The 1,052,798-nt window shown below is 39.5% G+C and overlaps 11 protein-coding genes across 41 annotated transcripts; 7 read left to right on the top strand and 4 right to left on the bottom strand.

Annotated features, from left to right (window-relative positions):
* The first annotated feature begins 7,502 nt into the window (after window positions 1-7,502).
* Window positions 7,503-36,909, top strand: TERT (telomerase reverse transcriptase). Its single transcript, XM_051609649.1, has 17 exons — window positions 7,503-7,730; window positions 8,888-9,416; window positions 9,468-10,790; window positions 13,417-13,612; window positions 17,888-18,077; window positions 20,722-20,904; window positions 22,443-22,604; window positions 22,977-23,072; window positions 23,958-24,043; window positions 26,853-26,966; window positions 27,661-27,732; window positions 29,565-29,750; window positions 31,235-31,361; window positions 31,687-31,748; window positions 33,226-33,350; window positions 33,697-33,834; window positions 36,731-36,909. The coding sequence occupies exons 1-17, from the start codon at window positions 7,503-7,505 to the stop codon at window positions 36,832-36,834; spliced, it is 3,921 nt and encodes a 1,306-aa protein (XP_051465609.1). The 3' UTR covers window positions 36,835-36,909.
* Window positions 36,910-43,357: 6,448 nt separating this feature from the next.
* Window positions 43,358-70,205, bottom strand: LOC127380537 (sodium-dependent neutral amino acid transporter B(0)AT3-like). Its single transcript, XM_051609651.1, has 12 exons — window positions 70,049-70,205; window positions 60,793-60,933; window positions 59,601-59,738; window positions 56,988-57,169; window positions 56,376-56,486; window positions 51,186-51,298; window positions 50,795-50,923; window positions 50,007-50,163; window positions 48,378-48,582; window positions 46,633-46,792; window positions 44,656-44,818; window positions 43,358-43,570 (listed from the first exon to the last, which is right to left on the bottom strand). Exons 1-12 carry the CDS (start codon window positions 70,203-70,205, stop codon window positions 43,358-43,360), a joined length of 1,869 nt encoding a protein of 622 aa, XP_051465611.1.
* Window positions 70,206-73,392: 3,187 nt separating this feature from the next.
* On the bottom strand, window positions 73,393-88,220 carry SLC6A19 (solute carrier family 6 member 19). Its single transcript, XM_051609652.1, has 11 exons — window positions 88,086-88,220; window positions 86,345-86,482; window positions 84,892-85,073; window positions 83,931-84,041; window positions 83,123-83,235; window positions 80,712-80,840; window positions 79,008-79,164; window positions 78,060-78,264; window positions 77,282-77,441; window positions 74,874-75,036; window positions 73,393-73,628 (listed from the first exon to the last, which is right to left on the bottom strand). The coding sequence occupies exons 1-11, from the start codon at window positions 88,216-88,218 to the stop codon at window positions 73,419-73,421; spliced, it is 1,701 nt and encodes a 566-aa protein (XP_051465612.1). The 5' UTR covers window positions 88,219-88,220; the 3' UTR covers window positions 73,393-73,418.
* Window positions 88,221-107,381: 19,161 nt separating this feature from the next.
* CCDC127 (coiled-coil domain containing 127) lies at window positions 107,382-112,303 on the bottom strand. 3 transcript variants are annotated; one of them, XM_051609659.1, is made up of 3 exons: window positions 112,169-112,303; window positions 111,566-111,694; window positions 107,382-110,874 (listed from the first exon to the last, which is right to left on the bottom strand). In XM_051609659.1, the coding sequence occupies exons 2-3, from the start codon at window positions 111,684-111,686 to the stop codon at window positions 110,201-110,203; spliced, it is 795 nt and encodes a 264-aa protein (XP_051465619.1). In that variant the 5' UTR covers window positions 111,687-111,694; window positions 112,169-112,303; the 3' UTR covers window positions 107,382-110,200. The 3 variants fall into 3 exon arrangements, with proteins under 3 accessions (XP_051465619.1, XP_051465620.1, XP_051465618.1); XM_051609660.1 differs by lacking the exon at window positions 112,169-112,303 and adding an exon at window positions 111,961-112,136; XM_051609658.1 differs by lacking the exon at window positions 112,169-112,303 and adding an exon at window positions 111,849-111,954.
* Window positions 112,304-112,432: 129 nt separating this feature from the next.
* Window positions 112,433-128,374, top strand: SDHA (succinate dehydrogenase complex flavoprotein subunit A). The gene is made up of 15 exons (XM_051609650.1): window positions 112,433-112,546; window positions 115,921-116,007; window positions 116,304-116,465; window positions 116,850-116,993; window positions 117,143-117,307; window positions 119,257-119,405; window positions 120,651-120,775; window positions 121,974-122,142; window positions 122,716-122,911; window positions 123,709-123,880; window positions 125,205-125,323; window positions 125,693-125,804; window positions 126,831-126,961; window positions 127,481-127,594; window positions 128,041-128,374. Exons 1-15 carry the CDS (start codon window positions 112,481-112,483, stop codon window positions 128,125-128,127), a joined length of 1,998 nt encoding a protein of 665 aa, XP_051465610.1. The 5' UTR covers window positions 112,433-112,480; the 3' UTR covers window positions 128,128-128,374.
* A 1,182-nt stretch (window positions 128,375-129,556) lies between these two features.
* Window positions 129,557-145,375, top strand: FH (fumarate hydratase). Its single transcript, XM_051609657.1, has 10 exons — window positions 129,557-129,712; window positions 134,676-134,810; window positions 135,641-135,751; window positions 138,274-138,450; window positions 139,364-139,546; window positions 140,477-140,642; window positions 142,447-142,650; window positions 143,786-143,913; window positions 144,610-144,763; window positions 145,180-145,375. Exons 1-10 carry the CDS (start codon window positions 129,596-129,598, stop codon window positions 145,320-145,322), a joined length of 1,518 nt encoding a protein of 505 aa, XP_051465617.1. The 5' UTR covers window positions 129,557-129,595; the 3' UTR covers window positions 145,323-145,375.
* Window positions 145,376-145,499: 124 nt separating this feature from the next.
* Window positions 145,500-155,069, top strand: CHMP5 (charged multivesicular body protein 5). 2 transcript variants are annotated; one of them, XM_051609661.1, is made up of 8 exons: window positions 145,500-145,634; window positions 150,519-150,623; window positions 151,402-151,448; window positions 152,285-152,378; window positions 152,459-152,530; window positions 153,611-153,719; window positions 153,886-153,998; window positions 154,467-155,069. In XM_051609661.1, exons 1-8 carry the CDS (start codon window positions 145,566-145,568, stop codon window positions 154,515-154,517), a joined length of 660 nt encoding a protein of 219 aa, XP_051465621.1. In that variant the 5' UTR covers window positions 145,500-145,565; the 3' UTR covers window positions 154,518-155,069. The 2 variants fall into 2 exon arrangements, with proteins under 2 accessions (XP_051465621.1, XP_051465623.1); XM_051609663.1 differs by lacking the exon at window positions 145,500-145,634 and adding an exon at window positions 146,190-150,362.
* Window positions 155,070-156,378: 1,309 nt separating this feature from the next.
* Window positions 156,379-175,252, top strand: BAG1 (BAG cochaperone 1). 4 transcript variants are annotated; one of them, XR_007888519.1, is made up of 9 exons: window positions 156,379-156,443; window positions 159,642-159,770; window positions 159,916-159,998; window positions 160,907-161,020; window positions 161,512-161,619; window positions 161,779-161,916; window positions 166,154-166,220; window positions 169,514-169,576; window positions 171,880-171,901. XR_007888519.1 is itself a non-coding variant. In XM_051609664.1 (7 exons), the coding sequence occupies exons 1-7, from the start codon at window positions 156,401-156,403 to the stop codon at window positions 171,967-171,969; spliced, it is 630 nt and encodes a 209-aa protein (XP_051465624.1). In that variant the 5' UTR covers window positions 156,379-156,400; the 3' UTR covers window positions 171,970-175,252. The 4 variants fall into 4 exon arrangements, 2 of the variants coding, with proteins under 2 accessions (XP_051465624.1, XP_051465625.1); XR_007888520.1 differs by lacking the exon at window positions 161,779-161,916 and having other exon boundaries at window positions 166,142-166,220; XM_051609664.1 differs by lacking the exons at window positions 161,779-161,916; window positions 166,154-166,220 and having other exon boundaries at window positions 171,880-175,252.
* A 572-nt stretch (window positions 175,253-175,824) lies between these two features.
* ZNF830 (zinc finger protein 830) lies at window positions 175,825-187,249 on the top strand. The gene is made up of 10 exons (XM_051612870.1): window positions 175,825-175,994; window positions 176,141-176,240; window positions 177,156-177,276; window positions 177,862-177,895; window positions 179,086-179,300; window positions 179,637-179,727; window positions 180,407-180,470; window positions 183,174-183,254; window positions 184,599-184,675; window positions 186,565-187,249. Exons 1-10 carry the CDS (start codon window positions 175,873-175,875, stop codon window positions 186,746-186,748), a joined length of 1,089 nt encoding a protein of 362 aa, XP_051468830.1. The 5' UTR covers window positions 175,825-175,872; the 3' UTR covers window positions 186,749-187,249.
* LOC127381903 (poly(rC)-binding protein 3-like) lies at window positions 182,017-686,849 on the bottom strand. 22 transcript variants are annotated; one of them, XM_051612854.1, is made up of 17 exons: window positions 686,496-686,849; window positions 582,249-582,388; window positions 557,978-558,152; window positions 498,858-498,914; window positions 373,388-373,488; window positions 247,673-247,822; window positions 234,030-234,053; window positions 233,901-233,933; window positions 230,661-230,777; window positions 224,072-224,203; window positions 220,273-220,401; window positions 218,098-218,241; window positions 213,256-213,297; window positions 212,676-212,751; window positions 210,800-210,852; window positions 202,828-202,997; window positions 193,528-196,969 (listed from the first exon to the last, which is right to left on the bottom strand). In XM_051612854.1, the coding sequence occupies exons 6-17, from the start codon at window positions 247,748-247,750 to the stop codon at window positions 196,621-196,623; spliced, it is 1,347 nt and encodes a 448-aa protein (XP_051468814.1). In that variant the 5' UTR covers window positions 247,751-247,822; window positions 373,388-373,488; window positions 498,858-498,914; window positions 557,978-558,152; window positions 582,249-582,388; window positions 686,496-686,849; the 3' UTR covers window positions 193,528-196,620. The 22 variants fall into 22 exon arrangements, with proteins under 22 accessions (XP_051468828.1, XP_051468829.1, XP_051468826.1 ...); XM_051612850.1 differs by lacking the exon at window positions 557,978-558,152 and adding an exon at window positions 421,832-421,887; XM_051612852.1 differs by lacking the exon at window positions 557,978-558,152 and adding an exon at window positions 294,715-294,797.
* Window positions 686,850-817,775: 130,926 nt separating this feature from the next.
* Window positions 817,776-1,037,189, top strand: MOCOS (molybdenum cofactor sulfurase). 4 transcript variants are annotated; one of them, XM_051610814.1, is made up of 15 exons: window positions 817,776-818,033; window positions 837,338-837,427; window positions 840,318-840,384; window positions 896,035-896,676; window positions 935,448-935,524; window positions 981,490-981,689; window positions 997,840-997,956; window positions 1,000,832-1,001,278; window positions 1,008,511-1,008,673; window positions 1,014,700-1,014,781; window positions 1,018,962-1,019,086; window positions 1,019,670-1,019,775; window positions 1,023,989-1,024,115; window positions 1,026,454-1,026,558; window positions 1,033,566-1,037,189. In XM_051610814.1, exons 1-15 carry the CDS (start codon window positions 817,904-817,906, stop codon window positions 1,033,710-1,033,712), a joined length of 2,625 nt encoding a protein of 874 aa, XP_051466774.1. In that variant the 5' UTR covers window positions 817,776-817,903; the 3' UTR covers window positions 1,033,713-1,037,189. The 4 variants fall into 4 exon arrangements, 3 of the variants coding, with proteins under 3 accessions (XP_051466774.1, XP_051466776.1, XP_051466775.1); XM_051610816.1 differs by lacking the exons at window positions 817,776-818,033; window positions 837,338-837,427 and adding an exon at window positions 883,657-883,707 and having other exon boundaries at window positions 840,337-840,384; XR_007888640.1 differs by lacking the exons at window positions 1,026,454-1,026,558; window positions 1,033,566-1,037,189 and having other exon boundaries at window positions 1,019,648-1,019,775; window positions 1,023,989-1,024,088.
* The last annotated feature ends 15,609 nt before the right edge of the window (window positions 1,037,190-1,052,798 follow it).

Genomic DNA, 1,052,798 nt, shown 5'->3' with positions numbered 1-1,052,798 from the left:
AACACAAGGCCTGGCACAGCTCCAGCCCAGTGCCCCGGAGCACTCAGGGCCTGGCTGGTGGCCAGCTGGCAGCAGGTAGCCAGCACGCCCGCTTCCTGCAGCCTTCCGGCAGCACCGCTTGCAAGCTTCAGCTCCAAGGGTTGTCCTAGATACCTAGTATGGACTGACTTCCACAGGATCTACTAGAGCATAGCCTCTACTTTTCCAACTAGACTTTGCAATTTACATTTCCTATACTTAAATTATCAGCTCTTGCTACACCTGCTGTCTGGTCTCCATCTTCGGCAGGCATTTCATTTGCCTAGTGCTGACCACCAGAACAGAAAGGAATAAGCAGTGTTTCACTTGGCAAAACCAACAAACCCTCCATCAACTTGCTTGAGAAAGTGCTGGTTAGCCTCACCCTCCCTGCCATTTCAGAGCCTGTTAAAAAAGATTTACAGGAGGGGAAAAAAAACAACCAACAACCAAACCCACAAAACAAATAAAAACTTGAACCAGGATTTCATATTGTTTCAAGCCAACTGATTTCTTCAGCTTGGGGATCTCAGAAGATTAGTGTCAGAGGACCATGTGATCTGAAAAAATCCCAGTCACAGACTTTGACTTCCCTGATCTCTGGAACACATTAAGTACTGCTCCGCAGCCTTGTACAGGCTACCTCTGATCCTCTTTAGTTATGCCAAATGTGCACAAATCAGCAGTATATTATGGATCTGCTTGCTTGTATCAGAAACAGAACAGCAGTTTGAAAAGCAGACTTGAAGACACAAGGCTCTGCAAGCATCCATATTCTTCACTACTGCTTTCTTCAACCTGTCACTTCACAGAACTAGAATTTCAAGAAGTAGCTGTTGCTCACAAAAAGGGAACAGAAACATATTCATCCCTTCTGGGGAAAGGAGACAGGAAAAGAAGAAAGTGTTCTTTGGTTATGCTGTGTTTTTAAATTGTTTGTTACAAATACCTCTAGCTGGAGTGCCAAACAAATCTCTTATTCTTTCTGGTTTTCTGTCCCAGGACTTCAGAAAGGATTAGGGTCTTCTCTGGCGAATCAGCTTCTGACTTCTGAATTTCTAAAGGAAGCGTGGTCTTTGACTGAAAGTCTTCCAGTGAAAAAGGTTAATTTAATTCATATACAAAAAAGGTATTTCATTCTGCTGAAGATTTGAAGGAACTGTTCTTACATGCAGGTATACTCAGGATCATATCTTTTGCCTCTTTCAGATTACTCTTCCCCAGCATCTTTTTCTCAGTTTATATGTAGTTCCATAGTTCTTTCTTGGGACTGTATGGCATCACAGCACTGAGGCAGAGCTCCAAAGGGCTCAGCAGAGAAGTAAAAGGCTACAGAATCACAGAATTGTTCTGGTTGGAAATGACCTTTAAGATCATCGAGTCAAACCATAACCTAACTCTACCAACCATTAACCTCACTCTTACGAGTTCAGTGCTTAAACCATATTCCTAATCACCATATTATAGTCCTTTATCTAATGAAGTTGCCAACTACCAAGGCTTTTTTAGGGTCTGGCTGAAGAATGGGCCACCTTCAAAGTGAGATAGTAACACCTTGGTTCACCAAAGCCAAGAGTAAATGCTGAGAAAACTGCTTGTTTATAGGAGCAGAAATTATCTCTTCAGCATGCAGAGCTTTTCTACCACTGGACCCTTCTGGGGCACTACTAAGGTTTAATGCAGGTGGACTCTCATCCCACTGGCACAGGGGCAGGACTTGCTTTGCACTGGGCTGTCAAGCAGCCTACACTTCTGCCTTCTGGCACAATGAGACAGAAACAGGAGCTAAGTAGACTTGGAGCACTTGTATAGCATTTACTCTACACATATAAATGTAACCCTGAGAAGTAAATATTTTTGCTAGTGCTCCTGGTAGGTGGCAGATACCTAACTCCTGCAGGAAAATCCTGCTTTTCTTCTTTCCTCAAATGCCCTGTGGGTTTGTGAGCTTCGATTTAAGTCTAAAGGGTTAGGATATTAAAACTGAGTTACACTTACTGTTTCTTACCTAGCAGGCCCCCCTGACGGTACAAGCACAGGACTGAGAGCAGAGTTCCCACCACCAAAGAGCAGATACATAAACTGCAAATGGTCGATTAATGGTCACTAGGGAATGTCATCCAAGGGGCCGGGGAGAACAAAGTTCCATAGCTGAAACTGAAAGAAAGGACACATTTGAAAAACCTCTCATATATTGTGAAAATGCTGAGGATTACAAGGCATAAAAGATGGTCAAAGAGCCCCCTACAAGAACAGGAAAGAAGGTATAACAGGGAAAGAATACTCCAGTATTAACCCCAGATAAGAACACTGTCTCTGATTAATACTGCCACTCCTCTGCCAGCAGGTTCCCCAGCCTTTCACTACAGGAAAAGCACTGCTTTTTGATTCACCTTTTGCTACTGCAGCCTCTGCAATCACATAGTAAAAAAATAATAACCCAGTGAGGTGTAAAGTACTGTGCAAATCGTAATTTTAGGGAACCAACTGTGCACACATTTTCTGCTCTACCTTTCCCATGTGGTTTTAGATGCAAACTGGTGGATGAGGCAGGTATCTTCAGCTCTAAAGTATGAGTCAAAGTCTGAGAGCAACTGGACAGACCACACGTGGGCTATGAAGAGACATGCCCCAGAAGGAATTATTTGGTGTAGAGGCCTCAAAGATTAGGACTCTACGTACACAGGCATGTCAACATAGTGTGAGCTTGCACAGAGCAGTAATACAATAGGAACTGAACGCTCAAGGTTGTGGTTTAACCCCATCTGGCAACCAAGCACCACACAGCTCCTCACTCCCCACCCCCCACACAGTGGCATGGGGGAAGAATCAAAAGGATAAAAAATGAGAAAGAAACTCGCAGGTTCAGATTAAAAGTCTAGAAAACAGTAATTTTTTAAATAAAATTGTAAGGAAAAGAGATGAAAAAAAAAACCAAACTAATAACAATGAGCGAGGAAAATAGAACCCCAGACAGGCAAGTGATGCAAACAAGAATAACTGCTGAGCACCAACTGACTGATGCCCAGCTACTCCCTGAGCAGCAGCTCCCCTGCCAACCTCCCCCCGACTTTTATTGCTGAGAACATCATGCCATATGGAGCAGAATATCCCTTCAGTTATTTGGTGTCAGCTGTCTCGGCTGTGTCCCCACCCAGCTTCTTGTGTGCCCCCAGCCTCCTCACTGGTGGGGTGAGGTGAGGAGCAGAACAGGCCTTGCCTCTGTGTAAGCACTGCTCAGCAATAACAAAAACATCCCTCTATTGTCAGCTTTGTTTCCAAACCTGTTATATAGCTACTGTGAAGAAATTCTACTCTATCCCAGCTAAAACCAGCACACACGTAAATTAATTTCCCCTCAAACTCTCTAATACGGAAAGGCAGTGTGAAAAAGTGAGGAAGAGTGCACCTGAGGAAGATCAGAGTATGAGGCATGGCTGGCTGTGAGCCAAGAGTCCAAGAAAAGGATCAAAGAGTTTGTGGAGGAAATACTGGGACTGAGGAACGGAAAGCAGGGTTGAACATTGAGTAAATAGAGTTGAAAAGTTCAAAGTTTGAGCGGCACAGGGTGTGCCTGAGGCAGTGAAGACTATGATGCTGAGGAGGTAAATGTAGGAGGAGAAAGAAGGGCTAAACAGGCAAGTAGGGAGAAGCTGAATCACATAGAAAGGCCAGGGCTGGTGCGAGAAGGGAGAGACACCATTCGGGGACCATCACACACACAGTGTGAGAGACACATAGTGGCCTGGAAAAAGCAGTGAAAAGGTGGAGAAAGGGATTGCTGCAATTCTCAGGGGGAGTCCCTATCCAGAGGATTGGGATGGACACACATGGGAAGAGCCAGACCTGTGTCAATCTGGTAACAGTAATAATAATTGTGCTAGAAAGGGCTTTGTTCCCCCACACCACATCTCACTGCAAGGTGAGCTCTGTAAATCAGGAAGCCAGCCAGAGAAACAAATGGCACGTCCAGTTACCAAGTAAAGACAACCAAGCCTGAAGATGCAGCCCAGCAGAGAAGAGAGCCAACCACCATCATGGAAGGCTTTATTCCACAGCAGATGAAAGCTGTGACAGGTGTGGGTAACTAAAAAGGGACTACGCTGAGTAGCTGGTTAAGCTGGAGGGATGTCCTCATGCCACCATGACTGTATAGGTCTAGCTCAAGGAGCAACCTCAGTGTGAGACTGGTGCCAAGATCAGCCACATTGGCTCAAGATCCCCTAGTCGGTGATGACTCAAGACTGATGGATGTGATAGATCATTAAGGGATATTACTTTGATGAACCATGATTCTGCGGCAGTCCGGGGTCAGGTTGTCATTTTCAAGATTAATTAAACCCTTTCTCTTCCTCCTCCCCCTCTTCTTCTTCCTCTTTCTTCCTGAACCTGTTCCTCACAGGAAATGGTGAACCTTGTGTTTGCCACATGCCTAGCTGCATTAGACATCACCACTGGATTTTACTTTGATGGTGCCATCATCTTTGGAGCAATGAGGGGAGAAAGAAATGCAAAACAGACTCATCAGAGATGAGACCAAGGGCATCAACCTTACTCTTCCCCAGGTGCAGCTGCTGATGAATCCAGCCCCATCTCCAAATGCCCTGCCCTTCTTTCTGTCTGCAGCAGCAATACTTCAGTTACAGCATTGCTGAGGTCCTGTGAAGCCTTCTGCTGTTAGCACCCTCCCTCCTTCGGGAGTACAATCTTGTATTAAGGGGTAAAGGAGTCTGGCAAGCAGGATGTGCTGAACTAGGAGTGATGTAGGAAGGCCTCAACTTGAAGGCCCTAACAATCCAAGGAGTTGACTCTTCAGCCATACTGATGTCAGGAGATGAGCTGCTTTACTCCCTGGAAGAGATTAATTATTTTAGAAGAAAAGTAGGCCAGTCCTTAATGAGCAGTGGGATGCTAACCTCACTCCAGTTTATAAAGACTTCATGCCAGGAAGGGAAGGGACACATTGTCCTGTCTCAGCAGGCCCACAAATCCTGCATCTCTGTCCCTGCCATTAGTGAGAATTACTTGTTGTATGGCACCACCACTACCAGGGACAGGACTGTCCATGGCCACAGAGCAACTAATGTCTCCCTTCACCTAGTGACACAACTAAAAAAAAATCCTTCTCCATGCTGGGAGCTGTTGGATGATTCCTCACAAAGATGAGGTATCCTCTGATCTTTGGGAATGAGAGAACTCAGTTATGTTCCTGCAGGAAACTCACAGCAATCCAACTAGGAAGCCTAGCCAGATGACAGTCACCTCACCAACATCCATGTTAGAGTACTGACTCCATCTTTCCTGAACCTTTACTTACAGATCCTGGGTTTGTTGAATTTATGCCATGTGGCGTTGTTAATCTTTAACACCTACAGCCCCCTGGGCCAGGAGTGCAGCCTTATGACCAGACATGTCTTGGTAGTCAGAGACCCAGAATCTTTTGCTGTGACTGCTTGTGAGTGGTCAGCAGTACAGTGCAGCTGGAGAAGAGCTGTACTTGGAAGGGAACTTGGTGATCCATGCTTTTGCAGCAGGTTGTAAGTGACCTGTAAGACTTCCAGGCCCCACGACACATAGCCAACTGCATCAGGAGATGGATCACTGCATGCAGTATTTGCCCTTCCCCACCAAGTTATCCCTTTTCCAGTTCCAGCCTATGATGTCTTTAAGCACTGAATGGGTAGCTTAGGTTCTGGCAGGTGGATTTAGGTTATGGGTGGACTTGATGATGATCTTTAAGGTCCTTTCCAACCAGGATGATTCTATGACGTCAATGCTCATACTGGACTGTCATACACATTTGGTCATCCCTCACTGAACCTTTTCTAATTCTAGTACATTCTTTTTGAGTTGCACAGACTGGAACTGCGCTCGAGGTGCAGGCAACCCATGAATCTATGTAATGGCGTAATTGCATCCTCTTTACTCCTTCCCAATCATTGCTAACATGAGATTAGCGTTTTGTTGTGTTTTTTTTTAACTGCTGCTGAGCACGATGACTGTTTGTTTCATGTAACCTCAAGGTCTCACTCCTGATTGGTACTAATAAGCTCAGAACTCCTATTTTTATATATGAAGCTAGCAATGTGTTTCACCTCTGTACCATGATTGATTTAACAGCATTAAATTTCATCTGTCTTGTAATTGCTCAAACACCCAGATTTCCAAAGTTCTTTGCAATGTTCTCACCTGCCTGTATCCTTGCTGTTTTGAGTAACTTCATCCCACAGGTGCATCTTGCCACTCACTGCTTATTTGCAGTACTCCTGGGTCATTTAGGAAAGTGACATAGTATAGAGTAATGTGGAACTCGGGTGGGGATCTTCCTCAGTTGAAAGAACTGACTGGTTATCCTTACTTCTATGTAGTATCTCTTCACAGTAATATATATGTGCTAGCATGTATGTTTCATGGTTTTGGAAATTCAAGTAGAATACATCAACCAGATCACCATCATTTTAATGTCTTTCCAACCCTTCACAGAACTGAAAGAGTTTTCTATGGCAGGATTCCCTTTTACGGGAGCAATACTGAATAAGCAACTTGTATTTCTCCCAGCATCTGCTAATCTTATCTGCTTTTATTTCTACTCATTTATCTGGAATACACATCAGGCTTAAGAGACCTACAGTTCCTGAGCACTCCACTGCAATCCCTTTTACATTCTGGCATAAAGTTTGCTACCGTGAAGTCTTCAGACACCAAGAAAAGCTTTGAAGCTTTGAGTTGGAGGTTACACGCGACCATAAGCAATTCGGCTTCTTCATGACTCTGAGGAGATTCCCAGGACCGGCGCACTGAGTTATTTTTCGGGTTTATTCTGTTCATTCCCACCATAACCTTACACAGCTTCTCTTACTTCAGACAGATTCCCTACAAGGGGTTCCTTGGACAGGAATCTTTCTGGATTCCTCCTGAGGAAATCTAACTTAACGAGCTATCAAGGCTCCCTTAAGAACTTCATCAACACCTTCACAACTTAATTCAGCACCTTTCTGGACTCTAGCTCAACACGCCATCCCAAACATCCCGAAAACACACAGTAGGAATTACCCACCCAGAAGATGCTCGGAAGCCGTCTGACCAGGAACGCCGAAGGGCCCGGGCAGCCGGGGCTCCTTCCTGCCCTGCCCCCCGGCAGCCGCCCCAGCCCAGCCCCGGGCCCCACCGCCTCACCCTGCTCCCGCCGGGATGGAGCGGGAGCTGGACAGCGGCCTCCGCCCCGCCCCGCCCCGCCGCACCGGGGCCCGATGGCGCCGGGGCACGGCAGCTGGGCGATGATTTAGCGAGGGCGGCTTCTTTTTTTTTTTTTTTTTTAATTTTCCAATCACTTTTTTTTTTACCCCCCCACCCCTCCCGCTCCCCCCGCCCCAGCAGCAGCAGCAGCAGCAGCAGCAGCAGCAGCAGCAGCAGCCGCTCCGCGCTGCCCGGCGCTGCGGGCGAGGGGCTGCCCCGGCGGGCGGCGTGTTCCCGCGCCGCACAACATGGCGGGCGGGGAGCCCTTGGCCGCGCTGCTGCCCGCCCTGCGCGGCTGCTACGCCGAGGCCGCCCCGCTGGAGACCTTCATCCGGCGGCTGCAGGAGAGCGGCGCCGGGGAGGCTGAGGTGCTGCGGGGCGACGACGCTCCCTCCTACCGAGCCTTCGTGGGGCAGTGCCTGGTGTGCGTCCCCCACGGCGCCCGCCCCATCCCCCGGCCCCTCACCTTCCAGCAGGTAGGAGGCAGGGAGGGATGGCCCCGCCGCTCCCACCTGCGCCGGGCCAGGGGTTGGCCGCGGCAGCGCAGCCCTCCCCGAGGGGCGAGCCCCGCTGAGGGCACGGGAGAGACCCCCCCCGCCCCAGCCCCGGGGGCTGGCGGCAGCGCCGGGGCCGGTGCCTGCCCTCGGGGGGCCGCGGAGAGGGCGGCGGGTTGGCGGGCCCTTCCCCGGCCTCCACGCGTGCGGCGGGGCCGCGGCCCTTCGCCCCTGGTGGCCCCACCGGCCGGGCCTCCCGCCGGCCCCCTCAGCTTCCCCGGCTGGGGCTGGCGGGGAGCGGCGGGGAAGGAATCGCCGCCCCGCGCCTCTTCTGGGAGGTGGGTGAGCGAGGCCGTGGTTGCCAGCGGGTGGGTGGGAGGTGAAGCGAAAGGTCTGGGCGCCTGGGGCTCCCCGGCGTGCTCTGTGAGGTGGGAGCGAGCAACCCGAGTGGGGCCGGGGAGTAACTGGAAGTGAGAAATGCCGCCTTCCCCCTCGGAGAGGGTAGAGAGGAGGGGGAGAACTGCTCGGAGGTCGGTGTGTAAGTAGGAGAAACTGTTCAGAGAGGGAAGGCGGCTTTTATCTCACGGCTCCTGCGTGCATGAGCAAAACCGTGCTACGGTAGGAAACTAAACGTTGCAAGCTTGTTGAGTGGGTTTTAGAAATGTCAGCAGAGTCGTTCGGCTGAACTTACCTTTACATAAAAGGAAATGGAGGCCTCAAGAAAGTCAGCGTTAGCTCCCTGGATGTTAAAGCCTGCGTGAGCACGTATCTACCAACACCTACCGTGTCTATGGGCCAAGTGACCCGAAGGCCTTGGAGTCCTGGTTGCTGAGAGAGCTGAGGGGAGTAGTGTGGGGTGTTTCCTGGGCATGGAAACCGGGATCAAAACGGCAGACGTTAAAAAGACTTCCTTAAAGTCGTAGGCCCGCATCGCTGTGCGTAACCGTCTTGTGGAACGCATGGAAATCTTTCTTTTTGGGTATGGCACTTGGGAATCATTGCTGTGAAAGAAAGGGTTTGAGCTAAAGCTGATGTCTGGGGTGGTGTATCTTGCATGGCTGCTTATTTAAAGCGTGTGTTGTAGTTTATGGAAGAGTCAGTGATAAAAGCTAATATTCTTTTTTCTTCTGTTTTTTCAGTTATCTAGTCAGAACGAAGTCGTCACGAGAGTTGTTCAGAGACTGTGTGAAAAAAGGAAGAAGAATGTCCTCACATATGGATACTCCTTACTGGACGAAAACAGTTCTGATTTCCAGATCATGCCGTATTCACATATATACAGCTACCTACCCAATACTGCAACAGAAACTATTCGTATCAGTGGCCTCTGGGAAACTCTGCTGAGCAGGATAGGGGATGATGTGATGATGTATTTATTGGAACACTGTGCAGTCTTCATGCTGGTTCCCCCTAGTAATTGTTACCAAGTTTGTGGGCAACCAGTTTATGAACTTATTTCATATAATGTAGACTCATCCCCAGGGTTTGTTAAGCAAAGGTTTTCAAAGCATAGATGTAGTAGTTTGCTTGCCTATATGCAAAGAAGGCTGATGTTTCATAGACGGTATCTTTCAAAGTCTCATTGGTGGAAACACAGACAAAGACCTGAAGCTAATGTCTCCAGAAAGAGAAATAAAAAAAATAACAAGATACAAAGCTTGGTGTCCAGTGACCAGTGTTCTGCAAAAGCTGTTTCTAAAGCAAGCAAACAGATCAGAGTGGTTACTGAACATCACGAAAAACAGAGTAGCTCCAGTTTATGTTTGTCAGCTATGGCACCATCTTTGAAAAGGAAGCCTGATAGGGAACAACCTGAAATTCCGGCTAAGAGAGCGAAAGTAGCAGAGAAGGAGAGAGTGGAAAAGGCTTGTAATCTAACTCCTGAGGTAAACCAAAGTAGTTCCAAGAGATACAGAACTGGGTATGTAGCATCACATTCTGTAAGCCTCATTAAAAAAAAGCACATTTCTCAAATGAGTAACTGTGATATGTCTGGTCCTTTACTTCATAAAACTCATGACGGGAAGAAGTTTGTGGCAGGTGAGAGCTCTTTTCTGCAACGAGTTCAGAGTAAGAAACCTTCGAAGTCCAGCACTGAAATGCAAGCAGAGTCCCATAGGAAAGGAGTAGAGATGCGTATATGTAAATCTCAGTTGGATTCTGTACAAATCAAACCCACGGAGGGTATTTCTTCAAAAGGCAGAACGCGGGAAGGTCCCTTAGCTCACTTGGCAAAGAAGTTACCAAATGCTCTCCTGCGCTCTGCAGTTTACGTTAACAGGAAGCTGCTTCTCTATTCTCGCGGGAGTTTCAAAGAATGTTTTCCTAAATCATTTGTATTGAATCGCTTGCAGGGCTGTCAGGCAGGTGGACGACGGCTTATAGAAACTATATTCTTAAGCCAAAATCCGTTGGAGCAAAAGCACAACAAAAGCCTGCCACATCACAAATGGAGAAAGAAGAGGTTGCCCAAACGCTACTGGCAAATGAGACACACATTTCAGAAACTGTTAAAGAACCATGGAAAGTGCCCTTACTTAGTTATCTTGAAAAAAAATTGCCCTGTCCGGATATCTGAAACCAGTGCGAGAAAAACTGAGCTGCCTTCTCAGGCAGCCTTGCCTGGGGAAGCAGAGGTTCACAAGCAAGCAGAACAGTTTGGGAAACAGCGTACTAAGTGTGTGACAAGCAGCAGATGTGAATCTGGTCACACTGACCTGCCAGCCAACTCAGGCATGCCTTTTGCAAGATGTGTGCTCGAGAAGTCGCAGAGTAAGGAGCAAAACCCGGGAGAGGCGTGTGATTCAGCCCTCAGGGAGCTCCTCAAGCAGCACAGCAGCCACTGGCAGGTGTACATCTTTGTGAGGGAGTGCCTGGAGCGGGTCATCCCCGCTGAGCTCTGGGGTTCAAACCATAACAAGTGCCGCTTCTTAAAAAATGTGAAAGGGTTCATTTCCATGGGGAAGTTTGGTAAACTTTCATTGCGGGAGTTGATGTGGAAGATGAGAGTGAATGACTGCGTGTGGCTTCGTCTAGTGAAAGGTACTTCTATTTAAAGAGTTAAGTGGTGGGGGTGTCAGATGAGTGGTGTTCATGTTTATGGTGGGAAGGTGAGGGTATTGAATCTGGGTTTGGGGTTGTTTGGTTTATTGTTAATAACCATAGCTGAGAGCAAATCTGGTAGTGTTTGTAACTGATGGTGGAAGAACAGTTCAGCCTGTCTTCCTTCTAAAACTTAAGTTGTTGTTTTCCTTCTTACTTTTTTTTGTGTTTCATAGGATGACATTTTCATAAACACAAGTTCAGAACTGGAGTCTTTCAACAAAACTTTCCTTTCCATTCCCACCCTCCAAATTGCAGTAACTCTGAAAATGAAGTATGTCCTAAGCAGCTAAGGAACAAATGCAGTCTGCCTGTTGGTTGCTGTAAGCCTTCAGAAAGAACTGAAGGCAAATTAAAAGACTTTTGTAGTGGCATGTGTTCCTTGGCTGTGGGATAAACCTTCATCCTATACAGCATGTACCCCTCTCACACTTGAGTGTGGGGCCCATGCAATGCAGGGGTTGCCCACCATCTGTCACCTTTCTAGAGCCCTTGTCTAGGAGTGGGACACCCTTACTGAGCAGTACTTCAGGCTGGGTAGTTGGTGGTGCAGAGGTTGTCAGGCCATGTGGTCGCTGGCTGAAAGCTGACGTGAGGGCATCAGCTGATTGCTCCAGATTCTGTCCAAATCCTTTCCGTTTAGTCCTCTTTTCAGGTGATGACACGTAGATCTTGCTTCCTTTTTGAAGTGTGTCTTCAGACACTATCCTAGGACTTAAACCTAGGCTGAAGCTCTGGGTCTTTGGCTGATCACTGTAGGGTGTAAAGCATGTTGGCGTTTTCCTGTGCTTCATTCTGCATCTGTACAAAGTGGATTGCACTTCTTTAATTAGTGTGTTTGCAGTATTTATTCTTGCCTGGGGAGGTACTAGGATCCTACAGTAGTGTGAACTGAAAAGGATATTACTTTTTAAAAGGTTTGATAAGGCTCTGAAATTACTACAGGTTCTTTGTGTTGTAGGAGGGAAATAGAAAGTCTGATGTCTGAGAACTGATGTCTAAAATAAGAGTAGGTTACACTTCCATAATAAACTGTTAATTCCAGCAAATATATTGATTCTTTATTCAGAAACGGTGTCTCAAAACCATGGTTTCCAGAATGCTGAGGAGTTAAATATTTAAAACATGTTCATTGAAAAATACGTGTTTGGTCCACAGTAACTGGAACATCTTGTCTTGGAAAAGAAGTAATACCCTTTTATGCTCTGGCCTTGTTCCAGTGAAAGCAACACATAGGTTTGATTTTAATTTTCATTCAACAAGTTTAAACACACATTTAATTGCTTTGTTGCACTGTAAGTGGGTTGGTTTTTCTTCTCCTAAAGTAGTAGTAATGTTTCTTGTCAGTTCCCTGAACTGTAGTCATAATTTACATCTGTGGTCAGGAACGCAGAAAACAAATAATCTAGTTCCAGCACAGTGATTTAACAACATCCTGATTTACTTCGTGCTTTAGAACTGCATATTGCAACTCTTCAGTTAGAGAATTTTCCAACAATCACTGGATTTTTTCACTGATGTTACCTGTCTTCTGTGGAAATGAGCAGTTTTATCTCTTTATGGTAGTCGTTTCTTAGGTGCTGTAAATGCATGAAAATACCTCTTTAGCGCACCTAAAATTCCAGAGAAGTGCAAATTTATTTCCATTTATAAGTTTCTGTTTTAAGCCTCGGCTCTGTTGTGTTGAAATTAAGCTGTTTTTAACACTTTTGTGCCGTAATAATGATTTGAGCTATGCAGCTAAGTTAATATTTCTGTATAATTTCTTGAAATTATCCTGTTGTATTTCGCTAAATTCTACTCTTAAATTTAATGAGGAAAAAATAGTGGAAGTTGGCAAAAAATCAGTATTGTAGTACAGTTTTACTTTCTACTCAGCTGCATTTAGACATCGTTAAAAATCTATGTGGCCTTAAATTTGACAGTAGTAAGGAATGTTCCATGTTTGTAATTTTTGTGCCATCTAAGTATTTTAAGTGTTGATGGACTTAGGGTGTTGGTTTGTTGTGTTTTGTTTTTTTTGACTGCAGCATTAAGTTTTATATAGGATGCCTAAAGTAAAGCTTAACCCTGAAATTATTTTTCATGTAACTGAGAAATCTGAGTATCATTCTCATCCCCAGCTCAGCCCAGTTTATTTTTACAGTATACTGTTTTCTTTCTTTAAAAAAAAAAATTAAAAAGTTTTATAGTAGGCTATTTCCAGTTTACCTTTCCCTTCACAGTTATCTTGCCATTGTGCATTAAAGATTTTGCACAGTCAATGTTGGAGGAATAAATCAGGTCTTTGGGCTACTAATGGCATGTATTCATATCCTGCATGTCAGTTTGTCACTGCAAATTATTTTGTATGCTTGTACCTTAAGCTTGGGTCAGTTAAGTTATTTAATGCCGGTGAAAATTTGGAGCAGCATCTGCGCAATTGTTTGTATTATCTTTTTTTCTTTCCACTAACCTCAAGCTGAAAAAAGTGTTGTGTGTGGATTTTTTTGTTTCTATGTTCTGTGTCTTTACTAAAACGAATAGTTGATATTTACTATAACTACCTTTGAATTGTTTGTTGAAGGTGATCACTTTGTTCCTGCCTTTGAACACTGTTTCCGTGAAGAACTTTTGGCTAAATTCCTGTACTGGCTGATGGATACCTATGTTGTTACGTTGCTCAGATCATTTTTTTATGTCACCGAGACCATGTTCCAGAAAAACACGCTTTTCTACTACCGAAAGTTTGTCTGGGGCAAGTTACAGAACATTGGAATTAGGTAACGTTAGAAAACTAACCAAACATAAATGGAATGTGTGGAAATTTCGTGTTTTGTAAAGTTATAATTCTGCCTTCCTGCATTGCCCCTTTATCCTCCTTTTATTTGCTTAATTTCTCAAAAGAAACCTGTGATTGTAGCATGCACAGCTTGTAAGTTCAGGAGTATTTTGTATGAGAAAACTGACTCAAATTTAGAATTCTTTGGCAGAAGAGAAACTTTTGCAATAATAAAATCCATTGTGAAGAGGATTTTATTTTAATAAGTCAGTTTTGTATACCTTTTAACAACGAATAAAGCATACTGACAGAATCCTAAAGTAACCTTTGGGAAGGTTAATGTAAAAAATGCTCAATTTGCTTCAACTGCTTAAATTTTAAAAAACCCCCAATGGAACAGAACAAACCTGCTTAAATGCTGTAATACTGTATTCATAATTGTTTGGGTTGTTTGTTTTTTTTTAAGATTGGGAGATTTAAAAGCTGCAGCTTGTTTTTTAGTGTGGCTGTAGAATTCATATTGCTTTTTTGGTCTTAAAAATGAGTGTATGTATGTAAGTTAGGACATTTTTTAAGATCAAATTTTAAGCGATTAAGTGACAAAATAGGAATTATCTAAAGGCAATTTTAGTGAACAGTGTTGTGCACACATCTCCGTATTTCACGTCTCTTGGTTTTCATTATAAATTGTTGGTGTGTGAAAGAGCTTTGGAACTGTGCAAAGTGAGTATACTTGATGCCTTGTGTTTCAGTGGCCTTTTTATATGGTGAACCTTTGGCTTTCACAGTGGTCTGTTGGTCTACAATGTCATATGTGTGATTTTTTTTTTTTCTCCTCCTGCCCTGCCGCTCCCTGATTTCAACATTGGTATCTCCTGTGCAGCTCCTCTGCATGTGTCTTTGCACTTAATGAGGCTTCTATCTTGTTTGCAGTTGTAGCAGAGAATATGCAATTTAAACAGTAGTAGTAGAATGTTATTTTCAGTTCCACATACTCTGTTTGTCTTGTCTTCAAACTAACAGCCTTAGTGTTGTAATTAGCGTTTTATGTAGCTTTTATGTACTTCAAAGGCATAAATTAGCATTGAATACTAGCTTTTACATATTAGATATAATGCTGGCTTTAGTAGGGTATGTGATTAAAAAAACACACAGAGATACCTTTTGTTTTAGCCTTTTTATCCCTATTCGCAGGTTCCCAGAAAATCCCAGTGTATAAGGACAGGGTGCTCTGAACTCAAGATCCTAATTTGGGCTGACCACGTTTCTTCTGATTTCCTCCCCACATATTTCCCCCCTGTGCAGGAAAGCCCTTTCTCGCCTTTGGCTCAGGATGTCCCTGAACTGCAGCTTACTGGAAGCTGGGGAAGCATCCCAAGGAAGTACTGCTGTGTGCTTGCCAGAGGTGTGCTCTAGGGACAGGGTGTCTGCTGTTGGCTGCACAATAAATAGCTATATGGACTTTGAGTCTGTCCCCAGTAGCTGCACTTCACTCTCACTCACAAGGCTAGGACTTTGAGCCTTTTGCTTTTATGAGTGTGCTATGCAATGTGAGGTCTCCTACTAATCCACCTTACTGTATTCATACAGCTGGCAAGCTGCCCACTTCACGTGGGAGGAGAAACTGGAGTTTGGAGATACAGCTGTTTAGAGCTTCCTGTGCTTCCTTGGCCATCACAAGCCTCTCCAGGCACCATCCCGTCTTACTTAGATGTTGTTTTCAGTCCCTGTTGGTGAATCGGTATCAAAGGCTGTTGAGTTGCTTTAATCTTCCTGGAGGAAGAGTATCTGGTAGCCTCAGTTGTTGCCCTAATGGCTTTCCTGTCGCTGTCCTGGTTCTTCCTCTTCTTCCTCTGGAGCTGCTTGTGGCAATTGCTCTGAACTGGCTTGCAGGAAGGCATTCACAGCCTGGTGCCTTTCCAGTTCTTTTGCATCCTCCTTTGGGATGAAGAGGATGGATGAGACAGACTGGACTGAGTGGATCTAGACCTTACTCATGAACTTGCCTTGCACTGCATCATCATTAGAGAGTAAATCCCCATCCTGAAGGGCTGTCTGCATTAATAAGATTTTCCTGTGCAGAATTGCACACAAAGGTACAGACCAGGGTTTAGGGAAGGGACCTCCCTAAACCTATATTTGTCTTGCAGTATGGGTGGAGGTTAAGAGTGTTCTGAACTTCTTGCACACAGACATCTTTCCATTCATTTTTTAAGCCTCATACCCCAAATTCAAAATAGTACTTAATCTCTATTAAAAAAATCCTCCAGTATTTAATGATGCAGTTGATTCAAGTTAGGTGACCCACAGAATGCAAAGTTATGTTTTAAAAATGATGTACCCAATGTCATGATGACAGCATCTGTTTTGTAAGGACCACACCCTCCCTGGCCCTTGGCACACAGTAGCTGCTGTGGATTAAAAATTCTGCAGAAATTCTGAATCTTCCCCCTTTGCATTGTGGCTGGATGTCAAAAGACAGCAGAACCATCCAACTTCTTCCGGGTTCCAGTGCATCGCAGTGCCGTGAGCGTACAAATGATAGTAGGGTGGTTCAGTGGCTGCTAGGTTACTGCATCTTCAAAATCATTAGTGCTGCTATAAATGCCATGAAATAAGCAATGAATGTCACTGCAGGCAAAGCAGAGGCAGTAATGATGAAGATCTGCCAGTAACTGTCCTTTGTTTTCACTTTCAGATTAAGTATCATTTTTTATATAGTGATTTGTTTGTGGTTTGGTTTTTTTTTTTCTCGGTCTTAAATGTGAGTAGCAAAGCAATGGAAATTCTGTCTTTCAGTTGTTTCTGTTGATCTGGAGTTCTTTTTTTTACTTTAGTGATCTACTTAAAAACGAAATTTTGTAAGTTCAGGTAAGAATTTAAGTCATAACAAATAATAGCAATCTCTAGCTATGGAAAAAGTGATCTTATGTCCCTTCTGCTTTAGTTTGGGCTACATCTGTACCAGGAATTTAATTCAAAGTTTGAAGATAAATCCTCAAAATACTTGCTTAGTAATAGCTCAGCTTGCTGGCCCTGGATGCTCCCTACCTTCTAGGTGTCATGTAGTGTAACACTCAGATGCTGACAGTCCCAAGCAGCTGGATTATTAGCCTATATAGGAGTTGTGTTGGCATATAGAAGTATTTGTTTGCCTCTCTTACCTATATGCTTGGCTTCTCAGGTGTCTCTTAGAGCACACTTAACAGGTTTCCACAAACCATCCACTGCCTTTTCTGACAGTGTGGCCTCTTTTTGTTAAGCCAGCCTTTAGGTTGATGTGGGTTGAGAAAAGCTGCATGCAAATTTAGATTTGCATTCCCCCTTCTAAAGAGATTTGAATTGTCTTGCTTCACTTCCCAGGAGAGCATCCTAACCACTAGGCTCTGGGGCTTTTTGGAATAGCATATTTTGTCCTTCTGAAGCAATGCAGGAGGTAGACTTATCCAGGTCTTTTACATTGCAAGGAGACCATTTTAACAATACAATCTTCAGGAAAAGAAAGGGCTTTTGCACCACCTTCTTTTCGTGCCTCGTTGCATGGGATAGTATTGATTTGGATAAGCTACAAATGACCTGTAAATCCTGAAGGAGATGTCTGAGGGCAAAATACGTTTCCTGGTAAAATGAATTTAGAGAGCTTAGAATCTGTGACTTGGCAGCCTTCCATTCTCTTTATTTTCTGCTGTTCACTTTAGCTGATGCCTGCTTAGCTGATAGGTTCTTTACAATTGTTACTGGATACCGAGATGCCTTCATATTGTATATGTATCCTAATATCTCATTTCTCTCCTAACTTTTAATAAGTCTCTTAAATGTTGGAAGTAGGATAGCCTGTTACAGTGTGTAAGTCCTTCCCTGAATCTTTCTTAACATAGTTTTAAAAACATTTATTCTACTTTGTTAATGTCTTTCAAGCTTCTGAAGCCATGAGAAATATCCAGCTTCTGGTTGTCTTGCATAAAAATATTTCCTCATGTTCAAATGTACTTGACTAATCTGTGCTTAAATTTTCATTTGTGTAAATTAAGATTATTTTTTAAATTATCTTAATTTGCATCGGGCAGAAATGTATACTCTTACTATTGTATTACATTGTCAGTAAGATAAAGAGAAATGGTTCTGGAATTCAGATTTTCATGTCACTTTCTGCAGAGGTCAGTATTTGTAATTGTCTTACTAGTCATATATTTGGCTTCAGTTATCATATAGAGAATAAATGTTTTAACTTGCTACCTTTCCTGTTGCTTACACTAAATGTGTATTTGTATTTTAGAAACCATTTTGCCAAAGTACATCTACGTGCTTTATCTTCAGAAGAGATTCAAGCTATCCATCAGAAAAAATACATTCCTATGGCATCAAAGCTCCGGTTCATTCCTAAGATGAATGGGTTAAGACCCATAGTAAAAGTGAGCGGTGTTGTTGAAGCACGAGCATTCAGCAAGGAAAGCAGAGAAAAGAAGGTTTTTATTTTCTTTATTGTTTTTTGTGGGTTTCACGTAAGTAGCTAATAAAGTGAGCGAAGTTTTTTGTTTCTATGAAACTAGTTTTAGCATCATAAACTGGAACATTAAAATCAGAATTACTGAATGTGTCTGCCTGTTGCAACTTAGTTTCTCCCTTCCTAGTGCATAGTTGCCATTAGCCTCCAAATTCAGAATCACGTCCTTCTATTAGCAAGCCTGTCTTAAGGAAATTACTCTAACAGAATGCCATGGCCAGATAATCATGTTTTCTTTCTCCTCTCTTTCCATCCCATTCCTGGAGGCTTGCTAACTGTGTCTGGTTGTGGTAGGCATTGGCCACCTATGGCAGTAGCAGGAGGGAAATCTCAAAAGATATTCAATATTCTGAACTACCACATTGTATTAGTTTGGGACACAAGAGGGTGAGGGATGGATAAGCCCGGCCTGTTGGGATTTACCTGAATGCTGATTGTGCATGTTGGGGTCAGCTGGCTGGCTGTGGTGCCAGCTCAACCCAGGGGGCTGAACAGGGGTGAATTGGGTGTGTTATAGAAGAAGATCAAAGAAGGGTGAGGAAGCTGGATAAAGCATATTAGGGAGATAGGAAGGAAGCTGGGAATTACTGCAGCGTGGGAACGGAGACAGAACACGCGATTCACAGAATAATCTAGTTAACAGGCCAGTTAACCACAGGACATAGTGGGAACCCAGTTTCACTATCTTGCATGACTGCAGTAGTTGTTTTTCCTTCAGGCTGAGTCCCATTCAGTGCACAAGACTAAATATTCTCCAAATGGGTGAGAGGTCAGTGGCTTCTTAGTATTTACTGTTCAGTATGTGATCCCAGACCAGATTTATAGGGCATCAGCTAAAAGCTGTTCTGAAGTGTCACTTCTTCATAGTCTTTCTTTGACAATAACAGAGAGTAATTGTCAGTGAATTGAGAGTATGCACACAGGTAGTCTGGAAATAACTGCAGTGCTTTCTAAGGTGCTATTGCTCCTGTAGCACATCTGGCATAAAGGATGACGTGAAGATACTGCAGAAGATGAAGGTTCAGGTCAGCTGTGGTAGCTGGTCAAGTGGTTTGAGCTAACCTGGCTGCACTGGAGCTGAGAGGGATTATCTATATCTGCTGTAAAGTGCAAGCTGTAGACTCCTGTTGGATAGTGCTGACAAACAACTGAGGACACTAAGGTCTTCAGTGGTTGGACAGACCTCATTTGTCTTAACTAATCACAAAGCATAGCTAATGATTTTCATAAATCCATGAAAGAGGAGGTAGTGGTAGTGTTAACTCTCTTCTCAGATAGTAGGCTGAGACAGAGAAAAGTGTCTAGTGCAGAATGATCATCTTATTAATGAATTCAGGGCTTCCAACCTTAAAGAAATGATGTGGTCTTTTTTTTGTTGTTTTGTTTTTTTTTCAAAAGCTGGCATGGCTACTCAGTTTGTTTCTGTCATGGTAACAGAAGCTGTGGGTTTCTTTGAAAAAGCAACCGTCCTGGGATAGCCTCATTAAGAAGGAAAGGAGGAACTTTTCCACTGATTATTACTTTGATCTTGCTGCTTCTATTTGCCTTTTAGCTACATCTCTCGCCTTTTGACTGTTTTTATTAAGATACTTGGCATATAACAGAAAAGGTACCACTGCAGTAATTCAGGAAAGCATCTTAATTTTCAGAGATCTTTATTTATAAACTGGTCAGAAACATTTTGCAAGATCCCTGGATGAATGCACGATTACTTACCCAATGTAAAACAGTGAAGTTGGATCGAGTTGTTTTAAAGGCAGTGGCAGTAATACACTAAACATTTTTGGTGTGCTTTAGTTTTGCCAGCTCTTCACTGAAACCTGTTCTTTATTTTTTCAGTGCCAAAATAAATGTTTTCAGATGAATTGGAATGCTTCCATAATTAGTAGTTTCAGTTTATCACAATACTACTGTTGAGAGTAAGAAACCTTTTATGTTCCGTGTATGCATTTCGGAGGGTTTCTCTGAAGTTCTGAACTGTTTCCCAAGTATGCTACGTGTGCAATTTGTTTATTTCCTTTCTGCCCATTCAACATTCTTCTATTGCCGGATCTGTCAATATTTTTTTTTCCTTAAGGTGTTTACAGAGCTAATCAGCCTGCAGAAGTTCACAGCCACTCCGGTATATTTTACTATTGCCATTGCTGAGAGTGAAGTATCTCCAGAGGCTGAACTGATGGTGCAGCTGGAGCAAGCCTAAAGTCTCAGGACACATACTCTTTTTGCTAGTTTTGTTGCAGTGATAAGCACTGGCAGTGAGAATAATGATATTTAAGAAGTTACCTTCCAGTTGGTTTTGGTTTTATTTGCTGGAGTCCATCTATTTATCTCCTCAATTATTACACCTTTATTTCCAAGAATCAAGTACAGAAAAAAACCAAAAATGTCCGTAGGATTTAAATGTACCAAAAATAAATCTGTGAGTCTGTTTTGTAAAGTCCAACTGGTCACTGCAGCTATGTGTTCCAGCTTTCTGAAAGCTGCAGGTGAACAAAACAACACAGTAAACAAAATTAATCTCACATTTAATTTTATGTGGAATTTGTATTGCACAATTGAGTATGTTTCAGCATACTTTAAGGTGATTCTCTTTGTTCTCTTTTTAGATGCGTCATTACAACACTAGACTAAAAAATCTATTCAGTGTGTTAAATTATGAACGAACTATAAACACCAGTTTTATTGGTTCTTCAGTGTTTGGGAAGGATGATATCTACAAGGCATGGAAGAAGTTTGTTACAAAGGTCCTTGAATCAGGCACTGAAATTCCTCATTTCTACTATGTAAAGGTACGTTTTTTTATTTACATATTCAAACTAACTTTTCAAAGGTGGCTAGTGCAGGTACTTTTACAGCTGTAAGAGCTGTGATCTGAGTGCATAGTTACTGCTTTTTCAAAATAAACTTTTCTGCATACCTAACACAGACTCGGATTGATTTTTTTGGGAGCAGGGGTTTGGGTGGATTTTTGAGGGGGTCTGTCCGTGCGGTAGCTCTTCCTTTACTTGGATAGTCTTCTGTCCATCTTTCTGTAATGTAGATCATCTTATTTCTGCACATGCACTGGATTTTTGCACTTACATTTATTAGGTATAAAAATGGGACAAAAAATAAAAAATCAGGTATGCTTTTAGGGTCATTGTCCAAAGGAAAACTAGGAAAAACTTGCTATGCATATTTGGATCAATTCAGCATCTTTTTAAAAATAGGTCTCTTTTGTCTCAGTATCACAAGAATCTGTCAAAAACGAAAACTTGAACTGTAGCGTCTCTCCAACAAATTTCTTCTCCCACTTGAAAAAAATGAGTGCTTGTCATATCCCACTACTTGAATGAGCTTCTTCTAAACACTTCTGCTTTTTAGGGTTGTCCAGCATATATCTTGTGTTTGAGCTCAATTAGTAGCTTTGAGTTGTCCAGTTGGACACAAGAGGTAAATTTTTCACCATGAAGCCAGTCAAACATTGGAATAGTCTCCCAAGGGAAGTGGTAGATTCCCCCACATTGGACAGCTTTAATTTTCAGCTTGACAGGGTGCTGAGCCACCTCATATAAACTACAGTATTGCCTAGAAAGGTTGGACCAAATTATACTTGAGGTCCCTTCCAACCTGGCATCCCATGATTCTGTGATTATGTTGTTCTAATTGGGGCAATTTATACGGATTTATGTAAATTATCATTATTTATATATTATAGTGAGACTTCTCTACTGTGCTGTTGTATGTCAATTGTCACCCTATCCTGAAATTACTTTCAGTGGTTGTGTTGTTATCTTTCAAGCCAAAGAATAATGCAATTGACATTGTTCTCCTAAGACTGTTGTTTCTTCAGGTTTTGGATTTTGACTATGACAAGTAAAAACAGTTAAAATTGCAATGTAAGGTTTAGAAAAAAAACCCAAAACCTTTTGCATTTGCCCCTTTCCAGAAGCCTAAAACGCCACTTCCATGGTCTTATGGAGAGGAAGGTTACTTAAAATAATAAACATATAAAAATATCAGCAACAAACTTTAGTTAAATGATTGAAGGTTCGGAATTAGATTTAAGCTTGCATTTGGTATCTTCTTCTGTTAGTAACAAGACTTATGCTAAAACCAAGGGTTTGGTTATCCCTTGTAAGGGAAGACTCGTTGATGAACGAGGAGAGGTTTTGCAGATAAGCAGTGAGCTTTTGTGTTGTTACAGATTTGGACTGCAGTAGTTTCATTCCTGTGAAGTTGATCCTTCAGCCTTGTTTACATACTGCCGCAAAACTTTTTTCTTAGTGCCGCAATGTTTGCAGTGATTCCGATGAATACATGATGGAAGATATTTCTTCTATTTCAGGCAGATGTGTCCAGGGCTTATGATACCATTCCTCACAATAAGCTTGTGGAAGTGATTTCACGAATCTTAAACCCTGAGAAAAGAACTGTCTACTGCATACGGCGCTATGCTGTGATTATGATTACCAGAAGTGGAAAAGCCAGAAGGTTCTATAGGAGACACGTATGACTTGCTGATTTCTTCTATTTGCTGATGTAGATATACTTTGGTCTAAGGAATATTTTGTTAACAGCATTTTTTACTCACGATTTGAATTAGGCAGTTACTTTCTGAACTCTTTTTTAATAGTACTGGGTGTTTTCCAGTGGCAGCAAAGCTTCTTTTTGCACTGTTTAATCAACATTAGCAAGACTAAAGATAAATGTGTTGTGGAAATAGAGAAATGTGAGGGAGATAACTTCATTTTAACAAAGGTAGAATTGTTGGATTAGAGTAATGCAATGATGCTGGCCCTTTGACCTTCACTGAATAAAAGAGTCTGGTACTGAATATTCTGTTTCTTTTGTCATTTATTTCTTTACACTTAATACACAGGTTTCTACTTTCAAAGATTTTAAGCCAGACATGAAGCAGTTTGTGTCCCACCTTCACGAGACTGAGTCATTGCAAAATGCAATAATAGTTGAACAGGTAAATACTGGGAGGCTTCTTTTCAACTGAAAAAGAAAACTACAGAAGAATTGGAGAAAGATTGGGATTTTTAACTGAATGTACATATGTGGTGACATCACCTCTCTTCTAGTTAGCCAGAACCTTCCAGAGAAAGATTTTTGTCATCTCCTTTTTCATGTTTATAAAAAATTCCCAGTGTTCAGTGGAAGGAGTACAGCGGGCAATAAATCTGACAAAATGTCCTTCTAGACTTTCCCCAGGTTTTTTAATTGTTGTCTCTAATTTAATTTCCTTTCCTACTGCTCTTGTTTGTTGCAACAGTTCTCAAGTGAGAAATTGTCTAATAAAGAAGGGTTTCAACACTTGCTATCTCCAAAATGTACAGAAGTAAGAATGAGCAAAATGTATTTTAAGCAAAGTAGCTAAGGAAATAGATGTCACATCTTGAATGGCAAACTGCACAGAATGGAAAGAAGACTTTGGAAAAAAAACCCAAGCAAAAACAAAACCCAAAAAACTTGTTTTAATTATTACCTGCCTAGGTTGATAGGAATGTACTCTTCTTTAGCAGAGCTAAAATGCAGCAAAAATCAAGATCAGCTCTTACATTTTTGGTTTAAAATGATTTCTCATTCTCAGTGAATAAAACTACTGTTAAATTAAACATATTTTAAATTTGCTCTAACAGATGCTGTGTTACAAGAAGCAAGCATCCTTAGGTTGTCTTAATTCATGTACTTCAGAGAACCTATATTAAGTCCAAATTTTCTCAAGACTTCTGTGCAAGGATCACGACAGGGAAAGACATAGAAGTAGATGATATAATCAGTTTCTTAATACTACATTTTGAGTTCCAGTACATTTCTAAAGTACAAATCGTGTTTTATTTTGTCCCGTTTCTAGAGCTTAACTTTTAATGAGACAAGTTCCAGCCTGTTTACTTTTTTTCTTCAAATGATACATCACAACATCCTGGAGATTGGGAGCAGGTAAAAAAAGAAATTAGTCTTTCTTTGTATGGTGTGTTTGGGTTTTGCTGGTTGGTTGTGGTTTGTTTTGGTTAAGCAGAATACTTTTAATTGGGTCGGGATTTTTGATAGCTGCCTTTTAAAGATTTTTTATTTCATGTAATTTGAAATCTGTTTATGAATTTAAGCTTCATAAAAGCATTAAGAGTTTAGAATCAAGTCTGGATTTAAGTAAAATTCATCTTTCTTACCTGGATGATGTTAACTATACACAGAATGCACTATTCTAAAATGTGTAACCTTCTTCATGTAAAACTGCAAATGTAGTTCAAAAGAGAAGTACTTAAAATGTTGGAATTCGTAGTGGTGGAAAAAAACAAGGTAAGATCCAAGCAATCATGCAAAAGCCTTGTTAGTAATTTCCCTGTAGTCAAAATTAAACTTCTTCTGCGTGGTCTTGCTATTTGTCAAGATGCAATAAAAATAAAAGGCAGTAACAATAGGAATTAAAATTAATTGGCAACTCTTAAAACTAGGAATCAGATGTTACAGAGGGTAGGAAGGCAGATTTCTTTTTGTGTCGCCAGAAATGCTGATCTGGTATTTACATCTTGCCTCTAGGTAGCAAATGTGTGTACCATGTCTAGCAACTACTTACATGATCTTTAATTGCCAATTCAGAGTGAGGTATATTAGGATTAATAGCTTCTTGCTCTTGGAAAACACCTTTGTATTATAATACTTTATCTCACAGGATTGAGGGAGGGAGAGGAAAGCTTTCAAGGAGGCAAAGAGAAGAAAGAGTGTTTATAGGTTTTCCTGGCATTGATGCTTACAGTCCCTTTGGCAGGATCATGAGAATGCTGACGTGGCGTGCCGTTAATAAGGACTGACATCTTAATAAAAGTTCAATGGTTTTAAAGAAAGCACACCCTGACAAAGCCACCTTCACACTTATTTAAATTCAGTCACAGCTAGGTGTAAAAAATATTGTTTGTCCTGAGATCAGTTTGCCCTTTTTAAGTAGCATGTTCTCATTTGTTAAAACAACAAACAAACAACCCCCCAAAAAAAACCAAACAACAAACACACAAAAAAACCCAGCAACAACAAAAAAAACAACAACAAACCCAAACCTGCAAGAAATTTTAGTAAATGAATAAACTCTTTAACTAATGTTTCTCAAAAAGCCATCCTAGTTAGTCAGCATTCACTTGATGTTTTGAGAAAAATGCTGGTTGCTGAGCTGGGGATTTGGAAGAAATCTTTTAATAACATTTGATATATTTATTAAAGTCTGCAAAAATATAAACTTACTGCAAGAAAAATTTGGAGATTACTCAAAACATAGGTAAGATCACTGCTGGAATCTAGTATGTGACTCTGGTGTCCACTTGCATGATTTCATTCTCTGCAGTTTCACTAAGCAGTTCATGTAGTAACAGTAAAATGGACATTATAATATAATATCTCACTACTTCAAAGGAGTGTTCTGAAAATAATTCCCTTGGGTTTTGTGAGGCATACTCGTTCTGTTGCTGCCAGCATAGAAAAATCCACAAGGTAAGGGGGAACTCTGTCTTCAGTAGCATATCTAGATGTGATACAATACTATTACTATGTGTAGTTTTACTGGCTTTACAGAAGTAACAACAAAGGGGAAGTATTAATAAACAAGTAATAACAAAGGGGAAGTATTAATGAACCTCCCCCAGTTTATGTCTGTGTTAATTATTTGAAGCCATGAGAAACAAATATTCATCTGCAATATGACAACTGGCAACTTAAGTGAACTTTTCAAGGGGCAGGGGTGGGGGGATGAGTATAATTACAGATAATAAGGGTTAGCTTTACACAGGATATAGTGATTTTTTTCCTAATTAGAAGTAAGATAGCTTCATGCCTGAGCAGTTAAATGAGGAAATAAATGTGATTTACTGCATAGCTGGGGATGTATAAAACCAAATCACATCCTCTACTGGGCTAAGCCATTAGAAATTTCCCTAAAATTAAAGTAATATTTATTGGTGGAAAAGCAAAACAAAACCCCAAGAATATATTTTCCTTGGCCAGATCATCCTGTGCAAATGTAAAGGAGGAATAAACAGCTCAATTTAAATAAATAATTTAAATTATTTAGTAGCTAAGCATCTTTATTCTGACTTGTGTTGCTGTGAAAGAGGTTTGTTTTTTTTTCCAGACAACTTAGCAAGATTTGATGTGAACATTTATTTTTTTAATTTAATGTAGATATCTGCTGTTTCTGAGAAAAGTTGGAATTGTTCCATCTCAAAATCCACCTGAATTTGATTCCTGGTGTAGATACATAGTATGAACTTAAACCCGTGGATTTTTAGTGGGCACCTGCTAGGAGGTATTTGAATAATAATTTAAAATAAATTAATTATAATTTGAAAGATTCATCCAGTGTGCTTTGCTTCTTGCACAAGAACAGTTGTTTGGAAACTTTATTAGATCTAACATGAAGAATTACATGAAGAATTCCTCCTGCAGCTGAAGAAGGAATTCTGGTTTGAGATCATTTATAAAATTCTTCATTTAATGACAGTTGTCAACTGAGTTTCTTAATAGGAAGGAATATGGGTATTAGTGTGGTTTTTTTTTCACTGTTTATCCTAAAATTTCTGGAACATTATGCAGCTTCCTAGAGGAAAGAATAAACAAATCTAAGTAAGACTAACTAGCAAGCTTATAGCATGTTTCTTGTTAAAACATGTGTTATACTTGAAAAGATAAGTAAACATTTAATGACTATTGGAATCTTCTTGTTGCACATTTTTATTTTTTTTCCTCTTATATGTTTTACTAGGTACTACTTACAGTGCTGTGGAATTCCACAGGGCTCCATTTTGTCAACCTTACTTTGCAGTTTATGCTATGGAGACATGGAAAACAAATTACTCCGTGGAATACAGCAGGATGGGTAGGGATGCTTTGTTCTGTGCTCTGTTATAGTAATGCATAAAATATGTATTTATATATAATATGGTATAGTATGTGTGTGCCATTTTCTCTGAAGTTTAGTTTTGAATTTCAAGGATTTCCAACTCTGTTAGAAAGGCATGGGGCACACAGAGGTCACTTCTGTGTCACTATAGTTGTTTTTTGGGGGAGTTTCTCTGTTTGTCCTAAGATTGGGAAGAAAAGTATTGAAAAGAAGCTGTCCCAGATCTGTGGGTGGCAGATATATTCTTACAAAGAGCACAGCATTTAGAGATGCTTTTCTTGTACATGTAAGAGTTTATGGTTCTTCCACACTCATTCCCACAAAATTAGTCATTTTTTTCCTCAAACAAGATGAGGTGTTTGTATAGATTCTCTGTCACTCCAGGCTTCTGTGTGAGGGTTTTGCAATCCAACATCTGTAAATCTTCACATTTTGTCAAGGTTGTAGCTTCATGGCAGATTTTTTGTATGTGTTTGTCCCCTCTCATGTTTGCTATTTTTAGGGAAGAAGCAGAACTGAGAATTTCTTCATGAGACTTGATTTGGTGATCATATTGGCCACTACTTTCTTGAGAATTAAAACGGCCACGTTGTTGCTCTGAAGAGTGTAACAAAAGTTTGAAAGGATTACATATAAAAAAATCTAATATCAGTTTTCTTCTTGATTACAGAGTCCTAATACGTCTCATTGATGACTTTTTGCTGGTTACACCACATTTAGTTCAGGCAAGAACTTTTCTAAGGTACGTTACTAAAGACACAATCTTCAAAGTAGTAAGAATTAACATATTTTAGGTCATTCTTGTTCATCTTTACACATGGTTGTACGTGCCTGGGAAGAACCCTGATAGCTACATTCTTTCTGGCCAACTAACAAATCTGTTCCAGCTCAAATGGTGGGGGATTCCTGCTGAGATTTACAGTAGGAACCTCGCTGCTGACCTTGATGGAGCTTCTAGCAGCAATTAGTAGTGCAGACTAACCAAAGCATCTGACAGTTGTCTCTTAAGACCATTTTCCCTCAGTTTTCTAAGATGTCTCAGTTACTTTCGTAAAATGATTTTACTGGGAGGAGTGCAGCTACCTTCTGTTCCTGGGGAAAGAATGCAACTTTTTTCTGATCCAGTATTGCTAAGAATTTCCTGCTCGTTAATATTCTTGGTTATTTGAAGACACTGATAGCATGGCAGCACATAGCTCACACAGAAGTTTTCAAACAGTAGTTCTTTAGAGTGCTTCAAAGCTACTTTAAAAAAAAAAAAAGGACCCCAAAACAGGTTCCTGGTTACCATGGATATGAATACACAGTCAGTATCCAAGAAGAGTTCTGCTGATGCGAAAAACAGTTTTAAGGATTCAGAGGAGAGGACCTGAAGAAAAACATAGCATCTGCAATGCAGTGAGTTGCATCATGCTTTTCAGTGTCAGCAAGATGCAGCTCTGTTGTGAACCTGAAAGGTGATGGGGAAATCAGTTAGGTACGGTTTGAGTTATAAATTGTGGGTAGTGTACTTTGAAGACTTAATCCATCCGCATTTCCTTATCAGAACAGAAAGAAATATCTAGGGATTTGCAGATTTAAAGTTCTGGAAATTATAAGTCAAACTAAGTAACTGGGGATGTCTCAAGTTATTAATCTCTGTAACATCTTTTCAGCATAATGTCACTTGCAGTAGCATTGCAGATACTGTCCTAGTTATCGGCGTCTTTACTCTGTATCAATTTCTGCACCAGCTTTGTTGATTTTCTACAGACAAGTAACCTCTTCTGTGCAAGTTTTCCAGAACTTCTTGGGAATCCTATGAACTCCGCCACAAATAGAGTAGTAACAGTTTTTTCTAATGTACTATTAGAGCTAAGGGACTCAAATTTATTTTGAGCAGACAGCATTATCACTATTAATCCCCAACTTTTTGTTGTGAATTAATAGTGATAATGCTGTCTTCTCAGAATAAATCCTCTATTAATCCCCTATCTCTTCCTCTCACTCTTTAAAAGGATGAAGCCTGCACATTAATACATCACCAAGTAAGACAAACTGCTGCTTGTCCATGAGGTGACACTGTTGATCCAGTGTGTAGTAGGTAATCAGCAGGCATTCTGGCAATGAAAACATCCTTAGGGAGAAGTTTGTGGAGAAAGTTCAAAACTTTTCATCTTATAAATGAGGTTCATGTTATGTGGATTCTCCTTCTTTTCCTTAACTTTCAAAACCAGTAACTCTTCATCTCTCTTTTTCCAGTGATTTTGATCTAAGTGGTTTTTGTGAATGTGGTTTATGCAGCTTGTATGAAACATTTAATGGCTTAAGTTCTTAAGTTGCATTGATTTTTAAAAGTATTTCTCCATTCTCCTCATATCTTTAAGCTTATTTATTTTATGTATTTATTTACCCCTAATATCTTCAGTTTTGTTTGTTTCTAGCCATGTTCCTTAACCTAAAGAGTTGACCTGGGTTCCTTTTTTTCTTTGGTTTCTCTCCTTTTATCCAAGATCATTTGTGTCTTGCAGCATAGTAGAGTTTTTTGTTTGCTTTTGTGGGGAGAATTGGGCTGACTGTTTATCTATGTTTTAGGACTCTGGCAACAGGTATTCCTGAGTATGGCTTTTTAATAAATTCCCATAAGACAGTTGTAAATTTTCCAGTTGATGATATCCCAGGATGTGCCAAATTTAAACAGCTGCCAGATTGTCGTTTGATCCCGTGGTGTGGTTTATTATTAGATGTGAAGACACTTGAGGTTTACTGCGATTACTCCAGGTAAATAGAGTTGTGTACTCCAGTGTCAGCTTTACAGTATGTGGTATACAGTGTGAGAAGCACAAGGGTGTCTTGTGAACAGTGTAGTTGAATTAACTGCAAAACAGATTTTACAGTTCTGTTTCTTATACTGTAATTTAAACATTTTATTCTGTTGTGGAGCCTGTTGTTTTCTTCATTCCATCCCGATGGAATATATGTACCATTGACACCATCAAATGTGGCACAGGTGACTAGTGACCAGAAGTCATATACCATATGGTAACTACATGGTTCTGAGAAAGTTTATTCAGTCACATCAGTTCAGTTTCTTTCACCATCATGCACTGTATTGTACCTGATATCACCACATTTATTCTAAAATGTTTGGGTTTTTTGTAGATGCCTAGAAGAAGCAGTAAGTACTATATGAACAACAGTTTGGGATTAATCTTGTGTGAACTATAGTGACTAGTAAGCCTTTCAACATCAGAGATGTTCCCTCTGGTACATTTCAGGTGGTAGTGTAGGGAGAAGTAACCTCTCTTTAAACAAGCAACCTTGGCTATGTACACAAAGCAGTCTGAAGTGGCGTAGAACTCAAGACAGGACAATATATCCTGCTGAAAAGCTCTCTAGACCCTTTCCATGGATTTCTAGAAATGGTGTTAGACATTTGCTAAATATTAACAAGGAAGAACTGTTTTTTAAACTGAAGGATAATATTGTGGTGATACCAAGCATACTTAGTATAAACAGCCCAAGCATACACTTCAGTGGGAAATTAAGAGGTGGTTTTCCATCACAAGAGTGCTGATGCTCTTCAGTAGTCTTACAGAGTTTAAGAGGAAATTATATTACATGATTTTCTGCAACAACCAAGGAGTAAAATAAAGAACCAAAGAGATGTACTCACTAACTGTGTTTCTAAAAGAAACAGTTTATATTGATGAGGACATTGGTGCTACTGGTCTGAGAGACACTAATCAGAATCCTGAGGGTGTTTTTTAGAAGGGCTGCCTTGCTTTTGATAAGGTTGACTTAAGTAACTAGAATTCCAGGGTGAACTGAGGTGGCTTCCAGCCTGAGTTCCTGTGTTGCATGGATCACCGAGTATAACAGAGTTATCACTGGAGTAATTAGTGATATGGCTAGATGATGTGTTTCAGAAATACATCCAGTTTGTGTTGAAGATTATTGGTTGGTTGGTTATTGTTTTTTGTTTGGTTTGGTTTTTTTAACTGGGTGAATTATTCAGCCCTGACATATTGAAATAATTTTGTAGCTAATAACCTTAATACTGCAATGTCCAGTCTGTTTCTAAATTGAATTTAGTTATAGTCATCTTGTAGCTACTGGCTCCTTGATTAGCAAGCAGTCTCTGTAACTTGTGAAGTTAAATGAGATTTTTTAATATAATTTTTATATAATTTGTTTACAGAATTTAGTTTAGTCTGTTAGCTGATGGAGTTTAACTACTTTTTTTTCATATTTTTTGTTTCTAGTTATACCTGTACTTCTATCAGATCGAGTCTTTCTTTCAATTCAAGTAGAACAGCTGGGAAGAACATGAGATACAAACTGATTACCGTCCTCAAACTGAAGTGCCATTGTTTATTTCTTGATTTACAGGTGGGAATATGGAAATGGATGGGTGGAAATACTGTGGTTAGTGATAAAAAGCATTAAAACACCTTCTAACATACGAGTTGATTTTGACGGGTAATACACATAACTTGGAAATGTTGACATCAGCTAAAATGAGGGGTCTTGGCTCCTGCTGGAACTGAGCCTTCACAGTATTGTAACTTAGGTGAAACTTTTCACATTAAATGGTCTTTGTTTCTTTTTTTTTTTTTTTACTGTAGATCTCTAAATCACCTTATGGTGTTAAACTTGAACAAATCATACCATGACACTAAAATATTCCTATACTTCTATTTCTGTTCTGTTCTAGATCAACAGCCTTAGAACAGTTTTAATTAACATCTACAAGATATTTTTACTGCAGGCTTACAGGTAGGTCACTGTCTTCTGCAGTAACTGAGTATTTCATTACTCTTTCTGGACACATGGAGGAGCTACGGATTAGGAAAAAGTGTGGCGTAAACGTGTGCAGTGGCAAATGTCAGTAGTAAAGTCTCCTCATTCTTGTTTCAGCACTGTTCTGACATAATATTATGAGATTCAGGAAACAGGATTATATTAATGTATGTGTTTGTTGCATTTTACTGAATGGATTTTCATTTTCTCTGGGTGTTGACAGCTGACCTCAAGAAAAGCAGTTTATTTTGCTGCAGGAGGATGATAAGAAACATTATAACTCATTAACTAGTTTATATTTAGAACTTTGTATCTATTAAAATCATATAGAACTTTGACCTGTATAACTTTGCTTTAAATGAGGTTTCATTTTACTGCATTAATTGAAGTTTCTTAGCTGCTGATAATAACTTAATTGCTCCTTAGCTGGTAATACCTGGTTGGTTTTTGTGAGCTTTTGAAAGGACATTTTAGTTTTGTTCTTGAATTCAGCTTTGTCCACATTTACCCCTTATTGTCCCTGTGTCCAAGAAGTGTGATTGGACTTGTCTAGTACAGCACTGTTGTGTCAGGCTCTTAAACTTTGTGGTTTGAGTAAGGCGTGTTTTTTCTCTGATGTTGGACATGATTACTTAGTTACTTCAGTTTGCTTTTGTGGTAACCCTCTAACAAAGGGTCTTTATGTTAAGAGTACCTTTAAAATGCTTATACCATTTGAGGTTAGTTCAGTCAGAGCTTTATCATGCAGTGTGGTAATAATGTTTATCCTTTAAATATTTTTAAATGTCACTATTTCTTGAAGTGATCATGCTTGTGCTGGAATAATTTAATACAGAAGTACATATATTGTTGAGTAATTAAAAATTAGCATTGTAATTTTTTACTATATGCAGCATAAGCAGAATTAGAATGCCAGAGTCTGAAGAAAAAAAAAAGCCAAACCAGAAGTTTTAAAATATGTCCAGAAGTCAAGTAATTTTCCAATACGAGTAATTTCCGAAGAACTTGCTTTCAAATAGACAAAAGAGTAGGGATCCTGATATGTGGAACAGTATGCCATTAGGAGGTCTGTTTTCCTGAACAAGAGAATTATTTGGGGTTTTTTTAATGTTTTTCCTTCCTTTCCATACTCTCATGTAAGTGTTCTCTGGCTGCATGATCCATGATATGGAATTGGTTAGGATGTGTAGTTTAACTTTCCCTGCACATAAAACAGTCATTGTCCTCAGAGGAGTGGCAAGGCAGATGGCTTTAGGATCTTCTTTCAGCACAAAATTAACAAAACATACATCCTGTGTCTGACACTCCAGAAAAGCACATATATAGGGGAGATGTCATATGCTAACAAGTGTTTGGGTGCTTTTAAATGTTGTGTAGTGCCTAGGGCATGTAGTCATAGTTTCACGTGAAATTGCAAATGCCTTGTCATTAAATAGACTGTTTTTATGAACAGGTTCCACGCCTGTGTTCTCCAACTTCCATTCAACCAGCAAGTCAGAAACAATCCTTATTTCTTCCTAAGGATCATCTCTGAGACTGCGACGTGCTGCTACGCTATCCTGAGAGCAAAAAATGCAGGTATAGTACCTTCCTGGCAATGAGGTGGAGTGCTTGGGTTTTTGTGGGGCTCTTTTTTGAGAAATAAAACATTTTGAATGTGCAGTCAGATCATGTAACTTTGAGATAAAGATTAAGAGAATAAATCACAGGACATAGAAGTTGCAGTGCATTTTTTTTCTTAAAATCATGTTTCTGTAGATACTGAAAGATTTCAGGGTTTTAGTTTTTAGTTCTCTGCTGATGTGGGAGGCTTCATTGACTACATAGGTTTATAGTAAAAAATCTTGAGTAATTTTATAGGAAGAGAAGAAAGATCTTACACTTTGTAGTGTTCAGTGATATTATTTTCCTATTTTGTCTCCAGGGGTTACTTTAGGTAACAAAGGTGCATCTGGCATGTTCCCTTCTGAGGCAGCAGAATGGCTCTGCTACCATGCCTTTATTGTCAAACTGACAAATCACAAAGTTGTTTACAAATGCCTGCTTACACCCCTAAAAATCTGTAAGTATTCAATTATTTTTATAGTTTGAAATACGGCGAATTGAAATAAAACTCAGAATCTCATGGATTTTTGACTTATAATAAAATGTTGTTCTAAAATGTACATTCATGAGCTTTCTGATTTTAATGAAGTTTACGAAGAATAAGTAGGCAAATTAAAATGGCATGTTTTTCAGCACTTATTCTTATGGGACAGTTGTTGATACTTGGAACTCAGTAAGTTCTTACAGTTCAAAAAGAGTAGTAAGATTGGGTTAATCATATAAGCATTCTCAACAGGCTTAACTAAATGAAATATTAATGCTCGGTTTTCTGTTTTTAAAAAGGTAGAGTAACTGACAACTAAATAAATTCCTCCTGCAATGTAAACACTTAGAAAAAAAGTGTCACCAGGTTCACTTTGGAACAGAAACACTTGCTGCTCCTCATGTGCTATATTGTAATGGAGTGGAGTGGTAACGGCAAATCTCTGACTCTAATACTCAGGGAAAGGAGCTGTCTGTGTACCTGGCTTTTGGGGAGCTCTCTCTTTGACTGGTTGTGTGGTCTGTCCCCAGGCCAGCCACAGAAATAATAGAATTTTCAGATCTCAGATATTAAAAGTGAGCAGCAGCATTTTTTTTCTGAAGTGGTCAGCACTGTTGTTGAATTTAGCTGCAGTGAAGGCCAGACTCTCAACATTGATTCTGTAATTTGCACTCTGAATGAGTCATTACTTGGGCAGTTTTATTATACAATACTGAGAAATTCTTCACTTGGATTCCAGAATAACCCCTGTTTGACTTGAAATGTGTCACAAGCTTCCCTTGATACCTGTGCTGGGACCCAGAACCTCAAAAATACAGTTCCAATGCTTTTGGAAGTAAGCATTTCCTTCCCAGGTGAAAAGCTTGCAGCAACGCCCGAGTGCAAACCATCTGATTTTTGGTGATAAAGTGTGAATGTATCAGAGGAGACACTTAAACATTTACAGGGAACAAATTGATGGTTGGGACTGCACCAGGCATGTTCCTGACAGCTATGAACTTTCTGTATGGAGCAGAACTCCAGCAGCCTCTCCCAGAGAAGCTCCTTCTGTGAGTTACTCACTGATGCCAAAACCAGAGGCACCATGTCTGATCACTGCTGCTGCCAGTTCTGTTCAGGCCTTTTGGAAGCACTAGGGAGAGCAAGCCTGCCTCTGAGAAGGGAAGAGACAGGTGCTTGCTTCACTTGGAGAGGACAGAAACTGAACAACTGAGCAGAGAATGTCGTAGGCACACCCAGTAGGACAATAGCTTCTCTGGGAGCTCCCTGATCCTTCTCTGTGCATGTTTTGCTGTTGAATCTGATGGTGACACACAGGGTGGAGGGGCAGCCCCAGGTGGCTTTAGTGGTCAGCAGAATCTCGTCTTCCAGGAGTGTGCATCTGCCATAAAAATAGTCTCTGCTGTCCAAAAAATCACACCACCATGAATACCAGAGAAAACAGGCTAGAAAATAGAGGTGGAACTTTTCAAGTTTCTCAGGTTCTCAGTTGTGTTTCTGTAAGGTTAGCTCAGTGTCTCTGTATGGCACAGTAATCTGTAGCACAGAGATATAACCAAGGCTGGTAATAGCACTGTTGCTGACTTCACAACTACACTTTTTGTTGTCATTCTGGAGTTGGTATTGGCTGTATAAAAACTATTACCCCTGTAAGACCATGTTGTTGACAGGAGTGGATATAAACTTAATCTTTTTTCTTGTATCCCTGCGCATGTCTTTCCATTATTCTTCAGAGTAGTCAGTGTCAAGCTCTTAGGTTATGGGAAGGAGGTTCTTCCCACTATTCCAAAACTTGTTAAATATCAACATCTGGGGCTTGTCAGTACGAGTTGTCGTCATTCTTCAGAGTTGGGTATTTAGAACATAGTTACTGTTTAACATCCCTGCTATTATTACCAGTGGGAAAAGGAGCAAGAGTCTTTCCTTATCATGATAAGATATAAATACATCATCTGTCTCCTTTGCAAATAGAGAACAAATGTTTACTGAGCACTTCTGCCTTTCTGCACCATTGACAATTTTGCCAACTCCGTTTAGGTAACGGACTTAATCTGTTGCTAGGATTTTTCGTGTTCTTCCTAATCTTTAAAAAGCCCTTATTATTGTCTATAATGCTGTTGATGATAGACTCGATGGCCTTCTGTGTTTCAAAACTGTTATGTCTTCATAATAAAACTTTGATTCCTGATTTAAGAGCCTCGTTTAGTCTCTAGAATTTTCCACCTTAAGGGTGGTCTTTCGGTAAAACTCTCTTCTCTTACAAAGCAGCACAGCAGGGAGAATTTAGCAAAAGGTGCATTTTCCATGTGAATTTATTTTTTTAAATCTTTCTAATATGTCAGTTTCAAGCACAGGCTGTTCTGATGTCATATCTGAAAAGAGGGGAAAAAGAAATAGTTTGGGAATACCTTCCTGCTGTAGATAAACATTAGCAACCAGATGAGGACCTGTCCCTTGTCCTTAATGTTGTTTAGAACAGGGTCTTTCTAAGTAACTATGGTTTGAGAGAAGGCCTTCTTTGGTGGATATAGTTATTGAATAAATGGTTTTATGCTTTAAAAAAAAAAAAAAAAATTCTAAAATCCAAACAACTAAGTTTTTGGATTTTAGACACAGTAGGAGGAAATTGCTCCTTGATATTCTTCGTTTGTTAATATTTTAGCATAAGATTTTTAACCTTTTTATTTGTTTGCCTGATTTAAGGGTTCAAGAATGGTAGCGTATTTTATTATAGCTTTTTTAATCTCTATTTTCTAGCTGTTCCAAATTTTAATTTGATTCAGCTAGTATTGATTTAATTATCTTATTAGCATTTTCAGAATTGTTAGTTGCTTGCAGTAGTAATGAGTTGTTTCTGTTATTTTGGTAGGTAAGATGCAGCTGTTCAGGAAGATCCCAAAGGATACTATGACACTACTGAAGACAGTGACAGAACCGTCTCTTTGTCAAGATTTCAAAGCTATCCTGGACTAACTAATTGAAGTTTATCTCCTGATTTTCCATGTTTGGAAGTAAATGCTATGTCTTCAGATTACTTTTCTCTGTAGTTTATTTTGGTAGGGGGGACCGAAAGCTGCATCAGTCAGAAGTTCTCCATATTTTTTTGTCAGATATGACACAGGGACTTGAAAAGAGAGACAGTTTTGTTAATATTGTCTTGTTTGAGTTTGCATGTAAATTCACACACTATTTGAAGCAATTGCCTTCGTTTTGTTCCGTAATTCCCATCTTCTTGATGAAGGCATCATTAAACTATGTTCTTTATGAACAGATGTACTTTCGTGTTTTAGTGAGTTGCTTCTGAAGAACTGTTTTTTTCTTCTCTGTGTTGCAGACTATTTTGTAATAAACTGCCTGGATAATTGCAAGAGCACATACTTGTCTCCAGTACCTTTATTTTACAGAAATTATTAACATCTTGCCCAGCTGGTTTATGTCCTAAAGGACAGCAACACCTGCACAGGGCAGGTGCATTTTGTGGCATTACCTAGCAAGATGTACAGGTTTATGCTTTGGAAAACACAACTAACATATGCCGAAATATCAGTGTCATAGCTGGTTATGTTTAGTGTATATTTTATATAGTTTGAATTCTTGATGGTGTTTTTTATACAGTGATACACAGAACAATGATAGTTCATTTATATCTACAAAACAAAGCTTCTTTATTAGATAATGGTAGATTATGTTTCTGTTTGCATTTCCTTTTCTTTATTTAGGTTTATCTTTGGCTCCATAATGTTACTGAAGAGCTGTCTAGCTCTGCTGTTGGTGTTCTGTGCACAGATGAATTTGCCCTGTGTCTGCTCTGATAAAACTGCCAATATGTTTTTTTTTCTGTTCCAGGTTTGCATGTTGAATTTGCATTGCTCTGATGTAGGATTTTATTAGGATTTCTTCTGACTCTTTTATAAGCTAAATAGCAGCTGCTGGGAGGTTTTCTCAAAGCAGATGGAGAATATCTTACTGGAGTGAAACACAGTGAAGGCAATGTTTTCATTACCTTCATTTCATTCAAACAGTCAATGTTTTCAAAGGACTGACGGACCACCACCACACAGGGATTGATAGCACAGCTCTTTGAGGACATTTTGCAGTATTGCGGTCTGGCCATTAACATAATAACTTGGTTCTGACTGTCAAAATGTTCAGTCAGTCATACAGTTGTGTGTTTTTTTCTTTCTATGAAATGGCACTATTAAAATAAATTAAAAAAAAAGAAGAAAAAGAAAAAGCTGTAGAGCGATTGCTGTGCTAGAGTAAAGAGCAGATGAAGAATAGCCCAGTAGCTCCTCAGCCAGCAGCTCAAACATTTAAAATCTTCCATCCCCCGTAGTGTTCTGCAGAGATACTGGTGTGAGGGAACACTATCATGGATAACATTCCATGAGAAGAGGCGTGGTGGCAGGAAGGTTTATTTGATTAGATCATGTACCAAGAAGAGGTAGGGAGATGCTCCAGTGAGGAGTGAGATCCTTGGCAGGGATGAGACTTCAGTGCTTGGAGAGCTTCCTACACTTTGGCTGGAGCTGTTGTTGTCTGTGGCTGTTCATCCTTTACCTGGACTTTCTTCAGCTGTTTATTCATTCCTTCCTGCTTCATTTCCCCTCTCCCAGTGTAGTAGAATCATTAAAGTTGGAAAAGACCTTCAAGATCATCAAGTCCACCCATCAGCCCTACACTCCCATGACCACTAAACCATCTCCCAAAGCAGCACATCTCCCTGGTTTTCAAACACCTCCAGGGACAGTGCCTCTACCACCTCCCTGGGCAGCTTGATCCAGTGCCTCACAACTCCTTCTGTGAAGAAGTTTTTCCTAATATCCAATCTGAACCTCCCATGGCACAACATTCCTCTTGTCATAGAATCATTAGGGTTGGAAGGCACCTTAAAGATCATCAAGTTCCAACCCCCCTACCACTAGATCAGGTTGCACAAAACCTCATCCAACCTGGCCTTAAAAACCTCCAGGGATGGGGCATCAACAACCTCCCTGGGCAACCCATTCCAGTTCCTCATCACCCTTATAGTGAAGAATTTCTTCCTAATATCGAACCTAAATCTCACCTCTCAGTTTAAAACCATTCCCCCTTGTCCTATCACTATCTTCTCTGATGAAAAGCCCCTCCCCATCTTTCCTGTAGGCCCCTTTCAAGTACTGGAAGGCTGCTATAAGGTCTCCCTGGAGCCTTCTTTTCTCCAGGCTGAACAGCCCCAACTCCTTCAGCCTGTCTTCATAGCAGAGGTGCTCCAGCCCTTTGATCATCTTGGTGACCCTTCTCTGGACCCTCTCCAACAGGTCTATATCTTTCTTGTGCTGAGAGCACCAGAACTGTACACAGTATTCCAGGTGGGGTCTCACCAGAGCAGAGCAGAGGGGCAGAATCCCCTCCCTGGCCCTGCTGGCCACACTTCTTTTCATGCAGCCCAGGATGGGGTTGCTCTCTGGGCTCCAGCACACACTGGTGGCTCATGTCGAGCTTCTCATCTACTACCACCCCCAAGTCCTTCTCCTCAGGACTACTCTCCAGCCGTTCTTCCCCCAGCCTGTGTTTGTGCCTGGGGTTGTGCTGACCCAGGTGCAGGACCTTGCACTTGGCCTTGTTGAACTTCATGAGGTTGGCACTAGCCCACCTCTCCAGCCTATGAAGGTCCCTCTGGTTGGCATCCCCTCCCTCCTGGGGGTCAACCACACCACACAGCTTGGTATCATCAGCAAACTTACTGAACATACACTCAATCCCACTGTCCATGTCTCCAACAAAGATGTTAAACAACACTGCTCCCAATACTGACCCCTGAGAGACACCACTTGTCACCTGCCTCCATTTGGACATTGAGCCATTGACCACAACTCTCTGGATGTAGCCATCCAAACCATAGCAATGGCATAGGTTTTATGCTCTAAAATGAGATGTTTATACTCCTGGGAAGAAAGAAATATTCCATAAAGCTATGTCTGTACAGAACTATTCTAAAACAAGTAGTATGATATATTATGGTGGTAAAATATTTTCTAGTCAATTGGTAGCAAGGTAATACTTCAAAAAGCAACTGCTGACAGGAAATGTTTGGGTGGATTGAATAACTTGAATCTGGAAATACTACTAGAATTAGCTTAGGAGCATTCTGAACCTCTAGTGTGGATTTTCAGCAATCGTGGGGAAACTGGGATAACTGCAAAAGATTGGAGGCTTGTGGGGGGAAGGTTAAGATCATCTTGGTACTTAGGAAAAGGTAAATAGAGAGACTGAGAGCTAAGCCACTCACTAACTACACTATGCAACCTTGCTGCAAGCATTGCAAACCACTGTGCAAGTCATCTTGCTGGAGGCTTTATGTGGGGAGGAAGACTGATAGGGCTGAAAATTGCTTTTTAGTGTCTCCTTGCAGGGCTGGAAGGGAGGAATTTGACAGAAGCCATCAAATGTATCCTTCTCTGCAAGACCTCCTTTTGGGAAGGGATTATGGACTGTGAATCTCCGTTTGAGGTAGCTATCAAATTTTGCAATGTAGGAAACTGCCTGTGTTCCAGAAGGAATATGCTTTTCTCTCTGCAACTTTTCTCTATTATTTTCTGATAGTTGGCATGCTTCCTTATTTATAGTACTGTTGCAGTGCTTCTTCTGAGCCTTTTTCCTTTAATAGGTACTTGAGCTCCTTGTCTTAGGGCCGTGGATTCTACTTAAGGCTGAACAACACCATGCCTGTGTGTGTATTCTTTACAGATTTACCCCCAAAGAATCCAGACTGTCCTTGCAGCCTAGGACAATTCTAGAAAAGTCTTGTCTGTCAGTACAGTACGAGTTCAGAGCAGAGTAGAATAGCAAAGATGATCTGATGGGATATGCAGATAAAAGATTGGGAGAAGAGTAGGAAGTACTTGGTATGCAAGCCTGTGATACAGATTCAGTTTAGTGTTTGCATGCATATGCTTATTCAAGTAACAAAGTCAGTCATGCTATTCAAGAGAAAAAAAGTATCTATAAGATGTTGTACGTCACATAAATAGGAAGGGGAAGATCGTAGCACTGGTTTTACTGGAAGAAGACTCCAGTTTTGACACAGGAATTTTAGTAGAGGTCACATGAGAAGTGCACTGAGAACAAAAAAGCAATGTTCCTGCAAGAGTTGCTCAACACATTTTCTACATGCCTTCTTTGGATAAACAGTGACTTGAGCTAGGGCATTTCCCTGCTTTGAATTGTAGTTACTGGAGCTGAACATTGTCTGCTCCCTGAGCCCTGTCCCAGACTGAACTGTGTGTCTGGTGACCCACAAATTCTCCCTTCTGGTGAATGGAAGGGGCAGCTCACAAGCGAAGAGTTCTGTGAGTGCCACAACAACTAACTGAGATGGATGTGTAGACTTGAAAGTTTTGTATATAAAGTTTATTCTTTTCTCAGCTTGTGTAGTAGTTGGATGTGCTTTTCTTTAAGAACAGGTCTCTGAGCAAGTACTTAAGCCTCCTGCATATACTCTGCATATATGTTAATTAACATCTAGCTATCTTTAGTCAGAGGCCTGACTATAGAGTGCACACTTTGGTTAATTAAAAATTCTTATTTATGTATTTACAGCTTTTATATGAATATGTGCTCAAAATTGCTATTATACTGTTTTGTTTTTTTTTATTATTCATTCTTTATGGAAGCTCCTTTTACTCATAATCTTTCAAGATTTATTTGCAAGAGACAGAGCAGCAATTCAGATCTTCCATGTCATTGTCAAGAGCCTTTTACAGTGCACAGCTGTGGAACATCAAGAAGTTTGCCTGGATTTTGTTGTCTTGTGAGATTTCTGCTAACGGAAGCTGTGTTTCCCTGCTGGGAACCTGCCCCTCTATTGACTTGAAGGGCTGGGGCTGTTGGCAGGGGACCATGGGGGATTGTTGGACATTGTCACGTAGACCATTGGCCAAGTCTGTGGCTCTTGGAAATAAAAAAACCTGGAGCCCAGGCATGTAACTGTTTTCAGGTGACCCTACTCATCCCAAAGAGTGGAAGGACCTCTGGCCTGGCAACTGCCGTGCACACAGACAGTTAACCCAAGCATTCCCATCCAGCAGGCAGAGACATGGTCTGCTTTTGATCCTCTGGTGGATCCGATGAGACAGACTGGATGCTACTGTTTCCAGAACCATCACTGCACCAAGAGAGTCTTACTCTCCAGGCTAGTTGCAGGACAGGTGGTTGCAGCAGCAGCTCTGTGAGTGGGATATTAAATCGTAACAAGAAAAATCTAAAAAAAAAAATCCCAAACTCTTTTCCTGCTCTATCCTTAAGCAGTAAGGTGCTTCCTCCCTCCCAGTTCCCCTTGTGCCCTTTTCAAGCAGTCAGCCTTTGCTCTGCAGACTTGGAGCTGGTCTCCTTCATCTGGCCAGGTCCCTGTTACCCATTATGAAGCCTTTACTAGTGCGTAGCCTGTCACAAGGCTAAATACTGAAATTGCCTCAATTTTCATTAATTGTCCTCTCCTTTCATCATCTCTTGTAATTACTCAGCCTAAAGACTTTGTCATACCTTATCTTCACATACTTCCCCTATATTTTTTCTGAGGGGGCTGGTGGCTCAAGTATCTCTGCAAAAGGAATCCTCATCTCCCATCAGTGCAGAGTGGCCAGGATCTGCAGGCAAGTACAGGAAAACCTATTTTTAAGTAAAGATTAACTTTATTTACATGTCATGTAAGGTTGCAGGTCACTGGGAGGATTCCATACATCTGCACTTTTATCACAGCGTGCAGTTATTGTGTTTAGTATGAGAAATAAAGGGGGGGAAAACTGGGACATCTGTTTTCACAGTATTTTCCAGTACAAGAAATTCTGGAATCTGCTAAAGTAAGAGATTTGTGCAACATTAATTACTCAGATTTACTGAATGTACATTCCTTTAAGTGCTGATGCTTTATTTTTGTTCTTTGCAATACCTGAGAATATGAAATAATCACAAAATAGTTGCTATTTAAATGTGTGTAAGGATTTACAAGATGTAGTGTAGTGCACAAGTCCTTACTCTTCAAGAGCTTCCATTCTAGGTGTCTCAGGGGAGGGTTGGTGAATGAAACTGTAGGTGCTTGTGTTCCAATTTTGTATCCTTAGGATGTATCCTAAGGATGTATCCTTAGGAACATACTGTTATTTTAAAAGAGAAATTAAGGAAGACAGAGGGCACTTGCTATATCTAGCAGGCTCTCCAGGTTTAAAGTCTGTCTGGAGAGAGACATGAAGTAGGTAGTGCATGAAAAGGGTTAAAGCAGTGGGGCTGATATAGGTCGATATGTAGGATTCAGGACAGGATGTAGGAGGAACAAGATTAACTGCAGTGAAATTAGTTGAAAATAAAGGAAACATAACAGCACTGTTTATAGATTGCTGCTGACTGGCTTTAAGCATATGAACTGCGTAAACCAGGTTGGATGGGTGACACCATCGTACAGCTAAACATGTTTAACAAAGGCTGTCTTATTTGTGCTTCCAGACAAATGCAACGATACTTATTCTTTTGGATGAGAAGAATTGCTGCTAGCCCCCTGACATGAGAACACTCCTGGTGGTACAAGGCTTGGGTCCTTGCTTCTGCACTTTTGTTTGATCAGATGGAAGAGTGCTACCAGAGGTACGAACACACAAGGGAGGACAGCTAACAGCACACAGATGGCCAGGACCCAAGGTGGATAAACTTTCTCCTCTTTCATAGGGAAGCCTTCCTATGGAGATAAAAAGGCAAGCAAAAGAAATAATTAGGAGGGACACTTACATTTTGCTATGACTTCTTTTTGCACTTTCTTATGCTGTTAGAGTAAGGGTAGCAAAAGTTTTGTGCTTGCTCTACAATAGCGCTCAGTGGCCATGCCCTCTGTGTGTCCTTCTCATGGGTCTAAGGATGGCTGTAAATGTTTTACAGTTTCAAAGATTTACAGGTGGAAGTGTGACACATTCCTAGGAATGCAGGTGTTGGCCAAAGTATTATCAAGCTTACACCCTCTCTTCGTAAAGCTCTGATGATTCCTGTTTGTACTCAAAGCTTGTCTGGTTTCAGCAATTACTGAATGTGCTCTTCCCCGAATAGGAAAGATTTACGTGAGACAGTTTGAGGAAATCCTGATAATGCAGCTTCTGCAAGTCTGTGGCTGGGATTTTTCTTTTGGGTCAATAGATACTTGATAGCCTTTGGAGGAGACAATGTTGCTCCTGCAGTTTAAGACCAGAACTGATCTTCAGACCCCTACTCAGGGTGGAGAGATCCAAGAAACTGCAACTGACTTGAGACAGTGACATCCAGATCAAATATCCTCAGCCTTGATGCATCTTTGGTGCTGAATTAACCAGCACAGTTCTTGGACCAATGCCTTCCTCTCTGTTCACCTGTCAAAAGTATATTTTTATATATTCATCAGAGCCCCTGTGATATTGGTAGCTCTCACTGAGAAATGTTCTCATTCCTGGCAGCCCTTAGGCAGCTCTAAAGCTCTGCTCATGCATTTGTTCCACCTCTGAACCCCCTGTAGGTTTGGAGTGTCTGTGAGACATTTCACTTCAACAGGTCTCTCCATTAGACACATCCAGTAGAAACAGGGAGCATGGATTATGTGGGACTCCTCAAGAAGAAGCTCTTTTAACAGAACCACATTTTAGTGTGTGTAACCTCTGTGTGTACTGGAGCCTTCTCATTCTGAGCATTGCATCACTTCAGGCTGCATTACGTAGGTAAGCAGTAGATGGCAATGATTTTAAAGGATCTGGTAAGGAAGAAAAATATTATTAGGAGTTTTGAAAATATTTGCTAACATACATATTTAGGGTTCCAGGCTGCATAGGCTGATGGCTTCTGTATCTGGAGAGTAACAAAGGCCACGAAGACAACTAGCAGGAGCAGAGGGCTAACAAACCTCCATGTGATCTGCCAGTAGAGATTGAGTTTTCGTCCAGTCATCCATTTCACATCTTCACTGAACCTTTTAAGAGGAGACATGTTTATGATGATGTCACATCAAAATCATACCGGTTTCACTTTTTCATATTTTTTAATAAGTTTTTTACACATGGTACAGCTCCCTAAATCTTTTCTATTCCATACCTTCCTGTAATATCTTACTACAGACTTCAGTAAATAATAATAACAATGAAGCAGGCCTTTATTGATCCCTACCAGAGATAAATGATTGGTTTACATTGTCAGTTTACATTGTCTGAGCACATAGTCTAGGGTTTGTAAGCACAAATAAGTGATGAAAATATTACAGCAGTTCTGTAGAATTATTCAAACATTTTTTAAAAGGCAAAATTGCCAAGGGAACAAACATAGATTGCTAGGAAGAAATCTGAATTAACCAGCACAAAATTAATCAAATCAGGTCAGGAAAAAAATTATTGCAGCCTGAGCCAGCTTCCCCTGCAGTCACTGATAGAAATCATTTGGGCATGGAGCTGATCTTTTACATGTACCTATCAGAGTTTTGTACATTGAATGAATAACAGGTATATGGTTCTGGGTTCATTAGTTACATGGTGATGTGTATCTGTCAAGTTGGAAAGAGTTTTGTGATCTGGAATAGGAATTGTGATTTTTGTGTGTGTTTGTTCTGACACCAGCTTTGTCTTCAATTTCATTACTCAAATTGAAGATATTAGAAGTTCTTTTAAGAACTAGGAAAAAGTGATTTGACTATGCTCATATCGCATTGAGAAAAGGATATATATGCTAACACAATAGAAAAAACACAGGTACTGTGGAATCCAGAATCTGTTGAAGTGTGTGAAACCAGATTTTATTGCTACTTCTGCATCATGGATTATTGACTCCAGGTATGTGGGCAGCAAGAGGGATATGTGAAATTGTTTAAGATAGTATAACCTGGGAGTTATCACTATTTAACATATGTAATGCTCCGAGGATCTTAACAGTGGATCTAAAAACTTTAATGCAGGTATTTTAGCTGTAATTGAGGAAAACTTTTTTCTTCAGTTTCCTGCTTTCAAAATCATAGCCTCTGTTAAAGACGTAAGTTGGGATGATACTGAAGCACCTTGAAACATCACTGGCTAAATGTGAGTTCGTTACCTGTACTGTATAAAAACTGTTCCATAAAAAATCTGGACCTTGCTGATCCCAGTGCCAAAGTAAGAATTAGAAAGATGACGTCCCAACATGTAACTGAGTAAATTATGAGGGGGAGAAGATTCTTTTTTTTTTTTTTTTTTTTTTGAGAATTGAGGAAGTTTCTGGGCTGGGAGGGCCCTGAGTAGAGAAGGCAGGTTTATTCTAAATCAAAATGAGAGAAGGTTTCTGGCATTTACAATTACAAAGGATGTAGGAAAGCTTATAAGCTAAGGAGTGAATTTAATTAGTGTCTGTGACTGCAGAGATTCTCAGCATGCAGGTTGAGCCTTTTAAAATGGGGGAGTTACTGCATGTTGCTTACTATGAAGTCTGAGGGGAAAAAATTGTGATAAACAAAAAATTCAAGACAAAAAATTCAGAAGGATATTTGAAAGACAGTGTAACTCCTCTTGGCCAAAGAATTACAATGCTTGTTGACTTTCTGGATTTAAATTTAGAATGTCCCCTTCCCTAAGTGCTACACAGAGATTGTCCTTCCTGTGTTATTGATACTGGAGACTTGAAGCAAAAGATGATAACTACATTCACAGAACTTGTAACAGCTACAGAAATAAGTTAATATTGTGTAGCTGTATTTAACATACCTGGGTCGAGAGAAAAATACATTTGTCTCTAATGAGAAAAAAAATCTGCCTGTTTCTAACATACCTTTTAATTTTATAGACATACACAACCCCGATCACTTCAAAGAAAGCGATGACAAGAAGAGGCAACGAGGTTGCATAGCGGTCAAAAATGTCAATCCAGTAACTCCCCGAACCCAGTGTAAAACACAGAGCAATGAGGAAGAGAATTAGACATATTATACCTGTAGGAAAAAAGGTATCTTTGTTACAGAAGTACTGAACTTGGTAAGTATATTTTTGTTCTAAATATTTATTTATTTATTTTTCTGTAGTCTTAGTGATTTTTATTATCTCTCCCTCTATGAAGCTACAACAAGCTGTTTTTTCCTTTGGATAGCTAATATCACTTCCCAAACTCAGTTCTCCCTTGTGTGTTGGCCAAGAGGCACCACTCTGTTGCAGGAGGAATGCACTTGTGTGACTCAGAGCATCCTTCAGTTTTTGATACTTCCAGCAGATAGGCTGGACTGTGCTATTGCCCTGAGTTAATTCTTCACTAATGTGGGGAATTCTGAGTGCCCACATTTCCATGCAGTCATAGGCTCAAGGCACAGGCAGCTGGCACCTGAGAAGTGTAAAGGCTCCCTGGATTTCTGTCCCCACTTCCTCAAAGAGCCCAGAGCTACAAATGTCTATGTCCGTTGCATCCCAGCACATATAGTTTAAGTTTTGCCACACTTCTGTACAGGCAGTTCCTCTTTAGGCAAGACAGGGATTTGAGGTAATAGAGAGAAAAAAATGGGAAGGAGGGGAAAGTGTTGCTGGATGCAGATATGGGCTGCAAATCAATTGCTATGTCCTTGCACTGTGTTACTAATTGCTTCTGACTCAGGTGGCCTTTGATTCAATGCTGTGTAAAGTTGGCTGTGGACTTTTTTTTTCCCCTGAGAAAAAAAGCTCACACCCGGAAAATCAATTTCAAAATTATATGTTTATGTCATCAAGTTGTAAATAAATTTGTTTCTACACAAAAACCTGTAAACCAAGAAGGATATAATTTATATTACACTGAAAGATTCTAAAAAAGACATGACAGTAATATTCCCCATAAGGATTTAAAAGGGCACATTGTAGAAGTGTCAATCCATTACTTCAAACTGCCAGAAATTTTTCTAGACCAATTCTTTTATACCAATTTCACATTAGGATCTCTCAGAGACCACACTGAGTCTGGTTCTTGAGGAACAGGTTGGGTTCAGTAACTCTGTCTGGTTGAAAAGATTCTAGTTGTGATGCAAGAACTGGATTGCCCTCACTCACTCACTCCTTGGTCTCCAAGTGGTAATTTTAAAACTCTGGATTGTTCAGAGGAAATGTGAAATGATCCATAGCAGCATAAATGTGAATGAAATGGGGGTGAATGACCTATCTTACAGTTGTGACACTGTAGTTGTTTCATGTGCAGGTGATTATGGCAGACCAGCTGGTGTCACTGATTGCCTTAAAGTGACTTGTTTAGGTGCCAAAGCCTTAAGTGAAGACAAGGCTCTTCCTCCTGAAGTCTGCAACAGCTCAGAGTGAACTTGACCCCAGGCACAGGAATTTAACAAGCTTTCTCAGACTGCAACAGCTCTTGCAAGCTAAGAAAATCTGCCAAGGGCAACACAATACTGTCATCTGACAGCTTCTGCCATAACTGCTACCTCATCCATGTGCTTATTTTCTGCAAACACAATCTGCTGCCCTTACTAACACTACAATATAGCTAAGTTAATACTACAAATAAAGAAACCACCCTCTTTGAACAAAGCCAAGCAAACATCTTACCAGACAATAGCTCTTTGGGCATTGATTGAGATATAATTCGAAACTCTAGAAGAGGAGTGAAGACTCCCTCGATGTTCCCAAACATAGAAGAAAGGCCCAAGCAGAACAACATTATGAAAAACAGGATGGCCCAGGCCTGGGAGCCTGGCATTAGCATAATGGCTTGAGTGAAAATGATGAAAGCCAAGCCAGTTCCTGATACACTCTGCAGAATTCACAAACAGATAAAAATATGCATTATAATGGCCTAAATGTAGTTTCTCATGCATATAGAATCATAGTATGCTTCTGTCCTTCCCTGTAGTCAAGGATGCTGGTCAGTTTGTGGGGCTCTGTGACAGACAGCAGTTGTGAAAATGAGTAGTGGGAAGTGTTCATGGGGATTTACATTTTAAATGGTCTGTCAGAGATGCGTATACAATCATGGAGCAGGATTTTAGCTTGCACAGAGAGACGGTTCCACGGTAAAGCAGATCTGAGAATTGTGATTGAAATAGCAATTGTTTTGTTACTACCATATTAAATATGTTTTTTTAAAAAAAAAAAAAAAAAATCCATGCTGTAATAGCTGGAAAGAAAATATGTGAATAAGGATATGATTGCCAATCTAGCAGCAAGAGAGTTGGCAAATAGTTGATCACAAAACAAACCAGAATTACTAGCAGAGGAAAGGCTAATAGGGAAAATCCCACTTTCAGGCAAGTTTCTTCAAATTCTTCAAATCTCCCCAGGACAAGGATGTTTAAATCTAAACCTTGAAAAATGGTAATGTTGCTCTAATTTGGAAGTAATATATGTCAAATCAGAAATGGGTGCCATCAGAGGAAGCCAGACAATACAGAAACTGACTCATAGTCCTTGGATTTCTCCACCATTTGGGTAAAATAGCCCATTTCACCATTAGTGTGTGTTAAGGTTATCATGCATTATTAGCACACTCTGTCTCCTTTCGTCCTAAGATTTTTTAATTATTTTTTTCTCAAGCTTCTTTCTTTCTTATTCTCTTCTCCAGCCATGACCTTGTTCTTTTCTCATTAGGTAGAAGGACTTGTAAAAAGGGAGTATGAATGGGTGAGCAGTAAATGAGAGTTACAGGACTGGGTGGGATGATTGGAGCAAGTGGAGTGAGGTGGAAGAAGTAAAGAGAGAAGAATCATCTATGTTTAGTGATATGGGAAATATTTTAGAAGGGTTGGAAAAGAAGGAAAGGGTGAAGATCATGATGTATTTTGGCAGGGGGAAGGAGGGTTGAGGGGAAAACAAAAATGAATATACTGGTGAGATCCTGAGAGGAGGAAAAATAAAAAGGAGAGGACAAGGTGATAGAAAGATGGGGAAAGGAAGATAGCAGACAGTGTTAAGATACCTTTCTATTGGTTATATGTGATTGAAGGCAAACAGTGAACAGTTTAATAGATTTTTTTTATATATTTTCCTAAATATGGATTTAGGAAACACCCATTCAGCATCCTTTTTCTATAATCTTGAATATGTAAGCATATTGTATGTATATGTTCAGTATGTATATTGAATATATATAAAATATTCATTGTAAGTACAAGTGCAAGAAGATACCAGTCCTTCTACATTTTTTTTAATAAATTACTGTTTTGAAAGCAATTATGGTACCTGATCAAGAAATTCTTGGAGGTCACAGCTTTTCAGTTTGAGTCCAGCAATTTTTTCTGGATACGATGAATTTAGGAAACTAATCCAGGCTGTATAGTTCTGTCGCACGATGCTGTCTTCTGGAAGATCAAATTCATTGATGATGCTGATAATGTTCCTGCCAGAGAAGCCAACATATCATTGGTTTAAATGTTTGCAGATGATGTGGCTGGAAATGCTAAGCCATGTACTCAGCTGTTAATAGAAAGCTGTGTTTGCTTTCTGAGTTTTTATTTACAATATAAAGGAAAAAAATGAATACTTATGTGTAAAATAGGAGAAAATCTTCAGACTATTTACTGTCTTCTCATTCACATACAAACTCTGAGGACTTTATGCACATGCAGTCTCTAAAACATTTCTGGTTTTGTTTTATCAGCCGTCCAGACCATTTCCACCACTTGTGTTTAATAACTTTGTGAATCTGGTGGAACAGGAAAGGATGTTGATTTTTTTAATACTTCTCATGTTAGCCTGAGATTGAGATGTGGTCCTCAATGCATGACTTGTAATGGATTGTTTCACGCTTTGTCTTGCTTCTTACAAACACCGCCCCTGATCATTCTTGCCTCAGTGACATAATACTTTCTGGTTTTATATTAGACTTCTCTGTACAGATGCTTTTCCTTTTTAGTGAAAATAAATGATCTAAATGTGTGTTTTTCAGGAAACACATTATCTATTTAGGCATTGAAACCATATATATATGTATATATTCCAGACTAACACTGGAAAGGCAAGTTTCTCACCTGTCCAAGCAGTCCCAGTAGCCTGTGGTTGCTTTAAACCCCAAAACAGAAAAGACTGGGATAGAAGCGTAGAGGGATGTCATGCTGTTCACAATTGCTACTGTCACAGCATCCTTTTCACAATCATTTCTAGAAATAACAAAAGTGACATGACTAAAAAAATGCAATATTTTATCTGTGATTCTCTCTGTTACATCTGAAAACATTTAATTCTTTGGATTTTTTTCCCCCTTCCTGTTAGAAAATCTATTTGGCCTTTTAGAAAGGCAGTAGATGTTAAAATTCTTTAGAAAAATTAAGATTCTTTACAAATATCCTTAGAGTTTTGAACATTTTAGAAAATTTCACAGCAAGAATTTAGCCAACTTATAAAGTTTGTAGGTCAACTTACTTTGGTGGATTGTAGCTTGACAATGCAATAAGCCCTCCAAAAGCCAAAGAGAGAGAGAAGAAAATCTGGGTAGCTGCATCGAGCCATACACGGGGATTTTTCAAAGTGTTCAGCTGGAACAGTTGGAATAAATGCATGTATTAGTCTTAAATTAAAAATTCCTTTCCTCTCCCAGTTCTCATAGCTCATCTCTTATTTCAGTTCTGAAATTCTGAGTTGTGTTGTCATTTAAATACAGTGAAAATGGAAATTAGTACAAAAGTGTCAGTAAAGCAGGTGTTTCTGAAGACACAGTTTAGTCTATTTAAATGCATGTAGTAATTACTGAGTCTGTTTCATTGTACACCTCCTTCTGTGTGATGATAAAAATGTGTTTCTAAACGACAGGCATTAGGCACACAATAGGGACAGGACATTCCATTTTTCCTTGACTTACTTCTTTTTGTTAACCCACATACTGAGTAATTTACAGTTTAAAAATATTCTCTTCCTAAAACTGTATGAACAAATACTAAACCTTCATTATTTTGAGACATAAAGCTTTCTAAATTCACTTATAAAAAAAAGCGCAGACAACACGAGGATATTAATTTTTTAAAAAGGACCTTAGATTAAAATTACTGTAAAAACAGCAGCAAAAGATAAAAGGACAACGTAGGAGAAATAAGGAAAAATGATAAATTGACAGAGTGAAATTTGATTTTTGGTGTAAGGGTGACATAATAGTGGAATCTAAATTTAAAAGTTAATGATTGCTGGATAACTGAGAATAATAGAGCATTTTAAATAGCTGTCTGTACTAAGAAGGAATCTTACCATTGTAATCAGTCTAAAAGACAAAGATAAACCAGAAGTAATTCACAAAATGTAAATGTACTCAACAAACATTAGTTTCCTGCAGAAACTAAGAAGTGATGCATTATTTTCATACCCTATCAAGTGAATTACTTTCCAATCCGTTATCAAGTATGGGGAATAGCAACCAGTATTTACTGAATGTTTTAAAAAAACCCAGCTGGCTCAAAAAGTAATAACAGGACTGTAGAAGATTTCACTTTGTTTTAAATCAGTCAGAGTCAAATATACATCCAAGTCATGCAGGGTTGAATTGTGTGTTTTCTGTGTTGTGCCTGTGCTGTTGATCCTACTGCACGACTAGGAACATTTTGTAGGAGTGATCCTACAAGGAGCATTTTTAAGAATAAGAGGTAAGTGTGCCAAAAGACCATTGATAGCACTTTGGGCTTCTCTGAAGCTGGCTTGAGCTTGAATAATGGATTCATCTCAGTGCAGATGGATGCAGTGAATGCAGTTACTGGAGGTGCTTTGACCACAGCAGAACTGGTGTAACGTTCTGTACAACACAGCATAGTAAGAAGATGTGTGTAACCCTTACTGGCTGAAAGGCAGACCTTTCTAGAGGTTCATTTTGGAGGGTTTGGTTATGATCTTTCAATGCCAGAGTGCTCACTGGTAGGACCTTCTGGAGGTGCAGAGCTGGATTCCTATTGCAGTGCAGCTGTGTCACCTTCACAGTTTGATTAAGTGCAGCCAAGTCAATTGTCAGTGCTGACAAATGTGACTGTCACAAGTCAGACTTTCTAATGGGAGACTTTGGCAAATGAGTCTGAAGATAATTTTGTTTAGTACTAGGTGCAATGAATTTATTGTTTCTAAAATATACCGATCAATCCCGAAACTTGAAGAAATGGGACAGCTAAGCATGCCATGGCAATGTCATTATATGGTCTTAAGCAAATAATTATGTATCTAACTTGTTATATTTTCAGTAGTATGGCATACAGCTTTCAAAAGTATGTCTTCAGAAGGAAAAATATGCTGAAGCTAGAAACGTGCAGCTAAAGATACGTAGGTGCAATGTTAATCAAGGAACACGGGAGTAATGTGGGAAGGAAGTATAATTGCTCCCCCCTGGGTGGTGACATGTTTGGATACTTGAACACATGAAACACAGACATAAACTTTCTTAGAACATAATTTAAAAATACCTGTGTTGTGTAATTTTGGTGTAAAAACAGCTATTGCTTTTCTCATAAGCCATAGTGCACTTAAAGACAGCATTTACTTAGGGTAATGCTTTCATTCTCCTTAACATCAAAAACCATATGGACAGACCAGATATCTCAAAAGGAGTTTTAAGTATCCATTCACAGTACTATATCAGATGTAAAATGACATTGCAAAGTAGAGAAAAAATTACAAATTGCCCCTGTGGCCGAGGATCTTGTGCCTGTGCTTTCTTTTTCGTTACTATTCTCACTCCTTGTTAAATAGCTGCAGAGCTCTAGCTGTGGGCATCAGTTGGCCAACCAAGCTCCTGGAATTGTTCATTTCCAGAGGACTGCCAAATATTTACAGTCTCTGAAGCTTTCTCAGGTGTGAAAGAGCCTGGAGAAGGAGGCATTTCTGCTCCTGAGCTGATGCAGATGTCCACAGAAGCAAAACTGTTGTACAGACCATTGCTGATGCTTGATGATCCCTTTTCCACTGCCTCTGTTTGTTCAGTTTTTTTCCAAGAACCTTCACAAAAGTCTCTGTTCCAGCTCCTTTGTAACTTCATCTTTGTACAACTTCTGCATTCCCCTCAAGTGCTTGTGAACATAACTTCCGTATCTTTTTTGTTTTCTTGGCAGCTTCACTTTCCAGGTAGCCAAGGATTTACAGAGGATGAGTGAATCATCAAGATTTCTCTGTGGCTGAAAGTCAATGAAAGGAAGTATTTGTTGTTTGTTCTAGAATGTAAGGAATGAAAATGTGTCAGATGGGAAAAAGCCAACTATGTATTTCTGCATGAAAACAAAACCACAGCCTGCCAAATGCAAAATCCATGTGCATGCAGTTATTAATTGTGGTATTTATTGATGAGAGCTAAAATACAAACTTGGAATGTGAATAAACTTAAAGGTCATTTGGGAAAATAAATAAATAAATTCTGTTGGGTAATTATGGTTTTAAAACTGGGTAAGATGTGACTTTTAGCACTAGGTATTACTTTCTTTCACAGATATTCAAAACAGTCAATGAGGTGTAACAGTTACATGAGAGTGCATGTGGTAGATATTTCAGAGGAGCTACAATTTCTGCTGCACTGTGGAGGTGGAAAACAGTTGGAAAAAATTGCTTCCAATGAGTGGAGCATGTCAAGAAGGTTGATTTTATCTATTTCTTTGTTTTATTTTTTTAAAAGCAAGCTGAAACAGGCAATAGGTGAGCTAACTTTTACTATATTTTTCTAAAACTTTTAAAACTTCCTGCAAAAGAACAGGAAAAGAAGAAGAAAACAACACATACTTAAGAAATGTGCTATAAAGTTTTGTAAGCTAATGTGGTCTGGGTGGGCCAGGTAATTCTTTGCCAAAAACACCCACATACCAACAACCCCCAAAAAAATTCACTTTGGGACACCCTCTGTGTAGAAGTGTAAGAAGAAAAATACATGTATTTACTGACAGCCATGGTGGGAATAGTTCTGTGTTAAACAGGCTAACAGAAAGGGCAATACTGGTACTGCAGTTGTAAGCCAGGGAGAAGAAGAGAGAAAGGAAATGGTGCAGTTTTATGCTTACTGTGTGTTTGAAGTCCTTGAAGTGCGAAAATCCTCCATAGCGGTTGGCATGTTAGTTTAACAAAGCCATGTCTCCTACATTACAATTTCTATGCAATAGCAACACCTGTAGCAAATATCACTTACTAGGCTGTTGCATCATCTTTTCCATGTTTGTAGATAAGAACATAGTTTCATCACCAAAACAATCTTCAGATGACTCTTTAAGGATGTCCTCAGACTCTTCCTCAAACCAGCTAATCATTAACTGCAGGTTTGTTGCAGAGGGGTTTTCATTCTTACTTCTGGCACCAGTCTATAAAACCATCCAGCTCTTCCTTTATAGTGTTCCTTCCCCCTTGGCACTGCGATACCTCCAGGCTTTGTGAATACACACATCTAGTTCTTTGTTAAGTTGTTATGATCTTAAGTCCTGAGGATGCCTGAGCTCTTCCAGAGAAACCCAGCAGCCAGGCTGAGACCAAGCAACAGCAGACCAAGCCCATTCTGGGTGTGTTGTCTAATCTGCCTTCTTCATTGCCCCAAGCATTTATATGCCTTTCTGGGCTCTACAAAAATGCAAGTGCACATCCTGATCTCCTGTAAAAACCAGGATTGTCCTTTTTGAGCTCTGGATAGTGTTCAGATGGGTGCTTGTTCCACTGGGCTGGCAGGGATAAAACATGTCTCATCTGAGCTTTCTCTTGCTGTTGTCCCTTTTCAGGCTGGCATGTAACATATCTTCGGACTTCCTGGCTTGTGTTTTCCTTAATGGCTGTGTTCCTGTTGTTGGAAGGGAAAGGAGTGTACCCAGTGGGATGCACTGCTGTGGCTGCAGAGGCAGAGGATGCTCTGAGACCATCTGTCAGTGGGTACTGCTTTTCCTCCTCTAAACTCACCACTTTATGGAGCTTTTTAGCAGGAAGGCAGAGTTGTGAGAAGCCTATGGTTGACAGCAGCCACTTTGTGAGACAATTCGACTTGGCAGTTTGGAAGGCCACTAAGGACAATGTAAAAAAGGTCCTTCTGAAAGGGCCAGCATATGAAGGGATCTGGAGCTCGTTCCCTTAAGCTGAGTAAAAATAGGAGAGGTGTTTTTCTAGCAGTTCCATCTTTTAGGGACAGCTACAGGGGAGAAAAAACTTCAGCTATAGAGAAAAGGGTAGGAGAAAATTACTTTCAACCTTGAAAAAAAAAAAGTCACTTTGCATTGTAATTCCTCAGTAGTTTTTCCTGTGAATTCTTAAAAGTTTAAAATTGTGTATATTCTGTAGCATTGGCAGGGAAATCCCATCTTTACCATGTGTACAAGAGAGAGGATTCTGTTTGTGAAGTGCATCAGTTTCACTTGCACATTCAAGACTGAGGCCCTCATAACATACTCAATTTTGCAATCTTTTTTGGTGCTTATTACTGAACTGTTAAATGCTTTGCTGCTTTTTTTCTTGCTAAAGTATATGAAAATACTAAATCGCTTCATCTCAGAAAAAAATGCCTTAGTTGAGCTCTTGGGTAGAAAGCTAGCTCAGGAGTTGCTGGAAAATGAATATACAGTATGAGATCCAGGGGGCAGAGGGGAAGGAAAGGCAAAAAAAAGTAGTTCTGACTATAGCTGCAATACTTACATTAGGGGTGAAGAGGTAAGCCAGACCTTCAGTGGCTCCGGGCAGAGTGAGTCCGTGAATAAGGAATATAGTTAGGACCAGGTAAGGAAATATTGCTGTTACATAAATTGCCTGAAGTAAGAAGATGTACAGTCACGGACAGTAACATTGATAAATCCTATTTATTTATTGCAACATACAATCCTAATTAATATTAAATCAGACAGCTACAGATGAGTATTGCCATATTTTAAGGAAACAACATGCTTTTGCAGAACATATTTGTAACAAATTTGTTCTTTAGACTGTGTGAGGGGAGCATTGGCAAGAGAAAAGGAGAGAAAAGGTATCATTTCAAGCCACCTGTACTCCTGTTATTGCCTCATTAGACAAGAAGGACAGTGAAATGGTGCTAGTCTGTTAAACAGGGAAGGCTTTCCTTGGTGATGAAACTCAGTATTTGGAGAGTGGGAAGGGACATCTCTACACCAGGACACTGGCACACTCCTGGGTCATCTGCTGATCCACAGAGAGATGCCCTGGCACAGAGATGTCCCAGCACAGAGATATCCTAGACCCCTGGAGAGCAAGATCCAAAGTGTGGGATAACGCACTTCTCTGTCCTTTTCATACCTTTCCTGTGGTTTCAATTCCTCGAATGGTGCAGAGATAGACAATTACCCAGCAAGCTGCTAAACACAAAATGAGCCACCACTGCAACGTGCCACTCTCAGTGACATCAGGTGTTATGTTCAAAGTTTTCCTGTACCAAAAATAATTTACTGCGGTACTTTCAGAACACTCGTCATTGAGTCCTGGAAAAAAAATATGGCAAATGTAAGAATAAATTTGAAAATCGGCAATATTTTCCCCACTCACCACCTTGTTAGGAAACGAGTTTATACTAAGAGAGAATGGCAGGACAGTCTCTTGTGAGCTGCCAAGTCAAATACAGAGATGGACTGAACTGGCCTTTCTGCACTGTCCATAATGTGCAGCAAGACAGGCTCCATCACAGCAGGCTGAGGCTGCAAGACTTGCACGAGACCTTCACCAGAACATCACCAGCATTTCTACAGGCGATAACTTTCTGAACAGAAATGGTGTCATACTTAGTGCAAGGTAAAATCTAAACTGTAATTGTGGTGGAAACTATGGAATTTCTTTGCTGTGTGCCTACAAGTTGGTGGAGCCATAAGAAGGTTTGGGCACCTGAGGATACACCTAAGCCCAGGATCCCCTGGCTATGTGATGGCCCTATAGTGGAGCAAGACCCAGGCATCAGCCTCTTTGACTCAAGTTTCCAGGATTTCTGTGAGCAGGAACCTCAGGCATCAGTGCCTGGGGAAACAGGCCCTCCCTAGCCAGGCTGTGCCTGGAAAAAGGGGAACCAGGAATGCGACGTATGTCATGACCTGTGATCTCTGCCTACGTGTCACCTAAGTGCCTGAAGAGGACGTTGAGAGAGAATCTTCAGGAGACCCACTGACCTGCTTGTTTTGAGCTGGAAACCCGAGTTCCTGGGTGCTGCAGCTCCTGCCTTTGCTCCTAGCCAGAGTCAGGTGTGTCCTGAGAGCACGAGGCAGCCTAGTGCATTTCCAGGAGCTGGGGTCGCACAGCACACAGCCAACATAGGCAGCACTGATAATGACCACTGTAACCAGAAGGTCCAGCACTCACCAAGACTGAGGAAACTCTCCTTTCCCTGCCTGGCATCTCTTCCTCTGCCTAGAAGAGCATGCTAGTTTTCTTGCAGTGTCTCCTGCTAAAGCTGTTTTGCTTGCAGCCCCACTCAAGTTTAGCATAACTTTTTTCCCTGTCCTTCCCCCATTTCAATTCCCATTAGCTTTGGCTTTTGGCTCCTGCTCAGATTGCCCAGTGCACTGAGCAGAGCAGCTCATGCAGGGCTGTTTGCTGCTCTCCTGCCATGGAGGGCTGATTGCCCAGGCTGGAGAAAGGGTGGCTCTTCCTGCTTGCGCAGAAGGGTAAGTCAGTTGTCCTGTCTTGACTCTATGAAGGGAAAGAGCATGTCTGCTGGAGAATGACAAAATGCTGCATTTACTGGTAGTAAGCTTGAGGTGGTTGAACGAGGTAAGTGGCTAGAGGAAGCCTCCCTTATTCTCCTGTTTAAACTCTAGAGTTGGCCATGATAATATATTTTGGGAAGATAATCCTGAGGGTACAAGAAACAAGTCCTCCCTTCATTTCAAATTTTTTCATGTTAACATGAAATGCCAGCCTGTTCAATAGCGCTTTCAAACCAGCACATTTCTCCCTTTTCTTGTGACGTCTGTCTCACTTCTGAAGCAGCCACCTTATACAACAGAACTCTGGAAACAAATAAATCAACAATGTGGCCATTAGGCCACTAAGCAGAGCTTGTGGAAGGAATTTCCAAGTTCCTTGCCTCGTGGCTGGAGTAGGAAGGCATGCTGGGGTGCTCCAGCCAGGTCTTGGTGGCCAGTGGGATTTGGTTCACTTTTTGCCCTGATAAATTCCTTTTCTTTTAGCAAGTCTCTTGTTATGCAGAAGATGTTAGTTCAAGTATTTTCAAAACATTGTTTTTTCATTTCCCATTTTGAAATCACACAAAAGGGGTCACGGACTTCCTGGCTTTTATTGTTCCTGCAGGGATGATGAATTTAAATAGGCTGTCATCACTCTCAGAGTTTTTTGACAGAAAACAAAACAAGTTTTGTGCACAACTTCGGGCCAGATAAAATGTGGCTTCTCTTTTCAAGGGTTTCTTTGTTAGCTACTCTAGGAAGCTGTCTTGTTGGATGTGTAAAAGAAATCTCAGCAATCTTCAGGCAGAAACTGAAGATCTCCAGTAGGGTTGTGTTTCCTGTTTTGGCAGCTCAGCTGACCTTTCTCAGCACATCACAGCAAATGAGCTGACAGGTTTATCTAAGAGCCTGTTATGAGTCATAACCAATGCATTGTCACCTAATGAAAACTCAAAAGTCTCATTTAAAGCAGCTGCTGAAAGATGTGGTCATAAATGCAGGGCTTAATTATGCTAACATTGTCATGTGCCTTGATTTGTAGCTTATGATAACACACGTGTGTCTTAATAACGGACTATTTCTCCAGAGTCAGAAAGCAGAGGATGCTCTTTCAGACTGGTATTTGTATCAGCACAAGCATAAAAAATAAACAAAACTTCCCTTTTTCCCTTGCTAGCCCCCAGACTCTGATGTTTGTGACCCTCCTTGTGCTAGCGGTGATCCCCAAAGTGGTAGTTACCTGTTCTATTTTCATTTAGAGGACAAACACTCCAAGGAAGTGGTTCTTGGAAGGAGTTTATGAAATACCACATTACCCAGGTTAAGACAGTGTTGTAGTATAAGCTCACCAGAACTGACACCATCCATGAACCAACCCCTGCAGAAAGCAGAAGATGTCAGGTTAGAAAAGCTTGAGCAAAAGTGATCAGTCACAGCACTTGCTCTTAGAAGTTCATGTTTCCCAATTTTTTCTAGATTGTCTGCCACCCCACAGAGGTTTTCACATGAAAGTTGGACGTTTGTGTTCTCAACAGCCAGACACTGGTGCAGAGTTCCCCAGCCCACCAGCCCTGCTCCAGGGAGGCTGACACTTTTCCCTACTTGCAGAGAAGATTAAGGCTGAAATCTTTGCTCTAGTGTGTAATACATTGTTTTCTACAACATGGGATAGTTTGAATAGCAGAGACCAAAAGAGATAGAAGCTTCCCTGCATGAGGGCACTCTGTTGTCCCAAATCATGCACATATGCCCTAAACTGGTGAATGCTTTGCTTCTACTAAAAGGAAGGAAAAATAACATCACAGTTTCTGCATGCTTCCAGTTTTGCAAAGGGAGGATGGACATGGCTAATGGCAGGAGATGGGTTTAGCTGGAGGCACCACCCTGTTGCTTGTTTCTTCCTGGTTGCCCTCTGGCCCTTTGTTTACTTCTCTTACCCATCCCTTCTACCTCCATGCACGCCCATAGGCATGGCTGTTGCTGTCAGTCCCATTTTCAGGCACCTGCCTAAAGTAAGACATGATCCAGCAGTGCTGGCTGGACTATCCAAGGGCTTCTCCTTGCCCCACCAGGCAGGAGGGGGCTATCTCAAAACCAGCAGAGGCTTCTAGACGTGCTTAACGTTCCTCAAGAATCTCTTGATGGTTCAGCCCTCTAACAGTGGCTGCCCCCATTCACTTTTTGCAGCATAGCAATGTGCACAGGACATGAGATGTTTTTTCAGTGTATGTTAAATAAAATTAAAGAAAAAAAAATGATGGGTCAGCACTGTGTGCCAATCTGATGCACAGCACTATGTGGACTATCCCTCATGCCCAGCCATGTTCATGCCCAGCGATGTCCTAACAAGTATCAGGCACAGGTCTGAAGGAAGTAAGCACTGGGTGGGAGCTCAGCTGCTGTTCCTGGAGCTGAGACCCCATGAGACGTACCAACTCCTCCCAGGTAAGGAGAAATGCTGTTCCAGGCACCGATGCTGCCTTTCCTGAGGCGTTGTCCTAGGGCCAGCTCAAGATGCAACAGTGGGATTCCTTCGAAGAGAAGAGCAATGAAGTATGGGATCAGGAATGCACCTGAAAACACAATTAAGTGCAATTGAGCCACATGGTTATCTGCATCTCACTGAAATTACTGTTGTGTAATTTGTCTGCTTTATGACTCTAACGAAGTCCTTGTGGGATATGTAGAGAGAGGGAGCATTGCCAGGGATACCTGCCAGGTAACATCTGTTACTGGTGATTTTGTTGGTGAAGACATTAGGAAGAAGGACTGGGATGCGCAGTGCTGCAGGACACTTCCCCTCAGGCACTGTCACAGTCCATTATAAACAGCCTCACTATTTCCTCCATTTCCCTTTCTTTTAAGCATGTTTTTTCCCCCTACTCATAAAGCACAAGGAATTGCCTCTCACTTATATAATCTCTTTCCTCTTCAGTGTATGACCTCCTTTCCCTCCCTAAAGCTCTTGGGTGCTTGCTTCTTCATCCTTCTCTGGCAAAGGAAGATTTTATGCTGGAGACCCCAGAAAAACCAGGTTGTTTTCTCGCATGAAGTTCTGCTCAACGCACACAGCCTCTGGCTAATGAAAAACTGAAGCAAGACTGAAGTTGTTCTGCGAGACAGAGCAATGAAACAGTATTTTCCTCCTGATTTGTATCTTCTACATCTTCTCTGCTTCTCTCACAGCAGCTCCCTTGGGCCAGAGGCAGCAGGTGCTACTGGGTGCCTCTGGGCAGGTATTGATCCTGCTGGCAGCCTGGCTGGTTCCTGCAAAATTGTTTGCAAGGCTTCATCTCCCCCACCTTCTATCAGAAAGAAAAAAAGATTTGGGTCACCTGCTTTGCACAGATACTGATTTTCATGAGACCAGGGGAAGTTTCATCAGTATGTTTAAAGCACCTGCCCAACTGTCCAGTTAAATTATAATGGTCTAATAGATTGAAGTTTATTGCTGTGACCAACAGCCCCTGTGACCACGATGTCTCTTTTCTTTGGGGAAACAAAGACTGAAGTCCTGCCTCAGCTCTCTCCCAGTCTTCCTACCAACACATATTGACTCTGTGCTTCTCTTTGTCAGTAAACCTGTGCCTTCTTACACCATTTCACCCTTGCATCCAAATCAGATATCTGAGTCTGCCTCGCTCTGCTCTTCCTGCTCTGGAGACCTCCTTCCCATCCTCCAATCTGGCAGGTAGAGCAGCCTCACCATCACCATCTGAGAGTGTGGAGCAGAGCAGCTCAGCTTGCTGCTCCGTCTTCAGCCCCTTTGAGGGAGGCCTGGGAATGCACAGGGTTTTGTGGTATCCTCCTGGCTTGGCTCCTGTGTTTTGCAATCACTATGAAAACAGGCTGGGCAGATAAATCTAATCACCTGGGCTAGGTACTGCAATAATTTTGCTACCTATTGCAAGGTGCTGCAATAACTACATACAGCACCCAGAGAAGGTGTGTTGTTTAATGGTTTAGCCCTTTATCAAGAAATACGTAGAAATAAAAGTCAGCAAAGCTCTTCTCAATGAAGTTCTTACATTGCCAAAGGTGTAAATAAATGTCTCTTCTTATTATCTGATTTCTTAAGATGTTTTTAAATGCTAAGAATCAGATTTGAAAAAGAAGTCTTGCGGTTAATTCCCAGTATGTTAAATCCTCAATCTGGTTCCTCAGTGCCCCTGCTCAGTAGTTCCATTGCATGGAGGAAGCTCTAAAGTGACTCCATCCAAGTGGCTTCAATCTCCCCCAAAGGGAGAGACTTACAGAGAGAGTTATGGACCATGGCAGTTTACTTACTCTTTAAGTGTTTTACCACTTGATGAAATCTCACCTGGAGCTACCTACCGAAGCTGCCATGTCAATACTAAGGAACTTGCAGGTCCCTTCTGCAAGAGCTCAGTAGCCTCTCACCACGCTCAATTCTTCACTGTTCTTCAAACCTGCTGCAATATCCACCTCCACAGCGCACCTGAGCGTGCCCACTGACAGCCCTCCTGACAGCCTGATGCCTTGGGCTGCCTCCTGAGAAGGGCAAAACATTCATGTGAGTGACCAGAGCACGGCCGTGGGGATAATGTTCCTGGTTGGCCGGGCTGCCTGACCACACACCAGCTCTGGGCAGCAGCTGTTCCTCTGCCATCCCTGAGATGCTGAGACCTCACTAGCAAAGCACTCTGTAAAGGAACAACCTATCTCCCGTATCATATCTCCCTGGAAATAACTGTGTAATAATTAGTGCAAACTGCCCTCTGTTATCTCTCTCCCCTTTTCTGTTTGCTAGCTGAACCATTGACAGCAGAGCATGTTTAGATATTCTGCTGATAAAAGCCTGTTTACTTTCTGCTGCTTTGGACGTATCTCCAGTCATATTTACAGCATGGCAAGACATAACATCACACTTGGAAACAAAATACTGGTTTTCTAGGAGAACAATATAAAAAGTATGCTTTCTGCAAGTATGGTAATAAGACAGAAGACTGGGCTAAGAAGAAATAGTTAATGGAGCTAATCTTTCCCCAACCTAATTCAAATATATGGCTTGTATTGAAAAAAAAAAATGTTTTCAATTATTAATTCCTTTGCTTTACAATATATTTAGGCAAAAAGGAAATAGTAATGCAAAGCATAGGCAGTCTGTTCAAGCACTTGAAGCTTACTCTTTTCCACAGTAAAATCTCCCACCCGTAGAAAGAAGAAGGATACTGGAAAGGTATCCAATATCTGTGTAGGAACCTTCTAGCACTATCTAGTCCAGGGTTCTTTTTAATAAATAGGGGAGGATGTGCCAGGAGACAATTTAAATAGTTAAAAATAAAAAGCAAGCCATGAGTAATCTGACCATGGAAAAGGCAAGAAGAAAATCCAAGGAGCAGAGTGGAGCAGTGAGCTGGCACCTAAACCAGAGGGCATATCACAAAACAGAGCATTCAAACACAATCACAGCAAACCCCATCAGAACCCGTATGATGTGTAGTGCAAGTACAGCAGAAACTCAGTAGGTCTGGTTTCTATGAGGTGTGACCAAAGGAAACCTTTGCAGAAACACTCATAAAATGCCAGTAAACAAATTGTTCTATAAATGGATATTCTAGGTATATTTATATCTAGATATTCTACATATCTAGATATCTATTCTAGATATATATGCTCCACAGTCTAAGGAAAATAAATGACATATAAAGGAAGCAGGCTCAGGGGGGAAACTCTGAAAACAGAAGTTTGTCTTCAGTAACTTTTTTCCTCTCAAAAAAATGAATAAGGAAAAGGCCTATAAAAATCAGAAGTATCACCGGGGCACCAATCAGTTGAATGCCTGAGGCATGCCCTAGGAAAATTTTAGTCTACACCTTTCCATCTGACAAAAAGACACACAAAATATTGAAAGCATCCATCCTGCAAGTAGACACATGTACCAGTAAAATAAATTCAAGGGGAAAAAAATAAGTTCAAAAACTACCAGAAGTAAAAATTGTTTGGAAGGAGATCCAGCACTAGGATACTGCAAAGAGAAGGAAAAATCCTTGTGCACGTGAGAAGGCACAGAAAGCCCACAAGAGCTTTTTCAAATGAAGCTACCAACAACTACAAATACAGCACATATTGGTAAGTTTGTTTCATCTACAACAGGGTCCCAAGTAAGAAGGAGCACCAGCATGTAGCATGATCGGTATCATTGCTATCTCAGAAGCATCATAAGATAGCTCTATAGTCATGGCAGTGGAAAACAAAATACCTGGTGCACCCTAGATATACTGAGGGTTTTAAAAACCTGGCCTCTCATCTGTAATGTACAGGCAAATAAGGTTGGAAAAGCAACCACTCGACCATGTTCAGCCCCTGACTGCAAAATTACGTTTGAAGGGCACAATCTTTGTTGTTTCCTACACATGACCATCTGGAAGAAAAGTGCATTAACTACTAGGCAGCCTGTTGAGAGCTGCTGATGCAACAGAGGGCTGAACAATCAGGAGGCTAATGAATGAGCACAGTCTAAAGCTGAAGAATGGCAACTGGCAAAGCAGGTGAAAGAGCCAAATTGTTTGTCACATCTTTAAAAGAGAGACCAATAGACCTGACCAGGGGAAATGTAGTATCAGCCAGATGACCTAATCAAGGTGTATCAAGGCCAGCAGAAACTGATGAGCTATAGTGAGAAACTGAGAAGAAAACCCAATAGCTTTGCTTGATGTCAGGGTACCCATGAAGGCTTCCTAAATGGTGGAGAAAAAATTAAAAGGGCTGATCTCCAAGCTCACTATTGCATCTTACCAGTGCTTGCAGATCAGCTAGCAGAAGTAATGCAGATTAACTTGAAATGATGATCTAAAGACACAACAGCATTTGGAAGTCCAGAACATGAATAATAGATTTCCTTCCAGCCAGAGATTTAGGAAGGGAAAAAATAATTATAACAGTCGCTGAAATGACCTGGAAAGTAGAAAAATAATAATTCCAAAGGAAACGTATCTGTAGAGTCTGAAAAATTCAGAAAGCACATCTCAGGATGATAGAATGCAACAAGCATTCAGAGATCCACTTTACCCGCTCTGCTGGTACATAGGAGAAATGGTGACAATCTTCCAGAAGACTGATAACTTAATGGCAAGATAGCTGTGGTAAATTATGTTTTACCCACAATAATTTACAATAGTTGATAACTACTTGTTCAGAGACAAAGGAAAAGCTATTAGCTATTGAAAGTGGAGTATCAGACCTATCCCCCCTTCTCCATGGGAGTTCAGCTAAGCAGTGTAGTGGTCAGCTCAACAACAAATCAGATCAAACCATCAGGTAGGAAAAAAAGCAGCAAGTTAATCACATTAACTCCTCTCTCTGGACAACAAGACTTAATTATCTTTGTTATGCCGTCTGCACATGCCTTAATCTGCGTAAAACGTCATATTTGTGCAGCATATTTATGATGGTACTGATTTTGACTTACAGGCCACATTGCATGTCTTACAGACTCTGAAACTTGGCAGGGTTGAGTTTCCCATGTAAATGACAACAACAACAGAGCTGAAGCCATGTCCAGAAAACCAAGTGGGCAATAGCAGCTGTTTCAGTTGGAGATGGGTAACACCCATAGATGAGCTCATAAAATAACCTTGGTGATCTTCCCTAGGAAACACTCATGACTGAAGGATGTATCTGAGCAGCACCCACGTGCAAGCATGCACCAACTTGAGCTGTAAAGGGCAACCAAATACAACAAGTTATGAAAGGATCAGCCCCAAATGCCATAGCTTTTCACCAAGACCTTGAGAGGGACAATCCAGAAAATGAAGTTTGTTACTTGTTGTAACATAATTCATTTTTCTATTAGAGAATGAACTGTTCTGCACCTCCCAGCACACTTTTTCTTCCTTCTTTTTTTTTTTCCTTTCTTTTTTTTTTTTCCTTTCTTTTTTTTTTTTTTCCACAGTATCTTCCAGACATACCTGTTTGTTCCTCTCAGATTCTATTTTCCTTCTGAGGCCACAGTGAGCCAGGCAACTGTATTATCCAGCAAGTTGTGGTTCAAATTCTAGCAAAAGGTCAGGTGAGCCACAGGTTATGAAAGTCTGTAAATCATTGCCCCAGAAGTAAACAGTTCTCCCTTTTTAGCAGGACTTTAGTGTCTATGTGTATTTGTTTTCCTAGAAAGAAACTGTATTTTATATTCAAGATGTTTTTCAGCCATCTTGTAGGCTCATGCCTACAAGACTCATGCACAATTATACGTTTTATTGCTGTAAGTTCCAGCTAGAACTGGGTTGGCTTTTTTTTAAGTATACTCAGATCACTGTATGTGTACATATATAGCTATATGACTTGTTTGAGTCTCAGTTTTAAGTGACAAACTGTATACTGGGCCATTTAGAGACTTCTTTTCAAACCCAGTTACCTGGGAACCTTTACGTTTGTCTCCACTTACCGTGGCAAACAACCTTCATATCCATTAGTCATGAAAAGTAAATAACTAACTTAAGTCAGGCAATAAATCCAAATAATCAGTAACAACAGTGGGAGATAAATGTCAGCAAAACTGATATTATATTAGATCTGAGTTACTGAGTAACACTAATGTGCTATGAATAAGGTCCAGAGGTCTGATGAGAACAGCTGACATGAGACAAATATATAAGCACTTATTTTTATCTCCTGATTATTTTTTTTAAAGATCTAGAAATGAAGAAAAGTGCATTGTTTAACTCTTAAGCAGTTGGATATCACCTGTGATATAACAGCTGTGAAACTGTGGCCTGTACCCCAGAAGACTTTAATCCTTAGGGCAAGTCTATACCATTCCTATGCCTGCTTTTGCTGCACCTGTGGCTCTGGCTGCTTACATGGAGCTGCTGCACCTCTCAGGGCTCCTAGTTAGCCACAATGCTGCTGGTCTATGCTGTGTTCACATCTGCAAATGTACACAGGCAGGATTTATGCTCCTGTGCCCCTGAAAAATCTACTGGGCTTTTGGCATCGGAGTTACATGCTTTCAAAAATGCAACCCCAAATTGCATCACTGCCTTAAATTAGCAGAAGAAAAGTGCAACTACATTATACACTGATGAAAAACAAACTGTGGTGTTTTCTTGGTGGTGTTTATGACTCACCCAGACTCTTCCAATGCCAGCTTTCTGGGATAAATTACTCACAAATCCCACAGCATTTTGCTACAGAGTTCATCCTTTGCTGAGCTCTCTCAGCGTTTTTTTAAAATCCAGTGACCAAATGTTGGCTGCACATCCATATACTGATACTGATTCACCACTGTCTTGTGCCACTGGTTGTAGTGATGCTGTTATACTGTTACTGAGTCTGCTGGCTATTTTATACTGATTTTTCACTGGCAAAATTACTATTCAAGGAGCAAAAGAACAACTCAACCTTTGTCCTAGCAGCATTTTCCTGTTTTTATTATCTCTAAACACGCTCTAAACCCTGTCTTTTTTGCCTGTTGCAGCTCCTGTGAGATATGTCAGTGTTCAGAAGCTGGATGCACAAGCAAATAAACTTTCAGAGCACTGTGCAGTCCATAAGGCAAGTCACTGTGAGGCTTCTTACACTTGGACTTGTGCTTCTCCTTGGGTGGTAAAGGTCTGTAGGGCAGGGATGCATGGGACCCTGTAAGGGAAGAATGGAGGGGAGAGATCAAACCTCAGAAGGTAGTGAGTGTTGCTGCTCTTCTGAAGTGGGACTGGGATCTGAAGAGGCTGAACAACAGCTGGCCACAGCTAGTCCCCTGCCTCCAGCACTGAGAAGCAACCCTTGGTGCTTCATGGGAAGCTGTGAGAACCTTTTTATAGTCAGTGGAGCAGTATTTAATCTTAATCTGTAATAGGGATTTTCACAAAACCCTGAGACACAAAGTTCATGTAGCAGCATGCAGTTGGTGGCCTCAGGAGCAACTCTGTAATGTGAGGTGCAGAGGAGCTGTGTCTTGCTATTGTCCTGTCTGTTTCAAACCCTCCAATCAGCATTTTGTATGAATTGTTCATCACATTACAAAAACATTACATTATGTTAGTTGTATTATGCTCTCTGTTAATACTAAATGCTTGTTCCTTTGCTCCAACATAAAAGAGCGGCCTGAGATGCTGTATGGTGTTTGCCTGATCTAAGGCAAGTACTCCAGAAGAGCATCTTCCTTGCAGGCCCCACACCATCTCTCCTGTGGAGATGTCTCTCTAGAGGTGTTTATCATGTCTCATTAGCACACATATCATTAACTGAAGTGACAGGCTTTTTCCAGCCATTCCCATGAGCTAAGGAAGAAAATCATGCTTATGCCTATGGCTTTCTAACCACCCAGTTATGGCACTCCTCTGAAAAGGTGCACTGGGTTTTAAACCTTGTAAATAAATAATGGAAAGTGTTAAGTCTCCTGGGAGGGATCTAGCTTACTGCTTCTTCTCTTCTCTTATTTGAAGTTGTGTAATTGTAGCTTCCAACTGTCACATGTTCAACATTAAAGAGTTCCTTGCCACCAAAATAATTTCCATTTCCTTGTTTATAGACTCTGGTAAATGTACTCTTTCTTTTTCATTCATGAGCCAAAGAGATCGAAGTCAGAAGTTACTCCTTATCCCATACTTTTTCCAAACCTTGAATAACTGTTGAGGCTTCTTTTGCATTTTGCCTTTCAGAAGAAGTCGGAAGTTCGAAAGTAATCTTAGTATCAGTGGCAATATCTCCTTCTATTTCCTAGTGCTCTGCTGATGTATGCCAGGATCCTTTTTTTCATTTGGTACAACCTGCTATCTCTCATTCATTCAGCTACTCACCAAAGTCCCTAAGTGACTGCTTCTTTCTAAAACACTTTCTGACATAAAAGGCAGCATCCATTCTTGGTTCCTTGTTGATTCAAATATACATAGTTTATCAAGTAACACAGATACCTTGGCAGAGTGAGCTTGGGTTTAGTATTTTTTTCTGTCATTTGACACTTTCTCCAGGTTTGAATTTTCTGATTCTCCAGTTAACTGAAAGATAATGAAGAATACTGGGCTGAAACAATTTGCTATCCCACTCTGCTTTAGCCAGCTTACCCTGGCAGATCTCAAAACCTATATTCAATGGTGGGTTATCAAGTACTCTTTTCTGATCCATTTCAATTTACTAAATTGGCTGCTTCTAACTCAATTATTTGTGAGAATGGTGCCTAGCGACAGGCTTGGGCAGCTGTGTCTCACCTGGCAAGCTCCTGTTAGTGTTCTGTCAGCTGAGAGTTTTAAACAGCTTCACAGACATTCAAAAGTACTATTTAGTTTTGCACAGGGGCAGTTCCAGATTAAGAGGTAGCTCCAAAAAGCGGAGAAGGGAGGGGAATAACTTGATCGCCTTCCTAAAGGAAGGTGCAGCAACCCTTTGTCTGGGGGTCCTGGTTCACTCAGGCCTCTCCGGGACTCCTTACTTTTTCTGAAGGTAACATGCTGCAAGTTTGGTTTCCTCCTCCCATTGGGACTATAGCAGCAATATAAGAACTTTAACACTGGTTTCATTGAGAGTTAGCATCAGTCTGAAAATGGAATGAAATTTTAAAATGAAAGTTCTACAGAAAAAGAGAATCTACCTGGTGCAAAACATTCATGAGTGTTAGATAGTTAAAATAAAAAGAGATGCACATATAAAACTTCCATGCCCATCATCAGTTAGTAGAGTTACATTAGACTTGGAGCTCAATATCTTGGCAAAGTGACATTCCAATCTTACCGCCTCCATGTATCTGACACAAATACGGAAACCGCCACACGTTCCCCAGACCAACAGCAAATCCGATACAGCTTAAAATGTACTGGAACTTATTGTCCCACTTGGGTCTGCCATCTTCTTTAGGGGTTTCAGGTGGCACTGATAAATCTTTTGACATTTTAATGAAGTATCCTTCGTTCCTTAGCACCTCTCCCTACAAAATGGGGAGATGCTTCGATTCCTGCCTCTCCTACGGGTTTTATGCAGGGTGACTCGAGGATCCTGGAAGGAGAGGTGGAGCTTTCTTTTTAAGTGATGCAAAGGAACTTGCCATTGCCAAAGCTGCAGTTTAAAGACAAAACCAGGAATTATTATTATATAGACAGTTACCACTCTTTTTTTTGTGGTTCCTTCTATAGTTAGAGAACTTGGGAGTATGTTGTTAATAGGTAACTCAGGACCAAACAGGGTTTTATTTTCTGTTCTCCTTCTGATCTCAGATACTTTCAGAGAAGTGTGACGCTGAATATGATTAAAGACAAAACTACAGCAGATGCCTTACAACTGTAAAACACTTGGGAAAACTCTGTGAATATGGTATGTGTTCCAGTTTCCTCTCTTAGTTTGTTTAATAGTGTGAAATGATTGAAAACATATTTTGCAAGTGCAAAAAAAAATAAAAATTAAAAAAGCAAGAAAGGCTGTGTATGTTCAGACTTCAGAATCTGGTCCCTTTTCACCATAGCTCCTAATGGTTAATCACTTCCCACCTGTCAATGAATTCCAAGTGACTATTTTTATTGTTCATTAAATAGTTACTAGTGAATGCAAGAGCTGAGTGCCTTCCTTCAAGTGAAAGTGTGTGAGAACTTTCAGTTGTCTGTTCAGTTGTCTTTCAGTTATACCAGGGTATTGCTGCTTTGCACTCCAAATCAGTTCAGCTCATACTAAAGAGATCAGCGAGACAACTTCAGTAAATCCACACTTTATGCCTGGTTTCTTCTTTATAAAATGGAAAGACTATCTAACTGAAGGTGGTTTTTTTGGTTGTTGTTTTTTTGTTTGTTTGCTTTTTGTTTTTTTTTACTCAGTTGTCCTGTTTCTTAGCAGGAAAATTAGACAAAAATTTGTTTCACCCTTGCAGAATTGTATCTTTAAATAGTTTAAATAATTACTCACATTCAAAGAATAAAAAAATAAGAAAAAGAAAAGTAAAAAAGCTGAAATGCAAATAAATATAATCATTAAAATATACATGCAATGCCTGGTGTTTTACTTTCTTTTTAAAGTAGATACAGTACTCTAAACTTATACTCTAGAGTAGATATACCCTAAATAACATTATTTCTTGTAAGAGAGTATTTTAATTATAAGGGTGTAAATTGGCTCAATTCTTGAATTAAAAGTTGTGTATAGAAAGAGCTGCAAAGTGATACAAATGTGTTGCCTACGTAGAGGGACAGCTGAATGGAAAGGACTAGCTATCCAGAAGGTACACTTACACTTTCTGCCTCTGACATTCAGCCATATCTTTATCAATGATCTGAATGAGGGGATCAAATGCACCCTCAGCAAGTTTGTGGGTGACACCAGTTTGTGTGGGAGTGTTGATCTGCTTGAGTTCAGGAAGGGTCTACAGAGGGACCTGGACAGACTGTATTGATCAGCCAAGGCCAGTTATATGTGGTTCAACAGGCTCAAGTGTCAGGTGCTGCACTTGGGTCACAACAGCTCCATGCAAGGCTACAGGCTTGGGTAAGAGTGGCTGGAAAGCTGCTCAGAGGAAAAGGATCTGGGATGTTGGTCAACATCTGGCTGAATATGAGCCAGCAGTGTGCCCAGGTGGCCAAGAAGGCCAACAGCATCCAATATCATCCAACCAAGAACATCATAAATAGCATGGCCAGCAGGACTAGGGAAGTGATTGTCCCCCTGTAGTCAGCACTGGTGAGGCCTTACCTGAAGTACTGTGCTCAGTTCTGGACTCCTCACTACAAGAAAGACATCAAGGTGCTGGAGAAAGCCCAAAGAAGGGCAACAAAGCTGGTGAAGGGTCTGGAACACAAGCCTTATGAGGATCATCTGAATGAAATGGGGTTGTTTAGCCTGGAGCAAGGAAGGCTGAGGGGAGACCTTGTTGCTCTCTGCAGCTACCCAAAAAGAGGTTGTAGTGAGGTGGGGGCTGGTCTCTTCTCCAAATTTACAGGTGATAGAACAAGAGAAAATGACCACAAATTGTACCACAAGAGGAGGCTTAGATTGGATATTAGTAAAAATTTCTTCACTGAAAGTGTTGTCAGGCACTGGAACAGGGTGCCCGGGGAAGTGGTGAAGTCACCGTCCCTGGAGGTTGTTAGAAGATGTGTAGATGTGGTGCTTAGGACATAGCTTAGTGGTGGAATTGGCAGTGTGCTGGGTTAATGGTTGGACTTGATGACCCTAAAGGTCTTTTCCAACCAAAATAACTCTATGATTCTATAACGGTGCCTCTTTCTCTCTCCAGTTTTTAAGGAATGGGGCTCCTGGACTGAGCTCCTCTGGGTCACATGAAGTTAGAAGCTCAAAATTGTTGTTAGGTAGGTGTGTGTGTGTTTAGGTGAACTAGAAGTACCCACCTTGAGGCTAACAGATGAGGGCAAGAAGCTTTGCATCACTTGGGTCCCTTGGATCCCTCACCAGCATAGACCTCCAGGGCAAGTGGTGCACCCCTTGCTCACAGGTGCCCAAGAAGGCAGAACTTGCTGTTTGCAGAACTGCTGCTGCCCCACTGCAAGTTTACCTCTTCTGTCACCAGCAAAAGCAGCATTATCTGCTGGGAACTTGGATGTAATAGGCAATTAAAAAATATCCAGAATTATAAATTAACCAAGTCATCATTCTCATACTTACAAATGTTTTTATTAAATATTTTAAACTTCTGCATGAGACAAATAATATTGGTGGCTTTGTGCAACACAGTGGCAGGTAAAGTAAGAACTATTTATTGTGCAAGAGAATTCAGTATAAAATTACCCTTCTCATTGACCACTCAACCAGGGTGGGTGGAAGGGTCACTTGTGGCACATCAAGTTCAGTGCAGCCCCAAACAGAGAGCTGCAAGCCAGTTTCAAACAAGCTGGCTTCAAAACCAAAAGAGGACAAATGATTTGGCCAAGTGCCTCAATCACTTGCAAATGTGGCTGTTTTGCTTCCAGAATCCAAGCCATTAACTCTTCACAACACATTTCAATATTAAGTAAACAAATGTTTACTTGGAAGCAACACACAGTTACCCTTTTATGAAAAGAAAGTGAACTCTGGATTCTTAAAAAAACAAACAACAACAGCAAAAAAAAAAAAAATAAATCACTTTTCTCACTGGCAAAGCATTCTTCCAGATTTTTAAATTATTTTATGCTGAATAATTTAAGTTTCCATTAACAGAAGTCTCAGATGTCGAGATTATAAGGCCTGTATGATCATTTTTTTTCTGACAGCAATTTCTGATGGCTTTGTAGATAGCGAAGACAGGGATGGCCAAACTAGGCACTCCAGCGAGGATGACAACAACAGCATACACCCAGCTAGGGTATTTTCCCTTCTGTGTTCTGGGGAAGTCCTCCTGAAAGAGCAAACCATCAAGTTGGAGAAAGTCATGTGGAGCAAATACCTGGAAACACTCACATGTTCAATAATTCAACAGATCAAAAATGTAATCAGAGCAGTAGCTAGCCACAGTAGCACAATAATTTGCCAATTCTACAGCAGTTTCCAGCTCAAGGGATTCCAGTCTCAGCTGTTTTGGAGTTATTTTTACTTACGAGTGAGGGAGAGAGGATGGTGTGGAAGAAGCAAGAGCCAGGAAGGGAGACTGGAGGGACTGCTCCTAGCACACTTCCCAGGCAAAAAGGAGTGTGGTGCTTGGGCAGGGGGAGCTCACAGGCCACCAGAGTTTGGTGGATAAATGGCCTTTGGATGGGAAGGCTGAAATCAAAGAATGTGGGAGGGCTGAAACATTATTAAGGAAGAGAAGTTGCCAAGGAGGAGAGCAGAAAAAAAGCCCTATTTCCCCTTCTTCCTTTCTTTCCTCCTGTATCTGCCTCACACAAATTAAAATTAATCTTTACAACTCAAATGTGTGACATGACTGTTTCTGTTCTAAGTACATCAGCTGCTATAAGGCCAGAGAAGAAAAGATCAAAGCTGCACAGGCAGGGAAGAGAAGGGGTGATGGAGAAAATGATGGGACCCATATTTTTTACTACTATGGCCTTCTCTGTAGCACATACAGCTTTATATTCTGCAAGGGAAGGTAGAGAAAAGTAGGTACCTTATTGCTACAATGTAAATTATACCAATACATTTGGAAGAGGAAAGAAGAAATAAGAATATTAATATTTAATTATTTAATTAATATTAATTTCTTCTGTCAGTGATGAGTCACCAGCACTACTGCAGTGCTGTGATTTTAAATACACACAGAAACAAGGGCAATATCAAAACGGCTTCACGGATTTGGTCCTTTGTCGATATGAGATGGTTGTGACATCTCCAGTTCTTCTATAATCTCTACTGGGGAACTGACATCTGTTTCAGTCTTACCCAACAATCAGACTAAAGTTTTGGTTTTCTACATTTTGCAAAAGCTACTCGGATGTCACTATATACCAGTTGCAGGCATCACAGCTGAATTTAGGACTTTTTTTTTGAAGCATTACTTTTTATTATTACTATACGTCTCATGGTAAGTTTTTTACCACAAAAATGTTTCATATAGGACATGAATATAACAGACCGTGACTCTAACATTGAAGAAGAATTTATAAAATAATTGCAAAAAAAAAAAAAGTTGGTTTAATATACTTACATAGCTAGGGTCCCAGATGCTGTACAGCAGTTCTTTGTTGACTGTCACCACAAAATAGAAGAAGAAGATAACTAACATAATGAGAGGACTGATAAATCTCCAGGTAATTTGCCAGAAAATATTTGGCTTGTGTCCAATCATGAACTCAATATCCCTGTTAAACCTAGAAACAAAAACAGGAAGTTCAGGACAGCAAAAACCAGTCAGGATCAAAGGATGTCTGCTCATAAACAGGAAAGTGCAAACTACACGTAGCTGTGCTTTCCAGGACTTTGCTAATGTCAATGTGAAATTAGGAACAAAAACAACATCAGGAGTCAGACCTAAGCAGTTCAAATTAAGGCAAATGTTGCTGTAACCATGTTAGAAGTTTTAACTCATTGTTCTGAAAAGTAAGTCAAGAAAAATAGTCTTGGAAATGTACTTTCTTCAAGAAGTCTGTGAAACATATGTGAAATAGTTTGGGCACAAAAGAGTCAATGTAGATTGACTTTCCCTGTAACATACTGCAGTACTGTTTTAGGATTTTTTGGTAAGCATCTCGGAGCTGCATAAATTAAAAGGAATGACACAGTACTAAAAAAGAGCAAAAGCCAATTGGAGTAATTAAAAAAAAATAGATTCTATGCATTATGTTTACTTAATTTGCATTTCTACCATTTTTCTCAGGTTGATTACTGAAACAGTATTTTAGTTTGTTTATTATTCAAGACACCTAAAATGTTATTCAGGTTATTGATTGAGCACACAGAGGAAAATGGGACAAAAAAGTCTCCACAAAATAAACAGTCCCTGCATTCAGAGTGATGCTATCTGCAGGAGTCCTGAACCAATTTATGACCTCTTCATGCGATGCAGCACCATGTGCACACACTCCTCAGAAAACAAAAAATACTATGGAAGTCTGGGGCTTTCATTGTTGGTCCTCTCATCTGGCTTTTCTCTCTGCCGTATAGGGCTAAGTCTGAGAGGAATATTCAGTCGGGTCTACACCTATGAACAGCACAAAGAGTGTTGAACTGAGTCTCAGTTACTACACAAATGTACTTTATCTTTTCATCCCTAACTTCTAAGATCTAGGTATAATTTTTTAAAATTATATGGAGCCCCATGTCCTGACTGCAGAGCATGTCCAGGGGTAGTTCATGTGAAAGTGTCAAGAATAACACACAGGTTCTCCTTCAAGTAGGAGAGACATCTTTTTACAAATGATCCTTTCTTAGAAAAAAGTCATGGAATCTCGTTTGGAACAGCAAATACCACCTTTAGGTAGCCCTGATAAGCTCTGTACTCAAAGAGGGCTATGACACTATGTATCGGCCAAAGAACACGAACATCTAGTGTGAAGCTCTTTTATTCTAAACCCATCTCCACCCCTATATGGCCTCAGCCCATGTGTATGTCCTGGCAATAGGTTTCAGTTTGCAAAGTGCTCTGAGTTCTTAAAGGAAAGGAAAAGTGATCGACACAGACTTTTCTGACCTTTTGCCAGGGTACTGCCTTTGCTTGTCTAATTCACCTAAGTTGATTCACACCTTCTTGGGTAATATAAAACTCTAAGCATGGGAGGATGAGCTACAAGGACATTCACCCCATCGACCAGGAACAGCACAGCTGGAGGGTCTGGCACAGGTTCAAGAAAACCTGTGGGGAACTGAAGTTCCCTTGCTTTTCCCATATTTATTATGTATCAATTATAAACAGAAAGATGATGAAGTTTGATTTATTACATCTCTAGGAAGCTGATAGGATAATTACTCACTGCTAAAACTGATAAACGTATCTCAGTTGCCTTGGATTTGCATCCTGTTGTAAAACAGTATCTGCAGCCTGCATGGAGAGCCCTGCTTTGGACAATTTCATTCAACATTCATTTAAAACAGTCCTGGGATATACTCTGTTTTAAACTTTCAGCTCAGCGTCAATGTTCTTGTACTTTGCCTCTGCTAATTAAATGTTTGATGACATTATCCTGAAGAGGATTTGTTGCAAATGCCACCATATTGAAAGTGCTGCTATAGTGGCATTTTGTAACCGTTGCAAATACATACTTTCTGATGCCTACTTTAAAATAAATTATTTGCATTAACACAATTATACACTAGGGCACTTGCTAATGCTTAATATTGTTCTGGGATATCTTAGGGTATTATCTGTTTATTATGTATTAATAGAAAAGTGGAAAGCTTTCATGTACAAGAAAGAATCCCCACCACACTCTAGACAAAGCATCATTTCTTTTTGTTGAGAACTGTTTTAGAATCAATAAGCAAACCTAAAGTAATTTTGAATAATTTCAGTGGTTTCTATAACAGAAGTTTTATGCACTGTATTGTAGCAAGACTGCAGCCATATAACTAATCAATTTATGGACTAGTTTCTAATAGTGTTTAACTTGCATTTCTTACCTGTCTATTCCATAAATGTAGACGACTGAAAACATCTCACAAAATGCAATTATTAGCAAGGGAATAGAGCCAGCAAAACTATCAAATAGTGCCAGCCAATAATTACCAGACCTCAGCACAAAAATAAAAGCAAGCAAGTAACAGACCACACAAATCAGACCTGTGAAAAAACAAACAAACAAACAAAAATCAACAACAAAAAAGCAAAACAGGAAATTTAGGCAAGGAAAACAAAAGAACAAAAATAAGACATTTTCCCAGTAGATAAAAAATGTTATAAGTAACTTTTAATTAAGTTGCAGCCTAAAGGTAACCACTTCATGTTTCAACCATACTCAGGGAAGGGCTGCTTATGTGCAGGTAACGTGGCAAAACTCTTCTGACATGGCACAGGTGGGAGATGCCACAAACAAAATGGGGGAAGGCTGAGGAGAGAAAACAGGTCCTCTTACTCCTAATCAGTGTGACAATTTTGTACTGAGATAGAAATCCTGCTCGGGTGAAGGACTCAGGTCCTCCAACTTCCCATCGAGTGAGATAATAACCACCCTGAGCAGGCTGATGGACAAGCCCCACGGTGAGCAGCTCTCTGCAGGCTCAGAAGGAACCTCACTGGAGCTGCCCCATTTGGGGATGTGAGAAAACCTTCAATAGATTACCTAAGAGTCTTAGGATTGGGCCAGATCAAAAAGCAAGTGGGTGGTGGGTTGATTTTTTCAGCATATAAACTATTCCCTGTGGTGGCGGGAGGTCACTTGTCTCTAAAAAAAACACTTACCAGTAACAAGTTCCTTAGGCACTCTGGGAGGTATAATTTGAAGATCTTGTAAAGGCACAAGCACACCTTCCATATTTCCAAACATAGATGACAAACCCAAGCAGAAGAGCATGATGAAGAAGAGGATGGACCACAAAGGTGACACAGGCATTTTGGTGATAGCTTCAGTGAAAACAATAAAGGCTAGGCCAGTTCCTTCGACTCCCTGTGGAAGATTTCAGAAGCTCCAAAATTAGACTCATTAACGTCACTCAGCACTTAAATTTACATTGGTATTCCCTAGGCTTGGTGTATGCTACACCATACCACAATAATTATGCTATATTTCCACAAAGACATCCTAATACAGCCATATATTCACTGTGATTACAGTACAAACTTAGTTAATGGGATTGTATGAATACCTGTTTCCATCTGTAATTCACTACCTGTGTAACCCCCCCAAAAGTGCACACATTTAAGTATTCTTGTAACTTTTTTCCCCTTGGTGTCAAGGCCCACTCTTTCCATGGTGTGACACACTCATACTGAACAGGACGGGGCTTACTCCAATTGCTTCCTCACTCTGGGAGTCTCTTCCATAGTCGTCTTCTCCCACTATGGCTACAACCAGCTAGTTCCTGAGAAATAACTGCTGCTATTTTAGCAGCTACCTGAGGCCAGTGCAGAACATCTGTGTGTTTAGCTACCAGTCTGGCAGACTGCCAGTACTTTTCAGAGGGATTAGTTTCTCTCTTAAAAAGCAAAATGGGGTAAAACCAAAAGTAACTTCAGCCCCAGGGCGTTTCAAGCCAATTGCACTCAATCAGGGAAAATATATTAAAAAAAAACCAAACACACACAAAAAAAACAAACAACCTCATAACAAAAAACATTAGACAATTTAAAAAATGCTGTGCATTCCTACCATATTTAAAGTATCAGTATGAGTCAAAGTGTTAAACTTACATCATTCAGGAAATCTTCCAGTTTACAGGTTTCAAACTTCAGGCTTGCAAAAGTCACAGGATCAGTCATGTTACATAGCTGCTGTATTTGTTCAAAGTTATCTTGGGTTACATTACCTTCTGGCAAATCAAATGCATTCATCAGAGTAAGGATATTTCTGAAAAAGTGAAATACAAAGAATTTGAAATTATTTATTTGTGAGCATCCTCAGGATTCATTTTAATCATCAAGCAGGTTATTAAGAACATGATGTCTTCTATAAAGATATAAACAAAGTGACGTTTCTGTTGCTCAAGATCCGATTTTGAAATTGGGAAGTCCAGCAGTGCATGTCCAGTTTTGTGCAAGTCCAATTTTTCTTTCTTTCTTCTTCCAAGATGAATCCAACACTGTCTTCCATGGCTTAGAGGACAGCTAAATGGCTCAGGCATGCTAAGGACTTGTGCAGAAGTTAGGTGCCCATCTTTGCGTAGCAGACTGGGCACCAGTTCCCAGATTGGGCAGCCTCAGAGAATGTGGAAGGAGTCTGCAGTTGTGTATCACACACTTTTACATCTGAATATGGAAGAATTTGGCTGGAATATGCAGGATCTGGCAGCCCTAGTTAGAAGGGAGTCTGAACTTCTCTGGTAAAATCAGATATCTGTGATGAGACCTAAGCATTGAAACTCTCCAGGAGCCAATCTAAATGCAGAGCTGACACATGGACCAGGGTATATTACATTTATGCCACATGTCGCCTCAGCAGGCACCAATTATTGTGGATTCTGATTTATTATTTTTTTTCTTTTTTCAGAAGTTTCTAGACAACTTTCCAGTGGTTGGTAGAGCTTCATCTAATGAATTTAAATGGGAAGAATCTAATTAATTAAATGGAATGTTTTCCCAATGTGGTGTGCAGAGTCACTAGCATATCTGATGTGCCCACAGTGTGGTCCAGCTGTGGCCAGGACTCAGCAGGACTGTCAGAACTGCTTGGTCATGGGCAGCTCTGTTAAAATGGGCAGTGCTTTCAGTGCCTCATTGCAAGTGGTCTCCAAAGGCAGAACTACATAGTCTGGGAAAGAACATCAGGAGACCTTTGAGGATTTCATATCAGCCTTATTAGACATAGCAGCAACAGCAGCCTAATATCCTTTTCTTTTTAAAATATGTGATGTAAAATCCAATTTTTCACAGAGCTAATTTATTGAAACTTTTATTGAAACTATCTGGTTAAATAAATACGTTTCTTCAGAACGTGGCATTTCATACTCTTTGCAAATTATTAACTTTTCACATATACCTCTAAAACTACAGGTATTCTAGAATGTTTTAGTGTATCACAAACTGAAGCTACTTTTATGTAAATAGAAATTGTTACATAAACTGCAGTTGTATTTGAAATAACTGTTTAAAAAAAACCATGAAGATATGGAATATCCTCTTCCTCACTTCTTACTTTTTGGAAACATCAAGGAATAATATAAAATGTGGTTGCTTATACAATGTCTATCTAGGAAGTAGAGTGGCTTAGATAGTTATCTCTCCCTACAGACTTGATACCACATGATTTAGATTTTTTGAAGAAGTGAGTGGTCTGATACCGTGTGGGTCAGGAGGTGCAATTGTTCAGAAATTACAAAACCATTATTGTCAGGCTAATGGAGCTACCTCAGCCCAAAATACTTACATATTCTGTTGGATTTTTTTTCAATAACTTACTTGTCAAAGCAATCATCATATCTTTCTGTGGCTCTGAATCCAATGATGGAGTATATGACGGTTGCTGCATAAATGGATGTGAAACCATTGATCACAGAGATGATCAGGGCATCTTTCTCACAGTTATTGCTGCAATTTAAAGAGAAAAATAATAATAGATTTCAAACTCATGCCCAAAATAAATACCAAAAACTGCCTAGCAAGACTAACAAAAAAGTAGTCTACAGATGCATCAGTACAGCAGTATGGTATCTAAGAATATATAAATGCAGCTGTTAAAGATAGACTGAGTATATTAAAACTTGTTGCCTTAAACAATTTGAAAGATGTTCTTCCCCCCCCACCCCAGCCACCTCCTCACATTATCCTATTCATAGGAACAGTTGCCTGTTTTTTTTCCATGTCTAGTTCATGGAAAATAAAACGTGAGGAACAAAAACGCATGCTTCTTCCTTTTCATGCCAGGCATGCATGTGTGCAGACACACATCGCTGTAGGCTGTATAATAGCTACTGGGTCTTCTGCTGCAAGGTGGAACATTTTAATTTGGACAGTTAAAAGGGAAAAGTGGCTTAAAGTTTCCATAGCAGCTCAGTATGGTGATGCTGTAGTAGCCAAGAGCACCTGGGAACAGTTTTGTTTGATTGTTGGAAACCAGATGGTTCAAAATGTCCTCAAGTTTTGTAAATATGATGGGACTTTATGCTGATAAGGTCAGACATGACATTCCCTAGTGAAAGTTAAACTGCTTGGTAGAGACCTTTCTGCTCTGGGCATGTCTTGCCAATGCATATGACCTAAGATGAAAAAAATGGCAGAGCCAGGAAGAGACTTTAATCTGACAGAGAAGATAAAGAATCAGTATTAAATTAGTCAATGGTTTTATAAGAAGGCTGTAAAGCTCTAAATATGTATTTATCTTCTGCAAGGGAGGGCGATTGAAATTAATTTGATGTCATATTTCATTTTCTGATCATCTTTCAGAGGAGAGAAAAGACAAGCCTGTGCAGCCAAGACCTATGACACTGTGAATTTCCCTCATTTATGGCATTGCAGATAGGTCTTGAGTGGGTGCAGGGCACTGAATGGAAATTCCTTGCTGCACTCTCATGTCAGTGTTTTCACATTAGTGTGAGATTCTCAATGACCAGCTTTATGGAACTATCTATTTATTTCAGAGAAAGTGAGGTACTCAAGCTCCTCCTGGTTAAGAATGAGTGAATCCCTGATGGCATCAGGGTATTTTCTGAGGTGTTTATATTCCCAAAATATCTGCGAGCAGAGTCACTCAAACCTGGTTCAACCTGGTAGTGGACTGCAGGTGGCCCTCCACCACAGTGTCATACTATGGAATATACTGGGGTTTTTCTTATATCTCTATGGGAATTTCATGACTTTCTGCTGCATTCTCCTTAAGTCATGAATGACTGAGAATTGAAGGAACATGGCCTGGTGCCACAGCCCTGTGTGTTGGAAAAGCAGGAGGACACTGCTCCTTTCCTTTGGGTCTTTTGGAAGGATGCAAAACATTTTCAGCCCAGCTTCTCATGTTTGTGGGGACATTGACTTGAACCTGAAGCAAAGGCTTGTCACCTGACAATGAGACTCACAAGCAACAAAAGTTCCAGATGAACTTTTGAAAAATATTTGAAATCAAGAGTGACAACAGGGAACTACATTAGTGACTGAAATGCTGGCATTGAGTGGTCAAACCTGATCCAAAACTGAAACACAGATTTCTCAATGCGTGACTGAGCCAGACATCCAAAACTTAATTCAGATACATTTATCCATAATATTAGGCTCAGAGGATGCCACACAGTTCCTCTTTCAAGAGGACAGTGCTGAAGGGACAACAGGCACCAAGAAGCACTGGTGGTTGCTCCAGTGTTTTGTGAGGGTGAGTGTAGAATATAGCACCACATTATAATTTGCTGACTGGGTCATTCCCTGGGTGAATGGAGTTCACATCCCATCTCTTCCCTGGCCCCATTGCAGATATAAAGGAAGGAACTGAATCTGAATTTCAAAACTCCTAGATATATCTTGTCTACGCTAAAGATCTGAAGCATGGTCTGTAAATTGCTTTGTACCATCACCCAGCTCCACACAATCTGACAGTGTGGAGACAAAGGGCATTGAGCACTCTCACAAAGGAAGCTCCTGTGCCTCAGCTGGTGGTGGACACCTTTCTAGCCTGTGTCAACACATCTGTCTGCAGAAACTCAGATAGCATTGGGTCCTGAAATCTTAGCTTGGGAGAGTTAGGAGCAGAGAAGTGCCTTACAGCACTGGGGGGATGGTGTCCTGGTCCCAAGTAATTACTGTGTTACTACAGGGCAGAAGTGGATGCATTTCCTTTGAAAGAATGAACTATTCGTATAAAATTTGGCTTTTGCCTGGCTACTTACTGAACGGAGTTGTAACTGGAGAAAGAAATGAGGCCTCCAAAGGCCAGGGAGAAGGAGTAAAAGACCTGGGCACCTGCATCCAGCCACGTCACTGGGTTAGCCAGCTCCTCAACCTGAGGAATCAGACATACAGCTTTAAGCATATGCAACATTTCTGTTTAGACTGAATATGAGAGATTTAGAATAATAATTAAATCAAGAACATTAACTATGCAGAACTCACCCTATTTGACGAATGTTAGCAAATAAGTCAATACTTTTGTCAAACTTAATTTTATTCTTTTTTCCAAATAAAATGTATACGTAGATTTTCTACAAGTAATTTAAAAATTGGTAAACAAATTACTTTCCCCAGCTGACAGTGGTCATGCCTGTTTCCAGAAAAGGTGGTTATTATTTAACATTCATAGTAACCATTCAAGGGTCATCTCATGGAAAGTGAAAGTCCATTTAGTTATTTAGTTATTTATTTTAAACTGTTGTATAGTTAAACTAGTGTCTTAGGTCTTTTGTCCATGGATCCATAGTGATTAGCTGGGTTCTACTCCCAGCTGCACAATTTGTGGTTTAAAGTTAGACATGTCCTTAATTAGAGTACAGGCCATCCTAGGAAAGGAATGCAAGCTGCCCTTACACCAAACCCCTTTCATTGCTCCATGCTGGTTTTTCCATTTTTTATAACAAATTGTGACATGGAGAGAGATGTTTATTTTACATCCAATGCAAATGATTCACCTAACAGGATCAAGATTTTAAAGGTGTCCAAGGGATAGTTAGAAACTAAGGGACAAAACATGCAGTGACTTACGTTAGGAGTGAAGAGATACACAATTCCATTAGTTGATCCTTTCAGCGTCAAGCCACGGATTAGAAAAATAGTAAGCACGACATATGGAAGAGTTGATGTTACATACACAGCCTAGACATGAAGCATGTAAATAAAAGTCTTAAATAAGGCACTTGGATAAAAATAGCATTGCAGGGAAGAAAAGAAGAACACACAAGGTACTGTGACTAACAATATTGGTAAGTTTCAAGCAAGTCACAGTTAACATACTGCAGAAAACTACGTTCAAGTGAAACCATGCATGCAGTACAGTTTTATAATAAATATTGTAACAGCTATAGTGTTCCATCGAAGACAAATTGTCGCTGCTGAAATTGAACTCAGATAATTCAAAAGCAGTGCAAAAATAATCCAGAGATCAGGCGGATGCTGCTGAAGCAAGGATGGGCTTTTAGGTCTTTGCTGGCTGGCAAAACATCGGTCACTCTTTGAGAGCAATAATACTAAGGACTAGCATAAACCCAAACAAATCTATACATGTATGTTTTCAAGAAAATGGCTATAGCAAAAAGGCAGAGTCCCTCAATCCTCCATTAAAGATAAGTATGAATGTTAAGGTGGTAATACCTAAAGAATGTTTTACTACCACCTGTGAGGAGAAGGAAGGAGAATTGGTCACCAAAATCCCCACATAAATCAAACCAAATCAAATCCAATCAGATTCCATTTCAGTCAGCTTACCCCTTCAAAAAGCAGCCCTCATGATGAGACATTAAGTTTTAGACATTGTTTTCTGCAAGAGACAGGCATTTTCTGCAGTATTATTAATTATTTCTTCTTCTACTACTACTACTACTATTATTATTATTATTATTATTATTATTATTATTATTATTATTATTATTATTATTATTATTATTATTATTATTTAAGGAAACAAACCAGTGTAAGAATCATCTCATAAGATACCAAAATACAGTACCTTTCCTGTTGTTTCGATGCCTCTGATTATGCACACGTAGAGTACACCCCATGCGCATGTTAAACATAACAAAAGCCACCACTGTATACTGCCAGAATCATCAATGGAAGTGGAGATGTTTAATGTTTCTCTGTACCAGAAATAATCTACAGGAGTGCTCTTGGCACACTCTTCTACGTAATCTGTAAACACAAAACCGTTGTCATTCTGTATGTCTTCTATTTACTTGAAAAAAAAAAAGGAAGTTAAATAATAAATTACAGTGTTCTAAATTATACCACCTAATGACAACAAATTTGTTGCTGGCAAATTTCAAATTCTTAGAGGCTGGTTTCATGGAAAAATGAGAGATTTAAAAGAGAATTGTTTAACAGGGATTTTAATACATATTTTATTGGTATTTCTATTAACTCAATTATGCAGACAAAATCTTTAAAGCCCATTCAAAGACTCTTCTACCTTTATATTTTTTTTTTCTTTTTTCCTAACGAAGTGTGAGGTTAGAAGCCTCTTGTGCCAAAGAAAGTGTTGAGAGGAATTCTGAGCATAAACATATGTATATTGCACAGAATATTTATTTTTTTTAGAAGAAAAAAAGTAGCTAGGGAGATGTTTTTCAATGCTCATACACTTCCTACCTCACCTTCAAAAAAGCCTGAACAACATGGGGCTTTCAACATGCATCCTGCTCTTTCTTGCCTGGCAAAGTGTGGACACCTGCCCACAGCTCCCTGAGGCCGGGAAGCTCTTCCCCTCCCACACTTTGTCCTTCTGTTTTGTGGGGCATTGTTCAAGGTTTTGACAGCTCAGCTGGGATTCTCAGCTCCCTGCAATGCGCTGACTTGTGCAGTATTCTGCCCTGGCCTGCCCTTATATGAGGCTTTTAATACTTGTTCTGGGAGGAGAGGAGCAAAGCTCTCTGAAGAGCAGTTCACTGACCCACCAGAAAAAACTCCTTCGTACCATTTTGTGCGAGGTTGACTACGGAAAACAAAGCTGCTGTCACCCAGCACTTTCCAAGGGGCTATAGGCTGTTGTTATATTGAAAGAGACAGGTGTTTCACATGGATTTTTCTTTTTTTTTTTTCCCTCCTGCTCAATATGCTGAGGCAGGGTTGTTGGTTGAGAGATGGATAAAACACATTATCTAAATCTTGAAAATGTTAACATTTATGCTAGATTTGCACATGGTGAATATTCTGTATGTGAACACATCTGTCAAAATCAGTCCTGGAGTTCCATTTTAAAAGCCAAAGTTTGTCTCAAAGATTAAGCATTGATCACATTTTGCATTATTTGATTTTTCATAAAACACAAGTATTAAGTTAGCACAATGTTCCTGACAGAATTGCCATGCCTGGCTGGTGTTTTACAGAAAGAGGCTCAGTTAGACTGATTGCTAAAAATGGAAATCTGTGCTGCACAACCATGTATAATACTTCACAAAACTTACCTGTTCTGTTGTCATTGAGAGGACAACTACTCCAAGGCAGGGGCTCTTGGAAGGAGTTGAAGAAATACCACATTACCCAGGCAATAATAGTGTTGTAATATAAACCCACCAGGAAGGATACAAACATTGCTGCTATTCCTAAAAAAAAAATTAAAAAATAAAAAAAATCAACACACAATATAAGTGTCAATTCTCTTGTCTTCAAGACACATAAAAATATATGAGTCTCAACCTTTCCTTCCTCTTCTCCTCACCCTAATTGCATCGTTTATAGCCTGTTCCCTCTCCTCACTTTATTTTGGATGAAGGTTTAATCACTGAGAACTTTTGAGTCCTACATAGTAGGACTAAAATTAAAACTACCCTGAGAATGGAGGTGAAACCTACTTAGCAGCCAACATTATGGGTCAACTAACTCCCTACAGACAATAGGTAATCATATTCACAGTCTTCCCTCTTGATATCTAGGGAGTTTGGGATGCTGAGTACAAGTAAACTCAGCTGACTCGGGATTTTGCCTAAATGAGACCCAGGTTGCCTTCCCCTTCCACAATGTCACTGCAGAGGTCAGCAGATGTGTTTGGCTGATCTTCGTTGTATCAGACAGGTAGCTGCCAAGATGTCCAGTCTGTGAAAAGGTGCAAGATTCAAGTCGTATCTCTTCTCTTCTACTTCCCCCAAGTAAGCAAACTCTGGTGACTTTTCTGGCAGTCAGTAAATGATAATGATTAGCTCCTGAGGTGTCTTAGGTTCTGAAAAAGTTTGAAAAATTCCAGATTCAATGAACAAATATCTTCTGTAACTGATTTACAGATGCAGTGGATGCCAACAACAGTCCTAACTGGTGGCATTTCTTTCCTTTCAAGTGTGTGGAAATGGCAGAATCACAGAACAGCTGGGGTGAGAAGGCACCTCTGGAGGTCATCTTGTCCAATCCTCTGCTCAAGCAGTGCCACCTGTGCCACAGCTGGTTGTACAGGTCCATGTCCTGGCACATTTGAATACATCTAAGGACGGAGACTACACAACCTCTCTGGGCAACCTGTGCCAGTGCTTGGTCACTCTTCCAGTGTTCCCTGATGTTCAGATGGCATCTCCTGTGTTTCCTGTGTAATGAGGTATCTGTGGAGTTTGTAATGCTGTGTGCATCATGCTGCTTTTATTGCATTGTTGGATGGAGTGTTTGAATACTCTAATACAGGCTCTTAGACTCTTATTAGATTCTAATAAGTCTAATACAGATGGGAAGAAGTATTTTTTGCAAGATACTGTCTCTGTGGCTTTTAGCGTGTTACCTCTCTCCAATACAAGAAAGCAACACTACATGGAGCTGAAGTCTGGTAGACCAGCTTAAAGACAGAGCTATTATTAAAAAAAACCTATTATTTATCCACAGAACAGCTGCAGAACCATTTTTTGGCACACTTAATCCTTCATCCTAATGGTAAAACCAGCCAATATAAAAAATACAAAAAAAATCTCTGATGCTTCAAATTGGGCTAAAATTAGAGAAAGGCTTTCACTGCACCCACATATCTGGGAACACTGACACAAAATTGTCATAGTGCTCTATCACGATTAGTGTGAATTATCAGTGGAGCATTAGTAAGAAGGGAAAAATAATAGATCCTGGAATCTCCTGTGGCACACAGGAATAAAATCCTGAAGCTTTAATCTTAAGGTTATCAGTTCAGAGACTTGTGCTTTCTCAGGTGGCTTTTTGTATCCCCTTCAGACTTACCAACTCCTTTCAAGGTAGGATGGATGGAGCCCCAGACACCCACACTGCCTTTTCTCAGCCTTTGACCAATGGCAAACTCAAGATGAAGCAGAGGGATCCCCTCAAGGACTAGCAAAATCAGGAAAGGGATCATGAAAGCTCCTGGAATGGACAAGGAAGCAAACAAACAAAACATGTTTCCCATCAGTGAAGTACCACAATAAAGCACAATAGACTTCAGTCCTGGGGGCTTTTGAAACAGTAAGTGAGTTGTACGCATGCCTGTGGTAACCCTTCTCCAGCTTCTGAACAATGATTTTGCCTGATTACCAAAGCAGGGGACTTCACTGCATTTGTGGTTTCCGGTAGGAATTCTTAAGTGACAGATAGAAACACAAACTGTACACTCCCAAGGTTAACTTTGGAGAAGCCACCTTTGGATTGCAAATGGAGGAAAGGTAGTCATTTTCCTGGAATGACTTCCTTTTTTTTTTCCCCCTGCAAAAGATGATGGCTTTATAATTGTGAATCATGCAAATTACATTAAGTAGTTGAATGAACTAAGCAAGATTCCTTGAAAGATTAGGCAGGAGCCTGGGACTGTCAATATAAAATAACCAGTACATTCCTGGCAGCTTTACTGTTTCAGCATCAGATTTGAAGTTCAGGGTTCAAACCTTGTTAAGTATGACAAGGCTGGTTAGTATAGGATAAGTTTTTAAATTATTTTTTTCCTGAACAAAGTGTACCTCAGACATGGAGATAATAAAACATCCAGTGGAATACCAAAGTGCAAATACAAATGCTTGAAAATTGCTACATATCGTAAATATGGTTACTCATCATTACAAAAAGTCTGTAACTTCCTAAACATAGGCTGTAAATAATTTAAGTGCTTTAAAAAATACAAAACAGTTCAGGTTTCGATATTTTCTGATTTTTTCCTCATTTATGCACTGAATACCAGGTAAAAAGTGAAAGAAATTTGAAGAATGAAAACTATAGTTTTGAGTTCAAGGCAGTTGAATGTTTTTTGGAAGAGCTGAACCATGTGCTTTTCTGCTCCATGAGGGTATCTTCTTGATATTGTCTACATCAGGGTTGTAGAAATTTTCATTACTGCAGTCTCAGTCTCAGTCTCAGTGTCCTTCAATAAAGTCTGCCGAAAACAATGTTATTTCAAGTGGCCACCACTACAGTGAAGTTGGCCAGCTATGCTTTCTGCTTTCCACTCCTATGGAATTCAAGTAAAGCTAGTTACTCACCTGTCTTCCATTGACATTTTGAAAGTTTACTAATCAAAATCAGAAGATTTGAATACATAAAATGCTGTTCAAAATGCTGAGTACTTTGAAAATGCATATGCCACGTATCAGTTTGAATGATTAATTACTAATGCACCAGCAAATGTATTTTTTGTTGAAGCCAGTTGCCAAAGGTAGCTCTATAGACATGATATTCTCAGACACTGGTAAAGCATGCTATTTATCAACACAAAACCTTCTTACTAAAACTTTAGCACTTTTCAAAATCAGTGTAGCTCATCTTGCATGCATTAAAAAATAGCACTGCAAAAACAGAGACTGACAAACCAAAGAGGTTTCTAAGGAGACACAGAAGAATAACTGATTTCAGATATATTTTCCTATTAGTGAAAAACTAAAGGACATAGTATCAGTTTTTATTTGTAGAGAAGTTTGCTAAACTTCCATATCTGCTGACCCATTTGTTTTCATCCTCACTTCTCACAACTCAGCTACATTGCCTTTTCCAGGGACCAAGTAGTCCTTGCAAGAAAAAAAGCCTTGTATTAGTGGGGAGCAGCTACCTGTTAGATTTAGGAGCCTCAAGCTGGTACTCTCTCACCTTGGAGGAAAGTGGCTATTTTGTGATGCCAGACTGGAGTGAAGGATGGTGGTTGAAGCTAGATTTGAGGAAACTAAATTATTCTAGTTGTAAGTTCAAACTTAGCACTGTGGTCTTAGTTGAGATATCAAAGGGATTGTTAGGACAAGGAGTAATGGTTTCAAACTGCAAGCAGGTAGATTTAGATTAGGCATTAGGAAGAAATTTTTCACTCTGAGAGTGGTGAGATACTGGAACAAGTTGCCCAAGGAAGTTGTGGATGCCCCGTCCTTGGAAGAGTCCAAGGAAAGGTTCGATGGGGCTCTGAGCAACCTGGTCTAGTGGGAGGTGTCCCTGCCTATTATGCAGGGGGGTTGGAAAGAGATGATCTTTAAGGTCCCTTCCAATCCAAACCATTCTATTATTTTATCATTACAAATGGTAAACGCGTGTCTTTCTGAATGTGTATTTTCACATTGCAAACAAGAAACATATAGGGCATATTTCAGTTTTACAGGGACCAGGATCACTTCCAAAATAAAGTTCTTCCTTTCTGTCTTCCCACCATTCCAGGGACTTCTGCAAAATTGCTGATAGCAGGACCTGCTAATGTCAGATGTAACAGAGCAGTTGTCTCCCCATGCCTTGTTGACTGGCTGCTGAAAGATAACTACACCAGAAATTGTGATGGTCTTAAGCTGCCTGTGCCCTGGTGTCATTGTTGATGATGCAAAAGTCTTGCTCAGTGCTGGCAAAGTTCTGGAATTCATTGAAACTTCGTCAGACTTTGTCACTACAAGGAACTGACTCCATCTGTCCTTTCAGTTTCTAGCATTTTCAAAGGTTTGTCCCCTTTTGCCTGTATGGACCTGCTTCACTGTGCCTGCACGTGCACTGGCATGCATGTAAGGGTCTCTTTTCATTTGATCAGACATGTGGTGTGTGTAGATTTAGCTTCAAGGAGTTTGTAGTCTACTAATACCCAGCCCTACTTCTAACACTTCTCCCAATTGTTTTATTCTTGCTTTCATAGAAAACAGGATTTTTGCAGAGCACTCAGTGATTGCCATCTCACTGTTGAGATGTGTCCCCCTGCATCCTGATGGCTTCCTTCCTACATGGCCAGTGTGACAACCTTCAGACAGAGCCTCTGGCCTTTCACAGAGACAAAGTTATTTATCAATGCATGGAGCTGCAAGCAGCCAGAAATATGTCATGTGTTCCAACCTCATGTCAGGCTGGCACACAATTTCCTTCCTGTTGCACTCTGTCCAGGAGCTCTCACGAGGGTAAAATGAGATAAGGGCAAGATAATTGTGTTTATACCAGCAATTTTTAGTTCCAGAGTGTTGTCTCTGTTTGAAGATGAGGGCACCTCCTACGAGTCTGAAACAGACCCCACAGAGTTTGTATGACTGCTCCATCTGAGACTTTCCTTTTTATATCCCCTTTTGCATGCCAGGTAGGTTTCTGCTGTACCAAAACCTTAAATCTCTCTGCTAAAGCTCTTGTGCAGTCATGGCAGTAATTAAGTCCAGAACATATATCTGTCCAGCTGTCTGATCCAAATACTGCTCATTTGCACTTTGGATAAACTCAACTTGCAGTGATTCTAGATAATCTCTTGAAACTTAAGAATGGACTAGCTGTTAGTTCTGCTAAGGTACACTGCTTAAACATCTTTGCTCCCAATTGAGACACTTCAGTTTTGTCACAGTAAGATCAGTTAAGGACTTGATTAGAACTTTTTACTCCCTGGCCAGAGATCTTGTTATGTAAGGAAATACACAGCCCTTATAGTCCTTTCAACCTATTATCACTTGTTTCTTAATATGCCTGTCAAGGAAAATATTTTCCTTCTTGGCAGTTATCATCTCTGTTAGCAGAAGGAAGGGGAACATCAGACTGTTTCTTATGAAGCCTTAGAAGCATTTCCTTCGGAAAGCATTCAAAGATAGCCTCAACAGATTCTAGAGAAAGCAGGCTGATTGATGTTCTCTTTTGGGCTCCATTTTTCCATGCCTGAGACATTATTGCCGACCTTAAATGCAAAGTGCTCCTCCACTCATGCAGATCTAGCAGTCAGAGTAGACATCATGCCTCACTCTCCAAGACAGTGAGATGCAGCAGTAGCACTGTCCCTACACTCTCTCTGTGGACAGTACCATGCATAAAATTCACTTCAAGACTCTCAGAATTGAACCAGCTGCCCTGGTGACAGGACATGCCTCAGCAGATATCTTGAGGTGTCAAGATACATACAGAGGGACCTTTATTAAGATGCCATAAAAGTCTTCAAGCATGACACATCTTGGACACAGCAATCAGATAAAGGGGCTTCATGACATTCCTTTTGCAGCCACAAAAATGGGAAAGGATGCCTCTGGAGAAACCGTACAAACATATAACCGTTTTGGTTGTAAAAGATCTTTAAGGTCATCAAGTCCACCCATGAACTTAGTGCACTTTCAAATCCACCACTAAACCATGTCCCTAAGCACCACATCTACACGTCTTCTGAATACCTCCAGGGATAGTGACTCCACCACTTCCTTAGGCAGCCTGTTCCAGTGTTTGATAACCCTTTCAGTGAAGAAATTTTTCCTAATATCCAATCTAAACCTCCTCTGGCACAACTTGATCCCATTTCCTCTTGTTCTATTGCTTGGAACTTGGAAAAAGAGACCAACCCCCACCTTGCTACAACCTCCTTTCAGGTCGTTGTAGAGAGCAATAAAGTCTCCCCTCAACCTTTTTTTCTCCAGGCTAAACAACCCCAGCTCCCTCAGCCACTCCTCAGAAGACTTGGGCTCTAGACCCTCTATCATCTGAATAAAGTGAACTGTCCAGCTGTGTTCTCACAGTTCTCCAAATTCCTCACTACTTTGGAATCACTGGGAAATACATTTCAGGTTCTGGAATGGACACAAATGAAGAAGGTGGGGCTTTGTCCTCCCCTTTTGTTATCACAGACATAAAGTACATGGCTTGTGTATACATCTGCAAAGCAGAATCTATATCCCTAAGCAAAAAAACCCTGACTACAACACGGCTGCCTTGAAGGGCTAGCCATGTGTGCTGTGGTCGTTGTAGTGATTTAAAGATGTAGGCTGTGCCGTCTCAGAAATGTACAAGTAGGTAGTACCACCTACATTTAGCTGTAGGAATACTGGTAGATTTTCAAGAGAAATAAAATGGCAGTTGTAAATTATGTATGCCATTTTTTCCTCTTTTTTGGGGTTTTCTGTTTCCAAGGTTCAATTCTAACAGACAGCCTAGAAATCCAGCTCTCCTGTATCTTCCATTTCTTTCAGTTTCTTTCCACCCTTTCTGAAAGAAGCTATAATGGAGAAATAAGAGACAATGACCCTGCAAAGCTGCTATACATGACATTAAAAAAAAAAAAAATCCATGCTTTTTAAGCTGTCAAAATTTTATGAACCTAACAAATAAACCCATGATAAGAAAATAAATTAGGTATAGATATATATATTAAAAATGAGTAATCTTTCCAGTCTGAAAACCTCACAGCTGAGATATTAGATCCTCATCCTGTTTCAGTGCTGTATTTCATAACACATAATATTTGGTTTGAACATCTGTGTAGCTATTATTTTCTGTTTAATCTAAGAGTTCTAATGTGAAATTGAAAAAAATATTATTGCTTTCACATCATTCCTCATAAAGGGAAGACAGGAAGGCTTTGGGCAGAGACGTTTTTCTATACTATCATATTCTTAGATCTCAGCTGTACTGAGGGTATCAGTACCAGTGAGGAACTGCCAGTGTCATTATGGTCACTTTGCTCAATGTGGCATGCACGGAGATGAGAAAGTTCTCCCTCACCCAGTGGCAAAGTTTACTGCAGACTTATGCGAGCTGTAGACTTACAAACCTTTTTTTTTTTTCTTTTTTTTTTTTTATGTTGATGGTTTAAACATTAAATATGCATCCTCCTTTTTATAATACTCATCAGGGATGAAACAAAAATGTTTAACAGATTATTATATGACACGTTGCTCAATAAAAATTAAACAAAAGCTATGTGTAATGTCAGAGATGGCTATAAAATGAAAGGAAATTCCAATCTCATTAAGCTGGTGAAAGTACTGAGGCAAACACTGCTGTTATTACATTGTGTGTATAATGAAATTTAGTTTGCCTGTGGTAATGATGTATTTTACAACTTTTAAGATGTGAAAAGGATTAATATGTGTTTTACTAAATTTTACTGGTGTAGATATTCCATTTTTAGAAATATAAACTCAATCTATGAGAACAAAAGTAAGTTAAGTTAGGTAACCACCGACTTATTTTTGCATATTTGGGTATCGCAGTGTTAAAACAGTATCATCATGCTGTGTGTAGGAAGAAGCAGCCCTCAAATAATTCTCAATTCAAACATCTGAAAATAAGAGTTATTTATACAACTCGGTGTTCCTAACTACCTTCACTACAGTCAATTTGCAGAGAAAAATCCACCTTCCTTGAAGTCCAAGTACTGCAAGGGTGAATTTTATACTTCACTATAGTCCATTTATGTCTCCTGAGTGACATAAAAGGTGCAAACACTAATTCATGATATAGGTGGACATCCAATCTCATTTGGGAGTGTCCTTGCAGAAACAATTACTACCTACATCCTTGCCACCAGACCTCACCCTTGCTAAATGGCTCCAAAAGTTCGTCCATATAAATCATATTTAGAAAAGAAAGAAGTTAAGTCAGCAAAGCTAACCCTCAAAAATTAGAAACTATTTTAATGAGGTGGTGTATGCAACCTTGATTCTGCATGTGTCTTATGAGATAACCTCTAATTATGTCATCGCATACAACTTTTTCTCATCCTCTGCAGAAATTTCCTGTGTGCTAAGTAGCTGGGGGTTTTTTGTATCTCTAAATGTAAGGCCATAATCCACTATCATATCCAACATGTGTTTTAGGGCTCTGATGAAATCATACCAGGGTCAATCATGGTCAGGGACAGACTAAGGAGCATCATAATCATTGAAAGAGAGCAGCAACAGGGATTCCTGCCACCCTTCACCTAGGATTCAGTGGAGACACATCTTGAATATACAAGTTGTGAAGACATGCACCATCCAGGGAAAAGGCACTGAACAGAGAAGGGGGAAACAGAGCTTCCTCAGCACACTCATGAGTGTGGTGTATCCCTTGTATTAATTCACTCAGGAGAAGGAGCACAATGGTGCTGTTTTCCCCTACTCTGTTTCAGAGGTACGTCTGTGCACCTGAGTTTCCAAGGGTGACACAAATACAAAGATGAATGAATCATCTTGACCATCACATTAGCAAAACCTGTTCAAAACATCTAGTAAATATGGATTTCCAGATGAAGGCAGGTGAAGCCAGACTTAAAAGTGTCTGTGAAACTGAAGATGCTGCAGAGTGCTCTGTCTGTTGGCTGTTTGCTATGCTGTGAACATGGCTGGATGGGAATTAGAGATGAAGGAGCCAGAAAGGCTCACTAGGTAAAAAAAAGTCTAAACTCTAAAATGTCTTCAGAAATAGGAACTTCAAAATCTGTTGTTTTCTATTTCATGATTGAAGGGAAAAGTTGGAGAATAGAAGCTGCAATGAGAGGATGGTAGTGGTGGCAGAAGTTGGATTTAGACCTGCCAGAAGAGACTGAGGTGCACCTTACAGTAGGGAAAAATTAGCTGTCCAACCTCATGTGTGATGAGCTTAAGGAGTCCTTTCTAAGGAGCCATGGGAAGGCATTACTACTTGCTTTTACACACTGATAAGAGTCACAGCATTTGAGGTTCTGCAGAAGAATTGGTAGAGAAAGTAGCAAGTCTGGCTACAGTGACACATATTTGAGCAGCTCTAAGCCTAGAGTGAACTGCTTAATTTCTTTGCTGTGTGCTAACCTTCAGTTTCTGCCAAAAAAATCGGGTAAGAGAGTCCCAGGGAAGCATAAAGCCAGTGTTCAGGAACACTAACAAACCACAGGATGACAGGAAAGAAGAGTAATTGCAGCCAAGGGATAAACTAAAACACAGTACTGACAATCACATGCAATTCAGAAATCTTCACTGAAGTCAGTCAGAAAACCATTATCCATACCAAGTTCTTCGTTCTTGTCCGATGTTCATTTTTCAGCTGCATTTCATACAGCTAGAACAAGAAGGAAAGGAAAGATAGACAGAAAAGCAGGAAAGTGCCTATAAGTCAACCCTAAGAAATAGCATGTCCTCTTTCTAAGATTAAGTAGAAGAACCTGAGAAGTCAATGACTGCCACGAATTCTGGAGATATTAATCCACTTTTTCAAATTAAAATTGTCGCACATAGAAAGAGGGTTATTATTTCTCTGTGTGTTTGTCTTGTAACTTTTCTGTTACCGGAGTTGCCTGTGCTGCCTGTACCATGAACTCCAAACACACAGAACCACACACAGCACCACAGAATGGTTGAGGTTGGAAGTAACCTCTGAAGGTCACCTGGTCCAACCCTCTGCTTAAGCAAGGGCCCCTAGAGACAGTTGCCCAGGACCATGTCTGGATGGCTTTTGAATACTCCCAAGGATGGGGATCCCATTACTTCCCTGGGCAAATTGTGCCAGTGCTCAGCCACCCTCACAAAGTGTTCAGAGGGAACCTCCTGTGTTTTGGTTTGTGCCCATTGCCCCTTGGAGTCATGCCATTGGTAAAGCAGAAGACATAAACTTATGCTTCTCTACTGAGACTGCAGCTCTCATACCATAGATTATACTCCAATCAGACTGTGTTAGAAAAATATTAAGGTTTAAGGTCTTAGCAAGTTAAGATGTTAAAAGCATCTCTTCTTGCAGGGGAGTAATCTGTAGTTAAAAGTCTCTGAGTTTGTACCAGCAACTTCTAACCAAGCCCTCCTTGGTCCCTACTCTAGCTATGAAGAGCAATTTTAAAACATATTATTATGTACGTTCAATAAAAATTACTTTAAAACATTGTTCCTTAAGTCAAACATTTTCTTTCAAGAGCAAGCATCACAAAAGAACACTTTTAACACATATACCAGAATGAAATACAGATAAAAAATAGATAGTAGGCAGAAAAGACTGTCAGAAGATCAGAAAGTTATGTTGTAATATAATATTTAAGCAATGATTGAGTTCAAGATCATAATTAAAAACAGCAAAACAATGAAACAAAACTTTAAATATGGTCATTCAGTCCTAATCTGAACCCCAAGGAATCACAGTTAATGATATGGTAAATAGCATACATATAGATTTTAAATTACTTAGTAACACCAACTGCTAAAAACATATTCTTAATGTTAACTTTCTCTCTGTTAATGCTATCATAAATGTCACACACACTCACCCTACAGCTGATACACAGATCCATCCAAAACCAATGACAAGATAAACTTATTATGAAAATATTTATTAAGAGAATCATGCTCACAAGTAGTTTAAGATTTTTTAAACATACATTTTATATATATATATATATATATATACATATATGTATGTATATAAAGTAACACTGGTTTTAGATTGAGAAAATATACTTGACAGTGCAAGGCTGATGTGATCAATCCTGTGTCCCAAAATAAAAACAGTCCCTTTCTTTTCTTCTGTCACTAACTTCATAAACTGTGAAATAACCTTACCTATCAGACAGTCAGCTAGAGTTGAATATCACCATTCTAATAGGAAGTGATCAGGTCTAAGCATATTCCATTCTTTGCTTCCCAAAAGAGAGATTAAACCTAGTTAATAGCCAAAACTAGTTAAGACATATTAAAGACATACCTCCTCCATGGCTCTGACAGAGATAGGGAAACCGCCACACATTTCCTAAGCCCACACAAAACCCTACACATGTCAGCATGTACTGAGCCTTGTTATCCCATTTTGGTCTGGAGTCTGCCTCTTCTTTCTCAAGGACCTCAAGTTGTGCATGGGAAGGTATCCTGTCCTCCAGGCCAGGATTGGGCAGCTGTAGCTTCACCATATTTTGTATTTCCTCACTGACAACAGTGCCTCGGTGAGGATAAGATGAAACAGGCACCTAGTTAGAAATCTGCACAAAAAGAGAACATCTATTTGCTGCCTGCAGCTATATATAGTGAACCTTTGGCACTAAACTTGAAAGTGCAGGCTTGTGGTAAAAAGAAGCGTCAGCAAATCTTTCGATTGACCAAGTCAGCTCTGACACTTATTAATGCTTTATCTGTCAAGGTTTTATGGAACAGGCTGTTCGTCTAGTAGAAGACATTGATTTCAGCTAATGTAATTCTGTAGATAATTTGGCTATAAACTGTAATCGCCTATAAGATTATGGAACACCCCTTGCCACTCCCCTGTTTAAACTCACATAAATACAAATATAGCCCTAGTAAATACGGAGTAAAAAGATTCCAGTGGCCTCAGACTGAGTATGGAAATTTCATACTATTTTTTATCAGGAAGATAAACTGCTTATGAATCACCATCATATTCAGTTCCCATAAGGTATGCTGACAAACTTGTACGTTTCATGGTAGTTACTGAAACATGTTCTTCCTTTTCTGTAAGAGATCTTACTCTACTAAATGCTCTGACAAAAAGGATGCCAAAGGATGTTTTATGAAATACATTCACACTTGTGTTAGGATGATCTGAACATTTGCCTCTGTGTATCACGTTCAAGCAGTTTCCATCAGAATCCAAAATTACATTCCAGATTGCTTTGTACTGAATAAATCCAGAGAATGAAAGGGATTATAAAATCTGACCTTTAAAATCGTAAGTGTAATCTGCTTACCCTAATGTCTCTAATCATTATAGAACAAGGTCTGAAAAACAGAACATCTTTCTTGTAAATGGGCTTGAAATCAAAGGTCCCTTCACCTTTCCAATGACTCTATGATGCACTGTTCAAAAATACAAGAGACACTGTTTAGCAAATATCAAGGATATTACTCACATCCTCGTTCTTTCAGTACAATCAGAACAGGACTGTTCCATTTTTACCTCAGTGTTATCAAAAAGTAAGTCCTTGTCACTGAAAACTATATATAAAATCTAACACAGTACATGTTGTAAGAAAGAATTTTGTCAGCTAGGTCCTGCAGGCTTATTGCATACAGTGATACAGGTTGATGAAAATAAATAACTAGAAGGGACCTTGTAAGCCCAGCCCTTGACAAAAAAAGGTGAACATGTCTCAGCAGCCCTTTGCAACCTTATAATGTTGATTCAAATATGAGGCTTTTTTGTACTCCCTATTTCTAAAAGGCTGGTCTATAATTTCAGTCCTCTTATGCCCCAAGAATTCTTTTAATTATCTTTTGAATAGAAAAATTAGAAAAAGAGTCTCCAGCCTTGAAGTGGATAACTGAATATAGTAGTCTAGAAGGATTTTCCTAGTGCTTTTCAATCAGTAACTATTATTTCCCTAATCTGACTTGAAATATCTCAATCAGTTTCTCCAGTGACAGCACTTGCCCTTTTCATGATCCCATCAGTTCTGTGGATGAGCTGTCTCCTGATTAGCCACTTGATCAACAACTTTTTTCTCCCTTGGCAGTTCCAACTAAGGATTTCATAGCTTGTGACAGATCTTCTTTTTCTAAGTTACAAAAAGCATGTTTAAAATTTTACCCAGTTTCTGCAACTCCAGAATATTGAGCTACTCGATTCTTCCAGAATATCTTTTCAGCATTCACAATATTTCTGAGATGGTGTCAAGAGCATTTCACTAATATGTTATTTTTTTTTGTCCTTAGTTTTCAGTGGAGGAATGACAAAAGACTGCTCCTAAATTGATGGTTCAGGAACTGCATTAGCAGCCTCCCCTTAGACCACGATTTCTGGTTTTGGCACAGCTTACCATCATCATCATATCTTTACCCAGTTCTTTGTCCACATTATATCTCCTATTTAGCCCACCTAATATATACAGTTGTTGCTAAGTGGCTACTGGTCTACAGAGGTAAATAAATAAATAAATAAATAAAAAAAAATATTTACTGTATTTTCCTTGTCTAGAAAAATAAATTTTCACTTATAAGTTGCATTAGAGACCTTTCAAATTGCAGGTCTTCAACTCCAATTTCACAGAAAGACACTGACCTTGGTTAATGACATTGACCTTGGTCAATAGTAAGAAAGTGCACAGTCCAGGAGCTCACAACTCATCTGGGTTATTAGTCTGCCTCCTGAATCATTGGAATGTAATCCTAGCATTCATGCTGTAAGGAATATGAGGCCATAATAAAGAGTAGACAGAAGGTAAATAGGAAAACCTAACATCCTCCCCGTAATGTTTCTACATTCCCTGACTTGTAGGCTTTAGTTCTAAATCTTTGCAAAGCTGTATGTAGAACCTCTTTCCATAACTTAATCAGATCATGATTATATGCTGTCCACACAACAGGGTAAGATACAAAATAAATTCACACTTCTGTTAGAAAGATTTGAAAACTTCTCTCTGCTAAATTTCATCTGCAACCAGTTTCTGTTAGGCTTCAAAAATATATTCCAGATCGAGTTTTACTGAATAAATCCAAAATGCCTTTCCAGAGATGTTAATCTTACTTTGGTAACGCCAGGCTCCAGTGGCTGTTAGTTATCTATCAGTTAAATATTTGCAGAAGCAAATATGCTGGTATAGCATCTAGCTGAAATTTCTTTATTAGTGTAATTGCATGGCTAAGGATCTCAGAAGTCACGGCGCCTTTCTCTGAAGGACCTGCGGTAACAACGACATCAGCTGGAACGTGACCACCGATTGCACCGAGGGGTTGTCTATATTGCCACCCTGTGGATTTGAACAAACAAGTCGGGGCTGCTCTGCCGTAGTCACAGTCACTCGCCTCACAGCACCTTTCCCTTGCTCCAAGGTAAACTTCTCCTTCAAGTAACTCAGAGCTTTGGTTTGGTAATTCCCACGGGGTTTGTTATGCCTAATGAACCTCTATGAAATCAATCCTTTCGCAGTAGAGGCTACTAAACAAGACATGTTTTGCAAATTGCTAATTATAAACGCAGGATAAGATGGCTCTTACATTTAGATTGGATTACTTGTGTTAAAACATTTCTAATGACACATTTAACTTTTTATCTACTACCTCCATATTTTTCATGTACTGGTTTTTTTCAAAAATTAAAAGAGGCTACACAAAAATGTAAGCCAACTTGTCCATAAGTAACTCACAATTTTACAAAAACTTGACTAAAAAGGAAACAGCTCCTTCCTAAAAGTCATCTATTTTACTATATAAACACACACACATTTGCAGAAGAATATGGGCATATTCCTTTTCTGGTATGAAAATGTCTCTCTCTTCACAGGACAATGAAAATGTTAGAAAAGCATATGAGAGGGAGTAGCAGCAAAGAAAAGAAGTGGCAATAGAAGGATATGGGGGATGCAAACCAAGACAACAGCCAGGATGGAGCCTCTCACTTCCCTCTGCGAGGTCGTGTCTGGGCATGGTGTGGTAGCCACCAGGGCTGAAGAGCTCCTGGGCAGTCCCCAATGAGTCTGTGGCAGCCTGGGCTCCGTGGGGACGGTCCTGGGGGTTGCAGGCTGTGAACGAGTTGAGTCGACTGACTGAAGAACCTGGCTGAAGCACTTGTCTTCTTTCCTCCACCTTGGGCTGGAGGGGACTGCACTGGGGAAACCTCTTCTAGCTGGATCCTATGAAGGGGAGGACAAGGAGCAACCAGCAAGACAGGGCAGGGACCTGTTCTTTAAGAAACCAAATTCCTTTAATTTAAAGCCACTGAGAAAAGTAGACAGCAGCAGCAATAGATGTGATTTACATCCAGTTGTGGTTTCAGGAATGAAATGCAATAAGGTTCTTCCTTTGTGATCCCATCATCCCTGGTAAGACATAGGACTAGTCTGTAACTCTCCAAATGCTTCCAAAGTGACATTTACAGAGTACTGCAACTAAAAGCAATTAAGTGTAAACACTAAATTTGTTATCTAATCCTTCTTTACAATATACCATATAATAAGAATTAACTACATTATTTCCTGACCCTTTTTAGTACTGTAGCAGGTACCAGTGTGAAATCTCTTACTCCAATGATTCTATAGCAATATCTCACCAGCATTATTTTTTTTTTTTTCAGACAGCTTCTACTTTGTAGTCAAAGCTATGTCTGCAGCAATCACAATTACTCTTGAATGTGTGATAAGCCTGAAACAGGAAAAGATGGAAATGTAAAGATGGTGGTAACTATACAGCCAAATTCCTAAAGCACAGGATTCTCATTTGGAAGCATGAACTGGCATAGATGTAATAAAAGTGAAGAAAAATAATAAAATACAGAGATAAGATTAAATGAAATGTTCTCTCTGATAGTGTGTCTCTGGCAAGATCTCCTTGGACCATCTTTTAGAATAAGCAGAGGAGACACAAACCCCTTTTACAAGCTGGCAGTGTGTAAAATCTGACCCCCTATTGCAAAGAGGGAGCACTGAACCCCAGGCTCAGAAGGAGACTCAAAATCCGCAGCTGAGGGGACATTAATGTTTGTATTAGAACAGGAGATTTGCAAGCAAACCATTTCAGAGCTGCTTAGTTTTGAGGCTACTAATGGCAGGTGGTTATGGAGTTTACCTTGCCAAGAAATGTTCTGTAGATCTTTAACATGATCTAAGTTTTATGCTCTGTTGTTCGCAAGCTCTATGTGATGAATAACCAAAAGACACAGCTCCTCAGCAGACATGATTTGACTTCCCTGTGCGTTTCAAGGCTGCTGCCATCAGGCCACAGCAGTTCAAGCAGTTCAAGGCTTCTTGAAGCCTTTGGAGAAGTCCAATAAGCTTTGGAAGCTAAATTTCTTTCCATGTGACTGTAAACTTCTCCCACGGGCAGAGAAGTTCCTTTTGTGCCATAAAGTATCACTGTAGAGGAGAGACAGAACAGCACTGAGCTGTCGTTGAAACACTGTCTCAGGCTATTGGGAATGCAACAGAGGTAGAATCTCATATACCGTGACTTCCACAAGCATGCCATTCTGGAGTGTTTATCTGGTGTCAGGGAGTTTCCTTCAGCAGTCTGACATGCACAGAAATTGCAGCTCCATCTTTATTGTGGAAGTAGCAGTGCCCTTAGCCATGGAAGAATTAAAGGGAAGAAGCTATGACAACATGTCTGCTGTAGTTCATCCAGAGCTGAGCTGACACGGAGGTCCATGTGGCACTTTTTTTTCTGTTTATCTTCCAGAAAGAGGCACAGTCTTTATTTTTCTGTATACTGGTAGTTTGCATAATACTTACTTCACCTTTGTATATAAATATTTTATTGGAGTAATATCAGCTTCAGCAGCATCATCTTTCTTTTTTTTTTTTCTTTTTTTTTTCTTTTTTTTCTTCTTGTTGATGACAAGGAAGGAGATGTTCTGTCCTTAGTTTTGCAGTGCATGCATTCTGAAGATCCCCAAACTACTGGTTTCATCTTTGAAGGATACATTTCATCTTTGGAATCACTTTGGGGGGTACTACAGGTAAGCTGCGTAGGTGTAAAAGTGCTTCTGCAAACAGCAACACATTACCTGATCTCATGCTGGTCAGTGTTGCCCTGAATTTCTTAGCCAGCAAAGTGCTCTCACTTGGATCTCTCTCACCACATTCATCTCTTCTCTAGCAGGCAGCAGAACACATTGACAGCTATAGGTTGTTGCTTGCCATGTTAGTTAAGCAATGAACAGTGTTCTTTAATCAAGGTTGCTACTGTTTTCTTTCCCAGTGCTGTAGTACACAATTAGATGCTAACAAGTTGCTGAACTCCATCCAGCTCCTGCAGGCCAGTTTTGCATGGAGTTCTGCAGAATATCCACTTCGGTGAAGGCAAATTCATTCTGTCTTGGTCACCGAACATCACGTTTTCTCTCATCTTTCTTATTATTACACTCCAGCCGTGTTTGGCCCACATAGCACCACAGATGTGCTCCAGAGGAGCTCATGGGAGCAGAAGGCGCCGCGGAGGCTGCCAGCTAGAAAAGCCACTTAGCCGCAAGGGGGAGGTAGGATTTAGTGATAGGAAGTACGAACTGCTTTAACTGAGGATTTTGTCCCGAATGTGTAAATCAAGTTTAGAAATGAGGAGCACTCATAAAGAGAGGAGTGAAGAGGTGTTTGCTTGTTGTTGTTGTTTTTCCCCACAGCTGGATGGTTCGGGCTGGGATCAGCCTGGACCATAGGGTGCATGACAGTGAATGGCCATCACAGCTGGTCTCTCAATCTCTCCTAGCTCTTCAGACTTGTCAACAGGAAGGTTTCTACTATGGAGACAGTGTTTTGCATCCCCTCCCACATGTTGCTTGGCAGGACCAAGTCATCAGCAGAGGCCAAGGTGGTAACCTTGTTTTGCCACATTGCAGCATTTACTCTGGTGGAAACTATAGCCATCTTTTTCTACGTTGTAGAGTAATGGATTGACTGGGTGATGCTGGATCCCTTTGTTTGGCTCTGACCTTGGTCGTAATTGGCTTAGCAATTTCAGAGTGGTGGCACTTCCAGATCAATTTTCAGTCTAGTGGAAGGCGTTGCTGCCCATGCAGATGGGTTGGAACTAGATTATCTTAAAGGTCCCTTCCAACTTTCGCTATTCTATGCTTCTATGAATTTTCATCTGACCACATGCTCTGATAACTCTTTTTACTTCCAAATCAGAGGGTATGTTCATATGTCACTGAGAAGGAGGCTTTGGCCAGTTCTATGAATACTGATCCCAAGGGTTGTGGATTTTCTCTAGTATGCTGAATATGAGTCAGAGTGATTTTACCTTCTCAGAGTACCCAGGCACAGCTACAAGGCCTCTTTGTCACCCATTGGCCATTAATAGGCCAAACTTTTGTTATCCTGGTTGCTAGAATTCATGGGCATAGTATTAAGATCAGATTGTGATAGGTCTCTCAGTTTTGCCACATAAATTGATTTCAGTACCAAAATAGTTCTGTGTTCCTTGATACTACCCAGTACACATTAGCAAAACAAAAATCTGCTAAGGTTTTACTTGTTTCATTTCTCTCCTTTCAAATGTATTTAGGTTTTATCAGTTAAAAAGGCCATTTTGTCCACATTTCCAAGATTTTGAAACTTCTCTGAGCTGAGAAGCTGCTTCTCACTTTACTGACTAAAACTCCTGCTGCACACATTCACAAACAAAACTTTTATTATTTTTATTGGGATATTTTGCACAAGATAATGCTCACAGGGAGAGATTGAATCTCTTGACCAAGACAGTTGGTTGCTGCCTGGATGTTAATGCTGCAAATATCCCTGAAATGGTGTTTTCAGCTAGATGGACTGAGATTCACCAGACTGTTGTTCTGGTGGATTCTTATGATCCAGCTGGCCTGTGAGCCTATGTGACTGCAGTGTATGCATGATCAGTTTTTGTTAATTATCTTAAACTACGTAAGAAACAAAAAGCCTCACATGACCATCCTTGCATAGGCAGGGACAATTTCCACTACCTATATAAAATAGTGCATTATTTGATCAATTCCTTAATTGACAACAGGAACTGCCTGGGGAAATCCCTAGCTGTCCATTGGATTATTCACTCCAAGTGCTGAGCAATGTATCTGTACATACAGACAATGTCTATCAGCTACAGAGCACAGCTGCTGCATAAGGGCAGGAGCTCCCTCAGGAAACCTCTGGCATGGCCCCAGCTGCTGGGAGAACTCCTGCAGCAATTGGTTGGTTTGTTGCGAACTGGCTGGCAGATCAGTTGATCTCCTTATTGTCAATGTACCCTAAATTTCAGTGAGCTACTACTTTGCAGATGCATCTGTTTGTTGCAGCTATGCAGTGATTAGCTAAATGACTTCCTGGAGAGCTCCTGGACCAGGAAGTCATTTAACAACTACGTGTTCTTGCCATGCACAGAGGCAAAGCCTTTCTATCCAGCTGCACAACTGTAACTATAAACTTGAATTTCATCCTGGAATTTCATGAAAGCTATAACCTAAATTCCGTTTATTTTGCCACAGTACTTGAACCATTGACCACTGTTTCTGTCTTGTATCCTCCAGAGAGGAACTCTCACTATTTCCTTACCCTCACATAGGAGTGTTCAAAAGAGTGATTTAAAGAGGTAATGGCTAGGATCCTAAGACCCTTCCCTTCAGGGGGGCTTGAACAGAGCTGTCACTTCCAGAGCACGGCATCCCTTTGAGCAAGACAAGTCCTGTCAGCAGTCTTCTAGCAGCTCCTGTTTGGACAAAGAAGGCCAGGCCTCTGGGCAGCTCCTCTTTACCTGCCCCCCTTAAGGAACATTGTGTAAGGAAGATTTTACCCTTTCCTAGCACTGAGTCCAAGTTCCATGAAGTCTTGAGTGAGTTCTGTGTTTCTTTGTGTTGCATGCACCCAGGATAGCAACTGTATGACACAGGAGTCAGGTCAAACAGGTTTCCTAGAATCATAGAATGGTTTGAGTTGGAAGGGACCTTACTGATAATTTAGTTTATGCTTTTATTGAAAACACATAATGTCTTGTGCTGTTTCCTTAACTGTGTCTAAAAGTAGAAAGCCATTTCAACACGGCAATTGCCCTAGAGGTTACAGACTGGAGACAACTGAGCTGTTAAGTGGTTGAACCCATGTGTGTAGCTACAATCAGGGTACACCCCTCTATGACTTAGACGAGGCTGAAGATTTCCCTGAAGCCTCTGAGGCCGACACCCAGAGCCTCATCCACCACAGCACCACTCCACAGCCTCCAAGTGAGAGTTTCTTTTTGAAAGGAAACCACTACCCTCTGTTCCACAGCAGCTCTAGGACACCTCTTCCAACCTGCATATTATTAGCTTTCAGGAAAGGCTGTGACCCACAGATGTGTGAACCACCTGAAAAATAATGCATTAAAAAGAAAAACCAAACACCAAGACCTGAACAATGTGGTAATTTTTAACTGAAGTTATAAAAAAATAATCTAAAGTTGTCATAATAAAGACCAGCTCTTGTTCTCAGTTTGATAACTAGTTGTCCCCTTTATTTCTAGTTTTTCACAAGGATGGCACTTTCCTTGTGAAGGTGTGGGACGAGTGAATATGAAGGACTGTGTCAAATACAAAGACATTAAGGATCTTTTATGAAGGAAACAAGGACTCCAAAGGTGTCTGAGCACTGTCCTAGAACAGCTGGATTGTACTTCTTCACAGAGAGCAGGGAAATGAGAAAATCCACATGGAGAAACGATGTGCAGAATGAGCAATTAGAGGGATTCTGGAGGAAGACTTTCAGTGGGATGATCATCTTTAATCACTCGTTTTTAGTTAAAGTTGGTGCACTTACCCATTTAACAATCCTGTGCTTTCCTAAGAAAAAATTCTTTCCAACATACTCTCTTCTCAGCACAAAGACCAAAACTTTTTACTTTCCAATTTAAAAACTGTTGCATTTTTAAAACATTAAAATTGTGCAATTTGCCTAGAAAGTTGGAATGAAATAGCAAAATTCCACTCCTCCCATGCACATTGCCCAAGTTACAAAACAGTGCAGAAATATTTAAGAGTTCTTATTAGTTGATATTGTTTAATAGGTGAGAGACCATTTTCATAACAAAAAGTTCATTAAATATTTGGAAAACAAATTATTTTTGCGTTCTACGTATTTATAGGCATTTCCAAACAAATAACCAATCCAGAACAATAGTTGTTGGGCAAGATTAAGCTCACAATAGAAAGTTCAACATAACAACCTATGAAGGGAGAACATTTTAAAAATATGTAACACACCCACAAACACGAGTTTTGGTAGAAACTAACAGGACCAATGCTTCTAAACCAGTTACACACTTTAAAAAATTCTCCTCAAATAACTCTTCAGTCTTAATGCACCGATCCGCAAAGTGTCCATGAACAATAGTTCAATAATTAGTAGTACAAATAGCTGATACTTCTAAAGAAGTGAAAGTGAGTATCAAACATTTATTATATTGCATCCAACCCTGTACAATCGAGCATATAATGCTTCAACTTATGTACTTATACTGAAAAATATTTTACCATCTTGATGACCTTTTCTTTAAAGATTTTCAGTGATGTCAGTGACAAACTGTGAAGAAACTGAAAAGCCTGAAATGTTTTATCTTTAATATTGAGAACTAATGAATATCAACAGTCAAGGCATGAGTTAAATACATTGGCATTGGTTGACCGGCTACTCTTTGTCAGCTGAGTTGCTTAACTGCCTGTACGTACCCATGAAATGCACCACAGCTGTGTGGTTAGACACCTTTAACATCCTGGATGAATTACACACAGATTAATTAGTTGTTCAAACTGATTTTTTCAGCTGGGCAATTATGGCATGTGCATATGGCCAGCTACAGAAGCTTGACTCAGGCTGTCACACACAAGTAATAACTCAATTGCATTCTCATCTCCCAACATGCATACCCTTGGCACCCAGACAAATGTTGGCCTTTCTGATGTTTGTGATAGTATCACTCTTTTTTTCCCCCCCGAGGTTTGTGTCTACTATAACTTTATTTACAAAAGTTAAAACTATCAGTACATAAGATACTAATAAATAATACAACAGTAAAATTTGTATTATACTGACGAGAGCAAAATCACAACTGAAAAACTGAGTAGCTGGGAAACATCCTGTTTAAGGATTTTGTTTCATGTTAGGTATTTTTTCTGAGTAGCTGGATTGGGTTGCACACACTACTTCAAAAGGTTTATCAGCTGCCTTCTGTGCCCACACTGAAATTAAACCAGAATGAAATAGTAAGAGAAAACCTCAAATCTGCCAGAGTTCTCTGTCAAAACTTGGGATGGGCCGTTGCTTAGCTGGATTGCTTCTGATTGCCTAGAGCAAACTTGTTTGTCAAGTATAGCCCTCAGTACATACAGAATTGCTAATTAAACTGACAACCTAGCAACGTTAATTAAATTCACGTAACAGAGAAGACCAGATGTTATAAACAAAAGGGCAAATGCTGCCCCTTGGAGGTCTACGGCTGGATTAGAAAGAAGGAAGAAAAAAGTTATTCTCCAAAATATATGCCACCTTTGAAAAACCAGGTGGTTCCTACTGCTACCGGGACCCAAAGAATACTCAAAAGTTTTAATTGATTTTGGGCATGGAAATGCACTGGGGTAATTTTTTTATTTATGATTACTGTCTAGATCTGTTTATTTGACTGTGGTAGCAGAAGTAAAAAGACATCTTTCTTCAAAGTTTGAAAAGCTGGTGTATCTGTACGTTTCACTGGTCACATGTACATGAAGTGGTGAAGCATAAGTTCGAAAAGCAAGAACTGTGGAAAAGCACACTTCAGTTCTGGGAGAACTGCAACCGTGAGGGAGGGAGGCAGTGGCTACTAGTGCAGGCTGGTTTAGGTTCCTCTCTGTGAATAACAAACAGGACCTGCCCAAGGAAGAGAGCCAGGTGTAACGGCAGTAACCCACGAAAGCTCCCTCAAGCTAACCAAGTAGAAGCCAGTGTGCTGGGATGGTGAGGCAGCAGCACGGTGACACCTATAAAGGAGGCACACTGTTTGTTTACAACTAAAACCTTGACTAAGAAAAAAACATAAGTATTCCTAACATATCTCAATGGGTATCAAAGCATGGATTCCTATATCCAATTAAATGTTCATCAATCTGTTTATTTATGTGTTAATTAGCACATTTGGGATTTTCCTTTGTAAAATACTATTTGTATATAAAGCTGGAAGACAATACATGACTGATTAATTTGAGACATGATCGTACTATTTCCCCCCTTAGAATACTAATACATACATCTATCCACACACACACATACATTCACACATGCATATATTTACATAAAGTGGATTTATGTGACAAGCACCTTGCTCAAACAGTCTCTTCCAAACATCTGCCTCAAAATCAGTCTCACTTAAACAAAAATAACACAAATTAAAACAAAAAATGCATAGCATTGAGACACCAAGTAAAACAAACCTCAGCAATAAGGAACAAAACGGGATACCCCACTTGGAGGAGACAGATCACACTTCTCTGTTGATGAACTGTAACCATCAACTACATAAATCACTCTAAAAGGAGTTCTCTTTTGCTTCTTCTGATACCTATGGAAGCTGGCATACCTCTAGACTATGTTGCAGTCTGCAATACAAATGCACTCACAGAGTTAAAGAGCATGCATAGCTCAGCGGAGCATCTGTTTTGAGACAGTGAAAGGAAAGGCTGCACAAGTCCCATGCAAATACAAGTGCAAAGTGGAGGAGAAATGGAAACACAGTAGGAGAATTTAACAGCTTCAGACTACAACTGTGATTGTTCCTACTATGCACAGTGGATTTTGTGAAATTCCATTACTTTCCTACTTAGCGTTTTCCTAACATGGCCTTTTCTGCCCTCTTGAACTTCTGTAGTTCAATAGATAGTTCCCAATATTTCAGATACAGCCACATAAGTTTTCCATTTTGACTTTTGTTTCTGTTCAGCACATTGCCACAGTAGTTATCATGTTTGAAAATATCTTTTAAGCCACTTTCCATGTGTAGAGCTATAGCAACAGGATCAGTTGCTGCTTTAACTAGCAGATTTTTCTCTATTTCTAGTCTCTGGATTCTGGGTACAACAAGACTGCAGTAGATGTCCTGTCTTTCTTTAAGTCCCTCTTCAAATTCTTTCAGCAAAATATTGGCTCTCTTTTGCCACTCTTCTTCCTTTGCCAGACAACTTTGGTACAAGTTACCTGCTGCTCCCGAGTGCAAAAGGACTTGCTTTTCTCGCTCTAACTTCTCCCGCTCCTGCTCTAGGAACCTTCTTTCTTCTACTAGTTTGCGACTCTGGGACACGAGGGCCTCCCGGTAGCTCAGGGTTCTGTTGCGTTCCTTTTCAAGCTCCAACTCCAAATGAGCAACCGTGCGACGATTTTCTGTTATGATATCCCGGTATTTGGCTTCCAGATCTTTTTGTAAAGATGACTGTTTTTTATAATATTCTTTTTTTTCTCTTTCTATTTCTTTTTGACATTCTCTGGTCCAGATCCAACCTATCATATGGAAATGAGACTTCAGGCATCAGTGTAACACATAGAAGAACATCGATGGATATGATTAATTAACTATGGCTCTAAAGAAGCTATCATGTGGTAAAAAAAAAAACTTCCTTTCCCTCCTTCCCCAGTGATACTCACTCCTATTCACATGCCCCACAAAATGTGTATCTGTGGGTTCATGTGCCACAGTAACTCACATTAAACTACTGTATTTCCTTTAAAGTAAAATCTCCCCTACTCTTTTATTGCTAATAAATACTCTTCTTGGATTAAAGAAGAAATATATAAAGTCTTGGGGAAACAAACTGGAGGCATCCAATGCAAGAACTTCACTGAGAACTTTTCAGTTCCAGTAAATGAACGTGCATCAGCAACATTTTGGGTCGTTACCTCTGGACTCTTTAGCACACCGTATGTCTACTCCTCTAAGGAAACTTTGTAAACTGGAGCTTATTAAACATGGATTCAGCTCCGCGTGCCAAAAGCGGCCACAGCCTTAATGTTACCAACAACAGAAAGCACTGCTGATATCAGCCTTAGAAGCGAGCAGACCAGAGGAAACGCCGAGGCGGGGCAGCACTGCCCACCCTCAGAGACCCCCGGGCTGGCGGGCGAGCCCTCCCCGCGCAGCCACGCACCCCGGCGGCGGCAGCAGACCCCCCCCCCCCCCCCCAGCGCTACTTACGGAAGGCGGCCAAGCCCAGCATGGGGACCAGCAAGGCGTAGTTCCATCTGCTGCCTTCATCCCCGGGCTCTCGTTGATTTGGCAAGATGTTCCAGTTGGGAGGGTCATTTAAGTTATTCATGAAGGCACCTGAGACGTTACGGGAGAGAAACAGGACCTTAGCGGCGCACGGAGGCACTGGGCCGCCCTACAGCCACCCTCTCACCCGGGCCACCGCTAATGCCGGGACGGGTATTTCTGCCCCCGACCCTCAGAGAGTGACCTCGTTACTTAGGAACTTTACTTTCATCCAGCGAGAGGCTCCCCGCCTCGCTCCGTAACTACCGGCCCGGACGCCAGGACAGCACGGCGGCGGCGGCCCCCCAGGCCTCGGCGCTGCCGCTCTTACTGCCCACCCGCTTCCCCGCCCAGCGGCACGGTGGCTGATGTCGTCGTCGCTCCCAAGGCCGACAGGCCCCTCTGAGCTGCAGGCCCCGCCGCCACCAGCCCAGCGCCGACCCACGGCGGGGGCCCGGCAGGGCAGGGCAGGGCAGGGGCCGTGGGGTGAGGCCGCCGCCCCCAGGAGCGCGGAACCCCGGCCTCGCCGCGTCGCTTGTCACTTACCTGCCGGCCCTGCCCCCTCCCGGGCCGGCCCATTAGCAGAGAGAGGGGGTGAAACAGCCTGGAGGGACAACTAAAGGACTCGCCCGAGCCCTAAGGGCTCCCGGTGTCCTGGTGCCTTCCTATCCCGCTCCGCTGGGGAACAGGCGGGAATCTCGGGGAGGAACCCCGCCTGCAGGCACACCCGCGCCCACGCAGCCCGAACCCCTCCTCCCCCTCCCCGCATAATTGGTCTCTCCCGCCGGGCCGGTTAGCGGCGCCGGTAGCCGCGACCTCGCGCATGCGTCGTTGCTGACGCCTCTGGGAGCCTGCGAAATGGCGGCGACGGTAGCGGCTTCGCGGAGCCTGGCGAGGCGCTGGCTGCGGCCGGCGGCGCGGGCGGTGAGTGCCTGTCCTCGCCCCGCTGTGCCCTGCGCTGCCCTCCCGCCCCGCCCCGCCCTGCCGGCGTCGGGGAGAGAGTCGGGCCGTGGCGCGGATAAAGCCCTTTCCAGAGGGAGACAGACCGGCAGGGTCTGGGGACCGCGTTAGGTCTCCTGCCCCTCCCTTCAGCCGCCGCGGGGGAGCGCGTCCAGCCGCGGCTCTGCCAGCCCTTCCCTGCGGGCCGGTGCGCGGCAGCCGCAGGCAGCCCGTCCGTGCTGTCTCCCCTGTGACCTTGGCCGCGGAGCGCTGGCCCCGGGGCGGGGAGGCGCGGCCGGGCTGCGGGAGCCGGGCGGTCGGGGCTGTGCGGGGGCGAGTCGCCCCATCGGCAGGCTCGGTTCCCTCCGGCTCTTCTTATGGAGCGTGGCTGGTTTTGTTCTTCGTCTCCTGGGGCGGGTGACTGGGTTTACTGAGCGTGGTTTGCTAACCGTGCCTGTGGGCATGGTTAGGCCGCTCCTCCCGGCTGGGGAGGCGAGCGCCGCAGCCTTAGGCCGTGAGCGGGCTCCCTGAGGGACAGGGGAAGGCGGCGGGGACGGGAAGGGCCCTGGAGGAGCCTGAGAGATGCAGCACCTTCCAGTCCCAGCATCTGGGTGTAAAGATGACTGCTCGCTCTTTCTGCACCTGAGTGGGAAGCTAGCGTATGTCTGCGTCTCCCTCACGTCTGGCGAGCACTTCTTCCCAGGTCGTGCTTCTTTAAGGTGTAACTGCTTTGTTGTCGCTGATCTGTTAGTGCTCCTTAGCGGAGGCTTGTTTTTTTCCGAGGTGAAGTGCGAGTTTTCACTTTCTTTCCACTGCTCTCGCCGTGTGTGTCCGTCATGAGCTCTGGATTACAAAAAATACATGCGTGGGAAAAGGACCATGTAAATGTAGCTGTAGTTGTCCCTGTCTTATAAAGCAACTGCAGAAAAGATAACCTACTGCGAGGTTGTTTGAAGGCTTGAAGGCTGTTTAGTTTTAAACGGCAGTGAACTGTCCCTCGTTGGAACCATGATGTTTCTGTTAGCATAACAACTCAGGATTGGTATGATCGGTGTTTCCTTCAAATTTAGAGTAACATCTTTTTCTGCTTTGTGGGCTTTTGTTCAGACGCATTCTGTACAAAACTCAATGGCAGCAAAAATTCTTATGTATAACAGTAACAAAAAAGTCTGTGTGGATGGGAATAGCAGTTCTGAAACCTCTGTTTTGCAGAAATTGGATATGAAGAGAAAAGCAATCTGCTAAACAGTTGTGTGATTGTGTGGTTTGGGTTTTTTTTTTTTTTTTTAGAATATATTTCCAGAGTCCTCTGATGAAAAACATATCTGATAGCTGTTTATAGCAACTTCAGAAATTAACAAAGCTTTTAAAAAGGAAATTAAGTGCAAGGCATCGTGTCAGAATTCTGACTGGACATTGGAGCAGGCTGTTTACTCTGAGGGGAAAAGAAAACTGTTTCTTCTGGGGCTTTGGGGCATAACCACAGTTTATAGCTCTTGAGTTGTGTATGTTGTTGTGTTTTTTGTTTGTTTGTTTTGTTGTGTGTGTGTGGGGTTTTGTGGTGTGTTTTTTTTTCTTTACGTTGTTCCCCCCATCCTGTCATTTGCACTTTCTTTAACCAATACTAAGTATGTACAGACCTGTTTGTTGTGTGCTGTCTTTACTTACGTTAAAGATTTTCTTTTAATTGCTTTATGCAGTAGCCAAATGTATTGTTGCTCATCAACCATAAACAATGTATTGCAGTCAAGAGAGCTGTAACAGCGTTTTGGAAACAAGCAATAGTAGCATATGCTAGACAGTGCACAGCTGCTACATTTAAAGTGCACGGTGTAGCCTGACATATCTCGATTGGAGTTCTGCTAGTCTGAACTTCAGTTGCATTTAGGCTTGTGAAAGCAGTTTTGCTGCAGTGAGAACAACCCATTTTAGTATCAGCTGTGATTGCTGGGAGAACTGTAGGCTTTTGTAAGCTGTAGGCTTCATCTGGTTGCTGGTGAACTAGTTGATTTGATTCTGTGTGTGAAATATTAAAGATTATGATTAATACAGGAATTGAAATGAGCATGGAATTGCCTCAAAGCACTATAACCCAGCAGGGTGTAAGGGGGAGAGTACTAGTAAAACTCTTTACAAATCACTGTTAAGACTGAGCTTATTCAAAGATGGCTATAAAAAGCAGAAGTGTGTTAGCAAATATGATGACACATTAGATTCACTGATATACAGGAAGATAATTTAAGGAAACCAGTATGAGAGGTGACAGTTGAGGGAAGTGTACTGTGGTTTACTTTGGATAGGGGAAGAGATGGTGATTTGAAAGTGATAGGAAGACCTACTTTTTAGTATGTTATTATGGGATGATTGAACTGTGAAGATAACAGTTGCTAGAAAACACAAATGTCACTCCATGCATTTTAGGATATATTTCAAATAGGGAAGTGCTGATGTCACTGCACGAATCACTGGTATGTTTTTTTGTTGCTATTCTCATCAATAATGCATGCTGAGTTAGCTGTATTTTACTGATTAGTGTGAAGAAGAAATAGCAGTTTCCAAGATGTTGGAGATTGATATGATGGAGACAAAAATTCTGATTGTTTTAACCTATCAAAGCAAAGACTGAGTACTGGGTAGATTTGGGTGCAGAGGTTTTTTTTTGTTTGTTTGGTTTTGAACATGTCAGGGAGAGGGAATAGCATTACAGAAGGGGAAAACTGTGCCCTTGTGCTTCATTTAGGTATTAATAAGTGGTTCTAAATTTGTCACTTAATAGATGTTGTCATTTGTCAATTAATAGATAATGAGAACAAGAGAAATATCTCTGACTTTTGAAGCAATGAGTAGCTGAACAACCTTCCTTACCACCTATTTTTTTTTTCCTTGTTACTCTTGACCACCTGAAATATTTCAAATTCTAGGATTGCTTGATGTGGATGTGAGAGGTATTTTCTGTTAATCATGTGGTTTCCTTAAAGTTGACTTTATCTTTGTTTATTTATTAAAAAAATGCAAGAATACTGCAACATTAATAGCAAACAAATTTTTAATCAGTGCAGTGTCAGATAGGTCTAGGAGACTGGTTAATGTTAGTAAAGTAAATAACAGATAATCTGTGACACCGTGTTACTTGCAAGTGGTTCTTCCGTCCAGTCAAAACTATTTTTTTTTTTTTCTGGGTATGAGTGTAGGAGAGCCAGCATTTCATTTGGTGTAGCTCGAAAATATGTTGATACAATATCTTTGTTTATATTATATCAGTGGTAAATAAATGTTATAAATGTAGGGTAGCCAAGAATGCTGAAAGTCTTCCTTGTGAAAACATGTTCTCTAATAGTTGCCTTGACTTCTTTCCGTAGTGGCCAGCGGCATGCCAGGCTCTGGCACGCAACGTGCACTTCACAGTCTATGGAAAGAAAAATGCTTCTACAAAGGTTTCCAGCTCGGTATGTCTGTACCTCTTTATATCTTAAGTAACAGATTAGGTGATACAGATGCGAAACCACCACATAATTGGCTTTTAGCAGAGTGCTGTGTTCAAGTACTTAGTGAGATTGAGTTGCTGAAATGCATGGCTTTTTTTTTTACTTATAGTTTCCATCCAAGAGTACGTATCAGATGTAGCATTCACTTCAAGAGTCTATTAAGGATATTAAACCTGTACTGCTTTTGACTGCATGAAGCTCAAGTTTTACCTAGCTTGAAATATTTGTGTTCATAACAAACTGATTTATTTTTCCAGATTTCTACGCAATATCCAGTAGTGGACCATGAATTCGATGCAGTAGTTGTGGGTGCAGGCGGAGCAGGTCTGCGGGCTGCATTTGGTTTGTCAGAGGCTGGATTTAATACAGCATGTGTTACAAAGCTGTTTCCCACCAGATCTCATACTGTTGCTGCACAGGTGAGAAATGAGGTTGAACAGATGTTTAAAAAACAGCTGCTCTCAGAAAGCTGATTTGGGTAGGCACATGAACATCATGCTTCCTTTGATAAATATTGCATATGTTGTTGCCACTATTTTGGAAGGCAGCACATGTTTAGATTCTATTAAGTGCTTTTTCACTGCATTAAATGTAACTTTGAAGTTCATTCTGTTACACAGAACAAGAGAAAAGCCATTGTGAAACTGATGAATTTCACAGGCTTTTCACAGCTGTGTTTAATCTGACTTTACTGTATTTCTTGTCCACGGAGGCCTAAATGGTATGTGTTTTTTAACAGAAATGAGGAAAGCCTACTAAAACTGTACTTCAGTAATGCCAGGAAAATGGATTTTCATTTTCAGGGCGGTATCAACGCTGCTCTGGGAAACATGGAGGATGATAACTGGAGATGGCATTTCTATGACACAGTGAAAGGGTCTGATTGGCTGGGTGATCAAGATGCCATACACTACATGACTGAGCAAGCTCCAGCTGCAGTGATAGAGGTGAGACTCACTGGAATTGATGTCAGCTCTTAAGTTCTTCTAGCACAAAGTAGCTTCCAAAGAGATCTCCTTACTAGGACCATAGTAAAATAACTTGTTGTTGGATTGCTATACACAGAGTTTCTGATACTTGTATTTGGTTTCATCAGCTGGAAAATTACGGGATGCCATTCAGCAGGACTGAAGAAGGAAAAATTTATCAGCGTGCATTTGGTGGACAGAGTCTTCAGTTTGGAAAAGGAGGACAGGCTCACAGATGCTGTTGTGTTGCAGACAGGACAGGACATTCACTGTTACACACTCTGTATGGCAGGGTAAGCAGCCATGAAGTAAATGTGCTTTGGGTTTTTGTATTTGCACTTAATGGTATTTTTTCTTGACCCTCTTGAAGTTTGGAAAAAAAACAACCAACCAAAACCACAGACAAAACGTATAGCTGTTCACATATGAGTGAGGAATCCAGAGGAGTGACTGATGACAATTCTGGATTTCCTTCCTTCCTGAGGCAACGTGGAAGGATGTAGTGTAGGTGATGCTTGATTTTGTCAGCAGTACACAGAAACAGAAGAAATTGAAAGACCATCATTATGGCTCTTGTGAAGACAATGGATGTTAAATTAGTGTACACTGTTAGCGTTGTCTGTAGTGGTTCCTCACTGTTAATACTTTCATGTCTGTTGACTAGACCTGAAGAGAATTTATGCAAACCTTCTCCAGAAAGCTTTTTTCAAAAAAATCTTGCACAGCAGTGTTGGAGAACTCTATGGTCCTCTTCATGCAGGGGGCAGGGGAAAGCAAGAGGTGTAAATGCATAAAGGCCTGCTCTACATTTCTGAGCTTGTTTTATGGCAATTAAGTGACTGTGACTTCCATTATCTGTTCCTATCAAATCTACAAACCATAATTGAAGAAAGATTTGATTATTTTAAAATGTTATTAAGCTACTTGAAAACTTATCACCGTTTGACTCAGTTTGACAACAATGCTCTTGATCCCCTCCCCCTCCCACCCAGGTAGGGAAGGAGAGAGAGAAAAAAAAGAGAGAGAGGCTTGGCTAGATTGAAAACTGAACCGTGCAGCTTTAATTAGAATACTAATGTGTGATATGAGAGGAGATATATATATATATATGTGATTATACAAAGGTGTGGGTAGAAGCCTCTCGCCTCCCCCCACCCCCAGCAACTCCCACAGCACTTCCCTCAAACGAGACAATTTCGAGGAATCCCGAAGCTGCTCCTGGAGAAAGGCAGAGAGTTACAAGGGTCAGAAGGGCTTGGGGTCAACGGGTCGACGATGATGGGCAGATGGTGTTTTCCCAGACACGAGCCACGAACGGGGGAGAGAGAGAGAGAGAGAGAGAAGAAGGAAGGGAGACAGAGAGGCGAAGCGAAGCAGCGAGAGAGCGAAGCAAGAAGGAAGGAAGTTTTCTTCTGTCATCTCCGACCTTCCCCCGAGCTTACGTAGATATATGGGATGGAATATCTCTGGCCAGTTTTGCTGGTCGTCTAACCCAGCCTCCCACGGGGGGGCCACAAATCCCCCCGTAGTGTCTGAGCCGGCAGAGCAAAGGCACGACTTTGAGGGCCCAGCAATTACAAAAACATTCCAGTGTCTTATCAACCTAGCAGAACATGCAGTTTCTAGTTGAAGGAAGCTCACTGAAAGGAAAAAAAGGAATCAGCAAAAGAAAAACTGGCTTTATCCTGGCTCAAACCAGGACAAAACTGAAATTGAATACCTAGTAGCTAAAGTTTTTTGCTTACTTGGTAGCTAGCTAATTGTTTTCCTTCAGGTTCACATTCTATATACTTCTGTAATGCAAATGCTCAGTGTTGCCAAACATGAGTCTGATCCTTGAGGGCATAAAAAGAACGTTTGACTTGATGCCTGCTGCTTCTGCTGGTGTACTAGGCACGTGGAGGTGTATTCCGCTTCTCTATGAGAGGTTAAGTACAACATGCTTGTACATGTATCAACTACCACAGCTGAGTGAAGTGTTGCCAAATGTAGAGGCAAATAAGTCTTGCTGAGTAGCTGTTACGTCTCAGGATTAAGTGGTTTCGTAACCCCTTGTATCTCTCTAAGCTAGAATAGATCAATTAGCGAATTTTAGATTTGTGAGGAAGGCAGCTTCCCTGAGAGCTGTTAGGGGTGTTTTTTTATCTGGATACAGCCCAATTGCCTTGACAGTTTTGAGGAGAGGTTACTTTGATTTCTGGATTTTTCTTAAAGCTACTTTTTTTTTTTTTTTTCCCTCCAGTCTCTAAGATACGATACAAGCTACTTTGTTGAATATTTTGCCTTGGACCTGCTTATGGAAAATGGAGAATGTCGTGGTGTTATTGCCCTTTGTATAGAAGATGGCACCATACATCGTTTTAGAGCAAAGAACACTGTCATTGCCACTGGGTAATGTGATGTTTATGATGAAGGACATAAACTTGAGGCTGCTTCTAGTTGGAAGTCTGTGTATTTGTATGTGAATCCACAGTATAGGGATGATATGTTGGCTTGCAAAACGTAATTTATACATTCATCTTCCCCCCCCCTTTAATTAGAAGCAATAGAAGTGAATTCACTCATTCCTTCTGAAAGAAGGCACTGATTAGTTTTGTGGCCAAGTATAAATGCAATATGAGGTCTAACTTGGAATGCTAGAACAATGGCAGGAAGATGAAATGCTCAAGAGCAGTAACCCAATGATGTGGTATTTTTAAAATATGCTGGTTAAAGTTGACATTGTTGCAATGTCACCAATGTATGTATATTTCTGTAGGGTTCTGAGTGTGCTGTAGGAAACAGCTTTTTTTAAAATTTGGAGAATCTGCTATGTTAAGATACCAAAATTGTAAGTTTAATTGTTGTAAAATGAAATTATTGGATGAGCGTAACTTCACATTACTTGGTTGCAAAAATTTATATACCTTTAGAGTGCTATATGCATTAGACAGCAATAAGTCATTTATCTGTTTCAGTATGACAAATGTTTATAAATACTTTGTATACCAAAATACTGAGTTTGGTTGCCTGTATAATATGGCTTTGTTAAAGCTAAAGCTGTTTTCCTACTTGAATATGTTAAATTACATACAAATGTGTATTGATACTTCTGAGAGTTCGTCCTGAAATTAGAGGTATTTGCAGTGCTCAATAACATTGGAAGTTAAAATGTTTGTTTTAGGCATAACATTCACTTTTAATACCTAATTTTGGGCAACCAAGTTCTGAAATTTAAGAATATAAAATCAGGGCCATCTCAAGGGTTTAAACCATTGTTATATGCTATTTTTGATAAAACTGCTAGAAGTAATTCAAATGGAGTGATGCGATTGAATTGAGAGGACATTCTGAAGTAACTCTTCTGGTAAAAAGGATTCTGATACTAACCTAATTATCCTGCTTTGAAATTGTTATTCCTGGACCTGCCACCTGCCATCTTTCAAATATGGTTGAACATAACAGGGCAATACCAATTTTGTTTTCTTTTGAATTTTAGCACAGACGATAGCAAAACTTAGCATCTGATTATCTGCTCTATTTCCACTATTGTGCAAAGAGCATAGTTAAGTGGTTTGTTCTGGTGATTTGTAGGGTTTTTTTTTTGTGTTTGTTTGTTTGTTATCTGCTAATTCTGTTAACATTTGTGTTCCGTAGTGGGTATGGGCGCACTTACTTCAGTTGTACATCTGCTCATACTAGTACGGGTGATGGCACTGCTATGGTCACACGAGCTGGTCTCCCTTGCCAGGACTTAGAATTTGTACAGTTTCACCCTACAGGTACACAATATAAAATAATACTCACAACGTTATTCTTAAAAAGTCAGAGTCTTTTGTTGTTTAAAAATGTGCTCAAGTCAGTTTGCACTTTTCTGTAGCGCTTTGTTGTCACGGGTGTTCAGACTTGTCTGCAACTGTCATGGAATGTAAGTCTGCAAGTAAGACTTATGGTATGAGAAAAGTCTTAGCTGTTCTAATTGAAAGACCGGTGTTAAATATTTTGAGGTGCTGTTTTTACAGTACTAACAGGTATTATAAATTCCAAGTTGAAACCTCTTTACCTCTTAAACTTAAGTTGCCTCTTGTCTTTAAAATATTAAAGGGTTTGATATTAGGTACAGGAGCGACCAGATAGGTGCAAATGTTAGGTAGCTATATACTAGAATCTTTTGTGTAAAGGCACAGGGTCAGTATCAAGACTAGATGACAGGATTCACAAACTAAAAAGTAAGGTTCTTTTTTGTTATAGCTAAACAAATGCTCAGTTTTAACTTGCAATAAGTAATGACTTTTTAAAATATTCACTTAATTTTACAGCAATGCAGTTATAAAGAGATCTAGTGTTAATTTGACTTAGCTAAGGTTTTAATACTAAAATAAGCTTAATTGCTTGTCTGATAATTCCATAGCTTCTAACATAACTATCAAGTGCAGGAGCTCGTTACCATTTTTGTTTTTTATGTTGACCAGTGCTGAAGGGTAACAGGTAGACCTTCCTTCTCTAAAGTAAAGTTACACTTAGTAAGCTTTTTTCATTCCATACAATTTGAAGCTGTCCTTTACTGCCTCAGCACAGGAGAAGAAGGAATGAAGACTAGCAAACTGGCACTAAGATAATCAACTTCTGGTTTATTTAAAGTTTTTTAACAAAGTAATTGCTGATGGTCTACAAAACCTTTATAAAAGTCTCCTTACATATTGGTGGGTGTAAATCTCTTCTAGTTCTAATATTATCAATATCATGGGTGTTCCAAATCAACTTGCTCACTTTCTACAAAGAGTATTTGAAAGGAATAGCAGCATTTGTTTCTCAGCAGTCTTTGGGGACAGTTACTAGTGGTATGATTAGGATGGAATAAAATCTACCTTTGTCACTTGTTTGCATTGCTTTAAGATCTTGTTTATTCAATCCTGGTCATTCTGATTATGAGGCTGCCAAAAGAATATTGCATTTGATGGTTATTTTATTTCTTGACAGGTATCTATGGGGCTGGCTGTCTTATAACAGAAGGATGTCGTGGAGAGGGAGGTATTCTAATTAACAGTCAAGGTGAAAGATTTATGGAGAGATATGCACCTGTTGCTAAGGATCTGGCTTCCAGGGATGTAGTATCTCGTTCTATGACCATAGAAATCCGTGAAGGAAGGTTAGTTCAGTACTGTTCATAAAACTGCACAATAAATACTTAATCATACTAGAGTGTATACAGTACAATAGTTCATTTGATAAACACCTTATAATTTGCGGGAGTGAGGTTTAATAACTGTTAGCTGAATACTGCATGCAGAGCAGAAATTTTACTTATTAATTCCTAAAAAAGAACAAAATATGCTAGGAGCCTCCTGTTCGAATTTGGTTCGTCATACAGACAGTTGTTCAAACAAGTTTAGTATATATATTCTTATTGCAAACAGTGGAAATAATTTGGTGCTCTCTTCTCTTGATTATCTTCAATTGTTGTGTATTTTTGCAGTGATGTAGTGGTCTAAAGTCTTAAACACTATGAATTACTGTGAAAAGAAACCTGGGAGGTGAAAAATTCACTTAAATTCTGCCAGATTCAACAGTTCCTAAATATGCTAGCTACTCATTTTTTCCTGATAACCTTTGAAAGAAATGAAAAGTTAAAATTTTTACAAATTAAGCAAACTGGATTAGAAATCTTACTTGTGCTTGCAGAATTCCTCTTTTGTATTCCAGTGTTGACTTTTTTTGGCAGGGGTTGTGGCCCTGAAAAAGACCATGTGTACTTGCAATTGCACCACTTACCACCACAGCAGCTAGCAACTCGTCTCCCAGGAATTTCAGAAACAGCTATGATATTTGCTGGAGTTGATGTCACTAAAGAACCTATTCCTGTTCTGCCTACTGTGCATTATAACATGGGAGGTATTCCTACTAACTACAAAGGACAGGTAAGTAATAGATCACTTCTAGAGTTATTTTTTTTCCCAGTGTGATAAAAGGAAATTACTTTCCAAATATGAAAGCATTATCAGTGTTTCTCATAAATGTAAGGATGCTGAATAACATTAGTTTTTTATTAATAATAATAATAATGTCAGAGTACTTCAAACACACCATCCCTTGGGGTTTTTTTTGTAAGTTACTTGAGTCATGTTTCAGTCCATCTGGAGATGTGAGCTCCAAGAAACATTTAAAATTAAGTTGGTGTTATGTCTGACAATAATTCTCTGTTTGTCAAGTTGAGGATAATGTATAGTTGAACAACAATTAAACTATGGCTCTATTACAACTAGGGCTCTATAACTCCAGTTACTGTATATTAACTCTCTTTACTTCATGTAATCTCTACACTAAAGCAGAGTCCTTAAACTCATACTAGTTAGAAGTCAGTGTGGTTGCATCACATGAATTTTTCTGTTTCAGTGTATTGTACGTGTCTTATTTTTAATGTGAAATTTTGCCTTGGAAATGCATGCAGATCAGATTTGCTTTCTATGTTTTTGTGACTTGCTGCAGAATTGCAGTGAAGTAGATGGTTTTGTTTCATAAGCATAACTAAAGAAATCTTAGGTTTTAGTGCCGTCTGTATTTATGTAGAACTGAGGTGTTTATAGTTTCAGACTTGGAGAAAATTTTAGATTGTTGTGTTTCATCTTCACCTGCATGCAGCCTTTGCAAATAAGGCGGTTTACACTGTTAAAAATTGTTCAAGAAATTAGTATTAATTGACTGTCTGAAATGACAGGTGATCACACATGTGAATGGTGAGGATAAAGTGGTACCTGGCTTATATGCTTGTGGGGAAGCAGCCTCTGCATCTGTCCATGGTGCAAATCGGCTTGGTGCAAACTCACTTCTGGATTTGGTGGTATTTGGTCGTGCTTGTGCCCTTACTATTGCAGAGACGTGCAAGCCTGGTAAGTCTCAGTTTGTTTCATTGTTTTAAAGACATTATCCTTTACAATTTCATTTCTGCCCAACAAGAGTTGTTGCTATGTAATTCAACTTAAGAATGCTAGACATAGAGTCTTGATTGTTAGAAAAGGCAGAAATCAGTGTTTATGCTTTTTATAGCAATGTTCCTTGTGATGCAAATGCTTGTCATTAATGTGCTTTATGAATAAATCTTAAAACTAGAATTGAATCAATGCTGTTGGCAAAAACAGTTGAAACTTTTCACAAGCTGGCAAAACAGAATATAGCATATGAAGACTGACTTCTCTACATCCTGCACTGCAACTTCTACATCAAAATGTAGTCTGTCGTAGACATGGCACTTCCATATAGTGCAGTCTGCCACCTTACTGATTTATAAGGTGGACTGCATATACAAATAATAAGAGAGAGATACTAAAAAATAGTAAGATCTCATCCCCTATATATGGATTATCGCTGTTATTTTTAAGTAATCTCATACAGCAGCAGTTACCGAGCTGGAAAACGCAACCAACAAACAAAACACTGTGAGGCAGTTATATTGCAGCTCAAGTCCAGAAGTAGTCATCTGTTTCATCATTGCTTAATGTCCAAATTAGTAAGATATTTTTTTTCAGTCTGACTCTGCTCAAAGTGCCCAGAGTGGTGGTTCCTGATGGAATTGGCTTTGATCTAGCAGTGCTTGCTGGCTCTGCTTTGTGCAAACATTTATTTGGATCAGTCTTTCTGTGAGTCCTTTTGAGCTGGAAGTTACAGGATGGTTTTCATTAGTCTGAATTCAAAGCTACATGTGAGATGAAATATGCTGGTAAGATGCTGTGTTTGATTTGTTACCCAGTAACAGATGGGGTCCAGTATTAGAGGCAATATGCAAAGCTCACATGTAACTGCCAAACTTATTGACTGGTCCCGTCATGGTATCCTGGTACAGGAGTATGTGTGAGGTTTGGGGGTGAGGAGATAAGGAACATATGGGAGAAGATGGTAAGGAGCCAAGCTTATTCCATAGTTCAGGAGAATTTATATCAAATTCTGTTTTTAAGGAATTAACAGCAGAATTTAGCCAAACCTATAAATTTTCTACTAACTGTGATAGGAAGAATGTGATTCATATATTCCACTGAGTATTTTTAAATTTAGGGGTTGTAATACTGGGCATTCAAGAAAACAACAGTTAAACTGTATCTCAGAGGAAGGCAAGAGATTGGATTTTAGTCAAATCTGACTTTTAGTAGGTGCAAGGCTATGAAACTCCTGGAAACAACAACCAGTCACCTACTAACCTTACTGAAATTTTGTTATTAGGAGAGACAGTTCCCTCCATTAAGCCAAATGCTGGTGAAGAGTCAGTTGCTAATCTTGACAAATTAAGATTTGCTGATGGAACCATAAGAACTTCGGAAGTCCGACTTAACATGCAGAAGGTAAGCCTGGTGAAGCTCTCAAGTGTAACGTGGGAGAAGCTGCAAGCAACAGAGGGCTTGGTCACTTTGCGAAGTACACTTCAGGATTTGCTTTGCAGAAGTAAAAAGCAGTGTGAGAAGATTGTGCACAATAAAGGCTGTATCAGTTTTGGTAATTTCTTCTTCCCGTCATGGTTATTTCTCTTGGGTATTGTAACAGAGTGAGGTTTTCTCTGAGGTGAACAGAAGAGTGGCTTTCCTTTGTCAATAGGTGGCAGATGTGCTGGAAATCAAACCAGCTGTATAGCAAGCTCTGTTGAACTAATAAAGTTATGTGGAGTATTATGCATATGCAGCATATGAAACTGATCTTGTGTTACTGTCTTGCAGACAATGCAAAACCATGCTGCTGTATTTCGTACTGGTTCTGTACTCCAGGAAGGCTGTGAAAAACTTAGCCAAATTTATGGTGATCTGGCTCATCTAAAGACATTTGATAGAGGTAATTTGATAGCAAAGAATATGCCTTGGCCAAAGTATTCTCTGGGAAAAGTCTGTGTTTTTTTCTTCTTTAAACCTGCTATGTGTTTCTTGAAACTTGGGATAAAGACAATTTTGAATCTTTCACAATATTTTGTAGAGCCCTACTTGCTAAACATGGTAAGCAGTGAAGTACTTGATCTAACTGGTCATTTTCTGTTTGCACACTATTTCAAAGAAGCAAAGACTGAAATCAGATTTAACTGTGTAAGGTGCTAACTGCTGTTCTCTCGGAACATGATGTGAAGTTGCTCAGATACTAAGATGAACTTTGCTAAGTATCGTCTGAAAAGGCCAGGGAGTAGCAAAAAGGTGGCAAGACTACTCATGGGCCAAACACTTGGTTTTCATACTTCAGCTGAGCAGATAGCGCTGCATACAGATACTGCCATGTCTTGCAGTGTATCTTAGGAGGACTTGGTTAATTATGTATAATTGATTATCCACCTTTTGTCCATTCTCCAACTAGTTGTGTATTTTTCTCCAACTACTGCTATTGGACATGTATCCTAACACTGAATGTAGAACTGTCTGTCTTGGACAGCATCAGGAAAAGTGTTATGATAGCTATGTGTTGTGATATGTAGGTATCGAAATGAAGATACATTCATATAAGGGAACTTGGGTCTACCTTGGAGATACTTAAATTAACAAGAACACTGTCTCACTGTCTTAGCAGGGATTTGTTTTTTTTTTTTCCTCTCACTGAGGGTGGGAAGAAAGGGAAGCATTGTTGTCTGCATCTTCTGGGAGTCTTCTCAAAGACCATCTAGCCAGATCTTGTGATCCAGTGTGAACTGTGGGGACTGAGTTGCAGGTGTTCTGATCTTTGCAGGCAATAGTGAGTAACTCAATATTGCAGAGCACTGCATCTGCAGTAGGTAGAGCATTGGCTAGTTCAGTTCTAACTATCAGCAATGGGACAGCAGTAAATGGAGGAATAACTTATTTGCAGAACATATTCCGTAGTATTTCAATATTTTCATAGGTATTGTGTGGAACACTGACTTGGTGGAGACCCTCGAACTGCAAAATCTGATGCTTTGTGCTCTACAAACCATTTATGGTGCTGAGGCTCGCAAAGAGTCCCGGGGTGCTCATGCCAGAGAGGACTACAAGGTATAAATATTTTCTGTGACCTGGATGTAGGATTCTCTTTGCATGTTATTTGTAAATAATCCTTGGATTTAAAAGTTGTAATTTCTTCACAGTAATCTCTTCAGAGTCCTGAGTTGAGATTAGTGTACTGTTTGCTTGGGGTCCTATCTTCTCTGTTTGATCTAATCTAATTTGTTATATATAAAATGACCAATATATGCAGCATTGGGTAACGGTCTTTAAAGAAGAGTAGGTCCCTGTGTGCAAAAGATTAGAGACGTCTAAACTGGGAGTAATAATAAGTTCATTAATTCATAAGCACGATTTCAATCAGAATGATTGTTCTGTGGAAGGAACATTACCTTAAATGCTGAGGTCTTGCAAGGGCTTTAAAATTTTACATGGGCAGTGTTAAGAAAGCTTGCTGGCTATTGGGAGACACATTGTATTACAGTTGTAATTGGAATGCATCTAATCATGTGGTCATAAAGTGATTTGCAGATGCAACTTCTGTCTATACTAACCTAATTTTCTCCTCAGTTACGGGTAGATGAGTATGACTATTCTAAGCCACTCCAAGGCCAACAGAAGAAGCCATTTGAAGAGCACTGGAGAAAGCACACCCTTTCGTATGTGGATGTCCCATCTGGGAAGGTACATTGAGACTGAGTGTGAACATTTCACTTCTTGAGTAGCTGCTGTGGCTGGAAAGATAGTGGCACAGTTCAGTCTCCTAACCAATCCACTGTGGTCTCAATCTTCAAGACTTTCCTAGCTTAAAGAACTAGGAACTAGCAATCTTTGCCAAAACTTCACTTTTGTTCAAAAGGCCTTTTTGAAGTAGTATTCTGATACAATTACTGGTCAGGCTTTGCTTTTAATGAATTCAGTCAGTGGTAACTTGGTGGAATTTAAATGCTCCTTGTAGATTACTAACTGTTTTTTTTTAATGGAAGGAGCTGAATAATGGAGAAATTAGGTTACCATCAATGAAGTAATTCTGTTACCTATGTTATTCAGTCATTCCTGTTAGCTAGTCTGCCTTGTTTATATACAAGAGGTTTGTTTTTCTCAAAGTCCTTTGCTCTCTCTTACTTTAGGTTACCTTGAAATACAGACCTGTGATTGACAGAACTTTGAATGAAGAAGACTGCTCAACTGTCCCACCTGCTATTCGCTCCTACTAGTAACTTGCAACTTGCAGTCCTCTCCCCGGGAGGGTTAGTGTACATAAGCATAGTGGAAAGCAAATCAAATTAGTATTGTCACTACCCATTCATGGAAAATGGTGACTAAACTCCAGCTTGTATTCTGCTGTGGCTTACTGTACAGTTACAAAAATGGAATGCAGGACAGCTTATGTTCTTTCACCCATCTGTCAAAACTGACAGCGAAAACACAATGTGTCTAAATAAAGTGATTCAAAGTCTTGTATTTGTACTTGTTTGAATATGCTATTATGTATATAATTATTTGTGCTTTTATTTGTATAGTTGTTTCCATATTTTCAGAACAAGAAATGAATTGCAATAGTTTTAGACAAGATTGAAATGCTGAATGCTATGATACACGGACTTAAAATTAAATGTCCTAATTGCTGATTGTAAGTAACATGAAAGAAAGTGATGCAGTTGTAGTTAAACTTTTTCCTAAAGCTAAAATGGTAAAAATTGTCATATAATTGCTTTATTGAAGGAAACAATATACTTCTAGCTCAGTTGCTTCCTCCAGAATATACCAGGAGTGAAACATATTTTTAATAGCTAATTTGTACTATCTCTGGAGGTTCTGAGGATGTTTTTGTGATGTCCTGTGTGTGCGTTTCCTAGACTGTCTTTTCTCTCAGAGAAACCAAGACTAAAGACTAAATCTTAAAGCTCACCAGACTCTGAACTTAGTGCCAAGATGTAATTTGTAAGGCATCAACAGAGCAGTTTCTAGCACCATTTCTCTGGATACTTTCCAGTTCTTTGAGAAACTGTGGAGATTGCAATGGAATGGAGCATTTCTTGTTGGCAATTCTTTTTTTCAACAGATGAATATTGTTGGAAAAAAGGGAATGTTTGGAATGGTGGTGGTGGTGGCTGGAAAAATTGAAAATACCGTATTTTACTGCTGTAATGTTTCTACACCTTCCAGCAGGGAGCTGAGACCGGACTCTGAGACGTGTGGCACGTGGGAACACTACCCCTGCAGGGGCAGGAAGGGGAAAGGGAGCTAGCTCCTGACGGCTTGTTTTATAGGCAGGGCTCTGACTTCTTTAAGAGGGGAGGAAACAATGTGTCATACATCTTTTAAAAAGCTTACAATAAAGCAAAATAAAACCTTTTTTTCCACCGTCTGAGAATCACCGTTCCGGGGCGGGGGGGGGCTCCCCGCTGCCCTGGGCGCAGGGTAGGGCGCTGTGCCCTGGCGCCCGGCAGGCGGGGAACCTGCCCCGGAGCCCGCGGGGCGGTGCTCAGCCCGCTGCTGCGCACGCCCGCCCTGCCGTGCCCCGCCGCGCCCCGTCCCGCCGCTGAGGCGCTTCTCCCATTGGCGTGGGGAGCCTCCGAGCTGAGCGGTGCCCCCACCACCTTGACGCTCGTCCGGGGCGGGCCCGGCGTCTCTCCCCTCCCCCTGGCCAGCCCCCCGAAGGTGCTCCCCGCCGCCGCCGCCATGCACCGGGCACTCCGCGCCTGCCGCCGCCTGGGCTGCTCCGCCCGCCTGCCGGCCCCGCCGCCCTCCCCGCTGCCCGCCCCGCGCGGGCGCTGGGGCCCGCCGAGCGCCGCCATGGTGAGCCCCGGGGGGACGGGGTGACCTCCAAGAGCCGCTGCCGCCGCCCTGGCTCCTCCCCCTTCCCCTTCTCCCGCCGGCCTGCGCGACCCCCCGCCCTCCTCCCGCCGGCCGGTGCGGGGGCAGGGAGGCGGGAGCCGGCGCCCGCCGGAGGGGCTGCCATCCGGAGTGGTACCCCGCGGGGCAGCGGGGAGATGCGGCCGCTGTGCCCGGCCAGGCTTGCGCGGCCGCTTCCGTCTCCTGCCGGGGAGGCTGCGGGGCCTGTCTGCGCCCGGCGCCCTGCGGAGTGCGCGGGCAGCGCCCCGGCCCGGCAGCCTTGGCGCCCCCGGACTTGCAGGGGCGGGCTGGCGGTGCCGGCAGCGCCCAGCTGGCCGGGGGCGCGGCGCGGGGGACGGGATTCGCCGCCCGGGAGCCGCGGCTCGCCGGGCCGGGGGGCGGCTGGGGGAGGAGAGGGGTGCCAGCCCAGCCGGTGGGCAGGAAGGGACCTGCTGGGACAGCAGCTGCTTCCACAGAAATGTCGGGCGCTTTTTTAGAGCTGTTGAGATATAAACAAGGAAAAACCGCATCCTCGCAGAAGTGGTGGGGGTGGGGGTGCGGGAGCGGGAGCGGGTCTGGAAGATCTCTGGGGTTGCCTGGAAGCGTTTAGCTTGAGCGCCGCCGGTAGCTTCTAGCAGGCATCCCCGGTTACTGTAATCAGCTAAAACGTGGGTGGGATTTGTCTGTTGCATGTGGCTCAGTGTAGAAATGAAAATGCTGTTCGAATTAAGGAGCACTGAATCTAAGGGACAGCTCGGGTGTTGCGTGGAAACTTTAGTCTTGGGTGCATCACTCGAAATTCACTCCTTAAAACAAGCAGGTAACTTGAGCGTCTTGGAAGAAGTAGTCTTATTACTTAGCTTATTAAAATAGTTAATAAATTTAACTAGAACAGTAGTTCCCAATCTGTGGTATTATGGTATAGAAAAACAAGCTTCTAAACGAGTGAATAAACTGCATCGTGAATAAAACATACCTGTGTAAGAAAATCTGTGTCAGAGCAAGACTATTTAACTTATAAACTGTTGGCCTGCCAGATAGTTCCCTTTTTTATTTTTCTGTTCAGCGTCATCCAAGAAAAATGTCATAGAACATGGTCTCCATTTACTTGCTGAAGACCTGCTATTTATGAAAGGCTGTAACTGTATGTGAAATGTATACGTTTAAATTTTTCCTGTTCAGAAATCTGACCTGTCCTGTAAATAGACATTATTAATTGCTTGAGTTTAAATAACAGAAATTACAGCAAAATGTCCTCAGTGAATCTGGAATTCAAGCAGCTCTTTAATTCTTACAGGAAAATCTTGTATATTCTTATTTCCAAGAAGACGACAAAAATGTACCAACTAGTCATGAAACAACAACAAAAGAAACACCACTTTCTGGTGTTTGCAGGTATTTTTCAGCCGTGAGAGTTCTGTTTTGGAATACCTTGTGTAGATACAACCAAACCTGCATGTTGTTCTGCAGTATGACTGTTGTGTTAAATAGAATTGTGGCCATAATGTTCCTCCTTCAGATCAGTGTTGCAAAATATTTCATTATGTTTTCTGAAGAGTAAATTTTAGAATTTGTGACTCGGTTGATACTGTAAAGAAGAAATGACGCTTAAAAATAGAGACATTACTCATCTGCTAAGGAAGAGCAGTTGATGCTGGCCTTGAAAGACTGGTTTTGACATGCTAAAAATGATCATTCCTTGAATTGAAATACTTACATCCAAAAGTCGTTGGATTCTTAAATCAGAATGTAATTTTCCATGGGAAGTGTTATTGCAGCAGCTCTGCCATCTGAGTATCTCCAGTGGGTTATGGTGCAATCAGTTCTAACTGATGAGTTCCCTGCAACAAGGCAAAGGTACAGTTATATTTGCCTAACTGTGTAAGCTTTGGACTCTGTGTTCATGGGATTTTGGAGGGCAGAGCACACCGTGTCACGCCTCTTTAAAATAACCTACAAGTACTTGGTTTGTGAAGATCAAGAATAGGAGTTCTGAGCTGAGACTTTCTGTGGCTATGATAGAAACTGAGTGAGCACAGGAGTTTGCCTTGGTCTGTGGCAGAGTTGCTAGGTCTCCTTTTGGCTTCTCCTGTGCTCACTGGTGTGGGAGCAGAGGGCTAGCAGAAGTGTCCCACTGTTTACAGCAGTTTCCGTATGGCAGACTGACTGCAGAGCCTTAGGTATGAGAACTGGGACCTTCAGTTCATAAACCCACTCAAGCAAGTGAATTCTGTCTTAAAGAATGAGGGAAACATGATTTTTTTTGCATTAAAAATTCAGACAGTGATTTCTGCAGGCTGCTACATTAGTCTGAAGGTTATGTTGAAGTTTAGTTTAGTATGCATGTAAAATAACACTGCTTTTTTACCTAATGTCACTTGTTGCTCTGTTAACAATCAGCAAATGACATTCACTGGAAGTACCCTGCCCTGTGAACTTCACTGGAGCTCGTGAATGTGTGTAACATGCAATTGGCTAGGGAAATACTATTTTTTTTTTTAGTAACAGGATTTCGTTGTTAAAGATACTTGTACTAGGAGATCCTGATTCTATTTGTCTTCGTTTCACCATTGTTGACATTGAAATTATGTAAGTTTGAGAAATCAATTGTGCAACTGCTAGCTGTTTGTCTAAAAGGTTACAGGTAGTTTAACAATTTTATAATGTGTGACCATGGATACTTTTGGTGATTGGTGGTGATTTCATGGTCTTGGAACTGAATTGGTTCTGCTTATTGAGCTCTAGGAAAAGCTTGATATTGTCTGCTTACACAAAGTGTCCAGGTATGAATAGCAGGGATTTCGGATGCATCAGTGGTACCTGCTCTTGCAATACTAATATGTGGATGTGCACAAGCGTCCCTATTAAGCATTTTTTTTTAGTAAGATACTAAATAAGTGTTAACTGTTTTCTTGTTAGCATGTAAAAGACTGCTAAGTGACTAAAATAGGGTAAAGAGGATTAAAGAATATAGGAATGGGTCCACACTGAGCTTTGTATTCTTGTGGGGTCAGTGGCTGGGAGAGCATCAGCCAAACACAAGGCGTGAGGAGCGGGACAGTGATGTGAGAGCTGTCCCTTAATGTTTGTGGGCTGAGCTGCAGTTCCTTCTGGGGTACATGCACAACCTACCCTGCAAGAGTGCCCTAAGCAAGCAGAGCTGGTGTCTCCAGTACAAGACTGCTGGAGTACCTCGTGGCAGAGCATCTGCACCCAGCTGGGAATGCTGCTTAGGATAGTAAAAAGGCTGGAACACCCCCTCATGCCACTGCCACCTGCAGCTTGCCATCCACAGGGATGTGGACCTGATCTGGCTGCTGCAGAAAGTGTTGCTGGAGAGGATGATCTGCCCAAAACCCAACTGTGTTCCTGCCCAAGAAGACTGAGACCCACCACCTAAAGAGCACGTAAAACAGAGTAAGAAAGCAGAGCAACAGTCTGGCTTCAGAAGTGGACACCTAGAGTAAGAACTGTGCAAACTTGTTACATGCTTTCCTCGTACTCTGACCCAGACTCTTCATTTTCACATTAGATGATTTCCTGAATCACGGTTTGCATAACAACTGAGTTTAGATCTTTCTTCTGAGGGTGTATCTTGTCTTCTCTGAACTCATGCGGACTTGTGGCATCTGCAGCATCAGCTGGCGAGAAGTTTTGTCAGGCTGCTGCTTGTGTAAAAGGCTGCTTCCTTCTCCTTGCTTTGAACCTGACTCCTACGAGCTAATGTTATGGTTCCTGTTTCTTATATTGGAAAAGGCAGTGAGCAGCTAGTATTTATCACCATTCTCTCAATGCTTTTATTGACCTTACTTTTCCTTCAAACTTGAAGTTATCTCTTTTCTGAATGAAAAAGTCTGTTGTCTCTTATCAAGAAAGCTGTTCCCTGCACTTCATCAGCCTTACTGCCTTTCTTTGAACTGTTTCCAATAATAAACTTTTTGAGATAAAAGAACCAAATCTGCCCAAAGACTTCAGAGTGTAGACGAATCGTGATGGCACAGTAATGTTTCTTTTTGTAACCTCTGCTTTTCTTAATAGTTTATAACGTTTGCTTTTCTTCTTTCACTGTGCTACAACACTGACTTGATGCTCTGGTAGAGGAAGAATAAACTGCTCTTTCTTCCCGTCCAGTCCCATAATCTTTGTAGAGCTGCATGTGGATGTGATCACATCATGACAGATGAATGGGTTGTTTCACAAAAAGTAAAAAATCACTTTTTAGTTGATGTATGTCAGCTAAAATTAATCACTGGCTGTGTTAGATAATAATGCATCCTAGATGTATGCGTGATACAGAAATACCGCCTTACGGAAATACTGTGCAAAATATTCCTAGATGTAGTTTCTTCATGTTGCACGGCTACTTTGGTTAGGGCAAGGGTGTTCCTGGTTTATTAGGCTTAAGAAGATAATTGTCAGTAACTTGGTACTGAATTAGTTAGTTGCTCCCTTCCAGTGTTTTGTTTTCCTGTCCATGTGCAGTGTGGATTTCAAATAGGGATTGTGCTACGTGTATGTTGCCTGGGTGGGTAACACCTGAATTCTTAAGGTGCTAGTTCATCCGTTAAGTTTAATGATTAAATTGTAATTTAAGCTACTAATTATTAGAAAAGCAGAAACTGAATCGTTTGTCAAGATGATGCATTTCATACAGTGGGCAGCCAAGTCTTACGTATTGCAGTGCTGCCTGTTACCAGTGTGTCTACACAGTATTGTTAGTTGTGACTTCTAGTGAGGCAGATGCTCTAACTAGAAGAACGTCTTAACTTTGAAGGTATAATTAGAAAAATACCTGTGACTAGCTGTGTGTCATTGGTTTTGTTGGGTTTTTTTCCCTTCTTGCACATTATTTTTTAACTGTATCTGCTTTCAAAATGGATGTGCTGTTTACCAGTGTTTAAAATAACATCTTTTTCCCTTTTCACAGTCCAGTCAAGAGGCTTTTAGGATAGAATATGATACCTTTGGTGAACTGAAGGTCCCAAGTGACAGATACTATGGTGCCCAGACTGTAAGATCTACAATGAACTTCAAAATTGGAGGTGTTTCAGAAAGAATGCCAGTAAGTAATTTAAACCTGTGTTAATTTATTCTTTTGAAGTATGTTTTGGATATGGGAGTGGATACCTTGTTGGGAATATGAGCGACTTTGAATTTTAAATAAAGTTAGAAATCTCGTGGCAAGATCTTGTTCTGTGTTACAAATACATATTTTTCATTTCAATAAGTTGAATGTTGATTTTGAGTAATTATTTTATAGTGTTGCTTAATTATTTTAATAATCACAGAATCACAGAATGTTAGGGGTTGGAAGGGACCTCTGGAGATCATCAAGTCCAATCCCTCTGCCAGAGCAGGACCACCACAGGATCTAGGGATGATTAGAAATCTTTTATTTTTTCTGAAGATGAAAGACTGAAGAGAATAGTTGGCTATAGTGTTATGTCGTTTGTTATTGCAGATGTTTAGTGTTGCACCAGTTGATATGAAGTGTAACTGTGTGGTGTTTCACATGTAACTGTGCATAGAGCATTAGTGTGCATGTTGCTTTGTCATGCAATGGCTTTCCATGTGCTGAAGTGTATGTCAGTTTGTCCTCAAAAAGGATGTTTTAGAAGAAGAACCAGTTCTCCTTTTCTGTTCATTTTAATCTATGTAATCTATTTCAATACACAAAGTATACCTGGCTTACAAAAGAAAGGATAAACTATGTACTGCTTTCTGTACTGCTAAATGATATTGTTCATGAGAGCATAGATCTCGTGACCTGATTGCCCTTTGGTTTGGTTGACTACTGCTCGATTTAAGTTTAACCTGTGCTGTAAGTTCCTAAAATGATCTTCGGGGGAAAAAACCCAAAACAAAATATTTAAATTTAATCTTGTGTCACAGGTTCAAGTTATAAGGGCTTTTGGCATCTTGAAGAGAGCAGCTGCTGAAGTAAATCAAGATTATGGTCTTGACCCAAAGATTGCTAATGCCATTGTAAAGGCAGCAAATGAGGTAGGAACAACTGTTCAAAATGCTAGAACTGTCACTGTTTTTGTTAAGCTCTTCACAGGAAGCTTGGAGGCTGGGGGAACACTTACTGCATTTCTGAAATTGTTAGAGGCAGGCATGTATTGCTAGGAATTTTTTTTCAGAGTGAGAGATCATTTACTTAAAATAGTGTTTTACTATTTTACTTATTGCATTTATAGAGGTGATAGAATGCTCAAATACGTTTTGATACTGAAGTTATAAAAACAGTGTAATTTTCCCCTCTCTTAAGATTACTCATTACTTTTGCATAGTGTTGACTCTTACCAGATGAACAGTATAAAAAACCCTAGCAGGGAAGTGGAATATCGTTTCATTCAGCTAATGTAAAGTCTGACATGCCAAGCAAAGCTTTTTCATTTTGGAAGTCTCTAGTCTCTTAAGCAGTTGCATCTTAGTAATGTGAAGACCATCTGCAATCTGAATAGTTTCTCTATTACTAGTCTACGTCCTCTTCAGACTTAAGCTGACCAGTAAATTTGTGCGTTTTAAGTATAATTTTTACAGTTGAAGAGGACATAATGTGGCACAGGGAGGTATTTCCTCGTTCTCAGGATAAATGCCACCCAAGTGCAGAGTTGTGAATGACCATTATTTGAGGTATGGTAATAACAGATGTGTTGCTTTGTGTAAATCAACAGATATATTTATCCAGATGCATTGTTTTATAGAGCTTTCCTGTTCTGACTAGCTTAAAAATATTTAAGTATTTGCAGAAGCTGTAGCACTGTAAGACCAAAGACGTTTGGTGAACTGTCCAGAGTATGTCCAGTCTCTTCTTGTGGTTCCTAGGATTCTCCTCGTTAAATGTTGATCAGAAGTTTTGGTGGCTAAAGACTTCCTAGTTTAGATTCATGAGCCCTGAAAGTTGTTTGGGGCTTTTTTGTTGTGTTTTAAAAACACCCCTGCAGTGATATTCTTTTCCTTATCTCCAAAATAATTTTCTAATGTGCCTTAAAAAGGAAGAGATACAGCAAGGAATCATATTACTCTCTGAGGTGGGAACTTTGTCCCTGTATTAGATGGGAAATACCTAAGATCCTTTCCTGAAAAGCATGAGTTCAGAAGGGCTGATGTATCCCAGTAATCTGCAGATACCTTGCCTCAGAGTTCTAACAGCAGATCCTTTGCATTCTCAGCTTTTCTGAGGCTAATATATGCGGGGGGGGGTGATACTTCTGAGCACAGATTTTGATACTATCACAAACAGAAAAATCTCTAAATGTATATAGGGTTCAACAGACTCCAAAAAACGTAGATCAAACAGGACCTGTTTGTACCTGTTGAAATAGTAGTTGTTAGGGCCTGCCTACAGAAGATTAAGTTGGTATAGCCATTTGGTTGACCAGAACCTTGTTCCCACGGGTAGTCAGCAAGTACCAATCTTTTTAAGTTCATGCAATACTAATAGTTGTTTATATGTGTAAGATACTCAGTTACAGTTAAGGTACAGTAAATACAGCCACCAGTTCTTTTTAGGCACTGCTCAATTTAAAGCCTTGTAGGTCCAGGGCAGAACTAGGGAAAGCATGTCTTACAGGAAGAAGGTGTTTGGTACCAGCAACCATCTACTGGCTCAGATCTGCTATCTACAGGTGTGTGTGTGTAAGGGGGCTGGGACTTTCCTGTATGATGTTTATTTCTGGAGAAATTTCAGAGTTCAATTATACAAATATAATGTACTGCATGTGCATGACAGATGACCTTTGGCAAAACCACATCTCCTGGGGGACATAAGGAATGGACTTCTGAATGCCTCTGAAATGGTTGTATAGTTTGGGTCAGTGTTAATGATGAAACCATGCAGCTGTTGAACTTGATTTCTTAGGGGAAAGTGGTGCAGCTGTGCTGATGAGACATCTGTGAACAGATGAGCACTGTCCAAAATCTGGTGTTTCTGACACCTGAAGGATGGTCATGACCCAAGGAGACACAGGACATTTCATCAGTACCTAAAGCAGCTTACGTACTCTGAGAAACTACCTAAGATACTGCCCTTGCCTGGGAGAACTTCCTAACCTGAGCCCTAACCTAAGCAAATAACTGTGGAAGGGAGAACCATCATGTACTAACTCTAGTCGTACCCAGGAAGATTAGAATCCAAATTACTTTAAAATTTGGAAGGAAGGGGATGATTTTGGACTAAAAAAATCATCTGAATTGTTTGGGAAAGAGAAGGTATAACCTAAAAGACATTTATTTAAACCTTTTTTTTTTTTCTGACTGTAGAACATGAAATTAAATTCTATATCTGTCTGTATTTCAGTATTCAGCATCTTCAAAAAGCATAGCAAATGATTTTTTGCTCTTAATATCTAGTATTACATCAAACTCTCAGTTATTCTGGTATAAATTCACAATCATGTCAATTTACAAATGTAATGGATAACTTTATTTGAGTTACAGCTATAAAATTCTGAGTGTCATGCTTTTAAATTTCTTTTCCTCCCAGCAGAGCAAATTTTCTTTCTCTTTTTCCATTGTAGGTAGCTGAAGGAAAATTAAATGATCACTTTCCACTGGTGGTGTGGCAGACTGGGTCTGGAACTCAAACCAATATGAATGTCAATGAAGTCATCAGCAATAGAGCCATTGAAATAATGGGGGGCAAACTGGGGAGCAAAACCCCAGTACATCCGAATGATCATGTTAACAAAAGCCAGGTTGTTAAACTTGTATTATACTTCTTTTAATGTCAAAAGTATTTTTTCAATTGTGAATTTTGAATTATCTTCTAGCCACTGTGGTTTAAAAAAAAAATAAATGAAAAAGGAAATCTTGTGTACAGGTTTGGCAACATTTTTCAGTTTAAATGAACTTTAAAATGTTGGTCACTGACAGTATGAGCTTTTGAGATTAAAAATTTTGAACTTACTTGCAATAGATGAATTCACACATGATGTAGTGGGCAGAGGGGGCCAGGTGACAACAACTGCTACTGCAGATAGTCTTAAAGAAGTTAAATATAGATCCAGTTTCTAAAGGTTGGATACTTGTTACTTGCATAATGTATTACATAAAGCACATAGAAAGAGTAGTAAGATGGTTAAAGTCCTGCAATGGATTAATGACTTCACTCCTTGTATTTTCTTCAGATTAGCTGAAGTTTAAGCCACTGACTCAGTTTTATCCCTTCCTGATTTTTAGTGCTTACTCAGTATCCTGAAAAGTGTGGATGTAACATCACCAAAGCAATACCTAAGTGTTTTAAAGTCACCTACAATTCCGTTAAAATCACCCAATCATTTGTTACCTGTCTCTTGTAACCACTTTAGCAATTAGTTTTCTTTCTTCTTTTTGGTCCCAATATTGTGAACAGTCTAGTCACGTAGTTAACTTTCTGTGAGTACAGTTCTAAAAAGCTGACTTTATCACTAAGATGCTGGACTGGAGTTCAGGAGATTTGACTATTCCTGCAGATTGACTTGTGGAATACTCTTAAATTGCTTCCTCAGTTTCTTCTTGTTTACAAAATAAAGAGAATAAAGCCATACATGTACGTCTTGCGGCAACAATGGTGAGAAAAGCTTGTAAAGAAATAAGCTTGTAAATTAATTTCTTTAACTTCCTTCACAGAGTTCAAATGACACTTTCCCAACAGCAATGCATATTGCTGCTGCCCAGGAGGTTAACGAGGTGTTGTTACCTGGACTTAAGAAGCTACAGAATGCACTTGAAGCAAAATCCAAAGAGTTTTCCCAGATCATAAAAATAGGGCGCACTCATACTCAAGATGCTGTTCCACTTACGCTTGGACAGGTAAAAATAAATAAATAAAAAAAATGCATTTGTTTGGAAAATTCTTGTAAATATATTGGAGGAAACTGAGGCAACCTTGGAGTCCTAAATTAAGTTGCTATCTTAAGATAAATCATAGGAAACTGGTTGAATCTCAGTCGGAGTGTATTTACCTTTATTGGCAGGGATGCTGTAGTCTCTGCTGCATCATAAATTCTCTTATTTTTTTCCATGTATGCTTCTAATGGTAGTGAGATATAAAATATGCTTGAATTATGTTCATTACTAAGTAACACATGATATTTCTACCACACTGACACTGGAAGGAAGAAGGTAGGTAGTCTATAATCTATAAGCTTATATAAACAAGGTTTTGTTGGCATACAAAGCTACTAAGCATTTTGAATTAAAATCTTTATGATCTATGATTGTGTATATATGATGGCAAACCTTTGTTGTCTTGTTGTCAAGAATGGTTTATATTACAGTAATTTCGTAATTAAGTAAGCTGAACTGATAAAAATTGATGCAAAATTTGTTTGCTTTATCCAATAATGGGTTTTTTACTAACTAAAATTAAGTGAAATAGCCCAGGATCCATTTCTCTAATTGTACCTGAGGACTTGAGGACATTAATTTAATCTGAGAGCTGATTTACCTTGGATTCAGATCCTGCTAAATACACAACTGATCTAAAAGGCAAGCTAAATATACATTTTTATGTATGTAGGTTGGTTTTATGTGTAATTGTTCATACTGTGAGATCAATCTTCTAGTACATGTAAATTTTTCCTATTAGTGAAAAGATGCTAAGATTTAGCATCTGTGTGAAGTTCAGTGCCTTCAGGTTTAAAGAAATTAGTCCAATTATGTTAAAAGTCTAAATAATTATAGATGCTTATTCTTTGTTGTTGTCTTTGTTCCTTTATTTTATCCTGCTTTCTTTCAAAGGAATTTAGTGGCTATGTGCAACAAATTAAATACGGTGTGGCTAGGATTGAGTCAACCATGCCAAGAGTGTATCAGCTGGCAGCTGGCGGGACTGCAGTAGGTACAGGATTAAACACAAGAATTGGTTTTGCTGAGAAAGTTGCTGCTAAAGTGGCTGAACTGACAGGTGAGGAATGGTATTTCAGTTATCAGTAAAGCAGTAGGTAGAACATACAGTCAAATTAAAACTTAATCTTTCAGTTTCTGTACTTCTCATAAGCTCAAATTGTATTTGTATTTTAACTGAAAACTGTTAATGCCTTATGTTAGATGCCTTACACTTAGGATTTTTCATGCCATGTATTTTTATAATTATACTGAGTGCATTTAAAGGAACTGAAGTTACCATGTTTTCTAAGCAAGGCTTGTTGGAGATGGATACAGTTTCAGGCTTCTATTATTAGCCCAGCTATAATGCTTCTGGTCTTGATCTCTGGTCCTCTGGCTCTCTTAATCTACTGTGACTTGGCACAAAAAAGGGGGAAAAAATCTTCCCAAAGCCTCCTATGTTTTTTAATGTGACAGACTAAAACCTTTTTTTGATGCTGTTATTATAGATCTTAAAACTTCATTCCAGAGCCATTGAGTTTTTTTATTTTAGTCCCACTAATGTTTCCTATCTGTATTCTGTGTCACATTAACAGTTTATAAAATGCCCCCAAATTTAATGCATGTCTTTTATTTAAATTTACTGTAAAACCTGAGCCTGCTTATCAACAGTACTTTTGTTTTAATTGTTCTATTATTCACTGTCTTGCCTCTCAGGAACTTGCTGTAAACAACAGCTGCTGAGAAGCAGTACAGGCTTCTTCTGGCACTTGAAGAAGCCATTGGTGGTGTTTTAGGAACCTCTCCCACATTAATGCTTGTCACATATACCATATGGGAAGGTTGTAAGAGTTTAAAACAAGTAGGGTAGATTCTGGAGGTTCCATGTGTTCTTAAAGGGGGAGTTCTTTGGCAAAGGCAAAATGGAAAGTTTGGAATGGTACCTGCAGCTGAGAAGGAAGCTGTGCAGTTGAGAAGCCCATGTAAAACATGGAATTTGGTGTTTGACAGGAACTGAAAAACACAGTAGGAATTCTAGTGTTTTTCTAGCAAATGGTGTTATGCTACTCTTGTTTAAACTGGTTATGTAAGCTCAGACCAGTAGTATTGCAGGGCAGAAGTCCAGCCTACGGTCAGCATCCCTGAATGCATCCTTAGGTATGTCCATTACCACTGATAAAATTCTGCTGAGGCTTTTTTTCTAGGGTAAAGCCCTGAAGAAATGTGTTCCATTATGGAACCTAGCCTCAGATCTCAGGCATTTAATTAATACAAACAGTGCTGTTGCTTCCACTGCTCCTGTGCTCTTGCTGTTGGCAGCAATTTCAGGCATCCTCCTAAGTCTGAATCAGCTTTAACATAATTTGTCTGGTTTTGCTCCCTTCCAGTTGCTGATAATCAGATGCATCTTTTTTTCTTTATGTAGCTAATTCCATTGTGATTACTTCTTATGTATCCTAATATCTCCACTGTGCTGACTCTTTTTATAACTGGGAGAAAGCATCCCAGCGTTTGACAATTTGAAGAATTTAACTTGCTTTCACAGTAGAAAAAAGTAAGTTTGAGCTAACTTGTGGGAGGTTCTTGACCTTTACAAAGTACTGTGGTGCAAAGCAAGGCTTAGTGTGCAACATAGTAAGGAAGCCTGAAAGTCATACCTTTGTTGTGGGTAGTTTCTCAACTTTCACACTTTTCTGTATTTTAGTGACTTTTATTGTGTCTTTTGTATTGAATCTTTTTAATAGGTTTGTGAGGCATGGTCTAGAGAAAAGAGATGATCTTACAGTGCTACTAATATTTTTTCTTATTAGGTTAACAATGTGCTTGATTATCTGGCTTATGTAGTGCCTCACGGGTTTAATATTTCCCCCGCCTTCCTGTAGGTTTGCCTTTTGTCACTGCTCCAAATAAGTTTGAAGCTCTTGCAGCTCATGATGCTCTAGTTGAACTCAGTGGAGCAATGAACACAGTGGCCTGTAGTCTGATGAAAATAGCTAATGATATTCGCTTCCTGGGTTCTGGACCACGCTCTGGACTAGGAGAACTCATCCTGCCTGAAAATGAACCAGGAAGCAGCATCATGCCAGGTACAGAGAGAACACAGAAATTGCTTTTTTTGCTTTTTTTTCTTTTTTTAAAATTTATTTTGGGCCACTAACTTAACAGATACTTACCAAACAAATGTCAGTAACTCCATGATTCAACACTTCTGTCAGTTTTTATCTTCTGCAATATTTTACCAAAACTTGTGTTCATAAAAACACTTGAGTACGCAGGTGTTGTTGGGCAGTATTTGGCAGAGAGGAGTATCTGTAAACATATGACTTTCTTAGTACAAGCATGCATCTCAGAACCTTATTTTAGAACTGCAAGATCTCTAAATTTTTTGTGTTAAGACTTTTCTGAAAGAAGCTTTGAATGATAAAATCTGTGAATTGTAGCAATATAATGTTTTTACTTTCTTGCATGATTAGTGTTAGGTACTCGCATATTCCCTTCTGTAGTGATCCCAGTGTATGGGAGGATAAGAAAAGAAGGAATAATGTTAATAATCGTTCCTTGCCTCTCAAAAAAAAAAAGTGTACGTGAATATTGTATATGCTAAACTATTTTAGGCATATTCCTAAATTATAAATTATAAAAGATAAATTATAAAAGAAACAAGTTGTGAGCGTATCTGGCTTTCAAAAAAGCAGATAATGAATGTTCTTATTAGGACTGTTTTTAGAAATGAAAGCAACCATAAAACTTTCTTGCCACTTTAATTTGTTTGGCTGTTTTTTTTTCTCCTGACTCAACAAGAGTGTATTAATTTTATTACAAAATAATTATAACAAATTAGTAATACTTAAATTGACTGAGATTTGGTAATAATTTACCAGAAATACCTACTCACACAAATAAAGACAGGTTGTAATCTCTTGTATTAAGAACTGTGGTAATTAGCAGCTGCTTTTAGTTCATGCATATTTGATCCAGCTCTCAAAGCCTTGGTAGATGGCTAAAGTAGCCATAGCTGCTTTAAAAATCCTAGCTGAATTACTGGAATAGTACAGCCAATACAATTTTATGGTAGTTACTTGTTTTTTGTGGTGCACAGATACAGATGACTATGACATGTTATCCCTTCTGTTGAATGTGATTTAGTAAATGAGGGAACTACTGATTATTTAATAACTTTTATTCTTCTTTGGTAATCTTTTCTCTCCTTTCCACAACCAGGAAAAGTGAACCCTACCCAGTGTGAAGCTGTAACCATGGTGGCAGCCCAAGTTATGGGAAACCATGTTGCTGTTACTGTAGGAGGTAGTAATGGACACTTTGAACTGAATGTTTTTAAGCCCATGATGGTAAGTACATGAAGTTTTAAAGATCTAGGGCTTGTAAAATCATTGTTTGTGCGATCAGATAAGTCAGGGAAAAAAATAATCAGTGAATCATTGGTCAATACAAGCACCAGAGAAGCTGATAAATAGGTGAGAATAAATTTTGATCTTGTTTATGGTAAGTTTTTGTTATTTTGACAGGGAACTGGCAAAGTGTTCTTTTTACATTAAACTTTCTTATGCAGATAAGCTTTCATCTTAAAAATGTAATTTTTTATAGAAACAGACACCTCTCCAAAACCAAGAGAGGTTGTGGATTGTCACATTAGAGGACTAATACTAGACATTATTGCACTTTATATTTTTAGATGCCTTCTCTTGATTGGTACCTCTGGGGGAAAGTGACAATGAATCAAGTGTCTTTGTGTTGTATTTTTTACTTAGTCATTTGTGAACTTTTCTAACAAAATGTTCATACATATTGTGGAGTTCTTGAAGCAAGATTTCTCTTGCTATTGAATACTTCTCAGAAATTCTTTTAAACAGGAACGGCTGAGCTTACCCTGCAGAATGAGGAGGGTGTATTAATTACTTTGCTCCTCTTCTACAAAAAGCTTGTTAAAGTGGGTATCGTGGTGGGGTGGGGAAGGATCACTGGTTATGAACAAATGTGCAACTGTTAGTATCTGAATGTAATGGTTGTTGTTTTTTTTTTGTTAGATTAAAAATGTTTTAAACTCTGCAAGACTGCTTGGAGATGTTTGTGTTTCTTTCACTGACAATTGTGTGGTTGGAATCCAAGCCAACACAGATAGGATCAACAAACTAATGAGTGAATCTCTGATGTTGGTGACAGCACTTAACCCACATATAGGTAAGCTAACGGCTCGGAAGCTTCTCAGCACATGATACTGAAATATTTTGCACCAACAGTATTTTTGCACACAGCGTTTGTATTGTCACGGTGCTTAGGAGACCCAAGTCAAGGGTCAGGCCAATAGTGCATTTACCTGAATGTCACCAATTGGTGTTGAAAAGGAGATGTGTCCTCCTTGCAGTAGCCGTGCCAGCGCATTATAAAAATAATTCTAAGAGGGACAAAAGAGAAAGGAGAGTGGGAGAAGGTGTGTACCTGTGCACTTTACATCAGGAGCTGGTGTGACAGGGTGAGCAGGAGAGTCAGGCTGTGCTCGTCCTACCCGGCCGGTGAGTTCTCCAGAGCAGCAGTGTCCCTCCCATAAACCCTCCCAAACTGCCAGTGGCCAACTCGTTCCTTGTGCTCGGTTGCAGGCTACGACAAAGCGGCCAAGATCGCTAAAACGGCGCACAAGGAAGGGACGACGCTGAAGGAGGCCGCCGTGAAGCTGGGCTTCCTCACCGCCGACCAGTTTGACCAGTGGGTGAAGCCCAAGGACATGCTGGGTCCTCAGTAACGCCTGCACCCGGAAACGCGTGTCTCACACCAAAATAAAGAACGCAGAACGCTGCCGCCGTGCTCTCCTTCCCCCGCTCGGCCAAAGGGGGGGGCGGGCCCTTTAAGCGGGGGCGGGCGGCTCCTTCCGCCGGCGCCAGGGCCCGCCCCGGGGGCGGACGGCGGGGCTGGCGGGGCTTCCGGGGCGGCGGGAGCGGGGCTGCCGGGGCGGCGACACCGGGAGCGACACCGAGACGCCGGCGCCATGAACCGCTTCTTCGGCAAAGCCAAGCCGAAGGCGCCTCCGCCCAGCCTCACCGACTGCATCGGCACGGTGAGCGCCCGCCCCGGGGGGCCGGGGCCGGGGCCGGGCAGCGCGCTGCCCCTCCTGGCCGGCGAGGCGGGGGTGGGGGCGGCACGGCCCGCCCGGGCTGTTCGGTGTGTCCGGCCGGGCGAGGCTCCGCCCCCGGGGCCCCGGGCCCGAGCACCCCTCCGCGGCCCGGCCTGTCCCCGCGCCCGCGGTGCTTCGTGCGGGAGCTGCGGCGGGCCCGGTGCCGGCCCGCGGGCGGGCGGGCGGGTGCCCGCGGCCCAGCTGGGGGGTGCGTGGGCCTGAGGGAGCTGGGAGGTGCAGCCGGTGAGTGTGCGCGGGGCGCGCCTGCACCTGCGCCCAGGTGCGCGTCCGAGGGTGGACCCGCAGCCCGGTGGCGGGCGGTGTGCGTGTCCGCGCGGTTCCCTGCGTGTCCGCAGCCGTGTGCTGGGGCCGTGGTGCTGCGTGTCTGTAGGAGTGGGCGCGTCGGTTTTACTGCCCAGCTGCGCATCCGCAGGTCACGGGCAGGAGCATAGACGGACACGGCAGGTGCGTTCGTACCTGCCTACACCCGTGCCTGCATTTGTTCCCTGGGCACAGCAGCACATCCCGTGAATGGCTGCACACCGTGCACACGTAAGGCCTGGCTCTCCTTACGTCCTCTGGGATATTTTCTGTATTTCCGTCTGAGGACTTCACTGCTCTGCTTGCCCTGGCTAACTCCTGCCATGCGAGGTTGTGGGAAGGGAAGGAGAGGAGCCAGGAAACCAGTTCCTCTGTCCGGTAGAGAAGGTAGGAGGGCACATCCCACCTTCTGATGAAGACAGTTCCATCTGCTACAGCCGAGGTAGCTGTAGGGTTGACGGCGAAGGTGTGTGCAGGTGGACAGTTAAGCAAGCCCAGACCAAGTAAGAAATGCTGAGGAAACGCAGGGTAGAACACAACTGTTTTAAGGGTGGCCCGGTTGAAAAGAAAGTTAAGGAAAAGTTTCAAGAAGGCTGATCCTGTAGTTTCGTAGTGATTTTTAGGCTTCTAAGTTTGTGAAGAAAACCATATTATGTTTTTACAGCTCCTTCGGTTGTAAACTAATTTTAAAAGGTGAAAAAAAGAACACAGATGTCTTGAGCGTTTGTCTGAGGGGTTAACAAAGTCAGGTGAAAGGTCAGTAATGGTTGTGGTATAAACAGAGGTTAACTAAGCATTGTCACTGGAGCCTGACAACAAAAAGTTTCTTCAGAAATGACAGTTTTCCTCCCAGAAGATCTATTTTGGTACCCAGTGGAGAGATTCTCAGTTAAATTTGTGAACGTGAGCCAGCAATGTGCCCTTGTGGCTAAGAAGGCCAATGGCATCCTGGGGTGTATTAGAAAGGGTGTGGTTAGTAGGTCAAGAGAGGTTCTCCTCCCCCTCTATTCTGCCTTGGTGAGGCCGCATCTGGAGTATTGTGTCCAGTTCTGGGCCCCTCAGTTCAGGAAGGACAGGGAACTGCTGGAAAGAGTCCAGAGCAGAGCCACAAAGATGATGGAGTGGAACATTTCCCTTATGAGGAAAGGCTGAGGGAGCTGGGTCTCTTTAGCTTGTAGAAAAGGAGACTGAGGGGTGACCTCATCATTGTTTACAAATATGTAAAGGGTGAGTGTCAGGAAGATGGAATTAAGCTTTTTTCAGTGATGTCTAGTGATAGGACAAGGGGTAATGGATGCAAACTGGAGCATAGGAGGTTCAATGTGAATGTCAGGAAAAACTTCTTTACTGTGAGAGTGACAGAGCACTGGAACAGGCTGCCCAGAGAGGTTGTGGAGTCTCCTTCACTGGAGACATTCAAAACCCACCTGGACGCCTTCCTGTGTGATGTGCTCTAGGTGACCCTGCTCTGGCAGGGGGGTTGGACTAGATGATCTTTCGAGGTCCCTTCCAACCCCTAGGATTCTGTGGTTCTGTAATATTTTTCAGTGCAGCCTACACAGATGCATGCACATCAGTCTGTTGTATGTGCCAGTGGTGGGGATGGGGACACAAGTGGTCATAATGTTATTCCCAGTATGTTATTTTATTGGTGAAGAGTTTGTATTGCTTTTAGCAATATTAGGCACAAACATAACTCCTAGTATGTTTGGGTAGAACAGTAAATAAAGTATGTGCTTGAAAATCAGGATTAACTTTCCCTTTGTTAACTTCAATGTTTCACTGGATGGCTAGAACTCCAAAATTAATCTGAGATACTGTTATTAATACTTACATTTGTCATTTTGGCGCTATAAGCAGAAGATCAGAAAATGTTTTCCTCACAACCAGTTCTGTATTAGTCAGATGATCGAAGGCTAGTTTTGACAGTTCAGAGTTAATGAGCATTTTCTAATGTTGAGGCAAATAATAACGGTCAGCCAGATTGTGATATGCTGCAGGCTGTCTTCTACTAGAAGCTTGTTCAATCTCAGTGGATTTTGGGGATACATATACGTGTAGTTTAAACAGCTGCTTTCACTAGCAACACCAGACATTTAGCATTTTTTCCCAAAATAAGTGGTTGTCACTGCCACCCACCAGGAGCTGCATGCAGTTTTGATCCTTTTCTAGTTGCAGTTACATTCTCTGAAAAGTTGGTTATACAAGATAGCTGGTTAACTGAAAAGCAGTTTCAAGTTTATTTTCTATAAGTGATGACTTTAGTGATCAGTGATGACTTACAAGGTGTTTTTTTAAGATATGAGATCAGGAGCCTGTGTTGGTCAGCTGTTGAAGGACTGGCTCCAAGCACAGCTCTTTGTTGTGAGGAAGGCTGTAAACTGCTGTTACTATTACTGAGGCATTGTATTATTGTACTTGGTGAGCAATGATTAATGTTCATACTTACCATATGTTAAAAATGTAGACAACTCTCAGGCAGTTATTATACCTGTGTTTTGGATGTTATTTCCTGTGTAGACAAAAGTAGTAAAGCTGAACCCAGTAAAATGGGCGAACAACATGCTTTCTTAAGCATATTGATTCATATGGGCGTGTTCTCGCTCTTCCTTGCAGTTTCTTCTCCCTGTCCTGCCGTGCTTGCCTTGACGTTGCACTAAGTGGCAGATTTTTTTATCTTTGCTGGCTGAGCACAGTCAGATGACTCAAAGCTGTCATGAGGCTGGTATGCATGAAGAAGGATGCATCAGGAACTGTAGCATTTGCGTTGTTTTTACTTCTTTGAAAACGCACTCCAAATTTATGATTTTTCAGAGTAGTAAGTAGGAAACTAGGATTAAAAGGCTATTAGTTGTGACAACAGTGTTAAAATTCAGTCTTGTATATTATTTCTTTTTTTTTTTTTTAATTGAAATGAGTGCGATTTTACTTAATAGGGATTTGGGATACCACAATCACTTTGTTTTGTTTATATTTGAGCCCTTCTGTAGCAGTGCAGTGTACCTTGGTATGCCTCATTTGTGCATAATAGAAAGCAGTTCTTCAAGTCCTAATACAGAGTCTAGTTTTCTTTTAGATAGATTTGTTCTCCCCTCTTCTGTCTGTCCTCCTTTTTAAAAGCTGAGGTCTTGTGTAATGTGTGGTTTTATGTAGTTAGTCAACTTAAGAGGATCTGTCTCTGTTTTCTGCTGATACTGCCTAAGAGAATCATACAAACGAACCAAATAATGGGCTTTCCCCTGCAGAGGAGGCTGATCTCAAAGATGCATTTAGCTGATGAAGGTCTTGACCAAGGCACTACACTTTGAACCTGCAAAAGTTTTAAAATAGCAAATCTCTCTCTTCTGCTATTAGTAAAATATTGGACATAATACAAATCTTCATACAATTTTTTTCAATGCCAGCTGTGCCCAGGCACTTCAGTGCCTCCTGTGGAGTGTTCATATCAAATGTTCAGCTTGAGATGCCTCTGGCAAATGCATGTTGCTGTCTTAGAACAGAGATTTAGAAGGATCATTGAGACACCAAAATGAAAATCTGCATAATCATATGTGTTTAGTCACACTGTTAGCACATCAGAATTGTAAATTTGCACTGATTGGTCTCTCAGTGTAGCTGGAATGTAATTATATTCTATTCCCTAGAGAGGCTCTTTTGAATGAGGAGTTAATAAGCTATAGTTTTTTGTTGGCGTGGAAATGCTGTGATAGTCCATTCATGTTAAGGAGGTGCTTTTTTTGTGTGTGTGTGTGAATTGGTGTATACTGTTAGAATGATCTATACCCATGCCTGGTTATATAATTACCTTTTTTAACCCTACTGCATAAGGCAGTAGGGTTAAAATATGCCCATAGGATTGAGTGCTGGAGGTCTTTTACTGAGGTATGCAGCTACTACTGGGATTTGGAGCAGGAGTGCAGTAAGAATTCAGACTAACTACTAGGTGGGACTCCTGTGTCCGGCCTCCCTTTCTGGGAAGCGATGAGAGAAGTGTCTCTCTGACAAATAAGTTGGGCAACTTTGACAAAATGGTTGTTAAGTTTGGGCTTCTTAAACATAACCAGTAATCCAGGAATCATTCTGAAGGGTTAAAGTTCTCTGTCCACCAAAAATAAACTTCTAGCCTTCCTGAATAGATCCCTGTCTCTTTTGCATTGCCCCCTTATCTGCCAGCATAGTACACCTGTGTTTTTCTCTTCTGGTTCCAGTTCAGTCCCTGGCACTGTATGTTCTCAGAAATTCCTGAATAGAGACTACGACTTGAGTGAGTCTGCAAGCAAGCATCTCAAAATGATAACATGTTTTTGTGGCAGAGCTTCATGCAACCTTGGAATATTACTTGTGCTCCTTGTAGGTTGGTTGTAGCTGTTCATGAAACATACTGAGTGAAGGAGTGAAGAAGTAGTTCAGTTAGAAGCATAATAAAACTGAGGCTGTTCTTTTTATTGTCCAATACCTAAATAAAACCTTGTTTTTTCTGTTTGTTTTCCCCATCGTGTATTAAAGGTGGATAGCAGAGCTGAGTCCATTGACAAGAAAATCGCTAAGCTTGATGCAGAACTAGTGAAGTATAAGGATCAAATGAAGAAGATGAGAGAGGGGCCTGCAAAGGTAAGAATCTTCTGTGGCCTTTAAGTATGAGAGGATGTGACTCACACTTCTTGTCATTCAGCGTGGTGATGTAGCCAGTTCGTCAGGTTCTTAGAATTACATTTTGCCCTGCTGACCCTGTGTAAGATCCTGCAGGTTTATTTTACTTTTGAAGCATCTCATAAGCATGAATCTTTAAACAGTGTTCTAACTGGTTTTTATTTCTTCCAAAGTAAAATATACTTCACCAATCAGAAGTAACTTGCTTGCTTCCTTTCTTTCTGTTATTTGAATTAACTCTGGTAGAGAGGCTGTTTTGTTCATCATCCAAAATAAAGAGGCTTGCACTATGCAGAGAGGGAGTAGGAAAATCCATTTTTAAAAGGGGATGAACATCTAAGAAGTATCTAAGAATAAAAATATCTAATTTTTGTTTAATAATAAACATATCTTGTATAAACAGTATTGTCAAATTTGCAGTATTATTTGGTGCTGACCACTGAAATGTGTTGATGAAAGGTGATTCTTCTGGACTAAGTCTGGCTTTGTATTCTGTTCATAAAAGAAATTTCAAAAACCAGAAACACTGAAAGTATTTTATTTTAGAAGCTTTACATACAAGCCTATTTAGGTAATCACTAATGCAGGACAAATGTTGAATGTGAGTACTGTTAAAATCTTTGCATTACTAACTGAGGAATCCTTTGAAAAACTTAAATGTGGTACATTGGATTTGAGCAACATAATCCAGAATAAAGTCAAAACACTTTTTCTAATGTAATAATATTGTGTCTTTCAGAATACAGTAAAGCAGAAAGCATTGAGAGTGTTGAAGCAGAAGCGAATGTAAGTTTAAACCTTTTTCAGTTTGGGATTAATGAAAGCCTGTTTTCTTTGAGAAAGGTGGCACACTTACATTTTTCTTTCCGGTAGTCTTGCTTCTGAGCATTCTTTAAAGAACAATGCTGAAGAAGCTAGCCAGCCTTTCAGAAGCATCTCCTTACAAATTTGTGTATCAGCACATTTGTGCCTTATTTGTATGTGAATATATACATTTAGATTGGGATGTAAATCTGCTCAATTACTAAAGCTATGCTTGGCTCCTGACCTTTCTGGAGAATGAGTGTGCCTCATTTTATATCATTAATGGATTAGTATCAATTGTGTACTTCATGATCTGGGTCTGGTTTACTGATTCATTTTACATTCTTGATCAGATAAAAGTTTAGCTTTGAGAAAGATGATTTCTTGTTTTTTAAAGTCTCCCTTTTTGTTTTGGTTAGCTACAGCAATTTCCTTTTTGTACCCTACGTCCTTCTCTCCTCACTCCCTGCCCAGTAAAGCTCCAGTGCAGAGCCGTTGGTATGCATCTCTAACTTGCAGTGATAAAAGCCTTTGCTATATCCTTGCCTACTACAGATCTGGTATTGCCATCAGTTAGAAAACAGAATCTTAGTTCAGGAGTAGCTTTGTCAACTTTAAATACATAGAGATGCACAATGGCCTGATTTTTATGAAGCTATTTATTCTGATGTGATTGTTTAGAACAGATTTAAGAAGTAATAATCTGATCCTATCTTCAGACTCCAGCTGCTGTTTTGTTTCAATTTTTTTAACAATTAAGAATTTTTGAGGCAATAAACTGTTTTTTTTAAAGCCGTTGTTTGCATTGTTTTCAACAGGTATGAACAACAGCGGGATAATCTCTCTCAGCAGTCTTTTAATATGGAACAAGCTAACTACACCATTCAGGCACTGAAGGATACAAAGACAACGGTACCAGTATATTAATCTCATATTTGTTTATTTTGCCTGTGGTACAGCAAATACAAACATGTTGTTTGACTGTATTCTAGGTTGATGCAATGAAACTGGGGGTGAAAGAAATGAAGAAAGCTTACAAGCAAGTCAAAATTGATCAAATTGAGGTGAGCTTCTATAGTTTGAATTGCTAAAGAACAGAAACTATGTACTGAAATCGTGATGAGTGAACTGTGTGACTTAAAGGTAAGCTGACTGTTTCAGTTCACATGAGTTTGTCTCCTTTTTCTATGGGACCATTATCATAATTCCTTCCGGATTTCTTTGGTATAGCACAATCAGTTGTTTGCTTTCTTGCACTGATTGTTGTTTTCTTGCAGGGCTAATATTTAATCTCACCCTTCCTTTCATCAGCACTTCAGGATAAATGTTGGTGAATATTTCCTGCTGTGGCTTTTTTGTCCTCCTTTTTTCCCCCCCGTACATGTTGCTACTCTTAACATGCAGATTAGTCCTTGGATCCCCTAGTTTATGGTAATGCCAGATTAAAAAAAATAAACCACAAACAAAACACACAAAAAAGCTCCAAACAAAAACATTAATTTCAATGGGTTTGTAAGGCTCTGTATTCAGAAAATGCAGTTTAAAAACATAAAATCTTTAAATAGAATTTAAAATGTGCTGCACTTAAAGTCTTATCAAATGCCAGTGCTGGATTCCTAAAAGTCCTTGTTCCTATGCTGTTTTTTATATATGCCCTGCACTGTAAACCTTTAGGCAAGTATTGTCTCCTTACCTGTTCCCAAGTACTGTGCCAATAGGTATACTGTAGTATCTTCTAAATGTTGCTGTGGCACAACTTGAGCTAGTGCTTGAGATGGTAGATTTCATTGATATTGTCCTGCTTTTCAAGATAATGCTGGACTCTGGGTAATTTATTAGAGGCCTTCAATATACTCTGGAGAATAGTTACAATAAGAAAACCCAAGAAAGTTCTGCAGAGATGTTGTTTTAACATTCCTTTTTCTACCTCAGATTTATTATTATTTCAATAGTAGGTAAGGCCATGCTATAGTACTGAATGCTTGTTGTGACTTGTATTAATGCTGCTTCCAGAAATTTATTTATGCATCAAAAATTTTGAATGGCTTATATATGGGAATTGTTAAACTGAATTTTGATTAAACTCTGGTAAATTTTACTAAAACTATTAAATATGGACTATTTGAAATTGTTTCTTGCTCCAGGACATACAAGATCAGTTAGAGGATATGATGGAAGAAGCCAATGAAGTCCAAGAGGCACTGAGTCGTAGCTATGGGACACCAGAGATTGATGAAGATGACTTGGAAGCAGGTTAGGAAGTGGGAGGATTCAGTAATGTAAAAATCATCATACAGTGATTTTTAATTTCCTTAGTCAGATACTTAAAAGTATTAATCCTGTTTCCCTGTAAGGACAACTTTTCTTTTGCAAAAGGAATTCCTTGCATAGTTTTTCAACCAACATAATTCATTTTCAGAACTGGATGCATTAGGTGATGAGCTTCTAGCTGATGAAGACAATTCCTACTTAGATGAAGCAGCATCTGCTCCAGCAATCCCAGAGGTCACTCCTACTGACACGAAAAACAAAGTAAGTCCTTTCCTCTTTAAAAGCAAAATACACATATGTTATTTTGTTTATTTTGGATTAATCACGTTTGTGTTGGTTGCTTTAGATTTGGAATCCTTAATATTTTGAACAAAAGTGCTTCTGTATTTTCGATGCCATATATGAGAGGACAGTGTACTGAATGCTCTTTATTATATTTTAAAAAGCTAAAATGGTAGTTTGTAACTCCTGCTAATGTGGTCAGACTGCAAGTAGAATTTACGTGTACCATTACAGCTGCTAGTATAGTTATTCTTAAAAATGTAAGAGATTCTGTATGTTTCTTTTTGAGGCTTTATAGTGAGGAAGAACATTGCTCTTATTTGAATCCAGTTGTCACACAGTGATAATCACAAATCTGTCATTTTATAAAAATGGTAAGGAAGCTTTTGGGAGATGTTTTGGTTGGCTGAGCATTGTTAATCTGTTGCTTATTTTGCTTTCCTGCAGGATGGTGTATTGGTGGATGAATTTGGATTGCCAAAGATCCCTGCAACATAAATGTTTCAAAAGCACAATGGATTTAATGAACTATACTTCGCAAATCAAATTAAGTTTTGTTTTGTTTTTTAAATTCTGGAGAACTCGTCCTTCCAGTGTAACCTTAATAGCACTACATCTTAGAATGCAATACGAATGCTGGTGGTGTTCTTTATTTGAAGAAAGTCGTTCTACTACTGACTTTTCTATTAATGGAAAATTCAGCACAATTCCCTTCAGTGGAAGCAGTCAGTCTAAAGGTTTTGATTTGTGTGTCTTACGGACAACGTAACACGTGAAGAGTAGTGGTGGCTGTTGATACCTGAAGTTTTGACTTTGTATCGTGTTTCTCTTTCTTGAAACTAAGACTGTGCGTTGCTGCTTACTCTCTGTAAAATAGCTCCCTTATTACTATGCTTATTTGATAAAAGAATTGAAAGCAATTTTTAAACTACTGCAGTCCTGAGACTTTTCACGCTATTGTACTTGTAACCTCGTTGGAAGCTGTAATAAATAGGTTTATCATTCACTTTATGTATTCTGTGAAGACATAAAATCATATAGATTAGCTGATCCTGTTGTATGGTGTTTCAGGTAATTAATTTGGTTTTAACCTGCCCCTTGTGCTTCTCAGTGCCACATGCTGCTTGAGTACAGGATTTGCCTGAGCTGGAGTCTGGTTCTGATCCCAAAAGCCTCTCCCACTGCTCCGTGCAGTGTCACGTTGACACCAGGCTTGGCTTGCTTTGGCCGTGTCTCCTGTCAGGAGCTGCAACAGAAGCTAAGAGGAACAGCAGCATCCTACAAAAAAAACAACCTGTCAAAATCTGCTGGTTTTAATTGAGTGGCTGCAGGTCTGAGGTTCCTCTACCAATGAGCAGTAGAAGGTCGCTAGGAAGGAGGAGCCCTGGTAAGGCCAGGGTGCCTTGTGGAGGCTGGGCCCCCAGAGCCCCCTCCCTCAGTTACTGTTTTAAGATAGCTCCCAAAATGCAGGCAAAGAGACTGCGTTTAGGAAGGTGACGTTATTTATTGCAGGTTTGTGCAAAACGGGGTGCTTGGAGCCTTCCCACAAATGCAGCACATCAAATGAGATTTTTCATGACATATTTATACACGAAAATATGAAGTTATGAGGTTCCCAAGTCCGTCCTCCTTACAGGTCAGCAATTTATGTGTAGTTCCATCACTTTTTCTGCTATCACGCATGCTCAGGGGAAGGGTCTTCCCCTGGACAGGGCCCATTTTTGACCTGGGGGTGTGATTTTTAGTACTACAATGATGACATAATGAGCTAAGTTCACCTAAAGGACACAATATCCCAACTTCTACAGCTTTGGCTGCCCAAGACTGCTTTAGCCATCAATCTTCTTGGTTTTGGTTCTTTTTTATCACCTCCTGCATTCCTCAGGTCCAATTATCCTCATATACCTGTCACAGTTTGACTTAATTGGCGCCCAACGTGGGGCTCGATTTTTTAAGCCCCGTCTTCTCGGCCAAGTCGGTGATTCACACGAGACACTCTTTAATGGCTCAATTGCCTTCTTCAGGGCCTGGTTATTGCTGGATGCCCTTGCCCAGTGCTGGCTGTTGGTCTGTGCTTCTCTGGCTGCAATTTTAACTCGTGTATATATATATGTAGAGAGAGGGGGTACACCTTACGCAAAGTAACCACACCATTCTACGTCTGAGCTCTTCCCCAGCACCTCCTGCCCTGCCCAAGCTCCCGTGTCCCGCCACCCCGCCCCGAGGCCGCCGCACAGCCAGGGAAGCTGCGGCGCCTGCGGGGCCCGCTCCCCGCCCGCCCCTGGCGCCGCGCCCCCCGCCCGGCCAGCGGGGCGGAAGTGACGCGCTACCCGCGCGCCGCGGGAGGCGCCCGCAGGGCGGTTTCCGGCCGGCGGGGTGAGATGGCGGCGCCCGGAGCTCCGGTCACCGTCACCGTCACCTACAGTAAGAGCCGCCCGAGGGCGGGGGGCTCCACTCTAGCTGCTGCCGCGCCGAGCGCGGCGCCGCCCGGACCCCGCGCCTCAGCCCCCGCCGGGGCCCAGCTTCCCTCCGGGGGCTTCTCTCGGCCGCGGGGCCGCCCTCCCCCGCCGCTCCCCGCGGGCCTGGCCTCGGCCGGTAACGGCCGCCTGGGGTGCGGGGCGGGCCTGTGGTGCCCTCGGCGCCAGGGGTGAGCGGGGAAGGCGCGGGCAGGCGGCCCCGAGCCGCGGGGGTGCGTGTGCGTGCGTGGCTGCCTTCGGCGGCCGCGGCTGCAGCGCCGCGAAGCCTCCGGGAGGCGGGAACGCTGCTGGCGCCTGCACGGGGCTGTGGCTGTCAGCCGGGTGGCGGCAGCGCTCCGGCAGCGCTGGGCCGGCGGCAGGGCCGGCCTCCGGCGGCAGGGCTCGGCCTCTGCCTCTGCCTGCCCTCGGTGCCGGCTGCTGGCCTCAGGTTTCTCTCCCCTGCCGGCTGCGTCTCCCCACTGTCTGTCTCCCTTAAACTGACCGAACAGGAGGGGGGGTGGGGAAAGAGTCTTTTCCGTATCAACAAGATGATCAAAGTCGCCTGGCAGGGGTAGATCTGCTGTAAGGATGGTGGGAGGAACAGATGACAAGGCTGCCCTTGCCGGAGAGCACAGAGCGGCGGTCACTGTTTCGGTAGTAATCGTCACTGAGATGAAATGTATCACTGAAGTCAGCACTGTATGTTAAAGGCAGGTGCTGCCGAGCAGGCTCTCATCTTGTTTGTTGAATCAGCTTGAGCGTTTGTAAGACTGCAACAGAAAGCAGTGGTTTCATCAGTGGGGTGCTAACCTGATGAAGTGGGTTGCTCAAAGGCCAGCTGGCACAATTGGGTTTCTTTAACTCAGGAATTAAAAAAGGAGGGAGAAAAAGGTGGAAGGAAAGATGTGGTGAGGTCTGTGAATATAAAAATATTGCAATGAATATATAGCCTGGTCTCCACAGTTTTTAAAAATAAAATGGGAAGTACCATGGTTAAATTTTAATGAAGTGGATCTTGGTGAGGGAGTAGGAAAAATTACCAGGATAAGTTATTAAATCAGCAAGGAATTAATCAGCCGATTTTTGTTAACTAAATTTATTAATTTTATATGGATTTTTTTTTTAATTATTGAAAAATGAATTCTTATGTTCCTTTTGCACTATATGGGTGATGTCCGTTCCACCTTTAGAGCTTATTGTTCATTTCTGCTTCCTCGTTTGTGTTTTCAAACCATTAATGTGGTATTTGATACATTATTTTGAGAAGGTGTTTCCATTGTCACCTGGCAGTTTGGTGAGGAACTTTGTGGAGTAATCTGAATCTTCATGATTCAAGTGCTCATTGATACCTCCTGAGATCTCCATTTGATCTAAGGGGTTTTTGTTTGCAAAGTTTACAATAACGATATTCACGTAGTCAGAATCCAAACATCTTGCTGTTTGTCAACAGTCATTTTATGTGAGAATGTTTTTGCTTTTCTGGCTGTTTTCTTATCTGGTAATTGCTTTGTCATTAATAAATAGCAAATAGAAGGCATCCTTCACTTTGGACTTCAGCTGTCTGATTTGTACCTGTTGCTGTCAGGTGCTGGTTTACTGATTAGCACAAACATTTTTATTGAAGTTTTACCTGGATGAGTGAAAGTCGGGAAAGATGGAAATAAGGTTGAAGAAATAGAATGGTAGTAGATGTCACATGTATCATTTGACAATCTGCAAGACATTGGATTGAACTCTTTTTTAAACATATTTTGCACTAGTGAGTACTGTAAATTAGTATTGTCATCTACTGAAGCGAACTGATAAGCTATGATACCAATTTTAAACCATGAGGTATTTTTCACAGTGATTTCACTCTGCTGTGAATTTTTGCTACAGTCCCCAAAGTGGTGCTCTTAATTTGTAATTTAAACCATTCCTGTTCCTAGGCAAACTTCAACTGTTCTCTTCCATTTTGCTGTTTCTTTGATTGTTTATTCTCTCAACTGCTGACAGACACAGCCTTTACACAAAGCAGTTGGTATCTATCAAAACAGCCTTTTGAAATATATTGAAGTTAGGTCCTAAATGAGTGTGTTGGGTTTTTTTTCAAAACAAATTAGGAAGAAAGTCTATTTATGGAAAAAGCTTGGGGAAGAGTTTGTGTAATGTGATTTTGAGCTTAAAAGCATTTTGGAATGAAGAAACATTGTTGAAGCTTGCAGGTTTTTCAGGCCAGTGTCAGGTGTCATGTGACTCTGGGAGGCTGGAACATTTTAAAACCTGTGTTTCTAGCACTCTTCTTTGTAAAACATACATGCTCTTCAGATTAATGAGTGGCATGTGAATAATTTTCTTTCTGATATCTGTTAAAGATTTCTCTCTTCCTGCAAAATAAAAAATGTCTGTCTTGATTTTCTTTGCAGTCAGTGGTGGCTGATTCCTGTGAGTGCAATCAGATTGACAGGCCTTAAGTGTGTGGGAGCAGGTGGTTACAGAAAGTATCTGTTGCAAAGCAGAGATTAACAGATACACTTATTTTTTTGTCTAAGAACATCCTGCTCTTTGCATGCAGGTAATATTAGGGAGTCTGAATAGGATGCTTCGTAAGTGGAAGGTGACATACAGGCTGAGACTTCTCAAAGTGGTCAAGGCTGATGGTGAGCAGTATTATGGGGAGAAATAACTGAGAATGTGAGAAGTCTTTCAGGTGACTGGTGGAGGCAGGGTAGGCACTGATTCTTTGCATCTCATGTATGAGGAGTGGGGAGCAAAGGAAGTGATAAATCATCTCAGATTCCCCAAGACTCGTGCCATTAAAAGTTCCTACAAATAGGATGTGGAATACATCAGAAAGGTGCGAGCGTTCATGCTTTAATTTCTCAGATGTCTGGACACCATCTGCACTTTTAAAAAGAGGTGGGCAATAATATATAGCAGGAGTGTTATGCTAGTAGAATGTCCTTGATCCAACTCTTCAGGTGATTGCAATGTAAAACAAAATTGTCAGCTGAGGTAAGTTATTCCAAGATAAAGGAAATGCAATAGAAAACTTTGATTGAAAATTATGATTGTACATCAGAATCAATTGTTTGAGAACTTTCTACATTAATGGAAATAGATACTAGAAACACACTCCCTGTAATATTTTCTAGGTGACAATAAGTATTACTGTGGTTTTTCTTAGGTAATGAAAAACATAGCATTCAGGTTGCTTCTCAACAAGAAGATGGTGAACCTACACTACAAGACATGGCTGTACTTATTGAACAAGTCACTGGAGTTCCAGTTCCTTTTCAGAAACTGATATACAAAGGTAACATACAAATCTGTCAATGTTTCTTACTGATAATGTTTCACCTTAGTCACTTTCAGGTGTCCATGTTTAGAATGTCTTCAAAGACATTCTTATGCCACTAACAATATTTTAGCTGCTTTTTCCTCTCTCATTTTCCATTTAGGGAAGTCTCTGAAAGAACTGGAACAACCATTGTCAGCACTTGGTGTTAAAAACGGTTGCAAAGTCATGTTGATTGGGAAAAGGGTAGGTGTTGCCTTTGGACCTTTTTTTTTTTTTCCCCCTTAAATTATTGACATTTCTGTTAGTGGTTCAGCTGCTGAACACAGAAGCAGGTTGCAGCATAAACCTAATCTCGTGTACCTACCCACAAAGCTGAGTTCATTCTCATGTTATACTGCAAATAACTGCAGTTTCTATGTTTCTGAAATTCCATTATTGACAAACTTCTGCCTAATCTGTTGATTGTCAGTGCTTAGTGCGCTGATGACCTTATCTGCCCATCTTATTTTTCTGGTTAAAAAATAAAATAAAAAGCCATAGCTACTGAATCTGCTGGGTTATTTCTAGTGAAATGACTTGTGGCTGGCTTTGCCAAATAGAGAATAAGGTAATATGTCATGTTACCTCTACTTTAAAGATCCTAAGCTAACAAAAAAATATTGTTTGCGCTTTTTTTTTCTCCTTTCAAACTCATAGAATCATAGAATGGTTGGGGTTGGAAAGGACCGTAAAGATCATCTAGTTCCAACCCCCCTGCATGGGCAGGGTCATCTCCCACTAGACCAAGTTGCTCAAAGTCCCACCCAACCTGGCTTTGAACACTTCCAGGGAGGGGGCAGCCACAGCTTCTCTGGGTAACCTGTTCCAGTGTCTCACCACCCTCACAGTAAATAATTTATTCCTAATATCTAACCTGAATCTGCCCTCTTCCAGCTTAAAACCATACGTCACCACTTCGACTGCACTTGCAATTAAGCTGTGGAAGATGCTTATTTGATAGGTTTTAAAATATGGAAAGAACAACCACAGTGCAGTATGTATTTTAAGTTCACAAAAGCCTTTATGTCTGTATCGACACTGTTGCTGTGTTTTAGCTACATAGTGACTCTGTTGGTTCCATAACTGTTAATGTTGTGCTTTTGAATACACAGAACAGTCCAGAAGAAGAGGCTGAATTAAAGAAGTTAAAAGATTTGGAGAAATCGGTGGAGCAAGTAGCTAATAAGTTAGAGGAAGTTAATAAAGAGTTCACAGGTATCCAAAAGGTATGCTAGTTTTATATAATTTAGATCTTTGAAAACTGTTTTATAGCTATTTTTTTTAAAATACTGTTTAAAGGTTTTGTGTTGCCAGTAATAGGCTGACCTCTTAACTGACCAAGGGGCCTGTAAAATTCTCACTGAGTTTCAAATGCTATTTAAGACTGCAAAATGGAGGCATGGCACTGTTTAGAAAAACATATGTTGTGTATGGAATAAATTACATTCTTTATATCTAGAAAAACACAGACTTCTCTTGAAGTCCAAAGGAGAATGTCTGTCACTTGTTTAATATATTAAGTAAACCTAGCAGATCTTACATTTAGCATTTCAAGGACTAACAGAATACAGATTGAGATTACAGTACCTGTTGTACTTTTGAAATACAGTAGTAGTAAAAGATGCTTTCTGCTCTGGTGGATTGACAGAATTTCTAAGCTGAGTATTCTGTATGGTACAGAATAATCTTGTCTTTCTTCCCTGTTTTTCCTCCTCAGGGGTTTTTAGCAAAGGATCTCCAAGCAGAAGCACTAAAACAGCTGGACAAGAGGATAAAAGGAACTGCAGAGCAGTTCATGAAAATCCTGGAGCAAATTGATGCCATGGTAAGTAAATAACCACAGAAGAGGATAAAAATCCCAGCAGAATCTTATTGTTAAGAATATATCTTTCGTGTAATTTCTTTGATATTTTAGAATACTAAAAATTTATTGTGTCTTCAAAAGTTACTTAATTGGTTTGCTCATTTTTTTTTTAATATCCAGCTCTTGCCCCTGTATGTCTCCCAAAGACTACGTGGCAGCATCTATTTCTAAATGGTGACATTAATGCCTGTGTATGCATCCCCATTCTACAGAAGAGCTTCATTTGGGGCAGCAGCCTGTTAAGACTACATGAAATGGGTATCCTTTACTGAAATTTTACCCTTTTAGTTTGTCTCGGCAAACTTAAATGTCAAACTTCATAGTATCAGTAAAGGTCTGGAAAAAACATACCAGATAAACTTCGTGTTCTATATTGCATACGAACAAGGAGGTCTTGAAGACTGAAGAATTTTGTGGTCAGTTGTATATGGACTGACAGTATTTTTATTTGAGATGCCTGTATATAGAGGACTGAATTATTTCTTTGGAATGTATTGGGGTATATCCAAATGCTTCACAGTCATTAATGGATCATAACCTCACAGCGTATTTCCAGAGTAGATGTATCTACCTGTGTCATGTAGTAGTAGCTGAGAGCTAGGTGAAAATAAGGGACTCGTGCAGACATAAATAGAAGATTCTGGCAACTAGAGCATTTCCTTATTATGTTTCTCTCCGTGCTGATCATTCTCTGTAAAGTTCCGTATGTAGTTATGTTACATATCACAATTGTAATATTCTGCTCTGAAGGAAAAAGGCTGCTTTTCTGTGGTAGTGATATCTTTGTACAGTGACCCTTTATGGGGTTGTTTCAGAAAGATTCCATGCAAATGCCTATAATGGGTGAACCAAATGTAGTTTAATTGATGGACACTTTGAAAAAGTTCAGCAGCAGACTAAATAATAGAATAATAGTTTCAATTTGCCATCATCAAATGCTATACAATGTGGATGTGTTCTTAGGAATGGTGGTGAGCTTATTAACTTATTTCCTCCTTTCATGATGTGCCCTTCAATGGTAAACAAGCTTTTGGTGTTTGTTATAGCTAACAGTTCTTAAATACTTCTTAAAAATTATAATATGCTAATTATTTTAAAGTCTTAAAAGTCCTTGTTCCTTTTCTGCCTCATAGAGGAAAATAATTTGCTGACAGCTCTTGAATGCTTTCAGAAAGACACTCATGTAACTTTGTTCCATGTTTGAAGTAGCAGATTTACTATGTGTTATGAAAATAGCAATAAGATGACAACTGTTTCAACTGGATGAGATTAAAGCTTATTTCTGATCCCTTCAATTTCTGATACTAAGTACTGTTTAGAAAAACATCAGTATTTGTATGCTGGTGTATAGTTCTGGAACCCAGAAAGCAGCCTTGCAAAACCATTTTCACTGCTTCCTAATTAATTTGAACTGAGTTCCCAAGCTTACTTTTGATTCTGGTACTTTTTGCGTGGCTTAAACAGAAAACATTCTGTGATCTCTGTCCCTGTCCAAAATACTATAAATCGTAGTATATATAAAATATACCAGCAAGCTCACAATAAAAATGTTACAGTTTGGGTTTTTTTGCAGAATTGTTGTGAAAGTTCTTTAAAGTGTCTTGGCTGTCAGACATTGTTTGGATCAATCAAAAACATCTAGCTTGAGACAAAATGGGATTTGCATGGTTCTAGATAGCTAAGGGTGAGGAAGCCTGCATATTGTTTTCTATCTGTTCTAGCTATGTGGTGCTCTTACTGTTAGCAGACAAGCTCATTAATTAGTGGAGCTGAGTTTGGGGCTAGTACTCCTTTTTACTAGACTCCATGTGTTCAACACCTATGAATTTAAAAGAAGTGATTGAGGAAGTGGAGAAGTGGGTTAGTAGTCATACAGTATTGGGGTGGGAGATAAAAAATAGTGTTGTCGCTGCTAGAGATGGGAAGGGAAAGTCTTGAAGGAATCTTTTGGGTAAAGTAGCTGAAACTTAAACATTTTAACATTAGATGTCTTTAAATAGCTGCTGCTTCCACAACAGGAAGAGTGGAGGGATCTTCCGAGCATCTGAAAAAATTTTTGACTGCTGTGACACAGCCAGATGTTCCCATAAGCCACAAATTGTTTAAGTTTTCTTCATTTGACCGTTGAAGATTTGTATGTGTGCATCACCAGAAATTCTGTTTATTTTGGCAGTTAAAACATTTGATTCAGTAAAAGTCAAGGTACACTACTTATTAGAGATCTTTCTGAGTAAAACTCAGAAGTGCCTTGACTGAATCAGCTGGCAGAGTTTTTTAATTGACTGGAAGGCCTTTTGAAGGAAAATTTAAAAAAATGACATTATGACATCAGCAGGAAAAATTAAATCTAGTCATGACACTGTCCACTTCTTACAAGCTTGCTCTAATTTACGTGAAGGCTGTCAACAGTATTGCAGGCTGAGAGATTACTTTCTGCTCATGATGATTTCATATGAAATGACAGAGAAAAACAGTATTGCAGAGAACAGATTGTTCTAACAACTGAAAAAACATGCTTTCTCTTCTGAAATACTAGTCACTGATTTTGTTTGCAGAAATTAATGATAAAATCATCTTGTGAAATTGCATGTTTAAGTTTTGAGGACACTGATAGTGTTACTGACTTGTAATTATGATCTGATGGCACATCCTCCTTTCTTAAGGATTTTTTTTTGGGTTGCAGCTCCTCTGTAAAACTACTTAAATTAATGTACTGTTCTGATAAAGTTTTTTTCACTGTCTTCTTGTTCCTGCTATGCTTGTCATCTGATAAATCAATACCAAATCAAAATTTCAAGGATTAAAAGAAAGAAGTATTCTGAAAAAAGCATCATTGTACCTGTTACAAACATTTCCTAGGCTTCTGAGAAATTTTGTCACTTGAAAGATGAGAATGTATTACTACACCTTTGAATATATCTGGATAAACACATATTTTGTAAACATTTATTATTATAATTCTTAAATCTCCTAGCATGAATCAGAAGTATAAAATCAAAGCATTGGGGGAAATTTTTCAAAGGCACAAGGAGCATGAAAATACTAAAATCTCTCAGTGAGGGTAGAGTGTTCATTTACCACTTCTGCATTCAGAAAATCTGTTGACAAATGCTGTCATTTAATGGCTGCTTTTAAAGAAGCTGAGCAGCTGTTTAGGTGAAAATGATTGTCAACGTAATGTGCTTACCCAATTTACCAATTTATTTAACAGTAAGTTAAAAAAGTGAAGGGCTAGTGGTCAGTAAAAACTAGACACCAGAACACCACACATTAGTTTGGATTTTTAAAAGAAAGTAGTGAAAAAGCTTCTTGTTAGATTAATGGGGTGTCAGCAGAAAATCCTTGTTTGCAACTGATTAACATTGGTGCCATGTTGTAGCAGAGTGATTTTAATTTTTTTTTAAGCAATTTTATAGCACACAAAATTGTTTCTAGCTATTATTGCTAGTGACTGCGAGTGTAGGAGATTGCCTGTTTTAAGAATGGTGTCCCTTTGGTTCTGATAATGTAGTAATGTAGTAATAAATAATAAATTTGACTAGCATTTGTTTTGTTTATTAACTGACTAGACTGCTATAAAGTGGATTCAGGCATCACATGCTACCTACTGGGGTCAGTGGTTTGGTAAATAAAAAATAACCAAAGAAGAGAACAAAGATATGGTGCTTAAAAATCATTACTGAAAGCACTTCCAAAACAAACAAAACTTGAGCAGAACTGAAGGTGACATTCTGTGTTAGCAGAAAGTGGATTTATTAGCCTGTTGGCTGCAAGAGGGGAAAGAAATGACAGGAGAGTCCGTATTTCATAAGAAGCAGTGCTCAGGAGAGAGGGATGCTGCATTCAGAGTTACAAGAACACTTGGGAATAGAGAGAATCTAGAGGCAGGAAAATGCACATGCATTAATTTATTACTGTGTGAATGGTGATTGGTTTTAGGGGTCTCTTGTGTAAAGCATGAGTGTTATGCAAACAAGATGTCTTTGAGGATGTAAGTGTTTCTCTGTAGTGAATCTTGTCAGTGTATCTGCAGGGTGAGAACTCTGTCTGAGAGAGATGTGGTTAAGTGATTCTGAATTTGGGGGTGTGGGAGGTAGCCACTGGTAACAGGAGGTTGGGCTTTGCTTTTGGATGGATAGGGGAGAGTAAAGAACTTTTGCCCAGGACTTGTACAGAAGTTGCTAGGGTGAAGCCAGCACTGCAATCACTTTTGGAAATTTTAAGACCACACAGACCAAGAACTGTGAGACTTGAGCAGGGTCTTGTCACACAGAAAGTGCAATAGAAAGGGGAGACCTACTCTAAGAATATGCTGTGCAGTAGAAAGCCATATACTAATCTAATCTGCTGCTCTGCAAGAAATGCTAGCATCAAAATGTAGATTGGGCAAGAGTTTTTGCATAAGCACTGCCTAGGCTTAAGCTACTCCTTCTTTAATTAAATTTTATTTTAATTAAATATTGAAATGTTATTGTGACTTAAGGTTTATTGCCAGCTTCACCTGTTAAACCCTGAATAGTTGGACAACGTATTCCTGGAGAAGGAGACGTAAGCTGACTAAGGTAAAACAGAGAGACTGTGAGATTTAATTTGATGTTAAGATTTGTAAACTTTACTAATTTGATTGCAAAACACCTTTTAAGCAGCTTGCTAAGTTAGTGCATTTAGGCCTTCCATTTCCATGTCTCTGCCAAGGGGCTGACAAGGTGCGATTTAAAAAAAACCCAAAATAATAAAAAAAACAAAACAGCTATGAAGGTGTGCAAGCAAACATAGGAGTTGGAACACACAGATAAAATTAAAAAGAATAGTTTTTAAAAATGTTGTCAAAACCAGAAGTAGTCTGCAAGTCTTTACACTCAGGTTTCCAAATTTCCTCCAGTTACCAATATCCGTTTTAGACCTTGTGTGGTAGGTGCAACTGTACTTCCCTGTCTGCTCTTGAAAGTTAACTTAGGCCTATTCTGATGATAGAAAATTATATGCTAATTTGCAATTTCATATGGTTAGGAATACTTGCATAGACCAGAATCTCTTTCAGAAAGTACAGCCTGAAATAAGTATTCAGCAAAGGCAGATGGGCAGTGTAACAGATAGGGTACAATTTAATTTTTAATTTGATTAATAAGAAATTTGAAGTCATGGAAAAGGTCAGTGCATGACATAATTTGTGTGACGATTAGATAACAACTTCCTTTTCTGTTAAAAATCAGCCATTAATAATTACGCCTAACCTATCTTTGCTATTTCAGAGTATTACGTACGTGGAGTCAAAATAGTACGCAGCAAATACTCCCTTTGTGTTAAAAGTTTCCTGCCATATTTTAATAATTTAAAAAAGTGAATTGTGTTCTTGAAAACCACAGGAAAATTAGGAATATTTTCTTGTGTGGTTGCATGGTCATGTGTCTAAGATCACGTAGAATACTTCATGTAACTTTATAATATTTCTATAAACTTTTGTTCCCTGTGACAACTGTAAATACTCCAAAGGCCACCTTTTTTTATCTGTCAACTAGAACTGCTGTTTAAGGGGATTCACCCACAGCTTTAAACTAACTTCTCAATTGTTTTGTAATGTCTTTGGAGCATTCAGTTTCTGAAAGAGGAGCATGTAACAAAATCTTTTCAGTGTCCTGCTTATTGGGAGGAGGCATGCAGACTTGGCATGCTACAGTGAGCAAGAGCTTATTGCAGTACACAGGAGTAGAAAAGGGACTTTGTAAAGAGCAAAGTAGCTTCTGAACAAATGAAAAAAGCTGCTTTGGAAAATGGACATATAACACTTGTAAAAAGGAGTTTTCATTTTAGGAAGACAGTTTTTGAGAATGTAGTAACAGCTTCTGAACCTATCCTGTGCTGTAAACCCAAGCATGTAAGGTGACGTAACATAAATCAAGAAAGTGACTGCTGTAGAACAGGCTCCTCTAGGAGGATTTACATCGTGCATGACAGATTCCTTTCCTGGAGTTAACCCGGTAACTTAATTTTAAAATTATTTCTCCTCTTTCTCACAAAATAAGAGGAGTCTATCTAAAGGATAGATACATGATGAAATGCATCTTAGGACAAGCTGAAGAGTGTTTTTGGTATTGAGAGGATTAACCAAACAAAGAAAAAAACAGCTTAAGTTTCATATTTTAGGTATTTCTTTCCCTTTTTGTAAGATAACACTGCACCAGTTTGCATTTGGAAGGGTATCTTTCTTAATCTGCATACTCTCCGATGCTCAGACTGATGGCAATTTTTCCACCTGGAAGAAATGTATCCGAATTCTGGTTCTGTTTCAGGAGATGCAGGCTGACATAAAAGCTCTCTGCAAGGAAGATACCTTTTCTGATGTTGAAGGGAAGCATTAAAAGTTTATATGAGTTTTATACAGCTTAACAATGCTGCTGTTTGGGAAAACTGGTACTGGAGCAACAGAAATTGAAGCTAGAACTACAGGAACGGAAGATTCTCTTTCCAATCTTCCAAAGCCAAACTAACAAAATAAAAAAATTCTGACCCCAGAGAAGACATTAGTGTAGTAGTAGTTACTCCCATTTCCAATTTTCTTACTTTTCTAGGAGACAAGAAGCAGCATTGTGCATTCCTTCTTCTAGTTGAGCGTAGAAAGAGTGAGAGGTATTTAAACCATAAGCTAATATAGAAGTAAAATGTAAGAATGTGTCCCACCTTGCTCTGTTGCGTGCCCATTTTCTCCTCACCCACAGTGCTGGGAACACATGCTAAGCCTGCTGATTATTATTTCTTTCTCTGATAGCATTTACAGTGTGCTAATTACTGCATAAATATTGGAGCAGCGTGATCCTTGAGCTTCCTGGGATCTCAGTCATCTCTATAGTTTCACTTCTCATGATGGACTGTTTTTTTGTATGGAGCCTTGTGTATTTTCAACTCTTACATAAAGTTATGTGCAAGACTGATACTTAACTCCATGTATGTTTGGCTAGGCATTAAAAGAGGTTTGTTTTTTTCTGTTTGGTTTTTTTTGTTGTTGTTATCAAAGACTGTGTTTCTAAGCCTCTAAACCTCGCAATGGGGCTTGCATTTTAGCTGAAGCAAAATACAGGGTAGTACAGGGAAACCTCTATTCTTGATATGGAGTTAAGGTAGAAAATACAAGGTATACCAGTGAGAAACTCCCAAGATTTTTATGCATTTTCAATAGTGAGAGCACAATGATTCTGAGAATGTTCACATAAACTTTATGTGACAATAAAGGTCTGGTTTACCTGTTTCAAAAAAAGTCATAAACCTGAGCACTGTTCCCCACCAACATGCCAATTTTGCACTGCTCCAAAAGGACAAAGCTTATAACCTTTGCTAAAATCACATATATGAATATATTGAATGGCAGGAATATTACAAATTATGCAGTTTGAATTAAATTTAAAACTTTCCGCATGTAACTCTTCACATCTCTCCATTTCCATGAGTAGATTGCAGAGAAGATCCCATGTACAGCTTAAACAGGCTGGCAGTAGCTGCATTACTGATGATACATTCAATGATGGCAAGTGATTGTGTTCATAAGAAAGGAATTCATCTTACAGTCTCTGAAAAAAATATGAAGCTCAGCAGAACAGTTAACATATGCCACAGTAGACAAAAGCAGTGTGTGCAGTTATTGCTGTATGTTAGCTAAAGACACATGATAAATGTTGTAGTTCAGTTCTTTGTAATCCGCATGCTGTATCCTAGCCTTCCTGAATTCATGACTTTTTCTTTTAAATTCTTTTTTGTGTAATCATCATTACTGAGCAGGCATGGCATTATCAGGATGCCTGTTAAGAGGATTCTTTGATACCTTCATTAAGCTGCATCGACTTGTTTGTTTGTTTTACTCCAGAATCTGCCAGAGAATTTCAGTGATTGCAAACTGAAAAAGAAGGGATTAGTGAAAAGAGTTCAGGTGAGCATTTTAATTTTTTTCTTTTCCATTTATGCTGGGTACTTGTATACCAAGAGTCTGCTAAAATGACAGCTGTTTAGAGGCTGATTTTTTTCAGCATTTATTCTTATGTTGGTATTTTTAATTACCTCCCTTTAAGAGATATTTCATAGCTTTATAAAACATAATGCAAAAATACAGTTTTCATAGTTCATGCTGTTTTCAGGTAATATTTGTAATTTACAGTAGTGGTTGGCCTTCCATCTGCCTGTTTGATGTAAAGTAATTCTGATAACTAGTAAAGAAAATGGGATGATTCCTCCTTTCCCTGAGTGAGCCAAGTAATGAATGAGGTCTGGTCACAAAGATTCAGTCAACTGTAACTCCTGCTGTCCCTTGCTAGAGGTGGTGTTTGGGAAAATTAGCTTCTGTTGTAATGTTCCCACTTTCTGTGGAGTGTCTCTGAAGTAAAATTTGTTCAGAATGGCTGTGTGGGAGGTGGGTTTTTTAATGGCTTTGCCATTGTATGATGCTTACAAATTTCTAGGCATAGTTTCCGTAAGAAGGTTTTTTACTGAGTACTGGAATTTGTCCTTCCTCCCTCCTCCGACAAAAGCAAACTTCCATAAATGAATGGTAATGCTACTCATACTACTGCTATTATTTGGATCATGCTAACTTCAGTTACAGCTTAGACTCTTGAAAATTATTTGTGAAAGTACCTCGCATTCATATATGGAGTTGAAAGATTTTGTATTTTATTTTAGTCTTATTAATAGCCATCTATTTTAGAGGAAGCCTTACCAAGAAGTATTTGATAGTAGAAATGTTTTTTGTCATAGCTTTGGGACAAAGCTCTTTGTACAGAGGTGAGTTGAGATAATGCAAACTGAAATGAAGATGTTTGCTGGAGTAGCTATGTTATGTGGGGCGCTAAATATGCTCCTGATTACATGTTTCTAACTAAAGCAGCAAAACTTTGTAATAAAGGTATACCTGTAAACCTCATTGCGAGCTACTGCAGCTCCTCTTGGGTGAAGTTATTGCAGAAGTAAGTGGGGCTTTGTATAAGAACTGCTTTTAGAGCATAAAGCACGCTGTTGAGTAGAAGTCAGAATTATTGGTGTGCTTTTATAGGCATGTTCTGCAAGGGTAGGTTATGGACCTATTGAGGACCTCAGAAGAATCTGAAAGGGTTTCAGTCCCTAGCATTTAGCAACAATTTGTTTTTTCTGAGGATGAAAACTGTGACAAGTTATGCATATTACTTTTAAGTATTGACGAAAGCAAGGGGGAGCTATTAATTGCCTTCTGTTGCTGGCAATCATCTATCTTCCAGAATTGTGAGAGATACAAAACACTTTTGCCAGCAAGTGCAGTTGTTACTGTCTTGACTTTTTCATCCTTCAAGTCCTTACAGAATTGAGTTGATGCCAGCTCAGGGGATTGGTTGAAGACATGAACAGTGTGATGGCCCAAAAGCTTGCTGCTCTAGAGGGATGGAAGTTTCTTAATGTCATTTTAATGTAAATAACACTACATACCTGGTTTGACCATTAAAGTTTAGTGCAGATGTAGCAAGAGAGCAAGACATGGATAGAAGAGTCTGTTCAGAGACAACAGTGTAGTCACATACATTGGAATTGGCCTAGAAGAATTTACTGGCTTAACGTGCTGGCATGTGGTGCTGTGTACAGCACAAGTAAAGTCACCAGTGGCTGCTAGCTCTTAATTCCTGGGTGTGGCTTGCTATACTTGTAAGAACTTGTGGGCTGGTTCTAAGAAAGCTTAAGGTGCTGTGGACTGCCCTTTTTGGAAAGGAGCCTTTTGTCTTTTGAGGCACACCAGCTACTTATTGATAAAGATGAGAGCTAATGTTGCCCTGTACTCCTAAGAAACAGAAAAGGCCTTGGTTTTCTGAAACTTGTTTTAGATTTAACTGAGTAGGTTTGTCTCTCCTTCCCTTGGTTACAGAAGTATGTTTTAGAAAGGAGCTTAAACGTCATGTTCCAAACCGAAGCACTAACTTGTGTGAACCTTTATGATCCTTACTGTTTTTTATGAACTTAGGATCAACTCACCTACTTAAGTGGCAGGACTGGTGAGAATGGGCAACCATGTTGTTGCCTTATCAAGTAGCATGTTTCTGTTGAATTCTGGATAAGCAAAATAGTGAATAAGCTATTATCAAAACTGAATTGGAAATTGGTTGTTGAATTGGCTTTGTCAAATTCATAATTCAGACTGCAGTTTCTGTTCTTGAGAAGCATCTACCATTAGTATAATTGCATCCCCAATAACATTTGTTTCTTTATTATTCTCAGGTTTTTCTTGCCCAGTGTGATACCATTGAGGGAAATATTGGTCAAGAAATGGACAAGCTACAGTCAAAGAATTTGGCACTGGCAGAATGAGGCATTGCCCTACGTAATTAGGAAACATAATTGCTCTATGAGCAAGAAGAAAAGTTTGCTCTTTGTTTTGGAGCATGTATTCAGCTTTTTTTTTTTTTGGAAGCCCAGTCTGTTAGACTGGTACTAGTCAATCACTTCTTGCTGGTTGTCTGATTTGCCGCTTGGTTAGACCTATTATGTTGAAAAGAAAATCCCTCCTGAAGAATTGCAGAAATAATATTTGTGATTAATTATTGTGTATCTTATGGACGAATGTTTAGTTAACTAAGTCACAAAGTTTTCAGTGATGGGCAGTTTTGTCTGGTATGTCTTTGAATTTATTTGCAGCTCAAATCAAAGAAGGTCTATAATTGTACAAGTGCCATAAGTTGCAATTGTAGGACTTAAGCTTGAATGAAAAAGGCAAACTGAGACAACATCTGGGAAAGTCGAACATTCTAGTAGACAGTTCAGAGCAATAAAAAAAATACTCATTTGTATCTACTTCATGTTTGTATGCATTTATAAATATAAGAAAGCTTGACTATAAGGAAGTCGTACCTATTTTAGCCTTAAATTGTCACAATAAATGGAATGTACTGTAACATGTATGGTACTTAATTTGGAGTGGTGCTTTAAGTTGTTACTGAGCTCCTTGATGCAGATGTTTTTTACTTAGATTTCTGATGTAGTGTGGGTTTTATATCCTATTTTTATTATTTGTGTTCAGTCTTGAGTTACGACTGGGAATAAAGTGAGATTATTCATGCTGCTCATATACCAAGGGTTCAGTTCAAGTAAGATGCAACTAAGGAGCTATTGTGAAAGATTTTTTTATACTTTTTTTTCTGATATCACTAAATTAATGATGCTATATTTAATGGAAAAATACAGTGATTATTTCTAGTCTGTTAAGTTATCATTGAACTTTTGTAACTTGTTAAAAAGTGACACAACTTTATTTTAGCAATGCCATGCAACTGAGAATTATGACTGATTGTTGCAGTCAGATATGTGCCATGCCTGGCCTTCTCTGTTAGGTGAAGAATAAGCTTTTGCAGGAGATGCATCTCAGAAGATGCAACCAACTTCGCAGCTGTTGGTCAGAGCTGCCTGTAGCTGATGTACCTAGAAAGAGTGTTGCTTTTTCACTGATGCTTCTGGTCGGTAAGTCAGTCATATGCACAGTGGTTGGTGAAGTAGTGACTGGTAAGGAGCCTGTTTTTTGGGGGAAGGGGGGAAAAACCTCTTTTGTCTAAACTGGGTCAGACTGAGGGTGTTTAGAAGTCGCCCTTAGGTAGCGAGCCTTCATTCACATGTGACTGTTTTAAGATTAGCTGTCCTTTAAAGAAAAAATAGGAAATGTGTGTTAAAAAAAAGTTAACTTCTAATAAGTTATAAACTTCAAATAATACCTGAAGTAGTATTATTAATGTATTGTCTTTTATGTTTGTAATTGGAGGAGCATTTCTTCAGTGGAAAGGGCCACTGGACAATTTAAACGATAGCTCTGCATTAGAAAGGGTCGCTTTTATTCCACAAATGCCTTTTGACCATACCAAGATTAGAGTTGTCATATTTTTAATTGTTAACCCACTTCTTCAAGGTTGTATTTTTTGCACACCTAATGCTCATCTCAGCATCTGTGGAGGGTTTTAAGGTCTAAACTCCTAGGAAGCTTTTCTGTCATAAGTTCGGAAATGGTATGTTTGGTAGGATTTGGGTATTTTTTCCTAGGCTGACAGTCTGGTCATGCTGCATTTCCCCAGCTCTGTAAGGTTAGGAGGAAGAGTTGATTGTAGCCATTATTGTGAAGCCTTACATGGCTTGGTGCTGCTTGTGGACCAGATTCATGTGACTCTTAAGCCACCAGCAATACTGTTGATTAATTCAGGGGATGCAAAATTACCTGTTTTCCTGTGATCGAAAGGATCCTCACCCCCTCAAATATAAGTCTAGTGCATTGGACTCTCATGGGTGCATATGTAATGAGCCAAGTATCTTCCTGTGCCCGTGAAGAGAACCGGGATTTGTGGTCATGGCTAGAACTGCATACATATCTGCTGCTCCAAAGTATTCTCTTTTTGGTGAGAACACAAGGCTGTAGGCAGATACAGTCTTGTATCTTTCCATAAGAGGAAAAGGCTGTTCACTTAAGCCACTTCCCAGTACTCCTTCCTAGAGACTTGCTCTTTGAGATGTTCTTGTGTGAGTCCACCCTAAGCCTTTTTCAAAGCCAAGTGGATTAACTTTAAGATGTTCCATAGCAGATATTTTGATAATCTGGCGCTTGGAGGCAAAGAGCATAATGACTGACATATCTACCACTAGCACATCTGGATTCAGCAAAAGGTGGGTTTCCTGAGCGGAAGTTACCTTACAATGGTAGCTCCTGATACCAGTGCTTGGTTTCTAGAACAGAAGTATATGTGTATGAATACAAATTTTTGCAGTATACATTTTTTTGCTTCCAAGTATAAAAACGAGTTGACTTGTTTTGAAAAAGGGATTGTTGTATTTAGTTACGTAAGATCTTCCAGAGTGGATTGACTTTTATACCTAGTTTTGAAAGAAGAGTCCTAACAGTTTTTTCATAATAGCCTTAAACTTCAGTAAAAGCAAACCTGTGCTTTAGAAAAGTGCAGCAGACTACAGTTGTGTAAGGAATGAGAGATTTTAAATATTCTTCAGAATTTTTAAAGGCAATCAAGCTAAAGCTATATTCTGACTGATTCTGTAGGCCAGGTGTACTTTGATACCTGTTTTGCTATTGAATCAATTTCCCTCCCCAACTGGTCTTCCCTGATCACATCAAAAGAGAAGTTTCTCCCTTTTCCTGTAGTTACACTTGCCCATTGTCCTCCTCCAGTTGCTGCACCGCTCTGGTTGTGTTTACACACCTTGGATTTGCCATCTGGGCAAAATGTCTTACTGTAAAGTTTATCTTTTGTGAGAATGGAAATGGAATCACAAACTTGCCTGCCCCCTCATTCTGACCCGGCTGTCTGTAAGCTGTTGTGGGAGATGAACCAAGCCCAATGTTCAGGGAGCAGTGGGGTCTGGAGACGTGGGGTGCCTTGCTCTCTGGAAACAATGTGAAATACGCTGCTTGTAGTGGTGTCCCCTGTGAGCGAGTTCTCATGAAGGAAACGTCACTGTAAACCTGGAGGAATGCATTCTTGGCTTTTAACAGGCATTCATGATTTGGAGTACTTAACGCCGTGCAGCTTGGGGCTAGATTGCTTTTAGTTATTTTATTGTACTGTCATCAATGAAAACGTGAAAAATAAAATACGAGAAGCTCTCTGGTGTCCGTGGTCATCCCACAGTTGCTGAATGCTGCAGGAGTTGCTGGGCTGGAGGGGGGAGGCATTTGGGAGCAGCAGCTGGCCTGGAGCTGCCAGCCTCCCCAGAGGCTGCACCCACTCAGAGCCTGGAATGCTGGACTGGGGACCAGCAACAAGATGAAGCTTAAAGAAAGCTGGGATTTTTTTAAAAAGCTTTTTTCACAGTTGTGTCACACACGGAGGGTTTCTGGATCTGGGTGTACGGGAGGTTCTGGGTTTTGGGGGTGAGTTGTTTTTTGTGGGTTTTTTTTTTGTCTTTCGGGCATTTTGGGGGGCATTTATTCAGAGACAGGCTCACCAGCTGGATGATGGCGCCTCTTTAATTATAGTGGTGCTCTAAGGGCTTAACTCCTGACAAAGCTGATTAAGCCGGATAATGGTAACTTGGTTCCCTTGCGACGCTTTCTTCCCTTCCTTGGAAGCCCCGCCCCCCCGGCAAGCCCCGCCCCCCCGGCAAGCCCCGCCCCCCCGGCAAGCCCCGCCCCCCCGGCAAGCCCCGCCCCCCCGGCAAGCCCCGCCCCCGGCGTTCTGCGCGCGGCGGGCGGGCCCCGGCGTGGCGGCGCCGGGCCGGGAGAAGATGGCGGCGGGCGGGGCGGGCGCGGGGCGGAAGCAGGTGCGGCAGGAGGAGCTGCGGCGCCTCATGCGGGAGAAGCAGCGGCAGAACGCGGGCAAGAAGCGGATCGAGTCGCCCTTCGCTAAATATCCTCAGCACGGCGCTCCCTCAGCCGTCGCCGGGGACCTGGCGGGGTCGGTGGGAGGGAGGGAGGGAGGGGAGGGCGGCCGGTGAGGGGCGGGGGTCGGCGGCTCGGCTCCCTGCTCCTGCTTCCCTTAACGGCGGCCGCCACGTACAACAGCCTGGGGCACCTGAGCTGCGCGCTGTGCAACGCGCCCGTGAAGAGCGAGCTGCTGTGGCAGACCCACGTCCTGGGCAAGCAGCACCGCGAGGTGAGCGGCCTCCCGCCCGGGCTGAGGGCCGAGGGCTGCGGGCCCGCCGGGCACGCCAGCCGGCGGGCGGCCGGGGCTCGGCACCGGCGGGGGAGGAGGGGGGAGAGGCGGTGGGGTTTGTCCCGGGGCTGCGGGAGGTGTGTGCCGGTAGGGAACGGCCGAGCGTCGGGCGGGAGGGAGCGGTGTACAAGCCCGGTTGGTTTGTTTCGTTTGCTTGGAAGCTGTGCGGCTCTGGGCAGGCCGGCACTTGAGCGCCGTCCCGTCTCCTTCCAGGGCCGTGCGCTGTAGGTGACACCGTGGTTCCTGCCGTGGCAGGGACTTGGAGCTGCCGCTCGCCTGCAGCTGGGGCTTAGAAACCCTCCTTGGCTTGTTACGTTGTTACCCGTGTGTCATCAAGGGGTAGTTCACACGTTGTTAAGAAAACAGGCGGTTTTTTATAATATAGTAATAAAGATGATGCATTTGTAAAGCAGTTTCAGGGAGCTTACCACTTGGATGTAACCTTAGATCTGTTTGGTTTTTTTAATCCTTTTAAATTCTGTTGCTGCTGAACACTAACGCTGTCTTTTAATTTTAAAACATTTCATATTTCAAGACATTTTATTAGGATGAGTCTAGCCTTTTTGCTCCCTCCTCCAGTGTTTTGCTGCTGTAAATGTCACTGATCTTTGTCTTTCCTTTCTCACTTGTACAGTCTCCCCGTGTGCAAGTGTCAGTTCTTCTGCCCCCATGTCACATTGAAGAGGCTGACAGAATCATTGGTGTTGGTTCTTATATCCATGATGTCTCTTTCAGTGGTCTTGTTCTAGAACTATACTATCTGGCTTTAATAAATGGTTCTAGAAGTGCTGTGTTTTAACCTGCAATCCGGAAGTTCCTGCTAGGAAAGCCTCCTGATTTTGTACTCCTTTACAGAGAGTTGCAGAATTAAAAAGCACGAAGCAGACAGCAACTGGTTCAGCTGCTAGCACATCATCTCATCCTGTGAAGAGAAAAACTGCTGACACAGAAAATACAGAGTTAAAGAGAGTAAAAGGTAAGGAGAGAAAAGAACTTATCTAGCACTTGCCAGAAACTAGCCATTTTACATCCTGAATGGTTTTGGTTTGGGTTGTTTGGTTTGGTTTTTTTGATTATTTGTTTTCCCTGTGGAAATGAGTATGAATACATGTGACTGTTGAGTTAATGTCAGCTTGTTGCTGCTGAAAAGGGAGAATTACTTCTTGTCTGTCATATTCCTTCTTCGTGAGTTCACTGATCTGGAGAAAACAGCACTTTTGGTAGTTTATTTAGTTTTTGTCTAGGTTACTGGATCAGATCAGGTCACGGAGCTGCGATCTTGATCCAAACAGGAGCAGAAGCACTGTAAGTTAAACAGTGTCCAGAAGTGGTGTTATTCCTTTTCAGTGGGATCAAGTCACTTGTTTACTTCAGTCCATACATGAAAGCTCATGCTAAAGAAAAGATTGTTAATTTTCTTCCCTTGGTGCTACTGAACATATAACTATATGAAATATGTGAAAGTGTGCATCGGTGAACTGGCTGCTGTAGTAAGAGGCTGTTTGAGAGATGTTTCTTTTAAAAGTATGGGTTGTAAGAAGTGTCTTTTGCTGTTGTACAGGTACAGATGAAAAGCCACATACATCTACATCTGGGTAAGGAGATCTTACTATGTATGGGTTTTTTTGTAACTATACTGCTTCATTCTTGCCCTGTTCTTGCTCGTCTCTCCTTCTGAGCCAAGGTTAAAGGTTCAGAGAATCAGCAGATCCCTGTCTCTGCTCATTGTCAAACATGAGGGTACATTCCTGAACAGGGCAGAATCTTATTTGGTGCAGATGAGAAAATCATGGTATTACTCTAGAGTCTTTGACAAAACAGGATTTATTTTACTGTCACGATCGGACTTGCAAGGATTAAAATGTGGTGTTATTACACAGTTTGCTAGAATGGAAATAACTGGATTGTGGCATGTACTCTTTAATGCTAGCAGACTGCAGAAGAGATGGTAGTCTGAAGTTAACCCAGATTTTAAATGTACACTTATATCTATTCACATGATTTACTAACAAATGTAATGAACAGATCCTCATTAAGATGTTTCTGTCACTTAAAATTAATGTAAATGCATTTCCTGCAGATGAACTCTAACAAATATAGGAGTGTATTTGACTTCAGGTGATTGGGTTAAGCAGCTTATTGCCCTTAAAGATTTCTGATGGTATTTGGACATTTTTGTGGGGTTCATAGATACCACATGAGGCCTGCAGGTCTCCCGTACACTTCTTCACAGGATAAATTATTATTATCTTGTACAGATATTATGTGCTGTTATCTTGACTCTGGGAGACACCTTGTGATAAGCTTTTCAGTCAGTGTGCAAAGTTGAGAGGTTCATTATTAAACTGATCGGTGTGATTATTTAAAAATATCTGGAAAAATGTCTGACTTGGAGGTTTGCAGCTATTCTAAGCAAATCCAGGTTTTCTCATTGCTGAGCCTGTGGGGCTCTTCTATAGAATTACCTAAACTGCTATCCCCGCACATGTACTTTGTTAAAGGGTGTTTTTATTAAGTTTTCTGATACTTTTTTTTTTTTTTTTAATTTGAATATTCAGTAACTGAAAGGCGTTTCCAGAATTAACCTGAGCATTTCTGAGCAACTTCAAACAGAAGCAACAAGTGTGTGCTCCCTTCAGACAGTGGTTCCATTCATAGCTGCTGAGTTTAGGGTATTGCACAGTATCTAAAAGATTGTATTGCTCACAGATTGAAGAGGCTTCAGGTAATCGACTGTGGCTGATTTTTATGAAGTTTCATACAGTTACTGTGTGTTCTTTACTAGGTTACCGGCAGATTTTTTTGATGAAAAGGAGCAAGATAGTGCAAACAAACATCCTTCAAAGTCTCCAGGTCCCAGTTTATTGTCAGGAAATTATGATGATGAAGATGATGACGATGAAGAGGAGGAACAAGATCAATCAAACAAATCATCTGTTACGCATAAAACTGAAGTTCCACCTCCAGCTCCAGAAGTAATAGCTAATTCTCTGCCTGCAGGTAATGCTGATTGAAACAGGAGGTGAATCAGGAAGGAGAAGCTATTTTTTAACTGGTGATGGAAAGATTTTAGTTTATTTTTCCAATTATTGCTATTGGCTGGTTAGGGTGTATAATATTGGAAGTAGAGCAAGGAGACTCTGGTAGTTTGTTATTGTGTGGTGTTTTCTCTGCATGCTTATTGATTTTATGTTCTAATTGTTTGAGGCTGTCAAGTGGAATAAGGTCTGGCTGTTCTTCCCTTGATTCAGGAAGGTATTAATTGAAATTCCTGTCCTTCCTGTAAAGAAGCTTGAACAGTTCTTTTTGTTCACAGGCTTCTGTCCTTTCTTACAGACTTCTTTGACAGCAAAACTACAGCTACTCCTGTAGTTTCCCATTCAGGATCCATACAGAAACCAGAGATACAAGAGAAGATAGTGGAAAGGTAAGCAGTGAAATCCAACATTGATACATTTGGGAACTGTAAATGAACATTGCACTTCCAGGAAGTACAGACGGTGATCACTTAGAAATCTGTCATGTTGTTAACTTGTATTTGGAGTAGTTTGCATATAAATCAGCATCTGTCATTATTTCAGACAGGTGTTTCACACCTTGGGGGTAGGATAAGAGATGGAGCAGTGCCATACAGTGTTAGACATCTCGATTTGCAGTTTTCAACACAGGATGCATTTGAAGCTTAGTGTCAACCACGGCTTTTAACTCTTTAAAGAAAACCATTTTCTTGTTTTGTAGTAATGATTCTGCTCACTTGAGAGCTTTTTCAGACAGTGGTTTAGGCTTTCAAAAGTAGAGACTATGTTCTTAGAATGTTTGGGTGCTCTACACACTGGCAGGAATAGTTTAAGAAGCCTCAGCTATCTGTCTTGTTTTGACAGTGATGTTTAAAACTGCCTATGCAGTTCCTTGTAAGTTAGATAAGATGAAACTGAAGAAACAAGTTTTGATGGTTGTAGGTAGAACTCTGCATAAAATAAAAACCCCTTTTTAATTTCTGGGTCCTTTTATAAAAGTTAATGGATTTCATTCTTGACTGTTACTAATTCTACAATAAAGCAGATTGTAAAGTCTTAACTTGGGATAATAGTAATGAAATATTTCAGGAAAGAGAACACTGCTGAAGCTTTGCCAGAAGGTTTCTTTGATGATCCTGAAGTGGATGCAAAAGTAAGTGATCTCCTTATTTGATGCTGCTGGTTTTATTTCTGCCAGGTGTATGGATTTTCCAAGCAGTGAAGGTGCTTTTCCAGTTAACTAGTTATTCCAGAATGTAAGAAAATGACTGAACTATTTTGGTTCCTATTAATCAGAAGACATAAAAAGGGACAGAGGGGCAAGAAGAGCTTGTTAAATCCTCTCTTAGAGTCTGTTTTTGATTGTGTTCCCTTTGTGGCTTTCAGAGAAAACTAAAGAACTGTTATTGATTGGCTAAAACACTGGACTGAGACTTGGACAATCCACCTGTTGTTTTGAGTCACCCTAGGAAAGTGTTTCACTTAATTTGTACATCCAGTTTGGCCTCTGAATTGACCATATAAAGCCAATCCTCTAACATCCTTTGAGAGATCCTGTTGAAAAGTGTTAAGTGTTAGAAGTTAGTATGCAGCTGATACAGTGCATCCTGTTAGAATGAAAATAGGTAGATTATGGCATACACTGTCATCTCTAGTACTGGCATACCACAACAGCAATACTGGTTTTCAGCCCTCTTTTACTGCTACGGGGTTTTTCTGATGCTTGGAAAAGAAGGAAGGTGCACATTCATTGTGTTTCTGAAAAAAAAATCACAACTAAAAATCTTGGAATTCTGATCAAAATCATTCCTACTTCCTTCAGCTTGCACAGTAATGATACACAAATGATGACCAAAATAAACTGATACTTGAAATACAAAGCTTTTTTGATAAAGTTTACCACTGATTTGATTACTTTCCTGCTTTCTTTATTGAAATAATAGTGTTGTAGGCTCAAAGTCTCTTCTTATTTTCCTTGAGTATATTTCCCTGTTTTTTCACACTCTGGAAGGTTGCTGGCGTATTTAAATTGGATTGTGAGATGGAGCCATGACTTCTGATTTGGAGACATTCCAAATAATGCTTCTTTATATTAAATTTAGTTAGCTCCACTGTCACAATTACAAGCTTAGGTGTGTCTCTTACTTGCACTAGCAAGATTATTTTGGCATCGCTCATGCCCATGTATTGGCTTAAATGTGCCTGTTTGGTTGGTTGTGTTTTTTTTGTTTTGGTTTTGTGTGTTGTTGTTTTTCCCAGCCTATGACTAATTGGTACGTTACACTTTCCAATACTTTATTCCACCATGAGTTGTGAAGCTTCTACAAAGCAGGGAAAGCAGAATCTGCTTATACCTGTGAGAACACTGGTTAAGTGATCTTTGTTTCTGGTCATTGCCTCAGTTGGTAAAATTTGCAAGTGGATACATGTTCCAATAAACACAAATTGCTTGTGGGTGCTCTTCTTTTTAATCAGCCCTTTCTAAGTTTAGCTAATAGGCACTGAAAGGAGAATGTTTGTGCCATCGTTTATATTGTGATGGCTGCAGTGATTCTGTGTTGGAATCATATACAAAATAGTTTTCAGAATTAATGGTGAGCTTTTTGGAAAGGAGATGAGCTTGAAAAATGTTGGTTTACATCAGGAATTTAGAAAGCATATACATTCTGAATTAGATAAACATTTCAAGAAGGAAATAATATCTTTAGTGTTTAAATTTATTGTAAGAAATACAAATAATTATGAATTACAAAAGACAACCACAATGCTTAATAACACAGTACATACACATATGATAGAAATAATCACAGAACAGAAAAATGAAATGATGACTATTACTTCCCAATAACGTAGTTTTTTCTGGAAGCTTCTAATTTATCCTATAAACTTAATTCATACTACTGGATTTTATATAACCATTCAGGAACGAAACATACCAATGGTGGTGTTTACCATGATGATGACCGATGTGTTACCAAAAGGGAAGAATGAAGAAGGGAAAAGTAAAAGTAATACAAAAAGATCGTGTAATTAATTATTCTGTTCAAACTGCTTGGTTCTCCTTGCTAATATAATTGCCACCCAGTCCAGAGCCAGGCATAATTTTATTACCTAACATATGTTATATGCCATATCTTCCAGTCTTTAATTGTCAAATTTTTGGTTACACAGGTAGATTCTCTTGTTTACTTGCTTGCTTTTATTAAAAGCACAGTCTCGTTTTTATTTCCTTAGATCTTAAACTATTCTTACGGCTACTGCTTTTTCAGTCGTCTTGTCTTAATAATTAATGTTGTCTACCACAGAAGAAAAAGCTTTGCATGTTGTTAAAGTTGATATGTAACTGTATTATTTCTTCTGTTAAGCAACAAAATTAGACTTGATTTTAAATACAGTCAGATTAAATAACACCAGTCAGACCAGAGACTGAATAATTTGATATGTTATGCCAAAGGCAAATAATTCACTGCTTTTTGGTTTCTGAGATAACTACTATAGACAATTGAATAGGCAGCTTACATAAGAATTTAAAAGTTATCACCTGACACAGTGAAATTACAGACCATCAGATTAACAGTCACTTTTTTAACCTAAACATCCCACACCATCCATTCTTAGTCAATTATTCTTTAATGCTACAGTAAAGGATGTTGTTTTAATCCAGGATTAAGAGTCAGATTTTTCCTCCAAAACCACCGTGCAGCTGCACTCTTATACATTACGTAAACTGAAGTATGTGGACCAGGCTTTTCTGAGAACACAGCATAATTTGTCACATTTCTCCAGGTGTTTTACAGTGCCCCAAAGAGTCTCTAGACATAAACTCTTAATAAGCCTGTCTCTTTATGTTCCTTAGGTGCGAAAAGTTGATGCTCCAAAAGATCAGATGGACAAAGAATGGGATGAATTTCAGAAGGCAATGCGACAGGTCAACACAGTAAGTAATGGAATCTATTTTTATTGATTCTAAATACTATACACAATAAGGAAAACAACAGTTTCATGCAGCTCTGCAGAATGACTGACATCTGCATTTGTCAGTTGTTTGTTGCAATGCAGTGTGTGGTTAAATGCACTTTATAAATGAGCAAAGGTTCCTTCTATTTTCCCTGCTATTTTAGGGAAATTACGTTGAAAAAACTCTTGATCAGGATCCAGTCATCAATATGTATATATAGTTATATTTGTTAATTTGTATTTAAATACAATAACATGTATCAGATCAGATCCAAATGGGACATAATCATGTGCTCTTCTTGTCATGAGATATAGTCACATTTTAACCTTGAAACAAAACAGAACAAAAGACCACCTTTTTGTATTTTTCGAAAAGGATCTATAAAGTGTAGGTAACCTGGGTTTTGTGGTTAATTTAAATGTATTGGAAAGGAACCCCAACATTTGGGAAAGTGACAAAAAAATTTGTGTGTGAGAGAGACATAAGTTGGCCACAATTTTTCCATACTTCAATTTTTTTAACTGTTTAGAATTGCATGGAAAGTCTTCCTGGAACAGGTTTTTATCTGCCCTTTTGTACAATATAAAACTGTCACTAAAGATACTTGGTGTTCTCAGTCTTTTCCTAGAATAGTTGGATAGTTTTTTCAATTCTAGTTGTAATGTCATATGTCAATTGCTAAGAAAAGTGGTGCAAAAAAAATTGTCATTGCTCATTTTAAAGTGGTCAGCACTATAAACAGAGCGAATGTTGATACAAAAGCAGTGGTGGATATATTTTGCTAGCATTAGCCATTCAGATAATTCTTCAGCTTAGAAGGAATCTTCTCAGTTATGCGTGGACCATTGATTGCATAGCATCTCCCAGACATTCAGATTTGAGAAAGTATATGCTGAAAAAAATAACAGGTTAGAAACACTTCGGGATCTAGTGGAATATTTAACCAGTACTTTCAATAAGTTTGTGTCATTAAGTCCCAAGCATTGGGATATACCTCCTGTTTCAGTCTCAGACTTTGGATGCGCATAGTTTGTTTATGCTCTGTTTCAAATAATAGTGTATTGAAGAATTCCAAAGGTTAACCCCAAAGCGGCCAAACTACTTTTAGTCTTAAAAAAAACATTTTCATTTCAAATTAATCCCGATCGGTTATTTTCTGCATTTGCCTCCAGAGTCTTTTGTGAAGGTGGGAGTATATGTATACGTATAGGAGATTGACATTGACTTGAGGTAGAGGGGAGGAAGGGAAGGCACAGACATCAAAAAGGAACAACAGTGGAATTCAGGATGAAGGTGGATTTTCTTAGAGCTTTTCTGGTTTAGATTTCAGAAGCAATAGTGGCAGAAGAGGATGAGGAGGGACGACTAGATCGTCAGATTGAAGAAATTGACGAGCAGATGTAAGTAGATCAATTTTACCTCAAACTTTCTGTTCTCCAGTAATGGATCGCTATTTAACTAGAGCGATAAAAACCATTTTCATCTTCTGTGATACTACCTTGCTGGGATACCACCTAAATATTTGAAGGAGACAGACTCCCTCAAATTACAGAATGATACCTCAACAAAACCATGAATTTTGCTGCCAAGTTGTGTAATTATTTGCAAGAGAGAATGCTTTATATTCACTGAAAATGTAGCAAGCAGGTACTGGCAAAATAAAGCAAAATAAGGCAAATTCTTTCAACAAACTGTCCCCTTCCCCCTGTCAGATGTCTTAATTTGTATTTCTTTGTGAATTTTTATTTATGTCAAATTTATGTGCATATTTTTAAAAAAAGTCTGATATTCTGCACCAAATTAAAATTCCAGTAACACGATTTGTATTCTGACCATACATTTGCTGTATAGAAAAAGCCCTGTTCTGTGGCTAAATCTCCTAGTTTATAAAAGTTTACTTAAAGGTTTTGTTGAAAGATGTGCTTCGTTACATGAAGCAGTTTGGTTCTTTTTTTTTTGTTATGTTGAAATGGTAGATCTAGCAGTTGAATAAGCATTATTTGAAACTCTTAAGTAACCTGAACTACAGCTTAGTGGAACAGACCATTACCATTATCATGTAGCTTAACACATTGATTAACAGTGATTATGGCAATGCCAGAGATTAAAAAAGAATATGATGGATTCTAATTTTAATGAACCTTGCAACAAAAAGAAGACACTAAAAATTCAAGCAACACTTAAGCTGTCTGGTCAGATTTACATGCTACAGGTGATCAGCATTTGATAGCAACAGCATTGGGTTCAAACTGGGTTTTGGTAGCACAGGGATGTCTTTTAACAATGTTCACGTAATTCTGGAGAGGGGTTGAGCTAAACCTGGCTGTCTTTGAGCATTCATTTTTACCGGTAGCATAGGATGCTATAGTATGTAGAACCAAATTCAGAAATTTGTAGAGAATTTCAAGTTTGTTACCGTATGATTTGTCCCTAAATAAAAAAAGTTTCAAACAGATATTTAAAGACTGCTTCTGTAGCTTTGTCTTCCGAGTGCATTTAAATGCAGGCTATTTAAAATTAAATTCAAATTACTTCCAGTGACGTTCGTGTTCTCCTTAGCATTCACAACTTTATCTGTGACCACCTACAAGTCACACCGTATTGCAGCTATGTAAGGAGAAACAGGATCCAGATAATAATTGTTGACTCTTCCTAGGAAATAGAAATCAAAGAAGCAAAGATGTATTTAAATAAGGGTTATACTACTTGGCATTTTCAACAAAATACCCTGTTAAAATGGCTAGAATAATTGTAGTAAAACATATTTCAAGGACAGGACTTTGGAAGTAAATGGAAAACTGAAATTTGTGGATTGCATTTCCTTAAGCTGTTATAGCACTGTGAGCAGGTTAAGGTTCCGAACACTTGTGCAGCTTTTTTATTTTCAGAGATGCCACCATTAAGTTATTAAAAAGGACAGCCAATTGATATCTTACCTTTCTACCCTGTATGAAACCCAGAAGTGGAGCAGAGAATCCTATCTCTTCTCATATGGAAATGGGTGTTGGTTCTGTACTTTTTAAAAAAAAACGCTTTGGTGGTGGTATTGCAGTTTTTAAATACTTGGGTTAGATCTCATTGCCAGAGAATCAACCACACCTGTGCCACTTCTTTCCACTTGATTAATACAGAGAAGGTGCACTAGCCTACTGAAAGCATATTTTCAAATTGATCGGAAGCTGTGGAGCTTTTTTTTATTCTAAGTTGGAGAAGCAAAATCCAGGACTGTAGAAAATCCAGTGAATGTGAAAAGGCCACAAGTATTAATAGATGGTTTACTTTTCAACAGTGAATGTTATCGCCGTGTTGAGCTTTTACGTAACCGCCAGGATCTGATGAAGGAGAAGTTAAAGGAAGCCATGAGATTAAAAGCAACTCAAGAGAAAGAGGATGAGGCTATTGGTAGCGAAGATGAAGAAGAATTGCAGGATTTGCTGTCTCAAGACTGGCGGGTGAAAGGGGCTTTGTTGTAGTATTTCTGCAACATGGTTGATGCTCTCTTCATCTGTGATGTACTTCCATTGTTAGAAGTGAGATACTTTTGTTAAATATTTATTTAAAGAGGGTGGTGAGTTGGTAGAGAGCCAAGTGTATTAAAAAAAAAATAATCTTTGTAGATCTACAGTGGAGTATTACTTGCTGCAAAAACTGTATATTGCAAATGTTTTACAATATTGAATGTACCGTTCCTATACAGATTCTTGGTTTCCTACCAGAGGTATTACCAGAGGTATTAATCAAGTAACTGAAGAATTTGTAAAGTTTTGGAAGCATTACCTATGTCTGGTCATTTTGAGACTTGGTTTATTGTGCATAGAAGTAAAGGACTAACAAAAGTGATAGTGTATAGCATTTTCCCAGGCTGGGGGGTTAGGGAAAGGAAAATATTAAACATTCATTTTATCTTAAAATTTGTAAGTGCTGTTCCCTCCATTGCCCTACCTCCCAATAAAATATGGACATTTTTTTCAGGATCTGTTACAGTTTCTGTGTGTATGTAAGGAGGCCAGGCTCAGAAATGTTGAACTACAGCTTCTTCATAGGGTATGCTCTGTGATGTGCCGCAGGCAGTGCTGAATGTTTTTCTTTATTGTATCTTGTTTAGCTTAGTGCAGATGTAGTGTAGCCTACCTCACCTTTTTTGAACCAGAGGGATGAAACCACAACAGTTATGTATTTGCCTAACTAAATGAAAGGGTGACAAGATGCCAGAGAGGAAGGTACTGCCCTGGAAACCAGTGAGGCAAAATCATTTAGCTACAAATACTGGCAGTTTTCTAAAGATACTGTCTTTGGCACATAGATCATCTGGAATTGATTTTGGTTCTGATAAACACAGACAAAAGTAAAATCAAGAACCAACAAAATTAACAACACTGGGACATGGAAAGCAGAACTCTCTTGAGCTTTGGTTAGTGTCTTTTTTAATGAAATATGTTTTTATTACTTTTTCAAGTCTTGAAACATTTAAAATTTGCTGAGGACTTTTGAAACAAAATAGGAGAAAATTGTGGTTTGATTTTTATCAAAAACTGAAGTTGTGAAGGAACAGCTGAACATTGTCCTGTTTTCTAAAAATTCTAGTTTTAAAACAAGTTAGTGAGGTTTCAAAGGGAGAAAAAAAACCTGTTCTTCTGAGAGTATTCTAGTTACTTGCCTCAAAGATGTTTATTAACCAAAAAAAATAGGAAAAAAATAAAGCTAGATGTTTGATTTGCCAGTTTTGGAAGAAGGACTTAATATGATGAGAGCCCTTCCCACGTTATGAGATCCTTTTTTACCACTCCTGGTTTCCATGATCCTTGGGTTCAGCTTTGTATTTATAAAGCTGTCAGAATTCAAGCCATCGTCTTTAGCAGCATGGTGCATCCATTTATATGTTGTCTTACAGCCCTTGGGGTTTTTGTTGGTTGATTTAATAACCATAAATGTAAATAGCTGTTACTGCTAAAATGTCAGACACACCCTGCAGTCTTAGGTGACTGTTGAGATAGCAACATTCAGAGAGTATTGAAATACAGAATACAGAAACATTCCGAAAATAAGGAAACAAATGTTTTGGCAAGTTGGAGAAAACTTAGTTGGGCCAAAACTGAAATAAAATTGCCCTCAGTAGCATGAAACATTTGAATATCACTGCATAAGGTACCTATTATGCTGCAGTGAAAGATCTCTAGATCTCTTTGTCACTATAAAGAGAACTTTCAGCCGAGAGGGTGGTACAGTATTAACAGATGGACAGTTTTTTTCAGAACAAAACAAAAGGCACTCCCCCCATTTTAACACAGAACAGCTAAGCCAAGTTTCTAATTGTTCTGCTTTGCTTTTCACTCACTCATCAAAGCATAACACTGAACTTTAGAACCCCTCTGCATTTGGCTTGATGTCAGAGAAATAGATGTGACAAAAGTGAGATTACACAGTCATAGACATGTATGTTTTTGCAGTATAAGCATGTTAATCTCTTAAGTTTATTATTTCAATTTTGTATATATGTGTAAGTTGCATTTTGTACATGAATCTGCAAATTGGTGGTTTCAACTGCAGATCAACAGGAAAGGAACTGAACATCCAAGCAGATCAGCTGTTTTAGTTCAGTTGCCCTCCTCTTTATCTAGTGTTAAGAAGCTAGTACAGTGTATGTGCAGCTTATGTACAGTGGAGGGAGCTCATACATTCCAATACAAACCAGTGCAGCCCATTGTTCTAATGACTATTGGGATAAGATGGGAGGCAAAAGCACCAGATGACTCATCACTCTGTTCATTACCCTTGCATAACTTCTGTTGAAACAGTAAGATGATGGACAGTCCAGTGTGTTACATATTGCTGAGACAGTAACTGACAGCACTGGTCCTTCTTGGTTGATGCTCGTTTTAAGAGTTTGCTTGGAGGAATCTCATAGATCTGCAAACAGTGTTGTATACATGTTTCATACAGCTTGTTGCATACAACTGTACATTTCTTAACCATTTGAAACAAAGTTTTTAGAGAGCTTTCTGATGAAGATAGAAGTGACTTTGCTATCTGTGTCCTATGCGGCCACTGATGTACAAGTGCTGTTGTGTCCAGAAGGCAAGAAACCATCCTGCTTTTAAGCAATGAAAGTAGCATGGCTGTAAGGGACAAGAGGGAATTACACCAACCTTGCTGAACAGTCAAGCTAATTTACCAAGGTAAATTATCTCCTGTGTCTTAGAAAAACATAGGCATAATTATTTACAATTTAAGTCTGTCCTCAGCTTTAGAAAACAATTTTATGAGCTTCTGATGAGCTATTCAGCTAGATGATTAATCAGAGCAAATAACTTTTAAAAATATGTACATCCTTAATTAATTCCAACTTGTTAACTTCCTTGAATTCTATTTTCTCATTTGCTAACATAACTGTCATACCTCCAGTACTGCATATAATCTTTAAAAAGTGGTGTCCCTCAGGGGTCTGTACTGGGACCAGGGTTGTTGAGTATCTTCAGTAATGATACTGACAGTGGCACTGAACGCACCCTCAGCAAGTTTGCTGATGACACCAAGCTGGGTGGTGTGTTCAATATGCCAGAGGGAAGGGATGCCATCCAGAGGGACCTGGACAAACTGGAGAAGAGGGCACAGGTGAACCTCACAAGGTTCAACAAGGCCAAGTGCACCTGGGTCGGGCAACCAGAGGTATCAATACAAGCTGGGGGAAGACATGCTAGAGAGCAGCTCTGTGGAAAAAGACCTGGGGGTACTAGTGGATGAAAAGCTGGACTGGAGCCACCAATGTGCAATTGCAGCCCAGAAGGCCAGCTGCATCCTGTGGTGTATCAAGAGAAGTGTGGCCAGCAGATCGAGAGGTGAATCTGCCCCTCTACTCTGCCCTGGTGAGATCCCATCTGGAATACTGCCTACAGCTCTGGAGCCTCCAACACAAGAAGGATGTGGGCCTGTTGGACTATGTCAGAGGAGGGTCATGAAAACAATCAGAGGGCTGGAGCACCTCTCTTACGAAGAAAGGCTGAGGGGGATTGCGGTTGTTCAGCCTGAAGAAGAGAAGACTCTGGGAGGACCTTTTAGCAACCTGCCAAAACCTGAAAGAGACTCATGAGAAGGCTGGGGAAGAGCTGTTCACTAGGGCATGTAACAACAGGACAAGGGGTAATGGTTTCCAGCTAGAGAAGGGGAGATTCAGGTTGGACATTAGGAAAAAGTTCTTTAAAGAGGGCAGTGGATCACTGGTACAGCTCACCTAGAGGGGTGATGGTGGGGAGGGGAGGATCCCTGGAGACATTCAGGCTTGATGGGGCTCTAAGCAATCTGTTCTAGTGTGAGATGTCCCTGCTTATTGGGGAGGTTGGACTAGATGATCTTTAGAGTCTCTTCCAACCCAAGACACTCCTATGAGTCTATGAAAAGTTCTGTCAGAATACAAATGCTGCTTAAAACGAACATTAACATTAGCTTTGATCATGCCCCATGCCAGCAAGTTCAATTTGAGGAAAGACAAATTCTGCTTGTTACATGCCATTGTAATTAAATTCCCTGCATCATCACATGTTAAAAACAGAGCTAAAAATAGCTCTAACAAGAAAAATACTCATATTTTCAGCACTTAAAAATACTTTCTTTTTTTCTTATAATCAAGCCATCTTCCACTAGGCAATTATACATTCAAGCAGTCAGAATCATGCTGTAGCTGTCATTAGAACCCATAAGGTGAGTACATTATGTTTCAGAAATTCCCTTTTGTTAGGTGATATCAGATGAATTTGAGACTTCTCTTTCAACTGCTGTCTTGGGAGATACACATTGACACAGAAACTGATTGCATCAACATTACTGAGTTCCTTCCTGGAACCAAGGAGTAAGTACACTTCAGTGGCAAGAAAGGCAGTATGTACTTGTATCCCCTAGGAAGTGTCACTCAGGCCGAGTGGAACTTTCTCGTGTGGAGCAGTTTTTCTGCATTTATTCTTTCTGTTCATCACCACTTAAAACTGTTCTGGCCTGTCAGCTGTCCCTTGTGTAGACATCTAAGATGGGTTTTTCTTCAAAAAATACAGCTGAAGGACTAATGCTTTGCCTGATTGGTGGTAACAGCACTTAGGGAGGATGCAAGAGATCTTTGTTCAAACCCTTCCTCTCTGCTGTCCTTTGAACCTACAGTTTCCCTGATCTAGCTGAGCAGCCTGACAACTGCGGTCCTCCCTGTGGCAGCTGTGTCCCTGCAAAATGATTGACTCAGTGAGCACGTGTGGCTTCTGACACACCTCTGACAAAGGGTTAGGTCCTGTTCTAAGTACGTAAATAGTGCTGAAATATGTTCAGCTGAGATTGACGCTATGGAAAAAAATGGATTTGGATCTCACCCATCCCAGAGAAGCACTCTTATCTTCATGCTGTTGGGTATTTAAATACATAAATAAATAAATAAAGGAATACTTCCTTTTCTGCCTAGTTTGGGTGGGGAAGGTTCAGTGTATGCTTTAAGGCTGACCTGTGAAACCTCACAGAAACACCTTCCCCATATGCTGCCCTGTGAGGCTGAGGCACTTCCCAGGTGCCTACATTTGTGGCACAAGCAAGGTTTATGCTGTTAGCTTCCTAGGAGCCTTGACTGGTACAAACATGACCCTTCGGGCCCCACAGATGCCTTCCAGCTGTGCCAGACCAGAAGGCACTCTGCTATCACAAGGGACTAGGTTATGTGGCTGAATACTTCTAACTGTATTTGTTGTTTTTCCCTTGTGGTTAACTATTCCAGCCAGCATTTGTACTTTCTCTTGTTTTTTTACTAGAGAAACAAAACAAAGCTGCTTGAATTCATTTGAGATGTTTACCAGAACTCTGATACTGATTTCATGATGCGGAAGCTGCAGAACTTGCATTGGAAACTCACAGTTGTGTGGGTAGTGACCTTTTCATATCAGGTGCATAATTCCTCTTGCCTACGTTTGGGCATGAGTGGTTTAGTTTTCTGTCTTGGTTATTATTATTTTTTCCATTTTTTTTCCTCCAGATGTATTTTCTTGTGTGTGATTTGCCTGTTTTGTATATTAAAGCTACCCAGGAAATTTTTCTTGCCATTCAGAAATCTTTTCCAACTAAAATAAGTAAATGGAGTTCCCAATTATTCTAGATTTTACCACATTTCTGCTTGTATTTTTTGAAAAAGCCCCCTTTTTTTTTTTAGCTTTTTTGTCCATGTTTATTTATTTTACCCCTCCTCATCCTACACACAAATGTGCCCCTGTGCTAGTTTGTTTAAATCTCAGCCTGTTCTAGCCAATTCTGCAAGGTACATGGGAATTATTTATGTGAAAGATGCTGTACACCAGAGCTTCTGCTGCCACCCTTTGTCTAGCAGCTTTATTGGGAGAGCAGAGCCTTGACCTACTTAGTGCTGAGCTGCAATAATGTTCTCTTTTTCATTTACACTAGCCAGGCTAGCCAGAGAAACAGCTTTTGCTGCTTAGGAAATAAAGAATACAGAGGTCCTTGCTGTGAAAGCAGCTTCAGCTCTCCCTTCAAAAGTAAGAAGTTAAATATATTTTCAGTAATACAAATCTATTTTAAGTAATAATAACGCAGAATTTTATCAAGGTTAGTACTATTCTTCCAACTTATAGGCTGGAACAGCTAATTCAGCATTGAGCTTCTTGGGTGCTGGGATGCAATCTTCCTTGTCAGCCTTAATTGTCAAGAGCTGCTCTGTGGCTTCATTGCTACTGGAAAAGTTGTTCCAGGTCTGTATGCATATCTTGGTCATAATGTAGTTCCAGGCTCAGACTGAAGACCCAGACACACAGGAGCTCTCTGTACCATAGAGCTCATGGAAAATAATAGTGGTATGCCACATAAGTACTCAACTGGGAAAGTTAGGGGTGCCAGGACCCCAAGCTAAATACCAGGAGACAAGTATAGACTTTAGTAGAGTAGGGATAGAGGTTGTAAAAGGGGTCTCAAGTCATTAAGGATACTACTCACTTGCACTGCCAAAAACTCTTAATTTCTCATGAAGAAAAAGCAGTAAAGGTGAACATATTGCCAGTGCCCTAAGAGGAGAGGTGGCCAGAGCCCAGCCAGCAGCTTTGTATGCAGCATCACCTCAGAGCCAGCCCCTTTCTTTCACTTTCCTGTGGAGAGAGAGCCTGAGGCTGTGACTGCAGTGCCTCAGCAAAACCAGAGGAGGAACTGGATGGCTCAAGCAGGCTGTCAGGGCAGGGATAAGACACTTCCCTGGGCCAGCCCTCCATTATCCCTTTTTAATGCGAATGGTAATGATGCTCTTCCCAGCTGCTGGTTTCCTGGGAGGGTAAAAGGTGCTGTCTAGAAGCCCTACTCCTGAATAGTCCTGTGGGAATGGGAAAACATGGAGGATCTTATTAATATTGTACACAGTATCCAGGTTTGTTCTTTTGCTCCTGTTTTTCTTTCCCCAGTATCTGATCTTAAAAGCAGTTTGGGAAAACATGAGAGACAAACCAGGGGCTTCTTGTAGCAAGAAGCCAAATTCTGTCTTTTCTATGCAGTGTGAAAAGCTCCACATGAGCAACCTTGTTAAAACCCGAACAAGGTTTTGCAGAAGTACTGCTCACTAATTGCACAATCTCTCTCCATCTAATAAATAGCCTCCTCATCCCTGACAATGGACTAACATGCTTTCTAACATTGCCAGTATTGCACAGTTGTTACACTTTTTCCCAATGAGCACTGGGACCTTAAGTGTGATGATATGAAACCTTTAATCATTAATGAAAACAAGCAATTTATCTATGATCTTAGTTTGACAATCCATAAAATAGTGTTTCTCAAATGACAAATTAGCAACTTGGTTACAAAGAACAAAGTTTAAACAACACAACAGTTGTATGCACAAAGCTACCACGTCTGTTTGTTCTTTTTTAAATCAGAAAAAAAAAATATTTATAAAAACGTCTCATTTAATTTACTGTCGTCTCTAGCTGAACACAGTGGTTTAGAACACTAACAGCCCATGCTTTTATACAGATTAGCCAAAGCATGAACATCAATGAAAATTAACTCCCGAAAATAACTTTTCTTTGCTTTATGTTATGAGCCACAACAGTGTTAAAACTGGAACAGTAATGAAGCAACACAAGAGTTAGGAAGCACAGTTGCTTAAAGAGTAAAAGAATTATTTTCTTTTGATGTCTCAGAATAATAAGAAAGTTAGAAATGGCAGAAACTCCTCTGTAGATTAGTCCATAGAAAGCATTGTCTCATGGGGCTTTGGAAAAGTCCTGTCTGGTGGCTAATGCACTAGGGCATGATGAGATACATTACAGAGCCCCCAGGCCAGTAACTTCTGAAGACAGCCTAAAATGTAGGAACAAAAACGAGGAAAAGAAAAAGAAAAAAAAAAAAGGCAAAAGAAAAAAAAATCTTCTCACTATTAAAAAAATAACACTTGAGCACAACCAGCACAGAACAGCATTTCAATGTGGGCAAGTTTTCTCACACAGAGAGATGGTGGTGTGTTGTTTTTTTTTTTCTTAAGTGTCAGTTATTGAAACAGTTACAATAGTCCAGAACAATTTTACAGCAGTTTTCTAAAGCTGTCAAATAGCTGAGGTACCTTGACATTGTTTCCAGTTTTTCCTTCATTATATACAAACGAATAAACAAAAAAAAAAAACCCCAACAAAACAAAACAAAACAAAATAAACCCAACAAAACCAACCAAAAACCCCACTCGGATAGGTGCAAACTGTAACAATGGCAGTTCTACAAATGGTTACAGTGACAGAACTTAGTGCAGAGCTACTAAAGTGAAGAAAAGCCCACAGAATACAGAAATGACACAAAATACTGAGATAGTACTTAGCCCTATACAATAATAGTAACAACACACTTTGAAATACCATGTTTTTAAAAGTATTGCATTTGCATTGTGTTTTTAGTTTATATTAAAATGCACTGAATACAGTTTAATTGTTAAAGCTTTGTGTCCAAGGAGTGCAAAGTGGATGAACATGGCGGGCTAATGGGATTCAGGATTTGGAAGTGGTGAGGAAAACAATATTGCATTACTGAGTTATGCAACAGAAATTAAAAAGAAGGTGGATGGACAAACAGAAAATGCCGTTAAAAACTAGTTCCAACAGCTAGCAGCCAGCCATTACATCACCCAGCTCTCTTCAGTGTGGCTGCAAATAAATGTCTTGGTTTAGTTCATCTAAACATCATTAAGCTCTTGTTAAAAGGATGGTCTTCTCTGTCCAGGCAGCAACCTCTGAATGTCCTTTGACATGTACTACCTTTTATTCATAATTAGAATACAATCTGATTGCGTGATTAGGGGTGAGTTAGAGATGTATTTAGAGAAACCTAATAAAAAACGGGTATTTTGGCTGAGGAAAAAACAGGCAGAAGGGGGTATCAGAATAGTGACTGTACACGTCTGGTTTGCAGCTCTCTTTAAGTACTTACAGAAATAAGTACTTTGTCAGTGTATATAAAAGTAAAGTATCTGAGTGCAAAAGGAGGAGCCTGCTCTCCCTTCCTACAGAGGAGTTCTTAAAATGATGGTTTTTTCCAAACCAGAGAAAAACTGTTGCATCCTTTAAAAGGAAGCCAGTGCAAAGGCACAGGTGCCTGGTACTTTTTCATGTTGCCTTTCAATTATTTTAATTCAGGAGTTTTTCTTGGACCAGTAAGCTTGATGCGTTGTACGCAGAGGTACCTGAGGTTTGGTACTTTCTAGCCCCCATCTCCTGCTCCAGGCAGGTGTTGGGGCAGGGAAGATGGGAGTCTTCAGGCCTGCGGGAAGCAGCAGAATGACTGGGCCGGGGGTGGGGGGGACACGGACACTGCTTTACATGGGATTTCAGGGGCACCAGCCAACATCGGAATTGCCAAATTTGCAGACTCTAGCACTAGAAAAACTCATCAGAGGTGCCAGTTTTCCTGAGTCAGTAGCTGGAGGGAGCCACTCAATACGGATGCAAGTGTAGTGACGTGCCAGGCGGTACTGCCGGCGCCGTCAACATTTTGCCTAATTTCTCTTTCATCTTTCTCCCCGGGTGTTCCCTTGCCGAGGTGGGGGCGGCCCTGCCCTGCTGTGGGGTGGCCGGGGGGCCAGCCCTGGCCACGGCCTCAAAGGAGGGACGGGGTCAGGGGTGGGGGAAAGCCCCCGGCACTGGCGCCCGCCCGCTGTTGGAACTAGTTGGTAGGTGGTGCCCGGGTGTTAGTCATTATGGAGAGCGGAAGACGACTTGAGTCGGCAACAGTTAACACTAGCAATTGAACAGAAAATAAAAGATGCCGTATTGTTTCCTTGATAACTAGGATCTACCAGAGACTCTTGGTAGAGCTGGCAAAGCTTGCATTGTGTCTCATCCCTTCAATATGGAGCAAACTTCTGGCGGTCAGATTTCTTAACCCCGCTCGTCGAAGGAATTTTGGCAGTGTAAGCGGACAAACTCCCCGTGGCCCCCGCGGCGGCCGCGGCATTTAGTGCCAGGAGTGGGACAGTTTTCATGCCAAGCAGACTGGAGACAGGAACGGCATAGTGGGTGGTTGGCAGAGTTGGTAGGGGAGGGGGGGTACTGACGGTAACGGCGGAGGCGGCCGCCAGCACGGCCATGGAGGTGGGGGTGGAGGTAGGGGTGGCAGACTGAGAGAGGTTCATGTTGAGGTCAACAGGGGTCGTGACGGAAGCGGTCTGGGTGCTGACTTTAGCCATCTCTAAGCTGCAAACGAAGAGAGGAAGAGGAACAAACAGGTTGGGAGGGTCCAGCCAGGGTGGTGGGGCCAGGAGAAGGAGGAGGAAGGGAAGGAGGGAGAGACAGCAACCACGAAAGGGCAGGATTAGATCGGTGGACGAGGGGGACAGACGAGAGGGAGGGAGGGAAGGAGGGAGGGAGGAGGGGTAGAGAGAGAAAAAAAGGGAAAATGAGGGTCAAAGGAGGAACATGTTATGTGTTAAAGAAGAGAAATAACAAAAGGGGTTTTCATGATTTGATGGTGAAAACATTACTGAGACTCTAAAGTTCTTTCAAAAAAAAAAAGAGGTTGGGGAGGGAGGGGGGTTTGCTAGTTCATTTTCATATGAAAAAAGAAATCTAAGGAATGCAGGTAATGGCAAAAAGATGGAAAAAAAGAAACTTAAAAGAAAACATAAAAGAACTATGAAGTTTACTCCCCAGCACTGATAGGTGAATTTTGCTTTTCAAAATCACAGTGTTTTTGAAAGGGGGGACGCGGGGGGTTTTGGTAATTTTTTTCAATTTGTCAATTGGGTGACATAAATAGTACCCTTTGTATTTTGCCAGGATGAGAGGAGACTGAGCAATGATTTGCTGCTTCCATCTAAGGCATAAAGTTTTGCTTTGCCTTTTTTTCTTTTGTGTGTCTTTTTTTTTGAAAGTTAGTTTTTAATTTCATTCTCTGTGAGGTCAATGTGCTTTTTTCATATAAAACAAACCTGATTAGCCAGTGTGTTCACTTCTGTTTGTACTTTCCCCAGACTTTTTTTTTTTTTTAAATCACAACAGAATATGTATACAATCTAATGATAAAGCAATAAGTAAAAAGGAAGACTGAAAATCACCCCGGCTCCCACAGCAGCCGTATCCTTTCTGAACTTTTTGCAGTGGTTACAGTGAACATAAGAGTTTACCAGCTGACAGACAAGGTGCTACACAGATACAACATACACATTGTCAGACGGACCCCGCAAGCACAAGGAAGTTCAGATTGACCTGACCCCCTCAGCCCAAAGCCGTGACGCGCTCTTTGGAGGATGCAGGTACCAACCTCCCTTCACTTTAGTCTAAATCCACCTCGGCAGGCAAGATGAGTCTGGCTCATGCACTTAGGCTTTTCTGTACATTTTTAGACATTAAATTACAGTAATTCCAAGCATGCGGTGTTGGTTTTTTTTCAGTTTACAAAATGTTTACCTAGATAAATCCTCTCTTTGCTGTGTGTTTGTTGCAGCTTATGCACTGGCTTTTGGAAAACCAGAATACTAATTTCAGGATACATTTTGCACGTGACCTGCTGGGAGGTATGGCAGACTAACACTTAAATGGGACAATGCGCTAGAAAATCTTTGCTAGATGCAGTTATACTAATTCCAAGTTTGTTTGGTTTTGGTTGTTGTTTTGTTTTGTTTATGCAATTATTAACTTGTCAGGCTGCTGGGCTTTCCCCTGAGGTGAGCTGAGGAGCTGCAGCAGTTTCTCCCTCCTGGAGTGGAGCACCCTCAAGCCACAGCCCAGCTGTGCAGAGGACCTGCCTGAGGAGAACCTGCTGCTTTTTTATCAAGTCCCATCAGGCCTGGGGGAAGGTTTCCAATGCAGGGTTTGTGCTGGCCCCTGTTGGCACCAGCAGCTGGGAGTGCAGGGTTAGGGAGCTGCTGTAGCCTGGCTCCTTGGCCAGGACAAGGCAGGGGACCATGGTCACCCTACTCAGGGCTTGGGAGAGCCTTGCTTTTCCTCACCTTAGGCTTACACAGAGTTATGAGAGTAACAGCCCCATATCTATTTGTGGTTGGAGAAAGGCAAAGAGCAGAAGGCCTGCCCACACTGCACAAGGGCAAGGATGCAAGCGATGAACCAGCAGCACTAAATAAACAGGGGATGAGGATGTTGGACTATCACTTCCCAAAGCACTGCTGCTAAAGGTGAGCCTAAAGGATACCCGAAGCAGGTCTGAGCTGGGGAGAGGAGAGTGGAGGAGAGAGGGAAATGCTTGAGAACCAAGCTCCTCTCCTCCCCTCAAAAGAAAGAGGGCTCTTGGAGTATTAACTCCTTGGTGGGTTTTGCTGGGAGGCGCATGGCTTCTTTAAGGGGCTGGGAGGGGAGGAGGGTGAGTGCATGAAATGCATACCCATTTGTGGGTGGTAAAACTTTGGTTTTCCTACCCTGTGGTGTTTGTCCCCGTGGATGAGCATCTCGGAATTTTTCTAACCCTCGCAGCAGAGTTGTTGTTTGCAGAGAGAAGAGCATCCTTGTGCCGTTAGTCGTGCTCCTTGCAATCTACTCACACAGTGGGATTTACATCAAGAATACTGAATCAGTGGATCCAACTCCAGTGTACATCCTGGACTAGGGGTGTAGGAGTTACACAGTGATACCTTAGTAGGTTTTGAAAAACTCAGTTTATACAGTAGGATTTTTTCATATTTCTAACTCAGTATCATTCTGGGAGGGAGGCACATAGAAAGATAATGCAGGACTCAGTGTTTCAGCGACTCCAGTTTGCCTACTTTGCATTTAACAAAAACAAAAAAATCCATACTGTTATGGGGGGCATTTGAGCCTGAGCTTTTTCCTGCACCAGCAGAAAGACTAGATCCCACAGGCTAAATGCTGGTGTTGGTGGCAGTCACTCAAACTCCCTGTCTTGGGTGTAATCACACAGGTGCAATTAGTTAGAACTAAATTTGCCCTGCTTCACATTTATTACTGGTAGTAACAAATAAGGTGAAAGCACACCAGGCTACCTATCAGCTGCCCTGTGACAGAGGCCGTTTCCCAAACCAATTATAGATGCAAGAAAATTGAATGAGTGAGTGGATGAGGCAGCATTCATAGAGAATTTCATGGTGCCAATTTTACACTGTCCCTCTGAAGAGCTGTACTTTATGAATTTATACACTGAAGGCCACATCCTGCATTACCCAAAACAGGTGAAAAGAACAACGCTCAAGTGCAGTTTTGGTGGTCCTGTTAGTTCTGTGAATTAACCTTATATCAAAAGGGCAATAAAAAATACCTTCAGGACACTGCTCTTCAACAAGAAGAAAGTGCTGCTGGCTACAATTAATTTAATATCCAAAGTCAAATATTACACAGGACACCTGAACTCTGGTTCATCCTTAATAAAAGCTAGAAGATGGAATTGGATAATGAAAATCCAGTTACTACAGTGGAGACGAGTTAAAAGACATAAGTTTTTACAGGAAAAAAAGACAATTCTACTGCAAACAAGCTGGGACACATTCTACTTATACAGAGGTCAGCGCTCGGGTAATCAATACAGAATCAAAACAATACTTCGAAAAGATTTAAATATGTCTCGATATTGTATCAATGTATTTATATAGCTATAATTTAGAGTATATTATTTATATATTCAACACCGGATTGCAACAAAAGTCTTAAAACAACTTGATGAATTATTCTATTGATGGCAACTTTGCTTGGAGTTTAAAGATACACACAGTTTGTTTCAGGAATACAGTGGATTGATATTTTTCCTTACATCCTATGCTGCTGTGATACACTGATTTATGCAGAAATACTGGCCCTGGAAACCAAATACACAAGAACAACATACCTTCTGGGGTAAGAAAAAATAAATAATCCACCTTACCCTGAATGCTTATATGGCTTTAATTTGTTACTGTTACTATTTTGACATGCCAGGCTATATATTGGGCAGGCTAGGTACTGTACTCAGCTGTTCCCCAACACTGTTTATTTCATGCCAACATCTTTAAAAGAGACAGCAGTGTTTATGGCAGGTTTAGGACTGACAAAGACTGGAACTGGCTCTCAGCATGCACAGGCAGTGGCAGCCAAGATCTGCCTCTCAGAAACCTGCCCAAGCACCTAAACTCCAGCTAAAGCCGACCTCCCTCTTGCTGAAAGTTTCTCAGTTCTTCCTCCGGTGCAACTGCAAACACGTACTGCTGCTGTGGTGGCACCTGACTGGACAGGAATTTCTCTTGAGAAAAGAGAAATCTGGAACAGTGTCACTTTGTAAAATGAAAAAGCCACCTTAATGTCCTATGTTACCTTAGAGCTTAATTTATTATACATTACTTTAAGAGTCTTCATTTACAAATGAAGTCACTTCATCTAAGCACAGTTTCAACACGTGGTACATAATAATAGATGATGGTTTATTGTAGTAGATGATGCCAACAAATGACTTCTATCTAGAAATTCAACAGGAAGAAAATAGTTTGTTTCTGGTTTCACAAGGTATAGATAGAGTATCCGTGGTATATGATTGCTGAGAAGTTTTCTTCTTTGCAAAAGTATGTTAAAAGACCTCAGATATATCCAATGCCGTCAAAAGAATCGTTAAACAGTAATAAACAGAAGTGTGAGAGTTCACAGGCTTTTCTAAAGTGAGTCAAACAGAAGTTTGTTCACTAGAGTTTCTGTCTCTGGTGAGCAGCTCACTGCAACTCCATTAATAAGTGCATTATTTTATTTGCATGCTTTAGCTGTCTTGAAGATCTTAAATTGTTATCTTCTGAGATCCAGATGCATGCCATATGGTGTTTGTGCAACTAAAAATGAAGGGGTCTATTCTCGTCTCGATGTGTGGGGAATCCCTGAACACCAAGAGAAGAACATATCCTTAAGGGTTAAAGGAGGGAACACATTTTTATTTGATTACAGGGCTTACGGAAGTGACTTATATTTGCTACAAAGAATGTAAATCAAAAGAGCTGTAGGTTGTTTTAGGATTCTGGAAATGGCTTATCTTAGGCTTCACAACACCACCCCTCAATATACCTTTCCCTAAGAAACGACTTTCAAACTGAATTGTAAAAAGTAGTATTTTTGTTTGCTGTAACACAGAGCTGTGCAAACATCCTTCTCCTTCATTAAGACATTTACAGTGGCTTGCAGTGGTGCACTGCAGAACTGGGCTGGAGAGGAGGTTGGCCTACAGGAGACTGTAGACCTGCTATGACTACACACCCCATATAAATCACATACTTTCTGCTACCTTAACAGCAAACATAGTTAAACACAAAGCTTGATTCAGACCACGGTATTTTGCAGATGAAAAATAAAAAAAAGTAATAAAATAGGTAGATACTCCCCCTCCCCACAATATATTGCCTTGGTCCACCATTTACAAGTACATCTATGAGACAGCACTATATCCACTGCACTTTCTTCTCAGGACAATTGCAAATAGAGGTGGTATCAATTTTAATATTTGTCTAAACAATCATATCAAAACTGATAGATGCTTAAGCCGTCACAGTGGCTTAGCTGAACTGCCAGTGATTTCACTAATTCTGGCACGAAGAAGTGGAGAAGCAGATAGTCACACCCCAACTCATTAGGGAATGTTTTTACAAATTTGTGATGCTGTCTCTGAAAAAATAAATCCCGTGCCTCTTTAGCAACCAAGTGTCAGTTCAGTGTCAACTCTGAGTGGCAATTTCCAGTTAGTAAATTAAATCTGCTTTGCAATCTGTTTCACTATATTTGCCATTTAGGACAGTAAAATGGGTCTGTGAAAAGTATTTTCTTCTAAAGAATTTATGATTGTCATTTCATTTAACTTATCCGCTTATATTTTAGGTGGATGTTAATGTGAGTATTCAGATTTCTCAGTTTTTGTCATTTAGCCTGGACCTTGAATTGCACCAGATTAAGCTCCTTTCCATATAAACCAACAGCAAACACAGGTTCTAGTGATACAGGCTTAACAAATCATTAGGAATTGAACAATACTATGCAAAATCGACACTGCAAAGCAACTTTCTGGATCTATCCAGGACAGACATTTGCTGGAGAGCAGACAGAGCAATCTTGCAGAAGCATTATCACTTACAAAGCAAACTTACCTTGCATTAATGAGGTACTGTGCTAAGCTGATGTTTGCAGGGGATCCTGTGATTGTAACTTGTCGTTCTGCGGAGCCTTCTGTGGCATTAGCAATCTTGATCTGCGCTCCTGACATCTGCCTGATTTCATTTATCTTACTGCCTTGTCTGCCAATAATGCAGCCTATTAACTGGAGCGGGACAAAGACTGAGATTAGTGCCACAGACACAAGCCAAAACCACTTAACTGCAATTTGTAGTATTGCTAAAAAACACGGAAATGAAAAGCTCAGTATCAAAACAAAAGATTTTTGCTGTGCTGTTTGGAAGGAATGACTAGGGCAGTCATATGTCTCTAAATCAAGTTTTGCTGCTACATGGTTACCAACTCGATCTCAGATTATTTAGCTGTCTCCTCTGCCAGAAAATGACAGCGTGCCATGATGCTGCTGAATACAAAACACAGCCCAGCCTGACTTGCCAGTGGCAGCAAAAGCTGAGACCAGCAGCTGAAAGTCAGGCTGATCATCCAAAGCTGCCTCCATGCAGCTCTGCACCTTTGGAGTGCACTTGCTGGTCATGGCCCTTCCTGGGCACACGTGCACGTTGCTTGGCCAGGTCCTGTGCTATTAAAGTCAGTGGGATTTACAGCACTGTAACCACAGGCAGAAGCAGGCGAAGGAAGAGCCTGAAATTTGCCTGTGATCCTTTACAAAAACCTCACAATACTCATACTTTGTGAATAAAACCGAGCCTGGTTTGTGTGTGTCCCTCAATCCCCTCAATTTTTGGGGCAAAATTGCAGTGGTGTTATCTTTCATTAACAGCATTTTAAAGGTTGATTAAATGCTCTGAGTGGAGTCACAAGCTTTTGGAAGCTGTGTGTAAGACCTGGAGAAAGTGCTTAGCAGCACACGGAACCGCTGCAGCTGCAGCTGGAGTGTAGGGGTGTGGTGACAGCTGTGCCAGGGAGCTGCTCCTCTGGAGCCCCCAGGAGCAAGTGAGCACCAAGCTGGCAGCTGAGGCTGAGATGTTCTGGCTCCTGTAAGGGTGAGGAGGGGGACTTTTGTCTTGAGGAAGGATGGGTGCTGAGAAACTCAGCTATGGTCAGAATGGGTAGAAAATGGAAACTTTGCTCTACAGGTCTGTTGATAACGGGATCATGTTGCCAGTTTGGCAGAAGGACATGCCAAGGTGCAGAGGCTTCCCCTCCCACCCTTCCCGCTTCTTCAGGCCCTGATGTGCTACCCTTTCTGGTACTGTAGCACTAGGAGTATCTTGACAGAAACAGGTTGACATTTTCCAGATGTTTTATCAAAAGAACTAAAAAGGTCCAATGTAATCCTTGCTTCATGCTCAGGGACAAGGAGAAAGCCAAAGCAGGTACCCCGGTAGCCGAAACAGAGACCAAGGACAAGAGAAGCACCCATGAGGGGAAAAAATGGCATTTCAGGAAGCGCACTCAGGGTTTCCATCCTGTTCAACCAGGAGGGCCCTGCTGAGCTCCCTGTCCTTATCCTGAGGACCTGCCTTAGTGTTTGCATGTGCAAGTGCAGGGGAGCTCTCTAAGCTTCTCCATAAAGCATCTGGCCTGTCTTTGTGCACACATGAATGTGCCTGCACACGCTGTGAGCAGCACAAGGCACCCCTAACCACCCCTTTCTTTTATCTTAGTCTCATTGGCCTCCATGGTCCAAAGGTAGCAAAGATGAAGCAGAAGAATGCCCAGAGCACAGGTGGTAGCACCAGAGCCAGCCAGTGGTGGGGTTTGATTTTTATCAGTGTCTGACATCAGTGTGAGGAAAGCAAAGGCAATCCTACTAGAGCATCATTGTGCAGCAAAGCTGTCAGCATTAGATCCGCTCTTATCTGTTAAAACCTGGTGACAGACTTCCATAATTTTGTTCCCATGAACCCACAAAAGTCCCTTTCCACAAAAGCAAGCTTCCCCAAATGTTGAAAGTTGCTGCCTTGCATGCAATGCTGCAAGTTTCAGACACGTGTTCAGTTTTTCCAAGTAGATGAAGCTGGAGAACATGGAGGACAGTAAACATATAGTTGTTGTCAAGGACTTCAGATGCTGCCATTATTTTTAAGGCTCACCTGTTTGTTCAACATACAGAGACCTTACTCTCACTTGTGGAATAAGTCAAGAGGAAATTCTCCAGAAAACAAGTGATAGAGCTAGTCCATGTGAGAGAGGAGCCAAACCTTCTATGGATTTATACCAAGCCTACTAGGCATTATAGCATAATATATATACTCTAAATATATATATGTATAATACATATATAATAATACACCTATGTACATACAATCACACACACACATAGTATGTGTACATATATGCATACATATTTTAACTCTCTAGACTTGAGCATAACAGCTCAACAGCCTGTAGCACATGCTTGTAAAAATGAGGACAAAACCAGTGTGAGTTATAAAACAAAGTTTTCACTGGTATCCCAAATTCCCATGTAAGGCTTACAGACTACCTGAGCAGCACTTGGTATCTCTGCCTTTATGCTCAATGATCCATCTGTCTGACAAGTGCTTTTTAAAAACACTTTTGCTTCTGCTGCCCAATAAGGTCTAGAGCAGTGACCTGCAGAGCTCGCTTCTGTGTTGTGTATTAAATATCACCATTTGTCTGTACACCTCAAAATTTCTGCTGATGTCCCCTCCTTCTTGGACTACGACTACCAGGGGCAAAGTGCTCTGTTTTTATTTTCTCTACAGCACTTCTGGTCCATCTTCCCCTACCTCAGTGTATCTCATTTCTCCTCACACTGAAAAAGTCCTAAATAAAACAGCCCTAAAACACAGATTGTTTTTTTTTTTGCTTTTTCTAATTTTACTCTGTCCTTCAGTAAAGTTCTGCTGATACCAACGTGAACAGGAATGAATCAGGAATCTGGAGTCTTAATGGGTGGGACTGAACGGTCTACTGTGATTCCTCCAACCCCAAACTCTTGATGTTGGTATTTTCTCCCTGTATGTTACGCTGTCTCTGGTTCAGGTTCCTCACTTCCATTATTTTTTTCTTCCCCATAATGCTTAATATAAATACTACAGATAGACAATTTTTTTTCCTCTAAAGTTAAAATCACTGGCAGAGCCTAATAATAACAACAGCTTTCTGCTTGGTGTTTCTTACAGGTTAGTTCCTCTATGTCCATCACACTGCATTACTTCTGTGCAGCACTGGGAGCAATCAGACTTTTGCTTTTTGGTTTATTATACAAGTCTGATGCTACAAAGTATTGTTTGTCAGAGGAAGTGGTTTGGAGCTCATTTTCTTTTTAAATACTGGTAAAAAAATCTGATTCCTTTCTTATAACGAATGTCGTTCTGGTAAAAAAGGCCAAGGGCAAAACCTCTGCATTAGTTGGGCAAGCAGGTGCTCATTTTGAAGGAGACTCTTCAATCGCTTTTCATAAAGATACAGGCATTCTTTGTTCTAAGTTTGGGTTGGGGTTTTCGGGGGTGTTTGCTTATTTACTTACTGCAGGGCCTGGAAAGAGATGTTTAAGAGACTCTCTGTCTCTTAAAAAACAATAATAATGGTAAGGAACTTGACTTTCCTTACCAGGGTAACGCAAAATCTGGACTAGAATGGTTTCATAGGCTTTGCAAGAAGGCATACAGAAAACTGAGAAAACATTTTAAAAAATGAGCCTTCTTATTACTTGTACTGTAACCCAAATGACTTTGCAGATTTGTGTGCATTTCAGTTTACTGAGGGTCCAACAGAAGTTCCCATCCTGCTCCCCAAAGTGAGCAGTGAGGTTCTGTGGGAAATTACTTTTCATGCTCAAAAGTGCCTTGTTCCACCAAAGGTCTCACTTTACTTCTGATGGATATTCAGCTTGTGAAATATTTCTGCTGATTCTTGACCTCATCTGGACAGGTCTACTTGAGGAATCAATTGCCATTTTATTTGATTAAAGCGAGACAAAAATCAAGTCATGTTCAAACATATCAAACATATCATTTTAATAACACACCTCCCTAAACATGACTAGATAATAGAATCTGTTAATTCTGTATTTTTTGCTCTGGGTATTATTTCTCTGTTCTATAGGAAGCTCCAGCAGTAAGATAAATTTATTGACGTTGAATCCACAAACCCCTTGCCTTCAGCAGAATTGCTTTGACTTACACCACTGCAGGATCTTTCCCAGCGTGTCTTGTGTGGATTATTAAGTCTTCACTTAACCACTGTTTTTAACCCGTCTCATGCAACTGCAAAGTTTCAGAGCCAGGAATGGACTTAGCCAGCAGCTTAGTTTTATATGGCATTTGTTCTCAGGACTTTTCTGGAAGAGGGATATAGGGAGGGTGAGGTGCACTTCTCCTGTAACGTGTAGGCAGTGGGTGGCTTTGCTGGACGTCACAGCTAGGGTCGGATGCTGCCCTTATGTTCTCCTCAAGGGCTTGCACCAATCCTCCCCCTCTCAGGCAACGGACTGGGGAGCTGCAAAGATGAGAGCTCACTCTGCTGGTGGAAGAGGCAGTGTCACACAGCCCTTCTTGGAGCATCACATGGAGACAACATTGGATTTTACTGTGGGTGGCTCCAAGAGCATTTTCCACATCCCTTCCATACTCTGCAGGGAAGTACTTCTGGCTCCACGGGGAAGTAAAGACAGTTCTTCAGTATGCCATTTCCACCTTGGTTGGATCTACATTTCTCTTTCTATGGTGTATTGATCAGATGTGTATCTTTCTTAAAACGTTCTTGGTGTTTTCTAGGGTGGGGAGTTGTTTTCCTGTTACTTGTCTCTGCGTGTCTCTCCCACATATATGCAAAATACACATGGTTTTTAATGTGAATTGTATTATTGGTTTGTTCATTTACTCTCAAGGGCCATTTTGGGGGACTGGATCACAAAATCCCAAGATGTCATCTATGCTCCATCAGCTACATCCCTTCTGTTCCCTTCAGGACCTGCCACTGTTACGCTGCTTTATTCTGGGATTTGTGTAAAACACACTCTTATTGTGTAATTTAGGCAGCAGTGGAAGGCCAGATAAGATCCCAGCAAGGAAAAGATCTCAAAAATAACTGTATTAAATCTTTCAAAGTACAAATGCCCCTGTAAGAGGTTTCACTGAAGAAAAGGAGCTACTAGATAAGAATTAAAGTGACTTCTGAGAGGGACCTGAAGAAATGTGCCCTCTGTTCTCTTTTTGGGGATACCCAGAAGTAATAAGAAAACCCAGAAAGGCAAATTTCCTGAATTTACCATTTGGAGAAGAAGCCTGGGCTTTTAACATATGGAAAATAACTTTCTATAAAATGCATTGCTTTGTTCTCTCCTATCTCTTTGTTATTGATCAACGGGTTAGTTTTAATTATCAGCATACTGTATGAAGAAAGCAGCATGATGTTGTTACAGCAAATATTAATAATAGAAAAAAAATATCTGTTGCTGCCTTAGTGCCAGAGGGAGGGAGAAAGATTTATTTTAATATGAAGCTACGCAAATTGTTAGTGGCTAGTAATATGTACTTTCTGTAGACTAGGCTAAAGTCTGAGCTCCTTATTATCTTTATATCTGATTTTGATCCATCAGATTCTTGCCGAGGCTTTGGATTTTTGTGCTGATCATAATGTGCAGCACATATGCAGATACACGCTGATTTCACTGGTAGCTGCAGAGCATGTAGATATTTGCGAGTCTCATGTTCTTCTCATCTGTGCTGAACTTGTGCACACATAAGCGTATACAAGGAGAAAGCTGCAGGATCCACACAGGGCAGAGGACTCCCGGAGTCAGGGCAGGCAGGGGACCAGCTATGTGCAGCCTAGGGCTGTCGCACAGCCCCGTGCCAAGGCCTGCAGCATCCTTCACCATCAACCAGATGTGTAATCACTGTGCCACATGGACTGCCAGTCTATCAAAGCAGGGACTAGATGTTTACCAGGAAAGCCAAGTCAAATTACCAATGCAGGCTTTGCTGCACAACTGCTGTTCCCTCTCCCACTCTGATCTCCCTCTCTGCACAGGGCACACATGAAACATGAGCACTGGTGCCACCTCACCTGACTCCCTCTTTGCCCCTTGTCCCTCTGTCTCCCTCATCTTCTCATTTCTAGCCAAGAGGCTGCCCAGAGAGCAGCCCTGTTGTAGCAGCCATGGGGCTGCTGCAGCCTGAGGGCCTGGTGGGGCAAGCGCCTAGAGGATTGATACGGGGAAACAGTTTTCCCCCCCTTGCAAAATTCCCAAGAAGGCCCTGATGCCTGACGGGACACGGGAGCCCTTCCTCTCTCTGCACTAGCACTGAGGCACCGGCTGTGCGCACACACACACAAACACACGCGTGGATGCATATGCAGCACTATGGCCTTTCTGTCCTACAGTGCACACCTTGACCCCATAGAAACATCAGAACCCTCTTTCACCACCTGTAGAACCCCTGCAGGCTGTTGCTCAGCCATCTTGGACCTTATCTTTTGCTCCTTTAGCTACACCAGCAAGACATGCACTGTGTAGCCAGCAAAACCTATTGGAAACAGCATTGGATGCGTGTTTGTTTCTCAGGGATAGTGCTGAACTGGGGAATTTCACACTTCCTAGATGAGAAACTGATGTTTAAAAAAAAATGTCTATTGCACTACAAGACATGAGGCCAACTTTCATAGAATCATACAACAGAATGGTTTGGGTTGGAAGGGACCTTAAAGATCATCTAGTTCCAACCCTCCTGCCATGGGTAGGGACACCTCCCTCTAGACCAGGTTGCTCAAAGCCCCATCCAGCCTGGCCTTGAACACTTCCAGGGAGGGGGCGGCCACAACTTCCCTGGCAGGTTGCCTTTTCCAACCTTTCTTTTTTATTTCTCTGCTAGGGATCATGAAAGAAGTGAAGTCAGAAGAGTGACCTTGGATTTATATCACTGATAGCAAGAACAACATCTGCCTGATAATGAGATTTAAAAAGTTGCACTGCAAGGATAAACAGGATGCTCCCATAAAATTCTCAACATACAATAAATCAGGTTGTAAAGCAGGTACTGATAAATCAGCAGGGCATCTTTTAAGTAACAGAAAGCTTGCAAAACCACGGCACTCCCACCTTCACTTCTCTGTTATTCTGTATATGTTTCTTACTGTAAATCATTGCCACTGAGTTTAATAGGGCTTGCAAAATATTGTAAGTATCTCTTAAGTAATATAATTGCTATTTGTGATCCCACTCATGCTTGAAAGCCTTTTTTACTGGAGGGGAAATCTTCCATTTTCCAAGTGACTCATTTGTGATGAAAACTGAAAAAACCCAACCTTGTTTCAATGAAATTAATAAACCAGGAAGGCACTTTTACATGATACACTGGCACTTTGAGTAGCTGTTTTAAGATTCACCACCATATTGCTCATGGAGTCTGGCTCTGTTGGTCACAGCTGGTTCAGGGTTGCTGGAGCAGGAATGTTTTTAGCCCTTGTTTTTCAAATAAACCCTTATATTCCACCTTTACATAACTTAAGTACCCCTTTTGCTCTAGGAAAAACACCATCTTAGGTTAAGTGCAGGATGCAGCAGAGTCTGGCACAACACAAGCCATTGCAGTGCCAGCTCTCCACCCCCCTGGCATGGAGGAATCCAGCCCACATCCTTTTCCACATCCTTTAACTCTTTTGCTGAGATTGCCCATGCTGGTGCCACCTGAGAGACGAATTTTAGTAACTCTGATCTAAACCACTGCAAGCAGCAGGCACCCAGGCTTTAACAAAGCTGGTGAAGCACTCCAGCACCGTTGTGCAACTAAGCCAGCAGCACTGGAGACCTGGCATGAGAGGGGATAGTCACTGCTGCTGCTTCTGTCCAGCATTTCACTAACCTCTAATAAACCCTTCATAACAGAGTAAATGCTGTACAGTTTATTCTGGGGGCTAGTGTTTTATAAATGAACCGAAGATGAGAGGTTCCCCCTCTGGTAGCAGAGGAGCGAGAGAAGAGAAAGTGATACTGACTATTGGTCCACTTACATCATTGGGAATAGTAAGTTCATGGGAACTGGTTGGAGTGGTGGCATCCAGTCCTATTCAGGGGACAGAGGGAAAATGTTACGCCAGTTGTTTGCAAGAAGGGCAAGACACAACAAATGATATTTTAAAGAAGGAAACACACAGAAAGAAGGAAAAAAATAAAATTAAAAAGAGAGAAGCAAAGAAAAATAGAGAAGTGCTAGTGAAACAGAAAAGAAAGCAAGAGATGCAAAACTCAGAGGGCTGGAGTAATTTTAAATTAGTCTTATTTTAATTAACCTTTAACCCACCAACGCAACAAATGTCACATGAGATTACCACAGGGTCATAAAAAGCTTCTAGAAAATGAAGGCTTTCCCCTAAAAATACTCTCCTAAGTTTGTGCTAAACACATCAATTGAGAAATTAATGGATGGATGGCTGAAATTTGACCTGTCTACCATTAGTGCTATAATATGGAAAATGAAAGTCAAGTGAACAATTAGAAGAACAAAATACATAGATATGAACAAGAAAAATTAAAATATTAAGAATGACCAAATTAATCTAAGAAAATTTGAAAATTATATATGGGACTAGTTGCTTAAGAAATGCTGGGAAGGGCAATTTTTGAAGGAAAATGTACAAAATACTCTAAGCTGCATACATTTGTTTGTAAACTGGGTGGACAAAAGGAAAATGTTCAGGAAAAATGGAATTATTGCTCTAACACACTGTAACATTACAGAAACATACCTCTCACAAATAGAACCAGGAAAAGATTAAGGAGCAACATGTTAATGACAAGAATAAGGCTAGGAAAATAATAAAGCTAGGAAGGGCAATTTAGTTTTACTTGTAGCTATTTTATCAGATACATCATGAAGAAACAAAAGTGTATTTTGGATGTCATTCTGTTTCTTTTCTTTTTTTGGGATTATTACTATTATTATTGTTATCTGTAAAGACATGCAAAAAAACCTAGTTTCCAACTAGAAAAGGTAGGGGGAAAAAAAGACTCTTGCAAAAGAGTAAGACATTTTACTACCTTTTACTTATGTTTACATTCAATTAAGAGTTGCATATGCTTATTTTACCTTGAATAGAAAACAATTAAGCCGCTCACAGAATTTGATGTATGTGATAAAATGTTATTTGCCATACAAAGCATGTACCAGTACACACATACTTCTGTTCTGCAACATTTTTAAATGCCAAGCATGTACATAGTGAAGTACAGGAAAAATTACTTATTGCAGGGTTAACTGACTTTTCACTCTTGAATCTAGAATTCAGCTTCAGCTTTCATAAGCATGGACCAAATTTACAGTCCTTAATTTAACTAAAATTCCACTGCATTTTGTAGCTGTATCTGCGTATCTAATAGGAAGAGAGGCACTTGCCCCAGCAGTGATGATTACAGATGCTCTTCAGAGATTTGGCTCTACAAGGAATTTGAGTTTCAGTGTACCCTAATTTCTTTCCTCAGTATTTCTGTACCACAATTACATACTGTTTTCCTACGTTTACTTCTTTTTGAACCACGTTACCAAACCCGAAATTTGACAAGATGAACACACAAGTACTTCACTTGGGTTCGACTGGTACATGCTGTATGGTGCACAATAACTTTACAAGGACTGAACCAAAGAAACTCAGGGCTTTTAGCCAGTGGCACAAATGAAGCGGTTGTGAGTAAATAAATGTAACAAACAAAGCACGTTTTAGTAATGATGAAAGGAACGGTAACAGAGGTAGGGGAGGGCAGAACAGATTAATGTGTGAAAAGAGAAGGACTGCTGGTCATTGACCACATTTATTATTAAAATGATGTAATGACCACGGGAAACAAAGCTGTTAAGAAGAAGGACATCCCCAGGGGGTCATGGGTACGTACCAGGGAAACCAGGGGTGGTCTGCCCAAGGGGAGTAAAGGGGGGATGCTGCATAGCCAACTGGTGAAGCTTGGTCAACTGCAGGGCAGGATGGGAAATTAGAACTAACCAATCAAATGGAATTATTTCAGAGCAGAGAAACCATCTTACATGTTCTAAAACTGGATTAATTAAAATTATATTTAAAAAAAAAAAAAAAAAGGTTTCATCATTCATTCTAATCTACCGTAGAGGAAAAAAAACCCAAACTGGTTATAAATGCCATCTCTACTGTTATTACATGTAATGACTATTGTTAATATTAACTAATTACTGTAGAATTACATATTAAAAGAGCTCAAATATATCACATGCAAAAAGGACAAAGATAACTGTCATTTGTTCCTGGGCCATTGTACTTTCTAGCAATTACTACACAAGGTAAGAGATGCAGCTGGGCTAACACTTGGCTCTACAGTGTGCTGTTCAGGAAAGGTGTCCTTAGGTCGTGTCTTTATTGATGACTGTAGAAAGCAAATGTTGCCCGGAACAAATAAGAGGGAGAGGCAGAAAAGGGGAGTAGTTTACATGTGCAGGACTCACGTCTGGATGAGGGATGGCGTACTGCCCCTGAATTGTGAATGCCTGAAAACAAAAAACACAGGTAAGACAGAGATTAGTCAGGTGGGACAAGCAGCATTCCTGTTCTTATCAGAAGAGCTCTTCCTGGGTCACCAGGCAAATGCCACCTGCATTGCTTTCAATGCTGAGTGAAGCTTAATTGTCTTGTGTTGCTTGAAAATGTTTGGAACAGTACGGAAAGGTCTCTGTCCACACACCCCTCCCAAGCAGGAGGTTCTGCCTGAGCCACTGATGACCTTGGTCCTCAAGATCTCTCTTTAGTTCATCTCCATCTGCTGGGAGCAGAGCTGGGGACACTGTGGGGGTCAAGGAGCATGGGAGGTGGACACTTCCCCTCCCTGCTGTCCCATCCACTCAGAGCCACCAATGCATGTGGGGAGATGCTGATGCCAAAGCAGCAAGGGGAGTAGTGAGGATGGGGCAGACCTGCCCAGGGAATTCCCTGCCCTGACACCCAACTCTGGTCTGCTGTGCACAGGGACACATACCAGCCCACTCTGAGCCACCTCATCTGGCTACTGACAGCCACAGATCCTAAGTGCCAGCAAATGTGTGCCCTGGTGCACCCCATGGGTCTTGTGCCCCAGGCTGCCATGCCAGCGGGTACGTGAGCACACATGCTGGATGGCAGCCTGTCCTGCAGCGCCTGGGCACAGGGCCAGCATGCTGGTTTGGAGATAGGTGCATGATGGAGACCCACAGAGTGGTGATCTTATCTTCCACAGGAAGCCAAAAATCCTCTCCCCTCCAAATCCAGCCTCTCTGCACCACAAGAGCAGAGCTAGAGGTATAGTTTCTGGCATTGTTTCTGGCAAAAAACAGCCCATAAGTGAGGAGGGATATGGTGGCATGCCTGGCATCACTTAGAACAGCCCTTCCTCTCTCCTGCTGGCTCTGTTCAGCTCCCTGTAATGGTCTACAAAGAGAAACCTATAGAGAGCTTATAATTTTCTATTACATCCTGTAGGGCTTTTCTGAAAGGAACAGCATGTCAGAAAAATTTTAATGTGCTTGTGCTTAGACAGGCAGGAAAGCAGAAGGGCAAATTATAATGTATAAATATTTGTAGTGGGGGAATTAAAAACAGGAAGAGAGCTGATTAGCTTAGTTTTCAAAATGCTTATTTGACAAAAGGCCTTTTTAGAAAGTAATGAATCCTCTGTAAATGACAGAACAATTCATTTAATGGAGTTCAGATATTAAAACCTTTAATGCCTCAACTGCCTGATGCACATTTTTGCAGTCGTATTTCCCTTCGGAAGAGGAAACATTTAATTTAGTTTTTAAGTTAGTTATAAAGCAAGGCCGTAATCCAGCAAACATTATGCACGTGAGCAGTTTGCAGACAGAAATTTGTGTGACAGGGCTCAATGGGACACTCATGGGCAAACATACTAATGCACGCCTGCTAGGGATGGCCAGTACTGATGACTTATACATGACATGAAAAGGTTCCAGTCCACCAAAACGGGTGATCACTGCCATTACTGGGTCTTAAGCAAGCATGTATTCAAGCTAGCAAAGCATGTGGTTAAGTGTTTTACCAAATGAGGACAACCTTAAGGAGGCATTATGCTGCTTCGCTTAGTGGGGGCTCTGTGCATTGCCAAGCACAGCAGCAGCCTCAGGAGGGTTATAGCTGGAAATGGTGCGAGGTGGGGGCTCAGGTCCATGAGCAAACAATGGGTTTGGAAACCACGTTTTGGTGTCTGAGCCTCTGTGCTGAATTTCAAGTGTCCTTTCTGATCTGGGCTTTACTGAGAAAACATCTTTTACATGAGCCATTCCCAAGAAGTGGTCTGCAAACCAGCAAGAAACCACTGCAAAAAAAATCATAAGCTAATAGATGTCACTCATTCCTTTGTCACTGAGCTCCCTCATATTCTATGTATACATACAAGGAACCAAACAAACTGGAGAAATAATAGAATTCATGAACATTCAGAGCTCAGACTAGCTTTTATTTGGTTGTCAATGAAAACCATAAAAGCAAAGTGGACAAGATGGGTCTTGCTTTTTCTTTCCCAGTAAAGTAAAAAACCTCTCCACTTTTTAGGCTCCCAAAAGGTCATTTGGCTGATTAAGGTTGAGAAAAACTGTCTTTGACTGCCTTACTCCTTGGCAGAGGAACTGTGCCCTTCGAGGGCTCAGGAATGTCAAGTATAAGCCTGGTAGAGGCTTCTGAGACATCTGTACTATAATGTTTCACTAAGGACATGAGCTATGGGTCCATCAAAGTTGAAGACAACTTTCCTACTGATGTACTGATATTAGCAACAGCAGGAATGACCTGGTCTACAATTCTTCCTCAATTTAAACCATAAAACTGCTACGAGACAAAACACAAAGCTGTACCCTGTGAGTACCCATCTAAACAGCAATGTAGCACAGTGGGTAGAAATTTCCCATTTGTTTCCATCTGGCAGGAAGGCTGGATTAATTTATTTTTTAACCAGTAAATATGCTAAATATTGGTAAGGGGCAGAGCAGGGAAGGAGAGTGTTCAGCTTCCTTTTAGTACTGTCATGAAATGTAGTATCGAAGAACCACAAGAGAATTAAAAGCAGAAGAACCCAAACTTGTTAATGAAAATTAGAAACTTGATTTTGCTAGTGTTGCTTGATATGTAGGCATTAAACAAAACAAAACCTTTCAAGACAGCCATGATGCAATTCAGAATGGAAAAATAACTTCTGATAGCCTAGCCAAAAGGTAGCGTGGAATTAACACTGGTGATAAAATTTTGTTTTCAGTACTAATTTCCACTTATGAAACGTGATAAAAGTGTCTTTCCATACTGACTCCCAAACTCAGTTTAAGCATTTTCTTAAAAAGTTTGCTTAGTCAGAGACTAATTTCAAAGCAACAGAAAGCGCCAGTCTCATACTCTTTCTTACATCAAGAAGGTTGCATTAGAAAAGGGAGAACTTTTTTAACTGATAAAACTGAAGACGACAAGAGCTATTAGACCTTAAAATAGAACTCATTCAATTATTTATACAAACCACTCAGAGTGCTCTAACAAACAGCTTCAAGGTTTTTGAGTAATCATATACAGAGACATTCTTTAAAGGCAGTGGCAATTACAGTATCAGTAACACAGGCTGCTGCATTTGTATATACACACACCTATTTCTTAAAGGAAAACACTACAGTGTAAACTTAATATATATATTATGGAGCAAATTATTCTGAACTTTCACAGATCAATTTTGGGCAAATTATTTTAAATTTCAGCTCAACTTTGACCACTAAGGAAACAGATTTCGTATTTTGAAGACAACTAAAAGCAGCAGGCTTCAAAATTCGGAATTGAAAGCTACTACATCCAGATTATGAAAATCTGGATATACATCACAACATATCATTACAGAGTAGATGGCAAAACTGTTGAGACAAAAATTCAGACAAAGCTCACTACAGAGCTGTCACTACAGGCCTGTCAGAAGCAATGGCACTTTGACATAAGCTTGAGATGTGCAGGAGCTTCCATATAAACCAGCAGATTGTGGTGACCGTACCACCAACACCACCAGCAACATCTTGTGCCCTCTGCCCCACCAGGAACCCCATGTCTGGCTTCTCATATGACTGCAGAATTGCCTGCGGTGGTGGGCCAGCAGCCTGCATACCACCCCATGTCAGGCTGATGTCCTGGGCTGGGCTAATGCCTCAGGAGGTGGGACCTGCCTGCAGATGTTTCACCATGCAGGCGAGTGGCTCTTCCCATTGGGAAACATCTTAAAAAGGAGCCTTGCTGTCATTGTGGGGAAAAGATTTGGCTGGGTGGGGGTGCCTTACTGCCAGAGAGGCTTAACGTATGTGGATCCTAAGTAGAGAGATGGCTGCATTCCTCTAGGCCAGATTTAGGAGATCAACTTCCCTTTGAGTCGGGCGGGGCTTGCAGCATCTCACTCCTCCACCTCTGCACGTATCTGGGCAGTGCTACTCTTAGCCTGCTGGCCAAGGGGACCCCCTGTGAACCTCCTAAGGTGGTTTTAAGGTAAGAATCAGCTGTGTTCATTGCTGGCTCATCAGCTACTAAAAAGCACTCCCCCTGCAATAAATGATGGCGGAGCAAATTCCCACCATGTCTCAGTGACACACTGCAGACCTATTTCACAGCATTATCAAAATACAAGGGTAAGTCACATTGCACATGGGGTTTTAAAGATATAGCTGTCTGACACAGCTTAAGATGAAGGGGGAATCGGCAAAACTTTACTATATAAAAAAGAAACAGGAATGCTGTGCTTGTGTTATCAAGCAGGCTGGTGCATGTCACTTTTGGGAAGGTCTACACTTGCATGTATGAAGCTCCTGTAACCTCACAAACCCACTGCTACTTTGGCCTGAGGAACTAAAAGCAGCAGAAATTATGTGTGTAGAGATTTTTACTGCAAAACACACTATTTGGTCCTAAAAAATGTGACAACTAAGGGACAAAAAATGACGCCTTTCAGGAGCAAAGATATCCTGCTGTTAGATCATTTCTGAAAAGTTGACGGAACAGTTTATACTGCTGGTGGAGCTGCAACTTAAGAGTGAAAAAAACAACTCCCACAATAAACAGTTTTGTCCCACTCAGGGAGCATCTGATTTGAACACCTCTTAACTCGCAGGAGGGCAAACTTTTCTTGATTACAGAATTTAATTTTAAATCTTAGTAAAATGCCAGTCATCACAATTTGTGTCAGGTTTGCAATGCAGTGTTCTCCCTTTCCTGCAAACTGTAAGCACACAGAGTAGACAAAGCACATCAATACTATACCAGGCAGAAAAGAGTAAAAGTTGAAAACTAACAGGCGCTGGCTGAGGTTGGGCCAAGACGGTGTGGTTTCCAGCTGAAGCCAAAATGGTGTCTGCTCTTACCTGGCCACCTGCAAAAATGATAGGTGCAGAGGCAGGTTTGGGACGGTAAGGGATGGTGGCACCTTTGGGTGGGGACTGCAGACAAAAACACAAAGAGATCAAAATGCAGAATGAAGCAGAGGTAATATTAAAAAAATCACACTTTACTTTGCTCCCTGCAGACAAGAAGACATGCAAACTCAACCCAGCCCACCACCCCATCCACCCAAAAGCAAACCAGAAGCTGGTTGTCTGGGCTTCAAGGGGAAGAGCCAAGGTGCTGACTGCACAGTCCAAACAGGCAGTGCTGACACTCGTGGCTTCATTACCACTAGTGTTGTATGAAGCTAAAAGCTTCATCAAGCATTTCAGGGTATTTAAGGAAACATGGGCACAATTTTGAAATTTGTGGATGTTTTGGAAGAATCTGGCCTGTGGTTTTGCTCTGTTAACACAGAGCACATTTCCTGCTTATTGATCTTTCCCACACTGCCACACATCAAGGCTTCTTGTTTTACCAACTAAATTAAGTCAGCTGTTCAGCTGCAAATGACCATCCTGATCCTGCCTTTTGTCTGACTGAGCTGGAAGGTTGGAGAAAAATCCTCCCAACTTATCATAACTGTGGCCTCCATAATGCACAGAAAGGGAGTTTGCTTCTGTAGCACAAGGCAAGTACCCAAAGCAAAAACCCCCGACCAAGGTTGACTTCTCATAAAAAAAGCAGAAGCACCTGCATTTTGAAAAAAAGGTTTCAAATTGTCTGTGCTACACCTAGCAAAATGGTGTCCTGGTTTAAGTGTATTAACTAGAACTAAAGAAGGTAATAGCAACATCGCTTCCATTAATTAATACCATATAATTAGATATTTCATGTTAAGGAAAGTGTTCGTTGCCAAATTAAATATATGCTGCATATCAGATCACATTCATTTTCTGAGTTCTGTAAAGGTTTGAAGAAGCCAACTGTAGTTAAGCCAGTGTCATCTTAGTGCTGCTTCCAGTTTGACTTATCTTAAAATTACGTACTTCTTATGCCCAAACCAGTTATTTAAAGAGTGGTTCTACCTGCGGGAAAATAGGAGAGTGTTTCTCTGATTTTGAGAAGTAGCTTCTCTCATCTTCTTTAACAAATAACCATTTATCCCACGAATGTCACTTGGACAACAGACATACACTGTAGTCACAGAGCTAAAAACTACTGACACCATATACTCCATCTCTAACAAACTAAATTTTTTTTAATATATTTTCTTTCTGTTCTCTTGCATTTTTATAAAGGAATGCTTTCCTCACAGCAGTTAAAAAAAGATAAAAAAACAAGAGTCACTTTTCCACAGTAAAACACTGGGGATTTAATAATGTTTATGCTTTTATTTGCATTAGGCTGTATGATATTTTGATGCAAAGGCTGTGTGTCATTTTGATGCACTGCATACTTCTGAAGAAACAACAGCCTTAGTGCTGTCTCATTCTGCTGGGAGAATAAGAGAACAGTAGGGTGTCAGAGACCATAATGATGCAGCCCTTGAGTTGACTTAGGTAAAAAACCAAATGTAACAAAAAAAACCCAGAAAATTTTCCAGCAGAACATGTGATAAATGTGGAGATATTTCATGTTCCATGTAAAAAGTTATAGTTACTAGGTCAAAATATTTCATTTTGGTTGGCTAAAATACTTTTTTTCAAACTCCTATTCAACTTAATCAGCTGAGAAACATACTTGCACGAAATTATGGGCATTTCAGCAAGGGTTAAAATGCTCAGTTTTTTTGTATAAATTCTGTTAAATCTAAATTATGCTAGTCAGAATTACTTCTATTTAGAACAAGAACCAGCTGTTTTCTGCCCTATTCTGCATCAGAGTGAAATGCTTTTATCTTGGAACAGGCTGCAGCTCCATGCAGGACCTGGTTTGTTGCTTGACAGTGTAATGAGAGACCTGGTCTTTGACTACTTCACCCTGCTGCAAGAGGTTCTCAGAGACCAGGCAGGGCACAGAAGAGTCTTCTTGAAAGAGGCACAGGAAGGGCAGGCAGCACCCCTGGGGAATTCAGGCCACTTGAAAAATTAATATGTTTCAGCATCTCCCGAGTGAGAAGTGACAGCCCAAGCGTGCTGACTTACCTCCAGCATAACCACACATATTTGCTTCACGCACTGGATGATGGCATCGGGAGTGCCCGATATAGTCACCGCGCGCTCCGTCGAGTTGGGCAGCATGTCTCCTGCTACCTGCACCTGGGCACCTGTGGACTTGAGCAGAGGCAAAGAGAACGTCACTGTTGGGCAGGCAAAGGCACCTCTCCAAAGCTGGTGATGCACTGCTGCAATGGAGGGGATGCACCTCTAAACTTTTCCTTGCTAGATATGTGTGTGTGTGCGCGGGCGTGCGTGTGTGTAAACTCACACCTGGACAGGGCAACTGGGGTCAGGGAGGACAAGGATTTGCCTGTTCAAGCCAATTTGCAAACACTCCCATCCAAGGAAGATTAGTCCTCAGTAGCTGTTAAGGAATAAAACTGTGACCTGAATTTCAGGACAAGACTTTTAACCCCCTCAATAACAGACAGTTGTGATGCTGACTAAAAAAAGGTGAAATGAAGCATTTTCCAATAATTAAAAAAGAAAAAAAAAATCGCTGGTAACTGAAAAACGTCTGCTAATGGAGTTGCAGAGAAATGGCTCTTTAATCCACTGCTGGCCAACTTGCTTGTCTGGATGAAATCTGGGGCTGCCTTACACCCCGGAGTATTTCAGGATGGTACAGAAGCACTTCTAAATTATAATCAGTGTTGATTAAATATATGTACATCATCAACTTTTAACTCATTACTGAACCCAAGAAGGTAGTAAGACAGTTTTTATTTATTTATTTTTAATTTCGTCTTGGCACTAATGTATCTTAGCTAACCAAAACACCCACTAAAAACCCTCAAAGAAATTAAAAAGTACACGAGGCCAAAAAAATCTGTGGTATTATTTCACAAGGATCCTGAAAGTCCTTTTTTTCAGTTAAAAAAATCCAACAAACAGCCATTTCGTAATTGAGTTAGCACTTTCACATATTCAAAATCTATTCCTGATTGTTATTGAAATGCAGTATTTTGGGCTTTTTAAAAAAAGTATTTTCCTTAACCACTAACTTTGTGTCAATTGGCAAGGAGTTAATTTGTTTTCCTGGTAGTTACACACAACACATTACTTTTCTTTCCAGAGACTGATTAAATTACTGATTGCATAGTCCATTCACTAGTGCTGTTTAAGGCCAGAATATAAATTCGTAGCTCTGTAACTGACTTTGGAATTTCGCCATAAATTGATCAATCAGTCATGCTTTGCTTTTCTTTTTTTTGTTGTTATCTTGAAAACAGTCCAGCAACCCTACGTGCTGTTCCTGGGTACGTGACTGAACACAAAAGACTATCCCTCATGCAATTGCCACTTAGTGTGTTGTCTGATGATGAAATTAGACCACATCTCAAGCTGGATGATCCTTTTTTCCCTGTTTCATCATCATTTTTGTTTAAATATAGTTCTGGGTATCTTTACATCTGGCAAAAAATACTCTGCCAAATACTGCAGTCATTTACACATTTGGTTCCAGTGCTAATCCTGTTTATTCTTCGACTTTCATCATATGTCAGCAATGAAAAAATGAGAAGTATTTTTGTCCACTACCCTTAGGCTTAAGAAAATGTGCAGTGTGACTTCTTGCTACATTAGCCTTAACCTTTTCCTTCCTTGTACTAGACTAGTCTGTAATTGCTTCTGAAACTACCGTCACCAGAATAATCAGTTACATCATTTAATGTCCACAGACCAGCAGGCCAATCTCACCTTTAAAAGTCTATGGCCTAGAAGCATTCACTCTGGATGAAGTTGCCAATGTTTAAAATAAAATCCAAAGTATCAACAGCTGTAAAACCTAAAGCTAAACACACAATTCAGACTCACGCCTGCTCCTATTTTAAAATAACTAAGCAATCAGCTGGATTCCTGCTGCCTGACAGTTCTCCTGGATCCCTAAAAGATCTGGAGGATCACAAGAAATCACGTCTGATAGCTGAGGTCACCTTGAACCATGTGTGCTGACAGTAGTGCTGCCCATGCAGGGGCGTTGGCACTAGATAATCTTTAAGGTCCCTTCTAACCCAAATCATTCTGTGATTCTCTGATGATTCTCCAGTGGCAAGGCTTTAGCCTGGCTTTGCCCTGCTGCCTGCCAGGGCAGGCCCTGCTGTGTCTGACCCACCCAGACACGAACTGCTGCAAACACCAACAACAGTCCAGTGGCCGTGCAGGATCTGAGCCAGAAATGTCCTGTGTGTAAGGCAAACTGAACACTCAGGAAACACACTTCAACACACTAGTGTCTTCTCCCATCTCTACAAAGTTCTCTGATAAATCTTTTTTGGCATTGAAGTGAAAAACAGAGAGAATTTCCTATGATCCTAACATCTGCAGATAAATAATGTTTTCTTTCCCTCAGTGTCATCAAGTGACTCTTTCCTCCCACGTCTTAAAAGCTGATTTGACGACTACTGAACTCCCAGACTCTTCAATGAAAAATAAAGTAACAACATTCCAAGGATTAAAAAAAAAGGTCTCAGTAAGCAGAGAGACACCCTTCAAATGGCAGGGCTCTGAATTTTTTTTCTGCATGTTTTCAAAAACACAGTTTACAAAGCGAGAGGCTTATGGAGGAACAACACGTTGTTTGCTTGGCAACAAAAGCTCTTTGGCAGCTCTGTCAGCTAACGGAAGCAGTACACACTGCTTTTACTTCCCTGTACGCAAGGAGAGAAAAGACTCTTTCAGTAGCAGCCAAATCCTGAAAAGTGAAGATAACCCTTCAGCAAGAACTTTGTTAAAAAAACTCCTGGGACAATGAAATCGAAATGAAATAATTTGGAACAACTTGAAAGTCAACAAGATAAGAGCTTTAACTGTCCTCATCATCACCTGTTCTTCCAAGGCTACCATAAACCAACATTTCACAGCAAACACTGGATAGAAATTTTTGATAAAATGATTTTCCACTCCTTTTGACATCTGACCAAATTCTATTGGATAGAAAAATATCCATTAACTTTTTTTCACATTTGAAACGAAATGCAAAATACCATATTGAATCTACCTTTTGGATAAAAAAAGGAAGCTTCACTTTGGTTAAGCCTGTCAAAAGCTTCTGTTCTGACATAGTCACACGAAAAAAAATTGATCGGTATGTTACCTTGATATTCAACACCTAATCCCATGTTGGAATGAATACAAATTTAGAAGGAGTACTGTCACTTTCTCCAGAATAAAAATCCATTTTTCTGAAAGGTCATATTCTGATTTTCTATACATAACTGAGCATTTACCCAATTTTCTTGTGTGACTAATTAACAAACATTGGATCCTTGCCCTGGCATGTGCTATGTTGCTACAGTCCCGGATGGAAGAATTAAAACTGGCACCATATGGTAATTTTTTCGTTTGTTGGATACAGGAAAAAATGACTGCTAGCATAGCACACTGAATTAATACCTTTAGATAAAGTATGGTTTAAAATTTGGAAATGGCTGTAATGCTCAAACTCAGTATGACCTGAGTATTGCTGGGGAGGGGGCTGTGCCCAAAGAGAAACTGGACAAATAATTTATGTTGCTAAATTGTTGCCTTGCTAAATTGTACATTAGAGACAAATATGTTGTCAAGCTGTTTCTTTATTTCACACATGGTCTTTAGCTTCATGAAGACAGAAGGGTGTAGCTGTGCTGGACTCCTGCTTCCATCAGAGCAAGGCTATTCCAGCCTTTTTGCTCAGCACACGCTCATGTTCGTGCAATGAGCAAAGTGCAGCAGCTGATGGTGGCAGGGCATGCTGCTGTAGGACACTGAGCTAGCTAGTGTTCCTGGCAGACATCCCAAAACTTACCTCCCTGATTTCTTTGATTTTGGAACCTCCTTTTCCTATAAGGGATCCACACTGACTTGCCGGGACAACGAGCCGCAGTGTTACAGGAGGTTTGCTTGTCACCGTGCTGTTTGTCATTGAAGCATTTATGTCCTGTAATCACAACATCAGTTAAGAATTAGTGAAGGATTTGTCATTCCTGGTAAGCACTGAAGGGTTCAGGCCAAACATCTGAGCTGTTGGTGGAGACCTGAGAAACAGGCAACCAGTCGTGGTTTGCTCCTGTTGCAGGTAAAGCAGCCGGCTCTGCCGGTGATACGCAGTAAGCATCAACCACACAAGCAGCTTGTGCCAGAGGAACCCTTTTGCTTTCCAGTGATGCAGGCCCAGACTGCAGGACCAGAGGACAGTCCTGAGGTAAGATTAGGAGGAGGAGGAAAGGGTATCTGTCATTAGACCAGCCAAAGCAGATGGAAAAGACAAAAGAGAATTTTGAGTTCACGGAGTCTCAAATCCCGATTTAGTCTCTTTCACCATCGCAATAAGAACACTTCTACTGAACAATGTATCTTTATATTTAATGCAATTTCAGGTTTGATACAAAGAAAAAGGGTTAAAAAAGGAAATGACAAAGGGGATCTGTGAATAACTGAAAGCAGAGAAAGTCAGATTATTTTGATAAATATTTTTCTGCCTCCCAGGTTTAATTTCTCTTTTGTGGCAGATCCATAAGCATTTGTAGTATTACATAATTTCTAAAGTCTTTTCCATCACAGCTCTGTAACCAGGGTACAAAGAGCTCAGCAGAACAGCCATTACCGCTATCCAGGTAATGTAACCTGTATGTGTACCTCATTAGCCAATGATACTACACTGCAGGTTGTCAAGATACTACTTGTTGCAAGGTTTACATTGTTATAAATACATTTTGCTTGTTCAAAATCTTCTAGGCAAAACAAAACAATCCCTCTAATGTCTTCATTACAGGGGAAAAGAAAAAGCTTCTCTTCCTGCTGATTTATGGGATGCTGTTGAGAGCACTTAAAATCACAAAAAAAAGCCACAAGCTGCATAGCACCTGTCCAGCAACTCCTGAGAACCTCCATGTGGTTTGCTAATACTAGTTGCAAGCTGAAGAGACCATCTCATCCATCTGTGAAGTGGCATGGCACAGCTATTGGACCCTTCACAGAAATGCTATCCAAAAGATTAGGACAGGAACAGAAAGCACGCAATTTATGTTCATTTAACTAATTTGAGGGGAAAGGCCTGGGGGTGTTGGCAGATGAAAAGCTCAACATGACCTGGCAAAATGCACTTGCAGCCCAGGATGCCAACAGTGTCCTGGGCTGCATCAAAAGAAGAATGGCCTGCAGGTGAAGGGAGATGATTCTGCTCCTCTACTCCGCACTCATGAGACCCCACCTGGAGTACTGTGCCCAGTTCTGGAGCCCCCAACACAGGAAGGACATGGAGCTCTTGGAGCAAGTCCAGAGAAGGGCCATGAAAATTATCTGAGGGCTGGAGCACCTCTCCTATGAAGACAGGCTGAGAGAGTTGGGGCTGTTCAGCCTGGAGAAGAGAAGGCTCCAGGGAGACCTTATAGCAGCCTTCCAGTGCCTGAAGGGGGCCTACAGCAAAGCTGAGGAGAGACTTTTTACAAGAGCATGTATTGATAGGATGAGGGGTAATGGTTTTAAACTGGAAGTAGATAGATTTAGGTTAGACATTAAGAAGATATTCTTTACTGTGAGGGTGGTGAGACACTGGCACAGGTTGCCCAGGGAGGTTGTGGATGCCCCCTCCATGCAAGTGTTCAAGACCAGGTTGGATGGAGCTTTGAGCAATCTGGTCTTGTGGGAGGTGTCCCTGCCTATGCAGGGGATTTGGAACTCAGTTATCTTCAAGGTCTCTTCTAACCCAAACCATTCTATGATTCTATGCATTTATGATGCAAGAAGAGTTCCAGCAGACAGAACTTATGTGTTTCCCTACATTCTTGCTTACCAAGACTACCACTTGTTCAAACAAAAAAGTACCTATACTGTGTGATTAGGACCCTGAATTAAATAGGAATGTACTTTAAACAACCCTGCGTGCCTTGTTGAATCAGAGTGGGAGCTCAGTGACACCAGCACTGATTTCTGCAATATCTCTACATTTGTGATGGCAGCATTCTTCTGTCCAAGAAATGGCTCAGTGTGACCTTGCTTTGCTTAAAAGAGAAGAAAAAAAAATCTTGAACGAAATGAGGCATTGCTGCATGCCACAAGACAGCTCTCAAATCATTCCTCTGGCAGCCAGTAACTCACATTTGGTTTAGTGCCTGTGTCAGTGAGAGATTACAATCCAAAATAAAGTGAGAGGGATAACCGAATTTTGCAGCACCCATGTATCTGAAATAAAGCACTAGTCATGCCAATTTTTCAGCTGGAAGATGCCATCTCACTCTATCATGTTTGTGTCAGGTGGAGGCACATGATCATCCAGATGTAGGTAAGTATCTTTCTTCAGTCACCCAGCATGACCTTGATAACGTCTCCCACTTCCATGAAGTATCTGGCCTCAAAGCCCTCACTACATTTACTGCCTTCAAAAGGAAACTTCACAAAAACTGGAAGCTGCTATTCTCTTTATGTTCTTCTCATAATTTAAAAAGAATGAAATTTAAACACACAGGCTCAGCAGCAGGAAATGCATAAAGCAGTTGGTTCAGATTAAAAACTCAATAAAAGAGAAACAACCAGAAAAAAGCTCCTCTAGAACTGAAAGTTCCCAACTAGGGCTGGCTGGAGACTTTCTTACACAAGTCACCTTTCAAACTGGGAGATTCCCATTTCTTTAATCTCCAACTTTCTGTGGCACTGCATGCACCACTGTATTACAGCTGTGGCAGACACTAGAGATGGACCTATCACGGCTTTCTGCCCTCTTGCCTGGGCTGCTCCTCAGCCAGAATGGGTTAACTGGGAGTCTGGAAGTGATGGAAGAGCCAGCTCCCAGTGTTGAAGCCTTGCAGCACCCCTAACTCCTGGCATCTCAGAATCACAGTGTCTAAAGCTTTCAAAGGCAAGCAAACCTGGCAGCTCAGAAATCTACCAAACCTTTATGGAAGAACGTATCAAAATACTTCTTTACTGAATAATGAAATGTTAAACCTGCCAATATCCACAGCAGGTACAAGTCTGTGAGGTGGCTCCTCACTTGGTTATGACCACCACAGGATTTACCTTAGTTGTAGCAGCAGGAGTAAGCATTTTTCAAAAAGGCATAATCTCGATTGCATTTATCACATTGCCTTTCTCTCCTCCTTATTCCTAGAGCTGAGCAATTTCTTCATAAATATTTGCAAATGAAGAAGGGTTCCACCAAACTTTTTCTTGTGTATTTGGAGAAGGTCTGACCACTGAGATCTGCCTGCTGTTTTTTCCAGCATTTAACTATCACATACACACAGTGGATTATGCATATTTATACCCCAAACCAGAGCTGCCCTGTTCCCAGTCAGCTTACAGCTGCATTTCTTGGGTCTAAGTCTCCAGTCTGGAAATCACCGATCTAAAATGGCCTATCTTCAAACTCCAGTGGTCAGCCTGGGTTAGATCAATTTCTGAACAACTCTCTCTTTCCTCTGCAGTGAATACTTCAGTTGTTTATATAATTACCTACCTAGCTTGTAAATTCATCATCAGCTTGCTAGAAAATCAACTTTTATGAAGGAGGTTGTCAAAGCAGTGATATAATGCTGCGGAGCAACTGCACAGAGAACATTCCTCCAGATCTTTCTTTATTTTCTATTTATCTAACGCATTTTGAGAGTTTTGCTAGGATTAGAAAAGTATTCCAGGGCTCCCATGTCTTCCTAGACCTGCTTATCCCCAGCTATACAGTAGTAGGGTTGAAATTAAAGGTTCAAAGGTTTCATGTCTAAATGCCTCAGGTGAGGATGCAAAACAAATATGGAAAAATCCCTCAAACCATCAGTCTTGTGTATGCATCTTTTTTTGTTCTCTCTGATTGTAGCTGTGAAAACCAGAGCTGGGCCAGGACTTTATTTTGGCTCCAAAATGTTACAGTTACCCATTTCATCAACAGGAATAATTACAGAAAACTGATTATATGAGATATTTTTCTTTACCACTGTCCTTTTAAATACACCAGAAGCCAATTTATATTAAACCCAAATACAAATATTTCAGAATGTAACTTCAGTACCTTACCTGAAGGGAACACCAGTTACCCCTTGCTAATATCCACATGAAGAGTCCAGACTACCCACTAAAATCTACAAGGGTAAATATGCATAAAATCCAGCCAGATGCCTGAACTTCAGATTTCTTTGCCTATTGCTAGCTACAGCACTTTCAAAGACAACAGGGTGTTGCTTGGTGGGGTGCTGTGCAGGGTTCAATGTTTTTATGAGAAATGCAGCATTATTTCCACTGGGTACCTCATTTGGTGGGATTTTTCAGGGTAAGGCCGTAAGCAGAGAATGTTTTTCATATGGGACTCCATGAATTGGAGAGTATGGTATTGAACACAAAGCTGCCTCTTAAGCTAGAAGAAACAGGCATTGGTACAAGATGGGTAGGAGATAAAACTGAGAAGGAGAGATGACAACAGGTCATTTTAAAATTGAGCTGGAGATAACTACTTGTGTGCTTCTGCAGGATTCAACCTCAGAAATCGTTATTATCTCATTAATAACCGGTAAGGAAAAAAACAAACAAACAAAAGTATTCTTAAAAAATATACCATGCCACAAAACCAGGGTACTTTATGAACATGTTTAAAGACTGCAATAGCACAAAGGAAGATCTGAAAACTCACACAGGATTGGCAAAATATAAACAGGGTTAACATTTGCATCATTAAAAAAATCCACTTAATTTTTCTGAGGGCTGACAGGAGTCTCTGCTGAAGCCAAAGAGCTTCCCACTGCAAACACCTGAGCAGGAGCTGCGGATACAGGCACAGCAAAGTTGAGTGCAAAGCATTACACTGGTGGGAGGAGAGAAATTTCCAGCAGCGGCAGGGGTATGTAAGCATGACAGCCAGGACAGAAGACTGTTAGAACCATTAAATAAGTCCTTGTGGAACTTCATTTGCCACCTGTCCACAATTAACACACATGTTTAACACAAACTGTAACTGGGAAAAGTACAATGGGACTACTAGAGTCAGGAGAGGGCTGGGGAAATTCATCCTGTGAAAGACTGAGCTTGGCTCACTTACTCTGGCAAAAGCAAGACTGTGAGGGGATAAAACTCATTTCTAAAAGCATATCTAAGAGTGGATTCCTCAGGGTTGGAAAGGCAAGAACTGTTTAAAACTGATGGCCAGTGCTGGCACAGGAGCAAAGCTGTATAAACTGCTCATGAGTAAATTTAGGTGAGGAGTGAAAAGAAGGTGTCTAATTATCAGAGAACTGAGGTTGTGGATCCAGTATTACGAAAAAGCAGGAAAAAAATCTAACTAGTTTTTGACTGTCCTGTGAAGGAGGTTACAAGACATAACACTTATGCTAGAAGATAACTGCATCTGTTGACCAACAAGCTCCTGTTAATACTAATGTGAACAATCACCGTGGATAAATAAAGGCACATGCTGATGCTTCCAATTCATGCCAGCATCCCCCGGCTATGGGAAGATGTGGAGACTAACCTCCCTGACTTGCAGAAATGAGTGCTCATAAAAAAGGTGTTCAAATCCCTTGAGCTTAATTACTGATGGAGAGAGACACACCCTTTCTCCTGCTGCAGGTGTTTCAGTACACCTATCTGCAGACTCTTCATTCAGCAGAAGGTAAAATGCCTTCTGCAGGGGTCTTGGTCTCTCCACAGAGGACAGGAGAGATGCTGGGACCAGATGAGTGATTTTCAAAAGTTAAGGGAGATAAATCCTCTCCTGGGTGACCACAGGTCATGTTCTGTAGCCTGGAGGCTTTTCTGTGAGGTTTCCCTTTAAAGTGGTGACCATCTCTAACCATAGTTGGTTCATCAAACTTGAAAAGATGCCAGCACTATAGCTATGTATCTGCACAGAACTGTTAATTCTACAGGAAACTGGTGCTCTCTTTCCTCAATTACTCCTAACACGTTTATTTTTATTAATTTTTAAAATTAATTTTCAAAGCCAAGCTTTAAATATGGTGAATAGCATTAATATAGTTTGTTTTTAAAATAAAAATTTTCTAGTTGAATGAATTATATATTCATTTTGACATATACAAAGCTTCCATCAATACCAAATGGAATAATATAAAAACAGAGCTAAAAGTCAGGCAATTATTCTTTTCAAATCAAACCCACAATGGGACCAGAAATCTTCCAAGACATTTTTCCTACCATTAATGCACATTACTAGAAGCAATTGCTTTTCCCTAAAGCCTCCAAAAAGCAAAAGAAATGATCAAACAGCTTGTAAATGGACCCATTATTTTTCTTCAGTGTTACTGCCCAAAGCATTTATAAAAATATAACCACTTTCATTGCTATTAAGTAGAACATTAAACAAATCATACTTAACATCAAAGCAAACATGAGAAATTTCAAATAGTGTTAGCATTTTAACTTGAAAAGATAAAAAATGCCATGTTTTATTTGCTTACCTCTTCAAATTTTAGTGCAATCATAGAAAAAGCTTTAAAAATTGCATCTGTCGGGCCTGTTATTGTCACAATTCTCTCTGGACAGGAACCTTCTGAAATATTGATTCGAGCACCACTCTGTTAAAAAGAACAAACATTTTTCAAGTTTATGCTTTCCATGGCACCAGCAAAGTAGGATTAGGGATATAGTTTGGGAAGGAATATCTTGAGGCACCTAACTCTCTCCCCTACAACTGCAGCCCCAACATCATATAATTTCAGCATAAACTGATCATACTCCAAAAACTCACCTAACTGCGGGAAGCTGGATTCTGCCTGGGTAAATACTTATAAAGTCCTCAACGCAGTATGCAAATAGCACCTCCTTAACTCAAAGTTGCAAATAATTGCATAATCAAGTCTTTTCCCATTCCTCTTGCAGGGTTAACCTTAAGTAGTTCCAGAGCTGCAGAATTTCAGACAAGGTTGTTGTCTCTAGGCAGCATCAACATCTCCCAGGAAAGAAGCACCTCACTCGTTTGGAGACCCAAAGGCAGGGCTCGATCTGTCTACATGTCTCCTCCACAGCTTTGCACTGTGGAGAAGGTTCCTCACAGATGCGTCTCATGTGAAGGCAGTTAATTAATATGCACTTCATAGGAATAATGGTAGGACAGGCAACAGTAACAGGGTTACTCCAGTGTTATCTCCTAGAGACACGGAGCCTGTTGGAAGGAGTTAGAAAACCCTAAGTCTTGGAGACAAGCAAGTGTGGCTTTCAGGTATAATTAGTCCCCTTTATATCACTGTGGCAGTGCAAAGAAAAACCCTAAACTAGATGTAAATATATGTAGGAGGATCTTAGATAAGGATCATAGCCATTCAGGTAAGACCCACCCTATGCTCTCCCTGAGGTTTCAGGCACAGAACTGTGTTAATGCAGCCTATCAAGCCACTGGAGCCTCAACTCATACAAGGCACTGGCCTTCCGGAGGATCTGGGCCTGTAGCAAATGTCGATAATCTGGGTTAATTTGGCCCTTTGCCTCCAGGGTTGCCATGAACCAGGCAATGTGCTGTGTGTCTGAGCCCTTATTCACGTGCGTACTGCTACTCAACAGCAGGATACCCTATTTCCCCATGTGACGGCAATCAAGCACAACAAGAAAAAACCCCACAACACTAACTGATACAAAAATCTTGCTGCCACAGGCTTGGCTGGCAGGCATACTCAGCGCTCACAGGTGAGAAAGGGCAGCAGACCCGTTTTCTCCACAAGTCAACCGGAGTGGTACCTGCCCTAATCAAACACCAGCCCGGGATCAGTAAGGTAGATCAGGGCCTGGGGCTCGTTCACACTGGTGACAATGCCCAGCTGCCGTCACCACTGGCAAACCCGAGGCTGTGGGACAGCCTGGCAGGGAACAGGTCAGGAGACATGCTAGGGCAGAGCCGGCCTGCCCCACTGCCACCTTCGCGCCCAGCTGGCGCTTCCTTTGGAACTGGAGCCAGGGGGCTTGTCTGAAAGACCCCTCCACTATGTATCAGCTGTGGCCAAAATTCACAGGTGTTACCCCTCTGACAGACGATCAGTCAAAACAGAGCTACGACAATTAAAATGTTAGGTGGCAGCCTTCATATCTGTGTAGGAATTCAACAACTTAAGTTGTCTGATGTTTCTTGCTCTGACAGAGCAAGACAAAGTTGCTTTCATTCCATAAAGATGGCGTGCAGCTTGCCACATCTGCCATGGAAGTAAAAATAAACTGGTGTTTTGCTTTTAAAGAAGTACTGAAGTAGTTATTTAAAAGTAGGACTGAATTATCATCACATGGAGACACAGCCTCTTAGTACTGTGACGAAATAACAATGCACATAATTTGTTAAAAAAAACAAACAACCAAAGCCAGCCTCTTGTGACCACATGTACACAATGGCAGATTTTCAGGAGTGGAAGAAGAATATTCGTTATTTATCTTGAAAAACTAACTGGGGATGAAAACTTTTCTCTAAGATGTTTAACTCAGAAGTCAGGAGCACTCTCAAGTGATGGTTTCCCTTTTGTGTATGTGATTTCTGCCCAAGATATCTGCCCATAATCATAATTAATAATTAAACTACAAAGTTTTTTATCAACTGGCAGGATTAACTAGTCAACTAGTACATTGCAAATGTTTTTTTTTTCTTTCTTTCTCAAAAAAAAATATTCTTAGTAAATGTACATGGGTGAAAGCTCTTATCAAAAAAGGAGCTCAGAACTAAGTCAGCTTGACAAAGAACTCCCTATTGTGCATATTAAAGATGTATCTCAGCAATTTCATTAACAATAAATATGTTGAGATTTCCCTGCCACAGGGAATTTCCCTGCCTATCAGAGCATAAAACAACAAAGCAGAAGACACTGTTATATAGGGCAGATTTACCAGAACCAATTTGATTTTTCTTGAGACATTCTCTATACACTTTGCACTCCTAAAGTTTTAAACAGCAGTTTTAAACATTCTTTTGGCTTATGCTTTAAGCACTTGCTTCAAAGATGTAAAGCTACATCAGTCTGACGCCTTGCAGGACAAGTGTGGGTCTGTAACCTCCACCTGGGCACAATCTTCTGAAGACAGTGCAGCTTGCTGTGTGGCAAGGAAAGAAGCCTAAGGACACCAGAGAGACTGAGGTTTATGCAGTGCCCTGTTTCAGATAGCCTTTTTGTAATTACAGCTTTTCCAAGGGATGTGAATGGTGGGTGTGCATGTCTACCCTGCCCACATCCTACTCACACAGCTAAAAAATGTTGAAAAATTAAGGTTTTGCCAAGACGTGGCAGAGGGATACTCTGGCTTATGCAAGTCTGGCTCCAGCTCTGCTGAAGCTCGTGTGTACCCTCAAGCTTTACAAGCATCAGTCTGAAGCTTGGTTTCAGATTTTGGAAGGTCTCTACCCGGAGACCAAGCCGTGTGCAGGACCAATGCTGGTATGTTAAACTGTGGTTCTGAAGCACAGAATCAAGCTGGCTAAGAGCTGTTTTTGAGATAAGACAGCAGCAGGCATATTGCTATGGGAATGAAAGAATCCAGACTGCGCTGCTGATAAGGAGGCTAGATTAATAACGTTTAATGTAGGCCAGTCCATTGATACACCACTACCTGCAGAGTGGTGATGCTGAATTAAGTGCCCACTTGATGGCAGTGTCGGTCTGCACACGCTGGATTTCCCTGTTTTCTGAGCTGGAAAGAAAGGCAAGTAAAGACATCAAGGTTTGTCTTACCTCCTCCCTCATCTTCTTAACTGTCTCTCCTTTCTGTTAAAGACGAAGAAAAAAAGTTAGCCTGGGCTGATGAAGTGAACTGATATACAATATTTTGACACGAAATAAAGGAGAAAGTAATTTCCTGACCTTTCCGATAATGCTTCCAACCTCCTGAAACAGAAAGAAAAAAGACACCATCAATGATACTATTTGCTGCTGCAGGAGAACATTTGCTCTGCTCCTAAGCAATTTTAATCTCACTTATTTCAAACCTGCAAGCCCCCTTCCCTTGTTGCTGTATACAAATATGTCGTGTTAGATACTAAGGGGTAGACTGAAAATGCAGCTTCAGAGCTTAGTGATTGTGCACGACAAATACCTTTAACAGAAACTGATCTTGCAGTTACAAATCAATGCTGCTACTATAAACACAGATAAACCCCTATCACGGAATGAAAAATTTAAAAAGAATAGAACTGCACAACCTACTAGAAAAAACAGTATATAGTACAGGCATCAAAATAATGGCTGATCTCTCCGAGAGCAGGCATTTACCCTCTTTACACCATGCAACAGCTAGAGCTGAATTTCCATGCCACTGAGTGTTACTGTGTAAATACTTGGTGGCCTGGCTTATTCTTCCTTTTAAGCACTTACAGAACAATAATTGCTAATCACTTTTTAGGGATTTGGGAATTGTTACTGGGCTCCCACAACCTAATACTACGAAATGTCAGAGTGAATATACAATAGGGGAACAATTTGGCAGTTCTGGTAACAGCCAATGGGTTAAAAACTCAGTGCATAAAACAACAGGTAGCAAAAGTAAAGCTAATAACTCTAAAATGAATAGTTTGCACATGTTACACAAATCACGCATGTGTGACATCAGACTGGAAATTATCTGATGGAGAGGAGACCAGCTAAAGGAAAACAAACACATCTCACATACTCAGATTGTGAAACCTACTTCAACAGCTAAAGACTGTTTCACATGGCTGGCCTGTCCCAAACATATTACATATAGTTTCCACAACCCCTCCCCTAGTCTATGTCCTTAAGTCTGACCCATCCTGAAACACAGTCCAAAGAGTAAGATTTAAGAAACTGTCCTCCATTGCTCTATCCAAGGATGGACTCACAATCAAGTGCCACTAACTTGACTCTGCAGTAGAGGGTTACCTGCAGTGACCTCGAGAGAGTTATTCCTCATCAGAATGCTATTTATAAACTCATAATGCAAAGCTGCTTGTGCATGCAACTGCTCACATCCTTCTCACAAGATGTAAAGACTTTTCAGTGAGAAGACAACCTATCTAAATGAAGAACTTCAGCATGTGGTTCCTTTGCATTCTCTGCAAGTCTGCATATAACACCAGACTGGGGTGAACAGCTGATACACTGCTGGACAAGGCTGCTATTTGGAGTCACCGAGACAGACTGGAGAAATGGGCTGCGAGAAACCCCAGGGAGCAGAACAACATCAAATGAAAAGTTCCATGTCTGGGACAGAACAAGTCTGTGCAGCAGGACAAGCTGGGCAAAAACCTGCTACATACAAACTAGCTTTGCAGAAAAAATCCTGAGGGTCCCAACGACCAACCCCACACAAGTACATGAGTGCATCAGCAGTGGCTCCCTGATCAACCAAACGCCGGGCAGTACTAGCAAGAGTGTAGCCAGCAGGCTGGGACAAATGATTCTTGCCTTCTTGTGCTTGTAAGACCATGCCTGGAGAACTGTGTTCTGTTTTGGGCTCCTGGAACAAGACAGAGGACACACTGAAGTGAATTCAATGCAGGGGCACTAAGACACATGAGAAGAGGCTGAGAGAACTTTGTTTGCTCACCCTTAGAAAGAGAAGACCTGGGAGGATCTTATTGCTGTGTACAATAAAGACAGGTAGTTGCAACATCAAATTCCTACTCAATATGAGGAAAAAAAGTTTTATCAAGGGGATGGCCAGACATTGGAACAGGTAACCAGACTCTCAATCCTTGAAAGTGTCCAAAACCAAGGCAAGGCCCTGAGCAACCTGCTCCAATGGCATCTGCTTCATTCAGAAGGTCAGATGGGATACCCTTGGGGGTTCCTTTCAACCTCCATATGTCTGGGATTCTTCAAGCACCGCCTTTACACCCACTGCAGTCGATGCCTAAGTAGCAACAAAGTTCCTTAAAGGAGGGAAGCCTCTTCTCAGTTTTATTTTCAAACTTTACTTTTTCTGTTTCCCACTTCCTTCTTCTATTTCCCTTCCTACTTCTCTTCCAAGATGGGATTCTGCTCTCTTGTACATACTGACCAGAGAACAAATATTGTCCAGACAGGAACTGTAAATCTTCCAGAGCTATCTACTTTGCAAACCTGTAGTTCTGCTGGGTGATGTACAGTGGACCTTTACACATGACACAGTTGTGTGACTCTTCTTGCTAAAGCTTCCCATGTCCATCTGGGCCTGTGAGGTGTCTGTACGTTTGCACGTACAACGCAGAGAAGCAGCTCTGTGAGAAGAGGAATGAAAGAAGCAGACTTGCTGCAGTTTTGTGTCTTGTAACCAAACTATCTTGTCTCTTTATATAAGGGTTTAGGTCACATCTTTTCTTGTGGTGCAGACGGACATAGCAGCATGCTGTGTAGGCTGTCCAATGAGGTGCAGCTTTTTGTTAGCAGCAACGCAAATCTGAGACACCTATTCCACGAACAGGTGTAACTCTGCCAACCTGTTTGCAACTGTTGAATGGGATAAAACAACACAGGGAGTAAGACTCTCAATGACGGTAAGTTCCTTGGGAACTGCTCATGTCTAGTAGTTCCTATCTGCCTATTCAGCACATTCAGAAGTTTTACCTTGAAAACTTTTTCCATTCTTCTCAGTCGCAGCTTTCAGAAATAATTCATTTAGTAAAATAAGATTCTTAGAAGGCAGAAAAACCTTTTGCTATGGGTGAGCGTATTGTGTTTGAATTGCTGTGGGCAAGCAATCATATTTCAGTCCATGGTATAAATTCAGTTATAATATCTGCACTTTCACTAAAAGCTGTAGATCCGGTCTTGAACCTGCAAGGCTCGGTCAGTATGCACTTAGTATGAAATCTGCCCCAATCCACTTGATCACCCTGGGTTTCAATGACAAAGGCTGTTCTTTCAGAAAAGTATGGATGGCTCATGGCTATTAAGTGCAAAGATAATCTTTCTTGGAAATGGGGAAAGATACTTGCACTTTGGAAACAGAAAGGCGGTATGCTGTTTGTAGCCCTAGCAAAAAAAGACGGTCCATGTCAAATGAGGAAGTTGGGGGTATTTAAACAAGCAGAGTAAAGCAAAAATATTAGGATTCTCAAGCTGCTTGTTCTACTGAAATCTGTGGGAGTTTTGCTACTGATTTCAGTGGGGGCAGGAATTCTACATGACTGATCATGACCTTGTTGTTACCAAGGGGTACAAGCTACTGAAGAACCGAGCAAATGAACATTGTGAATCCCACTGAGAAAAAAAAACAATATTTCAGTGAGACTGGTGACCAGTTCCTTGGAACATGCTAGCAAATGTCACTGCAATGCCATGGAGTACTTCAAACCTTCCCTTCCTCAAAAGGTGAATTTAAAGCTTATTCTATACGGATGCAGTTTCAAAACACCCAACCAAATGCAAGCTCTCCACTGGCACTGGGAGCTGGGATTCTGGTTGGAAATGTGAGGAAAGGGTGCAAAGGGAGAGAGAAAAATTAACTTCATATGGATATTTCTATTTTTCCCAGCATTTTTAATCGATACAAATAATATATAAATATATATATATATGTATGTATAAATATCTGCATCATTCTAAATGGGTCACTTCAGACTTTTTGGTGCCCTTGGTCGTTTCTAGGAAAGCTCCCATAAGCACTGGTAACAACAGATCATGTATTTAATTATGATGGAGAACTTTATTCAGCCACAGACCTAATCAGGAAACTTTTTACACCTCATTCTCCAAACTATCAATGCTACTTCATCAAACTTTTAGTGTTTCTTTATAAAAAGTCCCATATTTGTTTCATATAGATTCTAATATAACCGTAAATTACATTCAGTGCTTGATTAAATACCTAACATAATTTTTATGACACTCAAGTTTTATCATTATTTCTAGCCAAGGTTACTTTGAGGGCTTTCTCTTCCTCAGAAAATGTTTTTAAATTTGCCAGACCCCAAATTGTGCTGTAGTTAAATGCAGAAGACTGAAGGGATGGGATGTCTGTCACCTACATCAGTTCACTAAAAGTTTGGAGTCTAGTGTAAGCCAGGCACACAGCCTCCTCTGCAGTCCAGGGAGAGAGATAATGGGGCATGTTTTGTTCCTCAAAGAGGAGGGAAGAAGACTACTCCCAAGGGTTTTGTCTTCCTTCTTCTGCAGTAGAAGAAGCCTAGAGTGACACTAACATACCTGAAGTTTGCTGAGAGGAATCCTACAATTGGTGTCAAATTCAGCCTCAGTGCAGATCAGACAGGCATTTGATTTAGCTGTCCTAGCAAATAACTGCCTATGAGAATACACTAATAACTCTTGAACTATTTGCTGTTTTCCAGTGGTCAGGAATATAAGCTAAAGTTAAGCATTAAGGATAGTTTCAGATTGATTTCTTGACTAAATGTCTACGTGTAAATACAGTGGGAAAATAAGTTAAATTATAACAATGGCTGGTTTTCATATAATCACATTTCAACAGCTGATAGAAAACCAGTACACTGACACACACAAAAAAAGAAGTTACAAATGGGGGAACTAAAGCTCAGAGTGAGAAAGACAGGTCTAAGGCAACCTGGCAGATTAACGCCAAAGCTAAAAGCACAATTCCAGCTCCTTGGCCTCAACAGATAAACACCCACCTGTCAGAAGCAGACATACCAGAGCAACCATGCTGGATGAATAGGATGCCTCCACAAAGCTGCAAGTGTGCGTGTGCCTACATCCAGTGATACATATGCACACACACACAGATTTATATGTCTGTGTGTGAAGTCCATTTACACACACACACACACACACACACACACACACACAGTAGATAGATATCAAATTTCCTTGGAGGAATGACAGCCGTTTGGGGTGCCTGAGATTCACCAAAGGGGCCTGAATTTCAGATTATGCTGAATACCCAGCCCAGGTAATGCCTCCCAAAGGATGTATCTCCAGGTGACACTGTCTCAAGCAGGGCAGTCGCACACTAGGGCTCCAACAGTGTCACTTTAGAAAACCCCAGGAAAATTTGAAATGTACATGCTCACTTCAGGTAGCCTGAAAATAATTCTCAAACCTTAGGGGGCTGTGTTGATTTATGACTATGATTTTTTAAATACATCATTTCTAATAAAACAGATAAAAGGACAAGAAATGAACCTCACCAATAAACACTGAAGACTGCTCAGTATCAATAAAGTATATTGCTAGCCAACCGCTCAATTCATCACAGATAACTTGAGGAAAACAGGGGATGCTTTCTTTCACGCTGAAATGCAGTATATAATATTATTGCACATCTTATTCACATTCATGGGATGAGTTTTGATCTTAATGAACACTTGGGGAGAGGTGGGCCATCAAAGAGCAGAAAGCTGTTTTTGCATCATCTGTGATGAGGACAAGGCAGCACCAGCAGAACAAAAAGGTGGCAGCAGAGAAGTCTGTGAGCCAAGGCTTTTGCAGGGCTCTTGATGGTGCAAATTACTAAACAAAGATATAAAACAGGCAGGAGGAGAAACCTATTTCCTAATCAATTATCTGGTGTGCCCTTCGAATAACAAGAGAAATAAATTAGTCATGTTAAGAAAACAAAATGCTTAACAAATGGCAACAAACCTTGGTTTAAAGATTAACCTTTGATCTACAAACATAATGTTTGAAATTCCTTACTTTTTCTAAGTGTAAGGCTGGTTTAATAATTACTGTGTCCCAGGAAATCAAAACAAAACAGGCATCTAGTCCAGGGCCATTGAAAAGCACAGGCCTTGCTCTATCACTGTGGGGCATGCAGCCTCTTTATCAGCACTGCGGGACAAATGGAATCCTAACTTCACAGGAGCCCTGAGGTGAAGTCACATCTACAAGGAAGACACATTTAAGAAAAAATATAAGAACATACACTGTCACCCCAGAAGATCTGATAAAGCACGGACCACACCCTAAAGCCTGCAATTCATTCAGGCAATGTTTTGATTGCATATGCTTAACTGCTTTCTATGAGCAAGGATTAGGTAAAATCAGTAGGACTGGACTCTATAAATAAAAAAGTCTGCTAGAAAAGCACTGAAATGGAAGAAATACAGCCCTCCATGGTGGGGAAGCATGAAACAAGGAGGGATCCTGGCAACATCAAGCAACATCTGGGTTCATGAAGCTTTCTAGACCAGCACCAATTGTCCTTCTCTCACCCACAAAGAGACATAACATAACCCAACTCGCTCTCTCTGCCTGTTCTGAGGATAGAGTTGCCAATAGTTCTATAAATTGATAAATATACTTGCACTGAGGACCCCAGGATCACATTCCATGAAGATGTTCTGAACAATGTGTTTGGATAGAGCATGTGAGGCATCAGCATTTTTCAAAGACTGGAAGTCAGTTTTGGGAAACATGATGTAATGTGTCTACCTCAGAGATCAAATGGCTGTTTCTGATAAACTGAGAGTCTGATTTGTGTCCTGGGATTATGTGGGATTAGCCTCACTGACATGGGAGATCTCATGTTCGTAGGTGATGCTTCAGTAGTCATTGTCTGATGCTAACAGCTCTAATTTAGTAAAGCACGGCAGTTCAAGCCCTTACTGAGACAGATCCCATGCTAACAAATGTGGCAGTGTATGAGGAAAGCTTCAGATTATGGTCTTATTGTATGGAGATGCCAGTGTTACAGATCCTCCACCTCTAGCACTCTTTGAGCAGCTGTGTCAATAGGCATTTCTCATTTGCTTTTTGATGGATAACCAATTTACATTCAATTTCACACCAAACCTCCCAGCCTTGCTGCAAAATACCAAACCAAAAACTGGTTCTGTCCCTTTCCTTGTCCCCCCTGCCTGCGATGCTGAAGCGGCAGCAGAGGAGGGTGTGTGCCTTCTGTACTCTCAGCTCGTTACAGCCATGGACTAATGAGGAGATTCTGTTTGATAGAACGGGAAAATTCAGCTATGGAGATTGTTATGGTGGGCATACAGTGCCCAGAGGCTGAGGGAAAATACTTCTGTCTTTTCCATTGATTAGGTCAGTGAGAAACTCTCAGCTGTTACTACAAACAGACGCAGAGGAGATCCATCTTGTGTTGTGTATTTGCACACAGAGTTTTGTTCCATGACTAGAGCTCTTAGGTAGCACAGTAATGCAAACAAACAAAACAAGAACTATAATAGCAATAGGCAGGACAGTCAATCCTCATAATACCCTGACAGGGTTCGTGGAAGCTAGAAAGAACAGAACAAACTTTGGCTTGGTTGACATTTAACAGCTTGGATTAAATTACTGAGAAGGTGATTTTTAAAGTTACTTTGTTGTACACTGTATTTTAGTAAGTAAAAGATGAAAAAAAAAATGGCGAAGGAGAAGGGAATTACCTTCAAGGTGGGAAAAAAAATTTCTGGTCTTGCTGTACAATCTTTCACAATTGGGGCAGATACTAAGCAGGTACAAGCAATGTGGCCATGAAAAGAAATACCTGATGTTAAAACTATATTATGAATCATCATAAAAATGGCAATTTCCCCCATTATTTTACTCTGTCTATATTTGAGCTGTAAAGTGTGAGCAACCACCTCAATGACTCTAAACTCTTTGTCTTTTTCTTGTAAAAAATTCTAGATGTAACATCATAAAACAATCACCAACATGTCTGGAAGTCACCACTGAAGCTGGATACAAGTCTGCTGTAATCGGTCCTTCCAGTGCCAGAAGGCTCCCACTGAACCTGCTGAAACCATGGGGAGATAGACTTTCTTGGAGCATCTAAAATTAAGATTTAAGTGCTGGAGGTTTAGTGTCTAATCAAGGCACTCATAGGGTTTTGTCCAAACCTGTGACTGCAGGCACATTTTTCTAATTCACTACTGCTGAAATTATGAGAAATACACCATTGAGCAAGTGGTACCAGGGAAAGAAAAGCTCCACTCAGTCATCCTATCTTTCCTCCATCAATGCAGATTATACATGCTACATAGTACATGTGCTCAATGATGTTTAAAAGCTACTTAGGAGACTTCCAAAACCTCATAAAAATCCCTATACCAGACATTTCTCTTGAGATTCCCTTATTAAGATTTATTTTCAAAAAACTATTTCCTCCTATTATTTCCAGCCACAAGCACTCGTATCTTTCAAAGCAACAACCCGGCACTCGTATTTATTCTCTCCAGATATTTATGACAATCTCCGAAGAAACCTAGACACACTCTCCTCAGCCTTCTAAAACTTTGTTATTTTTCTGTGATTTCCCCCTTTGATCAGTCTTCAACATCACTCACACACGGGGCACCTGCTGCTGAGCACAGAACCGCAGGTGTGATTTTGCCAGAAGAACGTTACGGTAATTAACATTTGCCCCACGATGCTCCAACACTATACATCCCAAATTGCATAAGCTTTTACTGCAATAGCTTTCCTCTCCAACTCAGCATATCCCAAATGTGTCACTCCCTAGACACTGACACATTGGATGCCTTTCAGCCTTTCCAGATTTCCTTCTCTCACTGAACATGTATCATTTAAATTATATTCTCCAGCTAATTACCTCAACTCTCCAATTTACACCTCTCAGTATTTTGGCCAGACCCCTACTTCCCTGCCAGTTTTCCCTTCCTTCCTTCATCCCACCTGTAAATTATTTCCTTGTCGTGACTAACCATCTGACTTTATTAATCCATTTTGTTTTCTATTGCTGAACTCCTTGCCTTTTCCCATACCTCAGGCACAATATATTAATATATTCTACCTTGGTTTCTTGCAGACTTCAATGCACCCAATATGGTTTCACCAACACCTGCCTCCAGGCAGTGCCTTTGCCAACAGTGCATTTTTTTCTTCTCCAGTTTGTACTGGAGGGAGGAAGCAGAGACTCTTGTGTCACCATTGCAAGATGGAGACCAAAGTGGATTCATGACCGTGCTGCCCTTTTCATGCTCGCACATTTGGACATTTTCTCTTGTTCCACCTCCTAGACCTGACTTTTAAATCTCCATTAAGCTGCTTTCTTGAAATTGTAACATCTTTCTACTGGCACGGTCTCTTCGCCATCCACGCTTAAAATTAACTTTTAACAGGGAGTCTCCAGGGTCTTAATCAGCCTGTTAACACTGGCTGTGTACAAATCCAAGCCAGTCCAAAATCATGTAATTATTATCCAGGTGTGTTTTCAAGGCTTGTTTCTTTCTGGGTATGAGCTGACCAAAACTAGAACAAAAGCACTGCAGATGTCAAATACTAAGGTGTGTTGGAAGAAACCCGTGGGCAATGCTATGATTTTCCACAATCTTCCAAGCTCATTACCTGTGGCAGTAGGCAAGTAAAAAAACCCGATGCCGCAAGCCGGTACTGGGGGGCTACCGGCTGTCCCAGGCACAGCTCATGGGAATAAAAAATTCAGCAAAAAGTGAACAAGGAACAATAAGAGAAACATGGAGCTCCACCAAAGACCCTATAACACGCAGAGAGTCAAAAGAAGTTTGATTCCAACAACAATTAAAAAGGGAAGAAAAAGTGAAAGACACATTTCTTTTGAAACCTGAGCTCTGCTTCTCCTTTCCGAGGGCTCTGATAGCTAGGGACTGTTTGCCTGTGAATGCACACACACTCCATTTAAGTTTCCTAAGTCCTACAAAAATGTTGATCTGATCTGCACAAATGCTGCCACTTTTGCCTTCACTGGAAGCAGAAATCTTGCAATACCTGAAATGTTCTCATCCTGCCCAGAAACTATACTTGTAAAGTAGACAAAGGTAATAAAATATCTGTAGCTATTCACGTCTTGTCCCTACACAGTGATTGTATTTATTTTACTTCAAGAAACAGCAGGAATTAGATGGAAAATACAGAAGTAGGCCAATGTAAACAGCCTCAGCCTATATTCCCTGTTTTTCTCTACTGAAACACATGAAACAGCTTTATTCCTTAATGTGGTGCATCTTTCTCATTAATAAAAGATGAAAATACACCTCTGCATTATTTAATATGCTCTGTGTATCCAACTCCTACACTTGCTTTGAAAGGCTCTTCAGTTCCTGCCCCCTCCAGAGCAGCATTCAGGTAACTCTGTCAAAAAAGGTCCCGAGCAGCAGAGGCTGTGGTGCTATGGTAGCTTCATGGGATGTATTCATTTATGTCTAACCCACCCACAAAAACCTCCAGTGATGGATAGTGCAGCTTGCTGGGGCAGCCTTCTCCCCTCCTCACAGAACAAATAACAAATTTTTCCTAATTTTGCTTTTACAATTTCCTGCAAAGAGAGGCAGTTTCTCTCTGTGGATGTGAAGAAAGAACGTCTGAGCACCGTTCTTGTAGCATACTCCCTAACACCTGCCCTCTAATTTATTGCAGGAAAGTATGACAAATGTTTTGTATTGCTGCTGATTTCTCTTCAGGACTGCCACACTATTATAACTTTTCTACTGTTTGTCTACATGGTGCAAGATGAAAATTAGGTCTTTCATCTTATACCATCACACACTCTCTGAATCCTGGCTCAGGAGGACACCTTTCACATCAGGCCCTGGACACATTTAGCCTGAGGTTAACCTTTTATACCTCACAGTGGTTAGCTTTTGCTGGGCCCACACAAGCCTTTTTGCTGCTTCCACAGATAAAAAAGAACTGTTGCTCTCCCTTAACATCACACTTTCTGCCCTGAGAAACCCCACACTAGTGTCTTGCCTCCTTGCCAGCCAACTCCTCCCAAATTTTGCTACGCTGCAGAAGAGTGGCTGAGCTGGTCCTCCAAGTGGCCATTCCAGGCTCTTTGGTAAAAGGCTGCACAAAGCCCTGCAGCACCTCTGCTACACCTACAGCTGCTTCCATCCCCAAAGCAAGACAAAGCTGATGAGAGGTGTCCTACCTGCATGGAGGCATTGGCCCTGGCTTCTCCTGGAGCACAGGACTGCTGCCATCTGTTTTGCTTTCACAGGATGCTAATGTTGTATTTGATTTCTGCTACTCGTTTTGTTTGTTGTTGTTAAAGATCCATTTTTTTTATCCCCTGCCCTCTTGCAGAGGCCTGTCCGTTCATACAAGTCCTAATTTTTCTGTCTGTGAGTACTGAATTTAACTGAACTGCCTAACTAGGATGTCGAACCTTGACTTAAGGCTACTACACAAATCACATGAAAAGCACAGGCTGAGCACTTCCTAAGTCTGCAGGACTTACAGTCGAGATAATTAAGCGTAGTAGAACAAGTTGTGGACTTTCAATCAAAATGAACGCAAATGTCACAAAGCACACAGGCCTTGCCTCTGCAAAGGAGAGGTAATAAAGGTTCAGAGACAGAATTAAGGTTAGTGGGGATAGACTCTCATATTTCCATGAAATACACTAACAAAAAAGTAAAATTATTTTACTTTAAAATTATCTGAATCCAGTTTGCTACTGTCATTTTTAAAAACTTTTTGAATTCCCTTCTTCTCTTTCAAGTTATAATCAGTTATTTACAGATCAAGCTCTGCTTCAGTTAATTGTTTTGACTAGAAATACTAATTAAGAGATCAGCAATTTCCACCACTGTCATAAACACAAAAATTCTTAAGGAAGAACCTAGAAACATGTTTCTTCTTCTTTTTCAGAGGCACAGCTTTCAAAGTGACCTTCTTACACGGACTTGATATCTCATATTTCTTTCATTCCTCTGCACTGGAATTTCTAAATCACAGAAATGACATCAAAGAAATCTTAAGAGTCTGACTTTTACCAACAAAATTCTGATTTAATGTACTCTTTGCAATACTTAGGCACAATAGGATACATGATTAGAGCACAGCAGACTGAACACTATACCCATTGTGCCTTGTTAACTGAGGATGCATGGTATACTCCCACTTAAAATTTGAACTTCCTAGCTTTTATGGATTTAATTTAGACCCTTGGGGCTATATATGCATTGAAGATTTGACACATAACATCCATTATTGTTAAAAGTCGTTGCACACACAATCATTGATTTTTAACACAAAAAACCAGCTTTTTCTAATTTCATTTTTGATTTAAAAAATATGTATTTTTTGTTTAAAGACAAAACAAACCTGGCTCACAGTTTAACTAAAATGTTCTGAAAATGACAAATACTTGATTTCTGCTTTTAGGGCATGCTTCTTAAAGAAGCAGAGCTGACAGTGGTTAAAAAAAGCACACCCAAGCACATGGGAATTTGACTGAAACCAGTAGGGCTACTTATACTACCAGGATAAGGATGTGTTCAAATAATTTTCTGGATTGGGACCAGAACCCAGGAGAATCAAGCTCTAAGACCTAATTTTGAATGCAGACGTGCATACAGATTTTAGGTGGGTTTGGTAAAAGAGACTGTTATTAAATTTCTTTGACAGATCCCCATATAAGATGCAGACTTTACACACCAGATGCCTGCCTGAAGCGGAATTTTTCAGGGGAAAAAAATCAAACAAAATGATTAGATCATTTCTGAGAAAAGACATAATTTGATCTGACATTAATTCTGAGTTTTTTTATTTGAAGACTTAAAACTCTACTCCTTTGTACTTCTTAGAAGCTCCATAAGTAAACTATGGAGAATGATAACTTAGTCTCCCATTTGTGCTATGGGTGCATCATGTGTATGTTCATGCCGTAGGTTGAAGGAATGCACTGCTTTAAAATGTAAATGTATTTTTAGCTATTAAATTAAATTCTAGGAGTAAAAATACTTTTTTGGAATTACATATACAAATTTGATCTCCAGAATTATATATGTGTGTGTGTGTGTATGTATATATATATTTTTTTTCACTGTTCCTTGTTAATGAAGAGCCCATACCACCTCCTTTATATAACATTCATTCATTAAGCCTAAAAATGCCTGGCATTGCCTGATGTAAATAATCCAAACCAACCTGAGAAATACGTTTTTTAATTAAAAGCCCATTTTATCATCTGACAATGTGATATAAAAGGATATCAGACTGTAAAGTCTGACAATACTGAATTGATGCTCTGTCTGTGGCACAGATTTCACTTATCTGCATGCTTAAGTGCTGCCACTGGACAGAAACAAAATGACAGTCAACCTTCCAAAACAGAACCCTAGGGGACCTGGGCAAATGCTCAGTCTATCAGGGGGTTCACTCTAATAAAATGCTACATCGGAATAACAAAGAACTCTGCCATTTGCATTCAACAGAAACAGACAGAAATTCTGAGGCAATTATTTCACACAAGTCAATGTTCTGGTATCTGAAAAAAAAACAACCTGCCAAATGCAGCAAATGATGAGAAAGGGATGCTGTATGCAGGTCAGCCTTATGCAAGGATCTGCCTAATTTGGCCAACTACCAATGAAAGAACTCTTTTTTTTGGTGCCAGATCTGCTCAAAATGGGTTTGTTATGGGCAGGCTTTGTTCCAGTGAACTTGGGCTGCAGTGCAAACTTAAGTACGATGCCTTGAAAGGCAGGGAGTGATTTTTTGGTCATGCCAATGGTGCTTTTGACTCAGGTTGGAGGAGGAGGAGCAGACCCTCTGTCAGTGCCACTGTCAGGCACTTGATGGTATCTGCACACACTTGCTCAATACACAGGGAACTGCTGTGACAACAGTAAATGCTTCACCTTGCCATGCATGAGAAGGCGTATGGTAAGCGTGACATTGAGACCTCCTTCAGACACTTTTGCGTCCTTCGTATTCATCCTGGCCTCGTATCTCCAATACTTGAAACCAGCTTCGTTTTTCGTCTTTGTATTTCTATTCACTTAATCAACCTACAAAGAGAGAGAGAGAGAAAAAAAAGAAGAAAAAGAACCAGTGAGTGGCTGAAGCTACTTTGAACTGAGAGTATCATGCTGTACAAACCAATTAACATTCCTCCCTCTGATTAAACTACAGTTTAGTGCTGAAAAGGCTCCTTTGATTATCATCCATCCCCAACCAACTCTTTAGACCTTCACCAATTACAAGACAAACTCCCTTTTGAAATGTTAAAAATTCTCTTAACTTCCTGTATTTTGAAGCTAAAAGCACAGAGCACAACAGAGTGAAGTACGTTTTCTTCAGAACAGCACTTTCCCTCTGTTAACCTTTGCAGTGTGTATATAAAATATACATATGCATTTTTATATGTGCCTGGTGCTGCTTTCACTTCTCTCCCTGCTACCACCTCTTTCTCTTTTTGCTCTTGTAGAAGAGATATTTTTGTTTTCTCTCCAGCTACAGAGAAATTAATTCTGAGCCTAAACACAGATCCCTGCCAGCAACAGCAGATGACACATTATCAAAGACATCTGAGTAACTAAGAGCCACTTGCTGTTGTAAATCTGGGCACTGTCTGACTTAGTTTCTGTCTACCAGGCCCAGAGGTGGCTCAGTCCCTCAAAGGCCAAAGCTGAGCTTCAGCCCGAAGTAGAAGGAAGATTTTTTCCTAATTCCTAGTGACAAATTGCAGATTTTCAGTCATTTACAAAGCCATAAATTTCAAAAAATGCTAATGAAAGCTGCAAGGGCTGGCTTTGAAAGGATAAACAAGATGCATTATTAGTACATTAATGCAAGGATATTTATCAGTACAAACAAAAATGGGGGCAGGAAGGAATATTACCAAGGGCAGGCAAGTTCCACAGTAGAAGAAGCTTAGAGACTTCTTATTCAGTTTTATCCTTGCCAGACCAATCTTATAGAGCATAAAACCCCTAAACAGACATCATACCTCTCAGTAACCACCCTTAGCAATGACAACCTTCCTTTGCTTTACATCTTGGAGCTTCCCAAAAATATGGCTAGCTTGGACATTGGCTAAGGAGCACCCCTAGGGACAACCATTTTGTGGCTTAGAATATACAGCTGTGTCTCACTGGGTTGGCAGGCTATTGTCCCCTTGTGGAGACTGCTCAGGCATGGGACCAAACTACTGGAGGGATCTATAGGTCATCATCCTAAAAACAATGGAGGTAGCATCGTGCAGATCATTTAATCAACTGATTAAGCTCCATATGAAGAGCCACTAAGCACTGACATACTGGACCAAAGGAAAGCCCATCTTAGTTGAGCATGTTATATATGAGAGAAGTCAGCAGCAACGCTTAAAAAAAGAGTACAAGAAGCATGTGTGGAGTCATCTCTGAGAGAGTTGTCAGGCAGCCAGCAAGAAGACTCAGGGTCTTCTGGGAGACTGCATCCAGACCAGCATTTTCAACAGCCATTGGTAGACCACTCCTCCATGAATTTGTCTAATTCTTGAATCCATATGTCTGGTCTCCAAAAGTTTTGGTCTCACAGATTAATTCCTAGTGTGAGAAAAAGTGCTCCATTTTATCAGCTTAAATCTGCTGTTATTTCCCCTTGTTATACATTTTATCCTCTGCGTATTATCTGAACACCACCCCAGAAAGTCACTCGTCTGATGGCTGGTGCTTCCCAATTCAGCCTGAGTCTGTGAGTGGCCAAACCATTCCTGATGTTTTTGTCGCTGGGAAATACACTGGATAATGCAAAGTCTTCTCAATTCTCTGCAGGAGTACTTAGGATCATACAGAACTTCTGTGCCTTCAGTGACTGCAAGAGGCACACACTTGAGGAGAGGTGAAAGGAAAGAGGGAGAAAGAGCAACACAAACTCCTTCTTTCTAATAGCAAATTAATTAGTTGTTTCCCCAGAGCAGCTCTTGCCTACCTGCCCCAATGCCAGGGCCGATTTTCCATTAACCCAGGTGGACTCAGTGTATTTCATACCTTATGCCCTATCACCCAGACCACAGCCACTAAAATCCCATTTATTTAAAATCCCATTTATTCCTTGCTTTTAGGCTTATCATTACATACCACCTATCCAGATGGGGAAAAGCAGAAGAGCAGCAAGGTGTCTGGGTGAGAAAGCAGACAGGAGAAGCAGCCTGGCCATGCCTCTGGTGCATTGTGCATGCAAGAGGGTGAGAGGAAAATGTCCCAAAGCAGCAGATAGAAAATGACAGAGACAGGCATCAGACTCTATTCTCCTTCTGTAAGGTTAGACCAGGAGTCACAGTAAAATCTGCAAGTGGGTGACCACGACAGTCCCTTCTGACAAGGGTAGAGGGAGGAGCAGAGGAGGAGACCAAGAAAGGGAAAGGTTCCATGGTTCTCATCTGCTCCTTGCTGCTTGCTGAGGAAAATGTTCTGGCTCTGACAGCCCAAGCATTTTCTCCTCAGCTCTGTCAAAAAAAACCCCTAGCAGTCAAACAACCCCAAAATGCCAAAACAGGAGGATTTTGGTACATAAACAGTTGAATGCACCTCAGCATTCTGAACTTTCCCAGAGCAATACTGGCCATCTAACTTCTCTAGAAACCCATGGTAGCTTAGGGCATGCTTGGAAGACTCCTCACAATGGATGTATTTCAAGTAGAAGCAAAGTATTTAAGACCTTCTGTGGACCAAAATGTAGTGATGAAGCTATGTTTCTAACGAAATGTGGGGAAAATAATCCCAGACTAGATACAGGCTTACAGTTGCCATGGCCTTTAGTGCTGTGATGGCACAGCAGTATGCTCAATTCAGGAAAAGATGTGGAGGAAAGCCTTTTTCCAGACAACATAGCAACCCCCACTCAAGCCTGATCTTTTCAAGATAAAATCTGAAAAAAATATCTGTATTTTTAGCTAATGCCTTTTGGGTTCTTTTTAGAAACAGAGGTTAAAAATGAAATTCCACTACAAATATTGTTAAAAATACCACTGCCATCTAATTTTTGAAGAACTTTGCCTTTGCCCCTCCTCCCCACAAGCTCAAACTCTGGCACCTGGTACTGAGAAGAACAGATGTCTGGAGGAGGGCTGAGAGTGTGTGTGCCTGCAAGAGTTAGGCAGCTGTGTGAGATAGACACAAAGGGAATGAATTAAAAAAAGGCAACCTCACATGACAAGGAAGAATAGTGAAACCTATATATATACCATGAAGAGAAAATTTTTACTATGCCAGGTCATTTACAACTGCCCTAGCTGTCCTGAGAGTCCAAGGATTCTGGAAAACATTTATGGCTTTGTAAAGTAAACCTACTGGACTGTTAATTACCTGAGTATTTCAGATTTAAAGACAGATTAAACCAAAATGCATTGTTTTAATTTATTATTTTTAACTAATTAAAGCTAATTTTCCCACAGGCATCATCAAAAACACATGCTGCTCTAGTTCTCTGCATGCAGAGATGTCAGATCATGGTACAGGAACAGAATGCTTTCCTCTGCAAAGCTTCCTACCAGTCAACAATGCATCCACATACTTATAAATCTACTCCTGTAATATAGAATATTACTATTACTCCTGTAATATAGAAGCACATAATGACTACTTAATCTGTAAAATAATTTCCCTCTCCTTTGCAAAGTCAGCATTTTGAACAATTTACTATGTACTATGCATGTCTCTCTGTGTAAGCAAACAGAAGGCTAAATTCATAAGGCTTTCTTTTCTCAGGCTCTATGTGAAGAGGTCCAATGGCTACTCCGAGGGCTGGGAGTGTCAGACCATGAAAAAATCAATGTGTCACACTTCTCCTGATGCCAGGGGAAAGCCAGGGGACTCTGCAGGTGAGCAGTGAGTATCATATAGACAGATATGAATGTTGAGAGTGAGGGTTTATGCATTTAACTCTGCCTTCAGCAGAGAGCTGGCAGCAACAGGACAGCTGGACAATGTGCTCCTTCTGACCTTGGGACTCTGGACCAGAAGATTATAGTGAGGTGGTTGTTGGTCTCTTTTCTCTAGTAACAAGCAATAGAACAAGAAGAAATGGCCTCAAGTTGTGCCAGAGGAGGTTTAGATTGGATATTAGGAAAAAATTCCTCACCAAAAGGGTTGTCATCGAGCACTTGAACAGGCTGCCTGGGGAAAGTGTTAAGTCACCAGCCCTAGAGGTATTTAGAAGACGTGTAGATGTGGTACTCAGGGACATGGTTTAGTGGTGGACTGGGCACTGTGTGAGGTTAACACTTGGACTTGATGATCTTAAAGGTCTTTTCCAACCCAAATGATTCTATGACCAAAACGCACAAGATCCAAGATACAGGGCTCTGCAGCTCTGGGTAACAAGCAAAAAAAAATCATGCCCAGGAAACAAAGGAAAGCAGATCACATCAGATATTTCCCAGCAAACAACAGATCATCACCTCCTGTGGGGCTGAGCATGAAGTTCTGAGAACACTTCCACCTCTGTTCATCATGTAAAAAATGAAAATTTCTCTTTAGGTAGAAAAAAGCATCCAAATGCATTAAAAAAACCTCAAGCAAACACAACCTTTTGAAAGCTCCAATAAAATGGACGTGTGGTCTTAGGCAAATGCCTTTTATCTCTGTTTGTTTATTTAAGTTTTCAATAGATGCTATATGGTATGTTCTATATGCTCACTTTTCATTACATAAGGGCCACCAATTTTCTAACATGGCTTTTCAATAAGTGTTGGTACATTAAGTAACTAGAACAACAAGCAGCTAAGCCATGTGTTCATCAGATGACTAGAAAGAACACCACAGTTCCTCAAGGACTTCACTGAATTAATAAAAGCTGCAAGATGAACTATACAGCTGAAGGGCAGCCCCACAACCCACACACAACACACACAGAGGTTAGGAATCCATGTGGCTGAGGGGGTAGTGTTAGATGGCTGCCTAAAGCCTGAGACATGGAAAGTCAACCTCATGACCCCCTTTCTTCATACCCCTCAAGCCTACTAATCGCCCCCAAGAAAACAAGCAGACCATTGAAGAGAATATGGCTGCAGAGTGCTAAAAAATATACACATACATTTATACAAACATATATATATATGTATGTATATATGTATGTTTTCAATCTCTAAGGTGACAACTTCAGGCATGCAGGATAAGAAGGCCTTTGACTTACAGCAGAGGCAAGGATGCTAAAGATTAATAAAGTCAACATAGTGCCACAGTAGACATCAGGTAATTGATCTTTGAGTTTAAAGCCACAATAAATTATTTGACGTCCATGAATCTGCCAAGAAAGGTACTCATCTGGAAGATCCACAGAAATGTGAGGGAGGATAGAGACAGAGAGTATGCATGGGGTAAAATGGGATGAAGCTGCACATTCACAGAGGTGTGCTGGTAAGGAAAGAGATGGAGACAGGAGAGAATGACAAAGGCAGAGAGAAAGAGAGAGACTAAGTTTCAGATGGCTGATACAGACAATAATGTGAGAAAATTCAATATGGAATTAGGAACCACCCAAAAATGTTCAGTGAGGAAGTGTGCTCTGGTATGCAAAATCTTGATTGCACGCTTGTTAAATCTGAGCCTGACAGGAAAAATTAAACTTGTCAGAGCACCCAGCACAGCATTCCCTGTGCTTGAGCCTCAAAAGGGACTCTTGAACCTAATTACGGTGCTTCATCACCATCAACAGAAAGATGTAATTATGAAGAAAGCAAGAAAGAATCTTCAGAACAAATTCCAGTTGTTTCACTGGAAGAAAAACAGTTTTATAACAAAGAGAAAAGCACAGGGGAAATCATAGTGACGTTCAGCAGAAGCCACATCTAATTTAAACGAGGACAGTTAAACTCAGCGTTCTAGTTCCCATATATCTGTAGGTTTAGCAAAATAAAACTTCAATAAGGGAAACGTAAGAACATCCTGTCTCTCACAGTATATCTGTCATTTCCATAATGCATGGAAACATCCGAAAGGAGAGGTAGCTATGCAAATGATCAAGCAACAGGGATGGGGCCAGGAAAAGACTGTGGCTGAACAAGGAGACTAAGACATAAGCAGAGTAACCTGAAGATGAACAAAGAGAATTATGATGAGTTATAAAGAACTGGAAGTTGGATGGTAACACACTGATGTTATGAATAAACAGTTCACAGTTCAGTTTATTTAGCAGGAACTCTTAACATGAAAAGGCTGTAGCTAAGTCCTCTTGATCAGAAGCCTCCAGGTGGAGGGAGACCTCCTGGGAACTGAGATAGGCCCATTGCAGGGATCATGATGAGAAGCAAGGAAAGGACCTCTGCTTTCAGAAGAGCAGTTCTGTGAGGACAGATTTATCCTACTTAGATGATTTTATTGTGTCATTTAAACTGGAGGGAATACAGGAAAGGGAAGGAAACTGAACAGAACAAAATTACTAACGGAAAAGAACTGAGGACATTATCAATGGAAGCTGATGCATTCATTTATTCACATTGATGTAATGTTTAAAATTAAAAATAAGCTGTCTGCCACAGAAAGGTTCATGCTATCAAATGAAGAAATAACTATTTTTCTTTCAGGTTCTTTGATAAGCTAAGCAATTATTATAAGTGACTTTTTTTGCTGGAAAGCAACATCTTTGGCTGTCAAAGGACTAAACAATGCAATAATACAGAAAAACACTGACAGAAGTTAAATCAACACATAACCCAAACTGAAATCAAAAGCAAAACCAATTTTGTTCCAAGGAACTTATTTTCAGAAATGGTGAAAAGTGGTAACAATCAGCAGCTATTGACAGTCTCAGCTGAACCAAAAGAAGATGACTGGACATTTGCTAAACATACACCTCCTCAGTTTCTGTGTCAAATGAAGGTTGAAGACATCTACTGTTACTAAGCCATATTGTGAGATTACTAAGAACAAAAAGCTCACAGGTTGCCCACTCTAACATAACAACAACAACAACTCTTCAAAGGGTTTTTCTCCTGATAATAACTATTTGGAAAAGGAGAAATCACACTCTGAAGAACCCCAGTTTTATACAGAAGCCTCACCAGGAGAATCTGATTATTGAACAGTAGCTAAGGAACTTTAACAGTTCCATCTCCTAGATCACTAGAGAGGACTGTACACAAAGGAATGAGATTATACATTTTAGTCACATCCTTATAATTTATATACCAAAGTAGATTTAATGTTAATCTCCAGCTCCTTAATGAAGTGAACAATATCTGAAGGACCTGGCTCCGTTAAATTGTCACATTGTGGCCTATTTTAAGTAAGTTGATAGTTGGGATGGATCAAAAAATCCAGATATAAGAAAACTAATTCTTTGTGTTAGCAGAAGAAAAACCTGTATGTGTACATCATTTGATAAAACAGGTTTTCACTAAAAAGACAAAATAAGATAAAAGAATAGCTCTAGAAGGAAATTTAAACAAACACTAGAGAGAATAAGGTTTCAGGAAATTCATAAATCATATGCTTAATAGGGTCTAAATAACAATTAACTAATAGGAAATTAAGCTGAAGAGGAGCAACTGAAAGAGCAGCAATTGAGTGTTCAAACAGATACAAAAAAAGTGAGAAAATATTAGCTCAAAAGTCAAAGGGGATTAAAGAGGAGCACATTATTCCACCAGTTAACATCTATCAATGAAAGACACTTATACACCTTAGGAAGCCATGTGCTTCTTTAACTAATTACTGTAAAAATCTCTGTATCTCTGATATGCTAAGCTCTGTAGTTACTACAGATATCTGGCAGTAGCAAGTTTGCCAATGAAGTGAAACTGATAAGGAAATAACAAATTGAAAATAGCAACATAACTTTTATAGGCAATATCAAGTATAAAAACTGTCATGACTCCATAAGGGTAGCCTTTTGAATGCAATTTTATGAAGTACATGAAGCAGTACTGCTTTTCCTTGAGGGACAGATATGTTTAATGCTATTTTGTCAGAGGAAGAACCTATCCTATCTACAGCAGAAGCTTTGTGTTCTCCCTAAAATGAGAAATACCCTTACCTTATACAGCTAACGTCTCATTTGCTGAAGATCACTAGATGTCAAATTATCTTTGAAGAGAACTGCAGAAGATTAGAGACTTATTTTTCCTGTTCCAAACTGATGGATACTTAGTTGCTGAACTTGAGGTATAAAGTGGTCAAAAAGGATATGCTTCAGCCAATGGCACTGTTTGCTTCCTTTTTGATTTATTAAAGGAAATGAACAGCAACATATATACTGACTCTTCTACTTACAACGTTTTCTGTAAAGTCTTTTGAGTAAACAATATGGCATCATGAATTTATTACAGGAAGAAAACTCACAGAAGCACAATAAAGGCTATTGTGGCTCATTGTTCACAAAACTCCTTCCTAATGTCAACATTCAAATTACTCATCTAATATAAACTAATATAAAAAATATTATGCTGTGTGAGAATAGGCAGCTACACATGTTGAAAATATCTAAAGTTATCACTGCAGAAAACATCATATGTCAAACAGGTAATAAATGCTATCAAACTCCTAGAAACCAAGTCTCAGGAAATCTAGAAAAGCTGTATAACGACCTTCAGCAAATGCCAAATGGATCTGGTATCCTGAGGGAAGTAAGTAATTTCCAGGCTATGAAAAACACAGTGATTCTTTTGCCAGTGGTATCTTCCATCTTTCTAAGTACTTTTTTTTTTTTTTCCTTTCCATAATTATTCCAGAAAGAATTACCTTGGCAAGAATGCAGAGAGCATCTTTACAGTTTGCCAGGAACTTTAAAAAAGCACCAAAGTGTGCAAGTCAATACTTCGTAGAGATCCACCAGCCAACTAACTCTTCTGCGTATGCGAAAAAGCCAGGCAGCTAAAAGCTTCTGCTTAAAAGCTGCCACGTTTGACTAATAACACATAAACCCTTTCACAAATTGGAGAGTTGTGGCAGCCCCACCTGTATTTTCCAGGAGTTCAGGATGGACCAGAATGTGCTTTATTCCTAATGGCATCCAGCGCAATTAACTGTAAGCTTATAATGGACCTGGCAATTTGCAAGATCAGGGAAGACAATATATGCCTGTGGTGGACCAGCTATTTACCAAAGAATAATTTCTAATCATAGCTTTGAGCACAAAATCAGCTTTACTTGCCACTTTATCCTGTGGCTCCAAAGCCCTCAAATCAAGCATTTTGTTTCTCAAATCTTTGTTTTTACATTGCTCAAGTTTTAAATACATTTTCTGCTTTACTTACTTGTCTTCAACTAAAAAACAGACACTCCAACTAACTTTTGTAAATCATTCCATATGGTCTGAGATAATGAATCTAATAAAGAAAGGTACATATAAGCCACCATGGAGGTGGGGAAAAAAACTGAACGGGCCAGCAACAGTAGAGAAGTGGTCTCTCCAGCACAGAGATGCTTAGAAGAATGGCCTACCATGCAAGAACAGATTTTTTAGTCTGCACCTGTTCCTGGAAAACTCCTCAATTCCAATAAGCTAAAAATTTTGAAAGTGTGTTATATTTGTTAAATTATCCCCACCCCCCAAAGTCAAATTATCATTCCATCAATTAAACATTTTTACTTTGAAATAATGTTTCAATGGTAAATTTACATTAATTGAATTAAAAGCAAATAAAACGACTAAAAATATTCTGGGGCATACAATTTTTTTGTCACTTTAAAAATAAATGCACTTGCATCTAATGGAAGAGAGACAAGCTTAAAGAGATGTTATTTTTCATTTCTAAAAATTTGGAAGAGAATAGAGAAGTAATTCACATGGTCTGTTTTCAAGATATTATAAATTATTAAGATTTATATACACATGTGGAAAGTTATTTTTTAATATATTATGCCTTTATGCATAGAATATGGATAAATGCTGGAAATTAAGCAAGGTATATTTTTTACATGACAAATGTGGACAAATGTTAAAAGATTACTGGAGCATAATCTAATAAGTAAATACTAAGAATAGCACGACTGTTAAGTGACATTTTTATCTGTAGCAAAAACAGTCTCACAGATGTAAAGTATAATTACATGTTTCTTTGTAATTACCCACAAGAATACAGATAGCTTCCTATTGATGAAAGGAAAAAATGTCCAAAACCAGTATAATAGTCCAATAAATATGGGAGCTTCTTTAACGTAAAACATTAACCTGTCCAGTATGTTCTCACTGGGCATAGAATAAACAGATATTTAAATAGATTTCTATTTTTATAATCCCATCAATGACATCTGTCTTAAAAAATGTATTTGTCAAACCCATTTGTAAATTAAGTATTTCATAGACCTATCCAGCTTAATAAACATGAGTCATTTTTTTCTCTCAGCCCAGTATTAACATGGTGGTTGGTTGGGGAAAAGAGGCTAACGATAATAATATATTTCACCTTATTAAAAAGAAAAATATTATATATTGATACAATTGAATCTCTGACACAGGCAAAAAATATCTCTTTTGCAATCACCTTAATTATGCTATTTACAAGGCTGCAATTTGAAAATTCATTTAAGCTTGAGGCAAGGATGGATTGGGACTTCTCTGAGAAAGAGAAACTGTGAAGACTTTGAACATTTATGGAGATAACAAGGAAAACAAAAAGCAGCATTGCAATGTCCTGCTAGGTTGCTGGAATTGTTGCCTTCAAAAGTCATGCCCACAATATAAATATTCCAAGTTCTCAGTCACTGCTGGTTAGTCAAAACATACAGCATTACAAGAATTTCAATGTGAAACTCAGGACCACGCAGGGGAAAAAAAAAAATCCCAGTAAGTTTCTAGATCTTAATTTGGATTTTTAAAAAAAAAAAAAAAAAAGAAAAAAGAAAAAAAGAAAATCAAACACAAAAAAACCCAAACAAACTCCAACAACTAGCCCACAATAAATGACTTGTTTATGGGCAGTCAATACTCGGAGTAAAAAGCCCAACACATGCCAAGATTTAAGTGACTTAAATCAATATTTTTGTCACTGATTTAAGCCAGGAGAGTCTTTAAAAACCAAAAGCAAGTCTAATTGATGAAGTATTCAGAAGTGAAGAAAAATAAAATAGTTTATTTATTAATGACTTCAAAGGGCCAGCTGTAAATTAAATCACTGTATCCATTTGCTACTGCTGTGTAACCTTCACGAAGAGCCTCATTTTGCACAAACAACTCATTTGCTTCACAAAGTAACTAAGCTGAAACAGCGCTTTATGAAATATCTGCTCTTTTATCTATCCCCTTTAGTCCCATTCTTTAGAAATATATGCAAACCCACCCACCTATATACAAACACACACATATATATGTGGTCTAGTGTGAGGTGTTGGGGGGGGGTTGGGAGCAGGGGGGTTGGAACTTGATGATCTTTAAGGTCCCTTCCAACTCTAACCATTCTATGAATCTATATATAAGCTCCCTAACCATTTTCAACATTTTGAAGAGACAGGGATACCTAATGACTCTGGTTCCCACAGGTTTCACTGAGCCACGGCCTAACTAGAAGCGCAAGGCCCTGGTTTCACTGCAGGGAAGTCTTAGGTGTGAGCCCAGCGGTGACCGACGGCCGGTGGGGCTGGCAGCAGGTGGGCAGGCAGACGCCCACTGGCCACTCAGCAGCTCACAGCCAGCCCTGTTGTGCACTTGCCTCTTCCCACAGTGAGCATCATGAGAGAGCAAGGTGAGAGGAACCAACTGAAAAAGCCTCCATGCTCAGAAGAATTTCCTACCAGAGGTGTTTTTAGCAGATGTAGGATACACATTTGATTTTTTTTTTTTCTTCCCAGTTGCACCAAGAGCTTTGTTGCTCATATGCAACCCTGCTGACTTTAACACAGTTTAATGATGTAACTGGATGTGGAATTTGGTCCCATATTCTTTATGAAAACAAGACACGTTGTGTGCTAATGTGAAGGATTTGATGCTGCCCTTATCGTCCCACCTTTATCTGGGGACGACAAACTAGTCCATTTTCTCATTTGAAAGAAAAAATGTGAAGATCAAGAGAAAGTAATCATTGACTTATTGCAGACACTCCAGAGATGTTCTGAGGAATAGCTTACTATTAAATACAAATAAAAATAAAGATGAATGAATAAAAAAGCCTTGATGAAGTTTTGGTAGTACCTCTACCAGTAAGTAGAAGAGTGCATTTAGCAGCACATTAATGACAGGGAGTTGGAAGGACTGCAGACATTGTAACAGAGAAGAGCTCAAACACGAGCAGAAAGATAACAACCCAAAAAGAAATACAGTGAAAAAAGTGTATAGCAATACACTTACAAGTTATATATTTACATTACAATACATTTATAATACAAATAAGACCACTAGGGAAAACCAATTATTAATAGTGAGTCAAATCTTGAAGGCACTAATGATACAAAAGAACTGGGGATGACATAATGCTGCAGATTAGAGTTTGAAAACTTATTATTTGCAGCATGGTGAAAAGCAGCCCATGATCACATAACCATAGCCTGTTTCATATTTGTAGCTACACACTCCATAACCACAGGAAGAAAAAAAAAACAAAAAAACAAACACAAAAAACCAAACCACAACAAAGCAGAAGAAAAAGCAAGAGTTCCTTGAGAGCAGAGTGCAAAAACTACGAACAAAAATTATACAAAGGTGAAGGTGGATCTCAGTCAGCAACAAATGAGGCAGTATTCAAAAAAGGCTGCTGATATTGGAGGGAACCAAAGAAAAGAAGAGAAACTAGGATGCTGCAAGAGTAGCTGGCTGTCGCAAGGATGACTTTACTACCCAAAAATGAAGAAATTAAAGCTAAATTTCGCCTTCAAAAGCCTGTTTGCGCTATCTCTCAGGCTGAATGACATGCTCAGGAAGCAGCAGTGTCTGGCACTTCCATGTAGAAGGGCTGCATAAAGCTTCCCAGAAACCTTGTAAGAAATATCATCAGTCGAGACACACAGCACTGGGAATGCCGGATCAGGCCTTAAACAGAATTTAGATATACAGTGCCTGTTCTACAGGAAATTCCACACTGCAAACACCTAATTTTGAAATAATTTAGTGTGTGAGAATGTGCATGTTTATGCATGTTTTTTTTGCTGATCCAAAGAAGCTATTTTTCTACAACTAAATTTTTGTATAGGCTTCAACTAATTGCTTTTGTCTTCTATTCTATTATGCATAACATACTGCAAAGTAAAAATTTATCTTTGCAATGGAAAACTACAATGGCACAATTTTACAATTTTGCTATCGCAGTATGGACAGTCATTGTTGAAGTCTTTAATTTTTTAATAAGGAAATCAACATAGAACTTTTATATATTGGCAAATGGAAAAAAAATACTGAAAAATTTCTATCTGCTCTTCTATGGACTTACTTTGTAATGGAAAAGAGACAGAGCAAATGAACTTATGAGGTCTTTTTAATCTCCAATTTCCAAAACTTTGTATATTTTCTGTTTCTTCCATTTTTACAAAACCTTGGCATTATCATTACTGAAGTTAGGGAGAGGAGGGATGTTTTAGAGATTTTTTTTTTTCTTTTTTACTATTAATTAGTCAATAGTAAGTTAACTTGTTAAGAGAAAAAGGAGGTCATATGGTATTCAAAAAGATACAATACATGTTTTCGTTTTTTCCCCTCCAGTGCTCTGTATTGAAATCTGAAAAGCCCCGTTTCAGATTCTGCACTTTGCTCTTGCACACGTAATAATAGGACACACTGGCCTTTGATACAATTCTTTTCAGGGAACAAAAGCTTCCTCTGGCACAACTACAGCCACTGCTTGTTGTAGGTTACACGTCTTTCCAGTCAAGCATGATTAATAACTGTTAAAAAAAATGCTCATGACCCATGGCAACTATTCTTTCAACTATAATACCAGCATTATGGGCTCTGAATCTCAGTAATTTTAAAATGTGCTCTACAATGGAACTATAATTTAATTACTTTTTCTGCAGCCTGTTCCATTTTGTTTCATCACTTTGATTGCACCATGCACTTGGCAGCTTATGGAAGACTGCATCTGCCTCCAGGATTATTTCACTGGGCTCTTTCGACATCTGTTTCTGAAAATGACTTTATTTGCAGTGGCATAAAGAATAATCAGAGACTTGTTTAATCCAGATAAATTGGAAAAGAGAGAGGCATAGAGACAGAGATAGAGGCAGGGAAGAGAAGGGGGGAAAAGAGAAAGTAAATCTCTGCTGCATGCTGCAGAAGACATCAAAATAATCTGACCTGTTCCTGCGCTCCTGAAAATGCTGTTATCTGATGGATGATAGGATACATGAAAAGATGAGTCACCAAGTCAGTTCCTTTACATGTTTGGGTGGAGTTCCTAGATGCAATACACAAGCCATCTGAGCTAAATCTTCATGTCATGCTTGATCAGTTTAATATAATTTTCATGAACTACGTTTGCGACCTCATCCCTTGAGAATCACAAAGCAGTCTGAAATGATCTGTAGCAGTTGACAAAAGTCCCTGTAATAAACGAGCTAAACCCAGGCTCCAGCATGACCTGACACCCTTCCAAACACAGCTACAGCCAACACCTGTTGCAGAGTGCCACAGCACGGACCGCCGAGCACCCAGTGTAGCAGTCGCCCTGATGGATAACTTCCCACGTATTAGCAGACGTGAACTGGGTCACCTGTGTATCAGATCAGCAAGGGCAAGGCATCTATAATGTGCTTGTGCCTGTGTCAGCTTGTATTTGACACCATGGAAATCACCATTGGCAACTGCTGTTTATCTTTGTGTTATGGGTGGGTTTGCAAACCCACAAATCTGCAAACCACCATAAGCAATTAAAGAAGTGCTCTCTAACAAATCACAGGTGTTGGTCAGGTTTTGTTTTGTTCTTTATTCTGTTTTGGTTTTTTGTTGTGTTTTTCTTTTTGTAGGGTTTGAACAGGTACTTGTCAAGAAGCATCCACTGCCTTGAGTACTGCAGGAAAGCACCTTTAGCAACACAAGAGTAATGACTGAACAAACCGTGTAATGTGGCTTTAGGGACCAGGGTCACTAAAATTCAAAGCACCACAGTGAGCAGACCATAACAAGACCAAGAAAAACCATCCCCAACAAGCCCTGACTTTTGTGCTTGCCTGTCTTTTTACTCCTTCCTTTGGCAGGTTTTTTTCCATGTTATTTGCTGATCTTTTGGGTTCTTTTGCTATAGCTGTTCATACTGAACAGACTATTCAGCTGGTTTAGACATATGTATTTTTGCTAGGAATTACTTAAAGACAAAGGAGGCCATACAGTTCTTAGATTAATAATGAAGAAAAATTGTTGTCACTGAAAATAACAGGTATCATGCAAACACACAATAACTGGACCTAAACAACTTGGTAAAAGCCTGATTGCCATAGTCATGTAGCCTTAAGTAACTGTCACAAGCATCTGGGCTCTTCTTTCCTGTATGGTCAGACTGACTCTTGCTTCAATCCAAAGCAGCCCCAGCTTCCTTCTGGGACTTCATCCATCCAGGGCATGTAACTGCATGCACTCCCAAAGACATGCTCTTAAGAGGTGCCCATGCACTATGCTGCTGTCCCCATGTGAAGGTCACAAAAAGGAAAGATGAAAAAATCCTCCTCCTCTGTATTTCATCACCTCACCTTTCCTCAGCAACATACAGCATGTGAGTTGAGGATATTGAAAAGCCAAAAGCTTCCACACTGCTGATCTACTTACAGGCAATATGAGATGCAGAACTCCTCTGGCAACCTGCGTGTCTAGTAACTTGGCAAGCCTGACAGACTGCATTTGGAAGCCTGGTTATTGTCATAAAAGACATAATCCCAAAAGCAAACATCTCAAACTTTTGGAAGGAAACACAGGGCAAAACAAAACTACACAGCTAACAAAAAAGGAAAAGAGTAAGCAGTGAGGGGTATTTGCTAAAGAACAATCTGAAACCAAGGAGAATAAGGCTTTCTCCCCTGCTTCCTAATAACACCCCGGTATCTCTCTGATGTCTGAAGAAGAGGTGGAGATTTAATGAAAATATCACCTATTCACAGAAGGTTTCTATTTGGCTAAAAGAGGTGGGGAAGCTGCCCTGAAGAGAGATACATCTCAGTGGCTGGTCATGCCTGTAAAAGTCCTATTAATAGAGACTATTAACAATTTTTTTGGTATTTTTTATTTTACTTTTCTAAGATAAATTCACTTTCTTCCCTCATTTTCCACCTCAGATGCATGGGCTGTAACACAGCAGCTGCACAGGGCCAGTGGCCACGCAAAGAAAATGCTCATTGCTTTTCTAGAGCTTCAAAGTAAACTACACGCAGCATAAGACATGCAGAGGGTTATTGCAATTTGACAAGGCTTTGTTGTCTTGCCAGTATTTCCAAACAACAAAAGCTATCATGCTTAATTAAAAACTCTCCCTAAAGAATCTGTAAGAATTTCTTGCTCAACAGCCAACATGAAGATAAGTTTGCCTCTCAAGTACCATCTATGGACCACTACTACACAATGAGTAGATGTCTGTGCTGTACTGCTGTACCTGTGTCCCCAGGATGTCTCATAAAAAGTGTACTTAAAGGCAGGGTGTTTGGACATACAGACGTTTACCTAGCTTAGTCACATGAATTCAGGATGAAGCTTCCGACTGCTGATATCAACCGAAGAGACAGAAGTCAACGTAACCTCTCAAGCACTGATAATAAAAGCAGTTTGTAAGGACAGGGTCAAATCAGGGCTGGGTAGCACAGGGTAAGTGTCTCTTTATTCGTGTTACTTAAGAGAGTAACACAGTTGTAAGCTTATTTGCCTGGGCTGCTGCCAGTCTGGATGCTGCTGCTAGTACCTGCTTGGCTCTTCAGAGGTTGGGTGTGTGCTTTGGCAAGCAATGGAGCCAGAGTTGGATGGAGTAGGATGCAGAGAGGGAAGGCTGAATGGTGAAAGAGTGGGAGCTGCAACCCTGCTCCAAGGGAGCAGAGGGTGATCTGGAGCTGACGTTTTCCTACCAGGTATGACTGGACAACCCAAAAGAAAAGGTAGCATGGAGTTAGGAAAGGGTACTTTTGCCATCACTTGAGGAGGGACAGAAGGTGTCTGATGCTGCAAAAAGCAAGTAGCCAGCTAACTTGGCTATATTTATTTTTCTTGAAGGAGGCGATGCAGGTAGCATTGAGAGAGTCTGGGAAAGAGTCAGTAGAGATGACAGGAGGGAAGAGACTGGCCAAACTGTCATTAACAGTCTGGGATTGCATCAGCCATGATAAATATTAACAACAAAGTAGGCATAAAAATTGAAAATGCATCAGGGTGGGTTCCCCTGGCAAAATGTTCAGAGCCTTGGAGATAGGGTTACAGGTATGGTCAAGTTTGATTCAAATGCACATGAGACAGGCAGTGTGAGGATAATGTATCTGTCCTCTTAAAAGCAATTGTTCAAGAGGTAAAACTAATGTTTTGAGTACATGTGAATAACCAGCTTGGAATCTAGCCATGTAAGGTTCAGAGAGGGAATTTCAGCATTCATTCACAGCAGCAGTACAGGTCTCCTGCCACCATAAGACCACTACTTTGCACAGGACTGCATTTAAAACAGATGCTCCCCCCAGATGATAACAGAGCCACACCGTGTCTTTTTATTTTCAACTGTCTGTAAGAGTTTAATTCACTGTTATGGCTTCAGCTGTATGAAAATGGTTTTACCTATTTATCTGTGTAACTTGTGGGTCAGACTAGGCCACGGAAAATCTTTTTCAGCCTAACTGATGGACTGTGATTATCAAGCATTAATGCTGATTATTTTAATCTGTATTTCTTGCCTTCATTTAAGAAAAGATGGGAATGAAAAGTAAAAGGAGGTGAGCACTCTACTATAGTATTTTAGGTTCAGACTTTCCTCCAAAAAAGATTAAAAATTAGTTCCCTTCCTGAGTAGGGACTGCTGACCATGTGACAAGACACAAACCAAAACTCTTCTCATAGAATCATTAAGGTTGGAAGGGACCTTAAAGATCATCAAGTTCCAAGCCCCCTGCTACGAACAGGGAACCCTACCACTAGACCAGGTTGCACAAAACCTCGTCTGTAAAAACCTCCAGGGATGGGGCATCAACAACCTCCTGGGCAACCCATTCCAGTTCCTCACCACCCTTATAGCAAAGAATTTCTTCTTAATATCTAACCTAAATCTCTCCTCTCTCAGTTTAACACCATTCCCCCTTGTCCTATCACTACCTTCTCTGATGAAAAGCCCCTCCTCAGCTTTCCTGTAGGCTCCTTTCAAGTACTGGAAGGCTGCTATAATAAGGTCTCCCTGGAGCATTCTCTTCTCTAGGCTGAACAGCCCCAACTCTCTCAGCCTGTCTTCGTAGCAGAGGTGCTCCAGACCTTTGATCATCTTGTTGGCCCTTTTCTGGACCCTCTTCAACAGGTCAATATCTTTCTTGTACTGAGGGTACCAGAGCTGTACACAGTATTCCAGGTGGGGTCTCACCAGAGCAGAGCAGAGGGGCAGAATCACCTCCCTGCTCTGCTGGCCACACTTCTTTTGATGCAGCCCAGGATGCAGTTGCTCTCTGGGCTCCAGCACACACTGGTGGCTCAGGTTGAGTTTCTCATCTACAGTTCATGCTCCATCCAAAACATCTCCACTGAACTCCAGCAGTAAGAGAAATTCAGTTTATGCAAAAGCACAAGCTATCATTTACCCACTGCCCTATCTTAGGCAGGGCACAGAAACATTTTCTGAAGACACTTTAAAGGCTTCACTGGTAACAGGGAGTAGCACAAAGCCAAATCAGTGTATGTCAGTAGAAACAGCTGAGATGCCTCGTAAGTGCCTAGATGCTGGCAGGTCATTAGGTATTTAGGTGCAGCTGACTATACAACTGGGTGATTTCAGCCCCTTGATCCAATCACAGAGAGGATTGTGGAACCTGCCCCATGTGGGCACAGCCGCAGCCAGACCACCACGTTACCAAATCTTGCTACCATGGAACAAATGATGCCTGCAGTCATTCAACCTTTAAAAAGTCTGTAAGTATATGACAGTTATTCCCCAGCAGCTACCCACAGAGACTGTCCAACACTGCCCAAAGTCACCTAGTTACACCCAGTGATGTATCTGAAGAGCTAACCTGCTCAACAGAGCTGCTCTTAGGTCAGTACAGAAGGAGGACCACACTATGGTGTATCAACTGTTCCTCCTCTCTTTCCTCTTGACATGCTTCACACAAACTATTATTTCTCTCAGCCTCTAAGGAAATCTACTTATGAATTGCTTTCTAATTCTCCATTTCTCAACAATGTAATTGATTTTCATCTACAACTTAGATATACATCCTCAAAGTGAAATCAGTTAAGAGTGGCTGAAAAGAAAACGGACCCCATTTGTAACGGGCAGATCTAGCTCTTTTCTGTGGTTATTCTCCACTTCAATAGGTGAAGTGATAAGATACAGAAGGAAAATAATCTACGTGGGAGACTTTCCTGTGATCTGCTTAACTAACCACTGTTCAGTTTGTGGAACGCACTGCAGCGTGTACCTTCACGTCCACACATGCACCTACATATAAAACCAATGTGCACTGGTAACAGGGTTGATGTATTTTCTATAAACTGGAAATGGCACCAGAACATTGCCAAGAGGAACTAGTCTTCATTAATTTATAAAACAGATCAAGATTTTCCCAGATGGCACAGCTCTGAGTCTGTTTAATACTGAGTTCATGAGCAGGATCTTTTTATCTTCAGGATCTAAGTCTTCAATTGCTACCATAAAGATGAAGCACTGTCTTTGCAAACAGCATTCAGCCAAGCTATCTAGTCTTCCCAACATGTACTGTATTATAAAATCAAGATAACTGAGAGATGCAATACACACATATATACATATATTCACTCTGATGGAGTCCAACATGCATAAAACTGCCTGTGTTAGCCCCAGCACTCCCGCAGTGCTCAGAGATAATATTTTGATCACATAAAATGCAGCAGCAACCATTGTTTTATCACACAGTCATTCTAGGTACATATGTCAGATTATGTATTGTTCTTGCCAGTGCAAATGTCAGTTTGGATCATTTGTAGGCTACAGATGTGCCCCAAGTTACCATGGCTCCCCTGTGGAGCTGAGGCACCTTGCAGGAAGAAAAACCTTTGCCACAGTGACAGGCAAAGGTACATTGGTACCCTTTCTGCCATGAAGGAGAACAAAATAAAATGTTACATCCATGCACTTCTGATCCCTAAAACGCGGCATCAAACAGAAGTGGGGCCAGTCAACTTCTGTAAATTAATGATTCGGCTTCTCTGATCTATGAGCATAGATGAATAGGGTGTGGAAGGTCACAGGTGGGGCTCTTCTGAGGACAAACTGGACCTTTAAAGAGGGATGTCAGACATCCAAAAACTACAGAAAGCAGAGCAGCACTACTCTTGGTGGGTCATTTTTACAGATAATCACTCCTTTACTGTATCTACAGCAACCTGTTGATTATAAAAGGCTGCCGGTGGATGTTCATAAGATAAGAGGGTGAAAAAGAGGACATTTGAGGGCAAGGAAATATCAGCCATACATGGCATTTTAAATGTTTCCTTCTGTTTCCCTTGGCTTCCCTGTGCTCTAAATAAGAAAGGTGGTGAACCAGTCTGGAGGATATCCTGGGCTTTACCAATAGCCTCCAAATGGCCCTACTTCACAATTTCACGTCATGACATATTTGGTTAATGGCAAAATTGAGGGGAAAAAAGATGCAGACAGCCTTTTGGACACAAGAGGTAAATTTTTCACTATTAGGACAGTCAAACATTGGAATAGTCTCCCAAGGGAAGTGGCAGATTCCTCCATGTTGGACAGCTTTAAGTCTCAGCTTGACAGGGTGCTGAGCTCCCTCATATAAACTATAGTAGTACCTGGAAAGGCTGGACCAAATGATCCTTGAGGTCCCTTCCAACCTGGCATTCTGCGATTCTAAAAACATTGAACCTAATAATTTTGTGTGTTTTTTTGGTTGGTTGGTTGGTTTTGGTTTTTTTTGTGTGTGTTAAAGTCTGAGAAACATAAATTCTGTTGAAGTATTAGGACTTGGAGAAGAATTACGCAGGTAATTTGTTATTATGGCTAGCAGAATAAAAACCTCAAAACCCTCCCAACAACACATCATTGCCTCACAGAGTATTTCTTCGAAGAAGTTTCAAAGCCTAAGGCATGGTGTTTTATATGAGGTGTTAACAGAGGAATATCCATGATGGTATCTCCAAGCCCCAGGCAAACTAACAGTACTCTCTTTCCTCCAAGTCATGCTGCCTGCTTCCTTCCCTGCATCAGGTCTCTGCCAGTCAGTTCAAGAGACTCAAACCCAAATCTCTCCAAGCTATTTTTAAAAAGAATTACTAAATGACAAACTAGTTTAACAGTCCTATTTCCATTACTCAGACATTTGTCAAATATCTGTTGCCAGACATTTTTGCTATTAAAAAAGAGTGGAAGCCAGTTCTCTTGGGATTACAGATCATTGAGATAACCATAGTACTGAAACGCTACTGTACTCTAATAGTGCTTGAGAAGAGCAGCAAAAATAATAGTGAAGAAAGAGTTGTAAGTCTGAAATGCAAAGATGACTGAATACTTAAGCAGTACCTTTCAGGTCATGCAAATACATAATGCAAGTAATTTCCTTTCTATTCCATGAATCACAGAAGCTGATGTAGAGGAATAGTTACAGCTACGTGTTCTCCTGTCTCCCACTCCACTGAAGTTGCTGACATCCTAATATTTCTGAAAACAACTGCTTTGCCAGCTAGCTTTTGGAAACACATAATGCAAAACTCAGTGAGTCTTAGCTCCTCCTTACTGATGGACTAGTAACACAACCTGGCTTGACTTTACATGCAGACTGAATATACTAACAGCTGCACTCTTTCATGGAACAAGACACAGAGTTATTAATTTTGCCATCAAAGTAACCAGACCAGTTTCTTACTTGTGGCCATGGAATTCCTTTCAGATGACATATTAAAAAAAAAAAAAAAAAAAAAAAAAAAGGCTATTAAGAATCCATGTAGGGGAGGATAAAATGACTAATAAATTTTAGCAAAACATAGGCTTGCAACTCCCAGGCATGTAGGTTTGGCAGGAAACAAATTTGTACACATTACAAAAGGCATCTTGTTGGTCTCTCCCACTTATTCATTTCATAAGTAACTGACAGGCTACTTGAAAAACTTTAATGAAAACAGCTTATTCATGGAATATGGACTTGTTCTGTTGTTGCTGCTGTTTGCTTGCTTAAAAAAAATTATTTTAAACAAAGAGCCTTATTCTTTGCATGACGTACATTCCAAATTCCGCTTTCCAACTTGAATCACAAAATTTTGTGTTTGCAGCACATATTAGGACAAAAATGGCTCTTCACAGGAACAAGTCTGCTGAATGAACTGACAGCTCGCAGATACTATATAGATGCTAGAATACCAAAGTGTGAACCCACTGGCCAGGCTCTCTCCCTTTCCCCTTTTCAGATCTTGCTCAATGAAGTTGCAATCTGAAAACTCCTTTTCCTCATCCTGTTCTCCCTTGCTCGAACACAAACACAATTCTCTGGGCTGTGACCAGGAATGAGGACTACTGTTTTGGTGTGGAAGAGAGACACTCAACATGACAGACACAAGCATAGAGGGATGGCTAGAGTAAATATGCTAGCAAAGACCAAAGACAGGTGTGAAATCCTACACTGACAGCACACAAACTACAGAAAATGGCAGAGTTACCCTGAAGACAAGGTTCAGATGGGTGAAAGCCCCTGTGCCCAGTACTTGTTATTGTTTAGGCACCTCAAGAGGATGCAGCCAGAATATACAGAATCCGAGTCCAAGGTCTCTGGTGCACTTGAAGCCATCTGAATCCAGCCATCTATGTCAGTCCCTGCACTGCAGCTCCTGCAGAAGTAGCGGCCAAGCACAGCCTTGCTATATGCATCCTATGACTGCAACCTCAAGACTTACAAACCTACAGCCCTTCTCTCACTGTCAAAAATGCTGCTGCAAATTCTGCAGACATTCATTCTGTGGACTTACTTAGCTTGGAGCAAGGGGGCAAAACCCCTCCCCACTCACTGCAGGTAGGTAATAATTTTATTAACTACACAGCACCAAAGCAAATGGAAACAACACCAAATCTTGTATGCAGGCTTAACTGTAAGAGCATTAGTCTGCACAACAGGCTTTCTAGTAAGGGCTAACTAGGTTCTATACTACAAGTCTCTGCCAGCATGGGCTGCCAAGGGGCAAGAAAATGTAATTTTTGGGTTCTAAAGCTCTGTTGATACAACTTTCTCGGCCAATAAATGGTCAAAATCACACAGCTACCAGAAGTACTTTACTGTGCTCAGGGGTTGTGTGCAAGCTATAACGTGTTCACTTGCTTTTCCAAGCTGCAAACACACAAGGGGTGCACTGGTGGTACAGCACTGTGGGTTTACAAAGCTCTGCTAGTGTTCACATCCCCTGAGCACATACCCTTCGCTTCACTGGGACTGCTTAAGTGATTGAAGGTATGCAGGATTGGGCCTTATCCTTGTGCTGGTAACATTACCTCGCACTCTGCAAGGTGAACAGCCATTTACATCTTTAGTAGATTAAAAGTGTTGGCTTCATTTGAGTTTGCTTTTCAAACAAATTGAATTTGGAGGATTTTGTGTCCATTTTGTTCTCAGTGTGTAAAAAACTAATCCACTTATTTTGGTGCATGTCCCTGCTTTAAGATGCTTTATGACCGCAACCTTTTTGTGATAGAATTACCATCTATCATATGCTGGCACTGTGGGAGATTAAATCAAAAATCTTGCAACACTGTGGCAGTTCACTGATCACTATGAACACTGGAGCTAGTTCAACCACTGCTTGTCAACAGTTTGATAAATACAATGTTTTTAAACCTGCTGGTAAATTGTCTGTAAAGAAAATAAAGTTTTTGAAAGTGCATTTGCCATTCTCAGGTGTACTGTAACTGGCTACAGATTTATCCTGAACTGTTTACAGTGAATAGCAAATTGACTGGACAACATATGGCATTTTGTATTCAAAGACAGTTGTGCGTGCAACAAACTTGTTTTATTCCACCACAGAGCAATCTAGCTCAAATTAATATCACAAAATAATACTACCTAATTTAATACAACTGGGTTCCTAAGTACCTTTAAAATGCACTGATAGACCCACACAAAAACTGTTTCTAATTTAGCAGTTTGTTTAGAGGTTGTTAGTTTCTGATTCAGGTTCCATGGATTATGGAACTAGCTTTTCTAAACACTGAAGGCTCTTTAAATGTGTGCATGAAGCTGAAACAAAATGCTCATGGACATGGAATGAAAAATAATTTCAAATTACTCAAATGTTCTCCCTCTATCTATGCATATATGTGTTTAAGAACTGTAAGTGACCCTGAACCAGTTCAGCTCAAACTCCGAAGCTCCTGGTATCACAGCAGACAAGCCCACGTACACGTTGCACAGCTTCATCTCCAGTATATATGCTATTACTTTCACATCCTTAGCATTCCGTAGGTAACCTGACAGATAGCGAGGAATATTTCTTTAGAAGATGTTGAAACTGCTTTGTTTTAATAAAATATTTGGGTAATGGCAGGTAAAGCTATTTCTGTCATTTTTCCTTTCTTTCATTAGGAAATGAAAGGTGCTACCACATCAGAACATGGCACTGCTCACCCTCACCCTGTAAAAATGAAAGCAGAGTTACCAAAACATTTTATGTGATGACAAATTCTTCGTATTTGCTTCTTTCCTGCAGTCATCTTGTCTCCTCAATCATGCTGATACGACTGCAAACTTAACAAAGCTGAAGTGATTTGGCTTGGAAACCAAACCAAACCAAACCGAAAAAAAACAACAACCCCCCAAATCTGGATCTAGTGGTACAGCAAAACCCTGCAAATAATCATCTGGCACAGCATGGAAGTGAATGAGTAACAGTGCAGGAATAGTGACTTTGCTTTTTTCCAAACTGGCTTTGCTGACTGAGAAAATGTTTGTGTAACCATACCTGGCTATACAAAATGGATGGTACTGAAGAATCAGATGTTACATTTTTTTTCCCTAGCAGTTTTGCTTATTTTCAGTAGTGAAGGGTTAAAATTTTCTGCTGTTTCTCATGGACCACAAGACAATTTGGTAATTGTCTGTAATTCCTTACTGTTTCTCAATCATGCTGTCCCAGTTCCAAGAAAGAATCTGTTTGTGGAGCTGAATTTCTTGACAATGTGCAGTGTAACTGCCCTTGTGTTAGCAAAACCAGAGGAGTGCTAATTTTTAGTACTGCAGCCTTCATCAGTCTTAGAGCTGAAATGCTGGTAGCTAGCTGAATTGGAAATATGTAACAAATTGGGGGTGTAAATTAACTTGGAAATCTTCAAAAACTTACACATGAAATCATGGGTGTGATCTTTTTTCCTTTAAAAAGAGCTGCATATATTGTTTTCCAGTTAACTGAGACAACCAAATGCTCAATACTGACTGAAAATTCCAGAAAAGGTATTTATTGTGCTCTCTTACATATTACTGATAACTTTTTTAAAGCAAATGAAAACTTTGTTGCAAATACATTTCAATTGCTAAATGAAAATGTTACTTCCCATTTCCAAAATGTTTTGAGATCCTCAGAGAGAAAATGATGCGTAAACCTTACCACCTCTTCATCCTTAGACAAGCAGTATGCAAAATGTGTATGGTGATCTTTTAATGCAACAGAAATTCAGACACTATTTCTCCATGCCTTTTTTTCCCCATTTTAGAAAAGTTCTTGGGCCCTGATGTTATCAGGTGAAATTCAACAGCAGATGTCCTGTCAAAGGCACGCCAAGCAAGCTGAATTTATTTTAGTGATCTGCTAGCACTCCAGTGTAAATGGCTCAGTGCTATTAACTGAATTCTCCCTGCTCACCTGAAATGGATTTAAACTCATTTTTGTCTTGCAGGAAGAACCTCACCAGAGTAATCTGATTAGTTCTGAAGCCACTGGAATTAATAAAGAAGATGCTTAAACTGAAGTATGTGACAAGGAACAACAACTAGTACCAGCAGGTACCTGCGTTTCCCATTAAAGACCCAGAAGCAAACTTCACCATCTCATTTTTATGCCAGTATCCAGCCATGTCTTTTTATAACCATCTTGTTCTGACAATTTTGCTCATGTGATTTTTGGAGGCAGGTTGAAACCAAGATCTAAGCTGAGAATGAACTGGCATTTTTTCCTACCTCTACCCACAACTACAAGTATCTTCACCTAGTCCCAAAAGACAGATCTGGGCTTCAAAACTGGGCCTTATTTTTCCTTTATTTTTTTCTCTGCCATTAAAAAATACAATTCCCTATATCGTATTTTAATAATCTGCAAGGTCTTGCCCAATGAAAATAAGGCTCTGGAAAATATCTGCAGTCCCTCATTTAAGCCTCACTAGATCAGAAAAGGATTGTTGCTTCTGGCTAGCTGGAAAGCACATGAGAGCGACAACAAAATCACACAAAGTTAAGCAGCTAAGGATTGTGTGTTCCTAACATCTCCCCAGAGGTTTTGCTGTCCTTAGTAACTCACTGGTTTGGGCTCATGACCTACACTTGCATTTTTGCTCCAAAGTTTCCCTTGCTGACTTTTGCAGGCCTGGTAGCTTGGTGGCCTCTCCTGCCAACACTATCTTTGGACCAGCTTCAATTTTTCTAAATCTTCAAATCTGGAAAGACACCTCCTCCCCCTGCATAACAAACACAGAGTTTGACAATTTCTCAACATTAGCTTGTACCCTCCAGGCTTTCTTTTGGAAAAAAAGGAGGCTGAGGGGAGACCTCATCACCCTCTACTGCTACCTGAAAGGAGGCTGTAGAAAGGTTGGGGTTGGTCTCTTCTCCCTAGTAACAAGAAACAGGACAAGGGGAAATGGACTTAAGTTGTACCAGGGACAGTTTAGATTAAATGTTAGAAGACACCTCTTCACTGAAAGGGTTATTGAACACTGCAATAGGCTGCCCAGGGAGGTGGCTCAATCATCACCCCTGAAGGCGTTTAAAAGACATGTAGATGTGGTGCTTACAAATATGGCTTATCACTGGAGTTGGCAGAGTCAGGTTAATGGTTGAACTCAATTATCTTAAAGGTCTTTTCCAACCAGAATGATTCTGTGATTGCGTGCCTTGCATGACAACACATCCAAAGCTCAGGATGTCCTACAGCTGGGCTCCCCCGTTGCCATCGCAGCTGCACACACTGTGTTGGGAACCTTGGGGAGCAGATCAGCCTGGCTTGCTCATGGCCACAAGCCAAGAGGAAGGATAAGCCTGGCTGGGCTTCTCCCTTCCCACACTGCCCAGAGACAGTGCCTAATACCAATGTCTTCCTTCTCCCTGCCACGCTGGGGCAGCGCCAGCAGTGAAGTCACCTGCCTCAAGCTCATCTGATTTCAACACAAGACAGTAATTTCCTTTCCTGAAGTCATCCTCCCTCTTCATCACACAATTGTCTATTCCTATATTAACTTCTTCGACAACATCCTCATTCATTACACCAAACCAACTCATCCCCTGAACACTGCTCATCTCATACTTAAAGGGAATGCTGTTCCTCTGGAAAAACGGCTGCAATGATGTCATCCATGACTGTAACACAATATATTTGTATAATAAGGAAAAACTGAAGGCACCAAAGAAACAACTCATCTGGCTTTTCCTAGGTTCCAAGAGCTTGTTACTGCCACTTAAAATTTCTTTTCGTGTTGTTTCTTCAGTGCAATTGTACATAAACTTTCTTAAGCACTGACAGTAGGCTTAGTGCACAGTGGAAACAGATATAAAGAGAGTGTCTGTCTTGAGGAATATCCTTTCAAGCAAAAAAGATGCATAAAGAAAAGAGCCTGAACCCCTTTGGTCTCAGAGAACTTCATGATCTTCACCTCCCATCACCAGCAAAGCAAAACTACAGGCATCACAGCCCCACTACTAGGGGACATACGGGAATTCCTTCAGATGCAAAAAAAAAAGCTACACTTCCTCAATGTCTATATTGTCACCAGTCTACAGTGTGGCAGCATTTACAGCACAGATATCAAATCCCTAGCATTCAACCAACCTTAGTTCATAAAAAGAGTCTGTTGTTTGTTTGGATTTTTTAGCAAACAACTTGTTGAGCCTCCTCAGTGTGGAGGCTATGCCTTAACAATCATTCCATTAAGCATCATTGTTTTAATCAGTATCACATCCACTTTTGTTCTGCTTTACAATTAGCATCACATAATGAACAAGTCATCACACTCAGTGAGTTTTAAAAATGAGAGTAAGAGCTGTACTGCATGGAAGTAACCAACACCAAGAAAAAGCAGCACTACCTTTGGTTCCTTGCAAGCTAGAGTCTTCTCCTTCCTGTGCTCAGTCTGCTTCAATTTCTAAAAAGTGCAATTTTAATATGCCGAGAATTTTAGGCACTCCAACAATTTGTAGACATGCTTGAGCTTCTGAATATATAGAGTCACTCTATGCTAAATTAAAAAGGATTGAATAATCATTTACTTTCCACAAAGACTTTTTTGTTCTCTGAAGTTGTTGCTATGCACATCAATGTGGGAATATAACTTGATCACAGGAAACAAGAAAGCTTTGTAGTTTGCATTATTTTGGCTTACAAATGCAGTCCCTGTTCACAAAGTGGCCACAAAGGCATCACTTGATTTTTCACCAGTATTAGTAATGAAACAATCTTTTCTTGCTGAAGTTTAATGCTGCACAATTAATACACAAATGTAATATAACAGAGCTGTCTTTATGGGTTTGGGGGCTGCAAAGCCCATTTTTTGCACAGTGTGTATCTTAGTGTTTCTGACACTGAATGGCACCAGTGATGGACAATGGGTGACAGCTTACAGTCAGTTCAGCTGTGCCTCTTTACAGCCAGTTCACACGGTGCAAGACAGATTCCAGACCTGCTCACACTGTGCCCTGTAGCCTTTTGCTTTCGATTTTGGACATTGTGAGGTTCTCCATAGCATAAGATGAGGTTGCCTCAGAGAAACAATCTTCCCAAGGCAGATCTGTGCTAAGAGTGATAAAGTTGGAGGCAGAGATGACCTACCCAAATCCTGGAAGCCATCACAGCCTGCTGCTGCTGTGCAGCTGTGAGCATGGACAGGTGGTCAAAAAAGCTCTGTGGCCTCAGACCAGACCTGGAACAGCTGTGGGCGTTTTCATTTGTAGTCATATAGGTTTAAGCCCCATCCCAAAGAAAGAGCTGTGCTAAGAGTCAGCTATAATACTGCCAGGATGTGAAGGTATTGTCTGGTTTTCTGATGAAGGATGAGCATATATGATTTGAGGCATCAAGTGGCCTAGCAAGTCAAGAACAGCAAGCAATGCAAAGAATTTCATAAAGCAGCACATAAGGAGATAGTCTTTTTGACACTGCATGATGTCCATGACAATTGGGACAGAGTACTTTTCGTCTGTCACTGATGGTCACTTGATGTTGTCATGCAGATGTTCTCATATGGTCTTATACTGAAAGCAACTTCATTCATTAGTTGCCTTCATCTGACAAGGGCAAACTGTAGTATTATTGCATTTTATGTGAAAGAAAATAGGGTGCCAGTTAAAAAAGGGTATCTTAAGGACTTTTCTAATAACATGAGATAGATGTGCTTTTCTGGCATTGCTAATACTGATTCTCACTGAGTGTATGTATTTAGTAATCTTCCATAACAGGAGATGTCAGAAAGCACCTGATTTTTTCTAATCAATTCTGCAAAACCATTCCAACAGACAGATCACAATGACCTTCACTGGTTCAGTGGCAAAATTGTGCCCACCCACTTTAACTTGAAACATACTTCTGAGCATGTAATGGACATGATGTTCAGTGAGCATTCATGCATGGGTTTGCCTAGGCAGTGGGATTAGTGCAGGACAAGAAAAATCACTCTGTTGCCTAAACATGATGCCTTTACCCTAGGGAGACTCTCCTCCCTTCTTATTTCCTCTGCAAAGAAAATCTAGCTCTCACGTGTCAGTCTGCACTCAGACTAAAATGTTGATAAGATTTCAACAACACAAAACTGCCTTGTTCATTTCCAAGCTTTGTAATAACTAGAAATAATCCCAGAAAAACTGAAGCACTTACCTAAAACATACAGAAGCTTGACTTAAAATCGTCACTTCATGGTTTTCTGCCCCCTATCCTAATGTACAGTAACTAGAATAATGTATAAAGTCAAATTCTCAGGGTGTAAAAAAACCCACCAACAACAGAGATCTTGCTTGCTTGGTTTCTGGCTCTTCAGTTTGGTTCTGCTCTGTTAAGCTAGGATGAAATCACAGCAAACACTACACTAACTCTTCTGTTAATTAACAACCTGCTTCGAAACTGCACTTTTCATTCCCACAAAGTGCTGCATTTTCACAAAGTATCACTTGTAGTAGGGCATTCAAACATGCTAATCGCAGCTTTGCCTCCCAGGGAGATGTATGGGCTTACTCTGCATTAGTTAAAGGCTTCTGAGTCGATTTCCTTTTTATTACTGTATTATAACTGTTTGGAAAAGAAAAAAAAAAAAAAAAGGTTTTTTTTTGCAAACTTACACAAATCCAGCTCAAGAACAGATAAAATGACACACTAGTACACTTTATGAAGCTACCCAGAGCCCAGTTAGGTTTACAACAGTGTCAAAGAAATGCAGAAAGGAGGGGGCAGGGAAGAAAAATTCTTAGGGTATTTCTGTTTTTTTTTCCACATGGGCTACTCTGCATTGGCTGTGATGGGAATGGGACAGAGCATTGACTACAGACTGTGCAAAGCAGATGTGATAATAATGGTGATAATAACAGATAACAATTTGCAAAATATGGAAATTTTCCAGTGTAGCTTCCTATAACCATTGCATATTCTGTTTTTTTTATGATGTTCACTTGTATTGTTATTGAGTATTTCAGGCTTTATTCCCTTGATTTATTTTTATCCAGTTGCTGGCTAGTAATAACAAAGATTGAAAAGTTCAGTCACAAGACAACAGGATCCAGGACTTGGTTATTGCAGATTCCTGTTCATTGCAAACACTGATGTATGTGACCAAAGAATCTGGGTCAAAAAAGCACAACAGTGGATGCTACCTGTCTTTGTACAGAATAGCAGGCAGCTGGGAAATTGGCAAGCTTTAGCACAAAGGCAGTAGGAAACTGCTTCAATTAGATGATTTATTTTTTTTTATAAGGGCATTTTAAATGTTCAGCCAAAGTAAGAAAAGTTGACACTTCCTGCTGAATTTACGCCTCACTTTCCAATAGATCTAGGCATCTGTGGCTCCTGTTTTTGTATCTCTGCAGCAGCAAAATTAGTCTTGCTGGGAACAGCAGCACTGATTGTATTGCTAAACCAATTAGCAGGGGACTGGACCTGTGGGTCTGGAAAGAAGGGCTTTTCGGAATAGTTGTCCACTGCTGATGGGGAAAGAGAGAGAAGAGATGCCTCAGGGAACACATTATTAGGAAACTGTCCAAGAAGAGAAGCCCCAGGGATCTTGCTCTATTTTGAAAGCAGCTGCTATACCGGTAACACATGATAAGCCACCTGGAAGATTCTAGGATATAATGCTGTAATTTGAATAAAATTGATGATGCAATTTTTGACCATGTGTAAGTGGTGGGAGATTGTACAACATATATATAAAAATAAAGACAAAAAAAGCCAAAAACCAGGCCACTGCACAAAGAGAATGTCTGGAGTGCAGGAGGAGTAAGTTAAGAGGGCACAAAGAAATGAAAAATAATGGAGCCAGAGAGCTCCAGACCAATTTACGAGTCATGATTCTCCAAAATTACAAATCAACATAGATGACACACACAGTTGTAATCCAAACAATACAGCACCTTGAGGGACATCTTGAAAAGAGTAATACGTCCCTTGAAACTGTGCATTAGGATGAGCCTTTTTTTTCAACAAAATGTGCAACTAATATTTTAAAAAAATATTAATTCAATAGAAAAACACATTTGATTGTATAGATATTACTTGTGGAAGATGTAGCCCTATTTGAAAATGTCAAGAGTTGAAGGCTCTTCAGAAGCCCACATATACAAAGCACGTTATGTTAGTCTTCTATTTGTATACAAATTTGGTAAACAAAGCTAGCAGAATTTTTTTAAATCCTTTTTCTGAAAATACAGATGCAAATCACATATATAAAGTCTTTAGGACCTCGATCTTACTAGATGCTGTTTTCAGTGGGAGCAATAAAAGCCTGGAGTAAATTAATTTAGCTTATTGGTACTACTGCGTAGGGAAGGGCCAGGCAGATTAGGCTCCAATCTACAATGCTAAAAATAGTCACAGAGACTTGCTGTAGGAGTTTAAAAAATAGGACCTTATTTTAAAAGAAAAGAAACAATTAAAATAAGCTAATCTAAAGCACTACTTCTTTGCAAAACTTAACTCCTGAAAACAGGAATTAAAAACCCAGGACTCCTTTTGTGCAAACCACCAGGAGCTCTGCCATGAGAATAAATGGCAGCCACATCAATGGCAGTGGAACAGGTAGGCAAATTGACTAACACCATGCCTTTATTTAAAAAAAAAACAACAACAACAACCAAGACATAAGCATTGTTACAATGTAGTTGTTGGTGTCACAGAATCAATTGGTGAAATGAAAACTTGGGGTAAATTCATCATGGTCAATTAAGATGTATTAAAAATAATATTGTCTCTTTGGTGTTGTTACGTATGGTAAAGGCATTTACCAAAGGCATTCAGCTCCTATATGCACGCCTTAGCCTGTGTCTTGATGATGGTCAATAATATATATATTTTAATGGGCTATTTTCTTCACTTGAAGAAGAACTACCAAGCAAAAGGTCTACATCCCTACTGCTACTTAAGGATGTATTAAAGAACTCAGTAGCAGGACTGAGCATATTGGTCACACATTGTGTGCTAAGGTCTATCGTCCCTTCTTCAGGGAAGGGCTTCTCGGCAATGTAGCATCTGGTTTTGTTAAAGTTCTATCGTTTGCTTCTTTTGAACTGGACAAGCTGCTTTATCTTTACCTTTGAGAAGATTTTGAACTTGCACATTTTCAAGATCTGAGTGTCTCCTCCACCTCAAAAATAGGGGCAATAGCTTTAGGGAACTTGCAAAGCGTCCACATGTCTGTTGGCTTCTTCTCCCACACACCCTGAAGAAGGGAATCACAGAATCATTCAGGGTGGAAAAGGCCTGTAAGATCATCTAGTCCAAACTTCAACCTAACTCTTCTAACCTAGCTCTACCAGTCCACTTCTAAACCATGTCCCTAACCACTGTATTTTTATGATTTTTAAACAAATTCAGGGATGGTGATTCAACCACTTCTCTGAGCAGCCGATTCCAGTGCTTAATATCCCTTTCTGTAAGTAAGTTTTCCTAAAATCCAACATAAACCTCCCCTAGTGTAATTTCAAGTCATCTCCTCTCATCCTATCACTAGTTATAGTGAGAAGAGACCGTCCCCCCCTTGCTACAACCTCCTTTCGGCTAGCTGTAGAAAGAATAAGGTCTCCCCTCAGCCTCCTCCACTTCAGACTAAACAGCCCCAGTTCCCTCAGATACTCCTTATAATGTTTGTTTTCCAGACCCTTCACCAGCTGTTGCCCTTCTCTGGATTCACTCCAGCACCTCAATGTCCTTCTTGTAGTGAGGGGCCCAGAACTGCACACAGTACTCGAGGTGTCGCCTCACCAGTGCTGAGTACAGGGGGACAATTACTTCCCCAGTCCTGCTGGTAACACTATTCCTGGTACAAGCCAGAATGCTATTGGACTTCTTGCCCACCTAGACACAGTGCTGGCTCATTTTCAGCCAGCTGTCAATCAACATCCCTAGGTCCTCTTCCTCTGGGCAGCTTTCCAGCCACTCTTCCCCAAGCCTGTAGCATCGCACGGGGTTGTTGTGGGCCAAGTGCAGGACCTAACACTTGTTGAAGCTCATACAGTTGACCCCAGCCCATCGATCCAGACTGACCATGTCCCTCTGTAGAGCCTTTCTACAGAAGTGTAAGCCCAGGCTGCTTGGTGAATAACTGCACCCCATTTCCATAAAGGTGTTGCACTGAGCGAAGTCAGCTCAGGTGTGGAATGCTGACAGCCCAGCCTGAAGTGGGACCCTGACTTGCTGATAGGTTTCATATATTTCTGACAGTTCCTAAAATTTCTTTGGATTACTTTGTTAATTTATTGTTCTCATGAATTTGGCTCCTATTGCTTAACTTAAAGTGACAGGCAGACTGTTCCCAAAGCGTGATTAAAAAGATACAGGAGCAGAAATAAAAAAGAACCTATGTTTTCCCTTAGGAAACCAGGGCCCATTACCAGTACTCTCACTCATGCAGACGGAAATTTTCCTGTATGGTTAAAATATCCAAGAATAATGACAGGGTCCAGTTTTCCAAGAAGACACTTCACGAAACATGTCAGCTCCTTGATTGGACACTTCTTCACTCAAATAATTAAAACCTTTGAACTAAGATCCTCCCTGGAGCACGCCACAAAGGCTTTATATTGCACTTTATTTACACAGACTGCTAGGCCTGGCTGGGCTGGTTAAAAGGTAAAAGTAAAGGTGTCCTTTGCCCCTTTCTGTAATGAAACGAGGAGCAGTACTCATCCTGCAAAGAGCAGGCTTTGTCCTTTGTGGAGATGGCAGAAGGCCTCTCCTAGACATTAGCATTAGAGGAGGCAGGTGAAAAAGACAGTTAGCAATATCTCATGCATTGCTAGTTGTATAAAATGCCCTATGTTAGAACTAAGTTGCATTGATAATGAAATCATATTGTTAAATGAAGCCATTAAACACGGACAAGCATTCATCAAAATCAATTAGTTTTTAAACAGTGTCCATGTTAAAAATAGAAGATCATTGAACTCTTTGTTGAGAAAACACAATTAATACAAGACAGTACTCCCACTCCCATTACTGGCATCACCAAGCTTACATGGGGGAGGACAACTGGTGCTGTGGAGAAAAAGATATTTTCCTTTAAATGTCACCCTGCTGTCCTCTCTCATCGCTGCCCACCTGCTTTGAAGAGGGCAACATACAGCTCTTTGTTGATTCACCAGGCAGTTTCAGCCATCTCAATGAAATAAACTGAAGGTAGAAAAAACCCAGAATTGTAACATTTTGTTCTACACACTGAATCTCAAAGGTCTTGATCTTGAAATGTCACTGGTCAGACAAGTCCAAATAAATATGCTTCAGCAAAAATTGTAACCTTTAATAAAAAGGTAACTACTTTCTAAGGATTATATGTCTTCAGCACAAAATACAGTGTACACAAGTAAAAACAAACATCACAGCTGGTCTTTAATGACACTTAATTTACATAACAAAACCAGAATTGAGTGTTTATGGAACTGGCAAAGGATTGAGAAGGGGGTTTTACTTTCAAACTGCTACTAAAAAAAGCTTCCATTTCCGTAGATGCTTCCCAATGCATTATCTTTTCAGTAATGAGTGCTAGGAGATCTAATCAGTGACAGGTGCTCGCTGAAATACAAATCTACAGCCAGTTGCTCCTTCAGACAGCAAAATTCATCTCAGAGTCATTTCCCTTTTTGCAGAAGACTAGCAAGCTTTAAGTCCCTCTTGAACTTTCAAACCAGCATTTAAGCAAGACCTAAGAGAGGTATGTTCTTATGTTGACCACTTTCCTGAATGCTTAACTTAGGTGTGAAGTAGATCATACAGCACACAAGTCAACAAGCCTTGTGATCAATCATGTCAAAGGCTGACACAACATCTAATAAAAATCAGCGCAGGTACCTTGATATTCAGTATCTGTTGCTAGGAGTCAACTATCCACAATCTATGCAAGAGCATCTGAAGGCCTTCTTGTGCTACTTGAAAATGGAATTACACTGGGTCAGGTCAACTAAAATAGCTGTACATGAATATTTCTACCTCCCATTATTCGGTGAAAAAGTGTTTCCTTCTGACAACATACTATTCCAGGTCTATTTTTGCTTAGCATGGGAGGCACCAGTGGCACAAATATTTGGTGTAAATAACTGTGTGTGGAGACAATGGTGGGGATTCAGTCTGCCATCCTTGATACTGAACTGAAAGCCTCTACAGAACAGCCTCTTACAGGAACTTCGTTATCAGCTCATCCATAGTATCTGCTACCAGGTAAGGCTATATAATTTCTATTTATCACAATGACAAATCTAAAATAAAGTTACGCACCACAGAAATTAAAAACATCTAGGTGTTTACAGTACCCTGGAAGCATCTTCATGCAAGTAATCAGTCCATCTGGAGTGGAGAACAGTGTCCATCAAATGAAGATACTGGGTAGTTGAGTAATGGTATTCTGCCAATGAACATTTGCTTCAACATGTTCTATGGATTGTGCACAAAGGGCCATGATAGCTGAAGAGAAAATGGTGCAACTTCCTACTCTGCCATGGATCTGTTGGGTGATCTTGGGTGATCACTGCAAAGCATCCACTCCTGTAAGCATGGCTAACAGTTCTGATGCTCTTATTTTCAAGGCACTGAGAAATCTCTTGGGGAGACAATACAAAGAGATCCGTTAGGGTATAGCAAGACATGTCTTGTGAACAGAAAGTTCACAAAGAACTGGAATGCTTAGAAACCTTCAAGAGCCTTTCCACAGCACCAGGTAGTGTCGTGCCTTGCTGTATGGGCAAGGCCATTTGGGTGTGAGTAGCTGAGAAGCAGCTGCATCAATACCTTCAAAATTCAGTAATAAATTCTGGTCTGATCATGTTTTCTCCATTCCTTCCAGGGAGGCAACATTTCAAATGAAAGATAAGACCTGGAGATACCTTACATGTCTCTCCCTTCTAGATGAGCGGATGTTGGTTCAGCCACTCATACAGTTGTATTGAAAAACAAAACAAAACCTACATTTATAGGTAGGAAAGTTATTCCAGGAAGTTGTGAGAAAGTAAAACATCATTGGGGAGCTCATTTAGAAAAAGCACAGCAGGATGCAGTCACAGAAAAACAATATTCAAAAAATCTGACCTAGATAACAGTATTTCCTAGTGACTAGAATTCATTAAAAACAACAGATTAAAAATGTACTGCACTGGATTCTTTGAAGCCTGAGTGTCACATTCAGTTTAAATAACTCAACCCAGCTAAAAATAAAAGCAACTTTTTTTTCTTAAAAAATAATAATTAAAAAAAAACAAACACAACAAAGAAAGCTGAGAGTTCTGCTATTAAGAAGAGGGTAAAAATAAGTCAGGATGAAACACAGCTCTGACTTTGTAGGGTTTCACATGAGTAAATGCTTTCTTTGGCTATGAGCAAAGCTGATAAGCTCACAGACCTGAGTCCTGGGTTCAAAGGGATGCCAAATGCAGAAGCAAAACTGAGCAGAAAGTCTCAGAGTTCCCATACTATAAAAACTAAAGCATTTTCAGATAATTTTAGTGGACAATCATGATGATGAAGTGATGCTGTCTCATGGGAGCAGTTTTATCACAAGTTGGGAAGTCTTCAAACCTTTCCTACTTCCTTGCTTCTTCCTGTGTGCTACAATGACAGTCCTTCTTAAAAAAAGAAGGCTCAGCTGTGTTCCTCACAGACGCAAACAAGGGAGAATCAAACTCTTCGCCCTTTGAGAAAGCTTTTGAGTTGTGCTGAACACAGCCCCAAGTTACCTTTTCAAGAACCTACCTGCATGCTTCTATACTCAAAGTTAAGCCTGTGCTTAAGCACTAAATTAATGCCAAAGTATCTCTCTACACCAAGCCTATATTCACCTTACAAATAGATGTGATTTACTTTTAAAGCTTTATTGCCATGCAAGCATGAATAAAAGGATGAGATTCATGATTTGTCCATCTTTTTCTATAAAAGCAACATGATGGAACTTAAAATATTTTCTAGTGCAAATTCAAAAAGTTAAGATGCTGCAGAAGGTCCTCTGTACATCTCCATGTCTAAAAAAGACAGACTCAACACCCAAAACATAATCTAAAAAAGAATTTAAAGCTTGCTAAAAGAGAATCATAGCATTGCAACTAACACACACACGTTTTCATGCTTACCACATTGAGTGAATTTGACAATTTCTTAAAAATGGCTCCAGAAGCAGCTTTGAATTATACAATTGCTTTATACCTACTGACTGCATGGTAAGCCTTTTTTCACATGGTAGCATTGGTTTTTGCCCCAAAACAATTACAAGAGCAGAAGTAAGATCTTGCCTTTCAGAAAACACTAAAATAAGTAGATGAGTGTGCTCCATTCTATTAATATTTACTTAGTATTCATATTTTATATTCACCTCCTATCAAGACACATGAAAGACTAATTAGAAGATGACTACAGTTACTATCTAATATAGGGTTCATTCATCCCCTGAACACAGCACAATGCTGGTCAACCATGTTGCAGGCAACAAAAAGGTTCACTGCATCTTCTGCAACCTGGACAGTAAGCACTCCACAAAGCAATCCCTACTGGATTTAAAAGCAGTGGCTGAAGAGGCTGCCTGTCCTCCCACCCTCTTCTCACAACACGCCATTGCCAGAGTTAAATCTGATGAGTTAGCGGCTTGAAGTCTCCAGCTGCCACAGATCACATCCTGCCTCAACACCAAATAAAACCTGAAGGTCGATTACACTGCCCCCAGGCTAGGAGCTACAGTGCCTGGGGAGCAGGCACACTACTTTCTGCTATTTTCACCTCAAGGATAAAGAACTCCAGCAGAGATAGGGCAAAGTAACAGGCAGTAACTTCTTAAACTGCCTCAGCCTGAATCAATAGAGCTCTTCAATCACAGCCCATGAAGCAAAACCCAGCCTTGCTCTCCAACCGCTCTGCGTAAATTTCCCACAAAAGGATTTGCTCAAGTATATTGAGTTTGGCTTCCTTTTGTTGCCCCAATCATCAACTAATCTCTGGGAAAACTTCTTGTAACACACTTTAACAAGTACATAAAATTTCTTCTTAGACTGGCTGTTCTGATTACTAAGGCAGCACCTGTGTGGCTTCAGATCTTGGGAAAAATTGCAGACTTACCAGAATGAAATCTGAGCAAAAAAGCCCCATGTGTTTTAAGTGATTGTACTCTTGCATTTTAGAGTTACTATTTTTAGCCTTTAAAGGGCCAGTAATTAGAAGCTAAGCTTGGTATCTTGAAGTCAGTGCCATCCTACCGGGGATTTTTGCAGGTGCTTTCAGAAATCCTAGCACAACTGGTAGGGAAGAAGCCTGTCCAAGTGTTTCTAGTAACAGTGACTGTCATCTGCAAGACCTTCCTAGCATTTTCTTTCTTACTCTCAAGCAGAATGCATTATTTCACACATTCAGACTTTAGGCTGATGTATAATATGATATTGCTAGGAAGTCCTCCTGCTGCTTCAAAGATCCCTGGCAGCAACTTCTTGCTAGATGTTGATTTACTCTGTTTGGTCTCTAGTGTTTCTGCATCACCTTCCATCATCTCAAAGTTCAAAACATTGTTACAGGCTGAATGGCTAACCCAAACTATGCTGCTCTCCTACTGCCAGAGTGCACATTGTCTTCATCCCACTGCTCAAGAACTAATAGGCAAGGCTGCTCCTAGTCTTTTCCTGATCCTTTCCTACTTGAGAACTTTGGAGAGGAAAAAAAAAAAAAAAAAAAAAGAAGTTTTAATTATTTTGCTATTTTACCATTCCATCAGAAAAAAATAATACTTTTTCCCTTTAACTGGATGGATGTTTCTTCTTTGGAGGACAGCACTTCCACTGAATAGCACATGATCAAATCATACTTCCTGCCTGTCTGATGTGCCAAATCACTCATTTATATTAATCTTGGCAGCTAAAATGATCTAAACTGTGTAACGCTTAATAAGAGAGTTTCTTCTTGCATGCATGGATCTGATGTTTCCACTTTCAGCCTCTCAAGCTCCAGGAAAGGGAATGGCTTGCTGTTCCTTTTTATTTATGTACTTCGTTTTACTTGAGCTCCTTCTTGGGATGAACATTTCAGTACCAGTTTGGATCTTAAGAATTAAATTCTAGGAGAAGCTGGCAAGAACAGTAGGAGCCAGACAACCCCAACGTGCCAGGACACTCAAGGTAAATGAACTTATATTAGGTAAAGATAATGCCACTTCAGCTCTGAAACAGGAGCTCATTCTGGGCGGATGTGTATTTTTTCTCTGTTACACTAGGGGCAAATCAGGAGCAACTTCAGGATGTTGACTGGATTTACATCAGCAATAGAGGAGAAGGAGATAAGTAGTTTTATAGAATTTACTTCAAGAAGTTGAACATGAACAGTCTGCAAGTCTGTCATCCTGCCCCCTATACAGACTCACAGGATGTAATTCAGGAACTGAAACAACTCTCACCTGCACCTTCTGTTTTTTCCAGGATATTGCTATGGTCCTAACAAATATTTAATTTTCACAGTATCCAAACATCTGCTTTATTTCCTTGATTTTTCCTTTATTTTCTCAATAGGGAAATTTTGGAAACTCTGTCCTTGGAGAAGGCTGCCCAAACTTTGTACTGAGGCTGTGACTAAGCATGGCTTTGGATCCCTCAAGTCCCAAATTCAGTAAAACAGTTACATTTACACTGAGGTTTATTTCTACTGAGCAAAAGGCTTACCTATGTCCATAAGTCTCACTAAACTCAAACGGATTTAAAACATATGCTTACTTTTACACAAGGGAGATGTATTTAAACATAATGTTCAATTGCTCTGCAGGGATGGGACTTAAGCAAGTTAAGGCAAGTAACAGATTAAAAGTACTGCTCTACAGACCTGTAATAACACAATAATTAATATGTGACTGCAGAAGTGGCAAATCACACTCTGTACCCCTAACCTCCTTTGCAGAGAATATACTTATTAATTAATGTAATTAAGATATTTAAGACATATCATTTTCTCTACACTACTCTTGCCCTTCTCTTTTGGAATTATTTTACTATCTGTCTGGTTTACTTCACCAAGAATAGGAGATTCCAGTTTCCACATGAAGACTTGCTCCCACTGTTGGATGATAGTGTATTTTAAAGTTCAGATAAGGTAAAATTAATGTGTAAAATTGTAGGTAATTCATCTGAGGATAAACCCCACTCAGACTAATGTCATTGTTATTGTTTCTGTCCCTAATCCAGAGAGTTTGGAAAAGGCTGGAGCTTAAGCCATTGTCTGGAACACAATTTTGGTGACTGTCGAATCCATTCAGATCCATAAGTAAAAATCTAAATTATCCCAAGTCACTGATAGTTATACTGTTCTCCAAAGTCACACAGCATTTACAATCAGAAATAATTTATTAAAAAACCCCAAATATCTAATTGCAGATGAATCCAAGTAAATGACTTTTAAATTATTTTAGAAAAGCTTTTTGGCATTTACTAAAGCAATTAATTTTAAGTCCCACTTCTCAGGCTTGAAAGCCCAGAAGCAGCCATCTAACAACATAGAGTAGCAAGCAGAGAGCCAGTAAACAATTGACACATTTATAACATAATCCTGTGATGCTCAGCATATGATGACCTCCACATACATGTGTATACATACATAGATTTTTAACTATATAGTGTAAGTAACTTTTAAGGCCATTAAAAGGACATAATACATAGCGTGTAACAATAATAAAATTGCATCAGGGTGTATATAAAATTAATAGAATTTCCAACTATACAAATATTAGTACTTCTCCCCAAAAAAAGCAGCAAGAAGCATTTATCTGTTCCTTTTAATCTTGTAATTTCAATTTAAAAGATATTGAAATTCAAATTTATCAAACCACAAGAAAGCGTGAGTTTCACTAGAGATTTTAGGAAAATATTCTCTGGTTTCCTTGAAGTTGTGCTCCTCAGACTTATTACTGCAATTCTCTTGCAGTTCGGTTAAATGTCAATGCTCCAATTACTTTAATAGTCAAACTGTGTGCTATTTTCACCACACGGTCATCCAGGCTTGTCATGTTTGACAAATCCAGTAATTGAGATGAACTCTTGGAGAATACTGACATGTAACCAGTCATTTTCTACTACAGAGCATTGACCTCTGCAGCATAAACCACAGAGGATTTACTCAGCAGCTGGAAAAAACAAACAGGCAGATTATAATTTTACACAACTCCACACATTTCCTTGTTTATTCACTTTATGTTCCCTTGGAGTGGGAATTAAAACATTAGCAGTACTTTGAATAAGCACAGAAAAAGGGCTAGGGCAAATATTCTGAGAACTACTGTAATCTAAAAATTGCCTAACAGATTACTAGAAGCTGATTGTAATGTCAAACAGCTTCAACCCCCCTCAGTCCTCTCCTGCCCCCAAGAAGCTGTGCTCCACCCCAGCTTCAGCTCATGTTAACTCTTGCTGGGGCCTTTTTTCTCTTTACCATTCCTCCACCATGATGTCCTGCAGCCAATATGCAGGCAGTGCTCTGAAAGCTCAGGGCATCCCCATACACCTTGGATTCACTGAACCAAGCAAAAAGCGCTGCAAAACCTACCAAGTGTGCAACTTGCTGGGCTGGCAGGTTCTTGGGTGATGCCTTTGGGACAACCATCAGTATTTAACAGGTCTAGACAGCTACAAGCCCATCATATATCCACTGAAAAACCAATATTTTGCAATGCTAGCTCTTTACAAAGAGAAAATGCAACAAAGGTTTGGAATAAGGCTGCAACTTACTTCAAATGCAACCCTCAGGAACCCCTGTGATATACATCTACTGGGGGATCTGATCTTACTTTTGTTATATTTATGAAAACTACTATGGACCTTTCTACCGAATTTAACCCTTCCTTTGGAAGAAGTGCTGACATTTCATATAAAGAATGATAGAAAAAAAAAAAAAGTGTTGTGAATAAAAGTAAATGGTGAATAAAAAGATAAACAAATAAGCCACACAGACCATGCCAGCTTCCAAGAAGTGACCTTTGCAATTGCCAAAATTAAACACCCCTTTGAATGCTTCTGACTGCCTTTATCAGAGACAGTGGCCGGTCTAAGACACGTATTACCAGACTGGTCTGTAAGAGAGACCTTGCTTCACATCTCCTCTCCTAAAGGATTTTTCTTGATCTTGGGCAAATAAATTCCTTTCTCTATTTCACAAGTTGATTGATTGCTCCTCTCTAGAGTCTTTGAAAGAAACATGTTAACTATTACAGGTCACTTAGATTCTGAAGGGAATAAAAACCTCTTAAATACTAAAGACAGCCTGCCCATACAATTTTTTTTAACACACACTAATTCACGACCAAGTGTATAGAAACCACCAAGGCTGAAAGAGCAACAGGAATTATCTGAGAAGGCAGAACTATGAACAAAAGACTTTTATAGAAAATGAAAGGCTGGAAGTCACTTGTGCAAAACTGTATTTCCAGGAAAAAAACCAACACAACAAAATAGTTCATATTAATTTTGCCCTTCTATTGAGTATAACGATCGAGATGCACTCTGATTAAATTTCTATCGTTATTTCTGTATTGTTTCCTTCCAGTATTACTTTTTCAATTAGGCAAGCTTTGCCCATCTGAGAGATAGAGACAGACTACTTAGAGTATCTGATCGTGTACAAAGCCTAAGTGCATAAGTGGGTGAGAGCAATGCCCTCTCTTACTGCTGAGCATTCCTGAAGCCTTATCAAGGAGGAAGGGAGTAAGTCTCCCCTCAGCTGGAGGCTCCAGATTCCTTTCTTTTCCATGGCAATGCACAAATTCTTCATGAAAGACATTAGTTAGTTACTCATACATCATGCACTCAAACAGAAATTAGCCTGTGGTACAGCAAGCAGCTGACTGAAGCAGTTCACTGCATTTGCCTTGAGGAATTTGACTCACAGAGGAATAGAGGACAGAGTCTGAACCACAGTCCTCTCCACAGCCTCTCAATCCTTAGTACCTCCATTGGTCACCTGCACTGCACGTCCATCCTTGCCAAGTAGCGCATTTACAGACATCCCAAATTAACTTTTGGCCTGTTCACATGACACAAACCTGGCTGAGTCTTGTGATGAGGAACAACCAGTAGCAGGAAGGTCATGAGGGGAGACTAGGCACTCTCACAAGGTACTGTGAACTGAGAAGGGGTGTTCCCTGAAGGCAACACAGCCTCTTGCACAATCTGCATGCTACTGCAGCTGCTGAAGTTTCCCTAAGTGTCAAACCACCACACAGTCCTAATCCACAAAGCATCTGTAGGCACCACCACAATGCAGAGGACAACTCCTTTGGTTTACCTATGACCACTCACTGCTGATGTGCATTAGAAGAGAGGAGCGTTGCTGCCTCTCCAACGCAGAGCCACAAAGCCTGAAGAACCACATACATGCAACACTGTGGTCACTGCTCTGCCCTCCTCCCCACGGTACAGCAGCCCTCACTGTAAGTCCCCATCAGCCCAACTGAGGGAAAGCAGGTTATATCCCATTCTCCACTGCCTACTGGATTATTATTTTTTTTTTTTCTGTTAAATGAACTTATTGCATTAGTAGTCCAGACAACTTCACACCACAAGCACTTGAGCAGGAGATGAACCTGCTCCATTCAGACACACCAGCCTTGCCCTAACATCCCGTAACAGTGGGGCTCTGGCAGAGTGCCTATGCCCTTCTGTTATTGAGGAGCAGAGGAAAGTGCTAATTGAGCATAACTAGTGCTTTGAGGTCTGAATTAGGCTGCTTACTGCTCAGCAGGTGGAGGCTGAGGTGTTGGTTATCATGTCTGATGCCTGTTTACAGCTTGACAGAACTGCTCAGCCCAGCTCTAGGAAGTAGGAGGAAAAGGGCTGTTAACATTCTCCTGTCACAAGACACAGTAAATCCAAACCTGTGAACCCCCAAAACATCATCTCCCTCCCTTCCCCAGTAAATCCAAGTCTGGTCTGATGTATCCAAGCAACTATTCCTCTCCCTGCACCTTCTTGCCATAGCTGCAGAGTGTGTTCTCACTATTGTACAACAAAATGGGATTGCCACTCCCATACTCTTCATAAGGGCAACAAAGTGTAGACCACAGCAGGGACCAAGTTCTTAAAAAAAAGTGGAACATGATGACCTTTAGGGCATTATTAAGGAAAGCTGATGCTTATGGCAGTGGGTTTGCACTAGATGACCTTTTGAGGTGCCTTGCAGCCCTCTCTGCTTGCAAAGCCCCATTTATTAAACAACATTTGTAGCAAAGGCAGAGCTGTTCCAAGGCTGTTCCAAGGTAGTACATGTAATATATTGGCCTGCTAACTTAATTTGTTAGCTATGTAAGGTTATACATGTTACCTGGTCACTAACATACAATTCAGATTAGTTGCTACCAATATTTAAAATTTTATTCATGAGGTTAGTGTTGATAAGTTACACAAAAACTGTTACTATTATTAGCCGGTGGCTAACAGTTAAGAAAGCACCTGAGAAACTGCTTTTCAACATTTCCCTTTTACTGCCATACAAAACAACCTACAGTGCAAGAGATGGTTGCTAATGATTATATGTGAAATAAACATGCTACTGGAAACTCTAGATCTACATGATAACTTTTTCCCCATACCATTCCAGGGAAAATTGTATTCACAATGCATCTGTTCCTGATATTTGGAGAGGGAGACAGAGCTGTCTCATGAAATTCATCTTTTAATAATCAGTCATCAGGATTTCTCAGAGAACTTTTTCAGGCCCCAGAGGCTGTCAAAGCCACTATTGCTGACTGTTTCAAAGTCAGCCATATCTCTTTCGACAGTCTAAACACAGATTATCACATCCTGCATATTTTATCAGGCCACATCCTTCTTCCCTGCAATCAAAGTCACAACCAGCCAGATGTTTGAACATCTAGTCTGAAAAAGAGATTTTGCTCTTCAAGAAAGAGGCAACAAGGAAGGAGAAGCAGCAGGGCAGGAAGAAAGCATTATTTTGGTCCTAAGTTGAGAAGACGGGTAAATGAGAGGAGCAAAAACACCTGAGGATCAGCTAGGAGGATTGTGGCTTCTGTCTTCTAAAGATGCTACTTTACAGGATGGCTTACACGCCAGGCAGGTGTCTTGGCTTTCAGGAGGCTCTAGGATGGACAGACATCTTCCTGCTTGGTGGAAGAACAAGGATTGTACTAAAGTATTTGCCCAGAGCTTTAACAATGTAAGAAAGTATCAACAGCCTTTCATCAATAATTAAATAACTAAGGGGCGGGGAAAGGCAAGTCTGCCTACAGACCTAAAAACAGATGTATTTTTGTGGGCTATTGATCATATTAATATGTTTAACCACACTGAATTTAAAGAATTCTTTACTTTTGGTTACAAAATTAACAAACATTTGTTTCCTTTATATATATTCTCAGAATGTTATTTTAGGTTACTTCATGGATTTTTTGACTCACAGATTTTGCTGCCTTATTAAAAAAAACCCACAAAAAAAAAACCCAACAAAAAAAACCAGCATAAAACCCCAACAAAACACAAATCATCAGAGCCCAAATTATCTTTTAAATATTAAAAAGGCACTGAACTGTGATGGAATTCATGCCTGCCAGCGACAATCTCCATCCATTTGTGGAATGGTTAACATCTATGAACAATGTCATCAATTGGTGTTAATAATACCTAATAAAGGACTTATTAACTCATCTGGAATAGAGCAGCCAAAAAGCCTGATGTCCCATGAACAACCACATATTCTTTTGTAATCACATTCACCATCGCAGAGACAATTAGTTTTCTTTATATGCTGAATACATCCCTCATGCTAACATGGATGATCTGTAATATTCCTTACATTTACATTACCAACAACTGTATTAGGTTATTTACAGAGCAGAAGACAGAACCTGTTGCCTTGGCAGGCTTACGGTCTTCACAGATGAGAAAAGTAGAAGTGGAAAGACAGCAGGAAAGAAACAGGTTAATCTGTGTCTTTCAAGCTATAGGTTACTAAACATTATGCATACATTACTGAACATGTTTGTGTGCAATGCAATTAATAAAGCATATTTTCTCAAAGTGACACTCACAGCCTCACATGGAGGAGGGTCCGTTCACATCAGTGCTGCATCTCAGGAGTTACAGGAAAAAGGGAAGATCCTTTAGGATGGCCCTAACAGGATACAAAGGGCTCTGTGAGTAATTCCCTCCTACCATAACCACGGAAAAATGAGATAAAATACACTCATTTAGCCATAATACTGCTTTCATAAACTTACTGATGTAGAAAAGACAAAAAAAAAAAACAACAACTAAAAAACCCCAAAGAAAACCCAATAAAACAACAGAAAATAGGGCTTTTCTTGATGCTGAATTAGACCTTCTTTTAACGATATTTGCTTTATGTGGCTCTGGGGCTACAATGCTTTTGGCAAAATCTTGTTTGAGTTGCTAAAGCATAATCTCACAGCTCAGACTGAGCTTTTTCACTTATTCTGAGAATTTAAACCTTTTTGGCCATCCTAAGACAATACATTCCATGGCATCTGTATTTCCTGTCATAAATTCTGTGTATATTATACAGAATTTTGAACCTATAAACATACATATATAGAGATGTAATATGCAGTATTTTTAAGATGTATGCTTGCATATAACTTATATAGTATGTAATATATTTGATATATATATTATTATACGTAGAATATTGTACTATGCCCTTTTCCCTTAATACATTACAAAACTCATGGTACTGCCTAACAAACAAATAACAATACAGGATGCTTATTATGCATCTTGAACTTGATATGTAACTATGTCTTTCCCCTTTTGCACCTACTTAATTCAATTGAAATGAGAATGCCACACAATTCTAGAATTGGGAATCCCAAATAGTGAATTGACTCTCTAACACCTAACTTCAATATCTTAAAAGCACTTTACAGACTTGATCTGCATATTTATCTGTTTCTCTTCCATCCTGAAAAAGTGGAGTAGCTGTTGAAAATTTCATGTTAATTGCCCTCAAACATCTGTTGGATAACCCTGGGAAAATGGGAAATCAAAAGGGTACCTCTAGTAGCTGTTTTTTCTTTATGTCTCTTTCATATATGCATCCACAAGCATACACTAATATATGAACCCCTAAAAGCCAATAGAAAACTTCAAATTACTTTGAGTGGAAACTAGATTTTATTCCTGAGGGCACAAACCCGCAGTTGCCCAACTCTACTCTGCCTACACCGAAAATAAAGCTAACATAAAAGTTTCCAAATGAGAAGGAAAAAAGAAAAAAAACCTCTTCACAAAAGAAAAAAGTAAAAAATAAAATGCAGGAATGCACATGTACAGAAAAAGGAAGCCTGTCTTGGTGCTACCGTAAGGAATAATTTGAACTTATTTTTCTGGATGGTTTTCATCCCGTCACAACCCTATCAACTAAATGATAACCATGTATTACAGACTGCCTACTCGCTGTCAACACACACTTAGTCCTGCCAACAGTGGTTGTACTGAAAACATTATCAGTGTGCAACCATAAATGAACAAAATTACCATCTGCACACTGAAGAACAGAATTACAAACATAATTATATCTCTTACATGTTGTAAGTACACAATTGCTTTAAATTTGGACTTATAACCTGTTTTTCAAGTAACAGCTTCAGTCTACTTCCAAGTCACCAAGGTAATGGCTGTAATAAGTAGCTATACCTCCTAATCAGCCAATGTCACAATAAGCATAGTACATCTATCTATCTAATCTTTTTTGGCAGTGTTATTATGGTTTATGAGCAGTTTTACCACCCATGTGTTATGTTGTCATGTTCTTCTAAAAGCTGGTTATTAGGATTAACTGGAGAAAGTGAAATATGAGCGCCTGTATAAATTGCAGAGCTGAATGCTGCTAAAAGCACGGTGTCCTAGGTCAGATGAAGACGTGCCCTGCATTGCAGGGCATGCCACTTATTTCAGCAAGAAACACATAGAATTTGCTTTGGCCTCTGTGAGGCTGTCTGACTTGCTGCCACTGTTGGCTTCACATGGAAAACAACAGCTGACCCTCGTTTATTTCTACTCTGCTAATATGTCCCATGGATGTCTGCACAAAACACTAGAATCAATCCTTCTCACCAACTTTAAAGCCAGGTGCTGTAATGACAGTGTTATTCACCACATTAAGACCACTGTACCTTATGAATAATTATTACTACCCCTTTCTGACCTTAACAATACACCAAAATTCAGAGGACTACTGAACAAAAAGTTCACAATGAAGTCAGATGTCCTTAGATGCACAACCTTCATTTTTGGTACAAGAGGTGCACAGTGGGCTATAACGAGAAATCAAGAAGAAACCCAAAATACCCAAACTCCACAGAAACCCTTGGGGATCTGTGACCCACAACAAATTTAACTTGCATAAGAACCAATCATGTAAGGCTGTTTGGGGCAGGAGTGGAAGATGAATCTCATTCTGTGACACAGTAGCAGAGGTACTATATGCAAATTCAGGAGGCAACTATTGCCCTCCTCTCAGCACTGAGGAAATTCCATTTGGTGCCTTGAGCAGAGCACTTGCAGGGAGTGTGGAGGAACTCGAGAGAATCTAGAAGCAAGCAAGATATTTAAGAGAGTTCCTAAAGCTTTGATGAGGAAGGGGTTTCCTAGTCTTAGTAAAAGAAGAAAGTTTTCTGGGAGGAAAATGTTCTTGTAAATGAGGACAGTGCTGTTTTTCTCCATGTCTGGACAAAGAATTACTGGTTTAACTTGCAGTTAAAAAAAACCAGAAAAACAGAATGATTACATGAAAATAAGAGGACAGACCTTCTAACTAGAAGACCCACTAAGCATAGAAACGGACTACTGCAATCCCCCTTGCTGCAGATTTTTAAGAGGAAAATCCCACAAGAGGTAACATAACTATAAATAATTCTCCATCCTAACAGAACTAGGTGACTTTTAGGGATCTCTTCTAGCAGAAGCAGTGTTAAGTACTGTGGTTGTCCACAGAGCAGAGGGGAAGAGATGAGCCCCTTCACCTGCAGCACAGCTTCCCGTCTCAGCTGAGCAGAAGGGCTGGCAGGGCCTGGTCTTCGCACCCCACAGCCCGGAGAAGTTGCCCTCACAGCTTCTCAGCTCTATAGTCTGCTTGGTATTTCTGAGACTGAGAAGACAGGGCTGTGTAACAGGGTTGAATGCTGAAATTTTCATCATCCTGTGTGCATGAGGAGTCAAACAATACACTTTCTTCACAAGTCCCTCTGTCAGTATGTCGTCCAAAAACCTTCTGCTCTTTCTTAGAGCCACCTTTGTGGTGTTTCTGCAGCTACCTCTGCCCTACCCTAATACCCTTCCCCCCCCCCCCGACTCTTGCCTGGCCTTCTGAGTCTTCTCAAACCTTTGTGTGGAGAACATGTGTACTGTGGGGAGCTGCTCTTGTAGAAACTGGGCTACCTAAAGAAGGTAAATGACCACCTGACACCTATCCTGAAAGCAAGGCTGAGATCTACTTACAGTATTACATGACGTAAGAGATTTCTGTGATACCTCTTGCTGCATTATTAGAGTAGCAATTTCAGTACTGGAAGTTCACACACTTCTCCAAGGGGGACTCCTCTCTGTTCCCAAGTTTCGCTATCCTTCTTTTCTGACATACACATCTTCAAATGTCTCTGATTCAGTCAATGCAGAAGGGTTCCTCCAAAAGAACATGAAGCTTTCAAACTATTTGAGATGAAACCTCTTTTTTGGTAGCTGCTTCTGAAACCCAGGACAAGGTCTTTGGCCAAAACTGCCCATGCCTGGCTCCAGGGAGCTTTATTCTGCACACGATCACCAGCAGTGTACCAGAGACACGAAGCTAGCGTGGCAAGCCACAGACAGAACAGCATCTATACCAGTAACGTGATGACGTTATACACGGGCAGAGCCCACAGCTGGCTGCTGAAGCAAACAGGATGCCAGCTGATGGTGCACAGCACAGGCACTGTGTGGTCACAGCGCGCTACCTGCTAATGAGGTAGGCTGCTGCGCTCCGCAATGGCTGGAGTTTCTGTGGAGCTTTCATCTTCAGCTTCAATGAGTTACAATAATCCACCCTGGTTGTGCAGAACGTGTTCATCACTGCTGCTAGATCCATGCCAGAGAAAAGGAGGCATGGCTTCGTGGACAGCCAGAAGAAGAAGAATTAATTTCTGACTATTTCTAGCATCTTGCTATTGAAATACCAGCTAGAGTAGAATGCTGCACAGAACTTACAGTGCTTTGAAAGATGAAGGTCAAGTGCCTTTCCAGAGAAACGGGGTCACCACTTCTTTTACTTCTTTCAAAAAACTCACACAAGATACATTTTTATGCTGTGGCTTGGATTCAACCTCAGCCAGTTGCTCTTGCTGAGTAATTTAACTGTATCTTGTGATCTACATATCAAAAACACTAGGAAGATCAAGTATGGATGTTAATATGACTTAAAAGGCACTTTGCAGTATCAACAGCTAGAGATACAATTAGGTCTCTGTCTTTGCTAGTCATGGAAACATAATGGAAAATCACTATAAGTAATTACATTACAGTGGTCAAAATAAAAGAGCTAAGCACTGCATTCTCTTTGGTGTCTGTACTCATTTACAAGTTTGAAGTCGCAGTTCCTTAATGTCTTAGCTGTGATAATGTACTGTGGAGGCTGTATTGCAGATGAACCTTTAGCATTATATTCGCTGCTAACAAAACTAAATAAAGGCAGCAAAAAATGGTACTTTACAATATATGTTGGAATAAACACTCCTCTGATATACAAAAGCTAAACATTTTGGCATAGATGTATGCAAAGATGGGCAGTGTTTAGTACTCTGCCTTAAAAGCTGCTAGTAAAGTAGTACCTCACAGATGAGGTGACAGCTTAAAATGTTCAATGTATGAACCATCTTGGTTTGGGGGAAAAATCCCAGTCCAGCAAATGAATCCTTAAAGTGGTCAAAAATCGCCCACGTTCCAACAGCATTCCTTTGAAACAGCTTACCTTGTTAGTTATTATTAATACTTTTGAGCAAAGGGAGGTTTGGCAGCAGCTGGAGGTAGCTGCTGGCTTTTTACTCCCAAAAAGTCGAACGGAAAGAAGGAAGGGACTTGAGGGGATAAATGGCTTTACCCAGCCACAGAATCTGGAATATGGGCTAAAGAGTTCTACAGGGCACCTGTTCACTGTGTTAATGACAAATGTTTTCCCCGATGTTTTCCCCTCTGAGGTAACACAATGAAAAAGACAAGAGTTGCACGTTTAGTGTGATCTACATCTGACTCTTCACAGAGGCCCCAAGACCTGGAGTACTTTCTGGAACAAATAATACCTTATAATGCAAAGACCTTAAGCCAGTGAACAGGCCTGAGGGGCACATATAGCACACAGTACCCATATAACCAGATGTTATCAGAGTGTGAGAACCTTCAACCTGAGCAATGTGACAAAGGGTGTCCCTGCCTTACTCATTTATGCCTTGCTGGCATAAAAAGGACTTGCCTCACAACACAGTTTAGAGAAGAGGCATGACTTTGTTTTTTCCATCCACTGTGGCATGTTGCTTTCTGTTACCAGCAGTAACTGCAAAGCTGGCAGGAAGCTACAAGCAGGTTGGCACGGTAGTACCCTGCAGAAGAAAACTGGATGAAGGCGAGCAGGTACAGTGTCGATCCTGTTCCCAGTCCAGTGGAGCAGCAGTCGTGATACATAGCCACCTGCAGGCACAGCCATTGGCACAGAAGCCCCCAAGGAGCAATCTCATTTAAGAGATACCAGATGTGTCAGGAGAACACACCTTCCACACCCCTTAGGGCTGCAACATACAGTGGTGGGATGCACACCTATGCCTAGGAATGCTTTTTTTCCCATTAGGGGTTCACAAATGAGCTCAGCATAATCCAGTCCTACTGGTAATTCTCCACCGTGCATCACTTTCATGCTGCCAAAGATTAAAATAGTTCAGGTTGCCCCCAAATCTCATGCAGGATCACCAAGTAGTATTCAGGAAGTCCTCAGATGCTGCTATAAAATTAAATAACATGACAAATAAGCACTAATTTCAACCACAAAGCATGTTACTCATGATGCAATATATGCTTCTGTCATTCTCTGAGGAAAAATTTCCTAATTACTTACATTATATCTCACTTGAAATAAAACAAAGAAAACAAAACAGGCTACTGAAGGATGGAAATAACCATCATGGCAACATGTGGTACAGGGACTGACCCTAAGAGAGGGGTATTTATTCTGAAGACATGTAAGCCATAACAGGGTTTTTGAGAAAAGCACAACCCATTAAGGAAATTGTCTGACTTAAAAGAAGTAAGTCACCTTTACTAAATACTGTTCACTTAAGCTTAACCCATATTGTTCTGTCCATGCGTGCAAAGGTGGAGAAAAATGGGAAAGAAAATTGATGGAATCCTGACTTTTATTTTTTCCCCTTTTTCTGCTGCGCTCTGGGACTATAACTCTGTGTAATACAGAAAGGCAGCTTTCTGAAAAATTATAGTCACCATCACTTACCTTCGAACACATGGTCAATTTGACAAAATTTTTAGCAGCCTTATGGCTTAATACCTGCATATGTATTTTCCTTGTTTTTGCCTCAAAAAGCAAGGTATAAACCTCCATCTTTTTTACTTTCTGCTGACTGCCCATCATTTGAATACATTTACACAAAGAGAAGCATACAGAAAATAAACAAATTAATGATAACAGAAGCAATAATACTAAAGCGACATTATATTTCTGTAAACACATTGGGTAGCCATTTCTCAGGAATACTGTACGTCCTCTGCATGCAAAACCTGTGGACCTCTGAAACAGCTGCTACTTATTACTAGTCTATAAATCTGCACACCCATACATGCATTTGATGTGCTTGGTTATCTATCAGATATTCAGAAAGGTAATGGTGTGGCACACACATTAGAGTCCATGAATGCACTTTTTGTAATGCTTTTTTTCCCCCAGAGGTATATTCAGGCTAAATCAATGGCCTCCAGAAAGTGGCAATGATGCAGCATACAGCTTGTAAATCCATTCATGAGGGAAGGTGGCATGAAAGATTAATTAGATAGTTGTACATTTCTGGGGCCACAGTTGTCGTTTTTGTAGAAAAGCACCTGTTATGTCCAAGTATTTACCAGGTTTGACAAAAAAGGGTATAACTGGACATGAAGCCTTAAAAGTTCACATTTGCAATTGAAAGAGAAAAGGCTTAAAGGACACCCCAGCCATTGTTGTACACATGTGGCATGCCACAGGGAAGAACTGTGAGGCACTAACATTACTGTTAAACGGTTTGTAGCAGTGACTACCTGCTGAATACAATACAATTAGAGAATACTTCCCTATGAGTTAAACACAAATACTTTGATAGGTGACCAAGAGAGCACATTTATTTACTATTAGCATATTAAGTACAATTTAAAGCCCATTCTCAAGTGCCTGATTTTTTTTTCCTAAAATGGCAGTCAGGCAGAAGACAGCATCTCCACACCAGGGGCAGGAGGGGGACTGGAAAGCTTGGTGAGGCATGAAACATCCAACTTCAGCAAAGCAACGGAAAGGACATTGTTGGGCAATTACAGCGCTCCAGTGTTTGCAGTCCGCAAAGGCTGCAATCATCTGCAGCGACAGCGCCGTGTACGACTCCCCCAAGGCAGTGCTCTCTAGTTAAATCAATTTGTCAGAAGCAGGGCTGCTTCCTCCCTTCTGCAGAGGAGGCCCACCGGAGCGGAGGACAGCTGGGGCACACAGCTGTCTCTCCGCAGCAGATCAATTAGAACATCAAAATTCATCTGCTAATTAGCAAGCATGTACAGAGGGGAAAGAAACCTCCCTTAAATGAATCATTTCCATGTATTAATGAATTCGGTGACATCCCAAATTTAGAGCCTAGCCCAACAAGAAGAGACACGGCCACGTGAGGCACTGGCTAACACAATGAGACGGTTTCGTTATCGCAAGAATTTAATCTGCTGCTGAGGTGAAAAGAAAACTCACTAAACCTAAACATTTGCACTTTCGGTATCAGTTAAAGGTGACTCACATGTACTAGAGCTACTAATTGCTGATCGCAGTGTGAAGTGATCACCGTAACGTGGTAGTGAGAGTAAATATGAGTGGGACCAGAAAAAATACTAATCCCAGTCAGCCTGACATAGTGCTTGATTTGAACTAAACTGAAAAGTCACTTAACTTCTGTGATTAAGGACTGGGCCTCAGGTCAGCAATTTTTACCCTTGCTTTTATTTTTATATCCAACCTTTGTGTTGTTATTACAATGACACTTACTGTTTATTCACATGTTGCAATGTTGCCAAGGGGTGTTTTTACAAGAGAGCTTGGCCAAAGTCAGCTGCTGATCCAATGCCATTTCAAGGTTTCTAAGGACAAGGTCACTAACTTTTTTTCTGACGCTTTTAGCATGGTTACAACAGTATGTTGATGTGATTTTTAGGCCATTTGACATCAAATAACGAACTGTGAATTGTTAATTCAACATACATTACTATAACCTGCACCATGGAGAAGCCACAACACACGACTCCTGACACACACGTGCTGACTGCTTACCTTGTTCTTAGTTGTTTACTAGCCTCACCAAGATTTTTCCTCCTTTGTTCTTTTAAAAGCACTAATTAAAAGCAGAACTGCATTAGATGGCTGAAAACACAAAGCCACACAGCAATACCAGCACACAAGGAGCTGAATTCTCTAAGGGAAGGCTATGAAATTTTATTGCTAGCTCTGCTGCAATGAAACAAACTGCCCCAGAGACCCAGGTTCATTCACTCCTATTGAAGGAGATGAGCTGAAAGTAAGTCACAGAGGAGGTCAACCACGATGGTACAGTGCCCCACTGCCTTGCAATAATGAAGAGCGTGTATGAATAAAGTTTAATAACACAAGGAAGCTTTATCACCACCCTCATTTCTTTTCAAATCCTGCACTGAACTTTATCTTGCACCAATTTCCATTATACCAAATGAAGCTTATGCATGAGCAGGAAGAGTGTGACCCACCAAGTTTTACAGCTCTAAGCTGCCATTTAGGTCTAAATTCCTTTCCTAAGTGAGGATTGCTGAATAGAGCAGCACAGAGCTGTAATATATACTCCATTAAAAGCAGTCCACAGAATGTGACATTCTTCTTATTACCTCAGTTACTGGAAGAATAATACAATTATGAATCACATTGAAGTGGCCTACAGAATGAATTTAATCAAGTTTTAATATAAAATATGGCCACTTAAAACATATTCCGTTCAGTACCTTGTTCAGTCTCAATGCTGTGTAGGGAGAAGAAGTGCACACTTGTCATTCCCAGTAACAAAACAAGAATCTCTTCTAAGTCAAATATGGCATCAGGATATTTAAGCATACATTACAGGATGCATTGGTGTCACTGCTACTGTGCTGTATTCTGTATATAATTTGGGTGATTGCTATGTCACTTTCAGTCCCTTATGTTTACTATACAAAGATAATAGAGGAAGTTAGCATTTGAGTGCTCCTAACAAGAAACAAGTAATTAATCCACTGAGAAAAACTCTTCTCTTTTCCCATAATATTCATGCACATCAAACGGTTGGATTCTGTGCTGCAGGACAAAGGTGCAAATTCAGAGCACAGCCATCAAAAGCACACTGGTTGCTGCAATTCTGCACTGTTCTGACTGAGCTGATATATACCGATTTGATTATAACCAGATGAAAGTCGAGTGTGACCCATCAACTAGATCTTAGGTAACTCCAAGTGCAAGGATATTCTGTGTGTGTAAAATTCTCACCACGTAGATAGTTCTTCAGACAACCCACTTGGCAACTATGGTTGCAAGTGGTCAGATATAAAACTAAACACAGAAAAGACACAAAGATACTAGATACAAGAGGCTGAGATAAAAAAGGCATTTGTGCAGGAGTATAATTACTGTGCACACCTGCAGCATATAAACTTGGGTTTGCTGCTTTTCAGTTTTAAGGCTCCAGCAAAGTCCTCATGCACTGGTAACATAGGGAGAGTTGTGATGGGTTAAGAATTCAGTGGAGAGCTACATTCTACTTTACAGTATCTGAGGATCCAGCCATGCAGTTTACAACTATTTACAACATTTTAGCCATTAGCCTGAATTCCTCGCTCTTGGTGAAATTTTTCTTGAAGGTGGATTAAGTCCACTAATTCCCTGGATGGCATTAAGGAGTTTTGTTGGTTTAGTTGCTTTATTTTGTCAGAGTCTGGGGTTGGTGGGCTCTTTTTGTTTGTGGGGTTTTTCTTTGGCATTTTGTTGTTGTTTGTTTTTTAAAAAATCCCATCCATCTGCTGTTCTCCTAGGGCTCTCACCACATCCCTTACTGCCTCTTAGCATCTGTCTCTTTTTTCTTTTCCCTACGCTAGTTACATTTGCCCTTCTCCCTTGTTTTTTTTCCTGTTAATTTCTCTTTGTTTCCTATTTGCTACCTCTGATCATCTTTGTTTATTCGCTCTTCATTTCCCCCTCCCAGCAACCCTATGATCCCACATCACCACCTCTGCCTCTGGTGATATTTTCCCCCAGGAGTAACCCTCCTGCCATGTCCACCTTCTACTTCCCACCCCAGTTTTGGCAGTACCTCAGGGCCTTGAGTAACATTATTCCTACCTGCTTATCTCCTGTTTCAGCCTCTTACTTTGCTTCTCCCTCTGCTCTTATTTTTCAGAAACTCTGTATTTAAAATTACCATAACCAGCCACAGCCTCCTTACAACTCCCCTTTTCATCATTCCCTTTAGAGAACAAGATTCTTTATTCTGAAATTACTCCTTTAATTATACTTCCTGGGCAATTTCTCCTTCTCCATACCATTCTCTTTTCCTCTGCTCACATAGTCAGGTGGTTATTGGACTATCCTAGCTACCTTTCACAGAATCACAGAATCACAGGGGTTGGAAGGGACCTCGAAAGATCATCTAGTCCAACCCCCCTGCCAGAGCAGGATCACCTAGAGCACATCACACAGGAACGTGTCCAGGTGGGTTTTGAATGTCTCCATAGAAGGAGACTCCACAACCTCTCTGGGCAGCCTGTTCCAGTGCTCTGTCACTCTCACAGTAAAGAAGCTTTTCCTTATGTTTAAGTGGAACGTCCTATGTTCCAGTTTGCACCCATTGCCCCTTGTCCTATCGCTAGACATCACTGAGAAAAGCCTGGCTCCATCCTTCTGACACTCACCCTTTACGTATTTGTAAACATTGATGAGGTTGCCCCTCAGTCTCCTCCAAGCTAGAGACCCAGCTCCCTCAGCCTTTCCTCATACGGGAGATGTTCCACTCCCTTCATCATCTTTGTGGCTCTGCGCTGGACTCTTTCAAGCAGTTCCCTGTCCTTCTGGAACTGAGGGGCTCAGAACTGGACACAATATTCCAGATGCGGCCTCACCAAGGCAGAATAGAGGGGGAGGAGAACCTCTCTTGACCTACTAACCACACCCTTTCTAATACACCCCAGGATGCCATTGGCCTTCTTGGCCACAAGGGCACATTGCTGGCTCATGGTCATCCTCCTGTCCACCAGGACACCCAGGTCCCTTTCCCCTACGCTGCTCTCCAACACATCAGTCCCCAACCTCTACTGGTACATGGGTTTGTGCTTTCCCAGATGCAAGACTCTACACTTGCCAATGTTGTATTTCATTAAATTTCTCCCCACCCAACTCCCCAGCCTGTCTAGATCTTGCTGAATGGCAGCACAGCCTTCTGGTGTGTCAGCCACTCCTCCCAGTTTAGTGTGATCAGCAAACTTGATGACACTGCACTCTGTTCCCTCATCCAGGACATTTATGAATATATTGAATAGTACTGGTCCCAGTACTGACCTCTGAGGGACACCACTAGATACAGGCCTCCAACTAGACTCTGTTCCACTGATCACAATTCTCTAACTTCTTCCTTTAACTAGTTCACAATCCACTTCCCTACCAAACCAGCCAGACCACACTTCCTCAGTTTAGCTGCGAGGATGCTATGGGAGACAATGTCAAATGCTTTACTGAAATCAAGATAAACTACATCCACTGCACTATCATCACCTATCCACCCGGTTATGTCCTCATAAGAAGCTATCAGGTTGGTCAAATATGACTTCCCCTTGGTAAAACCATGCTGACTGTTCCTAATGACCCTCTTCTCCTTGATACGCCCAGAGACAGAGCCAAGGATAAGCAGTTCCATCACCTTTCTAAGGATGGAGGTGACGCTGACTGGTTTATAGTTACCCAGCTCCTCCTTCTTGCCCTTTCTGTAGACTGGAGTGACATTTGCTCTCCTCCAGTCCTCAGGCACCTCTCCTGTTGCCCACGACTTAACAAAGATGATGGAGAGTGGCCTAGCCATGACCTCCACCAGTTCCCTCCTCACCTGCAGGTGTATCCCATCACAACCCATCGATTTATGGATGTCCAGATTGCTTAACTGATCCCTAACTCAATCCTCATCTACCACAGCAAACTCCTCCTTTATCCTGACTTCTTCTGGGGCTTTAGGGATCTGGGGCTCCTGAGGACAGTCTCCAGCAGTGTAGACAGAGAAAAAGAAGGCATTCAGTAACTCACCCTTCTTTGTATCCTCTACACCAGGGCACCCACCTCATTCAGTAATCAGCCTATATTGCCTCTAGTGTTAGTTTTGTTTGCAATGTATTTCAAGAAGCACTTCCTGTTGTCCTTGACTTCTCTTGGAAGATTTAATTTCAAGGAGGCCTTAGCTTTCCTAGTTGCTTCCCTACATCCTCTAACAACAGTCTTATATTCCTCCCAAGTGGCCAGCCCCTCCTTCCATGATCTGTAAATGCTTCCATGATCTCTAGACTCTCCTCTTCAACTTGCATTTGCTCAGCAGTTCCCTCTCTAACCCTGCAGGTCTCCTGGCTCCCTTTCTTGATTTCTTGCCCACTGAAAACATTCCTTTCCCAAAAGTTCTCTAGTTTGGAGCTCTGTTAGATTTTAATTTTTTTTAAGGTTTATTTAGTGTCACATCCAGTTCTACTTGCATCTCCCTTCCATGTTGCTGTTATCTACGATCCACCAACTCCTTCCTTTCCTTCTTCACAACTAACTGATTTTTGACTACTTGGTCTTCCACTTCTTCATCAGACACTTCATCAGCCTCCTGTCTTCATTCAAGAGCATTGTTTCAATTCTTCCACACTGCCAGACTAATCTTTAATTTTACTTTGTTCCCACACAGCAATAACATGATCCCTCTTGGTGCCATTTTAACCTTCTTCTGTCACCTTCTGGTCTCAGCCAAAATATAACATCAAACCCTCCTCCTCACTCCCTATCACTGGAAGTCCTTGATATTTCCAGGCCATGAATGACCTCTTCTCGGTTTACACTTGCATTATTTTGCTTTCTTTGCCCTTGTGCATATGACTGTAGATCATCCCCCTTTTCCACTTTTTTATCCTCAAATCCCTTGTTCTTCTGCCCCATTACATAGCATGGCAACTGTCTGGATATCTCCCTTCCCACAAGGATTTTTACAAATAGCATCTGAAACTCTCAATTTCCGTTTTTTTACCTGCTGTAGTCTAGCTTCTACTTCTTGCAGAACTTCCTGCCTTCACTGAAGGCTTTAGTGTCTTCTTTTAGGTCAGGTCTTTTATTCAGTACACTGGCCATCCAACTGCTTTCTGCAAAGTCAGTCAGAAGCTTTTTCTCCAAGAGTTTGATGTTTAGTTTTTGTCTGACCCTTCCAATCATTACTTATGAGAATAATCCTCACCTCCTCCATGATTTTCAGAAAAGATCTGCCATGGGCACTTTATGTTTTTACCTTCTGCATCTTATTTCCCAAGTAACCGCATCAAGAAATTGGACTACTGTGCTGATATTACTGATTTACCTCCCCCATGCATAGACATTTCCTGTATTTTGACTTTCCTTCTGACATTTTTTGTAACGATCAGCAAGTTCAAGTAGATCAGGGACAAAGCACAATAGACCATCCTGCTGCCTCTTTCTGTGAACACACCAAGGGCTCTACCATCTTGCCAATGACACAATCCTTGAACGAGATGCCATCTTCAACTCTATTCTCAGTGTGACTTTTGTTCTCTGGCTATGTCCTAATCTTGCAAATGGGCCCAAGATACGAACTTTTCATCCTCCTTCCCAAAAATTGCACGTTGTGCTCTTTTTGTGAGTTTTTACAGCCCTCAGTGTTTTTCAGGTCGTGCAAGAATTCAAGAATTGTGATAAAGTTGTGGTCATATTAGACAATTACATGCATTTACCATCAGAAAACTTTTGTTCATATCTTTCAGATTTTACACCCTATCCCTACCTAAGGTGTGAAAGAGGCAGGCAGGTGAACAGGGAAGAACAGATTCATATGCACCTAAATCCTGGGATATAAAGCCCTGTTTCAAGCAAAACTTAGGAAAATGTGGAAATAAAGAAAGGGACAAAGAATCAAAGAAATGCAAGCCAAATTAGAAAGACAAGAACAAATGAAAGCAATTGTGTGCAATAAAGAGAGAAAAGGAAAAAAAAAAAACACCACTGTTGGAAGCCTTCAATACCTAAAAGGCTATTTAAAAGAAAATTAAGTAGGTCAGCTCAGTTATAATTTTAGGAAAACAAATACAACCACCTCTTATAGTCAGATGTCAACCTTGTCTGAGCAAGAATTATATAAAATCTAAAATATTTCCAAAGGAATAGGTTTGACTTGAGAAGATATTCCAAGTTAATGGTGCAGCTCCACAACCATGGCAACAAACAGCTGATTTCCTGCTGCTGGGGTCTGCCATGGGAGCTGCACACACAGTACAGTGCTAGAATCATTCTCAACGCCAAGAAAAGTGCTGTGGTTTCACTGCTCTGTGGTAACACAGCTACTTCATGCGTTTTTTGCCCTGCACACAAGCCACTGCAGGCCCTCTCAAGATTATTTTCCAGTGAATTTAAACTCATAACAGCTTTTAAAACATATCGGCATCTTAAATTAAAAATGTTTTTGCCACAGAGTTAGGCAAATAACATAGGAAAACTTGTTTTGCTTAAAAATATGTATCTTACCCCTAAACAGAAGATTTTTTGCTGCAAGTTATTAAAAATAAAAAAAAAATCCACTATATTTTAACAGAAAAGTGGCTTCAAAAAGAATCTCAAAACGTCAACTCTAAACAAAGTATTACCTAATTGAACTGATTTCTACACAAATTCTAATTGATCAAAGTTACGCTAATTGTGAATATCTAAACATACTATTTATAATTAAGACAGACCATTAAATGTGTGATAGTTGTCAGAAATACTAAAATAACTGAAAAGCACTTCATAAAATTGAAATATTAGATAGATAATCTTCAAAGTTAACACAGGATATTCCATTCTCAAAATCATTCTTTTCAGGGAGAAGACTAATTTTTTATTTGCTTCCTACTCTACACATCTTTAAATAATCTATGGTAGAACTATGGTACTTCCATCTGTTCCAGAAACATGCCCTTTCAGCACTACCTTTTCATTTATCAAGACCCTGATGAATATGAAATCAAAAGTATAATAAATTATCACAATCAAGCCACTGAATATATTAGAAGTTGAGTAAAGAAAGATGCTGAAATCATTTGTCTTGTCCAGTGGAATGATGGAAAAGGTAGCAGTGCAGGGGGCAATGTTATACATCAAAGGAAAATAAATGGAGGGGTCTCCATTTCACTGACTGCTTGCTATCACTTTCTGCCCAGTTCTCTCTAGTAGGTTAATAGCCAGGCTGTCTTAACCATGATAGGCTTGATGACTATATTGACAAAAAATCATGATCTACAGCAGATTTGCTTTTACAAAATCGCTGGATAAGCCCTTTCATTAACAATACTAATCAGATAAAGTATTGCTAATGGATGACCCTGCATATGGTTAGCACAAACTGCTCCATTTAGTATGTACCTGCTCTATTTCTCATTCAAGATCAAGTTGTCACTGCTATAAATCTATACATTGTGTTTAGAAAATTGTTTATAATTTATTCTCTACATCTGTTGCAACTTCGGAAAACAGAGAGCTGGTTCTTTGTTCTTGTCATTAAATCAGATTATTCTCATGCACCGCTAAGTGTTTTGATGACCCAAACAACAAAAAGGGGACCAACAAGTGAAGACACACTAGGAATTAATTAATACATTTGCTTTTCCCTCCTGGTGTAAATGCTTTATCTAAAAAATTGTGTGTGCTGATAATTACATTTCTAGGCAAAATATAATCTGAAACTGAAAGTATAATAGCCATTTGGCAGATATGCTGCATAAAACCATAGCACCCAGAACACCAATCCCTTCATGTAGTTATAAAATATTTAAAGTACAGAGTGTTTACAGGCAGTTAATAGATACCAGTGACATTGTCATATAAACACATTGCTTTGATCCTTCCAACTTTAACATTTGTTTCACAGAAGAGTGTAGCAGTCCCTGCAGATTGTGACTGCCTTCCATTTTAAAGCAAAATTTTGGACTCTTCCAATTTGGCCCAGAAGATGGATTTTTGCCTCAAGATTGCCAGGTTACAGTAAATATATAAAGATATGTCTTTGTAAAGGCTAACACAAAAATTGAGACTTGCAAACTGTTAAAAGGACCTATCTAGCGTCAACTTGCCATTTCCCCCCCTAAGGTTTCTTTATTTTTTGTCTACATCAAAAATCACTTGCTACTCTACAAATCAAACTAGCAAGACCCTCTTGAAAAGCCAAACTACAGAGAAAAGCTTAAGAGTTGCTTGCTATGCCTAAACAAATCCTCAGTTACAATTTTCTTCTTAATAAGAACCTTGGACACTGAGGGACAGTTTTATATTGGCAAGGGGTTTGGGAAGTCAAAAGCTCCCCTCCATCCATGGATCTCATTTGTTAGGTGGAACTGTGATGCTTTATGCTCTTATGAAAGAACAAAAACTATGGCTTCAGCTTCTATTCCTTTGATATTAAGAATGTGAGGTGCATGAACTAAGAAGCAAATAGACATTTAGAATATGAGTGATTTTTAAACACATTTAATTTCAGCTCAAAAAATTCTGGAACTTAAATGATTTATACTCAGTAGTACTAGTAATGGTGAACATTGTATGGCCAACTCATAGCACACACTTGCTGTTGACTCACATATCATACAAAGAAGCTAAGTCACTGTCATATCAGGTTACTAATAACCACTCTACAAAAAAAAGAGCATGCAATGCAGTTTCATCCTTTTGAAGTGGCTTTTAACAACACACAAGACTGAAATTTCACTTTCAAGCAATGCAAACCTCACTTTTTATTTCAGAAGTTTTCTCTCCCTGCCCCCAAATGAATACTGTGTCAAAGCTTCTACAAGGATTACTTTTTTTTTTTTTGTTAGGTACAAGAAGGTTTGGATGCCCTTTCAGCTTCAAAGCTTTGATCTAAATATTGTAATGCCCCATGTAATTTGGATATGGTCTAGTGCCACACAGAAACAATGCCTAGTGTAATCTCTGTGCATCTTTTTGCCAAGCTGTAGAGCCTTCCACCTGTGATGGGAACAGATGCCATACTGTATCAACTGTAAGTGAACTGCTGCATCTCTTCTCTGTAATTAATCTATTTTTCTTTAAACTTTAACCTCTGCTGCTGCCAAGTCTGGATTCCCTCAGTACTGTTCTTGTTCTTGCAGTGAGGTTTGCCCAGCTTGGTCCATCTTCTTTTTAACACCTGTCAACTTACTGTTATGTTTTACATGCTTTCCTTACCTCTTTCACTGTCCTTTTTATTAATGTTTCATTTGTTTGGGTTTGTTTTGTTTTATTTTAAGTTATATTTATTGTATTAGAAGGAAAATCGAGGTCTAAATCCTCAGCTTTGAGTCTTACAGAATCCAGCCCCATGGGACTATGCCAAAAAGTGCAATTAAAAAAAATCTCAACCCAATACAATTTGCTTGGCTCCTTTAAAGGCCTGGGACAGATCCAGAAAATACCAGTGTTTGCCCTTAACTTGCTCAGGTACTTTCCAGCCCCATTACACAAAGGGAGCGTGGATAAAGCAAAAAAAAAATAGAGTCTTGGTAAAAGGAGAAATTGAGCTGCCAACTCCTGCAGTTTTCAGAGTTTTAAGGATTTTCTCCTCCCAAAAGTATGTATCACAAAGCAACAAACCTTTTACAAGTGAGCCAAGTTTCTCTTCCCTATCTCTGTGAAGAGCACCACAAAGCACAGACTGGAGGAAAGCCAAAGGGCAGCTGTAGCTCGGCAGCAGCTCAGCAGCTCTTACCTGGGCTTCTGCCTGAGCTCCAAGCCCAGGAGGACCAAGAAGTCCACACTTTGTACAGGGCGATGGAGGGAATTAGCTTCAACACACCAACTGCTGCAACTACACTCTTTCATGAACACTATTCAATGCTGAGGTCATACATACAGAAAACTTTCATGTGCGTTGTGGGGGTCATACTGACACTGTATACACTTTTGTAGTGAATAGGAAAGTTTACAGCTGAAGAAGTGCCTCTCACAACCTATAGGTATCTTTCAGCCATTGGTTAAAGGCAGGTGCTTTTATTAAACAACTCAAAGCAGCCTTTGTTTCAATAAATTCATGGGTGTAAATTGTCAGGAATCCCTGCAGCTGTTCTTATAATTAAGATGGTACTACAGTGTTACCAAGCTGCTACTTAAGCTTTAATAGGTCTCTGACTTAAACGTGAGAAATTCTTACCATAGCTCTTGCTGCTCTCCTGGTATTATAAGCACAAAGCCCAGAGTTCAATTACTCAATTAAAATTCAGCAGTCAGCTTAAACAACACGATGTAAGAAAAAGGTGCATTTTCACACAGGAACTTGTTTCTATCCATTTTCTTTCAAACTAGACTTAATTTTGTTGCTCAGTTGTCCTTTTATTTTAATTAGAACTGTTCCCTGCATTAGCAATTGCAAGATGATTTGAAGTTGGGGTTTTTTCCCCCCTGAAAAAAAAAGGTAGTTTGGTGGTGGTACTGGTGGAGGGTGAAAGAATCTTTAGGAATGGGGGATGTTTTGAGGTTTGGCTGGCAAGTTATTTGGATAACCTGGTGGCTTCAGGCAATATTACAAAATAAAAATTATGGTCTCAGATAAAGGAAAGGAGAAAGACCATAAATAATCACAGCAGTGCACCAGTAAAATGCAGTACAATTAACTCCATGAGCTGCAGCTTCCCTACCTGCACTAAGAATGATCTGCAGCAAATGCAAGCCTCAGTCTCCTGAACTGGAAGAATATTTTCCTACTCGAGACTGTTGCCAAAGGCTAGGATCAGACACGAGCATATTTCATGAAGATGACAGTTATTTTGAGGGAAACAAAGTCTGTGTGGATGTCCACCCCAGGCAACCCTAGAGATGTCAGTGCATAACTTAGGTAATATAGCAACCTCCCATGCATTCCATGACCAAAAAAACCCAACCAAACAAAAAAAAACAAAAACAAAACCAAAAACAACCCTCAATGTCACATCCCTTAAAACACCACCTTCTATCAGAATGAAGCTCAATCCCAACCTGGTAAATTTTAACAGGTGACCTCTTCCTGTAAACCTCCAAACAAAAATATCACATACGTACATGTATAGTAAAATAACTATAATTTAAGTATATATAACTGAGCTCTGACCTTTCCTTTGGCTTGCCCATATGACTAAAGTAGTAACATCTGCTTAAGGTCAGAGGTCTCTAATATACCAATGCTGTGTCTTTAGTAGATGCCTTCCAAAGGCAGGATGCATTGTCATGGATAATTATGATATCTAGTGCATACTTGTCTCCGTTTCACTTACAATGGGTTTTTTTGCTTTGTTTTGGTTTTTTGTTTGTTTGGGGTTTTTTGTTGCATTTTTTTGAGAGTATCTAGAAATAAGCCTTCATCCAGAACTGTAAGACGTGTCCATTATAACGGGAGATGACATGGGGTAATGGTTTTAATATAAAAGAAAGTAGATTTAGTCTAGATATAAGGAATAATTTCTTTACTATGAGGGCAGTTAAACACTGGAACAGGTTGCTCAGAGAAGCTGTCGATGCCCCATCACTGGAAGTAGTCAAGGTCAGGCTGGACAGGGGACTGAGCAAGATGTCCTCACTCATTACAGTGGGGTTGGACTAGATGACCTTTAAAGGCCTCTTCCAACCCAAACTACTCTGTGATTCTATGATCTCTTTGGCAATTCTGATAATTTAAAATTAAGTGAAAAATGTGACTTTTTTTTCAAATCAATGTAACATAATTTGCATTTAAATTTGCAGTACAAGTGGTCTAGGAACTCCACACTGAAGTCTCAACACAAAAAGATCTCATTAGAAAAGGTTTCGACCATAACAAATGAAAATATATAAACCATGTGATTCTTAGTAGGATTGGGGGTAGAGGAGGAAGGCATCAACATCACAACAAAGAAACGTTCTGCTAACTCAGTCTTGCTGGTCTTCTGAAAACAAGGGAATGTACTTTCAGGTCAGTGATCTTCAGCTGTTCTCAATTCACAGATCCCTAAATATTATCCAGCAGAGATGGATGAACAGCAAAATTAAGCCCAAGGCAAATTACTTGCTTTTCATCCTTACCTGCCATGAATTTCCAAGATATGGTTCACAGACTATAGGCCAAAAAACATTTTTTAAATTATCTTTTTATTCCAATTTAGCTATTTTGTTTAGAATCCTGCTATCCCATCTTCACCCAAAAGGAAGATGAAGAAGACACATTACCCATGCTCTGTGGACAAGATCTATTTTAAATGAAATCACAGATGCTTACATTTTCAGGTCTCATAATTCTACGTATGTTTAGGTACAAATTACATTGCAATCCTTCCTTCTGTTGTTTATCAGCCTTTAATTATACAGGATTTCTGGGATCACCATCAACTGAATACTCTTCCAGGCCACGGTTTTAGAGACATTTAGACATTACTGTTTTCAATTAGCCTTATGCTCTTCAGTGTCTCACTTATACTTCAAAATGTTACGTGGCCACCTACAACACACATAAAATGGAGAACTGAAAGGACCCATGTCTACGTACTTGAGACTGATCTTCAGCACTGAGATCTATGCCCCTAGATCTAGTCAGAACTCAGAGCCAAAATGTCTTTGGCCAGAACCATGGACTCAATTTACAGAAAAAATGAAATGCCAATATACTACCTGGGTCTTAGGGAGGTGCTCCACTGGAAAAGTCCTGTCACCTCCCTTTGCCCAAGAATCACCAAACATGGGACAAACATATAAAAGCCTTTTCCTCCGTTTTTCCCCTTCTTACTTTTAAAATATGTTCATTTTAGTTGTCTGCAGAATCCTTTTCTTCCCCAGGTTGCACTGAAGCAAGGGCTTGTTTCTCTGATAGAGTCTTACACCAGGTATAGTCCTCTCCACGTTTCCTTTGGGAGTATCTCATGCATCTATTCCGTGACAAATATGATACACCCAAAGGACTCACCCCAGCATTATGTGGCTTGTAGTCCTCAGTGTGACAGCTTCCTCCTCAGGCACAACACTGGAAACAAAAACATCTTTGTGCCCACTGATCATGGAAGCCCCTGAAGCACTTCTTTAAGTCCACATTTTCTACATACATTGGTTTTGAAAACATGCATCCCTCTGTTCTTCACAGAGTCCTCTCAGTGCAGGCCTCTACATGAAATAAGGATTTGAACAGAGTCAGAGTTCTTCTTGGCTGTGTACTTTCTCTTTCTCAATCTCTTTAACAAATTTTAACTAAAAGCTTGAATACTGAACTTCTGCTGTAACTCTGGTGTTTGGCAATGGCACATTCTAGCTTCTGCTAATACACCACACAGAGGAAAAGACTACACAGTCACCACACACTGGCTGTGGCACAATCTAGATGATTATGCAGGGTCTCTCCAATAGCAGCATCGTTTATACAAGAAATAATTATTTAGAAAATCTTCATCAGATTAATTTGTATATAAGGATTGTGTAATTTGATAGAAAATATGAAAAAATCTTGGCAGAATCACCAGAAAAATTATTACAAATTTATATGGTACAGACAGATAATATATTTTTTTTCGACAGTGGTTTTGATGTTATTTATTCCCTGTTTCTGTTACTAAGTCTCTTCACCTGCTAGCACACTGCAGAAATCCCTTTTCTGGCAAACAACATCATCCGGGGGCCAACTTCTCAGAGAAATCTGGCTCAAATTCAAGATTCACTGCATTGATAGGATCAAAGATGGATCAAAAAAGGAGGAGGAGAATTCATTAACACATCAACCAGAAAATTTGCACGCATTTACTCTTGCACTTGACCAAAAACATAATACTTTTATTTCTTGTATGACTGATTAACATTGGGGCCGAGTAAACACCTCTCATTCACAATTGGGAGCAACTGTACTTTCAGAGAGATCCAGAGCAAATACACAAAATATAAACAAAAGATCAGGTAACACCAGGAATCTTCATTGTGAAACAAAAGATGCAGAATAGGACTTCTACTTTCCCCTCCCCCCCTCAAACAAGTGATACATATAACATTCTTACAGATCTGATGTGCATAACTGTATTACTATAAATCTGCAAAACACACCACTTCAATAAAAACCTTGATTTTTATAAGCTAGGAATCAGTGGTTCAGAACTGTTTTGAGGAATAAAACTACTTCAGAAAAATTCTTCAGAATTTTTTGCATTAAATAAAACTTGTCTTTTTTTCAATGGCCATGAAAGCTTACCTAATATTTTAGTTTTTTAACACAATGGCAACTGGGCTACTTAACTAGAGAAAATTGAAAGCAATGTTAGTAGAACTACTACTAAATAAATTTAAAAAATACGAATCATGCTGTTGAAAATTGGACTGAAATCTGTTAGCCTGGGTTCATAACAAATGAAAAATGCATTTCAAATATACAGGCTTATCTCTGCAAAGAGTACTGCCAAACATGGACTAAATTAACTCTGGTCACACTGGAAAGGGCTTCCCTACCACAGCCAACTGGTTAGTTAGACACTAGGTTAGTGACATAACCCTACTCTGTATCCTCATATTCTGCCCAAGCTCTTCAGCATTATCAATAAAATTTTCATTGGTCCTAAACTGTGATTTTTTTAACAACACTTTGCAACTAACTTCCCTGAGCTGATCTCTGAACGTGAGTGCATAGCAAGAGCTGACAAAGTGCTTGCTTCTGCAATTTGTGTACTGCATTTTCTTTGGCAGATTAAATCGAAATTATACAGAGGAACTTTTTTTTTTTCTCCTTTTTTTTTTTTCTCCTTTTTTTTTTCTTTTGTAGAGACAAGAAGCAGAAGAAGAGAAAATACAAGTGCTGTGGTGGTCATATTGACTGCAAGCAACTAAGTGCAAGGACTACCAAGGCACAAAAAGCAATTAGGAGACATTATCTGTAAGCCCATAAAGGCGTTGTGACATTAACTTTTGATGTCCTAACTTTCTACAAAATCATCCCCGCCTGCCTCTGGTTGCCTATCAAGACAGATTAATGCACTGTCAAGGGGCCTCAGCTGCCTGACACCCAAGCCCAGCACCAGCAACACTCGGTGAAATTGTATACCAAACACAGCTGGGTCCAAGCCCACTCTGAGACACTGCCACAGCCAGAGTGCAGGAAGCATCAGCTGAGGGAACAGCAACGGGACCTTCACACCCAGTGGTTACTCATGTCTTACAGCCACTTCATCCCTGCCTCTTGTAATGGTTTGAGATGTTTTTTTTTCCTCCCCAGACACCAGGAAACTCTACAAATAGGAGCCAATTTTCCTATTTAACCTTGCAAGGATAGTTCATTACAGTCCAAGTGAACTCCATGAAGGCTACTGCTCTGACCTTGAAAACCTCTAAAAACCCCATCTGCAAGGAGATCCTGCCCTCCCCCATCCAACACACACACACACACACACACACACACACACGACTGGTGGCTCTGGAATAGCTGCTCTTGCATCTTCAGCGTCTGCAAGATCAAGGTGTTTAACAGAGATTTCTGCTCATCTCAGGAGGTACACAGACACTCAGAAAGCAGCTAGTCCATGCAGCCCAACTGTCTGCACTCAACAGATTAATGAACTTCAGCAGCTTAGATTTAAAAAAAGCTAAAACACACAGTAACAAAAAAAAAAAAAAACAAAACAAAAAACCCAAATAACAAAAAGCGATACAACAAAAAACAAAATCCAAAAATACCCCAAGCCAACCAACCGACCCAAAACTCCCCCCAAACACACATCTATTCCCTCTCACTGACAAAGTGAACAGAAGCAGCGTGTTGACGTGTTCCCTGCCTCTGCCCTGCCTATGCACAGTGCTGTCAGAGCCTATAAATACTCCAGGGACCCAACGCTTGTGGTGTGGAGCCCACTCACACCATCCTTCTGTTCTCTGGCCTTATCTCCAGATGGTTCTGCAGGGCTGCTCAGGCACTCCCAGGCTTTTGTGGGAGACTGTGGAGTAACATGGCAGCATTGTTTGTTGCCGAAACAAAACAATACAAAAAGCTTCAGCTGTGTAAATAGGGGCCAAATCTTGTGAACCTGCTACCTGTATATATCTCTCTCCCACCATGCATTTTTCTTTTGTTATTTATGCACTACAACACAAACTCCCTGAACAGGCTCCTAATCTTAAATCATGCAAAATAAATAAATAAATATTAAAAATAACCCCTGCTCCCCCAGTATCTTAAAGTGAGGGATTCAGAGAATAACCCCCCTGCCCCTCACCACCCTTCAGCTAACAATAATGCCAAGGGCATTCCATAGACTGCTCTGAAGATGGAGGAGACAAACCAGGAATAACCATCCTGAACTCTGCTGCTCCCAGCACAGTATGGCAAGATGAACTCCACGTCTAATAGCCCGAGACGGACATTAGGAAGGAACTAGTCTCTTACTGAGGACATGGTAATCACAGCCATATCTCTGCAGATTCAGTGGCAATGAGGTATAAGATACGATTCCAGCTCTGGGACTAGAAAGATGTTTTCAAATAGCTTAAATTTTCTCCCTGAATCCTGTTATTTTCTAATTCCAGTTCAATTTCTGCAGCAAGTCCCGTTTCCTTGGGTTTCCCTTGGGACTGTAGGGCTGCATTTCAACTTTTCAGGACTAATGCTCTCTCAGATCCCAGTGACTGCTAACTTCAAAAGGGAACACGCTGGGTTCATTACACTACTTAATGACATTCATTTTGGCACGAATCTTAAAGCACTTAATGCATTTACAACTTTTTTTTTTTTTTAAATAACCAGTATAACCTAGCAGTCAGAACTAATCTGTCAACAATTCACAAGAACCTCCATCACAGGAGGAAACAGGAACATTTTAAAGACAGCTTGCCCTATTCAACTTTAACCTGAATTATGATAAAACATAACCCAGAACCATGCATAAAAATATTTTCTAAAATATTGCAGCAACACATCATTTTTTTTCCAACTGAAGATAATTAAACAAATTAATCTCTCACCCAGATGTGTATGGAAGCAAATAAGAAATGTGGCCACTGATGTCAAGGGTAAATCTGGATAGAAAGAGTAAGAAGTCACCAACGGGGATACAATCAGCATAAATTCTTTAAGTGTTTACATCTCGATTATTAGAAGAAATTGATAATTGAGGAACAAACTGCTTTCTTACTAATTCTGAAATTCTAGCATTCATTCAGACAAGAACAGTACAAGATGCCAGTAGTGTGAGCTATTTCACACAGATAAGCAATTCTGCAAGGAAGCAAAGGTGCTAAATGTTACTCAAGGGAGGAGCAACAGCAGTAGAGAAAGAGTTAGACGTAGAATAAATTTTGCAGAAAAAAAACTACTGACTTGGAAAATGCACATTAGAAGAAAATTACAGAAAATTAAAATAAAGATTTCTTATTATAAAAGTTACTACAGATGCCATTAATAGAACCCCATGATACCTCTATGTAATTTGATTTATACATATAATTTAGTTTTGGATCACACTGAAACCATCTTGAATTCAAGGTAGATAAATCAGACAATTCAGAGTTTTGATGTACTGAGGGTGGTGGGGGAAGAGCAGAGAACAAAAAACAACCAAGCCTGTAAAAATTCAGAGGCTTCTGAAACACAAAAACTGAAGTTGGTTTTGTGAGCATTTTGGTATGACCAGCAGTTGGTCTTACATGCAGTTGGTTGCTCTCTATTTTAGTACTATCACTTTGTTTCTCTCTTGAAATCAGAAATGACAAATCCACATGAAAAATAATTGGAGAAGAGAAACCAGGTGGTGAAAGGCCTAAAGAACAAGTCTTATGAGGAACGGCAGAGGGAACTGCGGCTATTTAGTCTAAAGAAAAGGAGGCTGAGGGGGGACACAGACACACGTAACTGCCCTCTACAACTATCTGAAAGGACATTGCAAAGAGGTAGGTGCTGGTCTCTTCCCACAAGTAAATAGTGATAGGACAAGAGAGAATGGCCTAAAGCTACACCTGGGAAGGTTTAGGCAGGACATGAGGATTTTTTTTTTCTCTGAAAGGGTTGTCAGGCATTGGAACAGGCTGCCCAGAGAGGTGGTTGAGCCACCATCCCTGGATGTGTTTAAAAGTCATATAGATGTTGTGCTTGGGGATAAGGCTTAGGGGTGAACACAGTAGAGCAAGTTTAAACGTTGGACTTGATAATCTTAAAGGTCTCTTCCAATCTAAATGATTCTACAATTCTAGGAAAGCCCCAATAAATATCAAGTGAAGATGAATTATTTTAAAATTTATTTTTTAATTCATAAGCATTACATTCATGTACTTTGGAGGAAATAATCTGTATCTTCCCATTTTATTTGTCTTTGTCTACAAAACAAAAAAGGACAGCAGCCCACAAACATCTGAAACATGCTGATGCAGAAAATAAGGCAATATTTACTCAATAAATAAGGCTATTCCTGCTCTAGGTTGGAATAAAAGCAGCACTGACTGTGCTGTCTGTAGTTGTCTAAAAGCATCGAGTGTGATGCCATCTGACAGTAGGGTCAATATCTGATTGGGGATCGAAGGTTATTTTGCAATTTTGATCTGTTTGCAGGAGAAGCAACTGCCCATCTTTGATACATAAGGATCCTCTCTAAATCCAAGGAGGTAATTATTCAACAGTACAAAGCCACAATGCAACCACAAATGGAATATCATATGCAGCTCTTATCTGAAAGAATTGTGAAAAAAAAAAAAAAGATGTACAATAACTAGGCTGATAGAAAGAAGGCTAACTTAAATTATATGGAATTGGAGGATAAGATACTGAATATGAAGACTAAGGAAGCTGAAGTTATATAATCCAGAAAAGAGGATTGAGCAGAATATGATCATAGTCTATAAATATCTTTCAGGTAACAATATGGATGAAAAGAAAATTATTTAGAGTCCTGGTAGAGGATAAGATGAGAAGCAATTTTTTTAGCTAAAGAAGGAAAAGCCGAACAGGAATGTAGGCCAAACAATTGCAAAACCTAACACCCCATAGCAGTGTGCATGGGATGGCATTTTAATCTACGTGGAGCCATTTCACACGTGACAGTTCCAATCAAAGTGGATGAGTCCTGTGTCCAGCACAATCCTATGATCATCTGCCAACAGAATGGATGGGGTTTTATTTTGCTGTCTGAGCACTCAAGAGCAGCAATTAGTTTTAATAGATATTAAAGCTGAGTACGTTTTTAAAGATCGACTGTCAAGAAGAAGCACTTCTATTTTCCTTTGTCACTTCTGGGAGACATATTGTTAATACGAATCACGGACAAGAAAACAATGCCTTAACATGGAAAATAACCCATCATAACCGTTAAAGATGGACATGTAGCAAGTGCCCAAGGTAAGTCTTGGACAGCAATAGAGGACTTGCTCTCAATTAATCCAACTTTAAAACTTTCAGATACTTTCAACATAAGCAACAATTGCTCATAACAAATACATCGGAATGAGCAAGTATAGATTTACCTCAAAGACTGAAAAAAGTAACATTTGCGTTTGCAAATTCAACAGGGCAACAGAAGTCTACAAAAGAAGATGAGAAGGTGGCTGTAAGATTGATACGAGATCCATAAAGCTGCTACTGCACTCCTCATGCAGCTGTATGGTAACATGGACTGAGCTAGCTTGAGAGTAATTATTTCCTTGGGCCATAACCACACAGATGGAAGCCCAAACAGCAAAACCCTGTTTGGATGTTGGTAGAAGCTCAGACTCTACGCTGGTTTTGTGTTGCTGTGGCTACATCACTGTCACCACACAAGTAGACCACTTAATGATAATTTTAAAAGATCCGCAAGAGAACCATGGAGATGCGCTAGTCTGCACTGCAGACTGCCAAATACTAATAGACTTAAGTCCAGGGGTTAACTTCAGTTTTAGGCAGCTTTGGGGAATATTCTCCCCACACATCAGACACCATACTCACAACTCTGCCTACTCAATGCTTGTAAAAGCAGCATTTTACTTTGGATTGCACACCTGTCATACTCTGATAAAGTTTCTGATAACGAGGTAAGCAAGAATTTTTTATTCTTAAAAGCATTGCTGAACACACCTCAGGAAGATTTTGTTACTTGATCATCGATTGTCATGAAAGTTCACACAAGTAGTGGGAAAAGAATGTATCTCTTTGCCCCATAAACAGCTAATTCAGATATTTAATTTGCACTGGAAGTGTCACAGGTTCAAGAAAGGTAATCAACTGCAGTCCATTTGCTGACAAACACCCGCACAATGGTATGTTTCTACAAACACACCCAATATGCACAATCATTATCAGGTCAGGAGAGAAACACTGCAGTAGTTAAAAGAGTAACTAGAGCTACAGATTGCTCCCCTCTGCAGTAGAGGTTTTTGGTTTGCTGGGGTTCTTTTACAGCACTTGTGTCTACAGTACTATTACAGTACACCAGATAATAGACCAGTGTTTACTAGAGAGGAACAGTCAACAACCAACCAAAGCCTACTTGTTCCGTCCCATTAAGAGTCCCTTGCTAACGCAGACACGCAGGCATGCCCAGCTTCACACAGAGGTTTCAGATGCACTGGATGCCATCCAAGACTGCCTGCTCATGTGCCACTGCAGCACCTTCATGTGGCATTTATTTCCATTTCAGCTGGCATCAGAAATGCTGAGGCGATTTTGAGTAGGAAAAAAAAAAAAAAAAGCCTCCCTAGCATAGGATTTTTTTTGGTATTTCACTGCTGAATGTTCTGAGCAGTTGAAATGAAAACATACAAGTTTTGGGAAGTTTGCATTCCTACTGAAGTGATGGTGAATAGAAATACAAAAGGCATTATGGTGTGGCTTTCCTGTACCAACCACTAGACCTTTCCCAAGTTGCTAAAAATAATACATTCTCTAAGTGATGTGCAAGAAATTCCACATACCAAGGTAAACGTTTTCTGACCTAACATACTGCAAAGACTTTTACTCTTCCTTTCTAATCTGATGGACATACCACTCTCATTCTCTCTTTCCACTGGTACCATGCCTGAGACAAGGTATCTTTGCAAACCCTCTTCCTTCTTCTTTTACCCTAACAAAAAGTGCCATGCAAGGTTAAAACATAAAGGACCTTCTGAAGAGGGAGGGAAAGCCAGGAGAAGTGGATGGGGGATGAAGACAGAACCTGTGAAAACATATTTCCATAGATCTTAGATCCTAGAATAATTTGGGTCAGAGAAGTTCCTTAGTATCATTAAGTTCAACCATTAACATAAGACTACCAAATCAACCACTAACCTATGTCCCTAAGCACCATGTCTCCGCGTCTTTTGAATACCTCCAGGAATGCTGCTGCTGATTCAACTACTTCCCTGGACAGCCTGTTCCAACACTTGATAACCCTTTTAGTAAAGAAATGTTTCCTAATATCCTACCAAAACCTCCCCTGGAGCAATCTGAGTCTATTTTCTCTCATCCTATCTCTTGCTACTTGGGAAAAAGCTTATATTATTCAGGTATGAGCTGCAGCAATATCACACATCACTTTCACAACCTCAGCTTGCAGCCCGAGTCAACAGAAATTGCTGGTAACACCTTTTTTGTTGTCACAAAGATGGATGTTTCTGGAATGCAGGAGCACAGAAGATTCCAGGAGCCCTTAGGGACTAGACAGAAACCTGATCTCCTCCCGCCACTCCAACCAAATAACTGAGGAAAAATTCTGCCAGGGACTCCATAGAGATCTTGACTTCAATGCCTTTCTTGGGTGTTAGGATAGTGCTACCTCCAGCTCAGCCTTTTATCACATTTGGTCTTCTGCACACATGCCAAAAGTCAGGATAATCTTCACAGTCTGTCCCAAAGAATTAAGGCAGCAAATGAGTGGAATACATAGGAATCTGATCTGCAAAAACTAACCAGGTAAACTATATTAAAAAAACCCCTACAGTTACAAATCTAAGAAGATCGTTGGCTAAGAATGCAGATCAACGGCACTTCGGATTGCCAAAAAAGAGAAACAGAAGATGATGTTTATGGCTCAGAATCCTCTCTAATACCATTTTTGTTACTAAGTCATTTTGTGTATATGCAATCTACAGATAGGCACGTAAATTAGGTGCCCAGAGCTTACACAAAACTACCGACTTTGACTAAATATTAATCGAACAACATTATTAGGTTAAAATTAATATTGATTAACTCCATACTTTGTTGATTACACATAATTAATGAAAAAGAGGTTTATCTAAACAAATAAGAGCTCAGTAAGTCCTTTTCAGGAATGAGAAGTGTGAAGGCAAGAGAGACTATACCCCACAGCAGTTATTTGAAACGGCAGACACAAAAGCTGGTCTCACAACATGAGCTATAAACCCATTTCTGTTTATTACTACAGCCTGCCCATTTCACTTCTATCCTAATAAATATTTGTAGAATTCAAGTGGTTTTATTGTGTGGCTATTTTGACCCCCTCAAAAAAACTATAATTACTATAAAGAAAATAAAACTACCAATTCAGAAGTACTTCTGATCACCGCAACTGGGTTGTTTCTCTGAGTATTCTCAGCCACAGACTTGTTTCTCAGAAAACAGAGATAAAAGTGCAAATTAATTTCCTTTTAAAATTGGACAAATAAGAACACAAATTTTACTTGATTTGCCCCGATTTTATAAATAAAAGTATGCAAGACATTTAATGTAGTATAAACACAATAATTTTCCTAGAATGTTGACAGCCATGGTTTAAAAATGTAGTTAAATAAAGTTCCCAGTTACATGTTTCAAATTAGTAAGAATTAATATATTTGAAATTAACACAGCCAAGAAAGGATTTTGCAAAAATGTACTAAACAAAAGATAATCCTGCAATACAAAAATATATGTATCTAAAAAATCTGAATTGTATTAGGAGTATAGAACTAGAAATAGAAGATATTTTAGGTGCATCTGCAATCTTTTATGCTTGTCCAGCGTATTTTAAGGATATTATTTAGAAATTATCTGTCAACTCAGCCACATTCTCATTGAGAGCATCAGATTTTTATGCATTTTTAAGTATGACCGAAGAGGCATAGAGAGCTAAAATGAAGGTGACATTTTATTAGTAGCCGTAGGCAACTCTACTTCTGGCACTTTTTTTATTATTTATCTCCCCAATATATATATAATCTGCTGCTCTTAACTTTATTGACTAATAATATTCACTGGAGACTGAGTCTTTTTTGACTAGTGATGGGAAAGCAGAAAGGTCACAAGGTAAAAGAAAACTCCGTTTTCATTGGCATTGTAAGGCATAGCTCTTAAGGGAATTCACGTTGCTTTAGAAAGGCTTAGATATATATTGGTGGGCGCTTTACTCCTGAGCCAACTAAAAGCCCATCCATCTGTGCACAATCCAATGTAATAAAAGCACAGTAAAAAGGATAGTTTCTGTTCACTTTTTTTGTAAAGCCTCACTTGCGTTTTATTGCCAACTCCACGGTAACTTCACACACCCACTCAAAATAAGATCAGGGTTGCTTCTTAACGGAAGGTTCAACAGGCTAGTAAAAGGTCACAGTGCTGTGAGATTTCCTTTTAGACAATGAACAAGATTAGAAGTGAGTAGGTCCAGCGAGCAGATTACCCTAAAATGAAACCCAGGGTTGACAAGGCAAAGCCCAGGGTCCCAGTCGTGTGTCAACAATCTTGTTTCAGAAAGTCTGGGGTCAAGAAGTGGCTACCAACAAAACTAGCATGTGTATACATACACACACATACATATATATATATATGTGTATATATATATAAAATGCACCACAAGTGATGTTGATCAACCAAGAAAACAAACAAAACCCTCTAAAAGTTTACCAAATCTGAAGGTTAAGGCTTTGTCAGAAGTAAACTAGTATCAGAAAATATGGGAATATCAAGATAGATTGGCTAAATGACCATCACTTTGTCTTTTATCATCTTTTCATTGAAACTGAAAACCAAGAGAGCAGGAAGGGTGTTTTGGAGAAATCAAAAAGCATCATTCAACCACATTAAAGTATGCACACGTAACTGCAAGGAGGTTTTATCACCCACTGGCTGTAAAGCACCACTCACATACCACCCATCAGCTGACACCCAGTAACTGGTCATGGATGTGATCCTGCTCAGGGGCAACACAAAGCAGAAGAGGAGAGCTACCACTACATGCGGTCATAACAGCCTGAGTAGCTGCAGAAGGAAATTATTTGTATTCCTAGTGTTCCAGCTAATGCATTCTGCTCCACAGCTAGTACCAGGATCAGGACCAGGTATCCCTGAAGTTACTATGCCACAGGTGAAGATCACAGTCTTCTTAAAGAACGTTTTTTTTAAGACATGGGTGAAAGTACTCACAACCACTAGGTGGCTACCAATGACAGGCTGAATACTGTGACATCACATATTAAGTTATGACCATATACGCTGATAGATTGATATTCAAGGTCCCAGAGTTATATAGGCAATTATGGTTCCGATAAGCAAATGGGAGGCCAACAACACTACTGGTTGGAAGTTTAGGAGTCATGTCCAGCATCGAATGGTCACAACAAACACCCCCCAAGTGTATATACAATTCTGACAGCATTGGAGGCTGTTTGGGGAGTTGCTGTAGGTAGTCAAGGGAAAAGACATATTCAGGAGGCTCCACCACCACGGCCCACACTGAAGGCTTTTGTCACAGATCTATCATTCCTGCATGAACAACCAAAACCTTCAAAATTTTAGCAGTATTTTACAACACAGGGTCAGATTCAGAGTATCTTATCTGACGCTACAAACACTGAAGGGACATAAGACTTTGTTACAAGCGAGACTTTTAAGAGTCCTTAAAATTTTTATTCAGCCTCCCATACCCCAGTCCACAGAAAGCATCATGGCTGTGCACAGCACTTAACTGACAGCAAAAGTCTTTCTGTTACCTGCCAGGCATCTGTACTTGTACAATGTGAATGCTGACGGAAGGAAGAGGGAAAAGGAAATGAGGCACATGCCTCAGTGTCTACCCAGAGCCCTTGCTTTTCCTGGAGAAACTGAACAGCATAACTTCTGATGTTCCCTACTACTTGATCAAAACACAGTGATTGAAATATCTCTGAACTGAAAGGAGTTGAGACTGCAAACCTGATTCTCATCACTACGAATGAAAACTCTAAACTCGCGTATCAGAACAACAGCTAGAAAATACACAAGATGTTCTTACCTACTTGCACGAACAAAACTTTTTAGTTGACTCTTATAACATGCATTAATAAAAAAGGCAAGCAGTCTTTTTGATCACTTTGACCATATGTAAGCAAATCACCACCAGATCTAGACAGCTCAGGGACTTCCAGTATTTAGTGCAATACTCTAGAGTAATTATTGAGTGGATTTACAACATATAGAAAGGTCTCATCTCTCTCAAATGTTTTTACAGCTTTTTCATTTAAAATCTCTGCTCTCGTTTTACAGAACGTTAAATGTTACAAAACAGCCAGCAAAATTTCCATGAGCTCTTCTGGCTAGATGCTGGCAGGCAGCCACAATCATGCTAATGAGATCCTTAAGGTACACACACAGTTTTGTTAATTGAATGAAATCACAAAAAAAGCCATTTTATGGTCTTCAAAGCCCAGATTCTGTCTTTCTATTAGTTTAAATCACGTTCAAATGCTGAATAGATGCTTTACTGCCCACTGATGAGAAAAATACAAGCCAACAGGGGTAAGGGCAATAGGCCATCATAAATACAGGACAAAATGGTGTGGAGAAGTATTCTTTTTTTGGGGGAAACATACCCTCCTCCTTTCACTTTTCTGCAGAGTGCTCTGCACCTAGGATGGTATTTTGCTTCCCTTGCTGCCATCGGGAGAAGAACACTCAGATTTCATTTTATAAAATCCTCAGATTAGTGCTAATGTCTTATCTGTATTCCCTTACCAACAAATGCATACTTATTTGATTTGTCTGTATGCAACTGCCCAGAATTCTGCTGTTTGCCCGAGACTGCAGTTCTGACACAGCCAGCCCCATTTTCTAAAACTTGGCAATACCTTCATAAGGCCTCACTTTTAAGCATCACAGTCAAGTGCTTTTGTTTGGTTTTGTTGGGGTTTTTATTATTATTTCAGTGAAACTATTCCTTGTTTCTTTTTACAGACATGTCCCCAGCTAGTTTATAATTATAGGCAGAAGTTACTCAGTGAACATGCTGTGACTCTAACAGAAATAAAGCAGTAGAAAACATGGCAGAGAACTGTTTGTTTTTTAACTTAAAAAAAATAATAATGCTATTAGAAAAGGTCTTAAACAGTTTGTGACGTCAAAAAGAAACAAACAAACAAAAAATTACATATTCAGGTTTTTGTCTGAACAATTTGTAGAAGTTCTCATGTGACACTGCAATAAATCCTACTAAGAAATGCTGTCGCATCCTTCTTACACACTTGTTTTAAGCCATAGACTGAGCAACTAGATTATGCTGAGAACAGGTATCTGGACTTTTGTTACGCACTTTATGAACCTACTGCTTATTTATTCCATGCTGTTACAGTCAAATCCTGCCACCGATACCCACATCCTTCTCAGAAGGAAAGTCTGTTGAGGTCACTGGGCTGAGTCTTGACAATCTTAATCATTACTCAATGAATCCCAACAGTGTCTAGCTACAACATCAAGCATGAACCTCTGAGGGAACGGGTGGAATAACAAAGTTCATCAGACTCTAAATTATCATTACAACTTTGGAAAAAAAAAAAAGGTCTGATTTGAGCAGGAGTCTGGTCTGCAGAGGAACAGAATTTTAAAAACGAAATAAATAAAAATGCATACTTTAATGTTCTTAGAAAAAGATCCATTCATGTTAGTGCGTGCTTTTTTTTTTTTTTAAAGTATAGATAATAACCCTTTATATCTAAAAGAACAATCAACTTTCTACACTAACTGTGTTTTGTCTCTGTGCTGAGGGTTTCAGGGCTCAGAACGCAAGTCAAGATGCTGAACAGCATGTGTGTACACAACATGACAGACTTTGGCAGGGGACACAACAAAGGCTTCAGAATAGGGGTGAGCACAGCAAAGGGCCACCCGTGTGCATCAGGGATGATGGGGCTGTCTGCTAGAAATCTGGCATACTGCTCAATGGGATTTTGTCGACCCAAAATGGATTTCTGTGCCTCGTTGATTAATGTTAACATACGACTGCACTTGCTGAATATTTTCATGGCTTTATAACCTCTTTATATGACATATTATCATCTCCCTCTTCCCTCCCTCTAGCTGATGGACACTACATGCCATAAAAACATACACCCTTAAGACTAGATGGATGTCCATTACAAAGATTTTCTACTTGATTTTAATCCAAAAAAGCTGCCATTGGCCTGGTATTTTTTAATTAAAACCTCCTTCACTCAGTTCTTTTTTGTTTGGTACAGCATCTATCAATCAGGAGGAGTCACCACAGGATGCACACAGTGGCAGGAGGCCATTTCATCCCCTCCCCCAACACCAGACACTGAGTTTTTTTTCCTATCCCTTCCCCCCACAACTTCATTAACTAAATGCACTGAATAAACCTTAACATCCCAGCTAAATCCTATTGGCCCTGGATTTGCTACTTAATGCTAAAACCCAAGCGACCCATTTTTCTCCTGTTGATACTCCTATTGCTGATGGCAGCCAGCCGAGAAAAATACCCAACCTTAAAATATTTTAACTTAAGGAACAAGACCCAGAGAATTCATCACTCACGCTGCTGCTGCTCATGAACTTTACGTAAGCTCTACTTCACGTGTCTAAGCTTCTCATGCTTTTGTGCTTCATAGGCAACACAGTGAGTCTGTTGCTTAGCAAATGAATGCAACCAAGTGCATGTGTTATTAAAAGTGCAAAAAGGTCTCTTTTTAAAAGAAAAATTACCTTGCAAAGTCTATGGAAAAAATGTTTTTGTACATTCTACAATTTCCAGTCATGGTGTTGTTATAAGCATCAGAAGATGGAGATCTCACTAACTGAAAATCTTTGGAAGAGTAACAAGAGTAAACAGATTAGTGCTACAGATCCATTGAGTTCCAACCCTTATGTTTTGCTTTAAACTGTAATTGTTTGTCTTCTGTTTTTAAATACACAACAGAAAAGGCTAAAGATTATTTACCACTCCTCTGCCCCATGGCTGCTAGCCCTCCCATTGCACCCCAGTTGTAACTACTGCACCTAATCTCACCTCGGCTCAGCTACCCAATACTTTCCTCCTTGGTCCCTGAAGATGAGGAGGAATCCTGATGGTAACTTCCCAGTCTTGACTCTTTATTCCCAAAGCTGCCAAACTGGGCTATTAATCCAGGGGCAAAGTCTCCCTATGGAAGTATTAAGAGCTTTAGTTTCTGACTGCTCCTGGGGCAACCAGCTTGCTTTTCCTCCTTGCTCCATCACAACTCTGACCCCCCTGCTTCCCACAAAACATCAATGCCATGACCACCATGTGGCCTGCCTCAGCATCTGCCACTCCAAAACTCTTCCCTTCTGCAAACAACTCTGCCACCCTTCTGCTGCAGCTGTGTCCCCCATTATCTTTGCAAGCTTCTGCATAACTTCCTGCAGCAGTGCACTACTCTCGCCCTATCGCAGGGTCCCTCTGCAGCAGCCTCTGCCCAGCGTGCTTGGCTCCAGCCTCCCAGCCCTCCAGAGTAGGAGGGCCAGCTCACCCCGTGCTCACCCGTGTTCTGTTCTGCTTCCCCCAGCATGAAGCACCATGAGGGGTGTGTAGCACTGTGCCTCAGCTAGAACAGCCTCCTGCCCTTTGATGGCTCCATGGCAAGCAGCTTCCCATGCAGAAAACTCAGTGCTCCCCTCATGGCTTGCAGAAGGCACTCACCACATCTGCAGTAATCTGTTGGAGAAGGCTATTCCAGCTTGCTCTTGGGTATCCAACCAACACAGCAGTCTTTAGATCTGACTTATATTTTTAATACCACATTTCACTTCACATTAATATCAGACCTGAGTGCCCTACAATACCGAGGCTGATTTCTGAGACTGGCCGCATCCTGAAACGCCCATCCCATGCACACCCAGCCCTTTGCCTGGCAAATTCTTGTGACATTCAGAGCCTGCAGAGGCTGAAAACAAGGAGCCTGGGCAACTGGTAGAAATTAAGTTATCCTGAACAAAAGTTGTATTTATGAACAACCTAAAAGCAAATCTAATCCAACACTGAAGATATGCAGCACAGGTTACACATTAAGATTGTTAGTACGATGTCTGTTATGAGAAGGCTTTCAAATCAAAGCTCTTTCTAACTGCCTGTGCACTCACATCAATGTATTTTATTACCAATACCACTAATGGAGTGTTCATCATGTTTCTAGCTTCTCTGCAGGAACAAGAAAAATATATTGAGCCACACAAGAATAAGATGAATATATCCATGTCACTGTGCGTTATTATGCTGCACACACTCTACAGATGTGTTTAAATACGGTCCTTGAAGGAAGTCACGGCAACTCATTTCAATATTACAGAAATATTCAGACCAGCATAAATTGGAGATAGAGAGTGACAAGGAACGGAAGCAGTAAAACAAACACTTTAATCTTGAGGACTTACTATTGCAGCATGGACACAGATGAGAGAAGGGAAGGACACAAGATCTTTTGTGAGAAACCTGCCATTTCAGATCGTAAAGAAAGTATAAACAATTTTGTTCACCTGATTATAGATTAAGAAGTTATTGAGTAATGACCACACGATCAATCAAGTTTTTCCTTTTCTTGAATACAAGGAGTAGACTACTAGACAGATGAATAGATGATGATAGAAGTTTATGAGTAGACAAGCCTCGATTTTTTAGTTTATTTTTATGAACTCTTGCCTGATTTTAATATGGCCGATTCCTGGATTCCATTTTGAACCATCCTCAGTGATAGTTCATGAGCACTGTACCAAGGATCTTTGTAGGGATAAAAGGCGGACAAGTGGATTCCCAGCTGCTCAACTCCATTTTTACTATTCTAAAACCATATATCAAAGAAACAAGCAAGACCTACAGGTAGACTGGATTGTACACACATTTCCAACGGCTATTTTTGATACCTTTTTTAACATTTGAAGATAGATATGCAGAGCAACTTCCAGCTATGACTGTATTTTGCTGCCTATAATCTACAGAAGACCTGTCAAAATACAATGTTAACACGTGTTGTTTATTTTTCCAGTAATACTAGCAGGGTTATCAGAAACAGAAACGCAAGCTATACATGCAACACAACCACACTGCGTGTAATAAGACAACCTAGCAGACGTATCAAAGAGATTAACAGAGATTTTGGCACATAGTGCCCAAACTTCTTGCATCTTAAAAATAAAATGAAATATTATTATTAATAATAATAAAAATGAGGTACGAAGTCCAGTCTCTCTTTTTACTGGTATCATCAAGCTACCATCTATTTTCTAACTTTTATTCACGAAACACACACTTCGGCGTTTACTTTTCCCCCACTGAACACCACACAGAAGAACAATACAACTGTTTTCTTGGACTGTTTACATCAACTACTTAAAACTCAGAAAGCAACCAGAAACGTCACCAGCTAAACAAAAGGAAGCAACTTTCAGTGCTAATACCCCCAAAATACGGGGCAACATTCCAGCTCGGTTACTTTTGAGGGTAATGCTGGTTTTACTGCAGGTCTGAAACTTCTTAGCCTCTGCCTTTCTAATCCCCCCGCAGCCCCTGGTTTTCCTTGGCAAAGGCCAGATCCTGCCTCTCCCCATCCCACTTTAAACTTGCAAGAAACTCTTCTTAACCACGAGTGGCTGCAGGAAACGGGGGGGCAACACACACACACACCCCCAGCCTGCCTCTAGATGACATTATCCCATTTCAACCCCGGGCTACTCGCTCGGGAGGGGTCACTCCCCCCGGGGCAGCCCCCACTCTCCAGCCGACAGTCCCCGACACACGTTCTGGCGCAGCCCACTCGTGCGGGGGATCAAACGGCCCCATCGCCGCACAAACCACCGCCGACAGCAACTTGTTGGTTTCCATCTTTTAACGACTTCGCCCATCGCAGCCTGTCCCGGGCAGGCAGAGAGAAGCAAAAAATTAAAAACTCAGCCCTTAAAGCACCCGCAAAAGTAGCGGCTCCCGCAAGCCCCAAACAAGGCGACCCCCAGCCCCCCAAAACCCACCCCACGCAGGCAGCACCCATTCCTCGCCCGCGCTACAACTCCAGGAAGCAGGAGAAGGGGTCTCCCTCCCGCATCCCTGCGCGGGGCAGCGGTACCCACCTGCGGAGGGGCTCCCCCGGCCCGCCGGAGCTCCGCGCCGCGCCGCACCGCGCCGCTCCCTTCCTCCGCGGGTGCGCAGCCGGCCGCCTCCCTCCGCGCCGCCCGAGCGCGGGGCCGCAGCCTGCCGGGTCCCGCCCGAGCGCAGACAGATGGCCGGCAGCCCTCAGCCCTGCCACAGCAAAGCGAAACTGGGCTTTTTTCTTTTCTTTTCTTTTTTTTTTCTTCTTCTTCCCCCCCTTCTTTTTCCTCCTCTCCTGTTTTTTCCCCTTTCCTCCCTTCTCCCCGTTTTTCCTTCCCTGGCTTAGCCCCTGGCAGATAAGCCCGAATCAGCCAGAGTGCGCTCACGACACCCCCTCCACCAATCATTTCAATTAGTGCCACATGAGAGGAGCTTCTGCCCAAAATCTGCTTAAGAAAGGGCCAGAGGGCAGGGCAATCTCCTTTGCTCAACAATGACCAGAAGCTGCTATAAATATCCAAACAAAAGCACTGGCGAGGCCAGGAATGTCATATCCTAATGTGATAAAAATTGTAAAAAGCTGATGTATACCAGAAGTACAAAGGAGGCAAAATAATGTAAAAAAAAAAAGAGACAAAGACTAAAAGTACTCGCCACCTTCCTGCCCTCTCCCTCAATATGTAACCTTGCAATACGTTCTCAGAGTGGTGTGTTTCTGGGTGCCACGTTATGATGTTTTCGAGGTCCAAAATGGCTCTCTCTCAGCCCCTTTGTGACAGCTGCACGCTAATATTTATAGGTACCCAAGCCTGTGCACCTTATATAACCAAGCACAGTGACCAAGGCTGGTCAGAGGTAGCCTCCAGCCTCACAGATACATCACACAAAAACTATTAAGCAACAACTTCTCTAAATTAAAACATTCACAAGAGGTTCCCTACATGTCAACAAGTAAATCAATACATGAATAAAGTACAGATTCAGGTGAATTGGTATCAAAACTGGAGATTTAATCTAATATGACTTAGACAAATTTTTACATCAGCACATTCCAGCACTGACAGGAGAAATTCCAGGCTGAAGTTTCTAACTACCCACTGAGTTAGAGCAGAAAACTAAAAAAAATACCAAACAAAAAACCCAAAAAAACCCCAAAACACACTTGATCCATCAGAGTGCCTCCAGCAACAGTGCCTGGACCTAGACCTTGTGCACCACTTTACAAACCTCCAGTTCACACCATGCACATTGCTGGATGCTGTCTGCTCTGGCATGGGAAGTGCAGGGTGGAGTGGGAGAAGGGAGTGGTTTTGGTCCCATTTGGCTGTTAGTAAACTCCTGCAGTGCCTTTGAGATGGTGATTTCTAGTTTGTTGATGGCAGGATGACTACAGCTAGGTTCCTATGAGGAAAAGCTGATGGTCACTACAAAGGGAGGGCACTCAACTCCAACTCTCATGTCTCAATGTTTATGTACAAATTATGCAAAAGTAGTTAATCCTTTTGACTAACCTCATGCTGTTTTAGAACTGAGATAAAAGCCATGTGAATTTATCCCTGTGTTTCTTCTGTTTGGTTTGCACCAACCCAATAATAAACTTCTACTACAAATAATTGTTATTTTTTTCCATTTCATTCCCATGCCCTCCTCTGATCATACTTGTTTGTCCTTCTGCAGGGAACACTGCTTTTTCATACTAAACCCGTTCACATAGAGGCTTATCCTCAAAGCACCCTTACCCTCAAAGGATGTCCAGAGATGTCTTTTGCTGGTTTATTAATTCCCTGAACTTAAGCACGTGCTCTGCATATCAAAGAGTGTACTTCTACAAGATCATATGAAAAAAAAAACCAAACACATTTCAAACAGATAACATTTAAGTAAAGCTCATGCAAGACCCTAGTCCAAAAATCACATGCACAGAGCAAAACTGCCCGCAAGATTTCCAGACTTCCTAGTTTTTGCTGGGACAGAAATACTCTTTATTTCAACAAAGAGCTTCCAGTAGCCCAGAGTGCGCAGATGCAGAACAATAACACTGACATAAACAATACAGACTGAGCATTGTCAGGCCAAAGCTGGCGGCCCATGGGCTGACAGAGCCCTCCCCGAGGATGGGGGAGAGCAAAGCAGAGCACCCCGTTCAGGCACAGGCAGGGTGAAGGGCCAGGTAGCCCAGCAGAGCAGCCAGAGGTGTGCCAGGATGTCTGGCTGTATTTGCAAGGTATTGCAATAATGCAGCTAATAAACCCTGCTAGTTCCACTGGCTGCTCTTTACCTTGGATCCTGTTTTTATTTGAAGCAGGGCCAAGCTGGGTGTCCCCAGCAGCAGTACAGAAATGCTTCGCATTGCAAAGGAGTGGACAGGGCCTTCACTGAAGGAAAAAAAGAAGAAATAATCCTCAACTACAAAAACCCTTCCGGGTAAGCAATAAAAGATTTCTAGAATAATGAGCTTACCTGGGAAAAACATGACCTATGACTTAAATAACTGCATAGTTGTAACTGAGTAACAAGACAGCAAAAATAAGTCACTAATGGAGTGAAATGTAAGATTGTGTGCATGGTATAAAAATCTAGCCAGCCAGGCAGATGAATAAATTGCCAGAACTGAGCCTCTGCTGCCAGAAGTGAAAGAAAAATATCCTTTTCTCTGAATTTTGGATGGGTTTTGTATCTTTCACTTCCTGGATCAACTATCGTTACAGACTTCAGAGACAGGAGAAAAAAAAATGTTATAAACATAAACAATATTTCCTTTTCTTGCCAAGAGACCCTGCTTGATCTGATGTGTATTGACTTGGTCCTCATTTTGCATGCTGCTTTTCTACACCAGCTTTTTCAACCTACGAATAAAAATAGTGCAGGAATCTTGGAACCTCCCATAAGGATACTGAAAATGTAACATGAGGAAAAAAAAATAAATGTGTAAGCTTGAAAGTATTCAAAAAGCCTTTTGCTTTACAAATCAAAATGCTGTTATTTGATGATAAATCTAAGACACAGGTGACAGAAATTTCCATGAACAATGTCCCCTAATTAAAATGTATAAATAAAAGATTCTGTTTAGTTTGCAAACATTTTATCTTCTGTTTGCAATTTTGAACAGTTTATAAAATGTTCCACTAATAGATCAGGGCAAGACTTCTTGTTTTATATAAAAGTGTGACTGTTACCTGGAAGTACTTTAAGTTAACTCATGATGGAAATGTAAACCTGGATCAGATACATTGGGTCCTGGCATTTGACATCATTTTTTTGAGAAGTAAGCCTGTATATGGAAAACTATCCTCAAGCACTAGTTGAAGTTTTCCCTTAAACACTGTTTTGTTTGATAAGTGAAAATTGACATCACCAAATCATCTAGTATTGGTGCTCTTTCCTTTCACATGTCCCTGCTCCTGGAAAAAAAAAACAAACAATAATGGATTATACTATTTCTTTGTCTGAATAAAATGTTGCAGTTCCGGAGATAAAGTCGTATTCAGCTGAGCAATTAAATAGCTAAATAAATGAATCAGCAGAGCAGAAGTGACAGATTTAATTACTGCTTAGAGCTAGGACGGGAACTAATTATGGGGTTCATGAACCACATACCATTCTTCTCCTTAAGCATGTGCTTCGATTCTTCTGGATCAAACTCTGCAAATGCAGTAGCACCATGCACCAGATTATTTTAAAATAAAATAAAAAAAAAATAAAGAAAAGTAAAAGAAAAAAAGTAAAAGAAAAAAGCTATTAAAATTCTTTAAAGAAAGAATAGTCAGTTGTCTGTTTTAAAAGCCCAAGTTCAATTGGCGAGATAATGAGTAAAAGGAACTTTTTAAAAAAATAGCTAGGTACTAAAAATGTAGATCTCCAAAAAATGAAATTCACTGGATGTGAATGAACCAAAGACTGGAACAGAAAGCTGTGGTAATTGAGGAACAAAGTATGTAGCTATATCAAGTGGTTCAGAAAGTGTCTGTAGCTGGGAAGCCTGAGAAAGCTATTGATCCTAGCTCTCTTCTGCTTTGGTCTGTCCACCACAGCAAGGAAATAAAGTTTAAAAAGATGCTTTTGTGGCCACCAACTGCAAAACCATTATTGGTGGAAAAAATTCTTCTTCAGGTTCCGCTTTCTGTCCCTTTTCTCTGCTTTGCATGTACTTTATCATCCTAATTTTATTCTTGTTTGATAAGACAGTCAATGACAATTAGTTGAGCTTCACATTAAAATCATGAGCTCTTCCCCTCATTAGTGGGAGGGACAAAGAGGAAAAAAGACCCCACATATACTGCATTTGAATCACATTGTTCAATGAATTGCATAATATTAATGAGTTTACAGCTAATTTATACAGATGAAAAGAGATATGGAAGAGAAGAGAAGAGAAGAGAAGAGAAGAGAAGAGAAGAGAAGAGAAGAGAAGAGAAGAGAAGAGAAGAGAAGAGAAGAGAAGAGAAGAGAAGAGAAGAGAAGAGAAGAGAAGAGAAGACCACCAAGCTATATTAAAAAAAAAAATGATGAAAGGGTGGAAGAGAGGAGAAGTCTTTCATTCACACCCAGTGGTTTTATAAAATTAGAATCTCAATGTGTTGTGATGTTTGTTGTAGCATAATTTTAAAAAACAACACGTTTGCCTCTTTTCCTAAAAGTGCTGCAAATAAACAGATACATAATTCTGCACTGCTGAATTCGTACACCATCCTGAAAAACAATCAGACCTTCAACTCCACTGAATGAAAATTTTAAAAAGCAGAATGTGATGCAAACAATAAAACATCTTATGGCTGAAAAAGATCTAAATCCACCTCAGCTATAGCCATGTCCTTCTTCCACACCACCAGTAATTTTGTCATATTGTAAATAATTGTGCCCAAACCCAGAGATGCAGGCTAATCCCTGGGAAGGCTCACTAGACAATCACAATGCCATCACCATCCAAGATTACAACATCGGCTCTGCTTGGCTGAAATTCTGTTCTCTAAAGGCAGCCAAAACCAATGTCTATTGCATCAATAGAGTCTAAAATGAACTGTATCTTGAAAATCAGTGTCTGGGCTTCTTCTGTAACATGGGGGACTGTATCTGAGGGAACCAGGAGGACTGTACATCCAAGATAAGGTAAAACCAGGATTTTTAAAAAAATATTTTATTTCTTTTAGAAGGAATTATGGTATAGCTCTAAAAAAGCGACATCCATTGCCTGGAATTCCAGTGTAGTTAGATCAGAAGAAAATGGACTTTGTAGCTAGACACATAGCAAAGTAGTGAGGAGCTGATCTTCAAAAAAGGCACTATTTCTGAAACATTATGTGCAAGTTGCATTAGCACTCATTCCACACAAATTTTACATCATCCGTTATCCATGTTAATAAAGTGTGATGTCTGTAGAAAGTCACTAAGGTGATCATGGAGCTTGCAGAACACATGCACAACTGCTACCTCATAATAGAGATATTATGATTGTATAAATAACCACAGTGGAGCAGGAGGAGTTGTAAAGGATCCCATGGGCAGGGTCAGCAGACTGCTGAAGGAGGAAGGAAGAATATGCTCCTGGTGCACAACACTTCTGACCACAGGAGGCAAAATCAGCTGTATTTATCTGAAAGTCCCTGCCAGGCTGACTTGGAAATGACCATTTAACTATCCAAGGTGTCCCTCTCAAGTCAGGACATGATTGGCATTTGTATTTACACCCAAAAGCACATCCCCAGAGGTATACGGGGCATTTGGAAACAGAAGTCATGCAGAAGTGAGCTCACTGGCTGGGAGGAAGGCTGGCTCTGTGAATCCATCATCTTCTGCTCTCGCCACTAGGCAATGCAAAATAAATCCCTCACGGGATACTTGAATCAGGAGTCATGGTTAAGTATAGACCAGAAGCAAATTGATCATTGTTTTATTTATACCCTTTTGCTCTCAGTCTTGCACTTGGTTGTTTGCCCTTAAATGTTGCGTGACATAATTTTGCAGTGTTTCACCACCAAACCAACCTGGTGCAGTGGAGAACAAGATGAAACAGAGTAAAACCAACAGGTTCTCAGTAGAAAACAAAGACAAAGAATGATGCGCAGGGTGTCTTGAGACATGAGTGTCTCCTCCAGCAGGGTTGTAGAAGCACAGGGCTGGCAAGTATTTCCTTCCTATTTTCAGAGGTTCACTAGGGAATGGACAGGAAGGGAGGATTTTACTAGCAGGGAAAGGATTAGCCCTGACAGGCATGAACCAACTCCTGTCCTACAAGAAGCAGATAGCAAGCAATATTCTACAATTCTGGGTGAACCCTGTGTTTTCAATCAGGCTCAAACACTATATTTGGTTGTTACAGGGAAGGTAGAAGGTAATTTTTCACTGTCGTGGTGAATGCACCAGTTCATCAAAGCTGCCCTTGGGTAAGTTTGCATGTGAAGATTTACAGAAGAGGTGACTAAGTATGCCAGTGGGTGTAAGGGAGTTGCTAGTTGGCTGGTACAAAGAAGAAATTACTGTGTTTTCTTGTATAAAGCCTAAATAACATTTATACACTACTAATCACAGAGCTAAAAGTAATTTTAAATCACCCACTATTTTCTTCTTTTAAAACTCAAGGAAGTGATTTTTAGTTTTTGAGTGCCCTATTGCATTTTTCTAATAGTTCATCAGAGACTAGAAACAAACATCTAGTCTTCACTGAGGACTAACTAAAAACCAATCAAGCTCCTTGACAATAATGATAACTGAAGTAACTGGAACCACTGTCCAAACCAAAAGCTGAAGGAGGCATTGAGCCATGATGCCCAAAGGCTTTCACTGAGAAGGGCAAGGATGCCTACATACAAACGTCAGAGCTTGCTTACTCTTGGAATAAGTTATGTATGAGGAAAAACAGAAATACGACAGAAATGGGAGGAGGAAGGAAGCATGTGAACTGGTTAGAGGGCAACCCTTGAAGACTGAGCCTGAGCAAAACTCAGAGAAAGTTCCTTCTTTCTCCTACTGCAGAGGTGTAACAAAGAGTAAACAGCCATAAGGAGCATGAAATAAGTAGTAAGAAATCTGATCCTCACAAGCCTCACAATAGAATTCTTGACCGAATATGGGTGAAAAAAGGGGGATTAAATATGGCACACCGTGACACTTTTGAACAATTAGAATAAAAAACTGTCTTGATATGTAAAACCAGAGAAGCAGTTTCATTATAAAATTTGGCCACTTTGAAAAACACTGACTGCAACATGAGAGAACAACACAAGCACAAGATGGACCAAGAGAACAATTTAGAGACCTAAAGGAATAGTACAATTCCATCACCTAAGGTCTGAGGTTTGCCAGCTTGAAGGAACAAAACTTCAAGGCACAAAAATCAGTCAGTTGTGGAACGGACTTGGGAATTTCCACTTTTAGACTCTGAATTTGGCTACAGAATTTGTAATTTCTGGCAATTCCTACAGCAGAAGGTACAAAATTATCAAGCCAAAAATCCCCAAAACACAGGAAAGTTGGAAAGTAAAAACTGAATCACCTTTGTGATTCACATCTCAAATGCAGACAGTGATGGCAGAACATCCATACATCCATCCTGACAATTGTTTGAAATTTTTTAGTATGAACCTGTTGAATTCACAGCAAAGAGCCTGGAGTACAAAAAAGAGAAACTGAGATAGCCAGGAGTGGAGAATGATATGCTGATAATATCACCTGTATTTTGGAATGAGTAGCATGACACATACAAGATTTATACCAAAGATGCTCCCTGAATTTTGAAATATAACTAATGTCATGGTTATTTCGCATTTAAGACTATAAACATTTTGCATGTCTTTTATTCTAGAGCCAGCACAAGACTTTTTCTATGGCTCAGACAAAATTGACAGTCAATCCTCCTAAAATAACAGATGGGACAGGGCCACCCCTGCCTGCTGCAGGAAAGTGGGGAATTGCAATGAAAGATCTAGAGGATCCACGCTACTAATCTGGCTGCCTCCTGGGACTGATACCAGTCAGCTCTCACAGCTGCTGGCACTGGGCATTCTACCAATAGTTTCCACTCCTGCTTTAGGGGCAGCAGCAGTTTCAGACAACCTGTTTTTCCCAGTCCTAATATGGACAAAACTGGGGGGAAGGGGTGTGTGTGGAAAAGGATGTTAAGGAACATACATTTCGTCTTCCCAGCAGGCTGGTACCTTAGACAATTTCTGCTTTGCCTGTGCCCACAGCCAGTCCAGTTTGCGGCTGGAAGCTGAGAACTCAATTAAACTTTGCTTCTTCTGCATTCACAGAAGATTCAGCAAAGACTACTTTCACCAGTGTCGTCTTATAATTCGTCTGAGAGTCAGGGGCCTTGACCCTTAACATATGAAGTCTGCATTGTGTCAGTCTTCATTTGTTCTCTAGGGGCATAAGTATAATATCATTCTCAAAAAAGCAAAGAGTTCACCTATGATGATCAAGACTTTTTTAATATCCTGTCCATATTGTGTTCTTCAAGCTGCTTATGAAAGAGTTTGAGTGCAGAGAAATCCTTGATGTAAAAGGTGACCATGAGATATTTCAATATGCTCCTGCAACATAAGAGTTATCAGTGTGTCAGGGCAGAGTCTGACTAGTTTGATCAGGAAACTAGTGAAAACCCATAAAGTAAATAATAGATTTAAAACCAGGAAGAGCTTTGAAGTGTATATTGGGAGTTGCTCATTGTACAGTAGTATCAGAACCTGTGTTGCATTGATATTGGCAGATTAAAAAAAAAATAATGTTTCAGTAAATATAGTAGTGTTGTGAGCTGGAGTTATTAAAGCCTTATGTAGGTGCATTTGTTATGGCTTTTCTGACAGATTATACTACTGTTGGTCAAGTCTACTAGCAGAACAACAACCGGAAAAAATGCAGAACAATATTTCTGTTAATCATAAAAACATACCTTGCCATACTGTAATGGCTTTTTATATCCAGCCTCATATTCTATGTCATTGAGTTTTTTTAAAATGTCTGATAATTTACTGAGGGAGAATAAATTTCAGTAATGCTCATCTAGTTCAAACCCCCTTCTCCACCTTCATATTTCCAGTGCACCCTCTTGAGTTTCACTTTATCTTTCACAGTGCCTTAGCTCCATGGATATAAAATAATAACCTTGTCTGCTCTCACAGAGCTGCTATGAGCACAGCCCATTTAGATTCTGGAGCACTGCAGGCCCTATGGGAGAAAAATGGTTTATCTATGTACCATTTTGTGTCTACATGCTCTACCAAGCTTTTTTAAAAATATAATAGAAATGTGTCTCTTTAACATTTCTTTTTTTAATTTTCTTTTCTAACCCACATAACTTTGTTTTGCTTTCTACTATGTGGTGTCTCCTGGTACAGTCTTCCTTCTTCAGTCACTTTTCTGTGTCATACAACTATGATGAGGTTTCCCCCCATGCTCCTTTCGTCCACCAATGCATTCTTCTTCATTCTCCTATGTTGCCAGTCTCCCTAGAGTGAGAATAGATAACTTTTCCCAAACTTAATCACATCTTTGTATCTCCTTTCATATTGCCCTGAGCCTTTCCTTTCCTGTCCGTGTACTGTCCTGCTTCCCCTCCTGAAAGAATTTTCTGCCTTTACAGGGCTGAGGGAGAACCCTGCACCAACTAGCTTAATTTGATGAGAAGGCAGGGAAATTAGAAAGACCGACAGATCAGAGAGCTTTTATTCGGGATACATGTGGGCCTTTAACTATGTGTAGAACTCCTCAGTGGAAGAGATAACGAGTGCTTCAGGGCACTGATGTTATCTGCCTCCAGTGGTCAGTGCAAAAGAACTGCTAACCTTGCAGAGGCTGTAAAGTTGCTACAGCTCAAGCTCCAGGAGATTCTACAGGTTAAATCTTACATCTTGGACCCAACCCAGAAACAAAATCAAAGCTGCACAATCTTGCTACAAAACATGTTGTTTTGGGGCTGAGGGCAACCCAGGTGCTGATGGCTCCCAGCTGCATATTCCTTTGTCCCGTGCAGTGGACTTTTGAAAGATGCAAGTCAGAAGCAACCAATGCTTTCATTTACCTTAATTTCAACCACTTGGAAGATCCAGATCTGTCTTCAGAAAAATAAGTTAAAATTCTCATTGTTAAGCCTCATTAAAAAATTATGCTTACAACTGCAAATTGGCCTTTCAAAGAACTCAGAAACCAGCAGAACTCCTGGAGTAAGAATAGCTGTATTATTTATATGCATAGCAATATTTTTTTTTATATTCACTTCCCTTTCAAGGATGTTAAGTGCATTTTTAAAGTTTGATAATTGCTTAGTTCCAAAAGGTAAGGTATCTCTTTCCTGCAAATCTGGAGAAATGTTAACATTGGCAAGACATTTCTGGAAAGCCTTACCTTGTTGGGGCTCAAAAGAGACCCACCATTTTTCTGCAGAGCAGCCTGCTCAGGGAGCATTCAGCACCTCTCCTGGAGTGACTCATGAGCAAATGCTCACGGGACTCGATCCTGTAAGGTGCTGACATAATCTGGTATCACACTTTGCTGCTTCAGGATGAAGAGCTCAGCCACTGCTAGGATATATACCCAGGAATCATGTCTATATACACCTGTGTGTTTACAAGAGGCTGAACCTGCCATTTCGAGTCTGCTGATGAGTGAGGAAATTTAGGCAGCCGCCAAGGGATGAAATTTGCCTCTGGTTTGGGGAACCTGCTTGCTAGTCTAGTCCAGTCAAAGCATCTGGAAGTATTGCCATGTCAGTCTTCCTCACTTTTGAGATGCACTCATGTGCATATAAACCTCTGTGTCTCTCCAGATAATAATATATATATATAGTCCAGATATATGTCCAGATGAAATATATAATAAATATAACTTATTTATTTGTTTCTAGGACTCATCACACTGATCTCTAGTGCAAGCTGCACTGAAACCTTTGATATTTCAGAGACAATTATTTTGGTACAATCACTGTTTCCATTTGTCGGTGTAACTTTTCCCAACCTGTTCTTTCTTCTTGCTGCTCTTTCTTTCTTATCCATGTATGCTTACACCAACCTTTCCTTTCTGCCAATTTTTACCAATGGTTTACCTTTGATTTTTTCCTTCCATTGTTTGAATTTTATGAACATTCCCTTCATGATTTAGTTCCTTTTCTGAGGAGAAGTGAAAGAGAGATAAAGCAATTCAGAAAAAGAAAACAATAATTAGTTTATAACTTTAACTACATACCCCATGTCAGGTCATTTCTGGGGGCAAGGCAAGGAAGACAGAAAGAGAAGCTCCCTAGAGTTGTCAGTTTTTTTCTAGACCATTTCAATGCACAGCAAAGGAAGTTACTATAAATTCTTCTGAAAGTGGAAGGCATTTCCCAAGCAGAAAAACAGAAAATAATATGAACTCTGGCAAGTTAAATTTACTGGCCAAAAAATTATTTTAAAGAGCAATTTGCTAAAGGCAGACAACTTATAATAAAATGGTTTTTAAGCACATCAGAAACAGGAGGTTTGCCAGAAGGTCTGTAGGGCTGATAAGTAATTGGGGTCTGAAAGGAGAGCTCAAATAAGATCAGACTGTACACAAGCAAAGTGAGAAAAACTCTTTACATAGGTGTTTCACTGCAGAAGATCATTTGGAGGTCCGCAGGTCAAAACCTTTCTTTACATGGAACAAGCTCCTTAAAACTGCTTAGACAATAGAAAACACATAATAAAAATAAATGGTCACTCTTCACACTGCAGAGTGATTTCTAGTGGAAGTGCATTGTTCAACATAGCTGTCAGTAATTTGTATAAGGCTGCGTAGTGAGATGACAGCTGATCACACGATTATTTAGGGCAGTAAAACTGAATGGTGACTGAAAAATTGCAGAAAGATCTCAATTCTGTGTAAAAGTGCAGATGAACTGCAGTGCTAATAAATGTAAGAATCTGGAATAAAAACAACCAGTCCTAACTGTAGATACTCAGGGATGAGCTGTTACCACTCTGAAATAAAGCTGCTGCAACTGGAGAAACCACGTACAGTCCTATGAAAACATCAGCCTAAAGCAAATAGAATATTATGAATTATTAGGAAGATTAAATGAAAGAGAGTAATCTCACTGCCACTGAGAAAATGTGCCTTATCTTCTCAGCCCTGAGGGACTCACCTAAGTAGAAAACATATAGACAAGGGTGATAAGTAAGATAATTGAAGGTAAAGGGCAGCATCTGTGTGAGGAACAATAACTAGGCGGGGATAACTCAGTTTAGAAAAGAGATAGCTCAGAAGAACATGACAAAACCCGTAACATCATGTGCCACACTGAAAAGGGTAAAACAGGAAAGGCTTTTCACCCCTGCTAGTAATAAAAGAGAGAAAGAGCAGCAAATAAAACGTTGATTAATGCCTAAAAATGGAATATACTTGCTTTTTCAGAATGGGTAATTAAATCATGGAATAAAACGTTAGAATATATTGCAGATATTAAAATCCTAAATAAATAAAAAAATCAATTAAACAAATTCATGGGACACCCCACCAACCTCAGCATTTATTAGAAACAAAGGTGTAACTTCTAGCAAGGTCTCTAAAGTTCAGACCAGGAAAGGCTGAGAAAAGTACTGTAAAATGTACCCCCCTAAAGCTGCCACCTTACATTCTTGAAGCATATGTTATAATCTATGTTTAGAAAAACATACCAGGTCTACTGGTTAGACTGAGCAGGGCTGTTTTTCTGTTCTTACCCTCGGGAGAAGTGTGCTCTGAGCAGAGAACCTGCAGAGTTCAGCAGAGAGGCATGGGGTAGCCCAACCAACCACAAACAGCAGGTCTCAGGACAGCAAAAGGGTTCATAGTCTGTTGTGGGGAGCTTGACAGCATCTGTACCCAAGCCTAAGAACTCTCTGAGCCTGGATGTTCACCTGGTACAGTCAGAAGCTCTGACCACCATTCTGGCTGTCATCAAAGCTACAGGTTTATTTCACTCAGTAATGTAGGTCTTTTCAGAGGAGTTCGGGACAAAAAGAGGGAGGATGAAGTCTTACCCTATTGAGAAAAATCCTTTCTGCTCTCAGATCCATTGGACAGTAAAATACCTTATTTCTAGGCAGGTCTTCATGCATGGCTAGTGAAAGATTTTGAAAGAGAAAACATTGCCTATATTTTGGAATGAAAAAACTCACCAAAGTTACACATTATTCCCTTCATTCCTCCAACCCCCAAGGCCTATCAGACTTAATCTCTAAGCAAAAGAATATTTGCAAAGATTGAAAATACTGGTGAAGAAAGTGGTTTGCATTTTAAGCAGAAGAAATTAGCAACACAGAAAAATATAAAAATATATTTACGTTGGATTTGTCCAGGCTAGTAAATCACCCAAATTGACCTATTTTTACCTTTGTTTACAAGGTCTGCAGAACTCTTCTCTTGTGTGGATTAAATATGCTTCACTGACTTTTTTCTTCTATTTAACAAAAACCCACAATCCATTCTAGCAGCCTGGCATACATGACCAATGCTACAATATTTCCTAGCAGCAATGACTTATGTTTTGGTAACAATAATGATCTGCATTTTCACTGTTCTTTTCCTTCAAAATACAAAGTGCCCCAGGAATATTATTTAAATCCTTAAAGCAGCTTTTACTTAAAGTAAGCAAAGACAAATTCTGTTGGAATTATCAGGTTGGAAGGGATCTTTGGGGCTCCTCTGGGCCCACTCAAGCAAGATCAGCTATAAAGTTACACCTGAGTTCAGAGGTTGCCTAGGGACTTGTCCGGTCAACTTTTTCATATCTCCAAGAATGGAGATACCACAGACTCTCTGGCTACCTGTGCTAGTATTTGACTGATCCTCAAAGTAGAAAATATTTTTCTTAGACAAAATTTCCCATGTTGCAACTTGTGTCTGTTGCCTCTTGTGCTATTATGGTGCACGGTCTAGGAGAGTTTGGCTTCATCTTCTCTGTACATTGCCAATATTAGTTGAAAATATTTTTATTTCTCCCTTATTCCCATCTTCAGGCTGAACAAACACAGTTCAGTCAGCTTCTCCTTGTATGTCCTGTGCTCAGGACACCTCATGCTCCAAGTGTGTCATTCCAGTCTGGCAATATCCATCTTCTACAGGGAAATCCAAAACAGGACACAGTCATCCACACAGGGTCTCACAAGCACCAAGCAGAGAGCAAGAATCACTTCCACCAACCTGCTGGCTACACTTTTGCTAATAGAGTCCAGGCTGTGACTGACCTGCAGGATGCTCTGCTGACTCATGTTGGAGTTGTTGTCTGCTGGGACTCCCAGGAATTTTTCTGCAAAGCTGCTTTGTAGCCGGTTCGTGCCTCATCTGTTCTGCTGCATGGACTTGTCCTGCTTCAGGTTCAGGAATTTCCATTTGCCTGTGCTGAACTTGCAAAAGTTTCTGCCAAACTACTTCAGCATGTTGAGGGTCTTCTGAATTGCAGCCCTGCCCTCCAGCATATTAACTGCTTCCTTAATTAGGTACCATCTGTGAACTTACTGAGGGTGCATTTCCTTCCATTGTGTAGGTGAATGAATGAATGAATGTCTGTGCCACTATTGATTCCTGATGGTTTCTACTAGAAACCGCCCATCAGTTGGACATTATACAGCTGATCCCTCTTGGCTCCTGGTGGTACAGCCAGCAGACCATTCACTTTGTATTTCGCTTCTCAAATCCATGTCTCACCAGTTTGGCTGCAGGGGTATAATTAACTTACGGAAGTCAAGGTAAATGAACACTGGTCTTTCTTCACCCACCATACCTGCTGTGTCCTCAGAGCAACCTCTCTGATTGTTCAGCCACAATTTGCCATGCTGGCTTTTCCCATTTGCATTCTTGTCTTCCACATTCCTGGACATGGTTTCCAGAAAGGTTTTCTCCAAAATCTTCCTAAGGACTGAATGGAGATATATGACCAGATAGTTCCCCAAATTTGCCTTCCCGTTCACCCTGAAGATGCACGTGAATGTTCCTTTTCTCAGCCTTCAGTAAGCTTTCCTGATCCCTATGGACCTTTTGAAGAAGCAGTCTTTGCAGTGACCTCAGCCAGCTGCCTCCACATCCTTGCATCCATCCTCTCCTGTCCATGGGCTTGCATATATCTGCTTTGCTTATTTGGTCACTAGCTCAGTGTTCTGGGATCCTGCCTGAGAGATCTGAGGATGGAACTTGTCATTAAAGACAATAGCAAAAAAGGCACCAAGTTTCTCAGACTTTTCTGTGTGCTTGTGCTTTGTTACCAAGCCTATTGCTTTATTTTGCAGCCTCATATCTTTTGTAGGCCTTCTTTTGCTGCTAACTCTAGCAGTTCTTGTTGCCCTTCACATTCCTCACCAATTTCAAATCCAGCTGAACACTGGTTTGCCTAATTCTCTGGCTGCTGGGTCAGACAATGGTCAGCACTGCTCCCAAGTAGCCCTCCTTGGCCTTCCCTGTCCTCCCTTTTGGCAGCAGAGCCCAGGCTGGAGCTCCCTGCCTGTTATGCCTGTGTGAGTGCCTGAGCCCAGGTCTGCAGGGAGGGTGTTCTCATGGAGTAGCTCCCTCTCCAGGTCCCCTTCCCCTTCAGGGCGCTCTGCCAGAGTTCCCAGAATGAGCTGTTGAACCCTCTTTTTTAATTTGCTCCTATCATTCTGAAAACTTACTTTTTTTACATAAATATCTGTTAATTTCAGACAAAGTATCGGGAAAAAAAGGAATTAAAATGTAAAAAAATAAAATAAATTAAATTCAACTTCTTTTCTCTATCAATTTAGATGCATCTGAACTTCTACAAGGAGCCATAGTCACTAAATTGTGTTCACTATGCTGAAAGAAAAAGTAATGGAGTAGTGATACTTAATTATAAATAATATTATAAATAATGTAAAATATTTGTTATTTTATATATTAGTTTGTAAATAATAATCCAAGGCTAAGTCTGACAATATGGCTGGAAAATAAAATCAAGAGAGATTACCAAAAAACCGTCTCCCAACTCACCAGCTCACAAATTTTTCTTACTACCTGTCAGCATCTCTTTCACTTTTCAGCAGACCTAGTCTCATCTCCTCTGCAACTCACAGCACTGCCTAATTTAAACATTTCATAATCATGGCTTTTAGACCTTAATCATGAGCCTGTAAGATGTCCAATTACTGCTTCTTTCATTTTTTTCACAAAAGACAAGAAAGAGGAATAATACTGGTTTTTTTTACATCCACCTGTTATGCTAAGAGCAGCCAAACAAGTGTTTGACAGGTAAAAATATAAATGATGAACCCCCAAATTAAAACACGATGAGAATTAAATTCATTTATACTGTGAGAGTTTGGGCAAATTCCAGAAGCTGACAGCATTTTGCTTTTTCTTTGACATGTATACTATGCTCAAAAAGCCTCCATTAAAATGCCATGTAATTAACTTAGGATACAAGGGATAAAATGGTGAAGAGAACAACAAAGATAATTTGTCATCAGGATTTTCATTAAAACCTCCAGTATTATAGAAATTAATTTCAGCAGTGCTTTGCCCTGATTACTGCCTGTCAGATGGCACGCAGGGACCAAACAATGTTTGAATGGGGAGCATTTGCAGTATCTTATCCTACAGCAGCTTTATGAAAGTAAGTGGTTTATCTTCATTGACTGTAATTAATCATCTGTATTCTAATAGTAAAAAAGCTGAAGTCTTTGCTCTGATTTTAACTTCTCCTGACATTACTATTTTCCAGTAAATGTTACATTGATAATAGCTTTTTCTGGCACACGTTGCAGTCTCTGTCTTGGATGGAGAAAAAGATCAATGTGCTTCAAAATCACAACAGCCATTAATTTGTTACTTTTTTCTCCCAAACCTTGTAGTTGTTCACTAAATACTGTTTTATTACACAGGCACACAAAGGTTATTGGCCACAGAACAGAATGAACCAAGTTTTATTTCAGAATCTGAATTGATCTACCACCTGCAGAGCATTTAGGCAGTGTTCCTAACCAGCCTTCACATTTTTATTTTTTCAAAATGTTCCCATCACTTTGGAATCTGCACCATAGTTTAAAGTAACGATTAAACACTAACCCACTAACATGTTAAAGTGGAACTTGAGAATTTGGCAGTATCACTCTAAACAATCTCTTAGTAGAGAGTATCTTTACTGATGTTTCTTTCGGTATCCTATGTTTTCACACATGGTTGAGGAATAAAATTATTTGAACTAATCCATGCCCATACTTCACATAGCATTTCTTGCATGAAGAGTAAAGGATACAACAGGCATGGCTTATAGTATGGAAAACTGTAATGCAAAGTATGATCAAAATTTTCGTTTCTAGATATTTTTCCTTCAAATTATCAAAAAGTATTTTTATAAACAATCTTACCTTAAATCTGAAAGTGCCATTGTGGAATAAAGACTGTACTGCAGAAATTACTTTGGCCATTTTTGGCCAAGGCAGTGGAGGACTTCAATGTCACACATGGAGGTGGGGTGGGGGAGATGGAGAAAACATTCACCCCTACAGCATACATGAGATATGCAATATTATTGAGGAACAACAAGCTACAATATTGTACTAGTATCTTATAAAATCACGTTAAGTGAACACAGAGGTAATTTGATGTTGCCTTGAGTCCTTTTTGCTCCTCAGTGAGAATTTATGATTTATTCTCTGCAAAACATGACTGAATAATGTCTGTGCTGAACAAAGCTGCCTATAAGGCATGTAGGCAAAGTATCTTTTATGGCTTAAAAATTATTGGCATAAAGATCCACCTAGCTCTTTGGAACAAAATGTGGCTAAAACCAAATGACTAAGTTTTTTGTTCTCCCTCTTTAGTGGTGAAAGTCAAAGTGGGGAGGTATCCTGATCCTTAATGAGTATTTTAAAAAAAATATTTTAAAAGGGCAGCCTTATCTAGCATTGTGCTTTAAAAGTTGTGTAGGCTCACTGATTTTCCTTTAATTCTCAGCTTCCCTAAGAGCTGTCCCAATATGCTACAGGTATAAGGTTCAAGCCTTCTTTGTTTGTGTCTTCTGTCATAATCACATTGGGACATGGCACATGCGTTGATTCAGCTGTAAGGGAATGCTTAGAGAAGTCAGGTTAAGAAGATGACTCAGTTGCCTTATTTGGATGAAGAATTTTTCTGAGTGTACAGCACATTAACCCATCCATTAAATAACAAAATGTGCCATCTCTCTTTCTTCTCTTCATTCTCATTTTTCCATTCCCAGTTTCCCAGTCCATCTATCATTGCATGTTTCCTGGTCTGTTGATCTCTTTTCTCCTGTTTGTTACTCCTATACTTGCTCTTTCTCCTACTCCTCTGCAATCTTCCCATACTCTCATCTATCCTACTTATACATAACACTACCACTCACTCCAAGTTTCTCCTTTTATTCACATCCAGCCTCAACTTTATGCTGCTCCTTTTCATGAAGCACATATAAAGAGCAGGAAAAAAACAGCTTTCTCATTTTCCAGTACTTCATATAGAGAAAATTTGTGCCATTGCATAGGCTCTAAACCCTGTCTACAGCCATGTGCAGCTCACCAGGTGCCCCAGAAGAAAAAGGCCATAATTTCTTTTGAATGTCCTGCAGGGTACAGAGTTATTCTAGCTAAGAACAGATCCTGTAAGTAGCATGTACGACAGTGGCTCCATGGTAAACAGTAGGTCTTGCTCTTCCCTGAAACTCTTCAAGACTGTTGGAGGTGTAAAACAAGTTATGTTAGGTCAAAATTCACACAAAGTATTTTTCCCCTGCTCTCCCAGTGCCAGATTTGCCTTTTAAATTATTAAAGCTTCTCATCAGAGCTAGTTCTACTGGGTAAGGCCTGGGGCTTCTGAATACAATGATATCACAGTCATGAAAGCATTTCTTTTCTGCCACAATGGAGCCACAGAATGGAGCCTAAAATAAAAAGTAGAAAATCTAGAGACAGAGCATTAGATTTTTCTCTTTGATTTTTTCTTCCTTAGATTTAAAATCCATTAAAATAGGCCAGTATGTAGGCAACATCTTATTTAGCTATAATTATGGCAATTGCATCCACTCCCCATGGAAACATACCAAGTACTAGTGGCTAATTATTTCAATGGACTTTTCTTCCAATCAATAATTTTAACTCCCAGGTATTGATTATAATACATATCTTTACAAATATCAGCAATTATTGCTAAAAGACTAAGTAGTTGCTTATAGTGGAAAACATATACATTAGGAGAGAGGAATTCTTCAAAATTATACGCATTCTGCAGCACAGGTAATCTACAGCACATAGTACAAGATAATTTGTGTTTCCAGTCAGGGCACCAAGATTGTCTGTGACTGGTAAACTAGAGCACAAATAAAGCTCTGAATTTGCTATGCTAAAGTGCCACCATTGATATTTCTACATGTACTGTCTCTTGTATAAATGAACTAGTCCAAGAGGAACGTGGTTGGATGATGCTTGCTTATGTTCAGGTGTGTCAGCAATAAGAGAAAGACAAGGGAAACTGTGGGCCTGCTTTAGAAGGAAACTAGAGACCTGGCCATGCAGGACATAGAGAAGGCTCAGGTACTCAATGACTACTTTGCCCCAGTCTTCACTGGTAAAGACTCTGGTCACACCATCCAAATTAGAGAAGGCAAAGGCATGGACTGTGAAAAGGAAGATCTCTGCATTGGAGGAGAAGAACAGGTTGGTGACCATCTGAAGGACCTGAAGGTGCACAGGTCCATGGGACCTGGTGGGATTCATTCACAGCTCCTGAAGGAACTGCCTGACAAAGTTGCAAGGACTGTTCATCATGTTTGAAAAGTCTTGGCAGTCTGGAGAAATCCCCACTGACTGGAGAAAAGGAAACATAACTTCCATTTTCAAGAAGGGAAAAAAGGAAGACCCAGGGAACTACAGAGCAGTCAGTCTCACCTCTGTGCCTGGCAAGATCATAGAGCAGATCCTCCTGAAGGCTCTGCTAAGGCACATGGAAAACTAAGGGGTGACTGGGAACAGCCAACACAGCTTCATCAAGGGCAAATCCTGCCTGACTAATTTGGTGGCCTTCTACAACGGGGTCACAGCATCAGTGGACAAAGGAAGAGCAAGTGATGTCATCTACCTGGGCCTGTGCAAAGCCTTCGACACTGTCCAGCATGACATCCTGGTAATGAAACTGGAACAGTATGGATTCTACGGATGGACCACTTGTTAGGTAAGGAACTGGCTGGATGGTTGCATTCAATGAGTGGTGATCAACGGCTTGATGTCCAGATGGAGACTGTCCTGGTTTGAGCCAGGATGAAGCCAATTTTCCTTTTTACTGATTTTTTTTCCCTTCAGTAAGCTTCCTTCTAACTAGCAACACTCTGTTCTAGCTAGGCTGATAAGACATTGGAATGTTTTTCTAACTGCTGGGGCTTCAAGGTCGCACCTTCACTCTGCCGGCTCAGACACTGCGGGGAGATCTGTGACCCCCCTGTAGGAGGCTGAGTTAGACAGACAGCAAAATTGGCCAGAGATATTCCATTCCATGTATCTACATAAGCTCAGAGGAAGGTCAGAGATCACAGAAGACAACTTCCTTCCTTCTTCTCCTTCCCTTCTCTTCCGTCCATGACCGGCGTCCGGGGAGGACTCCGTCCATCCAGCACCGTCAACCCCCAGGCTCGAGCTCTCCTGACCCTCATCACTCTCCGCTTTCTCCAGCAGCAGCTCCGGGATTTCTCGGAACTGCTCCAGCTCAGGGGAGTGTGGTGGGAGTTGCTGGGGGTGGGGGGAGGTGAGAGGCTCTTGCAGATACCTGAACATATCTGTATATAATTGTATATATTTTCTTATATTATTAGTGTTAAAGTAAAGCTGTGTAGTTTAGTTTTCAATCCAGCCAAGTCTCTCTCTTTTTCTCTCTCTCCTTCCCTACCTGGGTGTGAGGGGGAGGGGATCGAGAGCATTGTTGTCGGACTTGAGTCAAGTGGTGTTCCCCAAGGGTCAGTACTTGGACTAGTGCTATTTAACATCATTGTCAGTGACATGGACAGTGGCAATGAGTGCATCCTCAGCAAGTTTGCTGATGACACCAAAGTGTGGTGAGGTCAACACGCTGGAGGGAAGGGATGCCATCCAGAAGAACCCTGACAGGCTTGAGATGTAGGTTTGTGCAAACTGCATGAAGTTCAGCCAGGCCACGTGCAAGGTCCCACACCTGGGTCGGGGCAATCCCAAGCACAAATACAGGCTGGGTGGAGAGGGGACCAAAAACAGTCCAGAGGAGAAGGACTTGGGAGTGATGGTGGATGAGAAGCTCAACATGAGCCGCCAATGTGTGCTTGTAGCCCAGAAAGCCAACTGTGTCCTGGGCTGCATCAAAACTAGTGTGGCCAGTAGGTCAAGGAAGAGGATTCTCCCCCTTTACTTGGCTCTTGTGAGACCACACCTGGAGTACTGTGTCCAGTTTTGGAGCCCTCAACATAAGGACATGGAGCTCCTGGAGAAAGTCCAGAGAAGGGCCACAGAAATGATCCAAGGCCCAGAGCACCTCTCCTATGAGGACAGGCTGAGAGTTGGGGCTGTTCAGCCTAGAGAAGAGAAGGCTCCAGGGAGACCTTATAGCAGCCTTCCAGTACCTGAAGGGGTCCTACAGGAAAGCTGGGAAGGGGCTTTTCATCAGAGAAGGTAGTGATAGGACAAGGCGTAATGGATCAAAACTGGAAGAGGGAAGATTTAAGTTAGACATTAGGAGGAAATTCTTTAGTGTGAAGGTGGTGAAACACTGGAACAGGTTGCCCAGGGAAGTTGTGGAAGCCCCATCCCTGGAAGTGTTCAAGACAAGGGTGGATGGGTCCCTGAGCAACCTGATCTACTGGGAGGTGTCCCTGCCCATGCAGGGGGGTTGGAGCTGGATGATCATTGAGGTCTCTTCCAACTCAAGCCATTCTATGATTCTAAGATTATCCTTTAGGTACCAACTAGAAGCCATTGTCACAGGGCCCATATAAGGACAATAATTTCTGTGCCTAATTCTTACCATTTAGTTGTCTCTATAACTTTATGTGGCATCTAGCACATGAACTTACATGGAAATTAGGCCATCTGAATATGACCTTCTGCAATCAACCCATTCTCTCAGCCTCCCATCATGGACAAGCAATGGGATAGGCTGCAAGGGTAACACAACTGACAAGTATGTCCAAAGATTGCAAGCATGAAGAACTGTGAGAAGTTACTTCCTCCAAATTAATCTCCCATTTTCCTTACAGCCTAACAAATTCTGTATACAAACCAACACTGGCTGCAGGAACATAACTTGCTGAAATTACCTTAATTATGCTTTCTCTTGCTTTTCTTAATGGATGTTTCTGACACTAGCCAAAGACAACTCTTTGAAATCCCATCCTTGGAAAAGGCACAGTGAAGGACTTCCACACAACACTTTTGGAACAAAATTGTCTTACTAGACTCTGGGCTATAATAAATGTGAAGCAATTTCTGTTCACTATGTAAAACTAGGACCATGCATTTCTTAGGAATGTGACAAAATACATTTAAACCTCTGGCAATTAATGAAAACTGCTAGTTTCTCAGGGCAACGTGGCCTCTGTACAAGTTCACGAGTCCCACAGAGTGATGCTTTCCACTGGCTTCAGTGGGAACTGGTAAACAAAATGTTGTCCTGATCAACATCCTGGGTGTAATTCTGCCCTTTCTGCCTCTGTGCTGACAGACTTCTCAGCATGTAAAGTAATCTGGGCAACAGGGAGGCTTTGTTAACTCCAGGAAAATCTGGGGGTAACCTGAGGGGGTTTCTTTATGTTTTTATTTCTTTCTCACTAATGTCATTGTGAGTAGAATTGGACCCATGGGACTTTTTTTTTAAACTGGAAAATCAATAGTTGTCAAAAAATTATAATATCAGTAACTTTTCCCAGCACAGCCTGTAATGAAATTGTGCTTTAGATGTAAAGCTAATGCAAGCCATATTTTAGCCATGTTTTGGTGTTAGTAAAAGGCAGGGTTCTCTAGATTATTCACTATCACTGTGGCATAACCTGAAAATTGATTTTTCCATCTTCCAGATACATTTGCAGTTAGTCTTTTATGTAGAATCATAGAATCATTAAGGTTGGAAGGGACTTTAAGGATCATCAAGTTCCAACCCCCCTGCCATGAGCAGGGAACCCTACCACTAGACCAGGTTGCACAAAACCTCATCCAACCTGGCCTTAAAAACCTCCAGGGATGGGGCATCAACAACCTCCCTGGGCAACCCATTCCAGTTCCTCATCACCCTTATAGTGAAGAATTTCTTCCTAATATCGAACCTAAATCTTACCTCTCTCAGTTTAAAACCATTCCCCCTTGTCCTATCACTACCTTCTCTGATGAAAAGCCCCTCCCCATCTTTCCTGTAGGCCCCTTTCAAGTACTGGAAGGCTGCTATAATGTCTCCCTGGAGCCTTCTCTTCTCCAGGCTGAACAGCCCCAGTTCTCTCAGCCTGTCTTCATAGCAGAGGGGCTCTAGCCCTTCTCTGGACCCTTTCCAACAGGTCTATATCTTTTTTGTACTGAGGGCTCCAGAACTGTACACAGTATTCCAGGTGGGGTCTCACCAGAGCAGAGCAGAGGGGCAGAATCACCTCCCTGACCCTGCTTGCCACACTTTTTTTCATGCAGCCCAGGATGCAGTTGCTCTCTGGGCTCCAGCACACACTGGTGCCTCATGTCGAGCTTCTCATCTACTACCACCCCCAAGTCCTTCTCCTCAGGACTGCTCTTCAGCCATTCTTCCCCCAGCCTGTATTTGTGCCTGGGGTTGTGCCGACCCAGGTGCAGGACCTTGCATTTGGTCTTGTTGAACTTCATGAGGTTGGCATTGGCCCACCTCTTCAGCCTGTCAAGTTCTCTCTGGATGGCATCCCTTCCCTCTAGGGTGTCAACCACACCACACAGCTTGGTTTCATATCTCCAACAAAGATGTTAAACATCACTGGTCCCAATACTGACTCCTGAGGGACACCACTCATCACCTGCCTCCATTTGGACATTGAACCATTGACCACAACTCTCTGGGTGCGGCCATCCAGCCAACTACTTATCCACCAAGTGGTCCATCTTGTCAGTGTGGAGACCAGGAATGTCATGTGGGACAGTGTCTAACGCCTTGCACAAATCCAGGTAGATGACATCAGTTGCTCTGTATTTACTTATTTTACTTCTTGCCTTGTGTTCCACATTCCCTGGATATGGTTCAGTGATAGCATCTCTATTTTGGTCTACAACGCGAGTCCAATAAACATGCGTTTCTTAGCAGGAGACATTAGTCTTTTAAAATATATACTGATCTTCGAACCATCACAGAACTGATCATGAAGGTGTTCAGAGCTCGCCTGAACCTGAGCTACCCAGGCTGTGTCCTACTGCTTTATCTATTCAGAGGAAAGTGCAGTTAAATGATAAAAGGTAACATTTATATCACTTACTACACATAGGTCTGTGTGTACAGATATGTACGTACATTCACTATACAAACATATGCACTCTATATGCATATATGGTACCTGTAAACCTAATTTTATTATTATTATTAACTTAATGATCAATAAATTTGGTCACACTTTCTTTTTTTTACTTGAATCTGAGATATTACCATTCTGTTAATATTTGCTACTGAGCTGTAACTTGTCTTTCTCTCAGAAAGAAGGGAAGATAATCTAGAATCCTTCTTTCATTTGTCATTGCTCTTTTGGAATGAAAAAGTAAATCCTCAAAGCTTGCATCTATGCTTGGTAGAGTAATTATGAGAATGAAAAGAAGAGCAGTTTGCTCTAAGTTTCAGAGTCAATTAAGGCTGATATCTGAAATGGGGAAAGCATAACTGATGTATAAAGCCAGTGCACAATAATGGGAAACGATCAGCCTGTGTCTGTCTTTAATACAGGTATGCAAAGCCCATGCTGCCTCCAGCAGGTGATATCCATTGTCTAGATGGTAGAAATAATACAGTCCTTCTCCTTCAAGAAAGCAAAGCTGCACACATCACCACCCCTTTCTACTGGGAATGCTACCCACAGCCAAGACAATAGAACCATCTCAAGAGAAAAAATAGGTAAGAGATGGAAAGTCAAATAAAGCCAGCTAATCAAATGCAATAAAAGCTGAGGCAGATTTTAAAAGTTCAGCACCCACAATAAGAGTTCTCTTCTGCCAATAGGTTTCTTGAGCTCCTAGGAACAGTGGGGGATAAAAAAAGGAATAGGAGAACAAATTTTGAAAGCTCAGAGAGGGTGCCAGTGGACTACCTTGCACTGCTCCCTAACACAGTGTCTTGGCCTTTGCACTGAGTCCTGTGAACACCCATGCCTGCTTCAGTGTCTCATGTTTGGTGTTTACATAATTTGCCAGACTCTCTGGATAATTCAGAAGGAATTTTCCGACCCGATGTCTATGAGTATTTTGTGAGCTCACAAAGAATACAGAGAACCACAGAATATCTATTTTGTTGTGTTCATAGCCTCACACATCAAGAGGTTTGGGCCGGACACCCTTATTGGACAATGTGCCATGTGAAGCACTTCATAGGGTGACACATTTTGCTGTAGATTTAGGGATTACAATATATGGAATCCAGCCCTGGGTGCTGTTAGCCATGACCTGTGTTCCTGTGTACACAGGCAGGGCTGAGTGGTAGGACACTCATTTTCTGGCTTAGCTAATTGGGTTCCTACAAGAAGGCTGCTGAGTCCATAAATCTCTACAGAGAAGATTTGCTCAGTGGGGAACTGAGCAGCTGACAAACGGCTGAATGGAAACACCCCACAGAGCAGCTAGTGGCATCCACGTGGAGCCATGTGTGGACACAGTGGGGTAAAGCCAGCATCATCTTCTGCCATGAGCTGTATTGACAGCTACAGTTCATAGAATCATAAAACTATCCAGGTTGGAAAAGACCCTTGGGATCACCGAGTCCAACCATCATCCCTACTCTACAAAGTTGTCCCCTAAACCATACCCACCAACACCACATCCAAACGACCCTTAAACACATCCAGGGATGGTGACTCAACCACCTCCCTGGGCAGCTTAATCCTTTGAATCCTTTGTTCCAGACACACTTACTAAATATCCTAGTTCAATATATATATATATATATATATATATATAAGCAAACATTACATAGGCATACACTCTTCTAACTTTAATGAGGAGTGGGTTTTTCAGTAGATGCCTTGGCATCTCAGAATGCTCTCTGACCCATTCCCCAAAAGAAGAATAAGAATGGCACACAGAAATATGTGGTTTTACTGAATGTACAGTGACCACAATGGAAGTAAGACATAAAATCCGGACATATAACAACTACTTGGGGTGTTTCCTGACCTAAATCACATCTGTCCTCATGTCTAATATCCTGGATGCAGAAGATAGTTAATGACGATCATAAAATAAAATGACAGTTCAGTTCCTATTTTCTGGCAGAAATTGTGATGTTGGATATTACTGTCCTTTCATGCCTCAATAAAACTGTTTAAAATATCACCTCAGACTTGACTGATGTGCTTTTGAAGTAGTTTCTCGAATCAGAATACCTCCACTACCAGTGTACTATGGAGTTCCCTTCAGAGTTCCTGGCTTCTGTATTAACAAATTTTCTTTCTTAATGTTCTCTTCTCTCCTCCAGTCAAAGTTTGGAAATGCTACTCTGTGCATGCGAGCAAGGGCACAACATTTTTCTTGGTGATTTTATTCAAGCTCCCTTATTTAAGAAAAAAAACACTGAGATTAATTAATTCTCATACATGACTTCCAAGCTGAGAAACTACACTTCTTTCCCTACTTCTTCTGTTAATTCCACTAATAAAGGTCATTGGCATGCACTGGTAGAGAATTGAAACAGTTATTTTGTTGATGACACAGTTTGCAGCAGAGCATGGATCCTCCTTTCTCATTACTGCAATGGTGCTGTCATCCTTTTGTGGCACACACACCGTAAGGCAGACAATCCTCTTGGATACTGCAGCAACAGGCTTCCAACTCCAGGGGACAAAAATAGTCTAATGAATCCTAATCAGCATCTTGGTTTCTCATCAGGTGTCCAGGCCATGTTATCTTCTCCATATACTTAAATTTTCTTCTGGAGGAATCATCAGGGATTTCCTAGGAAATCACCAAACCGAATTGTCCAAACTCCTTAGGCTTTTCCATAGCTGAGATTATGGAGCAATTGGTATCTACTACCAGGTTAAGCTCTGTCAGCTACTGAGAGCACCTCCTAATCAATTCTTATGTTCCTAACTGTTTGACCTAGAGATGATGTTGTAGTCTAAAACAAACTTCTGTCTCCTGTGTAGCAAAGATTTGACACATCCTCATTGATCTTAAATATATTAACAATGAATGAATGTGAAGTAAAAGAGAACCAACCTCAAAATGCTAGCGTAGACCAGATTTAGTCTTTAGAAGAGGGCAAAAGGTGAATTAAGGTTTACATAATACAAGCGTGAATACAAATAAATAAATAAATAAATAAATATTTGCATATGAGTTTACATATTGCTGCAAGCTTAACATGACATCTGAATGCAAGTCTGCTGGATGCAACCATGCTACAGCCACTTCTCCTGCCTTCTGTTGTATTTGAAGTGCTTAACACTCAGCGAATCGCAAACACTCACTCTACACAATATTACATTGGTTTGACAATGTTGCTTCTCCCTGTTTTCCCCACTCTGCCCCATAACTGTGCCAGCAGGAAGAGTCTTCTGAACACTCTCTAAAATGCTCAAGGGAAAAGCAGCCTGTTTATTTTAAGTGAGGAGGACTGTGAGTCTGGACTCTCCAGGTGGAGTTTGCGAGTTTCAGGCTAAGGAGCAATCACTCAAGTCATTCCTCTAGCAAAACTGCAGGGGTGGCACTGCCAGCTGGCAAGTGGCTGTGAGAGTAGAAAGCAGAAACGTCTTTAAGCAGAACAGCTGGAGCCTAGAAGATACCATCCCTCTGCAGCTGTAAAACTTCTGTCTCAGTGTCCCTTAGGTGTGGAAAGCACCAACCCCAAAAGAAAACAGATGTGACAGGGAAAGTTTCAGTTAGTCTTTGGAAAAAAAGTTTATAAATATTACTTCTATCCTCTTGATATAAGCCATTCTTGGAAAAATAAACAACAAAAAACAACCCACCAAAAAACCAGCTAGTAAATCAGCGAACTCTTGTAAGCATAGAAAGCAGACATTTTTTATTCCTAATACTCAAATGAACAATCTACATTTTTGTATGCTGTAAGTGCACCAACTTTGACTTTTTCCAAGCTTTTGGCATTAAAAAAACCTCCAGGCTCATAAAACCTTCAAATACCAAAAGTCAAATCTATCCCTAAATGATGTTCTTGTACTGGCAGAAGTTTTCAGCAAAGATTTGGTTCAGAGAGAACACCACTACTAGTTCTTATCCTTAAATGTGTCTATGTAGAATTTATAGGCCAAAGTATCAAGCAAACAGCCTGTCTTAAGATCCAATGGTAGTTTGACGGACACTCTTTTCTGGCCTGACTGAACTGAAGCAGTTGCCTTCCCTGTGATGGATGCTCAGTTGCACTGGTGCAATGATCTGGGGGCTTCACTGCAAACCAGATGAGCACAGTCCTCCTCTTTATAAGGGACCTTGAGAAAAAGAGAAAGGCTAATTTTGCAGGGTTGCTGACCAAGGTCAGTGTTGAGTTCTACAAAAAACTATACTACCACAAAGTGTGATTGTTTAAAGACACTCAAGAATGAACTAAAGAAGGACTTACATCCTTGAATCTTGTCTGCTTCTCCCAACTATTTTGGTCAGTACAAAAAAAGACAGTGTTACTCCCCTGCAAACCCACTTGTCTTACCTCATGGCATTTAAAATTAAAAGCATCATTCTGAAGCCAAGAAAATTCTGTTTTCATATAAAAGCAAAAATTACACACAAACTTATTCAAGACATTGAGTTATGAGTGCATGTGAGAAAAACTATGAGTGGTAATTAAAGTTACACCTCTCATTACTTCCCAGAGCGAAACGTAAACTAGCTGAGTAGCTGTATTTAATTCTTTAAGCAAAGCTGTAGGACTGGATGTTTGGGTCTCAGCTTTAATCAGGGAAAAATTAAATTATGCAAGGGTTAAAACCTATATGAAGTTGCTGTTACATCACACAACTGCTGATCTGGCTTTGCTTGAAAGTACAGGTGCAACAGACTGAATTACTGTCTTAAAAGACACTCAGTGGGCAGTACTGAAAACTGGTGCAGAATTAGATTAATAAGACATTTGGACAAAGATTTTATCAACAGAAGCAATAGCTGAAAGAGTTGCAGGGAGTATTTTCTATGAGAAAACATTGTGGAAGTCTTTTTAGCTTTTGTTTTATGAAATAATAATTTAACAAAGAAGTTTGCTAAGTTTTCATTTGGTTCCCAAGTAATTTAACAACAAGCACAGCTCTAGAAGATATCTCTTACTGTCTTTTCAGACTCCAATTTCTCATGCAGAATGAGTGTATCTAGGTTTTAATATTAAATAGTTTACTCACAGAACTTCCATTCAGATTCACACGCTAGTTTTCCTCCTTCATAAAAAGGTATTTTTGGATACATGGCTGAAGAGCCAATCCACTAAGTTGCCTCCTGAATGCAGCAGCTGAGCACAACAGATGATCCCAGAGTTATCCCTCTCCGTACGTTCAGAGGAACGCATGGGCAACACTCTGCACCTTGTTTGGAGCACAATGGGAAATGCCATCCATGCCAGCAAGGCTGGAAAACCCTTTTTCCTGATTGGCTACTCATGCCAAACTGCCTGGCAGAGGTTCAAAATATGCAATGCAAGGAAGTGATATTCTGTGGCATTCATTCAATTTACCTGCACTAGACTCCAGGGAGCCATGCTATTAAACAACAGCTCCAGCAGGTCAATAAAGTTAACTTAATTAAATTGCTTTCCCTCCCACTCTTCCAACTAGCAAGATTTAGAGCACAGGGACACAGCGCTGCTTGTAAAGAAAAGGATGATTTAGCTAAGCATTTGCTGAAGAAAGACATATTTTTGTCAATAATTCTATACACAAAGCAGAGACCTAGTTTAAATTAAAACAATCATATAAGATAAGGGGAGAGACAATGCCTACTAGTGAGTGGCCATTAATATTTTTCAAGCAGTGTCAATTAAATCCACTAACTTAAAAGTTAAATCTCAGAGATTGCACTTTTTGCTCCATTAAACTGAAATTACAATTGCTTGAGTGTAATGTTATAAAGCGTACTATCATTATTACAAGCATAATGAATACACATTCTTAATTTGCTGGGGACTGATCTAGTCCCTTTCTGGTCATTTTGATATGTACGCTCTCACTGCCTTACAAGAGTCATGTTTTAGGAGTTTCCAGTCTGTCTTTTTCCATGGCTGTACACAAAAAATATTACCAATAACTAAGGATAAAAAGCATTACAGGTAAGCCAATGTTTACTAATTACTTGCAACCTTATCATACTTTCAAATCCTCAGTCTGAAATGTCTGAGGCTGCTTGTCTATTTGAGGCAAGATGTTTTGAAAAGCTTTGATTAAAATGATGTAGCTGTTTCACAAAATTATATGTAGGTATTCTTATTCGTTTTTCCTCAGAAACTCTACTACTTGCTCACTCAGAATACAGGCCTAAGTTGTAGCAGGAGATGCCCTTAAGTTACATGTGCATCCTCTGCTCTATCACTTGAGTGTTTTCCATTTGCCCCTAATCTCCCTTTGTATATGCTGAGGAAAAGCATGCCAAGCACTGGCAGCTAGACTTTCTAAATATTTCTTCTGCTCTGTTGATAATCTATTCCCTTTGAGCTTCTACCTGCAAATAAATGAGTCTTTTTTGTTTCTTCTCTTCAAACATCTTTACAGCTTCCTATGAACAGCAAGATCTTGGAACTGGTATGAGTTCTTATGAGCAAGGGAAGAGAAAGGGACGCTTGTAAAGACACGTAGGCACAGTTTAATTTAGCAAGTATGAAAATACACTACAATGCAGAAAAAGGTGCCTGTATAGCCTCATAGCCATTTCAAGCAGTGGTCATAGAGACAGGTGGTTTATGGGAGAGACAGGTGTTGTCTCCATAAACTTGTCTGCCATGGGGTCTGAGACTGTCCTTTCCTACTAGAGTTCAAATCCTCCTCCAGAGTTGGGTTTGCTGCTCTTTATTATACTCTGACTCTATCCAACCAGCGAAAATGAAGGTCTCTGATCCCAAACCAGTGAAATCACCAAGCTCACTAGCCCTACAAAAGAGTCCTTTCTCTGCTTTCCGTACTAGGTATTTTGTCTCTGATTTCTTCACAGCACAAACTGGAATGGCAACCGCCTTCATGCACATTCTCTCCTAGTATTAGAGAAAGAAACCCAGGGAGAGCATTATTCACATAAACTTGAAAATGCCACTCCATGAGAACTCCCACTGAATACTGTAAGACAAAACTAAGATTAAATTTATTATCTGCCATGATTAGGAGTGTCAGAATTAAGGTGAAATGAACAGCCATTTGACTGCTTCATATTCCAGGATGTGTTACCTCATCAACACCTTGTCCAAGTCAAGAGTCTACATTAAAAATGCATATATAAATACAAATACTAAATGACTAGGCTGAGAAATTTTATATAAATCTGAAAATCCCCTATCTCAGGAAATGCCTGTCAAAGAGACCAAAATAATTTAAAATAATGGCACACTGCAGTGGAAAGGTGGTCAGGATGCTGAGCACTGCAGAGTCAGAGCCAGGTCTGGTGGGACTGCCTGTGTCTCTCATTGCACAATTTCTGCAGCACCCAGGGGTGATGCACTTGACCACCAGAAGGGGAGGGTGATAGTCAGCAGCCCCTAGTGCACCTTCTTGCTGACAGATCTCAGCCTCAGAGAAACAGAGCTCTATTCCCAGCATCCAGAGGTGCCAGGAAGGGGAGGGAGGCCTCCCTTGTAGGACAACAGTGACCTTTGGGCTAAGACTGAATACACCGATTAAGATCCATCTGGAAGTAGAAAGGCAAAGAAAAGGGAGGTTTCTATTATAAAACAAATAGCATTGAAATGGAAATATTCTGGGTTTTTTAACCAGTTTAACTCCATATGGCAGCATAAAATAATTCAATATTATAGTAATTATATTAACATATTTTCTTTTCCCTTTTTCCCCCCAGTTCCCCAAGACTGAGGAAGTTGATAGGCCAGGAGACAGATGCTCTGCACTTTCATTGTAATATATAAATCTGAGTGAATAGTAGTAAGAAAACTACAACCATTTGCCTACACTGAGCAAGAGCATACCAAGCAAAAACAATGACAGAAAATAATAATAATTAGGAAGATGCTTCCTTCCTAATGAACTGTACTTCTGGCTCTTCCCTCTTTTGTACCCTGACAAGTCAGGCAAAGAGTGTGTCTGTATCTGCTTAGTAAATGTTGTTATCTTCTAACTGGTTATTAGTACTACAATGCAAAAATAATACTCACAATGAGCTACACTGGACTGTGTTTAGCTAAACCTGCTCTTAAGCTGGACTGCCCTGTCATATCAGAATGGGGAAATCATAGTTTGGAAATGGCACTTCTCCTTAAAAAGACCCTAAACACTTGCTCTCTGTCCCAAATTCTTTGGGCTGTCAGAAATTCCCAGCCCTTTGCCAGAGCCCCAGGAGGAGCTGCTGAAGAAATGGTGTCACAGACATATACCAACTCTCCTGGGATCCCAGCTGTGGAGACATCCATTACTTCTATTTTTAATTTTGTGGGTGATGCTGTGTGAGTCTGTTCTGCAGCCATGGGGTTGAGACAGGCACACTGACCCAACAGGCCCTCCCAGGCCAGACTCCCTGTGAGGGCTGATGCTGGGCATTCTCAGTTTATGCCTGTGGGAAGATGCTGGGGGCACCCACATCTTGAAGGCTCAGCTCCCTCTGCTCACTGGAGAGCAGGAGCAGAGCAGCAGCAGGAGCAGCAGCTGTCTCTGCACTGTAAGGAGCAGAGACCACTTGCTTCACGCACAGGAATGAGAAGTTTACAGTGATCCTGTCTACCTTTAGGCACTTAACCAAAACTCCTAATTGAGTAGTACAGTTGCCTTTGGTTGACAATAGAGAGAAAGAGATATCTCCAAAGGGCCACTCAGACCTTAAATGGACCAGCGTCCCTCAAAGTGCTGCCCTCACAGTCCTTGTCTCTTTGTTAACTGGAGAGCCTGAGGTGATGCTACCTCTAAACTTAGGACTTTAGGCCAACAGCATTTGGGTTGTTAATCCTGGAGAAGAGAAGGCTCTGGAAAGACCTATCAGTACTTGAAGGGGCCTATAGGAAGGTGTGAGAGGAACTTTTTACCAGGGCATGTAGTAATTGGATGAGGGGGAACAGTTTCAAACTGAAAGAGGGTAGATTTACATGAGCTATTAGGAGGAAATTCTTTACTATGGAGGTGGTGAAACACTGGAACAGGTTGCCCAGGGAGGTTATGGATGCCCCTTCCATGGAAGTGTTCAAGGCCCGGTTGGATGGGGCTTTGAGCAACCTGGTCTAGTGGGAGGTGTCCCTGCACATGGCAGGGGGGTTAGAACTAGATGATCTTCAAGATCCCTTCCAACTCAAACTATTCTATGATTCTATGACCTTCAGTTAGATGCCAGAAGTCAGACAGACATGGGTCCATGGGATCTTTGAGGAATGAGAGAGACTGTGAGGCTGAGAGCAGAAATTATGGCACCTGACAATCCAGTAGGACCTGCCCACTCATCTCCTCCTCCCCCACTGAGCACTCCCCTTGTGGGGACCCTTGTATAACTGCAGCTCAGGCTGTTTCACTTGCCCTGACTGGCAGATACGAGGAATGCTTGATCCCCTTGCAGCCAGGGACTGCCTGGCCACAGCAGGCATACTGGCCTGGATCTGGACTGGGGCCACAGACACGTCTCAGGGAAAGAAAAACAGAGCTTCGAAGAGCTTCCTACTGCTGCAGGTGGGAGGGTGAAAAGGATCCGCCTGTGTGTTCAGCACTAAGCACAACTGGCAAAGACAGGCAATCCCTGCTTCAGCACAAAGTCTCTCAGGGGATTAACACATCTGAACTGGGGTAAATTTCTGACTTTTTGTGTTCAGTGTGAGTGGCATTCCTTGTCTGCTTAGGGGTTCCTTAAATTCTCCATTAAGCTGTCCTCTGTGCCATCCCCACAACTAGGAGACTCTGACCCTTCGTTTTTACTCATGCATTCACCTGAAAGCCTCTGAATTAGCAAAGACAGGTGTCACAGGTGCTCAGCATCTTTCATGACCAAGATCTTTATTTGTCCTACCTGTCAGACCAGTCAATGAATGCTCTATCTCACTGTGGGCAAGCTTATTCCTTCCTGCCAATGTCAAAAGCGTATCGATCTATTCAGCAATGCTCTGCGTGGAGCAACTCTCATGCTGAGGGGAAAGGAGATTGTGATCAGCTCCATTTGTCTACATAATTGCACTTGTTACTGGACAATTGTTGGGTCAGAGGCTAACATATTTTATTTATAGTCTTACCACATCCATCTGAATTTTCCTGTGCCTTTTCCCATAACAAAGACTACAATGCCTCTTGGCTTCATGTTGTAGAAAGTCTGCTAGAAAACTGAGAAAAAAATACCTGTAAGTGAATCCATTACACTTGATTGAACAGCATTTTACGTTAAGGAGCTAGAGAGGTGCCTCAGATTCAAGGTGCATTTTTAGGAAAAAAAGAAAGACCTTGTACATACTCAGCTTCTTCTTCCTTCATATTGTGTAACTTCTATTTCTAGGAAAATATATTGAATTCTGCTAATGGTATGCATGAACTTTTAGCTATGGAGGATGATGACCTATACATTTTTAATGTTAGCTTTCCAGCAGCACCTGTTAACAAAGCTACCAAACAGAGCTCAAATATGCTTGCCTGGATGCTACCTCGTCTTTAAAAACTAAAAAAAAAAAAAAAATCAACTAAAAATGTCCCCTTTATATCTCAGTGTCCATATCATTTGGCTCTGAGATTCCCTGTATGAGATTTTTTTTTTTCCTGCATTATAAGAATTATGTTTATTTTCACAAAGATAATGCATAGTATTTTGCCTTTTTTAAATGGTTATTAAATAAACAAATCAACATCTAAGTGTAACACACTTGTTGCCTTAGGCAAGCCACTATTTCACTTCGCTTAATGCTGCAAGGGTTTGCAAATTATCATGCAAAGTAGAGCTACTTGCTTAATTTTCAGTTGTCCTGCAGGCAGCCTGGATAGAAATTCATGTATAATTTTTTAATACAATAATGGATTTTGCTCAAACTGTTTTTGCAACTAGGTGATTTTTTTCAGATTAAATATATATTTTATTTAGAAACAGGATAATTTAAAATTAAACATGAAATTTTAGCAATGTACTGCTAAACTGCTTAAATTCCATGACTTGATTTACATTAAATAACATGTAGTATTCAACTAGTACGTATCCATTGACAAAGATTTGCTTTCCATCAAACCACTAAGCTGGGAGAGTTTGGGTGACTGGAAAAAACAGACTCTGATGAAGTGTTGAGTTTGACAGCTGTAGCTTTCTCTGCAGGTGCAGAGAAGGTATTTTCTTCACTTTATTCAGGTTAGCTCTGTTCAATATCTAGGTCATGCAATGCTATCTCTTGAGAGCTGATAAAGGCAGAAAATCATACTTTCTATTGTAAGTAAAAGCTCCATGGCAGATGCTGAAATCTGCTAATTCTAAAATCTTGCAGGACACAGTAAACAGAAAGAAGCACATTGTTGGGTTTACTCAGTACAAAGAATGGTTAATTTGACTAATAAATCAGCTTAATATTAGGAATAAATAAAACAAATGTCTAGTAAATGTGAAATGACATTAATTTGTTTCTAAAATAACAAAAAGCCCCCCCCAATCAGGAATCTGAATAAATGTATCAGGAGCTTTTGTATAATTCCCTAAATGCAACTTAATATAGCTCCACCTTTACAAACCTAAAGTACCGAAGCAGCAGTAAAACTAATCTGGTGTATGATATTCTTACAATAGTGAAACAGGACTGATTATAGTGATCAAGGACCTTTCTCCCATCACCATTTTGACCAAGGAAATGAGATTGCCAGTCAAACATATTGTAAGCAAAGAGAACATGATGTGTAAGGAAATTACCCACTCTTATTTAGGTAATAATGTACTTCCCAGTCTAGATTATCGAACAAGTGAGATCACCCACCATGTTGTTTACTGTGGCAGAAAGCCAGAATACTTCAGTGATACCAACTGAGAAGAACCAACCGTTTCCCAGGAAACTAATTAAAAAGTAAGTACATGAAACAAAGACAGAGTGATGATTTCAATTACATCCCTTGCTTGCTTTTTCCCATGGTAAAGCCATCAAATTTTCTCTTGGCTTCTTTAAAAAAAAACAAAGCAGACTGAGTTCTTAGAAACTGTTGCAGACATCTTCTTCAGTGTGCTAGTGATTTCTGTGGCCCTCTTCTGACCCTCTCTGTTGTTTTCAATGCACTTTTTTAAAGTAGGGGCACCAAAACAGAGCATTCTATCGTCAGTATCACTGAAACCAGACTCCGAGCCAAACCAGCGACCTCTGTTCTGTGTAATCAGTTTTCTAACTGGATTGGCTTATCTGATGTGATTCCTAAAATACTTCCCTCAAAGGTGAACGACACCTTAGAACGTGTTTCTTCTTTCTCTTAATTAAGCTAGTGTTCTTCAGCCTTAAATTCAGTATTTCACTTTGTATGGATGGACTGAGGTTACCAAGCAATTCAAGTTGTTTTCTGTAGCAAGCAGCCCAGACTCTGTATCATTTTGCAAGTTTCATTGACAGTGGTATTCTGTTGGCTTCCAGGTTGCCTGAAAAATGCTGAAAACGTATGTCTAATTGTGAACCACTACAAACACCTTCCCTCATACCAAGTATTTTCTGTGGTTATGCTAGTTTAGCACAGAACACTGAATAGATTGAAGTAAACTCTAATAATTTGCCTGTGAATATTGTGGAGCCACAGTAGCAGAAAGGTACTGCAAGCAGAGGTGAGGAATTTGGGTAATAATACTACTTAGAACATGAAAATGACCCTGTGACTGTTACTACAAAATGAAAGGAGATATGACCACCACTACTGCGAGCCTGTCTATCCTGTATTCTTTGCTTTTGCAACATCTGCCTTAAAACAAAATGTTGATAACTAAAATTGATTAATCAGCTTAAAACCAAATGGAGTCTCTTCCACACCCTCCATTCCCATCTCAAAATGAAACCCTCCGTTTTATTTGTTCAGGTTGACTCACTGTTTATTATTTATTTCCTGGGTTGATGAAGCAGTAAATCAGGTTTGTGCTCAATCCTGATACACTTAACGCCACAGAGACTGAGTAATTCAATTATCAGGCTTGAATTCCTTGTGTCAAACAGCCTCTGCTTCCTTGTGGTCTGCTTTTCATGGTAAACAAGACAGAGCTTCAAAACTGCGTCTTAGAGACAAATCCAAGAAGAAATGAATCTGTTAGCTCTAGCCTGTTCTTCCTTTTAGTAACACCCAAGTGAAGGGTCAGTTCAGTAGAGATGGAAGCTCATATTGTTCTACACATCTTTGACACACTATGGTCCAGACAGGAATGTGAAACACAGAGAAGTGCAGATAATTAAACAACAGATCCCTTAGAAACAATTGATGTGTTCAGCATATCTACTTTCTGGGAAGAGCGAAATCTAAGTCATGACCCTGTGTTCCTTTCAGATCCCAAATAAGACTCAAAAGTTTGGCTAAGTGCTAATAGCCAAAATGCCTGAAATGCAACTAACTAAGCCATAAGGAAGAAGGAAGCTGGTTTTGCACTTGCAAAAACATTGGAAACAAAGAAAAATCTTACCATTACATCTGTTTGTATAGAATGTAAAATTTCAGATGTTCAAACTACAGCTTCTAATAAAATTACATCAAAGTTATATAAACAAAATCAACCAAACGATTTTTATTCTTATATTTTCACTAATTTTTGTGAACAGATATTAAATAGTGCATACACTTTGTATCACATTTTCTTCTTTTATATAAAATAATACATCACAAATATTTTATTTTTTGGGGACAACTAGTAGCTAAACTTGCTTAATTATGACATACAAGGTCATTAAATAATAGATATTGTATGATTTAAATTCAATGTATTCTCTTCATCTTTATCTCAGAAATATGCAGTGGCAAGAGTCCAAAGACCCTTTCCAAGGCTCAAGTTCCTTTATTTTACATTAGTTTATCTTTGAAATAGCAAGTGTCTAGCCTGAACAGACATAAGAAGATTTAAGGACAGTCAAAGCTCTAAATTTTGGGGCATGCAGGGGAAATTGAGAAAGATGATGCATAGTCAGTAGGGGACAGTGAGTCAGATATTGCTGCCATATGGATAAGAAGTATAGCTATGGAAACAAGCTCTATTAAAGGGTTACAATGGTATAACCTGCTGTACTAGGTGGACTGCACTGTGTAAGGTACTGATTTAGATCCAATGTTAGTGAACTGTTGTTCACTATGTCAGAGACTAAGAGTAATAAAGGCACAGAGGGAGCACAAAACACTAAATAGGCAAAGGAGGCATATGAAGACAATTTTTAGACTCATGTGAATCCTGGCAAATTTTGGGGTAATATTTACTACAAAGAGTAACTTCTGGAGGCTCCAAAGAAGAAAAAGAAGAGTCTGGCTGCAAATGGATAAGCATTTACTGAGCCTGATGCCACACAATTCCAGTAATAGAAGAGATGCTTTAACATTTAACCTTTTAGCAGGAAAAAGCCCCCAAATGTCCAGAGATATGACTATGCTCCCATTGGCATTACAAGTTGGAATAATCAGGTGAGTCAGTAATTAATTTCAATTATATCTGTGATATTGATAGATTTCCTTTTAGCTGGGAAAGATTAAGATCACTTTCATACTATTCACTTTGCACTCATATTCTGTTGGCTCAGAAAATAAATACAGTAGTCAGTATAATAAATACAAGGATAAAATACAAGTCATGAACACAGGGGAGAAAACAAAACTGTGAATGAAGAACTTACTTGTCAGAAGACTGGTGAGACTTAAAAAACTGCTGCACTTGGTCAGCTTTTGCTTTCACTCTGCAGTCTCAAGGAAGGTATCTAAAGGTGTTGAGTATGCTCTGAAAAGAATAATCGAAGACTTAGTAATTATATCACCTATGAAATGCTAAACAAAACTTGTCCAAAAAAACCCTTGTTTTCTCATTTTATGAGGTTATTCATTCACAAAAGAATTTTTTTCCACCACTGTATCTGCAGAGAGTTTATAGGCTTCTACAAGTTGAACTGCTCACATGAGGCTTTCTGAAGTACACAGGGAATTAGAACAATAAGATTTATTCTCTTGCATACCTACATTCCTAAGGTGTTCCAGTTGTGAAAGAACAGTGAAAATGAAAGAAATCCAGCTCCTTTTTGATTCAATAAACCAATAGACTGAAGTAAATGACTTTTCCAAAGCAGGTACATAAAATCTTGTTCCTAAATGTCTTTCAAACAATTGACTAGTTTGTTGGCTATGTTTGGACTAGTTAATGTGTTTGACCTCCTCATTTGTGATTTAATAGCTGAGGATATCTCTTTGTACTCAAAATGTTATTCTGCATTTCAAGTCTAGCTTTATAACTTCCAATTGTCTTTAATGGACAAGACAGTTGACTGATTCAAGGAGTCATCTCAGCTCTCCAAATAGAAATGAAACTGAAAGACTGGGAGATGACCAGCTCTTCCATCTATGCAGACTGTGAGGGGAGGAATTAGAGGAGTAGAGGAGCTGGGAATGAAGGAGTGATGTTGAGCCTAGGAAAAAGAAGGAGTAGAGGGAAGATGTTTTAGCAGTGTCTTTGTTTCTCACTATTCTACTCTATTTTTAAATCGTAATAAATTAAGTTAATTTTCTGCAAGTCAAGTCTGGGTTTTTTTTGCCCATGATGGTAACTCATGAGTTAATTCCTTGTCTTCATCTCAACCAGTAAGATTTTCTATCTTACTTGCTCATCCTGTTCTGCTGAGAAGGGGAACTGAGAGAGCAGATGGGTGGCTGCTGGCCAAGGTAAGACCTCCACAACTGTAAAATAGTGTTTCCACTGCTGATCTCTCCAAGACCAGTAGGAATGACATTGGGATACAAAAAAAAAAAAAAAGCCATACAAAGAAAACACTGTCTACAATACATAAGAATAACTGCATTAGCAAGCAACCTTCATGCACCCCCAACTTCTGTACTGTAGTGCAGCCACAAATTTGAAAACAAGAGGTTATGTTTACAAACATAAAGTCAAATGACACATATTCTATAAAAGGAGAGTGCTGAAAGCCTCATTTAAAAAAGATCTCTGCCTGTGACGTAATATAGAGGTCTCTTTGGCCCATTAAGGGATTTTTGACATTGGTCATTGGAATATAAATTAGCAAGTTTTTGAAAATCAGAGATGAGTCTGATCAGCTTGTAGTACCATACTTATTCTGTCAGCATTTCTTTCAGCAGCAAATGTTTAAAGTCCTTTCACAGGGAGGTTTTAATAGTTATTTGTTTAATTCCAGGTAACATTAAGCTCCAGGACTCTATCTTAGCAACCATTATGATAGTAATAGCACACTTCAGCTAAAAAATAAAATAAAATGAATGCAATTCTATCTTATATTGGAGGCTGTGTGATGAAATCTCCACCAAATTAGTATAGCAAAGGATTGCACATTTGTTTAGATGCCCTTAGTTTTGGTCAGAATATGCCTTACGGTGGCAAAATTAGCAAACTCTCTCAGATAAAACTCATTGAATGAACTCTTTCCTGAATTACTTCCTTGTTGGAATTAATGTTCAGTTAAAATAATCAACAACCCACTAAAAAGATGGGATCCATGGGAAACATTCCCACTGCCTGACACACTTCTTGTGAGAAATCTCCGGTATAACAAAACCTAGAATGATTTAAATAATCAGTAGAGCTGAGAGAATATTTAAGTCTACCAATAACCTCCTGTTTACAGCCTAAAACACTCTTGTAATTTAGCTGTGTTTTTATAGCTAAATATCTAAGGTCTCATGTGTGTACCCTGGGAAATCTATAAACACACATTGAAATAATCTGTTAGTTGGGAGAGCTTGGAAACAGCTGTATGAAAATGTCACCTAAATCCTCATTAACTGAGAGAAAAAAAAATAAAAATTAGATATTAGGAAATAATAGGAAAAGAACAGAAAACAGAAGATGAAAACACAGTAATACTGCCATATAAACCCATTGCCCATCTAACATTTTGAATATTAAATACTGTTCCAGTCATCTCATCTCAAACATGACAGCATAGTAATAGAAGGATAAAGAAAAGAGGGACAGGATGATCAAAGGTAGGTAATGATTTCTGTACTGGGACAGAAAAAATGGATTCAGGATTTTCACATTGGAAGAAGGACAAACAAGAAAAAGGACTATAACAGAGCCAAACAAAATAATGAACAGTACTGAAAAAGTAAATACAGAATAATTTTTCACTGTATTCCGTAATGCAGGAAACAGTCCCAATAAAATGAGCAGTTAGCAAGTTTAAAACATGAAAACCAAGAAAGGATGCTTTCCATAAAGATCATAATTAAATGGTGGAACTCATTGTTACAGGATGTGGTGGATGCCACATACATGTCTGGACTTCAAAAGGGTAATTTACTGCCATGGTGAAAGAAACATTGACCAGTCTGTATGTTACATCAAGATGCACAATATAAGTCTTCAGCTCAAGAAGCATTACAGAACGCTGCAGGGTGATACCAAGGGAAGTTATCCTTTGGTCTAATTTACATACAGCTGTCACAATGTCTTCATTAATTTAGCTCTATAATTACATTCTTAGTGTTCTCTTGCAAAATGCAGATGATAGAGACTGTATTGTACCTCCAGCTACTATGAAAGGAAGTTTTTGAGGTTAGTTTCCCTGATGAACCTGTGCAACTTCACATTGTAAGGTAATTAGAAGAAACAAAAGGTTTTATTTTTGGAGACCTGAAAAACCCATCTATTGTTTTGGAAATAAAAAATCAATAGAATTATAATTATAACAATGCTCCAGGCAGTCCTGTGATAGTCTTTCAGTGTTTTGATACCTTGTATAACTGAGTAAATAAGAATGGCTATTAGTGGGTCGGAAAGAAGATCTGTCTACCTAAGCCAGTATCCCACCTACAACAGTGGCCATAATACAGAATTACATTTGGCTAGCAAGACATATTCATCTTTCAGGATATTATACACTTTATAAAACAATGCAAACCTTTTTTGACCTGAACTGACATTGAGTAACCACTATAAAAGAACAAGTTCTGGAGGAAAACCCTCCTTGTGCCTAAATCCTGGTTCACTTCCCAGTGATTGGGATCACATGAAGCTGTGTCCCATGCCTCCTCTCACATGCTGATTTTCACAGAAAACATGGTCAGGAAGCAGGAGGGAATAGTGATAGCAACCAAGGTTAGTGATTTGGACAAACAGGACTCTGGACATGGATGCCCCACAACTCAGGTGCTACCTGTACAACCACCTTCTACTAGCCCAGCAGCACTGCAACCGACACACCTCAGATAACACCTGTGTGCCAACAGCTCCTTGTATAGTCCTGGCCTTATTTTTTGACATAAATCAGAAGTAATAAAATGAGTAATGAAAGTAATAGGAATAAGTTAAAGGGTAAAAAAAAATAAAATTAAAAAATATGTTGTTTTTTGATAGCTTAATTCTTCACACTGGATGTAGGCATCGAAGTTTTGGCAGTGGCGGGGCTGCAGCTGTGGCCTCTGTGAGGAGAAAAGCTGGTGGCACCTCTAGGAAACATATCTAAGAAAGGGCAGAAAATGCCAAAGTGGCAGAGGAGAAGGGGAAAAAAATTAATGAGAAACAACAAAGGGAGCACCAAGGTGAGATGATGAGGAGGAAATGCTCCCGGTATTGGAGCACATATTTCCCTGTGGCCTGCAGAGTATCCCATGCTGGAGCAGGCAAGTATTTCCTGAAGAACTGTGGCCTATAGGGCAGAGCCCAGGCTGGAGCAAGAGAGTATGAAGAAGAAGTAGGGTGAACCTGCTTTGTACTAACTATAACCCTCATCAGTCCTACACTGCTGTGGGACTGGGAAAGGAGTTGAGTGTGAAAGAATGAAGTTGACCCTGGGAAAGGAGGAGGAAAAATGTTGGCTTATTGTTTGTCTTCTTATTTCTTACTCCCTGAGTCTATTTTAATTGGCAGTACACTAAATTAGTTTTCCCTGAGTTGAGTCTGTTGTACCTGTGACAGTAACTGGCAAGCTATCTTGTCTTTATCTTGACTCTTGAGCTTTTTCATCCTATTTTGTCCCCCTGTTCTGAGGAGGAGAACTGAGAGAGCAGCTGGGTGGGTCAACCCACCACATCCATGAAGCAGGCAACACGTTCATGCTACTTTGCTTTCAGTTAAAGTGTCCATAATGGATTTGTTACACCTCCATTATATACATGAATTCCATACCTTCAGTTAACTTAGTCTGCACTGCTCTGAGCAATCCTTACACAGACAAGAAACAATTCTGTTTTCAGGGAGCAAGGGGATGCAACGCTACTTTCCTATTACATCCATTGTAGCTAGTTTGTAAATGCATTATCCAACCCTGTTTCCTTCTTGCAAATTGTTAATGAGCAGATTTCTGCCAATGCATTTGTTAATTATGCACTGAATTATTTGAACAAAGCATTTTTAAGTTGTCAGCTCCATTGGCTATGCATTGTTAGTAATTGTTTTGACTTCTGCCTTATGTGCTTTATGATGCAGGAAGAATTATACTGTTCATTTATTGCCATCTCATAAGTAACAATAATGTCTCTGCTTACTGAACAGATGAAAACAGCTTTCCAAAAAGACACAGGTGAATAAGGAATGATTGAATAACAAACATCAAATAGCTACCATATTAGTTTGCACCCAGATATTGTTGTTTGTGTATGACTACATAATATTCAGCGAAGCAAAACGCTTCCTCACACATGTAAGTAAATGTTTTGCAGTTCTTCACGAAAGGGATCAACATGTCATAGAAACAAATAGTTTCTTGGATTTAACAGATGTTTCTGTCAAATGCTATTGCAATAGCGAATTAGTTTAATCTATAAGAAAAGTTTCCTGTGACCAACACATAATCTTTAACAAAAAGGTTGCCATTTTACTGAAGGAGTTTTGAGTGAAAGAGCTACAGAGGCAACCAATTAGAATGATTATAGTTGATGTAAATTTGGAGAGCCACCTGAAATGATCTCATTTGCTTTAAGCTCGGTCAACCCAAGTGCATTCTTTTTTTTCTGATTTTCCTTAAAACCTCAGTGCCATCTGAAAAGATCACATCTGGTGGGGTCAAGGTTTTTCTTTGCCCTTCCAATACCACAGACACATTTTTTTAAGTCTGAAATGCCTTTGACATTGCAATTACAATGGATCAGCCACCTCTAATATGCTGAGAAGGAAAAAAAGCAGACTCCCCAAGAGAGGGGAAGCAATCTGCCCTGAGGCTTCCCTATTGTTATTTCATTTAGAGAGGCAGACAATAACACAGTGTCTATGAAAAGAGAGGAAAAGATTTCAAATCCCCCAGCTATCTCCTCCTTAATTTGATACTGATTGTTCAGTTGGCCCCAAATGTCCATAAAACACTGGGATTTTTCATGGCTGCTGTGAAATCTCCTGCCTGCTTGTGATGTGCCATTCTTCTACTTTTAGCAATACTCCAAAATCACCAAGCACATTAGTAATCATAGGCAGCAGACACTGTGCTACCTCCTCCAGGAGCAAGCTGGTTTTTTAATTGAAGAACATCCTGATGTGTCAGGAAGCAAGATTCATTCTTAAGCTTTTTTAATTGCCTCAGCTTAGTTTCAGAAGAACATGTGCAACACAAAGATACATGTGAAGAAAAACATTACACAGTTCAGTAAGCATTGCTTTGGGGAGGATGGACAAAAAAGAGTGTGGTGGTCAGCACAGTATCCTTGTTTGACAAGCTTGGACTGATAGCTAGGGAAAACTTTCCAGGTAACAAACCACAAGGGTTGTTTCATGGACACACTCTGTAGGAGATAACCTCTTCTCTATGCAATAGACACTTATTGGTAATGGGTAAGAACGGGGAATCTCTGTCTAGTTAAGACACTATCTCAACCTAGAAAATACTAGCATGTTTATTGAGATGTGTTGCTCAGTAGAAATATTAAGCAGGTACAGAGTTACCATTCTCCTCCACAGTAGGTATCAAAATCCTTTACTAGCTGAGAAGCAGTATTATTCAGACAGTACAAAAAGGCTCAGCCACCTGCCTCAGGACTTGCAATCAAAGTTGTAGAACTAGAAAAAAAATTCATGTCAGCTATCCCAGATGCTATGCAAGTTCCATCGCTGCAGACAGACTTGCACAGATGATATATCTCTGACACATAAGGACAGAGACATGACATAATTTTCCCCATGTCACATAGGTGAGACTTACTTAATCTTCATGGTATTTCATTATCTGTTAAACTGCTCTACCCCTGGAATTAGCTAAGACTAATGAAATGGTGATGCTATCAGAAGGCAACTGAGAAGAAAAGTGTCACTGTGAATTGCTGAAAGATATTGCCTACATCACAAAAATGATACATGTGAAAGTACCACTCTCCAGCAAACAGAAACCAAACAATCAGAACACAAACCTAACAATTTGCCCAGAAAACTAACTGTACAGGAGATATAACTATGCTAGGAAGAAAAATTGTGAATGTAGTATCAATTTAATTGACTATTTTTACTCCAGGACTAGAATGAATGGGTACACACTATATTACAAGAATCTGTGAGCACAATTGTGAAATTCACTTATATATTAAATCAATAGCCTCACATTAGAAAAGAATCTCATTCAGGGACAGCCTTGAAACTATTCACATTACTAAAATGAGAAAGATTTCACTTAATATGGTCAGCTGACATCCCTGATGCATATTCTACATTACCAATTATACTGTTATGTTATCCTTACTCAGTGCTGCAATACTTAAAATGTCCTTTCCTCCTTTCAAGCATCAATATTTATCCCTGGCTACATGAAGTATTTCCAGTTAAACAGTGTGAAAAATCCTACCTTTTCATCTGTGGATTGATTTAAATAACTCAGCTGAAAATCACAAGAATAATTCTTATTCAATCTCCTCATTCCATATATGAGAATGATTGGCAGTAATGTACTTCATTCAAGCAGTGATCTCCCATAGTTTTCCAATAAGATACAAATGAAAACAAATAATTTTGATCAATCTACAGCTTATACACACAATAAATAGCATATTGCAACCAGTAAGCAAATCTGTAAAGGTACAGTTTATAGCAGCAGGTCATTTGCTTGTACTGCAATTTAAATCTCAGATTTCTCATATCCACTTAGCAATTTTACCTTTTATGTTTCCCAGAACACTGTGGTGTATCCTCTTGTCATAGGCAATTTGGCTGTGCAGAAGCACAGTGATGTTTCTCTAATTTAACTTGCATGCAGAAGTCCACCTTACCCTTCATTATGCCAAAAGGAAAGCCACAGTTGTTTCCACTTCTTATGGATTATGACCTTCTTATGCAAAGGTCAGTGCAAGCCCTCTGATCACCAAATGTGACCTCTCACAGAATATGTGATACAGAATCCTACTTGATTTGTAAGTCTCTGACTGTGAGGCTAAGCTACTCCCTTCCCACCCATATATCCCACTTACAACAGTGAAGCTGTTTGATTGGTATTAGCATACAAAAATGGGATTCCTCTTGGAAATTATGCTTCCTTCACATTCCATGGCTTTCTCTATATCCTCTAAAGAGAAAGCGGACTAAAAAGAAAAGGTGATAGACAGAAAAATAGCTCTACAGAAGGAAAGAAGGTCAGAGACAGTGGAACTACTACTGGCCAGCCCCTGCCGTCCAGCTCCAGAGTAGGTTTTCCTATTATATAAGGAAGCACAGCCCATTCCATCAGGCAGATCATTACCAAAACCACTGAATAGCTAGGGAAGTTGAAAGTTGCATACTGGAAAGGGCTCAGTTGATGAATTAAAGCCCAGGAACTCCAGGGAAAATCTGCAAGATAAGCAGGGATTCAGCAGAGTTGAGAAAGTCTAAACATTCTTTAGATTTGGAGATCGAGTTGAGCAGTTTGCAGTGTGGGCAACCGATGGGTCAGGGGTTGAAGGACAACCCAACCCGCTGTGCAGACTCTGCACAGTAGCCTGCAAAAGGCACAAGAGCCAGGAAACACCATGCCTTGGTGCAGCATAAACCCACTGGCTCTCACTGCTGCTTCCTTCAGAGCACAGCGTGCTACTCTGGCACAACATACGCTGCTGCAGGCAGAAGGGTAAGCCCAGAGATCAAATGTTTCCTTGTCTCCTTAGCTGTGCAACTTGCATAAAATGAAGTTGGTAGGACCTTGCTTATGTCTAGCAGGCACAGTAATAGTTTACATGCACTTTGTTCCACTTTTCAAGAAGGGAGAATGAGGCCTAAGAGAAATCCAACCCTTTCTACACCAATCTGCCACCATTAAACCTGGTATCATTGTACTTACAGCTGCAATAGCATCACAGTCTATGGATTGAGACAGATGCTAAATATTTTTATGAGTACCTATTGCAGTAAAAGTGAAAACTCTTCAGAAACATAAAAGTTCTTTGAATCACTACAGTGTTTATAATGAAAGGAGAAGTAGGTCACTAAATATTTAAGTGTCTTAAATAAAGATTAGTTAAGATCTGGGCAGAAAGCTGTCTTTGCAGCAATACATTTTTAGATGCAAAATATGCTTTAGTAACAAATTGGTGCTTGATGGAGAAATAAAAGGAGAAATCTGAAGGTCAGGGATATGATCAGATACCTGCATATGGGTCTGCACATAGAACACTATACTATACTTGAGTAAATATCGCAAACATTATTAAAAGATATTAATTTGAATAAAATGCTAAGTTTGCTTCAAGTATTTACTATCCTTTTTATTTCCATGAGTTCATGCTCATATACAAGAGTATCCCTTAAAAGAATACAAATTACAAATATGTACTTCTAAACATTTTTCTGTGGCCAACGTGTCATCGATTAGGAAAGCAAGGAACAAAGAGAAAGATGCCACCTGAACGAGATGAAAATATCTAATTTTAACTACACAGAAGAAGCCACATCTATGGAGGATGAATATAAGAAGAGAGCTCCAGTTGTCTAGTAAGCTGGTAATAAATAACATTGTTAGCCATCTGTAGATAAAGGTAGGCACTTCATGTGCAATGTCATGGCCTATTTTAATGTGTTCTCTGCTTGTTTAAAAAGAAAGGTAATTATTCTCTGGTCTTTTAAGAGAAGCAGAAATGAGAAAGACAATACGAGTTCAATTATTCTTAGCTACTTGGAGAACCTGGAAAAACTGTCTTTTCGAATGCATGGGCAAGGCATAATTTGGTTTTGTTTTAGTACAGTGCCTTGGTTTATTTTGTTGACTGACACTTCCCCTGTTCAGTGAGTTTAATTTATTTATTTGTGCAAGTGTACCTGTAGAGCTTTACACATAAGTTATGATATTACAGTCCATCCAGGTTCACAATGCTTAATTTCCAGTATTGGGTACTAAACTGAAGTAGCAGCATTTTATAGACACCATGCATCAAATGAAAGTTAATTCCTGCAATATTAGTTGCATAAAGGGAATTCTGAAATGTAGTTTTATAACTGGCTGAGCAGAAAAAAAAATCAAGCTGCAAGAAGAATCTTACCTGGACTGAAATCTAAGCTCTTAATATGAAAAACATGAATCCATGGAAACCAGGCAGTCTCCCTTCCTATGAGTACGGCCTCCTAGCATGCGTAGAAAAAATATCTTTCCTATATTCTTCTTGCCCTTTGCTCATTCAGAGCTAAGAACAAAAGAACAATAAAAATAAAGGGCCAGAGAAAACATCAGTTTCCCTCAGTTACTCTCTTGGTGGAATGATCAATAGAAAGGAGGCTTCTTGCTTTTTTCTCTGCTGTTTGAATTTCCTAGATGTGACCTTCCAAAGTTATCTCAGGCCACCTGCAGCAGGAAATTGCTATGGTTTTTGGGTAGTAGCCACTCCTCACCTCCCCATCAACCTCAATGCAGAGGAGCTTTGTATGTTTTTCTCCTAGCCACTGGTTGACAAGCTGATTCTGAGAAATGCATATAAATAAGAGTGAGAGGTTTTGCTCTTGGCACCTTTTCAGAGTCTCACTTGAAATGGAAATGTTTTATTATTTTGTCTTAGAAATGAAGTTCCTAACCAGAAATGCAGCAACAGCAAAGAATATATCTTCTTTCTCTGTTATTAGCATATACAGTTAGTATAAATTATTAGCCTCCTGCACTGCAATTTTAACAGCTTCTTGTTTCCTGATGCTCAAGCACTGGTACTTCTTATGCTAACAGTGGGGCATTAGGAATATCTGCTATGCCCTGCTGTCCCATGGCAGAAGCAGGAATCAACCTCCTCTCCAAACAAAAAATTTCTAGTGGGCCCTAAAACATCAAGTATTGAAGAGATACTTTGAAGTGAGAACATCAAAACTGAAAAAAAAGTGGACAGTTAAATGCAAGAAGTTTTGAATTGCATGGTCAAGACATATTTGAACACACTGGGGCTCATCCTCAGTTGGTATAAATAACCTTAAGACCATTAATTTCATAGTTCCATTGGTTCTGCCCTTGCTAGTGGTGTAACACTAGTCAAAAAGAATCCAATGCTGGGCTCCTACCTTGGCAACTCAGCTGGCAGGTAGCCTAGGAGCTGCTCTGCCTTTCCACAAGGTGGCCTATGCACTCTGGCTGGATAATCCAAGGTAGCCTTCACAGCCTCTCCCCAGTTGTACAAGTGCTGTGGATCAAATGATGTCTTCAGCCTCCCCAGTACTTACCAAGGCAGCTTTCTGAGCACCAAGGGGCACTCTTCCCAGGGGGAAGTATAAAATCCCCTAAGTGTTTCTAAGTATTAAAAAAAAAATGTGAGGAAAAAGAAGAACATTTTTTCAACAATTTTGAGCAGTGATTTTCTTGGTGATTATATTGAGGTATAGACTACATTCTCAAATGCTTCTTCATCTGTAATGATCTGTCCTTTAAACCTTCTCAATTTAAAATGTTCATGTTCTGTGATAAGGACTGTCTCTCACAGCCCATAAATTTGCTTATGTAGGGACATAGTATATTGCATATTATTGCATTATATTGTATTGTATATTATTGTATAGGACATACTCTTGGTTAGACTAATGACAGACAAATCCAAGTATATTTGATGTAATCTGTAAGATGGGGTTCTATTTTACTGTAATAAATCCACTCCATTCACTCCAATATATTTTTCTGTCATAAGAAGCGTTTAAAGCAGCCATGACCCCCCTTGCTTTCCTCAATATTTTTGTAGGTATAAGCTTTTGATAGAAATTATATTTTAGGGATACTTAATACAAAAATAAATTAATATAATGGCAGAGATAATTGGATCAAGATACTTATTGATTATACCAAGAGTTTAATCTGTTCAGTTTTGCTAGATTTATAAGATCAAGAAGGAATGGTCGGAAATGCATCTATCCCAAGCTAGATTTGAAAATAAACACCACTTCTAGCAAATAAAACAGTACCTTTCAGTATTATTCACAAAGGTTGTTTTGGTTGCCTAACATAGTGATTTGATACCAACTTAAATCCATTTATTTCGAAAGAGCAATAAAGGCTGGACTAAGATCTCCACTGAGGAACACGTTTTCTGTTGAGGATTCCCCATTAAAGCCCACAATTACATGGTGCGGTATCAGTCAGGCGAGTGCAGAATCAGGACCCACACATATTTTGACCACTGGCTCCATGGTCCTCCACTTGCTCACACAACTCCTAGTCACTAACTGACATTTCCAGAGATCTCAACTAATGATCAAATCTGGCTAACAAAAACCAAAATACAGAGGTTCTTTTCTATACTCTTGGAATTTGTTTACAGCAGAAATGAAACAAGCACATCCCTTATCATTGACCTCTTTCTATCATTTGAGCAATGAATGTGTTGAAGCACTGCTGTAAACAGGTTGGGAATACTACTGCTGTGCATCAGGAGTAAAACAAATAAGACAAGACAGCAAAAAAAGATTCTTTTTTTGCTGAAACAGACCAAATCACAGCACGGAACTTTATTCCAGAATCTGACAGTAAAGCACTAATTTGCTACTTTGAATGATGGAGATTCAATCAATACATTTCCAGCTATCAGAGCAAATCCTTCAGGAAGATAAACCAATCCAGAAAATCAGAATTCACTATTCTTTCCACAGAACATTTGAAACATATAACTTTTTCTCTGCTGTACCTTATTTCTGAGGTATTGAGTCCATACCAAAGCCATGCTTTATTTTCCTCAGAGCATATGAATATGCAAACCAAAGCATACCAATTTTCCCGTGCTTCCATTCCCTAAAAAAGACTTTAGCAAATTAAAATGTTAATAAGTTTCAGTGAACCAGTGAACCATTTCTGCACAGCTTTGATTCTACCCATTACTTCAGTATGTCTTGTTCACTAAGGTCAAGTCAAAACTGAATTAATGTATTAAAAACTGTGGCAAATCAGAGATTAAAACCTATATCCTGTATCTACAGCCCTACATACTTTGTGGTTTCTGTACTATTTATTTTCTGAGGTCCCCAATTTTATTGGCAGAGAAACACAGCAATACTCTTCTCTCTGAAAATTTGACATTTGCTCATCAGCTGAGGTTGACATTTAAACCAAAGTTGGTTTTATAATTATAAATTAACATCAATACGCCTTGTTTCTTTCAGGACTGAGCTCAGGTTTCATTTTTGGCTTATTTATCAACATAGTAATTTCCTTAATTTGCTCCATGTTTTGTACTTTTGTAGTGTCATGACATATTTACAGATGGTGGCGGAGAAAGAACAGAGGAGAGCCACTCCTCATAGGCCTGTGGCCAGATCAAACAGACTTCACAGAGTCATCTGGGAAGAGGTGGCTAGTACTTATGATACTTAACATAATAACCATGAGGGCAGTATAGCGCAGCAGAAAGATCTTGATTTTTCCTGGAGGGCTCCTGTTTTCTATTATTTTATTTCTTGATGCTCAAGATGGAGGCTGACTAAAATTTTAGACTGAGCAGGATATGGTCTCTTGTAAGTCCTTGCATGGATGAGAACAACAGGAAGAGAAGATGAGAATCATGGATTTATAGAATGGTCTGGGTTGGAAGGGACCTTAAAGGTCATCTAGCCCCTGCATGGGCATGGACACCTCCCAGTAGACCATGTTGCTCATGGCCCCATCACCTGGCCTTGAACGCTTCCATGGAGGAGGCATCCACAACTTGACTGGGCAACCTGAATCTTCTTTACTTTTTATTTGAGAAAATACTAAGAGCCTAAGGAAGTAAAGCAGCAGAAAAGAAGGAAAGGGTGGGAGGGAGGAGTGGACTTAAAGGAAGGAGTCAAGAGTGACAGAACTGTTTGAGGAGCCGGGTACAATCACAGCTAAGGAGCAAACCAGCCTGGCCAAGAGTACAGGAGAACAGTAACAATACTTTGAAGGAGAAAATCAGATGGTTTTAGGCCAATATCTACAGATAACACATAACTGTATGTAAAGCAAGATCACTTATCCACAACAGTAATGCAAAAACAGTGGTGTGGTTATGGATAGAGCCTAGAGAAGAGAAGGCTCCAGGGAGACCTTATAGAGGCCTTCCAGTACTTGAAAGGGGCCTACAGGAAAGATGGGGAGGGGCTTTTCATCAGAGAAGGTAGTGATAGGACAAGGGGGAATGGTTTTAAACTGAGAAAGGAGAGATTTAGGTTAGATATTAGGAAGAAGTTCTTCACTGTAAGGATGGTGAGGAGCAGGAATGGGTTGCCCAGGGAGGTTGTTGATGCCCCATCCCTGGAGGTTTTTAAGGCCATATTGGACAAGATTTTGTACAACCTGGTCTAGTGGTAGGGTTCCCTTGCTCATGGCAAGGGGCTTGGAACTTGATGATCTTTAAGGTCCCTTCCAACCTTAATGATTCTATGATTCTACAATTCTAAGGAAACTAAATACAACAGGTAAGACTCTAAATTTCAAAGCAGATATTTGTGATCTTAATTCACATAGGTTTATCTGTCTCTTTTGGATATTCTTAAGTCTACCTCAGTTCCCAGAGTGTCAGGACTCCAAGATAAATACAAGAAGAAAAGCTATTTCATAGCTGGGAACCCTTTCAGAACCAAAACCTTCACTCTGGTTACAATGTTTATTTGCTTGACACAAGATTCAAACTCAGGAGCACTACGGCTTGCATCTGGATGACGCTTTTTGGTTCAAATGTTAAGAGAAGATGCCCATGCATCATTTTATCTCCTGCTCTCCCCTTCTGCCCAGAGAAAGGGGCAAGGGGTTGGGTAGGGGAGCCAGGCAGGGAAATATAGCCTCTGCAAAGGCATATCAAGAGAAAATTAGATGTCTTCATAGGACAGGCAGTACATTCCATGTTAAGGAGATAGATACCACTAAGAGAAGGAACAGAATAATGAGTATAAAACTGAGTTTGAAACACATCACTCTAATAGGCCAGTGAGAAAAAGAGAACTCCTATCACTACTAAGAGACTCAGCTGCATTTTCTGAAGCTCTCACTCTGCTCATCACTTTTGAATCTCTAGCTGTGGTTGTTAAGCTGCAAAGTACCTCTGTTCAGACATAAATAAATCAATCTATGCAATACACCTGAAAAGTTAGAAATTATTCAGTAATAGATATCAGTTAAATAATATAAGTTTGTGGGTTTTTACTTCAGCTGGCATTACCTCAATCACAAACTACTAAATCTTAATTTTTCAAAGAAAAATATTTTAAAGACTTCACATTCTATTAGTCACAATGATATCTTAAAACAATTTATTTGAAAAAGGAGCACCTGCATTCATCTAAACTTTGAATGGAGCAGACAGTGAAATGCTTTAAAAAATGAAAATCTTCTTATATATATATACTTGTTGAATATTCAGTCACACATCTTTATACTTTCTCCAGACCTCTGCTTCATTCATAAGATGAACTTCAGACAAGCACTTGAAGTTACCCAATTATCCTTCTACAAAGTGCTTTTCAAAATTCTTATTTTACAGGATGTCTATAAATACTGAATAGAGAAAAGGAGATGGAAAAGACCACAGGAGTTAATTTATCCATCTTCCTGAGCCATAATCAGATTATTCCTGAAGATTGCCGCAGTGTCCACAGTGATAGAAGGTCTGCCTGGATCAAAACAATTTCTATCAGTACTCTCCGAATATTCCCTTCTCGTTTTTTATACCTTTCCTTTAAGGAAGGAGTCAAGGACAACATCCTTTACTCCAGTCCACTGTGGAAATGAAGAACACCATTTCCTTCCTCTACTAGTGAAGCCACTGTAATGCCAGATCATTAGCAGCGCTGACCATTTACTTTGTAGAGAGAATGGATGTGGGTTCATGAATGACTAGCAGCCAGCTTTGAGTTTGCCAAGAATATTGTCAAACCAGTCTAATTTCCTTCTGCAACATAATAACAGGCTTTTTAGATAAGAACTGTCAGCTGCTTAGATTTTGACACTGTCTCTTGTAACATTCTTGCAAGTAACATGAGGAAAACCAGGTCTGAGAAATTTTCATGCAACAGATACAAACCTGACTGAGTTTATCAGATTAGTTAATGAAACACTGTATTTATTGCAAAATCAAAGGATGGAATAAGCAGGGTTAGCCAGAGGTCCCACATCCAGTATTGTCCAATATTTTCACTAGTGCTGTAGATGACAGAATAGAAAGTGTGTTTCCCAAGTTTGCAGATCTCAGCACACTATGAAAGACTGCAAGGATGTTGAAAAATAAAATAGTAACCAAAAATAATGGCAATAAATTCGATAAATGATTTGAAGAGAAACAAACAAACAAAAAGAGAGCTACTCAGTATTGAAAAGAACGAGCTATGCTGTTCTTAGGCAGGAAAAATCAACTACAGAGATATGGCACGGCAGGAGTTTTAAGTGAGTTATGTATATGAAAATCAATTGTGTTTCATATATATAATTGGGGTGAAGGTGGCTATCAGGGCTGTGGCTTATGCACACGCAGTGTACTTTACTCACTCTTTAGCCAGTTCAAGAACTCCCTAGCCCGTCACCTGTAGAGGATGAAGGATGGGTTTGAGACCAGGGACCAGCCTGAAACTAGGTGACAGCCTGATTGTTCACACTCAGGTGTTTGACTGATGTTACAGGAGCCCTCCTGGTGGGAACTTTGGACAGTTCCGGAAATTACTCCCTCCTCCCAGGTCATGCTGTGTCTAGTCCAATTTGAATAGCTAGATGTGTTAACACCTTGGGTGGAGTGTCCCAAGGACTGCTCTTGGTGGTTTCTGCTGCAGAATTTTGCATAGATAAGACATTTGTAACTAATACAAATTGCTCCTGTAGAAATGGTCATTAGGACAGTTATTTTATATGCGGCTATGATATCCTGTTTGTGGTTAAGTTATATAAATAGCAATGAATTACATGAGTGCTGGGTGGTGACTCTGGACCATGGCCAGCTGGTTTATAAAACAGCAGAGCAGTGTTTCAAGGGCCTCACCCCATTGCAGCTGAAGATGCCCCTGCAAGTACATTTGCAATGCAGACCCCTGTCACCACCAGAGAGAGATCAACCACTCTGTTCAGGGGATTTGGTCCCTCTGTGTGTATTACCCTATGCTAATATCCTCACAATATTTTGTGAGGATACACATTTTTTATTTATTTAATTTGTTTTTTATTTTTTAATCAAACATTCTTTCTGAGTGTCTATGCAATAGCAGGATGGAAAACAAGTGTCTGTACAACAGTATTATGGAAAAGGGTTTAGGAATCACAGAGGATCACTGGGTGATTTTTGCTCCGCTGTAAGCAAGGCAATTTCTGCCTGGGAATACCCAACAGAAGCACAATCTGCAAGAGAAATGAAATTATCTTCCTGTTGCTCCCAAAACAGAAAGACCCAGATGAGGTCCTAAAGCTGAATCTGTTCTTCATGTTCACAGCAGGCAGGACAGGAAATAATGAATGTAGACCACAGCAAGGCAGAATCAGGTGAGAAACCAGGAAAAAAATAATATTTGAAGGAATGATCCTGAAGCACTTCAACAGACTGCCTAGAGTTGTGGTGACAGCATTTCTATTGCTACATAAACTCTTCCCTAAAGTTTGAAAACCTCTGTTAAAGACAAGCTTGCCACAGGACAAGGAAATGATCTGGCCTCCAGCTCACCTGAGCTGCCAAGAAGAGGGGGTTACACTGTATCATCAAAGAGAGGTTGGCCAAAGCTGGTTGCCTTAGATTTTTTCCCAAAGAGGACGGAACAGGGGGAAAAAAACCCAAACAACAAAAAACTGTCAAGGGGAGAATAATGTGTCAGCAGAGATGACAGACAGGTGCATTATTCCCAATCCCAGGAAGGCTATAGTAAAACTGACAGTGAAATCATACCTTTAAATATACCCCCTAATCAACTCAGTCTGCTTGTCAATGACAGTAGTTGCTGAAATTATTGAAGGCAGAGGAACACAAGCCCCTGCATGAGACACCCCATGAAGGTGAAGTTCCAGAGAAGGTCTGTGATGTATATGCTGGAGCCTGTGGAGCCATAGGTTTAATGGTCATTATACCTGCAAGAGCCTATGGCCCTGAAAGCACTGCTGGCACAACCTGAGTCTTAGAAGCCATCTCATACCACTGTGAGCTCTCCCCCCTTGAAAGTCAGTCCCTTTTGAGCTCTTCCTTACCCATCAGTTTACTGTAAGAACACTCAGCACCATCTCTAGCAACATGTTGCCACCCACTCACACTACATATTTCATTATGTCCAGTATCTCCGTCCTTCAGACTCCTCTAGACTCATGTGAACTCTTGTGAACATAATTTAAATTCCTTCCCAGAGATAAGGATCAGCCTTTCCCACACTGTTTGGAGAAATACAGCAGATTTTAAAAACAGAGTCAGCTACTGAATTATTACTGAATAATTATCACCAAAAGATACATATGACTTACAGAAAGCTACATGAGAAAAATGAAGCAAATCTTGTGAGACTCCAAAAATTTTAAGTGGCTTGGTGCTCATTCATTCTTAAGGATTGACTTTTATTAGCAAGTGCACATAAAATCCCCCACTCACAAAAAAACCCAAACAACCAACCTCAAAGAGTGATAAATAAGACTTAATATATATTAAGAGTTTTAAGACTTTGTATGTGTAACTGACAGGTTTCAGGAAAAACTACAGCATTCAATAAAGAAGAGAACTTTATCTTCAGCAACTGTAATCACAAATTAATACGTTCTGACATAACTTCAGAAACATTTTAATAGCAGCCATTCTAATTTATTTTTGCTTAAACGTAACTATTAGCTGCTGAGTCATCTCTGGTGGTGTCTAACCACTTTACTGAGTAAAATTGCAAACAAACCCCTGCGAGAAGAAAGATGCTGTGTGTGGGTATTGATGCAGAGCCATATTGGGGGAGAAAAAGTTGGTTGCTTGGTTTTGTTGGGTTTTCTGAGTTTAGCTGTTTACCTCCTGACCCTTGTGTATTTTTTTCTAAGTCAAAGGAAAGTAGTTGTCTGAATGCAGGATTTTTCAGAAAAAAAAAATAAATCTGTGTCATGCTGCCTATTCCCTCAATGACCTGTGTCACTTGCTATTCCTTGTTTTTCAGAGCTCAGCATTGACATCAGGCTCCAATGCAGCATGGCCACATTCCTATCAATCAGTCTTTTCTCCTCCCTGGAATAACTGCTACCTACATTGGCTCTTTTTACAGGCAGATGACAAAACACAGCAGCTGAGACTGTATGGTGTAATCTGTCTGACCTACATTTCACTAAGTATCAGCCTCTACGGGCTTTAGATGCATTCTTTCCTACTTTCATCTCATTTCAGCTTATAAACTAAATTTTTCCAAAAGTCTCCCCACAGATGAGGAAGATTTCATTTAACACTCAGTGCAGCTGGACAAAGCTGTGGCTTTCTGTGTTTATTTACAGAATATGTTTCAGTCAAGTGTCACCTAGCAACTGCAACACATCCCCTTTTTTACTCTTACACCTAATCCTAAAAAGACCAATGCACATGAGCAATTTGCTTCCTGTCCATAGATCCTCTTGAAGGGGATGAAGTTACTGATATTTAGTATTTTTCAGGTCTGAGGGAATGCAATGGATCACATAGAACAAAAATACATTCTTTCTAATCATTTTTATAATAAATGTTATTGTATCTGAATTGTCAAAGTGCATTTGAAAATATTCAGTGAAATCTCATCCGGAATGAAATTCCATTGATCCTACATTATAGCATTTTAGGCACAAAAAACTATTATTATAATACGGTTACTTTGTTTAGAGGATAGATGCCTGTATGTATAGGTGCACACGTAACTGTACAAAACATAATAATAGCTCTAACTGATTCAACTAGATTCTTCTTAATACAATGATTTTTAATAGGAGTATGCTAGAAAAATTGTAACACTGCACTAGCGAAAAAGACACTGCTCAGTCAGTGGTTTTATATATTGATCAACCTGTTAAATATCTTGCATTTAAAATATTATTAAAACATCTCCCTCCTCTACTAAGAGGGATGGAGAAAGAGAAAACCACCTGGAGACTGGGCTTTTTTCTGTATAAGCTGTTGATATTAAAATAATTTTTCTGAGGGACAGAGGGGTTTAGACATTTCCAGTATGCTTGCCAATTTACAAGAGCACTGGAAAGCATGAAAATCGCCATGACAGAGAGTACATGCCTTGGCTGCAAACCAAGACAACAATGGCTGATCTGATTTGAAGCCTAAGAAATTTGATGGCATCTTGTGCACAGGTCTACAGAGTGGCCTGCAATGAAGGTGATTCCTTGACACGGTAGTTCTCCTGGGTGCACACCCTGGGTCACCAGCTCACAGTGCTGACCCACAGCCGAGACTGGGGCTCGCCAACCTCTTGTGAGGCAGGACTATGCTCTTGCATTTTAATTTGCTCATTGCCACTGTAAACAAGAAAATTTAGAGAAATCAAGGTCACTTGCATACATCTCTTGCAGTCTTCTGCAGTGACTCTCTTTGCTTCTTTTTGTAATTCAACTACTGCTCTCCACTACTACTAATTTTTTAAAAATTAGTATACCCTTATAGCTTCTTAAGATAGATTATTTTCTTGAACTCCTCTGTAGTGCACATTTATATTCTTTCTTCTACATGCAAGTAATAATTACTTAGCTTTACCATAACTTTAATTAAAAAAGAAAAAACCCAAATCATACTACACACTGCAGATACCTATATTTTAACCTGGATCTGCTCTTATTTTCACTGACAATATTACTGTTGTTGTGAAGAGATGCTGTTCTGTATCTGAAGCATTTTGATCTGGAAAACAGATAGTTGTGCCTATCCCTGATAATAAAAAATCTCTACCTTCTCAAAAAATGTATTACTTCTCAGGTTTGGAGTGCCCAAAATGTTGTTCCAGGGCAGCTTCTGCAGGCATGTATCAAGATGAAAAAAGCAAAAACAGAAGATACAATTACTGTCATGCCAATTACATTTGACATGCAAAGCTGCAGGGAAGTGGGTTCCTTGGAGAGCCAGAACTACATTGTAAAAAAAAAAAAATAAAAAAAAATCACTCAAAGGGATCACTTGATCCAAATAGATGCTGGGAACTCTTTTTAGCAGCATTAACTGATCACAGCAAAAGACTGTTGGTTAAAATAATCCTTTTGGTACAGCTCTATACACTAATGTCATCCAGACAGGCTGTCACTAACCCATAAACTCACACTCTGGGAGAAAAACTGAATGGTCTTGATTTAAATCAATTCCCAGTGACTGCTTTTCACTGTCACAGGTATTAGTGAAACACCTCTCATTTTGAATACTTATATTCCAACTTCCGGAATATTTTCGTTAATGAAAGCCTCACGCTCACATGATGTGAAAATTAACCTGCTACAACATGTCTTTCTGTAAGTACCGCCAGCCTGGGGCCTCTTGTGCTGCTCTTGCATCCTTGCTCTACACTGGTTATTTGTCAAGCCTTGTTTTTCACCCTGCCTTTGACAAGCCAAATGGCAATATTCATTCGACCTGCCCTACCATCACACTCTGATTTGTATCCTAACTGCTCAGCTGTCAGCTTCACTGCAGGCTGTGTTTTATTTTAATAAAACTGTGGGAGTGAGACAACTTCTTTGTGCAAGCTCAGCGAAGGCCTGAAGCTTGCCTGTATCTATTAAGGCTTATTATTAACTGATCTTCAAGATCTAGGTAAACAGGAAGTGTTACTGATCTGACATAATGCTGAGAATAAGTTTAATTGGCTTTTGTTATGTTTTCCTTTTCAGGGTCAGAAGCACTGGGTGGCGTTAACTCTCTCTTACAAGAAAGGGCCCTCCACCCACTACTGACTGCCTTTTTAACACCATCTGGGATATTGCATATAGACCAATAAAAAAAGAGTGTTTGCTTAACTTAAAATTAATTTAATTTGCTTGAACTTCTGTGATAAACAAAGACAAAGATTAACTGAAATAAACATGGTTTAAACCTCTCCAGGGAGGAGCTGATTAACTGTGAAGCCCGTTTTCTGTGTCCTGCACTGCCCCTTGCTGGAGTGTCTTACAAATGTGACAGTGGAAATACTAATAGCAACCGTAATTAAAAAGAATATCAGTTTCTGAACCATGAAATAATCTTAAAATATGAGGACTGCACAATTTTCTAATCAGTCACTATATCTATAGATCATTATCATATATGTGAGCTTCTTTTCTGTAAAACAAAGTGACAAAGACTAATTTAAATCCCTACAGAATTGATGAACACTGGTAGGCTTTTCCCTGATTGCTTTCTTGTAAGAAATTACTATTGAAAGAAAAAAACTATAACATGAAACACTCAGAAATATTGCTACTTTACTGTTACTGAAAAGCGAAGAGGCAACCAAAGCAAGCAGATGCTTTCCTAAAAAAATAGAACATGTCTAAGATGTACAGTAAATGTGAACATGAGCCATGTATAGAAATGAGAATAAAAATAAAATAGCACACTTGGCATTATTTCTTACCTCTGAAAATTCCACAGCATTTCCTGTTATACTTCAAAAATTCTTCTGAAAAACTCGTGTCTGTTCCCTGTGTGTATGTTATTGGTCATAGGTTCACTCACACATTCTCAGTCATTGCAAGCTTGACAAAACAAATACACTTGAGTACCTGCATCTGCTATTTTTACTCTCTATTTTTCAGTTTTCTTGTTCTGATGATTGCTTTGTTTCATTTAGATTTTCTATCATGGATACTAATCAACCTTAAAACAAGAATGTTTTTTCACAAAACTTTGAAAGGTCATTTTTACAACTGTGTATGTAGAAAAACTGAATTACATGTTAGAAGCTCAAGTCTTCTAACCAAATTATTTGTAATATCCCTCAAGTAGTCCTATTTTGTGTCACTTGTGCTGGTATTTTCAATTGCATCTTACGTGCACATATTAGGTTTGGAAAAATTATTCTATATGTCAGAGTTATGTAAGCCAAATGCAAGTTACCCTCTCCTTCCCTTTCAATTGGGACAATTCTTTGTTGGTGAATGAAGCCAAGGACTGACATTCCCAGTGTTCTCTCTAGGAAACTACACACTCTTATTTGTCAACAAATAGCAAAGCAGTCTATGATACACTTGGTCTGTGCACTGAACTGAGTGACATCATTCCCTTGAAAGCTGGGGGAAATGCTAGGGTCAGAACAACTAGTCTACACTTGAAATATTACCTTCAATTTAAAACTGCACAGGAGGAGAAAAAAAAAAGGAAAAAAAAAAAAGGAAAAGAAAAAGAAAAAAAGAGCCATAGGCAGCTAGTTTCTTAAACACATCTCTTTTAAGAGCTTGCAGGAAAAGCCTAAGGGGAAAGCCTAGCCCTGATCATACTGACAGCATTGCCCCTTCTGACTTTGCCAAAGGTTTGATTTCACCCTCAGACTTTTAAACTGACCTGGGAATGTGGCCCAGAATATAATGGGGTCAAGTGGCAAGAACAGGAAGTGAAACATACCTCTTAAAAAATCCTCCATGCCAACAGCTCTATGGGTGGTAAGAACACTGTGGGAACCAAAAAGACTGAAAAATATGAAGTGATATTGGAAAAGAGCACCATGAAGCACCTGCAGCTTTTTAAGGATTTAGAAAGAAAATAAAGACTAAAATATTAACTTCTGTGTGCTGCCCCAGGTGTTGATTTAGCCATTTCTCTATCTTGGGATGTGAGGCTGACAGAGGCCCAATATGCTGCAGGTCTGTTTTCTTACTATCCGAATCCAGGAACACATCAGGATGCATAAAAAGAGTTGCACACAGCTTAGGGTGCTGCCTTTTCTTAGCTCACACATGTCCTGTTAGAAGAGGGAACCTCAATGTGGCTATTTAAAATGCCAGCTCTCTGCCACAGATGATTACACAAGCAGCATCATCAAAGTAAAAATAAATCTTGCGTGTTGTACAGAGCGGAGAAATCTATGAGCACTAAATTGAAGCCTGCCGAACACACCAAGACCCTTTCCAGAAAGTCTGCAGAAGAGCAGCACTGTGAATAAGAAAGAGGATGCTACCACAAATGCAGCATGGCAGAAAGAATGGCAGTAAATCTCAAGGGTAAGACTGTGTCTCTGTGTTTCATCTGTATAAAATGAGGCAGGTCAACTCCCAGTTTACTCCTAAGACTTGATTGAGGGGGACAGAAGTGCAATGTATTACTTCTATGTTTGGCACCAGTGTCACAGTAGCTGGAACACTGTGCCTATTTCAAGCATCCAAATTTCATGAAAGATGCTGAGAAATTGGACAAGGTTCATGAAAGAGCCTAGGGAATGATTAAAGTATTAGAAGACATGCCTTCTAGTGAAAGACTCCAGAAGGTTAATCTACTTAGCTCATCAAAGAGAAGGTTAAGAGGTTGGGACTTAATTATAGTCTCACATCTAATATGAGAAGCAGAAGTTTGACAGTAAAAGAGTTTATCTCCTGCCTAATTACCAAAGGTCCAGTGGTTGAAAGCTGAATATAAATAAATTCAGAAAGGACAGAAGGCAGGTTTGTATACTAATGTATTTAATTTTAACCAAGGAGTGTAATTAAGTACTGAAAAAAAAGTGCTACATTTTGCCAGTGATGTCAAATCAAGATTGATGCTTTCTAAAAATCTGTGCTGCAGTTCAACCACATCGATTGAGCACAGGCTGTGCTCTTTACTGAAAGATATAAATAACACAGAATGAACATACAGAAACAAAGTCAACATATTGTACTGAGAAGGAGTGCCATAATTTCTAAAGATAGCAAGTCCTTTAGTTCCAAAATAATTCTGCCTAAACCTGAATTTAAAAAGATGCCCACAGAAATCTAAATCACTAAAAGAGCATACCTAACTCCAAATTGTAGCTAACATTTAGCCAACTTCAACAGCCATACACAATATCCACTTCATTAAGGGCTATGTTCTGAGAGACTGTTTTGCCACAATGTTGCCCAAATCATTCGCAGATATTGATTTGCAATGTCCAAGTGGATGAATGTGACTCTGATAAGGATGAATGCTTAAAAGTTGAATGATTGTCCACAACTGTCTGACAAATAAAATTCTGAGTATGTCTGGGATGACTGGGAAAATACAATATAAAAATTGAACAGTGTTTGCTTCCCCCTTGGCTTTCAGTAATGGTAGAACAATTTCACAGTGTTAGTGGTTTGTTTTTTTCCTAGGTACAAGTGCATCAGCTGTGTCAGGAACCAATTTTGCCATAACATAAATTACTTCTACATTTTCTCTTTGTTCTGTTGGTGAGCAGCCTCTTCCATTTATTCACACAAGCAGTCTACAGTGGTAGCACGAATTTTGAAAGCTGCATAACCTCTGACTCAAGAATATTAGGGTACATAAGATTTAGCTTACTGGCAGATTTTCATTAAAAAATAGAAACATAGAATAAATACATTGATAAGCATCTCAGACCTTAAACTAAAAAAAAAATTATTTGCATATCCCTTCACCTTCACAGGATTAAATTTCACAAAGAAAGAATTTATTCTTTAAATCAAATTAACAAGCACTAGGTAGCCAACATTTTGGTAGATCAAAGATAACATTACAGCAACTGACAGTCCTTACATAGTCCTGGATGTATGCCAAAATCTGTCTATTTCTTGTTCAGATTAATTTTTATTATCTGCTTACCAGAATCTATAAATTCTGATGTTCATATTGCAGAAGTGTCCATTTCTTTTGTGTGTTGAGCTTGGAAAAATAATTGTCAGCCAGGAGTCAGATTGATACTGTTCCCTTAACACAGAAAAAGTGGATTATATTAGAAACAGTCTAACACTGTTTCATTCATTTTTTTGATTAAGTTTCGCTATTTGTTGCCCTGGGAAAATAATCTAAAATTAAGTTAGAAATACATTATTCTAATTGAGGCACGCATGTGTACTCAAATGCTTATAGTATGATCCAATATCCCCTTACAATTAAGCATGAGAGCAAGATTCTTTTTGCCTGTTTACTGGGATGACCGGATTAACTAGCAGAAAGGTGTCATGAATAGCAAGACATCAGTATTGCAATCCAGCACTGCCTAAGACTGACGCTACCATTTGAGTCTCTGGAGTCTTTCCAAAGGGAAAGAGAAGTGGATGTTGCTATAGGGCTCAGAAGAGGTTCATGGCACACGTCTACACCCCAGGTAAGCTCACAGTGATGGGATAATTGCATGCAATGTAAAGAAGCACCACACGAGCCCATGCAATGTATGTTGCCCAATGTACTTAGACAGCTGCATATCTGAAACACGTCCATGTTTTGAAAGACAATCCCTTTTTTCATTTCAACATATTGTGTTTCTTTTTTTGCTATTGATGTTTATTGATTTGACCTTTTAAAAATATTTAGTACTAAATCACTACATTTCCCATGTATTAGGATAGCCTTATCAAGAGATACATTAAAGCAGCTGGTACTTTATGAGCAATCTGCATCACTGCAGGTTAGTAAAAAAAAATATACCAGTTACAACAGAGCTTAGGAAATGAAACATTGATTCTAGGCAGTAGCACTAGGAGCTTTAGAGGTTTAATGTTTTACAGCTCTGGAGGTGTATGTTTGTATATTTCTAAACTGCTTAAATCAGTAGGATGCAATATCTTAAGCCTTGAGGATCAAGCTTATTTTTCAAAACCCAGAGGCAATAAAAAATGCTGAGATGGGTTCTGTCTATTATTGTGAGCTACGTTTGTGAAAGTGTAAGAATATTTTTACATCAGATGGTTGGACTGTCACAGATATTTTTTTTCTTTCAGATGGGCTTGGGAAAAATCTTACAAGTTTCTGTTTTGCTGTATCTTGCTTCTTTTTTTTTTCCCCTCAATTATTGTGTGCACAACATAGCCTCGCAGCATCATGGCAAGGGTGGAAAAGGCCACTCTCCAAAAGTCAGAAGCTCTTTTCTGATTTGTTATTCACAGAGGAATGCATGCAGGGAACTGTGCAAAGGGTGAAGCTGTGAGGTCTGTCTAAGCGGTTTTTACCAAGTGAGTTTTGTGCCTTTCGAGTGCACTGAACTGGCTTGCTGTGGGTGGCACTCAAGTTGGCACAAGGTGAGCAAGGACTTCTGATGTAGGCACTGCGGGCAGGAGTTGGAGATCTGCATCTGAGCGGTAACAAAATGGTCAGTTTGGACCAAGCCATACCTTCTAACTATGTCCAGAAGGGTTGTTTTTTTTTTTTTTCCTGCTGTTAAAGTGATCTGAATCATGGAAGTCTAGTGAACAACAGAGCCAAAGCAATGGAATGCATTTAGCTCAGAGCTACCATGTGGCAGAGTCATAACATAAGGGTACAGAAATAAAGTAAAATAAAGTGAAATAAACATTAAATAGACTTTCCTTTAGAGGTTCCTGTTCAGTTCAACCCAGTAACAGAAAGCAGAGAAGTCTGTAAAGGCACAACATCAGTAATATATGCAGAGGCTAGACAGAGTTCTTTAGAAGAAAAATGTGAGGTTGGTATGAACTTGGGTGTAGGGATGAAGATGTCTGAATGGGTGTCGTACATTGGCTAATTTGCACAGAAAACACACATATACAACCTAGTTGCTTAAGAAGCGGTATGGACACATGGTTTATATTTTTTTTTGCCTACAAAGTTGCAGAAATACCCAAATTTAACATCAAGTTGTTGATTTTTAGTTGTTTATAGTGGAGATATTACAACTAGTACACTCAAACTAATGATTTCTAAACAACAATTGCTAGATAATAGTAAATAAAAAGCCCACATACAAATTCTTGTGCCAAGAGGCAAGCTCCACGTATCAATACAATAATATCAGACAACAAACTTGTTAAAGCAAGGGTCTCTTGAATAGTGTGGAATATAATGAGGAAACCTCATTATAGAGACTAAACCAGTGATAGGACAAGGAGTAATGGATACAAATTGGAGCATAGGAGGTTTAAGGTGAATATCAGAATTTTTTTTTTTTACTGTGAGAGTGACAGAGCACTGGAACAGACTGCCCAGAGAGGTTGTGGAGTCTTCTTCACTGGAGACATTCAAAACCCACCTGGTCACGTTCCTGTGTGATGTACTCTAGGTGACCCTGCTCTGGCAGGGGGGTTGGACTAGATGATCTTTCGAGGTCCCTTCCAACCCCTAGGATTCTATGATTCTATGATTCTATGATAAACTAGATACTAGCTTGCAAAAAAATATATCTGACAATACACAGTGAAGAAGCCTGAATATTGATATGCTATATGTAAATCTAATAATGGGGAAGGCTATCAAAATGTTCCACATTTCAGTAATACTTGTGCTAGCTGAGTTAATTGGAAGTCTTACCCATAACCTTTTCTGAATATTTCCTCTTCTTGCAATGATCTGTTATTTTTCACTTGTTAACGGAACAACAGGTTGAAATTTCCCAAGTGACAGCCCACAGGCTGGCTTATAAACACAGAAGAATACATTATAGTCATCCTCTGTTAAAGCTATTTGTTGCATGAATACAAACTGCAATCTTCCTGACCAACTTGAAATAACTTAAAATACTTTTATTTTTGCTGCTCGGAAAAAAACAACAACAAGCAAACCAAAACAAAACAGCATCAATTTGTTTTCTTTTTCTTTCAAGGAATTCTTGGATTTGACAAAGACCTGTTTATAATTTTCTAAAATTACAATAATCTGAAAAACAAGCACTTGGAAATACTGTCTTGTAGAGCTATAATGTAAGGGAAGAGAATCACAGAATGGTGAGGCTGGAAGGGGCCTCTGGAGATCTAGTCCAATGCCCCTGCTAAAGCAAATGTTACACTGATAAATAAACATTTAATTAGATATCCTCTGCAAGGTTTCCATTCATCCTTACACAGGAATACAAAGTAGAAAATCTTGTAGAGAGAGCATAGAAATGCATACAAAGGCTAGACAACTTCAGTCTAATGTGTCTAGTTCAGGGTCTTAATTCCCCATATGAACTTTCAGGGTGAAAATTCTTATACTTTCAATGCAATACTAAAAGTTTATCCTGGATCCCTACAATTTAATCACAGCTTGTGATTTTAGTTTAGCTCTACTGTTTTACATTAGTGATCGTCTTTGGCCTCAGTCCTTAAATGCAATCGTATTTTGATCTTATGAACAGAAAAGCTAATATAAAAATTTTTAGTCAACAAACTCCCAGTGTGTGAGTTTTAAATCAATGATAAAAAAATGAAATTTAAAAAAATAATATAATATCAACAACAACAACAATAATAATAAAGAAAGAACACTCCATCTTCAGACTGCTGCCATGGGGTGGCTGTATACACCTGCTGATGTGGGTATTGACAGGGCTCTGCTGGGGTGTGGGCACGAGCAAAAAATCATGCTACCCACTGCCATGGAGGGGGAGACCAGGTGGCAAGGTTGACTGCAACAGAGCTAAAGACTTTCCTGTGCCCTGCATATGCTCCATGTATGTATTCAAACACACCATAAAACAAACTTTGTAAAGGTCTAGGGACTCAACATACATCACCATAGACACCTTGCTGTGAATGGCAAGTTTGTACCTGCAGCACTGGTGTAAATATTGAAAGTCCCATGACATTGTTCAACAGGGTTGGAAAAATCTTTCCCTTACACAGGACATGCAGATATTAGTTCAGAAAACATACTTCTTTCTCCTGGTGACAACCTTTTGTTGGTTTTGGGGCTTTGTTTTTATGGATTTATATTTTTTTAATTAAAGTAAGATATGTATATGCAGATATATTAGCTTTCAATATATCAATGTTTGTTTGCCCTACTTTTTGGCATTAAAAGGTCATTTTAAAAATAAGAAACATGACAGGATGTTTTCCTTTAATTCAGAAGGAGATCTTCTACCATTCTCAGAAACCCCACTATATATGAGTTCAATTCACAGTAGAAGCTGTTTCAGTCCCTCTCGACATGATTCAACAGTGGAATAACGTGTTCTCTCCTTCACAAGAGAAGAGGAAATACGGCACAGGAATGCTCTGTAAATTTAGAGCACTATTATAGTGCTAGCAAAACAGGAAGATTGTGCTTCTTTGTTGGACGTCAGTTTTGGTCCCAATTGTCTTAAGTTTAAGGTGAAACTTGTAAAACAAGTTAAAACTGAAGCATTCCTATACAAACCATAAATCTTATAATTTAGCATTAAGCCTAAAACTATTAATGGATAAATCTCCAATGGCCAGGAATGATGGAAAATCTGCTTAGCATTACATGTTGTGTGTACCTGTTTGGTATTTAATCCTTTCTTATGCTTCCCTGCTTTCACTGCCTTGGGTTACATTACTAATATTCTATTAATGAAGCTTGTCTGTGTGAATTAAATAATACTTAGGTTCTGAAGATTCCAATGCTCTTTTTTTCTTTTTTTTTTTCTTTTTTTCATATTTTTTTTCCTTCAGATAGCTTATTTTTTCTGAGAAAAAAATGCTCAGGCAAGAAGGTGTTGCCACTAGCTCTCAGCTGCATGAAGAAAAGCTTTCAGAGAAGCACTTAGAGCATCCAATTTAGATAAGGATAAGTTCTATTTGGAAAATTTTGGAGAATGTTAGGATAAGAAGGTTATCTGCTGACCAGCTGAATGAAATCAAGAAAATGTAAGCATCCTCCACAAAGGATGGTTGTATCAGAGAGAGAGCATTAACAAAATGAACCTTCTATTCAGAATCATTTACAAAGTTATTGTACCAGATAAGAAAGAATTGGAATTCAGGAGTAGAACTCTTATAAAACATTATTAGATGCCTTAATTTAGGAAAGATGAATATTTACTCTTGAGCTTTGAAATGTATCTGAAGATTTGCATACATTTATTCCAATAATTCAAGATCTGAAAAAATACTGATACAGCTTGTAAGCCTTCCCTTGTGGAGGTGCAGCTGAACTGGTAAGGCAGCCCTGTACCAATACAGCTGACAGTCAATACACCGAGTCATATAAAACAAGTCAACAAAATGTTTGATTTTCTGCTAGAATCACTGCTGCACAGCAGGGCTCCTGCTGCAGTGGGGAAGGTATCATCCAGAGACCTCCCACTCTGCACCTCAGGTTCCTGCAGGTGGCCCCAGTAAAAACCTGACACACAGGTAAGGCTTCAACATTTGGAGAAATATTTTAAACAGACAAGTTAATGAGCAGAGAAACTAGCACAGCTTGGTTTCTGGAGGACGTGAAGCACTGGGCTGACCCACAATGGAGGTGTGAGCTCCCACGGGAACTTCTGCCAGGCTGCTGGCACTGACGAGCCTGCCCTCTTTGAGGGGAGTCTCTGCTGCTCAATAAGATATCAATGATTCTATGAAACTATCAGAATCTCCCATTTATTAAAAAAAAAAAAAAAAAAAAAAAAAAAAAGATAAATGAAACTTATAACTGTGTAAATGATCAAAAGGGTGGAAAAACCAAAACCAGAGGAAATTATGGAAACTGAACTCACTGACACTCCCATGGTCCTCCTCCATGGAAGATGTTGTAGTACTTGTGAATTCCTACAAATAAGACTATTTTTTCTTACTTCTTGAATTTTTATGGTTGTTGGAACTCATTCATATAACTGTTAAAACCAGAATACTATATCTAATTTGCAGAGAAAGGAAAGCAAAACTAAAAGTTACACTCATAGTTCTTACTCCAAATTGGGCCACTTCACTATATCATATGACATATATTGAGATTTTCCTAGAACATCTTTAACAAGGAAATGGGGAATTGCAATGCTCCAGAGATGATGTATTTCTTCTATACCTCTATGACCAAAAAATGGTGAGTACCTTGATGGTTTTATGGTCTGTGCAGTAAGAAATCTATGAGCTTGATTTGCAAACCAGATATTCCTGGAGCCCCACTCATCTGTGTTGCTACTTCTGAAGAGCTCAATGCAAGCAGAGGAGCTCTTTCTTTTTTTCTCTAAATATAATTTCTTTTTATTCTTTATTTTATTGCACTGGAGTTTCTTGCCTTGTTATTGCTGATCTTGCTGTAACACATCTCAGTGTGTGAATGCACATCTGCGGGCATAAGAAGTGCTAGCACTTCAGTATCTGCATTTCACCAAAGGTTACCTTCAATAAGCATGCTTCATTTGAGACAGCAATAATATGTTTGTGTGAAACTAATCTTCTGAAAAAAAGAAACTGAGCCATTTTGAGAAGATAATTCCCACCTAATATTGGATATCTACAATGTAGATGTCTACATACAAGGTAGTGTCTACACTTTCTTTAGAGTCTACAAAGAGAAATAAAAACTTGTAAGCTATGATTTATGTGACTATTTTAAAGACCTAATTTAGAATGGAATTATTTACATTCTACAAGTGCTTATTACTCCCTATGAACTAAAAAGGTGGTAACTGAGAAGTTTGGCTGCATCAGTGTTTACACTGTAAACATTTATTTTTTGGCATTGGGAATATCATCTTCTGTACAGCAGAACAAGTAGGGGGGGCAAAAAGTAACTCATGAAGTAAATTTGATTGGCACAGCTGTGCCTTGAGGGGCTGGAAAATTGGCTCAATCCTTTGCACTTCTGTGGCTGTGCTGTACAACTTCATAATTTGGATATTCTTTCCACCTACAACTGGATGCTGTTGATTTAATTTCACACAGATACTAATTCATTAAAAGATCAATTTAATCAACTAAGCAAAATCAATGTGACTCCAACTGCAAATCTGATTGGTTGATTTTACTAGTCTCTTCTAATCAGTTTTGTAAAAGAAAAAAGTTTACATGTTAATTGATTTTTACTCTACTGGAGTGCAAAATTTCCACAAAATGCTAAAAACAACTCTTGCCCCCAAAATTAAACACAAGTTGTAGCCCAGCAAGGACAGATATAAAGCAGCTGAACCTTTTGCCACTTTGCCATGCTTTCAAATTACAGCAATCACCTGCAGAAGATCAATAAGTAACATAATGAACTTCACGGAAGCACTCTGAAATGATAATGAGATTCTCCCACAAACCAGTGGTAATTCTTATGGAACTGGTGAAACATGATACAGAAGTATTTGTCTCACAAAGAGAAGAAAAAAAACGGCATAGAAGACCTAGCAGAAAAATCCATCTTGTGTTGTAACTGGTAATTATATTTTTAAAAACCAGAAGCTTAGAGCAGAGCACTTGAGCCCTTCCTTCTTCCAGAGCAGAAAATCACTCTGGAGAATTTTTTGCCCCAGGGTTTCATGTTCTCAGCTTCCACTACTCCAAATTACAGGAGTTGTCTTCCTTCCTGGACAATAAATAACTCAAGAGAAAGGGAAGTTCTTAAAGAGCCAGAAGAAAAGAAGGCAAGGAGGTACTGAAAATTAACTTTTGTCTACAATTGCCAAATTAATGTAATCTAATGTTGCATGTCCTGAGATAGAGAAAGAAAGAAATACAACTAGATTCCTTTAAAAAATGGGGAGAAATTAGAGCTTTCTGGAGGAGCAATACCTTATACTGGAGAATACTAAGTACAAGTGAGATGAGTTCTAAGATCTTCAGGATTGTTCCAGTTATGTTTATGGTCCCTCAGCATCAGGATATTCAAAGTAAGGGATATAACAGGTGTGCTTGTGACAATGGTTGTAGTACTCCTTGCTACACAGTGTATCAATGCTGTGTCTTTTAGTGCACAATCAACGGGGAGGTGGGGGTGGTGTTTGTTAGCTCTCCCTGCTGTGCATGAAGAACTTTCAAAATGTATTGAGACTGTCATGCAATCCAATCTGGGCCTTCAACCGGGATAGAAATCTGAGAAATTGGTTACCATATAACTGCCAAAATGTAGCAGGTGTTTTTGTAGACTACAATAGGTGCAAGTGGAAACATTTATCTTGGATTCAGTGTAGGTAACATCAGACCTGCCCATGCATTGCTGACCAAAGCTCAGCTCTGAATATCTGAGCTCAGCATGCAAGGTATTTAAGCATACAACTGATTGTTGTACCTCTTAAAGAAGCTTGATCAGAGGGACAAAGTATATCAATATGAAAATACCTAAACTGACAGCACTGTACCTGAATGAGCTGGGGAACACGTGTTGATATAAGATGCATCGACATCAATACAATGTTAGAGCTTTCCAAGTAAAAATATTTTGATCCAAAAAGAAAATAAATCTCCCCAAACAATCAAAAAGTCCTTATGATCAATTGAAATAGTGACAACAGGAAAAACTGTAAGATCTTAGTCATTAGCTTAGGCTGTATGTCTCTTCCTCCTAGATTTTCTACACTTGCACAGAAACGAGTCAGTTTCTAAATGACATAAAATATAACTGTGGTTACTTAATTTTTGAAGGCATAGAGCAGAAAAAAGAGAACAAGGAAATGAAAGGTTAAATCACTTGCTGGATTAAACCACGCTGTGGTCCCCATGTTGTCTTGGGCACAGACACAGCAGTTGAGTATTTCAGAAAGCAGGAAATTAACTTCTGACCTTGCACATGGAATAGCCTGGGTATCTAGTCCTTTCAAAAAGAAGCTTATGATCCTCTCTTTGATCTGAACTGATGTGGAAACTTGGCCTGTCTTGAATCAAGTTGAACATGAAAATTCAACATGGGAGGTTCCCTTCTGCCCTTTTCACATCCATTTTAAATCTATAAAGTGGTGCCCTTAATCTACTTGTAAACTTGCTTTTAACTGTCAGACTTGAGTAAGCTATCAAGCAAAATAATACATATTTCAAACAACTGCCTAACTGGGTATTTACTCTAGATACATGACTGCATTCAAATAAGGTATTCCATCTTCACAGGCAAGTATTTTTCAAGTTATATAATTTCATAAATGACTTCTACAGACAATTCAAATGTTCCTCAACTACTACTCCTCAGTAGCCACCAAGATTGTAGCAAATCTTGGCAGACAGAAATGCAAAGCAGTGCCAATGTTTTGTCCTTTTACAGTAGCAGCTAATAGCTTACTTGCTAGTTCCCCCTTTGTGTCATACACTCTTCTGTCTTTTGTCACTTGTGACAGACATCTGTTATTTAAGTATCTTCCCCTTGTATCTAATGTAAGCACAAATCTATCTGCAAAACTCCTGTGAACTTCAGGGAGAGGATTGAGTCCTGTTTGCTAACTTTCCTGGTATAAAAGTCTTCAATAAAAGAAGGAAATGTGCAAGCTTCAGTGGGAACAACCCACCCAGGATTTTCGTCTGGTCAAAGGCAGAGATGATACCTCATCTACATGCCTCTGCAGGGGGCTGGGGACTGCACAGAGACTTTAAAGGACCCTCAAGGAGACCAATATGGAAGCGTGACACTTCTTCAGAGTTCTTTATACTTCTCAGCTAGACAATACAATGTTGTCAAGTCTTCAAGCCACAGTGTTCAAAAAACCCATACTCCAGAGAACAAAACAAGTGGTCTGTTGTCCAACACAGTCAAGAGTGAGGATCTTTCAGGGAAGCAGGATATTAATTGTTTTTCAAAATTAGAGGGTTTCATTAGTTGTTTCAACTCCCTGCCTTTCTCCCTCAGTCAGATTCTCCAGTATATATATCAGCACCTCTGTCCTGTTGGTCACTGACTTAACTGAAAGCACCAGATCATTAAGATGTGTGTCACTTCTTTTCATTGCAGATTTAGCTTCAGTTAACATATGTGCTGTTGCAAAAAATACACACCAAAACACCAGCACCTCTCATTCAAGAATCATTACACTTTTAACTGGAGTTAGCTGCCCTACCAGCAGAAATCAGCTCAGGAAACACAGCACATCAGCTACTAATATAGCTACTCTATTGCTGTAGTGTTGATTTGTAGGCTGGCTTCCCTCATTCAAGCCACATTAACTTGAGGGGTGTTAGCTTGAGTGCATGCAATTTAAACTGACTTTTTAGTGAGGATAAGTTCTGTGAAGTAGCTTTTACTCAACCTTATAACCTTTCTGCCGGTAGTTCCTTATCAGGAATAAATTTTAAAAGAAGAGCTTTTCCCCCCATTCATAATGTAGTGTTACACCAGGCAAAGCAAGTAACCATTTGCCAGGCATTTTAGCATGCTTGACTAGCTGCTCCCACCTAAGACAGAATATAGTCACAACAGAGTAATTTTTTTATTTCACTTTTTGTGTGCTTTGGCCTCCAGGTTTTGTCTTGTTTACCAGAAGGATCCATTATTATGAGTGCTTTTTGCTAGCCAATATAAATCCTTGGCAGCTAGTTCCCTCAGCCTGACTGAAGCAATCAATCTGCCAGAAAATCAGAACAGTATCATGTGCTATGAATATTTTATAGTTTACTTACTGTAATTGCACATTTCATGCCCGAGCACTAAGGTTGCACTGGTCACTCCTGTTAGGATATTTTGTCCTCCATGAGACTGAAAAGCAGGTCAAACCTCAGAATATTCTCAAATCTCATAATTCAGTTACAGGAAGACAAACTGGGACTAAGAAAACTGATGAATCAACAAGCTTCTTCAGACCACAGAGCTATCAAAACACTCCAAAGATACCTAACCTCTTTTCACCCTGTACATATATCTGTCAGGCACTTTGGGAACATACTGCAGGTTTGGAGCCATGCAGTGCCTCTCTCCAGTAGTTTGTGCAGTGGCTTCTGTGGTGTGTGCTGATATGGCAGGCTGACAATTAACCTCTGCTTTGACATGGGATGTCCTAAGGTTCAAAGCTAAGCTCCTGTTGAGAGAAACACTAAGCATAATAAAAATTTACGTTAGCAGCTTCTTTTAGGATTTTTGCCTCACAGGACCTGATTTGCATGCCAGCATCTGCAACACCAAGCAACCCCAGTACACTATTAAAAATGTAAATGTGAAGATCATCCTGCACTGGATTTTCCTGTCTTCAAGCTATCTGAAGAAATACCTCCTCTATGTAACCCATTCAGGTTCGACACATTCTGTGCAGCTGGCAAGTTTATGTTCTTTTCTCTTTCTGGCAAGGTTGAGATAGTCCCTGAATATGGGACTTACAGAGTAAAACATGTATCAAGCACTGTATCTGTAAATATTCACATGAAAACTTTGAAGAATTCTACTGCAGTAGGACATTCCCCCGAATGAAAGCACAAGTACAATATATTAGGTACATTAAGGACAAGCTTGTTTGGCAGGAGAGACATCATACAACATCTTGTCAACCTCACCATGGAAATTAACTTGATTCTGTTCCTCTTTCCTAGAACAAGACATATGGGATCAGAATTACTTAAGTGGCTTTGATTCAGCACTGCTTCTGGGTTTTAGTGCTTAAAGGCAAGCATGCCTGCACAAGTATATTTGAGTTATTCCACAGTTCCGGCAAGAGGTTTGTGAAGTCTGCAGCGTGTAGTCCTGCGGCAGTGCAGCAGGTGACTAGAGATTCAGACAAAACCATTTTTTGGTGCAGGTTGTTCTGGTTTTCCACAGGCTGTGATAAAAGCTGCTGGGTAGAGGCCAAGTTTGGATGGCCAACAGTCCTCTAAATGCTAAAAGCAGTTGGGAACCCTGTTATGAACGTCTGGAAATCAGCATTCTGGTAAAATAATAATATTGCCAGCAGATTCAGAAAAGACATGATAATCTTCTGCCAGAAACAGAAAACAATGGCTGTGATAGCATTTGTGTCCAAGAACAGACGGTTCTCAGTTGTCGTGCATACTGATGTTCGGCAGGAATCCCTAAATATTTTGCTAATCCCTAAAAGTTTGCTAATTGTTTCCATGCAGTTTCAAGTAATACAGATAATTTCAAGCACATAAGGAAACTGATCACCTCCGATACTACTGTGTTATGAATGCCAACAAATGCTCAAGTAAGGTAACCACATTTAGCTTAGAAAGGTTTAGTATGTTTGTCAGCACACCAGAAAAAATAACTTCAGTATGACAACCTCTAATAACTTGGTAGACTGAATTTGTCTGAAAATCTCAAAAGATATTCTGACTCTGTGTGGGAAGATGCAGCAGTAAAGATGTTTTCCACATTTAAATTATTGATGAAAACGAATCTGCAATAGAACCACAGAATAAGAATTATCTGGGTTGGAAAGGACCTTTAAAGGTTATCTAGTCCAAACCCTCTGCAGTGAGCAGGGTCATCTTCAACTAGATCATGTTGCTGAGAGCATCCAACCTGGCCTTAAATGTTTCCAGGGATGGGTCTTCTACCACCTCTTTGGGCAACCTGTGCTAGTGTTTCACCACACTCACACTAAAGAATTACACAAAATTTCCTCTTTATATCTAGTCCAAACCCTCTTTCAGTTTAAAATCATTCCCTTTGTCCTATCATTACAGGCTCTGCTAAAAAATTTGTCCCCAGCTTTCTTATAGGCCCTACTTAAGTACTAAAAGGCTGCTCTAAGGTCTCCCTGGACTCCTGGAATCCCTGGAGACTCCTCTCCGGAGCTGAACAATCCCAATTCTCTCAGCCATTCTTCATAGGAAAGGTGCTCCAGCCCTCTGATCTAATGTTTTGTATTTTTTTGCTGTTTCCTCTTCTGGTGAATGACTTTGACATGTAAGGCACCAAGGATATTTTTGGAAATGTTAGTTGCAGTCAGCTTTTTAAAAATAAAGATGGAACCAGAAAGTCCTCCACCCAGTTCCTCTATGATAAGGATCTTTGAAAGTAACAGAGAAGAGTACAGTTATGTGTCTATCCCATATTCCCAACTGTACTGAAATTAATTTAAGACTGTTTAAGCACATGTACTTTGCAGGGATGTGAAAACCCTTGGCCTCATCTAAAATGTAGGTCATACTTCTTTTCTAGGAAAATCTTTAATATATTTTTTTCTTTTCAGGAGGAAAAAAAAGCCCTTTTTATCACAGAGCATTGTAGCTTGTTCTTCCCTTCAACAGCCTAATATGACAATGAGAAGTCCAGTGATGGTTTCATCTCTGGGGAGGAAGCTGTAGGCTGCATTAGCCTTACATGACTGCATGCATAATATTCTGCTGAGATAAAACCAGGCAATAGGAGGAGCCTATTCCAGTCAAAATCTGTGACAAATGCTGCTACTGACAGAAACTAACTTCATTGCCCAATCTCTTGACCTGGAAATACTGAACATGGATAAGCTGTCACGTTTCCAGGAGTACATGAGAAATGAACACCACTGGAGGGCCTTGACTTCCCAGACAAACTCTGAGGCTCTCTATGCAGAGAAAGTAAGTCACTCCATCCAGCACAAGACTGCACCAAGCCATCCTTCCACTATTTTTCAAATTTTCCTTAGTACCAATACCTGAAAATTGCCAAGCAATTTCACTTCCAGTTAGATCTTCTCAGCAGCAGCAGTAATGCTCAACATATCTAGCCCTACAGTCTCTGTCCTGAAAACATTTCTGTAAAAACCTTCAGTTAAGGTGCACCATCGGCTGAAGAGTAAGCAGTGGTGGCACTAGTGTGGATACTGCCTACTTTCTTGTAATTAGAGTTAGAACTTCAGTTCAATGAGCTTTCATTAGAGCTAACAAATTAAACAAAAATGTCAAAACTACTATTTTAGTGACCATCTCCGTATTTATTAGGTGAGCTACAAATATGAGAGTGCACTGGTGTACAATTTTAAACAGTTGCCAATGGGGATATCTGCCTACTAGTGACACAAATCACTGCATATTTATATTTATTTTATGACAATACTAAGCTTCTACACATGGGTCATATCTGATTAAAAAGAGAGATTTTGCAGTTAAGATATATTTTATATTTATTGAAATACTTCTTCAGTATCCTGTTGTTCTTTCACAAACAAAACCATGTGATGTAGTTTCATATCAAGTTTCTTTCTTTTTCAGTCAATCTCATGGTAAGCAACTGTGCTATTGCTCTGATTTTGCCCTGAATGGGCAAATGAGCCTGAGTGTCACAAGGCTGGTACTGTGTTTATGGCAACTAGATAGATTTACTCAGAGAATGGCTGAGCTATCTCCTGTCTCTATTTCAAAAGTAAGCATTGTAATGACAGCAACAATGGATAGCTAGAGATTGAAAGGCAGGTGTACAGGGTATTGGCATCTAATTGAAGCCAAGTAATACAAAATAAAAGTCTCAGTTTTCAAAGACCTAAATGGTTGCACTATCCTTAATAGGAACACTTGACAGGAGTCAGGGGAAAAGGATAATAATAATAAATTGGTAAATAAAGGAGATGAAGGGAAGAATAAACTAATACAGCTGCATGTTTGATATACAGAATCTGAGCTGCTGTAATGGGCAATAAATGAGATGCAGTGTCTGAGTCAGTGCTGCACACCAAACTACACATAAGACAGTAGCTATCATTCAGATTAGACAGAGTCTCCTGTGGGCCGTGAGCACCTGAAAAGTAACCTGAAGCAGGGGATGTGCAATATTATGCTGATGACCATGAAGAATTCAAAGGCTGAACCAACCTTGGCTTTCCAGAGCTGTTGCTTCTTCCCACTGGCTGTGAACAATGGGCAGCATTCAATGGTATGGAAAATTAGATGCTCAAAGACAGTTACTCTCTCACCTACGATTAAAAAAACATAGCACTTTCTGCATCTGACAGCTGATTTCAGACAGAAGGCTATGTATTGTCCCCTTGACGCAGTATGTCCTTGGTAAGATTTGAATCTCCATTTATTGTTTAAGTGGAAGCAGAGGAACACAAACACATCCACCCTTTCCTTCAGCAAAGGAGCAGCAAAACCTTCATTAATCTAATACAATGAATGTTAAATGCTGACCGTATTCACTCAGAGTAAATAAGCTACATGATTACATTCATCTTGAGGGTCAAGCCCAAGGGGATTTGTCAGAGACCAATTCACAACCAGCTACCCTTCTTCCTTGTCACACCCTTTCAGCTCTCCAGATAAAGCACAGGAAGGGATGGGCACGGGCCATGTGGTGTCCATACATCTACATTGCAGCACACGGATGGGAGCAGTAACTCTGGATGCTTTCAGGTAACTTGCCTGGGAGGATGAATAAAGCCTCCATATCCACAAGAAACTGCAAGGGGAAACTTTTGTTTTCTCTTCTGGCCTGCGAAGGTGCCTCTCCCACAAAACTTCATGCAAAAAAAGTTATGTGCTTTTTCTGAGTGGCCATCCCAGATTTATTTGTCCAAACAGGAATTAAAAAATACACTAATCCAAGAGGTCATGAGACAATGTTTCTAAAAATGTATGTTCTGCTTAACTATTCACTTGTGTTACATGCTCAACAGTGAAGAAGATTTTCTCTATTAGTCATGACTAGTTTGAGGGTCAAGGACAAATTTAGAACAGATCTCTGCATATGCTTTTGCCTCCTCACACTAATTACAGTCCAGTTTACACCAGAGTGCCTGCTAGGAGCATCATCAGGTGCTTGGATGTGTCAAGCAGACATGCTTCATAGTTTCAGGTAGCTTAGAGTCAGTGTGAAAATATAGAATGCTCTTTGTGGCTTTGTGTGTGTGTGTTTTAATTTGTCTGGTCTTTTAAATAACAGCCAATTTAAAAATTAAAGATTCACATGGCTGTCTGCAGATACAAAAATTACAATCTTCTCTATGGAGGAAGAAGGAAAACTATGAAAAATCAATTTAAAAATGTGAACTCGCTTCATGTGAGTAGCATATGGAAACTGTCTTGCAAGAGATAAAGTCAATTTTAACCAATTTTATGTGAATTGAGCTGTACAAATGACAGCTTCTGAATGAGATTGTATATGAATTTAAGATACTTTAAGTTACATAAGCTGACTGCTGTAATTATTTCACATAGTATGGGGATGGAAAGGACTCAGAGCCCTAGAGGAGAGCAACACCAGAACTCCAGCTCTGATGTAGACCTGATCTTCTACGAGGACGGAGGATACATTTTCAAGTGGCAAACTTGCAAAATACCTGAAAATGAGTATACATCTATAACGGGCACATGTTACACTTTACAGTGCAGTACAAAATTTCCCATATCCAGATCTTGTTGATGTATGCTGTCCTGTAAGTGGCACATGTTTTTCTGTTGGTCCCATCTGGAAAGGTTAACCACTGTCACTTCATCCTTCTACTTCATAGGTACCAGCTCTTTTTATCTTTCAAATCACCTTCTTGGACACTACAATGAACTTAAATTCATAGAAACTGTTTCTAATGTGCACTAGATGCTATTGTGTCTGTTTCAAACCTAGAAAGAAGAGCTTTTCTTCCAGTTGGTCTGTTTGTATTTTGTTGGTCAAATGAGAGATGCTTACTTTCCCCCTTGCTCATCTTACCTCCCTTGTAATTGTAAAGGACATTTCCCTGACCCTGTAGCTGCTCCAGCCTTTAGCTGCTTCTGGAGCATTCATATGATTACGGATTTCCATCTGCAGCTGCTTGCCAATAATGCACTCAGAAATGTACTAATAAGAGAGAACCATAAGACAGTAAACAACCAACTTGGAGCAGAATTAGGCAAAATTCAGAGGCTGATCTATCTAAGGAATTTCAACATGCATGTTATTTTTACACACACACACACACACACACACACACACACACACTTTTGCTCTTTCATGATCTGCAATAGTCTTCATTCAGAACCTAGATAAATCACGTGTGCTTCTCAAGATTTGCTAAGTGCATTCCTGAAGCTTTGGAAGGCATAGTTAAAACAGTATCACCGAATCACAGAATCATAGGGGTTGGAAGGGACCTCTGAAGGTCATTGAGTCCAACCCCCCTGCTGCAGCAGGAACAGCTAGGGCAGATCACACAGGAACACATCCAGACAGGTCTTGAAAGTCTCCAGGGAAGCAGACACCACAACCTCCCTGGGCAGCCTGTCCCAGTGCTCTGTTATCCTCACATTAAAGAAGTTTTTCCTCATGTTGAGGTGGAATTTCCTGTGTTGCAACTTGGTGCTGTTTCCCCTAGTCCTATCAAGGGGCACCACTGAAAAGAGATTGGCTCATTCCTGACATCCACCCATCTTTGAATTTTGTCTCTGCTGCTGATACTGATAATAAATACAAATACATAAAATTTTCTGCCCAGAAGTCACAAACTGCAGAAGACAAGCCCATAATAGATGCTTCTGACACAGCACTATCAGATTTTGACAAAAGAAGAGAAAAAGTCTGAAGAAAGGTTAAAAAGACTACATGTTCCATTACATTTTCCCAGTAATTCTTGAAGAAAATATTTCCTTTGAGACTGTTCAAACAAAAGAAAAGACTAATGATATATTTGAGATTAAGTTTATTTCTCTCTTTGGATGTTTTCTTTCTGTCTTCTTTCATATTGATTAATGCTGTGTTAGTCAAACTTTTTTGGTTATTGTCACCTGTGATATTTCCTCTGAGGGGGAAGTGAACTTTTAAAATGTGCTTTATTATTTTGAAGTGTTTCCTTCCTCCCTTTCTTTCCACTTTCTCAGTAAAATTAGGGGGTTCTGGGGAAATGCTGAAACTTTCTTTAGACATGTTTGGTGTGCTCTTTGAAAAAGTTTTAATTCCTATTCCAGAAAAGCACAAGGAAGCAAAGGAAACCAGAGTGCAGTCAGTGTAGCCTCACCACTGTTCAAAGCCAATAAGTCATAGTTAAGATCTGTCGTGTAGCTCATTCTTAAAGTGTTTTTGCTGTTGCTCATTCTGTTTTATAAAACAGAGGCATATATACAGAAACTAACTTTACCCTGTGTGGCCAGCATTTATAGAAAAATTGTAGATTCTGCCAAGTTTCAATTCATTAGCCAGTGCTGTGGATTGCCATTATCCAGATCTCCAAACAAATTCTACAGCAAAGCAAGCATCTATTTCAGAAATACACCAATAACTTTCTGATCTTTACCTTATTCTCTTATTTCAACCCAATAAAGTAAAAAATGACAAATGAGAAGAAGAAAACAAGCTACAAGAAAGAAGCATGTTATGTAGCTAAGATTCTTTCTCTGCATGCAATTTCTCCATGGACTCTCAGTCTTCAGACTGAGTGCTTGTGTTACTTTCATAAACTACTATTATGTAATGAGAAAATGCCAAAGCAGTACAGTCATGAAATGGGAGATCCCACTGTGGCAGGTGTTTATAAACAAAAAGACCATTCTTGCACTAAAGGCTTTATGATTGTTCCCATTATTCTAATAAAATTTTACTACGCTGCTGGTTTTATAGAGCTTCTGACTCATCATTGTTCTCCTTACTTCAGGGCAATCATTTAATGAGTAAAGTCTGACACTTAATTGCATGTGGAAAAACAAAGACTTGCTCTGAGTATCCAAGAATATTGTGTTACCAGAAGTTCAGAAACATGATCAGTTAGGGCTAGGAAGAAAGAGGCAGCAGGCACTGCTATAATTGCCTATGAAGTGAAGCCTGAGGACACAGTGGAGGGCTGATGGGTAGCTTCAGAACAGAAGACAGTCCTTTCAGGCAAGAGAAGAAGCCAAAGATGGGAAGGGAAATCAAGACATGAGGTGGTCAAGAACAGGGCTAAAGACAATACAGAGCAGAAGCAGCCATGAAGCTACATGACCGACATGAAGCAGTGGAAAAGTGAACGATGAAAAGCAGGTGCAGCATGGTCAAAGCTGAGAGGGATCACAATCCAATGGACGTTAAACACAGTCTATCTCCATGTATGCAAGGATCTTGGTGACAACGGGACTATCCGGAAAAGACATATCAGATTCCTGAACTATCAACTGACTTGAGAAGTAATGAGCTGTCCTACCACACCCTCCAAAGTAAGTACCATGACAGTAAAGGATGGAACAGAGGCCTTTGAACTCCTTAGTCTTTCAGAAAACAAACAAACATACCTGTCTGATGAAATGTACCAAGAAGTATCTCATTGCAGTCAAGGCAAATATGAAGCCTGAGCTCCACAGAACTAAAATGAGCTATTCTACCTCATTATTAGTGTCTTCTTTCTAGAGCATAATATAGATTTTGAAAGACTGAACAGTTCTGCCTCCTAGAAACTTATGGGAAAGTAGTCAGGGCTCTTTGTTTCCTGAAATGGTGTTTCCTGAAATGGTGCTTCCTGCTTATAATTTCCACTGTGATAGTTCCTCAGAGTCTTACCTTACTGTGACCTTACCCTACTTAAAGATTGGAAGATTGCACGCTACTGATTCTCCCAAAAAATAAGAAAACACATGAAGTAAGTGCCGGGGTTAAAATCTTTTATGTTCACTTCCCACATCCAAACTTCAAATAGGTGCTGTGACAACTATTGACAGTAGGACGACACATAATATGTCTTTTCTCTCCGGTACCCTTCTGTCAGAAAACTAATCTCACTTCAGTCTTTTACGAATACTTTATGTTAGTTATAACAGCATAAATTGTATACCAATAAAGCAAAATAATATTTATAATAGAGCCTATACATTATGAAATTATTTCAGTGGCAAGGACACCAAACCAAAATATGCAATGACCTGGAGATTTACAGCTGTATATATAGGATTTTGCAAGACAGCAAAGTTCTTTACTCTGTAAGTTAATCTTAATATTGATATCAAATCCATTTCACACCTAAACTTTCAGAAGTCCTAGCAAGAGTTTATCTTCTACTTATAATTTGATTTACATAGCAAACATTTGCTAAAGATTACTGAAAAAGTTTCTTACATTGATAGCCTTAGTGGAAATAACTATCCAGGCAGCAAACCAGAATTTTACAATGCACACTCACACAGAGTATAGAACTTCTTTTAATGTACTTAAGCAAAGTAAAGCTTGACAATACTCACCTGCCAGAATAAAACTTTATCATATGAAAGCTGCCCACATAGTTGATCAGATGGAAATCTTTCATCCCAGTTAAATAATATATGCAGTTTCATGAAGAGCAATAAAGTGACTATCATCAGAATTTCATATTGACAATGGGGACCATTTATTCCTGATAAGATGTTATTATCTACAGTAAGATTATACTTTGAAATATAGTTTGGAGGCTTGGGCATGTCCGATTTACACTGACTTCTGCTTTTCAGACTGTCTGGGCTTTGAATCGATAATCCATTATAATTTAATGCACTGAAAAAGACTGCCTAATGGGTCCTGAGGTTCAATGCTTTGGAAAGTTTAAAGTAACATCTGGGATGATTAAGTCAGAGGAATCTCTGTATTTGTCTTAGAGTCCACAAAACACTGGTAATGCTACACTCTGCATTAGAGCAGGCAGTTAAGCTTACATTTATTCACGTATAACTTTCACGAAAGTTGAGTGGGCAGACTCACCACTGAAAGAGACCTCATTTCTGAATAAAATACTCTGTGAAAAAAAAAATGTACCCTCCTAACTAATTAAGCTAAGTGCCATACACCTTCAGTGAATTAACTGGTGGGTGCCTACAAAAATGGAATTCGATATTTCAGCTGGTTCCTGAGAGACTATCAGCTGTCTTTGTCTTCCAAAGAAGTGCTGAAAAAAAAAAAAAAAATGAAAGGGAGAATTTTCCACTGGAAAGTTTTGTCTTCCCTTCTTGTTGAGTGGTGGTTTGTATTTTTTGTGTTGTTTTCTGGTGGTTTTTTTGTTGGTTTTGTTTCTAATAATTATTATTTTTTTAATTATCATATGCCACTCCAGCTTCATGGAGTGTTTATTACCCTCAGCAAGAATTCAGACAAAAAGGGTATGCCAAGGATGGTGTCTATAAGGATCAGAAACCCCGGCAAAATTTTCTAATTGGGAAAAAATGAGATAATCTTGATTCCTGCATGGATTGGAGATAAAATTAGGGATCTCTGCTTCCCAGCAAGTAGTGAAGAAAAAACATTCATGGCATCTTGCATGCATGTGGCAGGTGTCTAGCTGGCTCTAAAAGAATAGGATGTACTGCAGCCAGGATTTGCAAACACGTTGGCATAAATCCCCTTTCTGATTTTTCTGCGAAACAGAGACAATATGAAGTGGCATCACAAGCTCTTCCACAATCTCTGTTATGTTAATGCTTACACCTCAGTCCTCCTCTCTAAACTCTTGCCATCACATACTAACTCCAACTTGTTGGCAGATATCTGGGATATTCCAAGAGTCCACACAGAGGTAAAATAAGGTTTGGGCAACAGCTGTGCTACACAGCTCCCTCTCTGTGTCTGATCACAGCCATAAATGCATTTGAGTGGAGAATGATGTCTCAGTTAAAGGTTTGGCATCTCTCCATTTCTGATCCAATCTTTGGTATAGCTGTTCCTGTAGTTTCATGCTTTATTTTATCTTGTATTAATGAGCAAGCCAGTAACCCCAGAAAGATGTGTACCAACAATGGAACCAGTAACATAAAATCCATCTTCATTTGGCTCCATGAAACTAAACAAAACGTGATCTGGCAGTTATGAGGGAATCACAGTAAAATACAGCAAAGTCCTGTGTTGACAACTGAAACACATTTGAATAATTTTATAATTGTGTTATATGTTAGCAGGTGAGGAGCTATTACACAGATTTATTGGTTCACATGTACCCTGGTATAACTCAGTTAAAATAAATGGCAGAACAAAAGGGATAACTTTGTTCTATTATGTGGTAAACAGTTTTTATATCTTTGCTGAGTGAATAAATGATGATAGATAGGTTTTGTTGTCTACTACAGCACTTATTTTCTTCATTGTACATTTGTATTCATAGCAAATACACTGAATGTATTTTAAGATAAAGCAATCAGAAAAAGTTGCACACTAAGTTATATATCCAGTGTGAAAATTAAAACAACAAATATACCCAAAAGGGATATAAATGTTTAGTTGTGATCTTATGAGCAGAAGAAAAAACTCCACCAGTGCTCCTAAAGTGCATATCTGATCTCCTGCAGTGTTCCCACAGATTTATTTGGTAGGATTAAACTCTTGAAGCTTAAGATAATATTACTTTCTTGGACATCCACCCTCTTGGCAATTACTATCTCTGCAGCAAGGACAGCAGAAAAAGCATGCAAAAAAAGCAATGGCTCTCTGGACACTGAAGTTCACAAGTTCAGTGTATTACTTTAAAGTACTCTCTGTCTGTTGGATTTAGCTGCAGGGTTTAACCAGTCCTCAGCAGGATGCTGACAAGAACAGCATTTTCTTTTACCTCTCTACCACATAGCAAGGAATAAATCTTCCTCCCAAGAAACTAGCGGTAAAATTTTATTTAAAACAGGCCACTGGGATCTCTTTCCAATCCAACTCTCAATATGTTAGCAAAATTTGCATATATTTTGATATAAAGCCAAATCTTATACCCAAAGAAAATAGGCTGGCCCACTGCTTTGCTCCACCATGCAGAAACCCACTCTTTCTTGTTCCACAAATGGTGAGGAAGACAGTAAAATAGTTCCTTTCACTTCTACAGAAGGAATTGTATAGACATAACTATGGCATGTTCATTGACATACTTTACTCCAGGGTGCCCTACAATTTTGTGAAATGGTGTGGCTTTTATTGCACAGGACAAATACTAGCTGTTAAAATATGATTTCACAAAGTATTAGTGTTTAAGCAAGTGAGTAAAATTAACTGAGAGCAATTCCCCTTTGCCACTACTAGGAATTCAACTCCCTCCTTTTTTTTAGTCCAAGAGAGAGGGAGGATTATATTTTTTTAAAAAAAGTTAATGTAATAGATCATTGCAGCTAATTAACACAAACTCAATTTTATGAGTAGCACTGTATTTTCATACGTAATGCCCTTGCCCTGAGGTAACCTCACATGCTTCTAAAAGCACTACTCCTTAAAAATTGCATATTGCACTTTCAGACAACTCAAACAAGATAAGAGATATGGAAGGTGAAGGAGATGTTACTGAGGGAGAGGGCACAGACAACAGAGGGGCTCGCAGGAAAATTTTTCTTTTTATTACTCACATATAGATACAATCCACTCTGCTGCTGAATTACATTTTATTTTTCAAGCTGGTAACCTGCAGGTTAGACATATAGAAATACAAGTTATTGTTATTTGAGCTGCAGTATACTCAGGAATAGACTTGCACCCTAGTGTGCTGACTGTATTACAAACAGATTAAAAAAAGAAGTTTTTTGTCCCAGTAGACCCTCACAGTTCCCTAAAATGACAGAAAGCCCAAATCTTATGTTAAGTTCAACCCAACTCTTTACTGGGTTCAAGTCTTTTATATTACACCCTTGTGTTCTCTGTAGTTTCTTTCAGTCACAAGAGCATTTGGCAATCGCATTATAAACAGTTCAGGAAAAATCAAAATGCAGGAACATAAATTACTTTAGACACTCTCAACCTTTAGAGAGAGAAACAAAGATAGGGGAGGGAGAAGCAATGTGAATGTGAAATAGGGGACAAACAAAAAGTAGTAACAACATTTTAATTCCAAAATTTTGTCTGACATCCAAGTAAGGGAAGCATCAGGGGGAATTTCTCAGGAAGTTCAGCCTCCAAGAAATCAGTTGGTAGCCATGATACAAAGGGAATATGTAATCTTAAGCAAAGTTTGTCACCTTACCTATAGGTACAAAAAATATGTCTCAGGTAGGTTGGAATGTTGCATAAAAGCCCTTTTTTTTCCTGGTTAATAGTGAATGGGAACTTGCTAAGTGTGGCAGCTTAGTATGCTCCCCATGCAACATGTTCCTCAAGAGTTACACAGGGAAGGCAGGAAATGTTCTCAAAGGCAAGACCAGGAAACAGAGGCAGAGATAGTGTAAAATGGGATTTTCTTCCAATAAAACAAAAAAAATGCCCCAAAAGCCAGAAAAATACCCAATTACCTCCAGTCCCCAGGACTACACTGATGTGGGGAAGTGATCTCTATGATTTTTTTTTTCAGATGTGTACGTGAGCATTCAGATTATGTATGTTTTTGATACGGCTAAGATCAAGCTATTGAAATTCCACCAGCCTCCACATTCATGCTCTGTAAGACTCATTTTTATTAGTCCTATTTGTTATTTAAAAAGCAGTCTCACTAAGAGGCCCCTCTTGAATCAGAAGTTCTGTTTTGGGGGAAATTGCAAAAATATTCAGTAAGAGCTGTCACTAAAAGAAGAATTTTCAACTCAAATAGGCAGGAAAGTGAAGTATACTTGCTCTCACAGGCACAGAGAGTTGAAGACTTGACTACCACTAGAAAACAAGGTTTTAGAGCAACATGGACCTTAGTGAGTCATACTCTTCCCATTTGAGCTCCATAAGCAACAAAGTCTGTCTTCTTTTTCTTTTAAGTCAGCAAGGAAGCAATCACACATGCCCATTTTGACCTCACTTTCTTCTAGGTAAATGGTCACCTAGAAGGTGGTGCCATATTCCATTCCCCAGGCCAGCTCCCTGCATCACATATTTGAGTAGTGAGAAGTAAAAAAAGAGCCATGTTCTCTCCTTGCCTCTCTTTCTTTATCTTATGACAGCATCAAGGTACATTTCTCTAAGTAACTTCTAATAATATATTTTGTATGTCTTAAACAAAAGTAGAAGAAGGATATATTTTTTATTATAAGCACTGATAGAGTTACAAGCAGCAGTGTCCATCACTAATACAGAAGAAGGAAAAGAGGTTTGAATGTTATTCTGTCTTGGCTACTTTTAATACCTGAATGCTGAAATGCTGTCAGAGGTGATCCAACTCACCTATGTTAGTGAAATAGAAATACTAAGGGTATTTCAAAACAAGCCCTGAACCAATGGCTAGAGCAGTAGTTAACTACCAGTCTTTTTTTAGCTTTGTGGGGGAAAACCTTCAGATGAGGATCACAAATGAAGGATACATTTTAAAACAACTGTAAACCAGAGCCTAAAGACACATATTGCTAAACTATTCAGAGTGCTTGGTCTGCACACAAACAACAAACCTGAGATTAGCAAACTCCCCTGGGTTAGTTACAGAGATCAAGAGATGCAGAAGCTCAAACACAGGCATCTGAAAAGCAGATGTGGTGACACATCACACCAAATCAGACCAGAGGCTTTGACTTTAGCCTATTTGGTTTGCAGGTACAGGCAGCTTCTTTCAAAGTGTGGTGTTGTTATCAGGTCCTCTGGACCCAAACAGCAAAGGCAGAGCGCACACACACACACAGATGTTTGGACAGTAATTTCCAAGTGACTGATGAGCGTCACTCATGCTGTTACAAAACCTTTTTGTGATTGCTACACTTGCTGCTTTAGGTGCTTCACCTGACAGAACACCAGCTGAGTTGAGGAGAAGCAATTATTCTACCAGCAGTGGGAAAAAGTGGAAAGGCAAGGAAAGAGCAATCCAACTACTTTATGAAAGATACTAAGAACTTGGGCAGGGGACTTTGGGACTATACTCTGTTGGCTTTTTCAAGGACTACTGACAACTCCTTGTGTCACCAGCTTTCCTAACAGCAATGGGATGACATGTCACTCATATTTGTTCAGTTATAGACTAGTCTTAGTTAGGTACTAACAATCAGTACCAATCTGTTCAGATGCCACACGCTTGATTGAATCAGCAGTCAGCTGATAACTTGTGAAATATCACCTCAGCAGCCAGGTCAGGCTGACAATAAGGATACACAAACCAAATTGCTACCAAAAGAGTAAGGTTTTGCTCCCCACCTCTTCTCTCCTGTTCCCACCACCCACTATCCCATATATAACACTATGACTGTTCTCCTGTCCTTGTACCATGTTTATCTCCCTTATCTTTCCTGAGTGAGTTTCCTAACAGGTCAGGGGAATTAAGCATTTCAAGGAGAGGCTGGGCAGGCACCACAATTGGCCCAATGTACTGAACTTTGTACAGAATGTACAGAACAATGTAGTGCATGACCAGGAGAACCAAGGAAGATGACGGGGGAAATCACGTCCACTCTTGATGGCTGTGGGAAGCTGTTAGATCAGCTTAAGGCATATTTCCTTTCACCCCTTCCAATACACTCCCATTACAATGTAAAGGTGTGACTTGCTATGCTGACCCTGGAAATGCTTGAGGGCTCTAGGGCAGGTGATGTCCATGCACAGGTTACAGGGTTTTAAACAGGTGGAAAAGAGTTGGGAGAGAGAGCTAGTACTCCATGTAACTGAGCATGGATTTAACACACTGTATCAAGAAAGGTACCCTAACTCTAACAAGGGGCTAGTAATATGTGCTAATGTGATCAAATTCACACTCAGATGCACAGCTGAATGATCAAGAAGTTCAGGGTAGAAAGTATAAAGGGAAACAGAAAGAGAAAAACATTACAAAAACACATGTACATACAAAAGATGAAAGTGAAAAGAACATCTGAAATGTAATCTTTGTGTACAATCAAGCATCTGCCTCATGTAGAGGCAGAAGGTAAACTTTCAGGTGCTGATGCCAACACCAGCTAACATGTGGCAGTGTGAGGAGGCTGATCAATGACTGATCCAGCTTAAAATGATGCCCATCGCCATCTTACTTTTCAGGTGGATCCCTCCCTGACTCTGAATGACCAGACAGTTGCATGATTAGCAATGCTATGAATGCAGTGGCAGCCTGTACTTAAAAGAGTTCAAGGTACCCATCACCCTGCTACCAATACCACCCTGTGACACTGTCACAGTTTGACTCAGGATCAGCAATTAAACCAGAGACGACAGTGATCTCAATCCCCTCCCTCTCCCACCCAGGTAGGGAAGGAGAGAAAGAATGAGAGAGAGAGACTCTCTGGATTGAAAACGACACAGCTTTAATTAAACACTAATGATAAAATATGTGCAGTTATATACAAATGTGTTCAGGAATGTGCAAAACCCTTATCACCTCACCCCACCCCCAGCAACTCCCTCAGCATCTCCTGAGCTGTGAGCAGTCCCAAAATGTCCTGGAGCTGCCGGAGAGAGTGGCAGAGCAGACAGGAGCTGAGGGGAGACTTGTGAGGGTCACATGCCTGGGGGTCAATGGTGATGGATACATAGAGTCCTTCCTGGATGCCGGCCATGGATGGAAGAGAAGGGAAGAAGAAGCAGGAAAGAAGTTGTCTTCTGTGATCTCTGACCTTTCTCTGAACTTATGTAGATATATGGAATAGAATATCTCTGGCCAATTTTGCTGTCTGTCTAGCTCAGCCTCCCCTACGGGGGGAGTCATAGATCTCCTGCTAGCGTCTGAGCTGGCAGGGCAAAGATGTGACCTGGGAGTCCAGGAAATGACACAAACATTCCAGTGTTATCAGTCCACTGGAACACTTGCTGCCGGTTAAAAGAGAGCTTACTGAAGGCAAAAAATTATATAAAATAATCAATTGGTTTCATCCTGGCTCAAACCAGGACAGACATATACACAGCACAAACCTGTGCCATCCACCCTGAAACTCCATAAGGCAGGTGTATCAGCCTGGGAGAACTGTCCAGTTATGCAGCAGTGGCTCTCCGCCTTGTTGCCAGTCACTTTTGTCTCATTAACAGATTAGAAGAAAGTTGCACTAAATGCTTTGCTTTTTCATTTTCCTTGTGAGCACTCTTTTCTAATTAGGAAACTGAAGCCAGAGAATGCAATGAAAAGTGGCACATAGGCACAGTGTATTTACACAGCTATCTAGCCTAGGAAATAAGGAAAAAAAAATAACGTCCTCTAGAGTCTCATGATCTTCTGCTTACTTACATGCCAATAACTGAATCCCTGTAAAAGCCACAGAGACTTGGAATAAGCAAGCCTAGAAAACAAAGAAAAAAGTGTGCAAATATAAAGGGCTAACATTTCACCGTTTTTGTGAAGCAGGTCTTAAATAAGTACCTTCTAAAATACTTACTGCATTAATAATGACTAGAATGAACGTAGGGGTGTTTCTACAGCAGTTATTTGGAGAGGTGGGTGGTTACTGTGCACACTGTTAGAAGTGGTGTGTGAAAAACTGGTCCAGAACCATGGACTGAAGCACATCCTCTCTCCTCACATTAAATGATCTCAGCGTCTGGTTTCTGGTGGAATATCATTTACAGAGTGGCAGCTCTGATGTCATAATTGTACATTAAAAGGTAGCAAGCTGTTCAAATGTGGAATTAAGATGAATATGGCTGACACCCAAGATTATTTCTCAGATTAAATACAAGTGCGAAATATTCATGTTTCAGTAATTATAATAACATTGTATGAATAGCTTCCCTCAATTAATAACATACATACTGAATCAAATAAACCCTTAATATGGCTGATGACAGCAAAGCTGAGCATGAACTTCCTTGCCTAAGCAATAATTGTTCTCATCACATAGTTGGCACTTCTGAAAGGAAGATGAATTCTGGCAACTGAATCTATTTTTCTTAACAGATGTTTCAAAATATGGTAATGAGGTGTGGGTTTCCTAGGCTGTCAGCTGGAATTCACTAACCAGGAAACAAAACAAAATGAATCTGATACAATCCATCTTTTCCTTTTAGGCCTTTAAAGGCTACATAAGATTTTATATTAATTTTACAAAACACTGCTTGCAATAAATTATGTAATAGTACATCCACCTCTGCTAACACAATTTACTTTCAACATTCCCTTTACTAATTCATAACTCTGTGAAACAGACATCATGTCTATTTGAAGGGTTTTGGAGTGGCTCTGGCATCCAGAACACTATCACATTCCACCAAAAGAAAAAAAAATTGAAAAAAATAATCAGAATAAACACATTTTTGTTATGTGCTCAATCAAACACTGTAGTTTGAAAAATGCAACAGAGTTTTAGATAGCAAACAAAAATCTTACTGAACTAAAATCCTAAGTAATTTCTTAAACACAGCTTTATCTTCACGTTGATGAAAGCTGTGCTAATGAAGGACCAGTCAAAATTACATGTCTAGCAGAGAGATGAAAGAGAATGACTCACTTAATTAAAAGCTGAATCATGCTTAAATTTCTCCCTTACAGTAGTTGCCAAACTCTTATTTCCTGTGTTTTTCTAGAATAACTCTCACATATATCTCAGTATAGGGGAGGAAACTGTATCATGACAGCATGCCATATTAAATGTTCACATACCCACAAAGAGCAAACATTTGAGAAGCACATAAAAATCTTCAACTTCTAGCATCTCTACTCATGTAAACAAAAATTTATGTGCCTGATGTTCGATGTCAGGCATCATTAAGATTAGTCTTCTTTTAGCAGGTAAAAAAACCTACATTGAATCCTGACAACATGGAAAGAAAAGCACTTTTAGCCAACATACATCCTGAGAAAGCCAATAACATTGGTAGCTATATAAATAACATTATCACTGGTAGAACTCATAGCTTTGCCAGTTGTTAGGGCTACTTGCCAATTCCTTCTATGAAACCCTGAAAAGAAGAGAAAATAAACAACTGGGTTGACATTTGCTGACAGTCTGGAGCTGGATTGCCTGTGCACAATCACACCAATTTCAGACACAACTGTTCAAGCATTTCCATGAGTAAGGTTAGAGAAAACCCCATTAGTCTGCAATTTCAGACAATTCCCTGAGAAACTGCAGTCACTCATGCACTGCAACAGGAGCCTGGAATTCGGAACACTGGTGGGTAGGATTTTGTGTCAAAAATATGCTCTGTACTTTTATGCAAATCCTCCCAAATTTGGTCAAACTATGAAAATGTGAAGTACTGCTATGAAAAATATTTGTGCACTTCTAGGTGGTTTCTCAGAGCTGGCTAAAATGCTTGGAAGTTCTCTTCTTGCTAAGGAAGCTCTATTATTTTTCTGTCCCTGTCTACGACTGGATTTACCACCTGGCATTATCACTTTCCCTGAAGGGCTCAGACAGCTCCAACAGGGAGAGAGAGGGATGAGCCTCTTCCATCCTTCTGAGCTGCAGCAGTACAGGACAGTGTAAGGGAGGACACTGAGTCTACCTTCTCTTCACCATCACCTAGCACAGAGGAGGAAGCTGCTGGACTTAAACACAGGGAAAGAATGAAATTTAACATAGTTATAGGTTTATCTGGGTTTAATTATAAAAGTTACATGTGCTCTTCATCACAGTCTCTGAGACCACTTTTTTATGTTCTTCCGAGTGGCTGGGAAGTGTTACTGTTCCTGTATTGCAAATAAAATACTGAGTATTAGATATTTAAAGCAGCACCCCCAAAATGCCAGTTGTGTCACAGAGCAGAAACTGAATCCAAAATTCTGATTTTTCTCCTTCTCTGCTACCTTGATGAGAGGCTGAGATAGGAAGAGAACAGTGACTGGGGCTTGGAAAAAGACTGGAACTAATACCTTCAATAGACTTTTTCTACTTAATTCCCACCTGTACAGTGGAAATATGTCACTACCTTGGATGTGATTTTAGACAAAGGATCTGCCTGTCTCTGCATGCCTTTAGCCTTTCTGCACATTGCCAATGGTCTCTGCTGTGCAAAGCAGTGCTCTTCAGTTCCCTAAATCCCAAGGGCTGTCAAAGAGATGTAGTTCTTGTCACCCTTTCTTCAGCTGAAAATGAGATGTGGTCCCTCTGTTACCATACTACCATTGCACATATGCATCCTGCACAACTGAAAGCACAGACTTTTGCTCTGACAACATCTGCTAGAGGCAGTGTCATGTTACTGGGAATTCCCAGGTACCTGACAGGAACCAGCTCCACTGCCAGAATTTCCATTCTATGATATAAAATCTGTGAACAACCATAGAAGTCAGCATCCAGGCCACAGGGATGGCTTCTCACTGGCTTTATTTTATAATACAGGACTGCACTCTCATTTTCCTAAAGATGGATGAATCTCCTGGCTCCATGTTCTACCAAGTTTGTAAACATTCTCTCTCTTCTCCCAGGTGAGTTTTGATTTTCTGGCAGTTGTCAAGGATCTGTTTCACACCTGTTCTCACTTTCTTTCATTCAGAGGTAGGACTGATGTAGTGTTGCTTGTCTTTTATAAAGTGCCATGCAAGTGCATGCATCCAGATTCTGATACCCAAAGGCAAACAAGCATAATTCTCAGATTCATATGCTAGTTGTTTCCTATAGCAAACAAATTGACACCATCCCTATGCCACAGCTGAATTTGGCAAAGGATTTAATCATGGTGGCAAGATTATTTGGAGACATCTCCTGGAGTCCTCCTGAAAGCTAATGTTTAAAACATGATTTTAAATTACTTATTTTGTTTTTCTCATTCACAACTCTGTTAAAAGCTTCCTTGTATGTGACCATAAATATTAAAGAGAGTTCAGTCAGCACATTTACTTCTGATTTCATCTGTGGATTGTAACAACCAGCTTTTCATACAGAAAGAATAGGGTTCATAGGCACATATTTTATTTAAATTGCTACTTTATTCCTTACACCTGTATGCAGAACAGAAAAAGAAAATTGAAAGCTCAGTTTCCTATAGTAGGTACTTTAAGTCAAGAGGAAACTCAGATACAAAGACAAATGAGAGCAAACTTTCAGTCTTTCTCATATGGTCTGATTTTGGACTATTCACAATAAGAAGTGACTGAGGTATGCTCTACTAGCAATTTTCAATTATAAGCTGCTTTTTTTTTTTTTAGAATTTAAGTAAATATTCAAAGTTTCAAATAACTTAAGTAAAAAATAAATTTAAAAAATCCCAAAATATGCTGCTAGCACTTTCCAACAGTGCATTAAATAACACCATTAACACCTGACACATGCTTTTCATTAAATTTTCTTCTTCCCAGTGCAGGGAGGTGTCTAGATTAGAAACAGTTTTTCTCTGTTTAGATTATAATATAATAATTATATCATTTGCTGTGTATTCATTAGAAAAAATTGTGTTAAAAACATGTGGCCATATCTAGTGACAAGCATGATAAGATTGTGACTGTTTTCACTTCCAAAGGATGCTTAGTCAAGAACCATTTTCTCCCAAATTCTCTCTCATCCAGCTATGCTTTACCTGTATTGTAGAACAATTTTACTCAACCAGTGACCCAGGAGACAATGGAAATAGGTCCAAGAAGTAATAAAAAAGCCTTTTCTTTGTAATCAAATGTTTTTTAAAAAAGGTATGCATTTTTCCTTTCATTCAAAGTAAATAATCAGAAACAAGGAAATAAAAATTATGTAAAGGACCTTCAATAACCTTTTTTCTGATAGGTTTTAAATTAAAATAAATGTGGCAACTAATACTCTGTCCACCTGTTGTTTTCAAAAACATTTGGGTGGCTGTTGGATTTGTTTGAGAAAGGGCAGGTTATCTACTTTGATTAAAAAGAGTAAGAAGTTGCATCACGGAAGAAACAGTACTTTGAGACAGCTTCTTGTCCTCAGATTGAACATCCCAAATGCCTCCAGAGGATCAGTGCAAGAGAAAAGGACTGTAACTTTAAATTACATTTAAAATTTTCAGCAAAGTATGGAGAATAATAGAATGATTTGGGTTGGCAGACAGCTTTAAAGGTCATCTAGTCTGACATCCCTGCAGTGAGCAGGGATTCCTTCAACTAGATCAGGTTGCGCAGATTCCCATTCAACCTGACCTTGAGTGTTTCCAGGGATGGGGCTTCTACCACCTTTCTGGGCAACCAGTGCCAGTGTCTCAGCACCCTCACTATACAAAAATTCTTCCCTCTATCTTGCCTAAATCTACCCTCTTTCAATTTACAACCATTACCCCTTGTCCTGTGGCTAAAGACCCTGGTAAAAAGTCTGTCCCCATCTTCCTCCTAAGCTTGCTTTAAATATTGAGAGGCCACTATAAGGTTTCCCCACTTCTGCAGGCTGAACAACCTCAACTCTCTCAGCCTTTCCTCATAGGAGACATGTTCCACCCCTCTCATCAGTTTTGTGGCTCTTTGGACCCACTCCAGCAGCTTCGTGTCTTTCCTAGAAAGCAAACACAGCTTTAATTTGCACTTGGCATAGCTTGCATCATTGAGGAATCATGTTAAAGCATTGTACGCTATTTATTGATTTTCAAGTGTTTAAACTTCTGTGCTAGTTTGAATTGAAATGCTTAATTACATATTGAATTGCTACAAACTAGCCAAGAGGATATAATCTAATCTGATCTCTTGCTAGCTACATATACTTAATGAAAAGAACATGGGAATAAAACATGCTTTTTTTTTTTTTTTGCAAATCAACACAAAAGAGAAACTAACTCACAAAGAGAGTTTCTAATTAGGTTTATTCTGCAGATACATTTTCCTAAACTGAAGTGACACATATATTGACAGCAAAAAATAAAAAGGATATTTTCAGATATAAATGAGTTTGTATACAGTTTATGGTTGTCCAGGACCTAACTGAGAACCCTCAATTGCCTGGGTCAGCATTCTCAACCTTTTGTTGATTAAAAGGTCCCAGAAAACTTCTCATTGCTCAGTCTACTCTTCTATAGTGTCTTATTGTGATTCTTGGTAGAGATGTTTCCCTGAATCCAGCAGAATGAAAAGCAACCATAAGAAAGGCACATTTTAAGGTGGATTGCATCCCCTCTAGAATGGCATGGTAGTAGGATTGTTTAGGAACTGAGAAGTTATTTTCAGAGCTTGAACTGAAAGAGAAGAAAGGAGCAACCGGGTTTGACCAGAGTGCTGCAGAGGAGCTCTAAGCTCTTACTAGGTTCTTCTAGGAGTGTGAATTGCAAGCCAACTGACTGATTGTGATACATATTAATTCAGGCATGTCCATAAGGCTGCTGGCATTGGACTACACAAGAGCTTTCACTGTTCTTTCCAAGCCCAGATCTCTCCTAGGTCCACAAACACTGTACCAGTAATGGTATACAAACCACAGTCCTGAACTATTAACAAAATTGACCCAATTCTACAAATCTCAGTACTGTCATAGACTTCGTTACAGTGTTTAGGCCTTGATTCTTCCATAGCACACAAGCAACAAAAACAGTGTAGATTCAGTTGAGACAAAAGCAGAAAAATCCCGTGAGATAAAGTGACATGAAAACTTCTGTCCAGCCCAGAAATTATTAATAAGGAACAAGCTGAATGCATGACTTCTATGTCTTTGAAAGATACACAAACACACACACGTGCCGATAAGCTATAAAAGCCCTACTCCGCAAATCTTAAACTCATTTTTCAACCTATAACAATCTGCATTCTTCAATGGAATGTGGGGTTTTTTAACACCTACATAGGTAGTCTTAGATATAAGAAAATATGACATTCTGAATACATATGTTCAGCAAGGAAGTCAGCAGTGACAATGCTCTCAGCAAGAAGACAACACAATGATTGCACTGAGAATGTATCTGTTAGCCTGACATCTAGGTTCACTTAATTACTTGTGTAATATATTTATGAGGCAGTTTAGAAATATCCTATTTCACCCAACCTGTCATTTTTTGAGAGTGAGTCTGTGTCATTACTACATAGAACTATCACTGTATAGAACTATATATAGAATATGAGGAATATAATGAAAAGACAGCATTAGAAGCACTGCTTCACATGTAAAGCTACTTGCCATATAGTTTTATTGCATCTCACAACCTGTATTAATTCAAGTGACAGGTACTCTTCTTTCACCATCTTAAGATGTTTAAGTTTGGAGTAAGAAGACACATATTCTGAAGCTATATCCAAATGGCTGTATTTTGATTTGAAGTAACCAGGAAGCAGAATTTCTGTTTAGCAGCAACCTATAGTTTTCCTCCTCTGTGTTTTTAGATAAAAGACAAAATCACATGGCTTTGAGAACAGCTGCAATAGCTTGCTTCAGGAGCACCAAGAGATTGCCTGAACCTGGAGGCAAACATGCAAATAGTCCCATGAGCAAGGGTAATTTCAAAACTCTGTGATCTAAAATGCACGTGAGATTTCATGCATTTAGGTGTGACAGGGTTGTTTAAGACATTTTGGCTGATCTATCCCTAACAGAAAGCTGAGACCTAGAGATCAATAGTCTCTGAATAAGCAGTAGATTTTTCCCGTCAACTAAACTGTAATCTGAGTTTCAGAACTAAGTAAGAAATCTGTTTGACCTTATGTCTGTCCCCAGTAATAAATTTACTAGCTACTTTGGCTTGCAAACATGAGTGTGTGGCTTATGAGCAGGAAAATATAAATTACAATTTCAGAAAGAATGCAGTTTGTTCTGGGTTGGATTCTTTTTAGTTACATCTTCTAGTTTAACTTTTAGTTACATTAAGTCAGACTTAAGTCCTGGACTTTGATGGAAGCATTTTCATAAATCCTCTTAAAAGCAGAATTTGATCCTCCATTACTATTCCCAGAAGGAGATGGATGTGTATGTTTAATAAGAAACAATCCATTATCAGAGATAATATATACACACTTGTTTCCTAAGAATAGGGGAAAACAGTGGTATGACAAATATTAAGTACAGTAAATTAGATATAACAAAATTTATTCAAATGCTCAAAAAATGTAAGCATTGGTAAATATTTATGAAGTGTTATACCCATCTGGGCCAAACCATTAAAGTTAAGTGAGTAGAACTGCTTTCTCAATAGCACTGTTCACACAAATCACTGCTTAAAATCATGATTCCCAAAGGGATTTCACAAGCAGAGCTTTCTTGCAGATCATGATTAATTTCTGAAGGGCTGTGAAATCTTTGGTTTTACTTGTATAAAAGGCAAAATAACTTGTATCTATGACAACAAAATCCTCCAGAAGCAGCTATGGTTTAATACCTTAAGAGTGTTATGATTTATTCTATGAACTATGTTCAGGATACTCACATGCAGCTGTGCAAACCCCCAGGCCCCAGACAGCCAGTCCTGCTTCCAGAGCAGAGCCAGGGAGAGACTTGCCCGTGGCACTGCAGAATGCCTTAGCCAGAGCTCAGTTCCTAAGCTCTACCTGTTGTAGTTAGGACTCAAGAGATCCACTGGGTGATCCACCCCAAGACACTATGCTCCTTGCACTTCTCTCATTTACCATATGGTATCAGAAGTCACAAAGGATATGGTTTCTCTAAATGCTTTAAACATACTGTCTTAGGGGTTTTATCTTCCATTTTTCACCTTGTTCACAACTAGCCTTTAGTCCCAAATTCATAGAGTCTTCAGAAACTGTGACAGGAGAGGAGACTCCCCGCTCATTAAGAACTTCCACTTATCTAGAAAACAGGAAACGTCTGGTCCTGCAGGCAAGAAAGTCAGAAACTTGGAAGGTTTCCACTGCACCTCACAACTTCTGTGCAATGAATCCCAAGGAGAAAGCTAGGAATGGTTTGCAAAATCCTCAGCAGCAGAGATCAATACTCTGAGCTTCAGAGATGCCACTGCTGAAGCTCACCACACTCCTGCGATGTGGAGGCCCACATACTGCCTGCTGTCTTGATCCTCCAACCACATCTAGGACAAATAACTCCTCTGTGATGATAATCTCACCACAGCAGCTAACATGTAATTCAAAGTAGCTCCAGAAGGATACTTCTATTGGCCCCTTCCTCTGAATGAGAGTAGCTTTAGTAAAAATGGGTGGGAAACTGTGTCTTGGACTGCACATGTCTCCATCAACAAGAAGCTTTGCAGTCAGTGCCACAGAGCATTTGGAGAGCAATACAGTAACTGGAGGGGACGAAGGCAGAGAAAACAAGTGACTTTTACTTTATGTTTTCTCTAAAAATCATCCATAAAACCCAGAGCTGTTAAACTCCACAGAGAGGTACGTAGCTTTATGAAGTATCAGTTAACAGTTGTTTTTAAGGCAAGAAGGATGTGAACTGACTTCCTGGGTAATATTACAGGCACTACTTTTGCTCTTTCTAGGGGTCCAGTGAATCTCAGAGAAACCTCTAAAACTTCTTAATTTTCTTCCAGCCACACACTGTCCCTTCTACTTTCATGAAGTTACACATTCCAGATACCACCATACAGATCTTGAAGGAGGACACTCAGGAGGTTACCTACACATCTCCTACCTATCTGGTAAGTAAATATTCTGGGGTGATGAGGAGCACTTCCAAAGAAACTGGGACTGGGCTAAGAGTAAAGGGTGCTGAAACCTGAGTGCTTGGGCATGTTTGAGCAGGAATTCTGCTCAGAGTAGTAAAAGGTTTGGGAGGGAAGTCAGACCCACAGAAGGAGGATTAGTGTACCCAGTAATTTGCTGAGTCAAGCAATCATTTGTGCAGCATTGACTTCAGATTTTCTTCCCGTTGTACAGACAATTACTGCAGCACAATTCCAGCTCTCTCCTCCCTGAAGGGGAGCTGATGCTGAAGGGGCTGTTGTTGTAGCAGATCTGGGCACTGTTCTCTGTAGACCATAAGCCTGGCATGCTTCTTTATAACAGCAGAACATTAGCCCTAAACATATAGTATGTTAGTCACACAAGTAATCATGAAAAGATAAAAGTTTTCATAAGGTAATACAAACAGTAATTTTCTAATGATAATGCCATTATTGGTCTTAAAAAATTAAGATGTTTGGTTAATGAAAGGTCTTTATCACAGATAAAATACAAGAGCAGATGTGAAACAATCTGTAATACATACAAAGATCCTACTGTTTTTCTACTTAAGACGTAAGACTACACTCTCCACTTTTAAATCTGTCACTATGGAATTTATTTTGACCAATTCAGCAGAAGGACTTCGGTGATAACCATAACAACTAATGATGGGGAACTGCCATATGACTGGAAGCAAAGCCTGAAAGACCATGCTTACTAAGCGTTAATCAAAGTCTGTTAGTGCTTGCTCTGAAGCAGAGCTGCCATCTGCCATACTTAAGGACAAGAGTAAGAAAGCAGAAGCTAGTTGTTGTGGTTTTTCCAAAGATTTCCCACCACACACACAGATAGGAGAGAGAGGCAAGGTAAACAAAACATGATGAAGTTCTGACACAGCACAGCCAAAGTTCTGGTGCAGTGATGAGCACCATATCACCTGCAGAAAGAAAAACAGAATGTGACCTTTGGGCTTTGCATCCCATCCAGCTCTTTGAGGAAGCTACAGGGTAAACCAGGGAGTGCAGTGTCCGCGAAGCACCTCAGAGAATTCCTGATTTCCCGGTCCACAGATTTTGGGGAGCCCATAACTGTAATATTGATTTCTCATAACTGTTTCAATTCTTTTATTTGTCTTTTTTTCTACTGAACTCTGAAGCATGTTTAACTGCAACCACTCCAAAGACATTTATGAGATGTTGAGGGTAAATGAGAAAAGAATTGAAGAGATCAGGCATAAAAAATATCTGCTGCAAAACTATCAGACAGTTTGAGACAGAAAACATGATCAAAATAAAAAATAAAATTATGGAGGATCAGATGCAGTACAATTTATAGATCTTTCTGTGACATTTGTTCTAATAATAAAAAAAAATGAAGCATCATGAAGATGATCCTGCTGAATGACACCTTGAGAGAGAAGAATGACTAGAAACATGAAGACACTTGTAATTTCTCTCTGTATTTACCTCTTACTTCCTATTTGCATTGCTCTGGGTCACAGGATTGACACAGACCACTGAAGAATATCAGAATATGAAAACACCTGATTTCCCAGAGCCTCTCTGAAGGAACAGTGTATTCTATCCCAATCAGCACTTGATCCTATGGCCATTTTTCAACCTTGTGAGCTTATGAAAAGAGCTCTAGGCTTCCATTTTTAATCCTGATTCTCCTTCTATACAGCTAAATTTGTACCCTTCTGTCCTGTCATCAGGGTGAAAGATCTATGTGTGCTTTTGGAACTATCAGAAACCTGTAAGATTGCACTGGGATGCTGTTACATGCAAAACCAGATAGAGGGCATATAAACTGGAGAGAGTATCGCAAAAAAGAAGTACGAGAAGACATGGTAGTGTCAGACAGAAACAGGGCTGTATTCTTTCTTTACTTAAGTGTTGGTCTCATAAAATAAATGTACACAAAGATAAAAGTAAAGCATAAGATATGTTATGCTGATATTAAAGCTGATATATACACTCTTTATTACACACTCATTTGTACATGTGAAATAGACAAAGGACCATGTTGCCAAAAATCTGTCCATCTTTCTGACATTATTAGTGATCTAATGAAATATATTAGCTCTGCTTGGATGCCTTGTATTATCTGTGCCACACTGTAAGTACACTCCTTTTTTTGGCTGAGCAGAACAGACGATGCTTAAAAGCCCAAAATACTAGCCACCCCAAATTTAAATATTTAGATATGTTGATCACTTTTAAATCCTTTGTTGCTTAGTTTACGAGCTTACTTCAGACTTGGTGATTAAAAAAAACAAGATAGAGATCATGAGTATATTCACCCATGGAGAAAACCCCCACATGTCCTGTGCTCAGACAGAAAATCTCTCTGATGACTTGCTGCTGCCCAACCCAGGCAAGGAGAGGAGCACACCAGGTGACAAGGAGTATTACAAAGTCCTGCAACAGTTGAGCAGTTCAGAGGACAGCTCAGAAGAGCCTGTAGAACCAATGTAGATAACGTTTACACCTAACATTCTGTTTTGCTGTCTTGTTTAATCTGCAAATAACTGAGAGACAGCAAGCATCAGGATACTACAGAAACATGAATCCATTGCCTAGACATTTGATCCCAGCTGATGAAGCACTACACCACAGAGTTATTGCTCTCTTTTGCCTTGTAGGGATATCAGGAATGACATTAGAAGGGAACCTGAGTAACTGTGGGAGTGGGGAAGGGATACAAGACAAATATTAACAGTTAAATGTTTGCTTAACTGCTCCAAATTAATCAGCCTCTGAGGCCTAGGGTCACAGTGGGGAGCTATGGCCATGGCAAGACAGCTACCTGGAATCAGCAGCCTTTCACTCTTTCTATGTATGTACAGAGACATACATCATCTTCCAGCTGCAACTTCTGTGTGAACAACAAGCTTCAGCTCTGCTGTTCTGCTTGCAGAATGTGTAAGAAGTTTCAATCAAATGGAAAAATAGCATCAATTAAAAATATTAACGTAACAAAATTTATTGAATAATCTACAGTGATAGGTAGAAGTGAGGGATGAAGAAAAGAGTGTGCTGCACATCAGCATTCTCACCCCTCTTGAGCATTTGTATTTCACTACTTTTAAAATTAATTTAAAATTAAAAATTCACAGTTATATCACAAGGGAGTTTCTGCTATATAGAATGGCTGGGAAACTAAAATGCATAAAGACAAGGAGACTCACTGAAGTATTTGTTTCTTAGTACAGAAAGGATATTTAAAGCTGCTTTTATCACTTGTTTTATTATTTATGAGGCCATCTGCAGCCAGTGAGTTCACTTAAACCTGCTTCTAGCTGAAAGGCTTTTTTTTTTGTTGTTGTTTCTGTTGTTTCAGACATAGAACCTGCCTCTTAAATAGACATGATGCAAAATGCACAACTCACAGCTGCCCGCTCTTTCCCCCAGTAGCTGCACGATTGTTTAATACTAAAGCGGTGAAGGCCTAAAGGATGACACGTTACTGCCCTTATAAAAAGCGTCTCCTGTACAAGCAATTCAAACTGATGCATTGACAATCACAACTACTATACTTATGCTAATTTTGTTCAGTTGTTGCAATTTTTCTGACCTTTTTTTCATTTAAATACCTTTCAATAGCAGGAAGTCCTGCTGGGTAAAATATCTGAGAAACATATATTAGAGGTATATTAAAGTATAATCCAAGCACATTTTTCTAAGTCAAGATCTATGTCAATCTCCCCCACTTAGTCCCATCTTCCACATATGCTCAGCAATGCACTGTCTCTGTGCCCCACACCTCATTAGGTCAGGCTTGGGTGTTCAGTTTGTGCACAGAAAACCTGGCATTCCTCAAAGAGCAGAAGGATTCCTAAGTATTTATTTCCATCTACGTTGTGAGAAGTCACCCCTTGAAAAACTTTGGAAGAAGGATACGTGTTGGACCATGATTGCCACCAGAGGTCATTCACTTTTAGTGTTTTGAGGACACCACATCACAACATTCTGTAGCTATTGCTTAACTCAAAGTTACATTTTCAAATACCAACCTGCCACTAAGGATCTAATTTCTGTCATCAGCTCCAAAAAGGACAGTAATTGTTAGCCAAACACAAGCTGGCTAATCACAAAACCAGAAGTTGTAAATGTGTCTTTGAACCTCCAAAATGCAACAAGACTGTATTTTCACATTTCCCTTTGCAACATTAAGACTATCAAGTTGCTTCTACTGGCTTCTCCCAGGAACTATAACCTTAAGGAAAATACACATCTACATGTCTGACAGTAATGCTACCAAAATTAACAGCACTGTAACATACCATTTAGTTGTTAAAAGTTTGGCTATGAGAGAGGCTTATTGAACACTCCAGCAAGTAGCACTCTGCCATCTTTCTCTAATATCTTAAAGTTGAAATTTTAACCAGGAGATGGACAAAATAATTGTGCTACTGTCTACAGCACTATTTTGTCCTAAGGAAAATTACACTGGGCACGTGATCAGAACACATTATGAAACTTCTCTCCCCAAATCTTCTAGATGTATTTAGAAAATCTAAAGCCAAAGAACTAATGCAAAATGTCAGATCTAATTTAGAAAGTTCAGTATCTAAAATGCTATTTTACCATTTCTCAGATGTCCTGCAGCTAAACTGCATTCAGACAGAATGGTCTTTGCTAATGCTACCTCTTATCAGAAGTTACCATGTGAGTACTAATGATCACCATTTTGCATTTAACCTATTATCCAGAAACAATTAAGGAGGACCTTCTTCTTGAATTAGTAGATGAGAAACTTCAGACATTTATTTGCAAGGAAGTAGGAGAAGAAGCAGCGCATTTTTCCAAAATTCGTTTAAACACCTTGCTCTGTGTCAGTGTCGGTAAAATAAGATATAAGAGTAAAGAATTTAAACAACCTGTCTTCTGTTTTCTCCGGATAAAATATATATGTTGCTTTTCCTGTCTACTCTGGAAAAAATGAGCTTCCAGAAAACCCATTGGAAATAATTCCACCAAGTATTAATTTTTGGAAGTCCCTAAGCATCTTCCTGTCAGAGTTCCTTCCACACAAAACCACAAACCACTATTTTTAAAATTTGAAACCCCATTCTGCCAACTTTGCGTCAAGAGACAGCTCAGTACAAAATTCATAAATCTGCTTTATTTCCCTGTATGCCTTTGTGGTTCTGGATCTTACTTCAGAAATTGCCTTCAGCTAAGCCAGTAAGCATCATGGGGGCAATAAGATCAAGGAAAATAAGATCCTTCATCTCATGCATCCCATGCATCTTTTCTCCCTATACAATTCAAATATTGATATAAGCCTATAATGGGCAGGCAACAAGCACTTAGCAATGCTAAAACACTGCTAAGCAAGGCCATCTGCAGTTCAAGGCAAAGGGGTCTTGAACTTTGTTGCACAATCATCATATTTTGAGCCTGAGAGAAATTAAAGATAGATATTTGTCAATAAATGATAAAATGATCCTGAATAGTACAGTTAACACATGTAGCGTTTGCTTCCTATTGTCTCCGTATCATTTATCCCAGATGTAAAAAAAGTTCCGTGTCATCTTTTACAGCTTGTGGGTGAGAGTTTCCTACCTTGCAAACACCTCTGCTAAAAAGATTGGGAGGCAAAAATTGTGAACAACTACCCTCCAGTGGTTGAGGACTCAACACACCACAGGGATGAATTTAGGCAGTTTGTAATGTCCACAGAGTGTTTCAGTCTGTTACATACTGAAGTATACATGACTACATGAAGTTTATACTCCAGCCTATTTTTTTCACCAGTGGTCTTGCTGGTCTCTCATTAGTATCTGTTCTGCATCAGACACTGTGCCATGCTTCTGTATTGAATGAGTATCACAAGCCCTCTTCTTCAACTCTCAGCTGATCTGGTAAAATACATTAGTTTTTAAAATTGTTTGGCTTTGTTATCTTGCTTTTTTTTTTTTTTCTTTAAAAACACCTCTCCTCTACAGTTTTTACCTGCACATGCTACCTCCTGCAAGTGATAACTTTTCTTCATTACCAGGCAAACAAATTTGGGCATTAATCCCAAAGGAAGGACCATAAAATTGGGTTTGGCCTGCTTTTAAATTTCCTTCCTATTTACCTCAGCTAAATCCATGAACCAATCTCCAGCTTTGCAGCTTTACTTCCTGGACTCATGTATTAATGATATGTCAAAATCTAAAGCTCCCCGAAGAAAAGATGTTGCCATGGGAAACGGAGTGCTTAGGAGCAAAGTGTAGAAAGATGCATCCTGCTCAGAAAGGCTCCAAAGACCTTGCTGTGTCAGCCAGTATTGCTTTTTATCTCTTTAGATGAAACAAAATCACTGCTCTGGGAGTCACTGGGCATCTGTCAGCCCTGATTACTCCATCATATTGACCATTTCCACAGGACTATAGGAGAATCCATTAGTGGAAAGGGAACTCCTCTGGTTCCACAAAAGCTCCACCTTTGCTGCCTTGTGTCAGGGCTGCTCTCCTTCAACACAAGTAGACAAAATATTTTTCTTCAGTGGTACATGTCTGAAATCATCCTCTTCGCTCCTACCTTTTAAAATGTCTCCAAACCCATATGCAAAGAAGTTGTGTGCTGCAGATTTATGATGCTTGTAAGGGAGGAAAGGAGAATAAAGTCTGTATGCTTTTAGTGGGGTTAGCTAGCTAGATGAACAATTTTCTCAGAGATAATGCTGACTCTTGAAAAACATAAGAGGAGAAGAGGTGAAGACTAGAAGACGTGACTGTTGAAGGATCATTTCCAAGAGAGAGCATAGCTTCTGCCAGAAGCATGTGCTTGGTGAGAAAAATAGAAGTCTGAATTGCCTGCAGGGCTAACAAGAAAGAAGACATTTGTGACAAGTTCCCTGTGTGCATCAAAGAGCTTGGTCACTAATGCACTTAGAAGCATTTTCCACAGTGAAGCAGTCAGACTAAAATCTTTAAATTTCACTTTTTCTGAACGTAAATTGCTGCCATAGAGCTATAGAGCATACACAGAAGTGGCTTCTGACACAATCTTTAGAAACAGACAAGTTTACAGAAATTCAGTTCTGCCTGCAAATGATTCACAAAGGCAAAGAAAGGTTACATCTGAGTAAGAATCTGCACACCTTTTTTTTCCCATCTCTTGTAGCAAACATACTTTTTGTAAGGGTAGCTGTAAAGATTTGATGGCAAACTGCACATAGTAGTTTGTTTCAAAATGCTACATAAGAAGATAATCTTCAACTGGTAAAATCAATTTGCATTTACATGTCTCATATGTTTTTAATTCATTTCTTTGAAAGAAAACATAGCAAAATTTTGCCTCTGGAGCAGCAATGATGTTCAGTTGAAATATACATGATTTCCATGCACACATATCTAAAGACAGAGCGTCTACAGCTATCTAAACATATAGCTAGAATACAGGCTCTGGTCTTCCTCTTTTGCAACCTTTTTTACTGATAGAAGGCAAAATGATGCACAGGGGACAGCACGCTCTGCACTAGGAAGCATAGTGTGTCTGTTTCATCAGTCTGACTGTTGGAGGTAAGAGAAATTGTGCGCTCATGGTAGTTTCCAGTTGAAGACCATGCCAGATTCTGTCTTAAAATCATAGAATTGTAGAATGTATTGAGTTGGAAGGTACTTCTAAAGGCCACCTAGTCCAAGCCCCCTAAAATAAGCAGGGACATCTCACACTAGAACAGATTGCTCAGAGCCCCATCAAAGCCTGACCTTGAATGTCTCTAGGGATGGGGCCTCCACCACTTCTCCAGGCAACCTGTTCCAGTGATCCACTTTTTCCCAATGTCCAACCTAAATCTATCCTTTTCTAGCTTAAAACCATTATCCCTTGTCCCGTTGTTGCATTCTGTTGTGAACACATCTTCCCCAGCCTTCTTATAGGCCCCTTTCAGGCATTGGAAGGTCTGTCACCTGGACCTATTTTATGAGACAAGCATCCAATGCTAAAACAAAACAAGAAACCCAATACGTATTGTAGCTAGAAGGGACAAATAACGTTTTATGGCAGAACAAGGAGGAAGGTATTATTTACCTCCAACACAAGATACCAGAAAGTCCCCACCGAATATAACAATGAGACTATATCTAAAATATTGCGTTCCTGTTTCTGAGAAGCCTGTATAACAAAAAATGCATGGAATTTACAGAAAAGAACAACAAATTACTAAAGAACGTGACATTGTAATTTATGGATAAAGATCAAAAGGTTAATGCCTGGATAAATCAAGGCTATGGTGAAAGGGCATATGAAAATCAGCTTGAAGTATTGGAATGTCATAAGCAATGAAATGAGAGATAAATTACTTTCACTTAATGGACAAAAATTAGTAAAAACTAAATTAACATCACAAAAAGCAAATTTGGGTAATAGCAGATAAGTAAACATTTCTCAGTAGTGCATTTTACTGCACTGCACAGGTTTTCCTCAGAAAACACTGAGGCTCACACTTCTTAATGTAAATGCATATGGTAAGTCATGAAGCTACCCACATGGGTAAAAGGACAGCCTAAGAGAGCTCTCTGTGCCAGCTTCTCCAGTGAATTGCAAGACTGAATTCAAAATTAAGAAATAGTGTCCTGAGTTCAGAACAACAAATGAGAACAGATTTTATAAAAAGATGATCTAAAACTTACAATTCTTTGTTTTACTTATACTTATTCTCCTACTGGAAAGCTTCAAATCTCTTTAAAAAAGGAAGACAGAATAAAGCAAAAATACAAAATTACCTTTGGTGAAACACTCTTGAAAGAGATTTTTAGTTTAACAGTATTTTAAAGGTGAGAAATCTCTTACAACACTCAGAATCTTTCAAACCAGAATTTTCTATTTTCAAAGCCACTACATTGATATTTCTGGTCACTGTATTTCTTAATTAACATGAAATCCTTATTAATTTTGGACTACATTATACTTAATCTACTGATTTACTTTTAATTTATACAATTTTAAAAAGCAGGGGAAAAAAGATAAGTATTATTGAAACATGTAAAACAATTATTCAAGCTGCAACTAGTATCCAGCTCCCACTGTGTCTTTTGAAATCCTCCCTGATGGGACTGGAAGTGCAATGACAAAGTGTATTCAGGTTGGACTGATGGCCCAAATAACCTGCACAGTTAATCACAGCATCAATTCCCACCCATAGACCAGACAATGGCCTTGGATCATTAACAAAGAAAAAACTTGCACCTTCATATTATTCAATTTCACCTTCTGATGCAAGGCATCACTTTCAGGTTTAAGTCAGATCTCTTGGGAATGGGGTTTTGAAAAGCTTCTGTTGTAAGTGAGAAAACTTCCACTGTCTTCTGTGAAATGTTACGAGGTCTTCTGAGAAAAACATGTTAGCAGTCTGAGGGACTGAACAGTTAAACTGTCTGGAAGCACAACACCATGGACAGTTACTCAGGGGGGTAAAATGGCATCCGTAAATCTACAGCTCACTTGGAGAAGTAGCACATGTTTGGGCCATGCAACGTCAGCCAAGGTCAGCCAACTAAGTTAGACCACTAGTTTTCCTGGGCTCCTTCCACAGTAAAGTAAGACCAGTATGTAGCACTTAGCTGCTTCCTATTGCTCTCACACTTACCAAAAGTAAGTCTAAAATTCCACATATTTGTGCACAGTCCTGGTTCTCTGCTTATTCCAGCTAAAAGGACTGCTGGGGATGGGATTTAATTCCCCTAACCACAGGCAGCTGCAGTGTTGAAGTATTCCTCAGAATCATGCTTCAGCTCCCTTGCTCAGGACACAGAGTGTAGAGAGCTAAGAGCAGAGAACTATCAAGGTTACTATTCACTTACCCAGACAGACATCTCCAACTACAATCAGTCTTTTCAATTGGAGACTGAACCTTGGAAATATAAATCCCATCCTTTGAGCTTGCACTGAACAGAGACCCCTGTTTACATTAGTTTATTGCAACCTGTTTTAAAGACAGGAAGTCAGAACAGAGGCAGTTTTAATTCCTGGTTACAGGGTTGCAGTCAGCTTGCTTGACTTCCCATGGATACAGAGGAATTATTGCCATTTTGCATTTGAATAAAAAAACTCAAGATGGCCATTAATTCCCTTTTAATCCCCAACTTTAAACCCCAACAACAATTAGTTAACCTCATCAAGGTTGGCTTTGTACCTCAACTCAAGGATGACCTCAAATTGTCTATAACAAAGCTAAAACTACCTTACTCTTGCCTCCACTCTCACGGTAAAGCAATACCACTGCCATCTCAATGTACTTAATACAGTGTAAAGACAACCCTTGGTTGCAGTGAAGACAGGGCCTGAGGATGCTGCTTCTCCTTTCTCTGTGTACTGGAGCATGGAAGTCTTCTGAACTTTCTGAAGTCAGTAGGATTCCCTGGGTATTATCATGTTTATTTCTAAAAAGACCTATTGTTCAGTAGACTAAGACCATGTTAGAGGCTATTTTGAAACTGCACTTTCAAACTGCTTTTTGTTCTAACCTTCAACTTTAGGGACATAAAAAAAAAAGTGATTAAAGACCCATTTCCCCAGAAGAAATACTATTTTTATTCATTTTTGAAGCCCTATTTGGCTATTTATTGCCCTTATTGTTCCTTTTGGTGGTTGCTAGGGAAAAGAAGATTAAAACTCAATGTGCAGCACAGCTCATCCTAGGGTATAATTTTTCTGGTATTTAAAATAATATATGCTAGATAATAGATAAAAATTACTGTGTTGAGCTTAAAAGGGGATATTATTGTGCCATATTTAGTTTTATTTTTTCCTAGTCCTCGAAAAAATGTTTCCTAAGGGATACACAGGAAGAAGGCAGACGTGATAAATAGAAATAGATTTCCTCTGTGAATGCAAGAGGAGAAACAAGCTCCTGAACAACTGACTCTGTTTTCCTCCAAGGAATAAAGCAAAAGTTCCTCTCTAGACAGGACTAATTTACTTGAATTATGATTTTTTTTAATTATTTTTTTTTTAACTGAAGTATGTGCTCTCCTGCATTATTTGAAGCATGTGACAATTCTGTGAATAAAATTATTTTCTTAATATGGTTGTATTAGTGATATACCTATAAAAGACGGGCCAATATTCCCTACTAGGTGGTGAACTACATTGACAGGGCAAAATCGAGGGAGTCTCTTGGAAAAAAGCAGAAATTTAATCAGCAATTGCGTTTTGCTCTGGACCTCTAGCTTCTTCCAGAGACTTGGTTTCTTTGGGAAGGTTGGTACTTCCAAACATGGTCAGCAGTGAAGCGACAGATTCTGGGTAGACCACATGAGGCATCAGCTTCACTCATAAAGCTGGAACAGGTGGTTATATGGACTTCTATTTGAGCGTTGCAAGTAGGAATGATTGCCCCACTTTTGAGTCTGTCTGAGCCAGAGGGAGGAACCTCAAGTCAGAGAGAAACGTCCTGTGCAAAACAGCTGCACAGCTAAAACCAGGGCTGTAGGAATGGCTGCTTAGCTTGCATTATTTTTCAGTTTAAGTAAAACAAGAGACAAGTTTTATCACGTAGGAAGAAAAAACTCTTTGAAGGTGACTGACAGATTTTTAAAGCTCCTAAAACCTGCGAAACTAATAGAGATTTGTGAGTGAGTTTGGACAAAGCACTCATATTCTTTTAGAAAGAGTACTGAAACAGGGTAGCTGTTCCTGTTGCTGACACCTGTCTGGAAGAATTCAGAGAGGAATTTCTCTGCTGCATTAAAAGAGAAAACATGCCTGTGGTCACAGCCTCTTCTTGCTTCCTTGGGCTCAGTTTCTACAGCTGACTGCCTTCAGGCACATGCCTGTGTGCTGCTCACATAGTTTTAACAGGATCCCGTGAGGAGGAGATCCTGGAAAGAGTGGGGTTTGATTCACAGCCCCACCAAAGGGTTTCTTGTAAGCCCTGGGGCATCTCATTTCATCTACACCGTTCACTTCCTCATTCAAAAATGAATATAGCAACACTTACCTATTCTATTATAAACTATAAAAGTATTAATGTAGCTGTATCACTCAAATGCTACACTGACAAGCACCACACAGGAGTACCCCTAAATGTTCACAGTGAACAACAGATTGTCACATCAAAGTGTTTGGCCACCTGACATGATCTTCAGCTTTTTCTCTCACAGAGATCACAGCATGTCTCAGCTGTGTGACCAGAACTTGTAAAATTTGCATATTAGCTACCAGAGTGACTCATTTAAAAAAAAACAAAAAAGTTTTGAAACACTCCAGTTTCGATTTCACAACTCATCCTTAGATCACTGTGTTGTCTGTGAGTTTTGCACCAGACATCTTCTGATTATGCAGAACTCATCATCTATCTGCTCAGAGTGGTGGAACTGGCAATATTGCAAGTATCAAGAAAGCTGTTTTTCTAATGGAACCTTAATTTACCAGTGTCTGTCAAGATCAATGAAAAAATTACCTCAGGACTCACAGTTATTTTTTAAAAGAAATTACAAGACCCAGTGGTAATGGTTGCAAGAGAGACAAAAAAACGATCTCAGCTGCTTTCCTTATAAATCCTTTAAAATCTGTGATCCCTGAAAGTAAGTCTTTCTACAGATTATAAAGTGTGTTATTTACTACAGCAGTTCATATATATTGTCAAACTCAAAAGATTAACAGAGATCATAAACTTGTCAGATGCAAGACCTGGCATAGATATATAAGCTTTTCTTCTGACTCTCACATTCTGGAGAACTTTCATTTCTGAATATTTTTTTTTTCCACCATTCCACCTGCTCTTGTATGTGCACGCTACTCTGACTACACGTGTTGTCATATAATAATAATTGTTGTCATAATAAATAATGTAAGAATTTCAGCCTCAGTACATACTACAGTACAGAAGATGCTTTGAAGTAGCTTCAGTTTTGTAAGTATAAACATTACAAACCTGAAAAACACATGGAGAACCCAATGAAAAAAATGATCATGTAGAAGTCAGCTGCTAGAAAATTTGAGAATATGGTTTCCATCCCAGAGAGAAGGAACCCAGGATACAAAAAATGGAAAAATGCTAGAAAGATAGTACCCACTTGAAGAGGCAAGATTTGAATCAAAATAAGAGGTTTTGTAGGAGGCAGGTGAACTGAGTTGACATTTTAGGGAATTAAACAAAATCTAGAAATGGAAATAGGGAATCAGGATGATGTAGAAGTATGGTTTAATAACAGTGAAGGAAACACATAGGATGAACTTTTACTAGATTTGAAAATCAGCTATTAAGTGAAAAATGAAAATATTAACATTTAAGGAACTGGTGAAGGCTTCAGAAAATTACTCCAAAGGAACACAGACAACCTTAAAAGTCATTGGGACTTTTCTGAAGATGTGAGAAGACAATATCACTATACTGCTTCAGCATCTTGAGCAAAGAGATGCGTAGGGTCCAGTATAGTGAATGCATCAGCTACACTTTTTTCAGATTAATCATTTTGATGGTCAGATGTGACCCCAGCTGGAACAAAACTGAAGTGACCGTGCAGCACTCAGACTAGTGTGTGTATGTTGCTGCCACTGCCTGGAAGCAAGACTTACGGAAATATTTGCAACAGAAGTCTTCCTACATGGAAAGAATTATAAATATATATGCAACTATATGTCTGTCTATATATACACACACACATTAACAGTCTACACCCCTTGGCTAACCACAGTAGTTTCAGTCACAGAAGTGGCACAGGGATTTCTTTTTGGAGTCTAAGGTATTACATAATCTCTTTGATGTAATGTATGTTCAGTTAACAGCTGAGGTTTCTATGAAATATATAAAATACCAGTGTGAAAACATAATGGATGTCTCTTATATTTTAAAAGTGTGTTTCCCTCTGTTTCATGTTCTGGGAAATGTATTCTGGCTTCAAGGAGATTAATATCAATTCTCCTGAAGCACTCAGTTTAAATTAAGAAGAAAATAAGCTGGATAAAAATTAAAACCTTAAGTAGGTTAAAACAAATACCTTGCTCTGAAGGAGAAATTAACTGATTTAGAAATCTTCTGCAGTGGCTATTTACCACAGTTTTATTCAATCTTTATTTAAATGTTTCAATCAATATGGCTTCAAAGCATGTCCCTTGTGAGATCTTACTGTCAGCTGTTCAGCACTATTAGTTCAACTAAAATCCTAAACCCAGACTCATAACATCTAAATGGAACCAGTCCTATTTTTTTTCATCAGCTATGCACATTGAAATTTTCAAAGAAAAATAATCAAGTCATAGAAAGAATAAATCAGCAATATATAAAAATGAACTCCTGATGTCTTTTGAAACATCAGACTCTCAGAACCAGTAAACTTGATCCTTTTTTACTATAAAGCAAGGCTATATTCAGACATTGTTTTGCCTTTTTTTTTTTTTTCTTTTTCTTTTTACATTTGACAGCTTTGTGCTCATTTAGACAGCAGAATGGATCTTTAAAATATCAGATTCCAATTTACCTGGGCTCTTTTCTTCATCTCAGTGTATTTTCCTTCTTTCTCATTTTGACTGGGATGGTGTATAAACATGCACATGCAAACTATCATTCACACCAAGTGGACTCAGTTTTATAGGGAAGAGTACAAATACTGAAGCAATGTGATATTTTCTAATGTGAACAGTTGTACAGACAAAAAGTGAAGACTAGATTAAAACAAAGGAAGGAAAAATATAAATCTAATTAAAAGGCAGGTTAGCTTCCCTAACACCCTAGGAGGTGTCTCTGCACACCTCATGGCAAGGAACAGGCCAAAATTTGAAAGTTCAGATCTGCAATTACTGCATAATCTATTTAACCTCAAAGTGCAAGAGAAATGTTTGGACAGAAAACAAATCAAACTCTATTACCGTTGCCTCTTCTTTCTTGATAATCTAAATCCAGATACCAAGCTCAGGAAGTACTCAGGATTCAGAGTCTCAGGTTCATCTTCACTATTGCAACCAAAACTGAGCTCATGTCCCTTAGAGGACTTTATTACCCTAATCAACTAGTGACGTCACTGATTACAGTGTAGACACAAAGCTAGTACTGAGACAGCTTTTATTTCTGTTTGAAGTAAATGGAGGCTGTGATAAAGTGCTAATCATCAGAGATTTCCACATGCTGAAGTGATAATCTGCAAAGCTCTACAAATTTTGTAGATAGCTACTCCAACATAAAAGCCAGAAAGATAAACCCAGTAACTTACAGAGCATCATTCTTGATTTTAACTAAAATGACAAAAAACAGGATTTTATTATTATAGTAAAAAATAGTCTGTTTTGCTTAAAGGCAAAAGAACAACAACAACAAAAAGTAATTTCAGCTCAATGTAATAAAAAACATGTGAAGAAGGTTAATAATATCTAATTGAAATTTTCATTTATTAATTTTTCAGTTATATTCTGCGTGAGAAACTATTGTTGGGAATGCCAAATAAGCCAAAAAGACATTAATTAGCCAAATAAGACTACATAACATGATAAACGAAAAAATGAAAATGAAATGCTTCTAAACTTAATTTAGGCATAGGGCAAAATCATTATGAAACTTAATAAAAGGTAAACAATTTTAAGAGTCACTTTTCCAGTAAACTGACATGTAATGGGCTCCATTTGCATGCAAAATGTATCCTGGTTATGTAAGCTACCCACAGCTGGAAGAGATGCAATTTTCCAATCATAGCTAATAGATATTTTACTGTAAGTTGAGAGAAAAAAATATGTGCAATATAAAAGCGTGTGATGACCAGGTAAGTTGAGAAGGAGTATGCAATTTGTAACAAGCAAGATTTGAAAAAGGAAGCACAATTCTTGCTTCAAATAAGGAAAAAAAAAACATTGCAAAGACAACTGGAGGCACAGATCCTGGCAGGTACTGGTGTATGCCAGGTGTGTATGTCTGCAGGATGGGTATATAAGAAAAATTATGAATTAAAAAGAAAATAATTTCCCACTTGGCTACAGCTGGGAAGGTGGTATTTTGCTGCTGCTCTTCCCTCCTCCTATTTGACTCTTTGTAGAGGCACCAAAGCCAGAGACATCATGGCAGGTCGGATGAATGGACAGAATCATATGCTGATTTTCCAGATTTTATATGTGTCTGCTTAGAGAGGGCAGCAGTCAAGGATGCCTAAGCAGCTTCAAGTTACATGAGCTTTTTTGGAGAACCACTGTAGTGACAAAAAACTGGGAGAAGCAGCACAGCACAAGCAATAAAAAAAAGAACTGAAAATACAGGAGGGAAAGAAAGGGTAAGTAGAAAGATATTAGGGCTACATATAGCACCTTATCTTATTATGGTACTATCTTTTGATGTAAAGGTTTCTTCTAACTCCTTCAACAAAAGACTGTCTTATAGAGCCTAAGAAAAAGTTAAGCCACAAGACAAGAGCGAAAGTGGAGTGTTAATACAGAGAGAAATATAATCTTTTGTGAAAGAAGCAAAAAGCTTTCCTTCATTGTTTTATTCTAAGAGAACTTTGTAAAAAGCGTATTTTCATGTGAGTTCATTATTTCCTCTGCAGTCTGTCAAGACTTTTTCCCAGTATTTAACATCAGAGTGATTGTGTAGACAACCTCACCTAAACTATTATTTAATGGAATTTAAAACTGTTGTTAGCTAAATAATGTTTTTGCATAATACTTCTTGCATTAGCAATCAGAGGATTCTAACATTCAGCCTTCAGCTCTGATGTGAATGGGAAGAAAACCATCAGGTTGACACTGAGGACAGAACAAAGAAGTGATATGGCCAAGATTAAAGGAGGGATGATTTCAGTGCATACCCTGAGGAGCTCAAGCAGAATCCCTTCTTGCAGATGTCAACACAAAAGACATCCTGACAGGAGGCACCTGGCATTTTTGCATTGCTATTTGCTTTGCATGCAGGGACATGGTCAGATGCTTGGGATTCTCCCATGCCCTGTAAGGATCAACATCACACAAGAGTGTATGTTTTAAAGTCATTCCAGATTTAGCTTCAGCTGCAGAAATAGTCATTGACTCAGTGTCCTTCCTTCCCTCTCCACAGGAGTGCTATGAGATCCTGAAGTTCTAGCTCAGCTCAGACGAGCTGAAAACAGACCAGTCCATTGGCACAGGCAACCTCTAGGGAGCAGCTTCTTCCCAGGCCAAAAAATACCCAGAAGAAAAACATAAATATCAAGAAAATTGTTCTGAAAATCTCCCCAAAACTTGACATACTGCATTTTCAGATTTTCTTGTAATTACTGTATTTATTGGTAATATTATATATATAAACACTTACAGTGAATGCATGAGTGTGCATATGTATTGCACATACTACTACATGTGTCTAATTACACCTATGTCATACATATTTACACAAAGTTAAATGAGGTTTTATTATTACTGAGGTATATTGCCAGAGGTGTAGGGTGCATTTTAGAGCACGAAGGACAGTTAATCAGCAGATTACTAGTACATTTACAGTATGTAGCTTGACAAAGTCTAAGTCAACTACTGCTGTAAATAAAAAACAAGACTGACAAAACATTTGTTCATTAACAAAGCACATTTCAGCCTGCACTGTCTTTCACCCTGTCCTTCTATTTTACATATTCCCTCTTAAAGGCATTGCCCAGGTTATGCTGCTGCTCCACAGGCTGTAACTAGCATGCACTGTTTATTGAAAAAAATTGCTTTAAAGGGAAGAGTGTGGAGACCCCAGGAATGCCATTCACCCCCCTTTAAACTATAACTGCTTCATTTTACTACTGCTTCATCCCCCAGCTGTCAATTATATATGGTACTCCAAAACTACAGCTGTATACTAGAGGCTGAAACACAAAAATACACAGGAAAAACTATTTTGAAAAGCCAGTCTTAGACTGCTAATATAACTAAATTTCAGCTGGCACCATGCTTAGCACAATTACGCAAATTGAAATGAAGGCTACAGATAAAACCAGAAAAGCTATACCAGTGGTTTGTGCAGCACAAAGACAGTGCCCCTGCATGGCACGCAGTGGAGGAGAAGAGGTGGGTACAGGGGAGGACATGGGAGTACACCAAAGACAGCCAGGCGTGGGTGAGTCATCCTAAGCCCAGCTGAGAACTGGCCTAAACTGCAGTTTAAGAGTTTGGGTAACATAAATCAGTGTAGTTAAGTTCACTTCAATAAAGCTATACTACCTTACACCCACTAAAAATCCAGTACAATGTATTTCAGTTGATAGAAACATTAAGTAGAGAAGTGGATTTAAATTACTACATGCACTAAATGAATCAGTAATAGTGGAAATTCAACTACAGGGCACAATATCCCTTCAAATGAGAGCTTTGTGATGCTAACATTATGTTGCACACATTGTTAAAGACTAGCCTAACAGGTTGATTAGCCCTTTCTAATGCTGCCCATCCATTATTAATAAAGCAATGATATTTTTAAGGCCTGGTTCTCAATTATTTAATTAGCCAAATGAAAAATTACACAAAGATGAAGTGTGAAACATTTTAGCTTTCTTAGAAGCCCTGGAGAGGAAAACCTTTCCTCCTGCAGTGTATTTACTGAATTATTTGACAAGCAGAAAAACCAGCCATTATCACTGAGGATTTTTGCAGGTGAACATATGCCAACAAACCCTCCAGATTTGTTCATTAAGTCTGACTCATGGAAAGATTTAAAAGAGTACATCATCTTAGCAGAAGGAAAATGCCAAAAGATTTAGATGCTTTTCTTGACCTTTGTTTATGAATTGGTTTCATCTAGAAACAGAGCTGAAAGCCTCCTATAAAAACCCTTCATCTTTTGAAAAAGGGCAAAAAAGACCCTTCCTGAAATATAAGCTCAATGATACTTATGCACAAATCATTTTTTTTTTCCTACTTAAACAAAACCTTGCAATACTTTTTTCCCCCTTTCAGTAAATCACTGAGAAACAAAAGTTCTGTTCAGGCCAGCTCTCTGAGATGTAATTAGTAAACAGAAGAGCAGAACTTCTACAAACAAATCCATATTTAAATACTTCCCATTCTTCTGCTCATCTTCCCTATACTTACACAAACTTGCTAGTCACCACACTTCCATTTTCTGACAGATACCTGCTATTCTGTGGCCAGAGATTCAGCTAATGACCTACCCTGTGTCAAGAGACGCACAATGATTTTTGTGACTAGATTAGCTCAGCCTATTGAATTAATTTTCCATACACAGGCAGGAAGTGACACCAGCCTCTAGAGTGATAGGCAATCCATGGTTTGCAAGCCATGGGTGTATCTGAACTATAGCCAAAGGGGAATTAAACCTTAATTGTTTGAACCTCTTAAATGCTTTTCACTTATTCCTTAATTCATTCTGAAAGCATCTATATATACTGTGGACATCCCAACAGTTGCTCTGAAGCCAAAACCACTTGCAGAACATTGCCTCTCAAAAACTTATTTCAAAAGACCTAGGGACAGAATTGAAGGGAAGGCAATTTATAACTGGATCATGTGAGAGCTGAAGCAGGGAAAAATGGATGAACCAGTCTTCCCAATGACTCCCCAAGATACAAGTGGATCATGGCAGCTGCTGCTGCATCCTTGCAGCTAATGCACCATGTCTGTAATAATGTCTGCTGGTATTTTGGAGAATGGACTTAGGGGCCAGTTCACTAACATTCCTTGGGGTGTCTTCTAGCCCAAGGAACACAGATGATCAGAAAGGCATGGCAGAAATTCACTCGCCTTGCTCAGTCTCACTGCTTAAACTACTTCACTGTCACTCAGAGCAGAACACTTGAAAAAAACATAAAAGAGCAATTTTTTTTCAAGTGCAGCGAAGGTGGAGCAGGGCATTCAAGAAATATAATCATAGGAATGTTCAGCTAAGCACTCATTTGTCTTGGTGCTCCAAATGGCTTATTTTCTTTTTTCATTCCGCTCTCTTTTTCTTTTACTTAAATGAAACTCTAGAGTATTAAAATTCTTTTTATATTAATGGCTGATGCAACAGAGGGAGTAATTGGAAAGTGAAGTGAAAGCAAAGCTGTAGTGAGGCTGTTCTAAGAACACAAGGAAAGAGACATCTGGGAGACAATGATGAACGTCATGGTGAGATTTGTCTCTAAGGGAAAACAGACAAAATTAATAAGATTTTTAAAAAAAAATAATAATCTAAATAACAAACTATAGCATTCTTCCCCAAAAACTTTATATCAGCAGACTATGCTTAACAACATTTTACTTCTTCTGGTGTCTGAGAATAGCCTACTTAGGAGTTTATACGATGGGTTTCATACTAAGTTTGAAGCCACAATGATGGGTTTACACTATGTACTCAAGCCTGTGCTCCAGCTCAGACATGCCCAGTCTCTCCCCATGTGTTGATCCATGTACCCAGGTGCAGCTCAGGCCCAGGACTGAAAAGTATGCCACTCTGCCTTCATCTAGGTTCCAAGCTTCCCTCTGTCCACTCCAGCAGCACTGACAGTAGGAAGTGCTGAACATCCTAAAGCTCATTTATCAGACTGGCTCTCCCTGAGCACGGTGTGGATGTCAGGAGCCAAGGGTCCAACCATGTTTCCATACATCACTGAGAATGAACTTGGTATGGTTCACAGTAAGCTGCATACACGTCTGCTCCTGCACCCTTGTGTCAAAGGAAGAGTAGCCAGAAGCACAGCTTATACAGCAACCACCTGAGCAGGCAGACCCAGCAAATGGCCCTCAGACTCTTGGAAAAAGGCAGGGTCTTTTTTGTTCATCATGTGTGATGCCTAGCACATTGGTGTCCTTCGGTTACTGTTCCAGTCACTATTTCCAGCTAATAAAATTTTCTGGACTATGTGAGACATCATTGCCATATCTTCCCTGCAAGATTTTTAAGTCCAAATCTTATATGTAGCTTGTTTCCAATACTGATTATAAAGTGGGGGGTTTGTGTCTCCATTGTATAAGGCTGTGATGACCCAGGCCTACTAATTGACTGCAGAGTGACTAGAAAGCAGGAAAGGTTTGCTTCTATTAGCATTCTGTTAATGTGCCCCATGTTGCTAACCCTTGACCTCAATCTACTAATACAGTGTTTTCAGATTTGGAGTGCCTGGATGATTTTCGAGTTCATCCACTCTGGTGCAAGGAATTTAATTTCAGTTTACAGTAAGAAACAGGACTGAAAATTGACAAGGTGATAGCACAACATATTACAGTATTAGAGTATCTGATTTACTTTTTGCAATGGAATAGAAACAGAATAATGTGCAGAGACTAGAGGTCTGGAAGGACTGGAAGACAATACCCACATCCAGTAAATCAGATGTTTCATGCAGCAAATACCCACTGATTACCTGTTATTAAAAAAATGAACTAAAATTACATTCTTTGTAACCTGTAATGTTACAAGAAAGGAAGTACAGTATAACAAACATTGATAACCCTGTGAAAGACAAAGAGATTATGTGTATTTCTGAAGAATGCCAGTTGTGATTCTTTGTAGCTGTACTTTGAAATAAATGGTATATTTGTCATTTCAGTATCTCAGAACAGGCTGAATGAATTCCCCTCTCTCTGTCATTACAAAAGAACTCTAATCATGACTCCAGCATCATTACATTATCAAAGAACTGCATTATGAATCCTAAGCTTTCCACTACAGGTGATGAGAGCAGTTTTGTCATCAGATTTTGCAAACCAGAATCAGCCTGAAAATTCAGAGTGAAAAAATGGGCTTTGCATAAATGTTGAAAAGCAGAAAATATAACTACTCCTGCATGTTCATACAAAAGGCAGATCAATAATCATTACAGAACTTGTTTACTCGTGAAAAGTTGGAAATTATTAATAATCTTAGTTTCTCCATTAACCTAGCTTCTGATATGTAATCAATACATTTAAGGATATGTCCTACGTACTTATTAAAAAAATAAAAAAGCACAGATAAAAATGTAAGGGCCTTCAGCAAATACTTGACTTAGAGCAGTAGTCCTTATTTCAAGTCTTTGGAAATCAGAGGTCCTTTTTTCTCATATCCATTAGTATCTTGCTAAAAGAGTTAGGGAAAATACATATTTTCCTCACCTATCTAATGGGCTTCTTGGACCCCCTACTTAGTCATTCAGATAACATCTACAAAAGGTTTTACTATCTTGCCAGTGTAAAAGAAAGACAGAGGTTTTATTTATCATTTGTTTGTATTTTTTGTTTGTTTCTTTTTGCATGTAATTCATTACAGCTGAGAAGATTTGTTTAAAATTTCCTAATTGTATTCAGTTTTTTTGGAAGCAGATTAAGACTGAAATTTTGAAATAGAAAATGCTCTGAGACAATGGAACGGATTCTGCACCAACTAAATGCTTTGAGAAATTCCTTGCAAAGATTAGGCTACAAATCAATTATTCGAACTCCTTGTGTTACTTTGATACACAGAATTAACAGGCAAAATAACATTTTTACACAGGAGGATTGTGTCAATGGTTTCTTGTTTTCCAGCTGTAGTTTTTAGCATGAGGGAGGGATTCTAGACTAGTTTTACTAGTTTCCAGTGTCGACACCATTGGGGAGACAAAACCTGTGTCTTGCTCTAAATAGGTATTTTAATATCTAATAACTAATTAATAATTTAAGCTTCTCCTTCCTTTTAAATAATGCATTGAGAATTCTTTGTAGCTGCATCTGGGTTTTGAGCTTCTATAATTGTTTTAATAAATTTCTCTGTATAACCACTACAGCTATGGACCAAGACCACATAAGTTACTACATACCAATAGGAACCTGCAAAATGGATCTGTGAAAACCACCAGCAAAGATGATCTTACCCAGAATATGCCTAGGGGAAGCCAAATTTTCCTTTTAAGCCATCACCTCTGTCATGCTAGAAGGAGTCTGACAGATTCTTCATACTCCTTTCTTCCTTCTCCCTCTCTTCCCCATTTTTTTTTTTTTCATCTGGTTACAGAAATTTTGGCTAAAGAGAAAAACATGTTTGTCTTTACATATGACACCCTAAGCCACAGAAAGCCAGCTGTTAAGAAGCAACTGTCAATGGCACATGACATGGTAGGGTTGAGGACAGACACCTTTAGGATACCAGGGAAAGAGGGACACATATGAACAGGTACCAACATAAAAAAAATCCTTCCCCTACCCCCTTTTTACAGCAACAAAGTCATTTTTCCCTTCCAGAATAAGACATTGTCTTCCTCTCTTGTCCTCCCACACTGCAGCTCTGTGTTCCTGTAATTTCCATTATTAAACTTTGCTTAGACATAAAAATGCCAATGAAACAGCACAGAGAGAAACATTATAAAAAGAATTCGTTCTGGGAACTACAGGCCTCTTAAGATATGGATATGAGTAAATGGAAATTTGGATCCATGAAAAAGAAAAGGACCTTGTGAAAAAACATATTAATAACTGGGAGAATAAGACAACTACAACAAAGAAAAGAGTGCTCTAGCCCCAAGAGAGACTTTTTGCATTGAACTTGCAGAAATAAAAATTCTGTTATTCCTAAGTGGAGATGTCTCTATACTATACCTTCTAGGTGTTCTGAAAATGGAGCTTTGGTTTCACAAAAAAACCCAACAAAACTCAAGAGATAACAAAGCAAAAACAACCCTCAAAGTAAGCCCTAAACAGTGTTCACAAATTTTTCTATAGGTTTATAATATAGCAGTCACAGTTTCTGTCACCATGGCTGGTTTAGCTTAAAGTTCTTTTCGATGCGTTGCCAGTGTTAGACTTTTCTCAGCCACTATAGTTTCCCAACTCAGTGTCAACATGTCATTTTTTCTAAGACACTTGAAATCTCCCCACTCCAAAATCCGAATGGTCATGTGTTATATTTGCTTTTTGCTTCTGCACAATGTTTTTCAGCAGCTCTTACTGCATTTCCTGATTTTACTCACTTAAATTAATCCATTTGATCCTTCATCTCAGCAAGAATAGTCTGTCATGAATCATAATATACTTAAAACTTCTTTGAAAATTATTTTTTTTGCTTGTTGCACCACGTACAACTCTATTCTTCTTAAAAAAGCTCAAAGAATGTCAACTGTTTCAGGTATCAGAAATAATAGAAATGTTTTTTATCACATTCCAATTGTATAAACAATTAAGATTTGGAAATTAGAATTTGATCTAGTTTCTACTACAATGAAATTAAAATCAAGTCTTTTGAAAGAGCACTAAGAATCAGAACCAGACCTATCATAAGTGAAACCTTGCTTTACTTTATTACATAAAAAATATACAAACAGATAAGTAAAAAATATTGTTACTAGTGGTCTTCCTTTACATAAGATATCATTCTACTTATCAATAATTCCAACACCTCAATGATCCCTTTTCAAGGTAAAGAAGTCCCAGCCTACTCAGTTTTTTCTTAGATGGAAGTCATCCCACATCCTTCTCATATGGCAGTTTACTGAGTGACTTAGAGTCAAAGCAGACTATATCAGTTGAGTCACTCATCTCCACGTACTTACTGACCACCTAAAATAGAAAAGATTTTAAGACACAAATTTCTTTACAGTAGCTATACTGATTTTTCTCCATATAAATAGTATTTGTCCAGGTGCCCACTAGTCTATGTTTTGTTATAGCTTCTACCAGTTTCTCAGCACAGAGTTCAGCTATAGGACTGCCATTTTCTGGTTCCAGCTAAATCTTTCTTCAAATACAGGCATAACACCATACTCCCAATATTCAAATACCACCAGAGTTTTAAAACAAAATGTTACACAGTGGTATTATTAAGCTATTTTATCCCTCAATTATTTTGGGACCCTTCAGGAACACTGTCCAATCCTCATACTCTGTTGCTATTAATTTCCTGTATTTCTACTACAACCTCTTCCATACTTATTTCACTTCCACACAAAGCTACTGTTGTGCCCTTCCTCCCCCCCGGAAAAAAAAAAGGTTTTGCTGTGGGACTCTCCCTGGTCTCTTCAGCAGTAAATGCTACTGTAAACAGCTGATCTGGCTTGTCAGCAATGTACATCTGCTTCTTTTATTCTTCTACTCCTTCCCCAAGTGTCTCCTCTATATGCCTGGCCTTTTAAATGCTTCCTGAAGGGCTTCTTGCTTCTGGGTATGGATAATGACCAGTTGGTTCCAATTCTTTTAGCAACTTGGTCTTCCAACTCTTCTTTTGTCTGTCTAATTGTACCTTTTGTGCAACTGGCCAAAGTTTAAGATCCTTTCTCTTCTCTTAATTTGGATTAAATTTCAGTTCCCTGAAGGATGCTCTCTTCTAGCAACCTCCATTACTTTGTTGATTAGCCACACTTTTATCCTTTTTCAGTCATTCCTCTAGTGCTTTATTTCCAGAATGGCTTTCCTTGCTAATCTTCATGCCACAGGTAATGATAACTTTATTGGCTTTTTTTGGTTCTATTGAGGATACATTCTCATTTTTGCACAGCTGACTGTTTGACTGGAAGCAAGTTTTTGCTACCTGTTGCTCCTGAAGGGATGCCAGATCTTAGTACAGTATTGGTTACAACACTGGTACACTGATGCTTCAGCTGTGAGAATTCACACCATCCCATTCCTTACATTGCTAGATATTGTTTCAAGCACTGAATTGTCCCCTGCAAGTGCTCTGAACCACTGCTCTACATGAAACAATCGTTGATAGAAAATAGGAATTATGGCTCAAATTTGTGTCCTGATATAATATTGCTCCATTAGCATGGAAAAAAATTAAATTACTCCATATTAATTTCCTGTGCTTTCTCCTTCTCTCAGATTATTATAAGGCTTCTGCCATTCTGGTCAAGCAGTCAGTAAAGTGGCCCAAGTATTATATTCTTTCTGTTCACATTTGGAATTTCAATCCATATTGCTACTAATGTTACAAATTGCAGTGGTAAGTTGACTAACATGATTTGAATCCTGTCTTCTTTAACTTCTAGTACTACTATTCCACATTATCTTTCTTGTACATTTGGTATTAATGTCTCTTTCATTGTCTTCAGTAAGATCTTGACATACACTATTACATCCATGTCTGCATTTAGTTATGAATCCCAGTTCCATTTTAATTAGTAGATTTTCACGATTTCTTTATAAGTACACATAGCACTATCATAGTTCCCTTCCTGGCAGGCTATTTAACTGACAGTACATTTGGTTTTACTTTCCTGTATGTTTGAGAAAGAAGATAACCAATTATCCAAGTAAGAATATGAATGTTTTCTATCTTGCCTTATAAGCATTATCCCAAACTGCTGTTCTTATACCTAGTAGAAACTGATGAAGGACCATTTGGGGGTAATTTCTCTAGCTACACTTGTTAGTTTTGCCTTACAAAAAAATGTGTGGCATCCATTTTTCTCTTAACTCTGCAGCTGAGGTTATCTACTGTTATGTATTTCTCAATAGCATACACTTACAACTTGCAAGAGTCTCAGTTCTTTAAAAATTTTACAAATAATCTTCCTGAAGTCAAATGAAGATGCAAGAGCCTGCTACCACTGTCAGCAGTAAATGCCTATAAAATCTTAAGAAAAGGCCAAACATACTTCTTCCAGACTCTGGCAACTCAAGGACTTCCCGAACCAAAGATGATATCTTCTGTTTCACCAACCTTAATGATGTTCTTCCATTGATTTCTCCAATCACATTCTGAATCCATGTAATTAAAACACTAGCAAAATTGTAGGTGGAACACAGGATGCAAATTTTTTCATCCTTGGTCTGATCACTGGTCTGTTAGATTCTTAGCAGCAGCAGGAACTGCACCTTGTGCTGAAGCCTCTAGGGATGCCAGCTACACATAAAAGACAAGAGGAGCTGTATTTCTCCCTTATAAATTGACTAAATATAGAATGAGACCAAGGTACGTTCTTGCTGATGTGGAACATGGTTCTAATGCCAATGACTACTCTTTACAGTTGAAGTTCGGAAAGACCAAAACAAAATTATTTCTGAAGTGTCATGCCACATCCTTCACATAGAAAAATCAACAAACTCCACAGAAGTTCAGTGGAGTGACACAATTAAGTCTCTCGTCAGCTTCTGCCTCCACCGTCAGTGTCAGGAACAGCATGCACTTGAAAAAACACAGTAGAGACAAAAACTGTCTTGTTAAGATGAGAGCTTGTCTAATGCAGCTGAAGCTATAAAAGCTACACCTTTAGGGAACACTCTAAAAAAAGAAAAAAATCACCATCTGCTTTTATATGAAAGAGGAAGAACACCAAACTGCACATTTTACTCTCTTTCAACAAAGCCACTTCAAAAATAGATGGGATGTAAGAGATGCACCTTGTCCAAACACATGGTCCTTGCTTAGCTCTCCTCATCCTTTGAAAGAGTTCTGACCTAGCAAAGTTCAAAGCACTTGAACACTCTGTGTTGGGCATGTTCTGCAGCTTTTTCACTAGCTGAGAGGTGCACTCTGAAATAGAAACATGATGCATTCATGGGCAGCTGTGAAGTGCTCCTCTTTTGAAAAGAGAAGCGCCAGATGAATTTGCCCAACTGCTTCCTCCTAACTTCTTATCATTTGCTCTAGTTAAAAACCATATTCCTCTAACATACTTAATTTGAATATCTAGATTTTATAAGCAGTTAAACTATTAACTATCTCTGCTTTTCTGTGTTTGAAAGCTGGACTGCCCTTGCATGATTTCCTTTCTAAACTGAATAATTTGTTCCCCTTCATGTTTTGAAACTTTCTGGATGCATTTCTAGTTTGCATCAAAACTGGGAAATGTTATGGGGGGAGGGGAAGATACTTTTCCCATAAATGTTTTAAAGGAAGTGTCATCAAACCCAGATATTCTCAAGGGAGAACTTCCTATTCTAATTTTGTGATAATGTGCGGTCCCCACTGGTTTTACCACATCCAGCCAGGAGGCACTAACCTTGCTGTAGGTATAAGTCAAAGAAGCCTGCAAGAGCCTGTGACTTCAGGTGGCCATGGCTAGAGAAGGGATCCAGCAATGCCAGCATCACAGGCAGCTTCTCTCCCTGGAACAACGCCTCAGTTTGACTGCTACCACAGAGAACAAGGCTGAGTTGGAGACCTTGGCAGCTACCGCAGGGAAGAAATGTTCCCATAAGCATCTGCTGCTAACACCTTGACCCTGACAGCATTGGGAGTAGCAAGCTCTGTCTACACTGTCACAAAGTCTTGAGCTGGCTCAGAGAGACAAGCCGATGTATTCCTCATTGTTTTAGGATGATTTTCTCTTCTTTCCATCCCTGTACTCATTTCGTAATCAACCTTTCAGCAGACAAAATGAAACATCCTTCTGATTAGAAGTGGATCTTGAAAACAGCTTTCCTGAGCATAGTTTGCCAGTGAGTAGACAAAGAAAACTTTTGATTTATCATCTGCTTTTAATTCCTTTCTGAGCGAGATCATGAGTAAATATGTTATCTTCTTGTCTCCTCAGTTGGTCTACTTAGATTCTCTGAATCCACCCACACACAACTGAAGAAACTGCACACAAAAGCCATGCTATCTGAGGAAGGCAAGTGGCTTCTCTTCAAAGTGTACTGCAAGACAGATTCATTTGTATCTCCACCAAATACCTATGCAGTATGGCAATGGGGAATCTTTCCCCATCACTTGCATTTTTATATCCTGCTAGGACTGAATCATAACTGCCTAAGGGTGCTGAAAACTATTATTCTGTAGAAGATTATTTTTCTCTATTAAGATGCATTAAAAAGGAAACACAATCTCTCACATTCAAACTTTTCACATCACTTTCTGCAAGAGCAAGGTTATTAAATAGCTGCTTATTTTGACCCTTTGAAATGACCACAATTTCATAATGGAATTTCAGTTCTTCACCTGTCACTGCATGCCTATTTGTTAGAAGCTTTGGAATTAATTTCTGTGCAAATGAAAATGATTGTTACCATTGTTACTAGTCATAAAGAATGAGTCCAGAGTGTTTCTTAATAGGATGCAAATGCTGTGAGTTGTTTCTGATAAATTACTTCAGTCCTCAAAAATAAAGAGTTTAAAAAGGTGAAGATGAAGATGCAGTCAGCAAGACAGCAAATGTTAGAGGAGGAGAGAGCTCGAAATGTGTGCACAGCAAGATACCAAGACTACAGAGAACTACCAAAAGTGCATGCCTGGACTATGGAGCCTTTTAAATTAGCATCAATCTTCTCTGAAACAAATAGCCTACCAAGACAGCACCATGCCTTCTGTAGAGGTGCAATGGAAGTCAGCTAATTGCTTCTTCTTAAACATTGAATTTCATTGTGTAACTCAAAGTTTCTCATTTTAGCTTATTATACATTTCTCTATTACTAGCCAGCTGGAGAAGTGTTGTCCCAAAATTGACACCCAGACTGTTTAACCACACTCTTAATATTTCCAAACTGGCCACATTCAAAAGTCACCACTTAGTTTAGTGACATCTCAAGCAACCAGATCACTGTGAGGACTGGCACATTAGTGCACTATCCTGATGAATCACTGATATACATTATTGTGCCTAGTTCCTTTCTGGATCAAAAGAACTGGACAGAAAATAAGGATGATGAATCAGATCCAAACTTGGTCTGCTTCTTTCTAAATTGCCTTCAGGAAGCAGCCAGAAAATCACAGAATAATCATGGTTGGAAAGGACCTCTGAGATCATTGAGTCCAACAATCACTAAAAAAAAAAACAACAAAAAAAACCACCCACCCACCCCCCTCTGCACCACATCACCCAAAAAACCCCAACAAACACGCACAACAAAACCCCAAACAAACACAAACACCACACACACATCATTTAATAACACCCACAAACCACTCCTCTACCCCCCAATCTCGGCCACTAGAGCATGCCCTGAAGTTCCACATCTACACGTTTCTTGTAGAAAACACCCTCCAAGGATGGTAACTCCACCACATCCTTGGGCAAGCTATTCCAGAGCCTGACCACTCTCTCAGTAAAGAAATACTTCCTAATGTCCAGTCTAAACCTCCCTTGCCGCAACTTCAGACCATTTTGTCTGGTCCTGTCATTATTCACTTGGGAGAAAAGGACAACTCCCACCTCCCTGCAGCCTCCTTTCAGGTAGTTGTAGAGGGCAATGAGGTCTGCACTCAGCCTTCTCCAAACTAAATCCCAGTTGCCTTGTATGATTTGTTCTCTAGACCCCTCACCAGCTTGGTAGCTCTTTTCTGGACACACTCCAGCACCTCAGTGTCCTCTTATGGCGAGGGACCCAGAAATGAACACAGTACTTGAGGTGTGGCCTCACCAGTGCCAAGTACAGGGGCATGATCACCTCCTTAATTCTTCTGGCCATGCTATTTCTGATGCAGGCCAGGATGCCGCTGGTCTTCTTGGCCCCCTGGGCACACTGCTGGCTCATGTTAAGCCAGCTGTCCACCAGCACCCCCAGGTAATACACAGTCTGGTTTCTCCACCACATCCAGTTCCTCCAGCACATCAATTTCCAAGTTCTGACAGGCCACCTCGGAGATAGTTTTTGTTTGGGTTTATTTTTTAAAGACCAGCTTAGATGTCTACATTTTTAGTCTATCTTAAACATGCCAGCAATAGAATACTGAGAGGGTAACGCAGATTGCCAAGAAATGTCTCGCAGGAGATTTTAAAACTGCCTGCAGAACTCTTCTATTTTACAGACTCATAGAACCAGTCAGGTTGGGAGGGACCTCAGGAGATCTCTGGTTCAACTTACTGCCCAAAGCAGGATCAGACTAAGTTGCTCAGGGCTTTATTTTAGGGCAGGTCTTGAAATCTTCCCATGATGGAGATTGCCCAGCATCTCCATTCCCATGTTTAGCTATTCTCAAGGTGAAAAAGTTTCTTCCTGTATCTAGCAGTCTGAATCTTCCCTTTTCAGATTAGAACTGCTGTCTTTCATGGCATTACTGTAGCGAATCAAAGGATTTCCTGAAGAGGACTAGAAATAGCTTAAACACAATAACCCATACATCCTTACTATAGACATTTAAATCCCATACTTAAACCATGAAAACACACTCAGTCTCAGGCCAGTAAAAAAAAAAAAAGATGTAAATGGTAGATTAATTTGGTCCATATTAGTTATGGAAAAGTTGTGTAAAAAGTGCATAGTAATAGAAGTAAAACAATATCTACATCCAACTGTAAGAAAAATCAACTACACTAACTACTAAGTAGGAAAACAAGATAAATCACCACTTACACCTCAGGCAATTTTTAATCTTTAACATTGATATTCTGTTTCAACTGATAATTACTTCTAAGACCTTACGGGAAATAATAGTTGAATATTTCTACTGTTCTAACAGGAGAAGGAAAAAAATACCTCATTCACTCAACCTGCCACAGCTTACCAGGCTAATTATTTTGCTGAAACTAGGATCTATTGTATTTTTGGTGTGTTTTTTATTTTGTTTTTTTTTTTTTTGGGGGGGTGAGTGCTAAATATACACAAGAGGCAGTGAGAAATGAAGGGTAATCAAACTACTTAACATCACTGAATCAGAGGCCTGAGCATCGCTGATTCTCTGTTCTGAGTCATCTTTAATAGGAATGTAAGAATCTGTACCTTCAAGCTGGTGACAAGCAATCCAATGTAGGATTAGATATTTAATATTTGTTTTAGGATTTCATGTCTGGGCCATCACTATCAATAACTGTCCACTAGTAGTAAAGAACACTTTCTAAGACTTGAGGGTTCAATGTTGATTTTATCATATTATAAGGCACAGATCTAGGACATCTAAAAGCTGGGTGACACTTCACAAAGCCTGTGCTGCATATTCCATTTCTGTTAGGTTAAAGCTAAGCTAACCCCAAGTGGTTAGATCTGAAAGGATCTTGTTAAGGTCATACCAACTAGGCAATTTCTTATGTTGTTTCTCCCTACTCATACTGAACCCAAAATACCTACTTGATCACATAGATTTCTCCAGGGACTTCTACATTCTTCCCAGGCCTTCCCTAAAAGTATCCCCATTCATGGGTTACTTCAAGTCTCAGAATTAGATTAACTTCTAAAATAAGGTAACCATTATTCAGATCTCATTATTTTAGTGAAGCCAAATGAATTCAAAATATTTTCTCTTTCAGTGTATATGGCATTTATTACGTGAGTGCACCTGGACCTTGCTGTTCTGTGTGTCAGATTTCTTTCATTTCAGAGACCTTCCTGAATTTTCTGCTATTTTCCTGTTTATTTCTTTTCATGGGTTCCAGAAGAATCAGTTGCTAATGGCTTTTGTAGACAGGGACATGAATTTGTCATTTTTCTGTTTAATGTTTCTAATAAAGTGCATTGTGAATCATCATAATCTCAGGCCAAATTGCACTTGAGTGAAGAAGGAAATGAGCAGGATGAAACCTCCTGGCTCCTTGTGTGATTAGATGCATGCAGGCTGCAGAACTATTTAGAGTTGAAGGAAAAGTTTCAGTTATGATGAGCATAATGAAGCTCCTTTATTCAGGACACTGGAGACTGTCAAATCCTTTGCTTCTTTCTCCGTTTTATTAAACAAACTGTCCTCTCTGCTACTATCTGCCCAAGAACTCTTTATGCCTGTGCATGCTCTGCAAAGCTCCCAAATGGATCTCTGCCAACAGCAAGCTGGGCATCTTTTTTGACAACTTGTCCCATTCCTGATAAATACCTCTAAATTCTCAGCAGCACTGAAAACTCAGTTTATTTTAATTGAAAATAATCTAAATTATTTTCAGAAGCTCACATAATAGTCCCTATCACTGCTTTTAGACATCACAAGGTCTTCTGTCACTACTTTTCCTGACAACACATCCTGTGTCAGAAGCCGCTGTTTTGAACGTCACTATTCCTTTCTAAATTTTAACAATTTAAAGCTGTCCTATTTATATTTGCTCAATTCAAAACCAATTAAAAATATTTATTTTGCCTCCATAATGTAAGCTCTGCTTGAAGGCATGGATGTATCATTTATTGTTCACAAAGTTCTAGTAAAATCCATAAATAATCCACAAAGCAACAGTACCTCTGATCACCACCTTTCTTTAAACTTTGTGCCACTGATGTGAAATTCTAGCTTGAATTACATAACAATTTTTCCTGTTTATTTGACTGAAATGCTCAGGGGGAAGTAGAGTCAGATCTCAGTCAAGTGATATGTGGAGAGCAACTTTAATGTAATCTAGAGTTACTCCACTTAAATATGTGTCAGTGAAATTATAGCTGACTTGCACCAGATAGAGCAGCCCTGCTTGTCCTTGTTATTGCTGTGGTTTGCCAAAAATCCCAACTGTAGGATAATCAAGCTGGGTTAAACACACTGCCTGGTTGGAAGTTATACAAACGTAAGTTAACAGCAGTAATTTTCCAGATGCTACCAAGTACCATCACTTCACCCAAAACAGCATTCAATGTTGCCTAGCTGAAAATGTCATTAAATACATTCCATGAGCACATGCACAACCTGCATGTAATACTAGAGATGGACTGACATAATCATAAATTATTCATGGACAGTTACTGACACTGTAAAAAATCAGTTCTCCTCTGAGAGACTGGCTATTCTTTTGAGAGTATCAGTTGAACAGCTACAGCACTTAGAGACAAAAGTCTTTCAGTGAATACAAAATATAAAACCCTATAATGATATCTATATCTATGCAACGTAAATCCATGTCTAGAGGTACAAGCCATCAGTTATGTGTAATGGACAGGGTACAAAGTGCTTAGCCTTGAGAAGAAAGAAGAGTAATATGTGAATGCCTTAAGGTATCAGGGTGTAATGAATCCTAAAAATCTCTCAGTCAAATGTACAGGACCCACACAACCAGAGACACTGATATTTATATGATCAGGAAAGTTTTTTTTGTTTGTTTGTTTGTTTTTTTGTTTGTTTGTTTGTTTTAGAAAAGGAAAACCAACTTATGCTATGTAATCAGATATCTGTATAAAAATAGATTACCTACAACAAAGTGAAATGAACAGTGACTCAGCATTACTTTTTAAAGAGGAATAAGCACTCAGCAGACTCCCCAAGTTTATATGCAGAAGTTAGAAAAGGTAACTAGTGTGTAAAGGGAGCACCACATCCATGAGATCCACACCTTTATCACAGTGAAGGGCCCTACCAATTCTGCTGTGCAGTATGCCACAAAAGCACTTAGAATCAAAGCAAGAAAAACTGCCTTTTTGGAGTTCTTCATGTTTAGGTACAAATTAAATAAGTGCATGCCATAGCACTTCATGGTGGAAAATTGAAAACAGCAAAATGTTCAATACATGTTACTTTGCCAAAAACAATGTTGTCACCATGTAAATGGCACAAAGTGCCTCAGCTGTAACTTTCTCCCTGTATTTACTCAAAACCAAGAACTGGATAATAATAAGTAATTATCTAGGGTGTTAATGTACAGCAATGTATGTCTAAACAAAGGCCTGGCAGACTTGTTCAACACAGTTGAGAACTTATTGGTAGACTTTGGCATCTCTGCCACCCAGAGGGTGGAGTGACCTCAGCCATCTTATCAGAAATGCTAGCAGAGAACTTGCCATTCCCTATAACTTGCTCTACAGACAGCAAATATTTTTGCTGTCTGTACAGTTTCTAGGTAGTTCAATCGAGAGAAAAAGTAACATCTTGTATATAAGATGAAAAAATCTACTTCATGTTACTTTGCTTTTATCAATCTCTTTACCAATCAAAGAAAAAAAAAATAAAATGTGTTCTTATTTTTCCCTGTTGCTTTCTAACAAGTAATGAAAGATCTATTTTACCTCTCATCTGATTTTTCTTTGTTTTTTTTTTTTCATGCAGTATGTGAAGCAGAATCCTATTTAATATCTTATAGGTTGATTTCCAACTTTCCCAACCTCCTCATCTGACAGAGAAAAACATTGTCATTAAATATTTCTAGGTCAAACCCAAATTGAAGTTTCCTGTCTGACAGCTGCGAACAACTTATCTTCCACTGTCACTTGGTAAATACAATATTGCTTTTCAAAGAAGCTCATAGCAGGAGAGAAAGCAAAAGAAATAGTAAAGAAAAAAACCAAACAAACATCAAAACAGTGGGAATGTTTTCCAAAAGAAAAATAAAACCTCCCAACTACTCTGTAACACTCATGTCATTTTTCAGAGACACTGGCAGAGGGAGTTAATCTTCTTAGTGAGTCTTCATTCATTAGAACTAGGAATTTTTTTCCACTTCAGTATAGGCCTTATTAGGAAGAGCTGCTACTGCAGTCATCTTAAAGGGAAGACAACATGCTACCATAAAAAACAAAGATGGTTGACAGGATCTCTAGCACTTGTTCAATAAAAAAATTCACTTATTTTCATCCTGCTCACAAAAGTGTCCCTGTTCTTCTGGGCAAACTGTGAGGTTCCTAGGACAAGTGACAGAGATAGCACCATGCTGAAAGGTACAGAATCTTATCCTTCATCTCAGCAGAGCGTTTGTTTTCACATCTAAGCTGTGCCCACAAACCAGGTGTATACTGCATGAATCTACTGCAACCTTGAAAAGGACCCATTGCAGATGTTTCAAAAGCTTAAACAGGATACTCCAAAATGGCTATAAGAATTACCCATCTAACTATCACTGAAATTAAAGCTATCTGCTTGTAGATGTAGGTAATTTTGCATATAACAGCCTAAAGATTGGACAAGGGGCAGAGACTCATCCTTTAACCTGAGGAAGTGGGGGAAATACTACTGCATTTTATTTTCTTGCAGCATCAACCTGAACATTTGCTGTATCACATGAAGTGAAATATTGAGTCAGAGCAACATGTCCAACTCAGAACAGTGTCTGACCTGGATGAGAGGACAGCGTGTATCCTCAGCAAGTTTGCTGATGATACCAAACTGGGAGGAGTGGCTGACACTCCAGAGAGCTGTGCTGCCATCCAGCATCATCTGGATGGCTGGAAAGCTGGGCAGAGAAGAACCTAATAAGGTTCAACAAGGGCAAATGTAGAGTCCTGCACTTGGCGAGGAAGAACCCCATGCACCAATATGGGTTAGGGGTGGACCTGCTGGAAAGCAGTTCTGAGGAGAAGGATCTGGGAGTCCTGGTAGACAGTAAATTATCTATGAGCAAGCAGTGTGTCCTTGCTGCCAAGAAGGCAATGGGAATCCTGGGATGCATAAGGAAGAGTGTGACCAGTAGGTCAAGAGAGGTCATTCCCCCCTCTACTCTGCCCTGGTTAGGCCATATCTGGAATACTGCCTCCAGTTCTGGGTTCCACAGTTCAAGAGAGAGGGAACTACTAGAGTCCAGCAGAATCTCCTAGTCCAGATGATTGAGAGACTGGAGCATCTCTCTTATGAGGAAAGACTTAGAGGGCTGGGACTCTTTAGCCTGGAGAAGAGAAGGCTGAGGGGAGACCTTATTAATGTCTATGAGTACCTAAAGGGTGGGTGCAAGGAGGATGGAGCCAAACTCTTTTCAGTAATTCCCAGTGACAGGAGGAGGAGCAAGAGGCACCACCTGGAAGACAGGAAGTTCCATTTAAATATGAGGAAAAATGTATTGATGGTGAGGGTGACAGAGCACTGGAACAGGCTGCCCAGGGAGGTTGTGGAGTCTCCTTCTCTAGAGATATTCAAGACCTGCCTGGATGCAGTCCTGAGTAATGTGCTCTAGGCAATCCTGCTTTAGTGGGAGTTGGGCTGGATGATCTCTAGAGGTCCCTTCCAGCTCTGACAATTTCACGATTCCATGACTCTGTGTCCTAGGACCACCATCACAGCTCCATAACTTGAGAATACAGCAGACATAATTTGCAGCCCCACTTTATCAGTCTTTCCTCTCTACAGCCCAAAGATTTGTCACTACACTCTGCTGTGGAAGCCAGATCCATCCTCTACTCCAGATTCCTAATACAGCTCCCTAGAGTCCAAGGGATTCCCATTTCTCTCACAGCTTTTAATGTACTCAGCTCAGCCAGCTGAACATCTTCAGCCGCCATCAGCTTCTTTTAGAGGAATGAGATTTCCCCAGCTACCCTCATATCAGAGGGGCAGCTTCTGGCTTACTTGAGGTATGACATTCCAACTGCTCTCTAAACAGGGAGAAAGTAGAAGGGACAGGAGACAATGGGGTAACGACAGAAATAGAAGAGAACCTTATAAAATTTAAGCAGAATGGAAAATTACCAAACCTTTTTGGTAGTTCTTAGTTAAAACAAAAGATGATCTTCACGTGAGTATGATGTACCTTGGTATCCCAGGAAGGAATACTTTAAAACTGACAGTTTTAAACCATCTAAGGTAATTAGGCTTCAACTTAAACACATATTGGTGTGATTCTCTATTCTTCTATAAAAAAAGAGTAACAGTAGTAGCTTAAAACCCTGTTGCCTATTTATCTTCTCTGCTGACAAATTATTTAAAGTGCAGTTAACAGGGAGGGCCACAATTACAGAACCTATGGGGTGGCATATTTAGGAAGTGATTTACTTCCTCTCCTATCAGAACAGCTGCACAAGCCTGATGTGTACAGTCTATCCGACAGCTGGCCCCAAGGCACAGAGGCTGCAGACTACCTGTCAAGTTGGAAAATTTAATTGGGAAGCAAGCATCAAGCCTTGGTCTTGCGTAAATGAAGGCACAGGTCTATTGAGAGGTTAGAGTCACCGCCTTCGTGTTGCTCACCATTCCCGTGGCAACTGACTTTTCCATGGGAATTTGCATCAGATTTGCAGGGCTCTGTTCACCTGCTCTTCTAAGTGCAAGTGTTGATGAGTATGAAGGCACTTGTTTCCTTGTGTGCAAAAGGAAGAAATAGTCCAGGGAGAGGGGAGTAAATGAGCGTGTTTCAGGTGCAAGAAATGAAGGAAACTGTTCTATGAGTGGTGATCAAGACTCACTCCTCTTAGAAAAGTACATTCAGATGAACAGTGACTGTCTAATGTTAATTTGAACTATGAGTTTCAAATCAGTGTCAGGGAGAACATGTTACAGTTTGTGAATCCATATTGCATTTGCTGATGTGGACTGTTTACTTCATCAGACTAGGACACAAGTTTGTTTAAAAGCCACCATTTCTTTTTAGAAGACCTTGTCATTTCTGGTTCTTTAAGAGGGATTCAGCCAAAGCTGTATGAAATATTAGCCTCCCCACCTCCATGCACAGTGGTTCATCCTGATCCAAGATATAATTCCAGAGAAGCAAAGCCTGTGAACCAAGTAGGTACTGTAAGTACAGCCAAACCTTTTAATTTCTACTTGGGAGCAGTGCTAATGGTTTGGGAACCACATTCAGAAATCTTGTAAAGCAACTCCATGTTCATTAATGCAAGATCACTAACTTAATTATAAATGTCATCTTCTTATTTAGCCTGAGATTCAAGCAGAAGTTTAAAAAAAATCTCAACCCAATCTTGACTGTTAATTAATCACTAATTGGAGGGATACATACTAGAACTACTTTGTTTACTGCAACCAAGATTATCATGCCCTTTGATGCCTTTCACACATGCCTTTCACTGAAGCAAACCATGTAACATAACCTCAACAGTTTCATTTTTCAATAGAAATTCGACCTAGTAAGCTTGGCGTTTTTCTTCTGTCTTGTAAAACTTCTCCTCACTTACAATCTTTTTCTTCTTTGGATACTTTTAGATGGTGGTTTAAGCCACGTATAAAGCAACTGTCTGATTGCAGTGTTTACTTATTTGTGAGAACTATAAGGCAAGTTTAGAGAGCTAAATCAAGTGGCTAAACCAGGTCAAACTCTACCCATCTTTATACTTCTTATGCTTATTTTAATTCAAGCTGTTAAAAGGTAACAGAGCCATGAAGCGTTTCAGGAACACGTGACTCACTAGTTTTACATTTGCTTGTAAAACCCAACCAATTTCCCAAAACACAGATGGTTTAATACATGCATAATCTCACCCTTGCTTTCTTTGCTTGAACAATATCTGCCTTGAATCAGCTGTAAACCAGGGATGCTATAACGCTGGCAAAAGAAAGGTTTCCAAAGCCATTTGCCATGTTGCAACTTTCCCACTTCTCTGCAAATAAGAGCCTTGATATTTTGCTTTCCTTACTTTACTATGAAAACAAAAAACAGTCTGTGTGCATGCACACAAAAAAAGGCTTTGTTAAACATACAGCAAAAAAATAAAAATAAAAATGTAGCTCTCAAACTGTTTTACTTGCTAGTCAGTGAAATAGTTTGATGGTCTGTCAAATCTATTTTTTTTCCAAAGAAACACGACTTCCTGAGTCAATATACATTACTGATGAACAAGTACAAAAAAGAGCAAATGTGAACTCCTGTCCTCCTTCCAGAACTCTTCTCTTCCCACGCTTGGCATACAAGTCTGGCGATTCTCACAAACAAGTTCTTACTGTTTTTAGAAGTCTTGGTCTTGAGAATACTACCTCTGGGCAGCATCACCACTTTTAATAAAGTAGGTCTGAGGTAAAGAAGTCATGGTAGCTTATAATCAGCTGAAAATGAAAACCATAGTTGTTCTTTTAGAAAACAAACAAGCAAAACCAAACAAAACCAAACAAAAAACCACATCAGAATATCTTACCAAATATGCTGCAGGGCTGCTGCCCAAAAAGTAAGCCACTCAGGTCTGCCTCTGCTCTGTGCCCTATGCCGTGCTTGTAAGCCATACAGTAAAGCAGGTACCACTCCTGTAACGCATTCAGCTTCCACCTAACAAAAGTTCTCTTGGATCCAGGGGATTTGCATGTGATTCTTCCCCTGCTTATTATTTCTAGACAGTGCATTATATATATGTCTGTCTTGCACGGGCTTTTCCACTTGACCTGGCTGTCAGCTTCTATCCCATTTCAAGTGCCTCTCCTTTATACCGCAAAAGCATCCTGGCACCCATTCCCTTCCACTAGCCAGGAACGTTAAGAACAGAAACCAACCATGTCTAATTCTCTTCATCCTAATAAACACCACAGAAGTCGATAGATATCCAGCCATTACATTGCTTGCATAGTTCTCACTCAGTTCAGTTCCTGGCTGGACATGCAGCTGCATTTCTCAAAAGTGCTGTTAGCATGTCAGCTTCACAGACTAGTCACACCATGCATGAACAGCATGGGCAGTTCAAAAAGGAACACATCAGTGATGGAATGAACTGTATTCAGCAATAGGCCAGTAAAAAAGACAAACAGACTGCTTTCACATGTTCACTAACTCAGAGGGTAGAATTCAACCTGGAGTTGGAAAGTTAACAGGCAGGAATGCAGCTTGGTGTGCCAGCACGCTGAAAACTCCCCTTTGACATCAAGAAAGATTCCGGCATCAAAGGTCTTGAGTCCTCATCCAGAATGGTGAGTCTGCTGTATTGTTCCAAATACAAATAACAGGTAGATACAGTATATCCCCAAACATGCATTATTCTTGACAAGCTGTAACAGATGAGTTTTCATCTGACTGTTTTAATAGAACTCAGGTATGTTCTTAGGAGTTATTAATTACCTTTCAGCCTGTAGAACCTACACAGTAGGGAGTTTTTTCTACCAGAGCTGCAATGTGGGTCAAAATACAACAGTTATTCAGGCCAAAAAAAAATGCAAGGCTTACAAGAGTGCTTTGCTGTTCAGTAAAGTCTTCACTAAGCAAGAACAACTTTTCAATGGCTTAAATTAAAAAAGGTTTAATAAATATTGCCATTGAAGTAACTCTGTTTAGTCTGCACTTTACTTCCACATTCAAATGGGTAAGTTACAGTAATGTCTCAAAATTTTAGGGTTTTTAGGCTTTTTTACAAGTTGTCCTGCCACTACCAGTGCTTTTTTGGTGTATTTCTATGTTGTTAGTCCAAATTTTTTCTTGCCAAGAACATGTCAATTCAGTCATTGTAATAATATCCGTCATACCCAAACCACTGCTCTTCTTGTGAAACTACACTTAAAAATGTGGGCTGAAAATAGGCTGTTTCTGCACAAAGCAAATTGGCCTAGGGTAGGGTTACCCAGTGAGCTCCTGGGAAGCTGGAAACAAGAAAATTTATTTAAGTATGTCTGAAGTGAAAGGCGAAATACGATGAGTTCTCCTGTTCTCTGACTATACTTTGGTCAGGAAACATATATATACATGTATGTATGAATATGTAAATTAATGTATGCATAAAACAAGCTTGACACTGATGTATGCTGATAGCTTGTCTGCAACAACAAGAGAAGGTCCAATCTAAGCAACATAATGATTAAAAAAGCCAAAACCAACCAACCAAACAAAAACAAAAAAACACCCAAAAACCAATATCACAGGGATCACAACCAGTAAGCATGGATTTCTCAAGGTGACTGTTGTGTGAATTTTCTAATGTTCGATACAGACTGATGGTTTTTGTAGTTTTTCATTCACCGAGGGCACAAACATAGCTTGGCTGACTATTTTTATGACAGTCACTGTGACTCAATAGCTTTAGAAATATACTCCTCTGCCAAGTTTTGCTGAAATTGGTTTAAAAATATTAGGGAGTCTCAGAAACATCCAGAGAATGATCAGGAGAGTCTTGTTTCCTTAAGAAAACAGGTTTAAAGATAAATAAAAAAAGAGATTGAAAAGAAAAAAAAAATAAAGACTTAAGAAGACAAAGGATGGCAGATATAGCTAGAATGAAACACTACAGAGGATGTCTTGGTCTCTGACTCTGAATCCTCACTGTTTATTATTTCTGTATTCACTGGGAATGATCCTACTTTGTGTGCCTTGGTTATCCCTTAATGTAAAAATTACAGTCAGAGGATATTGGAATGACAAACTCCCTTTAAAGATCAGAAACTGTTCAGAGATTACAGGTTTAAAACCATCACAATGACCAAACACTCAGAAAGTGGCTACATTGCCGTAGATCAGAAATTAGTGAAATACATACCCACACTAATAATGTTTTAGAGGCCACATGCCCCTAAATTACTGAAAAGATTCAAATTTGCCCAAAGTTTAAGGATACTCTTTCCCTTGAATTTACTAATCCTGCACAGCTTTGCTCACTGTCTCCATTTTCAGTTCTTGCTTCACTATCTAATTAATACTAACTGGCAGTACTGCAATTGCTCCTACAGAGCTCCCCAGGGAATAACATACCAGATAACACTTACATAACAGGGTGGGGGCTGGGGGCATAAAAGACATTTTTGCTTACATTCTATTAATTTCAATGTGTATCATCACAGAGCTGAAGCACAATTTAATACTATAATTTTTTTTTTCAGCTGCTCCTGATGAAGAAAAAACTTCCTTGATTTTTAAGTGCTCAGTAAGAAAAAAATATAGAGAAAAATATATATTCTAGGTGGGGTTTTTGTGGTTTTTGTTTGTTTAGGGGTTTTGTTTGTTTGTTAATATTCATATAATGCTTCAATTACTGAGAAAATAAGCACCATCTTTTCTTACACCACATGCAACTGCAATGCCAGAGTAAATAGGGATAGCATAGTTAATGGAATTCAATATAATTGCATAGGGTTATTATGAAGGCTCACAAATCAGTGCCCAAAGAGTTAACAGATATATAAGTACTTTTGAAGAAGTAGCTTATAGCATTGATTTCAGGAAAGTCGCTATTACCACTAAAAGCTGTCATTGTCTTGGCTGTACCAGAAATATTGTGTCATAAGACCCCTCAGAAAATATCAAATCTTTTATTTCCAACATAAGTAATAGGTGATTCTAAAACATGTTTTTGTGTAACTCTGAAGCCAGGTAAAGCCAGTTAGTGTATCTGTGTGGAAAGGAAGGAGACCTGTTCAAAGTGGTAAAACACACGCTCAGTATTTTATCACTAGCAATTCAGACCAAAACCACACCCTCAGAAACAACTCAGCTCAGAAAAACCATATGCATTTGAATTTTAATTTCATTCCCTTTATAAAATATTCAATGTTCAGTTGCTTCTTGTTCCTTTCTCTTGCTATTTTACTTCAGTTTCAAAGTACAGACCATTTAATGCTTCAAAAGCAGGGTATTCACTTGCAGTTTTACACCTTAGGCAAGCAGCACATCCTGTGGAAGTACAGAATCTCCTGTTCAGTCAAAGGAGGAGTTTTCTGAGAGTATGATCTACTAATACTGATTATAGAAGTAATTAAAAAGTCATTTTGCAAAAGCCGCAGAAGGAAAAAATTGGAAAGAAAAGCCCACCTCTCTCTCATTAAAAATTACTTTAGCAAGCATTCTTATAAGAAGTTAGGGCTGTACACTTAATACACAGCATTACCAAAAGAGAGAAGTATGTTTATACGAGCCTCCTGCAGTCATTGTGCCACAATCCTACGGGCTGGATCTGCACACTGCTGGCTTACTCAGTGGTAGGAGCATGTTCCAAACCAGACACAGAGACTCGGCGTTGGAATCTGCCAAGGCACACTGTACACTGTAGATGTGTTTATGCTGGCTGCAGAAGAACAGATGATACACAATGAGGCATGAAGCCTGCTGAAACAAAGCTCCTGTCAATGTTCTGTGAGCCTATCTGAGTTCAGATAGTGTCATGTGGTTGCAGTGGCTTTGATCTGGCCAAAGTCTGAAAGCGAGGCTTTCTATGCCACATTGAGCATTTCTGGCACAGCTTCCTTTCATTTTAATTCTAGCCAAAACTTTAACACAATTACTATGAAGAATTATTGTTTCACTTGCTTTACTTAGCATGAAAGCTCATGTTTCCAGTACTTCTGATCTGTCATAACAGTAATCCCAAACAGTCTACTTCTGATGTCACTTAGGCTAGTGTAACTCTAGGGAACGACCCCTTCCGTGCATCACTTTAGTTTACCAATCCTAAGACTATATCATAGGTAAGCATTCAGGACCTTTCAAGTTACGTGTGTTAAATGACAAAGAGTGTGTCTACAATTGTGTCTTAGTCCAGGTCAGGAGTGCAGTTTTGAAGCAGATCTCCCTACTGTCCCCACTTTGCACCTTGGTTCATGTCACAGAGGAATCTCAGAGCTAATTAACTGAATTCCTCACCACCCAAGGGATGGCACTAGAACAAGACTTGAGCAAACTGACAGACAGCTGCTGTGACTGCTGTTCAATATGTTGTTTTGATTCTCTTGACTCATCATCTTCCTGTTTGGATGAGTCTGCTAGTATGAGACAGACTTATGCCATTTCTACACCTAATAAATGATCCATGGTCTAAATAAAGCTACAATGCACGAAATAGACTGAGGAAGAAGCTTTAAGCTCCAAACTGGTAGAATGGTAAACTGTGCGTTAAAAAATTGATGCCAAAAGTGGTAATTTTCACAAAATCTGTATTTTGAGTGCAAGCAAAACAAGTGTAAAATACATAATGCAAAAGGGGAAAAAAAAAAGTTAACCAGCTTAAGAGAATGTGTACAACCTGCAGAGATCCTAGATAAGTGATAAACATGTATTTTCCATGCATACACAGTAGGCTGTGAAAGTAGCTCTGAAAGTCAACTTAAGAATGTGTCTGAAATATTCCAGGAATCTGTTTTTTTCCTGTATCCCCTTTTCCCTGAGGGACAGAACATAGGAGTTAAAGATTATCTGAACATAGGGTACTGAGTTCTGCTTTAGATTGCACTATAGTAAAACAATATTGCAGGTTATTATTTGTAACTGAGTCAAATGGGCTAAGCACTGCACAAGGCAAGTATTTCCTTATTATTTTTTTTGCCTGCCCAAAGTTTATTCCCCAAAACACAAGTATACTGAGTAAACCTTGGTGTCTGAGAAGACAGACAAGATGAATAAGGACTGACGCAGCTGAATCAAGCTGTTTCTGGGTTTAGTAGAAGACTAAATCCTCAGAATCCCTAGATGATGTCAGATAAGAAATCCCACTACAGTGAACTGTTAGGAAGATGGAAATAGTACACATATTACAGATGACCCCAAGTAACATGATCGTAACTCTGAAATCAGCTCTAACTTTGAAAGCTGCCCTGTTTTGGCCAAGTGCTGAGAATAAGAGCGGCTGGGACCAGATGGTCTTCAGATACACCTTCTAACTTGAATTATCCTGTGACTCCACAATTTTTAATATTTATTATTAGCAATGGAAAATTGTTTGCTAAAGAACACATAAAGGCAATGAGGCTTTCTCTTGTTTCAGGACTCAGTGTTTTCTTCAAATCGTATTTCACATGCTGGACGAAAGAGCTCTGGTGGGCAAAAATTACAGTGCTTCATGAAAGCAAATGAGTTTTTACACAAATACATATAGTTTATCTTGGAGCTTCAGCTTTTAATTTAAAAAAGCTTATACCACAGGTGAGCCCAAGTTATTTATCACCCACAGAGCCTTGCAATTACATGGAATAAATGAGGACTCCAGAAGAACCAAGTTCTGCTCCTAGCCTCCTTCTATGCTGTGTCACCTTGGGCAAACTACTAAAAAATCCCATTGCTATTTCAATACAGATGAAATTTTCCATCACAAATAAGTCAATGAGCACCTAAGGGCAAGTAAAATGGTACTTATTCTGATTTGCCTTATATGTTTATCTACAGGTCTGAAAAATTAGCATTGATTCTCCTTGAACTTTAGTTCTTCTGGTATAAAATAGGAAATGGGATAGGGCCTTGGCACAGAAACTTCTGGAAGAAAATTTTCTTCTGTTTTGTAGGAGTCAGACTAAATTATCATAATTGTTGGTTTTGGCCTAAATCTGTACTTCACTTCCTCATACGGGTTTTGTGAGGATAAATTCACTTAAGTATTATTGGTGATAAGAGCAATTTAAGTAGGTAATAATGTTCCCTCCGAACAAATAGATTGGCAATTAAAGATGTAAATTATATAGACAGTTCTCCAGTTTCATTATTAATTATCTACATACACAGGTAAACACAGATACAAAAATGTGATGGAAAAAAAAAGACATTTTTGAAACATTAACATTTTAATCCTAAATTTGTACATTAGCTAATCCTCCCAATACTCTAGCAAAGTGGGGAAATAAGTATTACTATTCCCTCTTCAGCTGAAGGAAAATCAAGGGACTGTGGTGAGGAGTAAGTGATTTTTTTCCAAGGCCATGTATCAAATTAACGGAAGATCTTGGCTCCTGCTTCTGTGCTCATTCCCTCACTCCATGTTGCCTCTAACCTGATTAGTTTCTTACGACTAGCCATTAATAATTCTGCATTATGCAATCATCCCTAGATAGAAGTTTATTCTTAATAAATGACAGAGAAGCTAAACAATTTTAGAGTACCACAAAATGCATAATAATCAGATTAATTAAAGTGGACTCTGTTTGATTATAGCCATAACTCAATATACCCAGCCAGTCAGTCTCTTGTAGGCTCTAACTGCCAGACAAAATAATATTTTAAATGTATCAGGAAAACAGAATTTTTTCCTGCATTTACAGCTAAGTCATTATTTTTCTTCCCTGCAAACTGTATAAAATCCAAAGGAACCCTTTCCACTCCTTAGTAACATAAATAAATATAATAATCATCATCATCTGTGTAATCAACAGAAGCCTTGGTAAAGCAAGTTAATAATCTTCCGTGAATGGAGAAAAAAACCCCACCCCTTGACAGTGAAATAGAAATTATTCAACTTAAACAGATCTGACCTGATCACCCCACACAGTATTTGGTCAATTAATCTCATTTAGCAAGGCACATACATGCATGCTTAGTATTAATTTGGAAACATCTTCAAGGTCATTAGGTTAAAAGGAGATACCTGAGTGATGCACTAAAACTGGATCTCTGCTATGACATTGTGATTCAAGCCAACCAGTGAAGTAAATGCAATATGTGACAAGGTATGGGGGCTCAACCTGCCTTCCTCTAAACAGGGAACTTCTTACTGGTTAGCCTCACAGAGCAATATATATGGCAACATCTTGAAAGAAGGTGATGACTGCAAGTCTATCCATGTTCTCATTGAAGATGAGGTGAACAAAATAAAGGGAAGGTACAAATATAAATTTCAAGAGGACAGAATTCCAGACCAAATTATTTAAGGTACAACCACCACTTCTGCTTCTTTGCTGGTAAAGCCAATAGATTTCCCCACTCACTCTCAGATTGTCATAACGCAGCTCTTCCAAAATCCCTAAGGAAACACATAGGGGAAAGCTTAGAAACTTTGAGAAGTTAAGAACTCGCTACAAACACCACATTACAGTGGATAGCTCAAGAGGTTTTGAAAATCAAGTAATGAAATGTCCGGCTCTGCGGCAGCACAGCAAACTCCCCCAGCTCTTAAATCTTCCTAGATTTAAGGCCAAAGGCCTTTTTCTCTGGGCAATCTGTGGGTGAAATAAGCCTGCAGCAGCAGCACTACAGTGTCAGTCCATACCTCTACCTCTTGACACCTCCTGAAATCACATGCTTCTTCCCTCACCTTTCTCTGAAGTGGAATAGGAAGCAGGAACGACTGGGTACATATGTGATCAGACATGAAATTCTGGAGCAAATTGGGAAAATTCTGTATCTTCCTTAGGATCACTCTTTTCAGAAAAAGACAGGCCCAGGGTCACATTTGCACTCCTCCAGGCCTCAGGCTAAGTAATTCTCACTGCTGTCTGTGAATAATGTGGCTTGTCACTTACACAGACGGCAGCAACGATGGATTGCTAGCACTGCCTGTAAATTAAATTCCAATTAACTGCACCATATCCTTGATAGTTAGCACTGGACTCCTCCTGCCTTACTCCTGTTTGTAATGCTTATGCCTACAGAGACTTGAGGCACCAGCTCCGCACAGAAAATCAAATTAGGCTTTCAGCTTTTTCTTAATTTGCTTTGTCTTGAGCTTGGCCTCAGCCCCACCAGCTTCTCCGGCCTCAGCACTTCACCTTTAAGCAGTAGAGCCAGAGCTTTAGCAGTTCCAAAGAGGCTGAGGTCATGTTTGCACTGTGGATCAATAACCCAAGTTTTTCAATCTAATGGCACTACTAGCATTGTACCTCCACAGATTTCCACTGTCTTCTGAAAGGGTCCAAAATCTATTACACCCCTTGCACATCAGGTGTGTTGTCAGTAGCATAAATCTAACACTTCAGCAGCACCCACAAATTCAATGCCAACAACCATTCAATCTCAAAACACTATCAAAGAAAGAGAAAGTAGAGAAAGTAGATCCACGATTTGGAAGTTTGAGTGAAAGTGAAGGTAGTTATAATGTGAATAATCTGTGATCCTTATCTGCTGCTTATTCTTGTCTTCTTCAGGTACATGGGTTAGCCCCTGATTCTAAAGACTTCTGTCCGGAGTTTCTGCAGATGTATTTTGAATGAGCATAGAGAAAGATTTTCAATTTTTTAATGGAAATCTGTCTTCCCAGAAGAGAACAATAAATCAAAACGAGCTTGGCTCACTAAAGCGGAGATTATACAAGGCATGTGGGTGTGTGACAAAAAAACTGAAATGCCTTTGTGAGAAAGGAATTCCCTAAGTTTTTCACCAAGTCTCTGAAAACCTGAACCTTTTCACCAGAAATGCCAGCCCAGTAAACTGAGATTCTTACAGAGACAGTGACTCGGGAATAAGAAAAGCTTTCAGCTATTGTATCAAAATTATTCTGATTAGGGCCAAAAGCCTGATATTATTACATGGCCGATACTTCTTCCACCTGTCACCACTGCTCATTAACCTACAAAATGCAGCATAACTCTGTATTATAAACATTAGATTGGACATTAAAATAACTTACTATAATCTATGAATAACTAGGAGTGTTCTTCAAAGACTGTTACCATAACTGGAATGAACACATTAGACACAGTCCTCCTTCCACATTTAACTGACTCAAATGTATAAGCACCAGCAGGAACCAAAAAAGGTTTTCACTGAAAATGTTCAAAGTAGAAAAGACAGCATACACTGTAGGTTATGCAACTCAAGAATAATGGTATCATATTTCAATATTAGATGTTGTTCCAGGTTAAGATAATAAAAACAAACTAGGTCACAATTTAAGGGAAATCTAAATTAGGTCTGTTTGATAGAGTTGTAAATTCAGGCAGGAACGGAAAGGAGTAGGTAAGTGATTGCAGGTCTTCAGTGAAGTAGAGCTTTTTGGATAATTGTTGAACCTGAGCTTTTAATCTATAATTGGCATGATTATTTAAATTTAATTTTATTAGGAACCATACACCTCTTTCAGTTTACAGATATCAGCTGGGGAACATCGGCATGAAGAAATAGGATGAAACATTACACTTCACTGGAAATTCAGTGCATCTAATTAATCACCTAAAGGACTGATTAACTAAGTTTGGGAGGAGGGGAAGTGTTGCTTCCATCATACTAAATCCTTCCTGAAAATGTAGAGATATTCCAGTAAGAGCAATCAGAAGGAAACCAAACTATAAAAGGCCACTACTCCTATTTCTGATCTTGCAGAAATCCTTTGGTAGATGCTACATACCACAGTGAAATACTGGAATTATGGACCTAAGATACATTCAATCTCCCCTTTCAAGTATCAGAGGAATTTCATTAAAGTTCATTAAATCATATTGTACTTACTGCTAAATTAAATTTTAACAGAGAGAATGATGCTATTCAAATTTTCTTGAAAACAAAGTAATAGCTCCCAGAACTTGTACTTTTGCTAACACCTCAAAAATTGCCTTTGATTTTAATGACAATGAAATGTTTACAATAAATGCAAATAATATTGTCTGGCAACTATTACAAACTTTTAACATTTTTAATGGTTTCTTATAAATCTTAGGTAACTAATGGATTATGAAATTCAGCTACAGAAACTGACAGATTGAGAATCAATCCTTGTTCAGGAAATACACTCTGCAGGCTTTTGTCAGTACATGGGACTAGGAAACAAATGAAGTTTCCATACACTTATTTATTGTCTCCTTAGAATAACAGGTAAAACCTCACATGTAGCCTTTAGACTTTGTATTTGTTGTTACTTCCCTTTCTAACACTGCTATACCCAACAGAGTTCTGGACAAGCTTTTTTAAGGACAGACTTTTTTAAAGCCTTGCTTTTAAAAAACAAGACTGTAAGGCTACAACCATGTAGTTTTCATCTCACTTAAGAGTTTCTGGCCATCATCCACAAAGTCTTGCCATGACAGCATGTTATATTTTCCCTGTTATTATGCTGCACAGCAGAAACAGAGCTCTGCTGCCCTTCTTTCTTCCTTACTAAGGTAAAACCTTTCTGACCAGCTTTCCAAGGAGCCCTCCCACAGCTGGGAGTGCTGATCTCATCCATATAATACATGAATAGGCAGAACTGGGAAAATTTTGGCTGCATATTTTTGTCTTATTTAATATCAGTATTGTCTAGCAGCCAGCTGCTACTGTGCTTTCTTCCTCTTCATACCACACAACAGATGGAAACAAGTAGTTTATAACCTGCAAACAGGAGTCCTTGTAAACATAACTAAGGGGAACCATCTTGGATTGAAAAATACAGTCGGGATCAGATGTCCATGGTTATCCTATGTTGCATAAACACGAAATAAGTAATTCATGCCACCACATAGGCTGTAACATTATCAGACATACAAATATGACTATCTGAAATATGAAATCTGGAAAAAATATGTGAGTACTGACTGAACTCTTTAGGAGGCGTTTCTTTCCTGTAAAAAGTTAGAAATTGGTATTCTCTAAAATGTTGTAAGCATTTATATTTTTTGTACTATAGTTTTATAAGGTCATTGCACATATTATCCTTCTATACTTCTGCTTTATCTAAGAGACTTAAATACATCAAATTGAAAGTGTCAAAAGCCTGGAGAGAAGGAAGCACAGCTTTGAACTACTGTCCTCACACATCAGTTATCAAATATGATTGGGATGTTTTTGCTTTTAAGTATGCTTCAGCTTCCCATCAAATATGTTTTCCAAAGGAAGAAACCCATTTACAAACAAGTGACTTTCTGTCTGTCGACACCTTCCTTGGGGAAATGTTTGAACATTTTTTTAGCAGGGAAATTTTTTACATACAGTGCCCTGCAGGCTGATTTGGTTTGATCAATGTTCTACTGGCTTTTCTGTCTTCTTCTGCAACTATTGCACTTGGCATAAACCACTAAATAATCTTCCAGCTATAAGCTGAAATCTCAGAGAAGAATAATTACTACCATAAATTCTATGATTTCTCCCTTTTTTTCCTCTCGAAACAAAGTATTTAGGCTTTTTATCAGTGCAAAGGAACAAAAATCATAGAATCATAGAACTATTCAGGTTGGAAAAGACCGTTGGGATCACTGAGTCCAACCATCATCCCTACTCTACAAAGTTCTCCCCCTAAACCATATCTACCAACACCACATCCAAACCACTCAAACACATCCAGAGATGATGACCCAACCACCTCCCTGGGCAGCCTATTCCAGTGTCTGACCACTCTTTCTGTCAAAAATTTTTTCCTAATGTCCAATCTAAACCTATGCTGTTGCAGCTTGAAACCATTCCCTCTTGTTCTGTGAAATGCTGGAGCCATCTCCAATTTCCAACTTGAATACCACCCAACAACTTTCCAAGTAAACACCCAAGGGCCAACAAGCCATATACAGATACCTAGAGAAATATTTTTCCGTCTGCTGCACTGTGCAGAAGAAGCTAACTTCAAATAGATAAAATCTGATCAGATGAAAACAAAGATGTAAACAGCCCACCATCCTGCACCCTGAAGTAGTAAAAGGAAGGAAATTACGCAAGGTCATGAGTATCTGAATAGGATATGTACCTGGCAAGAATATAAGCATATCCCAATTACTAGCAGAACACCTGGAGTAGCTCTCCAGTGAATTACCCAGACCTCAGACCCACAACAGAACTCCATTGTCTGCTGCGTCTCAACTGTAGCATCATCTTTTGCTAACAGCTGTCAGTCCAGACATACACTCCGTTTTAATGTTGACCCACACCACACAAACAATTAATGTATTTGCTACTCCTGCTTCCAGGCAGATCATGGACTGGGAACGCCCATCATAAGGAGCAACCTATTTCAAAGTAAAGAATGAATGATACTGTATGTGGCTTGCTGGCACCATGCCCTCTGTGCCCAAAGTGGGTCTGGCTGCACACAAAAACAAAGAAGCCCTTTGCTGCTTCTTGTCCAACCTTAAATGCTTTATCATTTATTGGCCAAGAAGTGTTGAAGACAAAAGATGTCCAAATTCAATAAGTTTTCTCCAACTATTTTGAGATTAACAAACCCTTAAAAAAAAAAAACAAACTTAGTGGCAGTATTGTAAATTTTCAAGCCCTGTCACATGGATTGTTTTTTTATTAGTACAAATTCACTATAGTTATACTACTAATGAAATAAAATATAAGGATGTTGCACAGACATATATTATTCAACCTAGGGCTCCTAAAATAGAATAAAATTTCAGTTGCCTCAGTATGAAGCTAGGAAATCATGATCATGATTATTTGCCTTGTAGAATAAGATTTTTTTTTAGAAAATACTCTTTAACACAGAAAACTCCCTTGAAAAGAACTAATTTCTTACAGGGCTGTCTCAGACATAGCATTCCTTCAGTTCAAAATAAGCAAAGAAAACAAGCCAGCAAGCAAGTTCCAAACAGCCCCTGCTTCTACCTTGAACGCTATTTTTTTGCACTTTTCCATTTTAAGAAGTGAAAAGGCATCCTTCAGGGATTGTTCTGCACCCAAACAAAAGATGCAACTAAAAATTAGTCTTGTAAGATGTTATTGCTTCTCACAGACAGGTAAAATTGCACTCTCAGTCTTGTGCAACCTGAGTGTGAATGAGCTCTTATTGTATACCATACGATTTTGTCCTGTTCATCAGAACTGGGGATTCCTGTGTGCTCAACAGGTAAAACAAGGATAGTGAAGCTGATGATAGAGGAAAGAAGGACCTAGACTGACAAGCTAATAACAGATGTTGCCTATGCAATAACAACTTCTATTTGAAGACACACTTTCCATGTGTTTCTGATTTTAAGGAATTGAAAATGAAATATATACAGAGAAGCAACATTTTTAAAAAAAAAAAAAAGCAAGCAAAACAAACAATGAAAAAACAACAAAAAACAACAGTTCCCTTCCCCTACTAAATTAAAAACTTCTGTGTTGTAAACATCCTTTAAAATGTATTCTTACTTTAAAAACTTACATGTGCATGGTGTGTAGCATTAGTAGGAAAAAAAAAATCAGACAGACACATAGTCCACCATGCAGTACTGTGCCTCTCATTGCCACTATCAGCAGCAACTGATGCCTAAAGAGTAAATGATCAAGAGAAATGCAGCAATATTTCCTCAACAGAAAAGGGACTTCCCAAGCCAAAGTTTGTGTCTATGCCTTTGCTCTGCTAGCCCTTCAGGGCACTTCTGTCAAGAACTGATTACATGATTCTACATCCTGGTTGTGTAAAACAATTTCTAAAAATTTTAAACTTTTTTTAAAGCTTTCAGGTTGAAAAATTGTTTTTGATACCCTGATCCCTTGCACCACAAGAAAAAGAATCAATAAGCTGTCATGTTGTTTTCCACACTGTTCAAGGTTAGGTAAAACTGGGTTATTGCTCAGATATGTTTATTGTAAAGTTAAAAAGTTTCAGTGAACTTTATCTCCTCGTAAACAGAAGTTTTCCCATATTCTTGATCACTGACCTTCTAACTCTTTTCTAATTTTCCTCTTTCACTTTTAGGAAAGAATTCCAGACCAGCATGAAAATTTCAATATGTGAACACACCATGGATTTATGCAAGTATATATGCAAAACCACAATGATATTTTCTGGTTTACTAGTGTCCAATTTTGACTGTAGCTGAGTTTGAGATGTTTTCAAGGAGCTATATACAGCATTGCTCCAAGACATACTGTCTAAATGCTAATAGCTAATATCAGGACCATCAATGCAATATTTATACTGTAGGCTGTTTCCAACGATGAATTGTTATATTATTTGAATAGGAAGTTTCATCTGCTATTTTACTGAAAAATCACTCCATAAAGTTTTCCTATAAACTTTTGCAACATGAGTTAATTCTCATTGCCCTTAATAATTTGGTTTCATCAGGCAAATTGGCCACTTCTGTGTCATCCATATTGAAAGTACTTATTTTAATAATTTGTTGAAATTTTTCACCAGTGAAAAAAAGAATTAAGGCTCGAAGGCAACAAAGAACTAGTGAATTAAACCTTGTGGTAGTAAATATATGAGAGAATCCTTTGGTTTTGGCATGGATAGCATCCGATTTCTGCTGATCAAACTGTATAGTAAGAAAACAGATTTTGTTAGGACTGCAGTGCTTTTGTAACTAAGTAAAAAAAAAAAAAATTCCAAATAATTTATTTTTATTTAAAGTAAATATTTAATCCTGCATAAGTAAATATGCAGAAAGCAAGTAAAAATAATGTTATTATTTGTAATGCTCATTAAGTTATATTAAATCAACAGAATATTGTACCTTGCTTTTGCTGTAGGATCAAGTATACACACGTACTTTAAAAATGAATGTACAAATTATTTGCTTTCTGGATTAATAAGGATATTAAAGAATTGGCTCTTTGATGCTCTTTTCCTGCAAGGTATCCTGAAACATGGCATTTGTCTCATTTCTGTCATGATGCGGTTGCACACCTGAGAGAATGTGGTTGTTAGAAGTTACTTGATTTTAGTACTACACACCACTCTGTTTCTGTGTACAAATAATAAAAAACTGTGCGTGACGGTTTTAAGGGCACAAATCAACTACACACAAAACCCCACAAAATGTTATAGTTCAGTCCTAATTCAGGCGTTAAACTTTGAAGCTACATTACTCCCTACCCATTTTTCCAGCTCACATTTCCAAATGAAGTCCTAGATGGTAGAAAGAAACTAAGAAGTTAAACATGCAAACTAAAGCACTTCCTGGTATTCTTGGTAAACCCTGGAGTGGCAATTGCCATCGTCTTACTACGATTAAGTTTAAAAGCCAGAAACCAGCATATTTTGGCCACATAAAGACATGTGGTTACGGTTCAGATCTGCAAACATATCTAAGCACTTCACTGACAAATATTTAACGCTCTCAACATGATATTGGCTTATGAATGCTTTTGTTGGAAAGAGGGTCTCAGAGCTTCCAGCCTCCAATATCTACTGCTGCCCCACAGCTGCTACACAGCTGGGCAATTTCATTCTAGTTAGTAAAGAGACTAGAGCTAATTAAAAGCAATGGAGATTTTTGGAAGGCAAAGAAAAGAGGGTATTAAATCTTTCCATACTTTCAAACCAAAATACTTAGAATCAGACTCTGTTAACCATTTTGGAGTAAACAAAGCCACACTGACTGCAAAATACAGACTTTAAAAATATTTTAAATACACTGAAATAGTGGATACTTTTAAATGTCACTTTCTCCTTTCTTGGAACAATCCTATAGATATTTCAAAATATTCAATGGAAAAGTAACATACCACAAACTGCGTTATCTCCAGCCTTTGAAGTACATGTGGGAAACAAGTCAAGCTAAGAGAAATGTTCTTGCTAAAAACAGTGTACATTTAACTACAGATAGGCTGCAATACATTCCTTCTTCAGGTAGGCAACTGTTTTTTTCCCTGCCACTGATCATTCCCAACTGTGGGGATTTTGCAAGCAATCTCCTGCAGATATCCAAGTGAGAACAAAAGACGTGTATGTTTGTTGGTACTGATGGCTTTCAGCCCTAGAAGTGAGACTTGGATTAATTTAATTAATTTCATTAAGGAAGAAAAAAAAAAAAAGAAAAAAAGAAAAAAATGAATTAAAAAGTTACACAGCTCCTTTCCTTCCCCAACTGTATTAATCTTAGGTGAATGCTACAAGTAATTAACCCTGACTTGTGCATCCAGCACTGTCCTTGCCCAGTGAAGTCAGAAAGTCAGAGACATTATTAAGGAGATCACATAACTATTGCTAACCCCCCCATTTTATTGAGCTTTACACCCATTTTTTTTCTTCTGGAAAACTAAGTTATCAGTGCATTCAGCCTCCTGGATTTCCCTGCACTGCCGAATTGCCAGTCACTGGAAAAAGAACATTCTTCAAAACTGCTGCTTAGGTCCCACCCAAGCTAGTCAATGGGGGGACTTGGGGGGTGTTATAAAAGGACCTAGCTCTTATTTAAATGCTCAGTCATCTGGAGAGGCATATATGGGAAAGATAGTTGTCAAAATTAGACGTATTACAAGGAAAATACTGAAAATATTTCTAACTGCTGATTCACAGTTCTGCAATGTGATATCAGTGAAGAAAAAAACTACACTAAGTTCAAAAAATGATAATCTGTAAACTCCTGATGACTTGCATTGTTCTTGTCCTTTTTTTTTAAAAAAAGTGTTTTACAAAAGATAAACCCAACGATGAAAAAGTGAGTTCTTGTTTTGTAAGTACAATTAATATTTTTTAAAAGAAGCAACTCATTAATGACAACAATCCGAAATATTTCAAGATTCAAAAACACTGGAATCAGTTAAACAATTTTCTACCTCAGAAACTCTTCTTTTCATACAAAAGAAAACATCTTCACAAAACAAAGGCTTCTAGGTTGTTCAAGACTCCACTCATAAAATGAGGAACAACATAAGCTACTTCAGGAAAATAAAAACTGAAAGAGGATATTTTGTAAAACACAAATGTTCAAGTGTTTCTTTTTGTTGTTTTGTTTTTGTTTGGTTTGTTGTTTTTTTTTCATATTACATAACTAAAGAACTAAAACAATGACTTCAATGTGAAAAGCGGCAGGTGAAAAAATGTCTTGAACAAGATCTGATTTTGACTTCGCAATGATGCTTATTCTCTGCAGAAAGAAAGTAATGCATATTTTTAAATAATAAAGTAAATAATCATTGGGGATGAAACAGCTCAGAAAAGTAGCAGATGTTTAACCAGAACATCTCTCAAAAGCTTTTTCAGTTTCACACTGATCCAGTACCCTTTTTTATCTGAACATCTTGTCTGTGCATTTTACAAATTTCCTAGCTGTTAGAATTCCCCCAGATGGAAAGCTCCAAGCAAAGCCAGGTAGCAGCAGGGCCCCATTGTGCCAGCGACAACGTGAAGCACAGTGGCAGAGGTTTTATCTGCCCCGTGTTGTTTATAATTCAGTGGCTGTGACACAGGGCTGACTGGTGATAGTGCAATCACAGCTGAGAGGCAGGTAACATTGCCACTATCTCACACCCAGGGTTAAAGTAGTATTTCTCAATCCCACGCAGAAAGGTTTCATTCTGAAGACAACCAAGCATCTGAAATCTCTCCAGCCACTGGCTACTCAGGAAACCAACACACTGCCCAGGCTCCAGGCTCTACTTTTCCCCTGCGCAGCATATGCAGAGCCAGCGTGCTCCACAGCCTTCTGGAAGCCATCTAGGCAGAGTCCTTTTAGACACAGTTATTTAATTTGGCAAAAGCTGCTAAGACTTTTCATTCCCTGAGCAGTACTTCTTCTCTCAAATTACATAATTTTATGAGAAGCAGTTTAGAAAGGGAAAAAAAAACCAAAACAAAACCAAAAAAGACCAGGCTGACTATTTTGTCTATTAAGAGAACTGTAAGCTTGTTATAGAAGTTGCTTGCTGAATACCTGAATTTACTGCAACACTAAATAATTGCCCTGATTTTGTCTCCAGCTTCCATTTAAAAAATGGAATTGGAATTTTTGCACACTTGCTTGTCTGCAAGGTTGGGATCTCCTGATAATTTGCAGTTTCAATGGTCAGCAAACTGCAGCCTCTGACACATGACTGCTTAACCACAGGGTTGCCAATTTTGTCATCTAGGCATAACTATAAACGGATTTTAAATGACACTGATCCAGCAGCAGTACTGTTTCCATCCATACTTTGCAACCACAGGAGGCTTTTGCCCCTTCTGATTTAATTCAGCCTTCAGCCAAAATACGTAAATGACACTTCCTAGCAAGAAGGAAGCACTTCCTAAAAGTGATTTGCTTCAGAGGAAACTTCTCTGCTGCTGGTTGGTCCCTTCTAAAAGGTTTGTTTCCCATCACTCAGCCCTGCTCTTCAGCAACCAGAGACAGTGTTCAGTCAAGTCTCTCTTCAAGCAGTAATAAAACCATTACAAAGTTACCATACAAAATCCTGATACATGAGTAATGAGCTGCTGCTTAACACCTTAATTATTACATCCAGGCTATATTTTTTCTACAGGCATTTTTAATTTATCTCTAAGAGAATTTATGGGATGGATATGCTATCTGAAAAACAGATGACGAGGTCAGTGCAGCCCATGATATTTCATTTCAGCTTTTACATTTAACACACACCTTGGAAAGGTCTCAGAAGAGCAGTGGATTTGTCAAGTGCACTCCCTCTCTCCCACATGCATTTGCAAGCGGAGGGAAAGAAAGATCAACAGCAGGTATATTGATATTGTGTGAATCAGAAAGCCACAGAATGGACAGCTCTGGGAGAGAACAGTACAAACAAACATGGCACAGAGAAGCACCAGGTACAATACTTTTTATTTCTTGCAGTACATTTCCCCATTGAGAAAGTCTCCAGAGTAAAGCTTTGCTAAATCCCCTTTGTTGAGAATTAAGTGAGCTTCACTCTCTTCATAGTTAGCTTTAAACTGCCACACTTTGATGGCAGAATTAATTGAATTTTTGAAGAACTACCCCTTAAAACATTACCCTCTGACCAGTACTACTATTTCTATCTGCCTCAACGAACACAAAAAGAGCAGTTCAGGTGCTATGTTAGTAAAGATGGGGCTGCATAGGATGAACGAGGAAAATACTAATGCATGCTCTTAAACCTAAGATCCACAAATGGTGCAGTCCCAGCCTGGAAACAGGACACCACTACGGGTGCTGGAACTGTCCAGGGAAGCCACTGCTCTTCTGAGTGCATCTACTACATGGAGTAGATGCTTTAAATTAATGTTGCACTCTATAGGTTATGTCCCGAGGGAGAGGCAGCATTATATAACTTTTGTTAAAGAGAAAGCAGCACTGAAGAGGTCAGGAAGGAGGAGAGGGGAGGGAAGGAAAAGAAATCCTAAAAGGAGAGACCCAGGACATGAATTAGTAGAGAAGACAGTCAGTGGCTTTATATTCACTTGGTTCCCCAGACCTGGGTAAATCCTGTAGCTCAACTATTTAGAAATGGATGCCTTTCTGCAAGCTTATTCTGTGATTTGAACTGGAAAAAAATCTCACGTTGAGGGAAGAGAAACAAGAGGAAAAAAAAGAGGAGAAAGGGCAGAACATCCTCCTGCTCCACTAAGACTGAAATTATATTTCAGATTCAACTAAGTCTGCACCAGAATAAAAGACACCCAATCAGTATTAGTGGTTGGGCATGAAAAAGCAGTCATTTATTTCCTGGTTTATTAGCAAACTCAGTCTCTGAAACCTAACTTCTTTTCCCAGACACAGTGGGCAGGAAGGCTGCCTTCCCACCTGCTATTTTTCTTCCCACCCCCTCCTCTGCCCCGCCCCCGCCCCCCCCCCCCCCCCATCTTCAAGTCAGGAACAAACCAACAACTGCTTGTAGATTAACAATAAATCAGAAACCCAAACAGATTTTTAATTCCTGAAAAAAGCCAAACAGAATAGAGTTTTTGACACAAAATACCCTCTGCCATTTGGCTGTGCTATCTTTATGGCAGCTTCACAAGAGAAAAAGGGGTCAAATGAAGAGGTGCTCTCAGCTGCTTGACACCAATTCAAAGGTAAGGCATGGCTGGAACAGACAACTGCCTATTAAGTCTATGAAAAGGATATGAAAAGGATAGATGTATTCTGAGGGAGAAAGGAGGGGTTAATGTTTGACAACATTAAATCTGAGTGGTCTGCTGGGAACTTTCACAGGGAGAGGGCTGAAAAGCAAAGGCTGTCCGAAATGGATACAAATACGTTGTCAGGCTGCTGTGACAGACCCATTACGGGTGAGCAGCTTAGCAAAATGAACTTGATCTTGACTGTCTCACAAAATAAATGCTACAAACTCAGAAGGACTTGAACCTTCAGTTTCCCCATCCCTTCCTCTGAGGTTTGCAAGAGAGAGCTGGCATAAAAGAGAACCACAGCTGAAAGAAAGTCTTATCCACAAGAACCCCGGGAAAAGAGTCTCCTGTTACATGCCAAACTTCGCCACGCTGTGAGACTACACACTTTCAAACACAGATCCTCTTGCAGTTGCTCTCTCTCCTTGTTCAACTGCCAAAGGGAAATGTCAATGCAAGCACAGACAACAAACAATACATCTGTTCACACATGCTGATTTCTTAAGTTATGACCAAACATCATAATTTGTGACATTTTTTTCCATACCATGAATTAACAAAAGAGCATATGTGAGTAGATCTGAATGCAGGAACGTGTACAAGCATATCAGAACAAAGGCTCAGCCAAACGTGTCCTCCTAGACAACGTTAAGAGAGATTAAAGAGCAATAGATGCCACCATTGTAGAAGACACAGACTACTCCACTTTTTATTAAAATCCAGACCTAGCATTGCTCCAAATTACATGTTTAATGCCCCAAAATAGGAAGAATAACAAGGACTCCCTCCTAGCTGATGGTCAGCTACCTCTATATGTTGCTCCAGAGAACCAGGTACTGCTCAGAAAGCAAACAAATGAGTTATCAGTAATATTCAGTTATCAAAACACATGAGTTATCAGTAATATTCCCTAGTAAATATGTAACTTTTTGTTATTTCCTCCAGCACATCAGATTCTCTTCTGCTACCCTTAGAGGACTCGCCTGAATCTGGCCTCTGTGTCTCTGATTTCAGCCCTTTTGTCCTGTAGCTCTGTTCAAGTCATGCAACTAATAATTAAAGTAGAAAAAAATCAAGAGGAGGAGCTACCATCACAACAGGTAACAAAGCACTAGGAACCACAGAAACACAGTGCACCACACCAGGGATAATGAAGGATGTTTTTAATTGTTTTTCTTCACTTTCCCATCCCCACCAGCTTTTCACTGTAGTTCCTCCAGTATCACCACTGCCACTGAGCTCTCATTTGGGGGCTATTCATGTCCCTCTCAGCTCCACATTTCCAACTTGCTGGAACTTCCTTCCCTGAACCAGCTGTCTTCCTTTTTCAGCAAAGTGCTATTCCTCTTGCAATAATAAAAAGCTCTCCATCTCTCTTCCCACTTAATGAGCTATGTCACATCAAATGCACTGGATGACATCTATTTTCCTGAGGGTTTTTTAGGACAATCAGAATGTTACTTTAAAAAATTTTAAGTGTGTTCCATAGCTTGATGGCATTGTGCATGTGTCACAGACTGCTATTCTGTCACTCTCATATTTCCAGTTTTAGCCTGTGGCACAATTAGTACATCATTTCCTCAGGATCAAACCTTCTAAAACACAGGACTGTTGCTCCTGACACAGTAAGGGAAAAAATTACCCTATAAATGTATCATCTTTTAAAGAAACACCTATCTATAAAATGCCTAGATCTTACATAATGCAGAGAAGATATGCACACACGTGCACACACACAGAGAAAACCTCTTCTGAAAACATGAGTTCACACATCCATGTATTTAAGCATCACCATTTTTTTTGCTGCTTTCCACAATAAAACAGAAGTGATTTATTCAATCCATAATAAAAGACAACACAGCAACAGAAAAATATATCCATTTGATCCAGTGTCACCAATAACACACAACATACGGATGCAACACCCATTTCTCTCATCCACTCCCACATTTAAGGAGTTCATGCTCAGATCACACAAAAACCTGCCTGTATAATTTATTGTAAAATATTACAAAAATTAAACTAAGGCACATTTTATCTAGGAAAGGATGAGTTTCTGAACTATACATCAGAACATACTGACATTTTAGAAGCTACTTAATCCATGTGTAAAATATAGGTCAGATGGCAAACTGTTCTGGTGCTAAAAATATGGTATGTTTTATGTTCCCTACTATTAAATTTACTTTCACTTCATCACCACAGTGTTGGATTCATGCTACCAGTTTGCCTTTGATAGTCTACACCAAAACAAATGAAAAATGCAACTTAAAAAAACCCAAACATATTTGATACCTTGCAAAGAAGTGATGAAAGTAAAACAGACTAGGTGAAGTTAAACTCTTCCCTACACAGCTTCATAAAAAGAACACTCTGAAGAATCAACAAAGTTCTGTTAATTTATCATGTTCATACTAGTAGAGAAAGCACTGACACTTTTTCCTACCTTCATTTTTAAATCCTAGCCATAAAAAATGGAATGTAGACAACAACATGTACTGTAAACAAGACTCAATATCGTACCAGGAATATATATCTTGTCCAGATTAGTTCAGAAAAAGTTACCCCACGGCTTGAAAAATGACATCATTAAGAAGTCTCCTAAACTGGATTTCAGAGATGACAAATTAATAGTTAGTTGTAGCTTCAGTTTTTGGTAGGTTTTGTTTTGTGGTGATAGTGGGTTTTTTTGGGAGGGAAGGGCTCATATTTAGAAATTTCTACTGTAAGTTTCAGTGCGACTTCATTTGTCAAATCAACTCCATCCAATTCAATATACATCTCCACAGTCCATCCACTTGAGTGACACAAGAAGAGCAGGACACCTGCAATTGCTTCCGACTGCCACAACCCCCTCAGTTGTCATTTCCACAGAGGATGTAGTGGTGATGAAGGGTTTCTAGACCCTCATACAAGCTCAGATCAAAGCCTTTTTCTCCTTTCACCTTTCTCTCCACACCCTGGCACTGAAGCAGCTTTACATGCTCCAGGGTAAGCAAAACTCCTGCTTGATCAAGCCACTGTTCCATGATTATAAGACCTCTATGTCCTAAGTATTAAACAACTGCATGAAAAATAAAAATCACTGAACACCACCATATAAAACTCTACCTTTAATTTCTCTTTTATGTACTAGCAACATGTTTGAATACCTTCTTTACAACAGAGCTCATAATGAAAAAAAAGTTGAAAAGAGAGAATGCCACAAAGTCATTTGGCATCACTGACTATTATACCCAATTATTTATTACAGTAGACTATGCATTAATTATGCCAGATTTTATTACTCCCCCTGAGCACAAATACCTTTTCATATTAAAATATCTTAACATCTTATTTCAAGAATAAGGTATGTTGAAATTAATTTTTATTCACTATTATATTATATTTATATTGTTTCTGAATAAAAAGCTTATTAATAATAACTTAAACCTTGGTTTTGAAGTGTCATTTGAGGAAGAGGGAAAGGAGGTAAATTTTAATTTCACTTCCACCAGTGTAAATGCAAAATAAGAGAGTACATCTGTAGTTTGCACTTACTCTAGCTTAATAAAGATCAGTATTTGTCATGTTGCCGCAAAGTAATAAGATGTGTCAAAATCAACTTACCTACCTCAGTAGAGGTCCATGAGCCACAAACCCACCTCAGCCTGAAGAAAACTTGACCTGTTGAATATGAAACAATGCATTTTCACCATGATGAAGTCTTGCACTCTTTAGAACAAGAGAAAAAAACCAACAGATTTTTGTGGGGAAGAACAAAAAGCACTTTGTCATCACAGAGCTTAGCATCTCACAACTTCATTTTCACTTTCCATTATGATTCAAATATTACTGATCATTTAGATTTCCTAATAATTACCAGAGCTCGTTTTAATCTTTATACAGTCTTCACTTTAGCACCTGATTCTACATATCTCAGAAGGATTTATAAAAACCCTGAATGTCACCTATTGTAAAAAAATTCTTACACACAAATTCTTACAGTGCCCTTTGAACAAATCTGCAAAGACTAGAAAGCAAAATGTGCTCTTCTTTTCTTCTACTTTTCATCTTTGCTCCTCTCTACATAATATTTCCTTCTCAGAGCAAAGTCAAAGAAATAATAAGGACTGTGAGGGAGATGAGGGGGCTGTTTTCTGCCAACAGCATCATTTCATTAATTTATTTTTTACCAAAGCAGCTCTCTGGAACAAGTATTTATTTTTCTTATTTTCACACAACCTAAGAGTTAGAACTTTTTTGCTGAAATCTCTTGAGCTATAAAGCAAGGCAAACAAGATTCTGCAGCCTGCATTCACTGGAAACTAAGCAGAAATTAGAGGTATCCAATCCTCATTAATGTATGTAAAACATACTGCTAGTGCTAATACTGTTCTTGAAAAGAGAACAGGTCAAGTTCCAGCTCCACTAGCATGAGTGCAACAACATGCTTTATTATCTGACACTGAGTTTGAGATTATACAATACACAATCTACATATTTTGGCATACAGAATTGTAGTGTTCTATATAAATTGCCTCCTAAGCGAAGCATAAAACATGAATCCACCATTACTGACTTAAATTGTTCCATTGAATCCATTTAAGCAGTGCGAGAGATGGGGCTTCAGGGTAAGCTAGGAAAAGATACACAAGTCAGGAACATTTAACTTATGACATCTGACATTGATTTTTTTTTAATGCAACCTATATTAACGTTGGCCTTCCTATGTTTCCCTTGGTTGTACAGGTTGCAGGGAGCTCCACTGCATCAGAATGAGGTCAGTAAGCAAAGGCTCAATCCGATTTCCACTCAATTGAGTGGCAAAACTTCTATTAACTTGATAGAGAGCTATAGCAGTGTATGAATGGCAAAAGATATCCTGCAAGCCCTCTTTTCTTGCCTTGGGCAGGGATTATAGGCATCAATATTTTAGGATGCAAAGGAGGGAAAAGATCCAGTTATTTGGGAGAGTTGAGAGGGGATTATTTCCCTGGTTTTGTTTGTTCACTTTGTGGCAAGTGTGTTGACACATAAGGAAGTGCAAATCAGAAAGTAAAAGCTAACACTGTGTGACATGCCATAAGGGAAAAAACAACAGCCTGGTTTTATAACGCATCAGGAAATTTCCTCAGGAATAATGTTGACACAGCATGCTTACATGGTATACAGAGGAAAGAGATGCAGAACTGAATAAAAGATTGGAGCAGGAGAGTTCTATTTGACAAGTTAAAGACCGTCAAGTATCTGGTATTTCCTGTAAGCAAATTGCCTTGTCACACACTTGCACCAAAATACGAGATGAGAGTTACAATGGTTAGCTCTTCCTGCTGATTTGCATCACTTGTTAGCTATTACAGGTTTTCCTAGGGAGCACTCCTTAAAACAGATGAGCTTGAAGCCAGTCAGCCAATGTTCTGTAGCTCAGCTTAAATGCATCCATTGCTCTCAAATAAACGAAGCTGATCTACTCCCACCCTCACCTTTGTGAGGTATAGTTCACTTTTTTTACATTTCCGTAGTTCTGTGGCTTGAATAGTTTTGAAGCAGTATTTGCATTAGGTTCCTGGAAGCAGAGAAACCTTTGTCTGTCTTATTAGGAGTACAAAATGAAACTGGCTCCTTGAGTGCCCTGCTGTTCTCAGAAGGGTGTCTGCTTTTCCCTGAAGGTCCTGTGGACTTCAGTGGGTGTCCCAGGCATCTGTATAGGCTCTGCCCTAGGAACAGCTGTAACTGAGAAGGGCTTTCACAGCCTCTTCCGATGAGGAGCATGAAACTTTTAAAAAAGTGAATATCAGGATAAGCACTGGCACATCTATAACATCTATACAATCTATTTTCTGAACACTGAAGGGAAAATATTTTTGATACGCTTTTTTTTTATTCCATAGTGCTTTTTTATTCATTTGCATTTTTTGTTAGAGAAAGGGTTATGAAGCAATCTCAGTATAATGGAAACATTAGCAACCTATCCAGTCATATATACATACATCCATCTAGATAAAAAATTACCTTGAAAATTCACACACTAAGTTTAGTACACAACATTTTTCTTCTTCTATTGTTAAGTTTCATGTTTCCTCATATGCAGAGCTGAAAGAACATTTCCTTTTCGGATCGAGATGGAGTTCATGACTCTATCTTCTTTTTGCTTCTTTCTTTCAAAAGACCACCACCTTCCAATGCACAGCACGCAGTTATGCAATCTAACGAGGGAAAAGGCCCTCGAGTTAATACTATGAGATCTGCTCTGTGCTGTTTGTCTGCACCACAGCTTTTTACAATAGGGAACATTTTATCTTTGGACTGGACCTGAAAAAAAATGTACTATATGAAAGCTGATACAAATAAAATTAAGAAAATGTTCAAGTCACACAAACCAGCAACCAATTTATTAGAAGAGTTAAAGCTTCCAAAAAGAGAAATTTGCTCAGAGAGTAATATGAACTAGTCAGCATGCAGTGTTAGTCCACTTTTCTCTTAAGTGTTTAGAGTATATGTGTTGTTTTACACTTCCTCAAGTAAATATTTAAAGACCCTCAACTGTAAGTTATTACTCCCCAATGTCTCAGACAAGACATTAATTTCCTTTTTCAAGTATGGGAAACAGCAACAGTTCAGATATGACATTGCCTTTGAAGACACCAGCATGTTCAGCCACCTCTCTGCCCCCTGTTCAGAGCTTCCCAATAAGCCAGTCATGATGGGCTAAGCAGAACAAAACTAGATTTCTAGGAGGGTAAACTGCTCCCCCTCATGAAAAGGACAGACAGACCCCAAAAGTCATGCAAGCCAGAGACCCTGTGGTGGAAAACCCCCTGTCTGTGGCTTCTACATGAGTGAACAGTGTGTTGCAGCAGCAAAGAAAGCCAACAGGATGCTGGGCTGCATCAACAAGGGCATCACCAGCAGAGATAAAGAAGTCATCGTCCCGCTCTACTTGGCGCTTGTCAGACCACATCTGGAGTATTGCATTCAGTTTTGGTCCCTGCTCTGCAAAAAAGATGCAGGCAGGTTGGAGAGGGTCCAGAGAAGGGCCACAAGGATGATCAGAGGACTGGAGGACCTGCCATATGAGGAGAGGCTGAGAAAACTGTGTTTGGTCAGCCTTGAGAGGAGAAGGCTTTCAGGGAGACCTTATTATCATGTTTCAGCACTTAAAGGGTGGCTACAAAGAAGATGGATATCCACTATTTACAAGGAGTCACATGGAAAAGACAAGGGTAATGGGCAGAAGTTGCTCCTGGTGAGATTCTGACTGGTCACAAGAGGTACATTTTTCACCATAAGAACAGTCAAACACTGGAATAGTCCCCCAGGGGAAGCAGTAGATTCCCCCACATTGGACAATTTTAAGTCTCAGCTTGACAGAGTGCTGAGCTATCTCATATAAACTACAGTATTACTTAGAAAGGCTTGATCAGGTGAGCCTTGAGGTCCCTTCCACCTGCCATTCTATGATTCTAAGGGACCAGGTTCCTTGGGGAGATGTTGCTAACATGAATTTTAAGAGAAATCCTGTGACACCGCTTCCCTTTTATGCCAGCCCATAGGGTGATAAAACTCTGTGATACAACAATTTCTGTGTTGTAGCAGTGGTGTATCAGGAGACAGTAATTCAAAGCCAAAACAAATAACCCACAACACATTTGGAAAGAAGACTTCTTGATTTGGGGCCTAACTTTAATTTTTTGCATGTTATACAAGCCAGTATGCACTACTGCAGTGATCAACTGAGATAAATTTTCACTTTCCTGTTCCCTAGCCATGAAATGCCATCAAGCACTAGCTAATGATTACTTCTTTTACCCAGCACACCAGGAGATTACTGGCAATTTATTTGAAAGGAGGGGACTTCAGACAGGCACGGAGAAAGCAATGTTGATTAACATTTCTTATTTTAAAATGGAGTTTAATAGAATTGAAAAGTTGACAGGTTTGGGATCTGAGTTATGCGTTGTTTAAGCACTCGGAAGATACAGAACGAACATGAGCAATACAAGCTTTTCCAAGGATGTTTCCTGCTAAGGTTCATTATCTATGGTCTCCTGAAAAAGAAAAAAACCAAAACCCAAACAAACCCAGGAACCAAACCAATTACCCAGACCTAAGAGATTAGCTAGTTAGATTGTCTAAGCAGTTTCTATTCATTCTGCAGAACACAAATGAGTTGGCAGTTTCAAAATATAAATGTATACCCACAAAGAAATGAAATCACACAAGTAATATAATTTCTTGAGTCACTTCCTCAACTTACCAGATAACAAGAGCTCACGACTGAGTATTTAAACCTGAAATTCTTTAACTTAATAAGCATGAGAACCCCACTGTTTTGTTTGTTGTGTAGGGCCTTACATTTGCATACAGGACAGAACCGAACAACAAAAAAAGCCCCTCTACCAAACTATTGCAGTAATGTTTCAAGACCATATTACAAAGGAGCCAGTGCAGTCTGGTAGAGCATCTGTCCCTATATTATTAAAAGAATACTCACAGTTTTTTCTTTTTTCCTTTTTTTTTTTAATTAAAAAAAACAACCAAACAAACAAAATGAGCCTTATGAAGCAACATTTGAATTTCATGGCTTGTATTAGAGAATGAGTTTTCTCTAAATTTAGAAAAGAACGTAGTTTTAGAATGGTGTTACAAGAAGCTGGACCTTGTTAATTCACTAACATGACTCTGAAAATCATCTCGAGTTAACACATTTGAATAAATAAGCAAAAAAGGCAGAAGTAGGGGAAGGAAAATAGCTCTGAAATACAGCTCTGCATGGAAGTTACCAAAGGCTAAAACTAAGGTACAATTGCTAAAGGCATCGACACCACAATACTTCTCATATATTCAAAACATTTAAATACAGTAACTTATACTCTATTAGCTAACATTTTACAGTATCATACATTATTATGCAGACACATTTCTGATGCAGCCAAGTGAAACACAGTGATGTGATATGCAGTAACTTCTGAAAAGGCTGACAGCCAAAAACGGCTCAGGGCAGGTACCATAGATTGCAAGCAGTGACACAGTGGCTGTATCACACCAGACCATTTGCGTAATCCGAGGCACGGCGAAACTCCGGAGCCTCGCATCTCTCAGGCTCCAGTGAATCACTTAAAGAAGGAATGAAAATCAAACACACTGCAGAGAATTATGAAATGAGACTGGAGCCAAGGACGTCAGAAAGTACATTAAAAAGGAGTAGTTAAAAATTCACATGTGGATTGCAAACAAGCACAGAAGTGTCTCTAGCAGGTTAGGGTCAGATACTCTGTAGTGTCCAGTTATGCTCTCTCAGAGCCATAATCAGTTATGAGGCCCTGCAGGCTCTCCTTCAAGAATGTTTCTCAGTTATTTATATTGTGGTTTCACAACTCTCTGTGGGAGTTCTAGATACTCAAGAAAGCCTAATAAAAATATGTAAGCATCTAACTTTATATTTATACACATTTAAATATCTATCTGCATTCCAAACTTTTGTCAACTATTAAAAGTTTGAATCAGACTGTACCACTACATGTGTTATAGATCTCCACACCTCAGGGATTCTTGTGGTTTTTTATCTCTTAGCTCATAAGGTTCTTCTCCCTATATGTTTTTTAATCAAAAACATATTTTACTTCATGTAATAAAGTTAAATATGTAAAAAAACCCAAACCAAACACATAAAAAACCTAAGTGGCTTGGAGTAGCAGCAACAAAATATTTCAGCTTCTTAATTTTCTCCCCCATAAAGTCATTAATTATTTCAAAATAATTAAATTTTAAAGGGTTAACATAGGTCTAAAATATTGATGATTTTTTAAATATCTTTTTTACCTTTCAAAACATTTTAGCCTTCTGCAGCACCCCTGCTTGTTGTATTTCAAAATCCAAGATCAAAGCTGCATATGCAAGCTCTTAAAAAATGGACATACAAAAAAAGTCCCAGAAATAATACCTTAAATAAATGCAAAGGGCTTGATATTGTCATACTCACTCAACAACTTTATATACAACCATGGACTAAATCCATTATAGATGTTGACAGCTTTGGATCTATGTATTACATTTTGGGGGATAAATGCCACTACATGTTTAGCCTTCATAGAGCAAAGCTTTCATTTTGTGTATAAATCTGCGTTTAATGAGCCTTGAAAGAGATGATTGCTAAATAACAGCCTGCTGCATTCAAGCTCAACTGCCTCCAATTATCTTGTTTATAATTACATAATTGTACGATATAATGTGTGTCCAACAATCCTTGTTTTATTACTGTGCAGTATTATAGCATCCGCATAAATCACCTTTTCTCTTTCAGTCAGCCTCTTTCATTTTGCTTACTCAGCCAACACAAATGCACACAAAACTGCACTTTTGACTGCTGAATGCATCAAACCAGCTTACCAGGCTCAGCAGAAATAAGAAAAGAATGGAAGTGATCAGCTCGCCAAGACGAAAGGGGAAAGAAAGGTACTGCCTATACAAGGAAACGAGGGAGAAAAAAAATAATAGAATTAGTTTGAAATCATGCATGGTGTTTGCAAATTCTGTTTCACAGGGTGTTTACTGCTGTGAGATACTTCTGAATACAACGCCTACCAAAATCCCCATGAGGGCAAAGCAGCTAACATTGGCTGGTTCTAAACTCCTATAAGGCTATTGCAGCATTTGTTGTAATAACACTAAAATTAGCAAGAATCTTACTAGCAAATGTGCCATTATGCTGTTACACACCTACACAAACTCCTCTTCTTCCTCTGCCTCCAAAGAACAACATTTCTTCTCTCTCATAATTTGGAAACAAATTCAACTTTTTACCAGCAATTCAATACACTTTTACTCAGCCTATACTTTTAAGAATTCTTTCCACAGAAATTTAAACTCCAAAGTCATAAAAACCCCTCTTTTTGACTTAATAGAAACAGCAGTTCATTATTTTGACATTATTTGTTTGGCACACCTTTCAAAGTAATAAAAATCCTTGTTTATAAAAGTGACATAAAGCCCTCCATCTCCCCACTCCCTTCCCTTCAAGCACATTCTCCAAACAGAATTTTATTCTTTTCTCACTAGTCCACAAGTCCTCACACCCATAAGACTTCACCCTTTAATCAGTGAAGACCTGGTACTGTGACCTCTTGTCAAAAGGGCTCCCAATGGTCTCCCCATCAGTGGAGGGCAGCACACAACTGTCTGCTACACCCACTGCTGTATCCCTTTTGCTCTTGGCTGTCTGTAAAGCACTGGCTTTGAGTCAGCCCATGCTGACTTTTAAAGCCTGCAGCCTTACCTTACTCCAAATCAATAAGGTGAAATCTGACCATGTAAAACTATTATTTCAGTGTCATTAGGTGGCTAGCGGTTGAGCCCTTAAAAAGGGGCTTCAGATGTTAGGCTTCACCATCTAGCCTGTCCTCTTCACTTATCAGCATTTCATACCTTCAAGACTCCTGAACTTGGAGGCACTTAGAAAATTATTTCCTAAATCAAGGCAAAATCCAAGGGGAAGCCAATTAAATGTAAAACCCAAGGGCAGGAGGGGAAAGGTGCAATGAAGATGTAACCCACACTGAGTATCACGCAACCAGGGGTCCTCTCGGTCACTTCAAAGAAGCCTGGGGCTGACTGTGAAGCCAGAAGGAAAAGCAACATGCTGTCAGCCCAAAACATGTCTCCATTTTCATTCCCAGCACCAAGACCTCCCACACCTTCCAAATTCTCAAACCAACTCAGAGGTACTGACCCAATTTCTGACTGCTGTACTCTCCTAGCTAAAATTACTGGCAGAGTTTCTCGTGCTGTCCTCCCCAGGTGCTCAGCCTCTTCCAAGGTGAGCGTCTGTGTGCTTTGTCTTAAACACTGATGCTCATTACAGCAGTAGGAATAATACTGCTCCTAGAAGAAGGCTTTCTGCTAAGCTGTAAAGGTATATATACCTCAAATTGCTAAAGATGTTAAAGAGGATGTTTCTAAATTTCAGATTTCTTTCATTTGCCTTCTTGTTTCCAAATGTCTGGGATTTGATCTTCCACATCTACAAGCTTTCCTCAGCCAGAAATAAGGGCTACGTGTTTTGGCTTTTTCAAATAAATGCCAAGGTTTCAAGTGTTTTCCTAATCCTTATGTTAGATGGGAGCAGTCCCATAGGACCCCAAGTTTCATAAGCAGCTGCCTGACACATGAAGTGATGACACCCAGGTGTGTTTCAGCATTTTAAATAAACAAGCATCTGAACTGTTCTCGCCTGGCTTTTTTGTCAAGCAGAAAATTAGGTAATAGCAATAGAGGGAGGAAGCACTTTTTGTTTGACAATGGAAAGGTAGGGAAGAGGCACATTTGAAACTTACAGGGGAGGCAGAACTGACCAGGTAAAAATTTGTTACCAGTTGAGGAAAAAATAAATATTTTAAAAAATCAAAGCAGCCTATACCTTAAGATTTGTGTCAGATTTATTCACGCATTTACCACATCACCACTGAAAGGGTTTTAAGTTGATCTACCTGCACTTGGTTCTGCTTCATACTTCTGAACAGCCAGAACTGCTCTGTTGTGGTGGTTTGTGTTTCGTCCATGTGCTTTAAGGGTTGTTTTCCTGATGGCTATAATTGGACTTCTCCTATAAAAATTACTGAATCTGTGAATATCCACATAATACAAGAAATTGTCTGCTATAGAAGAACTAATTCAGAAGATAAATGCTTCCGTCTTCTTTTTCTTTTACCCCTCTCTGGAAGAGTGGTATGATTAACTGAAGTAGTCACGGCTTTCAAAGAAAAAAGTTTGTGTAAGCAAGAATGAGTAAACAATAATGTATGTCTCAATCCAAATGGGGAAAAAAATATAGAAGGTAAAAAGAAAAAGCAGACTCACACGTATGTCAAATTTAAGAGGTAAAAATGAGTCTTCTTGTCCTAAGCATTGATAAAAATCAGTTTCTGCCACTCAGAGGTATGAATTGACAGTAGATAAGAAAGGAGCAGAGAAAAAGATAGGCATTTGAAACCAGAATTTTTGTTGAGAAACAGAAAACTTGCTACTCTGAATGTACTACACATACCAAACACTTCAAAGTGATTTTAGCTTACTACACATACATGGATGAACTGTTGCTTTCACAGGCACTGCTAACAGGTGCAACAATTTCTGGTTGGCTTTCCCAGTTATTGCAGAATAAAAAATAATCTTCATTTACCATTTGCAAAAGTCCAGGCAAATGTACATGTTAGGTATGCCAAACTGTACACAATTTAAACGACCTGAATCTGCAAAATCTTATATGAAATCTGAGCAATGAAAGTCTTGCATCATTTACTACTTTTTCCAGAATATGGTGAAACAAATGCATGGCTGAAAGGCTTAACAGTTATGTATGGCTGCACATCCAGCAATAGTATTGCTGAGAAACAGCTGTTACTTTGACTTTCAGCTCAAAGAATCTTTGAAAAAGCACTCAACTGTTACTAAAATTTACATACATTAACTTCCTTCACAAAGTTGAAGTATTGTAAGAGGATAAAATATTAATGCTTCAACAGCTCTCCATTTAATATCTTTCTCCATTTAAGCAAAAAAATATGCATACGGATCTGAAGTTTTCACTTATCCTTTCCTTGAACAGTCTTGCATCAAAACTTTGCACAATAAGTTGTTTTAATCTATTCATTTTTATACAAAAAGATTTCAAACACATTTTTCCATCCCTGTGCCTTAAGACAACATAGCACAAGTGAAGGACAAATGCATTCTTCCCCCAATATTTAATGGACAGTCATTGGTTGAAACAGCGGTTAAGGTAGAACTCCTTGTTTAGAGGTCCATCAAGTACAGTATGCCTTAATTTGATTCTGTCAAGAGCCTGTAGATGCCACTATGTATTTGATTTCATAAGAGAATATAAAAAAGCAAACAAACAAAAAATTGAGATCTATTTCAAGAAATGCTTTAGCATGTTCTGTTAGAAGAACTCAAAATTCATACAGAAAAAGGTAAAGGCAGAAGAAAAGTCACTCCTGCAGCATTAGATTTTGTTCTGTGCTGAGGTTCAGGTCCTTGCTGACAGGTGGCAGGTAATACATTACTGCAAGCAACCAAAATATATCTCTTGGTCAAAGACTACAAGTGCACATTAGGAATTTAAAAGACAAGTGTCCAGGTCCTTTTATAAAGAACACAGATGTAAGTAAAAATAATGTTTGCACCTCCTGAAAATGCCCTTCCTTCCCTCATTTTTCCCCACAACCCTTTCTTCCTTGAAAAAGTGTTTTCACTACCCAGTAAAAATGTTATCAGCATAATTTTTAAGACTGTAGGGTATTAGGTAGTCATTCACCATATCTTACCTAACATAAGACAAAAATACAAATTTTGACCATCAGTCACACACATATTGAATGTGTTTGTCAGGCAAAGATGGGTTTAAACATTACAGAATGTAAAACTGAACAGAATTTTCCATTTCATATGAGCAATGAATAACTGATTTCAAATCCTGAATTCCTGGGTGCGGTACTGATATCAGGAACAGTTGGCTTTTCACATAGGATTCACCTGTAAACAACATCCAAGCTTGTCAACATTCCAGGATCCACATTTTCCACAATGATATGTTTTACTTCCGTTACCTGTTACCCAAAAAAGTCTCTCTCCTGCCTCCAAAGCACTGACACATGCCATTCTCTGGCCATGCTTTATCAGCTCTCTGCTCGTGCCCCAAGTCAGGACAATTACTTCACATGTCAATGATTGTTTATAGGCCATTTTAAGACTAATTCCAAGCTTCACCTATGGCATCAGATCTTGGGTTATCTGGCAGCTATAAAAGAGCCCAAAATGCCAACAGCCATGTATCTGGAGCCTCTCCCTACAAGGGTCTTCAGAAGTTCTTGCTTCCTGTGGAAACTGAGCCCTGTCACTAGATGCTGCTCTCTCCCTTCACTTTAATTATTTGCCTCCTAAAGTAATTTGTCAGCTTACTTGTGGATCAGCTTCCCACAGGGAGTTCTCTATGGAGAAAGGACAACCCAGTTCCCCTCTGTGAATTCATATGACCTCTTTAAACTCCTCATAAATCCCCACTGGGAAGCTTCTCTGAAACATTTTCAGCACTCTAGAGTGTTGTTCTCCTTTCTGAAAGTGCTGATATTATTCCTGTGTCTGCTTTCAGAGATTTTGTCGCAGTTAAGACAGGCAGAGTTTCCCTTCTGGGCCTATCAATACTGCTCTGGGCTGTCACCACAGAAGTTTCCAACTCCAAAAACATGAGATAATCTGAAAAAGCAGCATTTGCCTCAACTGCCTGTTATTTTCCAGAAGTTCTTAAATTCTCATATTTATCCTTCACCAGCCTCCTAAAACCATTCACTTGATGCTTTTTTTTTTCTTGTTAATAATACTGATTCATTTTTTAATGCTGCTGCCTTATACCAATGTTTTCCAGCCTGAAGTCTTACGGGTTCTGGTTAGACTTGTTAGCAGGACTCCCATACTCCCTTCTATTAAATAGGACACCTTTTTTTCTTTTGCTTTTACTATGCTGCATCTGAGCTAATAACTGACAAGGGATCCAGCCTGGTTTTGCATGGGAACTAAGATGTCCCATGTATCCTCAGCACAACTCATTGCACAAATGCTAAAAACCTCGAGAAACAACACACCTAGGAAGCATGGTGCCTATGGACTGAAGTAGGTCTTGAGGAAAAAAGCAGGGTCCAATCAAGCAGCTAGGGTGAACATGGGCTGCTCAGGATCAGTGCTATCTCTATCCAAAGCCACCTTATTATGCCTATACTGACTTCTGAAAACAAGTACAGCACAGGTACACCTGCCATGGATGTGCACGGAGCCAGCTTGGATCCCAGGCAGATTTATTTTGTCAGGCTTCACACTGCATGACAGGGACTACATTGATTCCAACCCAGAACTGGCCCTGGAAGCAAACTGTCCATATCCACACACACTTACTTGAACATGATCTGCCAAACGGGAAGGGGCTTGAAACAGAGCTGGCTACCTGTTACCCTCTATGGATAACAGTGCCAGTGAACAGCACTGCCTCCTACCCTGCACCAAAACATTGTCAGCTTGAGGGAGCCTGGTCCCATGTAATTAACAGATTAGCCAGAACAGAGATGTACACTTATCTTGGGTGTTAACTGTGGGAGACCATCACAAAAATCACTGGAACTGAAACTGGAGAGCGTTTTCCCATTCTCAAACTGCAACTGCACCCACACAGCTATTTCAGATCCCAGTCCTATATTTTTGGAAGGAAAGTGGGAAGAAGGGGAAAGTAAGCTTCTTATTCGGTTTGTAAGACATACTCATAGGTATTTTCCTTATGAACATTTACTGAAGGAAAACAGGAAGTGCAATTGTCTGATGAGGTCATAGACTCCATTAGTTTATTACAAAACAGGATAGGATTTCTGAATCTTGAAGTGAACTTCTGCATGGGAAATTGTGACTCAAGATAATGTCATGGTAAGTGTAAGTTCTATGCTTAGAAATTCTAATACAAGTGTGGTTAGATTTTTTTTTTAATGGCTTGGCTTAAGGGGATTCTGAATGTCCTAAAAACCAGGCTATTTTGGTATATTTCATATAACTGCTTATTTAATTATATTTTGAAGCATACAATGCAATCACATTTAGATTAACACACAAATTTTAAAACAAAAAAGGTTTCATATATCTCATAAATTTTATATATCGGGATGTTTCCTGATGGAATATTCTTGCCACTCCCACACCTCCTGATTCAAGAAAATAATTCTTAAATTAAGAACTTTCAACAAAATAAAAGATGTGGAAAAAAGACCTAGGTGAAGTCAGAAATTTCTTACTGTCTTTTGCAAGGGAAATGCATTCTAGGAAGTACAAAATAAAGATTATGAAAATCTGGCACTGTTGATATAAGCCCTTGTATCTGGGACTAAAAATGAAGGTGCTGTAACCTGTACGTTGCCCTAACCGTTACACAAGTGTTCAAAAAGCACAGGCAGATCTTTAATTCTTAAATAGATACTAGAGGTTTATTTTTATTTTTTAAACATGAGTGACAGAGTAACCTAAACCAGGTTTACAAAACCAAATTCTTCATATCCAGAAGGCTCTTACTTACCGTTTTCCTAATTTGATATATGAAGTGATTAGTAACAATGATTACTGTTAGACTCTATGATGCCATCAAAATCGTTAATTTCATTTAAAGTGAGTTCTGTCTCTTCTTCTGTCCTGTCTATCTTCAGCCTCTACTTGCATCAGTATCATAAACAAAATCAGGAGGCTTTTCAAGCCTGAGGACTACAGCTCTATGAATTGTCTCTCAGAAGAACTACAGACATCCACCAGCACGTTATAAAGCAAACAAAATACCTCCTAGAGCAAAAAGTTTCCCAAATAATTTCCAGGCATCAGAGATATATTTGTGGTAGTTAGGTGAATTTTGATCCTTAATCCTTATGAAAATGGTAGGCCCAGACCTCAGTTATAACAGTCTCAATGACAACAAATACCAGTCTTTTTGGTGCAAGTTTAAACAGCTACAAAATGGGGATTAGGGAGGCTTTCCAAAGTTAAGAGTGCTTGATTTGAATTAGCATTTTCCAAAAGCTATGCGCACTTCACATTTATGTGTTTTTGCCAGTGAATAAATCCCACACTAGTCACTACTAAGGTCATAAATCACTATCACTGCAGAGAAATTAGGTCACTATGGTAACACCTGAGTTTGGAACACCAAACAGTTGAACTGCTTTCTGGCAGTAGTGCTAGGGGATTTCAAGATTTTATTTAACCCCACAATAGTGGACTTAAGGTTACTAGGTTGTGCTTTTTCTTTTTTTGTCAAGTTACATTCCATAAACCTCAAGCCAGCCTCTCTCAGCCCAAACACAAAGGTCTAAATATAAATAAATCATGGAGATGGGAGATGTTGAAGAAATGCAGTTCCTGTCCTAGTCAACATTTTCTCGTAGATTTCCATTAAAATTTCACAGGCATCCATAGCTGAAGGTAAACCAAATAACATGGCTGATACTTATGGGACAGGTCTGAGTCTGCAAGGATCACTCAAAAAGCCACCGCTCATGTTCTCTATCTTGCCAAACAGAGCTCTGGAGTAATAGATTATTCATGAAACAAAAAAATAAAGATGTTAATTGGAACATGAGTCATCAGAATTAACACTGTGTGAAACATACATAATAAAATCTGAAACAGGTTGATCTGTCTGTTGTGGGCATTCTGAGTTAGATATTTAAAAAATAACCATTGTGAGTCTGAATAGTTCCACCTCAAGTCAATAAATATTGTCTTTCAATTAAGTAACTTCACTGGTCTTGGAGAAAATTTATTATTGTTTTTCCCATGTTTTTCAGATAATCTGAAATTTTCTTATTTTTTCTGAGGTTTCTGGTTAAGTATTTTGTATTTCCAAAAGAAAACCCACACACAAAGATTTCCCTGATCTCACATGAATTCAAATAATTGTTCTGAGAAGGTCAAGTTCCAACTACCTTATTTGCACCAGCCTCTTTGCTGGTGGGGTGAGAATCATAGAATCACACAATGTTAGAAGTCTGAAGGAACCTCTAGAGATCATCTAGTCCAACACCCCCTGCCAGAGCAGGTTCATCTAGAGCAGGTTGCAGAGGATGGTGTCCAGGTGGGTTTTGAATGTCTCCAGAGGTGGAGCATGGTCTGAGCAGCCCGTTCCAGTTCTCTGCCACCCTTGAAGCAAAGTTCCTCCTCATGTTTAGATGGAACTCCCTACATTCGAGTTTGTTCCTGCTACCTCGTCCTGTCACTGGGCATCACTGAAAAAAACTGTCCCCATCCTCTGGACACTCACACTGTCGTTGATGCATGCCAGGAGGTCACTGACCTTCTTGGCCATAAGGGCAAATTACTGGCTCATGGTCATCCTGCTGTCCACCAGAACTCCCAGTTTTTTTTTTTCCCAGAGCTGCTTTCCAACAGCAGCTAACCTGTACTGATACATGCAGTTATTGCTCCCTAAGAGCAGTACCCTATAATCATTCTTGCTGAATTTCATAAGGTTTGTCTCTGCCCAACTCTCCAGCCTGTCCAGGTCATGCTGGATGGAAGCACAGACTTCTGTTGTGTCAGCTACTCCTCCCAGCTTTGTCATCAGCAAACTGGCTGAGGCTACACTCTATCCCTTCATCCAGGTCATTGATGAATATATTGAACAGGACTGGACACAGCACAGACACCTGTGAAATCAGAAAAGGCCTTGACTCTGTGTAAGCACTGCTCAGCCATAACAAAAACATCCTTCTATTACCCACACTCTTTCCAGCACAAATCCCAAACATAGCCCCATACCAGCTACTATACAGAAAATAAACTCTATTGCAGTCAAAACCAGCATAGGAGCAAAATGTGAGGGTGCCTTGCTACAATAATAGTCTGGGGGGGGCAAGCCCACTTACAGAGCAGAGTCTGTAGAGGAATATAGAAGCCAAGAGAAAGATTCAGGCTGCAGTTCACAGGGGACATAGCAATAGCATTGGGAAACAAGCATTTAAATTTGTGTCTTGAGGAAAAAAATAAAAGAAAAAAAAAAAGAAAAAGAAAAAGAGGGTTATACCTTTGGCCATCTGATTTACTTTTTTTTCCTAAAATATCCTAAAGGAGCATGTTTTGGGGAGTGAGGGAGGAATTAATTGAAAACCCAGCTGTCTGAGAAAAATAATACCAAAATGTAGTCATAACTACCTCTATTTAATTCCCTCAAGGAGATAATAAATTCTTTGATGAACTTCCAAAATATCCAAGGACATGCAAAAATGTAAACAGGTCAATTTTTCTGAAGGAAAAATACTATACTATATTCTTTATATTATGCTACTCTTCAGTTTCATATATTTTTGCTCTCAGTGTGGAAACACAAATACTTCAGGCAGACAAAAACAGGGAGGCAATTATTTTTGTAGTTTCAAGTTTTGTTACTACATCTGTATTGTGGAAGCCAAAATGTTTCAAGGCTCTTTCAATGCATACATGGCACTAAGTACCTTTCCCACAAAAGCCACATCTTTTTGTCACAGGTTTTCTTTTGGCTGAACAAAATAAATTGAAAAAATATACTTGTAATCTAGTTTAAAAGCCCCAAACACCCACAAGGAGAAAACTGGGATGTTTGAGCAAACAACACAAAATCAATCCCTATAAAACACTGGGCTTAAGTTGTTCCTGGATGTGTTGTGAAATATCGTTTTTCTGAGGTAAGAAAACAGGAAATGGTAAGAATCAAGGATTTTAGCTGTGCACTTCCTAGATTATCATATTAGTATTTAAAGACATGGTATTAGTGTATCACTTTGAAGTCAGCTAAGCAGCAACAGCTAGACTACAAAGCGTGAATCATCATAGCACAACTGAGTTGCAGATTAACGTTCTTGCAAACAGCAACGTTCAATACAACTTAATGCTTTAATCCTGAAGATATCACTCCCATGTGCAACAATGGAGAATCAAGAAGCCATAAATATTCCTAATCATCACTAGTAAACCTCTGAACAGAGAGGGTGAGACAAATTCTGAGACAAATTCAGAAAAGTTTGACTGTATCGTGAAATGCTGGTAACTTTCATTATTAGTCCAGCTGTAATACATCTGCAGCAAATTGCTCACACACAAATGCAGTGGCACACGCACCTTCACAAATGTTTAAGCAGTTTGACTATACTCCAAAAGTCTGACTGAAGCACCCTGTGGGCATACCTGTGCCAACACAGGTACCGGCAGCCTCGCAGCCACCACAGCAGAGCCCAGTGTGTGCAGCAGAGCCCTGCCAGCAAACACCAACTACCTCACAGGGAGCAATGCTGCTGTCACCAGGCTACAGCCCCAGTCTGCCCTAGCTGATACAGGAAGCTAGAGCTGGATTGTGCAGAGACAGCTGGAATATCTTTGTACAAGCAACTTTTCACCAAGACCTTCTCTTCCCTTGCACCTGAGCAGTAAGGTATGCATGGGCTGTGCAGGCAAATACCTGTAGAAAGTATATGTAGTTTCTCAGTCCTCAAGCAGACCAAGCATCCTATTCCTATTTCCCAACAAAGCTGACTGCAAGACCATCAGGGACAAATTTGTTTTGGACAGCCTCCTCCAGAGCACACGGAAAAGTCATAAATGGATTTAAAATGATGTAGGTACTTTTAAAATGATTTGGTGCCTACATACAACTGCTGGACAAGAGACAGGAGTTTATTCTCTTTCCCAAGCCCCTTGTAAAGAACCGCCTTTCAGACTGACATCTTCCCACAGTTGCCAATGACAGGCAGATTATCAGAAGTGAGGGCATAGACCTTTAAACAACCCTTTCAGGCTCTCAGCAAACAGCATGGGTTTGCTCCTTTTATATTTCCGAGGCACTCTCCAAACTTACATGCAAGTACAGGTTTCAGTGATGAAAATAACAGCACGAACCCCTCACCTCAAGTAAGTAAAACATCAACAAAAGCAAAGATTTGCAGAACTGGTGAAGTAGTTCAGCGTAGACCCACCTGAAAACTGGTTACCTGTAATTATAACAAATGATTACTTGGAATGCTGTCGTCTTCTGTCATCAGTCAGCTATTTCATCCAAAGCATCATGCTACATCTATTTCTACATTATAAACTTCAAAATAATCCAGAAATTATTTTTGGATGGAACCTTGATGAGAAAACCACAATCTTACATTCAGGTTACATACTTACAATCCTTCTTCATTTAGAAACATCATAAATCAATATTTAAAATAGAAAATAATTATCCCCAACTATTTATTATAAAGCAAGAACAACAGATCTAAACAAGGTACTTGGCAACTTATTTTTAAAGTCGATGCTTTGATTTTGCAGAGCTCCCCTACAGGTGAATTTCTGAATGCATTAAACACTTAGGATTGTTTTGTATCATGGATGAGATAGCTGGCATTAAGAATAGATAACTTTTCATTGGATTCATAGTTCTCTAGGGTGTATTGCACATTTCCATGGTATACCTGAGTGCCAGACCCAAATTTATTTTTTTAAAGCCAGCAAGTGAGTATAAACAGTCCATACAAATCCGACAGTTCTTAGTTGGATACATTTCTCAGAGGCTTCTACAAAGAAAGTTTTATTCCAGCTAAGAGCTGAGAGAAGCATGTCATATTAAATTTTGGCCAGATAAATGCAGTCCTCTCCCCTGTCCCTCAGATTTATCACACAGATAACTGCTAAGTCAGGCAGAAAAAGATACTTCAAAACAAAATGATCCAGATTCACAAGAAGGAAAAAAGAAAAAGTACAGAGCACTGCAGGATGGAGAAAAAATGCATAGCCTGGAACTACAGTCCCTCACTCGGTGTCTCTATGGAAAGTTTCTACAAAATATAAAGAAATAAAAGATATTTTTTTTTTACTCTCCTGGAAAAGCATGCAACTCTGCTGGCCCAGGCCCCATCGTCCAGGGTGGCTCCTGAAAAGGCTGGTCTTGGAAGGATTCTGCCACCTTTTTACTTATTTATTTTAACACTGGGAGGCTCTGGCTGTTTTCTTGATGCGAGATGGAAACATATTTACATAGTGGAATGGGAAATGCAGGTTTCTCATTCAGGTCTGTTGCACACACCCTATTAAATGCATCCCCTCTTCAGCTCTGTTGTCACTTCACAGTTAACAACATTTCTTCTCCTTGTGCCTGGACAGAAAGTAATTATCAGAAGTAATAATACCATTTACTGAATTTGCAGTTAGCACCAACAGTGGTGGCATTTCTCCTGCTTTAGGCAGAACATGCTAGCTATTGGTTTTTAATGTCAGGGAATGCAAATTGTGCGTTTCCATACTATTGGTTCTATTGTCAGTCTGGTCAATTTGAAGAGACAGGAGTTTATTATTTTAATACCCAAAACCTGATTTCTGCCCACCATTTCAGGGCAAGACAAAAAGACATTGGAAGGCAAGGAGAAGGACAGAGCCACCTGACAAAATAAACCAAATTATCTCTAAATGCAACTGAATGTGAATTTTTTTCCCCTGTAAGCATCCTTTAGGATAAGTTAAATATGCTAGGTGATTGACAATTTTCATCAGTCCTGAAGACTGAATACTTTAAATGCAGGGCTTCTCCTCATCTAATACCAAGTGCTGAGTGCAGAATCCTAAACAAACACTGTCAAATTTAAATGTCTTCACAAAAACTGAAACCGAGGAACCTGTTTAACCCAGGTGGACCTGCACACTCCCTGACTGCAGTGCCATTCTGATTACTGGTCACAGGAGCAGGAAAATCTACTCCCACTGCAAAGAAAAAAATGATAGGGCACGTTAAATTCATCTGTAAAAATGCCAAGAACATCTCATTACAGCAAACTACTGTGTTAGTGGGAGATGAGTCCAGATCCTTATGCATCTCAATAGTCACCATTTTGCCAAAGAATTGCTTAAGAGCCTGATGAACCCTACTGTCATTTACGGAAAGCCTCAGAAAAGCTTTAGGATAACAGAAAAGTAGCACAGAAAATCGTTCAACTTGGGATGGCATCTACATGCACATGGGCAGGCTGGCTGAGCTCCAGAATCAGTTGATGCTGAGGAAGCTCATGGAGATCTGCTTCCTCCAGTGTTCCAGACCATTCTACATTATATGAGCTGTTATTCTATCCCCAATAACCAGTCCTTTTCAAAAGCCCTAACATAAGCCAGTCATTTCATCTGCGCTTCCCAGCAATATTCACAGAAATTAATTTCCATAAATAATCTGCTAATTAATCCTGGGAGTGCCTTACATAGGCATTCTATAACATCAGCATCACTTGTCACCAGCCAGTGAGAAATTAATTAAATGGGACTTAGCCATCTTGCACTGCTTTGTTTTTGTGGGTTTTTGTTTGTTTTTGTTTTGTTTTGTTTGTTGTTGTTGTTGTTAGGGTTTTTTTGTGGGGGTTTTGGTTTTGGTTTTTTTGGTGGGGTTTTCTTTTGCTTGTTTGTTTTTAATAAAATTGTAAGATTCTGAAGCTTCAGAACACACTGAGTTTTTATTATGCCTTCTCTGCCTTTCTCATACATGCAGGACCCTTGCGACTCACACTGTTTTCTTACAGTCAAAACAGCTCTGCCTTCACCTCTCCAGTGCCTGCAGCATCAACAGTGGCAAAGCCAGATTTCACTGGTCTTGTGCTGTGATTTAATATGAAATTCAGACTTTAGTAATAATTAACCCACCTACTTATTAGGCTAAGATTATACCTTTAGTTTTGAACTTCATAACAGCTTGCTTAAATGTGGCCTATATTTTTTACTGCACAATACTGACAGTCTTACACAAAACCACATCTAGTACAGCCAGCTACTCCTTCCATTAATGATAAAGGCTAGAAATAAGCTGTTCTGGATAAGCTTTCCAAATAAAGCTAATTGCTTTTTTTTGCCAGATGTCATTCTCAGACATAACTTTGACAGTGCCCTTTCTGCCCCTTTCTTCCCTATCAAACTGACATTCTTTATTAATCTAGCTATGATTAGCAAGAAATAGCTAATTTCCACAGATACGCTTTTGACAGATGTTCTGGAAAGGATGTTTGCAATAATCCAGTTTCTCCTATACCACTGAAATGCTCTGTTTTTGTTGAGAAAGAGGTACAAGACTGCTGGTCAGATTCCTTTCAGGAAATGAAACAAACTGCAGACAACTTAACCTCCTGTAAGTAAATATATGAAATTTGACTTAGTCATTTTCTGTCCAGACTACCAAAGTACACTGAAAGAGCAAGTCAGTTTTAGGAGTGACATAAATAAGCCACTACTAGGTTAAAATCATACTGGTTTAGGACACTTTATCAATGTCTTCCCAAAGCACAATCACAAACACCACTCTTTTGTGGTTTTGGCTTCTGGACAAAATACTCTGTTCTTCCATCCAATTTTCATAAAAACACATCAAAAAGCTTGATAAATTTTTATGAGGATCAGACGATGCCTCAATATGAGAAGTGACTTATGTGCACATCTCTAATACGGGTAATATCTCAGACAACGTTAACTTTAAAGCACACATTTAATGAATATAATTACTGCTTAAATAACTATAATAACCAAAGTATGAAACATTTATCTGATTATGAGATTTCACTGAAGCCAATAAAGCTTGTCTTTTTCGTTTCACAACATGTCACTACATTTTTCTTCAGTTTTTAATCCAGATGCAATCTGGCATGACAAAAATTGCTGGCTTCCCAGACACGGTCTGATAAGCCAAATTCCATGCTGATTCAAACCCTGCTTCAGCAGGAGCATGTGGATTTCAAAGACAGCATACAACAGTCACTGTTGTTGAGAAACTTCTGAAGAGAGAGGAATCACCATAGCCAAAATAAAACTGCAGATTACTGAGATTTCTTTTATGGAGCAAGGATCTTGCTCATTTCCATCTTTGATTCATCTACTGCACATGCTTTTCTGTTTGTTTTCTTTCTGATATTACATTAATTCATAGTGGTCAGTCCCTGCTTTAATTGCTGCTATATCAAACAATTTCACTACACAAAGCACATTCCACTGAAAAATATATTAAAAGACTTTAAAAAATAACAACGCAAGCTTCAAAATCACACATTTTTTCTGCTGTGTAATCCTAAGTGTGGAACCAATGCTTGTTATGCTGCTTTACTTCCATTCCTGATAATGAAAGGTGTGGGATTTTTTGTGGTTTCTTTTGGTTTGGGGTTGGTTGTTTGGTGTTTTTTTTTTAAATTAACATTTCCGTTTTTGTTGGCACAGTCTGGTTTATAGTTCTTTGCTCTATTTCAAATGCAGCAGAATAATAAAACAGATTAAGAGTCATACTCTGCATCTCTCTATTTCAATTGTGAAACTGAGACGCACTGTCACTGGTGCCAACAGAATTACCCAGATTCAGATATACAAGAATAAAAGACAGAATAATCTAAATATAAATTTGGACAAAAATCAGGCTTATATTCACATAAAAGCTTCTGATAATATTGCAATTGACAAAGCACATTTAGTTATATATGTATGGGTACAGATAAATCTGTATATGTGCTATGCTTGCAGTTGCAAAAATGTGAATAGAGACAGAGATGAAACCTATTTAACTCTCTTAAGAAAAGAAAGAAAGTGGCGAAGTCAAATTGAAATATATAACATTTTCACAAAATTCACTCTGGGCAGAAGAATAGCTTAAATTAAATCTTCATTCAAGGTCCCTTCCAACCTAAGCCATTCTATGATTCTATGATTTTTCTCTACACACATGGTCTGTGTAGGCTTACTGTGTTTGCTGCTGATGAACAGAGAACAAGCCTGGAGTATGGAAGTCTATAGGAGCTAAAAAAATGGGAGGCAGTAAAAAAAGTCAAAACTGGTATTTCCAGTATCTATAACAAAATATTCCAACAACACAGACTGAATCTCCCTTCAAATTCTCAGACACGTAATCATATCACTCAGCTTAATCCTTAAAAAAACAGGATAATAGAGAAGGGCAATGTGTAAAAGTACCACCTTAGGGGAGCGGAAGAGGGAGAGCAGGAAAAAGAAAGATGATAATACTCAGAAGTCCTGGAATAGTAACTCATCATCATGTCAGATGAAGCAGATGATAGCACAGCAGCTGGTGTAGTTAGCAAGCACACAAACCCAGGAATAACTTCTCTTTTCTCCTAGCCTTCCCTCTATCATCTTGAAAGAAGCAACATCTTCTAGTCACTTTGAGAAACAGGAATCACTAAATCATCCCAGTGGACTTCTCCCGTGAACTATGGGTGCTCATGGCAGAGGAATCACTCTTACTAACCTTCCCATTAGGGGACTTGGTATTGGAAGGCATAAAACATGTCCTGGAGGTTCTTTATACCAGCTGAAAAGACGACAGTGGTAAAACCTTGACATTTTTCTTCCTTCGTGTCTGGTCTGACTACTGCTAGGTACACATGTACATGCTGGAAATCAAGATGAGGAAGAAAATCTGTTCAAAAGGGTGTAGAGGGGAGACAAGTTACAGAAACTGGAAAGTTACAGTCTGATCATATTTTGAGCCTTTAAGACTATGTCTAAGAATTACCATACAATTTATGAAGAACAGCTGTGCCCCTCCCAGAAGGCACTTTCTCTAAGTGCCTCATCATCCAAGTTGGACACAGTCCAGCTGGACATTAGACCTCTATCTTCTCCCTGTAGTGTATGTAATCTAAACATGATGCTTTTATGTACCACCTAAATTTTTCAAAATAATTTAAAAAGTTTTATTTTCAACTCAGGCACAACAGGGAAAAGATTATCTGTCCAAGGCAGCTTCTCAACCTTCACGCGCTCTCAGGGCAAACCAGTCAAGACTGGGCACATCTACATACAACAGAAAGTAAGACAGACATACCCCAAGCTAACCGTCTGTGTGCCAGCAGCAACACTGCCAGCAATATAAAGTCATGAGCATAATGTTCAAGGCCATGCTGAGAGACAGGACTAGCAGACCCAGAGCACGACTCTAACAAAACCACGCTGTGGGCAGGTTACCCACATAAACCCACCTATTCTTACACACAGCGTTAATTTGCCTGTAGGTGGAGCTCAAGAATACGTATATAGTTCCTGCATTTTGTCTCCCACACTCAACCTAGGTGCTCTCTAGGGACTTCACAAGCCTTACATCAAAAGCTAACAGAGACGTTTTTAACAGAAGTGTATGCTAAAACCACAGAAGTGTATGCTCAGAATCATGCACACTGGACTGTTATTTTAAATTTTATAATACTCCATAATTTTAATTACCTATTCTGTTAATCTATTCACAGAAGCATATCTCCCAGAACACCTTTCTTCCTTTGTTCCTGGATAGATTCAGGCCCTTACCCAAAAGTCAGGGGGAAAGAGCTCATAAGTGTCCTCCCAAAGACCTAACACCCCAAGCATTACCAGCTAAGTCTCCCTTTTCATTTCTCCCGAATTCACAGCAGCAAAACTGTGCTCTTCAGAGGGTGTTACACTGTGAGCAGAAACAGATAAGCATCTCTTTTTGAATTTGCATTATTCCATGATACCAGATAGAAGAGACCCTAGAAACACTAGCTTCTTCATATGACATGCTTTCTCACTGAGAAGAAAGTTTTTACTGATCCACTCTGTTGTTCGTTGCAGATATTAAATTTCTTTCAAATCTGAAGGGGTTTTTTAATTGTTTTAGTGTTTACACATGCAAAATAAAAATTGTGACATGCTGGAGGCTTCCTATAGAGTTTGACAGAGTCTGTTAAATATTTCAAATTACAATGATAAAAATAAATTTCTTAGTAATAAGAAAATACATCTCAAATTCTGCTCCAGGTTATACCCACTGTCATCTTTCAAGAACGGAGCCAAATACTGCTCCAAGTTACTACTCTGCAATGCTATCTGAACATAACTGGGAACAAAATTTAATGAGTGTGCTAAAAATGTAACTTCACAAGGTAGGTAAGCCAGGATCATATTCCCAAAGGCAGGATCAGCCAGCTGTAACCTAAAGGAATGCTGCACATTGACAGTTTTGAACTTCATAAGGCAAATATGGCTAGAGTGCTTCCACCTGCGAAAACTTATCATTTGTGATATTCCTGTTAGTTTAATAACACCATTTAAAATGCAGAGCCAATATGCAACTGGTTCAATTTAAAAACAGAGTTAATCTATACTAAAGCCATTATTGGATATAAAGGGATTCTGGATTTACATCAACACAAATAAGACCAAGGCATGTCTCTTGTTCAGGATCTTGCAGGGCAGATGGCTGCATTACATATTTTTATTCTAACAGAATGCCTGAAATGATTCACTAAACTAGTGTCCACTAGGGATTACTGGGCATATGCATGATGATATTTGGATGGTGTATATGTTCAGGAGTGTTATTTTAAGTAGCACTTGAAAAAATTAGGAAGCAGAAAAAAACCCAACAAAACAAAACATGGAATTTATGCAAATATTACAATTATGGGAACACTGTGATATTGCCCTTTGTCACTTAAGAGGTAAAAACTCCAGGGATTCTGGTATCCTTTTTGAGCTAATAGTTTAAGTCTACTTTTGAGTTTGTACATGCTACGACAAGATAAGCAACAAGTGCAATGAAGGCTAAGGAGTGGGTGTAGACCTTGGTAATGCAAGTGTCTGCAGCCTTCCCTCAAACCAAGAACAGGAGAGGGCATTGGAAGGAAATGAGCCTGACACATTAGCTGAAATGCTCTCCCCTACGGAATGCTAATGGAAGCACTTATGCGTGCACCCCTTCCTCAAGCCTTTTTTTTTCAGTACAGAAGAGTAGCAGCAGGGCTTCCATTAGCACAGGATGGGGTTCTCCTTAGCAGCTTTCTCAAAATTTGAAACACATACTCATCACTCTGCATTTCTGTAACGCAAAATTAAATTTTCATGAGTCAAAATAGAGAAAGTCAACTCCCAGACTGTTACCAGTAACTAAATTAACAATGTATGAATTAGCTCAAAATAAACAGCACCTTCCTCACCGGCTGCAAAAATCCCTCTCCCATGTTAATTCTATTGTAGTCTGTTTGCCACTTTTTTTTAAGGCAATTCCTCTCACCCATCAACTTTATGCATTAAGATCGAGCTGTACTGTTAAATGTATGCTAACTCATCAAACTCAACATGCTGAATGTCGACACTTCAATTGCAACAATGTTTTCAGTGAAATTATTTTTTAGGTGAAAAACAAGCAAAGACAAATATCACAGACTCAGACGCTGGAAGCTCAGGTCTAAGTGCCTGACCATTGTTCCAACAAGTGAGACATGATTTAAAACTATTTTAAACTGGGAAGAGAGAAAACCTAAGGTGGGGTACCCGATATACTACCAAGCAGCCCCCACCACAGACCAAGCTACTTCTTCCTGAGCTGAAACTCACATACTATCTGAAAAGGGAAATCCATTGACATTCAGACATCATATAAATGCAAAAACCTTGTAATATATATATATATGGGTTGGTTTTGTTTTGTTTTTCCTGAGAGAAACAGAATTTAGAATCCTTGGGGATGAGGTAAAATATCAGTTGCATCCCCCAGCTGGCTAGAGCCTGTCTTTACATTGTAGGCAATGGCAGATGTTCAGAGACTGGCTCTTTCATCCTGGTGCTTTGCTTGTCCCATGTTCTACCAAAACACACAGATATGAGAAGGGAAAAATAATAATAGTAAAAAAATCCCCACATTCATCCAGCCAGCAAAGCTCTACTACCTTTTCATCAGGCTCAAGAGAAAAGGGCATTCAAAATGAATTGCCAGAGTATACCTCAATAAATGGCTGCAATTGATCTGGAAATCAGAGTTGGGGATATATTAATTGATGTTAATGAGTACATTTTTACATTATTTAAATTGCTAAGGGTAGCTGTAATTTTCCTCTCAAAGCATCCTGACAATGAGCTACAATAAATCAAGTTAAATACACCAAGTGAGCCGCAGTATCAGGTGGCATTGTTTTAACATTTACTGCAATAATTTGAATGACAGGAGCAACTGACCAGAAAAACAATGTGGAGTTGAATGGCCCTTGAATAGCAAAAGTGTATTTCACTTCATCAACCACTGACACATCACAGCCATCGCTTCTATTTCATCCCATGTCCAACAGCATCAGATTGAGGAAAGAGAACCCAAAAAAACAAAACAAAGAAAAATTTAGCCTGTGGCTCCCCTGCCCTCCTAATTCTGCAGCAGACAGTTGCACTAGGCAACATGTCACATTTTCTTTTCTTCAGGGAGTATGCTTTTTTATCTAAAGTAATTCAAAACAGCAAAATCTTTATAACTTGGAATTTAGGTGGAATTTAGAGATTTTTTTTTTTCAGAATGAAGAAGAGCAAAATAAGCATTTGAAAAAATCCCATTCTTGAAAACATTAAACAGAAAGCTCACTAGCTTTATTAGCTTCTTCAGTTTACAACATTAATCTGATCAGGGGACACTTCCAATAGTCACACCATCATGAGCCTGTCATGGTTTGACTCAGGATTGCCAATTAAACCTTTACAGGATTCACTTGGATCATCTTCATTTATATTAGAAATGAGGAGGAAAAGAACATTCACTAGCCATGTAAAAAGATAGCACTCAGTACATTTAAAAAAAAAAGTTGCCAAAGATTTCAAGCCAAAATATTTTTCTTATGCTAACACACCTACTCAGGAAACAAAAAAATACAGGAACTAAAGCAGAACCAGGTACCTGATTCACAAGCATTGCTGGGAGAGTTACTTAATGTTTTAAGGACACTCATCGACTTCAGTGGGAATTGTGGTTCTAAGCACCACTGAACATTAAACTATTTCCAATTAGCAATAATTTCTGAAAAGGGAGTTTGCAAGAGGTCCTGAGTCCCTGAAATATGCTCCAGCTGAATTCAAAGTGCAGCAGATATGGGAGCAGCAGGTACCACTATCACATAGTATTTCACATAATGGGACTTCTCTAGTGTCCAGCAGCACTACTGTGCAGGCTGCTCTTGCAGGCAGCTGGAACAGCTGCTGAACAAGTGGCCTCTAAGAAGTTTTTTTTGGGTATCAGAGTTCCCCCGAGCTGAAAGCTCCCTGCGCTGCTGGCACAGACAGCAGAGGGGCTTTTCATTCCTGTTTGATGTCGGTTTGGCCTCTGAATTAAAGACAGAATTTGAAGTGTGGGGCCATATGTATCCCCTTTGAACTCAGAGTTGAAGTAAGAAATAAAGTCATTTAAGTAATTCCCCTGGAATATAAGCCATTTTCTGCACGAGTTATTAAGTCTTTTCAAGTCACTTGGAGAACACAGCTAGAAGTAAAATCTGTCCTTCTGGGAGATATTTTAATTGCTACTGATGCTGAGAAAGACACTGAAACCTTCTGGGAAAACCAAGAGTTAAGGTCTACTGGGAAACACAACACATACCAAAGGAAAAAGAAAAAAAAAGAACACCTCATGACAACAGCCATCTGCAGCTACAGATAGCATTTGGGAACAAAAAAACGGGAGGCAAATACAGTAGTAAATTGTAAGTATATCGTACATATTTCACCTTAACTTATCTTTTTCAGATCATTCTGGATACAAATTATGTCTTGGAAAAGCATAAAAGCATAGGAAAAAACACAGTAAGGAATAACTAGCTTTAATTTATATAGTTATTAATAAAACAAATTTTGCCTTGAGACGGCTTCTTCCAGTACTGCCATTTCCAGCAGTAATTGCACACATGTATCCAACAGCAAAATTTTGCTGGAGTTTTTGAGCCAAATTAAAGTACAGGGTAATTAATACTATAAACTAGAGACCCTATTCAGCATCATTTGCACAGTCAAAACTCCTGCTGAAGCCCCAGGGAATTCTACATAATTAAGGCACAAAGAAAGTGGCTTTGTGATTGCATCTGAAGAAATCTGGCTAGAGATGGGCTGTTTTGAACTATGGTAGCTAGTTCTGGGGAATTACCAGTATCCATCTCCATGACATGCTGCAAATCAGAATGTAGGGTTATGTAAGATCAAGCTAACGGCAGGACAAGGAGTAGGTAGAAGAACTTTGCAAACATAAGAACTCCCTTTTGGGAAAGATCATCCCTTTCCAAGTAGGACAGGATCTTCTGACTTCAAGTCCTAAGAGATGCTGCAGTCCTAAGGTGTCTGGACCAACCCACATCCCAGTTGTTGCTCTGCCTGCTCCACACTGACACAGATATTGGTCTGTGCCAGTGCCCAGACATGTTACCTCGATGAGCTGGCAAGAAACATTTTTGATTGCTCTGAATTTATTCTGCCTTAGAGGTCTACAATGCCTGTGAAAGGATGGTACCACAACATCCAGCAAATAAGTCACCACACCTCAAAACCACGGGTTTGCAGCACTAAGGCAGAATAGCACAAGACAGACGCAATGCAGACATGTGAGGCATTGCTGCTCCCTTTCCTAATCTCACATCTTCACAAGCATCCCTTCTCAACACCTTCAATTTGCTCTGAGTGCTTGACTGACAACAGAATAAACTACCTCCATCCGCTAAAACAAAAATAAAAATGGTGGGGAGGATTTAAAAAAACAAACAAACAAACAACCACAACCAAAAAAAGCAAAAACAAAACAAAAAATATTGTTGATTTTGTTGGCAAAGTGTGCTGGCGGACCAGTAATTAAACAGGGTCAAAGTAAGGGAGAAGGCAAGATTACATAGCCACAGTTTTGGTTGGAAGGGGGACAGGATTACCAGTTCAGGTGACACCCAGCTGTTAGATCAGGTGTGTAAGGTTTTGCAACCTGAGAAGCTATTTCTAACAGTGGGGTCTGCTTTTGAGCATTACTGTTGAAAAGACACCCAAAAAAAGATCAGGAGGCTGCTTATCCTTTGCAAGACAAGCAAAGACATGATGATCACTTGCCCCCTCAGTGCACTTTCAGAGCATGCTTTCTGCTGATTTGTCTTTCCCTAGATAAGAAAAAATGTCCTTTTAAATAATGTTCTTTTAATTTGAACAACTTCCTTCTCTAACACTGGACACAGAATAAATTAGGGATATAAAATTAATTTCAGATTAAGCACACTTCAATACAACACAGACCAAAATGGGAAAAATAATAAAGGACATCTTTTTTCTAGTCTGTAATGGCAGGCTTATTCTTTTATTTGTATGGAGTACATTTGTACAAAAATGGGACAGAGATGTCAAACATGCTCGTAGTCTCACAAGACATTTAAGTGTATCAAAACCCAGATCCCTCAAGCTGAGCACTTTTCTATCCAATTAATTTTCAACAGATGAGGCACGTTAAGTAATTTCAGATCTTTAAGAATTTGGATTAATTAAAACAGGTGAAGTACTCTATTTAAACAGTAATTTAGAATTGAGATTTTTATTTAGAGACCTGCAAAGTTTAGCCATACATAAGGAAAAGGTAAAAAGGCAAGTGGAAAGCAAAGAAAAGTTTAGAGTTGACAGCACAGTCCCACATTTGTCTAGGCAGTTCCTAATGGAATGCAGATACATCAGGGGAAGTTCAGATTGGACGTTAGGAAAAGGTTCTTCATCAAGAGGTTGGTTGGTGCCCAAAACAGTCTCCCCAAGGAGGTGATCATGGCACTAGGCTTGTCAGAGTTCAAGAAGCATCTGCATGATGCTCTTAGTCATATGGTTTAGTTTTAGGCAGTCTGGCAAAGAGCAGGGATTTGGATTTGATAATTCTTACGGGTTGCTTCCAACTGAGATATTCTGTGATTCTGTATTTGCTGAAGTCAGTAGAAGTTCTGATGCAGAATTTTTGTTACTGCCTTTAACATAAATATATTGAAAACACAGAAGGATTAATGAAGAAGTAATTTTGGTATTCAGAAAATTGAATAGAACTGTGACATTTGCTAAACTTGGACAAATTGTCTATATAGTCCCCAAAGGGATCAAATTCAGCACAAAGAAGAAAAAGCCATGGTACTTCTCATGTAAGAGACATTCAAGAGGAAATTTATATCACATGAAAAAGAAGGAGAGGAATCCAGAAGTCCTAACTATAACGTTCGACTGACCCAAATTTTTTTAATCAAATCTGAAGAAAAAAAAATATCTACAGATCTCACTAGATGAAAGAGATAGCCAGAATGAGTAAAGTAACAACTAGGAAAGCAACTTCATTTTTCGCTGATTCTTTGCTAGTACAGCTTGCAATATATCAGTTGAATATATGGGTGACCATATTTTAATACTTGGAACAAAATGTGTACATATGTACACAAACATTAAAAGAAATCTTACAAGACACAGTAATTACATCAGCATGTGATGAACTAGTTTAAATAGGTCTGAGTAATTATGAGAGAAGCACCTCAAAATGGAATAAAAGGGTTGCTGGCAAAGCAATAATCAGTTTTGTTGTGTCTGATTACACTCGCATAATAAATCAGCAAAAATCAGCAATCAACTGGCAAAAGACAAGTGACAAAAATTCCTAACACTGAGGCTAGGCAACAAAGAGGGCAAGAGGAAAGGAAGGCATATGTAACAGTTTTATGAAAAATAAAGCTCCCTAGGATATGCTTAATGGCACTAAAAAGAAAGAAAGATGAGAAAGGATTTTAGAAGACAGAGGAATAGAATCACCCTAGAAACGTGACTAGAAAGGCCACGCTTGGTGTTATTTTATTCTAAGAGGCAAAGTCCCTGTCCTGTTGCCAACTGATGCATAGACTTCATTCCCTTTGAAGTTAATTATAGTTGCACACATTACAACAGCTCCTATTCTGCTAATGTTTCTCATATCCATTTCCAAGAACCATTGTTCTCCTCTAGTTTGCTCTAATAAAAAAAGTATCAGGTTAAAAAAAAAAAAAGAGGCTTGAATCGTTGCAACAAATAGTTAACTTCTGTTTGTTCATAAATGCAATCCAGGCATTCTCCTTCCCTTCCTCTTAGAGCAGCTAATTGATTCAGTGTAATGAGTCCCATGCTTGCATTCAAAAAGATAGCAGTTGTGGTCTAATGGCAAACTTCTGGTAAACTTTTCATATTTTGAGTGTAGAGTAGACTACAACCTGTTACATATCAAACTAAGCACACCCAGAAAGTATTTATCTAGAAGAGAGCCATGGTCCTACACGTGGAGATTAATTTATGCCTCTTCTCTTTGTATTGTGTAAAAATGCCATGCCCGGGTAGGACATGCATACTTAGAGTGTTTAGGGAAATGATATGTTTGTTTTGCAGGGGAAAGATCACCATTTGCCAGAACCTCTGCATAAACAAATGCTTCTGCTGCTTATTTCTGGGAAGAGAGTATACATCCCAAATTCCTACACCACTTGATGACAATGGGATCAACTTGACAAATGCCTGGTAGTGTACACAGACGAACACGAATAACTATGATGAGCTGTGCTATTGCGGTATAAATGTATTAATAAAAATATCTTAAAATACAAGATTCTTTAAGAGATGTTAACCAAGCAGGTAACTTATCCAAGCTGATGGATGCAATATGCTAATCAAACCAGCATCTCAGTGAGAGACTGACCATTAACTAGAGACTCATCATCATAAGGAACAAACTCTTGAGTAAGAGCACTGTTTAGAACCTCAAAAGAAAACCTTTAGACAATATTCATATTTCTATTGTGCTTGCAGCTACTGGCACCAGTCAGGAATCTGTTTTATTGAGCAAGATGCAGTACTATATGCATGTGAGAATAAAAACAAACTCTCTTGGCCAAAGACATTTATGTTACTCTCTGAAATAAGAAAAAGAAATTAATCAGAGCTCCTGCCACAGAACAGATTTCTTCTTCATCTGAACAGAGAAAAGACAAAAGTTTGAATAGTGAACATTTTGGAAATGGTTTAAAAACAAAAAAAGCTGCTCTCTAATGCTGCTGCTTCCAAGGCAAAAAAATTACCACTCTTTGCATGTCCTTGTTACCCATTTTCTCTGATTTGTTCCAAGAGGGCTACGGAATACATGTTGTTAATGAATACTCCTTAAAGACCACTAACTGCTTTTTATCTTTATGCATGAATTTCAGTTCCTTCTGAAACTGGTGAAACCCTTCATTCTCTCAGGCTTATTCTCCACTCCCATTCACTGCAGGAATAATCTGAAGCAGATTTTTCATCCCAATTGTGCAAGAGAAGTAGAGCCACAGAAGACCCCTAAAGTTTTTCTAAAGGTTATTTTGAGCTCTCTTGCAGTCAAAAAACCCTACACCCTAGCAGGCAGAGAATAAAGCACAGGCAGCAAGGCAGACTAGCTGTGGTGGGACAACAATCCTGTAGGCTGTCGATGGTGGCAACTGCTCCCACTTAGGAAGAATGAGACACAAAATAAATTAACTGTATTAGCAATATATGAAGCCCTGAACAGTGCCGACCCACACCTTGTAGTACTCCTAACCAGTCTAGGAAAAGAGATCACTGACCTGCATGCTTCTCCTCTGCAAAAGACTGCCTTCCTCACAGCAGACATACCTGAGCAGGACACCTACCAGTCATCTCATAATGTTTATTCACACTGAAAGCAGCAAGAGTTTTCTCTAGACCACTGGTTGATATATTGCAGCACCTAGGATGTAAGTGAACCGTCTCTCACATAACGTTGGCATCAGGCAACCTCCAGGAAAAAGCAACAGTGGGCAGCTATGACTAATTATTACGACTCTTCCAGCTATATCAGTTGCTAAATGCGAGTCATGGATTCCTCACCAGATGAATTACCTGAGCCTCAAATGGTGTTTAGTAGCAAAGTCCCTCCAATAATTTATAATTAAGACAAATAATCCCGATGAACACTAATGTGAAGTGTCTAGCTCCTTCCACTTTATTTAAAATTGCCATAGACACCATGCAAAAGCTGAAGAAAAAACTAGTTAGCAGCAACAGAAGTAATTGAACAAAAGATGACAATCATGGAGGACTCCCAAACTAAATGTTTGAGAAACTTCCAGTTCTTAGGGGTTGAAAAATCCATCTGTATATTAATGTTTTATTGTTTGAGATAAAAGCCAATATTTAATTTACCAAAACTGCTGAGGGAACAGAAGGATACAGTAGAAATTAAGCACTAGGGCTCATTGGTGAAAAAAATTTTGATGCCGTGTAGCAAACTTACTTTAGAAAGCATGGACACTTACCTGGCTTCAGTTCATGTAATTCTTAGCATCAAACTTGATACAGGGGCCAGTGATTCACCATTACTACTGAAAAACGTCAGGAAAAATTATTTTGGGCACCTTTTGTTACAGAAAGGGAACACACACTACTCTTGCAAGTCTAGGTCTTGCCCTTAGACCTAGAGGACTTCAGGCAAAAGCAGCAAGATATTGTTCTGTATCAGTCTAAAAATTATGTAAATTTCAGAAGACAGGAGAAAATTAAGAAACTCAGGAAAGCACAGAACGCTTGACAGAAGAGAATTACAAATTGCAGTATAAATGTTTTAGTATTTTTCCTTATTGTGAACTTAGGAAAAAAAATATCTACAATTAGACAACAGACAAGAATTTTAAAATTAAATATGATGACTTTGAAAAGGCTGGGTCATACCCCACTCTGCTGTGTCAAACTCACATTTACCAAAATTCAAAACTTTACGCTTGAAATGAAAAAGGATTACTAGGACACTTAGAAGCCTTAGTTATTTTTTTCAGCATCAAAGATGTTGAAGTTGTTGTGTTCCATGTATTTACCCAAAGGCTGAACATACTGAAAAGCAATGATTGAAAATGATACTTTGCAGTCAAAATCCTTTCTACTGCTTTTTATCTTAAAAAGAAAGAAGCAATGGAAGTCATGGCACAAATACACACGTTCCTATGGGTCTCTCTTAGATGTTGCCTCTGAAGTCCTGTTGAAAGTGAAAACGGAAAAAGATTCAAACATGCTGTTCACCTGCTGTCTTTCCCACTACTTATGATCCCTTAGTCATCTTACCCAGTGAAAAAAAATAAAAATAAAAAAAAATAAATGAGCCTTCAGGCTGTGCTGACCTGAGCTGTGACAGTGAATCACAGACACGAAACCATCTGTTGGATCTCAGGTTCCTCTGCTTATGCCATTCCTGAGCTGCTAGAGAAGGCTACCTCCCAGTCCAGCTTTTTCTAGGCACATGCAGAGCCTTTGAGTTTTTACTTAATCCTTCCCAAGGTCCCTCAGGGCCAAACGTGTCCTATCCTCAGCAGCACTTCAGTTTCAGAACTGCAGGGAGTTGGAAAACAATACTCCCTTTCACAAATTAAGCATACATTTCCTTAAACTTATCCAAAAGCCACAGTGTAAAGCCTCAAGGCTTTGTTATTTCATGCTAAAGACAGGAAGCCTGTTTGTCAAGCTTTGTATCAATTACAAACTCAGTTTTCACTAATCTTTGTTTATTTGTGAGCAAAAGTAAATGCCTTTTCAACATTATAATCACCCATCAAGTTTGCTGCTTATGCTAAAACTGGATTCTTTAGAGGATCACAAATATTCCTGATTACTAAGTAAATCAAATACAACCCCAGATAAGATCTCTGCAGTTTAGCTCCATTTCTCATCAGCCACATGTCTTCTCAGTATAAATCTTAAAAGCTTCCAACCTAAAATACTACAAAAATGTATGACACTCTAGTTCTGCCACCCCACCCCCCCCCCCAACAAGCAGAAATAAAGGCAAAAAGTAATTATGTCAGATTTTTTGTGCTGTTTACACTTCTTCATTGTCTGCTCAGAGCTGCTATAGTGTGAAACACAGTAAATATGAAAGTAGCTGCGTCTGTGAGAGGCTTAGGCACATCATCAAGACAGATGTATAAGAACATGGTCTAAACTACAAGTATTATGGCAGATACTTTACTCTCCTTATCAATAGGCATTAAAAAAGAAGAGCTCCACAGAGTGAATGGGACTATGCATGAGAGACGGAGATTATGAGATTATGTAAAAGAGAAAAAATAGGGAGCATTATTTTTACAACAGACAACTACATGGCTGCCACCTTTTACCCTTCATAGTTTGTTGCAAAATGTTCTTTTTAAAGTTCCTCTTACAGTTTCAACTGGGAAGCTCAATTCCAGAAACAGGTAATGTTTTTTAAAGAAACAAATCAATTTACCCCCAAATAATCCCACTCAAGAAACCCTTTCTATCCACATTTTTCACTGCAAAGCAACTGTGACCGTAAGGATTAAGACTCTCAAAATAACACTGATGGCATTAGTAGGAAATGAACCCTGACTTTTAAGTCAGCCTGTTGTGTCATGATTACTGAATCATCCCCCTCTCTCCCTGACATATCTGAATGCTAAAAGGGGATCAGAGGAGTGTTGTTTTTTTTTTTTTTAAAGAGAATATATAAAATCAGAAGCATGCTCATTCTTCATTCTGGGTTTACTCTTCACTTTATCAAAGTCTTACAGCAGCTCTCATGCAGCACAACGTAAGTGACAAAAACCACAAAGCACAGAAAGCAAGGCCTGCAGTGTTGCTGTATTTAAAGCTTATTAATGAAATTAGTCTCCACAAAACCTAAGGGATGACTGTACTGGCCAAACCAGAAAATGTGTGTGCATGCAGAGTGGGTACATGCAAAGCTGAGACAGCAGAAGGACTAGAGCATGATTTCCTTTTTACATGGAGTAACTGAAGTAAGTGTACGAGATTCAGTGGAGGGCTCTTGATTTCATACTACGAGTCAATCTAAACAGAGTTCCAGCTACTAGTAACACCAGCTCTCATAATTGCTTTTAAGTGTTTATGAGCCTGCAGGCCACCTGCAAACATACTTATTTTGGGGTGTAAAAATATGCATAGTTTCATTCAGTCATGTAATATTTTAAAAGCTACTAGAGTGAATTCTCAGCTGAAACAAGCTATCCATTCATGTCAGTAGAGCCGTCTCCTCATGTTTATATATTTTCAAGTGATTCTGTCAGAGACATTGGCAACTATTGCTTTTAAAAGACAACCATCTCAAACTTTGTGTTTTCTTTTACCTTAAATTAAAAAAAAGAGCCCCCTCCTCCACACCTCACTCCCTAAAACAAAACCCCAAACAATCCACTACACAAAACCAACAACCTTAATAAAGTCAGAATACTGGTATTTCCTCCTCTCCTGTTAAGCATCTAAGATGTCTTGTTACATCCCAGAAAGAAGAATAATTAATTTTATTTGAAATATCTTGTTAATTTTTTTTTTTGGTCAAGGATCTCACCAATCATGCTTCCATGACAAGTGTGGGGTGGGGGTGGTGTGGGAAGAAAAAGCCTTGAATGGATTTGATTGATAAACTAGCTGAGGCAAGATTCCTTTGTAAGCCTCCTGCTAAAATTGAGGCCATCATAGTCATTAAATGTTTTTAAAAAATCCATTGTCCCACTTTTCAGTCATGCCCATTCTAGCTTAAATTTAGAATTGACCAGACACAACCAAAACCCTGTTCTGCTTGGTCACATCCAAAGCCAGAAAAAAAAGGGTAAAAGTCCCATTCTGGGAAGGATAATTTTTTTAATTTGCTGGCTTGTTAGCACTTCATTATGCAACTGCCTTGCAGTACCACCTGAAGATGTTTTCACTACTGTAAGCTGGTACTTATCCAAGTTGCACAAGAGCTTAAGAGAACAAGGCTCTATAATACTTCACCTTGACCATAGCTAGCAACAGGTAAGACTCCACATCCTTAGGAAAGTAAAAATCCTTAATGGAACTTCAGCTAAATATTCTTTTATTTTCCCACATGAGCTCCAGGATTTTTTCTGGCCACAGCCTCGTGTGTGGCAACACTGCCTGAAGAAGTTCTGACAGCCAGGAGTCACTAACCTGGTTCCAGAACTGCAAGGCCAACCTGCTGGCTGTCTAGAAAGGCATTTTGTAGCCAAGCACAAGGGTGCTTTGGGATGGAGAGAGACATTTGAGATTTCACAGCCATTGTTTCTCTTGTTAATTATTGGAGGCAGTTATATCTTTATAAAATCGGGCAGTTTAAAAAAAATAAAATTACTATGATACATTTAAAACTAAGGGATTAATAAATAATTCATTAGTATACAGATGGTGTAAATGCATCCTTGCACTTGAAGTAGATTAACTAATAACTGAAATAAAGAATTTTTAAAAAATGCAGATGACTTTTCCACTTGCAATCATGTTTTATTCAGGTTGTACGATATTTATAGCTGAGTTCAGTGTATAGTAATAAAAATCTTCATGAAAACAAAGGTAACTAAATTCATTCCATGCTATTAAAGTAGGCTCTAGGCTGTTTTTTAGATACAAAAGCAGTTTTAAAAAAGCCATTCTCTCTGGAGAAAAAAAAAAAAAATAAAAATCAAACTTGACAGAGGAATATCTTCATTTTCGGCTTTTCACAAAAGCCTTGTTACCTCTGTGATGCCAATGTATAGCCTGATAGACACAAAACTAAACAGGATCCTGAAACTGGTCCTAAGGCATAAAGATTTTAAATGTCAGACATGTGTTATTTCAAAGAGCTAGACCCCTCCTCTCCTGAAGACAAACAGGTCTCTAAGATAATCCAAAGATTATTCCTTTCCCCGCTCCAAATCCTACTAGTTTAACTGAAAATGCAAATTTTAAGCAGTTTTGCAGCTTTCATAAAATATGGCCCAGTTCTTGGGCAATAAGATCAACCTTCTCCCCCACTGCTTTTTCTTTTAATAGATACTAAAGATATGGGTTATTTTGTGATAATTGAAATATGTGAGATCAACAAAAAAACACAAGCATTTTACATTTCCTTCTCTCTTTTCTACGACTTCAGTATCTGAACCTTCCCTTTCTCCCAGGCCAGAGTCAGGCAAAAGTCTTCTTTCAGCTGAATGATCTCACACAAAGACATGTATGCAATCAAGTCAATATGAACGTTCAATAAAAGCTCTAAGAGGAGTTTCTGCACTCTCACTCTTGTCACCACAGGAAGGATTCGTTAGTTATTTGGCTCTCTGATATTGCTGCAAAGTTATTTCTCTTGAGATCTGTAACTGCGTTTCCCAGCTTCCCTGTAAACATCTACAAGATTTCCACAAAATTTAAGCTGAATTTATGATAGTAAGCCCAGTAATGAGCCAGTCTGCTCAGGATCACCTAGACGTGTTGAAACTATAGTCTTTCGATATCACCAACAATTAATTCCATACAGCATAGTTTCTCAAGTGTAATAAAACTGGAAAACCAGTTGAAACATTATATGATGATAGTAAGCTCTTTCAATAGTATTCAAGATACGTACCTTAGGGAAATACAGATCTATTGCTTGATGTACATATGAAATTTCCATTTACCTTTATTTTTTCCAAGGTGCCCCAGCTTATGCACCTAATTCCTGGCAACATAAACTTTGCTCCTATACTTCCAGGGCTGCTTAGTCACATTTGACTGAAAACATACATTCAAGGCCAAATTTCAGGCAATAGTTAATCTGAGATGAAAAAACTCCTCAAAAGATTTGTCCTTGAAATATCAGGATTCTCATGACTCCTTGGTAGATGTTTTCTTTCTGCCAGATATTTCTTGTCTCTTGCAGAACCTGCACCATCTCATGTATGACTCTTTGTATAAGTATTTAAACAAAAGAGATGTAAGAGAAAAGACACACTCACCATTGCTCTACTTCAAAAAAAACACAAAAGTTGCGATGGAAACAATTTAGCTTTGATAACCACCTTTAATTAAAGTTTCTCTTCAAGCGTCTAAATAAGTAACACTGAATGAATTTGTGTTAAACTTTGTCAGAAGTTGTCTTAGGGAACAGAAACATTTCAATTAAAATGTTAAGTCTTACAAAATTTCGTGATTTATGTATATCCTACCCTGTTTCTTGTTTACATTATGATGAAATGGTTTAGCTTCCATTGCTGTTGTACTAATGCATTTTTGCAAGAAATTACTTTTTTTTTCCATTTAAGCAAAAAATGAAGAGAGAATAATTATCCAGCTATTCTTCAAACTACATGTGTGATGAAGAACACACTAAAAAAGCTGAGTGATCAAACAATGTGATATAAGCATAGAAAGAAAAAATTACAAAAAAACAAGCCACACAATTCTGACTTACAGAAGACATTTCTCTGATTGGAGTCTATTTGTTTAAATGTAACTATTTCTAACAATCTTTTATCTTACTTTTTGGTCAAACCAGGACAGTCCCTCAGATATTATTCTTACCTTTAGACTTTTGTTCTTTCCTGGAAGTTGAATTAAAAAAAAAAATAAACATGCTTATGTTTTGAGACATTTTTTCCTCACCTCAAAGCAAGCGGAGTACAGGTTTTATTTAAGCTTCCATTTAGCGGACACTTGTAGTAGTTATCTCAAGTAACTTATTCATTACCTTTAAATTCCACATACAAATGGCATCGGGACTGAACTGATCTGTCTTGGATGAAGACTGAAAATTAATATTTACAATATTTATTTTTCTTTCTTAGCTGAGGGCTTGGTTTTGACAGACAGCTTGTAGCGGTTTGTGATCTCCAAGATGATTGTCCAGCAAGTCCTGTAAAACTACCAACATCCTGCCATGTTCTCACTTCTCCTGGGCTGTGCAGTTAAAAGTGTTCCTGGCTTATGCTGGAAACCTGAGAAAACATTTGTCATAAGACTGACTATACACTACAGGAAGTGAAATGCAGCTGATCCGCTTGAGTCCACTAATCAAAGTGCCAACACATCCATAATACCAACACAGCATCACTAGTGCTAGTGGAGAATGAGATAATACACATCCTATAACTCAGCAAAATCAAAGTATTTCATAAATGTGTAACAACTGAGCTTTATGGAGAGAAACTCTTACAGTTCAGGTCAAACAACAGCCTTTCAGATACCACGACTGCTTGCATCAAAACACTGCTAGCCATAATATCACCAAGCCCTCACTTGGTAACACCAGGACCCAACTCAGAGTACCTCCCTCTGAGGATCCCACAATCAGACTGCAGATGCAAGCACTCCTTAGAGAACTGAAGCTATTCTCTAGCTGTTTCTCACCAATGCACAAGTGTAGAACTACATAAAAATAAATGAACAACAATAAAAAAATAAGAAAAGAAAAAGGTTGGGATTAAAGCTACAGTTAAACTCAACAGAAAGGAAGCTGGTCACTCTTAGAAGCTTTAAGGCTCTCCATCTTGTCTGTCTCCAGAGCAGAGGAGAGCCTGTTTAAACAAAACTGACTCAGGACTTTCACAGGGAAGAGGCTAATAACTTATAAACAAATAATAAAAAAGCCACCAATGAAGTGCATTTGAAAGCATAGTTATTTGGACACAAAATATTAAAACCAGACAAAACTTACTAACTTGGAAGCTTTAAAATTTCTCTTGCAAGATGGCATTTTTTCCTCAGTGGCTGTGATTGGGCTGCCTGTCCAGAAGGGAATAGCAAGTGCCCATCTGTTGTGGGATCTGGCTGTGCTGCACATACCACTGTCCCTCCTGCTCAGGCCCAAGCTCTGGTCCTGCACCCTCCCTCCATCCCTCCCTTCCACACATGCCCCAGCCTTCCTCTTCTCACCCCTAGGAAGGAGACCTAGGCAGAGGAAGCAGCAGGAGCTGCAGCAGCACTCTTCATTCTTGCAGGATCCCCAGTTTGGCCAGGCAACCAGGACAGAGAGGCACCTCAGACATCAGCCCTTCTGCAGGGGAGCTTCTGTAGTGCTAGAATCTGTTGCAAGGACCAGCAAGGACAGCTTTCATACTATCCCTTGCATAAGATCTTCCCCAAAATGAATAGTTCTGTCCTTAGAGAAGGTCAAGCAAAGAAAGGAAAGGCAAAAGTGACAATCACATCTAATTGCTTTAGTTTTCTTTTTAGAATTTCCCAACGTCCAGCTTAAAGACCCAGAGACAAACACCTACAGAAATCACGCATGGTATTTATATTATCCAATTCTACATAGGGTGGTATCTTCAGATACCAAAACCACTTTTTAACTGGTAAAATGTCTCAGATTTTTCATCTCTATAAATATTTTGCAAAACCTGTAAATTGTCTAACCAAATTAGTAGGACAGGAGGAACATCTCAGATCATTTATTGCTTGGGGTCAAAACACTGCAGTGCTTTTATTTCACTCCTCTAGTGCACTGTCTAAATCTAACCTGGAACAATACAGGATAGGAAATGACAGGAAATCTATGATCATAAGTAGCCAAGAAATCGTAGCCAAGAAATCATATCCTAAACAGTACTACCCTGTTGGTAACACATTGCTTCCTGGGCAGTATCTTTATCAAGTGTTCCCTTTTGTGACTACTAACACTACACAAAAGCTGTCTGCCAGCAGAACCTCACAAGTAGATATATCTTCAGTACAACATCCAAGAAACTACTTCAGGCAAATGAATAGATACAGGTAAATCAATCTCAGAAGGAACTTCATTAGGATGAACTTTGATCTCAGTTTTCTGTTGTCAATTGGAGCAACTTCCTTCCCATAACAAGGTTGCTCTGAACAGGGCTGGTACAACAGAGCAGGAATTTGCCTGACCTAACTGTGAATGAGCAACAAATCAGATTCAGTTTCTGCCACCAAAAGCATTTTTAATAGTGTGAATGTTCAAATGTTTCTGCTGGATTTGCAAGCCCTCCCCAAGAGTTTTAGCAATTAGCAACCATTGGTGTTGACCTACAACCCCACTGCTCTGCTGAGGATGCCACTCTTGCCTCTGCTGCTATGTATTTTCATCCTCTTACTTTAATAAGGGGAAAGCAGTTTTACCAATGAATTTTATAGCCTGATTTGCAATGCTACCCTGGGAGAAAAAGCTGGAAATTTGCACAAACTGCTAGAAGAGCTTTAATAGCAGTACATTACAATAAGCTTATTAAATAGAAGCCTGTGATTTAAGGCTATTGCATAGCTTCTCTTGTCTAGGTAATTAACAATACTGCATGGAGGGACTTACATGCAATACATTTAAGATTCTAAATGTTCACAAAGTATTCCTCCTCTTCTTACCTGCCCAAACCTAATCAGTTGTTATTGCTATTCTTTATTACTTGTTAAGCACCTTTCTTGTACTTGTTGCCTGCAGGATCCTTCCTAGCCGACTATAAACAGTATTTGAGTTGTAAGAAGCATAAAGGGGATTCTTTATTCAGGCTAAGGGAGACAGAAAGCCTCTCAGCCTCCTCATCCCTTCAGCACAGCACTTGCTGCTTCACATCACCAAGTACAACTCCCCTGCCTCTCCCAAACATGCTCTGGCCTTCACACCCTTGGAAAGGACCAAGGACCACACTGTTCCCCATCAGCAGCAGGACATCAGGCAGACGTGGCTCCCATCTGGCCCTGGAAGGGGCCAGCTGCACTTGCCCTCACCTTAGAAGCACGTCCAGGTGGGTGCAGCCTGGCCAGCACAGCTGAATGCAGTGTTTGGTAAACATTTACACCAACCCTTTAAGTCATAGTCATCTGTCATGCATTACAGTCCTACATACTCTGATTCTTTTTTTCACTTTATTACCCATTTTAATTTATTATGCATACTAGTAAACAAATAATACATTGCATATAGACAATAAATTTGTAGAGAGATATTCAGAGCTTTCTGATCTCTTGACCATCTTGCTGAAGACAAGAAATAGTTTTCAACCCAACATTTATCCAGGTTACAGAATTTTAATTACCAAGAGAAAGTTTATGGGCTCCCATGAACCCAGGTGCTCAGTCCAAGACTGAAGAATCAGATTTAACTCCTTTTATATAAATAATAAGAATAGTAAAAAATTATCAGGCATCAACAGAGCTTGTAGGTTTGAGTATCTCATAAAAGGGCTATTAGAACCTTTCTAAAATGTATTTTTTCTCTTTAAATATATTTGCAGAAAACAGTTTGGAAAACATTAATAATCCTTTAAAATTAAAGCTATTTAGAGAAAAAAACAAATAAGCTTTAGTTCTTGCAACATGAGACTCCACCAGCCAATGCTGCAGGGATAGGGAGCCCTGTGCTAATTTGTGAGCAGTGCTGCCTGGGAGAGCAGAGCCAGGGAAGCAGCAGGGCCGTTGGTCAAGAAGCCACTAGTAGAGATTCAAGAAGGCAGCAGAGGAGGATTGCTTTAGTTTTAAAAGGAAGAATATTCACTTTGACTCAGGCGGAGCTCACTTACAGTGTACCATAGGTATTCTTGTACCTACAGTTGTAAACCAGACTTGGGATAGTTCAAATAACCTGCGGAGATTAGGGTTGGTTTTTTTTTCCCTTCATTCCTGCAGCTGCTGCTTTCTGCTCATTGTTCCACATGAAGCCCTTAATTCTTGAGGCTCTAATTGAAAGGGGCAAAAAAATAATAAAAAAATCTGTCAAAAAGCTAATCACTCTAAACAGATGAATGTCACAATAAATTAAATAGCACTTAAAGTACTCATTCTCTGACAGTCTGCCATGCACCAGTATAGGATACACACCTGACTGCAGCAGACTGAAAAATACAGACTGAAAAACGCAAGCTTGAAAATTTTCCTTTGACACACACAATTCCCTAGGATTTTCACTTTTCAGAGTTTAGCACCATAGAAAAGGAAATAACCCTGTATTACACCTTCATCAGAAGATTAAGCAATCTGCTTTGTCATAGCCCCGTTAAAATATATCCATGCAGTTCCTCCTTTTGGTTGACAGACACACACAAATAAAGGAGTAGGCATCTCTCTTTTCCTTCACACATTTATTTTTCCAGAGTACCCATCTTAAGGCTTCTTCATTTTTTGCCTCCACCTCCTTCTGCTCCTCTTGGCAACAACTGGTCTTCTTCCCTCCTTGCTTTACAGATGCCTCACTTTGGCCTCAAAAAAAAAAAATTAAATTTACCCTCTAACATGTGCTCTCCTGTCACGTAGCAGAGCTTGCACTTTTTCCCTGCCTTATCTCTTCCCCCTACAGCCATTTCTTCGGGGGGGGGGGGGGAGGGGGGGATGAACCACACAAAAACTGTTGTCAAGCAGCTGCTATTTAGAAGGGCTTCCAGTCCTTAGTCTCTTTTTTGCTTTGTGGACAGGGGAGACAGCAGACAGCGTTTCTGAGTGGTCATTGGAGAAGATGCCAAGAGTCTAACCAGTCTCCTGTTTGCCAGACTGCATCTGTGAGACTGTTCCTGGCCCTGGACATAAAACAAACATTATACTTCTTGTAGGTCTGGAGGGACAGTAGACTGGTTAATAAAAGTATAACTCGGTACATTTACCACATGCTATATAAAAATAGCTGCAAAATAGCTGCAAACCACTGACTTGTGTGAATGCTACCCTGAGATCTGCTTCTTGCAATTTTTTTTTTTTTTCAAATAGTCTTTAATTAAAGCTTTCTTTTCTTAAAAAAGAAAGAAAGAAAGAAAGAAAAAACAGTTTTAAATTTTCTCACATAATAAGTTCCTGGTGTAGGCACTATCTACACCTAGCTATTTATTTTTCTGACCTCAAGGTCCTCCCTAATGCCCTTGATTAAACAATTCCACCCACAAGCATGACATTTTGGCTTGAACTTGCAGAGCTCTCCAAAAAAACAAACTTCAGTATATTGGACATACTATAACCGGTGTCCAACTGTAGTTTTTTCAAAGTGCATTCAATTTCTACACACAGTATTTGTAGTATTATTATTTCTTTTCCTGTATTTTGACAACTAAATCTAAATTCATCTTCCAAAAGAAACTGTAATTTTTCTGGAAAGAATTGACACCAACAAATATGTATAATTGTCCCACTGTTCCCTCTGTAGTATGCATTCTTGCTGTCACTATCATACATACTACCTTAACCTTTACCATCAGGCTTCCCCATCTCTCTCACGCATCTTTTAGTGCAGTTAATGAAAAATGTCTCTGAGCAGGTATCATTCCTGACCAGCCAGTGTGAAACAGGCTGTGAAAGATTCTGCTTCTCTAAATTGCCATGAGATGCTTCCAGGTCTCAATCATTACAAATCTTCTTTTCAACTCATTTATGGCCAAAGACTAGTGTAGCCATGCGATTTTCATTACTGAAAAAAAAACCAAACCAAACCAAACAACATATATACACACACATACCTGCCCACCCCCATATGCCCAGTGATGTCAGAGCACCTCAGTGACCCATGAACTTCGCCAGTCTTGAATTCATGTACAATACAGATTCCAAACATTGTTCCTCTCCTTTTTTAGCACTTGAACAAACATCAATGCTAGGGTTTATTTACTTCTCTGTTTGTAAAAGCCAGGGGTCAGCTACAATCTACTTAAAAAAAATAGGTCTGTTTCTAAGGTGCTGCATAAATTAGATTGTAAGCATACCTATATTTGAAGGACAATTTACAAAGACCAGAGCAATAACAGGTGAAACAAAACAATGTGTCTCCCCAAATGCTAAGCCAAATATCACTCATGCCAGCAATACATCAGAAAACATTCAAAAGCAGTTTGCTGTTGCTTAAGTGTCACTTTTCTACTGTAGGGAGGATCAATAAGTCTTCCATACATTTTGACAGCCACACAGAACAGACTAGCAAGGAAGTTAGTTTCACTTGAAAGATGATCACAGAAGATTAATTTGCACTGGGGATGCCTGTGCACCTTCATGTTTCAGAACAAGAATCTAAACAGAACAGAAAAGCACTCTCCTTCAACTGAGAATAGGAACTTCACCAAATTAGAGCAACTTGCTTATTTGACATACCGTCATACTGGCTCAAACCAGGAAGCATACAATTAACGCTACTTGGCTGAGAGGTGGCAGGTGCATAAAAGAAACATGTCGCAGCACCATTTTAAAATGGCAACAGTGATGCCAGCAACAAACTACCTTGGTAATTTCCATAGTCCTTCATTATGCCATCTCTCTCTGATTACAGACAAGAGTACAATATGTCCTGCTGGAGTCTCAGAAGTAAAGTTACAGAGCAAGAATGTAATTGGTCCGCTTGGAAACAATCATTGTCTTCTTTTTATAGTTTACTTATTCTGATAAGGTTTAGGGTTTTGGGTTTTTTTAAACATAAGTTATGAAAAATATAAAGTTTAGTGCGCTTGCAAAAAAACCAATCCCAACAACAACAACAAAAAAAACAAACCCAAACCACTACATTTTGAAGGGCAAGTAGGCATTCAGCTCAAAAAAGAAATAAAAGGGCAAGAACCAAGACAAAATGCATTATTAAACTAGGATCAATCTGGAGGAAAATCTTAATTTCAAAGTGTTATTTCAACTTTTTATCCCTGCTTCAGGTGAGGAATTTAAGTCATGGGGAGATGCATTCAAATTTGCAAAGTTGACTTATGTCAATCTTTTCTGCCTGTAATTGTCAACGCTTCACAAAAGAAATCATCCTTCTTTGTATGTCACCGATGACAGTCAATCATTTTTACTCATTTTGTAGTTCTAAAATTCTGCTCTCAGAAAGAATACCAGAACACCAGTAATTCTCACATAGGAGAAAGTTGGTGGACAAAGGGGCTAATTCCCCATATCTAGCTTTCTAATTTCCAGCTGACTTCCACTGACTTTCAGCCCCCTCCACATCAGGTCCTTCCAGCTACGGGCTCAGTCTGAGACATTGAACAACCATCCGTACTTGCTTTTGGAAGAGAATTACAGGCTATTTACAAATTCCAGAAAAACAAAGTCCTACCCTCCCCTTCCAACACAGAGTATTGGATAATAATGTCCTCAAATATCTAACCCTTAATTTTTAGCAATCAGAACTTACTCAGGACCTTTCCATATTTCTTTTAGGGTTTGATAGGTGCTCTGAATGGGCTCACAGTGTATCACAGCATAACACTACAAAGTTCACACAGGGTCCAAAGCAATGAGTTTCGCTGTAACCTAGTTTCGTGCTGTAGCAGTTGAGTACACATAATGTAACCAGTTCCTCCAGCCAAGGAGTGGGTTATGGGAAAGCTAATAGTGAAGAGAGTGGATTTTTTTCTCTTTAGATTAAATCTGTCACCAAATAAATGCTTTTTGTCTCCTTGCATGTTGCTGACGTGCTATAGATACTATAGGACTACATTCATAAAACTATCAGAGGAATCATGCAAAAGAATTAAATGAATTTGGTTTATTTGTAAGTTTTAATTTTTAATGGATGTGTGGTTAGGATGAGTTAAGACTTGGTGGGCTCTGATACCAAAGAACTAGAGTACTTCAGAGCATACTCAGTAGCTGATTTATCTAAGAAGGCAAATTAGACCTATATAGGAGTACCACAGGTACACTTGTATCTTCTTTGCCGCTCCCAGGTCCAAGTTTGAGTAGCAAAAGCACTGGTCTTGCCACTCCCTGCACTATTTTTGACATTGACATAAGCATGCATCATACAGCACAGTAAGTTTGATACTTGGGCTTGCCCTGCTAAAAGGACAAGGAGAAAAGCTCCTTCCAGACATTCCCTTTTCAACCAAGGTACAAGCAGAGACCAAGTCATTCTGGTAAAGGGAAACAGAGCAAAACTGAAGTTTTCAAACCAAAACATTTAAAACATTGGAAACAGAGGGGTACACTTCCACTATTACCACTCAGTAACAATCCAGAGTGAATAAAATATGACTACTTCGATTAAGTACAAAATTTCTCTTAGTAGTTCTACAAAACAACTTCTAAAAATTCCAAATGAAACTGGGATCCGTAGTATACCATTTAGAGGCAGAAAGTCCTCAATAATACTGTTGTTTGGCCATGCTTTCTAGTTGCTATAAATTCACCTTCTAAGAGGGGGGTTAACAGTTTGAAAGAACCCAAAATATCCATGCAAAGAATGTGAATATAAAGAAATACAAGAAGCCACCATGTCAGAGCACATACAAATTTGAATGCAATAAAGTAGCATCTAGGACTTGCAGATCAAGCAAACATTTCCTCCTTAGTTATAACCCATAACCTCATTTGGGGACTGGCTTTTTAACAACCGGGAGGAAAAAGCTTTTTTTTTTAGTGTTTTTTTCCACTGAAATAATATTTTGAAACAGCAGGTACATATTCCTGTATTTCAGAAAGTTAAGCTATTAATTTTTAAATATGTATGTTAATATTTCTCAGATCAGTTACAGCAGAATAGTTTGTTAAGTTTCTCTCTTCTTAAAGGATCAAAAAATGGCCAAAAGTCCAAATAGAGCTAGAATGCATCAGAAACTATGACCTTTTATTCAGAAAGACCAGAAATTGCAAACAAAAAAGAGAAATCTAGCCCTCTGAGTGACAAATATGCCCTGGTTCCAACCCCTTTTCCCAGTTGTAACATTGCCCTTTCACCAGTAGAGCAGCACTAAACGCACCTGTGTTGAGAAGAGAAAATTTATTGCCTCCTGGGTAAAACAATGCTTCTTTATATTAGCATACGGCCATCAGACTTCCGTTTTGGAAACTATACAGCAACACTGTATATATAGTGCTGGTTGGTAGTATTTTAGTGCAGCTCTGGTAGGTTAAATATTTGTCATGTAGATAACATCCTGTTTTGTGTTTTCACAGCAGATTGTTTATTATCAAAGTCAAATTTTCCCAGAAGACAGTTGGCTTGTATACACACAGAAAACATCCATAAGCATGAGAATAAATACAGCATACTTCAGCACGTTCTGCTATCTCTCTTGACTTACGTACATGTTGCAGATCAATACAACAATTTGCCTGCTATAAAGCTGATACTGTCAATTAATACTACAGACCCACATGTATGTGCATCATCTCAGGGTTATTGCCTCCTTTTTCCCCTACCTAACTTTCCCCCAGGGGTCTTGAAGAACCAGATATAGTGCCATTTAAGTTGGAAGATCAGATTTTCACATGAAGACTCATCACCACTTTGTTAAGTAATTCTCAGGTCCTCTATCTGTTGCTACATCGTTCAGATAACCCCAACTGATGGGGTGCTTCACCTGTACAGGTACATAATGCACCCCAGAGCCTGGTGTCTCTCAAAGAGCTCTCTCCAACCAAAACCTATGCAAGGATAGTCATTCCAGTTCTCCACCCACAAGCTAAAGATCTTCTCCAGATCGTCCACCTTTAGGCTGATTCAAGCCATCTCCTAACTTCTGTATCCATTTGGTGTATATATACTCTACAAACAGTTAAATCTTTAATAGAAAAATAGTAATACCACATGCCAACATACCATGTCCCCAAACATTATGACTTTGTACTAAGACTGTTGAAGCACCCAGAGGGACATGGTTGCCTATATTCTTTTGTAAGTAATGGACGATTTCAAGTAGCTTTGAAAAACCTTAAACATTACTGCAATCATTCCACCAATACAAAGTTCCTTATTGGTGAAATATTGGTCAGCCTTTGGGCATCACACGCTTCACAAAACGCGGATGTTTTGTTACATTCCGATTCTTACAAATTTTATCTTTTTTCCTTCTCTGGTGTACACAAACAGCAGATGGAAGTTAAGAGGGACACATTTAGATACAGGGTATATATCAGTGCCTCTTACAATGGCTTAATGATCCATTAATATTTTATAACTTGGGAATATTTTCCAGCTTAATTCACTTTTTTAATAGCTTGTATTTGCAAACAGTACTTGTAACATTAAACTGCCTTACGCACATAATCAACTCCTTTGCCTCTACTTATGGACCAAACATACTATTTATTGGCTATGAGCTGCAGCTAAAGCCATACATGTAGCTAATTAGGCAGTTGCCACAGTTGCCTACATGAAACCTTATCTGGAAACTACTCTGCAGTAATTTTAGCTATGCATACAAACAGATCATACCCACTTTGACAAAACCATGTTCTGTCTACATCAGAGTCGTGGAACACATGGTTACACTTTGGCTATGACATAGTACACAATGTGCTTGTTTTTCCAGTCTTGACAGAAGTAGGTAGCACATTATGTCCTGCAGTAACGTAATAAGTGACAAATTATGCGTCACAAAACTGGGCCCATGGTAGGTTCCCACCTACTTGCAAATGAGTAAATGTTCTGCTATTGATGTGACATTCTCTGCACAGGATCAGACCTCAAGTGACTTCAGGGGGTGCAGGGCTGGACACTGACAAACTTTTGTAACTGGCCTTTGGAGGCAAGGAAACAAATCCCAAGAGTATGACACCCATATATCCACTAAGCTAAAAGCCAAGAAAAGTACCCTTTTCTACAAGTATGAATTCATTTTATTCACCTTATAGTCTGGGACACGATAAGTCTTGCTCCCTCCTTCATGCTGGAACCAGGGTAAATCCAGGGGCCACAGCAGATGCGGTCAGAAGGCATGGACAGATTCACATCCCTCATATGGAAAACTCATCAGGAATGTACAAACTATTTAAATAAGAATCAATAACAGAATATTTGCTGGTATGCAACATCCTTTCTAGGCTACTGAAAGATTGTCACACTGTTTTTCCTGAAGGCATACCACTGCTGAGGTGGCATGTCACAGCTGAAAAGCTTACAGTATTCCTTTCATTTCACTTAGAGGATTGCAGCATCCCTAACTGCAAAATACCATCACAGATCCCATACATGGATCAAGTATATACTGTTACTGGGCTACTTAGAGTTGCAGCAGCCACAAAAAGGCTAAGAAACTGGGGGAGGGAGGAATATCCATGTGTCTGTACTTTTTAAGATCACACATATGGTGGATTAGCTGCATTTGGCATATGAACTTTCAGCAGAAGGTTGCTTGTTTCACACTTGCTGTTATGTTAAGCACACTTGTTTCTTATGCTTACTAAAGAATTGTTTAAAAACCCTCTTCCTGATTAGACAGCCAGGCTGAGACATAGGAAACCAGAGAGCTTATATAGAAGATTTTCTATCAAGAGTGGTCAGGTTAAACACAGGTCATATACAAGCAAAGTACAAAAACAAAGAATAACAACTGCAAAGTCAGGTCTCTCTTAGGAGCCACAAGGAAAATCCCAAAGTTGGCAGAAGTCAGTAATGAAACCCCTGTTAGCCTCACTGATGCTTTAGATGTATTTGTGCAAGGCCTAAACTGATGTATCCACAGCACCCAACAGGGAATGCTGCACTGCTATAAATAGATCCTGGCACAATTTTCCATAAAAGGCAGCACTTTGCCAACTCAGTTATCTGGGGTAACAGAATAGGATAACTCAGTTCATGAAACATAACCAAAACAACCAACACCCTATGCCCAAACACCCACACTGACAGCACAAAACGCAGATAACATTAGGTCTAAGACATATTTAATGCATCCACCTTTGAAAGTATCCATCTGCAGCCAACTGTAAACAGCTGAGAAAGCATCCAGTGCAACGAGGCAAAGCAGATTTGTCACATGCTGTGTTCCACAGCTAGCAGCACCCTACTGCCACTGGTGTTGGCTGAGGAAAGGCTTAATGAATTTGTAACATTAGAAGTTACAGAAAGCTGTCTAGCTGAGTCATACTCATTCCCACTGTACAGCCCCTCTTATTCCAAAAGTTACCTCCTTCTTATGATGGAAGCACTTGCTGGGTTTCTGCCAGCATCACTTGCCCTGTGGGTGGCTGTTGCTGTACCAAAGTTCTCCAGGACAGAAGCAGGGAAGAGAAGGTGTCAAGGTGAGAAGAATTTCAATTCCTGGGGACAGGGATTACTGTAAGGAGTTCTGTGGGGAGGAAATTGTACACAATCCAAGTCTGAAACTGCTTTTACAGTGCTCCCTGTCTTGCAGGCTAAAGCAGAAGGAGGCAAAACCTTTTCATGTTCCCAGTCCTGAAGGTACCACTTACAAGGCCAAGACAAATTAAAAAAAAGCTTTGCTTCTTTGCTCCCAATAAAGAGTGGGAAAACCTTCCAGCTTGACTTGTCTCACCTACAGATGCACCGTTCTCAAGAGCAGATAGCCAGTTGGCAAGCAACTAGGGGGAGAAATGATACAGCTTAAAGAGAAAAAATATCACAGGCAAAGTAAGAAAAAGACTAGAAGGGAAAGTGAAAAACAAAAAAAGTAGAAGAGGTGGAGATGATAAAGATATGGAAAACATCTATTTTTTAAAATAAGACTGTGCAGGTGCTGCAAGAACCACATGAATATTTTCTACATGAAATGAGGGTTGAATCTTAAAGACCCTCAGATATGTTCACTTTGGTATATGAAACCAAACTTCTGCAAAAATTTGGTTTCCTTTAATACTGCCAGCCAATGGTTGTTACTACAGCATATGAAAGCTTCAGAAGACTTACATCTTCCACTTACAGGAAGTCTTCAGATAAAACACTGACAGATCTGGCAGCAACCTCTGCTCACAAATATCCACACCCACCGCAGTCTGCAATTAAAACCACTTCAGTATCATTAAATACATTCGAATGAAGCACAGCTCATTGAAGAATTGCTGCCTTACAGAAGGACTTCTACCCTCCAGAAGAAACAAGTAAAAAGATGATGGTATCATTCAATCCCATGAGTAGTACATAAGCATGACTTTGATTGTCACACTCCTCAAAAGTGGCACAGGAGAGAAGCTGTCAAGACTTTGAACAATGCATATTCCACAGACTTCAGCAGCTTCCCTACAAATACTATTGATAATTCAACTCAAACTATTAGAGAGAAAACTCCCCATCAACCCAGCAGCAGCAGCCCTGAGAAGCACCATGCACCACAACTATTTAGAAACAAAAATCATATGCTCCTTTAGCCATAAGAAAAAAAAAAAGAAATCAATCTATAATCAGAGTCACCTTTATTCTTCTAAGCACCTCTTAAATATGATATGTTAAATATAACCATTAAATCTCAACTGTCTCCAAATACTTTCTGAAAAAAATGGAGGACCACAGACAACCAAAGTAACATTTTTACACTAATAAACACATACTACTAGTTATTTTTCTGTACAAAAAAGAAAAAGAAACACAGGGTGCTCTTTTTACAGGGGGGAAGAAAGGGACCGGTGCTTCTCCCTTTCAGCATGGCTTCCTGCCTCCCAGAGCTGCAGGATGGAAAATTCCCTGCCATCAAGGCAGGTGGGAAAGAATGAGCTCTTACGAAGTTTGTCATCCCCTTTCACAAGCTTTTAAGCACCATTCAGAGACAGAGTGACAGACCCACAGAAGGTCCTTCATTCAGTTCTGCCTCCCCTTGCCTTCTTGCAATATATTCCAGCAAGTTTACAGATTATGAGCATCCAATACACAGCACTGTCGGACTAGACCTACCTATAATCATCAGCTATGATACTTTAGGAATTCCCACTAATGGAACAGAAATGTGTGAATGCAACGGTGCTTCTCAGTTTAAATTTAAATCCAATTACCACTGACTATGGCAGTGAGGAATGAGTTTCAGAAGCTTTAGTATAACATTTAAACCAAAGCCATGCTCTTCTATACATCTTAAGCATGCGTTTAACTGCAGCATTCCAAATCTGATTTGTTTACATGGACTCTAGATCAGATTATCAATGCCTACAATTCTTTGAATTGAACAGAACCCTAAACATCATTAGGTGTACTTCTACTCTATCAGGGGGATTTTCTTGATGAAAATAAAGCATCTCTCTTAGAGCAGGAAAAGCATGTACTATTAAGCATAATGATCAATTGACTGAAAAATTTATATTTCATTGTATGATGGAAAAAGTATACAATGCATGTGTTGCAAATACACCAGTTAGAAATTAGGTGGGTTACTCAACTGAAAGGTTTTTACTAGAAACCTTAAAAAGCAGCAGTATAATGTAACCTGTGATGCAGTTTTGTCAATAAATGAAGCTGTCACTAGAGGAGAGCTGAGAAAGTCTGTAAGGCTACTCAGACTGAAACAAAGTATCAGGGTGTTGTTTTTTTTTCATGTAAGTGTCTCATATAAACGACTGAAGCACAAATTACATTTAGTAATAGTTTGTGTTCTAGTTTATCAAGGGTACATTTTCAATAAATAAAAGTGGTGTTATTTATTTATGACTTCAGCAGCATATAACACAGCTGAAAATAAATCAGCAAGATAGGTTTGGAGATGAAGGAGAAGAAATTTTAACTACAGTCTAGTCTCATTATTTCCGTAGATGAATTTCTTTCACTTTTCTTGGAAACATCTGTGAGTTCCTACTAGCAGTGAAAGAAAACTGAACCTAACAGACCACAAAGCTAGTCTAAATGGTCATTCTTAAAGTGACTAATTTTATCTAAGAGATTAATCTTACCTTCATCCCCACTCATACACCTGGCTTTAGAGGATTACAGCAAACAAGAAGTGTTTTGGCAACAATATTCTATACAATTTAGCCTTTGCTACTCACAGATCTCTTGTATATTCTAAAGAGAAAACAAGTTTAGCTTTAAATAATTGGATACTCAAAATAGCACTTAATATGAAATATTTAGTAGCTGCACAAGGCAACCATGACAAGTGCTGTGTTCAGTCAACTTTACAAAAAGAAATCATTATTCTCCTCCTCTTTTCAGGTTTGTTAGGTCAGAAACTCCAGTGAGTTGAACAGCTTTGCTATGATACAAAAATCAGGTGAAATTCAGACAACACATCTGGTATAACCAATCCATGTAAATTAGGAATAATTACTCTTTCTACATTTACAATGATTCCTCCTCAAAACTTATGTTTCCATTTAGATCAAATTGTACATTGATAAGCACTCAAAACTCCCATCTAGCATCTGGTAGGAAAAGAAATATAAGAACAATCTCTTCAGTTATATGGGTTGGCATCTCACCAGTGAGGGATAGCCACCAAGGCACTGAGTAATACAGCACTTTTAAGTACACTTAAGTCTTATGTTAAATTCTGCAGCACCCTAAACAACAAGCTATAACTTGATACAATCTGGAACCACCCATTTTATATTATCTATTGTGTTTTCAATATAAGCCCATATACACAAGGTGCTCTTAAAACAGCAGCTGGTGTTCCTGGATCATAACTGCATCATATATTAGGATTTGCATTTCTGGATTGTGAAAAAGCAAAGGCTAAAAGGAGCCTTTTTTCCAATCATTATTCTTTTTCTCCCAGCAGAAAACAGAGCAGCTTTTATCTTGGGCAATTGAGACCCTTTCTTCTTTGTCCCACACCAGAGCTGCAGCAGCTGATAGGGCCAGCTTTCTAGAAGCTCTAGTGCAGCTTTGATTTATCCCACCATGAATAAATCTAGCATGTACCAGAAAAGCCTGACTTTCTTCCCACCTAGGAAATATTGGACATGAAAACAGACTCTCCTTGCTAACCCAGCACTGAAGAGACATGCTGCCATGTCTCATAGGTGCTGGCTGCTGCTAAGGCCCTTCAGAGCTCTCTGAATCTACCCTCCAGCCATCTCTAATCCATGTGACAGGAACAGTCTGGCACTAAGAAAGATGAAGAGCCACTAAGCACAAAATCACTTTGCACAGAACACCTCTCCCTAATCTGTTCCAAGCACTTGATTTGGTCCACAAACTACTGCTTATCCTTCCATATTTTTTCATATACTGATCAGCCTGTGACATTTTAAGTGTATGTGTGCTTCTGGTACACACGCAAGGTCTATAATTTGGTGTGGACTTTTCTGAATACTCAATATAAATTCAGTCACCTAAGAAAAGTTCCTGAATATATTCTTCTAACTATGCACCAGACTGCAATTCCATGCTAGTCTGACACTGTACTGACAGTGTACTCCTTTCCATGGCAGCATATGGTGTCATCACAGATCCTGAAAATACTAAGTGCAGGCAATACCCAAGCATAACCTACACATAACAAGTGTGCAACTGATCCAAAAATAAGAGACTACATTCCACAAGTGTAGAACTGTATGTTACTGAAGGATCAATTAAATATTTAATGCAATTACTCACTACAAGGAGTGTCTGGAGTCATTAATCTGTCTTTCCTAACAAGGGTAAATCTCTCTTCATTGTTCAGAAAGAGTAGCACTGTATGAATAACTGATTTTTTTTAAACAATTGGTATGATGTCTTAGTTAATGAAATTAAATTTCCCTTTTTCAAGACAAGCACCAGTAATATATTCCTAAAAGGGAATGAGAAAAGACAAACATTAACATCAAATCTTAACTGGCATTATAACTTCAAAAAACCACAATGAACTACAAAATTCTCCACCATGAAGCCAGAGATAAATATTGCTTATAAGTCCCTTCTTCCTTTACCCATCCCTAATCATTAGTAGATGTTACTGTCTTTGAGTCCACATGCAAATTATGTGAAATAAAGGCAAAGAAAAATTTTGTCAGCTAAATCCTATCCCAAGTGGAGTCAGTGGCAAGACTCCCATGGACTTCAAAGGCAGCAGGATTTGGCAGGGGTTAAGTGTTCCAAATGGCATTCAAACAACAGATGGACATTCGCTGCAGTTCAAAGGCACAAGACGTAGCTTGTGCCTTATGTTAAAATCTTATCCCAGCACATAAAACTGTGGAAAGACCATTAATTTTAGAAGTGGGGGAGAGGCTACCAATAGGCCTTGTGCTAACCACCATCCATCTGCTCTGAAACCAGTGAAAGTCAGCTTACAAGGATGAAGATGAAAAATGGTGAAAGACAGCTGTATGTCGTCAGAAGTTGCCTTCATGTAGAAGCAATCCAGCTGTCCAAAGCAGATGCTGAAAAGCAGGGATGCATCCCTTCATTCAGCCTTTAAGTTCACCCCAGTCATGAACTTATGCCCAGCATATCACCCAAGCCACAAATATATGTGCATATGTTCACACCAAGTTCTTGCTTGGCCTTAGTTTGTCATTAAAAGACTTGCTTTTATTTTGTGACTTAATAGGTCCTGTCCTATTATTAAAAAAAAACCAAAAACCAACAAACTACTGTGAGAATCTCCATATTAACAAGAATTTCATGAATAAGCAAGTTGCATCCAACTAAAATGGGAAATCAGACATTTAAGAGAAAGCAACCACACCTTACCATTCATTTAATCTCCTAGTACCTCTCCAGTTCATCTAATCTTCCTAGCTTTCAAACATGCCCTGAAAACACTGTTCATTGTTTTGTTTTCTCAGTTTACTCCAAATGATACTTACATGCAATCACATCTATTCAAAACTGAAATATTAGGATATCACCTATTCTGCAGAAATCAATGCAATAACACTCCTAGGAATGCCACAAATCTCATCCTAGAGAAAGGAAATCTTCTTCCAAAGGCAGAGAGTTGTATAGCCTTTTAGACTGGGTAAAACATACTCAGCTGAGAATCAAAGCGTAGTGTTAAAGGATCCAGTAAAGATTTGGAAAATACAATTACATCAAACCCAGCCAACTTACCACTACCCATGGGCAGAGTACCCAGGTGCTGTTCTACTCAGGCAACAGGCACAGAGGCATCTGTGCTGGCTCCGGGCAGAACTAGCTTGGACTCCACCCTTGAATAACCAGGCTCACGTGGCAAGTGTCCACCTGGCTTCAGTGAGTATTAGCTCACTGGTATCTCATCTCCATGACAGGTTTACTGAGCATTTTTATACCTCAATTTGCATATGTTTTGTATTATCTGTATTTGTTTTTTTACAGCCACCCTTGTCATCATCCTTCTCTGTTCTGCCTCCTGCCACCACAAATAATCAGGAGTCCCTTGCATAAATGAAGTGGCATTTGCAAAGTTGGGGGGGTGAGGGTGAAGAAAGCTTTGCAACATTTCCATGAAACAGCAATTCATTGCAATTGAGACAACCATTCAGTGAGCATAATGTGAACTTCAAGCCGTTATTTTCTCCGATATTCACATTAGCATTGCTGTAGTCTCTTTCCTTAGCTTATTCTCATATTTCCAATGCATGGAAGCCAGTTCAAAGATACTTCAGGCTTCCAAAGAGTAGCCCAGGCTGCTTCAGAGTTACCATTCAGCATCTTGCCAGAATAATAAAACAAAAAGGTCCCTTTATTCTGGGTGCCTTTGACTGAGAAATTACTTTACAAGTCCCTATTTCACATTTTCTCTGAGCATGCAGAGTTTGGAAGCAAAGAGCTCTAAAAACAAGAGACTTATTAAAGGCTCTTTGGCAAGCTGACAGATTGTATGCAAGCACCTCTGACAGCAAAACATTCTACCAGCAATTTGACAATTGCTCTTGAATTGAGGGCTAATGCAAGTTTTAATTCACAAATAGTCACTCTAGGCATTTTCCTTGCAACTGCGCATTCCAAAATGGAAAGTGAAGATTAGTGTTAGAGGTTTATCATGTAATAATTTTACTGTCCTGGTAGGTAAAGTAGGTCTTAGATAAACCGTCCAGCGAGGTCTCTTAAAAGATGTGATGAAATCATTGTTACCCATCATTGTTTATGCTCTTACGCTTAAAATAACATGGATCTCACCCACCTTTTGCCCCAGAAGCTGTTCCACACCTCAGCTGGATCCTCTCTGGCAAAAAAACCCTCAAAATAAACCAAGCCAAACTGATAAATTACGGTAGCTGAAGATCTCCTGTAACACTGGCTGGTGGTGAAAGACAGCAGTGAGAGAGTTCTGTTTCCCACAGAATATTCCACTACCCCTGCAAAAAAAAGTCAAATGTAAGGCTGTGTAGACAACACATTTCTTGGCCTGGCCATTGAAAAGAAGCAAAAATTAACAAAAAAAAATTCACAATGCTTTTGTTTGTATTCAGATCAAATAAAAGATTCTACCAAATTCAAAATTAAATATCCAAGTTTGAGAACTTCAAAAGAAAAGAAGGATGCACATAAATACAAAAGTAGAAAGCAGTGGTCATCTCCTTTTATCCAATATCCTACTGTGCAGAGCATTTCCTTAGTCCAAGGTAAATTAAGCCCATTACAACCCAGGGGAAAGGGTCACTGCTGGCATACCAGCTTTTCTGGGGCGACATAAAACTTGATATAGATTTTCTAATTTTTCCATTATATATGCACTGGAGCAAATGTGCGAATCAAACTCTTCATCAAAACAACAAACACTTGCTCTCCTGCTTGATAAATATCTCCCCTTTCAGTGCAACAGAGCTGCAAAACCAGAAAGATAACTCCAGCTCAGAATATTCCACACTTGAAGCAGCAGAAGACAGACACAGATTCAGACTTTTCATGCAAATGAGGCATTTCAGCTAGTGTCTTCTGTACCTCAGAAGAACAAAATGTTCTCATCCCAATACAGGTTGTGTGTGGGGGGAAAATAAACAACCAACAAACCAAACACTCCACAAAAAAAAAAAATCATTCACCAAATATTAAATCTGAATTTATTTTGCACCAATCTAGTAAAACAGAAGCAATATCTCTTTTTCTGCCCCTTCTTCTCAGCAGTTGGTAAACAGCAGAATACTCTACTTCAGCTTACTATGATAGTAATATTTTAAATTAAGTCTTAAGTTTCAAAGATGAAGATGGGAAATTGCAGATCTACAAAGGAAAGCAAGCTATAAAATTCAACTTTATACAAAGGCTGAAAATCCTCCATATATCACAGGTACAAACATCTAGTAGCAACAATGGTACAGGGCATAGAAATAAAAAAGCAGTCTATATTAACTGCTTAGTATCCCCTGGTCATGCTAGGGAGAGCACTGTGCCATACATGGGGGAACATCTGGAAACTGTGTCTGCATTGTACGATTTCTCTCCCCTACAGGTACCCATATTTGACCTCATGCACCTGAATTTGTTCTCTAGAGCATCATACTAGCAAGCTCTCACCCAACTCCCAGTGGAAATGAGACAGACATTGCCCAACAGCAAACTGTCTGAACACTGAAAAGTTTTAATATGACCATCACAGAATATCATGAAACCTAAAAAGTAAGTTTTGGGAAGATGAAGATGACTGTTCATTATACTGTTCTAGACTTTGAATTTGTTTAATTTCTCCTGCCCCTTCAAGCATAGATGAGACATTCTGGAAGAGAGGAAGTTGTCCTAACAAAGGCCAACATTCATGTACAAGTAGCTTAAGATACTTAAAATGCTGAGAGGAAAAAAAAAAAAATAATAAAGGACTTAATGAGTTGCAAGGGGGTTTATACTGCCAGTGGTTAGATTCAGCACAGCACAGGTCTCTGCTCAACAGCAGTCAAATATGCTAAAAAAAATCCCAGAAGATCTGAGAAAAAGCAAAATAAACCAAAATTAATTATAACAATGTGCCTGAGAGTGAACAGGATCAATTCTGTAGCACCACCTACCCTTTTTGGGCTTTACTAATGAGCTGAAAGTGAATAATCTGAGTCTCTGAGCTACAGTTACCTGCTTGTGCTGTGTACAACCTGCTCGGGAGGGAGGAGATGCTTATCTGGACAGAAGAGGAGCTTGCCAATGGAAATTTCCAGTGTTTCTTCCACTTCAGTAACAGTTTCAGGCTGAAATCAGATTCTTTTAAAGTTGAAAATATGTTTTTTTCAATTAAAATAAAAATGATTTTTAAAAAATCACAATCCAATTGGCTACCACAGCTATGACAGGACTTTTTTTTAAGCACTAAAATATTTTGGTAATGATTGTGAAATTTCCTTCCACAAAATGAGAATGAACAGAACCGGAGACACTGGAAACAGTATTCCATACATTTTTGTATCAGAAAAGACCTGTATCTATGTTCGTCTTCAGATTAGCATCATATCAGTATAAAAATGTCATATTACTTATCCTGAACCACCTGCCCGACTTGGATCCACTTCCACAGAGTCATTTGGCCAAAACACACCTATACGTCAAGATGCAGCTATTATCAGTGGAAGGACACCCTGCCACTGGAAATGTGACACGAAGGAGCGTGCCCTCCACTCTGAAAGTGGGAAAGCAACGCGGTGCTTCAGGAACCCCTGCAATGTTTCCGACCTTGGCCATTGCACTGAAAGCTACAGTGTCAGACGCAGCTCGAAAAGACTTCATGCAGCTGCCCTGCTTAAACAGGTTGTCCCCTTATTTATCCCTGCACAGCCTCACAACAGCAAAACGCAGGCTCCTGCAGCTACAACAACCAGCTATTGTCATTCTCTCCGTATTGAGTTTCCCGCAGGGTTTTCCTGCCTGGCGTGGTTACCAAGGCACGCGGCAGGGACCAGCACCGGCCAACGGGACAGAGCTGCAGGGATCCTGTTACAGCGCCCAGCTCTGGGCCCCATAATCAGGCAAAAGAAAGCCTTCAGAAGAAAGGCACTGTACAGATTGGTTCATCTCTCGTTGCAGTTACATTTCTTAACACTACCTCAGTGTTTGAACTAACACGAAGGAGTGTTAAGTCGGTTTTCTCCCAGGTAACCACCATCTCCAGAAGCAGCTCTGGGTGCCCTGGCAGGTCACAGCTGCCCTGCATAGAGCTCCTGTATGTTTAGCCAGGCCCTCCTCCGGGTCTACAAACATTTGCCTTTCAAAGGCATGGATTTTAACTACTGCTTCATGCCAGGAGACCTTCAGAGCCATACCACATCCCAGCGGTCTCATGTCCTAGTAAAACCCTTCTTGCATTGCTTATACATCCTCTCTCCTCTCCAGGGTCCTGTCTTTGGGAATTGGATAGAGAAAAGCTGTAGGTCTATTTCACTACTTATGTTTCTTAAGTGAAAAAAAAAACAGTATGTACACAGATATCAGACTAAATAATGGCATAATCACCGTTACTTCTGGATTTATTGTGGTAAGTCAGTTCAAGTGGGTCCAATATTCATGCAATTAGCTTCCAATGCACACAGCAGTGAGCACATTACCAGCACAAAGAAATTAACAGGTAATAATTATCAATGCAGCACCCCTTTACTTCTCAGTGGGACACAGGTTGGAGTGTTTCACAGAGAAAAGTTGAATGTAGCTCTGAGGGCCTATCTACATGAAGTAAGCTGCTTCTGCATCATACAAGAAGCCCCAGCTTGTTGACCATCCCCACAGCTAAGTGTCCTGGCAGTCTCTGCAGAGCTCACTAATTCTGTTTAAAGTAAAAAGAATCACAGAATCTTCATGGTTGGAAAGGAGCCAAGCCCAAACATCAACACACACAAAAAACCCCCACCAAAACAAAAAAACAACAACACACACAACCTTTGCCTCTTGAGCATGTCCTAAGTACCAAACCTACCTGGCTTTTGAATACCTCCAGGGATGGTGCCTCAACCACCTCCCTGGGCAGCCTATTTCAGTGCCTGACCACTCTTCCAATATAGAAATTCTTCCTAATTTTTCCTAATATCCAATCTAAGCCTCTCTGCCTCAACTTCAAGACATTTCCTCTGGTCCTACTGTTATTTACTTGGGAGAAGAGGCCAACTCCCACCTCCCTACAACCTCCTTTCAGGTACTTGTAGAGGGCAATAAGGTCTCCCCTCAGCTTTCTTTTCTTCAGACTAAACAACCCCAGTTCTCTCAGCCACTCTTCTTATGACTTGTTCTCTAGACCCTTCACCAAGGAGAGCTTGATTGCTCTCCTCAGGACATACTCCAGCATCTCAATGTCATTTTTATAGTGAAGGGCCCAGAATTGAACACAATTTGAGGTATGGCCTCACCAGTTTCAAGTACAGGGACACAATCACTCCCCTACTCCTGCTGCCCATGCTATTACTTATGCAGGCCACAAAGGAAGTTAGCAAACCCAAGAAGAATAGTACATTGAAGCAACTGATACTGAAGACACGGCATCTATCTGTAGCTGGGGTATTTTACTTGAAACCACACTTTGGCTGGTTCCCCAAACACGTGTTCCCAATGCAGAAGCAGTACCGTGCTGTTGAAAGGCACAACCAATGTCTCCTGTCCCCATTACAGACTGAACCACACTGGAAGTTTCCTGTACAGCCCTCCTTCAAAAATTCTTATTTGGACACACCTAAGCCACTTTGTTAACCAAATCAGTAAGCAATGTAAGTGGGAACAAGGACGGGATTCAGTTCAAAATTGCACTGCAGCTCCAAAGAAAAAAAAACAATTAAAAAGCATTCTCAATCACTACGACCATGTTGGGACATCTGTTTTGGGGAACACAAGTTCATCTGATAATTAGTCTGGGTTGGGAACTCACAAACATTGCCAAATGACAGCCAAGAGATGGTACAACTGGATGCTGCTTTTGTGGACTGCTGCTGCTTTTCTGGGCCATTGCTGCTTTTCTTTCAAAGGCAGATACCTGAAAAAGGAATTATGATGTCTTCTCTCTTCAATAAATTACAGGCTTAAGTGCTGTTCAGGTGTAGAGCCTCAGGCTACACCTAGGCAGCTGCCCAAAGTGTGTACATACTGTGGGGATGGATAAAGATCCCAAATTGAATGTAGGGAGGGAAGTGGCTGGGTAAAGCATCATGTGCAGGTTCTCCCATGGGAGAAGGTTAAGACATTCCTGGAATTGACTTCCATCAAGAACCCGGGTGCACTTGGTGGAAAACACAGAAGGACAGAGAAACCCAGTGTGTGTGCCTCAAGGAGATTTAACCTTGAGAGGAAAGAAGCCATGATCTGAGTTGAATGTTATAGGAAGTACTATAGTAGGAACCACTTGAAGCACCAGAAGATGAGCCTCAGAAGGAACAGGGCAAGCATGGTGAAACTGGTAGTAGTGGCAGCCAACAACCCAACACACTCCTCTTCCTGTCTCGAGTGACTACCTTGACAGATGAAGCTCAAGTCACTGACTGTTCTAATGGACATTTAACAAGGCCCTATGGAACGTGGAAGTAGTATCTGTGTATATGTTAAAAAACAGAGGATAGGAGTTCATGAGTTAGTATAACCTGAGTTGCAAAAGTGGTTCTATCATGTAGCATAAGTTGTGCTGGTGAGAGAGTCAGGCCAAAATCTTCAGTCAAATACTACTGAACATTTATTTCACTAATAACTATTTTATATGGCTGTTTTAAAAAACTGTGATATTTACTTTAGTCCATGATGCTTTCTAGTCTTTCCATCCAAATAACAAAAAGCAAATATGATGTATTGTGCCAAAATTCATGTTTGTTATTGGTATAAATTCACTTATTGTAGAAATGTTATCCAACCAACAGAATTATAATCAGATTTTTGAAAGTGACCTTTAATTTTTCCTTGAAAATGGTTAAACAGTAACTCTAGAAATTCATCATCACATGAGATGTAAAAAAATGAGGAATGCACATACATCTATTTTGTTAATCTATCATCCATCTGTTAGACAATTATAGCATGATCCAATAGCCTATGATAACAAATCTTGATCAGGTAGTACAAAGACATAAACCAGTTAGATTTCTAATAATTAGCAAGCAGGTTTTGGTTTGTTGTTTGGTGTTTTTGTTGTTGTTTGTTTTGGTTTGTTTTTGCATAAAGCAAGCCACATCACTAGATTAGTTCAGTTCCCCTAATGGAAGCAAGTTTTATCATAGACTTAATTTTTTCAAATACTTTTAGGTCAGAAGAAGAGTGCATAAAGGCCTTAAAAAAAAAGACAGCATGAATCAATACTTTCATGAGGTACATACAGAATAACTTTGCTGATCCAAATTATCCAAAAGCCTCACACCGTGGCACGTAACCAACTAGACTTGTAAATACCCCAGTGCACACACATTTTTTGCATTCACTGGAGACACAGGACTAATTAAAAGCAATGTTTCAATAATTTCAAAGAACAAATTCAAAGATGGTCTGGGAAATGAGCCTGTCATTGTCCCACAGTAGTTGTTATCCGTATTTAACACTATCCTTTAAGAACAGGACAACTCTGGTAACACATTGAACAATGGAACCCTAGCTCTCTCGTTCTCTCCCCCTCCCAAGCATCAAATATTGGAGACAAGCTTTTGTTTAAGTTGCTCATTTACTACAGTTTTTTACTGACCTCTTAAATTTTATATTACAACATGCAGCTGTGGTTAAACTGTGAACACAGATGAAATAATTGGTTTTAAAAGTTTCTTCTCCCCCTCTCCCCATTGTATAAGGAGGACAATTCACCAGAAGACCACCTCAGTTCTGTATTTGCAAGATGAAGAACAGCTGCAATGGGCTACAAATTAATTCTAACAAGGAACAGCCTGCCATTCGAAGGGCAGATGCCTTCAAGTACATCAACCTGCCAGTTATAATTACAGAAAACATTCAAGACTGAGATGTGAGAGAGCCTGGAACAAAGAGGGAATGAGAAGACCTTACTGACCTATTGCCACTTCTGCAGCAGGGGCAGTGTGCACAACTAGGGGAAATAACAGATAAAGCATGAGGGTCAGAACAACTTATTGCTGTTTTGTTTTTGGTTTTTTTTTTTTTCTCCTCCTGGAGGAAGAATATGCCATGATGAAGACAGAAATGTTTATCACAGATGAAGTCCATCTACTTCTCATGTATGCTTGCAAATGCTAGGAACCACCAAAATTCCTTTTAGTGGTGTTCCTCCCTGCTGCCAAACTAGATCAGCCCATCTGCATCCCAGAGCTGAACAATCCAGCCTGAAAAAACATGAGTCACTACAATTAAACACTCAACAGTTATTGCTATCATAGTTTTAAATCAAACAGAGGGACAAGTGAATGATACACCAGATGAGTGTGCTGCCATTCAGCAGGACCTGGACAGGATGGAGAAATGAACCAAGAGGAATCTCATTAACTTCAAGGAGAGAAGCAACTTGGGATGAATAGCCCCAAACACACCAAAACACCTGCTAGGGACCAAGTGCCTGGAAATCAGCTTTGTCAAGACAACCTTGGGAACCTGGTGGACACAAGCTGACCATGAGTAGTATGCTCTCACAGCAAAGAAGTCCAACCTCATCCTAACCTAACCTTAGCCACATCAAATGCATAAAGTTAGAAGCATGTCACATGAGTTACCTGCAACAAATTACACAATTTAGATCACATTGAGGCTAATTCAATGCTCAGTTCTGGAATAAAAAAGAGGGAATATTCAATATTTAATCACTGGAGCCACAACACCACAGAGGCAGAATCAAGACTGGTATATCCATTTTGAGAAATATTTCTAAATATTTTAAAGAACACTAAAATACTGCAGAATCAGCACTAATAATTTTTTTCTTCTAATCTAATGCTGATTTATCTTATATTCTGCAGTCAAGCTGCAATTCATTAAGTAGTTTGTAATAATATATTTCCATACCTCCTAAAATGATCTGAAATCACTTTTCTGGAAATTGTCATGTTGCAGTGTTAAGAAACTGATATTTTTCTCCCTGTTTGAGATGGAAACAAACACTGTTCACCAGCAAGAATGTTACTGTGGAGCCATAAAACACTCGACACCACAGATCTGCTAGAAGGGAGTTAAGAAGAAGATACTTCCCTTACTGTGGCTTGTAATCCCACTGAACCTCAACCCAGGCCTTGTGCTGCCCTTCAAGAAGAATGAAGAAGGGAGGGGGTAAAAGCCAGGCTTTTTCTTTATTTTCTGTCTGTGTGAAGAGCCCATGCTTGCTTTTATACCAAGTTTACTAGAGAAGTAGTTGACTGCTATGGTTTGAAGGAGTAAGAAAAATATATACACAGAAATCACTGTATGAAACCTATTTTCCCTGCAGCCTATGTTAAATACTGTATCTTAAAATTGCTGTTAAACTCATCATCATTTCCTAAAAAATTAGCTATGGCCAAGTGACATAGTGCAGACTGCTCTGATCTCTGCAGGTGAAGCAGTATTGCCCATTTGACTAGACCATATATAGCTACTGCCAGGGAGAGGAGGGAAGAACCCATGTAGTGGTATGGCTCCATAAATTCCCCAAATAAATTAAGCAATTAATAAAATCACTTGCTTTGTGAACAACAGCACCCCACTCCACACTACACCTGGCCTTAAACAATGTGTTAGGAAAAAACAAAGACATACTGTGGACTTACTCAGTTTACGATGGGAACACTTGACTTGAGAAATTCAATTCAGGTTAACCTTGTATATGGTTTCAGTAGTACTCACATTATTTCCTTACCAAACAGTAAGGGAAAAGAGCTTTAAAGCTTCCTGGAATGGGTTTTTAGGAAAATAAAAGTTGTGCTCGCAGAATTTCTGTAAGTATCCCATTTCTTGATTATAAAGGCAGAAGAAAACAGGAAAGGAAGACTATTTAGTTTGCCTGTAGGAATCAAAACATTGAAATAAAACATCATCTATGGATCTGAAGAAGCAGGATAAAAAAAATTATACAAAAAAAAAGCACCCTCTGATCTTCAACTTAAAATCCAAGTAGAAAATTTCACATCAGCAAGAGACTTATTTTTAGGGGAGCACATTTTTTTGGAAGATACTCAAATTAGGTGAAAGAAGGATATGTGTGCATTTGAAGATACAGCAGGACTAAGTTCCTCACCCCTACTGTCTTAAAAATCACATCATCTCTGTAGCAGAACTAATAGCAGGGAAAAACACCCCACAAACCACCACTAAGAAAAGCCTCAGACTAACATTTGAATGCTTCCTCTTCCCAAAATGTCATAACTTATAGAAAGATTATTTCACTCAAGAAATATCATATATGTTGCATTATGCAGATTAATGGGTGACAAAAAAAGTTACTGTGTGCATGTAATAGACAAAAGATGTGCTGTGAGCAAGCACAGAACTGCAGAGGGGGTTTCAACAGTCCATGAGGGAACAAATTCTAAGCTTAAACTGAAGTCAATAATAATTTATACTACCAAGTACAAGACATGATTGAAACAGTATCTAGTTTCTAGATCTCATCCTGGACAGATATCAAAATTAATATCGAACACCAAAGGTTGTACTGAATCCCGTGATGAAACCATAAAAGAGGATTCTATTACACCCTCAGTTGTGCATGCATGAATCTAGAGTAACAGTTGACATTGATGTTATTTTGTCCATCCAAGGCTTAACAGGGAGCAGAATGGAAAAATGCAGAATGTGAGGACTTTCATATATCTTTCATAGATTTTGTAGTTAAAAGGTGCTTTATTACAAGGCTGTGAACGGACAGACAAGAACAGCTATTTCGCAGTCTTAGAAGATTTAATAGCTATGTGCTAACACTTGTTACATTTATCTCAGAAAATGCCCAGGAAATAGAGTGTTATCACACCAGAAGGAAAGTGGGAAAAGATGAAAATTGTTTTCCTGATACTTCAGTGAGGGAACAAAGGGAGAAATATTAACTGTATCAAGACCCTGAAGTATACCATACAGCATCTGTCAAAAACCAAAAGAACCTCCCACTCTCTCATCCCCAGATGCAACCGGTCCATATACTTTGTAAGAATCATTCAGTTAGCTAAAAGTTGTAATGAACCTACTTGTTTCACCTTATGTTCCAGGGCCTTTTGGGAAATCCATAGTAAATTTTAAGAGGTTTTATCTCATCTCCCAAGCTGCTCACTGATAAGGCAAAGATTATGGTAAAGTAGATGCAACTTACATCTTCAAAAAAACATTTCCTACTTATTTATGTCATGGTTTTGGGCCCAACACAACAACAAAGGAACATCCACATAGCTGCTCACTTACCTCCTCATCCCCCACCCCACACATACACTCTGGGATGAAGAGGACAAAGCTCATGGGTTGAAACAAAGGACAAGGAGAGTTCTTCACCAATTAAGGTCCTGAGCAAAACAGACTCAACTTGGGGAAAAAAACAATAATTTAATTTCACACTCATCACACACACACAGGACACAGACAACACACAGAGCAGGGCTTGCATGTGTCACCTCACCCCTCCCTTCTTCCTGGGCCCAAATCACTTTGTTCCCGGTTTCTCTCCCTCCTTCCCCCCAGCGGCACAGGGGGACATGGGATGGGGTTTAGAGTCAGTTCACAGGCTGCTGGTTCCTGCTGCTCCTTCCTCCTCAGGAAGAAGGATTCCTTACAGTCCTTCCCTGCTTCCCCACGGGGTCCCTCCCATGGGAGAGAGTAATATGATAATATTTTGTCCAACAGCTTTTGTGGCTCCAAAACTCTATATTTAATAAAATAGTCTCAAGACTGAAAATAGACCTTTTCACATGAGTTGATTTTGCACTGTCCAAAAGTCCATTTTCCTTCGAGCACAACATGGCAAACTTCAAAACCTCTAAAGCTTTCATAAAGCTGAGCTAGAATCACCTACATTGCTCCTCCGTAAAATATCTGAAAAGATCTGATTTCAGGCAGGTTTTCTAACTATTCTATCTCCTTAAACTCAAAACTCAAATGCTTCAGGAATCAACTAATTTTACACCGGAAGTAGCCATCTTTGCTCCTTAACCTCATCTCTTCCAGTAAGAAATTATTACCTTTATTTTTTTCAAGGAACAACCATGTGCATTAGCCTTCTTTGTCTTCCCTAGCTGCATAAATTTTCATATTGTCCCAAGGAGGATCACCAGCTCTGTAACAAGCTAAGAACTGAGGAAAATCAGTCCACAAAAGAGAAGCATAACATGTTGCTTGGAGGAAACTGCTAAGGACTAAAGAAATCAACTTATATAGTCACTTGATGCCTTCAGAGTACACTAAGAACCTACAGATCAGCACATCCAGCCTCTAGTTTTGCATGAATATATAGACAAATTATTCTGAACTAACACTTGCTACACAAGTAAGTTGTGGAGAAGGTTTACATTTTTTTTAAACACTACAAGTTTAAAGTGAAGCAGTACTGTAATACCTAGAAGAATAAATCAGATGTGAAGTATCCAATTTACTTTTTCAGATACAAGCTGTCTGGAAATCTGAGGATTTTTTTTTAGTTGATTTTACACAGGTTAGTAGGATTTATAATAATTGCAGTACAGAAGGAAGCTCTAGTTATTGTCTGTACTTGTTCATGGTGGCAGGGGGGATGCCCCACTTGTCATAACAAAGAAAGGGTTACTGATAATCCTTGGTCTACATAAAACAAGTATTTCACCTTTGTTATTTAAGAGAGTGTTACAGAAACCATTATAAGTGATTATAAGTGAGATTCGCAGTGAATACCTTGACCCTTAGATCAGGGCTTTTTTAAAGCACACCCCAAAACTTCACTAATAAACCCTTTTTCCTTTCAAGAGTTACACTCTTTAAAGCCTGTGAAACAAAGTCAGTATGTTCTGAACATGGCATTCTAGATCTGGAAATGGCATCAAGGTCAATCCCTGATCAACTACAAACTCCATCGTAGTCTTCTAAAGGCCAGTGGTGAACCCTAGGCTGCAACAGCAGATGATAGTGGAGAAAAACTGGATAACACCACCATTATAGCCCTGTGAAAATCCAGCCCTTACAATACTAATAATTACAACAGTTATTATTCCCACCATTAAAAAAATAACTCAAAAATAGCACTGTGGAATCCCTGAACAGCTGCTCTCTGACAACTCGTAAACCTTTGATGTCACGACAGCAGGTACAGATAAATGAGAAATAAAATGAGCTTTCATCATTAATAGTCAGCTTACAAAAGTCTTCAAGTAAGCTGGTAATGGAATGATAGTGAAAAATGTGAGATGAAGTGATAATGAATTGTGATATGAATAATACTGAAATGAGTATGAATTGGGAACAGCGTCATCAGAATACATAGGGCTATGCTGTTACATTAAGTAGTAAATACACAAGGTCTACAAATTGAGCAGGAATATAGTATTAGATGAACCACACTACCCTAAGATTAATTCCTCAGTCTTATAACCATAGGTGTAACTGCAAGGATAAGAAGCAAAGAAATTCTGCAGTGACATCAAAAGGCTCTGGCAGCTGCTTCTCAACGGGAACCAACTCCAGAAAGCATCCATCAGCTGTGCCCCCACAAAAGCTCAAGTGTACAAAAATGTCCATGCATGTCAAGTCAATCTGCAGAGAGTGACTTTTGAGTAAGAATGACCCAGTAATAAAATTGGCTTTGTCCATTCATAAACCATCAAGGTGTTGCACAGCCATCAGCAGACGTAAGCTAGATGAATGTTACCATCACTTCAGAAACTGCAACTCTGCTACAAAAGTAAACAAATCAATATTTCAAAATCTATAAAATGTCAGCACACTAAAGCTGTACACTTCATTTTCTGCCTTGGCAGACAAACCTACAAGTGGGACTTCTACTTACATGGCATGGTGTGAGCGAGACACAACACCTAATCCAAACCTCTTGTGGTATCATCCAGAGAATTTAGTTGTCTTTACATTACACAGCAATAACAGTCTCTCCGTTAATTTTGGGTGCATGTACCAAAGAACTCAAGTGTCTACCCAACCCTGGCCCACACATAGCATGAGCTCATCCAAGGGCTTTGGACTGTCTCAGCTACATTTGCTTTGTTATCTCTCCCCTCTGTCTCCGAGCAGCTCTGATCAGACACTGTCTGCAAATGAATCACAGAATCATAGAGTGGTTTAGGTAGGAAGGGACCTTAAAGATCATTTAGTACCAGCCTCCCTGCTATGAACACCTCACACTAGACTGGGTTGCACAAGGCCTCAAGAAACCTGCCTCCTTTTTCCCCAGAAAAGCAAAAACTGTTTCCTCAGTTTCTACTGCCCTCCAGCAATGCAGAAGCATTAATGTTCCTTGGTTTGAGTACCAGTCACTCTGGGTGAGGAACTTTTTTTTTTTTTTCTATTTTTGGGCAGGGGGGCAGGGGGAAAGCTAGCTACATTTTTAAATATGAGTAGGCTCTTTAACTCTTGTGATCATCACAGACCACCAGTATGTGTGTTGGAGAAGTCACTTTTTGATAGCCTTGTAATAGCTTTAAGTATATTTCCCAATACACTGCTTACAAGGCTTGCAGACAACTGTGAAGCATTTCCAAATAGGCTGCTACAAATAATTTGGAATAACTGTCATTCAGCAAGCCTTTACAGACATTGTTGCCTCCTTAGAAAAGAGGCTGCCTGAGAATGTTAAATCGATACAAGCCCAAGCTGATCCTCAGCTTCAGCGCAAGATTGAAAATGAGCCTTCAAGCATTTTCAACACTTTTGTACTTCCTTCAAGGTCTGTGTAGCACTGACCAACCTTAAAAGTTTTGAGCTACTCTAGGTCCTCAATGATATTACTTGAACATTAGTTAACAGGTCAGATTGCAGAAAGTGTTATTCAACTGAAACCTTTAACAAGCAGGTTTTACACTGTCTGAGGTCCTCTGTCTGCCTTCCTATTCCTTGGCAGCAGCCAAAAAGTCCCACTGCTCTGTCTGACATCTAACAACTCAAAGTAGCTGAAAAAAGAGCATCATAGTCTGAGAGACTCCTGCTTTGCCAACAATGGACTTCTGCCTTTGAGTCTTGGAGACAATTCAAAAATACATGGGTTTTGCAAAATTATGTGCAGAATAAGCTCTCCAAGTCTATTATTCCAGAAACATACAGAAAATAAGTCCATTTTGTACAAGCATATCTACAGCAGGTCTTAGTGTTTCTCTTCATAATGTGATAAAGTACAGCAAGAAGCAGTACTATTATATTCCAGCATGTTCCTGTTATATGCACAAGGACATGCACTCAGACAGTAACAGCTATTGCTACTATAAACCAGGAGCTAATGTGACAGTTGGAAGGAGTAGGATTATTCTGATTAAATGCAAAGATTCTCATAAACGCAAGCCACCTCAGGCTCCCATGATGCTCAGAGATTTAGGGTGTGATTCCTTTCATCCTAAGTTTGATGCCTAAAATAGGTCAGATTTATCTCACCCTAGCTCTGCCTATTTCTCTCCATTGACTACGCAGACAGCCCAAGGTGACTAATTCAGACACAGATATACAAAGCTGAGGGAGATTCATCTTACTCTAGATGCCTACAAGCTACCAAAAGCTCTCTCTCTGTAGGAGAGCCTAATATATATTATATATATCAGGAAACACATTTACATAAGGATGCATCAATCCTGTAGAAATTGGTGGAAAAATAATTTGAAATACTGAATGATCATAGTTTTTACACATCCTAAAACAAACAACAGAATAAAGAAATTGAGAAAATAGACAGAGCACCCAATCAAAATAGCAAAACAACAAGAAAACCTACCTCCTCATTGAAAAGACACATTTCAAAGGTCGTAGTTTGTTAATTTCACAAAAATAAAGCCTGAGAAAGTTTCATAGGGAACACAAAGACAAAACCATTTAAGCTAAAGGACAATATTGGCAGTAAACCAAACACAAACTGGCTTTGAACTTGCCTCAGTTAAAAATTAGAAGGCTTCCAATATTCACAGGAGCTCAGCTGGGGAACAACAAACCTATAACAGGGGAAAGAGCCCTGCTAAATTGAAGATGGAGTACAACAACCTTCCCAAAGGGATTTACAGACTACAGCAGCTGGGATGGCAAGAGGAAAGACAGGAGACTTAGGAGATCCCTTCCAGTCCTGTGCTCCTAATTTAAGTTTTATTTAACAGCAGAGGTCACACTGATCAAAGAGCAAATAGCACCAGCGTTCATGTAATTTAAGATACGACTTCAAATCTCAGCTCTTCTTCCCCCATCTCACCCAATTCTCAGCTCCCTCTGCCTTTATCTGACCCTAAGCCACTGGTGCCAGACAGACTAAGCAGCCCTCTTGTTTTCTATCAGTAAGTCACCTTCACTCTGACACTGCATATAAAAAAAAAAAAAAAAAAAAAAAAAAGACATCTTCCAATCTTTCTTCCTTCATTACTACAGAGAGGATATTAAACAGCTACACAACAAAAAATAATTTGAATTCACCCAACAGCACCCTTATTTATGCACTATACAAAATTGCATTTCAAAGCTGAAGAATAACAGAAATAAATTATTCTAGTAAAACACTTCCTTGAAGAAACCAAAGATTATTTTATATTTCTATTATAACTAACTACAAGAGACAATGAAGGAACTATATCTTACTTCCACTTACCAAGCAGGTTTATCACACCAGAATAATTTTATTTTCTCAGTCAATCACAGCTCCACAGCAAGATGAACTCTAGTACTGGCTGGCAGGTACCAGGCAAGAACTAGCTATAATGAGAAGACAGCTTTCACCTGCACCTTGCAGGAAGGCTCTGCTCCTCTTTGGGAGCATGATTAATTATCAAAATGAAGAAAGCAAAACAGTAGCACCTGTGGAGTTGGCACTGACGCTCAGAAAACTGGATCTCTAAAGACATTTTCTAGGGAAGCCTCTAAGCACTTGATGAGAGTATATGTTATCTGAGTAAAACAAAATGCATATTAAAAAAATGCAATGTCTGCACTGAGTTGAGAACTACCTTAAGGGAAATACTTACAGAACTGTTACAGGATTAAAAAAAAAAAAAAAAAAAAAGGATAAACATGTTTTAAAAACAAAACTCAGTCCAGCTCCTGTCTCTGAAGAACAGACAGCACCCAGAAGCGTGCCTCATTCTCAAATGTAATGCGACGAGCTCAGGAGAGAAGTGCCATGCCCCTGCCTCCTTTTGCTCTCCTCATTGCACAATTTTACACAACATTGAGGGGGGAGGAGGCAGGGACTTGAGGCACCTGTGGCTGCAGGAAACCTGCATGTTAGGGAGATGCATCTGCAAGAGTTGCTGGTAAGAGCAGTTAGAAGATGTCCTTGATGCAAAGTGCAGTAAGTAGCTCAATGAGGCTTGATAGGGTAGAGAGGAGTGTGATAGATCCAGGGAAAGGTGGGCTGCTCCTGATGGGCATAGGAGATTTTTCTGTAGTGTGTGATTTAAGGTGACGGATACCACAAGGTGATGTGTTTGTGCCGTGCATCAAAAGGTGTTTGGAAGTCCTTTTTCAGCCTGATTAAAGAAAAATGTCTTTGGGCAATTACTGAGGGAAAGTAATTGTTATTCAATGAAGTACAAAGTGGTTTAGGACAGCAGTCGTATTCTGTAACAGTTTTTGGTCAACCCACATTGGTTTCAACAACCAAAGTCACATTTTTTCAGTTAAACTCTATAATGGAAAAAACTACTGCTGTTCAATCCCAGTTGTAGGTGGTGTCTGGACCTAGCTTTCCTGGGAGAAGGTGATGGAGGACAGTTCACATTAGTTGTTATTGCAAGGGGAGCAATATTAGCATAACTAACCTTTCCTGTAATTGAGTCGTAAGAAACTCATGGGGGCAAATCACAGAACCTAAGCAACTTATTGAAAAAGTAAAGAAAAATAGGAGGCAAAATTAATTGGCTGTGTTTGATCCCCTCACAACTTGAAGCCAGTCCAGAACTCAGTGAAGTACTGCACTGACATCAGTAGAACCCCATTATGAAAAAAGAACAGGACTTTATAAATGGGAAAAGACAAGTAAAGCATCCCTTTCAAAATGCTGTTGACTATGGTGGAAGGGCATATATTGACTATAGAAGTTCTTTCTGAACAAATATTTTTTCCAAAAATACACTGTTTAACATCTTCTCAGATGCGAAAACAAATCATTGCTGCTCTTAGCCAAGCTCTTCCCCACTAATTGCAATACAGCTGCTATTAGCCAATTCCCCTGGCCTCTCTGGCTTCCACAGTGATTTGAAATCCTGATAATGTTTTTAATTTTGTTTCTTCTGAAGACAGAGGCAAAAGCATTTCCTTTCCAACAGCATGACACAGGCTACAGACAGTCTGACGCCAGAGCTTTCTGCAGATCAATATATTTAATGCATTTGAAGTCAGTAAAATCTCCCAGGCTAGTCCAGGATTGCCTGAGGAAAAAGAAAGCCAAAAGGCTAGAGAGCTGTGTGGGTATAGATTTAATATTCAATTTGCTTACTTAAGAATCTCTCAGATTTAACAGAAACCCACTTAAATTAACCTGGATTGTAAGTCAGAGTATTTTTCTCAAAAATTTTGTTGAGTATGAAAGAATAGTTAATGTAATATGTGGAGCCAGATAAGCTCAAACCCAGGCTGGTAGGAGGTATGTTTATATGCAAAAAGACAAAACAGTGAATAAATCCCAAAATTGTGGCAACAAAAATGTTAGCAATCTCATAATATTAGATATCTTTCTCCCCATCTCCCAGATTCATTTTGTTTGCTTCAAAACTCCTCCAACCACTCTGGCCTTTCCCATGGGCTTTCCTCATTTATATAAGATATCTCTCATTTCAACCTTCAATCTTTATTGCTCCAAAGCATCCTGCGCACTGATGAAGCTTTACCACTTCTTAAATACAAAAGCCAGAGCTGGTCACATAAATGAAGATGCCAGTCATTCTCTTATGAAATCCATCAAAATTGTCCTTCCATTCAGCCTCAAAAATTCCCCAGGGATTCCCATTCACTCTACCTTATGCCTCCCTCCTGCTCCACAGAACTGTATATCAAGAAAAAAGGAATAAGTCTCACTAAAAAGGCTGCCATATTTTTCAGTCTTATTTAATATCCATCAAAAAACATTATTTTGTGTTTGGTTAGCTTGTAAAACTCTGTAATACCACACAGCAATTGCTACCTTTCTCTCAATCTTTAAAAGCTGCTAAATAATGATACCCCAAGTTTGCTATCTGTTGCGTAAAAGAGAAGCTTTTTTTTTTTTTTTCCCCCTTACAATTGGAAGAGCAATGTAATAACCTTCAGTTCTATGTAGAGCCTTGGGCTGCCAGAAACAGTGAATAACATAACATCTTCCACCTTAACACAGTATTAGTTATGATGCTCAAATACACATTGGTTTAAGTGCAAATATTAATTATTTCATGCTAATATTTCAGCAAGAATAAATGCAATTATTTCATCAAAGCAGATATAGTGGGATGTAAGCAAGGAGAGGTAGCTGGTACTGGTTTCGGGGAAATAAATTTGCTATCTCAAACATTTTTTCTTGTATGGATTAGGTGGTTAGAAATAGAAATGTTGCCTTTCTGTTACATCAAAAGGTCTGGCTATGAAGTTCCAGACAACTAGTGCTGCTTTCTTGAATACTAACAGTCCAGATTACCCAATAATATTTGAAAAGTGTTTATAATAATTTTATAGGGTTTTAATAGAAAATCTGGAAAGTGAGTGTCAGGGTATATCACACAATCATTAAAATAGTATCACTTATTTCTCTAAGTGCATCCCATTCTGCTACAATTGTTCATCCTACAAGGATGTAGGGTCCCCTGGTAGTAAACATAGGTTCCTTGGTAGTAAACATGTAAGAGGAATAAGTGAACTGCACAATCTGTGTTCAGTGCAACAGAGCAGGAGAAAATTAAAGGCACCGCTTCAGTGTCTGGGTTTTGTGTAACACTGTCTTGTGTTTGAAATGGCAGAAATCAACTGCAGTCACTGCTTCAGCCAGAAACTTTATGTGATGCCAAACAAAGTTCTTAAAGAATTAGTGATCAAACAAGTGATAATCCCCTCTCAGAAACACTGTCCTCATGCGGGTTGTGGGGCTGTTGATTACTTGAGGTTCTTGTGATGGGCAAGTTCAGCCTGAAAGCAAGTTAGCAATACAAATTTGCACATGCATTCACATCACCATGCTAGCTCTCCTCTGCATAAACTGCTCACTGAACTGACTCTTCCTAGCTGCTTGCTCCCACTATTCAGCTATGCGTAATAGAATATCTGCATTTTAAAAAACAAGCACCATTTCCCTTATGTCTGTTGTTCCTTGTGATCTACCAAAAGCAGGTTTTGCCCATGCTTTCTGAAGAAACAGCTGTAATGTCATGTAAGAACTGCATGCTAAAAAGGCAAAAAGATGTACTATGAAATATAAAAAATTACCTTTTCTATCTCAACAGGACTCCCCTCTGAGCAGCTAAACTTCTTTTTCAACTTGCACTTTCAGGGATCTCAACTGTAATTTTTGTATCTTACACTAGGGACCTCAAACTTTGAACATGAGTTCCAAGTCCATGAAAATGTTTATTCTATCTCTTCAGTTTAAATATGGCATATGTAACTCTGTAGCATCCAGATAGTCCAACCAATGCTGAATTAGACAGAAAACAGAAAAAATTCTCTGCCTGCAAATCTTCCTCTTTGTGTCAGTGTTGTAGGTAAAACCTCCAATATAGTCCATTGCCTCATGGACCAGGGGTCCATTTTCTCTCTGCTGTATATTGGAACAGCTCAGCCAGCTGACTTCAAATAGCTTGTGCTATTTCACCCCAGCAAAGAGTTTGCCCCAAGGGTTCTGCTAACACTTTTGATCATAAACACTAAAAGGGCAGTAATCCTCAAGCTCAAATGAATTAACACGCTAGGTTTCTATGGCTCAGAAGAAGCAAAAGCTGTTCAGCCTACTGTAACAAGAAGGAATTTGTCTAACAAATGAAGAAACCAACTAACCAGACTGTTGTCAAAATAAGCATACATATGACAGTTCCAAAATACAAATTATTCATTCCTAAGATCAGACAAGGCTAAATATTATGGATGATAGGACACAGGAAGGCTTCTGGAAGCTTCTCATGAGCAAGGCAAATGCTTCACTCTTTAAACTCTGACTTTCCCAGGGAAACCCACTGAAATCACTGAAACTATTTGCCTCATTATGAGGGGACCTACACCTGTGCTTCCCAGTGCAAGATTAGAAATAGAGCCAACCCCAACCCATCCCAAAGAGTACCTGATGCTACACTTATTTTTTGTACCCATAAAATGAGCTACACCGAGAGACTTTCAACAATACCAAGAGGTGAATAAGAGGTTACAACACTATACTACTGTACGCCTGGACTTGTTACACAATTATTATTCTGAAGGAGTGGTAAAGAGCAACCGTTACTTAGGTTAGTCAGACCTTAAGAAAGCTCTTAGGAAATTTTGAGGGACCTCTGATGCAAATGGGGACTGCAATGGCAGGAAAAATACCAGGCTGCCAACTAAAGGTCTGGTGATCAAGTAGAGTACCTGGAACGTCTCATGCAGATTGCTAGATTTTACTGTCACTCAAGAAAAAATCATGTTTCATGTGAACAAATCCTTCCCTAAAACAAACACACATTTGCTCAAAGAGCAGCAAGATCACCAACCAAAAATATTAAGAAAGGCACTGCTGGAGTTATGACCTCTTGCAACTTCCTGGAACAACATGTTCTTGTTGATTACCTATCTTAATACACTGTGCTAGGAAAACAAAACAAAACAAAAGAGAGAGAGAAGGACAGAGAGAAAGAAAACAGCTGAAGAACCCCAGTAGCTGAAAAATATTAGGGCAGCAAAAAACTTGCCTAAAAGACAAAGAGACATACTACAGTAAGACAAAACAGAAGTCCTTTTCTACACAACTGTTTCCCAAGAAAACTCACTTTTATGCTCTTTTATTCTGCTACAATTCTGTAAAGTTCTCTTCTTCTCAGAAGTTTCTACTATGATTTTTGCAGTGGATTAAAACGAAATGGCCCAAGTATTTTCAGTGAGACAAAAAACAAGAAGAAATACAGTAAGAATGGAGAATGTAAATTACATTACCTTCAACAGAGCATAATAAAACAGTATTAAACATTTCTGTGGAGTGTCAATAATGCATCTATAAACCATATTTAGACAATGCAACATATTTTTTTCACTCAGTTCGACAGATCTAGGTGTTAACATGGGTGTGAATTCAAACTTCCCACCAGAAATAAAACCCAAGCTATTTCATCCTCCAATAGTCTGGAAAAGAACAGCAATTGTCATGTGAAATTATCTTAAGAGGAGAATCATAGTACCATACGTTGGTAGAAGTAGAAATGTTACTTCTTTAGGTGGGTTTTTGGTCAAGAGGAAGTTTGGACACATACAAATTTACATTTTGGAATATGAAAACTAATGTGAGAAAATGCTCATTCAATGGCTGCTGGAGCTTATTTCTTACTTAGTCTTCTTCAAGTACATATGATCACCTCCACCTCAGCAACAAGGTGCTAATCTCAAATGCAGGAGGCCCTGTGACCCGAAACGACATCCAAGCCTCCAGCTCTCAGATCTGCTCAGCCTTTACCTAAGACACCGGAAAATTTGCACTTCTTGGAACATACCCCTGTTTTCTAGGGGACAGCTGGAAGAGGAAGTATCCTGTCTGACAGAAGCATAGAGCTGGAGCACTCACTTGGGCATGAGGGATCTGATTTCCAGGCTCTCGCCACCTGCAGACAGCATAGACATGCACTTTCCATAGAACTAGAAGGTGGTTTGGAAAACACAAGTCAGGAGAGGTCCAATAGTCCCACTGCAGCCCTGCCAGAGTGCAGTAAGTTGCTAATTTCATGCAGCTGGCAGAAAGCTTCAGGAAAGGATAGCACAGCCCAGTGGCTGGACCACTTGGTGAGAAAGGCAAGAGCCCATGGTATCACACAAGCAATGAGTTCCCAGATATATGGTGGGTTGCAAGCACAGCCACAAAGCCTGATGAGTCCTTTTAAAAAACCCTGCTATGGGGACCTACCTCTGGAGAAGAGCCTGGACTGCAGCCTGTAGGCACGGGGCTCTACTCAGCCTTCCCTGGGGGCTATTTCAAGGCAGTTTCTGCTGAGTTTGCAGATTTCCACCCATTGTTGGCATGCACTACAGAGGCAGATTGTGTGTCCCAGTGCTCTGTCTTTACTGAGCCTTTCTGGGACTGGCTGCTGAAGACACCTGTTTCAGCCCTAAATATGACAGCAGAGAAGTACAGAAACTACATCCTGCCCTTTATTCTCACATGTAAATAATTTCTGGCACCAGATTGTAAACACTTCACAATACTCCCACCACTTAAAAAGAAGTGCATTACTTAGACAAAATAATAGAAACCACAAATGACTGCAATGACAGGTTTTAAGGTGAAACCTTTAATTATAAATTTAATAATATACCAACTTCTTTTCCCTCTATTAATGTTCATGAAACTTCAATAAGATTTGAGTTTGAGGATATTTTATTTTATATATGGATTGTAAAAACAATAAATGCAGAAAAGGGTTGAAGAATTAAAATAATATTAGGTGTAACCTTCAACTATGTTGATACCTTTACTGAACAACTTTATTGTTCTTAGTCTACTGGCCCTCACTTCGTGGCATCACTGTGTCAATGCAGATCAAGCAAAACTCCATTGCACAGATATTATATAAAATAAAGTTGAACTAATGGGGCAATAAGTGGTGTTTCAGATAGTACACTAGTGTATTAAAACAAGAGAGTGTGTTTACATTGTTGAAGAAGTCGTGTTATTCATGAAGTATGGACAAACATATGCCCACAGACTCTATGTGCTCCACTGCTTTTTCCACAAGGAGCCGAGAAGCTGCTGCTAGAGCAGAAAAGTGAACTCCTCAGACCCTGAACACATTTTCTCGTGGATCCTGGAGTCCAGCAACAGAGAACAGGGCTATTGTTGCTGTTGCCACCTGGTTCAGAGTTGTCAAGAGAATAACCTGATTTCTATAAAAATTCAGTGCACCAGCATAATCTTTCAGCACACTCAGAGTAGTACTTACTGAAAACAACAAAAAAGCCAACAAAACAAAATGCAAAAATACCAACATTCCTCTTCTTTTAACTGGAGAGTAAGGCAAAGTTCAGACAGCCTTCATGTTTTCACAGTCCCCTCAAAGAGCATGCAGTGGGAAAAAGCTTACTTTCATCAAAGTTGAAACACATCTAGTATGTAAAGAACAACAGCCTAATATTACACTAAACACATCATCCAGCAGCAACTGTAAAAGCACTATTATGCTGCTAGATATTGCCTTGCATATCAGAGACCTGTTGGCAGCAAAGTACCTGTCCTCTGGAGCACCCTTCATTTTGTCATATTGTGTTGTGGGCTCTGGCAATTTGCCTTAAGGTTCCTAGCTGGGGTGGGCTGTCACACAGTTAAGCCATAATTCAGCTGCTCTACATTTTCCTTTCAAAACAGTGTCCACTGGGCCTGGGTTGCAGGGAATATAGGTTTGCTGTACCCCTTCAGCTCATGCGTTTTGCTCCAGCACAGAAGACTGAAGCAGATGGGGCGATGCCAGTGTTTTGAGCACAGAAATGGGCAGACCAAATACAGTGAGGAAACACATGCTCAGAGGGACTTTCAGCCATCCCGATGGAGGAGGACAACATTTTCATCATGTCTTGTCAAGGTATCAGAGGTCTCCCGGGTCATCTTCAGGTTTTGTTCGGCTTTTCTACCATGTCACTAATCTGCTTTGAGTTAGATCACCTTTTTGAAAAACAAGTTATCCTCTGTACATGGGACCCTTGAATCTGTTGCATTGGCTTTTTGGTACTTAACAGACCTTTTAGCTCACTGCCTTGAACCAGTAGAAACGCTCCTAGCTCTGCTGCAGTCTCTGCCTTGACCACTTTTGGAACAAACAAACCCAGAAAGAAAAGACGATCATACAGTTAGGTTCTGGCTATCACATAAGACACATTTGCCTCTCAGCTAGGTAATTTTTTCCATTGTGTTTTGTAAGCAAGAAAAAATTGCCTAGGGAAAGTGGGGAACACAGGCCCAGATCTGTAGGAGCCTAAGTATGGTCAGCACAGGGAAAATTAGTTTTCTTCGGGACTCATTTGGTAATAGATATTTATGTTTCATCCACTTGACTTGAAAAGGGTCTTAACAGAACCACACATACTAAAAAAAACCATGACACAGAACTGTCTATTTTATTAAGTGCATGTTCAAGGCTTAAAATGAAAATATAGGTGTCTGTCTCGCTACTTCTGGACAAATGCAGGGCACTAGTGCCAGAGACCTGGAAACAGGAGTAAATTTTATCAGCTTTGTCTCAAAAATTACTGGAGAGGAAACTCCTGAGGCAGGATTGCTTGCTGTGTACCTGACAATTCATGACTGAGATGCTGGGACATTTACTTACCCTGCCAGCAAGATGATCTGTGGGTCTTTGGAGTTTTTTTCTGTCTTCCCTTACTCTAGTCCACTCATGCATGAAATCCCTTAGAGAGTAGGGACAGCCAAAGGAAATTACGTTTCTTGCTCTGGGTATAAGATGGTTTCCTGTGACAGAGAGAACATAGAGAGCGAATGTGACATATGAAGACACTGTAACAATAATTTCCAGTCACACTATAATTCAAGTAGTTCCTGCCTCCTGCCTTCAACAGTAGCCAAGATTAAAGAATAAAAATCCCAAGAGACAGATTCCAAATAAGCAGACTGGGGGGATCATTGCTTATTAAGTGCCAGAATACACACCTATAGACTTCTCCTCTTTAGGGATGAGCTGGTCAGATCTAAATAGATTTCAGAATGGTGACTGTGCACTTCTCTTTCTTTTCCTCCCTATACCACCAAGGAAGCTATGGGAGACCACTCTAAAGTCAAGTATGAGAATAATCTACAGCACTTTTCTGCTTCATTTCCTTCAGAAAATCGATGCAGAGAAACAGAAGAGAAGAATTTGGAACATAAACACAAATTGCATCCTCTGCAACCACTATGCTGCCATGGGTCAAGTGGAGAAAAACATACATGCGAACCCCCAAACATTTAAGAACCTTATTAAAAGCAGAAGCTGCCAAATGTCTCACTTTGAAGACTTAAGAGCACTACTGAATAATTTTTCTGAATTGTCAACTGAATAGCCAAGAGACTGGAATAATTCAGAAACAAAAACTAAAAAAACAGCTAAGAATGGGCAATTATTTTCATTGTCTCACAACACTGAAAATAGGAAGGTCTTTCACTAGGGGTAACTTTGAAAGTGAAATTACAGACTTCTCTTTATAAATTTTTCTATTAAAGGTCATGGGTATCAAAATCTATTGTCTCACTTTAGATCAGTTATAAAGCTACTATAAATAAAGTCCCCTGTATGGCACCTTGTCATTGATTCTCACTTCAGTGTAATCAGCACTGCAGACAAAGGAAATTCTTAAAATAAACAACAGCATTCTCTACTCACTACACTTAAATGGTATCAGGAGTTCTGTACTTTTATTTTAAGATGTTCATTCATTGTACTTGCTTATTGACAAAATAATTTTACTACTGTTTGGATAAATACAACTGCTATATCAAAAATACAGTGTAACTATGGCAACAGTAAATGATAGTTTTAAACTCTCTTTACTACTATGCAAATTAAGTAGTTTTGTTTCTTAATAATAATAATATTATAATTTCCAAGCAGCAGTGTTAGTATTTACTGTGCTTAGAACTAGTCCAATGTTTTCTGTGACAACTGTAAATACATCAGCGTATCTTTCTTGGATAAAACCAGATCATATTAATAGAAAATATAGTGCCTCACTATGACTGTTCCAAAGTACTGGCTAAAAAAATAATTAAAAAATCCAAGAAAAAGAAATGTTTTTATATCCTTCAGATTACTCTGCTTTATCTTGCTGAAAAAGATTTGATGATGTGTAGATGGAAGGGTGGGAAGTAAGAAGGATGACCTGAAAAATCTAAACTCAACATTTGCAATGCTTGTTTTGATTGCTCAAGCTGAAATTTGTCTGCTGGAAACCAAGAGAGCAAAGGAGGTCAGAAAATCAAGCTGCTTGCTGAGAACAGCCTTCCCAGTGCACAGGGACTTCCCAGTTCACCATGTGGAAAGTCATGCAGGCACATCAGAAGGGCAGTGGGGACAGACAGAGGATAAAGAGGCTGGGAAGGTTACTTGGGAGCAGTGTAGAAGTTCCTTGCTCTGGCATGCTTGGTTGAAATTAGGGAAGCCAGACCTCAGCTGGACAGGAATCTGCTAAAGGACATGAGAAATACTGAGATGACCTTCCAGGGATACACTGACAAGAAAAGGAAGACTGAAGAACAGGTCGTTGGGAGAGGCTGATGAATCTCCACCCTTGTAGATACTCCAGACTCGAGTGAACAAGGCCCTGAGCAGCATTATCTAAGTTTGTCTCATTTGGACTAGGACATTCTTGATGAATGTCAGAAGTCTGTTCTAGCCAACGTGATTCTGTGATTCTGTAAAATAATTAATTTGCCTGCAGTTTTCTTTGCTGTGAATAAAAGAAAAAACAGAAAGAAAAAAAAGGAAAATTTTGTCTTATATTTAATACTTTTCTGAAAGAAAAGATTGTGAACTTGAATAGAAAATCTGATGGATGTGGTAACACTTTTAGACCACTAATAATTGCATTTTTAGTTTTTATATTTCACTGTCTGCTACGTGTATGATTTTGCAAGCCATTCACCTTGTTCTGCTTTGTTTCTGTTACTGAATTAATGCAGACCAATAAAAGATTAACTGACGACCTAGCTTTTATCAGGTTCTTGACTGATCTAGGTTAGCTCCAAGTCTAGGTAGGTGCTAGGATTGACTAGCTCTGTAGGCAGCTTTCCCTGTGCCAGATACTGGCGGTTCCCAAGTGACATCATAATATGTGGGAATAGATGGGACAGGGAGATCTTGAGTCTAGCCTTCACAAAAGGACTTACAGGGGACTTTCATTTCACCAGGTGTTCCCCTGGGCAGAAAGCTTCCTCTGTACCATGGGATGGCACCAGAGTGTAGGCACTATCACTTTTCCAAGTGCATGATACATCTGTTTCTCCCTCTTTGCCTCTTCATGTTTAGCCAAGAAAAAGCAAGAATTTAGCACTATACACTCCTCAAGCCTGAGTAAGCAGGTTAATTATTCAGACAAAACATCATTGATTTAGAAGTGTCTGAACAAATGAAATTCAGGCTTGCTGGCTTTATTGAGAAGGACAGCCAACCTTCTCAGGGAATTTCCAATTGTGTTACTTACATTTCATGTTCATTTCATTTATTTCAGAGGCATTTGTTACAACACAGCATAACCTCTGGTATTGCAAGCACACAGCTACTTTTGCAATCAGAGGAGACTTGGCTTAAGACGCAGACCTTCAGCTTCCTCTGAATTTAAGAGCAACCTGTGTGCAGTCAAAGACAATATATGAATCAGGGAAGATGACAGAAATGACAGAAAAATAAAATGGCAGCCTTAATTAAGTATCCTCTGAAATGAATGTGACCATGAACATCTATGAACGTGCTACCCTTAGACGTGAAGTAAATCTCACACTCTGTCATTTTCTTCTTAAACCATAAATTCAAGTTTCACTAGTATCATCCACAGGTTCATTTTCCAACAAGCCATGCCTTTTTTTCTTCAGTCTTTCCAAGTGTAACCATTTAGACGATGGACAATCACTTTCCCCAGTATTCACTTTTACCACAGCAGGCATGATACAAAATAGAGACCCTACATAATACATTTATTAAATGTAGGTAGGAAGCAACTTCCCAGCCTACAAATTTTATATTACTCACTACACTATTTGCTACAATAGTTGAACACCACCAATGAGTTGCAGATCCAACAAATATCCAAAAATGGCTACCCAAAAAGCCCTAAAATGAAGTTACTGACAGATAATAACTAAGCTGTACATCCCTGATCTGTATTTTATGAACAATATGTACACTATATTTATGCAGAATAAACTAGTATTTAAAACTCTTACATTTTTTCAAAAAAATAAATTTTATTTCAGAAAACAGTGCCTTCCCATAAGAGAGTTACAATTGATTAAATAGGGTGGCTTGTCCTAAAACACTTACATGATTTCATGAAAAGAAAACAGATGGTCTGTGTAACAGTAATTTGATTTCTTCCAGTAAATATTACTCATGATATAGAAAACGCTTATGTTGATCTCTTCCAGAATGATGTGTGTGCTTTGCATCTCTCTTTACATGAAGCCTGTAATTCTGTTCAAGAAACAGTATAACAGCTCTGGTTTCCCAACAAATCAAATGAAATCAAGTAGTCTAATGCATCATTCCTCACTTAAAAGCCTGACAACACAGAGATTGATTTTAACTTTTCGATCTCCTGAAAGTGCTTAACATAATGCCATGCTCCTTGCTAATTTACTCCTTTGTGATGCTTCTCCATATCAAAAAAAAGAACACCATTTCTGTCTTCATGAATACCTAAGAGAAGTAGCGTAAGTCAAAATTCAGTCTCTTCTGATTTCATCTCACATTCTTCTTTCTATAGTTGAAGATGTATAAGAAGGGAAAAATATTTTGCTGCTATGTTTCTATCTGTCCACCTCAAATTTTGTTCTATCACACCAAGAACGCTGCTCAGGAAAATTCAGCACCCAGATTTCCCTGAAATTACTCAAGGTTCATGCTGTTCAAACACTGGATAAAATGCTGTCTGCTTTTCTATTGCAGAGAACCCTCATGAGGTCATCTAAATCACTGAAGTCCTTGGGACCAAACAGTGGAAGGGAATTCTGTAACTTTTCCCTACCAGATGACAGTGGGAAGACAGAAGATTCATGTTGCCTTTTACAGATATTTGCATTGGGGTGAGTACAGGTGGATCTTTCTTAAAGGCAAAAATTTAACCCCTAAGAGTGCACCCTTCAATCTGCCCCTAATTTTTACAGGGCTTTCCCAGCATTGTGTATTCCATCATCTGCAAGTAATAACATTCCTGCAGGGATGTAACCCTATTTGTCATTATCTTGTCTTGTTTCATTACTGTTGCTTCACCTGACTGGTCTGGACTTACCCTAGCCAAATGAAGTAAGGGCACAATCCTATTAAATGCCTGCTGGGAACATGCTAAGCTGCCTTTCTTGTCAGTAGGAATTAAGGGTTCTCAGCACATTGCAACAGGTAGTCAGACCCTTGAGAAACTGGACTCTTGATTAGATATTCCCTCGTGATGTTGTGTGATTAATTAATGTTCTGACAAGACGCCTCAGCAATCTTGCAGGCCCTGAATTAACTACCCTAGAAGAACTCCTTGCCAGCTGCAATTCTTTGAAACCTTTGTCATGCTTGGCCATGGAAGCAAATTGCATTTCATGGAGCATATGAAATGATTTACCCAATGAATTGCCTGAATTATATATAACACGAACTACTGGCCAGGCTTGAGATGTCCACTTTTAAATAGCTGTTCTTTCTTTGTCCCTCTCCTAATCCCTTGAATGTGCCCTTCCCTCCACCCTTCCATGCACACTTTTTATTGTCCCAATTGCTGGCAGAGCTCAGCAGCAGCAGTTCTTGTGGCAACATGGGATGATTCATCACACAGCCTACATGAGGCAGATTAATACTGCCAGAGCAGGCCCTTATTATAAATCTCCCTTTCTCCTGTCTGGCACATCTGCATTATAATACTTGTTACTCACATGTAAATTTCCAATTCAAGCCTATCCATCCAGAGGCTGCTGAAATTTTTTAATCTATACTGAAAAGTTGAACAAGACCCCAACAGAGCAAACATTTCTGCCTTGCAGCTGATGCCGTGTTATCAAACACATTAATAAAAGCTACAATAAGCATGAAAAACAAAGTGTAAATAAAATGCACAGTACTAGATGACACAGTATATCATATAACAAATGCACGCAACAAATGGTCATCTTTTCATAATTTCCCTGTTCTTAACAGCTTTAGGCACTATCACCTGGGGGAAAGGGGCATGGCAGCAAATGCTTTCCATAGGATTTTAGCAACAGTGCCATTCTGAGTAGTAAACAGATCAAGTGTGCAAAATTATGCTGCTTAGCAATCAGTATTCGTCTCCCCTCTACTTCGCAGAAGTGGAAGCTAGAGAAAGTGCATTTGGATCAACTACCCACCTCAGACTTGAGGACTGTGGTCAGAGTGTATCAGCTACAGGTAACTGAAACATGAGCTGCATATGAAATATACACTCCAAAGGTTGTGGTTTTAGGAAAATTTTAATATATTTCGAATTTCTCCATCCCTGCTGGGTTGCAGCACAGTTGCTGAGGCCACTATGCAGGAATCACAGCACTTGCATGCTCTCTGATACGGCTTGTAGTTCTATGCTTACAACCACTTCTAAAAAGGTGTACTCAACTCCACTTATCTGTGGTGACAATGTCTACTAAGTCCAACTCAAAGAATATACAGACACGGAGTTCCTCCCAGCCCCGTCCCTGCCCTCTTACCAAGCCAAGGTTCCTGCTTATCTTTTAGGGAGGCTTTTTTCATCCTTCTGTTGTTAACAACATTTCCATCAACCACATTTTTTATTTTTTTTATGAGCCTTCAACACAACCTTAAATTTTGTTTCAGAAGCATTATCAAATCCACTTCCACGATGAGGGATCTAACTTTAGATAAATCATTCTACAAACTAGTTTCAACTCTAACAAAAACAGTTCCTTGAGTGCTTTATGCATTCTGGCAAGCATCTGCTTTGCGAGGAGTGGATTAAATAACACTACCCTCTAGTGCAGGAGATCATATAAAATATTTATATTGTGAACTGCAGGCAAAATGCCTATTCTATATTATTCTCCAGAAGCTCAGCAAGATCTTTTATTGATAGAAAAATGCCTCGATTGAAATAATTGGACAATTTTAGTTATTCCTTATTCTATGAATCTCCTGTTATTCTGCTGTTTCTCCCTTGGGAACGTGATCTATTTTAGTAAGTACTGTTTTCCGTGTTCAAGGGTTTCCTGTGTACTTGTACAAACATCTCACCCACATCATACTGAATCACAGGGCCAGGATAGAGGTAACTATAAAAAATACTGTCAGTGCAGATCAATGTTCTGCCTGTTTCTTCATTGCATTTAGCAGCATGAGACATTTTTTAGTACATAGCAATGAAGCAAGGAAGAAATTTGCTTAAGGCTCAATTTTCAGCTGACTTCCAAATTTGCAAACAGTTTGCATGCAGTTATTTGCAAAGACTGCATGATCAGAACCCCATCAATGTGGTAAATTGACACAAATTTGCACATGCAAGAGTAATATTTATACAAACACAATATCCTCTCTCAAGAGTTGTAATCTTGATTTTATATAGGTTGCTCCAACTCGCCATGAGGGTATGCACGAGTGCTTTAGGATCACCAGCCCATTCTCACAAAAGTCACCTGTTTCAGCAGGTTCCATATAAAGGGTGGTTTTCCTAAAACATGACAGACACTTTTGCTTTTCCCACAGTTCATGCCTATACAATGCAGGATGTTTGGCACTAGACTCTGCAACCAGCTACATGCAGTGTATGCCTGCTTGTGACATATTGTGCAGACACAGGACACCATAGCATGAGGAACAAGGGCATGGGCCATTCTTCTGCAGAATTTTCCCTGGGTGCAGCATTTTCAGTCAGTCTGGAGCCAGTACTGAACCCGCACCAACTTTGACACTCCCTTACCCTTACCCTGATGGTGCTTTACTGAGCTTCATCAGCAAGGAGAGGAATGAGGAAATGTGCAGAGGGAAGGCAAAGTGGCACACAACAGAGAGTCACTCTGCCTTCCCCTCCATTGGCAGAAGGCATCAAAGGCAACCCCACTGCAGCTCCCGTGCAGTCTTTCACATGCCAGGCAAGTTCTTTAATGGTGGGTACCATCTCACTTACAGCTGAAGTCAGCTGTTAAGCAGATGTCCAAGTTAAAGGCCTTTTATTGTTCTGTGGTTCTGCCTACACTTAGATTCACAGTCTGCTCTAGTTGGCCTGTCCCACCCCAGGTCCCATTGCACACAATTTCCCTGACAAATTGAGATGATCTCCAGGGCTCCCTTCCAACCCCTAACATCCTGTGATTCTGTGAAAACAAGGGGCCCAAAGCTGTCGATATGTGAGGTTCACCTCCTTGAGCGAACAGACATGCTTTGTACTCCAGCCTTACTCTTGTTATTAAGGGGCAAGGGCAGCAGGAGGAAGGGAAGCTGGCAGGACATGAAGTGAAGGTTTTCCTTGACTGCCTTGCTCTTGTCAATTCTGCCTCTGCTCCAGCACTGCCACTTGACAAGGGCAGAGGTGGGGCACAGCCAGGCCCACCTTACCAATGAGAAACAAGGCATTAAGCAGTGCCTGCTTTTCATGATCTCTCCTCGCTGCAAGACTGTTTCTTTATTTTGCAAGCACCTCCCACCACAGTTTCTTCCAGCACTCTCTCTCCCCTCCTTCGAGGGCTCCTTTACCCTTGTCCAAACAGGAATGCCCTCAGAGCAGCTCCAAGCCCTCTGGCTGCCCCCACTTCAGGCCAGGCTGCAGCTGGGTTGTGGCAGCCACTGAGATCCAGTGCAGCCAGAAAGGAGTAACTAACTGGTCTGTCCATTCATTCCTTCTGGGCTGGACAAAGGACTTAGGTCCCCAGTACTCTCTGCTTCAGCAGATCCAAAAGCATAAAGTTAATCCCACTCAAAGTCAGACCGATTTTCCAGAAAAAAAAAAAAAGATAAATCATGTTATGTTAGCCTGCCTTGTGGCTTGTTAACTTCCCTCTCTTCAGCCAAGGTATGCAAAACTGCAACCATTTCAGACTGGCAAGTCAGCCTCGAATGCATTTAAAATGTAAACATTTCCCTTACTGGTTATGCAGATACCACAATGACTATCTGCTCATATCTATAAGAAAACCTGTGCATTTCCCTCTCACTGGTCTGATTTCTTCCCACTTTCTCAACCTGACCCTCATGCTGTCCATCATGCATGCTCCTGCTTTCCCACTAGTCCATTACTCCTTTTACCGACCCCACTAGAGCAGAAAAACAAAAACACAGCTAGAAAAGTGAATTATGAACATCCATAACCCAGCAAGCACTTGTCCCATGTATTAGCTTTTCAAATTACTTTTCAATAGAGGTTTATCATCTGTCTTGCTAGTGGGTAGTAAAGCACTCAGCCAAACAGCACAGTCTCTAGCTTACTACTTTAATGATACTTAAAATTCTTATATAAACAGGAATCAATTATCAATCATTCAAAATATGTAAAACAGCTTTGCATTCCTCTCTTTTCTTTTTTGCAGTTAAAACCAAATGTAAGAATACAGAAGTTATCAAATACATCTTTTTTTATTGCTCAATAAATACACTCAATAATATACTGCTCAGTAAATAGTTTCATTACAGAAAAGAACATGACAACAGAATTATCCAAGTACCTAAAATAATTCAATTCAGACTTGTTCTGTGTCTGGGACCCTAAAAACACTTTCATAAATCTATTTCTCCGCTTCCATAGAATCATAGAATGGTTTGGGTTGGAAGGGACTTTAAGATCATCTATTTCCAACCCCCCTGCATGGGCAGGGACACCTGCCACTAGACCAGGTTCCTCAAAGCCCCATCCAGCCTGGCCTTGAAGACTTCCAGGGAGAGGGCATCCATAACTTCCCTGGGCAACCTGCTTCAATGTCTCACCACCCTCAAAGTAAAGAATTTCTTCTTAATCTAAAACCTAAATCTCCCCTCTTCCAGTTTAAAACCATTACCCCTTGCCCTATCACTACAAGCCCTTGTAAAAAGTCCCTACCCAGGTTTCCTGTAGGGTCCCTTCAGGTACTGGAAGGCCACTATAAGGTCTCCCAGGAGCCTCCTCTTCAGGCTGAACTTTCTTCTCAAATAGGTCCCCAGGAACAACAGAAATCCCTCATCCCTGCTTAAGCAGATAAATCTTGCTCTTCAGCAGAACAGAACATCTCACATTACTAAGACAACCCTTCCCAATATTTCTGCAGAAATAGCAAGGTGTTTGATTCTCACTTATATTTTAATCTAGATATGTCTTCCCTCACTGTGTAGACATAACCTTAGCATCAGACTTTTGTTGACTATCAGACATGTTGACTATTTCAAGGTGTCTACCACTGATAGTAAGCAACAAAAGATATGGCTGAAATGTCACAGTCTACCCAAGAACTGCATTTAGCCTAAAATTTCAAGTAGACTCCTGTAGTCTAATACTGAGGAAATGAAATATTTCAGGCAACTTAAGAGGGTCCAGTCCCACAAAGGATTGCACTCAGATATGCAGCTGAGCTGTTTATTTTAAATGGTCTTGCTGCCATTTGCATGCTCTGCAGGGAAAGGAGACAGATAAGACTTCAAGTCAAGCCAGGCATTTAGCTACTTAGCAGTATATCCCAAGGTGACAAGGAGGGTTGAATTTTTGCATCCTGTCTTTTGGAGTGCTGGTCAATAAAGACAAGGAAGCAAATACAGACCAACTATTTGAGTAAGAACTGCCATATCAGACACAAAAAGAAAACCTGTTGTGCTTTGAATTTTTTTGCCCTAAGATCTTCGGTGACAACATGTTGTTAGCAAGTGGGATTCTATTGATGTAATCCTCTTCCCCTGGCAAAATAAGAACCAAGTTCCCCAGTTAGTATTAAAACATGTTCACAGAGAGTCTTTTTCAGGTTCTCACTGAAAGTATTTCTTGACTTTATGACTTGTCACAGTTGACATGATTCTTAATCAGAGCTCCTTTAAAAACACAGTGAATAGATAATAATAGCTGGAAAACTAGGACATTAAAACTTTGATTCACACAGCACATCACTCTCGTCATCATACATTATGCATAGCTGTACTATATGTTGAAGGAAACTGCTGTGACGTGTTTTCAGTGGGAGATCTATGCATGACTATAGAGTCTACAGCATATCAAAACCAGGATTCTGATCTCTGAAGATATTCAGATAATCAGGCAAATCTGCAATACAGGAACATTTTATCCCAAAACAGAAATATTTTTGATTGATAATAAAGCACTTGGATTCCATATTACCACAGAGGTATCTCATAGGAGTTACAGTTTCGGTGCCTAAGCAGCCCGGTGTCAAGGATATTTAACTTTCTTAATAGTAGAGTTTGCCATGTTATTGAAGACTATGTTATTTGAAATATTTAAACTCCAGTTTATATACAATAAAGGCTGACTACTTTAATGATGTTAGTTTTGCTTTTAAAGCAATGGTAATTATTGACAAATTGGTATTAACTCTGATCTCTTTAACTGTCATGTAGATAAATTTTTATCCTTATCATTTACTTCACAGTGCTAACATCATATCCCCAATTTAATGACATGACTGACTTTGAAGTTTCGTAAATTCATTACTACAGTACATGTCAAGGTTAAAAGAGGGAGAATTCCCTTATCAGTATGAAGGGCTCGTACAGTTTACAACAATCCTAGATTAAATTACCCCTTTGTCTCCTGCAGTGGCAAATGTTCATAATGCAGTTTCATCTCGGCAATCATCTGAAAAGCACCTAATTAAAACATTAGGGCAAAGGGATCTCTCCTTTAACAATTACATATTTATATTAGCACACATATTACTTAATTGGCATAACATACCAAAGGGTATTAATTGATTGTACAGTGTGTGAGGACTGGAAAAAAAAAAAAGTCTAGCACAGCTTTAAAAGTCTTTTCTGTATTAAACACTAAATAAAAATAACAAAGCAGAGAAAGGGCATCAAATATATACAATAATAACCAAGAATTAAGACAACTGAGATTTTTATGGTCATCAGCTCTATGCGACCACTATGCTAAGTGCTGGCAGTATAAGCTGTATGACAAGTCACCAGAAATGCTGTTCACAGAAGCCACATTAACTAATGCTGGAATTGAGAGAAAGAACAGGAGCAGAGATTAGACAGATCCTCGGCTCAACAGTAGGTCTATGTATTCTTGGTCATTAATCACTGCTGAACAATTGATGCCAGAACTGTTCCAAAGAAGCTGTAAGTGGCATAATACCATCTATGTCAACATGAACTGTATAACGAAACAATATCTACAGTCAACATTATCTCAACGAAGAAAAAAATGTAGCACGTTTTATTCAATTATCTGGCAGACAGAGATAGAATTTAAATATGTGAAAGCCACACTAATTGGAAACATCCTTTTCCAGGCTTTTTTCTGCCTTTTTCCTTGGGAATTAGAACATATCTGTGAAGGTGAAAATTTGTCTGAGTGTTTTCTAAAATTCACTTAAATGTGCAGTTACAGGCCATCTCTTCAGCTAAAAAGCACTTACTGATACATTTTATTTAGTAAGAAGCTGTCTTCTACATGAACAAGGAGCTCAACGGGGAACTTTCAAGGAAATTCATGAAGGAAAAACAGAAACTAACTTCTTATTTACTGCTTTTTGAGGTCTTACATGCTGTTTCTCTATGCATTTCTCTATGCTGTTCTACATGCATTTCACTGTCAAATGTTGGAAAAGAAAACAAAAAAATTAACAAGCTTGGATGCTCAGTACCAACTCAAGGGACTAGTTCTGGTGTAGATATGTGCGATTACCATGTTATACAGCCCTTTGGAAGTGTAAAAGCTGCTTGTTGAAGTTGCAAATATTGGCAAATAAAGCCTGTTTAAGCTATAATGTTAACAGTTTAAACTGGCATGAACAGATGCTGCTGCCAAATGTAGTCCTGCTGCCTTTGTGGGTTTAACCTAGGCCAGTTCCTTCCAGAAACACTTGTGCCAAGGTCAGAGAACACAAGCAAGGGAATAAAGCAGTGGGGTGGAAGGAGGACAGGAACTCTTCCTTCAGTGGCAGTACAAATTTAAAGTGCTTGATCTTGTCTCCACTCTTTCCTAAAAGCAAAAAAAGACACAAGAGTATCTCAAATCCAAACCAGAAGGACTCTTCACTCAGAATTCCAGAATTAGCTGGGAATACAGTCCATGAACTTTTCCTAGTAGTAATTTTTAAAAAGAATATCTCAATATCTAGTCTACCTCAAACTTTAGTAAGCTTGGAAAAGCTTTCACTTTATATATATACACAATGAACTTTCTCACCATGATTTCTTTCAAAATAGATTGCATGCTATTAATCAGTTTTTTAAGTTTATGTTTTACAGCTAAGAACATAATTTGGTTCCCTAAGAGCTTTTAGAAACAAAAGGAAGTAGACATTAAACTTGACAGCAGGGGTTTGGATTAGATTACCCACTGGCACAAGAAGACAAGACTTGAATTACTTCCAGCAAGTGAGATTCCACCACATCCCTGGACAACCTGTTCCAGTGTTTCATCCTTCTCATAGTGAAGGACTTTTTCATATACTCTGATGAAAGGTAGCTGTAAAGAAGATGGAGGTATTCTTTTCACAAAGACATAGTGACATGACAAGAGCAATGGGCATCAGTTTCTTCAAAAGGAAATGTCATCAGTCTATAGGAAACCTAATCCAAACACCTGCTGTCAGCTGTAGGTGGGCTCAGATGACCTCCAGAGATCTCTTCCAATTTAGGCTTTTCCCTGCTTCTACACGGGAGGGCAGCAGGCACAACGAAATTTCTGACACAGCTTCCACAGCCGGCAAGCAGCAGACTAGAACTCCTCAATAATGAAAGAGAAATGACAGAGGACAGAAAGGGGAAAGACAGAGGTTTACAGCATCATGGAAGACCCAGAGAAAGTAAATATGTAACAGATATTCAACCTTTTTCACAGTACAGGAAAGAGGGAATATAAAAAGATATTTCCAAAGGGAAGACTTCAAAGAAATCAAGGTACTTTTAACAACACAGAACTGACCTGTGAAACTTACTGACTTATATTTTCTGGGTATCAAAAGAATAAAGGAAATAAAAAGACATGCTGACATGAGTCCATCAAGGGCTCTTAGCAGAAGAAATGCAGAATCAAATTCTAGACAGGAAATCACTAATCACCAGGCTGACCAAACTTGGGAGAGTGTACCAGAGCAAGTATGATGGTATGTTCTCATACCTTTCCTAAAATAACTTTCTATATTTGGAAAACTAGAGTTCATGGGAGAATCAGAATATTTTACCTAAGAAAGTCTCAACAAAATTAAATTCTGATGCCTTTGCTGCCATTTCTGAATCAGGAAAAAAACATCCACTAACTCAGCAGCTCATCATTATTTTATATTTTTTTCCCACTAAAAAGCCTAATTTCTTTTTTCCTGAGGACAAAAGTAAATCCTGAAAAATATATAAACTTGCTCAGCTTTTGGATAGCTGACTACAAAACAACCAACATTTGGCCTATTTTTCTTTTTTTAACTGATGCTGGGAGCATTGAGATGGAAGAAGGATCATGCATATGATTATAGCAACAGTGGGAATTCTCCTGGCTTTACAAATGAGAACCATGGCTTACCACAGGGAAACCACAGAATGCCTTAAGGCTCCAACTGTAACAGCCTGTCTAAACCTGCTGTGCAGCAGGATTTGTTTCTTAAAATTCACAATTTATATCTTTTTGCCAGAAGGGAGGTTGCAGATTCTCGTATTAAAAAAATAAAACAAAAACCAACAGAACAAGCCAAAACTAAAATTAAAAAAAAAACAACAAAACAAATCAATCAAACAAAAAAAGTCATAATTATAGACTTTATCAGTAGCCTTTGGTACTTACTTCTTCTGACTGAAAGTCTCTAAGAGAAACCTGAGGAAGGTGTGCTCACATATATTCTCTAGGTAGCATTCTCAGAACATGATGCTGCAGTGCTGCCTCATCACAGCAGAGCTCTGATTAGTTCATTTTCCCTGTCACACAAACTGAAAGGTGGCTAAAGGTAGCTAAGCTGGCCAGCCACACCAAGAGCTGTACAGGACAGGAACAGCCGTGACGTATCTTGGTGGGGTTCAATGTCAGAATGCCAACTGGTTTCATATAAGCCATAATGCCATGATCCATGTGTTTATATGATCTAATGCAGGGCAGACATACTGATAGCAAGATTTACTAACATTATAGGACTGAGTAATAAATTTTTACTTCTTAAAAAACCCTTTTTTTCCTGATAGATCAAATTTTCACTGCTGCTTTTTGCTGTGACAGAGTACCAAAACCAAGTGGCAGTATCCTAGGGTGGTAGACATCTTTGAACTGTATTCATAGGCATCCTGGCCTACAGTTTTAACTGATTTTAAGGCTGTGTATTGCATCAATTCTGTCAAAATATTGATAAGAAATTCAAACATCCCAATTTGAGTAATTTACAACACATGGCTCAAACACTTGCTTACCAAAATACACAGCAGAGCATTAAATTTCTTGTTACTTTGCTTTTCCAAAGTTCTTAAAAAATCAGAGGTAAATCAGTGAGTATGTTCATATATAAATCTCTCATTTATCAGATCCATTGCGAAGTATCATTTCATTCTTTTCTGATCAAATGCAGACTCTTGAAAGGATTCAGATATGTTTATATAAAAATCTTTGTATATTCAATGACAAAGAAACAAAATTTTCTTTTGCAGATGGTGGTAAGCAATTGTGCAAAAGTGCTGAAATCTGTTTTATTCCAAGCCCCTACATTAATTTCCTGTTGCAGTGATTTGCAAACTGTAATTTATCAATTTGTTTCGATTTGTGAAAGTCAGTTGTGTATTTCAGCAGAGACATTTCTTTGGGTTGCCTTGGTTTCACCACAGAAAGGGTGCATTTCTATTTTCTGATATGTTTGGATAGATTAGAAGGCCAAGGAACTGGAACAAGTAAATAAGAACGTATCTTTAAAACGAAGGAAAAAAGCAAGACATCCAACCACACCCACATGAATTATTGATGTTAATTTGGTGAGATTTAATGAGGAAGTACCAAATTTCAAGCTACATGGATGACTGTGAAAGATTGGTGTAGGGCAACAGATTTTACAAGATTTCAAAAAAAATCTAGGCGAGAAAAATTTAGACGCAGTAGATTAAATAATCTTAGTTGAATGGATATGCTATTTTAAGATTTTCCTCTCATTTATAGGAAAATAACAAAAAAATCATTAGGCAAAGCTAGAACCCCCAGATAAAAATGTGCTTTACACCAGTGAAGAGAACAATTTCTTTTATCTAAAATCACAACCCATTTAAATGGCTCACAAGTCACTCTTTTTTTTTTTTTTTTTTTTTTTTTCCAGAATACCCTATTACCATTCTTCTAATTGAATTTCAAATATCTTTGGCCCCATTTTGTTGCTATTTGGAATACATCTGACAAAGCGGAAAAGGTTGGCTGATCTGTTCCCTGGAGATGACGAGCCATTATAAGCAGATAATCAATGAGGTTCAGATACGGTTGTCAGCTTCTTAAACAAAAACAGAAAAATCAAATTTTGGAGAAGAACAGAGCTGATGTTATTATCCTGTGACCCTAACATTAATCACTATGAATATAAAAAATACAAAATAAAACCACAGAGTACTCTACAGCTTCTGTAATTAAAATACCCCAAGGTGCATCTTTTTGTCAAAAGGCTTCTAAAATCTATCTCTATTGCAGTAATGGAAGCATGCAGCAATTAATCACAAGTTAATTTATTTAATGGAAGATTTAGAGGATAAATTATTGACTCCTTCACTAACATAAACCCCACTTACATATTAGGAAGTGGCATCCACAAAAATGAAAAGCTACAGAATCTTACAGTCTCATAATTTTCTCTCAGGCTGGCAATCTGTACAAAACACAAGCAGTTATGAGCCAGCAGTTCATTTGCATGTTACCTCAGAAGAGGAGAAAATTGTTATTTTTTGTTTGGGTTTAGGCTTGTTTTTAAGGAGACTAAAAAGGGAAAATTATAATCAGGCTTGATTACTCTAAAACAACAGGTGCATTCAGATCATACACAAATCAGTTTATCAGATCTGAAATGAAAGCATATGAAAATGTATACAGGGTTAATATGAAAGATTTATATGTATTTTCCTTCCAAAAAGGAGCTAGGACAATATATTCTGAATTTTGAAAAATTTCTATATTCACAATTGCAATATCAAGCTGATCAGATTCTGATCTGTGGAAGTTAAATGCCCTAACACATCCATTAGGTCTGTCCCTTTATCCAGTGTAATTGGAGGAGCTAAACTCTTTTCAGGACAGGTCCTACCTACACAGGCACAGAAATCTACAGTATCTAAACTCTGAGTTCGAACAGCCCTCTTTGTAACTCAGTATCCTGACATTTCTTATGGGATCTCAGGTCATTCTACAGGTTTTCAAACATGATAAGGTCAATCCCATACTACATCCATAAATCAGAGGAACAGATGAAGCAAATAGCCTGGGTGAAAGTGCTCCTAGCTTCCCTGATTGCTGAGCTGGTTCTTTGCAGTTTCTAGCACAATTTAATCCAACCTTGTTGCACAGCATGAAATGACCATATGAAATAAAGTGATGGCACACTGGCTGGGAGTGCACCATCTCTCCAGACCTGGAAGAGAAAATAGCTCAGTTCCCCAGATCTCCCAGGCCAGAAATCATTATCTCTTCCCTTCTCTGGCAATCTGAGGTTGAAATAAGGCAACGGGATAGCCTGGTTACAGCTATCAAAAGTCATTATTGAAATCAGACTACTGCCTGAAATATTAATAAATTGTTCTGTCAGATTTTACTGCCTGTGAGCCCTTACTTTTCTTCCAGATAGCACAGTGTTGCTATATTCCAGCTACAAACACATTTTTGGTTATCAACCTTTATATCAGGTAAGGCAGTGCCCTGGAGTGTGACGCCTTCCTTTTCCCCACCCCAAATCACATCATGTCATGCTCTCTAAGCCAACACCTGACTTCTGGACCTTTTTGGACAATCTCTCTGTACTTCTCCCAGGATACCTGCCCTTACTTCCTCCTTCTGTATACTTCCTTATTAAGTTTGAGCTCTTCTAGGAGCTGCTTACTCATCCATGCCAGCCTCTTGGAGTTTCTACCTGACTTCCTCTTAGCTGGATGCAACGCTCTTGGGCCTGGAGAAGGTGATCCTTAAATATCAGCCAGCTTTCATGGGCCCCTCTACCCTCCAGGGTGTTATCCCAAGACACTCTCTCAAGCAGATCCCTGAAGAGGCTGAAATCTGCCCTCCTAAGGTCAAGGGTAGTCAGCTTACTGTGAGCCTTCCTTGCTGCCCTAAGGATCCTGGACTCCACCATTTCATGGTCTCTACAACCAAGGCTGCCCTCGAGCTTGACATCCCTCACGAGCCCTTCCTTGCTGGTGAGAAAGTGACAGAAAGGAGAGCGGGATACAGGCTATACCTTCTGGTCCCTGGATGTGGGAACTCACAGCAGAGCAGTAGCAGGCTAAGCAAAGCCCTCAACTTCCCTTCCCTCTAGAAATGTTTTGGTGCTCCAGGGTAGAAGATTATTTCGACAGCTGGCTTTAAATACCATACTGTAACCCCATTATGCAGTAATTTTGAGCTCTTATTCCAAAAGGATAGGCCATCCTCAACCTATACCATGCTGATTTACATGCTAAATTGGTGAGATCTTGCTTGCCAGACAGAGACCACCAGGTCCAACCTTCTCATTTGCAGATTCTGTTTAAAAGTTGGCTAACAAGCTCTCTTCATTGTCTGTCGACAATTTGTCAATAATACTTAAAATTATTTTAATTCTAAATTAAATCTTACTTGCCTTTTAGAAAGAAAAATATTTTTAATACAACTCAATCTATGGAAAAGAGATTTGTTGACTAATTTTAAGAAAAACATAATTTATCCTGTTCCAAGCACCTCACACTCTACTAAGAAGTTGTCTTTTATATTAATGAGGAGGAGAAAAAGAGGGCTTTGTCTTCCATTGAAGACATTTGTAAGTAGATTTGTTTTTCCACAGACAGAGAAACAAGGAACACACGGAATAAGATCTGCTTCTCAAAAGGTTATTGCCTGCATCACCTTCCCCTGTCCCAAAACTAGCTAAAGTAAGAGCCAGTGTCAGCACTGAGAGAGATTCATTAGTTTTTAAAAGCAACAGTTGACCACAAAATTTGGCTAAATACCTGATTGTCCTGCAAAAAATATGAAACATTATAAGGGTGAAATTGGTTTACAACATTATGTGCCCACTGGCCAAACCCTGTCTAGTGCTCTCCATTAAAGTTGATGTGATGGATCAAATAGGAAAAAGTAGAGTTTGGCCATAAATATTCCATCCCAAAATGAAAAAAAAAAAAAAAAAGAACAACTTTTGCCATCTGTATTTCAAAAGTAAATTAACATAACTTGACTCAAAAGAATACTCAGGATTATGCTTCTAAGATCTGAACACTAAAAATGTGAGTGTCCTGAAACTGCCTTAAACCACATATGAATCCTTACTGAGCTAAAACCTCACTGAGGTCTTAGTGGAAGGATGGCAAGACAAGGTGTTAGGATTGAGCCCCTACAAACATATTAAAAAGGATATGGTGAAGTCAGTGTTTATATCAATAATTGCAATTAAATTATAAAACATACAATACAGAGAATACTTACTCATTTTCCAATGGCATTAACACAAACAGGAGGTTTGCCTGATTAAATAACATTCTTGATTTTGCACACAAGATGCACAAGTTGCACACTGCAACTTTAAGGTGTTGTTTTTTTTTATTGGTGACATGAGAAGTGTTGGGATTTTATGTCATTTTAAAATCTTTTTTCAATTTGGATTTTATCTCCTGCTAGTAAATCCAGAATAACACTTTTATGTTGTTTGACAAAACTATAAAAGTGCTCACACATCTATCAGCTGCTTTTCATTAAGAGGGCCTTCCACATCAGCATTCTTTTGCCCCCCTAGAACAGATGTCATGCCATTTTACAATATATAATTCTAATTTGTCAACATCAGCAATGCTGAATTACAAAACCAAGTAATTGTTGGCAGACAATGTAAACAATTCATTTAAAGCAGTTGCCCACTGCTATATTTCTAATTCCTGCCTCAAAAAAACACTTAAATCTGTCACTGATTCTCCACACCATGCATTCAAAATCAATGTATTAGTCCATTTTGGGAACAAGAGGAGTATTGCTATTGGAGTATCATTTAATTTTAACATTTTAAGAAATTCAGGTCTCAGTGCTGCTTCCACTGAAGTCATTGGGAGTTCTAACAAAGACTCTAATAGCAGAAAAATCTATTTATATATGATTGAGATGGGACAGGTTCAGATTTTCAGACTTAGATCCTTTACTCCTAAAGAATGCAGGTAGAAAGACATTAGCTCCTCAGAGAACTTCCATTGCACAACAACTTGCAGTAACATGCATACTAAAACAGGAGCTTTTCATAGACAGAAGAAGAATAAATATTTATCAATATTGATGTCTCTGTACACTCTTTTCTCCTGTCAGCTTTGCTTCAGAAACAAAGTGACCAAGTGTGACTTGGTGGTGTATTCTGTTAAGGAAAGGAAGATACTGGAATCCCAGTTTCTGGTGAAATGGAAATTGCCATTCCTGAAGATCTCTACAGAGGAATAACTGCCACGAAGGTTTTGTCTTAGATTGCTAGTGCCAGTCACTTATGTTGACAAAATAAACTCTTCTCTTTCTTGAAGAGGCAGAATTTCATACAGAAACCCCATCAAAAGCTTAATCTGAAAATAAACTCTCATGTTTTACTCACAAGTAGGCAGTCTAGTTGTCCATTCAACTTCAAGCCTGTAATTGAGTTTCCTCTTTATCTTTTGCCAGGCTATGGACAATGTTCATATACAGTACAAAAGCAGCCAGCAGTCTCTGCACAATCTAATGGTGTTTGGTATCAGTCCCCTCAGGCCCTTTACTTAAATTCATTCACTGTGTCAAGGACACTCAGAAAAGCATGGCCTGGGAATCCATCTCTCCAAGCTCTAGTGCTACCATTTATTTATTTTTTCTCATGTGAGAATCATTATTTCATATACTGTCTTTAACTCCTCATATATAAAAATCTCTGCCTCATATTTTGGTGCAAGACTGCTTGCTGAATAGCTCCAGGAGGGCTCATTGGCTGCACTGCTAGCAATCCTGAACCACAGTAGCAAGAGGACAAGTGCTTTCTCTTTGGCTGCTGCTTCTCTGAGGCTGTTCATAGAAGCAAAGAGAAGGAATTAAATTTGCCTCATAGTATCCTATAGCTGCAAACAAGTAGAAACACCTATCTAGAATTCTTGAAAACACAGAGCTCAGCCCAGCCCATACCTCTGATACGTAGGGTAGGGCAAATCAAGGACATCCTGCAGTGCTCCTTTGATCTAAATGCCAGAAGCAATTTATAAGCAACTATACAGTAAATGCTTTTCACAAACTATTCCATAAATGTTATTTATAAAGAAATTAATACGTCATACTGCTTAGGAGTGAGACTTCTGATGATACAAATATACGGGAGAAATATAGTTGGACAGTTCCGATGTGAGCTGTATTATTGATTGCATACACAGGTTTTTTATATTACGTTCAAAAAGCATTGACACTTGTGCGGCTGTATATGCATTAGAAGTAATTTTTAATATCCTCCATGGGTTACTGATAACTATGCAAATAAGTTGCATTATTGCAATGCTTTTGTTTTGTCTTTTGATTGCAATCAATTGTTTATCTTTTTCGTTGTCTGTTGGAGCATCACATACTTGACCTAATAAATGTTTCCACCTAGTAACAGGCAACATCCACTGTAGATAGATTTCTTTTGTGCTCTCAGAAGCAATACTGCACCAAATGCTATCCCTCCATGCATTTTTGAAGCATGATAATGGATTCTATACATCTGAGATTAAGAACAAACTCTCTACATAGCACTTCTTCAATCAGTTACTTTAATTTTTTAAGAAATACTTCAGGTTTTAAGGACTTAACTTACAATATGAGTAATTCACTTTACATTTATTAGTGGGAAAGTTTCCATTGAAATACAGAAAAATATTTGGTAAAATAAATAATACATTGAGGAAGAACATTTACAGAACTTCCCTTGAACCCACGCTTTATCTGTTTCCCTTTGGTGAGTCTCCCATTTAAAAAGGACATATTTCTGCAAGGCTTGCATGGTCACCTGTAACATTTTCTTTCATTCTTTCTACTCTATTTTTCCTTCCTCCAGACAGAATTATTTGCATAACATTAATTAAACTTGAACAGTTGAACAAATACCTTTCTTATCTTTGAAGAAGTATTCAGATTTTTTTTTTTCTTTTTAAATCTAGACGATTTATTAGTTCCTAACTTAGCAGGGGTCTACAACTTCTGACCTGCGCTGTGCATAAGTTTGGAAACATTTGTAGAGAACAGTAGTGCAAAGCTGGTGGAAAAGTGGAAGGTGATTTTACTAAGTAGGTTGCAACTACCTGCAGAACTATCTGGCTGCACAAGCATCTCCATATAGGTAGCACACAGGCACTCTTTCATGTTCTTGTGTCAGGCTTCTTCATGTGGTAGCCCATGACCCAAACTTGTCCAAGAGACAGTACCAATGAGTTAGATCACCGCTTACAGAAAGCTGAAGTCAGAAGAACCTATGGAGCCACTCATCAAACAGACATAAATGTCAAAGCTCAGCCTCTGGCCTACATAGTACATATTTTCTTTCATATCTGCCTGTCTTCCGAAATCAGTAAGAGTCCTGCACTATGCTCTGCATTTGCCTTCTCACAAGTCAATTCCTGCTTCAGCTCTGCTCTCCAGTCGCTTTGCTACCCAGGTGATGCAGCCTTAGACTCTCTAGCAAGAATTCAAGAGATTGTTGCCTACACACTCTGTCTGCTCCCATTTATGTCACATCTCAATCAGACTGATCGTATCTGTTACACTCCATATCCTATTTTGGGAACATCCCCTATTTTGCTGGGTTCAAGCAGCCAGCTGTAAAGCATCCACTGTAGGGAACACTCCATTCACCGTTCAAGCAGACCCCTCCCACCATTCCTTCACTAAGACATTTTACATTTCTCTCTATAATACATGACTTGGGCGGAGTCACTTCTTACATTGCCAGGTAACTAAGAGAAGAAACATCTAAAAGGCACATTAAAAAAGACATTAATATAACAGTGTGTAATAAAATATTGAGGATTTCTGCATGTTCCTGGTGTTGCTGCCATAGAGGAAGAAGCAGTCCATGGGAAATGCATGGCCAAATCCAGTTAATCTAGTCAAGCTTCACAAAGTTCTCCTCTGTATGATTTTGTGTCCAGCTTTGCCAGCACCACTGGAGAAAATAATTAATAATTTACTGTAAGACTTCATCTACCATCTCTTTCTCCTCTGATGTTATTACATGCTATGCTGAGAGGCAAGGGAAATATTTCCTTCCCAGATAATTATTTTTAATGAGCGGAGTGTCTGTGGTTTAATGGTATGTTTTGGCTAATTGACTCAAGAGGAAAAGAAAAGGTTTTCGTTTTTAATATTTTATCTTGAATAATTACTCTTCAACCATAATGGGTCAGGTGTGTAATTTTTTCCTCCTAGTTCCCTGTGTCTACTTAGCAATTTTATATTTGACTGCTACTTTTTATATTCATTTTGACAGCTGTTGTGTTTCTATGTGTGTGTATTACGCTTGTGTGTTTGCACTGATATATAAAAATATTCTACTTAATACTTGTGCTGTTATCTTAGATTACCAGGTTATCTACATATGAATTTTTTAAATGGCGTGGTATTTCAGATTATATTATTGAATAAAATTCTTAGCTACAATGGTGGCATGTATCTCGGTCTATTAGTCTTGCCAGCTGTGTAAGGAGATGGTATTGTCTGTAATATGCCACTTGGAGGAGTGATTTACTATTTATTAGTAGGTATTTGATAAAAACAGTCAGACTTTCCCGTAAGTCATAATATTACATATTTTAAAACTCCTGAAGCCAAATATAGACTCATTAGACCACCATTTAATACAAAAGTATTGTATTTATACAATGGCATATAATGACCATCTTATATGGCCAATCCCAAGGATAAATGGTTTCTGCTGTTGTTCACAAAGGTGTGTGAGGCTACTGTTTATCCCATGGAGCAACCTTCTTCCACTAGAAAGTGCTTCGTGTGTTTCACTAGCTTACAATTGCCAAGACCATAACAAGTATGGAACCCTGTCACTGGCTTTACTTATCCTGAAGGGGCAGAATGACAACTGGGCTAATATATGCTAGAATTCAAGTGCTTTCATGTGCAAAAAAGAAAGGTTAGCTTCTTTATTCACCGATTCTTAGGAAAAATACCATGAAACTTCGAGTTGTAAGAACAGTATAAAATGCAGCTGTTTGTTTCACAAAATGGTGAGATAGTACACGTTAGGTGCTTTGATCCTGTGGCTTGCTGAGATCAGGGTCACCAACCAAATCATTAAAACCTTTTTTAGATACCTTAGTTTCCCCTTGAAGATCTCTTGTGCAAGCTGTAGTGAAATCTGATCTTCTGCCATTAGTAGCAGGTTCACAGCCCAAGGTCACATTTTATGTCTGAAGGCTAAGATATAGATAGATAGTAAGACATTACATTTAATGAGATGGGCCCAGTAGGACAATTAGGAGTTGACTATAGAGCACGTATTTCCTCTGGGTTCACATGAGTGTTTCTGTAGAAGTTTGAAAAGTGGCAGTGCCAGGGAAATGGATGCACAAAAAAAATGAAAATAATCATGCGGAAGATTTTCAAAGAACTAGAGAAGACTCAGGAGCCTATTCAGAGGAAACATCAACTCTGCAAAACAGAGAGAGAGACAGGGGCCTAATTAATCTTTTTGTCTTTAAAAACTTCCCATGAAATGCAAAAAATAACTGATAGTCCAGAAGACTAACTACTTAACTGAATAAAAAAAAATCTGCTTGGGAGAAAGAAAATTATTCTATGGACTTTGTCAGTAAACAATTTTCTATGGGAAATATTCTAGATTCACAATGATAAGAATGATGTCTGGCCTTATAATCTTGTAGAACATGAAATTGTCTATGACAACACCTTCTGAATAATCTAAGTGCAAATGCTTGTAGTCATGCTAGCGAGGGAGCAGACTGCAGCTGGGCATCTTTAAAAAGAAGGTTTTGAGTGAAATGTGAAGAGATACGGAAAAGCACTGCATTATTCTGGTATAATAAAGAATCTACCTTTCAAAGATTTTCAGTGTTTCTCTTCTGATGCATAACTAAACTGCTCTCTTCCAGGGGTGATTCTGACTTTAGAAAGAAATACAATCTTAGAGAATAACAATTTATAAGAAATACCACATATTGTGCTATCAAATTGAGAGCATCAATAGCCAAGTCACACAGGTAAAGAAGTTTGCTGTGAAGGATTTCAACACAAAATTGCTCCTGCAACAACAATTTCTTAGTCTGGTAAAGCAGTTAAACTAGAGAATACTTTGTTTTGGAAGACAACATGAAGAATATGCAGCATAGACTGCGGCCTCTCTGTTCCAAATTAAACTTATTATTTGAACACCTGAATCCATACCCTTGCCATTGAGAGAGATTGTTAGAGAGAGATCATTTCACATCCCTAAATTACCACCTACACGGACAGAAAGACTGTTCTGCATGAGTAATGCTAGCCCTTAAAATCTTGGGAACGGTGATATTTCAAAGGCAATTTTCCCTGTATGATTCCCCCTATTGAACCATTTATTTGAGAAGCACAGATAGTATAAAAGTCAGATTCTCTAAACTAAAGCATCCCACTGAAGCAAAGTTTACTTTGAAGGAAGATGAACTGGATCAAGACTTCTGCTTAGGCTTCCTTGTTTGGAATTGCTAGTAGGGAACTTCAGCTATTCTGAGGAAACACCTCCAAACGTTAAGGAATGAATTTCAAAGAAGCTAAAACAAAAAAACAACAACAAACCAAACCAAAAGAAAAACAAACAAACAAAAACACACAAAAAAACCCCAACCAAACAAATAAAAACAAAACAAAACCCAAACAAAAACAACAATAAAAGGTAGGATAGGAAAACAATGTATAGATGTTAATCCTCTGCTGTCTGCAGTTCATCTTAAAATCTATATTGTGCCTTATGTGCTGGAATAATGTGTAATAAGTAGAAGAAGTCTTGCAAATATATTTACCTCCAGTATCCCCTTCAGTCAAGTAAATACCAATTCCATAAACACTATATATTCAAGATGGAGATATATGGAGAAGTTTTTATCTTTTAAGAGTCTCTTTTTTTTTTCAGGTAGATCCAGCAAGGAGCTGAAGACTTCCTTCTCTTTGACATGTGATGGAAAAAACAATGGCCATTACCAAAAGGAATGGAGCATTTTCAGTGAATTCATTTGCTGAATGAGAACACAACCGATTTCCTGGCAGTTACCTAACCAAGAAATCTCAGGGGGATAAAAGGCTGGTCACCCTTTCACTAAGCAGGGGAGGGAAATTTAGGCAATAAATGTAGCCCATGCCAGGTTTGCTCTGTTGGTAGCCACCTCAAGAGTATTTTTATCCCGTTATGGAGTGAAAGACTCCATAACACATCAGATACTTCTGGGAGAAAGGGGGAGAGGTGTATCACAGTGTGCAACACATCAAAGGGTAAGGCAATAGAAGGAATTCTTGCATCTCCATCGATTGTACAGGAAATTGTTGGCTGACACACACTTGACACTGTATCTTTTGGGAAGCTTAAATTGCTACATAGTTTTGAATGGAGAAAGTTGGAGCAAGTCCTCTTTGTTCTGCACTTGGGTAGCTTGACAGTGGCTCTCAGAACTCCCTGTGATTTTGACAAATTATTTACATGTTTGTATTGCTTTCCATCCAAAATGACTACAGATAGTGGCATGTAACCGGTAAGGCCTAAAGGCTACCTAAAAGACCTGAGAATGGACAAGATTACAGGTGATGTGTTTGCTGTACTTTAAGAGAGGAATTGTGTTTAAGTTGTTAATGATAAACTGGCTATGTAATTCAACATGGTTGTTTTATAAAATGATAGTTTAGACCTTGCTCTGAAGAAAAATACATCCATGAGTTCACAGTCTCACGTAGATCAAATAAAGTGTTTCTCTAAATCCTGGACTTTTCAGGTGATAAATACTGCACAATGAGGTCTGTGAGTAAAAAATTCTATCTACCACAACAAAGGTACAAATCACTTAGCTGAGTAAAGAGGCAAAAGGGGAAACAAATATTGAGCAAGCATTCCCCAAACTGTTCTTAAACAAAGAATTGATTTGGCTCCCAGTTACAATGGTCTTACAGGAATGAAGGTAGGAGATTCTCCCCCTGTACTCTACTCCCATGAGACCCCTAACACAAGAAGGACATAAAGTTGTTGGAGCAAGTCCAGAGGAGGATCCCTAAGATGATCAAAGGGCTGGAGCACCTCTCCTATGAAGACAGGCTGAGAGAGCTGGGGTTGTTCAGCCTGGAAAAGAGAAGGCTCTGGTGATACCTTGTAGCGGCCTTCCAGTACCTGAAAGGGCTACAGGAAAGCTGGGGAGGGGCTTTTTGTAAGGACATGTAGTGATAAGATGAGGAGGAATGGCTTTAAACTGAAGGAGGGTAGATTTAGGTTTTAGATTTAGAAGTAGTTCTTTACTGTGGGGGTGGTGAGACACAAGAGCAGGTTGCCCAGGGAAGTTGTAGATGCCTCATCCCTGGAAGTGTTCAAGGCCAGGCTGGATGGCGCTTTGAGCAACCTGGTCTAGTGGGAGGTGTCCCTGCCCATGGCAGGGGGGCTGGAACTAGATAATCTTTAAAGTCCCTTGCAACCCAAATCATTCTATGATTCTATGAAGGCACCAGTTTCACTCAATATGAACGCACAATGTCTTTTCAGACTGTCCTCAGCCCAGTCTGATTGAATCAGCACGTCTCTTGGTGGGCATTTCTTTGCTTCAGCTTTTGTTTAAAAAAAAAAAAAAAATAATAAAAAAAAAAAATCTGTTTGGATCTTTTGAAGCAGTCTCAATGCCCAAATAGGCCAGTTACCAATAATTATCTTGGCAGGATTTAAGAGCTGTCTTTTGCCATCTTACTTTATCACACCATTTCATGTCAAGGTAAGACCATAAGTATTTTGATTAAGTTTAATGCTGCTTACACACACAGACAAAGAGGGGTGGGGAGAAGATGTAAAAAGAAACAAGTCTTTTTGCTCTGCATGCAGCAGAAATAAAAGAAGAAAAACTAGCAGAGTTTTCTTCTGTTCAGGTTTTCTACTACAACAAGCCCTCTGCCCAAGAAGTCTTCCTTCCTGCTTCTCCTATGCACTGCAGCTGGCATGTCTGCTACAAAGCACAAGCCACAGCTGGGTAGTTTCTCCCTAATATTTAATTCTGCCTAAAGCCTCAGATCAAGCCTTCAACTAGCACTGTTTACCTGCGTGTGGGGGCTGTTTATTCTTGCTGCCACTGAAAAGTACCAGTTTGTACACCCACAGACCCACCCTTGGATCTGAGATTGCCTGTTTAATGGCTGCTGTACTGCCGTGAACTCCCTCCAAGGTTACCCTCTGGCTGTCTACATCTTGGTTCACCTCTGTAAACCTGAAAGGTCTAGTCTGAGCAAGACAAACTGCCTGGTTTTGATACACATGCTTGCTCACCTTTGTCTAAAGCAAAAGAATTTTCTCTGATTTCTAAGACACTTCTGGTTTTGTTTATCTTATCCGTTACTCAGATTTTCTGTTTGTTCTTTCATCTTGCTGCACAACATAGTTGACTGTTGCAATCCACTTTCATAAGCACAGTGCCATTGCTAAGTATTTTACTTTAGCAAAGATTTCACCGTCTGTATTCATAATATTTACTGCCCAAACAAATACTTCATTCTTTGGTTTGAGCATGTTTCTCTTCAGTATACATGTTTTGCTTTTATGTCTCACAAAGGACATCTGGTACCCTGCAAAATTCCACACATGTTTTTGCCATCAGTTTTCACCTTGCCCTGTTTTGACATGGACACAAATAGCCTGAATGATCAATAAAAGTATTTTAAATTTAACTATATTTTCTCTTTTTTTTTGTTAGAAAAATAACATAGGCTACATATCTATAATAGAAAAATATTCTTGGATACAGTTCATGGGTCCAAAACCTCAAGGGAATGTTACAAGTTCATACAATTGTCTAAAATACCCACATGTCTATAGGAATTGAAGGATACATAAAATTGCTTTCCATCAAAGAACTCCGTAAACTCCACATATCACTCAGGACATTAATAGAACTTGTTTATTCATATAAGTGAAAGAAACAAGATATATGAAGAACCAATGCAAATACTTGGTAGAAAAAAACAAACTTTCCTACAGGTAAAAAGACTCTTTCCCATTCAAAATCCCACATTTTATTTTCAAAAAATGTCTAGAGCTATTATAACTATCAGCAAGGAGCAAAACACTAACTCCAAAACCACAGGAAATGTAGACAGTGAAAAATAAAACAAAGATCTGTATTTCCATTATACTTTATAATCCCTTTTTTGAAAGCAAGGTCAGGTCAGACTTGCAGTTTATTATGTCTAGATTCCACAAAGTGATCTTGCATGCATTTAAATACATAATTTCCTAAGTTTGAAAAAGTCTCTTTGCTTCACTATTACCATGTGTTGTACTGTATTATTTAACAATTGATAGCAAAGAAAATTGCTAAAAATACTGGGACAGATTGCATAGAGTGGTTGGTGGATCTCCATCTGTGGAAACATTCAAAACATAACTGGATGAGGTCCTGGGCAAACCTGGTCTAGTTCAGCCTACTTGAGCAGGCAGAGTGAACTGGATGATCTCAAGAGGTTCCTTCAAACCTCAACCATCTGTATCCTGTGAAGTAGGTATGTTTACTGCTGTAAAATGAATACAGAGTTTTTGGTTCTAACTATGATACCATAAGCCAGGTAAGTCCTTTGGTACTGTTGTTTTAGTGGTTTGTTTGGGTTTTGAATGACATAAGCAGAACACAAGACTGCTTTTGCACACAAGCAATTAAACAATTTTACATATCCTCATATCACATTTCAATTGAGAGATCTACTCTGCTTCACTTTGCTGATAAACAAAACAATCCCAAGCTATAATAGCCCCTTCAAAACCGAATCGCATTAGCTGCACATTAAACAAGATAAATAATTAAATACAGGAAAAAATATTCTTAAATTTACCAATAATCTATGAATGCTTGTAAATAGATAAATAGTGAGATAACCACCTACTTGTACACATGCACATGTTGTGTCATACTGCACTGTGGCTGCAATCAACAGAAAATTAAAAAAAAATATTCAATTGGAGAGAATTTAAACAGCTTTGTCTAGACACTGAAAGTCAGGTGAGACAAACCCAAAATCAACATATTGCAGTCAGGTAGATCTTCTAAATATTTACAGAATGGACTGAATTAGGAAACACATTTATAGAGCTATAGTTGTGCAGCAAGACCCATTTCACTGGTTAAGCCACTTGTGTAAATAAAGGAAGTCTGGGTAGTTGGTAGCGGCTCCAGCATTCCACCTCCTTCCCAGAGCTACCCAAATGCAAAAAATATCCACTGTAGAACTTAGCAGAAAATGCCTTCTGGTCCATAATGGAGTTCACTGGTTTTTGTTTTCCTTTGGAGTAAAATAACTTGCCCATCTAGCAGCACAGAAGTGGGAGGACACAGTAATATAAATTATCTTTGGATTGTTGCTTGTACTGTAATTACTGAGGCTCTTGTTTGCTTTCTAATTTTATTAGGAGAAACCAGCATTCTTGTTAAAATGCTAAAAAAAAAAAAAAAAAAAAAAAAGGCTTCCTTAAATGGAAAGGCTTTCAAGCAGCAAGCCTAGTATCTTCATCAGTGCCAGCAGTGTAAATACCAGAAACAGTGACAGCTAATCCACATGCACTCAGAAACAAAAAGGAGAAGGCCAGTTACACACATTTGTCAGTGCTAGTCTCATCCACACGTACTTGCTTTTGAGACCTTCAGAAAATCAATCAGTAATGAAATTAGGAAGGGGAGAAGAACAACAGAGGAACAAAATGGCAAAGAGAGGAGACACTAGAAAAACATTATTCCCCATTCATGTAAATGGGAACAGGACATTTTAAACAGAGCTTTATCAGGTGGTGTAAATAATTTCAGGACTAAATATATCTCTGTATTATATCAGCTTCTCAGGATCACCATTTATTGAGGGTTTTTTCTCCCCTATCTCCCTTTACACATCCCCAGTCTTACTCCCAGTCGTCAGCATTTCTATCTTGGCAATATCAGAGCAAACAGGGAAGGCTGAAACAAGAGAATCACATAGAAAAGATTGTTTTGGCAGGGCTATGCAGGGCTGCCTTACGAATCCCGCAAATGCAAGGTACTACTGACTCATACTCTATTAAAAATATTAGCAGAACGAAAAAGTATCCCATGCTAAATCAGAGATCCAAGTCAAGTTCTTTCCTATAGCTTTCACCTTTCACTCTCACTCTGCAAATTAAGATAAAGGTTTTGTTTGCCTAATAACAAGTTTAAAAAGGCAATACGCATAAAGAGCCAGTGTGCTCAGTAATTTGATCTGTTGAGACCAACTGACATTTGTGTCCTCCCAAACTGATTTAAGTTACAGGACATCTATGCACTAAAGGGGAGCTCCGCTATCTTCTCTAACAGCTGTAGGATGAAAGAACTGAATAACAATGCAATTTTACAGAGATATATAAACAAAGAACTTAATTCCTCTAGGCTCTCTGAAAAATCCCACCTGAACATATTCTTGTGGAGGAATCTTTCCGTGATTATGTTTGAGGGATCCACTGATTTTTCCATTGAGGTTTCTGACTTTACTCAAGGCAGAAAATAGGGCACTGAAGCTTTGCCGTCTCAAAGCTTGGCAGTGTTTCAGAAGTACCATTTCCACAAATTTTGGCATGATGTCAATATCCATGAGCAAAGATCAGCATGCTGGTATTTGCAAAATGAAAAAAAACACCCTGTTTTTTACGAACTTGTCAGTGAAAACATAATTGCACCAGCATTTTGTTCACAATAGGCTATTCTTTGGTTAATCTAAAGGCTAATGTAAGCCTTCCAGAAATAATCTTCAAATCCTCATCCATTTATTGAGAAATACCATACAGGTAAGATGGAAAATTAAGGAAATATTTAAGTAAAGTTATATTGTATCATTAACATCTGACATTTTGTAAAAAATCTAAGCTGCTCACTAATACATATATGCTGGATATAATACTTGGACTAGCAGATATTGGGAGAAAAGAAATGTCAATTGTCACCTTATTCAGCTTTATCCTTTAAATTTCCATGTCTTAAGGCATGATGGACACACAATTTTTCTACTGAAAAAGGTCTGCTAAGATTGCTTTATTAAACACTTTTCAAACTTTTGAGAACTATTGTTCTGGATAGATATTTCAGTCATTTCAGTTATGCCTGGAGAGTGTATTCTCTAGCCTTAAAAATTATATTACTCTAAGTATTTGTGACAAATATACAAAAAATGCTTGTGACATGAAATTTTCTCCCTGAATGAAGAAAATTCATGATAGCTCAAAAACCTGTGCAGACACAACAAAACAACCCACAACCCTACCAAACAGATAGATAGATAGATAGATAGATAGATAGATAGATAGACAGACAGACAGACAGACAGATAGATAAAAATTCTAGTCTTATTCTAGTCTTGTATAAGTCTTGGACTTCTAGAATGTGTCAGGAAGGGTTGATCAGCAGAGATTTAAGAAGTTCAACCATCAACTGGTTGAAGGCTCTTTTTTCCCACTTCTCCTGGACATTAATCTTCCTGTAGTAACACTGCCTGTTCTTTAGAGGCTCCAGCTGACAGCCTGGTATATTAATGCAACAGCAGTTGAAGCAGATACATTGGACAGTGATTTGGAGTGGTTGAGAAGCTGATCCTTGCTCCCTCATGTTATTTCTGCTCCAGGGACCTTGTCCACTGGAGGATGGATGGCACAGACCATAGGGGGCTATAAACTTTTACACTGCTGGAGCAAGATTCAGCAGAGCTTGATTCACTTTTGACCTTATTAGATTTGTCATTTTAAGCATTAAAACCTACAGCTGGACAAATTGTGTCTATCAGTTTGTGATGGTACCCTCCAAAAAGAGGAAAAAAACCCAACTTGAGGAAGCCATGGTCTGATGGCAAAGGCTTGAGAAAGTACTGAAAAATGGGTTGTATTTTGGTCTCTGCCAAGTACTTAAGGAGCTGTATTTGCCTGAACATATTATAGTTTGCTGTTGGCACATATCAGCATGAATTACAACTCTTGAGAAAGCTAAAAAAGAAGTGCAAGGTGAACTAAGCTCATAAGACACATCAAATTCATACTGATTGAAATTTTGCCTAACCTCTGCCTAACACACTGGTCTACTGACAACACCAATACCAAGTAGCCTAAAGCTCTTAGCACCCTCTTTTCTTCAGTCATCCAACCCCTTTCTTATTTTTAAAGAGGTACTTGGACCTGATTTGATTTGTTTCTTCTCTATGTGGTACTAAAGACTATTGACATTTAGAGAAAAAAAAAAACCAAACACAAAATATATAAACCCAAGGCAAGATGTGTGAATATAAATGGGCTATTTTGTTGTTAGACAGAATGAAAGATAAGCCCACTGAGGAAAATAAAGATATTCCTCAAAACGTCACAGTGATTTTTCCAGGATAAATTTTTCAATGCACTATATAAGCACAGTATGATGGCTAACTGCTGTACAGGGAAAGGCTAAGGCGGGGGGGGGGCAATACAAATTGAGTTTTTTAATATGATTTGATTAGTCTCAATGGCCCATGGGAGGACATCAGGTTAGAAAGGTATTTGCTTTTTTTTTTTTTTTTCTTCAACTTGAAACAAATGTTTGTGTTGAAAAAATAGTCAGCATGTTCACGCTATGCTACAGAGAAACCTGCAGGATTATGGCCATCTGTTTTAATTGAAAGGTACTGTGGAGTACTGCACCACTGAGAATTCATGGAACTGTGGTATATTGAAAAAAAAAAAAAAGTCCAAGTGTGATAATAAAAAGCTTGTATGTTTTGTTAAAGTGTTTACCCTCCTTAGGATATCACATCCTATTGGTTAAATAACATCACACCCTTTCTTAATTACAATCTATGAACTATTTTTATTTCTGGCTGGTTTTTCTGCAAGTCAGCAGGAATAAAGGAATTTGTCATTCAGTACTTTTTTTCCTGTCTCTCTCCAAAGTGGTTCAAGGTCCATGTAGACCATGGACAATAACTCACAAAACAAAATATAAATCTGTTTGTCTGATTTAATGGTTCAGGGAATATTTTGAAGTTTGATTAAAAAAGGAAAATAAAACTTTCCCAGCTCATCTTCTGTTTTCTTTTAAATAATTCACTCTTTCAAGCATGATATTCCACTCACTTGCTCTAATCCATTGATTTACCTTTCTTATTTTTATTGTTTATGAATGTAATGATCATGAACTAAGCTGGTATGAAAGCCCCAGTGAATGAAAGTCACTGTTTTGGTTTTGTATCAGTGTTTGGTGCAATGTCCTCTTGTTATCCATTTTGGACACACCAAGGGCAATGACAGCAACAGATTGGGTGTATCACTATGAATAGTCTTAATCTATTTCAATTATGCCTTTTGCCTTTTGGCATTATTTATCAAACAATGTACCACTTATCTATGCAAAATATTGATACATTCTTCATAATTATTCTTTTGATAGCCATTTGCTGGCATAATTGTAAGCACTTGGGCCAGATACCAGAGAATCAGGCAGCACAAAAGTGAAGGGGAATCAGGGTCCCATCTCTGAGCACAACAGAGAATTCAGGCCTCATAGCACACAGGATGCTCACAGGTCCTAGCAAGAAATGTTAATGAGGGAAATAATTAGTGCTAGGCATAATTCCCTTTCTGTGGCCCATATATCTCTGCGTAAGGATCAGGAAAAAGCTAAGTCTGATCCCACAGGCTTACTTTTCAGAAGACCTCAGCACCTCGTATTTCGTGCTTCTGGAGTCATGGAATCATCAGATTATTTGGGTTGGAAGGGACCTTAAAGATCATCTCGTTCCAATGCCCCTGCCATGGGCAGGGACACCTCCCACTCGTTCAGATTGCTCAAAGCCCCACCCAGCCTGGCCTTGACCACTTCCATGGAGGGAGCATCCACAGCCTCCCAGGGCAACCTGTTACAGTGTCTTACCACCCTCATAAGGAAGAATTTCTTCCTAATGTCTAACCTAAATTTAGCCTCTTTCAGTTTAAAACCCTCTTTCCTGTTGCTACATATCCAAAACAAGTTAATCCTTCTAATAGTGTAACTGTGTGAAGGATATTTTCATTTAAGCAGTCCAACAAAGGACCTCACTCTGCTCCCATTTCCGCCACTGTACACCCACTGAAACCTAGTCCTCTCATCTTAGAGAAGAACAAGGTTCACTTGTTCACGTTTCAGCTCAAAGGTTTTATTTTTCCTTAGGTAGGGAATATATTTTTCAAGGTTTGAGGGCAGATTTGACATTGCTCAAGGGCTATACTGGAGAAATTAAAAACTAATCCACATCCAGTGATGAGGAGGTGCACGCCACAGCTAACAGCAATGCTAATAGTAAGTACAGATGGTGTATGTCCAGCCCAGAAACAGCAGAAGAATGCTTAACATTTTTAGCTATCAGACCATTCAGTGTCACTACAACATTTTTACAAGCCCATGACCTAAGTTCAACAAGAAAGGCATGCTCTCCCCAGCATTTTGCCAACATGACCATCAGTTTGATATTTGTGAGGCTATCTACAAATTACTACCTTTCATTTTTGATTAGAGAAAATATGCTGTTTCCTTTTCTAATTTGATTTAAAATAAAAATATTTCTGTGCAGCAATACCCTACTCAAATCAAGTCTTAATTGCAACTCTTTTGATGTAATATAATCTCAGAGAGAGAGAGTACTTCAAAATGTAAATGATGAAAAATCTCTATCAGTTTCTAAGAACTAGAGGCCCATGGTACCTAGCTGGTGTAGGGTTTCCATTAACACTTGATAGATAAAAGAAGTTTCAAACTCCTCATTATTCTGATCAGAGGACTCATCATATTTACATTCAGATAATCCTGAATGGGAAGCTTGCTTGCACAGAAAAACAACCTGGGTCATCAAATTTAGCTCTGTGCTTGCAATTTATATCCCCCAGTGAATGTAAGTAATGCTCACAATATATTCAGGAGAGGTACCTTAGAAAGCAACACAGTGGAGGACAAAAGAAAAAGCAGTGCAATCATCAAAGATGCACAGCAGTTGTATCTCATCTGGATGAAAACATGCCCTTTCCCTCCATTTAGGTCTGAGAATGAAAAAGGACACAGCTTATAAACAGAGGTCTAAGAGTCTTCTCGCCACTATTATGCATCTCACCTTATCCTCTGATAACAAAAGAGGTAACCTCATCTTGGTAGATGACTTGACAGATCTTGTAAAATGAATCCCTGAGTGACTGAATACACTGGATATCTATCTAGTAAGGTCACCACACTTACTCATGGAGATAGAGTGGATCAATATCTTTACAGCAATACACACTTTGGGCAGCAGGAAAATCCTGTTCTGGTGGTCTAAGACAGAGTGTGAAAGGATTAGGCTAGGAGTGAGAAATGGCTGGCAGGTAAAAAACCTATACAGTCTTTGAGAATTCTCACACAAGGAACAAATAAATCTAGGGGCAAACTAATAAAAATTGCTGCATCTCCTGCAGTTGCTATTAACTGTTATGTCCAAAAAGAAGCAGCTTTTGCTGATGTTCAGGCCAGTACCTCACTGCAATGAGCACTCAGTGAGAAAATTTTATCACAGTAACTAATTTTACGTGTACACAACAGCTGGAATCCTAAGGGGATTTAGGACCCCAAAGATGCAGATAGGGGCATTTACAGTTTTGTGCCACTTAAATCAGCTAAGTTTTCTTCCCTGTGCATGTAGCATGGAAGCTTAATTTCAAACAACACTGCATTAATTGAGCTCTTTTATTAACTCAAGATGGAGTTTTCACATCTCAACTGAGCAAGACATGAGTGAGAAGTGCAAATCCAGGGATCTCATTTCAAGCATGGTGATTCAGTGAGTTGCAACACAATGATAAGAAAGATTAACTAGCGTACTTTCACCTTTGCTTTTGCCTTTTTTTTTCCCCCCCTAACTCCAAAGAAATCAGGACACATCATTACAGACACTGAAATTAAAAAACATTGAAAACCCTGGCTAGTGAAATGATAGTCAAAGGGGTACTTGATGCACTATACTGAAATAAAAGACTTATTATCCAGACATGAAGAACTCCTTTTTCCAAGGTGTACTTGAACCCTTATGTCCCTTGATGCTGCCTAACACATAAATGACATCCTAAAACCGAGTGTCTGGTCAGACACATGGAAACCAGGTGATATCCTACAGAAGGTCTACCATCTCTCTAAACCGTCACAATTACGTGTGCTCAGGTGCCTTGAGAAACTTTATAAAACCAACTCTCACACTTCCTATAGATCTGAAAATACAGCAGACCTGAAACATTTCAGTCTTTTTGTTTATTCATGATGAAGCCATGGACTAAACTGCCAGTTTTGCACTTCTTTTCTACCCTGCCTTATTACTGAGAATTTAATTTAGAATGAAGAGGTCTCTTAAGAATTCATATTCACAGGCAAGCGAGAGCTCAAAATGTGAGAATCCTGTTATATGAAGCATCTAAAATTATCAGTAGTGGGTAAATACCATGCATTACTCTTCATGTCTGGAAACCTGGAAGTACATCTGTGTTGTGTCTGCAAAACTTTCACATACTGGTATGAGTGGACCCCCTTGCTGGTGTCTGTCCACAGTCATCTGAAGTTACTGTTCTTCCACAGCAGTGGAATTATAGTCTCAGTCAGCAGTTTCAGTCTGTGATTATAAACTGAGAAGTATCAAGGTTAGTCATTCTCCAAAATCCACCCAGAGACAGACTGGAGCATATCTAAAGAAATGCTGTAGACATTGGACTGCCCGAGCTGGTCCATATTCTGGATCACGCACACTCTGGAGGGAATATACCTCAGGCAACATCTGGGACTTTGCCTAAAAGATCACCATCTATCTGGATCAACAAAGAATTTGGCAATATTGTGTTCTGTCTCAGGGCAACTTTCAGAAGGCAGCATAGACACATGTATCCTTCTTTACAAGACATGAGGAATATCCACAGCTGCAAATGCAGTTGAAACACTTCTCATACAGAAGCAATCTTAGCTATGGGCTAAGATATAAAATACCTATTAGCAGTTGGATGCAATTTTAGTCTCTGCTTTGCCTGTCACTGGCCTATCTGCTGTAATATGAGACACAACTCAGTAAGCAGATTCATGCAAAAAGTAACCATGTCTAACAAAGAAACTGGATAACAAATAGGTCTTTTTGTTTGTGTTCTCACTTTTATGTGGGCAAAGGTTACCAATGCAAGGGAGGATTAACAAAGTACAAGACTTAACATTCAATTAAACACAGCCATGTGGTACTTCAGTTAATCAAATGGTGAGCTCAAACTTAGTGGGAAACAAACAAGCAAATTCAAACTCATCTACCTAGATAAACTGAATGGTAATTCTCTAGGTACAGTACCCTGATTTCAACAACATGATACCCTTCTGTATTTGTCTCCACAAAGGAGTCACATGTGTCTCTGTAGAGCAGCCCCAGACTCCAGCTCTGTTTTGGCAGACATACTTGCTGAAATACCCTGTGAGAATTTTCCCCACAGTTAAGGTAGCTGGCAGAGAAGAAGCTTAAAAGAAGTTTTGCAGAGATACTGTGCAGTATATGTCTAGAAGGAGTAGAAAAGGGACAAACCAGATTTTGATTGTTAAGGAAGTTCAATATTCATTAACAATAGATGTAGAAAAAGCAAAAAAGAAAATTCTTTCCCTGAAGATAAAACTAGGATAAAAACTAGCCCACAGCCAAAGCCCTTGGGACTACTGTGAAGCTTGATGTAAAATATATAATTTTCCAACAATCATATAAATTGGAATACTCTTCTGTAGACATTGTGATAATAAATATTCTGATTGATCTTTTTAATGCAAACATTGGGCTAACAGAGAAAAAACATGCCACTACTTCAAGTCTGGAGCACTTTCCATTAGCTATCAGATCATGGGTGGAGGATTTATTGAATAATAAATTGCCTGCTGGTAATAGGTTTACAAAAGCTTGATACATCCTTAGTGCCTCAAATTTTGCAGTATAATAATTAGGCTTTGGTTGGAATTGAGACATTTTTCTGCATTCTGCAAAGTGTCAACTATGATTTTGTGAAGTTCTGGCTGTTCTCAGTTGCAGTATATTCTTCTTGTTAAGATCCATGGGCCTTACCCTTGCAAGTCTTGATGAGTCAATAATGTCTTCTAAGGGAAATTTTGACGGAGTAGAGCCTGCAGAATTAAGACTATATGCAGTGTATAAACAGTGAATATTATTCATTTCATACATAATCTAAACAAACAAAAACCTCTCATAAAAATGCAGGATACCTTAAATAGTGACTTAAAATTTTGTATTTCTCTGTGCCTGTCTGCCAGGGAATAAAACAGCACATTACATGGAGCTTGCATAAGCTGAATAGGTCTGGGAAAAAAGTATGAGCCGAGAGAGTGAATGTAGAACATAAATCCCATTTCTAGTTACCTCATAAATTCTAGTGACTGGTCCTCTCAAAAGACCCAAAAGGGCAAAACTGTACTTTAGATTGGAGAAGTAAATAAATTTAGCACACAAGAGAAGTCATTGCAGTATTACAAGCATGAAAACATAAAACCCAACTTAGTTCCAAAGTTCTTTTGCACAGCCCAGCTTTTGCAAAGATTTCTTTTGGAGACGCTGGTAGATGCTGAACTGATGTGTAAGGACAAGACACAGCTAATTTAAGCAAGAGCAAATTACCTCTTCCTCTAAAGATACAGAGTATCCATCACCATAATTGACTCAGCATTTCTTCTGATACAACACAAACCTAAATAATTAAGAACATTCAGACTCAGCCAATAATTAATTGCTTTTTACGGGGTAGAATAGCAATTTGTGATCTGAAGACAACTTCTGTAGGACTCTATCTTGTACCACCATGCAATGTGATACCACAGAGGCTGTGGTCACTTCACCTGGCTCTGTTACAAGTAGCCACCATTACTGTCACCTGTCTACAGTCATAATAAAAAGTTCCATGCACACTGAGACCACATCCATTCCAAACTAATCTAACCCTATCTTTCCCCATTCTGTATCTTCACTGAAGCATTGGCAAACTATTAAAGATTAAGGGAGGGTGAATCTCTTTTCCTAATTACTCAACTCTATAGCACACTACATCCACAAGCACAGAGGCATGTGGTCCCGGGTTAGATTATTTTCTTTCCTGAATCTTCCTCTCTTCCCTAGATTTTCACTGTTATTTTTAGCCTACTATATAATATGTAAATAGCATGACTGTGTAGGAAGCCTATGCAAATTCAAAGACCTGAAATGTCTTCCAACCCTTGACCTCCACATCACACAACTTCTCTAAGCCTTTTCTTCTCTAAAGATAAAATGTCATTCTTGGTAACATTTTTAGTAAACTGATGGGACAGCTACAGGTGAATCATACTGTTTAAACAGCAAAACACAAGGAATGAGATGTAGAAATATGAGCAATACAGGAAAACGACAAGTATGACACACACAATCTGAATAAACTACTGCAAGATCAGAGTAAGTGGGCAAAGCCAGTCGGTGTCCAAAACAGCTCAGGTTCCAGGATAATCAAGGAAAGGACAGAAGAATATGTTGTTACGGGTGCTTTTATTTTCAGAGATGAAACTTCAATTGTGACTAGGTAAAATGTTGATTCTGATACTTAGAAAAATAAGCTGATCTTATAAAATACATGCCATTCTGCATAAATCTAAAAAAATCCTAAGGCAATGAACACTGTGGAGCTATTCTTTCCAGCTTTATTATTTCCCCATTTTATCAAAACCAGGTCAAATAGACTATCTCCTATATGCCTTAAATCTGCAAGTAAAAGCTCTGAGTTACCATTTAGAACAAATACACCGGCTTGCTTTTAACACAAAATTGTTCTCTAACTATTATATTTTCAACTTTAAAGTCTTAAAATATGTAGGGTAATAGTAGTCTGTGTAACATCTACCACATTATCTTTGACCCATTTATCCATCAAATCGCATATTTATTTAGACTGGCTCTAAAATGCAGTTTCTGGGAGAGTACCTGAGTAACTGCCAGAAAGGATCCAGCCCAGCAGATATCCCACAGAAATAAAAGCTCTAGTTTGTTCACTTCATCAGCAGAAAGACTCACAGAGAACTGTAGATTTCATCCCACATGAATTACCTAGCAGTGCAGCGACGATTAATTTTGAACAAATCATGACTTTTTCTTGGGTTGTGTCTGACAGCAGAGCAGTACAGCCCATCATTACCAACACGCATTGTACGCTACCTGGGAGGCAAAAGCAAATGACAAATCCTAATCCATCTTATTATAAGGAACCGAACTACGATCAAGGCTGGATGTGCAAGTGAGGCAAGGAAGTATTCTTTAAAAACTTTTAAGTTAGATTCAAAGTCATTCTGGACATTCTCTAATAAATAAAGGGGAGCAAAGAGTATGGAACCAGGCTGGCATTTTGTTCCATTTCTTTGCCTGGTGTAAAAAATTAGGGACAATGATTTTTTTATTATTTATTTCATTTTTTTCTAAGGAAGAATGAGGTCTACTTTCCTATTTTTTTCCACTTCAAGTCCAAAGTTTGCTTACCTTAGTAAAATACAATTATAAGGTAACTCATGAAAAAAAGACAGTGGGAAAAACAGGAAATATAAGCTCAGAAAATAAAATATTTTGTTATTGCTGTTAGACACAAAATTTCTTAGTTTCTTTTAAAAATTCTGCAGCTCAAGTGATTGGCAGTTTGGAGAAGAGATTTTTTTGTTAACACTTTTGTCTCTCAGCTTAAAGTGTGAGAACTTGCAATATACATCTTCAAGATTTCCAGTATGTATTCCAAAAATAAGAATCTGAACAACTGCTTCTGGAATTTCTACTTTTTAAATAACAGGGGAAAATTCAACATTTCTAAGAATCTTTCCAGTCTTTCTTGTTCATTGCAAGAGAACAAAGTGAGTGAAAAGTTCAAATGGTTAAAAATCACCTGATAGTCACCTTGCTTTGAGTGAGCATTTACAGATAGTACATGCATTTTGTCTCTTATCCTGGAAATAGATTTCCAACAACATCTACAGAAGACCTCAGATTTTTTTCTCACCTCTAGTCCTTAGAGTAAAATAGCTAGAGCAGAATTAGAGTCTAAATTGTAATTGTTAGTATCTGGATATTCTGTGAAATAAAATAATTAAAGCAGACTCTTTGAAAAGAGGCTGTGCTTAAAGTGGAAATATAACTATCTAACTAACCCAGTTTATCCTGTTCAAAACTAATTTCTAATGTTGAACTGAAAAATGCCTTCTGGAAGACTTAGTAGCAATTCCTTAAAATAATTGTTATGTGATAACAGTTGCCAGCCCTCAGGAAGTTGGTGCAGGCTTTGGCATGGACCTGAATAAGATCAGGATTTTATTCAATTTCTCAGTTTCATAGAGTATCCATAGAAAGTTTATTTTTTTTTAACTCTGAAAATATGTATTAGTATGCCAAAGCACATACTGAAATAACTCCCAATAATCATGGCTATACTGATGCTACTGAGACATCATTCATCCAACTGAGAATCAGGCAAACAAGACTAAAAGAATTAGATACTCAGCCTTTGCTTCCTCAGAATGATACCACCACTCACTGCCACCACCACAAGCCAGTACAAACATTCAGCAGATTTGGTCTATGGCCATTTCCGTGGCAAGATGCCACGCTATGTATTAAGGCAGCCTCTTAACTCTATAATGCATGTATTATCATACCACCCAAATCAGATAGAAGGAAAAAATGAGAGGCAATTCTCATCTCAGTGTTTTTGTCTTTGAGCACCTACTATGGAAAAGAATTACAGTATTTCTGAAGTCACTGTGCTGCTGAAGCCAGATTCACAGTGAGTCATTGAAGACCAACGGCCAGGGCTTGGGAAAAAAATAAGTCTAATTCCTTATTCAATAAAAGGCAGTTATTTTAAAAGGCCTGGACAATAATTTTAGATTATTATATTTCAGCTGAATGACTGAAAATATAAAAAGCCGGTGGATGTCTCTTCATTTTTACTTTCTTTTATTACCTTGTTCTCCTCTGATAAAAGGAAGAGAGACAGTAAAAGGGAAAGAGAAGTGAACAAAAGCCATCATCATTATTTCTAATTGAAGAAGTGAAGAATTTTAAGGATCTGCAAGTTTAAAACAAGTACATGAGGATGCACTGCAAATCCAATTTACTAGTTTATTAACTGCTCACAACCATGAGGGAAAAAATCATCATCTAGTCCCATACTGATAATACACAGTGACTGCAATTAAACCGGACACTTGGCTATAGCCCCACAAGTTGAAAAAATGACTGGCAATGTGATATGTTTGAAATGCGAGGCTGTGAGCACTATTTCTGTCTGCAGGTTATTCTTCCATATCCAGCTATAATAGCTTCATCTATAAACTTAAACCTTCCAGGCTACATATTCATAACCTTTAAAAATCTCCTTGCCCTAGAAGCAGTTTTCTTCAAAGCCTCTGCTTCACCACGACGGAAGATGTAAGCGTTCTATGTGTCAGGTCTGAGATGTCTAGAATCAGTAAAACCATAGCTTTTCATCCTACCAGCTTACTACAGATGAAAGAGATTTCATATAGCCTGCCCATGTATGAATACATACGTATGTATTTAAAACTGCATCTCTTGATTGCTCTGCAGCATTCTTCTTCAGAGGTTTATGTCAATATCTTTGGCAAAATTCCCCCTTCTCCCACTGTTTTGCAGTATGCTATGAAAATATTACCTACAGCCCATCTGTAAGGTGGCTGAATTTGAGCAAACTTGTAAGCACGGACTGAGAAATGTCAAGTAATTAGTGTACAATAAATTAGTAAAATGGTATATAAATTAATGATATTATTCCACATTTTCATTTACTAAGACACACAATCCTATTTCAGCCAGTAGAAGAGCTTAAACATTGCTTTATGACAATTATGTGTAATTTGCTATTCATTTCTTCTTTATAATGCTGATCCTCCACATTTACTTAGCTCTTCAGATCTGATTGAGAACATGACCAAGTCAAATGTCCTGTTGCTTTCTGGCACATATAATTTTTTTCCTGTACGCCATCTCTCTTCAGTTTCCTATCCACAATGCTGAAGCTCTATTAAGCACCTGGAAAATCTTACAGGCAAAAGCTAGAACAAAAACTGCAATTCGTGAGCTGAGTGAATCAAATGTAAAACGTTCAGAGGTTCCCAAGCCATGCTTTAACTTGAACTCTGAAAAGTTTTCTGTTTGTTTTTTTTTGTATTTCAGGTGCAATGGGTAGAGAATGACCTTCTGGTGACTACAAGGAATGCTGAATATACTGCAGATGGCACTGCAAAGGAAGTGACTTTGTGACAGCAGGAGTTAATTTGTCATAAAATAAAATAAAATAAAATATAATATAATAAAATATAAAAGCCTAGTGTAACCTTAACAAACAGGCTGCTGTGTGAGGCTTTGCCTCATAGAGACTATCCTTCTACAGCCTCCTACAAGTATGACTCCAATTCTGTCTGATCAATACCTGTCTGAAAATATCAGCTTTCTACCAATCATACCAAAGTGCTCAAGGCCACATTACTAATTACTAAGAACACCTAGTGCTGTCAGAACTCTCCAGGCACAGCATTATTTAGACATTATAGGTAATAACTTGATCTAGATCCTGTATCAGAGAACAAAATGGAGTTAGAGATCAAATGACTCACAGGGAATAATTTTGTCCCATTCAAGGCATTGACTTCAGTGGCTGAGATTTAAAGTGAAAGAGTGTAATGATTGCAATGGTTAGAATACAATTGAATTTGATTTTCAAAATTATTACTATTAGCCTTCAGTCAGTCGCTCTGCATATTTAAAAAAAACCCCTCAAATCAAACCAAACCAACAGTTCCTACCTCTGCATGTAAGATCATGGGTTCAGACTGCAAGTAATTTGTTTTCTTTTTATCTTCTTAGTGTTACATTCTTTTGCCTGTCTATTGCTTACAATTAGAGAATACTACAGTTAGGAGTATGCAAGCCACCTCTCCCCTCTCCTGTACTCCACCATCTCCTACCCACTTGCACAAAAGATAAATTAACTTTCTTTAGTATTAAAATTCCTAGTGGAACCCTCTACACCTTGGTAAGATTTTGCTTCCACAGAAGAATATAAGTTGGAGATTTTATGAGATGCAAAGACATTTCACTTGCATGAACAAAATACAATTTACCCATATAATTCCTTGTGAAAGTATTTCAACATTTATTTTAGGAAAATTAACAACAGAGAACCATGTCCCTCATGCAGTGGTAGATGCACTACGTACAAATTTGCGAAGGTTAAACAAATGTATATATGAATAATCAGTATTATACTGTACTGTAGGAATGTGGCAAATTTATACAACGTGGAAATGTAATGTGTTACCAATACCACTAAATATTTCAATAAAAGAAGGATCATGTTCAGTGATAAAATAAAACAGAATGTGGTTCATCGATTAAGCAACTTCAATACAGTAACTGCTATATTACATATCAGATTTGTTTAGCTTAGTAGTAAACATCTTTATACAAAACACCTACGAGAATTGCTTCTATTGTAACTTTGCCCTGAGTTCCTCTATAAGGATAATGCTACTAAAAGGATAAACTGTATAAAACAGTATCCTCATCAGATCTGGACCACAACATGTCCTAAATAAAAGCTTTGTGTTACATGCAACTTGCAAAATTCCCTGTTTATTTTCTTGATGGACATGTACCCTACATATGCATGCCAGTGTCATCCCATTTGCATTAATTCTCATTAATGTGTAACAGTAAACCCTACAATTGGAGGACTTCTGGAGGATAGGACCAGCTGTTCTTTTGTCTTAGGGCCCCCAGGATAGGTGACCTTTTGCTGAGGGTCCCGCATTGCTCGCTAGTCAGCTCGTGTTGTAGCAAGCACTGGGCAGCAATGTAAACCCACCAGGCAGATGGGTGGCTGAGAGCCTGAGAAGGACCTGCCCAAAACTGGCCAGACTTGGGCCAGTTTCTGTCTTTTAACTCCACTGTCACTCTCTGACTTCCTGGTCTTTGGCAGAAGGGGTTGGTACATTCTCCTCCGAACATGCAAACTGGCTACACGTGCACCTCTGGCCACAGTAATCCTGAGTTAAGTGTGCATATTTATATAAACAATGTCTTCTGAAATTTTTGTCCCTTCTCTGTAAATTTAAAAGTTTTGAATGGAATAGCTCCTTCCTGAGTAAAAGCTACCAGCTCTGTATTTTACAAATCCACATATACACTCCACTTATAATGCACAAGTTCATTTTGGAGGGTAGGAGTGTATGGCGTGGAACAGCGGAAAAAAATGGGCATGTTTGAAAATTATTTAACGTTTCCTAGACTATTTGTCAGGCCATTACATTTATTCTCCACAAACTTGTAGTCATCCTTCTTTGTCATTCTAAGCTGCTCACAGATGTCACAATTTATTTAACATTCTACAATGATTTTGACAGTGCACGTACATGTCTGACAATTTCAATATGAATACTGAGGAAATATTATATTCCACTCCATAGACCAATACAAAATGAAAAACAATTTTTTGTTTTTGTCAAATTAAAAAAATAAATAATAAAAAAAAGTATTCAAGCTAAAGCATTACTGTTATATTCACAAAATATAGCAAAACTATCAAATGAAAAGAGCAGGTTCCAAGTGTAATCAAAACAGATGCAATGAATTACAGTACTTGGGGGAGGGAAAAAAGGATCTTAAGATCATTTCAACATTTAGTTATTAGCACCATTTCTTCATTTAAAATCATTGAATAGTGCTAGATTACAGTTCTTAAGAAGAACACACCACCCTCAGCAAGGTTTTTCCATCTGTTTCCAGCTTCTGTTATTTTCAGAGTCAATTTTCAATACTTCATATCTCCAAATCCAGTCATTATTTAGGGGCAGCATTAATAAAGCCAGCAATAAAAGTGATTAGAAAAAGTAGGCAGGGTGGGTAAACACATTAGAAGTGAATGAGAGAAGCCATGGGGAACCAAGCTGCTTTTGTTATACATGCCATGGGAGCTAGGATCATAAACCAGGGAGGATACATATCCATATCCATGCACCACACACCATAGCCAGATCACATTAAAGCAGCACTAGTGGCTAATGGACGTGGAACAGGATTAAATCCATATGGTAATGGCACTGAAAAGGGAAAAGAGGGAGTCATAAGGTAAGAAAAAACATCAAAAGGAACAGTCATCTTCTCAAACAATTTTAAAACTCAATCTATCTTTTGCTGAAGTAGTCCAATTTGCCATTGGTTTTCATGGGAGTAGCACTGAACTCATTACTGGCATCTAGAATAGTTGCAATATATTGCATAACCCTCCATAATGCACTCGCAGAACCAGTAACTACCAAAAAAAAACATCCACTAAAGGAAGGGCTTCTATTAGTGCCTAGTCTACAAAATCCAGCTCAGTTCTCATATTGTCTACAAGGCAATGGTCAGGACCCTTGCTCCAACAGCTGACCAATCCTTTCCATTCTGCCTTTCGGCAACAAATACTTGGGATGCCATCACATCTAAGAAGGCTTCTGCCAAGTGAAAAGAAGCATTAACAGACTCTCCCTATGGCACTTCTGTGGTCCCTTAAGTGCTCATTCAGGCTTGATGCTCCAATACTTTCCAATAAACCTAATGTTAATAAAGAAAATTCTTCTGCCTGTATGAACATGACTATTATTAAGCTTTAAAATTTAGTAAATGTGGAATTATTGGTAGGACTGTGACAGTTCAGGCTCCTTCTCTCCTCCTCCCTGGTCAAAAAGTTATTTATCCCATTTTTTACAAATTGTGATCAGCCAGAATGGAGTTGCAATGCATGGAATTCACAGGATAATTTCTATAGTGATTTCAAAATGTAAGGAAGGAGAAGTGCATTTGCAATACATTCCCACTGAGTACAAGAACTACTGCTTACAACAGCACTCAGGACTTGAAGTGCCTGGTACGTTACTTCCACAGCCCAGTGAAATATTTAAGTACCACCCACAAACAATTAGGATTTTGAATCAATTAGAATCCTACTGGTCTACCTTTGGAAAATTTGGAGGCACAGCATTTATGACTCTACAGTTTCATATCAACCTGAAATCCCACAGATAATCTTGTACTTTTCTAAGGGGAGTGACTTGTTGGCATTAAAAGGAACAATGGCATTGCATAAAAGGAACAATTCCCTGTGGCTTTGCATTAAATGTAATATTGAACCAGAGGGGCCAGAAACAGGAGACAATTCTGCTGGGACAACAAGGAGCATGACTATAACAAGTTATGAAGCACTTTCTTTTTAGCCAAGCAGTTTTGCCGAACTCTCTGTTGCTCCTACTTAACTAATCCCTTCTCCTCTTTCTTACTGCAGCTGCCAAAAGAACAGGACATTTGGTCATTTCACTTAAAGAGTTGAGATGGGAACTGACAAAGAGGAATCTTAGTCTGGGGCAGGGGAGCACCTTTTGGAACAAAATGGGGACACACAGCCCCATATTTCTACTGTTCCCCTAAGACTAAGAGTCCTGTTAAGCCCCACAGATATCTGAGTAAGTCCTTGTTGCTCACGTAAAAGAATCACAAAGTGAAAGTGGAAAAACAAGCCCAAAGTAAAATATCTGGATCTCAGTTATTCCAGAAATTAAAATATCTGCCATCTGTAGTTGGATTCACATCTGCCCATACCATAAAAACAATGTGAAACTTCTTGTATTAAGGGGATGGCAAGTTTTCTGAATTAAAATTCACCTTTGGCTTTGAGTTTTTTAATGACTTACATGGTAAAATGCAAACACTAGTCAAAAAGTAAACATAAAGAATCCAAAACTTCAGGCAATGACTAGAGATCACAGAACAAGTATGATGGAATATCTAAATGTCAGAAACATCAGGGACTTTTCATGCCACTGGATATTGGTAGTGATTGTTGGCTAACAGATAAAAAAGCTGCTATTTTCAAATGCTTTGGAGATTTGGGAAATCTCTTATTTTGGGAAGGTTTCTGCAGAAAGAGCAGCAGGTTATGCAGTGTTGCCTTCCTGACCTGAAGCTGTACTGCCAGCCTGGGCACAGAAGCCATGTGGCTACCTCCACTGATATGGCTCGACTCTGAAGTGCAGCAGGGATAATAATCTATGGCTTCTATAAATACACTCCTCACTCTGTTCTCCTGTCTTGCCCCTGTATATTTTACTGCTGAATCCTTCTCTTTTTGCCCTCTAATGAGTGCCCAGTTTGGCACGCTGAGAAATGTGTCCTTGCTTTGCTTTTGTGTTAGAGAAGTAAGTGAAAACCAATACTTCCATCTGATTCTCAGCCACAGAGGCAGTGTTAAATTTTCCTCAGCTGAAAATCACACTTACTACACTGTAATCATACCCACCATATTCTGAGACCTCCTGCCAAAATGTAACTCTGACTCACAAGACCAGAATATAAATATTTCTGTTCTTTAATTTTCATAACACACTTTAAAATGTATTATCCTCCCCCCCCATACAGTTCCATGGCCTGTTAAAGAAGGAAAAGTTTGATCCATTGCACTAAAAACATCACTACTTAGGTTAGATTTATGTGTAGCCTACTCAGCCACTCTATGAGAACACAGAACTGCAGGAAAGTACATTCTCTTTCCCCAAATTGCCGTATTTGGAGAGTTTCCTCAGATGGCTGTCAGCTGCTCCCCCTCTGGGGAATGGTGTCAGCACTTGAGACACCGACTTCTATAACAAGATCTGGTGAAGCTACACTTATGCTTTAAATAAGCTTTTTGAGTATCAGAAGAATCTGTAGTAAGCAGCATGAACTCCACACATGCTGAAAATGGAGTTATGACCCAGAACTTTTGTGTCGAGACTGCATTGACTATTCAAGATACACATTTAGAACTCGCTCTAGTATCTCTATACAACATTAAAATCTATAGCAGAGATGTGTACTCTGGTCTTCACAAAGATCAAACTCTTCTGGTCCAACCCTCCACTCAAGCAGGGCCACCTAGAACAGGTCGCCCACGACTAATACAGGTGCCTTTTAAGATCTTAATTAAAAGCTTACTTAGATGTCACACTGTTTTATTCTGTAACACACGCATAGCATTTTGCTGAATGACAAAAAAGAGGAAAATTAACTTTGAATCTCCTTAGGATGTACTTGTTTATTATAATTACCCTGTGTTTGGACAGATATCTGAAATTATATCTGTGAGTGAATATTAGAATCTGCAAAACTGTAAAACAGAGTGACAAAGCTTAGCCAAAAGAAGATTTGGATACTGCAGCTCACTTTAAACCACATCTCAACTGAGCAAAGTGACTCATGAAGTTCAATAAGGCCAAGTGCAAGGTCCTACATGTGGGTTGGGGCAGTCCCTGTTTCCAGTACAGACTGGGGAATGAAGGGATTGAGAGCAGCCCTGAGGAAAAGGACTTTGGGGTACTGGCGGATGAAGAGCTGGACATGAGCCAGTAATATGCACTTGCAGCCAGAAAGCCAACCACATCAAAAGAAGTGTGGCCAGCAGGTCGAGGGAGGTGATGCTCACCAGCTATTACATTCTTGTGAGACCTTACCTGGAGTACTGTGTCCAGGTCTGGAGCCCCCAACACAAGAAGGACATGGAGCAAGTCCAGAGGAGGGCCTCAAAAATGATCAGAGGGCTGGGCCTCCACTATGAGGACAGGCTGAGAGAGCTGAGGTTTTTCAGCTTGGAGAAGAGAAGGCTCTGGGGAGACCTTTTTGTGGCCTTTCAATGCCTCAAGTGGGAATATAAGAAAGATAGGGACACATTTTTGCTTGTAGTGATAGGACAAAAGCTAATGGCTGTAAACTAAAAAAGGGTAGATTTAGATGAGATTTAAGGAGGAAATATTTTATAGTGAGGGTGGTGAAACACTGGCACAAGTTGCCCAAAGAAGAACTAGATGCCCCTTCCCTGGAAACATCCAAGGACAGGTTAGATGGGGCTCTGAGCAACCTGATCTAGTTGAAAATGTCTACTCACTGCAGGGGGTTAGACTAGATGACCACTAAAAGTCCCTCTCAATCAAACCATTCCATGATTCTAAGACTATTTTGAAGTGTTTGCTAACCTAGCAAAGAAAGTTACAACTCTGGAAAAAAGTAATAATTTTTTAAATTGCTGGTAGGAAGTTGGTTGAGGAGAAAACTTCAATACCCACTCATTTTAATAAGCAATATTTAAGCAGAGCACTGCAAGAGGAGGACATAATTGAAAACAAACAAACAAACACACAAGCAAAAACAAATGTGGGTGCAGCAGGACTCCCTGGTAAAATTACAGATTAAAAACATGAATAGTCAGTGTAGAAACTTTGTCTTGTCTAATAGTTACTTTAATAACTATGAGAAGATATGTTTTGAAACATTGCTGATTTTTCCATTATCTAAATATAAAATCACAGTCTGGCCATGGCAAAGGATGTCTCTGGTTGTCACCAGTCTTCATCAGATGCAGCTCTGATGTTTGTATTTTCTATACAGTATTTTAAAAATGTTCTGCTCCAGCACAGGAAGCAGTTACAGCTACTAATGATGCCTTTCTTTGCAAGATCTGCATGTCTCCAAAAGGTAGCCTGATAAGGAGCTGGGGCTGAGATAAAGCTGCAAACAGATTGCTTGCTGCTCCATCAATATGCTGCCATATGTCATAACCTTCACTCTGGAAATGCACTGGATCTTACACATCCTGCTGAAAAAAGCACTTCATGCCATCATCTATGTAAAACTAGGTGATCCCTTTATGATTATCACCTGTGAAAAAATGTATGTCTAGTAAAGCACTTTCTTAATTCCTCTGGTTTGGCCTGGGAACAAATGTCCATAGCAAAACTTTTATTTTCTGTGCCTCTGGGGTATCTGACGCATATGCAGAGAGATGACAGTGCCAGGGTGGTGAGAGAGAACAAGCAGTGAAGACCATCTCCTGCATGCACCATTTTTTGTTAAAAAATGTATTTAAAGTGGTTTAAAGACTGAGCTAAATCCCAAATTTTCTGACGTATGCAGGACTTCATGACATGGAGATACAGTACCAACTCCTGAGGTAATGGTGGGGCACAGAGCTGTTTCTCAGCATGAGTGCTGCAGTTGCTCTGAGAAAGAAAATGTCATCTCTTTTCCCCAAGCTTTTGCATTTCAATGCTATCTTTTCCCAGTTACACTCAAATGTGTTAGGCATGCAATAAGAAATATGGAGTTGTTGAAACTTTTGAGATGGGCAGGATGGCAATTCAAAGTCAGGTTTAAAATAGAAAGCACGTTGATTCCTTCAGTGTGGAATAATTCCTGTGACTGTAACAGAGATTGCTCTTATGTGAACATACCTTAGTGCTAAATTATGCTACTGGTTTAAAGCAGACTGCCTGGTGAGATCAATGGAGAGCTCTACTGAAAAATGGGTGGTACGACATGGCAAAGGTACTTAATACAAGTGTCCCACCTAAGTAGAAAATCCCCTAATGGGTGTTTCTAGAAAGCTACTGGCAGTTTGAAATCAATGAGGCGGAGTGCTGAAGGGGAACAGGAAAATGCCAGCTGGTTAGGAAAGTGAGCTGTTTCTGAGCAGGTGTGGTACAGCCACCTTCCAGCTGCACGGCGCGTGCTGCTGGCCTCACCTTCCTCACTGCTGGGCAGGAGATGGCTTTCAAGGGGTGTTCTGGGGCAGCTGCTGGATATAGATACAGCAGCTGTGGTTTAGGATGAAACAGCACTGGGTTGGGTTGCTTGCTATTCTGAAAATAAAATCAGTGGTCTGAAGTGACTCCAAAGTCCTGAATTCTCAGATTAGGGCTGAGGAAGATGAACTAGTAATCCATGAACAGATCAGGTGGGTATAGTAAAAAACATATAGTCTCTTGCACAGGTCTGTAATTTACCACAGGGATCTGCACCAATCTCCAAAGTGTGAAAAGCACCTTGCTAGGAATGAAGGAGGGAGGAAGGGAGGGAGTGACAAGAGAGAAGAAGGAAGCAAGGAGGGAACGATAAGGATGGTATCCAACACAGCCAAGCTTAAGGTGACTCTTCCTTCTCAGCTGTCATCTACAGTTAATGGATACAGAGATGCTTCTCCAAAGGACTATGCTGGCCACTCAGTTGAGTTTCTACTCTACACAATAACCCAGAAACACAGAGCAGTGTAATTTAAGTAGCATAAAATACCTCATCTTAATTTCTCCTTCCAAAGAGAAGGAGAGAGAGTGCTACACAGCCTTCCACACTTTCATCAGAAGCCCTGCTCTATTTCAAGAGTCGCTATGGAAAACAGTGACTAAAAAACCCCAACAATTTATTACTATGAATCCAACTTCTGAAAAGACCTCTTATTCTTGGACTATATGCTACCCCAGACTGCTGCCATAACTACATAGCACAAGCAAACCACAAAATAAGACAGGAATATCACGGACCTTTGTCTCTTTAGACGCTGCAGTGATATTACTGTGATTCATACATTATTCACCTTGACACATACATAACACTTTCAAAGTAGCAAAAAGCCAAAGAAAAGGAGATAGTGTTTCGAGTTATAAAAGACATTTCTTGGCAATACATTACAATAACATTAAAACACATAATAGATAGTTTTGCAGTTATTTTAAAAAATATATGTAGAATTGGGTTTCCAAGCTTGTTTCCTGTAACAGAGATGCCTAGGAACATGCTTTATCTAAAGAAAGCTGAAGTTACAATGGGTGTCAGAGGAAAAATCATGAAACATGCCAGTTTACTATGTCAGTTTACAGGACTTAAACACCAGGCTTGTCAACACAGAGTTGGGAGAACAAATAGAATGCAGTACCTTTACAGAAGCTGCAGACAAGAAAATGGTAACACAGTAATAAGGACAAAAGTATCAGAATATAACAGAGAAAATAAGCTGTTTGGCATGGGCTGAATGCACATAAAATACAGTTTTAAGTGGTACAATTCAACAAGATATTTTGAATTAAAATTAAATAATTTTCTTCCCATTATGCAAATGTTGGGTTGAAAAAAGTATAGAAACAAAATAATTTTTGGCTGAGCTGAGGTGACACTTTGCCTTTGAAATTTTCTGCTTGGAAATGGAATTCATATGAAAATCTCTCTTATCATAGCTTTTTAGTCGATGACCCTGAATAAGACCTCCAAAGCTAGCTTCTCTTAGCCCTGTTATACTTCCTCACCTTCCCTTATCTTATGTTCTTCAGCACATACAACAAAGAGTTTGTTCCGTATTCAGCCCTTACACTGTTAGAAAAGATACTTTTTTACTTCAGGGTACAGAACTTAATTTATGTCATTATTCTCAATGTTTCTTTTACAAGATAATCTAATGATTCAGCAAGTAAGAGAATCTATTTCACTATATGTCACAAAGACTAATATTATCTATAACTGTTTGTGATATGTTAGGAAGTTATCTTACTGGACGTACCTAATTCAACAGCAGGCTGCTAGCTCTTAGGAATTCTGCAGATCTCTTCTAAATATAACAAAATAAGTAAGACTGTTTTCTAAATCAGTATCAATCTAGCAGAACATACATCTGAGGCTTAGGCTATCTCTGGCAACCTTTTTACTCCCTTTTCATTTTATCTATCAATCTTACAACTTTTCTTGGCAGGACAAAATTTTCTTTCTTAAACACATAATGAAATACACAGTTTATGACAAGGCTTTTTCAGCTTATTCTAGAAAGCAAATATACTCCAGACTAGCACAAGAGCAGGGAACTAGATGATCCTTAAGGATGCTTCCAACCCAAACCATTCTATGATTTTATGATTCTTCTATTTTCCTTGTTTCTCATGTAGGTGATTTTGGATTATGGCTCTATCATAATGACAGTGTTTTTCCCTATGCATCCGGTATGTGAATTCCATTTTGTATTATCGTCTTTTTTTTTTAAATAAGCACCTCTCTATCACAGTTTATTCACACTTTCAGGGGTTGTAACTCCCAACATAATGAGATTCACCATAATTAATAGAGTTTTTAACAGAAAAACAGTTTCAGAATTTGAATCTATCTGAAATCCTTGTTCACCTCTGGACTGCAGTATCTAAAAGATAACACAACTATAACATACTTCATTACACTTCTGTAGTAGCTTTAACTGACATTGAAATAATCTTCTTGGACTGTAGAAAGTATTTTGATCTACCAGTTATGTTTGAAAGCTGTCTTATATCAACAAAGTTGTTTTACTTCTCAGAAGACAGTCAAAAACTGGGGTATACTGCATAGACTGCCACCGGGTTAAGATAGCTCCTGAGCAAGAATTTATTTACTTCCAACATACAAATGAAAGAGAATAAATAACAAGGCATCCAGGAAAATGCAAGACAAAAGAAAAAGCACATGTAAAAAAAGAGAAAAAAATATGAAATGTTATTGCGAGGGAGAGGGGAAATAATTTAGAAACCACAGCCAGCAAACAGCTACAAGGCAAATGACCAAGGCAGATCCAAATCCTGACATAGCAATAACCAGATAAAATGATCTGCTGGATCTCATAACACCTTTTAGATGATCAACACACTAACTTCTTTGTGTTGCACCTAACACAATAGGGCTCCGATCAGAGGTACTTCAGGCACGCCCAACATCAAATGATTCCTTCAGTAGAAACAACTGTGCAATGACTGGATGGATCAATGACTAAAGTACTTACAGACCATGGATGAGACATGCCAGTAGAACATACCAGGGAAGCTCAAACTGCATTAACAATTTTCCTGAGAACTTGGTAGATAATGATCATGCAATAGGCAAGTGTAAATCTTGCAGTCAGTAGCTCTAAACCCATTCTATAAATAGAATTGCCAATTGTGCCAGTGTAGGCCCTTAGTTCATTCATCTCGAATGTTTGACCTCTTGATATTATAACAGAGAATAATAATGTCTGTGCTCAGCCTTTGTTTTTCCAGACTGAGAAGCCAGGGTTTTTAAATGTAGAAATTTTTTTGCTAAGGACACTCATAAAAATACAGCAGCATAGACATTTATTAGTTTTTGCCATTATTTCTGCCAAAAGCAGCATACAGGTGCTTGCTAGGATTTTAGCAGTAGATAGATATCTAACTTGAACTAAATTCTGTGTCTGTAGTACTTCTGGATTCCCATTATGGGCCTATTAGCTTCTTTAGGTACTTAACACAGCCATACACTCCGAAGGGTTGTAACTTACTCTACAAATTTTTAGATGTTGATCTTCCATAGACCTAAACTGAGCAAAAACTGATCACCGATCTGAAAATCTTATCCTGAACATCTGGAAAACCTTCTTTGTCTGAATATTTTCTGAAACGATTTTTTCTTGTTTTTTTTAATGCACTCAAGTACACTATAGCAATTTTCCCAATCACTAGTGTGTTTCATAACCTGGTCATCTAAGATTTCATATGTATAGTTTTCAAGTGATTAACCTGTCACATACAGCAACCAGAAATGCAAAAGTTAGTTTTCCCTCCAACAATGTAGGTGTTCTGAAAGGAAAACCTTCCCTTGAAGACTGAAGGCAGCATGCAAACAGGGCTGAGGAGGAGGAGCAAGCACAGCTACTAATCATGAGCAAGGAGAGCCCTGAACCCACAGGGTCAGAGCAGAAAAGACAACATCTCTTCCACAACAGAAAGAACAAGGCTCTTCTCTCCTGTATGTTCTTGTGATTTTTCTGAGACTAGAAATTGAGTCATCAGAGTGGTACATCAGTCTTTGACTTGCTAAATGGATTATAGAATTAATGTGAAAAAAGCGATTTTTTTTACTCAGCAAACATATACTCTTATTTTATTAAGAAAGAAATTGCCTGACTTGCTCCTCAATAAAAATGCACTTCGTTAAGTTATCCAAAACCCAAAGGGAAAACAATCAAAAGACTGAAAAAGGAGAATTTACATTTCTATCAATATTTTCTCTGTTAGCACTACTGTTACTGTGATAGTCGTGTTTTCACAAATGATCAAGTCTTCTGTGAAGACTACCAAGTTTCAAGCTGCCACCAAAACCTGCAACTATGATAAAGTATTGGCTTTTCACCTGCTTTGAATCTGTCATATGACAATTGTTTTATACATTTTCATTCATCATCTGTTCTTCACTCAGAGACCTATGTGACAGTGATAGACTTCTGAAATTTAATGAATTTTCATATAGTACTATTTGCCTTTTTTCTGTTTGTGCCAAAGTGCACTTACCAGTGACACTGACAAATTGCATGCTTGGAATTACATCAACTTTGAGTTTACAGGAGAGTTTTTTTTAAAGGCTCACTGACAGATAAGTAACATGAAGGGGTTAGGTTTCTACTCTTCTATACGGCAAAGTGAATTCCATCGGCTTTTCATCTGGCTGATAAACCAAAATGGTTTGGTCTCAGATAACTCTTGGGCAGGAAGAGCTGTTACTACAAGGGTGCTTGTGCCTGGGTTACAGTCATGGCATTCATCTTTCATAACAAGCCCTCAGCACCCTTCAAGGCAGGAATGAAAAATGTTTCTTCTATTTAATCCTGTCTCTGAGATATTTTGTTGGCCGTTGCTTTGACTGATAGGAATTTGAGAGGATGGCAGTGGTGGGAGGGGGAGAAGCATACAAAGGGAGAATCTATCTGTTCTCATTTTCCAGCCTGCATGGACCTTATTTGGTCTGCCATTTTCTTTGGATGCTTGTTATTTTGTTTGTAGAACACTGAGAAAGCCTCAAATGCCTCGGATATGAAGCAGCAAGAGGGGGAAAATGTTTATTATTATAAAAATTCTTATTTTCTTATATGGTTTCTAAAGAAAATTTACTTGTACGCTGTGCTTGTCTTTGTTTTTTATTCTCCTGATAATTCAGTGCTGTATGTTCTTGACCTGGATTTTATTCCTCCTTCTGTTGTGTCAACCCCAGAGGCTTCAAGTAACGCAGTTTAAAAAAAAACAACAACCCTAAATCAGTATCAACCAAGCATACCAAACCAATCTAGGCTTAATCTTCTTAGCTCACACAAGCAAGGGAAGGTTGTGTCTGACCAGGGCCTCACTAGAGGCCCTCAAAGGTAGAAAATGAAAGGAGATGTATGTACCATCATTATACGCCCCAAAGGAGATGTTCTTTGCTCTGCAGATTCTTCCTGCATTTGTGGCAAAACTGCTTTTACTTTGCCTCTCTGTTTCTTCATTAAAAAACAAAACAAAACAAAAAACAAACCCAAACCAAACCCAAAAACAACCGAACCAACCTGGTTTGCAAATCCCTCCTTCAATTTCAGTGAAAAATTAACAGAGCACACAAGTAGCACACAGACAACATTAAGTTAACAGTATCTACAATAACCCAGACTCAGCCACATTGGAGAAACACAGCATGAAATTCAGATACCTAGTGTAGATTCATAAACAAGGTTTAACCCCCTGTGGCCAATGGAAATACATAGGCTCCTCCAAAAGATTCAGAACATTTTGTGTTCTGAAGCTTTTCTCCTTTTTTTTTTTTCTTTTTTTTTTTTTTTTTTTTCCCAGTGGCTGAAGAGATAACCTAAATATCAACAGTAGCAATGGTCTTCAGTCTGTGTATCTATCACAACAGCGCTTTCCTTATCAACCAGTTCCCACTGATCACCACCAGTCTTGTGGGGTAGTTTTCACAAAGGACATCATACCCTGGTGATCAAGGAGCCTCCCTCCAGTATGTCAACAGGCAACACCTGCAAGGCAACTGGTCTTTGTTATCGCTGAATGGAAAAGGATACCTACATGCTATCAGCCTGCCCCTAGTACATTATTTAAAAGAGAAACAAACAAAAAGTCCCAGGCTCAATCAGTCTGTTTATGCCTCAAGCATGAAGGAGCTGGGAAAGTTGGAAAGTTAAGAAAAAACATCTGAGTAGAGCTACAGAAACCATGAGCTGGCACCTAATCTTGAGATCAGTATATCTCAAGCAAATAAAGGAACTCTTGGGAGCCAAACATCTTTGTAAATAGAACCATTAATTTAGAAACTTAATTATGAATTTGGAGTCTACCATGGGCACACAGTTCCAAATCTTCTGGACTGCAAACTGCTTCAGAATTTCTAATTCCTTTTCTAGGGCTCTTCAAGAGTGTGCAAAAGTGGGTGACATAACAATTATGCTATGCAAACAAAATGCCACACACATGTAAATGAGATCTGCCAGGACAGTAGGCAGACATTTGAAAATCCAGAGCTTAAAATGTAACAGCACGACTCTGTCATTTAGAAAAGGAATTTTCACTTGCTATCATTATCCATGGTTACTTGCCAACAGTCACTTGATAAAAATCTGAGGTACTAATATATACATAGCTGGATCTAGAAAATCAAGAAAGTCATTAACCCTAAGCAATATACGCTTATATTTGCTGGTGATGCTGTCAGTATTTAATTTCCTGTAGATCATAAATTCAATAAAGTGTTGACAGTGCTGCCTAGAGTAAGTAGGGGGAAAATTCCCTTTTTAATATCTCATCCCATTGATCATTTTCTTTACTAGTGAAGCTCTCTTTAAGGCATTTGGACAGTACAATCATTCCTGAAAGTGTCAAGAGGAATATAATTCAGAGTGTCTCTCCAGTCAAAATAAATGGGGGAAGGGAAGCAAATGGGTTTTGCTTCCTGTCATTCCCCTTTTCTTGAGTTTTCTGTCATTTTTTTCTACATTCTTCTGAAGGATTAATCTGTTTAAGAAATGCTTTTCTCTGAGAAAGCAGCTTACTAACATAATTTCTCCTTCATTACTTGACATTTAATGCAACATTTTTGGTTCTCTGTTTTATTAAGACTGTTATCCAAACAATCACTTCTACTCTGCATATGTTAATGGCCCCAGAAATACTACAATACTGTGTAAGACCTGATGCTCTTCTCACATAATCAGATGTCTACCACCAAGACTGGGAACAATCCAGGCAGATGGTGCCTGAACAAAAGTGTATGGAGGTGAACAGAAGTCACTCCCTTGACTCAGCCCCCAGGAGGAATGAGCTGCAGCCTCCTGTGAAACATGCGCTGCATCAAAATATTAAGGAATGGCCCATATGTGTAATGCTCTTGTGCTGGAGATCTTAAAATTGGAATATGGCTAAACCTGGAGAGTGAATTCAAGTTTTGCACAGTTATTTATGTATATCCTGTAAAGTCTAGCAACTCCAGAGCAAACAGCTTGAGAGTAACTTATTTCAGACTTTTAGACTAAACAATGTGCATCAGCCCTCTCCAATTCATATTCAACTGGGAACAATCTGGCTATTTTAGAGTTGATATATCTGTCAAGTGAAAAGAAACATCAAAAAAAAAAATAGCTTTGTTCAGAGACATCAGAAGTATGGTCACATTCCTACAGGATTATGTTTATAAACCTATGAACAGTTAATATTTAGCAACACATGTAGTTTTAAAGTTTATATAAACCAGCACTACTACTGTAGCAGTCTACTTCAGTATTCAGTACTGTACACAAAAGATCTCACAGATTTTGGAGAGGCTCTGTTATGCTAAGGCTTAGCATCTCTGATGTTCAAAGACTTGAAGTTTAAGTAAAACTCTGTCTGGATGGCAACAGTCAGCTGTTCTCCATGGGCAAGGTAGCACCATGCAGTCTTTTTAGTGACATTCTAGATTCTTTGCGTTGTGTTAAATGGAAATCTTAGTAGAAATTCATTGAGAGGAAGTTTGGACCACTTTGTGGACTGCTACAGAAGCTTACAGTCCAATTAAACTCCTGGAGAGAAAAACATACATTAGAAGCCTGCCTCAGTGTAAGGACAGCAATGTTTAACCAAGAGCAGTTCTTACTCCATCATCCCAGTGTGATTAGTAGTTACAAAACTTTTAGACACAATTGAGATTTTCACTGTAGGAGCAGAACTGCTATAATGATCCAGCCTGAGGAGAATATCCTGCAGGGAACCCCAGATCTGCCTGACTCTACCTTTGACTAGAACCAGGGTCACTGAAACATCTTACTCATGTGAGTAAGCACCACACCATGACTATGTTTTGAATACAAAATAACTGTTTCTTGCACCTTCAGAGTATTCCCAGAATGCCTGTCACACACCTGACAAGCAATGCCCTGTGTAGCTTTGTATGATTCTTGCATGGGTCTAGCCATTTGAGTTCTACAACTGGTATACATTGACCAGCCACATTGGTTGGAAAATGTTGACAAGTAATTTCCGTATGTGCAGCTAAGAGAATGAAAAACTTTTAAAAGATTTCATTAGTTTGATATTTTTTTCTATCAGAACTCTTAAGGCAAGAATGCAACTGATCCACAGGAACAGACAATCTGGAAAAAACAACATTTCCTTGGCAAGAGGACATACTGGGAGGTGTTCAGAGTGTTTTTTTCCTCCAAAAATTACTGCAACAAGAGTTACATCTTTTTTAAAAAGGGAATGATTTAGGAGTCAGTCAAAAAATGAAAAACACAATTTCAGATTTCCAAAAAGCTCTTTAAGTAAAAAGGGCAAATGCTATTTCTGTTACTCAGCTACTGGAGACAGGAAATGAAAATCAGAAACCTCATTGCTGCTACAGCTGGGGAGTCAGGGAACTATCCCATTTTTAAATCCTCCTTGTAAACAAGTGAGTGAGTGTTTAAGCACTACAGATCTAAGGTTGCTGTTTTCAGAGGAATAGCAGAGTGAAGGGATTACGCTCTATGGGAACTCTCCTGCTTGGAAACGGTTGCGAAGGTGCCTGGAGATGAAGGAGAGGGTATGTCAGCCAGAGAAATGTCTTTCTCTGAGGACTCTTCAGTAACAAAAAATGTACCATACAGGATTGAAAAAAACCTGAGTGCCTAATCCCTATTCACCATCACTCCTATTCATCCACCCATTGATGATGGTGGATTGTGTGTGTTGCCCTCCTCAGCAACTCATCACAGATGGCTGGTTATGAAAGAGTTCTGTTCACTGCCACAAGCCCCACTGTCCTCTGAATCGTGAATGAAGACAACAAGCAGTTTCAAAATCCCAGAAGCTGAAGAAGATAACCTCTAGCATGACAGATCACAACGGCAAAGATTTACTGCCACAGCAACAGAAACGTGTGCAGAAAGAGTGATAAAAATGAAGGTAGGACTAATACTGCCCTTTGGTTTGTAAGAAAAGTCATGTCCTTCATTTTTTAAACTGATAGGTCAGAGAAGATCTTGCTGCATGGCTATTTGTTTTGGTTTTCGGTGGGGTTTCTTTCTCTTGTTTTTAAGATGGTAAGGTATGAAAAATTGAAGTTACATAAGAAAAAACATTTCATCATGGCTTCTAGAACACTTTTGACAGATTTTAAAGCTTAAAGCAGTCATGAAAATCTAGAAAGGCCCATCAACATTAGAACAGCTGAGTAGTTCCTGTCAAAAAACCCACAAATCCTCCATTAGCCATAACATGTTTTTAGGACAACAAATCCATCTGACCTTAATTAAAAAAACCAATACCCTACTACACCCACAATAAATAGTAGGACAGGATTACTGTGTTCTGGTATTATCAGGTAATTTTGTATTTCTCTTCATGCAGTCTACAGTAAAAAGTCACCAATGCTCTACCATGCTCCTTGCAAACAACTAGTTTGTAGATCTTGTGAATGAAGCAAGATGAAATAATAATAAAATGAGAAATAGCTGTAGACAAGAGTAAAACTGCCTTTGAACAGAAACTGTATGCAACACATGGCATATTCGGTGGCACATACATCCACTACTTTTACCTATGTATAGTTTCCAAAACTGCCACTTCTGTATGTAAAATTGTAAGAATTCTCTGTACCCTGCGAACAGGTGCCTCTTCATTATTAATTTTTATGAGTGTTCTTGATACATCAGGTTGTGTGTTTTTTTCACATATTTTGAATTAATTTAATTTTAATTTAATGATTTTTTTAAAATACAATTATAACTTGTTTATGCTTCAATTCTTTTCAAAGAGTCTGTTGCTGAAAGCAATTGTTTGAATTCCCCACTTGTTTTCTGTGTCTGGTTGTTTTAGAATCAATAATAATAGTAATGTTCTTATCTACAGAAGAATTAATCCTTTAAGAAAAAAAAAAGTATTTAGCTTGTAGTTTAACAGCTAAAAAGTCTGTAAGTTAGAATACACGTGTCTCATCTAGCTATCAATAAAAACAATCTAAACCTTTACTGCTTTATGTACTTGTGGCAAAACTGTAACTCAATGTGTCTAGTTTTCTTTGCTACATAATCACCAAGAAACAAGTAAAATAGGAACTGAATTCCATCCTATCCAAGGGATGGCAAGTTTAATTAAATCAATATTGTCTTTATTAATTGAATTTGAAAAATATCTTTTACTCTTTCCATAAAGAATGCTGACTCTTCATCCTACTAATGACTCAGGGTTTTTTAATTCAGAAAATTGTGGCCCTGACAAACAATGAACTGCTTAGCATTGATTCATGGACACCACTGAATACAAGCTAAAATACTATATTCAAATGTATTAAGAAATCAGCAAGGTATATTTTTATTATTGTGATATTGAATTTCTTTAAGTAGCACAAGCTACCCACCCCATGGGTCTGTGTTTACCAGGCATGAGGCCTGAAGTATGTCTGTAGCTTTCATACAAAAAGCAATAAAGATGACATTATGGTATATTTTTCCTGGGAGTAGATGCTTGTGCCACTTGCATACATTCCAGCAAATCTCTTTTCATACTCTCCTACTCTACAAGATGGGCCACTGAGCTGGAAATGTACCTGCCAGAAATGTGGGCTTCTTTTCTTACAATTAACTAAACAAACCTGTTGAAATGTAAAAAATGTATAGGTTGTTCTGAAAATCAATACATTCTGAATACTCTTTACGGCTTCTCTAGCTCAGAAATAGCAGTGAAAGACTACTAGGGCTTTGAGGAGGAATGCTGCTTAATGAGCACAACCGCTCTGGCTGAAAAGGGGTCCTGAAAAGAGGCAAGGTACCACAGAAATCTTTGACAGACTCAGGGGCAAGACAAGGTTTTTAACAGAGCACTCAGTATCTCCAGTATTATAACCTCTCAGCATGCTCCCTCTGCTTATCCATGGGCTTTAGGACTATTGCACAGCTTCAACTTACTCCACAAAGGCTTGTGTGAGGCAGCAATTAAGTGACTGATGGAAAAGGTCAGCAAAAGATCCAGAAGATACAGGTTAAAAAATGAAAATCCTCAATCACCAAGAGAATACATATTTTTCTATGTCCCTTATATGGTCAAAATACCACGAGCTAATTCTTTTTAAAATGTCTTAGAAGACCTAAATTAAGTATTTATTTCCACCTTCACATTATACATTCCAGTGTATGTGTTTTTGTGCCTGTGGCTGCCTATGGTGAGACTGCACCTGAGTAAGAATGGCACTTTGCTGTGAGGACCAGCCATCTGAGCAACTGGGTGTCACATCTGCAGCTCATCTGCAGAAAAGAAGACACAGCCTCCGTCCACCTGAGGCTCATGTTTGATGGAGTTACCAAAATACATCTTGAGAAAAGGCAATGATCATTAAGGAACAATGTTAATCTGAGTAAACTGAACCTGCTCTGTGAAGGGTTTTTAGATAAGGACCAGTTAGTACCAGAAAACCAACAGCTACGACTTTTGAGTATTACCTAGCAGCCCTGGACCTTGACCCCTTAAGAGACCAGCACAGATGGCTCCCAGATCTGTGGTCAGCCAGGAAAAAGTCAGACAGCAGCAGACCTTCCCACCACCATATTTCCAAGAAGCTGACCCCGACACAGATGGCAACCTTCACAACAGCTAACACCCTTACTGGTCCGAAGGTGGCTGAGGTTGAGACATAATCTCTTAGAAGAGACCATGCTCTTCATGACCATGCTCAATGAACTACAATTGTCTGGCTTACTTGTTTTAGAGGGACTTGTCTGCACCTCACACAGATAATTCTACAAGCCAAGCCTTGAAGTAGAATCTTATTTGAGCTATTCTACATATATCTTACAAATTCAATATTTACATATTAAAAAATATTATTTTTCTCTCATGAATGTAAAAGAGACACAACAGGAACACACATTACTTCCTGCTGCTCCATCAAATATCTCCTTAAGCACTTTAAAATACATTTGGTCTAGCCACTTAATGACAGCTTTATGAAATCATCATAAAGGACTACTTTCCACAGGAAAGATTTGAAAGCAAACTAGCTCCAGATTGCACATATTTCATAAATAATCCATGTAATTTTTTAACTAATTCTGGCTGATATTGTTAGACAAATTTAATAAACTTTAATGGCCCTCATCTTGGTATTATTACATTGGTCTCAGTTCCAAATAAAGCTGAGTTCATAACCTGTTTTCTCATTAGATTGGCACAGATTTCCGGATCCTCCTTCTCATCTATCATGAGAAAATCTGTTTGTCATGCACTAAGAGCTGAAGTTTGACAAAATTTAGTTTATACAATGCACCTAAGCAATCCAATTTTAGGACGTATGATGTAAAGCTATCAGATACTTTTTACACATAATGCTTTTTATTTAATATCCAGCTGAATCTTGTTCCTTTTCATTAAAATACAAGCTAACAAACAAACAAAACCACTAAAAAAATTTCTGAACTTCTTAATGTCCCCTTTTGAGGACAGTTCCACTTTTTGTACTGTTTACAGTTGTAGTTCAAATTGTGACTTTGTAATGTGGTCTATAACTTCTGCAAATTGCCATGTTATTTATGCTAATTATCTGTTAAAGATGCAATAACTCTTAAGTACCTAGCCTGCACAGGTATTGAAATGCTAAAGCTTTATTTTGCTTTGCCATCCCCAAGTAATTTATTTTAATTTTAAATGTACTTTGTCATTTCAAAACATTTAACCCCACTAATACAATAGAATATTCTCTTTATGGTTTATGATAAAAACCATTTCTTTGGAACACAGTGAATCCCAGGTAAAGTTGTAGAAGCACAATAGCACAAGTTTTTCCAACATAGTATCTTAACAAGGCATTGCTGTTGCAAGTCTCATCATTCCCCATTTCATCTTCCCCTAGTCATCATGCAGGCTGGGGTGGTATTACCTACTGTGCAGAGAAAAGCCGGTTTCACTGAGAATAAAACAAAAGAACTAAAGGATTAACAGGGACAAATTTACTTTCTAGTATGGAATATCCTGAAAAGATAGCTAGGTAGAGCACCTAGCTCCTCCAATCTCCAAAGCAAATTGGCTGCTGATCTTGCATGCTCACAATGCTCTTGAGTAGTACTTCAAAATGCCATGTGATGTATTTAAACCACAAAGCAATTTGTCTTTGCTAGTTTAAAGGTTACTATGTCTAAAAAAGACGAACTCATACATTAGTTTTAAAAACCACTGCTAAAGTAGCAATTTGGTGCAGTTCTGTGAAGTAGTGCCTTTGCAAGCATTTAAGAAAGAAAAGTCTTCATCCCATGCCACCCATATATAACCAATTATCCACAGTGGGAGTGATGTGCACGCCTGAAAGGAAAAAAAGTCCCCGGACATGGATTTCACAGTAATGACAGCACTACTCCAAAGCAGACAGAAAATTGCTGAATGGATGATGCTACATTTCTCATACCACACGAATCCAAAGTTTCCTTTGCAAGACCAGAACCAGGATGAAAATTATAGGACTTTTTTCCTCCAGTTTTGATGCTCAACTCAATAGCTTGTTCAATTGTTTTACTTGTAAATGAGGTTGAATGTGTTTCTTTAAATACCCTACATACAAGACATAATGAAAGACAATGAAATCTGTCAAAAAACCAAACCAACTTCATGTAATGCTATAGTGGTTTTGGGCCCAACACAACAACAAAGGAACAGCCCCATTGCCCCTCACTCAACTTCCCCAACCCCACACACACAGTCTGGGATAAGGAAGACAAAGCTCCTGTGTTGAGACAAAGGACAAAGAGGGCTCTTCACTGATTAAGGTCCTGGGCAAAACAGACTCAACTTGGTGAAAAAATAATGATTTAATTTCACACTGATCAAACACACACAGGACACAGACAACACACATAGCACGGCTTGCATATGTTACCCCACCCCTCCCTTTTCCTGGGCACAAATCACTTTGTTCCCAGTTTCTCTCCCTCCTTCCCCCCAGCGGCACAGGGGGACAGGGGATGGGGTTTAGAGTCAGTTCACAGGCTGGTGGTTCCTGCTGCTCCTTCCTCCTCAGGAAGAAGGATTCCTTACAGTCCTTCCCTGCTTCCCCACGGGGTCCCTCCCATGGGACAGAGTCCTCCACCAACCTCTCCTTCATGAGTCCTTCCCACGAGGTCCAGAGCTGCTCCAGCCTGGGCTTCCCACAGAGTCACAGGCCCCTTCGGGAACAAACTCCCCTGGTGCCAGGGTCTTCCAAAGCTGCATAATCAGAGTCCACTGGCAGCAAATCCTCTGGCCACAAAATCCAAGTCCACTGGCCAAGTTCACCCCTCCTGGGGCCTTCAGGGAATGTTCCACCAAGTTCCTCCACGAGTGCAGGGGGACAGCTGCCATCTCGCCATGGGGTGCAGGGAAACTTCTGCTTGGGCACCTTCTTCCCTTTCTTCCTCACCAACCACCAGTACTGCTCTCCTCCTCTAGCACCACTCCCCTCCTCCAGCACAGCTCTTCTCCCTCCTCCTTCTCTGCTCAGGACTTAAAGCCACTGAGGTGCATCTGTTGTCCCTCTAATGGCTCCTTGGCTGGTTTTGGAAGCAGAGGGAGCTTCTCAGCTTCTTACTGGAGCCACTCCTGTGGCCCTTCCCCTGCTACCAAAAAACCCACCAAACCAAACCAGAACAAATGCAAAAGATATATTATCAAGACTGTGTTAAGTACACAGTGACGGTGATGCCAACCGTCTTTCCAAGACACCTTTTCTGTGAACTCCTACAAGAACAATAACTTCTTCAGCAATAAATGACACCGTAAATGCTCAAACACCAGACTGTGTCACAGGACCCTTCATGTACAAACAAAGATCTCTCAGTGGTATAAAGCAATTACTTCTTAGCCAATAGCAGAACTGAGCTGCTTCTTGCAAGACACGCCAGTCATTACTTATCTTAGTCACCTGGTAGTAGATGCAACAGAGAAAGGAGGGCAGAGAAAGAAAAACTCTACTAAATCTCTTAAATAGTCCCATAAAAGCATCAATAGAAAATTCTTCCCTTACAATTGTTTTGATCCTGAAGGAGATTAGGTACAGCATGCAGGGAAAAAAAGAACCTGGCTGCTACTTTTCAGTGCAATGTGACAGGAGAAGTGGTACAACTGCAGCTGGACATCAGGCGTAACGGGATGTAGAAACCCCTTGCACATTCAGTCCCTTGCAATCTGGAGTACAAAGCAAGTGAGCTGTAGAAGGGCTACTGGCAATTAGTGTTGCCTCTGCATCTCAAGAGATGCTACCTGAAGTGCAACTCTGAAAAGGAGTCCTTCTCAGCCCTCCTGGGAACTGACGGATGACAGCAGTTTCCAAGGATTTTATACTCTGGCTCTGCTTCAAATTACAGCAAAACTGAAACACTTCAAATAATCTTGGAAGGAAAATTCCATGGCTCTCCTGTTTATTTGCTTATTATTTGTACTTCTTTCTGAAGAAATCAAAATAGATGAAAGATGAATGGAATGACTTTAAAACTGCAAATTAAAAAAAGATGTATTCCAAAACATAAAATGTGCTCTGGCAGTCTTCTTCATTTTTTTGAATAAAGACAAAAGTCTACTGCAGTTGACCGGCTTTTGTGAAGTATTTTGATTTCAACGGAGCTGCATTTTCCAGGAGAGCTTTCACACACCCAGAATTTGTAGATTTCTTCCATCTGTCTCTCACTCAACCAAGATATGGATTTAAATTGTATTCATTTTTTATCTTCAGCTCATTAAACAGACTTTGTCATTCCCCAACTGAGTCCTATTTTTCCATTTTCCACCACAAAACTATTTATCTCTTGCCATGTGAAAGTGCACGAGTATAGGGTCTGCCAGAGGTGGTTTCAGTGTGATACCATACCTTGGCACAATAAATACAGCAATAAAATCAGCACATTTAAAGTTCCACAAACTTCTCTACAAACAAATATCAGGGTTCCAGGTTTGCAACAACTATTGGTTTGAAACAACCCACTGCTTTGTCAACATTGCAGCTGGCATAAGACAGCAGAAACCCTGATGAATTAGGCCCATGTGTAGTGTCCAGTGCTATTCCCTGTTTTCCAGCTAGGTCTTTTTTTTTTTTTTTTTTTTCACAAAATGAATGACTAATGCAGGATGAATCATAGAAATGACAGTTGGAAAAAACTTCTAGAGGTCATCTAGTCTAACCTCCCACTCAAAGCAAGGACTATCACTAACACAAGATGATGTCAGCTGCAACTGTGCTTAGCTAACCCTAAAAAACTTCCAGGGGCCAGCAAAAAAAAAAAAAAAAAAAAAAAGATAAATGAAATCTGTCAGATGAGAAACCCATCAGACAATTCAGAGTTAAAATGGACTAAATACAGAAAGCATAGTAACACAAGTTGATAATACTATACAATCATATTTGAAACAGCACGGACAACACTGAATTAGGCTACTTGAATTTCAGGCATACCTGAAATTCAGCAGTGCTAAGACCAACATGCCTCTAAAACTTCTAATCCAGGAGATGTCATGGAGGGAGGTGCAAAAACGTCCAAGAAAATAACAAAAGCGATGGGGGAACTGGGTGGCTGAGGTATTGCAAGATGATACATACCTCTTTTTATCTGGGTCACCAGTTTAAAACTGCATGTGTACAAACACATTCCTCACTGTGGAATAGAGATGTGACAAAACAATCCTCAAATAGGGTGAGTAGTCCTTCCTTTCTTTTTGCCTACCTTCAGAAATAATCCACCTCATGGTATACATTCCCATTTGGCTACACCAGTGCGTTCTACATACACCCAGGATACCAAAAAGTTCAGTCTGGCATTACATCTTCCCTAAATCTGCCTGGAAAATACCTCTCCTGGAAATAAAAAGACTGTATGCCTCTGAATCTCAAAACACAGAAATTGATCCATATGGGAGAAGGAAAGGCACCATGAGCAGGACCTCTAATTTGTCATGTGTCTTCTCTTTGCAGCAAGACCATGTATGAGCAACTGTTCTTATACACAATTCTTTGTTCATGTCCTTTCAGAGATGTTTTATTTGTCCATAGATTTATCTGTAGGAGGGTAGCAGGCAAACAAAACTCAGAAGCAAGCTGTCTGGTAGCTACAGACACTCTTAGAAAACTTCTATAGGTAGTTGGTGGACATACATTTGACTATGAATTGTAGATCCAGCGTACAAAAACTCTTTATGCACTTTACGCATAAAGGAGTTTTGAATATAGAAAAAAAAAATGTAGCTTATTTGAAAATTTGAAAATGTTTCTGATAACTTTTCATATTTACAGAAGGGTCTAAAAGTTGCATCTTGCAAAAGATGTGAGCCAGAGCTCTATGCATGTGTTAGGAGACTGGAGGATCTTCAAGCACGCAGCAGCCAGTAAGCATTGCAACTGGCACTGTAGTTTGCAGGATCTGCTCCATTCTGAAGCCTTCAAAACCACTTTTATTTAATTCTGTTCCTCCTGTTCAAGTTACACTGCTGATGAAAAACACTCAACTCTTGAACTCCACCTCATTAGCCATATTAAAAAAGAATTAGCAGCCACCCCATTTCCTAGCAGGCAGGTGTCTCCTCCTGGTTTGGTTCTACATGGCCTTTACTCGTATGGTTTATTCAGAGGACAAGCCTCATGAGCAGACAGTGACATACCCACTGGGCTGCAAGGACAATTTATTTCAGTTAGGGTCAGAAGCATGCCTGGGTGAAAAGCTCATCAGTCAGCTGGTGATCCTGTCCTATCAAAGGGACCAAAGATCTCTGCTTTCAGAAGAAAAAAAAACACTCCAGCATTTTTTTCTTAATCAAAAGCATGTCTTTTAAAGACAGAAAGTAGAACAAACTTCCAAAATACAAAATGGAACCTAATAACATTATAAGCAATTGCCTTGAATGTGTTAGCACATAGGGTATTCTCCTATTTTTCAGAGCATTTTACAACATATTCAATTTTATTCTGTTTAGAATAGAAATCTTAATCACAAGGAGTGTTGATTATATAATTTCTGCAAAACTGCAGCCGTGCTCTTCTGAATAATCTCCCAGCTTAGAAAAAAAAAAGAAGCTTTCAAAAATATATTAAATCATCCTTAAGGAATGCTAATGTTAACAAACGTAAATGAAGAACTGTCCTGAAGACACTGAATTGTAATGACATTTCATTTACATCTACAAATGAAATGCTTTTCTCCTCTCTAAACTTAAGTGTTATTATGCCTGATTACATTTTCAGACTTTTTCCTACTCTTTTGTTCCCCCATTGGACTGTGTTTTACAAACAGGTTTAAGCAAAAACAGTTAACATTTCCATCACGTGGACATTCATCTCACTTAATTGTGTAGAGTTCAAACATTTCTGGGATGACTAAAATGTATATGGCTTTGCTTAGCAATGCAAACTTCCTTGATCTGCTTGAGCACAGGGTAAGACACAATAGTGTTTTTGTTCTGTGCTTTTAGTGAAGACAAAAAATTAGACGGCTTTAGGTCAAAGAAAAAAGAGCATGCGAAAATGCTGTAGAGTTAAAATTCAGCTGCAAGAGTAGCAACATATACTAATTAATTATAAACTTCATGAATACTTACTCAAAGATAATGTCAGTTACCACAGTATTTGCAACATTTTCCTTCAAAACATTATCTCACTATTCTTGGTGCCTAATGCTGCAGTGACATTTCCTGTTTATCTCACCTTCCTAAAATTTTTTCTTTCCTCTTTGTCACCATGAGAACTGAAATTATCATTGTGGTGCTGTGAAGATGTCCTATTTTCTGCTAGTAAAAATGAGGCTGAATTTAAACACCAGGGACAATATATTGAAAGTATTTATCCACTTCCTGTTCCATTACTTTACTGTCAACATGTTATTTACCTGAGCATTTTAACAAGGAAGAACCACTGTACACACAAAGTCCTACACTGGTTCTCCCCCAGTACTTTTTCCCTATTCCAAATTAGTCAGTGACAAGCCCACACATTCCATCTATAAGCTCCTGTGATAGTGACAAAATTAAAACAGAAAATATTTTCCTGTCTCTTGGATTTGGGATTTGTTTGTGGGGGAATGGAGTTAAATTATTTTTAAAATGACATTGAATTCTGGAGGTGTTCATACTTTGTTGAAAATTCTGTTTCCGTATAAAACCAAATAATGGAATCACAGAATGGTCTGGGTTGGAAGGAACCTTAAAGATCACCTAGTTCCAATCCCCCTGCCATGGACAGAGACACCTCCTACTAGACCAGGTTACTCAAAGCCCCATCCAGCCTGGCCTTGAACATTTCCAGGGAGGGAGCATCCACAACTTCTCTGGGCCAGCTGTTCCAGTGTCTCATCACCCTCACAGTAAAGAATTTCTTCCTAATGTCTAACTTAAATCTACCCTCTGTCAGCTTAAAACCATTACCCCTTGTCCTATCACTACACACCCTTGTAAAGAGTCCCTCTCCAGCTTTTCTGCAGGCCCCCTTCAAGTACTGGAATGTCTTTCCAGCTTTTCCTCCCAAGGTGGGACAAAAAGTGTTTATTCAATAGCTTTTTTTATGGAATATACTAGAAGTACTGTTTTCAAAAAGGAAAGACAAAGCCATTATGGAAATGGAAAAGAGTGTCATGCTCTGTGCGATACCTGTAAGTCATACAGCCTCCAGAACTTGTCTCTGAGCAGCCAGGTTGCCAACAAGTGGCACAGGAAAGAGAGAACAGGAGTTAATACCAACTTAGGAGCCAGGCTGAGGTTTGTTCCCTGCTGTGACCACAGGCAGGCAGCAGAAGAGGTAGGAGGGAGAGCACACCGAAGTTAGAGGAGCCAGCAGCAAGGCTTTTGCTTTCAGGGAAGCTATGAGAGAGAGGAGCTATTGGTGAATTACCTGACAGGACGCTGTGCTGGTTTGGCAGGTAGGAGGGGAGGGTCCCCACGGGGGGCTACTGTAAGAAGCTGAAGAGCTCCCAGAGCTCAAAAACCAGCTAATCAAGGAGCCCATTAGAGAGACAATGGATGGCCCTCTGTGATTAACGTATGAAAGAACTGATATAAGACCTGAGCAGAGCGAGCAGCTGAAGAGCTGAGCTGGACAGGCAGAGCCGTGCCCCTGGGTGGTGAGGAAGAAGGGGAAGAAGGTGCCCGAGCAGAAGTTTCCCTGCACCCCATGGCGAGATGGCAGCTGTCCTGCTGCACTCGTGGAGGAACGTGATGGAACATTCCCTGAAGGCTCCAGGAGGGGTGAACTTGGCCAGTGGACTTGGATTTTGTAGCCAGAGGATTTGCTGCCAGTGGACTCTGAATGCGCAGCTTTGGAAGACCCCGGCACGAGGGGAGTTTGTTCCCAAAGCAGCCCGTGACTCTGTGGGAAGCCCAGGCTGGAGCAGCTCTGGACCTCATGGGAAGGACTCATGAAGGAGAGGTTGGTGGAGGACTCTCTCCCATGGGAGGGACCCCGTGGGGAAGCAGGGAAGGACTGTAAGGAATCCTTCTTCCTGAAGAGGAAGGAGCAGCAGGAACCACCAGCCTGTGAACTGACTCTAAACCCCATCCCCTGTCCCCCTGTGCCGCTGGGGGGAAGGAGGGAGAGAAACTGGGAGCAAAGTGATTTGGGCCCAGGGAGAAGGGAGGAGTGGGGTAACATATGCAAGCCATGCTCTGTGTGTTGTCTGTGTCCTGGGTGTGTTTGATTGGTGTGAAATTAAATCATTATTTTTTCACCAAGTTGAGTCTGTTTTGCCCAGGACCTTAATCAGTGAAGAACCCTCCTTGTCCTTTTTCTCTATCCATGACCTTCTAGTTGGCCTTTGTCCTCCCCAACACACAGTGTGTGTGTGGGGAGTTGAGTGAGGGGCAATGGTGCTGGTTCTTTGTTGTCGTGTTAGGCCCGAACTAGAACAGAGGCAATGCCCACTGCCTTCATCAGGGCAACAATGACTGTGGTATAAAGAAGACCCTTTCATTCTTCCTTTTGGGAGGGTGGGTGCTGAAAAACAGCTAAACTCACTTCTTGCCTAGTTACCGAATGCACTGATTGATGGGCCAGTCCTAGTCCAACCAGCCATTGAAAACGTGACCAGTGTAATGTTCTGGCCATAGCATAAATCGTACCCAACCTGTAATTCCACATACAACAGGAAATACAGAGAAAATAAAAATATGGTTTAGTCAAATACACTGCAAGGTTAGAGGAAGAGCAAAAAAAAGAGTTCAAGGTTGTTCCCCTCCCTCTCCCAAGGCACAATTCAGATCTCCACGGACAGATTCACACGCACATCTCACATGTGACATCAAGGACTGCAGCAAGCTCCTAATCAGTCCAGCTGGCAATGTTAATTTCTGGGAAAATCAAAAGGCAGATGGGTTTCATGTTATGCTGTACACTTTGCAAATTAAGTTGCCAGTGGTTACAGCAAAAGCACTAAATCCATGAGATAGGGAGGTGTTGTTATTAACTATACTGTACTGTGATGCTGCCGAGTTTCAAAAGCATCACTGATAAGTTAAGACTTCCCTAGAAAGGCAGACACAGAAGTGCTCCAAATAATAGTAAAAAGCATAATCAACCAAAGAGATAGGTGTTGAAAGATCAAAGGGGTGCTATGGTAAACATTAATTCATTCATTTCAGTGAATTGCTAAGGTTTCAGAGAAAGGATGGAATTGAAACTCCTAAACCAGTCAATAACTGTGTACAATATGTCTCACAGAGGCTTCCTTCAAGAAAAGGTAAGGCTTTCTCTGTTATTTAAAGCACAGGACATTAGTAATAACTTGAACACAGTGAGCAGGAAGAATGAATTTGACAAAGCTTCTGTCACTGGTTCAAACAACTATTTAATAGTTAACTTTTGTATTCTTGACAAACAGGATGGCAACTTCCTTTTTCGAGTCTTAGTGCCAGTATATAATTTGCAGTATTTTGCTCAAGAAGATGAAAAAAAAGAAGAAAAACAAACAAAAAATATATGAAAGTAGTAACCCTGGCTGGCTGCGTTTGCCAAGGGAGTAAACACAGACCAACATAGAGGTATTATGAGCTAGTTACATGAGCGAGGTTAGTGAATCAGCTCATTTATGACACTGTTCCACCCTCTGGTTCATATAAAATACTGTTTTCCAGGATGAGTCACTCAACCTAATGTATAACTTCAGAGTACTTAGATGGATCATAGCTCTACACTGCAGCAAAAACTGATTCTTAATCAACAAACCCATCCTAGGTAAGTAAGACTGTCACTCCACCCAACAGAACAATAAAAGCATTATTACACATGAAAAAAAAAGAAAATAAGAAAAAAACTGTTTAAAATAAAGACATTCTAGGTCTTTACACTTTGTCGCAAATTTTGGACTTATCTGGACCTGATCTGCTGCTACATTAATATGCTGTACACTTCAAAACTTCCTTGAAGTCATTGAAATGGTACCTGCTAAGCACAAAACTTATACACTAGGTGTAACAGGTTGTGAAACCTCAGATGAGGTACTTGAGCAAAAGTTAAATAAAATTGAATAAGAACTGTAAAAACCATATCTCACAGCTGTTTTTGAACTGCCAGTGAAATGTACAGCCTCAGCATCAGTATCACTGAATTGTGCTACTGAGCCAAAAGTACACCAAAAGCAAGCATGCTGGCATGGATTAGTCAAAGTGGTGTCCTGATATACTCTGTAACTGTTACACTGCCTAAAGATTTGTAAACACGAAAGCATATGACAAACAAATATTTCTCATTTGAATGGAGGGTACACATAAATTCAGGGCAGCATAATACCTGGTCAGGTATACAATGAGAAAGTTACTATTGCCAAGAAAGTAAGAGCAGTAATAGTAGTATGGAAGATTGAAAAGAAAGCCCAGGATGCAGAATTGCAGAAGGGCTAGTTTGGGAAATGGAATAACAACTGAAATTTACATTAATTCAAATTTGACTATTCTCAAGATGTTAAAAATTAAAAGTATATGAACATAAAAAATATTATTCAAGCCAAAGAACCCCTTTGAAATGTTTTCAGCAAAGAAAGTGTTATGATTCCCATTACCACCTTTGTTCTGATAGAAACAGTCAATAGGTCACAAACTTACCAGCTTGACTTACAGTTCAGGACTGGACATGCAGCTTCCGTGCATCACAAACATGAGCTATCTTGATTACACAGGGTTGAACGTGTGAAAGATTCATCTTCTTATGTAAAGCAAAAAAAACCCCAAACCAACCCAAACATACAAAGCATCAAATATATATATCTTCTATAGGCCACCTCAAAACATACTAAACCAGACGTTTGCTCAGCTGTGTTCTGCTTTATGATACATATTATCCTTTAAAGACTTCAAGACAAAAGCTTAAACTCTTCCCTCCAAAAGAAGTTTCAAAACTTTAAAGTTGTGTATGCACAATATCTCATGGTGCAAAAAATACTCACTATTCTTGAATGTACAATAACTTTTTTTTTTCAAAATTCGATGAAGGAACAAAAAAAGGTATTTATAGTTAATAAGTTTAATAAGTATGTGATGCAAGTTGTTATTTTTATTCTCATATGCTTATTTTACCAGGTACAATAATTTTATGGTTCTCAAAACCTAAAATGAAAACTAAGTGTGAAAGCACCAAATGTGAACCAAAATTAATTTGACTGAATAACAATGATTAAGTAATAATTTTCTGAAGACAATTTACTATTTTAAAATATTGTGTTTAATGTGTTTGGAGATAAAACTCTACAATGTAAATTTAGAACTAAGGACTGAGATGCTGCCTTTCTTCACTAATATTCCCATTTGTGTTTTTTTTCATTGGTTTCCTAAACTTACTGTTAATATTTATCTAGATTCTGACTTACAGTCATGTAATCCAAGCCACTCCCCCTAAAAGTAAATAAGAGAATCATAGAATCATTTAGGTTGGAAAGGACCCTTAAGATCATCGAGTCTAACCATAAACCTAATACTACCAAGTCCACCACTAAATCATGTCCCTGAGCTCCACATCTACAAGTCTTTTAAATACCTCCAGGGATGGTGATTCCATCACTTCTCTAGGCAGCCTATTTCAGTGACTGACAGCCCTTTTGGTGAAGAAAATGCTGGTTTCTGTTTTACTGCTAGAAAGCTAAGACATGATACTCATTAAAAACAAACCAAACCAAACAAACCAAAAACAAACAAAAAAACCCCAACCAACAAACCAAAAAAACAAACACAAACCACCTGTGACAAGAGCAGAGCTCAGACCAGTACCTGCAAAAACCATCTCAGATTATTTATAAGACATCCGTGATGCACCCTCCATCCACTAAAGACACAGCAGCACTGACACGATCATAATTCACTCCTAAACAACTCCAATGATGAAACATGTAAAACACAAATGATTCATATAGAACTTCACTACAAGCGCGAAGATTCAGTGCTCAGACTAGTTAATGTTAATTATCATTATAAATTACCTTCATTCAGTGGATCCTGGAACTGCTTATAAAAGCAGCTCACTTGATTGAAATACATGTATTAGCTGTTTGGTCTCGAGTGTACCTTCCCTTTAAATGAAACCATTTTGGAAGGGGAAAGACAAAGCTTGTCATTTAAGATGCCCATGGACCTTGTTAATACTTGTATACAAACACACACAAGGGTTTCAGAGGTGACAACCTAGGTCCCAAACCAGAGTAGGATTTGCACAAGACCACGTAGTCTCTGGGAGGTTCATCACGCAAAATGTTAGCATGCTCCTGATGTCACCTGAAAGCTTGCAATTGCTGCCATAAATGCTGAAGACCAGAAGCCCTGATTTAGTCTTTAACCTGAACATGGAACTCCTTGCCTATGTAGGTATCATCAAGCAGCAGAGAATTTGACTATTTTTTTCCTGTCAGCACTTCAGTGTAGCAGCACAGCTATTCAAACATTTTTGTGGTTTTAGGATAGAGAACTGAAGAATCCTAAGTAGGGAGATTTCAGAAACTTTCTAGGGGAACAATACAGTACTGCAAAGGGGTCACATCTTACAACCTGTACACATAGGCATAGGGAAGAGGTGAGTCAGATGAACTTGAACTTTACTGTTCTTTTTATTCTAGCATTACATATTGATGCCTGAGGAGAGGTCTCTGAGCACTGAGAAGGGAAATTGGCCAAGAACAGTTCACTGATTTAATAGCTTACAGAAACCACTTCCATGAAAATCTAACGGGTTGCTAAAGTGCCACCGTAGAGTGAAGTACCCGCCTCCGGAAGGTTTTCCTAGGTCTGTTTCTACAGAATCAATCTATGGAGCATGCTTTGATTCCAGGTGAGACCCCACTTTTGACTGCTTACTTTTATATGAGCTTATAAAAACTCACTAGTGTGAGCCCTGCTCTTAATCCGTGACACATGAAGAGGTTTAGGTCTTAAGCTCCTTTGAAACACTGACCATGTGCACTGAAACCTTGCAACAGCGACAAACCTACATGCACACACCTCACTAGATTAAAATTCACTACTTGTATGGCAAAAGGAGAGAAAAAAGTCACTACCAAAACGACAAATCTCTCCCTCATTCCCTATTTTAAGAGAAAATTGGGGTTTGTATCACTCTCCTTACCTCCATTTGGTCACACTTCCTCACACTCTGAGGAAATCAGAGTAATTTATCAGCATTTAAGGGAAGAGATTAACAACCTGAAGAGGAGCCATTCCAAAAGAACAATCCCATCTTCCTCTCCATAATTTTGGTCATGTAATTCATAAGGTTTTATAAAAACTGCTAAGAATACTCCACGCTGTTTGGTTATTATCAGACCACCATACCCCAAGAGCCTTTCATGGCCAAAGCAGTCTGGTCTTTCTGCATCATTTGAACAGCATATCCATGTACTAGGAAGACATTTGAAGGTCTCTATTTGTTTCTGTACAATTACACAGCTATTTCCAAAGCATACACAAAGCCTGACTCAGACAACATCAAATATTTCCCATTTTCCAGTTACTAGATATTTGACCTCTTAAGACAACTGTGATCTCTTCAGAAACATTTTTTAAAAGAAAGAAATAAATATCACACACCTTTTCAAACTTACTGCTTGCCATCCTCAAACATTGGTCATGCTGAGTCTGGGCATGCTAGCCTGTTGAGCACCCAGAAGAAGGCCTCCAAGTCTAGCCTGGCAAAATTCAGCCTGAATTCAGTACAAAGGCTTGGCTTTTTTGGTCTGTGTATGAAAAAATATGGATGCAGTTGTAAGTTAGCTGTTTGAATTGGAGCAAAACTAGCTGCATTTCTAAAATGTTTTTAGTTGTTAAACTAGCTATATTTCTATTGAAATTTTTTTAAAATAAGCATAAGCACAATTTTTCACTTCAGGTTAAACTAAATATCAGGGTGGGTGTTCTATTTTCCTTCATAGGTTTTAATTTTTTTAACAAAATCCTTTGTGTGATTTGTTTTTTCTTATTTTTTCCATTAATGCAGCCAAGCAAAAAACCTGATTGCTTGCATCATTCTACCTACACAGTTTTCTATGAAGTTTCTAATGTAAATTGTCCCTCTTGGCTAGTGATGAGGACCTCAGGCAGGGTAATTATGCCCAAGTCTGAATGAATACAAGGAGAAAGAGGAATACTACCCAAGTGCTGCTGGGCAGTTAATAAAGTTAAACTTTATACAAGCCTCTCTCTGACAGTATTCCCTCAAAACAAATCCTCCTGCAACACCTGTTTAAATGTTTCTGTTGGTTTCACTGGCTGTGGTCTTCTGAGTTGAGCTGCTTCTGTCTCTTTATATGTCTTCCTACTAATATTCACCATTGTCACTGTGAACAGAATGAGCTCAAAGCTCTTGAAATAATTTGCTCTTTCTGTACTGGGCAATCAGATACTACAGACAGTCTTATGGAGAACTGCAGCATCTCAGTACAAACGTTCCATTTCTCTTTTAGAAATATAAGACTAGAAGAACTGATTCAGAAATACAGACTTACTTCCTATGTAGTCACACAGGAAACGAAGCTCCATAAGGAAGTGGTGTAAGATCATTATTGTCTCTAGACATGCCAACAGAACACAGAATCACAGAACCACAGAATCACAGAATCCTAGGGGTTGGAAGAGACTCGAAAGATCATCTAGTCCAACCCCCCTGCCAGAGTAGGATCCCCTAGAGCACATCACACAGGAACTTGTCCAGGTGGGTGTTCAATGTCTCCAGAGAAGTAGATTCCACAACCTCTCTGGGCAGCCTGTTCCAGTGCTCTGTCACTCTCACAGGAAAGAAGTTTTTTCTGATATTTACACGGAACACACGGCACCCACTGCCCCTTGTCCTATCACCAGACACCACTGAAAAAAGCCTGGCGCTGTCCTCCAACACTGGCCCTTAATGTATTTGTAAACATTGATGAGGTCGCCCCTCTGTCTCCTCCAAGCTAAAGAGACCCAGCTCCCTCAGCCTTTCCTCATACGGGAGATGTTCCACTCCCTTCGTCATCTTTGTGGCTCTGCGCTCGACTCTTCCAAGCAGTTCCCTGTCCTTGAACTGAGGGGCCCAGAACTGGACACAATATTCCAGATGTGGCCTCACCAGGGCAGATAGAGGGGGAGGAGAACCTCTCTTGACCTACTAACCACACCCTTTCTAATACACCCCAGGATGCCATTGGCCTTCTTGGGTACAAGGGCGCATTGCTGGCTCATGGTCATCCTCCTGTCCACGAGGACCCCCAGGTCCCTTTCTCCTACACTGCTCTCCAGCAGGTCAGCCCCCAACCTGTACTGGCACATGGGATTGTTCTTCCCCAGATGCAAGACTCTACACTTGCCCTTGTTGAATTTCATCAAGTTTCTCCCTGCCCAACTCTCCAGCCTGTCCAGGTCTCACTGAATGGCAGCACAGCCTTCTGGTGTGTCAGCCTCTCCTCCCAGGTTAGTGTCATCAGCAAACTTTATGAGGTTACACTCTGTTCCCTCATCTAGGTCCTTGATGAAAATACTGAACAGTACCAGTCCCAGTACTGACCCCTGAGGGACTCCACTAGTCACAGACCTCCAACATTGACCACAACTCTCTGACTTCTTCCTTTCAACCAGTTCATGATCCATCTCACTACTTGACCATCAAGACCACACTTTTCAACTTATCTACAAGGATGCTGTGGGAGACAGTGTCAAATGCTTTACTGAAATCAAGATACACCACATCTACTGCTCTACCATCATCTATCCACCTAGTTACTTCCTCATAGAAGGCTATAAGGTTGGTCAAACATGAATTCCCCTTGGTAAAACCATGTTGACTGCTCTTAATGGCCCCCTCATCCTTGATATGCCTAGACATAGTGCCAAGAACAAGTTGTTCCATCACCTTTCCAGGGATGGAGGTGAGGCTGACTGGTCTGTAGTTACCCCAGTCCTCCTTCTTGCCCTTCTTGTAGACTGGAGTGACATTTGCTTTCCTCCAGTCCTCAGGCACCTCTTCTGTTGCCCACGACTTACCAAAGAGGATAGAGAGTGGCCTAGCAATGACCTCTGCCAGCTCCCTCAGCACCCTTGCATGCATTCCATCCGAACCCATCGATTATGGATGTCCAGATTGCTTAACTGATCCCTAACCCAATCCTCATCTACCAAAGCAAACTCTTCCTTTATCCTGACTCCTTCTGGGGCTTTAGGGATCTGGGGCTCCTGGGGAGAGTCTGCAGGAGTAAAGACAGGCAAAGAAGGCATTCAGTACCTTATCATTTTGAGAATTTCAGGAATATCTTTGTATGCATCATAAGTTAGCATGATTCTTCAGCTCCTAATTCTGTTTATATTCCCCAATAATTTTCTGCTGAATGCATGGATCCCTAGATAACAAAATAAAATTTCTACAGGTGGGTTGCTATTGTTAATTACCTTTCACAGATCCCTCAGGAGTAGGCCACAGATGCCTGTGAGTCTGTGAGATCATATCTGAAAACTATTTTAATTCATGTAACAATTATTATTTATGTTCCCACAAAAATGTTCCTTAAGTCTTTGAAGGACAAATTAACATACTTCATTTACCTGGGGCTATTATTCTCTTAAAACTGAGGGTAACTTAATACATTTAATAACTGAATGTCCCTTTGGAATTTCCCAGCTCTCTACATGGACTAACAGATGTGCTTAAGTCAGATGGTTAAGAGCTTAAAGAAGGGAAATAAATGGTATTTATAATCAATGGCTGGCCAAAAATGTTTTTGATTCTCCTTTGCATATCTTGCTGATATTAAAACAAGCCTTATTGTGATTATGTCAGTTCTCAAAATAGTATTTCAGTACAGCAGTTGTTTCAGACTGTTCAGTACTCAGGTGCCTCAGTTCAGGTTGGGTTATCAAAAGGGCAAGACTGAGATCCTCAAAGGTTTTTATGTGAAGGCTCACAAAAAAGCTGGTGGGAATTTGGTGCCTTGGAGAGCTTGCGTCTTGGGTGCATCTTTTTAGGTCACTCTAAGATCTGCATTTCTCGCGTGGGTCATGTTCAACACATGGGTTTCTGCAGGCATCATATTAATCAAAATAATCAGTTGATTTTGTATCAGAAGGTTCAAAATTACCCAAGAATATAGATGGCTGGACATCAGACTCTTATAGAACTGGCTGCTTGACTGTTCACAGTACATCATAAAAACACTGCTAGGCACTCTGCTGTTGCCTGGCAAGAGCACAGAGTAAGAGGATAAAAGGCACTCAGTGTTTTCTCCCCCTAATTCCCTTAGATATTGAGCACCAATCTGTACCAGGGAATGGAGGCTGAGCAGTACAAAGCAAAGACTCTGGAAAAAAGGAGATTGGGGTGCACACATGCTGAGAAGGTTCAAACCAATACTTATCAGTACGTCTGTGTTAGGTATGTATGTTTTGGTTAGACATTTAATTGCAAAATTGTTTAAAAATGGGAAAGGGAAGCTGCACTCATTTATTCTCCAGCAAGACAAACATTGCCCAGTGTTTGTCAGCTCAGTATTTTCTTGTGGAACTAACAGTATGTGCTTTGGAGTGCTAATGTGCTCTCTCAATTGTTTTTCTTCCTACTAGCTCTATTGACAGTCAGATTTGTGTAGTATCCCAAAGGTCGTTATTCAAAACATTTTTACACAGCCCCTACCTTAAAAAATAGAGTTATCTCAAATAATATATGCAGACACAGCTTCTTTGCTAGCTACTCTGCCACAAATAAAAGACAATTAAAAAGTTTTAAAATGAATAAATAGTGGATGAAATCTTTAGCTGCAATTATCTTTTTGTCTATATCCACACAAATATTTGGAATGAAAACAACGTTATATAAGCTAGCAGCACTTCTCACATATGAACCCCTTGGCTTCTTGAAGGATTAGTTGCCAGAAAAAATGCAAACAGAAATGTAGACTCCTAACTTCAATATTTATACAACTATTGCATTATTCAAACAGAGACTGGATTGGTAATTGTTTTAAGTTGTTATCCTAGATTTCTTGCATTCCTATGAATTCAACAGGAATTTGGGCCGGGAAAGGCTCAAAGGATTAGGAAGACTGTTAAGGAGGGGCAGTATCTTCATCTTCATTGAGGTAGATAGCAAGAGCTTTTTCCATATAGTAGGGTTCACACTTTCAGTGACCAAAGAAACAGCAGTACATTAAACTGTAAAAAAGCTGTGAAAAGCTGAGCCTTCTCTATGTCCAGCCACAATCCACAGAGAAAAATATAAGAACCAGATTCTGATTGAATAAATAGCATAGCAAGAACATTCACTTCTAGCTATGGACTAAAAGGCAGAAAAAAAGGCCATCACTGCACCTGTGAAGATGTACTTGGACAACTAGAGTCAGATTGTTGCCTGAAGCAAAGCCTGCAGTTGAGTCATGCAGGCACTGCAGGTGAGCATGAAAAGCTTTCTTCAGGATGATGATGAAACAGGAAGGCATGAAAGCCTGGCAGAAGAAGGATCTATTAAAAAATAAATATGAAAGGAACTACATTAAGAAAGTAGCACCTCCAAGTAAGGTGTCTTGAGTCCCTTCTTGCAAAGTCTAGTATTCTCGGGTTCAGTACTGCACAAAAAACCTCCTGACAGTAAACCTTGAGCTGGCATCCTCTATATAGGCAAGACAGTGGAAGTTAGTGGGGAACCCTCAGATAAGCTTGCAGAGCTCACAGGAGGAAAATTTGTTCTTGGTGTGAAGCACTTTGCAAGAACCTCCTGAAGGTTGCAGGAGGAGGAGAAGTGCAAAGAATATGTTTCCCTCTCATTGCCCATTCCCACCTTGCTCCTTTCTGCATTTGTCAAACTTGTGGCATTTGTGATAAAAGCAGAAGATATTGTTACGTGAATTACTGCATTCATTGTCTCTGAATTCATTTCCACAACCTCTTAGGAAAACTGAATGCAGTGAAGATGATCTCTGCCTAGTATTTGCTCAGGAACACCACCAAGCCTGCAATTCATCAAGTCCAAGGCAGAGGTTACCTTCCCAGGGTAGGTGAAATATTGCTACCTGGTTATATTGAAGGACCGGTGGTACTTACCAACACTCATCAAAATGTGTTTGAAAGAAAAGAAATGTCGGTAAAACAGAGGTGGCTTTCCACACCTTACTACTCACTGTTGCTTAAAGAGGAGCAAGCCACACAATGCTTACAAGAAAAAGGAAAGAAATTACCCTCTCAAAAGACAAAAAAAGGAACTTACCTAGCAATGGGCCAGAAAAAAAAAAGCCTGCTCAATCAGAAACTTTTCGTAATACTAAAGAGCACTGGGTACAACTGGAGACTTAAAACATGCAGGCCTGAAAATTCAGACCATCTCCAGCTTTGATGTGAGGTTTTTTTTTCAGTAGTAATCAAGCATGTATTTAGGACAGCAACAGTTTATCTGATTTATGAAGCTAAGCATTTGGTCCACTGGTTTCAGGAGGAATTGATGGTGACTGAGCAATGCTCAGCAACTTGCAAACCTGAGCTTTCAGAGAAGTGTTGAAATATACACCAGTGAGGCTGGTTTTTCACATTGCCAAGTATCCTCTATCTGTAATCTTTGCAAGCCTGAGGCTGTTCTCATTCTGGTTACAGAAGTGTTTTCCAACTGGCTGCAGTTCTGAAGTCAGGTTCACAGAACAGGACTGAGCATTGGTCACTGAGCCACTTATGTGGCTTCTAGGAATCCAATCCTACAGCCTGAGCCTGAGGTTCAAAGTATAGCTTTTTCCATGGATAATTGGCTGTAAGGCCTTGTTATGAAATGCACTTGCACTGGAGCAAAGCATGGGACCCTTTCCACTTCTAACTCATCCTCTGTTCCTAATTTCTTGACAATACTGAAAACAAAAATCTGAAGCTGAGTGGGCCCTGCAAAATCCAGTACTTTCTAATGAGCGACAATACTTAAGTTTAATCAGAAGAACTGAGCAAACTGCTGTAGGAGATTCAGCAAGAATAGCTATACATATCTAACGGCAGAAATAAGCACTTTGATGACTTTAACTTGAATCTGCATGCAAATTTTGCATAGCTTGATCATAAAACAGCCATCTGCAGTAATTTTTGAGAATGGCTTTCTTAAGTAACAACACACGTCACATCCAAACCAGAATACTCCAAACAGACTGCAATTAGTTTCTGAGGCTACATGGTCACTTTATGAAACAAGCATATCACTTTCAGGATGGTACAGTATTTTATTTCCCTAAAAACATTTATTCAACAAAAATGCTGTCACCTTGAAGTTAACTAACATAACCAGCGAGGTACAAAATCAATATTTATACACTGAAACTGAAAACTAAAGGGTTTCTAGTGTGCTGAACAGCAGAATATAGGTCCTTTTTATAAACAACCCCTATTGAAAAAATGACGGCTCTGGCACAACTCACAGTAGGAAGTGGGAGAGGTAAGACACTTTGTTGTTGTTGCAGAGAAATGTAGTGTTGCTTTGAAGAATGCATGTCAGAGAGATCGTCTTTTGAACTCACTCTTACTGAGTGAGTTACTGTTTTTACTAGTTTCACCATTTTGAACACTAGTAACAGGGATTTTGCACTAAACTTACCCTTACAGTAAGAAGCCTCACTGCTTGTGCAGCTACTAGAGTGGCCTCTGAAGCAAGTATGCCAGCTAAAATAAATTACTCTGAATGGCAGTATCTTAGTAATGCTTTATATTTTATCCCACTAGTTAAAATTTCAGTAAAAAGGAAACCCAATATAACTTTAAACTTTAGAGATGAGATTAGGTAAAAACAGATGAGACTAGCAGACCACCATGACTCATAATAAAACCCCAGTAAAGCTGTCTGTGAGAAGTTCTACAATGAAAATTAAAACCACAGAAGACTTTAACTACATTGGGTTTGGAAAAGGAAATTGAAATCTGGTTCCCTACACAGAATATACAAGTATATTTCCACACAGTATCATTGCAGAGAAATAAATAAAGCACACAGTGCCTGTACATGTATGTGCATTTCTCAAGCTTGAGTTTTATGAAAACTGTGAATATCTAGGCAGATGGCAGATTGAATAAATCTGAGTTGCAACTGAGAATTTACCAAATACTGGCCTGGATTTTTGTTCATCATAATGAATCTCACAAGAAAGAGCTCCTCCTTCTGCTTCTGGGGTGACATGGCACAAGGGCCAGTTTGAACACTTTGTATCGGAAATTCATTTCAACAGAGAAATACTTGGGTGATAATACTCCCTGCCTGTATCTGCCTGTCTTTAACATCCCACTCGCTCAAAAAAACTTGCTTGCCACAAAAAAGTCTGAAAGAAAAGCTTTTGCAATGTTAGTCAAAGCTGAAACACTTGCACTTGGAAGTGACAGTGTTTCCTGCGTGTGGTTTGAAATCTATATACTCCCCATACCTTTGTCTGGCTTACCTAGATCTTCCACCAGACTCCCATGATAAAAAAAGGGATAAGGCTGCTCCTTAAACAAGGGGACACTGGTTGGTCAGGAAGCCAAGTTCATAGAAAAACTTAAGTCCGTTGAACTTGAGGCGTGGAAACAAGGAAATGGACACATTTCCAAGGTGCCACATTTAAGGTTTTAGCCACATTTAAACTTTTTTTGACCATCCGCTTCTGGTTTTCAGTTCTTTTTTGAGGAGTGATTATTCCTGAAATGCGGGAAGGAACTTGAACAGAAAAAACTGGCTCCTGACATCCTTTTACTCTTGTACCTTTGCCTGGGTAGTTGAGAAGGGCAGAAAAAAAAAAATTGCCTATACATGTACTCTTTTGTGTTGATGAGGAAACAAGGACAAACCAGAATGGAACAGACCTTTGCTGAAGATGGAACATCATTCTGTAATTAGTTCAATTTCACTTGTGTATCAAGAGTGAAAGGATATGCAAAAAGTCTTGGTGTATGCCCAAGATAAATAAGCATAGAATCATAGAACCATCTTGGTTCGAAAAGACTTTTAAGATCATCGTCCAATCAAGTAGAGTACCAGTGCATTCAAAATTAAGTTCTTCATTCTTTCTAATGTTCTTTTGAGCAGTGAAATCATTGATGAAACTTGAACACCAGTCACAACATGAATAATACATATGTCAAAAGTTAGTCCACAAATCAACATAGCATACTGCATAAAAGCTGATGAACCAGTTAAAAGCAGAACCATTTAGAAGGACAAGAAATGAATTTTATATAGTCCTGCCTTATGAGATCCTCCCTAGAACCATAAATTTCAGTTCAGTGGAAATTAAACTTTAAAAACCCTCAAATACCCATAAATAGAACACTCTAAGCATGCCTTACAGGGAAAATAAACTTAAATTCAAGACAAGGTGATATGAAGTATCTCATCATTCTAATCAGATTTCTCTGATTTGTAGATGTTTGCTGCTGGGGAACAAATAAATGACAACAATTCGTGGTTTCCTCGCCTCCTTTCTTTCCTAATCCCTGTCCTTTACCCTTATGCTGGCACAAAAGCAGTCTTTTCATGATTTAGAATATTTCTGAGATTTCTTGGAAATAAGATAAAGATGTTATGCTATTTATCCGAAATTTTTTTAAGGTATACATATTCTAGATACCGTTATACCACTTTGAAAAAAGAGAAAAACTTAAGTAGTTACACTGACCATAGATTTAACAACCTACTTAAGTACTTGGATTAGCTAAAGCCGAAAGCTGTAAAAGAAACTCAAATCCAGCTGTATGTCAGGCAGGATGCTCTATAAATGCTGGAGATCCCTCAGCATCATACTGCTTCATCCCTTCTGACTCTTTGCAAAGGTATCGTTAAGGAAAATCCAAAAGAACAACAGACATTCAGAAGTACACCTTCATATCAGGCTACTACATTTCTCTGATTTCTGATGTACGATCCTGCTTTATAAACATTTCATTAGCATATCTGGAGTTGCTTTGCCTCTGCTGTTCTGCAATACCATAGTTTGAACAGATAATTTGATGTGTAAAATACAGTTGCATCTCCCATAACACCTGTACTTGCCTTAAGACATCTATCCTCTGAAACATTCAGAATGGTTGATAACTGGGAACTTCACGTGGTTGATCACATTTCACTTTCTCCAATGCATAAACATTTTTAGGATAATTAATTTCCCTTTCTTTAAATCAAATTCCACATGCTTTATTTTCAGCACCCTTAAAGTGCTTCGTTCAGGGATTATTTATTGACTGAAATGAGGTTTAAGGAGAACAGGACCTGGATTTCTATACTCTCCAACAAGCCCACCAGGTTTCTCCAGAAAGCTACAATAAATTATAGTTCCATGACAACAAACTCCTGCTGTGTGTTTAAAAATGGGCATTTGTTGAAACTTATCCTTTTCCAGAAAATATTTGGTGAATTGGTAAATTAAAGTCAGGAAGCGAGCAAAAGCTGCTCTCACTTGCACACTTGTGATTAATTCTCCCCATGACCACAGCTGTTTATTTTGACCCAAATGCTGTTCGTCTGGATGAGATACAGCCACTTCAGTAAGAAGAGCCTGGTTTCCAGGTCCGTATGTTCCCAATATGAGATGCTCTTGACCATCCTCCCACAGTAATCCCCTTCAGCCCCAGCTTAACCAGTTTCCCTCAGAAAATGTGTGGCTGTCACTGAACTACCGAAACTCCTTTCATGCTGTCGCTCCTGATTTTAAATGCTTGTGGAAAAAGCATAAATTGAAAGCCTATCTGGACTAAAGGGACACAGCACCAGGGAACTGCAATGGCTGGCCTATTCTCTGTGGCTGGAGCAGCTCACAAGGGCTTGTTAGCAGACATCTGTAGGACAGAGCAGCAATAGTCTTTGCACCACAAACCAATGCCTTTGCAGGCCCTAAATCTAGCATGCAACAGTGGCACTTCCAGCAGGCAGACCATGCAAGGAAGGCCAATACAGCACCACCTGTAGAAAATTTGCTGAAATGGCACCTGAGTGTTCCAGCAGAAGTGAAAGCGTTAACCAGAAATCTTGTATAAATCACATTTTTCAGGATTCACTCTGTTACAACAGATTGTGCAGCACTATTTTTTCCCACTCTTTCTGATACAAGCACCCTAGGCAAACTTTCTAATTAGAGCAGCAGATGTATGCAGCGCCATGTCTCCGTGAAGTTATTTTGCCCAAACCAAATTGTGTCACTAGCAGCCAATAATTCGTTTGTCTACTATGGGATTGAAGTGGCCGTATTAATTATTTAAAACCATACCAAGAAGAGGAATCCATTTAAAATCTTCTGGGAAGCCCAGTTATAAAAGAGTGCATGTCCAGATTTCATTCACAATATTGCCTTTTTAAAAATACAATATTACTAATTAAGGCTTAGTGCATTAGGCCATTAGAACCTGAGTGATTCATGACAGTATAATGATCCTGCTTATCATTTGTGCTTTAATTTATGGGGTACTAAGAAAAAAACAAAGGGAAAAAACCTAAGCCATTTGCAAAACTGAAACTCATCCAAAAACTGCTTGCAGTAATTTCTCCTGAAAAGTGACTTCACTGTGTGTAAGTGCTATGCTGGTAAGAAAATGCTTCCTATCAATAATTAAAGGATAATGAAAGTTTCATGTATCAGAAGACACTCTCAAAACAGAGCTACAAAGAAGAAAGTTGCTTTCTATTCAGACTTCCCTATTTTGAGTCTCACAATAACACCCATCTCAAGAAGCATTTAAAAAAAAAACTTTAATGAAATATATGACTATTCAAAACACACCAGAAGCTGTAAAAGCAGAGAAAATTAACATAATTCTAACAAAAATTGTAGCAGAAAACTGTGGTCTGCACAGTGCCAAGCATCCCTAAATGACAAGGGTAGCCATGAAGAATGTGGATAGTTACTATATGGCAGTTATCAACATTACAGGAGGTTATTAAAGAAGCCTAGTTTTCTACAAACTTGTGTAGATTTAAAGTATTTTAGTTGTATAAGAAGGTCCAGCAGCTGACTGACTCCTATGGCTGGAGTATGTCGAAGGTCTGCCTGGGGCCCATCACAGACAATCCTCCTTGGGACCAGTGTCCTCCTCATCTGTCCAGACACATATCTGGATTAAACTTCTAGTGACCAAACAGTATTTTGAGCTTTTCTGCCCCATGGAATCACAGAATCACAGAATCTTAGGGGTTGGAAAGGACCTCAAAAGATCATCTAGTCCAACCCCCCTGCCAGGCAGGGTCACTTAGAGCACATCACACAGGAACTTGTCCAGGCGGGTTTTGAATGTCTCCAGAGATGGAGACTCCACAATCTCTCTGGGCAGCCTGTTCCAGTGCTCTGTCACTCTCACAGTAAAGAAGTTTTTTCTGATATTTACATGGAAAATGGAAGATGTGGCTGACACTGGCAAATGGACACAAGTTACTGGAGACAAGAGGAGGAAGGCAAAAAGACCATCATAAGCCTCTCAGAAAAACAGTCTAAAAAGAACAGCAATTTTGCACACTGATTTAAAATATTCACATGTAAAACCAACAAAGACAGAAGGGTAGCAGGATTTTCCAGGAGGTTCTTGACATAAAATCCTTTTCAATATTGACATATGTTAGAGACTGAAACACATTACAGGGGGATTTTCCAAGAGGCCTAAGTTTTCAGCCAGCTGATCGCCCTGTTTCCGCACTCTGGTTATTATTGAATTCCACTGCCTCCACACTATGTGAAAGCACTTCTGCTAGCAGGCAGGAGGAGCATCCAAGCTAAGGACAGCCAGGATTGTTGGACTTCAGCAGCACCCCTCGGGAGAAAAACCATCCCTCCACTGCCAAGTAGGCATCTCCACCATGACTCCACTGCTTGAGCAGTTTGCAAACCAGTGTGCAAGCAAGATCTGATACGCTGGATCAACATATTAAGCAGGCTGCACAGCAGTAAACTAGCTCTTGAAATGTGTGGGTGAGTCTGAACAAGGTTACTGTAAGCAAGCTGAAGCCAGGACACAGGAAGGCAAGCCTGCCACATAGCTACAACACTGGAAACACTATTGCAATACAAACACTGCATGATTCTGAAGGGATGCTGAGCTTGGCATGAGGCCACCAACTCTGCGACTGAGGAGATGCCAGCTTTGAAAAGAACTGGTGTCATCGTGGCCTGAAGAACTAAGTAATCCTCCAACTTAACATTTTTTATACTTTTCATATTAAATGGTTTAGAATTATAGAGGTATTCTTCTGTGTGGTCCATGTGGAACTGAGGTGATATTTTAGAGAAACATCTGGATTGATGGGACTATTTATCAAAAAAAAACCCTCAGGTTTATGGTGAGAAAAATTGTATTTGGAATAAACTCTCTGGTTCAGTCTCCCTAATTCTGGTTATCTAAAGGACAGAGATCAGACTGGAGTCTCTTACATTCAAAGTCCCCTGGACTTTGAATATAGGAGGGGACCAGCAGCCCTCTCAAAATTTTTCCCTCCCACTGCCTGTCATCTCCTGTGGCTTCAGCTACTCAAACAAACTTAAAGTCTTTGATCCCCCCTCTACATCTTCCCACAAAACAATCTGTAACTACAGTTACTATTTAAAGTAACTAAGCAGGGCTTCTTCTCATGCGATAATTTATCACATTTCAGAACATGAGTAACTTCTGTTCAGTAAATTCAAAACTCTCTTCCATAGGATCTCTGTTTAGCAGGCTGTCACACACAAGTACTGTTGGTAATAGAGTCACAGCAATTAGGTCTGGAGCCATCTGAAGTTGCTGCCTGTTTTTCAACACCTAAATACACTGAGCAGTCTTTACCATGTAGGAGCTTAGCATGGTATTACAGGCCACAGCTGGTATTTCCAGTTGTTACACTCATCCAATTTTATCATTATCTGATTCCTAAAAGTCAAATAGAGTACACCTTGGGCTACATCCACCTTCAATGCCCACCCCAAATTTCCCACCCCAAAAGCTGGAAATCTCCAATGTTGTTTTTCTTAGTTTGATGTCTATTACCCTGTCACATTTTCTTCTGTTCTTTTTGTTTGCTTGTTTGTTTGGTTTTGTTGTTGTTGTTTTGGTTTGGTTGTTTGTTTTTTCTATTTTCAATCCTGATTTATGGAACATTTAAAATTTTCTCAAGGAGGCAAGAATTCCTCTAAGCTTATTGATAAAAAGGTTTACTTTATTTATTTGGTTTGGTCATGCAAAAGTAGACCATGAATAATAAGGGAGATGCTGCCCACAGTTTGAGAACTCTTTTGACAGGGCTTCAGTAGTAACTCCAAACTCACCCTGTCCTGTCTCAGAAAATGTAAAGCTCTTACAAGATATCTGTTATTATGTTATTTGTTATGATCTCTCCCCGTGATGTGTTAATTCTTAACATAGCTACAGCATGTGGGGAAAAAAATAAATTGAAAATCAAAAAGCATCCAAAGTTATGACCTAGTAGTATTATATTATTTTTGTGCCAGATCAATAGTTCATTTTTTAATTTAAAAATCTGGTTTGGTTTGTTTTTTAAATAACAGCAACATTATCAACACTTCTGTGTACATTCCTGCATTCTTTTCAGTCAGCATAAACATTCTGGTTTTCTGAACAGAGTTAGTGCAAAGGACTCCAGACTTCTTCCCAGCTCCAACTTTTGTATATGCACATGCTGGCAGTCTATTCCCCTACAGAAGTCTTGAATCCCTTCCACATCCAGGTCTGCAGGACAAATATGACTCAGAGGTTTCTCCTACAAACACTCAAATGAAAACCTGCAGCCCTGCTAGGTTAAATGAGACAAATCCCGTGAGTGAAGTTATTTGCCCATGTAGGTATACATAAATCTTTATGCTGTGACACACACCCTTGTCTATGAAGAGGATGTCTACACCAGGATTAAAGGTTGCTCATTACTAACAGACTAACACCTTGCAGATAACATGCATAGTCATTCTGCAGGCAAAGCAAATGCCAACAGGCCCCAGAGAAAGCAAAAAGGAGTGTCTGGTGTTGGGCAGCTGATATGAGCAACATTTCCACCTGCTTTGCTCACTGTGAGATTTTACTGTTTTACATATTATTTATTGTAGCATTGTTGTATTAGATACTACTTTTTGTGGTATTTTTAAATACTTAATAAGTAACAGAACTGTGTCTTATCTATCTATATTCATCTTCTGACGTAAGATTAATGACAAGTAACATAGGAAGGTGTTGGGGTTTTTTAAAATGACAAATGCAGTAATTCCCCCTTAGGTAAATACTGTATAATATAGTAATGTATAAAACAGTTCAGATATACCTGAATTTGACATAGACAGTAATAGTTTCATCAATGTAACTATAGAGCATTCACCCTTCCTTGTGAAATGGTTAAATTATTTCATCCATAGGGGCAATGACTTTAAAGTTGCAAAATATACAAAAGCTTCAATATCATATCTTTACTTCTTTTTTTTTTGAGAAAGAACAGAGAACACAAAATGAAATTACCACAAATAGAACAGCATAGCATAACATAGCATAGCATAGAACAGATTTCAGTTGGAAAGGACCTACATCGATCATCTAGTCCAACTGCCTGACCCATTCAGGACAGGGTTGTGGCACTGACCACCTCTCTAGGAAGCCTGTTCCAGTGTTTGATCGTCCTCTTGGTAAAGAAGCCTCCCTTGATGCAGCTTTGAACTGTTCTCATGTCCTATCACTGGATTTCAGGGAGAAGAAATCAACTTCTTCCTCTCCAAGTCCCCTCCTCAGGAAGCTGTGTAGAGCAATGAGGTTGCCTCTCAGCCTCCTTTTCTCCAAACTAGAAAAGCTCAAAGTCCGTTGCTGCTCCTCATTGGACATTCCTTCCAGGTTTTTCAACCAGCTTTGTTGCCCTGCTCTGGACTCATTCAAGGACCTTCACATCCTTAAACTCTGGGGCCAAAAACTGCACATAGTACTCAAGGTGAGGCCTCACCAACATTGATGCCCTTCACTTTTAAAAATAAACCCATTTAAAGTAAATTCTTGAAACATAAAAAAAACTCTAGCCACTTGTATTTCCTGTTTCATCCTGCTTCAAGGAACAAAAATAAATATACACGTTCTTTTTCCCAGTAATTTTAAAATTAAATAAAAAATCAAAATTTCCCATACTAATTTCCAGCTTCTCAAATGAAGTATAAGTAGCAAATCCACATGAAATCCAATGAATTCTTGATTAGGACTATCAGATAGTCTGATTAGAAAACAGTTTTGCTTAGAGTATAATGGTTGCCTCCTATTTAAAACATTAATGCTTAGAATATTGTATCTGCTTAAATATCAATTCTCACCAATTTAAATTTAATCCAAAGGAGAAACAGGATTTTTTTCCAAACTCTAAACAAAGCTTCCTTCTGTCTTACTTGAACTATTTATAATAAGAAATCAGAACTAAGCCAAATGAAAATGAGTCTGCAAAAACCCTGTAAAGCACTACACTCTGGAAGCTCAAACCTATCCCAGAGAGAAATGTGGGTACAGCACTTGACATTTCACTCACTCTGGAAGTCAATACTGAAGACCGGGATAAGATGAGTCATCACAAAAATGAGAAGCATAACCAGAACTCTGTTTTGTCTAACTTTACACCATTGTCTATCCTCCACATGAATTTCGGAGTTGAACTCTGTCAGGTGAGAACTGTGCTTTTTAAGCCAAGCACAGGAAGACAGCAAGCAGGACTGCTCCAAACTTTGGGGCAGTAAACACTGTGCAGAAAAGTATACTTAAGATCAAGTACAGTATTAGATCAAGAACAAAGGAATTTAAGCAGGCCATGATCATACTTAAATGGGAAAAGAAAGCAGAATACTAAAACAGCCTCCAAATGGTAGTATGGGAACTAAAAAAAATAATCCCTAAATAAGGGAGTTCTGTCAGCACATGAAAGGAATTATACAGTTTCTTGGCTGCAAGAGCAAGACACTGAACTGGATAACCCAAAAGAATCAGTCACATCTTCTTGAGAGTATGCAATACTCTATAGGTATGCTTAAAGTAAGAAAAATAATCACTTAAAAATGTTATGAAAAGATATCAGAACCTGTAAAACGTGATCAAAGTAAAACCTAAGGATCATCAGCTAGCACTCAGGATTTCTTAGAATTTTAATATAATTTATTTAAATAAGTTAGCTAAGATTTTTTTTTAATACATCTTTTATGCTAGTCTGGACAGCATGACATCATCTGCCAGCATTTTATTTCTCACAGGACTGGGTACACTGTTCTCTTTCAACCCTTTCCTTCGAAGAGTGGAATCCATGATGTGGGGGGTTTCTTGTGTATGCATCTGTTTATTTGTGCATAATCTAATTTGCCCATGTAATATTTTAAAAATCATTAAAAAGATAGCAAGATCTAAGAGGTTTATATTTAATTTATTACAATACATATTCCAACCTTGCCTCCTTTTCTCTGAAGGCATTTTATTCCAAATTTCTTTTTATTTTTCTATATTGTTTCTTTTTATTCCAAGATAAATTTGGAGCATACATTACCATTTAAAAGTATGCTTAACACATGCTGCACATGTATAGCATGTTGCAAGGCATATTAGGTGAAAAGAGGCAGAAAGATGTTTTGTTTGGGTGTCATAAATATTGATGAAAAGCAGTACATGTCAGTATGAAACATGTGGGAACCCATGAAGGAGATGCAGACTAAGGTTGGGAGAGGGAAGGCTGGAGTCGCTGGTGGGACTGCTGAGGCAGTCATGATGCAATGAAGGGAAGTAAGCCCCAAGTCACAGGCACTGTTCTGCTCCACAGGGGTCAGGAGGGACAGAGTAACCGCTTGTGAGGGGTATAGTAGTGCTGGACCTCCTGCCACCCCACCTCTCTTCAGGCTGAACCAAGGGAAAAAAGCCCTGCTTGATCATGTAATTAAAGACTGCATCAGCAATCGTGCCTATGGATGCTTAATTAAATACACAGGCAACACAAACACCATATTTTTGTAACTTTTAAATGCCTGACTCTGGCTCCTAAGCGTTTTGAGCATCTTTTTTCCTTTGCATGCAGCCATCTAAATACTCTCCCACGTGACTTCTTCCTTTCCTTGTACTACCATACCAAGTCTTCCTGGCCAGCACTTCTAAATAATTTCTAACTCAGAATCTCACCAGGACTTTCAGACCAAAAGCACAGCTCTATCAGCAGCGTAAGTCAATTTTATGTTGCCCTTTCCTATGTCTGCCCCACGCCTCTTTGCCTTGAGGCAGCTATAATGTTAATAATGAGCAGTTAGTCAGCTGGATCAAGGATCTGATCTGGATAAATTTTTCTTTTTGCCCATTACCACTTGCAGCACATCACTCAGAGGAAAGAAGGAAGAGTGTGCAGGACTCTTTTTGCAGCAGCAGATGGAATTTAGATCAACTTATGCTGATTTTGAAACCACACTTCAAATTCAGAAGTGTACAGCTCTCTTTCACCTGTCTTTTCACCTTCTACCATTACTTGCACTATCTTTTTTCCAGTCCAGCCACCATCTCTGATTTTTGTCTTGTGTTGTCTATCTCTCACATTCTATTAAATCTTATTAAATCCATCCTTGTGCAATGTCCTTCCCTCTTCCATCCCCTCTTAAGGACACCCCCACACTTATCTTTCTGCATTTTTGCTACTTTGTTACCCATTTATTAAATCCTTCCTTGATTCCAACTACATTACTATCCCTCATTCTGCCTCCCATCACTTCCATCTCCAGGCTGCAGATACAGGTGCCACATACAAAAAAAAACCTGGAATGAGAGCACAAATTTACAAGTTGCTTTTAAGGTTTTGGCCTTGTAGATGTAGCCTGAGCTTGCTTTTGCAATACGCACTGGGAAGATCTCAGAGGGGTGGATGATCTGATATTATCCATATGGCACTGCAAATTTTACCTTCAGACTTGAAAGAATCACAAAATCCTCCCCTTCCCAGGTTCTTCCGTATTGCCAGGCAAAAAAACCCTGCCAATTCAAAATGCTAACATGAACACTGGTCCCACTCAAAAAGAGTAAGGAGCCTTAAAACTCAGCCAGTGGCTAGGAACAGTCAAACCTACAATTCTTTTCTAGTCTCTACTCCACTGAAAACAAACTAGAGAAAATTAAAAGAGGGGAAAATAAAATTCTCCTATCCTGGTCCCTCATTTTACTATTACTGCCACTTAAAATTTTCTCTACAAACTACAAAACCCAAGGAGAGTTAGCTGTGATGGCTGCTTAGCTGCTGTCTGTAACACAGAATCATGGAATGGTTTGGACTGAAAGAGACCTTAAAGATCACCTAGTTCCAACCTCCTTGCACGTGCAGGGACACCTCCCACTAGGCCAGGTTGCTCAAAGTCCCATCCCACCTGGCCTTGAACACTTCCATGGAGGGGGCATCCACAACCTCTCTGGGCAACCTAGCATCTCACCAGTGTCTTATCTCTGACATACGATTTTATCTGCCTCTAAAATTCATAAAGCATTTTTGTATTAGGTGAAAATCTAAATATAGACAAAATAATTTCTGGCACATGGATGGACATTCAGAAACATACGGCTAAAACATTGAACCAGTTAATATATTTTAAATGTTCTTATACTTAACGTGTTCTTTTAGACCTCAGAGTTTAGAAAGGTCTTTAAATTTATTTTATCTTTTTAGAGAATTGGGCATTGATGGGTTGCAGGAATCAAGTGAAAGTCCCAAGGGATTTTAGTCTGGTGATGCAGACTGCCTGGAACATGAGCTGTCTCATACAAGAGAGGCTTCTCTGAGATAATAATGATGATACTTCACACCTTCCCTATTGTCACTTTTCTATAAGCTTGCTTCTGAGTCTCCCACTTAGGCAAGCAATCCCACCAAAGTTGAGGAACTATTTAATACAACCAGGAATTGCTGAATTTAGCTTTAACTATACTATCCCATTTTACAGGTAGGAAAAGCATCACACACATGCTGCATTCTGTGCCACTTCAGGAGATGTCTGTCAGCATTGAAACAAGAACTCCCAAGATCGTGCCTCTGTAATGGTTAAGTGCAAAATAAGTCTTAACTTTGATTTTTTTTTTCTAGTTTAACTCACTCCTCATTCATTACTGTAAGTCAAAAGGCATAAACTTTCTCAAAAGGTACACAAATGAAACAGAACACACTTCTCTATTGGTATCACAACAGGAGAAGAAACTATGCACATTCTTATTTAATAGAAGTATTACACTCCTTTTCTGCTCTGTGACAACCTCTGCTGCATTAGGTAAATTTCATTAGGCTTCTGCACTGGTACACCATTGGCATTTTGTCATGTATAGAAACAGACCTTGAGTCCAAGGAGGCTTTGAAGTACATCATGGTCATGTGCTGAATTTTCCTCCAGGAAGACAGACTTTTTGGTTTTTCCTGAGAGGTCTTCTAAGCCACCCTCAGGGTCCTACTTACTTCCCAGCTGAGGATCCCTGTCTTTCACCAGTTGTCACTGAGTACTGGTGTGTCTCTACCTGGACTACTGAAGCAGCCATTATGACCTAAAAGTATAGCCAAACTGCTGTGGCTGGCTTGTAGACACATTTGATATCGAACTCACTGAGATGAAAGGATGGCAGTGATAAGAGAACTGTACATTCATGGCTGCTTTATTCTACCAGAGCTCAAATAACTCAGGCACTTCGATTTGCTTAAAATTGTTTTACTTCCACTGCAGATCAAACAAAAAAAATATCTTTACGGGAGCTCCAGATGACTCATTATAAAAGACATTGTTGCATGCAAAGTGCCAGGAAGTTTGAAAAAGACCTTGTCACTATGTATGTCATTTATATTAATGAAAGTGGGATAAAAACCAGTCATTAAGAGGGCTAAGTTCTCATCATACCACAACGGCCTACCCTAAAACCTCAGTATAAAGCTAAACCTTTTTTAAAAGCATGCAGAAAAGACTGTATAAAAATGATCAATATAAATCCTTTTCTAACTATTTTTTAAGCAAACTATGAGATAAATTTTAGTCTAATAATATGTAGTCCTGGACCACCTGCACCCCCCAAAAAACAAACGAAAGAACAAATTAACTACTTCATCTTTAATTTACAGATGATAAGCATTTTACTCTCCTGTAGTCTATTAAATTGTCCACAGCATTTAAATATATTTAATGCATAGATGAGAAAGTCAGATAAGCAGATCCACAATCAAAATGACTGGATTCATACACCCTGTTAAAAGCACTGCCTGTTAGCAGAAATCAATAGTGCATTGTTACTGATACCACTGCAGCGCCAGAATAGGGACTCAGTTACAGTACTGGCTCAAATGGGAGAAACTGGCCCCACTCCATTTTAAGCAAGAATTAACTGGGCTGCTCTAACCAGATCCCCCAGAGCAAGAGTGGTCATGGGGACTTACTAATACCAAGTCTCATTCTGAAAAGAGCATTCCCTTTGAATTATGTTTAAAAATGCATCTCCTCTTATGAAGCAGGAAATCTTGTATTCACATCAAGCAAATTCTGGATATTTGGTTGGTGGAGCTGCTAGACTGCGTTATTCCAAAGTTAACAATAATATTCTTCTTCCCCTTCCTACAAACACTTTCTTCAGACAAAGCAGCCTCCAGCCTACACAGGCAAGTAAGATATAACATATAGGCACAAGTCCAAGGAAAATGGGTGTAAATGAAAACATGCCACAAAGAAGAAAACTCTGGAAACTCCTCTCCACAACTATTTTTCATTTGACATCCTACAAACAGTTGTCATCAGAGAGCTGTGTTAGCAATACCAGACTGCAATTACGTCTTCCATATCTCCCCTAATACAAAGAAGAAAAAAAACAAGCAGATTGCTACACGCAAACCACAAGACAGCAGAAAACTTTTAAGGGTGATAAAGCAACTTGCTATTCGAGCCCTGAAGCACACAGCCACTCCAGCACCACACAGTTACATACTCCACTTTCTCTAAGAGCCACATGCTTCCCATCCCTGCCATGCCCAAGCATGGCTCACCCCTAATGGGTCATTCACATTCACAGGGCTTGTAGGACTGTTCAGTGCCTGGCTTTCCAGAGTTGCACATGGTTCCCAGGAGGAATATACTAATTTTCTTCTATGTATAAGCAAGTCCAGGACAAAAAAAAAAAAAAAAAAAAAAATCTATTTTATTACAAAAAGTATATTTCTATCAGACAAACTGCAAATAAAAAGACAGCTTTGTATAAAGTAATCACATTCATCTAAAAATTTCAAAATTACAAATATACACTCAGATTGAAATACACACATTGTACTATCTAAAACTAGGAAAGAGGACTTTACAGAGAAAAATGGATTGGTTTTCAGATGGATTATGCTACTTGTTTTTCAAGTACATTGTGATTGCATTCTGCATGGATGCAGATAATACTACTGCACCCCATCTCCAAAAATCCTAGGCAACATTGAGATAGTTTTCATCTTTTTTTGTTAAAAATTTAAGAAAATCTGGGATTGATCCAGTGTCCTCAATGAGTATGTCCAAATGCAACAAAAATTTTGCCCTGGAACAAAATGCTTCTGAAACTGATGGGCAGTTGTAGTTTAGGACAAGACAAGATACACACATTCTTCATTTGTGGAAGCATCACATCCGCAGAATGAAAACTCCTTTGACTAAGTATTTTAGACTGACATTGCAGAATCATAAAGTGCAGTAATACAAGGAAATAATTCCTGTTGGCTAACAGTAGAGAGAAATCCCATTTTACTTGTATAGCAGTAAGATCCACAAAGTCAGAGCGACTTCTGAACTCTCTCTCCAGTACTTGGTTTATAGCAGTTCATAGATTTATAATGCTTGTATCAAAGTAAAAAACACAAAACAATTAAAAACAACCAAACAAAAAAAGGCTTTAAAAGTGAATAAATCCATGGTTTGAGGTTTTATCAAAGCCTCAAAACATAAATTGAAGGGAAGTTTCAGCTAAATTACTGCATTATAGAATAACCTAAGTGTTGGGAGTGCTGCAACTCACATCAATGGGAACACGCACCAGCTCAAATTCAACATTCACTTTGCTTCAGCATTTTCATAGCTGGCTGAAAGCACTCTAGTTTTTCTGTCATCATGATAAAGAAACACATGCCTTGGTTTGTTGTGTTTTTTTTCATCCATTTTTTTCCTCCATTGATGTCAACAGCTAATCAACCAGCGTAAGGAACTTAAAGAATAGATTTGTGAACACTACCTAGAGAATTCTTTTTAAAAACCCATAGGAAAACCAACACTAAACTTTTCCATCTACAGATGTGTTTTAGGGTTCCTCTGCTAAAAAAATCCAAAACCATCTACTAGTAAACACTAGTATGCACCCAATGTAAAATCTAAACAAAATGACACATTTCAGATCTGTTGGCAATTGTACCCTGAAATATCCTGAATCCTGATGTTTAGGTAGAAAAACCCAAGTGCTGAATGTAAGCAACTCCTAGTGATTTCAGTAAGAGCTGTGGATATTTCAGCCTTCCCTGGATTAAAACAAGGAGGCATGATTTTTATTAGCAGAACAAGAGCTCTCCTGTGCCACAAGTGATTTTAACAGCCAACTTGATCACATCAGAAAAACTGTATCACATCGCAGTGCTTACCAAGAAAATGTATGTCACCACTAGTCAGGGTTCAGCAGAACAGCAGCTGACAAGCTAACATGCATCACCCTTATTTATTTATTTAAACTGTTAGTGCACAGTGCTGGTTTTCCATCTTTCTCTCACTCCTGCATACCTTCAGTGATGGTCTACAATCTGCCCTCACTGCTACCAAGCATTAGGGATGGCACAACTCACTCAAAGCATGCTTCCTGCTTTCACATCAGTCAGCCATAGCAGAAAAAAAAAAATAAATCCCAAGGCATACTTGTGCAAAGTATTTTAATGTAGCATAACATGAAAAAAAAATAATTAAATTACTCCTGATAGCATAAGACTATTTCTATGACTACTCATTTTTGCTGAACATCATCAAAACAGCATGTGGAAAGACAGATTATTTTGGAATGGCATTAGCTAGACAGGCAACATTATTGTTCCTGTATCCATACAGCATGAAGGCCTCTAAACACAGATGACAGCAACCTTTTTAGTGCTTTTGTAAACTTCCAGATGCAAAAAAAAGGTTCAACATGCTAGAAAACTATGTGTGCAAAGTGCTTTTTCACGTACTTTGGATCCACTATATTTCATAAACAAATTCAGGTTTCACTGACAAGCATAATGATTTTAACCTCTCAAAATTTGAAACTGCTTATCATTGTGGAGCCAGTTTTTCTTCCAAGTTCTTATGCACAATCACCTGCTTGTTTTGAAACAAACAAAGGAAATGTAAAAAATCAATTAAAAAGAGCTTGGGGCTGTTATTTTGTTTTACATTAAGTGAGACTTGGCAAGTGGCACCCTGCAAGTTATGTCTTAACTCCTTGTCAAAATGCAACTAAATTCTGTACTAACCCACTTCACACACATAGGTAAAATATGTAGCTGAAAGCACACCAAAAGACTGGGGGAAGAAACAGATTGATTATTTGATTGCCTTTGAATAATAAATTGTGCACCAGCAGATTTACAATAGACTGCTTTACTGTAGAAACACATTTCTGTTAGCAATAGGAACAGTTAGCTGAGCAGCTGAAGAAAGAAATAGCCTACAACAACTTTGGAATTGGGAAGTAAACCGGGCTGCAATGCTTCTGCTGGCTGGCCAAACTAATCGTGTTTCATCTCTTTTCTCACTGAACACTAATATGTGACAGCAAATGATCCATTTGCTCTGGATCACAATGCTATTTTCCCCACTTATTTCCTGGAATAACACAGTCTCGGGCTGTTGGAGGAACAAAAATGCTATCAATTCACATTAGCCCTAAAGTTTTCCCTCTCAGCACTCCTCTGCTGAGAAGCCAGGAGAGAAATAAAGAGCCATCACCTTGAAGGTGCCAGTAATGATGTACAGAAAGATGTCCTGGAGCACAAGGGACCGAACTCTGTGGAGAGCTCTCCAGCTTTCCTGCATCCCTGACCGATTTCTCCATCAGCAGTCTCTGCCGTGCTCCTTGCTCTATGTACAGGGGCTGTTCGGAAGCTGTAGCACTCACCATCCCACAAACACAAAATACAAATGCACTTCACGCGTACATTCGCACACACACTCAAGACACACGTGCACACCCGCTCCCCCTGACACCACATGCAATTCCTTCCAAATTCCCTGTGTATTGCTTAAAAACAGAAACCAAGCACACACACCCCCTACAAAAAAAAAAAAAGCAAAAAAACACAACAAACAAAACCAAACGAAACAACAACAACAAAAAAACCAAAACCAAGCCAATCAAAACCAAACCAAAACCCTACCGAACAAAAAAACACCCCGCAAACACCCCAAAACCCCAGCAAAACACAGAGGAGGAGAGAACGGGGAGAGAAGGGGGACGAAGGAAAATTAAAACGACAGGTGCTTTTTTTTGCTGCTTTTCTCCCCCCGCCCCCCGCTGTTGCTGTGGCTCCCAAGCATGCAGCGATAAGGAAGAGTAGTTCCCCACTTTCATCAGCTAGCTACATCCTTTGGATAAAAGGGAGCAGTCCGGAATGATGCTGAGGCTGCAGGAGGGAAAATAATGCTTCACAAACATGCCTGACTCCCCACGAAAATCTCTCCTCCGCATCCCCTCCTCCCTATAACCTGCCCTAAAGGGGGGAGGCGGGGAGGGGGGGGGGGGGGGGGGCGGAGGGGGAAGAAAACAAACAAGAACAACACACAAGGAAAAAAGTGATGAAAAGACAAAACTCACCTTAACAAGGGGTGTTGGATGGGGTCAGAGAGGAGGAAGGGTATATAAAAAGATCTATTTTTAGCAGAGGTGATAGTATTGAAACACACAGACACAGGGTTTGAAAGCAGGGAGAAGAGTATATATAAAAAAAAAAAAAAACGAGGGGAAGAGAAATTATCAAGAAGGTGCAAGTCAGCCTGGCAGGAGAAAGAAGAATCCCCAAAAATAAAAATAAAAAATAATTAAAAAAAAACCAAAAACCAACACAAAAACACCACCACCAAATGCCAAGAGGAGAAGGAGGGAGAACGTGGCGGTGCCGGGGTTTTGTTTTGTTTCTCTTGGCTGGGGGCGGGCGGAGGAGGCGGCGGGGCGGGGGGCCGCGCGTTGGGCGAGGGGCGCCGGGCTGCCTCCCTCCCCGCGGGGCTGCAGGGGCTCCGGGCGGCCGGGCTCGCTGCTCGCCCGGCTCCGGCGGCTGCGGCGGGCGCGGCGCTCCCGCCTCGCTGGGCTCCTGCAGCCGCGTTCACGCCGCCGCCGCCGCCGCCGCCGCTCCTCGGCCACCCCCGCGCCCGCGCTCCCGCCGCCCGCCCGCGGGCGCCCCCCGCCGCCTGCCGCTGCGGGCCGGGGCAGGGGCGGGGCGGGGCGGCAGAGCCCGCGGGCGGGGGTCCCGGAGAAGGGCGGTGGGGGGGGGACGGGGGACTCCCCGCGGGGGGATTGACTGGCAGGCGAGCGGGGCCGGTTGCCGGCCGCGGAGGGGGAAGTGCGGGGTCCGAGGGAGCCGGGTGTCGCTGTGAGCCGAGGGTCCCTGCCGGGCTGCGGAGCCCCCTCTCCTGCCCGCACCCCTTGCACGGAGTGAAGGCAGTTCAGGTTTGGGAAGGGAAAACTTGGGCGTGCTGAAAAGGGATCGGGGCTGGTGTGAGCCGAATGATGTGTGTCAGCGGCAGGTCAGGGTCCCTTCTCCATCGTTGGGAAGGGCAGCGGCAACAAGCTGGGAGGCTGAGAACTGTACTTCTTTTCATTAAAAGTAGTAAAACTGCATCCAGCCTCGCCTGGAGTAGGGAAGCGTGGTGTGCAGAGAGCGGCGCCAGCGGATGATCTTCATTCTTAATCCAAATGGAAGCTACTCGCAGCGCTTTGTTGGTGAGCACTCTCAGAGGGTCACATTTGTCTTAAACAGCTGACAAAACCCAACAATCATTTAGATGTCTTAGAAGCAAGCTTTTACTCGACTTATTACTCCCAGAAGTACTTGGAAACTAAAAATAAATCCTTTCAAAGTTGGTTTGGGTTTGTTGTTTTTTTTTGGCAGATAAAAACTTCGGACACCTTGTTACATTTTCATTGTCTAGATTGAAAGAAGTCGGGAAAAATGGAGCATTCAAGTGCAGAGAAATAAATGAGCTTTTAAAAAGTATTGTATTTCTATCTGCAGGGCTATTAACAACCCTAAGTAAACATGTCTGCTTATGACTTGTGATTTCGATTTGGCATTGTCCCATAAATGATGAGAGCAAGCACAAGCTGAGCTGTCAGATCCACAGCGTGCAAAGGGTATACGAGCTGTGCTCCAGCACCACTGCTGCACGGAGATAAGCAGGAGTGCATGCAGGAAATAGGAGAAGGATATGCTCCGGTCTGTAAACCGAGGCTAAGACTCTTACTCAAACTAGTATCGTTTGTTGGTGCCTGGCAATAGGTGAAGCCATAAGAGTTGTGGAGGTACCAGGGTGTGTAATGGTCGGTCCTAATCACTGGGCTTGGTATCCCTGGGGAAGGCAGTGTATCAACCAGCTGCCTACGTGGGGACTGCAGGCAGCCCAGCTGAGAACACTTGATGGTCAAACTGCCTGACATCTTACTGCTGGTGTAATGTGGCAGGGGATGTGGAGTGCCAGCTTTCCATCTCCAGTTAAGAGGGTGGCTCTGGTCTTGCAAGCAACTTTGGAGCACTCCCACAGGGGCTCTCAGGAGCCCTTGGTTGTCTCTGTGCTCTGCCTTCTCAGTCACTCTCAGCTGAAATACAGGAGCAAGTAAAATATTTGGAACCCACGTCTTGGCTGGAACCGGAACATCTTTGCTAAATTAGTCCTTCATTAAATAGAAAAAGATGTTCTCAGAAACAAGCAACAATTTCATTATCCCATATTTGAACTTTTTTCCCTCCTCCAGATGAAGAAGTGCTTCCTACGGGTTTGCAGCAGAGGAACTGGAGGAATAATGAGATTTCCAAATCTCTCATGTGAAGTAGGAATAAAATAAGAGGATGTAGTTCTTTTTGTGAGCTTCTCTGAAGAGTCAGAGGAAGAAGATCCTCTTCTGCCTTGGTGCAGGCTCAGCTTCTGCCCGTTTCTTCTCTTGTTTCTTCTGTGAACCAAATTGTTCAATGGTCTCATGACTGAACCCAAGAGTTTACAGGATTTGCATCACATCTCTCTTTTAAAAAATCAAATATATACAAAATTATTCACAGCCACACAATGGGGAGTAACAACATTGGAAATAAACTCTGTGCTGCTTTGAGCCTTGATTTCTTCAACAGCTAAGTTGGGGAAATGTTTTATACATTAAAGTGGAGGTAATGTTTTATACATTATGTTATTAAATATTTTCTTTAATTTCACTTCATTTTCAGGAAACTGCATCTGAGTTAACATGTATTTACATGAACTCTCATTGGCTTCTAACATTTATGAATCATTTTGCCCTGTTGCAGAAGTACCAATTTACTGTAAAACACAGGTCCCTCTAGCATACAGTGTGAGGCTCTGATCATTACCAGTTCCATGGGCCACTCTATGCCCAGTAACATCAGGGCAGTTTTTTACCTTCAGTTATTTAGCCCTACTGACTGCCAAAGTTGCACAGACCTATTATTTTCAATTCCTTTTGTCCAGGAAAAAAAAAAAAAGCAAAAAAAAAAAGCACCCCTTGGTGAATGACTTTATGGCTGGATTATAAAAAGCACATGCACTGGTGGTATTTGGGAACATCTAAAAGCACAATGGTCACACGCCAGCATATCATTTTAAAATGTGTGTTTCAGTTGCCATGTCACAGGATCTGCATATTTGATGTCTGATTTACAAGCATAACTTGGCACTCGAGTCATTTGCATGCTGGGAAAGTCAGTTTTACAGCTTGAATGTACATTTAAATGACAAGGGTTAAAATCTGAGATTTTTATTGTGTAAAGGGCTCCTGTAGAAATCCTTTTTCCAGGAGACAGTCTACATAGTTATAGATAATTGTCTGAATTGGTCAAAACACAAAGGTAGTCAGAAAGATTGCTGAGATAACAAGACAGAGCATCTAAACTGACATAAACAAAATCACTCATCACAGGTCATTATATTGCTTCGGGGTGTCACTGTTGCTGCAAACAGTTAATGCTGGGGAAGCTTTCCTTTGCTTTTCATTCAGGTAGTCCATAGGAAGACACACGTTGCATTTGATTAATTATGAAGCACACAAATCATGTACACTGACATTGCAGCAAAGTAATCTTTGAGGCAAAGAGATAAAAACTTTAGTTTGGGTAGTGCATTCAGTGTCCTTATACTGCTGACAGGTGTGAACCAGGTCACCCCCAAACTTTGCCTGTCAGTAGTATCTCTTTAAATTTTCTGCTGGAGGTTAGATCCATCCAAAGAGCAGCTTGCTTCCCTCTCAGCTTGGGGAGGTGCCTGCAGATCTCCTCTGCTGCTTAGTACTCTTCCCCCAGTGCCATGCTCTAGCCAACATGAGGTGAATCTTTGCTGCAGCTTCACCTTCAGTACTGTGTGCAGTTCTGGGCTCCACAATTTAAGAGGCATGTGAAGGTACTCAAATGCATCCAGACAAGGGCAACAAAACTAGTGAAAGGGCTGGAAAGAATGTCCTATGAGGAGTGGCTAAGGACTTTGGGCTTGTCTTCTTTGAAGAAAAGGAGGCTGAGGGGTGACCTCACTGCTCTCTACAGCCTCCTGAGGAGGGGAAGTGAAGAGTGAGGTGCTGATCTCCTCTCCCTGGTACCCAGTGGTAGGATACATAGGAATAGTTCAAAGCTGCACCAGGGGAGATTCAGACTAGATGCAGCGAGGAGACATTTCTTTACCAAGAAGGTGGTCAAACTCTGGAACAGGTTTCCTAGAGTGATGGTCAATGCCCCAACCCTGTCAATGTTTAAGAGGCATTTAGACAATGCCCTTTATGATATGCTTTAACTTTTGGTCAGCCCTGATAAGGGTCAGGCAGTTGGACTAGATGGTCACTGTAGGTCCCTTCCAACTGAAAAACTCCATCTGCTCTCCTTCCATCTCCTCCCCACTCCATGTTAGATTGGTTTTAACAGTAAATGTAACAGATATACTGCGTTTGTGAAATAAGGTATTTCATAAATTTGTTATGTTAGAATTCCAAAGATGTGACCAGGGAATAAAAGAAAATAGAGGCTTTTGAATTGAAAAAAATATCAAAACCCACTGAAATCAAACACTTCAGACTAGATGAATAACCTGAATAGCCTTATGATCTTAAATATTATTGATAGTTTTGTTAATATTTTATTACTTTTATTAATTATTATCAAGGGCTTATTTTCAAATGTTTGTATTTTACTAGCTTATATATCTTTAAAATGTTAAATGTTTTTAATGCTGTGTGATATTAAATGAGGTATGTTTGCTATTTGAATGCAGTTTGATGCAACTGACAGCAATTTTAAGTATCTAAATACATATTTATAGAAATGACATGCATTATAATATTTTTCCTCTAAAATTATTAGCATTGTGATAGATCTGGATACTTTACATATGAATTTTAATTAACATAAACCAGGCTAATAATGTGCATTTGTGAGCAAATCTTTTGTCCCAGGCTGAGGCAGAGTAGCTGGGCTGGAAGCCAGGCAGACAAATGATGGAGTTATGGAGGGAAATCCCTTCTCCTTCAGCAGAGAAGTAGCAGTTAAGTTCCCCATTAAAAGGAAAGTTTCTACCCTCTATCAGAGGAAATGCCTATTGTGATCACTAGTCCAGAATCACAGCTGTATTTAAGTGTCTGCTTCTTGTCAAAACTGCTCAAAGAATTAAGGATTATTTGTGATACCTTGACTTGTAAGGGATTTTGTGGATATGTCATACCTAACTTTGTCAACATTCATTTTTTTTATATATATATATATATATATATATATATATATGACAGTAATGAGCACTTTTCCCCCCTCTCCCCCTTTATTGCTTTGTACCATTGAGTAACAGCATCAATCTGTCTCCTACATCCTTCCAAAGATGCTACACAGGCCAAGACTGATGGACTTTTGTGAAAACCATATTACTCCAGTTCACTTTTTTGTTTCATCAGCTATGTCACAAAATTTGCCAGAAGCTAGCCAAAGTGACTTGTCTACCACCACTGAACGTACTTTTCCAGAAAATAATCAACAAGTTCTCAAAATGGCATTCCTTTTCAATGATTTCTGAAATTATAGTTGCATTTTGAAAAGTGAGCATGCTGCTAATTTTGGCACATGGCACCATACATACTAGGTTGACCTCTACAAGGTCTTTCCAATGCAATAGAATGACACTAGCCCTTCCCCCATTCTATTAATTTATTTATTAAACTTTGGTTGGCTATCTCTTCAGACTTATTGGCAATTCCTGTCTGACCAAGGAGATTACTGACAGGTTCATCCATTTTAGAAGGAGACTAGAATGGATTTCTCATTTGGCTGTCAGTCCCTGTTCTTAATTTGTCAGAAAAAGTCAAAGCTCGCTCTTCATTTGTCAAGTCTGTCTTTCCCATCATATACAGTGGGTCAGAGATTACAACTCATCTCAAGTACTTAGAGCAAATATGTTGTGGACAATAAGAATAGGATTGCTGGACTTTGGAAGACATGTACAGTACCTCATAGCAAGTACTACAGGTAGGATCAAGCCAATAAAATAGGAAAGCAAAATGTAGCAGAGTCCTGCTCCACTCAAAAGTACACAAGCGTTCTCTTTTTGGTCTAGCTTTCTTTGTCTCTGGTGCTTGTGACAGAAAGACATGAAGTTTCCCCTCTTCTGACACTGTGCATGTAAAAAACTATCAGCAGTGTTTTCTTAAGGAAGCAATTGTTGTGGGGTTTTTTTAAAGTTCTGGTGAGCTTTTAAAATTTTTGCATCCCAAGAATATTAATTAGTCAGAAGAGAATAATTCTTTTATATATATATGCATTTAATGTAAGAAGTTCCTTAACTTCTAGGATAAAGCTAGATTGTTTTGAGGATAAGAAATATCCTAGAAGTCAACAGACAAGGAGACCAGATGTCAAGGAGCAGTGAAGACCAGTGGCTCCCTCTAGGACTGAGAACAAGGGTTTAAGGGACATAACCCTTTCCAACATTGCAGCACTTATCCTGCGACACCCAAGCGAGGTGAGCAAACAGGCCCAGAAATCATGGTCAGGTTCAAGCAAGAATCCAGATCATCAGTCAAATTTGCTGTGAAATCAACCTGCAAGTCAGGGACAAGATCAACTGCAGTGACCATCAAGACAGAGCAGGTTTGAGATCAAGCTGGAAAATCAGACTGTAGATCAGAACCATCTGTGGCCAGGCATAACTGTGGCTAAGCTCAAGACCAGCACTCCTATAGCATAGCCTAAAAAAGGAGGCTGAGGGAACTGAGCTAAGCTTAAAAAAGCTTCTGTACCCATGGGCAGTGATGTGGGTCAAGGTCCTAGGTGGGGTCAGCAGGGCAGGGCCAAAGAAAAAGAGAGGAGATCCCAACCAGGTGTGTAGTAATAAGCCAGTTTGGAAATAGGAAAAGAGAGGTAGAGCAAAGGGTGATTATAAGCTAGAGAAAAAGGAAAAAAATATAAGCCAAGAGGTGTGAGAACAGGAAGGAGAAAAGACAGCAGAAAAATGTAATGTAAGGAATAAAAATGGGGTTCCCATGAGAACAATATAATGATAGAATACTAGTGCTGTTATGGAAATAAGGAAAAAAGCTTGAGTATATGTGTTTATTTTATCTATTTTGGAGACAACTGGAGCTTTGCCCTTAGGACTGCCAAAAAGAGAAAAGATTTTGCTAAGTCATTACTCCAACTCCTTGTTGTCTCCTTCAAGTTGTCTTCATTTCTTTGTTTTGCTTCTTATTCTCCTTCTTGGTGCAAGGGTCTCTACTTTCCTTAGGTGTCTGTAGGGTTTCCTGTGAATAAGGGTATTTTCCCTTTTGATTCTACCTTCTGTTTCTCTAATTTTTGTGCCCTGAGCTGTGCCAAGAACTTTCAAACTAGGATCAGGTCCATAGTTGATTGCAATTTGCTCTCTTTTTTTTAGGTATGTGTTTGGATCACTACTCTACTAGGAGGGTGCTACTGACTTAGAACAGAACAGATCTGGAACTTACTTGCGAAGGTGAGAATGTGGTTTTACACCAGGATGACGTCAGATCAGGTCATCATTAATTGTATCTAGTAGTTTTGTAACCCATGTACTCAACTTAAAATGCTTCTTTTGGCTTAATGATGCCACTTTCCATTTTGTGCATCTTCAGCCCTTCCATCAACAGTTCTTCTGATGCTTTTTTGTCAACTCAGATTTTCTCTGTGTCTTTTTCCTTCTGCTTCCGAATCACAGATTCAGGCACAATTCTCATTGACCTTGACAACCTTGGACCGATGAACAATTTCACAACATGAGAAGCAATTGCAATATCATTTTATGCTTCCACATTCAAGAGTATATTTTAAGATAAATTAAGTTCTTATTACTCTATAGTGTTACAATATCTGGCAGCACCTTAATATTTTACATCATTGTGCTTTTTTAGTATTTCATTATCTAAATCCAATTAATAAAAAGACTATTGGGGGAAAAAACCAAAAACTTATTGAGTCCTTTACAGCAGAACAAATTATTCCTAGTTCTGATTGCATATTTTTTTCCACTGGAATTCCCATTCTGCTTTCAAAATTATTGAACAACAGCATGAGTGAAAATGTTACTTAATGGGCCAAGTGAAGTGAAAACAGGAAACAGAAGAAAAATATTTCAATGGAATATCCATATTGCTTCATGGTTACACACTTACATCATGGCTACTGCATGGACATTCATTTCTGACTATATTTGAAAAGAGACAGCTATCTGTGAATTCATCAGAGTCAAATTCTACTCTATTAAATCTAGTTTACCCTTATGCATATAAATCTGACCCACAATCTAAAATACTCCCACTCCTATATTTAAATTCATGCATGATTTCACAGATTTGATAATCTAAGTTTCTATAATTAATTTCTTCTTTCAGAAAATAATGCATGAAATATCAGATTTCTGGAATTGACCTAAAAAGCTTAAAGCAAGTCTCATGTAAAGGTTTTCAGGAAAAACATGCCATTTTATTTTTAAACTGACATGTACAAGGTGTGTTACTATTTCTGATATGTGATAACAAGAACAGACAGGACATAGTTTTTTAGCATGGAAATGAGAGGCACATACTCAAGTTACTTGATATTAATAATAGTTATATATATTATTTGAAGTTATATTTATTATTTGAAATAATTAAATATTGAATGCACATATTGAATTTGGCAAATGGATTGAATTAGTGTATATATTTGTATTATTTGATTATGTCAGCAACAAAGGAGCAGATTCTTCCTGTGAATAATTATAATCTTCCATATTTTTGCTTTAACCAACTATGAAAATATTTTTTTTGTTTTCCACCTGACAAACAAAATTCCATCAATATTTCAAGAACCTTTTCATCCTGAGCCCCATTCCACAAGCACAGTTATCCACCGATCTGACCTTCTTCAGAAGGTTTTTGCTGGCACTCAATACCAATTATTTTCACCTGTGACTCCTCAGCACAAACGTGCCTCAGGCAGATGACCAGGAAGTCCAGTGTCCTTTGTGACACGAACTGTCTTGGGTCATTTAGGAGTGCTTCTAGGAGTCACAGTCACACAAATAAAAGCTGCCAACAAGGTCCCTGGCTTCTTCCACTGTGGCTCTAAGCTGGTGGCCTCTCCCAATATGCCTGGGGACAGGGTGGGAGCAGCAGCCACCACCAGCAGCAGGTGAGCGCTCCCTAATTTGCTTCAGGCAAGATCAGCTGGATTAGCGTGAGCACTTCAAGTGCATTTTTTTCTATGGTGAGGTTGAGCTGGTTCATATGAACTTTTCCACCTGTAGATTACCAGCTGTAGCAACCTCTGACAGAGAGGCATTGCTACACAGTGGGCATTGTTAGCAAGGGGCAGTTCCCTCCTTCTCTGGCAAAGAGGGGTCTAAAGAAGAAGGATGCTTATGGGTGAGTGAATGTATCTTGGTGCAGTGCACTTGTGCAGACTTCTGCATAAGATGAGATGGCTGCTACTCCTCTTACCTCAGATTGTTCTAAGCCTCCCGAGTCTGCCCTGTGAGATTTTGACACCCAGATTCAGAGATTGTAAGTAGCAGGAAGCTCAACCCAACTTCAAAATCACTGCAGGCAAAGATAAGCCATAATTAGAATTTAATCTACTGAATTTGATAAAACTTTGAAAAATTCATTGCCATTCTAGCTTGCCTTCAGTCCTTGCTCTGCAAATGGCAGGGGTATTTTTTCCCCTCACTCTGTGTGGGGTAATAAACATGAGATGTTAGATATCTCCTTTCTTTGGGAAATTCAGTGGTGGAAAAACACCAAAAGCTCCAGAGAATGCGTAACATCTCAGATTTGGATTGCATAGAATGGCAATTTCTTATCTGGAAGAACCATTTGTGGAGTTTCTAAATATTTGCATGAAAGCTTTTACAGGGAGGAGGGGGAAGAAAAGTCATGAGGAAGCAATAGTGAAAAATTGATTTTAAGGTTTTCTTAAGATAGAATTTTTCTGTGAAGTTTCAATGCCTTTCCATTTCCCATAGGAAATGTGCTAATGGTATCAGTGGAAAGAGCAGTATTTGAGGTGAAGCTCTTTCACTACCATCAAACGGCATAGACATCAATTCAGAATAGTTTCAGGGAAGAAAAAAAAAAGTAATAAAAATGCAGCAGCCCTACTATTACAGAGCTTGTAGGGAGCCTTAGAAGTTTCTGCTGTGAATTGGTCAACAGGTTATTGTTTTATGCAAAAACTCATAATATACTGTGTGGGTTTCTTAAAACTTGGATGTGGTAAGAAATATTCCTTTGTTAAAATCCTTGGCCCAGAGTGACTGATGGGCAGTGTGTAGTGCCAGAGATAAAGGAGACTTTTAAAGATGCCCACCAATAGTGAAACTCTGGAGAACAGCACTTCATATCTGTAAATGGGGGCTGTGGAGGTGGAGGTAGCTCTATTTCTGATAATAGCAGATTCTGAAGCAGCAAATGCTTTCATATATTTTCAGATATTCTGGACAGAGGAGGCTGGCTATGAAAATGTATTGCAGAAATCTGAGAAGTATTGTGTTCCATCTGAAAATGCATGAATACGTACATAGAGAGATGCATTTTAGCAGAGGTTACATAAAAGGAGAGAAAAACATAGTGGACTTTTTGACTGATATAAGACTGAAGAGCTAGGCTTACAATTTTTAGTATGTGTATCTTTGATAAGAAAACAGATCTGGGAAAGAAGAGGCATAGACTTAAGCTATGATTAAAGCAAATAAAATTTACCAAGCAGAAGTAATGTAATACAAGCCTTTAATTTGTGGATGGTGTGAAGTCTGGACATGACAGAAAATCCAAAACATTAAAGGAATGGAGGATTTAGCTAGAAAGGCATGAAAGCTCAAAGAGAGAGTTCACAAATAAGTACCACAAGAGCAGCACAAGCTGAAAGCAAATGGGATGTTTCTTATTCCTAACTGCAATATAGGAGACCAATTAGTGAGCTGTCAGAAACAGTTACTTCCCAGCTGAAGGAAAAGCCATAGGTAGTAGAAGGTAAGGATGCAAAATTCAAAGCTCAGCGAAGGAGAATTACTCCACTTAGTGAAGTGGTTTTCTGAACAAGTGGATAAATGAATTCACAAAGATACAGATTTTATTAGTATAGGGGAAACTTAGTATGCTTTCCTATATTTAAAATAGTTGCTCCCTCAACTGATACTTGAGCTAGTTTTGAGCAAAGTATTCCACATATCTGGTGATGTCTTTGTACAGCATCAAACTGGTTGTTTTTTTCTTTCTTTACATTTGGCATTAAAGCAGCTCAAGGCCTGTGACCAGAGTTGGTTTGATATGAGCTGGTGGTCTTTGGCATAGGCTTGGGAGTCACTGAATAGTTACTGAAATTGGGATAGGGATGTTTCTGCTTTGGAAAATATGAAGCCCAAGGAGGTGGCACAGAGCGGTAGGAAGTACAAATCAAGGCCAGGAGGTGTGCAAAGTCATTGCAAGGGAAACTTTAACAGTTTCTGTCACCTCCACATCAGTAGCTTTACCTGGATGCCTCTCTTGGGACCATGGACACAACCAGGATGAGGGAACTGGAAAAAGAGGGGAGGTTTATAGCTACTTCAATGGACAGGCAATGGTGTAAGATCTTAGTCAAGACAGATCCTTTTAGAGAATCATTTTTTTTCTTTTGCAGAAAGTGTTATTTACACTTTTTGATGCTGTTTTTAAGGTGTTTTACAAACAAATGTGTTAGTCAGAAATACGATTTTATAAATAGTGGGATAGCAAAATCTATGAAGAATCCAAAACAACACACATTTCTTCACTCTGCAGCACATAATTCTTCACAGCACAAAATCTTCACTGTGAGGGTGGTGAGACACTGGAACAGGTTGCCTAGGAAAGTTGTGGATGCCTCATCCCTTGAAGTGTTCAAGGCCAGTTTGGATGGGGCTTTGAGCAACCTGGTCTAGTGGGAGATGTCCCTGCCCATGCAAGGGTGTTGGAAATAGATGGTCTTTAGCATCCCTTCCAACCCAAACCATTCTGTGCTTCTATGAAAATATTTTTTCATGCCATTTGAAATAAAGCTTCAAACCAATGGCTGCCACAGGAGTCAATGCCAGGACAGCTGCAAGATGGGAATGAAGGTGCGTATGGATATCAGCTACCTAATGCTAGTCTAAATATTCTATCCAGTATTACTGCATCAGGATAGAGTTGATACCTAAGCCGATGTGGGAATACCCTACTGGTTTGGAGAACATGCAGTAGTTTTGGGTCAGGAGAGAACAGACATTGCTCAGAAAGTGACCTGTACACAGGAGGGATGCAGGCCACAAGTCTTCCCATTACAAATGAGTCAGTGGAAACTCAGTAGTCTTGTCCTACAACCTACCTATGCCCAGACATAAACCAGTCCTGTCGTCAACATTATAACAAGTCAGTGGAAGACATAGTTGTGGAGTCGAGGAGCCTAGAGAGAGTGCATGCTTAACCTGGAGGCATCACTGCTGAACAATTATTCGTAGCAAACAAAAACAGTAGGACACAATGCTGTGGGGAGCCCAACTTGCAAGGGCTAGGACCATCTTTCAGGTCATTAACCTCAAGAGTTGCTTTGGTTAATATTTTTGTGCTGATTTCATTTAGAAAATGTCAGAAGTGCCCAGCAAACTTGCACTGTTCTTCTGAAAAAAGCCTGAGAGCTTGTTAGGCTTCTTGAGGAAGATGGACAGATCAAGGCAGAAAGCAGGTCTCCCATTGCATAGCGGAGTACATACATAGAATATTAACCTAAAATAACAGACTATCTGCATAAGAAAGGCAATCCAAATTCCAGTTCTGACTCATTACTCTCACCTCATATTTAGTACAGTTGCAACCTGAGGCATTTTTAAGAGCTCTTTTTCTCAGTTGGATTCTCACTGCTGAATGGAGGGTGAGATACCACTGCCTTCAAAGTACTCCCCTTGTCTTGTTCCAGGAGAAAATGCAGTGGGCACAAATGGAAACACAAGAAAATCCTCCTGAACATCAGAAATTACTTGTTTGTTTGTTTGTTTGTTTTGTTTTAATGTGAGGGTGGTTGAACACTGGAACAAGCTGCCCAAAGAAGTCGTGGACTCTCCATCCTTGGAGATACTCAAAAGCTGTGGCCCTGCTTGAGCAGAGGTCTTTGACAAGATGACCTCCAGAAGGCCCTTCCAACCTCAACCATTCTGTGATTATGTATTTTTCCCTTTGGGTTTTCATTTCTAGGTGGCTATTTATGTATATGAAGCTTGCACAAATGTGTCTTCCAAGCTAGCTATATTTTTGACAGATCAGGCTGCAAATGTTTGTTGCATTCAGAAGTTAGTAAGTCATCTTAGGAGGAGAGGACCACAGCAGAGTGTGATTATATAAAGTGACAACACTTAGGAAACCAGGATAGTAGACAACCAGATAAATAGTCTGCTTTAACCCAAACAATGTTCGCTCTCCTAATTTCCTCCCTATGCCCTTACCTGGTCACCTCTGTATTACATGTGTCAGAAAGCCTGAGGTCAAGTTAGAATTAGAACATACATGTCCAGAGTCCATCACTTCATTTAAGCTGGGAGAAGTACTTCTTAACACCACTGCTGTGCCACTGCTGTGAATCATGTTTTTTAAAAATAAACTGTATTTAGACTTCAGGTAATTATCTTATAGCTGCAACTGTTTTTTTCAAAATCACAATTCAAGCATTTTGTAATCTATACATGTATTTTCCCAAAAATACCTCGTCTCCTTCAGTTTAAACACCTCAGTCAAGTGTAAAATTAAACAAAACTAGGAAGAAAATAATGCTTAAAGAAAAAAAAACACATCTGGAAAAATAAATCAGTTTATTGTCTTACTGCATTACAGTCAAAGGCTGAGAAGTGAAAAACTGAAATCACATTCCATTTTGGGAAAGCTCTACTACTGGCAGAGGTGAAACTAATACGGCTGGTAAATCTTTATGATAAATATTTAATAAAACTTCATAGGTGTATGATTTACTGCATTATCACTCCTTAAATAAAGGAAATAATTAAGACCCTATTCTTGCAAAGACTATGCATTTCCTTTGATGTCACAAACCACTGGTCACAATTGTGTGAACGTAAGATGGAACTTCCCTCTATGTTTTTGTTGCCTGCAACCCATGCCTGACCAGTAATTCCTAACCTAAAAATGCTGAAAAATTATGAAAATTTCCCCAAAGTAGAAAGAAAATAAAAAATTTCCTGAAGAGAGTGGATGATTTTTGGAAAATGAGGAAGTTTCTCAGTGGTGAGGAGAGCTTCCTTGTAAGTTGCAAATCTCATTGGTCCTCTCAGCGCAGTCAGAGTTCATGGAGTGAGCATGTGGTCTCATCCCTATTTTAATAGAACTTCCCCATGTGCTAGAATGTCATTTGCCTAGATAACATCACTTTATTTACTTGATGTGCATATAAACCCATACACTATTTTTGCATGTAATTAAAGAAATCAGTGAGTGTATTTATTAAAAAACACACAAGATGATGTATCTCTAAGCAAAGATGTTAGGAGTTGCTGGTTTAAGCTTCATTAAGATTTTTATGAAAAAGAAAAGTGCTTCTGGCATTATACAGTTCCACAGAAAAACTTTGATATGCATGTTAGCACCAATTTATGGGTAGGCTTTAGATGTCTGTATATTTAAAGAACTATTTCATATGCTTTTTTGGAGAAGAGAGTCTACTTAAAAAACTAACAGGGAATTTTTCATGGAAGGAAAGGCCATTTGGTACTTTTGCAGAATAGTCTGCCTAAAAGACAAAGCTCTCACTAGTGATTAAGCCCATGAATTTGCCAAAAAGTATAGTGATTCATGGAAATGGCTTGTATTGCTTTTTTCACCATACCACTCTCTGCCATGGATCAATTTATTGATGGTTTTGAGCCCATTAATAACTGTATTTGAAAACTGCTGCCTTGTGTGTATCCACATCATATGTCTTAAGTAGGGCTGAACTCCTGCAAAAAGCATCCTCTTGTTACTTCCCAGCAAGACAGGGTTTGTCACATTCCTGAAAAGCCAGTATGTTGCAGGGAAAGTAAAAAGCACTACAGAAAATTAATAAATGCAACTTACTGCTCTTTTTTAATCACAACGTTGATGGGGAACAAGATTCTGCATTCTGCTACTACCTTGAGATAATGTGATATAAAAATACAGGAACTATAAAAATAATGTGAAAAGATGTTTTCTTCCAATTTCCACAGTAAATACCCTGGTTGACCAGTTAATAATCTGGTTGTGGAATAGCTAGGTGGAACAATAACTTGTGTAGTACTCACCTGCTGCTGAAAAAAAGCCTATTTTTGTCCTTCAGAATGGAGAAACTGCTCAGGGGTCATTCATCTATGTAAAAATATTACAAGGAAGACCTACCGAGCAAGGTCAGTATGTCCTGAAATTATTTGTTAAATAAATTCACCCCTAGGGAGGCTAAGATGTCCGCAGATACTTTAACAAGCACATCAGGTCTCTTTGCACAAGCTTTCAGAAACAACATAGGGTGGCACAGGGCATAAGCAAGCAACAAGTCCTTTCCCCATGTTTAATTAGGGGGACACAACCCCTGTCCTATTCCCAGCTGTTCTGTACATCATACTGGCACAAAGAAGGAAACAGAAAATGTGTAAAAGAAATATTCCAGAAACTTTTCCTGCTTTATGATGTTGAAGTTCCAGGCCTAGGTTCTTAAGAGAATACCAAATTAGTTGGGCTCTTGACTGCTCTTTTCCCCTTTTCCTGAAGTTTCTGTTAAAAAATGTGTTCCTTTTGCTCCCATATGGATTTTGCTTCAGCTGTTAAAACTCACATCCTAAGCTTAAAAATAAATGTCAGTCTATGCTGGCATTTACAACAAGGCGGCAGGTTTGGAACAATGAACCATAAAGTTTCTTTTATATTCTTTTCCTGTTTTAAAGCAAACCTTCCCTAAGAATTATGGTGAGGTGGAGGGCTGCTTTCAGCAGCAGGGAGTCACTAATGACCATTCCTGTCCTCACCAGTAAATAGCACAGCAGTTAATGGAAATTACTTTTGAGTATTTCTCAAGAGAGCTGAATGAAGAAACCTGCCAAAGACACATTTAAATCTTCCCTTCCTTAATTAACATGCATCTGGCAAATACATAACACTGTAAATGCCATATTATCTCTGATACTGTAAAAGAAGAACAGTGAGTGGATTGATACTGATACAGATAGGGAGATAAATTAGCCTGATAGATGGTCTCCTGGTGTTTGTCACTCCCAACCACAGTAATTACAACTACATTTGAATATTTGAATATACATTTGGCAGTATGCAAATCACGATTCAAAGCAAATTGTTTAAAATACATGTGTCTGAAGTAAGTGTTCAAACAGCATATTCCAGGAGAAAAGAAAAAAAAAAAGGAAAATAGAGATTTCATGCATTCACCAAAACTCAATTTGTTCTAAAAAAATGGGAAAAAAAATTACTGTAGGGAAAGTAATAAGATAGTGCCCCAAAGATTTCTCTTTCCTCTTTTCATTTGCCTCTTTATTTTTTACCCATTTTCTTCCTTCAGTAATAGTGGATCTCTTAGGTAGATCCTCAGTAGTTTCAGAGAAAATTCTTAACAACCTTTTTGATCATGCACCCATAAAACTGAAACCTCCAAAATCATATCACTTTTGGAAATACAGGCCTATGACTGCTTAACATAAAAGACCTTCAGACGTGACCTTCAATGCAGTGTAAAACTACATTGATTTTCCAGTCCAGCATTGCTGAAATGCCCTGGGCTTTAAGAGAATTAAGTATGCCACAAAGTAAAGCTGGGATGGTGCCATTTTTGGAAGACTGTACTGCGGGTTTTAGCTCAGGCATGTTGTGAGGAACTGAGCTGGAAACCTACTGCTGGCATGGTACTTACAGCAGTGTGACAATCAACTCTGAGTGGCTGGAAGAAGTCCTGAGATAAGGAAGGACTTTACTTGAAAAAGTGCTGAGCATTCTCACATCACATGAAAGGTTGCCTATAGATGGGTGTAGGTGGGCATCATACTGACTGAGGAACTAAAAAGTCTGAGCTGAGACCTAAGCTCAGGTAACCCTGAGCAACAATGAACTGTTTAGGAAAACAAACAGATAGCTAACATTCACATAACTTTTAAAAGTCCTGTGCTTTTTGTGGACCAGAAAGGACATAAAAAATAATTGGCTTCTACCTGATGGTTGCTTGAAAACATTTATTCTTATTCTACCAAACTACTCTGAGCAAAGAAATCCTTCTACTCTTTATTTATGTGTAACATCTGTCAAAATGGAAACAGTTTATCTGGACCTTGGCATGTGAAACTGAGGGTAGGTCTGAAGAGCATGTCAGTAAGATACAAAGTAATGAAAGAGGCTGTGATGGCTCCCAAGCCTCTGTCCAGAAATTCCAGACAGTGCCTTCCTCTGGCTGCACACCCTACAGAAATCCCTGACTTCCCTTTCCTACTGCCAAAGTATTAATGCCTTGCTACTCCTGCACACTCAACACTGCCATACAGATGTTCCAACAGTTGGCTCCCAAGCCTCAGCCTGACCAAATAGTTCTCAAGATCATAGTGACATTGGACAAGTTCATTAACATCTTTAGGTGCCCATGTTGGTAGGACTAGCAATACAATTTCCACTGTATTTTCCCATCATTGGGGTAGAAGGATGATCCAGGAAATTACAGGCCTATTAGTTTGACTTCAGTACCAGGGAAGCTGATGGAACAGATCATCCTGAGTACCATTATATGGTACATTCAGGACAACCAGGTGATCAGGCTCAGCCAGCATGGGCTCATGAGGGGCAGGTCCGGTTTGACTAACCTGATCTCCTTCTATGACAGGGTGACCTGCTTATTGGACAAGGGAAGGGCTTTGAATGTTGTCTACCTTGACTTTAGCAAGGTCTTTGACAAGGTTTCCCACAGAATTCTCCTAGAAAAGCTGGCTGCTTATGGCTTGGATGTGCACACACTTCGCTGGATAAAAAACTGGTTGGATGGCTGGGTCCAAAGAGTTGTGTTCAATGGAGTTAAATCCAGTTGGTGGCCGGTCACGAGTGGTGTTCCCCAGGGCTCAGTGCTGGGGCTACTCCTGTTCAACATCTTTATTGATGGTTTGGATGAAGAGATAGAGTGCATCCTCAGTAAGTTTGCAGATGACACTTAGTTGGGTGGGAGTGTGGATCTGCTTGAGGGTAGGGAGACTCTGCAGAGGGATCTAGACAGGCTTGACCAATGGGCCGAGGCCAATTGCATGAGTTTCAATAAGGCCAAGTATTGGGTCTTGCACTTCAGCCACAACAACCCCCAGCAGTGCTACAGGCCTGGGGAGAAGTGGCTGGAGAGCTGCCCAGCAGAGAGGGACCTGGGGGTGTTGATTGACAGCCAGCTGAACATGAGCCAGAGAGGTGATCAACAGCTTGATGTCCAGATGGAGACCTGTGATGAGTGGTGTTCACCAAGGGTCAGTACTTGGGCTGGTGCTATTCAACATCTTTGTCTGCAACATGAACAGTGGCATTGAGTGCACCCTCAGCAAGTTTAGAGATGACACCGAAGTGTGTGGTGAGGTGACAAACTGGAGGGAAGGGATGCCATCCAGAGGGAGCTTTAGCAGTCTTCAGGTCAGTACTCTTTGAACTTTCATGTTCCTGGATATCCATAATTTTTCTGGGAAGTTAACAAGGCAGCTCTTCTCCAGCAGTCTGGCTATAGGTGAGGTGGGAATGCAAGATCTTACAGAGGTCATCTCCAGACAGCCTGCCAGGAAGTCTTCAAAGAAAACAAACAAACAAAAGGTTGAGACCTAGCTCTCCATAGGAAGTTCAGAACAACTAAATCATCTCCTGTCTAAAATACCAGTTACATGGATGTGCTACTTTAGAAACACCTCACTTAAAGAAGCAATTAAGCAGCGGTGAGAAAAGTATGATGGAGCAAGATATACTTCAGCACCCCTGTCTCCACAGGGCTAAGGTGCATCATCCCACTGCTTTCCTGACAGACCACTTGGTCTTTCCTGCATGAAGCAGGGTAAGTCTACCGGCTCCCTCTACGCAGAGACTGTGTCAGTGTCGCTGCGTAATTCTGAGTTGAGCCTAGATAGAAGAAAACAGAATTTCTATCAAAAAATAAATGCACTGAGAGTTTTCAGGACTTCTGTTGTTCCTAGTTTACTTAAAAGTCTCATTTGCATTGTTTTTAACTCTGCTGACTAGAGAGTTTTCATCAGGTTCCTTTTTTCTCCTTTTATACATTTTCTCTAGCTCTTAGTTCCTAAGTTATATTATTTATATTCATTTCATTCTGGTCATAGAACTGCACTGCTTCACTTAAAGGCTTACTTTCACTAAGTAAATGCTTATTTCATTAATATTAAACAGAGGAATGAACAGTTTTCTCATCCAAATCTTATAATGAGCACTATGTTGAGAGTTTACCCCATGTTTATGCACATTTAAAAATAATGAACCACAATCAGAACACTTTTCATAGTTATGGATATATTCCCTCTATTCTATTATTTATTTATATATACATATATAAAATGTATTGTGTACCTGCTTCTTTTTTTCCTTACTAAATTGCTTTTTAGGCAGTGTGGATATCTTTTCGCTTTTTTAGACTTTGGAATGTGTATATAGTGTGAAATAGTTCCAATCATCTCTCCGACACTTCTGTTTATATTTTTTCTCTCAGCTGATCTGTTTCATAATTATTTTCAGAATTTGTAAGTCGGCCCTATTAAAGTACCAAATCTGATTACACAGTTAGGTATTTAATTCTTTTTCCACACAAGAAATGCAAATCAGTCTCCATCACTTCCATTGAATTAGGCACCACTAGCCTGATAATCAAGCACTTTCTCTGGTGCACAATGCCCCCAGGTCAAGCAGAAGATCTTCATCTATAGTTTTACGAGTTATGGGGTGGAAGCATAATCTGTCAGTTGGAGAGAAAGTCACCATGATAATGAATATTCCCCCCTGCACATCATTAAAGAGTACTCTTGCAGCTCACTCTGCACTCAGATTTGATGGAAGGAAGAACATGCCCATTGTATCCATATTGTGATTTTTCTGTTGGAATAGTGGGGCATGATGATGTAAGATGTTCTTGTTTCCAGGCCGTCAATGACTTGGGAGTAGTGAGTGTGAAAGAACACCTGTCCTCCATTGTTTTTGTTGCTTCCTTCCTTCTAATAGATCCAGTTTTTAAACATTTGATTTAATATGCCCCTTTCATATAAGTGAAATGTGTGCTCTGAAGCAAGCAATCTGAATATCTCTCACCTATTACCCATACATAGGCATATATAACATCTTATTTCTTTGAGTATTTTGATCATTAACTAAATAGGAGCTGATTTTTTTCAGTCTCCTTTTGTTGCCCATGTAATGTCCCTGGCTGTGGCTACACTCTTCTCCTAAAGATCAGTTTCCTCTGTGCCAAATAGCTTGTCCAGGCTGCTTGGTTGCCTGTGCTTACAGAACGGAAAGACAAAGACCCCCAAACCCTCTACTTTCCTATATATAAAAACCTGTTAAAATATAAAACCTTGCTAGTTTTTGTCCCAAGAAAGTCATGACACACAGAGAATGTGTATATATATATATATTCATATTAATGCTAAAGGCCTGCGTATGTGCCAGGCCCTCGATCTCTATTTCTTGTGCTTCCCAGGCTTGTCTCCCCTCCTTACAATTTATGTATCCAAGGAACAGGGTGATACTTGTATGCAAAAAGTGCCAAATAACCTTCTAGAACTCAGTGAACTATTAACTACATGAGGCACACATTTAGGACACCAAACCTATATATTTCTTAGAAAAAAGAATGTCTTATATTTGGGCTTAATTAATTAAAATCTCCTACAAACTCTTTACAAAATATCTTTCTAAATGCAATGACATCAGAGAAAATGGATAATGAAGATCAGGGACAGTTTTCCTCTAGGTTGACAAAATATTAAGTTAAAACTAATTTCAGTCACAATAGCATGATACTGTCTGTTCATGAAAACACCTTTATCATTTGGCATTTCTGTATTTCCTGGCAAAATAAAGATCCTTGCAAAATTCCAATTACTTACACTTAAAAGATTTTCATGGCCCAGCTCAGATAGATTAACACCGATGATTTATAAAATATTAAGTATTAGTAGTGAAATTATGTAACATCTTGCAGTCTGGGGGCTTTCATTTAGGGATTATTTTAAACTGTATACAAACACAGTAAACTCTTAGCAACATTTAAAATAGGGTTTTGGTGACAATTTTACAATACATTTTAGTCTTCATATTTATGAAATATGCATTTACTCAATAAAAATAAGTCTCTAGGAAATGCAGTGTGGTGCAGTGGCCAGGATGCAGATCTATGAGTCAGAAGTTTTTGTTCTATTTCTGGACGTGCCAGAAGGCTTTTTCTATAATTATCAGCATCTATATTTGTCTCTTTTCTCACTGTCTTTTGCCATATATTTGGAAACTCACAAGAAAGACAAGAAAATATTTCACAGAGTGGGTGTCACCATCCATTTTGGGTTGTATCCTGACACTTGGAAAAAGTAGTACAAGTTGCCTCAGTACTTTCAATCTTGAAATATGATTCCTTTTTAATTCTTGTTCACTCACCTCTATCCACATAGAATAATGGTATCCAAATAGATACCCACCATTTTGTCTTGAAGAAAAAATATTTATGAAGATGTTTAGCCAAAATACATAAAATTCCCAGTTTTCCTCATGCAGTAGTTCTACTGCATCATCAGTTTGGACAAAATCAATCAGTTAAGCCAGTCAGGCTTCAAATGCCATTTTCTTAAACCTGAGAGGCAAACATTGGGATTTGGGTTTTCCTCTTGGCTCCTGTACCTTTAGTAGCTACCTCATGCCTTCAATTTTTCTTAAGCCAGTAGATTCCAGTAACTGATTCTACAGTATTTCAAATGAGAATCTAAGAAAATGGTCTATTCATAAGTCATATTATAATAAACATGTTTTAACCACTATTTTAAAGAGGGTGAAACTTGTATCTGTTCTTATTCCAGGATTAAATGAACTACTGAAAATTCTTAAATTAAATTATATTAGGGATTTTTGCAAAGTAGTATCCATTCACCATAAAGCAAGTAATATTTTGATTTTTAAATGGGATACCTGGTGGCAGGGGAATGAAAATCCAAACATCAGCTAAAAGCAGTAAACTGTATGGTGCTAAAAAAACCACCTCTCTATGCCATTACAACAATCAAATATGTTTCCAATGATGCCAACACAATGAGAACAACAATGTTATACCCAGTGTTGCATGAAATAGTATGATTTATTGAGGCAATTTGTCTTCAATCTGTGTTGTATGAATAATATATCGAGTAAAAGGTGGGCATAAGCAGCATAGCTTCAGTTATATTTTGGAAATTTCAAACATCTGTATTAGGACAGAAGAGCCATACACGAATTATTTACAGTGAGCCACTCCAATACCGTGGTTTACCTTTGGTGCCCTGACCTTCATATCCAAAAATAATTTACAAGATATCAGTCCTACAATCAAGCTGAGTTAGAGTGGAGTGCAAAGGATGACCAGAGTTTATTTACATAATCTTTCAGGATTTTGTTTCTTTTAATAACCAACTCAAAAATATTCACACTGGCAATAGGCTTTCCCATGTAAAATGTTACATTTACCAGCTGTTTTCCACATAACTGACTTTTCTTTTCAGTTTTTATATTTGTTGTGCAACTGATTCTGATGTCTGCTGTCCAGTGTAAGATTAACATATGCTCCTTTTATATTCAAGGTACTTTTCAAATTGCTGGACATAAAATTTCTACTATACTATCTGAAGTTATACTGTTACTATAAAGGTCTTGATTGTTGCTGAACCCTTTCTGGAGAATACATACACTTCTGTTCTTGTCAGTCTATTTTGTTCTTCTTTACAGCCTTTTGGAAGATTATTTTGTTTTTCGCAAATATAGCAACTCTGTTGCAAAACAGGTTACTGGTTTGGTCTGTGTTTGCTTCCACACTGTATGTATGCTCTATTTTTCACTCTATTTCTGTGTTAAAACATATGTTCTAGATATATAAATATAAAATCCTTGTTTGGACTCTTCCCAGTTTAATCCTGCAGTTGTAGCTACACTGAATACACTGGATTCCTTAGTTGCTCCATCTCTTCTTCTATCACCTTTTCTTCTGTTTTTCTCTCTCCAGGTACCAAGTGTAGCTCTCCAGTGGTAGATAGTGAATGTTTTCTGTTAAAGTCCATGAATAAGGTATCTCCATAATCTTAGCACTAAAGCTCAAAAGCAAAGAGGGAGAGAGCGAGACTCCTGGTAGGATTCTCCATGGATGCCAAGCCCAGCCTCTAAATGCCTGCTTGTCAAATACGTCCATCTTCCTGTTGGAAGATGTAGAATACTTACAACAGTCTGTATCAGTCTCTTCAGTCTTATATTCCTTCACAATAGGTCCCAGGTTTTAGTTTCCGGACAGTTTTACGCAGTTCATTCCCTTGATGATATCTGATCCACTGGATCCTTTTTGGTCCATTCTGATTTTCTATTTGTAGAGTACAGCTTTTTTTCTTCCTTCCTTTGGAGACGTATCTGAGAAGGCCTCCTGTTTCTCCTGCTAATCTGCCTTGGTTTAGTAATTGCTGCAGTAAATGAGCAGGTAACATCTTCCAAAGAGACACTTGCCTTTTGCACTCATGTTTTTCAATTAGTTTTATATTCACTGTCTTAGGAATGAAAAAGCTTTAACGTACCTTTTATCACATAATCTGCTTCATTTTCTCATGTTTAATAAGGAATCATGATACTCTCATTAGCAATAGCGACTTCATAAGAGACTCGTCTTCCTGCTGAACTGTAGGGTAGTATTTGATGCAATTGTTATAACCACTCCGCACATCTCTGTGGCACCAAGCAAGGATCTGAATTTCTCTTTATGGGCCTAGAAGTTTTGTTTTTTAAAATTTTAGCACAGCTTTCATAAGGGAATTATGCTGTGGGTACTCCAGACACTGGAGCTTTTAAAACCATATCCTTTAACAAAACATCAGAAACACTCTTAACAAGTCATCTTTTGGTACATGATTTTTCACTACCTCACTTGGTATGCCATATTTAGCAGATATTGATTTTACATGTGGGAAGAAATTGAAACAGCACAGAAGTAGTGCTCAAGAGGGCTATTTCTGGATAAAGAAAAAAGCAATTCCAAAACAATTTGTAATGTTTACCAGTGTAAACAAACAAATTAGTAACAGCCTTGTGGGCAGATATGAAGTTTCCTTTAGTATGCCTGAATTACAAGTAGAGTTTCCAACTTCATTGTCCTCCTCTCTATATTTATTCTTACAAGCTTTTCTGTGAAGTTTTTTTACTGTTTCACAGCACTTCACCTTGTTTTCTTTATGACATTTTTCCATTTCCTGGGGAATTTAGTTTTTTTTCCTGTGAATGTCCACAATTTCTCTCTCTCTCTCTCTTTTTTTTTTTTTTTTTTTTCCCCTCTAACTTTTGGACACCACATGTCTCAGTCTTCTAGAGTGTAAATTCTTTCAGGAAGACATCTTTTATGTGAACACAAATTGTTATCATACTGCTGGACTTCGGTGTAGATCTGCTGATTCTCTGAAGATAATCTTTGCTAAAACATGTGTTTGGCTGTGCAAGAGTTAAAAGAACCATTTCTATGTTTATAGCAGCATTTAAAATATGTATTTTAGAGGAAAAATATTTGCAGCAAGGGATGAATTAACATTTAAAGGTAATTACTTAGTTATATTTTTTAAGTGAACTTTCTAATGAATAGATGCCACAATAAATTACATTCATTTTAAAAAAGAGTCAAGCTACTCTTCATAGTGGGATAATGGATGCCTTTAGTGACAAGTCATATAACATGTGCATTCACAAATGAATATTCATGCTGGAAATGTTCACAGATACTGATAATATTTCACTTCTTCTATGAGGGATAAAAGTAATCATGTACCACATCTAGTGAATAATCAAGAGGCAAGTAGATCAGAGACAACTCAGGGGATTAAACTTTTTCAGATAAATCATTTGTTAAACAATTATAACTAATGAGCATATTCATAAAAATCAGGCTATTCATTGATAATACATCAAGTGACTAAAAGTTTATGTTTGATGGCTACATTATTTGCTATGAATAGTTCATCCATCTTCAACTGTAAAGCTTTAATTTTTCTTTGAAATTGTGAACAAATATGGCTGAAATTATCTCTGAAATTTGGAAAAAAATGAGTTTTCTTCCTTTTTTTTTTGCCAACAGGTTTCCTACTTGAGTTTTAAGGAACCATTTATAGTCAGAGTCTGCTGTATTTTTTCCCAGTGGCCAATATTCCTACACTGTTTTGGCACCATTTGTGGTAGCAATAGTTTTAAAGGAGCCCAGGGGTGTGTGGTATCCATTTGGTGCTTGTGCAGGAAGCTGGGCTTGAGTTTCTTCAGACATGCAAGCTGTCTGCTCTAGGTTATGTTGGGTCCTCTTCAGTCTTGTCTACTCTATAGTGTCCCAAGCAGCCTAACTCTGAGATGCCTTTTCTCCTGTGATGAAGTCCCCTAACATTCTTGTCTAGCTCAGTTCATTCCAATATAGGGATCTCATTTCTGTGGTGAAATGCTAAGTGTGGGATGGTATGGAAGAAGGGGCCAAACCTCTGAGGATACCTTTTGAAGCCTGGGTGATGAGCCATTTTGAGCATGGCCAGTGCCAACTGCTTGTCAGTGCAGCTTTCAGACTTGAGGCATACCCCAGCCCTGGATGTAAGTAAGCTCCCTTGCTTGAGAAGCCAGCTGGCACATGCCAGGTTACAAATCAGCAGGTAAACAGGGTTGTTGCTCAGCAGGTTGTGGCTCCAGTCCAGGTTCTGGTCCCAAAATTAAAACAGTTCTACCTTAATCGCAACTTCAGCTAGAAGATATACCATGTTGATTTATACTCAGTTTTCAGATCCACAATCTTGTCCTCAGTTTCGTATGTTAAGTGTCAGCTAGAGTGGCAGCCTAAGACCTAGACCTGTGAGCCATGCCCTTCCCAGCTGCATTGCTGCTAGCCCAAGTGCCACTTGCATTAGAAACATCCCTGCAAGTCCTTCTTGTGCACAGAAAATTAGTGGTGGACTGGGTGTAGCTGACTTGTTTAAAGCCCTGGGGCCAGTTTGCAGCAGGGAATATCAACAAGGCAAAGCTAGCAGGAGAATAAGACCATAGAGGGGCACACAATGGCTTGGATTGAGGATCGTGGGTAGAGGAGGAATTAAATAATTGAATTATTTGGCCTTCTCTGGGATTCTCTCTTTTTCTGTGTGAAATGAGATGAATGATTGCCAACTGGGGATTGCTCCCCTTTTCAGATCTGTCTTCACACTCAGCGAACTGGTTTGCTGATGTGCTGAATATTTGTTACTGCAGCCAAGCAGTGTTTCTTGATATTGAACAGCTGCAGAGCTACCTAATAGATACCAACCTCTAGAAGGAGGATAAGATGTTTAGTACAGGCTCAAAGGCAAGATATGTAAAGGAGGTGAGAGTTCAGAACTGGAAATAAAATCATCTGAACTGGAAGCAGCATACAAAGAGCACAGTGCACTTGAGCCACTGTGGTCAGATACTCTGCATGTTGCAGAATACAGAAAGAATTGACACATAAGTTTGTAAGATTCACAGCAAGGAGTTTGAACAGAGCTATTATCTTCTGGGTTTGGACCCACAATAAAAGTCTTTGAGAAAAGTTTGTGATAGGGGGAAGGGGGCTATAGTATAATAAGGTTCATATGTTTGGCCTCCTAGACATGGTATGTTTTGTCAGAAATGTTTGTGGGAAGAATATCTAAAAGCAGAAAGGAAGTGAAAATGAGATAAAAGGTAACTTGATTCTGCTGAAATTCCCTTATGGTTCACTGACTTCACTTTCTTAGTTTTACAGATATATTACATTTTCTTTGTTTCGTCTTCAGCCTGATGTCACATACGAAGCTATTAGTTAAACTGTGGAAGATGCAGTTTTTGTAGAAGAATTATAAAATGAATAAGGAAAAAGCTAGAGAGGGAACTCCAGGTTGTGCCGAAAGAGCATCTAGCTGCCTGTAGAGTGATTGTTCCTCAAAGATCAGTCTTGAGACGAGACTCATTAAATATTTTTATTAATGACTTTGACAGAAAAAATGGCAGTATGCTAAATGTGCTGATAATAAGCAGTTGTAAGGCACTGACGATATTAAAGAAGAGTGAGAATATAATTCAGAGTACAGTTCAGAATATCACTGACAATGAGAGTGGCACAAGTAGGGTTCAGTACAGTAGATGGAAGTGGGATTAGGGGTGAATAACACAAATTTCATCAATAAATTTGGAATTTTTCAACTGAAAAACTGATGAGGATAAAGAAACCAGGAGCCTTAGTCTATTATGGGAATATGAGACATCAGTCTGACTTACATAGTCTCAAAAATGTATGAGAAAGCTTAAAATACAGCATATCCAGTACTGAAAGGAAAGCATTAGTGCTAATGTATAAGACCTTGTCTGCAGTATTTTTTTCTAGTCTGGATAGTTATGTTTAATGAAGATGAATCTAGAGTTGAACAGGTACAGAGCAGGAGGATTGAAATTAATGGGTAATGGAAAACTTTACTTAGAGGAGGGAGATTAGAAGAGCATAGTTTATTTAGGTTAGTAAAAATAAAGAAGAAGAAATACTTGGTGTCTATAAGGAAATCAGTTAACGTTGGGTGTGGAAAATATTGGCACAAAGGAAAATGGTATAAGGTGAATCTGGTTGAGTTTGGTCTGGAAGCTAAAGTAGGGCTGGAGGAGCTTTCCAATAGGAAATCAACAATATTTAATTTTTCTGTGGAGTTTGATCTGGTTTAGGAAGTAGTTTCCTTCAGTAAAAACAAAGGCATCTGGGCTATAAGATCTCATCCCTTTATTCCAGTGGGAAGACATTAGATGTGAAATCCTGGGGGACACCTAGTTTGAAACTATGCATCATGATAAAGTCTGGGGAGGCAAGGACTGCTCATGTGACTCATAAGGGATATTTCTGTGAGGTGCTGATAAAGCTAAGTAATAAAAGTGCATTAACACAGCCAACATCACAGAAGAGAAGTGGCTTGGGTGAGGAATAAGGAAGAGGAGAAGGTGGGGGATCAGAACCTGGAAGTCTGGAGAAAGGCTGATATGAGGTTGAGGAGACTGGTTGTATGCAATGAGTATGTGGAGAAGCAACCTGAAGAAAAACAAAAAAGTGAATAAGGAATCAGAGGTGGGGAAAAAAAACAAAGGGTAAGACAGACATAATAATAAGACAGAACCTGATGATCTTTAAGATCCCTTCCAACCTTAACATTCAGCTGCATTTTTATTCACTGCTTTAAAAAGCATTTGAGAGGTGTAAGGAGTTTTATCGTTTTCCACACAGCAGGCAACATCAGCAGGTTGGCAAATCTTCCTAAATTCCAACGTGACTATAAATAGCAAAAGAGAATAACTGAATATCTCCAGTAAAATTATGATAGTTTATCATATGTCATCATTTACCTTCCTTATATTTTCTGTCTTGTAAAGAAACATAGAGGTTTTAGCTAGGTAAAAACTGACAAATTGCTTGATGGGCATTTGTCCATCATCCAGTGAGGCAATCTGTGCTGGTAGCAGGCAAAAATAAATTAACTTTTTGAGATCTAAGGAAACCATAACATTTGTGCTCAAGCAGACCAGGTTCTGATATTAAGAACCAACTTTATGTATTAATTTTCCTTTGAAGTTATTTAATCCCTTTTATAATCCGAGTAGGATTTCACATTTCACATAGAGGGTGTATTTTAAAATAATTTTTTTTTATTTCTACTGCTGTCCTTGCACTGTTGCCTACCTTTTTAGTAATCTCCACTTACTTGTGTGAGAGAGTTATAATTTTCCTAAATTACTACCTGGAGCAGAAAGGGGAATATCTAGTTGCTCCAGGTATCCATATTACCTATTTGTGCTTGGAGAAACACTATGAATGTCCCAATTTTACATTAAAAAGGCTCTATCTGTTATAATTTTTCTTCAGACCTATCTTCATTTTGGTGAGAGACACTATTTTGATACTGCTTAATATAGAGAGCACAGCATACATTACTGTTTGTCTTGGACACCTACTCTCATGCAGCCTTGCCAGAATGCTTTGTCAGCCTTGGATTAAAGCAAAGTAAAACTCAAAGGATCAAAAGGCAGATTGAAACTAGTGCTGCTTTTGTGCACACTAAAGGGAGACCTACAACAGATATCTGTTATGAGGCTTAGCACACAAAAAGGAAAAAAATTTAGTTGTGTGATACTACAGGATAACTGGATGCCATGGGGTGCCCGAGGTAGTGCTTATTATTAAAGATTGTTACCGAAGGTGGAATACCAGTGAGTACAAGTGATATCCTAAGAGTGTCACAATCATAACTTGAGGCACAAATTTGCAGATATATATGAATGAATTTGCCAAATAAGACCTAAAATGTAAAAGGACAGAGGAGAAAAGCTTGAGAAACCACAGAGACGTCTGATCTCTTTCTTTTATCTTGGAATTTATCTTTCATGCTTCATCCCAAGAATAAATATAGGAAATAAAGGTGCAATTTCACAACAAGGAGACACACACATTTGGGGTCTGGTCCAGGGAATACAGGTAATAGTAGCAACAATATACTGGGAGGAGTTGCTCTGTGGGTTGGCAAACTAAATAGACATCTCCTGGGAAACTGAGACTTACACTTTGCTTGCTAGCCTGTATCTTCATTAGTGTGACCTGTGCTAACCAGCTGGAATCTGTTTAGTTGCTTTCAGCCTGAAAGCTGAATGAAAAATTGAGTAGGCTTTTTGCAAGTAGCTTGCACTGCCCTGCCCTGAGTACTTATGCCTTTATTAAATCCATAGAGCTTGACAAAGCTTTGTAATACAGAACTGATTTGGTCCATCCCTCTCCTTGTTTTGTGTTTTTGTAGCTATAGTATTCAGTGGTTTAAGATCAGGACACTAATTTTTTCATTGACTTCACCAAAAGACAAGATCAGTTCCTAAAATTTCTTATTCCTGGCACTGGGTTGTGCTGTTTTAAACCATGTCTTCCTTCTTACAGCTAGGTGATTAAAAAAAAGGTACCCCCTGTGCATTTAGTCAATGAGATTCAGCATAAGCAGTTATGGACAGTGCCAAATGCACAGAAAATTGGATAGGAAGGGCATCTGGGGAATTGTCTTCTCCATGCCGTGTCTAGTGCTTAGCGATTCACTACAGCCATGATTGCTATTCTCCCTATTTCTTGTTGTGAATTAAAATTCAGGGCAAAATATCAGCATGCCAGGACCATCCTCAGGTGTGGCCTGGGAGATCTCATCATGGCTTTCTGGAAGGGATGGTGTGCCCTCTTCTTTGGTACAATCTGTTGTTCTGTTGCACAAACTTCTAGTTATTCAATGCTACAGAAACAATAACAGAAGACATTAAAAACCACTATGCATACAATAACTTGTCAACGTAAAGATTTATGTTTGCACAAGGTCACTATTGGCAAAAGCTTCAATTCTGGCAGTATTTAGTCCTCAGTTAAAAAAAATCTGAAGCTCAGCTAAACAGGTGCCAATTTCAGTTTAGTATTTAGACACATCCATTGGTGAAATTCAATACTTCAGAAGAGAAAACATTATGAATACAACAGCAAGGATCATGTTTTGTGTTACCATTCCTACTGCATAATTTTTCAACAGTGAAGGCTTTGACAAAGCCTTTTGAAAAATTAATCACTACTTCTATTCTGTGCATAGATAGGATGGGTTTGGGAAAATTAAACCCTGTGAGAATCCCATTATTTAAAGAATGGTTATTGAAGAGTTTGAGATAGAATAGGTAGTCATGTCAAGGGAATACCCTTATGATACAAGTCTCTTTGTAATCACATGTGATACAGAAATACAATTCGCAATTGTGGAGTTCTGTTTATTTTAATCAAAATTGCTCTGTTTTTCCAAGAAAACAGTAAACATGAAGCCTATACTTGGATTCAAAATGTAAATTTCAGTGTGAAAGAGACCATTTGAGGGTGGCAAAATTGAATGTTTAATTTTTCTTCAGTTTCTTTTTAATACTCTAATTTTCTTGCTTTTAATATTTATCTATATTTTCTACATACACCGAATGGAACTTCCTTAATATTATATGAGGGGAAAATGTGCAATTTTAGTAACCTCAGAAATCTTGGCACGTGTTATGCTGGAGATTAGATGACAAGTTTAGGAGAGATGGCTTGGATTTTCTATGGGAATAAACAGGGATGTGTTAAAACAAAGCATCACATGCATCTGACTGTTCAGTACAGCAACATTTTTCAGATAAAAGCCAGGGAAGGTGATTCTCCCCCTCTATTCCACTCTTGTGGAACCCCACCTGGAGTACTGTGTCCAGTTCTGGAACCCCAACACAAGAAGGACATGGAGCTGTTGGAGTAAGTCCAGAGGAGGCCGTGAAGATGATCAGAGGGCTGGAGCACCTCTGCTATGAAGACAGGCTGAGAGAGTTGGGGCTGTTCAGCCTGGAGAAGAGAAGGCTCCGGGGAGACCTCATAGTGGCTTTCCAGTACCTGAAGGGACCTACAGGAATGCTGGGGAGGGACTTTTTACAAGGGCATGTAGTGATAGGACAAGGAGTAATGAATCAAAACTGGAAGAGGGGACACTTAGATTAGACATTAGGAATCATAGAATCATAGAATCATAGAATCATAGGGGTTGGAAGGGACCTCGAAAGATCATCTAGTCCAACCCCCCCGCCAGAGCAGGGTCACCTAGAGTACATCACACAGGAAGGCGTCCAGGCGGGTTTTGAATGTCTCCAGAGAAGGAGACTCCACAACCTCTCTGGGCAGCCTGTTCCAGTGCTCTGTCACTCTCACAGTAAAAAAAAAATTTCTGATATTGACCTTAAACCTCCTATGCTCCAATTTGTATCCATTACTCCTTGTCCTATCACTGGTCATCACTGAAAAAAGCTTAACTCCATCTTCTTGACACTCACCCTTTACGTATTTGTAAACATTGATGAGGTCACCCCTCAGTCTCCTTTTCTCCAAACTAAAGAGACCCAGCTCCCTCAGCCTCTCCTCATAAGGGAGATGTTCCACTCCCTTAATCATCTTTGTGGCTCTGCGCTGGACTCTTTCAAGCAGTTCCCTGTCCTTCTTGAACTGAGGGGCCCAGAACTGGACACAATACTCCAGATGCGGCCTCACCAATGCAGAATAGAGGGGGAGGAGAACCTCTCTTGACCTACTAACCACACCCTTTCTAATACACCCCAGGATGCCATTGGCCTTCTTAGCCACAAGGGCACATTGCTGGCTCATGGTCATCCTCCTGTCTACCAGGACCCCCAGGTCCCTTTCACCTACACTTACAGTGAGGGTGGTGAGACACTGGATCAGGTTGCCCAGCGAGGTAGTAGAAGCCCCATCCCTGGAATTGTTGAAGGCCAGGTTGGATGAGGCTTTGAGCATCCTGATCTAGTGGGAGATGTCCTGCCATGCAGGGAGGTTGGAACTAGATGATCTTTAAGGTCCCTTCCAATCCAAAGCATTCTATGATTGTAGAATTCTATGAGTAACTCAGTCACTTTCAATGCTTCTTATTCATATAAACAAACTGGTTAATGCGTGACATGAACTATAAAAATCTGAAGACACTAAGATTATTATATTTACAGAGGGCAAGCTTTACCAACACTTTTTATATATAAATTACAGAGAGATTCACATACATTCACTCTGCAACATCCATCTCTAGATATGCACTGGAGTGGGACAGATGCTCAACTTGGCTGTCATTAAAATGGCATTGCTACCTTTTTTTTTTTTTTTTTAGGAATCAAGGATCTGTTTAATTGACCATACAACACACCTTGCCTGGTTCGAGTGGAGGAAGCAGCAGTAATTCAGGAAGTTAATGGCAGAGAGGGAGGGACTCTACCCTTCCTCCATCAATATTCAGTGAATCTCCTCTTGAAAGATCATGAAAAGAGATAGAGCAAGGAGAGAAAGGCATGTTCACAGATATGCCTATGTCTTACAGAACTCAACTTCATCAGCAAGGGTTGGATTCTAAGCATGTGTCTCCAAATATATCTCCAGGGTGTGAAAGCCTTTACAACTTGTAGCTTGCCCCTTGGCCAGCTAAAAAACATTTGTAAGAAAAAAAGCACAAACAAACAAAACAAAACAAACCCCCAAGCAAACAAACAAACACAAACAAAACAACAACAACATCAAAACCTCATTTCCATCTATGCCTTCTAAGAAAGGAATGCACAAAAGTAATTTTTGCTGTTTGAGGCCTGAAAATATCTTTTCAGTCCTAAGCGGAAAACAGACCACAAAGATTTTAAAATCTGAAACTCTAAAAGATCACACCTTTTTTGTTATATAGCTGGTAAGCATTGTGTGATGCTCTGCTTATAAACTAAATTACTGAGGCTTGTGGAAGTAACTTAGTAACTTGAAGAGCAGAGTGAACGAATGCATGGATACATCAATGAATGAACTAATGAATGTAAAAGCAGTGGTAGCATAGCTTGGTAAATTCATGTCTCAGCACTTCAGCTATATTTATTTATGGTCAGGCTGAATGCTTTTGAGAAAATTACGAGACAAGCCACTGTCAGATCAGGCATCTTCTGCTGAAGACCTCTGCAGTCGTGAGAAGGTCATAATTCTCTAGGATTGAAAGGGTCTGCAGTAACGAAAAAGAAATACAGATTCGGAATGAGACAAATTATACCAGTGTAGTTGCAGCATCATGAAGTACTTTCCAATTCCAGCTGTCCACTGTAAATAGCAATCTCCTGTTTTAACTCAGTACAATTAATGTGTTCAACTCATTCTCTGAAAAACTGGGTTGCCGCATCTCCAGGGAAAGCCATGGGGAGCATCTTATGGTCTGAGCAGAGCATGAAGACTTCCTTCCCGCTGTTACATCCAAGAAGGTAATAATTCATGCTTGATGAACTCAAGAGGGGTGACCACTGGTTTATTTTAATAATAAATTTTTCTATTATTTTAATTCAGGTTTTACTCCAGGCCAGAGACCAACAACTTTTACCTTGGTTCCATGGGAGTTTAGGAAGGAACTTGTTAAGATTGTTGCAGCTGTGTTTGGTTTTAGATCAGAGTCTAATTCAATGCTGAGTCACAGGTGACTAAGGATGTCCAATTCTGTCTCACATATTTAAGTTTTACTCTTTTGCTTTAATTTATGCAAAAATTGGAAAAAGCAGCAGATGGACTGTGCAAAAGCATGCTGACATACCTTGGTTGTGTCTCAGCACAAATTCTGGAATGATACTTATAGCCATGTGAAGCTATTTTTCTACAACTAGTATTCTTTCTGCAAAAGGACATGCAATACAGTTCAGGAAGACAATGACCTGCAGTTTATTGCTGAACGGGAAATAACGTTGGAAGTTCAACAGCTAATTTAGCTTACTACCAGTTAGGAGTAATTCAGTGTTCCTGACCTCTCTTTTTGGTAATTGGTGTATTATCAATGAAGTGTTTGGGCAAAATGATGGCCAAAATATGGGGAAAATATGTAAACGGCAGATGGTACTTAGATACATCATCTCTTATCCAGACAAGACAAGCTGTTAGGTGAAAGATACATCATGCTGAGGCTTTGCACTGTGCCAGGCCGAAGTGTCAGGTCTGAGCTCCGGGTAGCAATGCAGTATGAACAGCAGCAGTATTCTTCCTTTTGGCACTAGAATTTTAGGTCTAGAATGTGAAAAAGTCTGGTTATTTTTCCAGTCTAATCCTGAAGCAGAGCATCAGCAAGGCTTTTGAAAGTCCCAGTAAACTTAATCCAACTGGGAGCGTAGCTAAAAAAAATCCCATTCCTTATTTATGGCTTCATAAGTCTTAGAATAAAGTAAAAGTCACTTTAAGGATGAGCACATTCAGTACTACTGAAGTACAGAGTCAACACACTGGCAAGATACCTTCAAAACACACTTTAATAAGTATACATGTTTCAGGATAAACATCAGAGCAGGGCTGAGCTTTGCTTCACTCTGAAAAGTCATCCATCTACTGGCTGTGTCTCTGAATCAGACATTTTAATCCTCTTAGAAGAGTTTAAATGATCCACTCTGAGAGTTACTCTACCATTTCTATGTAACTAATGGCAAAACTTTAACAGGAAATTCACACTGTTCTCAAAATTTGATCCTGCAGTCTCTTAATGAGAGAAATTTCTTCATTTTACTGGGAACCAAGAAAATAAGACTTCTAAAGTTTAGGTTAAGACTTTTGAAAATGACTGATGGATTTCTTCACCTTGCTTTGAAAAATCTGAGTGATTGGATATATAGGTAAAAAAATAAAATATAAAATATAAAACTGCGTGAACTTCTCATTCAGATATCTCTGTTTTTTTGACAGAGCAGGTTCCCACTTTTATCAGCTTTTAAGTTTTGCTGGTATTAACATGATAGTCACAAATGCAGTGATAAATACAGAATAATTACTATGGCAGCCAATTTCATGATCATCTCAGTTTGCCCCCAGAGCCAAGTGATAATAACTAGACACAGGCATGCTACCTTGCTCAGACTAATGGATTTTACTCAAGTACCTGTGCACCCTTAGTTATGTCCCTGTTGCTTGTAAACATTCTTTACATGTGCAATTTTTTTCCCCAGAAAAAATATGTAACAAGTAGGACAGATTCAACCTGCAATGCACAGCTGGCCCGGCAACTAAAATTTTCCTTCAGTCACTAGTGTAAAAGAGCAACAGTTTTTCTAGCAGTATGTTCTTGGTGATACTGTCACTATACAGACTTTACTACCACTTAAAATAGCAGTGTACACCAGACTCCTGACCTACCAACCAGGACAGCGGTCCTTTGATTTTGCACCATTTATACACTAATGTCATCCTGTTATTTTTAAACACTTGGAACGAACCATGCCACCCAATCTGGTATTAGCAAATCTTGCCTAGGTGTTATTCCTTTTCTTCTGCTGCTCTGGTGAAGCAGTTCATGCTGCTTTTTCCTGTCTTTATCACAGCACTTATATTTGAGATACAATCAGGAGTTTGGTTTAAAAATGGACTTGAGTTTCAGATATTGTTAAGTATGGTCCTTAATGGTTATTAGCAATAGCAAGTATCTTTACCAGGGTAAAACAAACAAGGTCAAATAAGCTTAAAGGAGAAAATGTTTCCCCTCTTCAAGCGAGCACTAGCTTGGCAAGGGGAAGAGTACAGCATTCAAAGAAAGAGAGATAGCCTTATTTGTGTTCCTTACTGAAGCCTGAAGATGCTGCAGAGGTTTTACATATCAGTCTTTCAAAATAAAATGCATAATCATTCAAACAGACCCACGATGCATTCACATAATTTAAATTATATACCCAGAAAATTTCTGACCATTAATTCATGGCCAGATCTGGTTAGGCTAACTTGACTTTGTTGACAGAAGCATCATGCACAGCCCCCCTTCTCTTAAATTAAAGAAGTAAAATATCTCCAAAACCTAGACCTACTGTATGAGTGATGGGGCTACGGCTACACCTGTTTAGCAAGCCTGACCTCAGCCCCGTCTCTGGCACGATCAGCATGCTCAGCTTGGTTTCCAAATCTGGCATCATCAGATGCACTGAATCATCTCTGAACCTGTGGGTGAAGGTGATAGTGATGACAGTGCTCCTGGAAACATCTCTAACTTCCCACTCAGGGAACAAAGTTCCTTGTTTGTTTGGCTTGCACTAAGCAAGGTTATCAAGCAAGCATCAAACCTCAAAGGAAGGAGGCTCTGAGAGGTTGACATTTTCAGAAAAACGTGTGGTTTCATTCCCATCTCTAAGAGAGGTTTTGAAGCTTTCATCCATTCATCCTGTATGCAGGACTTCTGTGACAGAATGACTCTCATGATTAAACAGTCAGAGTTTAGCTATCCTGCTGAAAGAGCTGCCTCCATTTTACACTGATGTCTGCTTCTGTTCGGGTCTGTGAAGGGACTTCATCAGTAAAAAAGCCCAACAACCCCTTTCATCCCCTGGCCTGTACCAGCTGTTCAGGGACCACGCTGTGCCTTGCAGGAGGTAAAAATAGGGTATTTGCTTGCAATAGGGCAGATAGGCACCTCAGGAGAGGGCAAAATGAGCTGGAGAGAGAGGCCTCGATGCCCTCCCTCACAACCCCCTAAAATCGTCTGAAGATCATCCCTCTCAAACATGCCAGGAGTCTCATAAAATGGTAGATCTCATTACAAGTACCCTTGGGTGACAGTGGTGGTTGATCTTTTTTCCATTCTCTTGGTGAGGATAGCAAGTCCTACGCAGTGGCTATTTCTACAGCAGCAGTAGCTGTATTTCTCCCATCTTCCTGTATTTCTAGTGATGCTTCTGCCAGCTGGGTCTCAGCAGTGTCAGCAGAGGCAGTTCCAGTTCCATGCTTTAAGACATTCTTGCCAACATTATCTGGGACCTACTCAACTCCCAATGGACAAAAAAGACTGCAGTTTGCAAATCACCATTGTGGGTTTTAATACCGCATTCATGCCAACTTGCAGACATGGGATTTGTAAATGAATCACTGAAGCACAGTAAAACATCTGGGGACCGGAGAAATCTAGGCAGGAACTGCAGCAAAAAAAAACAACAATCACATACCCAGTCATTTTACAGTCTCTACAGTTTTGGTTGCATGACAGGATACACAATACACAATACCCACAATACCCCTCAAACTGAAAACCTTTTATTTGTTTGTTTGTTTGTTTTCATAGACAAACAAGCTGCAGCATTTTTCTTGGAACAGAGCTTCCCAATAAGAAATTTGGAAGAGGATCCTCTCCCATCAGCTTCACCTCAGCTATGTCTGACTCAGTTGTGAATCTTAAAAGGCGAGGTACTGTTTTAGACATCTTTCCAATAAAATAATTGAATTGAACATAAAATGTATTAATAGCTCTAATATACCAGTAACTTCAGTATCCACTGATGTCTTGACAGCAGATATCCATATAAACTTTCAATATACAGATGTACTCTGCTTGCTGAGACACTGAGTAAAGTACTCAGGGCTATGTCTCTTCTCTCTAAAGTAGGGAGTTTATCACATTTGGTCAGATATTTAGTGTTGATGGAGGAATAATACAGAAGAGTTAGTGTGAACAGACTTGCATGGCAGCAATAACTAGGATTCCTGAAGTAAGCTGTCACAGTTTGGATAGTTGCTCTATCACCCGACCCCACCCAGGAGGGGTTATCTGGAAAAGGAAAGGAGACCCTTGAGTTGAAATGAAAACAGATGTAGTAGAATAATAATTATTTAATAGTTACCCAAATGCTAATATAAGTCACAAAGTTATACTCAGCTCCAGGGAGCAATCCTGAGCTGTGTGCTTCCAGCAGTGCAGGCTCAATGCTGTGACAGCTCCAGCCAGAACCTGATGGTCACAGCAAGCACAGGAGCAGGCCTCAGGTGCAGGATGACAGACAAGACAGACAGGACCCTCTCGGGAAGGCAGACATGGCGGAAGCCCCAAACACCTCAAACTTCCCGATACATAGGCAGGATGACCTTTATGGTGTGGGATACTTCGTTTGGCCAGCTTGGGTCAGCTGCCCTGGGCTTTGCCCCTCCCCGCCCACTGCACCCACATGGTTCAAAACTACCCTCGACTTTGGCCACCATGGAAACCCACATACCAGAGCTGGGCATAAACAAAACCAACACATCTTACATCTTGTGTTCTCACAGAATTGGACTCTGCAGTCTCTCAAAACTACAGTTTCTCTAAATAGAACAATTATTTTATCATTCTGTCCCAATAAAACCAAGACATAAGCATTGATGCTTAATGTACCATGTGAACTGCAGAAATTTAGGTTGCTCCAGATAAAATACTCTCAGATGTTCTCCACCACGTACAGGAAAACACTGGATGACAGAATTCCCACTCAGCAAAGCAAAAGGGATAGAGGACGTTGTACTTAGCCTCCCTTTAGAAAATATGACATGGGTATAAAATCTCTCAGTGCTTGTGCTTTACCCACAGGGCTTAATTAAATCTGATGAAGGTTAATAACTAGGAATAGGTAAATCTCAAAGTTTATGACGTCTAGATTTTATCTCAGTGAGCAACTTTTACTTCAGAGGCCAATTATTCTGCTCTCCTAAATGGAGATTAACTGGGTGACCTGCTCCCACGGCATATGGCCTAGTGACCCCTCTGCTTGTCTTCGAAAGTGCTGTCTTCTGGGATGCATCATGAAATTCTTAACTGCAATCTGCTGCTTTTTAGTTCTAAGGGGAAGGATTTCACAGCATTGCTCTCTCTGGTGAAAGTTTCCTCACATACCTAGCAGATTTAAAGCATGTGATTTAGATGGCAAGGGCTACTGTGTCGTACTGCACCAGAAGGAGTGAATGGACTATCCTCTTTCCCAGTGAAGAGCTTTCCCTTTAAGCATTTTCACGAGAGATTTCTTTTCTAATCAAATGGGTTTTATTAAACCTGTTTAAATTCATTGCTTCCCTTGCATACATAATGCAGTGTGCCAGAAAGCAATTGGTGTCAGTAGCCTCTGTCCTGGACACTTAGTACTTTCATCCATAAAGCACTTCACAAACATCAGCTAATCCTCGTAATGTTCTTATAAAGTCCTGTAGGTAAAGCATTAGAGCTAGATAAATAACTCACTACCAACAGTTTCAAAAATTAAATCCCTTTTTGCATGTAAACTATTGCCAGCCTGCTGGAATGTTTTTTTCCCTCCAGTCCCCAGTTCTACAGAACATGTGGCAGTGGGGGCTCTGGTGCTCTTCATTAGAAGTCATTACACTATTTGATCCCCTGATCATTTCTGGTAAATTTGATCCCCCTTCCACACCTGGCAAAAGTGGATGCTGCCAGTGGCTTTCATTCAAATGCTTTGGGAAACCTGCATAGAATCATAGAACCCTTCTCCTCAGGGCTGCTCTCAATCTCTTCATCCCCCTATCTCTATTGATAATGGGGGTTCCTGCCACCTTGCATTTGGCCTTGTTTCTGCTCATGAGATTCATACAGGTCCACTTCACAAGCTTTTTCTGGTTGGCATCCTGTCCCTCGGGAATGTTGTCTGCAAATTTGCTGAGGGTCATCTTAAATATAGGGTTTTGTGGATCAGTTGAAGAGCTGCATGCTGTTCAGTGTGGGATTTGCCACTTCCCCCTGCCACTGGGCACCCTGCTCATAGCCATGCGTTCCCACCCAGTCTTGGGCTGGCTCTGGTGATCACCAGCCCTGTACCTGAACTGGCCTGGATCTCTATGACAGCTAAAGCAAAAGCAGTGACAACTCTGGCTAGCTCTCTGCTTTGTTAGTATGTTAAATGGGCTTATGAAAAAGAGTTAGGAGTGCCAGAGCTGGCAGAAGGGAAAACAGAAGACCTGGGTGGTCAGGAGAGAGGCCAGGGAGTGAGGAAGGCAGGGGCAGCAGTGGGGCAGAAAGATGATGACTGATCTGAGTGTGTCTTCTAGTCAGTTCTGTCTGTGGATAGGAACAAGTGATGCTTTTTTTATTGCTTCCTTTAGAATGATGGGGTTGAGGGGTATTAGTGTTGTAAAGAATCACAGAGAAAGAGTCAAGCAAAGTAAGAACAAAAAAAAAGGAAAGGTTTATTCTAATATTTGACCAATGAGTCTTTCACCTTTGTCAGAAGCAGAAAATGGTGTGTTGTACTTATTTTTTTGTTTAAGGGAGTATTGTCATCTGCTGATTTCTCCTGACCAATAAATGCCCTCAAGCCCCATTGCTGGTAGTCCTCAGAGAGAAAATTCATGAATGCAAGACAGATGAGACAGTCCAGAACTGAAGAAAGTAGTGAAGTGGATAATTTCCTAACAACTCCTTATCGTGTTGTGAATATAATTGAAAATCCAAAATGTGGTTATGCATAATGTGAGGCCAAATAGCTATCGTCTATTGCTCTCTTTAGGATTTTGCATTAAATTTTATTTACTTTTCTAGCTTATCAGCATAAATGCATGCAGAAAATAATTTTGTAAATCCTGCAGCCATTGCATGACAGAAAAATACTCAGTTAATTATATATTACTACAAATATGTTTCTCTGAATTTATTGCCTTATTTTGAAAGCACTTGTATATGAAATATTTGATGAACGATAGCAGTAGGAAACAAGCAAACCAAAACCCAAGAGAAGAAATAAATCTTGTTAGTCAGTTGACTCATAGTCAGGCCAGATTGTTAGGGATTTTATTGTTTGATTCAGCAAGTTGCTTAAACATGTCCCACCACATATGAGTAATCCCACTTACATATTGAAATTAAGGATGTATTTAAATTGTTTGCTGAATCAGGGCCTTCTGAAAGATTTGGTAAGTACTGAGTGACACTTCTTGGTGTGATGCTAAAAAAGCCACATGTTCTGTGCCAGATGCAATTCTTAGTATTGTCTCATCTGGTCACATATGTGTGTTCTGTTTTTTGCCTGCATTAGCAACATCTGCAAATCTTGCTCCTTTTAGCTGGGATTCAATCCAGGACTGTATTTTTGGAATTACTTTGCTGCCAGAACACCCCTAGCAAACTACTTCCATTCATAACCGTACAGTTCGTATTCTGCTCTTGTAAACTTTTTCTTAATTATAAACAGCTTAAAACTCTTTGAATGGTACTATTAACTCATTGAATCTTGTTCTTTTTTAGCTAATTACTAATATTATTTCTATTTTTGGGGGGGTATATTTTCATCTTTGGATGTCTACCAGATTTCCTCCTATAAAGCCAAGTTCCATCACTGTTCTGTGCTAAAGGCTGAATTTTCAAGCATGCCAATACAGCTGGCATGACATTGGTCTTCTTAATTCAAGGACACAAAGGATTACCCTAAACCATAAGCAGAAAAAAATCCACATTTGTTCTATTAATCAAGTTTTTTCTTGTTTGTCAAGTGTGATTCATACTTGTCTCACAGCTAGATCTCACAGCAACTCAGTGTTTCCTGGAAGCCCTTTGACCAGTAAGAGCTGAGCATTAAACCATGTAGTTTGTCACCTGCCACACTATTTACAGAACCAATGGATGGGAACAAAACAACACAGAGCACTAACTGTCAATAATTCATGCAGTAGTGACCCCTGACATATAAAAGATCATCAGGACAACTTCAGCAAAATCCCATTGTTTCAGTTCATAACCAGTAACAAGCTCTCTTTCTCTCAGCTCTTGCTTCCCCACAGATTTTTCTCCAACTATTTAAAAAAAAAAAAAAAATTAAAAAATCTAACCAAGTTTTGGAAACCAGAATACCTATAAAACATTTGAAATTGTAATGGTTGATGTGGCAGGAATCTTGGTTTCAGGAACAGAAAGAAACTATGAAGCAAATAGTTGTTTGGGCAGAGGAAAAAAAACCCTGGTTTTCAACAGCTCTCTGTTACTCTCTCTCCCTCAACTGCTTGAGTTTCTGCCTAAAAATTTATGATCTTATTGGTTTTTTTCACAACAGGTAACTAATGGCCCTCAAGCTTGCTGTCTTCACGAAACTCACAGAATCTTGGTCAAATTTGATTGAAATTCAGCTATGGATTAGAAAGCAGGAGACCAGCTTGTAACTACACATGCAGAATGAGCAACGAAACAAGCCTCATTTCAATGGCAGATCAAGCTAAAATCCTCCCACTCAGTGAGATGTCTCTGCAATTTTACTCTAGGAATTGGGGCAGTCAGCACTGTCATAGAGAAAAATTCCAAAATAAAAAACAAACAGAAAATGTCATTTGAGGCAGTCCTTCAGTTCATAAACCAAACAGTATGGGCATGAAAATCCAACACTGAGAACAAACATGCTACCTCACAGTGCTCGCAGAAGCTTTTGTGACATTTTAGCCGGTGAGTATGGCTGAAGGTGGGTGAGGGCAGCAGGCTCTTTCCTCCAGGGTCATCCATGAATGACATCAGGGTGGAGTATGAGGTGCTGGAATTGTTTGAAATGCTTACATTCACACAAGACTTGCCCAACCTCACCCTCCTTTTCTGACAGTCTTACTTAGTTTAATGCTGAATTTTGGACAGAGCTTGCATGGAAGATGCTTTATAATATCCTGCAAAGTCCTGAGTGACTCCACTGAAGGTTTTGTGATGTTTTTGATGAAGGATCCCTGGCTATGTAAAAATCTTTCTTGATTAGTGAAGTCAGCTGCTGTTGTATGATTTGGGTGGATTTATTTCCTCTTTTAAATTCAAATTACCTCCAAATAAGTTTTCAAGGCACTGCCTATAGATTAAAGGATAGGAGGAATGTGACACAGAATATTTCAGTAGAAGATTTTCCTCAGAAAACTAATCACTTGGGATTCTAGTTCTGCTAAATAAGTTATCTGAACAGGCCCACAACTTTTAGCTGCAATATATATATCTGACCCAAAAAGTTACTGAACATGGTCAACATCCCACAGAAGGCAATGCTTAACAAGGGTATGCAGTGTCTCTCAAGGAGCATTTGGGATCATGAAAATTGTCTATTTTGCTCCCTCATGCCTTGCGAACTGTCCAGCCTTCATCCTGTAGTGGCCAGGAGGCATTTTCTCATCTAGCCTTGCAGAAGAAGAGAGGCTTGGCAGTACTTGGGAGGTCTCATAACTGTCTAGTGTGGCTGCCTGCCCATCAGCAGCCTCCAGTGTCCTACTCCAGAGGTGCTTGCCAGGGTATCTGGTCTATTGCAGGTGTAAAAGGGAAGGCTCTGATGTGGCTGAAGGAATATCTGAAAACAAGAAAGGTCCTCAGGAGATGTAAGGAAAGAGTGGTGGCAGAGGAGCAGTGAGGTACAAGTGCCGTGGAGTTGCAGAGAAACGAAAGGCGGGAGACTGGCGGCTTGAGATCTCAGAGGAAGATCAGGAAGAGGAACAGCAGAGGAGCTCTGCAAGCACCTAAAAAGGAGAAGCAAGTTTAAAGATTTTCTCACTTCTTCAGGGACCTGCATATACAAGTCTCAGACTTATTTTGATTTTACATCTTTTGGAAAGTCAGCTGAGAATAAATTGCTATATGACACTCTTCTAGCTTTGTGATTTATTTTCTTTAAAAGACAGGTTTAAAAAGAGGCATCTCTTTTAGCACTTTGATATGAAATTGAGGAATTTGAGAATAATGGAGGGCTAAATTAAAAAATATATTTTAACAGAAAGGAGGTTGTAAATAATAAACACATCCATAGGTTTGGGATCCCTTATGTAATAGAAATATGGAGTACATCTTGTATAGGTTCAAAAAGAGTAAACTTTTTCTATTATAAAATTCTCTTCTGCCAGTTTAAACACATTTTATGAACTGACTTTACGGCTCTATGTAAATCTGCTCAGGATTCTGAGAAAGAAGAGGGTTATTAATCTGGAAAAAGTGTCTTTGCTTAGAGCCAACTTCAGAATCTATTTAAAATAGGAATTTTTAACCAGTGAATAGTATTCGCTCACTTGCCCTTAGATTAGCCTCCTTTCATGGGTACTGGACAGAGTCAGTACAATTTCACTCCTGGTAAAAAAGTTTTTACATCTCTGAACAGATATTAGACATGATCAACATAACATCAGTGAATTTGATGAGATTCAGCCCACACAGTTTGTTCCTCCAGAGCTGACAGAGCTTTTGCTAGACTTTATATCCCAAACTAATAAAAAAGGAAGACTGAGTGAACTCCCACGACTGCAGCAAATAAAGCCAAATACTAGACGATTTAAAAGAAAATACTAAGCTTTCAGTCATTAGTGAACGCTGCGATTCGGCTGAAATGAAATGTTCTCAGTGAGCCAAGTGTAAGGCATGTTTAATTCAATAGTATTGCCAAATCTTTACTAGCTATCAGAACCCTGTCTTCAGTTTTTTGTATCTTACTAGTCTACTCCAACCTCATGTAGGGATATTATCAGTTACATTATATTGCAAAAGCACCAACTTTTTTTGGGGGGTACTGCCTGTGTCAGGTTAGAGTTTTCCTTTATAAAAATAAAGCAGCTGTCATGAATCTGAATGCATGATTTGATAATTTCAAATTTGAGCCTATCGATTTATATAGTGGCATGATTTTAATTATTTGATTGCTTATTTTATTAGTGAAATTGAAATATCTATTGTTTTATGTTGTGGCATGATTTAAAATATTTTATTGTTTAATTTATTAATGAAATTGAAATAAATTTCCTTGATACTATTTAACTTGAAATGTCATTTTCATGGTATAAGTCTTATAAGGCAGGCAAATCAATGGCCTTTAGCTGTACCCTAGGATCCCTGCCATTTAAGTCCACTAGTTTCCCACTCCTGCCAGTTGTGCTGGTGTGAGGGACCAGCCCTCAGAACCTATACTTGCTAGAATTGGTGTCAAAACCCCATTGTAACCCCTAAACAAAGTCTTGTTTGCATCCCCAAAGGCCTGCCTGAGAGGATGGAGACAAGGCTATGGTTAACATATTCATCCTTACTGTCAAATATATATGGATACGAATAGTAATAGTGTTGTGTTGTCTCAGTGTTATATTGCAGAAAAACTAATTTGAGGGTGGTTATGCATCTATTAGGGCTAGCATTTTCCCTTAGACTAAAATCCACAAACAGGCCATCATGACATTGTCAAAGACTTGCACAGTGGACAGGAATTAATTTTTTTACTCCTTTGTTCACAGTTGTAGGATGTCCCTTTATGAAGGCTAGGTCAGGTGCCGCCCCTTGGAGAGTACGGCAGATGATTCCTGTCTATCCAGCAGCTGAGCAAACCTGGGAGGAAGACCTTTGCAAGACACTTCAGCATGGCATGTAGAAGAGTTACAGCATAGAGCTGAGAGGCTAACACTCAGAAGGACCAGACACACTTTGGAGTCGGTGGAAAGGACTTCCTAAGGATCAGGGGCGATTAGTCAAGGTTGTGACGAACTTAGAAAGTCACCAGGTTGACCAAAACCAAGCCTGTAACTGACGAAGACATCTTTAGTAACACTTTTGGTTTCTACCCTGCTTCAACTGGTAATTTTTAGTTTTTTCTATTGAATACTTTGGTTCTTGTTCAAGTTCTAATAAAATATTGCTTTCTGAGTTTCAAACCCTTTTGGTCTTCTTTGGGGATCTCATTATAAAGACAAAGCCGAGGCAGTTCCATTGCAAAACCTTCACTGACTTTGGCTTCCGTCACAGTTAGGTAGTTAGGAGACACTAAATATCTCCCTGGCTTAATAATTCAAACTGATGCTCATAAAGAGTTACTTCAATGCAACAAAAGACGGAATTTTGTGAAATTCAGTATTTGCACCATTTGCGTAATTTAGTTATACAAACATACAAGGCCTATGAGGGCTGAGCTCTATTAAAAAATCTGCAAAAAGCAGTGATTACAGCAGTACTGCTTTTGGACTACCTGGTCTGTTTGGGATCTGGAAGTTTCTGCAGCTGGTACCTCAAGAGGAGTCTTAGAACAACAGTTATGTAATGCTTCTTTCCCTCTTTGGGGTCCAGTCCTAATGTGTAGTTACTGAATCACTGAAAGAAAGATCAGTTTCTCAGACTGAGAAGCCATTCCTTATGGGCTGGCTATCTTTTAATGTGATAGTGAAAAAATAAATGACCAGCCCTGGAATAATTAAACTGTAGTTTGCTGCTCACGCTTTTAACAAATGGAAAGAAAAGTGATCCACACACTCTTTGTAAACATCCGGTAAAGAAACAAATGCAATGATACGAAAGTAGAAAATTATAACAGCAATGATAGTATCCAGGTGTCTCATTTAAAAATTATATGTTTGCAGTCTGCTTTTATGTGAAGCAGCCCTTAACTGGAGGAAAAAATAATCCAAGCTAGGGATTCTGAGGAATAAAAGCAGCAAATGTGTCATGACTGGAAAAACCCCCAAAGCTAAACAAGTAAGCTCACCTGCAGAATAAAGAGCTGTAATTGGTGTTTAACGCGTCCTGCTCTCTAAGACTGATGCTGGTTGTGAGAAATGGAGGAAAGAATAGATTTCTGGCTGAAAGATGCTCAGAACACAAAAGGATGGGCTAAAAAATTATAGGTAGGTAAGTAGGTGGGTGGGTGGCTAAGTGGGTACATAAATCCATACATACTTAAGTGCATACATACATACATACATGCATACGTACATACAAATACATCTGTCTGTATTTCTTAATGAGAATCTGCTGTAGTGATGTGCCAGTGGTATGTGCTGCTTCAATAAAGTCCTAATGAGGTATTTGTGCACTGAGAAGCATTCCAAGATGCACTGTACCCTGAGCTTGGAAGCATCCATATCTTTGGTTTGGAATATGAACACTTTGTGATTTATTCTTTACTATGCAAAAATCTATGAAGAGCTGTGCTGGTTCAAGTCAAAGTGCTAGCCCAATACTCTGTCCCAGTAGGGATCATAAGTTGACTCCTAGGGAAGAGAACAGTTCGAGCGCACCCTCATGTTCTCCCAGCATCAAACTATTTGCAGCTCTGAAGATTTCCTGAGCTTGATAACCTTCAGTGGAGCTTTATCCCAAATAGATGTTCAGCCTCTCCTTGTACCCATCTAAACTTTTTGGCATCCAAAATAACTTTGAGAAGACAGGACTATGCTTCATTCTGTTTGAAGAGCTACCTCCTCTGGTTTGTTTGCAAGAAGCTCCTGTCAGGTGTGTTTCATCACCCCAGCTACATCAGTGATGCACAATATTGTTATCAATTCATATATATAGTTAGAATAGTGTTACTTTTCTTTAAAAAAGCCTGAATTCAGCTCAATTCCCATAGCTCCTGCATGGTGAAGAACTGAACATTTTCTGGGGTCAGACTGTTCGGGCCCACTGTCTGTGGCAGAAAGGAGGATGCAAGTACAGAGCTAGGAGCCTGCAGGTCATTCAGACAGCAGGCAGAGAAGTCCTCCTGAAAAACATCCTGAGGACTAGCAGCTGCTAGGCAGATTTTGCTGCAATTCAGAGAGTCACTGAGTTTTCACTGAAATTTGGTTTGAGGAAATGACTCACCTCCAAAGACACAGTGGAAGGGAGGAGTTATTTATGAACCTTTTTAATTTAATTGTTGATATTTATACTGCAGCTGGCATAGTCACTTCATATTTTCTCCCCTCAAATAAGTTAAGGATCCTACTTAATACTACAGTAAAACCTGGCTTCTCTGACTTTAGAATCTTTTTTCTCGGAGGAATGGATTGTTCAATGGGGATGAAAGCCTGGGCAGATCCACCTCAAAGGTGCAGTCTACGTCTGTCTTCTTAATGATGCTTATTAGTTAGTTGTACTATATCTTGTTTTACAGAAAATTGCCCAGTGTTCCGCACAAGGAGATCCCTGAGGTCTGTTGCTTATAGTTTTTTCTTATGCCATCTCTGGGAAAATCTGGTCTTATTAACCAAGTTATGAGCATTTTTTTAAGGCCAGTGATATACAGGGAATACCAGGATTTTTCCAAATACTTTGTTTGTATGGACTGTGCTCCCTTTTAAGATTGAGCATAAATTCCCTGCACTTGGCATTTCTCCATTAATGAAACTCAGTGGCTGATTAAAGATCAGAAGTGTTATATTTTCTGAATTTTTTTTATCCCCCTTTTCTTTAATAAAATAATATAACATTTTTATGATTTGTACAGACCAGCAGGCATTTTGTGTCTAGAGGCTAAAACATCCTTCTCATCTGCGATTCAAAACCTAATAAAAATGTCACTGATCACATTTTAAGGATGGCACAAATATTTGAAGTGAAAAACAATGATTAGGTGGTGCCAGGCAAACAAAAAAGCTTTACTGTTCTGTAAGCCAGGCTGTTTGCAGAAAAGCTTGTCTCCCAAATGCAGACCCCACACTTAATCTAGAGGAGGGTGAAAGGCCAATACATACGAGAATTTGAAAGCAGAAACTTCACAAAAGGTGTAATGGCCACAGTGGATGAATATTCAATAAAAGGTTGCTGAAAAATGTGACTAAAAACCCTGTTGTGATGCTTTGTTGTATAAATAGGGACAGATATCTCTATATTGGGAATATGAATTGAGAAGTGGTTCACAACTTTACTAGCACTAACAGATCTAAACCAATCTGATATCAACTAGTTTTTTAATTGTTTATTTAGATAAATAGCATCAAAGTGATAGTTTTGTTATATATTCTCTTTTTCTTATATTCTTCTACATTTTTCTTTGTTAACAAACTTTCTTAAAGTTGATGAAGTTTTCTTCCCTTATTTGGCTTCTTGCTGAAACCATGGCTACTCTTTCCCTTTTGTTTTTAATTGTATCTCCATGTTTGCCATTTTCTTGGCTGCCTGTTCTCCTATAAAATAAACCATAGCTGGTAGTCAGTATCTTACATGTATTCAGCCTTAGAACTTTTCAAACAGTTCCAAACTTTCTGTTTTCCAGACCATATCTTACCTTTATGCCCCATCCTGGGAATAAATTCTGCAACGTATCGTTGTTATAGCTTTTCTTATACCTATGTTTTCTCTTCAAACTTTAACTCAGACTTCAGATATTTCACTCACTTGTGAGATCTCCAGAGTGTTGAGGCTTCCAGGTAGTATTCCAGTCAGCCAATGTGACTTTGTTTTGAGCAATTTCTACAAATAACTAACCTATTTCCTTACAAATGGGAACCTATTTTTCTCCTTAAGTGATCTAAGTGAGGCTGTGCTCTTATGGCTTTATTTCTTTAGAGGGAGAGCAACTCTGCCAAATGCAGGTTAGTGCTCAGTTCTGTGTTTATCTCTGTCCTCTTCACATTCTTTTTTCTAGTATGGAAAACATTGTTGCCTCTAGCAGGTTAACTTTTCTTTTGCTTCTCCATGTTCCTGGGTTTTGTTTTATTCTGCTATCAAACCTAGTCCACAGTGGCACCAAAGAGGAGAAAAAAGAGAAATCAGAACTTGTAATCTGATCTGACTACATTCTGCAGGCTGGCATATTTCAGTTGGTTATTCTGTTACCTTTAAGCCTATTTTCAAAAGTATTTTTTTATCTCTCTTCCATGTCTCTGAGGCATGGTACAATCTGATCTTACATTAGACTGTATAAACCCTCCAGACAGCATGTCACACTTACCAGAGTGAAGTCTGCTATAAGTGCTTAAAAAATTTCTCCCATTTTAATTTCACATAATAAGCCAATTATCTTGCAAATAAGTCAGTCTTTCTAGGACTGGAGTATTTTCTTTATCAATATCATGGCTTGCTGTCTTTCACTAAGTTTTATGTTTGTGAGTGAAACATGTGCCGTAGATACTGTAAATACTTTTTTTTTTTTTGCTTCAACATGTTAAGAGAGATTTAGACCTTCACCTCACTATGTCTTTGCATAGTTTCACCTCCTTTTAGGAGAAAACAAATTCTTCCCTCAATTACTCCGAAGAGTCTGTTGTATCTGTGGCAAATTCTAGGTGCGTTGGTATGTTAATATGCTGTTGTATTTAGTCATTTGACACCTTTTGTCTTGTTTCATGATACCTTTCCTCCTCCATTGAGCACACTAGCTAATAATTATCGGTGGCATTTTGTAAACGGTCAGTTTCAGACAAGGCAACTAATATTAGTTGAGACTGGAGCTAGGGCCAGAGCCTGGGCTGCAGCTGCTTCATGTGTGGATTTGTGTGCAGCTCACAGATTGGCTTCGGAGAGGATGAATCACCTTGTCAAAAGCCACTGACATCCCAAACCACACAACTCAGAGGACTCAAGAGCACAGGCATTAATGACTGCACTAGTTCACAGTGAAAGAGTGTGTTAAGATCTGTCCAAGATCTGTAATTAGCTCAGTGTCAAGAATGGAGATTGAGAGCCTCATCTTATCCAGTGAACTTCATTATAACACTAATTCAGCCAAATTTAATAAAGGACTTTTTTTCCAGCAAGTGAATAGAGGATTAGGCAGAGTCAGGAGATATTCACTCCTCCTTAAAAATAACAATAATAATAAAAAAAAGCAGGAATCAAAAGAAAGTTGTTTGTTGTTTTTGTTTTGTTGTTGTTTTTTTCCTGAACAGATATTAACTACTATCTGCATAAGCATGATCAGCACAATGGCTTTGATGAGACTCAGCCCACACAGTTTGTTTCTCCAGAGCAGACCGAGTTTTCTGCCAGCCATTCTATATTCATTACATCCCAACCTAATAAAAAAATCTGAATGAATTCTCATGATTGATGCAAATAAAGCCAAATGCTGCTACAAAAGAAATAAGATTTCAGTCATTATTACTCACCATTGTTGTGCTGAGAGCAAAAATTCTCAGCAAACCTCATGCATAATATACCTAAGCCACAACTTTCCCTGTTTTTAATTTTTTAATTTTTTTTGCAATTGGTGAGGAGTGACACAATGTGAGCACCTTTAAAAGCATCCTTCAGGCACTGTCTCCAGACTGCCACATAACACAAGTTGCTTTGTAGTATGTACTGCTCACTGCCAGTGTTGGTATAGCTGGTTCCTTCATCTCCATGGGTGGTTTATCCGGATTTTCTTTATAAATTATAACATAAATATCTAGGCATTTTAGCTGGCTCTGTATAGGTCAGCTCAAGTTCAAGCAAGGTTCATATTACCCGTGGAAACTCAAGCGTATGCTTGTGTGATTTGAGCAAAAAAAAGGGTAAGGTAACTTTAGAAGCTAGAAGCCTCTAATTCAATCCCAAAGTATGCTGTCAACTGTTTTATACCAGCCTGTGGGTTTAATGCTGGGCTGGAAAGATTTGACCAGAGGGAGACTAATATCTGCTAACATTGTTACTAACACATTGCTTTACTCATGGGTTATTTCACTTTGTAGTTTATTATCAGTGGAGCAGATAGTAGTGCCTGTTATTAAAATTGGGGGATGTGGCCCTTGAAACTCCCCTCAGTTTTATAAAACTTTGTCAAGCTTTTAACTACTAATGTTTAAAATTTTCATGCTGATAAGGTGCCTGCCTACAGCTGCTTTTTTAGGGTTTATTTAGGTATTTATTTTCTATACAATCCAGTTGTTTTGAAGAATAAAGATGAGAAAATACAGGTTGTTTCACATAAGGTGAAAAAATAATACTTGACAGTCTTTTTCTTTAGGCATTAGTCATTTTTATTTTCTTTTCCTCATTATCTGAAGCAAGGTCAAGAAGTTTGTCAGGGAGAGACTGTTGTGACAGAGAGGTACATGTTGTATTTTACAAGGTGTAAGCTGTTTAAAAATTACCATTTAAATACGGTTATTGTAAACAGGTAAAATTCCCCAGATTTCGTATCTATGGTGAGCACAATCCAGTGTGATACTGTACCACATCTGCTGGCAAATTCAGCTGGAAGTAGCAATCTACTTTATTTGACCAAATGGACTATGAGTAAAAAGATTGTTTCAGAGCTCCCCATGCTGTTGTGCTGGCCCTCAGAAGAAAAGCTGCTTCATCTGAAAGTAAGGGAAGAAGAAACTGAGCCTGTGGAGAAAAGGAGAGTTTGTCAAAGAGCACTTTAGGAAGGAGAAGGAGAATAAGAAGGAGAAGGGGAAGGGGAAGGGGAAGGGGAAGAGAGAGGGGAGAAGGCTGGCAAATAATAGAAAAAAAAGGGAATAATGAGTGAGAAGGGAACAAAGACTGGAAATGAGAACCAACAGAGCTGGATTAAGAAGGTGAAGAGGATGGAAAAGTAATGCTGTAAGGTCTTAGGATGTAGTGAGGAAAACAGAAATTGAGAGAAAAGAAACAGGAAAAACAAGTCCAGACTGCCTTACTTTTAAAAGAGACTTTGTAATTGTGTGTTAAAAGGCCTTGTGACATTTGCAAGACCTAGGCCTTCTCATTTGTAGGAAATTCTGAAATTCCATGATTGGGGCTGGAGGAAATGTTCCGAAAAAGTAAACAAAAACAAAGAACAGGAAAAAAAATCATCACTTTTCTGACTGAATTCTGGGAAAAAAGTCAAGTCAGGTGACAAGTTTCTCACCCACAATGTTCAAAAAGTTGCATATAATTTCAGTTTTAACATTTATTCCTTCAAACATCATTACACTGTAAACCAAAATACATCTAAATCAAGCACTTTAAAATTACAGATGTAACTGTATTATTCTGAAACTAGAATAATCTAACATTCTGTAGTTAAGCAAAAAAAAAAAAATTACAAAATTTAAAGCACTCAAGCCAGTACATTCTGCAGAATTATTTGGTTTCAACACATCGCTGATTTACAACACAAAAAATTTCATATAGGAAAGCACCAACTAGTTTTCGATTCAACTTTCAGTTTCCTGGTGGTGTGCAATTTTTCATGAATGAGGCTCATTTTCTGTAGGATAGCAGCCACAGAATTTAAGAGACATGCAGGCTTTGGAAGAGATGCAGTTAATGAAAAAAGGCATTGCAGAAAGAAAATGCAGGAAAAGGCAGTGCAGAAAGAAAATAATATAAAGGAGGTATTTCACTGCTGGTCTTTTACTGTCTTTTCTTCATTTTCTGGATATCTGATTCAATACCCCAGGGTCTCATTTGCAGAAATAGTGATAACTTTCAAAGGCTGTTGAAATCCATGGAAACTGTCTTTTGATACACGAGCTGCTATATACAGTAAATCCTTTTCAAAAAGTAGGTCCAAGGTATTTCAAACAGAGCAAACAGAATTAGTGGGCATTTTTTACCTTAATCTCTTGGTGTTAGGATTTCCCATCTGTAAAATGGTGATACTGATAAAGTGATGCTAATGGGTGGCAAATGTGGTATCTCCTATTGCTGGAGTGCTGAACTGTACAACTTCAGCAGTTTTTTTTCAATGCAAGTTTTCTTTTCTGGACTGAGTATGAAAGAGTAATTGCTTTCTTTCTATGATCATAATTCTGTGGGAGAAAGCCATGTGAACAATCTCGAGACTCTCACAGAGGAGACTTGGAAAATATTTTTAAACTACTGAACTCAAGTCACTTAATCTTTCCCGCTTACTGCAACGTATTGAATTTTTGAGACCAAACACTGTAGACTTCAGCTAGCTTTATAGTCTTGGATGTTTATAGAGCATTTATCTTAAAAAAAACCTAAAAAACCCCAAAGTAATGCAATGTAGATGTTTCTTAAATTTACCATAAAAAGAAGAAATCTAGAAGAATACTAAAAATATAGATGTGAATCTATTGCATAATTGTTAATCATTCTCCATGAATTAATAACATTTATGACCTTTATTCTTCAATTAGGTGTATACAGGCATAAAAACAAAATTGCAAGAGTTCTGTGAATAAAATATTTCACTTAAATATGAAATGAGAAGCTTTCAGACACCTAACAATGGGAAATTAGAACCCACTCTCTGAGAAAATGTAAACCTGAAATATGAGAAAACATCTCAGTATTGTATTTCCCCCCAATAAAAGCTTCTGTGGGTTGATAAAAAACATGGATTATATTAAATGCTGTTGCCATAATTTTTTCTTCTTATTCTCTCTGTGTAATGCATTAAAACTATCAATAATGACTCTGAAATTGCAAGAAGCAAAGCTAATTTGTGTTTATCAGGCTTCTCAGTTGCACAAATTGCTGTGAGATACAGCTTAAAACTTTTCCAATTACAGTCTGTATTTTCTGTAGTAAGCAATGAAGCTGGAGGCTTGATTGCTTCTGACTTAGCTCCCAGCCCTTATCTTTTTCTTCTGCTGTATCTCTGTGGCTGCTTTTTAAAGAATTATTTTGGATTTGTGTCAGCACTCCTGGTACCATGTAAAGATTAGTAACAACTCAGAGCAGCCATGTTACCTTGGGCAGCAATAAGGGCGCGCTGTTCACCTCTCATCAGCTAGGAGGGGACCGAGAGGCAGCAGCACTTCACCCTCTAAGTGTTTACCTCTCTCAACATTTTGAAGCACCGTGCTATTAAATAGTCTGCCCATCATCTCCAGGGCTGGCTGGTGTTGTAACACAGTCAGGGAGCTGCACGAGTTGCTAGTCCTTTCTCACATGATGCAGCCATCCTGATTCACCAAGTGGGAGGATAGCACCCGTCTTTGCTCATACATGCTGCTCCCCTGGCAAAAGAGCACAGGAGTACCTTTGTTTTATCTGTTCTGCTCCTGTGTTGCTAAGACACTTTTCAAGGAACACCCTTTGTTATTGTTGTTTGTTTACCATGTGTTTTTAACACGAATCCAGAGGTGCAGATTCATTTTGGAAGCGGACAGTCTCATCAGCCAAAACAAAGGCAGAGCAGACAAGCATAATAAAATGCACAAAGTGATTAAATGACATGTGTGGTCCTGAAATAAGTCATAGTCTAGAACAGAATCAAGGTTGTCCAGCAGCTATCACTTTTATTTACCATCACACCATTCTACCACTGGCTAGTTTCAGAGGATTTTGACTTCTCTATGCTTTCTTTATTAAAAATACAGCAGAGCCAAACAAAGACAGCTGAATAAGTGTATCTGGGAACAAAAATAAACTTGTTAGGGCTGGCTGCTATGTTGATACAATACCTATTGGAATTGCTGCCTGGGGAGAATGTGTTTGCCGAGTGTGGCAGCAAGAGATCCTGCAGGACAAAGTACTGCACATTTGGCTGCTATGGCTGGTAGTTTTTCTGTCAAGTAAGTGCTGGCAGAGAATATAGGGTGCTTCTCTGAAAGCCAAACTTGAGACATTTTTTTCCCCAACTGGGAGGGGTCTGTGTTGCTCCATGAACTGCTCAGTGCAGTCTTGTTAAAATTTCCTGTCATTAGGATGCTGCCAGCACCCAGCAAAAGCAGAACCCAGTGCAAGATCCAGCTGAAAGACAGACTGTTTCAATTCATGCTATGACCCCCCGACAAGATCCTAGCAATGGGAGGTATGAGTAGATTTACTTTTTTTCAGCTGCACTCTGAGGTCCATTGACACGTGCAGCCCAAACATGAAGAAACCTCAGGGCAAAAGAGAATTAAGGCCGTTACCTTTGCCCATGACAGTCCCTTCATGGCTCATTCTTCATCCTTCACTTCTTTTTGGGGAGCTTTCATGTGCCTATATGATTCTGGAAAAAAAAAAAAAAAGGGAGGCCCTGTAAAAAAAAGAGGAGTCTGTAGTAGTCTCACTGTGAACAAAGAGAACAGGTTGATACCAAGTAATTCTTATTTTGCCCACATATTTTGTAACGGTTGATGTTGGAGTAATTACTTTACAAAGGCAACTGGCAGCTGAAGGGTTTTCTGTTAGTGGAACTGGGCTAGAGCTGATCACTCAGGTGAATCTCTATTATATTTATAAGGAAAACTAAGGAATGAAGCAGAGATAGGTGAGTGAGAAATAGAGGATCCATAGGTGTTCTCCCCTCTGGCAATTTACACCAAGTGACACAAATACCAGCTGCTTCATACCTCAGTGCTTTGTCTCTCACTGGTTTCACATAAGAGCTGCAACAGCAGAAGACAGAAATGAGGGCACCCCTCAGCTGCCTTGGGATCAAGGTCAGTCAGTCAAAAGCAGGAGGCAAGTGCTACTCTGTGAGCTGAACTTCCCCTGGCCTTGGACACCTGCTCCCAACACACCAGGTTCTCACTCAGCTACTCTGGCACCATTTCCCCTGCAACAAGGCTATGCTGTAGATGTGTTGGAGAAGCTGTTCTGGTTGATGAAAATCCTTGGTGGTGCTTACTGTTTGCAAGAGGGCAAGCACTGCTAATTTTTGAGCAGCCCCTCCATCATAGTTTAGGTTTCTCAGCACTTGGAACAGGAGCTGAAGTTTCAGTCTCAGTGAGCACCCCCGAGAAATTGAGCTGATCTCCTTTCTTAAGACCTAGCTGTTGTTCTGGGCTGTTGTTAATAGAATTTCAGGAGCTGATTAGATTTCAGTGGATATATTTCAACTAGGATAATGCTTTCTAAACTGCCTATATATATGCAAAGATCACTGAAGGTTTGTTTAGCGTCTTCCCGTTTTTCTGTTCTGTTCCTTTACCTCATCAAACTTCTATTTCTGCTCTTGTTCTTCTGCTTCTTTCCATCATTTTAACACTGCCAGCTACAGCAAGGAATTGAGTAGGATTCTTATCTCCAAACTAATGGCATCACAGGCTCTTCTAGTCAATTCTACTCTTTTACAAATGGCTGTCATGGAAAACAATAAAGGAAAAATAAATGTGCAGGTGCATGTTTTCTGATTCCATATGAGAAAAAAAAAACAAACCACACAAAAAAAGCACATTTTCCTGGTATATGTTTGCTGATTAATGCCTACAGAGGAGAATACACCTGAACACAAAATTAACAATGTGGGAAAGCATCAGTAGAATTATTTGCTGTTTCTTATGGACCCCCTTGAGATCATACCGTCCTTCTCTGTCTGCTTCTCTACATTAATGCAGTTAATAATCTCACATTTATCTTTTGTAGAAGAGAGTAGAGATCTCAAGGCCACACCTGCTGGGATGCATAGCTGATTCATTAGCAGGGTTTAACTGGAGCACCACCTCCTGAAAACTTTTCCTGTCCTCTGACAGTAGTTGGTTTCCTGTCAGTTCTTCTCATTGGAGCTCCTGTACCTGGAAAATTTAAATATTCACTTTACAAAGGGGCTCAGGCCTGGCTGTCTCATTTAGTAATATGGATCGGGGAAACCTGAGTGCCATTCCTGGTCCCATAAATGCTTCATTTAGTTGAATACTAAGTGAAATAGTGTAGATTTAAGAGTTAAGATGGCACTTGTTGCGGTCTAGCTATTTTGTCACATAAAAGGGAATGGTCCCACCAGAGAATACAAATAACACTCCATAGTTGGCTAACATACAGTATAATGGCTAGCAGTTGCCTAAAGATGGACTCAGATCCCCTTATAAAGAGGACTGAAGTTAACCCAGGTCTCCTACTACCAGATTTTCTAGCTGCATAGCTGTTTTCTTAAAGCAGAGGGCTGCCTTGCATCCCCTGTTTTTTTCTGTGGAGACCAGCCAATCAGGCAGGATCAGCAAGGGAGCACCTGCTTTGCAGCCCACAGCTGCTCAGAGAGCCATTGGTGAATTTGTGGAACTTTTGCCAATAAGAAGTTGCATGTCCCTGGGCTTCAGGTGTCTTCAGGGTGAGTTGACACCTTAAGCAGGATGTCTGGAGCTACAGCTACAGCTGTAGGTCACTTGAGAGAACCTTTTGTAGATTAAGTAGCGCTTAGACCTTGAGAGGCTTGCCCTCTGGGGACACCAGTGAGGGTTAAGACCTGTAACTACCTTTGTACGTTTGGGCTGTAGCCCCACAGGTGGGTGATGCCTTGCCAAGGTTGTGGGCAGTCATCACGTCAGGGCAGTTTGACTCTGCATGTGTCACAGCTCACACCCTCTGCCCTGTTGCCATTGGGGCACCAATGTGGATTCCCTGCTCAGGGAGGCTTGAAATGAGGAAGCAAATACTGAAGCCGTGCAGTGCTAACACTTAAGCTTCAGTCTTTCAAAGTTATGCTCAGTTGTATTTAATTAAGTGCCTGTATCCATGCTCCCATATATAAATCAGCCAATATCAGCCAACATGGTAGATGTTGCCAGTAAATAACATAACTCCTGACATAGTGACGATTTAAATCTCCTATTGATCCTGTGGATCTAGGCCTCTGGCTTGGCTGTACAATGCATAACATGCATCAACAACAGCTTTTTTCTCCAGGTGATGATGTGCAAACACTTTGAACTATTTAAATTAATAAGGGTATTTTTAGCTTTGTCAGAGGCATCCTATGCTTCAAAGACACATCCTCACATTTTACATTTTGCAGGGAAGTTGCTTATCCAGCATGTTGGCCCCAGCACTGGCAACCTGTGATAGAGATCTACTGAGCCAACCAGGATTGCAAAAAAGAAAGTGAAGACAAGGCCCTGACCCAAAAGTCTGCATGTGGATGGGAAGAGGGAGCTGTCGGGCAAGACCCCCCAGTTTGCACAACCCAATGCTACATACACTTTGTGACACCTGGGGAGGAACAGCTGAGCTGGGCAACCCAGTTTTATGTATGTCCAAATAGACTTCAAAAAAAATCTCACACTTGTAAAAGTTGGTTCGACTTTTGCTGTTCTTAATAATGGCTACGAGAGCACATCAAAAGAGCAGAATTCAGCCCCATGAAAAGCAAGAAATAACCCATTTATGGGTCTCATTGTAAGGTATTAGCAGTTTAAAATTGCAGTCATTGTGTGGCACAAAGAACATTCTGAACAATCCATTCCCCTTATGGATGGGATTTAAAATTAATTCATTCTTCCGCCTCACTCCATTATTGCCAGCAAACCAGTGATGTGGAATTACTTACTTCTAAGCCATATGGTCTTCTGAGGACAGATACCTCCCTAGCTTAGTCTAATTAATACATTTAATGTATCAGAAGTTCACTCTGATTTTTAATTTTTTGTTAACTAAAAAAAAAAGAAAAAAAGAGTAAATTTTGCAATTGGAGGTTAGGGATGATCTTGTTGTTTTTCTCATTTTCTACCTGCTTTAAAGTCAAAGGAGCTGGCATCCTGGCATGTCAGTGCTTCCTAGCAAAGCATTAGAATATGTTGGAGAAGAGATCAAATGGTGTCAAAACCCTATTTTTTATTTTCATGCTTCTGCCTAAAAATGTAATTCTTTAAAAGGCTTTTTTGTGACAGAGTCATTCTGCATACAACTATGTTAAGAGCAAGGATCTAGACCTTGCTGACTCATTTAGCAGAGATATCTTTTTTTTCTTAACAGCACAGGTTTTTCTTTTGTTTCTTTCCCTGCTGTTTTGTTTCCTTCTGTCAAGAATACAAATAATGTAGCTGACTATGCTTCATCTAACCTGTACCCAGCTGAACAAAATAAAGGCAGACCTAGTAAGATGTGCAAAATAATACCTTAGCAAGTTCATTTGTAATATTTTCAAAGACCAAATCCAGTATCCTGAATTGAGGAACATTTAAAAATTATTTCCTGCAGTGTATTTTTATGTGAAAAATAATAAATCTATATGATACTTGAGTGGAACTTTGTATTACAAAAATGGCCCAGCAGTGCATCCTGTTAAAATATCAGTGGATATGTAAACCAGATCAAATAGGCCCCACATGAATTCACAGATTTCCCTTCAAATGTATTTTTGATACCTTTCCACTCTTTTATATTTCATGAATTGAGTACTGTTTCCATCTTCCTTTTTCTTTATCTATATAACTGCCCTCTATGGGAGTATATTGTTTCACAGAAGACCTTTCTCTGCTGTTGGGCAGTAGTGACATCCCATTTTGAAGGTTATGCCAACAATTAGAGGAGCAAAATTAAAGGTCCTACTGGAACTGCAATTGGACTACTAGTCTGGATTCCCACCACTCTTTTTCTTTTAAATCAAAATCGTTTTGGTGTTTGTCTGTATCAGCTAGTTCTATAACAAAATGTGAACTGCAAAGAAAAACCTTCCATATAAAAATCTACTGTCCTTCACTGCCAGTGAAAACAAACTCCTGAAAGGGCTGAGTTTTGTCTGTGCAGACAGATATTTCAGACCTCTCCACAGTCCTGCATCAATATTTGTTTCTTTATTCATTTATTTACTTAGTTACATTAAAGCAACCTGTAGCTCTGCACACATACAGAAAACGTTGACTCTGTGATCCAAGTGCAAGACAGGAGATGTTGCTTACTGGTCATCTTGTTTAACCTTGAAAATGGAACTGAAGAGGATTAAGAGCAACCACTCAGTCTGTTAATAAAAGTCAGCCGTGCAACTCATAGCATCCTTCTCAGAAGCAATAGCTGCTGATATGACTTCTCAGTCCCCAACAGCTCTTCTGATTAACCGCAGAGCCAAAAAATTCCCACTAAATTGTGAATGAACGCTCACAGAAGAGTTAAAGCAACAGAAATACTGCAAGCTAAATTTCCAGTGTACCTGATAGAGGCTTAAGCTCCTGACACAGACTCAGCTTTATTTACACCCTGTGCCTTTTGGCTACCATCTCTGCCAATAATAAGTCATACTCCCATGAGGCCTAAGAGAATACCAATGCATTTAGTATTAGTAGAGAAAAACGTGATATCAAAACCTGCAGAGAAAGAAATCATATAGGTTAAAGTGTGTTTGGATGCCTCGAATGACAGTAGTTTGGTCATTCTGCTAAGCTACATGCATGTGCTTATTTATATATGTTCATATAATTCCTTTAGCTGTCTAAAGGTTATAGTTAGTGTTTCACATTTCCTTAAAGAATAATTTATTTCTTGCCTTGAGGCAGGCACATGAAGTACCTGACAGCTTTCTATATATCTGCAGCACACTTAGATCATAATCCGATTTTTAGGAAGCATCTGTACTAACCTCAGTATGCTCATAATGATGAAATAATTATGTTAGTATTAAAATTCATCCTTTGCCAGTAACAAGCTGCAGAAATCTCATATGCTCCCTAGGCTAAGGTTCACAATCTGTTTAAATTGGCCTTTCATGGCACAAGTAAACAGTTTTAATTATCTGGGCAAATAATCACAGTATTCTTAGATCTGAGTGAGGTTGTATTAATGATATCCTACCTCTAGAGAAGGTCCTATTTTATCAAGCACTTCATGAAAAGACAGGAGTGCTTACTCCATAATAACACTTATTAGCCTTCACAGATTATGAAAATATTATGGGTGTCATAATGTCAATTCTGTGAAATTTGAGCTTCCTAATAACAAATTACTGAGGGTCAGTTTGTATCAGTCAATTAAAACTACAGAGTACATCTAGGTACCACCTGCATTTAGCACTAACAAGAGCTGCCACTGAATTATGTGCCTATGATATATATATCTATGATGCACATCATATATTAAAGGCAGGTACAGCCCCAGTGTAACTGGTGAAGTAGCTTTGGACTTAGCCCGAGTCACTTGGAACAGAGCAAGGGCATTGCACCACTAAGATTCATGGTTGGGACTAAAGCCCCTTTCTCAGTTCTCCCTCTTCCCCAGTAAATCTGCCCCAGAACTCATTTGCAGGATATTTAAGCAGAGGAAATGGCATTGGTCAACAGGTACTATACCACATGTGAGATTTATTGAGGACTTCATTTATGGTTTTGCCTTGTCACAGGCTTCCAAATATCTTATGCAGTGCTGTATTTATTACATTACAGGCCTGCTATAGCTTTCCAGTTACTTCTATTATGTGAACTCAGAGGAGAAATAAGGGAGAAATAAATATGCTGTCACTTTTCCAGATGAATTGCTCAAAATGCTAAACTTGCCACCTGAAATTTATGGCACTGGGAATTAAATTACATAATACAAATTTGGCAACATGTTTGGGTTTTTTTTTTCAGCTTCATATATTGTAATATACTGCCTTGACAGTGTCCCTGTGGAGTTAAAACAATGACCATGTTGTTATATTACCTGTAACAACTTTGAAAGGAAATTAAGTTAAATAGAAGTTCAGTGTGTTTGAATTAAGTTGATGATTTATTGGAAGATGCCTTTGTGATTGATAAAAAATGCCCTGGGGGAAGACCTGAGTTCCTCACCTCTTTTTTTCTTGACTTCTTGCATGTAGAGTCTGGGAGACAGAGATACCTGTATCTTTTACATTAGACTTTGAAAGGACTTGTACTCTTTGTTAGAGACAGATTTTCAAACCATTCCAGAGCTTATCTTAACACCTACAAGAGAGTTGCTCCTTCACACGTGGTTCAATCTCATTGCTTTAAATTGTGGTGGCAGACTATACATGGAGGTGGGAACAAGCATGGAGTTGTGAGGGTGTTGACCATCCCGAAAGATGTGCATCTTTGCTCTGTCGAGCTCTGTAGCCTGCCTCTTTTCCCTTGATTTTCAGACCAGTAACAGGTACTGCCACCCAGTAACAACTACTTATAGAAAACACTCCACTGGCTAAATTGCATCTGGATTTTTTTACGTACCTGATCCCCCTGCAGGCATTGAACACTTCTGAAAATCTATCAGATGTGGTAGATTGTAGCAATTTAATCTACGTCCCTAGTGGAGCAGAAACAACAGATGACTACATCTATGGCACTCAAAGGGAGTAGTGTCCAAAGTGGTCAGGAGCATGGCCCTCTATATTTCAGGCTGCACATGTAAATGGCATTCCTCTGGGGGTACATGTACCCAGTGTGTAACAGGGGCATATACAGCCTGTGACTTGAGTCACACCAGTGGGTGGGGTGTGTTGGCTGTTCATGAGCTATGTTCATGCTGATGGACAGTCAGACCTGGGTAACGAGGGCACGTGGGTGCCTTTGAGCATCTGCACTTTAGTCACAGGGTGGGGGACTGGGAAGCAAAAAGCCCAAAAAGAGTCTAGTAGAAAGATTCCCTCACAGTGTGACCCTCATGTGCCAGAAACGTGATGGGTAAGAGCCACCTTCCAGGAGACTGGAGTGTATAGGTAGTCCACTCCAAAAAATACGTGTGGATGGGCCCACCACTTCTGTTTGCTCACCCACCCCAGCTTAGGTCCACAGCAAATCACGGACACATGATGAGATTGGTCCCCTTTATTCTACAGGGGCCGTGGCTGAGAAAGGACTTACTCAGGCTTTCCAGAGCTGCCTTGTCCCCACTTCTATTTGCCATGTAGCTGCAGCAGCACCACAGTGACGAAGGTTTCAGTCCAGAAAAAAAAAAAAATAACAAACTAGTGAAATTTTGCAATTTCAAAAAGTCTATCCTGCCTTCTTAAGGTTTTGTCTGATCTTTTACTGGTAAATAAGTTTTTGTTAATAAAGTTACGAACATATCTTAAATAATAACCAAAAGTGCTATTAGAGACAGAAAAATCTTAAGAACTAGCTCAAAGCCCCCCAACTTAGAGACTGGTCTTGTTTAGACAGGAATTCCCTCACAGCAGGCCTTGTCTTATTTACTTAAGATGTATTATGTACTTCATGATGTTGCTTGTGTTTCATAAAACACCAGTAGCCACACGAATGCATACAAATGTCTGCTCCAATTTCAGAAGACTTTCTATTTGTCACAGCTGCAGGTAGATTTGGAAACTAACATTCAGAAGTCACAAATAACAGGGGTGAAAAAAGCCTCTCTCTGATTTTATTTAGATTCTTATTATTTCAGAAACAATCTCACAACTGATTTGAATCTCTTGGCATTTGAATGCATAGTAACTTACTTGGAGCCTGAACAAGGTGATTCAAAGTGATGAGAACATGAATATTAGATCAGTAAAAACTACCACGTATGTCAGACATGGAATACAAAGATTTTTGTTGATTTGATGAAGAATGGATTCTTCATCATTCAGCTTCTTGTTTGTTCCAATGACTTTCCTTTGCCCAATAGCCAGCCAACCTGTACTGTGCTGTTGCTTCTCAGTCTTAAATAGTGAACTGTTCTGAAGTGGAGGGAATAAGGAAATTGATACCATCTATAACACATTTCAATAAAGCATGAAGGTGCTATTGGTTCTGTCACCTGTGGATTAAAGTAGCTGGTTTCACTATAATTTGATAGCATTTTGTTCTTCTTCTATTATTTCACTGTATTTTATTTAAAAGAAAAAGAATTGAAGATATTTAAAAATACATTGCCATTGCAGAAAAAGGCAATTACATTAGCTTTCTACTGCTTTACTTCTGTTTCAATATTAAAATTCCTTAGTTTTAAAGTAGGCTTTACCTTTTACTTGAGAAGAGTGAGTATAGACTTTCCTTAAATAACTTTTGGATTACTCCTCCTTTTGTTCCTGCGTTTCTATGTTGCCACCATAGGAAATTACTCTCAGAACTAATGATGAAATGGCCATTTATTTCAGTGGGACAATAATGTCTTGTCTGGGTTTAACATTTATTGCCTAACACCTCAGAAGTGCCTAAATTCTTGCGAATGGACAAGGTGAAGCATTTCTTCTTTGAAGACTAAGCTGATGATTTGGTTTAGTACTTTCAGCCTCTTGAGAAATGTCATGAAGGGCCTCATTGAAAAGCCTCTCAAAACACATAGCAAGGCTCTCCCTTACATCAACAGACTTGAGTCCAGCCCTTACATCTGTTAGCAGCATCAGAAACAGTACTAGATATAAGTTTACAGAATTTGGTATTTCAGAACTCATTGCAGTGTTTCTTCAGTTACCCGAGTCAATTTATTTCATGTGGGGTATCTGAGAAGTTGAACCAAGTCATTGTCATTGCCTATTCCTGTAAATTATTGATATCTAAAATGCTGATGCTTCAGGCTGTGGTTACAGTAAGCATTAAAGCTTCCTGCAGTATTACTTTTCTTACTGGCTCTTGTCCCATATTTTGGCTTTGTACACTTCTAGATCAAGTAGTGATGGTCTGTGACTGACAGACCATTGTTTTTTGTGTATATATTATTATTTGCATTCATTTCAGGAGTGTCACAGAAAAAGCAATTATAGTTTTTTTTATTTCAAACAGGAGAAGACAACATGTTCTTTCAACAGCAAATATCTTTGCAGTTAAGGTAAATTTTGCTTTAGAAATTTGAAAGCATGTGTTAACCTATGTGTACAAAGCCAGAAATGCTTTTGCTAGGATTCAGCAGCATTCCTCCCACACTTCTCTGCTGTTCTGTTGCCCGCAGAAAAGCAGCAGCTGTGGCATTCTCTGCTGTTAGTGTGGAGCAGAGAGCAGTAGGTTTAAGCTGACTGCCTAGGTCCGGAAGGAAGGAGCCAGATTTCATTCTGCTAGGAAGAGAAGAGCAGATGCAGATCAAGCAGGATACTCCCTCTCACAAAACAGAACTCAAAAAAACTCTAAACAAACAAAACACCACCAAACCCCCCCCAAAAAAAAACAACCCCACAAAACAAAAACAAAACAAACAAACAAACAAACCCAAAACAACTGAACCAAAACCCAAATACAACAAAACAGAAAAAATATTTCAGAGCCTTTCTGAAATGTGTTATTGACCTCATATGGCAACACCACAGCTCTGACAAATTACACCAATACTCCTCTTTGGGATAGAAGACACTGTGAGTCTGAGAAGCTCAAAAGCACAGTAGTAAATTTTTATTATGTGTAGAACTTCTGGGATGGAGTACTCAACCCTATTTTCCCAAATAATTTTATCACCTCCTGTCAAGAGCATACTACAGAAATTTAGGGCTCTGTGTGTCTCCAAACCCATTCAATAGATATAAATACTGAAACTTTGGAAATGGTAGGGTACTGAGCAACTTGTTTCACCCTGTTCACAACAAGAGTAATTAAGAATGCTTGGATCTCAAAAGCTTAAGTTCTAAGTGATTTGTTTGAGGTCATACTGAAGGCTGCAGATGAATAGATCCATGGCATTTTTATGAGGCTACAGCTGGTGTTATGTTAGGCTGTCCTTTACCTGGTAACCTGTGGTCAGCTGGCAGGGAGTTCCACCCCCCTTCCAGCAAAGCATTTAAGCAGAATATGAACATAAAGCCCATAAACTCAGGGCTTGCTTTAATAACTCCATGGGGATTCAGATTACATGTGAGCTTTGCTGGAATGGGCATGTGATAGGATCTTCTATCTGCTCCTCAGTTATGAATGCAAGGAGAGATGTTTACCCACCTAGAAGAAAGCATGAAATCAGCCCAAGCGCACTGACAATCTCCCTGGATGTTTCAAAGATTTTGGGGGTAGCAAGTTGTCCTTACACATTCCTTGTAGCAGCAGCAATGTCCTTGCAAATACAGCATTACTGACTGTCCAAGGCTCTCCACATTTTCTCATTTGAAGAATGCTGCTGCCAGGACAGTTTGGATCCTTCCCTTGGCATCACCCTCCTGCTCTCCTGCATCTCCGTGCCATCTTACCTGATCCAGAAACCCAGTGAGCACTATCTGTGAGCTACAGGGGAAGAGGGAATATTGCTGTGGAAGTAACAGTTCCTGACATTCAACTCAAGGAGTGGGAAATCTGCCACCACACCTTCTGCTAATTGAAAGCAAGTTTTGAGACTGGAATTAGACACTCAATCATGGAAGTCAGGCTTGAAGGTCCTAAAGGAAGCTGACCTGGACTACCCCATGGTCACAGTACAGGACGATATCTTGCAACACAACCATACATTAAAGTTGATTTAGCAGCTTGTGAGGCAGACTTCACCCTAAGAAGAGTGGCATATATCTTGCATGATGTCTATCAGTAGTCAATTTTTAGCTTATTGATCTTCTAAGATACTCATTAAGTCATGTGTTGCTTTATTTGCTGTAACAGGCCCACTCTTTAGTCTGGATACAGCAGTCTCCTTTTTGAGCCCTATTTAAAATATTCTGTGCTGCTCTTTTCCTCTCTTAACTTGCTCATTCTTGTTCCTGTATATGATTATAAAAAGAATTTTTTTCGTCTTCTATTCATCTTTTAACTTACAAGAGCCAAATATACTTACAAAGATGTGGGTATTTCACCACTAAAAAGGAAAAGGGAAAAAAAATTATTTACTATTTTTCTGATATCAGAATTAAATTGTGCCTTGCCAGGCTTGCTTAGCTGGCACTGGGAAGATTAATACACCCACATTTGGCTTACTCAAGTTACAGACTGTTTACTCTAACAATTTGGAGAAAATGACACCAGTGGTCTCCAAGAAGCAAAGTGCCAGCAAAACAGATTTTAAATCTACAAGAAATAAAAAGATGGGCCTCAGTAAGAAATGAAAGCCTCACATGCTGGATTGATAAAGAGGAAACTGTTCAAGGTATATAAAATACAATGTCTGTGCAGGGCCTGCTTGCTAATCCAAAGCTATACTGGAGCTAACAATTTTGGCTTTTTCCATTGCTAAATATCTAGGAAACTCACACACGCTAGTGCATTAAAATGTTCCTTCAAAATGGCATTTCCTTGCATATATAAAGGTCCTTTTCTAATCAAATCTCCATTCAGAACCACATACTGCAAATGCTTCTACTCATGCCTAGTTCAACTTGTGTACATAAATACTTGCATGAAAGTGTGTCTTCTTTACCCTTTCAGTGCTGACCTTGCATGAGTGAAGAGCAGGATTTTCAAGTATACTTAAGGAAGTGAGAGATGCAGTTCTTCTCACTTCTCATATCAAGGGCCTTATCCTTACAAATCTCTTAAAAATCCTGACCACAATATCTGAAGGAGGAAAAGAGTGCCAACTGCAAGCTTAAAAACCAACAGAAAGGTGAAAGTACTGAAGGAACCACCAAGAGAACAATGACTAACATTTGCCACTGCAAGATGGAATGGTCTTGAATAAATAGCATAATTGCACATGTCAAGTACTCAAATGCAGAACATTTATTTTTATATCCTCACGGAGAGCGGAATGTGTAGTAAATGACTCATCCTCTCTACCAACTGCTTACAGACCTCACACCAAATTTTCATCTAAATTACTATGACTGTTCCAATAGTCCCTAAAGAATGTATCCTTTGTGCATGACGTTACAATAGAAACAGAAGGATGGAAAGGATCGTTATAGAGTTAGGGATTTGTAGTATGTTTTCATCACTTACCCATGTTTCAATACTGTTTTTGATTTATGGCCCAATCCTGAGCCCACTGGAGGCAGTGAAAAGATTTTCACTGAGAGCAGGATGGGCTCAATCAACTCCTAAACATCGAAATCAGAGCCTGAGTTTTTCCCAAGAAGGTCCCAAAGGTGAGCAAAAATAATTTTCCTCTCACCAAACACTGTGACTTTCATCTCTTTTGTGGCCTCAGTAATTTCTAAAAGCTGCTGTCAGTGCCTATCCATTGGGCTGTCCACAGGCTGACAGTGCAGTCCAAACAGGGTGTAAATGCCCAAGTACTGCTCAGACAGAGGTACCTGGAGAAAGGTAGGTTTTAAAATAAAAGGAAAGCAAACAGCAACTGTTGCCTCAATTATAAAGGCACAAACTGTGACTTTTGAATGATTAGTGATAAGGGCAAATGGGATGCTAAGTGTGGTCCTTTAAAATCTGTCTCTTCTTTGAGCAAGTCTAGAAAATATCAGTGAAACATTGATGTTATGTCGAAAACCTGCCAGAGAAGCTGAAAAGGGGTATACTAGACAGTTAGAGTAAAGCCTTTAGCCACAGTAAAGCACTGTATGAGACAATAGCTCCCTTCAGCACATTAGCTGATCATAACAAATGATTCATAACAAGAAACTGAAACAAAAACACAGGTCTAAATCTTTCCCTAGTGTATTGAGGCTGTCATTAATTTTATGGAGACAATATCTCCAAGAAACTTAAATTCAAAAAAGGGCTGCTTTTAGTACTTCTCTTACTGCCACCCAGATAGCTCCACACTGTATGAGGTGGTGGAGCTTCACGTGCTGACAGCCTGTTCCTGCAACTTTATTCACTGGAAACACTATCATCTAATTGAAAGCAGTGGATGACTGAAAGATCTGAGGTGTGATTCTCCACGTTGTACACCCGAGCAGAACATAAAGTGCCCACATGCTTTCATACTCACTCTGCAGCCTGGAGAGTGCAAAGAAAATGGAAAAAAAAGAAAAATTAATTCTTCTCTCTCTTTTTTTTTTTTTTTTTTTTTTTTACATCATTTGAGGAATAACAATTTACTCTACAAAAATTAATAGTGAGTGTTGATCTTAACCAAGGCTGTCTTATCTAAATCAGCTGGTGGTCCCCAGATCAGTGGTGGTTTGCTTCTGAAAGAAGAAATGTCTTCAGAACACATGGGACATCCAGGAGCCTGAGGCTTTTGACGCTCATCAGTGAAAAGACCTTGCTTCTAGGTGTACTGTATAGAGGGCTTTGACAGAAGAAAAGCAGCTTACTCTGACTGCAAACCTGTCATGCTTAATCCTGCATTAGAGCAGAACATGGCTGTAGTTCCTTAAGCATGTCCATACAACTTTTCAGAGAAGATGCAAGAATTTTCTGCAATGAATTATTAGAACATTAAAGATTTGTGCACATGATTTTGAGCTATTCCACAACCCTATGAAATATAAGATACTGAGTGTCTTGAAGCAGCAGTAGGCATGCATAGCTGTCTGTTTAAACAATACTGAAGTGGAAGAGAAATTATTTAGAGAAAAACCCACAGCATCTAAATTTCATCAGCATCTTGCTGAAACACAAAGCTGAAGAACAGAATGAGGACTGGATTTAGAAAGAATGCAAGTCAATAACTTAAATGTAACCATTTGTTAAGTAATTTGAGATTAAGTAAAATTAAATCTTCAAGAGCATTTTTGTTTTAAAAAACAGAAGCCTAAAATGCTCTCTCTTCTTTCCTTGATCTGAGTGCAGATCTTTGCATTGAGATCTCTATCTGCTAACTTCACTAACAAAAAAACCCAATATTGCTTTATTCTCCTAATATTCTGCTGGGGCTGGGCTCCATTGCATGTCAACAAGACCTATTAATTTAGTTTCAGCTGTAAATTTTGCTTGGTGCAACCTAGAACATACCTTGAAGACCATGGAGGCTTTGTGGATGTAACAATCATCTGAATGTATTCCCCACAACCTTAATTTCCTAATAAGCTCATATAATTTGTATCTAATGTCTCAAATCAAAATTGAATTTTTAGCTGGTTTAGATTGATCTAAACTGTTTTTTTTTTCATTCAATTTTTCCCTTCCTTTTTCAGTCTTATTTTCTACTTCCTTCCAAAATAATCTCACAGCTAGCAGGTCTCCCACTCTCTCATGGTTCTTGAGCTACCTTTGTTGTTCCCATTGCCCTTTCAGTTCACTTATGAGACACTGTGCTCTCTCTCAAATCACATGCTGACAATCAGTTCCTCTGACAGCTCTACCTTCAGTGCACATTTGATACCTTTTGAGTTTCAATCAGCCATACGATGTACAGTGAAAAAATGTTTGAGCAGTGATTTTGATAATGGATCAAAACAGGAAGTGAACACTGTGTCAGCATAATATGAAAAGCAAGAGTGATATTATGCCACACTGTCAGTTTTACAGGTGAGAATTCATTGCCTTCACAGAGTTCCCCACTTGATTGTGGGTGCCACAGTTTTTGAAAGACAGGCAAATTGAAGAAAATTTAGAGATAGCAAAGCATTAGGAAATGGTCTGGAAAATAAGAATGTACATGGAAAAAATTAGAGCTGGGCATGTCTGGTCAAAAATAAGATGATCAAAGGGAGATATAATTTCTACATTAAGTATATTGCAGTCATGGAAGAATAATCTACAGAGGAGGATAAGAAGGCAAAGGCTTCAAGCAGAGAGGGGAAAAATGTAACTTTCATACTAGGAAAAACTTTCCAGGGCAAAGTAAAATTTACAATGAACAAACCGCTAGGAAAGAATGCATTATTGCTATCATTGCAGAAGCTCAAGGTCAGATGAGAGACCCCCATTTATTTCATGTCAGTTAGGGAGGAGTAAACCATACCTGCCCTTTAGGAGGACAACCCAGAACCCAGTCTTCCTCCAAAAGGTTCTCATCAATAATCCTCACAGGTAACCTGTCTTGTGTTTTTGTCTTAATGTAACGCACAGGCTCTATTTAGTAGGAGATTAAGTGTTTGAATTTGTGAGGCTTAAAGAAATTAGAACATTCTCTATATGAGTATGAAGATACTAGTGAAATTCAGTTAAACAGGAAACTCCACTCAGCAGTTGAGGGACATGCCCAATAGCAATACCTGAACTTGCTTAATAGGGTTTAGCGACAGACAGTCTATTTGATAGATCACACCTGACTATCCTCTGAGCTTTAATAAAATGCAGATGTCTGAGAAAGCATTATACACTCTGGTGGTGTTTTCCTTTACTGTCCCAGCTCTGTGGGTCTAGCATTAAGTTTTGATAGTTGCATTACTTGGATGAAGTGCTGCTCTGGTTTACTGCTGGGATTCTCTCCTCCTTTAGAAGGTAACAACTCTCCTCCCAGTTATTTTTGTTCCTTATTCACTTTGCATCAGTTGACCTGCAGGAAAAGGGTAATACTGACTTTAAACATGACTTGAAGTTTTCTGCTTCTGCATAAGCTAAGTGATCCATGCTGTATATTCTTGTCATGTTTTTGAGGTTCAGATACAACTTCTGAAAGAGGAAGTAAAACGAAAAGCTAGACAGAGAGCTTATTCTCTAGAATGGCATGGCAGGCTGACAGGACAATGTTCTATACCATTCAGGGTAAGCATAGCCTTTTGCTTTAATTAGACACAGGTATGATTACTGTGTTTTCAGGAAGGCATATGTTTTACTTGGTTTGAAATTTTGAGTGTTAAAACACCTGGTGTTCCCTGGCCATGTAGTTACAACCAGATACAGCAGGACAGAAAACCTGTAAGGGCAGAAAATAATCCCAAAATTTTAATGCTTTGAAGATGTTATAGGTTCCCTGTGAACTAAACCCTGTTGACCTTTTGACTGAAGGTAGGAGAAGCAGGAGTAAGACAGGTGATGTTGGGGTCTGTGGTGAGTAGGAATGATGTGGAGTTGCCTTATCAGATGGCTGTGTATTTCACTGTAGAGAGATTTAAAAACAAGCTGCTAGAAGTTATGTAGGTAATTAAGCATTTTATAAATCAAATTTAGAGGTTAATCTTTCATGCTGAAGGAAGAATTTTTAGCTTGCAAATGAATTGGTTTCCCTTACCTGTGGTGATGTACATCATGTGCTCAGCCCTGTCAACACGCCAGCGCTTTGCCCACACTTTCAGTGTGAAACCATCCTGTACCCCCTTCTGTTTCAGAGTTTAGTGCTGCAGGCAGGGTCAGTGTATTTAGGACATAGGGTTGTTCACTGGTAAACCATATGCTGTACACCTGCAAATGTACATATATATGTAAATAAGAGGGTAGTGTGATAGCAACTGTGTGCAAACCAAGACTCCCTCAAACTGATCTATTTCTTCTCCAATTTCTCTTCAAAACTCTCAGAAATTTTCTGTTAGGTTTATGTGCTCTCTGAGACCATCTCTTTTCCAATGTACTTTTATGAACTCCAAGGTCATATCATGCAGACTGAGTTAGGTAACAGTGTCTAGGAGAGAGGATGACTCAGTTTATTTGGGCAACACAATATGAGCTGCTCACAGTCCCAAGAGCTACCCTTGGCATGTCAGGGATTTGCAGGCAATATTTATGCTTATCTTTTTTTCCCTTTTAGGTGTTCATACTGAAAAAAATACTAAATCTTCACCTGGTTTATTTCGGGAGAAGGGGTGGGATGTAAGCAGTTTTCAGTAGTGCTGGAGGGAGGTTTTCTGTGTTCTTTGAGGGAAGCTACCTTAGGTAATAATCACATCAGCTGCATTTGCTGTAAGCAGTGCCCCCTTGAAGAAGGAGGTAATTGGTGCTAATGGTGGCTAAAGTGTTTTATCTGCTCTCTGGGGAGGCAGATGTAAGCACATATTTTTCTTTTGCGGTTCATGGCTGCCAAATGCAGAGCAGACTTCAGCTGCCTTCTCACTCGAGCCCACCTGGAACTTCCTTTTAACTGAACCTAACACAATTAGAAGCTCACTGACGTTTTTGTTAGGACACAAGCAGCACAATAAATAATCACTATGATAGACTGAGTCACTGTTTTCTGAAATAGGCCAAAGATCGTCTAATTTATATGCTTGATCTTCCATCTGGTTGTCTTTAAAATCATTTAAAACTTAGGCTGCAAGATAAAATATGTCTGATCTTGCCTTGGTTCTGGGCAAACATTTTTGATTCCTGGAATCGGTTGCACCATTAAAAAAGTATACAATACTTTCTTATTATGGGATGAGAATAGATGAGAGGAGTTTGAAAGGGGGGCATAAGCTTATTGTCACATTTATTTAAAAGAAAACCAAAAACACAAACAAGAAATGCATATCTGTAGATGTGGATTCGCAAGTTATTCAGCCATAGGAGTGGGTGAAAAGAGAGAGCCTGTTAATTTAATAGTTGATTTGCAAAGGTTGTCAATGAGTCTTCAAATTCCTTTTTCTGCTACTAACAGGTTGTTTTTTTTCTTGTGCTTGAAGTCTGGGTTCCTTTTATAAGGGGAGTTAGAGTCTCTGTCTGAAAAAATTCATATGCTATCAGTTAAACATCTTCTATCTCATACATACTTATTGTGACCTTGTGATTGTCTTTACCTAAACCAGCTTGTGTGTAGAACTGGATGTTTGTCATAAAAATTCCGCTGGACCATTTCCTCAGAAATTTCTTTGGCCTGTCCCACATTTCCTCCAGTAATTTCCGTGATTTTGATAGGTACCTTATAATGAGGAGCTGCTTGTTTGTTTTTTGGTTGCATGGGGGTGTTTTTTGTGTAGTTTTTTGTTTGTTTGTTGTGAGGGTTTTTTGGGTGGAAGTTTTTGAGGTTTTTTGGTTTGGTTTGTTTGTTTTTTTCTTAAAGAAACTCAAACCATAAAACAAACCCTACAACAATTGTGATCTTTGGAAGCTTTGTCTTTGAGAAAGATATAAGCAGTCTGTCATAGTCTAGCATTTGACTTTCTCACCACAACAACCAGTTCACATCCTTCACAATCGGCTCCCCGGGGTTTTCTAAATTCATATGTAATCTGCTTCTGTCAGAGTGGAGCCCTACCAAATAAAGAAGTTGGTCCCTTTCCCATATTAGTCAGCTCTATTCTGCTTTGTTTTCTGCTGGTAACCAAAAGAATTTACTTGGCCCTTTTATTTAAACTTTGTTAGATTGTTTTTTTAGGAATATTAATTTAAAATTTCTCTTCCTACACCTAGAAAAATATATTTTAATTGTAAGATTATAAAAATCAAACTGAAAGAACAATTATGATGAAACCAGTAGGTTGTGCTGCATTAATAACTGGCATCCTACAGTAACAGGAATTAATGCAGTGGTATCTTATTGCTTCCTGAATCTGCCATAGAAAGCTATAATCCTTTTCAGATAAGTAATTTCCATATTTTTAGGACATTGTGAGGGTCATTTCCAAGCTACAGATAAACCTACACCCATTCTGAATCCCTCAGAAGGTAATGCAAGAATTGAGTTGTTTTTTATTTTAAAATGAAAGTCAATAAAAGACCTGATAGACACTGAGCTTCGAATAATGATGGCTGTTTTGCTAGTTTGACTTCTTGGCTTCTGATAGGTGCAGTGTGGTCAACTTTTTCCTACAGAAAACTTGAGGGTATGGAGCTTATATAATTTATTTTACTTTACTCTAGATTCAATGAACGTAACGATGTAACACAGCACCCAAGAAAGCAGCTGCAGAACTGGTATTATAAGATGCACATAAAACATAATACAAAGACAAATCTAATGCCTAATTGTACCTCTAGAGAATTAAAAGATACTTCTAATGAGTGCAGCTAGGTCTTTGCTAAATCACTCTTTTACAGGATTTGCTGCCCAATCTGTGGATCTTCACTTCTGCACTTCTTTTTCTCCTTCACCTACTGAAGTTTAGTTTTTCTTATGCTGCCTATAAAAGTGTTTCCATGTAACACACAAGTACACTTTCTAACTTTGTTTTCACTGGGATAACGTTTGCCTACAGGCTTTTAAAACAAATTGGCACCTCTTTCACTTGCAAAATGCATTGTAGGTTCAAAATCGAATTTGTTTTACTCATGCGGTTAAAAGCTATTCCCAGAACTTCAATAGATAAATCGAGTTGGCAAATAGAGAAGGCACAATTGAAATGAAATGTATCGCCCCTCTACCTGTGAATACAATAGTCTTCTGGAAACTGGCAGTTTTAAAACTAGGTTAGGATTATGTTAGATTTTGTCCACTACCATTGCCCAAGAAGCTATTCTAAATAGATGATGTATCTGCAATTATGAGGCAGCCTACTGGGATTTGCATCACGGAACTCAAAACATGTATGATCTGAAAAAGGAAATGAAAAATAGGAAGGGGTGGCTTTTTAAAGACTGGAGTTTGAAGTATGTACCATTAGCACTTTCTAAAACTGCAAAGTATAATAAAACCAGGTTTTAAACAAACTGATTTATTATGCCAACAATACATCTGACCTAGTTGTAGAACTTTTCCTTTTAATAGTTCTGCAGTGCCAGAACACCAGCAGAAGTCAGTAAAATGATTAAAGCATTCTCTCTCTAGATTTCAGGGGATGACTGAGGTTTATTGCGGCTGTGATGGACAGGAATGATTTGTACCAGCTGTGATAAGCTTGATGTGAAACTGGCAGGCCACATTTTCACTGGCTGAAATAAACCATAAGATCTTTGACAGTACTAGTGTGGTCCTGAATGAGAGAAAAGGAGGGGGTTTTTTCCCATCTTTGTAACAAAGGAGAATAATTTCCATGAAAACCTGCAAAGAAAAGTGGTATCTTAGGGAAATAAAACAAAAAAAACCCAAAACTTTGGAAAGAAGTCTTTTAGAATTAAGATTCCTTTCCCTCATGCCATGCAGACGTTTTATACACCAAGCAAATGTTTTCTTTCCTCTCATTAGCAGAGCTGCTGCAATGTGTAACACCATTTTTTAATTCTTCTTGGTAAGCTCACAACTCTTTTTATGAAGGATCCACAATGCAGTGCAAACAAATACGCACACCATAATCTTTTGAGAAAATGAAACTGGGAATGACTAAAAGAGATTATAGGTGTTTGTGTTGCTTTGGATGTTTAGTGCAACCTTAAGCACTTAATACTGGAAGACTCTTACTGAATTTCAATGATATGTTTGCATCTGTGTTACGTTGTTTTAAAAATTTATTTGGTCAGTTGTGTAAGCAGCCATGACATGGACCCGCAAAATAAATACCCAGCAATATGTTCCACATATTTTTTCCCCTGAAATGAGTTAATTGAAAACAGTATATAGGTATTGACCAGGACACCTGGCCAGTCTATGTTTTAGCAGAACCCATAAAAACAATAATGATTAAGTTTTAGATCAATATGAAGTTTACTAAAGCTCTGTTAAACTTTAAGCTGTTAAAATCAATAGTAAGTCCACTGCAAACAGATATGAAGAAGCCCTGCTTTTCCAACAGTGTTAAATATCTCCTTTTGAAGAAGCAGTAACTAGAAAACTCATGTGTCAGCATACTTGTGAGCATCATGCTAGTTCTGGAGATCTTCTTAGGAAGAAATGCATTTGAGAACTACTATGCTAACCTGATTTTACAGCAAAAGTGTATTCAAAGCTGCTGGCCTCGCCAGCATTTTTGGATTCAAGAGGTTCTACCCTGCCTGCTGCCTGGGATTACCAGGCATATGGCTCCTCTTACACTGTGGCTGCAGGTGTCTGGTTGGCTTCCTGTGATGTCACTTTGGATCTTAAAGTTGAACTGAAATCCCAAACTGACACATGACCAGAATTTGAGAATGCTTTAGCTTGGACTTGAACACAGTAGCTTGAGCACGTATCTTTCATTTGTGATATTTCTTCTTCTCTTATGGACTTTTTTTTTTTCACTTAAAGCCCTAAATACTTGCAAATGCTCACAGTAGGAATAAAGCACTTATAGAGCTGCACTTTTTAATTTGTTGACGCCTGCTGTACTTTGTACTGCTGTGAAAGGTGCTGTGTGTCTACATTCAGTTTTAAATTAGAGTGGATGCTAGGAATGCTGCATGTCACAACCCAGGCTTCAGTGTGGTCTGCAAAGAGCACTCTGAACTCTGTGCTGCCACTTCTACATCAGTGTCGGTAGTGCCTGACCTCCTTAAATTAAGGTTGGTTTGGGTTGGCATACGAGGCTTGAAGGAATTCCCTTCATGGGTTGCAGACTGAATATATTCATACCAGCAATTTAAGTTTTCACTGATTACACCCATAAATCCTAACTTGTGAACTTTCCATCATCACAAATGCTTTCTTCATTACTCAGATATGTTTTTTTTACAGCATTTAAAAAATTTGTTTCTCAAGGTCTTTTAGTTAAGTAACTGCCAGGCAACCATTTATTTAATGCTTAAAGCTATGAATAATGGAGTCCCTTGCCTGAGAATCTACTCAGTGTTGGTGGATCTTGCAATCTTTATGGAGATCTATATGTTTCCCTCTGGGTAAAGATCTGAATGCAGGATAAGGGGATTAAATTAATAGTGAGGCTTGAGCTGGATCTATAAAAGACTGATGGACAATGGAGAGGCAAGAGATACAGCACCTGAAATGGGTATGGTCAGGATACTGTTCATAACTGAGGAATATCTAACTCAAGCTAGATGAAGTTAACTCATTCAGAGAACTGGCAGCTTAAAGCCAGAAGGGCAGTTTGGATTGGCACAGCCAAACCAAAAGTCTCCAGTGCTCCTGGTTGGTGTAATCCATCTTCTGCCATGCTGAACAGCTTCATAATTCATGGAAATACTGGGCTGTAGGAATAGAAGGTATTTATTACTTCACCTGGGGGCAGCAATGCTTTTTGGGTTTCTTTAAGGTTAGATCAAAGAATCACAGAATCACCTTGGTTGGAAAAGACCTTTAAGATCACAGAGTCCAACCATCAACCTGAGACTAACTAAGTCCTTAGTCCTTAACTAAACCATATACCTAAGCACCACATCTACATGTCTTTTAAATACCTCTAGGGATGGTGACTCCACCACTGCCCTGAGCAGCCTGTTCCAATGCCTGATAACCTTTCAGTAAATAAATTCTTCCTAGCATCCCAACTAAAGCTCCCCTGCTGCAACTTGAGGCCATTACCTCTTGCCCTATCACTTGTAACTTCCTTGAACAGACAGATCCCCACCTTTTTACAACCTGCTTTAAGGTAGTTGTAGAGTGATAAGGTCTCCCCTTGGCCTCCTTTGCTCTAGACTCCAAACCTTTCATCAGCTTCATTGCCCTTCTTTTGACATGCTCTAGTAGCTCAATGTCCTTCCTGTAGTGAGGTGCCCAAACTGCACAAAGAACTTGAGGCGCAGCTTCACCAGTGCCAAGTACAGGGGTAAGATCACCTCCCTGGCCCTGCTGACCATGCTATTCCTTATGCAGGCCAGGATGCCATTGACTCTCTTGGCCACCTGGACACACTGCTGGCAGATGATGATGAGTGAAGATAAGGGTAAATGTTGTCCTATGCCCTGTTGGAAAAGATGGGTTTGCACAATCTGACTGGTCTTCTTTCTAGGGCCTCAATCCTAGTATGTCCCTGGAGATGTACACGTTGGTGTGTACATACAGAAATGCTGTTCTGTCATGCTGTTCTATCACTGAAAGACAGCACAAATTTACCAACAATGGAGAGTGAGCTGCAACAAAGCAATAGGACTCTTCTTTCTACCTCAGTGATGGATGTCTTACACGAACTGGAAGAAAAACTCTTATTCCCAGATGCATATTAAATCTTTACAATAAAACCGTTTTTGTAGTTAGTTATAATTTAGTTCTAAAACAAAGCCCTGACACTAATCACATTTACAAATCCTTTTACAAGGGCTTGAGTTAACTCCCTTTGAAGTCAGTGGAAATCTTTGAATACACACTGAGAGTTAGTTGAGGCCCCTTCATTATAAGCACCACTTGGTTGATTGGATTGGACTAAAAATATAAAAATTAAAAAAAAAACACACCAAAACCCAAAACCAAACACCCAAAAAACCCAACCCACTTATTCTAACTGCACTTGCAGCACTAAAATTTTCAAATAACAGCCTTCTAATAAAAATCTTAATTTCTAAAACATGTGAGCCTTATTACTATTCATCTGCACTTGCATGCTGTGCTACCTCTTGCAAGGCTGTCTGCCTTGTTGTATTTAGTACATGCTCATGTTGTCCTTAGTAAAGTGGGAAAACACATTAATCTCTTTTCCAAAGGAAAAAAAAAATAAATATATATATATATATATAAAAGCTCACATTTTAATCTTGAGTACATCATAATTGGCAAGAGAAAAAAGGATGCAGGAAGTATCTGAAGAGAACCTCAAGAATTTTGCATGGGTAACTTTTTTGTAGGTGATCATTGCTGTGTAGGTCTGCTGTATTATTATTTGTTGGGAAAAATAAGGTAAAGGATCACAAGGACCAGCATGAGGATGAAGCATCACAACAGGGATAATCATCCTGTATGGGGAAGCTTGCTCTCCCCTTCTTTTAAGAACAAAAACCTGAAAGCTATCAAAAATGCTAACACTATTGAGTTTATTCATAGCACTGTCTCCCAGGCAGAGCCAGCAGGCTGTGGTAACATGGCTTACAGAACCACACAAACCAGAAAGAATTGCTTTTTTAATTTTATTTTTTTTTTCTAAATTAAAAGTTGGATGATGATGCTGCATTGTCCTCCATGGGACATTCTGAGGGTAAGTGGAAGTCCATTGGTCTAACATTTGGGAATTTCTGGTTGAAGAGTTGCTTCTTAGTGAAAACTTTCAGTAAGATGAAAATGAAATACATATTTTTACCCCAATGAAATGGGAGGATGATAATATCTGTCCCTGTAATAGGCTAGAATATGATCATGAATTAAAATGTATAAATCACTTTGGGCTGCAATTTGAGGTTGTTAATTTCTCTTATTTAAACCCAGTACTGTAAAATGATCAATTATCTGTCTAAGGAATATTCAGTTGGGCTGAATATTTAACAATAAGAGCATCAGGGGATATATATTTTTAAATAGTGTAAAATGATTGCAAGTTTAAATATTGCCAAAATGGGAGTAGAGAGTAATATGGTACCTTTCCCTGGTGTCATTTTACTGAGGATCACAGAACACTTTAAGCAAACAGCACCTGAGGCTCCAACCCACAAACTCTTTAAGCTTTATAATGTGTTATTTAGAAAAATTAGCAATATTAGTTTGGATTTAGGTCTAACCTTGAAACCACAGGAAATTGCCCAGGAGCCTAGATTAACTACCAAGGACAAACATTTTTGGTTCAAGTGTCTTGGTCAAACTTAAATACAAAGTTGTCAAAACTGGAAACAAGATCTAAGTTTTGTTAGTCTTCTCCTTCCATCGTGTCAAATCCTAGAACCCAGATGTTAGAGGATAGTGTAACTTTTGCACTTGGGTGTGTTTAGTGAGGATTATTCTGGGCTTCTGCAAAGAAGCAAATTGCAGCAGAGACAGAGTTGAATGTCTCCACTGCACAGTAGATGAGCTGCCTCTTTCACATTGTAGGGAGTTGAAAAAGCCCGCATTTTGATCTTGAATTTGTCTACATTTTAGCTCTTCAAGTCAGCAATTATAGCAAACTTCCACCCGTTATAGACCTGGCCCAGTATTCTCAAGATCTTCATTTTCCACTATCTTTTGAAAAAAAGTAAAGTCTACATTTGCTGTCAGGTCTTCCCTGGAAATATGCCAGCTTCCACATAAATAACCTACACAACAAAAAGAATTGGGCAAAAATTCACCCAGAGGGAAAGCCTCAGCCGACAAGTTCCAAGCAATTGGCTTGCTCATCCTCTCTGTATGTTTAGTGTTTCTATAATATAATCAGGACATTGTGGTTTTAAGGTTGACTACTACACATTGGGATTAGGACTCTTCTTGCAAATTCTATTTTTAGATTTCTATGACTTTGGGCAAGCTACTCAAATGCTCTGCAGCCTGTGAAATCTGTATAACCCTTCTGCTGCTTAGCTATAGTTTATGAAGTGTCAGAAACACTTGGACAGTACTCCAGTATGGAATTGGTGGGTGACATAAATACTTCACAGTGTCAGAGGGCACACTTCTGTAGAGGAGCTAGCACATGGCAGGTGTTGGCTGTGTACTGAGGCTGATGGGAAGGCTTTCTGTCTGACCTCTGAACATCAGAGTATTATATTTTGTCTAGTTTCCTTTTGCCATACTGAGCTGAATAACTCATGTTTGATAAAAGATATTTTGCTTTGTTGAGCAGTTGGCTAGAATTCGCTCTACCTGTGCTTTGAAACTGTTGTAGATGAGTTTGCCCCACAGCAGGAAGATGCTGAGGTGTGCTTCTAGGTCAGAAGCATGTGGTGTGGAGGTGGCCTGTGTGCTCTCAGGAGGGCAGTGGGCGCTGTGGAATGCCTCCGGGCATCCCCCTGTGCAACAATATTCTGCTTGACAGTGATAACAAATGAGGGTGAAGTCACCTCTCCTTGAAATTTACTCACACAGTTGATCAATTTTCAAGGAACATCACAGTTCAAATATAAATTTGTGGAGTATCAGCTTCCAGGTATTGGCCCTTTCTCATCTGGTTGAGAACCACCTCCTTAACTCTTTTCTATCCCTGCAAAGGAGATCAGATTTTGCTGTGAAGCCATGACTTATGTTTCTTTCTGATAGTATAAATTCATGGAGTTATTTCCCTGAAGGGCATTTTCTTGGTCCTTCAGTATTTTTTTTCTTGTGATTCTCTGTCCTTCTGAATTTTTCATTATGCATTTTAACAAATAGACAGTTGGACTGGAGGGAGAATTATAAAACAGGAAATGATCGCTTTGTGGTTATAATTCTATATGGGCTATGTGTTATGGTCAGGAATGTAGGTGCTAGGAAAGAAACATTAGAAGGTACAAGTTAAAATATGCAGCACTCCATTTTTCCTGCCTCACCACTTGCTGTCTTTGTAATAGACAACCTGCTTTGACTATATATCCACTGACTGACTGCTAAATTACACTTCTATGCACATAGGCTTTAGTTCTTGGCTCAATGAATCTTCATTACCAGGCTTACCCTTTTAACAAGATGACTCTTGTTGCATATGAATATCTTCATTCAGTAAAATAAAATGAATCAGTAAGTTTTAGCTCATTAGGCAAAATATTGCATAAATGAAGAGAAAAAAAACCCTATTTGCTGGTATAATATGTTTCAGAGACTAAATGTTAAATTAGATCTAACATTTAATAAGAGTAATATCAAGATTTTTTTAAACTCTGAAGTATAAATACATTGAAAGACAAAATGAGGAGCCTGGATGTCAGTCCATTTTAAGGTGTAGAAATTTGAAGAGATGTCAAAAATGTACAAAGGATAAAAATATGCACACCATACAAATGTGCTTCAAAAACACAAGGTACTTTCTGGCAATTTAGAGGAAAAATTTCCTGGATGTTTAAAAAAATGTTGAAAAAATTTGCAGGGATTAATATGCTAAATGAACTCTAAGCTCAATTCTTCACTCAGCCGACGTTGAGTCCACCCTTTTCAGAATATTTCATGGGTTTACAAGTACTCCATAAGTCTACCAATATTGTTTGGTCTCAAATAGTGATGACTGCAGCTTCCTCACTCTTGAGGCTTCTATAGGTAGTTTTCAGACAATGTCAGAATTCAATGGTCTTGGCATGCAAACCTGGAAACTCTTGAAAAGGGCATTGGAGATCAGACGATGCAGTCTGGGGGGTATGGATAGCCTCCACTGTGATTGCAGACAAAATTCTGAGAGAATGCTCTAAGATAGACCTAAGTCTTTGATAACTTTTTCCTGGGGTATTGGCTCACTGAATGGAGTCTCTTCTTCGTAGAAGTGAATACAGATGTTGCTTTTGTATGAGGGAAACATTCAGTTTCCATCATACATCGACTCTGCACAACGCTGTGAGCTCAAGGTGTCTGGAAGGTATTAAACACCTTCGTCATCCCTGGACATATTTAAAAGATGTGTAGGTGTGGTGGTTAGGGACATAGTTTAGTGGTGCACTTGGAAGTGTTGGGTTAACAGTTGGATTTGATGATCTTAAAGGTCTTTTCCAATCTTTTGTTAAGATTCTGTGGAAACTGGTGCTGTTTATGAGTTTCACAATGTTGTAAAGGATATTTTAGACACAGGATTTCTAGATAACAAGTTATCATTGAAGTTATCTGAAAGCAAGAAAATTATTCAACACCCACACTATTGATTTTAATTAATTTATCCCATGTTTTAAAAGAAACCCAGCAAATGTTTGACTGGGAAATAAACCAAATAGAAACACAAATCATGACAGTATGCTAATTTCCCCCTGTGAACATAGACATTATAGATTTGATGAAAAATTACAAATGTACTATTTTTTGTGGGAAAATAGCATGTATATTGCCTACTGACTGTTTTTTTAGAGGAACAAAGCTTTTTTGGAAGGTTTTACCACAGGAATACAACGGAACACTTCTTAGTTATGCTCAGCGATCATCACCTAAATATTCACTGAGCCCATTCTCTCTTCTATAATGGAATTTTCACCTTGCCCTTGCACCTCTACTCAGTAGTTTACTTCTAAAATATAAAATTATTTTCCCCATTCTGCCTGTGTCTTAAGGCTTTAGAGTCAGATAGGCTGATAGGAGCTACCTCTAGTTCCAGCTCCAAAGGTCAACCTAAACCCTGAAGTGCCTACAGTTCTACCGATTTCCTGCTGAACATTATCAACCCCGTTAGCAAAAACAGCTCAGCAGTTAAATTTGTGTTGAGATCCCTAAACCAGGTAATGTTACGATGGTGTCACCTGTAGGGTCTGAGTGGCAGCAAAGCTGCTGACATGAGCCTCGCACAAAGCCCAGTGAGGAGGAGCTGGAGTGTTCATTCACAAGGCAGAGGAGAAAGCTCCTCTGCTGCTGCTATTAATCTTCATTTGGGATCTGAATACAAGCCAGCCACTAATTTTCACCCCGATCATCTGGCTAGAGTGTCCCAACCAGACTCAAGGGACTTGGTCTCTCCTACTGAAGCTCTCCCACTTTGAATAAAATACTCACTCAATAGGTCCTGTTCTGGGAACATGGATGTATCCCACTGACCAAAACAGAATCTGTTTGGGTTTTTGCCTCAAGCTCATTAACATGATTTAGGAACAGGGAACCCTTCCACACTGGGGACTGAGTGCAAACTCAGTGCTCTCCCTGTTTTCATGTGTTTAAAGAACTGCTCTCTGAATGTCAGCATTTAGGGTGAAGACCCTGCTCTAAAATGAAGTCTCCCACAGCTCAGCCATATGCTTTCACAGCTCGTTCTTTGCGTGGGTGTGTAAGAATAGACTGGAGACAGCTCTGCCCCAAAAAGATTATTAGGGGTCACAGCCTTATCTCTTTTACTTTTTTAGATCCCAAGGATACTTGACTGTACAGTAGGAGCTATGCCTTGGTCCAGAAACACCGAGGCAGACCTGTAACTTTAGATGAGATTCCCATAGGATTGTCTAAGAAAATGATCCCAAAGACAGCAGCATCTAGTAAATCTCTCCCTTTCAATGCAAAAAATCCCACCCCATATGACATACAGAGTGAAAGCTGAGACGCAGTTTTTCAGATGATTGACACATTAGTACATTTTTTGGAACCTAGAGTTTTTGCAACCTGTCCTTTGTTAGTCAATAATATTGATGCTCCCCCAGGTGGTCACTGGAGTTTACATTTATTCAGAGAGATTTAAATCAGTTGTGAGACTTCTTTTGTCTCTCAGTAAGTTGCTGTCACCGAACCGGATGATATATGATTATTTCTGTTGACAATAGAAGGTAAGTAAAGTGCTGATCAGATCCCACATTCTGGGATCAATACAGCATTTCTCAGTTGTCTATCTTAGACCTCTGTGCATAGCCAGCTTCTTGCTACCCCAGACATCAGCTGAACATACAGTAACCAGTAACCCAGTGAATTAGTGAAACATGGTTTCTGGCATGTTGCTTCCTTGCTCAGTGACTGCTTCTGAAATGAATACCTCCTTCCCTAATACAAAACTTTATAACATAGGACATCACACTTTTGCAGGCTTAATATAGCTAGTGACATATGCTCCTCTTAGTTATTTCGGAATAAACATGAGAGAAATACTGCCACTGCAGCTAAAGGATTGCCAGTAGGTGTGTTCTCACTCACTTGGGGACCTTCCTAGGGTCCTGCTTCCAATCTTGCTGTCTACTTTAGCTTGTCCAACTGTTTTTGCTCATCTCTCTTGCTCACATTTATCTTAATACCTTTCCTTCCATTTTTAAGTCATGAGTTTTAGTCTCCAGATCTCTCTCTGACAGTAAAAGGGTTTTTCCATCCCTCCCTCTGGACATTCTGGGTTGTGTTTGCCCACACTGACACTGTGGCCCTCAGCCAGCTCTGCTCTCTGACTTCCTCTTCCCCACTGTTTCTCTGATGCAGCGCTCATGCTCTTAATTGTGGCAACGTGGAAAAGCCTGCCAAAGGATGTGTATCTATGAAGGTCCTTCCTAATATCCATATTTAGGGAAGCAGTAGGCACGTTGCGCCATTAATGCCTCCATGCCTGTCTATGGAAGCTGGTACCCTGCAGTCTTGGTTCTGGTGGGCTTCCTCTTCATGGCTGTACTGCAGTTTGCACTGTCTTGACACTTGCCGATTCATTTGCTCCTTCCTTGGTAAATTCCCAAGTGTACCAGAAGGACACTTTGTAAACAAAAATCAGAAGTTGATTTGTTGTTCCTTAGTGAATGTTCTGTTATTTCATGCTAAAAGCAGGTGGCTTCTGTCTGTTTAAAACTCTTTAAAGTTGTCCACTGGTTGCAGCTTTCAAAAGCCAAAGTGAGCGGCTCAGGGAGCCCCTCTGGGCATGGGAGTGAGTAGGCACTGCCTTCTCTGAAGCCCAGAGTACAGATCCAAGTGGTACATGCTGGAGGGAGGCTGACTGCAGAGTGAGCAAGAAGAAAATACTGAGTAGCTTATTTTACATATAGATACTTTTTGTATTCCAGAAATATGTCTTTGGTACAGAGGAAATATACCTAATATGTGAAAATATAGGTCTGTCACACGATAGACCACTGCTCACCAGACTGAAACATGCTTATTTTCCTTCCTTTTTAAAAGAAAAAATAGATCTAGGTTGCCAGTTGAATGATTTTTGAATTATTATGGTTTTTGCATGTAAAGCAATAACAAAGCAGCCAGACAATAAGATAACATATTCAGTGTCCCATAATCAGATGGGACCAAGTGTATTCTTGGTACAACTCTATTAACTTTGATGGGCTTACAGGAGAGAAAAGCACAGACCATTGACACTAAGGGGGACATTTTTCCTGCATAGAGAGCTGCAATATCTCTATAGGTAATACTGATGTGATTGTTCTGTGTCTTGGAGGCACAGTCATTACAATTAATCGAGTGAGTCAACATGATGTACAGCATTTTGTCATAGGTCTTTTTTTCATTTAGTAAGCTCAAACTACATTTTTACGTGTGGTGTTTCTGTTCAAGAGTGATAGCTGTGCTTCTCATGTTCTCACCGCTCAGCGTGCAGTCTCTGAACTGAGTAGTAGGAGTGTTTCTAAGGAAATAACATTACTTGGGAGAGTAACTGCTAAGCAAATGGTACAGGTGGATGTGATTTGCTGCTGACCAAGTCTCATTTGAACTGTTTGGCACACCTCTAAATTAACTGAACAGATGGATTTTTAATTAGTTCTGTCATTTCATTTTCTGCATTCTTAATATATGTCAGGCTGTATGTCAGGGAGTATTAGCACCAATTTCAAGTGATATAAAAACATTCATAGCAAGAATAAGCTGATAATAACAATAACAAAACATAATTAGAGTACAAATTGGGAGGTCTGTAGTTTTATGAACACGGTAAACCTAGATTTATGAGACTTCAGAGATTTGTTTAAAATAAAAAATGCAAGAAACTTGCTGCAAACCAATTAGTGCTGCACCAACAGAGAGCAGGATTTTCTGTTTTCCAGTTAGTGGGATGGACTTTGCTCATGTGAATTGGCCAAGAAGAGCTGCTGAATTTATGCAGTTGATTTATGTGGTTCCACCTGCCCCAAGGAGCAGAAGCACTTGCCTAGGCACTAAAGTGGCTTTTAGCTTCTGAGACAGTAGCAAAAAAATTTAGTTATTCTTTCCTCTGACCAAAGTAAAATCTTACTTAGTGCAAAATCCTGTCTTTCAGATTTGTAGCCTGGCTAGTGGGACTGTTTAAAGGGTAAGATAGCAGCAGAATCTGGTCCAAGTATAGTAATATGGCAGCAATAATTGCACTCCAGAATAAAATTTAAAATATAGTGATTCCTGAGCACGGATAAAGCAACGTAATATTATATACTTGTTTTATTAAAATAATCTTTTAGAATACTAATGATGTTGTTTATATGATGGTAGTTAAGAAGACAGAGTGCAATCTACATAAAAACAAATTCCACACAACTGTACAGAATTAAGATACTGCAGTGTTCATATAGTTTAAGCTACAAAGATTGATTTTATGCATTTGTAATTTTCCATGGCAAGCTCTGGATAAAATACTCATTTCCTCCAGATTTATCTCTGCAGGGACTACCTTAGAATTATGGCAGGCACTACATCACAAGTAGTATCAACATCTAAGTTAAAGTAAATAGCTTTAATCATAGATTTCAAAAATATGTTCCTGTTTGGATCTGCAGAAATGGCTAACATGTAAACAGGCCTAATCAGAGAAAAAACATTTCCCAGAGTAGGATCATAGAGAAATCAAATAGGGGATATAATAATGCTTGGTAGGATCTCCAACCCTTGACACTTTTTCAGCAATACTGCTGTGCTGGTTTTGGCTGGGACAGAGGTAATTTTCTTCTGGTATGGGGCTGTGTTTGAGATTTGTGCTGAAAACAGTGTTGACAATAGAGGGATATTTTAATTATTGCTGGGCAGTGCTTACACAGAGCCTTTTCCCCAGTCAGGAGGCTGGGGGTGCAGAAGAAGTTAGGAGGGGACACAGCTGAGACAGTTCACCTGAACTGACCAAAGGGATAGTGCATGCCATATGACATTGTGCTCAGCATATGAAGCTGGGAAAGAAGAAGGAAAGGAGGGACATTTGAAATTATGATGTTTGTCTTCCCAAGTGTTACACGTGATGGAGCCCAGCTGTCCTTGGGATGGCTGAACAACTGTTTGCCCACAGGAAGCAATGAATGAATTTCTTATTTTGCTTTGCTTGCATGCATGGCTTTTGCACTATCTGTTGAACTGCTTTTATCTCAACCCACGAGTTTTCTCACTTTTACCCTTCTGATTTTCTCCCCCAACCCTCTCTGAGAGCAGTGAGCAAGCGACTGCATGGGGCGTGGGGTGGGGTTAAACCACGGCAATTACACAATGTGTGCATTGTGGGAACCATTTAATTTAATATGCAACATTTAAGACTGGCATGACTCATATTTATTTCCTGTGGACTAATCATAAGGTTACTGGCTCTTCTGCGGTGGGTTTTTTTGCTTGACCTCTTGTACTCTGGCCATTGACAGCATCCTGAATATGCTACAGCCAGTTCTATGTTTTTGTGAGATGTTTAATTTCCAGCAGTGACCCTTTGTGGATTTTTATAAATTTACTCTTAGAAATTTTCCAGTCCAACATGACACTGAAGAACTTCATTTGCTGCTTCACATTGTTAGAGGACATGTTTGGCACAGAGGGATATGCTGACCCAGCCCTGAAGATTTCACATGTATTCAGCCTCTGACAGACGAGCCTTATGCACAGGTTACCTTTACTCAGTTGAACAGTCCTAGGGAAGCCTTTCAGGATCTGAACTACTTCATCACTGATGCTTTAATCATAATGGCAGGACAGAATAGTCTTCATCACATTTGCAGCCCAGAGGGTTTCACAGCTGAATCCATGCTCATGTGTAAGTGTGCTTGGGTGTCTGCTCTGTCTCCTCTGCAAGGAGCACAATGTGCCTCTGCAGTGCTTTCCAGTCAACAAGGTATCCAGAGTCATCCTGAGAGGACCTGAGACAGCCTGGGCAGATAAATGAGTGTTGTTTTAATGAGGTTTGGAATTTGCTCGCTTTGAGGAGGGAGGTAATGTTAGGAAAAATGCATTTGGCTGTGTGACTAACAGAAGAGTGATGGGTACAGTCCTCACGTTAGACCAGGCAGGATCTCTGCTTAGTCCTGCTATCACGTTCACCCAGTATACTCTTGTACTGTCTGTTTGCCTTTGATATTACAGAGATGAGAATGATCTCATTGACAACATGGCTTGTGATCTGATACTGTTATATAACAAATCATCTAATATTTATTTTTACAGGAATAAAGAGGCTTGTGTATACAAGGACTACAGTGCATCAAATAAAACTAGCACAGACCAGGTTCAAATCAAACAGATAATTTCCCCCTGGCACCACCTGTGTTTGAGCTGTGGAACGCCTGGAAATAGGGTGCCATGGACCCTAAAGTTCTCAAAGTCTGAAAAGGAATTGGGCCTGTTATTAGAAGACACACTAATTAAGGTTATTAAATATTAAAGGCAACATCTCCACTTCAGGAAGCCTTAAAGCAGGTAGCACCTGAGGTTAACAGAGGATCCTGAGCCAATGTTGCTATATGGCTCCATTAATTCTTCCTTGGGCATATTAGTTTATGATTGAAGGCAAGTGCTTGGCTGCATAGACCTTTTACCTAACTCAGCATGGGGTTTTTTATGTTTTTATGTATTATTTTGATCACTGATTTCCAAAACAAAATTTCAGGGCAGAAATACCTCTTGTTAAAAGAAGGGAGAACTTGGAGAATAAGAAAATAAAAATTGCTGTAAGAACATGCAGCCTCTGTCTCTTCTCAAAACCTATTTAACTGAAAGGACAACCAGATGTTGTGAAACAGAAAGTAAAGGTGAAGTAAAGAGGAGACAACAGGGCCTGGGGTTGCATGCCTGCTGCTTCAACTACCCACTACAATTAACAGTGTTTTCACCAGATCAATAACTAGGACTCTTGATGTAAATAGCAAACTACTTAAAGTATAGCGAGCAGGATGTTTAGGTAGCAGCCAGCCAGACTCACCACCTCAGTAACAGAAACGCAAATTGCTGGGAAGACCTGTATACACGTAATATAAAAGCAGATTCTGAGTAACTGCTGTGCTAGGCTTAACCATTGTGTTTGTAACTGTCTGAGGCCACTGTGAGAGGAAATAAGATATTTCAAAAAATTTTGTAGTAGTGGGGAGAAAGATCCTTGTGGGACAATAAATACTGGATGAAGGAAATGTAGGTACATCAATACAATTCTGAATAAATAGGCTTGTTTCATTCTGTGGCTGTTCTTTAGCTGCATTATTTGTTCTTTGTAACAACTGCCAGATACTCTTGAAAATGTTCATGAGTTCTGGGTGATTTATGATTCCTTGTTGTAGGTGATTTTTCATCAAATGGTTCTTACCAGAAGAGTGGTGTTTGTTATTCATTAATTCAGTAGTTGCTATTTATTGTTTTGTCATCTTTTCATTGAAAATTTTCATATGTTTAATCACAAAGCACAAATATTATGTAGTAACTTAGGACTAATTATGAGCCATGATGAGCAAGCAAACAAAACGGAACAGTTTGTTGACATAAAAAGCATATGTCCAAACTAGTTGGCAAGTACCTTCCATTAAGGAATATGTTAATAGAAATGAGTACTTGCTCATAAACAGTTTGAAACAAAAAAGAAATTGATTCCCAGTCAATATACATTCACCCAGTTTTAATTAAATACTCTTACGGAATGAGTCTCTTGTTAGATGTCCTGGATGATAGTGTTCATGAATTATATGTCTAAAATAAAAGCAGCTTTCTATCAACACGTTGCCCTGCACTTCCATGATGCTGCAAACCTCTTTTGTTATTAGAGAGAAGCACAAATGCAAAGTGGAATTTTGTTTTGCTCTGATTTGCTTGAAATATGAGCCACGTGATGTATCTGATGAAGACCCAAGAGGAAAAGCTTGAAAATTAAAATTAATTCTAGATAAGCTGCTATATAAATATTCTGCTTTGTGGGATGCAAACTGTATCTGAGAATTCCCTCTTGATTCCCTTAAAAGCTTGGCTTATCTTCATGTCAGGTCTGGTCCAAACTGTGGGAGCAAGGGAAAGGAGAATAAAGTTGTTATATTTTGTACAAAGTTTATTAGGGCCATGCTTAAGGCTTTTTATGTACAGAACACTACAAAAGCTGGCATGCACCATATCCTATCTAAAACCACAGCAATCTCACCATACAATCTCAGTGCCTCCTCAGTGTGACTGTAGCATGTGTTATTCCAATAACTTCCCATGTGCCTTTCTATGTTAGTTTCTACCCTTTGCAGATGGACTGTTGTTTCCTTTTGTGTTCCTTCCTACTCTATAATCACAGTGACAGGATTTCAGTTCCTTACCCAGAGCACCAACAGGCAATATAAACAACACTTTGCAACAGCTCTATATTTTTCCTCCCTTCCCTCCTGGCCCCCCAAACCAGCATGTAGCAAGATCTCCTCACTTTCCTGAAACAGGCCAAGCTTCAGAAAACCTTGAATGTGAAGCATTGGAACAGGGTACTTCTGAGGCTATTGCTAGAGAGATACACAAGTGAAGTCACAAACAGAAAGTGATGTGGTGCCAGATTTTGAACGAATGGCCAAACAACTTACAAGAACAAAAACAATCAAAGTTCTACCTCCAGCAAGGCATGAGAGGCAAGTCACCTCAGGGTGAGTTGATTCTGGTGCTTTTCCTTTCTGCTGCACAGTACCAAGCTGATGATGAAGCACCAAGGATATCTAAAACAGCTTATGAAAACCTGATCTTTCAGCCCTGTGATTAATCATCTCTTGACTTCCATGCACACCCAGTTAACAACAGTGTGGGAGGTGCTGGCAAGCATATTCTGTCTTATCCCTTCCCCCCCCTCCCCCCCCTTCCCTTTCATGATTCTGACTTTGTGTGTATTTCTGCCGTGTAAGAAAAATGGTAACAAGAAGTTAAATCTTTCTTCCAGTGAAGAATCAGCCTTTCTGGGCATATTTAGAAGATCTGTTTCCTCTATTACATCTTTCATTTAAGGACTACCTTTATGCTCAAGTAGGGAATTATAAAGGCTGCATGTCACCTTAAGAACCTGTTCTTCCAAAAGGAAATTACAACCCTGTGCTTTAGTTCAGTTTTGCTGTGATGAAGTGGTGAAGCAGAGGCCCTAGTCAACAGGCACTGGGAGCACAAATCTAGCCACAACACACTTTTCTCCAAGTTTAGAGATTTGTGAGTAGGGAAGAAAGCCAGCAACTACCAGTGCCTCTCACTTACGCTGATAGTTCTTGGTCCTTGATTCCAGTGGTGGCAGAGATGCAACTGCCATCAGAAGCAAGAGGTTTGTGGAAACAGAAGTAGAAAAGTGTAGCACTTTGCACTGTGATACAGTAGCAGAGTAAGATAATACTTTTGGGGAGCTATCTATTCAAGTGGGATCTCCTAGAGATCAACAGTCTCACTCAGTGAGGATGAAGGGGGGTATGAAGAGATCAAATTTCCCAGTGACCTGCCAAACCAAGCAATGATTGGTCTATAGAGATTTATCAATTTTTTTTTTCTCTGTTTGTGCAAACTCCTTTCCTCTTCCAGCAACACAAATATGGCAGCAGAGACAAAAATGGAAACCCTGAATCCAAGAGTGACCATCACAGAGTATCTGCCATTCTCTGTGTATGGAATGTGGACATACTTGGAGATTAGAGTAGGAAGCTAAATACAGTATTAAGCATATCTCTTTACAGAAAGACATCTTCAGTACATACAGCAGAATAACATTTCAGAGGATTTACTTTAAAGCATTATATAGGAAAATACAACTTAAAATACGACACTATCCCCCCAAGAAAATTTGCACAATGTTGTTAATATTATCTTTATTTCTCAAAGCTATTGCAGCTAAGGTCATTGTAACTGTATAAAGGGGGGAAAAAATCTGCAGACACAGGTTTCTGTCATGCTAACTGAGGTAACAGGATATTTTATTTATGTATGTACAGAGCCACATTCGGACTGAATTCAAATGGTATACAGGAAAATAAAAGGTATATTAATCTTGTATCTCTTAATTATTGTTTTACTGGCTCACATTGGCAATAATATCTTAATAATTCAATAAGTCTGAATTCAGTAGTTCAGTCTTAAATCTTGAGCAGCTGGTGGAGATTTTAATAGAATTCAGCAATTTATTCAATGTATGAGAACTGAGATAAGCAAATTAAGATCTACCAGAAATCAGATATAAAATGAGAGACAGTATCATTTTTGATGGGCCATGACCTCAGCAGCTAGGGATTGTCATTTCTTTGTGAAATTAGATGAACAGATAATGAGGCGATTACCTTGTGAACTTTGAAATGATAAACAAACAGTAATGCCAGAGGACAGGCAAAGTAAATTATTTCCAGCATCTGGAGAACCTACGCAATTTAACTTTAAATTTCACATAAACTGTTTAAATCTGCATGTATTAGTATAAATAAGAATAACTAAACACAAGTGTATTTTGTTTGTGGTTTTTTTTTCTTCCAAAGGCATGCACATTTCTCAGTGATACAAATTTGAATAAATATATTCATAATAGATTACCAATCACAAGCTATCTTCTGATTTTCATATTGAATGCAGGTGGCCGAGTAATTAACCTGATCATATTTATCCCAGCGATACCTGAGATAAGATACACTTCACGTTTTCCTTAGCCTTCAAAGAAATGACTGCTTTCTTCAGCAGGAAATTAGGAGCATTGGAAAGATCTGAATGCCTCTGTACAGTGGCTTTGTGAATATGAAATCTGTCTGCCTTTTCTCTAACTTGGGCGCAAATGTGCAGTCAGCAGATTCATTCTTGCTGAAATCTAAGGCGTGAGAACGATGCTCTCGTAAAGCTCTGACTGACAGGACAGCTGGCAAAGTCTGTTGTTCCACCCTGGAGGGCAAGAGAAAGATGTTTAGCCACTGCAGTAAAGGACAGGATAGGCAAGTAAATAGCATTTTATCCCGTGGCAATTTCAGTAATATAGACTTCACCTGCTGTACAGTGAGAAGTGCATGATTTTGATTGACATATTGCTGCCAGTTTTAGACACAATTTTATTGCCAGCAGAAAATTGTTTCTGTTGTCTCTGTAGGCATTTCCTCCGAGTATTTAAAAGTCCCCTACTTCAGGTACATGTTTATATAATCATCTTTAGTGCATTATACACATACCTAATGAAGTGTGATATTTTGGTAGGTGCTTATGATAACTATTCCTCAACACAGGCAGTGTTGAGTGATCATGATGACATTTGCAGTCTGGTTCACTCAGCTCTGGAGTTACTGTAAAGGTGGGAAGAATTACATTACCAAACAGGTAAAAAGTAGTGTTGTATAAAACCAGGGTATAATCTATAACCCTAGTTTAAAATACAAGGAGATCAGTGACAGCAAGTTATTTCTTTGATTGGGATGAGTGAGTACAGTAGGGAGGATAGGGACAACATTGGAAGTAGAGGAAAAACCTCTATTTGCCTGTTCAAAAACCTATTCTCACATATCACAAACAAAGCAAAACTGAAACTCAAATGTAGGCAGACCAAAACAGAATCTCCTTGTCTGAACCCCTTCAGAGTCTGAGGAGCTGGATGAGCTCAAACTTCATTTGTCTGTTTTTTCTCTAAGAAAACCACAAATTAGGAGAGACAGCAAAGTCATCAAATAAGAGCTTAATTAGGGTTTTTGCTCATTGTGCTGACCTGTATTCTCTTGCTGTCAGTAGATTGATACAGATGTCACAAGAAAGTAGTATAGAGGTGAACTGGTCCCCCAGTTTCTATAAACAGTTTGGAATCTCTTTTAAGATTATGCACAGGTTTAAATCAGGAATAATTCCTCATAAATACAGCTGTATGAATACATGGGCTCTGGTAATAGAGAACAAAATTATATGTTTTCTGTGTGCTTCCACTTAATCAGACAATTTACCTTCCCTAGTCAAGAAAGCATTTAGGGCCAAATTTACCCTTAGGCACATCTTTACCTTCAGAGTGGCTTTGCTGAACAGAAGCCCTGGTAACCAGAACCACTTTGGCTTTTAAGAAAAGCCAAAAATATGCGGAATTTTGGAGCAGGATACAAAACCCTAATTTGAATAAGGCCACAATGGGAATGTTAGGTATAGTGGCTGTCAAGTTTCCACCAAACATTTTCTAGATTTCTTGAGTCAAAGGAATAAATCCCTTGCTTATTCCACCACAAAACATCAGGAAATACTGGTGGAATACAGACAAATTGTATTTTGAGAACTTGCTAAAATCCCCAATGAAGAAACACCAAATGGGATGGGGTGGGGGCAGATTTGGTGCCTTTGAAAAACAAAGACGGCTTTTCAGGAGCAGACTTACTCATTAGGCTCTTCTCCAGACTTGCTGTCCCTCCATTTTCATTCTGGAGCTACACTGTCCCTCACCTCCCAAACAGTTGGGACCTCTACACTATCTTTTTGACAGCCTTTTACAGTGTTTTACAGACAACATCCAGAGTAGCTGAATATAAAATGGAGATGTTCTTATCTGTGTTACTAAAACTTACTCAAAAAACCAACAACAACAAAATCAGCAAATTCTAATACTGCCTTGCACCAGTGCTACTGATTCTCTTTTGTACTTGCTAGCCATTTTTAATTTTTTTTTAAGGCTAGTTACCTAACCTAGTGAAAAAAATGGGGAAATGCTACTTATTTTTCTTTTACTTAGCTTTCTAATTATTTTATCTATAGTTTTTATCCTATGATAGTGCTGTACTCTTTGGATAGCAAGCATCATAAGGAATTGTTTTGATACAGATTAAGGATTCCCTATTCATTTTCTGAGATGGAACACACTTTTGTGTTACTTGGAGAGTAAACCAACAGCACCACCTTACTGGAATCCATATGATATATATACTGCCTGGGAGCTAAAAATATACATTACTTTAGGATATTCATCTTAACAATACTAACCTTTCCCTAGAGAGATGTTTCAGTCTGTTCTGTCTGCCTGTATCAATTTTATCATACTTATCCCTGTTTCTAAATTAAATTTGTCTCTCTTATTCAACTTTCTTTTTATTCCCACCCCTAAATACTTTATTCATTCAGTTGCCTATGTAAAACTCCTCTTTATGGGAAGAGCCCTGTATTACCCTTTAGTTAGGGGCAATATCTCAGATTTATCTCTACTTCATAGTTGTAAGCTACAGTAGGGCCTCCCTATTTGTTTCAGAGTTTCAAAAGTGTCTACCTTCTGTTCAATGAGAAAGCATAATCCATGTGTATGGGAACTTCGCTAAATAATCTTAACATCCAACTGTGTTTCCATTAGCATTAAAATCCTCCTGTTATGGTGCAGTTCTGGGTTTATGAGCACACAGATGATAATGATGATAAAGAAATAAGTACTACCCTAGAAAATGTTGCTTACGCAACAAGCATCTGTATGACACAGAAGTATTTATATAATTGATTTTAAAAAGTTGCTTCAACAGTTTTCACATACTCAGATTTCCCTTGATCTGCAGCCAGACTGGGCTAAATAACTCTTGGCAGAATATAGTCTTTAGTGCATGGCTCCTGACCCTCGTCCTGTTCTGCTTCCTCTTTGACTTCACCTCCCCTTCCTGAATTTACTGACTCTGATGTGCTGGGTATGATTCAGCAATAGAACAAGTAGTATTATAGTAGAATTTCAAATAACATTTCAGAATTTATAGCTTTAAGTATGAATTTACTGTGGAGACAGAAGGAATCTATCACCTAGTTGAGCAGAACGGAGGGAGGCTCAATCCACTGGCCATGGCCTTTATCTTCTCTTCATTTGAGAAGGAAATTTTCTCATCTCTGAAGGCTACAGATGAATCTCTAACAGCCCACACAGAGCTATGCTTGCTTATCCATGCTGAGAATTTACCCCAGCACTTCATGGACTCGTTTTCGCCTGTTTTTTTCTTTCTTGCCCAAGTCTTGTTAAAATCAGTGATGAACGCATGGTGAAAGAAAAAAGAAGCTGTACAGTTCTTGAGATATCAAACAAGAGGAGACAAATCCATAGGGAAGCTAGAAAGGAGTGCAAGCTGTTAGCAGGGACATTGAACTTTCCTTTTGGCCTCCATCTTGGTAGACACAAATAGGGTCTTCACCAAGGAGTTTGCATATATATATACAGATAGTATACTGTATCAGAGTTCATAGGCAGACTACTTAACAAGTGCACCCTGAGATTACTTGCTTCTAGGCCATTGTAACATGTAGTAGCTGAGATACCACAGCAGTGAACTGCATTTAAATTGGGCCAGGGAAGGGGGAAAGCAAGGTGGAATTACCACCAGAGGCAGGCTTGGATAGTGGTGGATTGCTTTCAGCCAAAACAAGCAAGATGGTCAAGCTGCATTGCTGTTTCATCTGTTTGGCAGCCAGGTATTCAAGGGAAGGGTGATGATAAATTTCAGCAATAGTGGAATCCTTTCCTTTTGCCAGCCAACTCCTCATCTGCTTAAAGTGATTCCATGTTTCTTCCACAAAAAGTGTTAAGTTTAGCTAGCTATTTCAGTTCAACTTCTTAGAGAACAGGCATCTTGAAGACTCGGTATCTACAGGTTTCAAAGAAGAGGTGGCCAGGCAGAGAGCTCTAGTATTGTTTCCAGTAAAAGAAAAACTAGGGTATAACTCCCTCTCTCTATTGCAGCTGTATACATACCTGTGTGCTACTCCATAGGGGAGTGACACTAGTCACAGGTAAAACTCATGGTAAATCTTACACCTTTAGGTGCTTGAGATGTTCATTGAGTGAACCAGGTATGTAGGAGACCAGGCATCTTCACTGCTCACTTAATTACTTTGTTTCCTACTTCAGTGAAATTGGAAGCTTTTGCCTTCCCTCCCTGATCATAATGGTAGCTCTTCCCATCAGCAACAGCCTGCTTTCCTGTTCAGCAAAACACAACCTCTGGTTAAAGAAACTGGGGGACACAATCTGAGGAAGTGAGCAACACTTTCACTGCCTGGTGTACGCCTCCTACAAGGGGAGCAGTGTGAACTGGCAGACCTGTGGGTGACAGAGAGGAACGACCATGGCTTTTTGTGAGGTATGAAGGGGTTGTGTTATGCCCATACGGAGGAGATTCAAACCTGTTCAGGGACAAGATATATTTCCTCACCAAAATGGGATGAATACCACCAAAAGCAGGTACACATTTTACTCTTTGCTGCCTGCAGTCTGCATTGTATCAGGGGTTGAAAGCTGTTTTTGCGCTCTTCCCAGCTGGGCTTTGATATATCACTTGTTCTGGTGACTCAGTTAATTGGTTTCTTGTTGATTTTTTTTTCCTAATTGGGTAGGCATTTTCCCACCTTGAATGAAACTGGAAGGACCCTGTGATGAGGTGGGATGCAGTATTGAAAGTAGGAAGAAAAACCTCACAGATGCCAAGAGCATGTATGTATACACAAATTGAACATTGCTCTGATTACAAGATAAGGAAGAGAAGCAAAGCTACTTATTTTTTAAATCTATAATATTGATTGAATTATAATAATTATAGGATGGTATTGCAGCAACTCAGGCTTCACAAGGTGTTATAATTGCAGATAAAAGAATACAACAGGCATTTGAAATACTGCCCTAACTAGTAAGTAATACTGTAGCAGCTGGTCTTTATTACTTCAAAAATTTTTCTTTTATATAGCTAAAAATAAAACAAGAAACAAAGGAATAAACAACAGATTAAAATAACTTTATCGTACACATACCAGGCTTAGCAGAAGGTAGTTGCAGAACTCAAATAACATTGGATCAAATGTTCCCCTCTGCTTCTGCATGGCAACAGCATAAGCTCCCTGCCAGGCTCTGAAGTTCCCCACCCAGAGCAGACACTGAGCATCAGCAGACACTGTGGCTCCACTCCATACATGCTGTAGTGGACTGAGGGATGACCCGGAGGGCAAAGGAACACTTTGTGGATGTAATTCTTTGACTTTGCTTTATCCCCTGAAAACAAGGCAAGCCATTATTTAGACATTTTTATGAGGAAATGTAATTCTATTTTCATGTGAGCAAGTGGAATGTTAAAAAAAAAAAAAAAGGCAAATTATCAGCACTCTTGGAAGTCTTCTTTTCAGGATACCTTTAATAGAAAAGCATGGAGTTTTTCAATCATATTGTTTTGTCAAGAATAGGAAAAACCAGAACACAGTAAGTGCTCAGACTTTCAGTAGCGGATGGCCTGTACCAGCTGAGCTGATGTCTGGTTCCACATCTGAAATTTTTTAATGAAAATTATCTTTATTTTCATGGAAGAAGTCCCACAGATTCCTCCTGAAACTAAGATTAACTGGTTCTTATTTAAAAATTAAGTTAGCTAATGAAAGAGAAGCACTTCTCAGTTTAAGCACAGGGACTGACTGGATTAATGTTTTCATTCTGGTTTGGAGAACGGTATGGTAAAACCTTGCTGAAGGCAGCTGACAGGCAGTTTTGCACCATACACATGGCTGATGTGGCATAAGGCTGTCAGTTTCTCTAATCTCAAAGGAGTGAGGTCAGCTTTCAAAATAGGAAGAAAAAGGAGTACTGGCAATGCCTACATCATATTTTTCCACTTCTATTCAGACATATATGAAAAGAAGCTATGGAATGTAAATGACTACAGAAAAAAACACTCCACCAAATTAGAAATGGTGAAGCTATTATATTCCCTAATAATTAGGAATTATGTATTGCTGTGTACAACATTATAGCTGCTTCTTCATGGTGGCGTATATAGTATTAGGTTGAAATTTTGAAGTGGAATGAAGCAGGATATGATTTCCTCATGCAAGGACAACTCAAATTGAAAGACGTCTTTGTCACATATTGGTAACAAAGGTCAATGTCTAAAATTTCTATCCACCAAGAATACTTCAGGATGGATCAATTGAAACATGTATGTTATGTTCAATACTTTCTTATTATGTCAGCCCTAGTAGAAATAAAGGAAATCTAGGAAAATAGAAATAATTTTCTATTTCAAAGTGAAAATGTCTGTTTAGTGTGTATTGATCCTCTTTTACTTTCCTAGTATGGAAACTTGTTACCTAGATAACTGTCCAAAAATCACATTTGAAAATTTGAATCTTTCAAAGAAAGTTTATCTCCAGAACACTTTCCATGACCAGTAAGAATCCTCCAGGGGATGTGAAAATTAAAGCTGCACAAAAACTGAAAATGTTCTCAAATTCTATTCTAAAAAAAGTGTTTCTGAAGCAGTCTTTATGACATTTACATGCTATTTATGTAAAAAGCATTATGTACTCTTGCTGAAGGTGGAAATAGAGGCCATCTATATTAAATCCCCCCTGTTACTTTAGATATATGATGGACAGTCCTGTTAAAATCAGCAAGAATTCTCTAAATCTAGAGCATATTAATGAGGGTGGTAGAAAGAGATGTGCAGTTGTTTTGCTGACTGGGAGCTTTTCAGGTATTGCTTTGAGGCAATCCATTAGTGTTACCTCACAGGCTTCCAAAGTAGGTTAGTGTTAGAAAATTTAGATCAGTCTTGAGAGATGAAAGAAGACTTTTCTGCTATGACAGTTCTTTCAACTGGAAAAGAGGGAGGAGAACTGCATTGAGCCAGCTCTCTGTCCTTGATGAGAGCTGCAGACTGACCATCAGCAACTGATGGGTAACAGTTGTACAACTGTTGATTGTTATAGGGACCTCTGGAGGTTGTCTACTTTAACCACTGACAAAGCACTGTCTACTTCAACCACTTGAAACATGCAATTCCAACAGTGGAGCAGATTTTAGCAGTGATTTTCTGTAGCCAAGTAGGAAAATCCTCAAAAAATTGCCATAATCTCCAAAAATAACTTATTCCAGTGCTGCTCTACTCTCCTAGCAGATATTTTTTTTTCCTATTGTGCAGTCTGAACCTCTCAAACTGGAGGTTTTGACCATTTCTCCTTCTTTTATACCATCTGTCATTGCCAAAGAGGTTGGTTCCATTGTCTGTTAACTCTTTCAACGCTATTATATCTTTAATAAGGCTATTATCAAATTAGCCCTTCATCAGACTAGGAGAAGCTGTAGGACCCAGCCATCTTGATAGGAACCTACTGGACCCTCTTTAGTTTCTCAGCATCCTTATTGAATTGGAAGGCCCAAAACAGGACACAGTACTCCAGTTGCAGTCTCAACAGCAGTGTGAGCAAATCTTCACCTCATATAGCCCAGCATCAGTTTCCTGTATTGACAATGACAGTACAGAGATGGCTCACATTTGACCTAAAGTCCACTGCAACCCTCAGGTCCTTTTTCACTGAGATGCTCCTCAATCAGTTGTCCTCCAGCTGTGCTGATGCATGACTTCACCTCAACCCCAGGGCAATACTTGGTGCTATTTGCTGAGCTTCCTGAGGCTCATGTTGGCTCAGTCCCCAAGTTTCTCAAGGTCTTTCTGGACTGAACCTCTGTATAGACCTGCTGAGAGTGTGATCTGTTGCTATCATGTCTACTGACGAATGTACTAAACAAAATGGGCCCTCACGTGTACCTGTGGCATACTCTGCTCCTTAACCATTGGCTCAACATCCAACTATTGATAAGATTTATTTTTTTTTTTTACTACATTGAACTTGCTGTGGTGCAGCAAATTTACAATCTAGAGTTGATATCATAGTCATTTAAAATATTACCTGTATAGTCTTTCTAACACAAGGGATACCAATGTTATCAGATGTATTAAATTACACTATATTCAAATCTGAAGACTAACTGGAGTACTTTTGAGTGCAGGTGAATACCATTCAGTTCCACTGTTTTTGCAGTTATTTAAGCCCATGTTAACTCAGTTTATAACAGAATTAGTATTGATTAAAATTACTCTAGTTAAGCTTCTTCAGTGTGCTTGTTTTCAGACACTTGTCCAGATGTTTTCCAGCACTGCTGTGATGAGGCTGGCAATGAGTGAAGCATTTCTTACTGATTTTAAGCAACACGAACAGGCAAGGAGAGTTAGCAAGCAGAAGAGATCTTTCAGAGATAAGAAATTCAGTAGAACTCTGTTCTACTTCTGCCAAAAGGTTGAACTGGGCTATTTCTTCCTCTTCAATCTAATGTGACAGAGTTCAAATTTGTACATCAAGTAGGATGATGATGTCATATTTAACATCATTCTTTACCAGTAACACACAGAGATGTTAATGGCCCTACATTTTTCCACATATTGACTACACTTTTCAAAAACTAGCTATGAACTCCAGAAATAATTGTATTTGGTGTTTTTAGGATCAATGCAAACACGGTTCAAATTGTGTATCCATGTTTCCGTTTTTTCTGTACTTCCACCTGGCCTTAAAAATTGCAATCTATTAGTGTAAGAATAACTTTCATGAGCCTAAAGATAGTAATTTAGATCTCAAAAACCCCTTCTAGTGAGATAGAGTTATTTATCCTAAAGTATAGTGCTTTTCTGAAATGAACCTGCATTAAAGTAGTGGTTTTTCTCACCGTATCTCTTGCAGTGCACTCCCAGACTCCCATCTGTTAATGTGAGTGACACAAACACACTTTTACTGTGCTTTATTCCTGTTTGCCCTGCAGAGGTACCACTACTGAGAGACTCTTTGATTTCTTTTACTTGTACTTTATCAACAGAATTTTTTGTTAAGAACCATTCACAGAACATATCAAAGGCAAAAGAGAGGATAACTGTCACGGAAGGCACAATCAGAGACCTTGAGGCTATGCAGGAATACCTCAGGATGAGATTTGGCAAAAAAAAAATTACAACTAATGAGTGTTCTTGAAAAAGAACCCAGCAGGATTATGAAGAATTGAATAAAGAAAGCAGCAAGGAGAGATTATTTGCAAACCAAACATGTCTGCAATGCATTTATGGAGATACACTAAACAGAGTTAGACAAAGAACACAAAGTCCATTCTGTACGAAATGTCAGGATTTATCAAAATGTAATTTCTTCACAGATCAGGATGAGAAATTTTAACAAAGTAATCGATAGTGAAAATGTCTTGTGAGTAAATGGGTGTTTGACCTCTCTGTGTGGAAAAAAAAACATCCAACTGCATCATGGTGCTGTGATAACTTTTTGTCAGCATTTAAAATACTACTACATGACACACCTTTAAATTTCATTGACTTGGCATCTTTCAGTACAAAACTACTTCCACGGAAGCTGTTTAATCAGCTCACAAATGAAAAAGTACACTATAAATGTTTTCGGTTTCTTTACATTCTCCTCTGCATGGTTACAGCTTGTCTCATCAAAATCAGGGAACTTGATCTCTTCTGAGTATTGGTGTTCTTTTTGCTTGTTCCCACCCACCCCACCTTAACATCCTGCTTTACTCTCACAAATGATTCAAAGGAGAATGCAGAAATATTAGGCTCCTGCAGTAAAACTTGAAGAGCAGACATTTAGTAAAAACTCATTCAGAGTTCCTGTTATGAACATTTATAGAATTTGCAGCCCTGAACTATTCCTAGAGGAAGTATTTTCTATTTAGCTTTTGGGGTTGTTTTTTGTTTGTTTTGTTTTGTTTTGTTTTTTAAATGAAAAGCTGACCCTGAAGAATGGAGAACCAAAGAACTTGGCTGCTGTAGGTCTCTTCTGCTAGAGCTTGTCACTGCGGATGCATCCTGCCGGGTGATAAAAATTATATCCTCCAAGTTCTGAAGACTCAGAAAAACACTGAGATTGGGAGCTGCAGGGACATACTTCCCCAGATTCATGAGTACTGTGTTCAGTTCTGGGCCACTCACTACAGGAAGGACATTGAGGTCCTGGAGCATGTTCAGAGAAGAGCAGCCAAGCTGGTGAGGGTCTAGAGAACAAGTACTATGAGGAGAGGCTGAAGGATTGGGATTGTTTAGTTTGGAGAAAAGGGGGTTGAGGGGAGACCTCATTGTTCTCTACAACTACCTGAAAGAAGGCTGTAGTGAGATGGTCAGGCATGGGAACAGGCTGCCCAGGGGGGTGGTGGAGTCACCATCCCTTGGAAGTATTCAAATAACATGTAGATGTGGCACTTCACGATATGCTTTACTGTGCATGGTGGGTGGCTTTTCTAGGCTTTTTTTTGGTTTGTGTTTTTTTTTCTCTTGTCCTGGGTGGACAGGTGGACTTGGTGATCTTGGAGGTCTTTTCCAACCATGATGATTTTGTGCTGTTCTGTGTCATTTGGTGTTTTCATTAGAAAATTGTATTTTGGACATCAGGAGTCTTATTGAAATATAATTTAATCTATTAAATTAGGATCATAATATTATTGTGTGCCTTTTGGAAATAGCAATAATACTTGGTTCTATTCTATTCTATTCTATTCTATTCTATTCTATTCTATTCTATTCTATTATGCTACAACTGATCTGTTCTTTAGTTTTTAACCATTAGGTCACTGGGATTTGGAACAACTTCCCAAAAGTTGTTATAGATTGCCCATAACTGGAAGTTGCCATATCAAGATTGTGTGGGATTTTCTTTTCCCTAAAAAAATATGTTATTTAGACAGAAAAGGAATTAATTCTGGGGATTCCTCGGGCCTGCCCTGCATGGTGTGGCTATGGGATCATAGCCAGTTACTTTTGGTCTTATGACCTATTCATTTCCACTGTATTAGATGAATGTATAGAGCTGGCAGTATGCCCAGGCCTTCCAAAAATTTCCCTGGTGACTTGGAAATGTCTTGTATGGTGGTAATGCCCAGTTACTCTCACAGGGTAGCTGTGATGTTCATAGGGCTAGCATTCATAAAAGACTTAAAAATTGTTGGATTGAATGATTGTGTGTTCCTGTAAATAGGGGAGTGGTATAACTTAGTTGTGAGTGATACAACTAGTTATGCAGAGCTATCAGTAGATTGAAAGCTGGTGAGGGTTAGGACACCTTGCTAACAGTTAGTTACCTCATTTCTCAGTCTCAAGCCAAAACTGGAATTATAATCACCTTTCAGTCACATTGGCTCTGTAACACAAGTGTGAGCAAAGTAGCCATTCAGCTTTCATGCTCCAGGCCAAGTAGGTGATAATGAAATTGAAAAATGTCTTCTTTGGTTTGTCTTGCTACTGGTGTCTGAAACTCAGATTATTTCCATGAAAATTGAAATGAAGGAGAACCATTCCTTTTAAGGAATTATAACAGCATTTTAGGGTGAGGCAATGGAAAGATTAAGCCCTGTGTTGTCAAGTTTGCTTGTCTAAAACAAGATACCGAAGTGTGTGTCTGTATGCACATATAGCAAAGTAAATAAATAGCTTAGTGTTCAGAAGTGCTGAGGACATTCAGAAGTAATTGAACTCAGTGGGACTGCAAGTGCTTGCTGCCTGCATTCCTACTTCAATAGCTGTCTTAAAGACTTCAGGAAAATTTAGTATCAGGCTTATATGCCATCCAACCATAAACTTTCCTTGTCACACTGCAATCACATCCCCAAGTAATCTTCCATCAGTCCAGACACAGAAGATACAATAGTCACTGTTGTGCTGTAGTCCTTGGAAGGGCCATCTTCCCTTCACCCTGGGAAGACAGTCTTCTGTCATCTCAAATATTTATGTCTCAGTCTCAAATGTTTTTCAGGCTTTCTGGGAGAAGTTGCTTCTATAAATGTGAATTGCATTAATCTCCACATGAGCTGATCACTCCACCTGACTTGACAATTAAAGTTGCTCTTAAGGTTCAAACAAGATATGTGGTTTTCTCCATACTCTGCTGGATTTCACAAACCAATAATTTCACTCATCTTTTCTGTTTTACTGGGCTTGCAGGTAAAACTGGGCCAACGCTGATTTTTTTATTATTATTTTTTCCCTGATATTTCAATAAAACAATAATTTTAATAATATGTGGAGACCTAGGCCCCAGCACATTTTGTGTAGGCCAGTTTCAGCTGATCAGCAGGAAACTGGGTTGGTTGGTACAGCTGTTGTGGGTCACCTGAATGCACTGGTAGGGAGACAAGCCCCAGACAGCTTGACTCCAACCCATGGGGTGCAAGGCTTACAACGAGGAAACTTTGATGGGAGAGGAGATGGGAAAAGTGTGTGGGAAGACCAAGTGAGACACAGAGTATTTTAATTTTTGCATGTTGTCATATCAGTTCTCAGTGTGACAGCTCCTGTCTGAGGTTTCAAGCCACTGCACTCGTCAGATGACCTGTAACTTCTGCTTTTGACTTTACTATCCTATTTTCAAATTGGATGCTTGATATACTTTGGGAGAAAAAACCACAAACAATAACAAGCAAACAGCAACAAACAAAACAAAACAACAAAAACCAAAATCAACAACAACAAAACCCCAAACAAACAACTATAAGATTTAGCTAAGCTTTGCAAATTGGAACTCACAGCTTCATGTAATATTAAGTGATAGTTCAAGGCATTGTTTCTCCCAGGACAAAATAGTACAAATTCACAACTTGATGCTGGAGTATTTGTTGGTAAACCTCAGCTTGCTGCATTTCAGCTAACATCAATAACAAAAAAGCAATTAATTGCATGCTGGACAAGTCTTCATTTTTTCTAAAGCAGTGTGATACGTACAAACATATGCATGTGCATATCAATACATATGTAATTCCCACCCCCTACATTTGCAGATGACTGGGCATTGTCATGTTATTTTTCATACAACGTTTTGACTACTGTTCTATTTCAGTTGTAAGAGGCTTGGGGTATGTGACTCAGTGCATGTTAAAACTAATCACCCTTACCATTATCATAAATTAACCCTGACTAATGTCAGACAGAAATGCAAAAATGTTGAAACATTTTCTACGATTCCGTACATACAAGTTCAGGGGAACTGGTAAGGACCTTTTTAGGCTGTGCAGGAGATTCTCAGGCTATCAAAAAAGCAAAAGCCTTCTTCTAGGTTGCATACACACATCACTCAGTACAGGAGCCTTTCCCCCCATAGGCATTGCTTGTGGAGGCCAAGCAATTGTAGCTTTCTGTCACCACATCAACCAGCTCTTCAGACGGGAGGAGACATGGGTTATAGGATGCTGTGGGCAACATTCCCCAGCGTGACAGTGTTGGCAGCTTTACTAGCAGCCTGACTAGGCTAGATGTACTAGAAGCACTGCCTTGGTCATTTGGCCAGTTTCTCTATATTCTAGTATTATTGACTCATTTTCCCAGCACAAGGCAGTTTGCTGTAGAATGCTGGTATTGCCAATCTTATCAATATTTAGTGTATTACAAAAAAAATGTTATTGAGGTTTTTCACATTTTGAATTTTGCTCTTCCAGACCTGATTTTTGCTTTCTGCTTCAGGCCATGTGGACCTTGCTGCATAAGAATTAAGCCTTCTGCTTTACATGACATCTCACTGGAAACTTCAGTGTCCTTATTCTAGTCCGTTTCTCATCTTAGTAAATTAAAGGAACATCAAATCTGTTGCAAGATTCTGTGCACATGGTGAGCACCTCCTGAAAGGAGGCAACAACTTGCATGTCGGAGAGATGTGCATTGGGGATGAGATCAGTTCAGAGTGGCTGGAATTCAGCTTTAAAATAAAAATTAAGAAAAAACATTGAAAAGAGAGGAAAACAGATTCTGCCAAAGATAGTTGCTTCCCCAAAACCTAAATTAAGCAGCTCACACAGTAACAGGTATTATGACAGTACAGTTTTGCCAGATATACTTTTCATTCATAGCTTTGCTGTTAAACTAAGAATGGGGAATGGAGTCACTTTTACTAAATCAACTTTATGATATTTATTATAGCAGTTACATATAATAGCACAAGACTACTAATGTTGTTGGTTTATGAATGCCAAGATTCACCCGAGCGCTAGAGTCCTAGCTATGGCTCCAGGGACAGTGGATCCAAGAAAGGAGTTTGTTCACAACACTCACATTTTCCTCAACATTTCCTAAATCTGTGGCTTTAGCCTGGCTACAGTATGTAGATTGGAAACCTAGGACAGAGCTGTGTGTGCATTATGGGGACAAATCTCTGTTCAAAACATCCTCTGACTGCGTCTGCCTGTATAGCTCCTCTGCACCCCCCAGCACCACACAACACTTTCTGATCCCTTCTATTGACATTGCAGCATCAGGATTTGGAAAGCTTTCAGGGATGATTACTGCATGTGTGCAAGACAAAGATGATAGTTTTGCATTATTCTATTAGGATGCAGCATGATGGTTATGACAAATACTGTGACAACTAAATCTCTTTAGTTCTTAATACAAGGTGACAAACCTCCTTAATCTTCCCCTTTTTTGTCAATGCAGCAATGAACATCAGTAATTTAAAAAAAAAAAAATCGTATTTTTCATTTCAGAAAGTGTCATATGAAATATAATTCAAATTTTTTTGCCTTTTCTTGGTTTTCTACTTTAAGAATGAAACCTTTTTCAGTACACAACAAAACAAAAAAAAACACTACTAGTTATGAAAGTTTATCATAAAAGAGAATACAATTAGCTCCAGTTGTAATACTTTACATCACAACTGTGAAAGTGCTGAATGGCATTAGGCTTTAGGGAGTACGAGTGTGATTTACTGTTCAAAGCGCAGGACTACTGAGAAAGGGGAAATTTATAGTGTAAGTACGTGTATGTGGTGGTGGCTAAATAATTTTATCTGATCGACTCAAAGGCAGTTTGGTTATATACAGTGGTATCTCAACCATACCTCATGGCTTTCCTGTCTAAAAAATGGAGTAGGAACAAAAATCATTACCTTATTGAGCAAAATGTTGTTTGGTTCTTAAGAAAGATCTGTAATATATGCTCCAGAGAAAGATGCGAGAATACTTAATCAAATAGATTTTGAAATCATCATTTGAAATCTTGCCCTGCTGCTCTTTTTTTGCCTCATATAAAGGCTGGTTTATGCCATGGAGTATCTAGGCTTTAAATTCCTTCAGAATGCTAAGCTTTGTGAAGTATTTTGATAACTTCAGTTGAGAAGCACTATATAAGTCAAAGTATCAGTATTATTAATTGCTTTATTAGTACTCAGAGATGTCGAGAAATATGAATATTGGGGGTAGGGGGTGGGAGGGTGGTGAGCTGTAGACCTAGCAGGGTTTGCATGATGTGGAATGATAGGCTTGGACATTTTTTATTTTTCTGAGTTTTCTTGCAGAAATGCATGTTTCAAGAACTCCACTTTTCAAGTTCTTACAGCATAAAAGAGATTTCCTTCTCTATCCCTGAGATAAGTGCAACTATCCCTTTCTCCCCACTAGAAAGGGAGAAAGTATATGAAATGAAGAGGGAATCTGTCTTCATCCATTGCTGCCTTGACATGGATTTTTTTAAAAAACATTTTTTTGCTGTGTTGTGTAACAGTAAGGATTCCATACTTGTATTTCGTCACATTGTCCTACCTGAGCTCACCAATAAGTAACCTCCCATAGGAATTCCAAGAACTCAGGTAAGTCCTGATTCTGCATTGCATAGAATTTCACTTGTCTCTTTGTGTATGGTTAGGGGTTTTTTTAATCTTTCATGACTTAAATGGAAGTTTGCAAAAGTACTACAAAGTCTGTATCTGCTAAGCCTTTGATATTTTATTAAAAGTCACAAAAATATGCATAGTCCTCCTGTAATAAATTACCTGTCCTGCTCTTGAATGTCAACTTTATCGTTGACCATCACTGGAAGTGGCACTTGATTACCTCCTCCTCAGCCCCTGAATGCTATAAATTTGCAGATTCTTATGGAAGAGGAAATAGGCATTTTGACTCTTCATGTTTAGCTTCCTTAACAGTTTGCTAAGAGCACCAATTTATTTTTGCCTTCCACAACCCCTTTTTTTAATTCCTGGAAGCCCTCATACACTTTTATTGTATCCCTAATCTCTATTGGCCTGCAAAATAAGAGACTTGGCTTTAGGAAAAAGGTATAGTAAGTGCATAGTGTGAGAAACAAGGGGAGATGGTTGGGGGTCTGGACCTACTGCAGTTGAATACTTCCTTGAATTCCTGCATACAAAGCCAGTGATGCTGTTAGTTTTTGTGGGGTTTTTTTACGATCTATACAGAAATAAATAGCGTGCAGCAATGTTGTTCACAGCCATTTGGAAGTGACTGACTTTTGTAGCAAAAAATGGTTAAAAAATCCATAGTCGCTTTTGTTGTTTTTTTGTTGTGCTTTATGTTTGGAAGCCTGTCCATTGTTATCAAAGGCAAGGTCTTGATTCAAAGAGACTTAGTGTAATTGTATGGCCTAATTAGAATCAAGCTTCTAATTATACATATTTCATTAAAAAATTAAATGACTTTGCACATTCTTTTCTTCAACTTTTGGATACGTATCCTGAGTCAAAAAGGTAGAGAATGTATTATTGCAAAGAAATTATTTTCTTTGCCAATCATAGTTTTGCAAACATTGGCATAGTGCTGTCTCTCTTGCAAGCTAAGGTCTCTCTTTATTAACCATGCTAAAAATCAGAATGTGCATGAGTCACATTTTCTATATTTACATACAGTTTTAATTAACAAAAACGTAGCTTGTTATAATTTGTCAGATTTGCATGGTGTTAGTTCTGATTAGGTGCAGGGGGACGGATCAATGTTTTTTTTAGCATTGACTACTGCACAGTTGCTGCTATCAAGAAATCTTACAGTACAAATGAATGCAGAAGGCCTTGGCTGCATCTCATCAAGCAAAGTAGATAATATTTTCCATCAGTACGGGGCCACAGCCTTCTGACTGAAGAACTCGCATGATGTGCAGGGAGTGGCTTCAGATGACCTGGCTGCTGAAAAATTTGATGTGAAGCTGTATGGCAACATTTTTCCAAAATGACAGTAACTTCTCACTACAAAATAAAGAATCTGTTTCTTAGAAATTGTGGCCTTTTGTGTTGTCAGCACAAGGCTGTGAGCACTGCTGTCAAACCCACGCAGCAAACATGTAGAGACTGCCAGTGCAAAGAGATTTATCTATCCACAGTTTTCACTAGCTATGGAGAGATAGTCTCAGGTATGTCAAATGAAAATCCCAGAAGTAACTTCTTGTTGCTGTAAGTAATAGGTTTTCATTTATATTAATTATATTCATGTCATAACCTTTATGGGATTGACTTGATTTCCTCTCTTGGTCTTATTTACAAAGCTTCCCTTACCTTCTATCTCTTCATTTGCTACTATCTAAAAGGACCTTGTAAAGACAAAAAAAAAAAAAAAAAAAAAAAAATCTGAGCCTTTTGAGTGTAACCAATTTCTCAGATTTGCCTGTCAAACTCTGACACTAACACCCTCCATTTACATGATAGTTGGCAGGTAGATCTCTCTTTGTTGTTTAAAAGGGAGCTCCCTTTGTTTTTTTTCCTGGCCTTTCAATTACATGCAAAATTCTCTTATTTCCTTATGATACTAATATTTTCTAAGAATCTGAAGGAAGCTTGAAATTGCTCCTCTTTCATTTCCTTTTCACAAATCCCCTGATTCTTCATTGTGTACTATAAATATCACCTGGCTGTTTCCAGTGCTCTCCCCAGATATTTCAGTGAGCTGAAGAGATGACTGATGGCTGCTGCCTGCCAGTCAGATGCTGTAGAAGGATGTGTCCATGTGTACGGAGGCAAGAGGAGAGACATCCTGGCAGAGTTAAGTGTGCATGTTCACTTTGCCAAGTGACAACTCTAATTACAGAATGCTACCTCCCAACATTTAAAAAAAATGCAGCCCCTTCTCAAAGTACATGGAGTACTTCTTAATTGCAGGAAAGCTCTCTCTCTTTTAATTTTTTATAAAGCGAAGCATGGAAGATTTAAAATGAAAACCTTAAAAGGGTACAGCTTGAAATGTAAGAACATCTGGAGTGTTGCTGCAACTCACCTGCCTCTAAACCCTAACCTGTTGTCCTGGTTTGAGCCAGGATTAAGCCAGTTTTTCTTTTGCTGATTTTTTTTTTTTTTTTCCTTCACTGAGCTTTCTTTTAACTAGCAACTGTGTGTTCTGCTAGGTTGATAAGACACTGGAATGTTTCTGTAATTGCTGGGTCTTCAAGGTCGCGCCTTCGCTCTGCCGGCTCAGACACTGCGGGGAGATCTGTGCCCCCCCATGGGAGGCTGGGTTAGACGGACAGCAAAATGGGCCAGAGATATTCCATTCCATATATCTACGTAGGCTCTGGGGAAGGTCGGAGATCACAGAAGACAACTTCCTTCCTTCTTCCCTTCCCTTCTCTTCCGTCCATGGCCGGCGTCCGGGGAGGACTCCGTCCATCCATCATCATCAATCCCCAACCTCGAGCTCTCCTGACCCTCATAACTCTCCGCTTTTCTTCAGCAGCAGCTCCAGGATTCCTTGGGACTGTCCCATCTGAGGGGAGTGCTGTGGGAGTTGCTGGGGGGGTGGGGAGGCAAGAGGCTTTTGCCCATACCTGTATGTAATTGCATATATTCTCTTATATCATTCATTAGTGTCTTAATTAAAGCTGTGTAGTTTAGTTTTCAATCCAGCCAAGTCTCTCTCTTTTTCTCTCTCTCCTTCCCTACCTAGGTGGGAGGGGGAGGGGATCAACAGCATTGTTGTTGGACCTGAGTCAAACGGTGAAACCTGTAAATTGGCACAAGTTTTATTGTGCAGTGAGTTAATCTCACTTCCATTATATATCTTCCACTTAGACTCAAGATGATTATTCCTCTCTTTGGATAGGCAGTGTAGCTCTTGACTACTACAAACCATAGACTTGAATCAAACTCTGTAGTCATCAGGCAGAGTCAAAGAAAGTGCTTCTAGTGACCCTCACTGATGCCAGTGATCTTGGGACTTGGGTCTTTTTGTTATACAAGGCAGTCCTTTCCTTCCTATTCAGAAATAGATAATGTTCAAAGTTAAAAATGTGTTTGACAGCAAGTATAAAGTGGGAAGAAGGTTCAGGACACTCAATGCTTTGCAGTCAGATTCACGAGGTTTAATGCAGATCACTGAGATTAAATATTTTTCTGTGGTATGTAATCTGCCACCAGACTATAAGCACTGAGGGAACCTCCACTGCAGAAGACCCAGTGAACTCTGTGTTTATAGCAGCCCTGTGCAGTATGATTTCAAGTCTTGGTTTTGAATTAGGGATTTGGACACCATGCTGTAACCTTATAAGCATTAATTTTCAAGGTTTATCACTTGCCAGTGCACTTGTTCACAACATCAACTGGAGCAAACAGTTTCTTTCCACCCAGACTTGAAGCAAGCAGATGATCTGGATAGAATTTAGTTCTCTATAAGCTTAATCTCCCCACCTTCTGTCTGTGATTTGTTCTTATTAGTTTAAATTGCTTCCTGATGAGCTGATTTCTATCACTCCTTCCTTAATTCTGCCCATAGGTTACAGGAAAGAACCTGTGGGAATATCTGGAGACAACACTGCCTGTAAGCGGCAGAAGCCTGAGATGCCACAGTGGCTCATGTTGAAATGCACGTGGGAGCTGAGCCTTTTTGCCAGCAGTAAATGAGTTGTCTTAAAGCGTCAGCAGCAAGTCAGACAATTGGTTCTCTTTAGCAATTCTGTGAACCGTTGTGCTGATCCAGTCAGCTGAGGTTAAATGTTAGAGATGATAAAAAAATCTGAGTGGAGATCAGCATTTACAAAACCGATCCTCTTCACCAGCTTTCAACCACCTCCTCTGCACAAAACAGCAGGGTAATCAAGAGGTTTTCCTATCAAAGCCTACTCTGAAATACTTCTGAAGATTCTCTGATTAAGTGAAAACATGCCAAAGACTTACCATATATTTAAAAACTCAAAACACCCACATGCTTTTCTAAATGCATTTACAAAACATGAGTCATGGAGGTCTGCATTTAAGAGGTGCTCAAAGGTTAAATGTGAAATCCATGGGCAATATGTTTACTTTCTCACAGTTCAGTTTTAGCCAATAGATTCCTTACAGATGTGTGAAACCCTGGTCACTGGTGAGTGTATCATATCTAACTTACTTTGCTTATGGCACAAATACATAAAATCATGGAATAGTTTGGGTTGGAAGGGATGCTAAAGATCATCTAGTTCCAACCCCCCTGCCATGGGCAGGGACACCTCCCTCTAGACCAGATTGCTCAATTCCCCTTCCAACCTGAAACACTTCCAGGGAGGGGGCATCCACAACCTCCCTGGGTAACCTGAGCCAGTTTCTCACCACCCTCACAGTGAAGGACTTCTTCCTAACGTTTAACCTGAATCTGCCCTTTTCCAGTTGGAAACTATTTTTGCTCATCCTATCACTACATGATCTTATAAAAAGTCCCTCACCAGCTTTCCTGTAAGCCCTTCAGGTACTGGAAGGCTGCTGTAAAGTCTCCCTGGAGTCTTCTCTTCTCCAGGCTTGACAACCCCAACTCTCAGTCCCTCTTTGTATGATGCCTTTACCATTTCCAGAACTCAGTAACGGTCAGATTAAAACTAAAAAAGGTGTAAAGAAATTAAGTCCTTGCCAATTCATTGTGTTACCAATCATCATGGGAGGTGGGAATAGGAGAGCAGGGGTTGCAAAGGCAGGACAGCTAATGCAGAAATGTCCCTTACCATCTGGGGAAGAAACAGCTCAGTGGACACCAGGCCCCCTGCTCCTCTCTCCCTTGGAGCTTGGTGCAGAAGACATGGCATGTCTTGGCAAGGTGCAGTGAAGAGGGTTAGGAAAGAAGGGCCCACACAAGCCTTGATAATCAACAGAACAGTTAAATGGTGGGAAGGGTGGCAGGGGAGCCTGTGAGAAGTCTGTTTTCAGTTGCTTACAGTGTTTTCAGTTGTTTTCAGTGAAACAGAACTTGCCCCTCATGAGCCCACGCTGGCTGTGACCAGCGCCTGCGCTGCCTCTCGTGCCCGGGCCTCACACCACGTCTCAGCAGGCAGACACGCCAGGGCCCCGTGCTGCTTCCCTGGTGCCCACAGCTGCGTGCGGGACATCACCGGCGGTGTGAGCACGGGCCGTGGCTCTCATGGTGCCGGGGGGATGTTCCTCCTCCACTGCTGCCCCTTCTCCAGGCCCCTGGGAGGCACGTTCCTCTCTGGCAGCTGCAGGACCCGTCCCTGTGCCGCCCCACGCAGGGCGGGCAGCCCCCCGCCCGGCTGCTCCGGCTGCTCCCGGGCAGGCAGGCAGGCCTGGGCTCCACAGCCCGGCCTGAGGGGCCCAGAGACAAGTGCTGCACGGCCTCGGCCAGGGAGGGGAGGTCAGCTCTGCTCACAGCACAAGGGGAGGTGGTGCTGGTGTTCCTCCTCCCCTGCCTCCTCCTCCTCCTCCCCTGCCTCTGCTTCCTCCTCCTGGGAGATGCCTTCCTCCTCCGTGGGTCGGGGGAGCAGCTCTCTGGCCTCCCACGCCAAGGTGGGCAGCCACCTGCCCGGCTGCTCCAGCTCCTCTTCCTTCCAGCCATGCTTGGCATCCCACGGCCTTGAAGCCGGAGGGAGAACTCTGGGCCCTGGCTGCAGGGGCCCTGCTGTGATAGGGCTGGTGAGATCAGGAGGCCACTGTGATGGTGACTGTGACTCTGGCCGATGGGTGGGGCCAAATATGGTGGGATTGGGCAGGGGGACCCATGGCCTGGAAGATGCCCAAATGTGGGAGGAGGAGGGTCATGGGGCTGAGGGCCCCTTTCCTGGGGCTCACTCCCACCTGCTGTGTTGCTTGCCCAAGAGAAAGGCTGCTCCTTGGCCGCAGGGAACACCCTGCACCTGATGGTCTCAAGAGCTCTGGGCTCCAGCCCCCTTTTCATCCCAGGACTGGGCTTTCCTTGATGAGATGGTGGCAACCATGTTCCAGGAGCGTCTGGAAGCCTCAGAGACTCCCGTCCATGGACCTGGTGCCCTGCAAGGGGCCAGCCCCTTGTGCTTGATAGTGGCTGAGAAGGGCCAAAGCATCCAGACATCCCTCTGACAGGACAGGGAGGCCCAGCTGGCCTGTGCAAGGTCTTCCTGTGCTCCATAAAGCAAATGCTCATTGCAGGGTGTTGCATGGACGCTTCTTCCCCATTCCGCCCATGCCCCTGATGCGTGGAGAGGTTCCATCTCTTCTGCACAGAGCCTCTGAGGGAGAGGGAAGGAAAGGCCCTGGTGTCCTTTGGGCTGCTGTGCCACTGCAACGCAGGGAGCCTGTCGGAGGCCACCAAGGGAGGTCCATGGGGCCTGCAGGGAGGGTTGGCTTCAGTCTGAGGTGCACCATTGCTCTTTTCACTAGTATGGAGGACAAGGCTTCTCACTGCTTTTGCCAGCTCTTGCTTGCCTGTTCCAAGAAAGAGCTGTCCCATTTTCTTGGAAGAATCCTAAGCAGCTTCTGAACTGGAGCCTTCTGGCAGGTGTCACTGATGAAGTTCTTACCCTTCTCAGACATCTGCCCAGAAACTCACTGGGGGCAGACAAAGGAAAAAAAAAAATCAGCTGTGGAGGCCCCATCACTGGGAGTGTTAAAGGGCAGGTTGAATGGGTCTTTGTGAAACTTGGGTTGTGGGAGGTGTCCCTGCCCATGCAGGGGGGTTGGAACTAGATGATCTTTAAGGTCCTTTCCAACCCTAAGCATTTGTTGATTCTAGGAACAGGTGACATCACCGGAAACCCAGCACAGCTTCACCAAGGACGAGTTGTGTCAGGACCAACATGAGCCTTGCTTTGAGGAGGTGACAGTCCTAGCAGGACAAGCAGGGAGCAGTGACTGCCATGTAGTCTGGCAGTTGTTTTTCACAGCCTGTGACACAGCATCCCCCAGTATCCAGATGGGTGAGGCTTGGACAGGAGAAGAGAGCTACATGCTGGGAGGACCACTGCCTTGTGCTCAGCAGGACAAACCCCACCCGTAGAGCAGCTGCTAGAGGTGGTGTACCTGAGGTCAGGGGTGAGGCTGATGCTGGGGATGGTCCAAAGTAAGGGTCTGGGTTGTAGTGGGACAGGCCATCTTCTGCAGGGTTGCTGGTGTCACTTCCAATCTGTGGAAGGCAGGACAGCTCATGTTCAAAGCAGCTCCACAAAAGAACCCATAGGTACCTCCTTCTCCGTAGGTCATAGAATCATGGGATGGTTTGGGTTGGAAGGGACACTAAAGATCATCTGGTTCCAACTCCCCTGCCATGGGCAGGGACACCTCCCACTAGACCAGGTTGCTCAATGCACCATCCAACCTGGCCTTGAAAGCTTCCAGGGAGGGGGCATCCACAACCTCCCTGGGCAACCTGAGCGTGTGTCTCACCACCCTCACGTTGAAGAATGTCTTCCTAATGTCTAATCTAAATCTGCCATCTTCCAGCTGGAAATAATTTTTGCTTGTCCTGTCACTACATGCTCTTGTAAAAAGTCCCTCCCCAGCTTTTCTGTAGGCCCCTTCAGGTACTGGAAGGCCACTCTAACCGCTCCACAGAGCCTTCTTTTCGCCAGGCTGAAAAAATCCAACTCCCTCAGTCTGCCTTCATAGGAGAGGTGCTCCAGCTCTCTGACCAACTTCGTGGCACTCCTCTGGTGTCAATCCAACAGCTACATATCCTTCCTTTCTGTAGAGTTCCAGAACTGGACACGGGGTCTCATGAGAGTGGAGTAGAGAGGGAGAATCACCCCTTCGACCTGCTGGCCATGGTTCTTTTGATGTAGCCCAGGACACAGGTGGCTTTCTGGGCTGCAAGTGCACACTGAGAGTTTGTGACAAACTGACAATTTGTGGCAAACCACCTCTTTGTCAGAAGCAGGGGAAGTTCCCTCTCCTGACTGCCGGCTTAGTCAGGACAAAATTATACCACACATTCCTTGATGGAAGAATTTAAAGGGACCGAGGGTCTGCGCATTGCGTTCACCTCTCTTGCTCTCAGAGGAGCAGTGAGCTTCGGTGCCGGCTTTTAAGGTGGCAAAATGAAAGTTCACCCTCACCACACCCAGAAATTATTGAAATTGATTCCTGATGTAAGGTTTACAAATTAACATGGTTTATTGAGGGAAAGTTAACACAATTTAGGGGAAAGAGGTTCAGGAAAGGAAAAGGGATAAGCAATAACAAGTAATATTTGCAGCAATACCCTAAAACAATGGACCACATGTGTTGAACGCAACTCACCCACCCAGCACCGATATAAGGATGAGGAATTAGGAAGGATGAGGGCAGAGATGGAGGGATGCCCGACATTCCCCTCAAAGGGATTGCGCTGTATATGGAGGAATATAGGCTAGGATCAATGGGGGAGAGGGTCTGTAGGATAAAACCCCTTACTTTGATCCTGAGATGTTCTGACGTTTCGAGGAGTCTCACAATCAAACTGCGCCACCTGCACAATAGTGGAATTGCGTGTGGTGAAGGGGGGTGTGCTGTGACCAGCGATTATCGGCGAGCTGTCTCTGTTCACGGGTGTGTGATGAGCTTCCTACTCTTTGGGTGGTAAAAATCCACAAAAAGACAGGAGAAATCTTCTCTTGGCAATGAAGCGGCAGCACCCTTCCTCGTGGACAGGAACACTGCAGGCTTCTTCTCTTCTCCCACAGGTAGTTAGGAACCAGCACACAGGGATGATCTCCTTTTCCTTCTGCAGCAGCCCCCTTTTAGCACACATGAACCACAAGCAGGACTGGACCAAAGTGACAGCAGCTGGCTGGTCCTCTGGCAAAAGAGGCAGCCCAAGCCTTTTATATTACTGTATCCTTTGGTACAGTTATGGTTTTGCTGGCTGTTGCTCATTTGCATGAACACCTGTCCAATCCTGTGGCTGTATCCGTAGCAGAGGCTTCTGGGTTTTGTCCAGCAGCTGCATGCCAAAACAGTGTTGCTTCTTTCCCCCGCCTTGCCTGCTGTCCATCATTCTGGGGATTTCTCATTGATGTTTTTGTCCTTCAAAGACAGTAGGCAGAGGCCAGGGAACAGGGAGCAGCCATTTTAAATCCACTTGACCTGTTATACTGTCCACTGCTCCTGAAAGCCATTTAATTTCATAGTGGGAGGAGGGTGCCGACTCTCATACAGTTTATGTTGAGGTTTTCATCAACCAACACCCCCATGTCCTTCTCCTCAGGTCTGCTCTCAATCCATTCTCCACCCAGCCTGTATGTGTGCTTGGGATTATCCTGACCCACAGGCAGGACCTTGTAGTTGGCCTATCAAATCTCTTTTCTCTATATTTTTCAAAATAAATGCTCAAATTTTCTTCATATCCTCTAGATATGCCTCTTCCACTGCTGCTAGTAGGCAGTGGAAGTCCTTTTCTGACTCCTTGTAGTTGAGGTATTATATTCCTGCATCAGGCTTAACCAGCTCTACTGGCTATAGACACCATGTGGTCAACGTGTAAGACCATGGCTTGTCAGAAACCTAAGGAGTGGCATGGGCTGGTCCTCAGGTGTAGAGAGAATTACAGTGATCAGCCATTCATGTATAAAACTTTGCTTAGTAAAATACACTATAACCATACACAAAAAATCATAGCCAAAGGAAAGCTGGGGGGTGGGAGGCAGGTTTTTTGTTTTGCTCTTTGGGTTTTTTTTGTTTCTTGTTGGTTTTGTTGTTGTTTTTTTTCTTTAAATCCTTACAGACTATTTGCAGTGATTATTACTTCTCACAGCTTTGCAGTCTGCAGAGCATTAAATGACCTGAGTCCAATAGTAAAAAAAACCAAACCTGCACGTTAGGACGTATCTGCGTAGAATCATAGAATGGTTTAGATTGGAATGGACCTTAAAGATCATCTAGATGCAGCCCTCCAGCATTGGCTCTCCCACTAGGTCAGGTTGCTCAAATTGCATCTGAATTCTGGTAAGACCAACTCTTAGTTAGATTGTTTGAAATTGGTATCTACCACGAACAAATTGAGCCCAGATTGAACCATAAAGTTTGTCACTTATGAAGAGATACTGAATGAAAATCATGTATTAAACTAAAAAAATAAGCCTGGCATGAAGTAGCATACTACTATGGTCCCTACTTTATAAATTAGAATTTTTTTTCTGGTTTATGAACCATAGCCCTTGCTCCAAAGTGCTGAGGAATATTTTGATAAAGCTCTAAGAATATGTTTGTCCCTCATGCTGTACTCATGATCGTGATGGGTATAGCACTGTGCCTCATTCCCAGATGCACTCCCCTTTTGCAGAACTGATCTCAATAATTGTTTTTTCAGCTTCACCAGTACTGTATCTCTTTCCATTTTGCTTGCACCCTTTTTTTTGGTCCACCAGATGCCAAAGCCAGAAGAAATACAAAGCCCTTGTCATATTATCTACAATAGCAATTGTTTCACTTTGGTGTGATATATCAATGTAATATAAATGTGTTTCCATTTAAAATAATACCCTGCACAACAACCAGCATGTATTACACTAACATTTTAAATGTCCCATGGTACACACATGTTTGCTCTGAGGCCCACACATTAGACAGCCTAAACTTTCAATGAGTCACCAGAATTTAAGTGGATAGAAGCTGTACCTCATTGCCTCCACTGCTGCCTTTGGTATACTTGCATTTTTAGCCTCAGTTTCAGAAAAAATAGGCCTTTGCAGAGAATAAAGGGTTTCTTGCTTCCATCAGTAATCAGTTCTTGAACTAGCTTACTAGTTTAGTCATGTGGGGAGATGGCTTGAAAGCTTCTGAGTTTTACAAACTTTGGGTGCTGGGTAGAAGAGAAGAGTCTTTATTAGTTTCCCCCACTGAAGGAGAAATGGGGGAACTAACAGAGGTGGGAGAACTAAAAATGTAACATGTCAGTCAGCAAATCACTGTACACTGTATTTGAAAGCCAACTGGCAACCCACACATCCAAGGTTTGGGGATAGCCACTGAGCATGCCAATCCCTGCTGAAAGGGACTGTACTAGCCTATGTGAGAGAGGGGGAGCTGGGATAAAAGGGCACAAATAAAACAAACAAACAAACAAATAAATAAGCAAACCAGGTTTTATTTGTCCTTCTGTTCACAGAGCACAGGATTTTAACATCCAGAACAATGATCAAGAGCTTCGTAATTTCTTTTGATGGGGCCAAAAGCAAGGGGAAAACAAAGAGGAAGGAAATGCAAAAATCCGAAGATGATGTCTTCACTGTAATCAACAATTTAGTTTTTAAAAAATGAGTGTGTTAAGGAAATAGTAGGAGTTACGCACATGCTTGAAAATACTTTCTGGGGAAACAAGTTTGTTTTGTGTTTTTCACATGAAAAATGTGATTGCGCTGCTATTAAAAATTAGTTTCTGATGCTGCCTCAGGAACAGCTTTACATTGTCTGCCCATCCAAGGAAATTCCACCAACATATTCACCTGAAAGTTTGCATCACACCCTATAGGTACCAGCTGGAATGTAGTCTGCATCTCTCAAAGAACTAAGTACATAGACTATAAAACCTCATAATAAACTTTACTTAATAGGTGTTTATTATATTACACAAATTATTCAAGAAGATACCTTCAGTGCAATTCTCACTGAGCATGATGGTCTGAGGACTATGAAGGCACCATGGCTGGAAACTTGCATCCCAAATTATTCTCAATTTGCCCAGAAAGAGGAGACCTGGGTCTTCCTTCTCTGACAGTTCGGAAAAACATGCTTAGCAGTACAGCACATATCCAAAATATCTTTTTTGGCTTAGCTGATGATTTCACTGAAACTGATTACCAAATGAGGTATACCTTATGCATTTCCTTTCATGTAAACAAAACACCTCTGTTGAAAAAGAACAGTGGCTATCAAGTGGAGGAATGTTTTAAACTGATCTCCTGAAGTTTGTTTTTCACAGAATCTTAGGGGTTGGAAGGGACCTCCAAAGATCATCTAGTCCAACCCCCCTGCCAGAGCAGGGTCACCTAGAGTACATCACACAGGAAGGCGTCCAGGCAGGTTTTGAATGTCTCCAGCGAAGGAGACTCCACAGCCTCTCTGGGCAGCCTGTTCCAGTGCTCTGTCACTCTCACAGTAATGAATTTCCTCCTCACATTTATGTGGAACCTCCTATACTCCAGTTTACACCCATTTTTGTTTTTTTTTTAAAAAACAGAACCTGCACCAAATACCTTTTTTAAAAAAAACTTTAATAATTTATGCATTGCAATTTAGAAGGGCCTATCCCATCATTATTAGCTTTTTTTTTTTTTACTGCATATATATGTAGAAAATACCTACCATGGATTTTCCCTCAAATCTCTAGTTTCCTGCTATCGATTTCCAGAGTAATTTATATATATTGATTGCTATGCATAGTTCCTGTACTATTTTCATATATTGTGTATGTCAAATGGTTGTTTTCACTTCTTTATTGAACCAAGGCTAGTTCTTCCCACCAAAACAGTCCTTTTCTTGATGACAAAGTGCAGCATTCTGATACTACAGTAAATCCTAAACATCTAATATCCATGTATATATTTATATATAAATGTTTCCTCACAATCTATTTGTCTGTTTGTTTTGCATTTGTTTTTTTCTTTTTTCCTCCTGGTTTTGGACAAGTAGCCCTTTGGAAGCAACATGTGTGGAGATGGTTCTAATTGGGAAGGTGCTGTATTTGTACATTTCATGTCATCTGGCAATGATGACCGATCCCTGGGGAGCTACCTGTTTCCGGTACAGGGCTTAGTTTGTCTTCACCCATCATGAAGGCTGACCAAAATCTTCTAAATAACAAGAGGCATAAGGTCACTCTGTGTCAGTACAGAAGTTTTTGTGTTTGAAAATTAGCATAACTTGTAAAAACTTAACTGCTGGCTATATTTCTGAGGCAACAGCCAGAGATTTCATGGAATTTCCACAATGAAACCATAGTTTTTGCGGTCTGCACATTGCAGAGTAGTTTTTTCTCGTCTTTGGTTATCAAGTGAAGTCGGAGGATCAGTACATGTAAGCACATTAATTAAATTATATACATTGCTGGGAAGATATTGCCTAGAGAGTGACTTTCACAAAACTGTGAAGTTATAAAATGCTGTTAATGAAAGGATCAGTGTGCACATGCACTGGGCACACAAATTGTATGCATTAAACCCCCACTCGTGCACACACAGAGTTTTGCAGGTTCTTGGCCTAATGAAGGCTCAGTAGCAGAAACAGAGCAATTTGACTTGCTCTCTCCAAGTTTTAGCACAATGAAATAATGTCTCCTAGTTAGTAGGTTTCTTGATTCATAAATGTTAATGTGTAACACTGCCATTCTGTGGAATACATTACCAAATAAAAAAGGGGGTTTTTTAATCCCTTCACTGCACTGTGACAAGGTTTGGTTTTTTTTCTCTCTCTCTAGCAACTATTTAAAAGCACCGTAAGAAAAGAGCCTCTGCACAAATACTTTGCAAACAACTCAAAACTTGATATACTTCTTTATAAAGGTGTTGCACTGTCCACTTACAGCTCTATAGAAAAGCAATGGGCCTGCAGTATTGGTTTTTTTAGGGTCTATCCAGTGCAAATAATAAACCATCACAATAATATAACTACATGATGGTAGGGTATGCAGAAGATGGTGCTTGGTGGAAGGACAAAAACAGTGAAGACAATTTGGAACAAGGGAAATTTTGACCAGATGTAAGTTTTAAAGAGATTCAGAACTCACTATGACACGGGGCTGAGCAATCTCCTCCAGCTGAATGTGGTTAGAGAAGGAGGTTGGACAGGAGACCTCCAGGCGTCCCTTCCAGCCTCTGTGGTTGTATAGTAATTAATTCTGATGATCAGCAAAATATTTCTAAATAATTAATGTTTAACTGTTAACATGAGCTCTCAGATAGCTTGCCAAACAAGAAAAGGTTGTCCTTCCTGTCCTGGGCAGCAACATGGATTGCATAACCTTTCTTTGTCCTGTCCAGCACATTTTGTGACAATACATCCTACCTGTATAGAAACCAACTGAACAGTGCTGAGTGTGGGCAATATCTCTTTTGTTTGCAAATATGCAGTAAGGATGATTCTGCTCAATGAGAAAAAAAATAATACACTGCCTGTTTGGCTTACTAGACCAAGAAATTTATTATTTATATTGCCCAAATTATATAAGAAACAGAGTTATAGAATAGTTGAGGTTGACAGAGACTTCTGAAGGTCATGTGTTCCACCCCCCTCCCTCACCCCTCCATTCACTTATTTGAGGTTTCTCACTGTTATGCCAATGGTCTAACAATCACACATTTTATAACAATGACAGCAACTGGCAGCTACTATAGAAAAACATTGCATATCACATAAAGTCCAGTTATCATCAGCTTCCAGATCTGAACCCTGTAACACCCTGCTTGCTTTATCATTCCATGACTATGCCAAGACACATCTTCTCCCCCTTTCACAAAGCTTTACTGACAAGGCTGGTATAAAATACATAGTTTAATGCCGTGGAAAGCCATGAGTTTGGGCTTTGTCTCTGCAACTAGTGTACTCTATGAGCAGGAGGGGTTATTCCTTCCAAACCGTTCTGTGATTCCTTGTATCCTTATGTATAAATTAATGAAATCTATGAATCAGAGCTTATGGACTTGACTGCATATTGTATTAAAGGGTTAAGCTGTTTGGAATAATGTAACACAAAGCATGCAGAACAGTAAGACCCAACATAATGCTATATATGTGAACAATGCAATAACATACTTGGAATGGAGAGGTTTTGCTCTCAAGCAGAGTTTTTACCAGCATAAAGCGAGATTCTGCTGATCCTCCACTGGCACTGAAAGCACTAGTGGAAATGAATGCTACAGCCATTAAATGGTTGCACAGAGGTCGGCACAGGCAGAGCCTGGCCTTTGTGGTTTTATGTTAAGAAAAGTTGATTGCAGCCCAGATCGCACTTGCTACACATTTAAGTGTGACCTCTCATTTGGTCATTATACACAAAATGAGTTTTCACTCTGTTATATTATTTTTCACATGGTCATGGAGCAATAAAGACTATTTTGCTCATTGCAGAGACATCTCAATGCATGCACACACTGCTCCAGTCTCTGATTAGTTAACTGGTTGATCTGAAAAGGTTTGCAGTATTAGAAACTCTAATGCAGTTGCTTACTGATTGCAAACAGGTATTTATTGACTATAAGGAATTCATCGTGTTTACAATTAGTTACAAGAAACCCACTTATTATATGGCCCTTTCAGCCTACTAGTTACAAAAAACTTCTAAGGCGTGTGGCAAAAGTCAATATTACAACTTCTAGTTTATCCGTGTGCACATTTAAAAAAGAACATGTACACAAGAAACAAGTCATTTTTTCATGGACATCTGATATTCTGTTTTGCACATGGGTCATTGTCTTTAAAACAAAAGTGGCCAAAAGTGGCTCCTCAGAATTAGGGATGATCACTGTGAATTGTTTAGACTGTTGGTCTGCGGTGATCCTCCACTTGGGGGTGGGCGGGGCAGGGGAGTGGAAAGGGAATGTGAGGACAGGGAAGAAATCTCTAAATCTCTCACACCACTGCAGGGTGCAGTGGGAAAGACACAGCCCTGGCAGAGTCACAACTATATAAATCTCTGCATCTTCCAGCCCATTGTGGTCAACCACTTCCAAGCCATGCAACATATAGCCATACTGCTTAATCCTTCCCCCATGAGGGTCAAGGTTTCTAAACAAACACGTATCAGCAGGTTGAGAAGACTCCTAAGCCAGCTGTGCAAGAAGCTGGAGCAGAAACACAGGTACCGTGGTGATTTGGTGGGACTAACTATGCAGCCAGGGGGACAGGTTGCCTTTCAGTTCTCTGCCCTTTTGGCATTCCAGTTCCTCTAATGCCCACCATTTATTTTAGCTTTGGTCTATGTGTGCTACCCCTTTCCTCCTCCACTCTTACTTGCAGCACATTTCTCTTCTAATTGACTTTAAATTTGGCTGATCCTTGCCTGCCAATGGTGAATCCTGAGACAGAGCCCCATCCCTTAAAAGAATAGCAACTATCATGAGGTAGGAAAGGAATCTCTTTGGCACAGCCAGCGTTTTCTGCCCCATTTTTGCACTCTTCAGGCCTGTGTTTTTAAACTGAAAACTTTTGAGACATGACCACTTTTTTCTACAATTACTGAATGCATTCAGCCCCTGTTCCAAGGCAAACCCCAGTCCTCACCTTAGGGAGCTGGCGGTGAGCATCTAAAAGGTTTAGGCCATAAGCATCAAGGCTCAGTGAAAGTATTTAATTCCTGCAAGTATTACTACTAAACTTTATGTTCAAAAAGGTTTAACAGTTGTTAAAATATTATTTAATACAACAGCAGGACAAAGCTTTGTGTTGCTAACGAGAATCCAGAAGTTCAAAGGAAGACATGATAACATAAGCTGCTGCTTTCAAAAGGCTGATTGTGTTGCAAATATGACATGCACGAGTTTGACAAACAGTAGCTAGGCCATCGCTCATTAACTCATTCTGGCTAAGGCAGATTTCAGTGGAAAGAATTTTGCATGCACCCCTTGTCACCCTATGAGTCAAGAAGGTGGCAATGGGTGGAGATGTGAGGTAAACCGAAGGACTGAAGCAAACACAAAACGAACAGTTATTTTAACAAGGACCACACCCAACATGAGGTTGAAGAACCTCATACCCCATACAGAGATGAGAAGTGATTATGGTTTGGGAATCAGGTTTTACCACTTATTCTCACCCATATCACATGCCCAGACAGGGAAGTTTTATCATGAGACACCTCTTAGAAATCAGTCCTGAGCACGAAAATCAACATGAATGATAACGCAGGGATGGATTTAAAATTATAGACTTATATCAGAGTACATCCATCATGACTAGAATTTGTACATGCATGCAGCATACTAATGCTTTTTGCTTTTAATAGAATGTATCCGGAAAATATAAACACTTTTGATCTCTGACAGGACTACAAGTGTCACGAAGATATTTCACACTAAATTATTAATGTGGATTGGAGAGTCATAATCTTGCTGTTTGAGGCTTAGTGGTACTGGCTTGAAATGGCAAACAGTTTTTTACAGTTACAAAATCCAAAATGTTTCATATATCCACATGCAGAAGTGCAGAGAAGATTTCTGTACTGCATAATAGAAGCAACACATCCACGTATGTGGTGTTTATAACTATGGAGCTTACAATTTATGCCTGTTATCACAAGCTACCAAAAAATATTCCCAGCAGTTCAGCTTTCACACACTGGCAACTTTGTCAAAAATTTAATTCTTTCTTTCTTTGAAATAGATTTGCAGACTTAAATACATAACTAAATATGCAATAATGTTTCTCATCCCACCTCCCATTCTTACAGGCTTTCCATTATCTTTTGACAGTACAGCTTAAAATATTCAGAATCTTTTGTGCTGACTAAAAAACAATATGAAACAAATGTATGGTAAGACACAGTTACCAGTTGAGCTTCATTATTTTCAATATATTGCTCTGAATTATTTTTAACCTACTCACTGTGTCTGATAGAATTTGACAATTCTCTTAAAACAGAAAGCTAGAGCATATTTGATGCTGTTGACCAGTTTTGCCACATCTGGTAGCACACTGAAGTATTGTAACTAGTGATTTTCATGAGAAACTTTTCCTATACAAAATCTTCCACATAAAAATACTACTTTCCAAACACAAGAGCTTTCACTTTGAAGACAACTTTACCCTTGGTTTCTGAACTGAATATGGATAGCAATAAAAGTGAAGATCACCTTTGTTAATTTTAAATAATCTTGTTCATAGTGAGTTTTGACAGTCTTTCTGTGCTTAGTCACGGGTTCGAAGCTATAGTAGATACTTCACTACAGTAAAAATACTCTTGACTACACAGAGAATTTGACAGAAGATCTACATGTTATTTTTTTTTTCTCAAAAACCAGCTTGCGACTAGAAGTTTTAATGAAGTGATTATTGATGGCCTTTTTAATGTAGACCTTTTCCAAAGTCATTTCTACAAGCCTGTAATTAAAAAATAAAAGTTAAAAATTTAAGGTCTTGCCTTTGATGGAGGCTTTCATTATTTTAGAAACACTGCTTAGGGGTCTTACTTTATGTATGACCATATCATGGGCTGCATCAAAATGAAAGTGTGGCCAGCACATCAAGGGAGGTGATTCTGGCCGTCTACTCAGCTTTTTTGAGACCCCACCTGGAGTACTGTAGGGTTTTGGAGCTCTCAAGTCAAGGAGGATATGGAGCTCTTGGAGCGAGATTGAAGTAGGGCCATGAAGATTATGTCATCTTTTCCTAGAATCAACAAATGCTTAGGGTTGGAAAGGACCTTAAAGATCATCTAGTTCCAACCCCCCTGCATGGGCAGGGACACCTCCCACAACCCAAGTTTCACAAAGACCCATTCAACCTGCCCTTTAACACTCCCAGTGATGGGGCCTCCACAGCTGATTTTTTTTTTTCCTTTGTCTGCCCCCAGTGAGTTTCTGGGCAGATGTCTGAGAAGGGTAAGAACTTCATCAGTGACACCTGCCAGAAGGCTCCAGTTCAGAAGCTGCTTAGGATTCTTCCAAGAAAATGGGACAGCTCTTTCTTGGAACAGGCAAGCAAGAGCTGGCAAAAGCAGTGAGAAGCCTTGTCCTCCATACTAGTGAAAAGAGCAATGGTGCACCTCAGACTGAAGCCAACCCTCCCTGCAGGCCCCATGGACCTCCCTTGGTGGCCTCCGACAGGCTCCCTGCGTTGCAGTGGCACAGCAGCCCAAAGGACACCAGGGCCTTTCCTTCCCTCTCCCTCAGAGGCTCTGTGCAGAAGAGATGGAACCTCTCCACGCATCAGGGGCATGGGCGGAATGGGGAAGAAGCGTCCATGCAACACCCTGCAATGAGCATTTACTTTATGGAGCACAGGAAGACCTTGCACAGGCCAGCTGGGCCTCCCTGTCCTGTCAGAGGGATGTCTGGATGCTTTGGCCCTTCTCAGCCACTATCAAGCACAAGGGGCTGGCCCCTTGCAGGGCACCAGGTCCATGGACGGGAGTCTCTGAGGCTTCCAGATGCTCCTGGAACATGGTTGCCACCATCTCATCAAGGAAAGCCCAGTCCTGGGATGAAAAGGGGGCTGGAGCCCAGAGCTCTTGAGACCATCAGGTGCAGGGTGGTCCCTGCGGCCAAGGAGCAGCCTTTCTCTTGGGCAAGCAACACAGCAGGTGGGAGTGAGCCCCAGGAAAGGGGCCCTCAGCCCCATGACCCTCCTCCTCCCACATTTGGGCATCTTCCAGGCCATGGGTCCCCCTGCCCAATCCCACCATATTTGGCCCCACCCATCGGCCAGAGTCACAGTCACCATCACAGTGGCCTCCTGATCTCACCAGCCCTATCACAGCAGGGCCCCTGCAGCCAGGGCCCAGAGTTCTCCCTCCGGCTTCAAGGCCGTGGGATGCCAAGCATGGCTGGAAGGAAGAGGAGCTGGAGCAGCCGGGCAGGTGGCTGCCCACCTTGGCGTGGGAGGCCAGAGAGCTGCTCCCCCGACCCACGGAGGAGGAAGGCATCTCCCAGGAGGAGGAAGCAGAGGCAGGGGGAGGAGGAGGAGGAGGCAGGGGAGGAGGAACACCAGCACCACCTCCCCTTGTGCTGTGAGCAGAGCTGACCTCCCCTCCCTGGCCGAGGCCGTGCAGCACTTGTCTCTGGGCCCCTCAGGCCGGGCTGTGGAGCCCAGGCCTGCCTGCCTGCCCGGGAGCAGCCGGAGCAGCCGGGCGGGGGGCTGCCCGCCCTGCGTGGGGCGGCACAGGGACGGGTCCTGCAGCTGCCAGAGAGGAACGTGCCTCCCAGGGGCCTGGAGAAGGGGCAGCAGTGGAGGAGGAACATCCCCCCGGCACCATGAGAGCCACGGCCCGTGCTCACACCGCCGGTGATGTCCCGCACGCAGCTGTGGGCACCAGGGAAGCAGCACGGGGCCCTGGCGTGTCTGCCTGCTGAGACGTGGTGTGAGGCCCGGGCATGAGAGGCAGCGCAGGCGCTGGTCACAGCCAGCGTGGGCTCACGAGGGGAAAGTTCTGTTTCACTGAAAACAAACCCTCTGGACTTCCCACAGGCTCTGTTGGAACACCTTCTACCAACAAACCATTCTTTTGTTGATTATCAAGGCTTGTGTGGGCCCTTCTTTCCCAGCCCCCACCACCGCCCCTTGCCAAGACATGCCATGTCTTCTGCACCGAGCCCCGAGGGAGAGAGGAGTAGGAGGAGACCTGGTGTCTCGAAGGGGCCTAAGGAAAGCTGGGGAGGGACTTTTGAGCATGAAGTGATAGCACAAGCAAAAATGGTTTCAGCTGGACGAGGGCAGATTCAGGTTAGACATTAGGAAGAAATCCTTCAGTGAGCGGGGTGAGACACTGGCTCAGGTTGCCCAGGGAGGCTGTGGATGCCCCCTCCCTAAAGGCTTTCAAGGCCAGGTTGGATGGGGCTTTGAGCAACCTGGTCTAGTGGGCAGTGTCCCTGCCCATGGCAGGGGAGTTGGAACCAGATGATCTTTAGCGTCCCTTCCAACCCCAGCTATTCCATGATTCTATGCCTATTGCAAATACCATCGCTCAGTAGTAGGGGATTTGAGCAGAGGAACACTTAACCCAAAGCTTCAGGAAACTTCCTGACCCTAGGTTGGGTGCGTTAGGTTTCGGCATTTTCCTGCATTGCTGTCCAAGCCCAGACCGCGAGTGCAGGCAGGAGACAACCCGACTGCCCAAGGGTCCCCGCCGGGACTGCTGCCCGGGGCCCCTTCCGCCCGTCCCCACCGATGCAGCTGTGCACCCGCCTCGGCGGGCTGGCGCTGGGGCCCGCACCGGCACCGCGGTCCGCGCCTGCCTCTTCTGCCCCGGCCGCCGGCTCAGCTGCGGCCGGACTGCTGCCGGCCCTGCCTGGCTCCCTCGCCGAGCCCTGCCGCCTCGCCCGGGGCAGGGCGGGCAGCCGGCCGGGGGCGGGAGGCGGGAGGAGCGAAGCGCGGCGCGGCCGTGCCGGGCCGGGCCGGTCGCAGTGTCCGCCCGCGGCGTTGCCGGCGAGGAGGCTTCGCTGCCCGGAGAGGGTCGCGCTTGGTGTTTGTGTCAAGACTTTCTCTCCTTTCTTCCCGCCTGCAGCCCTAGACATGGCCGGGGCGCCGCGGGAGGAGCTGCTCTCCTTCCACGCCTTCCAGACCAGCTGCCCCGCCGGTTACGAGTACGGGTACGGCGGCGGCCTGGCCGGCCTGCGGGAGCGCGAGTTGCCCCGGCTCCGAGGTACGGCGGGCCGGGCGCAGCCCAGAGGGGCGGGCGAGGGGCGGGCAGGGCGCCGTGGGGCGGGCGAGGGGCGGGGGAGGCCCGTGCCGGGCCCGGCTCGCCCAGTCCGGGCTCTGAGCGGGAAGTTTCTGGTGTGAGGGAGCGGCGAGGGCAGGGGCCGCCGTCGGCAGAGAGCGCCCGTCTCGCCGCAGCCCTTTCCGCGGCACCGGGGGGGCTGGGGGTGGCCGCCCCTCTCCTCGCCCGCGGCAGGAGTGCCCCGGGCAGCCGTGAGCTCGGCAGCAGGTCTTGGGAGCGGAGGCAAGCTGCGGAGCTAGATAACTAAGAAGTGGGGGAGTGGGGAAGGCAAATAAAAATAGTAGAACAGCCTATGTCTAAGTAAACGTCTGTGCTAAGACAGGTCTTTATAAACTACCTTTGCAGGTTATATAGATTTCCCCTCTGCCCACCATTAAACCTTGCTTGCACGTACTACTTCAAATGTAATCGTGATGGGTATACTAAAACAGTCAATGTCACTTAAAGAGGTATTGATGCCAATTATATATGAGCACTTCAAAATACTTAGGGAAAAGCCAGAGTAGAGACCAGTGTGAATAATGTCAGTTTGGTTGTCCTGAACCTCTTATTTAGGCAGCTCCTTCTGCCAAGGGTTCTGCATTACAGTGCCTTTTTCTTTTTTCTTTGAATATTGATGATCGAATGCAAGAACAGGCTCTTTCACACAGGGTGTGTAGTAAAGAATGGAGTTAACGATTTGCCTCTGGAGGGATGTGGAAAAAACTTAATTTCAAGCACTAATTAGGGAAACTTTTCTGTAACTGAGATTCAGTAAGTTAATTTCACAGACAAGTGTCACATTAGCTGTATCAGTAAAAGTTTGATAACTATAAACTGCTTGTCTACATTCAGGCCAAGATAATGAATAGTGGGTGTTTTGTAACTTGAAACATTGTTTAGCTGTTTAGGTAATCTCAGTTCAAAACTCCTGAGATTCAAGCTCATTTCTCATGAGGGTCCCCAGTTTTTCAAGTAAAGTGTATCTGTTAACGAAAATCATAACTGGTGGATGGGTCTGGGTTCCCAAATGGACAGATCCAAGGACATTTGTGCAACTGGCACTCTCTGGGAAGGCAGAAGTCTTTTCTGTGTTATAAATCTTAGCTTGCATGGTGCTGATGCTTCTGGTTTAGCTCTAGCATGAGTAGTCGCACGACTGCCTGTCGAGAAGAAAGTACAATGAATGTGTGTAGGGAAGACTACCTACTAGATATACTATAAACCCAGGATTTTTCAAAGGTGGTCTACCTGTTGTCCTATCAAAGTCTGCAGGAGTTTCACTCTTGGCTCCATCAGAAGGAAAGTTAGGCTCATACTGAGCATGTTGGGCATTTTTCCTGCAGGTTTTGTGAAGGGATAAAAGAAACTGCTCTGCTTCTTGGAGTCGGCAGGGATCTGTCTGTTTTGGCACAGAAGACTTAAAATTTAGCTTTTAGGCCAAAGTTTATCTTTGGTTTTGTAATTCAAGGGCTGTTACCTGATGGCTAGAGCAGCCCCTTCTAAAAATATATGTGGAGTCTGTGTAACAGATCCCCGTTTCACAGGCAGCAGCGTATGTGCAATATGTGACCTTGACTTTAATCTTGTGAGCAGCGCGCCCTTATCTGCAGTGCAGGATTGTAAATTGTGCTTCAGAAGTGGATAAAGAAATCAGCGGGAGTTTGTAGGTTCTGTTGTTAAGTAGTGGGGATGACTATGCTTCTGTGATGTTTATCATAGCAAAGAAAATACTAGCTTCAGTTTGTATCATGGTTTTAAAAAAGCAAAAGCTGACATGTGATCTGTGCTGTAGCATTTAATCCTAAAATGCCTTTTCAGTTTGAGTTGTGTGCCAGTATTCTCCTCTAAGATAGCTGTGTCCATTTCAGCGGGGGCTTTTCAAAAGTGATAAGCAGTGGATACCCATCCTCCAAATAAAAACCAGCTCATATTAGCAATCACCAATTCTCAAAAGGCTGCTGACTATTTGAAGATGGTCTTCAACTGACATAAGATGCACTGTCACATTTATTGTCAGCTCCGTCACTGTCCTCTACTTCAACAACAGTCATGTCACAAGTCGTGTTACCTTAGTAGTATGAGTGTTTGTGATTAACAATAATAATGTTGCTTGTCTGTTAAAAACAAAACAGTCCCTTACTAGAGTTTATTCTGTCGTTCAGTTAAGGAGTAGCTGAGTATTGAATCTGACCTTACACAAAATTGGGACTTTTTACTTCTATTACTGGTAATTAATTGCACAAAGACTTTTCCTGTAAGTGGGAGAATGGGAAAAGCAGATCGCCTCTGTACAAGTCAGTAGTTTTGAGTTGGCTCAGTTAGCAAAGGTCAGCTCTGTCCTCCAGGAACAGTGAAGCGTGTCTCTTCTGTCAGGTGTGTGGTAATCTGGTGTTTTGGCTGATTTTCAGAAGTAGGAAATGCATTCTAGTGTGTCAACTGAGAGTAATTTTGTTGATAGGTAACTGATGCTCATATTTTTTGAAACGTGAAGATGAGTGTACTGTGAGCCTGAAGAGTAGTGCTCACCTCTTCATTGCAAATCTAGGCATGACCTCAGTTTATCTACTGCTGTGCCAGTTTGCTTGCCTTGTCAAGCCAGAAATTCTATTAGCATTGTGTCTGAGGTTTCTTCCTTTTGTTAAAAAACAATTAAAAAATTTAGAATAGTTTTTGTATCCTAAAAAGAATGTTTGGTTTTATTTGTTTGCTTTGTTTAGGTTTTTTTGTTTGGTTGTTTTTTTTTTTCATCTATAGAGGTTTTGGTGGGTTTTGTTTCTTTCTTTGTGTTTGTTGTTTGGGTTTTTTTTTGTTTGATTAGTGGTTTGTTTGTTTTTAAGACTCTTCTGTTTGATCTGGTAGCTGTCTTCTGCTTCTGCTTGTGTTTATGTTACTTTCTGCTGATTACCTAATTACTAATAACTTTTATCTGTGCACGAATGTTCTTTCTAATCTCTTTTTTCTTTTTCTTGAAGACTAAGTGACTGTTCAGCAAAAACTTTTATAGTTAACTTATTTGAGCAATATCGTTCTTTGAGCAAGTTAGCAATATACAAAATTCATCACACCATTAAAAAAAAAAAAAAACTACTTTGAAAATGAAGGATAAGTTTATTTTTATTACTTGTTGTCCAAGGTCTGTGCTGAACCAGAAGCAAGGCATGAAGCACAATGTGCTCAGATGCAGCACTTAATTGTGAGTTCCCTGAAGCCCAGCAACCCATTGCTAGCCAGAATTAATCTGGGCAGCTAAAGTCCTGGGACAGACAACACTCTTGGAAAGGTAAAATATTTTCACCCACGTGCAGAGGTTGCCATATGTTAATTCAGCTCTTAACTCTCCTGTCCAAAGGCAGCAAAAGCAATGTGTAGGGGAAGAGTGAAGCTGCTTTTGCTCCTGTGTCAGGAGATTCTGGGTGGGACATTCTCTAGACAAGCTGCTAATTGTGCTGGAAAATGTGTCTCACCAAGTTACCTCACCTCTAGCTCATCCTGAACAGAGAAAAAATCGAAACCTCTTGTTTTGGTGTCTAAGGCTGAGAGCTCCTCTTCCTACCACTGCAAGGCTTGTCCACTCTCTCCTCAGCAGCTGTGAGACCTCTGGCTTGTAACCTGCTCCTCTCCTCTCTAGCTTCTCTGTCACAATGTGATTTGAATTTGTGAAACACTATTTTTTATTATTTAGGAGAAAAGAAAGCAAAATAAAATGTATTTATGGAAGGAGGCTGCTGGTGGACAGATTGAAATGCTAGAAGACATCTGAGAAGATACATTTAGTGGGTGGAGAAGGTATTGTAAAAAGAAGCTGTGGTATGGGAAGTGTAACTGCACAACTGTGTGAAAACCAATTGGTTTTGTGAAAACCAATATATATGCTCATGTAAAGCCTTAATGCATCCTCTCAATTTCAAGTCAGCAGTAGTTATCTAAATAAGTTATTATCTAAAGCACTGATATCAAAGAGGAAGCGTGTGTGGAATGTAAACTGGATTTAGTAACAAATGCAATAACAGCAACTGTGTGCTAGTTTCAGGTGTTGTCCTCTGCCCACATAGGAGTAACAGGTACTGCTCTTTACTGCTGAGGCATGACTTACCTTGCATTTCAGGGTTCAGGAGGCCATTGGTGGTCTGCTCTGGGCAGGACTGACCTTTCAATCGATCACCCAGAGCTGGGTGATCTTTTCCTCTTTGTGATGGACGTAGCTCTAAGTGAGGAGGAGTCAATGATATTATCATTTTAATATTTCAGCACTGAATAAAGTTTTACTTAGTTTAAGGGTTAATTAGAGGGGGAAAAAATCCCTGAAAGATACAGGTAATATCTTAAGTTTCTTGAATTGTATTATTCAGAGTAGTGTGAGCACTTATGTGAGTAATGTTGTAATACCCATATAAAGATGTTCACTGTACCATTAAACTGGCTCTGTAACTGATTGTGTCACAAAGCACAAGACATTTAAAACCTGATACATTTGACATAAACTCAGAATTTTCAGGTGTATTTTAGAAATAAATAGTCAGTGTGGACTAGATTCATTACAACAGAAGATAATCATATATAGACATTGGATTTTTTGAATCAACATGTAGAGATTAAAAAAAAATTAGATTTGCAAAGATACCTTATGGAACTCCATAGATGCTGCAGGGTATCAGCCACCCATTTAAAAAAAATTGCACTTTTAATTAAAAGATACATTATCTCTAAAATTAATGTCTGCACAAGATTTATGGAAGTGTTGAAATGGGCAGATGTTTTATTTAGAAAAGCACAGGATGCTTTCTTCTCTCTTACTAAAAAATCTGGAATCCACCAAAATTGTGTTCCTACAAAACCCCACATCAGTGATGCCATCTTCTTTCCATTGCCTTTGCTTCCTCTTAGATTCTCCTATTTACCCTTCTCCTTTTTTTATACTGTTGTTATATGTAAGATGTGTACTGGTTTCTTCCCAGTCATTTTCTGTATATTTCTGTATATCTGACTTATGGTTTTTTTCTTAGATGTAAGATTATTAGTTAAAGAATGTATGTAAGTTTTCAGTCAGATGCGATTTGCTTCTGATGTCCCTGCACTTATACTGGAATTTCCTTTGCAGAATCAGAACCTGACATGTGAAGCTCTTGAAAATTCCATGACATCCTATGGTAGTAATTCCCATATCTGAGCTGCTTACCAGAGTTCAAAGGTACTCCCAGGCTAAGGACAGAAAGACAAAGGGAGAGGTGAAAGGTCAGTTTTTGTTAGTCAGCTTGATTCATTGCACACTTGGTATGAGAGAGGTGCTGCAGAGGCATCACTTGGATGTGAAAAGGCCATCATTGAATTTAGGTAGACTCTACTGCAGAATACTGCCTAATAAAAAGCACTGATATGAGAGGTTGATAAAATGGCTAGACAGCACAAGATATTTGCAGAGCTGGAGGCTAGTGGGATGCTTAACTCTGAGATTATATTTAGGAAGTAGGATGCTGAGTTCTCAAATGTCTGTGGCTTTTTATGATAGGTTGCCTTGGCCCAAGCCATAAATGCAGATGTTTTCATTTATGTGACACTAAAATACTAGTAAACTTGTGTTGGTTTTGTTTGTTTGTTTGTTTTTTTGTTGGCTTTGTGGGTTTTTTAAAATTATTGTAGTTCACTGAACTTAGAAACTTAAAAAGGAATTGAAAAAAAAAAAAAGATTCTTTCTAGGAATATATCAGCTTGGGGTTGGTATTATTTTTCTTTCTCTTCCTAAGTTAATAATACTGATAGTGTTACCATGTGTGCATATTGAGAACCACAGACTGGTTCCTGTCACATTTGTTAGAATATGTGTATTGAGGAGGTATTACAAAAAAGGTGGTGTCAAGAAATGAAGGTGTGGGAAAGACCTGTCTGAGTTACGAAGGAGCAGGGGTATAATTGGGCAGGGAGGCATAAAGACAGGTCACAAATCAGTAAAAAGTCAGACTTCATTAGTTTCATTGCTAATTCTGGGCCCCTCAGTTCAAGAAGGACAGGGAACTGCTTGAAAGAGTCCAGCGCAGAGCTACAAAGATGATTAAGGGAGTGAAACATCTCCCTTATGAGGGAAGGCTGAGGGAGCTGGGTCTCTTTAGCCTGGAGAAAAGGAGACTGAGGGGTGACCTCATCAATGTTTACAAATATGTAAGGGGTGAGTGTCAGGGATATGGAGTTAGGCTTTTCTCAATGTTGACCAGTGATAGGACAAGGGGTAATGGGATCAAATTGGAGCATAGGAGGTTCAAGGTGAATATTCGGAAAAAAAATTTTAATGTGAGAGTGACAGAGCACTGGAACAGGCTGCCCAGGGAGGTTGTGGAGTCTTCTTCTCTGGAGACATTCAAAACCCACCTGGATGCGTTCCTGTGTGATGTGCTCTAGATGACCCTGCTCTGGCAGGGGGGTTGGACTAGATGATCTTTTGAGGTCCCTTCCAACCCCTAGGATTCTATGATTCTATGATTGCTAATGAGGCTAGTTGTTACACTCATGGCAGTATTCATATGATCACAGAATCATAGAATAATTTAGGTTGGAAAAGACCTTTAAGATCATCAAGTTCAACCACTAACAACACTGTGAAGTCCCCCACTAAGCCACATCCCTAAGCCCCTCATCTACTGATCTTTTAAATACCTCCAGGGATGGTGGCTCAACCACTTCCCTGGGCAGCCTGTTCCAGTGCCTGACAAGCCTTTCAATCAATAAATTTTTCCTAATATCCAATCTAAACCAACAGTGGTGTGGCTGCCCAGATAGATCCTGTGCCACAGAGAAGTGATGGTCTGAAAGATGCCTGCAGCAGAGATGCAACCCCAGGCAGGCAGCTTTTGTGAGACAGTCATGAAGGAATATGGTAATATTATGCTTGCAAGCACAAATTCAACAAAGAAATAGAAATTTTCAGGATATAATATGAGCTTGTTCAGAAACTGTAGTTTTCGGTCATGTTACGTCTACTTACAGTTTTAGACTAGCAAGTCTGAGGAAGTATTTGAAAGCTAACAGCTCAGAAATCAGCCCTGGAAAATTAGCAAATTACTGTTATTTTCCATTTATGATAATACTGTTCATTATTAATTTCATCATTCATTGTCATAAGTAATGTTCATTTCCCTTAAAATTCCTCTCCATCCTCACTTCATTTTACAGAATCCCTGCATTTCTTACCTTGTATAACTCTTTACTTGCCCCCTGACATCCTTTGCCTGTACAAGGAATAGGTGTGTTCAGTGATCTCTGTTTTGTACAGCATTGGTAGAAGTGGCTCATAAAGAAGGACCAGGCTTTAGCATGGGTAGGGAACTCCAGCATCTCCAGCACTTCATTCAGTGTGGTTGCAAGTTACAGAGACTCCAGATACAAAATTGGTACTCAGGGTCCAATCCCGTAGTCAGTTCTGGAGGCAGAGTACGCTATATGTGGTTTTGTCCAGGTAGGATTTTCAAGTATCCTGTGTCATAAATTAAGATACGTTGTATGAATATTGTGTCTGGTCTTATCATTTATTGAAGTATGACAAGTACGGCAAGAGCATACATTTTGTGGGGGAAGGCCTTGATTTTTAAATGCATAATGTTTTCTCAGCTGCCTTGAGGCAAAACACAATAGCTGGTGTTGTAGCACAGTTGTGATTTTAAGATGAGAGTTCAGGGATTAGGGAGACTGGAATATTTGCTTTTTTACCATGCATAATCTTTTATTAATTCTCAAAGCTAGTCTAGCATTAATGAGACCATTTACGTTTAGTTCTTTAAATAATTTATGGTGAAATTATAATTTTCTTTACTTTCTAATACCCTAAGTATTGAAAGAAGCCCTTTAATTGAGAGGAATGATACTGTGATTTAGTGAAGCACAGCAAAATATTCTTAAGGTTTATGATTATAAAATTGGGATAAAATTATAATTGCTTTATTGCTGGGTCTGTTAAAAATAATAATAATTAAAAAATAATAAAAACCCCTCATTTTTTTAGAGAAAAGTATCCACTGATCGACTGGAAGGTTGTTACCGAACATGAAATACTGTATATCAGTAGCGTAAGTCTATTATTTGGTTCATGATGATCAGATATATTTATTTTCTTAGTGCTAGCATAAATCAGACTAACTTTACAGGTGCCCCAAATCCTGCTTTTATTTGAACACAGAGCATCCTGATAAAGTAAAGTTGAAAAGGAGAAGAGTACTTCACTGAATGGACTTGCATTGAGCTGAACAGCATTAGGACTCAGTCCCCTGTACTGGGATTCTCTAGGGAATGAAAACTTATTCCAGGTAGAACTGTGCCTAACTCTCTTCAAAGATGTCCACCAGTAGTTATGATCAAGACAGATATTTTAGATACCTTTGTTTTGTTCTGTCATATTTGTTGGGGGAGGGACACTTAAAGTGAAGTATCTTTTCCTTAACAAAAGAAACCCTGTCAAAAAACAAACAAACAAACAAACAAACAAAAAAACTTTGCTATATTACCAAAATTTGTTATAGTTTTTGTTGATGTTAATTTTGATTGACTGAAAGCAGATGTGATGACTTCTAGGTTATCACTTAGAAAAAAACATCAAACGGTACAGTTAGAGAAAATGTATAGAAGATGGAAAAGAGCTGTAAGGGAGGAGAGTCTCCAGATTCACATCTGCTTTTCCTTATGGTCTGGTACAAGAAGCAACACTGCAAACATGAATTATCTTCATAGGGGGATACCTATGTACATATGTTCATATACCCATCTTAGGCCGGCACACACAGGCGTATTTGGGCACATTTGTAAATAAAGGCATATAATATGTGCTTGGAGGAAACAATCACCTGGATGCCTTGAACTTCTAAAACAGTTGTTTGTTTGATGTAGCTGACTCTACTAAGCTCATTTATGTCATTTTGAGATTCTGTTGGTTTTGCCTCTGTTATTATACCCCTCCTACTCCTTTTATCAATGGATTATTAAAAATGTTGCACTTTTGAACTGATAACCTGAACTTCCACTGAGTGCATGCATAGATGCCGTATGAGGAGACAGCAATGTGAGCAGCCCAGCTTATCTTATTCAAGAAAGGAAAATTTCACGTGTTTCAAAGGTCATTTAAGCTTCGATGCAGATCATAACCCAGCTGTTGAACTTGGCCGGGAACCAAAAAGGTAATCAGTGCAGTATGTTTAGGAAGTGCTGATTATAGTGTATTTGTTAATGGTTTAACTCATGCAGAGTTCAGCAGAGCCTCTCATAATTACTTCAAAGGCTCTCAATCAGACCTTATAAATATTCTCGTTTGAATGGAGTTTGTTTCTTTTCCACAGAGGTGAGGTCTGTGTGACCTGAAGGCAAAGTTCTGCTCTGGTTATTCATTGTAGTACAGCTGGAAACTCAAATCAGACTTCGCTTGAGTTCCTTTTTCATGCAGTGGACTTTGGAAAATACTTTTTTTTTGTCCTATTGCAGCCCTTCAGTGGTATGAGAACATGACCTTTGAAACAATAATGATGTTCATACCCAGTGCAGGGTAATATAATATCTCTAGAAGAGCCACATAATCCTACTTCTAAAAAGCTGTGTGGCAGTATCCAGTAGTCGATTTTTGTTGCCCAAAGTGAGATTCAAAGTAATGACCAAACCTCCAAAAGCTGTTACATAATACAACAAGTCTCTTAGAAAGACAGTCATGAGCTATACGCTTGTGTCAACAGCTCATGTGATTTTTAGTTTTCTTTTAGTAAGCTGTAAAATGTCAAACATCAATTAAGTTAAAAAAAAAGAGAGCATCTGGGAGCTGCATGCTCTTACTCCTATTAAAATCAAGCCTGTGTTAGGTAGGTTTTCTCTCACATACTGCTGCATTCAGGCCTAGTCATTAGGCAACTGGTATTTTGTTACCTTTGTCAGAACTAGTTAACAAATCTCTGCAGTTGTCATACTGTTTCCAAATTAAAAGCTGTGGTTTGCTGTATTATTATTTTTTTATGAATGTACTTTTTCATGCCTAGCACATTACTGGAAATGTTTTTTGAAAACTTTGAATCTATGCTTGGGAAGACCGCTAATAAATGGAAAATAAGGTCTAGAAACTAATTTAGGCCAAATATAAAAAGGTACTAGCAGAACACTTATGCCAATGTATAATTACATTCCTATTAAAAAATTGACATAAACCTGTTTGTTAGAGTTTTATTTTTTTAATGGGAAAAATCTTATTTTCCAATTAGGTGATGGTTTTTGTACTGAAGTATTAAATTGCTGGTGAAGATATTAGGAAATTACAATCAGTCCTGAACAATTTTACAACTTTTTTTTTTAATTAAAGAATATGAAATATATTTATTTAATGAGTTATATTATTGACATCTGTATGTCTAGTGCAATCTGTGAACTGCAGTAAAGCTAAAGCAACTTAGCATAATCTTATCATTTAGACTGGTTTGTTCATAGTTGAGTAAGTTTCACTTGAGGTGGCAGCTTGGATCAAAGTATTCTACAGTAAAAGTTAAATTGTCTTGCTCTGTGGGGAATTGGTACCAAAAGATTTATGATGAAAAAATTGTTAGATTAACCCAATATATTTGCAATAGAAACGCTTGTGCATAGTTTTTCATGCATATTTCCCATCTCCTTAATAAAATCTCAGTATCTCTGTGTCTTATTAAAATGAAATTCCCATCATACATTATAGTCAATCTTCAGTTACTCAGAAATGATACTGAAACTCCTATATTTAACAGTTTTTCTCACTATAGAGAGCACACTGAAAAAGTAATGCTTTCTCCTATCCCTGGTTTCAGTTTATATTGGTGACTGCATACTAGTGAAAAGGTGACACAGGAGATCTTGGTCAAGTATTACACATGGACTTTTCAAGCATTAAACCTCTCCCTGGTTGAATAATGCTGGGGTTTTTTCTGACTACTGGAACAATTAAAAATGTAAATCAGGTAAGGCGTAATACTTAGGAGTGTAAGCCAAGAGATATGGATGTATTGATCTAAGGAGGTATTTTTCCAGTAAAGTTAGGGAAAATTACTCCCTTTCCAAAATTCTGAGTTCTTCTGGAATGTGTGTACTGCTCCCCTACTCCATGCTCTCCACTCCCCTGCCCTATCCAGAGAAAGAGCTTTCAGCCGGAACAGGTATGATTGAGACTGGGATGGCTTGTTATATTTACCATGCATCAGAAATAAAGGATGATGGCATTTTTAGCCAGCTCAGGTGGAGAGGTGCTACTGTCTTGTCAAAGGAGAAATACCTGCTGTAGCTAAGTAGGTGAAGATAGGTATTAAAGGAAAATGGTGCTGACATGCAAGACTGACCATGAAAAAATGTAGTCTAGAGGTTAAGGTGTAGTTTCTTACTATGAGGATGCGATTCTGAAGCACCGTTCTAGTTTGAGCAGACTAACAACCTACCTGTTTTTCAGATGGAAGTAGCTTGACTGATGGGTGTAGTTACCTGTTGTAGCAAAGAACTGTGGGCTAGGAGAGTCTTCTCAGAGCTCTTGTCTTACAAGAGTAGGGTTCTGGCCAACAGTCCTCACACTCTTCTTCATTTCACAGTCTTTGACTTTACATAGTTTCACGTGGTAACATGGTTATTTGATTTTATGGGTTTGTCTCTCAAAGATGGTCCAAATATATGCTGCAGGGAAACTTAGGTTTCTCTTATGCTTCTGTCTCTGTAATTGATCTTCAGTATCTGTTCCTTGCAATGGACTGTTTGCTGGATGGTATAAATCAATCAAGGGCTATAGTTGTCTGTGGGAAACCTTGTGTGAAGAACTTCCCCTGGAGAATAACTTTACTACTGTTTTGCAGTAGCAGCCTCTTACCTTAGCCAGAAAAAGCCAGCAGAGGGGCAGGTACTGTTGCATTTGGCAAAGAAAGCATTATAGGTCATCTTGTCACCAAGAAGAAATACCAACTGGGAAGTATTTCTGTACAGCTTCAACAGTCATTATAACCAATTTTTTGCTGACATTCACTCTTCGTTATGAGTACCAGTTTTTGTGTGGGTGTTCAATTATTGCTGTGGTTGCATGTTCAACCCAAGGCTCAAGCTCCCAGAAGCTCATAATGATGTGAGGATTTCTGTGTAAAGAAATGAGCCTTAAGGGAAAAGGTAGAAGAAGAGGGTTACTTTTTGGTTTTCTGTTATTTTGAACTTAGTTTTTCTTCTGCTATTGTTTTTGAAAATCCATAAAATAATGTAAAAGGTCTTCTGTATGACACTGCACATTTCATTTGATATATTTTGCAGGGAATACTTAGAGTCCCTAATTTGCCCTAGATCTTATTGAATTCAGTTAATTCAGGTCACAGAGAAAAAAAGTAGAACTGACTAGAAAAGTCAGTTTCAAACATTATCTTGACATGTTGTTACCAGCATGTGGCTGTTTTATGGGAAGAATGGGAAGAAAAGTAGAACAGGAGAATGCCACTAGAATGTTTAGCTAATGACAGCTACTATAAATTATTATTATTGTTAAGATTCCATAAACACTGTTTCTTACAATTGTATTTTCATGTTCAGTGGAAATTCTGAATGCCTCTTCCCTGCACGTAAGTGAATGTTTCTGTGAAAATTTCAGCAAAACTAGCAAAAGTATTTTCTGATAATAGGATGAAGAATATGTTCCCTTTCAACTCTTATTTCATTCTATCAACTGTATCAGAGAGCAAGGGGAAAAAAAGAGACTAAAATATCACAAAATCACACAGAATCACAGAACAGTTTGGGTTGGAAGGGACCTTAAAGGTAATCGAGTTCCAACCCCCCTGCCATAGGCAGGGACACCACCTACTAGACCAGGTTGCTCAAAGCCCAATCCAACCTACCTTGAACACTTCCAGAGAGGGGGCGTCCGCATGTCCTTGGGCAACCTGTTCCAGTGTCTCACCACCCTTGCAGTAAAGAATTTCTTCCAAATGTCTTAGGTCTAAGTCTACCTTCTTCCAGGTTAAACCCATTATCTCTTGTGCTATCACTACATGCCCTTGTAGACAGTTCCTCTCCAGCTTTCCTGTGGGCCCCTTCAGGTACTGGGAGGCCACTATGGGGTTGTCCCACAGTCTTCTCTATCATCTGCTGGGAGATGTGAAAGCTAGTTTCAGTTTGGGTGAGCTACAGTTGTTTGAAGACTTGCGTAAGTTTGAATCACTTATGATTTATATTTCATCCAAAGATGACAAAACGGCAGGCTGCAATATGTTATTTGCATGTAGCTGAGGTACCTCTGATTCACATCCACAAGTAAGACTTCAGCTGGTCTGGAACAAACCCTTGAAGTTGTCTGTAGAAATAACATCAGTGACTGTAGTTGGTACTTAGTCATGCCCCAGCGAGGAAAAAAGTGAGCACTCCATAAAGCTGTGTCTTACAGGCAGGCCAAATGGACCAAGGTGCATGCTGACTGATCCCTTTACTGTGATCTTAGCACATGTAATGGCATGTAATTTTTTAAATATTTTTTCTTTTTGTAGCTGTGAAAGATATATTTCATTGGGTTGGGTGTGACTTCTTAATAAATGTGAAATCCTTGCTTTCTTTTCATGCACACACAGATCTCATTGCCAGCAAGCTGTAACCTGTAAGCTGCAAGCAGGGGCTCATGTTCATAGAATAATGACAGTGCTTACTGGAATAACCCATGCCACTAAATAGTTTCTGTGGAGTCAGTATGGCCCCGGCTGAGTACAGCAAGCAAAGAGGGTACATGATATCGACTGTAAACTGGTTTAATATTCTGTCTGCTTTGCTGTAGGTAATAATGCAAAGAGAGCAAATAATGCAAGCCAGTAGCACATGAAGAAGAACAATGGGAACTTATTACAGATAAATGTAATTGCACGTTTCATGCTTTGCTTTTTGTAATCAGTCCGTCAAGTCAAACACTAAAATACATTAATTAAACACCAGTTTCCCACTGAACTCAGTAACTTGTTAGCAGCCCATAAAATACTGATACCATTATCCAGGTTGCTCGCAGTCCTGTGCAGATCAGCATTTGGCAGTTGGGTGGGTAGAGCTGTGATTACTTGAGTTTATGAACTCTGGACTGGCAGAGGGAAGCAGAACATGCACAATGTCTGTGGGCTGACTGCTCCGTCACTTCACTGGGCCTGTAGCAGTTGAGTCACATCAAGCTGAGGGACAGTGTTACCTTTAACTGCATCGTAACAATTCAGGCTTTAGGCATCTATGGCCTTGTCCATCAAGCACTATGCTTTTGTGGTCTTTTGAAGAGCTCCTTGACCCTAAGCAAGGGAAACCAAGTATTACTCTGTCTAGCAGAGGGGAGTGTTTAAGTGGAAGGAATGTTGTTACTCAGACAGCATACTCTGGTCTTGATAGCTTTTGTCTAAATCAGTGCCAAACAGGAACTGAAGGTACAGGTAACAATATTCAGTAAATGTTTAATTCAGAAAATACCCAGCAAAATAAATCTCAAAGCCATATTAGTAGGATTTTTCATTTATTTTATTTCATTTTTATTATTTTTTTGAGTGTACTTGATTAATGGTTTTGCCTAACCAGAATTTTTATCTTTTTATACAGAGTGTGGGCATATGATGCCCTGTATCATTGTAAGATTATATGTTTTACATAGTTAAAGCTACTTTTGATGTTTAAATTAGGAGTATCCGTGGGGGGAGCTAAGTTCTTATGCAGTTAATGGAAAGAGGAAGCTGCCTGTAAAGGGCATTTGACTTAGATGACTAAAATAACTTGAGATGCCTGATGTGATAATACCTGTTAAAATCTCACTGTGTCTAAATGATATCTCACTTGTCTACAACCTGTGTAAAGCCTTCTCCCTATTTTGTCACTTGGTTGTGCCAGTTTACTCTTTCTTTTGTTTTGGTACATGAAAATCTCTCATATTTATCTTTTGACAGATAATGCTCTACTTTGCCTTCAGCTGCTTTTCATATAATCTGTTTCATACTGTTTTTGTTAATATGGCTGCACTTAAGATATCAACTGTCTCCCCAGGGCATTGGCTGTATCTGCTTTCCACGTAATACTGTGTATATAATCCCACTGAATTGCAATTATATCCAACAATCAAAATTCATGACTCTCTACAGTTACTGCCTTGTAACTACACATTTCATTCTTCATTATGAAACTTTTGGCAATGTAACAGGCAGCCTGTAAGCAGATGCAGTGCAGGAATTTTGAAGGGCCTGGGCTGTAAAAAACAACCTGTGAAGCCACAGCACAGGTCAGCTTGTTGTGGTGACTATGGTGGAATCACAGGATGGCAAAAAGTTAAGGAGGTGGACACAGAGCAGCCACGTGCAATTTAGGTAAATTGGTTATTTTTGGAAGTGATACTCAAAGTTTAGAAATGCGTGGCACCAAAAACAATTTCAGGAATTAAAAGAACAGATTACATCACACCAAAGCAGTAAGAATTTCACCAGATAGAAGCCAGATGACCAGGCATGGTTGAAAAATGAGAAAGCTTATTCTCCATTTGCCACTAGGCCATTGTAGAGAGTGCCTCCATTTTAAAGGTCTTTTCCAACCGAAACTGTTCTGTGATTCTGTGGTCTCTATGTGCTGCCCCCTTGCTAGACCATCCTCTGGATGGCCTAGGCACATACATAGTTTTAACTGTTACAAAAGATTTAATAAAGACGTAACTGCCTTGTTCTATTCTTAGTTCATCATGTTATGTCTTTATATTTCTAATTTAAGATCACTTATTAACTTCATCATAACTTTTATAAATCAGGTGCAGTCACCTTTTAGGAAAGCGTGCTTTTCTCAGAAGCAGGTATTTTGGCTCCAAAAGATAAATCCAGTTAGTTTCTTTTTATTTCCCATGTGTATTTTGCAGGCAGACTATGTACAATTGAGTGTTCTCACCTGGTCTAAAACTCTAATATTAAAATGCTCCAAATTAAAGTATCTTTGTCTTTTTTCATTTAAGAGATAGAAATGTTCAGCTAAACCAAATGGTCCCGGGGTGTTTCTGAGGCTGTATGTGCATGTGCATGCCCCAGGTTTTACAAACAGCCAAGGCAGGCATGAAGACATGGCAGATGGTTTATAAAGAGGTGAATTGCAGCACAGAAGGACAACAGAGAGCTGGGCTGGGACTTTCTTCAGTGGGACAGTCTGGCCTGAGTTGGTTCCCAAAGAGTTCCCAATGTAAAATTAATCTGCAAGAATACTAGCATATAATTTTTACATTTTATGAGCCAATACTCTTGCTGAATAACTTTCCATAACTAATGCTGACACATTGAATGTTTTTCAAAACTCCTTTTACAAAAAAACTACTTCTGAAATGATTTTATCAAATCATTGGTATATTATTAGATCAATGAAGTCAGTTACACATTCCAAACTTAGCAGTATGTAAATTAAACTAAAAGTTACTTTTGCATTTTCCCTGAGCAATGAAACCATGTCCTGATAGATAACTGCATTTTAATCTTATTTTGGTTGATCATATGGTATTTTCTTTCTCCTGTTACTTCCCACAAACAGTGTAAGTTCATATGAGAACATTATATACTAAATCACACTGTGAGAGAGAGAACTGTATTATTCTGTATATACTGACAAAACTCTTTGGTTAATGTGCATTCAATAAAGTTAAAAATAGCAAATGTTATTAAAAGAGGAGAAAAGCATAATGAAAGTTACAAATGTTCTTTTCTTTGCCAGTGTTATGCATACATCAAATCTTCTGTCTTTCTTTTAAAAATACAGTTTTATTGAAATAAGACAGAAAGAAAATAAACTACAGCACAGCAGTGAAGTAGCAATACAGAAACTTGTTTCAGTGCAATCTCAAATTATGAGGGAGCCTATTTCTGTTTTGGGGGCAGTGGAAAATGAGTATTAAATGCTGATCTCTGTTTTCAATTAAACAGCAGCATTACAGATATAACAAAATAATAATTAATAGTTTTCCTTCCTCAGCCAAAAGTCCTCCCACATTTCAAAGTAACATACCCAGATGAGGAATTTAAAAAATGAGCGGCTGATTTTTTTAACCTCCGTTTCACAGAACTGCAATATTGTCCTTCGTAGTGAGGATAACATAATGAATAAATTAAAACAAGTAAAATTTAAAGAAAACACTTAGGAGGCTTTTACCTAGAGATCTTTTAGTCCACATTGCCTCACAGGAGTGTCAGTGGGGATTTAAAGTGCCTGTTCCCTTGTGGGTGAGTAGTTTGTGTTTGAGGAGCCTCATCGGGTTGCCTGGCTTTCACTTGTGTTTTTGCTTGTGCTGTATAGTTGGCATGATCACTTAAATGCTGTCAACCTCCTTAGAGCTGGAAGGATCCAAAACTGGCAGTTGTCTGCCTCCAGAGGAGCATCACTAGGCAGTGCTTGTGATGCTGCTAAGTGCTAATGAGCTAAATGGCATCTCCGTGTGGGCTTTACTGAGAGACAGTGTTGCCCGAGATGGCCGCCCCCAGGACATCAGTCCTTCCCCACTGTCTCTGGCTTAGGGCTGCCTCTTCCCTTTCTCACCTCTCGACCTGCCTTGCCCAGCTCTCCCAGCTGTAGCCAGTGACCGTGGGTTGTTTATAACCCTGACCGCTGCCATCAAGCCGAGCCCTGATGTTGATGGTTGTGGCTGTTACTCCCCGCTTCAGCTTCACCTCAAAGGGGAGGCATTCGGTGCCAAGCTGCGGGCTGGGCGGCAGCCCTGGCTCTCAGGGTGGCCGCGGTGTGCGTACGGCCTGCTGGAGGGAAAGCTGCCATCCCCTCACTGCTGCCATCCCCTCACTGCTGCCCCTCCGGGTTGAGGCCATGCCAGGTAGGCGGCCTGGCTGTCCCTCGCCTGCCTTTTGCCCTCCAAACCCCCTGGGTTTTGGGGGTGAGCCAAGCAGCTGTAACCTTCCCTGTCAGAAACTGACCCCCATATGCATTTTGACCCCTGTGTGCTTGTACATGCTGCTTTGTAGCACTTGGGAGAAACAATCTAGGATTTTAAAAAAAAAGGAATGTGAAAACCTAACATCTGTACATCTGATAAATCGATCCAGGTTTTCCCACTCTCTTCCTCTCAAAGCACCTCAAAACACTTGATTAACTTCAAACCATCATTAAAATTCTTCTTTTGCTAGATACTTTAAGTGGGGAACTCTTAAGGCAGGGGAGTTTTCCCTTTTTGAAAATAAGGGAAGAGATGGCTGTACAGATTGGTTTTATCATTAGCACTTCCCCGCATCTTTACCAACTGAATCACTGCTACAGGAACATAATATATAAATATATATATTTCCAAGTGTCAAAGCTTCTCATTTAAAGCTCACCTCAGTTTTAAATCCCTGTGGAAAGGGAAGGCTTTTAATATACTTAATAAATTCTAATCTTAATCATATTCATCATTATGAAAATTTGAAGTAGGTTGAAATACTTAAGGTAAGTGAAATGAAAAAACTAATAAAGGGTATGAAACACACTGGAGAAATGGAAAAATAATTGCTAAAGATTAAGAAATCTAAAATGATGAAACATGAAAAAGCCTTAGTTTCCAATAAGCTTTTATTTAAAAGTTTTGCAATAGCTTAATAATACAAAAGGAAAATGAATGTTAAGTGTAGCACAGTGGCAATAAATATTTCAATACTTTAAAACCTAAATTAGTCCTGTCTTTGGGCTTCAAGCATGATTTAGGCCTTGCCAGTTCTTGAAAGAATTACTTCATCCGTCAACAAGGAGCCAGTACTACTATTGTTGTTGCTATTAATAATAATTATTGTCATTGTGATAGTAGTAGTTTTCATAATGAGTAGTGCCTGGGAGTAACAAAGTACTGTGGATGAAGACACCAGCTTGCTCTGTCTTGCACAGGCAGGACAAAAAGATTTTTCCAAAGAATGGGTAATCTAAATCTGAAAGGAAGGACCTCTTAAAATATTTTGGTTTATTTGAAAATTATAAAGATGCGATAAAAATATTTGGCTTCTTTTGTATCCTCCTTTTTTTTTTCTTTTTTTTTTTCTTTTTTTTTTCTGATAGTGAATGAAAGATGCTTGCTGTGAATTTTGCCTAAGTATGGCAACATATTTGAGAAGCATTTCTTGAGAGCTGTAGAGGCTTCTGCATCAGGCACAGAAATGTCATAGCCCAGGAACTGTAGGGAAGTTGACTTTTTGTGTGGTGAACTGCTCTAGGAGTGTTTGAATGGTGCACTTCACAATGTAGTCCATGTAAGAAAATGGAATTAAAGATGTTAAAAATTGTATCTAGTAATTTTATCTTTATTTTAGGTATTACTTACCTTGACCATGCTGGTTCAGCACTTTTCCCCGAGAGTCTACTTAAAGCTTTTACTGATGACCTCAGAAACAACATTTATGGTAAGTGTAAAACACCACTTGTTAAGTTACCATGGTCTCAAGATGGTCTCAAGTTACCATCTAAATAGATCAAAAATGCCTCCTGAGTTGTTGGAAGGGTACTTCTGCAGGTTTTTTAACAGTGCTATAGAGTGGTTGGAAGACCAGTGATTTTACAAAGGAGTCATAGTCCCTTTGTGTCACCACCTCCCTTGTTCTTTGGTGGGTAAACGTGTTTGTGTTGGTGAAGAAGAAAAATCAAAGGCAGCATGACTCTGTTGCCCAGGGGTTAGGGCACCATGCCCTAACAAATACAATATCAACAAATACAATATATCTCTAGCACTGTTTGTTCAGTCTTTTTTTTTTCCCCACACAACATGCAAAAAACCAATCTCTTATGCAAGGATGAGAATCCAGAACCACTCCCCTTCTTGGTAAGAGTCATCACAAGGAGCTTATATTGTGGCTCAGTATAAGCATTTAATTTAGAAGAAATCTTAGCTCAAAGATCCCAAGTGAATTCAAGCAGGGAATAGGTGCTGTACCTCTCCCAGGCTGTTAGACTTAGGTGCATACTCAGAAAAAAATATATGTATCACCAAAGCAATTTTGCTTATAAGAATTTGAGTAAAAATATTGACAGAACTCTGAAATATCTGGGTAGAGATTTAGCTATTTCAGCTGTGGAGGTGGGCTCTTCAGCACCACCTACAAGTCCTTTGTGCCCAGATCCTCTGCTTAAACCTTTCCTCTTCTTTGAACATTATTATGTAGCTGAGAACCACACACTGAATATGGTATTGTACCAAGGCAGCAGCTTCCATTGTTTAGGAAATACTGTCACTGTGTGAGACAATATATGTTAGAGTGATTCATGCTCCAGAAAAAAAAAAAAAAGATACACTGTACAGCATTATCTATATATGCTGTGAGTAGTCCCACTGAAGTAATGAAAATTTATTATTGTGGTTACCATCTGTGGGCTGTGTCCTTCTAGCTAGTTTTGTCTTTCTTGTGCTCCCTGATACATAGAGCAAAGTGATCATAGAATCATAGAATCATTGAATCATCCTGGTTGGAAGGGACCTTGAAGATCATCATTCAGGCCATTTCCTCTTGTCATTATTCACTTGAGAGAAGAGGCCAACTCCCACTTCCCTACAACCTCCTTTCAGGTAGTTGTAGAGAGCAATGAGGTCTCCCCTTAGCCTCCTCTTCTTCAAACTAAACAATCCCATTTCCCTTAGCCTCTCCTCATAGGGCTTACTCTCCAGACCTTTCACCAGTTTGTAGCTGTTTCCCAAGTTTCTTTTGGGAACTTGGGAACTAGGTACCCATGTGTTCACTCAAGGATCAACACACTTGTGCTTATCACCTGTATGAGCCACTTGAGAATTCTGCATACTTTTTTTTTTCATTTTCAGGTTGCCACTCTACATCTCATTTCCCTCTTTCTTGTTTCTTGAAAGCCAGGAATGCCAGGATACAGAGTGTGGAGTTAAGTTCCACTATGAAGTAGATGTTGTTCTTGATAGGGACAGGTTTGTTTTGCTGTTATAACAAGGCACGTTGATTTGATTACGTTCAAAATCTCCCATTCAAGCCCATGCCAGTGGTATTAAAATTGATGTTCTGTCACTACAGCCATTGTAAAATGAAGCATATGCACTCTCATCTTAGTTCTTTCAAAAAACACTGGGCTCAATCCTTGCATCTATGGCAGAAAAAAATTAAATTTGTGAATCAATTGAGTGCTTGTGAATGGAAATAGTAGTGCTACCAATTAGGATCAGATTTGCATTGTACCTGTAATACTATGGGAGCAGAAACTGTATCTTTTTTAATACTGCTTTCAACTAAAATGATAACAAGAACTCTAATATAGTCAAATCTCATTTTTTAAAGTTACATTTCTGCTGTACTCAGGGCAGTAACTGTTGTATAAAAAGAGTTCATTTAATGGACATACGTGTGGGTGAAGAGGGAGTTTGACTTACAGGGTTTTTTTATTTTATTAGTGATAATCTGCAGGCTTGAAGATCTGCATTTAGCTGTTGCATGCGTAAATGAAGGAAAGGAATATAAATAACAGGGATACTCACTTCTAAATTGAGAATATTTGAATTGGAAATTAGAGAAATGCAACATCAGATACGAAAAGTTGAGGTATTAGATTTATTCTGTTTAACACCTTCACTCAATATCAGCAGGGTGGTTTTGAAACTTTAAAGAGAGTAGCTAATATTGCAGTCTACAGCAAAAACTGTATTAATATAACCTTTTTATTTTATTCTTTTCTTTCCAAACTATGTAGGCATATTTGTTAGGCATTTACTAATAGGAAAGTATGCTATGCCTCTGTGGATATTGCTCTAATCTTTTTTTTTTCAAAAAGATAAATTCATGCCCTTCTTACATGCTGTCTTAATTGTTAATACATGCCTGTACTGAGCTGTGCTGAGGTGTCTACTAATTTTGCAATAAAATTTATATTTTCATGAGCTACTTGAATTTCAGAGACTATCCCAGGGCTAGTCCTGTTCTCCAATCATGAATGTTTATTACCTCCAGATGCTGTCTCTTCTCAATTCCTTTTTAGCTAGTGTACAAATATATTTATGAATGTGCATTCTATCTGTAATTTTTCCTAGTACATTCATGTATATGCAGTTGCATTTTCTTTTTAAGGGAACTGCCTGAACGTTAGTAAGTGATCCAGCTGGTTTCCAGGTCTGTCCCTTCTCTTGACTAACTGCTCCAAGGAGCTTCAGGGCATTGCTGTGAAGTATACGTTAAATCTTTCTTTGTCATCTTTTCAGGCAGACTTGGTGTAATGCTTTGATAAAAGAAAAAATTAATAGAAAAATTGTGATTAATGATTAACTTCTGTATCTCTCTTGTCTCCTAGGCAACCCTCACAGTCAGAATATCAGCAGCAAACTGACATATGACACAATTGAGCATGTCCGATACAGGTAGACTAATCTTTCTTTCAGATGTTATATGATGCTTTTCATAGTCTTCATTTTGATTAGGCCTGTGCTGTTTTGATGACTTTGATGTGCTAGCATTTCTGAGGGTCATCTGTCATCTAAAGAAAACACCACACTTTTAAAACACAAGGTGCTTGGACAGTCAAGTGTTGGATAAATTCAGTTATATTTCTCCCAGATGCCCCAATTCTCTTAAGTCCTTTACTTAAATTAGTACTGTAATATAAGTCCACAGTTTTAATTAAGGTATAGAAATTGGATTCTCAAAAGCGATTATAAGATGGTGTGGTAAGATAGTAAGGTGTAGCTAAGTGCAAGGATATGGTTAAAATTCAGATGAATTAAATAGAGCATAATGGCTTCTGAGAATTTATAAAAAGTTCATGGGAGTGTGTACATTGCTTTACGGCAGGTACTTCTGTTGGAGTAATAAAATACCTTTTAAAGTAGTTTTAGTATAATTTTTAAGAGCAAAAAGAAAAGGAAAATGTAAAATTCAGCGCTGGGATTTCTGGGTATGGGAAGAAAGTGAATTGAATCTCTAAATAACGTACCCGCTGAAAGTCCAGGATAGAGTGTGCTGAAATTACAGTTCTTACTATTATATTTTACACCATGAGGAAATATACAACTTTGGTACTTGGTTATCAGATTTAGGGGTTTGTTTAAGATAACTTAGTATTTTATAAAATATGTTTTTATTGAAAAATATGTATGGTTTATTTCCTGGTTTTGATGGTGCTCTTTGTTTAAGGAAAGAAGTGTCAGGGATTCTTCCTTGTTTTATCATCTTCCTTAAAATCAAAGATTTCTTCAACACACATCACAGAATTCAAATTAGTAGCAGTGAAACTATAACAATAATGTGTAATGGTCACAGCTGTAATGAATAAAATCTGCCTGACACCTTACTGCTGCTTTTTCTCTGACTGCGCTTTTATGAGAATGTAAAAAAAAATAGATTTCTAACTGGAAGATGCTGCTGGATATAACCTGTCCCCCCTGCCCTGTCACCAACTTTCTGGAGCAAGTGTTTATTTTTGTTTCTCCTGCAACCCTCTCTTATGCTGTGCAGGATGACAACCTGTTAGTGTAGGGCCAAGTGAAATGACAGAGACTATCTATGCGGAATAGCTGTGTTCAAAAGCAGACACAGCCAGGTACAGCAATGCCTACACCCCTGTAGATTCTCCTGAGCACACCTGTGTGCTCACATGCAACGTTAGCATTCTGGTTGCCATTTGCACTCAGGGGTATTTCAGTGTCAACATTTAGCAGTTCTTCTGATGAAGGAACAGTAGAAAGTGTAGCTGTTCCTAGAATAAGGATTGTTGTACTCTGTGTTCTCCCTTGTTAGGGAGTAAGGAAATAGACTTCCAGCGTGTAACTTACATAGATTACTTCAAAAGAGCTAACATCTTCAGCTTGGATCTTGCTTTGAAGAAATATGAGACTCTTACAAGAGCAGGATGGGAGATGAGGAGAATCATACTAGTGTTTGTACTGGGTTTTCTGTTTCTTTGTTTGTTTGTTTTCTTTTTGGAGGGGAAAAAAAAAAAGCCCTCTGCATCCAAATGAACATTGTCAGTATTATACCTCACAGAATTTGTCATCTACACCTATTAGAAATTCAGTCATTATTCCCCAATAAAAATCTAAAAAGCATAGTCATCGAAAAGGTGCAGTCATGAAAGTTCAGAAAGAAAATGCCCCAAAACCACAGTCAGTAAGTCAGCTATCTAAAAGGCAATAAAAGTATATTAAAAAAAATCTATACTTTTATGCCATTGCAGCTAATCAAAATAAGTAATATGACAACACCAGGTGACCGGCATGTCTGTCCTGCATCAGAGCATATAGACTGGATCTCCTCAGTGAAAGAATAATTCAGGAGGTAGTTTTAGAAATCTTAAAATTAATTGCTTGCTTAGAATTCTGCTTTTGGCACATGGCTGCAGCCAGAAGTATGCTTTTTTTCAGTTTGACTCAAAGATAATACGATTTTCTGATGCGACGACACAAGCAACTAACTAAAAATAAACACAAAGCTTAATTTGTGATTTATATTTGTTGATTTTGGTGATAGGAGCATCAGAATAGACTTTCCTAATACACCAGTGTACATTCTTCTACAGTAAAAGGCTGAATGATTTGGTTTTGCCTTCAGATTTGCTTGATAGACAGAAACCACTCTTAGAACACGGATTTGCAAGAAAATAGCATAAATAATTAATTTCTCGAGTCAGTGGTTGTTTTCTATTATTTTCAAGTTACAATAATCAAAACAGATTGCTTTTTGACCAACTCAAGTACAATAAGAGTAAAAATAACTATTTGATTCTTAAAAACATTGCTTCACTTGAACTGCTGAGAGATTTTTAACATTGTGTGTATCTCTACATTAAGCATGGGTGACTCTGAGAAGAGGAAGCTAGAACTGTAATAAACCTTGGCTAGATGTATTAAATGTGTGCATCAAAAGATTATAGATCCTTTTTATGACTTTGCTTATGGATGTATGGAAATGCCATTGCTCCAGTTCCATACAACTAAACAACACTAGTGCAATATCTCCTTATGATGCTGCAGAGATAACGCAATTGAGAAATTCATTACCTGGAGTATTAAATAACCCTTTTCCCATATGCAAGCATTTTAAAATACTAGCTTTCTGAATATTTGAAAACATTGTCCTTCTGGATCTAACACTTGCAATAGAAAAATAGTGCAGCAGTGTCTTCTAACCAGAGCCAGACTGAAGTTTTGGTGTTATTTCATGTTTGTGATATACTTAAGATACACAGAATGATGGGGTTTTCATTTAAACACTGTGTTACTGAATTTAATAGAGTTTTGATGTTTATCCTTGAACTTTCAGGTACTGTGAAATGTTACAACTTAAGCATACTTTATGAATTCAAATAATTTTATTTTAGAAAAAGGAAGATGCTTCATCTAAGATTTCAGCACCAGGCATTTCCTAGATTGTGGCAATATTTGTACTATAGAATTTTCTCACTGAAGCTAAAAGGATTTGGCAGTGAGCTACATGCAATCAAGTTTAAATATAGAACCAAGAGCTGTATTTTGCTAAAAGCTTCTCTCAAAATATGCCATCTCGATGAACTATAAAAGTAGAGTAATCTCTGTGGCATGTGCATACAAAGGACAAAAGGTGCAGCAGCCATGCAGAAAAAGAATGTAAATAGCTTGGTATTTAAAAAAAATAGTTGCTTCTGTGGTGAAACACACAGGTGGTACCAGAATTTGTGAAGGAAACAATCTTCTAAATACTATTTATAATTTCATTTAACTTGTATTTGTAGAGATTGTTTCATGATAACAAGGTAAAGCTTTGCAATCTTTCTCTAAGCATCATACCTTGCTTATGAAGTAAGTTTCCATTCCAAGTCTTTTTTTTTTTTTTAACTATCACATGTTCGGAAATGGTGATATGCAGGAGAAGATAAGAATTTTTGCTGTATTCCCAGGGGTAAGCAATTCTGTGTCTGAAAACAGTAATGTTAGAACTGCTACATACATGAAAATTGGTTGACCTTTCCTACACAGTAAGAAATAGTAGATATGGTATCTGCTTAGTATTGATTTGTCCTTTGCAAAGGTCATCAACAGGAAACTGTATGGATGACTGACATCTGAGTGCTGTGTCCTGTCCTCCTTAATGGTACCTATCAATTTGAAAACCTTGTTTCAAAACTAGGATGGTTCAGCCCTTAGGCATGCTGGTTTTATAATGCCATTTGCAAAGGCTGCTTTTCCTGGTCCTGTTCACTTGCCATGGCAAGTCTGAAATACCACAGTTGGTGAAGTCTAGCAAAAGGAGACAGTGCTCACAGGAGTGACTGTACACAGCAAATGGAAGAAGCATTAGAAGATAATTATAAGTAATGGATGGGGTTTTTAAGAGTTAGATAATGGGCAAGAAGGGTGATCTTTTTCCTCGTGGTAATGATTTGATGTAGGTGTGCAATGAAACAACTCCAGTGTGCCCACAGTGAGCTGGCTGATATCCTGACTCTGTGCTGTGTTATGCCCTGAACAACAGAGCAATGGCTGTGGTGCAGATTCTTGTTTTCTCCTTGGTCCCACCCAGCCTTTTATACAACTGTGGGAACCTGTTTTTTTTTTCTTCTTAGCACTAAAAGAAACAAATGTAGTGGGATGGACAGTAAACTTAAAATTAAGACAAAGGATTACATTTTATAAACAGTTGCTTCTAGGAGTCAATCCATTACTTTTCATGGGTTTACTTTCTTGCAGTCCTATGCAGAAAAAAAAAGGCAGCTTCTGGACAGGGTAACAGGTGCTGATTTTTTTAATGAGTTGGGAGACTGGTTTAAAACCCAATATAATTGGTCGGTTTGAGTTTGGAACTTTGCTCCTGGACTTTCATCTCTGCTTTAATAAATTAATTAACCATTAACTTGATACACTGAAGCTTTAAAAATGAATTTGCTAATACTGCTGTAACTCTTGTGGTAGGCAGCTTTGTAACTTCATGGTTTGTATGAAGAGATTGCAGTAAATAAAATTTGTGCATTCATGGTCTTGTTCTTTAAGTAGTCTTTGTTACAAAGAAAGCAAAATCTGGAATGCTTCATTTATTGAAAGAAAGAAATATTACACTGGAATAAATTAAAATCTGGAGACCAAGATTGCTAGTTTATGAACACAAAAGATGAAATGCTTCTGGGCAATTCTGTGTTTAATTTGTATGTGTGGTTAGGGGGTGTTTGGCAAAGATATTTGAAAAAGGGTGAACACAACTTTCAATTTTTTCCCTTCCCAATTCAGAAAAAAAACCTCAGGAGTCTGCTTTTATAATATGGCTGTGACAAAGAAGCAATGGAGACTAAGTTTCAAAGTGATCTTGCTATGCCATTACTCTCTGAGTAACATTCAGAGTAGGGAGAGTGGTACAGGCTCACTTGGATTCAGGCCACCATATTAGCTTATGTTTTTTAAGTGCACATGGCCTTGCTGCCACCTCAGCTACTGTTTTGTCAGGGACCTGATGGCCTCTGTGTCTGCAGGGAAGCCTGCAAGAGGACATCTCAGTTGATGAATGAGATACTCCAATTGGAACAAAATATATTGGTAAAAATAGTGACATTTCCCCAATAAAAATTCCATTTTCCCCTTCTCTTCATGTCTTTGCCTCCTTCAGGGTTTCTTTGGAAGTTTTTTCCCTCTCTAGGCTGTACAATACTTGTAGAAGAAATGCAGCGTTCCTCCATCTTCTGGATTTGTAGTTGCTTGCTAGGAAGCAGGATAGTGAGACACCAGTCTGTGGCTCTTCTGGTAAGACTTGTTGCCCTGGCTATTTAGTGAGGTGTAACGTAGTCCCTCTACCTGTTGGGAGCCCTAGCAGTCCATTTGACAGCTGCAGAGGAATCTGACCTCTTCATTACTGACCTAGATGATTATTTGTATTTTAAATAAGGCTTGCGAAAGACCAGATATTTAGCACTAAAGTAATTTCTGCCACCCCCTTCATGCACTTGTCGTGCTTGACAATTTTGCTTTGACTTCAGTGCAGTTCTGTTTCTCAGTGTAAGTTATGTAGCATTGAATTGTTCCATTTCTGCAAACTCCAGTTTCAGAATTTGAATGCCAGCTTATGTTATGTATGTTGTCCAAAATTCAGCTGATATTTTTTCTCATATCTATTTTTTTTTAAGACTGCAGATACTTTTCTGCTCTACCATATGAAACTTACGCAGTGATCCTCTATTAAAATCTACACAACTGATTAAGTTGTGTAATGAAGTTTGACCTGTGCTGTTTATACCTTATGTTTTTTATATATTTATACACACACACACCCTGAAAAAGATGAATTCATCTGTGTTTTCAGAAGCACAGAGATAATTTGTTACTGCATCTTTTAAAGATGTCTCTAATGATCTTTCAGTGAAGTTAGCAAGCCAAGTATTGAGCTCCATTTTGAATCTTACTCATTTCACTTACAAAGCAATCTGAGTACTCAATCTGTTGTTATAATTAAGCTGTTGAAGAGACTCTACAGCATTTCCAAGGGCTTCCCTGGTGGCATCTGTGTCTCCACAAATTTGAAATTGCTGGTGTCACTTCTGCTGAAAAGCAGTTTGCTACCTGAGCCGCACCTTGCTGCAGTTTTAACCAGCAAACTTGAGTCCTTAAACAGCCATTGTTTGCCTTATTAATCTTTTTTCCTCTTCCAAAAGCATGTCAATTCTGACTCTACTTACTGCTGTCTTTCCTCAGCTCTTTAGTACTGTTTTTGTTGCACACACTTCATGATCCTGTTTTGATTTTGAGCACTTTAACACTGGTAATCACTGAAATGTTTGCATTATAAAGTCCTCCTAAGTGAATAGCTATTAGTGTCGCTTACCATTTTTATCATTGTGAACAGAGGCTAGGTAGTTCATGCCATATTATTTACATCTTGAATATATATATATATTTCTAAATTATTGGTGAACTTCTCATGACTATGAGGATTTATTTAGGAACATCATTATTTTTTCTCCAGAGGCAGTTACGATCTGCAAGTAGTGGTAACTTTGGGGGCAGGTGACTCTGAAGTGTTTAAATGATTTATTTATGTATTTATTCTCTCATTTGTGATGTAGCCTGAGAATTATCTTCTGTCCCTGTTACATCAAGTGTAACTGTGGCTGTCTACTCATCTCTACTAATGCCTTTGGCTTTTATGTGTTGTTCCAGATTATCTGTAGCTCATCCAGTCTTCTTACAGATAGAGCAAACATGCTTGCTTTGCCAAACCATGGCACATATGCTCAGCTTTCTCTTTCTCTAATGAACAAGTTATTTACAGCACCCATGCTAGATGCTATAGTTCTAGCTCTGTGGGTTTTTTTTCTGTTTTCCTCCCCTCAGCAACCTGCTGTCTTGCTGAAATTCTCAGTTAATATCCCACGGCTGTTAGTGGTTGTAGCCTTTTTTTCTCCTCACAACACTGAGAACCCACTTGGCCATAGGCAGATACCAGCTAGCTGTGCTCATTAAATATAAAACGGCTTGTTACTGAGGACATTGCTGCCCTGATGAAAGTTGGAATCTTTTAGTGGCAACAAGCAGGGCAGCTGCACAGCTTCCAGGCTGCCTGGAGACACCAGAGGGAGCGGAGACAGCAGGAGCATTACAGCAGCAGTGTTGGGCAGAAGAATCTAAGTAAGCAGAACAGGGAGTACAGGAGGAGGAGCAGTAACTGGCAAGAGATAATGACGTGGTGCAAAATGGCCACCTTCACCTGAGCAGGGATGAAATGAGAATGTGAAGGCCCAGTAAGGGTTTTAGGGTGCCAGATCATAAATATATCCCAGCTGGTATGATTCAAAGGTGTAGGCATGCAGGGGTTTTGTGTCTCATCTGCTACTATGAGGTACTTTTAATCTACTATTTGTGATATTTCCCTAGTGGAAGGGCTAGAAAATTCCCTCTTCCACTGGCTTATGGGAAGGGAGTATCCTCTTTTTTTCTGCACCAGATTTTCTGTTACTTATAGGCTTTTTTGGTTTTTTGAACCGTTAACCTCTTCTAATGCATGCATGCATGTAGAAACCTGACCCATTCTTTTGCTTTCGTAGGTCAAACATGGTAAGTTCCTTTAGGGTTTACTTCCAAGGTGTATTTTTCATCCTCCATCCCAATCTCATGGGTCATGTCTCTGGGCTTGTTCTGGATTGCCTTCATGTTTCTGAAATGTGTAGCTCAAATAAAATGGGGTCATTGAAATAAGTCCTGCAGTATAGCAGTCAAGTGTATGGTAATTGAGACAGAATAAAAGATTCTTCAATGGTGATGTGACCTGATTAAATGTTCTGGATGCTAGGAGAAGACAAAAAGTATTTTAAAATGAAGGGAATGACACCAGCATTTCACATTAATAGAGGAAAACTGCAGGCACAATGGATTTCCAGAATTAAGGAAAGCACATCTTTGTGAGGATTCTTCTAGAATGTAATCAATTGATTGGAAGATGATTCTTCCTGTTTGTTTTTTGTTCTGAAATTACATATTAGGCTGAAAATGTGGTCCATAATCTGGTTGATACTGATATGAATGAAGCAAAAATGAAAGAAAACTGTGAGGTTTTGTATAGAACGGTGTTGTGTAGGAAACCACATTGACTTGAAGAAGAGAAAATTATTTGATTCACTTGATCACCTTGAGTGTTTAATTCTTTGAAGCTAAATGCAGTAGTTTTCACTGATAGTTTGAAAATACGCAGCACATAAGTGCCTAAAACTCACATACACCTTTACAATATATGCTGGCAATACTGATGAGTTCCTTCTAACTTTCTTCATTCTTTCTTTTGTTTCTCTGCTTATTTCATTGATTCAAGTTTCTCACCTGTTTTAAACTTTCTATTTCTAATACGAAAGTTATAAGAAGAGAGAATGTCCTTGAAATTAAAGGGTGCCTTTAAGAAGCAGCATGAGGCATGGTAAGATACAGGAATATGAAAGATAAATGAAGAAAGACTTTAAACAGAGCTGTCTCCTTTATATTAAGGTTAATAATGTCTAGTGAATCCAGGTTTAATTTGCTAGATTTTATTAGTATATTTGATAATCTGTCAAGGCAGAAGAAAATTGCATCATTAGTAGTATTGAGTGCCAGCTCAATCACGTGTTGCTAATACTTTAGAATTTACTGCAGCCTTTTGGATGGTGAGACTGTTTTGTAGGAGTAAGATGTATATGCTTTGGATTTTATGAAGACTCCCCAGGCTTGTAATGAATCCAGTGTTCACAGTCAACAGTGTTTGAAAGATCTCTTCTGCACTCAGGCTTTTCTCAGCACTCATCTTACTACTGCTTTCCATTTGTCTTTGCCTTTCTAAAGGTGTTTGGTATTTCACTACATTTTTTTTGCACAATACCTGTCATGCAGTAAAGGAGGTTTTAGAGATATCATAGCAATCTGTCAATGTTCACAGACCAGATTTTTCTAACTTTTGAGTAAACTGTGTATGAAATCAGTGTTGTGTTGCAGGAAGCAAATAAACACCACCAAAAGACCAATAATGATGAAAAATACTAAAAGTGACCTCTGGAATATAATGCTGAGGCTTTAATGCTAACAAGGAAAGCACTCTGCAGCAGAGGTGCAAGGCAGAATCCTAGTTTCTTTTGCCCTGCTAAGAAAAATTCACTGACCTGTTAGTTCCAAAATCCTGGTGCCAAAATTCTGTGTGGTGTCCAACTCAGCCATCTCTTTTAGGATGCTGGCTCTCTGGTGAGACTCCATTTCACTCACTGTACATGCCAAGTTCCTTGCACAAGGAGAATGGGACCTGCCTGCCAGTAAGAATTTTTCTGAAGATGCTTACAATCTTGCTGTAAATTCATTAAAGCTGAAGGCTGTTGTTTTTTTTCCACACAGATCTGACTTCCTTTGGAAGTGAAAACTAGAATTCAAAACATTTAGACAAGAGTCATTCTAGCCCTGCAGGGCTGGAAACTCTTTAATCTGATGCTGATGTGGTCCCTGAAGTTTCCCTGTACAAGCTTACTAGATAGTAGCTGTCTGGTGTTCCAAGGACTGAACTGCAGGCCACAGATAGGATTTTTAATTATGCCAGCATGCTTGAAGTGAACTCCATTAATATTGTAGGGTCATGGATGGGAGTCAAAGAACTTAAGGTCACTCAAATAATCACCATCAAAGATATTAGAAAAAGTGATTTTAATATTCATTTGTAAAAGCACGACTGTTTGATGGCAAGTTTTACTATATGGAAGAAACACAGAGAGGCTGGAATCATGTTGGAGTGATTTATACAGGGATCAGGAGAAATTCTTTATACAGAGATAGAGGTGATTGAGTCAGGGTTGGGTTGGAATGATTTATACAGGGATCAGGGAAAGAGAATGAGGGGTGCCCTCCCTCTGGGCCACGAGGTTCAGTAAGGACCCCTTTGCTTTCTGAAATCCTTCTCAGAGAAGATTCTAGGTGCAGCTGGATCCAGACTTATTCCCAGACTTGGTTCGTTATTTATGTCTAATAAAAGGGTAAGGAAAACTTCCCATTTTGTCACAAGAATCAGAGTGGACCCTGTCACTCTTTTCCTTGAAACGAGTTTTAAAACTGTCAGCAACAGGTTACCTTAGACAAGGAAGAAGTCTGAACAACCATGATATAGGTCAGGTAAGTAAAGTTACCTGAGCCAAAATGAGTAGGAGCAATGCCTTTCCTCTCTCCTACTTGGCCGACATAGCTGCTCAGAGGAAAGAAGAGGGCCTCTGACCTTCCAGTAGCACTTTCCAGCTGTATTGAGTGGCTATTTCAGTAAATGGGATGCTGCTGGTTCTCTTCAAGCCTCCCTTTTTCTCCCATGGGTAGAAGAAAGTTTTACTATGTACCAGCCTTGCAGGGCACAGTCTCAGCCATATGCATTGTCTGAAGACAGTGCACAAGGGTAAATTCCTGTCAATCAGTGAGAAATCCCTGTTTTGTGTGATACAGTCCAGTAATGAGTTTAATATGCTGCTTCATTTGTGAGAGGAAAATAAAATAACCTGGTGCACTTGAGAGGCACAGGTGCAAGCAAGGAAGTTCTCTAGTTTTTCAACACCTTGAGCCGTACCTGTGAAAATTTAAAATCAAGGATAGTAGCTCACAGTAGCGGGTCAAATCCAAAAGTCTTCATCTGAAAAAGCATAGAACATTCACAAACTGCTCCAAGTTTATCTGACCATGTTTGCCTATTTAAACATCCAAATGGGACGGGATCGCTATAGCAAATAGTAGTGGCACTTAGTGTTTGTAATGAACTCCAGAATGAGTTTGATGAAGTATGCTTTCAGTATAAATTGAAGTTAAGCTGCACTGCCAAAATGTGATATTATAGGCAGTATTCTTAACAATGAAGTGCAAATGAAATTCTGCCTGCTTTTAATTAAGTACGCACACACTCCACTGAGTTTTGGAAATTTAATTCTCTTAATCTGAAGTCTCAGGCCCTGAACAGCTATTGTAATTTGAAAGATAGTGCTGGTATGTTCCAGGGCTGTTTGTGCTTAACAAAATACCTATGCTGTTTTCTTTTGTAAATTTGGGGCTCCCTTTGATTTTGGGTTTTTTTTCTATTATGTGAAAAATGAGCACAGATAACCTTCCTGGTTGTGGCACATGAAAGTCAGAGCTGTAAGCACGTGTATGAAGGAAAGAGATAAGGCACCTGGATTCTGTTCTTGCTGCTGAGGGGCTGTTGCTTGTCCCATGTGGACGCTGCAGTGAAGTATGTTGCTGTATGTGAGGAAGGCGTGGTTGGCAATTCAGAGCTGTCACAGGCCTTCCAAAGTCAGAATGGATTAACCACAAATTCTTGCTGGGAAGGTGCCCTGCTGTTTTTAAACTGTGTGGCCTTGATAAAAGGCTGGAAAGCCAAGTGACCGAAGATTTTCCGATGGACAGATTGTAAGGCTTGGAGGAGAGATTCCCCTGACAAAGTCTCCTACTAGATGTAATACGTTTACACATAGCAGTGCTAATTACTTCATTCTCAGTGTTGTGAGGAGATTTGTGCAGCTGATTGAAAAGGGGGAAAAAAAGGCAAAGTAACTCAGCAGTTGTGTAATACTGTGCTTTGACTTTTGTGCCTTTTGAGAGAAATTAATATATGCTTCATCCTTTTCCACAGTAATTTCATTATCTTATGATTCAACTTACTACAAAAACAAAGATGGATATAAACTCATTTAAGAGTGAGAAATACAATTTTATTTGATATGAAGTAATGTCTGGTTAATTAGCTAGTATGTAAAAAGTGTTGATGTTTCTTGAGTTTGGTATAGTCACATTTAAATTATTTTATGGTGGGTTTTGCATAAAAAGACCTGCATTCAAACCATTTCAGAACCATATATAAGAAGTGGCAATCTTTTTGAAAATGTTTATATGTGGCAGAGATGATTTGGAGTCATCTCAGTTGTATTTTCACAGCCTAAAGTAATTTTTGACCTTCATTATAAGTAATTTAAAAACAGTGGCATAAAACATTTTCTATGTCACTTGCTTGACTTTCATTTTCAAGTCTAATTGAGATTTACTTGCAATGAATTTGAGCTCTCAGATCACTTAAACCATTACTATAGTAGAAGCACTCTGCCTTTAGGGTGTACTTGTATTTCTACATTAGCAGAATTGTATTTTATACCTGTACAATGAAATTCCCCATATCAAACTCAAATAAGAGAAAGGGAAAATAATTTTTTTTTTTTTCCTCCCTCTTTCTACACGGGAAAATTTTGCTGGTGTGGCTGTGTTGATTGGTAATCATATGCCTGACCAAAATAGTTGCTATGGCAGTACAATTAGGTAAATATGGAATTCAGCATTTAGGGAAACTATATTCAACATAAGTTTTAAAAAAATCAGAGTTATAGTGTTCAATTAACAGCTTAATGGACCTTTACCTCTTCTAGCGAGTCATTTTAAATGAGACAGATTGCTTGGCAATGTTTAATAAAAAGTTTGATTACATACAGTGTGTAAAATGAAGACTTTAAAATTAAGCATATTCAGAAGCAATTTCTCTCAAGCACATGTGGGTTGCTAGTAAAAGAGAGCGTGTGTGAACTTGATAACTTAGAATATAATTACTGAGGTGCAAAGCATATTGGAAGTCATTTAAAATTTGTGAATGGTGGTTCTGTAGGAAGGTTCAATCACAGCAAAATATAAAGGTTGCTAAACTTGTTTTTATAACTACAGTGAAAGAAATTGTTCTGATGATTTCTTCTTCCTAGTATGCAGTTCAGCATCGCTTTCTAGAAGGAAAAGAAAAAACAGCAATATACAGTTTGTTGGACAGAGGCCAGCAGGCTTATCTTTCATTCATTCTGACGTGGCAAAGAGTTTGAAGACAGCTTTTAAGTGAGTTATGACATAAGTCGTACTCTACCAGCTTCAGTAGCGTGCTGCTACTCTCTCATGGCCTCCTTCCATGCCTCTTCTGGAAATTCAGCCTCAGTACCAGAGCCAGCAGACTGGAGCTGCTGACAGTGATAGTTTTAAGTCCAGATGCTGGATGTGGTGCTGAAGCAGTGTAGACGGATATATATACGCTCAGTGCCAGCTGTGGAAAAAAATGGGTAGTTTTTAGCAGGCAGCAGGGCAGACATCTGGAGGTGGTCAAACCCTCTCCTGACAGATAATAATGGCTGTGGCATGTCATATGCCTAAGATCCCTGTTAGGTTGGTGTCCTGTCTGAAAGTGGGTGTGTAACATAGCAACTACTTCTCTGGAATGAGTCTTTTTGTCAGTGCTCTGAGTGGATCTTCAAATTGCTTCAGACTTTCCCTGGTGGATCTGGAGCTGGAATCCTGGGTGCCAACAGCTTTCAGAAGGTTTTACACCTGGGCACAAAGTTCTTGCCTGTCTCACACATTATTCCCACTGTTAATGGTACTGGGGGAGATGTGGTAGATGGTTTTTGACTGTATGTTTGAGTCTAGCACAGGCAAAGTGTGTTGCCCAGAAAAAGCTACTCATACAATGTAAAGAAGAAATTAGTATCTTAAATTCTTCCTAGCAAATTGTGAGAAGATTATTGCTGTGGTATGCAACATTTTAAGGTCTGTTAGACCTATTAGAAAATGAATACATCTTCCTCCCATGCATTGGTAGTAAAACTGCCTCTGAACTTTCTGAACCTATAGTTTGATAAGCACAATCTGTTACATGCTAATAGTATTATATTTGCTTATTTATGTAGGTAATTTTAAATGGAACCTCTCACCATTGTACTAGGTGCTTTGCAGAAAAATCAAAAACATAAATTGCATAAGCTACCTGCAGTGGGTACAGTAAACTAGGGCTGGTGATAAAAATGACCACCAAAGCATGTAGCAGAGTTATCTGAGATAAAACTAAAGGCAGAGAAAGGAATGCAAGTAAGAAGGGGAGAAGTGCTAGTCAGATGCAAAATTAAATAGTGAGTCTGTGTATTCTGTTCTAGATACCAGCAGCAGTTCGTACCAGGTAAAGACCGGGTGGAGAGGAGGGGGACAAAACTGCTCAGAGGGCTGGAGCACCTCTCCTATGAAGACAGGCTGAGAGGGCTGGGGCAGTTCAGCTGGGAGAAGAGAAGGCTTCAGGGAGACCTGATAGCAGCCTTTCAATACTTAAAGGGGACCTATAAGAAAGACGAGGACAAACTTTTTAGCAGGGCCTGTAGCCATAGGACAAGGGGTAATGGTTTTAAACTGAATGAGGGTAGATTTAGACTAGATTTAAGGAGGAAATTTTCTCCAATGAGGGTGGCAAAACACTGGAACAGTTTGCTCAGAGAGGTGATAGAATCCCCATCCCTGGAAACATTCAAGATCATGGGACTCTGAGCAACCTGATCTAGCTGAAGATGTCCCTGCTTACTGCAGGGTCCCTTCCAACTCAAACCATTCTATGATTCTATGATGAACTGGAAATAGGGTTCTAGTAAATTTAATAATGTATTTTCTATGTTTCTGGAACAGATATTTAGCCACTCTGGTTTAGATATTTACTCACAGGTTTATCTGCTTATTTAATAGCAATGCAAAGTGATTATTATCTTTTCCTTCTGCTACTGTGGGTAGGTGATCTGACTACAGGAAAGAGCTTTGCTTGACAGATCAACATTGAATACAGAACCCTGTTTTTGTGTTCTTTTCTGCTTGTGTACTGCCTGTGTTGTAGCTAGAAGTCTGTGATGTGAAGGGAAAAAAAAGCCCAAATTCAAATATGTGGGTAGTAGGCTACTGAGAAGGAGGACTTTTTGGTCTTTACATATGCAATCTGTTTCTGTGGAGCAGACTGAGATGAGAGGCCTTAACATAATCTTGAAACCCTGGAAGGCTCTAAAACTTTTATGTGGCATTATGTTATTTATATTGGTTATGTTTTTCTCCACTCCCCTAGCTGACCCTTTAAACTGAAATTTTAGAAGAAATTCTAGTTGAGAAATTTCTCAGCCATTTTCATAGGTTTTTGCTGCTGAGCTCCAGATGTTAGGACTTTTGACATTCTTTTCTCTCCTCTAGCTTCATTACATGGGCTAATGCTGATCTCTTTTTATTATTGTACAGAAGTAGTCATTCTATAAGGAGAAAAGACATTGCCATTCATCACTGTTTTCTGCAATCTTAATTTTTTTCCTCCTTGTTTTTTATCTAAAGTGTTATTTTCTCACTACGTGGGCAGCACTGTTTTTACCTGACAGTTTTAGCTCCTTAGCACCTCTTTGATTATGTCCCTGTCAGTTGTATTACTTCAAGTCATACTTCCCAGCTAAAAACAACTATATGAGCTTGATTATGTCCTAATATTGTTTATGTAAAATATATCTTCAAATCAACTCCACTGCTTCTGTAGAACTGCCAGAAAAGCAACAGCCCTTACTTTCTATCCAGGTGCCTGATTTCAAAAGATTTGAAAGGGATTCTATGGACATAAAATTGTATAATGGCAGCAGACATTTACAAAAAACTTTTGCATTGAATAAACTGGTAATCAAAACAGTAACTAAACAAACCCAAGCCCCAGAGCAGAATTTAAGATTCCTGCATCTCTGCCTCTATGGGACTCTTGTCCTGTGCCTGCTCCTGTATCTTTTATCAGTGCAAAGAGACTTGGCTCTGTCTTGGCTAGGAGGAGGACTCCTAGCACTGACTGTAAAATTAAACAGAGATTGTGAGTGTTATAGCTCACAGCTGTGACTTCTGCTCCCAAGAGAAAACCTGACATAGTAGCTGTAAGTATTGGGAGACTTGCAGTATCTCCCTTTTCTTTTTTGAAAGCTTCTGGATTGGCAGTACTAGTGAAGAATACAGTATGCTTGTTAGTAGGCTTGAAATGGCATTTGGCTGGACTGCATGGTACTGGTGTGTGGCTTGGCTACTGGCAGACAGTATGCTTCATGGAAGCAGCTTGCCCACTTTTTTCCCTACCGGTGGTACTTATTTGGGTCTATTTCAACTGCAACAGAGAAATCCAGCATCTGTTTTTCCCTATACTGTAAGTCTCTGAAACTTCTTCCCATCAGTCACACTGATTTGAAATTTGACAGCATCCTGAGGAAGACTGAGGTAGAGATACTACCAGAGGTCATGTCATGGCATAAAGTTACTCCCAATCCCCCCAAGGGGCTAAAATTATCACTGGGGCTTGGCTTTCTGATCCTTTTTGAGTTTTTACTGTGACAATTTGCTTGTAACAACAGAACAGAGAAGTTGCACCAACAACAGGTAGTCGAGGTTGGATAATTGGAGGGAAGAGAATGCATGCAATAGAAAAAGTAGAAAGAATAAAGTAGATCCTGTGTGTGCAAGTCAAGTGGAAGCCCCAAAAAGTATTTTCCTAAGCAGTCTTTTCTGCCTGATTTGGGCCAAGAGTTTGAAATTTCATTTTTCCCCTAGTGATGCCACTAAACATTGGTTGAGAAACTTGGTCCCTAAAATACTGCTTTTATCCAATTCATATTAGTTCTATGGGAAACAAGTACAAAGTGGAGGAAGAAGACAGATGTACGTTTTCTCTATTGGTCTCTGGGATTCACATGAGCTTCCTGTTCTCTGTCTTGCAGACATGGGAGTTTCAGCTCAGTATCTTGCATCATAAATACAGTGGTTCATTTTGTAATGAGGTTTCAGCTATTCTTTTTCCCTCTCCTAGTGTGTTTAGGTTTATCATGTATGAGACATGGAAAACAAAATCACAAACACTTGTGTTTTCAAGAAACCCTGTTCTCCCCAAGTCCTTTCCTGTGCAACATTTGGTTTTGTAGAAAACCTGAAACAGTTATCTGTGAAGTTTTCTTATTTGTATAACTGCAAAGACTCATAGTACCTGGAAGATATACCCCCGTGGGACTGTTGCAGTATCGGAGTTAGTCTGTTTCTGCCTAAGTCACAGGAATTGGTTTGCTGCCAAGCACAGGAAGACATTCACTGTTGTTCTGGTAAAATATTTTAGCCTTCAAATGTACCTAATATGTAAAGGTGATTTTAATAGTGGATACATAAATGGATACAGTGTCTGGGTTTTTAGCCAGTGAGAACCGATCCAAACTTGTCTTTCTTTTGTCACTGATTTTGAATTTAATTATCTACAGGTAAGCACCTCAGATTGATCACACAATATAAATGCCCTGCAGCTCTGAGCACAAGTGATTGGATGGTAGCAATTGGACTGCTTACATGTTTTGAACAATAGCTGCAAGTCTGTGTGTGTAAATAATGAAGGATCCACATTTTTAATGAGAAAACTTCACTTCAGTTTTTATCCTCTGTTCTACATACACAAAACCAGAGAGACTGTACTGCTGTAAGTGGCCTCTAATTTCTCTTGATAGCTCGTGTTCAGTTGTCAGTATTTCTTCACGTACTCACTATAGGCTGGACACGCTGTAAGAGGAGGAGATAGGCTATTTTGTTAACTTGTGCGTGGAAATCTGTGCAGAAGTTATGCAATGGATTGTCTCCCAAACTGCCTGAGGCTGTGTTGGCAGTACCAAATATATACTAATATCCTTTCATCTGATCTCGTTATCTTTCATAAGCTCAATGAACCACAAAGGGGTTTCTTTTTGGAAGAGAGCTGAGAGGCGTTAGAGATATTATAAATTATAGTAATTAATAATCTTATTTAAATTAGAGTGGCTTGTTATTACCATAACCAAAGAAGAAAGCAAAACCACGTGACAAATGCTCAGGTATGTGCATTATCTGAAAAAACTTTCACTTCCTTGTTCCTGTACAATATTTGAGTTTATTTGAGCAAGGAAGAAGACAGAGAATATAAAGCCTTGTGCAGTGCTGGAGTATCTGGTTAAGAATGCCTAGAAACTTCCTACCATCTGAAGCATGCCAAAGTCAGTTATTTTTAGAAGGCTTTCTGGGAGCCACAGAGCTTGTGGAGATAAGGGTTGGAGAATCCCCAGTTTTCAAAAGGATTTGCAGAGTAACAGGAAAACTTTCCATCAAAAACAACGATATGCTTCTTTCTTCTGCTGACAGAATTCAGATAGGGGATTGGAGGAATCCTGTAGATTTTCCAAAAGCTGTTGCTAATACATTACTGAGTCTCATACAGTTCTGGCATTGTTCGGGTTTATGTTTCAGTAACAGAAATTATTTTTAAATGACTTCCCAAAATCTCTGCCTTGCTTGATTTCAAATACGGTAGAGGATGGCCAGTTTGTGATTCAGGTAGCTTAGCATTCCCTTAGCATTCAATGTTTTAAGGTAGACAGCGACAGAAGAGAAGGAGATCCTGGTGGGTTTTTTTTCCGTAGTTTGCAGACAGGTAACTGTGGTATAGGAAAGTAGAATGACTTGCTTAAGATCACTCAAAAAAAAAATGTACGAAGTAGAACTGCAGATCTGCAAGTCTCACTTGGGAGCTGAACCTACAGACAGTGTTTTGTGTTGCATGGAGTGTGTATATGCAGAAAAGTAGTTCTCTTCAATCAAAACCACTGCCATTAGAAAATAATACCTGCATTGCTTCCCTCTCCCCACCTTTGTGCAATTTTTGGCATCCACTTATTATTGCTGGAGGAGCCTTGGAGTGAACAAGAGACAGACAAGGTCTTCTGCATCTCTGCTTCCTTGTAGTTCCTGAGCATGTACCATCTTTCCATTCCAGTCGTGTAGCCTGTTGTATTTTTTCTGACTTGTTGATTACACCTGTTCATACCATCACTTGGGTGGTGACAGCAGTGGAAATCTGGTGGTTTTGGCACTGCCTTCCTAAAGACATCTGGGTTGTGCCTTCCTCTGCTGTTTAGATAGTCCTGCTTTATTTAAATATATACGTCTGTGTGGGGATATGTGTGGATATATCTATATATGCATATGTAGAGATGCATAGAAATTCCAGGGACTAATGCAGTGTTGTCAGATGCTTGATGCTTCTAACGGATAATAATTTTAGGTGATTTTATTACCAAATAGTTGTTCTAGGTAACTGAAATGCTTAAATCACGCTGTATTGGTATAACTTAAAAATATAATATGCTACAGTGAAGACTTTTTATCTTCAGGCCATGTCCTCCTGACAGAGAAAGAATTGCTAGGCAAGTAAAGCCTGTGTTCTTTGTTCTTCTGGGGTTTAGGGTATCCAAACTTCCTGGTACGGATTTCACTTCTCCCACTAAATCTTGAAAGAGTTCAGAACTGAAAAGAAATGGTGTTTGGATCATTGGAAATTATTTTACTTTGACCATTTTTTATCATCTTTAATGTGAACCAGAAGACTGTAATTTTTCATTCATGAAATTCAAATCATTCTGCCCCGTCTCTCCAGACAGAACTTGACCTTGCCAAGTGCTGTGGTGAGATTAATTTTTCTCAAATGCTATGTTGTATTCATTTTTTTGTATGTGACAATCCAACATAATTGGACATAAACAGCAAAAAACCCTGTCATTAAACTGATCACTTTGGCAATATAAGTGAGCTGCTCAGTTTAGTTAGCTAATTTTAACTATCTTAGGTTGAGATTGGTATCTAAGGTAGGTAGAATTAATCACTTTTTAGTAGTGACGAGTGCACATTTAGATGACAAAGTGAGATGAAGTAAATCCAGTCCCAGAATCTAAAAATAATGATTCACTGGATACAGTTCTGATGCTTTAATTGTATTAATTGCAGAAAGTACACATTTTATTAAATGCCTGGTCCAGAATGTGGTAACTTTTTAATTAAACAGAGCTTCAGTGCAAAAGAAGGATGGTGGGGAGAAAGATGATGATAAGAAAAGAAATTACTTTTTTTTTCAATGACAAAAGTGATTGATCCAACATCGATATTGGCAGCTGTTCTTACTGCTGTAATTGTAAAAGTAGCAGAAATAGTCATATTACCATATTGCAGAAACCTAAGGGGAGCAGTGACTTACGTGAAACAGTACATCTGAGAAAAGCAGGAAAATGTCACAAAGCCTTCAGTGCAAAGCCTGCCTATGTTTTCAGGAAGCAGTTATCCTAAGTACCGTTACCACTAGTCAAGGATCAAAGGCAGCCAATTCATTTCAATCAATGAAAACTGTAAGAAGTTGGTAGATTAAGGGTCAGTATTTTTTCATGAGGAATGAGAGGGGTAAAGCTATGCTATTCTTTGTCACTGTTTTTCTTCCGTCTGTGGGGCAGTAAGTTTCCCCATGATCAATATAAACAGCCATGGTGTGGTCAGTATCAACAACTATATGGTATGTGTGACTGGAGACAATATGTAGCAAGTACTGTCATTCATGAATTACAAGATGGGCACATTATTTAATTTAGGGTCTAACCTTAAAAAAGGAATATATTTTGCTCGCAAAAAAAGCAGGCATGACAAGGAAGGTGTAAAACTAGAATCTTGTTACACTTCCCAAACCTACTTACATCTTACCTTGGCAGAGGTAGATTAGTAAGAGACAATATGATTCTCAGTGCAGAGCTGATGTTTTAAGTAGCTAGGTAGGTGTATATGGCATTACCATCTACATCACTACTGAATTAGTGAAAATGAGAAAAGCTCTTATTTGCAGAAGCCTGTGCATTGTTTTCATATGTGCTGTAGTCCCTTTAGGGGAGAAAAAGGGGTGATAGCAGCGTATCTGTGTGTTTCACAGCCATTTTTTAGCTTTGTTTGAACTTACAGATTTGTGGATCAGCTCAAAATAATTGGAAAAATAAAATTATTTATTGAGTGCATATTATGAAAAACTTGCAAGACAATGAGATACATCATTATTTTTATACACAGCTCAGTAAAGCTGTGAAGCTTTCCCACATGTTAGAGTTGTGGAAAGAGTTTAGAATGCATTAAGGTTTTCTTTCCTTGAGTAAATATGTTAGGCAGTTTTTTAATGATGGTCTAAGATGAAGCTAAGGGCTGTCGTTTAGCAGTTATCCATAGCTGTACAAGCCATGAAATTGTACATTTTTTGCTACAGCTCTCAACAGTGTGAGATGGACTTTAGTGTTAAAAATTAATCCAAGATTATTCACGTCTTGTTTTCACAAATGCCTTCCTCACTGCAACTCAGGAATGAGAAAGGAAAGATACTTGGGCTCCCAACATGGTCCTTAGGGCTACAGCTTGACCTGTGTTAATATAACAGGGAAAGCTTCAGCTGAATCTTTCATTTGCATAGGGCAGTTGTCTTATCAGAAGCAAAGGAACTGATACATTTAATGAATAATTTTTCTCATTATACTTGGATCTATTTAAATAGAAGAGAGGAAATTGTATTTTCTGAGAAGTCAGGGAAGGAAATTTATAGAGGGAATGTATTTCTCACCTAAGAAAACCTATTAAAGCAAAATTTTTGGCAAGTGAGTGTGAAGGAGCCTCAGCTGCAGTGGTGAAATGTAGAATGGGAAATGTAGGAAGGAATTACACCCTTGTCCAGTATTGTGCCTAATTAGCATTAGACATGTTTGTGCATGTAAATTCAAGCTTCCCTTGTGTATATTTTGTTGTTCACACTCAGAGTTAAACTCAACCATGGGACAGCTACTAACATGCCAGCTGCAGCGTTAGTATATTTAATACATCTTTAAACATTGTAAAGCAGGAATATGCTTCAGTGAATAAGTACTGAAGAGAGAGGGGAATATGTTGGTTGTAGCCTTATTAGCATACTCCTGTCTGAGGTGTTCTCTTGATGGAAAAATGTGGTAACAGGAGAGTGTAGTCCAGCAGTTTGATGGTGCTCCACAAGCTAGACTGTTCAAAATATGGGTTTGGGGTATGTCTGAGGTTAGGACACAAATCAGAAGTGGGATATTGTGGTAACATAACTTCACACAGTGGTGCAAATGAAATTCAGCATCTTTTAATTCAGCAAGTGTGCACTTACACTGAGTTGCTGAAATTTATGTTAGGTTAAATTCTCAGAACCTGAGCAACTCTTGTGCTCCATGATTAAGTGAAGTTTCCATTTTGAAGCAGTCTTGCTTTTGGTAGCTTCCTAGGTCAAATTTTTGAGTACTCTGATTCTTCAAACCTTTTTGAGATTTTTATATTGTATTGTCCCTTACGTGTAGCTCAAGATACTCAGTTGTTATTTTTAATGATAATGTATCTTAAAAGTTTGCATTTTGTAGATCTCTGTGTGTTTAACCTTGTAATATATCAGGTATTGCATATCTTGATTGAGATGTTAATTAGCAGGGTTACATTGGAAGTTAGAGAGCTAATCATAGTTTTGGAGTCTGCAAGAATTAGAATTCTTCCTAATACATCAAATTATGTGATTCTAGATGTGTCTGGTTTTGCTTCTTGGAACCTGTTTCTATATAAAATGTGGAAATAATGTCTTGCTTATTTACAGTTGTGTTCTGTGACTTAGTAAGAGGATACTTTTAGCTTCTTAAGATATTTGATTGGAAAATAATGTAGTGGAACAAATTATTTTAGAAAAAGACACCAAGATTTAATTTTGCAAATGTGTGGAGCCAAACTTTATCATGATCAGTCTTAAATAAGAAGTGTGTCTTTTTCTTTGGACAGTTCAAGATCAAGGTTACAGATTGACATTTTCTTACAATAAATATCTCCTGCTGATACGAGCGGGACATACTCCTTTTGATGGTTTGCTGTGAAATAAATGCTGGTCAAATTCTGTAAGGTCAATACACAAATGCAGTTAAAAAGATGTAGGGCCTTGTTAGTACTCAAAATTTTACTCAAAGTAATTTGAAAGGGTGCTATATTTTTGCAAAGCATCATGCATACTGTTGAGGTTTAAGCTCTGTTTCTATTGATGTTTTTATTGTTTGTTCTTCTGGAATCTGGGGGAAAGGGTTCACAACCATTAATGCTTTTGCCTTCATAGTAACTCTTCTGAAATACTTGCTTGGAGTGAAACAGAGTAGTGATGTCAGAGTCATCCAGGAGGCTCATGGTAATGAACCACATTTTTCTAAGTCCCCCACCAGTGTTCTAACTCTCGGAGCTTGCTCCCTTTGCTTTGTCCTTTAGGGTAGCAATAGCTGTGTGTACCGGTTTTACTTTATTTTAATTTAGCCTTTTAAATGACTGCATTTGAAGCTGTGTGCCTTTGAGTATGGACAAGATAGGCAAAGAATATCAGCTTTGTTTTTTATTTTATTAATCTGTGAAATTTTGCCCCCTCTCCCGTATAAGTCCACTGGCTTTAAGGAGTTTGCTAGTTTACAGTGATGCTTACTGGGAGGATCAGTCATGTTACTTGTGCCACTGAAATACATCAGATCTTTTTTATAGCTACTAAGAGGGAAAAAAACTCCCATCTAGAATATCCCTTTTTTGTGCTTTTTGTTCTTTTTTTTCTCCTTACATAGGAGGAAAGGGTGCACAGTTAGGTGGAAATTGTGTATCAAAACCTAGGGTTATGAATAGCAATACAAGTTAATAATTGACAGCCGTGCTGCAAATAACAATGGCTTCTTTGTGATCCGGTTTGAATTGTCTCTGTGACCTGAGCATTTTTATCTTGGCAATGAGCTGAGCTCAGAGTTTTGTCACTGTGACCTCTTGTACCTTGATTTCAGTTACTGAGTCCACTGCCTAGGTATACTTTTTTCTTCTTCCAGGTTCTTTCTCTTCAAAGGGTTAAGTAAGGCAGCTTGCACTGATAATTTCTAAATAATTCAAGTCTGATTGCACACATTGTGAAAAAATGATGGATTTTAAATTATACGCATTTGGAGCGAATTTCTCCGACACACAGATGGCTTGGATAGACAAAAAGAAAAAGTGAACCTAGTACCTTATTGAGAGGAAAATATGTACAATACCATTCCAACATTTATGTAGCTTGTTGGGTGACTCCAGACCTGTCGTTTACAAAGCCCGGTCTTTGTACAGCTTGAAAGTATTAATTCTCCAGTGTAGCTGGAGTAACTTTATACCAGTTAGCTTGACATCTATATTGAGATATATATGAAAGACTCAATCAGTAGAGTATCAAAGGATAGCAACTTTATTAATGCAAACTGATTTCACAGAAAACAGATCTTGTTTGCTTGAGAGTGTTTTCTGAGCTCAATTGATAGGAACAGCTTTTGACTTAGTAGACTTCTGGTAGGCATTTGACTTAGCAGGGTACAGCATTTTCATGTCTTTATTTATGTTTTAAAGAATCTGCACCCAGAGATGAAGAGCAGATTTTGCTTCTAAAGAGTAAAGATCTGTAATTTTGCTCAAAAAGTTTGAGATGCATGAAAATAACTAACATATGCTGCACTTCTCCTGCTAGCATATATAAACGAGGGATTTTAATCAAAAGAGATTAGCCAGCTAAGGAAAACTGGCATGTGCATATGCCAGAAGGAAAAGATGTATGTAAAAAAGCATTGTCTAGTTTTTTTGTTTGATTGTTTTCAATGTGGGCAGTTAAATAACAGCAAAGAAAGTTGAGTTTACAGGATATGAGATGGTATCTGAGATGCAAAGGAACTGTGCCATGGACTGGAATATACTAAAACTTTTATGAACAGTAGTGAAGCTACTTCCATGGAACACACATGTTTTTAAAAAACATGTTTTCTAATTTGGGGAGGCACCTTAGAGACCCTGACACATGTTTTTCTGTTTACTTTCATTAACAGTTCCCTCTGAAATGAATTAAAATGCATATGGAGCAAGATCATAGTCTAGGTTAGGTTGCCTTAACCCTCACCAGTACAAATATGTGCCAGGTGAAAGAGAGGAATGTACAAAGGTTGTTGTAAGTTTACTAAAAAGGTCAAAGTCTCAGATCACCTACTTATGCTATGTCTTTTTTTTTTCCCTTTGTGGCAAAAGAAACCATATTTTATAATAATTCTTCTAAGTTTTTGCTTTGAATTACAATAAGAAATGTATGTAGAAATACACCACAATGCTGAAGGTCAATCCTCTGAAATTAATTAAGGTTGTTTTCAAATGGCCATCAACAAATAATCTTTTTGAACAGGAAATATGCTCTGTATCTGTTGCTGAAGGATGAATATATTCTGAAAGTTAGGGGAAAGCTGCTGGATTTACTAAGGGTGTCTGCAAATGACTGCTGACAGGAGAGAAAAAAATAAACTGGTGACCACTGAAAGCCCCGCGGCATTCAGTGGCAACTGACAATTTGTCTTTCTTAATGCCTTAGAGATCATCACAACTTTCTCTTCTCTAACTCAGTGTACCTCTGTGAGACTTGAGTCTTGACCTGACTTGCTTTTTAATAGAGAAGAAGTAAATAAATAGAAAAACACCATCTTGTAATGTCACCCTGAAATCATTATTTAAGACCCCAAAAACATCTTAGCTTTTTGCTTCATGTGTAAGATGACAGATCACAGTTCATTCTTAGGAAATATTTTCCATCTTAACCACCTGTGAGCAGTAAGATTTTCTCTTGTTTTCTTTCTGACAAAGAGCTGGAAGTTTCTCTGGGTAGTGTAATGAAAGCATTCAAGATAGAAGTAAAATATTGGCTGGGAGAGGGGAATAAGTCATATTTGAATTTCAATCCAGTTTGAATTTTAGTGGCTTTGAGCAGAAAGATCAAAAGTTGTCATCTTTGCAAATTAAGGTGACCCATATTAATGAAAGTGTTTCTGTTTCCTAATCAGGTCTATTTTCATGAGGTAGGCTTTGTAGTTTGTACCTAACTTTGTGTCCAAATTACATATTGTGAAAATCACATTTTTTTCTGTTTCATCAGGAGCTGTAAGTAGTCAGTGTTTTTGACATCTGAAGAGAATTTCTGTTATTTTAACTGGAATTAAAACCATCTTTCAAGCACTGTGTGAACACGTCTGCTCAGAATGACAAAGGACTTCAATTTCTTCAAAAGAATTTTTTGTTCTGCTTTATTTGGAAATAGGGATTTTGAAGTGTATACTCAGTCGCAACCAGTGTACATGTAATTCATTGCCTAAGTAACAAAGAGAAGATAAAGTACCTTTGAAATTTGAAGAGCTAATGACTTGCCAGTGTCATGAGAATAACTTTTCATAACTTTGACGGACTTTATACATCTCTAGCTTAGTCGTTTGTTTTGTTGTTTGCTTTTTTTGTTTTGTTTTGTTTTGTGTTGATGGTTTGACTTGATCTCAGGTCCTTTCCAACCATGTCGATTCTGTGATTCTATGATCATAAAAGTGAAAATAATTATTGGGGAATTTTTTTTTTTAGATGTTCTGTCCCAAGTTCTTGGTTATCAAAAGTGCTTGTTAACATATGTATCTTCCTTATATTTTTATTTTAAAAAAACAGTCTTACTGTTAGGACCCTTATTTCAACTTTTGTGATTATTTTTGAAGGAGGTTTTAAGTTTGGATAAAAAATAGAGCAAAGTATCTGTAAATATGTGCCCATGTAAAGGGTGGAATGAGCTCTTCTTGCATAAAAGAAACGCACAACTTGCATACAGTGTATGTACATGCATTCCTCTCAGATCTTGTCCCTAAGAAGACATTACACTGCACTTTATTTGATACGTCTTTAGAATGAAAGTCAAAAAGAAGCCTGTGTAGGTAAAACATAAACATATTGAAAGGAGAGAATAAAGGGCATCTAAAATGCCAGTGCAGCAAAATGAAGGATATTCCAGAGGGAAACAGGATCTAAGCAAGGAAGGAGAACTATTGGTCAGGTAACAGATGTTTTCCCTCAAGGATAGTGTTGGAACAGACACAAGAGGGGCAAAAAAAAATAATCTAATGAACAGCAAAATTTCTCACTTTTTTTTTCTTCTACTCCCAATGTCAGAACAATATGTCCAAAGACATGTCATGAGAACTGTCACCTTCTTTGATGTTGAAAGAAGACTTAAGAAAACAGAGAGTTAATTTCAAATTTCCATGTAGGAAGAGAGGAAATGCTCCCATTTATCAGATGACTAGATACATCAAAGGAAGCTCCAAGTACTATGTGTGCAGTTGAATGTCCCTCAAAGAGAGAGTGGCATGGGCCAACATGAATAGTTTTCTCCTTTCCATTGCTGCAAATAAGAAAAGCAACAGCAAAGGGCCTAGAATGCTGACTAATACAGGATATTAGTAGAATATTTGTTAGAGATCTGTTTACATGTTTCTGTTGTGCGGGAGAGTTATGAATTTAATGCACCTTTGGTACTTCACTAGGTATGTGCTTGTTCTCAGGCTCCTTTGCCCAGGCTTCCTTATTGCAGTTCCTGCCTAAGGTCAGCCTGTGCACTGACTTGCAAGAGAATTGGATAAATCCATTCAAAATGAAATAACAGACTTTGACATTTGGCTAGTACAGATGGTTTTTAAAAGGACATTGTCGACACATCCGTCCGTTTCCATGTGATAAATACATTGTTTCCAGTATTTGAAAAATCAGCAGTTTATCAGAATAAAAGGTCATCACTGAATCAGATATATATCCATGAGGGCATATGTCTTTTCCTTTTTTTTGTTTCCTCCTTTTTACAACAGCAACTAGGTAATGCAGCAGTAAACTGGGAGCCAAATTTGCCCATTGATACAGAGCTCCTGTTGGTTAGAAACCACTGGGACTTCTGAAGTTAAAACAAGTTTCTCTATGTTAACGCTGGTTTAATGTAGGCTATGATCTTGCAGTCATTTATGCAGTAAGAATTGCCATTGAATCCAATAGCAGCATGAAGATCAACAGTGGCAATTTCCTCTTAGTAGGGTTTCCATCAAGAGGCTACCTGCTGCTTCCAGCTATTGCAGAATGCAGCCTCATGCTGCTCATGGGACTGAACAGCTGTGATCACATTACATCCACCCAGCGGTCTTTTCGCTCACTGTCTATAAAATGACAATGGATCAATTTTAAACTGACCCTATTGACTTTTAAAGCCCTAAGCACAGAAGAAACTGGTTTTCTGTAAGCTTCCCCCATTCAACTGGCTCTTGTGTCCTCTTAGTTGTCCTCTAGTCAGAGGTTGTTAGTTGGCAAGAATTCTGTTGGTTTCGTAACTTGTTTCTTCTCCAACACCTCTTCGGTTTTTTCTCCTTCCATCTTTTTTTAGCATTATGTTGGAATTCCAATTTCTGATATACCTTTCTTCTCCCTCTCCTCTGCCTCCCAGAATTGTGTTCAGTTTCACTTGCTCTTCTACAAAACAGCAGGAATGTCCCATCTTCTTATAGCATTTTGTAATGATTTTGCATAGTTTCACTTTTGAAATACAGAGTCATACAATAATTTGGGTTGGAAGGGACCTCTGGAATCCATTTGGTCTCAAAACAGAGCTAGCTTTGAAGCTAGGTCAGGTTGCTTATAGTTGTGTCCAGTTGAGCTTTTAGTATCTCCATGGATGGAGATTACACAGCCTCCCTGGGAAAGCTGTTGTGGTGATTGACTGTGTTCATAGGGAAGACATTCTTCCTTAGGTTTATCAAATTTTACATGCTGCAGCTGTTATTGTTGCCTCTTATCTGTGTATGCCAGAGAAGAGTCTGTCTCTGTCTTACCTAAAACTCCCCTCTCTTTGGTAACTGACTGCAGTAATGAAGTCCCCTGAAGCCTCCTCCAGGCTGAACAAACGCTGTCCTTCAAGTCTCTCTTCACAGGGCATGTGCTTCAACCTCCTGGTCATTTTAGTGGACCACTGCTGAACTCACTCTAGTTTACAGATCTCTCTTACACCAAAATCTCAAAACTAGACAGTCTTTCAGACGCATTTTGAGTGCTGGGCAATAGGAATAATCACTGGACCTGTTATCCATGCTATTACTAGTAATATCCAGTATGTGGTTGGCATTCATTGGCACAGGAGTGCCCTGGTTGCTAATATTCAACTTTTCTGCCAGAAAAGTTTTCTGGTAGAGCTACTGCCTAGGTCAGTTTGTCCTCAGTCTGTGCTGATTCACTGTGTTGTTCCAGCTCAGGAGCAGAACTAATTTATCTCTGAACTTTGTGAGGCTTGTCAGCCTGTATCCTCAGTATGTCAGGGTCCCTTTGAATGGCAGCTCTGCCTTCTGATATATCAGCCAGACTCTCTGCTATGATATCATTCATGAGCTTTGCTGAGGGTGCATTCCACCTTGTTCTCCAGAGCACTGGTGAAGATGTTAAACAGTATTGGCCCAAATTTTTTATATTTTTTTTCAGGTTTTTTTCAGGTTTGCTTAGAGCTGGAAGCACCTTAGTAGGAGAAAACCAGTTTATTTATAGTAATCATACTCTTGTAGCAGTATAAAATGTAAGGTGTCTTATAAATGTTGATATGTTAAGATATGTGTTGGAAATGTCTCCACCAAAACTGAGCATCAGTAAGACGAGACCTACACTTTGGTAAATAGTATACGTAAAATAGAGAAAAAAGAAAGTATGTCTGAATATTCCCATCTTAGGGACATGTTACTGAGACCAAACTTTTCAGATTAAGCACACTTTGCACTAGAATTTTATATTTACATGTGGCTTAAAATATGGCTGCTTAAAAACAGAGAAGGTGTCAATGATTTCTATTGCAGACATAGATCTGTAATACTTGGATCTGGAGATGGGAGCTTTGCTACTGTAAACATTAATATACTCTCTATTCATCAGATAGAGAGTATGATGCTGATAATTGAGTAGTTCCCAGGTATGTTTGGTGGAAAGTAGAGATAAGATGTGGTTTGTTCAAAGGCGCATAGGAAATGAAAGCTGCACCATTCGCCCAAAATTTGATTATCTGAGTCCTAGACCCACACTTTAATGTTAGCATAAGACTTTGGCTCAGTATCGATAGCAGACACCTAGGGAAGAATAAGGGAATAATTTTGTGATGCTTTCCTTCTATACTCTTCCAGCATACAGTGACCTCTGTCTTATGAACTCTTGGGTCAGGTAGGTTATTTTAAAATTTTAATAACACCTTTCTGTATTTAGTGGTATCATTCATAGTTAAATGAATGAGTTGGTTTCCACGAGTTCATCACTTGCGTTTCCTTGGTAAAAAGCAAGGTACCTGGCAGTGGGTTTTGAACTGAGAGTTGTTGCCAACAGCTCAGTATCCAAGTGGAGACCAGTGATGAGTAGTGTTCTGCAAGGACTGGTGCTGTCTTGTTGGTGACATGGATGGTGGGATGAAGTGGTCCCTTGGCAAGTTTGCTGACAGCACCAAGCTGTGTAGTGTGATTGACCTGCTGGAGGGAAGGGAGGCCATCCAGAGGGACCTTGACAGGCTTCAGAGGCGGGCCCATGCCAACCTCATGAAGTTCAGTAAGGCTAAGTGCAAGGTCCTGCATCTGCGTTGGGGCAATCACAAGCACAAATACAGGTTGGGTGGATTGAGAACAGCCTTGAGGGGAAGGACCTGGGGTTGTTGGTTGATGAGAAGCTCAACATGAGCCAGCAATGTGCACTTGCAGCCCAGAAAGACAAACATGTCCTGGGCTGCATCCAAAGAAGCGTGGCCAGTAGGTCAAGGGAGGCGATTCTCTCTCCCTTTACTCTGCTCTCATGAGACCCCACATGGAGTACTGTGTCCAGTTATGGAGCTCCCGACACAATAAAGACATGGATCTGTTGGAGTGAGTCCAGAGGAGGGCCATGAAGATGATCAAAGGGCTGGAGCGCCTCTCCTGTGAGGACAAGAGAGAGTTAGGGTTCTTCAAGCTGGAGAGTAGAATGTTCTGGGAAGACCTTGTAGTGGCTTTCCAGTACCAGAAGAGGCCTACAGGAAAGCCTGGGAGGGGCTTTTTACCAGGGTGTGTAGCAATAACACAAGGGGTAATGGCTGTAAACAGGAAGAGGGGAGATTCAGTTTAGATATTAGAAGGACTTTTTTTCCTGTGAAGGTGTTGAGACAGTGGATCAGGTTGTCCAGCGAAGTTGTGAATATTTCATCCCTGGAAGTGTTCAGGGCCAGACTGGATGGGGCTTTGAGCAACCTGATCTAGTGGGAGGTGTCCCTGCCCATGCATGGGGGTTCAACTAGATGATTTTTAAGGTCCCTTCCAACCCAAACCATTCTGTGATTCTTTCATTGGAACAGCTTACCTGGTAGGCATGACTACAAGGTCTCGGTAATACTGTTAGGTACTTGACAATTCAGTCCCACTGAACTATCATGTCTCGTGTCAAATGAAAATTACTTTGGACAGATATTGACGTCTCTGTCTGTGCTCAGTATCCTTGGTCTACTCAATCCATTGTGTGGTGATGTGTCATTTAACCACAAACACATCAAACAATGAGCATTTTGTTGTTGTTTGTGTTTCTTTTTCCCATACAGTTTCATTCTTTTTACTGTGTTTTTAGCGGTTGTTAGTAGTTGAATTGACTGTTTCTGTTTGCACAGAAGAAAATTTCATCCTGACAGAAACATGAAAACCACCTATTAGGGAGAATTGCTTCCTAATAGCCTGGAAATTCTTATTGGCTGGAGAAAAAGACAGTGCCACAGAAAGGGTGCTGATGACCATTCTATAGTGGTTCTACCTTTATTTTGCCTCTTTGTTCTTTCCCTTTGTTCTTCTTCACAGGCAGTAGAAATGCTGCCTGTCATGAATCTGACTGACACTGGGTGAGTAGCTGAGTTCTCCAAAAGCAGAATGTTTTGAAATTGTATGTGCAGGAAATTTAATTAGGCACTTGAAAAAAATTGAAAACTTATTCTTTTTGTTTCAGCATTGTGAAAGTGAATTTGAACTCAATAGACCAGATTTTGAGGCTGTCACCTCACCATGGCTTCTCAGCCCCTTAGGCTCTCTGGCAAGAATCAAAGAAATCTTAAGAGACCCTGCCAATGTACCATCAGAAATGAACCTATTTGTATTTTCAACAAGTATTTAATGGCTAAGCATTTAAAGTGTTGGTAAAGCCAACAGAGGAAATGTTCTGGGTTCTTCTTTTTGTACACATGGTGGTCACCCTATGTTAACGCAGCAATGTGTCCACAGGCAAGGTCATAAAACATGACTATTTTTCACTTAGCTAGCTGATTCTATTCTTTTTTAGAAGTTAGAGGCAGTGTGGTGGTTTAATACCATAAGTAAAGAACATTCAAAGATTTTATAAAATGGTGAAGAGAATTTTTGCCATTGACAGAAACTTTATACAAAGCATGCAGCAATTGCTTTACAAAAAGCTTCTAATGAGCAAAGTCAGGAATAGTTGGGTTGAGGAGAAAATGTATCCTGGTCAAGCACTTGATTTGTAATGATGGGTTTAGCTATATTTTACTCTAGTTTTGTAAGACCTTGTGTTAGGAAGGCCTCTTCTAATCTGTTTAACTCCTGATTGCCTTGTGATGCTTCTAGGGCTAGAGTTCCAGATAGTACCAAAGAAATGGAAGTGTCACTGTGATGTGAAAGGTACTTAGGTGCTCATTTGGAACATTTCCTTCCATGGCTCTATTGCTTTGGCAGCCTGGGCAGGCTGAAATTTAGATTTGTATTTTCTTTCTTGCTTGAGAGTGTGGGTGCTATCCTGTGTTGTGGGTAATGCCACTGCTGAGTAGGAGGGGAATGGTATATCCCTCTGGATAGGGAGTGGGTAGTAGGCAGATGCCCACAGTTCTGAGCAACTTGGAGAAGTGGAGATGCTTTGACGTAAGTTTAGACAGTCTTGATGTTCTGGACAAGTAAAAGAGGTTTACCAGGCTTTACTCATTTACCAGTGAGTCTCACTACTCTTAAGTACCACAAAGAGGCAAGTCTATCTTGTTCTTTGGGAGTAGATGGCCATACCCGGTAGTGTCTGGGACTCATAATGGTTTGGCCTGTTTGGTTGCTGTGGAAGTTTTGCAGGACCCTTTTGGCTATATATACATGTGCTAAACCAGCTCTACAGGCACAATAACACATCTTAGCATTTTTAAGAACCTCCTTATTATTACTTGAGGGAAATAAATGGCTGTCCGTATTATGCATGAGCATGCTGTGGTACTGCATTACTGTCTTCCATCAATATGTCTTGTTCTCTTCCTTTATCAGCTAGTGTTCATGAAATTTTGAGTACATCTTAAAGCTCCACCAAATGAAAAACATAACCCAAACAGGTGGAAGAACATTATATTAGACAGTTGAATATTCTAATACATGAAACAGGCAGCTGTACAGTCATGTTTTAACGACATAATCAAAACAGAGATATATCTGTGTAATAAAATTGTCTGTTGCTTTAACTAATACACTTAGAATGATTACATGATTAGAATGAAAATGTGGTGGTTATTTGCTACATTAATTAGTTGTTGATTTAATGTTATACAAATGTGCTTTCTTTCAAGTAATCATATTTCTTGCTGACATGTCTGAATATGACTACCAATTAGTTAAACATGGGTAAGCAGAGGTGTTGATTAAAGGTAAGCTACAGCAGAAGACAGTGGAATGGCATTTTGTAATGTTAAACTTTTAACACATTAGTATTCAATGCGTATTGTTGTTATTGCAACCTTTTGGTTGCATTGACACCACTTTTTTAAATAAGCACATATCCTTGATAACCACTACACAGCCAAAGTTGCTAAAGAAAGACATGTTGCTTCTCTGTGCTGAACTTCTCTGTGAGATCCTATGTTCCTGAATCTCCCAGCAAGTCCAGCTCCCAAAGCCTTTGGAGGAATATTTGGTCCTTTACCCTGCTCTACCTCAAGGTGAAATCAAAGGAGGTTTTTAGTGTTTTGGACTTTGTTGCCATGTCAAGATGTCTCTATAAGTGTAGAAAATTTCTTTGACACCATGAAAAGAAAGGTAAATAATATAATAAAAATGTAAAAATGTGTATAGCCAAACTGTCTTCTTTAGTCAAACTTTCTCGAAACTCAGAAGACACAGCTTACTCTGCTAATGTGAACATTTCATAAAACATCCTCACAAGAGGAATGTTTGAAAAATCCCTTTGCCTCTTGCTTACCTGTGCAAACTAAAGCCACATCCTCAATTGTGCCTGCTTTCAGTAGGGATTATTTCCAACAACCTGTGCTTGCCTTGAGGATTGGAGCCACATGATTTCCACCTATAGTGATGCTGCACTTAAATAGCATTTATAAGTCTAAAAACTGATATATTTAAACACATGAATACTTGATTGGATGAATACTTTAAATAAAAGTAGATTAATTGATCAAAGTACATTTTCCTAGGGATTGTACAACAGTCTGAGCTATAAACTGGAGGTGACTTGGAGAGTAACAATATATGATGTTTGCTGTAGACATTTTTACAAAAAGATCTTTTCACGTGCCATCTCTTGTAATGTTTTCCTTAATATAGCTTGCTATTTTCCTGGGTGCTTCCCTCTTAGTTGTATTAGAAGAACACACAATATTTCTTATAGGACCTTCTCCTGCATGCAGATACAGAGGTTTTTTTAGTGGTTGTAAAAGATTTCCCTAATCAATAAGCTATCAGTGGAATAAAACTGCAAATTAATGTCTTTAGAACTCATCACGCACATTTTCTGCATTTGCAAAAGCATAATTAGCCAGGAAATTTTTGAATTATACTAGGAGTTCAGATCAGTCGAGTGCTTTCTATGTTTGAGCAGCAATAAGCTGTCTCACAAAACCCACACAAAGTGCAGTCAAAACTTTTGTTTTCACCCTGAAGTAGGGTTAAAAACCATGAAAATTGTATATCAGAGACTGATTAGGATTGGAACTTGTAATCTGTCCTCAAACTACATGAAGTGACAAGCCCTTCTGGCTCCTGCAAATATTTAATGGTCTGTATTTAAAAATTCATTTGCTACTAGAAGTCCTCATCTTGCACATGCAAAATTACCATTATATTTATATCTGGACCCAAATTTTTACAAGCATTAATCTAATACTCATACACAAAGGTGATACCAGGAAATCTGGGAAACTGGGGAAAAAATGCATTGAAAATCTATTGTCCAAAATATAGATTGGTATGAGACATTCTTCATTGTTTTATTAGTTCAAAATAATTATTTCCACTGAGGGACTGACTGAAAAAAGAGAGATAAACTCACACACAAATCTCATGCTATAGAAAACTTTATTTTGAACCCTATCTTGATTTCAGTAAAGCATTTGACACCGTCTCCCACAGCATCCTTGTAGATAAGTTGATCAAGTATGGGTTTGATGATCAGGCAGTGAGGTGGATCAAGAACTGGTTGAAAGGAAGAAGTCAGAGAGTTGTAGTCAATGGGGCAAAATCTAGTTGGAGGCCTGTGACTAGTGGAGTCCCTCAGGGGTCGGTACTTGGACCGGTGTTGTTCAATATCTTCATCAATGACCTGGATGAGGGCACAGAATGTACCCTCAGCAAGTTTGCTGATGACACCAAGCTGGGAGGAGTGGCTGACACACCAGAAGGCTCTGCTGCCATTCAGAGAGACTTAGACAGGCTGGAGACTTGGGCGGGGAAAAACCTGATGAAGTTTAACAAGAGCAAGTGTAGAGTTTTGCATTTGGGGAAGAAAAACGCCATGCACCAGTACAGGTTGGGGGCTGACCTGCTGGAGAGCAGTGTAGGTGAAAGGGACCTGGGGGTCATGGTAGACAGGAGGATGACCATGAGTCAGCAGTGTGCCCTTGTGGCTAAGAAGGCCAATGGCATCCTGGGGTGTATTAGAAAGGGTGTGGTTAGTAGGTCAAGAGAGGTTCTCCTCCCCCTCTATTCTGCATTGGTGAGGCCACATCTGGAATATTGTGTCCAGTTCTGGGCCCCTCAGTTCAAGAAGGACAGGGAAGTGCTTGAAAGAGTCCAGCGCAGAGCCACAAGGATGATTAAGGGAGTTGAGCATCTCCCTTATGAGGAAAGGCTGAGGGAGCTGGGTCTCTTTAGTTTGGAGAAAAGGAGACTGAGGGGGGACCTCATCAATGTTTACAAATATGTAAAGGGTGAGTGTCAAGACGATGGAGTTAAGCTTTTTTCGGTGATGACCAGTGATAGGACAAGGAGTAATGGATACAAGTTGGAGCATAGGAGGTTTAAGAGGAATATCAGGAAAAATTTTTTTACTGTGAGAGTGACAGAGCACTGGAACAGGCTGCCCAGAGAGGTTGTGGAGTCTCCTTCGCTGGAGACATTCAAAACCCGCCTGGACGCCTTCCTGTGTGATGTACTCTAGGTGACCCTGCTCTGGCAGGGGGGTTGGACTAGATGATCTTTGGAGGTCCCTTCCAACCCCTAGGATTCTATGATTCTATTCTATGATTTTCCTTGGACGACAGAGGCGAAGCCATCAGAACGGAAGGAGGTTGACAGAATTATTATTTTAAATCCTTTGTTTTGGAAGGCTCCAGTGGAATACAATATCCACTGACCTTCTCTTTTCTCCTGTAGGATGTCAGAAAGGCCCACACAAATACAGGCAAATTTTAATGAGCTCCTGTTAGCCTGCTTAAATTGCCCTCTGGTAAGTAGTGTCAGGTGTCCACTCCAGAAAATAATTCCTTTTATCTCTTGCTATCTGGAATAACATAGAAGCATCACTTAAAATTGCAAGCCTCTGCTCTTGTGGGGCATAAGCCCACATTTAAAACTAGGCACATGTTTAACTGCTGTTCAGAGTAGATATATTTCTTTTAAGCAGGCTTTATTTTTTGATTGCACAAACACAAAGTAGAGCAGCATGGAGGTCTTTGGTTTTTGTTTTTCATTTATGACTTGTTTTATGTTCTGGTAACCTAAGTAAGCTCAACTGGAGAATGTAAGGAGAAGGTGTTTGGTACATGGTGAAAACAATGGGATCTGTACTGAGGAGGAAGAGATAAGGCGGAAATGAAGAAATCTTATGTTGACTTCTTATTAGAATTGTAAGATTTCAGGTTGGAAAGGATCTCAGGAGGCCTCTAGTCCAAATTCCTTCTTGAAGCAAGGCAAGCTATAAAACCAGGTTGCTCAGGGCTTTATCCAGTTCTTGAAAGCCATACCCATTTGAAAACCTCTAAGAACTCCAGACTACACAATGCCTCTCCACAGCCCATTTCCTTGCTTTACTGTCCTCATGATGAAAAACCTTTTTCTCCTATCCAGTTGGATCCTCTCTCATTTCTTTTGATATCTTTAGCCCAACATCTTCCTGCCGTATCACTGTGAAGAGCCTGGCTCTGTTTTCTTGATGGGCTCCTGACAGGTAGTGGAAGGCTGCTATTAGATCCCCCAAAGCCGTTACTTCCAGTCTGAAAACCTCTCCCTGTGGAGCACTTGCTCCACTTTGGTGTCTCTCCACTGAACTAGCTGAACAATCCTGCCTGTGCAGGTGTCCCAAAACTGCAGTACTCCTGATGTGTTCTAATGATGGCATAGTAAAGGAGGCAGGATAATGGGCTGTGCTTCTAGTAATCCAGCCCAGGACACTGCTTGCCTTCTTGGCTGCCGGGGCATCCTGCTTCCCCATATTCCCTTTTGTAAATTTATGTCTTTGTCTGAAAAGGAATGTTAGTTGATTAGGGAAACTTTATAGAGCTAACCAAGCTGCTGGGGGTAGCAGTACATTTGGCAAGATTACCTTGGCCTCACTCAGCAACAAAGTGCTCAGTTACTCTTGTACAGGATTTGCCTGACTCTGAAATTTGTAAAGGCTATGGAATTTGGTCCATCATATATTTTTTATTTGTAAATGTTCTTCTTACTTTTTCCCAGATGTAATACCTGCTAATCCCTGGTAACAGTGACCTGCTATTTTGAGCATGGAGTTGATGCACTATTGATTACTCCAGCTTAGACTGCACTTCAAGTTGTTGTACTTTAATTACATTTAGTATCTAGAAATAATACCTTAGCATTTCAGAGGCTTCCTGGAAGATGTGATTTTGTGTACTGCAGAGTGTATCTTCAGATGATGTTTTTGTCTTATCAGAAAAAATTGTCTTTTTTAATGGAGTATTCTTTTAATCTGGTTACTTTTATATTACAATAATTTATCATTAGTAAGCTTTTTTCCACTGTGAAGGTCTTATTTTAGTTAATTAGTTGTTAGTTCCAAAGAAAATAATACCTCATTTGAAACCACTGTGCTATAGTCTCAAAATGAAGCTTCTTTACTGAACATTTTCCTTTTGTGTGGATATGTGTGTTTTTTGGTCAGTTACTCTTGTTTTATTAATGTTGAATTCTTTTATAATAATTTATCTTAATAGTTTCTGGTGGTGTCCGCTAGTATACTTTCTTGCTTTCTGATATTGAGAACAAAAAGTAGATGAGGTAGGTAAGTTTCATGGTTTAAAATTGTAGGTCTCTGGGTAGTTTTATTTTCTTTTGTAGGTACTAATAAGTACCTCTTTATCATCATGCTGATTCTGAAACATTTCAGATTCTACTGCTGACAGAACCAGGCTTAATATAGTCATGTGAAGAGAGAAGATCTACATTTTCACACGTTCTCTATGTGATTTCTTGGATGAATCACATCAATAAAATTATCAGTTAAAGTAAAATAAGTTTAAAATATTTATTAGAAAACAGTTAAATGTTTTAAGCTGTTACCAACTTTAGTAGGTGCTAGAGGTATGTTGCTTGAACCTGAATTTCAGAGGTGCTACCAAATCAGGCATCCAGAATCTTCATGTTTTATGTGCTTTTTGGTTTGCATTCAAACATTTAGGGTACAAATGTTTCTCATGCTCACTTTTTGTTTGTGTTGTGATAGTTCATAAAATACCTGATGCATACTGAGGTACTTGGTGTGTTAGGTAGTGTCTGGGGAATGTAGACTTTTTCCAGAAAAAAATTATTATCTAGGTTTAAGGGCAGGGACCACAGGTGGGCGTAGATGTTCAAGGGAGCAGAGTAGGCCCAGTAGACAAGAGAGATCAAAAAGAAAAGGAACAGTGCCACTGTCCCACTTGCTGAAAGAATGTTTATTCTGGGGAGTAGCAGAGGTGGAATGCAGCAAGGGACATTTGTAATCAAGTATGCGTAAGTGGATATTCCATTAATTGATGTTTGCTACAAGGTTTTTCTAGAGCAGAAATAGGACCATTTGAAAATGCACGAGGAAGTCGTGAGGTTTGTAGCAGAGATTCATGTGTCAAAACCTTGACAGTGAGTAAGAAACGTTAAGTAACAAGACCCCAATGAGCCTTGAGAACAAAATGTTCTTTTTGATTGAGTCGAGATGGGGAAGAGCTACTTGGTGGCAGCAAGTTGGTCAAACTGCCGAAGAAGGAAGCTGTTTCTTGCAGTAGAATTTGGAATAGTGGGGCGTGGAACAAGGTAGTCATGCCAAAGGCAGAGGAGATCATACTAAGGAAGACATGTTATAATAGAAACTTTGCCCTTGTGGACCAATAGAAAGAGGCATGCCTTGGAACATTATAGTAAGTTGTGGAAATATACTTTAGTTGAAGCTCAGATGGATTAAAAGCAGTTATCAATTGGTTGATGGGTTGATTTTTCTTAAACACCTCCAGAGAGGGGGCTTCCACAAGTTCCCTGGGCAACCTATTCCAGTGCCCTCCTACCCTCACTGTGAAGAATTTCTTCCTGATGTCTAACCTAAATCTCCCCTCTTTCAGTTAAAAACCATTACCCCTTGTCCTATCACTACCCTCTTTGGTGAAAAGTCCCTCCCCAGCTTTTCTGGGGGCTCCTTCAGGTACTGGAAGGCCACTATTAGGTCTCCCTGGAGACTTCTCTTCTCCAGGCTGAACAGCCCCAACTACTTCAGCCTGTCTTCATAGCCCTTTGATCATCTTCATGGCCCTTCTCTGGACCTTCTTCAACAGCTCCATGTCTCTTCTGTGCTGAGGGCTCCAGAGCTGTACACAGTACTCCAGGTGGGTCCTCACAAGAGCAGAGGGGGAGAATGGTCTCCCTCACCCTGCTGACCACACTTCTTTTGATGTTTGACACAAAACGATACTGGTAATTTGTTTGGGACAAAACCTAAGAAAAATAAATGCTCACACTTGACAACTTTTTATTATTTTAGTAGTCTTTATTTGGCACAAATTTAGCAAGAGAGTCAATTAGCAGAATCTGGCATATGACTCTTAGTAGCATATACATCTAAATGTTACCACCCGTGCAGATTTTAGGCTTTGTAAGGACTGTGGATTGTAGCTTTCTAAGAATAGTAAAGGATCAGAGTGCAGTGTATCTTGTTTGCTGTAGATAACAGTGTGTGTGCAAGAGAAATAGAGTGTGTGCAAGTTTTCCGACCTGGGTTTCTGAGCATCAGTTACCACATATTCTGCAAAAGCAAAAGGGAAAAAGAGATATGTAGGGGAGACAAAAAAAAAAACACCCACTACTGTTTTGATTCCCTGCTTCTTCAGTTGTTATTCAATATACTAGGTACAAATGCTAATTAGGTACTCAATTAGGTACAATTGAGTTATTGTACAAAATAAATAAGCACTTTTAGTACCTGTGAATCATGACTTAAAAGCAAACCCTCTGGTTTCTCATTCAGAGTGAAATAATAGTACCTTGGTTGACCATAAAGGAATGCAGCTTTGTGGCAGATGTATGGTTTTTTCTTCCTTTGTAGTGTTGCTGAGCAGTATCTAAGAATAACAATAAGCTTAATCCTCATGAGAACAGTAAGGACAATAGAGCCACAAATGATCTCCATGTGTCCATATGAAGTCTTATGCACTGAATATAGTGGATGTCACAAGAGTGTGTTTCTCTTAAATTGATGGTCAATTAGCTTTGTCTGGGGAGCACATAGAAACCATTCCTTTGCATAGCTTTTCAGATCTTGTAAAGCTTTACAAATACTCTGGAGTAATTTCTTTTTATTTACATGTGCTTCTCCCTAGCTTAAGATCTTTTTTGTCTCTGTGCATACACACAAGCATGTATCTAAGCAAAACAAGATTTCTCTTTGATTCTGCTTGATGCAGTTTGCCTCATTGTAAAGTATTTTGAAGGCTGTGCTGTAGACCCTTGCTGATTCTGCAACACACGCGGGCTTTCCTGGGAATTGGAAGGTGATCAGAGCCATCCTGAAGCCCTTTGAGGAATTTAGTTTGTAATTAGTGCATACAGCATCTCTCACAATGAGATCCTGTGGGTAAGCAGAGCTTCTTGTGCAATAACAATTTTGTTAATTATAATATTTTGTATTATTGATACTATGAAATATAAATATCTCATTAGAAGTTGGTAATGGGCATTATTTTTATAAAAATTAACTCTGAAAATTACATTTAAAGAAACATGTAGGCTTGGAGATCTTAGAGGACATCTGCACTGCAAATTGAAGGAATATTATAAACAAAGTAGCTTTTCTTATCTAGACCCTCTCTACCTGTAAGTGTTACTCAGAGACTTCCAAAACAGAACATCCATGCAAATAAAGAAACAAACAAGAAAGGCCATGCCAAAACCCATTACAAGTCTGTTCAACATCATCTCTTCGACTGCCTGCCTGCTGGCAGAAAGAGGAGTGACAGTCTGCTTCCATTTTGCTGCTTGACCTGTGGTTAAACAAAATTAATCAGTATGGCTCAACACTGAATAAATACTGAATTGCTTATTAAATTTTTATGACATTTAAGACATTTACATAATTTGTGGGGGTTGAGGAAGAATGAGGATGAATGTGAGGAGCTTACTGTGTAATGTCTCAGTTCAAGAAGGTTTTTAGGTATGCATGTAATATTAGGCAAATTAAAAGCAATGGGTAAGCACAGAGAGTTAAAGACATTCTTAAATACTCTCCTGAGCTGTCTTAAGCACCCAATAAATCTGCAGTGATCTTGTAGCAGATATGTCATGTCAACACTTCCTTACTAACTTTAGTGAAGTGTTATAGGTACATCTGCTGCTTCCAGTGAAAAATAGACAGGATTTGAAGTGATAGCTGTTTCTGCAGGAGTTTTCTGTAATAGCTGCCAAATGGGAGTGAGTAGGGGAACACGACAGCAGTGGAAGCAGTAACCTTCCTGTTTCAAGTAAAGAAACAAATAAATCAGTAGCTGCATGCAGAGAATTCAAGATTCTGCCCAACATCTGTCAGATGAAAAACTGACATGCCGCATCAGAATCTCCTTTATAACCAACCATTCTAAGTGTTCTGCTTTCAGAGAGGTATTCAGAGAGCTGTATGAAGATCTTTATGGGGTACAAAGGTGGGATATCAGCAGTAGTGCATCCCAACTTAAATTTGAAGCAGCACCTTAACAATAAGTATAAACAGACCTTTATAACTTCCATATTCTTTTATTAAGCTCTTGTGTCTGGATTACTACAAGAAATGTGACACCTTAATATAATCAGACCTCTAACTGAAATATACAGTGAATACAATAAAAATGGCATTGGTTGTTTAGGCAGGAGTAAATGGTTTAGAGGGAGGTCTTGATAGCGTACAGAAATTGCCCTGCTCCTGCTAGCATGCAGAAACACCCCTCTGACCTCGGAGGCTCCCTGGGAAGTGCAACACACTGGAACAGATGTGTGCATTAAGTGAATCTCACTGCTTCTGGTGTCTGCTGAGAGGGAACTGTATTGTTGAAAATATAACTATTTTGATTTTTGGGCTAGTAGAAATGAAAAGATTAACAAAAGTACTGCTAAGTTCTTTTGGAAGATAAAAAATTTGGGGAACAAATTAAGGGCTCTTAGATTCCTGCCCCTAACTGCAGGAACCTAACCAGGATATACTGAAGTCTCAGCAGACTTTCTACAGGGGCAATGGTCTAAACGATTTTGAAAGAGACGTGTGTGAATCACTGAGTGCTGATTCCCAGTTCTAACCCTTTTCTGGTGAGCCTGATAGCAGCTCTCTAATGAGTAGGCAGAACTGTGCGCCAGAAGCAAAGTGGCCGAAGCTATGCTGAGCCACTCAGACTTGTAGCAATACGTGCAGTGCCAGACGTACTGTGATGAGCATTGGGCTTGGTGGGCAACATCTGCACATCTTGCATGAAAGCCTGATTGATGGCTGCCCAATCTCAGTAAAGCAAGATTTTGCCTTTTGTTTGGGCTAAGTAAAAGTATTTGCTTTCTTGAAGGTTTTGTGTAAAAGGCTGTCAAAACACCTTTAATTTTATATCGCTATGAGAATATTGTTATGCGGGGGAATGGCAGAGTTTCAAAAGGCAGGAGAATATAAGAATTAAATTGTAAGCTTGAAACTATGTATGCAATTCCTGCCCTTTTCAAAAACTTGTGTAGAAATCATGCATAGTGAAGAAGAGCCCAAGAGATCTATAATGTGAATAAGCAGCAACAATATAAAATATCTTGTACCCATCACATGTAATTGTGTTTGAATCACAAGCAAAGTGCATTTAGAAAGAGCCCTTCTGCTTCTTACAGTGGACCACTTCCTGTTTCACTCTCATGCTAATAGTCGTAGGTAACTTAGTTTGATAGCATCTCTTGACAATTCATGCATCTACCTTTGTTTTAGGGGCATGCAGTGTTGAGTTGCAGCCAGATGGTCTAGACAGATGATAACAAGGTATGAAATGATACACCAGAGCACTCATCTCCAGCTGCCGTCACATTGAACAAACACTTACTGGAATCTGTAATACCTAAAAATATGTACTGCACTGTGGTGGACTTTCACACATGCCCCTGGGATTTAATTGTCTTTTAAATTTGGCTTCTGCAGAAAAATTGCCTTTTGGTGTCCATTTCTTGCTATATTCCTAGTGAGCTGGTGACAGTAAGCTGGGCAAAGAACATAATTCTTTATTCTTTGTTAGGAATGTAATGTCTTTTATTCTGGAAATTGCCCACAAAAATTAGTTTTTTCTTCAGCATGATTTGTTATTCACCAAAAAATTTCTCCTGAAATCCTTGTTGGATCAAACACTTGCCAGCAATTCATTTTCAGATCTTGCAATTCAGAATTTGAACCCTTTGATGAGACATGGGGTACATGTTAAGCTTCTGCCTTTGGCTTTTAGAACATAGCACTTACAAGTTCAGTATTTACTTTCCTAGAACATTCTGTAATCATTCACACTCACTGTACATTTGCTGGGATGTTTGCAGAAAGCAATGTACAAAGGGCAGAGACATACATATCATTAATGTCTTTAGAACTCTGAATAAATATTCATGAAATATATTCTGCACTTTTCATTATGCTCCTCGTGATATTAGATGTTACCAAAGCTAATATCAAAGCATCAGAGGTGTGACAAATCTTCATAAATAGTGCTGAAAACATTATAGGTAGAGTTCAAAAGTACACAGAGCAGAAAAGCCATTAGATTTTATCTGAAAAACCTTTGTAAAGTAAATGTCTTGGAATTCTGTTCTCCTGCTTAGTGGGTATGAAATCTGAATTGATCCTGCTGGAATTTGAGTCCAGGGCTGCGGAGAAAAACTTTGGTAGATCTCTGAATCTCTGATCAGATCCCACTGCTCACATCCCACCTGGTTTGTATTTGAGAAGAGGTCACTTTCACAAGAGGTAGCCTGTTGTGATGCTGCAGAGTAACACAGGGCTGTTGTGATTTGTAGTTTTTGTGGAGTATATTTTTTTCATCCATTAATAAAACTTTCCAATTTTGATGAATTTGTAGAATGCTTAGATTCACTAATGCAAAAGGGTTATAGGTTAAATCCATGTCTACTGTAAGATTTATTCACTCAATTACATTTTTCCCAAAAGGGTTTCATCAATGTACAAGGTAATGCATGCATGTACCCAGTCTTTGTTTTAGCTTTAATACACTTTCAGGACTTCAGAATCCCAGCAGCAATAAATTCTAGATTATTTTTTTCGTTGAAAGTTAATCAAGGGCAAAGGGCTTCCTTTTAGGCAACTGTGAGTATGCAGCAACACACATGCCCCTGCATGTTCATACACAGATAGGAGTTGCATCAGTGTTGTCACAACTATTAGTTCAGCTGCAATGACTGCAAATTTACCAGTAATAACAAGAAGATTAACCCCTCCTCTCAACAAAAACAAAATATAAGAAATCTTGTAATGAGAAAAAAAAATTGTGTTGGTGCCTGAACATGGACAGTACTGTGAAGTTAGCCAGGTATGAGTTTGGTAATTTCTGTGAATCTGTATGTAATCTATATGTAATCAAGAAGAATCAGTTATCCTACTGTTGAAGCTTGACACATGTAGGTGTCAATTCCAGTGCTGAAATTCTACAATGCAGATTTCAGTTGTGAGCTGCAACATGTTGCTTGCCTTGGTTTTTTAAGGTGCTTGATGAAATCAGAAAGTTTGCAAATGTTCTTAACTGTTGATCATCCTATTTAAAATAACCCTCCAAAGAGGTCAAATATCATGAGGTTTTGCCATCCTTATTTTCTGGTTTTGTTCTGTAAAAAATCTTCAACTTAAAAAGTCAACTTTATCACTGTTTTGAAGGTGTCATCTGTGGGCGCTTCCCACAAGATGCCGAGTACTTTGTTTCCGCTGAGCAGAGCATGTAACCTTGTGCATGGCAATATCCTACAGGTGTCAGTGGTTCTCTGCTCATTTTTGAGAATCTTTCCCTGGCTTGAATTTTTTTCACAAAGAAAAAATGGCTTTCCTAAGTCAGAAACAGGTTCGTAAGTATTCCCCCTTACCCATTGTAATTTGCTTTACTGAGGTTGCAGTGGTTCACAGCAATGGTGTTTGCTATTCAGAATGCTTCCCAGAATATATGGGACATAGGTATCTCTTCCCACATACAGGACCAACCATCTCACATCTGGTTTTTCTGGCCTCCTGGATCAGGTTTCTGTCTTCTAGCAACTAGATAGTGAGAAAAAGAAAAATCCAAGGCAGCTACTATATTTTTGGCTCGTTTTTTCTGCCTTGCAGTTCTACAGGATGAGGATGCAGTGTGGAAGGATCATAGGAAGTTATGGTTGTTAGTATACTTTAAAAAGTAACTAAAGTTACTTTTGATTTCATTAGGTTTGCTGCTGCTAGGCAGAAGAAATTGCCAAAAGGAAAGGTTGCTTAACATACCTCATCTGGGGTGAACTTTCTAATCAATAGCAGTTTTAATTTATATCAGAATTAACTGATGGGGCACTTTAAAGAGCTTTACTTTATTTCCATGTCCATTTTGTTTTGAACAGTATCATCCTCAGACAATATGGGAAGGATTGCAATGAGTTACAAAATATTTCCCTTAGCTCCCTCTCATATATGCAGTGGCTGGTTCATGATATTAATTATATTTTCTGTTCAGTTAGTAAAGTGATAGCATTTATATGGAGGTTTTGTGATGCTATGGGTTTGAAGTTGTTTTAAGCTCCCCCTAAGCTGCTTTCATTTTATGATTCTAAAAATGCCACTTGTGAGCTTCTAAAAATGTTTTTGTTGTTCCTTGTTCCCTAATGTGTTTGTCATAGATTGAAACCAGGTTCTGTTTTAAGGCAAGCCAAGAGTATCCCTCAACAGCCATTTATGCCTTGTTGCATCCATCATGTGTAGAACAGCTTCTCCCTCAGCTGCCAGGAGCACTGAAAGCACAGTTGTCAGGATTTAAAGTGAATGAAGAACAACTTGACTTGCAAAAATTATGTTTCCCATATGTGCAGGCATCCATTCATAATTTCTGGGAAATCTTGGGGCTGTTAGAGCCAAAACATGAAGGTGGTTCAGAGCAAGCAGCATGCACTGACACCGAGAATCCTTTGGTCAGCTCAAGAAACAAACAGAAAACCTTTCTGTAATTATGGCCACCAGGATGATTTCACTAATATTCATGGTATTGTATTATTTCTAACTCACAAGTGATCAGATAGTCTGATGTTCTACCAAAATTTGAGAGTCTGGCAGGTTTCAAGAACTCATGTGCCAAGGATTACTGTCTCTGTTCTTCATATTATTGTCACTGCCCTTCATACTGATAGGAGGTTTTTGTGGTTTTGTGTGAAATGCTTAAATGTGCTTCCTAGAAAGCAAAATCAGAGCTATGCTGCTGAGTTGGGCCATCATACCACATGAAAAATGTATGGCAAATAAACACTGGCCAGCAGTCTTCTAGACTTTACTCTTGTGGATTTTCACCTGAGCAAGGGAAAGTGCAAATTGCTGTTGAGGATTTGACTAATTTGCCTGGGATACCTATGCCATGTAAAGTAAAAGCTGCTGAAGTACATGAATAGATTCACATAAGACCTCTGTATTTTGAAAGCAGACTGAGGTGGTTTCAGAGTAACAGCATCATCTAATGCCATTTCCAGACAAAAGCATACCCTTGATGAAATAAGGCCTAGTTATGTATGACCATTTGCCATAATCCCTGTCCCCAGTAACTGAGGCCCAGATTCACAAAATCATCTAATTCCTGATTAAGCACCTGAGTACCTCTCAGGTAGGTTCAGGGCCTCAGTGTTTCCCAAGTAAATGTGAATTTACTGTACAGACCTTTTATATGCAAGAAATCATCCCGTCATTTTTTTTCCATTGAGCAAGAAAGCTCTGGATACAGGTGTAATGATTTTTTGTAGTCAGGCTGTAGAAGTACATTGAAGAGGTGGTTATGCTAGAAACAGTCAGTTTCTGAGCTTCTGGACATGTGGGATCAGAGTACTTCACTACTGCTATGGGTTCATTTTATATAACTGACTCCTTTTGATGTGAAAGCACCTTTCACCTTGTATTTTGCAGTTTTTCCAGAGGAACAGGTTAATATTAAGTAGTAAGCAATACACATGTGATCACTGATATAGCTATCTTCATTTTGGTTTGATATGTTGCAAGGTTAGGATCAAGGCTTTGTTTCAGAGCAGAAATTGGAGTAGGAACCATCAGATGGTTCTTCAGGATTTGGAAGATGTCTGCATCCTACCAAGGAGACTAGCAGCTATACTCTTCACAGGCTATAGACACTGTTTAATCCATTGTCTGATAACCATAACTAACAGTGATTGAGTTCAGGTTTATCAGATATGCAAGTCCTTAAACACCAGAAAGAAAATGGTGGGAGAAGATTTCTAGCTGTGTGGGGCATTTGGGACCAGCACACGTTGTCACAGCTGCTGTGCTTTCATCCCCAGCACAGCTCAGGAATGTACTTGCTTGGAGTCAATGAAGAGAAGCCATAATCCCTCTTACCCCCTGTACAAGGGAAGTTGCACAGACTCATCTACACAGCTGCTCTCCTCCTGCCTCTCAAACCTACCTTACTCCCAGCCAACACCACCCCAAAGTAAAGATGCAAAGACTAAATAAGTAATGGAAGACTCAGTAACTAATGACCGTATGTCTGTGTTTGAATGATGCACCACACAATAAGGCTAACTGTTGATGGACAGTATGAGAAATGCTGGGTTATGCTTTTGAAGCTATGCTTAGTTACTTGCACCTTACAATCAAAAACATGCAAATAAGTTACCTTACTGACTTATTAAAAACTTTTATTTTATTTTTTGTATTTTTTTTTTTGGCAAATCCATTTTGTAAATGGGTTGTAAACAGTTTACTGACACACATCCATTGTCTAGCACCAACAGGGAAATGAGACTGACTAGGGTGGCAGTGTATGCAGTATATGACCTACTGTTTCAGAAGAAAATTTGCTTTCGTTTTTTTTAACTTGTTGCAAAACCCTTACAAAAAAACCCCACCATAGCTGGAGAGGTCACAGAAGTACACAGTTTAAAGGCCAAAGCTGATCTAGAAACAAATTTCATTAAAAAACAGTTAAACAAAGAATAATGTTTAAAAAGCTTTGGAAGCAACGTTACATTATGTGTAATCTTGCAGATATGTCAGTCTTGATGCATTCTTTGTTTCTGCTCAGGGTATGCCTACAACTTATGGTCTGTGCTAGGTAAGAGGAGTCTGGAAAGGGAAAATACAGTGACCTTAGTTATTTGGTGTATCTTGTGAAAAAAATGCTGTGATGAGGACATCTCATTCTGAAGTTGCCCTCGACAGCAACTGAGGTGCTATGCTAGTCCATGTACAAAACCTTCCTATATCTTACGCTATTAATTTAGCTTTTTTGTGGTGACTCATAAGATTTTCTGCAAAAATACTTTGAATTTTAATCCATGAATGATTTACAAAGTGACTCAGATTCATTTGTAGTTTTTTATTTGGCAAATACAGTTTGGAATGGTTTGTTCATTAGCTGCTTGCTGCCTAGTCCTCACTAGTCTTCATTAGATGGTGGCCTAAAATATGGGTTATTTTTTCCAATTTCTTCCTGATTGACTTGTATAACAGGTGTTGAATTTTTATTTGAAGAATAAATGATACAAATTTGCAGTAATTTTTGTCCTAATTAATAAAAAACCTGGGATTCTCAAGTTTTTTGCAAATATTTGGCAGTTGTTAAAACACCAGAGTAAATGAAACTGGCTGATGTTACAAAAAATAGCCACAAAGTGGTTTTAAAATAATGTAGCTATTGATCTCCCCTCTCTACACAGAAAAATATCTATTTAATTTCAAAGGAAAGTGTTACCCAGGGGGTTCTGCCACATCTAGAAAGTTATAGGAGTCATGGACTTCTCTCACTGAGAGGAGTTACATTTGTGTGTTAGAATAAACTGTTCTACCAACAGGTAGCCTGCAGTGTCAGTTTTTATGATTTTCGTAATTCCTTCCCACAGTTTTGCTCTTCTGGCTGTATGTGGTACTATAATACCACCCTAAATTTTAGTTTGCTCTGTCACTATGCCCAGTGTGACTCTGAATGCCTTCTGGGTGTGCACTTTGTAATGAGGGTCAACACCTTTCGGTCAGTGTGTGTGCTTCTCATAAGCTTTGTTCGTCAAAGCATCTTTTCCTACAGGAATTCATTTTGTAGCCATTCAGGAGTTCCTGCTCTTCTGAAGATGTTGTGCTATGGAAACTCCAGGCATTCTGCTGTGGTCCCTGCTTTGCAAAATTAGAGAGGGAGTTTATTTGGTGAAGACCAGCTTTGACCTTTACAAGCAAAAAGGTGTTTCCACCATGTATCTCCAATGAATTAGGCAGTGCATAGGAGAATAAATGTAATTGCTATAATGCTTCAATTCAGATGGCCAACCATGAATGCCTAAAGAAAATAATGCTTTCAAATAGGAAGGGAGGGACTTTTTTATCACCTACTTAGGCCAAGTGGAGCTTATAAGGTGCATTCCAGCTAACTGTTAATTTCATATGTTCAGGGAGCTGATTTAAGTGCTGGTCTACACAGCATTAGTGTAAATGGGTGAGATCCTAATCACTTGTGAAAGCTGAATGAGTGCCTTCCGAGTAGAATGGTCAGAAAACAAGTTTTATGTGGATATAACCACTGAAGATAATAGAGCAGCATGTGCCTATTTCATAGTTACCTGTTTAAATTTGTGCACTGTCAGTATGAGAGAAGAAACAGAAAAGAGGCCTGGGCAAACTTTGAAACAGAATGGTAAAGATTTATCCTAGTGCTCTTCTTTATGCAGTTATTAATCCATAGGCAAATCCTCCAATTTGCTAGACCTCTGCTGGGTTAGCTGCACAGGTCACAGGGATGATATGGCTTAGATTCCTGTTGAAAACACTGTTGTAAGAGAAAAAAGCCCCAACATTTGTAGAAGGGTTTTTTTTCATTAAATTAATGTTTTGCTGGAGGAAGACATACTTGGTAGATTATTTTTTCCTGCCTAAATACATTTGATTCTTATAAAAAATCATAGATTGGAGTTTGCTTTTTGTTGGATTGGGATTTGACAACAGGAATATAATACCATGCTGTGACATGCTGGTTTGAATAGACTTTATATCTTATTTTGTAAAGACTTCTTCTACTCCGAAGGCTTGTCTTTTTAGTTTCTTAATCCACAGCATTCCCTTTACAGACATAGTTAAGCTAAATTGTCACTTCTGCCAGTAAGACACATTAAGAAAAATATGGGTTGTGTGTTAAGCAGCATGTGATCTACACAGTATCCTTCTGCATTGTCTTAAATAAGGATACCTACATCTTCTCTTCCTTCCCCCCCCCCCCCCCCCATATACATAGCTAAAGTTGTGTGCAGAACTACTGTTGCATATTAAGTTAAGCCTAAAAGCAGGGCGCGGGACCTGGTCTCTAGAACAGCCAGATCAGTTTACAAGACCTGAGGATCCCTCACTGAAGTTGATGGGAGTTTTTCAATTGACTGCTTTGATAGCTGGAGATGACACTTAATAAATGAGGAAGAGTAAAACGCTCTTACCCAGAAATGTTCTAGATGCAGCCACTGTCTACCATTCTCACTTGCACTTATATGTGGAAAGGATTAAAACGCCAGGTATGAAAAGCGTTACCCTCTAACAACAAGAAAAGTCAAAATATCGTGTTCGACTTAGCAGTATTTTTTTATATTTTTTAATTGCCATTCATACAAAACATATTCCTTAACAGCACTATGTTACATCTTTTTAGATTTTCTATAGAACAGAAAATAGTGTGATGGTATTTCTGAGGCTCAAGCTAAGCATCTCTGAGTATAAGTCCAAACTGAATTTGTGCATCTAAGTACTGTAAGAATAGAAAAAAATTCATAGTAAGAAATAATTTTTATACATAAATGTGCAGCTGAAAAGTAGCCTTTAAAAAGTGCTAATTAAGCTTGTGCTGTTGAATAGGTAACTTTGCTTCTGTTTTCAAATTGAATACCTTCTTACAATGGAAATACTTAAAGTTTTACAAAGAGTCTTTTTTTAGCTACATCAGCTACTGGCTAGAAGAGCATTGTACTGACAGTATTTATGAAAGCTCATATACAGTTGTCTTCAGTTAGTTCCCAACCAAGGCTAAACTGGAGCAGTTTGTTTTCCCACCCAACGACCCCTCCCCTGCCAAGAAGGGGAATCAGGAAGAGGAGAGAAGCCCCTTGGGCTGAAATATAGACAGATTTAATGAAATAAGAAAGCTAATACAAACACCAACATGAGGTATATAAACTTATACTCAGCCTGGTTCTCAGGTGTAGCAGAGGGAGCAGCAGGCCAAGAGGGAGGAGCCCCAAGAAACAGAACTGACCCCCCTCATCACACATCCTCCTTTATCATGTGCATGACACCTGCTAGTCAGCTTGGGTCAGCTGCCCTGACTGGCTGGCTTATGATTCTGTCCCAACCAGGATAGCAATCTAAATAAAAACTTGAATACAGATTGAAAACATGAAAATTACGGACTCCTTGCCAATATTTTGATCTTGCCAAGTAGAAATTACAATGTTTGCACCAAGTGGAATTAAAGTGTGGAAGGACCCAAACCTAGCAATTTAAGTTGCTGTTCAGCTTTTTACAGGTGTTTGCAAAAAGGTAAATTTGAGAGAGTGGAGAAACCAAGAGGTATTTAAAGCCTAGAAGCATGGAAGAAAAGCCGTGTAAATCAACTGAATGTTGGGAGACTGTAATGGACATGGTATAATATAAACATCTGTACCTTTGTTGGAGAGCTGCTGCTGAGAGGCACAATCGAAGAGGTGGTGGCGAGAAGGAACATGGGGTTTCTTGCATGAGGTAATGGCAGCCAGGCAGCAGCTGTGGAGGGCATCCCTTTGGTCTAACTTCAGTTGACACTTTGTACCTCAGGTAGCTGAACAAATCAGTAGCCTTTACCTTCTGCAAAGCTGCCAGTGGCAATGTGGAGTGTCTAGTTCTAACTAAACTATTAATTCAGGTTGATGGATTAGGTGAGTGAGATAATTTGACTACTCCCTCAAAATATATGACTTGATTATATATATCATTAAATATAAAGCCCATTATTGATTATGTGTGTATTAAATTTATTAAATGAGACACCAAGCTTGGTTGAAAATTAATTGACTTTCCCTACTAGCATTTACTTCAGAGTAGTAAGGCATTTTGGCTCAACTGCATTCATGAAGATACAAAGCTCTCTTGGCAACTTTTTAAAAGGATTAAATACCAGCTAACAGAGAGGTCTCATAATGTAAGTGTGCACAGGGAAGTTTGGTCAAGTGAGGGCATTTTCAGTAGCTTCTCCCTGGACTGGCTTCTTGGCCATACGTTATTTACCTCCTTGTGTTGTGATCTGTGTGCTCTTGGAGAAGTGAGAGGAGTTGGAGAAGAGGTGGCTGATCTGGTGGATCTTTGATGTACTTCAAAGATGGAGTGTGTGGCTTCCTCCCCCACCTTGCCAGCCTGAAAGCAAGGTACTGGGTGAAGGTTCTCAGCTTTTCTACTGCCTTGCCCGTGATGGCACAACTATATCAGTATGTTTAATGAAAAAAATATCCTCTTAGTCATTTATTCCAGAGTCCTTTGAAAAGTGGAAATTTGTAATACTATAAAATACCACTGCTGTTTACAACTGTGAGCTATAGTAGATCAAGCTATCAGTTTTCTACCACAAGTCTTTAGTTCTGCTACCAACAACAACCTTATATAGGGCTATAAATCTTCTAGGAGTGTAATAAAGGTGAACTGCATTTCATTGTAATGGGTTATGTCTTACATGAAGACAAGAGCTAGAAATTCCATATGTAATAGCCAGTGCTTCCCAATATTCATGTCAAAACAGAGGATGCACTGTGGGCTGCAGAAGTCATTCAGATGTATTGCAGTTTTCTATCCCTGGGTACTCTGATTTTATCATAGCAGTGCTGCTCTAGTTCAGCACTTTGTGGTATTCATTTTATAAACCTTATTCTGAGGTGCTGACAGCTCTTCTGGAGAAAGAAATTCCCTTAAGTCTTAACATATTGCTCCATGTATTTATTTTTCTTTTCTAACGTTAGAAATGTCTCAGCCAAAATATAAATCTGAATTTGAAAGTTCAACCTCTTTTGCAAGTTCTGGAATCGTAGCAATTTTATGAGGCATTTAGAGACCAAAAATGCTAGTAGGTACCTATTGAGATTCACAAAATAATATATTTTCTATTGAAGTCAATTAGAAATGTAACTGCCATGGTTGTTTCTCTAGCTTTAGGAACTTAAATACCTTTAAAAATGTTTTTAATCATTTTGGGCACTTCAGAAAATTTTACCCTAGAGCCTGATTTTTTCCACATGAAAGACAGTTTCTGGTACTGAACTGAATAGATAAATGCATCAGTGTTATGTCATGGATTTTATTTCAGAACTGTTTAGCTGTTTCTAAATATGAATTATTTAAAACTAAATAAATACTACCAATGTGCATGGGTTCTATTAAGCATGGAGCTGTTACTATTAGTGAGCTTAAACACACCAAAATAATATTTATTGTTTTGCAAAGTTGTGAAAATGTTTCATAAAAGTGCTCACTGGCTCTGATATTCATGGTTGTGCAACAGCACCCCATTACTAAATCGTATTATTTCAGTGGGAGTTTGCAGGGTGTTCTTTAATCTTAATCATCAAAGTTGCTGCAATTGTTTCTTTTCCAGTGTTAGCTGTACCATTTTTGTTTCAGACTGGACACATAAAACTAAAGACATTTCTCTCTGCTGTCCTATGGTTCAGGAAATTTTAGCTTGGATTTATCACATAGCCTTTTGTATAACTTACACTTAAATGCAACTGGGTCTTCAGTTTCTGCCTGTTCTAGTAAGGAAATCTCCTGCTATATAAAACCCACAAACTTCTAATGATACATATTGGGAATTCTCACATTGAGAGTACATAGGCTCTCCAAATGCTGATCTGTATTGTGGAATTACACAGGTCAGAGTGCCAGCTGCTTGGAGAGCACTGGTACGTTGTGTTGCTCACAGAAACGTTCTGCAGCAGCAGAGGTACACTGAGAAACCCTGTTATGTCTTACCTTTCTTGAAAACCAGACAGCACTGCTGAGCAGCAACATTTACCCTCTCGTTCAATTTTTTTTGCTCTGCTCCACGCACTGAAGCTGGTGTGTCTTAGATGGTTGTTACTTTTGCTGTTAATATGACTAGAGATTTCTAAAAGTTAGTTCAAAGGAAGTTCATCAGGTGAAAAAGGTAAGAAAAGGGACTGAATTGAAGCTGATCTTCAGCCTCTGAAAAGACTCATATTGCAGACTGCAAAACTCTAATAGATGTACCATCTAGCATGGGTACCAAAAGGTGCATTAGATGCTGTTGACAAAAGGTAGTTCAGATCCAACAAAATCCTGTCCAGGCATTGAGTGCATAGTGTTGATGTGTCTCAAGAGACAGGCTTGCATTAAGTTTTCATAGTCTGGCTCACTGGAAGACATTAAGTTGCTTCTGGATTAGGCTGTCTTTCCAGACTACAGAGAATGGAAAAAAGGTGTTGGAATCGTTAGCTCATCTGAAGTGCATCTATACCAATGCATGCAGTATGGGCAAAAAACAGGAGCTTGAAAGCCACGATACACCAGGAAAACTGTGACACAGTGGCTATCACAGAAATGTGGTGGGATGTGTCACACAACTGGAGTGCCACAATCAATGGCTACAAGGAACAAATCTGAATGCTAAGATTTCCATATTGAATCCTGTGACCCTTAATTGGGATGCCCAGTATTTAAGTGGATTATTGGTTTTTAATTGAAAAATGTTCTGTCTGCTTCGAAAACTTTATAAACTAACCCCCCTAATAGTTTGCAAATAAAACTGGGCTCTGTCAAGGACAGTGTGACTTTAATCATATGCAGGCTTAATTCTGATCCTACTGAGGGACCAGACTGGCCACTTTATTCAGAGCCAGGCAGAAATGGCTTCTATCCTTAAAAACCCAGCAACATCTACTGCAGCACTGGAGTCTCTTGTGGGCAAAATGATTCGGCTTACACTTGAAGTTTATTGTACTGTTTGGCAAAACCTGTATAATTCTACTCATATCAGGTGTCAGAGTAGAATTCATGCTGAAAAGAAACAAAATAAATCACACAGCAATGAAATATAAAGATCATAAAATAACCTATTTTATTTTTTACATTTTTCAGAATATTGCAACACTTTAACACTACTGCTGAAGATTACACCATCATTTTCACATCTGGATGCACAGCTGCACTTAAACTGGTAGCAGAAGCATTCCCTTGGATACCTGAAGGCACAAAGCAACCCAGCAGTCGATTCTGTTACCTAACTGACAGCCACACATCTGTGGTGGGCATGAGGGGGATAACTGCCTCAATGAATGTCTTATCTGTTCCAATAAAACCAAAGGAAATCTTGCTATCAGAAAAAAACAGGTTATCAGCTGAAGAACAAAACTGTACAACACCTCATCTGTTCTCTTATCCAGCTCAGAGCAATTTTTCTGGTACCAAATATCCCCTTTCATGGATACAGGACATAAAATCTAGAAAACTTTGTCCCATCAAAATACCAGGGAAGTGGTTTGTTCTACTAGATGCAGCTTCGTATGTGAGCAGTTCTCCATTAGACTTGGGAGTTCACCAAGCTGACTTCATCTCCATCTCATTCTATAAAATCTTTGGATTCCCAACTGGTTTAGGAGCACTACTAGTAAACAATCGGATTGCCCCCTTCTTGAGGAAAACCTATTTTGGAGGTGGAACTGCAGCTGCCTACCTTGCAGAAGAGAATTTTTATTTCCCAAGGAAATCTATAGCAGAAAGGTAAGGCTTTGTTTAACAAAAGAGAGGGTTTTGCTGATACTGTTGACATCAGACAAATGTCTTAGGGTTGGTGCATGCAGTGGGCTGTGACACCGGTGCTTGTTTTTGCATTTGGATAGGTATTTCATGTCTTAACTCTGTTTTCTTCTTACTATTCTTTTTTTATCCTATCTAAAGAACATAATCTTAAATATTTGATCTAGTTTGTCACAACTAGTAAAATTATAAGACTTCATTCAGTGACATAAAGGTCAGTCCATGCATTTTTTATTTATATTTAAGGTACTTCAGTGGAACCCTGATTTTGTTTTTGAAGCTCAGCACCTGGAGTAACCAGGCCAAAGCTGATCCCACAGCACAATGACCTACAGTTAAATTGGAAAGGAAGGTCCATGTACTTCACTGGAAAGGTGGCATGCTTTACTCTCAATAGAAGCTTTATCAGAGTAACACATTCAGTAAGATAAATTACTTAGGACAAATATTTGTAGTGCTCTTATTCCCTAACTGAGGTTCTGGAGAAGCTGTGAATCTCTCCTACAGAAAACAGAGAACACCTAAGAGGACAGACATTCACACATAAGGAAGTGCTGGGCCAAAGGATAAGCTTTCCTAGTCCCTTAGCACACCGAAATGCCACTCTTAGCAATGCTTGTTCTCTCTGCCTCTCTCTATCATGCCAGCAACATCTTACATAAATGCAGTAAATTCCTATCTTGCATCCAATACATCTACACAAACACTTGTCAACAGCATTTAATATTAAATTATAGTCCTTGGGAGAGACTAGAGGTGCAAAGGGTAAATTATTTTTAAAAAGCCATTCATGCTTTTCATTTGGTTACAGATGTGTAATCAGCAGCACAAAGTCCTGCACCTCCCATGATGTAAATTCTGACCTTTCATTGTACGTGTAGCAATGTGTAACGATGCTTCATGTGAGTGCACCTCTTCTAGGTGTGTGCTCTGAGTGTTGCTGTGGAATGTTGGTTCTAGGTTGTTAAATGCAGAGGCTGGCTGCATTAGCCTGGCTCCTTTGCTGTATGAGGCCATGCATTATTTCTGAAAGGAAAATTGGTACAGTGAACATCCAAGTAATGTTCTAATTTAGAAACAAAAACAACAGGGAAACATTGGTGTTCTGACTTCTGCTACTGTTTTATTCAAACCAGAAAGGCTTTGAAGTGCAGCACTCACTGGAAGTCGGGATGAAAGGGTATAAAAATAATGGGATCCTAGGGTGCTCCTGCATCACCTGCAAGCCAAGGAGAAAACTTGTTTTAATTTGACCTGGGCAGGCTCTAATTTCTGAGTAGCTTTTCTAGAGGTGATTGACATGACTCCTGAGATTGCATGGCAGATAAAAATATCTGAAATGCATTTTAGATCTCAATTCTGCTTTTATATGTTTTTTAATTGAAAGGAGAAAGTTATGTGAGGGCCTTGAGGGGAGTTCTATCTCTGGTATGTCTTTCAGGAGTTTTCAGAGGTTGACTAATTATGAGCCTTTCAGGTACTGGAGGCTGTCACTGCTTTCAAGGGCTTTTTTTACTGGATCAGAAAGGCCTGCTTTAACCTTTTTCTACTACAGAGTAATAAACAAAGGAATTTATCCAATCTGTTTTTTCAGACAGGCTGGCTACAGAGTGTCTACTCTTGGTATAAGGGAAACTAACTCAAATAATCAAATCTGACAGCTGGATACCTAGGCATATGATACTAGTTTCTGTAAGACCCCAAAGTGTCACGCAGACAGTCTGAGTCATTGTAAATAGGTAAATACTTACATATGTCCTAATCTAATCCTTTATTTATTATTTGAAAACCTAATATTTAAAAATACAGGTTTAGATAGAGCAGTTAGGAACACAACTACTACACTTCAAATGAACTGCCAGGCCACCATGGCCAAAACTAGTATGATTGCCTTACCTGTGGGCCACATTTCCATTTCTTTGAGTGACTGAGACACCTAGGTGATTTTTATTTTTTTTCATATAAACAGCAACTCTAGCCAGGTTTTATCTCTGCCAAATTGCAGTAAGCAGCCTCCATCTTTCGAAGTATCTACACCTAACTGGAGAAGCCCTGAGTAACCTGCTCCAGCTGGATATGCTTTTGGCAAGAGGTTGGACTGGATATCCTCAGGGGTCCTTTCCAGCCTCTGTACTTCTGTGCACCTCTACCAAGATCCATCTGCATTCTCTCTTTAGGCATGTATTTGTGATTTCAAAGGTTGATTTCTTTAAATGTTTTTTTTTTTAAAAAAAAGCTTGTTTACAGTGCTGGATTTACATAGGGATTGAATACACTGAAACATGTCATTTCATGTGGTAATTCATAAGAAAACCTGAACTCTAAAAACTGTCATTGGAAAAGTGGATTAGAATATGTGTATCTGAATACCCTTAGCAGAAGGTATTTCCCATCCACACATAATCAAAGTGCAGCGTACTAAGGAAATGGCTTTTTCTAAGTCAAGGCAAAACTTGAGTGGAGATTTATGATGAGGGTGTTTATTCATCTTTCCTTCCCAGGACTGTCAAAATGGTTAACTTTTGTCTTAACGGATACAACTTTTGCTGCACCATTACAGTTGTTTCTTGTAATTTTATTTTGTTGGTTTTGCTATATAAATTATTCTGTTGCACACTCTTTTACATTACTTTAATAAGCTTAAATCAGTTCCATATTTTCCCATTTCATGGCAGTAGCCAGTCTTGCTATCTCAACTTTTAAAATCATGTTTATTGTATTTTCATCGTTGTATCAAACAGCTTGACAAATTACTATTATCATTCACAAATCTATCCTCATTTCCCCTGGTTTTTTTTCTGCATAGCATGAGATAATAAAATAATATGATTATGTATAGCAAGAATTCAGAGATAAAGTATTCATCATCTGTCCTATTTTTCTTTTGTATCTGCAAGTGCTATTCAGAATCTGATCACCCTGGAATTTATGACTAAGAGAAAAGAAGCTGTTATCTGTAAATTGGGTATCTGCATCACACACCAGAGTTAAACATCTAGTGAATTAACTGTTGTGTGTTTTTCATTTCAAAATGCATTTTCAAAAGCTTTGGAAATCCAGGTGGCATGACTTTGTCCCTGATGAGTTTTAGTGGCTCTTACCTCTGCTGCTTGAATGATTTGACAGCTCCAGAGCGGCATCCACATTTCTGTAGTCTCTGGTGCATTGTACTTAACCAAAGCAGGCTTCTTTATTCTTGATGCTGCAGCTTTTTATTTTGAGGTGATACATCTTGTTTGATATATATGACCTGCAGACAAAAGGTTCAGTCCTGTAAGTTTTGCAGGAAATGTCTTCAATTAAGGCACACCCATGTACTGTGGTGGAGAACTACACTAGAGATCACTTGGACAACTCAGCATGCCTGTGTAGGTATGTGTATAGTAACACCATGTGGATCCTCAGTTGCACGCTGAGTTTGTGCTTGTGGAGGGGAAAAGAGGGAAGGATTGAAAAATGAAGACAGAAAGGTAGGGATGAGAGCTATCACTAGGATCCCAAAAGCTGGAGCTGGAGACAAAATTGTGAACCTCAGTGGTGGATACGGAGCAGCCTGAGAATCCCTTGGCAAAAAGCTGGTCTTGAAGTTGTCTCATTAGCATTATTGCATGTTTCTGTCAGCATAGAAAGAAAGAATATAGTGATAGGTGCTGATTTATTCCACAGAAATCTTCATAGTGCTGAGAAATCACCTAGGGACTGGACCATGTGTATAAGAGCACAATACTTAATGCACATGCTCACCTTGTATGCTAGTGTATGCCCATTGACTTCCACACTTAGGGGTTCTATCCATCTGCCCATGATTACTTTGGTGTAGCAAGTGGGCTTAAGTATCACCCTGTTTTGCTGCTTCCATGTTTTTGTGATATTTAGACATCTCCAAACAGGATCACTTACGGGGGAATTTCCAAGTCCATAAAATTCCTGACCAAACATCCTTCCAAACAGCAGTGATGACTTTCAGGTGAGCTACTTGGAATGTGACAGGAGTGTTCGTGTAATTTCTAGTGGGTGTTTCCACCATGAGGCTGCCTTCTGCATCTGACAGACTTACTGCAGCCACTGACAGGAACTTGAAAACCTGAACAGGCAACAAGAGGATGAGCAAGTCCCTTCCTTCCCCTCACCTCTTGGTGCCGCCGCATCCTGCACTGATGAGAGGCCAGTGAGCAGAACCATGTAGGACTCTGCTTCACACAACTGCTCTCCCTGTCTGAAAGGTGGACAAAGTCCTTTAATTTAGCTGATAGAACTTAATTCTGACAAATTTTACAACTTTTTTCAAAACAAGAGTTATAGAAAAATAAAGAAAAAGGGGATTTTTTGCTTTCTTAGTAACTGTAAGAAGGTTCAAATAACCTGTTACTCTTTCCCTTCCCTGCTGAAGCCTACGTATCTCCTAAGCCTGGAAAGCTTCATGCAGACTGTGTTTTTACTTCACAGAACATCCAAGGTGGCAATTGGCATTTTTGTTTTTCTCTGCCAGCCATCTCTCAGGTCAGCCAGCTTCTTAAGTGTTTGATGCAAAGGAAAATTTTGCTTAATTTGTTTTCAAACTCCCACCATTAAGGAAGCATTGATACGTGATTTTGCACTCTAATCCTCCAAGTGATTATTTTTTCCAACAGTGAAGGTGTTTCATTGTTTGAAAATTCAGCATTATCAGAATAAACTAAAAACTGTAAATCAGTGAGCCAAATGAAATCCTGTAGGGATCCCTTTAGATCTGGTTTTAACATGGGATTCACCTTCAGTTGCTCAATCTGACAGAAACTGGAAGCAGTGCCTCTGGTAAATGCTTGTAAAGGGCAACCAAACACTTTAAAACATATTTATGAACTTGGATTAGTGGTTAGTATCCAGAGAGAAGAAACAACATACGTTAAACTTTGGAGAAGCAATAGTTGGAAGAGATCTTCCTCTGGTCAGTCAGCTCCACTTCTAGAAATTTGTACAACTCTTGGATGTCCTTATTTATATTCTCAACCTCTTGCCTTGAAAACCTCTATAAGTTTTGAAGGCAGCCTTTATTCTTGACCTTTTGTTTGAGCAGCTGGTGATGCGTTTCCTTTTAGCTCATCAGATGGAGAAGACTGGTGTTTAGTGTCTTCCAGGTCATACAAATCTATGGTTCAGTGAATCTTGCAGATGTTCAGACAGACACATACCTCCCTGAGTACAAAGCTGCAACTAGGAGGCTCTTCCAGCACATATTTTGGGGAAAAAAAGGAAACATCACCTTCCAGTCTGATCCCAAAGTTCCAGAGTCCAGAACCACAGAAGAAGGTGTTCTGAGTAAGACTTTCACTAGGTCCCAGGGGGAAATAAGATTTGAATTGTGTTTTCATTTTCAATGTTTCCTATTGCACAGTCCGGAAATCCCAATCTGAAGTGGGTCATATGTAGAACTTAGAGCTTCAAATGCTACCAATGAGCCAGAAAGACAGGCATCATATTGGTTAATGTCTAAATGTTTGGGTGTGTTGCAACATGCAGTTACAGCATACAGATTCCAAAACTGCTTTTAATCAAACCTTTTCAGATCCTCAATGCAATGCAGCCACTGTGCCACATTGCCTCTGAGGAAGGCACTACATTTAGGCAGACTGGAGTGTCTTTGTGCTGCTCTGCAATCTACAGGATGGAAATAACCACAGGTACAGGATTTTTGCAGAGAATCTTACTTGGAAGTAGGCTGAACTAAACTAAGCATGTTTCTTCTTTCGTTGCCAAAGTCTCGCTAAAAGCCAGGAGCAATCATATGCCTAATGTAGGCACAGGCCTCGCACACAGAAACTCATGTAAATCGCATCAAGCATCAATCTATTGTTAAGGACCTCCATTCCAGCGTATGACTGGCACCAAATTATTGACTTATTAAATAAATCTTATAAATTCCTAGGAAGCTTCAATGCAATAAGGATTTTTAAATAAAAGAAAGAAAGTTGGAGCTCAATATAAAACAGTTCTTTTCTTAAAATACAAAGTGTTTTGAGATGATGGCAAGAAACAAAAATATCTGTTATATGCCGGGACTTAAGTTTGCCTTAAATCAAATACAGTAAAAATTCTTCCTCAAACAGGATGTATTTTTGCATTCATTGTGGCTAGAAAGTTGTCATAACATAGTTTCACCCTAGGGAGTTCTTATGCTCAAATTCAGAATTAAACATTTTCCCTAAGTCTTCTTTGACAGGCTTTGTGAATTTCTAACACCAGCGATTGGGATTTTACAGCATTTGTTTTCTGGTGTGAAATTTATTCTATACTTTTTATTGTGGTTTGTGGATTTTATATTTCTGATTGATTAACCTGTTCAATATATAAGTAAAAACAATGGTAACTTATTTGGCAAAAGAATCACATTTTTTTCTTCACTGTTTGCATTGTGTTCTTAAAATATCTTGATAGCATATAGCATACAAAAGGGTGAGACTGGCTTTTTGACCCAGACACTATTTACTACATACTAGTCTTTTGCAGACAATGTTAAGAGATTGATTTACTTCAAAGTGCAGGAATTAAAGCTTTTGCTCTCTCTTTTTACCTCAGGCAGTTCTCAGGAACAGGAATTGCTGTAAATACTCCATGGTATAGTACATAATTAGTATAATACTCTTCATTTGACTTCAAGTTTTAGAGACAAAAACATGAGCTACAGCAGACACACTGAAGAGCTATAACTAGTATCAGGGTGTAAATTTAGATACTTAACATTATTGTAACCTAGTTTTTATTACAAATCCTCTGGCAAGTGTATGTGTTTTAAATACTTGCACAGTGATGCTGACATTGTCCCGAGTTGGCTACTGAGACTTTATTAGCTCCCTTGGAGTGAGTGTAATCTCTGTTCACAGCATGTAGCCTGAGATGTGGAAAAGGCTGCCTGCCTGGGCAGGAGCGTGTGCTGCCTGCAGACGTGGCCCTGCATGGGGCACATCCTGTGCCTGTCTAGAACCACCCAAGGATCTTTCTCACATCTTCCCTCCTTCCCCAGGAAGGCAATTACAAGTTTTTCTCATCTGGGGGCTTCCCTGCCCCTGCAGAGGAAGAGTGCTAAGAAGGTCATCAGGGTGGGAAATGACCATGACAAGAGGTTTAATTTTTCCATTTGGGGATTTTTTTAAGCGTGAGATGATGTGAGGGGTGGAAATGTTGAAACAATGTGCCTGTGAGTGTGACAGCCCCACACATGGGGGACTCCCTCGACTGGGGCAAGGAGCAAGGGGGTTGGGGGTCTGGGGGGGAGCATTACACAGGGTTTTTTTTTTCATGAACCATTAGCAGCAAGCAGGGAAACTGTAGAAATATGGCTCGATGTCTCAGTCTCTTCCTGTGTCTCCAGTCTGCAAATGAGTAGCAATGGCTCATCGGAAGCTGTCACAAGTTTTGGATCTGAGCCATTCCATCAGTATGTACTAAAGTCTCTGGCATGTTTTCTGTATGACCACTGCTGCAGTGAGCTTCAAAGCAGCCACTGTAGTCTGCGGTTTCCACAGGTCTTTCTGTTTTGGGGAGTAAGTGAGTCCAAAACTGCAGGATCATACTGTGTACAGCTGCCACAGTAACCAGGCCCTCTGCCAGCAGGTGGACTGCACTGCAGACCAAGACATTTGGATCCCTGTGTGGAGTCAGGCCTGGCAGGCTTGCTTGCTCATGGCTGTGAAGACAAAGTTTAGTTTCCAATGTCTAGATGACAGCTGAATCCCATATGGGCCTCTTTGTTGTCAGGTAGAGCAAAGAAATGGGGGCTGTGAACCCCATGCCAGTCCATTTGCTAGCACAGATGGTGAGCTGGTACAGCTTCATGGCAGGCTGTGAGCAGCTTTCCAGAGACACACATCCTGGGAGTGTGGGGGTTCTCCAGCTGCACAAGCTCCTGCATTTTGAACCATTTTGGTTTCAACAGTTTTGTCATTTTCTGATTGAAGCCTGTTGCATCATGAAATCACATCCAGCTCTGCTGCCTGGCTCCCTGCCAGGTGCCAAATGTTGCACAGAACCAAAGTGTTTGTACCAGGTAAATCAAGGACTTTTTTGCTTCCCTTTGGAAGCAGAACCCTTAGGAAATACTTATTTTTTCCCTTTAGAGTGGATCCTATCCCCAGGCCACGTGTGGGTTTGAGATGTTCTTTTTGGTGGGCAGGGAGTTGAGGGAAGCATGGTGTGGAGTGTGTGGCAATTAAAATTACTGACTGAATGCAATCAAAATTGAGTTCTTCCAAAATTGACTGGGGCTAGGTTGTTTTCTTTAAGGTTTTGTCCTTAATGCAAATAATCATTATACAATGCAAACACATACTCCTCTAATAGAAACTGATCCTAAGGTTATGTCAGGAAATGCCTGACCACAAATGACAAAGCATCTCCTCTGCTATAACATGCTAATGCACTTTGTCCTGAGTTATGTTAATCGTTCTTGCTTCCTTATGTTTTCTCTTCTTGAGAAGAAGGTGCTAAATTTAGTGGGTTTCATCCTGCTGTGGATGGACACTTCCAGATCCATAAAAGCTCCACAAAGGGAGAACAAGACACATTTATGTGTCATGTGGCAACCATGTATGTGATGTTTCAAAAGAGATCTTCACCTTCACTGGATTTTTGTTTTCAAGTTCTGTGGCTTGCACTCAGAATCATTCCTCTAAAATTTTTGAAAGGTATTCTGCATCAGACTTGTTCTTGTCAGAATCATCAGAGACAAGTCTGGTCATTTACAAGAAGGATATATTTCTGCAGTCTAAATAAAGTCAGAATAACAGAGAGCAAGCTGAAATGCCCATAAAGGTTTGTCTGTTAATACCAGTAGACTCACAAAACCATCTTAAACTTTATGACTCAGACTATGTGGCTTCTCATTTGACATAATTTTATGTTTTATTTATAGCTCAGCTACAGAGAGCTAGTTTTTAAAAAAGTGTAGTGGTCACTGGCTTCCTAGTGGGGAAAAAGAGATACATAAAAACAGAGTAATTTAAATGTTTAGATGGTATCACTCAGGCTAGTATTTGAAGATTATAGTACAAGCATGGGTTTGGGTTGGTTTTTTTCATCTTCTTACTAGTCAAATATATGCAAGGATGCATCTGGCAGTTGTGCTCTTGGGAATCCATGAAAGAAACATCTACAGGCTTCTCAAATAGATTTAATTCAGAAGAAAAAAAAAAAAAAAAGATTGATGCTCTTGAGAAAAAAAGGTTTTAAAATATTTCTTGACTTTTTACATATAAGCAACAGTTTCCAAAGCAGGAAATACTCAGATTCGATTAAACACTTGGCTGTCACATTTCAGTCTGTGTTCAATTAAAATTTCAGAGGGATTCTCTAGCATTATTATAATCTACTTTTTCCATATCTAGGCATTTATATTATCAAATAACATCTGCCATGGTTTAATAACTGTGTCAAATTATTGTAATGGCTTTATTTTTTGTGAATTTTATGATAAAAAGCTTTAGAGTTACAGCAGGGAAAGTACTTCTACTGAAAGGATAGGATAGGATCTCCTATTTAACACTTTATGGCAGACATTTTGCAGTTGTTTTCAGGTAGTACTCTGAAGTAGCCTCTTTTTAATTTATTTTTTTTATGTGTTCTGATGCAAATAAGTTCAGCAATATAGACTGCATGGATTTTCTTCATAACATCCACTGCTAAAAAATTGTTAGGATTAATCTCATTATTTTTGTCACTCACTTCGGCCTAAGTTAGAGGTGTTGTGATTCGTCTGAAGTTATCTACACTAATATGTGACCAGTTTAAGTGAGAAAATTGACCTGGTGCTTTCGTCAGCAACAGATGTAGCATGGACTGTCTTCTTGGGCAAAACAGTAAATTAATGCTAAGTAACAGTAACCCAGTTAAACCTTCCTAGAAAAACCAAAATTTGTTTAAGTTTTTCTTCTGTCAGTATACAAATGAAGGCAGCTCCTTTGATGTCCTCGTAAGAATTAATTATGCTGTCCATACCAGATTATGCTTAGGTCTCGTCTGTATCTACATTTTTCCTGTATTTCATCACGATGGGTTAGTTTAGACAAACTGTATAAAAATACAGAGCCAGAGTAATTGTTAGCCTGAGATTTTCTGTGCTTATTTTGAGAAACAGAAGTTAAAGTAAGCCTTGCATGAGCTTTTGTCAAATTGAACAAAGCATATGCATGCATCTAAGAAATATAAACCTTCACTGTGGAATACCAATATGTGGATGCCAAGTTATGTCTAATCATTTGATAGCATTTTTCTAGTGTCATCTTGACTACTCGATTCTAGTACAGTTCAAATCACATCTCTGTGTGACAGAAATTAGGTGTTTGTACATAAGACTGTTCCTTCTTCTAAAGAAGTAGATTTTATGCCGATATGTCTGTCAGCATAATTTAGAAGGCACCAATAATGCAGTGACACCTAAATTTTGGGTCTGGTGATCTGAATATTTGAGCTCTATTTGTATAAGAAAATAAGGATGCTGTATATTCTTTTGCTCAGTATCATAAGCTTACCCATTGTTCTTTCTGTCTTTTTTGGATGTTGCCTATCTGAATAGGAAACAGTCCCTTCATAGTTAGCAATCTATACCTCTGGTTTTGCATTAATATAGCTGCATCAGTTGAACATCCTAAAAATTGCCTTGTTTTCTATTAAGTATAAGTGTTCCTTTGAATTGCCTGAATAATTCTGAAAGTTTCTAGGTGCCTTATACAAAATCTGTCTTTCAGAAATTTGATTTTTTTAATCCAAGGTATTTACTAACAGTTACTTTAATACATTTTCATCTTAAATGATTCTTCCTATATGGAAAATAGTTTTCTGCAGAGCCACACTGAATAGTGGTATAGGAATGTTTCTTGACAGAGATTTCTACTCTTAATTTAATTAATTAGACACCAGATTTTTTTAATACAGTTCTTAGTTTCTGCGTTATATACAGAAAACATATGGCCATCTTTCTGAAGTATTAAATATTCCACAAATAGTGCCATGTTTCACTTCCTTTTCAAAAATTATTTTCTGTAGTTGACATCTTGCTCTTTCTGAAAACAAGTATTGATTTGTTGAAATTTTGTTTGTTTAACTGAAATCCAAATATTTCATGGGAAAGCAGCACTTTAGGTGACTTCCTAATGTAAAAGGCAGACATCTTTTCCATCAAAATGGAATATTTGGCTGTTACTTCATTATTCTCCTTTAATTTACATGTAACTTGTATTTTCTGTAATTTTTAATATTTGTATTTTTACATTTATCATCAAAATGTTCAATATTTACTAGTAATTTCATACTGAAGCTGCTGTAGCATTCGCGAGGTTGAAGTATTTTTTTCATTTTCCTGTCACAATAACTTTCAAGATTTGAAATAATTTTTTTGTATTTGCTTTATTATGAACCCTTGCTAGCACAACACATGTATCCCCAGAGAGGTTGTGCTCTGTTGTGCTAAAAGCCTACCATTTGCAGGTCTTCAAAAATGTGATGCAATCAATGATAACACCGTAAGCTTTTTGAGGATACATTGACAGAACTGCTGCATAAAGGCTTGTTGGGCCCAGTTCACCTCCTGCTGGACAAAAGAGGAGGCTTCTGATTATGTGCCAAATTATTTTATTATATGCCAAAATTAATCTCTTTTAATCATTTGAAGCAATTTTAAAAATACATGAATTCTCATTGATTATCTATTTAGACATCCTAGTTTCTTTTCCTAGGCCGACTGCTACAAAACTGGGGATAGAGCAGGAAAATTGCCTCTCTAATTGTTTGTAAAAATTACACTGTTGGCATTTAATGAATGTGGTGGTTAAATTAGATCAACCAAAAGAAGCAGAAGCATGCATCTCAGCTGAAGTTTTCTGAGAAAATTGGGATTTTTATATGTGTATGTATACAAGGACACATGTAAGCAAGAAAACATAGTTGATTCACCAGTAGACACGTAAGTATGGAAAAATTCCTCCCTGCAACTTTAGACTGAGCCTAACTATAAATTCTAGATGTAACAACTTCATGAAGCTGTAACTCTTCCTGTTCTCTTTTACCAAGTAGTGGATTTAAAGAGAGTTTTACACACAGAGATGCAGGGTGCAATTTTAAATTTTAGTGAGGAGTAAATACTGTTGTACAGCTAACCAGGCAGTGATAAAGGACCTGCAAAATGTTTTAAATAATAGATATAATTAAGTCAGTTTTATCTTTATACCATAATTGCATTTCCAAGAAGGTTAAGCACCTTCAAAATTTTCTTGTTTGTATTCTTATAACTGTGCTGCTGATGTAAGTTCACAACAGGGCACAAACATTATTAATAGAACTCATGTAAAACTTTATCTCCAGCCAAGACATTTCAATATGTTCTCTTTCTATAAAAAATGTGAATCAAAACGTGCTATGCTTCTCTTATTAAAGGAGAATGGTTTCTTAATTTGTTAGTTTGCCAGTTTGTAGCAGACATCCTAAATATTTTCTGTAAACCTTTCTACTATGGAATAAAGTATGTGAAGATTAATGTCCACAGGATGAACACATCCACAGTCTTCATTTATATGAATTACTTATAGGAATGTAGATAAATTCGTTTTGTGTTCTCTAAAAATGTATCTAATACTTGCATGCTATTGCCATTGTCACCAAATCCGTAGTGTAATAGTGGATTAGCTTAGTGGATACCTTACTGGATGTACTATCTTTTAAGATCAACTGTATGAAATTTTCAGCAATTCATACTATTTGATGAATTAAAGTTAGAGTTTAACTACAGTTAAAGTATAGCAAATAGGGGTTTTATTTCAGTTCTCCATGTGCAAGAAAATGTAAATTAACACATACTTCTCCCATGCAGAGTACTGAATAAGTTCTCATTTAATCTCTCTTCCTGTCTAATGAACACAAATGCTTGGCAATCAGAGCTGTGAGTCAAAGATAAAGGAAGATTTCTTATCCTAGTCTGGTTTATTTAAATTATGAGCTAAAAGGGGAATGTGAATCTTAAAAAGATCATTTTGTAGTTAAGGAAGCAGTTTTAGCAGCCAAAGAGATCTACCTTCAGCTGCTTAAATGGCTGCCAGAATGTTAAAAATTTATATGATCATAAGAATTCTCAGCAGAACACATTAGTTAAGTAAACTTTTCATATCTTTGCTGCTTTCCCAAGTTAAAGGTTAACAATCTATTAATTTAAGATTTCTGAAACTTTTTTTTTTTCCTCAGGTGCACACAGAATTTAACAAGGAAAAACCAACTATCATTAGATACCATGTGGGGTTCATTCAGATACTTATAAATCTATAGTGGCATATTGAAAAGCTGTGAAAACACTTGACAAGTCTGTAAAATGTACTCTTCTGTGGATGTCCTGAAGGGGGTGGAGGAAGAGTAGTATTCTCTCATTGTATTTATGTCCACAAATTACATTGTCAACACATTTTCAAGGTGCATGTGACATGTAGAAAAAGGAAAACTACAGACACAAACAAGGAGGAGAATATGCCACTAGCAAGTCTTTTCATGGAATTACTGACCAAACAATACCTAAGCCATAGGAATGGATGCAGCATATTGCTTGATGAGTATTTTTTTACTCTAACCTAAATTAAGAACTCTCTTCCTTCGAGCCTACTGGAGAACAAAGCCTTTAACTAATATCCAAAGTAACAGAGGTGTGGGACCCCATGTCTCGTGACAGATTAATTTTTCAATTCTGCATGAATAAGCCACCAAGACCACAGCGTGGTCCTGTGTGTAAGGTCCATCTCATGTCCTTTCCCTTTAAATTCTGGGTGGCTGAGCAGCATCTCAGGCAGTGACCTGGCAAACAGACTGCCCAGTGGTCACTATCAGAAGGAAAGCAAAAATGGCAGTACTGTGTTCCAGACTGTAGTTTTGCTGGCCAGCTTGCCCTGCCTTGCTGTCAGCCAGTCTGTAAGCTTAACTGTACAGAAAGTAAAAATAGAAGCCATGTGTCCTCCTCACCCTTCCTAGGGGCTGTGCTGAGGTGCGTATTGATTACAGCTAGATATTAAAGTTTAGAAAACATCAGAAGAACTTAATGGTGCAGAATATATCAGTGTATCAACTCAGTAAATTTACAATGACTTGACTGTTGTAGTGCTCCTCATGATCTAAAAAGTCTTTGAGTGATGCTGTCCTCAGAATAAATATTGTGTATCTTAATTCTTTATGCAATAATAGCTGATTGATTGATCACTTCGCTGCAAGCTGATAACTTTCCAGATGTTAATTGCATTTTTGAAGTGTTAATAGGAGAATATTATTTACATTGTTCTTGTGCCAGTTCAGTTTTCATTGAAAACCTAACACATGACAAGTTCTCCAAAGATTTCATTTGAGGAAAATGACAAAACCCAAACACTGACCCGAGTTGTTTTCATTTCACAAGCTGGAGCTTGAAGGGTGCTTCAGTGGTCCAGGCCACATGGTGCTGGAGCTAAAAGTGTGCAGCCAAATTCTTGCCCTGGAACCTCAGAACTTGAGAGTTGTCATAGTGAACAATAGTCTAAAATACAGGTGAGGCAAGACTTGCTAAGTTACAGTAACCTTATTTATTGGACCAGCTGCTGCAGCTGGTAAATCAGTTTACCTCTCTTTATAAAACTTGCCTTACAAGGTTTAGACACAATTAAATCAGGCAGCTTTTCCTGGTGCTTCACTAAAAATAAACATCCAGACACTGCTTTCTGCTTCTTGCCTGTTTCTTCTGAAGCCAAAACCAGAATTCTAACACCGTTTAATTTATAGGGAATAACCTTATTTTAGGGTTGAAATTTGGTTCTTAAATTTGCAACAAAGCACAGTATAACTTCATTTATACTGGAACATATAGTTATCAATTGCAGCAAAGATTTTCTGGCTTCATGTACCACAGTGTTTTGACATCCCATGGTGATACAATTAGTATATGCATTACAGATCTGCAAGGGAAAAAAAGAAGGTAATGATGGTACCATTTGTCTCATTTCCATAGGGGAAAATATCTTTGGCATCTGTTTCTGTTTGCAGAAAAAAAACCATTAAAAATAAAAAAATAAAAAAACCAACAACAACAAACCAAAACAACACTTTTCTGACAGCCCTTGCATGACATTAAGCTAAACTGCACAGTAAAAATAAGATAATCTCCTTTATAATATACCTTTATAAATAACCCTAATCCTAAAAGGAGGGAAAAAAATAGTTGGCAGTATCATTTTAGTGCTGTGGGCAGGGGGGTGTGTTTATTTCAGTATACCTGGTGTAAGTGAAGCCTGTCTAGGTTACTGATTGATTTTTAGATAGCATCTTGCACTCAGAGATAAACTTGATTCTTCAACCTCAGGCTACTGAAATTTAGTGAGGCATGTTGTCTATTGTGCTTTCTCTATTTAATGATGTACAGTCCCAATAGGTTAGATCTAATATCTAGACAGCCCCAATTAGGTTTGGAAGTTCAGGTCCCTGATGGGTCTTGCAGTCTCTGGGCACATCTGAGAAGACAGTGTTACCTTGTACTATTTCCAACATTCTGTCTTAATATTTTTATCTCAATTACTTCCCTGATTGCAGGGAAAATATAGTCAACAAAATGATAAAACTTTGAATCCTTTTCATCCTGGCAATTTGATTACCATTTAAAATGAGAATTTCTTTATGGCTGAAAAGTTCAAAGTTTGTTTTTTCCCTTTTAGCGTTGCCTTACAGCAGCATCCTAAGAGAATAAGACCTTCTTGGCAAAAATGAGATGCATCAGTAATAATCCTGTTTGCAGAAATCCTGCATTGATAGAAAATACTGACATTTAGACTAAAAACTTGTGACAGTTTTTCAGGCTGTTTTTATAAATTACATTTTTATGATCTTCCTTGTAAGATCATCTCAATGAAATGTTGACTCATTATTCTGTTTTCACTGCATTGTTTTTCTGGTTTAGTTTTTCAATCCCCTGATTATACTTGACTCTTAAGAAAAGCTTTAGAGAATGCCCTGTATTTGCAGTGAGAATTACAATTGTGCCAGCGTGCATAACAATTAAGTTATAAATATTTCCTCAGCCATTCGATAAAGACACAAATTAAGAAAAATAATTACCAGGACAATTACAATTATATGTAATTACAGTATATTGAGTTTAGTTTATCTCTAACCTCCTCTTGCCACAATTTGTTCATTGTTGAAGAATGAGATTTTAGCTGACTGTGTGGGAAGTAAACATGGATTTTTCTGTCCTTTATGACATACTTTGTGTAAATGAAGAGTTTTATTAGCATATTTTCTCACTGGAAAATAATGCAGTTTAGCTGTTTCTGCTTCAAAACTAGACTCCCAGGTGAAGACTTTTTTTCCTGAAGTGGAGCTTATCTTCAGTTAGGTTAGATGGACTGTTTGCTCCTAACAATGCTGCTTCATTAATTATAAATTATCTATACCTGGGCAAACATAGTTAAGTTTGTATTTGTACAGTAAGAGAGATGTATGATTGCTGGATTTTTTTCCTAAACCAGAAATTGACTGAACACAACAGATGCTTTCCCAGAGAAGCAGCAAGTCTTTCAGAACACTGAGGACCCAGTGTCTCCAAGAGGGAGTAGATTCTTGGCACTTAATTTGCATAACTATTAGCGGTGGACTAATCAGTCTGTATCAAAACACCCCAGGAGGTAGAAGAGCTAAGATGTGCTAGCTCACTTTGTTTTCTTAGAGCAAGTATGTATGTACCTGCTGTTCCTTACAACTGCACCTACATTGTGTTGCTTTGGAAGGATTCATCAGCCCTTTATGAAAAGCAAAGCTGATCTAGAAAATAAAGGACTTACACATTTTTTTCATCTTGCAAATTAAAAAGTGCTCCATGGTGGTGCATTGCTGCTTCTTCTGATGTAAAGTACTCAACAAAACCTTGTTATCTGGTCACATGCCCCTCAGATGATACACAGTTTTGCTGCCCAGGAGAGGCTATTTACAGCAGAGTCTGTATGGTGGTATTGTTTAGAATGGGTTTTATTTATTATCTTCTTTATGATGCCTTCAAATACTCCCTCGATACTTTAAAGCAATCCTCACATGTTAAACAGTTCTGTTAATGGTGCTTTTTCAGACACTCTGAGCCTAAATATTTTCTCTTTCTCCACTTGCTTTAGGGATTTCTTGTCCTATTCCAGATGAAATCCTGATTTTAGACAGTCTCTCTGTGCAGCTTAGTGTCTTAGATGTATGTAATACCAATGACTTGCAGTTCTTTATTCAGTATGCAGTCTGCTAGTGTACTTTGACTCCACAAAGGAGTAGTAACCTATAATTAAAGGAGATTCCTAGGATTTGAGAGATCTGGATCATCTTTCTTTTTCAAGTTCTGTAACATTTTTATTTGTTTGAATTTAGGATAAGTATCTTTGCTGTTTAACAGTTTTTGAAAGTGGCTGCAGATTTTATTTCCCCAGCCTGTGTTAAACTCTGGAATCCAATATTGACATTAGTTGGCAGAACGCTAGCTGTAACCACCACCTGAAAACAGAACCCATAGTATCTCAACACAGGAACCTCATCTCTTTTCTTTTTAAGCTCCAGTTCACCTTCATAAAGCAGGAGAGCAGTATTTATCTTGTGTATGTGGGCACTACAAAAAGGGTCAGTCAGAGATATAGTAAGATTTGGTTTCAAATGGTGACTGAGGAAAACAAGCAAAGATTAGATTAATGTACATTTTATTTCATTATCATCTCTTTATGGAAATGTCCATGGTAGGACACAATATATTATTAATTTATGATCTGTTAACTGTAGTTAGCACCATTGAGCTGACCTATTGTGTAAAGTGGTACAAGGTAGCTGGCTGAGTTGAATAGTTGAATGTGTTCCTGAGCAGGTGCTTGTAAGCAATTGTTTGAAAAGTGTCCAATTTACTCTAATCAAGATAAACATTGAGGACATATCTCTTACAGGTATATAGGAAAGAAATTTGAAATTAACTCAAGTCATGGTGCTCCGTATCAGTGGATGGTTTGTAGAGATTTAGTTTGGTCATAAGCTGAGCCATGTATCTGCCTGAAAGCAGAGGAGAACATCAAGACAGCGCACTTATTATTAATGAAAACCTTAATTGTTTGGGGGGTTTTTCAGTTGAAAATTACAGCTTCAAGCTTTTTGACAAAATAAGTACAAGCAAAGACAACAGAGCAGTTTGCTTGACAGGTACTGAGACCAAGGGAAAGTGCAAGGTCTAAAGGACAGAAAACTTGCATGTAGGCACCAGTACTCCATAAGGACATCCCATGGTGGGAGCTGGCAGTGGGTATCCCTTCCAGTCTCTCCAGAAGACTGGTCCGGCACCACACAACTTCTATAAGTAGAAGCAAGCAGCACAGTGCTCTTTTTCAAACTACCTGCACAAATACTCTTCTTGGTGACATCTACCTGCTAGCATAAGGAGGAGGTGAGTGAGACAGTCCTTGATAAATTTGCCCATACCGCTTGCTTCTGCTGTCTGGGGTGTCACTAGAAATATTCAAAAGCTCTGGGGCTCACCTTGAAATTAACAGACAGACTCTTCACCCCTGGGACCAAGTGCTTCTTGAGAGTCAATTTTTACTAGGATCATTCTGGCTAAGCAATATCCATCTCTACGGATAATCAGTATTGTCTTCAGTTCATGCCAACATGTGCATTTGTTATTATGGTGGAAAAAGGTTGGAAAAAATGCTGATTCTTCTTGCATAGCTTCAAATTTTTTAAGCTTTTTGTGATGATGGATGTGCCAATATCGGATTATGTACCTCTCAAAAATCTTCCACTTAGCTCGGTAATATATTCTGTTTTTCTCAAAGGAGCCTTTGAAATGGCTCCTGTGAGTTTGAACACCAGAATTTTAATAGGTGGAATGCTATGATAGCTAATTGAACAAAAACATTAATCAAGTTCTATTAAGCATGGTATCCGTAGAACTGAATTCCAATAACAAATGTAGCTTGAAAAACTTGAAAAAATGCAAAATGGCATTAGGAAAAAATGTTCTTGACAGTGTATTATTAGATATATCCCTTATATTCTCCAAAAGATGTACAATATTAGAATTAAAGTACCCTAAAAAGATCTAGTTTGTTAGACACTCTAAAATCTATAACTACACTTGTTACAAAAACACACATGATCAGTTATTTTAGTAGGTTACAACTTGAAAGGAATTGCAGTTCAGACATAGCAACAAGATGTTAGTAATATTTATTTATAGGTTTATACTAAAATAATGAAGATTTAGAATTGTTTCTACAAGAATGGCAGAACTTGGTGAAAGATTGCAAGTATTTTATGTCTCAGACAAGCTGTAAGCACTTTTAGTATCTGGTTTGTTTTCAGAAGAATTTTTGGAGAACTGTGCTTTTTAATCAGACGCTAGAATCATGTCCCTGAATTATATTTGATTTTAGCAGGCTGGAATTACATTAGTAAATGGTACATGCCATGTCATATGTGCACAGAATGCTGTGGCACAGTGAGAAATTACAGCAAAATAAACCATATCCGTTACAAAGTTTGAACTTTAAATATAAATTTTCAGCATGTCACAACTTGAAAACAAGATCCCAAGTTGAACTGATTTCCTATGTACTTGTACAATTCCTCTTAAACTAGACTTTGCATCTAAAGTTAGACTGAGCATCAAAACTGTTTCATTTTAGCCCCAGAAATAATCATAGTATCAGAGAATGATAGAATCATAGAATGTTCAGGGTTTGTCCCGGGCAGAACGGATGACAGACAAGACCTATATGCAGTAATCAAGATGTATTGCATATAACATTGGGGTCTTAACAGTTTGGACGTGAGACACAAGTACAGCAAAAGCATAGGGAAATTGGGAGATCAGAAAAGAAGTGCAGTTTGGGTGCAAAGGGTATATTAGCAGTGAATTTTACTACTTATAATTAAGTCAAACAACAAAGGTTAACCATTAAAATGCCAGCAACTTACTTATCATCAAATTCTATACTAGGCCTAGAATATTAATTATCACCTTTAACAGATTCTACAGTCTTAAACTTAATAATGAAGATTACTTAACATTAAGTTTACTAATAAAGACAGGGAAAAAGTTAGTATTTCTCACTCTTGCCAGGCCCTGGGTGTCCTTGGGTGATTCGTCTTTCTCAAGATTCAATCTCTCTGGCAGGTGTCCCTGCTAGAGGAGAGAAGGTCCAGCAACCTCCTGGGAAAGTGTACGGAAATCTCCCTTATCAAAAATGGGACCAGGATTCTATTTTATAGAATAAAGTGGATTGACTGCTGTCATTTAACAATTAGCCATACCTCCAACATCTCTCATTGGAGAATAAAAGGAAAACAGTAGGAAAAAAACATGAAAGCCTTGTTCTCACCCAGCACTCTTCCGTTTATCTGTTCTTTCTTACTTTGTTTTGGGCCTAGTTGTGGCTGGATCAAGCTCTGTGTTCTTCAGCACCGGAGAGCAGCTGGTGTTACGAACATCCACTTGGCCTCTGTACCTTTCAAGGTTGTTACCAGCTCAGAGTTTGCTAGGCCTTTTCCTTTTTCATGGGAATCTTTCACTTCAGGCCTGGGCCTGCAAAACTGACAGACAAAAAACAGTTGAATCATAGGGGGAAACTGAGGCAGGCATATTGAGAGATGGAGTGTCCTGCTACAGGTTGGAAGGGACCTTAAAGGTCATCTAGTTCCAACCCTCATTCATGGGCAGAACACCTCCCACTAAACCAGGTTGCTCAAAGCCCCATCCAGCCTTGCCTTGGGCACTTCCAGGGATGAGGCATCCACAGTCTCCCTGGGCAACATGTTCCAGTGTCTCACCACTCTTAGAGGAAAGAATTTTTTCCTAATGTTTAATCTAAATCTCCCCTCTTCCAGTTTAAAGCCACTACCCATTGTCCTATCACTACCTGCTCTTGTAAAAAGTCCCTCCCCACCTTTCCTGTAGCCCCTTCAGTTACTGGAAGGCCACTATAATGTCTCCCGGGAGCCTTCTCATCTCCAGGCTGAACATCCCCAACTCCCGTGCCTGTCCTCACAGGAGAGGTGCTCCAGCTCTCTGATCATCTTCGTGGCCCATCTCTGGACTCACCCGAACAGCTCCATGGCCTTCCTGTGTTGGGGGCTCCAGAACTGGGCACAGTACTACTGGTGGGGTCTCATGAGAGCGAGTAGAGGGGCAGAATCACCTCCCTTGACCTGCTGGCCACACTTTGTTTGATGCAGTCCAGGATGCATTTGGCTTTCTGGGCTGCAAGTGCACATTGCCAGCCCATGTTGAGCTTCTCATCAGTCAACACTCCCAAGTCCTTCTCAGAACTGCTCTCAATCTGTTATCCACTCAACCTATATTTCAACTCAGCCTTATTCAACATAATGAGTTTGGCATGGGCCCACCTCTCAAGCTTATCCAGGTCCCTCTGGATGGCTTCTCTTCCCTCCAGTGTGTTGACCACACCACACAGCTTGGTGTCATCAGCAAACTTGCTGACGGTGCACTCAATTCCCTCCATGTCTAGTATTTTCCTGGTAAAGACATGAAGCAATCAGTTGTCTTTGTTTAATTGTCACAGGAAACATATTTAAAACCATCACTTTCCTTTAAAATCGGAGGTCACTGAGCAGCCCTGTGCTGCACTGGGAGATATCTCCTCAGGACAAACTTGCACTTTCATCACAGAAGAAGGCCTAAAGCCAGCTACCAGATTCAGAAGTATACAAGTGAATACTCAACAGGGACCCTCTGAGAGTAGAATTTTCTTTAGAACTAAGTCTGAGGTGAAAACAAAATTAATTTATTGGCTACAAAGAGAAAAAAACCCAACAATACCACAACAAATCAGGACAGCTAAGACTTACCTTAAAATACCCAGAGCTGTCTGTCTATAGCATCCAAAGTTATTACTTTTTTTCCCCCCTCCAGGATCTCAGGTTTAAATCTTTTGTGTGTATGTACACATTTAAAAGGAAGGTATCTCTTCAAAAATTGTATGAGAAAGAACAAAGACTATTTTTTCCTCATATGGTTAAGCTGCCCTATTAATGTCAATTTTCAGTTTTATCCTTTGGATTTCTCATTAGCTTTACAACACATCTAGATTATTTAATTATTATATTTCAGCTTGTAGATGACATAAGATGTAAGAGCTTTTGCTGGGCTCTAGCAAGATGTCGCTACATTTTGCCTGAAGCTGCTTTTGTATAAAATAATCTTGCCATAGTTAACATTTAGGATACTCTGCAGAGCATCTTAAGAAGACTTAAATGCTAAATAACTGTCACATAGTGAGCCTTAGTATTATTGAACTAAATTACATTGCAAGCAGTGTGATAAACAACATCATAATACTTTGATATATTCATCATTAACTATGACTGAAATCTAATCTCAACTGTATTTTTTTCAGTAATTATATCCAGTAAAGCAAACATTAACATATATGTGGAAGGAAGGGTGGAGTAAAGAAGCCTTCTAAAAGTGTAGCTGATATATCAAAATACTGAATGGTCTTGTAAGTTTTGTTAGGTTTGTATGAGGTTTTCTGTGTATAGTAAGTGATTAAAATATATGAAATGTCTTTGTAATTAATTGTGTGAATAATGGTTTTGAAGGCAAAATTTTGTAGTGGTTGTGTCATTTTAAGGTGGCATGTGAGACTGCTGTGTGAAATTTTGGATTTCTGCTCTCTGACATAGAAGACTAGAAATGAACTCAGTTTAGAATCATGGGTTCCTCCAACCACCAAAATACTAGATAGCTGGTATTTTAGGCTTCATACTACTATGCTTCCTGTATTTCCTTAAAAATTGTATATGATACTTGTGAATGGCAACTCCATGTACCTATTCTCTCCAAAATTTCTATTTTTTTTTCAGCTGGGGAACTTTCTGCTGTTGGGAACCTTCTACTCTGTTATTGTAAACTACTTTTGTTTGTAGTGAGAGATTTGAGAGTCCAGCAACCACGCTGTGGGTGACAATGCTGTGTCCTGCTCTACCATTGCACTGTGATACAATAACACAGCACCCTTTTGGCTGATGCAGAGCCTGTGTCAACTCACTGAATGTGAATTTGTTTGTTGGTTTGGTTTTTTACTGTCCTAAGACTGTTTTTGCAAAGTACTTCACTACTGGCATAGTACTTTCAAGTGCGTTTATGCTTTCCTCTGTATGTTATTATGAATTCCCTGCATTCAAAGCTACATACTTTCTGTCATATTTAGTTTTCTGCCGTGGTTTCAATGTCTGAAGAGTCAGTACTATATTTGGAGCAATGTCAGCTCGTTCTTTTATTGTATATTTCTACTCGTACGAGACATCTTCACTGCCTGCTATTTTACAAACCTCAGTTGCATCCCTGAAACAGTATTGTACCTGAAACATTGAAGTAGTAGATTAGCAAGTAGTTTAATTTCAGCTCTGGTTAGTCTTCAGTTGGTTAGCTACAAGAAACTCTTCTCTGGTGGGTTTTTTAAAGACAACATACCTATTTTTCTGTGATGGGGGATGCAATTCTGTGAAACTTGAATGCAGCCATTTTGTCGTGTACTTACGCTCTCTGTAGCATATACAAAAATTCTATGTATTTCCAACCAGGAGTATTATAGAGTCATTGAGAGTTGAATTTTGAAATTGCTTTTATTCATAAGAGAGACTGTATGACTTACTGTATTGCTTCATAGTTTTTCAAATGAGTATTTTGTATTACAATGTCACCGTACAATTTTCCTTTCTCAATGATTCTTTTGAGTCTAATATGATTGAGGGAGGGAGAATTTCTGAACATTTATGTAAAAAGACATTCATGGAGGTGGTTATATTCATTTTTACTCGGTTAGGATAATTTTAGAAAATCGTGGAGCTGTTAAGTTCACCTTTTACTTCTGTGACAATGAATCTAAATTCAGTTGTCTCTTTGTTCCTCATTGCTATCACCAGAGAACCTCCTTAATGGAAGCATATGAAACTAGTCAAGATGCTGTACTGTCAGGCTGACAGAACATTCATGGAAATTTATTTAAAAAAGAAAAAAAAGCTATTACTAAGTCCATATCTTTTGCTCTTGTCTCAGTAATCTATACCGTTCATGTTGCTCAAGGCAGTGCCACCTTACTTGGGCGTGAAATGGAACAGGCTTGGTCAGAGGAAAATCAAGAGGTGACTCCAGGGTTTTCAGAGGTTCCTAAAGTTACAAACTTCTGTATTTATGGATTTTTTATAAGCAGCTTCATAAAGTCAGAGGATTTTCTATTTTGGCATTTCCATTTATTGGAGGAGGGGCAAAAAACTTCTGGGTCATGTAATCAACCTGTTTGCTGTCAAAGACACCCACACTATATAACCCCTTGTTTATACTGAGCCTGAGTGCAAAATGAAGAGGGAGAGCCTTGGCACAGGGGAGGAAGAGAGTATTGATTTTGGTTTGTTCCTGCTACTCCTGTTGGAAAATTGTTCTATAATCTCATATTACCATCAACACAAGACTTCTGATTTTCAGTCCATATTATCTTGTGATCAGTTTGGTCATTTATCTGCATTTTGTCCTGTAGCTTAAACAGCCCTTTTCCTCCCTAGTTATCACTCTCCTCTTCCATCTCTAGAGCTACCAAGAGCAATTCTACTATTGCACACTGATAACGTGGAATTGCATTCCGTACTAAGTGAACTGAACACTGTCCTAAACTGAGTTTTCCTTTTCTCTGATCATACACAGTATGTCACAGAAAACTGTATCAGACCTTTATTAATGGTGTTAATATTTTTCTATCTGTAAATCCTAGCATGTTTTCTTGTCTGTCATGGTGGTGACTGATAACGGATCGAGTAATAAATATGATGTTTCAGATGACATTCCTCCAGTTCATGGCAGAAGTTGATATCAGTAATCCCAAGCTGCAAAACAGGGTTTACGTATGATTATCTACTCATCATACAGATTTCACTTTAGCAGCCTGTTTTACCTTCACATTCCTACCTTTCATGCCAAGATTACTAAAAGAGATACTTGTCTAAATAGAGACTACTGAAAGAGACACTTGTCCCAGAAGCAGTGCTTGAGCAACTAAACAGGTAACCTTTTCCTAGCTCAATAGGACCCCTTTCAGCACAATTTCTTAGCCTACTGTAGCACTCTTCTGATAATCTTTATTCTGTAATAGCTTCTCATACAGTACTAGAGGTAATGTTTTGCTGAGATCCAGCTTAATTAATTCTGCATTTCCTTTGCCTAGACAAATAGTGAGCTCTTAAAATGACAGCCTCTCCGGGCTTTACTCTCCATTGGCACAATCCATGATGAGTTTGAATGTACTTTTATTTACTCATTTAATTGTCCTTTCATTCAGTACTGTTTTTAAGACGTACGTAACACTGAGATCAAGCTAACAGATGTGTTGGTGCCTGGATTGCTATGATTCCCTTCCTTCAGTATAAATGTTTGGTTTTCTGTTTTCCATTCCTGATTTGACAGGCCTGTTTACTGGCCTGTGTTATTGGACTTGGGAGTTTGTCATGCCCATTTCTTACTATTTTGGGATGTAATTTGTCTGTCTGCCTGTGTTCAAGTACATTAAAACCTTTGAAGTGAGTTTCTACACCAGTTGCAATAACTTCAATTTTCACACTTTCCACGTACTTTCAGCCATGAGTCACACTGTCCTGACTTATGTTTTTTCAACAGAGTCATTGGTAAATCTGAAGCCAAAGACTAATCTAGTTTCAGGCACTTTTTTTCCTGCTCTTCTTTTTTCTATAAATAAAAGCTGCAGCTTTTATTTATATTCCTCATTTCATCATATATTATATGTGTTATTATACATTATTTATATTTTCCTTCGACTTTATATAAATGGTAGTTTCCTGTTCACTTTCATTTGCTTTGTCAGGGCTTGGCGCTTGGGAATTCTCACTTTATCTCTGTTCTTTTCAGCAGTACCGTCCTTCGCGGAGCAGCACTTTTCCTGATTTCTTGTCAGCTTTTATAAGCAGTACTAAAATCTCTCTTCAGAGTTTTTTGGGGTTTTTTTTCAGGTTATTGCTGGAGGCTTTTTCTAAAAGTTCATTTTCTCTCGTTTCAGTATTTTAGGATGCAAATTCCATGCATTTTTGAACTTCAAGTAATTTAGGTCTCCTCTGTATCTAAGTATCTGATGACTTCAGTTAGTTTTCCTGACCAAGTAATATTGTTAATAACCTGTTTTGCCCCAGTCACACTGAAAATCTCATTTGAGGTTGCTTATCTGTCTTTGCCATGTAAGCTTGTAATCCCTTTGACCAGCCTTTCTGTCTGTCAAAGTCTTCCATCTTGCATAGTATGACTGTTTGTAAAAGCTATTTTTCAGATGATGATTTTATTTGTAGCAGGTTTTGTTTTGTTTTGTCTCTGATGTTGAGGAATAAGGGAACTCAACCATATCTGTTCTTTTGGTTTTGCTTATAGGAAATTTAAGATAGTATTAATTTCTGGGAGTGTGGTAGAAATGTATCTGTTGTTACCCAAAAATATTTTTTCCTGCATAGCTACATAGCCTGCAGCAGAATCTCAGGAACTAGTCCTGCTTGTTTTGAACATCTCACCAAAGATACTTCAATGCAATTCGGTTCTGTTTTCTTCACCACCATCTCTCATATATTTCTGTGTTTTCTTTAGCACATTTTCTATTTGTGATTATTTTTCTACCGCATATTAAAGACAGGTGTCCTATAGAGCCCCCTCCTCCCATTTTGTAGCCCACATACTTTGTTTTAGCTTGTAAACATCTGTGCTTTTTTCACCCACTCATTATCCTGTTCTCTATTTGGATCATAGCAGGGATGATATTACTTACATAACAAATGCTTTGATCAATATTAAACTTTTTATTTCTCTATTGATGCATGCACTCCTAGCACTCTACTGTTTCTGTACCTCACTGTAACCTCATCTACCTGGCTCATACTGTTCTCTGTCAAAGCCAAGGGCAGGAGTCATCTCTCTGTGCTCCCTATAAAGCATCAGCAACAGCAGGTAACATGCCAGAATTTTCCTGCATTCTTGAAGGGATTATTAGTTGACATGATCCTTTCTCCTGGATTCAGATGGTGGAAGAACTCCAGAACTTCCTCCAGTTATGGACCTTATCAGTGCAGGTCCAGGACATTTGTGAAAGCTAAAGAAGCTACCTTTCTTTATAACATGAACACATGATATTCCTGGGGTCTTCATCACTGCTCTCCTTTTGAGGAGGAGAGGCAATTGCATACCAAGCTTGGTAAATGAGTCAGAGCAGGTCCTTGGAAAAGTCACTTAGATCTTCAACTTTTTTGTCCTACTCTTATGAGTGAAATGCTACCAGTTGAGCTCATAGGGTAGTGTAAAGTCTTAGCCAGCCTCACAATGATGCTGAAAAATTTAAAAACAAAAAACCAAGAAAACAAAAACACCAGCAAAAAAACTTGAAAGAGGTCTGCATATTAGTAGTTCTGCAATCGCAAAGTGGAAAGGTGTCTTGGTAAGTTTTGCAGTAAAACAGTGGATTGCCAGGATGCACCTGATTTGGTGTAGCATGTCTTATTATGTAATTTCTTTTTTTCAAACATGAGAGTGGGGCAGAAATAATATGTTTTTTTCCTCATGAAGGTCTTAGTCGGCTACACCCCCTATGCCTAAAAAGGTTGCATGTACACCTTGGAATGTCTTATTAGCTGAAGTCCTCCTTGTATTAGTCTCTTCATTCTGCTTTGACAATTTTACTGTTATCACAAAGGTCTCAACATGCAAACTAGCTAATCAGACCTTATTCTGAACCTACACTGTTTTATAGCAGTAATTTAATAATGCCAGTGCTATCAAGCTGCCAGCCTTTCTCTATACACAGGGTGTTGTTGGTACATATATCATACATTAAACTTAATTTAGCTGCTTAGCACTTACTTGTTGTTACTTGTTCTTGGCATATGCCACCAACTATGGGCAGTTCCACATATGTGCACATTCACATCAGAAGGAAAAGACAACAAACACTGATAACATTATATTATCGGTGACAGCTATTAATTATTATTCAGTGTATGCATGAGGGCTTCTGACATCCACTTAATACTCATTCCACTTCATAAAAAACCAAAATTATTTCTTGCTTCTACTTATCTGAGTCAGTGATGAGTGAAAAAATGCTAAGAAGTGCAGTTTCCCTGAAAACAACTGCCATGTGGATGCATGGTTCAGAGTCCAGCTGGGCAGTACTGCCTTCAGCACCTCACTGACCTGAAGGTTCACTGTAATTTAGCCCTCCTGACATCTGTGAAGGGAGATTCTGTGCAGTCCTGAGCCATGCTGAAGGTGAATTTGCAAGCACTCCTATCCCTGTGAGTTTTGGCTTAGATTGTTTTGTAGCTGCATCAGAAAAGTATAGGTGGGAACTTTGTATTTCTTTTTACTTGGAAAACTGAGAGAGTAGACACTGCTGAAGGAAGATGAAGAGTCTCAGTTTCTTTTCATTTTTTAACTTCCTGCCTTCCAGCAAAAATACTCATTTTTGTTGAGAACCATTACTTCACCACCTCATCTTTCTTTTTCTGTATTTTAAATTCTTTCAGTTTTCCAGTTGCCAAGAAGAAAAACCAATCTGCCCCAGATGGTGGCTCAACACAGAATGGTTTAACGTGAGAGGCTTTAATAACAAACAAGCTGGTTTCATTTACAACTCCCGATGGATTCTGCTAATCTTGGGTATACATTGCCTCTGAAAATTAGGTCCAGAAATAATTTTTATTGCTAGAGAAAGAAGCTTTAGGGATGGCATCAGAGTCTTTTCACCCCCTCACATCTGAGGAAATAAAGTACTCAGAAGTGTGGCTGGATTCACTTTTACCTGCAGTGGAAATAAGGCTTGTGCATTGCAGTAGCACCTGCTTTGAGACACAGACCTTTCTTTAGAATGGAGCCCACCCATTGGAAAGCAATCATAGGGATTGTTCTCTCTTATCTGAGAAAAACTGACTGCTCACATTATCTGAGGTCATTGATCTGGGTCTGCTTCACTGGCACACATGATTAGACAGCGGTATTTTGGTGTGTGGATTTTTAAGTATGAATTAATGTTCAAGTTATGCCTTTTTTGTCTCCCAAATTTTAAATGTATTTGTCTTTAGCAGGTCATTACAAATATATTTTTTATCCCCAAATGCACCTGCTGATGAAAGATTGCATCTCAATCTTCATGAGGAAATAAACAAATCTGTTTATATTGAACATGGACAAATTACAGCTGGTCAGATTACTGCATATGAAAAATTTATCTCCAGAATGTCTTTCATCCTTTCTTTCCTCCTAAGGACAAAATCAAAGAAAGGCTTCATTTTCTAATTAAAGATTCATTACTCTTAACTGATCAGTGAACAGTTTATGCAAATACATTTTGCAAATTGCTCACTTTAACTATTACTTGGGGTTATATCTGAATATTACCTTCCCATGGGAAGCAGCGGTGTGAACATTTGGATTATTGATATTTAATCATGGGAGAATAATGCATATCAAATGTTAAATACTGAGACAGATACAGAAATCATTTGCAATACACTTGCTCACACTGAAGTGCACCTTAATGGAGTTCTTGTTGACATTAATAAGTTACAAGTTAAGATGAATAAGTATAAATTGCAAGCTCACTAGCTGATAGTTTAACATATTATTTGAGGTAAGTGAACCAGCAAGTCTCGTTTCTGAAGACTTATGTTTAATAAGCCTCAAGGAAATATCCTTTTTTCACAATGTTTTATGTACCTCAAGGATATACAGTTTTGCATGATGGAATTTTAAAGATAAATATTATTTTGTTTCTTCTCCCTGACAATGCAAAGAAACCACATTTTCCTGTTTTGTGAAGCTGGAAGGGAACCTTTGGCCAGAAACAAAAGTGGTACAAGTTTTTGTGACCAGGGGATCTTCCTCGGGGGGGAAAAAAAAAAAATGTTTTGCTATTCTTTGACTTTGGAGGGCCCATATAGAATCATAGAATCATTAAGGTTGGAAGGGACCTTAAGGATCATCAAGTTCCAACCCCCTTGCCATGAGCAGGGAACCCTACCACTAGACCAGGTTGCACAAAATCTCATCCAACCTGACCTTAAAAACCTCCAGGGATGGGGCATCAATAACTTTCCTGGGCAACCCATTCCAGTTCCTCACCACCCTTATAATGAAGAACTTCTTCCTAATATCTAACCTAAATCTCCCCTCTCTCAGTTCAAAACCATTCCCCCTTGTCCTATCACTATCTTCTCTGATGAAGAGCCACTCCCTAGCTTTCCTGTAGTCCCTTCAGGTACTGGAAGGCTGCTCTAAGGTCTCCCTGCAGCCTTCTCTTCTCTAGGCTGAACAGCCCCAATTCTCTCAGCCTGTCTTCATAGCAGAGGTGCTCCAGTCCTTTGATCATCTTCCTGGTGGCCCTTCTCTGGACCCTTTCCAACAGGTCTATATCTTTCTTGTGCTGAGGGCTCCAGAACTGCACACAGTATTCCACATGGGGTCTCACCAGAGCAGAGCAGAGGGTCAGAATCACTTCCCTGCCCTGCTGGCCACACTTCTTTTGATTCAGCCCAGGATGCAGTTGCTCTCTGGGCTCCAGCGCACACTGGCAGCTCATGTTGAGCTTCTCCTCAACTACCACCCCCAAGTCCTTCTCCTCAGGACTGCTCTCTAGCCATTCTCCCCCAAGCCTGTATTTGTGCCTGGGGTTGCACCAACCCAGGTGCAGGACCTTGCACGTGGCTGTGTTGAACTTCATGAGGTTGGCACTGGCCCACCTCTTTAGCCTGTCAATGTCCCTCTGGTTGGCATCCCTTCCCTCTGTGGTGTCAACCACACCACACAGTTTGGTATCATCAGCAAACTTGCTGAGGATACACTCAATCTCACTGTCCATGTCTCCAACAAAGATGTTAAACAGCACTGGTCCCAATACTGACCCCTGAGAGACACCACTCGTCACCTGCCTCCATTTGGACATTGAGCCATTGACCACAACTCTCTGGGTGAGGCCGTCCAGCCAATTACTTATCCACCAAGTCATCCATCTGTCAAATCCATGTCTTGTCAGTTTGGAGACCAGGATGTCGTGTGGGACAGTGTCAAATGCCTTGCACAAATCCAGGTAGATCATGTCAGTAGCTCTGCCACCATCCACCATCTCTGTAGCCTTGTTGTAGAAGGCCACCGGATTGGTCAGGCATGCCATGCCCTTAGTGAAGCCATGCTGGCTGTCACCAATCACCTCTTTATTTTCCATGTGCCTTAGCAGACTTCCCAGGAGGATCTGCTCCATGACCTTGCCAGGCACAGAAGTGAGACTGACCAGCCTGTAGTTCCCTGGGCCTTCCTTTTTCCCCTTTTTAAAAGTAGGGGCTATGTTCCCTTTTTTCCAGTCAGAGGGAACCTCACCAGACTGCCATGACCTCTCAAATATGATGGACAGAGGCTTAGCAGTTGCATCTGGCAGCTCCCTCAGGACCCACGGGTGAATCCCATCAGGTCCCATAGATTTATGCACCTTCAGGTTCTTTAGATGGTCACGAACCTGCTCTACTCCTGGTGTGTGGGGGGTAATTCATTCTCCCAGTCCCTGCTTTCACCTGTTGTGGCCTTTGTGTTGAGGCTGAAGCACTTGCCAGAGAAGACTGAAGCAAAGAAGTAATTCTCAATATCCTGTGTTACTGTCTCACCTGTTTCCTTCAGGAGAGGGCCTACAGTCTCCTTGGATGTCATTTTTTCTCCAACATACCTATAGAAGCTTTTCTTACTGTTCTTAACATCCCTGATGAGATTTAATTCTAGCAGGGATTTGGCTCTCCTAACCTGATCCCTAGTTGCTTGGACAACCTCTCCGTAATCCCCCCATGATACCTGCCCTAGCTTCCACCCCCTGTAGGCTTCCTTCTTCAGTTTGAGCTTTTCTAGGAGCTGCTTACTCATCCTCGCTGCCTCTTGGAGTTTCTACCTGACTTCCTCTTAGTTGGGATGCAACACTCTTGGGCCTGGAGAAGGTGATCCTTAAATATCAGCCAGCTTTCATGGGTCCCTCTACCCTCCAGGGTGTTATCCCAAGACACTCCCTCGAGCAGATCCCTGAAGAGGCTGAAATCTTCCCTTCTGAAGTCAAGGGTAGTCAGCTTACTGTGAGCCTTCCTTGCTGCCCTAAGGATCTAGAACTCCACCATTTCGTGGTCACTACAACCTAGGCTGCCATTGAGCTTAACATCCCTCACCAGCCCTTCCTCATTGGTAAGTACAAGGTCCAGCACAACACCTCTCCTTGTTGATTCCTCAGTTACTTGGAAAAGGAAGTTATCATCCTTGCACTCTAGGAACCCCTAGATTTTTTGCGTTTAGCAGAGTTGTTCTTCCAACAGATGTCAGGGTGGCTGAAGTCTCCCATGAGGACCATGGCTTGTGAATGTGAAGCTGCTCCTATCTGTCTATATGGTGCCTCCTCTATATTATCTTCCTGCTCAGGCGACCTGTAGCAAACACCCACCGTGATTTCACCTTGGCCTTTCTTCTCCATAATCTTAACCTATAAGCTCTCTGTTGCCTCCTCATTTGTCCTCAGGGACAGCTCCATATAGGAGTGGGTGGGAGTATTTTATCCCTGAAATGTAGCTTACTCATCACTGCATGCTTTAAGTGCTTATGGGCAAAGCTCTAGTTTAAACACTTTAAAAAATATGTTGCAAAACATTAATTGTAAAAATTATATTATTAGAAGTAGAGTTTTACTTTAAAATTACATATGGCTAAAAGTACCTGTGATACATAGTTGTCAGAAGTGTGATTTTTACTCTGTGACAGATCCCTCAGGAGCTTATGGTCTGCAAAATCAGAATGTGTCATTCAAACCAATTTGAGTAACAGTCTCAAGGACTGCTAATCTTTCAGTGCAAAAAAGGAAGATTTTTCTAGATACAGGTAGTGTGCAGTTTCCAGTAAGATGTTCAATACACTGCACATAAAGGACAGATGCACAGAGACATTTGAGGGATGAAAATGGATGGATTTATTCATTCAGTTTTGTCCTCAAGTGGCAGTTCTTGGGGCACTGGATAAGTCTTCTCCTTTCATTGTGTGAGAAACAACTATCGCTCATGAAAATGTTAATATGCCACTAACAGAGGTAAAAAAGAGTTGCTGAAGTGGTGAGAGTAGGTGTCTTACTCTGAGGTCTGTAACTTCTTACTAGTCTGCTAGTATTAAAATTCTTGGCTTTCCTATGCAGGCAGTTAAGCAAAAGTTGGATTATTATGAAAGTGTAATCTAATGATAACATACATGCCTGTTAACAACAGGTTATCCCCTCATTTTATTTACTTGCTTCAGTGGTATCCACCATGTGAAACAAAGGTATTCACTCCAAAGGGAGTGTGTATATGAGATTCCTGGTCTGGGGATTAGACCAAGGTTTTCCTAGTAGAGGATTGAAAACATCACAGATAAATGGAGTATCTCACACGATGCTGCCTTAAAATTCAGTTATTAGTGTTAATATGACCATGGTTAAGTGATTAATATAGACAGCTGGGAAATTGCTAAAAATGAAGAGCATCATCTGTGGGAGACAATGCCAGACCAAGGGGGGGGGTGTTGTCCGGAGGCCCACAAACACCCTGGAAAGATACCTGAGAACTGTCTCTCAGGAGGAGTTGATAGATGTGCTAAAGAGCAGAACAGGGCCCTCAAGGTTTCAAAGAGCGATAATGATGTATTTTAAGTTAAATAAAAGAAAATAACCAACACGTACCTCCTTTTCCAAATGTTGTGTTTTGATGTTGAAAAGCAGGGAGACCAATTAAGTTCCATTCCCCTGCTAATATGGGAGATGGCAATTATTAACCTAAGAACATGAATGTGGCTGAACCAGTCTGTTCCTACAGCCATAAGCTTCACACTGTATACCCTTAGCGCTATTGTAATTCCAGAAAATATCAATATAGAATAAAAAGGTAAATATATAAAATGTAAAAATTTAATTTGCTAGCACAGTTGTTTCATGTGGAGGTGATATGAAATATCTCTAGGAGGTGAAAAACGGGATCTGAATGAACTACTTTTATACGCATACCAAGAAGCTCTCTGTATTGTTGCATTTTTTAATTAGATGAAAATAAATGAATTGAAAAGATGAAAGGAACTTGTGTAACATCTCACTTCAAAGGGCAGCTCCACTCCTGAGGAGTGCTTAAAAAAAAAGAAAAAAGAAAAGAAAAGCAGCTTATTCCAGAAATATGCTTTCTTGGTGGATTTGGTTTCACTTTTACTTGCTTTAGAAACTCAGGAATGACTTCTGCTAATTTAACCTAAATGGAGGCATTACCGCGGTGTAAATGAGAGTTGGAAGCTGGCTGACAGTGATGTTCCCTTCCACGCTCCTTCATTGCATTTTGCACTGACTCAGCAGTGCTCTCAAATGAGCAGGATTATTTTTGACCTTGTTATGGGATCTTTATCAAAGTTTCAAAGCTCCGAGCTGTGTTCTGGATGGAAATGGCACTTGTGCATTAGCTCTTTGTCTGGATTTACTTTGTCTGCACAAATTAATTGAAAAGTACCAGCTGAATCTCTCAGCTGCTTGCTTAGCCTTCCCAGAATCCAGAGGCAAGTCCTCCCACCTAAAACACTTAAAAGCTGTGCTTTGTATACTTCCAATACGTAGAATAGGTCACGTTATGCAAGATACTCCAGCACTTCAGCGTTGATTTTAGGGCCCTTTTGGACTCCTAACTTAAGTCAGTGTGCTGTCCAGCTCCAGAGTAATATTTGCATCTCCACCAAATTTTACTCATAAGTCTTCTCTTTAAACGTGCGTTGGTATTTTTTTAGCCTTTAAGCACTTTATTTCAAATCACAACTGTCCAGGTCATGACTCCTGTCATCATACTTATGTGAAGCTGACCAGCTAATGAGAGGACCAATTCAAACTGGCCAAGTTATCACAGTTTCCTTCCTTGTTTCAGTTGCCCTGAAGTGTGGGATGGTGACTTTAGAAAATAACATTTCTATGCAGAAGCCTAACAGAAGATGTCACAACAACCAATTGAACAAGGATTCAAAGGAAGATTAGCCTATCTCTATCACTAGGAAAATCCTAAAGGTGGGACCTCTCTCTGTAAGCAATAGTTTTCTCCCGTGACGCAAAAAAATGGCTGCTTCTAGAACCAGAGGACTTGTGTAACTTGGAAAAGAAGAACAGCTCATCAGCTTCACAGCTCCTTGATAGAACTAGGCAGGCTGCTGTGGATTTTATTATGCCACAAGCTGTTTAACCAGTTTGTCAGATAGCAGGTTGATGTCAAATGCTGTCAGCTTTTCACAAACATGATCAGCTACACAATTGATCTCATCCCAAATGTGATTAAGTGGGATCAATTATAATAAGAACTAGATAAGAGAGGTAGGCTTGTAGTTTATTGGGTTGATACTCTGCAGTGTTAGGCTTTGTAAGTATCCCTTATATATGATCAGCTGCAGAACCTTTATTACTTCAGGAAATGGCTTCTAGACCAGCATTCAAATGAACTTCATCCTAAACTGGTTATTCTAGTACTGGAACTGCTGTTGAGTGGGGAAAGAATTTATGTGAAGCATCAGTTGCATCAAACAGAAAAGTAGCCTTCAGAAGACAATGTTTTGCAATGCGAGGAACATTTCCTCTCAATCCTAAATACAGTTAAATATGCTGGGAAAGAGCTCTGTGACCTAAGAGGGGAGTAGCTACCCTTCATAACATGATGTTTTGCCATGGTAGTAAGTGCAATTGCTATAACACTTAAGGCTTAATTTGATAAATATCAGAATTTATAGATTTTCTAAATACAGAATATAGATATGATTCCTCAAGGTTTCTCTGGGGATAACGCAAAATTATCCATTCAATAGCTGGAAGTAGGGGAATGAAAGCATTACATGAAATCGCACATCAGGGGGTCAGTAAATCTGAAGAATATACATGAGAGTCAAGTGCACTGAAAGTAGTGTAAACATACATATAATAAGAATAATGAAATATTAGTTCTTTCTTTATCAGAAAAGAAAAGCTGGTAATGTAGAAATGGAGAGGGCCATATGAACATACAAAACACAAGAGAGGAATTTTGCAAAATAGTCCATATCTCAATTGTAAAAAGGGAGACTTGCCCATATCTTTGAGCAAATCTATTTAGCATTATTTTCAGTTATTTTATTGCTTCTGGTTCCTGCAATGCAGCTCCCAGAAGGCAATATTTTTGTAATTCAGAAAGAATAAATAACTTGGGTCTGACAAAACAACACAGGATGTTTATACTGCCACAATGATTGTACTGTTCTGGAGCATAATGTTTGACCAAAAACTCATTAACTGTGTTTGCTTGCTTTTTTCTAACCAAAAAGAGATTCCTAAGCTCTGGTGTATTTTTATGAAAATCTTGAAGATCTTAGACCAGTGACATGATACATGCATCTTCTATTGCACATGGATGCGCTGCAGTTGTCTGCTTAGTTAATAATCACATCTAATGAACAGAAATCCAATTGTCATTTTACTTTTTGGTATAGGTAAGACACAGAGGCCTTTGTAGATCTAGGCTGATACCTTTGTTGGTCTTTCAGTTCTGATAATGATAAGGTTGTTGAGGGTTGTGCAGTCATTTTGATGGTCTCGGTGCCAGTGTCTCTGCTCTGGTCTTTTGTTCCCAGTGTTTTATTTTGTTTGTAGGCTATTTCCAGTAACTGAGCAGGGCAGGTCACTTTGCCCTCACTGATCTGTTCTCTAATCTCTCCTTGGCAGCCATTTGGGATCGCTGTGACACTTCTTGCAGCCAGTAGGAATTTTTCATGTTTTTCTGCATTTAATTCCAAAAGCACTGTTAGCCTCTGCCTTATCTCTTCTACCTCCTCCTCCCCCATTTTTTCTGGCTTTTTGGATAGAGTATTGGTTCCCTCACGTACTAGTCCACAAGTATCTTTGAAAATATTACTGCTGTTAGGTTTCTTTCACATCACAAGTGGCCATTTTAAATGTAATTACTGACAACCAGCAAGGTTTCTTCCCTGACGTTCAGGCGCAATAGAATTTGCTAATAATTATTGCTAGGCTAGACTCAGGAATTCCTAAGAAGGATTCTTTTGCCTATGTTTTGTTGAAATATGCAAGCATATGTCTTCTTTTGGGCCATTCATCCTTGTAACAGTCGACCACTTTTCTCTTATGTCTCAGTTTATAATTATTTGCTGCCTGTATTCATCTTACTTCATTCCAGATGAACATATTACCAATTGTACACAATACTCCTGCATTATTCTTTTGTGCAGAACTTTACTAAATATTTTTGAAGCTTTTTATGTTCTTTACCTGACAGTGTCACTTGCAGTGTTTAAATTATTTGATAACTATAGAAAAATTAAATAGAAAATAAGTAAGAAAAATCACTGTTGAAGTGAAAGCTATTACGCTCTTCTATTGAGGTTTACTTCATTACAGAAAAAGCATTTGAAGTTTGTTATTTTTAACCTTCGAGCCTTTTCACAATACATATTTAATTGTGACACCAAAGCTTTTTACATGCATTATGAAAAATGATACATACAGAAAAACAAAGTAATCCCCTATTTTCTTGTTTGTTATGTGTGCATGTAAAGTCTTTCTGCCCAAGAGCACCTTTTTTGTGCTCCATATCCTCCAGTAATTTTTCAATGTGAGTATCATCAGCCTTTTCTGAGACAAATTCAAGGAACAGCAGGTTCCTGGGAAGGTCTCATCCTCATAGTCAGAATTCAATTTTAAACTTCACCCATGAGAATTGGGGTTGTTGCTGGTGGATTAATTTCCAGCATTAACTGTTACAGCTTTGCAGATAGCTCCCTCTTTTTGAGAGTCTTGCTGTGACCCCAGGTTCTGCCTTAGATGGTAATGAGATCTGTACAATTTTGATTTCATCAGTTGTCAGCATTATTCTGCATTCCCCTTTTTGGTGAAGCAAACTGAATGGTTACTCCATAAAATTCCTCGTGGACTGTGTTGCATACAAAGACTAAAAAAATATTTTGATGCCTGATACGGTGTCTCTTCTGCCCCTTAAAATCCTCTTGGGTACCACTTCCTGAATAAATGCCCACCTCAGAGCTACACTTTCTCCTTTTGATCTGTGGCTGCAGTTATTTATCAAATCTGTTTTCATTTGGTGTTTCCTTTAAAAAAAGTTGGTATGGGATGCACCCTTCCTTATATAGCACTTTTGTTATACATCAGTTCTTAATTTCTGGGAGGAGCATGTGGAGGGAGATTTGTTGGTGATCTTCCTCTTTGCTCCAGGTAAGGAAGGTCTCTTCTTCCTTTCCAACTCAACTGTCCTAGATATAATCACTTCAGAATGGGGCATACACAAGGTCTCCACCTATCTCGTCACCTATTCCTGACATGGTCTGAAGTTGCTAGAAGACAACTTAGGACCTTATGACATAACTGTTACCCATTACTCTAGAAATCCAAACCCTAGCAGTAGCCCACGCAGGGGTAAATATCACTTTCTGTGTGTGAGCAACTGTTCATGTGATCCTCTAGCTTTGAAGAATATATTTTTGCTTCACAGGACACTGCAAGGCTGGAAGATTAATCCCTAAGGGAAGAGTTCCCACTCTGTGAGTTAGATTTGCTGAGTATAAAATAATAACTCTCAAAATAGATTAAAATGCATTTTAGCTGCATGATTTGTTTACTGTGCTCATTTGTTCCATTCTTTAGGTTTGAAGATGGCACAGTCTCTTTTCTTGATATCATTGCTTTGAAACATGGATTTGATGTTCTGGAAAAACTCACAGGTCAGTTAACATAACTCTAATACTGAAAAGTGAAGTTCCAGATTTAGACTCAGGGCATAAGTCTGTTCATATTTCCTATGGCTGTAGCTTAATTGTTCTTTCTAGATACATTATCCATGTTCATCAGTGTGAAGATGAGACTTAAGTGCTTACTTAGATCTTGGGTATTGTTTTATTTGAGCCTGGTTTGGAAAAAACCAGAACATGCACACTGTTCTCCCCATACACAAATGCAAGGCTTGAGGACATTGAGCACATCTAGTCTGCCTCATGCTCACAAAAATGCAACAAGAAAGTAGCTGAGGTACATCTTACTGAGACTTGATGCAGTAAGAGTTCCTGCTGTGTGGGTAGACCAAGTAACTTGAGGAATCAAAAAAGAGAGTTTAGAGTACATCCCAAAGCTTTTTGTTAAGTAGGAAATACAGTCCCACCGTACTGGTAGCTATCTTCAAACAGTAAATTTTTCAGACTACAGCTTTTCACAGCAGTTAATTTATGTCAGTACTTTGACACATGTTAGTGGAAAGCAGCATTATGTTGCCAGGTTTGTTGTTCTGGGTTTTTTTTCTCAATTTGTTCTCTATTTGATATAACTTAGCACTGTAAGTCTTCAGGAAATTCTCAGAAAAGCACATTGTTGTGAAATTGTAGTGAAGTTCCTGCCTCTCAGGGTGCAAAGTGAAAGGGAAATTCTGACTGGGCATAAAGTAATCATTTTTTAGGATGAGGGTAGTCACACACTGGACCAAGTGCCCAGAGAGGCTGTCAAATTTCTGTCCTTGCAGATGTTCAGAATTTGACTGGGTTTGGCCCTGAACAATCTGATCTAGCTTTAAGGATAACCCTGCTTTGAGCTGCATGACCTCAAAAAGTCAAACCTAAATTAGTCTATGATTTTGTAACTACCAAAGGCTAATGCCTCCTTCCATTCAGAGGTTATTATAAGGCAAGCTGGGGCATATTGAGCTGTGAAGAGTGGAAGACAGACCTTTCTGTTTAGGTTACTTTCTTGCTGCTTAAGGCACATTCAGTCTGTGGCAATGTGCAGAGCTAAGTACATTTGAGATTTATAAACAAGCTCATAGTTTGCCATCTTGATCTTGCCTTGGTTTATGGAATGGAAATCCTTCAGTCACACTAACTTTGGGAAGCTAGTGCAAACCTGGCAAAGATCTCTTCGCAGTGGACTTTCCTGGGAAGATTGTTTCCATGACACATCTACTACTGTGAGTTCATCTCCCCAGGCAAAAGGCAGGTAGCCTGGGATAAGAGGCCAGTGCAGGCTTTCTAGCTTGCTAGGGAGTCTCATGGCTTTGAAGCTCTTTTCAGTGGCTCCCACTGTTTGAGTATCTTTGAAGCCCTTAGTATGGATGTAATGCTGAAGTCCCAAATGAACCTTTGAGCTGATCTTCATGCCAGAAGCTGTATCTGAAAGGCGATGCTCCTGTGCCTTGTTGATTTCAGGGTAGACTGCTACTTGGCTGGCTCAGGACCCCAAATGCACAGCCTCTCTGGGAATGCTGCCATGGGGCAGTGATTCTCCTGAAAGGTGCAGGAGATGACTCCAGGCTAGGGAAGCTTGCACCACTGGCTGTGCAGGTGGCTGGCACCATGATGTGCTTCCATATGTGCAGTGTGCCAGCTTAACAAAACATGTTCCTAAAATATGTGTTTCATACTCAGGTATGTTCACAGTTAATGTGTAATGTCTGAACCACCTTTCTCTGGTGCACTCCTGTATAAAGGCATAAAGTGTATCATGATGTGGAAGACACCTGAGTCCAGAGAAACACTATGTACTTTTCAGGCTGGTATAATTTCTGCTAGTGTCTGTGGAGGTTTATTGTCAGGATTTATCTGATGGATTCTAGTTTGTTCTTCCTTGTAGGGCAAGACTTCTGTGAGGAGTGTTCTGTTGAGATGCTTGAGGTCTTGCTCCTGTGGAAATGAATAGCAGTTTTCATCCACTTCAGTGGGAGTTTGGCTGAGCCCCAACAAGGACGATATTTTGCTTTATGATGCTTTGTGTAGAGACCAGGGATTAGAAACCAGCCTTTAGTATACATTCTGAGGAAAGTGCAGTCTTAAACAAACACATTCCCTTGTGAAGAGGGCTACCTGCTTTGGTTCTACGTGTAGCAGCATTGCCTGCCATAATGGGAACGTTGATAATAGCATCTCTTCCATTGCATTGCCCATCCACCTAAACCTTCTATTGGTACCTATTTCAGCTAAACAATTGAAAAATCTCTGCATACTAGAATGAGGGGAGTACTTATCCCCAAACCCAAATAAAGTGGATAGCAGTGGATGAAAGTGTAGAATAGAGGCATGAAAAATAGTATGTTGAGACCTTTAAGTATTTATTACTGCTTTTAATTTGCCTTCTGACGTGTAGCAGTGATTAAAATCTTAAGGCAGCTGAAGTAGCTTAGAATAACCTGTCAAAGGCATTCTCCACAGAATTGTTATGTGGGTGGGCTTTAATTTGGGGCTTGATTCATTTATTCCTTATGGGTGGTTGGTTGGAGATTTTTTTTTTAATCTAGCTTGAAGCAATAACTTTCTGTTTGCAGTATTGATTAACTTTTTTTTTTCTTTAACAATCATCAATACACAGGCCTAATGGGTTCATATAGCAAAGCATATGCATTTATACTTCTCTGAAGAGTATATGGTGAATTGTTATGTTTGCTCATTATTAAAAACTGCAATTGATTGTATCAGCACCATACCAGTATGCTTGAATAAAATATTTACAAGGCTTTTTATAGCAGTGTTTATCACACTGAAAAGAGCTATGGACTGCTATTTTCTGGGTGCTAGAACACTTCTGTAGATGTGGTGAGATATTTAGTAAGTTTATCAAAGCAATTATGTCTGTTGTCTTATGTATAACAACATCTCTTAGATTAGAAGAGATATTTTTATAAATTTTGCAGAGTATTTTGATTAGTGTATTTTAACTGCTATAATAAACTTTATTTTTCCTGGTGTTCCTTTATTGCACAGCTTGGATTTCCCTAGAAAGCAAGCTTTTTTGAAGCTGAAAATTGATATGTAAAAAATGTGTAAATTTCAAGTTTCCAGATTTAGAATCCTTTCAAAAAAGGAAAAAAAAAATAGAAATATTTCATTTTTCAATTTTAAAATTTATTTTTTCCAAAATGCTGAAATATAGAAAGGTAGGGACAGATGAGGAAAAAATACAACCTGAAAGAGTAAGTGAGAAGGAACTTTACTGAGGAGAAATTTGAAAAAATAAAAATAATAATAATAATTGTTTTGAAAAATATTTTAATTTCAAAACAACTGCACTGCTAATTTTAACCTTTAGCTGGTATGTGTTTTTATTAGCAACTTTTTATCAGTTTTACAAAGTATCCCAAGGTACATAACTTGTGAGTATATTAGAAGGATTATTTCTATGAAGTCTGTTCAGGAAATACTAATTCCCTTCACAAGAAAATATAATATGTATTAGAAGAAATTTTAAGACCTGGAGTAACTCTCCTAAGGCTAATGAATTAAAAGTCTGTTTTAAATTAACTGGATGCTTCACTGGTTGTTGAAGAATAAAGGTTGTGTTGGTTTTCATAACGGCAATTATACCACACAACAACCAAAGTGAAATACAGTGGAAGAGGCTAAATGATGAGGCTGACTTTGATTTTTAACTTGTCTTTGGGACTTTTAAGTTATACTTTGCCCTGTTATAATTTTTACCATCCTTTGTTACATCAAGGACTGGTTGCAGCCAGTGATGGGACGTTGAGCAAGCTGAGTTTAGTGGTACGGCACAGATTCTCATGTATGTTATGCAAGTCATACAGTTTAGGACAAGAAAAAAATTTTCTTCTCAGTCAGATTGGCAGGGATTACTGAGATTTCTTCTCCTGTGTGGAGTTTTTGACTGTATCCTGCCATTGTCTGGGCATGTCACCTAAATTTGAATCATGGTTTTGATGCTGTGAATTTTACTGCTTTCATCCTTGCGGCTGCTTTCATTCATAATTTTAATGGATTTGGCATTTTTCTTTTAAAAGTCAGAAGATTAAAGATGCTGTTAATAAATGGGTTCTGGCTTGACATACATAGGTGTGTTGGAAGTGGATCCATTTTGGCTGACTTTTATGAAGTTCTTCATTTTAGGGAGAAAGTCTTCCCTTGGTTTAAGAGAGAAGGAATCATTGATGAAATTTTTACTTTCTTTTGGACAAACGTTTGTGATAAGATGAATTTTAGCATAAAAGAAACCTGGACAATTCATACTAATCTTACCTCGCTGCTTATAATCAACATTTCCTCTAACTGTACTTGGCAGAGGGGCAGGGGTTGTTGGGGTTGTTTTTCTCAGAAAAAATATTTGATGAGTTGACAGTAGGGAGAAGATTCTCCATCCACACTCTAAATATGAAAATATGGATACACTGACGAGAGGGCACTTTAAATTCTGGCATCAGAAACAAAAGGTTGACTTTTAAATGTGAAGGAAGTACGTAAAAGCTTACAATCCAAAGGTGTTCTGATTCCTAGATAATGACACTTCTTGTATGTCTATAGGCAAAAATCTATCCTCTCCTGTCCCAAGATAAACTTGGTTTAGAGGACAAACTAGAAAAAAAGTTACTAATTTCTTGCTGCTAGCACATTACATCAGTCCAGGTTTTCTCAGCTGTCTTTCGTGACTTAACTAATGCAAACTAGACATCATTTGTACCACTGAAAGAAGAGAAGAACAGCTAGAGCATGATTTGAAGAGCTTTGACAAAGTGATTTGCTGGAAGAAATCCTTCCAGGGCTGCCTTTGCATCCTTTACTATCTAGAAATAAAACCTGCTTTTCTGTTTGAGGTTTTTTTAATATGCATTTTCTAATATTAATGTGGATTGCATTCACAAACTGCATAATCTCCAAAGAGGGCTAGGAAAGACCAAAAATGTCAGAGTCATTCCTCAGGCCTGTAGAGATAACAGAGGAAGAGGTAGTACACCACATAAATGTCATGGATATTCTAATGTAATACAGCTAGAGAGAAAAATATTCTTAGGAACTAAAAGAAGGGGAAATTGTCTTTATTATAAGCTGAGCTGATGAAGTACAACAGCCAACAGAAAATACACTCTTGGAAAGAGATAATTGTTCTGTGTTCAGAAAAAAGAGTTAGCAAGACCTGCAGTGAAGGTATTTGGTGGCATCCAGTGTTATTACAGGGGAGAGATTTGCAACAGTCTTCATGCTTGGGAGACTTCTGGGAAGCCCAAGCTGGGGCAGCTAATAGCTGGAGGATCACCACAGGTGCTCTTGCATCAGCTGTGGCTTGCTGAGGCAAGAAGTAACAGGGAGTGTCCATGTCTAATACAGACAGGCTTCTCACTCATCCAGCAATAACTGAGCTCTTGAAGTCTGCAGCATCTGAGAACTTCTCCTTTGGTAGGACTGTGTCTATTGTAGGTTTCTAATATTAAAGACTACCAGTAGAAATGTGAGGCAATTTTGTTTGGGTGGGCTTTGTGTGTTCCCACATGAAAGAATGCTGGAGTCACTGGTCTTGTTTTAATCACCAAGGAAGCCTTAACCCCACCGAGTTGGTAGCATATGCTGGTTAGTCTGGCCGGTGCCCCCCGTTCCTCTTCCATCCCTCTTGATGTGTCTTGTTTAGTCCCTAGATCAAGATTAGTCACAGGTATTGGGTGTCCTACTAGTTACACTTCCATGTTGTGGTTCAAGAATTGCTTCTGAAGTTACTGGAACCTGCAATAAGATCACAGTATGTGCTTTGCTTTTTCATATGATTTACACACCTTCATCTAACTGTTGGTTAAATCATTGCAGAAAATAAAAACAACAAACCAATGTACCGAAACCAACCAAATATGGCAAAACAGTGGGAAAAACAGCATTTGCACAGGGACTATGACAACTGCTGAACATGTTAGTATCCTTAGTCCTGTGTTGCAGGTCACAGTGTTGATTTTAGTAAGCTAACAGAAATGCTGAAGAGCCAGTGTATTTACAAGAACTATTGTCTGGATCCTAAGGAGTGACAAAATGCACTCCTACATTGGTCATTCCCAGCTACAGACTTTAAGGAAGGAGTATGGTTATTGTTGTACATTGTTGTCTGTTTTCTGACTCCGATAATTCTTTTTTTGCCAGCCCTGATTGGTACTTTAAGAATGTGGATGTCTCTGTTTACCTGGAGTAACTATAAATCAGAGTTTGAAATGAACTGATAAGAGTAGAGTTTGTCCATGTGTTAGTTCTTCCATTTATTTGAGATAGTAGGTGGTGGTCTAACAAGAATTATAAAATCCTGGGCCTGCTCTCTCACTGTCAGTTAAATCAGGAGGCATATACAGTAGTATAAAACTGGGAAAGCAAGATGGGAGAACATTTAGTAAACTGGAGTGATTAATCTGTTTCTATATCTACTGTATTGAGTTAGTTCGTTATAAACCATTGTGTTCCTAAACAAAGAAGTTGACTTTTTTACAGTGCTACAGCAAATGACTAAGCAATCAGTGTATCTTTTTATTACCTTGTATGTGGATCCTGTTTATTCCTGGCTGAGACTGTGGAGCCTCATTCCTAATCAGATCCTCCACTGAAAAAGGTTTAGTAATGTGAACATGAGCTGTACAGTCTAATTTTCTTGCAATTCTGTGTAGGTTGCTGCGCATTATATAATGCAAGAAAGGTGTTTTTTCAGCCTTCCATCAGATGATTGCTGTGAAAGTAAGCTCTGACCTACTGATGAATCAGAACCTACACAGCGTTATTACCTGCACTTGTTCACCTTCAGGTTTCCAACTCAAGGTTGCATTTCAGTGTGAGGATTTAATCTGTGTGGATACCCTTATGAATGCTGCCATTGAAGACAATGGGGCCATGAAAAGAAGGCTTACGTAATGGCCAGGGAGCTAGATGAGGATGTGAGAGGTGAGAGACTTGAGTCCCTTTCCTTGACCATGAAATTTACTTGACTTTTATTAAATCACATAGGTATTAATGTTCAGAAGTAGGGAGTTAGGTAACTAAATGTGTTTCCAGATCTGTATTTAATCTCTGAGTAAGATTTATCATGCATTGCTGCCAGTACCTACATCGGAAGTGACCATTTAGATCCCCATTGCAATCAGTGGAATAGACAGTACTTCACCAACTTGATCCTTCTAACCTGTTTTGGAAGTTTTGGAGTTACAGCCTGCAATACTAATTCTTCTCATTGTCTGTTAAGGGAGCTTAGGTGTTAGCTTAGCATGGTATAGCGCTTGACTTTTACATAACTTTCCTCCTAATGATCCCTTTGAATCTGAACAGAGAAAGTAGTTGAGGTGAAAGGAATGTTTTGCATTTTTTTGCCTTCCCTTAGATCTTTGACTTGTGTTGGTCAGGGCGGACTCTACAGTTCTTGTTTTTGAGATAAACCTTTGAAGCAAAACAGGGAATGGGCTGGGGGAACCCTGAGAAGCATGAAGGCTCAGCATGAGGTTTTCTATTTGAGAAACCTTCATCTGTTACTCCATGAGTGGTATCTGATTTGCAATATATATTCCATCCCTCGAATGCAAGCTTATTCAGATATTTGTTTTCTTTGAGAGGGAAAGGCTCAAAGTCTGACAGCAGACAAACTACCTTGCAAAAGCAAAATAAATAAATGAATGAATGAATGAATGAATGAATGAATGAATTAAAAATCCTGTCTCCAGGGTGAGAACATCCTAGTCAAAAAGATGGCTTATGTAAGGTATGTGTATGTACAGCTGATTTCAGAATTCTGTGATTGTTTTCATTTTCAAATGACTGGTTAAAGCTGATTAGGAGGAAAGCAAAGTCAGTTGGTTCTTTTTCATCAAAAGAAGTTGGGACTGTGGTTAATTTAATAGGAAAGACCTGCTCAACTGTGCACGTATTTGCTAATGGCTGTAGGTGGAATTAAAATAATTAAAGAATCAGTATTACAAAATGAGCAAGTAGGTGAGGCACTCCTGTGCAACTGTCTGAAAGTACAGCTAAGCACATACAATGCATTTGGAAGGCAAGTTTGAATCAATGGATGGGGCATACCGTTTTTTACTGTAGATGTGGAATCTGTTCCCAGTTCTTCCTGAGGTAATGTTGGGAAGTCTGTGACGTTCAGTAAATAGTGGGAGAAATTGTTACAGGCAACATCAAGAGAGAATGGGTGTGAGACCCAGCTCTTCAAAAAAGTCTGTAGGAATGTTAATAGCATTCAAGAGTAATGAAGCTCTGATCCTCTGGTTCCTAGACCAATCCAGCATTGCCTACACATGGCTAAAGGATATCTTGAGAGAAATGCTTCTGTCTGTATTACCTTTCTCTCTAGATAATTTTCTGTGTCAGATATGGTTGCGATCTGAAGGAATAGTAATTTTCAATACACAGTTGTAATTATCATTGCTAAGAGATAAAAAACTATAAAGTCCTGTGGGACCTTAGATGTCAGAGGAGAACACAACTGAGAGCTTTTAGGCTTGGTTGCAGACCTTCCAAAGACTTCTGGCTATCTAAATTGATTGATTAGATTTAGGGTTCTTGTTTTCTTTGGAATGCCCTTTTAAAATAGGGAAAAAATAAAAATCTTGTGCAGTTGTATTCTTAAAACCTGTATAAGAGATACTCAAGAATTATCTCTGTATAATTCCAGCTAGAACAAAATTGAAAGGGATATAAAAAATAAAATTACACATAAATGTATTTAATTGCATTTTAAACATTGTAATATATTGCTAATTAATTTTTGCCACATCATGATGTACTAACAAGGAAATAATATATTAAATTGTGGATACTAATTTCCTTGACTGATACTTGAGCAGTTTTCTGACCAGCATGCACCTGAAAAATGAAACTTAACAGATCAGTGAAATATATTTAGCTATATGAAAAACTAGAGCACATTGTGATTAGAGGAAGGATCAGCATTTTGTCATTTGTGGAAAAAGGTCTGGCTCGTGTTAGGAGTGTGCACTTCAGCCATCCTTCAGCAGATCTCAGGGTCCTGTTCTAGTGCGTGCTGGATACCATGGCAAGGATTACCTTATTTAATTTATTACATTTTTAATTTCCTAGCTAACTGGATCCAGCTGTTTCAGCCCATCATGCAACACAGAGATTTTGTGCTAAATCCAAAGGGGCTAAGTTAATGGGAAAGGAAATTTGCATATTGTGTAAAACTCTACTTGTTAAGCAGATCCAGATTATATGGTGCTAATCACAAACACTGGATAGAGTTAATCCTCTTGAAATCACCCTGGGGTTAAGTCAAGTGCTTTACACTCTTTGACACATACCCATGAAATATGTAATCAAGTCTGTTTGACGTCCTCTCCTAATTACGTGTGTGTAATTTAAGCAGATGCTTTTCCAGCCGATCTGTGCCTTTTGAGATCTTTTCTTCATCATTAATCAGAAAATCATGCTGTATGTTAATGGCAAGTGCCAATTAAGAGAAACTAATATTAAGTTTATTTGCTTAGAAGCTGTGTTTTTGCAAGACCATTGCCACATAACATACAGATATAAAGAAAATCTGAGAACCTCTGAAAGTTATCCATCAGGGGCATAATTATTCTACCATGCACTGTACTGTTTCAGCCTAAAACTAGAATTCATTCCTCCACATACTGATTTTTTAGTTTGCAGAGAAATATTATGTAAAGAAAATTCTCTGTTGGAATTAGGAATGGACTGCGTGTTTTCACAAAAGCTAGAATTTAAGTGATAAAAATATTTTTTCCCTCAAGACTCTAGTTTTGTAACTTCCGTTAAGAATATGAATACCTAAATACATAAATTTAGCCTTTTGTGAATTCTTCTTAATATCAGGAGACAAAATAAATACTTAAATAATTAACTTGGGAATACCTGAGTTTTAAGTAAACCTTATTTTTACTGTGACTGTGTAAGAAGAGTCTTCAGAAGTTGCTAGTGACCTACCTGGTTTTACCCCTGCTCCTCAGCTGAAGGATGCAGACTGCCTCTTGGATTTTGCTGAAGTTTGAAGCTTAGTGTGTTCCCTTCAATGTGTTCAGCAGAGACATCTACTGGCAAAACGTTACAAAGAATTCTCTGCCTCAGGTCCTACAATGCAATTTCTTACACCTCTGAAGGGAGACTTGCTAATAGAGAAATGAGTACTCTGAAGCTTTTAGATGTACTGGAGCATTAAATCTTTAATTTGGGAAGAAGAGTTGAGTAGTCTATCAACAGATACAGAATTAATTAAGCAAAATAAAATTTTCCTGTTGTCTCACTAAGGTTACTTCGAGTTGAGCTACTACACTACTTTTAGCGGGTATGTATATATCAGAGCCAATAAAGACAATAAAAGAGTTTATGGTCCATTGTAGATGAACAGGACTAATTGGAAATCATGTAATAATCACAGTTATTCTCGACTGATTTTGATTCAGTCAATATAGAATGGAAAGAAAGAAATTACTAGACATAATCAGAAGAGCTATTCCACGTACAATGACTGCTTTCATGTCTAGTGCTTGCGCCACACTCGCAGTTTACTTTTCCTATAAACATCTGCCTCAACTGTTACCTTTGCCAAATTTTCATGGTTCTCAATAGAGCTGTTCCAGATAGGGCTTCAGTGCTTGTGCACTAGCTGCTCTAGTTGTGGTTTAAACACTTAAGAGGCAGACAGTGCTGAAATGAGCAAATGCCTGGAGCTCGCACAGATGGAGATACCAGGAAGACTTCTTTGGGCCCAGGCCCTGGAGGAGCCCCCTCGGCATCTGCCTGGCAGCCCTGCCTCTTCTCCATCCTTTATTGCTTGCAAAGGGAATCTTAGTAACAAAGGATGAGGAAAAGGCTGAGATGCTCAACATCTACTTTGCCTCAGTCTTTAGCAGTGAAACTAACTGTTCCATGGATATACAGCCACATGAGCTAGGAGACAGGGAGGAGATGCAGAATGAGGTCATCACAATGAAAGAGGAAGTGGTCAGAGACCTACTACACCACTTAGACACACAGAGGTCTATGGGACCGGATGGGTTACATCCAAGGGTGCTGAAAGAGTTGGCAGGTGTGACTGCCAGGCCACTTTCCATTATTTAGCTGAAGTCCTGGCTAACTGGGGAGGCCCCAATGGACTGGAGGGTAGCAAATGTGACACCCATCTATAAGAAAGGCAAAAAGGAGGATATGGGAAATGATAGACCTGTCAGTCTGAGCTTGGTACCAGGGAAGGTCATGGAGCAGATCATCTTGAGTGTTATTAGAAGACATCTAGAGGATAACCAGGGGATCAGGCCCAGTCAGCATGGGTTTGTGAAAGGCAAACAGGTAGAAAAGTATGTTTGTCAGTTTTTTCTTTGCTCTTCCTTTCTCCTCTCTTGCTTTCTCCTTTCTTTTTTTCTTTATCTTTTTCCTTTAACGAGTTTCAAGTACTTTGTTAATGCATCTTAGAAACTGTGCTCCACTATACTGAATTTAATACAAAGGTTTGAGATCAATCGGTTTAACTTGATTGTCGCTTCTGGTCTTTTAACCTGTGTGTGTTGCCTCAAGTTGATGCTAAAATTTCCTTTTTTTTATTGTTTTTACCAATAATTGCTACTTTTGGTATTTTATTCATAATATTGATTGAAACCCCAAGACACTAAAATTTCTGCCTAGTTTCACCTTTTAAAGCATAAAATTCCAAATCAGTTTGAACTTAGGCTACCTTCCTGCTGAATGCTTAATGAGATTTTAAGGCAGTCATAAAAATCAATTTATTTGTAAGTATGAGGTTAATGCCAGTGTCATTCTCACAAGTATCAACCAAAAAGGGGGCTCAGCAGGAAAAATTCTGCCATAAGATAGTATTTGAATAACATATATAAATTGAGAGTACAGAGAGGTAATTAAAACTTGTTGGGTTATCTAATTTGTGAAAAAAAAAACCAACTCTTTTAAAAAGAAGGAGTGAATGAGCAGATTGCAAATATCAATGGATTTTTAGCATTAACAGCACAAATCACAGGGATTTAGGGAGATAAGATTACTGACATAAATTTTCTGAGCTTAACTGCATCAGTCAGAGGACTAATTTTTTACAGTAGTGCAATGTTGGCAGAAGGTCTGCTCGATTGTTTGTAGTTACTTCACTAAGCAAACCAGATTGAGCTTTAGTCACAAGAGCTGGTATAAACCCTCTTTCTGTTAGAAAGGTTTTGATACCATAACCACACTGGCAAAACCTTTAGGGATTAATACACTTTTTGCTCCTGAGTGTCTAGCAGCACAATTCTGTACTTCAAGCATGATGTTCCACATCAGTGTAAAGTAAGGTGAAAATGCCACACTTCTGACATGGCACCCCTTTTCTAATGACCTAAATAATTACAGCACTGTGCAAGGCAACAATATTCATGGTTTTCTGGGGGGTTCTCTCCTGGTATAAGCTGTTACAGGGGGTTTTTTATGTTAGTGGAGGTATAACAGTTGACACCATCTGCCCCTAGAGTTTTAGCCAAGATAGAGATGCCATTTGAAAAGCTGCCATTTTTAGGTGGGTTTGGGAAATATGTTCAGAGGACTGATCCCTAACAGTTGAGCTATTTTCACTCCTGGAACATTGCTAGGAGTTCACACCATAAAAGAACTTCATCCCAGGAATCAAACAGCAAAGCTGGGAATCATAATTCATAGAATCATAGAATCATTAAGGTTGGAATGGACCTTAAGGATCATCAAGTTCCAACCCCCCTGCCATGAGCAGGGAACCCTACCACTAGACCAGGTTGCACAAAATCTCATCCAACCTGGCCTTAAAAACCTCCTGGGATGGGGCATCAACAACTTTCCTGGGCAACCTATTCCAGTTCCTCACGACCCTTATAATGAAGAACTTCTTCCTAATATCTAACCTAAATCTCCCCTCTCTCAGTTCAAAATCATTCCCCCTTGTCCTATCACTATCTTCTCTGATGAAAAGCCCCTCCCTAGCTTTCCTGTAGCCCCTTCAGGTACTGGAAGGCTGCTCTAAGGTCTCCCTGGAGCCTTCTCTTCTCCAGGCTGAACAGCCCCAATTCCCTCAGCCTGTCTTCATAGCAGAGGTGCTCCAGCCCTTTGATCATCTTCCTGGTGGCCCTTCTCTGGACCCTTTCCAACAGGTCTATATCTTTCTTGTGCTGAGGGCACCAGAACTGCACACAGTATTCCACGTGGGGTCTCACCAGAGCAGAGCAGAGGGGCAGAATGACCTCCCTGGCCCTGCTGGGCACACTTCTTTTGATTCAGCCCAGGATGCAGTTGCTCTCTGGGCTCCAGCACACACTGGTGGCTCATGTTGAGCTTCTAATCAAATACCACCCCCAAGTCCTTCTCCTCAGGACTGCTCTCTAGCCATTCTCTCCAAAGCCTGTATTTGTGCCTGGGGTTGCACCAACCCAGGTGCAGGACCTTGCACGTGGCTGTGTTGAACTTCATGAGGTTGGCACTGGCCCACCTCTTTAGCCTGTCAAGGTCCCTCTGGTTGGCATCCCTTCCCTCTGTGGTGTCAACCACACCACACAGTTTGGTATCATCAGCAAACTTGCTGAGGATACACTCAATCTCACTGTCCATGTCTCCAACAAAGATGTTAAACAGCACTGGTCCCAATACTGACCCCTGAGGGACACCATTTGTCACCTGCCTCCATTTGGACATTGAGCCATTGACCACAACTCTCTGGGTGAGACCGTCCAGCCAATTACTTATCCACCGAGTCATCCATCTGTCAAATCCAGACCAGGATGTGGTGTGGGACATTGTCAAAAGCCTTGCACAAATCGATAATTATAATCATTATTACACTCGTTTTATTGATATAAATTAACTTTCAAAAATTTTGATAACACTCTAAAGTGGTGTGGGTTTTTTTTTTCTGTATTGTATAAAGATAAACTGAAGCGAATTGGTTCTAGATGAGTGCACAGATGATAGGGTGGGTTGGATACTCAGAGTTGGGTTGCTTTTGAGCCTGTTTTGGCACAGAGGAGGATGTCTGTTTTGAAAGGTTTCTTTTTCAATATAGATTCCATAATCACAACACTAGTTTATTTCCTTTCTTATGGCTGTATATAAGCAGTGAAACTCATCTTCTAACGAGTAGAAAGCCTGGGCCCCAGTGTAAGTTGATTTCTTAAAGTATAACAAAAATTATGTTATGTGAGTATCTGAAAGCCAGTGCCTTTTCAGAGTGCTTCCAGGCATTCTCACATTTATTTTTCCCGTTTTCTTCTTCACATTAGTGGCAGTTTTGTTGTTGGGTTGTTTTTTTTATAATAGGATCAACTCCGTTCATGGAGGTGTTTTCATTTTTTTTTCATTAGAGCAAACATCATTAGATTTTTTGCTGTAATTTCTTCATTGTCCACTGTCCTTATTGATTTGGTATGAGAATATCTCGTTATTTATTTTGAGATAAATAAGATAATCTTCTAGAGGAACACAAAACTCAGATTTCACTTAGGCTGTGGTTTGCAAGATCTGCTGATAATTCACCATTGTGTCTTGATGGAGAGATCTCTGTTTCCAGACAACCACACTAAATCTTGGCCAGAGTTGATTCCTTGAGGCTGAGTAGTCATTGCACCTACTTCTGAGCTCTGGCAGTTGGCAGCCCAACTTACTATTCTAAGTTTCATCTGCCTCTTCCAGCATAAATAAAAATCATGAAATGCTGTGGCTGAAGGCTCAAATTCACAATCCTACTTAGGGTTATGGATGACAGCTACAGAGTTTGCCACCTCTCGCTTATAGCTTCTTATATAGCCACTGTATTGTGTAGTCTGACAACTGATGCTAAGCAGAGGCTTGAATTTCATATCAATATAATGTAAAAGCCATATGAATCCATCCAGGTATTTGAGAAATAAAATATTGCAGTAATTTTATATTAAGATGGTATGAGTGAAGAACAGAAGCTAGATGGACTATCTTGGAGACTAATGTGGAAAACACTCAAGTGCCATCCTATAAATCAGTTGTTTCTTATAATCCAAAATATGTAATGCAGTCCTGATTATCTCATTACACAAATACATGTGCAGAATTGGAGGGTGCTCAGTGATGAGCAGCAGCACAAAAGAGCACTCACATGAAGAGAGACTAAAATAACTGAAGGCATCCTTTAGGGACATGTTTCTGCTTATCAAAAAAACAAGTGATGCTTGTGTGGATTTAAAACCCTGCTTAGCAGAACACAAAATGTGTTTTCTCACATATGCTTAGTTTTGCAGGGTTTGTTATGTTTAAGCATTCCCTTGGTGCCTTCTGTTTCTGCTCTTCCAGAGGGCCATTGCTGCTCTTAGAAGTAAGTCATAGCCAGGGGAATCAAACCACTGTCCAAAAAAATGGGGGAGGGGGGATGGAGAAAAGCAGGAGAAGAAACTCTGAGGACAATCCAATTGCTCCTGTGCCACTTGATTCAATAAGAACAGAAACATTAAAAGGATTTGGGGGCTGCAAGCTGCTGCCATACTTACTAATTTACCATGTGTGCAAAAGATCAATAAGGGGGCCTTGAACTAACCAACATGGACTGTTGATTTGGGCATTTGAACTGCTGGGTTCATCCAGTTCTTAAGGAAAACAGTGAAGTTGAAACTCCAGAATATCTTTTTCTCAATGTGTGTAATTCATTTGAATGTTTGGATTCTGGTAGTTTAATTGTGAGAAATGTAATGCAAAGATAATAATTATCCAGTTAAATGGGTTGACATGTTTCTATTAATCTTTCTCATTACATTATTAAGCCACTTATCTGCCTTTAGCACTAATATGCACTACATGACTAGTGGACATTACATTGATAACAAATCTAGAAGGAATTTTTACCCTTTCCAAGAAGTACCAGCTTCTCCTCATCCATCATACACTGGTAATTCAAAAGACTGAACCATCCTTGCTGTTACTTGAGCAAGTATTCTCATTATGGTGAGCAGGATTAGACCCAACTTTATGCATTTTCTTGAGTAAATTGTAAGTTTTTCAGCACATTCTGACATTTTTGCTCCTGTAAAGTAGCATTTCTATGTAAGTAACAATATTATGCGCAGTTTGCCACTGTGCTTTATCTTTTATACTGCAACAACCTAAAATATAATGGATTATTTTCAAAGTCCTGTTTTTGACAGGCCTCCCAATTATTTCACTCCCCAACATGGAAGATCTCTAGTCATGCTGAAAGGGTATTTGTAGCTTAAAGAACTGTGAGAAGGGTATGTGGCTGGCTCTCTGAGTTGTGGTTGGAGAGAGCTGGAGAGCAGCATTTGCTATCAGCTAGTCAGAGGATGAAAGGATCAGGCCAGTGATGGCATCCAGCACAGAAAGTTATACATAAGGAAAAATTATAGTGATATGCTAAATTACTTGCAATGCAAGCCCAGTTGCAAGGAAGCATTATATATGTGTAGATCTCATGGTGAGAACTGATGTTTAGTGAGTTGGATTTGCCAGGTCTATGACAAGTTCACAGACAAAATTATTTTTTAAATTATGCCCCTCCCCTGCTAATTTATTTGGATAAATAAAAAGATATTAAATCTTCCCATTTGCTTCTGTTCCAGTATGTGAGACACAATCAGGAGCCTATGTCTGCCACATGCTGTCCTATGATGGGGCTGAGCCACAGCTGAGAAAGGTGCCCATGGTGTTCGGCAGTTGGACACTGACCACAGGCACCACTGGTTCAGAGAAGTGGCTGTGCTTAAGGTGCAAGGCTGTGTTTTCTCCTGGGTTTCTATTTCTACCATGGCTTTGTGTTCATATTTTTTCCAAGTACCAAAACTAAAGGTTTCTTGCTAGGTGGTTGGTGGAAACACAATCAACAGGACTTTCATGACAGCATAAAAAGCAAAGGAGATTCTCAATTGCTGGCAAATTGTCAGGGGGCAGGAAATACATTGGATATTCAGATGTCATGGTTTAGGACAATACAACAACAAAAGGAACAGCCCCATGGCCGTTCACTCAGCTCCCCCCCTGCCACACACACAGACTCTGGGATGAGGAAGACAAAGCTCATGGGTTGAAACAAAGGACAAGGAGGGTTCTTCACCAATTAAGAAGAACAAAACAGACTCAACCTGGGGAAAAAATAATAATTTAATTTCACACCAATCAAACCCACACAGGACACAGACAACACACAGAGCAGGGCTTGCGTATGTTACCCCACCCCTCCCTTCTTCCCCGGGCCCAAATCCCTTTGTTTCCAGTTTCTCTCCCTCCTTCCCCCCAGCGGCACAGGGGGACAGGGGATGGGGTTTAGAGTCAGTTCACAGGCTGGTGGTTCCTGCTGCTCCTCTGGCCACAAAATCCAAGTCCACTGGCCAAGTTCACCCCTCCTGGCACCTTCAGGGAATGTTCCACCACGTTCCTCCATGAGTGCAGGGGGACAGCTGCCGTCTCGCCATGGGCTGCAGGGAAACTTCTGCTTGGGCACCTTCTTCCCCTTCTTCCTCACCAACCACCAGTACTGCTCTCCTCCTCCAGCACAGCTCTTCTCCACCTAAGTGCTTCTCTGCTCAGGTGTTACATCAGTTTTTTCATCTGGTGTCCCTCTAATGGCTCCTTGGCTGGGCTTTGGAGCAGGGGGAGCTTCTCAGCTTCTTACTGGAGCCACTCCTGTGGCCCTTCCCTGCTACCAAAAAACCCACCAAACCAAACCAGAACATCAGATTAGAAAACTCATGTTAAAAAGAGTAAGATTAGAGGCAGTGTTTTTTGTTTACTTGTAGTTTTTGTTGTTTGGTTGGTTTTTTTCAGCAAATTCCAGAGAAAAAACTTGCTGTGATTTGATGCTCATAAAATCTAAAAGCAATGGGGAATACAATTAACAGATAGCTGCGATTTGTGAGGTGAAACAACAGATGAATTTGACTTATGGGTTTTAGTAGCCCAAAGATATTTTTATGTCATCCTTCCTTGTGCTTGTGATGTTTGATAAGAGCTGTACAGAATGAGATAAAGTGTGATAAATTTTCTGCCAGTGTGGGAACTGCTAGAGGAAGTCTCTAGGAGAGAAGAGTATAACAACATTGAAACAAAGGGCAAACAATGCCAAGGGCAGATAACTCCAGTAGGCAGTGCAAGCATGTGGTGTTTAGTATAAGGCATTATAGATGGAGCAGCTGCTGGACAGAATGGGGATTATCAAGAGAGATCTGTATAAAGCCTAGAAATGAAAGTTGTTACTGTTTCTGTGTGGTCTTACTTTAAACATAAAGTCAGATCATCACCTGATGTAAAGTGGTTTATGGCCTAACCATATTAATGCAATTAGGACAGCTGAGCACCGTTAGGAATCTGTCCACTGAAGTCTACATTCATCCTGTAAAAACAAGACTGAATTCCCGTTGTTGCATTAAGCTTGCCTAGGCACTGTGCGTCATCCCAATGGCGAGCAGTGACTAAGCAATGACGTGTTTTAATGAATATTCAAACTTGAATTTTCTAATGCTTTTTCAAGGTCTCTGCTATGGGAAGGGGGAGGGAGAGATTTGCTCTTAGAGGGAAAAAAGGCACATTGCCATTTCATTTCTCAGTAGAAGTTCATAATGCGATTACCAAAATGTGAATAACAATCAAATAATGTACGGGCTTATTCCCTATGGATAGCAAAAATAAATTTCAGTCAAATGTTTCCAGCAGAAATCTCAAATTTGTCATGCAAAGTACTTTTCTGCATTCAAATGTAATGTATTTATGTGAGTCAGAAACATCAAACATTAGGATAAATAGCCAGATTATAAGTACAGTCTGCTTATGAAATGATTGGAATAGAAGCGCAATTAATGAAACTGGCAGAATGGCTGTGAAGGAGTGTTAATGCCTTGAGACTTAAAGAAAGCATCCTCACCTGCTTTACAACATGGACTGGAGGAGACAGACACTACTTCCCATTCTTCCCCATTAACAATCTTTGACTACCTTTTCATTCTTTGTGACTTATACTTCTGTCAGAAGAGAATTAGGAACAATTTTTATAATCTTATCCTGGGCTCATATTTAAAAGGGAAATGAGGCCTGGGACACCAAAGAGAAGAAAATGAGGAGATGAGCAACATCAGCAATACTGTCCTTCTACCTCAAGGGCAGTGTAACGCTACATGCTTTTACAAAAATAAAAGCCACAGGAGTAGGGAAAGACGGAATGTACTTATGTCTGAGAAAAGTGCTGCTATGAACTCCTTATCACAACTTTCCCAACTCAGCTGAACTGACAGAAATGTTCTCTGTGTTGCTTGGGCCCAGAGGAGCTGGTTGAGCAGTGATAGCTTCTGTCTCCTCACTTGCTTCCTTTGCATCCTTAAAAGGGAATGGATATAATGTGAGGTACCTGAGTTGAATTTATAGAGGTTTGTGAGAGGTCAGAAAGGAGTGGCATAAAGCATATGAACTGGCAAGTTTTAACAATTGTGTGGGTCCTGTATATTTCTGGGGCTGAAGGATGTTTGCTTAGGGAAAAGAAGGGGAGTAAGCATTGATTGCGAGGTATATGAGCCCTCTGAATTGGTTTGTGGGTATGTGGTTCCTTACTGGGAAGGTTTTGTGGAGATGTACATCAGCAGTCCGTCATCAGTGGATCGTTCAGTGAATTTTGTCTGTTTTCCGTGTACATCAGCTAGTGGTAATGGATTAAAACAGCCTCAACAATTTTGTAAGGACTTTGGAGTCCAGAGCCTGCTGAGTGCAGTGCCAGACCCAGTTAGCAGTTTCTGATGGCAGCAGCTGACATCACATTTAAGCAGTGAGAAGTGCTGAGATTCAGCTGCCTGTTGTCAGGACCCCAGAGACTATATTCATGGAGAACTTGTTGCAGCTGTAATTACTGTTTCTTTTTTTTTTTTCAGTCATTTCAACTTTTAGTACAATTATTAGTATTCACAACTTAATTGAGCTTGCTCAATGCCAAGACATCATAATACTCTGAGTATGTTATTATTTATTTCAATAAGTGAATATATGAATAACAAAGATCAGGTTGGTTTTGGTGAGCTGATGTAGGCGAAACCCAGGTCTGGATGACCGGTACTAAAGACTGAGCTTAGGGCATATGAAAGTAAAAGAAGAAAAGTAAACATGGCATTAGGACATCTGTATAATTTTGAAGCTGTACAGGATTTATTAAAACTTACATAGCCTTGGATTTAGTGTATTTTATGTCCAGTTATCCATAGCCTACAGACTCTCATGAGAAGAATTCTGCTAGGATATATATATGCTACTCTGTTATCCATAGGGAAGGGTTCCTCTATAAAGGAGAAGCTTTGTTAGTCTCAGATTTTTGTTTTCTTGGCTTTACCTGAGCTGCAAGTATTTTCCTCCAGAAAAGCCTTTTTACCTCTTTAACTGAGATAATGATCCAACATGTCCAAGCAACCACTATGCACTGGAGTAATTCTTCCAGGAAATGTGGAAAATCCATGAGGACCATGGGATGTGTTATGAGGTTGTATATTACACAGATTATTTCCTTCTTCAGGCAAATATATTCTTATGTGCCTGCATGGAAGCCTCTTTCCCATTTGATGAGCCTGTTAGAATACACCTAGAAGGAAGACTTGCCAGTTGTCTTCCTTATCCCTCAGGCAGTGCCAGTGGTTTGTGATAAGGCTTGTTCCCAAGAACTTGTGAAGACCTTTGCTCAGCTGTTCTTAAATCCAGAAACTGATTTTCCTTCTGTTCCTGTGTTGTGGCCAACTGAGTCTTCCAAATCTCAGAAAGATTACTCTAGGAGGAGCTAAAAATTCTAGCAAAGCTTTTTGATGATACTGATACAGCTTTCATTTGCAGATATTACTGGTCAGAAATGTATGTACTGAACAAGTTATGCTCGCTTTATATTCATTACATTTAAACATTTTCTGGAAATGTGCTGTTTCTGAGGGTTTGTTCAGGTTTGGGCTTCTTTTTCATAGAATCATAGAATGGGTAGCGTTGGAAATGACCTGAAAGATCATCAAGATCCAACCCCCCTGCATGGGCAGGGACACCTTCCATTAGACCATGTTGCGCAAAGCCCCATCCTAATGTCTAACCTAAATCTACCTTCTTCCATCTTAAAAACATTACCCCTCATACTATCACTACACACCCTGGTAAATATCCCTCCCCAGCTTTCCTGTAGGCTCCTTCTGGTGCTGGAAGGCCGCTATAAGGTTTCCTTGGAGCCTTGTTCATCTCTGTCAGTCTGCCTTCATAGGAGAGGTGCTTCAGCCCTCTTGATGATCTTCGTGGCCTTCCTCTGTACTTGCTCCAAGAGCTCTATGTCCTTCTTGTGTTAGGGGCTCCAGAACTGGGCAGAGTACTCCAGGTAGGGTCTCACAAGAGTTGAGTAGAGGGGATGAGTCACCTCCCTTGACCTGCTGGCCACACTTCTTCTGATACAGCCCAGGACACAGTTGGCTTTCTAGGTGGCAAGTGCACATTGCCTGCTCATGTTGAGCTTTTCATCGACCAGTACCCCCAGGTCCTTCTCCTCAAGGCTGTTCTCAAACCCAACCTGTATTTCTGCTTGGGGTTGCCCCAACCCAAGAGCAGAACCTTGCACTTGGTCTGGTTGAACTTCATGCAGTTTGCACGAGCCCAGCTCTCAAGCCTGTCAAGGCCCCTCTGGATGGCATCCCTTCCCTCCAGCGTGTTTACCTCACCACACTTCGGTATCATCAGCAAACTTGCTGAGGATACACTCAATCTCACTGTCCATGTCACTGACAAAGATGTTAAACAGCACTGGTCCCAGTGCTGACCTCTGAGGAACACCACTGATCACTGTTCTCCATTTGAACATCGCATTCTTTCTGTAAGAAATATCAGTGTGTCTTGTTTCTACAATATGTGGAAGTATTTGGATTTATCTGGTTTTCTTGTAGATCACAAGATATTAGTTTTCATACATCTTGTCAAATGCTGTCAAAATATAATTAGCAAGATGTGATTTTTTAATAACTTTAGAAGGTTACATGAATCAGAACAAACCAAGATGTTGAATTTTTGAGTTTGGTTCCGCAGAATGTAGCTGGTAATGGAAAGACCCTTCACTAGGCCAGGGAGTGTAACCTTTTTGGCAACCCTGGCAACTACTTCCTTAAAGCCTTTTTATAAATTATTGAAAAGATAATTGTTCATGGTCATGAATTGTGTAGTGTTTGGGGTTTTCTTCATTTTCACTTCACAGGACTTTCATCACCTTATATTTGCAATTTAAAACAGAATTACTTTTTAATATATTGGAATTTCATATATAGCAGGAATTCTGGTTCCTGATCAGCTGCTTTCTCTCTAAAGAGGCTGAATTGTATAATACAATGATGAGAGCTGTAATCAAGTCTGGCTGCTCACACGTTATTAAAGCTGTTTGTCACTGTGTCCGTATGAAAGAACAAGGGATAAATCACTTTGCTTGTATCAGCGAATGAGTGTGTAATGTCTTTTCTAAACCCATGTAAGGGACTAAATGCCTTCCTCAGTGGAATGAAGACAAAGAGTCCTCCCAGGTCAAGACTGAGGGCTTTCTGGCAAGTTTTTTCCTGAAGTTTGGGTGGAATTTCCTGTGTTTCAGTTTGTACCCATTGATCCTGTCCTGTCATTGGGCACCTCTGAGCCTGGTTTCATCTTTTTTACACCCTCCCATCAGGTAATTACACACATTGAGAAGATTCCCACTGAGCCATCTCTTCTCCAAGCTAAATGGTCCCAGCCTCTAGTATATTAGAGCTGCTCTAGTCCATTATTCATCCTTGTAGCCCTTCTTTAGACTCACTCCGGTATGTCCATATCTCTTGTACTGGGAAGCTCAGAACTGGACACAGGACTCCAGATGTGGCCTCACCAGTGCTAAATAGAGGGGAGGGATCACCTCCATCAGCATAACACAGCCCAGGATACCATTTATCTTCTTTGCTACAAGGGCACTTTTCTGGCTTGTGGTCTGCTTCTTGTCCACTAAGACCTCCAGATCCTTTCCCACAAAGCTACTTTCCAGCCAGTTGGACATGGACTTGTACTGGTGCCCAAAGTTACTCCTACCCAAATGCAGGACTTTGCATTTCTCTCTATTAATCTTCATGAGGTCCCTTTTCCCAGTTCTCCAGCTTGTCAAGGTTTCTCAGAGTGGCAACACAGTCTTATGTTGATTCACCTGCAAATTTGTCAAGTGTACATGCTGTCCCATTGTCCAGGTCATTAATGGAGCTGCTAGACAGAAAAGGACTCATTATCAATACCTGGAGTACACCACTAGTGAATAGCTTTCAGCTGGACTTTCTGCCATTGATCAAAACCCTCTAAGCCTGGCAGTTAAGCCATTTTTCAGTTGACTTCATTGTCCACTTTTATAGCCTGTGCTTCATCAGCTTGTCTGTATGTTATGAGAGACAGTGTCAAAAACCTTAATTAAAGTCCAGATCAACAACATCAACTGCTCTCTCCTCATTCACCAAACCAGTCAGCTTAGAAGAGGGCTAAGCATGATTTCCAGTTTGTAAGTCCATGCTGACTATGCCTGATTACCTTCTTGTCTTTCATGTCTGTGGAAATGGTTTTCCAGACTCATTTGCTCTATCACCTTCCCAGGGGCTAAGATGAGGCTGACTAGCCTGTAATTCTCTGAGTCCTCCTTCTTTCCCTTCTTGAAGACTGAAGCAACATTTGCTTTCCTCCAGTCTTTGGGCACTTCTCCCAGTCACCATGATCTCTCAAAGATTATCAGATTTGGCCAAGTTACATTAACCAGTTACCTCAGCACTCATGGGTGCATCCTGTCAGGGCCCATGGACTTGTTTATGCCCAGTTTATTTTAAAGGGTCCCTAACTTGATGCTGCTCCTTGGACTAGGCATTCCTGCTGTCTCAGGGCCTGGGATTTCTGATGGCAAGGCTCATGAGTGAAGACTGAGACAAAGAATGTGTTGAGAACTTTAGCTTTTTCTGCATCCTTCCTCACCACGTCTTCTGCTTGTGTAAGTCCTTCCTATTACCCATTATGTCCGTCATCAAATTCCTAATCACATCCCTGCATGCTCAGACTATGGCTGTGTATTCCTCCTGAGTCACCGGACCCTGTTTCCACCATTTTACATTTTTATATTTAAGTTTAGTGAGGAGCTCCTTGTTCATCCCTGCAAGTCTCATGCTGCCTTTGCTTTGTTTCATGCTTGCCAGGGTGGACCACTCTTGAGCTTGAAGAAGGTGATCCTTGAAACATTTTGTTTGACCTGAAATTGAATTTTTAGTGTCAGGTTAAATCCAAATTTTTGCAGTGACTAATCCTAATGGTGATTTGAAGCATTTCTGAAAAGATGGACAAGGCCATCAGCATCTGAGTGAAAATGGTCGTGCATGCACGTATACTGTGTATCTGATACAGGACTCATTTAAATCACTAAAAAAATTCTTATTGATTTCCTTAAGCACAGAATCAGGAAGTGGATTATTCCTGTCTTTCATGAGATCATTTGAGGAAGAATCAGTCTGTGCTACACATATGGGAGTGGTAGCAAGAGAAGGAAATGGAGCCCATAAGCTTTTTATGTGCATAGTAAAAAAAATGGTTATTGAAACTAATCTTAAATATTTAGGGTTTAGCTCTTTCTGAAAAAGCTATCAAGTATTTAATTGAAAATAAAAGCTTTTCTATTACATTTTTAACCATGCACTAGCAATTAGAAGAGAGTTATGAGCTGGATATAGAACCCCATATGAAAACAAGAAAAGCTCCCAACCTCTAAGATGGAAAAATTCTCTGTTAAATTATCTGGACTTTCACAGTAATTGCTAGGCAGTACAATGGATTTGATTTTATCAGACTTTTCTATAAAGAATCTCTTATAATAATATAACTATTAATGACATTTAATAAATTATTTCCAGGATTGAGGTCTTAATGAAGTTCTTATTTGCAAGCAAATTAAGGGAGGAGCAGTTGTTGATGCAGTAATTTTGTAAGCAGAATATTTTTATTTTAGAGTACATTTGTTAAACTTTTTTTTTTTCTTTTTTTGGTTATGTATTTCATAATAAAGGGGGGAAAGGAGCAGACTGTGACCTTTGCGCAGTCTAAGTAAAATTCATATATATTATAAAAGAGGCATAAGTGCAAATTGTGTAAGCATCTACATAAATATGCATATGCCCCTTTTACAATATTTTTTTTAAGTATCTTGCTAAAAGCAGCCCAACATATCTTCAGCAAAAAAAGTGCTGCCATTCTTGTTACTGTTTTTTAATATTTTTTTCAGCAAACAATACTTACAGAGATATGTTTTATGTATTGATCCTTACCAGAAGGAGAATTTCAGATCAATGCTAATTTTGAATTGTCAAGCTACTGAAAAGAAGCATAGCTATAAGATGTTAGTAGTCAATGGCTTTTGTGTGTTTTACTAACGTAATGGAGCAGGCTTGTCTTTATGGGATTTTTTGTTCCTAGCATCCAAACAACCCCTGCAGTGCATATTTGTTCTCTCTATATATAATGTGTCTAGCATTCCAGGCGTATTTATCAATTTGACATATTCAGTGAGCTACACGTTAACTAAAAGAGTATAAATTTTAAAATAGTATTAAATCATCCATCTCTGGAATTTCCTAGTACAAAAAATCTAAATATTTTCAAATTAACTAATGATGGCATCTCCACCTCAAGAAGGTTTTCACAAGGAGATAAAAGCCCGTGAAAGTTTGGAATGTCATAATTGTTACTGAAGGTCTAGGTAAACTTTTTGAGGGCTTTGAAGCTTGTGAAAAACTTGTTTTCTTCTTCTGTTTTTGAACATACTAATTGACTCGTATTTTGACTGATGGGTTTAAAATTATAGTCAGTATGATGTTATTAGTCTTTTAACCAGAACTCTTCTTCATCTCCAAAATGTTCATGTTTTAAAGTTGGTTGAAAAGTCACGTACCTGGTTTCATATTCATAAATCTAGCTGTCATTCAAATAGCATCAAGTTTCAGTAGTTTTAGTTACAACTGCAAATTTTGAACAGAAATAATAAAGAAAATGGGGGGAAAATGTTTTTGATGTTTGCAGAGCAGAGGGAATTTTCTGTGAGGCTCTAGAGCCAGGAAATCCTGTAGGTTGTGTAGCTCTGCCTCACTGTAACAGCAAAACCTGAGTAACTGTGCCATTTGCCCGTATCCTGAAGATGAGAATACGGGATCAACGCCATCCCAGAGAGTACCCTTTTTGGAGCCTATGGCAGCATTGAGATGGCAGCCCTCTCAGCCCTTTCACACATGGAAGGAGGCAAGGTGCTTTCCTTCAGAGATCCCTAGCACATGGCTTGGCATTCAAGTTGTGCCTTGGATGGAGGATTTAAGCCTAATTAAGCAGTAGTCGTTGACTTGCTTGTTCTGTAATAGGCATGACACCATTTGGTACTTACTCATGGTCTAGCATCAAACAGCTCCCTTCAGCTGGAGATCTGAGGCACAGCTCAAAGAATAATTACGTTCGCCTGAGACAAGCCAGGGACTGGCTGACAGAACAAGTAGCATTAGCAGGGGTGGAGACTGCCAGCATCAATAATGATTATATGTGCCTGTCTGTGATGGGCTGCCAGCTTATAAGTGCCAAACAATTGAGTGACCTTGGACAAACCTTTCCCAATAATGATACAGCATTTGTTTTAATATGAAAGTGACAGGAAGGAAAAGATCACAGTGGATCTTTCTTTCATGCAATCCCTCATCTCCAAAAAGGATGCATCTCATGTGAATTTAATCATTCATTTCATATGCAAAGCCTCTTTCTCTGGTATTAAGAACATCTTCATTTCAAAGCTTAGAAAAGTTAAAGAAGACTGAAGGCAGGAGTAGAAGAAGAAAGATATTTCTTATACCTGGCAGTAGCTGTCGCATGCTTAGAGATAATAAAAATATCCTCTGAGATTTAAAACTGTATTTTATTGCAGCTTAGGTACCTGCAAACTTTTTTTCTTTAATCCATTCTTTTTTTGTGTGTTGGGACCATTCAGTTAATTGGGCTGAACTGCCTGTTTTCCTAAAGAAGAAGTATGAATGTTGGCAAAACATTTGTGGTAAAAATATGAACTAGAACTAATCTTTTTTGCACTGTTTTGGAGGTTTATGTTACTCTTAAGTGTGGACCCCCTACAATAGTGTGTGAACAAAACCTTTCTAAGTAGAAGAACAAAGTCCAGGATCAACAAAAGTATCTGAAGAAAGTCAACTGCAAGATATAAGCTGCACCATGATTACAGGTGGAGCCTATATTATGAGCTACTCAAAGCCCCTAAGCCTCATCCTCAGTATTCCTTCAAAACCCTGACAAATGGCACAGCTTTAGTAATCTAATTTTTTATAAGCTAATTGATCTTTTTCTCATAAATGTTTATTTTTTCTTCTCAGCATTGCTTCTGTTTGCCAGTCAACACAAGAAAGCTTTTCTTCAGATACGTTCTGTGGGATGTTTCACACATCTTCAGCCTGTCTCTTTTTATCATGTTAGTTCTTTTGAATACTTTTTTTTTAACTAGAAAAAAAAAAAAACACCTGTGGTAGTTTCCAGCCCACAATCCGGCAAAAGTTCAGTATTTATCTCTGTCAGAGTAGAGACAGAATGCCATCTTCAACAGAAAAACATGCTGCCAGGTACTTTTAGAAGTGCAAAGTGCCATATCACCTGATACAGGTCTAGTGGCTTTCACAAAGAAGTAGACCTTTCTTCTGGTCATCAACACATTCTTCTGGTGAGATATTTCTGATAACTGAAGCTGAGGGAGATGCTGACTTTGCTGCAGAGAAAACCAGCTACTGCTGTCTTATTTATTTTATGAGGGACTTTTACTGCCCTTATTTTGAGCACCTTATAAAAAATGGTGGGTTTTGTAGTGAAAACCTGCATTCTTATATTCTTTCATGGTGAAGAATGTTAGTTTTAGTCCTTGAATGCCTTTGGTTTCAGGAACAGTTTAACAAATGTGGAACCACACAAATGAGCAGACAAGAAATGGGAAACTACAGGGCTTGCACTCTTCACAAAAGCACAGGCAAGCTGATTTACTTGTGAGTCTTGGAAATTACAGCCCATGAGAAAGAAACCTTACTCTCTTTGAGATTTTCATGCTTGACCAAGATACACAATGCAGCTGTGGTCATAGTCAAGTCGAAGAAGCTGTATACAGCCTGTCTCTGAGCATGTCCAAATCTTACTGCATTCAGTGGGAGCTGTGTGCCTGGGGAGGAAGACATAAAGTTTCAATGTGTTTTGAGTCACTGCAGTTGTTCTAGTGAGTTTATGAGGATATTTGGCCCAACTAATGTCAGCTTGAAAGCTGTATTGTTTGGAGGTGGAAATTGGATACTGTCTTGTAAAGCATAATGCTTTATATTGTTAAGAGAAGTGTGACTTTTTATTACTTCAGTGCCATGTTTTAAAATTTTTGTTGCTATGTATTGTGTAATATTCATGGAAGAATTTACAGACATTTAATACATTTATTGGGGCATTTGCTCATTTTCATACATCTTTCCTCCCTCCAGTCCTGTTTGTATGTTTATATTGGAAATTGCTTGCAACATCTAAGTATTCTGGTTTGAGAGACCTTATTCTGTTGTGTAGGGACCAAAATAGAGCTGTGAACTTCAACCCATGAAACATCCCTGCAGGGACAGGGAGAATAAAGCAAGGGCAACACAAGCAGATTGGCTGCTTGGCTGGGAGCCTCCTTGCTGGTGAGTGGGATAATGGTGCCAAAGTAGCTGGGTGAGCTTTGCCAGGTTGGAGCTGCTGCCCTGGCCCATTCCAAGGGGGCCACACATGGTTCTTGTTGGCATTTAGGGCTTCATTTGTATGAAGAGCTGATACCAAGTGAGGGCATGACCAGTGAAGTGATGTAGGCTGAAAGCCACCGTGTGTGTATGTGTGTCTGTGATTTGTTCTCAGGTTTGATTTTATTTATCTATTTATTTACTTATTTACTTATTTATTTATTTTATTACTGAATAGTCATATAGTCATATGTGCTGTTAGAAACCTAAGAATAACCATCTTGCAGCTAAAAACACACCGTGTATCTAATGCACAGCCTGTCTGTTTCACAGGGTCTTTGTAGAGCACCTATGGACTAAGTGCTACATTTTGGGAGGCTATTCCTTAACTCTTTCCTTTCATGTCTCAAAGTTTTGATCTGTTGAGTCACCATGTGTTCGATTCCTTAGCCGGTGTGAAAGAGGGTATTCTGAATCACTGTCTGTGTTTGTATGTTTATTGGGAGTACTTTTGTGCTACTCTGTTTCATCTTAGTTTATAGGATTAATAGAGCATAAGATAGGAAATTATACTGAATCTATTTCTACATTTGAAGTAACAGACCTACAGTTTGAGAATGCTTTCAAAATGAGTGCAGGTTCAAAGATCTCAGCAGTTCATGTTTTTTTTTTTCACAAGTCTGAGATAATTACCGTTTTCCTTAAAGCTTCATTTTATAGTCATGTAGCTATGAACATTCTTTTAAAAAAGGGTTTAGTTTTCTAGCTCACTGTTTCAGAGAAAAGCTTGAAAACATCAGCTATCAATATTCAGAAAGCAGAAGGCAAGAGTAACAGCAAGCCCTGAGGACTAAAGTTTATGAGTACTGCAGTGCATTGGTATTTATTTAATCTCTCACACAACTACCCTGGAACTTAATTTTTCTGATAAATTCTTTACTTTTTTTTTTACTTTTTTTTTTTTAAAGAGGAATTGTTCCCTGTTAATTTCCATCTGCTCCCAGCAGCATTGTGATCACACATAGGTAAACAAAAAGATCAGCTATAAGAGTCTGAAATTATTCCAGACTTGGAATACTATTTCTCATTCGTCTTTATTCCTCCCTGAGATAAGCATCTAAAAAGTAATATTCCAAGCAGTCTATGTATCACCATGCCCCTTGAAAGTTTCTGCATTATGAAAATGTACAGCTTGAGCAATGAAGAATAAAGCCCATGCATAAATAGGAAATAGTTAGGGGAGACCTAGTAAAGGAATGCAACCAAATCTGTATGAATAATTAAAAAAACTAATAGCCCACATTTTGAGTAGATTTAAAGTACTTGTATTTATGTTAATACATTTTTATGAATGTGTCAGAAGATAGGTATGAGGGTAAATATCATACATGGATTTCTCCTTGATTTATACAATTTAAAATAAAATTTGAATACAGCCTTCATTTCCTTTTAAAAAGACTATGAACTTTATTTTGAGGAACTGCAATCTTAAAAAGCATGGGGCAAGCCAGTTACTTTAAGCTACAGGCTGATGCCTGGCATTCCAAACTCCTCCAGTATTCTCATAGTCTTATGCTGTATTGTATCCTTTGTAAATCGCAAATATCTAGACTTTTGTGAGCATAAATTATTCTTTATTTTACTATAACAGTAACACATTTTTTGTGCTCATGGTTGTAGAAAAGAACTTGAAAATGTTATTTAATTTTAAACCCCAGCACTCGTTATTTCTATCATCTGTCTGCTTGAGTGCCAGTCTTTATTTATTTATGTGTTTGTTTATCTATTTATCTTTTTTTTTTTTTTAAATAGAATTTTATTTGTAATATATGAGATAAATAATACTGTATGATTCATCCTTCAGGCAAGTTTTTAAATGTTTAACAGGGAAAAAAAGTGAACATACATCTTGCTGACACTCCTATGTTTAAAGTGTTGACCAAGGAACCTCTTTGCAGTTTCTGACCTCACAGCAAGAAGAAATATATTGAAAGTTATATGAGTGGATTTGAACTTGATTTGTGAGATTGCCAACTCTGCTTTTGATTGCATTTGTGCAAAAAATGTCTGCTTGTGAGGTTCAGAGAAAGAATGTGTATCTTGTTCATACCATGTGAATTAGCAACAGAAGCAAGTAGCCTCACCACTGCTGTACCCTGAAAGGTACAAACCAGGAAGTGATTTTTAAATTAGTCTTTCTTTACTAAAGCCCATAAAGAAAACTATTTTCCATTTTTCACTCATTAGGACTTCCTTGGGATTCTGGTTTTGACAGATGTTGTTTTATTGATCGGAATTAATGTGTTTCAGTGTGGGAGGGTATGTATATGAACCAGCCATCAGATATTACTTTTTAACTTTGGTTTTCTTTTGGCACTGCCACTTTTCTTTCCAAAAATTAGTTGAATTTATCATAGAGAAGAGTAGATCCCTTAATAAACAAAAGCATTATTAAAAAAAGTTGTAAAGCTAAGCCAAACTTGAGCTATTTCTGGAAAAGAAGTAGTTTTATAAGACCTGGACTTGTCCTTAAAATAGCAAATTAAACAAAAATAGTAGAAATGCTATTGCAGACATCTCAGGATTCACTGAGTCTCACATATTAATCCTCTTTTTCCTAAAAATAATGGTTTCTAAGTATAAAATAATTGTAACAATAATAATGAAACAGCTTTCCTCCCTTTTATTTGCTCAATCTTTTGCATAAGCAAATGGGCTAGGAAGGAGGAAGAGACTAAAATTAGTTACAGTTCTCACTGGAACATTGTCTGAGGAGACATATGTCTTACTGAAATTTGTTTATTTTGATATAACATTTTACAGGAAAAAGTCTAATATTATTCAATCAGGCCATCTAGATATAGTATTTAAATTTATTTAATTGTATTACATGATACATCCTGAACTTCAGTATTCACAAAAGGTTTGAAATTATGTATTTGAATGGTTTTGAAACAGACATTTCTTGGAGATTTTATTAGCTAGGAGATCTGGATACTTCAGCTTTCTTCCTGATATGGTATTTAGAAAATATCACTATTACAGTTTCTTCATAAGCAGAATGCTATGAATTTTGTATAACAATAACCAGAAAATTTCTGTCTGACATATTTTATAACTTTAGCATATTTGATTTCATTACTTTTACAAAAATGAACATGCCCTTACATTATTCCAAGTTCTGAGTAACTGAAACTCAGCTCTAAAGGGAAAAGTGAATACATTATTTAAAATACAGTTTAGTGGAACTGCCAGAGAACATTCCTGATTTTCTTCAATAATCTAAAAAAGTTGAAGATTAATAAAAGAGAGCACATAAGAACAAGAAGGGGGTAAACTAACAGTAGGAAAAAGAGGCTGAGAGTTTTATAAATTGGAATTTGTAAATTGAGAGTAGCAATAACAATCCATTAATTTAATAACATCATTGGTGTTTAAAAGCAATATATATTTATGACTGTGTTAAGAGGTTTTAAAGATACATTTTACTCTCTGCTTCATGAATCAGTCAGGAGAATGTCTTCCTGTTCATAAAAGCAGAAATTCTCAAAATCTGTCTCTGGGCATCATGCCATTTTGTGGTACTAATAGATCATTCTGTTCTGACAGAAAGGTTTGAATAAATGTCCTCTCAACAAGCAGCTGTGTGAAACAGGCTGATCCAGCCTCTGTCTTCGGGTCAAATACTTATCATCTCCTCTGCAAAACAAAATACAAAAAATAAATTTCTAAGTACACAGGGTGCATACAGCTGGCATGGAGGAATTTCAGAATGTTTTGAAAAGGTGGGTCCACATCTCAGCAGCGTGTGTGGTATGGAACGATGTTCTTGCTGATGGCTGCAGGAGAGCTTTACAGCTGCAAAGGATCCTGGTGGCTTTCATAGACTCTGAATCCTTTACTGACTAACCTGGCTTACAAGCAACTACCATTAAACTGCCTGATGCCCCTGACACACCCTTTCATCGCTTTCCTCCTACAGATCAAGGGAAAAATCTGTGGAGAAAACGAGTATCAGTGTAATCAAATAAGCAAAAATAGCATAGTATAGTGGTGTGTTTAATTTCTGTCTTAAAGAATATCTTAAGGTAAAATTATAAATGGATCACACATAGGGAAGCTCAGTGAATTTTATCCATAGAGATTTGTGGAAATGACTGAAGAGAAAGAGCTGGATGACATGTGGGAAACAATTTAATCCTTCAGAGCTCATAATATGTTACATGAAAGTTTGGAGTCGAAGTTTCACAGGTTGCAGAAGAAAGTAAAGATTGCCGTTGCTTTCTCTGGCTGTTGAACAAAGTGAGCCTTTAAGGTTCAACTTTTAGTCAGAAATAATCAACTTGCTGCCTTGTTACCAACATATCTTGTTATCTGGTCTGATAGAGAAGCAGATAGATAGATAGATCTAAGCTTTTACAATAGGTCACATGCTGAACTTGACAGCATTGTTCCAATAAAGGAAAAAAAAAGGAAGAGCTGTAATGAGTACATTTAGCAAGACTTTCACTGTCAGGGCATTAAAAAGAAAGCTTGCTGGTTTTTTTTATTATTTATTTATTGATTGGTTTGACCTTATGGATGAGACAAGTCTGGGTGGGACTATAAAATAGCAACGTTTCTGACCCTTCCATTTATAATACCTTACTTTTTCCTTTAAAGTTCTGTGTTCAAGGCAGGTGAAGTGTCTTAATTTCACCACTTCTGCTGATCCTAGAAAAATTGTGTGATTCATCATAACTTGAAGATATTTATAAATTTATTTCTTGCATATTCAGAGACACAGAAGGAAAGAAGTGCTTTAGCCAACATTTATTTACTTGTCTATTTATTTGTTTTCTAGCTTTTATGAAGGATGACAATCCTGTGAAACATCTGTCTTGAATTGGAATGAGAGAGAGTAGAACTCTTTGGGACCATAGAGAATCTCTCTTGAGAGCAAAATGTAGGTTTTTCTATCACATCTCACACTTTCCGGAAGTTGTGATATTAGAATAGCTAGGAAGAATTAAAAAAACCCCAAACTAAACACAGTGCTATTTGACAGAATATAGAGCAAGAAGTATGTCACATGCTAAGCCTCCTCATACTCAGGAAAGCATTGTACTAAAAGTACGTCAGAAGACAAGCAAAATTGCTAAGCAGTGTAAAAAATGTCACAGACCAGTTCCAGACCACTGAAGTTTCAGAAGCTTTCTAAAAATGACTTGCTATGTAGCTGGCAGCACTGCTCTGTCTTGGCTGGGGAGTTGAAGCGGCCTGCCTCCTGTGGCCACAGAAGGGCAGCTTATCCTGCATTTTTCTCATCTGTCTTCATAGATGTATTGATGCCTTCTCATTTGAGAAAGACCTTGGGTGACAATCATAATGGGAAACTGGAAAGGGTAGAAATGCTGTGTCACCATCCAGGCTAAATTTATCTGATAAATGTTTAATCTGATCATGATCACTTTAGGACAACCTAAAACAGAATGAACACCAAGGTCGATGGGCTAGCAGTTGCCTTTTGGTCTCCCTGGTTTAGTAAAAGTTCCCTATTGAAAACCGCTCAGTATGTTCAGACCATTCTAGTAGACATTGAAGATGTTCTTGAATTCTTAAAAGTTGTTGGAGAGGTCCTTGGAAAAATGCCACTAAGTACCAGTAAAAGATTTTGTGCATGGGAACCTACTATATATCATGGGACAATTATTGTTTTTAAAAAAAAAATGAAACAAGACTGATCCTTTACATATTGCTTTCCCCCATATCCTGCTGTATGAAAGAAGGCAGGAGAATTTCAGGGAGGTAAATGAATATACTAGTTCCGCATTAAATGCACCCACATGAATGTTCAATACATGCAGACTTTAGATGCATTGCTATGCATTTAAATTTAAACTTTCTTAACTACCAAAGTTTTCCTCTTGGGTTTGCCATCAAATGTTTCAACACTTTGATCAATCACTGCAGTCCTAATTTGTCTGGATTTTGCTGCTGTTTTGAATTACGTGTCATGTGTCTCTCACAAAGTACATGGTAGTTCCTGTAGGATCATCTTCTAGAGATTGGGACCACCAGAGGCCTGGCCAGCCCAGAAAGTTTGATTCTAGAACTATTGGAAGCCTTGGGCAGTCTGATAAAACCATTCTGGTTGATTCAATTCAGAAGAGCATGTCTGTAGCATAAAGTCACCTGATAAACAAAATAGACTTAATACTAATCCTTAGAAGGATTGAGTCATTTAACTGCAAAACAGGGCTTCCAACTGCGAGAGACTAAGCCAAGGTGAAGTTATGTAAGACGGGGTCTCCTTGTATGCAACTGAAGCCATTCACATAGTCTCATATCTTCAGTTAAGCATCTTTCAAGATGGAAAGAAAGAATATTAGATTACATACTTCCACAAGTTTTTGTAATTCAAGGCTAAGGTAATAAAGGAGATTTCTTTGCTTCATATTATGGAATTTGCATACCTCATGTTACGCAGCATCTCTGTGTAGCCAAAGGTCATCCAGCTAAGCTTGTGTCGACTTTCTTTGCTAGCAGTAATAACACTCAGCTTCTGTTAGGCATAGTAGCCATATATACTCTGATTCATTTCTAAAGATTTTTATTTCATGATGCTTGGATGGTCTCTAGTATTCCATACATGTTGATTTACAGCATGAGACAGCAAGTGGTGCACTTAAGATTTGCTCATGTCTTGAAATACTTCTGAACTGAATCTGAACCACAGATTCTGACTGATTTATGGTGTTACAGCTTATTGAAGCTGATGTTAAAATAAGAGTAGTTCTTTCTGAAGCACACTAGCTACAGTCTTTAGAAGGAAGCAAAAACTAGATTAAATTACTTCAGAATATTAATATTTTCTACCTTAGGTTTCTCTTCCAGTCTTCATTTTGGTAGATCTGCACACTGAACTTGCAATTAATTAAAATACCTATCCTGTGCTTACAAAATTACAGATGTTCAGTCTTTTTCTTATTACTCATCACCCCCATTACCTGAAGAGCACACAGTATGAGCAATGTAGTGACAACCTGTCAAAACTTAAATTAATGCCAGCCAACACTGCAGGACATTCAGTTTATAAAAACACTGGTACTGTCTTACAGAAGTTATTGCTGAGTGTGCCACAGCAATTGCTATACTTTTAAGAAGGACTGGCATTTCACTTTGATTGAACAAAGTCTTGAGAAGTTAAGCTGGGACTGTAGGATGCTCAAGCATTTGTGTTGACAGTATGCAGCTCTGAGCCTGCCACATCCAGGCAGAAAGATGGCCACATGAAGGAAATTGTGTCAGTGGGTCCTCCCAAGAACAGTGACTGATGTAAAGCAGAATTAATGCTGTGACCCTGCAGGAGAGTCAATAAAAATAACAGTTCCTGAAATATTTAGCTAAAGATCTGTCTTGTGGTGTTAATGTAGATGTTTATTAAAACAACATTTTCCTGTTTAAAAACTTGGGACAAGTCCTGGTATAACTCAGTGTAGCATGAGGTCCAAGAATCCTGAGCACTTTTAAATATTTTATGTTTCCTTATGATTAGGGCATCAAATCAAGGAAATTTGAAAGCAGTTTTTAGAATTTGTTGTAGCTGCTTTATTGCCCTTTTCTTCATAAATGACACTGTTTTCTCCATGGTAGCTATTATCCTAAGAACATTACCCAGGACAGAGATAGTGCTTTCAGACTATCAGAAAATCATAAATATCCATAAATCCAAAATTTCACTAAGGAAAATATTATTCTGTTAATAATAATGGCTAGAGCTTATTTTACCAGCCTTCAGTATTCCTCAATGTTACAGATATAGTATGGAAAAACTGAGTATATTTTTTCCTTGTTCCATCACATATCAACACCATGCCTTAGAATTTGTTGCCTGGAAATCTTTCTTTTTCTTTGTGGCATATCTTGGTGCAATCAAATGAATTTGTGGTATTTCCTGTATGACTGTGATCGACAATTTCTGTGGATCCTTAGAATCATAGAATCATAGAATCATAGGGGTTGGAAGGGACCTCGAAAGATCATCTAGTCCAACCCCCCTGCCAGAGCAGGGTCACCTAGAGTACATCACACAGGAACGCGTCCAGGCGGGTCTTGAATGTCTCCAGTGAAGAAGACTCCACAACCTCCCTGGGCAGCCTGTTCCAGTGCTCTGTCACTCTCACAGTAAAAAAAAAAATTTCTGATATTCACCTTAAACCTCCTATGCTCCAATTTGTATCCATTACTCCTTGTCCTATTCCTGGTCATCACTGAAAAAAGCTTAACTCCATCTTCTTGACACTCACCCTTTACGTATTTGTAAACATTGATGAGGTCACCCCTCAGTCTCCTTTTCTCCAAACTAAAGAGACCCAGCTCCCTCAGCCTTTCCTCATAAGGGAGATGTTCCACTCCCTTCATCAACTTTGTGGCTCTGCGCTGGACTCTTTGCAGCAGTTCCCTGTCCTTCTTGAACTGAGGGGCCCAGAACTGGACACAATACTCCAGATGCGGCCTCACCAATGCAGAATAGAGGGGGAGGAGAACCTCTCTTGAACCTCTCTTGACCTACTAACCACACCCTTTCTAATGCACCCCAGGATGCCATTGGCCTTCTTAGCCACAAGGGAACACTGCTGGCTCATGGTCATCCTCCTGTCTACTAGGACTCCCAGGTCCCTTTCACCTACACTGCTGTCAAGCAGGTCAGCCCCCAACCTGTACTGGTACATGGCATTTTTCTTCCCCAAATGCAAAACTCTACACTTGCCCTTGTTGAACTTCATCAGGTTTCTCCCCGCCCAAGTCTCCAGCCTGTCTAGGTCAAAAAAGAGAGAAAGAGTGGAATACAGAGGCTGCACGAGAGCAAACACAGAGAGCATCCCCGCTACTTAATACACTGTCAGCCACAGCCCTGGTTCAGAGATTATCAGAGAAAGAGAAGGAAGTTGTTCAACCAATATTATCAGGCAGGGAAAACCTGAAATGCAAATTGATGTGCGGCCTTGGGCACCAAAGTGTTTCATTGACAAAAAGAATCATAGAATCCTAGGAATCATAGAATCCTAGGGGTTGGAAGGGACCTCGAAAGATCATCTAGTCCAACCCCCAAAAGATTCCAGAAATGTTAAAAGGATCGCTAATGTAAAACTTGTAGGAAGGTAGAGTCAAACCAGTGGTTACTGAAGTGTGAGGCTTGAGCACACAATTACCCCTTCTTCACCTAATGCAGGCACGGTGAGCTTTGAAACAGAACTGATTTATGTCCTAGTAAGGCTTTAGATTGGGATCTGTCATCTTAGGGAGAAAAACAGAGACGCTGACTTGGTTTGCAGAATATTTTAAAGGGTTCTCTTGATGCTGAGGGAGAGATTCCCTCCCAAGAAAAATGCATTTGTATTTATATTCAACTCTTTTTTGGTGCAAGTTGTTTCTCTCCATTGGTCTGCAGCTCACCTCAGGGGAAAATAAAAACAAAAACAAGCAGCCCACAAAACTCTAGAACCATTAGAAAGTCATGAGTCTGTCAAATAATACTGGTGACTTATAGAAAAAGTTATGAGTCTTATATAAAAGTTACTTGAGGGAGGAGTTGTACTTAACTGCAGACCTTATGATAGTAATAGTCTCTGGCTGAGCAGAAGTTGAGAAATGTTTCCCTCCTACAATGTTAAAGTGATTAGAAAGTTGTTGCTGATAATTGTCCATGCAAAGTTAGGGCTGAATTAGTCTTACTGACCTGAAAACAGAAGATTTACTGCCTCATCTTACATTTTCTAAATCTCCATGACTATAGCTTTGAGACAAAGGGGTTTATGCACTGCCTGATATTAGCAGTCTATCTGTTGAGAATTGAAAATACCAAGGAACAAGCAGTAGTAAAGCTTTCACATGCTGACTTCAAGGAATTGTGCATAGCAGGCTCCATTAAACAAAGGACAGAGCCACTTTTATAATGAAGCAGAAACCAAGCCTGTATGTTACATTCAGGTTTCTAACAGCTGCTGGGAGAATTCATGTGCTTTTATACTACAAGCTTCCCTTGCATTTATTCCTTAAGATGACAGAAGCATAAGCAGAAGTTGTTCCGCTGGACTGAGAAAAACTTTGGGAGATAAAGCCTTTAGAGGTAAAATCCGAGTATCTCATAAATACATACATCCAGGGATGATTCTGTTGTTCTTGCAGAAACCTCTGTGGGCTTGTGTCATCCACCACTCTGGAGATGCAGTTTGAATGCTGCTTCCATGAGGTGTGCAAAACACTCTGCATTTTATGAAAGTCTCCCAATTCATCTTTTATGTTGCTGGTTTTATTGTTTGAAAAGCCATCCTGGAATTATTTCCTCTGCTGAGAGTATGGTTTGGGCTCATGGAAGGAAAAAATAATGGACAGACACACACACATACCTCTTCTGGCTCACAAAAACCAGTATCTCATAAAAATAGCAAACAGTAAATTAAATGTATCTTACCTGGAGCTTATTTGCATTATTAGGTAGCTTTCAGTCTAACAAGCAGTTAATCAAAATTGATTTGTACCTGTAATTAAAATAGTTACACTAAAGGTGAGTCACCCAGCTGGCACATACAACTTCCCCTCTCGTATAGTACTCCCAAGAAATTAAAAAAAAAAAGGCAAAATATTCCTTGTTTGAAAATGAGGAGCTGCTTTCTTTAGAATGTGCTGCTCATTCTATTCAGAACAAAAGCTGCTAACTTCCCTCACTGTGTAAAAGCAGAGCTTGAATTAGCTGCTCTAAAGACATGGGAGCCAGGGCATCCGAGAACCTTCTGTTCATGAAGATAAACACTGAGTATGTGTTTCATGTTTGGTTTGGGTATAACATTCTGAATAGAGGATTAAGCAGTTGCTTCCCACAGTCTTAACTATTGAGATGGTGTGGGAGAAGGAGGAGAATAGAAGGATTTAAGCTATTATGCAAAGAATTAGTGCTGAGAGTGTAAAAGGTCCCCCTATTACCCATTGAATTCTGCACGGATTTAGTGGTGTTGAGAGTGTAACATGGCTCTCCATTTCTGTCACACAGAAAGTACATAGTTAACTTGCAAGAGTTTATCTGAAGTTTCAACCTGGACACTGATCTTGTGAGATGGACTGTTATGTACTTTCAAGCAAAACTATATACTATTAAAAAAATGACATAGTTTCATAACTGTAATTTCCTTTTTAAGTAATTCTTTTTGTTCATCTGAAGAAAGAAGGCTGCTCTAATCTATGCTTGACAAGGTATTAATTTTTTTTTGAAGTAGAAATGACATCTAGGGATACAGGTTTTTCCCTTCTTGCTCGCAAATACAGTCACTTCAGTTGCAAGAAAGGGTCACTGTCCACCCCACTTTGAGATCCCCAAATCAATTTTAATTACATGTGTTTTATAGATCAAGTTGATTGGATTGTTCATGTGGTTCAGTGTGAATAAGGAGTTTGCAATCTGTCCGTGCCTTTTCTGTGATTGTGGATGATGAATGGCTTTATGAATTTGCTGATAAGCTAGTTACAGTGTTTTATGTTGAGTTTTAATGAACTAGATTTGCTAATGGTTATGACCGTATTGAAATGGTATTACTTGTTCACTTCAAGGAAGTGTTAATATAACAACTTTAATGCTTAAATTCCATGAGGGGTTCTTATACCCTTAGTTCTGTTTTTAAAAGTAATGTTTAATTGCTTTTAGCCAACCTGTAAACCCATTTCCATGTTTTTTTCTTTATATTCAGTGTATCAAATCTTTATCAATCTAACTGCTCAGAAGTTACTTTTTTTTTTTCAGATATTTTTTCCTCTAGGCATCTGCTACTAGTCAGTTTGGGAGACAGGCAGTAGCTAGGTTTGGTCTGACTTAGGACAGCTGTTCTTACCATTTAGGGGAAAAAATGACCAGGAATGTTTATATTTAATATATTTGTTGATGAATGTAGGAGCCCTACCATAGGTTGAGTGGTAAGATTTCTAAGAGAGGTTAAGATTTCTAACTATGTTTATTATATTTTCCTCTCATTATTTACTCTTCTAGTGTTGTATTTATAACATTTCAGGGTTGCACTATGGGGGCAGGGGGTTGGATCATCACATTAATTTTTTATTTTCATGTTTGCAGTGTTTTGTCTGAAGCAGGATTGCTCAAAAATAGCAGTGGTTTATATAAACAATTGTTTATTGTGGTTTTAAGACAAGCTACTCAAATTTGCAAAGTTCATCCTCAAGAGATGTTCTTTGGGAGTATAACACTAAGTAGGTGACAGACTTCAGTCAGAGACATTCAGTTCTATGTGTAAAAGAACACAAAAAAAAAAAAAAAAAAAAAGACCAGAAATGGATCTTACTGTACCCTTCTTGGAGGAAGGGAAGGAAGGACTCCAAATGTTTGACAGGATTTACGGGTTCCATGGCTTCATTGGCACATTGATTCCCAGGTCCCAGATAGTGATCTGTCTTGTTTGGGATTTATTAGAAGGTGGCTGCACCTTGGTTTCACTCCCTGCTGATTGGTTTGCTGAGATTGCAGCTCATCATTTCTCTGCCTTGTTGCTATCTGTTCCCTAATGCTGAAGAATAATGAATCACATTGATCTTTTTCTTATCCAGAGGTATGTGTTTGGATTTACTGGAGCAACAGAAAATTTGTTCAATTAAACCTCCATTTCTGTGGTTTTTTTCACAGCAAGTTAGAACAATAACTGTATATTTGATTTATACCTCTCCTCTTCCTTAACTGCAGTATTTGATTTATCATAATAAGAGAGAAAAGAAACGTATTTCAGTGCAGATCACAGAGGTTTCTGAGTACAGCCAGAAAACCTTAAGCACCAGAGCTTTCATTCTAGAGGCTCAATTTCGGTCTCCGCGTTATCTTAATCTTTTTATTCAAAATATTTTATAGATGTTGACATATGCCTATCTGTCTACAGTTCTTTCAGGAAGAACTAAAATTTCAACGTTTGAGCTACTGAAATCCTGATTGTTTCAGGGAGGAGATTGTATGCCATTACATGTTTGCCATTTGCATAATGCAAAACGAGGTCTATACTAACGCAAAAGTTCTCTATACTGAATACTTACTGGTCATCTGTTTTTCTCTGATTAGATGAAATTCACCAGAAAATTAAAATCTTACTGTATTTTGCATATAAAAAGCAGATACTAAGATAGAGTTAATGCAAATGCAAGACATTATCCCCAGGCAAGCCAAGCAGTGGATGCACAGTTATGTGGTGACAATCGTGCATAGCTTGAATGCACATAATTTGAACCCTTTTGTTTCTTAAGTTTCTCTTCCAGATGACTGAACTGTCCCACAGTCTCTGTGGACAGGCACATGCATATATGCACTTCCTGGGGAGAAGCTGACATTGTAAATTTATCTGTGGGTTATCCAAGACACTGACACTCTGAATTTTCAATACTGAAACAGTATCCGTTTCCATAAAAGTACTCAGATGGAAATATAAATTGGGATGATACATGTGAAATCATGCTAACCTGTCAGGATACAGCATACAAACATACATCAGCAACATGAGGTTTGACAGCATCTCCACAGGTTTACTGAAGTACTTTTGCAAGAAGTTTTGTGTACCAAAGTACAAGCTTTCTTTGTCAATCTCTTCTGCTCAATAACTTTGTCACTGCAAAAACACATGGCATTCACTGTGGCAACAAAGTGGTGTGAAAAACTAAGTGCTATTGGGAAGAATTAATTAAATTATCATGTCTGGGTTAATCTAAAGTCAAAACATACAGATGGGTACAAAGCAATAAGGGTCATATTAATCCACAGAAATGCAGGAGTTTACTTTTTAGAGAAGTCCTTGTATTTCTACCATAGGAAGAAATAAGTCCTTAATGAGAACATCCTTTTTGCTGAATGTGTTCCTGCACACAAATACAGTGAGTGCTATTAGATAGACTTCAACTGCTGTAATTTAGACTATATCAGAATCATTCTGATCCAAATTACATAGTACATATATTGTTCTTCATTTCGAATTAATTTTTAGGAGGAACTAGATGCAATTCACCTTAACAAAACAATGCACTGATAAGGAATACAATCCATAAAGTGAGAGGGTGTGAGGGCAGTTGAGCCCTTCCCAGCACCTTCTCAAGAGGAAGTACTGATGATTTTTTCAAGCTGTATGTCTTCCATAAGTCTTACGGTGTGCTACGTCTTTTATCCCCAAACAGGCAGCTAGGGAAGAGTCTCCAAATATTCAGAGTTAAGAAACTGGGCATAAAACCAGAGTTCTGTATAGAGAGAAGATAAAATGCAGGAATGCTATAAGCTAATAAATACCAATTCAACCGAAACATAGAAGATTGCCTCCTCATTTACTCTAGACAGATTCAGTAAAGCAATGAGGTTTATTTTTGTCACCCAAGTATGAAGCTTGATGCAATAATGGAAGTCCTTAGATCATGTTAGAGACAAAAGATTTGTTCTAGTTTTTATTTTCTCTTTCTCATATTCACTTCCCTAGTGGGGAGAGTGAAATGAGGTAAGCACTGGATTTATGCAGGATACACTACATGTCATTTTGTTTAGCAAAATAAAAATAAATCACAACTATTTTCTGAATATATCACTATTTCTGTCAGAACAAGCTTCAGATTGCTGACATTTGTTTTCACAGGATTTGCTGTGACATCAGACCTAATCACAACCTATTCTGCTACTTTAAAATGTGGGACCCTGGCAACACATCTTGCTCTCTGCAGTCACAGGGCAACAAAGCAACTGCAGGCTACTGCACTTGGATTTGTCAGAATAAATAATTAAGAGGCTCATCAGCTTCTCAATAATGAACAAGGAAATATGATTAAGCAACTTTAAAAGAGAATGGCTGAAGACAATACAGAAATTATAGCAGGATGATTGCTGTGATTGAGAGACCGAAATTTCTGAAAAAGAGTTTTCTTCAACAAGATACAAAGACAGTAGTTTAATTTTCCCTTAAAAGATTCCTGCCAATTTGGAAAAGCTTTGAATCAGGAGATTACAGATGTCTCAGAAGCTGACAAGATAGTCACTTCTCTTAAGACAGCTACTTTCTGGCAATTGCAGAGTAATAGCTGTTTGATTTCGTTTTACTAATTCAAGACCCTTAACTTCTACCATGTAATGACTAGGACATCTCTGACTAGGCAATCTTTTCTTCTCCAGTACTCTGAAAATACACATCATCGTTTAGACAAAAATGTTCTAGAGATGCTTGCCAATTTTCTTGTGTCTAATACCTAGAAATTGTACTGATTTGCTTCTGGCAATGTTCCTTGAAAGTGCTTTGCGTGTTAGTATCTCTTTAAATATCTTATTTGTAATTATCATTCTTTAGTACCAAAAAGGTGCTTCCACATTATATCTGACTTGTTTCTATGCTGTCTGCTGTCCTAGCTAATCTAAAGGAGAGAAACTTGAAGAAAAGTGAAGTAACGGAATTTAATGTAATTCTTCTGGATGTCAAGAGAAAGATATCTTTCCGCTTTTCCTTTGTATACAGTCATAAATGATGCAGTCTTTTTAAGGGTAAAAGCACAAAAGTCAACAAGCAGATTACAAGATTTCTTCTCCAAGGACTGTTATATCAGACTGTAGAAGTTTCCAGATATTCATATATAAATATAATATTCACAGAAGTGTGATATTCATAGTTACGCAGTTTTGTTTTGTTTTAAAAAAAATAGCAAAAGAAAATGTCAGACCTCTTTTTTAGTTACAGAAAGCTTATGTACCTCAAATAAGATACTCAACATCACAAAAAATACTATGATTCTAAAACCCAAGGAGAAAAATACTACTTCAGAAGGCTTTTGAGGACACTATTCTTTCCTTTTTTTTTTTTTTTTTCCCCACGATGTATGTCCACCATAGTACAAAACATAGTATGCATAATAGAAACCACTGTGGATTTTCAGCCAAAACTCCAGCTGTCTTCAGTGGAGATTTGGTTGGATATTAACATGTTGTTAACCTTCAGGTGTCTCTCTGTGTTACTTAGAATACTTTGAGATCATACTGTTATCTTCTAATTGTCTTCCATAAAAATGCAAATTCATAAGTTTTCAGTTTCTACTTTGAAGATTACTTGTACTTTTCTTGTTCAATGTGATAAATTACTGTTTGATTAGAGTTAGGATTAGGGTTATTCCTTTTCTCTTACCATATTTATTGTCATACCCAATTACTTGTTTCCTGTCAGCAGTTTATCCCAGTAAATATCACAACCTACTTCTTCATATCAGATTACGTATGTTCTCCATTGACTGAAAGGGCTGGGTTTGTATCTAATGCTTATGTTTTAACTTCCTAATCATAATATTCCCTAAGCCATAGGTGATCACAGTATATCATCCTATGGCATATTCTCTCAGCACAAGAATAAGAAGCCATTTCAATAGGGACATCTAACAGAGACAGAACAGCCCCTCAGAATGCAGAGATGTAGAAGTCTCCATCTGTCAGGAAACAGATGAAATTCTTTTTTCCAAACTTGTCCATGTAGGGAAAAAAAGGAAAATAAGAGGGGAGGGGGCTGGGGGGGAAATAAAAGGAAAAGAAAGATGGCATATTTCCTCTTTATGCTTTTTCCAGGACAAGTTCTGTGAAAACTTCTCTGCAAAGCTTCTCGGATAGATTGCATGGGTGTAGTCAATGTGGCATTCACAACATCCTCTTTCTTTTTCTTCTGCAAAAAGAAGAGCAGGCTTGAAAGAATATTTCATCAATATTCAAGTAAATTTCTTGTAGACTAACACTTTTAATTCGTCATTTCATGTGTAATTTTATTATATATTTTTTTTAATCTTAGACATAGCAATTTCCTTTCTATGCTGTACTAGAATTGGTGTCTCATTCCCACAATTTCCAGAGCCAGATCTGGAGCAAAACTTGCTTTTCAAATGAATTGTGCTGGAATGTCTTAGTGATATGTTTAGACTGGAACTATCAATGTTGCCATGTGCATGAATCCATTTCAGTGTAACTTTAGATTTCTACAGTAGGTTAATTGTAGATAAATATTTAGTGCAGCAGAACTTCTGAAGCTTTTGTGTGAGGAAAGACATTTTTGCAAATTGTATATTCATGTAAAGTAACCCAAAACTACCAATTTTGTGTTGGTTACATCCCAGCTACATCATTCTGAAACATCATCCTTCTTTTAAAGTTCCATAAAAAATCTGACATGTACGCACATTTTTCTTTTGTAGGTGGAATGGAGAAAATAAAGCAGCATACTTTTACATTAGCTCACTACACATATACCGTGCTGTCCACCTTAAAATATGCCAATGGGGCTCCTGTAGTACGTATTTACAGTGATACAGACTTCAGCAATCCTGATGTCCAGGGACCGATCATCAATTTTAACGTTCTTGATGAAAATGGAGAAGTGGTTGGCTTTTCACAGGTATGTTTTTCTCTTGCCTTAACTGAAAGCTATGTTTAGATTTTAAGCATATTCATAATTAGTTCTTTATCCTAAAGGAAATATTTAGTGGTCCCTTCTGAGGTTTTAGATTTGTTTTTTTTGTAGTCATGCACAACATCTACACACCATTTTCAAAGTAGCAGAAAGATAATCCAATAAATAGTGCCAGCACAAAGCAAAGTATTTAATAGCCAAAGCCAATATCTTACAGATTTAATACTCCAACTCATAGGAAGCTTGAAAGTGGGCTGTTTTAATAGGATGCATTGACTAGGCAGTTTGGTTTCTTGTTGACTTTCTTCTCTAGAGTGATCAAAACTGGGAATTGAAGAGCAAGTCTAGAAAAGCTGATACAGGAGACTGCCTTGGAGCTTAGATATGCAAATGAAATCAGGTCTCAAAATATTGCAGTCACCCATGAAAGAGGATTTCTCTTTTCCCTTCAGTTCTAATAATTACATTATTGCAATTACCTGAGGAATGATTGAATAAAGTTCAATGATCAGAGTTAGGAGCGAGATTCAAGCTCAAAGAATCCTTAAATGCTATCTTTCTCAACAGTTTTTTCTAGCCTTTATCCATCAGGTATTCTGAGTATCTTTAACACGAAACTGTGAAACTTTTCTGCCTTCAGTGGAGAGATAATGGTGTTATGACCATAGTGGTGTATAACTGTGCACCATGTGGGCAGTACGTAGCGTGGGGTAGTGTAGCTCACTTGTTCATCAGCAGAAGTCAGAAAACCCACAATACTCTATTTTTGTTTAATGCTTATGGTTTTCATTGGCTGACAATTTCATAAGCCCACAAGTCAAATCCAACTGTATGACCTTTGATTTTTAAAGCTTGTCAATAACTGGCACCATCTGTCTCAGCAGGTACTTCCCCCTGCCAGCAGTAGTGGCAGAGCTGCATTGCTCTCAGAAGCTGGTAATTCTGGGCCAGTAGGAAGAGAGTGGGAATACTGCAAAAGATGTTTCTCAACATTCCTCTACCAGAGAGGAGAACAGCCATCTAACAAGAGGGACACAGAGACATCTGTAAGAATACAAGAGGAGATACATATATACACAAGGGAGGACAGAAGTGAAGCAGTTACTTTGTAGCCAGTCAATATGGAGTTTTACAATTCCTTTTAAGACACTTACCACACATGATTAACATGGGATGTGCAAATGTATAGTATTGGAAAAGCCCTTCTTCCCGTATTTTTTTTAATTGACTGTGCTACCAAATAGTCTCAAATAGTTGCCACATTTCATTTTAAAGAATTCCACATTCTAGGAGTGAATTAGCCATTTATACAGTCTTGAATATGTGTGGCAATGTTCATAAAAGACTGTTGACATTAACACAGCTGGGTTGGTAAAACACCCCACAAACACTCTTAAGTTACTTTTGTCCTTCATTTAAAACCAAAACCTTTATTTGCATTTCTGATTTTCACAATTCCCTAGTAACAATGGCTCTTGCCTGCTTATCTTTTTTAAACCCAACTGTACCCTCAAAGAAAGAATTGTTTTATAGTCTTACGTCTCCACTGTGCCCACTTGCTGCAGTGTCTGCTCATAAAAAAGCTTCTTTATTGATCTGTATCATCTGGATTGTGCTGTTCACCAGATTCTTGTCACTTCTGGCATGAGTATGTAGAATGAAGATCTATCTGTAAAATTTCCAATGCATACCCATCGCATCTGCAGTGGCTGTTAGATTACTTTGTTTAATTAAAATAATGCACAATTTAAGGACTTTTAGAAATTAACAAGCAACAGCACTATTCTTTCCAAAGGTATAATGTGTATGATATATATATAACTGGCATCTTTATGGAATGAAATTCTTGCATAGACATCTTACAGCAGTTATGGGGGAGAAAAATGTTTGCTTCATCTTTAAAATTACAAAGAAAATACATACAGAAGAGAGTAAGCATCATGAAACTTAAAATAAACTCTCATCCTCATACATGTATGCATGTCTAAAATAATATAGGTTTGTTCAAATCACAGTTAAATCAAATACGTCCATGAATGGCTTAGAAATGATGTCCTCTAGTCTGGTCATGTCTGTGATCTGCACATTCATGTGGATTCACTGGTCAGTGTTCAAATGTAATCTAGTGGAGTTAGGAGAACACAGTTTCATAAGGCTCCCAGAAAACATTTTGGGGAATCTTTAATGAAGGGACAATTTTGGATTACATTTCTGTCTGACATACTACTAGTGGATACTAATTAATTAGTCAAGCTGTATTTCAGCTGGTATATTAAGAGAAATGACAGAATATCCTATTCCTTTATGGATGGTATCCCGTTTATAATTTATTTCTTATAATCAAGCATCCAACCAGTTCTATTTGTCTTTCTGATAGACAATTGTTATGTGCCCATTGCCTGTTAGAGGGCACAGTGTGGCTGGACATCAACATTTGGTAGCCCAAAAAGGACAATCTCACTAACTGATTCCAGAGAAAATATTATGATGAGTTTTGGAACAGTTTACATGAAACATTTGAAAGTAGCAAGAAAGACTTCATAAGTAGACAGTGTCTTCAGAGGATACCAAGCTTACATTTAAGCCTCAAGATTTGCATAATTTACATGATATTCAGAACTCTGAACTAAGTCTAAGATACTTAGGATGTGAAAGGCGTGTAGTGAAATACATGACAATTAACACTGCCACTGGAAAATGAAAGAAGGGGAAAAGTTACATCTTTTATCTGTGTAGCATTTGGAAGGAAAGCTGTTTTTCCCTGCTTCTGTTATTGAAAATTATTTCTGTCTGTTATCAGAGTCTGACTACCAGATCTAACAAGATTGTGCCACTAAGCACAAACATGCTTAAATTACATACATCAGGTCACTTACACCAATAGGAAATAGCCACAGTCTCAGGTTCGTCCTTGAGTAAAATCCTCATTGCAGCACTTGAGATCACATGAAGGCATCTCATTAGAGTGAAACACACAAATTAAACCATACAGTGATTGCACTCTCAGGGATGGCAGCTTTTTTGACAGCCTCCTTTTACAGTACATATGATACAGAATACTCAAATGTTAAGAAGTGATAAGGTGGGATTGAAAGTTATGGAAGTTGAATTGCTATTGCTTTTTCATTTAAATGTTTCTTTGTGATTGTTGAAGGGTATCCCTGTTTTAGAGTACACTATTTGGAATAAACTGTGTACTATATGTATCATTGGTTTAACTGACAGTTTAATTACTGGTTTGGTTATTTTGCTCTAAATGGTAATTAAAACAATTAAAGAGTGACTTCCAGACTCCAAACACCAATAGTCACTCAAAAGCTTTGTTTTTTCTTCAGATTTTTCAAGAAACTAGGGATAAAACTACTACAGTTTTGAAATCTCCATAAGCACCTTGTCTTTGGGCACTAAAATAGCATTACATTTCCTCCTTTGAGCTACATCAAACACTTGCCATGAAAATGATTTCCTTCAGTAAAGCTGTCTTGCAGGCTACTATAGGTAGCAATTTGTTCTTGAAATGACTTGGGAGGATACCTGTATTCTTTTCATGCAAGCTCCCTGTCCTCTGCAGTAGCATGTCTGTCATTTTATGCTATGTGTTATTTGCATTGCAGCACCAAAACGCCTCAGTAAGAGGGGTTAAATGATGATGAGTACTTGAGAGGTCCAGCACTTGACATAAAGAGGGTCTTTATGCCAAGCAGCTTCTTCATATATATTTGTCTAGTTAAGATGAATAATTCTTTGGCGTTATAGTTTTTGCTATTAATGAAGTGTGGCTGGTGATTTTGAAAGGTAAGAAAGTGCAGGGGTAGAGATGAAGGGCCCCTGCAGCTTCCATCCTGCACCACTGACTTAGCATAGTCAATTAGGCTATTACCTCTAGATACTATAGGGTGTTTGTCGTATCCCAAAAATGGGGTTATGTATATGCTCAGTCCTGAACTAATAATACTGCAGACTCTTCACACAGAGTCACCACTGGCTCATTTATTAATAGTGGCTCTCTGTAGTCTTCAGCATCTACGAATGTCATGTGTTTATACACTCCCAAGTCCTTCCAAGCTCTGAAACATTGTCTGACAGCAACAACTCAGCTTGAGTTTGCAGCCTTGCCATCTTTTTTATCAAAAGCTTGTATATGACTCTATGAGGTTCGTCTGTTTTGAGTGCCAGAGGAGAAACAACACTGATTTGAAACATCAATCATACACACACAAAAAAAATTTGTATTTCTTATAAATCAGGTCAAAGTGCAAAGTTGTATGTTCCCTTCCATTTGCAGATTTGAAAAAGAAAAAAAAAAAAAAAAATAGAAATCTCTGCTATGAGGGACCTTTTATGCTAATATTAAGTTTTCCTCTTTGTCCTGATAGGAAGACACCTGTGAAATGTTCTTTATATATTCAATAGATAATTGCAGGGTAATTTTATAAACCTTACACATTTCATTCTGTAGAATCAGTTTGAGAGCTGGAAGAAGGGAAAAGGGTAAGAGGCAGAGATGGGTAGATGGAATTTTACCTGAAATATTTCTTGAGTTGTATGCCCTGGAGAGCTCTTACCCAGTCACAGCTTCCAGTTCAGTGTTTTCTGCCCCCAGTGAAAAATAACACTTCCCTTAGAAAACTTTTTTCTTTTTTACTCTGGTCTTCTGAGACAATATGCTCTTCTCCTATGTATCATGGGCATAAAAAAGTGAGCAAACTGTCATAGCAATCTTTTGAAAAATGGCCATTATTTCAATCGTGGATTACCAGCTGTCTTTCCCATTCTGCTTTTTCACACTACCTCCTTTGCCTGGAGCCAGAAGCTAAACAGGTAGCTTGCCGTGATTGTCTCACCTGCAAAAGTTCCCTTGGTATCCATATATGCTTTCCATGCCTCCTAAAAATCCTGTCAGGAAGGGAACAAGCATCAGTCCATTAGCAGTCTCAGCCTTCTTGCCTGCCACTTCACACTTGTCTGTGATAGACAAACTGCTATAACAGGAATCAGCTGCCAAAGATAGAGAATGTAAACATTCTGGTTTGCCTAAGGTAGGCTCTTCTGTAGTGTTGCATATGGATGAGTTTTACTTCTCAAGACTGAGAACCCTCTGATAGATGGTGATCAGTTTTGTCTAGGAGCCTGAATTAGCATGTCCTGGCTCACTCTCATCAGCCCGGTTAGAGTGAAGAGAGATCTAGACTTTTAACTTATGTTTCTTCATCCATTTCTCAAGAAAAAAACCCCAACAAACTATCAACAATTTTCTTCTAGTGTGTGTCCCTTCAGCACAAATTTGCAGTGCAATCTGATGACTGCTTTTGTTTATAGCATCTGTCACACCCGCTTTCCTTCCATCTCAGCCTCCCTTTAATAATGCAAGTATAGACTCAGTGCCCCACTGTTGGGGTTTTTTTTCCTTTTCTGCCTTCATTTGCTTCAATCTTGAAATGAAGACCTGGGTCTTAAATCAGAACACGTGGCCCCAAGTAACTTAGATCACATTCTCTATGCTGGTAGCCTCTTTCTGCTGTTGTCCGCATGCTAACAGTATAAGAAGAGGGTAAAACCAGAATGAGACTCCCTCAAGAAGCAAAAGAAATGTTGTTTTCTTCTTAACCTCATTCATCCTTCTGCATCCAAAGCATCCTATGGCAATGAATTGGCTTGTAAGCAGCTTAGCAGCCAAGCCAATTAATCCCTGTGGTTTTAGAGGACATGGAGGAGGAAAAATAGATTATAGGACTGCAGGGACTATGAGAGGTTACCCATCATCATCGTGTGCCAAGATAGGATCATTGTTATCTGAACCTTTCTGCAGCCTCTGAAGGCATTTCATTGTGGAACTTAGCTATATTCACTATTACACAATATTTCCTAATGCTTAACCTAAATTTCCCACAATGCAGCTGAAGTCCATTATTACATGGATTGGGCAAAGAATGAGACACTAGTTTGGCAGGAAAGCATTAAAAAAGTAGATTCTAAACATGAGAGGCAGAGGACAGTTGGACAAGCAGTCTGAAATGGTGTTGTGTAGAAGAGATGTACCCAGGGAAGACACAGAGCAACATAAGCAGGTTGAAATAATTCTGTTTGCGTTTGGTCATGTTTGCAAACAGAAGGAACATGGGACATAGTGGTGTGAAGCAGGGTGAAAAATGCATGTGAAAGTAGTTGTTCAAGGCAAATAAAATGATAGTAGCTAGTACTGGAAACACTTTCATATTGCAAGTGCACTTTAGTTGCTTCAGTTTCACAACGTTCTCTTTTAAAAGCTTCCTTTTTCTTTAGTGATGTTTTAAGAAACTGCTTAGCTGGACCTAGATCAGTAGCCAGGACCTGGCAATGGCCAGATGAAATCTCCTCCTTCTGCTGTAGTCTTTCAGTGTCACCTTGAGGGATTCAATGTCTATCTTCCCAACTTACTCTAATCTCACAGGAATGGAGAGGAAATATGTTAAACACTGGCAAATCTTCAGATATCAAGTGACAGATACATTTGTATATACACACAGCTGGTTGAATGCATATCCATATCACTACTTATCATTACATGATAAAAGGGACCATGCTAATACCTGTGGTGAGTAATTTCTTGAAAGAGTTGCTGTTTGTATCTTAGATGGTGCCCCCTGTTTCACTGCTACATTAGGTCCAGTGCACTCTACATCTATATAGGTACAGAATTAGAGCAAGGACAACATGTAAATTGGAAGAGCGTGAAGAAAAGGAGCTACAGGATTGCACATCCACAGGAAGTGGTTACCAGGTCAATTTGATCAGCCTACAAATTGGAGCCTGATAGTAGCTATCAGTACTTGTCTGGAAATTCACACCATGTCCCTACAGGAGAACGTGAGTTGCAGTGAGGGATAATTTCTACTTTATTTAATCTCTGTGAAATAAATCTTCATAAAAAGCTATTAAGCTGGAGATTTTTGTGTTGTTCTTGAAACTGTAATACTTGTATGTTTTTTCCCCATCCATTACTTTTAATTTTCACGTAAAACAATCATTCAGTTTTGCAGGTTAGGAAGTGCAGCATTTTTTCTTCTGGGCCAGAGGAAATGGAAACCCAGCATTTTTTAATTCCAGCCAAGAACGTCAGTGCAGAGATGTTCAAACAACTTTGAGTTAGTTACACTAATGCTTTTAGAAGCATATCCACTCATATTAATTTTGATGACTCAGAGAAAGAAAAGTGTTCTTAACATGCCTAATGGGATTTTTGGCCATCTTCCCAATAGCTGCCTAAAAATTGCTGGAGTGATTGCTCACTATTGATTTTAGCTATAGATTTAGCCATTGATTTCAGGAAGCTGGGCATGGCAGATGGACCAGCACAATAGAATGCAAACAAAATTACAGGGAGGAAAAGATTGTTGTGAAGATTCCTGTTGAACGTCCACTAATTTCCTTGGTTCCAGTTAGTTTCCAGTTGCACTGTGCATGTCTGATAAGCAGGCAGATAGCAGCAATGCAGCAAACCACAATGACTTGCCAAGAAGTGGCACCTTGTTGCTTCAAACTGGCAAGAAATGCCATTATAATCTGGATCTTTGCTTGCATTTGGTTGCACGACACTGCGCACTCAGAAACAGCCCTTAAAACAAGGAGCTGTCTACAACAGCTAATCTAGGGGACTACTGACAGACTGTAAGGAGATGCTGTTCCTGAGAGAGTCAGTGTGATAACTGCAAACCTAGTTAGTAGGTTAGGAAGCTCTCTTCCTGCTGAGGCAGAGTAAAGGCTGAGTTGCTTTCTGTAATATCTCATTGTGGGGGGATAAAGACGCATGTGAGATAGTATGCTTGAAATGGCCTGCTATTAAACTGCTCATCAGACATTATCATGTTTAGAAAGCTTCACAAAAGCCTAACTGAAGGTGTTGCCTGACACTGCTTCTCTGGATTGTCCTTGCATGTTGCTAAGGAAACTCAGAAAAGAGATAAAAGAAGAATACTCAGACTTGTTCAGATGAAAAATTATCAGATGAATGAGGGAAGCTAAATATTTTATGTTTAGCAACAGGGCCGAACTGTGGCTCTAAACTACAGAACTTGTAGAAGAATGGAAAGAAACCACATGGTAGCAGCAAAAGGCCTGCACTTTTGACAGCTCCTGCTGGATTTGTTTTTTCTTGACCATAGTAAAAGCAGATCAACTTATTTTGAACAAATTCAATGTCCAGTTTCAGTCCACCATCTGAATCCTTGAAAGACAAAGAGAGCCTGGCTGCACCTTCTCTATTATCTTGCTTGCATCTTCCTGCCCCACACACAAATCCTGTATAGGACCCTGCAATTTACGTAACTGAAGTGATATTTCAACACAGTCCATCATGGGATTTTAACCCTATAACCTTCCTGTGACCTAATATCCCCCTTTTCAGGGGTAAGTACAGACAAAAGAGGGTCTAAGTGATTTAAGACAAAGAGGAAAAAGTGAAGAGGGTTTGGACTGGGACATGAATTAAATCTATGTCACTTTCAGTGTCATGCACTGCACCTTTTTATTCCTAAGCATTGTTTCCACTTGTATTAAGTCTGCTGCTTTCTCCTTTATCCCTTTTTGATACAAATTATAGATTAGTCTTCTGTGGTTTTTGTCTCTGGCTTCCACTTCTCTGACTAGTTGCCATCTGACCCAAAGGCTTTAGCCTAGTAAACAGCTGGAGATGCACAATGGGATGCAGAGATACAGACCTTTTCCTATGACGTAGAAGGGAATGCTCTGTTGAAGTCAGAGTTAGGAAGCCACAGAGAACTTGTTTTTCTTTGCTTTGCTTTTCTTCCTGGAACCCATCTTTACCCTGACATAATTTTATCAAATCAGATTTTCATTGCCACTGAATGCCATTGAAAAAAAATTTTAAAAGAAGATAAAGCTAAAAGAAGATGCCATTGGTTGGAGAGACCTATAGCCATTGAGATGTCAAATCAAAGAAGACTGAGGTGTTTAGCCCACTCAGCCTGCTCAGCTTCAAATAGCTAGATCTTGTACTCATGAAGTTTATATATGATCCAATTAAATCCATTCATTACATGTACTGCAGAGAGAAAAAAAGCAGTTGAAAAAATGTGAGGTCATCCATTAGCGATCAAGACGGTGCCTTGTTTCTTCCTTATAGCTACTCCATCCCCAAAGTATCATCTAGCTTCTGAGTCACAGACATGTAAAATTATTGTTACTCTTTCAAGCATGGAGGACCTGCAGCTTGCTTGCGTATAGTGTCTTCTAAGTGAGAATTCTTGGAGAATAGCAACCCATGTATTCTGAATATGCTGATGTTTCCAGCCTGCCTCTCTTACCTAATATTTGGCTGTCTCTTAACCAGCAGAGAAAATTATCACATCAAGTGTGGAGTTCCTGGCAAGCTAGCATATCCATTACCAGGACACTGAGTTTGGCAATTTCAGTGAATTCTGTATCTCTGTCTAATACTTCACTGCCTTCTTCGGTCCGAGTGAGTGATGAATGGGTGTAGTCTGAAGAGAGATTCACATCCACTCTGCATTTAGTTTAAAGCATTGTCAACAACTAGAGATACAATAAGGAGAAGAGGATCAGATTCATCAATTCTGTGGGAATCTGCCCACTCAGAAATTCTTTCCCTGGGTTGGGAAAAAATGCCTTTCTTGCAGGAAACCATGCAGTTAAACCAGTTTAAGTATGCTGTAACTCAGCTAAAATGCTTTTTTCCCTCCTACTAAATGATTTGGAAACAAGTGCTGATTTTTTTTTTTTTCTTCTGACCTACTTATTAAATTTTATTAAACAAGATTAAGTATGCATTTACATCAGCAACAATATTTCACAGTCAAATGCTGGATGGCAGAAAGAGCTAGCTTACTTTCTCTCCAATTCTATGCCATGAATCAGTGAATTAATTTACCAGTGGATGTGGAGAACAGTGTCATGACGCCTGTTTTATAACCAGCCATCAGTGCTGTGCAGTAAAATTCTTGTAATGAGCAAATCCATCAGACAAACAAAGTGCTCTGAAGTCTGAGCACTGTAGAAGGTAGGATGAGAAGTCCCAACCCCAATTCCTGAAGGACAGTACCTTCCAGTAATGACTTATATGATTTTGGTTTTTTTGGGACACTTCATGATCTATTATACAAATTTTGTTTGTTCACATTAATAATTCTTGCAATACTCAGGAAAAGAACTTGCACAAATAAGAAGTACTTGGTTTAATAAGAGCTACAGAATTGGATCCTGTGGGAATTACTTCAGCAGGGGTTTCTAGGGAATCCATAATTCTTAGTGAAAATCTTAACCTTAGCTGATTAGAAATAATGCAAAACTATATTCTATTTGCAAATATTTACTATCACTTAGTATGTAACTATCTACACTAAGCATCATCCTCATGCTTATTTTAGTGGAACTGTCATGAGCTGATACTGGGGGGCTACCAAAGCCAGAGAAAAGCTTACACCTTTCAAATGACCACCGAAGAGGCTCTAAAGTGAATGGATAGCAGAAGTCAGTCATTTAGCAAAGGCAGAGGAGTCATGGGTACAGCTGGGTGACAGAGAACAGGAAATCAGAACACACCAGAATCAAAGGTATTTTTGGACTGTCCAGCTGCCAAGTGGGAACTAAAATGCCACTTATTCCAGGGCGACTGTTGCAGGGTTATGCATCAAAACAAGGGGGGAAAGCCCTCACCACCTCAACATCTTTTATATTTAAAAAAAAAATACATTGTACTAGTATTTTTCATGTAGAACACTATTAGAAAAAAAAAAACAACAAACAACAAAACAAACAAACAAACAAAAAAACCAGACTCCCTAACTGTGACCATTTGGTCAACTGGGAAACACTAAATTATGCTTAAAATAGAAAATATCTCTGAAAGAAAAAATAATAATTAAAGAAATAACTATTTTAAAAGTTGACTTTGGTGAACTTTATTCACGTGTGTTTGTTAAACCTGAAGACCACATTTGTCAAAAATCAAGATGATCTGACATCAGAAGTGTCGGGGTGTGAAGAAACCTTATAGGGCTTGGCCCACAGTGAAGCTTCAGAAAAAGTAATGGATGCTAAGGGGCTCTGAGGAGCAGACGGGACTCCAGGATGTCATAATGGCTAAATTACCATGTCCTCACTGACTGGAATTAGTAAAAATGCTCCAAGTTTTCTGCATGTGTTTTGCAGTTTAATTGTAGTCTTTAATCTCTGAAAGACCAAGGCACAAAAGTTCCAAATACCAGATCCAGGGAATCACCAAAACTGACAATCTGAGCATATTAAGCTGTGTACTTAATGTTAGTACTCTTCATGCTTCTGTGCCTTCATTGATAAACATATTCCTGGCTCCCAAAAGTCACCTGCTGCTCTTACAGACAGAGCTGCAAGCAACATTCTGTATTGCATAACCGTGAGCTCCATAGCCATTATTGCTCCTTGTGGCAATTTTAAAGTTGTGCTTTATTTAAATAAGCTTTTCTTAATCGAAATAACTGTAACAGATGTTTTATGTCCTATTTGTTTGGCTATGTGGTAGTACTGCAGAGAGAGATTAAATTAACTCCCCAAGTAGCCTAATTCCAGGGTGAAACCAAGCAAGCAGAAATTGAAGCATATGTCAAAGGGAAAGTCAAACATGCGTTCAAGGGACAGATAGATTTGCAGTGCTGTCCTTACTGATTCTTTACATGGTAACATTGTTTGCAATGGAAAGTGTGCATCACTTTCCAAAGATCTGGGTGCCTTATCACATTGGTGATAACAGAGTTCGATTAATACTGAAGCTGTGGCTAACGTATCTTTGTTCTCCTGAACCACAATTCCCTATATTCCTCTTATGTATCAATAATCTTTTTCTACTGTACAGGTTAATACATAAGTGTTATTGGAGAAGGGTAGTGAGTCGCACGGCTAAAATGAAATTATGGTTCATTAAAGAACAATAATAATTTATTTCACAAAATTAAAAAGATTTCTTAAAAATTCTTGAAGTTGGGGCATGGAAACTTCATTGCACTACATACACTTTGATTAGAAAGGCTTTCCCAGCAATGTTAGTCATCATTCATAGATCTATGTATTTTTCAAGTTTTTTGTATATCGAGCAAATAAGCCCAAACACTGTGTGAATTCAGTAGTGAAGTATCTGCATTATTTTTGCCATCCTTGTCATGATTAACAGAAAGATGGATCCATCCATGAGTCACTAGCATCATGACAAACCATGTTATACCAGGATGACAACTTCTCTCATCTAAATGAAAAAAGAAGTCAAGGAAATGTCACTGTTCACAGATTGAAGTCTTCTGACAAAACAAAGCTAATGACACCACAACAGTCTTTCTCAACAAATGCCTTTTATGATAACTTTGATTTGAGAAGCATGGTTTGAACGCAGGATATTCTCTATGGCATTAATCATGAATAGGGATTAGGTTGAATTATTTCAGCTTGGAATAAGTTCTAACAAAAGACTTGGTTTTTCAAGCTGCTGAGATAATTAAGTTAAAGGTGCTTGGTATCTCACAGTTAAACTCAGAAATGCCAGAAGACAGGCTGACATCAGAAGACAGGAGACAGGCTGAATTATACCCAGAAGTACTTGCTACGTATATTGGGCTATTATCCTATACAAAGAGAAATTATTACTAAAAATGACAAAAGCCAATAGAGATGCCAGCTAGAAAAGGTAGGTTAACTGTTTACATTGATATTTCAGGCAGATAAAGCATGAGCTCACAGTTAGGGAAGTGGTTAGTTTGAGGTGGTCAACACTTCCATTCCTGCAACTTTATGCTGAGCTGTCACTGTGAGCCTGAACTCCCTGCAAGGGGGACTGTGTCACTGGCATGGTGGGGTCCTCTCAGTCTGCAACGAGGTTATTCTCAGAGCTCTCAGCTCTCCATTTTGCAGAAAAAGAAGCAAAAGCACAAGGAGATTGATGCAGCTTGTGCGAGTTTGTTCTGGAAGTCTGAGGTAGAGATAGGATGTGCCAGGTTTCTTACTACTTTTCTGACCATCTGACTGTCCTTTATCCCCATCATCACCAGGAATGTTCATCATCTAGTCAAAGAAATAACTGGCAGTAGCTATACTTGCTTAGTTAACCTTACCAGTTGCTGTTGTTGCTTTTTGGAATCAACATAAAACTTTTCAGATCCCTGAAGTGTGCTTCCATGATTTCTTAGCTGTGTTAAGAGGATCCCTATGGTGTGCTTTTGTTGTTTCTTAGGTGTACTATGAAACCCTGATAATCCATATTTCTTCTGCAGTGCTCTCCCACCAGTGCATGCATATATGTGTCTCCTTCCTAGGCACGTATAGACATGTGCTTCTGTTCTCTTTGCACATCTTCTTTGTTCCTTCAAATAATTTATTCATGCCAGTTTGTCATCCTGTATTGTATTTCTGCCTATTCATTATGTAGTGGATAATAAAGAAATGGTATAACAGTACAGTATGAGGAAAAAGTACACCAAGGAGTTTGTGGACTGAGTGGTCACATGCAGAAGACTCAAGGAGGTAAACTGGAGGTATTCCAGCTTGGTCCCTGCCCTGTCAGATGTTATTGCTTATGGGGGGCGGCTGACCCTTCAAACATTGATAATAACTTCTTGATACAAATGGTGGACAAACCAACTAGGAGAGGAGTGCTGCTGGATCTTGTACTCACCAGCAAGGAGGGTCTGGTTAAAGCAGTGACGGTCAATGGCAGCCTTGGCTGCAGTGATCACGAGATGGTGGAGGGCAGGATCCTGCGTGGCAGGACCAGAACCCCGGACTTCCATAGGGCCAACTTTGGCCTCTTCAATCATTAAGAGAAGTCCCGTGGGACAGGGTACTAGATGGTAAAAGGGCTCAAGATAGTTGGTCACCATTCAAGGACTACTTCTTGCAAGCTCAGGATCAGAGCATCCCAGTGGGTAGGAAATCAAGTAAGGGAGCCAGGAGACCAGCATGGTTAAACAAGGAACTGCTGGGCAAACTCAAGTGGAAAAAGAGAATCTATGGATCATAGAAGGAGGGGCTGGCCACTTGGGAGGAATATAGGACTGTTGTCAGAGGATGTAGGGAGACAATTAGGAAAGCTAAGGCCTCCTTGGAATTAAACCTTGCAGGTGAGGTCAAAGACAATAGAAAGGGCTTCTTCAAATACACTGCAGATAGAACTAACACTAGAGGCAATATAGGCCCACTGCTGAATGAGGTGGGTGCCCTGGTGACAGAGGATATAAAGAAGGCAGAGGTGCTGATGCCTTCTTTGCCTTTGTCTTTACTGCTGCAGACTCTCCACAGGAGACCCAGATCCCTAAAGCTCCAGAAGAAGTCAGGATGAAGGAGGAGTTTGCTTTGGTAGATGAGGATTGGGTTAGGGATCAGTTAAGCAATCTGGACATCCATAAATCAATGGGTTTGGATGGAACACACCCGTGGGTGCTGAGGGAGCTGGTGGAAGTCATTTCTAGGCCACTCTCCATCCTCTTTGTTAAGTCGTGGGCAACAGGAGAGGTGCCTGAGGACTGGAGGAAAGCAAATGTCACTCCAGTCTGCAAGAAGGGCAAGAAGGAGGACCAGGGTAACTATAGACCAGTCAGCCTCACCTCCATCCCTGGAAAGGTGATGGAACAACTTGTCGTTGGCACTATCTCTAGGTGTATCAAGAAGGAGGGGATCATTAAGAGCAGTCAACATGGTTTTACCAAGGGGAAGTCATGTTTGACCAACCTTATAGCCTTCTATGAGGAAGTAACTAGGTGGATAGATGATGGTAGAGTGGTAGATGTGGTTTATCTTTATTTCAATAAAGCATTTGACACTGTCTCCCACAGCATCCTCGTAGATAAACTGAGGAAGTGTGCTCTTGATGGTCAGGTAGTGAGGTGGATCATGAACTGGCTGAAAGGAAGAAGCCAGAGAGTTGTGGTCAATGGGACAGAATCCAGTTGGAGGTCTGTGACAAGTGGAGTCCCTCAGGGGTCATGAGCCAGCAGTGTGCCCTTGTAGCCAAGAAGGCCAATGGCATCCTGGGGTGCATTAGAAAGGGTGTGGTTAGTAGGTCGAGAGAGGTTTTCTTCCCCCTCTATTCTGCCTTGGTGAGGCTGCATCTGGAATATTGTGTCCAGTTCTGGGCCCCTCAGTTCAAGAAGAACAGGGAACTGCTTGAGAGAGTTAATCGCAGAGCCACAAAGATGATGAAGGGAGTGGAACATCTCCCTTATGAGGAAAGGCTGAGGGAGCTGGGTCCCTTTAGCTTGGAGAAGGGGAAACTGAGGGGTGACCTCATCAAAGTTTACAAATATGTTAAGGGTTCCGTCTGGAGGATGGAGCCAGGCTTTTTTCAGTGATGTCTAGTAATAGGACGAGGAGCAATGGGTACAAACTGGAACATAGGAGGTTTCACATAAACATCAGAAAAAACTTCTTCACTGTGAGAGTGACAGAGCACTGGAACAGGCTACCCAGAGAGGTTGTGAAGTCTCCTTCTCTGGAGACATTCAAAACCCACCTGGACACGTTCCTGTGTGATGTGCTCTAGGTGATCCTGCTCTGGCAGGGGGGTCAGATTGGATGATCTTTCGAGGTCTCTTCCAACCCCTAAGATTCTGTGATTCTGTGATTTGTATGCCAAAATCCCAGAGATGCGGTCAGTGTCTGTAATGAGGACTTGCAGTTTCAAATGATCGGAAAACAAGGTTTTCTTTAGCTTACTGAAGAGGTGCCCCAGGCCTCTCTTCAATCTCTGCAGATGCAGTTGGAGGTCACAGTTCTGTCAAGACACTGAATGACACTTGACTACATGCCTGTAGTTAGCACTACGGATGTGAATGAACCTGTTCACAGGTTTAAAATTAAGCACATGTACCATCATGAACAGGATTAGGACCTCAACTGATATGCTCTGTGTGTAATCTGTGTGCACAGTCTCTCAATGCCAAGGTAAGCATTTCTGCTTCCATCCATTTTCTTTCAGCTGAATAACAAGGCTGAAAAATCCTAAATGTGTACAGGAATGCTAAAAGCTACAGTAAGTTGTTAATAATTTAGGGAAGTAGTTTACCTCCAACTGTGCTGTACTTTTAAAACACTGTATATTGTTTACCACAACTTTAAAATGTCTATTTTTCATTCTTCTCCTATGTCTTATCTCCTGCTGAAGGTGGACAAGATGGCCAGCCTCTACAACATACATGTCCGCACAGGTTGCTTCTGTAATACAGGAGCCTGCCAGATTCATTTGGGGATGAGCAATGAGGACATTCAGAGGAACTTGCAGGTTAGTTTCTGAATGAGATTACATGATATATTGCCCATGGAAGATACCTAGGTTGTATGACCCAGGCAGCATCTTCTGGCTGTCAGTTTTGATTTTCCTAAGGGTGGGAGATTTGAAGGGGAGAAGAAAATGTGGCTCTCTGTCAAAAAAAAGGCCCTAATTAGTTAAAAGCTAAAGTAGGTGTACCATGTCCTGTGGTTTTGAGGCTCTGTGACTTTAAGAATGAAGGCAAATTTTATTTGCTTTCTCTGACCTTTCAAATCAATAGCCGTGTTAAAGAACTAAATTAATTGAAATGTCTTTGAAATGGAGTTTTGAAACAAAATGATTTTGTGCATCCAAAGCAGTGTGTGTTACTTCTTTTCATTTCATTGAAAAATACGTAGTTGTGGCTTTTTGTTCTGATTTGGAATTACATGAAATCCAGACTTCCTACAGAACAGAGGTTCCTGGACAATTCATTTCATGTTGTTCCTTCAGTACCCTTAATTGTACTTAATAATGTTGCTGTGGGATGTTACAGTTTAAAATGCATACACAAATTGGACAAGAAATAATAAATGAGAATACACAGTGAAACTCAGAGAGTAAATTTAGGTGACATCTACGTAGATTACTGGGATGTTAGATTTTTAGGACATGGATGTAAAGGCTGTTTTCTGGATGACTAATATCTTCCATAAATCGTCAGTAAAAGGTGTGTTACAGGATGTAACAGGAGTGAAGTGGGGGACACTTCATGTCTGCATATTTGTCAGAGTTTGAAATTACAGTAAATTACTACAGAACAGTCAAAAATTTATTTATTGTATTTTTTAAAAAAATAAAAAGCTACAGTGGCTCCTTTACAATATCACAGACATTGTAAACACCTAACTTTTGTAAACACTTGTATATGCAAGATTGATAGCAGAAGATCTTAAAGGGGGAGAGCTCTTTAGTAACTTTCTTGACAAAATGGTGCTTTGATTTACAATGGAAAGCTCTATATCCATAGTCTCCTCATGCATAATTGTCTAAGACCAGGTGAGTGATGCTTGAATTTTCAAGGGGGAGCAAGTTTCCCAAGATAATCTGAGAAAGGAAAAAAGGTGTACCCTTCTGCCAAAGTGCAGAATGTCAAATGACCATCTGCAAAGCTCTTGGAACTCTTTATATAAAGAGGATTTTGCTAAGAAGTGGGTGGCCTCTTATACATCTGTATAATGTTAATAGAGTTGAACATTTAAGTGGGGATAGGCCAAACCCAAACTTAAATGAGAAACTCAGTCTGCCAAAAGTGGTGTGATGAGGTGGTGTGGTCCAGCAGTGATTATTTTTAGCCATTCTCATCAGTCCTTTGAAAAGGATCTGGATGAGTCATTGACAACATTACTGTGTAGGGGAAGGCATCTTTTATCACATCATTTGCACACGCACTTCAGTTTTGCCTTTTCCCAGGGTGCTGACTATATTCTTCCTTCCCTGATGAAGATTTCTATGAATAAAATGCCTGTGAGGGAGGACTTTCTGTCCTCAGGGGTCCATGCAGAAGTGTGGTTAGTTTTCCTAGGGCCTCAGGTAGGAACTTGTTTACTTATCTACACAGCAGGAATCTCTATCCTCAATCAGTCATTCAATACTTGGAAGAAGGGCTACATATATATTAACAGATGCAACCTAATTTTGCAAATGTTGCATCTGCTCTATTGTCAAGGATAAACTGTATCACATGACATTAAAATATTTGCTCCTGTATTGCATGTTTTGACACAGAGAAATTGTTTTTCATTACTCCTTGCATGAATGGCATCTGTGTTCATTGAACTGTGACATTTCTTGCTTAAAAAAGCTCTTATGTAAATAATCTATTCACACTTTCATTTTTATTCAACAGAAATGTGTAAATAAATTAAATTCTGAGAAAAAGAAAAAAACAGCTGCTGTACTTAAAAGACCAAAGATGCTGACCTAGGACTAAATCTTATGTCCATAGGTGAGATACTGTTAGATGGATACACAAAGGGAGTTTCTAGATTTTACTTGAGTTGAGTGGCAGCATTCACTGACACACTTACTGAAGGAGAAACTTCTCTAAGGGAGAGTTTTCCAGAGAGTGCTGTATGAAAGACATATCAAGTGGAGGGGTATCTGTGTGGAGGTCACTGGTAGGGTATTTGAAGCATTTTTCAGCAAAGATTTTTCAGGAGTGGTAAGCCGTGTTCTTCAAAGGAGGAAATGTTAGGGGGAAGGCTAATTCTTTCCATCCTGAAAGCAACGCATTGACTGTATCAGAAAGACAGATCTGCTGCATATCCCAATGATGAGGCAAGTTGCTTTGGATGTTGGAGCTCTCAATTCAAGTCTCTGCTAATATCCCAAACCAGATCTCAGCTGTATAGCTGTACATTGAACTAATTAACACAAGCCATGAATAAGCCACTGGTAGTATAAAATCTAGCTGTTCTGACAGCAGACATGAAGAAAATTGCCCCAGAAAAATCAGCAGTCCATTTGTTCACGTATCTAAGTGTAATATCCCAGTTTAAATTGCAATGAACTATGCAGATGACACTGGAATATTCCTGGAGACTGCCCTAGCTAACAGGCAGTTCTAGGACATACAAACTTTTTCTAGTTCTTGACAAGTTTTTGAGAAGTCTCTCTAGTCTTAGGGTAGAATAGTCAAGCATCTCAAAATGATCTTGTTCCCAGCTTGAGTAAATAGTAAGATAGCTGGGGGTTTTTTTCTCAATTTTCTCTTTGTATTCTTGAGTTAACTTAGTATTTTTGAGAACAGTTTTTCAGGTTAGAAGTAAAAAACATGTTCATAACTATGTAAAATCAGAGGCAAATAAAGCAAAGTTTTATTTGGTTTCTTCCTATTTCAAACTAGGCTGGCCACGTCTGTGGAGATGATGTAGACCTCGTTGATGGACGTCCCACTGGTTCTGTGAGAATATCCTTTGGCTACATGTCTTCTTTTGAAGATGCACAGACTTTTTTGAAATTCATCATAGCCACCAGACTCTCCAAGTCAGACAGTGAGATTCCCTTCCCATCGTCTGTTACAAAGCTGATGACAGAGACTGTCCCAGATGACCACCCTTCCTTTAACAACGCAGATAAATTGTCTCCAATACCAGAGATCTCGGAGAGAGAACTCAGGAATAATTCATCTGTGACAAAGACGACTGTCAACTGGCAGCCACTGGAGGCTGAGGCAGAAAGCATAAGGGCAGCTGTTTCTGAGACTGCAGTGCCACCATACAGAAAAGGGGAAAAGCCCATCACTGTCACCAACATTTACCTCTACCCAATCAAATCCTGCTCTGCATTTGAGGTATACCCTTTGAATAATTTTTAAATGGTCATCTCAGTCTTGTGTTTTTCGTTACTCCTCTTGGACATGTCAACCAGGAGTAGCATGTTCATGAATTACTAGCAAACAGGATGTGGGTACCTGTTTTTCCCTTTTCTCCAGTTTCTAGGATCAAGGTACTTTGCTAAGGTGTCATGCTAAGGTACTTTGAAGGATTTGCAATTAGGCTAAAGTTGCAGGATGCAAATATGTCTTCTGCTTTCTCCTCCCCTGACAGACTAATCTGCTCTTAATGTGCAGTCTTGAAGAAAATAGTTGGATTTGCAAAACTTGGCTAAAATATAATCAAGTAATTAGTATGCTTTTACAGAATGACATGCAATGGACTTGTAGGCATTGATGGGTAAGCAGCAATTGAGAAATAACTTGATTAACATGTTATAATTGAGAGGAGGCTAATTTACATTACAAAGAAATGTTATCATTAAAAATACATTTGCAACAGAAATATGACATTTAAGTGTTGCTGCACTATTTGAAAGTTCACTCATTGAAGATTTTAATTGCTTTTTTACCAAGTTAATAATATCATCACCTTAGCTGTGACTTTTTTTCTTTTTTTTTTTTTTAATAATGCATGATGAAATAGGTGTATAGTCCACACATGACCTAGAATGTCATTCTGCTTAGTACCACACTGGGAAATTATTTAATGAATGTCAATATCGATATAATTTTCCCTATGAAAACTTGCTGGTGTAGGTCACTGTCTCACATTGGAGTGAAAATTGGGGTAAAATTCAGTGGCAAATCACCTGCATTTAATTTATGGCTTCTGAACTGATTTGATCATGATTTATTTTTTTTATTAATGCAGAAAGAGGGTGGGGAATTAAAGCAGAGACTGTTAAATGATCAAGAAAACATCTGTATTTTAAATTTGATTTGGCTTATGATGTCTTGAATTCAGAGGCACAATGTTGGGCATTAAACGAGACCAGTACAAACAATTGCCATGCCTTATTAATCTCCCACTAGATCAAACTGTTTAGGAAATAAAAGTCATCCTGCATTTCATGTGAAAATGTTTTAACCTTTGTTTAAGTGTTGCAGTTATTATAGCTGTATTATAGAAGCCCACTACAGAAGAAATATGTTGTAGCAGTATTCAGGCCCCTTGGGGGTTGAATTCTATTTTTAACGTGCAGGCTGGTGTTTTGAGATACATACCACAACATTCAGTGATAGGAAGGCTTTGAAGTGATTGTGCCCAGGAGCAGGTAAGATCTACCTCAGCATGAAAGACAGCTTATGTTCCCCACAAGCTGAGCCAGGTTTCTTCTCTTCTAGGTCTGTGAGGTGAAACGACTCTAGGTGATCAGTTCATACAAACTTGTTGTTTCCTGACAGACAGAACTGCAATTTTATACGGAGGTGGAAAATCCCAGTTCCTCATGCATACGTCTTGTGCCCAGGCATATGTTAAAGGGCCCAGCATGAAAGCAGGGTTCATTTTACCTCAGCTTACCCCTCCAAAGTTAGTATTCTGTAAGCAGTGAAAGACAGATACCTGCTAATTCACCTTATCATAAAATAGTCATCTGCAGTAGGAAAAATTATTGTTCATGGATATTTCTGTCTCTCCATGAACTACAGGAGGAATCCAGGGGAACTTGAATTACACAGCCACCACTAACTGATTTGAATAGTCTAAAAATACAGATATTAAAATTGCAACTATATTAAAAGGTTTGGTTTTGCATGCTTAGAATAATTTTTTAAATCTAGTGTATTCTGGTTGAATATTTTTGGTAACAAAGTATCAGCCACATTAGAACCCAGGAAGCTAAGCACTGTCAGAGCCTGTGTTGCCAGAGAGTAGTATACAACTAAATGTCTTTAGTACATGGTATTGGAAGGGACTGGAAGTTCACTATCAATAGTGTTTAATTCTTATTCTCCTCTTCTCAAAAAGCATTCTTTGTGCATTTCCACTTAGTTCATAGACAATACATGTGTTCACATGAAAGAACAGTAGAAGCTGACCTAATAGATACAATGAAAATGTGCTTTCAATGTGTAAGGAAAGCAGGCCAGGAGATGAAAACAAAATCGATGGATTGATTTTCATTATTTTCAATATCAAAGTAAAACCCTGAAGAAAATATGTTTGTTTTCCTGATCTTCTTGTCCACCAGACATTCTTCACGTTTTTGTTCCCAAATGTCTGAGTGACGCTTCTACACCTGTCATACATTGATAACCACCTTGTGAAAGATCTGTCAATCTCATTGTCTGCCCATTGAAGAGGTACAAAAGGAGATTTACAGCCCACCATTTGTAATGATCTTCAAAAATCAGTTAATCCCATGCTGAATCAAGCAGTGGCTTGGTCTCTTCCTGATGGCTAGAAGTAAAACAGAAATCAAGTTCTGTCAGAATGCCCATCATCACTAGCAGCAGATTGCATCACCCTCCATAAATCAATGTATGTCATAATTGCAACTTCATCCTGTATCACCTTGGAAGGGGAAAATAACCCATGCCACGTGGCACTGGAGTTTCAAGCAAGACAAGCTAGACAAACCTTACCACAAATGAATGGATTCAAATCCCAAAATAATTTTGCCTTTTAAAGTATTAATTATGTCAGCACTTCTAGGATTTAAAATTAAAATATTGAATGCCATAAAACAGTATTCCTTTCCTAGTCTCTTAGTGGTCTTTGTCATACATACCCCACATTTAAAATTATATCAACTCCTTATTTAGTAAACTTGTAAACTTCTGAAGTAATAATCATGTAGCTTGTAGTTTCCTTGATCTTCAGTTAGAAGACAAGAACTGAAATTCAGTTTCATGTTTTAAATCTAAAATACCTTTAGATACATTGTAGTTGTTGGAAAGTTAGAAAAATATTTTCCCAATTAAAATTTGATCTCCTTTTTAATCAATGATAAGGTAGCTCTAAGCTAGTTGATGTGGAAAGGTGAAAGTGGTTTAGATATTAAGCAGCAATAAATTCACTCGCCTTGTAGATGATACAAGATACTTGAGATAAGAATCTCATAGCCTCCATCTAGCATGGTAGGTCAGACCTTTACCATCTGTAGTAAATGGGCTTTATTTTAAATACATGATCGCTTCTATCTGTCTAAATAATATGCGCAGTGGAAAATTCCAGCTGTGAGACCAGGACACAGTCCTTCCACCGGTAAAGTCTGCCTGCTGACTTTATGCGAATAAACAACTTACTGGTTGCAGAATAGATGACTTACTTAGTGGAGGGAGAAGAAACTTGATGAGAAGATGAGTACAAACTCACAGCTGTTTGATCTCCTCTTTAGAGTCACATCATCTCCTCCTCTCCTAAGCTCTGATTTCTCTGCTGTCTTCAAAGTGTTTTAATATGGGAGGTGCTTGACCTCCAGAGAAAACGGGAGTGCAGAGTGCTCTGGCAGCTGGGAGGGTGAAGCTTGGCATGAACATCATCAGCTCACTGCAGGTCAGTTAGTTCCTACAGCATGTCCGCTTCATAATATGTTCCTGGCCATGGGACAGTTTCTGTTCAAAGTTGTTCCATGGGCTTTGTACACATGGCACAGAAAGCAGAGGGCAGAATATTCTAACTCAGCTTCTTAAATGCACTTTCTTTTCCCCATTATTATTTTATTAAATGGGAAGAAGCAGAGGAGTAAACTTTATCCTAGATTACGTTTTTTCTCCTTTTCCAACATAAAAATGTGTTTTAAACATGCATTTTTAAACCTTAACATCTCTCATGTCAATGAATTTTGCATAATTACATAATGCAGTGTGCCCAGTGAATAAGGTCAGAACTTTAAACATTAATAACTTTATTATTCATGTAGTAGTTTGCAGAGAATAAATATCACATCTCAACACAGAAGAAAAATTAGCTTTTAATTTAAAATACAATGCAAATTCCTAGTGATCAGTGGATAAATTCTGTGTAAGGCCACCAATATTTTTAAGCTTACAGAATTTAAAACCTATTTAGTGATTCCTTTAATGTGTTTGAAAATTGTGTTAGCCTTCATGTTGACATTACTGTGAACTATGGAGGAATACAGCTCAAAATGTTTTAAAGAAAACTGAAAATAAAAACTCCAAACATGTTTTTTGCAATGAATATTTTTACAATTCAAGAAGAAAAGTGGACTAAACCAGATAGGATAATAATATGTACTGACTGTACAATGCAATGATCCTTGTTTATGACAGGTAGAGAAGACCTTATGTTAGATGATTAGCCCATTTGCAGTGCTGGGAATGAAGGTGTATGCTAGTAGCATCTCTCAGTAAAATCATGGTGTCCCTGCTTTCTTTCTGTCCTTGCGCTTCTAATGTGTCTCAGTAGTTAGAGATGACAAGAGAACTTCAGGGAATCAAATTAGAAACTATGTAACACAGTATTGCTCACTGTAATGTACTCTAACCTGTTCTATTTTGCATCACAGTAAGCTTCATTGGGTGCTCTGTTGCACTGTGTCCTTGACTTCATATAGGCATTTAGTATAGGTATTTAGTGATATCTGGGCACCCTGACTGACCTCCTGCCCCTGGTCCACTGGGATGGGGATCATCTTTGCTGTCTGTGTGATTTCTGCCAGCCTTGGGCAGACATCTCAGATGTAATCCAAAGGAGCCAAATGGAACCACTCTTCTCTTATCTCAAATGAAAGCAAAGCATGCAGGATTTGCTTGACCTTCTGTAATTCAGTTGCTTCCAGTCATGTAACAATCCCTTCAGCCTCTTTAATATAATGGCAGGAGACAGTCTGCACAGGTCACATTCCTAAGTACTAAGAATAGAAACGTGTGTGTTCTACCATGCTCATCTCCAGTGTCAGTATTAGTAACAAACCAGCTCTGACTATTTCTTGATCATCTGCGACTCTGTCCAAGGCAGGTACACAGTTATTTTGCTGTTGCAACTTTATTCTTTGGTGTCCTAGCACCATATGCAATACAGTGAGTTGAAAAATTGAGAGGAAGTAGGGCACTTCACACTGTACAGGGGACATTCATTAGAGAGACTTCCTGCTGGGCATGTGTATGTATGATTCTTGTTCCAATGTCAAAAACCCAGAGGAAGGGGAAAAAAGGCCCCGGATCTGTAGTCATGTGCTGCATCTCAGAGTGGAGCAGGGAGTTACTTGCCCTTATTTTGGACCTACCAAGGGCATTTTGAATGGAAGGTGCTCATTATATCCAAATATCTGCAACCTGTCAGCTGAGCTTTCCCCACGATACCTATTACGTAAGAATTAGCTAAAGCTGTGATTAAAGAGAAGACATTTTGGTTTGCTCATAAAACCTCTTACCTTTGGTGAAGGGTAAGCAAACACTTAAGCTATTTCCAGACAAAGATTGTTGTCCTGAAGTGGAACCAAAACAACTGAATGTTACAGTAGGGAGCTAGGAATCTTTGGCTTTATTCACTTTTTCAATTTTTCTGCTTTTTTAGTTTATTCTGCTCATTATGATTTGCAATTACTGCAAAGATCTGTTGGATCCATGACAGGAGGTATTACCAATTAGTGATCTTCTGTTTTGAAAGGGAGATTTGTTAGCAGGGAATTTTTGCAGCTTTCAGATGATCACCAGCTGTTCAGATGCATTTTGTAATTTAATTATACAGGTTAACAAAAAAATGCTGGCCTCTCCAAAGAATAATTTCCAGCAAGGACAAAAGTCAGTTCTTTCAGCTAATATTGCAGACTTTGGGCTATGATTCCTCTCCTAAAAAAGACAGAGCAAAAGTTCACATCATATAGTTGCTGACAGTTTGACGCACTTGAACAACGTGGTTTCAGATGACACTGTCAGACCTAAAGCTTCCGTTTTTGACTGAATTTTTCATCCTCACTTTTAAAATCGCCAAAAGAATATTATAAACCAAGTAGATTGACAAAATACATTTCTTATCTTGAATAATTTTCCATGTATTTTCTGTACTCCATACACTTGATAGCACTGTGGCCAAAGTTCAATTTTAATGCTTTAACTTTTCCGTTTCAGAGTGCCTGCCCTCAGCTTTCTCTAGTCAGTCCATCTAGGTGGTCGAGCTGTTTCTCCAGGCTCCTATAAAACCTGGAAAAGTTTCTAAGAAAGGGATATTGTGGTTCCATGGGGTTTTGGATAGAGCACATGCTAAACAAAAATGTAATTTGTAATTAATCTAAGCAGTGCTTCTAGCCATGCTTTTACTCAGAGCCATCAGGCTGTCCCTGACATATCTTTTACTCAATACTTTTGCCCAAGTCTTTTGCCAGTTCAGTCATGTGAGCTGCACGAAGCTTCTTTGCAAGAATTCAACAAAGTTCAGCTGTAGTTAACTTTTCTCTGTACTCAACTGTGACTAGAAAGCATGCATGAGTTGAAGCAGTATGTTTCAATGCCCAGCACTATGTTAGAAGAATGGTATTAATATTTTAAGATTCTGAAGAAGAAAGCAGTTATTAATATCACCCAAAGGCATTACTAAAATTGTTCTCTTTTTGGATTTCAAGATTACCATCTGTGTAGCATCAGTAACAGATGTTCTTTTCACCAGAAAAATGTACATGAAAGCAAGGACAATATGCTTGTATAGGCTATTGAATGTAAAGAGTGTTATGGAACTGATGGAAGAACAGCTAGCAAAGAAGACGATGTGTTTTATTGTAAGAGGATCTGGAGAAACTATTATGCACCTAGCTAAACCAGAAACCTCAGTGGTGGAGGTTTTCTCAAATGAATTAATTGTTAAATTGGTTCCAGTTTTATGGAAAATGTGGAACCTTTTTCAGAATTTCAGTTTTCACATTTGTCTTGCTTTTTGTTTGTTTGGTTTTGCCTTAGTACAACTCTCATTAGATGTCCATTCTGTTTAAATTAAAATGGCTGGGGGAAAAGGTTCAGAAAATGGATTAGTATAAAACTGAAAGCTGTTTTCAGAGTGTGTCAGAGGTTGTTTATTCTCATAGCTCTCTTAAATCAAAGTGAATGAAATATGTAGCAACTTATCATAACTCATTTTGTTTTGTCAGTTTTATGCAGTGATATCTTTATCTTTGATTTGCAATTAAGGTTTCTCTTATTTAAGGCTAACATTGACTTGCATGGGTTTTCTTTATTTCAGAATACTTCATTAACAGTTTCTTTTCCCTCTCTTTCCTTATCAATATGAATCTGCTAATGTAGCTAACATTTTCTAAACTTTTGTATCCCTTCCTGATGCTTTCCAGGTTACGGAATGGCCAGTGGGAAACCAGGGTTTGCTGTTTGACCGTAACTGGATGGTTGTAAATCAGAATGGAGTGTGCATAACTCAGAAGCAGGAACCAAAGTTGTGTCTTGTAAATCCTTCAATTGACCTGAACAAAAAGGTCATGGTCATACACGCAGAAGGTTAGTAACCAATATCCTTTTCTCCTCTTCATAATTCGTGTCAAACTTCGAGACAGAGACACCTGCATGCACCTACCAAACTACTGAATGCTGCATATACTTACTGACTTCAGGGATAAATTCTGCTACCAGCTGTGGACAAAGAAAGCCTAAGCTATAATGCACAGCCCTGAGTAGTTTCCTAGCTTGTTGATGGGACTGACAGAGACTGGACAGTGACTGCCTATGTGCAATCATTAAGTGTATCCTCCAGGAAGGAGTAATGAATTGACAGATGTGGAAATTTACTGACTAGCCTATCTCTTCACATCATGTAGTCCATCAGCCTGACAGGACTGTTATTGCTGCAAAGGAAAAGGACTAACAGTCTTAACATAAAACACCCTGGCCAAAGATCTTCCCATTTTATAGCTGTCCTTCTTCCAGCTTCTACCTTCTTCCAGGTAGAGTCTTCAGTGGAAATTAGTATGAATTAAAATAAGGACCAGACATTATTTAGCTCAGTTAAATACTTGCATTATCAGGCAAATATTTCATGAGTCGCTGGATTCATCAGAACCCTTTATATTCTCTGCTGAGAGGAAAAAAACAGAGAAAAAAAAACAACATGGAAAGTGTTACAGAAAGCCCTTTGCAGATGCTTTTTTTTGCAGTTCAGTGATGTCCGCACTGAACGCTGGAACAAGCTTGCATTCCACAAAAGTCATTATTAATGCCAAGTTTGCATGTGTCTGAATGGTGTTCATCGTTCATCATACCTGGGGAGGCTCTTTTTACAGGGGCTTGCAGTGAGAAGACAGGGGTTAATGGTTTTAAGCTGAAAGAAGAGAGATTGAGGTTAGAGATCAGGCGTAAATTCTTCAGTGTAAGGGTGGTGAGACACTGGAACAGGCTGCCCACAGATGCTATCAGGGCTCCATCCCTGGAGGTGTTCAAGGGCAGGTTGGATGGGGCTCTGAGCAACCTGTTCTAGTGGAAGGTGTCCCTGCCCATGCAGGGGAGTTGGAACTAGATGATCTTTAAGGTCTCTTCCAACTCAAAAATTTCTGTGATTCTGTGATTTCCCTGGGGTCTAACATGTACTCAGCCTGTATGTCTTAACCATTAATAGTATCTATGCCAACATTTTCAGCAGCTAGAGCAAAACAGAGGAGCCTATGCTCAGTTTTTTTCACTCTTTATTAGAAATCCATATGAGTGGGTCTGTAACTACAGTCTCCTTTCTGTATGTACATTATAGTTGTCCTCTCCAGCTGTCCGAGCGCTCTTCATAAATTTATGTCTGACCAGTTAATTTATTTTGTCTAGAATAGGTTTGTCAAATGCACATTTCAGTACTTCAGTTAGTCTTGTGTGATTTTGCATGTATGTTTTGGATCCCAAGCACAATCTAGTCTCATCTTAGGGATTCCAGACTTGCTCATTGGCACAAACGCTCTTTTCCACTCTTCACTTTGTAATCTTTCTTTGAAAAGGTGGTGTTAGTTCATGTCAATTCTATGTGAAGCACTTTAAAATTTTGCATAGACAACCTTCTTTCACCACGTTTAAATTACAAGTGCTTCAGGACTGATTATTTCTAGAAATTCAGTTCATTTCCACATATCTTTATTTCTGCCAGTACCTCTAGCTTGCAGATAGAATGTGAAGTCATGCCCAAACCTTCTCCATTTATCCTTTACATTTTCAAAGGTTCAGCTCTGTTGGGCCATTTTTTTGCTTCATTCTGCTCTTAAGTGTGTTCTTAATTATTTTCCTTGCTAGTACGCCATTGTTCAAACAAGTGCATATCCATTAGTATGTTTGCCTGCCAATGATATCTGCACTGACATACTTCAGAGAGTCAGGAAGAAGTTTTCTCAGACAAAAATGACAGTCAAGAAACCCATTTTTCACTGAGATTTACAATCTCTTGCCATAGTTAGTGCCAGGGTGAAATCCACCTTTAAATCCTACATTTTACTTTCTCTCATTTTTAGAGTCTTTGCTGTCATTCACCTTCCTTCCTATGAAAGTGAGCATCCAGAAGTGATTGACCAAGTCTATGGATCACTTTTATTCCCCAAAGTGATTGATCGGCTCTCCAGTGTGCTCCAGCAGAAACATGTTTGGCATTTATTTATAGTCTACTTTGGCACAGCTAGTACATAAGAGTTGGGGAATTTTATTCTTTGTATAATGAATCTAGATACCAATAATTGTAGCATGCAAGGTAATCTGGGCCCTCTTCTTGTAATAGTCCTGCTATTTTTCACTCTCATAGTGTACTTGCAGCCTGTGGTATTTTTCTAGTGCTTGACAGTGAGATAATGGCCCTCATTTGCCTGTGGAGACTATTCCTGAGGTTAGTGCTTATAAGATAGCACAGTGATGGGAACACGTAGGAACTGACAGGGTAAGACTGAGCAGATAAATCTGCAGGAAGTTGTTCCAATATTTATTATGTTTTCTTTCCTCTTACCTGCAGACTAAATCCATTATTTGTTTGTTGGTATTAATTATTTTTTTTTCTTTTATCCTTTCACATCCATGAATCATTGTTACCTCTCCCACCTAAATTATTTCATGGCAGAAAATTTTAATAAGTTGCCTCTTGCCTTGCAAATCCCATGTTAATCACTGTTGCTTTTATCACCACTCCAGCTTGTGAGTAGTTACTTGCTAATGTAGAACCTGAAGCTGAATGCCATGCCATGCAGTGAGGAGCAGCAGCCCTCTGATGTGTCAGGCTGGCGATTGCCCAGCTCAGAGCTTTCACTGGCCTACATTTGTGCCTAATGGTATTTCAGATTTGTAGCACCTAGCCTGCTGACTACAACTACCTCCAGGTGTCTTCCAGCTTTCTTGCTTTGTGAGTTTCATTCTCCCGCTGGATGCCTCCCACCCCGACTGCCTTCCCTCTGCCACAGTAGCATTCAGCTTTCCAAAGAGTTTTGTTTCCTCCCGCTATCCGTCTCCTCCCTCTGCCCTTACACTCCTCATGCAGTTCCTCTGGTCTTCACAGTGTGATGAGGACATTTCTGGTGGTGAGCAGTGGGTGAGGGAGGCAACAGTGGTGAAAAAACAAAAGGCAAAACCTTTGAGCTTCACCTTTATTGCACCTCTTGCTCTGCTGAATGGGAAAATCAAGCAGCTCCCAGCTGACCAGGTGACAACCGCAGCCAAGCTAGCTGCCTATAGCCTGCTCCTCTCCACTCTGCTTTCTCTACCAGTCTCTCTGCTGTCATCTGTGCCTTTCTCATTGTGAGAGCAGGCTGTGGCAATGATCTCCATCTAGAGTGTGCTTTGCTGTCTAGAGGTGTCTGTCCAACAAAATAAACTGTCAACATGATTTAGTGTGACAGTAACTACTTGAATACCTTTTGCTGAATCCTCTGTGTGCTGAGACACCACTTTGTGTTTTTTCTTTAACCCCTATGCATAGCATGTCTCTGTAGCCTAACAACCAGCCTTGCTCGGACAGACCCACTGTCTGACTGACTGCAGTCCTGCTGTCTCTGTGTGTAGCAAGGTCATCAGACATGGGCTCTAGATGAGGCCAAAATTGCTCCAAGACTTAGCATGCTTCCCTGGCATGCCTACAGAATTAGTTGCTTGCATGGCGGTTGGGAGCTCCAGGTATTCCCCTGGTCCTTGAGGAAGAGCTTGTGCTTTACTTTGGTGGAAAGACTGAGATTTTAATTTTGAGAAACTACATTTCTGAATTTTGAAGAATTATTTCCTTAGGCTTTGTGGTTGTTGACACACATTTCCTATTCTTTTTGATGTGAACAGTGTCACTAACCCCACCTTGAGAAAATCAGTGTAACTTTAAGTAAGCCTCAGTGGAGAAAGACAACTTCTTGTATCTCAACTCTAGCAGTTAATGGTTAGGCTCCTGGCAACTTAAAGGTGGGCAGGAGCAAGTGCCTTTATTTCTAGAAGCTGTATTATTTGAATGGGAATAGAGGGAAATCGTCTTGTCCTGCTTCATCAAATACATGGTGGCACAGATTGCACTGGGCTTGTTCCTGACTGACATGAAAGTAAACCGAACAGAATTCAGCTGAGAATACATTTCTGTAGACTAATTTCTCTCTTTCCATTTTAGCTAACAATCAACATTACTCTGACAAGTTGAGCATTAGCTTGTCACTGCACAGAGGGAGAAGTTTTGAGTGTTGTGAAGGCCCTTTAAAATATCGGAGTAGAAAGATGCTAGCAAAACTAAGCAACTAATTATACTTTATGGAGTTTATTGTGCCTTCAAATAGTCATGTGTTACTGCCAATAAAAATAATGGGAATTAAGTGCATACACTGATGAAAGAATACACATGAATAGTTTATATTTCAGTCTATTGAAATAACAGACCTCTAATTTTTCGCATTGACTGAAAATAGGAGCTATAAAGACAAGAATAATTTTTTTATATATTAATACTGTGAGCACATCTGTGAATTTTATTATCAAGCAAATGACCATGGAGAATGACAGCTTTTACATTTTAGCAACTGGCAATATTCTGTTTTATTTTTTTGCCTTGAGATAGAATAAAATCGTAATTAACAATGTTTAACTGACCTAAACATCAGTGTAAAATGTGTACTGCTCAATAAAAATGTGATGCACTTGCTGGTGTATAAAAGCAGGGCTTTTTTAGAACCCTGAGACTCTATTTTAAGAAATTTTGTGAGTATGCCTTGCTTAGAAAATATTTTTAAAAGATGTAACAGCTAAGGATGCCTACAGGATGAAACATTTCAAATTCCTCTTTTCCAGAAGGAATGATCCAAATGATTAATTTTTTCAAAGATCCAGAGCATTAGTTCCAGTTTATAAGATTATAACATTGGGTTCTTTTTCAGGTTATTGCAAGCAAGTTCAATGCCCATTACTGACATGTTTTATTTTTCTAAGTGAACCTAGCTTTTCCTCTGTCTTTGCATCTGAAGTATACTAACTTCATTAGCTAAAAAAGGAGTAGACCTCTTTCTGTATTGAAAACTTATGTGGAACAGAGCTGATAGTTGGGATATAGTGAATATGAATTACATTTCATTATTCTTGAGAAGATAATAAAACAATTTTATTTTACCATTTACAGGGCTGTTAGAGCTTGATTCTCATTTGTACTACAATAATACAAACAGGAAGTAATGAGTGAAATTGAAACATGCTGATATAAAGCTGGGGTACAGGAGATCAGTCTTTGCTGGTTTATATTGCAGTATAATGGAAAAGAGTGTAATTCATTGCAGGCACACAGTAAAACTTTGCTTATTGCTTCAGATTATTGCTTTCAATTAACAGAAAGGAAAATAGCTCAGCTTTTATTTTAGTTCTAGTAAAAATAGCTCAGCTTTTCTTTTAGTTTCAGCAAGCCACAGTAGCCTTTCCATCTCTTTGGCTCATTATGTTCAAGGTAAGAAAACCACAGAAGAAATTAACATACATCATTACCAAGGATTCCTCATCTGGTTTAAACTTAGAGATGAATAGATGGGAGTCATTCTCAGATTAGTGGTTTCCATACATGTTGTCTTTAAATTATTGTAGTTTTATGACACATTGTATTTCTTTCCTTGAACAGCCTGTGCTTATTTTTTCTCTCCCCTCCTTCCCTCCATCTATCATCTTTCTGATCACCACTCCAAAGAAAAAAAACAACCTGACAGTGATTAACCTCATCTCCTGATTTGCTAGAGGGTGTAACAAACTCATCCTTTCAACAGAAACCATGACTGAGGAAGTAATCCGTTGGCCAAGATACACAGAGAATTAAGTTACTCCAAGCTGAAATTGTATATTGCTGAATGTGGTTTGGGTACCAAGGTCATCGGCAGCCTTTGCTCTTTGCATTATCATTTGGAGCCACCTGCAGGCAGAGAATATAATTCTAGCAAAAAGAGAGTAGTTTTTGTCATGTTATTTGGAACGCCGCTATGACTATGAACAGGTGAAAAAATAAAAACTTTTTTCATGACCCTATGTTTCTGCATAAATAGGGGAACTTTTAAAGTATGCTTTGCTCTCTGCCCGTCCAGGCATGGACCCAATATCTGTATCACTAGAAGACAACACTGGAAAAGAGACTGTGATCTGTGAGAGTAAAGTCTGTTCACACAGGTGAGTGAGAGCAGAGAGAAACTGAAGCTGAAAATCACTACAGTGACCCTCAGAATACAGTTGGATGGACACACAGGGACAGAAGTCCTTAAAAAAAAGAGGCAATGGGGTGGAAAGCAGTCAGTGACTTAGTGGACCAGGAGAAGACAGTTTTAGATAGAATGTTTGGCATGCACAGCATGTCTGGTAGAAAACACTAAAAATATTAAATATTAAAATGGAAGGGAAGTGTGGTACAAGAGACTGTGATTAAACTTGCTGCAAGAATGAGAAAAGGGAAAGGTGTGCCCAGTTACTTCCAAATGCCAACCAGGGCCCTCAGCAGGACTTCAGAATTCAGTTCCTTCATTTGAGAGTAATGGGCAACTTTGCCCATATCATGCTGTGCAGATTCAAAATTACTAGAAGCCGCTGAGGTTATAAACAATTTTCCATATTTACAACCCTTTTTAATTTTGTTTTGACCACCCGTGTTGATCAACGTGCCCTTAACAACCTTGGGAAGATTGCAGGTGAGTATGTGAAATAACATTTACTCTAATCAAGAGGCATACCACTTCCATGAAATATAACATTATGCATAAATTAATTTTCAGTGAACTTAAATATCAGTGAACTTAAGTGTTTATCCATCATATTTTCTAAGTACTTCCCAGTCTCATTAAGTTTTCTGAGTGGCAGTGTATCAAGTGCCTTCCTGAAGTATATTTGCATTATCTACTATGTTTCTTTTCATGGAGTCTCTTGGTAACTCCAGCTAAAAGGGCCACTTACAGATTTACATCTTCTTTGTAATCCTCTACATTTGCTTCTTTGAGGGTAACACATAAACAAACCAGCAGAAGACCTGGCCATTTTCCCCGTGGAGCCATGAAGGAAATTATCTTCTTTTCTACTAGCTATTGGGATGATAAAGAGGATCTTTTTCTCAGAAGTGTATTTACCTCAGGTACTGGAATTCACCCAAGAGGCATTTGTTTTAACCATCTGTCCCACTTCCCTTAGTGTTGACTCATCCTTAGCCTCCCCATGGTTAGTGCATCTATTATAGACTGTAAAGTAGCCTAGGCTATCTTTCTCTGTATGTGCACATAATTGGCTGCCATACTATCTATTCTAACTTGTCTTTCATGTCACAAACCATGTCATTTTTAATGTATGAAATAGAAATTTTCAGGGGAAACTGCTTAGAGTTTGGAGAAGGAAAAAAAGGATGGAATGACAAAGATGGCAGGCCAGTTGCACAGAGTGGACTGTGATTTGTAAATAGAAAAGTCAGGAAGTAAGCAGAATGAGTGAACAGAACTAATGAGGTTCCCATACTGCTCAGAGATCCAATAGCTCTAATGCCAGGTTCCTGTGTTTCAGCAAGGCAGCCTCCATGGCCAAAAAAATGAACACAGGAGCAAAACAGTGCCTTGCAGCAGGACAGGAGGTGATTTGACGTCTGGGGTCTTTCCTGCAAAGTGGGTGTAGTAAGCATTAAGACCACAAGTATTTATTAAAAGGCTTTTATTTAAAAGAAACCCCTACTGAAGGCTTTTTTCACCCGTTAATTCTGTTCTCTCATTCTCTGATTTCATCCAGTTCTGTTGGCTTAAGGGCTTACTCTGAATTTACACTGAGATAGCTGAGAAATACACATGATGTAGAATTTGCAAGCAGTCACATGAGGACGTTGAATTTCACAGCAGCCATAAAAGTTTAATGAGCCCAAGTTTCCCTTGTGAAGCAATTAATTAGTGTTAGTCTTCGTCTCAACAGGGACCATCCATCAGCATGTGCTGCTCATATCATCAGGAATGTGACATTCTAGTATAATACCCAACAGTGGACAGATGCAAGTAGAAGCTAGTAATGTGAAGGTTATCAATGTTGTATAAGACCCTAAAATACTCAAGGTTAGTGCTCTGCTCTAACACAGCCTCCTCTTCGACAGGCCACAATAACAAAAAGATCAAAGGAGGGGTATCAGTGGTAGAAGAAGAGAAAGACATAATTAAAAACAAGGTGAACTGAGCCTGTTGTACATAAAAGTATGTATTATATCCTTTCGGATCAATATTCAGACTCTGGCTGTCCTTATTTCTTGTTCTATAAATTACCTAGCTAGAGGGACCAGTTGTAAGGCACTGAAGCTAAATGTCATAGTAAGAAGATGAGTGTGGAACTCAAGGCAAACAGCAAGGAAAATCTGAGAGAAATAAGTCCTCCTTTATAAATTGCCTGGTGTGTGCCAAATGAAGTGTAATGCTGACAAATGTAAAGTAATGCTCAGTAAAAATAAACATAAGCAAAAAATTGATAGAATTGAGCTACAACAAAAGAACTTTGAATAAGACCTTGAAGAGATGTTCGTACTTGCTCAGAAAATGCTCTGACAAAATTGTTTTCAACAATTTGGGAACATAGGAGTCTTGGAAGACAAAACCATGCAGTGACATCTGATGAAATACTAAGAATGCTGTGTCTCTAACTCAGCCACTGTAACTCAAAATGATAAGCAAATAAAAAGAGGGCAAAACTTTGATCCTGATTTATACAGTGTTAAGACTCAGCAGGCTTCTAGAGGATATAATTTCCCAACCTTTGTTTGGTAGGAAAAAAGTATTCACGGTATCTGTTTCACCTATGTGGTTACCATGGAAGTTTCTCCAGCAGCCTTCCCCCTAACACAGCCATCAGCAAGAACACAAGAATTGTTCAGCTCAGATTATAGAATCTCGTGGAGTCTCACCTTTTGGCCCTTGTTTCTTGCCACAGTGCTTACATCTCATAATAACAGAGCTTCATTTGAGCTTTAGGACATTGCTGGCTAGATGCAGCTGTGGTTGGCATCAGCTTAGTCTCAGAGTGGGGAAGGGGATGCAGAGCTGCAGCAAAATCAAAATTCAGAACATCTGCTGTGGAGGTATCTAATCCCTGCAGGATTATAAAATCTCTTTGATTTCAGTTGTCCTGTCTACCTGTGTAAGTCGGCTGAACCTACAGAGCATTTCGTAAAGCCAAGGCACTTCTCTCAGTCACAGGGCTTAGCATCTTTTGCTTTCAGGAGCTGTTTTCTTGTTTCACAGAGCAGATAGTCTCCATGAAGACCAGTTTTATTGGCTAGGCAGGACAAAAAGGTGAGCGTAGGAAGGAGCACCGTTACCTCACTTTCCTTACTACAAAATCTTTACTAGATTGGGATGAGAATTTGCATTCTTCTTATCTGTTTATGCTATCTAAAAGTTAGATGTCAGTCAGATCTCCTTTTGTAGTCAATAGAGTTAAACACTCCCTGACTGAAAGTCATCCAATCCTGACGTCTTATATAGATGGGAACTACTTAACCTCTTTCCATTAACTGTAGAAGGGAACCTACTTAAGTAATTTAAGACTGAAGTTAAGATTACTCAGGGCTGAGGAATCTAATGGCAAATAGGATCACTTCCCAGTGGTCTGATCTGTGCCCTTCCTGAACTGAAAGACGTGATATCACAACACTCAAGAGAGATTACATCCAGGTAAAGAAGGCAAATCTGTCGCCATCCTTGCACAATTCACTAGACAATTTATTAGTAATGCAAATCATCTTTAGATGGAGAGATACTTGCACTCTGCTAGTGGACCCATGTTTTAATGTGGAATGTCTGTACCAACATGAATTAAATTATAGAATTAGCATCATTGTACCTGATGGGATCATTAAAAAGTACATACAGTGTCTCACAGTGGGGCAATCTTAAATTCAACTCAGATTAGTCTTCCTTGGTTTAGTAAAAAGCACAGACCAGAGAATAACATTTTCATTATATTGTATTGTAATCTTGTAATATGGGCTACAGTTACTGTACTTCAGAGTCAGTGTCTTGACTTGTTACGATTATTTAATAATCGTAATTTAATTATTACTATTATCATAATAATCGTCTTGTTACGATTAATTAATCCTTTATTCCACAGTAATTTTATGTATAAAGCTAAATCAGATCTCGTTAATATTAACTTCAAGAATAACAGAGTAAAGTTGAGGAAATTGAGAGATAAAATAATGTAGAACTTCACATCTCTGTTTTGTTACTTCTCAGAGATTACAGGATCTGTATTTGTATTGGAAACAGCAGAATAAACATCTTCGGTTTTGCAAATTCATGTTTTGGCAATCAAATTTTCCTAAGTCCCTCTTTTCTTGTAATAGGGTAAAAACATACGACTGTGGAGAAAGAACTGCTGGCTGGTTCTCTTTGTTTCTTCGTCGTCCATGTCGCTTGATAAGACAAAGTTCAGATGTAAAAAACAAGTCGCATCAGAAAAATACAAAAGGTGTGTTGTCATTCTTTAAAATAGTTGTGATTTCTCTCTTTAGTAAACATTAGACTCACAAACTGACTATACTGACTATATTATTACCCTGATAGAGGATGAAAGAGTCATTCAGTATTGATCTAGTACATTTCAAAGGGTACATTTCTACCCAAACTGTATTTATGTTTCCTTTGTACTTGTTATACCTGTCTGGAGATTTTTTATCATCATGACTATGATTTTGTCTGGAAACTCAATGATCATTTGGAAAAATGATCATGAAAAATCTATAAACAAATATTTTATTCTTCAACAGAATTGCATTATAAAAAGGATCAAATGGAAAGAGCAAATCCATAGATGGACTGTGAATTATTTTACAAATTTGGAAAAATCTTAGCTCTGTCTCAGTTTCTAAATGCATAGCTTCATTATTATTTACAGGTTTGAGTGGGTTCTTGGAATCTTTCCTTAGTGTTTAGAGCTGAATAAATTTTTAGTGAGAATGAGTAAGAGGTCAAAGGAAAGATGAGGTGAAATTACTAGTACAATCATCTTGATTTTTAATTCTCATTTTAGAATACTGGATTCATTTTCTTAGGTCTGGCACCTGCAACAAACATCTCACTCTCTCTTGTGAATGAAGCACAGTATCTCCTGATAAATGTTGCAAGCATTCTGCAGCTGAAAGAACATATTTCTGCAAGGTAAGATCTTTCTGTCTCCAAAAGACAGTCTTGGATTCCACTTGCCATAAGATGCAACATAACTTTTTTATCTGGAAATACATAGTTACTTTTCAATGTTCAAAATATATAAGTACTGAACTTGTATAATTGCTTATTTCTGTACGACTTACGAAAAATTTTATAAAAGGCTTGAACATAGTACTTGTCAGTTGTCTTTAGGAAAACTTAAAATTACTGTAAAATGATTTGGTGGCAGGAGTCTGCTGGGAACCAGCCAGCTTCGGTTTGTGGGAAGAACAAGGGTAATTAGGTTTTCTCAACATAAATAATCTGGCAGGTGAAAATACAAAATCTTGCTAGTTGCTAAACTATTAATTTCCTATAGGAAGGATTAATATTTGCAGAGAATATTCACAACAGAAATACTATAAAACTATATGCAGGACTGGATTAATTTGATTTCTCAATTGAATGTAGCTCTACATGTACAAAAGTGGAAGATACAAGCAGCAAATGGAACACTGAGCCACAGTTCAAGGGCAAGGAACCTGTTACCAACCAAATTTTCATATGCCAACAATAGAAAGTTGCTGATTCTTGAATATAAATAGGACAGGCTCAAATCCACCAAAAATCTGCCTTCAAGGCCTCCATCGTAGCTGTGAATCCCACAACCCTGGTGTCTGTCTTTGAGTCCCCTTTTCCTAGCTCACTAAACTTCCCTGCCTCTACTTGGAATCATCTTCTCTCCTCTTAGTCACCCACCACACATGCCCCATGCATTGAAATTACTGTTTGAGTACCAGAGGAATACATACACACATACATACATACATACATATATATCTGTAAGCATGATATGTATATAGCTTCAGGATTCAAAGCCAGTGACAGAATGAAACATCACTACAGACCACTGAAGCTTGCATTGCCTGAGGGTTTTCTTTCTTTAGGAGAAGACAGTTGGGCAATTCTAACATATCATGGCAGTGCTCCTCTGTGAAAAATTCCTGGAAAAGGTTTGAATCAATCCATCTCTCAGCTGTTTTGCCTACTCTTTCTCAGTGATAGTTAATGCCTTTTTTTGAGGCTTGCCTGGCTTGGTTACATCTCCTAGGCAGAACAGCTTTTGCAGGCGTCTCTTACTCAGACCAGGCTTTTTTCATGGGTGAGACTCATGGTGCGACTCTGTCCCTTCCAGACATGGGATCTGAGTGCAAAGAAGAGGAGTAAGTCACCAGAGGGAGCAGCAAATGAGGATTAAGGAGGACAGAGAATTTGGTAAAACATGCAGTGTCTGATGATCCACTGATTTTGTACCTAGTATCTTCCAGTACAACTAGGCTTGTAATCTTTTCTTCAACGGAAGCTCCAGATGGGAGTGGAGCTGCCATGATGCCTGAAAAGCATCTTGCTTCCCACTCTGCAGCCCAAGTTAGAAAACTTCCCTATTTTGCCATGCAGTGCTTTCTCAGGGTGCTAGGGGAATACATTGAGCATAGATAAAAAGCATCATAATGGTTTCAAACTGGAAGAGGGTATGTTTAGATTAGCCATTAGGAAGAAATTCTTTCACACGAGGGTGATGGGGCACTGCAACAAGTTGCCCAGAGAAGTTGTGGATGCCTCCTCCCTGGAAGTGTTCAAGGCCAGGTTGGATGGGGCCTTCAGCAACCTGGTCTAGTGCAAGGTGTTCCTGCCCATACAGGGGACTTAGAACTAGATGATATTTAAGGTCCCTCCCAACCCAAACCATTCTATGATTCTACAATTATAATTTCACACTGTTACTAAATTGTGGTGTATGAACTTTCCAAAGACAGAACTCTGCAATGTATTTTCAATGATCTCCACATATGCATCTTTATTAAATGTTTTTCTTTTTTAGAAAGTATTAATCAGCTTCTTAGCATGTGAGGTATCTTTGTTTAATGGAAACCTGCTAAGATTTATAAAACAATTTTCATCATCAACTGAGTTTCAATAATTTATCTTTGGGTTTTTTTCTTCTGTAAATAAAAAGTAATCTTCCAGTTTGCGCTTGGCTCTTTAGAGGTGATCTAAAACAGAAACAGCAATTTAATTAAAAAATAAAATCTAATGTACTGTTGCAGAACTATGTGTATATGAAGACATCTGCCTCTCTGGTGTAGCCTTTTCAGATCACCTCCATGAAAATCCCTATGGCTTGGCCTTATGCTCAGATTTTCTTCCTAGAAATAGGCCCCTAAAGATGCAAATACTAATTTTCAAGTTTTCCTGTTAAATGTAAGTAATGTGTTCTGGATTGCAGGGCCCACTACTGTGAAAGTCCAGAGTAACCAGGTTGGATTTGACAAAGTACACTGATTTTCACAGCAGATCCTGGTTGAGATTTGCAGGACGAAAGTGCCTGTCACTCCGTCCAGCTGATGCACATCTTGGGGCAAGGGGCTGGCAAATGATGGATGTTTACCCAGATACATGCTGCTAGGTAATTAGAAGCAGTTCTGAGGGCTGGGAATAGGCACAGGATAGGTAAGGTATTTTGGAGTTGAGCTTGAGCAGGTTGAAGGCAGAGACGAGGAGTAAGGGCATTGCAGTCTTGGAGGATCAGCAGCAAGGGATAAAACAGTACAAATGGGAGAGTTTTCAACAGCTGGCACAGGATGCTGCAGGCCCAGCTCTGAGGTTAATGGGGCTTTTGATGCTTCCACAGGTACTGGCTGGGGTGGCAAGCACTGATTTTTCACAAAATGCATTCAGAACTAGCATCCAAGCTCCAAGAGCCCAAAGCAAAGCTAGGAAGCACAACAGCATAACTGAACTGGTTCATGCCTAACTGCTGTTTTCCTCCCTATCTGCCTGAGCTGCAGCATAGGTTACACTTTCTGTTGACTCCTGTCTCCTGCAATCGTTATGAATTGTGTCTCAGTCATGGGATTGCTGGTGGGATCTCCAGAGAAAACCTGTAGCCCTGCAGCTTCCCATCACGCTTTCTTTCTACCCCTCAGGCTGCTGGAACCCTTGTGAACAGCAAATGCTCAGTGGATCAGGGCTTGCGTGGTTTGACTGAAAGCCTGCACAGGCAGTTTATCCTCATGCACATTTGTCTGCTAAAGAAGATCATCCAGACTATTTTAAACAAAGTCAAGCTCTTTTTTTTTCACCTAACAGGCCTCTTCTGCCAATACTGCTTGATGTGGACAGTTTTTCCTGTGCTTTGATGTTGCATTTTAATGAAAGTATATTTTAAACTGTATGTCTTTAGGTTTTTTAAAAATTTTTTTCAGGACAGTAGCTCTCTTTTCACTACTTACCCAGGTTTCTGCCTTGACTGTAGGCTGTCATATTCCAAAGCTGTCAGACCACAGCTGACAGAGTATTTTAAGCTGTTCTTGTTCATAATAGCTAGTGCAAAAAGAAACACTCTTCCCCACTAACAATGGTGCTGAGAGATCTCCCTTGAAAATGTTAGGGCTGTCTTTTTTTCTGGTACTGGTCAGGTTCTCTTTTAGAAGAAGACTAAAGAATGACATTTCAAAGGTACAGACAGATTTCTGATATTTGTATGCAGTCTGCTGCTCTGTCTGCCTCATATATGTTCTCTGCACTGACACAAATCTACACTCTGGCAGTTCAAATGCTTGTAAAGAGGTGGAGATATCATCACACAGAGATTAATTTTTTTCCAAACACCTATCATTTGGTGCAATCTTCTGCATTCCAAAGGCAAATTATAATAATATGAGGAATACATTCTCTCATAAAATGCCTTTACTGGCCTTTTTCACCTTCAGCATCTGTTGTCCCCATGCAGAGTAAGTTTCTATTTGCCTTCTTTTTAGAAGCATTTAACGAGTCAAATGATTGCTAACTCAAAAGATCTTTTCATTTACCATTGTTACCAAATGAAAAGGCTTACATATGATAGCTAATAAGAAATTTTCTCATGTCCATTTTTCACAATTGCCTGCCTACATGCTTTCATACCTACTTCACAGTTCCAAGTAACACCTCTGAAGAAGCCACCTAGAAGATCTGTAGTCAAGAGATTACAAACTATAGTTGAAGGCTTACAGATTATAGTGCTGTTTTTTATAGCCTTTGTAATAAAACTTGGTCCAGGTTATTCTGGAGAAACATTTGCTGAATCATATTAACCACTAGATTCTTAGAGCACAAATACCTAGTGCAGAACTAGTTAATAAACCTTATTTTTTTATTTTATTCTGCCTGCTCTGTGAAACAGATTGGAAGAGCCATTGGAATTAGAGGAATTAATCCGACGTTTCCGTGCTAACATTGTCATCAGTGCACCAGAGTCCTTTGAAGAGGAAGAGTGGGCTGAGATTTCAATAGGTGCTCTGCGATTCCAGGTGTGACCTCATATTTCTTGTCCTAGTCCCAGTCTATCACAAAGTATTTTGACCCCTGGAGACAAAGCAATTTTCACAAGGCTTTGGCTGGAACTTGGCCAGTGCAGTTTGTGCAGATGAAATTTATGAAGCATGTAAAAAGAACAAATATGCTGTGACCTGTGGCAAACATGCTTCAATATAATTGAGAGGTTTTGACATATTCCTCCATGCCATTTTTTATTTGTTTTGTAATTCATAACATTTCCCACCTCTATCCAACTGAGTGGAAAAATGATCAGTGTTTTGAGGCAGTTTGCAGGAAACATTTAGCCAGCATGTCAGGAGACAATACTGATGGTTGTTAAGCATAATAGTCCAAATACAACTTTGGATTACTGTACATCAGGCAACTGCCAAATGACTGTGTGTAAGTGAACAATCACTGTCTACTGCCCTCTGTTGTATACATTTTGTCTTAGTGTCTATTCAAGACTTTTCTAAGACTAGCCTGGTAGGGCTTTTTCATATATTATGCTTCAGGTCGTATCTAGCAACATAATGTGCTTTGTACTGTAAGGAAAATGCTGAAGAGTTAGACTTTGTTGGCAAATACATTTTTTTTAAGAAAAACTTCAACAAAGGATCCATTAAGAAGCTACATATGAAACATAAGGGAATGATGCATACATGTATTACAAGTTCTATTGGATTTGTCTGGTCCTTAGATACTAAATATGTATTTGAAAATGCACTGCCTGGGATGTGAAAATCACTTCTTTTTTCTTTTAGGGTTGATACTGAAGGTGTGAATAATAAAAGTGCTAAGGTCAGATCTGGAAGCTGTAATAGGCATCAGTCCTATGTCTTTCTGGTCAGCATACTGTAAGAAATTGAGAGGCCATTTTTTCAGTCAGGGTGGAAATTGTGACATCTGCTATCTTCTTATGCATACATTGATGAATAAGCCAAAATATGAGTTAAAGAAAATTGAGGAAACATTTATTTAGGAAGGAGATAAAGACAAAATCCTTCATGTATATAGCTTGTTAGAGACTGGAATTGCTTTAGGGTTCTCAGCTCAGGATCTTGTTGGGGAAGATACAGTAAAATTACAGGATAAAAAGACATTCCTGTTCCTGGCATTGAAATACTTTAGGAATGCAAGCTGAGAATAGGACAGCTTCTGCAGCTTTCATTGTCTTTTCCAGTCTCTACTAGGTCCCTATTCAGATACTGGTGCAGTAACAATGGAAATTATTTAATGGTACTTGATGACAGGAAAATGGTAGAAAAAGCTGTTGAACAAAGCAAAGCAGGAAAAAAGTATTTGCTTCTCTGTCTTGTTTTCTTGTTCTTTTAATAAAATACTAAAGCTGTGGAAAATCATCTGAAAAAATTGAGCCAAATATATGGTTTTGATGATTACACTAAAGAGTTGTAAAAGCAGTTCTACATGTACCTAAAAGAACAGAAATAGCACTTCAACCCAGCATATAAAGATGTTTGCAGTGTCAAGTTTAATTATTTGCCCTGTTTGAAATTTATGACACGTTTTATGAAAGTAGAATATGTATCTTGAGATACTGTTAAGTTCTGTAATTTAAGTTAGTTTCTATAACATTCAACTTTGCTAAAGTTCAGGGTGAAATATTGAGGGAAAGTGGAATATGTCTTTGTTCTTAATTGTTGTACTTTAAATGGTAAGAAGAAATAAATTACAGAGGGTTTTTTCCTAAAACCACACCCTAGTTCAAACAAGAATTAGTTTTAAGAACCATGCTCTGTATGAAGTAACAGTAGAGATTCTCATTATTCCTTCTGATTATGTCAACTTGTGAAAATTCACATCCTAGATTCTGATTATCTGCAAGTGCTGTGTCTATAAGAAAGAATGGGGGATAATGTGTGTTTCAGCTGCACTGAAACGATGTAAACCAAACCCCGTTAGTAAAATTCCAAGAAAATTCTCCTTGGGTTAAATCCTGAGGCACTAATTTAATTTTGTATTCAGTTCCTTTTGGGGCAAGCAGCCCTGCCAGCCCTTAAATGAAGTGAAGCAATCAGGAAATAAAAATATGTAAATGGCTTTGATTTCTCAGATTCTGTCTCTGGGAAAGTTTTCCCCAAAAGAAGAGAAGAAAAAATAAATTAAAAATTCAGTGAGACCTTCACAAGTAGACCTTTTGAAAATATACCTACAATAGGTGCATGGGCATGACCTCTTACATAACTCAAGCATAAAAGAACACAGGAAAAGTATGTTAAATAAAGGTTTTTAAGATATTATGATGGTCAAAAGCTTGTACTGTTCTGTGTTGCACTGCTTTGATATACAACTGTGGACCTTATTTAACAGGTTGTAGGTCCATGTAGCAGATGTCAAATAATCTGCATTGATCAACAGTCTGGGGAACGAAACAAAGAATTTCTGCAGTTTCTGTCTGCTACCAGAGGCAGAAAGGTCAGTACAGTACTCCAAAATAGCTATATAGAAAGATCTAGTGACTTCATTGCATGTATAGTGAAATATCTGCTAAGAGAGTATTCATTATTAATTTTTAAAGCTAATCGTTTCCATTTGTTTTTTCAGTAAAAAGAGGATGCACTTACAACCCAGATATGACATGGTTTATTTCCATAAAATGCTCAACACTATTTTTATTCAGAAATTGACTATTAATATGCATTAGTTTTACTGTGCTTGCTTTTATTCAGTATGTGTTTATGCTTTACAATGTGTGTATTTTGGTCTCTAAAAACACGAGTTGGTGTGCTGATGTCACTGAAGAGAAGAAATCTGCAGAAAAATCAGGAAGTGTTTGAAGCAATAGGGTTAGCTTGTAAGACTAATTTTTATTCTTGCTGTGAGAAACTACTCAGCAGGAAAAATAGAGCAGATGGGAATATAGTCAGATTGGAGAGTAACTGATGAAGAAAGCGACTGGAGAATAAGTGTGAAATACAAGCATTCCTTTGGAGCCCTTCTTCTTCCTAAGGTTGCATTGTTTCTTGGAGTTGAGAGTGCTCAGAAGATGGCTAGACAGTTTGGCGTCCCAAAAGCTTCACAAGTCTTCTCCTAAGAAATTATTTAGCTGAAGATTCTTACTCTAAATTAATTGCTTCCTGTTTGTTAAACTTCTGTTGTAAAAATTTGTTAGCCAGTTGAGGCTCAGAGCCTCACCAATGCCAGCCAAACACCAGAGACTGGGCACAGCACAGAGGCAGAACAATAACAGATAGGTTGAAAATTATTCACCCAAACAATGCACAAACAAGTTACAAATAATGCATTCTTTGTTTGGGGAAAAAATAATAAATTGATTTGTCTCAATGACTCATTAAGCAAACAAAGGGCTACATTTTCAATTAATGTTATCCATGGTGAATAGCTCTGCTGGGTCGGTCTGGAGCCAACTGCCTGGTGCAGAGTGAGATGGGGACAGGCGAGCTTCCCCCTGACCTGAGATGACTTACGATTGCACAGCAGGCTCTGGCATCCAGATTGGCACAGCATGTGTGCCTTTGTGCAGTGAGCTCCTGGCCATGGAGGGTAGCCTGAGGACAAGAGCTCTCCCCAGGTAATGGTGAGCCGCAGCTGGAGTATCTGGGACACTTCAGAGCCCCTTGTGGCAGGGATTCTGCCCGGCTGCCAGGTTGGGTGCTGTATGTGGAGGACTTTCTCTACCTACGTGGGTTTTGCTGGATTATGACTTGAATCTTCTGCAGGGGAAAAGCACTCTGTATTCAGAGACCTTCTCACATGGCAACAAAATCTTACCCAGGGCATAGATTCTCCAGAGAGGCACAGCATCTTCTGCATGTTTCCCACAGCAAAGATGGGCTTCTCTTTCACTCTGATCAACTCAGCAATGCAAAACTTTCTTGATACAAGCACTCCTAGAACCAAATAGCTCATTCAAGCAGAATTTAGGCAAAGAGAGCAATCTAGCCTCTTGAGAACAAGCTGGCACCAGATAAAAGATGGCAAGGCACTACAGAGCACAGTACTGCTGTTCACAGCAGGGGAGTGCTCTGCTTCCCTCAACTGCACAATATTCATGCTGCAGAGAACCAGGCCTTCAGGGGTATTTTTGTATTTTCCCCAGCCTTCAGTGCTGCTGGCAGATGGGATCTGATAAGCATGCCCTGCTCTGCCTAAGGGTCTAGGTTAGCTTGACAACTGATAGAGATAGTTTGAACTGGTAGTCTTGCCTGAACTGGTCTCAGAAGACCTCCGAGGCTACCCCTCCTGCAAGTCACCTGTGGGCTGATGGTCACAAGCTGGTTATTAGTGAGTAGCATGCAAGGAGCATGGCATCTTCAGTGTGCTAAGCAGACCTAGCAGAGGACATTGATCCAAACCTTTTGCAGTTCACAGTGGGGAGAGAAAGAACAACGAGTTCATGTGACTGTGTTAAATTGCAGAGCTAATCCTTTGGTGACTCATGTCTCTAGCATGTGCTTTTCTGTTAAGGTGTCATCTCATAGACTTCCTTTTCTTTTTTTATCAGATACAGATTCAGTGAAGGAATTTAACAATACTTGTTCCCAGCTGTCAATGCAATTTGAACTACAAAAAACAGATGCAACAAAATAAGATTTCAGCTAATTTCCCAGTGCAAGGGGAACTGGTATTTTTGAAAGGCTGTTGTAGTTGCTCCATTTCCAAAACCTTACAGATTCTGCACATGTGAATGGATAGCAAATCCCAAAAGCTTAACAAGAGAGCCAGATAATCAGAGTTTACCGTTTTGTTTTGTTTTTCCACGAACACCAACCTGGAAAAATCTGTTGAGCTTTATCAAACTGATAGCACAAATGAAAACACCGCCAATGAATTTCAGTAATGAGCTAAATAAAATAAGGCTTGTAAGAGATGGTTTGATATTTTATTGTTGAAATAATATTTTTCTCCATTCCTCTGAGAACCTGGTGCTCCAGGGTGAAATATTGAGGCTTTGCATAGGTGGATTGCAGCTGAAAGTCAGAACCAGCTACTGTAATTAGCCACATAAGCAATTAGCATGTTTCCTGGTAACTGTAAAGCAGGGTGCTGAAGCCTAGCCACCTACTTTTTATGAAACATTTTGTCCCATTGTTTGAAATAAAAAGCAAACACGTGTACAAAGCAAACTCTCTGCTGCCATCAGTTCGGAAGAAACGATCATTAAGTATTCCTTCTGTAATTTTTGACTGAAAAGGAAAGATGAGCTCCACTGTGAGAGGGAGCTCTCTGTTACTTCACCAGACTGTGAAAGACTAGATAACTCCATTAAGCAAATAGCATAAAAATAGCCACACACTGTTTCACATGCATCACCACCTAATGCAAAACACCCATGGACAGAAAGGAGGGAACATTGAATTCTTGCCAGTCTTCTGTGTTCTGCAGATGCAGTTTAACTAACAATAGGGGAAGCCCTGTGGGTAGATTTGCAGCAGTGCTATAAGCTGGGACTTGCTGTCAAGGTAGCATAAGGAATTCCATTAGCAGTCTGCCCAGCATAAAAGTATGGATAGCTGTACATCAAGGGAAATCCATTTTGTTTGCACATGCCCTCATACACTAAAAAGCTTGTGTTATTTTTCCTGCGGGCTGTTGATCCTCCTCTATGTATCTCATTGTGCCTTGGTAGAGCTTCTTTCCCTGCAGAATCAGAGCTGTGTCTTTGGCTTGCTTACTGAAACAATAGCAAGGATAGCAAATGACTTCTCTTATCTGATGCATCATTATCATCATTTTCATAGTAATGCAGGGATTCACACTCTGCAATGCTTTTCATCCAAAGATCTGGAACATTTGCAAACAGTGATTGATGTAATTAATAGACCTCTGAAATAATGTAGTTCTCTTTTCTCATTGGTGTCTGAACTGAAAAATGCATTTATTTAAGGTAGATCAAAGGAAAATCAGTTCTTAGGAAAACATTCTGCTATCCAGATATTTTCAAGAGAATAAGATGGGGTATTTTGACACCAATTGAAATGTTTCCCTTTTTTCCAATATGAAAAATCAGCATGTTGAAAGTGAGTACTCACTTCTACTTTCCTATTTTGTAAGGTTTTACTAATAAGTTTTTTTTTGTGAATCCAGAGCTAATGAAACACCTTTACATTAAAAGAAAAAAGCAAACAAAAAAACAAAAAAACAAAAACAGCCACTAAAACCGCACACCCAAAACCAACCAACCAAAAACCAAAACCAGTTTTAATAACTGCATCTCCCAAACTTTACATGGGAGGGAAGTTATGTTATTCTATGAATAAAATTAGCAGACATAAACAGGTAAATTTATCTGTTGGGAGAACAGAGCTAAGAGCTACAACCAGGGCAAAATCCAGAACTCATCCATCCAAAGCTAAGTTTTATCATGCAGTGTCACTTCTGTGGTTGTTCTACATTCTAGCAGGGCATTTTACCTAAGTGCTTGTCTGAATTAACTGATTGTTTGGGCACTGTAGCTTGAAGGCATCTCATCTCAGTCTTTGTCAGATGTAGCACCTCAGGCTTCTATCTTACAAAAGGAGATACTTCACCCAGAATATTTCTCTGTCAGTGAATGTCTAAGCAGTGCATATTACAGTTGATCCAGTAAATGTACTTGAAACAACATGCAAGAAAGACAGCATGTTATAGCTCCTCCTTTAAGTGAGTGTGATGACTATCATATGATTCACTGTTGGCAAGAATAAGTATGTTTTATCTATTTCTCCTAGCAGTGAAGTACTGTGCTTTTTACTAATCAAGGAGCTTTATGGTTTTTTCTGTGTGAAGTATAAGAGTGATGGGAAGAGCCCCTACTGCAATCAGAAGACCAAGCTGATAAAGCCACAGAAGTCATGGTCCAGAACTCCCTGCCCAGTTCTTGGTGTGTTCTGAGGAGGTTATATGAAGAGTAAAATGCCCTTGAAGTCAGGAAAAGGTAGCAACAGCAGAGAGAGATTATGCAGTTCATTGTAATAACTCTGCAGGCTGTAATCTCTGTGTCTGAAAGCCTCATTTTTCAACAGTGAAATGTGAGATGGGCCAATTTCTACAACTTAACTTTCTCTTGAAATAGAGCTGAAAGGACAGGATGCACAGCTTCTGTGGTTGCTTCTGTGGGGAAGGGGGAAATGTGCTATTACCAGTATTTGCTGAGTCAATATTTGTAATTATTGAAAAAACAAGGAAAATTACTTAAAAGATCCACTTCTGGTAATCAGAAGCTAAATCTTGGTCTTAAGAACAATCACAAAAGAAAGAGGTCAACAATTCCAAGCAGGAATCACTACTAAAATATGTTTACCATTAGTATACCATCAAATTTTCACCTTGGAAACTCCTTAGGCGTTACCCAGTCTTGGCACTGAAAAAAATACTATGAAACTTTGGATTCCCAATCAGAGTCAGGAAATACTAAGGACCAGTGCTAAAATACTATTTGAGTATTCCTGAAGACAAGATGTATTTACCCATGCTTTTTCTTAAATAATTCTGAATAGTTTAAAGTACTTCAAGAAAAAAAAAATCTTCCTAAGTAATTAACTACAATAGAAATATTGCTTAATTAAATTCTCCACAGTGAACAATCTGCCCAGATTTTAGTCTCATTTTGAGATAAATCAAGATGTCAATAGAGTAAATATAAAGAAAAACTTTTCATGTATCAAATAAGTTGATTGACATGGACGAGTTATAAAATTCCTTCCATTGTGAAATGTGGTGTAGCATGGACTAATACTCATTTTACAATATCTGGTTTATAGTTGTCTGATTTTTTAAAACAATAAAATTATAGCAACTCTTACTGTTGCACTAGGGTATAGAAAGTAAATCCAGTTTATTAACCACAAGGCTGAAAAACATTTATGCCAACAGAGAAACCACAGCTTGTCTACAAATAAGAGAAAAGCAAGAAGGGAAAAAAAATGCTATATAGTTTAGTATTTCAAATCAAATGAAACAGTTACTAACTTATGATTTTAGCATTGTGGTTGATCCAACACAGTCACTGTGCTAGAGGATTGGGAGCTTGCTGTGTTGCAGTCATTCCTCAATATTAAATACTAGAACACTGGCCAGAAAGATCTGCCCTGTGTCCACCAGTGTTAACACCGTTACGGTCACAGATATCCAAAAAGTGTCATTAATGGGATAGACCTGATCTGTCAAATATGCTCCCTTAAATTCAGCTAACACTATTTTTTAAAAAATTTATTGCAATTCCTTTTACCTGGTATATTTTTCTAAACCTGCTGCAAACATACTTTCTTCAATTTCAGGATCATCACTCTGAACAACGGCAGTAAAAGTAACCAGGAGTTGGAGGAGAGTAGAGTTTTGGTTTGTTTTTTGTTTTTTTTTCAGAAATACCAAATTAATTTAATTTGCTTTTTTATTTGCTTTATGCTTTAGAAAGACTGGTGCATTTCAGCTATATCCTACTAAAACAAAACACTTTTTATTGAAACCTGAGAAAAAAAGACAAGAGAAGTAATATTGGGTTTCCAAAGTCCTCAGTTTGAAGAACAAAAACCTTCTGAAGCTTACAAATGAATTATCTATTTAACATGGCCTTTGACATTCTTTTATTTCTTGCTTTACATATTTCTTTAATTAAATATTATCTAATTGTTTGGAAAATATCATTATGAGACTGCAAGTCTGTTTCTTGTGCATTTCTAGTCTTTCCACTGTAGGAAAACAAAACCACAAAAACACACCAGTCTCTTACTGTGACATTTCCAGATTCACAGCTACAGCTGTAACATTCAACCTGCTTGAGATTAAGACCACAAAAAAGAGGGCAGACACTCAGGTTTTTGGTACCTGCAAGGGCTGTATGATCAGTGGGTGAGCTGGTTCTTCTGTTCCTCTTCTCTTTATTATCCAGTATCACAAGGACACTTATATTAATTCTTTCAAATATTTATGTAGACTGACTTCACAGGTAATGACAGATAACAAGTGGTAGTCCTAATAAAACAAACTTTCTGAGTATTTTCTCTGAAACAAATGAAGGGAAATTCACAAAGGCTGGGCAGAACACAGTTCTGTTAACAAAGCGAGTAATTCATGGTAGAAGATGCAAGACTTCTCCTCACTGTTGGAACACACGTGCATTCTTGTGCTGCCTAGCCTTAATTTGTGATAATGCATGAACTGTATTTGTCAAGAAGCTAGAACAGTCATTAAATTACAAGACTGTGAGGGAGTGTAAGTTACATATATGATACTGTGGAACTCATTATGAGACTCTGTGTTTATTTATCCACTTACTTAAGGTACTCTTCTTGAATAGCATGGGGCTAGCTTTTGTTTACCAGGCTACTATAGTTAATTATGTGAAAATGTTCCTAATTACATGGAGATAGTACATACCTCCTTAGTCCTGAAGCAATATTGTTTCTCTAAACATATCTGGGTTGTGAGATCCTCTATAGATCTGATTATTTGTTTCTCAATAAATATTTTGCTTTTTCCAGACAAACTTTGGCATATATCTGATGAACCAGCCCTTGCACTCATCCTTTCCAGATATTTTATCAGTTGGGTCTCAAGTACTTCCAGTGCTGAAGGAGAATACAGAAATTCAGCCCCCGACATCTGGTGAAGAAAAATGTTCAGGATAGGTTCTCTGGTGGACATGAGATTGGTATGAAACGCCAGGGAAAAGTCAGTAGTTGGTAATTCAAAAAAGCAGGAAAAGCATCCACTCATTTGCTTCTGGTTTAAGTCTTGTAATTTTCTGTTTGCTGGAAATGTTATCAGATGGCAGAAGTCTTGATAATTATAGCTCACCTACATGTTTTTGCTTGTGATTAGGTTACAGCAGCCATAACTTGATTTTGCTCAATTGCTTCAGGATGCAACAGGTTTGATCAAGTTTTACTGGTAGATGACTCCCAAAACAAGCCCAAGATCGTTGTCAGAAACCCACATCTCAATGAAGGAAAGTAAACACAACAATGCACTACTTCCTTCTGTTGCTTTGTTAAAACCACAACTGGGAGAGAGGATGCAGGATGTGTTTTAGAAACAGTGTGGGTGGGAAGGGAACAGTGGGAGAGTGGCATGAGAGTAGCAGTCCATTCGTCTTTTCAGAAATGGAATTAAAGGTGATATGTGGACAGTCTGAAAGCACTGGAGAAGAGGCAACTGTTATGGAGAAATCTGTGTCTCCCTCTTCCGAAGCGGTGTGTGAGGATGCCAGAAAGCCATGAAGATCAGTGAAGATCCAGTATGCCATCTACATAACACATTCCCTATGAAGCAATTTTATCCATTTGTCCTCAACTTCTTTCTCTTGTTCCTGTTCGCTACTTTCCCATTGAATTTATTTTATGTGATGACTTCCCACATGCTTGTTTCCTTCCATATTTGTGGATGATGACACATTTTTCCTAATTAGAGATTTTTCAACTAATACAGTCATGTTTTCTATACAAACTTTGTGTAGATGGCCTCTGATGGTCACTTCATGGAATTCTTGAAAGTTATGATGCTTCTCCATGCCAAACGGGTCAAAGTATTCTTTTTTCTTATTCTTTGCATTTGGTAATGTCCTTCTTAGAAAGCTTTTGAGTTCTTTACTCTGCTAAATACTGTGCATGCTTTCTGATTTCTGAGAGCAGATGCCTGAAACCTAGTCTGAAATATCAATTCTGAATATTGTGAAAATTTAAAAAAATAAAGCAAGCCACATGGGGTGGGGGAGGACCAAAACCCACAGCACTCACACATGGAACAGTGTAAGGCAAGACTGAACACACTGAGGCCAGGTGTTCTGTGACCCCCAAAGTGTGTCCAGCCAACCACAGGGCGATTTCATGCTTGCAGGAAGTCCTTCTGGAAGAGGTAATTCCCTTCAATTGGCTGTTCCTACTGCCATTTCAGATGTGAAATCTTGACCCCATTAAAAGCACCGTCATAACGCTCATCCAGCATGATTTAGGTCTTCCTTGGGGCAATTTTGGCTTAAACTGTGTGAAAGTGCTTCTGGCTGAAGCAATCCATTACTTATTTGAGGATATCCCTGGGAGGCAGCAGGCAGCTTTGTGAAAGAACTGGTCAAAGAGTCATTCTGAAAGGGGAGCAGCCTACAGTGGGAAAAAGGAAACACATCAGGCAGCCTGCCAATCACAATGCAAAGATGATCTTTCTTCTTTACCTTCCCTTCCCTTCTTTTTTTTTTTTAAACTGGTTTCTTCTTTCTTTTTTTTCCTTTTTTTTTTTAATTCTTTTGAAGAACTGGTTTTACTCACTTCAGCTGGTACAGACTCATACTTGTCTCTCAGCACAGCTTTGTAATGGAAATGAGAAGAGACATTATCTGTTTCTTACAACCGGCCATAAAATACATGGAAAGAGAGCGGTGTTTCATATGTATGTAAACTGAAAATCAGTTTTGAGAGTTGAGCCTTCCGCTTCAGAACCCATGCACTGGTCCTTGATGTCTGCTTTGAAAAGCAGGGATTTTATCTGTCTAATAGTCAATTATCTGATGTTGTAATGAGCTGGCTTTTTGGAACCTTGAAGAGCAGTTTCCTGGTATCTAAATCTCTCTTAACTGTTTAATTCTTTGCCTTTCTGTTATGCAGAACATTGTTTTGTTGGATAGAAAGCCAGCACAGCTCTGGCAAATTTAATATGAAGAGACCTGCTGTATGCTGACCTTCAGGTGATCTCTGGGGCTTTGTTCTGTGCCCTTCACCTCACCAGTATGTCATCTGTTCAAAATTGCACAGAAGTTAGAAAAGGAAATTGAAAGCAATCCTCAGCAAGCTCTGTTTCACTTGTTACTGGATTTACTGCAAAATAAGTCACTTTGGTACACAGTGGCTTAACAAATACTGTTTGTGAACAGCCTTAATGCAATGTATGATAACTAAGGATGAGAGGATTTGAACTTTAAAAATGTCATGCTTGGTCATTTTGACCTATTATTTACAGGCAATTACACTTTCTCTCTGCTGTGGCTTAGTAATATTAGATCAAAAATAATTTTGTCATTTTACAGCGGGGGTGGGGGAAAAAACTTTTCTCTGATATATGAACATTCTGATTAGTATATTCTGTGCATTTCCCAGAAGGAACATCCTTGTGCTACAGTGATAAGAAGTGTCACAACTCTTCAGGTTGATGGAAGACACATAAGGAATCTTTCATCTCAACAAAGGATAGTATTTCCTGTCTAGTAAGTGGAGTGTTCAGTATTGATGTGTTCTACTATCAATGAACACAAATTCTTCTCAGTGCCAAAACTCTGTGGAAAATCTTGAAGTAGGAATAGTCACTTTTAAATGACACGTGCTGTAAGTGTGTAGAAGGAACATCCCTCCGATAATGTGAAAAAAAAAAATAAAAATGGAAGAAAGAAGAACTTAGCATAGTACAAACCCAGGTACTGCAGGAATGAAAAGGGCTTTGAAACACTTTGAAACACTGTATATATTACATAGAAAGATTATGTGCTCTATAAGATGTGACTTCTCAATCTTCAGAATATATAGAAAAAAGACCCTTTCCTCTGAATGAGGGCTCTTTCATCTAAGTACTCCTGTTGGTGCAAAATTACATCTTTGGACTAATTGCAGATCTATGTTTACCTTATATGGAAAAGAAATGTACTTAATACAGTATTTCAAGAGTGCTGTATTTGGAAAGTCCTCTATATATTTGAAAATTAAGTCCATATTTCCTTGTGATGAATTATTCAGACACATTCAGTTTTCTGTGGGACTTAACTGCTTCTCAAATCTCAACGCAAAACCAGTGATTATTACAAGCTGTAATAATAGCCAGGAGGCTGAAATCACAGAACAGAAATCAGCATTTTTAGGAGAAGCCTCTGAACTCTGTGTTCTCTTATATGACTAAGATGTTTCAGATACAGTTTATGATTTATGTACTTTCAGTGGTATCCTTGAAAACATGGTCAAAATGTTAAGTCGCCCTCTTTAAAAATTATACACAAATCAAAAGGAGGAACTGCATAAAAATGTGATTGTTGTTCATAAATTCTAGAGATTATTCTATGCATTTCTTCTTCAGTCTGGTTTTTAACTGTCTTGGAAATGAAACCAATAAAATAGATATTGTGCCTGACATATCCACTGGTGGTGGTTGCATTCTTGACCTTCGAGCTCATGAGATGCTAAGTTCTGCCTGGAGGCATTGCTGGGCTCATGGGGTAAGTATGTGGTGCAGGACTGAAGGGTTGTCTCATGGCTGCTGGGATTCACAGGTGAGGTGTTCTTCCAGGTGTTGCACTGACAGCCTCCGTCTGTCTAGTCAACATGCCAATCTGTTGCACACTCAGCTCAGGCCCTGCACAAACTGCACTAATAATCACTGGTTTCCTTTAAAATATGTCCAGAGGCAGTCCTGTTGGAGCCATCTCTGTTATCCAGAAGTTGAAGGTCTCACCAAGGGTGTTGGAGGAGAGAAGGTTCATTCCCCTGCCCTTTTCCAACAGTCTTTCTCTGCTGCCTAACCCATCAGTAGGTGAGACTGGGGACCGAGCAGGACTGGGTGGAAATCACAGGGAAGGCTTGTCCCTCCCTTCTCATGAGTTTTACACAGGAATGATCTGTGATTCATTTGGCCAGAGAGATAAGGGACATGGACACAGTGAGACAGGATTTGCATATGACTCCCAGCCACTCTTTTGGATTCAGTGGGGGTGGGAGGGGAAGAAGAGCTTGACTCTGTAGCCCAACAGGTTGGTCACTCCTAGGGAGGTGAAAGATACGGGTACGTCTGTGTCTCTCTGAATATACAGCTGTCATGAGGCAACTACTTGGTCAAAATTAGACACAGCCCCCAGAGAAGGGAGGAGAAGGCAGAGTGCTCTTCCTCTCCACTGGGCATGTGAGTGCATTACAGAGGCTTGTCTCCTTGCTGGAGCCACCAGCATTTAAGTACAAGGTGGAACTTCTGCAAGAATAGAGGAGAATGCCCCAAGCATGTTTTGGAACAGGCCGTTATGGGAAACGAGTTTCAGTCCTTACAGGCAAAAAGTAGTGATACACATGCCTTCACCACCCAGTTTGTAATTTTTTTTAGGAAAGAAAGGTTGTAGGTATCCTCAGCCCTATAAATCAGATTCAGAGAACTCAGAGTAAGTCATTGACGGGGAGGTACCTCTTAAGCAAGGTGCCATTTAAGAGGCTTCTCTTCCTTCTCTTTCATGTCAACTAGTTTTCTTTGCTGCTCATTCAGTGTGAATGGTGGCTGTAGGTCGCTTCCAGTGGAAAAGAAAATAGGCAGGTGCCCTGCATAAGGAGCAAAGGGACTCATTTAGGATTGCAGACAGAGAGAGATGCTAGGGGGGTTTGGCATGGGGCATCCTTGAGCATTACTGCCATGTGCAGAGGTACATCACCTCTGTAATAATCCCAGGAATATATCACAGAACAAGTTAGTAATTTTTCTGCTGAAGCTGTTAAGTCATACTAGAAGGGTGGTAACCAAGAACTGTGCTGTTGAGGGACAGACCATGTCAAAGGTAAGATGGGGAAAGGAGACCAAAAAAAATAGATTTTTTTTTAAAAAGTCTGTTGTAGCATTTTCCACTGAAAATTGCTGAGGGGTTTCTCAAATACCCACCAAGGAAGACAAAATGTGGGAAATCAGGGAGTTTGATTTAGTATAGCAGTTTCATGGTAAATTTGAGATGACATTGGTCTCAAGTGAAGAGCCTCTAATAGCCTATAATTAGGTGTATTTCTATGTTAAATCCAGTTTCTTCTGTGAGCAACCAAAACTTGGCAAAACACTGCCAACCTGGATGTCAACATCAGCTTCCCCTGGATCACCAGTATATTCCATCTTTGAGCCTGTCTGATGCTTTTCACTGTTATTCAGAGGTAAGTGTGCCATCTAAATTGAAGTACTCGGGTCAGGATTGTAAATGCAGAGATTGATCCTCAGTCCAGAAGTGGTTTCTGAGAGGGCTGTGTTTTCCATGAAGCTGTGTTTGGAAAGCCTGCCATGTTCTAATGTCAAGTTTGTTGTTTTCTTGTACTTACAGTAGATGAATCAGATAAGGCTGTTGAAAAGTTTGTGAGTTATTATTTCCAAAACCACAACAAAACTAGAAGACTACAGAAAGCCCTGCACTGCTTGCTAAGCTCGGGGGACGTTTTGTTAACTAGTTGTGCATGGTTTTATCTGAGGGAAGCACTTTGTCAAGTTCTCACATTATTTTATGTTGCCTTGTACTGGCCTCTTCGAGTCATTTGGTATTTATTCAATGTCACGGCATGATAATTTGTAACTACTTATGTACAGAGTGAAGAATATGTTGAGGAAGAGAGAATCTGACATTTCATTGAGTGGGTAACCTGAAACAATTGGTTGAGTCAAGCAAGACTGAGAGCTGTGTGTATCTGAGGCATTACCAATCATTACAAAAAATGCAAGTGGATTCCTACCAGACCTCTTTTCTAAGTGCAAAACCAATACAAGCCAGCAATCGTATTAAAGAGGCAAAGTAATCATGTATTTAAGAAGCTATACATTATCTAAATGAGATTGTCAGGTATTTCAATTAGCATATTTAGCTGCACCTCTATTAAATAAATATTCTGATTCAAATAAGAACATTTGGATTGGGAGGCTCATTCTACCCTCTACTGTATTTCTTCTCATTTCATCCATCAGCCCCAAAATATTGATGGGCAAAATATTTATTTAAACTTAGCTTTGAAAAAGCCTGAGCAAGACACAGCTTTCTGAGTTGAAAGACTACAAGTTAGCCATATAGTGATATTACAGAATTGGTCTTTTGGAAAAATGGCCATGACATTTGTCAAAGAGCAGAAAATCCAGAGTGGTTCAGCTGTTAGAGTGGATCATGCAGTCAGGCATCACGTTAGGTGTGGAGAAAAATGCTTGCTGGAAGACAGTTCCCTTACCATATGCACGCACATCTCTCAGAAACTGCACATATTAGGAAATTTCCTTAAGTATGTGCTGTTATTTTTCTGAAGTCTCTGGTGAGGTGCTTTCTGCCACAAGGAACAGGTAGATGTTGAGAGGTAGAAGTATCAAATGTCAAGTGCCAGAACACGGTGAAACAATGGAATTTTTTTCTAATTAAATAATGGAATACTTTTCCTGTCAACAACATTTTCTATAGGTAAAGAAAAGATCAAAATTCAGTTTAGCAAGAACATAAAAATAAAAAGTAAATAATGAATCTAAATAAAATTATCTAAGACTTCTAGAGTGTGTTAATATAAATAAAAGCAATTTATAGGTTTGGGAAGCTCCATACCATAGTTCATTCTAACAATTCTTGTTATTGCAGCCCAGTAACTGCTGGATCCTGGATACAAGTCACTGGAATCATGTTGTCAGCTGCTTCTTGAAAAGAAACTCATGCTGGATATAGACAGGATGCTAAAGCTACTACTCGAAGTACTTACATGACAAAGTAAACCTTAAAATCTCGGATCTTAAAATCATATCTGGATGCAGAATTGGGAGGGGGAGGCCTCACCAAGGGATGTACTTGTTCTCAAAGGGAGGAAACTTCTGACCTTAATCTTGCAATGAAAGCTGAAAAGCTCTCCAGCTGCAGCAAGACTTACTGGTTCAGAAACATAATGATTTTTGACCTCTTGATGCTGGCATTATTTTGATATACACTCAGCCTTTCTTAACCTGGATTTTCTGTGGAAGTAATAACTGCAGCTGTCAGAAAGAGGGTGTGTGATCATGAAAGGCAGAGGAAATGAAACCTCTTAAGAGGCTGTCAGTAGAACAAGAGACTGGGACTGCTGGTGCCCTTAGGGAAATAGAGCCATGAAGCCAGGAATCCAGCTGGAAATTTGGGTACAAATTCATGAACGGACTTGGGAACTGGGAAATGCTGCCTTAAAAATGAGCTCTCCCCTCCAGCTTTCAACTATTTCTCCTTTCTATCTAAAAATAAAGCTGCATGAACACCAGTGTAATCAGACTACAAGGATGTGGACTTCACTGTGATTCCTTTTTCACTGTAAATGAGTTGTTTTCTCAGCTAATCAGCCAAAAGGTATGTTGTAATGCAATAGCAACTTCATAAGATTTTTTAAATTACTATGATGGGCTTTATGTGAATTTGTGCATGTGGAATTTTGTTTTCATTGCTATTAATGTTCATTAATTTCTGATTAGCCTCTTGGTGATTGACTTTTCAATGTCAGGATAACTGTGTTTGAAGGGATTTCTGAAGTTCCAACTAGTTCCAACACACTGCTCCAAGCTTCCAGACTAAATTAGGTGTCTCAGGGCTGTATCCAGTCGAGTTTTGAGTATCTCCAAAAGCTTTTCTTGGCAGCTTCTCAGAAATTCAGCTTCTGGTGGTTGCCTCTTATCCTTTCACTGTGCACCTTTGAGAAGACTCTGGTCTTCTCTCTACCCAGCACATGTAGGCAGTTGTACACCCTGCCCTTTGCTTTCTATTCGTCAGGCTGAATAAACTCAGTCCCTCAGTCTCTCCTCCCACATCATGTGCTGCAATCCTCAAACTTCCTCTCCAGTGAGAAGGATGACGAGTGACTTCAAATATCCTTTGCTGAATGCAGGAAGATGTAAACTAGAGAGCCCAATGAATTGCCCCCCTGAGTTACAAGGCTGAACAGCGTTCTCTATCCACACTTGTGAATGAGTGAGAAAGGTGATGCAGTTAATGCAGGTACCATTGCTCTGGCAAGCGAAGCCAAAATGTTACATTATTATAAGAATGGATCCATCAGTTTAGAGACTCAGCTGTGCTACATCTGCTTTTGCTCCTCAAAGACTGGCTCTAAATTGACTTTTAAATGAAACTTTACACTGAGTCCAGGGTACAAGTCTATTACCATTGACTTACTGGCTGATTCCCTTTATGACTCAGTCAAGGAAAATGTTGTTTTTCTAGTTTTGGGGATGGAGAGTGGGTCTAAAATACTCTGCAATGCTGAAATGTGGTTAAGTCTTGGTCTGAGTGAAGTCAGCAGCAGAATTTAACTCCTCTCTTCTGGATAAACTCCTCTCTCCCCTGGAAGATTGGAGGTAATATTTGCTTCCCTCAGTATGTTCTAAATGGTTCTCCATAATATTCACAACGCTGCTGTGTGACTGAAGCATTTCCTTTTTTGGATGTCCAATTTTGATACTTAACAAATTTGATTTTCTAGAAGTATGAGCTGAACACTCAGTAAAAGTTGGGTTGATTCAACAGTTCAACAGTCAAATATCTGTGCAGCCCAAGGGCTTCTGAAAGTTAAGACAAAGATGTACCACTTCTTGATTTACTAAATTAACTGCATCCAAAAGCAGTTAATCAGCTTTTTCACTGCCAGAAGGCAAAAAAGGAAGTTGACAGCTGTTGACAACTGTATGTTTGTGTTTCTCTCTTTAGCATATACACTAAATCAGTCCTGCAGCCCTAGACCACGGCTCCCAGAGGGAGCTGATCCATGTCCTTGGGGCTGAGTAGGGATAGTAGTGGTCCTGGGGAGACTGCTCAGAGCAGTAGCAGCATATTGGTGCTCTCTTCCTGAAGCCAGGGAGAACTGCTCTTTAAAACACATAACTTCCTCTGTGTGACAGGCAGGATCAGTTTCCATCTGGGCCAGATACCAGCAGTAACTACTCTGATTAAGGACCAAAGTGGTCAGTCTGCTCCTGAACAAGCCTGCATGGCACCATTGGTCAGTTCCACTGCTTTTGTCCCTGTGTTTTTCTGTCTGCCAAGTAACTGATGTGGGACAAGGACCAAGGCAGTTGCTCCTTTCTTGCTTCTTCAATGGAGAGCTGAACTTGGAAACTTTTGTTGTCCATGGACTGACACAGGCTGACACAGCCATGCACACAGGCTATTGCAAACATAGTCAGAGGCTTATACACATGTAGGTTAATGTGCAAAGGACAGCTCTTGATGAAAAAGTTTTGCTGATCTGGTCTACTAGCTCTAATAATCACCAGCAAGCCACCAGAGATCTGAGGGATTTCTGTTACCATGTTCCCTGTACTGGTAATTTCTCAGATGAAGGCTGTGTATTGCTCAGCCTTGATCAGCAGAACTTTGACTGTTCTTAAAATTTCCAAAGTGAAATATAGAAGGGGAAAATATTGTCATACAGATATTTACCACCCCTAATTGATGCTCTTGCAAGATATAATGTCACCTGAAGGGGATCAATTAGCAGTGTTTCTCTTTCTTACATCATAAATCTCAATAAAGGAGGAAATTGTATGAAACTTGAAAGAAAGATAAATTAACCTCATTAAGAGAAGTGAGGTATGATTAAACAGTAGGGTACAGCAGGGTGGGTAATGCATCAGGCCAGTACTGAACTGGGGACGACTCATCTAATTGTAGCCAGCTTCCCAGCCCAAAGGAGTGGTAATCCGGAAGTTAACCATAGGTCCTGAGGTAAGCCACTGCAATGCTAAAAATTACCATTCAGTGAATTAACCACACTCATCCCTACAAGTGAACTCCAAAGAATCCCTGAACTGATTGTAATCAGCCTGAGGGATGACAGCTTATGATTGGTTGTGTTCATCCCTAGTGTAAGCCAGCAGCACCTCACTGACTTCCACAAAGACATGACTCTGCTGGTATTGCTGTGCCCGTGGAAAGGCACAAGCATGGCAGGCATTTTTCTTTTTTTAATTTCTGTAAACGGCAGAATTCCTTTTGATTTCAAAAGAAGAAGAACAGAGCTATTTGCTTAATTATATTAAGTCTTTCCTACCAAATGTAATGGAAATGAATGTGAAACTCTGTTTACTGTTTTACCCTGCTGTGCCTGAAGCTGGAAGGAAGTATTACTTTCCATCCAATGAAATGAGAGTGGTACTCACTCCCCCATAATCTCTTTGAAGCATCTGTGCTGGAGACAGCAGGTAAGGTCTGAAACTGAGGCACTTTAACAAACAATGCCAGTGACCTTGTGCCTAGACAAATAATTGCACCCGACGCTGCGGGTCAGTGCTCACCGAGCGCGCTCTTGTGCAAGAGAGAGTAGATGAGAGTCGCTCTGCATGTTTGACGAGGGTGATTGGCACAGCAGCCACAGCTGGGTTGCACACAGCCAGGGCAGCTTGCTTTCACCTGAAGAGCCTTGCTGCCTGGGTGCATTCACGCCTATCCCCCATGGTCACCTTCTTTCCACTCCGTCCCACACGTGCTGCTTCAGGGTTGGAAATCCCATCAGCTTTGCCCAGCACATGAGACACTAGTGGCTGCTCTGAGACTCCCAGCCAGGGACTGCAGTGTACCTGTGAGATCTTACCAGAGCACAGCTGTACCTTCTTACCCGTGCTAGATCAACTGCCTTTTTCAGGCAGCTTCAGTACCCTGTGGCCTGTCCCTATGCTCCCAGTTAAAGGAATTACCCTGATCACCTGCTGTTTCGTCTGAAGCTCTCCTTTGCTTGCTCTGGCCTCGCCAGCCAGGTGTGGAGATATTCCAGAGACTCCAGGGCTTATGCCTACATATCAGACAGCCTGCAGCTCCTCTTGGAGGTGAGTAGGATGCTAGGGCTGGTGAGAGATGGCAGAAAGCCACAAGGATGAGTGTGCTGGGCTGTGCAGTGGGGCACTTCACTGCCCTTTTCACCACCAAGTATCCTGTGTCAGAGGGTGTGTTACTCAGAGCTGAGATCTTATTAGTTAAATATCTTGGCTAAGATCTATAAACTCCATGTGGTCTGGGACCCATCTAGTGACAGATCTGTCTCTAAGGGCTGCTTACCTTTTGTTTTTGTTTTTGGTGGGTTTTTTTGTTTGTTTTAGATAAAGAAACATGCACAGGTGATGGGACTTCATTATTTCCATTTATCCACAGGTGAATGAGGCAGGGTGTCTTTGTCATTTTGACCTTCTCTATGGTCTAAGGACTCTTTCTGTGAAGAGCAGCAGATGATGTACTTGAGAAGGGAGAGGCTGATAATTCAGTCCCTTGAAGGAGATGAGGAAATCAAGTCCCAAGCTTTCATATTGTGTGTCAGTACTGGGAGTGGTAAGCTGTGCAAAAGAGATGCTGCTTGTGTCTCTTGTCTAGGAAGCATCCACAGGGCTCCATTGGACCACAGGATAACACGGGTTTGCCAGGACTTCATGGAGGGCATCTGGCAATCCTCCAGGCTCCATCTCACCAAAATTTCAGGACAGAGATTCACCCCTCTGGTGTCCCTTCTCATTATCAGACAGAAAAGGTTAGGAAGGGGAAACCACTGTTGAATATTTGTGGGGCCAAGATGAAGCAGGGGTCCTTCTACAGGATGCAAAAAGAGGGAGAAGTTGGATGGCAAAAAAAAAGCAGATTGAAGGCAGACCTCCCCATCAACTTGTTTAAATCTCTTCAGTGGTTGGCTAGTTAATGATCGATACTGAAATGCATCTCTTGCTTTTGTTGGCCTGCTCATACTCATGTGAGTAACTGCAAGAAGAGATTCAGTAGAAAGAAAAGTGGATTTCTATACTGTTCCTCTAGATGGCAAACTTTATCTGTTCTCTTTATCTTATCTACTCAAAAGCAGCTATGTTCAGGCTCAGCCATGGTGGAAAAAACATCCTACGCTACTGGAACCATTCAGTCAGTTCTGGAATATCAACTCCTAGCATCCTAAGCTAATTGCTGTGGGGAAACAGAATTGTGGATGATTCATCAAATCCTTGAGAATATGTTTATTGATGGAATATGATTTGGAAAGTAGGAAAATGAAATTTCGTTGGAAAACTCTACAAACCTCCTCACTGCACCTCACACTGAAGATGTTGTCCGCTTTACTCCAGAGGCAAAATGCTGTGTTGAATGTGAGGAAGGTCTCTCTCTTTCTGCCCCAGCTTTTCTAGGTATTAACTCTGATCATTACTTCCACTGTTGCTAGGCCAGTGAGGAATGAGTGTAAGGAATCTGAAATAGAATGAGGAAATCAATAAAATTGCCCTGCGACCTGATCCTGATCTAACTCCTGTGTAATTCATAATGCCTCCAGTGGACTTCATGGCATAAATTTGCCATAAGATGTCTGGTCCTGCCTGCCTCCAATATTTTAATCTTAGAGAAGAATGACAATAAAGATCAGTTGGTTTGCATCCTAGGTGGTCTTTTGAACTTTTATAACATAAAGTAAGTGGGATGATAGTGTTGTGACACAGAATTGTATTACAGACTTTGTGGTTTAAAATGTTTTACTAGAAGGCAAGAGGACAAAGTATCAAGCCTGTATCTCTCTCTGGAAATCAGAATACAGCCTCAGCCTTTATTATTTATGCAACAGAAATATGCAGTTCCAAAAACTTCCCAAACCACTCTTGGTATTTATGTAAAACCCCATTCTAGCAATATATCCGTGATGTAATGGGCTTTACATGACAGTAGTTGTTATTCTGCATTTTCTGTAGACAAAGGGAACAGTGTCTGCGAAGGCTTGTATCCAGCACTCTGCTGTTTGCCTTGCATCTGTGTGCTCCTTGTTGAGAACCCGACTGTGTTCTTTCACCTGCATTAAACAGTTTGTGACCTTCTCCAGGGAGAGATCACTTCATTCATTCCCAGGTGATACTGTATGTGGCATTTTACTAAGATGTGATAAATGGAATATTTCCTCAATTTTCTTGTGAGATTTTTGCCATGGCCCTAACGATCTATCTGAATTTGAATGTTCAGTTTAGGTTTGTTCTGTCTTAGTTTCAACACATTACTTACTATTATATCCTCAACCTCTGTTTACTTTCTTTCTGCTCTTTAAGTCCAGCACGCTGTCATACCTCTGACTACACTGGTAAGGGTCTCAAGCTATGAACTTGTATTTCTTCCATGAAATTTCTGAGCAATCTTTAAGTGCTGTACAAATACATAATGATCCTAATCATACTGCTTGCTCTGCCTTCAGTGATTTGTGCCTTTTTCACCTTTTCACCCTTCAAATAATCTTATCCCAGCAATTGCCTGTAGCTTACCCAAGCTCTCTTAATTTTCCTCAAGTCAGTCTTCCCAGCCTGGAGATCATTACTGGTACCACTTGACCTCCCTGTGACTCAGAATTGTCTTTCTAGCAGAGGGATGCCCAGACCTCTGTACAGTGTTGCTGATCACACCTCAGCCAAGTCACTCCGAGAGAATTTCTCATCTCTCCTCTCTGGTGAGATGCCTCTTCGTTCAGCTGCTTTCTGCTGCCACTTTACATCTCACCCTCATGTCCCTGCCTGCACGTCCCCTTCTTGCCTCGAGCTCCCCGCCTTTCGCTTTCCTGGTGACTGTGCCTGCCCTAGATAAGAAAGTGGTTTGTGCCTGGTTCTTGCATAACTATTCCAGTCAGGGCATCAAGAGACCTGCTTCCTTCATTTCCTCTGCTCAGGGTCACCTTGCACCTCTGAGCACTTTATGATCAGACATCAACTGTTCCCCAAAATAGCAGGGGAAGTGGATTAATCTCATTCCTCTGGCTTTTACTGTGCCGTGTCCTTACATTCCAATATATAAAATGTATGACAGTATAATTTTGGCCTTGACTATCAATAAATATGACTGAATTCTTGTGTTGTCCAGAACAAATTTCTCCCCCCCTATTCTGACAAGAAAGCTATAATAACTTAATCTGGCTTGATCTGAGCCAACACTTTCTTTTCTCTTGATTTTTCTCCCAGCTTAACTGTTAAAGGAGAAAAAAAAAATTGCTAACTGGCTCTGCTTATAAGAAAGGAAATAGCAAGCATGACCCAGTGCACGTGGTGTCCCAAGGAGCCTTCTCCTCCCACTAGAGGCAATAGCTCAGCCCAGCTTTCTAGAAGGCCCATAGATAATCAGCTTTCCCTTTCCCTACTGCATCTGATTTCACATCTTTTACATATATTTAGTATATCCCTTTAAACTGACACAGGGTGGTAGGAATCCCCGCGCTCTAGCTCTTAGCACAATGGACAAATGACATGCTGACCCCTTTCTCCAGGTATTAGGTGGAGACCTTCTATGGGACCTGATCTCCCACAGGTCCCTGCGATACCCTTACGCAAGATGGCCTTGGACTTACCTCATGGCAGAGAGGAATAATCGGCATCTGAACTGCCTGTTCTCACACAGCAGGTGTTTCTTTCACCCTAATTAAAAGATGCCACTGACTGATAGATACGTGCACGTAGGCCTTCTCTTTCAAGGTCGGAATGTCCTAAAGCATCCAGATAAACGCCAGAAAATCTTTTGGAAATATGTGTGTGTAGCTGCTGAGGAAATTGATGATGTTACTGGCTCTTATGCTGAATAAGCAGTGAAGGAAACAGTGGCCTCTGACAATGTGCCAGCTAGGGAATTTGAGAAAAGGATATATTTCCTCACAGGTTTTTATAGGAAATATGCTGTGGTTGCTGTGTGTTGCAGCTGAGCATTACTCAAATTTAGGCTTTCCTCTTCTTTCCTTTTTTTTTTCTCAATACTGGTACTTTGGAGACGTGTAATCATCCATGCTCCCACTTTTTAGGCACTTTTATTTCCTCTCTTATTCATTCTATTCAGAAGTGGATCTGTGAGTGGTGCTAGAATATTTATATTTCTTGCATTGTAATTTTGCAGCACCTTCAAGTAAGAATCAATGGAAAGACCCTGAGGAAATTATTTTTGGCCTGTTTTTCTATTCACAAAGGAGTAGGTTATGCAAACTAAACACAATACTACATCCTTTGCTCCAGGCTGTTCTCCTGGGCTGGAATACACCCAGAGGGCAGGATGTCCCACAAGGAGCTCTGTGCATGGAGGCTGTATTATCCTTTTGTGGGGTGCATAAGCACTTGTATAGGGAAGGTTTTCTGCGCAATAGGAAGAGGGAGGAATGGAATGGAATGGAAGGGCAGTCCCCTTCTTCCTCTCACAGAAGGCAGTGGGTCTGACAATTTGGGCTCTTGTTTTAAGCTTCCTTGCATTGCTCTAGCTGAGGAGTGGTTAAAGTAAAATCTGAGCTGATGTTCAGCTTTCTCCTTCATTAAATTGTGCAGTACTGTGGAGATTTGCAGTTCTTCATGAGTTGAGCTCATCACCAACTTTTTAAATGAGATATATTTTAAGAACATTATATAAATGTGTGTGTATAGGTATGAGACCTCACAAATCAGAAATGTTTCCTAATGCAGATGAAATGGAGCTTTGAAATAAAGAATATATTTGCCTACCTCAATAATATACTTGATGGATGTCTTACCCTATCCTACACTGCAGTACTCAGGGCTATGTATTATACTTCTAAATGTGCAAAGAAGACAAGCTAACAAATTCTGTGCCTCTGGAAAAGCCATGCTTTGCCAAGTCCAGCCTATACATAAACTGTGTTCACGCTTATAGCAAATACTAAGTGTATTTTATTACGAAGAGGGAGAGAATGGCTGCCAGCTGGATGGCATTTGCAAATGCCTAATCTGCTCTTCCAGAGCACGACCTACATCTTATTGCTATCATTCCCCTTTTCTTTGAATTATTACCTCTCTCAGTTCATAACACTTTTCCAAGCAGGACCTACCCTTCAGAGTGCCTAGTAAGCACAAGTGCTTTTGGCTATTGATGTTCAGCTTCCTAATTTCCAGAGCAAGCCTATCCCAGATCTCCTTAAAAACAGCATAATAAACTTTAAGCTAAAGTCCCAGGGACCTGGTATAATACTTGATTGGAAAACAATCAGTCATTGCACTATCACAGTCATATATTTTCCTGTACACAGGGATAGGTGGACATCATGGACAGGAGCTGGCATCCAAAGGCCAGTCCAATATTCAAAGCCAAAGCTGCCAGGTATCACCAGAGGTGAGAAGGGTGACGAGATGGAAATCCCTGCCTAATGGTGAGCCAGTGATCACAACCCAGACGGGGCTTCCTTTGTAAGATGCTTTTCTAAAGTAAACAGTACTCTTTAGGTTTCAAGGAAGCCCTGGGGAAAATGACTGGCTGTACAAAGGACTTCTGTTGTTGCTGGACCAGTTGCCTCACTCAGCATCTTACATTGCCTCACTGCCCTTTGGTCAGAGTCATGTTATTATGAGTATATAATTGTGTATTTAGCTACTAGCTCCTCTGTTAGGACTACAATTTAAACGAATGAAGGAATCTAATCTATATCAGTAATGCTCCACATATGAGCTCAACACAGAGCTCTAAGTTAATTTATAAGTGACACGTATTTCCCCCAAACCAAAATAAAATGAAAAATACAAAAATGAGAAGGACTGATTGGTTATGAGCTCATGAGAGCTCACTCCACAAATAGGGCTGAGCTGGTTAAAAATTCATGTGCTGAGGCAAACAAGCAATTTGAAAGTTTCTTTAGTTTTCACAGGAAAATTAGACGAATTCACAAATAACTGAATCACAGGGCATTTTGATTGGCTGATTTTTCAGCAGGAATTCGAAGCAACATTGCTTCACGCGCAGTGTTGGCAAACTGATTTTAATTGTTTGCAGTTGGATTTTTGAGAACTAGTCAGGCCAAGGGTTAAGAGAAGGCGCTTAGCAGCAAATTTTCAAAGCAATCTGAGACTCCATTCACTAATTGAAGTTGGTGTCAGGAAGCATGTTTTAACATGACCTTCAGGAAGTTCTTCAATTTGTTGTTAATGTATCAACCTTCTCTTTTTCCTCCAGTACAAACAGCAGCTTTATATGTTGGGTTTTTTTCTTTCTTTTTCCATGCCTCAGCAAAGGCAGGAAAAGGAGCTGCTGAGCCTGAACCAGGAGAAAAGGAAGGTGATCATTCCCTGAAAAGATGCCTCTTTCCCTAGTAGCCTGACACAGCAGGGTGGCTGCCCACAGATTAGGAAACTGGTTGAAAGCCTCAGCATTACCCAAGTGAAGTTGTTGCTTTTGGGTTACCCCCAAAAGCTGCAGCAGGTCAGCCCTGGCACTTCCACCCTTGCTGACCAGGAGGCTGAGTCAGGCTCCCTCTAGCTCTGATCATGCCATTGCACCTCACGAGTTTGTGAGATCAAGCCTCAGCTGCCATCCCTCATGGTAGAGCAATAAAAAACATGTTACAGTTTGTCTTAGGTTGCCTTTGCTCAAACTGCCCATCTGAGCATCCCTGCCCTAATCCTGAGCATCTTTTCCCCCTCTGGTTCCTGCTTCCTGGGGGGTGATCCCTCTCACCTACTCTTCTGGTGTCCAAGCTGAAATCATAGAAGGGTTTTGTTCCACTGAACAATGTTAACCTGCCTGCTGGGTGCCAAGAGGGAGAGTTGCACAGCAACTAAACTAAGACAGTGCCTGATAAAACCATAATGCCTGCAGACCACTGGCTGTAACTGGGGTCAAATGCAAAGGCCATTCCTCACCCAAACTGCCTCACAAAAATGCCCAAAACCTTGCACAGTGATTTTGTACCAAGATGACTATTCAGCTGCTTGTATAAGCAAAAACTTGACTGTGCAAACTGGTATTTTACTATCTTAAAAAATGCATTATAGCATCTATTTATTCCTGTGTGGGAACAGCAGTAGCAGGATATAAAAAAACCATCTCTCTATATATTTTTTTACCACATTAAAAACGATGTGGCCCAAATAAATTAGAAACCATAAATCTTTCCACTGCATTTACAGAGCAGGTGAGCTCCAAGCTCTCCAAGATTCACACACCCTCATGTTAATATTTGTAATGCCACCTCTTTCAGGCTGAGAAGGGAAACGATTATCATTTTTGACCTTGGGATGAGCCCTAACCCTGTGGGTGGTGGCAGGGCATCAGGTGAGGAAAGGAAGGGAGCATTTGCTCTTTGCATACTCAGCAACACGCTTCCTTGGAAGGGGCAGAACCTGGCACCACTAGAAAGAAATTTGCCTTCCTTTGACTCTTTGCAAATGCACAAAACTTCATGAATACAGAGCACTCTATCATTTGTTGTAGGAGAATAAGCTAACGGCAGCAAAGGTGAAGCTCCTCGGGCATTTACCACAAATTTGGATGTACAGTTTAATTCTCTGCTGCCTTTTCCTGGGAAATAACAACTCACAAGAGACTGAAGGATTTCCAGGTAGCAGAAGCTAGTGAAATGAAACCTGTTACGAAACATTATGAAACCTGTGTTCAGTCATATCTGGTATATTAATGCCAGTTTAGAAATAGTTTAAGAAGAGAGCTTTCTGGAAAATGAAAGTTAAACCCATAAGAAATTCTGGTATTTCAAAAGCATGGAAGCTTCTAAATCCATGTTAGCATGGAAGCTTCTAAATTCATGTTAGCATGGATTTAGATGAAAACTTGATTTATTTATTTTTTTAATTTTACTTAGAGGCAAAATATTCTCATTTGGAAACAGAAGAATAACTTCAAAATGTATTTTGATAATGTTAAAATACTTACATCTTTAGCATAATATACAGCAAAAGCTAAAATTCCTGAAGAAATTGGAACCAAGTGAATAAAAAATCCCCCAGCCTCCACACCTTACTCAGTTCCACACTACCGAATTTTTTCAAATATTCTCCCGTCCGTTTCCTCCAAAAAATAGGGCCTGTTCCCTAAACCATTTCATTTTTATGGAATATATTCTCTTGGAGACAAAGTATTTTGATCATCAAAAATCTCCCAACATTTTACCAAAGGAATAGCACTCTGGAGGCCATGTCTACCCTAAGAATCAATGCAGAGCAACAGGAGTGGCTCTACAGAGCATCCCTGTGATCATTGTCTGAGGGATTGGTTGGTTTTTTTACTCCATGGACTTGAATGCCTATTTGTGGCTGGGGTTTGATGCAAT

This window comes from Apus apus, chromosome 2 (assembly GCF_020740795.1).
Source record: "Apus apus isolate bApuApu2 chromosome 2, bApuApu2.pri.cur, whole genome shotgun sequence".
Taxonomy (NCBI): domain Eukaryota; kingdom Metazoa; phylum Chordata; class Aves; order Apodiformes; family Apodidae; genus Apus; species Apus apus.
The sequence above is the reverse complement of the archived record's forward strand: the minus strand, read 5'-3'. Positions and strand labels throughout refer to the sequence as shown.

Excerpts from the sequence above, each read along its gene's own strand:
- TERT (XM_051609649.1), top strand. The coding sequence starts at position 7,503 with ATGGCGGGCGGGGAGCCCTTGGCCGCGCTGCTGCCCGCCCTGCGCGGC. Across the intron at positions 27,733-29,564 it reads CAGGCAAGAACTTTTCTAAG|GACTCTGGCAACAGGTATTC; the intron begins GTACGTTACTAA and ends TCTATGTTTTAG. Across the intron at positions 33,835-36,730 it reads GCTTACACCCCTAAAAATCT|GTAAGATGCAGCTGTTCAGG; the intron begins GTAAGTATTCAA and ends TTATTTTGGTAG.
- LOC127380537 (XM_051609651.1), bottom strand. The coding sequence starts at position 70,205 with ATGTCAAAAGATTTATCAGTGCCACCTGAAACCCCTAAAGAAGATGGC. Across the intron at positions 50,924-51,185 it reads TCAAGCTACAATCCACCAAA|AAATGATTGTGAAAAGGATG; the intron begins GTAAGTTGACCT and ends TGTTATTTCTAG. Across the intron at positions 43,571-44,655 it reads CAGCCTGGAACCCTAAATAT|GAAGGCTTCCCTATGAAAGA; the intron begins GTATGTTAGCAA and ends TTATCTCCATAG.
- SLC6A19 (XM_051609652.1), bottom strand. The coding sequence starts at position 88,218 with ATGATCCCTTTCCTGATTTTGCTAGTCCTTGAGGGGATCCCTCTGCTT. Across the intron at positions 80,841-83,122 it reads TCCAGTTACAACTCCGTTCA|CAATAACTGTGAGAAAGATG; the intron begins GTAAGTAGCCAG and ends TTTAAATTGCAG. Across the intron at positions 78,265-79,007 it reads TGGAAGATTTCCTGAATGAT|GGAGTCGAAGGAACTGGCCT; the intron begins GTAAGTTTAACA and ends AATCTTCCACAG.
- CCDC127 (XM_051609659.1), bottom strand. The coding sequence starts at position 111,686 with ATGAATAACTTAAATGACCCTCCCAACTGGAACATCTTGCCAAATCAA. Across the intron at positions 110,875-111,565 it reads GCTGGGCTTGGCCGCCTTCC|GTTGGATCTGGACCAGAGAA; the intron begins GTAAGTAGCGCT and ends TCCATATGATAG.
- SDHA (XM_051609650.1), top strand. The coding sequence starts at position 112,481 with ATGGCGGCGACGGTAGCGGCTTCGCGGAGCCTGGCGAGGCGCTGGCTG. Across the intron at positions 120,776-121,973 it reads TGTACAGTTTCACCCTACAG|GTATCTATGGGGCTGGCTGT; the intron begins GTACACAATATA and ends ATTTCTTGACAG. Across the intron at positions 127,595-128,040 it reads TGGATGTCCCATCTGGGAAG|GTTACCTTGAAATACAGACC; the intron begins GTACATTGAGAC and ends CTCTTACTTTAG.
- FH (XM_051609657.1), top strand. The coding sequence starts at position 129,596 with ATGCACCGGGCACTCCGCGCCTGCCGCCGCCTGGGCTGCTCCGCCCGC. Across the intron at positions 142,651-143,785 it reads AGGAAGCAGCATCATGCCAG|GAAAAGTGAACCCTACCCAG; the intron begins GTACAGAGAGAA and ends TTCCACAACCAG. Across the intron at positions 144,764-145,179 it reads AGCACTTAACCCACATATAG|GCTACGACAAAGCGGCCAAG; the intron begins GTAAGCTAACGG and ends GCTCGGTTGCAG.
- CHMP5 (XM_051609661.1), top strand. The coding sequence starts at position 145,566 with ATGAACCGCTTCTTCGGCAAAGCCAAGCCGAAGGCGCCTCCGCCCAGC. Across the intron at positions 152,531-153,610 it reads TCAAAATTGATCAAATTGAG|GACATACAAGATCAGTTAGA; the intron begins GTGAGCTTCTAT and ends TTCTTGCTCCAG. Across the intron at positions 153,720-153,885 it reads TGAAGATGACTTGGAAGCAG|AACTGGATGCATTAGGTGAT; the intron begins GTTAGGAAGTGG and ends ATTCATTTTCAG.
- BAG1 (XM_051609664.1), top strand. The coding sequence starts at position 156,401 with ATGGCGGCGCCCGGAGCTCCGGTCACCGTCACCGTCACCTACA. Across the intron at positions 159,771-159,915 it reads TCAGAAACTGATATACAAAG|GGAAGTCTCTGAAAGAACTG; the intron begins GTAACATACAAA and ends TTTTCCATTTAG. Across the intron at positions 161,021-161,511 it reads AGTTCACAGGTATCCAAAAG|GGGTTTTTAGCAAAGGATCT; the intron begins GTATGCTAGTTT and ends TTTCCTCCTCAG.
- ZNF830 (XM_051612870.1), top strand. The coding sequence starts at position 175,873 with ATGGCGGCGGGCGGGGCGGGCGCGGGGCGGAAGCAGGTGCGGCAGGAG. Across the intron at positions 177,896-179,085 it reads CCACATACATCTACATCTGG|GTTACCGGCAGATTTTTTTG; the intron begins GTAAGGAGATCT and ends GTTCTTTACTAG. Across the intron at positions 180,471-183,173 it reads ATCCTGAAGTGGATGCAAAA|GTGCGAAAAGTTGATGCTCC; the intron begins GTAAGTGATCTC and ends TATGTTCCTTAG.
- LOC127381903 (XM_051612854.1), bottom strand. The coding sequence starts at position 247,750 with ATGAATACGAAGGACGCAAAAGTGTCTGAAGGAGGTCTCAATGTCACG. Across the intron at positions 233,934-234,029 it reads TTGGAAGCATTATCGGAAAG|AAAGGAGAGACAGTTAAGAA; the intron begins GTCAGGAAATTA and ends CGTCTTTAACAG. Across the intron at positions 224,204-230,660 it reads TTGCACTAAAATTTGAAGAG|GACATAAATGCTTCAATGAC; the intron begins GTAAGCAAATAA and ends TTGTGATTACAG.
- MOCOS (XM_051610814.1), top strand. The coding sequence starts at position 817,904 with ATGGCCGGGGCGCCGCGGGAGGAGCTGCTCTCCTTCCACGCCTTCCAG. Across the intron at positions 981,690-997,839 it reads AAGTGGTTGGCTTTTCACAG|GTGGACAAGATGGCCAGCCT; the intron begins GTATGTTTTTCT and ends CTCCTGCTGAAG. Across the intron at positions 1,019,776-1,023,988 it reads AAAGAACATATTTCTGCAAG|ATTGGAAGAGCCATTGGAAT; the intron begins GTAAGATCTTTC and ends TCTGTGAAACAG.